This window comes from Gorilla gorilla, chromosome 8 (assembly GCF_029281585.2).
Source record: "Gorilla gorilla gorilla isolate KB3781 chromosome 8, NHGRI_mGorGor1-v2.1_pri, whole genome shotgun sequence".
Classification (NCBI taxonomy): domain Eukaryota; kingdom Metazoa; phylum Chordata; class Mammalia; order Primates; family Hominidae; genus Gorilla; species Gorilla gorilla.
Window position 1 is genome coordinate 139006328 of NC_073232.2, and position 1144753 is coordinate 140151080.

The 1144753-nt window shown below is 43.6% G+C and overlaps 5 protein-coding genes, 2 long non-coding RNA genes and 1 other non-coding gene across 10 annotated transcripts; 3 read left to right on the plus strand and 5 right to left on the minus strand.

The window, feature by feature from the left end:
* Positions 1–57070: 57070 nt before the first annotated feature.
* LOC115936118 (small nucleolar RNA SNORD60) lies at positions 57071–57145 on the minus strand. The gene has a single exon (XR_004071698.1). It is a non-coding gene; the product is annotated as a small nucleolar RNA SNORD60 (small nucleolar RNA).
* Positions 57146–179820: 122675 nt separating this feature from the next.
* On the plus strand, positions 179821–745633 carry DOCK1 (dedicator of cytokinesis 1). 2 transcript variants are annotated; one of them, XM_019035115.4, is made up of 52 exons: positions 179821–183965; positions 249028–249111; positions 256290–256330; positions 260236–260291; positions 265850–265946; positions 268787–268935; positions 274887–275022; positions 276204–276361; positions 277468–277549; positions 278286–278421; positions 286798–286870; positions 290302–290381; positions 296938–297063; positions 301432–301556; positions 302924–303022; positions 304582–304654; positions 309882–309985; positions 310369–310552; positions 315943–316040; positions 320961–321050; positions 321400–321500; positions 330955–331089; positions 345987–346095; positions 390466–390536; positions 394485–394591; positions 409722–409849; positions 411912–412007; positions 532318–532419; positions 541929–542023; positions 629754–629832; positions 634305–634405; positions 645515–645573; positions 652942–653090; positions 664790–664875; positions 665067–665223; positions 671084–671124; positions 672274–672364; positions 675811–675930; positions 693967–694056; positions 695240–695344; positions 699966–700107; positions 700242–700320; positions 701769–701853; positions 706108–706194; positions 709322–709498; positions 710623–710706; positions 716829–716966; positions 726426–726571; positions 732156–732354; positions 737288–737441; positions 740550–740701; positions 744453–745633. In XM_019035115.4, exons 1-52 carry the CDS (start codon positions 183920–183922, stop codon positions 744546–744548), a joined length of 5598 nt encoding a protein of 1865 aa, XP_018890660.2. In that variant the 5' UTR covers positions 179821–183919; the 3' UTR covers positions 744549–745633. The 2 variants fall into 2 exon arrangements, with proteins under 2 accessions (XP_018890660.2, XP_018890659.2); XM_019035114.4 differs by having other exon boundaries at positions 183790–183965; positions 290239–290381.
* LOC134759252 (uncharacterized) lies at positions 278389–279682 on the minus strand. Its single transcript, XR_010135309.1, has 3 exons — positions 279625–279682; positions 278805–279062; positions 278389–278533 (listed from the first exon to the last, which is right to left on the minus strand). It is a non-coding gene; the product is annotated as an uncharacterized lncRNA (long non-coding RNA).
* On the minus strand, positions 413650–480802 carry INSYN2A (inhibitory synaptic factor 2A). 2 transcript variants are annotated; one of them, XM_055353893.2, is made up of 4 exons: positions 480257–480802; positions 459469–460657; positions 438088–438159; positions 413650–422180 (listed from the first exon to the last, which is right to left on the minus strand). In XM_055353893.2, exons 2-4 carry the CDS (start codon positions 460650–460652, stop codon positions 421997–421999), a joined length of 1440 nt encoding a protein of 479 aa, XP_055209868.1. In that variant the 5' UTR covers positions 460653–460657; positions 480257–480802; the 3' UTR covers positions 413650–421996. The 2 variants fall into 2 exon arrangements, with proteins under 2 accessions (XP_055209868.1, XP_055209869.1); XM_055353894.2 differs by lacking the exon at positions 438088–438159.
* On the minus strand, positions 732876–739872 carry LOC129525145 (uncharacterized). Its single transcript, XR_008669244.2, has 3 exons — positions 739686–739872; positions 735523–735654; positions 732876–733104 (listed from the first exon to the last, which is right to left on the minus strand). It is a non-coding gene; the product is annotated as an uncharacterized lncRNA (long non-coding RNA).
* A 96372-nt stretch (positions 745634–842005) lies between the features above and the next one.
* On the plus strand, positions 842006–846240 carry NPS (neuropeptide S). The gene is made up of 3 exons (XM_004050268.2): positions 842006–842073; positions 842186–842267; positions 845161–846240. The coding sequence occupies exons 1-3, from the start codon at positions 842066–842068 to the stop codon at positions 845338–845340; spliced, it is 270 nt and encodes an 89-aa protein (XP_004050316.1). The 5' UTR covers positions 842006–842065; the 3' UTR covers positions 845341–846240.
* Positions 846241–1029147: 182907 nt separating this feature from the next.
* On the minus strand, positions 1029148–1030019 carry LOC101124396 (uncharacterized). The gene has a single exon (XM_004050269.5). The coding sequence runs from the start codon at positions 1029922–1029924 to the stop codon at positions 1029148–1029150; it is 777 nt and encodes a 258-aa protein (XP_004050317.3). The 5' UTR covers positions 1029925–1030019.
* Positions 1030020–1030319: 300 nt separating this feature from the next.
* Positions 1030320–1033862, plus strand: FOXI2 (forkhead box I2). The gene is made up of 2 exons (XM_004050270.5): positions 1030320–1031003; positions 1031739–1033862. Exons 1-2 carry the CDS (start codon positions 1030493–1030495, stop codon positions 1032182–1032184), a joined length of 957 nt encoding a protein of 318 aa, XP_004050318.1. The 5' UTR covers positions 1030320–1030492; the 3' UTR covers positions 1032185–1033862.
* The last annotated feature ends 110891 nt before the right edge of the window (positions 1033863–1144753 follow it).

Consider the following 1144753-nt stretch of genomic DNA (forward strand, 5'->3'; position numbering starts at 1 on the left):
TTACTGTGCTGCCTTGTTGGCACCTACCTTTCAGGCTCCTGGTGAGAGGAAGCCCTTTTGAGATAAAGATGGACTCCTCTTTGTTTTCCCCATACCTGGCATTGCCTGGCACACAGAAAACACCCCACCCGCAATTGCTGAGGTGAAAAAGCCAGGGCTTCTGAAGAGGGGACAAGATTTTCCAACTATAAGATGGTTATAGAGCAAACTGGAGCCCAAGTGTGTACTCCAGTTCAAAGCTTTGACTCTAATGCTCTATGTGGAATGATCAGATTTGGTAGGTAAAGAAAGATTGGCAAAGTTCTACAGGTCTAGCTAAGCAGGAGGCAGAGCAGGTTCCTGCCCTCAGGGAGCTCACATTCAGTAGGGAGCAGGTACAGACAGGCAGCAAAATAAATATAGAAGAATGTTTGGAGAGACAAAGCACCTACGTGTGCAGACACTGAGCTACAAACTGGAGGTAGAGAGGTAATAACGATGACCTTACCCTAAAAGAGATTATCATCTACTGAGGAATCCATAATCCTTCTTACGAAAAATTAAATTATCCCCCCGACTCCAGATGCCAACTTCTCAAACCAAAGTGCAGGCATGTGAAAACATAACTTTTAATTTTTTTTACTTGAACTTAATTTCTATCTTAAGCTCCATCCACCAGTGGCATGAATGTAACTTTAGAGAGTTCAGGTTAAGCCCAGTTGATTCAAGGACCCCTCACTGCCCTTTCTCCTCAGAGTAGCATCTAAATTCAGGGAGGAGGGTTTATATTCGGTCAAGCAAAGGAGGAGGGAGGGGAGGGGTCCTTGGTGTCATCTGTCCAATTGACGACTTTTATGATGTCCTCATTCCCTCTAGTCACCGATCATTGGCATCGATTTCTGCTGGCATTGATGAGACGTCTTCAGGGGCATCTGGGCTGCCAGTAAGTTTCAACAAGGTCAATGTGATGCCTTCTCACCCCAGCCTCCAGGACTCTTCAATCAGTAGCCATCTCCATCTCCATCCCTCTTTCAGTAGGGTTGCCAGATTTAACAGATAAGAATACAGGACACCCTGAGTTTTATCTGGCAACTTAATCTTTCAGGGACTCCAGAGGTTTGGGGGATTCTTTTCCAGTGTTCTGGGGCTTCATAAATGAACCCCTGTGGGGCATTCTCAGATCTGCTCTGCCTGGACTCACACTGCACCCCATCTACCCTCTGGCCGCTGCACCCCATCTACCCTCCAGTCACTGCACCATTCATGGATGGAGGACTAGGGCTTCGCTGCTTCCCTGGGCCCAGCAAAGCAGTGGGACTCAGGCTTCTCTGGTGGCTGCATCATCCCCCACTCCCCTCTCACCCCAGTGGTATTTACCAGCTGCTCAGGGTGGGGAGGGAAGACAAGGAACATGCCCACTTCACCGTTCCACACTAGTAGCAAACTCTGTGTTTCTCCCTCTGATTCTCCCCGGCTAGTGCCCAGTGAAAGATTTTTTCTTGTCTAGAGCAAGAAAATTGGCCCTTTTGGTCCTCTTCATGAATCCTATTTATCTTATATATTCACCTCAACTTTTGAAATAAAAGATGAAAATTGACTCTCCATTTTCTTTGCATTTTGGCTAAACTAACAGGGGAGTAGAAAAATATTGGGAAAAAGGAATAGGAGTCTTTGAGGTGTTAGCACTGTTTTGTATGTTTATTGCAAGAGTAGTTTTTTTAAATATATACTTTAATTTCTAGGGTACATGTACACAACATGCAGGTTTGTTACATAGTTACACATGTGCAATAGTGGTTTGCTGCACCCATCAACTCGTCATTTACATTAGGTATTTCTCCTAATGCTATCCCTCTCCCAGCCCCCCACCCACCAACAGGCCCCAGTGTGTGATGTTCCCCACCCTCTGTCCAAGTATTCTCACTGTTCAATTCCCACCTATGAGTGAGAACATGCGATGTTTGGTTTTCTGTCCTTGTGATAGTTTGCTGAGAATGATGGTTTCCAGCTTCATCCATGTCCCTGCAAAGGACATGAGCTCATCCTTTTTTATGGCTGCATAGTATTCCATGGTGCATATGTGCCACATTTTCTTAATCCAGTCTATCATTGATGGACATTTGGGTTGGTTCCAAGTCTTTGCTATTGTGAATAGTGCTGCAATAAACATACATGTGCATGTGTTTTTATAGTAGCATGATTTGTAATCCTCTGGGTATATACCCAGTAATGGGATCGCTGGGTCAAATAGTATTTCTAGTTCTAGATCCTTGAGGAATCACCACACTGTCTTCCACAATGGTTGAACTAATTTACACTCCCACCAACAGTGTAAAAGCGTTCCTGTTTCTCCACAAACTCTCCAGCATCTGTTGTTTCCTGACTTTTTAATGATCACCATTCTAACTGGCATGAGATGGTATCTCATTGTGGTTTTGATTTGCATTTCTCTGATAACCAGTGATGATGAGCATTTTTTCATGTGTCTGTTGCCTGCATAAATGCCTTCTTTTGAGAAGGGTCTGTTCATCTCCTTTGCCCATTTTTTGATGGGGTTGTATGTTTTTTCCTTGTAAATTTAAGTTCTTTGTAGATTCTGGATATTAGACCTTTGTCAGATGGGTAGATTACAAAAATTTTCTCCCATTCTGTAGGTTGCCTGTTCACTCTGATGGTAGTTTCTTTCGCCGTGAGGAAGCTCTTTAGTTTAATTAGATCCCATTTGTCTATTTTGGCTTTTGTTGCCATTTGCAGTAGTAGTTTTTATATTAATCTATAAATGTGTTGAAATTCATAAGACTGAATACCAAAAGAAAAAGTCGATTTTATTGATCATAATCTTTTAATTTTAAAAAATTTTAATAGATGAATTGTATGGTATGTGAATTATATCTCAAGCTGTTTTTAAGAGTTTTTGAAAATTCAACACTTCATTTATGAAAAATATTATTAGCAAACTAGTAATATGAGGTATTCTCTTAGTCTTATAAAGATTCCCTATAAAAAAACACAAAAAAACCATATTTAATAATGAATTATTAAAATTTCTTTCTTGAGATTAGAAACAAGATAAAGGTGCCCACTATTGTTATTTCATTAACTTTGTACGAGAATTTCTGGCTAGTAAATTAAGTCAAGAAAAAAAAACTGCATGAGAGTTAGAAATACACATATTGGGAATAAACAAATGAATCAACACAAACTATTAGAATAAATGGACTTTGCAATATAGTTAGATATAAAGTATATATACAAAAATCAATTGTATTTCCATGGAAAAAAGTAATAGAAAATGGGACTTTTAAAATTACCATTTATAAGGTAATCACAAGACTTTGAATGCTAAGAGTATTTTAAAACTATGAAAAATATCTACACTAAAATTTTTAAATCATACTTAGATACATTAAATAAGAACTAAAAATATGGAGAGATATACCAACTTTATAAGCTGGAAATCTCAATGTTGGAAAGATGTCATCTGTCCCAAACTGATGTATATTTAAGATAATCTCAATTAAAATTCCAATACACCTTTTGTGAACACTGACAAGCAGAATCTAAAATATATATGGAAATGCAAATGGCCAAGAATAACTAAATTCTAAAGGAGAAGAACTCTGTTGGGGGACTTATATTCCCTGATACTAAATCATATTATAAAATTATATTAATTAAGACAGATTGTATTGTCACAAAAATAGACAAACAGACCAATGGAAAAGAACATAGTTCAGAACCAGATCCACACATATAGAGAGGCCTAATTTGTGATTCTATTACGCAATGAGAAAAGAAAGAGTTTTTCAGTAAATGGTGTGGGGTCAATTGGATATGTGTATGTCAAAAAAGAAGAAGAATATTGATTATACCCTTGTCTCCCACCATTTTAAAAAAATGTTTTTCAATGGATTGTATATATCAATTTTAAAGATAAAGCTTCCAGAAGACAACCTACAATATTTTTATGATTTGGAGGTAGAAAAAATATATTTTAAAATTATACACAAAGTTCTAAAAATCAATGAGAGACTGATTCATTTGGGCTGCATTAAAATTTAAAACTTCTGTTAAATCAATAGATGCTGTTAAAAGAATGAGAAAGCAAGCTACAGAGTGGGAGAGGATAAATGCAATACACATATCTGTGCAAGGACTCATTTCCAGAATATGCAAAGAATGTCTACAAATCAATAAGAAAAAAAACCCAATTGAAAAATGGGCAAACACCTTGAACAGGCACTTCACAAAAAAGATATCCAAATGGCTAAGAAGCATGTGAAATGTGGTCCATTTCACTTGTCAATTGAGAATGGGAAATTAACACCACGATAGTATACCAATACACGTCCATTGAAATGGCTAAAATAAAAAAGACAAACATCATTAATGTAGATCAACTGGTACACTCATACACTGCTCATGGGAACATAAACTGTTACCATCAATTTGGAAAAGTGTTTGACTCTATCTTTTAAACCTGAACATATACAATTGTTATATTGTATGATTGCCAATTTCATTCCAAATTAAATATTCAAAAGAGATGCCTATATATTTTTACTAAAGATAAGTACGAGATTATTCATAGCAGCACTTTTCACAATGGCCCCAAAATGTTTAACAATCCAAATGTCCACCTACAATATAACAGATACATTATGATACATACATACAATGTAATCTGTTGCCACACTAAAAGTGAATAATCTACAGCTAAATAAAACAACATGCATGAATCTTGCAAAAGTAATGTTCGGTGAAGGAAAAAACAAGAATACTGCTGTGGTCTGAATTTGTCCCCCAAAATTCACATGTTAGAAAGTTAATCCCCAATGCAACAGTACTGAGACGTGGGACTTAATGGGAGTTGTTTAGGTCATAGAGGCTCCACCCTTGTGAATGGATTGATGCTGCCATAGAAAGGGCTTGTGGAAGTGGGCTGGCATTCTCTCTCTACCTTCTGCTGTTCTGCCATATGAGAACAGCTTCCCTGGAGGATGCAGCAATGAGGTTTCATCTTGGAACCAGAGACTGAACCTACTGGCACACTGATCTTGGACTTCCCATACTGTAGAACCATGAGAGAATATTTTTGTGTTCTGTATAAATTATCCAGTCTCCGGTAATCTGATATAGTAGCACAAAATGGAACAAGACAAATACTGTGGTGGTTTCAGGTCCACATAATTATTTGGCATACCCTTCAAAAAGTAGGACCTAAGTCCTCTCCCCTTAAGTGTGGGCTGGACTAGCAAATAGAAGGAAAGTGCAAGTGACAGTTCAAGACATTGGAGACTAGATCATAAAAGACACTGAAAATCCCTCTTCTCACTCTCTTGTATCGGTTCATGCTGAGATCAACCAGCTGCCATGTTATCAGCAGTCTTAGGGAGATGTGCACGTAACAAGGAACTGAGCCTTCAAGCCAATAGCCATATGAGCTAAGCTTTTCAGAGTATTTCTTCCAGCCCCACGTAAGCCTTCAGATGACTCCAGTTCTGATGGACATCTTGACTGCAACCTTATGGAAGACCCCAAGCCAGAACTGTCCAGCTAATCAGCTCCTGAATTCCTGACCCTCAAAAACTGAGATAATGAATGTTGTATTAAACTACTAGGTTTGAGGGAGTAATTTGTCACACAACAACAGATAACTAATATTATACATACTACATTATTACATCTGTAAATTTCCAAAACAGGCAAAACAAATCAATGGCACTTGAAGTAAGGACAATGGTTAAAATTGTGAATATGCAGTAGTGGGATGGGGACATGTGAAAAGCCAGCTCCAAAGACGGCCATCATCACTGCCCCATTTCCTGTGCACACATGGTGCCCCCTTCCCTGGGCTGACTTTGTGACTTGCTCTGACTGTAGAATGCATCAGAGAGGACACTGTGCCAATCCTGAGTCTGCCAGAGGCCTGGAAGCTTCCACTTTTTCACTCTATGGAGAAGATAGCTGGCATACTGTTATGAAGCTCAGGCTAGTGCACTGAATAATGAGGACCTGCAAGGAGAAAGGGAGGCCACATGGAGAAGCGCTGAGGCACCAGACATCTGCACAAAGCCTTCTTGGGTGTGTATAGCAGTGGAGATTAGCTGCTAACTGAATGCAGCTGGTTGATTTACCAAACAACACTAGATACAGCAGAAGAACGGATCAGCTGAGACCTGCCCACATTCCTGAGCCACAGAAGAATTAGAATAAATAAACAGTGTTTGTTTTAAGCCACAGAGTTTTGAGGTGGTTTGTTATGCAGCAATAGATAACTAAAACAGGGCCTAATGGGGTTGACAGGGTTCTCGTAATTTTCCACTTCTTAGTCTGTGTGTTCATCTTATGAAAATACACAGATCTGTACACTGTATGCACAGATGCACTTTTCTGTATGTTATACTTCAGTTAAAAAAACCTCTAAAAACCTATCAATCTGCTTATTTATTTATTTACCCCTTCATTTACTCATTCATTCACTTAGTATCCTGGCATACAGGTGTTCAAAGTCCTACGAAGAAGTATTTCAGAACAGACAGTGGAAACAGGGCAAGAAGGAAGTGAAATTTACAATAAATCCTAAAGGTTAAACATGAGCTTGTTAGGTGAAGGGGAGAATGGAACATTCCACATGGAGCCCTGTACAAGAGCATCCTGTACAAGAGCCCTGAGGTAGAATAGTTCTCATTCTATTCAAGACATCAGGAAAGGTCCACATTAATAGATAGGGCAGAAAGGTGAACACCGGAGTGACCAACCATCCCAGTTTGCCTAGCATTGTCCCAGTTTTAGCAGAGAAAATCCCATGTCCCAGGAAACCTCTCAATTTCCAGCAAACAGGGGCAGTTGGTCTCCCTAGAGGCTGGAGATGCAGACAGGGCCATAACAACTGAGGCTGAACATGCTGTGTCTTCTAGACTACAGAAAGGATGTTGATCTTTATTCTAGGAGCTGAGGATTTAACCAGACAACGGGATAGTGGTATTATTTCTCCCCTTAAAGAACTAATTTGGATGACTGCTGATTATGTGTGGACTTGATACTCTCCTATTCACCCCTGAGTTAATTGGTGAAAAAGCACTGATATCACAGACAGATCTCTGGCCACAATTGCTGCCTGTAACATCAATAATAGGGGGGTTGTTATGAGGAACCCAGGAGCCACTACTGTCTACCCCCTAAACACTCATCTGCCCCCAAAAATTTACCTCTCATCTCCCATTATCTCTTCCAGCTGTTTTTCCAATTAGGAGATGCGCTTGGTTGACACCAGGCCAGTGACAGCCCTCAGGGGCCATTCCAACTGCTTCTCACTAAGGGTCAGCAAAATCTTCTTTGGAAACCTCTTATAAGTATGAATTTTCCAAAGACCTCTTTTACTAAGAAACTCGAGCAAACCAAAACAAACAATAACTGTGTCAGCAGCATGGTGTTGAAAAGAGCATGGTACTTTCAGTCCCGATTCCATCATGTGCAATAAATATGTGTAGTCTTGGAAATACCCCTGGGTTTAGTATTGTTATCAGTAAAGCTGAGAGAATAATCGTAATAGCTGCCCTGCCTCTGTCACAGAGATGCTGCAAGGGATAAATCACATGATGATATTTGGCCAACTGAAAATCACAAGACAACTGCTACTCTAACCAGTCATAAAATGGGGACAATGGTTTATCCCGCTTAGGGTTATTGTATGGATTCTTCCATGTTTTATATCAGTCACTTACTAGGGACTGGGAACACAGTCTGTGTGGGTTGTAACAAAGTCTCTGTCTTCCTGGAGCTTACATTCTAGTGAGGAAGACAGATAGTGAACAAATATATACCTTAATGTCAGCCAGTGATAAATGAAAAGGCGTGGTAAAGAGATAGTGAATCATGGAGTGACGAAGGCAGTTGGCTGCATGTTCAGGAAAGTCTCAGTGAAACATATTTATGTTTACATTAGACAGGTACAGAAATGAAGAGAGACTGTGGGTAAAGCGAAGAATGGGGATCTGCATTTCAAGCAACAGAAGTGACAAATACAAAGGCCCTGTGGCAGGAACAGAAGGAAGACAAACATGGCTAGGCCACATAAGCAACATGCAGGAGAGTTCTCAGAGGTGGGCAAAGCAGCAACCTGTGGGTCTTCCTATCCAAAGTAAGAAGTTTGCATGTAAATCTGAGTGTGTTGGGAAGCTTTTGGGGTTTGGGAGTTGGACAAGAAATGATGCAATTGGATTACATATTTTGAACAGGCTTTGGCTGCTGTGCAATGAACAGATGGGAACATGAGAAAGGGGAAAAGAGTGGAAGTAAGGAAAGCAGCAAGGAGGTCACTGCAGAAGTCTCAGCAAAAGACAAAAGTAACAGTGAGGGAGGGAAGGCAACATAGTCCAAAGGGCAATGCATTCTACATGCAGCACTGATGGGAGATGCTGACAGATCGGGTGACGATTTTGAAGTAAAGTCAACAAGAGCCACACCACTTACTGATATTTAGATAAAATAATGCATGAAAATCATTTCACACAGTGGCTGGCATACGAGCACTTAATGTGCTATGATAGTTGTTCACCATAATTATTAATTTTTATTACGACCAAGCTGGAGACTAATGACAGGTTCTTGGGTTGGCAGAGCTGCTGGAAGTCTCCATTCTCTTGCCATCACCCACAATTTCAAACTTGCACTGACCTATCCATGCCACAGACCTCACTTTCCAGCTGCATGGCAAACCCAGTTCTCCTCTCCAGCAAGGCAGCTGTTTCACTTGGACCTCCAGGAAGCAGGAAGACAGGCTCTTTGGCCACACCTGGAGGCAACACCCATTGCTACCTGTGGGATCTGCCGCTGCTCTTCATGATCTGGGCAGACTTCCTTCCCTCACAATTTGAAGTTTAACCCTTTCTCCTGCCCCAGGGTTCATCCCCCTACAGGGTCTGCTCCCAGGTCCTCTGTGAGACCCTGAGCCTGATGCTGCTCCCACCTCAGAATAACTCAGCAGCCCAGTTGTGCCTGCTTGAGGTGCTAGGGTCTTTCACAGCTCACAGCTCTCCCTCCTAGCTCCACTTTAAAATCACGTGGGGAACTTTTTAGAACACATTGATGCCTAGCCACTTCTGGGATGACTTAAATCCAAGTCTCTGAGGGAATGAACTAGACATCCATGTTGTCATTTAAAGGCTTTTCCAGGTGATACTAATGAATAATCAGATACATTATTGTGGCTTTGCTTTTAAGATGCTGAGATTCTCAACATACTCTAAAAGGGAGGCAGAATTCCTGCCAGGGAAACAGCTTTTCATGAGGGTCCTCAGTACAGATGCTCATTTAATTCAGCAATTGTCAGAAGCACATAGAAGAGTTTTTATAAAGAGCATGTTATGGGGCCAAGAAACCAGCTTTCCTTTCTTTTTCTTTAACGCTGGAGAAGGCTTTGACTGCATTATCCAAAAAACAGAGGTCCTCAACTTCACAAATGAGAAATACGTGTGTAAACTGCAACAACAGCTTGAGTGTTACGGACAAAAGCTAAAAACTTGCATTGTTATGTAAATATGTCAGTAGATTCGGCCAAACTACAAAGATGCCAAAAGAAGCATACAAAATGGAAAGTTATCAAATTATTATAAATGATTTCCAGACTAGAATTCTTTTATTTTTATTTGAGACAGTCTCCCTCTGTCGCCCAGGCTGGAGTACAGTGGCATGATCTCAGCTCACTGCAACCTCTGCCTCCTGGGTTCAAGCAATTCTCATTCCTCTGCCTCCCAAGTAGCTGTGATTAGAGGCACGCACCACCACGCCCAGCTAATTTTTGTATTTTTAGTAGAGACGGGGTTTCGCCATGTTGGTCAGGCTGGTCTCAAACTCCTGGCCTCAAGCAATCCCCTGACCTTGGCCTCCCAAAGTGCTGGGCTTACAGGCATGAGCCACCACGCCCGGCCAGACTAGAATTCTTGACATATAACAGGTGCTTAATAAGTACTAGTGACCGGGTGAGTGAATGGGATTGAAGCAATTCTGCACACTCTCATAGAAACACACAAACTACTGTCAGAAGCTTTAGCAGTTTCACAGACCTTTGAAGTCCCAATCACCAGGCCTAAGGGTCTCAGGTTAAAACTCGAAAAAGACTATGGCTCCAGTGAGCAGGAGCCTGCCCTTCACATCCTATAACACCGCTCCAAGCACATGCCCGGCTTGCCGGATGAAAGAAAGAACCCTGCCCCAGCCATTCATTTGACCTTCTGGCAAGGGATTATGATTTCCACAGTTGTCAAGCCAATTCTGCTGGAGTCCTGTTCTTTTTTTCCGAGGAAATATTAAGAAGTAACCTGTAATCTAGATGAGCTCAACAGGTAAGAGAATGTGGCCCAATGAACTCACCCTGAGCTTTAAAATGCTTAGCAGCTCCTGCACCTGGTGAGCCAGCTCACATCTGGGAAACATTTACACACTTATTTCTCACTTTGGAAGTTGAGGACCTCTTTTCGTTGGGTAATGCAGTCAAAGTCTTCTCTAGAGTTAAAGAAGGGGATAAGGAATGCTGGTTTCTTGGCACTATAACATGCTCTTTATGAAAATATTTTATATGCTTCTGACAAGTCATCAGGGCAGTTGAGAATGACGTCACCCGGCCACCCTTTAATCCACAAGTCTCAGCAGCAGAAACGTGTCGTGCACATGTGGCAACAGAGCCGAGAGTGTGATGAGGTCCAAATAGAATGTTTCTCTCTGAAAGCGCTTGAGACAAGAAGTCAGGGCTGCCTCAATACTGTATGACATTCTGCTGGGCTTGTTTTTAAAAGCTTTATGAAATGCTTTGGGGATGTCCAAACCCAGGTATGGACTTTCTTTCAAGTCATTTTTGAAACACAAGTGAATGTTAGAGTAGCAAAAAGCACAGCTATTCTACACTCCACGTATCTCATGTTGCAACATCCACTCTAGGAAAGAACCAAAAATTCCCACTGTGCTGCTACTGCCACTCCTACTACATCTACTGCTAGTAGAAACAATTAGAATAGAGAGGGACATTCTCCTGAAACACCTTCTCCTATTTTCCTCCCCAGATGTAATCACTGCTAACTATTGCTGTGTACCTTTTTATTAAACATTTACAAACATAGATCACTACACCTACAAATGCATAGGGTTCTTTATTATGTAAATACTATGTCTATTTATTTGCAACGTGCCTTTTTATCATCTTGACGATATGCCAGAAGACCTTCCCCGGTCATTACATGTAGGGTAAATACTAAGAATCGCAATTGCATGGTCAAAAAGGTTGCACCTATTTTCACTTTCAAAGATAACATCAAATTGACCTCCGAAAAGTTCCAAAGCCCTGAAGTAACCACTTGGCAAAATAGCACACAGCTCTGGTAAGCCGCTTAACCTTTCTGTGCCTCAGTTTCCTGACTTGTGAAAAGATGATTAGTAATCCTTCCACTGCCTATATCCCAGGGTGGTTGTGAGAACCAAGTCAGACCAAATATGTGTCTGTACTGTGAAATGCACAACACAAAGTACAAATGTTAGGGATTACTCAATGAGAGACTTCAAAGGCAGCTGGCAGCTTCACAGATGGGCTGGGCAGGCCAGAGCACAGCCGCCTGCTCGTAGTTTGGGCATTTGGAAATCACAGCACTATGTTGTCACTGGCATTGTTTAAGGAGCACCAATCCTCCTCAACTGCAGAAAGAACAAGCACAGGCTCAGCCAGGCATACAAATTGCAGGGCTCCCTTCATATATTCAGAGCATGTATACTTGGCATTAATTTGAAATAATACATTGCACTTCTTATCAGGGTAAAGGACATTGGTGCATTTTGGTATTATCTTGAAGTTAATTTGAAGCTTTAAGTATTTAAGTGTTTGATAACTTGTAGTCTGAAAAGATGAAACACGAAAAGAGCTATAGATTGTATTTATCTCCAGGTAAGATTCAGAAAGCTCCCCCCTGCCCCAAATAACACTGACTTTTTAAAAGAAGTATTTCTTAAAATTCATTTTTTGGCAATTGATTCTTTCAGAATGAAGATGCTCAATCCAAGAGGCAAAAAAGTCACTTGTGAATAGCTTCCTATTCTATGAAATGCCTGGGTTGGAGCAAACACTTGGTGATTTATGCAAGTGTGAAGGATGCATATTTGTAAAATGAGCTATTAGCATCTTAGAACCTAACCCTGTCACCTCTTCATCCCATTTTAGCAGAGCCCTTACTCCGCAACACGGTTATCCTGCCAACAAAATGTGCCAGGGAGCTGCGCCTCCTGTTGGAAGGCACATCTTTTGTGCTGTTTCCCAGGAGTGACGATCTCCATAAAACACTCTTCTCTTCCCAGTCAGGTACCCTTTGTAAAGTTCCTTCATACATTCAGGAGAGCTGACAGCCCCTTGAGTGTAAGTAGGGCAGGGATTTGGAGAAAAAAATGCATGTTTTTGAAACATGAAAAGACAGTTGGGGACACATTCACAAATGCTGCCCCATTCCATGGAAGGATAGATTTGGACCAGAGAGGGCAGTACCATGAATGCCAACTGAGACATAAGACTTGATTTGGTCAGAAGAGGGGCTGCTGATTACCTTTAAGCAAAAAAGAGCAGTGACATAATCAGAGCTGGGCTCTAGGAAGAGAAATCTGGTGGGGTAATATGGAGAACAGCTGAGAAAGGAAAAATTTAGAAGCAGGCGATCAGGTGGAGTCTCACGGGGATGCTCGCTGATGCATGATTAGAATGGGGCTGGTTAAATAAATAATGATCCATTGCCCCTCCTGTGCAGGACCATTCCCAGCAGCCTTCAAACATGCTGTAATTTCCAATATGCAAGGGGGAGGGGAAGGCCCATTGGCCTCAGAGGAAAAAAATTTAAAAGATCAATTAGACAACAAGCAAATGAAAAACATGAAAATGCGCCTTTCTACTGGGAAACCTAACATCAATGATTCAGTGTCAGGCAAACAACATCATCTTTCCTAATACTGTTGTAATGTGAGCTTTATTGGTACCGTCATTTTGTTTGCACCTAATTAATCATTTGATTCGTTTTTAGAATTGTATATGAGCTATCAACATGAGAATTTTCTACTCTGTTCCATGTTTGTATATATATAGTGTAATTATAATAAGAGAATGTAAGTCATCAAACTCTTCGACCTGTCAGCTCCTGCAACCATTGATCCTCTGTTGTTGCTTTACAACAAAATTCACGACCAGAGATATCTCAGTGGCAAGGTCCAATTCCCCACCTTCCATTTCCTCTGGCCTTCATTCCCATTGGACATTCACTTCAGGCTTTCCTCAAGGTCACCAGTGACCTTCTAGCTGCCAAGCTCCATGATCTCATCTCAACCCTCATCCTACTTGAGTCATCAGCAGCATTTGCGTCTGCTGATCCTTCCTTCTCCAGGAGCTGCTTTCTCCTCCTGCCTGCTGCTGACCTGGCCCTTCTCCATTCTCCTCCTTCTCTCTGCTGCTCCTTCCCAGTCTCCTCTGCTGGTTCCTCTTTCTTTTTCAACCTCTAAGCTTTGGAGAACTCAGTCTTCAGACATCTCCCCTCTATCTGTATTCACTCCCTAGGTGAGAAGGTCCATCATGTGCCAATGACTCCCACGTTTATAACTCTAGCCCAGACATCCCAGAACTTCAGATTCGCATTTCCATTTGTCATTCATCCTCTCCATTTGCATACAAAACGGGCATCTTCAGCTTAAAACGTCCAAAACCAAACTCCCGATTTCCCGCCGTAAATCTGTTCCTCCTGCAATGTTCACAGCCCCGTTAAAGGGCAGCAGCATCCTTCCTACTGCTGGGGTCAAAAGCCTTGGGGTCATTCTGTCTCTTCTCTTTCTCTCCCACCTCATGTCCAATCCACCAGCAGATCACCCAGATCTTCCTCCAAAATTAATCCACAATCCCATCACTGCTGGCCCTTTCCACAGCAACACCTGAGCCATGCCACCCACACCAGTCCCCCGGGTTATTGCAAGAGCCTCCTGCTGGTTCCCTGGCATCTGTCCTTGACCCCTGCAGTCTCTTCTCAACAATTCAAAAATGTAAGTCAGATCAAGTCATTCTTTGCCCAAGACCTTACCAAGTCTTTCCATTTTACAGAGAGAGAGAAATAAAAAAGTTTTTACACTGGCCTACAGAGCCCTCTGTGACCTGGCCCCAGGCTGACCTTTTTAAAAATTATGATAAAAAACACATAACATAAAACTTACCATCTTAATCATTATTAAGTGCACAGTTCAGTAGTGTTACATATGTTCGCACTGTTGTGAAAAAGATCTCCAGAACTTTTTCATCTTGCAAATCTGAAACTCTGGACCCATTAAATAGCTTCCTTTCTTATCCTCCCCCACCCCCTGACAATCACCATTCTACTTTTGATCTTTACAAATCTAACTTCTCTAGGTACCTCACATAAGCAGAATCATACAGTGTTCGTCCTTTTGTGACTGGCTTCTTTCACTTACCCTGGGGCTGCCTTTTTAATTCCTCTATTTCTCTCCCCCTTGCTCAGTCCACTCTGGCCATATGGTCCTTCTGGTTGTCCCTGCACCACACCAAGTATACCCTCTGCCTCAGTGTGTGCAAGCCAGCTTGCACCTGCTCCATCCGACTCACAGAGATTATAAGCATCTCTTTCCTACTGCACATTCGGTGACCTCATGTTGGTGGCTAGAAATCAGCCTTGGAGGGAATGTTTATATCCTAGAAATCAACAAATGTTGCAAATAAGGCCTTTTTTTTTTTCCAGAGAACTGGTTGTTAGTCATTTGCTAGCATATCACTCCGTTGCCTAGACAAGCCTTCCCTGATTAGTCCGCTTACCTCTTCACTTCTTTTATGTCTCTGCTCAAATGTGCCAACTCTAGAGGGGTCCTCTCTGACTACACTATAAAAATAGTAACCACTACAGGCTCCCCTTTCCATTTCCCCTATATTAATTGTTCTCCACCTGACAAACTATGTAGTTAGCAGTTTGTTGATTGTTTGTCTGTCTCTTCTAGAATGCCACCTCCACAAAGACAAGGACTTTGTCTTGCTCACTACTTTATCTCCAGCACCAAGAACCACACCTGGCATGGTGAAGGTATTCAGTAAATATGTGTTGAATGAATAAACAATGCATTTTAATGAATTATTCCATGCACATATTAATTTTTAAGTCACAATTCAGTACACTGAAATGTTGCACAGTAAAAGAGTAAAATAGATGGATCTATATATACCGACATGAAAAGACATCTCAGATTTAAACAGCAAGTTGCTAAATGTCAAAATAATGTATACAGTGTGTTTACATATACACACATATACTTAGAAAAATATCTAGAACATAGAAGTCTATCACGTTTTAATCTTATATACTTTTAGAATGGGATTTCTAAAACAGTGAGTATGCATCACTTTTGTTTTCCCAAATTTCAAATCTGTAAAAGCAAAAAAGAAAAAAAGAAACCCACTAGATTGCAAGCTCCATGAGTCATATTTGTTTGAACATCTTTAGTGTCTAGAAGCTTCCTGGTAAACAGTAAGTGCTCAAAGATGCTATGGAATGGATGACTTCAAGAGAGAGGGAAGACAGCCTGAAGTCAGGAGGAAGGGAGGGGCCAAGTGGCACAGGATCTAAAGTGGGGGGTGAATTGGCAGCCCCACGAGTCCGTGAGGGGACACATGGGACTTGAAGGATGAGGGAAAGTAGGTGGCAGGCATGTGCTCACTTATGAGCAGGTGTTGGACATCGCCTGAGTACCAACCTCGTGCTGAGCACCATGCTGGTATCTGGGGGCCAGAGGATGAAGAAGGCCTGGTGCAACCAGGCCCCACAGGTTTCCATGCCATGGGTGGAGCATAAAGCAAAAAACAAGTCAGCTTGGGAGGGAAAACAAGGGGCTTCCTCCTTTGAAAAGTGTTGCACTTACAGAGAGCAGACTTGAGCCACACATGCAGGAAGTAGCCAGTACTTGGAGAGGGAGCCTGTGTGTTTGGCCTCAGTGTCCTCCCCCCAACCATGGGGCTCATCCTTGCCAGGACTCACTGCTCATCCTTAGCGTGGACAAGGTGGCTACCATATTGAATCTTAATTTAGGATTCAAGACCGTTAACTTGGAAATGCCTCTCTTAACCAGCCGAGTAAGTTTACAACATGAGAAATGGACAGAACTAGACACAGACAATAATGCTTTTCTTCTTGGGAAATCAAACAGTTTATTCTTGTCCTGGGTCCCTGATGGCACCCTATTGCACACACCATTATCTACACAGTCAATTTAGGAGACATTTATCTTCTATTTTAAGAAATCATAATAACTTATGGGAATGAAAAAGATTGGGCATACTTCATTATGTGTTTTCCCTCAATTAATTGGAGATCTCAGTGAATTAATATTTTTAAAGGTATAGGTCTTTCTTCTGACCTGGATTTATATTGGGTTTTCTCAAAATTAGTCAGTAGATATCAAGATAAAAATCAATGATACATGGTAAAAAAAAAATTATATATTACTGCATTTTAAAGTTTTCCCAAGCCAATTGTTTAAACCACTATAACTTGTTAAAAATAAAGAACTTTTCTACTGTTTTTAGTGACTTTCTTTCTAGAAAGGTGATGGATACGACAGGAAAAGTCCTAAGATAGGCAAAACAAGTTTGATTCTGCAACTAACTAGCTGGGTAACTTAAAGCAAGTCATACGACTTCTCGACAACTCATTTCCTCATCTGTAAAAATGGTTAGAATAATTATCCCCTCCCAGGCTGTTGCGAAGGTTACTAATGTACTTTATAAAATCCCATGACAAATTTTAGCAAGAGCAATTATGACTTGTGTTCATTTGTTATAGAAAATAGTTTTAGTTGTATAGATGCGTTATTAAAAATCATTGTGTCTTAAGCTTGTTGTAACTACCAGTTATGCATATATTCCTACAACTTCTGCCAAATAACCTTTAAGAAAAAGCCAACAGGCAAATCATATTTACTTTCCTGAGTGACCTCAACCAACCTTCATGTTTTCTTCTCCTGATGTTTTGTCAATTCCTACATTCATCATACAAAATCTCTTACGTGACCCTGGTATGTACTGCATTCATGGCTAATTTTCAGGTATTTTGATATTCTTTAGAGCAAAGAATACATGAATAAGACGGAAAGGCAAGAGCCTGCCAGGCAAAAACACAGAAGTCTACTCAGGAACCCACAGCCTCCATGGCTTCTTTGGCGGGTAATTGAATGTGTAAAAGATGGCTTAAGAGCTTGGATTCCATGAAAGCGGATTTTCCCTCACCCTTAACAAAAGATTTCCATTCATACAATTTTGTTCTAAAGCAAAGCAGCCCTATGTTTATGAGACAAGCAAAAAAGTGAAGACAAATTGGGAAGAATGGCATCATCAGTGCTCCAGAGATGTAGGGGGGATGGCATGAGGACAATGAGCCTTCCATCCTTTTGGCAATGTAACCCCATTTACTTTTTTGAAGGAATAAGAACTGTGCCCCACATAAGCACCCACTTCTTTTTCTCTCTACTAAACCTTTCACCTTGTCTCCTTGCATCTTTCTTTTTTCCGCTTCCAAAATTTTTAGCCTCAAAATCCAAATGGTTCAGAGAAGAATTAGAGGCTGATAAAAGGGAGCCATGGGGATGAGGTGCAGAGAAGAGACGCTGTAGAATCTGGAGTTGTTCCCGCCCTCCTGACATCTTTATTTTGTCATTTCCGTTAACGTCAGATCTCGTCTATTTTCCCAATTAGGTCTCAGCTTGTACTTGAGTTTCTCTTCTGAAAAGGTTACAGTGCACTTGCGTATTAAGGAGTTTAAATGATCTACACTTCAGCAAAATGTTCATCTTTGAAAGCGACCCTCTTGTCCTTGGCCTTCATACTAAATCATACTAAACCAAGGTAAGGATTAAAATTCAACTGTTTCCACCAGTGCTTTCTTTAATGAGAAAAACAAAACTAGGTTTGAAGTGGATTAAATAACTCATTTGATGTCACTCAAGGTGAAGCTGGAACATGAGGCACTCACTAGAAGCAAGTGCATGTGCTTAGGCTTGAGGCTTCAACTCTTTTAGCATTTGGTGACAGGTTGACCCTGTTGCTCTGTTGACCAGGCTAGAAGCTCCCGAATGGCTCGGACTTGCTATCACTTCTTGTATCAGCAATATACAGGATCACAGGATATGACACCTTAGGTAATATCCACAGAGTCCCAAACTTTAATGTGTTTGAGAATCATCTGGGGAGTTTGCTCTAAATACAGAAAGCCTCCTTCATTCGGTCTGGGAATAGGCAGGGCACACCAGAATTCCAGTGCACAAGTCCTGCATGTGACACTGGTGGAGAAACCCTGTGGAAAGCCCTGAATGATAGGATGGCGGTTTTCAGGTACGGATGCACTTCCCCCATCCCACAGCCTCCAATGTAATCAGTGCCTTAGAAACATTCCACACTCAGGATCAATTTATAAAGAAAACAAACCCAACAGAAAAAGGAACTTCATGGTATGAACCCTTCCCAGGCTTTAAGCATCACTATCACCTTCCTTGCCACATACTTCTTTACACAGGACTTGACGTATTAGAAGGATATCTTACCCATCTATTTATTTCATCCACACACAGATTCCCTGTCAGTGCTTCAGAACAGAAGAACTGAACTAATTTTAGTAAATCAAAATGTCATCTCTCAATCTTGCCTCCCAGCCTGGCTTCTTTCAGAAGACTTGGGATGTTTGAGGGCTGATGAAGGGCTGCAGTCAGCAGCTCCAAAACACATCACAGGGGAAGCCAAACTTTGGGAAGTACCATACCTGCAACCCTGAAGAGATGTAGCTCAAAAGTGGGCAACCCTCTTGCTTAGGGACTAGAAAATTTCCCAAATGGATGTGATTAGTCATTAAACATTGGACCAGTGACACAATTTATAATTGCATAAAAATTCATTTGCAATGTGTTGAATGAGCAAACCCTTCGGCTGTGCTTTATGGTGTGTTGGGACTTCTTGAGGTCTGACTGTGCTACAAAATGTGCCACAAATGCATGAAATGAACAAAATGCATTCACAATAGGGACCGAGAGGGACAGGCACTCAAATCTTTGCCTGTCACTGACTCACTGTTGGGATGCCTGAGGCTGTGGGTTCCAATCACCAGCCTTTAGAGTTCTTTCCACAGTGGCTCCTGCACCTGATACTTCCTAGGATCAAAAGTATGTCCGTGTGAGGTGGTTTGTTGCAATACAATTATTAAACGAAGGGCACACACTTTTTCAAAGCCAATCAAAGTCGCCTCTTGTCTGAGATTTTTCCGGTGTGTTCTTGACAAAAGATCTGAAAGGAGGAAAAACAAATGTACTGGCTCCTAACCTGCTCACATCTCAGGACAGAGATTCACAGACACCTGGCTGGCTTCTCTACAGCTCCACTTTCATGCACATGTGCATGCTCTCTCACTCGCTCGCTCTCTCTCTCTCTCTCTCAAAAAGAAGGAATCCCTACTGCTCTTTCTGAATAACAGGACGACCTTGATCTAAGGCTCCATGGTACTTGTTCCTCTTATGAGAATGGCAATCATCCTTTAAACAACATGCCAAAAGATCAAAGATCTGTGTAGTACTTTACTCAAATCAGAATGTCAGTTCCTGGGGGTATGAAATGCACTTTTCATAATTCCTACTGACAACGCTCTGACTAGATGAGTTTGTCCTCCCCACCCTGGTGGATTTGCTCTAGGGAGAGCTCCTGGAAGCAGAACGGAGGGACCATATACCTTCTGCTCAATGAAGACAACCCCCACTAAGAGTATCAGGCTTAAGTGCATTTGTCTGCAAGTTGAGCCTCTCAAAGTGGGATTTCACTAAATCAGTGTTAATCCCATTTACATAATCCAGTACTTGGGGCTTTCTAAAGACTGTGATTTAGTACAAGGCTGCTCTGGGGTATTAAACGGGACCCCAGTAAAAGGGAACTGTTGATGTCAACATCAGCTTTGGCACCTAAGAGCCTGTTCCTACAGCAAATGGACTTCCTACACACCCACTCTTAGGTGGGTTAGCGAGTGAGAAGGATACAGAGGTGATTCATTCTATTGCAGCTCACACACTCAAATGCCTATTAGAAACAAAGGAAAAGGAAATGAGGGAAGTTGGCCTGTTTGGGACAGTGGTAAACTTGGTAAGGCAGGTCCCATCCAAAAGGATGAGAAGCTATGGAGCTCCATTCAATGCTACCGTGCAAGATGGCAGCCCTGAGCTGTCAGACTTTCTAGTTTTTCCAAAGAAAAGCCAGAAATTTGTGTTTTAGGAGAAAGCCACTATATATTTTTCTTAATCAACTTAATGTGATGCATGAATATAGCTTAAAAATCAAAGGCTTATAATAACACTGGTCTTTGACCCTTCCCTCTCCAAACACAATTCCCATTCTCAGTAACTACCACTTTCAATACTTTTTTCTGGTATTTTCTTCACTATAACTAAACATTATGCTTATGCTGCTCTTAAATTAGTTATTCTAAACATTACCTATTTACTCTCTGCATTCACAGAGGTGGAATTTTTTTAGCTCTTATTGCACCCAACCTTCCCAATACAGCCATGCCCCCTTTTGGGTGAGACTTCGCCCAAGGCTCTTCAGCTCTGCTGCCTCCAGCTGTCACCATGGGGCTTCCCTATACCTTTCTGCTGAGCTGGATCCCTGTCTTCTGGATTCCATGTTTTTCTCAGATGTCATTTTGCTGGAACATATTTCTGATGACTTCCTAAAACGGCTAGTTAGGAGGTAAATTTTTTGAGGCCTTGCCTGTTTGAAATGTCTTTACTCAACTCCCACACTTGACTGGGAATTTGGCTGGCATATTTCTGCATTGAAAATGATCTTTCTTTAGAATTTTGAAGGCATCTCTCTATCAACTTTCTGTTTCCAGGTTTGCCATAGAGAAATCTGATACCATCTGATTCATGTTCTTTGTGTGTGTCCTGTTTTACTCTCTGCAGACCTTAGGATCTTCTCTTTATGCATAGTGTTCTGATATTGCACGGTGACAGAGAGAGGTAGAAGTCAGACTACTGGGGTCTAAAACCTGGCAATGTCACTTCTAGTTGTGTGACCTTGGACATATAACTTAACCTCACTAGGCCTCTGTAAATGAAGATAAATGCCCTTTGTGTAAAGTGGTTGTGCAGATTAATGAGATAATACATCAAAGCCCTTAGAACAGTGCTTGACATGTGGTCAGCAATAAATGAGCATTTGATTTTGTGACCATTGATACTATCATCTCATTCTTTGTTCCAGCTGGGCCTTCTAGCACAGTGGTTTGTGCCCCTCTTGAATTATCTTTGATAGCTTCCTCCCTCTATTTTGTCTCTTCTTATTTCTTGTCATTCTTATTAGGCAGATACTGGACTCCTGGATTCTTCCTCCCCTACTCCCATGCTTTCATAGTTTTCATTTCTTTTTTATTATTTTTCTACTTCCTGAGATATTTCCAGGCCCTTCATTCCCTATTTGATTTCCACTGATTTCATTGATGGCTATTATACTTTCCATCTCCAAGAGCTCATTCTATTTCCAGTCATTTCTTTTCCATTCACATGTTGCTCTTGGTTTCTGGATGCAGCATGTTCTGTCTTTGAGAACAGCAAGTTGACTTTTGTTGACATCGTCTTCTGATTTCTACAGTCACATCTCCTCGAGGTTCCTTTCTTCTATTTATTTGTTTTGTTCTCTCTTTCTTAGCGGAGAATTTCTACCTCAAAGTTCTGGCCATCCCTGGCTGTTTATTCATATACAAGAGGAAGGTCCTAAAAGGCTGAATGGACCTTCACGCTTATGAGTTGTCTCTGTTGACTGGTGGGCTCCACCCCAGGTGATCAAGCCAGAGCCCTTTCCATTTCCCTAGGGTAGAATCCTCCAGGGTCCTACCTGGGGGAACACAGTCTAGCTGCAACATTCCAGAGGCAGAGTTGGGGGTAGGAGCTGGGGGTCCCAGGTTCAAGATGCAAACTTCCATTGAACCCCCATGTTTAATCCTGCACCTCGACTCTGCCTTCTGAAGTCCAATGCTCTCCATTTTAATACCTTTAGAGAATGCACTTTCTAGCTGTCTAGGGGGCCAATGGTGCCAGTATCGGCTTCCCACCAATCCCACTTGCCACTCTTCCACCTCCTGCCCCTCACATCCTAGGGCCTCCTGGTGCTGTGCCTGTCAGGGCTTTCTGCAGGGCACTTTGGCTGTGTCTCCCAAGCCTGCCCTCCATAGGCACATTAGGCTGCAGCTTCTTTTGCTCTAAGTCAATTTCCACTCCTCCATCCACTTTCTGTGTCCAGAAAAAAAAAAAAAAAGAAATCCTGATGTTTAAAGGTTGCCAACTAATTCAAATTTTATCATGTTCTTTGGCACAAGTGAAGAACAAAAAATGTGTCAGCAGGTCGCAAGCAGCCCCCGGTCAGTTGTTAGCTCAGGACAAGGCAGTGATTCTTGAAGTATGGGACACTTCCACCCAATCCCACCCATCGTAAGAATGACTCAAGATGTCAGTAAAGATACAGATTTCTAGACTCTGCCGCAGACCCACCTAAACCAGAAGCCCTGTGAGTAGGGCCCAGGAATCTGCATTTTTAACAAGCTGTCCTGGGAAGTTTTGATGTGAGTGGCCTGGAATCTGTCCTATGATGACCAATGCTCCTCAGAGGAGAGTCAACCTGGAGCTGAGCCTGGAGGCCCCATCCTAAGGCCAACAACTGCTCACCTGTTTGTAAAAGATGGCCTCCTCGTTAGACCTGCTTAGTCTCTGGCCAGCCAGCATTTATGCACTGAGTCTATTTGACACTGGCCTCCCTGGGTAGTTCTTGTGCACCATGAGCTGTAAGGCATAACCCAGTGATCCTTTGCTTCCATCAAGGCAGACAGTAGGAGTCCAGTCAATGCTCTGCTTGGCCCCGCACTGGAAAAGCTTTCAGCAGGAATGAGATAAACGCCATCTTTAGCAGCACCCTTAGAACAGGAGAGTGCGTCAACAAGCTCATACTGGAGAGGAAGGAAGTCTGGATGAACACCACACACACAGCAAGAGGAATGGGCTGTACCAGTTGACAGGAACACCTTAGGGAGTGTGCCGTTGAATTACGATTTCCAAGAGAAGAGGGCTACAGCAGAAGATGGATGGTGCGATGTAAAACAAATGTTTCTGAGCAACAGAATGTGCCCAAAGCCACCTTAGGACCTCCACCAAGACTGGAATCAGAGGGAGGGAGGATTAAAAGGAGACGGAGGATCACTGCCCTGTCTCTTTGGGCTTCCTGGTACCTGGAACAGCCCGGTGGACGAGCCAGCCTGAGGACCAGACTTTAGAAGTAGCTCCCAACCAAGGCAGTGCTTCTGAGGACGTCTGCAGAGATGGTCAACTAACTTCCGCATAGGACCCCACCATGGCACGAGGGAATGAGCACGAAGCAGAAGGCCTGGCTCCAGGTGGAAGACCAACTCCTTGACTTCCCTGTAACTCAGCCTCTTCCTCTAGTAAATGGGGTCTCATCACCTGTTGCAGGGTCTGTGAGCCTTCCCAGGTCTACACCCAGCAACCTTTTCGAGGATGGCTGTCTTTTCTCCCCAGCAGCATATTTCACTGCGCTGAGGACACAGTCTGTCTCCATAACTTCTGCACGCCCAGGACTTAACACTGCGTGGCCCTTAGCAGGTGCTCTATGAATGGTTTTTATTGACATGTTAATTAATATGCCGGGCTCGGTGGCTCACATCTGTAATCCCAGCACTTTGGGAGGCTGAGGCAGGTGGATCACTTGAGGTCAGGAGTTTTGAGACCAGCCTGGCCAATACGGTGAAACCCCATCTCTACTAAAAATACAAAAATTAGCCGGGCATGGTGGTGGGCGCCTATAATCCCAGCTACTTGGGAGGCTGAGGCAGGAGAATCCCTTGAACTTGAGAGGTAGAGATTGCAGTGAGCCGAGATCATGCCACTGCACTCCAGCCTCAGTGACAGAGTGAAACTCCGTCTTTAAAAAAAAAAAAAGGAAATAAACTGAAACCTGTTTGGTAACCTCATAACAGTTAAATGCACATGTCTTTCCATCCAGCAACTCCATGCATTCCAAGATATTTGGAGAGGTTGTTCACACAGCCTTGATTGTAAAGGTGAAACATTGGAGACCTCCTAAAAGTCAACCAGTAAAAATTGGCCAATTAATTAAGATACGGCCATGCTAGGGAACTCTGTGCCACAATCAAAATGAATGAGGTAACTCTCTGTTCTTACTTGGAAGGGTACCCCTATGGTATCATCAGGAGAAGACCATTATTGTTAGTAAATAGACAACTTTGTTAAAAAATTAAAAGAGTATGTGCCCAATATAATATATGTAAGTTTCTACGCATAGAAAAACTTCTAGAAAAATAGAGATTATCCCCGGAGAATGTAGTTAATAGCAAGATGGGTGGTAAAGTAGTATACTTTCATTTTTTTATTAGAATGTTCTGATTTTGTAATTTTTTTAAATCCCCAATCCCCTATTAAAATGCAGATTTCTATGGGGAAGGGTCATTCCACGCTGCCAGGCAGCAGCTTGGCTGGAACCCAGGTGAGTCATGGAACTGGGTATTTATTAGGCAAATGTCTGAGAACCAGCCCCGGGAGCCTGGGAGCAGCCTGCAATGGAGGGGCTCAGCCACAGAGTCCACTCAGTCTTTTACAGATGGGGAAACTGAGGCCCGGAAGGAAGAAGGATTTTCACAGGAAAGGAGGGACCAAATCCACATGGCGAGGAGGCTCTGACCAGAGCCATTCCCCACCTGCAGACCAGAGCACAGCAAGAGTCTAACAGCAGGATTTGTGGAGTGCTGCCCAGCAGCCTGGACTTCTGTCGTGGATGGACAGTGACACATCTTCAGCCAGTTGCAGTCACGCTGGGTCCTGCCTCTACCACAGCATTCACTCTCTCAAGGTGGCTGCCCATGCACAGCATATCAAAACCGATGGACCAAACTGTAAAAGAATTGGCCCAATATCCATCTCGTGTTTTCCCTTCCAGAATGTTGACATTACTTTATATTTTTCAACATCAGAGTGTCTACTAGGTCAGAAGAATTTAAAGCCAGTTACATCTGGGCCGCTTGATACTAGGGATAAAAGCAGTTTCCATTACATAATGAAATCCTTGGCTTTCCCCATCCAGAGCCACAGCTCCCCTTCTAGTTGATTGAGCTGCTGACTGGCACATGAATACTGTATTTAACTAAAATCAACAAGGACCAGGAGGTATAGGATTTTGCCTGCAATTCCAAGCAATCTGCTGACCTTTCTCTGACACTACTTACTATATTTTAGTGTCGGAATCAATTGAACGGTGGGTTCTAAAGAGAGCAAGTGAATTCATTTGTGCTTTGGGAAAAGGCAGCCCCAGCGATTCTCATCCATCACTGTTAGATGGAAGGGGAAATGCCTTAAAGTGGCTCGTTTTCTTTCAACTGCAATATGCCAGCAGAGCACATAAGGATTCTATAACATGCAGCAGTCACTGTGATTCATCCTCATAAGGCAGTGTCTGGGCCAAAAGAGAATGTAAATCTCAGAGAATCACCTTCTTCTGCTGAGAAAGTGGATGGGGCCATTTGTCCTCTAGGTACCAACCATGTAAGGGGCACAGTGCCCTCTGGTGGTAGCTGCTTTTTCCTGCGCTGCGCAGTTGTACGCTCCTCCTAGCTGCCCCATGGAAGAACAAGGCGGCTCTGTTCAGAGCACCCCATGGCTGGGTGGCTTGGGGAGTGGGGAGACCCACAAGACTGTATGTGCTGGGTGAACCTCACAGGGCCTGAGGAAGAGAGTCTGAAATTGACAGTGAAGCAATCAACCTTAAAAAGTATGGCAGAACAGGCCAGTAGGTGCAGGTCTAGCTCCTGTGGGTTGTGCTGAAAAATGGCAACCAACCATCCAGGCAAGAGGCTCTACAGAGTTCTGATAACCTCCTCTCCAGACCTGCTGAAACAATATGGAGAAATGCCCAGCCAAGAAGAAAGACAGCACTGCCTGGTGGAAGAACATGGGCTTGGAAGTCAAAGAAGCTGGATGTGGGGCCCAGCTCAGCCACTTGCTGGTTGAGTGACAGAGGACAAGTAATTTACATTCTACAGTCTGCAAATCCGTTTCTTCATCTGTGAAATGGGAGGGAAGAAATCCTACCTCAAGAGGTCATTATCCAAACAAACAAGACAATCTGCGTAATGGCTCATGGCAGGGTCTAGCAGAGAACAGGTGGTTGTCAAGTGGCAACTGCGGCTGAAAGTGGGCTGCAATTCAGTGCCCTGTATTCTATTCCTTTTTTGTAGAATTTATAATTATTACTATTGTTTTATTTTTCCATAAGTTATTGGGGCACAGGTGGTATACTTGGTTACATGAGTAAGTTCTTTAGTGGTGATTTGTGAGATTTTGGTCCACCTATCACCCAAGTAGTACACACTGCACCACATTTGTATTATTTTATCCCTCACCCCCTCACTCTTCCCCCCAGGTCCCCAAAGTCCATTGTATCATTCCTATACCTTTGTGTCCTCATAGCTCAGCTCCCACATATCAGTGAGAACATACAATGTTTGGTTCTCCATTCCTGAATTACATCACTTAGAATAATAGTCTCCAATCTCATCCAGGTCACTGCAAATGCTGTTAATTTGTCCCTTTTTATGGCTGAGTAGTATTCCATCATATATATATATATATATATGCATACACATACATACATACAGTTTCTTTATTCATTTGTTGATTGATGGGCCTTTCGGTTGGTTCCACGATTTTACAATTGTGAATTGGGCTGCTATAAACATGTGTGTGCAAGTATCTTTTTCGTATAATGACTTCTTTTCTTCAGGGTAGATACCCAGTAGTGGCATTCCTGGATTAAAGGGTAGCTCTTTAAGGAATCTCCACACTGTTTTCCATAGTAGCTGTACTAGTTTACATTCCCACCAGCAGTGTAGAAGTGTTCCCTGATCACCGCATCTATGCCAACATCCGCTGTTTTTTTTATTTTTTGATTATTGCCATTCTTGCAGGAGTAAGGCAGTGTCGCCTGATGGTTTTGATTTGCATTTCCCTGATCATTAGTGATGTTGGGCATTTTTTCATGTTTGTTGGCCGTTTCTACATCTTCTTTTGAGAATTGTCTCTTCATGTCCTTAGTCCACTTTTGGATGGGATTTTTTTTTCTTACTGGGAAGATTTTCCCCCACTCTGTGGGTTGTCTGTTTACTCTGCTGACTGTTCCTTTTGCTGTGCAAAAGTTCTTTAGTTTAATTAGGTCCCAGCTATTTATCTTTGTTTTTATTGCATTTGTTTTTGGGTTCCTGATCATGAAATCCTTGCTTAAGCCAATGTCTAGAAGGGTTTTTCCAATGTTATCTTTAGAATTTTTACAGTTTCACGTCATAGGTTTAAGTCCTTAATCCATCTTGAGTTAATTTTTGTATAAGATGAGGATCCAGTTTCATTCTCCTACATGTGGCTAGCCAATTATCCCAGCACCATTTGTTGAAAATGGTGTCCTTTCCCCACTTTTTGTTTGCTTTGTCAAAGATCAGTTGGCTATAAGTATTTGAGCTGATTTTGGGGTTCCCTATTCTGTTCCATTGGTCTATGTGCCTATTTTTATACCAGTACCATGCTGTTTTGGTGACTATGACCTTATAGTACAGTTTGAAATCAGATAGTGTGATGCCTCCAGATTTGTTCTTTTTGCTTAGTCTTGCTTTGGCTATGCAGGCTCTTTTTTGGTTCCATATGAATTTAGAATTGTTTTTTCTAATTCTGTGAAGAATGATGGTGGTATTTTGATGGGGATTGTACTGAATTTGTAGATTGCTTTTGGCAGTATGGTATTTTCACAATATCGATTCTATCCATCCATGAGCGTGGGATGTGTTTCCATTTGTTTGTGTCATCTATGATTTTTTTCATCAGTGTTTTGCAGTTTTCTTTGTAGAGGTCTTTTGACTACTTCGTTAGGTATATTACTAAGTATTTGTTTGTTTATTTATTTATTTATTTTTGCAGCTATTGTAAAAGGGGTTGAGTTCTTGATTAGATTCTCCACTTGGTCACTGTTGGTGTACAGAAGAGCTATTAATTTGCGTATGTTAATCTTATATCCAGAAACTTTGCTGAATTCTTTTATCAGTTCTAGGAGCTTTCTGGAGGAGTCTTTAGGGTTTTCAAGGTAAATGATCATATCATCAGCAAAGAGTGACAGTTTGACTTCCTCTTTACCTATTTGGATGCCCTTTATTTATTTCTCTTGTCTGACTGCTCTGGCTATGACTTCCAGTACTGTGTTAAAGAGGAGTGGTGAGAGTGGCCATCCTTGTCTTGTTCCAGTTTTCAAAGAAAATGCTTTCAACTCTTCCCCGTTCAGTATTATGTTGGCTGTGGGTTTGTCACAGATGGCTTTTATTACATTAAGGTATGTCCCTTGTGTGCCGATTTTGCTGAGAGTTTTCATCATAAATAGATTCAGGTTTTTGTCAAGTGCTTTTTCTTCATCTATTGAGATAATCATGTAATTTTTGTTTTTAATTCTGTTTATGTGGTGTACCACATTTACTGACTTGCGTATGTTAAACCATCCCTGCATCCCTGGCTTGAAACCCACTTGATCATGGTGGATTATCTTTTTGATATGTTGTTGGATTCAGTTAGCTAGTATTTTGTCAAGGATTTTAGCATCTGTGTTCACCAAGGGTAATCAGTCTGTAGTTTTCTTTTTTGGTTATGTCCTTTCCTGGTTTTGGTATTAGGGTGATGTTGGCTTCAGATAATGAATTAGGGAGGGTTCCTTCTTTCTCTACCTGGTGGAATATTGTCAAAAGGATTGGTACCAATTCTTCTTTGAATGTCTGGTAGAATTCTGCTGTGAATCTGTCTGGTCCTGGACTTCTTCTTAGTAATTTTTTAATTACCATTTCAGTCTCACTTCTTGTTATTGTCTGTTCAGGGTATCTAATTCCTGATTTAAGCTAGGAGGGTTGTATTTTTCCAGAAATTTATACATCCCTTCTAGGTTTTCTAGTTTATGTACATAAAGGTGTCCACAGTATCCTTGAATAATCTTTTGTATTTCAGTGCTGTCAGTTGTAATATCTCCTGTTTCTTATTGAGGTTATTTGGATTTTCTCTCTTCTTTTCTTGCTTAATCTTGCTAATGGGCTAACAATTTTATTTATCTTTTCAAAGCACAAGCTTTTTGTTTAATTTATCTTTTGTAAATTTTTTTGTTTCAATTGCATTTAGTTATGTTTTGATCTTGGTTATTTCCTTTCTTCTCCTGGGTTTGGGTTTGGTTTGTTCTTAGTTCTCTAGTTCCTTGGGGTGCAACCTTAGAATGTCAGTTTGTGCTCTTTCAGTCTTTTTGATGTAGGCATTTAGTGCTATGAACTTTCCTCTTAGCACTGCCTCTGCTGTATCCCAAAGGTTTTGGTAGGTTGTCATTATTGTCATTCAGTTTGAAGAATTTTTTAATTTCCATCTTGACTTCGTTTTTGACCCAATACTCATTCAAGAGCAAGTTATTTAATTTCCATGTATTTGCATGGTTTTGAAGGTTCCTTTTGGAGTTGATTTCCAGTTTTATTCCACTGTGGTCTGAGAGAGTGCTTAATATAATTTCAATTTTCTTAAATTTATTGAGGCTCATTTTATGGCCTATAATATGGTATATCTTGGAGAAAGTTCCATGTGCTGTTGAATAGAAGCAGTTGTTAGATGAAATGTTCTGTACGTATCTGTTAAGTCTATTTGTTCCAAGGTATAGTTTAAATCCATTGTTTCTTTGTTGACTTTCTGTCTTGATGGTCTGTCTAGTGCTGTCAGTGGAGTATTGAAGTCCTCCACTATTATTGTGTTGCTGTCTCTCATTTCTTAGGTCTATTAGTCATTGTTTTATAAATTTGGGAGCTCCAGTGTTAGGTACATATATGTTTAGGACTGTGATATTTTCCTGTTGGACAAGGCCTTTTACCATTATATAATGTCCCTCTTTGTCTCTTTTAACTGCTGTTGCTTTAAAGTTTGTTTTGTCTGATATAAAAATAGCTCCCCCTGCTTGCTTTTGGTGTCCATTTGCATGGAATGGCTTTTTCCACCCCTTTACTTTAAGTTTATGTGAGTCCTTATGTGTTAGGTGAGTCTCCTGAAAGTAGCAAATGGTTGGTTGGTGAGTTCTTACCCATTCAGTGGTTCTGCATCTTCTAATGGAGCATTTAGGCCATTTACATCCAATGTTAGTATTGAAATGGGAGGTACCATTGCATTCATCATGCTCTTTGTTGCCTATATGCTTTGGTGTTTTTGTTTTGTTTTTGCTTTTTAACTTGTATTTTTGTTTTATAGGTCCTGTGAGATTTATGCTTTAAAGAGGTTCTGTTTTGATGTGTCTCCAGGATTTTTTTCAAGATTTAGAGCTCCTTTTAGCAGTTCTTGTAGTAGTGGTTTTGTAGTGGTGAATTTTCTCAGCATTTGTTTGTTTGAAAAAGACTGTATCTTTCCTTCATATATGATGCTTAGTTTCACTGGATACAAAATCCTTGGCTGTTAATTGTTTTGTGTGAGGAGGCTGAAGATACAGCCCCAGTCTCTTCTAGCCTGTAGGGTTTCTGCTGAGAAATCTGCCATTAATCTGATAAATTTTCCTTTATAGGTTACCTGGTGCTTCTGTCTCACAGCTCTTCAGATTCTTGCCTTTGTCTTAACTTTGGATAACTTGATGACAATGTGCCTAGCTGATGATCTTTTTGTGATGAATTTCCCAGGTGTTCTTTGTGCTTCTTGTATTTGGATGTCTAGGTCTCTAGCAAGGCCAGGGAAGTTTTCCTCGATTATTCCCCCAAATATGTTTTCCAAACTTTCAGAATTATCTTCTTCCTCAGGAACGCCAATTAGTCTTAGGTTTGGTCACTTAACATAATCCCAGACTTCTTGGAGACTTCGTTCATATTTTCTCTCTTTTTTTTTTTTTTTTTTTTGTCTTTGTTGGATTAATTCAAAGACCTTGTCTTCAAGCTCTGAATTTCTTTCTTCTACTTGTTCATTTCTATTGCTGAGACTTTCCAGAGCATTTTACATTTCTAAAAGTGTGTCCAAAGTTTCCTGAATTTTTTATTTTTTCTGTAAGCCATCTATTTCCTTGAATGTTTCTCCTTTCACTTCTTGTATCGTTTCTTGGGTTTCCTTGCATTGGGCTTCACCTTCCTCTGGTGCCTCCCTGATTAGCTTAATAACTAACCTCCTGAATTCTTTTTCAGGTAAATCAGGGATTTGTTTTTGGTTTGGATCCGTTGTGGGTGAACTAGTGTGATTTTGGAGGGTGTTGAAGAGCCTCATTTTGCATATTACCAGGATTGGTTTTCTGGTTCTTTCTCACGTGGGTAGCCTCTGTCAGAGGGAAGGTCTAGGGCTGAAGGCTGCTGTTCAGATTCTTTTGTCCTATAAGGTATTCCTTTGATGTAGTACTCTCCCCCTTTTCCTATGGATGTGGCTTCCAGTGAACTGAGCTACAGTGATTGTTATCTGTCTTCTGGGTCTAGCCACTCAGCAGGTCTGTCCGGCTCCGGGCTGGTACTGGAGGTTGTCTGCACAGAATCCTGTAGTAGGAACCGTTTATGGGTCTCTCAGCCATACCACTGCCTGTTTCAGTGGATTTGGCAATGTGGGGGGTGGGGGGGGGCGGGCGGCGCAATGAACTCCGTGAGGGTTCTTAGCTTTGGTGGTTTAATGCTCAGTTTTTGTGCTGGTTGGCCTCCTGATAGGAGGTGGCACTTTCTAGAAAGCATCAGCTGTAGTAGTGTGGAAAGGGATCAGCAGTGGACAGGGCCCTAGAACTCCCAAGATTATATGTCCTTTGTCTTCAGCTACCAGGGTGGGTAGTGAAGGACCATCAGGTGGGGGCGGGGTAGGCATGTCTGAGCTCAGACTCTCCTTGGGCGGGTCTTGCTGCAGCTGCTGTAGGGGATGGGGGTGAAATTCCCAGGTCACTGGAGTTGTGTACCTAGGAGGATTATGGCTGCCTCTGCTGAGTCATGCAGGTTGTCAGGGAAGTGGGGAAAAGCCAGCAGTCACTGTCCTCACCCAGCTCCCATGCAAACTGAAGGGCCGGTCTCACTCCCACTGTGCCCCCGAGTCCCCAACAACCCCTAGTCTGTTTCCAGGTGGTGGGCGAGAGGGGCTTGAAAGCTTGCCCCAGGCTACCCAACTCCCAGCTGTGAAAGAAAAGGGCTTGGTTCTTCCCCTTCTGTGGAGTCTGCACACTGGGTTTGTACCCTCCCCCAAGTTCTGGCCAGGAGGCTTCTCACCTTATTCAAATTGTTACAAAGTTCAGCTAGAGCCTTCCTTCTCCCTGTGAAGTTTTGCTCCCTGCTCCTCTGGCTACCCTCCTGATGGAACCCTGTGGTGCCAGCAGGAATGACCTGCTTGGGGACCCAGCAAGCTCCCAGGGCCTTTCTGCTGCTTCCTCTACCCCTGTATTTCACTCGGCTCTCTAAACTGACTCAGCTCCAGGCAAGTAGGAAACTTCTGCAAACAGACCTTCAGCTTCTCCAGCAGGGGTGTGTGTTCAGAAGAGGAGGGTCTCCCTTTCCCATTTCCTCAGTTGAAGTAGTCACAGTATTTGGGGTGTCTCCCAGGTCCTACAGGAGCAGTCCGCTTCCTTTAGAGGGTCTGTGGGTGCTCTTGGGATTGCTGAGTTCTTCTTGCAGTCGATCTGGAGCTAAAATTCACAATGTGAGCCTTCACACGCTGCTCTGTCCAGAGCTGCAGTCTAGTCCTGCCTCCCGTCCACCATGATGATCCCTGTTTTCTTTTTCTTTTCATTTTTTTTTTTTTTTTTTTGAAACGGAGTCTCACTCTGTCGCCCAGCCCTGGAGAGCAATGGTGTGATCTCGGCTCACTGCAACCTCCACCTCCTGGGTTCAAGAGATTCTCCTGCCTCATCCTCCCGAGTAGCTGGGATTACAGGTGAGTACTGCCACGCCCAGCTAATTTATATATTTTTAGTAGAGATGAGGTTTCACCATGTTGGCCAGGCTGGTCTCAAACTTCCGACCTTGTGATCCATCCACCTCAGCCTCCAAAGTGCTGGGATTACAGGTGTGAGCTACCGCACCCGGCTGATGATTCCTGTTTTCTATTCTTTAAGCAACTTGATGAGACTACGGAAGATAACGGGCACTTTAAAATTGCAGACGTGTATAATAAAGTCATGCCTCTAAAGATGAGGTCTAAAAGTCTGAAGAACGTGATATGAACCATTATGCATGTTCTTTATTTTTCCTTTCCCAGTTTTCCCACCGCTTTCCACATCTCATTCTAAAATTAAGAGACCTCAATAGCTCTTTTTAGAAGACTCTCACAAATTACTTTTCAGAGGAGAATTTCATATTTTAGACAACCCTACTTGCTCAAGTTAATCCAGAGCATTTCAAAGAGTCAAGGTCATCAAATATGTGCCCACCAATCTTAAGTTGCAAATAGCAGCTGTTCTATAGGAGTCATCTATTTGAACACTGAACTCACGTGTATAAAATTTATTGTTAGTGCTACGAAAACATATAATGGTTTGCATCTTAACTGGGGTGGTAGCTACACCAATCTATACATTAATAAATTGTATAGAGGCTGGGTACAGTGGCTCACGCCTACAATCCTGCACTTTGGGAGGCTGAGGCAGGCAGGTCACTTGAGCTCAGGGATTCAAGACCTGCCTGGGCAACTTGGTGAAACCCTGTCTCTACCAAAAATACAGAAACTTAGCTGGGCATGGTGACATGTGTCTGTGGTCCCAGCTACTTGGGAGGCTGAGGTGGGAGGATTGCTTGAGCCCAGGAGGCAGAGGTTGCAGTAAGCCGAGATGGTACCATTGCACTCCAGCCTGAGCAACAAAGCAAGACGCTATCTGAAAAAAAAAAAAAAAAAAAAAAGCACAGAAACACACACACAAATGAGTGTGTATAAAACTGGTGAAATCTGAATAATAATTGTAATATTATTCTAATTGGTACTATTCTAATAATAGTACCAATAATTGTTAATATGGTATGATCTGAATTATACCAATATTAACTCTCTGGTTGTAATATTGTATTTGAATTTTCATTAGTGGATACTGGTTTAACATGAAAGTTCCCCATTCATGTTTTTGCAATTAACTGTGAACCTGTAAATACTTCAAAATAAAAAGTTAAAGGAATAACATACCAATGGGTTTGCTCTAACACACAGTTACTTATAGGCATAATAACTATTCTATGCTGAGGTAATAAGAATTATTAACAGCTGTGAACATGAGTTATTATAATTATGACTTTTCATACTCAAATACAATGCTTTCCTCCAGCATCTTTCATATTTCCTCAATTTTAAGTTTCAGTATTTTTATATTTTAACTCCCTTGAAATCAGGATGAGTCTGATAATGGATAGCATGTCATAGTTTAATTAGCAGCATTCTTCTTTCTTTTTGGCACAGGCAAAGATTCTCTCCATGATGAAACCCTAGCCAGGTTCCTCTGAGCACTCTTTTCAACGAGGCGTCAACCTGAGCCCATGAAGACTGGAAAACACTAACATAGTTTCAACAACTCAAGCTTACATCCCTAAAATGATCCTATCCCCCTTTAAAGTTCCTGCCTGAGAAAACTCAAAGCTGCCCCCCCGATTTTCTGTTTGTTCCAACCATCAGCTGAGGATAGGGCCTCTGTCTCCCAGTCTCCACGGAAGGATCGCATTGTCACGTCCATAATTGCCAGCCAGCAGACACAGCTGGCCTGGTTGCATTTACACCAACTGAACCTTTGTACTTCCACTTCTTTGACTCCACTGAGCCCCCACTCACCCCTTCCCCACTCCCTCATTCTCCCTTTAGAACTCCCAGTCACCTCTGTACAAATCCAAGTTGTACATGTTGGATTTCTGTTCACACTGGACTCATTTTCCTATTGCCATAGTTATTACTGATTAAAACCTGTCTTTACCACTTTAACTCAGATCCAGCTTTATTTATATTTGACAGTGTATAAAATAGTGACGTATCTTCAACTGATGGCATCCTGGAGTCCATGGCATGTAATGAATGTGATGGTCATTAGTGCCATTTACCCAACATTGGGTAAATATCTACCCCTTCTCCTGGATATGTGGTGCAATTTGCCCTTGACTGCCCTACAGAAACTCAATGTGGCTGTGGGATTGACTTTGGGCAACAAAAAGTGGGCAGAAATTATGCTCCTTCCAGAATAATTCTTTCAGTACCTGTGATCTACATGTCCTTCAGTTACCATCATGGCCAGCAATGTCACTGTTGGTAGGGGCTCGGTCAGCCCATATTCCAGAGGAAAGGAAGTAAGGACAAGAGCCCCAGGTGCCCAAAAGGAACAGGAAACATGAGCAAGAAACCAAATCTTTACTACCCTGAGGCACTGAGAAGGGAATGTTGTTACTGCAGCATAGCTTAGCCCATGCTAACTAATGAAGTGATGTTCAATGTGGGCCATTTCCCCTTTTATGGTTGATTCTCATTATCCAAGGTGGTTATGGTTTATAAAGTCACCACAAACACTGAATTAGCAAATTAAAACACTGAATCATCACCCACAGGGGAAATACAGGGTTAGGTAGCTGCAAGCCTGGGGTCACAATATGTTCATCAACTGATCAATATATAACCTTGTTTTGGCCAGGTGTGGTGGCTCATGCCTGTAATCCCAGCACTTTGAGAGGCTGAGGCGGGCAGATCAGTTGAGGTCAGGAGTTCAAGACCAGCCTGGCCAACATGATGAAACCCCATCTGTACTAAAAATACAAAAATTGCCGGGAGTGGTGGCAGGTGCCTGTAATCCCAGCTACTCAGGAGGCTGAGGAAGGAGAATCTCTTGAATCTGGGAGACAGAGGTTGCAGAGAGCCAAGATTGTACCACTGCACTCCAGCCTGGGCAACAGAGTGAGACTGTCACAAAAATAAAAAATAAAAAATAAATTGTATATATATATATATATAACCTTGTTTTCAGTGCATTTCTATTTAAAGACGCCTTATTTATTACATATTGTTGATTCAGTAACATTAAACTCAGCCAACTCAAGCCTGTAAAAGCTTATCTAATAACATATTCTCTCTGTGAGGCACAGCACAGCTTCTTGTGCTTAAGAACACTCACCAGCACTGTCGGCACTCTGCTTCGGGGCCATTTTAAACAGTAAAATCACCAACAAAACACAAAGGTGTGAAAAACATGGCACTAGATAAACTGTGGAAAAGTCACTTGTTTACAGATGACAGCTGAAACAAGAAGGCAGAGCATCGCCTTGCTTGACCTCAGCTGAAAACATGCATGTCAGGTGTCTCAGATTTAAGCAACTCTGCATACATTTTTCTGCAAGTGACCACAAAAGCACATGAGTATTGATTTTGGTGAATTTGCAAATATTGAATCTGTGAGTAATGAAGTTCAACTGTGCCAGAAGTTCAGCAAGTGGGTCTTTGTAGACCCTGGATATCCCTGAGACTCTTTCAGAGAGTCGGCAAGATCCAAACAATTTCATGGTGCTGCCAAGATGCAATTTGACTTTCTCCATGCTGACATTTGCACTGATGGTGTAAAATGGTGGTGGGTAAAACTGCAGGTGCCTTAGCGACCATGGAAAGCCATGGTATCACATCCAACTGTGCTACTCATCATTGTGTTCTTCACCACCCTGCACTCACAGAAAGGGAAAAAAGCCAGTTTCACTCAAGAAGTTTCTTGATGAAGTAAAAATTATGAATTTTATTTTGTCTCTACCAATGAAATCACACCTTTTAATACCCATTGTGACAAAATTGAGAACTACATGTAAAATATTTCTACTGCCTGCCATAGTACCATAGTTGTCTTGAATAAAATATCTTGTGCAAGTATTTGAGTTGTACACTGAACTAGCCATTTTTTCATAGAACACTGTTTCTATTTGAAAGAATCTGACAAACTATGGTTATTCAGACTGGTAAACGATGGGAACTTCCTCCAGAGTGAATGAGGTAAGTGTGTCACTTCAAGGAAAATAACTGATATTATGTGTTGTCAATGATAAAATTCAAGCTTTCAAGTAAAAATTAGATTTTGGAAAGTTTGCATGTGCTACCGTGAGCTGTACAGCCTTCTCTAATACTTAAATACTTCCTGATGTGATCAGGGCTGATATTAACAAATGTAGTTGGTGATTGTGTCTAACGAAATGCATCAACATTTGGAAGAGCTGCCTAACTTAGGAAACTAGTATCTTCCAACTGGTTAGTTCATGATGTTACAAAACCATGCATTGGTAAAAGGCCTATTCAAAATACAAGATAGAAAAATTGTTTTTAATATAGCCAAGAATAATAAGTTCATCAGTATCATTCTATATTCTACATTGTATCTAACTTTTGGGAAACTATTACTTTCAAGTTTTTTTTTAATTTAAAAAAAATTTTTTTTTTTTTTTACTATACTTTAAGTTCTGGGATACATGTGCAGAATGTGCAGGTTTGTTACATAGGTATACATGTGCCATGGTGGTTTGCTGCACCCATCAACCCATCACCTACATTAGGTATTTCTCCTAATGCTATCCCTCCTCTTGCCCTCAACCTCCTGACAGGCTCCAGTGTGTGATGTTCCCCTCCCTGTGCCCATATGTTCTCATGATTCAACTCCCACTTATAAGTGAGAACATGCAGTGTTTGCTTTTCTGTTCCTGTGTTAGTTTGCTGAAAATGATGGTTTCCAGCTTCATCCATGTCCCTACAAAGGCCATGAACTCATTCGTTTTTATGGCTGCATAGTATTCCATGGTGTATATGTGCCACATTTTCTTTATCCAGTCTATCATTGATGGACATTTGGGTTGGTTCCAAGTCTTTGCTATTGTGAACAGTGTTGCAATAAACATACATGTGCATGTGTCTTTATAGTAGAATGATTTATAATCCTTTGGGTATATACCCAGTAATGGGATTGCTGGGTCAAATGGTATTTCTAGTTCTAGATCCTTGAGGAATTGCCACACTGTCTTCCACAGTGGTTGAACTAATTTACATTCCCACCAACAGTGTAAAAGCATTCCTATTTCTCCAAATCCTCTCCAGCATCTGTTGTTTCCTGACTTTTTAATGATTGCCATTCTAACTTGTGTGAGATGATATCTCATTGTGGTTTTGATTTGCATTTCTCTAATGACCTAAATTTCTCTAAATGTAATGATGAGCATTTTTTCGTATGTTTTTTGGCCACATAAATGTCTTCTTTTGAAAAGTGTCTGTTCATATCCTTTGCCCACTTTTTGATGGAGTTGTTTTCTTCTTGTAAATTTGTTTAAGTTCCTTGTAGATTCTGGATATTAGCTCTTTGCCAGATGGATACATTGCAAAAATTTTCTCCCATTCTGTAGGCTGCCTGTTCACTCTGATGATAGTTTCTCCTGCTGTGCAGAAGCTCTTTAGTTTAATTAGATCCCATTTGTCAATTTTGGCTTTTGTTGCAATTGCTTTTGGTGTTTTAGTCATGAAGTCTTTGCCCATGCCTATGTCCTGAATGGTATTGCCTAGGTTTTCTTCTAGGGCTTTTATGGTTTTAAGTCTTACATTTAAATCTTTATCCATCTTAATTTTTGTATAAGATGTAAGGAAGAGGTCCAATTTTCTGCATATGGCTAGCCAGTTTTCCCAACACCATTTATTAAATCTGGAATCCTTTCCCCATTGCTTGTTTTTGTCAGGTTTGTCAAAGATCAGATGGTTGTAGATGTGTGGTGTTCTTTCTGAGGCCTCTGTTCTGTTCCATTTGTCTACCTATCTATTTCGGTTACTGTAGCCTTGTAGTACAGTTTGAAGTTAGATAGCGTGATGACTCCAGCTTTGTTCTTTTTGCTTAGGATTGCCTTGACTATACGGGCTCTTTTTTGGTTCCATATGAAATTTAAAGTGGTTTTCTCTAATTCTGTGAAGAAAGTCAATGGTAGCTTGATGGGAATAGCATTGAATCTATAAATTATTTTGGGCAGTATGGCCATTTTCACGATAGTGATTCTTCCTATCCATGAGCATGGAATGTTTTTCCATTTGTGTCCTCTCTTATTTCCTTGAGCAGTGGTTTGTAGTTCTCCTTGAAGAGGTCCTTCACATCCCTTTTAAGTTGGATTCCTAGGTATTTTATTCTCTTTGTAGCAATTGTGAATGGGAGTTCACTTATGATTTGGCTCTCTGTTTGTCTATTATTGGTGTATAGGAATGCTTGTGATTTTTGCACATTGATTTAGTATCCTGAGACTTTGCTGAAGTTGCTTATCAGCTTAAAGAGTTTTTGGGCTGAGACAATGAGGTTTTCTAAATATACAATAATATCATCTGCAAACTGATATAACTTGACTTCCTCTCTTCCTATTTGAATATCCTTTATTTCTTTCTGTTGCCTGATTGCCCTGGCCAGAACTTCCAATGCTATATTGAATAGGAGTGGTGAGAAAGGGCATCCTTGTCTTGTGCAGGTTCTCAAAGAGAATGCTTCCAGCATTTGCCCATTCGGTATGATATTGGCTGTGGCTTTGTCATAAATAACTCATATTATTTTGAGATACGTTCCATCAATACCTAGTTTATTGAGTGCTTTTAGCATGAAGGAGTGTTGAATTTTATTGAAGGCCGTTTCTGCATCTATTGAGATAATCCTGTGGTTTTTGTCATTGGTTCTGTTTATGTGATGGATTATGTTTATTGATTTGCATATGTTGACAAGCCTTGCATCCCAGGGATGAAGCTGACTTGATTGTGGTGGATAAGCTTTTTAATGTGCTGCTGGATTCGGTTTGCCAGTATTTTATTGAGGATTTTCGCATCGATGTTCATCTGGGATATTGGCCTGAAATTTTCTTTTTTTGTTGTGTCTCTGCCAGGTTTTTGTGTCAGGATGATGCTGGTCTCATAAAATGAGTTAGAGAGGAGTCTCTCTTTTTCTATTGTTTGGAATAGTTATAGAAGGAATGGTACCAGCTCCTCTTTGTACCTCTGGTAGAATTCAGCTGTGAATCTGTCTGATCCTGGGCTTTTCTTTATTGGTAGGCTGTTAATTACTGCCTCAATTTCAGTACTTGTTATTGGTCCCTTCAGGGATTTGACTTCTTCCTGGTTTAGTCTTGGGAGGGTGTATATGTCCAGGAATGTATCCATTTCTTGTAGGTTTTCTAGTTTATTTGCATAGAGGTGTTTATAGTATTCTCTGATGGTAGTTTGTATTTCTGTGGGATCAGTGTTGATATCCGCTTTTTCATTTTTTATTATGTCTATTTGATTCTTCTCTCTTTTCTTCTTTATTAGTCTGGCTAGTGGTCTATTAGTGGTCTATTTTGTTAATCTTTTCAAAAAACCTGCTCCTGGATTCATTGATTTTTTGGAGGATCTTTCATGTCTCTTTCTCCTTCAGTTCTGCTCTGATCTTAGTTATTCATTGTCTTCTGCCAGCTTTTGAATTTGTTTGCTCTTGCTCCTCTAGTTCTTTTCATTGTGATGTTAGCATGTTGATTTTAGATCTTTCCGGCTTTCTCATGTGGGATTTAGTGCTATCAATATCCCTCTAAACACTGCTTTAGCTGTGTCCCAGAGATTCTGGTACATTGTGTCTTTGTTTTCATTGGTTTCAAAGAACTTATTTATTTCTGTCTTAATTTTGTTATTTACCCAGTAGTCATTCAGGAACAGGTTGTTCAGTTTCCATGTAGATGTGTGGTTTTGAGAGAGTTTCTTAACCCTGAGTTCTAATTTGATTGCACTGTGGTCTGAGAGACTATTTGTTATAATTTCCATTCTTTTGCATTTGCTGAGGAGTGTTTAACTTCCAATTATGTGGTCAATTTTAGAATAACTGCTATGTGGTGCTGAGAAGAATGTATATTCTGTTCATAGGGGGTCGAGAGTTCTGTAGATGTCTATTAGGTCTGCTTGGTCCAGAGCTGAGTTCAAGTCCTGAATATCCCTGTTAATTTTCTCTCTCATTGATCTGTCTAATATTGACACTGGGGTGTTAAAGTCTCCCACTATTATTGTGTGAGAGTCTAAGTCTCTTTTTAGGTCTCTAAGAATTTGCTTTATGGATCTGGGTGCTCCTGTATTGGGTGCATGAATATTTAGGAGAGTTAGCTCTTCTTGTTGCATTATTCCTTTACCATTATGTAATGCCCTTCTTTGTCTTTTTTTTTTTTATCTTTGTTGGTTTAAAGTCTGTTTTATCAAAGACTAGGATTGCAACCCCTGCTTTTTTTTTTTTTTTTTTTTTTTTGGCTTTCCATTTACTTGGTAAATCTTCCTCCATCTCTTTGTTTTGAGGCCATGCGTGTCTTTGCACATGAGATGCACGTATTCTCCTGAATACAGCACACCAACGGGTCTTGACTCTTTATCCAATTTGCCAGTCTGTGTCTTTTAATTGGAGCATTTAGCTTGTTTACATTTTAGGTTAATATTGTTATATGTGAATTTGATCCTGTCATTATGATGCTAGCTGGTTATTTTGCCCATTAGTTAATGCAGTTTCCTCAGTGTTGGTGGTCTTTACATTTTGGTATGTTTTTGCAGTGGCTGGTACTGGTTTTTCCTTTCCATATTTAGTGCTTCCTTCAGGAGCTCTTGTAAGGCAGGCCTGGTGGTGACAGCATCCCTCAGCATTTGCTTGTCTGTAAAGGATTTTATTTCTCCTTCACTTATGAAGCTTAGTTTGGCTGGATATGAAATTACGGGTTGAAAATTCTTTTCTTTAAGAAGGTTGAATATTGGTCCCCACTCTCTTCTGGCTTGTACGGTTTCTGTAGAGAGATCTGCTGTTATTCTTTGGGATCTTCCCTTTGTGGGTAACCCAACCTTTCTCCCTGGCTGCCTTTAACATATTTTCCTGCATTTCATCCTTGGTGAATCTGACAATTATGTGTTTCGGGGTTGTTCTTCTCGAGGAGTATCTTTGTGGTGTTCTCTGTATTTCCTGAATTTGAATGTTGGCCTGTCTTGTGAGGTTGGGGAAGTTCTCCTGGATAATATCCTGAAATGTGTTTTCCAACTTGGTTCCACTCTCCCTGTCACTTTCAGGTACACCAATCAAATGTAGGTTTGGCCTTTTCCCACAGTCTCATATTTCTTGGAGACTCTGTTCATTTCTTTTCTTCTAATCTTGTCTTCATGCTTTATTTCACTAAGTTGATATTCAGTCTCTGATATCCTTTCTTCCACTTAATCGATTCAGCTATTGATACTTGCGTATGCTTCATGAAGCTCTCATGCTGTGTTTTTCAGCTCCATGAGGTCATTTATGTTCTTCTCTAAACTGGTTATTCTAGTTAGCAGTTCCAGTAACCCCTTATCAAGGTTCTTAGCTTCCTTGCATTGGGTTAGAACATGCTCCTTTAGCTCAGAGGAGTTTGTTATTACTCACCTTCTGAAGCCTACTTCTGTCAATTCATCAAACTCATTCTCCATCCAGTTTTGTTCCCTTACTGACGAGGAGTTGTGATCCTTTGGAGAAGAGGCCTTCTGGTTTTTGAAATTCTCTGCCTTTTTGCACTAGTTTTTCCTCATCTTCGTGGATTTATCTACCTTTGATCTTTGATGTTGGTGACCTTTGAATGGGGTTTTTGTGTGGTCGTCCTTTGTGTTGATGTTGATGCTACTGCTTTCTGTTTGTTAGTTTTCTCTTTAACAGTCAGGCACCTCTTCTGCAGCTCTGCTGGAGTTTGCCGGAGGTCCACTCCAGACCCTGATTGCCTGGGTATCACCAGCGGAGGCTGCAGAACAGCAAAGATTGCTGCCTGCTCCTTCCTCTGGGAGCTTCATCCCAGAGGGGCACCTGCCAGATGCCAGCTGGAGCTCTCCTATATGAGGTGTCTGTCAACCCCTGCTGGGAGGTGTCTCTCCATCAGAAGGCATGGGCATCAGGGACCCACTTGAGAAGGCAGCCTGTCCCTTAGCAGAGCTTGAGCACTGTGCCGGGAGATCCACTACTCTTTTCAGAGCCATCAGGCAGGAACATTTAAGTCTGCTGAAGCTGTGCCCACAGCCACCCCTTCCCCCAGGTCCTCTGTCCCAGGGAGATGGGAGTTTTATCTATAAGCCCCTGACTGGGGCTGCTTCCTTTCTTTCAGAGATGCCCTGCCCAGAGAGGAGGAATGTAGAGAGGTAGTCTGGCTACAGCAGCTTTGCTGAGCTGCGGTGGGCTCCACCCAGTCCGAATTTCCTGGCAGCTTTGTTTACACTGTGAGGGGAAAACCACCTACTCAAGCCTCAGTAATGGTGGACGCCCCTCCCCCCACCAGGCTTGAGCATCCCAGGTTGACTTCAGACTGCTGTGCTGGCAGCGAGAATTTCAAGACAGTGGATCTTAGCTTGCTGAGCATCGTAGGGGTGGGATCCACTGAACAAGACCACTCAGCTCCCTGGCTTCAGCCCCCTTTTCAGGGGAGTGAATGGTTCTGTCTCACTGGCATCCCAGGTGCCACTGAGGTACGAAAAACTCCTGCAGCTAGCTCTGTGTCTGCCCAAATGGCCACCCAGTTTTGTGCTTGAAACCCAGGGTCCTGGTGGTGTAGGCACCCGAGGGAATCTCCTGGTCTTTGGGTTGTGAAGACCGTGGGAAAAGCATACTATCTGGGCTGGATAGCACCATCCCTCACAGCACAGTACCTCATGGCTTCCCTTGGCTAGAGGAGGGAGTTCCCCAACCCCTTGTACTTCTCAGGTAAGGTGACACCCCACCCCGGTTCTGCTTGCCCTCCATGGGCTGCACCCACTGTCTAATCAGTCCCAATGAGATGAACCAGGTACCTCAGTGCAGAAATCACCTGCCTTGTATATTGGTCTCACTGGGAGCTGCAGACTGGAGCTGTTCCTATTCGGCCATCTTGCCCAGGAATCTACTGTCCAGTTTTAATATAGTATAAAAGGAGAATATTCATACTTATCTGAAGAGACTATTAGAATAGTAGTCCTTTTTCCAAGTACACACCTCTGTGAGACCAGATTTTCCTCATATAGTTCAACCAAATATATCACAACATATTACCTGAAGAAGCAGCTATGAAAATGTAGCTGTCCTCTATTAAGCCAGACATTAAAGAGATTTGCAAGCTGCGCATAGTGGCTCATGACTGTAATCTCAGAACTTTGGGAGGCTAAGGTGGGAGGATCACTTGAGCCCAGGAGTTCAAGACCAGCCTGGGCTACAAAGCGAGACCCCCATCTCACCATCTCTAAATAAAAATAGAGAGAGAGAGATTTGCAAAAATGTAAAACAATGCCACTCTTCTCGCTTTCTTTTTCTTGGAAAATACAATTATCTTTGATGAGGACGTCATTTTTGTGAACAGCAATGGCTTTGTTATTGTTATTTTTAAATTAATTAATAAACTTTTTAACATCTCAGTTATAAGTTTTAATGTGGTACATCTCAATAGATGTAACCACCCTAACAGAGGTTTTTTGGGTTCTCAATAACTTTTATGAGTATTTTAGAACTGCTGCCCATGCCATATCCTTCTTAGTCAATACCATCATCATTCCATATACACACTGAGCTTTCCATTGGCTGCAAGAAGAAGGTTCCAGTTCTCACCTCCCAACCGAGAAAGGATAGCAGAGAGAAGCTAGGTGCTTGCAGAACTGGAGGCCCTGGAGACAAATTCTCAGCCTTGAGGCTTTCATACCAAATGGGCTTTGCTTATCTAAATCCGCACAGAACACTAGAAGCCATGTAGCAAACTACTTTATCCACACCATGGAGAGAACCTTGGTCTTCACAGGTAAAAAGTCTCTGAAAAGCCATAGACAGCAGTCCTTGAGGGCCAATGAAAGGAGGATTTCCACGCCATGTCCTCACCCTAAGCTATCTCATCACCCTACAAACTTCCAACTTCTATCTTTAGAAAGATTTCTCAACATTGTACTGTCAGGCTGTCAAATCTCTTTCTGTTACCCCAGTGAAAATGCAATAGAAATGGAAGACCAGGCCAGGTGCGGTGGTTCACACCTGTAATCCCAGCATTCTGGGAGGCCAAAGTGGGCGGATCATTTGAGGTCAGGAGTTTGAGACCAGCCTGACCAAAATGGTGAAACCCCGTCCTTACTAAAAATACAAAAATTAGCCAGACGTGGTGGTGCACACCAGTAATCCCAGCTACTTGGGAGGCTGAGGCAAGGAGAATCGCTTGAACTCGGGAGACAGAGGTTGCAGTGAGCCAAGATTGCACCACTGCACTCCAGCCTGGGAGACAAAGTCAGATTGTGTCTCAACTAATTCACTAAGTAAATAAATAAGTAAATAAATAAATAATTAAATAAAAACAAAACAATACCAATACCCAAAACCTGAAAATCCATTTCAGTTGTTAATGAAGTCTCCCCAGCCTCTGCCAAAAAGGGAATGGCATTGCCTGGCACTCCATAAGATGAGCAAACTCTCAAATTCCACTCCTCAAGGCAGCCACACCCTCCAAAGCCTCTTGCCTTTTTTATCAGGTTTTTCCTGCACATTTCTTCTCCTTCCTCCCTCATTAAAAAAAACCCACCAGCTCCTCTTGGCTTTAGGGCTCTATCTTTTCTCTGTATCTCTCCCATTTTCCTACATAATTCAGTCTCGTTTTCTTCCCTTCTCTTCTTCACTCATTACATAGATCAATACAGATCAATGAAACAGATCAATGCAACAGAAACCTCAACACAAAAGTATCAGAGACTCCCCCTTCGAAGGAGAATGAGATAGGCTGAGAATACTAATATGCAAATCTTTTTGGACAAATCACTTTCTTTTCTAACAGACAAATGGCATGTAACTCCAAAGTCTTTTATATTTTTAAAGTGGTTACCCATGAAAGGTGTTTCTAAACTTGGATTTCTTAAATGAAATTCAGCCCCGTATCAGCTTTCACTGAGGGCTCTGCTTCAGTATTTTTCTTGACAGTATGGCTTCTCTGCTATTTCCTGTGCAAATAAGCACTTGGAATTTTCAGGGACAATGCTTTGTCATTAATGCATTGTCAGTGTTGTCTTGAGTTGTTGTCATTTGGGCTTGCTGCTATTATTCCGTTTTAATTAGAAATCTTTATTGGTTTGACTTCATCATTATCACTTTAATTTCTTGTGAGCTATTTGGTTTGTTATATAATGAGATGCCTATTAGCATCCATAGCATTTTTGGCCCATAATTTTTCAGTGCTCAGATTTAGGACAATGTGCAATGGTACAAATATGAACCCTTCAAACTCCTATTGCTAAGATTTGTGAGATGTTATTATAGATAATTACATAATGATAAGTATGCCACTTCTATTATTTTGTTGTTATATAAATAATCCCCTTGGAATGTCTTTGGACAGTGAAATTTTCTGGATGTTAGAAATGTTTCTTCAGCCGAGAAGTTGGAACAGGGCAGGTGGGAGTCACAGAGTTTGTGTCCCAAATAACTGATGTCAAAAATGTTTAAGATGCAATGATTTGTAGCATATGTTGCTAACTGCTAAATCAAAATCTCTGGTCTGAATTTTCCTAAGCCTTGGTCCCATATATTCACCATGTTCCAAAAGCAAACCCATCATTTCCCCAATAAAACCATCTTCCCACTCCCCACATCTAACTGACCCTGTATAGCTATTCCAGTCTCAAGAGACAGCATGTACAAGTCACCCACTTACAGACCTAGCTCCTTCCTCTTCCCCAGTCTAAGTCCCATGAGTTCTGTCTCCTAGATATTTCTTAAACCCATCCTTTTCTCCCCACCCCATCCTTTTCACAGGGTCATCATGGGCCACTTCATCCTAGCTCTTGTCCAACACCTCTCAGTCTCTATGCCCAGTGTATCTGCTTCCTAGGGCTGCCATAACCAAGTACTGGATGGCTTAAAACAACAGAAATTTACACAGCTCTGGATGCCTGAAGTCTGAAATCAAGTTGTTGGCAGGGCCATGGTCTCTCTAAAGTTTCCTGGGGAGAATCTGTTTCATGCCTCTCTCTTAGATTCTGGTGTTGCCAGCAGTCCTTGGTATTCTCGGCTTGTAGATGCGTCACTCCAGTCTCTGCTTCTGTCATCCCACAGCTTTCTCCCTACATGTCTCTGTGTCTTCTGCTCTTATAAGGATATCAGTCATAGTGGATTAAGGGCCCACCCCACTCCAGTATGACTCCATCTGAACTAATTACATCTGCAAGAATCTTACTTCCAAATAAGTTTGCATTCTGAGGTTCTGAGAAGAGCATGCACCTTTGGGGAGTCACCATCTGCTATGGTTCAAATGTGTCGCCCAAAGTACATGTTTTGGAAACTTAATCCCCAGTGCAACAGTGTTGGGAGATGAGGCCTAACAAGAAGTGATTAGGTCATGAGGGCTCAGCCCTCACAAATAGGATTAAAGTCATTATCACTAGAGTAGGTTAGTTATCACAAGAAAGGGTTGGGTGTAAAAGTGAGTTCAGCCCCCTCTAGCTTCTGGCTCCCTCACACATTCTCTTGCCCTCTCGCCTTCTGCTATGGACTGACACAGCACAAAGGCCCTTACCAGATGCCAGCCCCTAGATCTTGGACTTCTCAACCTCCAGAATTGTAAGAAATAAATATCTGTATTTATAAATTACCAGGTCTGTAGTTATTTTGTGATAGCAGCAAAAAATGTACTAAGACACTCTCCAACCCGGAGCACCCATGACTACAACTTCCTCTGACCAAAGGATAGGGGTGTCCTTGCTGTTTCCACTCTGGTTTGAAATCCAGTCTTCAACAAGTACTAAATTTCCATATGCAATTAGGTCTGTTTCCAGGTTTTTCTACTCTGTTCCATTGGTCAGTCTATCTAGGCATGTACCAATTCCACACCATTTTATTTGTAGAGGCTTTATGATATGTTGTAATGTTTTACTTTTAGAGGCTTTATTGTACATTTAACCTCAGCTCCCCACCCCTGCTGCTCATTTTCTTCCAGGTTCTCCTAGTAAATCTTCTGCATTTGTTGTTCTAAATAATTTTTAGAAGGTACTTGTCAAACTCAAATTAAAACAATAACTAGTGCTGATTTCTCTGGTTTATTGTGGTCAGAGAATGCTAGTTGTATTATTTGTTTCTTTAAATTCATTTAAATCTTTTTTTATGGGATGATTTGATCCACTTTTTAAATGTCCTATGTATTTTAAAATAAAGTGTCTTTATATATATATATATATATATATATATATATATATATATATATGATTTACCTTACACATGCTAATTAGATCTATCATATTCTCATTAACTTTTTTGTCCATGTGATATTCCTGCAATTGAGACAGGTGGATTCTAATATTAATGTATTTAACAACTTCTTCTTGACTTTCTCATTGATTCTGCTTTATCAATAAAGCAGAGGTTTATTGCTGGATGCCTAAATATTAATAACTGTAGTATCTTCATTGTGAAGATTATAAACTATGTTTATCTCTTAAAATGCTTTCTGATCTGAATTCTCCTCACCAGATACCTATCTTTCTTCCTTGAACTTTTATCCTTTTTATTTATGTATTATTTTACATAGTATAAGTTTGTCTATTCTTTAATTGTTAATGTCTCTGAATCTCTTCATTTTAGGAGTGTCTTCTATGTAGAGCATTGTGCTGAATTTTTGTTTGGTAGCCAAAACTCTAAATCTTTTTCTTTTAATAGGGTAAGCCTTTCTCCTTCTCCTTCTCCTTCTCCTTCTCCTCCTCCTCCTTCTCCTTGTTCTTCCCCTTTCTCTCTCTCTCTCTCTCTCGTTCACTCTCTCAATCATTTTCTTTATTTTTCTTCTTTCTTGATGGGGTCTCAATATGTGGCCCAGGCTGGTCTCTCAGCCTCAAGTAATCCTCCTGCCTCAGACTATCAAAGTGCTGGGATTACAGGCATGAGCCACCACACCTGGTACATTTGCTATTATTATCAGTGTATTTTGTCTCAGTTCTGTTATATTATATGCTTATGAGGATATATACAGATACTCCTTGACTTATGATGGAGTTATGTCCAGATAAACCTATAATAAGTCAAAAATACTGTTAAATTGAAAATGCATTTAATACCAAAGAATACCCACAGAAAAGTCAAAAAATTTTAAGTTGAACCATTACAAATTGGGGACCATCTATAAATACGTATACATGGGCCAGGCGAGGTGGCTCATGCTGTGATTCCAGCACTTTGGGAGGCCGAAGTGGGTGGATCACTTGAGGTCAGGAGTTAGAGACCAGCCTGGCGAACATGGTGAGACCTTGTCTCTATTAAAAATAGAAAAATTAGCTGGGCATGGGGGCACATGCTTGTAATCCCAGCTACTTGGAAGGCTGAGGCAGGAGAATTGCTTGAACCCAGGAGGCAGAGTTTGCAGTGAGCTGAGATCATGCCATCGCACTCCAACCTGGGCAACAGAGCAAGACTCCATGTCAAAAAAAAAAAGTGCATATGTATATGCATGTGTGTATATACATATATATGTGTGTATATATATACACACGTGTGTGTGTATATATGTACATATATATGTATATACATACATATATGTATATATGTACATATATATGTATATACATACATATATGTATATATGTACATATATATGTATATGCATACATACATATATGTATATATGTACATATATATGTGTATACATACATACATATATGTATATATGTACATATATATGTGTATACATACATACATATATGTATATATGTACATATATATGTGTATACATACATGTATATATGTACATATATATGTGTATACATACATGTATATATGTACATATATATGTGTATACATACATATATATGTATACATGTACATATATGTATATACATACATATATGTATATATGTATATACATACATATATGTATATATGTATATACATACATATATGTATATATGTATATACATACATATATGTATATATGTATATACATACATATATGTATATATGTATATACATACATATATGTATATATGTATATACATACATATATGTATATATGTGTGTACGTACATATGTGTATATATGTGTGTACGTACATATGTGTATATATGTGTGTACGTACATATGTGTATATATGTGTGTACGTACATATATGTGTATATATGTATGTGTACGTACATATATGTGTATATATGTATGTGTACGTACATATATGTGTATATATGTATGTGTACGTACATATATGTGTATATATGTATGTGTACGTACATATATGTGTATATATGTATGTGTACGTACATATATGTGTATATATGTATGTGTACGTACATATATGTGTATATATGTATGTGTACGTACATATATGTGTATATATGTATGTGTACGTACATATATGTGTATATATGTATGTGTACGTACATATATGTGTATATATATGTATGTACACACACATTTACATGTATTTTTAAATATACATAACAGTCTTCCAGTATATAGTCTTTTTTTTAGAGACACGGTCTTGCCATGTTACCCAGTCTGGTCTTGAACTTCTGATCTCAAATGATCCTCCTGCCTCAGCATCCCAAACTGCTGGGACTGTAGGCATGAGCCACCACACCCAGCCCTCAGTATATAGTCTTTTTGATTTTTTTATCTTTCTACTCTTTATTTTTAATCTTTTGGGATTCAGGAAGGTTTGTATTTTTGTACAAGTAGTTACTTTTATGCTAGTACCATTTTATAATACTTTGGTCTCTCCTCTTGTGACTTTTATTTATTGATCGCCTACTATTTTAAAAATATTAAAATTAGCTAGTAGTCTCTTCTTTACACTCTCATTCTTCTCCCTAGCTTCTAATATGAAATATCATTTTGCTCCCAGTTAATACCAATAAGTCCAACAATGAGCTTATCCTTTTCTTCATAAATGCTTCCCATTTTTGATAGCTGTACAGCATCAATATGGTGAGAGACCTGGGCTACCTCTCTCCTTATAACCATGAGTTACATATTTAAGCTCGCCAGCAGTCCTTTTGCCAATGTCCCTCAGTCATTTTAGTTGCCCACAACTCTTTCTCCATTAGAGCAAGGCTCAAGGTAACAATTGCCCTAAGTTCTTGCATATTCATGAGAATTTGTCTGTGGCCGTATTTATCCTTGAAAGAGAGCTTGGCTGGATATAAAATTATTGGTTCACATTTTCTTTCCTTGGGTATCTTAAATATGTAATTCTGTTGCCTTCTGGTATGAATTGTTGCTGTTGAAAAGTCTGATTACAATTTGAGTGTCTCTCCCTTAAAATGACTTGACTTTTTCATATGAATGTCCAAAGATTATTTTCTTTTTCCTGTCATTTTATATATTTTTATTAAAAGTCCTTAAGTTTTTTTCTCGAATATAGCCATTCTGTGTCAATGTAGACACATTGTTTGCCCTTTCAACTTTCAGTTTCAAGTGATTTATTTCAGGAAACTTTTCTTGCAAATTTTATAAAACATGGCCATGTAGACACATTGTAGGGGCCCCTTCCAAGGTCTTGGAAGGGGACAGTACAAGTGCTGGTCCCTGATGCTGAGGCTTTGTAATAAACCCACCTCTGTGAGGCCATCAGGGTTAATACTTCTAATTTCTATACTTCAGTGAGCTACTATTTTATTGAACAGTCCTTTCCTGGGGAACTCCTCTAAATCCTCTGCATCCTAAATTGTACCAAGAGGCAATTATGGCCAAGGGCTACCTCTTACTAAGCTGCAAAAATTTTAAACAGTAGGAGCATAATACACTCCAGGAATGACTGTTTTCCCACACCTCTGATGGCCATGCTCTCTCAGGGCTCTGTGTCTTTGGGCATCTTTAAACAGTGGCTCCAAGTCAGTGGATGTTTATTGAGAGGTCAATTATGCCCAGCACTGTACTAGTCACATATGAAAATTAGTTAATGGGAATAAAGTATATGGAATAATGTCTAGCACAGAGTAAATCATTGCTATTATTATTACTCTGAACAGACATAAAGGCTGACCCCAAGACATTGAGTGTCCTGAGCGACCAATATTGGTATTCACTACCTTTCCAATCTGACCCCCGGACCCTCTGCCTGCTGTGGACATTCAGACTTCTTTTCCATTATCTCCTGTAGTCTATTCTACTTTTTTTGTAATCACACCCTTATTTCTTGCTGGAAAACCACCTCCACCAAACTCTCATTCCTTGTTATTGGAAGAGACATGGCCTCATCCCAGCTCCAAGGGAAGCACAGGAGGTAAATCTCAGCCAATCCGTGAAGATCACATTGTTTTGGGCACAGTAATTGATTGAAGGATGAACACATGACCAATCAGAAGCAACAAGATATAACAAGATGTCTTTTAGCTATCCAAGGAAAGATATACTATTTTCTGCTGAGAGAATGAAGGGTCTGACTTGCACACGTATGTTTATAGTAGCACAATTAACAATTGCAAAGATGTGGTACCACTGACTAAGTGCCCATTGACTGAGTGGATAAATAAAATGTGGTGCATATACACCACAGAATACTACTCAGCCATCACAAGCAACGAAATGATGTCTTTCTCAACAACTTGGATTGGAGCTGGAGGCCATTATTCTAAGTGAAATAACACAGGAGTGGCAAACCAAAAACCATATGTTGTCACTCATAAGTGGGAGCTAAACTGTGAGTAAGCAAAGGCATACAGAGTGGACTTAGATGCTCAGAAGGGGGAGAGTAGGAGGGGGATTAAGAATTTTAAAACTACACATTAGGTACAATGTACACTACTCGGATGACAAGTGCACTAAAATCTCAAAATTCACCGCTCTATAATTCATCCATGTAACAAAAACCACTTGTACGCCAAAAGCTATCGAATTAACATTAAAAAAATTAAAATAAAATGTTTCACCCTCAAACTCACAACCATTTAAAAAAAAAAAAAGGGCCAGGTGCAGTAGCTCACGCCTCTAATCCCAGCACTTTGGGAGGCCGAGGCGGGCGGACCACTTGAGGTCAGAAGTTCAAGATCAGCCTGGCCAACACGGTGAAACCCCGTCTGTACTAAAAATACAAGAATTAGCCAGGTGTGGTGGTGTACGCCTGTGATCCCAGCTACTCAGGAGGCTGAGGCAGGAGAATCGCTTGAACCCGGGAGGCAGAAGTTTCAGTGAGCGGAGATGACACCATGCACGCCACCCTGGGCAATGGAGCAGGACTCCATCTCAGGAAAAAAAAAAAAGACAGAGAGAGAGACAGAGAGAATGCAAGGTCTGGAGCTGTTGCAGCCCCTCTGTGACATGAGAGAAAAGACTGTCTGGGATGAAGCCCATAACTGAAGTCAAACAATAAGAAGTAGAAACACAGGGTCTGGACATTTTTTGATGAATGTCCAGATGGATACCTAAAGCTACGCCTGGCTCTCACTCATGTGAAACAATAGATTCCTTCTATCTTCAGCTGGTGGGTGTTGGGGTTTGTTATTTACAACCGAAAGTATTAAGTGGCACACAATTTGCTCATGTTTTCTGTAATTTTACTATTAAAGAACACTGAAATATCCCTCCGTAAGACACTGGGGATTTTAGCTAAAGTGAAAAGGTCAAGACACAGCCGCACACTCTGCCCCTCTCTCTGCCTTTATCAGCTCAGAAACAGAGCTCTGAGATAGCAGTGCCAGAGGATCTAGGAGCTGACTTCACTCTCCCCATAAATTGTCTTTCCCACATTGTCTTGCCTTATAGAAGCCTGAAAATACTCTCTTGTCTTGTCACTATAGAAGATTTATGGCTCTTTGTTAAAATACTACTTAAGCAAGGCCCCTAAGCCACTGCCTTGAGAAATAAATACTTTTGAAGTGAGGCCTCTCCCCCATGATGGGTAGAACATGCATTAACAAAACTTTTTCTTTTGTTTATCTGACTTTTGCTTCCAGGAAAGCATCTCAGCTAAGAACCTATAAAGGGAAAGGAAAAAAATTATGTTTTCTCCCTACACTATCTTCTGTGTGTCTCCATAATGTTCCACTTTTCTACCTTTGTTCAGCTTAATCCTTCTATCTGGGATGGCCTTTTGCTCATTCCTGCATATCTGAAATTCTCTTCATTTTTCCAGAGTTTAGGTCAAGTGATGCCTTTTCTATAAGGAATTTAGTAAAGTCTTCAGGGAAGATGAGGCATCAGCTCAGCAACTGACTCCCAGATGGTTTAAGAGACCAATGTTCTGTGTGTTGCACTTGTACCTTTCTTATAACTGTGTAACTGTTTTGAATTTTTCATAGATTCAAAGAGTGTAAGCTCTTTGACAGGCTTGTCATCAATAGAGAGACCTTCACAACCATATTATTAATATAATAACACTCGGCCAGGCGCAGTGGCTCACGCCTGTAATCCCAGCACTTTGGGAGGGCGAGGCGGGTGGATCACGAGGTCAGGAGATCGAGACCATCCTGTCTAACATGGTGAAACCCTGTCTCTACTAAAAAAAAATACAAAAAATTAGCCGGGCGTGGTGGCGGGTGCCTGTAGTCCCAGCTACTTGGGAGGCTGAGGCAGGAGAATAGCATGAACCTGGGAGGTGGAGGTTGCAGTGAGCCGAGATCACACCACTGCACTCCAGCCTGGGTGACAGAGCAAGACTGTGCCTCAAAAAAAAAAAAAAAAAAGTATGTATATATATATATATATATATATATATATATATATGTAAACACTCTTCCTATTGGGGTGGATTTGAAATGGCCCAAAACATGTCCGTTCTCTTAGACAAGGTAGATGGGCCCCTTGTCAAATGCGCAAAGTATTCAGGATTTATCCGCATTCCTCACACACAGTAGGTACTCCACAGATGCTTTTTGAATGAATGAATGAACAGGGATGGGTTCTACACACAGGCATCAATGCATTAGTTGTGTTTGGAAATCCATAAATCATTTTTCTATTTTATGTGATGTAAGAAAAGATTATTAGTGTTCTAGGGTCTTATCCCTCCATTCAAATAGGAGAGTAAAAAGGAGATTTTGTATCAACTGAAATAACTTTGCTTCCTCACTATGTAACGGGATAATTGAAGATGCACGCAAGACTAATGGATTCTTGATGAAAGAAAGGGATGCATGAAGACAGCCTGATATCATTGCACAGTGACAAGAGCAGCAGTTATTTATCAGAAAAATAAATTGGATTTGCCTGGCTCGTGGCACTGCCCCATTGTGATGCTAAGTACACCTTTGCAGCAACTCGTCTCGTTCTCCTGGGCCACCCTCTGCTTTGTCTTCTCTCATTTGTTGGTGCTTCTTGCATCAGATGGCCCCTCTGCCTGACCCTATGTACGAGTGCAATGAGGTATACGGGCGTAAAACCCACCAACTCCATCACGGGTATCGCACCTCAGAAAACAGAAAATTTCCACTCTTTGAGTAACCAGCAGGAGATCATACTCAGCCTGGGCGCTACAGGGCTGACCTCAAATTCTAATTCCACTTAGAAAGCCTTGACTCTGACTACTGTCTCAAAAAGGTGCTGTCAAAGTGCCTGGCGGGGAACTCTCACCCCGTATCTCATGTTGCAGAAAGAGAATTACATCAGGAGTTCAAAAGACCCCATATCCGGTCCCATAACAGTGCTTATATGACTTTGATTAATTGTTCAACATCCCCAGGTTTCAGGCTGCTGATCTGGGAAGTGGATACAGCATTAACAGCCCTAAGTTCTTCACAGAGTCATAGTGAGGGTCAAACGTATGTGAAAATGCCATGAAAGAAAAGCAGCTTCCAGTACTCAAAAAATCTATCAATATGTAGATGCTAGAGCAGTAGTTATAGAGGCATGAGACATCACAGCAAAGAGAAGATAGAATTGATTAAGGAACTTTGCAGCAATCTCCAGATGAAATGGAATGGTGGCCCTCCGCCAAGATAAGCCTGGCCCTCCCCCATGTCTGTGGTTGATAGTATCACCAAGAAGGTGTTTATTGGACAAAGCTGTATAACATAAAGTCTAATTTTAGCATACATTAATTTAACCTGCATCTCCAACAGGTAACATCTGTGGCATCTGGTGATGTTTGGGACAACAGAGAGGTCATCTATGGAAATGGTGTGTGGTGTCTTCATTTCTCTCCCCATCTAGGAAGACATGGCTCTTGGCATCTTTTCTCACCTGCTTTTACATTCTGCTCGGTTGTGGCTCTCCCTCTTTTGCGTATTTTCTCTTTCACTACTTTCCTGTCTTCAAGCCACAGACACACTTAGACACCCCCTGCACAGAAAGTCAAACCTCTGCAATGCCAGCCACCTTTGCAAGCTGAAGGAGTCTCCCCTTCCTTTCCCCATCCCTTAGGTGCGTGTTCCACGGTCTAAACATTCTGCCTCCTCAGTCTCCGGATAGCCTTGCACCAGAACTGCTTCCTCAAAGCCCCCACTGACCTCCTCACCTCCTCATCAGGTGGTCTTTCACCCTCACCGTCCTTGACCCTGCTGACCAGCCACCCCTTTCCTGGTGCTTCCCCTTCCCATGAAGCACCCTGTGCTCCCCTCTCTGGGCGTTCTCCCAGCTTTCTCAACTGGACTTCTTCTCTATCTTCCCCCATGGCCTCCTAAGTAGAGAGCTGTCCCTTGGCCCAGCTCTTTCCCACTCTCTCCATGTCGACTTTCTTTGACCTTCTGAGACCTCCTAGTCCCCAGCTAGCACTGCTCTGAAGAGGACTCCAGCGCGTGAACTCTCCTGGCTCACTGCCAGCTGTGTGGAGTGTCTCCCATGTGTCCTAACCTGTGTGTGCCAGCAGACACCCCTGCTCACCATCAGCCCACTGAGATGCTTATGCCCCTTACACCGCCTGCTACCTCGAACTCTATATTTCTATCAGGTAAGCCAACATCCTTCCAGCCACCCAACCGTGGAGTTATCTGCAGTCCTCCTTGCATTCTTTGCCAGCCCTGGAAATTATTTCATTCTTTTTGCTGCAAATCATGCTCAAGCCATTATTGCAGTTCTCCCAAACACTAACCTTCCAACTGCCTTGCCTCCCACCCCAAGTATCTCTTTTTTCTTCTTTTTTCTTTTTTTTTTTTCTCCCCCAAGCCTGTCTTGCAAGACTGCAAGTGCAGCTTTCATATGAGGTGTCAGAAATTAAAGCAATTCATCACAACGTCTGAAGTGTCTATTTTTTCTAACACAACTGCCTGGTCCATCTTCCTAAATTATAACATATAATTCCCAAATTCAAAAGCTACTGTCAGCCCCCACAGCCACTTCTCACATTGCTCTCTGTAGAGTTCAGTCTCCTTCTCTTGGCATCTGAGCCCCTTGCAAGTCTTGTCCCAGCCATTTTTGCAGCTTTATTTCCTACTCCCCTTCACATGGACTGCATATTTCCTCATAAATGGAGTATCTGCCACTACCCAAGCAGGCCCTGGACTGCCCTACCTCTAGGCCTTTGCTCACACAGGTTCTTCCTGGAGTACCCTTCCTCACTTTCCATCACTATTTGTCAAAATCATTTGAGGCCCAGCTCTAATCCACCTGCCAGGAAGCCTTCCCAGATTCCTGCTTTTCTGTCACACTCATTAAAACCATGGGCATACATGCCCCATCTTTTCACTAAACTATAAATTCCTTTAGAGAGCAGGCCATACCTCACCCACTGATGAATGAGTGCTACCCAGCCCATGCTACCGACACAATAATTATTCGGTCTGATAAATTCATTTGCTGAAATAAAATCTCCTGGAGTCAATTCAAAACCTCCCCTGAAATTAACCTTGATCCCTTTCTTCCAATGTTCTCAAATTTTTCTTAGAACTAAATTTCCTCTTTTGAATTATCTAGGTAGACTTGCTAGGTGTCCGGTGACCACAACATCCATCTTGAAACTTCAGGAAAGAATAATAATCCAATTCAGATGAAATAATAGAATAATGTTACATGAAGGGATGTTTGTGAACTATAAAATGCCCAAAGGAGAAATGCTGCTTGAATATTTAATTAGCAGTGATGCAAGTGATATGGTTTGGCTGTATCCCCACCCAAATCTCATCTTAAATTGTAGTTCCCATAATCCCCATGTGTTGTGGGAGGTAATTTAATCACGTGGTAGGGGGCGGTTACCCTCATGCTGTTCTCGTGATAGTGAGTGAGTTCTCACGAGATCTGAGGTTCTTATAAGGGGCTTTTCCCCCTTTTGCTCTGCACTTCTCCTTGTTGTCACTATGTGAAGAAGGATGTGTTTGCTTCCCCTTCTGCCATGATTGTAAGTCTCCTGAGGCCTTCCCAGCCCTGCAGAACTGTGAGTCAATTAAACCTCTTTCCTTTATAAATTACCCAGTCTCCAGTATTCTTTATTAGCAGCATGAGAATGGACTAAGACAGTAAGAAACTGAAGGAGCCACAAGGAGAGCCACTCCTCCTGACATTTCAGTTCCCTGAAAGCTTGGGGTCTCCTGTTTCTATGGCCAGGGAAAGAGACAATTCATTTCCAGTGTAGAAATAGAAGATTTGCTAAAGTAAAATGAATTGGGCAAGTCGGCACATTGATAGGGTGGAGAGAGCCAAACAGACTCTGAACGGGACCAGCTTCAAGAGCATGCGGCCGGGCGCGGTGGCTCACGCCTGTAGTCCCAGCACTTTGGGAGGCCGAGGCGGGCGGATCACGAGGTCAGGAGATCGAGACCATCCTGGCTAGCACAGTGAAACCCCGTCTCTACTAAAAAATACAAAAAATTAGCCGGGCGTGGTGGCGGGCGCCTGTAGTCCCAGCTACGCGGGAGGCTGAGGCAGGAGAATGGCGTGAACCCGGGAGGCGGAGCTTGCAGTGAGCCGAGATCGCGCCACTGCACTCCAGCCTGGGCGACAGAGCGAGACTCCGTCTCAAAAAAAAAAAAAAGAGCATGCAACTTGGGCAGGCGTGCACAGCCCAGTGCTCAGAACAGAGCACTGGCTTAATGCTTGACTGTTGCCATCTTGAAATTTCTAATTTTTGAACAAAGACCCCACATTTTCATTTTGCACTGGGCCCCACATATTACACAGCCAGTCCTGGTCTGGGCCTTTGATGTCAGTCAGAGGACTGAAGGATGTAGAAGCGCTGAGGAGGTGATATCAGTGAGCTGCCACATATCTAATGTCACTTGATTAGCACGGAGGGGAATTCTTGCCCTAAGGGAAAAAGTTACATATTTGCTAAAAAACATGATTCAAGCTACTGCTCTTCTCTTTCGTAAGCCAGCCTGTGAAGACATTATAGGAAACTTTCTTGTCTAGAGGAGGGAGGAGTAGAATTTCCATTCAACTAAAGGTTTCCATGTGGAATCACAAGACCAATTAAAAGTTACAATATGCAAATGTCTCTGGCATGTATGCTCATAAATGTGTTTACAAATACTCCAGGGTGGCATGTCTTGACTGCAAATTATGCAGCCTCTAGTCTTTTGGAATATTTCTCAAAATTTCCTTTCAGAAAATGGCATTATATGGCCATAAATAGTTTACATCCACAACCTGCAAGTTTCCTTCAGTGGAATATCTTAGTAAGGGATCATGTATGTCTATCACACCTGTGAAAGCATTTCTCTGTTAATTAGAAGAGCTAAGAAACCTACATTTTCTAGGCAAATGCCTGCACTGGAGAAACTACAGGGTTTAACTACAATATTTGTCTTGTGACTCATTTTGGCTTTGACAGTTTGACTACAATAATTATCACTTTCTTAGGCAATATTTAATGAAGATAATAAGATAATCCTGTGCACTACTGCACTTTCTCATTGAATCTTTTTAATCCATTATAGTAATGATAGGAAAAAAAACAGTGAAGTTGTTATTAAGCTAACTCAAGACTGAATTTTTATATACGTTACCAAAAAAAAAAAGGTGCTTCATAATATATAATTTTAAAGTGCAGATATACCATATTTATTTGTGTAGTGGGATTTTAAAAGTTATCTGAATGAAAACACTAACATTCTCTTTTGGGGTGATGGGGACTTGCTCTCATTATTTAGGAAAATATCTTGATCAGCTGCTTGTGGAGTTGAAGGAAAGATCCTCTCACTCAGGTTGACTTAGAACAAGTCAACAAGACACAGGTGAGCTGCTCTGTATGGTGGCGTCAAGGAGACGAGAGAAGCCAGGAGAGAAAGGTTGAAGGAGAGCACCCCAGGGACTTTGAAACAGAGAATGGCTATTATAAGATTCAATTTCAAGTTGCAAATCAATTCTGTCTCCCCAACTTTCCTTCAAGTCCACCGCCCCTACACATGCCTCCAGTGTGAAAATCAAGGGAGGTACAGAGTTACGCACTCAGAGTGGCTGTGAGCAGACAGACCCTTGGGGCCTGCCAAAGCAGAAACTGGGATTTGCTGAAACCTCGGGGAACATATCCAGACCCTGGGGCTGCCCTGAGTTTCATATGGCCTCTCCTTCAATATTACCTCTAATTTTCAAAAAGAAAGTATGTTCCCCAGGAAATTCTCCCCAGTGAATTTTTTTTTTTTTTTTTAAGATGAAGTCTTGCTCTGTCATCAGGCTGGAGGGCAGTGGCGCAATCTCGGCTCACTGCAACCTCTGCCTCCCAGGTTCAAGCAATTCTCCTGCCTCAGCCTCCTGAGTAGCTGGGATTACAGGTGCACACCACCACCTCCAGCTAATTTTTGTATTTTTAGTAGAGGTGGGGTTTCACCGTGTTGGCCAGGATGGTCTCGATCTCTTGACCTCGTGATCCACCCATCTCGGCCTCCCAAAGTGCTGGGATTACAGGTGCGAGCCATCATGCCCAGCATTTTTTTTTTTTTTTTGAGACAGTCTGTCTCTGTTGCCCAGTCTGGAGTGCAGCGAGATGATCTTGGCTCACTGCAACCTCCACCTCCTGGGTTCAAGCGATTCTCCTGCCTCAGCCTCCCAAGTAGCTGGGATTACAGGCATGCACCACCACACCCAGCTAATTTGTGTATTTTTAGTAGAGATGAGGTTTCACTATGTTAGCTAGGCTGGTCTCAAACTCCTGACCTCAGGTGATCTGCCTGTCTTGGTCTCCCAAAGTGCTGGGATTACAGGCATGAGCCACTGCACCCAGCCTGTTTTTAATGATTAGAGAGATCTACTATGACTGTCAACGGAGCTTCCAACTCCTGCTCTACCTCTCCCCCAAGGAAAGACTTTATCTTGAACAAGCCCACAAAAGATGAGAGAGGAAATGGCCCCCACTTCTGCAATGGGTGCCTTCTCTTCTCACTTTCTCAGTAGGAACTTCAAGCTGGTTAGATTTTCTGTACTCTCAAGCCCTATGGAAAAACTCTGCAAGAAACTGGGGCGAGAGGAACCACCAGCACCTTCTTCACTCAGGGTTAAAGTCCTTAAGGCTCAGTCTTTCCTTCTCCCTTCTTCCCCAGCCGCATCCTGGAAATCTTAAACACACTCACCAAGTGGGCCCTCTTCCTCAGCTTCCTCTCAACCACCCCATATTTAAAATGTGTTTTTTGAGCACCAACTCTGAGTAAGGTACAGACCTAAGGCAGTCTTGCTTAAAAGCAATTTTTTTTCCTTTTTAGGAAGAAATGGCTGAAAGAAGAGGAAAATACTGGAAAACTCACCCACTAGAGTAGCTATACTAAATAATCTTATCACTGTAACTTACAAACAGCCTGAGGCTAAGGCCCCTTGCTCTAAACACCCATGACTCACCACCCACTGGTACACTCTAAAATCACCTCCTCTACATTTCTGGATGGTTCCTCTCTCTAGGGTCTGGGAGATGATGACCAAGTCCATTTCACTCCAAAACTGCATAACAAGATAGCCTGAGGTGAAATGAGTGGCTGAGGGTTTTTTGTACCTAGATGAAGAGAAACTGGGAAACTCGTTTCCATGTGTGAACAGTTTTCTTCCTGAGTGGGATGTGCCTGAATTTGCATTTTGATGTAATCTCTTCTTAGTTCTAGGGAAACATGCCAAAGGTCCGTACAAAATCCATGGAGCAAAAAGACTTTACTAGAAAGGAGGGGTTTGAGAAAATGTGGCTTTGGAGTGCCACGTAGCACTGCATAATCATCCCAGACGCTGTTATTTTTGTGGGCAGAGCTGCCAACTCCGCAGGGTGTTGGTGATAGGAAGGCATTTCCCTCCTAAGTGATGGTTGAAACTGCCCTTTGCCCATTCTTTTGTGTCTTACAGCGCTGCAAGTATGTTCTTAGAGCAACTGTTGGACCATGAGGATGGGATGTCAAGGTCTAGAGGAAGGATACACAAGGGTCGTTCTTCACCTCACCCCAAGAGGGGAGACTCACTAAGACTCCAGCCTTACCTCCCCCAGCCAAGCCTGGAACACAGGCAGGATTTAAGACCAGGTAACCCAGCTTGGAGAAATGTATGCATTTCCTGTGGCTGGCAGTGGGGCAAAACAGTGGCCCTAAAGAAATCAAACCTGGGTGGACTTCTGACTCAGGTGAGGGGGGAAATGTCCTCCTAGTCCTGGGGTCCAGGACCAGTTTGGCTTGGAAGCACACAGCTGTGAGACAGAAGCATGCTGGGAGCCCATGTCGGGGTGGGGGAGTTAAAGAGAGGACCTGTGCGGGGCTTGTATATGACATTGGATTGCCTATGGGCAATCATAAGGGTCAATCACAGGGGTCAATCATAGGGGTTGCCTATGATCATGGATCACTCAATATTTTTCTGGAAGTCAGAAACTGGTCTTTGTTGTGCTGTAGGACCTAGAGGAGCCCATGGGAAAACCCAGCTCAGCCCTTGTACGAGTTTCCTATTGCTGTTGAAACAAATGACCACAAACTTAGTGACTTCAAAGAATACAAATTTACTCCCACACTTTTGTAGGTCCAAAGTCACCATAAGCTGTCTCAGAGGGCTGAAATCAAGGCCTGTGTGTCTCCTAGAGACCTTAGAGGAGAATTTGTTTCTTTGTATTTTCCGCCTGCTAGGGGGCTCCTGCATTCCTTGGCTCATGGCTGCCTGACACCAACTCTGCATCCACGGTCACATCTCCTCTGACTCTCACCTTCATGCCTTATGAATATGCTGGGCCCACCTGGATAATCCACAGAAGTCTCCCCAAGGCAAGATTCTTAACCACATCTGCAGAGTCCCATGTAAAATAATCGTTTCAGCTTAACAGTGAATCATTGTTTAGTATAAGAGGACCCAAATATTGCATGGGGCATACTTACACTAAAAATTTGTCATTGTTTATCTGATATTTGAATTTAATCAGACATTCTGTATTTTTATTTGCTAAATCTGGAAACCCTTGAGGAAATCACAGAAATACTCTGGAAGCATCTGGAAAAGAAGGTACTTTGAGGGAGCTAATGTCCTACAATGAAGCCATTAGACAGTTTTGCTTGTGCAATTTACATTATACAGGATTCATCAGTTTTATAAATTACATTCATAGTTTCCTGAACACTTTATTTCCACATTAATATTTTTCTGATCTTAATTGTATTGTCTTCTGTAACATAGGCTTTTCTGCATTTTGAAATTTGCCCAGTTTTACCCAGATACTAAATACATATTTCAAAAATGTGATTCTAACCAACATATCCAGTTGATTTTTTTTATTTTCATAAAGCAAAATAAAGACACCACCTGTTGCCTTTAATGAACAGATGTGTGGCCCCTACAAACTTCTGAAGGAACCATTTACTGTGGAATTCCTCTTGGTCATCAGGAAGATCAAGACAATATGACTAACCAGCTAGGTTCCTCATGCATCGGAAAATTCCCAGACATCTTTTACAAAATGCTATGATTCTTCAAAAAGCATTATAGCCTGGGTATTGAAAAGAGTTTCAAGTAAATTGATACAGCAAGGAAGCTTCCCTATGCAGTGGGTAACCAGAAGGGTGAACAAGCCTATGGTGATGATTGACATCGTTTTTGAAGAGGTTTGAGCTCTTCCTTGAATTACACAATAACCTGAGCTATCTAGACCAACCCTGTCCAATAGAAGTAACTTTAGCCACACACGTAATTTGAATTTTCTAGTAGCCACATTTTTAAAAAAGTAAAAGGAAACAGGTGAAGTTCATTTTAATGATGTATTCTATTTTACTCAATATATCTGGAATATTATTCTTATAACACGTAATCAATATAAATAATATTAATGGACATTTTTACATTTTCTTTTTCCCACTAAGTGTTAGAGATCCAGGTTGCATTTCATACTTCCAACATATTGCCAGTGCTCCACAGCCACATGCAGCTGGCGGGCTCCGTGTTGGATAGGGCAGCCCTAGATTACACCAAACACCCAACCAACACAGTACGTTTTCTAAACACAGAAGCCCAAGCAAGCCAGGCACTGGTGCTGATGTATGCCACTAGATTACAGAATTCTAAAAAATCAGGGAACTTTTTTTTTTTTTTTTTTTTTTTGAGACAGTGTCTCGCTCTGTCATCAGGCTGGAGTGCAGTGATGCAATCTCGGCTCACTGCAACCTCCGCCTCCCGGGTTCAAGTGATTGTCCTGCCTCAGCCTCCCCAGAAAAAACCAGGGAACATTTTAAAATCCAAAACAGTTACCCCATTTGTTTCCATTGTCATCCCTTCACACATTGAAGATGAGTGCTCCGATGCACAAAGGCAATTAATTGCAATCAAGCAATTAGGAGAAAACGTTATGTTAATTTATTCCTTTACACCTACAGGAAGAGAGATGCAATAAATTCAACAGCCCGAGGCTGAGGATGAGAAAAGCCATCTTTTTAAAAAAGAACAAGTTTCTAACATGCCTCAAACATAAAACAGCTTTCAGTCCTGTGATGGTGACAAGATATGGCATTTTAAAGCTTCTGGAACAAATTGAAGTTTGGGGTCCCGGGGACCATAAGCCCTAGAGAAGAGGGGCTCAGGGGGAACGCTTGACCTTCCTGGATGATGGCATCTGGGAAGAAGAGTAACATGGGACCACTGGGGAGGAAAAAATGGCTTCTGTTCCCTAGATGGCTCATGAGTATGAGCCTGCACTGTCCTCCCAGGAATGAGACTGTCCGACACTCTCAGACACTTGGGAGACTTGAGGCCATGGCTGGGAGGGTGAGTGGATGACATATAAGGTATTCAGTGAAACTCCTTTATCACAGAAAACCAGTTGTTCCAGTCAGACTCATACCTGGAATTTTTACCAAAGCCTCTCTGTTAATGGCATCCACCAGGGAGGACGCCGGTGCCCGGTTTAAGCAAGCACCTAGCTTTGCTTCCACGTGGCAGTACCTGTATATAAGAATTCACTGAAGTGTCAAACAAATGCTCCCAAGTCTACAGTTCACATATTCCATCTTGAGGTTAATAAAACAGGCCTTCGAAGTCAGAACTGTTTCTTTGGAGACAATTTCTCTGAAGACAATACCTTGAAGCGTGAGGGTTTTCACCATGTACAAGATCACTTGAGCAGACTTAGAATCATAGCTATTAGAGCATTCCTACAACGGTAACAGGAACAGAACTCCCATGGTACTTATTTGAGGGAATCTCCACGTTCCATAGAAGAGAGGCTGGTCTAACTTCTCAGATATCCTTAGATGCCATGACTTGTGTTCCTGGTCTGAGTGCCTATTACCAATGTATGTGACATTTTGGACTCATTTCCATGTTTCTTACCAAAAAAGTTAACATTAACTGAGCTGCCAGCAACATTCTGAATATTTAGGTCTTCAAAGCACTAATTGGTGTGGGCAGGGGCACAGATAATTAGCATTACAACTGCTGGCTAACATCCTGCTCTGTAAGATCTAAAGGTGTCATCTGCCTAGTGATAACAGCTGCATTATATTTAAATAAGAACATGGAAAATAGAAGCTTCTCTCCCGAAGGCTCTTCACCATGAGATGCCATCTCCAGGTCGCCTTCTGTCCCAGGAAAAGAGGCCAGTGTCAAATCACTGAGCCTAATCATTTAGAATACATAGCTTTCTTTTGGAAGATTTCTGTTGAGGGTGATTTTTGAAAGAGGAAGTACAGAAATAGGATTCATTGACTCCAAGCCTCTTCTTGTAGCAATATGGCCTCCAAAGTTCATGGAGTAATCTTCTCTTTGCAGTTGGTTTTGGGGCATAGAGAGAGTTGCAGCCTTTCCTGGCTTTACACCATCCTAATCTTAGGAAGACTTCTGACTCTGGGTGGAGCTGGTTGTACACTGACTCATGGGCCTTGATTTTGGGAATGAAAGCCACTTACATTGGTGCTTTTAGCAACTTCCCAGGGACTCAAACTGCTATAGTCTAAAGGGAAATAAATGCCTTAGCCTGCTGCCATGGCTGCTACCGTGCACCAGAAAAACCTAGTGAATAGGACATGGAGCTGCTACTTTTCCCAGGGAACCACCCAGCTTTTTAAGGCATCTAATATAAAGTCAGAGAATGAGCTAAGTCAGAGCTACTCCAGGTGTGACCCAGGGACCCACAGCTTCAAGATCACCCGAGAGGATGTTAGAAATGGGAAATCTCAGGTTCCAAGCCAGACCTGCAGAGTCCATCTTAACAACTCTCCAAGTGACTCCAATGCTCACTAAAGTTTAAGAAGCACTGAAGCACTGGGCTAAGTTACAGGTTCATGGCTTCTCTTCCATAAAACATTAAGCCCTAATATAATCAGCTTCCTGGAAAAAAAAAGTGAAACAAATATTCTTTATTTCTATGTATTCATTCAAGATTTGGTTGGGGCCAGGAGAGGTGGCTCACACCTATAATCCTAGCACTTTCGGAGGCCAAGGCAGGCAAATCACCTGAGGTCAGGAGTTCGAGACCAGTGTGGCCAACGTGGTGAAACCCTATCTCCACTAAAAATACAAAAATTACCCGGGTGTGGTGGCGGCCATCTGTAATCCCAGCTACTTGGGAGGCTGAGGCACAAGAATTGCTTGAACCCAGGAGGCGGAGGTTGTAGTGAGCTGAGATCACACCTCTGCACTTTAGCCTGGGTGACAGAGGAAATTCTGTCTCAAAAAAAGAAAAAAAAGACTTGGTTGGCAACCACTATATGTCAGGCTATGCTAGACCTGGAGATGCCGTGAGAGCCCACCCTGCTCATGCCCGGTGATGGCTGTACAACATTGTGAATGCACTTGATGCCATTGAATTATACAGTTAAAAATGGTTAAAACCGGGGGGGAGGGGGAATTATATGGCAAGCCAAAAGGAAAAAAAAAACCCACAGTCTAAAAAGTAAAAGAAAGAATTAGAACCCGACTCAGGTATACCCCTAATGTTTGAATTATCAGGTAAGCAATGTAAAATAACTACAAATATTTTCTGAAGGACTCTAGTGGAAAAAGTAGACAACATGCAAGAACTGATGGTAAATGTAAGCAGAGGGATAGACATTCTAAGAAAAATCAAAAGGAAATGCAAGAAATTTTTTAATTGCTGTTAGAAAAATGAAGTTTTTTTTTTTGAGACAGTCTGATTTTCTTTTTTTGAGACACAGTCTTGCTCTGTCAGCCAGGTTGAAGTGCAGTGGTGATATCTCAGCTCACTGCAGCTTCCATATCCTGGGTTCAAGCGATTCTCATGCCTCAGCCTCTGGAGTAGCTGGAATTACAGGCACATGCCACCACACCCAGCTAATTTTTGTATTTTTAGTAGAGATGCGTTTCACTGTGTTGGCAAGGCTGGTCTCGAACTCCTGGTAATCCACCCACCTCGGCCTCCCAAAGTGCTGGGATTATAGGCGTGAGCCACCACACCTGGCGGAAGAATATTTCTGATGGGCCCATCAGAAGACCGCACATGGTCAAGGAAAGAAATCAGTGAGCTTGAAAATAGGTCAATAGAGATTTCCAAACTGAAATGCAGAGAATGAACAAAACAAAACAAAACAGAACATCCGAGAACAATGGGATAATCTCAAAACGTGTAACAAAGACACAATTAGAATAAATGGAAGAAAGAGAAAATGGAGTGGAAGAAATATGTGAAGTAATAATGGCCAAGAACTTTCCAAAATTAATGACAGACACCCAATCGCAGATTTAAAATCTCAGAGATCATCAAGCAGAATAAATAACAAAAAACTATACCTAGGCATATCATATTCAAACTATAGAAAACCAAAGACAAAGAGAAAACCTAGAAATAAACCTGAGGGAGGAGAAAAAAAAAAACACACTTTACCTACAGAGGAACAAGGATAAGAATTACAGCAGATATACATCAGAGACCATAAAAGCAAGAGAGAATAGAATGAAAAATTTTCTGTTGAAAGGGTAAAATAAATCCGCCAATCTAGACTTCAATATTCGAGAAATTATCCTTCAAAAGTGAAAAAAATAAAGATTTTTCCTATAAATGTAAACTGAGAAAATTCATCACCAGCAGACCTGTCCTGCAAGAAATATTAACAGATTTTTTTCAGGCAGAAGAAAAACGATATAGGTCAAAAACTTGAATCTACACACGAAAAAAGGAAAAGCACTGGAGAAGAAATAAATGCAAGTAAAATAAAATCTTTTTCTTATTTCTAATTGATATAAGTAATAACTATTTGTTTGAAGTAATATTAACAATGTATTGGGTGATTATAGCAAATGAGTAAGTGAAATGAATGATAGCAATGTCTCAGTATGGTAGGGAGGAATTAGGAATTCACTTTTATAAGATACCCTTACCACACATAAAGCAGAATAATTTTATTTGAAGGTAGACATGGATGATATTGTAAACTCTGAGAGCAACCACTAATTTTTTTTAAAGATGTGTAATGATATCCTGAGAGATTAGATAAAATAGAACCATATAAAATCTTCAAGTAAAATCAGAAAAGGCAGAAAAGAAACCCCTGGCAATGAACAGAAAATAGTTATAAACATGACTGACATTAATATTAACCCAAATATAGCAATAATCATAAAGATGAATTGTTCAAATATTATAATTAAAAGACAGACTGTCAGAGGACAAAAAGACACAAGTATATATTATCTATATGAAATTGACTTTAAATATAAAGTTTAATGTAAAAGTATAGAGAAATACAGACCATGCTAATACTATTCTAGAGAAAGCAGGAGTTTCCATTCCCTGCAAGCCACTGAATAACAAAGAAAAAGTAATGAAAAATTTAAAAAATAAAAAAGAAAGTTGGAGTAGCTATATAAACTTCTAACGAAGAAGATTTTAGAACAAGGAAAGTTTTTAGTGATACTACATAATGATAAAGGGGTCAATGATCTAAGAAGACAGAACAATCCTTAATGTGTATGCACTTGACAACCAAACATTAAAATACACAAGGCAAAAATGGATATAAATGAATAGAGAAATATAACAAATCCATTACTATAGTTGGAGAGTTCAGTACCTTCCTCTCAGTAATTGATACATCAAACAGATAGAAAATCAATAAGGATATAGTAAACCTAAACAATACTACCAATCAACTTGAATTATCAGTTAATTTGATTTAATTGCCATTTATAGAATACTCCATCAAACAACAGCAGAATACACATTCTTCTCAAACTCACATGGAGTATTCACCAAGATAGATACATTACGGGCCACAAAACACACTTTAACAAATTTCAAAGAACAAAAATAATATAAAGTGTATTCTTAGACCACAAAAGTATTAATCTAGAAATTAGTAATAGAAAGATAGTTGGAAATCCTTAAATATTTGGAAATTAAGCAACACACTTCTAAATAATACATAGGTACAAGAGGATGTGTCAGGAGAAATTTAAAAATATTTTGAACTAATTGAAACTGAGACTACAACTTGTCAAAATTTGTGGAATGCAGTAAAAGCAGTGTTTAGAGGAAAACATATGACATTAAATGAATGTATTAGAAAAGAATAAAGCTATAATATCAATAATCTAAACTTCCATCTTAGCAAACTAGAGAAGGAAGTACAATTTAAATCTAAAGAAAAGAATAATGAATAATAAAAATTGGAGCAGAAATCAATAAAGTCAAAAATAAGAAAAATAATAGAGAAAATTCTATGAAGCCAAAAGCTGGCTCTTTGGAAAGAGCAATAAATTTGATAAACCTCTAGCCAAGCTAACCAAGAAAAAAAAAGAAGACACAAATTACCAGTATCATAAATTTAAAAAATTTCATCACTACTGGTCTCATGGATATTAAAAAAGATAACAAAAGGAGACTACGAACAACTCTTTCTATGCCCACAAACTTGATACTTTAGATGAAATGAACTCATTCCTTGAAAGGTACAGACTACAAAAATTCACACGGAGATATAGGTAGCCTGAATAGCCCTATATCTTTCAAAGAAATTTAATCAATAATGAATAAGCCTCCACAAAAAAGCACCAATTCAGATAGCTTCATAGGTGAATTTTACCAAATATATAAGGAAGAAATAATGCCAATTCTCCACAATATCTTCCAGAAAATAAAAGCAGTAAGATCACCCCTAATCGTTCTATGAGGCCAGTATTACCAAAATAACAAAATCATATGATAAAAACATTACAAGAAAGGAAAATTACAGACCAATATTTCTCATGAACATAGACTCAAAAATTCTCAAAAAGTATTAGCAAATCAAATCAACAACATATAAAAGAATTCTGTTTCACAACCAAGTGGAGTTTATTCCAGGCATGCAAGGCTGGTTCAATATTTGAAAATCAATGTACTCCACCACATCAACAGACTAAAGAAGAAAAATTATATGATCATATCGATTGACACAGGAAAAGCATTTGACAAAATCTGATACCCATTCATGATTTAAAAAAAAATAACTCTCAGCAAATCAAATCAAGAACTCAATCCCTTTTATAACAGCTGCAAAAAATAAAATACTTAAGAATATACTTAACCAAGGAGGTGAAAGATTTCTACATGGAAAACAACAAAACACTGCTGAAAGAAATCATAGATAACACAAACAAATAGAAACACATCCCATGCTCATGGATGGGAAGAATCAGTATTGTGAAAGTGACCATACTGCCCAAAGCAATCTACAGATTCTATGCAATTCCCATCAAAATACCATCATCATGTTTCACAGAACTAAAAAACAATCCCAAAATTCATATGAAACCAAAAAAGAGGCTGCATAGCCAAAGCAATACTAAGCAGAAAGAATAACTCTGCGGTCATCACATTACCTGACTTCAAATTATACTACAAGACAAAACAGCATGGCACTGGATAGAAATAGGCACACAGACCAATGGAACAGAATAGAGAACCCAGAAATAAAGCCAAAAACTTACAGCCAACTGATCTTCAACAAAGCATACACACATAAAAATTGAGGAAAGGATACCGTATTCAATAAATGCTGCTGGGAAAACTGGCAAGCCACATGTAGAAGAATGGATTCCCATCTCTCACCTTATACAAAAATCAACTCAAGATGGATCAAAGACTTAAATCTAAGACCTGAAACCATAAAAATTCTAGAAGATAGCATCAGAAAAATTCTGGACATGGGCTTAGGCAAAGAATTCATGACTAAGACCCCAAAAGCAAATACAACAAAAGCAAAAATAAATAATGGGACCTAATTAAATGAAAAAGCTTCTGCACAGCAAAAGAAATAATCAGCAGAGTAAACAGACAACCCACAGAGTGAGAGAAAATATTCACAAACTATGCATCTAACAAAGGACTACTGTCCAGAATCTACAAGGAACTCGAACAAATCAGTAAGAAAAAAAAAACAAATAATCCCATCAAAAAGTGGGAAAAGGACATGAATAGACATTTCTCAAAAGAAGATATATAAACAGCCAACAAACATATGAAAAAATGCTCAACATCATTAATCACGGTAAATGCAAATTAAAACCATAATGAGATACCACCTTACTCCTGCAAGAATGGCCATAATTAAAAAGTCAAAAAACCATAGATGTTGGCATGGATGTGGTAAAAAGGGAATACTTTTATGCATCTGGTGGAAATGTAAATTAGAACAACCACTATGGAAAACAGTATGGAGATTCCTTAAAGAACTAAAAGTAGGACTGTCATTTGATCCAGCAATCCCACTACTGGGTATCTACGCAAAGGAAAAGAAGTCAGTATATGAAAAAGACACAAGTGCATGCCTATTTAGAGCAGCACAATTTGCAGTTGCAAAGATATGGAACCAACCTAAGTGCCCATCAACCAGTAAGTGGATAAAGAATATGTGATGTATATACACCATGAAATACTACTCAGCCATAAGAAGGAATGAAATAATGTCTTTTGCAGCAACTTGGATGGAGCTAGAGGCCATTATTCTAAGTGAAGTAACTCAGGAATGGAAAACCAAATATCGTATGTCCTCTCTCATAAGTGGGAGCTAAGCCATGAGGATGCAAAGGTATAAGGATAATATAATAGACTTGGAGGACTCAGTGGGTAGGGGAAAGGTTGGGAGGGGGGTAAGGGATAAAAGACTACATATTGGGTGTAGTGTACACCGTTCTGGTGACAAGTGCACTAAAACCTCAGAAATCACCACTAAAGAATTTATCTATGTAACCAAAAACAACCTGTTCTCCAAAAACTATTGAAATTTTAAAAAAAATACCTCTCAGCAAACTAGAAATAGCAGAGAACTTCAATTTGATAAAGTACATCTACAAAAGTCTATAGCTAATATCATACCTAATAGTGAGAAACTGAACACTTTCCCCCTAAAACCAGGAACAGCTTAATATAGATATAGATGGTTACATATAGCAATATTTATAAATGTGTACATACATGTGTACATATTTATATACACATAAATATGCACATATAAATGTATATATGTACATGTATAAATGTGTACATACATGTGTACATATTTATATTTCTATATGTAACCATCAGTATATATACATCTGCTGCTCTGTCAGCTGAGAGGGTATAAGAGGTGACACACCAGTAGCAAGAAGCACAACTAACATTCAAATTTTGGTTTCTAATATCATTCTACAGTGAAATAAAACAGGGCTCCTTAAGACATGGTTGATTTTAGGGCTGGGTCAAGAAATACACAGGATGAGCCTGGAGGAACCTGTAGTGCAAAAAAGTACTAAAAAAAAAAAAATGAAGAATGCAGGTGTGTCAAAGAGACACAGGAGCCAACTGAAAGAGCACCCAGTGGCCCGCACTGCAAAAATGTGAACAAAATAAAGTAGCATTGGATTATAACCTGAAGTATAAAATGAATATGCAGCATTCATATCAATGTAAAAAGAAATGACTGAATATATAAATAGGAAAGAATAGACAAAGCTTCCATTCAAAAGAATTCTAAATAACTTATGTGGATGCTCTGCCCTTAGGGGAGGGGCGTAACTCCTCACTCCTTAAGTGTGGGCTGCATATGGTGACTTTCTGCTAAAGAGCACAGTAGGGAAAGGGAGAGAAGTGGAAAAACCTGACAAACATGACCTCAGCCAGGTGATCAAGATCAATATCAACAGTGACAAGTCATGTTGATAGTATGTACACTTGATATGAGAATCTTATAATCTTAATAAAGAGGGGAACTAAGTTCCTATACCATCCTTGCAATGATTCTGTAAATCTGAACTATTCTTTAAAAAATTTAGTTTAAAAAAGAATCAAAGAGACAGGAAAACCCAAGGTCAAAGTTCAAAGAACTCACACAACTCTGAAATCCAGCCAACTCATTTGCAAAAAAATAAAAAATAAAAAGTCTATCAAGTTAATTAAGAGTGACAAAGAGTTTTAGCATCACGCACACCATAATGCTTATGCTGAACTTGATTCTGAGCTAGATGGGCTTAAGTGTATCAAATTATAGGCAAGGTGCTGATACATACCATGCTATTTAAGAATCAGGTGGAGTGGGGATAATATCTTAAGAGAATGAGGAACTTGTTTTTTAAAATGCTACATCGGAACATGAAAGCCCAGATATGTATGCTGGCCAAATCCAAACAGTGATGGGAAAATAGAATCCCAAACATTTTGCTGCTAATTTGTGGCATTCTTGTAACTAAATTGAGCAGTTTGAGGAACACCAGGGAAGAAAGATAAATCATAAAAATGGACCTAAGGAGATTATAAACTGAGCCAGGCACTAATTAGCCCCCTCACCCCAACACTTGACGTTGCCCCATCGCCCCTTCCCCACAGATTTACACCACAGCACCCGCCTCCCTGACAGCCACTCTCTGCTCCAGAGAGAAGGGTCACGCCAAGGCCTAAGAGCTCCACCACTCAGGGAACATTCCAGCACACGGCAGGGCTCTGCCAGCATGTGATGCCAACCAGAGGCCAGTTCAACTCATCTTTCTTGGACACCATTCCTTGCTCAAGGGGGTCTTGGGAATAGCCCTCTTGCTAGGAGAGCATTCTCGTTAGGTGGGAAGTTTCTTTTTCACTCCAGAAACATTAATTAAGCATTATGTGCCAGGCACTAGTCTGACACTGGTGCTATCAAGAAAATAATCTAGGACACCTACTTTAAGAAAACCATGCAGTGGAGGAGGCCATCATGTCAACACACTGTACAAGAGAGGTGCTTCCAAGAGCAGAAGGCCTCGAGCTCTGCATGGGGAGCAGGGATGGCTCCATCAAGCCAAGAACATCTCAGATCCATGCACACATGGATGTATAATCCACAATGAAAGCCCGATGAAAGATAATGAAAAATAGGAAGCAGTGGTACAGGGTGGAAGTAATTGGGTCCAGACACTAAGAGAAAAAGGAAGGAAAAGGAGAAACAAGTGATCATGTGAGCTGGAAGGTGAATGAGAAGGCTTCCCTTCAGCTGTGACGGGCACCTGGGATGTAAGTAATCATGGATAAAAGGCACAGATGATATTCCATGTGGGCAACATGGGGAGCAGGGCCTGAATTAGCACTGCCTGAGGGCATGAGGGAGAGGAGGAAGAGGACAGAAGATCAGTGCAGACTTGAGCATCATGGAGAGCACCGTCCAGCTCAGAGGGGCCTCGGGAGAGCTGGGAGAGGCCAGGGCTGGGACTCAAGTCCGCACTGGCATCCACCCCAGACAGACTCAGAACCCTCACCAGGTACACAGGTGAGCTCAGCCCCTGAACAGCCTCTTGGTACTGCATGGGAAGCCAAGACGGGCCCAAACTTTCAGGTCGCTCCAAGGAAAGCAAAGGTGACCCACTCCCAGCCACAGAGGCCAACTTTGCAAAAGCTCCTAACCAAAGGTCAGAACAAAATAATGCCAGGTGACATCCTCACTTTAGAGGTGATTTTCCACAGTCATAGAGTCCCTTTGTGGGAGGGGGCTTCAAAGTCATCGGATTGGTCACCTATTCCTGCAGAAGGTGGAAATGTTAATGACAAAGGCATGCAATGTGACAAACAGAAAGAGAAGGAAATGGCCAGTCTCCGCTCCAGCCCTGCTCTCTGGCATGTCACCTACCCGGGGACAGGTATTTTAGAGGGTGCTGGAATATAACAGGGGATAAAACAGACAAAAATTTATGCCCTCCCAGAGCTTATATTTTAATGACATCTATAAATTGCAGATACCACTAGTGCCTCCTTTATAGAATTGTCATAAAGTTAAAGTAAGTCATGTACCACCACAATGATTGCTTGATGGTGAAAGAAAAATATCCCCAAGGCTGGCGTATATTCTCTGTAACTGGGACCCAACAAACAGGGGTGCTGGTGATTGGATCCCACTGGGCTTCACTGCTGGAGCACCTTACTCCTGTGACCCCACTGGCCGCACTCCCACCCCACCAGCCGTTACCTTCCCGGATTCCTCTCCAAATGTATTCCCGTGCATCCTAGGAGCCCCGCAATCCCTTTCTCAGCCAGCTTGCATCAAAAAGAAACCTTTTTTTTTTTTTGAGACTGAATCTCCCTCTGTCGCCCAGGCAGGAGTGCGATGACCCAGTCTCGGCTCACTGCAACCTTTGCCTCCCAGGTTCAAGCGATTCTCCTGCCTCAGCCTCCCAAGTAGCTAGGACTACAGGTGCCCACCACCACACCCAGCTAATTTTTGTATTTTTTGTAGAGACGGGGTTTCACCGTGTTAGCTAGGATGGTCTCGATCTCCTGACCTCGTGATCCACCCACCTCGGCCCCCCAAAGTGCTGTGATTACAGGCGTGAGCCACCGCGCCTGGCCGAAAACATTCTTTAGCAACCAAAAAGAAAAAAATTTGGTGTTTTGCCCATAACGTGTCATTTTTTTAAGTAGCCTTCCTTTATAGACACTTCCATTTACACCCTGTAGGTTTTAAACAAAGATAATTAAATGGCTCTTTCAAGGCAAAGACCAACTGGTGTGATAGAAAATTATAGTTAAGCACAAGCTTCTAATTGAAATATGCAACTTACCAGACCAAGTACCTTTTGCCAAAGGCAATAGCTGCTGAGTCCATTTTCACCATCAAACATGGGAACTAAATAGCTGAAGGACCTTGAACAAGCCCAAAAGGTGATCTCATCCAAACACACTTGCAGGACTTTCTCTGCGTCCTCACTTTCAAGCATTGGGTGCCTCGAAGCAATGCAGCTTCGAAGTCTTAAGCTTCTTGTCTGGGCAAATCGCCAACCCAAAGGCCCAGCAAGGAGTTTGTTTGTAAAGGTGAGCTCCTGCTGGCAGTCACAGGACTCTTCAGCTACGCTTTCCTGCTTTGTTCTGGAGAGAATGCCAGGCCTGGGACCGACAGTTCCAAGAGAAGGGCTCCTGGGAGTTGAGGCCCAGCCAAAAGATGCCGTGTGTGCAGGTGAGCATGACGAGGACAAGCACAAGGCCACTGCACCCATGCTCCGTCCCTTGTCTTGATCCTCATTTGCTAAATTCTCCAGCTCAGCTGGGACTCACAACCCAACCTTCCCCACTGATCGCCCTCTGCTGTATTTTCCCAAATGCTCACACCTGTTCCTGCTGGCAATGATGAACTTCACCTGAGCCCTGTGTCCCAGAAAAGAAATCCTGCCCCCATCGATGCTTTTGCATTAGGGGAGGTGGCTCGCTGCAAAGAGCCACCCTTCCGCATAAGATTTAAATAAGCAACCCCTTGTTTATCTGTGACAAAGCCAGACACAGACCCTCACAGACACAGAGAATCCTGATTCTCTGTCTCATAAATGATCAGCTGAACTCTTCCTCCCCACTGACCAACCTGGACAAAAATGCCCACGGACTTGACTTGACCAGATGTTCCTCAGGCTTCTCTCCCCAGGCCCCTACAGTTTGGTTTAACCTTAAGCATTGGAGCAACAAACAACCCCTTCTTAACGGCCCCTCATGAGAATCAGCTGACCTCATGGAAAAATATTCCTTGATGCGCTGTCAGTCATCAAGGCGCTGGATCCACTGTCATTCACACACCCAGTTCTTTCTAGCCTTGTTTACTCCTCCCTGTAAAAGAAAACCATTTTTCTGCTTGACCTTAGACAGCTTGCAGAGCTCATGGTTGGAGTATTCTCTTTATTACAATAGCACCCTCCCCCATTGCAATAACCCCCACCCCTCCATTGCAGTACCCCCCTCCTCCTATTACAATAGCCCCCTCCCCCTGTTGTGATAGCTCCCCTCCCTCTCTTGCAATTGTCCTTTTCTTAGTCCATTCAGACTGCTGTAATAAAAGACGGTAAACTGGGTGGCTTATAAGAGAAACGCATTTCTCACAGTTCCAGAGGCTGGAAAGTCCTATATCAAGGTACCAGCAAATCTGCTTTCTGGTGAGGGCCCGTTTCCTGGTTCAGAGCTACTAGTGCCTTCTCACTGAGCCCTCATTTGGCAGAGGAGATGAGGGAGCACTCTGTGGCCTATTTCGTAAGGATGCTAATCCCATTCATGAGGGCTTTGCCCCCATGACCTAATGACTCCCCAAAGACCCCACTTACCGATACCATCACCTTGGAGGTGAGGATTTCAACATAGGAATCTGGCAGGAGACAGAAGAGTTCAGACTATAGCAGTCCCCTTCTTCTTAGCCCAATCATCCTAAAGAAGGTCTCATTACAGTCAGTTCTCTTCCTACCTAAATCCAGATGCTAATCTGGATTTCTACCTGCCACGCTAGTTCCCATCTTCCACACACCCTTTCCGTCAGCCTCCCTTGTCCTTGATGACCTGGAAAGATCTGATGTACCTTCCATGACTCAGCTCACCTACTCCTTAGAGCCATCCCTGAATACCCCTCCTCCCCAACTCAGCCCAATGGAAAGTGGATGGTTAATACCCAGGTTGGGAGTCTGGCCGACCATGGTACCAACTATTGCATGTTTGTAAGGGCACACAGCCTCAAGCAGGTCTTTTCACCCCTCAGAGCTGAGCTTTCTCCTTTACAAAATGCTGTTAAAGATGCTTTCCTACCAGGAGGAGTAAATGGCCATGAAACCCAAAGCCAGCAGACACCTTGGGGCTTCCCAGTGCCTCCTGGCTACTGGTTTCCACGTGGCGGGAGCCTGACAGGACAATAATGATAGTCTATTTTGTCGATTTGTTATGCACTTGCCTGAGTTAAGGCTGCATAAACTCATTAAAATATCCATTTTAGGCCGGGCACAGTGGCTCACACCTTTAATCCCAGCACTTTGGGAGGCCGAGGCGGGTGGATCACCTGAGGTCAGGAGTTCGAGACTAGTCAGACCAACATAGTGAAACCCCATCTCTATTAAAAATGTAAATATTAGCTGGGCGTGGTGACGGGCGCCTGTAATTCCAGCTACTTGGGACGCTGAGGCATGGGAATCGCTTGAACCTGGGAGGCGGAGGTTGCAGTGAGCTGAGATGGCGCAACTGCACTCCAGCCTGGGCAACAGAGCAAGACTCTGTCTCATCAAATAAAATATCCATTTTGAAAACTATTGCTGGTTGGTGCCATAACTCATTGTGGTAGCACTATTAACTGCTCCTTCATAAATGCACTATGTATACAAACAAAGTCTCTCCCAGCATGAGATCTATGGGGAGGAAAAATTCTGGAAGATGTTCCAAGATGGACAAAGGTGACCCCTCATCTTACGCTGAAGCCAGAGAAGTTGAGGGGCTTGCCAAGTTCACATCACAATAACCAGGGTCACGGATATGCCTCTAAGGTAAGTTTTACTTGGCTAGCACTGTTTTAGTTTGTTTTCTTATAAAATATGGTTTTTCAAATTTTATTTGTATCCATTTAAGGGGTAGTAGTAAAGTCTGAGCTTTTAGTGTAACCATCACCCAAACAGTGTACTTCATACCCATTAAGTAATTTCTCATCTCTCACCACCCCCACCCTTCTGAGTCTCCAGTGTCTATTACTCCACAGCCTGTATCCATGTGTACATATCACTTAGCTCCCACTTATAAGTGAGAATATGTGGTATTTAATTTTATGTTTCTGAGTTGTTTTGCTTAAGATAATAGCCTCCAGTTCTATCCATGTTGCTGCAAAATATATGATTTTATTATTTTTATGGCTGAGTAGTATTCCATTGTGTACCATACTTTATCTAATTATCCATTGACATACACTTAGGTTGATTTCTTATCTTTACTATTGTGAATAGTGCTGCAACGAACACATGAATACAGGTATCTGTTTGATACAATGATTTCTTTTCCTTTGGGTAGATACCCACTAGTGAGATTGCTGAATCAAATGTAGTTCTGTTTTTAGTTCTTTGAGAAACCTCCATACTATTTTCCATAGAGGTTGTGCTAATTTACATTCCCACCAACATCTCTGCATCCTCCCCAACATCTGAAATTTTTTTATTTTTGAATAATAACCACTCTATTATAAGATGGTATCTCATTGTGGTTTTAATTTGCATTTCTCTGATGATTAGTGATGTTAAGCATTTTTTCATATATTTGTTGGTCATTTGTGTATCTTCTTTTGAAAAATGTCTATTCACGTCCTTTGCCCAGTTTTTAATTGGGTTTATTTGTTTTGCTGTGCTTGTTGAGTTGCTTGAGCTCCCTGTAAATTCTGGATATTAGTCCCCTGTTAGTTTCATAGTTTGCCAATATTTTCTCCCATTCTGCAGGTTGCCTGTTCACTTGGTTGATTATTTCTTTTGCTGTACAGAAGCTTTTTAGTTTAATTAAGTCTGATTTGTCTATTTTTGGTTTTGTTGCTTGTGTTTTTGAGGTCTTAATCATGAATTATTTGCCTAGACCAATATCCAGCAGAGTTTTCCCTAGGTTTCTAGTAGTTTTACAGTTTCAGGTCTTACATTTAAGTCTTTAATCCATCTTGCATTGATTTTTGTATACTTTGAGAGACAGGGGTCCAGTTTTAGTCTTCTGAATATGGCTATCCAATTTTTCTATCAGCATATGTTAAAAAGGATGTCCTTTCCATAGTGCTTTTGTCACCTTTGTCAAAGATTGGTTGGCTGAAGATACATGGCTTTGTTTCTATTTGTTTCTGTTGTTCTTTATTCTGGTCCATTGGCCCATGTGTCTATTTTAATGCCAGTACCATGCTGTTTAGGTTACTATAGCCTTGTAGTGTAATTTAAGTTAGGTAACGTGATGTCTCCAGTTTTGTCCTTTTTGCGTGGCATTGCTTTGGCTGTTTGTGTTTTCTTATAAATCTGAACTTGAGCAATCTCAATTCTGGTGGGCTAATCATTCAAATGTATGTCCCCTATTGTTCCACAGGCCCAACATCCACTGACTTACCCCCACCAGATCCCCATGGTTGGCATCTGCAGGTATCCTGTGGACATTTTAGCTTCTGACTTCAAATCAGGTCTCCTGCCTCTTCAATCAGTGGCTTTGCTGTGAGACATGATGTCCCTGGCTGGCTGGGAACACCTTCACCTGTTACTCAGAAGAGCTCTGCACCAAGTCTGCATTGCAGGCCAAGAGAATCTATCAGGTGCTCAAGAAATTCGTTCAGAAGTCCAACATGCAAAAATTCACTTAACTTCAAAAGCATGATTTTCCTTTCTGACATAGCCTTTCTACTTTTAGAAACATATCTTAAGGAAATATGGTCCAAAGAAAATGTGTATAATGATGTTCATCAGAATGAATCGAATACCCAAAAAATGGAAACAATTTAGACGTCTAGCAATGTGGCACTAAGCACATAATTTATAGCCAATCAGAAACTATATTGCCATTAAAAATCATATCTATGCTATAATCTGATACATTTAATAACATATTAATAGCACATATTTAAGTGGGAAAAAATTGCAGTAGATCCAGTTTGCTTAGATTCCTGATTCCCCCACCTCAGGGGTCTTGGCTGCTTGCTCAATGGGAGTCCCAGCTGCTGCCACCATGACCTAGTTTCCTGCTGCCTCAGCCTCCCCAGGCAAAGGCTGGGCTCAGGCTCAGGCCCCACTGCTCCATCAATAAACCCATATAGGCCATGGAACTGCCTACTGCTCCCAGGCCCAGATGAAGCCCTGGGCCACGGGGTGGGAGCTGGTTTTACCAATGGCTCCCTGTAGAGGGTGGCAACAAAGCACAGAAATGCCAGGAAGCCGATATACCATAGGGCAAAATTTGACCAATAAGAGGCAAGAGATCAGAAAGAGCCTTGGATAAGAATCCCTCCCTCCCAGTCCCTAACCAACTGTCAAAAGACAGCCAGCTGAGTGTTCCTGCAAAGTTCTTGAAAGCTCAATAAGGTACCACATCATATTTGGTTTTTGTTTTTTCCTGCCTCCTTCCCTTTCCCCTCACTGTTGTTGCCCTGGGATTGCACTTCCCAGTAAAGCCTTAGCAAATAAGCTGGGTGTCTGGGCTAAAACAAAAATCTAATAAATATTATACATGTATATATATACACACACATGTGTATGAGAGAGAGAGAGAATTGGGGTCACGGATGATTTTTATTTCATTTTACATTTTAAATTTTAATAAATTTTAATATTACATTTATAATATTTAAAATTCATCCTTATGAGTGTCATCCACTGCAAATTTTAACCACCCCAACAGAGGTAGCCAACTGAGAGCTGGAGAGAACAGTCTTCAAAATTGTCCTCACTTCTCATACCAAGTGCAAGTTTGAGGAGATTCCCAAAACCACCCTCAGGTTTGAGAATTCTCTAGAAGAACTCATAGAACTCACTGAAAACTGTTACATTCATGGTTATCATTTATTACAGATAAAGGATACAAAGTAAAATCAGCCAAGGAAAGAGGATCCTGAGCAGAGTGAAGGAAAAGTCCCTTCAAGTGTGGAATTTCTGTTGTCCTCGCCCTGTGGACTTGTGGACATGCACACTGTGTGATGAAGATATACACAAAGTATTGCCAGTTAGGGATGCTGACCCATGTCTCAGTGTCCAGAGTTCTTACTGGGACTCCATCGTGTAGGCACGTAGCTGTGATCTCAGTCTCTAGCTCCCTGGAGGTCAACTGATAACATGCGGCTCAAAGCTCCCAGCCTACATCACATTGTACTCTCTGGCTTAGCCTGAGGCTCCCAGGTAAACAAAGACACTTGCAGCAGGCATGGCATTCCAAGGGCTTAGAGATGACCTCCTGGAAGCTGTGGCCAGGCCTATTTTGGGGCATCATTAAACTCTATACTACACAACCCTTTAAAATTCCTCACTGGTCCTCCACTATCTTCACATCAAAGGCAAATCTTTGCAGACCTCTCTATGATCTGGCCATCTCTTTGGTCATGTGCCTCCTTCCCTCAGCCCACACGTGTCCCTCTCTTTCCACCATGGGCAGTTGTATGTTCATGTTGTCTCTTGTTTCCAAGCCCTTGCACAGTCTATTTCCTTTGCCTGGAAACCTGGCTAATCCCAACTCAGGCTTTGACACACTAAGGGTCTGCATCCTAAGCCTGGGATTCTTATACCCATAAAACTCTCTTCTTCCCAACAGGCCATTTCTCAGGCAGCAGCTCTCATGAGGTGATTTTTTTAAAAATATTGTTTATTTGGGGAAAATAATACCAGAAAGCAAAACAGTGCTGGTGATGGAAGTAAAACATCTAAGAAAGGATGGTTCTTGGCTAGAAGGTGGAAGTGTGGGATAGATTAAAGAGGAAAATGTTGGACATGGCAGAGCTCCATATCTACACCTGTTATGACTTTACTCTTTTTCTGGAAAAGCAATTCATGAGTTGATTCAACAAGCAGTCCTACCACTGCAAAATTATAGATTGAGTTAAAGAACAAACTTTAGTGATATTTAAAATAACAGTTAACTTATGGTATGTCAATATGCAGAGAAAACATGTGATGGTCAATGGACTTCAATAATCTGTTTACTTAACAAAGCCTTCTTAAAACCCCTTGTTTTAGGTATTTCCCTAAGCTCTTTATAAATCACTTTCCAAATTACTTATTACTCCTCTGAGCAATTCCATAAGGTTAGTTCTCTAAATGTCCTCCATTTCATATGAGGAAACTGACTCACAGAGAATTTAAGTAACTTGCCCAGGGTCACACCGCCTGTAAGTAGGAAACCCAGATGGACATCTGCGTTCTGATTCTACAGTAATGTTAAAACCCTAGATACAAACGCCAAGACACCAGGAAGTGAGATTCATTTGTTCACAGCTATATTCCCTGTTATTAACATAGTTTTTGATCACTAATAGATAATCAAAGGTTTGTTAAGAAGATTAAACATTTTTAAATGTCCATTTATTAATTAATCACACTGATGGTCTAATATGTGGAACATTTAATAGACATTTGAAGATATTAAATTATTTGCCGAGGTAAAAGGATTCCATAATTTTGAAAATGTCTTGTGGATGTGAGGGAAAGTAAATGAGTTAGACTCAGGGAAGGGATTCACGCAAAGGAAAAGTCTGAGAGCTCACTCCTTCTAGCAAATAAGTGCTGGCAGATGGCTTTCCAGTGTGAATATAGCTAGGATACAATTAAATAAATTGCTTGTTGAATTCTTGAGTATACAGTCAGGTTGTTAATCAAGGCCCATAAAGCTTAGGTCAAGAGAATCACAGAATTTCAAAGATGCAACTGACCTTAGAGGTCATCACATTTAATTTTCTCATTTTGCCTGTGATTTTCACAAAAAGAAACCAAGACCTAGCGTATCCAAGTGGCTGGCTCATGACGCTCCCTTTACGTAGAAATTGCCTCTCTCCCCTCCCCAGGGCATCCTGGTCTAATACATTCTACAAGGCTCTTCTCAACTCTCGTCTACCACATGTGGTCTTTCCTGTACCCATAAAACCATGAGAAGCCATCTTATCTCCTTCTATCTCCCATAACACATAGTTTGTAGTGCTCTTTAATTAGCTATTTTCAACAGCTGAGTATGTGTTTAATTTCCCCAGATAGGTGTAAGGCTAAACAATTATTTGTGGAGTGAATGACTGCACACTCCATGCTGTCTGGCACTGCAGCGCACACCTGGTTTCATACTCAATGACATGCCAGCTCAGGCACTTGCCCAGGGATGGGGCCCAGAGAATGCTTTGTGTGCGAACTTTCACTTATCTGGGAAGTAGGTCACTGTGGCTAACATCCCAAGCTCTAGAACAGACTGCCTGGATTCACTCCTTTTTTCCATCATTAACTAGCTGAGTTATTTTTAGGCATTTACTGCATTTCACTGTCCTCTTGGTCTGTAAATGGGGATAATAACAGTCCCTACCTCATAGGGCTTTCATGAGGATTAAGTGGACAATGTTATTATGTAAAGCACTTAGAACAGTATTTAGCACAATACAAGTGTTCAATAGATGCTAGCAAATATAATTATTAATTTCTTGTTGTGTCTAGAATAAAGCCTGGCATATAGTACGTGTATAATACATGGCACCTGCTATTCATTCCCTTGGCATCTGGAATCTTTGTCACTAACCTTCAGAAAAGAAAATTTCTAATTATCAGAAGGACAAAGATTTCAGAATAGACTAATGAAACTGTACCTCAGACAGTAGTCAAATAACCAGGCAAGGGGTAGAAAGGCCCATCTGCGCAGGAAGAAATGTGTATAACTACTACAGACTTTAAAATTCCATAAAGTTGCATGAGCAATTAAAACACATTAGGGACCAATTCCATATTTGCTCCCAGAATGAAATAGCATAATTGTGTTGCTACACTAATATCATCATTTCCATTTAGCTGAAAGAGTTCTCAGGTCATAAACACAATAGTTTTTCATTCTACCATGGCCAACTGCTATGAGCATAACGGAGTCCTAATGACCCAGCCAGCTTAATCAAAGCAAGGAATTTTCTTTCCAGAAGCTTCTGTCATGTGAATTGTATGATCCTAACTTAAAATTATGGCACTGCCCAAACACAAAGCAATATTCATTCACCTTTATGAAGCTCTTGGCTCTGAAGATTTAAAACACTCTGAGCCAAGTACTTAGAATTCAGGGAAACAAGAGTTTCATCAGAGTTACATCATGGGGTGATAATACTTACGAGGCACTGATCATCTTTCCTGCCCTGTAACCACATTTCACAGATGACGAAGAAGGATTTCACCTTCTGCCTTTGACATCAGCATCTTTTCTCACATTATAAATATTAGTCTCAGGCTCTTGTGGGCCCTGGTAAAATGAGAAGATGCCCAAATTTGTCATGTTTCTTCCTCATTTTTGTATTTCCCAAATTTTGGCAAATGTCTAACCAACAGCCTTGCCAACAGCCATGGGGTCAGTGAGACCTAAGAGATGGCCACATCCTCTACTTCTTCTTCCTTACATCAGGCTCTGATACAACAGCTAAATATGTGACTTTAGGAAGGTCTTGAGGTCCAAGTTTACAATTCTGCTTGGCATGTGAGCAGCACTTGCTGTTGAAAGACAGAAAGAGAAGTGCTTGTCAGAAATAACTTCTTTAACAGGACATTTCTTGAAAAGAAATAAGACCATTTAATCCCATTGTTAAGCTATACTATAAGGGTCACTGCCTTCTTCTCAGGTAGGAAAATTTCATTACAAGAGACATTCTTGATGTATGTCGGTCTGAATTTTATTTGAAGATAATTCTGCACTTGTAGAAAATCTCTTTCTTCTTCCTTGAAGAAAAAGCAGCCCTGCTGTACTCTGCCACTCTTGCTAAACAGGAGGGATGTCACCAATTGCTTTGGAGTTTGACAGGAACCTGAACTTCCTGTGAATAAGATCATTATTAGAAGAATACAGCTGAATAGGAAATGAATTCAAACAGGCTAAGGATGCATCAGCCTCAACTGGTTGAGTAAATTATGGCAGTCATACAATGGGACATTACCAAGCTATTTAAAAGAATGAGGCAGTTCATGAACTGATATGGAATGTTCACCAGAACAATATATTACTAAGTGCGAATAGACAGGCTATAAATTGTGGGTACAATAAGCCATTATCTGTGTGTCTGTGTGTGTGTGAGTGTGTGTGTCTGTATGTGCATGCATTTAAAAAGGAAATATATATGCCTATGCTTATATATGCATAGAATTTCAATGGAAGAATACATTAGAAATTGCTAACAGTGGTTATCTATGGAGGTAGGTAACCAAGAATCTAGTGCACTGTAGTAAAAGGCAGACTTACTTGTTAACTATATACTTCATGTATTTTTGCTGAGCTATTGTATTCTATTCAGAAAGCAAGAGTATGAGTTATATTTTTTAAAATAAAGATGATTCTACAAATGATGTTAGAACAGCTGCCGTCTGTATGCCAAAATAAATAAGTCTTGACCTACATAAATGTTAACCCAAAATTAATCAGAGGTTTAAATGTAAAAATACAAAACTATAAAGCCATTAGATTTAAAACCTAGGAGGAAAATCATCAAGACCTGAGGTTAGGTAAAGACTTACTTGAAATGACACCAAAATCATGATTCACTAAAAAACATCGATAAATTGGACTTTATTAAAATTAAAGACTTGTGGTCATCCAAAGGTATTGCCAAGAATATAGAGTCAAGCTATAAACTGGAAGAAAACATTTACAAATCACATATTCAACAAAGGATTTGCATCTGGAATATATACAGAACTCTCAAACCTCAACAATAAGAAATCAAACAACTCTTGTCTGGGTAGGAAGAAAAAAATAATCAGAAAAAAAGAAGAAATCAAACAACTCAATTAAAAAAATAGTTTTAGAGACAGGGTGTCACTACGTTGCCCAGTCTTGTCTTGAACTCCTGGCCTCAAATGATCCTTCCACCTCAGCTTTCCAAAGTACTGGAACTAAAGGCATGAGCCATCACACTTGGCCCTCAATTTTTTCAAAAATGGGAAAAGGACTTGAATAGGTACTTCACCACATACTAAATAAGGATGGTAACTTAGAGAAATACAAATTAAATCATGATAAAATACTGCTATAAACCTCTCAGAATAACCAAAATTTTTAAAAATACTGACAACATCAAATACTGGAAAGGATGCAGAGCAACTGGATCTTTCATGCATGGATGATAAGAACACAAAATGGTATAGCCACTCTGGAAAACAGTTTGGCAGTTTCTTATAATGGTAAACATTGACTTACCATATGACCCAGCAATCCCATTTCCAGGTGTTTGCCCTAGGAAAAAAAGAAAACACACAGTTACACAAAAATCTGTACAAAGGTGTGGTGGCTCACATCTGTAATTCCAGCACTTTGGGAGGCGAAAGTGGGAGGATCACTTGAGGGCGGGAGTTCAAGGCCAGCCTGGGCAACATTTTTCATATCTACAAAAAAATAAAAATGTTTAAAAACTTAGCCAGGTGTGGTGGCACGTGCCTATAGCCCTAGCTACTTCAAAGCTGATGAGGGAGGATCACTTGAGCCTAGGAATTCAAGGTTGCAGTGAGCTATGATCACACCGCTGCACTCCAGCCTGAGTGACAGAATGAGAACATGTCTTAAAAAAAATCTGTACAAAAATATTTATAGTAGCTTTATGTGTGACATCCAAAAGCTAGAAACAATCTAAGTGTTTTGCAGTAGGCAAATAGATAAACAAAGTGTGATACAACTATACAATGGCCTATCAGCAGATTTTTTTTTAAAAGCAAATTATTGATAAATGGAACAACACTGATGAATTGCAAAGACAGTATGCTGAGTGATATGGTTTGGCTGTGCCCCCACCCAAATCTCAACTTGAATCGTAGCTCCCAGAATTCCCACGTGTTGTGAAAGGGACCCAGGGGGAGGTAGTTGAATCATGGGGCGCTGGTCTTTCCTGTGCTATTCTTGTGATAGTGAATAAGTCTCATGAGAGCTGATGGGTTTATCAGGGCTTTCCACTTTTGCTTCTTCCTGATTCTCTCTTGCTGCCACCATGTAAGAAGTGCCTTTCACCCTCTGCCATGATTGTGAGACCTCCCCCGCCATATGGAACTGTAAGTCAAATTAAAGCTCCTTTTCTTTCCAGTCTCAGGTAAGTCTTTATCAGCAGCATGAAAATGGACTAATACACTGAGTGAGAGAAGCAAGCCTCAAAAGCTCACATGTTGTATGTGACCATTTATTTGAAATTCTCAAAAAGACAAAACCAGAGTTATGGAAAATAGGTCAGTGGCTGCCAGGAATGATGGGTGAGTGGAAGTTGTCACTACAGAAGGATAGGATGAGGGCATTTTGGAGGGTAAGGAATCTGTTCCGTATCTTGATTGTACTGTTTAAATGAAGATATACATGTGTTTAAACTCAGAGAACTACACAGCAAAAGAAAAATAGTAAGTTTACTGTATGATAATATTTTTAAATTAAGTTGAAAAAGAGGAGGGTGACTTTCAACTTCCAAAAACAGTAGAGTAGATTGGTGGAATCAAGCTACTATTATAATGTTCCACATTATATATGAAGTAACAAAAAATTGTCTAAGTTGATAGTGATAAGTTAAAGACACAAAATGCAAAATGTAGTCCCTGGAGAAACCACTACAAAAAATTAAAATAGACATAGCAAAAAGGCTTAAAAGGAACCAAAAATAATATCGTATTGACCCAAGAGAAGGTAGAAATGGAGAAACAGAGAAACAAAAAGCAAATGAAACAAACAGAAGACAAATAGCAGAATTGCATACCTAAATCCAACCTTACCACTAATTATATTAAATGTAAATGGACTAAAAGTTCTAATTTAAAAAACAGAGGTTTTTCAGACTGGATAAAAAACTAAGACTCAAGTACAGGCTGTCTACACAGGACACACTTTAATACAAAGACATAAATATGTTGAGTGTGAAAAGATAAAAATAAGGTATACCCTACAATCACTAATTACAACAAAGATGGACTGGTAATACTAATATCCAATGAAATAGATTTTAAGATAAAAAGCATTACCAAAGATAAAAAGGAGCATTTCATAATGACAAAAGTCAACATATCAGGGAGGAATAATATGTTTACAATTGTGTGCCTAATAATAGAGATAGAGCTTCAAAATACATGAAGCAAAAACTGATTGAAGAAAAGAGAGAAATAGAGCCACAATCAGAGTTTTGGACACTTTAATTCTCATCTTTAAGTAATTGATAGAACGATTAGAAAAAACCTAGCAATAATATAGAAGATCTGAATGACACCACAAAATCCCCTGGCCTAAGTGACATTTACAGAACACCACAGCTAATAGCTATGAAACACATATTCTTTTCAAATATACAGGGAATATTCATGAAAATAGACCATATGGTGGGCCATAAAGCAAGTCTCAATTAATATTAAAAAGTAGAAATCTTACAGAGTATGTACTATGGCCAAAATAAAAGTAAATTAGAAATTTACAAGTCTCAAGTACTGGAAATTAAATAATGAACTTCTAAATAACCTGTCATTCAAAGAATAAACCACAAGACTTAAATCATTTAAGGTTTTATCTTACAAATCTAGAAAAAGAAGAAAAGAGTAAATCCAAAGAAAGTAAAAATATTAAAAAAGAACTAAAAAAAGAAGATAACACAGACAATGAAGAAAATAAAGTCAAAAATTGGTTCTTTGTAATATAAAGAAAAAGGTACTAAGCACTAGTAAGACCATTGAAAGAAAAAAAAAGAGAAATCAATCTCTAGAAACTGGAGCAAAGGAGGTGATATCACTGTAATTCCTACATACACCAAAAGAACAATAAAAAATTATAAACAAATTATGTCAATAAATGGAACAACTTGGAAAAAATGAACAGATTTGACAAACACAACTTCTTAAAATTAGAATGAGATGGAATATAAAATTAAATTTGTTATTTAAAAAAAAAAGTAAATGCCACCCCAGATATCTTCACTGGCGAATTCTAGCAAATGTTAAAGCCAAAATAATGCCAATCTTATGCAGACTCTCTGAAAATAGAGAAATAAGGACAACTTTTCAATTCATTTAATAAGACAAGCATAACTTTGATTTAAAAATCTAACATATGAGAAAAAAATTATAGACTAATATCCCTCACATATATGCATTCCTAAAACATTAGCAAAGTATATATATCATTATATATTGCTATATATAACAGGTAACATAATAATAACTATATTTGTAATGTATGACTTTATATTATATATGCTATGTATACATATTTTATATATCTAACATCTAATATATTATTATGTTATCTATATATTACATATGCTATATATAATGTTAGTATAGCATATATTTAGCTATATAATTATGTTATATATTATATAGCTAAAACATAACTATATATTATAGTCAAACATATTACATATATTACATTATGTATTTATGTAACAAAATATTACATATAATGCAATACTATTTGGCAATAAAAAAGAACCAACTACTGAATCAAACAATATGGATGAATCTAACATATATTATGCTGAGAGAAAGAAGCCAGATACAAAAGTTACATCAGTCCATTTTAATTAAATTCTAGAACAGGCAAAAGTAATCTAAGGTGAGAAATAAATCAGAAAAACAATTGCTTGCAGGGGTGGGGGTAGGGATTCACTGGGACAGGACCTAAGGGAATCTTCTGGGGGAAATGGACATACTCTACATCATGATAGGGACGTATTATTGGTTTATCCCGTTGTCAAAATTACAGCTAAGATTTGTATGGTCCACTGTTTGTAAATATTACTTCAAAAAACAGTAAAAAGTAATTGAGTGTGTGGAGAGTGAGTGAAGATATCAATTTTTTAAATTATGACTGAATGTTCCTAATTGTTGAAACTGGGTGATAAGTACAAGAAGGTTCAATATAACATTGTATTTATTCTGTATATGTCTTAATCCATTCTGGCAGCTGTAACAAAAATACCATAAACCGAGTGGCTTATAAAGAACAAATATTTATTTCTCACAATTCTGGAGGCTTGGGAAGTCCAAGATCAAGGTGACAGGACATTCAGTGTCTGGTAAAGGCACAACTCTCAGCACTAATCATTTCCCAGAGGTCCCAGTTCTTCATATCGTCACCTTGGAGATTAGAATTTCTATTTTATTATTATTATTATTATGAGACAGGGTCTCACTGCGTTACTCAGGCTGCAGGGCAGTGGCGCAATCATGGCTCACCTTGACCTCCCAGGCTCAATCGATTCTCCTGTCTCAGGCCTCCTGGGTAGCTGAGACTACAGGCACGCATCACCATGCCCAGCTTACTTTTTGTAGAGACTGAGTATTGCCATGTTGCCCAGGCTGGTCTTGAACTCCTGGACTCAAGCGATCCACCCACCTCAACCTCCCAAAGAGCTAGGATTACAGACGTGAGCCACCATGCCTGGCCAGTGTTAGGATTTCAACACATGAATTTCAGGGGAACACAAACATTCTTATCATAGCAGTATATGTTTGAAATTTGGCATGATAAAAGCTAAAATAAAGGTTTATGTCAGGATGTATGGTTATTAATGGATGATTTTTAAACTTTACACACACAAAATATGGCACCCCTGGCTCTGATGGTAGAAGCATGGGGAATGAATTTGTGGTAAGCAGTGGCACTCACTTGCTCCCTTACTTGTTCCCTATGTCTCCTTAGATCTTCCAACTCTCTAGGCGCACCAGACGCTTGTCAACAACCACAGAATTGTCCATCTCCCCACACTTTCCTCTCCTCCTCCTTCACATGGTTGAATCCTGCCAAAGCTAATTCAATCCCACGTCTTCCTGAGGACTTCTCTAACCACTCACCCTTCTCTACCAGGAGAAGATGTTGCACATAACTTTCCATGACACTCACCTGATATTTAAAACATGTTGTCTAGTAAAGTTAACTTTCTTTCATTAAGTTTAATAGTTCAAAAAACGGACACTAACTTTAAAAATTGTCAGAATCTCAGACCAATATCCTGAAGTATTTCCCCATGTTTTCTTCTAGTAGTTTCATAGCTTCAAGTCTTACATTTAAGTCTTAATTTATTTGAGTTGATTTTTATATATGGTGAGAGATGGGGGTCTAGCTTCATTCTTCTGCACATGGATATTCAGATTTCCCAGCATCGTTATTGAAGACACTGTCTTTTCCCCAGTGAGTGTTCTAGGTAAGACCTCAAAAGCACAGGCCACAAAAGCAAAATAGACAAATGGGACTACATTAAACTAAAAACCTTCTGTACAGCAAAGGAAACAATCAACAGAGTGAAGAGACAACGTGGGAGAAGATATTTGCAAACTATTCATCTAACAAGGATTAATATCCAGAGTATACAAGAGACTCAAACAACTCAAGAGTAAAAATAATAATAGTACAATTTAAAAATGGGCAAATGGGGCCAGGCATGGTGGCTCACGCCTGTAATCCTAGCACTTCGGGAGGCCAAGGTGGGCAGATCACCTGAGGTCAGTAGTTTGAGACTAGCCTGGCCAACATGGTGAAACCCTGTCTCTACTAAAAAAAAAAAAATATATATATATATATATATATATATACACACACACACACACACACACACACACAAATTAGCCAGGTTTGGTGGCGGGCACTTATAATCCCAGCTACTCAGGTGGCTGAGGCACAAGAATTGCTTGAACCCAGGAGGCAGGGGTTGCAGTGAGCCGAGATGACACCACTGCACTCCAGCCTGGGTAACAGAGCGAGACTCCGTCTCAAAAAAATGAATAAATAGCCTGGGTGCAGTGGCTCACACCTGTAATCCCTGCACTTTGGGAGGCCAAGGTGGGTGGATCACCTGAGTTCAGGGGTTCGAGACCAGCCTGGCCAACATGATGAAACCCTGTCTCTACTAAAAATACAAAAAATCAGCTGGGTATGGTGGTGTGTGCCTGTAATCCCAGCTACTCAGGAGGCTGAGGCAGGAGAATCGCTTGAATCCAGGAGGCAGAGGTTGCAGTGATTGCACCACTGCAGTCCAGCCTGGGCAACAAGAGCAAAACTCTGTCTCAAAAATGAATAAAAAATTAAAATAAAATAAATACATAAATAAAAATTAAAAAATTAAAATGGGCAAATGATTTGAACTGACACTTCTCAAAAGACAACATATAAATGGCCAAATATATGAAAAAATGTTCAACATCACTAGTCATCATGGAAATGCTAATCAAAATCACAAGATATCATCTCACCTCAGTTAGAATGGCTATTATCAAAAATACAAAAAATAAAAACACTGGCAAGGATGCAGAGAAAAGGAAACTCTTATACGCTATTAGTAGGAATGAAATTTAGGATAGCCATTATGGAGAACAGTATGGAGGCACCTCATAAAACTACAAGTAGAACTACCCTACAATCCAGCAATCCCCCTAGTGGGCATTTATCCAAAGGAAAACAAAAATCACCATAGAATGGAATACTATTTCGTCATAAAAAAGAATGAAATCTTGTCACTCACAGCAACATGGATGAACTTGGAGGACATTATGTTAAGTAAATTAAGCCAGGCACAGAAAGATAAATACTGCATGTTCTCACTCATATGTAGAAACTAAAAAAGTTGATCTCACGAAACTAGACAGTAGAATAGGGGTTCTTAGAGGCTGGGAAGAGTAGCGGGTAGGGGGGACAGGGAGATGTTGGTTAAAGGATACAAAACTACAGCTAGACAGGAGGGGTAAGTTCTAGTATTCTGTAGCACTGTAGGGTGATTATAGTTAACAATAATTTATTGTATGTTTTTAAATCACTGGAAGAGATGATTTTGAACACACGAAAATGATAAATACGTGAGGCAACGGGAATGTCAATCACCCTGATTTGATCATTATGCATTGTATGTATTGAAATATCACTCTGTGCCCCATAATCATGCACAATTACTGCGTGTCAATTAAAACTTTAAAAAAATCAAAAAAATTGTCAGAATCTTCATATTCGGGGTAGAAAATTGCCAATTTGTTTTTGACAAACACATTGGTGAATTCTCTCCTTAAGCAAAGATAGCTGCCTTTAACCTGTGCTGGAGAGGAAAGATCATAACGTAGGAGGTTTTAACAAGTAACAAGAATCTCCTACCTTCCCCTTGGTTCACCCTAATGCTATAGTAAAAATTCACACACACCAGCAGGGAGTGGAGGAGCTGGGTCTGTGTCCACCCTCATAGCCCAGGTTGTGGGGGAGAGAAGAGCAGGAAAAATGGAACCTAGATGGCAGAGTCAATCAAGATGAATCTCTGAATTCTGCTCCTCCTCAGGGTTTCTTTATTTTCTTTTCTGTGATAGATAAGCTTTGGCTAAAACAGCTTATAAAGTCTCCAGTTATTTTCTGATAATATGAAGTGTTCCACATTGGTACATAAAATATTAATCACTCCCACTTCTAAAGCTGACGCACGCATCAAACCTTTCTAAACACGCTTAGAGAGCACCCTTAGCTCCCGCATTGTCCTCAGCCTACACTCAGCTTCCGGAAACAAAAAACAAAAAGTACCAAGAGAAAGAAACGCTTTTATTGCGCTCCCATCAAGCTTCAAAATGTATATAGACATTTTAGGGAAAATATGAAATACATTCCCATTTTCATTTTTTAAAACTTTCTGGAATATCATGCGTATAGGCAGTCCTCATTTTGCCTATGTCATGGTCTAAATGTGTCCCCCAAAATTCATGTGTTGGAACTTAACCCCCATTGCAACAGTGTTCAGAGGTGGGGCTTAATGGGAGGTATTTTGGTCATGAGGGCTCTACCCTCATCAATGGATTAATGCTGATTTAAAAAAGGATTGCCGGAGTGTCTTTGCTCTTTTCTGCTGGTCTGCCATGTGAGGATACAACTTTGGTCTCTGCTTGCCCTTCCACCTTCTACCATGTGAGGACATGGCCCCAACAGATACCAGATGCTACCACCTTGATCTTGGACTTCTCAGCCTCCAAAATTTTCAGAAATTAATTTCTTTTCATTATAAATTGCCGAGTCTGTGCTATTCTGTTATAGCAGCACAAAACAGACAAAGACAGCATAGTACTGTGTAACTGAAACTTGCGCATATCAGGACCATGCAAAAGCAAGACTGCCTGTGCCCTTACTTAGTAATTGATGACTGCCTAAAATGAGAAGCAAAGGGACTATGTGATTAACGACAGTTGTGTAAAGTTACTTCTCTCATCCCTTTCAAAGCTCTCTCAAACATCAAGAAAAAAAATAGAGGGAAAACATCTTAAAAGGAACAAGGAAAGAGCCACAACACCAAAGTATGAAATGATGCATACCTGAAAAATACCATAAAATCTGTCTAAAAAGGGGAAGATGGACAAGAGATAATGCATGTCTTCAACTTTAAGATACTCACAAATGTCCACGGAAGTTACTGTTGCAGTCCTGAGAGGCTACTCCATTCATTAACCTTTGATTAGATCTTTTGAATAGGGTAGGGCATGAGAAAAGCAAACTGATCAATAGTCAAAAGAGGTCAATGTTAAGGAGAAACCATGGTGAGACACAATTTTCATTATCGAGGACATGGCATCTGAATTGAAGTATATTGCCAGGAAAAAAGAGGAAAGAGATACAGCCATTATCAGATGATAAAACAGAGAGGCTATGACTAAGGACTTTATAAAAGCTCCACTAACATTTTGGTTGCTGAAAATTGAGAGACTACTTCTTCATCTCAAAGATATCACAGGCAACCTGATTCTCTGATAAAGGAGATCAAAGAGATATAAAGATTCAAAATAATATTACAAGAAATCAGAAGAAGATAAGCAAGTTGGAAGAGCTAAGAAAAACATGGAAGAGAAAATTAAAAACATTTATGAATTCAAAATCATATTGGAAACCACCAAAATTAGTATTCAGAAACATAGCAGGGATAAAACAAAATGCAAAAAATAAAGCTATCAACTGATGAGACTCCTGCCTTCTAGTAATACAGCGTAGCTTATGTCAGATTGACCTTTATGTTTATGTAGTAATTATAAACACTGGACAAAATATTTTTACAATGTTTGAAGGCATTGGAGAATAACCAAAATTAGGTAGAAACTTTAGGTAATTCAACCCTTGAAAGAAAGGAATTGCACTGGTGTAACCCATGTTTATATTGCCTTTCCTGCAAGAGCATTCCCACTTTCCATAATGACAGTCTGGTAGATTTCAAGCAGAAAGCTGTAAGACTATTGGTAAGAAAAGGTAGAGGAGAAATTTGGGGTTGCTAGGGTCACTAAAAATTAAAGAGGAAACCCAACAAAGAAGGGAGGCACAGAAAAGGGAACCCCTGTATCTAGAAAAAACTCCCCTCCAAATCATTGGCTGGCCTTGAATTGCATTAGCAAGAAGTGAGACTATCAGCAGCAGAAAGGAAGCAACGACAAAAAGCCAAAAGGAGCTTAAGCAGAGATTTCAGCAGCTGCCTCTCTCAAAGGAAATGGAGTTTGGGAGTTGAGTCTCACCAGTTAGAAAGACTTGGTAATCACTTGAGGGTTTATGTTAAAGACCAGAAAGACCACACCGTGAAAGTAAAGCTCATGTCCCAGGACTAAAATATTTGTCCTAAGACTAACGGCAAAATTGAAATCAATCACTCTAGCAGTATCTAAAATCGAGCCCATACAAAGCCTAAGTCAAGCCTATGAAATTCAAAGTGATTTATCAGTAATCTAACTACTTACTGTAACAAAAGTCAGCACTCTTTAGAGAAACACAGAATACAGATTCTCTAAAATGTATTAATACAAATTAATAGAAATATTAATAAAAATGCCAATATCCAATATTAATAAAAATAAGAAGTGTAATTCATAGTCAAAAGAAAAAATCAGTAAGTAGAAACAGAACTACAAAATCTCAGATGTTAGATTAGCAGAAAATGACTTCAAAATAGCTATGATAAATATGTTACAGAATCTATAAAAGAATTTCTCACCCTTGGCACTATTGATATTTTAGACTTACTAATTCTTTAACATGCGAGGGGCTGTCGTGTGCCTGGCAGATGTTTAGCAGCATCCCCGGTCTCTACCCCCTTGATATGGTTTGGCTCTCTGTCCCCACTCAAATCTCACCTTGAATTGTAATAATCCCCACATATCAAGGACAGGACCAGGTGGAGGTAATTGAATTGTGGGCGTGGTTTCCCCCATGCTGTTCTCATGATAGTGAGTGAGTTCTCACAGATCTGATGGTTTTATAAGCATCTGGCATGTACCCTGCTGGCACTCATTCTCTCTCCTGCCACCCTGTGAAGAGTGCCTTTCTCCATGATTGTAAGTTTCCTGTGGCCTCCCCAGCCATGCAGAACTGTGAGTCAATTAAACTTTTTTCCTTTATAAATTACCCAGTCTCAGGTTTTTTTTCACAGCAACGTGAGAACAGACTAATACACCCCTAGTTAGTACTCTCTTAGATATAATAACCAAAAAATGTCTTCAGACATTACTAAATGTTCCTTGGGGAAGGAAATTGTCTCTGGATGAGTACCACTGGTATATAGGAAAAGAACTACATAACAGATGAAGAGGTAGGGAATTTTAGGAATGACATGGAACATATAAAAAAGAAAGAAAGAAATTCTGGAATTAAAAATACGGTATCTAAAATTTTTCAATTGGATAATATTATTGAAAAATTTTTGGATGGAATAAGTAGATCTGCCTGAGGACAAAAAATTATCAGTAACATAAAGCACGTCAATAAAATCATCTAACCTAAAGCACAAAGAGGGAACAAAATAGCAAAACATGACCAAAGCTTTAGTGACTTTTGGGTCTGTACCATGCCGTTTAACATACCTGTAATTGACATCTCTAAAGAAGAGAAGCAGAGAAAGGAGCTGAAAAACGTTTTGGAAAAATATTAACTGAAAATTGTCCAGATTTTGATTTATAAAAATAGCAATTTCCTAATCCAAGAAGTTCAGTAGCCCGCAAACAGGATGAATACAGAAAAAACCACACTTAGACAAAATTGCAGTCAAACTGCTGAAAATCATAAGCGAATTTTTTAAATCTTGAAAGAAGAAAAAAAGATACATACTACACACAAAGAAATAATGAAAAGAATGACAGCTGAATTCTTACCAGAAATAATGGAGGCCAGAATAAAGATGTCATTGAAATGACATCTTAAAAGAGCTGAGAGAAAAAAAATCTCTCAAACTGGAATTCTGTATCCAATGGAAATACCCTTCTAAAATGAAAGCGAAATAAAGACTTTTTCAGCTGAATCAAAAATGAGAATGTCATTTTTGTCAATAGCATACCTACAATACAAAAAATACTTAAAGTTTTTCAGACTGAAGGAAAATGAAACTAGATAGAAATTCATATCTAAAGGCAGAAATGCAGACTACTATCAGGAAGTGTTGATTATATGTATTGGCATAAAGGACTTATTTTTCTTAAATTATTTAAAAGTTAATTCACTGTTTATAACAAAAATTAAGACACTGTAGTATCAGATTTATAACATAAATAGAAATAAAATATATTACCACACTATCACAAAGGATAAGAGATAAATTGAATTACTCAGTTTTATGTATTTATATAACAGCAGTTTATATAAAAACATAAAACATTTTATATTCAGCTTATATCTGAAGCTGTGTGATAAATTAAGATTGCATACGTTATTTCCTAGAACAACCATGAAAAACACATTTCTAGATAGAGGTATCACTAACGAGCCAATAAAGGAGATAGAATGAAATACTACAAAATACTAAGTTAATGCCATAGAAAAGTTGAACAAAATACAAAAATTAGCTGGGTGTGGTGGCACGCACCTGTAGTCCCAGCTACTTGGGAGGCTGAGGCAAGAGAATCACTTGAACCCAGGAGGCAGAGGTTGCAGTGAGCCGTGATTGCACCACTGCACTCCACCCTGGGGGACAGAGTGAGACTCCATCAAAAAAAAAAGAAAAGAAATAGAAGAGCCAAAATACAAAGAAGAGTCAACAAATAGCAAATAAATGGAGGTTGTGAATGTTAAACTCAACAGTATCAATAAGTACATTAAATATATATGAACTAAATACCCTAATTAAGAGGCAGGGATTGTGAGACTGGATTAGAAAGCAAGATTCAACAACAAACTGTTTACAAGAAAACAACTTTAAATATGAAGACATACACAGATTGAAAGTAAAAATATGGCAGGGAAATTTCCATGCATACTTTAAGCATAAGAAAGATGGTATAGCTATATTAATATCAGACAAAATAGACTTCAAATCAAGGATAATCAGATACAAAGAGGGACCTATGTTTTTTCAGTCGAGGTCTCACACATGTCATCCCAGCTAGGGTGCAGTGGTAGGATCATAGTTTACTGTAATCTCAAAATCCTGGGCTCAATCTACCCTCCTGAAGGAGGGATATTTTAAAATGATAAAGGAGACAATTCATCAAGAAGAAATAACAATCCTTAAAAATGCCTGCACTTATAAACAAAGCTTTAAAACATATGAAGCAAAAATTGAAAGATATAAACAGAGAAAAGAGAAATCCACTTCTACATTACTTTTTTCCCAGACCATCACTTAAACAACCCACATCCTATAATAAGCAATAGGGAACTGTATTAAAAGCATTCTTTGTGCCAAGGACCTTATATGCATTATTTCCTCTTCTTTGCTGGAGTGCTCATTGGGCAGTAATCCTGTGCCACCTTCTAACAATCCTTATATTGTTACTCAATTAAGTTCATTTGCTAATTTGCCAACATATTTATTGGCTAACACTATGTGTGGTCATTATTATGTAATTTCTCACTTACACAGTTTTCTTATCTCCCCTTCTAGTACAGGAGTCAAGATTCTTGAGAACAAGGACCTGTCTTCCCCACCTCCCAAATTATTTCTCTTTTCATTTATCACAGAGTTTAATGCACCATCTGGAGCATATTAAGCTCTCGAGGGTGTTTGATTCACCATTTATTGCTGTCTCCTACTAGCCTCCTCCAGGAAATAATCTAATTCCAGTGCAACTCGAAGAAGGGAGTCTCATTAGCTTTTGGATTATAAATTATCATTCAGTCTGTTGGACCTGAGCACAGCAATGGACACTATACATATGACATCAATGACAGGATGTCTTTGGTGGCAAGGGACAGGGAAAGGACAGAGAGGAACTTGGGTAAGCCAGTCTGAAGTAGGCTGGAGGGAGAGAAGAGACATAAGTGAGTGGGGAGGGCTTCTGATAGGGACTCTCACCCACCATCCCTTCCTAACTATTACCTCTTCTCATTGTACAGCTTTTATGGAGCCCTGCCAAGCAATAAGCAGTGTCCAAAAGTACTACCATGGGGGTGGGTTGAACTCTGCCAAGTGCCATGGAGATGGCAAGGAGGACAGACTACTCAAGCACAATCAACTTTATCAACCCCTAAAGTTACTCTACAGATATACCAACAGCCGCAAAGATGACTGTAGGACAGTCACTGAAACACTGAAGTAATTATGACAAAACTAGAAACTTTCATTCCTATCAATAAAAGAAAGGTTAAATAAATTATGAAACAGGCATAATGGAGTACTATACATTCATCAAAAAGAATAAGTGGCTGAAATAAAAAGAGTCCCCAAAATATTATTAATTGAAGAAAAGCAAAGTGGAGGTCAGTTTTAGAATATGGTCATCTTGAAATAAAAATTTAAAATATACATGTATAAGATTAAAATATATATTTTGGAATCTATAAAATCTATTATTTTTAGTATATTATGGAATGTGTTTGTGTGCATATATATTTATAACTTATATTCCAGAAGGATATATAGAAAAGCATATATATAACAAAATGGTGACTTCTGGGGCATGGGGATGGCATTGGGAATTAAACGAAGATGTATTTTTCATCATTAACCCTTATTTAATTTTTTACTCAATTTATGTGCTATTTTAATAATTTTTAAAAAATTGAATAATTTTTTTTGTTGCAAACAGTTTAGCTGGAGGACCTTACAGAAAAATTCTACTAAAAACCCACTGATTTAACATAAGAGAATAAGGCCATTGGAACTCAGGGACTTCTGTAATCTGTTCCAAGTCCTGGAGGCAGTTAGAGCAGAACTGGGCAAAGAACCCAGATCTTGCTCCACTATACCACATTTCAACCGTTAAATATCAGTATCACCTGCCAGCATACTGCTCTTAAGGTCAACATTCATGAAGTGTATACGATGCCCACGGGAATGTCTTTTTTTAAAAAAATTTGGGTGGGAATGGAAAATGGAAAACAGTTTGACAAGTTAAACATGGAACGCCTCTGTATTCCAGCAATTCTACCTCTGGGCATATACTAAAGAGCAATCAAACCATAGGACCACCCGAGCACTTCTACATGAAGGTTCACAGCAGCATTATTACTAACAGCCAAAAAGTAAAAATGACCCAAACATCCAGCATATCAGACAATAAAAAAGAAGTACTGATACATGGCACAATGTGGATGAACCTTGAACACATGCTAAGTGAAAGAGGCCAACACAAAGGGCAACATATTATATGATTCTATTTACATGAAATGTCCAGAATAGACAAAGCTCTAATGAGAGAAAGTAGATTCATGGCTGCCTAGGGACTGGGGATAGGACAGTAATGGCTAGGGGGCATAGGTTTCCTTTTAGTTATATTCTAAAATTAGCAATGAACTCATTACTAATATCAGAATATTAGTAATAAAAATATTCTGAGATTGTGGTAATGGTTGCACAAATTGTGAATATACTTAAAGGTACTGGATTGCCCATGTTAAATGGGTGAATTGTGTGGTATGTGAATTATATTTCAATAGACTGTTAAAATTAAAATCTTGGTTCTGGAACTTTCCATAGGCCTGAGAGAAAGGGTAGAAAAGGGGATTCTACCAAGAATGAAAAGGATGACTGGCTCAGACCAAGGCCCTGAGACTTAAATGAACAGCTCTTCTTTACCCCTTTCTGCCCAGGGAGATGGAAGAAGAGGGAGCCAGACAGAAGGGATGGGAAGAGTCCTGAGAAGACCAGCAGGCCACACTGGGAAGCTGGACCATGAGGGGCTCAAGATTGCAGCTGCAGTTATCAAAAAGCGACAATGAGACCAGGCCAGAAAATGGACGTCCACCCTGATTCTACATTATGGGTACCACCTCTTAATACTGTTAAAATGGCAATTAAATTTTAACATGAGTTTTGGAGGGGACATTCGAACCATAGCATGAAGTAATGACAAATTGTGTTACATAATGGATGGATCTGCTCTCCACAGGGGACTTGTTAAAATTCTTATTTCCTCTCACATACATGTCTTTCCCATTAAATACAAATCAACTAGGGATTTTTCCACGAATTTTAACACTCTTCTAAATATCTATTTCTGTGATGAGTTCAAAGAGTAGAAAGACGTTTTGGAGCTTTCTGAAATCCAACACATCTAATGACTTTTAAATGTATCTTTATGGCTTTACTTTTAAGAATCAGAAAAACACATGTTTCTGGAATGACCTTTATTTATTTATTAATTCAAATGTCCATGCCCTGTTTGCAATAGATTGATTCCAAATTCATACAAGACAAAGCTAACAATGCACTTAGCTGTGTAACCCTGGACAAGCTATTTATTGCTCTAAGTCCCTGCTATTCTATAAAATGGAAATGAAAATGCCACATACTTGATGAAGGTGTTTCACAAATAAGGGATGTATGGAAGCATTTAACCTACAGCTGGCACAGTGGATTACACAATAGAAGTCACCTGTCATATTAGTTTATCTCTACAGAAAAGAGTTAGTGGAAGAAGGAGCAAGGATTTGAACTCATGGTGCCTAACTTCAGCTCTGTAGCTCTGAAATTTGTTACACTTTCTGTAGAGAAAATAAAGCCCTCAGCACAATGCCTAGCAATTGGGAAACATGCAATAAATCATAGTGACATGGTGACTATGTTCATGAACCTGGCCCTACTCTAGGCAGGGATTTACAACTGTACCAAAATCAATGTGCAAATGTACGAAGACCCCAAAACAAAAAAAATGCTTCAGATTATGAATTATGGAAGAAAGATGGCTAACTAGAGACACCTGGCATTCACCACCCCAAACAAGAACCAAGGCAATTAATAAACAGCTAAGGGAGAGTGCTGACATACAGCAGGGGAGTAGAGATGCACCTGTGGTGATTGGAAGTTCAGGAGGGCAACATGGAGCCCCATATCCTCTGCCTGGATCAGATTTGCCTGGGGTCAGGAGGGCCTTCCCATTGCGGAGAAAAGGCAAGTAGAAAATCCCCACCAACCCTCCTTGCCACCACAAATACCTATAGTGCTTACAAGAATCTCCATGGTCCTCACAATCCTTAAACCCACTTTGGAGAGCTGCTGGGAATTCATACAGCCACACTGCCCTAGATTAGGAGCACAAGGTATGCATTCCCCACTCCAATCCACTCCTGTGAACCAAGAAACTATAGCACAGCACCATCTTGAGACCAGAGCCACTTTTAGGGTACACCCTACTCTGGAGGCCAGTGCACCTCTGGAGCACTAGGGCTCTGTCTTCATTCCACCTAGCCCGCACAAGTAGCTGAATGCCACAATCCTAGCTGCACAGAGCTTGGGCCCAGGATTGGCTGTGACTCTGGTTTTGCAAAGCAGGGGAACCAACCTCCACCACCACACTACCAGCCAGACGAACAGTCTGCCAGTCCTACCTAGAGAGAACATGCTCTTGAGCCAGCCAAGCCACTGCATGCTCTCTCCCAAGCAGGAGAGGCCCCTGAGCCTCTGAGCAGCTGATATGCCCCACAGCCAGGAGGATGGTTATATTCCCATGCTCAGGATTTGCAAAACAACTCCAAAGTGCTACACTACAACAGACAAGACGTGGCCTGCCTAATGGCCCTGTTCCCCCAGTAAAGACCTGAGAGACAGCCCCATGGCTCACCCCTGGTGGACATGCTGCAGGCTGGCCAAGTAGCCCTGCACCTGCATACTGAGCCTGAGAAAGTGCTCTGTGCCTATCATTGGCCTGAGAAATCACTCTGTGCCTGCCATAAGCAGACATGCCCCCAGGCCAGCCAAGCAGCCACATGTCCATGTCCCAAACCTGAGAATAGCCCCATGGGCTAGCTGTAGCAGACACGCCCTTAGGCTGGCCAAGTAGCTGTGTGCTTGCATCCAAGACCTGAGAAACAGCCCATGGGCCACTCCTGGTACACACACACACACACACACACACCCAGGACATCCAAGTAACTCTGTGCCTATGTTTTCTGCCAAAGTAACAGGGCTGTGTTCCCAACCCAAGTGAGCCAGATCCTAAGTTGGCCAACCCATCATGTGCACACATGTACTCTTGACCTGTTGACCTGAGAAACAGCCTGGTGAGCCCATCTCTGGCAAAGCCACACCACCATCACCTACAAACTCTATCAGCCTAAGCCACTGAGAAACTTGCAAACACCATTAATGTGTGTTACAATTGAAGAAACTATACAGAGACTACACTACTGTGTTCACCTAGAACAAAGGTGAATGCACCACTGCAAACTAACACCCCAAGACCCATTCAGACAAATAAATCTTTCCCTATAAAACCCACTTATAAAATTGGAAGAGGTGACTCTTCCACTAGAAGCACAGAAGTCAACACAGGGACACATTAACCATGAAAAAGCAACAACAAAAAAGCCACCTTCAAAGGAAAACAATACTTCTCCAGCAATGGACCCTAATCACAAGGAAATATATGAAATGCCAGAAAAAGAATTCAAAATAATAATCCTAGGGAAACACAGTAAGATAAAGGGAACATAGACAATTCAGTGAAATCAGAAAAACAATTCATGATTTGAATGAGAAATTCAACAAAGCAATAGATATAAAAACAGAAATCCTAGAGCTGAAGAATTCAATGAGTAAAATTAAAAGTACAATCAAGAGCTTCAATAACAGATGAGACGAAGCAGAAGAATTTCTGAACTTGAAGACAGGTCTTGTGAAATAGCACAGGCAGACAAAAAGAAAAGAATAAAAAATTATAAAGAAAGCTGACAGAATTTATGGGACATCATTAAGCAAACAAATATTCATATTATGGTCATTGCAGAAGGAGAGGAAAAAGGAAAAGGTAAGAAAAAACACATTTAATGAAATAATAGCAGAAAGCTTCCCAAGTCTTGGGAGATATACGGATATCCAGGTCTAGGAAGCTCAACGAATTCCAAATAGATACAACCCAAACAGGGTCTGTCTGAGGCACATTATAGTCAAATTGTCAAAAGTCAAAAAGATAGAATTATAACAGCAGCAAGGAAAACATATCAATCACATATAAGAGAATTCCATTAGACTAACATCAGATTTCTCAGCAAAACCCTTACAGGCCAGGATAGAATGGGATTATATATTTAGGATACTAAATGAAAAAAAAAACCTGCCAGCCGAGAATGTTATACTCAAGAAATCTATCCTCCAAAAATGAAGGACAAATAAAATATTCCACAGAGAAGCAAAAACCAAGGAAATTTTTTACCACCAGACTGGCCTTAAAAGAAATGTTGAAGGGAGTCTTACATCTGGAAGTGAAAAGACAATGATGATCACCATGAAAACATGCAAAACTAAAAAACTCACCAGTAGAGCCAATACACAAGAAAAAGAAATCAAACCTGTCACTGCAGAAAGCCACTCAGCCACAAAAATAAACAATAGGATATCAGGAGTCTGAGACACAAGAATCATTTAAACCCATGAGGCAGAGGTTGCAGTCAGCTCAGATTACACCACTGCACTTCAGCCTGGGCAACAGAGTGAAACTGTGTCTCAAAAACAAAAATTAACTGTAATTTTAATTTAAAATAAAAATAGAAAAGGAAGTAAGAAACAAGGAATATACAAAACAACCAGAGAACAATCAATAAAATGACAGGAGTAAGTTCTCACCTATCAATAATAACCTTGAATGTAAATGGATTAAATTCCTTATTTGGATGACATAGGTTAACTGAATGGATTTTTAAAGGACCCAACTATATGCTGCCTGCAAGAAATTCACATCACCTGTAAAGACACACTTAGACTGAAAGTGAAGGTTGGAAAAGATATTCCATGCAAACAAAAACCAAAAGTAAACAGAAGTAGGTCTGCTTATAACAAACAAAACAGACTTCAAGTCAAAAGCTATTAAAAAGAGACCAAGAAGGACACTATATAATAATAAAAAGATCAATTCAGCAAGACAGTATAACAATTATAAATATATATGCATCCAACAATGAAGCACCCAAATATATAAAGCAAACATTATTAGATCTAAAGGGAGAGACAGACTCCAATACAGTAAGAATTGGGGACTTTAACACCCCACTCTCAGCATTAGACAGATCGCCTAGACAGAAAATCAACAAAAAACATTGAATTTGAACTTCATCATAGACCAAATGGACTTAAAAGACATTTATGAACATTTCAGCCAACAGCTGTAGAATACACATTTTTTTAATCAGTACATGTAACATTCTCCAGAATTGACTATATGTTAGAACACAAAACAAGTGTCAAAATATTTTTAAAAATTAAATCATATCAAGTATCTTATCTGACCCCAATGGAATAAAACTAGACATCAATAACAAGAGAAGTTTTAAAACTAAACAATTTCATAGAAATTAAATGACAGGCTCCTGACTAATGGGTGAAGAATGAAATTAAGAATAAATTTTTAAAATTCCTCAAGACAAAATAGAAACACAACATACAAAAACCTATAGGACAGAGCAAAACCAGTATTAAGAGGCAAGTTTACAGCAATTTACATAAAAAAACTAGAGAGATTTCAAATAAACAATCTAATGATGCATCTCAAGGAACTAGGTAGAAAAGGAAGAACCATCCAAACTCAAAATTAATAAACACTAGGAAAGCAAGAACAAATGAAATTCAAAATTAATAAAAGGACAGAAATAATACAAATCAGAGCAGAAATAAATGAAATTGAGACTCAAAAATACAATAGATCAACCAAACAAAAAGTTGTTTTTTTAAAAAGATAAGCAAAATTGACAAATCATTATCTAGACTAAGAAGACCGGAGGAAATCCAAATAAATGAAATCAGAAATGAAAAAGGAGTTAACACAATGGATACCACAGAAATACGAAGGATCATTAGTGATTACTGTGAACAACCATATGCCAATAAATTTGAAAACCCAGAGGAAATAAATAAATTCCTGGACACATACAACCCACCAAGATTGAACCAAGAAGAAATAGAAAACCTGAAAAGACCAATAACAAGTAATGAAATTGAATCAGTAACAAAAAGTCTTACAACAAAGAAAAGCTCAGGATCAACAGATCCATCACTGATTTCTATCAAACCCTTAAAGAAGAATTAATACCAATTATTCTCAAACAATTCCAAAATATTGAAACAGAGGGAATTCTTCCTAACTCATTCTATGAGGTCAGTATAATACCAAAATCAGATAAGGGCATAACAAATAAAGAAAACTACAGGCCAATATCCCTAATGAACATAAATGCAAAAATCCTAAACAAAATACTAGAAAACCAAATCCAACAACACATCAAAAAGATAACACACCAGGACAAAATGGTATTTATCCCAGGAATGCAAGAATGGCTCAACATGTGCAAATCATTAATGGAATATATACATCACATTAATAGAATAAAGAACAAAACCATATGATCATCTCAATAGATACAGAAAATATTTTGTTAAAATTCAACATCCTTTCATGATTAAAAAAACACTTGATAAATTAGGTTTAGAAGAAAAGTGACTCAACACAATAAAATCCAAGTATGACAAACACACAGCTAACATCTTACTGATGGAGAAAAGCTTTTATAAGAACTGGAATAAGTCAAGGATGCCCACTCTCATCACTATTATTCAATATAGTACTGGATGTTCTAGCCAGAGCAATTAGGCAAGAGAAAGAAATAAAGAACATCCAAAATAGCAAGGAGGAAATCGAATTGTCCCTGTTTGCCAAGAATACAATACAATCTTATACATAAAAAAACCTAAAGACTCTACCAAGAAAACACTTAGAACTGATAAACAAATTCAATAAAGCTGCAGGATGCAAAATTAACTAACAAAATCAGTAACATTTCTATACATGAACAACAAACTAGCTGAAAAAAGAAATCAGGAAAGCAATCTCATTTACAATAGCTACAAAAAATAAAATAAAATACCTAGGAATAAATTTAACCAAGGAGGTGAATAACCTCTACAAGAAAGATGACAAAACACTGATTTAAAAAATTGAAGAGGACACAAACAGGTGGAAGGACATCCAATACTCACAGATTGGAAGAATGAACAGTGTTAAAATGACAATACTACCCAAAGCAATCTACAGATTCAATGCAAATCCTATCAAAATACCAATGCTATTCTTCACAGAAATGGGGAAAAAAAGTCCTAAAATTTGTATGGAACCACAAAGACCCCAAATAGCCAGACCAATCCTGAACAAAAAGAATAAAGCTAGAGGTATCGCACTCCCAGACCTCAAAACACACTACAAAACGGTAGTAGTAACAAGCACAGCATAGTACTGGCATAAAAACATACACCTAGACAAATGGAAAAGAATAAAGAACCCAGAAGTTAATCCACATATCTACAGCCAACAGATTTTTGGCAAAGTTTCCAAGAACACTCATTGGAGAAAGGACAGCCTCTTCAACAAATGTACTGTGAAAACTAGACATCCATATGCAGAAGAATTAAACTAGATGCCCACCTCTCACCCTGTACAAAAATCAACTCAAAGTTGATCAAAGACCTAGATGTAAGACCCAAAATGATAAAACTACTAGAATAAAACACAGGAGAAATGCTTCAAGAGATTGGTCTGAGAAAAGATATTATAAATAAGACCTTAAAAGCAGAGGCAACAAAAGCAAACATAAATAAATGGGAATATATCAAACTAAAAAGCTTCTGAGCAGCAAAGGAACCAATCAACAGAGTGAAAAGACAACCTACAGAATAGAGAAACTATCTGAAAACTATTCATCCAACAGGGGATTAATATTAAGAAAATAGAAGGAACTCAAACATCTCAACAGCATAAAATGAAACAATCTGATTTAAAAATGGGCAAATGATCTGAACAGGCATTTCTCAAAAGAAGACATACAAATGGCTAACAAATACATGAAAATATGTTCAGTGCCACTAATCACCAGGGAAATCCAAAACAAAACCACAATCAGGTATCATCTCACGCCAGTTAGGATGGCAATTACCAAAAAACAAAAAATAACAAATATTCATGAGGATGTGGAGAAAAGGGAACTCTCATACTCTGTTAGTGCAACTGTAAACTAGTATAGCAACTATGGAGAACAGTATGGAGTTTTCTCAAAAAACTACAAATAGAACTGCCACATAATCCAGCAATTTCACTACTGGAAATTTATCCAAAGGAAAGGCAATCATTATATCAGTGACACATCTGCACTCCCGTATTTATTACAGCACTCTTCACAATAGCCAAGATATTAGATCAACCCAGGTGCCTAACAACAAATGAATGGATAAAGTAATTGTGGTACATATACATAATGAGTTACCATTCAGTCATTAAAAAAAATACAATCCTATCATTTGCAGCAACATGGATGGAACCGTAGGACATTATATTAAGTGAAATAAGCCAGGAACAGAAAGATAAACACTGCATGTTTTCACTCATACGTGGAACCTTTAAAAAGTTGATCTCATAGAAGTAAAAAGTAGAACAGAGGATACTAGAGGCTGAAAAGGGTAGGAAGGAAGGGGTGTATAGAGAGAATTATATTGAAGGATATAAAACTGCAGCTAGATAGGAGGAATAAGTTCTAGTGTTCTCTACTACTGCAGTATGACAATAATATATTTTATAGTTAGCAACAATATATCTTATAGTTTCAAATGGTGAGAAGGATTTTGAACATTCCTAACACAAAGAAACGATAAATGTTTGACATGATAGATATGCTAATTTCCCTGATCTGATCACTATACATTAGATGTATCAAAACATCACTATGTAACCCATGAATATATGTAATTATTATTTGTCCATTAAAAAGATAAATTTTTGAAAGAATTATGAATCATGGCCCTTTTGCTCCCCTTTTCTCTTAGTTTTATAAAGTCAAAGAAAAACTTGGGGGGAAGGAAACAGTTGTTCTAATTATTAGTTATAATCATGCTAAGTGGAGAGAGATGTAGGACATTCTGGAGAATGTGAGCATTCTTAGTTACAATAACAGAACTGCTACTCCCCAAAGGAAGCTAAGGGGAGTCTGCAACCATCATGATTCTAACATGTAAGCCCTCTTTAGATAAGCTAATATTCAAAACCATTTTTTTAACTCAGCAATTTCTGCCTTTTATTTTGAAATGTTGACAAAACACCAATTTGGAGATAGTCAACAACCACAAAAAAAATTAGACATCATTTACCATTTTTTCACTGTGCTATGGCCATCTCTCAATGACTGTGAACAAGAATGAAGCTTTATAAGAAAAAAATAGACTAATAGTGCTATAGTTTGAATGTGTTCCCCAAAGTTCATGTGTTGGAAAATTGATCCCCAATGTGTGGGGAGGTAGGTCCTAATGAAACTTGATCCCCAACATGTGGGGAGATAGGTCCTAATGTTTGGGTTATGGGGACACTGCCCTAGTGAATGGATTAATGTTGTAATTGCAGCAGTGGGTTCCTTATAAAAGGATGAGTCTGGCCCCTTCTTTGTCTTTTGCCCTCTCTTTGCCCTTCTGCCATGCTGTGAGGCAGCTAGAAGACATTCACCAGATGCTAGCCCCTTGAACTTGTACTTCCCAGCCTTGAGAACCATAAGCCAATGAATTTCTATTCATAATAAATTACTCATCTGTGGGATTCTGTTATAGCAGCACTAAAGAAACCAAGACAAATAGTGGTTTTTTTAAAAAGAAGAGTTAGCTCTCTCAAGCGTCAGAACACATAGGTTTCTGAAACCTAGAAGCCTAGTAGCATACATCAAGTCGTTTCCTGCTCCCAGAACCCTGAAATGCTCCCCTTTACTTGACAAGTGCCTAGTACCACGTGGCTACTCTTTACTGAGCTACTGAGCACACACTATGTGCTAGGCAGTACCGTAATAAATGCTTTCTTGTCATGGTTCTTACCACCCAGTCACAGTGTTAACTAAAGTCAGAACCAGGATGCAGACTCATGCTGGTCTGATTCCAGTGCACGTGTCCTTACGGCTCCACCCCAGGGCATAGAACTGCGTGTTCTGCCTCATTTCCTATTATTAGGTATCACTTCCTAGCAGCATCCCAGGCTTTCCCGTCGCAACCTCTTGCTTCAGCTGCTCTGTCTGCAAAAATGCTACCTCACTACTGAGTCTGTGGAAAGCTGATCATCCTTCAAAATGAGACCATGTGACTCCCTTCAGAGAGATAATTTTGCAATCCCCCCATTCTCCCTGTGTCCACACCTGCTTTTCTACATGTGTTAACACCTGGTAGCTTCTTGACAAAACCACAGAAGTATTTGGAGGCGCATGGTGTCCTGGAAAGTGCCAGGACCTTCCCAAAAGAGTTTGAATCCTATTCATGATCTGTGTTCACTATGTGAGCTTGAGTAAGTTCCTTAGATATCCTGTATATAAAGCAGGCCCACCTGGAAGGGCTCCCATGAGTTCTAATGAGAGACCATCTATGTGGCCCTCACTTCCTTCCCCTTCCCCACTGAGAGCACTTCTCATTATCTGCCTCACCTAGTAGTGAGTTGAGTATTTCTCTTGCTACCTGTATTAAATTGTGTAAGATACATGCATAGGCCATAGATCAGTCATTGTGTGTTTCCTGCTTAACTCCATATGTAGCAGGGCCTCTATTACTATCTATCAAATTGAATGAAATGCACATCTCCCCCAGCATATGGAGTAAAACACTTAGATCTCCCTCATTTATTCAATCTGGATCTCAGAATATACATTCTTAATGGGGTAAGAATTATTTGGAGTTGCTAACTTTCAGAAATAGTCTTCACACGGAACCTATAAACCTTTAGCAGGAAGCTGCATTTATGTAAATATGTGATGAATTGAAGGATTTCAGTGTATATTATTTTTTTTTACTTTTTTCTTTCTTCTCCACCCCATGGTTCTGTAGCAGTATAGATTTTAAACAATGTTTCCAAGCAGAGTTCCTATGACAGCGCAGAATAGATTGGATTTAATTTTTAATATTCTGTTCTTAGTTATTAAGGACACCCCACTCTGCCCCAGCATCTCTGGAGCTACCAGCATAGAGAAGCCAAGCAGAGAAAGGAAGAGAGCACGATTCCCAGATTCTTGGTCAATGTTAACTCTCACCAGCTGTGGAATATTACACAAGTGAATAAACTCATCTAAGCCTTTATTTCCCACCTGTAAAATGAGAATAATAGCATTGTTCTTGCAGCAATGCTGTAAGAATTCAATTAGAAGCCGTACACAAAATCACTTGCTAATATGTCAGAAATATGATGCTAATGATAATTATTGGTGCTGCACTATTGCAGTTCACCATAGTTCTGAGCTTCCTGAATACCTAGTAAATAGGGAAAGCCAGAGTTTACATAGTTTTTAGTGTTTAGTGAGAGGAAGCTTAACAGTTCTTCGAAAAAGAAACTTTTAGCCCTCTATACACAGAGAAATTTGTCCTGTAGATACACACAGGAGACTGGGAATTTCCTAATGAATTATGTATTTGGGGTCATTTTGGAAGGAACAAAGACCTTCTTCCTGGGAATGTTTTTCACAGTGATACCTGGTAAAAGTTGAGGGTACAATATTGGATTGCCATTCAGTAAAGGGGTTCCTTGGCAGCCAGACTTTTTGTTTCTTGCAAAGCCCTTTCTTGGGCTTGAGAATTTGTCAGTATCAGAGAATGGCTTCATTATCTATAGATCCTCCACATGGTAGAAGAGGGTGGGAGAGAGAAAAAAAGAGAGCGAGAGCTCATTTCCCTTCAGGTGTCAGCCTCACCTATCATACGGCAGAGAATCAAGCATCCGTGATTCCCTATAACTATCTTATTTGACAAGCTGGAAGAATATTAAAATCTTTACTAGAATATAGCACTTCACAAAGAGAAAAATCCCTAAGTAAAATGCTTTCTTGCTCCAAAGTAAACTATTAAGTCACAAATTTATATCAATGAGCACAAGTCTCCTTTGCCTAATGCTCAAATATTTAGCAGATATGTGTTGGGCATCTACTATGGGCCTAATAATATTACTATTGATAAGAAGCATATAATAAAAATAATAACAAACACTTACTGGATGCTTTCTATGAGCCAAAAAAAAATTCTGGATATTCTTGGTCTTAAAATGTTGACATATCACACACACACACACACACACACACACACACACACACACACACACGCACACCTCTGAGCTGTGGAATTCACTCAGGACTCAGGAACAGCCTCTTCTCCAGGCAATCACTCCCAACAGTGGCTTTCTCCTGGATTGTGGGCAGTGAGTCCTTCCTCCTTGCCGTTTTCTCTCACGTGATGAGGCAACACCACGTGGATGCAGTGTCCTTCCCCCAGAGAAAAAGCTGTTCCCTTGTCTAAGCACAGTGACTTCAGACTGGAAGAACCAGACTGGAGGCAGCCTCCCAAGGGACAAGGTACCATTCTGGGCCACCAGCAGGCTCTGGGGTGCCCATGGAGAGAGCCTCACTCACCTGGTTGACCATGCAGGTCCAAGGCAGACAGAAGTGTCTGAGGTCCTGAAGGGAAAGACCGACACCCTATTGGAGCCATACCCTGGGGATGCAGAAACCGTTCCTCTTACTCCCACCAGCCCATAGAGGGCAGGGGTCCTGGTGTCTGCCCTTGCAAAAGGAGCAAGGAGATGCTGATGGCTGAGATGGTAACCTTGAGAAGATAGGGATGTGTCTTGTAGCACCAAGGCTGGCATGGCCAGTCAGCACCATCCAAAATCACTGCAGGAAAGGAGGACACATTCAGGAAAGAAAGGTGAAGGACTGCCCGTGTTGGGAAAACACAGATTCCAGCATTGGCCCCACATCCCTTCAAAGCGCATACCTACACTTGAGAATCTCATTTAAGTCAAATATCACAAACATGCACTCACGTGTCTGGAATCTTCTTTTCTATTGGAACTGCCTGTTGAAGTCATCAGCCTCTCTCTTGGACAGTGATGGTGATGGCTACTTCCTAATTGCTCCCCCACCCCACCCATTCTCTGCACTGCAGCTAGAGGGAGAATTCTAGATTGCAAATCTGACTTCGCTGCACTTGAAATAAACCCATAGAGGTTCCCCAGCATCTCAGGATAAAGGTGGAATCCCATAAGGATTTCTAAGGCCCTACCTGATCTCTTCCTGCCAACATTCCAGGCTTTGGTTCCAGAGTTCTTCTTTTCACCCTCAGACCCTCAATCTTCCACAGTTTCCTTCTGAACTCTCAAATCCAGACCTGGCATAAGCCTCATCCACTCCTTCCCCCACTTGTCTAACTCCTGTCTTCTCACACCTCAAGCCTCTGGGTCCCATCAGTGGAGAATCTCCGCATCCTCATGGGGTCTCTTACCATGAATTTGCCCACTGTTTCTAAGGCCTGGCCAGCTGTTGACAGTGACAGCCCTGTGGTGAGCCCAGCATGGGCTCTTACTGGAGGCTCAGGAAGTTGGCAGAATGAACATATTAAAGACGGGAGGCAGAAGATGTCAAAAGATGGCAGGCAGAAGACCACCCAAGAAGCTAGCTCCCAACCGAATCTAGACCAACACAAGAGTGTCTTCAAGGGCTATTAAACGGCCATCCCAGATCAACCAGCTCCTCACCTCTTCCTGAGGCCAAACGAACCACAGGCACAGCTTCTGAGAGAGTGCAAGACGAGGAGGAACTCGCCAGAGTTCTTGCACCTGGTCGCAGTCACGTTCTTCTCTGATTGCACTCAACAGGAACATCTGTCTCCCCCTTGGTGCTGCCTCTTCCTTTGAGATAAGTGCTGTAATTGTGTTTTATTTTTGTTTTTGTTTTTGTTTTTTTTTGAAAAGGAGTTTCACTCTTGTCACCCAGGCTGAAATGCAGAGGTGTGATCTCGGCTCACTGCAACCTCCGCTTCCCGGGTTCAAATGATTCTCCTGTCTCAGCCTCCCGAGTAGCTGGGACTACAGGTGTGCACCACCATACCCAGCTAATTTTTGTATTGTTAGTAGAGATGGGGTTTCACCATGTTGGCCAGGTGGGTCTCGAACTCCTGACCTCAGGTGATCCGCCTGCCTCAGCCTCCCAGAGTGCTTGGGATTACAGGCGTGAGCCACCACGCCTGGCCTGTGATTGTGTTTTAAACGCAGGCACACTGTAGATGGAGAGTATCTTCCCTCGTAAACACTGATAGACATCCACAGGACGATACAATGCATATTCTAGGCTCCTACGGCCTGGGTCCTACTGGGGGTATTTTCCCCATATTTCTGAAATAGAGTCATTTTTCCTTTAGGAACGTACAGCTCAGTGCATCTGTCACTGCTGGGTTTAGGTCATAATCCCAAATAACTGTGCAGTATAGCTTGCAAAATACCAACTTCTCAGCATTTTGATGTTGAGGGTGTAGTAAAGTGAAAATAATGGAATTGAAAAGCTGTAGCTTTAACTGTAATCAGCCGAATCCACCTCCCTTCTCCAGACACCCACCGGTCTGAAACCTCCAGTGCAACACTTTACACCAAACTCAGCAAGCCCCACGAAGCTCACTGGGGAGCCCGAGGAAAATGGATCGACTCCCACTATGAATATGATCGAAAAAATCTGAGCAGAAAATACAAACAATGCTTTGTTTCCATACAAAACTTAGCCCCTGGGGAAATTACACTTAGATGATTTATGGAATGTGGGTCTTTAGCTGTATTACACTTTGCAGTGCCGACAAAGACAACAATAATGTATAATTGATTCCACTTGGATCTCAGAGAGTCAATAAAGGACTTTGTTTATCCATAATTTTGTTGGGCAAATCTCCCGGATGGTACTGAAATGTTGCATTTTTAAGATGTTGAGTTTGGTCCAGGAGGATCATAAATTATAAAGATAATGTGTCTTTCGTATCGTTACAGTCATCTAATCGTAATCACAATTATAGTCACTGTGAAATCTAACTACATTCTATTTTAGTGTTACTCTCGACATTTTTAAAGCTTCATTTATTTAAGAGGCAGAAGTCAAAATATGGGCTTCCGTAATCCCAAAGCTCCACTTGCTAATGCAAGGTCAAATTTATAAATTAAAACCTTTCATGAAAATAAAAATGTAATATTCTTATAATAGGAATCAGCAGTACAAATATACACTCTTCAGTAGGTTTTAGGTTCACTTTCTCACTCCATAGTAAGAGGCTTTAGCTACATTCCTAGGAAACTAACATTTTATCTCTGCAATAATTTTCTACTATCCAAAACATGTAATTTGTGCTTTCATTAAAGATAAAATTGTTTCTCTCTCTTGTTGCATCACACAAAAATATTTAAATAGAGAATCACAAAATTGGGAAGGGCAGGTTTGGAATGGCGTGACTTAAATATAAGATTCTGGCTTATGAGATGCCTCTGGAGGACCCTGGTGGGTGCAGCTCCCCAGGCCAGGCAGGCCTGCCAGTGCCACTGAGACGGGTGCACCAGCATGGCCCATGTGACTCCCTCCCGAGGGAGCGACAGGACCTGCATATTAAGACACTGTGGACAGAGAAAGCAAACAGTACTTTCAAAAACAAGCCCCTGAGTGGAAAATTACCCTGGCAGAAGTTCCAGATTGCAGGCATTGGCTTATAATTGAGCTGCTTCTCCTGAAGACAACCCCCTCTCACCTGCTCCAGGTGAGAGGCCTCAGGGATTTAGGTATCAAAGAATGGTTAATGATTCTCTCAAGTAATGGCAGGAAGCCCAGCTGGCTTCTGAACAGAGGGGAAGAGATGGGGGCAAAGGAAGGACATAGAAGAGACTAGGGCAGCAGTTCCGAAACTCCAGATGCCTCCGAATCACCTGCAGGGTTTGTTGATACCAAATTGCAGGGCTACACCCCCACAGTCTGCTCCATGGGTCTGCGATGGGGCCCGAGTATTTGCATTTCTAATAAGTCCCCACAAGCTGCAGCTGCTGCTGGCTTCAAAACCACACTTAGGGAAGCACAGCGCTAGGGCCTGCTTACTCCAACTGTGGTCCTTGGACCAGTGGCGTCAGGATCACCTGGAGGCTTGCTGGAAATGCACAATCTCAGGCCCACCCCACACCTATCATTCAGAAGCCACAGCGTAACAAGATTCTCCAGGTGGTTCGTGCACACATTAAAGTTTGTTAAGCGCCATACAACATAATTTAACGTCCTTCCCACTCCTGGATTCAATGACAGTATTGCACTGCATAATGACGTTTCAGTCAACAACAGGTTTTATACATGACGGTGCTCCCATGAGATTCTCACACGGCTGAAAAATTCCTATTGCAAATACTTGCCATTGTGTTACAGTTGCCCACAGTATTCAGTACAGTAACTTGCTGTCCGGGTTTGTAGCTGTGAAAGGAAAATATCTCGGGCCCCCAAAATCACTCAGGAAAACCCCAGCCAGGAACTGCTCAGGGCAAACCTGCCTACCATTCTACTCCAAGTCACTGCTCTGCTCACTGAGGTAGATGCATATCTGATTTGCCTCCTTTGGAAAGGCTAATCAGAAACTCAAAAGAAGGTAACCATTTGTGTATCACCTGTCTGTGACCTGGAAGCTCCCTCCCCTCTTGGAGTCTTCCTGCCTTTGCCTCAAGTTGTCCCACCTTTCCAGACACACCCCTGTACTTCTTACATATATTGATTGATGTCCCATGTCTCCCGAAATGTATAAAACCAAGCCGTGCCCTGACCACCGTGGGCACGTGTCGTCAGGATGTCCCTGAGGCTGTGTCACGGGCACATCCTCAACCTTGGCAAAATAAACTTTCTAAACTCACTGAGACCTGTCTCACATTTTCGGGTTTCACATAGCCTAGGAGCACTAGGCTGTACTGCATGGCCAAGGTGCGGAGTAGGCTATACCTGTCTGTATAAGCACACTTGACAATGTTCACACAATGTCAACATTTTGCCTAATGATGCATTTCTCAGGATATATCCCCATTGTTAAGCAACACATGACTACAATTCCACGTCCACATGACTCCTGATGTGTGTGTGTTTGTGTGTTCACGTGTTTGCAGGTGAACAAAATAGGGTGTGGTTTCCCTTTAACCTCTGATTTACTTCTCTTTCTCACTCCCTCTGCCACTAATAATGTACTAAAATAAGGGTTTGCATTCCGTGCAAGCACGAAGCATGCAAATTAGTGCTGAGCTGGCTGTACCATCAGAACAACCTGCCCATCTGAGATACGCCCTGACCCTGTGCCTCAGAGCAAGGTGGCAACTGTCTTGACTCATTGATCTTTTTGCCGCAGTGTAGTCTAGGTCAAGGCCTTGTACACAGTTGGTGCCCAATAAGTGTTTTTGGGTCGATTGAGAGACTGCTGGCCAAGGACAAGTGGTGAAACACACAGCACCTGCTCGTGCTATAATACTTTCCACATTCTCATCTCCACACCCAATCCCCCTCTTTCCCAGGAACCATGCAGATCCCAGCCCAGCCTCCCCAGGCTTAGCCTGCTCCTGGATTTCAGGCCAACAGCTCCTCTCCAGAAAGTCTCTGGAGAGCCTCTGGTTCTATGAGCCCCACAGCCTGGATGCTGGGGCCCCAGCCTGCCTAGAGCAGGGGTGGGCAAGCTTTTCCTACAAAGAGTTAAATGCTTAATAGTTCAGTCTTGGTGGGCCATACAGTCTCAGTTGTGTGCACCTACTCCACCCAGCTGATTTTGCTCAAAATTATCCAAAGACAATACATAAACAAGTAGGCATGGCTGTATTCTAAGAAAACTTTCCTTCCGGACACTGAAATGTGAAAGTCATATAATTGTCATGTATTGTGCAATATTCTTCTTCTGCCTTTTCCCCACTATATAAAAAGGTAAAAGCCATTCTTATCTTACTGGCTGCACAAAAAACAGACCCGATTTAGCATCTAGACCATACTTTGCCCTCTTCTAGAGGCTAAGGGCGAGGTTAAGATGACATCCTGGCTCTGTCTCTGACTCACCGTGGAATTAAACCACCTGCCTAACCTCTCCCAAGCACCCACCTCAGAGGGCTGCAGTCAAGGTCAACTGGGAGGGTGCTTATGAAGCCTGTGGCCTGTAGTGAATGTCCCATCAACGTTGGGGTAGTTGTTGTTGTGGCCAAACTCTAGAATAAATCAATGGAAACAAGGATCAGGAAAAGACCAGGATGCACCAGTCAGGAAACAGAACCCTTCTGATAAACACCAAGGGGGATGTGGACCCTTCTGAGGAGACTGAGGTCTCCCCAAAGTGCCCCACTTGAAGGGTCTTTGAGGACAGTGAGATGCCTGCCCAGTGGGCACCAGGAAGCTGCCAACTTCCCAGGAGTTACATGGGCAAAACCAGCACTGCAATGTGTTGGAGAGCATGTGGACGTACGGAGGGCGCTACTGTGGGCAGGGCAAGCCCCACTCCCAACGTTGACCTGGAGGTGAAAAAGAGCCACAGAGTCCCTAGGAGGTTGGGATGTGGGCCTGACTCTCCCACTTAGAAGCCTTATGACAAGCTGGGAATGGGTCCTCAGTTTCGTCATCTGTAACATATTTGTTAGTTGGTCTAACAGATACTTAACTGAATACCTACTCTGTGCCAGGTAATGTGTCAAGCACTATAAACACAAATGTATCTTTTACAAAGACAGATGAGCTAGAAAGATAGAATAGGTGGGTAGATAGATCAATTGATTGATCGGCCACTAATCGATACTAACAGCTGTCATCAGAAACTTTGCTTAGGAGAATACTTTCATTAGCCTCTTGAGTTGGGCAAGGTGAGGCCCAAATGCCAGGGGGCCAGCCAGAAGAGGGGATCTCCAGCTGGCTGCTGTGAGGTGGCAGGCAGACATGGACCCCTTCCTGCAGGAATCATTCTGCAGCTTTGAAGGGGCCCACTCTTGCCAACTGGACCACAGAGTCAGACCATATAAGGAGATCACAAGTGTGGAAGAGAGGTCACAAGTGGACAGAGTGGGCCACTTCAAAGGGGCAGAACAATTCTGCACGGACCCCTGCAGGAAGGGGTCAGTGTTGCCAGATTGTCCAACTTTTTAAAAGAAACTAGAATTCCAGATTTTCATGTGCAGTGAACCAAATGTTAAATATTGGCCTCTATTTCAAAAATGTTCAAATGCTATGGGCCAAAGAATGCACACCTGTGAGCCACACATCTCTTTCCCGGAGCCCACCAGTTCGTGATCTCCGATTAGAAACAGGCAGCAAAATAAAGAAATCGCTGAACCCCTGCTGCACAGGAAATGTGGAAGGGAGAACAGCCTGAGGGCGAGTGGCAGGGGAGCGAGAGACAGGAGAGACAAGGAGGCTAATGGGGCCTGTCCAGGGCGCCTTGGCCACGGGCTCTGAAGGACAAAGATGGCTCCTGTTTCCCGTGACGTCAACCCCCTCATCCCCAGCCAGACTTACAGTAGATTGGCCTTGTGTGAGTGGTCTGGACAGAGACCCAGAAAAGGGGCCGAGTACAACCCCTGAGGCAGGGAGGGCTGGGAGCTGAGGGGAGAGGATGGCCATGTGGTGGCTCACTCAGACCCCTGAAGCCCCTTGGGAGTGGCAAAAACAGCCAAGGCAGGAAATACGTGGCTCATGTCCATTTAATCTCAAAGGACAGGGTCACTCCAGCCTATGGCCAGGTAAACAGAGGATAGCAAAGTCCAGCCCAGTCCTCAAGGAATATTTTAAGGGAGACAGATGAGGCTTTGTGGACCTCAGCATCAGATAAGTAGCCAGGCGCCATCACGCATGCCTGCAGTCCCAGCTACTCCGGAGGCCTGAGACAAGAGGATCACTGCTAGCTCAGGAGTTCAAAGCCAGCCTGGGAAAAAGCAAGATCCTCATATCTTAAAAAAAAAAAAAAAAAAGATCACATAAGGAAGCATTTTACTGAGCAGCTCCTAAGTGCCAGATATTTGCACATCAGAACTTTGACCCTCACAGCACTATGGGGTGGAGAGTGTTACTCTAGTGCATCCATAAAGAAAGCCAGGAGCCGACGCTTGGATAAGGAGCCTTGTAAAAAGCAGACACAGGAATCCTAGCCGGGTGTCGGAGGTCCAAGTCCGCCTTGCTACTTAGCCTCCTGCAAAGTGTGATTTGATAGGAGGAGTGGTTGTTGCTGTTGTTGTTGTGTTGTCATTGTCTCAATCCAGCCCTATCTAGAGAAGAGAGACAGTGTCTGGTCACCAACAAAGTGTACCTAAAAGTGAAGAAAGTGCAAGAGCTGCTGCCTGATGGCTCATGCGCCAAGGTCTCCAGGCCCTTCCCATCACTCTGTTCACTGGACAAATCTTTCTGGGGAGCAGAGAACAAGCCTGGAGTCCAACTTTGTGAGGGTGAAGCCCCATGTTCTACTTTTATCTTCTGGGTGACCTCAGACATATCGTTTAACCTCTCTGAGCCTCAGTTACCTCATCTATGAAATGGGAATAATACCACCTTCTATCTTGAAAGGTTATTTTTGTGAAAGGTTATATGAAAGAGAATATGAAAATCTACATCAGGAGCTGGGCATGGTGGCATGTGCCTATAGTTCCAGCTACTTGGGAGGCTGAGGCAGGAGGATAGCTTGAGCCCAGAAATCAGAGGCTGCAATGAGTCATGATCCCGCCATTGCACTCCAGCCTGGCTGGCAGAGCCAGACCCCATCTCTAGAAAAAATAAAAAACCAAAAGAAAAAGAAAGTTCTACATGAAGGATGCTTTGTGCTTCTGTTGGGTTTTGTCACCATGGCTACTGGTGATAACATGTGCAGTTCCCCACGGACTTGGGCATCAGGGAAGGAAGCCCTGACTCTCTTCCACTGTTGGGACCTCCTCGTGTGGTCTGACTCTGAGTCATCACATCGAGTCACCTGCCCTCCCCCTGGATGACCTAATCACTGGCCTTTCAGGTGACCCCACCATGGAGTAGTGGCTGTTGGGATCTCAGAGAACTGGAGCCACTTGAAGGACTGAGCAGCCTTCTCTGACATTCAGGGCACTACACTCCTGCTTCTGCTGAACTCTCCGTTTCATTCCACCTGGACTCCAGCGTGGGCCCCTGCTCTCTGCTGCCCCACTGACCTGCACCTGCCCGGTGTTCCAATTCCCCACGACCTACTGGAGCACACACATGACTGTGGAATTCTGCATTGGCTAGAACTTGCCTACAAGAAGACATGGGACATTCACCTGGGCAGTGCCTCTGGCTTCTTAATTCAAACAGTACCCGACACTGGAGTTTCAGAGCAAAGAATGAGGAAAACAGGACTTGGTCTTTGCTGTGCTTATGGGTAAGGTTCTGCCCATTACCATGGTGTCAACTTTGAGTGGGAATCCCACATGCCATCCAAGAAGACACCACTCACACACACACATGCCATCATCCTTATGGCTCTCAGCAACAATGTCACATGCACTGATGGCAAACATATCTAATGTTTAAATTTCTCACTTTTTAAATTTATATATTTATTTATTATTTATTTTTGAGACGGAGTCTTGCTCTGTTGCCCAGGGTGGAGTGTGATGGTGCGATATCGGCTCACTTCAACCTCTGCTTCCCAGGCTCAAGCAATTCTCCTGCCTCAGCCTCCCAAGTAACTGGGATTACAGGTGCCTGCCACCATGCCTAGCTAACTTTTGTATTTTTAGTACAGACGAGGTTTCACCATGTTGGCCAGGCTGGTCTTGAACTCCTGACCTCAAATGATCCACCCACCTCAGCCTCCCAAAGTACTGGGATTACAGCCGTGCGCCAGCATGCCTGGCCTAAATTTCCCACTTTTTAAATGTAAGTACATCTATTGGTCCTGTATTTTATGACATCTTACGATCCTACCCACCTTGAACCATGTTCTGGACAGCAGAGGGGTGGCAGGTGCCAAGCACTGTGACTCTAGTGTCGGGAATTTCTATCAAGCCCCAAAACTATATGAGGAGAGGGACTACAGCGGTACGGTTGCAGGAATGTGTGGGGTGCCTGGGCATTGCCCACCTTGTTCACAGTCTGTCTGCCTTGTCAAGGCCAACCAGCTACCTGCACACACATGCTGCAGCCACTAAAATTAAAATAAAAGGTATTTGTCTTCACACCGCCTCAAATCATTGCTCGTAGTACATATGCCACACTGGGAATCATTGGCCCACGCTAAAGAGTGTATAATTCGTCAGTTGCACTCCCTTCTTTTACTAATTTTGCAATTTAATTTTTACAAAATTAACTTTCCTTGATATGATCCATCCTTTATATACCTAAGGAATAGGCATTACTGCTTTAAATTAAATATAATTTTGAAACATGCCACCTGGATGCCACCATCCCTTAAGTCCTTTAAACTACCTTCTCTTAGAAACAACGTGACATTTTAGCTGAACATAAGTGTCTTTTTTTCCAACTGTAAATGAGCATTTTATGCCCTCCAAAAATCAAAACTATATTTTTACTGTTATGATTTTATTATGCTCCTTTATAGGGTAGTTTGCTTTTGTGAAGTTAAAGAACGCAGTGAAGTGGAAACTTGTAACAAATAGGGCATATTGGAACTGGGCTGTGTGGTTTAAATTTTCCATTCATTTAATTGGGGAGAAAAGTGTGTGTTTGTTTGGATATCTAATTATTGGGAAAGGAGAGGTTCATTTGTCTGAGTTAATATCCCTTACCCAAGTTAAAAATTAGCATACATCTCTTTAATTATACCTTGAAGTGACAGCATCATGCATCAGCCACTCACTCAGGCCCATTTTCCGCAGTTCTCATCCACCTGATCCTGGAACAGGGATGGGAGGGAGTGTCCTGCCCACCTGCCCCCTACCAACCCTCCCCACGCACACACTGCCCTGTTGCTGGAGGGACATCCCCACCCCATCGCTGACTCAAAGCCCCCATGACCTTGTGTGACCAGTCCCCCCGGTGTGCTCGGCCTCTCTGACTTTCTGGTGGCCTAAGGAGGCACAGGCATCGCTCCCAAGTCAGACCCTGCACCTGCCCCTGCTCTGCCTGGGTAGATCCCACTCCTGCTCCCCTGTAGGCTTCTGCTAATCTCATGGACTAGTTAAGACTCCTCTAGTCCACCCCATCCCCGTCCTGACTCCCCACTCCTCATCATTCACTTCCAAAGCCTCGCCTCTCTCCTAATTACACATTCAATGACAACTAGATGCTGTACTCCATGAAGGCAGAGGCCTTTTCTTCATTCTCTCTCGAATTCATGGCGTATCCTTAGTGCTTGTGTGTTGCTTGGAGCATAGCTGTGTTCAATAATTGTCTACTGAGTGAAAGAATGAGTGAATGAATGAATGAATGAATGAACAGAAAATGGCAAATTTGTGAATGCTTGTGAGCTCTCCCCTGTGACATTACTGGGCCATTATTTGATTTCAGAAGCCGAGCCACATGGAAACCACTGTGGACCCGGTGAATGCACCCCCTGGAGGCTGAGAAGAGAGGGGATCTCTCCAGCTGTAGGAGTACATGTTAATTTCTAAGCACATCATCTGAAGATTTCATTCATTCACTGCTTCTTATTATTGCCAAAATCAAATGGTCTGTAGCTTAAATGTCCGACAATCAAGAAGTGGTTGAGGAAATAGTAGAATTGCAATGTGCTAAGTTGCTATTTAAAATTATGTTTATACAGAGCTTATAATAACATGAGAAATTGCTTATGATATAATATTAACAAAAAAACAAATAGTCTATGCTGTGCAACATTATATGAAGACTTTGATGGCAAATGCATATTTTAAAACTCACAGGATTCTAATATAATGCAAGAAGAAAATAGCAAGGAGGCTGATTGTTTCTGGGTGATGAGTTTAGGATGCTTGTTTCTTCTTTCTGCTTCTCTGTATTTACCAGATTTTCTAAAGTGAGCATTTATTACTTTCATATTATGTAGAAAGAAATCATAATGCTTTTTCTTCCCAAAGAGAAGAGGATCTATAGTTGCCTCTACTCCCACAGCCAGCTTAGAATTGCCATTTTTTATTTTTCCAAGGATGGCCTCCTGGTGACATCTGTGTCCTGGAGGCCTTCTCATTCCTGGGGGGCGCGGCAGGGGTGGATTTGCACCACAGAGGAGTCCAACCAGCTCACATAGACTGGCTGGAGGCCCCACGCCTCACTACAGCCACTCCCTTTCTTTTCTTTTCTTTTTTTTTTTTTTTGAGACAGGTCTCACTATGTTGCCCAGGCTGGAGTGCAGTGAAGTGATCATGGCTCACTGCAGCCTCGACCTCCTGGGCTTAATCGGTCCTCCCACCTCAGCCTCCCGAGTAGCTGGGACCACAGGTGTGCACTACCACGCCCAGCTAATTTTTCTATTTTTTCTAGAGATGAGGTTATGCCATGTTGCCCATGCTGGCTTTGAACTCCTAAGCTCAAGCGATCTGCCCGCCTCGGCCTCCCAAATTGCTGGGATTACAGGTGTGAGCCATCACGCCCGGCTAACCCCTTTTCCAACATGCACATGTGCTTGAGTGTGGGGACTGAGTTTCCCCATCACCTGAGTCAGGGGCGGCACCAGCAACAGCTCGTACCTACATTTTGCCTGTTAATTATTCAGGCCCTGGTGTGGCACTGCAGCCCACATTTCACTTCCAAAGTGTTTGGAAATCAATAACTAATTTATATGAGTTCTCTTAGAAATAGGTACTATTTTCCATCTCATTAAAATGCAACTCAAAGTGAAGCCATGCCTGCCACTGGGATTTGACTCTGGTTGGCCTGTCTCACCCATGGGATAGAGTGTCCAATGGGAGAGGATGAAGAGGGTCACCAGGCCCCACTCACAGGTGGGAAATGAAAGGCAATTGGGCAGAAAGTCCTACATGCTCGGCCCAATAGCAAAGCCCCTGTGGTCACAGCCGAGGGACCATTCTGAGTTCAGCATGGTGGCTCTCGCTTAGGAATTTTTCAGTGTGCCTCGGTGTGAATTCATTTCAGGAATTAGAGTAACCAGTGATAATTGTGTGTGTGGGTGTGTGTGTAGAAAGGATTTTTCAAGATCCTACTGGAGGTCCTCTGATAGCCAGAAACACCCAATGCTATGTGGTTCTCACTGTTCATGTGCCCCCTAATGCACCTGCTGGATTGGATGCCCAAGGAAACCAGCATATATTCATAGACTTCCTGCAATGTTTCATTTTTAAAGAAAAATCTTTAAGGTTTTAATAGGTTTTATTTAACAGCATGTAAAACATTGGCATCATGGGTACAAGATCTCTCTTTAAATTGCTTATTGAAACATCAATCATTTGAGTTCACAAAGATAGGATAAAAAATTTATTAAAATACGATCTAGTTAGAAAAGCACTGGAATGCATCTACCCCAAAACTCCCAGTGCACATTTTCTTTGATTTGTTGATATTTCTGAAACCCAGCAACTAACTTGCTTTGACAAGGGGCCAGGTAATGTTCTCAACCTGGTCCCAGCATCTCTCTCACTAGGTCCCACCCGGCCAGTAAACTCAGATCCACAGTCACCTCCTCCCATGCTCCAAATGGAACTGGGGGCTTTGTTCTCTGAATTTCTTTGTTTTCCATCTTCATATTTAACCCTCTGACTCTCCCGAGGGGTGCTATGTGGACCCTCCACCACATCACCCCTTCTGCTAACATTACACAGTGGGGCAAGGGGTCTCATCTTCAGGCTAGTTTCTGGGAAGAGGACAGGAAGGGAAAAATCAATGTTCAGAAAAGAGATGGTGAGACCATCAAGTTGAACTATAAATTGAAGGAGGGAGAGGCTGTGAGGTCTTCCTGGAAAGGCAGCATGGGGCCACTTTTGAGAGTCCTTGAATGCAACATCAAGGCATCTGTACTTTATTCTGCAGGTAACAGGGAGCCACTGATGGTGTCCCACCAGAACAGTGAGGCGATCAGAGCTTTAGTCTCAGAAGATCTTGCAATAAAGTTTAGAGCTGGAAGAAACCACCCCTTCCCTCCAACTGGAAATCGAGTCACTTTATTTTAGATCCTCCTGGTTTCTTCTACTTTTTCTGTTTATGGAGACTTCTTTCTCCCCTGTGGCATGGCTTCTCTGTCCTAATGGGTCTCACCATTCTGCTGGCCTGCCAGCTCCTTGCGGGCAGGGTTTGTGCCAAACATACTTCCCCTGACAAGCACCTAGGGCAGCAGTTGGGGCCACTGGTGTTGCCTGTCTCTCTAACTTATTTCATAAAGGATTCAGGGTACACTGTTCGTGGTCAAGAAATTAGATGAATGTATGGACAAATGAACAAATAAAGGAACAAATGAAGTCTTGAGGGAATGGCAGCACTAACAGTCCCGGAGGCCTCTGCCTCTCCAGCAGCCCACAGGGGCCACAGGTGGACATGCCCTGGAACCTCTGGGTGAGAGAGATCTGGGATTGTAGGCCTAAAGAGGAGGAGATTCCTGGACTGCTGGGACTGAGGGGCCCCTTTTAAAACAGAATATGACGGCCGGGCGCGGTGGCTCACGCCTGTAATCCCAGCACTTTGGGAGGCCAAGGCGGGTGGATCATCTGAGGCCAGGAGTTCGAGACCAGCCTGGCCTACATGGTGAAACCCCCTCTCTATTAAAAATACAAAAAATTAGCTAGGCAAGGTGGCGGGCGCCTGTAATCCCAGCTACTCGGGAGGCTGAGGCAGGAGAATCACTTGAACCCGGGAGGCGAAGGTTGCAGTGAGCTGAGACCATGCCACTGCACTCCAGTCTGGGGAATAAGAGCTGGACTCAATCTCAAAAAACAAAAAAAAAAAAGAAAAAATAAATAAAGCAGAATGTGCCCACTTGTCACTAGGCACCAAGTGAATCTGTCCCACCCACCCTGGTGGCCTGTATTCTCACTGCGTCCCTCGACACCTTGGTCATCCTCCCCACCTCTTCCCTTAAGAGCAGCTTATGCAAAGAACATTACAGCAGAAGGGTGGCACCCCAGTCAGGTCACCTCCCTGGATCACGCCTCCCAGGACCACATTCCCTTAGAAAAACAGGAGCAGTTTTTGCTTAGACTCAGCCAAAGTCCACGGAGGTCCACTGAGTGGATTCTTTTCCAGCTAAGCCTCTGAACACCAGTCTATCCCACACCCAATTCCGAGGCAGTGTTTTTTCTGCTCCTTCAAACACCAGTCTATCCCACATCCAATATCGACATAGTGTTTTTGCTGCTCTTTTGAACACCAGTCTATCCCACCTCCGATACCGAGGCAGTGTTTTTTCTGCTCACAGTACTTATTCCAGGTAAACTGGACCCTTTGGGTGAAAGAGCATTTTTAGAAATTCCACCTCCATACAAATATTATTGAAGAAACTGGACCGAGAAGAAATACGATGTGTATTAGAAAGATAAGCAGGTAATGGGTCTCCAAGTTAAGTCTATTTTTACAAATAGCCTGTACCCAAGGCTCTTTATTTATGATACTGAAAAGCACACTATTTGGAGAGCTGTAATAACTTTACAGTGTAAAGGATGGTAATATGTAGCATGATTTGCCTGCCATTACATTATTTGTACTGTATGAATACAAAATTTCAGAATCAGATGTGTTATGGGGAATCATTACAATTCTGAAAGTGTGACTGACCTTTCCCTAAATATATCAAAAATGGAATCATTTCTGAGTGTACATAATTGACAACAAAGTTTATGATGCAGTAGATGTCTACAAATATCAACAGAAATTTAAAAGAACTGTGTCAAAATTTGTACTTTGTATATTATGCTCAGAAAGCAGCTCTGCTGCATATGTCTCTTGTTCATGTGCTAGATGGTACTGAGCCCATTTGCAGATGGATAAAATTGGTGGACAGGAAGGTCTATAGGGTTTGAGATGGATGGGGTCACCATGTACAGCCATGCAGGTTGTGCACTGAACAACTGCAGGAGGCCTCTTTTTCATTGAGAATGATGTGGAAGGCACCTGCTGGAGCTGCGTAGTGAACAACCCACACAACGGTCAGGAGTGAGCCGTCACCTTGAGGGAGAAGTAGAGTCTGCCTGTGCACACCCAAAGAACATAGCCAAGAATGAAAACAAATTTCAAATCTTAGAAAGAATTGCCTACCCATCAGAACCATCTTCAGTTCATTCTTTCCTTCTTTCACTTATTTCACTCACAAGTTGTGAATTTCCCCCACAGAACTTTCACAGGGGCTGCCAGGAGATTCCTGCATCCAATGAGCGAACATGGCTCCTCCGTCTGCTGCCACTCCGGGGTCTGGGATGTTGCCAGGAAGCCAGGAAGTGTTTCTTGTGCCTCATTGCTCCTGGGCACATCTTCCTTTGACTCTAATGTTTGTGGGTTGGAACACTTGCGCCTCCTGATGAACCATCAGGAGGGTTATTTTTCTGGCCAGGTTTGGATTTACATTTGAGAAAAGGCTCCCCCACCGCCTCCCCTGTCATAAGTGATGGGTTCCTAACTCTAACTAGCAGAACATTAAATGGTTTCTTGAGAGTTGCCCCTGCTAATAACCTAGAACAACTCAGTGAAATGTGCTCCTGTTTTAGGCCCAGTAAAAACAATTCACTTCCAACAAATGATTTAGAACTGACAAAAAAAAAAATCTCAAAAATAAAACAGAAATGAATAAGCAATGAATTGACACTTTTCGCTTTAAAATATGTCCAGTTGGGTAGGGCTAGGCTCTGGGGATCCCAACCTTCATAGAACAAAGAATATCTCTTTGGGAGTCCCCCAGTCTGGAGCTGGGTTAATTTAGCATTGGGGATTTCTTTGCTGATTCTTTCCTGCCTAACTAGTATTTAATACCATCACGTACAGCAAATAATTGCAAGAACTTGAGTCTTTTCCAGAGAAAAGAAGCTCAGACAATTTAGACATTAGAAAACAAGACCTAAGAGAAAAGTTTGATGGAATTAAGACTATTTCACCCAGAGAAGAAAAAGACTGTGTGATGGTTCACTAATTGTGGCAAGTTTATTAAAGTTATTTTACATAGGATACTGACCATCTGGTCTCCCTTTCCTGAGCACTGAGAGAAAATGATTTTCAATTGCATTGAGAAGGATTTAGGTTGGAAAATAAGGAAGAATTTCCAGATGATTAAGGTTACTAAACGCTGATTGCAGAGACAGGCTATAGATTCACCTTTTTGGAAATAATTCAAGGGACAACTACTCGTCCATCCAGGCTGTTTTAGGAATAGTCTGAGCAGGAAGTAAGATAAGTGAAATTATCTCTTTGAAGTGCCTTCCAGCTCTATTTGTTGTGCTAAAAGTGCCTCTTGCAAGAGTTTACATAATTTCTAGACTTCGAAACATTCTTACTGTCTATCTTCTATGCACGCTTCCTAGGGCCAGAAAGGGGGAGATAAAAAGGTGTAAATTTCCCAAGCAAAGATCTGGTTCTGGCCTTGCCTCTGTTGAAGGTGAATAATGGGGCCTGCAACATGTCACGGGCTGTCTAAGCCCCAGGCTCCTATCCAGAACTCACCATATGCACCAGTGGTGATTTTTATTCCTCCAGCCTTCTATTTTATTTTATTTTTATTTTTATTTTTATTTTGAGATGGAGTCTCGCTCTGTTGTCCAGGCTGGAGTGCAGTGGCACGATCTCGGCTCACTGCAAGCTCCGCCTCCTGGGTTCACGCCATTCTCCTGCCTCAGCCTCCCAAGTAGCTGGGACTACAGGCGCCTGCCACCACACCCCGCTAATTTTTTTTGTATTTTTAGTAGAGACGGAGTTTCACCGTGTTAGCCAGGATGGTCTTGATCTCCTGACCTCGTGATCCGCCCGCCTCGGCCTCCCAAAGTGCTGGGATTACAGGCGTGAGCCACCACGCCCAGCCTCCTCTAGCCTTCTTTTCCCTTTTATCGGGATATGAAAACTGCTTCACTAATTGCAGGGAAGGGTGCATGGCTCAGGTTGGACAAGTCGTAACACCCTGTTCCCCTGTCTACCATGACTGGTCCAGAAGGGGGCATGTAATTCAAGGTGCCAAGAAGAGCTCTTTCCCCAGAGTGCTGTACCTGAAAGTGCTCTCTTTCTGGAGGCAGGTCAGCCAGGATGGGAGTCCATGGCTTCCTGAAGCCACAGCCCCATTATCTAGAGACAGTTGTGAGCCTATGAACCCAGGAACCTGCGATAGGCTGGAAGAATAAATGCGCAAAAAGAACTCTCAGGCCTTCAAGTCAACCCTCCAGCCAGCCCTCCCTTCCCAACCCTATATATCCTTCAGTTTTATGAGTAGGTAGAATACTGTATTCCTTTTTTTTTCCTTAAGCTAATATGAGTTGGTTTCTGTCATTTGCAATCAAAGGTCCTGATTAATATGGGATAGGAATGAGGTCCCAAGGATGCAGGTGCTAGCAAGAACAAAGGCACAGGAATACAGAGCTAAGCTGTTCTGCATTAGAAATGATGGCAATATCTACTTATCCTTCAGAGGAAGAGAAGAGAGAAAGGGGGCAGGAAAAGGAGGGAGAAGAGGAGCTTGGAAGATGACAGAAGGCAGGGTACTGCCCCTCGTGAACCAGCAGAGGGGCTAAGAGGGCTCTGAAGATCAACAACACAGAATATATGATTTTAGAATGCTTGCTGCACACCATGCATGTGACTATTCCCCATGACCTGTAATCTTGCAGAAAAGCTCTGCTCCATGGAACCAGCTTATAATCACGGTAGTTGGAAGGTAGATGATGAATCAAGGAAAAGGGCCCAGGGTCACAGTTGGCCTCTCCACGTGGTAGAGATAAGGAACAATGACAAGAGGCATAGCGTGTAGACCTTTGAGGCAGGACCCACTCCAGGCACTACAGAATTCAAAACCCCTTCCTTTGAGTCCTGCAAATGGCATGGCTTACCTACTCATGAGGAAGTCAGACTCAAAGGGAGGGGTTTTGATTTCCACAGGGCGTGGAATGGGTATCTGAGTCGCTGTTCACTAGATGCCATGGGACCTGGAGACCTCAGAAGACATCTGGATTACAAAGGAATAAGTCTTATGATCAGACGAGACGTCAAAATGTGGACCAGATTACCTCTTCGGGTGTTATTATTGAGTCTAATCTCAGAAAGGTCTGTGTAGGCAAGTAGACAACATGTTTTCCTTGATGAAATACTGCTGCAGAGTGATCCAGGATCTAGACATGAGGATCCATTAACAATGGTTAAGCTAGGCCTCTCCCATTTCGCATGGGGTGTTTTATAAACAGTGAATATGCAACAACAAGGAAAGGCTTTCCCCAAGTCTCTCCGGGAGCTGATCAGGAGTCAGGGATCGAACAGGGATGGTGAACAGGACAGCGTCAGTAAAGCAGACACAGTAATTGCACTTAAGTTGTGGGATGGAAGGAAGTAGCTTCCAGAATGGAATTGATCTGGACTAGACTTACCCAGAGCACTGTTTTAAGGCAGAAGCTACCTTTTTAACATGCTAAACTTATTCTGAAACTCCTTTACTGTTACATTTTAACAAAAAAGATTTAATGCGGGAGAAGCTAAACTTCCATTAAGTCTTCCAAACACTCCCGATTCATATTTACTAATAATGATGATTTCCAAAAGCTCATTTCTGCAATCAAGAGCAGGCAGCACAGCAGGCGAGATGCTGTGCACGGAGCAATCTCCGTGAATAATTGCCTGTCTGCACGGCTTCTTAAAGAGAAACAGCAAGCTTACCAGATGATGCTTGGGCTTGTTGTTTAACCTGAACATAGAAAGCAGAAAACTAGGCTTCAGAAAAATGCTTTTAGACTTTCAAGTTTACATGAAACTTGGGAGCCTTAACCTCTAGAGAGGGGCTTAAATGGATCAATGGACGCCCTGAAACTTTGCATCAGACGTTTTTGCATGTCTCTTCTGTCTTTTTTCTAGGAAGAGGATGCATAGGGGGAATATGACCCCCTAAACATTTAACAACCGCTAAATAAATGTTCTTTCACTAGCACTGTGCGACAGAACTTTCTGGAATGGTGAAAATACTTTATATCTGCATTGTTTAAAATGGTAGCCATTAGCTAAATGTGGCTATTGAGCTTATGAAAGTTGAGCTTATTGGCCGGGCGCAGTGGCTTACGCCTGTAATCCCAGCACTTTGGGAGGCTGAGGCGGGCGGATCACGAGGTCAGGGTACCGAGGCCATCCTGGGTAACACGGTGAAACCCCGTCTATACTAAAAATACAAAAAATTAGCCAGGCGTGGTGGCGGGCGCCTGTAGTCAACGCTACTCGGGAGGCTGAGGCAGGGGAATGGCGTGAACCCAGGAGGCGGAGCTTGCGGTGAGCCGAGATCGCGCCACTGCACTCCAGCCTGGGAAACAGAGCAAGACTCCACCTCAAAAAAAAAAAAAAAAAAGAAAGAAAGATGAGCTTCTTGAGCTTATGACTAGTGCAACCGATGAATCAAATTTTTTATTTTATTCATTTTAATTAATTTGCATTTTAAAAGTCAAAACTATAAGGATAAAGAGTAGATGAGTGGTTGCCAGGGGTTGGGAGTTGGAAGAAGGCTGACTACAAAGAAATGAGAGGATATTTTGGTGGGAGGGAACTTTTCTGCATCTCTAATATAGTGCTGGGTACTTGACTTCATGCATGTGGCAAAGTCAATGGAAATGTACACCAAGAAGAGAGAATATTCTAATCTGCAAATTGAAAATCAAAATTTTTTTTTCAGACAGGGTCTCACTATGCTGGCCAGGCTGTCTTGAATTTCTGGACTCAAGTAATCCTCCCACCTCAGCCTCCCAAGTAGCTAGGATTACAGGCATGTGTCACCACACCTGGCTGAAAGCTAAATTTTAAAAGATTTAGTTGGCTACATGTGGTTAGGGGCTTCTGTATTGGATGTGCAGCTCAAGACCATCACTTTAAAAAACTTACATGTATATGTACCAGCAGCCATTTAGCTGGACTTTCCTATCAGATTCATTAGCTTACAAACTGTTCCCCAAACCATCACCTTAATCAAAGGTGTTCCTAACTCACTAATAAGTGCAACACACTAAGTGCAGGATGTTGACTCTCTGCCCATTCCCTGCATCCCTACTAAGTGCAGCGCTCCTTGGTTACTGTGAAGTCAGGCACAGCAATCTCATAAGAAGCCTAATGCCAGCATCCCATGTTCCAAATTCCAATCTTGGGACCAAGCCGCTGCCTTCACACTGTCCAGAGACTCCTCCAGGCAGCGGGACAGGCAAAGTGACCTGAGTGTGCATGAAGGGTCCCTACTCAGAAGCAATCCTGAGCTCATAGGCTCATGTTAACCCTTTCAAACACAAGTCCACGCCTTTTCCTTATGACCCTTTATTAGTTTCCTAGGGCTTCCCTGACAAAGTACTAAAAACTGGGTAGCTTCAAACAACAAAAAATTTATTCTCTCATGGTTCTGGAGGCCAGAAGTCTGAGAGCAAGAGGCCAGCAGGTTGGTTCCTTCTTGGGGACTCAGAGGGAGAATCTATTCTATACCGTCCTTCTAGCTTCTGGTGGTTGCTGGCAGTCCTTGGCATTCCTTGGCTTGTGGCTGCATCCCTTCTACTCTGCCTTTGTCTTCACGTGGCCTTCTCCTCTCTGTGTCTCTCTGAGTCTCTGTCTCCAAGTTTCCTTCTTCTTATTAGGACACCAGTCATTGGGTCATTGGATTAGGGCAGGGGTCCCCAACCCCCGGGCCATGGATCCATGGCCTGCTAGAAACCGGGCCCTGCAGCAGGAAGTGACTGGCAGGCAAGAAAGCAAAGCTTCATCTGTATTTACAGCTGCTCTCTGTCACTCGAATTACCGCCTGAGCTCCACCTTCTGTTACATCAGCAGCAGGAATGGATTCTCATAGGTGCACAAACCTTATTGTGAACTGCACATGCCAGGGATCTAGGCTGCCAGCTCCTTGTGAGGATCTAATGCCTGATGACCTGTCACTGCCTCCCATCACCCCCAGATGGGGCCATCTAGTTGCAGGAAAACAAGCTCAGGGCTCCCACTGATTCTACATTATGATGAGTTGTTTAATTATTTCATTATATATTACAATGTAATAATAATAGAAATAAAGTGCATAATAAATGCAATGTGCTTGAATCATCCCCAAACCATCCCCCGACCCCATTCCATGGAAAGATTATCTTCCAAGAAACTGGTCCCTGGTGCCAAAAAGTTGGAGACCACTGAGTTAGGTAGGGCCCATCCTAACACAGTATGACCTCATCTTAATGACATCTGCAAAGGCCCTTTTTCTAAAACAAGGTCATATCGATGGTCATATTGATGGGTACTTGAACATATCTTTTTGGGGGCTGCAATTCAATCCACAAGAGACTCCAATCATCATTGGGGCAGAATCCTTTCCCCTACAGTGGAGCAAACAAGACCAGGTGTGGCTTCATCTCTGACCATCTTTAATTTCATTTGTGTATGTGTGTGAGTGTGAGTGTGTGTGTGTGTGTGTGTTTTCCTTTGCAGCATTTTTACCAGTGTGAGTGTCCTGTTCATGGCAACAGGAGTGGGATGTGGCCAGTGTTCACCTGAGCCCTTAACATTAAGGAGGGACGGGGTGTGGTGTCCCTCATGTCTGTGGCCCTCGAGTTTGTTGGCAGAACACTGGGCACATTGAAACATGTGACACGATGGAGGAAGAGAAACTGGATTTGATTCTTATTACAGGTTACATTAAAGGAGGAACTTAGGTTTTTGAGTCTTAATTTCCACACTAGTCACGTGTAAATGTCATGCCTCCTTCACAGGGTTGTTTTGCTCATTAAATAATCTACATATGGAGCACTGAGTAGCTAATTGATCAATGTTACTTTCCAAATCCATTCTTTTCTGACTATTTTCGTTTTTCCACACACATAGAAGCCTTATAATATAAAAAGAATTTCTATTTAATATAAAAATGCAGACAAGTAAGAAGAGTAAATTAAAGTATCTGTAATTTCCTCACCCAAAGATAATTATTATTTAAATGTGGGCATGCTTCCTTAGTCTTTTTTAATGTACATATTTACACACACTATTTCTGCAAAATTGGTTTCCTTCTGTACATATTTGTTTTGTAGCCGCATTCCCTTAACAAGATCATACATTTTCATACTTAATTAAATGGCCTTCTAAAGCATGGTTTATATTGGCTGCGGGGTAATTCATCACGGATATAACATAATGTCTTCAATGAGAACCCTCTTGTCTGCCGTTTTGCCTGTTCCCAATTTTTCACGACTTTAAACAATATGGTGAGACACATTCTCACAGATACAACTTTGGGGATCTCCCTGATTATTCCTTTTGGAAAAGTTACAGGAAGTAGAATTACTTAACTCCATTTTTGGTTTTTTATGTTTGTTTGTTTGTTTGTTTGAGACAGAGTCTCACTCTGTCGCCCAGGCTGGAGTACAGTGGCACAGTCTTGGCTCACTGCAACCTCCACCTCCTGGATTCAAGCGGTTCTCATGCCTCAGCCTTCCCCGAACATCTGGGCTTACAGACACCCGCCACCAAACCCAGCTAATTTTTGTATTTTTAGTAGAGATGGGGTTTCACCGTGTTGGCCAGGCTGGTCTCAAACTCCTGACCTCGGGTGATATGCCTGCCTCAGTCTCCCAAAGTGCTGGGATTACAGGCATAAGCCGCCACGCCTGGCCTTAACTCCACTTTTGAACTGAGCCTTTTATAACTTGGCCTTCTCTCCTTCCCTCCTCCTCCTCATCTCCACTAATAACCTTCCCCATTTATTTCACGGAGGGCACCAAAGCAGTCAGAAGGGGACTTCCTTATCACCTTTGACCAATTAACCCCACAACCTACCTTCCTCTGGACCCAAACATTGTTTGCGCTACCCCCTTGTGCCAGGGCAACCCCTCCGCCTGGGTCCCAAGTCCCCACCTCTCTTGCCTACTCCAGGAGGCAGCTCCTCCAATTCTCCCCTTTGTCTCCTGCATCTTCAGTGTTTTTCTCTCTGCTAGATCTAGATGGTCCCCCGCACCACGCAAACATGCCGATTTATCTCCCAGATTCCTTCCCTAGTGCCGCCACAGCAAATCGCCACACACCTAGTCACTTCAAACAGCATAAACAACATTCATTACCTTACAGTTCCGGAGGTCAGAGGTCCAAAATGGGTTTGACTGGGGTAAAATCAAGGCAGGGGCAGGGCTGCACACCTCCTGGAGGCTCCAGGAAGAAGCTGTCTTCCAGTTGCTTGCACCTCCGCAGGCTGCCCACATTGCCATCACCTCTACATAGCCCCTGGTTCGTGGCCACATCTCAAAGCCAACAGTGGATCACCTTCTAGTCTCTCTCCAACTCTGACTTTCCTGCCTTTCTTGTAAAGGTTCTTGTAATTACCTTGGGCTCACCTGGATAATCCAGGAAACATCCCCATCACAAGATCCTGAACTTCATCCCATGTGCAATGACCCTTTTTGCCATGTAAGCTAACAGACCGGCCCTGGGGATTTGGACGTGAACATTTTTGGAGGGCCATTATCCTGCCGATCAATCCCGCTTCTTTTCTCTCTGTGCCCTCTCTGGTGGTGGACTTTTATCCCACCAGAGTCCTGCACTTTCTGAGGTCACCAGTGATCTCCATGGTGCCACACTCAACAGGCAAATCCTGGAACGGCTGTGACCCAACATCTGCTACACTGGATCAGCTGGTCACTGTCTTCTTCATAAAACTCTTTAGCATTGGGGATGCCAGAATTCCCTGGTTTCCCCTTTACTCACTTGCTGCTCCTTCTCAGTCTCTCTTACTCAACCCTCCCCTTCCTCTTGACCATTAAACAAATACCCCAGGACATACTTCTTCATCTGCGTGTCTCCCTGGATGACCTCATCTGGTTCTAAGACATCATATATTTACTGAACACACCCAAATCCATATTTCCAGTCTCAACCTCTCCTCTGGACTTCCAGACTCATTGGCACAAGTGCCCCTTTGACATCTTCCTTTGGATTCTACTAGTCCTCTCTGATTTGAGATATCCAATACTGAACCCAAGGTTTCTCTACCTCTACCTGCTCAGCATGCTATTCACACCTCAGTAAAGGGTGCAGCACACCCGGATGCTCAGGCAAAAAGCATGAATTCATCTTGACTCTGCTCTTTCTCTCTAAACTAAGCTGTATTAGCAAGTCCTGAAAGTGCATCCCTACACTGACCTCTTCCACTTTGCGGTTCTCCTCCCACTGTCCCCTTTTTCCTGGGCTACTGCAGGTACCTCCAGTTTACCTGGATTACTGATCTCCCTGCTTCAGTCCTGCTTCACAGTCTGTTTTCCATGCAGAAGCCAGAATAATCTTTAACTTTTAAAATCAGATCATGTCATTTCTGTGCTCAAAACCCTGCAACAGGAGCATGTGCAAGATAGGGACAGTGGCTCATGGATTTCAGGCAGGGATTAAAGGACTTTCTGGATGAACAATGAATGCATAGAAGATTCAGTGCAGTGTTAGTTCTGGGGGGGCACTGGAAGTGTTGCAGGAAGTAAGCTGGAAAGTAGAAGGTGCCAGTCTGAGACTAAAATAAAGACTTAGGAGAATCCCAGAAATGGGGCCAGACAGTGACGCAGAACCTTGGCCGGGCATTAGAAACAGCCCAAGATGGTTTTGACAGTACTGAAGGCCTGGGACCGCCCCAGATTCTTTAAGTCAGAATCTATCTCTGGGTATCAGTATATTTTGAATCTCTCAAAGCTAAGCATGATGGTGCACACCTGTAGTCCCAGCTACTCACGAGGCTGAGGCAGGAGGATCACTTGAGCCCAGCAGTTCAAGGCTGCTGTGTGCTATGACCATGCCTGTGAATAGCCACTGCACTCCAGCATGGACAACACAGTGAGACCCTGTCTCAAAAAACAAAACTAAAATCAACTCTTCACATGATTCTATAATGAAAACTGAGAATATGGGAGGATGTGGATGGGGTGAGTAGAAGGAAAAGATGGAGATGACTGGACATGAAAAGATGAAGCAGCTGAGAGGCCTTAGTGTCAGAAGCCATTTATGTGGACACTGAGGTCTTCATGATGCTGCAGGGCACAGAAATCAAGTTCTAATTACAGACTCCTTCTTGAACTGATCTCCTAGGCATTTTGTAGAGATAAGGTGGGCAGGTTGTGGTGATAGCTGGGAGTGTCGTCTTACCAGGGGCACATGGTCCTCCTAGGGTCTCCCTCAAATTCTTCCGTGGGCAGTGCACAGCACAGCAGTGGGGTGACCTAAATTGGATCACTCTGAGCTCTGGAGCCTTTTTTATGTCTGTGTTAGACAGAATAATGTCCCCTCTCCACCCAATGATGTCCACATCTAAATCCCACATATGGTGAATATATTATGTGGCAAGGGGGAATTGAAGTTGTAAATCACATGATGGTTGCTCAGATAGTTTGGATGTGTGTCCCTTGCAAATTGCTTTAAAATGTGATCCCCTGCAAGGCTGGTTCAACATATGCAAATCAATAAACATAATCTATCATATAAATAGAACCAAAGACAAAAACCACATGATTATCTCAATAGATGCAGAAAAGGCCTTCGACAAAATTCAGTAGCCCTTCATGCTAAAAACTCTCAATAAATTAGGTATTGATGGGACATATCTCAAAATAATAAGAGCTATTTACGACAAACCCACAGCCAATATCATACTGAATGGGCAAAAACTGGAAGCATTCCCTTTGAAAACTGGCACAAGACAGGGATGCCCTCACTCCTATTCAACATAGTGTTGGAAGTTCTGGCCAGGGCAATCAGGCAGGAGAAAGAAATAAAGGGTATTCAATTAGGAAAAGAGGAAGTCAAATTGTCCCTCTTTGCAGATGACATGATTGTATATTTAGAAAACCCCATCGTCTCAGCCCAAAATCTCCTTAGGCTGATAAGCAACTTCAGCAAAGTCTCAGGATACAAAATCAATGTGCAAAAATCACAAGCATTCCTATACACCAATAACAGACAGAGAGCCAAATCATGAGTGAACTCCCATTCACAATTGCTTCAAAGAGAATAAAATACCTAGGAATCCAACTTAAAAGGGATGTGAAGGACCTCTTCAAGGAGAATTACAAACCACTGCTCAACGAAATAAAGGATGACACAAACAAATGGAAGAACATTCCATGCTCATGGATAGGAAGAATCAATATTGTGAAAATGTCCATATTGCCCAAGGTAATTTAGAGATTCAATGCCATCTCCATCAAGCTGCCAATGACCTTCTTCACAGAATTGGAAAAAACTACTTTAAGGTTCATATGGAACCAAAAAAGAGCCCACATTGCCAAGACAATCTTAAGCCAAAAGAACAAAGCTGGAGGCATCATGCTAGCTGACTTCAAACTATAGTGCAAGGCTACGGTAACCAAAACAGCATGGTACTGGTATCAAAACAGAGACATAGAACAGAACAGAGCCCTCAGAAATAATGCCACGCCAGGCGCGGTGGCTCATGCCTGTAATCCCAGCACTTTGGGAGGCTGAGGTGGGCGGATCACGAGGTCAGGAGATTGAGACTGTCCTGGCTAGCACAGTGAAACCCCATCTCTACTAAAAATACAAAAAATTAGCCAGGCTGGTGGCAGGTGCCTGTAGTCCCAGCTACTCAGGAGGCTAAGGCAGGAGAATGGCATGAACCTGGGAGGTGGAGTTTGCAGTGAGCCGAGATCATGCCACCGCACTCCAGCCTGGGTGACAGAGCGAGACTCTGTCCCAAAAAAAAAAAAAAAAAAAAAAAAAAAGAAATAATACCACACACCTACAACCATCAGATCTTTGACAAATCTGACAAAAACAAGAAATGGGGAAAGGAATCCCTATTTAATAAATGGTGCTGGGAAAACTGGCTAGCCATATGTAGAAAGCTGAAACTGGATCCCTTCCTTACACCTTATACAAAAATCAATTCAAGATGGATTAAAGACTTACATGTCAGACCTAAAGCCATAAAAACCCTAGAAGAAAACCTAGGCGATACCATTCAGGACATAGGCATGGGCAAGGACTTCATGTCTAAAACACCAAAAGCAACGGCAACAAAAGCCAAAATTGACAAATGGGATCTAATTAAACTAAAGAGCTTCTGCACAGCAAAAGAAACTACCATCAGAGTGAACAGGCAACCTACAGAATGGGAGAAAAATGTTGCAAACTACCCATCTGACAAAGGGCTAATATCCAGACTCTACGAAGAACTTAAACAAATTTACAAGAAAAAAATCAAACAACCCCATCAAAAAGTGGGTGAAGGACGTGAACAGACACTTCTCAAAAGAAGACATTTATGCAGCCAACAGACACATGAAAAAATGCTCACCATCACTGTCCATCAGAGAAATGCAAATCCAAACCACAATGAGATACCATTTCACACCAGTTAGAATGGCAATCATTAAAAAGTCAGGAAACAACAGGTGCTGGAGAGGATGTGGAGAAATAGGAACACTTTTACACTGTTGGTGGGACTGTAAACTAGTTCGACCATTGTGGAAGACAGTGTGGTGATTCCTCAAGGATCTAGAACTAGAAATACTATTTGACCCAGCCATCCCATTACTGGGTATATACCCAAAGGATTATAAATCATGCTGCTATAAAGACACATGCACACGTATGTTTATTGCGGCACTATTCACAATAGCAAAGACTTGGAACCAACCCAAATGTCCATCCATGATAGACTGGATTAAGAAAATGTGGCGCATATACACCATGGAATACTATGCAGCCATAAAAAATGATGAGTTCATGTCCTTTGTAGGGACATGGATGAAGCTGGAAACCATCATTCTCAGCAAACTATCGCAAGGACAGAAAACCAAACATCGCATGTTCTCACTCATAGATGGCAATTGAACAACGAGAACACTCAGACACAGGGTGGGGAACATCACACACTTGGGCCTGTCAAGGGGTGGGGGGAGGGGGGAGGGATAGCATTAGGAGATATACCTAATGTAAATGACAAGTTAATGGGGGCAGCACACCAACATGGCACATGTATACCTATGTAACAAACCTGCACGTTGTGCACATGTACCCTAGAACTTAAAGTATAAAAAACAAAAATGCAGACAGTAGAAAATTTAAAAAAAAATGTGATCCCCAATGTTGAAGATGGGTGTAGTGGAAGGTGTTTGGGTCATGGGGACAGATCCCTCATGAATGGCTTGGTGCTATCCTTGCAGTAATGAGTGAGTTCTTGCTCTATTAGTTCACACAAGAGCTGGTTGTTTAAAAGAGCATCATGGCACCCCTCCCTCCCACTCTTGCTCCTTTCCTCAGCATGTGACACGCCTGCTCCTTCACCTTCCACCATGACTGGAAGCTTCCTGAGGCCCTCATCAGAAGCAGATGCAAGCACCATGCTTCTTGTACAGGCTACAGAACTGTGAGCCAGATAAACCTCTTTTCTTTATAAATGGCCCAGCCTCAGGTATGTATTTATAGCAAAACAAAATGGACTAATACAGTTGCTAATCAGCTGACTTAAAAAATAGGGAGATTATCCTGAATTCTCTAGGGGGGACCAAGGTAATCACAAATGCACTGGGTTAAATAGTGTCCCCCCAAAATGCATGCCCACTGGAGCCTCAGAATGTGACCCTATGTGGAAATAGGGTCGCTGCAAATCTAATTAGTTAAATTAAGATGAGGTAAAGTGCATTAGGGTGGCCCCTAATCCAACGACTGCTGTCTTTATCAGAAGAGGAAACAGGAAACACAGACACATATAAGGAGAACGTCATGCAACAACAGAGGAAGAGATTGCATTTATGCTGCTACAAGCCAAGGGCTGCCAAGGATTGCTGGAGGCCACCAGAAGCTAGGAGAAGGCCACCCAAGCCTCTGGTAGGTCACCTCTGCTGACACCTGGATTTCAGGATTCCAGTCTCTAGAGCTATGAGAGAATAAACTTGTTTTAAGCCACTTAGTTTGTGGTACTTTTTTTTTTTGAGACAGAGTCTTGCTCTTGTCACCCAGTCTGGAGTGCAGTGGTGTGATCTTGGCTCACTGCAACCTCTGCCTCCTGAGTTCAAGTGATTCCCTGCCTCAGCCTCCTGAGTAGCTGGGATTACAGGCGCACACCACCACACCCGGCTAATTTTTGTATTTTAGGTAGAGATGGGGTTTCACCATGTTGGCCAGGCTGGTCTCGAACTCCTGACCTCAAGTGATCCACCTGCCTCGGCCTCCCAAAGTGCTGGGATTACAGGCATGAGCCACTGCACCTGGCCATTTTGTGGTATTTTATTAGTATGGCTGCCCTTGGGGTCCCTATGTGTGGAAGAGGGAGGCAGAAGAGTCACGGGCAGAATGATGTGGTGTGACAAAGACCCCGCTGAGTGCTGCCAGCTTTGGAAATGGAGGGAGGGCCCAAGAGTCAAGAAATGCAAGGAGCGTCTAGAAACAGAAAACTGGAAAAGGGAAGAAGGCAGATTCTCTGGAACTTATGGAAGATTTGCAACCTTGCCAACACCTGGATTTTGGCCTACTGAGACACATTTTGGACTTCTGTCTTACAAAACTGTCAGATGATACATTTGTGTTGTTTAAGCCACTAATTGTGTAGTAGTTTGTAATAACAGTAGTGGAAAACTAACTCAATATCAAAAAGAAAATTTACCTTATTCTATCAATTTTTGGTTTAACTTGGCTATTTTTTTAATATACAATTTTTTTTAGAAAGCCAACTCTCTTATATTTTCTTTCATGTTTCTATCCTTTCCTATTATGCTTAGCGCTCCTCACCATGGAGATGAGATAAATGCTGTGTTTTCTTTGTTTTTCCTGATTTCTTTTTTTTTTTTTTTTTTTTGAGACAGAGTCTCTGTCACCAGGCTGGAGTGCAATGGTGCGATCTCAGCTCACTGCAACCTCCGCCTCCCAGGTTCACACCATTCTCCTGCCTCAGCTTCCCGAGTAGCTGGGACTAAAAATGTGTGCCACCACTCTCGGCTAATTTTTTGTATTTTTAGTAGAGACAGCGTTTCACCGTGTCAGCCAGGATGGTCTCTACCTCCTGACCTCGTGATCCACCTGCCTAGGCCCTGATTTCAGTTTTTACATTTAATTTTATAATTCAGTAGCCCTTAACATTCCCTTCTTGTTGCAGATACTTTGGGAATGTGATGAAAACCACAGAGGACCCACCTATAGAACACAGATACATACATGTATAATCTGTCCACTAATATTTGTGGGTGGAGCAGGATGTTAAATCGTAAGCAGATCTCAATCAGAGTGCGGAGAAATGTTCTATCTGGGTGAGAAGAGGCGATTTCAATCAGCTGGCGTGGGGGTGGGACATCTGATGGGAACATTGAAGGATGGAAGGACTCCGGTGGCCACAGGTGGGAAGGAGCTCCCCAAGAAGAGAAAGGGATGAGCCAAGGCAGGAAGGGTATGTACGTTCCACCTGCTGTGACTGGGCCAGGGTACCTGAAGGCAGGCTGCAGAGGTAAAGGGTGTCTCGTGCACCTGTTTCTGATCTGACCTTGGTCCAGCCCAACACATGGATGACCAAGAAGACATTATTCTGCAAAAAAGTCAAGAGAGATGCTAGGCCCTGAGGAATATCAGGAACTTTGGAGGAAAGAGCTCAGGAAGAGAAGCACTGAGTGTTGATATTGGAGAGGTGGAGAAAATGATCTGATGTGATGAAATGCTAAAGGAACAGTAACACCTTGCCCGGAATGCTTTCTTTCATAAGTTCCATATGGATACATACAGTGACCTGCAGGGAAAAAAACGGGAAGGCATTATTTCTAACAATCCTTTTTTTACAGATAATGATTCAGACAAAGGCACAGAGAGAGGTTAAGCAATTTGTGTAAGGCCAGTGATTTGTAGAATTATATTCCCACAGAGTAACGGGGGAGAATAGCAGCATATCTATGACCAGCATTTATAGAATTTATAAGTGCGTGGACTTTGGGGAAGCTTTAAGCATTCTTAAAAGTGATTCATATCATTCACGTGACAAATAAAAACACTGAGATTCAGGAGGGGTAAGTAACTCATCTAAGACCGCAAAGCTATTAGAACCAGACTCAATCCCAATTCTCAGGAATTCTTAGCATTGCGAAGGGCATGTTACCCTAAGCAGTTTTGGCAAAGTTTGCCAATGACATAGTAGAATTTGGCGCTGAATCCTGCTTTGGGTTCAGAGCAGCTTTATAAGAAGCCCAACAGATACTATGCTTGACTGGGTCCCTCTGACTGGTGAGCAAACCATTTCCTTTTGTGTACTCTATTGAGATCAGGAAAATTTTAATGTGGTCCACTCCTGGGAAATAAGGCATCTAATTACCACCTTCACATAATGACGCCTTGTGGCTTGGGGCCCTCTCTATGGCACACAGGCCTGTTGTGGTCCCAGCTCAATCTGTGGTCCAGCCTCATCTCCCTTCACTCTGAACCACACGCCTGAGCCCCAGCGACGTAGAATCCCATGCCATGCCCACGCCCACCAAGTCGGGATGACCCAGGGCCTTTGCGCATGCTGTGTGTGTTCCCTGGTCCCTGCTTTCCCCTGCCCTGCCAGCGAAATCCTACCTCTTCAAGATTCATCATTTAAAAACCCATCTTCCACACCCATGTTCATAGCAGCATATTTATAAGAGGTGGAAACAACTCAAGTGTCCATCAACTGATAAATGAGTATGTACGATGTGGTCTATCCATGCGACGGAATATTATTCAGCTGTAGAATAATAGAAAGGTTGGAAATGCTGAGGGTTGCTACAACACAGGTGAACCCTGAAGACATGATGCTAAGTGAAATAAGCCAGTCCCAACAGGACAAACCCTGTGTGAGTCCACTGACAGGAAATCCCTAGAGGAGTCAAATTCATAAAGGCAGAAGGCAGAATGATGGCTGCCAGGGGCTTGGGGGAGGGAGAATGTGGTTTAGTGGGTATAGAATTGCAGTTTTGCAAGATGAAAAAGTTCTGGAAATGTGAATATACTTAATGGTACTGGAATGTGCACTTAAAATGGTACATTTTGTTATGTGTATTTTATCACCACTTTTTAAAAACTATTTTTAAAAACCCTATCCTTGCCGGGCGTGGTGGCTCACACCTGTAATCCCAGCACTTTGGGAGGCCAAGGCAGGTGGATCACGAGGTCAGGAGATCGAGACCATCCTGGCTAATATGCTGAAACCCCGTCTCTACTAAAAATACAAAAAATTAGCTGAGTGTGGTGGCGGGCACCTGTAGTCCCAGCTACTCGGGAGGCTGAGGCAGGAGAATGGCATGAACCTGGGAGGCGGAGCTTGCAGTGAGCTGAGATCGTGCCACTGCACTCCAGTCTGGGCGACAGAGCGAGACTCTGTCAAAAAAACAAACAAACAAACAAACAAACAAAAACCCTGTCGTTTATAAAGGCTTTCTTGAGTCCCCATAAGGAGTGAGCTACATCCCACTTTGGTATCTGACCACAGCCCTCTGGGCACACTGACCGTGGACACCAGGTAACTACTTACTGAGGTGTTTCCTTCTTCTGCAAATGGCAGGCCTCTTGAGGGAGCATGGCCTGACACTGACTGGTCTGTATAGCCGCACACTCCAGCATGGCTCCTGGTTTATGGCTAGGGCTCCACACATCTTTGCTTACCAATGAGGACTCTAAGTAGGATGTTATCATGAGGCATCCAGCATTCCCCGGCTCTTTGATAGAATCACAGATCCATGAAGACATCACCTGATGCCTTGACAACTGACAGGCCATTTATAAAGAATTGGCTTTATAGATTAAACACTTTCCCCTTGAAAAATGGAGATAAATATGAAAACATTGTGCATCCTGAAGCAATCGCATGATTTACATGGACATCAACGAGAGCTGCGTCCTGTCCAGCTCAACTTTGCATTGTCGGCATCTAATTCCCCTCCATAGCCTTCCTCCCCTGATTGGGATCTGCAACCCAGGAGCCTATAAATATTGTGGTAGCATATGACCAGGGGTGTCAGAGATGTCAGCTGTGGGGATAAAAGTGTCTGTCTAAGAGGCTTGAGGATGCATCACAGTGAACGATGGACTGGAGACAGGATGGCGAGTGGTAATTACAGGGCTGGGGTTTGGGATGCAGAAGCAGAGGCAGCCTTGGAGGGCAGGAGGAAGGAAGAGGCTGAAGAGCTGCTGAGGCCAGGCGTCGTCCCTGGGCCTTCCTCCTCCTCCAGAATATCTGGCAGCTGTTTGCTGTTCTCAGTGCTTGTGCTTTGGACCTGGTATCAAGGATGTCATTGACTCTTAACCCGAGTCCTAGCACATGTTAATAGTTCCCTAACCCTATGCCACATCCCTCCCACCCCCATGGTCAACTATCTGGCCTCAGATTGGGATATGAAGTGGGGCAAGTGCTCCAAAGAGGGTGTGGAGGGGGCTAATCAGTGGAAAGTGGGCGAAGGGTTTGGAGTTCAATGTAAATGAGAATCTGAGAACCAAGGTTTCACAAAAGGTCTGGCAGGATTCATAGGGAACCTCTTGGGGGAATGAGACTTAACAAAAGGTCCAGGGCTGGGCACAGTGGCTCACACCTGTAATCCCAGCACTGTGGGAGGACAAGACGGCAGGATCACTTGAGGCCAGGAGTTTGAGACCAGCCTGAGCAACATAGCAAGAGCTCATCTCTACAAAAAATGAAAAACATAGTTGGGCATGGTGGTGCGCACCTGTAGTCCCAACTACTCAGGAGGCTGAGGAAGGAGTATCATTTGAGTCCATGAGGTTGAGGCTGCAGTGAGCCATATTGGCGTATTGGTGCCACTGCACCCCAGCCTGGATGACAGAGTAACAATAGTAACTCATGTTGATTGAACACTTGTTCAGTGTCAAGCACTGTACTAAGCACTTTTAAACGGACTATCTCATTTAATCCTCCAATGACTCTACACAGTATATTCCATGATCTCCACTTTCCTATTAAGGACATTAACACATGGAGAGGTCAGGTGACCTGCTCAAGGACCTGTGTGATGTCAAGATAAGGACAAATGTGGAAAGGCTGCATGGCTGCCATCATAAACCAAGATAAAGAGCCTCAACCCTGAGCCAAGTCACCGTGAAAACATGCTAATGGTCACCAGACATGGGCCAGCGATTGTAGTCATCAGCAGGAGGCACATGGTCAGAAGCCAGAACTAAAATATCATCTAGGTATCAAGCACTCATGATACCTTGGTAAAGGGGGCAGGGGAGGAAGTGGGATCAAAGTAGGTTGACTGCTCTGGTCCCTGTCCCAAGACGACAGCTTCTGGCAGTGAGGCTGAGCACACTGCACGCAGGATGCCTAAGGGACACTGAACAGCTGCTGCCGCCAGGGAAGATTGACTCCTACCCCAGGTCCATTCCTGCACACTCCAGAAAAATTTGGGCCACACAGAAAGAGTGTCCTGATCTGGTAGCTCATTCATCTGTGCCCTTTTAGAAAGGGAGAAGACAGTGCCCTGGGAGGAATCCTCCACCTGCCTCTTCTCCAGGATCTGTGATGAAATCCACCTGAAATTCATAGACTTAATTTTTAATGACCACTCATTAAACTTGCAATGAAAAAGATCAAGTGCATTGTAAAGTAGATACTGGGGAAAATATACTCACTTTGATTATTTTAACCCTGGGGATAGGCCATGTGGGTGAAGCCCACACTGCATTTAGCACTCAGCAGATTTTCTGTGGGTCCCACTTCAGGCCAGGCACTGTGCTTGGCACTGGGGCAGCTTTCATGTCAAAGAAGACATGGGCTTGGCGCTAAGTTTCAGGAGATAGGCAAACAGGTCAATCAGTCTGCAATAAGACTGCAGGAAGCCCCATGGTGGGAATGCACCTGGGTTTCTGCAGAAGCACAGCCCAGCTTTGCTGTCTGGCTTGGGTGTACCCAGAAGCCAATCCTAAGACTGGAATTAGGTCGGGCGTGGTGGCTCATGAATGTAATCCCAGCACGTTGGGAGGCCAAGGGGGGCGGATCACCTGAGGTCAGGAGTTTGAGACCAGCCTGGCCAACGTGATGAAGCCCCTTCTCTACCAAAAATACAAAAATTAGCTGGGTGTAGTAGCACATGCCTGTAATCTCAGCTACTCAGAAGGCTGAGGCACAAGAATCGCTTGAAGAGGCAGAGGTTGCAGTGAGCTGAGATCAAGGCAGAGGTCACAGTGAGCTGAGATGGCGCCACTGCACTCGCCTGGGCAACAGAGTGAGACTCTGTCTCAAAACAACAAAAAGACTGGAATTGAAATGCAAGAAGCTACCCAGGAGGCTCCAGGTATGCTGTAGGAGAGTGAAGAAATGAGACGATGAGAAAGAGCACATTATCAGCCAGCTCCCCCATGAGATGGAGCGTCGTCCTGCTGGGAACTCCAGGAGCCAGTGTAGAATACCCACCTCTGAGTTATCCACTGGAGGACCAGGGAGCTGGGGTGTTTATGTGCCAGCTCTCACCAGTTGCCAGATGAACCTGCCCCCAAAGGCCTTTAATTCCCTGGCACTTCTGACCTGCTGTGCAGGTGGCAAGCAGAATCCCTCAGGCCATCAAAAGCTCATGCAGGCCCTGGGGGGCTGGCCGGTGAGCACTGGAGTGCTAAAGGTGAGTGGGTACGTGGGGCCCTCATGGGGTCTGGCCAAGGGCCACACACCTCCCAGGGTTTATTTTTAGGGGGTTCGTCTTGCCTCTCAAACAAGACAATAAACCTGACCAACGACAAAGGCCACTCGTACACCTCTCAGCATCCAGCCACACGGCATTGCCACACGCTTGACCAATACCCTATGCCAAGATCAGGAAGTTTATATGGATAACAATTTCGCCAACAATTCTCATGGTGTGAGATCAACTCAGTTTTACAGAGAAGGAAACAGACTCAGAGAACCAAGCCTGCTGCATGTGAGCTGTCGGTGTTATGCACAACACATCCACAGGGCATTCTATTCATGTGGATTTCTACGTGGATAGAGCCTCCTAGGGTTGTGCAGTGTGCAGCCTGTGCAAGCATACACAGGGGACCCACGTGAGAAAGGTTATGCCACTTGCCAAACGTCCCACTACTAAGAAGGGCAGAGTGGAATCCTCACCTGTCTGCTCCAAAGCCTGACTCCTAGTCCTCAGCCTCTTTGCAACCACAGCCTGGGGAAAGCGCTTCATAAATGCTTAAAGACAGCACAGTGCTCCAAAAAAAAAAAAAAAAAAAAAATCTTAACTCTTTCAGTCTCAGTCCTTGGGGACGCCACTGAGTCGTTTAGCTTCATGGCTTAAAGGATCTGCTCACAAAACCAAGAAGAAACCAGACCCAGCCAGGGGGAGGCATGAGTCATGCCAGGCACAGGGAAAGAAATAAGCAAGAATCAGAGATGGGGAAGTGGGCCCGAGAAAAATGCAGAGATCTTTAGAAGACAACAAAAAAGCTGAAGCCATTGGAAGGCAAATGGATACAGAGAGAATGAGGGAGGCTTAGAAAAACAAACCCCACAGCATCGCAAGGAACTCAGGGCCCCATGAATGTAAGGGATTTCTTTTTGACTCTGGCTACCTGTAAATACACCTCCCTTGAGGCCATCGCTGGGGTGGAGGGCCTGGTCAGAGGTGTGCAGGGTGATCCTGGGGACCTGGCCGCAATTCCACATTAATGTCTCTCTGGCGAGAAGTTGAAGCAGAATCTAGCCCAATTCCGATGGAGGATCTGAGGCTCTCTGCCACAGGGCGGGTGCCCAGTGCTGTGGCCAAACAGGAACACTGTTGCCAAGAACAGAGGCTTGTCTGAGCCCAAACCAACACCCCCTCCTGCTCCCCTGGGGAAGACCCCTGCTCTTGGCTTCTAGGGCCCCCACTCTGGGGTTTCCTCCCAATTCAGTGAGGGCCCCTGAGACTCTGCACCCCACCCCTCTGCTTATCTCAAGGTCTGGACTCCCCTTCTCTTTCCTACTTCATCAAGTTCTTCTGCATCAGCATGCAGGCCCTGCACTTGCAATTCATTCCTGTGCTCTGTCTCCATCTCTGGCCTGCTCCAAACAAGCTCCAAGCCCCACAACCCCAGCGAAGTCATTCTTATCAAGGCCACACTGGAGCTCCATGTGGCCAAGTCAGTGGTCCCTGCTGTGTGCTTGTCTTACCTTCTCAGCCCCCTTCCCCACGGTGGACCATTCCTCCCTGCTGAAACTCTTCTCCCCTGGCTTCTAGGACCCCACCCTTTCCGGGGCTCCCTCCTGGTCTTTTGAGTGTGCCTCCTCAGCTCCCTGAGCTGGCTCCCTGGCCCCTTTTTCTGGCTCTAATTGATGGCACACGTGGACTCCGCTTGGGACCTCCTTCCTTTCCTCTCCACACAGTTCTCCCAGATAATCTCATCCTGTCTCCAGGCTCCAAATGCCATTGATTGTACTCTGTCGTCCCTCTCTCCTGCCCCCACCTCCTCCTGGAACTCCAGACTCCTTGATCCAACCGCCCATTGACATGGCCTAACAATGATCTCAGGCTGAACAGGGTCAAACAGAATTTTTTATTTCCCTCCCTTACCCACAGCCTGTGCCTTCCTTCATCCTGATGACCTCCACTACCAACCACCAGCTTCTTAAACCAAGCATCTCAGAGGCCTCGTGGAATCCCCTCTGCCTCCCTCCCCACTTGCAGCTCACTACTGAGTCCTGTTATGTCCCTGGCTACCACTGTGAGCCAAGCCATCCTACTCTCCGGAAATCTCTAGCCTAACAGATTCCTACCTTGATTCCTGGTCCTCTTCAGTGTACTCTTGATAAAGAAATTGGAGTCTTTTTTTAAAAAAAACATCAAATATGTTACCCTCAGCCTAAAACCCAAGGCTTGCCACTACATTTAGAATACAACCCAACCGTCTAGATCCCCTATGCCTGTCTACCTCTCAGCTTTGATCTGCCCCCCTCTGCCCTTGTTCACATCTCTCCAGCGATCAGCTGTTTTTATCCCTTAAACACACCGACTTTATTCCTCTCGGTGGGTCTTGGCTCTCCCCAGGACCTCTCCTCAAAATTTACCCCTGCCATCTTATTTTTAATGTCCTCTTCCCAACCTACACTCTCTCTTATCTCCCCTTATTTGAATTCTCTGCAGAACCTTAATGCTGTTTCCTTTGCTTTCTTGCCCATGGCTCAGAGCAGTGACTGCAGTAGTCACCGAGAAGCATTTGAGTGAATTAAGAATGAAAGAATGGTTGAATTGACCCAAACAATGGGCCTTGAAGTATCTTTCAGAAATGGGTATCCCCAAGAGTCTTTTGAGAAGTAAACCACCCACAAGGACAATGAGAGGACGATTCTTCTATCCTCAAAGACAAATGAGAAAATGAAAGTCATGTCCAGAAGTCCAGTTAAGGGGCAGTTCCTGCTACTTTAATCCTTCTAGTTCCTCCTCTACCTCAACCTCATCATTTCCATGAGAACATTTTACACCAGTGACACCAGCAATGACAGAGAAAAATGGTCCCAATTTACAATCCTCAGACTCAATCTTCAAAGAAATGTTTATTTCCACCTTGACCCTTGACTCTCATCACTGGCCACTAAACGCCATGCAATGAGCAATCGCTTGGCAGTCATGCCACACTGGTCAGCTGCCTAGGTGTTCCTTCACCCAGAATTTGAACTTTGATCAGTCACTTTGCTATTATTATGTGTCAGGATTATATTTTCATAAGACAACCAATCTGAAGTCAAAAGTATAGGTCCTAATGTAGACAGTTTTAAAAAATGTACCAACACCATAAGGGTTTGTGAACCTCTATCAGATAATAATCGAAGTCAGGGTGGCCCAGAGCTGTGCAAAGTCAAAACTTACTGCTATTGTTGTTCGAATGGGTAACTCTATGTGTTTGTAAAAAGCACAGTCTAATAAGGAAAGGACTGGGCTAACGAAAGGGGAATATGCAGGGCTTTCTCTGCTAGAGGTAGGTTTTGCGCTTTGGTGTCAGCTGACGCTCTCAGACCCCACGTAACCTATAGCTATAGCCTACAGACCTTCTCCCTAAAATTCTGACTTTAAAACTGTAATGCATTTTATAATATGTGTTGGCTTAAAGCCTGATGAAGATAGCATGATTCATGTTATGCTAAATATTAATAACCACCTTCTCCCCATCATTGCACTTTACATGAGGATTTTGTGACTTAAAGATGAGCATTTCAATGCAGCCACAAGCTCATTGCTTTACGTGGGAAATCTCTCCTGAGGGTAGGGCCACCCCTGAATGGCTTAACGTTCAGGTGATTTACCGGGCCAACAACAAGGATCTTGTTTAGAAGGCTCTTAGGCTGGGCGCGGTGGCTCACACCTGTAATCCCAGCACTTTGGGAGCCCAAGGTGGGTGGATCACTTAATGTCAGGAGTTCGGGATCAGCCTGGCCAACGTGGCGAAACCCCATCTCTACCAAAAATAAAAAAATTAGCCAGGCGTGGTGGTGTGCGCTACTCAGGAGGCTGAGGCATGAGAATTGCTTGAAACCAGGAGGTAGAGGTTGCAGTGAGCCGAGAACATGCCACTGTACTCCAGCCTGAGTGACAGGGTGGGATGCTGTCTTTAAAAAAAAAAAGAAAGAAAAGAGAAGGCTCTTAGCTCTTTTGTGTTGTCCTTTATCTTATCTCCCATCTGATCTGGCATCTCCCATCCTTCTTTGCTGCCCCTGTGAAGCCCTCGTTGCTTCTTGCCAAGTGAGACCTGCCTGCACCCTTCCCACCTTTCCAGATTCATCCCATCACTCTCCACCTTTCCTTCCCAACCCACACTGAAGCTGTACTAGACACAGACTGATTTGTGTCTTCTTAGCTTTCCTCACATCATGTTCTCTCTTCTTGTAAGGTGTTTCCTCTCCTGCCTCACCTTCCCCATCAGTGCCCTTCCACTTACTCCCCAAAGCATGACTTCACCACCTCTGGCAAGTCTTCCACAACCCGGGACTTTGCTCCAGGCCCCCTCTCTGCAGTCACCACACCCGGTGCATGCTCTGGGTTCCCAATAGACTATTGACTGGTCCACCTTCCCCAGCTGGTTGTGACACCCTTGAGGGCAGGGGCAGGGTGGTTTCTGGCACATAGCAGTCATTCAACAAATGCCAATTGAATGAATCCTGAATGAATGAATGAGACAGGGCCTGTTTTACAGTTATTGCCACAAGGCTTTTCTTTTCTTTCTTTTTTTTTTTTTTTTAACAAAATGCCTGCTCCCATGATGTGGGCCACAGGAACCATAGACAAGAAGTCGGTGTCCAAGCCTGGGTGTAGCATTAGAAGGGAGGTAGATTAGCTCTCAGAGGCCATTGTGGAGGTGGGCACAGGAATCAAAAGGAGAAACTGCCCTTATGATGCTGATATGGTTTGGCTGTGTCCCCACCCAAATCTCATCTTGAATTGTAGCTCCCATAACTCCCATGTGTTGTGGGAGGGACCCTGTAAGAGATCATTGAATTATGGGGGTGGTTTGCCCCATATTGTTCTTATGGTTGTGAATAAGTCTCAGGAGACCTGACGGTTTTATAAGCGGTTTCCCCTTTCACTTGGCTCTCATTTTCTCTCGTCTGCCGCCATGTAGGATGTGCCTTTTGCCTTCTGCCATGGTTGTAAGGCCTCCCCAGCTGCATGGAACTGTGAGTCCGTTCAACCTCTTTTCCTATGTAAATTACCCAGTCTTGACTATGTCTTTATTACCAGCGTAAGTACGGGCTAAGACAGATGCCAAACATGGAAGGCTCTCACTTGAGTTTCAGTGAGGAAAACAAATTTTCCGACATACCTACATTTGTTCAAAGGTGCCACAAGTAGAGACAAAAGAAGGAAAGGACTGGTAAAGGAATTTGAAAGCAAAAGGCTAAAAAACTCAGATATTTAAAAATAATAACTGAATTAAAGAAGAGCTGCCAAGATATATGAATAGCATGAACTGATGAGGAGCCATCCATAGACCCCTCAGTGCGGTTGCACCTGAGCAGGGACCTACTGGTGGCAGGAGCTTCCCTCTAGGGGGAGTAACAAGAGGACTCTCCATTCACCTCGTTAGCTTTAGGGCTGTACTGAGGCTCAAAAGCCAATGGACATCTTCAAGTTCCTGAAGCTGTAAGAAAAAGGTGAGACTTACCTACCACCTAGGGGGCCAATATACATGTCAACAGGCCCTCACAGGGGTATGAGCTAGATATTTCCTAACTGAGCTTCTCATGTGCTGGGTATTAGACATCAACTTCGCAGATACAGAAACTGAATCTAGGGTTGACCTGAGGAATAAATTAACGGTAACCAAATTTCCAAGAGGTGGATGAATGCATCAAAACAATATACATGTTCATTTAAGTCAAGAAATAAAATAGGGGCTGGGCGCAGTGACTCATGCCTGTAATCCCAGCACTCTGGGAGGTCGAGGCGGGCAGATCACCTGAGGTCAGGAGTTCAAGACCAGCCTGGCCAACATGGTGAAACCCCAACTCTACTAAAAATAAAAAAAGTAGCCAGGTATGGTGGAACATGCCTGCAATCCCAGCTACTTGGGAGGCTGAGGCAGGAGAATCCCTTGAATCTGGAAGGCGGAGGTTGCAGTGAGCCAAGATCGTGGCACTACACTCCAGCCTGGGCGACAGAGTCAGACTCTGTCTGAAAAAAATAAATAAATAAATAAATAAAATAAAATAGGAAGTAGCCTCCATGAATATCCATGACTATGGATCTGTGCATACTTTCCCTGGAGGGGAATCTGCAAGGGAGGTCACGTGGTCAATTGGAGGGCACTGAGGAGCGCAGAGTGAAGCGGACGTTGCTGTTCCAGCTGCCATAAAGAGAAGTCCTGGGCACTCTACCAGCCAACGCTCCCATGTTTACAGTAAGGCGGGGTCGAACCCACTCCTAAGAAGCGTAGATTGGAGTGGACCCATCCTGGCTCTCTGTCTGCACCTTCTCTAGCCCATCTCCCTTCCTCAGACTGGACATGCTGGATTAGGTTTAGGACTTTTGGCGATAGTACGCAAATTTGTTGGTGTTACATTTCCAAAAGCCAGCGGTCCCCAGCCTTTTGGGCACCAGGGACCACTTCTGTGGAAGACAATTTTCCCACGGAATGGGGGGCAGATGGCTTCCAGATGATTCAAGTGTGTTACATTTGTCATTAGATTCTCATAAGGAGCACACAACCTAGATCCCGCGCATGTGCAATTCACAACAGGATTTCTGCTCCGATGAGAATCTCATGCTGCGGCTGATGAGACTGGGGAGCTCAGGCGGGAGTGCTGCCTCACCCGTCGCTCTCCTCCTGCTGTGCGGCCCAGTTCCTAACAGGCTACAGACCCATAACCAGTCCACGGCCTGGGGGTTGGGGACTCCTGCCAAAAGCGATATTGCAACAAAGACTTGAGTGAAGGCAGCTTTGGGGGAAGGTGATCTCAGGAAGCACAAGAAGAAAGTGAGGAGAGGAGAGCCAAGGAAGAAAGAAAAAAAAGAAGTCTGTGAAGGTTCATTAATGAGCAGGGTGTGCCTGTGGTCCCCACGCAGACCCATCTGAGACACCACAAGGAGCATGCCCAGTAGAGCTTTTATCCATAGATTCTCTTCCCCACTGGGTGACGTTTAGTCCTTGGGGAATTTACTCTCCACTCCACTTCCAAATTGTGCCACGTGCGCCTAGGCAAGCTTCAAGATGCCAAAGAAGGCTTTCAAGCAGAGGGGAAGAGAGAAACCAGAGCTCAAGGCTCGAGCTGTCAGGTCACAAGCGGGGTGTCTGCAGAGGCAAGTGAGTTCACGTGGGCCCACAGCCCATGCTACAACTGGGAATTCTCAGATCACTTGGGCCACACATTTACAATCAGCTAGATTGCTCTAAAAATGGAGAACTGTCTGATAATCGATTCTTTTTTTTATTCCCAGGAGGAGTCATCTCCTAATGACCTCTGCTGAGGCCCCCAGCTCACGATCACTTGGCACTCCACCAAAGAATTCAACCCCAAGAATTAAAATCATATTCTATGAAAAGATTGTTCTCTTTTTATAATTTGTGCATTCACTGTGGCATATAAATGATTCATAACTTGATTTTCCCACCTGTCAGAAAATATGAATTTTCAGTTCATTTTAAAGATTAAATTTTAAACTTAAATCAGTCCCTAAAAAAGTAGAATATTATTTAAAATAATTTTTCAATTCTTTTCTATTTTAATATAGAAATTAACAGAGATATCAAAGATTTAAGATTTTATCTCTTTATGCAATATCTTAGCATTAAATATTTGTTATTAATGAAAACCAAAAAATTATTAATTATCCCTAAATTACAATCAAGCCAAAATTTCCCAAATTAAGATGTGATACTAAAACAAACACTTACCACTCTTTTCAGCAGATAATATAATTACAGAGACAGTCAAACTGCTATTTATGTAAAGTGTTCATTCAACCATACCATAAACCATTAATTTTTAGGGAAAGCTTAGTTGCCAAGTTCTTGGCTTATGCTTGAGCATCTAGAATTTTTTTTTTTTTTTTTTAGATGACGTCTTGCTCTGTTGCCCAGGATGGAGTGGAGTGACACAATCTCAGCTCCCTCCTGCAACCTCTGCCTCCCAGGTTCAAGCAATTCTCCTATCTCAGACTCCCAAGTAGCTGGGATTACAGGCGCACGTCACCAGGCCCGGCTAATAGAATATATTATTTGCCCCTCTACCCACTGTAGCAGCAAATGATGGTGACAAAATTTCGGGCATCTGCTACCTCTAACTGGAATGCAATTATGGATGGACTGTACCATAAGTAAAAGCCATATTTGAGACCCAGTGTTGCTGGATATAAGATTCTTGCCTTACTATTCCCCCACTTCAATTTCTTAAACATGTGCTCCATTTTCTTCTGGCATGAAACGCTGCAGTTAAAAATTGTGAAGATTATCTAATTTTTTTAGATTATCTAATTATCAAAAAGCAAAGGTCAAGGGGAATTGTGAGAGCAGCTGTTGAAATCAGGAGTGCTTTAGTCAGCTCCAGCAACTGGTGACTGCAGGGGGCCTATGGAAGGAGGGTCAGAAGGGGCCGGAGCAACCCAAGTCCTGAGAACCCCCAAACGTCCTTCCGAGCTCTCTTTTAGCACAGAGGAGACACTTCAGACGATTAAATAAAAATTGACAAAGGCAGAGATAATCGAGACAAAGAGACGATCCAGACCACAGGGAAGGGGAATGGATCCGGAAAAGCTCCGTAAGCAAGCTGTTTAATACACGAAAACTGCATGATGAAATAACCTGTACAACAAACACCCGTGACATGAGTTTACCTATATAACAAACCTGCACATGTACCACCAAACCTAAAATAACAGTTAAAAACAAAACAAAACAAAACACAAAACAATGCACAAAAGCAAGAGAGGCAGAAGTTCTGTGGAGTTAAAATGGTTTTCCTAAATGGGACATTTGGGAGAACTAATTTCACTTAAAAATAACCATAGATGAGTATCGAGATCAAATGCCATACAAAATGACTATAAGAAAAGGAGAATGAAGGCCACAGTAAACACTCCTACAGACCATCAAAGCATGCCAGGAAGATGTGACCACAGAACAGAACCAAATTAACAAAATCAACCTACTCATTCAAAATGAGTTACAATGACACAACATATGAGTCAAACAACATTTGGGAAAAGTTGAAAATGAGAGAACAGAACTCCTGAAAGAATTCGAAGTCAAAGAGAAGTTTATAGCAAAATTGAAGACTAAATTAGAAGGAACACAAGAGTGAATGAACAAAAGATAATGCCTGAAAAGAAAGAGTAGATTAAAAAAAGATAATTTTACATTTAAAACAAATGAACAAATATAAAAAGATTTGAGAAAAAGAAGCAAGTATTAAAGATAGGCAAAGAAGATTAAACATGTAGATAGCAGGAGTCCCTTAAGATAATAATCAAAGCAAAGGAAGAAAACAAATATTAAAAATATAATTCAAGAAAAATTACCTGAAATTAAAAATAAAGATGGGAAACTACATATTGAAAAAGCATACTGCACATCTGAGACTACCAAGTCAAAATGACCAATGCAAAGGCAAAGTCTAGTAGAATTGCTGAGTTAAAAAAATAAAAACATAAGATTTTGTGTGTCTAGAAAAAAAAGAACATGGGATATGTAAGGGAAAGAAAATTGGGGCTGGGTGCAGTGGCTCTTGCCTATAATCCCAGCACTTTGGGAGGCCAAGGTGGGCAGATGACCTGAGGTCAGGAGTTCAAGACCAGCCTGGCCAACATGGTGAAACCCCATCTCTACTAAAAATACAAAGAGGTTGGAGGGAGTAGCTAAGATGGCCAAATAGTAACAGCTTCGGTCTACAGCTCCCAGCGAGAGTGAGGCAGAAGATGGGTGATTTCTGCATTTCCATCTGAGGTACCGGTTCATCTCACTAGGGAGTGCCAGACAGTGGGCGCAGGTCAGTGGGTGCGCGCACCCTGCACGAGCCGAAGCAGGGCGAGGCATTGCCTCACTCGGGAAGCACAAGGGGTAAAGGAGTTCCCTTTCCTAGGCAAAGAAAGGGGTGACAGACGGCACCTGGAGAATCGGGTCACTCCCACCCGAATACTGCGCTTTTCCGACGGGCTTAAAAAACGGCGCACCACGAGATTATATCCCTCACCTGGCTCCAAGGGTCCTACGCCCACGGAGTCTCGCTGACTGCTAGCACAGCAGTCTGAGATCAAACTGCAAGGCGGCAGTGAGACTGGGGGAGGGGCGCCTGCCATTGCCCAGACTTGCTTAGGTAAACAAAGCAGCCGGGAAGCTCGAACTGGGTGGAGCCCACCACAGCTCAAGGAGGCCTGCCTGCCTCTGTAGGCTCCACCTCTGGGGGCAGGGCACAGACAAACAAAAAGACAGCAGTAACCTCTGCAGACTTAAATGTCCCCATCTGACAGCTTTGAAGAGAGCAGTGGTTTTTCCAGCACGCAGCTGGAGATCTGAGGATGGGCAGACTGCCTCCTCAAGTGGGTCCCTGACCCCTGACCCCGAAGCAGCCTAACTGGGAGGCACCCCCCAGCAGGGGCAGACTGACACCTCACACGGCCGGGTACTCCAACAGACCTGCAGCTGAGGGTCCTGTCTGTTAGAAGGAAAACTAACAAACAGAAAGGACATCCACACCAAAAACCCATCTGAACATCACCATCATCAAAGACCAAAAGTAGATAAAACCACAAAGATGGGGAAAAAACAGAGCAGAAAAACTGGAAACTCTAAAAAGCAGAGCGCCTCTCCTCCTCCAAAGGAATGCAGTTCCTCACCAGCAACGGAACAAAGCTGGACGGAGAATGACTTTGATGAGCTGAGAGAAGAAGGCTTCAGACAATCAAATTACTCCGAGCTACGGGAGGACATTCAAACCAAAGGCAAAGAAGTTGAAAACTTTGAAAAAAATTTAGAAGAATGTATAACTAGAATAACCAATACAGAGAAGTGCTTAAAGGAGCTGATGGAGCTGAAAACCAAGGCTCGAGAACTACGTGAAGAATGCAGAAGCCTCAGGAGCTGATGAGATCAACTGGAAGAAAGGGTATCAGCGATGGAAGATGAAATGAATGAAATGAAGCGAGAAGGGAAGTTTAGAGAAAAAAGAATAAAAAGAAATGAGCAAAGCCTCCAAGAAATATGGGACTATGTGAACAGACCAAATCTACGTCTGATTGGTGTACCTGAAAGTGATGGGGAGAATGGAACCAAGTTGGAAAACACTCTGCAGGATATTATCCAGGAGAACTTCCCCAGTCTAGCAAGGCAGGCCAACATTCAGATTCAGGAAATACAGAGAACGCCACAAAGATACTCCTCGAGAAGAGCAACTCCAAGACACATAATTGTCAGATTCACCAAAGTTGAAATGAAGGAAAAAATGTTAAGGGCAGCCAGAGAGAAAGGTCGGGTTACCCTCAAAGGGAAGCCCATCAGACTAACAGCGGATCTCTCGGCAGAAACTCTACAAGCCAGAAGAGAGTGGGGGCCAATATTCAACATTCTTAAAGAAAAGAATTTTCAACCCAGAATTTCATATCCAGCCAAACTAAGCTTCATAAGTGAGGGAGAAATAAAATACTTTACAGACAAGCAAATGCTGAGAGATTTTGTCACCACCAGGCCTGCCCTAAAAGAGCTCCTGAAGGAAGCGCTAAACATGGAAAGGAACAACCGGTACCAGCCACTGCAAAATCATGCCAAAACGTAAAGACCATCGAGTCTAGGAAGAAACTGCATCAACTAACGAGCAAAATAACCAGCTAACATCACAATGACAGGATCAAATTCACACATAACAATATTAACTTTAAATGTAAATGGACTAAATGCTCCAATTAAAAGACACACAGACTGGCAAATTGGATAAAGAGTCAAGACCCATCAGTGTGCTGTATTCAGGAAACCCATCTCACGTGCAGAGACTCACATAGGCTCAAAATAAAAGGATGGAGGAAGATCTACCAAGCAAATGGAAAACAAAAAAAGGCAGGGGTTACAATCCTAGTCTCTGATAAAACAGACTTTAAACCAACAAAGATCAAAAGAGACAAAGAAGTCCATTACATAATGGTAAAGGGATCAATTCAACAAGAAGAGCTAACTATCCTAAATATATATGCACCCAATACAGGAGCACCCAGATTCATAAAGCAAGTCCTGAGTGACCTACAAAGAGACTTAGACTCCCACACATTAATAATGGGAGACTTTAACACCCCACTGTCAACATTAGACAGATCAACGAGACAGAAAGTCAACAAGGATACTCAGGAATTGAACTCAGCTCTGCACCAGGCGGACCTAATAGACATCTACAGAACTCTCCACCCCAAATCAACAGAATATACATTTTTTTTCAGCATCACACCACACCTATTCCAAAATTGACCACATACTTGGAAGTAAAGCTCTCCTCAGCAAATGTAAAAGAACAGAAATTATAACAAACTATCTCTCAGACCACAGTGCAATCAAACTAGAACTCAGGATTAAGAATCTCACTCAAAACCGCTCAACTACATGGAAACTGAACAACCTGCTCCTGAATGACTACTGGGTACATAACGAAATGAAGGCAGAAATAAAGATGTTCTTTGAAACCAACGAGAACAAAGACACAACATACCAGAATCTCTGGGACACATTCAAAGCAGTGTGTAGAGGGAAATTTATAGCACTAAATGCCCACAAGAGAAAGCAGGAAAGATCCAAAATTGACACCCTAACATCACAATTAAAAGAACTAGAAAAGCAAGAGCAAACACATTCAAAAGCTAGCAGAAGGCAAGAAATAACTAAAATCAGAGCAGAACTGAAGGAAATAGAGACACAAAAAACCCTTCAAAAAATTAATGAATCCAGGAGCTGGTTTTTTGAAAGGATCAACAAAATTGATACACCGCTAGCAAGACTAATAAAGAAAAAAAGAGAGAAGAACCAAATAGACTAAATAACAAATGATAAAGGGGATATCACCACCAATCCCACAGAAATACAAACTACCATCAGAGAATACTACAAACACCTCTATGCAAGTAAACTAGAAAATCTAGAAGAAATGGATAAATTCCTTGACACATACATTCTCCCAAGGCTAAACCAGGAAGAAGTTGAATCTCTGAATAGACCAATAACAGGATCTGAAATTGTGGCAAAAATCAATAGCTTACCAACCAAAAAGAGTCCAGGACCAGATGGATTCACAGCCGAATTCTACCAGAGGCACAAGGAGGAACTGGTACCATTCCTTCTGAAACTATTCCAATCAATAGAGAAAGAGGGAATCCTCCCTAACTCATTTTATGAGGCCAGCATCATCCTGATACCAAAGCCGGGCAGAGACACAACCAAAAAAGAGAATTTTAGACCAATATCCTTGATGAACATTGATGCAAAAATCCTCAATAAAATACTGGCAAACCAAATCCAGCAGCACATCAAAAAGCTTATCCACCATGATCAAGTGGGCTTCATCCCTGGGATGCAAGGCTGGTTCAATATACGCAAATCAATAAATGTAATCCAGCATATAAACAAAACCAAAGACAAAAACCACATGATTATCTCAATAAATGCAGAAAAGGCCTTTGACAAAATTCAACAACGCTTCATGCTAAAAACTCTCAATAAATTAGGTATTGATGGGACGTATTTCAAAATAATAAGAGCTATCTATGGCAAACCCACAGCCGATATCATACTGAATGGGCAAAAACTGGAAGCATTCCCTTTGAAAACTGGCACAAGACAGGGATGCCCTCTCTCACCACTCCTATTCAACATAGTGTTGGAAGTTCTGGCCAGGGCAATGAGGCAGGAGAAGGAAATAAAGGGTATTCAATTAGGAAAAGAGGAAGTCAAATTGTCCCTGTTTGCAGACAACATGATTGTATATGTAGAAAACCCCATTGTCTCAGCCCAAAATCTCCTTAAGCTGATAAGCAACTTCAGCAAAGTCTCAGGATACAAAATCAATGTACAAAAATCACAAGCATTCTTATACACCAACAACAGACAAACAGAGAGCCAAATCATGAGTGAATTCCCATTCACAATTGCTTCAAAGAGAATAAAATACCTAGGAATCCAACTTACAAGGGATGTGAAGGACCTCTTCAAGGAGAACTACAAACCACTGCTCAACGAAATAAAAGAGGATACAAACAAATGGAAGAACATTCCATGCTCATGGGTAGGAAGAATCAATATCGTGAAAATGGCCATACTGCCCAAGGTAATTTACAGATTCAATGCCATCCCCATCAAGCTACCAATGACTTTCTTCACAGAATTGGAAAAAACTACTTTAAAGTTCATATGGAATCAAAAAAGAGCCTGCATCGCCAAGTCAATCCTAAGCCAAAAGAACAAAGCTGGAGGCATCACACTACCTGACTTCAAACTATACTACAAGGCTACAGTAACCAAAACAGCATGGTACTGGTAGCAAAACAGAGATATAGATCAATGGAACAGAACAGAGCCCTCAGGAATAACATCGCTTATCTACAACTATCTGATCTTTGACAAACCTGAGGAAAACAAGCAATGGGGAAAGGATTCCCTATTTAATAAATGGTGCTGGGAAAACTGGCTAGCCATATGTAGAAAGCTGAAACTGGATCCCTTCCTTACACCTTATACAAAAATCAATTCAAGATGGATTAAAGACTTAAACCATCTTGACCTAAAACGATAAAAACCCTAGAAGAAAACCTAGGCTTTACCTTTCAGGACATAGGCATGGGCAAGGACTTCATGTCTAAAACACCAAAAGCAATGGCAACAAAAGCCAAAATTGACAAATGGGATCTAATTAAACTAAAGAGCTTCTGCACAGCAAAAGAAACTACCATCAGAGTGAACAGGCAACCTACAAAATGGGAGAAAATTTTCGCAACCTACTTATCTGACAAAGGGCTAATATCCAGAATCTACAATGAACTCAAACAAATTTACAAGAAAAAAACAACCCCATCAAAAAGTGGGCAAAGGACGTGAACAGACACTTCTCAAAAGAAGACATTTATGCAGCCAAAAAACACATGAAAAAGTGCTCAGCATCACTGGCCATCAGAGAAATGCAAATCAAAACCACAATGAGATATCATCTCACACCAGTTAGAATGGCAATCATTAAAAAGTCAGGAAACAACAGGTGCTGGAGAGGATGTGGAGAAATAGGAACACTTTCACACTGTTGGTGGGACTGTAAACTAGTTCAACCATTGTGGAAGTCAGTGTGGCGATTCCTCAGAGATCTAGAACTAGAAATACCATTTGGCCCAGCCATCCCATTACTGGATATATACCCAAAGGACTATAAATCATGCGGCTATAAAGACACATGCACACGTATGTTTATTGCAGCATTATTCACAATAGCAAAGACTTGGAACCAACCCAAATGTCCAACAATGATAGACTGGATTAAGAAAATGTGGCGCATATACACCATGGAATACTATGCAGCCATAAAAAATGATGAGTTCATGTCCTTTGTAGGGACATGGATGAAATTGGAAATCATCATTCTCAGTAAACTATCGCAAGAACAAAAAACCAAACACCACATATTCTCACTCATAGGTGGGAATTGAACAATGAGAACACATGGACACAGGAAGGGGAACATCACACTCTGGGGCCTGTTGTGGGGTTGGGGGAGGGGGGAGGGATAGTATTGGGCGATATACCTAATGCTAGATGACGAGTTAGTGGGTGCAGCGCACCAACATGGCACATGTATACATATGTAACTAACCTGCACACCGTGCACATGTACCCTAAAACTTAAAGTATAATAATAATAAAAAAAAGAAAAACCAAAAAAAAAAAATACAAAGAGGTTGAGACAGGAGTATCCCTTGAACCTGGGAGGCGGAGGTTGCAGTGAGCCGAGATCATGCCATTGTACTCCAGCCTGCCCGATAGAGCGAGACTCTGTCTCAAAAACAACAGTAACAACAACAACAAAAAAATTAGATAATCTTCACAATTTTTAACTGCAGCCTTTCATGGCAGAAGAAAATAAAGCACATATTTAAGAAACTGAAGGGGAGGAATAGTAAGGCAAGGATCTTAGGATCTTATATCCAGCAACACTGGCTCTCAAATATGAACATAAATTACTCTGAACATGCAAGAACTCAATAGTGTTCTTGCTGGGCGCAGTGGCTCATGCCTGCAACCCCAACACTTTGGGAGACCAAGGCAAAAGGATCACCTGAGGCCAGGAGTTTGAGACCAGCCTGGGCAACATAGTGAGACTCTGTTTAAAAGAATTTTCTTTTTTATTGAGATGGAGTCTCCCACTGTTGCCCAGGCTGGAGTGCAGTGATGCGATCTCGGCTCACTGCAGCCTCCGCCTCCCAGATTCAAGTGATTCTCCTGCCTCAGCCTCCTCAGTAGCTGGGACTACAGGCATGTGCCACCATGCCTGGCTAATTTTTTTTTTTTGTATTTTTGGTAGAGATGGGGTTTCACCATGTTGGCCTCAAGTGATCCGCCTGTCTCAGCCTCCCAAAGTGCCGGTATTACAGGTGTGAGTCATTGGCACCCAGCCTAAAAAAAAATTTAATTAGCCAAGCATGGTGGTGCATGCCTGTAGTCCCAGCTACTCAGGAAGCTAAGATGGGAGGATTGCCTGAGCCCAGGAGTCCAAGCCTGCAGTGAGCTATGAGCTTGCCACTGCACTCCAGCCTGGGCAACAGAACGAGACTCTGTCTCAAAAAAAAAAAAAAATTAAAACAAAACAAGAAAAGAGTGTTCCCACAAGCTCTTCCTGAGGAGTCTAATAGAGATTGAGCCTCAGATCCCTACATGGTCAGAGTCACCAGCACAAGGACTGGTGGTGTACATTACATTCATTGTTACCTATAGAACTATAACAAAGTGAGGGCTCTCTAAGGAAATTAAAGAGATGAAGGAAGAACCTAGAAATTAAAAGATACTTAAAAGACAAATCAAAAATATTTTAAATGTAAGACTATAGTATGTACAGAGTCTTTCTGGGTGATAAAGCATGTATGTAGAGTCTATTTGGGTGATAAAAAATATTTTTAAAAAGCACAAGAAAGTTATGCCTATAAAAATCAGCATAGTGGTTGGTTATGGGGCTGGAGACAGGGCTGTGAGGAGGACAGGTTCATGGATGAAGGGGCTTCTGGACTGGCTATCAGAGTTCTATTTCTTATTTCTTAGCTTGAAGGTGTTTGCCTTATAATAATTCACTAAGCCATACATTTGATTTGTGAAGTTTGCTGGATTTGTCATTTATTTTACAATAAAAAAGATTTAAAAGAAAAACAAAAGCAAAGATTTACTCCACGAGGACAACTTTGTTTTTGAAAGCCAAAACCTAATTTGTCTTATGTTCTTTTCTAGAGTTTATAACATAACTATTTCTATAAAACAAAGGAGGAAACAAAACCTCTTAGAAACTTGTATCCCGTATCAGAATGAACACACAATGATCGCCTTGCTCAGTTTCACAGGGCTTTGTGTGGCTGTTCCAGTCTGCAGAATAGAGAAATTCACCCACACACCTCCTTCTCTCAGAACAGGATTAAGTCACGTTTCTTCAATAGAACAAAAATGTACTTCTCCATTTTCTGCTTGAGACTAACAGAGAGACAGTCTGAGATTCTTCAGTTTCCTTAGAAAAGTATAGCTCAGCTTGGTAACTTAAGGTCATCCATGCTGGGTTGGACTTGAGCTAGCCAAGGGCTCCCTGGCTCAAATTGATGAATGAGTCTAAGCAGGTTTGAGCATAGCTTTGCACTCTGAGACGTCTTGGCTCTGCCTGAGCTCTCCTGCCATGCCCTTGAGCTGGATACTTCCATTGGCACCTTGTTTAAGAGCTGCTAGTGCCAGTCATTTAGTAAACAGACGTCAGGGCCCTCCAAAGATGTTAGACTTGAACTTTGACTCCCCAGACCCACCAGGGAGGTCAAAAACAGCCCCTTGCATTTCTCAAGGGCAAGGAAACCAGCAGAAATGTAAGACGTAGGTCTGCTTTTTTGAAGTCAACAGCACTTTCTGCATTTGTGCTAACCTAACCTCATCCAAATGGGTAGTACTGGTGGTGTCTGCCTATGTACATTTCCCTGCCAGTGCGGCCCTTCCCCAGCTGCAGTGAGTCTAACAGTGAACTTGAAAAATAACGAGAATCTCTAATCTTGTCACTGGAAAATGGAACTATACTTTTAAGGCATACCTGAAAAAGGTCAGGATGCTGGGCTCTGAGAGCTTCTGGACTGGGTGGAACCCAGGCCTCCTGCCTTTCCAGAGCCCCGGCCTGCAGTACAAGCCTACACAGCAGAGGCCCTCAATACATGCTAATGTGCAATAATAAATAGATACTCTATGGCACGTATTATAAATGTATATTTATGTACATATAGCAATGATAATATGTAATGTTAAGGTGTGGGTTCTGCCTTGGGGAGTAAGGGTGTCTAGTTGGGCTGATGATCCTCCCACACAGGCAGTAACCAAGAAATAACTGAACACTGAGCTACCTCACCCGCCCCTTGCCTGCCGTTATGTTGCGGGAAGTCAGGGACCCCAAATGGAGGGACCGGCTGAAGCCATGGCAGAAGAACATGGATTGCGAAGATTTCATGGACATTTATTAGTTCCCCAAATTAATGCTTTTATAATTTCTTATGCCTGTCTTTTCTGCAATCTCTAAACATAAATTGTAAAGATTTCATGGACACTTATCACTTCCCCAATCAATACCCTTGTGATTTCGTATGCCTGTCTTTACTTTAATGTCTTAATCCTGTCATCTCGTAAGCCGAGGAGGATGTATGTCGCCTCAGGACCATGTGATAATTGCGTTAACTGCACAAATTGTAGAGCATGTATGTTTGAACAAATATGAAATCTGGGCACCTTGAAAAAAGAACAGGATAACAGTAGTTGTTCAGGGAATAAGAGAGATAACCTTGAACTCTGACCACCGGTGAGCTGGGCAGAACGCAGCCATATTTCTCTTCTTTCAAAAGCAAATGGGAGAAATATCGCTGAATTCTTTTTCTCAGCAAGGAACATCCCTGGGAAAGAGAATACATGCCTGGGGGTATAGGTCTATAGATGGCCCCCCGGGTGTGGCCATCTTTTACAGTCTGTAGACTGTAGGGGTGAAATAGACCTGTCTCCCATAGCACTCCCAGGCTTATTAGGAAGAAGAAATTCCCGCCTAATAAATTTTGGTCAGACCGGCTGCTCTCAAAACCCTGTCTCCTGATAAGATGTTATCAATGACAATGGTGCCCGAAACTTCCTTAGCAATTTTAATTTCACCCCAGTCCTGTGGTCCTGCGATCTCGCCCTGCCTCCATTTGCCTTGTGATATTCTATTACCTTGTGAAGTACGAGACCTCTGTGACCCACACCTATTCGTACACTCCCTCCCCTTTTGAAACTCCCTAATAAAACTTGCTGGTTTTTGCGGCTTGTGGGGCATCACAGAACCTACCGACATGTGATGTCTCCCCCGGATGCCCAGCTTTAAAATTTCTCTCTTTTGTACTCTGTCCCTTTATTTCTCAAACCGGCTGATACTTAGGGAAAACAGAAAATAACCTACGTGACTATCGGGGCAGGTTCCCCGATACCATTCCACATGCCTGCTGCCGGCCCTGCCACGCTCAGTGCTCTTGAGGCCTTTCTGATCCTAGGATCTGCCAGACTCATTCCCGCCTTTGCACTTGCTGTTCCCCCAGTTCTAAATGGTCTCACAACACTCTACACACATGACACACACCACACACACTACACGCACCGCACACATTACACACACCACCCAGGTTTTGTAATCCTCCTCTTTGTCATGATTCAAGGCTCAGCTCAATATGTCATCACCTCCCAGAGGCTTTCCTGAAAGCCCCCAGCTAAAGCATGCACACACACACACCTGTACACACACACACCACACCAAAACCACACACATACACCACACACACCATACCATACACCACACCACACACAACATTCACACACACACATGCACACCACACATGCCATACACACCACACTACAACATACATTCACACACATCACACACACATGCACCACATACATACACATGAACATACCACACTGCACACATACACATACACCATACACAACACACACCACACACACACGACCACATACCAACCACCACACAAAAACATACACACTACACACCATACACACACACATACCACACACCACATACCCTTCACCACACTACATACTCATCTTGCACCACAAACCATACCATATTCCGCAACACACACAACACACCCACCACACACATACATACCATACACACTACCACATACCACTCACCACACCACACACAAAAACATACACACGCCACACGCTCCCATATACCATAACACACACATACCACACATATACACATTCTCTCACACACACACACCATACACACATACATATCATGCACACCCCATACCACTCACCATAACACACACACCACACACCAACATCACACATGCCACATGCACATACACACATATGCACCACACCGTCACACACACACCACACACACATACACATCACACATAAACATACACACACTACACACATTCACAACCCACACACCATATACAACACACACACACACCATACACACATACACACCACACACATAAACATACACATACACACTACATACACAACCCACATACCATATACAACACACACAACACACACACCATACACACACATCATATACCACATACCACTCACCCACATGCACACACCACAGATATGCTGCAACAAACAGCACACACACCCCACAACATACCACTCAGTACACAAGACACCATAACACACACACACCATATATACACACACCACACACATACATACACAACATGCACACAGCACACTTAACACACACACACACACACCCGGATTTTCCCCTTTATGCAGTTTCATTTTCTCTCTGGCACTTACCAGCTGCTGGGATCTGGCTGATCTATTTGTTCACTGGTTTATTTCCTGTCCCCCACTGGAGGACAAACGCCCTCAGAGCAGGCATCCCTCCACTGTCATATCCTGAACTTCTGGAACACGACCAGGCTCCAAGAGCTGTTCGGGGAACCAGAAGTTGCAGGGAGGCCCCTGACCTTTGCCGTCACCATCCCCACTCCCATCCTCAAGTCCTCACCCCCTTTACAAATCCCACAGCCAGGGCTTGTGCTGAGCAGCAAAACTCAGGGATGGGATTCCCTTTGCTCAGTTCTCCTGTCAGTCTAGGGGACCTCTCTTCCCCTCCCTGATTCAGCACACACCCTCCCTTTGTACCTGCTACCAGACACTGGCCTCTGTCTTTCCAAACGTCATAGCTTAGTGTCTCCACATGAGATGGCGAACCTTGTTGACAGGTGCATTGAGGGCGTATGCTCAAGAAAAGGGCAGGGAGGAAGCAGGAGGTGAGGACACTAGGGCAAGAAGTGGTGTCCCTGGAGACAGAGCAGCCTCCCCTGATCCTGGAGACCCCTGGAGCAGGAAAACCCCCACAGACCTGTCCCACTTGCAGGCAAGAAGTTGGCGTTTAGTGCCTCTGTGCCCATCAGTCAATGGCCTCAGCCTGGGGTGGGTGGAGACGAGCTCCCATCCAGCTAGGGCAAGATCTGCCAATGGGGGGCAGCCAGAGCTCGCTGCAGCTGGGGATGCTGCCCTGGCAGGGAAAGTTACCTGGGCAGGCTCCACGGGCTTCCACCTGTAGTGTTTAGGTTCATACAAACGCCCAAAGGGCTGTGGACATCAAGCATCCCTCTGCTTCCTGCTGGGGAAGCCCCTCGGGAAAGGAAATACTGAGGGAGGAGCCCTGCCCCAGTGGAGCCCAAGAGAAATATGCAGCCCAAATCGCTATCTCACATCTCATGCATTAGAAGCAAGTGTTCAATAAATGTTAGTTCCTAGCTGTCGGCGTGCCCGCTGCAGCAGGGAATAAAGAGGCCTGGGCTCCCCACCTGCTCTCCCAACCCAAAGCCAACCCTGCAGGCTTGGCAGCCTTGTCCGCTCACCTTCCCATGGGGTGCTCAGCTCAGAGAACAAGATGGAGGAGACCCCTTTTCCCTGCAGCGTGTCTGCTCTGCAACGGGCTCTTTTCCAAGCAGCAGGAGAGCCCGGAGCTATAGATTTGATAGCCTTAGGAAGTTCCATTCAGGTGGTGCTGTTCTCGCAGAATTTCTTCATTACTATTTTTACTTGTGGAAAGAAAATCAAGCATGCCTAAAATACACCAAGAGCACCGTTTCATAAACCTGTTTTATTCCACTGCTTAAAAAAAAAAAAGAATGAACTTCAGAAAATGAAGATCCCTTTTTAAATCTGGATTCATCCAGAATAGGAATTCTACACATAGTGCAATTGTTAGATAATTTAAATAGTTTGAAATTTTAATTTTTATAACATTATCACAACCTGGTATGTGTCACAGGTCAACCTTGGAAGACATTCATGGGTCCACCTGGGGGTGGGGTGCGGGGTCCTCATAACTCAGTGAGTTCAAGTGGAGTGTGGCAGAGGCTGAAAGAATTCCTTCCAAAGCCTGCCCCAGAGGGAGTCTAACTCACCCGGAGCGCCTTGCCTGTTACCTGCAGCCAGGTCAGAGGGGCAGCCAGGAGCCAGGAGGGCACAGGCACCGTTTTGTTCAAGGTTTATCTCCCTGTATCCACAGTTCCGAGACCGCGCTGGGGCCCAGCATGTTCCTGGCCCTCTCCTGGTCCTTGTCATGGCCGAACGGCTGGAGGCAGGCAGCCCCCAGCCCTGCTGCCTTGGCCATGTCCTCCTTATCTGATTAGAACCCCTCTATGTATGGTCTTGCCCCTCCAATCCAGCAGAATGCACTTTCTAACACATGGCTTTGTCAAGCCTGCCACTTTCTGCTTAAAACTCTCCTGGCTCTGCCTGCTTCTAAGACAGAATCCAGATGTCTTAGCCTGGTCCCCAGACCTTTCAGGGTGGATGCTTCCACACTGACCCTGTGAATGGTCCCCACTAGAGACTGCAGGTACCTGTTGTGAACATACACATGTGCATGCACACATGTGTACACACACCCATGCATGCATACACGCACAGCTTCCCACTGCCAGTCTGCGTCTGTGCTGTTCGTTGCTGGTGGAGCTCATTTCTTCCTCCCCACAGGTGCTTTTTCTTTTTTTCTTTTTTAGACGGAGTCTCGCTCTGTCCCCCAGGCTGGAGTGCAGTGGCACGATCTTGGCTCACTGCAAGCTCTGCCTCCTGGGCTCAAGCCATTCTCCTGCCTCAGCCTCCCGAGTAGCTGGGACTACAGGCGCCCACCACCACGCCCCGCTAATTTTTTGTATTTTTAGTAGAGACGGAGTTTCACCGTATTAGCCAGGATGGTCTCCATCTCCTGACCTCGTGATCCGCCCGCCTTGGCCTCCCAAAGTGCTGGGATTACAGGTGTGAGCCACCGCGCCCTGCCCAGGTGCTTTTTCTTCTTTGCTTATTCATTCATTCATTATTTCTGCAGCCCCATTACCGCTGCAGGGCGGGGCCCCTACAAACCCCTCCCCTGCAAACTCCTCCCATGTCCCCTCCCTGCTTCTCAGCCCTGCCTTGCCCTCTTTGGGGCAAAAGCCCTGCAGAGGGCATAGTGTCCACGGTGTGGGACGGGAGAGGATTTGAAGTGTGCACATTAATGAGCACTTCTTTCTTCGGGTAGTCAGGCCTTTATTTTTTGTCATCTTCAATTTGTGGCAAGTAATACTGGTTCTCCTTCCTAAAAACAACTTATTTCTTTTTTCATTTTAAGAAAAAGATTAAGCAAGCGATATTGGATGTGCCCAAAGTCCTTCAGGTGGTGGAAGAGTGGCTCGTTTTCAGACTCATGGCCCCAGCTATATCTACTCTACCTTGCATGCACACCTTTCCACTGTAGCTTTTCCTAGTCTGTTGTTCCCTCTGGACCAGGAGCTCCCGCGGGGAGGCAGAAACATCTCTTGGCCATCATTGTGTCCCCAAGGCCTGCGATGCCCAGCACTCAGTGCACTGCACACTCAGTTCCTGCCTGAGCTGGGCCCTGTGTGCTCCACAGCCTCCTGCTAGGCCTGGTTGTGCATCTGGCTTGGCCCAAAAGTGACTTCCTCATTTCCTGTGGTCCGGTCCTGGTCCCTGGATGACAGCCAAGCAGGGAACAGTGTGTTTACCTGCCTGCATCTGGCTGTGGTCCTGCCTCAGAAGTTCTCATGACTCCACCGCTGACCTTGGGTCCCCTGGGTGGCTCTGCAGCGCCTGATTCAGGGCCCAGCCATGGAACCGGAAAGACAGAGCCCAGTAACGGGTTTGCGAATATATTTGAAGGTCCTTGGCGTGTTCTCTTCTGGGAAAAGGCCTGGGAGTGGGTGCCCTGTGATGCTTACTTTCAGGTGGCTTGTCCAGGTTCAAAAAAAGGTTAATTGGGATTGCTATGTATTCTCCACTGTCAATCAGCTGCTCCCTTACATGGGCCAGGTCAGCTGGTGCCCAGGGCAGGGCACTTGGGCTTGTATCTCTCCGTGCCATACACAGCCCCTGCAGCACCCAGAAGGGAGGCCGAGTTGCTCAAGATCCCCCATTTATTCAGTCCTTCCTTCCTTTCTTTAGACATTCATTCCACAAACACCTTAACCCATTTCCCAGATTCCAGTTTTTTCCCTCCGCAGTCTATCTTCCCTACTGCCACCAGGGTGAGCTCCCTAAGGCATAGTTTCAGATTGTGCTACTCCCTGGGCTCAGTGATCTCAGACCCCAACCCTCTGGCCCCATATCCTGCCACTCACTGTCCACCTACCCCCATCCTCCAGTCCCAGGCACTGAGCACTCTGCCAACAAGGACCGTTCCTTCTGCCTGCAATGACGTGTTTCCATCACGCCCGCCCTTGCCCCCAGAGGTCACCTCTTGGTCCACTTTCCCCAGTTCCTCCAGCTAGTAGGAGTTTCTCTTTCTTCTGGACACCTTAAACCTGCAGTCACATCCGAGGAGGGGAAAGGTGTGGGTTTGTGTGTTGGAGTCCCTTGAATCACACCTCTGGAGCCTGCCCCCAGTGTGCCTTCTGACGTATCAGCAGAACCGTGGGATGAATGTAAGATCTGGCACGTGGTAGGCACTCATCCAACCGTGGGAAGATGGGAGGTCTGGCACACGGCAGGAACTCATCCAGACTCTTTGGCAGTAACTGGGAAGCTTGGCATGTTCACAAGGACCCTCCTGGGTAAAGGAATCAGGCTCCGAGACTCTGAAGAGGAAGCTGCAGCAGCTGTGGTTTGAACCTTCAGATGGTGACAGCCAGACCCTGGAGTATGGCCAGCCTCCAGCTCTGCAGCCCCCATCCTGTCCTTAGCCTTTGGGATGGCTCTGGGTGAGGATGTACGACAGAGGGCAGCCTCGCAGCTCCTGTGCAGGAGACTGCAAAAAGTCAGCAAGGAGAAACGCCAGCCATGTGTACTGAGCACCTACGATGTGCCAGTGCACTCTTTTTTGTTGAATCTTTCCAACCATCCTACAAGGCAAGGATTAGTTCAGAATTGGAGACTGAGGCTGAGACTCACTCATTTAAGATGTTATGATTAGGAGGTGGCTGAACTTGGAGCCTGCTGACATCTGTTTGACCCAAGCCCTGCAATTTTACAGTCATGGCTTTTTTCTATCGTTAGTGCATAAACTCAGTTCAAATAGTTTTAAGAAAAAAGGCCGGGTGTGGTGACTCACGCCTGTAATCCCAGCACTTTGGGAGGCTGAGGTGGGCGAATCATGAGGTCAGGAATTCGAGACCAGCCTGGCCAATATGGTGAAACCCTGTCTCTACTACAAATACAAAAATTAGCCAGGCATAGTGGTGGGCACCTGTAGTCCCAGCTACTCGGGAGGCTGAGGCAGGAGAATCGCTTGAACCCAGGAGGTGCAGGTTGCAATGAGCCGAGATCGTGCCACTGCACTCCAGCCTGGGCGACAGAGATTCTGTCTCAAAAAAAAAAAAAAAAAAGTCATGCGTGTTTCATGTAACTGAAAAGTCCACGGAAGAGAGTGTCTCGTTCCTTCAGGTCCATCAGAAACTCTAAACTGAGTCAATAGGTGGGTCCCTGAATTAAGTGCTGGGCCAAGAACAATGGCATTCACTGATTGCCAGGATCTGGGTCATGAGACAACCCCTAGCAGGCAGTGGGGAGGGGAGGGTGTGTCCCTCCTGAACTTCTTGGACTGGGAGTAGGGGAGGGTGGATGTACTAGTTTCCTGGAGCTTCTAGAATACAATATCACAGACTGGGAGGCTTAAACGACAGAAATTATTTTCTCACAGTTCTGGAGGCTGGAGGTCTGAGATCAAGTTGCAGGCAGATCAAGCTTCCTCTGAGGCCTCTTCTCCTCGGCTTGTAGATGGCCACCTTCTCCTCACATGGTCTGTATGTGTGTGCAGCCCTGGTGTCTCTATGTGAGTACAAATTTCCTCTTTTTCATTTGTAGAGACAGGATCTCACTATGTTGCTCAGGCTGGTCTCAAACTCCTGGCCTCAAGTGATCCTCCCACCTTGGCCTCCCGACGTGCTGGGATTATAGGTATGAGCCACCTGGCCCAGCCCTAAATTTCCTCTGCTTGTGATGACATCAATCAAATTGGATTAGTGCTCACCCATTTTACCTTAATGACCTCTTTCAAGGCTCTATCTCCAAAATACAGTCACACTCTCAGGTACTGGGGATTAGGACTTTAACATATGCATTTTGAGGGGACATCATTCAGCCCATAATAGTGGATCCCCAAAGAACAATCAGGATGGTGTTACCAAAAGAGGAGTGGGGACACAGTTCCAGTAGGCAGCCACTATAATTCACAGAGCTCAGAACAGTAGCAACAGTGAGTGCTCCCAACCAGAGATAGGAAGGATCACTTCTGCCTAAGTTTAAAAGGAAGAAACTGAGAATACCAGAACTTGCTGGCTAGAATTAGGGACCTCAGAGATCATCTACACCAGTCCCACATGACAATCACAGCTCCCATGAAAGCACTGGCTCTGGCTTCCCTGGCCTCTGGTTCTCTCCTCATTATGTTCATAGTTTCCTCTATCTCTCTGGTCACATAGAGTGTATTTATAACACTGTTTTCAGGCCTCTGCTAATTCCATCATCCTTGTCATTTCTGCATTTGTTTCTACTGACTTTTTCCCCTGGTTGGGGGCCATATTTTCTGGCATCTTTGCATGGCTAGTAATTTTTGACTGGATGCTAGACATTGTGATTTTACATTGTTGTGATTAAACACTGCTGGACTTCGTTCCAGCATGCAGCAAGTAACTTGAGCTCAGTTTCATTCTCTTGAGTTGGCTTTTAAGTTTTCTTACTTACCAGAGTAGCCTTTGGTTTAAAGCTGTGATCTTTTGGAGGACTTTGCCTGATACCCTCTATATTGTGAGGTGTTTCCACACTGGCTGGAGGGAACATTGAGTACTGTGTGAGCTTTCTGAATTATTCCAGGCCTGGTACTCTCTGGTGTCCTTTCTGCTCATGGAGAGAGCAGAAAGCTTCAGCCTCACGGAGCTTCACTCCACAGATGCAGAGATCAGCATTCAGACAGAGACTTAGGGTGGCCCTTCTGCAGAACTCTGGTGTTCTCTCTTTGGGTGAGCAGCTCCCTCATCCTGGGTACTCTGGCCTGCGAATCCTAGTGACTTGGCTTCTCTGAACTCCATTATCTTTTTCCACCCAGTAAGACTCAGGGTTCAGTTGAGTTCTCCCTCCTGTGTGCAGCCCAAAGCTGCCTCCAGGAAGGAAGCTGGGCAACCGCAGGGTGCACCTCAGTTGCTTTACTCCTTTCAGGGATCACAGTCCTGCACCACCTGATGTCCAGCATAGGAAAACCATTGTTTCATCTAGAGTCCTTACCTGGGCTAAGCTCTGCTACCATTATTTCATTAAATCTTCACAACACCCTAGAAGTCACCCTATCTTAAAAATGAGGAAATCTTGCCAGTCAGAATGGCAATGATTAAAAAGTCAAGAAACAGTAGATGCTGGTGAGGCTGTGGAGAAATAGGAACACTTTTACACTGATGGTGGGAACGTAAATTAGTTCAACCATTGTGGAAGACAGTGTGGCAATTCCTCAAGGACCTAGAACCAAAAAATATCATGTGACCCAGTAATCCCATTGCTGGGTATATACCCAAAGGAATAGAAATCATTTTACTATAAAGACACATGCACACATATGTTTATTGCAGCACTATTTACAATAGCAAAGACATGAAACCAACCCAAATGTCCACCAATGAAAGACTGGATAAAGAAAATGTGGTATATACACAACACGGAATACTATGCAGCCATGAAAAGGATGAGATCATGTCCTCTGCAGGGACATGGATGAAGCTGGAAACCATCATCCTCAGCAAACTAACACAGGAAGAGAAAGCCAAACACCACATATTCTCGCTCATAAATGGGAGATGAACAGGAACACATGGACATGGTGGGGGCCAGACAACACACACACCAGGACCTGTCAGGGGGCCAAGGGGAAGGAGAGCATTAGGACAAATATCTAATGCATGAGGGGCTTAAAACCTAGATGAGAGGTTGACAGGTGCAGCAAACCACCATGGCACATGCATACCTATGTAACAAACCTGCACGTTCTGCTCATGTATCCCGCAACTTAAAGTAAAATTAAAAAAAAAATGAGGAAACTTAAGAGTGGCCAGGTAACTGTCTCAGAGTCAGACAACTGCTAAGGTCTTGAACACATTTGTTTCTATGAACTTTCCCTGGCACTGTCCTGGACCCAGAGGCCCAGATGTAGAAGGTCTGAGAGCATCCAGACTCCAGGGACAAGGCCTTGCAACCAATATCCAGGCCTCCTTTCACTTCAGAATTCTCCTCCTGCAGATGTCCTGGCTCCCAGTTCCAGAGCTCCTTTCTTTGTGTACACAGTGTGGGAAGGACTGCTTGGTCTGCATTTATAGTCACCATCACATTTGCCCATAAGGCACACTGATGCAGCACACAGCAGTCTCTATTTAACAGCATATTTGCTCAATGAAACTGATTAAAATTTAACACGTAGGGTCTGCCTTAATGATCTTCTTGGAGAATGCTGAGCAGTGCACCTGGAGTGTGGAGGCAGCGTCCAGGCTATTAGAGTGAAGCCAGTCAAGGTGGCTGCTTCTCAAACTGATTTTTCAATCTCAAGCTCCTCCTTCCTCCACTTTGACTTTATTTTACCAAGGATTTCAAACATGGAGAAAAAAGTAGAAAGATGAAACACTCATAGACCCATATCTAGACTGAGCAATTTTGCTTCATCTTGTTTATTCCTGTAGTATTTTAAATAACGAATACAATGACGGTTCACTTCTGAATACTCCAGCATGCAGCTCTAAAATTTAAGGATCTTTTCCCACCTAACCATAACAACTATTATTATACCTAACAAAATAAAAAAAATACATCATCTAACACCAGTCCATAGTTCAAACCACCTCTTGCCCTTGACATTTTTTTAGTGTTGGATAATTAAAGCAGTTTCCAATTAAGGATAACACAGTGCATTTAAATGTTGTATTTCTTTTCTTTTCTTTTTTTGAGGTGGAGTCTTGCTCTGTCACCCAGGCTGGAGTGCAGTGGCGCGATCTCGGCTCACTGCAAGCTCCGCCTCCCGGGTTCATGCCATTCTCCTGCCTCAACCTCCTGAGTAGCTGGGACTACAGGCGCATGCCACCATGCCCGGCTAATTTTTTCTATTTTTAGTAGAGACGGGGTTTCACCATATTAGCCAGGATGGTCTCGATCTCCTGACCTCATGATCCGCCCACCTTGGCCTACCTAAGTGCTGGGATGACAGGCGTGAGCCACCATGCCTGGCCAAATGTTATATTTCTTACATCTTTTAAAATCTAGAACAGCTCTTCTCCACTGGCCCCTTCTTGCTCTATAATATTGACTATTGAAGAGACCAGACTACTACCTGAAAGAATATTCTACCTTCTGGCTTTGTTTCAGTGTCTTTTTTTTTTTTTTTGAGATGGAGTTTCATTCTTTTTGCCCCAGGCTGGAGTGCAATGGCAAGATCTCTGTTCACTGCAACCTCGGCCTCCCAGGTTCCAGTGCTTCTCGTGCCTCAGCCTCTTGAGTAGCTGGGATTACAGGTGCCTGCCACCATGCCCAGATATTTTTTTTTTAGTAGAGATGGGGTTTCACCACGTTGGCCAGACTAGTCTTGAACTCCTGACCTCAGGTGATCCGCCCATCTCGGCCTCCCAAAGTGCTCAGAGTTACAGGCATGAGCCACCGTGCCTGGCCTGTTTCACTGTATTTCTTATGGTGTTACTTGTTCTTCAACCTCCTCTATTTCCTGTAAGCACGAAGTTGGGTCTAAAGTCTTGAATATACACTTTTGGGCTGGGTGGCATTGTGCATTGTGACTACATGCCTGGTCATCCAGTATGATGCCCAGATCTGCCACTGAATCCAAGAGGCAGTGGGCATAGGCCTTGCTGCAAGACCGTGCTCCTTCCCTTTCAAAGGGCAAGCAATCTGTGGTCAGGCCCCTTTTCCTGCATAAAATCTCCACATCCCTGTTCCATTCTCATCTCTCCCCACCAACTGAGAAACATGCCCCATTGACTCACTGTGCCTTCTGGTACCTCCACCAGGCAAGATTTTGCTGAATTTACCTCCTGAATTTGCAGTGCACATGGGTGAAATTTTTTTGAAATAAAAAAATTAAAACTGTAATTTTCAAGATTTAAAACTGTAATATTGATTGTGTTCTTCATGGCTCCAAAGCAAGATTCTGTTGTATCTTGGAGGAGGGGGGTCACTACTCTGAAATCCCAGTGATGGGCAGCACTGAGCAACTGAGAGCCTCAGCATTCTTGGGCTTGTTCACACCCACAAGCATGGCACAGATCCAAGTCCTGCAAGATGCCTGGGAGGGCAACTGAGACCTGTGGCCCAGCCACATTGACTCAGGAGGTAAAAATGTCAACAGGCCACAACCTCCAGGGCTCCTGGAATTGGAGACGAAGCCAGTTCTGAGCTTATGCAACCATAGGACAGTGAGAGAGGGCCATGGACTCGATTTAGAGCCACAAGATGAGAGCACTGCTGGAGCACCGTGGGGATGCTGGCAAATCTCAGAGCTTCAAGGACTGTAGCTACAGGTACATCTCAGCCAAACTTGGGCACATGTTGCAATCAAGGGACTGAAGCTACAACCACCTGGCCCGTGGTCCACCTGGAGTTGTTTTGTTTTGTTTGTTTGTTTTTGAGATGGAGTCTCGCTCTGTCACCCAGGCAGGAGTGCAGCGGTGCGATCTTGGTTCACTGCAACCTCCGCCTCCTGGGTTCAAACAATTCTCCTGTCTCAGCCTCCTGAGTAGCTGGGACTACAGGTGTGCGCCACCAAGCCCAGCTAATTTTTGTATTTTTAGTACAGACAGGGTTTCTACTAAAACCCTGGCTGGCCAGGCTGACCTCGAGCTCCTGACCTCAAGTGATCTGCTTGCCTCAGCCTCCCAAAATGCTGGGATTACAAGCATGGGCCACTGTGCCCCGCCCCACCTGGAGTTTTAAAATTCTGATTTATAAATTTATTATATGACAGTCTATCAAAAGTATGCAAATCCTGCACTACACTTATGTATTCAGTGAGTCACCTTTAACTGAGTGCAAGTGGCAACTGTTCTAGAAAATGGGAACCATGAGGTTATCAAAGAACCTGGAGGTAGGGTCAGATGCGGAAGCACATCATTATGATGTCTTACACATGCAGTCATGTCTCCTCTTATAATCCTAAGACTGACCTGTGAGGTTCCTATTACAACCCCTAGTTTACATGTAGAAATATCAGAACCCCAAGGTTTAGAAACAGAATGGCCAGAAACAGGAGGAGGATGGCCACGCAGCTGGGTGTGGCAAGGCCAGGCCTCCCAAGTCTGCGTGACTCTTAAGCTCCTGGCCATTCATTACAGCACGCCATCTCCAGTGCAGAATCACACCAACAGAACTGAAACTGCACATTAAAGAGAAGGCAAGTGTCACCAAAATCTGTTTCTCAGGCTTCTTTGCAGAATTCCAAATTCCTAGCACGACCAATAAGGCCCTTCTTCTACCTCTGCAGCCTCAATTTATGTCACTTTCCTGTTGTTCCCTATGCTTCGGCCATCCTGGCCTTTCCGTACTCTGAAGGAGTGGTGCTCCCTCCTAAACCAGGGCCTTTGCACGTGCTGTTCCCACTCCAGTTCACCTAGCTGGTTTCTGCTTATCCTTAAAGTCTGGGTTTATCTTATTTCCTCAAGGGAGGCCTTCCTGCTCTGGAGCAGGTCAGGGCACCATGTCCTTTACCGTAGAGCACCCTACTTCTCCTGGACAGCACCTTCACAGATGCTTCTCCTTCAAGGGGTCAGAGTCACCAGGCCACCACTACAGCGCCTGAACCCCGGAGGTTTCTGATTTCCACAGAAAGCTTCAAGTGCATGCTGTGTGTGAGTGAGCCTGGCCACTTCCTCTGTGGGATTTCAGTTCCTTATCAGTAAAACAGAGCCCGTGGCTTTCCATGAATGTGGGGTTGACTTACCAGAATGCTCAGGTCCCACGTTATCCTCTTGAACGCAGCAGCTTTCCTCTAACCCACGAAAATGGAAAAGCTCCTCTGCCATTCCCGAATACTTATTTAATCTGCATTCTGGGTGGCCCCTAGGGCAGGTGACGGGCATTCTCTACCGCAGGATGGTGCCCCACCTGGTCCTCCCCAGGCCCTGTGGCCATCCTGGCCACCTCCCTGTGGGCTCTCCCAGCCCTGCTGTTCAGCACTGTCCCTACCTCACAGAGGTAGGGACCTCTTTTTCTTACCTTCTTCCTTTTCTTACCTTCGTTCCTCCAATCCCTGATGGCCCCTAGACCTACTGTAGTTGTCTCTGTGTCTTTGGAGAGAAGACACCCCATTAATGTGCCATGAAACCAAATTTACTCCATTTAAAGGGCTGCCTTCATTCGGAGGCTTTGTCCGTGTTTTAGTTTTAACCTCTCTTTTCTGAAATTGCAGTAAAAATAAATAGGTGTGTGTTGCTTTAACTTTTCCCTTGGAGAAATCTGAAGCCTCCACCTTTTACTGTCATGGGAAACACCAGGGCCTGAGAAGAACTCTCATCTTGGGCGAGGATGCCGTTCCTGAGCCCCACGCGTGGCCTGGGCTTTCCTTTCCCTACTTCTCTCTTCCCCCGACTTCAGCAGATCCTGAGTCCCACAACTATTCTAGCATTAGCTTCTGCAAGCCCAGCTGGGCTGAAGTTTCTGCGGCTGCTTCCTCTTGGTCTCTCTGGAAAACTCCACTCATTCAGCACCCAAGCAAGAGGTCACCTGTCTGGAACGCACTCCCTCGGCAGCGCTGTGCCACCTCTTTCCACCCCATTTGAGTGGCCGGCACTTACCTGTGCTGTTTGTTACCTGACGTGTCCCTTCTCCCACCTACCAGCCAGTTGGTGCGGCGCTCCCAGCACACTCGGGCAATGAGTGGGCAAGCGCTCAGGTAACGTTTGTCGAATGAATGAATGAGCCACGTGCTCAGGAGGACCCTTTCCAGGGCCTCTGCTGGTTTGTTCTGCTCCGGGACTCTCCACCAGGGAGAAATCCGAGCTGGGGACCTCGCACCACCAGGCTCCGGCCTAAGCCCGCGCCTTGCAAGCCGCCCGTTTCCTACCTCCCATAGAAACCCCCCGTCCGTCCCGCCCCCCTAAGGGCGCACCCCTCTCACGGCGTGAGCGCCAGCCCCGGGAGCTCCAGGAACTCAGGAGAACGCCGCGGGGGTGCCCGGGTGCGGGGCGCGGGGCTGGGCGCACTGGGACAGAGGAAGGGGAGCCCCGGCGACCGCGGGGTCGGGGCCCAGGGTCCGCGCCGAGGGCGGGCGCAGAGCCCGCGGCCGTCCCGCCTCCCGCCGGCGCTCCCGGCCTTTCCCATCCGGCCCGCGACGCTCCGCCCGCCCCGTCCCACATGACGCCGCCTCCGCCGCAAACTTTTTCCTCCCCATCCTGTCGCGGCTCGAAAGGAATGGAAAATGGCGGCCTAGACGCGGAGTTTCCTGCCCGACCCGCGGCGGCTCTGGCGGCGCCATGACGCGCTGGGTGCCCACCAAGCGCGAGGAGAAGTACGGCGTGGGTGAGCAGCGCCGCCGCCGCCGCGCCTCTCGCCCCAAGCCCAGGATCCGGCGGGGCGGGTGTGCCGGGCGCCTGTTGCCGCCGCCCCGAGCGGCCGCCGGGCCGGGGAGAGGCGCTTCCGCCCCCGCCTGCGCCCGCGCCGCCGCCCCGCTCGCAATGCCCAGCGACCCTGGCCGCCCCGCGCCCCCGGCGGCGTCAGCTCCAGCCCCGGGGATCCGGGTCGGGAACACGAGGGGGTGGGGTGGGAATGGGGGCGGGCGCGTCCCTCCCTAGGGTGTCCCCTCCGACGCCCGCTCCTCTGGACCTCTGCCGTGGAGCCCCCCGGGCTACCCCCAACTCCCCGGCCCCGGCCGCTGCTATCTGCGCGGCTGGGCCCGTCAGGGAAGCCCAGGGGTCACTGTCTCGCGGCCGCTTCTGCTTCTTGGATTAACTTGCGTCCCGCGTCCGGGCTCTGGGTGGGCGGGCTCAGGTCGGCGCAGTCCCAGCGGAGAATTCCGCCCTTTCCCGGCGGGGAGGAGCGGGCGCGACCTGGGTGGCCAGCGCCCCTTGCCCCTCGGCGGTCTCGCTAGGGACTGTGTGGGACCTTGGAGAGAAGGCGAGCGGCCGAGCGCCCCAGTGGCCCCGGGCCTGGAGACCCGTCCGGGAGAGCGGGGGCCTGTTTTTGCTCCGCGGCTCTTTGTCGCTTCCGAGGGGGGATGGAAGGAGTCGGGTTGCAAGTTTACATTTCGGACCCGAGTGCGCATTCCTGAGAGGGAGGCTTTCCCTTGCGGCTGAATAGACAGGCCCGTCCGCGTGGGACCCGCATCCTTGCGCCCCGGGGACCCGCAGCCGGTCGCCGAGGCCTGCGGACGCCCACCTCTTCCTGATCTGCGTGCCTGGTCTCGGGACTGGGCCGTGGCTACTCTCCTGCTCTCCCGGGTCCGGGATCTTCCCAGTTGGTTTTCGGGCTTGCTATTCCCCGTCCCACCATCCACAGACATCCTTGACCGCCTGCCTCATCCAGGCCACTCGACCCGACTGGGAAGACCTTTGGTGGTCTCGCCTCCCACAGCCCAGGCTGTGTCCTCCAAGGGCACCGTCTCAGCAGCAGCCCCGCGCCCATTCTGTGCCTGGCCCGTGCTGGACCTGCCCGACCCTCTGCTGGTGTGGTTCGAATCCTGGCTCTCTGACTTTTGGGAAGCGCCCTTGGCAGCCTTTGTCCCCGGAGCGCTCTCCTTTCTGTGAACAGTTTCTTCTCTCTGCTGTCAATGACTTACAGTGGGCCCTGACCATGGAGCCAGCTGGACAGTGGTCACGGGGACAGTCCTGGGACAGCCCTGGGTCCTACCGGGCCTGCACTTAGCTTGTTCCACATGCTGGGAGGCATAGGGGGCCTCCTTGCTTCAGGACCATTATGGCTGAGCTTCCTCCCCATCTCCCCATTTTGCAGATGAGGAAACCGAGGCCCAGACACATTCACAAAAGTGCAGGAGAGCTCATCTGACTGCACACTCAGTGTGTAACCTGCACCCTGTGCACCACCTAATGGATTCAGTCTGGGGCACTGGGCACGGGCCTTCAGTCTGCATCGGAGGCGAGAGGTTCGGGGTGGATATTCCACCTGAGAATGCTTGGGGTGTGGCGACAGTGGGGGTCCCTGCGGGGGTAGTGTGTAAAGGAGAGAGCTGAGGACTGACTCCCAGGGAACCTAGCACCAGCACACGCAGAGAGAGAGGAAGAGGTGGATAGGCAGGAGAGGCAGGAGGCTGGCAGAGGAGCAGGCATCCCATAGCCCTGGCCCTGCTGAGGAAGCAACTTAGGTGCCCATGGCCAGGGTGCAGTAGTGGCCATTGGGGGTGTAGTGGGGGCCATCGGGGTGCAGTGGGGGCCATCACTGCTCCCATTCTACAGAGGCAAGGAAGAGGTGGATTGCTTGCCTGAGCTCACATCACCAGTAAGTGGTGCCTCCTGGGTGTGAAGTGTGGCCGCCCTGGGTTCAGCTGCCACAGTGTCCTGTGCTTGCCTGCAGATGGGGAGGGCTTCTCTTTGGGACGCCACATTTTAAGAGACCTTGTTACCCTTCGTCTGCCCCCAGAGAGACCTGGATGGTGTCAGTTAGGATCCTATAGTGTAGCTGGATGGTCTGGAGAAGACCGAAAAGAATGTTCGTAGATGGGAGAACGGGGTCTCCTTGTTGGGGAGGAGGCTGAGGGCCAGAACAGGGCGGTGCGCTTGAGTCTCACACCTTCCAGAAGCTTCACCAGCGCTCATGGTGGTGACTTCTAACATCACACCTCTTGCTAATACTTTGGTTTTAACAAAACTCCATGTTTGATTATTAAGAAAAAATAAATTTAAAAAAGTTAAAAAAAGAAAAAATAGAATACTGTTGGAAAATTTTAAAAGGTGAAAAGTATCTGGGATGGTTTTGCCAGGAAATGCTAGGAAAGATGTGAAGGGCTGAAGGTAGAGAAGAGAGTGGCTGCTGTGCTTCCTCTCACTGGGTGCAGATGACAGCTTGCTGGGTAGACAGTAATGAGACAGCACCACTCCGTCGGCATTCAGAGGCACTTTAACCAGAGTCCCCCATCAGGGAGGGTGGGAGGGGAGCTGAGCATGAGTGCAATGGGGCCATCCCAGGCTCCCCACTTGTCTGCAAGTGTGCAGTGGGAGGATTTTAGTGGTTCTCACGAATGGTGCTGACTGGGAAGGATGTAGGTGCTGGGATGTAGGGATTTATTTCCAGTAGGTGATTGGCTGTTTCCACCTAAGGGAAAATTACTGGAGGACCCCTCCACCATCCTTACCAACTCCAGCATTTTTCGGAGCTTAACAACAGGGCTGTGTTTCCCTGGAGGCGCTCTGGTGGCTCTGTGGGTGGACCACACTTCCACTCTGGCCACTTGGCCCATGAATCACGAGGGGAAAAAAAATGATAAAACTCCATCTCATTTGGAAACATGAATCACAGCTTATTGTTTGCAAGTACTTGGAATCTGTTAGAAGCATTGTTTGTAAATGAGATACTTCAGTTGTATATTTATTTTGTAAAATTGGGAAAGGAGTAAACAGCTGATCTGGGGTTCCTTCTGCAAAGGCAGGAAATGCTGGTTCCTCCCAATTGATTCCACTGGGGGCTGCCTGTGAAATTTACCAGCCCGCGTTTCCCCCTTGGTTTTGAGTTGGTGGGTCATGTTTACGGGCCTGGCATATTAACAGGCATAAACCTTGACTCAGCTGTCACACTGGCCAGATGATCTTTTCTCTCACAGCCCAGTAGGCAGTTGTTTTATGTCCCGACGTCAATAAAATTATGTTGCCATGGATCCTGTTCCTAAGATTAGGTGAAAAGATGCAGTATGTTCTAGAATCACACGTGAGGACCATGTGCTCACTCACTCACATCTCAACAATGGTGTTGAAGGCAGAATAATGGTCCCCAAAAAGGTCCACGCCCTAATCCCCAGACTCTGTGAATTCGATATGTTACATGGCAAAAGGGACTTGGCAGATGTGATTCAGGTTACTTGGAATTGGTAGATGGGAGATTATTCAGGACCATCCACATGGGCACAGAGAACTTTGGCTGTCAAAGTTGTGAAACAGGCAGTCAGAAGATCCTATGTTTGGAAGCACAGTTGCTGGCCCTGAGATGTAGGGGCTCACTTGCAAGGACCAGAGAGAGGCCTCAGGGACTCCTACGGGAGGCCCCTAGCTAATGACCAGCAGTCACAAAGAATTGGATCCTGCCAACACCCTGAATGAGCTTGGAAACAGATTTCCTCCCCAGGGCCTCCTGCTAAGAGCCCAGCCAGCCAACACCTTGATTTTGAGACCCTGAGCTGCTGGGCGTGTGGCCTGTGGAACTGAGATAATAAATTTGTGTGGTTTTAAGCTGGCTGGGTTGTGGAATTTGTTATGGCAGCAGTGAAAAACTAATACAGATGATGGGAGAGAAGCTTGCAGGGTGAAGCTCTCTTGCACCCTTGAGATCTGTTACTAAGTTCATTGAAGGTAGTGAACCCAAGTGTGCTCTCCACTTTGGCCACTTCCAGGTGCAGCTCTCAAATGGGTTGGGGCATTGCCACTGCTCTTATTCATAATGGGACCCTTGAGCAAATTACTCATACTTTCTTAGCCTTGGTTTTCTCATCTGTGAAGTGGAACCAAGCCTGCTTGCTGCCGAGTTGTGAGGACTCGCTGAGATGATGTTGGCAGAGAATTTAGCACTGCGTTTAAGATATGCCAAGTACTCAATGAAGCGTTGCTTTTGTTAACTTTTTATTTAATAAAGCATAAAGTTTAGAAACGTAGTGACAAGTGACTTCTGTGTGCATTTAACAGGTTGCCGGAAAAATGCCTTTCTTCAAAAGTTGGTTTCTTGATAGTGTGTTTTGCTTTCTAATTGGGGTAGAAGTCACATTTGCTCAGTGTGAGGAGCCTGACTTGTATGCGTTCACATTAGCTCTAAGCAATGATAATTGCTAGGAATTGTGTGATATCCAAATAAATTTGGGAGCGTGGGAGTTGATGAGAGATCTCTTTTGTTATGTAGAGTAGCAAGCAAGCTGCTACTTTGGGGAAGAAAAATTAGATTTGATCGTAAGTAAATAGAAATGCAGGCATTTTCATTCACTGGAATTGCAGCAAAACCAAATCAGGGCATATTATATTTCTACAAACCTGATTTTACTTTGGAAACATAAAAAATTTAAATTTATTTCTATGCCATTGTTTGCCTAGGATACCAGACATCTGATCAGGATTGTCTTAGTGTGTGTCAATAGTTCTGTCTCTTTATCACCTCTGTGGATGCAGGTAGTGAAATGGGGAGGAAGAAATAGGCCACGTGGCATCCTTTGCTGGGTGTGGCGCTGACACCCCAGGGCCATTGCTGTAGCAAGTGCACGCTTGTACACTGTCCCCACCCTCCTTCCCTCCCTCCCTTTTCCCTTCTTTCTTTTCTTCCTCTCTGTACTTTGTATTTTCAGATGATTGCATTAAACTTTGTATTTTCAGATAATTATAGCCAAATGCGGGTGTAAAATATAATTCAGGGAGATCGTGAGTAGCCATTACTAGTTTCACCTAAGGTTACATCTTGTAAAGCTGTAGTACAGCATCACGACTGGGATATTGACATCGATAGTCAAGGTACAGAACATTTCCAGCACCACAAGCACCACAAGCACCACGCCTACCTCCTTCCACGCCTTTCTCCCCTCAAATCCAGGCCACCTTTTGCCTGTTCTGTGTCTTTATAATGTTGTCCTTTAAAGAGTGTTCCATTAATGAAATTGCATAGGAGGTAAGCTTTCGGGATTGGCTTTTTTCACTCAGTATCTCTCTCTGGATATTCACCCGGGTGTTGCTTCTTTTCTTTGCTGAGTATCATTTCATGGTCTGGATATGCCCCAGATTAACTGTTCACCTGTCGAAGGACATCTGAGTTTGGCTGTGACAAATACAGCTGCTGTCAACAAGCACATACAGGTTTTAGTGTGAACCTAAGTCTTCATTTTCTGGGATAAATGCCCAGGAGTGCAGAGGCTGAGTCGTCTGGTAGCTGGATGTTTAGCTTTTTAAGAAACTGCCAGACTTTCCTGGAGTAACTGTGCCAGTTCACATTCTCACCAGCAGCGTATATGTGATTGTAGATTTCTCGGAATCCTTGCCATCATTTGTCACCATCCTTATTGCTTGTGTAGGTGTGTAGTTGTCTGTCATTGTGGTTGGAGTTTGCATTTGCCTTGGTTTCATTTGGGAGCCAACGTGCAGCTCCCTGTGCTGCTGTGGTACAGGAGAAGGCAGCGGACCCAGGGGGTGCTGGTGGGGGCGCTGTATGAGCGGGTCCACTGAGCTGTGAAATTGTCGAGTGTATTCAGGGAAGGACTTTGATCCAGTTTGAAGAGACATCATGGAGTGGAAGGCTGACCGGGCACATGCACCAGTGTGGAGACCACGGTTAACACCAGGGGGTCGCTTGTCAAGATGCGGTTGTCAAGATGTTCACTTTTCAAACCCTTCAGTGCATGTGGAAGGCCTTCAGGGAGGAAATGAGGAGGCGCCCGAGAAGGGGTCAGAGTTTGAGTTTTAGCCCTGACAAGGCCACTGTTCATGCATATGACCCAGGGTGAGTGTTTGAACCTCTTCCAGCCTGGTTTCCGCATTTTTAAGCAGAGATGTTCAGGATGGTACTGTGGGCTTTGCCTCACTGAGGTTGGGCTGATGGGAGTTGACAGGAACTAATTAATGTATCTTAAGGCAGTTTGGAAACATTGTTATGCAAATGGATTGCATTTGCCATCAGCCACTGTTCCTCAGTTTGCTTTTATTGATATGATGGGAAGTGCTTTGGAGCTGACGTTGAAATCACAGCGTGGAATTTGTGTGTTAGTTGACTGGAGCTACCGTAACAAAGGACCACAAGACAGGGTGGCTTAACCAAGAGGACTGTGTTTCTTCACAATCTGTAATGCTGGAGTCAAGGTGTTTTGGTGGTTGGTTTCTTCTGAGACCTCTCTCCTTGGGTTACAGACAGCTGTCTTCACCCTGTCTTCTTAGGGTCTTCTGTGTGTGTCAGTGTCCTCATTTCCTCTTCTTATAAGGCCACTATGGCCAGCCTCGGTGGCTCACACCTGTAATCCCAGCACTTTGGGAGGCTGAGGTGGGTGGGTCACCTGAGGTCAGGAGTTAGAGACCAGCCTGGCCAATATGGTGAAACCCCATCTCTAGTAAAAATACAAAAAATTAACCTGGTATGGTGGCGGGCGCCTGTAATCCCAGCTACTGGGGAGGCTGAGGCAGGAGAATCACTGGAACCTCGGAGGCGGAGGTTGCAGTGAGCCAAGATTGCGCCATTGTACTTCAGCCTGGGCAACAAGAGCAAAATTCCATCTCAAAAAAAAAAAAAAAAAAAAAAAAAAAAGAGACCGGGTGCGGTGGCTCACGCCTGTAATCCTAGCACTTTGGGAGGCCAAGGCGGGTAGATCATGAGGTCAGGAGATCGAGACCCTCCCGGCTAACACGGTGAAACCCCGTCTCTACTAAAAATACAAAAAATTAGCGGGGCGTGGTGGCGGGCGCCTGTGGTCCCAGCTACTCGGGAGGCTGAGGCAGGAGAATGGCTTGAACCCGGGAGGCGGAGCTTGCAGTGAGCCGAGATCAAGCCACCGTACTCCAGCCTGGGTGACAGAGCGAGACTCCATCTCGGAAAAAAAAAAAAAAAAAAAGAAAGGGCACTAGTCATACTGGATAAGGGCCTACCCTACCCTAAAGACCACACTTTAACTTCGTCACCTCTTTAAATTCTCTGCCTCTAAATACAGTCACACATCCAGGATGCTGAATTTCTGAGGTTAGAACACTGACATATGGATTCGGAGGGACACAGTGTAGCCCATAACAGTATGATTTTGATAACATAAGACTTTTCATCTACAGTTTCCCTCTGTCTTTAGTGGCCTTTGAATTTTTTTTTTTTTTCCCTGCAAGCCCATGGGTCCCTGGTGCTACTGGACTCCGGGGAGGTAAGGAGCTTTCTAATGGACTCCAATTTGTTTCTGTTCAGATCTGGAAATTCCTTGTAATGAAATTAGTGACAGAACAATGCAGTCAGGTAGTTTGAGATCCAAACAGGAACTTCAGAGCAGTTCTTTAAGTGTGATCATTCTCCTGTGAGTGTGGCTCAGTCTCTTTGAGCTCAACCTACCTGGGCGTAAGCTGCATTTAGCATTAAGATATTCACACATCCTGCTTGGACTTAATTCCAGTTTCTTACCATTTATGTTTTTGTAGCATGAGTAGGGCAGCTGGCCTCATACTGGCTCTGGAATCCCAGTTGAACAGTGATGGCAAAACCCGGGCTTTGGTGCTGGTGTCACACAGTTGGTGACCCAGGGCTGTCCCACACAACTCCAGGGGGCACTGTTCTTCTCCACAGCCCACGAGGCTGGCTTCTGTCCTCCACTTGCACCTTACATGGCCCTCTGTGGCCTTGGGCCATCAGAAAAGCACTTTAATATCAGGAGCTAATGGGGCAAGAGAGGGGGCTTGGCTTGTGACAAATAAATGACACCGGGCTTCTTGATGATGACTTACAAGCTCAGTTTTGGCCTGCCACTCTGCAGTTATCCACATGCCCACATGCACGTGGGAAACTGAGTATCCACGCAGGCACTCCCTGTCTTCGAAAGGCAGATGGTTTCACCCCAGACAGATGTCTGTCAGTTTGTTAAATTTTCATCTGGGTGCCTTGAGGAGAAAAAGATGCTTTCTCTTGGCATATAGTGTGTGCTGTCAAAACAGCTCAGGTTAGGGGTCATAGAGATCCGTCTTTGAATATCAGCCTGGTGTCTTATTAGGCATGTCACCTTGGGGGTTATTTACCTTAAGCCTGAGTTTCTCCTTTGTAAAACTGGTGATAACACCAACCTCTTTGGGCCCTTCTGAGGAGAAAGAGATAACCTAGCCCAAACCGGGCCCGTGGTCTGTGCTTGATAATGTTAGTTTCTTTCATCCTTTATTGATTGCTTTGTAAGTAGAAGGCTGTGTTGCCTGGGACTGAATCTCCAGCTTAATTCAGGCTCTCCCCAGCCCTGCTGCATGGGCCCCATTGCTTCTGTAGCCCCTGCCTGTTGCAAAGTGCTGGTCAGAATTTTAATGTTAGCTCTGAGGTTAGATCAGGGACTGTAGTTCTTATTGATTGCTGGGGGGTCCTGAAGGGACAGGATGAAGGCAGATCTCTACATCTCTCATCAGAAATGTTACCTTGAGTCTTTATCTAGTTGCAGTTGCTGTTTAGACCTATGATTTGTTGCTGCATCTCCTGAGGAGTGTGATGCAAGATTTTTATGCCATCTTGAGTGATTTGTTTCAGTTTTAAATTTTATTTTATTTATTTATTTTTATAGACAGGATCTTGGTCTACTGGCCAGACCAGAGTGCAGTGATGCGATCATAGCTCACTGCAACCTTGAACTCCCAGGCTCAAGTGGTCCTCCAACCCTGGCCTTCTGAGTAGCTGGGACTACAGGTCTAGCTAATTAAAAAAAACTTTTTTTAAGGAGATTGGGAGAGGGTCTTGTTATGTTGCCCTGGTCTCAAACTGTTGACCAAAGTGCAGGGATTAGAGATGTGAGCCACCACACCCAGGGGAGTGATTTAACTTAATTGGTTACACTAGGTAAACTTAGGTGTATTTATGTAACAGTCATGATTTCCTTTCTGACTGTTAGCTAGCTGCTGTAACAAACAGCCCCAACATTTTGCTGGCTTCATACAATGCAAGTTTGTTTTTCATTTGTGTCAAAGTGGGCGGTGGGGAGGGTGAGCAGGGGCTCTGCTCTGCCCAGCCATTCAGAGTCTCTGGCTCCTTTGACCCTGCCAGGCTGCCCTCCACTGCCCTTCGCCATTCAACCTGTAGATGGGGAAAGAAAGAGATGAGGACGGTGCATAGATTTTCTTTCTGGCCTGGTCTGGGGGTGGTGCCCATCCTTTCTGCTCACATTTTCTCACCGTGACCTGAGTCTCTGGTCAGACCTGCAGCAAGTGGGGTGGGAAATGTAATCTCACTGTGTGCCTCGCAGGAAGAGGAGAATGTGGATTTGGTGGTCTCCTCCACGTGTTCCTATTGATGCTTATTTTCCATTACCAGGAATAATGTTAGTCTAGACTCTTCAGCTTCATTGGCATTGAGCATAGAGGTTGTACATCCTCAGGACTTTCAGCCTGAAAGTCACTTGGCAGAACAGATGTTCATGTCCCTATAAAGACGGAAGTGATGCCAAGGACAGACGCCGCCTTTTTCCTTGGGGTGTATTTTGCTACTTATGTCCTATAGATTTCAGGATATTCTTCAGGGTATACCAAGCCCAAGAGCAGTGCTGCTTTCTCAATGTGTCTTTTTCTTTTTTTTGGCGGGGGATGGAGTCTTGCTCTGTTGCCCAGGCTGGAGTGCAGTGGCACAATCTTGGCCTACTGCAACCTCCGTCTCCCAGGTTCAAGCAGTTTTCCTGCCTCAGCCTCCCAAGTAGCTGGGATTACAGGTGTGCACCACCACATCTGGTAATTTTTTGTATTTTTAGTAGTAACACAGGGTTTAGTTACTAACACAGGTTAGTAACACGGGGTTTCACTGTGTTAGCCAGGATGGTCTCGATCTCCTGACCTCGTGATCTGCCCACCTTGACCTCCCAAAGTCCTGGGATTACAGGTGTGAGCCACCGTGCCTGGCCTCAGTGTGTCCTGTCCTTTTCATGTCTGTCTGGCTGTTCCTGTTCCCACCATCCAAAAACACATGCACACCCCAGGCCCCTTTCCTGTGCTGTTTAATTCTTTTGGCTTCAGAAGGCTGTGTACTAAAGCTTGCTAATGAGAACCGTGTCTTTGTTTTTAAGTGTTTTTTTGTCTTTATAGAATGGAATCTCTATATTCTGAAATAACTCTTGTCTATGAGTATGTATGCAATGAGAAAGGCTATAAAGTTAAATCAAGGAGAGCAACAGTAACTTAAAAGTTAGGCGTTGGGACACTATGGTGTGGAGTTTAGAGCACTGGATTGAAAGCCTGAATAATAGGGCCTGGTGTTACTGGGTACAGCACTTAACTGCTGCCACCTCTGCCCTCCCTGAGCCCCAGGCCCCTTATCTGGAGTTAGGGCATATCCTAGCACATCTGTGCATCTCAGCTCTGCCCAGGGGAGAGAGCAGGACAGTGTGTGTGGAAGAGCTTTGAGCAGAGAAAGTACTACTTAGTGTTGGGTTATTCTTGTTAAACTATTATACAGTCAATATTAACTTCTTATAGAGAAAATATATGATTTCTGGTGATTGTTTTAAATTGGAAAAGGACAGTGTGGCATTGTGAGTTTCACTTTCCTCAAAGTTTTGTGATTTTTATTTTACTTACTAGTAGACAAGTTTTCTAGTAATTGATTATGTTGTGAGTAGATGAACATCTTGCATAAGCAGCTAGCCTGGGCTGCTGTGTAACGTATGTATAGAGACGAATGGTGATGAAGCCTGTATGTTTCAGCCTCGGTTAGGAAACCTTCTGTCCTAAGCCACAGATAAGTTAAAGAAGACTCTGCCTCGAAATAACTCATTTCTTCCCTCCCTTCTCCCCTTCTTCCCTCATTCCTTCTGTTCTTTCTTCCTCCCCTCCTTCCTTCTTTCCTCCTTCCTTTCCTCCCCCCTCCTTCCTTCTCCCCCTCCTTTCCTTCCTTCCCTTCTTTCTTACTTTCTTCCTGTTTGCTTGCCAGCCCTGTTCTTAGACATTGGTATCTGGAGCTGCCCTCATGGGGTTTATAGTCTGATACAGCCAACTCTTCCATATCTGAAACTCTCGAGGCCAGTGGTGTTTCAGAATTCCAGTTTGTCACAGTGCAGAGAGACAGGTGGGAACTGTGCGAGGCCAGCGGTGTTTCAGAATTCCAGTTTGTCACAGTGTGAAGAGACAGGTGGGAGCTGTGCGAGGCCAGTGGTGTTTCAGAATTCCAGTTTGTCACAGTGTGAAGAGACAGGTGGGAGCTGTGCAAGGCCAGTGGTGTTTCAGAATTCCAGTTTGTCACAGTGCAGAGAGACAGGTGGGAGCTGTGCGAGGCCAGCGGTATTTCAGGATTCCAGTTTGTCACAGTGTGAAGAGACAGGTGGGAGCTGTGCTTGTGGCTCCTGTGCCGGACACCCCTGAGCAGCTCTGGGCAACACCCTGGAGTCGAGCATATTGATTCTGCTGCCATGAGCGTGTGAACATTCACAGCGTGAGGGAAGCCATCCGTAATTAGCTCCTCTCCGCTCAGGCTAGACTTTTGCAGTTAAATGAATTACAAAAATCTCTTTGGGTTTGGGAACTTTGTGGGTATTTCGGGCTTGTGGGTAATGAACTGTCGATGTTGTATTTTTTCACAGCTAAACCAACATATTCAGGTTTTGTCTTCTCAGGGCCTGTCATTCATTCTGGTTCTCTGATCAGATTTCCTCAGACTGTGGGTGCCTGCAGCCAGCCTGGAAGCCCTTTAAAATGCCCTTCGTGGCCATCCTGGCCTCATTCCCAGATCCACTCCTGTCCAGCTGGGTGCCTGGCTGGTCCCTGGTCACAGTCTGCAATTCCCACTCCCCTGCCTCAGCCTGACAGGGTCTGTGGCTGATCCGAGTCAGGCCCCAGGCACTGCTGGCCTCATCACATTGGCCTCCGGACCCCTTCTGGAAGAGACTTATCCCTTTGTTCCACCCCGGGCTGTGGGGACAAGATTTTGTGAGAGCTGAGAGCCCAGTGAGAATGGTCTTGAGTCCTTAGGGCCTGGGAACCCTAGGTGGAAGTGGGAAGGAGGAGGAGGAGAGTGGGGAGGAGATGCGAGGACTAAGCGCACCCAGGGCCAGTTTAAGAGGTCAGGGTCGAGGACATTAGAGGCCTGTCTCCCCCAGGCGCATACGGCTGTGAGTTTTCCTTCTTCAGTTCCTTGGCCAGAACCCCTAAAGCAGATTCTGGGGTGATGGAACTCTGGGTATGAGTTCTTGTCAGCCAGGCATAGTTAGGAGCTTGGGCCTGCAGTAGGTAGCTCCTCATCTGGACGAGAGAGACTCAGCTCTGCCCATTGAGAGCTTGTGCTGCCTGCAAAGTGACCTGCCTGAGGCTCATTGCCTGGTCCCTGTGAATATTAAATGGCTTCAACACAAAGAAGGGACTTCCAGGGGAGGCTGCCCGGGATTGCCAGTGCAGTGGGGCTCCACTGATGCCTGGGATTCATTGCCAGCGTGCAGCGGGGGCTCCGCTGATGCTCAGGATCACCAGCGTGCAGCGGGGACTCCACTGATGCCTGGGATTGATTGCCAGCATGCAGCGGGGGCTCTGCTGATGCCCAGGATCCACCAGCGTGCAGCGGGGGCTCTGCTGATGCCTGGGCTTGCATGGCGCTGCCGCTGCCTACTGGTGCGTGGCCGTAGCCGCCTGTGCCCAGCTGGTGTGCTTGTCCAAGGTGATGACGGTACTTTTTATTGCACAGAGTTGCTGGAGAGTTGAATGACCTGGGTCATGTCAGCACAGTTTCTCAGTCCCTGCACTGTTGACATTCTGGGCAGGATAATTTTTCACCCTGGGGAGCTGTCCTGTACCTTGCTGGTCACTTAGCAGGGCCTGCCCAGTAGATCCCGGTAGCAGGATCCCCCTCCAGCTCTGTATGTTCTTCAGATGATTTGGGGATATCACTGGTATTTTAATAAGTTCTAGAATTTCCCCCATTGACATTGCCAGGATGTCAAGCCAGGATGTCTCAGCCATTGCCAACCGTCCCGGGGGTAAGTGGGGCGGGATGGCCTAACTCATGGTAAACACTCAACAGCTGCTTACTGTTACTAATGATACTGTTATTAGCAGCAAAGTCAGCGAAGTCACTTCTGTATATTTGGGAAGAAAAGCTAGAAACCCCAACGACTTGGTCTGGCAGGGTGTGCAGGTGGGCACGGAGGATTCGGACAGGTGGGCACGGAGGATTCGGACAGGTGGGCACAGAGGATTTGGACAGGTGGGCACAGAGGATTTGGAGGAGGAGAAAGTCAAGGTGCAGATGGGCACAGAGGATTTGGAGGAGGAGAAAGTCAAGGTGCAGATGGGCACAGAGGATTTGGAGGAGGAGAAAGCCAAGAGGGAGTGTGGGGGCCCTTCGGCCAAGCTTCTTGGCTGTCTAAAGATCATTAGGGGCTGGCTGTGTTTCATTCTCCTTCTGAGAGACAAACATGAGTTTCTCTTGAGGCCAGGAGTGATGTGCAGATGAACACGAATTGTTTGGCTCATCCCAACATGTCCTTTAAGAAACCCCATGCAGGCTGCTTAGAGACCTTCCTAAACGCAGGAACTCAAGCATTTGCTTCTTGGAGTTTTATTTGCTGGAATAAAGGCACTTATCAACCTCTTTTTTATTTTTCGAAAATAACAACTTATTTTCTTTAACATAATTGACTTCACCAGAGGCAAATACCGATTTAGCAGGAAGGAAATGTGATTATTTTTCTTTGAAATTGCTGTGCTTCTATTAACTTCACAAGATTTGTTTTCAAGTCCTCCTAACATCATAAGTGTTTTCCTGACCATTTTTCCAAGGCAGGAATGGTCCTGTTCCTCCAGGCACCATGGCCAAGTGGCCAAATTTCTTCACATTATTCTTGGGGGTTGTTGCTTTGAGAATCAGCCCAGTGAGGCCAAGGGGAAGGGGAGGTGGGGGTGTGTGCAGGAGGCCTGAGACTTAGGTGACCCTGATGACGGTCTGTGCTATTTCCATACTCAGGCTCTGTGGCCATCAGCCCGTTGCTCTGAGGGACAAAAGCTTTCTTATCCCAACCCAGGCTGGATGACCCCCCCCGATCCCGTGTTGCTCTCTGCAGTTCTGCGACATGCTTCCCCTACAGTCCCCCTGGGGGCAGGTGGTGGCTCCATGTCCCCTGCTAGACGGAGGGCCCTCGAGGATGAGGGCTTAATCCTGTTGCTTTCTTTCTTCCCAGCACCTGCTGTGGACCCTGGCACACCTTGCCGTACATTGAATGAAGGCAAAGGGAGAGATTTCATCTTAGCAAAATGTCATGAACTGCCTGGAGAACCATGAGTTTTCTGTTGGTGGGGAGTTACGTCTTGGAGGGGGCGCCACTTCCAGGACTAAGGCAGTGTCAGCTCAGCTCAGGAATGCAGTGGGTGACGGGGTCAGCAGCCCTAAAGCTCCCTCCACCCCGGCTATGGGAAGCACCCACTGGGGGCTCCATCCCGATGGGCTTCCTGAGCTAAGATGGGTGCTTTGTCCATGCTGGATAAATATGTGGCGATGTTGGTGGGTTGGGCAAGTCAGTTAGTTACACGACTCTGTGTGTTCTTCAGATGATTTGGGGATATCACTGTTATTTTAATAAGTTCTAGAATTTCCCCCATTGACATTGCTACAAGGCAATTAAATTAAATTAAAGTTCCTTCTTAATAAAATGTTCCAGTAAAACACTTTCCTAGTCCCCTTGTTGATATGTTTGTCTGCAGTGACTGGATTAGCTGGCGGGAGAATAGAAGAAAAGTGGATTTTGAAGGGAGATTGTGCTTGAGTCCCGCTTGCAGCTCCTAGTCATTGTGGGACCTCAGTGGGGCTCCCCAGAGCTTTCGGGTCTTGATCATCTGTAAAATGAGGGTCCTGCCACCAGTCTTTTCTGCTCCCAAATGCAGTAATGAAAAGCCAATGAAATCAAAGTATATAATATATATGCTAAAGTACTTTGTAATTATAAAGCATTCAACAGCTAAAAGGAATAATAAATTCTGTTCAGAGCACAGATTGGCAAGCTTTTTCTGCAGAGGTCTAGAAAATAAATACTTTAGGTTTTGCAGGCCAAGAGGCAAAATGGAGGATACTATGTTAAGACATTAAACCTAGAACTACCATCTGACCCAGTGATTCTTCTCTTAGGTGTGCACCCAGAAGAAGTAGAAACAGTTCACATAGGCTGGTCCGAGTGCAGTGGTGTTTACAACTAGCTGATCACAACCAGTTACTGATGTCATTGTTCCTTCTCCACTCCCACTGCTTCACTTGCCTTTACAAAAAGTTCAGGCCGGGCGTGGTGGCTCACACCTGTAATCCCAGCACGTTGGGAGGCCGAGGCGGGCAGATCACCTGAGGTCAGGAGTTTGAGACTAGCCTGGGCAACATGGTGAAACTCCGTCTCTACTAAAAATACAAAAACAATTAGTCGGGCATGGTGGTTCGCACCTGTAATACCAGCTACTGGGGAGGCTGAGGCAGGAGAATCACTTGAATCTGGGAGGCAGAGGTTGCAGTGAGGCGAGGTCACACCATTGCACTCCAGTCTGAGCAGAAGAGTAAGACTCTATCTCAAAAAAAAAAAAAAAAGAAAAGTTCAAACAAGTAGTTATTTACAATTGTTCGTAGCAGCATTAGTCACAATACTTAAAAGGTGGAAACAATTCAAATGTCCATCATTGGATGAATGGATAAAGAAAACATGGTATGTCCCTATAATGGAATATTATTCAGCCATGAAAAGGAATGAAACACCGATCATGCTACAGCGTGGGTGAACCTTGAAAACATGCTAAGGGCAAGAAGCCAGTCACAGAGGGACATACATGATTCTATTAATAGGAAATGTGATTCTGTTTATATGAAATGTCCAGAATAGGCAAATCTGTAGACACAGAAAGCAGATTAGTGGTTGCCCGGGACTAGGGGAGGGCGTGATGGGGAGTGGCCTCTTAGTGGGGGTGTCAGTGTTTGCATTACTGTAAAGGAATACTTGAGGATGGGTAAGAGAGAGAGAGAGAGAGATTTGTTTGTTTGTTTATTTGAGATGGAGTCTCGCTCTGTTCCCCAGGCTGGAGTGCAGTGGCGCGATCTCAACTCACTGCAGCCTCCACCTCCTGGGTTCAAGCGATTCTCCTGCCTCAGCCTCCCGAGTAGCTGGGACTATAGGCATGCACCACCCACCTGGTTAATTTTTGTATTTTTAGTAGAGATGGGGTTTTGCCATGTCGGCCAGGCTGGTCTCGAACTCCTGACCTCAGGTGATCCACAAGGCTAGGTAATTTATAAGAAAAGAGGTATAAGGCTGGACACATTGGTTCATGCCTGTGGCCCCAAAACCTTGGGAGGCCTAGGCAGGCTGATCCTTTGAGCCCAGAAGTTGGAGACCAGCCTAGACAACATGACAAAACCCCATCTCTACAGAAAATTTAAGAATTAGCCAGGCGTGGTGGCACACACCTGTAGTCCCAGCTGTTCAAAAGGCTGAGGTGGGAGGATTAGGTCCCTGGAGCCCAGGAAGTGGAGGTTGCAGAGATTGCATCACTGCATTTCAGCCTGGGTGACAGAGTAAGACCCTGTATCAAAAAAAAAAAAAAAAAAAGAGAGTTATAATTGGCTCATGTTTCTGTAAGCTGTACAGGAGTCATGGTGCTGGCATCTGCTTCTGGAGAGGCATCCGGAAACTTCCAATCATGGCAGAAGGGGAAGGGAGAGCCAGTGCATCACAGGACAAGAGCAGGAGCAAGAGAGGGGAGGAGCTGTCACACTCTTAAACAACCAGTGTCTCGGGAACTCACTGAGTAAGAACTTGGTCCTCACCAAGAGGATGGTGCGAAGCCATTCCGGAGGGAGGCGCCATGATCCAAATCCCTCCCACAAGGCCCATCTTCAACATTGGGGATCACATTTCCACAAGAGATTTGGAGGGGGCAGACATCCAAATGGTATCAGTGACTTTGGGGTTTCCTTATGCAGTGATGAAAATACTTAAGAACTAGAGAGAGGTGGTGGTTGCACAACATTAGGAATGTACTAAATATTAAACACTACTAAATTGTATACTTTAAAATGGTTAATTTTCTGTTACATTAGTTTTACCTCCTTTAAAAAAAAAGATGAGGACCGGGTACGGTGGCTCATGTGTATAATTCCAGCACTTTGGAAGGCTGAGGCGGGCGGAGCACCTGAGGTTGGGAGTTTGAGACCAGCCTGACCAACATGGAGAAACCCCATCTCTAGTAAAAATACAAATTAGCCGGATGTGGCAGCGCATGCTTGTAATCCCAGCTACTCGGGAGGCTGAGGCAGGAGAATTGCTTCAGCCCGGGAGGCAGAGGTTGCGTTGAGCCGAGATTGTGCCATTGCACTCCAGTCTGGGCAACAAGAACGAAACTCCATCTAAAAAAATAAAATAGAATAAAAGATGGGAACCATTCTTAGCTTATGGGCAGTATAAAGCTAAGCTGTGGGCCACGTTTGGCCCATAGGCTGTAGTTTGCTGACCTCTGGTCTAGAGTCTTAGAACCTTTTAGTTTTAGAATAATGACCATTATTTTTGTAATAATATTGTATGCTAGTTATTAAAAGATTGCAAACTATATTAAAGTTAAAAGGATGTAAAAAACTTAAGCATGGCTGGGCGTGGTGGCTCATGCCTGTAATCCCAGCACTTTGGGAGGCCAAGGTGGGTGGATCACCTGAGGTCAGGAGTTTGAGACCAGCCTGGCCAACATGGTGAAACCCCATAACTACTAAAAATACAAAAATTAGCCGGGTGTGGTGGCAGGTGCCTGTAATCCCAGGTACTCGGGAGGCTGAGGCAGGAGAATTGCTTGAACCCGGGAGGTGGAGGTTGCAGTGAGCCGAGATGGCACCACTGCACTCCAACCTGGGTGACAGAGCAAGACTCTGTTTCAAAACAACAACAAAAACAATAAAAATCCTAGGCATTCTCCAAGCAATCTGCCATGGAGAAAGGAGCACCATTCTCAGCATCTCTCTCCATGTGCGATGGTCCATACCCTCCCCCTCCCCACTTCATACACAGAAACCTAATCACTGAGGTGATGGGATTAGGATGTGGAGCCTTTGGGAGGTGATTAGGTCGTGAGGGCTGAGTGTCCTTCTAAAAGAGGCCCCGGAGAGCTTGTTCCTTCTACCTTGTGAGGACACAGTGAGAAGGTGCCTTCTATGAGCCAGGAAACAGGCCCTCGCCAGACACCAAATCCACCTGCCCCCTCAGTCTTGGACTTTACCAGCCTCCACAACTGTGGGAAATGAATTTCCATTGTTTGTAAGCTGCCTGGTTTATGATATTTTGATATGGCAGCCCGAACAGAGGTAGATACCATGTGTAGAGAGAAGCAGGCAGAGAAATAGGAGAGTTGAAGGGTACTCCACCCTCCTTGATTTCTAGTTGAGGAAATGGAGGCTGTGAGTGCTGGAACTGAGCGGGGGGACTTGAGTGCTGGAACTGAGCAGGGGGAACTGAGTGCTGGAACTCAGTAGGGGGAGGCTGTGAGTGCTGGAACTCAGTAGGGGGAGGCTGTGAGTGCTGGAACTCAGTAGGGGGAGGCTGTGAGTGCTGGAACTCAGGAGGGGGAGGCTGTGAGTGCTGGAACTCAGTAGGGGGAGGCTGTGAGTGCTGGAACTCAGTAGCGGGAGGCTGTGTGTGCTGGAACTCAGTAGGGGGAGGCTGTGAGTGCTGGAACTGTCTCTGGGGAGCCCTGTCTGGACCCTTAAAAAAGGCAAACGACCCTTGAAATGGCAGGGTGGGGAGAGTTGACCAAAAGGTTAAAAAGCAATTTAACAGAAATCCAACTCTTCAGGATTCTTGCTTCTTCCACCGTGTTGCCTCCAGAAGAACAGAAAATAAAATCTCATTTTGCAGTTTTCATCTGACCAGCAGTTACCATGGAGGGCCAGGTGTGGTCAAGGGCTCTAGAACATTTGTCTACACAGTTTCCCTCTTTGATCTCTGTGATTTATAGACAGGCACTTAAAGGTGGGATTAATGTGTAAAGAGCCTTCAGAGTGAAGGATCTAAGTCCCTGGAAATGAAGGATTGGATGAAAGTGTTTCTTAAGGACAAAGTTTTAATAATCGTGGCATACATACTGTAGCATTAGTACTTCCATTGTAAAAACTCAGTATTTGACTTATCTACTGCTTACCTGTACATAGGTGCATCAGCTTTGCAGATTCTTTTTAAATGTGTCAGCCCACGTTTTTAAAAACTGGTTTAGAAAATTCTCACTGGGCTTCCTGCCTCTGTCACTGATCTAGTCACGATTCATCTTATGGCTGGGAAAGCATCACTAGCCTGGAGAAACTGAACGGTGGTGTTGAGTCTTGTTTTCAGTTTTTATTAGTATTTCCTGTTTCATACAGCCCACCTTTCTGGGCAATAAGCCTAACATACCATAGGCTGATTTTCTAAAACACTTTTATTTATGCACACACACGTATACACGTAGTTAGTTGGGTGAAGTCCTGGCAGTAACCAGACCTGCTTTTTCATTTTATCTATCAGATCTCTTGGTGTCTTCTCTTACTACTCAGGGTACTCATGTGAACATTTTTGTTTTGTTTTGTTTTTTGAGACGGAGTGTCGCTCTGTTGCCAGGCTGCAGGGCAGTGGCACGATCTCAGCTCACTGCAAACTCTGCCTCTCGGGTTCAAGCAATTCTCTTGCCTCAGCCTGCCAAGTAGCTGGGATTACAGGCACCCACCACCACGCCCAGCTAATTTTTGTGTTTTTAATAGAGATGGGATTTCACCATGTTGGCCAGGATGGTCTCGATCTCTTGATCTCGTGATCCGCCCGCCTCGGCCTCCCAAAGTGCTGGGATTACAGGCGTTAGCCACCCTGGCCGGCCTTATGTGAACATGTCTAAACACATACACACACATTGCAGACTCTCTGTGTGTGTGTGTGCATAGGTGCATCTGCAGAAATAAGTCTACAACTCCAGGCTATAGCTGGAGAATCTCCAGGATGGGCTTATGTCACAGTAGGGTGTGATGTGGGGTGTGCCTGCTATGTGTGTTAGGTGGGGTTGGAGTGGGATGGGTTGAGCTGGTAACACTGAGAATCTTTGGCCCTGAGCTCCATAAACTGAACCCGTGAGGGAGGTGCCTAGCTGGATGCAAACTCCTTAATTCCCGTTTGACTTTGGCCCAGTTAGTTAACCACTCTGAGCCTCAGTTTGCACATCTGTAGGGTGGGGATAAATAGTACTTGCTTCCTGTGACTGGAGAAAAGAGTGATGTGATAGGGGTAAAATGTTCAGCATCGTGCCAGACACCTGGTAGCCACCTGCTACATGGGAGTACCATCGGGGCACCATGTAAGCCTGAAAATTGATCCGGTGACAGAGCCACCGAAGTGTTTTGTCTTCTGTTTTCTTTTCCTTCTTCTTTTTTTTTTTTTTAAATACTAGAGAGCTGTTAAGAATCATCAGATTTCCACATAAAACACTTGATGTTTGTTCTCAGCTCAAAAATAGGTACAAACGTCAGTGCGAATTGAGATTTCCAGGAAAAGTAGACAAAAGAAAAAAAAAAACTTTGAACAACATTTTCCCGTAAGTATTTTCATATATTTCCATGTCAACTTAAGGGAAAACACAACTACTTATCTTGCAATTTTATGACTGTATCATTTAATAAACATTCTATGCCAGAGGAGGTTATGGGTTGAGTCCCCCGAAAAGACAGGTTGAAGTCCTAACCCTTAGTGCCTCAGTGTGACCTTACTTGGAAATGGGGTCATCACAGATGTAATTCGTTAAGGTGTGGTCATACTGGATTAGGGTGGGCGTTTAATCCAATATGCCTGGTGTCCTTGTTAAGAAGAGGAGGGACACATGAGAACTCAGCCAAGTGAGGATGGAGGCAGAAGTGGGCGTTACACGGCCGCAAGCCAAGGAGTGTCCAGCAGCCCCTAGGGCTCCCTGGAGCTGGAAGAGGCAAGGAAGAAGTCTCCCCCAGAGGGTTTGGAGGGAGCATGGCCCTGCAGGCACCTTAATTTTTGACATCTGGCCTCTGAAACTGTGAGAAAATAAATATCTGTTATTAGAAGCTACCAAGCTTTGGTACTTTGTGTGGCAGCCCCGGGATACTGATACAGAGGTAGAAATGCAGTTGAGACACAGGGGAAAAAGTATTTCTGTTAGTGGGCAATTGAGAAGGAGAGACTTGTAGGCTTTTAGTGCTCACTTCAGACCATGGGCGCCCTGCATCTTGTCTTATATCCAGTCATTGAGGAAATGAGGCTCAGAACAATTGTGCTCCGGCGTATTTTGCGTCATCTTTTTAGAAGAAAACTGCCTAGAGAGTGCGGTGGTGACCACCGCGCCAGGTGTGTGACCATGTTAGCAGATTTCCGTCTCTGATCTGCTTTTTCTTTCAGTTTGGATTCGATGTGAATGTTGTTGACCAGAACTGGAGGTGAACAGGAGAGAACTAACTGCCTTCCGTCCAGAGGGACTAGGCATTGAAATGTGCATTCCAGATTCCCCTGGAGCAGTGAACTTTGGAGTTAGAGGATGAGCTGATGATCTCTTCCTTTCTTTCCAAAGAGGATGTCCGTGAGTTACTGTCTTCATTCTTTTTTTTTTGAGACAGGGTCTCACTCTGTCGCTCAGGCTGGAGTGCAGTGGCGCCATCTTGGCTCACTGCAACCTCCGCCTCCCGGGTTCAAGCGATTCTCCTGCCTCAGCCTCCCGAGTAGCTAGAATAACAGGTGCCCGTCACCATGCCCGGCCAATTTTTGTATTTTTAGTAGAGACGGGGTTTCATCTTGTTGGTCGTGCTGGCCTCGAACTCTTGACCTCAGGTGTTCGCCCACCTCGGCCTCCCAAAGTGCTGGGATTACAGGTGTGAGCCACCGCGCCCGGCCTGTCTTCATTCTTTCACGTGTTCATTCAGTAGACGCGTAGTCAGAGCTGCCCATGTGGCGACATCCTCCCTAGGCGTCAAGGACTCAGTGAAGAACAACACCAGCTTGGTGTCCACCCTTGGGTTGCTGTGGCTGCCTAGCGGGAAAGACTTGGGGCCAGGCAGTTACCATGCTCGGCGGAGAGGTGAGTGCTCTCAGGGAAGACACCTGCCATGCAGGTGAGGGGCACCTACCCAGGTGCCACTTGGTCTGCGAACGCCAGTGAGGGTGTATTGTTTCTGGACTCTGACAGACATACCGAACATACTCAGGGGAAGCGGGGCTAAGTGTTCTCAGCAGTGGGAACGGCATGTCCTAGCCTCGTGTCGCTTATTGGAGAAGCTGAAAAAATGAAACATGCACAGAGTGAAGGCGTTCAGCAGAGTGAGAATAAGCCGTGAGTGGGAGAAAGGACTTGGAGCCTCCCAGGTCGAATAAGGGCCTGGAGGAACAGCATGAGCTCGTGGGACCCATCTCCCTGGGCTCTTGTCGTAGGCCAGGGTTCAGCCTGATGAACTGCTGAGAGCCATGTCCGTGGCTGGTGTCCATGTGTCCCAGGCCCTGCCCCCAGGGACTTCAGTGGAGCCCGCAGCCTGACTCGTAAACTTGCCCAGTATTCTGAAGCCTCCAGCTTAAGATGTGGTCATGCTAGATTAGGGTGGGCCTTTAATCCAGGATGCCTGGTGTCCCTGTTAAGAAGAGGAGGGACACATGAGAACTCAGCTGTGTCCTGAGAGCTGTGTCCTCAGCTGGTGTCCATGTGTCTTAGGCCCTGCCCTCAAGGGCCTCAGTGGAGCCTGCAGTCTGACTTGCAAACTTGCCCAGTATTCTTAAGCCTCCAGCTTAAGGTGTGGTCATACTGGGTTAGGGTGGGCCTTTAATCCAATATGCGTGATGTCCTTGTTAAGAAGAGGAGGGACACATGAGAACTCAGCCATGTGAGGATGGAGGCAGAAGTGGGTGTTACACGACCACAAGCCAAGGAGTGGAGGCTCTAGGGCAATTCACCACCCAATTTACCAGAAACTAAAGAGAAATGGACTTCCTTTCTTCCTCTCCTCTATTTTTAAGCATTATTTTGCACAATCACCCCATAGCCACTGTTGCCGTGAGCCAGGAGGCTTGATCTATTGAGTCTAGACTGGTATTACAGTTAAGTATTTAATCAGGTCACTTTCAGAGGCTTGGTGGGAGGCCTTTAATCTCTTGGGCATTTTCACATGTCTCATTTGACGAGGGCCTCTCTGTCTAGAAAGACTATAGGCTGGAGGCAGAGCTTCCGGCCGTGTTTAGATCAGTCAGGTACAGGTGGAATTCCATGGAAGCTTATTTGCATTGGAATTGATTCTGCAGTCCAGTATCAGAGCCTCTTATGGGCTACATTCCATTGACCTGGAATCCCAGAGGGTTAAGAGATGGTTTGCAGTTGGACTTATCTGGGGATGAACCGTTTGCTCGTTGTAACTTTTGGAATTTACCTCACCCTCTATGCTTTGGTGTGCTCACCTGTAAACTGGGGAGAAAAGCAATTGCTACCCCTTAGTGTTTTCATGAGGATTCAGTGTTGACACCCAGGAGATATTATCATTTATTGGACTTTGCTCCCTAATCTAGTAGAGAAATGGAGCACAGGGTGACAGTTAGGAGCTTCAGAGTGTTTGCTGTTGGCCAGAGAAGGGGCCTGGGGCTCAGTACTCATGGTGGAGTCTCTGGGAAGCTTCACCAAGGAGGCTCCTGGCGAGCCTTGGAGGACGCCGAGGATGTGGAGGGAAGCAGAGGGAGAGCGGCAGACTGGGAGGAGCCTGAGGGAGGTGCTGCCTGGGCTCCAGCTTCAGATGCATGGGAGAGAGGTTGGGTGAGGGCCAGGAGTGCTCAGGCCCGTTTAACAGGTAGGACTTTTGTCCTGAGAACCTCAGGATGGAGGGACCATTGCGGGGAGGGGCAGGGGAAGCAGGCGGGAGGGCACTTCAGTGCACAGTTGTTTAAGTTCATGAATCAGTTGCATGATTTAAAAACAAAATAATGAAGGTGAGAGTCACATAACATGTAGCTAACTGTTATCAAGAACAATTCAGTGGCATTTAGAAGGTCACAGTGTTGTGCAGCCACCGCCACTGCGTAGTCCAAGACATTTCTATCACTCCAAAGGAAAGCCATGTATCCATTTAGCAGTTTCTTCTTTTTTTTCCTCTTCCCCCAGCTCCTGGCCGCCACCAAACTGTGTTCTGTGTCTCTGGATTTATCTGTCCTGGTTAGTTCATAAAAATGCAGATCCCACAGTGTGTGGTCCTTGTGTCTGCCTTCGTCCATTTAGCGTGCTCATCCACACTGTGGCATGGATTGCTGCTTCATTCCTTTCTGTGGTGGAATAGCATTCTGCTGTATGCATAGACCACGATTTGTTTGTCCATTCCCCTTGTGATGGACTTGTGGGCTCTTTCCACCTTTTGGCTCTTGTGACTGGTGCTGCTGGGAACATTCATGTCCACATGTGTGTTTGAGCAGGTGCTCAGTTCTCTTGGGTATGGACCTCGGAGTGGAATTGCGGGGTCACGTGGCACTTCTGTGTTTCATTTAGTTGCACGATTCTTGGACACAGCAGCAAAGGCTTGCTGAACTTCCTCTGGCCCAGGCCTGCGCTACGTGCTTCACCTCTTACTTCCCTGAGCCTTCCCTGTGACCATCGGGGTGGGGAACAGGTGCCCTTCCCTGGGTGGGTTGGCATGGGCGCCAGTGGTCCTCTTGGCCGCTTTGCTGTTCTGTCTCCTTAGAGGGGGTGCAGCGCCTCCTCCTGCATTTCCAGGGCTGGCCCTCTCCAGCCTTGGGAGACTGGAGATTCTGATTCTGTGGTTGAAGGCCTTGCATGGGCAAGGCCTGGCCTGGGGTCACTGGCCTCGTGTACAGGAGTCCAGGCCAAGGCAAGGTTTTGCCAAGGTTGGCATCTAAGACATGTAGAGAGAAAGCTGCCTGTGCTGCCCCGATTGCATTAGCCATGGCAGAGAAGTGTGGACATCAGCACAAGGACTCGGGGCCCAGTCCCTGGTTTTCTCTAGGTGAGTACCCCCTACTGGGTTTTTGGCTTTTTGGACATCAGGTGGTTTCTGACAGTTTTGAGATGCTTGACCTGAGGACATGAAAGGGGAGCTGATAGAGGACGGACTCCCTGTCTCTTCATCAGATCCTGCAAGGGCCCATCTCCCCTGCCCGTGGGCAGTGCCAGCATCAGATTCCCTGCGTCGAGGATGGGGGCCCCAGGAAGCCAGTTTATTTTGGAGTTGGGAATTCTCTTGGGCTAGTTGCTGCACGCCCACCGAGCCAGGTCTCTGACCCAGGAGGGATGGAGCATCTCGGAAATAAGATCTGGGCAGTATAATCCCAGAGGATGGTGGGTGGGAGAGACAACAGTGTGTTTTCACTGCAAGCCTCTCATGAGCTCAGACTTGGAGAGACATGGTTAGAAGCCAGGGGGAGAAGTCCAGACGGGATACTTTCACTTTCTATAAAATTAAAATGAATACCATTCCAGGCTGTCCTGGAGGAGCATTTGCACGCTGTGCAGCTGTGAGGTTTGGAGGGGCGAAGACACCAGGATGCATGGCTGATCCTTCTCTGTGTGGAAGTCTGTCTTGGAGCAGTGGGTGGGACCTGGTCTGGTGGCGCCAGGGGAAGCGAGGCCCAGAAGTGCAGGTTCAGGAGCCCGAGCTGAGCTGAGCACAGGGAACACAACAGTGTGTTTTTGCTGGAAGCCTCTCATGGGCTCAGACTTGGAGAGGCATGGATAGAAGCCAAAGACAGAAGCCCCCACTGGGGTTGGGGTCGGGGCCTCATCTGTTGAATGGGGTGGTCGACTTTCCAGGAGTTTTCCAGCTCCACTTTCCCATGTATTTCAGGGAAGCCATTCTGAAGCAGGAGGTGGTGCAGCACAGTTTATGCAGTCAGGCTCTGGCGGACGGCCTTCCTGTCACTTCCAGGAACCAATGTGTCTTCATCTGTCGACTGAGGATATGCGTGGCCCCTGCTCTCCCTGGGCTTTGGGAGGATGCAGAGTCACTGGAAAGTGCTTAATCTTGTGCCTGGTCCAGAGTACCTGGCATTGCTATTAGCCCAGCCAGCTCAAACTCAATCTCCCCTTCCAGAGGTTACTTAGAAAGGTAACAAAGAATTGTCAGGTAGTAGAAAGGCATTAAGTCTTTTGTTAACAAGATGGAATAAAAGTGGGCCGCTGAGACAGTTCATAGAATATTGATAGAGACGCTGATGACTCCTGAGATGCTACGTGTTGGATGTGTGGATTCTGGAAGGTTGAGGATAGTCAAAGCTGAACTCCAGAATCAGTATTCAGAGTGCTTGATTATCTGAGCCCACAGGCCTAGCATTGAAAGAACCTCCTGCAGGCTAAATGTGAAGTTTAAAATTAGGGACTTGGATCAGCTGATGACTGCAAAATAGCAGAGAAGGGCCTTCAAAGCCATGCTGGGGCGGGGTGTGTTGGCATGCGCCTAGTCTCAGCTATGCCGAAGGCTGAGGCAGGACGATTATGAGTTCAAGCCCAGCCTGAGCAAAAGAGCAAGACCGTTGTCTCCAAAAAACAGAACAAACAAAAATCCTGTCCTCCCGGGAAGACCTAGAGATTGCTTTTGACTAAACCCAATCAACAGGCTGATAGGATTTCTCGAAAAGTAAAATTAGCACCATTCCAGGCTGTCCTGGAGGAGCATTGGAACACTGCAGCTGTGAGGTTTGGAGAGGCGAAGACACCAGGATACGTGGCCGTGTGGGACTCTGTCTTGGAGCAGCGGGTGGGACCTGGTCTGGTGGCACCAGGGGAAACAAGGCCCAGCAGTGCAGGTTCCAGAGCCCCTGTTGAGCTGAGCTTAGGAGGCCCTTTATGGTAGGTAAGGGGTGGACCGTCCCTGAAGTACCACGGCCCTCACTGGTAGAGGTGGGCGCACTGGGCCACTGGCTGATGCACAGGGCACAGGCGACTGCAGAATATCTCCAAGTCCCTCTCCGCTTGACATTTGGTTCAATTACTGCCAGACTTGGGGGAACTTTCCCTCACCGCAGGTGCCCAGAGTTGAGATCAGGCCAAGAACTGGGCCCAGTGTCACCGTCAGCTCCTGGCCAACTCCTCCCCTCCTGCTCTGGGGTCTCTCGTATATGTGTCCTTCAGTCCTTTTTCCATAGGTTGGCCTGGATATATGTGGAGGAGTCTGAGGCATTTTTGAGCTTGTGGAGGAGGACTGGGAGGACCTTGGCTTTGGATGTCTGGACAAGCAGAAGGCCCAGGGCCAGGGTCTTGATGTGGGGACCTTCCTCTGGGAGGCTGCCAGTGTGGCAGGGCTTCCCACAATCAGGATGGATTCTGTGGAGGTGTTGAGATTTGCAGCTCTTGTGGGTGCGTTGAGGTGAAAGTACAACTTTATTTTAGGGGAAACAAATGTTTCTGATCAAAATGGTTAATGTTTGTGCTGTGTAGTAGATGCCTACAGCGGCAGCCTCTCCCAGTGGACACCTTTCGTTGGGTGAAGCTGTTACTGTAAATGCCAAGATGAGAAATGATACTGTCTGTCCTTAAGGATTTAACTTTTGCCACTGTCAGAGGGGTAAGGAAGAAGCCAGCCTGGGCCCTTCGGTGTCCTCTAGAGCTGGGTTGCCTCCTGCCTGTAAAAGTTAAACAATGTAAGAATGCACAAGGATTCTGTAGAGCTCCCTGTACTTCCTGGGTTTTGCATGTGGCATTTGCTGAGGGTTCCCTGTCCTGCCTGCTGGCCTAGGGAGGGGGTAAAAAGATGGAGGAAGCAGGACATTGATCTTGGGGTGCCCTGAGTCAGCCCCCCGGGTGAGCAGGAGGACATACATGCAGGGCAAACGGGAGGTTCCGCCCCTGGAAATGATGAGGTGTGTATTCCTTCTGCTTCTCTTTGAGGCACTGATGTTTTGTGGGAGGCGGGAGACACTTTCTGAGGGGCCATTTGAATCTCTCCAACATGAATTCTCCATTGATCTTATAATAGTGAATTTGAAGCTATTTTAATCTTTTTTTTGAGACAGAGTTTCAGTCTTATTGCCTAGGCTGGAGTTCAATGGTGTGATCTCCACTCACTGCAACCTCTGCCTCCCATGTTCAAGTGATTCTCCTGCCTCAGCCTCCCAAGTAACTGGGATCACAGGCACTCACCACCATGCCCAGATAATTTTTGTAATTTCTCAGTAGAGATGAGGTTTTGCCATGTTGGACAGGCTAGTTTCGAACTCCTGACCTTGTCATCTGCCCTCCTCTTGGCCTCCCAAAGTGCTGGGATTACATGTGTTATCCACTGCACCCAACCTATTTTACTCTTAAAACTCAGATTTTTTTGTTTTGAGACGAAGTTTCACTCTTGTTGCCCAGGCTGAAAACTCAAATTTTATATATAGTATTTCCATTGTCTTTAGTCTAAACAGGATCTAGATTTTTATTACCAAAACAAAACAGCCTGGCACCTGCCTTGTCATTTGTGCTTCTGAGAAAGGGGCACCGTTGATGTTGAGTCAGAACCTGTGTGACAAATGCTACGCTCAGGGGTATCCTTGAGTGTGATCCACGTGCTGTGGGGCTCACCCTGACACTGCTGGGGCTCTGTTGCAGGCTCCCACCTTTGGAGAGAAGCCGTGCACCATTCGACTCACTTTTTCATAATCGTAACACTTGGTCGTTTAGAATCCAAAGCTGATAAATTCTGCAAATACCCAAAGACGAGTTGTAACATTATCTTTAAAAATCACTGATACCTGACATGGAGCCATGTATTTGGAGCAAGACTGGGCAATCTCTTTAAATCCACACTGCAGGTTTTTTGTTTTGTTTTTTTCCTGTTGAAAAGATGCGTGTTAACTTAACCTACTTTCGTACCTGCTGTGAGTCTAACTTTGTGCATGGCTTGCTAGCACAGCTAGTCACAGCCTATTTGGAATTTACGAGTTTTTTTTTTTTTTTTTTTTTTTGTCTTCTTGATAAAGCCCTGTGCACATAGGGTAACAATAAGGATTATGGAAAGTATAAAACTAGGCCAGGTGCGGTGGCTCACGCCTGTAATCCCAGCACTTTGGGAGGCCAAGGTGGGCGGGTCATGAGGTCAGGAGATCGACACCATCCTGGCTAACACGGTGAAACCCTGTCTCTACTAAAAATACAAAAAATTAGCCAGGCATGGTGGTGGGCGCCTGTAGTCCCAGCTACTCAGGAGGCTGAGGCAGGAGAATGGTGTGAACCCAGGAGGCGGAGCTTGCAGTGAGCGGATCACGCCACTGCATTCCAGCCTGGGTGACAGAGCGAGACTCCGTCTCAAAAAAAGAGAGAAATATAAAACTTTTTTTGGAATGTAGACTATTATAACCACATAAAAAGCCTCAATTAGGATGTTGCTGATTTTTATCTAGAGATTGTCTATGAAGAACTCTGTGAAGTTGGAAGAACAGCTGTAAATATTAATATACTTTGCTTAGTGATTGTGTGGCTTTAATCTACACTGTGTTCATGTGTGCTGGGTTTGTGCAGCCCCCTGCAGTAGGGCCGGAAGTTGAAGATCATAATTGCTCTATGCCAAATCTTGGCTGGCAGCCCCCAGAGGAGTTCTGGCTTGCATCCATGTAGGAGGGCCTGGGAGATGCAGATTGGAGGCTTGTTCTTTAAAGGCCCAGTGGGGGTCTGGCCTGCCCTGCCCTGCCCTCTGTGCTGCTGCTGGGACGTCCAGCCAGGCTGAGCCACATCCTTGAGCTGTCAGAGAGTGATGATGTCCTCTTCTCTCAACCTGGAATGCACCTTCCTCACCAGCAGCTCTTCCTTCCTTCCGCCTCTCTCCTTTCCTTCCTGTGTGTTCCTGCTGTTTGCCTAAATGCTCTCTATCCCTTGGATACTTGCCTTCCTGTGGTTAAGGTGCCCCTACTCTGAGCTGTCCCAGCATCGTGTGAATCAGAGGGCAGTGCTGAATACTGCCTTGGGATCGCCTGGTTCCTGGGCCATCTCCACCATCTAACTCCATGAGGACAAGGGCAGCATCTGCCCTGCTGGCATCTACTGCCATCCTTGGCACAGGGCTGGTGCTTAGTAAATATTTGTTGAATGGACCAGGCTGAAATGTGTAAACTGCATAAACTTTTTAAAGATTTGTGTGAGCACTGTTGCAAAATGTTTGAAATTAGGGCTGTTCTGGAAAACAGTTGCATTTTTTTTTTTTTTAGACAAGGCCTCACTTTGTCATCCAGGCTGGAGTGCAGTGGCACAGTCATAGCTCACTGCAGCCTTGAACTCCTAGGCTCAAGTGATCTTCCTACCTCAGCCTCCCCAGTAATTGGGGCTACAGGTGCACAACACCATACTTTGCTAATTTTTAAACATTTGTACAGACAGGGTTTTGCTATGTTGCCCAGGCTGGTCTCAAATTCTTGGCCTCAGCTCAGGTGATCCTTGTGTCTCAGCCTCCCAAAGGGTTGGGATTGCAAGCATGAGCCACTGTGCTTGGCTGTAGACTTTTTGTCTTAAAAGGCCAGAAAGTAAATATTTTAGGTTTTGTGGGCCATCATGGTTTCTGCTGCAGCTACTCAGCTCTGCCATTGTAACACAAAAGCAGCCACAGACAGTGCATAGGCCCATAAGCATGGCTGTGTTCCAATAAAACTTTATTTATAGACAGTGAAATTTGTATATACTCTATAGTTTTTGCATGTCATGAAACATTCTTATTTTGATTTTTTCCAAAGTATTTAAAAACATAAAAACCATTCTTAGCTCACAGGAGTACAAAAACTGGTGACGGTGAGATTTGGCTTCTAACCTGTAGTTTGCCCACCTCTGGTATTGATTCAAAGTATTTCATGACAAAGACTCCCATTTATAAAGAATACAAAGTATTAGTGTAAAATCAGAGAAAAATGATCAAACTTATTGGGAGAAGTAGATTCCCAAACTGTTCCCTGGTGAACATGTGTGCTTACTTCTTTTTCCTTTATTTTATAAAATTGTGGCAAAACATACATACCATGAAATTTACTGTCTTAACCATTTTTAAGTGTACAGTTCAGTGGTATTAAGGACATTTGTGTTGTGCAAACAGCAGCACCATTCATCACCGGAACTCTTTTCATCTTCCCCAAAGCAACTCTGTGCCCATTAGACACTAACCCTCCCTTCCCCCTCTTCCTAGCCCCTGGCAGCCACCATTCTGCTTTCTGTCTACAAATTAGACGACTCTAGGAACCTCATAATCAAATGGCATTTGTCATTTTGTGAGTGGCTTATTTCACTTAGTTTAAAGCCCTAATGGTTCACTGTGTTTTAGCATATGTCGTAATTTCCTTTCTTTGTAAGGCTGAATAATATTCCATTGTTTGTATATGCCAGTTTTGCTTATCCATCCATTGCCAACGGATGCTTGGGTTGTCTCCATGTTTTAGCTCTTGTGAATAATGCTGCTATGAACATGGGTGTACAAATATCTCTTCAAGACCCTGGTTTCACTTATTTTGAGTGTGTACCCAGAAGTGGAATTGGTAGGTCATATGATAATTCTATTTTTAGTTTTTTGAGGGACTGCTGTACTGTTTTCTATAGTGGCTCTATCTGTTTTACATTCCCACCACTAGTACACAGGGGTTTGAGTTTCTCCACACTTGTTTTTCTCCAACACTTGTTATTTTCTGGGGTTTTTTGTCTTCTTTTTAATCATAGCCATTCTTATGGGTGTGAAGTGGTATCTTACTGTCCTTTTGATTTGCATTTTCTTAAGGGTTAGTGATATTGAGCTTTTTTTTCACGAGCATATTCATCATTTGTGTATCTTTTTGGAGAAATGTTTATTCAAGCTCTTTGCCCATTTTTAATCTGTTTCTTTGTTTTTATTGAGTTGTAGGAATTCTTTATTCTGGATATTAAGCCCTTAGTGGATATAGGATTTGGAAATATTTTATCCCATTCTGTGGTGTTGCCTTTCTACTCTGTTGATAGTCTCCTTTGATACACAAAAGTTTTTAATTTTGCTGAAGTCCAACTTCTCTATCTTGTTATTGTTGTTTTCTGTGCATTTGAGGTCATATCCAATAAATAATTGCCAAATCCAGTGCCTCGAAGTTTTTCCCCTGTTTCCTGCTAAGAGTTTTACAGTTTTAGCTCTTATGCTTAGGCCTTCTGTCCATTTTGAGTTAACTTTTGTGAATAGTAGAAGAGCCCAGCTTCATCTTTTTTTTTTTTTTTTTTTTTTTGAGATGGAGTTTCACTCTTTTCGCCCAGGCTGGAGTGCAATGGCACGATCTCAGCTCACCACAACCTCCGCCTCCCGGGTTCAGGTGATTCTCCTGCCTCAGCCTCCTGAGTAGCTGAGATTACAGGCATGCACCACCACGCCCAGCTAATTTTTTGTATTTTTAGTAGAGACGAGGTTTCTCCATGTTGGTCAGGCTTGTCTCAAACTCCCAACCTCAGGTGATCCGCCCGCCTCAGCATCCCAAAGTGCTGGGATTACAGGCAAGAGCCACTGCGCCCGGCCTGGCTTCATTTTTTTGCTTGTGAATATCCAGTCTTCAGCCATTTGTTGAAACCATTTATTGTTCTTTCCCATTGAATGGTCTTGGCTCTCTGTTGAAACTGTTTGACCTTATACGTGAGGATTTATTTCCGGGCTCTCTATTCTCTTCTATTGGTCTCTATATATCTATCTTTAAGGCAGCTGTTTTGATTGACACTTTTGATTATGAGTTCTTTCTTAGTCCATTTGTGCTGCTAGGACAACATACATGAGACTGGATAGTTTATAAATAACAGCAATTTATTCTCATAGTTCTGGAGGCTGGGAAGTCCAAGATCAAGGCACTAGCAAATTCTGTGTCTAATGACGGCTGCTCCCTGCTTCCAAAATGGCACCTTGCTGCTACATTCTCCAGAGGGGATGAGTACCAGAGGGGATGAAGACAGGAGGGGCCGAAGACAGGAGGGGATGAACACCGGAGGGGACGAACACCGGAGGGGACGAACACCGGAGGGGATGAACACCTGAAAGGATGAACACGGGGGGATGAACACCGGGGGGGCGAACACCTGGGGGGACGAACACCGGGAGGGGACGAGCACCGGAGGGGACGAGCACCGGAGGGGACGAGCACCGGAGGGGATGAACACATGAAGGGATGAACACGGTGGGGGGGGTGGGGGGGGGACGAACACCTGGGGGGACGAACATCGGGGGGGACGAGCACCGGAGGGGACGAACACGGGGGGTGGGGGGGGAACGAGCACCGGAGGGGATGAACACAGGAGGGGATGAACACCGGAAGGGATGAACACTGTGCCCTCACATGGCAGAAGGGATGCAAGGGAATGAACCCCCTTCCTTAAGCTCTTCTATAAGGGGCCTGATTCCATCCGTGAAGGTTTCATTCTCCTGATTTAATCACCCCTCAAAGTCCCACCATTTAAAACGATGACATTGGCTATTGAGTTTCAACACATGAATTCTGGGGGACATCAGACCATAGCAGTAGCTTTGTACTAAATTGTGAAATCAGGAAGTGCAAGTCCGCTAGCTTTGTTCTTTTTCAAGATTGTTTTGGCTATTCAGGGTCCTTTGAGATTTCATCTAAATTCTAGGATGAATTTTTCTATTTCTGCATGTACCTGTTTACTTTTGCTGTATTTCTTAGGCTGGTAGGTTAAGGGACATCAGTGTTTTTACTTTAATTTAAATTTATCTTTTAATTTTTCTCTCGTTTGTAACAGCTTGATTTAGTAATCACTCACCTCAGGTGATCCTCCTGCCTCGGCCTCCCGGAGTGCTGGGATTACAGGCGTGAGCCACCGCGCCTGACCCAAAATACCTATTTTAGAAAACAAACTCTTCAGTCCAGATGAGTCCGAGTTGTCATGAGACCAGTGTTCCGTGATGGCCTGTAGTTCAGGGAAGTGGATTAGTGCCGCTGCTTTCATTCCTTTGGATGCTTTGGTTTGGTGTTTGTTAATCCCAGAAGTCAGATTATTAGGCCTTTCTGTATTTGGGTCCCTCTCTCAGCAGCTGTAAGTGTGACGCATGTCCCCAATGAAGGAGACTGCTTCCTTTGTCCTTTGAAGGCCACGCCTACCTTGTTGCCTGAATAGGAGCCTCCATGAGCTGGTGGCTGCACTTAGCCCTGAGTTGGGGCTGGCATTGGGAGAGTCTAGGGTAAGACAGATTTGGAGGAGAAGCAAGAAGGAGAAGGGTGCAACTCCTCCCTAATGCCTTTCCAACCTTTGAGAATTGTTTTTCACAAATGATGTTTTTGCCTCTAATCTGGTTATTTCTTTGTAGTCTCAGTAATGGATAAGAAATTTGCCCTGTGAATTCATCATGGTTTACAGGGATGATGGCAGAATCAAAGTATTTGGGGATTCAGTGATTTGCCTTGCTTTGTAATTTTGGTTTAATTTGCAGTTGGGAGTTGATTGAGAATAATTTGGAATAAAACTGTTCTAGAAGGAAGACATTCATGCAAACCATTGTGTTTCTTCTTTCAAACCAGGTGGTTTTCCATATTAGATGACAGGAGTCTGCAGCACTTTGTACTCAATATTCAGAGTACGTATTTTATTTATTTTGTGGAGACAGGGTCTCTGTCACCCAGGCTGGAGTGTAGTGGTATAATCTCGGCTCACTGCAACCTCCGCCTCCTGGGTTCAAATGATTCTCCTGCCTCAGCCTCCCAAGTACCTGGGATTACAGGCGCCTGCCACCATGCCCGGCTAATTTTTGTATTTTTAGTAGAGACGGGGTTTCACCATGTTGGCCAGGCTAGTCTCGAACTCCTGACCTCAAGTGATCCACCCACCTCAGCCTCCCAAAGTGCTTGGATTATAGGCGTGAGCCACTGCGCCTGGCCCAAAGTACCTATTTTAGTAAACAAACTCTCAGTTCAAATAAGTCAGAGTTCCTTTTTTTGTAGTTGACCAGGGTTTGTGTAATTAGTTTATCAAGTAAAATTTGACTTGTATTGACAAGAACTGGAGTTGTGATAGCAAACGGTAATTGCTAACTCTATCTTATCAGGGAAATCAAAAGCGTCTATTGAATTACAGTGACTCTATTATATTGCCCTGTAACCTCACCAAGATGATTCTTCGGAGGATGATTAAATGTAGTCATGAATCCATATATATGAGAAAGCAAACAGATGGATAAACAACCAAAGTAATTATCATCTGTACATTCACATTTTTCCATCACAATATTTCAGGGACCTGCTGGTCCAGAGTCATCTGTTTGGTCATTGTCTGGGAGGATGACATTCTTCATAAAATGTGCTCGGTTGGTTTATCTGCCGTGCACTGTTACCAGAGGGCATTTCAGCTGTTTAAACTCCCAGAAAGTGTTGGTAGCTTCCTTGTTTTTATTGGTGTCTAGTGGACAGAGGGGACAAGAGTAAGTTTGATGGGATGTATCCTGTGGTTATGAGAGGTGATGCTATACTGTGTAAAGAAACCTCTAAAAACCAGTTTAAAAAGATGGTTTTATGGATAGATTGCATTACCTAAATTCTGATGAAATATTTCATTTCATGGTGCTAGTTTTAACTTTAGTCTTTTAAAACACAAAAGTAAAACCAATCCAACAACAAAAACATCTTCAAAACCACAGTTAAACAGCATCTGTGGGCCGGGCACAGTGGCTCATGCCTGTAATCCCAGCACTTTGGGAGGCCAAGGTGGGCGGATCACGAGGTCAGGAGATCGAGACCATCCTGGCTAACACGGTGAAACCCCGTCTCTACTAAAAGTACAAAAAATTAGCCGGGCGTGGTGGCGGGCGCCTGTAGTCCCAGCTACTCGGGAGGCTGAGGCAGGAGAATGGCGTGAACCCAGGAGGCGGAGCTTGCAGTGAGCCGAGATCACGCCACTGCACTCCAGCCTGGGCGACAGTGCGAGACTCCATCTCAAAACAGACAAAACAAAACAAAACAAAAAAAACAGCATTTGTGGATTGTACCTGTCTGAGTAGTGTATAATCACCTTTCCTAGACAACTTTCCCTTTCTCAGCCTGCCTTTGCAGGTGAGGTGCTCAGACTTCAAAGTCCCATGGGAAGATAATTTTGCCAATTATTCTCTTTTAAGCTGCTTTGTTTAAAGGATTCTAAAGTCACATCATGAGGAGGGGAGAGCCAAGAGGGTGTCTGATGTGTGTTGTCACTCTGATATTTGCTCTTTTTCTTTTTTTTTTTGAGACGGAGTCTCACTCTGTCGCCCAGGCTGGAGTGCAGTGGCACGATCTCGGCTCACTGCAAGCTCTGCCTCTCGGGTTCACGCCATTCTCCTGCCTCAGCCTCCCGAGTAGCTGGGACTACAGGCGCCCGCCACCACGCCTGGCTAATTTTTTGTACTTTTAGTAGAGACGGGGTTTCACCATGTTAGCCAGGATGGTCTCGATCTCCTGACCTCGTGATCCGCCTGCCTCGGCCTCCCAAAGTGCTGGGATTACAGGCGTGAGCCACCGCGTCCGGCTGATATTTGCTCATTTTCTGAGTGTTTTGTGAGTCCTGAGGAATGAGCTCAAGGAGGAGATGGGTTCATTCCTTCTTCTAGGTTTCTTTTCGAGTGGGGTGAAGCTCACTTTTAGTTTCAGGTGGAAGCTGTGCACTGGATTCATTTGGGAGCAGGTTGGCAGGTAGAACAGTAGAATAAATCTTGAAGACCTACAAGCGTTAGAATGGGAGAGGAATGGATGAAGCTACTCCTTCCTTCCGATTTGCAGGAAGTTTCCTTAATGGAACAAGCCAGCCCCGAGGGAGCCGTCATCTGGGACCCTGGGATCTGCGATGCAGCGGAGTTCCATTATCCTTTTTATTTTTACTGTAAATACACTCAGTGTTACACAAATTCATTAAAAGATAAGCATGATCTGTCCTGTTGGGAAGCTTCTAATGGAAAGTAGGGGATAGCTGATGATTCCTCTGGATGGGCGTTTATTTGCAAGATGTTTCTTTCCAGAAAATGCTTAACTAGATTACATGTTTCATGACCTCAATATAAATTCTTTTAGTTTTCCTGACCTTTTGTGATTTTAGTTACTATCCTAAAAGATATTGATTTCTTTTTCTTGTTCATCTAGAAATGATCATTAAAAACAAACAAATAGGCTGGGCGTGGTGGCTCACGCCTGTAATCTCAGCACTTTGGGAGGCTGAGGCTGGTGGATCACTTGAGGTCAGGAGTTCGAGACCAGCCTGGCCAACATGGTGAAATCCTATCTCTACCAAAAAAAAAAAAGCAAGAAAAAAAAAAAAAAAAAAAAAGCCGGATATGTTGGTGTGTGCCTGTAATCCCAGCTACTCGGGAGGCTGAGGCAGGAGAATCATTTGAACCTGGGAGGCGGAGATTGTGCCACTGCACTCCAGCCTGGGTGACAGAGAGAGACTCCATCTCAAATAATAAAGACAAACAAATGAAAGGTTTAAGACCTTCTTTGAACCTGACTGCCTTACTTTCTTTGGCAGGCTCATTTTTCTGAGGTCAAGAGAATAGGCGCTGGAACCAAACTGCTGGGGATCAGATCCTAGACCTAGCACTGGTTGACCTGAGGCAAGTTAATCTCTGTGTGCAGCCTTTCTGTTAAATGGGAGTAGTAATAGTGGTTGTGGCATAAGATTGAGGTTAAACGAGTAAGTGTATGTAAGCACCTACTGAATGCTATTTAAGTTAATGCAATCATTCAGTGGATTTCAGCTAAATTCATGCATTCAGTAAATATTTACCCTGTGCCTGCAAAATGACTGCTGTGTGCTTGGCCCTGGGATACAATAGGGACTGAAGTAGATATGGGGGATTGGCAAGTAAGTAGGCAGCCACAAGACAGCTGTGAATGGTAGGAGGGAGAAAGGACTACCAAGAGAGGCTTCCTGGAAGAAGCGGCTTTTTAAATAGGTGCTTTGAAGAGAATAGATATGAGTTGATGAGATGAAGAGGGGTAGGAAGGAGTAGCATCAGTTTAGCTGAGGGCCCTGAGGTGCAAGAGTGCACAGACCACTGAAGTTCAGTCTGGGTGAGTCGAGGTGAGGCTGGGTGCTAAGCAGGGTCGTCCCAAGCTGTCTGGAGGAATTTGGACTTAATGCTCAGAGCAGTGGCTGGTGATTGAAAGGCTCGGAGTGGATGGTTCTTGAGGGGTTCAGAGCTATATCAGATTTTGTTGCAGGAAGAGTTCATGGGCAGTGGTTTGAAGAACGGGAAGGAGAGGAGACAGGTGATGGAGAGGCATGGCAGCCATGCAGGGGAGGTGATGGGGCCTGAATGGGGTTGATGGTGGTGGGGGTGGGGAGGAGCCAGTGGGTTTGAGAATATTAGGAGGATAAGGAGTGCCATGTCCTGACTGATTGGTTGTAGAGGAGGGGAGGGAAGTGTCTAGGCCTGGATGCAGGGGCTGCTGGTCTCCGGTGGTCCTGGAGAAGGATGAACTCAGGGTACAGTTCTTCCCCAGCACTGGGCACAGGGTGCAGGGCTGTGCCCGTGGTAGACAGTAGGAAATGCTTGCTGCAGGAAGCCCTCAGCAGGCAGAGCCATGTGTGGTCTCTGAACCTTGCAAGTGGACCTGCCGAGGCAGCTGTCGGGTGGCTGGAGCAGTTTACGCAGTTGGGAGTCAGCACGAAGATGCGTATGGAAGCCTCCAGAGATGACCTGTGTGGGAGGGTTTGGAAAGTGAGGAGAAGCTGAGGAGCTGGAGTCCCAAAGAACAACTGCGCAAAGGACTGAGATGGAGGAGACCAGGGAGCGGAGGCCCAGGGAGGACACCAAGCCCGAGGAGGAAGTGACTGGGAAGGAAAAGAAGGAAGAGTGTCATTGCCAGGGTGCCCTCGGCTCTGCAGGGCACGTATCAGTGGCGAGGTGGATTGGGGCTTGTGTGGGCAATGTCGCCACAGAGACTTGGCTGCAAAAAGACAAGAGAGCTCTCAGTAAGAAGCTGGAGAGGGTGTTATCAACAGCTGTGTAACAGATCACACCAAAACCTAGGAGCTGAAAACAATGTTTTTTTTTTTTGAGACTGATTCTCTGTCACCTAGGCTGGAGTGCAGTGGCACAGTCTGGGCTCACTGCGGCCTCTGCCTCCCGGGTTCAAACGATTCTCCTGCCTCGGCCTCCTGAGTAGCTGGGATTACAGGCGTGCACCACCATACCTGGCTAATTTTTGTATTTTTAGTAGAGATGGGGTTTCACTATGTCAGTCAAGCTGGTCTCCAACTCCTGACTTTGTGATCCGCCTGCCTCGGCCTCCCAAAGTGCTGGGATTACAGGTGTGAGCCACCGTGCCTGGCCAGAAAACGTTTTTTATCCTAGTTTCTGTGTGGCTTAGCTGGGCCCCCAGCTCAGGCCCTCTGAAGGGCTGCATTTAAGGTGTCCACGGGGGACAGAGTCATTTCAGGGTCTCACTGGAGGAGAATCAGCTTCTGAGCTCACATGGTGGTGTTGGCAGGATTCGCTTTCTTGGTGGCTGTTGGCAGAGGGTACTTGCATTTCCTTCCCACGTGGGCCTCTCCATAGGGGCAGCTCATGTAGGGCTGGTTTTGTCACAGCAGGTGAGTGGGAGGCAGAGGGTGCAGCGGAGAGGGGGAGAGGGAAAGAGGGGAGAAGGGGAAAGAGAGAGAGAGAGGGAGAGAGGGAGAGAGTGCACACAAGGCAGAAGTCAGAGCCCTTTTGTAACTGAATCATGGAAGTGACAGCCCATCACTGGCAGTATTTTATTGGCTAGAAGTGAGTCACTAGGTCCAGCCCATACTCAACGGGATCATTTTTATGGATTTTCTTTTAGGAAATGAATGGAGTGAGTCAAATACTCTTTACATGTGGACATGCTCAGCTGTGCATCTGGTTTTGCTGCCACCGGCCTCTTTTTCCAGTCCCAAGAAACACGTGTTCATGAATCCACTTGGGTGCAGGTGCACATACTGTATGGCTGGCGGTCGTGAGCAGTTTCTTCGAAGTTTCTGGCACTTTGCTGATGCAGGCAGTTCAGTGTCGGAGTGGACAAGAGCAGGGGGTTTTGAGCACACCTCTGCCGTGCATCTCAGGATTGCCACAGTGCTTTATTGAGCGTAACAACTTGGAATGCTCAGGTGTGGTTTGCGGAATGCTCAGGTGTGGTTTGCGGCATTCACTTGCTGATGAATATTCACCTGATAGGCAGAGACGCTCTGGACTCTTTTTAAACAGCTTTCTTGAGCAGTTACTCACATACCATGCAGGGTATCCACTGTAAAAGTGTGCCATTCAGTGGTTTTTGGCATATTACATTAATTTTTTAAATTTGTGGGAAAAATATATATAACATAGAATTTTCCCCTTTAACCCTTTAAAAATGCACATTTCATTGGCGTTAAATACATCTACAGTGTTGTGCTACTCATTCTCTGTTTCCAAGACTTTCACCATCCCAGACAGAAACTTTGTATCCATTAAAAGCTAATTCTTGGCCAGACACGGTAGCTCATGCCTGTATTCCTAGCACTTTGGGAGGCCGAGGTGGGTGGATCACTTGAGGTCAGGAGTTCAAGACCAGCCTGGCCAACATGGTGAAACCCCATTTCTACTAAAAATACAAAAATTAGCTGGATGTGGTGGCGGGCACCTGTAATCCCAGGTACTTGGGAGGCTGAGGCAGGAGAATCGCTTGACCCGGAAGGCGGAGGTTGCAGTGAGCCGAGATCGCACCGCTACACTCCAGTCTGGGCAACAGAGCGAGACTTCATCTAAAAAAAGAGAAAGCTAACTTTCCATTCCCTGTCCCCTCAGCCTCCGTTAACTTCTAATCTATTATATTTTCTGTCTCTGAATTTGACTACTCTAGGAGCCACATAGGAACGGAATTGCACAGTATTTGTCCTTTTGTGCCTGGCTAATTTCGCAGAGCACAGTATCTTCCGGGTTCATCCATGTCACAGCACACGTCAACACTTCCTTGCTCTGAAGAATATTTCACTGTATGCATAGCCACATTTTGTTTAATTTGTTCATCTCTTGATGGACACTTGTGACATGGTTTCTTCCCAGCATTTGACTGTTGTGAATAACTTGTCCACTCTTTGCTGGAGGAAGTGCGTTAGCGCCCATCTCACGGTCACAGCAGACAGGCTCACTTCTTGGATCAGATGCTCATTGTGAAGCAGATCAGTGCAGCGAGAATGCAGGTCTGATCCTGTCCCCTATCCCTGGCCCATGACTGGGGAGAGATGCGGCCCCCTCGGCCTGGCCAGAGCTGAGACAAAGGACTGGTACCTGGAGGCTTGGCAGCAGCATGCCCTCCTTCCTCCTGCTCTTTGCCTCAGTCTTTGCGTGCAGAAATGGGGTTGCTGTTAGCCCTATTTCATAGGGTTGATATGGGATGATGTGGTATTCCATGGTGTTTCTGGTCTTTCCCAGGGCAGAATAAAGTTTACCTCTACCATGATGATGGTGGTGCTGGTAATGTGGTTGACGATGGTGGTGGTTGGTAGTATTACTGTTGGTGGTGATGGTGGTTGGTAGTATTACTGTTGGTGATGGTGGTGGTCGGTAGTATTACTGTTGGTGGTGATGGTGGTTGGTAGTATACTGTTGGTGATGGTGGTGGTTGGTAGTATTACTGTTGGTGATGGTGGTGGTTGGTAGTATTACTGTTGGTGGTGATGGTGGTGGTTGGTAGTATTACTGTTGGTGGTGATGGTGGTGGTTGGTAGTATTACTGTTGGTGGTGGTGATGGTGGTTGGTAGTATTACTGTTGGTGGTGATGGTGGTTGGTAGTATTACTGTTGGTGGTGATGGTGGTGGTTGGTAGTATTACTGTTGGTGATGGTGGTGGTTGGTAGTATTACTGTTGGTGGTGGTGATGGTGGTTGGTAGTATTACTGTTGGTGGTGATGGTGGTTGGTAGTATTACTGTTGGTGGTGATGGTGGTGGTTGGTAGTATTACTGTTGGTGGTGGTGATGGTGGTTGGTAGTATTACTGTTGCTGGTGATGGTGGTGGTTGGTAGTATTACTGTTGGTGATGGTGGTGGTTGGTAGTATTACTGTTGGTGGTGATGGTGGTGGTTGGTAGTATTACTGTTGGTGGTGATGGTGGTGGTTGGTAGTATTACTGTTGGTGGTGATGGTGGTGGTTGGTAGTATTACTGTTGGTGGTGATGGTGGTGGTTGGTAGTATTACTGTTGGTGGTGATGGTGGTGGTTGGTAGTATTACTGTTGGTGATGGTGGTGGTTGGTAGTATTACTGTTGGTGGTGATGGTGGTGGTTGGTAGTATTACTGTTGGTGGTGATGGTGGTGGTTGGTAGTATTACTGTTGGTGATGGTGGTGGTTGGTAGTATTACTGTTGGTGGTGATGGTGGTGGTTGGTAGTATTACTGTTGGTGATGGTGGTGGTTGGTAGTATTACTGTTGGTGGTGATGGTGGTGGTTGGTAGTATTACTGTTGGTGGTGATGGTGGTGGTTGGTAGTATTATTGTTGGTGGTGATGGTGGTGGTTGGTAGTATTACTGTTGGTGGTGATGGTGGTGGTTGGTAGTATTACTGTTGGTGGTGATGGTGGTTGGTAGTATTACTGTTGGTGGTGATGGTGGTGGTGGTAATATTGCTGGTGATGATTGTGTTGGTAGTATTGATGTTGCTGGTGAGGGTGATGAAGGTGGTAATACTGTCCAGCTGGGCCTTTTGAGGGCATCTGGATGAACCTCTTTCTTACGTGGGGTGGGGTCGGGATAGGCACCCTGAAACAGGGCCCTCAAAGTGCTCCAGGCCACAGATGGAGAAGGAAAGTTTCCCGATGTGGGGTTGCAGGGTCAGGTATGCTGAGCCAGAGGCACTGCTTCCCAGGAATTCTCACCTCTCGGAGCCTGTGATGCGGGCGCCCAGCTGTGCAGCTGCCATCCAGCCTGGATCCCAAGCTTCCCCTCCCTGGAATCATTCTGAGCTGCTCTGGTCCTTTGGGCTGGATTTTCCATCCTCTCCCTCAAAGGGAACCTTACCCCCTATGCCTTTCCTGAGGTTGGGGATATGTGTGCCAGGCCTGGCCCAGGGCAGTACTGGGGTTGCGTGAGAAGGCAGGTCTGGAGCTGGTTGTATGCCTGGGCCCAGCAAGCTGGGTGTTCAGAATCCCTTTCCGTGGCCCGGGCCCACCCCCTGGACCCTTTTCCCTTTGTAACTGAGCTTTCGTCTTTGCTTTGGTTCCCTGGCCACCCTTCGGGATCCTGGCCTCCCCTTTCTGGCAGTGGTGCACGTTCTGCTGGGGGGAGGTGCATCCTGCCCTTGCTGCCTGCCTGGCACTCTGGGTTCCCCTCTGCACTTGTTTACTGATCCATCTCCATTGAGTCCCGAAGGTGTTTATTGAAGGTGACCTGGGTCGGGGGACATTGGGTTAACACACGCAGCTCCTGCTCTCCTGCAGCCCTCTCCCTGTGGGGAATGGGGAGCCGCAGGACAGCCCCTAAGCTGTCTAGTGCCTCTGGGGATTCCAGGAAGGCACTCCTTGGGTGAACATGTTGCTTGACAAGTGCAACCTGGGCAGGATTTCGGCTCCCACGTGTCCCTTCAGCCCTGAGCCTTTGGCAGTGAACACACCTACCAACTGTACGTGGCAGTCCAAAGTGGGTAGGTGTGTGAGGGAGGGTTGGTCCTATGATGAGACCCATTCTTGTGAATTCCTTTTTCCCAGGGCATCAGTACATCCCCTGCTTAATTTCAGAGCAGCAAGGGCAGAGCTGGGACATGGATGGATCTCTCTGTGATGAGAGCATCGAGTGTTGAATGTCCTTTCTGTGCTATAACTATAAATTCATGTTAGACAGCAAAATGTAGGCGTTTGACTGATGCAGGAAGGATCTGGAGGGGAAAAGTATTACTCAAGAATATCTCACCTAAAAAGGACTTTGTGACAAGGTTTGCTTGTGACAGTCCTTGTATGATATTGGGTGATATTTCTTGTGACTTTTGTTTTGACATGTCTGTGGCTGGTTTTATGAGGGCTATTCGGGGAGCACCAAAGGGAGAGTGGCCAGAGAGGCAAAGCTCTGTCTGGCTCTCGATGGGAGGGCTGTGCTTTTTTAGAGTGTGGAGCCGTGTGTTATGCAGCATGCAGTGTTGTGGCTAGGGACAGAAGCTGGGTCAGAAACATTAGCCCCCCCAAAGCGGGTTTCTCCCACCTTCCAGACCTGTGTCTTTGAGGAGCCATCTAACATCCTCTCTAAGCCTCATTTTTTTTTTCCATTAGTGAAATGGGAATGAGTAGTAATCCCTCCCTTGTAAAGTTTTTGTGATAATGAAATTAGATAAATTAGGTAGTCCGCGAGAAGCAGTCAGTGGCTATTCCATGGTAAGGGGCTAATAGCTCTCATTACAGCTTTTCCTAGTTGTGTTATTTGGAGAGCAGGCTCCTAATTCGAGTTCGCCACAGCTTATCTGTATCATGTCTTGTCTCCTCTTTGGGTGGCAGTTCTTACCTGGGATCTTGGGTGGTAAATATTGGTTTGTTGGTCTGGATTGACTGGATGATTGGAGGTCTGGTCTGTGCTTGCCTGCAGGGTCAGCTTAGCCTAGCTGTGACATGGAAAGGCTCTCTCTCCTTTAGACTGGGGTTCCGTTCGTGGGATTAATGGAATTGTTATTTCATCCTGTCTCAAGGGCTTTCTGGAATAAGGGCAATGGGGCCTTTGACAGTGCCCAGAATTGTCACTGTCCCTTTGAAGCAAAGGGAAATTGGTTGCAGAGAGAGGGACTCTGCAGTCTTTGTTGTGGACGCAGCAGTACAGTTACTCTTTGTTTGGGATGTGCTGGGAGTGCTGTTCTCAGAGCAAGGCCACATGATGCCTGGAGGCGGGGCGGCAGCATGCCCTCCTTCCTCCTGCTCTTTGCCTCGGAGTCTTTGTGTGCAGAAATGGGGTTTTTGTTAGCCCTACTTCATAGGGTTAATATGGGATGATGTGAGGAAATGTGTTAAGTGTTCGTTGGAGTTTCTGGTCTTTCCCAGGGCAGAATGAAGTTTAACTCTACCATGATGATGATGGTACTGGTGATAGCGGTGGTGCTGGTGATGTTGGTGATGTTATTGTTGATGATGGCGGTTGGTAGTATTGCTGTTGGCGGTGATGGTGGTGGTGGTAACATTGCTGGTGGTGATTGTGTTGGTAGTATTGATGCTGGTGGGGGTGGTGAAGGTGGTAGTATTGTTGGTAGTAGTAGTATTGGTGATGGTGGTAGTATTGTTTCTGGTAGTGTTTTTAGTATTGATGATAGTGGTGGTAGTATTGTTGGTAGTGTTAGCATGGTTGTTGTTGGTAGTATTACTGGTAGTAGTATTGTTGGTGATAGTGGTGATGGTGGTAGTATTGGTGATGGTGGTAGTATTGTTGGTAATATTAGTGATAGTGGTGGTGGTAGTATTGTTGGTAGTATTGGTAGCGTTGGTAGTAGTGGTAGTATTGTTGGTAGTATTGTTGGTGATAGTGGTGATGGTGGTAGTATTGTTGATAGTATTGGTAGTGGTGGTGGTAGTATTGGTGATGGTAGTAGTATTGCTAATATTAGTGATAGTGGTGGTGGTAGTATTGTTGATAGTATTGGTAGTGTTGGTAGTAGTGGTAGTATTGTTCGTAGTATTGTTGGTGATAGTGGTGATGGTGGTAGTGTTTTTGTTGGTATTATTGCTGTTGGTAGTATTGTTGGTGATGTGTTGGTGGTGATTGTTGTGGTGGTAGTATTGTTGGTAGTGTTTTTGGTAGTGTTGGTGGTGGTATTGTTGGTGGTGGTAGTATTGTTGTTTGTAGTATTGGTGACAATGGTAGTAGTAGTAAGTATTGTTGTTGGTATTAATAGTATTGAGGCAGGAGAATAGAGCCTGGAGGCAGAAGACCTAAAGACTTCCTAGAACTAAATCAAATGGAAACACGCTGTGACAGGAAATAATCTCTTCATTTACATTGGGTGTACACTGAGTAAATGACTATGTAACTTTACTTCAGCCTCTTCATTTTTTGTTTTTTATTTTTTTGAGACGGAGTTTCACTATTGTAACCCAGGCTGGAGTGCAGTGGCGCGATCTCGGCTCACTGCAACCTCCGCCTCCTGGGTTCAAGCGATTTTCCTGCCTCGGACTCCTGAGTAGCTGGGACTACAGATGTGTACCACCAGGCCCAGCTAATTTTTGTATTCTTAGTAGAGATGGGATTTCACCATGTTGGCCAGGATGGTATCAATTTCTTGACCTTGTGGTCCACACACCTCGGCCTCCCAGAGGGGTGGGATTACGGGCATGAGCTACCATGCCTGGCCAGCCTCTTCGTTTATATAGGGTGTACACCAAGTAACCAATGGTGGTGGTAGTATTGTTGGTGATACAGTAGTATTGTTATTGTTGGTAGTGTTGTAGGTGATGGTGGTGGTAATAGCATTGTTATTGTTCATAGTATTGTAGGTGATGGTGGTGGTGGCGGTAGTATTGTTATTGTTGGTTGTATTGTTGGTGATGGTGGTGGTAATATTGTTACTGTTGGTAGTATTGTTGGTAGTGTTGTTGGTGATGTGGCGGTAGTATTGTTGGTAGTGTTGGTGATGTTGTTATTCTTGGTAGTATTGTTGGTGATGGTGGTGGTGGTAGTATTGGTGGTAGTATTGTTGGTGATGTAGTATTATTGGTAGTGTTGGTGTTGTTATTCTTGGTAGTACGGTTGGTGATGGTGGTGGTAGTATTGGTGGTAGTGTTGTTGGTGATGTAGTATTATTGTTGGTACTGTTGGTGATGTTATTCTTGGTAGTATTGTTGGTGATGTGGTAGTATTGTTGGTAGTGTTGGCGATGTTGTTATTGGTAGTATTGGTGGTGGTGGTAGTATTGTTGGTGATGTAGTATTGTTGGTAGTATTGTTGGTGATGGTGGTGGTAGTAGTGTTGGTAGTATTGTTGGTGATGTGGTAGTATTGTTATTGTTGGTAGTATTGTAGGTGATGGTGGTGGTGATAGTATTGTTATTGTTGGTAGTATTGTTGGTGATGGTAGTGATGGTATTTTTTTGTGGTATTGTTGGTAGTATTGTTAGTGATGTAGTGTTGGTGGTGGTAGTATTGTTGGTGCTGGTGGTGGTGGTAGTATTTTTGGTGGTGGTAGTATTTTGGTGATGGTTGTAGTGAAGTATTGGTGATGGTGGTGGTGGAAGTACTGTTGGTAGTAATTTTCGTAGTGGTGGTGGTGGTATTGTTATTGGCGGCGATGGCAGTGGAGGTGGTAGTGGTGGTAGTACTGTTGGTAGTATTTTTAGTAGTGTTGGTAGTGGTGGTATTGGTGATGGTGGTGGTGGTAGTGTTGTGGTGTGGTGTCGTGGTAGTGGTGATGGCAGTGGAGGTGGTAGTGGTGGTTGTATTGTCAGTGATGGTGGTTGTAGTAGTATTGGTGGTAGTATTTTTCATAGTGTTGGTAGTGGTGGTATTGGTGATGGTGATGGTGGTGGTGGTAGTATTGTTATCGGTGGTGATGGTGGTGGAGGTGGTGATGGCAGTGGAGGTGGTAGTGGTAGCAATATTATTGATAGCAGTTTTGGTAATGGTGGTGGTGGTAGTATTGCTGATGGTGGTGGTGGTGGTAGTATTGTTAATCAGTGGTGATGGCAGTGGAGGTGCTGGTGTTAGTACACTGTCATCAGTGGAGCTCCCATTTTTCAGCTGAATGCCTTCGTGGCATAGGCCTTCTGGGAATGAGTGTGGGTAGAACATCCCTCATTTGTGGTTGAGATTTTTCCCTGGAGCTGTGTTGGTGGGGGAAGCCTTGTTCCACGTGTGTTGGGGTTAGAGGGTGTGTGGCTGCTCAGAGGTCAGCTTTGATGTCACCTGAAACATGTTACAGGTGAGTCAGGTGGAGCATCGGGGAACTGCAGGGAGAGGAGTGTTTTCTGATGTCAGATCCGATGGAGCTTTAAAACCTAAAAATGAAACAAACAGAAAATGCGGAGAGATGTTCAGTAGTTTGCTCGGTACATTTTTAAAACTTCCGAGTGGTCCTGTGTGTTGGGTGTCATGGTGGACACACTGCCGTGGGCGCCTTCTGGGCAAAGTCTCCCCTGCCTGCCCTTTATCCTTGTGTGCTTTCGTCCTGCTCAGCAGCACCTCTGTAAGCAAGCAAACAGGGTTTTATAGCCTCTTGCTGAGTATTTCTCATCTTTTGCTAAGTATTTCTACTGTGGTGCAAAAGCAATCTTATTATGTGTTGCTGTATTTTTATAGTCAATTGAAATGACTATTAAAATATAACATTGCTCATCAGGCTCAGAGCAGCGCTGCTGGAGAGGCCTGCCCTTGCAGATGAGACAGCTGAGTCCTGGAAAGAGAGGCCTTCTTGGGAATCACAGCCGATGCAGGGGCCTGAGGCCTGGGCTGCTATGTAGGACCCTCCACAACCTCAGAACAGCCCTGGGCTCTGCTGTCACATCTTGAAATGTTTTTTCTGTTTTCTTTATTGTGGCAGGATATATATAACCTACAGTTTCCCATTTGAACCATGTTTAGGTGTACAGTTCAGTGGCGTTAAACACACTGACGTTGTTGGGCAACCATCACCACCATCCGTTGCCAGAACTCTTTTCTTCTTCCTGAAGACAGACTCTGTTCCTATTAAACACTAACTCCCATTCCCTCCTCCTCCCAGCCCCTGGCAGCCGCTGTGCTATTTTCTGTCTCTATGCACATGACTACTCTAAGAACTTGGTGTAAGTAGGATCACACGCTTCTGTCCTTTTGTGACTGGCTTATTTCACTCAGCACAATGTCCTCAAGGTTCAGCCACATTGTAGCATGTGTCAGAATTTCCTTTTTTAGGTGTGGGTAATATTTCATCATATGTACATACCACGTTTTATCCATTCATCTGTTGATAGACATTTGGGTTGTTTCTTCCTTTTAGCTATTGTGAATAATGCTGCTGTGAACCTTGGTGTACAAGTTTCTGTTCAAGTCCCCGCTTTCAGTTATGTTGGTATTGCCTGATCATATAGTAGTTGTATATTTAACTTTTGAGGAACTGCCAAACGGTTTTTCCGTGGCTGCACCATTTTACATTCCTGTGACCAGTGCACAAGGGTTTCTGCTGCTTCAGATCCTTACCAACATTTGTTATTTATTTAAATAATAGCCATCCTAATCATCTCCAAATGTATCACAGTTTTTGTTTTTTGTTTCTTTTTTCTTGAGATGGAGTCTTGCTCTGTTGCCCAGGCTGGAGTCAGTGGTGCATTCTCAGCTCACTGCAACCTCTGCCTCCCAGGTTCAAGTGATTCTCGTGCCTCAGCCTCCCAAGTAGCTGGGATTACGGGCATGCGCCATCATGCTCAGCTAATTTTTGTCCTTTTTGTAGAGAAGGGGTTTCACTATGTTGGCCAGGCTGGTCTCAAACTTCTGGCCTCAAATGATCCGCTCACCTTGGCCTCCCAAAGTGCTGGGATTACAGGCGTGAGCCTGTAATTTATCATAATTTTTGAACAAAGGCCTTTACATTTTCATTTTGCCTTGGGCCCTGAACATTTTGTAGCCAGTTCTGCTGGGAACTGATGCAGCCTGGGTGTTCTGTGGAGCCCCGCCCATGTTCAGGGGCACAAGGGTTTGGCCAGGTGTCAGTTTAAGCTGCTGGGGAAGACAGGCTGGCGCTGTCTGGGGTTAAAGGTGGTTCCCAGAAGGCCCAGATCTGGGGCAGAGTAGCTCCGTGTGCAGTGAGCTGGCAGGCAGGAGGGATGGCTGTCTTGGCTTCCGCTGTTTTATTTAGTGCCTTACCTAGAATCTGTATTCCTGCCGAGTGGTCACGTTGCACAGGGGCTGTGAGCAGTTCAGTGGCTCACTCTGTGAAGGGCGGCTTACCACACACGTTTTGGGTGCTCTCTAGGGAAGGAAAATTTATCAAGCAGTTGACTAAGGAAAGATTCGTTTGTGTCCTCTGGGAACTGACACTACATACTAGCTGGCTCAAATAGTGGTGTTGAGGGTAGCCTTTGGGTGAGACCTGTCCACATGCCTGTTAAAACAGATGACAAAGGCAGGCAGCCCAGGTCTGGTCAAGTCGGGAGCCTTGGCTGCCTCCTCCAAGGCTGTGCTGGGATGGACTCTCCGCCACTGCTCAGTTTTGGTCTGCAAGTATGGAAATGCCCACGTCTCTGCAGCCGGTGCATCTGGGCCAGGCCCAGGCTGCCACTGTGCAGTTGTTGATCTGCCTGGGAACAAGAGGGCTATGTCTGGGCCGCCTGTGCCTCGGAAGAGCTCATCAGCAGTCAGCATCTGAGGTGTGCAAACACATCTGAGCAGACTCCTCCCTCCAGAGTTCTGCCCCATTGGGACTTCTGGAAGCCTGAGATTTCACCAGCAGAAGGTCCTGCGTGTGCTGACCTTTAGGATCTGAGAGTGACTCCGTACCTTCTTGTACTAAGGCCTGCGGCCTACAAGCATCTACCCTCTGTCTAGTAAGAAGTGACTGTACCAGGTCCTGGTGCAGCTGAGTGAGTGGGAGGAGAGGGGCTCAGGAGGGGAGCACAGCAACAGGAGCTGGGCCCGGCTGAGCTGCTCAGTGGGAAGATGGCAAGACACTTCAGATCCTTGCTCCCCGCCCACGTGCCTTGCTGGGAGAGAAAAGCAGCTCCTCAGCTCGCACTGGGGCCATCTTAAAATCTAAGCAAATGTTTATTGTGCACATGTAGGGTGGCCCCGGCTGGATGGACCTTCATACGCAGGAGCTAATACACACTCACCAGGGACCCCTTTGCTGTCATCCTCCCATTTCATGGAGGGAGAAACTGAGCTTCACAGAGTTCGTGTTGCCTGTCAGGGCACAGAGCAGGGGTTTGGGGCCGAGTCCATGTCTTGATTCCAGAGGCTGAGTGCCTGGCTCAGAGGGAGTGGCCAGGCTGGTCTGCAGAGTTCCAGGGATTTTGCCTGAGCAGTGGGGGGCCACCAGCCTTGAAAATGGGACTCTATGGTGAGGCAGTGGAAGTGAGACCCCTTCAGGGAGGGGTCGGGGGTGTTGAGGGGCACCTCTTCAGGCATGACCCTCGGGGGCACCTGTCTTGCTCTTCTCTCATCTGCATGGGGCAAGAGCCCTGGGCATTCTCCCTAGGGTGCTAGAGGAGGCTCAGGCCAGAGCCCACAGGGAGGAGGCAAAGTGCTTTGTCACCTGAGAAGCCCCCACATTGGAGGGAACGCGGGCTCTCCCTGGGCACAGGCTGCACCCGACGGGGGGACGCGGGGAAGGGGTCTCTGCAAGGGGGTCCTCTCCAGCAGCCTGTGCCAACAGACACTAGGCTTTATTGTTTTCCTCCCAGAGGGCTTGATTGGTTTTTAATCTTCAATTTTACTTTTTTATCAAAGCTAAATAATGTAACAGCGACAGAGGAGGAATTTCAAGCAACTACAAAGAAACCAAATATTTTTTGGCGAGTCCCTGGCGTGGCTGCCTTTCCCTGTCTTCTCCCTCCTGGTTGCAGTATGGACAGAGGTGTCACTCTTCAGGCTTGGGGATGGCACTGGGCTGCTGGCTCACCTGAAGATGCCTTTGGCATGTGCAACTTCTCCAAAAGTGCAAACGCCTCCCATCAAAGCCGAAATTCCGTGGGCCAAAAACACATTCACAAAATAGTTCACGCTGGAATGTTCAATCCAGCCTTATTTATTTATTTATCTTCATTTTTATTTTTTTTAGAGCCAGAGTCTCACTCTGTCACCCAGGCTTGACTGCAGTGGCACGGTCATAGCTCACTGCAGCCTTCAACTCCTGGACTCAAGTGATCCTGCCTCAGCCTCCCGAGGAGCTGGGACTGCAGGTGCCCACCATCATGCCTAGCTAATATATTTCTTTGTGGATATGGAATTTTCCCATGTTGCTCAGGCTGGTTTTGATCTCATGGGCTCAAGTGATTCTCCCACTTCAGCTTTCCAAAGTGCTGGTTTTACAGGTGTGAGCCACTGTGCCTGACTGCAGCCTTATTTATAATAACTCAAACCTGGAAACAAATAACTCAAATGTCCATCAACAGGAGAATGGATAGACACATTGTGATGTGTTGATATGATGGAATACTATTCAACAATAGAAAATAACAAACCACTGATACAACACCATTCATGTGGCTCAAAATGTTGAGCAGAAGAAGTCAGACATGAAGGAGCACATAGGATTCCATGTATTTGAAGTGTAAGCATTGACTGTTATTTATGACTTATCTATGGTAATAAAAATTAGAAAATGGTGTTTTGGGAGAAAAATCTCCTAGAGAGGGGCCTGAGGGTACTTTCTGGATCTCTTCCTATCTTGGGTGTACATGGTGTATAGAATTATTCAAAAGTCACTGAGCTGATCACCTAAGACCGTGTGTTTTATTATACCACTAACATACATGTGAGTGTATACATGTAGATGGATGTGAGCATATTTATGTATGTATATATGCCCATTTATTACATGGCTCATGGTGTTGAACTTTTTTCTGTAGTTAGAGATATTGGATGTCATGGTCCACGGTCTTTGTGTAATACGCAGGAATGTTGCTGCTTTGGCTCCGTAATTTTAAACTCACAGGGTTTGTTGGGGCTTCAGAAGCCAGCCATACAGAGGGTAGGTTGACAGGGAAGTGACAGCTCATGGAGACCAGAGCAGGGACTCTGTTTTGGCATTTTGGCACAGTGGGTATTCCCACATCTGTGCAGAAGGTGATCGAGAGGCGATGATGTCTTGATTTACAGGACCGGAGGCTGGGTATTCTGGAGCCATTGGTGGGGTCAGGGCTCTGTTAGATAAAGCAGGTAGGTTTTCTCTAGAAGGCTGAGTCCTTTGGGCACCTGGGTATTAGTATACTAGAATATGTGCCACAGGGCTCTATGACACCTCCCTGATTCTAGTGGGTTGGGGACCTATGAGGAATCTTCTTCATTCCGAGGGAGGTGCTGCTTAGTTCTTGCTGTTTCCCTCCGCTCAGATGTGTTCAGGGGAGGGTCACTGCTGAGTGTTTCTGTGTCAAAAAGAGTCAAACTCTGTGAAATATTTGAAGAGATTTATTCTGAGCCAAATATGAGTGACCATGGCCCGTGACACAGCCCTCAGGAGGTCCTGAGAACATGTGCCCCAGGTGGTCGGGGTGCAGCTTGATTTTATACATTTTAGAGAGGCATGAGCCATCAATCAAATACATGAAGAAATACATTGGTTTGGTCCAGAAAGGCGGGACATCTCAAAGCAGGGGCTTCCAGGCTGTAGGTGAATTTAAACATTTTCTGGTTGACAATTAGTTGAGTTTGTCTAAAGAACTGGGATAGATAGAAAGGGAAAGTTCAAGTTAAGATAAAGATTGTGGAGACCAAAGTTCTTTTGAAGTCTTACAGTGGGTGCCCTTAGAGACAATAGGTGACAAATGTTTCCTATTCAGATCTTAATCTTTTTAGGATCTGGAAGAAAAAGATCTAGCTATGTTAATAGAGATTCTTTACAGATACAAGTTTCCCCCCACAAAACAGCTTTGCAGGGACATTTTAAAATATGGCAAAGAAACATGTTTTGGGGTAAAATATTTTGATTTTCTTCTTTGTCTCATAATGTGATGCCAGAGTCAGGTTGGAAAGTAAATCACGATATATAGGGTTATATAAAACCCATCTGATGAGAATTTATGATTTGTAGGGCATGACTTCCCAGACCCCTTAGACACGAATTTGTACTAGATAAAAAAAAATCAGAGTTTAGCCCACACATGGAAGGGGAGACCCTCTGACGTGCCAGGCTGCATCTTCCCCAGGTGGGCCCTGGATCAGAGCCAGCGTGACCTCCTCAGTCTTTGCTGCTGCTTACAGCTCCTTGAGGGTGTGTACAGCTGCCCTGCGGAGGATCGTTAGCACCATTTGTTCAAGTGAAATAGAGTGTGCTTTGTTTCTGGACATAGGGGTTGGATCTCCAGGACATGCCTACCTGGTTAGACTGTTGGAAGTTGTCTCTGCTAGTCAAGATCCTGGTCTGCTCTTTAGTTTCTTTCTTTTTTCTTTTGAGTCAGAGTTTTGCTCTTGTTGCCCAGGCTGGAGTGCAATGGTGCAATCTCGGCTCACTGCAACCCCCGCCTCCCGAGTTTCTCCTGCCTCAGCTTCCAGAATAGCTGGGATTACAGGCATGCGCCACCATGCCTGGCTAATTTAGTATTTGTAGTAGAGATGGGATTTCACCATGTTGGTCAGGCTGGTCTCGAACTCCTGACCTCAGGTGATCCGCCCGCTTGGGGCTTACAGGCACGAGCCACCGCATTTATTTGCTTGAAGTAAGTGCAAGCAAAGCCGCAGTGGTTTCCAGTGGGTTTAACATTCAGGTAATAGTTTTACTGCCTTGACTTCCTCTATTTATTAAGTGATTCACTCAGTGAGCATTTGTGGCACTCCAGGTGCCAGGCACTGTTAGGCATGGATGCTGAGATGGAGAAGATGCTGGTGTGAGGTACAGAGAGGTCAAGGGGTCACCAGCCATGTGGTATTGTAGTGGGGGCATGGAACAGGAGGCTAGAGGAGGGGTCCTCAGTGGTGGCTGCACTTGAGAAGCCTTTATTGGGCACCTGCTATGTGACAGGCACGGACAACAGTGAGCAGTCGCCTGGCGGTATATTGTCGGGATGTGCAAGGCTGCTGTTGAGCGCTCACATGAGGCCTCTGACTGTCGTGGGGCAGTGGCAGGGAAGGGTTTCATTCAGAGGTGATGGGGACCTGTAGAGCCAAGCTGGGGAGAGGCAGGGCTGTGGACCAAGGCCTGAAGTTGGAGGGCACATGGGGACTCTGGTTTGGTTTGGCAAGAACTCATCTGTTTATATTTGCATAATGACAAAGCCTCCTCTGGGATGATTGGATGATTGCTGGCTTTATTTGTGAATTATAAACAGACCTACCCTCAAATACACACACACACACACACACACACACACACATACGTATATATGTGTATATATACACACACACACGTATAGATATATACGTGTATATGTCTATACGTATAGATATATACATGTATATGTCTATACGTATAGACATATACATGTAGATATGAACCCAATAGAAAAAAAAAAGAAATAAGATAGTTGCTGCTAGTTGTGGATAAGGCATACAGAGATATTTTATTCTGAAGAAAGATATTAAAATGTCTTTTACTGTGTCTATCAGTTCAATTAGAATGTGAGGAAAGGCTCTTTTGTATATTTCTTTTCACATTCTTATCTTCACCATCCCACCCACCTGTTTCCAACCAAAAGCCAAAAAGAAATATTGAATAACAAATGATGGTTCCTCTGTCTCACCAGGCCCAGTGAGCTCTGTTTCCTTAATTATGTAGATGACTCCTTGATTCTATTACCCAAACATTGCATGAAATACGGCCTCAGGGGATTTTACTGGCAGAGCCACAATCTTTCTGTTCCTAAGAAAGATATGAACCCAAAAGGAGTGACTTGGTGACTTTGAAAGTGGTGTCCTTTTTAGAAATGTGGGGTGGAGCCAGGCGCGGTGGCTCACACCTGTAATCCCAGCACTTTGGGAGGCTGAGGCGGGCGGATCACTTGAGGTCAGGAGTTCGAGACCAGCCTGGCCAACATAGAGAAACGCTGCCTCTACTAAAAATACAACTCTATCTTCCCCAGTGAAACTCAGCACCCATTAAACACTAACCACTCCTCCTTCGTCCTCCCAGCCCCTGGCAACCACCTTTCTTACTTGTCTCTGAGTTTGACAACTCGAGGAAGAGGAACCTCATGTAGGTGGAATCGTACCGTACTTGTCTGTGACTGGCTTATTTCATGCAGCATAATATCTTCAGTGTCTTCAAGGTTCACCCGTGTTGTAATGTGTCAACATGTCCTTTCTTTTAAGGCCGATTGATATTCCACTGTATGTATGTGTAACATGTTGTTGAGTAATTTACCTGTTGATGGAAACTTGGGTTAGTTCCACTTTTTGGCTGTTGTGAATAATGCTGCTGTGAACATGGATGTGCAAATGTCTATTCCAGACCTTGCTTCTGGTTCTCTTGGGTAGGTATCCAGAAGTGGAATTGCTGGATCTCATGGTAATTTGCTGCTTTCCACAGCGGCTGCACCATTTTGGAGCCCACCAGTAACTTGCAGAGTTCCATTTCTTCATGTCCTTACCAAGGTTGTTATTTTCTGTTTTGGTTTTTTGCTTTTTTTAATTTTTTGAGACAGGGTCTCACTCTGTCACCCAGGCTGGGGTGCAGTGGTGTGCTCTCGGCTCACTGCAACCTCCGCCTCCCGGATTCAATCGATTCCCCTGCCTCAGTCTCCCAAGTAGCTGGGACTACAGGCCTGTACCACCATGCCCGACTCTTTTTTTTTTTTTGAGATGGAGTTTCGCTCTTGTTGCCCAGGCTGGAGTGTAGTGGCACAATCTTGGCTCACTGCAACCTCCGCCTCCCCGGTTCAAACAATTCTCCTGCTTCAGCCTCCCAAGTAGCTGGGACTCCAGGTGCGTGCCGCCATGCCCGACTAATTTTGCATTTTTAGTAGGGATGGGGTTTCTCCATGTTGGTCAGGCTGATCTCTAACTCCTGACCTCAGGTGATCCACCCACCTTGGCCTCCCAAAGTGCTGGGATTACAGGTATGAACCACCGCACCCGGCCAGTTTTGGCATTTTTTTTAGTAGAGTTGGGATTTCACCATGTTGGCCAGGCTGGTCTCTAACTCCTGACCTCAAGTGATCCACCTGCCTCAGCCTCCCAAAGTGCTGAGATTACAGGCATGAGCCATGGCGCCCAGCCCCCAGGACTTCTTTATATATTCTGGATACCGTTCCCTTAACAGATCGGGGATTTGTAAATACTTTCTCCCCTTCTGTGGGTTGCCTTTTCTCTCTGTTAATAATATTCTTTGATGCACAAGAGTTTTTAATTTTGACGAAGTCCAACTTAGCTATCTTTTCTTTTATTGCCTGTACTTTTGATATAATATCCAGTAAATCATTGCCAAATCCAGTGTCATGAAGTTGTTCCTCTGTGTTTTCTTCTAAGAATTTTATAGTTTTAGCTCTTATGTTTAGGTCTTTCATCCATTTTGAGTTAATTTTTGTGAATGATACAATAATCCAACTTTATTTTTTTGCAAGTGGATATCCAGTTTTCCCAGCACCGTTTGTGGAAAAAGACTGTCCTCTCCCCGTTGAATAGTCTTGGCATCCTTGTTGAAATCATTTGACTTTCTATGTGAGGGTTTACTTTTGAGTTCTCTGTTCTATCCCATTTGTCTGTATGTTTGTCTTTATGACAGTACTGCACTGTTTTGATTACTGTAGCTTTGTAGTAGGTGTTGAAATCAGGCCTCCAGTTTTGTTTTTGTTTTTCAAGATTGTTTTGGCTAATCTGGGACCTTTGAGATGGGTTTTTCTATTTCTGTGGAAAGTGTCATTGGGATTTTGATAGGAGTTACACTGAATCTGTAGGTCGTTTTGGATCAGCATTGACATCTTAACAATATTAAGTCTTCCACTCCATGAACACAAATATTTTTCAATTTGTTCATGTCTTTTATTTCTCTCAGCAACATTTCGTTAGTTTTAGTTTACAAGTCTGTACCTCCTTAAGATTATTCCCAAGTATGTTATTGCTTTTATTCAGTTCATCTTTAAAAAAATATTAGAGACAATACTTTTAATAACACCATTATAACCAGGCTCTAAGAAACTTCCTTCCCTCTCTTCCCTCCCTTCACTTCCCTCCTTTCCCTTCCCTCCTCTCCCTCTCCTTCCCTTCCTCCCTTCCCTTCCCTTCCTTCCTTCCTTCCTTCCTTCCTTCCTTCCTTCCTTCCTTCTTTCCTTCCTTCCTCCCTCCCTCCCTTCCTTCCTTCCTTCCAAGGCCTGCTGTGTTTTTAGATGATTGCGAAAAATAAGATGCAGATTTTGTCCTTGAGAGGCTCACAGTCAAGTGGAAGAGGCACAGGTGATTAAATGGTGGCAGTGTGATACAGTAAGTGCTACCATTCAGGCTCATCTCTCTAGGAGGCTCTAATCCAGCCTAAGGCATTTGCCCCCAGACAAAAGCAGTGGAAGGATTTTACTACAGGTCGTAGAAGCTTGGTGATGGCGTGGCTGCCAGTTTGATTTTGAAGATAGAGTTTAGGAAACCCAGCCTCCAGCTCCAAGTGCGTGCCATCTGAAGCTGCCTGATGCATTTATCCTTTTATTTGTGGCTACTGGGATCACATTCTCGCTAGTAGTACAGTGGGTAATGTTGGGTACTGAGCCGTTTGCAACAATACAGTTGACTTGTTCTCCATCTTCACCAAGTTGCTATAAATGGCTGGTCTCTGCCCCAGGGTCAAGTTGAAAGGGTGTATATAATGTTCTGTTTCTCTGTACATGGTGTTTCCTGAATGGCTCAGTGAAAGGTTGTTCCTTGGAGACCTAGCTTAGGCTGATTTCCTCTCTGGGGTTACATCTGGCTTATCTCCTCTCTCCAAGCCCAGCTCAGTGTGGACCAGCGCAAGGGCCTATGGAGGCTTAGGAAATGCAAGGTACCTGCATGGACCAGGCAAACGTGTAGGGTGTGTGAAGTTCGAGACCAGGCGGATGGCCCTAGGGTGAAACCCTGTAGGAGCACAGACAGGGAGGGCCCTGGCATCGGGCCGTGTGAGGACGTGGCCTGTGTTTTCCCCAGCCCTGAGAAGATGCATACCATTGAAAAGCTTTTCCAACTGAAGGCAAGAGAAAGGAAATGAGAACACAGAGCAATTAATTTTCACAAATTGACTTTAAAAGAATTAATTAACGTTTAAGTTGCTACTTGAAGTCTTGAAATCATGTTTCAGTGGTTTGTGAGACAGAGGGTGACTGAGCCGAGTTGATTTCAAGGAGTAATGTATGGCCACCCCCGGCCTTTGATGCTTTGGGGAGGCTATGGACCTGAGCACTGATGGCAGGTGGGCTATCTCCTTAGATCAAAAAGACCCACAGCAGAGCTGGCAAAGCTAATATTGTGTTTCTCTTTCTTATTGATTAAGTCTCAGCCTCTGGATCTTTTTGCAGAGGGCAAGAGCATTTTGAAGACGAACAAATGCTACAGCTTTTGCTTTTCCTCTTTCAGACTGCACGAGGAAGAGTACTTTGGGATCTGGTTAAATTCAGTGCATTTTTATTGAGTGCCTGCAAGGTATGGTTTTAGCTACTGTGGGAAATCCAATGATTAATAAATATTTACCTCCCTCAAGGAGTTTGTGTCTGATGGGAGAGACAGACATACAGATGAGCAACTCTACGAGGTTGTGGGGTGGCACAGAGTACAGGGAGTTCAGAAGGAAGCCATTCATTTAGGTCTGCGTGTAACTTCTTGGTAGGGGGAGAAATAATTCTGTTAGGGCCTGGAAAAGGCTGTGGAATTAAAGGCAGGGGTTGTAGACAAGTGGGGCAGTCGGAGGCAGAGGGAGGAAGGATTTTCAGCTGCAGAGGAGCCTGTGGCAGGCCTGGCAGGGCAGGTGGAGCCGAGGAGGGTGAGGGGGCTGAGATGAGATGGAAAGATGGGTTGTGTGCTGGAGAAATGAGCCATCATTCAGAATGCTCGGCGAAATGGTCCCAGACTTTGGAGTGAGAGTTCAGGAAGGTAACTGGTGGTGGAGAGAAGGGAAGACAGTCTGTACATCTCACCGAGGGGTGATGAAGTCTTGGGCCTGGCAGTGTGGAGTGGTGAGATAGCCTGGGAGGGAAGTCCCAGGATCCCAGGGCTGCCATCAGCTCACTGTGTACCTTGAGCCAGTCACAACGCCCCTGTAGACCTCTGTTTTCATCTGTGAAGTGGGTTGATGGGCTTAGTGTGTTTTTTCTCAAGTGAGAGTAGTCAAGTTGGTTTTTTTGCTTTTCCCTGAATGGGTGTTACATTTCATTAAATGTTTTCTCTGCATCAGTTGAGATGATATAATAATTGTATGTATTTATGGGGTACACCTTCATGTGTTACTTATGAAGTATGGTGATCAGATTAGGGTAATTAGCATGTCTCTCATCTCAAACATTTATCATTTCAGTGTCTTCCTTCCAGCCATTTGAAACTGTATGGTATATTATGGTTAACTATAGTCATCCTAAGGAGCTATGATCACTAGAACTTAATTCTCCTATCTAGCTGTAATTTCGTATCCTTTAGCAAATTTCTCCTGTCCCCACTTCCCCCTACTCTTCTTAGGCTCTAGTATCCTCTGTTCCCCTTTTTACTTCTATAAGCTCAGTTTTTTTTAGCTTCCACCTATGAGTGAGAACATGTGGTGTTTAACTTTCTGTTCCTATCATATTTCACTTAATGTCCTCCAATTCCATCCATGTTGTTGGGAATGACAAGATTCTATTTTTTTTAATGGCTGAATTGTATTCCATTATGTATATATATCACATTTTTTTGTATCCCTTCATTTGTTGTTGGACGCCTATGTTGATTTTCTTTATTCATCTGTGTGGGACACCTAGGTTGACTGCGTATCTTGGGTATTATGAATAGTGCTGCAAGAACCTCGGGGTTACAGATGTGTCTCTGATACACAGATTTCCTTTCCTTTGGATAAATGCCCAGTGGTGGGATTGCTGGGTCGTGTGGTGGTTTTATTTGTAGTTTTTTTAAGGAACATTCATATTGTTGTCTATAATGGCATATTCCCACCGAGTGTCTAACAGTTCCCTTATCTCTGCACCTCACTGGCATATGTTATTTTTTTGTCTTCTTGATACTAACTATTCTAACTGGGGTGAGATAATACCTCATTGTGGTTTGCTTTGCATTTTCCTGGGCAGCTTTTTTATAGACAATCAGGAGACTGAACAGAGGTGATCGCAGTACCTTTTTAGGTCTCTGATAAGGCACAGCTGCATGAGGCATGAGTGCAGGCTGTTAATTTTTTATTTTAGGGAAAAGATCCACTCACTGTGGGCTGCTGCACAGTCTCCTAGAAAAAGAAAAAAACAAAAAACAAAAAACCAAAACATCATCCAAGCAAAGAACTTGGCGCTTGGTTTATCTCTGTCTCTTTTCCCACTTAACATCTCACACAATGTGTCCAGCTTCTACACTGGAGTCTGCTGTCCAGGGTTGAGAAATTCATGTGGACCTGAAGATGCTTATTGGCAGCCAGGCCATTATAAAAGGAAGATGGACTCGACCAGGGAGAATGTAGTAGGCATTCAGCCCACCACCCAGAGGGAGGCTGGTGCCACCCTTGCCAGGATGTGAATGGGACGCCATGAGCCTGTTCTCTATGGAGTTGTTCCCAGACCCTAACAGATCAGAAAATTGAAGAAGCAAAACTGAGCGATCAGCAAAAAGGCCACCATCTTTGTAGTACGTCATACGTCAGGTGACATCATCTTAAATCAGATGCCATTTGTCATCCTCATCCTTCTTAAAGGAGACAAGAAGTCGTTGCCCTCACCCTCTAAGAAGGGGCAACTGTGAAAGGCCAAATAATCAGAATAAAGGATAGCCTCTCACATTACATACTTTTGGATTCATTAAAAAAAATTCCCTACATGGTTCTTGTTTTTCTCATGTCACTCAAGAATTGGGAACCACAGCCCTGGACTTGTCTGGGTTTAGGTGCCTGTGGTGGAGACCCCAGTTCCAGAGTCAATCAGTGAACCACAAAGTACCACTTTCAAATTGCTTTTCACACACCTCCTTGTACTAATTTCCTATTGCTGCTGTGACGAATTGCCACAAACTCAGGGGCTAAAACACGAGATTCAGTGTCCTAAAGTGTAGGTGTCAGTGGCCCATGCTCCCACGGGGCTGTGGGGGAGTCTGCGCTTCCTCACCCCTTCCAGCTTCCAGAGGCCACTGTGTTCCTCGGCTTGTTTTGCCTCTTTCTTGCATCTCTTTGACCTCCTCTCCTTCTCTCTGACTCTGACCCTCCCGTCTTCCTCTTATAAGGACCTTTGTGATTACATTGGGCCCACCTGGATTGATCCAGGATTAACCCTCATCTCAAGATCCTAATTTTTTCTTTTTGTTTTTGAGACGGAGTCTGGCTCTGTTGCCCAGGCTGGAGTGCAATGGTGCGATCACAGCTCACTGCAACCTCTGCCTCCCGGGTTCAAGCGATTCTCTTGCCTCAGCCTCCCGAGTAGCTGGGATTACAGGTGCGCACCACCACGCCTGGCTATTTTTCTTGTAATATTAGTAGAGACGGGGTTTTGCCTTGATAGCTAGGCTGGTCTCAAACTCCTGGCCTCAAGTGATCTGCCTGCTTCAGCCTCCCAAAAGTAATCCCCCCAAAGTGTTGAGATTACAGGCATGAGCTGCCACACCTGGCCAAGATCCTGAATTTCATCACCCTCGCAGTGCCCCTGTGGCCGTGAAAGCTTTTGGAGTCGTCTTTGGAGGGCTGTTACTCTATCTGCATCCTTCTGCTCCTCTCTCCTACTCCCTTGTGAAATACCCTTGCAAGGCTGTCTTTTAATTTGTCTTCATATGTGGGGTTATTTAATCATTAGTCCTAAAATGAACAAAGGGCTAGGGGCTGGGCATCTGGGGTTGTGATTTTGACTGGGTTGCATGATTTGGGGCCATGTGCATAACCCCTAAGGCTCTTTTTTTTCTTACCTACAAAATCATGGGTTGTCTGGCTCATTTCACAGTTAAATTTGAAGTTTCCATATCCATGTATGAGATTTTAATCACTGCTTTCCACTGTCTGCTTTAGGGATTGGAGAGTAGGGTATTTAGAGGTGAAACAGGAAGAAAGGAATTATGTGTATGTGCTTTACAAATTCACATGTGCTTGAATGTATTTACCCTTGATGTGCTCATTTTATTTCATTTTTATGATTTTTGACATGTTTATTTTTTCTCACATCTAGAACAGAATAGGTGTGCTGGCAGGGATGCTGTTAAGAACTGTGATAAATGCATTTATGGTTCCTGAAGGTTTACGAATACAGTCATGCTGAGCTGGGGAAGTCCAGCCTCTGCCCTGGGCTTCCTTCACCTGATGCAGTTATTTCTTGTTAAAGATTCACTGTAAAATGCCAAAAAAACTTTACAACTACTAATAACCATCTTTGTCAGTTGAGGACACTTAAATTTTATGAATTTTGGGGAACATATAGGAAGATACCTGAGGAAATAGAATTTTCAATATCATAGGTCTAGCTTTTGATATTACAGAATTTTTGTGCACATGTGGCAATGTGCTTGCTTTGGCTTTCTAAAAAGAATTCAGGTAGCGGTAGACATCTTGATAGCAGTAAAAAAATACAACCAAAAGGAAGGCCTTCACCATTACCTGAGTGTTCACCATGGACCCCATTGTGCCAGATCCAACAGGGGCATCATTTTCTCTAAGACACAACACACACACACAATTCTACGAGGTCAGTATCCGGTCCTTATTTTGGCCATTGAAAACCTGAAGATAGAGCAGGTCGTTTGCCAGAGGGCAGGCACCCAGGGGCTCGGGGAGAGGTGCTGCCCTACCCACTTAAGCTGTCTGTGGAGACCATGAACATGAACACCAGGAGGCTGCGTGCACCTGAAATTCTGGACTTTACAGCCTGAGGTGCAGCTCAGGCAGCTCAGGTTTATGGAGGCCATTCCTTGTACAGCTAAGCACCTTCCTGTCCTTGGAGGTGTGGGCAGGAAATGTTGAAAGGTGGGTGGCTCTGCCCTCCGGTGGCTTTTCTTTAGTTGGGGATGTCTTAATACACACATCTGAAATAAGACTGGCTCATGCAGAACAAGAGATGGGAAGCTTTGCGTGGTGCCAGGGCTGTTTGGAGGAGCGGAGTTAAAAGATCAAACACAGACTTGGGTCTGGCTTTCGTGATGAGGTGCACCCAGTGGGAAGGCCCAGCTGGCGAGGGAGAAGTTGGTACCCAAAGATGTGGGCTGGACTGGCTTCTTTCCTTCAGTAGAAGCAAGGGCCCAGGGAAGGGAGTGTGTGGTGGGAAGGTACGGTGGCCCGTGCTTGCCAGAGGAGTTTGCACGTGACATGGTTTAATTTTAGAGAATTTTAGAGGTGTGCCACAATGCAGGTGCTTTTTGTGCATAGCCTCGCCTGGCTGGGCTGTGCAGGATGGATGGATGAGAGCTTTGATCCGGGATTTTGAAGATGAGTTTTATATTGAATGCTATATCCTTTTAGGTAGAGGCTGTTGGGTAGGAGGAACATTAATATATATTTTTTTAAATTGAGAGTGGGCTAGTTGAATACTTTTTGGGCCTTAAACACTCTGTAGCATCCTTTTTACACCTGTGACTGCTGCCTTTATTCCATAATGCATGAGCAAAAGTGTGGTTGGAATTTAATGGTATGACTTTTTAGGGGCTTATGTAGGAGCAATATGATCCTTTTGCAAAATAGGAACAGCTTTATGTCAGGATAAACAAGGGATTTCAGACATTTCTTGCTTATCATTGTCAGTTTTAAGGATTTCTTCTAACACAGGACGTATTTTTGTCTACTGTGATTGTAAAATCTATTGTCTTAATATCAACATTGCTATATGATAATTTTTTTATTAATTTGGTTTCCAAAGAATATTCACTCCATGTGCAATTGATTCATAGGCAAATAAAAATCTATTAGTGGAAATAAAAGATAGTATTGAAGTGTCAATCAAAATGCTGTTAACAATGTCTTCTTATGTCACTTATGGTCATCTGGTGTCGTGGGTAGTTATGAATTTCTCCTCCTTAAACTATTGACCCTTTATATTTGTCTGAAAGAAAAGGTCACTTCTGTGGGTATCAGAGAGGATGATGCAGGCAGCGACTGAATGTATTTCAATATTAAAAACAATAACATTAAAACAAGCCAACACGAGTCAGCATGGTCACTTCTATCTTTACTATTACTAATATATTGCCCCTTTTTTCATCACAGCTTTTTATAACTATGATGCCAGAGGAGCGGATGAACTTTCTTTACAGATCGGAGACACTGTGCACATCTTAGAAACATATGAAGGTGCGTATGCATCTTGGTATCTTTTCTCTTACATGTTTGGGCAGATGGCACACCTTCTCAGTGCCTGCTGGGCAAAGCATTCCTCTGTTACAGACACATAAGACAGTCATGCTTCCTTCTCAGGCTCCCTTTTCTTGCAGATGGATACTGTTTCAGGTAAGGGTAGTAGTGAGGCTGTTGTTTAATACTTTATTAAGGTGAACTTAAAACTGAAATTCCCATTTTTAAACTCATTGGCTCCTTATTTTCAAGCATGTGTAAATCTTTTTTTTTTTTTTCCTTTTGAGACAGAGTCTTGCTCTGTCGCACAGGCTAGAGTGAGGTGGTATAATCTCAGCTCACTGCAACCTCTGCCTCCCAGGTACAAGTGACTCTCATGCTTTAGCCTCCCGAGTAGCTGGGATTACAGGTGCCCGCCACCATGCCTGGCAAATTTTTTTGTATTTTTAGTAGAGGCTGCATTTCACCCCGTTGGTCAGGCTGGTCTCGAACTCCTGACCTCAAATGATCTGCCCACCTCAGCCTCCCAAAGTACTGGGATTACAGGTGTGGTCCACTCTGCCTGGCCAAGTGTGTATAAATCTTGATTGTTAACAGTTGACCACTTGATAAAAAATAGGTTTAAGATAGTTTACTTCGTTGTTTTGAGACAGGGTCTTGCTCCATCGTGCAGGTTGGAGTGCAGTGGCACAATCAGAGCTCACCGCAGGCAGCCTCCCCCTCTTGGGCTCAAGCAGTCTTCCCACCTCAGGCTCCCAAGTAGCTGGGACTACAGGTGCATGCTGCCACACTCAGCTAATTTTTATATTTTTTGTAGAGACAGGATTTCACCATGTTGCCCAGGCTGGTCCTGAACTCCTGAGCTCAAGTGATTTGCCTGCCTCAGCCTCGCAGAATGCTGGAATTACAGGCGTGAGCCACTGTGCCTAGCCTGCTTCATTGTTTTGATGTGTTTGATGTGAACTAAGATTTTTTCTTTTAATGTCCTCACTTAGATTTGTTAGCAGTATGTCTCAGAGGAACCCCAATTTTCATCCTTTCCTTTTTTTTTAAACCTGTAATCCCCATTTTCTTGGGATGAACAGAGATTTATCATAGTTATATGGGATGCCGTCCAATGAAGCAATATTTTTTTTTGTTTTTTTTGAGACGGAGTTTTGCTCTTGTTGCCCAGGCTGGAGTGCAATGGCGCGATTTTGGCCCACCACAGCCTCTGCCTCCCAGGTTCAAGCGATTCTCCTGCCTCAGCCTCCCAAGTAGCTGGGATTACAGGCATGTGTTACTGCACCCACCTAATTTTGTATTTTTAGTAGTGACGGGGTTTCTCCACATTGGTCAGGCTGGTCTCGAACTCCCAACCTCAGATGATTTGCCCGCCTCGGCCTCCCAAAGTGCTAGGATTACAGGCGTGAGCCACCGCGCCCGTCCTGAAGCAATTGTTATAATTATCCAATAAATAAACTATTGGTGACAGTGGTTTTCCAATGTCCTTGGCTTTTCAGACAATTTGTTTTTATATTTTGTGTTTTGCAAATAATTTGAGCAGGCCATATTTCATTTTATGCTGTGGTTATTGTTGCACAGAAGGGAAGAAATGATGGGCTTGATTTTTTAAAGACTGTTCAGATCTGGAGGTTTTGGTGAGATTGTGTTTTCTTATTGTTGTCGGCTTAATTTCCTGCTTGAAAGGGTGGTTCCCATATAGCATATGAATAAAAAGGATAATTTCAGTAGAAAAACTGCTTTTTCACAGAGGTTTTTTAGCAAAACCCTTCCACATGGGAGGTTGAGGGTGAGAGGGGAAATTGAAGACATCCCGTGGTAATCAGCAAATTGAACTTCCAACTTGAAATCCACTTTACAAGGAATGAAGTATGCCCAGCTTCCTGCTTGAGGCAAACTGTGACCAGCTCCTGGTAGACTCCTCTGAGAAACACAGACCTGCTAACAGATCCACGTTCATGGCCCTTATTTCCCCATCTGATGCATGCTGTACCTTCCCTAAAAAAGTCCTGTCTGAAAAAAAAAAATCGACTTTAGTGGCCTCTGCATGGAAGCCAGTGCAGCTCTGCAAAAACCAGCCCCAGTCCTTAAGCGGGTGAGTGGTTGTGATGGGGTCCTCTGGTTGTTTTCCGTGTTTACAGCTGACAGCTGTGTTCCCTTATCTCCTCTCAGTATATACTGCATGTGTCTGAGAGGAGACAGAGAGAAATTAAGTAGAGGTTAAGGATCAAACCGCTCATCTCAGACACTTTTCTGATCTGAAGGGAAATGCTCTTGTATCTTTTTTTACTTGTGCTGTCGGTCAGTTGAAGTTGAAATCCTGGTTAATAAACACTGGGCAATGATGTCATTCCTGAATAGTTAATGATTTCCTGTGGCCCCTGGGCCTGTGGAGACTGCATTTTTGTTCTTTGCTTCATAAGAGGAATGCGTGTGTGGTGGTGGTTTTTGTTTTTGAGATGGAGGCTCGCTCTGTCGCCCGGGCTGGAGTATGGTGGTGCAGTTTCAGCTCACTGCAACCTCTGCCTCCTGGGTTTAAGGGATTCTCCTGCCTCAGCATCCTGAGTAGCTGGGATTGCAGGTGCCCACCACCATGCCCAGCTGAGGAATGTGTTTTTTAAACAGTGGGCTCCTCGGGCATGTCAGTGGTCCTTGTAATACGTGTAACTTCAAAAATATCTGATTGCAGGCATTTGACTTTTTGGCTGACATCATGATAAGAGATCTACAGTGAACATTAATTTTCTGGGCGAGTCATTCTTTCTAGATTCTGATGAAAATATTTCAGTCTTTGTAAAGACTCTTTAGCATAAAATGAATTTCCGTTCCTTGACAACTAACTTTTTGGTTTTAATCTGAATCTAATCAGAGAAATGCATTTGGAGAAGTATTAATAGTTTTGACTTTGGGGAGTGTGGTGACTTTTTGTCATTAAGTAAAAAGAGAATAATGTACTTCCATTTGTTTTCCAATATCTTCCTCTTGTTTTATCTAAATTTCATGGCTTGTATTAGAGTCTGGCATTTTCTTTTTCTTTCCTTGGCTCTCCTTTTCCTCTAAGACGACTTTTTGGTTTAGCAAGTTTAATTTTCTTTTTTTCTATGATCCTTTCCAGGATATTACAGAGCTTGCTCCAGAGGCTATAATTTCTAGATGATAACTCTTTATTTTAGGGTTCAAAGACTAAATTTACCTTCAAGTTGTGGTTAATTTCTCTTTCTCGAGCTCACGAAGGCTTACAGCATAGAATAAAGAAAATGAGCTTTCTAGCTCATGGTGGAAGTGGAAAGAGCTTTGAGAGCTCATTCGTGCAGACCCCTGCCTTTAAACAATGTCCTATCTCCAGATAGGAGAGGTGAGGCCAGGCCCGAGTGTTGATTGAGTGACTCTTGTCTGGTCAAGAGCGTGCCAATCCTGCCGTCGACTCGTTTCCATAGGGTCCCCAGGGCTTCCATAGGGTCCCCAGGGCTTCCATAGCGTCCCCAGGGTGAGATGCTGCACCAGAGGCAAGCTGCAGGCATTGCCCAAAGTTGAGGAAATTGTCCTTTTGATTCAGCCACATTCAAACTTAATTTATTCAACTCTTTAAAAGGGATAGTGATGCATTTTCTTCTAAAATGACTAGACCGCCATTTTCCTGTGCTGGACTGTGTCCTCCCCGAGTTTGGGACCTGTGTCTTGCCTGTATTTACCTGTTCCCTGGGTGGATGTCTCTTTTTCTGGAGCAGGTTGGTTGACTACGTGGAGGCCACTTGTAAGCCGTGCCAGGGAGAAGTTAATTCTGTAACAGCTGTGAATCTTTCTCCTTCCAGCCTCATCCCCTCTTTGCTGTGCCCCAGAGCAGCCAGGTAATCGTTCCGTTCTGTTCTCTCACTCTCTGGTGCAAAACCTCTGCCGGGACATCCTCTCTCCTTCATGCCGAACTCTGTCATGCAGCAGGGTTTGTGGTGTGACCCCTACTTGTCTTAGGGCACTTCCAGTTTCTGAGCTCATGGAGGACAGAGATTGGGTCTAATCTCTTTCTGTATTTGTGGCACCCAGTGTGGTCTCTGGTACATGGTGTGCGGGCTCACTTTGTTGAAGAAATAGTGCATGCCAAAAATCGTGGGGAGGAAAACCATGGTTTTCATTTTGCTTAGGAAGGCCATTAGAAGAGGAATCAACTGCCTATGAACATTATATAGAGACACAAAACTCCTTGCCTTTCATGCCTACTGCTTGGCCCTTCCTCCTCCTGCCTCCCATAGAAAACCTTTCTACTGTGTTTGAAGTGGCCTCTCGTTTGCCTGTGTTCTTGTGCTGTTTGGTGTGCATCTGTTTTTAACAGATGTAAGTGTGTCATTATAGTCTTGTTCTGTTTTGTATTTTCCCTGGTGCTCCATTTAAAATGCACTGTGTTCTCTGTGTCCCTTTAGTCCATGGCTCTAACTGCATCGTGTGCACATTTCATGTTTTACTAACTGCCTGCCTCCCCAGGTATGAGCACTTAGGTTGTCCCCGCTTCCCACCACCCAAGATCAAGCTGCCCTGAGCATCCCATGTCCATCTCACTCTGCAGGGCACACAGATGTCTTTGGGCTGCATTCCCAGGAGGGGGTTGCTGGGTCTCGGGTGTGGAGATGTAGACTTTGGATAAGCAGGGCCTGCTTCTCCCAGGCTGGTTGCCGCAGTGGACACTGCCACCCATGGTGACCAGGGGCTTCCTGCATCCTGCAGTGTTCTGCCTTCTACCACTCTTAACTGTGTACTTTTCATTTCTCTATTATTAAACTGAAGCATCTCTTCATACATGTGGAGGTCTTATGGGTTTCTTCTATACATAGTTTATAAACTTTGCTCATTTTCTTTCTTTTCTTTTTTTTTTTTTTTTCGAGATGGAGTCTTGCTCTATTGCCCAGGCTGGAGTGCAGTGGCATGATCTCAGCTCACTGCAACCTCTGCCTCCCTGGTTCAGGTGATTCTCAGCTTCCCGAGTACCTGGTATTACAGGTGCACACCACCACGCCCAACCAGTTTTTTTTTTTTTTAGTAGAGACGGGGTTTCGCCATGTTGGCCAGGCTAGTCTTGGAACTCCAGACCTCAAGTGATCTGCCCACTTCGGCTGCCCAAAATACCAGGATGACAGGAGTAAGCCACCACTCCTGGCCTCATTTTCTTACTATACTTAGTTGCTGTCTTTTTTGTCTCTGTATTATTTCCTTATATATTCTAAGACGTTAATCTTTGTCAGTTTCAGAAAAGAAAGGACATATTAATGTTGAAAATGCAGGAAGACTATAATAGGATAAAGGACAGTTGTTGAAACTGAGTACACAGCTTTGCATAACTCATTCAACTGACCTTTCTTTTTCGTTTTTGATATATGAGCATTGTATCATAGATGGGCTTTGATGTATGAGCACTGTGTCATAGGTGGGCGCTGATACTGGGCCAGCTTATCAAAACCACTGAACTTGACAATATGGCTATCAGGAGATAATCCTTCAAATGTGTGGCTGAAGTCTAGGCATTTTGTATCTGAGGTTCCCCCAATCAGTCTGTTGAGTCTCCAGTCAAGAGAGTGAAATGAGTTCAGTTCGTCATAACTGGGTCTTAGCAAAACCTTTGCCAGAGTCCTGGCAGTTTCTGTCCTCTTCTTTGGATACGCAGAAAACAGCTGTTTAGTAATCCCTTGGGGATTCTGCTCATCTTAACACCATCACTTTCTGGTTCACAATCATCCTTTTCATCCCTGGTTGTGAAAATTTTCACCTTTTGAGAGAGGTGCAGGCCAGTTGCTGTGACAATGGCCCGTTTTCACATCTGTCTGATCTTTGGTTCTGAGGTTTGCCTTTTTAATAGTGTAAAGAAACCCAGTATTTGGTTATTCTCTGGGAATTTACCCAGCTCACGTTTTCCAAGTGCCCTCTGTCACTCTCTGACAGGGTCCTTTGTTCCTATGGGGCAGAGTGGGGATTTGTCTTGAAGCTTTTTTTTTGAGATAGAGTCTTGCTCTCTCATCCAGGCTGGAGTGCAGTGGCATGATCTTAGCTCACTGCAACCTCTGCCTCTCGGGTTTAAGCAATTCTCCTGCCTCAGCCTCCTGAGTAGCTGCGATCATAGGGGCTCACCACCATGCTTGGCTAATTTTTATATTTTTTATTAGAGACGGGCTTTCACCATGTTGGCCAGGCTGGTCTTGAACTCCTGACCTCAAGTGATCCACCTGCCTTGGCCTCCCAAAATGCCGGGATTATAGGCGTGAGCCACTGTGCCTGGCCTGTTTGAGCTTTTGATTAACTTTCCAGAAACTAGATGGCCTGGAGTGACTTCAGAATGTTTGGGATTAAAAAATCATCCATCTGAACTCACAAATGGTGGGGGTGCTTGGAGGCTGGATACTGACGGTAGACCCCTAGGCCTTTGCAGGGGCAGTTCCTGTCCTCAGCCTGAGAGGGGTGCCAGGGGTGTGGCTGGGTCTGGTCCCTTGTTGAAGGGACTCTTCTGTGTGGCATCCATGGCATGCAGATGGTTCGAGTGTGTCTTTCTTTCTGCTCTCACTATTTTCTTTCTCTCGCCACTTGGAAGGAGCGAGAAGTGGAGCCTGGGCCAAACCCAAAGGGCAGGTGTGTCCTGTGCTTGGCCCTGGAGCTTCCTGTGGGTTGAGGGCTGTATTGTTGCTACAGACGTACTTTGTGAGGTCGTGGCTGCTCCAGGAAAAAGTGCCCTGTCTTGAAGTGGGAGGAAGTTCTCTCTCAATGGGTTTTCTGTTTCGGGGCAGCGAGATGCTGATATGTGCCCTTGGAGAGATCTTGGTCTAAATCAGGCAGAGGGAGAGTGAAGAAAATGCATACACAAGGAGCCTACTCAGGGCCAGTGGTTGAAAGGACAAGTCCTGCTCTTGGAACTGTGCATCTGAACATCAAACTGCTGCTTCCGAACCACATGAGATGACGGAGGTGAAGGTGTGTAGGCCCGTGTGTGAAGGTTGCCAGCTGGGCTCCGGGTGTGCTGTTGAAATGCTCTCTGGGAAACCACGTAGTATATCTCCAAAGCCTTAGGCTCATTGAAAAATGCTGGTGACAAACTGACCTCACTGGTTCTGCCAAACAGTGAGTTCTACACATCATGAATGTATTGTGAGGACCCTAACACGTCTCTTTGTACTAACTGTTTCAACTTTGTGTTTGTTTAGGGTGGTACCGAGGTTACACGTTACGAAAAAAGTCTAAGAAGGTAAGTCCTTCTTCTTAAACACAGTGCATGTCTCTTCATAAATCACACCTTGAGAAGAAATCACTTCCATCTCATTTGCGTCTGAGGGTTTTACTTCTATATCTCTTTCTCTGAATTTAAAAAAATATATGGGTAGGAATGTGAATGAGCTTGGATTGTTTTCTTCTGAACAATATGTGTACATAGAAATTGTAGCTTCATCTCCGTGAGTGAATTGCTGGTTTGTGATATAGTGTTGGCCTGTTGTCTTCTGTTTGTGAATTTTGTGTCCTTTTTAGGCCTGTGTGTGTCAGAGAATGATCCGAGTAAAGCAACTTCAGGAAAAAAATTATTTCTCATAGTTGTCAATCTTATGTTGTCCTTAATAATAGATTAGCAAATTTGCAAAGCTCATGCGTGCTGTTTCCCCCTTGCATATAACTGTTTTTACTCTGCCTAAGTCAAGCTGTGAAAAAAGGAGTTCTGCTCTCCTAGAGCAGTTTGCATGAGTGGTTGTTTGAATTTCTGAAACTAAGACATGTAATTACACCTCGGATCATTGTGGTGGGCACTCCCGTACACAATTCTGTTGTGGCTTTAACATTCTTAGCTTCATAGAACCTAATTATGGCTCTTCTGTTTCATTCTACGATGTTAAGATTTTGAAGTAACCTCTATTCTAAGCTGTGGTTGGGCTGTCCACGTTACCCGATATGTTTTAATATCTAATTATGTTTGACGGATGGTTCATTTTACTTTTGTGTCCTAAATTTGCCTCTCATTATCTCCTTATTGGGCTGGACTCTGGATTGTGGTCCTGAGCCTGTAATAAGTCCTCCAAAGTCTAGCGGCCCAAGTGCCAGGGTCCTTCCACTCTGCCTTCCCCAGAGCCCCTAACCCAGGCTTTGCTGAGCAGAGGTCAGAATGGGTCATCCTCTCGCAACACCAGCACTTGGGAAGGGTCCAGGGTGGTCCCTATGGCAGCCATCCTCTGGCACAGTCATGTCTAATGTGAGAGACAGTGTTAGGAAATCAGTGAGCCAGATCTGCAAATTGGGACCAGGACCTCTTACCTCCACCTTGCCAACCTCAGACTGGGCTACAGGTCTCTACACATCCAGTGACCTATAGCCTTGAAGTTTGCACAAGATAGATTTCAATCCAGTGGATGGTGGAATAGATTTCTCCAAGGAAAGTTCTGTTTTCACATTGGTTTTCCCTTCCCCAATCAAGAGTGAATTCCAGCCAGGCCCAAAGATATGCACCTGTAGGCCCAGCTACTTGAGAGACTGAAGTGGGAGGATTGCTTGAGCTCAGGAGATTGAGACCAGCCTCTGCTGGTCATAATGAGTGAGATCTATCCCTAAAAAAATAGTGTGTATCTGCAGATGAAACTCTGAATTTGGGAAAGCTGCAGTTGAAACCTTTAGTAATAAGAGATTAAGATCATGGACTAATATGCCCCTCCCCCATCGCATTCCTACATAGGACACAACTGCCGCATCCTGGGCTGGATGTGCCCCAGGCAAGCTGTTCCTTTTTCTTTGAATCTTACTTGGTATTTGTTATCACCTTCCCCAATTAGTGATCTCTTCCATTCCCACAATGCCTCCTGAAACCACAGTATTTCTGCACTACACCTGGGCACCTAGACATCATAACTCATTCATAACTCATCAACACAGTAGAGCTGGGTAGGGCATAGCTATTTTTCCATCTAAGATCTCCACTGGTAGATGAATAAATCCAAGCTTTACAGAGATTATAAATTTGTAAGGGGCCTCCTAGGCAGTAGCAGAAAAGGGATGTGGGCCCTAGGAATCCTGGCACCACGTGTCTGTAAACAACTTTCCTGTAGTTGTAAGTGTGCAGTTGATTGGGGTGGTGCTGAGCAGGCCCAGCGGAAGTTGCGCATTTCAAACCTGCAGGTGTGTCCAGCCTCACGCAGTCATTATCCTTCCTGTGGCTTCATGATTCTCCAGTGGGTTTGCTGAGATTGAGGGTTGTCTCCGCCTGTGGACATAGACAAGACTGGGACTGGTTTTTTGTTTTTCTCCCCCATCTGGGTGGACACCTACTGCTATCATGGAAAGAAACCCAGGAGGGTGTACCTGGGATTTGGAGGTGTCCCGGATAACCAGGACCTGCACACAGCAACCCAGCGTTGGGTCCCTTCAGACTTTTGTTTTTTTTAAGTTAATGTTTTATTTTTTTGGAGACAGGGTCTCACTTTGTGGCTCAGACTGAGTGCGGTGGCATGATCATAGATCACTGCCACCTCGACTTCCTGGGCTCAAGGTATTCTCCTCCCTCAGCCTCCCAAGTAGCTGGGACTACAGGTGCACACCACCATGCCTAACTAATTTGTAAAAAAAATTTTGGCAGAGAAAGGGTCTCACCATCTTGCCCTGGCTGTTGGTGAGCTCCTAGGCTCCTAGGCTGAAGTGATCCTCTCACCTCGGCTTCCCGAAGTGCTGGTTGCAGGTGTGCACCTCTGAGCCTGGCCCAGCCTTGTTTGTTGCTCAGTCTCTGACTCTCTGCCTGACGCCTTCCCTCTCTGTGATAATTCTTCTTTATATGGAATTTGGCCACTTTCCTTGTTGGCAGAAGCAACATGAATCATTGGTGCCTGCTAGACCAGTTCAGCCCCCTGCCTGCCCCCTGCCCACCCCCTGCCCTTCCCAAACTTGATTAGTAGCTTGTTTTCTGCATCATTCAGGGCTGGATGCCGGGGAAACCCATGCAGAAGCTTCCATTCCCACAACAGGTGCCTCGAAGCCACAGGGGTGCCACTTTATCAATTTCTGCTGCGTGCACTAAATCTCATGCAGGAAGCGGTAGCTGGGTTGCGATGCACTGCCCAAGACCCCAGCCCCGTTGCCTCTTTTCTTAACCTTTGCTTTATTCCAGTAAGGGAGTTATTTTGCTTGCTCAGAAAGCAGGACCCTAAGTTTTTTTTTTTTTTTTTCGTGAGGCAGAGTCTTGCTCTGTCACCCAGGCTGGAGCACAGTGGCAGGATCTCTGCTTACTGCAACCTCCACTTCCCGAGTTCAAGCGATTCTCCTGCCTCAGCCACCTGAGTAGCGGGGATTACAGGTGCCCGCCACCACACCTGGCTAATTTTTGTATTTTTAGTAGAGATGGGGTTTCACCATGTTGGCCAGGCTGGTCTTGAACTCCTGACCTCAAGTGATCCACACACCTGAGCCTCCCAAAGTGTTGGGATTACATCGTGCCTGGACTCGGACCCAAACTCTTGATAAAGCTCTTTCTGGCACTTCACAGAATGTGCCTGAGGCTGAATGTCCTGTTGAGAAACTCTCCCCAGGCTTCATTCTCTTGGGCTCACATGTGCATTGCACTTGAGGGAGGTTGGCCAGCTTATCAGCGGAAGCTAGGGTGTACCCCCAGGTGTTGTGCAGATTGGGCGAAATTCCACATGTCTTCCTGTATTTTACCAGAGGGCCCCCCTGTTGGGGAGGTCTCTGAGAAAGTCTCTGTGGGTCTGGGTACATGGTCAGTGTACAAGGGACAATTGGTGATGTAAACCAACTTTCATCATTTTGAAAGAGGAGACCATCATCAAAAATTGCTTTTGAGACATCAGTTGGTCTTTGTTCTGCCTGCATTGAGGCCAAAAAGGTGTGATCTATGGAGCAGCCTGCAAATTGCCTGTATCTTTGTGGACTTTTTCCTTTGCAAGCGTATTGTCTGTTTGCTTCTGAGACATCGGCAGACTCTGCAATACAAGCCAAATGAGTTGCCGTCTTTTCCACTTCTTTGTGTTTTCTTTGATATGTTAAGACTTAAAAAATTAAGAGCGATCTAGCCACCCCTCACCCCACCTTTTTGGGAACTATTGTTTGATTTACATTCAGCAATCCTATTGATAATAAAAGCTACTGTTTTTTTTTTTTCTCCCAAAGGGTATATTTCCTGCTTCATATATTCATCTTAAAGAAGCGATAGTTGAAGGAAAAGGGTGAGTCTGGTCTTGATGTTTAAATGAAGAATTGCAAGTACTATATTTGGCCTTGCTGCTCTTTTGTACGATGGCGTAATATGAGAGGGTCAAGACAATGGGTGTGATTGACTCCTGGGGGACAGGAGTTTTGGGGAGAGAAAGGGGACTTGTGATTCGGAGTTGTGTTTAACATGGCTTTGATCCTTTACAGAGTCTGAAGTCAGCACCATACTTGGCAGTCACTGTCCTTGAACCTGGGGTCCCTATTGGAAAACATTCGCCCTGGTGCTCTGTGCTTCCTCTGTGAGCTACTGACTTCATTTGGCAGAGACTCCAAAGCCCCGCAGCTCTGAGTCCCCTTTTTTTTTGGGAAGACATTGCAGGCTGTGATATAAATGGAGTTTAGGGTGAAGCAACAGTTGTTAAATTGGGACATGCATGAGTTTACATTTTGTCTAATTGTGATGTATGCTTCCTAGAGGTCATAAAACTGATGTATAAGATCATTAAAAGGACATTTCTAGAACAGGAACCCATTAGGCAGGAATGGCAAGTGAATAACCAGGTGTGAACTTGGAAGAAGGAACATTAAAATGTTTTCTTTTTTTGTCTCTGCTACATCTTCACACTCAGTTAAATATGTAAATTATAAAATTACTAATCATATGATTACTGCATAATGACATCTCTTTGGCTGATTACAAAATTGCCTTTCCAAGCACTGTACTTTTAACATACGAAAAGAACCGTTCGGGTTCCATAATTCCATGATGCATACTTAAAATGAAGAAAATAATTTAGAGGCGTGAATGATGATGACCTGCAATATGGTACTTTTTAGACAGATAAAGTGTTTTGTATGCAAAGTTTTAAAGGGAAGAAAAAGAAAGTTGAGACTTTTACTCTGTGGAAGTAACTGGATCAAGTGTGCATTTAGTGTACCTTATATCTGCATTAGAATCCTTATACAGGGCAGACTGTGTATGATTATTTAAAAATCACTTTGATGTATACAAAAGAATATATGTAAAATGTAATTATGAAGCATGATAATAAAGTGAACAACAGGTTATTCTGAGTCTCAATAAGTAGAGTCACACCTAACCAAACAGGCAGACAGAGACACATTTGGTTCCTGTTTCTGGGCCTTCTGGTCCAAGGTGCCCCACTGTGGGCAAATGCATAGAGCTATGGTGAAATGAACAGTTTAGAAACAATTTCCCTGCTGTTGCTTTGGGTTCCCTGTGATTGTTCCCCACACTCTTTTCCTGGCTCTATGTGTCTCTCTTGCCACGGCCACTCAAGCCTAGCTGCCCAACAGCTCCTTCCCTGAAGAACCCCGGCCTTCAGGCTTGACAGGTGATCTCATCCCTCTTCTTTTCCTCCAGGTTGTTGTAGACTTCCACCTTCCCTTCTTCTCCTGGTCCTTTCCCCTTTCTAGTGCCAATGTGGGCCACGCTTTCATCCCACCTCTGCCTGCCTTCTTGCTCTCCAAGTTTATTGTCCTGTCTCTTGCAGAGTCTGTCTTTCAGGATCTGTCTCTTGCTGGTCTCTTGCATGATCGTTCTCATATGGCCTCTGTCTTGCAGGCTGCCTTGTAAGCCTCTCTTTCTTGCATGAGCTCTCTCTTGCATGATCTGTCTCTTGCAGGCTCTGTCTTTCTTTTACAGTCTCTGTCTTTCTCTTGCAGGCTCTGTCTTTCTCTTGCAAAGCTCTCTCTCATGTGATCTCTCTCACAGTATCTTGCTTGCATTGACTCTCATGAAGGATCTCTTTTGCTTTGTCTCTCTTCTTTCTGGATGCTGACTTCATTCATTCTCAGACATCCCAAATGATTACTCTATGCCTGTTACCACTGATTCTGTACCTATTCCCCCATAACCAAAGCAATTCCCATTTTGTCCTCCATGCTTTTCCCAGTACTGACATGGTTAGCAATGCCTCCTTATGTCCAGACCTCACAGTGTCTTCTCATCCTCCGCCTCTGGAGCTCCACTGCAGCCTTGGACACGTTGGTCCCTGCTTCACTGAAAGCCCCTCTTAACGCCGATGCCCTCATCCTCTTCTTGTTGTGCTGACCTACTGCTCAGGCATGTCACCATCTCCTCTGTCCTGTGTCCGCTACTCTGATGGTGCTGTCCTAGCCGTCTCCTATTTCTTTGTTGCCCCTCCCTGATTGACATGGCCTCTGTTGCGTTCCCCTCTTCAGATGATCTGTCTCTGTGGGTGATGCTCACATCGGGACCACCAGCCCTGACTTGTCTCTTCACCCCTCATTCAGTTAGGCAGCCAAGTAACTAATGACAATCATCCCCACTGTTGGGTGAGCATCTGCTATGTCCCGTTCATTCTCTTTTCCAAAAAAATTATTATTATTTTTATTTTGTATTGTGTATTTTTATTTTTTGAGAGGGAGTCTTGCTCTGTCACCCAGGTTGAAGTGCAGTGGCGAGATCTTGGCTCACTGCAACCTCTGCCTCCAGGTTCAAGTGATTCTCCTGCCTTAGCCTCCCCAGTGGCTGGGACTACAGGCATTCACCACCATGCCCAGCTAATTTTTGTGTTGTTTTTTTTTTTTTTTTCAGTAGAGATGGGGGTTTCACCATGGTGGCCAGGCCGGTCTTGAACTTGTGACCTTAAGTGATCTGCCCGCCTTGGCCTCCCAAAGTGCTGGGATTACAGATGTGAGCCACTGCACCCGGCCAAAAAATTATTTTTAGATTTGACAAAAAAAAAATTATATGTATTTATGGTGTACAACATGATGTTTTGAAGTATGTATACATTGTGGGATGGCTAAATCAAACTAACTATGTGTGCATTACCTTACATACTTATCATTTATTTGTAATGAGAACACTTAAAATCTACTCTCAGCAATTTCGAGTATACAATACATTGCTATTGACTGTAGTCACCTTGGTGTAGGATAGTAGGCCTGTTGAACTTATTCCTCCTATCTAACAGAAACTTGGTGTCCCTTTGACCCATCATTTCCTCACTCCGCTATGTCCCATTCATTCTTTTTTTTTTTTTTTTTGAGACGAAGTCTTGCTCTGTTGCCTAGGTTGGAGTGCAGTAGCATGATCTCCACTCACTGCAACCTCCGCCTCCTGCGTTCAAGCGATTCTCCTGTCTCAGCCTCCCGAGTAGCTGGGATTACAGGCGCACGCCACCATGCCTGGCTAATTTTTGTATTTTTAGTAGAGACAGGGTTTCACCACGTTGGCCAGGCTGGCCTTGAACTCCTGACCTTAGGTGCTCTACCCACTTTAGCCTCCCGAAGTGGTGTGATTACAGGCATGAGCCACCTTGTGGAGCCCCATTCATTCTTAAAGATGCTCTGCCTTGATGCTCTTTCCCTCAGTCTTACCAGCAGCCCTATGAGGCAGGCATTGTTGGGGTTACATATTCTTGAACCCTGGCAGGTAACAAGGTGGTAACAAAGGTAAGACAATAAAGCCAGATCAAATGCGTTAATGCCAGCTGGCACATTAATCCCAGGGATCCACTGGGCCTACCAGAAGGGAGGAACCTAAGGCGGAACCAGAACCAACAGCAGGACATGGTGCATGCACTGAGGCCCTATTCACATAGTGGAAGGGAGGTCATTGAGCTCCAAGCTTCTTATAGCCAGTGTGAGGAGCACCAGTGGACTCAACCCAGGATCCGTAAGATGAAAACAGCCCAGTCGTTGTTGCAGATCCTCATACTGTGAGTGGAAGGAAATTTCTCCCTGCAGACTTTATAGGGATGACACCTTAGCATGTAATGAACCACATTTCCATCAGCATCCTTACTGGGAAACTTGGGGACATCCTTGGCAGGGCTGTTTTAATAGTCATGTTCTTCAATAGACACTGATGATGGCCCATGAAAGGGTCATTTTGTTGTTGTTGTTATTGTTGTTGTTTTTGAGATGGTGTCTCGCTTTGTTGCCCAGGCTGGAGTGCAATGGTACAATCTTGGCTCACTGCAACTTCCATCTCCCGGGTTCAACTGATTCTCCTGCTTCAGCCTCCTGAGTAGCTGGGATTACAGGCCCGCACCACCACGCCCGGCTGATTTTTTGTATTTATTTATTTTTAGTAGAGACGGGGTTTCACCATGTTGGCCAGGCTGGTCTCGAACTCCTGATCCACCCACCTCGGCCTCCCAAAGTGCTGGGATTACAGGCGTGAGCCACCACGCCCAGCCCAAAGGGTCATTCTTCATAGCAGTTTTCTAGGGGATGGTTTTGCCTGCACCCTTCCCTCTGATGTCTGGTTCTGGAACTATCCATGAGACCACCGTTCTTCCAGGGGCCCCATTGTCTCTTGCTTTAGGATCCTCCCCTCCACTGTCAATAAGTCATCGCAGGCCTGATCCCCAATCGTGAGCCAAAGTCAGGGTTCCTTCCACAGGTCTGGGCTCTGTGCACATCAAGGGATGTAGGTGGGACCTATTGTAGCATCCCTCAGCATTCCATGCTGGCCACATTCTTGCCTGTTCAGGACACACAGACAACCTGTGGGGCCAGCTAGCCTAACTACACCAGCCACAAATTCACTCTCTCCCCCTAACCCTCAGTAGTCTGAGTCTTACTTAGCATAGTGCCTGACCCAGAGCACATGCCCAAGAAGCAGTGGTTGATTTGATGAAAACCAGCGCATAAATAGGTAATGAGTTAAGAATAAGTCAAGGGGCTGGGCGCGGTGGCTCATGCCTGTAATCCCAGCACTTTGGGAGGCTGAGGTGGGAGTATCACCTGAAGTCAGGCATTCAAGATCAGCCTGGCCAATATGGTGAAACCTCATCTCTACTAAAAATACAAAAATTAGCCGGGCGTGGTGGTGGGCACCTGTAGTCCCAGCTGCTTGGGAGGCTGAAGCAGGAGAATCGCTTGAACCTGGGAGGCAGAGATTGCAGTGAGCCGAGATTGCACCACTGCACTCCAGCCTGTGTGACAGAGCGAGACACCGTTTCAAAAAAGAAGAGTAAGTCAAAGGTTAAACTTTTGGGGCGGAGGAAAAAGAATAAGAAAGAGGATACAGAGTTTAATCAGAGTTGGCATCTGATAGAGTAACCATGGACATTTGGAAGCTGTAACCGCTCTCATATTTCGCCAAGGATAACTGCTTCCTGTATTATCATGTAATGAGTTTTATGCGTGATGGAAAATGTAAAAGTCATCTTAACCCAAACCTGCATTTTAATGCCACATGGACCAGCTGTAATTTATGGCATCTTTAAGATAGATGGGTACACATATTATGAATATACTTTCCTTTTGCCAGACCTTGACGTTCTGTAGACTTTTAATGGAATATTATTTGCCTCTTTCATCTTACCTTGACGTGTGAGGTGGATGGCTTACGTGCAGGATAATGTATGAACCTTCCCAAGCTCTGTACAAATATAACTTGTCATTCGTAGAGATGTATGTATTTATATGTGTGCATGCAGTCTTATTTGTAGATTTTCTTCCCATTTGCTTAATACTGAACGCTATGGCCTAGATGTGAAATTTACCAGGTACTACTCATAGCAGGCAGTGAAACCGTGGACTCAGCTGCTCTTTCCTTCTTTCCTCCCAGGCAACATGAAACAGTCATCCCGGGTGACCTCCCCCTCATCCAGGAAGTCACCACGACACTCCGAGAGTGGTCCACCATCTGGAGGCAGCTCTACGTGGTGAGAAAATGAGATATTCATTCAAAGCTTAGAAATAGAGAGTGGGCTTTTTTGACCCTGATATGCCAATGGGATGTTTTTTTTTTTCTCAGCGAACCTTAAAAGCAGAGCTTCCGAGACAGAGTTTTACTCGGAAATGGCAAAGGAAGCGACATGGCTGAGAGTTTAGCCCCTGCTGGGGGCTGTGTGCCCTTTGACCTGCCATGTATTTGGGTGTATTACAGTGAGCTGTAGCAGAAGGGACTGTAGGATGTATCTTTCCTTGCATTGGAAGGAGAAATTTGGTTGTTTCAGGCCCCTGGAACGCGGGATCGGGCAGTGTGTGTTGATGTCACCTTTTAAACAGTAATAGGTGCTTATTTAAGGATCCGGTAGAGGGCAATTACTATTTATTTATTTATTTTTTGCCGTTGTCTGACAGTAGGTAATACCTCTTATCATTTAAGAAAAACAACAGAGTCTTGTAGATTTACCTGTGCTTGTGACAGGGATAGGGAAATATTTTACATTCCGGCTTCGTGTGCAATTGTCCAGTTCTCCTGATCACAGAAGAAGTCTTATTAATGCAGAGAGGTTGAAGCTCTGACATCTTCCATTTCGTATTCCCTCAGGGCATTTCTTTGCACATAAATCCATATTTGCAGAAGATTACCTTTGTTAAGCTTGTATTTCTATTCAGAGTGTTGATTTCTCATATGCTAATGTTATTATCACCAAGCCAGGGCTCTGGAAGGAAGTCGGTACGTTCATTTCTTGAGAACATAGAAAACTTCCTAAAGTCCTGCAGCTGCTTGTTGGGCAGGCTTGTTGTTTGTGATTATACAGTGGTTTCCTGTAAATGCACAGTAATAAGCAGTTGCAGTAATTGTCATCAGACGTACTGAAAAACCTAAAAGCGTAAAGTTAGCCATGAATGTTTTGTGTAAATCTGAGCAATTCTGTAGTCAGGGTTTCATCTTCAACTTAGCAATTTTTAAACAAAAATATGGCAACAAAACAAACAGGAGTTGATGCTAATAGTCAGTGGACCTACTTAAGTCTGTAACCCTAGGGTAGGTATTCTTAATGAGCACCTTGGTTTCCTTTCACAAAACTTAAATTTGCCTCTGATAGACTTACATGGTTGGATTTGTGCAAAGAAAGCTAACCCCAAAAATGGCTATAATATTTTTATATGGGCTGGGCGCAGTGGCTTATGCCTGTAATCCCAGCACTTAGGGAGGCCGAGGCGGATGGATCACCTGAGGTGAGGAGTTTGAGACCAGCCTGGCCAACATGGTGAAACCCCGTCCCTACTAAAAATACAAAAATTAGCTGAGCATGGTGGAGCATGCCTGTGTAGTCCCAGCTACTTGGGAAGCTTAGGCAGGAGAATTGCTTGATCCTGGAAGGCGGAGGTTGCAATGAGCCAAGATTGCGCCACTGCACTCTAGCCTGAGTAACAGAGCGAGACCCCTTCTCAAAATAAAAAAAAATGCATTTTTTGCTGTACATTGTAGATATTAGCAAAATAGTAAGGATTTTAGAAGTTGATACAGCCTTAGAGCAGTGGACAAGAGAAGGCAGCGTGGATATTAGAAACTCCTAGAAAGAAGGTTAAATACCAGAGTGAGCTCAGTATGTGATTTAGATATGTAGAGGGGGAGTTTTTTAAAAAAGTGGCAGTGAACAAATTTAATGTTTTAAAGGGACCATGACATTTAGATACCTTTTTATTTATTTATTTTTTGAGATAGGGTCTTGCTCTGTTGCCCAGGCTAGATTGCAGTGGCATGATCACAGCTCCCTGCAGCCTTAACCTCCTGGGCTCAAGCAATGCTCCCACCTCAGCCTCCTGAGTAGCTGGGACTACACCTGTGAGCCACCATGCTCAGCTAATTTTTTTAATTTTTGAAGAGATGAGGTCTCCTTATGTTGCCCAGGCTGGTCTCCAACTCCTGGACGCAAGCAGTCCTCCCGCCTCTGCTTCCCAAAGTGCTAGGATTATGGGCCGGAGCTACCAAGGCCAGCAGTGCTTAGAATTTTATCACATTAGGTTCTACCTAGATTTCTTTTCATGGAAAGAACCGCTGAGTTATTTTCCTTCAGATAATCCCTAATCTCCTTGATTATTGTACACTTGTAATTGCAAGCTGCAAACTGTTGCTTTTCTTTGAACCATCAATCCCATCAAAATTCTTAGAAAGTGGTAAGAAGTGTGAGTTTTGCATCTTATTTGCATTTTCCTCTTGTCACAAAGCACCAAGAGCTTGTAGATTGAGATTTGGCCTCTTGCAGAAGTGTCTCTTGCGGGTTGTACACACCACAGTGTGCAGCAGCCCGCCCAGGGTGGAATGCTGCTTCTTCCCTATAGCTCAGCTGAGAGCGAGGCCGAGGAGTTCAGGTTCTCAGTGTGCTGAGAAGGGTCCAGGGTGCAGGGTGTTCTGAAGACCGTATGTAGGTTGTAGGATTCAGATCCTTAGGCTCAGACTAATTCTGGAGGAGCTTTAGACTTGCCCATCTCTGATCCAGATGCAGGAAGCTCACGAGCAGGTGTTGACGCTCAAGGTCTAGCCCCTGTTGGGATCACCTTTTTGCTTCAGTGGGACATAGGATGTTGGATGAAATCTTGGGGATTATGCATTACTTTTTATTCCTTTAATCTTTTAATGTCTCATGGAAACCAAATTCCGTATAATATGTTTTAGTTTATGCTGAAAGCACCTTTTAATTCAACATTAACTAAATCTCATGATCTAGTGCTTATACCTCATGCGTATTTGAAGAGATATCCATTCTCTACCATCTCCACAATGCTGTTTTATAACAAAATCTTTCTCATTGGGTTTTCCCCTGTATAGCAAGATAACAGGGAGATGTTTCGAAGTGTGCGGCACATGATCTATGACCTTATTGAATGGCGATCACAAATTCTTTCTGGAACTCTGCCTCAGGATGAACTCAAAGAACTGAAGAAGAAGGTCACAGCCAAAATTGATTATGGAAACAGGTTTGTTTATTTGAAAGATGATTTTACGCTTAAATTATCCAATGTAATAACATCACTATAAGCCTTCAGGAGACCAAGATCATATTTTATCATAAAACAAAATTTCTACCATCAAAGTAATGGCATGTTTTTCATTTTGAAAAGGATGAGGTATTTTCCATTGGATTCTGAACTGGGGAATTTTGTGAGCCATTCTTGAAACCTTGTCATTCTTCAAGGGATAGAGTCAAGAAGCCAGGGAGCCTGTCATTTTCACCGTTCTGGAGGGAACCCCATCATTTCTCCCCTAGCAAGGAACTTTTACTTTCTGACCATAGTTTTTGACTTTGAGTCCAGATCTGGGGGGCCTTGCGTAGTGACAAGCAACAGGTTTCTTTCTGTGGAATCCCAGGTTCTGAGCATTGGAGTGGACATTAGATCACTGGAAAGTTTGTCACCTGTGTAGGCTTGCCAGTTTTCACAAACAGAAATACAGCCCAGTTAAATTTCACTGCAGATAAACAACAAATAGTTGCTTTGTGCAGTTATGTCTCTTGCCAGAGCAAGAGTTCTTCCCATCCACAGCAGGCATCCCCCCAGCTCTGCATGAGTGCCTTTAGTGCTCACCCCTGCCTACAGCTGTACCTTCTATGTTAGCACGTGTTTTTTGATGCTGAAAGCAAACAAGCTGCTCTGATCCTAATTCTGCTGGGTCCTGTAACTAGAATGAGGCCATGCCCTTTTCCACCTGGTAATATTTAGTTTTTCATAGAATAGCAGAGCTGCAAGAAGCCTTAAAAAGTATCTGGTCACATGGTTCCTAAATGCTCTTCTATTTCAGAATCACTGGGATAGCTGTTGAATTATAGAATCCCGAGACCTACCCCTTAAGGCTCTGATTTGTGATATCTGGGATGCTGGCTGGAAATCTCCAATGTTTTTTTTTTTTTTTTTTTTTTTGAGATGGAGTTTCGGCCTTGTTGCCCAGACTGGAGTGCAATGGCATGATCTTGGCCCACTGCAATCTCTGCCTCCTGGGTTCAAGTGATTCTCCTGTTTCAGCCTCCCAAATAGCTGGGATTATAGGCATGCACCACCATGCCTGGCTAATTTTGTATTTTTAGTAGAGATGGGGTTTCTCCATGTTGGTCAGGCTGATCTCAAACTCCCTACCTCAGGTGATCCACCCGCCTTGGCATCCCAAAGTGCCAGGATTACATGCGAGAGCCACTGCTCCCAGCCGGAAATCTCAAGTTTTAAAAATAGAGTTGGGCTGTGCTGGACAGCAGATTTGGAAAACTTCTGGTTTAATTCAACCCCCTCATTTTACACATTGGAATGTGGAAGTCAGAAAAGGGAAGGGGTTTGTTTCCAGCCATTCAGCAGAAAGGAGTCCGGGTAAATCAAAGAACCTTTCTGTAAAATCAGAATTATCACATAATTTTCTGGTAATTTATATTTTGAAGTGTGAAAAATTTCTGAAAGCAACGTTATGAGCAAGATGTAGGGTTTGGATTAGAAATGTTGTAGGAGAAGGTTTTTGTTTTTTTTTCCAGAAAGCCTGAGATATTAGCTATTGTTGCAGCAAAACCCATTTCAAGACCACCTGCTTAAAAAAGCAGACTTTTGGAGCTTTGATTTGATTTTCTATTGGAGTATCATAATTTAAACTTATGTTCAGAGACCACCTGCTTAATTTGGCTGCAGGAAGCTAGCAAAGTACATTGTATCATGGAAAAATCTAGTTAAGGAAGGAAGTGTTTCCAAATACAGTTTACTACTTTGATAGGAAATACAGTCCTTAATAAGACAGGTTTTTTTGCCCAAGGATCTCCAGGCTCTTCCATAATTTCTCCAAAGCCCAGCGCTCTGCATATATCTTCCTAGTTCTTCCTTCAGAAAACCTAAATGATGCAAAATGATACCACAGTGTTGAATGTTTGATTTTAAGGTGGGTGGATTTAATAAGGAAAAGATGTTTTGCGTCTTTTTCATTGATCGCTTAGGCATTCTTGCCTTTTTGATTGATTTTTAACCTGGGTGGAGGGGTTTGAGGAGCTGTTTGAGAATGTGATGAAGGTCTTGGACCATATCTCTAGAAAAATGCACATACACAATACACAAACACAGGCACACAGACCCCCCAACACAGACACACACACTCACACACACACACACACAGACAGACACACACACACACAGTTCTACACATGATTTCAGGTTGGGGAGGGCTCCCACCCTGTCCTCATAGATGCATTGGGCTTCCATGGACTTCATCTCTCCATTGCCTTGCTGTGATAAGTTGCACCTTCATAATGGAAACTCACTCTGATTCAGAACCAGCTGAACACTGGTTGCTGAGAACAATGCGTAGAAGGGTTGGCTGCACAGGCCACTTCGTTTGATGGTTTGCATGTGGCATTCTGGAAGGAGCATGGCTCTGCCACTGGAGAGTTCTGATACAGAACCCAGGCTCTGGTTTTGGAATAAATAACTTCTCCAAGCTTAGGTTTCCTCCTTTGTGCAATGGGTCTGACCGTCTGCCCTGGCAGGTGTGAGGTGATGACGTGGCAGGACGTGCACAGCAGGCTGGCACAGGGCCGTCCTCTCGTGTGTTCCCTGAGGGAACCCAATTCTGTGTGGCCTGTAGGACCTACTGGCTGGGCCTCCTAAGCTGGTTCTTTGTAGCTGCCCTGGCACCAGCACTGACGTGCCCATACCAGAACTGATCATGCCTACACTAGAAGTGACCATGCCCTACCCACAGTAGTACTGACTCTATCCACGCATTACTGACCCCTGCCCATACCAGTATTGACCCCGCCCACACCAGCACAAACCATGCCCACACCGTCACTGACCCTGCCTGTTCCAGCACGTTCCTAGGGGCCGGTTCAGGGATAGGATAAGGAGTAGTATTTGGGAGGGAGGAGCTTGCCTTGTTAGTGAGACATGTTACAAAAATAACTATTGAGACCTTAAAATGCTTTTTACATTTTCTCCAGATGTCTTTCTGTTGGTCTTGAGGCACCCTGCTTACATTGCAGCCACTGCGGCTGTTTTCATGCAGTGCAAAAAGCCTCTATTTGTTTAAAGTCTGTTTACCCTGATGCTGTTGACAGGCCCAGTTGGTCCTCCTGCTTCACTGTCAGTGGAATTTGCTCAATAGATATTAAAAGGAAAAAATCAGTTTTCTGTATTTGCCTTCCCAGTGGTACAGTGCTTGAGCAAAACTCCAAAGACTAAATATGTTTGAGCTGCTGGCAGACTCATATCTGGCTTTAAGGTGTGTGACCTCAAGACTCGAAGTCTCAGGGTAGTTTTTTAGATGGAACATTTATTGGCAATTCAACTTTCCTGTTTAATTTGTAACTATAAAGATGTTCTCTAATTGAAATTTATCATTCTTTCAAATGACTCTGTTTCCTTTTTCATATTGTTAAAAAAGCCTGTTTCCGTCGGCTTGTTAATTACAGGAATATAATCCTAACGGCAGGGTAAGAGGCACCTATGGTTAATTTTCTGCCCTTAGACCTGCATGTTTTGTTAACAAGAAAGCCAGAACCTACTGCCAGATCACAACTCTTGATCTCTTTTGTTACACAGTTGTCTGTGTTCTTTAAATAAAAACTGTGGTAAAAATCATCTTACAATTTTGTTGGATTTGAGGAATCAGAGAGAATATTCCCCAAAATATGTACTGTTTATTTATTTATTTATTTATTTTTTAATTTTTTATTTTTTTAGTATTTATTGATCATTCTTGGGTGTTTCTCGGAGAGGGGGATTTGGCAGGGTCATAGGACAATAGTGGAGGGAAGGTCAGCAGATAAACATGTGAACAAAGGTCTCTGGTTTTCCTAGGCAGAGGACCCTGCGGCCTTCCCCAGTGTTTGTGTCCCTGGGTACTTGAGATTAGGGAGTGGTGATGACTCTTAAGGAGCATGCTGCCTTCAAGCATCTGTTTAACAAAGCACATCTTGCACCGCCCTTAATCCATTTAACCCTGAGTGGACACAGCACATGTTTCAGAGAGCACGGGGTTGGGGGTAAGGTTATAGATTAACAGCATCCCACGGCAGAAGAATTTTTCTTAATACAGAACAAAATGGAGTCTCCCATGTCTACTTCTTTCTACACAGACACAGTAACAATCTGATCTCTCTTTCTTTTCCCCACATTTCCCCCTTTTCTATTGGACAAAACCGCCATCGTCATCATGGCCCATTCTCAATGAGCTGTTGGGTACACCTCCCAGATGGGGTGGCCACCGGGCAGAGGGGCTCCTCACTTCCCAGATGGGGCGGCCGGGCAGAGGCGCCCCCCACCTCCTGAACGGGGCGGCTGGCCGGGTGGGGGCTGCCCCCCACCTCCCTCCCGGACGGGGTGGCTGGCCGGGCGGGGGCTGCGCCCCACCTCCCTCCCGGATGGGGCGGCTGGCTGGGTGGGGGCTGCCCCCCACCTCCCGGACGGGGCGGCTGCCGGGCAGAGGCTGCAATCTCGGCACTTTGGGAGGCCAAGGCAGGCGGCTGGGAGGTGAAGGTTGTAGCGAGCCGAGATCACGCCACTGCACTCCAGCCTGGGCAACATTGAGCACTGAGTGAGCGAGACTCCGTCTGCAATCCTGGCACCTCGGGAGGCCGAGGCTGGCAGATCACTTGCGGTCAGGAGCTGGAGACCAGCCCTGCCAACACGGCGAAACCCCGTCTCCACCAAAAAATACGAAAACCAGTCAGGTGTGGCGGCACGCGCCTGCAATCCCAGGCACTCGGCAGGCTGAGGCAGGAGAATCAGGCAGGGAGGTTGCAGTGAGCCGAGATGGCGGCAGTACAGTCCAGCCTCGGCTCGGCATCAGAGGCAGACTGTGGAGAGAGAGGGAGAGGGAGAGGGAGACCGTGGAGACAGGGGGGAGGGGGAGGGGGAGGGAGAGGGAGAGGGAGAATGTACTGTTATAGACTGGACAGATTTATTAGCCAGATGTTGCTTGTGTTTTTAGTTGGTGACTACATTTAGCCATCTGGCCAGGAAGTTGCTTAACCTTATTGTAGATAACGTCCATATGTTTGGTGTTCACATACAATAGAACATCTGTATCGAAAATCTTCCTGTGGCCTCATGTAAGGACTCAAAGTAGAAGGGGAGACATGCAGGGGACCCTGTTGGGGTCAGTGGGGAGTAAAAAGGTGGTGGGTAGATCTCTCCTCCAAGTTTTCTTCCCTCTCTCCTTCCTCAACTCTCTGATGATGTCACAACTGCCAGCCATGTGTTTGGGTTGATGGATGTATATGTGATTGCATATATATGTGAATGTGTGTGTGTGTGTACATATGTAGTGTGCCTTAGGTGGGGTGCAGTGGCTCACGCCTGTAATCCCAGCACTTTGGGAGGCTGAGGTGGGCGGATCACCTGAGGTCAGGAGTTGAGACCAGCCTGGCTAACATGGCAAAACCTCATCTCTACTAAAAATACAAAAATTAGCCGGGTGTGGTGGCACACTCCTGTAATCCCAGCTACTCGGGAGGCTGAGGCAGGAGAATCGCTTGAACCCGGGAGATGGAGGTTGCAGTGAGCCGAGATCGTACCACTGCACTCCAGTCTGGGCGACAAGAATGAGACTGTCTCAAAAAAAAAAAAAAAAAGTATGCCTTAAAACTTTTCATATTTTACATAATAATTAGTAATACATACTTCACTTGGGCCTTGTAGATCTGTAAAACTTCTCCTTGGAAGACAAAGCCACTGTTGATTGCAATGGAAATAAAAATTGAGGAATTTTTTTTTTTTACTTCTCCCAAGATGACACATTTTAAGCTAAAGAAAGCAGCCTCCAAGAATTTTATATTCCTAATATTTTGGGCAAGCCCGACTTTCTAGGTTGTTTTTACCTGCCCAGTTGCTGTGGTGGAAGTTGTGCTAGAAAATTCAGCCTCCTTGGTCTATGTCTGTGAACTTCTAAATTCTTCTTGTTCTAGAATTCTAGATTTGGACCTGGTGGTTAGAGATGAAGACGGGAATATTTTGGATCCAGAATTAACTAGCACGATTAGTCTCTTCAGAGCTCATGAAATAGCTTCTAAACAAGTGGAGGAAAGGTTACAAGAGGAAAAAGTAAGTTTGACTCTGTCATATGCCATTCACGTTTTCTCAGTAATAAGTTTTCAACATTAGTAAAGTATCAGTCAAGCCCAAAATTTTCACTAAGAAAGAACCTGAAAAGGAGTGGCTGCAGAGTTTGTGTCCTACAGTCATGAGTGGAATGGAGCCTGGTGGCACAGGATGTCACCCATGACATGAAAGGAGGTCGGACAGCATTGTGTTTCATCTTAGGAGACAGGATCCTAATGATGTTGATTTTGTGTTCTCATTCTGCATTTCCTCTCGGATAATGGTAGGCAGGTCATGTATTCCAAGCTCATTGAGGGCAGAGAGCATATGTCTTATTGGTCTTTTCATCTTCTGTGATCTTTAATGGTATCATGTATGCATTAGCCTATTCTCGCCTTACTATAAAGAAGTGCCTGAGACTGGGTAATTTATAAAGAAAAGAGGTTTAATTGGTTCATGGTTCTGCAGACTGTATAGGAAGGATAGTGGCTTCTGCTTCTGGGGAGGCCTCAGGAATCTTATAATTATGGTGGAAGGCGAAGTGGGAGCCAACACTTCACATGGCTAGAGCAGGAGGAAGAGAGAGGGTGTGCGGGGGGTGCTGCACGCTACACTTTTAAACAACCAGATCTTGTGAGAGCTCACCATCATGAGAACAGCGCTGAGGGGATGGTGCTAAACCATTCATGAACAATCCACCCCATGATCCAGTCACCTCCCACCAGTATATATATATATATACACACACAGTAGATATTCAGAAATTGACTAATTGAATCATCTGTTAATTCAACAAGTATTTACTGAGCATCTACTGTGTACCAAATGTTGAAGACATAATGATAAATGAGACACATGTCCTTGGAGGGTTTAGTTTAATGAGGGAACAAAAAATTAAATAACTACACATATATAATCATTATTTTGATTTATTGGATGGACACCTGAAAGTTTTGTATCTCTGAAAATACTCAGCACAGCAATTGCACAGGATACAATTTTTGTCTGTTGTGTGAATGCATGATTTAAGAATGTGCAGGGGAGATAAGGAAGTCACTGCACCAAGGGCTTTGCTGGGTTATGCCAATGAGTTATTACAATTTTCTATTCTGTAGGGAATAAAGAAAGCAAGTGTTAGTGATGAGTGTTGCTGGGGTTGACTTTCTGTTTCCTTCCATACACAGTCTCAAAAGCAGAACATAGATATTAACAGACAAGCCAAGTTTGCTGCAACCCCTTCTCTGGCCTTGTTTGTGAACCTCAAAAATGTGGTTTGTAAAATAGGAGAAGATGCTGAAGTCCTCATGTCTCTATATGACCCTGTGGAGTCCAAATTCATCAGGTGGGTGACATTTCTTGGCTGCCGTCTTTCCTCTTTGGTTAGTGTTAGGAACTTGGGATCAGAGCCACTGAAGCGTCCCATTCATGCTGAGAGGCCTTGGATGAATGGCTGCCGGACATGAGCAAGCAGCCGAGTCAAGAGCTGTCTTAGACAGTGGGATGGCAGCCAGGTTGGGCTCTGGGTCAGGGTGAACCTTCTGGCGTGTAGATTGCTATTTGCTTGTAGAGTTACAGCAGTTGCAGGTACACTCTGGTTGTATCTTAAGAGTGTAGCTGAAGATTGAAGTAATACTTTGTTTCCTAAGTTGTCTTCGTAAGATTTTATATATCCTGGTCCCTCAAATATCACTATTTCCATTTTTCAAAATTTGGTTTCTATGAATGCCATTTCTGTGAGTTTTGTCTTGTTGCTTTTTCTGCAAGATGATTGGCTGGAATGCATCATTTAGAATGGTGCCTGCCACATACAGACTGTCAGTTAATATTTGTTAAATGAAAACACTGTAAGTCTATTTTTTCCTGCTTAGCCTTCAGTATAACTTTCTCTTTGCCCAGATGGAAACATTGTGGTTCAACTCTGTATGAATTATGTGTGTGTCTGTGTATATGTTAAAACTCTAGTATCTTCACTTGTATTATTCAAAATTTGAAAACTTAGTGTGTGAATGATACAGAAAAATATGAGTGGATTTTATTCTCACTTCTGATAAAGACTGTTTCCTCTTGACATAGGATGCAGTTTTTATTTTACAATGTATTTGGTTTGTCATAGGTTTTGAAATAAACATGCATTGTGCTGAATTTTATAGTATTGTCATTCTAAATGAACAAATAGGCTCTTAAAAAAAAAAACCAACTTAGAAATACCATTTGCAAGTAGTTCCATTACAGTGACAACCCAAGACATTGCACATTAAAACTTGGCAAGGTTTTTGTGCTGTGGATGTTAATTGGTGAGTAGCTGTATGTGATACTTTTGATATTTATAAACTCAATAGTTGTCTGTATAGTGCACGTACATGGTATTAATTATGAAGCAATGTGGATGTACATTTGGTACCCTGTTATTTGGAAAATTAACTTGCTTTTATTTCTCCATTTTTCAAGTGAGAACTACCTGGTTCGCTGGTCCAGTTCAGGATTACCTAAAGACATAGACAGATTACATAATTTGCGAGCCGTGTTTACTGTAAGTGCACCCAAAGATGCTTAGTTGAATTGGCCACCATTCTAAGGACTACTTTTAGTGATTTCTGTCTGCCTTCCTGCGACACTAGAACATGGGTCCCTGGGATGCCTGTATACAGGTTAATTTAGTATTACTAAATAGAGTGCATTTCCAGAAATCTTCTGAGTCTCTAGCCACCCTTAGAATCACCGTGACAAAGATTTACCCCATTAACATGGAATGTACCTTTTAACTGTGTATCGTTTTTATTTTTTTCCTTGAGACGGAGTCTTGCTCTGTCACCCAGGCTGGAATGCAATGGCGTGATCTCGGCTCACTGCAACCTCCGCCTCCTGGGTTCAAGCAATTCTCCTGCCTCAGCTCCCAAGTAGCTGGGATTACAGGCATGCACCACCACACCTTGCTAATTTTTTGTATTTTTAGTAGAGATGGGGTTTCCCCATGTTGGCCAGGCTGCTCTCAAACTCCTGACCTCGTGATCCACCCTCCTCGGCCTTCCAAAGTGCTGGGGTTACAGGTGTGAGGCACTGCACCCAGCCCTTAAATGTGTATCTTAAGCTCACTTAACAGTAATTGACTATTGTTATTAAATTCCTTTTTGTCATATGAATAACTGATTAAAATGACAAAAACTGGTCTGAGAAGAGTCTCAATCCATTTTTTTACTGTCCTTTTCATTGGAGCTTGCATTGAATAATGGGTCTCCAAAATAATTTATGGAAACTAATATTTCTAGGACCTCGGAAGCAAAGACCTGAAAAGGGAGAAAATCAGTTTTGTCTGTCAGATTGTTCGCGTGGGTCGCATGGAGCTGAGGGACAACAACACCAGGAAACTGACCTCGGGGTTGCGGCGACCTTTTGGAGTGGCTGGTAATCTATTTCTCTGTGTTTCCTTGAGAGTTTCAGATCTTCGCAGTCACTTTCAAAAGAATCACTGTTGAATGTTGATTGGACAATGCGCAGCTGTGATTTATAAGCTTTTCTGCTGGAGAGAAAAAATATATTTATTAGTTATTTTCATTGTGGCTTCAAGTTGACCTGCTAGGCTCAGGATGCTCTAGTCCTCAAGTTTCAGATATAAATCATATATTTGGTTTTAAAGTGGATCCCATCTTTCCCTGGGAGAGATCCTGACCCATATTCTCAGTCCGTAGGGAAGCCAGTCAGTGGAGGTTTTCAGGTCTTGGTGATGGACATAAGAATGGATATGTGCAGGAAGGTCAAAGCAACGAAGAAGAGGAAGAAAGGCAAACCGTGAAGAGAACGCGGTTAGCTTCATGTTGGTGCTCTTCATCCGCCATGTTGGTGCTCTTCCTCCGCCATGTTGGTGCTTTTCCTCTGCCATGTTGGCGCTCTTTCTCCGCCATGTTGGTGCTTTTCCTCCGCCATGTTGGTGCTCTTTATCTGCCACATTGGTGCTCTTCCTCCACCGTGCTGGTGCTCTTCCTCCACCCTGCTGTTGCTCTGTTATTTTTGGTGACAGCACGAGGAATGTGAAAGACCAATTATCTCTGTTGAGGAAAGATAAAGGCATACCCAGGAAGTTCTGATTATTTGCCCTAGTTCACTGTGACTCTCATTTTTCATAGTTTTGGGAAGTGGTTTTTTCTCTTTTATGGTTGCAGTACAATTTCATTACCCAGCACTGTGATATTTATTTTAATTTTTGTGATTTTTGGGATTCATATGGATATTTACGAGGGAAAAGTTCCTGATTCTTGACACACAGCTGCATTTTTTTGTATGAACAGCTATGGAAGACATTCTTTGCCTTGGCTACCAGGAAACTCTTAACTTAGTCCATCCCCCCTGCCTTTTAAATAAACATTATTTTTAGAAGAGTTTTAGGTTCAAGCAAAATTGAACAGAAAATACAGACAGTTCCTATATATTTCTCCTTCCTTCCCCCTGCCTCCCCATTATCAGTATCCCCCATAGATTGGTACATTGATTACAGTTGGTGAACCACATTGACACATCGTCGCCCTGTGAAGTCTGTAGTTTACATTAGTGTTCATTCTTGATGTTGTGCCTTCTGTGGGTTTCGACAAATGAATAATACCATATATTCACCATTGTAGTCTCTCACTGGGTAGGTTCACCATCCTAAAAGTCCTTTGTGCTCCGCCTGGAATTTTTGGAAAAATATTTCAAATCATTTAAATAAATGACTTACTACATCATAAGGAGTAAGCAATAGCAGCGATATAGACATTATGAGAGCAGCATATTAATTCAATTTACTTGAATTCAATTTACACATAGAGCTAACTAACGGAGTGTTCCAATGATTTTACCATTTGTGAGTGAAATGGTGAGGGTGAGGTGTTCTTTCTGAAGTCCCCACAGCCTTGGGCTGGGGAAATCCTTTTGCATTTTCATCTCTCTGTCTTTTTGTTTTTAAGAGACAGAGTCTAACTCTGTCACCCAGGCTGTGTGATCACAGCTCACTGCTGCCCCGACCTCCTGGGCTCAAGTGATCCTCCTGCCTCAGCCTCCTGAGTAACTGGGACCACAGGCGCATGCCGTGCTAACATTTTCATGTCATGACTTGAATACATACTTGAAAATTGCCCCTCTATTTGTCAGAGCCTGTAGCATCTTTTACATGTAATCTAGTGTTATATTTAAAATGCCTTTCATTTTCCAGGATTTTTTTTTTCTTTTCCACCTTGATGGTAGTTTTAAGAAAATATTTAATTTTTGTCTCAGGCATAATTGGCTTCATTTGAGCAATCAGAGACGTCTTTGACAACACACGGAAGTCGCTCCTCTTTTCAACCGCAGAGCTACACATTCTCTGGTTATTAGATTACAAGATGGATTGTGTCATAAGTTCCTACGAATGCATAGTTATATTTCTTAAAGATGAAATGTAGACCACAGGCTGACAGTTTTTACCTTCTTTTGATTAAAATTTTTGGAATTTAAAAATTTGGAATATTTTTCAGTTTTCATTGGGTTGATATTCCAGGAAAGTAGGTACTAATGGATGGAGAGGGTGATGGGCATGGGCTCAGCTGACACCACTGTGGCCTTTCACTGTTTCTCACATGCTCACTTATGCTTGCTCGGTGGGGTCTAGAGTAAGGTTGGGCCCCCCAGCTCCTGGAGTTCTCCATGAATTACAGAAGCCTGGGTTATTCATTGGGGCAGGGCGGGCAGCCTGGACATAGTTCCTTGTTTCTGGAGCCCCCACCTGTGTAGTGTTGGCTGAGACACTACATCTGGTCCCTGGAGTTTGGATCCCTGGCTGTGTGGCCTCCAGGGACTTCTGTCCCCTGGTATCTGCTGATCACATGGACACCCCCTTTGGTCCCTGGTTCCTCCTGTCTGGACTGGTCTCTGGTTCCTTCCCTTCCTGTCTTGTGTCCCTGGTACCCACTGATATCGGGGCTTCTGAAAACCCACCTGGGGACAAGTTCTAGCCTTGTCATCTTGCTCGTGAATTTTCCAGAGTGTGGCTTCTCCTCACTGCTCTGCTCTGACTGGCACATGGGGTGTCCCCCCTCACTTAGGGGTTGCAAAGAACCTGTGTGAACCTGCATAAACCTGCATGAACCTGTGTGAACCTCTATAAACCTGTGTGAACCTGCGTGAACCTCTGTGAACCTTTATGAACCTGTGTGAACCTGTGTGAACCCGCGTGAACCTTTATGAACCTCTGAACCTGCATGAACCTGTGTGAAACTGTGTGAACCTGTGTGAACCTGCGTGAACCTCTAAGATCGTGTGAACCTGCGTGAACCTGTGTGAACCTTTATGAACCTGTGTGAACCCACGTGAACCTTTATGAACCTGTATGAACCTGCATGAACCTGTGTGAACCTGCGTGAACATGTATAACCTTTATGAACCTGTGTGAACCTGCATGAACCTGCGTGAACCTGTGTGAACCTGTGTGAAGTGCTTCAGAGATACCCATAGGCATTTGTTTTCCTCTGTGGGAAGATTTCAGGCCTGCAGCTGTTAATGTTGGGTTTCCGGGTCCTTTGAGTTCTCTGTCCCTTCTGGTGTCACAGTTGCCTAGCAGTTGCTGGTTTGCCTGGCTCCACTGCATGCCCTGGGTGGGGATGTCCTGTTCATCCCTTGGTGCCAAGCACTGAGCACTGAGCCTTTGTGGCCTCTGTGCTCACTCCAGAGGGGCCAGCCTTTCTAGACCTGCTCAGCTGGTGTGTGTCTGTACATTATAAGTAAGAACCTGGCTGGGCGCTGCCTGTAATCCCAGCACTGTGGGAAGTCGAGGTGGGCAGATCACATGAGTTTGGGTGTTCGAGACCAGCCTGGCCAACATGGTAAAACCCCCTATCTACAAAAAATAAAAAAATTAGCCAGGCATGGTGGTGCATGCCTGTAGTCACAGCTATTTAGGAGGCTGAGGGAGAAGAGTTGCTTGAACCTGGGAGGCGGAGGTTGCAGTGAGCTAAGATTGTGTCACTGCGCTCCAGCCTGGGGAACAGGGAGAGACTCTGTCCCCCCTCCCCCCCAAAAAAAAGGCCAGGTACAGTGGCTCACACCTCTAATCCCAGAACTTTGGGAGGCCGAGGCAGGCAGATAATGAGGTCAGGAGTTCGAGACCAGTGTGGCCAGTGTGGTGAAACCCTGTCTCTACTAAAGATACAAAAAATTAGTTGGGCGTGGTGCTGTGTGCCTGTAATCCCAGCTACTCAGGAGTCTGAGGCAGGAGAATTGCTTGAACTGGGGAGGTGGAGGTTGCAGTGAGCCAAGATCACGCCAGGGTGATGGGGCGAGACTCCATCTCAAAAAAAAAAAGAAAAGAAAAGAAAACAAAAGTAAGGACCTGATCGTTCTGCTTGTGGAGTTTCCAGTTTCCTACTAGAAACTCTTCTCTGAGACATTTCATTATGTGATCTGGCTATGTAAATTTTTGGCACAAAAAGTAAATATCTTAATGCAGTGGTTCTCAATCCTAACTGAATATGAGAAAAATCTTGCGAGCTATCAATAAAAATTCTTGGTCAGGTGCTGTGGTTCATGCCTGTAATCCTAGCACTTTGGGAGGCTGAGGAAGGCAGATCGCTTGAGCCCAGGCATTCAAGACCAGCCTGACAACATGGTGAAACCTCATCTCTATTAAAAAATACAAAAGTTAGCTGGGCGCTTGGTGGCTTTCACCTGTGGTCCCAGCTACTCAAGAGGCTGAGGTGGGGGGATCACCTGAGCCTAGGGAGGTTGAGACTGCAAATGAGCCATGATCGTGCCATTGTACTCCAGCCTAGGCTACAGAGTCAGATCCTGTCCCCCCCAACGGCCCCCTGCGCCCCCCCCCCCAAAAAAAAGAAAAAAAGTCTTGCACAAGCCCCACTCCTGTCCAGGTAAACCAGAATCTCTACTTTAACCAAAATCACTTGTTTGTCACTATGGGCCACTCAGTGACTGGCAGTTTGCTGCCACCAGACTACCTTGCCCTCCCTGCTCTGCCCCGCTTATCACATGGTGGCATTCAGCACATCTGGGGAATATTTTTTAATAGGATTTGCTTCTAACTTATTCAGTGTGTTGTCCAACCAGATGTTCTCTTTGTTACTAAGAAAGGATACTTGGTCGGGTGCAGTGGCTCACACCTGTAATCCCAGCACTTTGGGAGGACAAAGTGGGTGGATTGCTTGAGTCCAGCAGTTCGAGACCAGCCTGGGCGATATGGTGAAACCCCATCTCTACCCAAAAAAACAAAAATTAGCCGGTCGTGGTGGCGCATGCTTGGGGTGGCCAAGGCAGGAGGGATTGCCTGAGTTTGGGAGGTTGAGGTTGCTGTGAACCGTGATTGTACCGCTGCACTTCAGCCTAGGCAACAGAGTGAGACACTCAAAAAAAAAAAAAAAAAAGGGATAGAACGGATGCTTCCCACATCTGAGAAGGTTGATCAACATTTTGGTAATCGTATTCTATCTGTTCATAGGCTACTTCAATTTCCACATGCAAATTTAATTTTGAGGCTTTCTTCAGAATGACTTCTGCGTGTCTGTGTTAACAGAGTTTTCAGTTCCTTAAAATGAGAACGTGTCCATGGACCTTTAAGTCTACAGTTCTTAGTCTTCGGTTGAAAAGAATGTGTCACATTTCTGTCTTTTAACCTTTTTATAATGTAACCTTTTCTATCTTTTTCTAAAAGATAGAAAATTGTAAAAATAATGGAAATTTTATGGAAAAGTGTAGTTAAATAAATTATCCATAGTTTTACATAGCCAGGGTAGTACCTCATGTTTATTCTGATATGTTTGTTTCCAAATTTTTTTTTCTGTGTGTGGCATATGATTTTTAAATACAATATCCCGTCCTACCATGTATTTGTTTATTTAACTGATTGATTTTTAAATGTCTTTTTAGTCCCTTTTTTGCCATCTTAACCATTTTTAGGTGTGCAGTTCAGTAGTAAGTATGTTTGCATTGCATATACTTTTATCTTTCTAACAAACCTAGCATTATCTTATGAACATGTCCTTTTATTAAGCATTATTCAAAAATTTGGCTTCTCAATGGCTCAGCCTGTAGTCCTGTGATTCCAGCAGTCCTTTGCTTTGGGCTCTGAGGTTATCTCAGCCTTGCGGTGTAGTAGCTACGCAGTGAGCATCCTGGGGCTTGAAGCATCCCACCTGTGCCTGTTTCCAGGCCAGCCCCTGCAGCGGAGTTGCTGACTCGCAGGGTGTGGGGGTCCATCTGCCGTGAGCAAGTCATCCTGATGCAGCCCCACCAGTGGGACTGAGCTATCAGCCCCTCTCCCTGCGAGACATTTCTCACCTCCTGCCTTCTGCCCTCCTGCCTGTGCTGGCCCTGGGCCTCTGTCACTCTTGTCCCGACGCCACTGCCTCCTTCCTTCTCCTGCCCTCTGTCTTCCAGCATCACGCGGTGCCGTCTGTCTACCCGGCCTCTCCCTCACACAGCTGTACTGACTTCAGCTGGACTCTGTCTTTTTACCATCCTCTTCCCTGAATGTAGAGACCCTGGGCTGGCTGGCTGGGGGAATTTTTCCCCCAAGTCCTTTATTTCCTCCTTTGGTGTCAGGGACATCTTGTCCAAACTGCAGGGAGCACTCCCTCTGCGTGGGGCTGTGTGCGGAAGAGCAGTCAGGGGAGTCCCTGGGAAGTGCGATGAGCGGTGATGACTGGTGACGTCAAGGCCTTCTCCTCGAGGCTCAGGATGGTTGCAGGACTCGGGGTGTTTTCCACCTGTGGGTGCTCAGGCTCTGATTGCGTTTCCCGCTTGTTTGCTGCCTTCCTGCACATGGTCCTGTGTTCCAGGGCTGGGCACTGGGGATGTGGCAAGGGAGTCCCATGGTCAGCTGGTGAGATGAGTCCCATGGCAGAGAGGAGCTCTGCAGGCACCCAGCAAGGCCACCCAGGACCAGCTGGCATGTGAGGGTGGGCCTGCTCGGGTCAGACTCCCTTGGTTCTGGCTCATCGTGGGCTGCTGCCTAAATGAGTTTATTGAAGGATGCTGAACTGGTGGTCTCGGGCATCTTGGAAAAAGGTAAAAAGGTGGGTGCTGCAGTCAGTCGCGTGTGGGTCAGTCACCGCCAAGAGTGCTGGAAGCTGGGAAACGCTTCCCCCAGGCCAGGTGAGGGCCCGTGTCCAGACCATGCATCTTCTGAGCAGCTGTCATTTGATGTTGCAAGTTATTTGGGATTCTTTGACCTGTATCTGCAAACACAGCCGTGGGCTCCTGGCTCTTTGAGTCCCCTTGGTTGAGTGGAGTGAGTGTGGGTGTCATCTCTTAGGACACACTGCTGAGGCCCCTGGGGCTCCACCAGACCAAGTAGGGGATGAGGATGCTGCTTTTTTGGTTCTATGTATCCCTCCTCCTTTTTGGAGGGTGGTGATGGTGATGGTAGAAAGGAAAATTTTCAATATATGATTACTTACATGTTGGACAAAATATATTTAGACTGATCCTCTTACCTGAACGCAGAGCTGGGCTACAGAGAGACCCTTCTGGGGAAAGCTCTTGTGCAGAGAAAATAAACAAGGCATCTTCCTCTCTTTTCTTAAGTCCAGTGTGGCGGCGGAGCAGTAGCAGACACAGGGAAAGTGACCCGGGCCATCTGGGGTTATTCTTGGACTTTCTTGTTCTGTCATGACCAAGGGCAAAAGGCATTGTTTGAAAGGTAGACAGTGTGTCTGGGTTTACCCCTGAATGTCATCAGGGAATGTCTTTTAACACAAGAAGATGGCAAAGGATATTAGCCTTTCTTGTGATGTTAGCAAGCCTGGACCTCCCGGGGGGTGTGTTTGTGAAGGCAGTTTAATAGGATTGAAAGAGCTTGGGTCTTGGAGACTTTCTCGCTGTAGACTTTGAGCATGCTTGTTCATGCCTGTCTTTGAGCCTCAGTTTCTTGTCAGTACGGTAGGTGACTGAGGATTTGCCTTGAAGTGTCCTCTTGAAAGAGCGTCGACAGATACCAGCATGTGGTGGGTGCTTGGTAAATGGTAGCTACTTGTTGGCTTAATTGTTTGCGGGAAAGCAAAAATGTGAGGCTTCAGAACAGTGCTGGCCAGCATGGTAACCACTTGTCACATGTGACTAGTTAAATTTAAATTAAATGAATGAAATAAAAGTAAATTTTCAGTTCTTCCATCACGCTTTCTACATTTTCTTTTTTTCTTTTGTTTTGTGGCAGGGTCTCACTCTCACTCAGGCTGGAGGGCAGTGGTGTGAATTCTGCTCACTGCAGCCTCCACCTCCTGGGCCCAAGCAAGTCTCCCATCTCAGCCTCCTGAGTAGCTGGGACTACAGACGCACACCACCATGGCTGGATAATTTTTGTATTTTTTGTAGAGATGGGATTTTGTCATGTTGCCCAAGCTGGTCTCGAACTCCTGGGCTCAAGCACTCTGCCCGCCTTGGTCTCCCAAAGTGCTGGGATTACAGGTGTGAGCCACTGCGCCTGGCCTATGCTTTCACATTTTCGTTGCTTGTTGTTAATGGAACATTTTCCATCATTACAGAAAGTTCTGTTGGACGGGGCAGCTCTAGGGTGACAGTTGGATAATAGGCAAAGGAAATTATTAAATGGAACTCTGCCATTTGAGCCCCAATTCCATTTGGGCCAGCATTTTCTGATAACTTAATTTGTCTTTCAAGCATGGAAATAATTTAGACTTGACTATGAGAAAAGAGCTTTTGCTGTTGTTTGCCAGAAGATATTCTGATGTTCCTTTGTTTGTTTGTTTGTGTTCTGTGATTATAGCATTTAAGCCAAAACAGTCTGTGTTCTCTTTTTGTCTCCAGTGATGGATGTAACAGATACAATAAATGGAAAAGTAGACGATGAAGATAAGCAGCATTTCATTCCCTTTCAGCCGTAAGTATGGAGCAATTCAAGTACTTAGCCAGATATAATGTGGAAAACATAGGCTTGTAATAATTATCTTTATAATTAGATGGATAAACATAACTAAGGATTATTTTATAATTATGAAAAACCTCTTTAGTCACTGCTGTAGTACATGGAATTTTTTGTAGCCATAAGAATCCTGGGTCAAAGTTTGTTTATGGTCCTGGAAGTAGGAGATTTTACTTGTAATCACTGAATTGCCTTATATAGAAGGCACAGAGTTACAACTCTGCTCTGAGCCTGAATGTTTCTTTACATAATTGATTTATTCTAGTAGCTATTTGTATTTTCAAAGCACAATACTTCCAAATTCATCATAGGAGGTTGCTGTTTTTAAAATAAAAAAAACAAACAAAATTATGATGAATTATTTTAAAGCGAGAAATAATGCTTTAAAGCATATAATCACACTGCTGATTTTTGTGTCTCGGTTTTTGCTTAGCGTGGAGCCTGTGTTCGTTTTTAGGCTTTCTCTAGCTCTGACCTGAAGTCTTTAAAGAGGCATGGAAGCTGAGAAAAAGCTCTTGGAGGAGATTCATTAAATTGATTATCTGATTTGTGGGTAGAACCCAGGGAACTGGTGGGAAGAATTGGCGTTTATTTCCCTCGTGTGGAAGCAAGAGGGAGGAGGAGAGAAAAAGGAATCCAGATGGTTGAGGTTAATTGTAAGAGACAGCTTCCTCCTGGGCGTGGGGTTGGGTGGTGATGTTAGGGGAGAAGGCATGGTAAGGGCAGTGGAAGCCACCTGCCATAGTGCTCTGCAGTTTCACTTTTCCCTCATTTTTATTCTTAATCGACTTCAGACTTGAAACACATTTCAGATTTTAGAAATTTTACGGTTTTCAGCTGTTGGCTGAAGGGTTTAGGAGGCGGGTAGTAATTGGGTGGCTGAAGGAGCCCTGTCCTTGGGGGCCCGGAGATATGAGGTTGGCTTCCCTCTGCCCCACGCATCCTTGGTGACGGACCACCGCACTCAACCCCACCCGACGACTCTGGGTCTTGAGTGCCACTGGCTGAGACAGGAAGAGTATGGCTTTCTTTGCAGGCGGGCGATCTGGTCACATAGCACCCTAAGGCTTTTTGTACAGCTCAGCAGGAGATTTTGCTATCTTCTTGACATAAGAATAACAGCAAACCCTGCGTTATTGAGCTGGGAGTCAGGGTTAAGTTATATGTATGTCACCATGCACAACTAGAGGCAAGGGTCTCTCTGTGGCTTAAATGCTTTAGGTTTACTCTCCTGTCCAACATGGTAACCATTAGCTCCATGTAGCTATTTAAAATACTTAAAATGAGCTGGGCGCAGTGGCTCATGCCTGTAATCCCAGCACTTTGGGAGGCCGAGGCAGGAGGATCACCTGAGGTCAGGAGTTCGAGACCAGCCTGGCCAACATGGTGAAACCCCCATAACTACTAAAAATACAAAAATTAGCCGGGTGTGGCGGCAGGCGCCTGTAATCCCAGCTACTTGGGAGGCTGAGGCAGGAGAATCACTTGAACCCGGGAGGCAGAGGTTGCAATGAGCCAAGATCACGCCACTGCACTCCAGCCTGGGCGACAGAGGGAGATTCTGTCTCAATAATAATAGTAATTAGAATGAAGTAGCATTAAACATTTAGTTCTTCAGTCACATTGGTCCTGTTTCAAGTGTTCAGCAGCAGGGGAGGTCAGTGGCACCGTCCTGGGCAGCACATACATAGCACATCTCCAGCACTGCAGAAAGCTCTGCTGGATAATGTTGTTTTGTAGTCCCACCCAGTGAGGAGAGTTTATAAAGGGAACACAGTGCTGCAGAATCTGGAAGTTTCCTTAGCAAACAAGGGGAGCAGTATCATGGAACATGGGCAGATATTGAGATCATAAATAAAATACACCTTTGTAAAATTATAATATTAAATTGCCTCATTCTCTCATGAGAAATAATGCAGCCCCCGGCTGTTTTGAATGCTGTATTATATATTAGACCTCAGAGGTTCTTGATGCCCAGATGTAACACTAAGTTGAAATTACCTGTTGCCTGCTAGTGTCCTCTGTGAAAAGTCAGAAACAAAAACAAACAAACCCAACCTGAGGGATTGTTTGAAAAGTTAGGGAGGTTATTAGTTTTAGATTCACCGATTTTCACAGAACATGTTATGAGTTGTTTGAGATTGCCTGTGCTTTGATGCCGTCTTTTTCTATCTTGTAGTGGAATGTCCACTTGAAAAATACATTATTCCATGTGTAACTCTTATGTAATTTGTGACTCCATGCTCCATTAAAGGAAGACTAATAGACAGATGAATATTTGAAGTGTTGGAAACAAAAGAACAGCATGATTTTTAATAGCAAAATAAGCAGTGAAACCAGTTCTTTGGGAAATGTCGTGCTAATGAAACCGTTTTTTGCTCCGTTAAAACTGATTTATTATCTCACAGGGTTGGTTTTAGAGAAGGAAGCACATTGCACGTCTCCCTCCCTCCCTGTCTTTTTTAACTTGGTGAAGTAAATGACAACAGTCTCCAGTTCCCTCGAGTCACGTGGCTCAAGTGATGGATAGCACTGTCCTTGTTCCCAGGATTGATTTTAAACATTATGGCCATGCTGTCTATTTTCTTGCTCATTTCATAGTGCACTTCGCTGTGCTACATGGTATTTCTATTTGGGCACATGCCCCCCATTTGTAGCCAGTCTCTCGTACAGCACAGCATCTGTCACAGGCTCCTGGTTCATGGGCCCTGAAAACACGGGTGGTCTGCGTTCATAACGGCGCCACACGTGGGGATAGGTAGTGGTGTTCTCCAAACACGGAACCATTCTTCTCACATGTAGTCACTTTAGGGACTGTTGTGTACATAGTCCAAGAGGGTAGAGTAGAAAGCCTTTGCAAGCAGTTAGGTTCCAGGGATTTTTTTTTTTTTTTAATCTTGATTTTGCTTTTCCCTTTAGATCAACCTGCCCCTTGACCTATGCTATGTTCAGAATTAATTGAAATTGGAGGAATGGCCATAAACATTCTTTGGGATTAAATGCCTTTCAACCATGTGGCTTTCAGACAAGCTCCTTTTTTTAAACACAAGTGTCTGATGGAGATGCAGTGGAGACCTGGTGCACGTTTATTCCTGGGGAGAGGGTTGCCCTCATTTGCTCTGTTCCCTCTCGTGGTTCAGCATTTTCCTGATCAATGCTTTTCCCTGTTTCTCTTGTCACCTCTCCCATCCTTTGTCGTGCGTTGACTCATGATGCCTCCCTCTCGCACTCGGTGACGATGATCTCTTATGTTCCCTTGTTACCGTGACCCATGGGTCTCTGTGCCCCTTTGTCTCCTGTGGTCTTGGTCGTCCCGTGCCCTCCAGGCTCGCGTTGGACGACGCCATTCGACACAAGCCGCTGAACATGTCATCCCGTTTTTCACCCAGGGTGGCAGGGGAGAATGACTTCCTTCAGACTGTTATAAACAAAGTCATCGCTGCCAAAGAAGTCAACCACAAGGGGCAGGGTACGTATTTTCCTATTTTGTTTCGATCAGTGTGTATTTGCATGCGTTGGGACAGTGCTGTCTGGGTTGGTTTTAGTTTGATGTTGATCATGATGGTGGTGATAATGATGGGGATGACAGTGATCGTGGTGGAGAATGTGTGTGACAGTTGCCCCTATGTACAGTGCATGATGGTTTTCTTGCCCGTCACCTTTGTGAACATTGCCGAGAGCCCACTCCTGGATGGAGAGTGGGGTCAGATTAGAAGTTTAGAGGAACATGCAGGCGATAGGCGTAACTCCCTCTGCCCATGTTGTGTGCTAATCTCTGCCTGTTCTGGGTCTCCCCTGCTGGTCTCCCTAAGAAGGTGATTTCATTTGTGCAGACTTGCTCCCCTGAGTTCTGTCATTTAAGTGATTTCTCCGCCCCTACACTCCGCCTCACACTCACTGTTTTTAATCCTGCACTGACACGTTTCCGAGCAGCTGACCTGCTGCTGGCAGAGGAATGAATCAGTCACCTCGGGCTGGTGACAGTTGGCACTTGGCTGGCCAGGAGGGCTGCCAGGAAACAACTGTGACTGAGGCCCCGCCTCCAGCCCAAGGGGAAGTCACCTTCAGAACTTGACCGTCTCACTCCCTGATCCATGCAGACTGCCCGTAAATGCGGTAGAGCTTAGGTGAACAGACCTGCTTCGTCGTCCAGCTACCTTATGTCACTAGACTTTTAAAAAACAATTATCTTGATTCATTTCCACTGTTCTAAAGGAGAATGTGAATTGAGCCTGAAGAATGTTATAGAGAATGAGCCTTCCTAGGGCTCTGCAGGGACCTCCAGCTTTCTTCTGGTGTGAACTACCCCCCTTTCTGGCAAACAGTAGCAGGACAAAAACCCCAACCCAGAACGTTAATGAGATGTGGCCTCTGCAGACAGAGCGATTTTCAGCTGACCCAGGACCCATCTTCTCCTAAATTAACAGCCCTCCCAATTTACACTTTAATTGAAAACCACAGGGAGGTCCAATTAGGGCTGTTTAGATTGGAGTCACTCTCAGGCTGGGAGTGCCAGTGCAAAGGTTGCCAGCCGATCCTTCAGTGCTTCGAGCTGGGACTGCCCTCGGATCTCCAGTTTCTTTTGCAGTCATCGGAGTTTTGATAAACTTTTATTAGAGTCTCATTCGGGGAAAGTGGAGTTTGGTGTCAGGCCAGCAGGAAATCACTGGGAAAGAGGACCAGAAGCCTGCCTCTGCCCGGCTCACTGGTGTGTGGCCAAGATCTTTGAAGCTGGCGAACCTTGGGCTCATGTCCGGGGGTCCAGTTCCTTGAACTTCTGGGAGGAGTGGACATTTTCAAGTCACAGTGAAAACCGAGGGAGAAGAACAGTGATAGTTTTGTCAAGGGGATCACAGGTGACTTCCTGAATCAGAATGGCCTTAGGCAACATGACTAGTGCTTGTTGTCCTTGAACCTGAATTTTCTCCAGGGCACAATGGTGGGTGGAATTCAGGTCAGAGGTGAGCGAGGTGGCCAGTGAGGGCAGCCGCACAGATCGGCCGCCGGGACTGCGGGGCGCTGCCCACCGGAGCTCATTTTATCACCAGCAGCCCAGGCTTAACCTGATCCTTGCTTGTCTGTCAAGTGACTGTTAGCGGCCCCAGGAGTGGAAGGGACATGGAGGAGATACTCATCTTCAGAGAGAACCACTGGGTTTTTTCACACCTCTGTCCACATGCGCCTCCTGTCTCTTGAGCTCACTACTTGGCCTTGGCCAGTTTTTGGTTTATGCCAACGTGTTTCCTCTTCACAATAGACAAAATCCTGAATATTTAATCCAAATTATTCTGATCCCTGAACCCAGAGGTATGGGACATTTTATGTGGACAGTGAATTCATGAAGACTCCAGACATCTGGTTCTGTTGTTTGAGATAGAATGTATGCTAATCCTCTTTGTTTTTAGTTATTTTGCTTAAGCAAATGTCAACCCCAAATGCACTTTTTTCTCCTGTGAGAAAAGCATTTAAAACACAGCGTAATCAGGAACATTTAATTTCCATTTTTAAAGCGTGTGGTAATACATTTAATTGTGTCACTAGTACATTAGTTTATGTATGAAGATATTTGAGCAGGCTGGCGTTTCTGAGAAAGGTGTTTGAAACACAGGATTTCTAATATGAAGTGTTAAGTGTCCCATCCTCATGTCTCAACCTTTGACCTCTGTAGATAATGACCTCACCACATCCTGCAATCCTTCAAAGAGCATCTTTCTGTAAGATTTATTTTGTGGACATTCATTCTCCAGGGAGGCTTTTGGACTCAAACTCCTGAGATTTGAGAAACTCTTAGCTGCATCCTGGTGTCCCAGGGAAGACCAGCTCCCTGTCAGCCACGGTGCCAGTTCCTCAGGCTCTTCCGTCAGGGTCTGGGCTTTGGTTTGCTCTCCTGGAGGCCAGGGCTGGGGGTTAGGGTGAGGAAGTGTCTGGCCCTTTGCCCATCTGTCTGCTTACCTATTCTGCAGGTCTGGAGCTGCTGTTAGCTCAGGGTGCTTTTGTGTGAATTAGAAAAAGGGGCCTCATCAACCGGGTGAGTAGGGAGATGCAGCCAGCGCCAGGGCCTGTGGCTCTGTGAGCGAGTAGAGGCAGGGTTTAGCTCCCACTTGCCTTTTGTGGTCACTTGTCTAGTGAAACGCACATTCTGGGCAGTGATACATGTGCTCCTGTCTGGGTGCCATCCCCGATACCTCTTTGGGGACCGCTTTCTATTGGTGGTTCTTCCTTCTTCAAACTCTCCCTCCCATGATCTGGAATTTCATATCTTAAAGGAAAAAGAAAAAAATATATTTAAAAAAAAAAAGAAAAGAAACACCAAGAAGCAGTCCTACCCTGAGTAATACATCTGTCTCTGTCTATGTGGCCTCTCCCTCTGGTCTTCATCTCCCATTCATCTTCACCCTTCTGCCTCCCAGCATCGGCCCTCTCCCTGAGCGCCCCCGCCCCGTCTGCCCCCGTCTCCCACCAGGATCCCTGTGGCTGCATGGGCACCATCCCGTCCCAGTTTCCCATTTCCCCTGTTATCTCTGAGGTCTCTGTCCCCTTGTGAGCTCTCAAAGTGGGCCTTTCTCCTGCCTCTTCGGGACTCTTCTTTCCTTCCCCACTCTGGGTGCTTGCCCTTCAGGCAGCTCTGCCTGGAGCGGGTCTTCCTACTCCAAGGAACGGTACCCCCGGGACTTGCTAGTGGTTGTGCCTGCAAGGGGCACCGTCTCTGTAAGCTGCGCCTCCTCCTACCCCAACTCCCCGTGGTTCTGCTGACTTGACCTTCACGCTGGTCCCTCTTCCACCCTCCATAGTGGCATTCACGTCCTGCCAGCCAGCTAGGATCATGCGGTGGCCTCCCTGCTGCGATTCCATCCCCACTGTGCTCTGTTCTCCTGCCTACCCATTCCCTGTAGCCACAGGGTGTCAGGTCAGAGCCTGACTCTTGTTCCTGAGCCCCCCTCTGGGTGCCCCCCATCCTTCAGATAGACCACAGTCCCTCCCACCCCAGCCTCCGCACTGTCTTATCACAGCGTCTGGGGGCTCCACCTACCCTGGGTGAGGACAGGCCTGCAGTTCCCTCACTTCCTGCAGGTCTCAGCCCCGAAGTCCCTTCCTCTGTGACCCTTGAGACTGTGGTGCCAGGATGCCTTCCATTGTGCTCAGGACTTCTCCCATGAGAACTTCGCAGTTGCATATTTCTCTAAGAGACCATGGAGTTAGTGTTTGACCGTTGGCAATGGAAGCTAAACACCTGTCAGGGGAGGTCGTGAGGGTCTGCCCTATGTCTCCAGTAGGTGCAGTGCCCAGTATTTCCCTGGCACATAGTAGGTGCTCAGTAGCTACTTTTGAATAAATTAGAGGGACTCACTAGATAGCAAGAGGAAAGGGGGTTTCACCAGCTGGCAAAGAACAAAACATCATCAGTGACTTTTGACTTCTCAGCTCCAACTAATGGAAATCTGAGCAAAGGAGAATGCCGTTTCCAGGATAGCAGATGTAGGAATGGGCAGCCAGAGGACAGGGCGTGAGGTGCGGGATTGAATCAAGCAGAGCTGCTCCCGTCAGGGACAGCCGGAGGTGCCGGCACCGCTGTCAGTTACCTCCCAGTGCTGCTCAGAAGGCAGGCTGCTGGAGAACAGGCCTGTGACTGTCTCAGTTCCTTCCACGCAGGGCAGGGCGCTGAGCTGAGGGTGATGGAGGGCAGGTTCTGCTCTGGAGGCATCTGAAGAGGGGACAGCTGCACACACACATACACACACACACATACACACACACACATGCACACATACACACATGCACACATACACACAGATACAGATACCACAAACACAGACACACGCACACACACACAGATACAGGCACCACAAACACACACACAGATACACTACACGTACACACACACAGAGATACCATAAACACACACACACATACACCACACACACACAGAGATACCATAAACACACACACAGATACAGACACCACAAACACACACACAGATGCAGACACCACAAACACACACAGATATACCACAAACACATACACACACACACACAGACACCACAAACACACACACAGATATACCACAAACACATACACACACACAGATACAGACACCAAAAACACACACACACAGATACAGACACCACAAATACACAGATATGCAGATACAGATACCACACACACACACACACACATAGATACAGACACCACAAACACAGATACATAGATACACCACAAACACATACACACAGATACAGACACCACACACACACAGATACACCACAAACACATACACACGATACAGACACCACAAAAACAGATACACACACGCAGATACAGACACCACAAACACACACACACATAGATGCAGACACCATAAACACACACAGATACACCACAAACACATACACACAAACACGATACACCATAAAAACAGACACACACACACAGATACAGATACCACAAACACAGACATACGCACATACACACACAGATACAGACACCACAAACACACACACACAGATACACCACACATACACACACACGCACACACAGATACAGACACCATTAAACACAGACACACACAGATACAGACAGCCCCCTCCACTCAGATATACATATAGACACACAGACACAGATACACACATGGATATAGACACAGACACGCACACAGACATATATATACACTCACACACAGATACAGATATACACATAAGCACAGATACAGACACAGACATACATACAGATACAGACACAGACATACATACAGATACAGAAAGACACAGATACAGAAACACCGACAGACACAGATTTAGCCACACGCATACAGATACACAGACACAGATACAGAGACACACACACACAGACACACACGTGTACAGACACACACACACACACACACACACACATGCACAGATACAGATACACAGACGCACAGGGACTCACACAGACACACGCACAGCCACAGGCATGCGCGCATACCCGTGCTAGTAGCAGAAGTGAGGACAGAGGCTTTGATGTTCTGAGGGGCAGATGAGGCCCTACCGAGCTGAGTGGGGGGAAGCAAGCAGGCAGCCCCCGCTGAGGCCTCAGGGACAGAGCACCCCCCATGTGCTGGCTTATAGTACCAGCCCCTTCCCATGGGGGGAAAAGATGCCGTCGCAGAAGACAGCTCAGGCCGAGCCCCTGCCTGCCCGCCTTTGACTTGTTGGAATGTGTGGCTTGTTTCCTTGCACTGTCACCTCCTATTTGGTTGCTACTCAGTATTTATACAAACCGCAGTTCTTTGTCAGCCTTGCAGGGAGGAAGATCCCGCACACACGCCCTTACACATAGATCCCACGGGGTTTACTGCCCTCTCCCCAGGATACCCCTGGCATCTAGGTTTAGAGGCTTTGAAAGTCTTCATTTGTCTCTTGGAGAAAAGAGCCGAGAGCGGCTGGGGCTTTGTTTTCTTTTGCTGTGGCACTGTGGTACAGAGGGCCTGGGCTCCACAGGCTGCACCTGTCCTGGCTGGGGGAGGGCTGTCCTGCTGGTGGCCCTGCAGACTGGTGCTCCACTGCTCGCCCAGGTTGTGTGATGCTGCTTAGCTACTTGAAACTTTGATGGGTTCTCGAAGCTACGAATTCACCTCCAGAATCCTCCCCTGCCTTTGTCTTTCCTGGGAGACTAGAAAATGACAGACTTCTCAGCCACCTCCCAGAAAAAGGTGGCCTGCTGATTTATCTTAAATGTCTACCCACTCAAAAGAGACATTGGTCCTTGGCATTCCTCAGCAACACAGCGGGTGCACAGCAGCTGCTGATGTGCGTTCAGCTGCCTGTGAGTCACCCTAGGGCAGGGCTGGCATCCCAGCTCGTTGGATGCATGGAGTCCCCACGACAGGCACCTTTTGCCTTGCCTCTCTCTTTCTCATATACCCACCTTTTCTCTCGAGATGTTGAATTGTGAATTAAAAGTCTCTCATTCATTGAAATTGGTTTCGTGAAAACTTCTAAAAATGCATAGGATAAAATGCGACTTAACAGCATCCATTGTTTTTCCAGGTTTGTGGGTAACATTGAAATTACTTCCTGGAGATATCCATCAGATCCGAAAAGAGTTTCCGCATTTAGTGGACAGGACCACAGCTGTGGCTCGAAAAACAGGGTTTCCGGAGATAATCATGCCTGGTAAGAACTGGCTTGTTCAGGGCTTCTCAGCATGGCATGGGGGTAGCCGGCCACGGAGGATGACGTGTGGGCAGCATCATGTATGAGCTCTGGCAAGGAAAGGACTCAGCTCCTGGTAGGTGACCCTGTAAGCCCCAGCATGGTTATGGATCATGGGGCTGTGACCGGAGTGGTAGAATATGCTCCCTGGCCCCCTGTACCCCTGGATGGATCAGCTCTACCCAGCTGCAAGGATGGTGTGAGGGGGGCATGGGCACCCAGCAAATGTCTGGGTAGACATCAGGTCAAAAGAAGAAAGAGGTCAGAAAGGGAGCTGCCCAATGTGAAGCCCACTTAGGGCAAATGGCAGGGTTGGATGGTCGCTGAATGGAAATGCCTGTGCCTGCGCCCGCTCAGCTAGTGTACGTTATACTGGCATTGCTCCATGAATTCTAAGTCATGAATTCTAAACTGACCAATAACAGGATTTGCGTGTTAACATTAATCTCATATTTACATAATACTTTTCATTTTCCAAATAACGTTCCTAATAATCTGATTTGATCATCAAGAGATCTTTGGAAGCATGTTAATTTGTATCCTTTATATCCATGTGATACTTTTTGGTTTGCAAGTAATGCTTACGTGGCTTGGCAGGGCGTAGTGGCTCATGCCTGTAATCCTAGCACTTTGGGAGTTCGAGGCGGGGGGATCACTTGAACTCAAGGGTTCGAGACCAGCCTGGGGAACATGGCGAAACCCCATCTTGACAAAAAAATAAAAAAATTAGCTGGGCGTGGTGGCATATGCCTGTCACTCCAGTTACTTTTGGGGGCTGAGGTGGGAGAATCACTTGAACCTGGGAGGCAGAGGTTGCTGTGAGCATAGATCACGCCACTGCACTCTAGCCCGGGCGACAGATTGAGACCCTGTCTCAAAACAAAACTAACTTGAACCATGTGAGGCTCTTGGAAGCCCACAAATTGGTGTTGAGTGAATTCCTATCCAGATTAAACTGTAGCCTAAAGTCGCTCAGCTAATGAGCCATGGAAACGGGGACAAACTCCCCCATATTCAACGCGGCCTCCTTTTATAGGCCTGTGCTGTATAGCCAGGAGAGTGGTGGCTATTCAGGGTGCATGCTGTAGGAGTTACTGCTTTGCTTACTTTAGTGCAACTTCAAGACACATTCTTTCTACTCCTTTTGTCTTTCAGGGCTGTTGTGGGTCATTGAATAGTCGGTCTGGTAAATCCATATGAAAGACATCTAAATTGGTTAGGCTAAATAATAGCTAGGCTTACCTGTACAGAAAGAAAAGCATGATGTTTAGTCAATTCTGAAGCTATTGCTTGTGTGTCCAGTCTATATGCAGGAAATTAATTTAGGTTTATTAATGGGAGTGGACTAATTTGTATACTTGTTATTTGTATTTGCATTTGAGATACAGATTTACAAATTAGGATGAAGCAATTGGCAATATGCATTTATCTTGGCGTCCTTAGGATGTCCTCATGTTCAAAGGGAAACTCAGAAGCTTCCAGTTCATGCCAATAGTGTTTCCCTTATGATGGATAGACTTAAAAACTAAGTCTAGGCCCGGCGTGGTGGTGAGCACCAGGTAGTAGCTGGTAGTAGCAGGTACTAGGGAGGCTAAGGTGGGAGGATCCCTGGAGCACAGGAGGTCAAAGCCGCAGTGAGCCATGATCACAACCACTGCACTCCAGCTTGAGTGACAGAGAGAGACCCTGTCTCAAAAAAAAAAACAAAACTAAGTCTAAACTTGTAGATCATCTCATGATAGATTCATAGGGAAATGATACAGTTGACCATTGTTCTGGCAGGTTCCATGTGCTGAGTCCTCGGGTATATATATCTCACAGGAAGGGATTCTAGCTTGGGTGGGTCATCTGTGTTCTCTGTTGGCCGAGTAATCACTGGCCAGGCTGTGGGCACCAGAGAGAGAGAGTATGGGCGGTTATCAGTCTGTCTCCCTGTCTTTAGCCTGCAGAACCTGTGTATCACCTGGTTTTGTCACCGTTTGCAGGGATGCGCATCTTTGGACAGCGCAGAGCCTGTCCCGTCACCCAGCGGCCTGCTCTGCTACTTTCTCATGGCTCGCTGGACTCCTGGAATCCTTAGGAAGGATCCAGGCAGGCGATGCCAAGTTTTCCTTTGAGCTGGGAAGGTAGCAGGAGTCCACTATGTCTGCTGCTAGTTCCTTCTTTCCCAGAATGTTCTGTAACCTGGGGAGGCATTTGATGAGGGTCTATGGTGAATGCCCATTTGTGGGGTTTGCCTACTGTAAATGAGGTCTTACTTCTGTGCTGGCCCTGGAGTAACACACTCAAGGTGTACTTGGGAGTGAGGCTGTGGGAGTTTCACCCTGTCACCCGGGCTGGAGTGCAGTAGCACGATCTCAGCTCACTGCAACCTCTGCCTCCCAGTTTCAAGCAGTTCTCCTGCCTGAGCCTCCGGAGTAGCTGGGATTACAGGCACGCACTACCATGCCTGGCTAATTTTTTTATTTCAGTAGAGAAGGGGCTTCACTGTGTTGCCCAGGCTGGTCTCAAACTCCTGAGCTCAGGCAATTCACCCACCTGAGCCTCCCAAAGCGCTGGGATTACAGGCGTGAGCCACTGCACCCGGCCTTGAAGTTCTTTTTTGATGGTGGTGTTTGTGCCTTGATAGAATTTTTAGGCTGAGAGATCATGGAGTTTATGCCTTCCTTATCAATGAGGCTGTTTACTGGTGCTGGCCTTGGAGGCTAAGTGACTTGTCCAAGGTCACACAGCAAATGAGCAACAAGTCTTGGTTGGGTGGGCTTGCACCTGCCCCTCGTCCTGTGCTCCACGGTTCTTCTCTTGTGGTCAGTATCAGCGGGCAGCAGCCGCACCTCCTTCCACACAGCTGCTGTGGCTGTGGTGGCAACCCACTGGGATTATGATAATAATGACTTTTAAATGAAAGCTTAATCTAATAGTTGGATACATTAAAAGCCAAAATAGAGCAGTTTAAAAGAAAAAAAAAAAAGCCAAAACAAGAAAGCAAGGAGCAAAGAGAGTTATTTTCCTCAAGGGATCCTTGGTCTTCAGCCAGAATGGGCATTTGCTGCTCTTGACGGAACCGCTCTTTGGCTCCTTGGGAGAGCGGGTGGTCAGGGCGTGGGAGGTGGCCAGGCAGGCAGCAGAGGAGCAGTGGCTGGGAACGAGGCTTCCTCTAAATCATGTTACTAATGAAGCTTGTGAAGTTCTCCCAGTTGGGCCATTACCAGGGGCTTCTTATGTTGTCAGTAGGAAGAAGAGTCTTGAGCTCATTTGTTGCGTTTTTTTTCCCCCCTACAATTAAAAGCCCATCTCACTTTAAAACAGACAGGTCTGTTTTGTTCTTCTCTCTGTGGTCCCCATTCGGGATCCTGATAGCTGCCTGCCAGAAGGGAAGATCCATGCAGAAAGTTTCTCCCTAGACCCATTTTTCCTCCCTGATCCTAGGCTGGTGATCCTCATTCTTTTTTTCTTTATTTTTATTTTATTTTATTATTTTAAGTTTTAGGGTACATGTGCACAACGTGCAGGTTTGTTACATATGTATACAGGTGTCATGTTGGCCTGCTGCACCCATTAACTCGCTTTTGAGACAGAGTTTTGCTCTGTTGCTGAGGCTGGAGTGCAGTGGCAGGATCTCGGTTCACGGCAACTTCCGCCTCCCGCGTAGCTGGGATTACAGGCCTGCACCACCACGCCCAGTAGCTAATTTTTGTATTTTTAGTAGAGATGAGGGTTCACCATGTTGGCCAGGCTGGTCTTGAACTCCTGACCTCAAGTGATCTACCCACCTCGGCATCCCAAAGTGCTGGGATCACAGGGGTGAGCCACCTCACCTGGCCGGTCCTCATTCTTAATCAGCTTTTAGTTCAACTCTTGGAGTCATGCTTTTAAGAAGAATGCATAGGAGGCAACCTTGCCAGTTACCTGGGAGTGCCAGTGGATACTGCGATAGTCCTTGGCTACTGAGGACTCAGACAGCCGTAGCCAGCCGTCTAACAAGGGACAATGGTGTGGGCTGCTATGGGCAGTGGATGCCATCAACAGTATTGGAGCCCCTCCGGTTGTCGGCTACCCCAAGAGGGGTAGAGTGTCCTCTGCCCAGATGATAACCAAGCAGATCATTAGAAACTTTGAGATTTTCCCTCTTTCTAGAAAACTTTTATCATGATGAAAATTGCTCTTGTCATGTATTTAAATGGTGAGACTGTTTTGTAGAAAATATTTCATAATCATCTAATATGTATTTGTAATAATCTATGAGGATAGGTAGACAGTCTTGCAAAATTCACAATTACGCTATTAATAATGGATTGTTTTTTAAATGTATGATTTCTCCCCCCTCAGGTGATGTTCGAAATGATATCTATGTAACATTAGTTCAAGGAGATTTTGATAAAGGAAGCAAAACAACAGCGAAGAATGTGGAGGTCACGGTGTCTGTGTACGATGAGGATGGGAAACGATTAGAGGTATTTATTGTGACGAGGGCTCATCTGTAGTGTTTCAGTTTTACTTGCCAAGTGCTCACCTTGGCTCTGCTACAGCATAGATATCGTCACGGGTGGGGCTTTGGAATCCCGTTTCTTGGGATTGGCGTTGGTTCTTGTTTCCCTTTCTCCAGCTTGCCATGCAGGGCCTGGGGTCCTCTGGTCCTGGCAGCTGGCCTATCTCAGGAGGTCCCTGTAGTCTTTTTTTTTTTTTTTTTTTTTTTTTGAGATGGAGTCTAGCTCTGTTGCCCAGGCTGGAGTGCTGTAGGTGTGTGCCACCGTGCCTGGCTAATTTTTATATTTTTTAGTAGAGATGGGGTTTCACCATGTTGACCTCAAATAATCCGCCCGCCTTGGCCTACCAAGGTGCTGGGATTACAGGCGTGAGCCACAGTGCCCGAGCAGGTCCCTGTGGTCTTGACCACCTTTGCCCAACCTTATCATGGAGTCTTATTTGCTGTCACAAGCCCAAGACCTAAACGTCTAGCAGTCACACTAGAAGTACAGATACCATTGTTACGATTTGAGAGATGAAGAAAAATGAAGCCCCTAAGAAATCAATTAAATTGCTCACGGTTAGAGAGCTCTAGGGGTGGAACTGAGCACCTGCTCATGACAGCCAGAGCTCTGACCTCGTGCTCTACCTACCGGTGATCATGAAGATCTGCTTCCATGGCCACAGCAGCCTGCAGGGTCCACCTGGGAGGTACTTAGAAGCTATTGCCTCCTCTGATGACCAGAGGTCAAACCAGAGCTGCTGTCCCTGTGAGATGCCTCTTTGCACCAGGGCTGGAGGACTGGGCTTTTCTGGGCCCATGGGGTTGTGCCTAAGGCTCAGTGTCGCCAAGAGAAGCATGATGTCTTTCTCTCTGGGTGAACCCCGTCCAGCATCACTGCCTGCCTCGTCTCCCTGGAAACATAGGTGCTGCCCTTGCCACTGGTCTTTCTGGTTGGAGTGAAGCAAACAGTATTCATGGCTGGAGGAAGGGGAGGGGAGGGTTCCCACCTTTTAGTCTACAGTCCCTCACCCTAGACCTATGGGATGGATCAGGCAACTTCCTGCAGATCCTAATGTTAAAGTTATTAGGGTTGAGGGTCTGGGGAACTGGAGGTCAGTGTCATCCCCATGTGTCATAACCATCAAGATCTTCAGTGTGTGAGAAAAGGGGTTGGAGCTGGCCGCTGGCTTCAGGTGGATCTGTGCTTCCCTTGCTGGGAACACGTTCATTTGTGGTGAGGTGTGTTGGTGTTCTTGGAGCGTACCTGTCCCCCCGCATATATAGTGGGAGATGTATATGGTGTCAAGCTCTATGAGGTCTTACGTGAGCTCTTTATGTCTTCTTTTAAAGCATGTGATTTTCCCGGGTGCTGGTGATGAAGCGATTTCAGAGTACAAATCTGTGATTTACTACCAAGTAAAGCAGCCACGCTGGTTTGAGACTGTTAAGGTATTATTTACATGGTCATTTTATCACATGGCGCTGATTATGAAATGCTCATTTGTAACCCAAGGAAACATCCTAACATCCTCCTCAGCCCAGGAGCTGCTCCAGGCAGGCAGAGTGTCTCCCAACAAAGTCATTCAAGGTTGCTAAGGAACCACACTGGTGTTTCTTAGAATACATTTACTCTCATCTCCTTTTGGACGTAAAAATAGGACTTTCATGGAGACAAATGACAGAGTCTTTTTAAGATAGCTATTGTCTTTCTCTTCCCAGTACTGTTTTATGTGTGGCATGCTGTCTTTACACCAAACAAAAAAACCGAGCTGCCAGCCTGTGGAGGTCATTGCTGGGGAGTGGGATCCTGTTCTGTAGCTCTGACATGGTGCCTTTTCATAATGCAGCATGCTCACATCTCCACGATGGAGTAAACACCGTCCCACCACCAAGAGCTTGAATATTTGAAAACCAGGCCAGGGGTTGGCTCTGGAATACAGATGTTTGATGTGAGAATTCGGGACAATTTTTGCTTAGAGGCAGCATGTATTAGGTCTTTTTTCTTTGAGTGTAATGTGACAACAGGAAAGCTTTCTTGGCACAGCTGTGGGCAGGTCACCACAGCTGTGGAAGGAGTGTAGACCCTTCCAGGTTGGGGCTAAGAAGAAAAACGGCAACCTTTTTTTTTTTGAGATGGAGTCTCACTCTGTCACCCAGACTGGAGTGCAGTGGTGCAATCTCGGCTCACTGCAACCTCCACTTCCTGGGTTCAAGCGATTCTCTTGCCTCAGCTTCCTGAGTAGCTGGGATTACAGGCATGTACCATGATGCCTGGCTAATGTTTTTGGTATTTTTAGTAGAGATGGGGTTTTATCATGTTGGCCAGGCTGGTCTCGAACTCCTGACCTCAAGTGATGCACCCTCCTCGGCCTCCCAGACTGCTGGGATTACAGGCATGAGCCACCATGCCCGGCCCAAAAAGAGCAACGTTTAAAAGTAGAATCTTGGCTGGATGTGGTGTCTCACACCTGTAATCCCAGCACTTTGGGAGGCCGAGGTGGGCAGATCATCTGAGGTCAGGAGTTCGAGGCCAGCCTAACACGGAAAAACCTTCTCTACTAAATATACAAAATTAGTTGGGTGTGGTGGCGCATGCCTGTAATCCCAGCTACTTGAGAGGCTGAGGCAGGAGAATCGCTTGAACGCGGGAGGCGGAGGTTGTAGTGAGCCAAGATCGAGCCATTGCACTCTAGCCTGGGCAACAAGAGCAAAACTCTGTATCAAAAAAGAAAAGAAAAAAGAATCTTAACAGTAATGGTCAGAGCATTCAGAAAAAAAAATTCAGCTGTGTCACGGAGTCAGTTGGCTTGGCAGCTGTTACAATATGATACAAAATTTTGCAGAGGCATTTTGTCTTTGGAAAAATCATATAGGGGACTAGGTGTATAGAATTTTCACCACTGCAGTTAGAAATGTTTACAGTTGTACCTGATAGCTCCAGTTGAATAAAGCTGTTATGCTGGATGATATTGATAACAGTGCTTAAACTTCTTTTTCAATTCTTGAAGGTGGCCATTCCCATCGAGGACGTTAACCGCAGTCACCTTCGGTTTACCTTCCGCCACAGGTCATCACAGGACTGTGAGTAGTCAAGCACTTTCTTCCCCCAAGTATTTTTAAGGGAGAACTGGGGGAAAGCGCGAGAGGCCACTCTCAGTTGTTCTGGAACTCGCTATCATAGCACAATAAGGCTCATTTCCCACCGGAACCTATTCCTTGGAAACATTCTTCTCTCTTTTTCCTTGAGCAGATCTCAGGAGGAGATCTTAATTTCCTTCTCCAGTTCCTCCTACCCAGTGTTGCTGGGCCCCTTCATTCTTTTGCTTTCCAGTCTTCCGTGTTGACTTGCCATCCATTCATGCCATCCATCAGAAAAGTTACTGAGCTGTAACAAATACCTCTCAAACATGGGCTCTTAAGGCGCCTGTCTTAGAATTGGAAATCTTGAACCCTTTTTGTCTTCCTTGGTGGCCCTTGCTGTCTGGAGCTCAGGGATGGCTTTTCTCATAGACATTTTTGTGAATACTGACCATGGTGCCAAGACTTTAGGAGGAAAGAACTGCTATTTGAATCACTCTCCTTCAAAAAGAATTTATTATTGATGACTGAAATTTGTTCCATCACATTTTGTTAAATTAATTGTCAACTAAAGCTGTAGCCCTGTGCTAGACAGTAAGATATCACAGAAGGAAAACATGATTCCTGTCTTTCAGGGTGTGTGTTTCTTTGGCATTGGGAACTGAGACATATTCATATTTGGGACAATAAGTGACGAAGAGAGTTGGCTACAGGCTTGTGTGCTGCCGGCAGTTAAAGGAAAAGAGTGGTGTGGAGGGCAGACCACCCTTTGTCACTGATGACCCTGTGGGGGTCACACCGTGCAGTGGGCAGTTTCAGGTTCTGTGTGCTCTGGATGGAGCTTAAGCATGAGCCTCTTCTGTATCTTCATTTGAGGATAAGAATACCTTTCTGGCTGGTGCCGTGGCTCACACCTGTAATCCCAGAACTTTGGGAAGCCAAGGTGGAAGATTGCTTGAGCCCCGGAGTTTGAGACCAGCTTGGGCAACACAGTGAGACCCGATCGTTACTAAAACAGTTATCCTGGTGTGATGGTGTGTACCTGTAGTCTCAGCTGCTCAGGAGGCTGAGGCAGGAGGATTGCTTGAACCCGGGAGGCAGAGGTTGCAGTGAGCTGTGATTGCACCACTGCACTTCAGCCTGGGGAACAGAGTGAGACCCTGTCTCAAAGACAAAAAACAAAACAAAAAAAACATAAACCTTCCTCCTAGGGTATTCTTGAAGGTCAGGCAAGGTGGAGGCTGGCCACCTTCTGGCACGCTGCCTGGTATGGATAGGGGCTCCATTGTAGTTGCTGCTGCTGGAATAATGTGTTCATTCACCTGACTATTTCTGGGGCCTGGCCTGCCCTGGGCCCTCCATGTGAGGTGGGTGTGCCTGGACAGGGGGGCTGCAGGAGAGCAGCCTGGAGAGCATATGCACGAGCACGGTCATGATGTTATGGTGTGTAGATCATCGAGAAGCTTGGGCCTGCTGTTGTTCAGGGGAGTTGGAGAGGCCTGGTGTGTGAGGTCTGCAGAGCTGGGGTGCCGGCCCATGACTGTCAATGGCAGATGTGTGTGTGGTGGGGCCCGGCCTGGGATGTGGCTGACTGGAGGGGTTTCAAGCAGCACGGAGTGCCTGGTGGTGGGTGGTGCATGGCGGGGGAGTGCGGGGGGTGGGTGGTGGCTGGCAGCTGCCGAAAGCATCATTGCACTCCTGTCCTGTCCCAACAGTGCATGCAGGCCAGGGGTTCAGTTACAAGGGCATCAGGTTTATGTCTAACGGGAGAAGCAGGGGCAGGAAGGCCGCCAGCTTGGAAGGCAGTTCCCTGCCATCTCATCCTTGCCCCAGGATCAGATCCAGGCTACCAGACCCCAGACCAAGTCGGATCTGCTAATGGTGCACAACATCCTTGGTGGCCGAAGCTGTAGGATAATAACAACTATCAACAGATGTTGGCCGTCGTTCACTATGCTCTTACCATGTGCCCGACACAAGAAGTTTATTGTGTTATTTGGATTTGTCCTCGCAAGATTCCCATGTGGTATCAGTATTATTACTTCCCACATTACAGATGAGGAAACTGGGGCTTGGAAACCCCAGGTCAGGGGCTGAAAGGCACCCAAATAGTCAGTGGAAGAGCTTTGGTTCTAAGCCAGGTCCTTGTGCCCGAGCCTTATGCTCCAATGCCTTGGGGGAGTGGCGAGGCCACTTCTTTCCTTTGGCTTTTATTGAGTTCCTGCTGTATACACAACAAGCTGCTGGGGTTTCTCCTCTTGCAGAGCTTAGGTTTGAGTTGAGGTTTGAGATTAGTTTGCAAGAACCAGCTAGGGCGTGGCAGCCTGTGAGTATCACATGAATTAGGCAGAGGTATGATGTGAGCGGAGAGTGCTGGTGGAATGGGGGTGGCTGTGGGCACAGGTGTGTCCTCGACCAAGGCATGGAGGGCATGGTGGGGGCCAGCCTAGTGGGCTGCAGTGTGCCCCAGACCCTCTAGGGCTCCACGCATACATCACCCTGAGGCCCACGGAGGAAGCAGGGTAAGAACGGGGTTCTGGAATCCACAGAGGACTCGTCTCAAAATTACGCTCCCGTCTTTTAACAAGCTCATTCTCTCTAATTAATAAATTACACTAGGGCAGAGCGATAGCTCCTGTAGCATTTTAATTTTCAAAATCCTTGTTTTTCTTGTCAGTTTTAAGTACTCATTATAGACAAGATGCTATCACCCAACATACCAGGACACATCTGCATAATAAATGAAGTCTCCATGGCCACAGCTTGTGGGATTTTGGAAACATGTTGAGCATCGCAGGTGCGATGCCGATGAAAGCCTGGATGTTGGCCGCTGACCATGGCCTTCGGGGCCTCCCCAGCCAGCCCTGCATGCAGATACCTGGGGCAGAAGCAGGTAGAAAGAGCTGAGGCCACATTGGTCCCCACTTGCTACCCTGAAGAGGAGGCTAGCAAAGGGAACAAGTGATGGGATTTCTCACCTGGGATCTGACCTTGGGATTGGAAAGTTTGGTGTCGATGGGTTAACATAATACCTTTCCAGCAGCCTGTCGGCAACTCCAGCTGCACCAGACCGTGTGGTCCACGGAGCCGGGCAGACTTGCAGCTCTCAGGCCCAGCTGGCCAGGAGCTGAGTTTTCCTTGATTGTAGTGGGCTTGTTGGGTGGGGCGGCCTAGGGAATGGGCAGCTCTACCCACACTCCAGAACACACAACCCCTACTGCTATTCCTAAGGTTCTGTAAACTTGTCATATAAACCATCCATCTCATGATGGCTGCTAGTGAGCATGCAGTAAAAAGCAGTCCATTCCTCGGATGTGAAGATGCAGAATGTTAATAAAAGGTGCACTTACTGTAGTACTTACTGGTAGGGTCAGTAGAAGCCTTCTGCTGACCATTATTGTCACACGTCCTTCTGAACCCTGGCTGTTTTCCTGGAGGCATGTCTTTTTTGTTGTCGTTGTTTCCAAGTCCACCCAAACTTAGGAGGAACTGTTCTGTTCTTTGCCATTTGAACATTGAAATATCTTATGTGCTCTGGTGCCCTTTTACAGAGTTATTTTTTTAGAATCCTAGGGTACATGTATTTTACTTCTGTTTCTTCCTGTGTTTTTTGGCTGGTTGATTATTCATGGAACCATTTAATTTGCCAGGATGTATTGAGCACAACCAGGAAGGCAAAGGTGATAAGCCATGTTGTCTTGGGTAGTGGGATCCGAGGGTAAATATTTTGAGCCGCGGACTCAAGGCGGGTGGATGTGTCATTCTCCCTCTCTGATCTCTGTCCTTTCATCTATAAAGAGAAAGCTCAGAATCTGTAATTGTAGAGATAGTTTCCAGCTCTGGTCCTCTCTTTCTGTGCTCTGCTGGGATTGCAACTTGAGGAATTTCTGGCAGATCCATTTCTTCAGTCCATGTTCCTCATCTGTCCTGGCTCATCAGTCCTTCCCCGCCTTTGGCCCTCGCTGTCTGTCACCAGCCACACTGGACTTCTGTCCCCAGATGTGCCACACTGGTCCTCGTGAGGGCCTCTGCGCTAGGTCCCCCTCTTCCTGCAGCATTGACATCTTGGCTTATGTGCTGTCCAGCTTCTCAGAGAGATGTCTTCTGACTAATAAATTGGATTGTCCCCGTTGTCACTGTGACCCCTTAAGAAACCACAATGTTTTGTTTTCTATATCATCTGAAAGCTCATTTGTTTGTTGACTGTCTCCCAAAGTGGCACAAATATGGATTGAGTACCTGTTGGGCACCAGGCTCTATTTCATGTACTAGGAAATGGCAGTAAAACAAAAGGTCACTTACATTCCAGGGTCTAGTGGATGAAACCAACAATAAATAGCAACAAGATCAACAAGATTCTCTATCAATCTATCTCTATCTCTGTCTCTGTCTCTGTCTCTATCTCTATCTCTATCTCTCTGTCACACACACACATAAACACACAACGTCTGGTAGTGATAAGAATTATCACGAAAACTAAATCAGGTGAGAGGAAAGAGGGTGATTGGGTGACTAATGGGCTATTTTAGACAAGATATGGTCACTTTGGAGGAGGTGACATTTTGGCAGAAACTTGAATGAAGTGAGTGAGCCCCACATGCAGATACCTGGGGGATGAACTTTCTCGCCAAAGGCAGCACAATTTCACATTGAAGTCGTTAGTCCATTGGTAATTCACGTGATGGATATTGCAAGGCAGGAATTGATTTTAGTTTTCTGTATTGACCCGCAGTTTCCTTGGTGGAATGGTCTGCCCCTTCCCAGCCTCTGTCGTTTACTGTGGCCTCTTGTTTCCAGGCCCTGTTGATTTCCGCTGGTCTGGGCGTCTTAGGTTGAAAGCACACAGTCTTTCTCATTGTCATTTTACAGTTACTCTCACTTTCTAGTGTTGCGGGCTTTCCTCTGCCTTCTTCAAGACCATGCTGCTCTTCTTGGCCCTTTATCCTGGAATCCGTTTTCACGTTCCAGGAAAAATCTCTTCTACAAGATTTTGATTAGAATGGCTTTGAATTTATAGATTAATTTGAGAACAACTGATCCCTTTATGCTAGGAGTCTTCTTACTTGTAAACGTGGTCCATTTTTCCATATATTTATTAGATTGGCTTTAATACCTGTTCGTATAATTTTGTAATTGTTTTCATAAAGGTAGCCTTTGTAGCTTCTTATAATGTTATTTTGTCATGATAATTGAAGGCAATCATCAATTTTTTTTGTTTTTTGTTTTACAGCTAAGGATAAATCTGAGAAAATATTTGCACTAGCATTTGTCAAGCTGATGAGATACGATGGTACCACCCTGCGAGATGGAGAGCACGATCTTATCGTCTATAAGGTATCTGGTTGCATTGGTGCAATATTGCTGCTATAGACAGTTTCAGTCTTTTCTGGGCTCCCTGACCTGGACTGACCTTCCCCATCATTGTGAGGAAGCTGCTATCTAGCTACATTTAATTATGCAAATGAACATTTCCGATGACCAGCCCTTTTGTTGTTCCTAATGGGAAAAGATGATATACAATATAACAATAGGTGCCATCTAAAAATGCCGTGAACATGAATTATGCTGCAGGAATAAGGGAAATTATTAAAATATGTATTTAATATGATACAAAGCAATTACGATGGTTACAAGGATTAGGGATAACAAAGGGTGGCAAAAATGGTGTGTTGCTGTTTGTGAATTGCCTTTGACATACGGCATGACTAAATCCACAGGCCGAAGCGAAGAAGCTGGAAGACGCAGCCACGTACTTGAGTCTGCCCTCCACGAAGGCAGAGTTGGAAGAAAAGGGCCACTCGGCCACCGGCAAGAGCATGCAGAGCCTTGGGAGCTGCACCATTAGCAAGGACTCCTTCCAGATCTCCACGCTTGTGTGCTCCACCAAACTGACTCAGAACGGTGCGTTCGAGAGGAGAAACACACTCACCCCAGGAGCTCTGCCCCAGTCCTGTCTTTTCCATGCTCCTTCCTGTGTGGAGGTGTGCTCCGTAGGTGCATGAACGTCACCCGTAAGGCATTCATTGCATCGGGCTGTGATGATTTATCAATGCATAGAAGGTGGCATTTGTTCATTTGTGGTAATTTAAAATTCACACTTCTACTCTGGTCTAAGGGTTATTCTTTTATTTATTTATTTATTTTTAAGACAAGGTCTCATTCTCACTCTGTTGTCCAGGCTGGAGTGCAGTGGTGTGATCTCAACTCACTCCAGCCTTGTCCTCCTAGGCTCAGGCGATCCTCCCACCTCAGCTTCCCATGTAGCTGGGACCACAGGTGTGCGGCATCACGCTTGGCTAATTTTATTTTTATTTTTTATAGAGATGAGGTCTCACTTTATTGCCCAGGCTATTCCCAAACTCCTGGGCTCAGGCAAACCTCCCGCCTCGGTCTCCCAGAGTGCTGGGATTACAGGCACGAGCCACTGTGCCCAGCTGTATTACTCTTAAAGGGAGATAAAGCAATGGATTTACTTCTTAAAATGATTTTTGGCCAAAGGAAGGTAGCGTGACATAAAGGAAAGTGCACAAGATTTGGAGTCAGACCAAAAACCCGGAATCGGACCATAGCCCTGTGTTAACCCTGGGGATGCCCTTGAACAAGTCTTCTGCACATTTCTGGGTCTTATCTTCCTTGTCTGTCGATACAGGAATAGTGCCTGCCTCAAAGGGCTTAGTGAGGGTCACATGAACAGTGAGCTGGGAGCTCACCTCCCTCTTTATGTCTTCCCCATTCTCAGCTACTCTCTGAGATAATTACCAGTTATCTTTATTTTTAAAAGCTGGTTTGGATGATACTTTCTAGCCCTACTCGTGTTGTGGGATAAGGCACCCCCTGCTGACTCCGACACCCCAAAGCTCAGCCCTAATGTGGCAGATCACTCATCCATCAGCTGGTGCCGTGCCCTTGTGCGGGGTTCGGCCGATGCTTTGAGTGCCTGCACCACCACTGCTTGCAGCCTCTCCAGTGACATTGCTGTCCAGCCAGGGGTACTTCTTATTCAGAGCACACTGATGTTGTTGCTGTCACTCCGTCTGGAAGAGGCAGAAATCCTACATTTAAAAATTGCATCTTCCAAATGCAGCCGTATCACAGCTGTGCAGAGTGACTTTATGCTCTCTTGAAACAGAGCTTGAAAATCCAATTTTTTCCTCTTAACTGCCCGATACGGATTTTGATTATTACTGTCTGTTGCTATCATGAATTGTGTCTCTGGGGGATTGTCCGTAAATCATGGCAGTAGTTTTGGATTTGCCCAAGGGACAGTCATCGTTTGGACTTTAATAGGATAAACACAGGACAAAAGTAAAGCCATTGTCTGGAAGTCAGGACATTGTAGTGGAGTGTGCACTGAGTGTGCTGTATGTTTGGGCATGCGAGCCCTGGGTCAAATGCTTTTGGATCTTTCCGTTTCTGCACTTTGCACTCTGTTGTTCTGGGCTACACTTTCCCACTGCTGGTCTGCTGAGTAAACTGCTTGGTGTGGGAGCAGTAAGTCTCTTAAGTGCCTTAAGCCTACTGGGGCACTTTTATATTCCATTTGCATGCATTTCTCGAACCATTTATGAAGGGTCCTAGCTTGTGGTTGTGTAGTGGTCTCCATGAGCATATGAAAAGCCTTACCTGGGTGTGGGATCTATGCAGCCGTGCAGTGGGGAAGGGAGAGAATGCACAGGGAGCCTGCTAGTGGCGTGCCCGAGGCATGTGCAGTGTATTAGTCCGTGTTCATGCTGCTGATAAAGACATACCTGAGACTGGGCAATTTACAAAAGAGAGAGGTTTAATGTACAGTTCCATGTGACTGGGGATGCCTCACAATTGTGGTGGAAGGCAAGGAGGAGCAAGTCACATCTTACGTGGATGGCCGCAGGCAGAGAGAGAGAGAAAGAGAGAGAGAGAGCTTGTGCAGGGGAACTTCTCTTTTTAAAACCATCAGATCTCATGAGTCTTATCACTGTCATGAGAACAGCACAGGAAAGACCTGCCCCCATGATTCAATTACCTCCCACCAGGTCCCTCCCACAACACGTGGGAATTCAAGATAAGATCTGGGTGTGGACACCGCCAAACCATATCATGTGGTCAGCAGTGCGGGGCTCAACTTGGGACTTGGTTATGGAAAGGATGCTCCCCTGTGACATGTTAGTCTCTGGATGTGGCCTTGATAGCTCCACTCACCTGACAGATGACAGCATCCAGAGCCTAATTTAACCCAAAGGTGACATCTCCAGGTGGGCCACACTTTAGCATTTCAGTAGGTGCCAGGTGTTGCAGTGCTCATGGTGCAGGAAGCCATCATCTCATAATTGGGTCATGTTCTGAAAGCATGCTCGGAAGTCGTTACTTAACTTGCTCATCTTTCCCCATTCAAAGCAATGCTCTGAGCTGCGGTTAGGTGATGAGGCCCATCCACAGAATCCTTCTTAAACCTTATGACCCTGGAGAAGGGGACTGTGGACCAGGACATCCCCCTGGGGGGTGGGGTCAGTGGCAATCCCTCCTTTCACCCTCAAGCTCCTTAAGTCTCACCAGCTGCAGAGTAATCCCCTCCCCAGACTGAGGGAGAGGGCACCCTGCTCTCAGCAGCAGCTGTTGCCAGGCAACAAGGAAATTCCGATGTGATGCCACTCACCAGGACTGATGGGAAGTCTGCCTTTCATTTCTCACCAGCCACGGTTCCCCTTCTTGGGATCGTGGCATGTCAGGTGTGTACAAGATGGAGCTGCCCCAAATGGCGTCTAAGCATCGACTCCCACATTCTCATTTGAGGGAATCATTTTTCTGAAACCATGATTTGTTCCTGCGAAGTTCCATTACTTAGGGAAACGCAGTGGCTGAATTATTCATTGAGGTTGGTATTAAACTTCTCTGTCCTCAGCATTATGCTAGATGCTGTGGGGGATATGAAAGAAGTATAAGATGTGATTCCTCTTCTCAATTAACTGACTATATAATTAGAAAGGAGTCATGAATATGGGCTGTGAGTCCCGGTAATAAGGGCCTGGGGTGGGACTCATCTGCCTTGGGCAGCCTCATGGGGGCTGGACAAGCCCTGTTTTCTTCCAGCACTCCCTTTGCTCCAAGGTGTTTTACTACTCATTAGCCCAATTGGACTTTGTCTCAAACTTACAATACAGCGTGCCACCAACTTTGAATGAAGGGGATCCAGATTATTACTGTCTATTAAGGAAATACTGGTAATTCTTGTGAGATGGAAATCTCCCTTAACCCTAGGACCAAGAGTGTGTCTGGGCAGGATGGAGCCTTTTCCATTACTTCACTTTCACTTAGAAATGAAGACATGTTGCCCAGGTGCAGTGGCTCACATCTGTAATCCCAGCACTTTGGGAGGCTGAGGCGTGAGGTTCACATGAGCCCGGGAGGTTAAGACCAGCCTGGGCAACATGGCGAGTCCCTATCTCTACTAAAAATTTGCTGTGCATGGTGGTGTGCACCTGTAGTCCCAGCAACTTGGGAGGCTGTAGTGGGAGGATTGCTTGAGCCTGGGAGTTAGAGGCTGCGTTGAGCTGTGGTTGTGCTCCTGCACCCCAGCCTGGATGACAGAGTGAGACCCTGTCTCAAAAATAAATAAATAAATAAATAAATAAATAAAAAAGAGTAGAGTGCTCAATTCGTCATCGTCTCCTGGGGTGACTGCTGCCATTTATGCTTTGGACTAGGCATTCTGCTAAGTGCTTTCTACACGTCATGTCAGTTAATTCTTACAACCACCTTGTGAATCAGGCAACACTGTACCCATGGTTCAGATGAGAACACTGAGGTGAAGTTACTTCTCCAGGCCAAGTGGTTGCTGCATGCTGGTGGTTAAGCCCACACTTGGGCGTCTTCCACGGGATCTTTGGGTGCTCCTTTTTTGTCTCCCTATTTTTAACTCTTCCCTTTGTCAGCTGTACTTGTTTTGGAGCTTATTGCCTGCATGCCTTTTGTACAATTTGATGCTGAAGTTATAATGGATGTCTGTATTTCCTGATTTTCTACCTATAGTCACAATTAGAGTTTGTTTTTTTTTTTCTTCTTCAGTATTAACTAGGGTTTTGTTTTTTGATTCTTTCTTTTATGGAGACAGTTTCTGTAGCTGAAGTTGGTTCATGAGCATAACGGTAAATTAGATGTACTTTGTTAATGGTATTTTTTCAAGTAATGGGATGTTAATATAACTTCAGGTGAAACTTGGGTAGGCATATGTACTTTCCTAGAGAGCTTTTGGATCCTGACTTCTTACCTTAAAGAATATCTTGGGCCAGGCATGGTGGCTCACACTTGTAATCCCAGCACTTTGGGAGGCTGAGGCAGGTGGATCACCTGAGATCAGGAGTTCGAGATCAGCCTGGCCAACATGGTGAAATCCTGTCTCCACTAAAACTACAAAAAAAATTAGCTGGGTGTGGTGGCGGGTGCCTGTAATCTTAGCTACTTCGGAGGCTGAGGCAGGAGAATCTCTTGAACCCAGGAGGCGGAGGTTGCAGTGAGCTGAGATTGCACCATTGCACTCCAGCCTGGACAGCAAGAGCGAAACTCCATCTCAAGAAAAAAAAAAAAAAAAAAAAAGAAAAAGAATATCTTGATGCCTTAAACAAAAACATTTCTGGACACTGTCTTCTTCCACACTGACTCTTTAAAAACCAGTATATTCATTCCTTGCTTTTTCTATATAAAATGCAACAAACAAAAACACAACCATAACAACCACAAACTTCTGTGGAAGCCCAGACATGGTGAGGGCCGGAAGCTCACTCAGTGCAGGTGTGAACCTCAGTGCAGGCGTGGTCTCAGTTGTCCAGAGCTACTGTAGCTGTGGGGACTCTTAACCTTGCAGTCTCAGTACTTTAATTTGTGTTAGTTATTTTATTTATATTATCTATAAAAAAAATAGCAGCTTGTTCTTGAGCAGGAGAAACAAACCATTTGGTATCCAGTGCCTGGGCAGCGCTTTCTGGGTGAGCAGGCCTCTTCAGGCCTTGTGGTGCTCTGAAACTGCCTTCCTGTAGAATGGAAAGACAAGTTCTTTTTTAGTTTCCCAAATGCACTTTTAAAGCTTCTACATGGAAATCATTTCGTGGTAAATGTCGTTGGGAATAATGAATTCAAGTGTACTAGGTGTTAAGTATGTTGCTACAAAGGAATGGAATATTTAGCAGGTGAATCTTTTAAAATAGGGTTGATTTCTCTGTTCACAAAATTTTATAGAGAACCTCACATAATGCATGATTAACAGAGACAGAACAGAGTTTCTTGCTTGTGAAGATCTGATTGTCATTTTCTGTTTCCAGTGGACCTTCTGGGGCTCTTGAAGTGGCGCTCCAACACCAGCCTGCTGCAGCAGAACTTGAGGCAGCTGATGAAAGTCGATGGTGGTGAAGTAGTGAAGGTAACATGGAGCCCAAAGGGACTTTTTGGGTCTTTTTTTTTTTTTTTTTTTTATGTATGTTAACAGAAGTAGGCAGTGACTTCAAAGGTAGTATAGGATTGTGGTTATACTCCCTTTAAAAAATGGTGACATACGGATCGGATGCGGTGGCTCACGCCTGTAATCTCAGCACTTTGGGAGGCCGAGGTGGGTGGATCACCTGAGGTCAGGAGTTCAAGACCACCCTGACCAACATGGAGAAACCCCGTCTCTACTAAAAATACAAAATTAGCCGGGTGTGGTGGCGCATGCCTGTTATCCCAGCTACTCAGGAGGCTGAGGCAGGAGAATTGCTTGAACCCAGGAGGCGGAGGTTGCAGTGAGTTGAGATCGCACCATTGCACTCCAGCCTGGGCAACAAGAGCAAAACTCCGTCTCAAAAAAAACAAAACAAAAAAATAGTGACATACACCTCTAGGTGCACAGAGTGCTTCTTGGCTTCTGGTTTGGGGGGACTCTCTGGGTTAGCCGTGAAGGGGACTGGCTTTGCAATCAACCTCGTCGTGGGTTCTGTGTCCTCTTCCCATAGGTTCTCACTACAGGACTCACAACAGTTCAGTGACCTCTTTAAGCCTCTCTTTCCCCTGCCATGAGAAGTGGGGTAACAGTAGTGCCTTCTGCAGGGTCGTTGTGGAGCCTCAGGTCTTTTTACTGTTGTCATGATCCTTGTTACTGCCATCAGCATTCGTACTAGCCCTGGCTTATGACTCCCTGAGATCCTCTTTAAGTGACCAGGAGAGGTCTGTGGTGTGGTAGAAAGATCACGACACTTAGAGGCTTGTCTGGGCCGTTTTCTTCCCATGGGACGCTCTGTAGCAGTGTCGCGTATAATTATTTATTCAGACCCTTGTAGCCTCAGCATCTTTATCTATGAGATAGGGCAGTCAGATTACATGGCCTGAGGTCCCTGGGAGCACTTAGCTTCTGGAATTCTTTATTCTGTAATTGTTTGTGGTTCTGATATTTTCTGCAGTATTAGGCTCTTCTCTGCTCTCAGATACCCCACAATTTGCTGGGGCAACTTTTCCTTGTACGTGAGGAAGCGAATTTCCATTTTTAGTCGATTCTGTTTTTGGCTATGGGACGATAAGGGGGTCACTGGTGTGTGGCGTTCTATAAGCATAGAGTCTCCAGCAAGGTCTGTGTGTTGCTGCCTCAGTTCCTCACTCTCTAGGAGAGGTGATTGCAGAAAGAGACAACCTTATCTCTGTAAAAATTAATTACTTAAAACGGCCTTAATTAACCAGCAGTGTGCTTCACTTCAGTATCAATTAATTCGGTCGCACCAGTTTCCGGAATATATAACCCTTCAGACATATACTCACTAATCTTAAAATTTTAATCATCTTCTCAGTCCTGGTCTTCTCCCAATGGCTTGGACAATGTTAATTGCATTTTAAACTTCCCCGTGTTCTGTAAATTCCCTAATTCAGATGGAAACTAGGTGAATACATGAACGTAGTTGAGAAGAATCCAGTTAATGAAATTTTGTCCTCTTTCATTTTGACGTCCCCGTATCATATTAGGAATGAGTTGTATTTCTGTCGACCAGTTGCCACAGTTACCTGGAAGAATGTAGAATGATCTTGTCCCGTCATTCTCCCCCATTCCCCTCATCTCATAGATTCTCACATTTGATTATTCATCCCTAGACGTGGCCTTTACACCTTTCCCTTCTTCCTGCGCGTGCTGGTACCACGCAAGCCTGGGTGACCTGTCCAGCCCTTACCTACCTTGCCTAACTTTGTGCTTTTTCTCTGCTGGCGTGTCTGACATGCGCCGTGAGCCTAGAGAGTGGAACTGGCTTGAGGCCACGGGGCTGTTAATGGCCAGCCAGGACTTGAGGAATTCCTGCCTGCACGGGGCTCCTTTTGCTGATAGGGATGCTGATAGATTGTGGGTTTGGTTCCATTTATTCAGGACCTCCCTTCTGAGTATTGATGACTGATAGCAGAGAGATGGCATTGCTTGGTAGATTGAGGAAGGTATTTGTGTATTTAGCAAAAGATACGCTGTCCCATTAGATGGAAAATGGAAATGGTGACTTTGGTCCCCTTGAACATGGTCTTAGAGAGAGGGTGGGGTGCCAGATGAAGCCCTTTCATGGCTCCGTGTGAAGGCCCTCCTTCAGGTGCTCGCCCCTGCCCCACTGCAGCTCCGCAGCCCAATACATGCAGCTCCATCTCCCTGTGGTTCTGTTTCTGTGCCACTGACCATGTCATGTGTCTGGGTGGGACCAGGTGGTCTACTTCAGGGACTTTGCATGAACCGTGACAGGCCAGGTCCTGCCACCTGGGAGCCTGTTGGCAGGGAAATATTCGGCTGTTAGCAGATGGCATCAAGTTTTGACCTTCGCAAAGAATCTACATTCTGAAAATGATGGGAAATGGTGCAAAAGTAACAAAGTGGTACAGATCCACATAGTTAGGAGTTGATTAATCCCCTGACATCCAGACCAGCATGCCTTTTGGTCAGGTTGGTTTTGTTTCCCACTGTTTACATGTGACATTTTCTGGTATAAAGTAAGTGGTGGCTGGCACAGCCAAGCATGGAGAGGATTTTACTCCTTAAAGGGTCTCTGATCTCATGCTGGGCATGCTGGGCGTCCTCTCTCCCAAAGGAAATGGGTGAGGCTCATGCCAGGCATGCTGGGCGTCCTCTCTCCCAAAGGAAACGGATGAGGCTCATGCTGGGCATGCTGGGCGTCCTCTCTCCCAAAGGAAACGGGTGAGGCTCATGCCGGGCATGCTGGACGTCCTCTCTCCCGAAGGAGGCGGGCGAGGCTCTTGCTGCTGCTGTGGTTCCACAGCACTCCTTTGCGAGCAGGAGTTTGTGGTTTGCTTCTTTAGTCTTGGGGCCATAGCAGTTTGAGATCTTCCGTGCCATCCTGAAGGCCCCCTGGGTGTCGCGAAGAGGCTGCACAGTCCAGGAGGAATATGAACCAAACGCCTGACCCAGCCTTTCCTCTGATGTCCTTGCTATGTGGTCACCTCACCCATTTCTTTTTATTTTTCTTTAAATTACAGTTTCATTGAGATATAATTCACATACCAAAAAATTCATCCTTTTACTCTGAAGTTTTTAGTGTCTTCACGGAGTTGTACAACTATTACCACTGTCTAATTTCAGAACACTTTCATCATCCCAGAAGAAACCACATAGCTATTAGTAGTCACTTTCTCCTCTCCCTGTAACCACTAATCTGCTTCCTGTCTCGATGGATTTACCTGTTCTGGATATTTTATGTAAATTGAATCATACGCCCTGTGGCCTTTTGTGTCTGGCTTCTCTCACTTAGTCTTGTGTCTTCAAGGTTTATTCGTGCTGTAGTGACTATCAGTGCTTCATGCCTTTTTTTGTTTTGAGATGAAGTTGTGCTCTTGTTGGCCAGGCTGGAGTGCAGTGGCGCAATCTCAGGATCTTGGCTCACCACAACCTCCACCTCCCAGGTTCAACTGATTCTCCTGCCTCAGCCTCCCGAGTAGTTGGGATTACAAGCGTGCGCCACCATGCCCGGCTAATTTTGTATTTTTAGTAGAGATGGGGGTTTCTCCATGTTGGTCAGGCTGGTCTTGAACTCCCGACCTCAGGTGATCCGGCCTCCTCAGCCTCCCAAAGTGCTGAGATTACAGATGTGAGCCACTGCGCCTGGCCTGCTTTTATGCCTTTTTATGGCCGATAACATTCCATCACATGGATAGACCGCAGATTGTCTTTCCATTCATTAGTTGACACACATTTGTATTGATTCTGCTTTTTTGGAGATGATGAATAATATTTGTGTACAAGTTATTTTGTGAACATATGTTTCCTTTCTTTTGGAGATATGGCCAGGAATGAAACTGTTGACTCATCTGGTAAATCTGTGTTTAAGTTTTTGAGGAATTGTCAAACTGTTTTTCATAGCAGTTGCACAATTGTACATTTCTACCAGCAGTGTACAAGGTCTCCAGTTTCTCTGCGTTCTTGCCCACTTCTTATTATTCATCTTAAGTTGTAGCCCGGATAGTGGGTGTGAAGTGATAGCTCATGATGGTTTCCCTTTGTATGTCCCTAATGAGTAATCATGATAGATGAGTACTTCGTCATGTTTATGGCCAGTATTTCATTGTGTGGCGTTCTGCCTCTCCTTGACCTTCTCTTCTAATACGGATCATCACTTCCAACACCGTGATCTTCAGTCCGTCTTACATTTCCTGCAGGGGAGGATGGGGTGGGACTTGAAGCTGACTTGTAGTGTGACATGCCTTTGAAGTCTCTTCCTAATTACATGTATGATGCTTTGTCCTTCTTTGCAGTAGTATTTATTTGGTAAATTTTAGTCAACTGTAACTGTAATTTCGACATTGTTGTTGAATAAAGTAAGCACCTTCTGGTCTCAAAACTGGGATACTGCTGTGTATTCCAGTTTCAGAATCACGATCCTCTTCCATGCCTGGGCACCCTGGTGGGTAGAAGGTCCTTCCCTCCACTCAGCTGGGTCCTGTCCCTGTGTGGCTTCTGCCCATTCACTAGCTGAAGTCCTGTACCCAGTGTGTAGAATGAGTGAGATGCATCTTCCCGGAGTTGCCCTTCAGCGCTTTGTCACCAGCCTTATGAAAACCGGAAAGAGGGTTGGAAAGGCCCCCTGGGGGAAGCAGTAGGCCCTCTCCTTGCTTTGACCCTCTCCATTTAACACTGGTGGCATTTCTTTGTTCTGAATTCACTCATCCAAAATTTTTGTCTTGTGTATCTGGTGGCTGAAAAGGATCCCAAATGGCTTTATAGGTAGTGCTGGGGGCAAGGTGGGTATTTGGAGTACTGCAGAGATAATAGTTATTCCAGTGTGTGGGGGGAGTCCGGTGGGTTCACATTGTCAACCAACCTTCTGTGTCTATGCAGTTTCTTCAGGACACGTTGGATGCCCTCTTCAACATCATGATGGAGAACTCAGAGAGTGAGACTTTTGACACGTTAGTCTTTGATGCTCTGGTAAGAGAGCTTTCCTTCTCATATGCTTGGATAACACAGCGTTCTTTCATGCTGCAGCGTCTGAGGCTGGAGTCGGGGGCTTTGTCACAGTGACCTTGAACGCATTTTCAGTTGTAAATCCAATCAGAGATAAATTGGGGTGGCAGATTTTTTTTCTCTTTTTTTTAAATGTAAAACTGTAGTTAGGCAAATGTCATTTCTAGGGTAAGAAGAGGTAAACTAGCCACCAACTTCTATCTGAAAATGTTATGGTTCATATCCTAACACAGGGGTGCAGATGGTTCTGATGAAGATTATAAAATGGCTTACATTATGTTGCTAATGAAAATATTATTGATTAATTTGACAGGTATTTATCATTGGACTGATTGCTGATAGAAAATTTCAGCATTTTAATCCTGTTTTGGAAACTTACATTAAGAAACACTTTAGTGCAACGTTAGCCTACACGTAAGTTCCTACTTTGTTTTAAAACCAATACTTCTTTTTTTGGTATTTGTGTTATTTAGAGTCTTTTTCATGTGCTTTTGTCTATGACTGTGTATTTACCCCTGCTCAAAACTCTGAGTTTACTGGGATAATTTTTAGTATCGTTTCCCTCTTAACATACCTAAAAACCTTGTTGAAAGAGATACGTGATAAATCATCGTAATATTCTGGAATAAATTCTTGTTCTCCCTCACACCTTCCATTTATCTTTGAAATCTTCACTTTATGTTCGATGAAACTGAGCTATGGATGCGGAGTGTCTGACACCGCGGCTTCCTCTCGAGCCTTTGATGAATGGATAAATGCATGTGTTCCCGTGTTAAGGAGATTGGTTGTTTAGTGTGAATTAGATGCAGTTTTGTACTTTGCAATGTATCTCCTTGCTCTTTAAAGAGCACCGTCCCTTTTCTTTGACAAGCTTCAGCTGTCACTGTCTTGGATTCCTTCTATCCACCCCTGTGCCCGTCTTGCCCCAGAGGTCTAGGAAGACACCAGAGGCTATGCATGGTGCCTGGGCCAGCTTAGCAGTGTGCCTGGTATTGAAGAGCAGAGCCCTGGAGTCTGGAGTCACGCTGCCTGGGCTTGATGTGCAGCTCTGTCCCTCACAAGCTCTGTGATCTTGGGCAAGTTGCTTAACCTCTCTGTACCTCAGCCTTCTTGTCTGTAATCAGAGCATGATTGTAGGCTTGTGTGGAGATTTTAATAAGTTATTACGTGCAGAGTGCTTGGACTAATCCCTGGCACTTAGAAAGCACTAAGCAATTATTGGGTTTCATTATTATTGGATTTATTATGATGACTTACCGGCTCTTTCATGGTGGAATTTATTGGCATTTATTCAGACTTTTTATTGTGTGAGTTACAGCAAAACATAAAGATTTACATAATTTCTTTAAGAACATCCCGCTTAGAATCAGTAGAAAGGATTTTTTTAGTGTGCGTAAATTTAGTTAAAACTCTCTTCTGTGTCTTCAACATACTTTGCAAAATACCTGTTTTTCCTCCCTGTGTGCAGTCATGAACTCAGGTCAGAGGACTCTGGCCTCCTGAAGCCAGCTGTTAATATACCCTGGTCCTGCGCCTGGATTCTTTCATGTCTGCCTCGTGTGCGTGTTTACTGTAAGGTGGTGGGTGGAGCTCCAGGAAGGCTAAGAGCTGTGAGGTCCTCAAGCCTGCGGAACAAGCTGTGATTAGTTCTTTGCACTTGCTTGCTAATAAATGTTTGTTTAAAACATTTTGTTCGCTGAGTGGAGATGCCCGCTGTGTGGGCATGTCGAGTAGTTCCTTACAGACCGTGGGGAGGGTGCATTGCAGGGCACTTTTCCTGGCTCTTGTGACCAAAACAGGAGCTTGTGGGGTTTGCGGAAGTGGCCTGCGGACTGCAGCAAACGTAGCACGGCCTCCACGTGTGCTCATTTTCAAAATTCTGCCTTTTGATTGAAATGTGGCCAAAGAGCTCTTCTCAGATTAGGCTCCGTGCCTTGAATTTCAGAAGATGAGAGGCATGAATCAGCTTACCACACCGCAGCCACATCTCTTCATTGGCGCCAGCCTTTCCATGCTGTGCTGTTGGGGAAGGAGTGATGCAGCCATTCTCATACGTGGAGAAAGAAAAATGGGAGATTTTGACAAGTTTCCTAATGAGACAAACAAAAAGTACCATTTTTTCTTTATGCTGTGATGGGACTGAGATAAGAATAGTATCCTCATGGCCAGGTGGAGTGGCTCACACCTGTAATCCCAGCACTTTGGAAGGCCGAGGCGGGTGGATCCCATGAGGCCAGGAGTTGGAGACCAGTCTGGCCAACATGGAGAAACCCCCATCTCTACTAAAAATGCAAAAATTAGCTGGGTGTGGTGGCATGTGCCTGTAGTCCCAGCTACTTGGGAGGCTGAGGCAGGAGAATCGCTTGAACCCAGGAGGCGGAGGTTGCAGTGAGCCGAGATCATGCCATTGCACTCCAGCCTGGGCTACAGATCAAGACTCCGTCTCAAGGAAAAAAAAAAAAAAAAGGATCCTGTCATTCAATCTGTGGAATCTGCTGAAAAAGAAATTTTTATTGTGGAAAATAAGTATTGTTAGCATGTTTTGGTAAACTGGCAACCTCACGTGGTTCCTCAGCAGCCTGAATTTGCATGTCTCCACCTTGAAATTCCAAAGGAGTCAGTGGCAATTGAGATAGCTCTGACCACATCATGGAAGGTCGCCTCTGCATTGGTGATATGCTTACAGTATTCTCTGGGCCAGGCGAAATTCCAGTAATATTATCCCAGAGTGTCCTTGTCCTCTTCTCCTCTAGAAGGCTTTGGTAGGTACAGGCTTACTTTAGACTCTTGTCCATGTGGCCTCTCTCATTTGGTAAATGTTGAGATCTTTAGCCCTTCTTCCCAACAACACCAAGAGAAGGAATGAAAGATTTTGGCAATGGGCAGTCCTCTTCCGCACCCCGAGCTGTGTCTGCGGCTCCCCTGCCTGGGTAGTTCATGGATGCTGGAGCCCCACTGGACTGACCAGCACTGGTACAAGTGAGAACGAAGGGAGGCATCGGCTTTGGGGGCTGCTCTTACATAAAACCAGCATGACTGGGCTCCTTTTTGTCCACCCTATGGAGCTGCTGCAGGCTCCTCACTGGCAACTGATGCTCCATCTGCTCCGCCCCCTCTAGCCAGTGCCAAGGGGTTGCTTTTTGTGCAGGTGTAAGATGGCCTGGCAGATTTATTTTTATTTATTTTCTTTTTGCTGTCTAATTCCAGGTTAAGATTCATTTGCTGGTTCTAGGTCCTTCTTTTATTTATTTTCTTTCTTTTTGCTGTCTAATTCCAGGTTAAGATACATTCGTTGGTTCTAAGTCCTTCTCTTTGCAAATCATTATTATTTTTATTTCTTTTTTTAATTGGTTCGAAGAATTCCCAAAATGTGTTCTATGGAATGTTTATTCCCTGGGATATTAATAGATGTAATAAGAGGTGTGTGGTCCATTAAGTTTGGGAAAATAAGTAAAACTGAGTGAAGCAGGCTTCATGCCAGGGTGTTGCATGCTCTCCTGTGCAGTGAGCACCACCCGCAGAGGCATATATGGCAAGGTGTGTTTTCCAGCCGATGGAGATGGACACCATAGCAGGAGGATCTGCAGACTTCGCCTCTTCAGAACAGCGAGCAGGAGTGTGACTCTGAGAGCGTCAGGGCTCCCTACTAGAGCTCTGGCACCTGATCAGTGTTAGAAATGGCTTCACATCCACTCAGTCTCCCAAAAAGCTTTTCAGGCCATGCATGGTGGCTCACACCTGTAATCCTTGCACTTTGGGAGGCCGAGGTGGGCGGATCATTTGAGGTCAGGAGTTCAATACCAGCCTGGCCAACATGGTGAAACCCCATCCCTACTAAAAAATAAAACCCAAAAAGTTAGCCTTGTGTGGTGGCAGGTGCCTGTAATCCCAGCTAATCAGAAGGCTGAGGTAGGAGAATCACTTGAACCTGGGAGGCAGAGGTTGCAGTGAGCAGAGATCACAGCACTGCACTCCAGCCTGGGCAGAGCGACACTACGTCTCAAAAAAAAAAAAAAAGATTTTCATTGTGATGTATTGGTAAAATAGGTACTCTTAGCTCATCCATAATTGCAGTGAAGGTTGCTCTTCTGAGTGTCTTATTCCATAACCTGAGTGAGCAGTCTGGCCTTTACTGGCTCACAACTGAACCAGAGATGCTGTCAGTTCCCCCAGCAGATTGCTTTTATGAACATAACAATCTTTCATGTGGCTTTTAAAAAGCCTCAGTGAATCTTGTTGAATGCGTAAGATGTTGGTGACTGGAGAAGTTTGGGTGGCGGATATTCTTCCTGGTGTCTTACTGGCTGCACGCATGGTGCTAGTTTTTGGAGAGTTGTAGTGCAGCTCAGTACATTAAAAAATGACCGTGTGTTGTTGTTAATTCAGTTGTTCTTTTATTATGTGTAAGCTATTGCTTGAGGGTCATCCTTATGAACAAGGATTATTATTTGATGAGTCAGTAATGGTTGAAAGTGTAGAAGTGTGGATAGAATTAAAAATGGCAGATCCTCACTACTGCCTCTATCATTTAAAAATAACACATGCTGAACGGATAAAAAATAGTAAAGAAATCTCACATTACTCAAATGTTATAGTGCAGACGATAAAAGTTCCCTTGTATGTAATGCTACATATTGGAGATATCTACTGTGCCAGCATTTATTTTCTATGTTTATATTAACATTGTTATTAAGATTATGACTAGTATGTCTGCATATTTTACAAAACAGCATTGTTATTTTTGCTTGCTTAAAATTTAAAAACTTAAAAATTGTTATAATTTGCATACAACAAAATGCTCATTTTAATTTTGTTTGGACAGTTTTTGTATACCCTTGGAACTACTGCCCAAAACAAGACATAAAACATTGCCATTCCCCACAAACATCCCTCTTGGCCTATCTGAGCCCATCCCACTCCCAGACAAGCAGCCACTCTCTGGTTTCTGTTAGGAATGTGTTTTGCCTGTTCTTAAACTTTACACCAGTGGGGTCATGCACTCTTTTTGTGTCTGGCTTCTTCCCTTCCACATAATTCTCCTGAGATTCATGCATGTTGCTTTGTGCATCATTAAATATTTGATTTTGCTCCTCTCTATTTCTGAGCAGTATTTTATTGTATGAATATTTCATGATTTGTTTAGCCATTTTCTTGTTGATGGATACATGAAGTGTTTCTAGTTTTTGGCTATTCCGAATAAGGCTGCGATGAATATTCTTGTCCAAGTCTTTGGTGAAGTTTGTTTTTGTTTCCCTTGGATAAGCACCTAGCGGTAGAATTGCCGGGCTAAAGGATACGTGTATAGTTTTCTTTGTAAGATATTGCCAGACAGTTCTCCAAAAGGGTTGTACCATATTGCATTCCCACCAGCAATCTGTGAATGTTCTTTTGCTCTGTATCCTCATCAACATTTAGTAGTGTCTTGTAGCTATTGTACTGGGGGCAAAATTATATCTCTTGGTGATTTTAATTTGCAGTTACTGGATAACTGATGATACTGAGTACCTGTTTATTTTTTTTTGATTTGCCATTTGTGAAATGTCTGTTCAAATCTTTTTATTTTATATTTTGTTGTCTGTTTCTTATTGATGTGTATGGTATGTGTGTGTATGTGTTTGTGTGTTTATACACATAAATATATGTTTTTTTTTATCAAACATGATTTTTGAACATTTTCTTCCTGCCTCTGTTTATCCCTTTTGTTAATGGTGTCTTTCGATGAGTAGAAATCTTTTATTTTGTTGAAGCCTAAATCATCATTTAAAAAAACAGATAGGGATTTTCATTTTGTGGCTAAACAATCTTTGCCTAGCCAAAGGTCTTAACAATGCCTGCATTGTCTAATGTCACAGCACTAGCCTCATGTGGCTATTTAAATAAAATTAAACTAAACAATTACTTCCACAGTTGTGCCAGGTGTGTTTCAAGTGCTGAGCCAGGTTGGACAGCTCAGAAACAGGTTTCCATCACTGTAGAAAGTTCTGTTGGGCACCACTGTTTCAGAAGCTTTATGCTTTATGCTTTTGACAGAATCCAACATCTGTTTATGATAAAACCTCTTGGCAAACTAGGAATAGATGGGAAGTTCCTTGATCTGATAAAGCTCATCTAAGAAAAGTCATAGCTAACCTTATACATAATGCTGGAACATGGAAAGCTTTTCTTGTAAGTTCAGGAACAAATGCGGATGTCTCTTCTTACTATATCTGTTTATTATTGTGCTGGAAGTAGTAAAGCAAGAAGAAATAAATGCGGGTATAACAATTGGAAAGAAAAACTGTATTTTCACGTTGATTTTGTATATAAAAAACCCTCCTGAATCTATTTTATAATTTATTTTAAAATAAAACAAACATAAAAGGAAACTTCAATTGTATATATACACATAATTGAGAGAGGGAATTAAAAGTACAGTAGAATTACAGTATGGTACAGTACAGTACACTTTATGGTATTATCAAAAAGTCATAGGCCGGGCATGGTGGCTCATGCCTGTAATCCCAACACTTTGGGAGGGAGGCCTAGGTGGGTGGATCAGTTGAGTTCAGGAGTTTGAGACCAGCCTGACCAACATGGTGAAACCCCATCTCTACTGAAAATACAAAAATTAGCCAAGCGTGGTGGTGGGCACCTGTAATCCCAGTTACTTGGGAGGCTGAGGCAGTAGAATCTCGTGAACTTGGGAGGGAGAGGTTGCAGTGAGCCAAGATCACACTACTGCATGCCAGCCTGAGCGACAGAGTGAGACTCTGTCTCAAAAATAAATAAATAAAATAATGAGGGATAAATTTACTGGTAGATGATTGAAAATTGCAAAATTTGCTAAGAGAAATATAAAAAGTAAATAATTTGATAATATATACCATGTTCATGTATTGAAAAATAAAATATTGCTTGAATGTTTATTTCAAATTATAGTCTGAACACAGTCTCAATGAAAATTCTATATGCTTTTGTGAAAAAAAATGGACTAATTTGAAAATTTATACTTTCAAAAAGTCTAAAATACCGAAATAATATTTTAGAAGATCAAAATTTCAAGATTTATTATTAAACATCAGTAACCAAGATAGTATGGTATTGGCATAAGGACAGACAAAAAGATCAGAAGGAGAGAATATAAAATACAGAACAGATTCACAATAGACCTTCGATTTTGTAACTGCTGTTTTCTTTTAACAGCATAATGACAAAACTGGCCTCTTTTTTTTTTTTACGATAGTGATGAGGGAGTGCCCACCTAGTGTATTGAACTGCTGTGCAGTATTTCATTGTAGGGATATATTACCATTTATTGAACCGGCTCTCAAAGGTTGGGCATTTGCATTGTTTATGTATTTTTACTAGTCAGATCATGCGGCAGTGAACATCTTTGATTCATTTGTAATTGTTTCTGTAGGACAGTTACTAGAGTTGGAATTCCTGGTGTCAAAGGATTTGAATATCCTTAATTATAATAGATATTTCCAATCTCCTTAATTATAATAGATATTTCCAAATATAACAGATATTTCCTTAATTATAATAGATATTTCTTAATTATAATAGATTTTCCAACTATTATATATAATAGATATTTCCAATAGATATTATAATACATATTGCCACTTTACCGTCTAAAAAATTTTATGCCCTGCCGGGTGCAGTGGCTCACGCCGGTAATCCCAGCACTTGGGGAGGCTGAGGCGGGTGGATCACGAGGTCAGGAGTTCGAGACCAGCCTGGCCAATATGGTGAAACCCTGTCTCTACTAAAAATACAAAACTTAGCTGGCCGTGGTGGTGTGCACCTGTAGCTGTGTGGGAGGCTGAGGCAGGAGAATCGCTGGAACCCGGGAGGTGGAGGTTTCAGTGAGCTGAGATCGTGCCACTGCACTCCAGCCTGGGCAACAGAGCAAGACTCTGTCTGAAAAAAAAAAAAAAAGTTTCATGCCCATTTATCCAACAGCAGTGTTATGATACCCCAAAGTTTGTCTGTACTAGGCAGAAATTTTATTTAATTTTCATGTGTTTATTAATGAAGTTGATTATTTCTAGATTTTAAAAAATTAACCTTCTCACATTCCCTAAAACTTTGAGTAGATCTATTATCATGTGAACTTTCTTGTTATTTGAATTACAGTAAAGTAAAAATAATTTAATACATTTCCCTTCATCTTTAGCAAGGAATTAAAAAAACCTATGAATTAAACACTGAAAATGTTTATGAAGCCGTGAATTAATATTAAGCTCCTAATATATAGTTTATTTATACCAACTGTCTATAATTACTTCTGTAGTAGGATGAAAAATTTACAAATAATTTTACTCAATTTTTGTGTATTCCAAAGTGTGTAAACTTTTTTATCATGGAAAAGATTTTAAATGTTTTCAATATTAGGATGTTACTTGATTTTAGATCCCAATTTATAAATAAACAGAGTATAGTAGTCATTATGTTTTTAAAACTAAATGTTTTTGGGGAATCTTATTAGGAAATGTCAATATTTTAAAATCTTCATGTGTCCATTGATAGTATTCTTACTATTCTTATATATTGTTTATACTCTTCTCTATAAGGATTTTTACAATATTATTAAAAATTTAAGACTGCTTCCTATTTGAAAGACCATTTGTAAATTTTAATTTTCGGTGTAAGAACTCTAGTTTTAGAAAATCAACTAAAGTGAATAAAAGTGTCTGAGATGCTTTCCAATAACAAATACTGTTTCATGCCTTTAAAAAAACTGTTGTAAAATACACGTAACATAAAATTCACCTAATCATTTTATTTTATTTTATTATTTTTTGAGACAAGGTTTCACTCTTGTCGTCCATGCTGGAGTGCAGTAGCGCGATCTTGGCTCACTGCAACCTCTGCTTCCTGGACTCAAGTGATTCTCTTGCCTCAGCCTCTCGAGTAGCTAGGACTACAGCCATATGCCATCCTACCCGGCTAATTTTTGTATTTTTTCTGGAGGCAGGGTTTCACTGTGTTGTCCAGGCTGGTCTCAAACTCCTGAGTTGAAGTGATTCACCTGCCTTGGCCTCCCAAAGTGCTGGGATTCCAGGTGTGAGCAAGAGCACCCGGCCCCTACCTAATACTTTTAAAGTGCAATGTTGAGAAAATCATCACCACTATCCATCAGAGAGTATTTTTGGTGTCATGCCTTTATGAAAAAAATTTTTGTGTCTCTGTTTGGCTGTAATGAAAATCTCTTCGATTTTATTGTTTAACCTTGGGGAAGCTAGTGTTCTACCTGTGGAAGTCCTGGTTTCCTCATCCATTAAATAGGATAATACGGCCTCATAGTGTTGCTGTGAAGGCTAAGTTAGATAATGCATTTCACAACGTCGACACTTAGAAAGGGCTTATTAAATGCTCAGCCTTTGCTCTCAGAGATATTTTATCAGGCGCATTTACTGATTAGAAAATGTTTTACAGGCCGGTGCGGTGGCTTACGCCTATAATCCTAACACTTTGGGAGGCCAAGGCTGTGGGGGGGGTGGATTGCCTGAGCTCAGGAGTTCGAGACCAGCCTGGGCAAATGGTGAGATCCTGTCTCTACTAAAATACAAAAAATTAGCTGGGCGAGGCGGCGTGTGCCTATAATTCCAACTACTTGGGAGGCGGAGGCAGGAGAATCACTTGAGCCTGGAAGGCAGAGGTTTCAGTGAGCCGAGATTGCACCACTGCACTCCATCCTGGGTGACAGGGTGAAACTGTCTCAAACAAAAAAAAAAAAGAGAAAGAAAACGTTTTACAGATATTCATATACTGATAGATGGAAACCAAATAAAAGTAACCTACTTATATATTTCCTTAGCAGTTAAGATTTGAGATATTGTCCTTTCCTGAGCTTATTTGTGCGTGTTTGCATTGTGAATAGGAAGTTGACAAAAGTGTTGAAGAACTACGTGGACGGTGCTGAGAAGCCGGGAGTAAATGAGCAGCTGTACAAAGCCATGAAAGCGCTAGAATCCATCTTCAAGTTCATCGTGCGCTCCAGGATCCTGTTCAATCAGTGCGTACCTATCCCCTCCATGCACGGGCTCTCAGAGGACTGGCAGGAGATCCTTCACTTCTTTCCTTCCCCTTCTCTCGTCCCCTTATTCTTTCCTTTCTTCTTCCCCCTTTTTCCCCCTTGCTTTCTAGGCTGAGAGAGCACTGTTGATCCTGGGGTGAGCTGCCCACTCTTTCCTTACCCGCCTGGGTCCCTGCGGGTGCTGAGGCGGGAGCCCTGTTCCTGGTCTGAGACGTGTGCCTGTGAGTCGAGCCTTGGCTCCTGAAAGCATTGGCGATGGCGCAGGTGCAATCCTGGGCGTCTACCGAGGGCTCAGAAGCCCTTTTCAGGATATCTTTATATGGCAAAAAGTCCCAAAAGAACAACAACAACAAAAATAGGCCGGGCGCAGTGTCTCACGCCTGTAGTCCCAGCTACTCCTGAGGCTGAGGCAGGAGAATGGCGTGAACCCGGGAGGCGGAGCTTGCAGTGAGCCGAGATCGCACCACTGCACTCCAGCCTGGGCGACAGAGCGAGACTCCATGTCAAAAACAAAATAAATAAATAAAACAACAATGAAAAGGCAAAACCAAGTGAAATTGCCTCACTTGGGCAGACTCTGGGATTTCCTCCTCCTCTTTTCCTCAGTAGAGTGATGTTTCATTGAGGAGAAGTCTTCCTACATAGGGTATTTCCGTGAGGAAGGATACTCAGGTGCTTTAGCCTAGTGACAGTTTTCACACGCTGTGTGGATGAACTTATGAATGATTTTTGAGCTTTAAAGTAAATCGAAGGGTTACAGGGGAACAAAAAATGTATTTATTACCATCGAACTGTATACTTAAAATGGTAAAGATGGTGAATTATATATATGTATATTTTACCTCAATAAAATAAATAAATTGAGATATTTATGGCTTATTTTATAGAGAGCCTTAATATTGTATAGATACAGATGCAGGTTAAGAGCTGCGCTAAAATGAGGACTTTCTAAGTTGGCCCACGCCTCTTCACTGTATGATTCAAAGGATGTGAAAAGCAAGAGTGTTGAGGGTGGGGTGTGGAATTTCACTCCCTCTGCTTGGTTTTTTGGGGGATGGCTATTTTGTGGGTGACCTGCCATGAGTGATGTCAATGGATGTTGGTGGTTCTACGTTGTTATTGTTCTTGTTGTGAGTTCCACACACAAATGGGATTCATGAACCTGTGTCCCTCTGAATTAGCGAATACATTTGCCTTTGAAAAGCATGGTGCCCTTGTAACCTATTAGCGAGAATAAGGAATTGAAAGTGTGGGCCCACATCAGTGCCTTCCCGTTTCCTCCTCACTGTGTTTTCGTTTGTCTGAAGCAGTCGTGTCCAGAAGGACTCAGGAAAAGGGGGAAGAATTCAAAATCTAACCATGTGTCTACCATGATAGTAATAAGGACAAAGCAACAAGTTATTGACTGTGTGTTGACCTATCAAAGTCATAAACAGGGTGGTAACCACTAGTGATGTGTTGCTGGTCAGGGACTGGAGTGTGCTTGTGTTCACTCTGGCGTGCCCATGGTTAAAACCACAGTCCTCGTGCTGCCGTTTCTGCATACAAAGATGGCACGTTTGAGGGCATCATGGTTTTGTCCTTGACTTAGATATTACACTCTTTTATTTTGCTTATTATGGATATGCATGACCTTTGGTGTGGATTGAAGCTTTCCCTCAAGGGTCTAAGTTGTGATTTATTTTCTCTTTGTTAGGGTGAAACACAGCATGGTAAGCTAGGTTATGTTTTCTTGTATTTTAATTCTATTTCAGTAAAGTTCATTCTATGAAAATGAACTTCCTGGCCCCCCCGCCTTGCTCTTATATTTTCCTCACTGATTTTAAATCTCTGATTATGCTAAACCCAAGTCAGTACTAGGGTGGGAGGATGAACTTGAAAGATGTTACAGATTTTTGTCATGTTTTATTTGAAAAATGTTAATTTTGTGCAGTTTGTGATCAATATGACATTGACTCAGGCATTTGATGATCTGCATATTCTCACCCGATAACACTGGACTTTCCCTTTCATTCAGAGGTTTGTACTTAAAACGATCGTGCATTGATAATGGTGTTTCTGCTATAGTAGTAAATGCTATAGTCTTTTATACAATAATGCTGCTTTAGAAAAGATTGAGTTACCCAGGTTGACCAGTAGCAAATTATTTCTCTGCCTTGTTCTTTAATCTCTTTCAATTTCAAAATACAAATGGCACAAAATCTTAGATTCATGGTCCATAATTTTTTTTTTCGTTTGATCAGTCTGATAGTGCTTAGGAATATGATTGGCTACATGTAATAGAAAAACACCATTTATGTGACTTAACCATATGGGGTTCACTTTTTTTTTTTAGTCACATAACGTGCAGCCCGGAGGAAGAGTTCCGAGTTCATGCACCTGTGTGAGGACTCAGCGTCCTGATGTCCTTGGCTCCTTTGATCTCTCTGCCCCACCATCCTTAGTGGGGTCTCTTTATCTCCTAATCCTAAGATGGCTTCTGCCCCTCCCAGCATCAGCTCTGCATTCCAGGTGGAGGAGAGGGGAAGGCAAAGGAGAAACAGCTGTGCCAGCTATTCTTCTTTGAAAGAGCTTTCCCCATCCCTAGAAAGTGTCATGTGTTTTCATCTTATTGGCCAGAACCATGTCACATGACCACCCTACCTGCAAGGAAGCTGGAAAGGATTTTTAGATGGGCTGATTGATGCTTTCTACAATACCAGAGTGATTTTAGTAAAGGAGTTAGGGAGAAATAGATAATGGATGGGCAGTTAACATTCTCTTCCTCATACCTTCAACCCAGATGGTCTGTTCCCTGAGAGCTTCCCTAACTCATTCTGGGTTACTAAATCCTACTTAACTAGGTTTTGCAGAGCCTTTCTTCTCCATTAGTTTGGGAGTCAATCTCTGAGACTTCTGTCACCAGTATCTCTTTGGCTTTAAGTATCTCTTTAGGCCCTAAGTGATCCACTGGCATGGTTTAGTCCTACCAGGCTACATGAAAACGGACTGAAGTACTCAGCTGCTCCTCGTGTTTGGGACAGGAAGTGTTTAGTGCTGAAGTCCTCTGAATGCCTGCATTCTGGTGCTCAACAGCATGGCACAGACCATGATCACTCTACCTGCCTTTGTCCTGGTGTGGACCCAGCAGGAGCCAGGCATGGTCCACAAACTGAGTTTCTTTGCTGGTATAACTTGTTTGTTAGAAGAGTTGAGACTGTTGAGGACACAAAGTGGTCACAAGACAAGTTGTAGCAATTGTTACAACTCAGTAGGCTCCCTAAGCCTCTGAGGCCATTGTCTGGGCATTCCTGACTTGAGCTAACCGAGTACTGCAGTGATTCTGGAGATCCTGATGATGCTGCTGCTGCTCCTGATCATGATGATGATGATGATTTAAGACAGGACCTCCTTCTGTCACTCAGGATGGAGTACTGTGATGCAGTCATAGGTCACTGCAGCCTCAAACCCCTGGGCTCAAGCCATCCTCCTGCCTTAGTCTCCCAAGTAACTAGGACTACAGGCAGGTGCCAGCATGCCTGGCTAATTTTTTGTAGGACATGGTCTTGCTATGTTGCCCAGGCTGGTCTCAAACTCCTGGCCTGAAGCCATCCTCCTGCTGTGGCCTCCCAAAGTGCCGGGATTCCAGGCATGAGCCCCTGTACCCCACTGATTCTGGGGATGTTGATACTCATGTTCCTTCTCTCCCTCCCTCTTTTCCTCCCTTCTTCCCTAGCTTCTTCCTTCTCTCCTCGTTTCGTTCTTTCCTCTCTCCTTCCCTCCTTTTTTCTCTCTTTTGTCCCTTCCTTCCTTCCTTCCATGAATACTTAATGAGTGTATGAGCCCCAAGTGTATCCCAGACTTTCACAGTTTGACTTTATTATTTTTTCTCTGAACATTTCCTGAATGTGGATCCTGGCTGCCTACCCTCATTCCTGAGGGGAGAGAAGGACATAACGTTCTTTGAGATGTAGAGCACCTAGCCGCATTGTGCAGAGACAACAAATACTTCAATTTAAATCTGTATTCTAAAATGGCTGAGAAGATATTTCATAGATTTTATGAGAGGAAAAAACCCATGCCCTTAGAATATTGGACGGTAGGGCAGAAGTCTTCTAGTAATCCCTCCCCTTCTGTCCTCCCTATCCGACCCCTGCTCCCCATCATCTCACCACAGCATGTCAGTTGTTACTTCATCTGTGCTATCACAGGTTTCAATTGTAGATGAAATCGTTTTCCTAGCTTGTATAGGCTACTTAAAGGAAAAAGAGCCCCACGTCCCACACAGATATCTAGGATGTTTGATCTGTGACAAGCTCCAAATGTGTCTCCTGTGTGGTGCTGTCAGAGGTGGGGAAGAAAACAAACTAGGACTCTCATCTTCTTACCGGCAGCATGTTTATTACCTTGAGAGAAAAACAATTGTGCTCACAGCTGGAATTCATGAGTGTGTTTTCCTTTTTGCAGTTGGGATAAACTTTTGAGATCTTATTTTCCTTTGGCTTTCAAAATGGTCTATTGTGTTTTCCTATAATGCAGTAGCTTTGTTAAATTCCAGTATAATTGACAGTAATTATTCTTCCAAAGAACAAAGAGGTGAAACTTTGGAGATGAAGATATTGAAGCTTATGTTGTTAACTTACTATCTTTCTTGCTATGCAGTTTCATATTTTTCGTTTTGTTTAGAAAGCTCATTTTGTTTTGAAATGAGAACAGTTTAAAAGCTGTGGCCCAAAGACATTTGGTTCCTGGGGAACCCACTGAAAGATTACTGACAGCCGGGGGCACTTCTCTGCTGGTTTTTGTTTGTCTGTGTTTTCTGTGTGGGTGGATCACATTAACTAGAAAGCCAGAAAACAGATATCCTGCATCAGATCTTCAGAATCAAATTACTAAATCTAGTTATTGCCTGCCTCCTCTTCTGGGTTTCTTGTGCTTTGTAGAGTTTTTGCCTGTCATCTGGTGTTAGCTTTGTAAATAATTAGTTATTGATCATGAATAAGTTGTACAGACCTTTTTGCTATCATTCCCTGGGTCACAAAATAGAATGTAGTCAATAGACAAAGATCCTGTCATTCTTTGTTAATGAACACTTATTTAAGTAGAGCAAGGAGTGAGCAGGTCTTATTCATCTGTTTATTTATCGATAAGTTTCTGAGTTGTTTTTTCTCAGTTTTTTATCCACTTCAGGGTGGATCAAAAAAGTGGTTCTCCTTGGTTTATCTGGGAAAATGAAAAGGGAAGATTCTAGAGACTTTAACAGTGATCTTTTGTTACAGAAAGATGCTTCAAAAGGATCACTGCAAAATGCTATGTTCTAAACATGTTGGTTGGCACAAGAGAAACTGTTTTACATTTTTATTCATGAGAGGTTCTGGCAGGCTTTTAAAAATATTAAAGATTCATTAATCATGCTTTATAGATTTTGAAGCTGTGTTATTGGGGGCATACAGATTTATAATCATGATGTCTTTCTTGTTGGTCTATTCCTTAATCAATATGAAAAGTTTCTCTTAATCTTTTGGCTAGTATTTGCGTGGAATACCTGTTTCCATTCTTTTATTTTCATGCTTTCTGTGTCTTTATACTTAAGGTGTGCCTCTTATAAGACAACATATAGTTGTATTTTTCTTTCATCCAGTCTGACAAGCTTCTTAATTGAGCATTTCATGCATTTATATATAGTGTAATTAAGTAATGTTAGATTTATATATTATTTTTGCATTAATTTTCCCTTCCCCATCTGTATTATTTTCCCCTTTTCCTCCTTTTTTGCCTTCTTTTATACCAGTTACACTTTTTTTTTTTTTTTTATTATACTTTAAGTTTTAGGGTACATGTGCACATTGTGCAGGTTAGTTACATATGTATACATGTGCCACATGCTGGTGCGCTGCACCCACTAACTCGTCATCTAGCCTTAGGTATATCTCCCAATGCTATCCCTCCCTCCTCCCCCACCCCACCACAGTACCCCGAGTGTGATATTCCCCTTCCTGTGTCCATGTGATCTCACTGTTCAATTCCCACCTATGAGTGAGAATATGCGGTGTTTGGTTTTTTGTTCTTGCGATAGTTTACTGAGAATGATGATTTCCAATTTCATCCATGTCCCTACAAAGGACATGAACTCATCATTTTTTATGGCTGCATAGTATTCCATGGTGTATATGTGCCACATTTTCTTAATCCAGTCTATCATTGTTGGGCATTTGGGTTGGTTCCAAGTCTTTGCTATTGTGAATAATGCTGCAATAAACATACGTGTGCCTGTGTCTTTATAGCAGCATGATTTATAGTCCCTTGGGTATATACCCAGTAATGGGATGGCTGGGTCAAATGGTATTTCTAGTTCTAGATCCCTGAGGAATCGCCACACTGACTTCCACAATGGTTGAACTAGTTTACAGTCCCACCAACAGTGTAAAAGTGTTCCTATTTCTCCACATCCTCTCCAGCACCTGTTGTTTCCTGACTTTTTAATGATTGCCATTCTAACTGGTGTGAGATGGTATCTCATTGTGGTTTTGATTTGCATTTCTCTGATGGCCAGTGATGGTGAGCATTTTTTCATGTGTTTTGGCTGCATAAATGTCTTCTTTTGAGAAGTGTCTGTTCATGTCCTTCGCCCACTTTTTGATGGGGTTGTTTGTTTTTTTCTTGTAAATTAGTTTGAGTTCATTGTAGATTCTGGATATTAGCCCTTTGTCAGATGAGTAGGTTGCAAAAATTTTCTCCCATTTTGTAGGTTGCCTGTTCACTCTGATGGTAGTTTCTTTTGCTCTGCAGAAGCTCTTGAGTTTAATTAGATCCCATTTGTCAATTTTGTCTTTTGTTGCCATTGCTTTTGGTGTTTTGGACATGAAGTCCTTGCCCATGCCTATGTCCTGAATGGTAATGCCTAGGTTTTCTTCTAGGGTTTTTATGGTTTTAGGTCTAACGTTTAAATCTTTAATCCATCTTGAATTAATTTTTGTATAAGGTGTAAGGAAGGGATCCAGTTTCAGCTTTCTACATATGGCTAGCCAGTTTTCCCAGCACCATTTATTAAATAGGGAATCCTTTCCACATTGCTTGTTTTTCTCAGGTTTGTCAAAGATCAGATAGTTGTAGATATGTGGCGTTATTTCTGAGGGCTCTGTTGTGTTCCATTGATCTATATCTCTGTTTTGCTACCAGTACCATGCTGTTTTGGTTACTGTAGCCTTGTAGTATAGTTTGAAGTCAGGTAGTGTGATGCCTCCAGCTTTGTTCTTTTGGCTTAGGATTGACTTGGCGATGCGGGCTCTTTTTTGGTTCCATATGAACTTTAAAGTAGTTTTTTCCAATTCTGTGAAGAAAGATATTGGTAGCTTGATGGGGATGGCATTGAATCTGTAAATTACCTTGGGCAGTATGGCCATTTTCACGATATTGATTCTTCCTACCCATGAGCATGGAACGTTCTTCCATTTGTTTGTATCCTCTTTTATTTCCTTGAGCAGTGGTTTGTAGTTCTCCTTGAAGAGGTCCTTCACATCCCTTGTAAGTTGGATTCCTAGGTATTTTATTCTCTTTGAAGCAATTGTAAATGGGAGTTCACTCATGATTTGGCTCTCTGTTTGTCTGTTGTTGGTGTATAAGAATGCTTGTGATTTTTGTACATTGATTTTGTATCCTGAGACTTTGCTGAAGTTGCTTATCAGCTTAAGGAGATTTTGGGCTGAGACAATGGGGTTTTCTACATATACAATCATGTTGTCTGCAAACAGGGACAATTTGACTTCCTCTTTTCCTAATTGAATACCCTTTATTTCCTTCTCCTGCCTGATTGCCCTGGCCAGAACTTCCAACACTATGTTGAATAGGAGTGGTGAGAGAGGGCATCCCTGTCTTGTGCCAGTTTTCAAAGGGAATGCTTCCAGTTTTTGCCCATTCAGTATGATATTGGCTGTGGGTTTGTCATAGATAGCTCTTATTATTTTGAGATATGTCCCATCAATACCTAATTTATTGAGAGTTTTTAGCATGAAGGGTTGTTGAATTTTGTCAAAGGCTTTTTCTGCATCTATTGAGATAATCATGTGGTTTTTGTCTTTGGCTCTGTTTATATGCTGGATTACATTTATTGATTTGCGTATATTGAACCAGCCTTGCATCCCAGGGATGAAGCCCACTTGATCATGGTGGATAAGCTTTTTGATGTGCTGCTGGATTTGGTTTGCCAGTATTTTATTGAGGATTTTTGCATCAGTGTTCATCAAGGATATTGGTCTAAAATTCTCTTTTTTGGTTGTGTCTCTGCCTGGCTTTGGTATCAGGATGATGCTGGCCTCATAAAATGAGTTAGGGAGGATTCCCTCTTTTTCTATTGATTGGAATAGTTTCAGAAGGAATGGTACCAGTTCCTCCTTGTACCTCTGGTAGAATTCGGCTGTGAATCCATCTGGTCCTGGACTCTTTTTGGTTGGTAAACTATTGATTATTGCCACAATTTCAGATCCTGTTATTGGTCTATTCAGAGATTCAACTTCTTCCTGGTTTAGTCTTGGGAGAGTGTATGTGTCGAGGAACGTATCCATTTCTTCTAGATTTTCTAGTTTATTTGCGCAGAGGTGTTTGTAGTATTCTCTGATGGTAGTTTGTATTTCTGTGGGATCGGTGGTGATATCCCCTTTATCATTTTTTATTGTGTCTATTTGATTCTTCTCTCTTTTTTTCTTTATTAGTCTTGCTAGCGGTCTGTCAATTTTGTTGATCCTTTCAAAAAACCAGCTCCTGGATTCATTGATTTTTTGAAGGGTTTTTTGTGTCTCTATTTCCTTCAGTTCTGCTCTGATTTTAGTTATTTCTTGTGTTCTGCTAGCTTTTGAGTGTGTTTGCTCTTGCTTTTCTAGTTCTTTTAATTGTGATGTTAGGGTGTCAGTTTTGGATCTTTCCTCCTTTCTCTTGTGGGCATTTAGTGCTATAAATTTCCCTCTACACACTGCTTTGAATGCATCCCAGAGATTCTGGTATGTTGTGTCTTTGTTCTGGTTGGTTTCAAAGAACATCTTTATTTCTGTCTTCATTTCGTTATGTACCCAGTAGTCATTCAGGAGCAGGTTGTTCAGTTTCCATGTAGTTGAGTGGCTTTGAGTGAGATTCTTAATCCTGAGTTCTAGTTTGATTGCACTGTGGTCTGAGAGACAGTTTGTTATAATTTCTGTTCTTTTCCATTTGCTGAGGAGAGCTTTACTTCCAAGTATGTGGTCAATTTTGGAATAGGTGTGGTGTGGTGCTGAAAAAAATGTATATTCTGTTGATTTGGGGTGGAGAGTTCTGTAGATGTCTATTAGGTCCGCTTGGTGCAGAGCTGAGTTCAATTCCTGAGTATCCTTGTTGACTTTCTGTCTCGTTGATCTGTCTAATGTTGACAGTGGGGTGTTAAAGTCTCCCATTATTAATGTGTGGGAGTCTAAGTCTCTTTGTAGGTCACTCAGGACTTGCTTTATGAATCTGGGTGCTCCTGTATTGGGTGCATATATATTTAGGATAGTTAGCTGTTCTTGTTGAACTGATCCCTTGACCATTATGTAATGGCCTTCTTTGTCTCTTTTGATCTTTGTTGGTTTAAAGTCTGTTTTATCAGAGACTAGGATTGCAACCCCTGCCTTTTTTTGTTTTCCATTTGCTTGGTAGATCTTCCTCCATCCTTTTATTTTGAGTCTATGTGTGTCTCTGCACATGAGATGGGTCTCCTGAATACAGCACACTGATGGGTCTTGACTCTTTATCCAATTTGCCAGTCTGTGTCTTTTAATTGGAGAATTTAGTCCATTTACATTTAAAGTTAATATTGTTATGTGTGAATTTGATCCTGTCATTATGACGTTAGCTGGTGATTTTGCTCGTTAGTTGATGCAGTTTATTCCTAGTCTTGATGGTCTTTACATTTTGGCATGATTTTGCAGTGGCTGGTACCAGTTGTTCCTCTCCATGTTTAGCGCTTCCTTCAGGAGCTCTTTTAGGGCAGGCCTGGTGGTGACAAAATCTCTCAGCATTTGCTTGTCTGTAAAGTATTTTATTTCTCCTTCACTTATGAAGCTTAGTTTGGCTGGATATGAAATTCTGGGTTGAAAATTCTTTTCTTTAAGAATGTTGAATATTGGCCCCCACTCTCTTCTGGCTTGTAGGGTTTCTGCCGAGAGATCCGCTGTTAGTCTGATGGGCTTCCTGTTGTGGTAACCCGACCTTTCTCTCTGGCTGCCCTTAACATTTTTTCCTTCATTTCAACTTTGGTGAATCTGACAATTATGTGTCTTGGAGGTGCTCTTCTCGAGGAGTATCTTTGTGGCGTTCTCTGTATTTCCTGAATCTGAACGTTGGCCTGCCTTGCTAGACTGGGGAAGTTCTCCTGGATAATATCCTGCAGAGTGTTTTCCAACTTGGTTCCATTCTCCCCATCACTTTCAGGTACACCAATCAGACGTAGATTTGGTCTTTTCACATAGTCCCATATTTCTTGGAGGCTTTGCTCATTTCTTTTTATTCTTTTTTCTCTAAACTTCCCTTCTCGCTTCATTTCATTCATTTCATCTTCCATTGCTGATACCCTTTCTTCCAGTTGATCACATCGGCTCCTGAGGCTTCTGCATTCTTCACGTAGTTCTCGAGCCTTGGTTTTCAGCTCCATCAGCTCCTTTAAGCACTTCTGTGTATTGGTTATTCTAGTTATACATTCTTCTAAATTTTTTTCAAAGTTTTCAACTTCTTTGCCTTTGGTTTGAATGTCCTCCCATAGCTCAGAGTAATTTGAACGTCTGAAGCCTTCTTGTCTGAGCTCGTCAAAGTCATTCTCCATCCAGCTTTGTTCCATTGCTGGTGAGGAACTGCGTTCCTTTGAAGGAGGAGGGGTGCTCTGCGTTTTAGAGTTTCCGGTTTTTCTGTTCTGTTTTTTCCCCATCTTTGTGGTTTTATCTACTTTTGGTCTTTGATGATGGTGATGTACAGATGGGTTTTCGGTGTGGATGTCCTTTCTGTTTGTTAGTTTTCCTTCTAACAGACAGGACCCTCAGCTGCAGGTCTGTTGGAATACCCTGCTGTGTGAGGTGTCAGTGTGCCCCTGCTGGGGGGTGCCTCCCAGTTAGGCTGCTGGGGGGTCAGGGGTCAGGGACCCACTTGAGGAGGCAGTCTGCCGGTTCTCAGATCTCCAGCTGCGTGCTGGGAGAACCACTGCTCTCTTCAAAGCTGTCAGATGGGGACATTTAAGTCTGCAGAGGTTACTGCTGTCTTTTTGTTTGTCTGTGCCCTGCCCCTAGAGGTGGAGCCTACAGAGGCAGGCAGGCCTCCTTGAGCTGTGGTGGGCTCCACCCGGTTCGAGCTTCCCGGCTGCTTTGTTTACCTAAGCAAGCCTGGGCAATGGCGGGCGCCCCTACCCCAGCCTCGCTGCCGCCTTGCAGTTTGATCTCAGACTGCTGTGCTAGCAGTCAGCGAGATTCCGTGGGCCTAGGACCCTCCGAGCCAGGTGTGGGATATAGTCTCGTGGTGCGCCGTTTTTTAAGCAGGTCTGAAAAGCGCAATATTCGGGTGGGAGTGACCCGATTTTCCAGGTGCGTCCGTCACCCCTTTCTTTGACTCGGAAAGGGAACTCCCTGACCCCTTGCGCTTCCCAAGTGAGGCAATGCCTCGCCCTGCTTCGGCTCGCGCATGGTGCGCGCACCCACTGACCTGCACCCACTGTCTGGCAGTCCCTAGTGAGATGAACCCGGTACCTCAGATGGAAATGCAGAAATCACCCGTCTTCTGAGTCGCTCACGCTGGGAGCTGTAGACCGGAGCTGTTCCTATTGGGCCATCTTGGCTCCTCCTCCCAGTTACACTTTTTTTAAGCATCTAATTTTCTGATTTTTAAACATATTATTTGAATATTCTTTTACTATTATTTTTAACAATTATTCTAGAGATGGTAACATCCATGTTGGACTTATTTTAGAGTGTTTCAAATGATTACTCTTACCAATCCACTGATAATGCTAGATATAGCCAGAAAAATAGCACGCTAGAATTGCCATTTTCTTCTCCTCTGTTTTATATTATTATTGTATTTCAATTCTACATGTTTTATATTCCATAAGACATTAGTGTTATTTTATACAGTTAGTATTCATTTGATGTGTTTTCTGTTTGTAATTGTTTTTCATCCTTCACTTTCACTTTTCCTTTGGGATCATTTTCTTTCTGTCCAAAGAACTCACTTGTATTATTTCTTTTAGTGTTGGCCAGTTATGGGACTCTGTTTGTATGAAAATGATTTATTTCATCTTTGTGTTTGAAAGATATTTTCACTCACTATAGCATTCTAGGTTGGAAGTTATTTTCTTCTTCCATGTATTATTCTATTCTATTTTGATTTCCTTCATTAGCTAAGTCATTAGCTTTCAGACTGATTGTTACATCTTTGAATTTAAATGGTATTATTTTCTTTCTTGCTGCTTTTAGTTTGTCTCCTTTTCTGTGGTTATTGACGATCTTACTATGGGTTGCATAGGATTGTTTTTGCTTTTTATTTATCCTGCATTGAATTTCTGAATTTTTTGATTGATATCTTTGATCAGTTTTGGAAGATTTGTGGCCATTGTCTGTTCTAATGTTACTTTTGTCTCATTATCTTCCTCCTTTTCTCCTGGCACTTCAATTACATGTATGTTAGATCTCCTCAGTATGCCTGCACATTCCTAGCCCTCTTTTCTGTATTCTCTTCCTCAGTACTTCTGTTTAGTTATTTTCTGTGGATTGTCTTCCATTTTACTAATTCTGGCTCTTGCTGTGTCTACTCTCTGTTTTGTTAATCCATCTAATAAATTTTTAATTTTAGAGAGTATATTTTGTAGTTTTGGAATTTCCATTTGATTTTTTCATAGATTCATTTCTCTACTGAAATTTTTCTCTTACCTTCTATTTGTCATATTTTTATCTTATTTTCCCTGTTCTCAAATATGATTATAGTTGTTTTGATGTTCTAGGAAACTGTAACATCTAGATTATCTGCGGGGCTGTTTCTGCTCTCTTTTTCCTCTTTCACTTGGACTGTGGTCTGGTTTTCTGCTGAGTTTAATAATTTTTGTTTGAAGTCAAGACTGTTTGTATGTAAAACTGTAGAAGCTTCAGATAATGTGATCTTCTTCCAGAGATAATTCATCCTGCCTTCTTCTAGACAAAGTGGGGCCGACCGTCTTATTTTAATCAGAGACTGTGCTCAGTTTCGAGGCTACACTGGACCTTTAGTATGCCTCAGTCTCCATTTACTATGCCTCTGGCTTTCTAGGATTTTCATCTGAGAGTCGGCTCTGTTACCTGGGGACTCTCTCCCTGACGTTTTCCAAACTCGAGTCATTTTCTCTGATGATTGATGCAAATTCCACTTTGCTTTATAGAGGTTTTCGTTTTGGTTTTTAGTCTTCTACCCCATACAGCTCTAGGAATTACAGATGTCCTGAGGGGAAAAATGATTGCAGCTTGATGCCTCCCCAAGGGTTGCACCAGTCTACCAGGTGTTCTTCATGTCACTTGCAAGCAGAAGTTCATGACTCCATCATTCTAATTGTTTGGTACATCATTTAAGCAAACCCCATTTGAAAACCCTTATTTACAAAACAGATCCACTAGGTTGCAATTTCCCATTTTACACAGAATTTGTTGCTTTACAGTGGAATTCATTTAAATATCAGACTACCTCTAGGGTAATTAATTATCACTTAGTTTACAAAATTTTCCATTGTACACAAGTTTTCAGGTATCGTATATTTTTAATTAGGCAGCAAACTAGTATTTAGTAAACACTGTATTAATAAAACATCTGAGTCACAATATTTTAAAATGCAAATGTGTTGCTTTTTAGTAACACAGCAACTTGAAGTAACTGCTAATAAATAATTTACAAACGAGACTTATTTTCAATTAGTAACATATATTAGCATACATGTAACCAATGCACAACTTCCTTATTACCTATTTATTGAATATGTCCCACCTCTTGAATACTTTTCAGTTACCACTGATGTTGAAATGAATGCATTTGTATAGCACCATTACTCTGGAATAAAAAAGCAACTCTTGTGATATCATTTTAAAGGATTAGAAGATCATGGTAAATTTAGGCAATGGAGTGTGTTGTTGATTTTCAATTTGTGACATAATGAGTTTAAAAACATTGGTAGTGGCCGCCTGGCGGCTCACGCCTGTAATCCCAGCACTTTGGGAGGCCGAGGCGAGTGGATCACCTTAGGTCAGGAGTTCAAGACCAGCCTGGCCAACATGGTGTAACTTCTTCCCTACTAAAATATAAAAATTAGCTGGGCATGGTCGTGGCCACCTGTAATCCCACCTCCTTGGGAGGTTGAGGCAGGATAATTGCTTGAACCCAGGAAGCGGTGGTTGCAGTGAGCCAAGATCATGCCATTGCACTCCAGCCTGGGTGACAAGAGCAAGACTCCATTACAAAAATAAATAAATAAAATAAAAATAAAGACACTGGTAGAAAACACAACTGCATCTTAATAGTGTAATTTTTGTGGGGTAGAAATAAAGCTGAATTTCCCCATCCTCTTTCCCTCCTTCTCTTCCTCTGCCCTTTCCTACCTCCCTTTCTGTATATTTTCTGTGTTTTTCAGATTTATAAGATGTAGTATGTTAACAATGAAAAATGCAGTGAGTGGTAGCATTAAGGGTCAGCCTCTGTATGTGGAGGCACGCTGCCTTGGCTGAGTGGTCTGCATGAGTCTCACTGCCAAGTTACCTTCCTCGCTTCATAGATGTTGAGGATATGGTCTCTCATTCTAACTTGTCACCCAAGTGATTCCCTTCATGGCTATAGACATGGATTCAAAAAATGTTGAGGTGTTTCTGCCAGGCCCCCACAGTTTGTGTGTTTCTTTGCAGACTGTATGAAAACAAGGGAGAGGCTGACTTCGTGGAATCTTTGCTGCAGCTCTTCAGGTCCATCAATGACATGATGAGCAGCATGTCAGACCAGACCGTCCGGGTGAAGGTGAGTGCCGGCCACTGCCAAGGCAGACTTCTCCTTCTTTTTTTCTTTCATTATCTCTTTTGGAGGTAGGTATTTTGATTACAGTTAATTAACTTGCCCCAAATACTATAGTTGTTAATGTCAGAGATCTCAATTTGATTTCAAGAGCTGAGCTTTTTTTTTTCTTTTTGAGACAGAATCCTGCTCTGTTGCCCAGCTGGAGTGCAGTGGTGTGATCTCAGCTCACTGCATCCTCTGCCTCCCGGCTTGAAGCAATTCTCCTGTCTCAGCCTCCCGAATTGCTGAGACTACAGGCGCATGCCACCATGCCTGGCAAATTTTTTTGTATTTTTAGTAGAGATGGGGTTTCACCATATTGGTCGGGCTGGTCTCCAATTCCTGACCTCAGGTGATCCACCCGCCTCAGCCTCCCAAAGTGCTGGGATTATAGGCGTGAGCCACTGTGCCCGGCCTTTTTTTAATTTTAATTTTATTTTTAGATGACACATAAAAACTGTACATATTTATGGGACACACGCTGATATTTCAGTACAGGTATACGATGTGATCAAATCAGGGTAATTAGCATAGCATCACCTTGAACATTTTTCATTTCTTTTTGCTGTGAACATTCAGAATCCTTTCTACTTGCTTTTTGAACATATACACTAAATTATTGTTGACTGTCTTCACTCTGCATTGCTACAGAACACTGGACTTTATTCTTCTTATCTAGCTGTAGCTTTGTATCAAAGTGGACTTGTAGATGAAGGGCTTCCTGTGGCTGAGCGAAGGGGTTGTGGGCCCTGCCAAGCCTGAAGTCGAGGGAAGGGCCCCGGAGCCTCTTCTGTAGTGTACATAATCATGCTCCATGTGTAGTGAAATCCCTTCTTCCTCCTCCCTAGGTGCTCTTAAATATTTTCATTGCTTCTCTCTTTGCTCTTTGGCAAGACAGATTCTGAATTCACTTTATTTAAATTTGGGGGAATTGATGAGAATCATGTTTTACACCTAATTTCTCAGGGTGTCCATGCCCTGGAAAGGGTGGTGAACCTTCATGCTTCAGTGGATCTTTGCCTGTGCAGAAGAGCGAGCCTTCCAGTGCCCCTGTCCTTCTGTCCTTCTTCCCTCTTTTGATGACCTGGTGTCACCCTGTTGTCCTTTGGAAGAAAGATCCCTTCCACTCACATGAGGCCTGAGTGTTCTTTAGGATGCTCACTGGTGTGGAAGTGCCTGGGAGGCCCATGGAGCAGCCGCAGGACCCCCACACTCTTGGTTATCCCAGTTACGGCGGTTTTCACTGGGCTGACTTATTGCAGAAGGAGCTGTACAACTTGCAATTTGCTGCCTGCACTAATTCCTTCAAAGAACAAGAATCTTCCAAATGATTAACTTACATCTTTCACTCGACTGATCATGGTAGACGCCTCTGTTCTTCCTCTTTTAATGTTTGTTTAACGTGTAATTTTAGAAGGCATTCTTACGGCTAGTGTCTTAAAAATATTTTGGTCAAGTTGCTTCCCAGCCTTAAAGCTTTGCCATATGCCCTGGAACAAAGATGTATGTGTGCTGAGACGTGGCTGATGGTTGCTGTGACCAAGGAAACCAGCCTAAGTAGACATGAATCAAGTCGGAGCCTACCTTTCATCTCAGAGGTGGTGCAGCTGTTCGGTGGAGCCATTTGGACTCTTTACTACGATTTCTTGATTTTTTTTTTACATGATTTACTATAAAAATTGGTGATTTATACAGAAAGAAATGTAGGTGGTGCATACATTAAAATTTTAGGTTATTTGGGCAACTTGATATTGCCCAAAGCTGTCTTATTGTCCCAAGGTTAAAATTAGCAATGTGTTTGGTACATTTACTACTGAATTCAGTGGCATTTTAGAAAAACAGACGTGTGTAGTATAAGAATAGATAAAAATTACAGGAAGTTTTCAGCCCAGAAGTAATTTTAGATTGCTAAATATATGCTTACATTATTAAATTTGATTGGGCTTGATTTGTGTCTACCTCCCTCCCTTGAAGTCAGACTACTTAGTGACTAGGGACTGGGAAGACCTTGCTTCAGTGGGTGTTTTATTATAAGACACAAGTGAATTGAGTGACATGTGTGCATTGATGCAAACCTTACATCTGCAAGACAGACGCACGGCGTTTTATTAGGCATGTCACCTCCCTTCTGCTAATTGGTATCGTATTATTTCACAATAGGTGCTTTCTCGACGACGTTGGAAATTTAAAGATTCCCATCGTGGGAGCCTGACTTTTGTGTTGTTTTAACTCTTTCAGTTTTGCTGTGTCTAAATGGAAGGAAATACCTTGTGAACCATCTTCCATAGACAAAGTATATTTTCAGACTCTGACATTTAAAGGTTAAACATTGTTTCCCCAAGTGTGGCCCTCGTTGGTACCAAACGGTTGGTACCTTCCCGGTTCAAGTGATTCTCCTGCCTCATCCTCCCAGTAGCTGGGATTACAGGCACCTGCCAGCATGCCTGGCTAATTTTTTTGAATTTTTAGCAGAGAAAGGCCCCATCCCCTTCTTGGTACCAAACCTGCCACTGGCATCAACTTTGCGTATTAGAGTCAGCCACGGGGTTTTATGCCTCATTGAAGAGGGAGGGCAGGAGGAACTTCAGAAGTCATTTATTGCAGGATAAGCATGGTCTCCAGCTAGAATTTTCAACAGGACTGTTTTCATTGATTTAGTGACAAAATTTTTCCAAGGTCATTTAAGTGAGAAAACACAAATGGAGGACGTGTGGGCCAGTTTTTATGTTAAGTCAAATGTCCAGGAAACTCCACTGAGTGTGTGGATGCTGCCTGCCTTCACTCCCCTTCCCAGTGGCCGTCTCCCATCACCCCTGCTCCCCAGGCGCCCGCTGTGCCCAGATGTTTCAGTGCCGCCTCACCGTCCCTCAGTGAATGGCCCTCAGCCCTGGGGCTGCAGCCAAATACTTTTTGAAAACATACTGCCGTGGCCAAATAACATGAAATTCCCCATTTCTAAGTGTCCCGTTCAGTGGCATTAAGTACAGTCACACTGTTGTGCAACCATCATCACCATCCCTCTTTAGAACTTTTACGTCTTTCCAAACTGAATGGAACTCCAGCCCCATCAAACACCAACTCCCTGCAGCCCCTGGCAGCCACCGGTCTACTTTCTGGGTCTAAGAATTTAATGGCTCTGGGAACCTCATGGAAGTGGACTCATACCACATTTGTCCTTTTGTTTCTGGCTTTTTTTTTTTTTTTTTGAGACGGAGACTCGCTCAGTCACCCATGCTGGAGTGCAGTGGCACAGTCTCGGCTCACAGCAACCTCTGCCTTCCTGGTTCAAGTGATTCTCCTGCCTCATCCTCCCAGCAGCTGGGATTACAGGCACCCGCCACCATGCCCGGCTAATTTTTTTGAATTTTTAGTAGAGACGGGGTTTCACCATGTTAGCCAGGCTGGTCTCGAACACCTGACCTCAAATAATTCACCCGCCTCGGCCTCCCAAAGTGCTGGGATTACAGGTGTGAGCCACTGTGCCCGGCCGTGTTTGGCTTCTTTTATATGGCATAATGTCTGCAAGGTTCTACCAAGTGGTAGCATGTGTCAGAATCTTCTTCCTTTTTAAGGTTGTCATGTTGCTGTGTGTCTCGTGCACATTTTGCCTCCGCACCTGTCCCTGGATAGAGGCTCGGCCTGTTCCCACCTCATGGTGGTTGTGGTTCATGGTGCTGGGAACTGGGGTGTACAGGTGCCTCTTGAAGACCCTGCTGCCAGTGCTCCAGAAGTGGAATTGCTGTTTCTCGTGGTAATTATGCTTGAATTTTTTGAAGAATCATCCTGTTTTTCCCAGCACCCCACCATGCTACTGAAACCTCACTTGAAATTCCGTATTGACTTTCCCTTAGCAGCCCTTTCCGCAGCTCCTCGAGCTCCAGGCGTATCCTCTGCCGCACATCACCTACCTTGAGTGAATGATGCGGCTCCGACTGCTGCACTGAAAAGGCCTGCGGTCAGAGGCGGAGGTTGCAGTGAGCCGAGATCGCGCCATTGCACTCCAGCCTGGGCAACAAGAGCAAAACTCCATCTCAAAGAAAAAAGAAAAAAAAAATGATAAAAGAAAAGACCTGGGGTCTCTTGGTATCACCTCTGTCTGTTTTCCTCTGAGGAGGAGAAGCCCACCTGCTGCGCAGTGCTGACCTTCCCCCTCGCTGAGACCCGCTCCACCCCTAGCTGTTTCCTCACCGTCTCAGATCTTCTGTCTTCACCTTGAGCTGCCCCTTCACCTGGCCCAGATGTTCTGGAAATTCAACCCGTGCCTTCTGGATTCTTCTTTGCCCTCGGCGTTTCTCTCTCCTACCTGACAAGAGGGTCCTTGGCCCCATTGCCTCTGCCCTCGAGTCCTGTTCTGTGTTCTGCCCCAAGAGATTGTGGCTGCTGTTCCTCCCAGGTGCCCCCGCTGCCCCCAGCTGCGGTGTCTCCAGTCAGCCTCGGAATTCCCTCCTGCTGTCTTCTCTTCTCTGTGCTACTGTGGCGGTGGTTTCATGAACCACTGGGCTTGTTAGGTCCCCAGTTCTTCTTCCTGAAATTAGGGCAGAAAAGTCTTGGAACCGTTTCCTGCATGCTGATGCTGGACCTGCCCCTTTTTTCCTCGGCATCTCTTTTGGTGTTTTCCTGAAACTCCCATCTGGTGATGACTTGCTGTTTCTCAGAAAACTGTGCTGTTCTTCAGCTGCCAGGAGAAATGGGTCAGATTCCAGTGTGTGACATCCAGACAGCTTCATAGGCAGCCCACCTGGCTCTCCAAGCCTTTTTCCCTCTTGGAGACCCAAGTAGAACCAGTGCGTTCCCCAGGAAACACCAAACATTTGGGTGTGAGGAGCCTCCTGAGGGTTAGCTCCCCCAATCAGTGGTTGATAGAAATAGCATGAGCGCCTAGTGCCAGAGTAACTGGAGCTGATACTTATTGATCGCCTGCTCTTCAACGTGCTTTGTATTTCTCAACTGATTTAGTCTTTACAATAGCCCTATTAAGTAGATACTTTGATTGCTTTCTGATGAAGACACTGAGGCCTAGAGACCTTAATTAACCTACCCAAGGCCACAAGAGCTGGGATGGGGTAACGCGCTGGTTTAAACCCTGGTTGGCCAGTTCCAGAACCACTCTCTTTCCCATTTGGCTCCTAGAGACAGTGTTGCTAAGTCCTGGCTATCCCGTGGTGTTTGGAAACGGGGCCCATGCCTGCCATCCACATCAATGGAGAACAGGCTGGATGCTTTGGGCTGGAAAGATGCTGACATTATCCCTGGTGGAGCTTTCCATCGAAGTGGACATGCATAAAGCAACTTAAAAACTCTGGTGAAATGCCACAAGAATTGGGTGAGTGTGAAGGGGAGGGAGGAGAGTTAGAAGGGGCTGGTCACGAAGGCTTGTGGGAGGAGACCTTGGCGATGGCCCCACTGTGTTGGCAGCAGGTGGCTGTATCTTGGCCACTTGTGGATTGCAGTGCTGGATTGAGGCGTTTGGGGCTTTGCAGTCAGTTCTTACAGGCATTGACATCATTTCAAGTCCACAAATATTACTACCTTCCCTTAGGATGACCCTGGGAAAAGACTACTCCATGCAGGACCTCGGCATAGTCTGTTCCATCTGGGGCTGAGAATGCCAGAATTTTCTATAGAAGGAAACTTTGACTATGATCCACAGTAGGAAATTGATGCTTACTTGGTATATGTGTGCGAGTGTGTCTGTGTGCATTGTATGTGTGTGCGTGCATGTGTGCGTGTGTGTTGTGCATATGAAGCTGGAAAATGCTCATGAAGAAGTTCTACACTGATTCCCTGTGATGCATTCTGGCATTTTCTAGTCTAGTCTCCTTTAGTCTATTCTAGACTAATGTATTTCAGTTAAAAAAAAATTGCTGGTTGACAGGCACTAAATTTATTTCATGAGCACTAATGGATCTCAACCTGCATTGGAAAAACACTCCTCTTTATTCATCTCAGGACTCTGCCCCTCTGTCTCCTGCTTAGTTTATTATGAAAATATTGTTAGCTTTCTGCATTTCTTCCATTGTCGTGTAGAGCCCCAGGCCCCTGACGCTCAGGCAACTTTCCTGACCAGCATGCGGATTGAACTGGGGTGAAGATTAATTGAATTTGAGGCCCCCCAAGCTGAGGTTGGCACACAGATGCAGAGGGTTTGTCTTCCTTCTGGGGCACTGTCCCCAGGGAGCAGGCTTCCCCGTCTCTTTCCATTCTAACCATCACATGGCGCCATTTCCATCTGGCTTTCTTAGAGAGGAGCTGTGTTGAAATAAGCTATTCTGTAATCTCAGTAAATACAGCTGATGGGTGAGTTCTGCCCTCCAAGAGGCACATTTTTTGATTCCCTTAAAAATAATTTCCTGATTTGAAATGAACTGTATTTTCTTGCCTTAAATCTTACCCAGAATTCTTCCTTATGAGGAGTTTTTGCTGCTTTTTGTGTATTTATTTCCGGGCTGGCATCTGGGATCCACACTGCTACTCACAAATTTGTACACATAGAACTTTATTGTCCTCAGAACAAATGATCTGAATGTGTTAGGGATGATGATAATTTAAGATCAGATGGAATAGGATTTGCTTGCAGGTGAGGACGTCACGTTTCACTGAGTAACTCTGGGCCTGTCTGGCACCTCTCCTACAGCAGCTCCTGCCTTCGCCCCTTCGTCTTTATAAGTGTCTTCCAGATTTTCATAAAGATATCAAGTCCTGTTAGTTGCATTAAACAAAGCAGCCATTTATTGTGTCCTTGCCCTCAGTTTAAAAGTAATATGTGATCTGGTTAGAAAATGCCAAAAAGTTAATTAAGAAAAATAAGAATCATTTATCACCCTACCTTCCAGAGATTACACTGTTAGCATTTTTGTTTTTATAGTGATGAGCTCTTTTTGCTCATTTAGCATTATCCTATATATATACACACACATATGTATACACCCACACCTATATATACACACATATAAATGTAACATATGTATAGTATAAATTCTCATGTGTATACACACACACACACTTTTACAGTGTTGCATTTTTCTGTATATATCTGCCTGTGTCCTTCAGTATTTTTCAAGCACACATTTTGAAAGGTTACACATTGCCTCATGGCTGTATGATAACTTACTTAACCAATTTTCCATTTGAGGGCACTTAGCTGGTTTCTAGTTTTCAGTTTTCATGAACAGTGCTTGGCTGACCTCTCTGTCTATGGCAAAGGCCTTGCTCCATCTGGTTTGCTCTGAGGCATCCAGATTTTCAAATGCTCTAAAGTCCGATGAAAGTCATGATCAAGGCAATTAGGACTTGGTTCCTGGGTGATGACTCTCTGCTTCTTTCATTGGCGCCCTGTGTCTGCCCTGCCTTGGTTTCCACTAGAGCTCCCGTCTGTTTCTTTTCCACTTCCTTCTATACTTCTTGTCATTGGGCTATGCAGCTGCCATGGTGGATGAGTTGGGAGCCACTGCCCTCTCTCAGAAGCCACCTGCTTCTGTGACCTTTGTGTTTCTTGGTACAGGATTGTTGGCCAAGTTAGGTAAGGAGACGAGAACTCTGGTGCGTTCCACTCCCTCTGACCTGACGAATCAGGGCCTGGAGCAAACCAACCAATGAGATGTTGGCACCGTCATAGACCAGCAAGCAGCTTAAAGAAATTTGGGAGTATTTTGAGTCAGAAGGGTTTCCCAAGAGCAAGTAATAAAATATTTTCACCTTCTTGATTTTGAGTGGAGGAGGGGGTGCACTGATGGTGTTAATTGATCTGAGGATGTCATGGGCATGAGTCAGGAGTCTATTTGAGAGTCTCTCATCATTCGTGGGGACACAGATGCGGTGGTTTGGATGAGGACCGGCTAGGTCACATTGTCTGTATGGAGACAGACTTGTTGAATTAGAATATTGGGCAGCTGAGGCTGGCAACTCAGGTGAAGCCAACCATGACAGGAATGACTACACTTGCTGAGAATCAGCAACAGGCCAGGCCTTCTGGAGAGTTCTCCTGCAACAAAGAGAAGAGACGGAGGTCCCAGAGTCGAGGAGGTGAGTGGGCCAAGTTTGGAAGTTGCTCTAACAAAATACTACAAACTTGGTAGCTTAAAACAGTGGTTTTTTTCTTCTCTCAGAGCCTTGGAGATTAGAAACTTGAAATCAGGGTGGCGGCAGGGCAGGTTCCTTTTGGCTGCTCCAAGAGATGATGTGTTCTGTGCCTTTCTCTAGGTTTCTGGTGATCCTTGGTGTTTCCTGACTTGCAGACGCCTTGCTCCGGTCTCTGCCCCCGTCTTCACGTAGCACTCTCCCTGTGTGTCTGTCTTTGTGTCTCTTCTTATGAGGTTGTTAAATTCAGGGCCAACTCTACTGTGGCGTGGCCTCAGGTCAACTTGATTATATCTGAAAAAAGACTGTTTCCAAAACATTCACAGGTCCCAAGGGTTAGAACTTGAATTTAGCCCTTTCTTTTTTTTTTTTGAGATGGAGTCTCGCCCTGTCACCCAGGCTGGAGTGCAATGGTGTGATCTCGGCTCACTGCAACCTCCACCTCCCGGGTTCAAACGATTCTCCTGCCTCAGCCTCCCGAGTAGCTGGGATTATAGGCACCCACTACCACACCAAGCTAATTTTTGTATTTTTAGTAGAGACAGGGTTTCACCACATTTGCCAGGCTGGTCTCAAACTCCTGACCTTGTGATCTGCCCGCCTCAGCCTCCCAAAGTGCTGGGATTATAGGTGTGACCCACTGCACCTGGCCTGAACGTAACCTTTTGAAGGACACAGTTTCACCCATGGTAGACGTCATCGTGGACGTCAGTGCGGAGTTCACTGGCAGGTCAGTGGTGAACAAAGGACTGGAGAGGAAGTGGGTCCTTAGCCAGGCACCCACAGTCAGTTCGACATGGGAGCTGCAGGACTGGAAACTTCTTAGAATCTAGTGTGCACGTGAGTCACCTGGAGGTCTTGTTAAAATGTGATTCCGACTCTGTAGGGAGGGGACCTCAAGATGTTTCATTTTAATCAACTCCCAGCTGATGCTAAGGTTGTGGGTCCCTGGCCATATATTGGGTCAGAAGTGGCCACGCCTCGCCTTGCACAGACAGCTGCTGTGTGAGCAGTAGTGTTTGTGGGTAGGGCACCTGGTCTCAGTTCTTGCAGCCTTCAAGGCTGGCTTCATTCAGGCTGCCTGCCCTCAGCTGTCTGACGTTCTGGACTATTTTGATTTGATAAGTTTGCCCTACACACAGATGATGACACACTTGCAAGTGTGTCATGTTAAGAAAGACTCAGCGGAAGAAGGAACGAGGGAAGTGAAGAAAATATTTTATGGCTTGCTCTTAGAGGACCTATGGGTCCAAATGCTCCCCGTTTCGTTATACTGCTTGCTGGTCTGTGGCCCTGCAGAGGGTTGGGTAGTCTGGCTGAGATCTGAACTCGCCAGGTGCTGCAGCATTCCAGTCTTCTTGGTTGCTTCCTAGGATTCTTCCTGCCCTCTCTGGAGGGAGCAATACCATTCACGTAGGCAAGAATTAATCAGGAGAGGTCTGGATAAATACACTTGTTTCCTTGAGCACGTCTCTACCCACATTTATACTGTGCACAGTACTTTGCAACAGGAGCAGAAATGCAGCAGTAGCACTACCTTGCAGAAATGCAACAGTAGCTGAAATGAAAATCATCTCTCTTCCACCGTTTCTTCAGCAAACCAAGTATTTCTATTGGTTTTCTTCCAATTCTAGTGCATGCCCATCAAAATGTTTATACTTGCAACCTGCATAGTTTTTGGTTTACTGATTTTTTATCATTTTATCACAACACCTTTCCATTATTAATGTGTAGTCGTAATTGTAATGGCTGTATGCCAGTTCAGAACATGTGCCTGAATTGATGTGCAGTCATTTGCTTAATCAAATGATTTTTCCTCAAATTAATTTTTCTATTGTTGAATACTACCATGTTGCTTTTAGCATTTTAAGCCTGCAACAAATTATTTCATTGATAAGTAGTGTGTGTTTATGTTTTCTTTAATCTTATGATCCATTTTTCCATGTTGATTCCTTCACATTGCCACTTGTTAGAGGACAATGCTTTAATTTGAGATTGCAGAATTCTAGGCACTTGCTTGCCATCCCTCCTGGCTTGCCCCCAGTAATGACGCTCACTGGTGGAAAATCTCTCCTTTAGCCATGGTGGCTTCAGTGCTCAGGAACCTGAACTTATTTTCTTCTCCCACCCCTGACCTTGTTCAAAGATCTCTCTTGTTAGGTGCTCCTCCCACATCTGTGCCCTTGGTCTTGGATTCTGCCTGCTGCCAACATGCAAGGTGCCAGTGAGCCCCTTTCTCCTTCCTCCATCATGGTCAGGATTTATTCAGCATTTCTCTGAAAGTGAGCAGGTCTCAGAGTTATGCTTAGTACCTCATCGTTGAGTTATGTATTCACCTGTTTAAAAAATTCCTTCAATCATATGTTCATTCTCCTGTGTGCCAGGCACTGAGGAGTTACAGCACCAATCACATAGATACGCTCTGTATTCTCATGGTGGTTCCATTAGAGTGAGCAAGGCAGGCGTGAACTCAGTAACCATCCCCTATGTGTATAGTTGCACAGTTGCAGTATGTGATTTTAAGCAAATCACAGACATAAAATTATCATTGTGGATTGTAGTCACTCATTTTAAGAAAAAGTAAAGGTCAGCGTGACAAGCTATATCGGAGCATTGGAAGTAGTTTAGGGGTTCAAAGAAGGTGCTGATACAAAGGTAGTCACCATGAGGTGCTTGGATATGTAATACAGCAGAGGAAAATGCCAAACCCAGACTCTCGTATGGTTTGGAGAGAACTGTGCTGCCACTTTTGTCCAGAGGGGTTGTGGAGCATGAAGTAATCCTAATCCCTTCTGTTCGTGCAGTACTCTCAGGCACCAAAGCCTTTGATGCGTGTTATCTCTTAGGATCCTCCCAGCACTGCCATGGTAGTTGTTAAAAATAATGAGAAAGCTTTCTAAAGGGACGGGCAGAGAACATAATCATGCAAAGTCTGTGCGTCTTAATAGCTGACTCATTGATGGAAACATTTATATCCCACATCCACTGGCTCTTGTCTGGCTTCTTCAAATGCACCTGTCCCTAGGAGCCCTTCCTAGAGATACCAGCATTTAGAACAGACCAGTCTAAACAAGGTCTTCTCAAGTGAACTGAAGATACTAGGCCTGCAAAGTCTCATCTGCACCTCACTTACGATGTGGCATTTATAAATGCATTCACCGTAGGTGTTTGTAGATTCTTTTTATGTTTTAAGTTTGCAGCATTGAGGCCTATTTTGATTGCAGATTGCATAAACCTCAAATAAGATCTAAATCAAAGGAAAGGTGTTGCATGCTTATAGGTGACTCAACATTAAGAATTCAGTTCTTCCCAACTTGATCTACAGATTCACTGCAGTCCCAAGCAAAATCCCAGCAAGTTTTTTTGTGGCTATTGACCGACTGATTCCGAAGTTCATGTGGAAAGGCAAAAGACCCAGAATAGTCAACACAATATTTATGGAGAACAAAGTCAGAGGACTGGCACTACTCGACTTCAAGTCTGCTGGAAAGCTCCAGTAGTCTAATTACAGAAACCCAACTCCAATTCACATTAGAAAGAAGGAAATTAATTGATTCATGTAGTTTGGGAGTCCAAGTGTTAAGCATGAGTGAGTTTAGGATTTAGAAGGTATCCTCCTCTTGGCTTAGTATTTATTTCTCTCCATTTGAGGGAAAAGTGGCTGCCAGTAGCCAGAGGCTTGCAATTTTCTTTTTTGTCTAATAGTCTTTGAGGACACAGAGTGACCGTCTCCCTCTTTAAGGCAATGTTAATCTTCAGACAGAACCGTTGTTAACCTTCTTTTAAGCAGGAGGCTATCCCTGAAAGGAAAAGACTGTGAAGTTGAAACAGAAGTAGAGCTTCATAATGCAGAAAATGGAGAAAGAGGGATGAGAGGACTCACAGGAAGGCTGAAGGGACATTTGTAAATGCAGCTGAAGCCAGTGCAAATTGGTGACTTTGTGAAATGGGTTTTGCAGCTATTCTTTGGAGCTGTCTGCTGAGCTGATGGAAAGGGTAGTTAAAAGCTTCATTTAGGATTGGTGTTCTGCCAGCATGCCAAGTAGCCCAAACCGAGGCTTGGGAGGAGAGCAGACTTTAAATATGTCCCAGGAAACGTTTTATTGAGAAACATGTCAACTACCACTATAGCATTATCAAGAGGGAAAAAGGAATATTTCATATGTGAGCTTAAAAAATCATTAGCTCTGTTATATTGACTACTTGCAAAATTTCATTAAAATTGTTTTTGCAGAATTTTATGATAGAATAAATTACTTTTGTGTATGCATTGATGAAATCATGGAGTTATATGAGTTTGGATTTCTCAAGCACCCAAATAGTCAACATCAAGAATCAGGGAATTAGGAGGTTAGAAAGTCACATCTTTAGTTTTTTTCAGGAACTTGCCCAGGAACAGAGGGGTCCTAGGTGGGATGACCAGACCCCAGTTCTCTGTTCTTCAGCCCAGTGCTTTTTTCATGACATCACTCAAGTCAGATTTTAAATTTGTGCATTACACTGGCTTTATTTAGAATCCTGTGCCAGGCAATATAGTTTTGATAAGAAGCTGAACAGTATTATTCTCCATGAACTGTGAATGTGACACTTTTATAATTCAAGTAGAATTATTTTTCCCTTGGGAAATCCTATACATTCAATATGGTACATTGAATTAGGAAAGAGGTAGAAGAAAAAAGGGGCTATAAAAAGTGTATCTTATTAAAACAAAGTAGGTTTTCTTCTTGCCTGTGTCACCTTTAGATAGTAATTCTTAGCATCACTATTTTTTAAATCACAAATTGTCTTCTATCTAGTGAAACGATTAAGAAAGAACAGTAGTCCTCATTTGATTAGGTGAAACGTGACACAAGTCTCGTTGATTTTTGAAAAGGACATTTTCATATAATTCCAAGAAATACACATTCTGACATTAAACAGTTTATATGATCCCTATTGAGATTAAAAGGAGAGGTGTTTGGCCGGGTGCGGTGGCTCACACCTATAGTCCCAGCACTCTGGGATGCTGAGGCAGGTGGATCACCTGAGGTTGGGAGTTCGAGACCAGCCTGACCAACTGACCAACATGAAGAAATCCTGTCTCTACTAAAAATACGGAATTAGCTGGGCTTGGTGGTGCATGCCTGTAGTCCCAGCTACTTGGGAGGCTGAGGCAGGAGAATCGCCTGAACACAGGAGGTGGAGGTTGCAGTGAGCTGAGATCGCGCCATTGCACTCCAGCCTGGGCAACAAGAGCGGAACTCTGTCTCAAAAAAAAAAAAAAAAAAAAAAAGGAGAGTTGTTATGTCTGAGAAATTAGGTGGCCATCAAGTTTTTTCATGGTTTTTCTTTCATTGATTGATTGATTGATTGATTTGATTGACGTACTGAGACCGAGTCTCACTGTCACTTAGGCTGGAGTGCAGTGGCACAATCTTGGCTCACTGTAGCCTTGACCTCCCGGGCTCAAGTGACCCTTCCACCTCAGCTTCCAAAGTAGCTGGGACTATAGACCAGCACTACCACAGATGGCTAATTTTTGCAATTTTTGTAGAGATACGGTTTCGTCATATATTAGTCTATTTTCACACTGCTATAAAGAACTACCTGAGACTGGGTAATTTATAAAGAAAAGAGGTTTACTTGACTCACAGTTCCACAGGTTTAACGGGAAGCATGATTAGGAGACCTCAGGAAACTTACAGTCATGGAGGAAGACGAAGGGGAAGCAAGGACCTTCTTCACATGGCGGCAGGAGAGAGAGCAGAGGGGGAAGTGACACACACTTTAAACCATCAGATCTCATGAGAACTCACTGTCATGAGAACGGCAAGGGGGAGGTCTGCCCCCGTGATTCAGTCACTTCCCACCACGCCGCTCACCCGACACGTGGGGATTACAATTTGAGATGAGATTTGGGTGGGGACACAGAGCCAAACCATATCACTCCATGTTGCCCAGGCTGAGTGCTAGATTCCTGTGTGTTATTTTAGGGCACTTTATACTTTTATTATTTACTAGTGTTTGAGAAGTTTATGATGGTTCACAAAACTTTCTCTTCCTACGTGGATGTTATGTGTGTTTTTGAGTGAGCTGATGATACACTCGTGGCCAGCAGTGTTCTGTGCTGTGTTTCTCCACCCAGTGTGTGGACATCTTGCTATGTGCACAGGTAATATGTCCTTCTTACACAGAGGGATGCAAAGGTTGAGTCAAATCAGCATTCAAGGAGTTGCTGATAAATTGAGAACTTCCTGACAGCAAGTGACACCAAAACCTCAACTAAAACGATCAGCAAAGATCCATTAAGAAAATATTGGCCGGGCACAGTGGCTCATGCCTGTAATCCCGGCACTTTGGGAGGCTGAGGCGGGTGGATCACGAGGTCAGTAGATCAAGACCATCCTGGCTAACATGGTGAAACCCCGTCTCTACTAAAAATACAAAAAATTAGCTGGGTGTGGTGGTGGGCACCTGTAGTCTCTGCTAATCAGGAGGCTGAGGCAGGAGAATCGCTTGAACCCGGGAGGTAGAGGTTGCAGTGAGCCAAGATCACACCACTGCACTCCAGCCTGGATGACAGAGCAAGACTGTCTCAAAAAAAAAAAAAGAAAATACCAAGAACCAGAAAACGGGTCATGGCATAAACCTTGGTGAGGACCTTGGAATTCAAGGTGAAAGGCAGAGCATGCCCCAGGGAGTGGTGACGGTTCCTGCAGCATGTGCAGCTGCATCCCCCACCCCGGCACCCTGGTTTCTCCTCACTGCTCAGCTCCTCTGGAATCCTTGCCTTCCCACCTCATTGGTGGAGCTGCTCCATTGAAACCCAAGACTCCATTCCAGGCCTGGCCTCAGCCCCATCTCTGCCCAGGGCTGACAGGGGGGCTCCCTCATCTACCCCAGGGCCTGTGCCTTCCTCCTTCCTCCTGGTGGCATTTCCATGTTGGGGGCCCCTGCTTGTCCCTGGGGTGCAGGAATTCTTCAGCACCTCTGGCATTTTGCTTCTGCCTTCTTGCCTGGAGTTTCACTGCTGTCTGCAGGCCTTTGAGAACAGAGGCAGGGAGGTGCCAGAAGCCCTTGAGAGTGTGGTGATTAGGGGTTGGATGCCCTGTGCGAATGGCAAGGAGGATGATTCTTGAAAGAAAATGTCAGGGTAACTTAAATTTCTCTGAGGTCAGCTTGCTTGTTGTTAATTAAGTTCTTACTACGAGGGCCGAGCGCAGTGGCTTACGCCTGTAATCCCAGCACTTTGGGAGGCTGAGGTGGGTGGATCACTTGAGGTCAGGAGTTTGAGACCAACCTGGCCAACATGGTGAAGCTCCATATCTACTAAATATACAAAAATTAGCTGGGCGTGGTGGTGGGCTCCTGTAATCCTGGCTACTCAGGAGACCGAGGTGGGAGAATCACTTGAACCCAGGAGACGGAGGTTGCAGTCAGCCGAGATTGCACCACTGCACTCCAGCCTAGGTGACAGAGCGAGACTGTGTCTCAAAATAAAAATAAAAAAAGTTCTTACCAAGAAAGCAATGCTAGGTACTTCTCCAGCACTGCTTCATGTCGGTCGGCTTCTCCAGACATGGGCCTCTTCATGGATGTTATTGGAAAGGGTAGTGTTTTAATATACGTGCACTTTTCACATGGATTCAAGGATGGCATGGGTGGGTGGGATTACTCGACTTTATAGCATATTAAGTGCTTATTTGGTGCCAGTTATGGACTCTTACTGGGCAGATGCCATGAGGAATGTACAGTGGAAGATGTTGGATTCTGACTGCAGGAGAGGAAACCAGGTATTCTACCCCCCAAATAGATGACAGATTGCGTGGTACATCACTGCATCATTGGGTGTCCAGACGAGAGATTGCAGGCAAGACAAGGACCTAAAGAAAGTGGCAGGTGCACTGAAACCACCAGTTAAGGCCTCCTCAGAGCAGGTTGGACTGCCCTGAGCTTTGAGGGGTGGGTGTGAGTTGAGATGGGGGAGCATTCCATGGAGGGGCAGGAGGGTATGGATGGGAGGGAGAAGGACAGTGGAAGGAGGTGGTGGGGATGGGTTGTTCTCTTGGGAGCCGAGGGGCAGGAGTGGAGGCAGGCAGCCTCGTTCCACCCCTGGTATTCAGAGCTGAGAAAAGGAATTTGGACGAGGAGGTGCTGTGCTAATCAGAGACAGTATTAGAGATCCTGAGCTGACACACTGGAAATTGACATATGGGCTTATTTATTTATTTATTTATTTATTTTATTTATGTTTTAAATAAAGGTTAAGATCTTCCAGAAAAGACATAGGAGGAGAAATGGGCATTATTTTTCCAGGGGTCTCTTAGTATGTAAATAACCTGAGTTCTTAAAAGTTTTATCTTATATAATTTTTTTATTATTTCTTTTATTTTTGTCATGGGAAAAATTCAGAAGCTTTCCTGGAAACTTGCATGTCTGCTTTCAGAGTTTTGTGGCTCTTACAAGGAACCCCTTTGGGGGTGTGGGGCAACTTTGCATCCTAGGAAGCCGCCTGGGAGATTCTGGGGCTGGTACCTCCTTTCCACTCAGCCGCCTGGGAGATTCTGGGGTTGGTACCTCCTCTTCATTCAGGCTGCCTCCATCAGCTGAAGAGGCGAGAGTGTCACAACATGACATTCTGTGTATGCGCAATGTATTTGTAGAAGATACTGATCTTTGGATCCGGCAATCCCATTCCTGGGTATCTACCCAGAGGAAAAGAAGTCATTATATGAAAAAGATACTTGTACATGCATGTTTACAGCAGCACAATTCACAATTACAAAAATTGTGGAACCAGCCCAAATGCCCATCAGTCAACAAGTAGATAAAGAACATGATGGAATACTACTCAGCCATAAAAAGGAATGAATTAATGGCATTTACAGCAACCTGGATGGAGTTGGAGACCATTATTCTAAGCGAAGTAACTCAGGAATGGAAAACCAAACATGGAATCTCCTCTTCATCCTTTTTTTTTCTGCCTTTCCTTGTTCTCATACTTAAAGACAGCGTGTTGGGAGCGGTATATTGCTGTTGTTTTTGTCTTCTCCAATCTGACCACCTATGTCTTTTATTTGGAGTATTTAATCCCTTGCTTTTTGTTTGTTTAATAATCCCTTTATAAAACAGCTGAATTATACATTGATATATAAATTTATAGATGTTGAAAGGCACAAATCTGAAGTATGCAGCTTAATCAGTTTTGACAAATGCTGACACTCATGTAACCCACACTGGCATATTTGCACCAGATTAAAGAAATTTCCGTCACCAGTCTCTGAACATTGGATGCATTTACCGGTGGTGTTGGGTGTATTTCTTCCATACTCCCGTCTGGAATCTGAACCTCTTGATCCCATTTGCCTCAGCAACTCTGACTCCTTCAGACTGAAACTTTCTATCCCACAGTATTTTCTTGTTTCCATCAAGAAAGGAAGAGATTTAAACTCTGTTCTGCAATTCTGTCTGCATTTCCTCTCTGGAATCCTTCTCTCTCCCCAAACAAAGTGGTTACCTCTTTAAAATAGGCAGTGAACATCAAGGAAAACCTTGCATAGGCTGAAAAGGGCAAAGTACTCACCTTTGCTTGCATTAGGAAGTAATTTCTTTTAAATGTGCATAGAGACAGACTAATAAAAAATCTGTTGAGTGTGTCATGTGGCAGTCTTTAGAAGTGCTGTTCCTTTGTCTTTTAATCATTCTCAGAATTAGCACGCCAGTTGTGTGATATGTAAAAGTCTATTACTGGCAGGGTGAGGTGGCTCACGCCTATAATCCCAGCACTTTGGGAGGCCAAGGAAGGCGGATCACCTCTTTGAGGTCAGGAGTTCGAGATCAGCCTGACCAATGTGGTGAAACCCTTTCTCTTCTAAAAATACAAAAATTAGCTGGGCGTGTAGGTGCATGCCTGTAATCCCAGCTACTCGGGAGGCTGAGGCAGGAGAATTGCTTGAAGCTGGGAAGCGGAGGTTGCAGTGAGCCGACATTGTGCCACTGCACTCCAGCCTGGGCGACAAGAATGAAACTCTGTCCCAATAAAAAATAAATAAATAAATCTTTTCCCTAGCTCATTTTTTTTGACTGTGTTAAATTCAGTGGAGCAAGGTCTCATTTATATCCTCCTTATTCATAATTTGGGGTAATTAGCATAGTGGTTGGGCTGCCGTTCACCTCTTACAGCTAGGAAAATGAGGCTTTGCGAGACGAATGCATATATAAACAGGATTAAGTCATTGATGGCATGCTCATACTTCCTAGGAGAATTAAGTCTTTTCAGGTACCACAGTATGTATGAGTCCTTCTTAACTCTCATTTCCACCAGATCTCCACCAAGGAGTTTAGAACTGATGGACTCCAAGTCTCCCTCTGGATGAGACATTCTGAGTTCTTGCCAATATCATGCTAAACTGGGTTGATAATTTCCTTTGAAAAATATCCTTTGAAAATGAGTAGCATTTCATCTTTTGGAAATTTATCATTCTTCAGACTTTTCACTAACCTGTCCCCTCCCATAGCTGACCCCCTCCTGTACCCCAGGGTTTGATTGATATTTGCTTTTGTATTGTAATTACTATTTAATATCCAGCCCTCCTGAGGTTTGCTTCACTGCAGTCACATTGTATTGCAAGCAGAGAATGTCACATCGCCTGGAGCTGTTGGGGTAGTGTGGTTGTGGTCCTTTGGGTATTTCCTGGCACACCTGGCTCATGACATCGTGCAGAGCTGAACAGGCTCTAGGAGGAAGAAGGAAACCTTGCCTGGGTACTTAAAATTATCTATCACAGTGGACCCTGAGTCTGCCTCTCAGCCTGTCTTGAATGCCAGCCTATTATAAATCAGCTTTATTTATTTTGTGTTTGAATTTTGACTTTCCTGTTCAATAATTGAATATTTTAAAATGACACCTTTGGTCTTTTATTTGTCATAAGCGAGGGCCGAGTTAGCCACCCTGCAATTTGCCTCTGTACTCTCCGCCCCCCAGTGTGTAGTCGTTAGCTCATAATTGTTTTCTTAACCTCCTCAGAGCCTGGTGTGATCTTGCTCTTAACCTTCTTGACCTTCCAAGGTAGTTAAATAAGGTTTTGCTTTCTCTATGAATTAATTATGTCATCTCTATTTGAAATGTTCCTGAACCCATGGTGCTGTATTTTGGCAAAATAAATACTATTTTCAGAGACTGTAAGACCCATCCATTTTATTTCCTTTTATTAGAAGATAGAACGATTTTCTTAGATGAGCAGTTATCAGCTGATGTTCACCTTCTTGGAGGAAGGGACTGCTGGCGGTTTTACTTCAAATGCAGCCATTTGAAGTATCTGATTTGGAACATTCCATACCTGGTGCAGAGGCCACTTGTTTCTACAGGTTTGTTCTGGTGGTCTGTCCTCTGTGCCATTGAACTCCCAGAGTCCTCTGCAGAGGACATGTAATAATTCTTGCCTATTAATATGTGGACCCTGTATGTGGGGCTTTTTTTTTGCCTGTTTGAGACTTCCTGCCTTTAGGAGTAGACAATGACCTTTCATACGTTTAATGCTTCTGTTGTTCTCAAGTTTGAGAATGTGGCGTGTCCCCTGGGTCCCCTCCTTACATGAAATCCAACCCAAAGGGTCAGTGTGTTTCTTGTGTGTTTCTGTCTTCACTCTTCTGTCCGCTTTCATCTCTTTCCTGGTGAGTCTCTGCCCTGTCATAAGCAAATAACCTTAGTTGTTTCCTCCCCAGTGGCGGTGGCTTCAATTGCTGTGGATTTCCTGGCCTGATTTCAAGGCTAGGGGAAAATGCCTGTGTCCTGGTTCAGAACAGGCAGTCTCTTTATTTCTTCTGTCTTGCCGTGGACAAACAGAATCGTGGCCCCTTATGAGTTCTTTCTAAAAAAATCACCTTTATTGAGGTAAAATTTATATGAACAAAAAAATAGAACCATTTGAAGTATCTGATTTTGGATCATTTTGAAAATGTCCCAAATGTCCTCTCGTCACACCGTAATCAAGAGCTGGAACATTTCGCCACCCCAGTGATCTCCCTTTGCTGGCCCCTGGCGATGCTCATACATGTGGTGGTTCTTCACAGGAAAGCAGCTGACCTCAAAGAGGGTGAATATGAGCCCTGCTTTCCTTTCCTCTTTGACTTCCTCTGCGATCCATCCCTAAACTGCAGGATTTTGTCATGTTAGTTCCTATTTTCTATTACCATGAATGACTGTTGGTGCCGCAGGCTGGGGAAGGTTAATTGTAGTAACAAAGAAGAGGTTTTCCTGGCAGGAACCATTTCCTTACCCAGGAAACAAACAAGTGCTTTCCTTTCTCACAGTCATCTTCTCCTTCTTATGTAAGTAGAAATATTAAGCCATACTCAGTCTGTCCAGGTCCTGAGAATTGGTGTCTGCCTGGGTCTGGGTTTGTATTAGTCTATTCTCACGCTGCCAATAAAGACACACTTAGACTGGGTCATGTAGAAAGAAAAAGAGGTTTAATTTAATGGACTCACAGTTCCACATGGCTGGGGAGGCCTCACAATCATGGCGGAAGGTGAAGGAGTAGCCAAGGCATGTCTTACATGGCGGCAGGCAAGAGAGCGTGTGCAGGAGAACTGCCCTTTATAAAACCGTCAGATCTCATGAGACTTATTCACTATCATACTGTCATGAGAACAGCATGGGAAAAACCCATCCCCATGATTCAGTTACCTCCCACCGAGTCCCTCCCACAGTACATGGGGATGATGGGAGCTACAATTTAAGATGCAGTTTGGGTGGGGAGACAGCCCAAACCATATCAGGGTTGCAGAGGCTTATGTGGGAGGATCAAGAGTGACAGCAACTGTCTGGCTGGAGGGGAAGGAGACAGAACCTGTCCCTGGGCCTTTGTCTCCTTTCCCCTTGCCCCACGCCTAGCCCTGGGGAGCCCGATTCCCTCCTCACACTCCCTTGGCTCCCTTCTTGTCTCTGTACACAGCCCCAAGCACAAAACGACTGCTCATTTTCCTGGCCATGCTGTGCTTTGCTGTCTCCGTGTCTTTGTGAGCAGGGATCTTTCTCCCTGGAAGGCCTGTTCTCTTCCTGTCTTCCAGGACATCTGCCTGTCAGCAGTCAGCCTTCTATATCCACTGCAGAGGCCATTTGTTCCTGCAGGTTTGTCCTGGTGGCCTGTCCTCTGTGCCATTGGACTCCCAGAGTCCTCTGCAAAGGACACCATGTTTTCATTAAACACATAGAGGAGGCATGTTGGCAAATGTCATTTGCAGATCTGTCTTCTCTAGCAGGGCAATGCTCTTGGCCATTGAACATTTTGCCTGGCATGCCACAGGTTCCAACACTTTCTGGACAAATGAATAAGTGAACTGGAGATCAGAAAGTAATTTTGAAAACACACCTGCTGTGGCATTTGAGGAGATGTAAAATACCTGGTGCCCTCCCTTCCCAGGACCCCTCCAAGCTGGACGAGCAGTCCTGGCTCTTTGGTGGGGCATTGTCTGGTGAGCCTTGAGGGTGTGCTTGGGTGCCAGCATTCTCCCCACCCTTTGCTTTGTTAGTTTTTGCTCCTGACCTACTGCTTTGATTTGAGAAACCCTTCGGCTATTAAAATATGAGTTAATCATCTAAGAAACTCACTAACTGAACTTCATAGTGAGGAAGTATGCTTCCTGTTGATAGATAATAAAACAGAGTGGAATAATTTGAATTCTTTATAATGGATGTGATTATAAATGATTTCCCCATTTACTCATATAAAAGGCTAAATGGAAGATGATTAGTGAGTTCTGTTTTCTGTTTTTCCTAAGGTGATTTTTTAATCTTCCCAACAAATTCCTGCGATACAGGGAAGAAAAAGAAAAACCCATTAAAATTTGCTTAAAATCTTTAAGAAGCCATTTAAAGCTTCAGAACTGAGTAATCTTTCTGCCCCCTTAGTGTATTATGGCACAGGAGAGAAAACAAATGACAGACAACCACTCTACCTTGCTTTAACGTAGGGTTAGGATTGCTTGACATCTTCTGATCACATTATTGTGCTGCTGATACTTGTCATAAATGTAGTGATGAGATTCTGGATGTAAAACTATTTATAATTTTCCATCTCTTGTTATCCCTAAAAAATTAATATTTGTAATGGGCCTAAATCCTTCTAAATCCCATTATTTAATATTGTTCTGCAATTTGATGATTAAAGAATTGTTATTTTTTTTTACCTCCTTTATCCTTAAATCTTTCACCCATAATCTCCTGTTTATAATTGCAGGTGCCTAATGATTCATAATTAGTTAATTCTTGGTTGGTGAGTGATTGTTTCATATTGCAATTAGGAAGATCATGCATAAAGCCATTTCTAGTTAAATATGTGTATGTTCTTTACCAGGCTTGTGTTCAAGAGTTCTGTAGTTACCATGTTATAGTAATCTCTGACCTTATTTTTGTTAAGCAAAGACATCTGGTTCAGAGACCCTCTCTCACCAGCAAGCAGTTCTCATTCAGTCTAAGCATGTTGAAAAAGGCCCTTTCCCTAAATGGGCTTGGGGGCAATACTGGGGTTGTGGCTGTCCTCAGGGTGTCTGAGCGCTTCTTTGGTAGTCTGCAGGGGAAAATACCAACACTGGTAATGCCCCATTCAGGTGCAGTATTCTGTCCAACAAGGCACAATTGCCTGCCTGGGAATAGGAGGCTGAGATATCATTGATTATTTCCTATGTCACTTGTCAAGTGGAACACAACACAAGTGAATGTCTGCACAAAATGTACTTTGCTATACCTTTCTAACAGGTTTACATGAGGGGATGGAGCTCAAACTTCACAGGATAGTCTATGCAGAGTAGGTCTTACCCTAGGGATGCTCCTGCTGCCCTCACTCCACCTGTCCTCCACCCACCAAGGCACAGAGACTCCAGCAAATGTGAGGAAGAGGGTGGGGATTGGTTGATGGGCAGAGCTGGCTCTGTGAAAGGGGGTTAATCTGAGGCATCTTACCTCCTGAAGACTTGGGTGATGGGAGGGAGATGTTTCTGGAGCCCGGGGCAGCTACTGTGGCATTGAGACCACCTTAGCCTGGGTTGGCATGGAAGACTGGAAATCTTGCCTTTATTCCTGTCTTGTTCGTTGTCCTCTGATTGAATCTCTGCGTTTTAGCCCATTGCCTTCCCAAAGCTTGATTCTCACCTCTTCCTCTCAACTCCTGGCCTCTGTAATAATGGAGAAGCCTTGGGCCTGGAATTTGGAGGGGAAGAAAGGGAGGTTAAGAATCCTTATCTTTTTGCTTTCTTCATTATGTGACTTCCTCGATCTTTTTGTACAACAGTAAGCAGGCTTTTATCAACTAGTAGATATTAAAAACCACATCAGTGCCAACTAAACAAATTATATCCACCAGATACTTTTGAGCCCTCTGGTATGTGCCAGGCAATATTCTAGGCATGGAGCTCTATCAGTGGGCAGGGGGTACAGGTGGCAGTAATATACAGCTGACCTTATGTTCTCATCATGGCAAAGAGACAGTAGAGAATTGCATTATCCATCAGTTAGGGATAAAACAACAAATACCCACTGCTGTTTATTATCTCTGTCCTCTTATTTAAGAAAGGAACTCTTGGCCGGGCGCGGTGGCTCATGCCTGTAATCCCAGCACTTTGGGAGGCCGAGGCAGGCGGATCACGAGGTCAGGAGATTGAGACCGTCCTGGCTAACATAGTGAAACCCCATCTCTGCTGAAAATACAGAAATTACCAGGGCATGGTGGTGGGTGCCTGTAGTCTCAGCTACTGGGGAGGCTGAGGCAGGAGAATTGCTTGAACCCAGGAGGCGGAGGTTGCAGTGAGCCGAGATTGCGCCACTGCACTCCAGCCTGGCAACAGAGTGAGACCCCATCTAAAAAAAAAGAAAAAGAAAGGAACTCTTTGCCTTCTTAGAGCAGGAGGGAACTGAGTTCTTCATAGAGAACAGATCTAAATTATAGAAGCCATTATTATTATTTTTCACCATTTTTCTTATTGTATCGCAGTCCAGTTGTGGGACATTGTGGATCACTGCAGGCTGCACACAGGCATTTGGGAGGCATGACTTCTTTCTGGGTACTGTGCCTTTTTAAAGCCTTTGGTGATTTTATTCATACTTGCTTTCATTCAACAAATGTTTTCCAGCACCAACTGAAGGCCAGATGCTATGGGGGGTGCTGGAAAGGTATTAGAGCCTCAGCTCTTCAGGAGTTCGTGACTCGGTGCGGGGATGCAAGAGGGATTCAGTGAGGGAGACACAGCCCCCCGCCCCTTACAGTCCTGTTCTGTGCTGCTGTTGGATGAAACTGCTCTGCAGGTCTTAGGAACCAGCCCTGGAAACCCCACCTCCCACCCCCCCACCCCCGGTGCAGGAAGGGAACTTAGTCTTCATTATGTGACCATCCACTTATGTAGACTTCCCACATTTCCCCCGAAATTAGTCCCCAGGAGTTGAGTAACCTTCTCTTTGAGTCCTTATAACATTTTTTTCTGAAATGCAAAAACACATTTGCTTGAAACCTCCATGCTAGTTTGGCATGATTTTAGAAGTTACCTGGCAGAATGAATACAAAAGAAGCAAAGAAATTTAACATGAACTTGGCATTTTCTTGTTGGCATGAACATAATTATTGGATGTCATTATAAATAAACCTTTTAAAAGTCACTTTAAAAATAGAATAATTGGCTACATTGCAGAGATCATGAAAGATCATGAATATGTATATAACAGATAATTAAAAAAAACTGCTAATATTATTTAAATGGGTGCTTGTGGCTTGGGAAAAAATTTTCTGTGGTTCTTAAAAAGTGCCGTGTCTTAAGCACTTCAGATTGACAAATGATGACCAAAATGGGTCTTGGTGATGATGGAGACACTCACGTGAAAGGGACATGTAAAAAGTTATTGTAAAATAGTTTTATGAAATGGAGAGTGGATGAAACTACTTTAATATTCCTATACATGAATATTAGATAGGCATGCATAGTTAAATTAATAACGTGTTTTAGTAGGCACTTGGCTTTTATCTGTATCTATAAAAGTGTAAATACTTGAGGTGGCCAAAACTTGACATTTTCTCATTGTAATGCAATTCTTATTTAATCCAGAGTCACCTCACTCATAGGGACAGAAAGCATTTCTATAGAGCTGGATTGGTAGAAGAGGGGTTCATGGACTACATAAGCCTCCAGAAGGCTAGGGGATGTGGTCAGGCTGGTGGAAGGAAAAGCACTCTGCAGCTTGTTCTTACAGCACCAGGTTTGTTAAATATCTAAGTGGGCATTTTTCTAAATGAGTGGCTTTCTTCATGATATGTGTGTGCTAAATTCAAACTGTACTTGGCAAAGTAATGTGAGTTTTCAGGAGATGGGCTTATAATTTTTCACGCAGCAGAGGGAGCATCAGCTTCTCAAGTGGATGCTGAGAAGTTCTGTGATGTTTAGAGAATCCAGTTAGATGGCTCACTGTTTTATGACATTGAACCTAGTTTTGACTGGGTCACGGAAATTCATGCCGGGCTCAGACTGTGATGCTAACAGGGGCAGGGGAGTGGAGTGGAGGAGTGCTGCTTTGTGGACCTATCTTGGGGAGAATATTGAGTAGAGTGTTGGTCCCTGGAGCCTTTAGGGTAGATTGTGGTCCTGCGGGCACTTCCAGAAAACAGTCAGTGGCTAACCTGGGGTGGGCGAGGGAGACTCCTTAAAGTTAGACCACAGTCCCCATTCTCAAGAAACATCCCCGACTCTTGCTCAAGTGTCCCTGTGCAGTTTAGGGTAGTAGCCAAGCCTTGATGAGGTTACTCTGATGAAATGTAAGTAGCATTGTAGAACTAGGAATTGGCATCATTTAGGACCATTTACCCAAAGTAGAACCAAAATAATTTGGTATTAATTGGTCGTTAAATAGATAATGAAGCTTTGGCTACAAATACACATCTTGGAATTACATGGGGACTCTCACCCTGGACTTCCTTTGTCATAGCTTTATTTTTATACACAATTGTATTGATCAAATTCTAGACCTTACAAGCTCCACAGCTGAATTATTTAATTCTCTCTGATGATCGTCTCAATTCATTTTCCAATAAATGTAATTATTTTCTTGCCAGCTTTCGTATTTAATTGCTAAGTTTTCTCCGATTTGCTCTAAATCATCTTTTACAAATGCGTAGTGAAAGGCAGCAGGTTTTCTCTTCTGATGGTGGCAATTATAAATGTAATTTTATTTAGCTTGATAACCAGTTCACTGCCACCAAGGGCCTCGATTTTTCTTTATCATATGTTTGGGCACACTGTGAAATCATCAAACACCAAACCTTTTATAAATTGGATGTGCATGCTTTTGTCCTTTTCGCTTATTATTGTACTGTTTACCGTCGTCTTCTGTGACATTTTCTCTTGCCTTCAGTCAGTTTTGGAAGCAGGCACATTCTTCTGCAACAAAACACCATTTTCTTCTTGATTGTAAACAGAGATGTCATTCCCGTGCTTGTGTTAGATATACCCTTAGAAATTATGAAAAGCTGTCCGGCTGCCTGGTGGTTATGTGCATGGTAGATACCTCAACTGTGTTTGTTTCGTTTGTCCTGGATATATGTCTCTGAACTCTTGCTTTTATTGAAATTAATCTCTGGTTTCTGTTACTGTCTCTGAAAATAACAATGATTGTGGTGCTTTTTAAGTAACTCACAGTGTGTTTAAACTATGCGGGAAAGAGAATGGGAAAGGTATGTTACATTTATTTTCATGTTGCCCCTCAAAATGAACTGGAAGCCGGGTTTTGGGAGGATTCCATTTAAATGCATTTATGCTGACCTTTTCACGATTCTCATGTTTAATTGTATTGCACTTCAGAGTCACCCAGCCTGAAAGGGACTTAGAATCCCATGGTTGCCAATTGGTGTATGACTGCGCCTCCCTCAGTGGTCAAAACTGAGATTAAAAAGAGAAAGGGAAAGCCCAGTATTTGGAAGGTTATATCCAGAGGAGTTCAGCACCCCTCAGAGTCTAAGGGGCTTCCTGGTGATACGGCCCCACCGCTGCAGAGAAATGCCCCCAGCCTCCCCACTTAGTGCACCAGGGGTCTGGAACCCTCTCTCTCTAACACCCAAGACCATCCATAGCTCGGTCACTCCCCCACAGACTTCACCCCCAGCCATGCCACAGCCACCAGCACCTAACCTCCAGACTCCTGAGGAAGCTAGGCGGCTCCCCTGTGTCACCTCAGCTCTGCCATCCTTTTCCCTGCCCATACACATGGAGCCCTGGACATGGTGGCCCGCACTGCCCTTGATGGAGTGCCTTGTCCCTGGACCCCTCCCGTGACTCAGCTCTGCTCCTGTTGGCCTTCTTGTCTTCTGTCTCTTGTCAGCCTCTTTTGGTCTCTCCTGTGGACTTTGCTTCTTGCCCCTGTTCTCTGTGTGCTTCTTGATGCTCTTTCCCATGACCACTCCCTGGAGGCCCCCACATCTGGAGTCAGGCCCCCTACCCCTCGGGCCTCTCGCACCTCCTCCACCTGGCCCGTTCCTCCTTTTTTTCCTTGACTTCTCCTGTGTACCCACTTTGTTTCCTTCCATTCTGCTGTTCACTCCAGCCTCAATCTCCACTCTCAGTGACTTACTGCTTCCTTCTCCTGGGGACCTCAGGAAAACGGAGGATTCTGACCCCCACACCTAAGATAATAGGAAAGAGCCTCCCTCCCCCAGGAGAGGGGGCTGCCCCTGCCCACTGCCCCTGGCCAAGTCCGGGCTTCAGGCTGGCTCTGCCTTTCCAGGCCATGGATGATGTTTGAATGAGGCCCTGGGCAGGGCGTGGAGATGGAGTGAGCCCTCGAGTCCTGGGTGGTGGATGCTCTTGTCTCCAGGAGAGATGCTGCCCAGTGCTGGCGTGTGGACACCGTGCCATTTAGTCTTCCCCAACTAGCTTTTCCTTTGGAGGAGAAAAGATTGTCCGACTTGTGGCAATACTTTTAGTTCCATAACTGTAAACTTTTCTTTCTCTTTTTTGGTGGCATTTATAAAAATTCCCTGTCCTACATATCTGATCACATTTATTAGTTTGGATGTTCATGTTTAAATCCCATGATGTAAAATGTTTGTTGAGACACAGCTGAAGGATTGTTGAAAAACAACTGTAGAGAAGAAGCAGGAGCTTGTTTAAGGGGTGGGAGGTGTGGGCGGCAGTTCTGGACAATGATTGCTGTTCGGGACACTGGGATGGTTCTCCTTTCTGGCTTCCTGGGATTTTTTTTCCTCGGCAGGTTATATTAAACCTTGCTTAATGAAGGCACTGGCATTGATAGTGGCTTGCATTTGGCAAGACATGGCTGTTCCTGGGTACCAGGCAGTGGCACCGGAACTCATTAAGAAGGTGACTAATTTCAGGGCCGTGTTAACATAGACTGAGGCTCCATCATGGTTCCCAGGTGTTTGTCGGTCGCCGCTGGAGACCATTGTGTGGATCAGTCACATGGTCTGCTGCAGTGTGAGTGACAGACGGTGACTTGCTATCAGTATGCAAAGGTCACCCGGTGACTATTCCAAGAAGTGTCATTTTCCAGTGGAGAATGGGACTTTTTTTTTCCTGTTAATAATTTATTTCTTAATTGCAGTAAAATACATATAACATAAAATTAATCCTTTTAACCATCTTAACACGAACAATTCAGTGGCGTGGGGTACATTTACAGTACATCACCACTAGGTAGTTCTAGATCATTTCCATCACCCCAGAAGGAAACCCCACAGCCGTTACAGTCACTCTGTTTCCCCCTTCACACTCCCTGGCAACCACGCATTTGTTTTCTGTCTCTGTGATTAGCTTCTTCTGCGTATTTCATATAAATGGCACTATAGAATATGTGGCTTTTTTTGGTATATGGCTTCTTTTACTTAGTATATTCTCAGGGTTCATCCATGTGTTGGCACCCCATTCCTGTTCATGGCTCAGTAGTATTCCATTGTATGGACAGACCACAGGTGTTTATCCATTTATCTCTGGATGCACACCTGGCTTACTTTACCTTTCGGCTGTAGTGTATAGAGGTGCTGTGAGCATTCCTGTACAGGCTTCTGTTTGAACGTCTATTTTTTTTTTTTTTTTTTTTTGAGATGGAGTCTCATTCTGTTGCCCAGGCTGGAGTGCAGTAGTGTGATCTCGGCTCACTGCAAGCTCTGCCTCCTGGGTTCACAACATTCTCCTGCCTCAGCCTCCCGAGTAGCTGGGACTACAGGTGCCCGCCACTGCACCCGGCTAATTTTTTTTGCATTTTTAGTAGAGACGGGGTTTCACCATGTTAGCCAGGATGGTCCCGATCTCCTGACCTCGTGATCTGCCCGACTCGGCCTCCCAAAGTGCTGGGATTACAGGTGTGAGCCACTGCGCCCAGCCTGAACGTCTATTTTTAGTTCTTTTGGGTATACATTGAGGAGTGAAACTGCTGGGTCTGTTTCTGTTGAGTTGACTGAAGATAGGATATTCATTTTATTGCTCTATCTGTATGGACCTCTCCTGCATTACTTCAGTGAGTTGTGAAGGTTGGTCTGGATCACTTTCCCTCTTTCCTTTTTGAATTGTGCCTTTAGCTGTAGGTTGAACACAGGTGCTGTCTTTCACATTTTCAGATCTCTGAGATCTTCACTGGGGATCAAGGTCCAAGGAATCAAAGCTCATGCTGTGTTTGCTCCTGAGCAGGAGAGAGCGTTGTTTAGAGGGAGGGAGAAGGGGAATGCTTGAGGTCAGAATCACAGGACAGCCAATCCGTCTTGAGATTTCAGAAATCACCATAAATCTGTGTCCCTTCCCAGAGAACAGCGTGTCAAAATGCAGCATTCGTAATTGAAGAAAGCAAAATCAGCTGACTAAGTCGTAAGACCTAGGATGGTGAAGAGTCTCAGAGTGACCAAAAACACACAGACCCTGTTCTCAGGGAAGCTCCTGTGCACTGACTGCATGCTCTATAGACCCCTGCCCTGTGGGGGTCCATTCATGCTTACAGGGTACATCCTCTGGGAGAAAGCATGACAAGTTGGTACCGGGGAACCTGAGGGCCGGGATGAATTTCAGGATAAAAAGAGCAGACTTAGGGATGCTGCCATAGTATATCGTCTAGATTTGTACTGCCCTATTGAAATTCAAATAAAATACAGCTAAATGTTCCATTTCTCAGTCACCCTACCTGTATTTCAAGTGCCTGATGGACACCTGTGCCCAGTGGCGACTGTACTGGCCAGAGCTGCTGTAGAATAGTCCCATCACTGTGGAAAGTTCTGCTGGTCAGGTCTGGCTGGACCGTAGACACAGAAGTGGCCACAGCAGTAGTGCTGGGAGCTAAGAAGGTGCCCAGTGCACGGAGGAGGATGAGCTGGATCGGGGAGGAGAGGTCAGGATTTGATCCTGGAAAGGTGTAGTTGTAGTCCTGGCTCTGTCATCGCTCAGCAAGGCATCGCTCCCGCCACAGGGCCCCAGCCTCCCTGTGTGCCCACCACGGGCCTGGCACTGGCCGCCCTCTGTGCCACTCAGGGCAGGAGAGTGAGGGTTGTGCCACACATGGGTCCGATTGCTTCTCCATGGCGAGAAGAGGACAGACACTGGGAGGAAAAGTTGAGGAACCTTGACATCCCATGCTGCTCTGTCATCCAAGTGGCTTTTTGGTTTTCTAGGCATTCTTTTTTTTTTGAGACTGAGGATCGAGCAGTTCTCCTACCTCAGCCTCCCAAGTAGCTGGGACTACAGGTACCCACCACCACGCCTGGATAATTTTTTTGTATTTTTAATAGAGACAGGGTTTCACCATGTTGCCAGGCTAGTCTCGAACTCCTGACTTCAAGTGATCCGCCTGCCTCAGTCTCCCAAGGTGCTGGGATTACAGGTGTGAGCCACCGCGCCCGGCAGACATTCATTTTTATTACAATTTACAAAGGTATTGGTCAGAAACAGAATGAAAATGGAAGGAAATCCTAGTCTTTCCCCAGGTCATGGGAGAATCCTTGCTTTAAGTGTCTCATGGGGTGGGGTGATGCATTTGTCCCTCAGCGCTGCTGTCACAATACAAACGAGGGGCTTCAAACAACATCAGTGTGTTCTCTCATTGTTCTGGAGGCCAGAAGTCCAAGAGCAAGGCATCACCAGGGCCGTGCCCTCTCTGAAGGCTCTAGAAGGCTGTAGAGCAGAATCCTTCCTGGTCTCTTCCAGCGTCCAGGGCTGCTGGCAGTCCTCGATGTGCTGTGGTTTGTGGCTACATCATGCTCGTGTCTGCCTCTGCCTTCCTGTGGTGTGTGCAGCTTTGCATCTGAATCTCCCTCTCCTTTCTCTTTCTTTCTTTTTTTTTTTTTTTTTTTTGGAGACAGGGTCTCGCTCTGTCATCCCGGCTAAAGTGCAGTGGCGTGATCTCGGCTCACTGCAACTTCCACCTTCCAGGCTCAAGTAATCCTCCTACCTCAGCCTCCCGAGTAGCTGGAACCACAGGCATCCAGGCTGGAGTGCAGTGGCATGATCTCAGCTTACTGCAAACCTCCACCTTCCAGGGTCAAGTAATCGTCCTACCTCAGCCTCCCAAGTAGCTGGGATCACAGATGCGTGCCATTGCACCCACCTAATATTTTGTATTTTTGGTAGAGACTGGGTTTTGCTATGTTGCCTTGGCTGGTCTTGAACTCCTGAGCTCAAGCGATCCTCCTGCCTCAGCCTTCCAAAGTGCTGGGATTACAGGTGTGAGCCATCGCACCCATGGCCTTTTTTTTTTTCTTATAAAGATAGTCATCATTGGATTTAGGGCCCACTGTAATTCTAATTGGAGTTTATCTGCAAAGATTCTGTTTCTAAGTTCATTTGTATTCACAGGCACCAGAATGTCCTAGTCCATTTTGTGCTGCTGTAACAAAATACCTGAGACTCGGTAAAATACCTCAGTAATTTATAATGAACAGCAGTTTACTGGCTTGCAGTTCTGGAGGCTGGCAAGTCCAAGGTCAAGGTGCTAGCATTAAGGGCCTTCTTGCCTGGTCATCCCATGGCAGAAGGTGAGAGCGTGAGAGAGGATGAGAGGGTGCCAGACTCTCCCTTTTACAATGACCCAATCCTCCCTATGTGGCTGAGTCCTCATGGCCTAATCACATTATTCCTAAAGTTCCTACCTCTTTGCCTGCCTGTAGTCCCAGCTACATGGGAGGCTGAGGTGGGCGGATCATTTGTCCCCAGGAGGTAGAGGCTACAGTGAGTTGTGATCGTTCCGCAGCACTCCAGCCTGGGCGACGGAGTGAGAACCTGTCTCAAAAACAGAAAAACAAACAAAAAATCCCACATCTTAATAACTGTTACAATGTCAATGTCAATTAAATTTCAACTTGAATTTTGGAGGGGACAGATATTTAAATGATATTACAGGGGTTAGGTCTTGAACTTGTTTTGGCAGGGTCACAATTCCATGCACTGCATATGGGAGTGGAAGGGGTATGCCTGCGGGTGGGGAGCCAGGGGCTTGAGCTCCACTCTGCATTCACTTTTTGCTCTACCCCAAAGCCTTCCCTTCCCCTGTCCCGCTCCCTCTACCTGTGAGTGTCTGTGTACCCTGGCCATCCTCGATGGCAGTGAGTCTGAGTATTGGTAGGGTGGGCTAGAGCCTGGGACAGCGAGGCACCTGGAGGGTGGTTGAGGGTGGACGGGTGCACACTGGACAGGCAGAATATTCTGCGCGATTTTGCCTCGTTCCTGCATCTTTCTTCCTCTGCTGTCCTGCACACACTTATCTTCTACCCACTTCTGTTCCCAAAAGGCTCCATTTTGTCAGATTATTCAGACCATGAATAAAACACAAGTGTGATGTGCTTCATTCCCCACTCACTGTTTGCAAAACTATTTTGCTGCAGTTTAGACCCTTAAGATACTGTGGAACTGGACCATTTTCCTGTCTGTCGACTTCTGAATTTTAAGTGTTTTTCAGAAAGTCTCCATCATTTGGAAGTCACGCTTTGCCTCCTGGAAGCTGTCTAGACAGGTGACCAATTTTCACCAATTTGGAGGCTATGGAGGTCTCTTCCAAGGATCGCTGCCCTCTCCATGAGCCACTTTAGCTAGATGACTGTTCTGGTATCAAGTGAAAAAACAAAAAGAATACTTCAGTAATTTAATTCAAATTTGTTCTTGCCTAGATTACGGTAATGCTCCTATTTAGAATGACTTAATTCCTGGCAAGTGGATTGTGGGAGGTTAAGGAGAGCACCCTGGCTCCAGAGCAGAGAGCAGAAGAGGGTGTTCTTGCCGTCTGTGCTGAGGTTGGCTAAGTCTTTCTCTTTTTCTTGCCTCGTGCTTTTTGCTACGTGGTTTCTGCTGCCTAGCTAGTCATCTGCAAGGCATCACTGTAGCCCTATCCTGATGCCCTGAGTCCTGGTGGCTTCTACTCTGACCCTTCCTGTTCTTTTATAGATTATTCCATCCTTGACCACATTTTCTTCTGTTCTCCTGTGTGCCTAGCTTTGGGGAAATAAGGATGAGTCGGGTGCAGACTTCGGTTGCTCATTTGAACAGTGATTCTGACTACTGTTAGAGAAGGGATATGGGAGAGAAGTGCAGGGGATTTACTTAGCCAAGGCTGAAGGCAGAGAAAACAGTCATTGCTGCATGGCACAGCTACCTGTGGCCAGAGAGGAGCCATGGCCCAGCTCTTGCTGGGCTGACCCAAAGGCCGAGGAATTTTGTGTGCCAGGCACCCATCTGTGACACAACCGCGTGGGCCAGGAAGCTGTGTGTGCGTGTGTGTGTGTGTGTGTGTGAGCAATTAATGGACAGGATCCAGAGATGCTGAGAGCAGTCCTGCACAGTGAAGACAGTATCAATATCCCTCTCCCTGAGAAACCCAGGAGACCCGTTCCTCATCATCGATATGCTTCAAGGAAGGCATAACAAATTGATTTGTGTAGGAACTTGAACTGGATTCACTGAAGAATCTCAGGAAGTTTGTACTTTTTTCAGTTTGGGCTTTGTGATACAGAAACACGCAGATACTTGTAGGAACAACGTCCCTCAGGCGCTAAATTGACATTTGGGATTGAGTGAACCGAAGCATTGGTGGTAGAGATGGGGAATGCTATCTGAAAAACCAGAATCAGCTTTAAGGAAGCTGATTACAAAGAGAATTGATTACAAAAAGTATTTTTGGATTTAAAATACATAAGATGTAGGCAGTCCTAATTTAATATGACATAAGGGATTGAAGCAATTGTTGCCATCGTCTTTCTTTTTGTTCTGGACTGCTGTCACACACACCATAGAGATGCCTCCTTGAGTGTCTTCAAAGTGCTGTGGATTTCCTTTCTTCAGCCGCCTCCGACCATCACGTCCAGCCATCCGTCCTGTTTGATCAAGTCTGCAGAGTGGGTCCAGGGGCACCAATTGGCAGAACTGGTCTTGGTGCATTTTCCCCTATCAAGTTTATCTGTTTTTCCGGAGGCTGTTTGGCTCTTCCCCAAATCTTCCAAAGACAGAACACTTAAGTCTAAAAGGAGGATTTGTGGACCATATATATTTTAGCTCAAAACCTCCAAGTGGAATCATTTTAATATGCGTTTTCTTGAGAAATATGTAAATTAATAATTGCTTCATACATTATTCAAGAAAAACTTATTTTGTATCACCCATAGCTCTTCTAATCTTATATAAAGATATGCTAATGGATTTAATTAAAATAATTATACTGAATAATGTAGCCTGAACTTTATTCTAAAATAGCGTCTATTAATCATCATCATCAGTAATATTTTTAGCCAGAGAGACACTTACAACCTTAAGCTGATACTAGATGGAAAGTGCATTTATTGTTTTATTTTTCAGTTTGGATTAAGTTGGCATTCTCATGAGATCTGGGACAATTACATTTGCTTAGAGACGAGTATAAAATTTATTTCTGGGCCGGGCATGGTGGCTCACCCCTGTAATCCCAGCACTTTGGGAGGCCAAGACAGGTGGATCACAAGGTCAGGAGTTCAAGACCAGCCTGGCCAACATGGTGAAACCCTGTCTCTACTAAAAATACAAAAATTAGCCGGGCATGGTGGCACACACCTGTAATTCTAGCTACTCAGGAGGCTGAGACAGGAGAATTGCTTGAACCTGGGAGGCGGAGGTTGCAGTGAGCCGAGATCACACCATTACACTCCAGCCTGGGCGACAGAGTGAGACTCTGTCTCAGAAGGGAGAAAAAAAAAATATTTTATTTCTTTAACCTGAAGTATTTCAGCAATTAGAAAACTTTTAGCATCTTCTGCCCTTTCCTGTTTCTTCTTTTCCCTCTAAAGCTTTGGTTTCAGTGTGTTCTTGTCCTTTTGGTTCAGTTTTGATCTCACTTTCCCTCCCAAGAGTTGTGATTGCTGAAAACGATGAGTTCCTGATTGCCTGGATATTAAGAGGTGAACCAAATCTTAAGAGGGACACTCAGCAGCCTGCCTGTCTTAATATAAACAGAAATAGTTTTACCACTGGCTGTGATTCTCTCTGATTTTGTTTGTGTTATCTTTCTGTGGCTTGCTGGCTTTCCATCAGTGCTCAGTGAATGGTTGGGAGCCCTTATGCATTTGGTGGTAATTTCAGTTTCTCCTTAAGCCTCTCTCGTGCCTGAGTGTGCATGGGACCCAGGTATGTGTTCTTGGTGTGTCAGTGGGTCCTGCACATGTGTTGATTGGTCCGAGGACTAAATGCAGGTAGAATCAGACCTTCCCCCCTCTGGTGGACAGACGAAAGCTTTACCAAGTTGATAGAATAACATAAGCCAGGACTTAAACTGCCATTAAGTTAATTTACGTAAGTTTAAAATAAAATCTGAAGAAATTACTTGGTTAAATAGCAAACATTTATTTGGTAAGTTCACTTATAACTTAATGAACAGGCGAAGAGTAAAGAAAGCTAAAATCAGTGACTCCTCTAACTTGTGTATAGAGTACTCTTCTCTGTTCTTGGCTGGGCCAGGCCATAATGGTGTATTCGTACAGTTTCATGGTCCATGGTTCATACCTCTGGGGTTGGGGAGCGTAAGTGGGCCTCACTCCAAACTCAGCTCTGTCTTTTGGGGACATCCCACGGACTTTGTCCTCCTTCCCACTTTCGTCCCTCACCCCCAGTGAACTCATTAGTGATTATCCCGCTCTGCTGCAGGGAACCTTGCCAGTGCCTGGGAGGCACCGTGGAGCAGATGCCTGCTGAGGGACTGGCATCCTGGCCTCTCACCCACAATTCAAAACAGCTTTGCACATTCTGAGCACAGTTTTATTTAAATAAAGATCTTCACTGATTTACAAAAATAACAAAAGGCAAACAAAAACAGGAAAAATCTTCAATATCCTCAATTTCTATCACCCTGATCTTTTTTGTGATTTGGGAACTGATTCTACTCAATATTTGCCACAATGAAGATGGCACTTTACAAATGGAAGTTTGCACCGAATGAAGATTCAGGTTTGAGAGATGTGCACGCTGAGGAGGTTTTCCGTGTCAACACGTGCATGGGTCCACACGCTGTCCTGCCGCCACTGCTGGTGGTAGCCGTGGCCAGCGTCTGTTGAGCAGGAGCAATGAGTCGAGCTTATCACATGCACAACACGTCGTTCCATTCTCCCACAGCCCCTTGAGGCAGGCCCTATTGATCACCACTGTTTAGCCCATGAGAAGCCCGATAGGAAATGCTACCTTCCCAAATTCACACAGCGAGTGGTGGAGGAGCCCGGACAGCACCCCAGAGCCCTGACCTCGTCTACCATGGCGCTGCCTTCCTTTGATGGTGCTGGTTAGGGTCCCCCACATGCATTCATAGATTTTTATTTTTGGAGGTGTCTTTCGGCAGATAAGGTTCCACGCAGCACCATCTATCCACAGGGCAGGTGTCCCCTGCTTCGTCTGTCGGGTGCTCTGTGTCTTGACAAGCTATTGAGGCAGGAGCTGTTTCCACTCGAAAGAGACCTGAATTTAGTGAAGCAGCCAGACTCCACAGAGGAAACAAGGTTTTTCCTGCAAGCACAAGCAGAATCCAAAACACTTGAAACTCTGGACAAATAACCAATATTAGAAATGAATCAAGCTAGGTGTGGCTCTTACAATAGTGGGTAATGGAACCCTTCTGCCAAGGAAAGCCAGAGCCTGTGGTAGGAAGGAATCTGAGTTCCCTTTGCATCTTGTCCTTGTCTGGCTAATCAAACTGGATGGGGAAGACAACTTTTTCCCTTAGTTAAGGAGGTGATTTCTGTGGCTGAATGCAGAGAGAGGAATGCTTCTGGAAAATAAAGAGGTCACGACTATATATGAAGTTTGCGAGTCATGGAGGGTCGACTGCCCAGTGTCCTCTGTGAGGACAGAAGGAGACAAAGCAGACTGAAATAGGCTCTGTCCTTACCTGTGAGGAGCTTATTGTCTGTGGGGAATACGGACACATTGACCTTCCATTGCAGTCCAAATAGGAATGTCTCTAGATGCTGTATTCATCTATTTTGCGTTGCTATAAAGGATACCCAAGCCTGGGTAACTTATAGAGAAAAGAGGTTTATTTTGGCCCTGGTTCTGCAGGGTGCACAGGAAGCATGGTGCAGTCATCTGCTTCTGGTGAGGGCTTCCGGAAGCTTCTGCTCATGACAGAAGGTGAAGGGGGAGCAGGCGTGTCACATGGCAAGAGAGGGAACAAGAGAGAGCGCAGGGAGGTGCCATTGTCTTAAACCGCCAGCTCTCACGTGCACTAATAGAGCAGGAACTCACTGGTTACTGCGAGGAAGGTATCAAGCCATTCGTCTGAAACCCTCCCCTATGACCCAGACACCTCCCACTGTCCCCACCTCCAACACTGGGGATCACGTTTCAGCATGAGAGATGGAGAGGACACACATCCAAACCATATCTGATTCCTAACCTGGCACCTGTGTGTCCTGGACGAAATGATGTCTAAGCTAAGGACTGAGGGGTACCAGAGTCTAACTGTGTGTTTGGGGTGGACTTGGGTGGGGCGGCAGAGCAGTGACTCCAGAAGAGGGAACAGCATGTGCTCAAGCTTCTGAGCTGGCAGAGGGGCCTGGCCCACCTGGGAAACTGGAAGAGGCTCGGCTTGGTGGGAGAGAGTCCTGAAGGTACCAAGGGTGAGTCTGGGGTGGTGGGGCCAGAGCCCATGGCCCTCCATGGGTGTGGGGTAGGTTCCCTGTGTCCCCTGAGCAGGGGACGTTGCCACAGTATCTAAATTCCATTTGCATTTTCAGAAGGCTGCTTTGGCTGCCCAGTGAGGAGTGTCCTTGAGGGGTCAGCGTGGAGGCAGGGAGGGCGGGTAGGAGGCTGTGGCAGCAAAGCCAATGGGAGGCAGTAGCCGTGCGGCCCAGGCGCTGTTTGTCCCGGGGGGAGTTAACAGCCTGAACCGAGGGCTCTGTCACTGCCTAGAAGGGGGCTGTGAGGAAGAGAGAACACCCAGTGTGATGCCCAGGCCTGTGGCGTGCAGCTGGGGCTTGGCGGTGTGGCGCCTGGCACTGGAATCCCTAGGGAAGGTGAGGCAACGGTGGCTTCCACCAAGGCAGGGGGAGTTTGCAATGTCTAGGGCCAGCCAGGGTGGACCCCGGTGGGTGTGGGGTGTGGGTGTTGGGCTCAGGAGGAAGGGGAGCCCTGGAGATGGGTCAGAATTGGGACTCATTGGCATGGCAGGAGGTGAGGTCCCTTGGGGGATATGTGGAGGGACCCCGAGGAACCCACAGGCAAGGGGCTGGGGGAGCAGGGCCCTGCGCAGGGAGCTGGAAGGAGGGTGGAGAGGCAGGTGGCCACCCTGGGAGTGAGGGCCACGCGTGCCCCAGAGGTGAGGTGGCCAAAGTGTCATCAGAAAGGCCACTTGAGAACAGACTGAAGTCATCGTGGCCTTGGCAGGAACAGAGCTGTGGTGTGGGCCGGAGTCAGGCTGCAGTGGGAGTGAGGAGGGGTCGTGTGGGAAGTGGACGCGGGCCTTGCCCACACTGTGGGGTATTGTCCCATGGAGCAGAGGCTCGCAGGGCCTGGGGCTGCTTTTCCGGGTGAGAGGCTGGTGTGGGCTTCATTATAGAAAGCAGGAGGCAGAGGGGTGAGAACTGAAGGCTCTGAGGAGAGAGAGAGGACAAAGGGCAGGAGGGCCTTGAGCAGACAGCAGGGGAAGAGGTTGGAGCCCCACATGGCAGGCGGGTGCCCCGAAAACCCAAGGCAGGGGCAGAGGCTGGGAGCTGGAGTCTTGTGTTTGGTTTGGGTGGTTGGAAGCTTAGCGAGTTCCTTTCTTGTGGTGGCTTTTGTTTTTCTCTGAAGGAGGTGGTGACATGAGACGGGAGGGGTGGGGGTCAGGCTTGAGAAGAGCAAAGAAAGACTGAGTCAGCCACGGGGGAGAGTGGAGAAGGAGAGGAAACCCGGCCCTTCAGGAGAACGGGTGGACCCACAGTGTAAGACGCGCCTCTCCTCATGTTTCTTCTGAATTCCGTTCTCTCTGTCCTGTCTTTTGTTCTGTCACCCAGGACTGATAGCAGATGCGGGTTCCTCCCAGTTCTTGCTAAACCTTATTTACCGAAAGACACAAAATCATCTTGGTCAGTTAAGCAGAATTCTGGTTTAATCAGCATTTTGGGATCACTGGCATTCCACGTCCCCGCCTCAGGGGGCACAACCCCTTCTCTGAGGGTGTCATCATGACATTTTTGATGCTAGGAGCTCGGGAAGACCCCGGCAGGGAAGACTTTGGGAGCCCTTGCCCCGCTTGGCGGTCTGTCGGTCCTGATTCACGCAGCGTCTGACGGCCCAAGGGGAGCCAGCGGCAGGTGGGCCATAAAGGCCTGTCTTGTTTGTGGCCGATTCACCCTGGTGAAATGGTATTTATGAACTTGCTACAGGCGGTTGATACTTTGCTGGGCACAGTATAAAATGCATGAAGCCAGTTCGTGCCTCACCCTCTGGGCGTTCGCAAGCGAAATGAGAGACTGGGAGACTGAGCAATCAGCCTGTGTGAACGCTGGCTATTAAATGTCACAATAAATGTTTTCTGTTTTTTTTCAAAGCAACACTGAGGTTGTGGAAGCAGAACATTTGAAATCAGAATGAAATTATTACTATTTAGTGCTCTTTTGAAAAGTTGCATCCCAAAGCAGACGGTTGGGATCTGGTGGGCCTTGAAGGACAGGGCAAACGCTGAGGTGAACAACAGCATGGATCGTTCTGGAGTGGAGATTTATGGAGCTAAAGTTGCTTTATCCTCTACTCTATTTTTGGTGAAGTTGAAGTGTGGCGGTTTTGCAGAATTAGCTTTGGGGGTGCACAGACCAACCCCAAATCCCAGCAGTGCTGATCTGGGCCAAAGACTTCACTTTCGCATGTCTCCACTGTCTCCTCCATGAAAGGGGATAGTAATAGGCCTCCTTCATCAGGTTGCCATGGGGATGTAATGTGTCCATAGAGCCCAGCACCTAGAAACTTGTCTGACAGGTGCAGAATACTTACGTCATAGATGAGGCAACATGAACTCACTTGAAATGACTTGACCTGTGCACCAGAGTTGAGACACCAGCCCGCCATTCTTTCAGTCATTTCCCATCCCAGATAGCTATGGAAATATTCCCAGGTAATATATTCTTAGTCACTTAAAAAATTAAGGTATAGGCTGGACACAGTGGCTCACACCTGTAATCCCAGCACTTTGGGAGGCCGAGGTGGGTGGATCACTTGAGGTCAGGAGTTTGGTTTGGGTGTTGACCAGCCTGGCCAACATGGCGAAACCTCGTCTCTACTAAAAATACAAAAATTAGCCGGGTGTGGTGGTGGGCACCTGTACTCCCAGCTATTCAGGAGACTGAGGCAGAAGAATCACGTGAACCCGGGGGGTGGAAGTTGTAGTGAGCCAAGATTGTGCCACTGCACTCCAGCCCAGGCGGAAGAGTGAAACTCAGTCTCAAAAAAAAAAAAAAAAAAAAAAAGGTACAATTTACATACAATAAAATTTACTCTTTTTTAATGTACAGCTCTGCCAGTTTTGACAAAGGCATAATGCATCATCCCACGGGAGGGCCCCTGAGCCCCCTGTATTCCCCTGCCCGCTTTCCCACCGGCCACTGACATGCTCTCCATTTCTGTAGTTTTGCCTTTTCCAGAATGTTATGAAAATTGAGTCACATGGGATGCAGCCTCTTGCATATGTCTTGTTTTATTTATCACTGTGTCGTTCACGTGCATCTGTGTTCTAGGTAATAGTGGTTGGTGCTTCTTGTTACTGCGTCGAGTTCCGTTGTATGAATTCCCCTCTTGAAGGGACATTTGGGTTGTTTCTAGTGTTTGGAGATTACAAATAAAGCTGCTAGAGACGTCCACATAAGGGTTTTGTAACCGTCATAGGTTTGCTGTCCCATGTACGTGCCAAGTCAATGTGCTGCGACTCTGGGTTGCAGCAGAGAAAGAGATTTAATTGTAGGACCACCAAAACAGGAGAAGGAGGAAACCTCATATTGTCTGCTGCAGGAATTTGGGGCTAGGTATTGTTAAGGTTTTTGGAGCAGGCCTAAGTGGGTTGAAGAGCATGGGGTGAAGGGACAGGGAGATGAAGAAACTGCATTGCATTGCTGATTCCTCTGTCGGGGGTTTTCAAACCAGTTGGCAGCAGCAGTTTCCCTGGAATTCAGGATCTGAGAAACACCTTAAGCAATTCTTAAACAAAAGACTGTGATTCTAATGTCAGAAATCCTATCTGCAGGAACGTTGGGGATGCAGATGACCAGTATCTGCGTGACTTTGGATTACGAGTAAGTGGGCTGAAGTGCAGCCTGTTCCGTGCTTAATTATCACTGTATTGCTGTCCAGAGTTCTTGTTAACCTTATGAGGATGCCTTCAGTTTTTGTGAATGTAGGTTTTCACTTCATTTGAGGAGGTGGCCAGGAGTACAATGGCTGGGTGCTATGGACTATGAATGTTTACCTATGAGAAACTGCTGAACTCTCTTCTAAAGTTGCTGAACTATTTTTGCATTCAGACTAGCAGTGTTATACAAAGAGCACGTTGTAGGAATTCTGTTTTGTTTTCATGATTCTTATAGATGTTGCTTGTATCTTATTGTCATTTTAATTTGCATTTCCCTGACGAGTAATGGTGCTGAGTTTCTTTTCAAGTACTTATTTGCCATCCATCTATCTTCTTTGGAGAATTGCCTCTTCATCTCTTCTGCCCATTTTGCAGGGAGGGGAAGATTGTTTTCTCATTATTGAGTTTTAAGGGTTCTTTGTGTATTCTGTGTACTAATCTTTAGCAGATATATGATCTCCAGTCATTTTCTCCCTGTGTAGTTCATCTTCTGTTATCTCAGTAGTACCTTTCAAAGAGCAGAAATTCTTTATTTTGATGAAGTCCAATTTATCAATTTTTTCTTTTACACATTGTGCTATTTGTATCATATCTAAGAAATCTTTGCTTAGCCCAAACTCACACGTATTTTCTTCCAAAAGTTTTACAGTTTTTGAAGTTCTACATTTAAGATCGGTGATCTATTTAAAGTTGAGTTTTGTACAGTGTGAGAGAGGAGGGCATGAAGTTTATTTATTTGCTGATGGTACTGTGTACCTTTGTTACAAATCCATCAACCGTCTGTATATGTTCAGGGGAATACTTTTGAAGTGAGTTTCTGCCTACTTGCTTTTGGAGAACAATTGTAAAAATTGTTTCTGTAATTGCGTAGTATTTTCCAGTGTTCAAAGTGTTACCCTATTCATTTTCCAATTTGATTTTGAGCTTTATTGCAATTCCTTGAAGTATCTGGCATGAATGTTATTTTCCCTCTTACTTAAAGACACAGGTATAAGGTGGCAGAGCCAGAGTCAGATCACTTAAAATCTAGCAACTTTTCCCAACAGAAGAGAGCAAAGGGACTCAGGGTCTGACTTTCCCCTGACTGAATTTAATTCTAGCTTAGTTCAGTACTAGCTTTGTGAACAGGGACAAAGTAATTAATGTCTCCATTGTCGGTTTTTTCCTCCTTCCTACTCAGCTACCTTCTAATAGGAGGTGATATGGTTTGGCTGTGTCCCCACCCAAATCTCATCTTGAATTGTAGCTCTGATCATCCCCATGTGTTGTGGGAGGGGACCTGTGGGAGGTAATTGAATCATGAGCAGCAGGTTTTTCCTGTGCCGTTCTCATGATGGTGAATAAGCCTCCTGAGATCTGATGGTTTTATAAGGCGCAATACCCTTGCACAAACTTTGTTGCCTGCTGCCATGTAAGATGTGCTTTTGCTCCTCCTTCACCTTCCACCATGATTATGAGGCCTTCCCAGCCATGTGGAACTGTGAGTCCATTAAACCTCTTTCCTTTGTAAATTACCCAGTCTCAGGTATTTCTTCATAGTAGGATGAAAATGGACTAATACAGGAGGTCTGTAAGAATTAAAGATCAAATATACAAGGGTCCTAGCCCAGTGTGTAGCATGACAGGATCTATCATTAATATCATTACTCTGTTTTTTGAGGGTGTTTGTTTTCTAGAAGATACATTACTAAAGAACAAAATGATTCATAATTAAAATATATGCAGATATACAGGAAAACATTTTTGGAATGGAACAGAGACAGTTGACTTTAATCATTGAATGTAGAAGAGTTGAAGTGAATTTAATGGAAGAGGATTATTCTGAGGGGGACAGGTCTTCATTTTGCTTTAACCTTACAGAGCTCTGCAGGGGTAAAAGGAGAAAATCACATGCATGCTTAGCACACAGTATAGGCACTTAGGCCACAGGTGATAAGTGTTGGCTTCTGTTAATACTAATTTTATTATGTGTCAAGACAACCTGTAAGAAGTTAGCATTCTTTGAGCATTCTTTGTAGGTTAGAGATTCATTTTCTTTTTTGAGACAGGATCTTGCTCTGTTGCTGGGGCTGGATTGCCATGCTGTGAACACGGCTCACTGCAACCTCTGCTTCCTGGGCTCAAGTGATTCTCCTGCCTCAGCCTCCTGAATAGCTGGGACTACAGGTGCAAGCCACCAATGCCTGGCTAATTTTTTTTTGTATATTTTTGTAAAGGTGGAATTTCGCCATGTTATCCAGGCTGATCTCGAACTCCTGAGCTGAAGCGATCTGCCTGCCTCAGCCTCCCAAAGTGCTGGGATTATAGGTGTGAGCCACTGCGCCTGATGACTTTTGTTCTTTGCTCTATTTTCATCGTGTTAGCCGTCAGCCCCTCATCTGGAAGTGATCTTTCTCTTCTCAGTATTTCTGCTGTTCTTCTCATAAGGATTACAAATTGGTATGAACACTCCCTAACCTGCATGCTGCTCAGCCTTCTTGTTTCTTGATTTGCAGGGGGCAGCACTGAAATACTTACCAACGATCGTCAACGATGTGAAATTGGTGTTTGATCCCAAAGAGCTCAGGTAAGTATGCAGCCCAGGCGAATGCTTGTCACGTGCCGTGTGTGACCTCCTTCTCAGTGTGCTTAGTTTATGGGATGCTCAGGGTTCTGCCTCATGTCTCCATATGTCAGTGCCCTGGATCATTCTGGAACATGTGTTGCTGGTGGTGTCTGTGACTCTTTGATAATCATGACATTATGTGGAAAAGCTATCACCAGTCAACTATGACAATATTTTTTAAGAAGATTGTTTACAGTCTAATTGGTATATAATGTCCATTTGGCATTTTGCATACTTTGAGGTTTGAATTTCAGTATGTGATTGTTGGTTTTGCTCTTGTTTTCAGCACCTAAAAATCCTGACATAGGAGCTTTAATATTCCTGCGCCGGCTCCTGCTTCTGTAATAGAGGCAACTCCTCTTTGGGAGGGGCCCTGAGCCTCAAGCAGAAGACTCAGAAGTTACTAAGAAAATAATTTTTAGAAAACCCCACAAACAAACTTTGAGAAAGCTGGTCACTGGGCTTTCAGACCAAGGAGTGAGATTGGACACCAAATCTTTCCTTTTCTCTCCCTAACTTGCCGCCTCTCAGTGGCCAGGTGCGCTGTTTGTTTCCTAATCTGTTGGTATCACTGCATTCTGAAAGTGCCATTGTGAGCAAATGGGATACACAGCCTTTTTAATTTATTTTTTAAGAGATAGGGGTCTCACTGTGTTGCCCAGGCTGTAGTGCAGTGGCGCGATCATAGCTCACTGCAGCTTCAAACTCCTGGCCTCAAGCGCCCCTCCCGCCTCTGCCGTCAAAGCACTGGAATTACCGACGTGCGCCACCGCTCCCACCCCAGGGATGCACAGTCGTTTAAACCCCAGACATTCAACAGCACAATCCTCAACTACTTTTTGTTTTGGTTTTGATTTGACACAATAAACTACCTGTAGGTGAAGACACCATTTTTTACCGGCCAATGAAGCCCTCCTAAATATTAGTAGAGGGCCATCTGTCCACTGAGCGGTGAAACTGAATAAAAAATGATTATCCTTCCTGTACTTTATGTCTACCATAGGTCACTCGTGCCCTGGAATTGAAGGGCGAGAGGCTCTCTGGGAGGCGCTGTCCCCCACGAATCATTGTGAATCTGATGTTCCCTAGGATTTAGTGTCCTGCAGGGAAACATTTATTTTCTGCTCCCAGGGCGCCAACAGTGCTGGTCATAAGCTTAGCAGGCCCTACATGAGAAAAGGAGAAACACACAGGCTCACGGGCGGTGTCTGCCCACCTGGCGCGCTGTAGAGTCCTCTGCTTGGCACATGCTTCTCCAAGAGCGGGCCCCAAAATGGCAGCTCCGGTAGCCCTTGGGAACTTGTTAGAGAAAGCCAAACTTTGGCTTCCTCCCCAGACCTTCTGAATTATAAACTGCACAGTGGGGCCTGGTCATTTGGTTTTAACAACCCCCCTCCCCATGCAGGTGCTTCCAGGGCTCTCTCATATTTTAGTAGCTCAGGTCTTGAAAAACTGAGAGGAAGCAGAGAAAGCTGCAACTGGTGTGGGCTGTGGCCATACTCTAGGCCCGTCTCATGGTGCACACAGATCAGCTCCGCACCCGCGGAGGGGTATCGTCGATACTCTCGGTTTGCGCTTGAGCCGGGCCTGTCCTCACTGTACGCACAAATTAGCCCCTCACCGATGGAGGGTATCATCGACACTCACAGATTGTGGTTGAGCCGTGTGCTTGGAGGTCCTAGGAAGACCTGCTTGGCCAGGGCCGATGCAGGCTGCTGCTGGCCTCTCTGAGATTTGTGCATCCCTGTGTTCCTCCTCAATGCCTGTTACACTGATTTTTAAAAACGACATTGAAAATCACATACATATTTGTTTCTATTTAGAAAATTGGTTCATGTTTTAATAAACAGGAGAGATGACAGAAGAGGGTAACTCAAACTTAAGTTCACTACGCAAAAGAATCAGAAAGTGCCGGATCCCTTACATACATACGTACACACACACTTTAAAAAGTCACCATTTTTTGGTTAGGCATGGTGACTCACGCCTGTAATCCCAGCACTTTGGGAGGCCGAGGGGGACAGATCATGAGGTCAGGAATTCGAGACCAACCTGGCCAGCATGGTGAAACTCCATCTCCACTAAAGATACAAAAAATTAGCTGGGCATGATGGCGGGTGCCTGTAATCCCAGCTACTCAGGAGGCTGAGGCAGGAGAATTGTTTGAACCCAGAGGCAGAAATTGCAGTGAGCCTGGATCGCGGCATTGTACTCCAGCCTGGGTGACAGGGCAAGACTCTGTCTCAAAAATAAAAAAAAGAAAAGTCATCATTCTTTGTGATCAGCTCCTGCACTTAAGACATCTTCCTCTCCCATGCCACGAGGGCATCTTCTGCATCATCCTTAGTAACTTTCATGCCGATTCCGTCCCATGCTGGCCTATCTTTAAGCAGCAACAATAGACGCAGCATCTATTATTATGTGCTTTCACCATGTAAAATAGGTTTTGCACAAAGCACTTGTATTAGTCCATTAATCTTTACAACAATGGTATGACATAGGTTCTATTGTTAGCCTAATTTTATCCTCAATAACTTGTCCATGATAATTCAGCTGGTAAATGGCAGTGGTTCAAGGCCAACCCGGGCTTTTTGAATACAAAGAACAGGCCTCTAGCTACTGTGCTACCTGGTGGCTGTTGAGTTGTATTCAAGTTTTTTTTAAAAAAATATATTATAAAATGCTAGGATAAAATTTCCTGTAGCTTAGTTGTAGTTTCTGCTCCTACTTTATATCATTAGGATAAAAAGAGAAATGGCATTACTTGGTTTTGCATTTTCTTAAAGGATTTTCAGTAGATTTTATCTAGTCGCCCCCCTCCAGAGGGTAAAACCAACATTCTACCAGTATATGTTAGTGTCTGTTTTCCCAAAATGTTGCTGGTACTGGGAATTACCATTTTATAGAACCTTGCCAGTATGACTGGTGAAACCGTATCTGCCCATTTTAATTTGTGTTTATATAGTTACTAACAAGAGCTCTTCTAAAATTTCTTCATAGGTCTGGTAGCCTTTTGTAAAAGTGTATTTTTAAAAAATTGCTTTATTGTGGTATTATTTACAAACTATAAAGTCACCTATTGTAGACGGTTCAATTCAGTGGTTTTTAGTATATTTATGAAGATGTGCAGTGATCACCAGAGTCCAATTTTAGAACATTTTTATAACCCCAGCAAGATCCCAGTGTCCATTTCTGGTCATTTTTCCTTCCTAGCCCAGGTAACCCCGAATCTCTTTTCTCTCTCTACACATTTGTGTTTTCTGGGCATTTTACAGAGCTGGAATCATACAACGTGTGGCCTCTGTACTGGCTTCTTCTACTTAGCATAAAGTTTTCAAGGTTTCTCCATGTTTTAGCATCAGTGCCTCCTTCTTTTTGGAAATGAATTGTATGGATATACTGCATTTTGTTCATCCATTCATTAACTGATGGACTTCGTGTTGTTTTTACTTTTTCAGTATAATGAACAATGCCACTTGGATTCATGGACAAATTGTTGTGTGGATATATGTTTTCATTTTTTCTCGGGGAGGTGGTATATGCCTGGAAGTGGATGGTGACTATGTTTAACATTCTGAGGAAATGCCTAACTGTTTTCCAAAGTGGCTGTGCTGTGTTACCTTCCCACCAGCTTGGTGTGACTGTTCTCATTTCATTATATCTTTACCAACACTTGTTATTGTCTGTCTTTTGGATTATAGGCATGTTAGTGATTGTGAAGTGAAAACGAACACTTTCAAAACATCATTTCTTGGAATGAGTTATTGACCCCATAGTGCATGAGAGGCTGTGTTGAACATACTGGTGACATTAATGACCATGTGATGACCTTATATCTCAGTATTGTAACAACATTGGATCCTTGTGCTGTGTGTCTCAAAATTATTTCCCTTGTGTTTTTCCTCACAGCAAAATGTTTACTGAATTCATCCTCAATGTTCCCATGGGCTTGCTGACCATCCAGAAACTCTACTGCTTGATCGAAATCGTCCACAGTGACCTCTTCACACAACATGGTGAGTGGAACCCCAAGAATTATTCACTTGTCCTGTTATTTATTTTCTGAAGACATTGACCCTCTGAATTGCCTCCTCTTGACAAAAGGAGTAGAGGCTGCAACCAATTAAAACTGCTGTATTACAAGACAGGAAGATTTAGCCCTTACAAGAGAAGGGTAATTGACATGTAGTGCAGGTAATAGATCATTGAGAAATGAAGGCAAAAGCTCGTAGTTTGTAATTTAGGTATACGCCAAACTCCTAGGGTAATCAGCATACATTGTAGCCTTTAAGATATGTGATTGTCTGTCCTGGGGAGGCAATCACTTCGCTCCATTGTGATGATTGCAAGGAAAAGAATTCGAGTTTTCTTTAAATCTGAAAGTAATGGTTTTATCTTATTCTGAACTTTGCATTCTTTGACAGCATTTCTTCAAATCCTACTCAAAGTAATAAGAATTTCAATGATTCTTCAACTCATTTATCCTGCAGAACACTTTATATTTCCCTATGTTATCTCCCTGCCCTTTTTAGTAATCATTTTCTTTCTATTTGGACAGATTGAATTAATATTTTACCCTTGTCAAGCAGTTTTATTGAAAGCTTAAAACCTCTGCATAATTCCACAAACTTCCTCATTTATTGGAGGCAAATGTGAAGTCTGTTGAGTGACATTCTGACTGAGAAGCATGGATTTATTTGATTCCATTTGTGCCTGGACATTTGGCTGCTCCATTCATTTTCTGTTGTCCTCATTCTTGGTGTTGTTCTCAGTTCCCCTGTGCTTTCACGGATCCCAGATTTGGGATGTCCCTGTTAAGTTACGGTCTGGGTTTGGAACACACTCTGTGCGTGGCTTGGTCCTTTGTGCCTTCTGGGATGCGAATTTTAATCTTCTTTCTTGGCTTAACCTTATAAAATGCACCAGAGTGTACACGTATTGCTAAGGCTAATATTGAAAGAAAATGTTGACTTCATTTAGGTGAGAGTGTTCTTCTCTAGAAAAAAACACATCAAACCAAGAAGTGGGTGGCTTTCTGCAGCCCCTCCATGTAGACCTCTCTCTTTAGTCAGAAACCACTTCTTACTTTCATAAAAGAAAGTCAGTTCTTGCCATGGTCTGGGACTCAAAGCACATGACTCTCCATTGAGCTATTATTCCTGACTGTCCATATTTCAGTTTCTCACTGGAAACTGAATTGCCCACTCACCAGGTGTTTTCCAAGACTTGGGTACTCTAGGGGGGCTTAAGGAAAGGCTGATGATAGAGGTGATGGCCAGGCACCCTGCTTCAGGGTTTCCTCCTACAGTGAATAAGCTTTGTACCACAGCAAGTAAAATCCTCCGAAAATTTTATATCTGGGTCTTATTAGGTGGGTTACTGACGCTCCTAACCATTCAATGCCAAGACCCACACAGCGACATACTGCATCACCAGCACTACCGTCATCAGTATCTTCATCAAATTAACAGCTGTCAATGAGTGTCAACCGTCCATGAATAACAATTGTAAATTGTCGATGAATTGTGCTTGATTTTTCTTAAGTGTTGATTTAACGAAGATCTTCTTCAGGATATATTTACATATATTTTTAAATTTCTGTTGCAAAACTTTGTTCTGTATGTCATTTAGTTTCTTTGAATAAGGATGTAAGCCATGAAAGATTCAATTAGATTTTTTTTTTTTTTTTTTGAGACATAGTCCTGTGCTGTTGCCGAGGCTGGAGTGCAATGGCACAATCTCAGCTCACTGCAACCTCCGCCTCCCAGGTTCAAATGATTCTCCTGCCTCAGCCTCCTGAGTAGCTGGGATTATAGGCACCCACCACCATGCCTAGCTAATTTCTGTATTTTTAGTAGAGATGGGGTTTCACCATGTTGGTCAGGCTGGTCTCAAACTACCGACCTCAAATGATCCACCTGCCTTGGCCTCCCAAAGTGCTGGGATTACAGGCGTGAGCCACCGAGCCTGACCCCAGATATGTTTTCCTCTATTAAAACTTGCTCGTTTTTTAAGGTCGTGGAAAGCTTGAAGGAAACTTACTGTTTATATTCGATGATTTTGTTAGCTTAGGTGTTTGTAATTGTGTTCTGTCCCTCTTTCCTATGCCCCATTTCTGTTTCATTCTTGTTCTCTAAGCCTTTTATCTTAGACAGCCTGAAGTCCTGTTTTGGAAGTATGCAGGATGTGAATAAATGCTTAGCTTTGTTTAATATGGAATTACCAGGTAATGTAATATTTTGAAATAATTAACCTACTATCATCTTTTTAAGTATGGAATTAGGATTTTGATCTTAGTATAAGCAAGTTGTACCCAATGTAGTAAATGAGATTGTATGAAATATATGAATCCCAAATTATTGTGGGCTAAATGAACCAAAATTAGCCGGAAGCTTCGTGTCTTACAAGCAGCTCCAGAATTGCCCTATCAGTAGAAGTTGTCTAAGCCGTAATTGGCAGCTCAGATGTACTTCTAAATGCTTAGTGGTTGCCTAGAAGCATTTCGGAATGCTTTGGCCAATGTGAACATGGTCCCATTTACTGTCTTTGAGTTTTAAGCGTTTTTCTTAAAACAACCTCAGTTTTTCTCATCTGCAAGCTCTCTGCTTGTTCAAAGCAGCCAACAGACACCTTACCTCCTGGTCAGGAAAGATTTATCACCAGAAATCTTCCAGTTGGTCCATTCTTACAAAAGACGTCATTACTTTTGCAAAATATTCTGTGCTACCTTTGGTATAACAAGTTAAAGCCAAACTGTTTTCTGATGAGACATGTTGAATCTGATTTTCATGCTTTTTTCCTGTTTCTTGTTAATTTGTAGTGTTTTTGTCCTGTTTCCTGATCCCAGTGGAATCAGTCAAGTGAACTCTCTTTGTGTTCAGATTTCTAGAACTTGGTATAACTGGATTTAGCTGCATGTGCCACTGAATGCACTTGCCCTTAGTAAACATCCTCTGGAGGATGTGTTCAGAATGTGTCACTGTATGTGTCCTCCAGGCTCCTTCGTGGGGGCTCCCTGGGTGAAGTGAGATTCCCAAGTCTTTGCTTCTCAGCTTGTGTGTTGCCTTACTCACTGAAAGAGACCCACTGGTTGCTTTGCACTAAAATATTTCTTTTTATCTCCGCCTGATATAATGACAAGTAGATCTGTTTGCAAGAGGCTGGCAGTGAACTCTGAAACTGGTGTTGTTCCTCTGCAGAAAAGCCTTTCGTTGCCAAGTCTGGGTCCCAGTAGGCCAGGCCTTACAGTGCCTTGGTTGTTTCTGGCCTTGTTTTCCCCATTTGTCTCTCTTGGAGAACATGGAAACTGTAGGTGTATCCTGAGTTTGTTGGGCTTCATAGGAGGCACGTCTTTGGGCTTGTCAAAGCAAGACAGCTCTGTGTGGTCCAGTCCATGTGGGACTGGCCTGAATGAGGACACCAGGCCTGCGTCACTGCGGCCATTTGCTCACAGAGCATTCAGGCTTCCTCTGCCCTTCTGTTCTATCCAGGCCCTCAGGGATTAGATGATGGCCACCCACACTCTGCAGGGTGGATGTGCTTGACTCAGTCCCCCAATCCCAATGCTAATCTCTGCTGGAAACATCCTTACAGACACACTCAGAAATAATGTTCAGCCAGCTCTCTGGGCATCCGTGGTGCAGTGATTTGGCATTTAAAATTAACCATCACAGAGTATGTCTTCCAAGAGGCCTGTGATTACCCTGCTTAAAATACCCCCCTACATGCCACCTCATGGCTCCTCATGGCATGCTGCCCATGTGGAATCATTGTATTTCTTACTTGCTTATTTGTGGGTCTTCCATAGGATGAGAGCTTTCCAAGCTGGGCCTTATTCATCTAGATTTTGCTCTTCTGCTGTTACCTAGTGCATGCCTGGCTTCAGCATGCCGGTAATGGATATTTATTGAATGAATGAAATGCTTATGGGTATTCCTAACCAGGAGGCAGTACAGAGAAAGAAGCAGGACCAGCTACACACATGTGTAGTTGACTTGATTGAAGGGAGGTGAAGGTTTGGATTCACATGGGGAAATTGGCAATCTTTCCTTGTCTTAGCTTTGAATGAATTGATCATAGGGGAGAAAGGAGAGGTCTTAGAGGAGGAGTAACATCAGGAGAAAAGGGAGAGGAGAAGAGTGAGAGACTTGAGGTGTGAAGAGTCCTCTCTGAGCAGTTTTATAAAATCACGATGCTCTTCTATTTGCATCTGATCTAATTATTCCTCTGTTTTCTGGAAATAGGAGGGGGGTGCAGTTCAGATCTGTGCATTCAAGATACCTTTTGGCTATACCTTTTGGCTAAAACTATGGAAAATTTCAAATATACAGTAGGGCAGAGAGAAGAGAGTAATGCACGCCAGTGTACTCATCACTCAGCTCCACAAATTATCAACTCATGATCCATTTTTTTTTTTTTTTTTGAGATGGAGTCTTGCTTTGTTGTCAGTCTGGAGTGCAGTGGCGCGAACTTGGCTCACTGCAACTTTTGCCTCCCGGGTTCAAGCGATTCTCCTGCCTCAGCCTCCTGAGTAGCTGGTACTACAGGCGCATGCCACTACACTCAGCTAATTTTTGTATTTTCAGTAGAGACGCGGTTTCACCATGTTGGCCGGGATGGTCTTGATCTCTTGACCTCGTGATCCACCCTCCTCAGCCTTCCATAGTGCTGGGGTTACAGGCATGAGCCACCGCGCCCGGCCAGCCCATCTTTTTTTATCTATATGCCTGTCCCCGAGATATTTTGAGGCAAATCTCTGCCATCACGGCATTCCATTTTTTGTCATTTTAAATGTATGGTGGTAATACAGAGGGCAAACAGTGTTCCTAAGACGAGGTTGTGCAGAGGAGCTGATCCCCATGCTGATGAGGCATCCACCTTGGATGTTCCCACCCCTGGCCCTTTGCTGAGGTAGAGGGCCTGTGATGCGTTAGCATACTGTGTGTGAGTCAGTGAATGGGCAGTGTGCGTGAGAGTCAATAGGCTTTGATGGCTTTAAGCTTTGTCTCGCCATGAGACTTAACTACTTGAAAGCTGGTTGATAGATTACATGCTTCACCAAAAGATGACTCTTGCATATAATCTGTGGTGTGGAGTGAGCAGATTTTCAAAGCAAGATAGATACAAAGAGAAGGAAAAGTCAAAGCTTCATCATTTGTGCATTTGTAGCTTTGTTTCCATGTGATTATATTGTTGCCCACATAGCTGGCAAAAGCTGTGAAAATTAAAGCTTAAATCTTACAGAAACGAAAAGTTTTAGTGTAATTAAACACTAGAACACTGACATTTAGGATTTAAGCTCACAGAATTGTGTAACATTAATGTTATAGAAATTGGAATAAAATGAATCAAGCTGAGCTAACATTGACTTTTAAGTTAGTAAAGAGCATTGGCTATACTTGTAAGAAGCCTTTGAGTGGAGGTGAGAGTCCTCCTGGAACATGTTCTCTCACCCACTGGCCCCTTTCTGAATCTGACAGCTTTGGGAAGCTTGTTTCAATGAACACTGGGTCACTTATTTGCTTTGCAAGATGTAATTTTTCCATATTCCCATTTCTATAGTGGCCAAAGCAATGGACAGGTTTTCTTTGGAGCTTACTGTGTACTTATCATTTTGTCCTCACTTAGTTTGTTTTGGATGGGAGTATGAGACTTTGAGAGTAAATTTTAGTGGTAAGGCTACCCCTTTTTGGTCTTGCAAATAGTTGGATACTCTAGATAGATTACTTTTCTGTAAGCCTGCTCTGTGTAGTTTTCTGTTTGTCCGTTTGTTGTTTTTCTGGTGGTTGGACTCTGGCAGTGAGTAGGAATGGGAAAGAGGCCATTCCCTCATACCCTGGCCCTCCTGGGGCTCCTCCCTTCACTATAGCAAACAGGCTCCTTGTAGACAGTGTTCATGAGTCTTTTCAAACTTCATTTGCTTCCATTTTTGAGCTTCTTGAAAGTGTAAGCCTGGTAAGTTTAAATTATTTTCCTTATTCTTATTTTCAAGGTGAATGATTCTTCTAGTTATCAAGCAGAGTAAACTCTCCTTTTTAATGGTGGAAACATTAGTTACAGCAGCCCTTTGAAATCTGAGGGCAAAGTCCCAGACACTTATTGGGACTAGCTATTAGGAAATATTGAAGTCAGATTTCTACACTATTATCATTGTGATTTGATCCATGATAGAAATTTATATCTCAAAAAATTACCCTATTAATAAACTTATTATGCCTTAAATTATAGAAAAGTTGCGTGTTTAAAACAAACCCATAATATACCTTCTTAATGTTTTGATAAAAGCATTTTTGATTAAAAAAACAAAATAAAATCTCTTGAGCTTTACTGTTGTGGAAAATAGAAATATATCGAAAGGGATCTTAAACCTGGAGCTACTCTGCAGTAGTTTTGTTAACTTGATAGATGTTGTGCAGAAGGAAAAATTGGGGTTGGGGTCAATTTTGCCGCAATCACTTAATGTACCACTCATATAGCATTCTGCAGTACTTTAATTAGATAGTTGTGCTGATGACTTCTAATGAACGGTACCAGCTGTGAACCCTGAAGACTGATTCTTTTAAATAATGGTGGAATGTAAACATCATTTTCTCTTCTGTTTCTTTCATGCCTTGAGAAAACTTTTTATCTGTAATACTGCACCTTTTTCATCCCTCATTCTGTATATCATTCTCTGTCTTTCATTATATATGTTTTTGAAAAGACCATTTGTTATAACACTGCAGGATTTTAGAAATGACTTATTGAATGTAGGAGGGTGAACTCAATTTCAGGTTTTTAATTGTTTCCATTTCAATTCCATCATAATTCATTGAATATCTTCCGTGTGCTCAGGACCATTGATTAGCGAGTTTGCTTCCTTTGAGAGTCTTCAGAGTCATCTACTTAAAAATGTAGAATTGGAAAAGAGTGATTATCTCAATGCTCAGATAAGGACACCAGAGTTCAGCAAGAAACCTGGCAGGGAGCTGTCCACCGCCGTGGTGCTGATTGAGGAGGTGGCTTCTTACAAATCTATCAGCCCACTCTTTTCTTAAACTGTTTCACACCCACCATATGAGTAATGCATTCTGAGAACTGAATTTACTTAAAATGCCATATGGAACAAGACAAAATACAAATAAGTGAATAAATAAACATACAAATAAATTAAACGTATAAAGTATACAGTGTTGTGCTTATATGTTCATGGAGTTTTAATAGTTTTTCTCTTCTTTCTGTGGGGGACTTTTATCTGTGATCAAATTGGTGGTGCCAACAGTTCTTTATGGTATAGTTGGTGTAAACTTTATCATCGTCTGTTGAGTTCTGCTGTCACTTCTGGGTGGGCTTCTGTTCCTGTTGTTGGATGTTGAATGCAAGAAGAACAATCTGAGAAGAGACTGTGTTGGTTGTGCTGTATTTAGTCATGTGCATACTGGGCACCAGGAAAGCAAGTCCCTGAGTCTCTTTAGTACATGATTTCTTCTAGCTCCTGGTAGCTGATTTCTGTAACTGCATGATGTGTTATTTACAGTAACTAGCCTGGGACAGTGGAAAGAGCCCCAGGTCAGCGTGCAGTCTCCTAGGTTCTGTTTTAGGACCTCTGTCTTTTCTTGGGCATAAACTCTTCCCTGGGTGCACAGTCCTTCCGCTAAGATGAACTGCAACACAATATAGGGTTTTGACATATGTATTTTATTGTCAGAGCAACCAGGAGGGGAGTTTGTGCAGGACCACATGGGCCAAGACCTATGTTTTTTTGCTACCTTTATTCTCCTGGTTTAAAAAATACCCACCATTCCACAGCGCTGTATATTCTCTCTCGGTTTTCTCATCCTCCATGTGGTGAGATCCTGCCTGCAGACTGACAGCCCTGTAAATTCTTTCTGAACTTAACACAAGCCACATCCTTGATGTACCCCCTTCCACCTAGAGAACAGGCTATCTGCCTGACCAGTTCTTCTCACACAATGTTTTCTGCATTTTTCTTGCATCTTGCTAATTTTTTCATCTACTAATAAATGGGACTCATTTGCAATTTTTCTCCATTGGCTCTTCTTTCATTTCTTTCCTCTGACAACTTGTTACTAACAGAGTAATGGAAGTTTAATCCTTAGTTTTCCGAGTAAAAGATACAAAATATCTGCTACCCCACTGCCTTCCTTTAAAGGATGGCTCGCTTTTTTACAAAGCCTTGTGCTGATGTCCAGAAAACATATATTTGACAAACTTCTTTTTCCTGTTGTTCAATAGTCCACGTGCTACTGTGCCCCCTCCTTCCAATTTCCAACACCCTTTTACTTGCTCTGTCACCTTTTCATTTCAAATTCCATGATACTGAATACCTCAAGAATGAAGTGCAGATTACCGCATTTCTAACAATTTCAGCCCTCTGCCCAGTGGCCCTGTTCCAATCAGAACAGTAAAAGGTACTGCCGGGCAGCTTGGAACAGAAACACTGCGCAGGCCATTTGTGTTTACTCCATTTTACAGACTAGGAAACTAACCTGCAGAAAGGAAAAGTGACCTACCAAGGGTAACTTGATGTTGATTTATTCTCTGGTACTGCTAACTTTCATGACTTATTAGGTTAGAATGATCCTTGAAAAATTTGCTTTGCGTCTGTTATGTAAAAATGCCTGAATCATACAGGTTTACACACACGTGTACCTGCATGGGTCCTTCACTCTGGGGGCTCCAGCTGAGGAATCAGGCTTTTTTTTTTTTTTTTTTTGAGACGGAGTCTCGCTCTGTCACCCAGGCTGGAGTGCAGTGGCGCAATCTCGGCTTACTGCAAGCTCCGTCTCCCGGGGTCACGCCGTTCTTCTGCCTCAGCCTCCTGAGTAGCTGGGACTACAGGCGCCTGCCACCGTGGCCGACTAATTTTGTTTTTGTATTTTTAGTAGAGATGGGGTTTCACTGTGTCAGCCAGGATGGTCTCTATCTCCTGACCTCATGGTCCTCCTGACTCAGCCTCCCAAAGTGCTGGGATTACAGGCGTGAGCCACCGCGCCTGGCCGGAATAGACATCTAATAATTCTGACTCCGATGGTGCGTAGAGGTGCAGTCCTGAAGGTCCCTTCACTCAGCTCCCAGCTCCCACATCTGTGAAGTGTGGAGCTAAGGAGATGGCTCCGCGATTCCTTCCAGTGTCGGCACCGTCTTCTGTATTTGTGTTGTTTGAAGACTTGAATGGAGGGAGGAAAGCACGTGAACGTGTTGAAACCTGTGGGTCCAGGATTCTTAGATGGTTGGAAAATAAGACAATTGACTATACAAGATGAATAGCAAACACCCCCCATGTATATGGTTTTTACTGTTTAATTCTTATGAAAAGTGTTATACTGGATCTCAGTTCTGTGTAACACAGAGTTATTAAATGCACTTTATGGATCATTTATTTAATATGACCAAACTAAAAATTAAGAAGTACATTACTCTGTTCATAAAAGTGAATGTTTTCAATGGACAAATTCATTCTTGTATTTGCATCTTGCTTTAATGTAGAGCTGTAATGGGGTTATGGTCGGATATTCTGCTTGGGCATTTATAAGCTGATCATGCTTATTGAATACCTTTTATAAAGATTAATATTTTTTACTCTGTCCTCATTACCAGAGCATTAATCATCCTGGCTTCGGCCCTTGCAGCTGAGGATGAACAGATGTTGAATTATTGCTGTCTATAATCATTGTGGATCACACTGGGGAAGGGCTGTGAAAGGGTGGCTGGTGTGATCCTCACAGCTGATTTGCATGGAGCCTGGCTACCTTTATAGCTCTGTGCGTGGCAGAGGAAACCAGGATAGCTGTGCCAGCTGATTCTAGCTTCCTCGTAGGTCACCGTAGCCTAAGTCAGCACTGACAAGCACTGGCGGTCCTGGAGTCACGTACGTGTGACGGGGTGTCTGATAAGAGAGAGCTGTGGCCATGACTCTGCTTACAATAAATGCCAGTTCATAAAAATGAGAAGTCACATACAAGGTCTTTAACATCGGCTTTCTAGCATTCTCTGAGACTGTGCTGTCCAGCAGAAATAGAATGTGAGCCGTGTATGTAATTAAAAATATTCTAGTTGCCACATTTTAAAAAATGAGGCAATTGATGAAATGAATTTTAACAATGTATTTTGTCTAAAACATCACTGCAACATGAACTCTCTCTAAATATTACTAATGATACATATTTTACATTCTTTTTATCATGTGAAGTCTCTGAAATCCAGTATTTTACACTTACAGCACATCTCTGTTTGGATGTGAAATTTTCACCAGACACGTGATCTTTATTTTCATCATTGAATATAATTTACCTTTGAAAAATGAGATTCACATACCCCAATTGTTCCAAACATTGGTTTCTAACAAGTAAATCAAGTAGCACTTTTTACATTTGAGTTTATATTAATTACAATTAAATAACATTAAAAATTCCATTCCTCCGTGGCACTAATTAGATTTCACATGCTCAGAGGTTTCCATGTTGGATATCACAGCTCTGAGGTATTAGTTTTCTTTTGTGTCCTTTAGTTGAACAGCTGACTTTGTATAATACTATTCCTTCTGTTACCACCATTTGTTGTAGGCTCGTATTTGCTAAATACACACATCGTATCATTTAGTTCTCAGTCAACCTGGGAGACGACCAACAGCGTCCCCATTTTGCACATTAGAAAAATTAAGACCTAGAGAGTTTAAGTAACTCTTAAACTCTCTAGATACGAAGCAAAGAGCCAGCAGGGGGGACTGCATTATTTCTTTATACGTGTGGGTAAACTGATTAAAAGGCTTTCCCCAAATCCCATAAAGTGACCCAGGTTCCTGGACTTCTGGTCAAGTGTTTGTTCCAGAGTATTCAAAAGATGATGTGTTTTTCTTTAAAATATAAGACCCCTCCTCCTCTTTTTTTTTTTTTTTTTTTTCTCCTGGTGGATTATTTGTTGGCTTCCCAGGCCATCTGTTTTGGAACTAATGGGACTATCAGTGCCAAACCTGTAGAAATGACATTTTGTCCATGGGAAAAGTATTCAGGACATTTAGGTGTGTTGTCCATAGGAAGATAGGAGATTCCTCTTCCTTGGCTGCCAGAGACAGCTGTTCATACTTGAAAATAGGTCATTGTAGGGTATATGTATATGTGTGTGTGTGTGTGTGTGTGTGTGTCTTTCTGTCTGTCTGTCCGTCTGTTTTTGTAGTATACGTTCCTCAGTGCTCTTGATTTGCTATCTTAAGACAAAATTCAAGAGTCTTATTACTGTTACTTAAAACGTGTACTCCCACCACTTCTTGAAAAAACCTATCTGTAGACAGAAATATAGAGTAAGAGAAGTCCCTTAAAAAATGAGGTTTTAAGAAATTTATGTTTTTGCTTTTGGGGGAGGCAGCTGAGTGGCTACTGTACTGGATAGTGCAGCTGTAAGGCTTTAGTTTTCTTTGTATATTTTTAGTTGAAAAGGCTGACTTTGTATAATGATATTTGTATTATTGTTATTAACAGCTACCATTTATTGAGGGTTGAGAGCGGCAGACCTGCTTTTAACTGCAGACTTTAATTTGATACCATATGTGCATAATTGTAAGTTAATCCAAGACACACACACTCATACCACCACTATCATCAGGCCTTGGTTTATGTGCTTGGATAAGCCATTTAAGAAAAATAAGAAGGCTTCTGCTCTTATGGAGATTGCATATCAGCAAGGAGGAACAGATAATTAAAGCAATCAGTATTTCAGTGTTCTGATAACGGGGCATTGGAGGCCTTCCTGTACCTGGCTGAGTCCACTGGGGGCTGTGCTGAGGCCAGCAGATCACAGGTCACCAGGGAGGTGCACTCCTTGGCTTTGCTGCCTTCAGCTTCGGTCCTCCCAGCCTCTCCTAGTGGCTCTGGGGAATTGCCTTTCTTTGGGGGCCTGGGATGGGTTGCTGTGGACCAGGTGATGGACGGTACTGTAAGGTGCCACAGGCTGTGTGACCCTCTGCCTGGAGGCATGGTTGAAATCCCTGGCATGGGCAGAGTGACCTTTGGCCTTTAGGGAAAGCCTCGTTGCCAGCCTGGTCCTCCTCAGTGACCTGGTTCTGTTTTGGGGTCAGGGGTGGAGTTTCCTGATGCTGATGGTGCCAGGGGAGACCTCTCACTGAGGCATGTTGGATGGCTTTTTACAAAGTCCTTCCTCAAGCATCATCTCATTTTGTCTCAACGTTAAAGTAGACATCGCCCCACCTCCCCACTTGATCTTGACTGGCCATGGATGGCTGGGTCATGAAGGCTGAGGTGCAGTTGGATTCTGTTCTATCAGGATGGTTATAACAATTTTTTTTTTTTTTTTTTTTTTACATCTTCTTGGGGGCTTAGTGAATGAAATGTCTGTATATGGGACAAAATGACAGTGACATTTCTAAAAGTTTTGTTGTTTCTCATCAGGAGAGGCTGGATAGCAAACAGGTGAAGGTAGCGCAGTCCTCCAGGTGGGGTGGATGGTGAACGTTACCACCAGGTAACCAAAGATGGTTGATAGCATCCCCCAGCCAAAGATGAACAGACAGACACCTCTTTCTTCTCACCAGAGTAATTCTAACAAATGAGACCAGCACACTCAATTAGCTCTGAGAATAGCACAGACCACAACTGCCTACCCAGCATGACAGATAAATGGTGCGGTGAGGGATGAATTTAGGCCAGGACATCTGGGTACCAGAGCCTACAGGGCCAACTCTGCTGTTTCTGAGCCCAGTGCTATGTTCCTCTGATTTTCTGGAATCACTTATGGACACACCCTCCTTCCAGCCTGTACTGGCTGGTCCGTTAGACCTTTTCCCTCTCTTGGGTCCGTCCTAAGCTTGCTTCAGAAGACGGCTTCTAAGCTTATGTAGTCATTTTTTTCCTTAGTCACATTGTCAGGGGCTGTTATTACCTGCTCAGGTCTTAGTGGTTCTAACTGCTCCCTCTGAGGTTTCTTGGAAATTCAGCTTGTTTTCCAGAATAGTGGCAGTGCTAGGGATGACCAAGTGACAGGGTTGGGCCAGGGCTCTCCCCATGTTGAGGTTGGCACAGTGTGTGATGTGTTTCCAGCCAAAGGGCAAGAGGACTCATTTGGGAGATATTATGGTGGGCACCACGAGGAAGAGTGCTGGCAGGGCTAGGCTCAGATAAGGGTGTGCTGAGGAAGCATTCCAGCCAGCTGGGCTAGAGCATTTGGAGTTAAACCCTATGTCGGATGCTGTGTTGTGGTTAAAGGTCAGCAGCTCAAGAGTCACTAAAGTTGGATGTAGTTTGTAAACATCGAGGTTCTATAGGAAAGGCATTGAGATTTGGGGGTATTTGTGGAAATAGTGTGTCCCATGTGTTAGCGTTTCCAGGCTGGATTCACTCCCATGAGGTCATTTTCTTGTTCATTTCTCTTAGACTGGCTTTGTTCTCAGGTGGCTCTAACACTAGGGCAGTCTCCTACACGGGCAGCCCATCTTGGCACTGTGCTCTCCCTCACTGACCTCCTGTGGGATTCCAGACACCACAGCCTTCGAGGCTGACCTGGCCTCTTTCCAGAAGATGTGCAGCTCTTAGCACGTCAAACATTTCTTCTGCCTAAGTATTGACTACTGGCATTGTGAAATTAACAGGTACATTCTTATTTTCCTATATTAATTGGACAAAACTTCTTGTAAAAATGGAGTTGCTATCACTCCTTTCTTGGCGAATCAACAAAAAATGGAATTGGGGAAGGCCTTGGCCATGAGCCGCCCACATGTGATCCGCTGGAGACAGGGGAGTAGAGGGGTTTGTGTTTCTTCTCAGTCTTTGTTTCTTTCTGTCTGCTCCCCAGTCCTTCATTACAGTGTAGTTCTTGGGAAAGTTCTAAGTGTGCTCTGTGTACTTAGAGGAACCATTCCAATGTTGCATGCTTATAGTTTTCTTATATAAAAGAAACATTAACGCAAAACATGTTTTAATGTATCTTTAATGTTGTAAGTCTTAAAATATAAAATCCTGAAAACCGGCTAAGTCTGTTTAAGGTTTTAGAGCACTGCTGTCTCCTCTTGTGCTCTGCGTTTAAAGGAAACAAGAGTGGCTGGGCTAGTGTCAAAACACAGAACTGGTGTTGTAAATAGATAGTCCATGCTGGAGAGTGGATGATGCTCCAGTTAAGCTGGATTTCCCAACTGGAAGAGACAACTAGGAATTGCATTTCACCTTTCATTGTATTTGTATCTGTTTCCCTATTGCTCTGTTATTTTCTGAACATCCTTCCTATGCTCTTATTGAAAGAACAAATGGAAACCCAAACCTGCTTTGCCTCTGATCCTTACACCGTGGCATCCCTTCATTTTATAGCCATGCGTCCCAGAGTGGGGCCTCTGCTCCTGCTTTTCATTTCCTGTTCCTCCTCAGCCCACTCCAGGAAGCTGTCTTGAGAAGGACTCTGTGTGCCTTAAATTGCCACATTCCAAGATTGGCATCTTCTACCTAGGAGAAGGAAATCATACTTTGGCTCACCCTTGGAATAGATGAGAAAAGCTGCAATTCAAATAATTTGTGTTGTAGAAAGTATTTCTTTTAATGTTGCAAATTAGTGAATTTGTAGTTAGAGAAAATTCATTAAAAAACCCGTGTGTGGCTAACATGGTGAAACCCCATGTCTACTAAAAATAAAAAAAAAAAAAAATTAGCTGGGCGTGGTGGCAGGCAGCTGTAGTCCCAGCTACTCAGGAGGCTGAGGCAGGAGAATGGCGTGAACCTGGGAGGCAGAGCTTTCAGTGAGCCGAGATCACACCACAGCACTCCAGCCTGGGCGACAGAGCAAGACTCCATCTCAAAAACAAAACAACAACAAAAAAACAAAAAACCCATGTGTGTTTGTGTCTGCATTTATGTGCACACAGTGGGATATAAGTGTGTGTGTGTTTACATATATCATGTATGTTTGCAAATTATCTGTTTACCTGGGATACACACATAGATGCATGGAAGTGTGTTTGTATGTGAATTATTTACAATAACAGCAGACACGGTGTTCTCACAGTCAAGTAATTGACCTCCCTCCAGATATCAGTTCCACGTGCTGCACAATGTGAATGCAAACTGCTTGAAAGGGCAGACAAGCTTATAGCAAACACGAGTTGCATCTTGGTGGGTTTCACACTGACTGGCAATGCTGTGTCCTGTGTAGACTGCAGAGAGATCCTGCTTCCCATGATGACCGATCAGCTCAAGTACCATCTGGAGAGACAGGAGGACCTGGAGGCCTGCTGTCAGCTGCTCAGCCACATCCTGGAGGTGCTGTACAGGAAGGACGTGGTGAGTGATGGCTCTGTGCGTGACGTCCTGCCATTTGCCTGAACCTGCCATTTGCCTTGCAGTACAACTTTATTCATTTAAAAATGAACGGTCTTGATTTTAAGGTCTAGCCTCTCTTTTTGTCTCAGTAGAGTTGCACCCTTAAATTGTTTTTATTTATGTATATATGGTGATCATTACATTACAACATTTATCCTTCTGCATTGAAAATTGTTTTTTTATTTCCTGTGTCTTCTCGACGAAATGTCTCTCAGGACCTAAATTTTCATCCTTAAGGTCAGACAAAAAGGCTTTGATGCTTAAAGTTGGCTAATTACCTGCATTCTTTCTTCTTATTTTTATTAAAGTAATACATGCACAAAGTTAAAAAAAATAAATAAATAAAGCCAGGCATGCTGAGGGAGTCGTAAGAAGAGCAGCTCTTTTCCTCCCCCCAGGCTCTCTTCCCCTAGGTCAGTGCTTTGCTTTTGTAGCTCTACCCTATTCCTTTTTTTTTTTTTTCTTTTGAGACAGAGTCTTACACTGTCGCCCAGGCTAGAGTGCAGTGGCACAATCTCAGCTCATGGCAACCTCTGCCTCCCGGGTTCAAGCGATTCTCCTGCCTCAGCCTCCCAAGTAGCTGGGATTATAGGTGCCTGCCACCATGCCCGGCTAATTTTTTTGTATTTTTAGTACAGACGGGGTTTCACTATGTTGGCCAGGCTGGTCTCAAACTCCTGACCTCGTGATCCACCTGCCTTGGCCTCCCAGTGAGCCACTGCACCTGGCCTACCCTATTCCTTTTGCATTTCTAAATTGTATGCTTCTTTCAGGGACTTTTTTAAAAATCAGAAGTTGTGCCAGCCCAGCGCAGTAGCTCACGCCTGTAACCCCAGCGGTTTGGGAAGCCAAGGCAGGAGGATCGCTTGAGCCCAGGAGTTTAAGACCAGCCTGGGCAACATAGTGAGAGCCTGTCTCTAGAAAATGAAAGAAAAAATAAAAAGCAAGTTTGTGCCAGCACATATGGAAAAGTCCGACCCTGGGCCTTTCACTCCCAACATACCATTCCTGCTGGAGCACACACGTGATGCTATTGATTTTCCATGTGTGCCTGGAAAGGTGAAAGCAGGGCTTTGTCTGTCCTTGCCCCTAGCCCTGGACAGAGTGGCCAGGATTTCTAAGTAGATGAGGCTTGTCCCTGGCCGTTTCCTGCATGATCTTGAAAATCCCTCCTAGTCACCACGCCCATATACCTGGCCACCCACTCCCCTGTAGCCCTGGCTCATTCTCTCAGAGCCTGATTAGTGATCTGGAAGAAAAAGATCAGATTAAATCTGTTCTTGGTGATGCTGGAAACCTCACCTCTTACAGGGGCATTGCCTTTGGAGAGGTCTTGGAGGCCTTCACCCAAAGGCCAGCCTCCAGTGGTCCCACTTCAGGCTGTTCCCTGTTTTTATTGGAGAAAAGCTTGGGGTAAGAGCTTGTATGGCCAAAGCTCACAGAGGAGGTGGTGACGCTGGAAAGGGCCTAGAGCATGTGTTTAAGCAGATTCATAGTTCACGAAGAAGAATCAACAGTCGCATCCCACACTAATAAAAGAGTTAATTTTTACTGAATGCCACAGTAGTGTGAATTTTAGATAGTTTGCTAAATGCTGTTTGAACATTCTATCCTATGTGACTGTTTAAGTTATTTGCATTTGACATGCAGAACCATCTAGGACTGTTATCTGCCTGCCTTCCATTTACAGATGGCCAAATATCTTTAGAAAACTAATTGGTGGGCTAATCAGGGATCATAAACATTATATTGTTTAAACAGATTTTCTTTTATTTTTAAGGTTTGCTTAAATTAAATTACTATGATTATATATGTAACAAATTATCATTAGTGGACTATAATTAATAAAATTCCCTGAGTTTTCTTTGTGAGAGCTTTTGCCTTTGACAAGGGCCATTTTTCATCTCATTAAGGGTTATAATTGATTTACTCTTTACAGGGTAAATGGATTCAATGACAACCACTGGGGCTTGCATGTTAATGTTTCTCTGGTGTTGATGTTCATTGGTGTGTCCTTCCCCAGGGGCCAACCCAGAGGCACGTCCAGATTATCATGGAGAAACTTCTCCGGACCGTGAACCGAACCGTCATTTCCATGGGACGAGATTCCGAACTCATTGTAAGTGCTTGGTGACATATGTTTGGATATTTAACTGGGGCTGACAGCATCCTTCTCCAGCTGCTGTTTGAACATAGCTTATTATACTGCAATGTAGTGAGCAGTTGAGATACAGCTTGGTATATAAAATGTCCTCATTTTCCAAATGAATGTCAAAGTTGAAGGGTAAGCAAACCAACTTTAAAGATGGAAACATTTGGCTCTTGTTTTCTCATTACTTACTTATAGCAAAAGACATGTATTTTCTGCTGAGTCCTCATTCTTCTGGCAGTTTCTCCATAGTGTTTACATTTAAGGTGCCATTAATAAAATTTTATGAAGGACCCTAAAAAGTAATTGAGATACTTCACCTTAGTTATTTTATTGTCTACTCTAATGTATTGTAGGTGTTTCTCTTAAACAGTAATTAGGCAGGAGCCTATTCATTTTTTTCAAGACTATTTTACTAATTTAGACAGTCCATCAAGTTTCTGATCATGGTGCCTTTTCCCAGGGTTCACTGCTGTCCTCCCCACCCCCTTACCTTAAGTCTGTTTCCTTCAGCAAAAAACGCATGAGTAGGTCTCGTTTAATTTTTTTTTTTTTTGAGGTTCAAGGGGTTATAATTTCTTTTCTTTTTTTTCTTTAATTTCTGGGATACGTGTGCAGAACATACAGGTTTGTTACATAGGTATGCGTATGCCATGGTGGTTTGCTGCACCTATCAGCCCATCATCTAGGTTTTAAGCCCTGCGTGCATTAGGTATTTGTCCTAATGCTCTCCCTCCATTTGCCCCCCACTCCCCAGCAGGCCCCGGTGTGTGTTGTTCTCCTCCCTGTGTGCATGTATTCTCATTGTTCAGCTCCCACTTATGAGTGAGAACATGTGGTGTTTGGTGTTCTGGTCCTGTGTTAGTTTGCTGAGAATGATGGCTTCCAGCTTCATCCATGTCCCTGCAAAGGACATGAACTCATTCTTTTTTATGGCTGCATACTATTCCATGGTGTATAGGTGCCACATTTTCTTTATTCAGACACATGTACACGTATGTTTATTGCAGCACTGTTTACAATAGCAAAGACTTGGAACCAACCTGAATGCCCATCAAAGATAGACTGGATAATGTTTAAAATATTTAGCACACGTTATCATTTAAGTCATCTTGGTGGATCCTTTCCAAAAAATAACTTGAAAGGAGAAGACGTCCTTTTGGAGTTTTCCCTTGACATCAGAGGAGGCACCTGGTCCTTCCTGGTCCGTGACGGTTGTTGTTCTTGTTGCATATCTGGGGTGTGAACAGGGAGGTGATGTGCGTCTTCTTGGACAGCATAGTCAGAACAGAGCACTGGGGTCCTTTGCGTTTTTATGTCTGGTGTCACCACAGAGGACTCCGTGTCGTGTGCATCACAGACAGGTCGCACAGATGGACAAATGCTGCCTTAGTGTGTTTCCATCCAGTGAAACAGTTCATGTCTTAGAGCTTCAGCACATGTGAGGTTCAGATTTTCCTTTTTAAAGTGTTTAAACTTAAAGTGTTTAAACTTAAACACTTTTAAGTTTGGATTACAACATGTATGAATCAGGAAATAAAGTGTTTCCATGTCAATTGGCTTTATTTACAGTAGACTTTTCCATTATTACATAAACGTAAATTTGCCTGCCTTTTCTTATTCTCCATCATAATTATTCATAGTCTTGAAACACATTTGGAACACATTAATATGGAATGGGCACTGAGCCCATGGAGAAGGATTTGCAGTGACTCCACGAGCCACCTGTTGACCCCTGATGTCCAGCGTTGACCCCTGACGTCTGACGTTCCTGTCTTCTTGGAGTCGTGCTGCAGGTGCACTCTGCACAGTCTCAGGAGTGGAACTGGAAAGGGCCTTATGTACAGCAAAGAGCATGTGGCTTGAACTTGAACCAAGTGTGGTTCTGCCAAGACCCTCTTGGGATGGGCGGACTTAGAGAGGCTGAGGATGACATGATGGCATGCAGGGGTGGTGGCAGATGAGGGAGAGGGTAGAAGTGGAGGCAGGTGGTTTCATGAGACTGTTTTGTCTCTGTTTAGGGGAGCATGGTTCTGCCTGTACTTAGGGAAACATGGTCCTGTCTCTGGTTAGTGGGTCTTGGTCCTCTCTCTCCGATTAGGAGGTCCTGTCTCTGGTCAGGGGGGCACAGTCCGGTCTCTGGTTAGGGGGTATGGTCCTGTCTCTAGTTGGGGCACAATCCTGCCTCCAGTTAGGGTCTTCTTCTTCTTTTTTTTTTTCCCTGAGATAGAGTCTTGCTCTGTCACCCAGGCTGGAGTGCAGTGATGCAATCTTGACTCACTGCAACCTCTGTCTCCTGGGTTCAAGTGATTCTTGTGCCTCGGACTCCCGAGAAGCTGGGATTACAGGTGCATGTCACCACACTCAAGATAATTTTTGTATTTTTTAGTACAGATGGGGTTTCACCATGTTGGCAAGGCTGGTCTCAAACTCCTGACCTCAGGTGATCCATCCGCCTCGGCCTCCCAAAGTGCTGGGATTACAGGCATGAGCCACCATGCCCAGCCTTATTTAGGGTCTTTATGCTAGGTGTGTGTTCACTTGACTTGTAGCCCACTGGTCAACAGTTAAACTGGAGGGAAGAGGGCACAGAAAAAGCTCATAAAGTTTGGATGGGAAGCTGGGAATGTGGAGAGATTATAAAATGTGCTCGCAGCTTCATCAAAGGGTAGGATAGACCCTGCAGGGAATGATATCTCCTCTCAGACCATGTGGTCCAGGATGTCTTTGAAAAATTTCTCCTATCTCAGGCATGATAATAAGTGTGGTAGTAATAATGGCACCTCTTCACTGAGCATGCATTTACGTGCTATGCACTATATAATGAACAGGAAGATTCTCATTTAATTCTCACAGTGCCCTGCAGACAGACAAGAAACAGTTCAAGATCCCACAGCTAGCATGGCAGCACTTGTTTCCAGCCTGGATTTGGTTCCAATGTATGCTGTCAGTCCCTTCTATAAGACACAGGCACATGATGCTGATGGCCGTGGTCCACTTCAGAAGTCATCGAAAGGACTGAGCTGCTCCTAGATCCCTGTCCTGCTTAGGGAGACAGCTGTTCAGGGAAATAAGCACCTTTCTATTTTCTATCATGTCATATCCATGGTCCAACTCTAGGATCTCCTTGCTAGAAGGGCCAGACCACAAGCTAGGTGCCCATTTCCTGAAGGGCTTGGGATGCTCCAGCTTGGAAGAACCCCTGTGTTCTAAGGAACCCTGAGGAGTTCCTCAGGAAGAAGCCTTGCATGTTCTAAGAAGGGGGTGTGACAGCGAGGACCCATGCTTGGTCTTATCCGGAGCCACATTGATATCAAGCATTTGGCATAGGGGTCTAAGCACTGTCCGGGAATGGAAGAGGTAGAACAAACTGCCCACCTCCAGAACCATCCTCCACAGCCCTGATCTTCCCAAACAGAAGCCTCAAAGTGGGAAGAGGAGAGAGGTCTTAAACGGACTCCTCCCAATTCCACCATCTCTAAGATCTGTAAAGAAGTAAAAAAAATCCTTGGAGTTTCTTTTATAAAATGCAGCTGTCTTGAAAGGACTCGCAAAAAAATTCTGAATGAGCTATAATCATTTAATGAGTGATGACAACATCAAGATGTTTTCAAGAAGGGTGTTCGCCACTGAAAATTCGAGTTGTTTAGTGGGACCTTGTAATCCCCAACCAGCCACGAGCCCCCTCTCTGGAGTCAACAGAGCAGTGTGAGTGAAATTCTACCCTGTTTAGGATGCCTGCCCTTGCTCTTCCAATTTGCATCAAATGTAGATTTATGCATTAACTTTTTAAAGTCATTGTTGTTGCTCTGTGAATTTAGATTAGAGGAAGATCAAGGCAAAAAGTATCCCTGACAAGGTGGACAAAAACCTTAATCAGTAGACCTTCTAGAGTGGAAAAAAGAGTAGAAAATAGTTCATAGGTCTGTTTTGGGTAGGCTGTACCATTCCATTATATCTTAGAGATTTCAGCCTTTATGTGTTACTCATTTTTGCATAAATATAGTGGAAATTATGTAACTATGAATCAGCTTAAAAATTCTAAGTAATCACTGAAAATGAGTTTTTAAAAATTAAAGTGATTAAAAAGAACTCTGAAATTGATATACTTTACTTAATGATTTATTCCATGATGTTGTCAACAACAGTACTAGAAATGTGGCCTCTTTCCATCGGAATAAGGTATTAATTGGGAATGTGATTATGCCCTGACAGCTTCCCCCTATTTATGTAAGGAATAGAAAACTGGGGAACTTCACACTTAATTAGATAAATTGGGATATGCAATATAAGGCTTTTCTTTATCTGTGGGATTTTACAAAAAACTCGACTTTGCAGTCAGTTGTATATTGTTTGTTTTAGTTGATTATATTTGAAATGGGTGATTGGAATGCATCTCGTGCCTAGGATAATAATGTGCTATGATCCTAAGTATTACATCCTTAAGAAAAAACCAAAACAACTCCATTTGGCAGTTGCAGAATTGTAGACCATGTGAATACCTAGCACATGCCCGGAGACAGAAGCATTGCAATAACCTTGCCACAGAACAAAAAGGTCATTTTATCTTTACTCTGATGTAGTCTGATGCTGTAGAAACATGGAGTGAAATACTTATTTTTATATTAAGTCAGACTTCAGGATTTATTTTAGCCTTCCTTTTTGAGAAGCTTTCTAAGCCCTCAGCATTAAGCAGCATTTTTCCTCATCACACACGGGTCTGAGCAGGTGACCGCGGCTGGGATAGGTGCTGTTGTGTTGTGTGCAGGTGGGCTGGCCAGCCACTGGGTATGTGTTTTTCCTAGAGTAAGAAGCACTCCAGGCTGAGATGAGAGCTGTTGGAATGAGTAACATTTCCGTCTCCTGTGATACGCGCTGCTGTTGCTTCTTTCAAATGATCAGATTTACATTCTGTTAATGGGTCCTTTAAAAATGTAATCGAGTGAGAAGGACTTCTAAAGATTTTTCTTTGGCCTGGATACACATGAGGGGATTGGAAATTACTAATTCACGAAAATGAAAATGTGGGCTTCTTTTAAGGAAAAATTCCCTGTGAACATTGACAGAAGTGGGCTTAGGGAAGGGGAAGATTTTGCCTGGATTCTCCACTTAAGTCTTGTCGCCACTGGAACATCCTGACTCCCTAGACACAAGTGATGGAAGTTATTTTGTTTCCACTCTAAACACTGTCTCAGGGGGACATTGATGGGATGGGGGAGGGTGTGTTTCATTGTGACAACAGCATCTTTGGTGGGGAATTTGCTGTTGGTGAAAACCCAGTGCTTTCTCTGAGCCTGGGTGATTGATAAGGGCCTGACATGCTCCTTCATTTGGAAAACGGTATTAATAGAATTGGTTTCCCAGTGAATAGTGCCTTTTTCCCAAGACTCATAACCAAATATTTTCACAAAGATGTTATATCCCCATGCATGAGCATTCATTTTGAGATGTTCATTGTAATAGAGTTTAAGTATGAATGTGTTTTTAAAATGATTTTAAAATCATTTGCAAAAAAATGTGTTTCAAATGGACAGTGTCTGGCTTTTGTATAGTCATCATAAAAATGTCTGTAATTGTACTGTTTGCTAATAAACCTACCTGCTTTCAGAAAATCATCCTAACGTGTGTGTGTGCACCAATGGTTTTATAAGTTCATTTTTCTTTGGGGCAGCTACAGCAATTTTAGGTTTCTTTTTATATTCCTATGACCCTGGTATTTTTTCAAGGTTGGTTACTAGCTATGGGTTTACTGCAGAAGAAGTAAAAACCACATTATTGAATGGGCAAAATATGCTCTGCAGTCCTTACATATTCATACCAAACTGCAAAGGTATTTGCAAAACCAGACTGCCTTAAGTTAATTTTTGCACAACTTAAAATGACCTTGTCATTGACCAAAATGTATAGGATCCACTGTAGCATGATGACTTTATGCCAGTTCATGAAATGGATGTTCTTTCTGATCTTTGTACCACAGAGTTGTTTACTTTCAGTAAATAAAGTGGCTGCACATGCAGTGCCTGCAAATATGCTAGTGATAGAGTTTCTGTAGATCAAAGAAGACGTGCTGGTGTGGGAAGCAGCTGCTGTGATCTTTAGGTGACACTGCTCCAGCCAAACTGCCCTGATTCATAATGAAATCAACTTTCACTTGCTGATAAAAATGCTAAGGAATGGGTCCACCAGTGACAGGTTTTCTAAACAGGCCATGGTGTTACTAATATCATGACATAGAAAAGTTCATGCCTCTTTCTTGTTTCCTTTTCTTGCTGTCTTCTAGGAAAGGCCATTATTTGATGGTCTGTCTTCACAGTTTTAATTAAGAGTTGTGTATCTTGGTTCTGATATGCCCATGTGATCTCCAAGGAAAACAGTGTTGCAGGCCATCCTCCTTGTGACTGTTTATAGGTTGGAGTTGGTCTGCCTGAGGCTGGGCCATGACTGACACCATTTACACCCAATAGTCCAGCCACATCTCAGATCTCTGTGGCTGTAGATAACTAACTGCCTCTCAGGGTACATGGGAAATGCTGCCAACTGCCTAAGTTGTTTCCAAGGTAGCAAGGTTTTCCTGTACTTTGAGCCCCTCCCCATTTATCTTCTGCTGGAGGGTCGGAGATTGAAGGAGCAGATGCAGGACTACAGGACTTCTGCTTCTTGGAAGTGAGCTGCACACTTGTAGAGTGACTGGTGGGCACCCTTCATTGTATCTGGGTGTCTGTAGAACAGGACCTTTGAGGCAGCACCAATAGTTGGCTCAGAAATGATTATAGAATGAGACAGAACCCTCCCTCTGTCTTCTCTGGGCTGTGCATCGGGCCTTCCTTCCCTTTCTGCATGTGTCAGAAAAGGAATCCCTTTCTTCTCCCCGAAGAACATGCGATGGTAGCAGGAACCTTGAGTGTCGGTCTGCAGTGCCCTCTCCCTTGCACATGGACTCTGTGGTTGCAGATACTGGGAAAAAGCATTGTGGCCTCTCCTCTCCTAGGCCATCCAGGTGAGGCAAGCACCAGCCCACCTGTGCAGATGGGTTAGTATTAGGCTAGTGTCAGTAGGAGAGGTAGGCGCTCAGCCTATCTCCCACTAGGAAGGGGAAGAAGAAAGGAAGGAGGCGGCTGATCCCTTGAGGCTGGGGATGTGCTCGATGGAAGATCTAGAGAGAAGCTACCTCCCCTGGGCCATGGAGGCAAGATTTACGTGCCACAGTGTACTGTGGCACCACTCAATGTATTTAGCCATTTCTTCTGAGGTTATTTAAGAATTAAACCTCATACACCTCCTGCTGTGAGCCTGTGTGCATCCTAAAATGTCACCATGTGTTCCGGTGGTGAAACTCCATGCCAGGGTGCATAGGTGGGCAAGCGGCAGTCCCTCCCCTCCCCAAGCCAGGCCAGCTCTAGCTGGTGGGTCAGGCCCAGGCCTTACAATGCTCTTGTCTTCTGCAGACCGGATGAAATGCCTGTCGGCCCAAACATTCTTCCTTTATTATTTTCTTAGATTACTTTTATGTTCCCCAATTTTTGAGGCCATGAAATAAGTTTAATAGCCACATAAAACATCTTTGATTTTTTTATTTAAAAATTAATAAAGAACTTAATGACAAGTATAATAATTTAATCTCTATATGCAATGCCATGTGTACATCTACATAAGGGAACCCTGTGCATTTTACCTTGCTTTTGTATCAGAGTTTTTACTTGAACCTTTCCAAGAGAAGAATCACCATCTGTTAGTGACGTGTTGCAATTAAACTATGAAATGATTTTGACAATAGTTTTTCTATTTTGAACACACTTTAATTTTTAGGGAGGAATTAATTTATCTTCAGAAGTTCCTTTTTGACTCTGAACATTTTAATTTTATTTTTTTTTGGTCTAGACTGGTGTGAAACAGTGACATTATTTTGTGTACTAGGATGTCCTCTTGTTTAGACAGATTTGTGTTACTAATTAGAAAACTGCTAATACCCTTATTTCAATTTACTGAGATAGTTGGGATTCTTAAAACATAAGGAGAGAGAACTTGTTGGAAACATTTTTATAACTTTAGTTAAAAACAGTATAAAAAACATGAAACCCATTTTTAAATGTTTAGTCTACGTGAAACGGTTACACTTCCTTCATGTTACAGGATCAACTTCCTCATTGTTCTTGCACCAAAATATTTCTCAGTTCCTTTTACTGATATTCAGGGATTCGAACCTCATATAGTGTTTCCGCAAAGGAAGTGTGTGTGCACGTGTGTGTTTTAAATTAAAGCATACAACTGCAGTGTTGTTTGGCCCCCGAAGAATGTTTACACGATATACTCTTCATTTTTTTTTCAAGGCCCGATCCGGTTACTGATCACTAGGTCCTTGTAGAATCAAAACACTTAGAACTAAAACAGATTTGCTGTTGAGTCAGGAGGAAAATACATGGCAAGAAGCAGCTCCAATCTGATAAAAGCAGGTGAGATCCTTTTACCAAGGTTAGCCACTGTGTGTTTGGCATCTAATCAATGAGGTGTGCATGTCAGCACTCCGCTAGATGTGAAACTGCTGGACAGAAACTTCAAGACTAGGTTTTCCTGTATGCTCACAAACTATTCACAATTTAAGTTGTACAAAAAAAAAAGGCAAAGGAAGATCCCTACTTCCTATTGTGAAAATAAAAAAATTGATAGACAAAGTCATTAATAGACTAGGGGATTTGATTTCTATAAAAAGATACTTGCAAAGGTGCAAAGAAATGAGTGAAAAAATAAAGAAACTAAGATTTACATTGCAATGTGTAATCAAGAGAGAACTCTAAGTGTTACTGTTGATTTAAAAAATACCTAAAAACATTTGATTCACAGCTTTCCCCTAAGTATGTTGTTTAGTACAACTTACTAATAGGTTAAATGTAGGCGACATTGTCCCTTGGTAGCAGCTAAACTAAACGCACTCTTTCTCTTTGAGATGGTCAGGTCTTCCACCATTAATACAAAGCATAACGAATTGTACATAACGTCTGGCTGCACTTACCATGGCTAACAGTGTCTTGGAGGATCGATCCACAAAAACACTGTCTGCCATGGCACAGAATGCCTGTGATTTATTGGTGGGTGGATTATCCATTGTGTATCTCTATGTATGTTCTCAGATTCTTGCCAGAATGTATTATTTGGCCTTTGGGTACCAAAAGATTAAAAATGAGATCTAAGAAAACTTAGTGTCCAATAGCTCTGACCCTGTCTCCTTGCAGTGATTAAAGGCATATCCTGACTTTGGGGGACTCCTGGCTGCTGGCCATTTGGAAAATGAGCAGTAAACATGTCGTAAGTCTGGAGATGAAGAGGACGCTAAATTTGAGGTGTCATTGTGACACTGAGATGTGGTCACTTGGCTTAGCGCTATAGCACATGAAGGCAAATATACATATAGTCACATTTTAGAGATTATTCATGGTCTCTGACCACTTGAAAAAATTGTGCTTTCTCCGGAATTTGATGTGCTGAAAATTGCACTCGCCCCCTGCTTATTTGCAAAATGAAACATAAAAATGAAGTCCTTCGCAAACATAAGGCTTGCTTTTTCTTCTCATTATTTAAAAAAAAAAATCAAGGCTTGAAAATAATTATGAGTTATAGCTGTGTACAGGGTGACAGCCTGCCATCTCGCAGGTTGATAATGTATTACTTGCAGATCGGGGTGGGGGGAAGATTTTTACTTATCGTCTTTGACTACGTAAGTTTCATTTCAGATTTTACATCCCACATCAGTGAACTGCAAAGAACAGCTGGCAAGGAGTGACACAGAACACCTTGCTTCTGTTAATTATCTGTTGGTACAAAGGCCTTTTTGGTACGCAGGGCGAGAAGTGGGAGGTGCCTGAATGGGCACCACAGTTCCCTCGATCCTATTCGTTTTGGAAAAGTATTGACTTAAACTCCAGTGGGTTCTAAAGACGGCCTCGAGACTCCAGACACTGTGAGTGTTAAAGGAACCAGAGTTTCCATCTTCCGTGCTTTTTAGATTCAGTTTTGGATTTTTGCTTGGGAGTTGAGGAGTAAGTCTCCTGAGAGTAAGGCGAAGGTATGACCTGAGTTTCCTCAATAGGGTGGAGTTTTCTCAGAACTGGCTGGAGTTTGTCTTCTTGCTGCTTAAAATCCAGCTCCACACTAGAAGAGAGAGAGAGTGAAGACTTTAGCATTTGATCTTTTCCATATGAAGATCCCTCTTAGTGACAGCAAGATTTGGGCATGATCAGTGTTTGTTTGTAATGTAATTTTATGGTTTAATAATAGCAATTCGATATACTATGTTTCAGCTCTGTGCTCCCGTGAAATAGTTCAAGGAGGCTCACTTCCTTTGGAAAATAACTTACTTGCTTCTGTAGGTGAATCTTTAATATTGTGTTAATGTGCACAGTTGGTGTATGTATTTGTGGAAATGAAAAATGTGAAATATGAATAACCCCATTGTTTGTCCACAGTCTGTTCACATGGGCCTCATGGAGTAAAACAAAACCAAAAGTATGAGTGGGCAGGGGTCACCTTAGTACATCTTTACCAAGTACACGCAAGGTCCGTTCCTGTGCAATGTGTCACAAGATCAGAGAAATCTATTTCTCTGATCTCCCACCTAAAACAATTCTGAAAGGAAATGACCTTGGCTGACATTCTCCTTGTAAAAGCTTATCTGTCTGAAAATCTGATAAGGGCCATAGTGCCCAACGCTGGGGAAAATAGTGTGTTCATGGAGTCAGCACCATTGAACGGTACTCCGCCATTACTAACCACAGTTTCTTTGGGAGAAGCGTGGGGAGTGTTCAGTAAAGACAACGCAGAAGTAAAATTCCATCACTCAAGCCACGGCGTGCAAGCACAGAGCCGATGTGGAAGCACATTTGCCAGCAGTGATAATGTTTGCATTAGAAGATGGTGTTAAAGATGATTTTTGAACTATTATTTCTTACAACATTTCTCCGAAAATTGCTGTCAACTTGTCTAGAGCCCTCTCTTGTCTCCATGTCTTTGAAAAGGACCACATTTGATCTTCTAACTTTGAGTCCTAACAGGTCTCCTTGGCAATTGGGATAGGACCCCCGGTCCATGCATCGTTTTTCTGTGATGATCTCTGCATTGAGGAGTTCTGCTTCCCTTCCCACTCACCCTGTCCCTCCTTGGGACCTCTGTGGTCTGGGCCAGGCCTTGGGTGGATTCCGCTCTGTCCTCCTTCCATGTCTGGTCTGGATGCCAGACTAAATGTCAGTAGATTTCAGTAAAGGCTCAGCGTTGATGATAATGCATGAGCTCATAACATTTTATAACCAGTGGAACCGTAAACCATTTATAAACATGAAATCCTATTGATTTAGAGAACCATTAATCCTAGACAAATTTTGACATTTTGGAAAGACAAAAACAGCCAAGCTATATTATCTGGAGTTTTAAAACAAGTTCAGGACCCATCTAATGGGCCATTTCATGTTTTAAATCCACTGTTCCATTTTTCTCATTGTCAGTGACTCTAATATTACTCAAAAAATTAAAAAAAAAATTGCCAGAGAAGTTTATGGCTAGTGACCTCCTGCTCCCAAAACAAGTTATCCTTTTCCCTTTTTTCAAAGAGCCTCTTTGAGTTATGCTCTAATTTATAGGAAGTAGAATAAAATCTCATGAATTTAAGTCTTGCTAATCCAGACTACGTGATGATGGAGGCATAGTCTCTCCTAAGGAGAATTGTGAAAAGTGCAGTCTAAGGCTGTGCTGCATTAATGAAATTCGGGCCTCAGTTCTGTGATGTGGTGCACTAGAAGGACATGGGGTTTCCACCCTGCCTCTTCCACCTGATGCCAGTTTGGGAGTCGGGGGCTCATTAAACTTCAATTCTTTCACTTCAAGGGGGAGAAAATAGTTCCTTCCTGGGCTGTCGTAATTACTGAATTGTGGTGACAATCTCTCCCCACTGAAAAATGCCCATGAACGAGCCTCCTAAACTGTAAGATGCAATTTAAATATTATTGTACCATTATTATCTATTGATCACTAATCTTATAATGGAAACAGGAGCTAAGTAATAAAGATATCTATTAGGGATCTCTTCAACTTGGACATTTAACAAGGAAAACAAGAGCCTGTCAATCGAGTCTGTGAATATATGGTATGTTAGGTATAGAAGCGTAATTCTACCAAGGTGCTTTGGTAATATTGAAGGTGTGTTCTCCAGATCGTAACCGTTTCAACAGCCCCAGATTGGTTTTGGGTTATTAGAACAGAGAGAAGGCACTAGCATCTCCTAGGCTAACGGTACAATTCCGGCTACCTGTAATTATTGAATTCCCATTAAGCAACTACACTGGGAATCCTGTTATTAACCAATTTATCACACCAAGGAACCATGTAATCACAGAGTAATCTAATCTGAGTTCTTGTTAACAAAATGACTCGACTTTATCTGTCGAGTTGATTCCTGTTTGCACTCCCCATTACCCTGCCCTGGGAATCTGCAACCAGAGGCAGGTTCCTTGGTAGAGGGCACTTGTGAGTCTGTGAGTGCCCACTTGGAAACTCCTGCCAGCAAGTTGGCCCTGAGGTCCGCCCCCCAGCCCATCTCCCCATCTGTCACATGTGAGTTGCAGTGGATATGCGTGTGGGATGATGCCCGTGCACCAGCCAGGCAACGTGTGCAGAGGTGTGAAGGAATAATGTGCATTGTTCTGGACACTGCTTCCTGCTCAAGGACTTATCTTGGGGAAGCACACCAAGTCTCTCGGTTGAGTTTGACACACCAAGTCTCTGGGTTGAGTTTGACACACCAAGTCTCTGGGTTGAGTCTGAAGCAGAAACCTGACTGGAGGGGGCAGCATCAGAAGGTTAACGGTCTGGCCAACTCTGGCTGACATCGAACAAAGATCCCTTTAGTCTTAATAGCTAAATGGATCAAAAGGCAGCAACACCTGCTCTTCTGGTTAGAGTAGTGGACTTGGAGAAAAGCTGCCGGTAGATGTTCCAGGGCACTGGGACTGCCCTGCACACAGACCTCCCTCTGTATTTGAGACAGCGGCTTGTCCAGATAGTGCCTTGGGGGCCTGCCTGGTGGAGGGCCCATGGCTCTTGCTTCAGCTTCCCCTTCCTGCTGCCCGGCAGACCTGTGGTGGGAGTGTTGGTTGCCCTACCTGGGGCCACATCTTTGTCCGGTGCTGCCAGCTTCATGATTATCACTTTCTCCCCACCTGAAACGCCTTTCTGGGCTCATGGCATGGCTGGCATTCCTTGGCCCACTGTTTCTCAGGTCCACATAACCTCCTTGTTGTCTGACCACCTTCCGAAATGTTGCCCAATCCATCCTTTCTTATTTGTTTTTGCACTAACCACAGACAATTATTCGTTCCCATATTACTTGCCTTCATCTTCCTAAATGCATCTTCTCGAATGCAGGCACCATAATCAGAGATGCCATGCGGTCATCCTCTTTCTGTTCCCAGCAACTATAGCAGGGGCTGGGTCCTAGCAGTTGCCTACGTAATATGCTAGAATTAATGAATGAGAACAGAGTCTTAAAAGGCAAATTCTGGCCAGGCACGGTGGCTCACGCCTGTAATCCCAGCACTTTGGGAGGCCGAGGTGGGCGGATCACTTGAGATCAGGAGTTCAAGACCAGCCTGGCCAACATAGTGAAACCCCATCTCTACTAAAAATACAAAGTTTAGCTGGGTGTGATGATGCATGTCTGTAATCCCAGCTACTCGGGAGGTGGAGGTTGCAGTGAGTTGAGATCGTGCCACTACACTCCACCCTGGGTGACAGAGTGAGACTTTGTTTTAAAAAAAAAAAAAAAAAAGGCAAATTCTACCTCACTTTTAGTCCCAGTTGCCCTGGACTGCTTTATTTTGGCCAAAAATTATGTTGTGTCCTCCCCTGTGTTCTCCCACAATGAGACCCCGTCCTTGCCACAGACAAATAGGGCTCTGCCTGGAGGCAGTGTCAGAACCACTCCAGATGGAGTCTGTGGCCTGGTTCTATTCTATCAGAACTTATCGAAGATCCTGAAACATTTTTCTGCAAGACATACTCCAGGATCTTTTTGGAGCCTGGCTCCCATGCCACGGTCCCCTCCTTTCCGTCTTCTAGGATTCTACAGTAAGATCTTGGATAGGATGGGTGGGGCCAGCAGGGTCTGCTTGTGAGTGACCAGCTACCACAGTCGCTGTGCTAAGGGGAGCGTGAGAGTTTCTTTATCCCCTTTTCACTTTCCTGTGGACAGAAGGTGGAGGTCTAGCTGGATGTTTTCTGGGTGATGTTTGTTCTGAGCACCATCACGGTCCCAGGTCTCCAGACGTGCTGTGTGCACCTGCTTTCCCAGGTCGGCTCCAGTGCAGGGGCTCATTCTACAGCCACATGGGCACGTGGGAAGCCGGGGCTCTAAACCTTGTTGTGGTTTCTGAGGACTCTGGCTGTGGCTTTGCACAGTCCCCTTGCAACCTCCCAGGCCTCACTCTCCAGCAGCTCAGGAGGCAGGAGGCTGCAGGTGGTGCTGCTGCCCTCCTGCTGGAGGGATCTGGTGTTTGTAAAGCATGGGCAGGGGAGTGTCCATGTCATGAGGAATTCTTACTCCTGGGGAGGAGCAGCAGCCTGGAAAAAGTCCTGATTCTTGAGATTCAAAGCATGAGTCTGAAGCAGCTGGAGCCAGGCCAGCCTTACCTGTGCGGGGTGTTCTGTCCTATAAACACCTGAGTCAAACACAGGCTGTAGATTTTGCTGGGTGAGAAGGGAAGATCCCTGGATGGCTGGGGATGTTGACAAGACACGAATTCCTGGGGACTGTAGGGATTTACCTTTGTAGCCCTCTCCCTGCCTGCACCTCCATTCTCCCTCCAGATAAGGGAACCATCCACCCAAACACTCTGTGCCGTGGGGCTGTGTCGCCCTCGCTGTGCTCTTGGCAAGTCCCTGTGATGCAATGATTAAAGCAACTGAGAGTAGATTTAATTTCTTGGCTGGTCTTTCCCTTTTCAAAATGAAAGTTTTAAGTGTGGGGACTTTCTTACAACATGATTATTCTGTACATTTCCAAAGAAAGAAGAATCTGCCCTACATCTCAGGCTGCTCTCCAGCCTGCACCCAAGCTTTATTTTCTTCCCAGAGACTGTGCTAGGCTTTGTAGTAACACTTCTCCCCGTTGCCGCATGTGATTTTGCAGAGCGGCATCCTTCTTGCTTCTCCAGCTTATTCTCTGTTTGTCTCATGCTCCTATAAATACTCAGGCCCTGCCACAGTTTCTTTAGCAAGCTGTCACTGAATCCTCAAGATAATTTAAGAGGAACACATTTTTAAAGTTGCCTTCTCCGGTCGTCCATGTGTAACAGTTAAGAGTTAAAAGCAAGACAATCTGGTGCCCCAGAGCTTGCTTTCTGGAAGGGAAGAAAACCCTTAGTCTTTGGGGTCTCTAGCCTCGACAGGGCCATGTGGCTCGGTGGCCAGCAGGTCAGAGGCCTCTGCCTTTAATTCTCTTTGAATTAGATCTCAGAGTCTTCCCCAGTGCTAACCGTGGCTCTGCGCTGACTCAGGCTCTGCCACTGTGGATAAATCACCTCACCCTGGGGACCTGAGCTTGCTTGGCTGTGAAGTGATGGCTGAGATGTGCTCCCACTTCTCACAGCGGTCTTCTGGAACAAGGCCTGGGCCCAGGAGGGCAGGTGCACCAGGATGTGGGCTGGCTTTTATTGTGTAGCTTTGGGTAGGACTAGCCAGGTCCCCAAAGCACAACAATTTATGTCAACTGACATTGGCGCCAACTTGGCCGGTTTTATGTGAGTGCCATGGGCAACACCAGCATTGTCCAGAGGAAGCTGAAAGTTGGGATCCAGATCCCAGGCCTGGCTCTCCCCCTTGCATGGGAGGTGAATTCAGGCAAGTCCTTTCTGGGCCTTGGTTTATGGATGTGACCCTGGCCACCTCTCCAGGCAATAGAAGAACCAGGACCCCAAATATTTGTTGTTCTCTTCTGAACACATCTCCGTGTGCATATCTGAGGGGCGCTGGAAATCCAGCATGTCCAGAACCAGATCTTTCCCCCAGCCTGCATCTCTGTCCTTCCAGACTCAGCCTGCAGCCCCCATTCATCTCCCCGGACGACTGCAGACCCTGGAATCAAGCTCAACTTGCTCCTCCTGCCTCAGCATCCCTGGGTCGAGTGGATTTACCCTCAGAACACCCGGTGTCCTTCCTCTCCGCCCACCTTCCACTGCTCTAGTCCAGAACTCCAGCAGTTTCCTCCTTGGCCATTGAAACAGCTTAGTCTCCCTCACTCTCTGTATTCTCTCCCTCTCCAGTTACCAGAGTCACCTTAGGAAAACTGGCAAACTCCTTCTCAAATCCCTGCTTATCCTTCAAAACCTAGGTCACACGTCACTCCTTCTTTCTGTGGATTTTCCAGAATAACGAAGTCCACCCTCCCCCCTGCCTCATCCATACACCTCGGGGATGAGTTACTGCTCTGGCAGCATTGTCTCTAGGTTTTACGAGAGCCTGTCTCCTGTGGGATCGTAGCTGTCTTCCCCCAGGTCTGTGAACTCATTGAAGGATGGACCATGTTTAATTCATCTTTTGTCTGCAGTGCATTTAGCACAGTGCTGGCTCCGAACCTGCTCTATTTGTTTGTTGAATTACAATAAACTGATGAACTGAACCAAATCCCCTCACTTCTAATCTCAGCAAAGTGCTGCCACCCTATTTTCTGTTTTCATTTAAAATTTATACATTTGTATAATTCTATTTATACTGTCTATAGAATTTGTTATATACTATTTCTATATTATATACCTATATTAAATATATATGGATCTCATCCTAATAGTTTAAAATATCAGTGGTTTGTAGTTAACTAGCTTTTCAACACTTTAAACATAGAAATGATTCACTGTAACTTTGTATCCTTCCTTTACCACTATTTTACATGGTAGGTGCATTAATCAATGTTTATGGTATCACTGTAGGGCTTAAAATACCAGAATAAATGGCTAATCTGTGATACTGACACTCAAACTATAAGATCTGTCCCCTTTTCCTGGTATACTATGAACAAGAAATTATGATTATAGTTTTTTTTAAAAAGCATTAGCCAGATATCCTAGCTATATATTTTACTATGAAGGATCCAAAGTTAGAGTTAGACGATGAGCTGAGCTTTCCGAATGCATCTTGGATGTTTTCCGTGACCATACTGGAGAACTTGCTTGACTGAAGCTCATCCTAGGTGCCCATCTTACCTGTGGCACTCTCTGGAGTGCACCTGCGGCTCTGGGTCCTGAGCCTTACCTAGGTGCCTGGGTCTGAGGGCAGGTCAGACGCACAGGGGTCGGAGAACCTGGCATCCCATAAAATAGTGCCACCGAGGAGCAGAGTCAGACCCAAGTCATTTGGATCGCCTCTGCCCATCGTAAGTTCTCCATGAGGAAAGACACCCCATGACTAACAGCACCGCCATATGTCTGTGAAGCATATCTTACGCCATTCCCCTAGGAAGCCAGGAAGACGAGTCATGATAATCAGAGGAGTCAGTCCTTTCTGAGACGTAGTCTGCAGAACACTGCTGTTCCTGACCTCAGTGAAGAACAGCCAGTTTTCCAACTTTTGACAGAAACTGTGTTACAACTGCCTTGAAAAGGAGATGACACAGGGCTGTTGTCCTCCTGTTCTAAGCTGGTTGCTGTGAGTCCCTCGTGGCCAACCCAACTCTGAGTGGGCTCCCATGACCAGGGCCATCACCTTGCCTGCCTGTCTCCTTTTGAAGATGGGAGTGCATCTGTCTAGAGACATGGGTGACATCCCGGGCTCCCAGTGTTGGTGTGAAGGCTACAAAGCCACCCTGCCTCCCTGGGCCACCAGCCCAGAACCCTGGTTTCAAGATGTGGTCAGGAGCTCCCGCTCCATCCTGATACCCATTGAGAGCATCATCTCCACTAAACGTAGCAGTGATAGTTCTCATCACACACGGAAACCATTAGCTGCTTGTGTGTGTCATCTGGTGTCACCAGTGACCGGTCTAAACGTCAGCCTGTGCATTCCTGCAGGAGGTCCCTTCTCAAACAGGTTCTTTCAAGACGCCTATCTGTGAGGAAGAACCTGCCCTGGGGACCCCGCACCCTGAATTCCCTAGTCACTCTATTCCCCATGGAATTTCATACGACCCAGCCCTAGACATCATGGCCAGGACTGCATCCCGTATTTACCCCCAGAAAAATCTCCGTACTCTCTAAAAATGAATTATCTTTATCTTCCCATGAAACTGACAGCGTAGTCCCCTCATGCTGTTTTGGACATTGGTAAATGCCTCCTTAACTTTGACCTTGGGGTATAACCAAAGGCTGGGTCTATCAGTATAATTAGCCTTTCTCTGCTAATAAATTTTAACTAATTGTTTCACAAATAATATGTAGAGATGGGTAATCAGTTTTTAGTTTTATGGCTGTAACAAGTTTCATAGCATCTAAATAAGAGAATTAAGGCATTGCTAAACATTAGTAAAAATGACTAAAACCTAAATCCATACATATTCGAGGGACATAAATAATATATTTTTGGATTTCAAATAGAAAAGAAAAAACTTGGATTATTAGCTTTGGGAATTTTCAAGAAGAATTTAGAGGTCTGTCGGAATCATTCTTTTTTCCTGACGTCATTAACCAAAAGTATTTCCTTACCCCAGAATAACATTGTGTAAGGTGTTATCCAGGGATTCCTTTCTCTCATCTTCCTACCCTGTCACTCACCATAAATACTAAGAACAGAGCGCTAAACATTAGGCAAAAGGCGGATTTCCCCCACCTCAGTTTATGCTGCTAAAGAACTTAATATGCACAAGTGGTGGTCATTGAAGCAGGGCTGGAAAGGGCACTTCCATGAAGAGATAATCGCGGAATGACAAAGGCTGCAGAGACTCCACTCCAAGTGGGCTCCGGACAGGCTGGAATTGGCACGGATTCTGCATACAAATGCAATTACCACTCTTAACAATAGGTCTCCATTAGTCAGGAGGCGCCCGGTTCTGCCGGCTGTCTTGATCGTGCACTACCCTGACCAGCTTTCTTTTTGCAATACGCTCGGAATCAGTGAAGTGCCAGTGTGCGTGATTTTATCTAGAACTCTTTGCACCCTCTGTTTTGTGGTCTTATTGGTGTTGTAATAAATCACCAAGAATGATGTGAGAAAATACAACCCATCGCTTTTGTAAATTCTTCATTCAATCTCATAATGTTAGATCTTTTCCTCATCTTTCCTGAAATCCTCCAGTCATTTGGGGGAGGAACTTGCCTTCTTTTGGAGCTTCCTACTTGAGAAGCAGTCAAGGATTGTGATGGACTGGGATGTTCTCCGGCCTGTCTAAGGGGGAGTGTTCACGGGTCGCGAGGTTTCCCGTCCATCCTTGGGGGTGCTCTGGCTGTTTGTCCTCCTAGTTCCTGCCAGTTGTTCCTAACGCCGTAGCCTGGAGGGCTCTAGAGAGGCCATCCAAATCCTCCCTAACCTGGCCTCCCTCCACGATTATCTTGTTTTCTTTGGAGTCTGCTTTGCCAGGTCGGGCACCCTGGCTTCCTTCACCACCTCCTCGCCTGCCTTTTACGTCCTTGCACCTGTGGCTCTCACCGTCAGTACAGAGGGCTCTCTCTCGCCGGAGCTCTGTCCTTACCCTCATCCCAGGGTCCCAGGGTAAGGGGCATGCATGGAGTTGTCTTCAGCAGCTTCACACTCCTCCCAGTCTCCCAGGGCCTGGTGCAGAGCTTGTCCTTAGGAGGTCCCTTGAAAAACACCTGTTCAATTAATACCCTTTAGGACCCCAAATGGAAAGGGCTAAGGCATTTTTATCAAAGTGATTGTTTAAAATTCCACCTGTCCTTGTCTGGGCACGGTGGCTCATGCCTGTAATCCTAGCACTTTGGGAAGTCGAGGCGGGTGGATCATGAGGTCAGGAGTTTGAGAACAGCCTGGCCAATATGGTGAAACCCCATCTCTACTAAAAATACAAAAATTAGCCAGGATTGGTGGTGCGCGCACGTAGTCCCAGCTACTCGGGAGGCTGAGGCAGAATTGCTTCAACCCAGGAGAAAGAGGTTGCAGTGAGCCGAGATTGCACCACTGCACTCCAGCCTGGGCAACAGAGTGAGACTCTGTCTCAAAAAAAAAAAAAAAAAAAAAAAATTCCACCTGTCCTTGACCATCATGGATCATATCAAACAGTGAAAGCATGGAGTACACAGCAAGGCGTTTCACAAGCTCCCCCTCTCTGTGATGTCAGACAAGTGGCATGGAGCCTTGTGGCATTCCCATCCAGTCAGGTTCCAAGCCCACTCATTGATCCACTGCAGAATTATTAGTGTCACTTGAGGCCACTTTGTGTGGTGGCTGTGATGATCCAGAAATGAAGCAGACACAGCGTGCTCCAGGAGGATGTGGTCACTCAGGGCTTGCAACTAATGGTAGGAATTCTACCACTTTACGAGAAGATTCTAAATTCTGGGAAAGATGCTGTTTAATGAATCTGAGTCAGAATTCCTGTTATGTTTTAAATCTTGCTTGCATCTCCAAAAGCCCTTGGATTGCAGTTGGTCCATGTTATTTTCATGAAAATGTACACATTAGAATTCAGGCCATTTTGTTGCTGTACTATGTTACAAATTAACCATTTCAGCAAAGGAGAGAATGGCCGGTTTGCCGATGATGTTTCATTGTTCCTTTCTGAAACCACATCCGAACAAAAGGTGAATCATCCGTGGTGTGACTCATCAGATTAGTCTCACAAAAGAATTACCAAAATAGGGCTGGAGAGAAGAAATTTCAACGGCTTATGAGCAAAGATTATATTAGTAATTTATCCACACAACATTTTCTGAAATAATTACAGCATATTTTGACAAGAAATATGGAAGATAAGCCAGAAAAGTTTTACTAAAGAAAACGGAAACTGGAATCTCTTTTAATCTTCTTTCATGCTGAGATGGTTTTAATTAGAGTAGCACAGTCGGTCTACATCACAACCGAAGGGATGTCTGTCATCTTAGAAAAAGATGTAGCTGTGTCAACCATCTCAAAATTTGTCAGAAAGATCACTTTTGGTACTTGGGGTTTCAGTGGTCTAGGAGGAAGCCCATCAATCCTCTGCCGAAGAAGCGTTAGTTACTCAGCTCTGAGTCAATAGATTTGCCAATAAGGGAGAGGTGTTTTTCAGCTGAGAAATGCCTTGTGACTCTCCACACTTTTACCCTTCTGTGCAGTCTCTTGAAACCCATAGTTACATCCCTTGCATAATTGTAAAAAGCAGCTCCTGGGATTTCAGATCTGGAAGGGACCTTGATGATCCCTTAGTGCAACTCCAGAGGACCTGGAGACTGAACAGACACCCCATCCAAGAGAGAGGGCAGAAGCTCAGCCCTAACCTTGCAGGTACGCGGCAGGCTCTCACGGGCTGATGTTTCTCACCTTTCGCTTGTCATACTGGTGGTTCCCCCCACCTTGAAATTGCATCAAGACCTCGCGGCAGGCTCTCACGGGCTGATGTTTCTCACCTTTCGCTTGTCGTACTGGTGGTTCCCCCCACCTTGAAATTGCATCAAGACCGTTTGTCCTTTTGATGCTTTTCCCTAGTCTTCTATATTTCCATGACAGAATTATTTTTCATAGAGAAATATGTACCGCCTCCCATGGCAAAGATACACATTTATTACAGGCCTGTGGTGCTAAAGCCCCAGGCAGCCAGCTCTTGAACACAGTATCCTTTTCCTCTCCCTGGGCCAGGCATTACTGGAACCATGGTGGATAGCTATGCTGCTCGGATGGTAATTGGGTTTCGAGTGAAAAGCGGTGTTCAAATGCAAGACAGGCAGGGTCAAATTCATTGCCCTCCAGGGCTTTTGGCCTTCCAGAAAGCAGGGTATGACAAATTACAATGTGTGAACACTGGCAGCTGTGATGGCCCCACGTGTTCTCAAGCCTCTGGGACAACCACAGTCATGTGACATTTTAAGATTTATTTTGAAATTCCTTTAAGCTACCCGATCCCGGGGTGTTCCAGGCATCCCATTGTGCATATGGAGAAGTGGGTTGTAATGGTGGTGTAGGGACTCACAGGAAAGTTCCTGAACTCCCGGATTCAGGTCCTTGCAACTAAGAGCCAGGCTTTGATCTGACAGCAAGGACTGTAACCTGAGCTATACTTTCCCCTGCTGCTGGAATTGTGTTTCTACAGATTCATATGCAGGAATTCAAGGAGGACTTGGCTGTAAGTTTGCATGGGAGAACAAGACATGGATGTAGATTTGTAAAGCCTTTGAAATTTGGAGACACCCTCTGGCTCACTTGGAGTCTATACTTCCGAGATGCTGTGGCCACCCATGTACACTGCTACTGAGTCACCTGAATAGGTGACTCCTCCTGCCCAAGGAACTCACTGGGTTCTGAACACTTTTCTACCGAAGAAACTTCTATTCTTAAGCTTCTGACATTTGGGGGTGACTCACAGGACTGACCACAAGCTGCGAGGTCATCCAGCTCAATCCCCATTGCTCACCCTCCCCTTTCTCTTTGCTCAGTGGGACCCTGAGGGAAGTGACCTGTCCCTGTGTATCAGCAACTCTCAGCCACCAGGGCAGAATCACACAGACCAGTGCTTGGTAGTCAGACAGGATTACATAAGCCCTCTTAGCTGATATGCTAGATTAACCACATGGCCCTGTCCTTTCACGACATAAGTGGTGCACCCATGTTGCTGGGACCCTTAACTAACTGGCTTCTCTGTCTTTGTCCTGTGACTCTCTGTCCTTACTTCTCAAGGTTCATGCTTACTGAGAGGATGCTAGATTTGTTCCTGGACCTGTTTATACAATTAGTACTCACTATTGAAATGATGTGATTATTGAATGTCATGCAAACCACTGAGGCATGAGAAGATAGTCATTGCTGTGGATTCAGTGCTTTGGAAAGAGTGGGGTACCACAAAATATTCAATGAAAAAGGTAGAGACAGGCCAAGTATGGATTCAGAAGGATTCTGATCTCAGATTCTGCCACAGGACTTTGCTCCACTTTAAAGACAGGAAAATTGATGTGGCTCATGGCAGATCATTTGGAACTGTAGTGGGGGTGCCACATTCAAAGAAAACGTCTGGGCCTCACCTCTAAAGGCTGCCCTAACTTGAAATCATTCAAATGGGAGATTTCAATTCATGCGATTCAAATTAAAATAACATGTTTAAGTTAGGTACATGTCAATTTTTTATGATTTCCCCATTGATTGATTTTTCAATTAATGGACCAGAAGTGAACTTTCACTCCCTTTATCATCTCTTCCTGCAGACCTCAGAAAACTCTTATCCAACATAATAGCCACCTTAAGAGTAATCGTTAAACTTTAATTATTTCCATTATAACATGATAGGGAGTTTAGGAAGCAGCATTTGATGAGCTATGTTCCACTTGGTAGTCACAGTGCAGTCTTTATTTGAATACTAGTTCATTTCTTGAGTTTCACACTAGTTTATTTCATTGACAGGACTCAATGAAATAAGGACTTTGGGAGGCAGCAGGAGTCCAGCCGAAATATTACTCTGCAGACTGTCCTGGGACCAAAAGCCTTCCAGGGTAACTTCTGTTTGTAGCAGAAGTTTGGCTGTTGTAGGGATGTTTTGCCATTGTGACCACTCCAAAGGGAGTGATTTTAAAAATCAGGAAAGAAAGATCTAAAACTCCACTCTTCCTCAAACACTACCTCTTCTAGAATGCTTCTCCCATTTATAAGGGGGTGACAGTCGGGTCTGCAGGCTACCGCGGGCCACATCTCTATTCAGTTTCTGAAGATGCCACCAAAATCACCCGTCTGTAAAATCACATCTGCAGTAAAAGTTCTCGATGAGTAGTCATGCATTTTCCCTGTTCGTATGAGATAACCAGAGCGATCGCAGTGCCTCACCCTCTACCTAGTGAGTCTTCCTAAGTCTTGGCAAATTCCTGTGATTCTTGGTCACTCGCAGTTCTTGTAGCAAGTGGACCAGTGGCTGATGTATTGGGATTCATGTAGAGTGATGTTTGAGCCAGTTCAAAACAGTGACCACTCGAGTAATTCCTGAAAGGACAGATTTCTGTCCTTCAGAGACTTATTCAGTCACTTTTAATATCACTTTTTATAGGAGTGAATTCTGGATTTAGAGCTAAGTTCATTTAAATTATTTCAGTTACGTTAGACAGTGTTCATATATATATATATATATATTTTTTTTTTCCATCACCCACAGAATATTACGTAGGTTTAGGCTGAACAGCTCATTCTCTGAACCTACCCTGGATGTCTTGACTCACTGTTGCTTGGTTGCGTTAAAGACGGTATGAGCTTTAGCTTCCAAACTAACAGAAGCTGAACTCTGAGTATATGCCGGGTCATCTACACTCTGCACTTCCTAACGTACTGATGTTAATGGAGGGTAATTTTATGTCAGTGTTATAACCCTTTGTTGTTGATTCAAAATTCTCTTTTGCAATATGAGTGGAGTGAAAAGTTTCCCATTAAGCAAACTTCTCTGATCTGTTGCTATCATTGAGTTTCTAATTTGGAGGAATTGTTGAAGAAAAGACCTGCATGGATGCCTCATTTTAACCTCCTCATTGGCAATTGCCAAGAACAGTCAGCAGCTTGGCGTGCCATGCCAGGCTGCTGCAGGGGCCCCTCCTCCCTTCCTGCTGCCAGGAGGCCTTACCAGCTTGTGTGTACCTCTTACAACACTCTAAGGTGGGGGTGGTTTCAGTAAGGTAGGCTTTCTCAACCTCAGCACTATTGACATTTGGGACTGGATAGCTCTTGGTTGTGGGGGTTGCCCTGTGCAGGCTCACAGGATGTCAGCAGCATTCCTGGCCTCTACCTGCTGTATGACCAGCAGCAGCTCCTCAGTTGTGGCAACTGGAAACGTCTCCTTCCAGACTTTGCAAATGGCCCATTGGTTCAGAACCTCTGCGGTTAAGGAATGTGCTGATGTGGCCTTCGGTGCCTGTCTCTACCTGTGGTTTCTTCTGCCTCCTCCCAGACAAGGTCTCCAGGTGACCCAGCTTTGCTTTTGCTTTTAAGGAACCTGGGCCCTGTCTGGGATGCTCTGTCTGGATCGGAGGCATGGACGGCCAGATCTAGGCTTTCCCTTGGGAGAGAACCCTGATGGGTCCAAGATTGTGTAGCCTCAAGCCTCTTTGCTCTCCCCATGTCTGTGTTCTTAATGCAGAGGACAGTAACTTTGAATAACTTTTTAGAGGGTTTTTTGGTTTGATAATTGTTTTTTGATAATTTGGTGGATCACTAAAATTATTCTCCAGTCTAAACTTTAGAAAAAGAACTTACTCATAACATTTCTCACCGCTTTTATATTTTGTTTGTGAAAAATCACATTTGCAAAAAGAAAAGAAAAAAGGATAGCCATCCTTCTGAAGGTTTTGACTATATCTTAAAATCCTAAATTACTGATGCAAGCCAAACACAGCTTCTTCCTGTTGGGAGTTTCTGCTGTATTCTTGTTGATGTCAGTCATATAAACAAACTTCAAATTAAAAACCACAAGGAACAGCTGTAGGGGCTCTGGAGCGGGGATTCTGCCCCGAGACAGGCAGGCAGCACAATCCTCGAGAGTTCCCAGGAAATGAAATTCCATATGTGGTGTGAGCAGCCCAGGTCTTTCCATGGTATTCCTAGCACATACGGTGTGCTTTCAAGCCTTTGATCTATACCCTCTGAAGGGCCTGTGTTTTACAGCCTTTCCAGAACACACAGCCCAGGGCTCATGCCTATCGATTCCAAGGGAGCAAGCCATCAAACTTATACCAATTCTTGAAACCACTAAGATACATTTGCAAGATAAATGGGTTCAAGCTCTCCTACATCCCACGGTTCTATACTTGCGGTGGGGTATTTAGAGGTAGCTTAGAATTACAATCAAGTAAGGTCCTTCACTTTTTGTCTGATAGAATCATCCCAGCATAGCCCCAGATCGTTCTTGCATTTGTGGGTAAACATCATTTGTCACTCATAATAAGAAAGTGGGAAGAGGAGAATGTTAACATACCTATAGATAATACATGCACTGTTCCTGCATGTGTCACAATTAGCTGTGTCTTGCCCCGTCCGATATGAAAGCCTACAAGATAAGAACAGGAGAGCATTACAAGCGGTGGCTGGGGGTCACTGGCTTTATAGAGCAGATGCCTCAAATCAGATGCCTTCCCAATGCCAAGCTCATTATGGTCATGGAAATTGATTAATGCATGTTTCCCAGTTTGCTCCTGTCTCTGCTTTCGTTGTACAAAACCAATGCAACACCTACAGCTAAGATGATATTTAAATTAAATTTAGAAGTGAACATAAGCTCCTGGATGAAGTAAATAATATGATTTTGTTATAAGCACAGGGAATGTGGGATGTTTCAATGCAGACTTATGGTGTTTTAAAGAAACTCTGAGGAAAAACCAACCATATACACATATGCTGACTCCATGGCTTATGTTTGCTCTACCCCCGCCTGTCCTGCTACAACCGGGACTGGCAGAGTGCAGCCTGCAGGCCAAATCCCGCTGGGGCCTGGTTTTGTCCAGCAAACTAAGAATGGATTTTACATTTTTAAGCACTTGAAAAAAAATTGAAAGCATATAATATTTGTGACACATGGAAATGATCTGAAATTCAAATTTCAGTGTCCATGAATAAAGTTTTTACTTTTGACAATAAAATGGTGAAAGTTTTTATGAAAATACCTATTTCTAGTATCCTCAGTTTTGCCTCTTGGTCTGCAAATCCCTGAACATTTACTCTCTGGCTCTTTAGAGAAGAAAATGCCAAGCCTTATGTTAGAATGTCTTACTCCCATTGCCATAACTTCTGGGTTACTTTCCCTGGCTTTATTCTCTGGTCAGTTCTGTCAGACCCCCGAGGCCAGGCAGATTTTGGCCTTTGTAGGGGAGGTTGCTAATTCTCCCCCCTAATTAAAAAATTAATAATAATGACCTTGGGGTCTTTCTGTAGTATATTGTTGAAGGTTGTATAAACATAAAGGGTTGAGAATTTTCTGGACCAGGCTGGAGTTGCCTTGGCTATTTCTTGGTCCAGCCACCTAGGAACAGCTGGGGAGTGTTTTGTGCTTTCACAGTTTCTCCTATTTTATCCAGCCTTTCCTCTCTGACATTTTTAACATGCAGATGTGTATTTTCTGGATATTATTTTGTGTCCAGGCACAGACATGATAACCGGAATGTTAAATTTGTGGCAGGAGAAAAGCTCCCATCTGAATTAGCTTATAAACACTCTGGGGGCAAATTTCCACGTACAGAGCTACTCACCAGAGTAACAGTGTGCACAGAAGGTCTTCTGTCAACATTGCTAGTCAGTACTTTTTATCCCCTTTGCTATGTAAACTTCTCTGCATCATGGGTTTTAAATTGAAAATAACTTTTGTTTTCCTCATTATATTTTCTGTTACATCAACATTTGACAAAAGGATTGTCTGCTACATGCCATGATTGTCTCAGTGGGCTTGCAAAACTCAGACGTGACCTCATGGTTCTGTGCAGTTTGTTGATCAAGTGACCATATTCTGCTCCAAAGTGTTGCCAGGCACTTTCTGTGATTCATCATATTTCAACCGGAATTGGAATTACAGTATGGCTGTCTCTATCGTCTTTCCATCATCACCTCCCACATTAGGCGCCTTTGGAACCCCACAGCAGGCCATTCCATTCTCCCGTTGGCTTTGTCAGGAGAGAGGGGGATGAACAGCCTGTGCCTTATCCCCTCCCCTTGTTCCTCACCAGACACGGTGAATTTTTAGTCCTTACTCCTTTCCTTCTCATGGCAAGCCCCAAGAATGCATTCCTCCTGCACCTTCCCACCTGGCTCCAGATTTGTCCACCCTATGGCAAGGCTCTTCCACATCATGACATCACCCTTTTCCCTTCTCTCTTGCCCTATATAGACTTACAGCCTTTCTCCATCAGCTAATTCTACTGGAGCTTGGCTCTAAGCTCAGTGCTGACCAAGGTCATTTTGCACAGTGAAGTCAGTGCCATCCTTGAGCTCAGGTGCTGGCAATGGCACGGTCCACTGAATGTGTTGTTAAACTGTTAAACTGTTGGCTTGGGTGGCAGATGAGGTACTGCTCTACTATTGTGTTGTGCTAGTGGGTATAAGCCAGCAGTCAGGAGAAAGTACCTAGTACTTGTCTATATGTGCTAGTCATATCCAAATTTTAGGTTCTTACAGTGGGCGAAACCAGGGATATTTACAGTTTTCTGAAGGCACTGTTTTTGTGCTCATAGGAAAGTGTGAATTCTAAGCTTATAGAACCTTCCTGCCCTAAACCTCAGGGGAAATGTCTATCAAGCCTCATCAACATCAACACTCCTTCCTTGCCCAGTGTCCAAGTTTCCCAGTGCCTCACTTGCATTAGAGCCCTGAGCCTTCTAATTATGCTAGCCTCACTTACAGAGGAGCATACAGTCACACTTCAGGTCCAGGATCTCATTATTCTTAGGCCCCAGGCTTCTGATGCTCCCTGTCACCTTGCTTGTACGCTGGGGCTGGTGTTCTGCACTACATGTAATTGGCAGCTTGGGATAGGCAATGAACCTGACAATGAGAGGACAAAGGCTTCAGGCACCTGAAATGTACAAGAGGAATCTTCCAGGACCTTGGAGTACTTCAGTAAGAAATTGCTTTTCTGAATCTTTTCTTCTGTTTTCTTTACTTTTCTTTTCTCTTTTTCTTCTTCTTCTTTTTTTTTTTGAGACTGAGTTTCGCTCTTGTTGCCCAGGCTGGCGTGCAATGGGCACAATCTGGGCTCACCACAACCTCTGCCTCCTGGGTTCAAGCGATTCTCCTGCCTCAGCCTACTGAGTAGCTGGGATTACAGGCATACGCCACCACGCCCGGCTAATTTTGTATTTTTAGTAGAGACGGGGTTTCTCTATGTTGGTCAGGCTGGTCTTGAACTCCCAACCTCAAGTGATCTTCCCCCCTCGGCCTCCCAAAGTGTTGGGATTACAGGCGTGCGCCACCATGCCTGGCCCGAGATATTGCTCTTCCAAAGCCCTTCCTGAAAAGACTTTACTGCAGTCACATTGTAGAAAGCACATATTCCTCCATTACAGTCAGTAAGCAAATAGTTATTAAGTACATACTAAGTGTGAAACATTTTTCTGGCTCTACAGGAGACATTTGCGAATAAGATGGAGTCCTTGTCTTCACAAAGCTCACAGTGGCATGGGAGTGGCAGAAGGGCAACATAAATGCATAAATGAGCAAACGGTTAATTTTTGATACTGCTGAGTGTTAAGGAAGTGTTGTGAAGCAGTATTTTGGCCTGGAATGAACTCTAAGGAGGTGACATTTTTAGTGAGACCTGGATGGTAATGAAAAAGCAGTCAGTCATCTGTTGATCCAGGGTTGGATGTTGCAAACACAAAGACCATCACGTGTTAATATCCTGCAGTGGGAATGATGTTCCTCTGTTTGCAAGTCAGAAAAAAAGGCCAGTGCTGCTGGAATAGATGCAGCAGGTGAGAGTGGGGAGAGATGAGGACATGTGTATAAAATGAGAGGCCCTTTGGGCATTATTTTAAGTTGAATGGGAAGCCACTATAGTTTTTCTTACAGGTGGTTGAATGACATGGAAACACTTCTTGACTTTTACTCTCAATCCTCTCCTTCTATAACATCATTTTCACTCAATTTTCTTTCTCTTGCTTCTTTTATTTACAACCCAGCCCAATTCACCAATTCCTGAGAAAATGGCATGGTTTGGCTGACGTTTGTTGGTAAGAACCAAAGGAGTCATTATGTTTTCTTTGTTTGGAGACATATCTGTGGTCATTCTTTTTTTAGCTAGTTGAAAACAGTGGGTGGTCTGTCAATTTCTAAATATATGTATGTTTCTCCCATGTGTGAGAATTATTTTTAGGACCTCATTACCGTGAAGGTGAGGTTTTGTTTAAGTTTTGTTTAGGATCTTCCTTTTGTTTAAAGGAATCAATTGTTTGGAGTCCATGAATGTCAGCAGGAGATTACTTTGTGAATAAAATTTAAAGTGTTGACCTTGTCATGTGGTTAATTCACAGGCGGCTGCCAGCAGCTGATGTCAATCAGGGTATGCCTGCTAAAATTCTATTAAGCACGAGAGTGTTCTCAATAGAGGGCTTAAAACTATGTAATCCATTGTGCTTATTGCTTTGATAATCCATCCAATTGTCCTTGAAGCTTCCAAGCTGTAGGGTTTGGCTTCACTGATAATTTTATGGTCACATTAATAATTGGGCTGCAGCATCTGAATATGTTCACCAAATAGAGATGAAACAGATAAGTTATTTCTACAGGACAGGGAACACAGAGTGCTGTTATGGAATTTCCCTATTTTTTCCTTCTCAACTTGGAAACACATCAGAAAACAGTACTTTGAATGATTCTCTATATTGCCATTGCCATAAGGAAGAACAATCTAAAAACTTTAAACTGCTAGAGCAGATTCTTCTCCAGTGACAGTAGGGCTGGAGATCTTTTGTAGATTAGAAGTTTAGAGAGGAGAAAGCTTAGGTTATTGATGTAAAACCTGCAGCGGAAGAACATTTGGATCACAAATTATAAATTTTCTGTCTTGCAGATTAATTGCTACCTTTGTAAAGCACTCTTCCCTTTTGCTTTGAGGAGCCTGTATTATATATACATAGGCTTGTAACTCCATGCGTGATACAATACCTGGTACCTTCTGGGCGTTCAGTGAATGTTGATGTAGCTAAGTCATAGAGTCCATATTTGTATTTTCATAAGTCCAGAATAACACATTTATCTATTTAAAGAATTCCAACTGAGTGTGGACAAAAACCCTGACAAGTATAAATTGTGAAAAGTTCTAGTCTTCATTTTTCTCCCCATATGAACTCCTTTGGGTGCTAATGATAAGCATGTTCATTGTAAATATGGATTTTGTGGCATTCACTATGTATCGTCCCATGGCAGTTAGTTGTAAGTATTCTCTTAACAATGCATATAGCTTGGAAAACATCGCATTCAGCACCAGGGACAGTGTTAAAAGTCCAAGGAGCTCTCTTTTTTTGGTGCTTTTGTTTTCTGTTCTGTTGACCCTCTAGCCTCCCATCCTTCTAGAACTGGGTTTTATCCCAGGGACCAATTTGGGGACCCTGGACCTCTCCTTGCTTGATGCCTTTTGAACACTCCTTGGTCAAGGTAGGCTTGCCTGTTAGAGGAGCCTGGACATGAACTGTTAATAGGGAAGCTATAAGAACATAGACTCTGCGACAGTGCATGAAAGAGAAGGTGATGCTCTGTCAGAAACAGAAGGGATCTAGACAAGCCAGTTTTACAAGGTGGTTTTTGTGGAGTCCAGTTTTTGAGTCATTTACATTTCTGTTTTGTAGTGAACCACCTTTCTTCACAGGACTTTGCTCTACTTTAAAGAAAGGAAAATAAACTTGGCTTACAGAACACAGCGTGGAGCTCTAGTCAGGGCTACCTCTCTGTAATGGCCTGGACCTCTCAGGTTTAGCTCAGCATGCAGTTCCCCAGTTTCTCTAGCTACCTTATACCTTTATAATAATCGGCTCTAATTCTTCAGTTGTTACTATCAGCAATTCCTGAATGTATAAATACATATATATACTTGTATACTTACAAGTATATAACATACCTGAATTTTTTTGTGTGTAAATACACACACACACACACCTTTGTAAATTTATTTTAAAAAGTAGTGACAATTCGGGGCATGCAGGTCTTCAGTTAATCCTTTTTGGACCAATAGCAAAAGAGGGAATATATGCACCTTTGTATATTTATTTTAAAAACTGGTGACAATTTGGGGTATACGTGTTTTCAGTTATTCCTTTTATGGACCATTGGCAAAAGAGGGCATCACGGGTAGACATTTGAAAAGAAACAAAGAAGGGCAGGCCCACGGCAGAGCTGGTGCTGCAGTTTTTGTGACACCACTGCAGGAACGATAAAGGAGGAGGGTGGCTGCCGGCCTCAGCCTGAGAGCCGCACCATGGCCACGTCCTGGGCGGCAGGGACTCCGAGGAGCAGGGCGTGGGAGGGCTGGACGGCATCTGCTCTTTCATGCTGACACCACAGGGAGATCTAAGTCAGCAGGGCCCTGGGTGTTAGGAAAGGGTGTTGAGAAATGTCAGAGAAAGGTCACTGCAAGCTTTCTTCCCGGCCACATATCCAAGCTCTGCTTAGTGTCTCTGAGACCTTGAAGATAGGGCCTGAGAGGCAGGACTAACAACTCTGAGGCAATCATAACAAAACATGAATTGTTTGGTTAAAAGGTCAGGAAAGAAAAAAAAAAAAATGTCTCTCACTGTGCTGTCATTAGAAGCAAAGACCGAGAAAGTGACAAGCATCTCCTAGAGGGATGGTTAGCAAGTGGAAACTAATTTTACAGTACCTAATAGTAATTACAGTACTAGTATTGGGTTATTGGATTGATGTAAATGTGCTGTTTTTACTGCCATAGTCCCACAACACTATTTCCTTCATAAGATCTTAAATTCTCAATGGAAAGTTCTCTTCTCACATTCCTGGGTGACTGGATGGGGCATTTGTGTGTGCCTGGTCTGGTTGCAGAGTTCAGCAGCATGCTGTGGGCCCCTCCCTGGAAGATGTGTTCAGTACACAGTGCAGGGGAGGGCAAGTGACCCAGTTGTTGATTTGCTGCTCTTTTAAATGACTTGTTAATTTTCAGCAAGTTCAGAGCTTCTAGCATGTCAGGGAGCAGCACGTTGGATAATGCTGAAATCAAAGCATGACCTTCTAAGTGTGGTCTTCAAAATGGTCATTACATAGGGTATGGCAATTGTCACACTGAATCAATTCAGAGGCTGTATCCTAGGTTTACCTGTATGGACCTTAGCTAGAGATGGTGGTGGTTGCAGATATAAAAAAGGCATGGTCTCTGCTCTCAAAGAAAATGTGTTTGCCGTTAATTTATTCTCTTAAGTTTGATCTCTCTTGTTCTTTCAGTTTTCTTACTGGATGCAACAATCGTTTTTTTCTTCTGCATTCTTACCCAGGTTTGTGCACTAGCTGTCTCTTCTCGATAACTAAGCCATCATTTATGTCAGCATCTTGAAGGGCTTTTTCACTCAATAGTCTCAAAGTGACATTAATTAGAGGCATAAAATGATACCACCACTATTGCTGGGAGAAATTAAGTTTCAAAAAGTAGTAAAGGCACTTGTTTTCAGTGATTCCCTCCTATGTTTGAGAGCCACTCTGAGCAGTAGATTTGGCTTGTTTCTGAATCTAAGGTCTCACCAGGAGTTTGCCAGATTGTGCCCTGGACATGTACTTAATTTTAGATGTCAGCTGTTTACAGCTAAAGTGGATTTAGACTTCACCATATACTCATGGAAACGCAAGTACATTGTCTTAGCATTTGAGCTGTTAAATGCTAGAATTTGAGGGAACAGCCAATTTATGGTTGCTAAAAGAATATGAAGTTGATTTTCGTAACCAACTCCCAAGATCACCCCTTCGTCAGTCAAAGGCGGTACTGGCTTTTGGTGATGGTTTGTCTGTTCCCTTTTTCCCAGTAGCTGATAGGACCCATCTGTCAGCCAGCATCCAACTTGCTAAAGTTAGGCTGAGCAGTTATGAGATCCTTGCTGGCCTTGGATCTCCAAGTAGACAAAGTAAGTTGTTAGTGGTAAAAACTGAAGTTGCAATTTGAAGAGCACAAATTGTGACCCTCCATACTGGCAAGGCTGTTTGGAGTACTGCCTCTGTTCTCCCCTGCTTTTGGGATGTCGAACAGGGTTGAGTGTTGACACCTCTCCAGCTGCCCGGCTGCCACCTTTTGAGAGTTCTGCTGGAGCAGCTGTTCTTTACGGACCCTTTGGCTGGCTCTCCCCCACTCTCCTCACCTCTGCTCCATTTCCTCTGCCAGAACACCTGTCTTGCCATGTTGTCATGGCAGGCTAATCTTTCTTTGTTCGCCAGTCACAGAGGAGATGGCAAGAAAGATCTGTGGGTACATGGAATGATGAATGAATGAGCACATGAAAAATATAATTGAGAAGGTGTCTTTGTCTCAGATCTATGGGGGTTGGATTGACCCCTGTTCCAGAGAAACTTAGCAGCTTTTTCCTGACAGTTAAGTAAAACTCTGGAAAACTGTCTCCCATGTTTTCTGCTCAGGACGTTGATGATGGGACAAGCAGTGTCTGTGGTAGAGTTACTTTAATATAACCACCACTCATGGGTTTCGAGAACGTTAATGCAATTTGATTTTGTCTGATTGGTTTCTCTTTTCTCCAGCTCTTTCGCCTGCAGATGTATGTCAGGTGGTAAGGCTGATCCCATTAGCTCTCAGTATTCTCCATTTGTCTAGAATGTCTTTCTGGGGAAGGGCAAATACTTCTTTTTCAGACACCCATGTAATCTCCCTGAATATGAACATGCATTTTCTATAGTGTTTCTTGTATACAGTTGTGTCCCAATTGATTACTTTAAGGGAGATCTAGTTTTGTCATCCCATGTGAGAACCTGGAAGTAATATCTCTCTAAGAACATGATAGTTAGATCTGATAGCATTCTAATGCTGAATCTCCATATAGATTAAAGGATTTTGAGGGCTACCCTGGCAACCTCAACACAAATTACTTAGCAATGATGTTTGGAGCACAGCTCATTCAGAAGTTGAGGTGGGTCTGTCTTCATCCCATTTCTCTTTACCTTACTTTTTTTCCATGGTAGGGCAAAGTTCTCAGAATCACACACATCCCATTCCCCTAAAGCCAGGAATCGAGATTTAAACCCTGGAAGGATCACCTGTACATGTAAACTCCATGTGGTCTCATTTAACATGTCAGGATAATTTTCAACAAGCCTAGTTATTTCTACTTAGTGTTCTAATCATAGACCTTAACGGACTTTGCTACAAAGGAGCCGACATAACGAGCCGGCCTCCCCAGGCCTGCCAGTCCCAGTTCATCAGGGGCTTGCTGTGCGTCAGCACTGTGCATGGCCTGTGCTGGGGAACAGTTGCTTGGAAGAATAAAACACAGGTCTCGCCCCCAGACACTTAAAATCCAGAAGACCTTTGTTTCCAAAATGAAGGAATTCTTGATGGGTTAAGGAAGCAGAGTCACATAACCCTGAACAGTAGCACTCCTTCCATGGGACTGTTCTAACCCGCATGCAAACCTGCATCCTTGGTCCAGGCCCGGCTTCTCTCTTCCCTCCCGGACAGCACAGCACATCCTCAGTGCAGCACTCCCAGCACCTTGTTTGTGGCTCTCTTGCAGACCATGCCACTGTGGAATCTGATGATCAGATGCACTTTCTCTGTCCTATGGGACTGGGCATTTTGCTGGCTGGGAACATGTCTTTGTTCCTCTTCACAATCCTAGCTGATAGCTTGGTGACTTCTGCAGATCGGGGCTTGAGGTGCATCAGCAATGCCTGGTCGTTTCATGTCCAGTGAAAGTCAGTTTCCTTCCCACCTCTCCCTCCCTCCCTGCTTGAGACTTCTCCACCACATTTATCGCCATGGAGTATACCGGGAGCTGTAGCTATTTCGCTTTCCCTGTCTCCCTCCACGAGAAGGTCAGCACGATGTGGGCAGAGGTTTTTGTCTGTTCCCGGGTGGGCGAACTTTCAGTGCCCACCTCAGGGCCAGAAGTAGAGTAGATGACCGAGAAATATTTTTTGAATAATGCTTGAGTGAATGAATGAATGAGTGAATGAATGAGGAGTCTGTGTGAGTGCCCTTTTGGGTGAACTGATAACATACCCTTTTGCTTCTGAAAAGGAAAATAGGACTCTCACAATTTTGTAATGTGTCTGTCTAAATAGTATTCATATTAGCCCATTTTAAATTTCCTCAAACAAGTAGAAAAAAGATCAGTCCAGTCGTCTTCTGCTTCCGACACCCAGTTTTGAAAATAAATAGCTTGGTCTTGCACCTAAACCAGGCCCACTTCCGTGTCTGGATAAAGGCTTCTTTTTTTTTTTTTTGCCCTGAAGCAATCCTGGTGGATGTGTTCCAGGAAGAAACACCCTTAATGAACTCAGTGGCTTTCTTTCGATGGTGTGGACAAATTAACTTTTATTGGCCTCGCAGCTCCCCAGATGTGGTGACACTATAATTCTGGGGAGGCTCTGGCTGTTAGGGAAGCTTTTAATGCTTGTTTTCATTATCAAGAATTAAAGGGTAACAATGCTGGTGGATCGTGGCAAAGCATCACAGTTAGCAGGGAGATTCCAACCTGCGTGGCATCCCAGGGGATGCAGGGGTCAGCCGGGCTCCCTCTCCTCTCTTTCTCCCTTGGCCCTTTGTCTTCCCTGTCATTTGCCTCCTTTTTTTTTTTTTTTTTTTTTTTTTTTTGAGACAGAGTCCTGCTCTGTCACCCAGGCTGGAGTGCAGAGGTGCGATCTGGGCTCACTGCAAACTCCACCTCCCAGGTTCAAGTGATTCTCCTCCCTCAGCCTCTTGAGCAGCTGAGATTACAGGTGCCCGCCACCACACCCCACTAATTTTTGTATTTTTAGTAGACACGGGATTTCACCATGTTGGCCAGGCTGGTCTCAAACTCCTGACCTCAGGTGATCCACCCGCCTCGGCCTCCCAGAGTGTTGGGATTACAGGCATGAGCCACTGCGCCCGGCCGTGCCTCCTTGTTTTTGTTGCTCCTCTCTGTAGCCGTGTCCCAGCAACTTGTATGCTTCCTTTTTCACAGAGCCATCATGCATGATGAAGAAAATGGAATGCATCAGTATTTTATAGACATTATTATTGCAGATTTGGACAGAGACAAATACAGAGATGAACACTATTATTAAGGCAGGACTTTTTATTTTTTAGCTTTAGTGCCTTTTAATCATATTTTCATAATATAAAATCATAACATAAATATCAGGAAAGCTAGTAATTATTATTTTGTGTGTGGACTGCCTGGCTATATTATAAACAGGGCAAAGCTTACATTTTCCTTCCTTCATTCATGCAGTCAGAGAAATACTAAGTTGCAAAATGATGACAATGATACAAACAAGTCATTTGGTCCAGAAGGCACCAGGAGCAGCTATTAATAAGGAAAACAACTTTTTCCAGCTGAGGCCGAGTTGATTAACTTATTTTCCTGGAGGAGAGATAAAGCTCAAGCTATAATTTATTGAAAATTAATGAAAATGAATTTTGGTGGCACTGGCTATCAAACTAGAATGAAAATAAGAATGTGAGTATACTGTATTAAACCAAATTTTCCTTCAGGACTCCCCTATTTCTTCAGCTCTTGTACCGTCACAGAGGTTCGAATTTGAAAGCATTAATGTTGTCAGTTTTTGCCAGTGGTTCTGATGGTAAATATCCACAGAGTCTTTTATCTTTAATTTCTTTTGATGTGTGTTTTTAGATCAAGCTTAGTTAGCAATGTTTAATGAGAACTTATACATCTTGGAGCTTTAGTGCTTTGTTTCAAAAGCCTGACCTTGCATTTGCTTTTTAAACAAATGTTTCAGAGCTCTTGTTGCCAAAGACTAAAATCTTGAAATTTTGGTGTGATCATTTATAAATTTCTTGATGTCCAGTTATGAGACTCTTCTAGGGGGATAACCTAGTGCTGTAAGCAATGACATACTGATAGAAAAAACTTCACTGCCTTTTTGGTTAAAGGATTCTCATTGTTAGATCATTTTTTCCCCCAGGATCTCAATTTTCATGAATGTTCTTTCCAGCCTATCTTTAAGGTTTATTTTTATATTGTATTGCAAACAATGCAGTATCAAATGTTTGTTGTTCACATGGATGTGGACATCAATATGAGGAAGGAAGAGCCAGACAGGCATGTGACGGTCCTCTGAAGGACCACTGATATTACAAATGGCCTGTGAACTGGGTTCCCAGGCAGGTTCCTCAAGGAGAGACGTTGCATCCTGGCACCCAGATCCCTGGACTTAAAGATCAGTGGCCTTGATTTGTCTGAAATTACTTCACAGAGAGGATTCCTGTTAATGATTCACAGAGAGGAATCCTGTTAAGGATTCCTGTTAATGAGGATCCTTCCCAATACACTTCATTTATGGGACCCTCTCAATGGAGGGATCTCTGCTGTCTCTAGCACCGGAAAGATGCTTTCTCCAGAAGATGAATTGGCATGAACCCTACCAGGCCTGGAAGGGTAGGAGCTTCTGTAGCCTTTTCAAGTAAAAGGGAAAATCCAGACTTGCATTAGCAAAAAAATTAAAAAATTTAAAAAATGCCTGCATTTTCTTATTTATTTATTTATTTATTTATTTATTTATTTATTTATTTATTTTCTGAGACGGAGTCTCGCTCTGTAGCGCAGGCTGGAGTGCAGGGGCACAATCTCGGCTCACTGCAAGCTCTGCCTCCCGGGCTCACTCCATTCTCCTGCCTCAGCCTCCCAAGTAGCTGGGACTACAGGTGCCTGCCACCACGCCCCGCTAATTTTTTTTTATTTTTAGTAGAGACAGGGTTTCACGTGTTAGGCAGGATGGTCTCGATCTCCTGACCTCGTGATCCACCCACCTCGGCCTCCCAAAGTGCTGGGATTACAGGCGTGAGCCACCGCACCCGGCCCAAAAAATGCCTGCATTTTCATTAGTTCATGTTGGTTCCCCATTTTCAGGGGAGAGAGAAGATGAGTGGGCCGGTCTGACAGCCCAGATGTGAATTCTGGCATTAACATGTCTTACCAGCTTTTTGACCTTGGAGAAGGTACTGAGCATATCCAAGCTCTAGCTAGCTTCCTCATGGAGGGCATTCCCACCTTGGACTGTTACTCTAAAGATTAAAGAAGATAATACCAAATGGCTGGCACATTGTAGGTGCCCAAAATAGGTGACCTCTGTAGGTCGCCTGTATGGGGATTCTCATTTCACTAGAACGCTCCCTCAGCTCCAGTGGGAAATAGAGCTCAAACCATTTTTGCATAGCTTAGCAGGAATTGCATGGAGTTTTTAAAATTATTTGAAAATTAGAACTTGCATTTCATTTTTTTTTAAATCCAAATTCTGGGACACAAATCCATAAATTCCATAAATGTTCATGCCATGCCTTGAATTGCTCATTTTATCTGCAAATGGGCTGTCTGGATTGCCTAGTGGCTCGGTGGTGAGGCTTTTATTCACCTACCAACTTAAAAGGCTGAGGAGGTATTTGAAATCTATTTTGGCATTCTGCACAGGAAGATTATTTAAATTACATTTTCATGTATGTGTGATACCTACATGAAGCCCAAAGCAAGAATTTGAAATGTGTTTTATATTCTTACAAATATATTTTGCTTTATTTTTCATATTAGAGATGGAAAGCCTTATTATTTTTTAAGAACTTAAAAGTAGTGTTTACAAAGTTATATAAATATAAGCTATAAAAAAAGGCTTGCTGTGACCCTGTGAATTAAATGAAGAAAATGACAGAAAGAATATGAAATGTGCTTCCCATTTCAAAATCTCAAAGAAACGATAACTTATATTTGGGGTTTCGAACTTGAATATTCTATTGCAAATAAATAAAAGCCATTAGTTTCAACAGAAAAAGAAAAGAAAATGGCTTCCCTGAAAACAATTCAAAGGATTGCAACCTTGCAGGACAGAGACCAACTCTAGCATTTGTAGTACTGGGAGAGATAAGGAATTGATGAAGTGTCAAGAGGAAAAAGAAAACAGAACAGTGGGATCATTGCACACTTTTATTGATGGAGATCTGCAGCGAGGTTCCGCCCCGCCCCCGAAACTTTTATGAGTATTATAAGGCAGTGGCTGAAATTGTGATGTTCTCAGACATCTCTATAGAATATGTTCTTGGAGCAGAAAGGAGCCTCTAGGGCCTCTCCTCTTATTTGGACCATGTTCCTTTCATATCAAAAAATGTAGCTCAGAGGCCAGGCCAGGATGAACTAGAACAAAATCCAGGTCTCCTGATGCTACATCAGCTCCCCTGCCTGTGACACCAAATGAACTGGTCCTGTCCTTTTCTCTGGAAACCACCAAGACAAAGCTTCATGTCTCCATTTAGTGATCCTCACCACCACCCCCCATCCCCAAAATACACCACCCTGTAAAATAAAGCAAGAAAATCTCTTCCCTGTGTTCAAGCTCCTCCCCTGGCTTCACCTCCTTGAATCTTAGCACTTGGAGGGTTGCTTCCCAGTAGCAAAGTAACCTCGAAGGGAGTAACTTACTGAGTGCAAACATAGCCTGAGGACTGAGACCCTCTTTGTCCATAATTCATTTCATCTCCAAGAGAAGCCCAAGAGGCGGGTATTCTCAGCTGTCTGTTACAGAGAAAAGCTGAGGTCCAGAGGGGTTAATAAGCCTGTGCACGCAGGTCAGGAGAGGGAAGGTCAGCATCTCAGGACCTGCAGAGTGGAGAGCCTGGTCACCCCACCCTATCCCTCTCCTGAATCTCACTCTGGAAAAATGGAAGAACCAAGTGCATGGGAGGCTGACCTCAGCCAGCTGGCTGGAATGATTTAAAATGTTTTGGGTTATGATAAATGTGGAGAGAGACATCGAAGCTGATTTATCAAGAATATTGGAAAATGAAGTGCTGACATTTCCATGCCATTCAAATAGGGAGAGCTAAGGCACAGGAGAGCATTTGGCAGCAACAACCTTTTTGCTTCTGATCTCGGCTCAGCGCTGCTTTCTCTCTGCTGCTCACAATGCCCTGCTTTTCTGTGATGCATCTGGCCAGAGCCAGGGAACACAGCACTCAGTATTCCAGAGAAGAGCCACAAGATCGTTTTCAGGACTGCAGAGGCTGTTGAGAGACCATCTAATGTCACCCACCTCCTCTCCTCAAAATTGGGCCATTCCCAGCTAACCAGGTGGAAGACTTCGATCTCTATTAAGTGGGTAGGTTTTGGCAAGAACAACCTAATCATCCTGCTAGAGAGTGCACAGCCAAATTGGGATGGGATCACCTCACTGTGCCCAGCTTTCCCCTTGGCTCTTGGAGGGGTGAGCCTGGGAAGCCAGGAAATCAGACTCTAAGCCCACACCTTCGTGATTCCTCAGCGTTTATGCACAGCTGCTGCAGCGGTGCACAATTTTCCATGTGGGTTCTTTCTGCTCTGTAACTTAAATAGTCCCCTTATGCTTCCTCTGTAATTGTGATGCAGTATTTATTCTGTTTGGGCATAGGTAATTAGAGCAAATGCAGAGATTTCTTATCCCCTGACAGGTCTCTCTGATTCTGAGTGATTTGTCAATATGAGGACATAAGATACAGCAAGTGTATCATTTCTGCCCATCTAGCATCAATATCTAGGTTAACGCAAGTCACATCACACAAACATGTTCTGTGATGGCTTTTTATTCCTGCTGCTGGGAGAATGAGACCTTTTTCATGTTTCCAAGAGATGCTGTCATATACATTGTACATACATATTAGGTATATGTGTATCATACACACACAGAGTTCCAAAGCAGGAACCCAGGTTGTATGGGCTGATGAACAATTAAGCGTCTATTTGAACAGCCTGAATGCCGATGAACTGTGAACCCCTCAAAGGCTGGGCCCGAATTCCTTTGACTCTCACATCCCCTCATTGCCTGGCACAGTGTCCATCACTTCAGTGATGTTTGGCAGAAACCTTCTAAATGTGTGAATGAATGATAGGCCGGTGTGCTTGGCAGTCACACACCTTGGACTGCCTGCACCCATATTCTGGCCTGAACATTTTTAGCTGTATGAATGTGGTCCCTGTATTTACAAACCATATATCAGGAGTCCATAACCTATGGCCTGTGGCCCAAATCTGGCTACCACCTGTTTTTGTAAATAAAGTTTTATTGGAACACAAGTATGCCCATTCATACAGATTCTCTGTGGGTGCTTTCAGGATACAATGGCAGAGTTGAATCATTGTGACAAAGACTGGCTGTCAATATGTATTTACTATTTGGCCCTTTGCAGAAAAGTTTGCTGACCTCTGCCATGTAGGAGCTGACCCTGAGCCCCTGCAGTAAACACAGATGTCCATGAGACTAAGTCCTTACTTCTTAAGTATGTGTATGTGCACATGACCTTCCATTACTTGTTGGCTATTCATTTTTTTTTGGTAAAGTTGAGCAAACCTTGGTACAGGATACCACACTTTGTCTGTATTAACTCGTTCCATCCCTCAGATCTTTCTTCCTCTCTCCCTTGTCTTGAACACCACCGTAAACGGCACCCTCACAGATCCCCTGAACTCAGGAGGTTCCTTTAGCTTCTTTTTTTACCACTGTGTGCCCGAGACTCGGGAGAGCTGGCCTCACACCACCAAGAAACCACCCTTTCTCAATGAGGATGAACAGAACCCCTGCTGACAGGGAACTGCCCCCATGATGGGGTGGCAGGGATGATGGGAGGTGATAAATGACTGGGTTTGCCACCCTTCCTGCAAGGTACTAGACTCTTTGGGTTGGTGTGTCACTTAGGATTTTCTGTTTTTAATCATGCTCTTGCCTTTGCTCAAGCCCCGAAGCCTCAGGGTCTTATCACTACCTGCTGGTCATGTTTAAGGGCCTGGGGTCCTCTTGCTCTCTTCCCCTACCCCAAGCCTGCAGGTAACACCCGGCAAATGCTGAGGGAGGCCTGGCCCGTAGAAGAATCTGCTTCACTCTGGGCAGTGACAGATTCTGATCATGTGCTTGATATCCTCAAGTAAAGCTTCTCACGATCATTTCTGGTCTTCTCCAAATAGCAGAGTATCATTAGGCTGTCACCAGCCAATGGACACTTCAAGAGACTAAATGTTTGGTGTAGGAAATCTAAGAGGCAAAGAGCGCTGTCGGGGTTGCCACACTGTAGTTGCTGGTGAGTTTACCCAACGCGCCGCCAAGACCTACACCCCACTGGTCTGAGGATCTCCTGCCCAGGAATCCCATAGCTGCTACAGGGAATTAGCACTGTTCTAATAATTGATTGGGTTTTTTAAATCCACTGTCCCATTTGCCTTGTTCTAAGCCTTCAGTGACTCCCATTAGTGACTTATTTAGGTAGCCTGTGTGACCCTGAACTTCCCCGGAAGACACAAGCATAATACTAAGAGCTCTGAAATAAGCAGGATAATTCTCGGCATTCATGCAAGCCCGCACTGCATACAGCAGAGTGATTTTAGTGAATTGCCTCAGTGTTTTACAAGGGACTAAAAGGCGTGAGTTTGCATACTTTTTGCACATCTAACCTACTTGCAGAATTCATCCCACTGAAATGCTCGTAACAGGATATGTCCTTTATTCAGCGCCAACTGTGTGCTGGTTATAAGTGGGAGCTTTGTAGATACCGTATTTCAGTGTCTACCACCCCTAGTTGATTTCAGACAAAATTGAAGCTCACAGAGGTTAACCTGTCTCAGCCATAAACATTCTCTGCCGAAGCCATTTGGAAATCTACATAAGCAAATGAAAATAATGAAGGAGAGTCTCTTACGAAAAATAATTTGGAAGCTACTGAAAGCGGTTGTAGCCAGTGACACAGAAATTCCTGCACAGGTTAAGAACGACAAGGAAGCACTTGCCTGACAAACTCAATAGTGAAAAGAAGTCCTATTAAAGAGATTTTACAATAAACATGTTCTAAGAAACATACATTGCCCAGGGCCATCAGCGGGATTCAAAGAGTACTGGCTTCCCAAGGAGCAGGCCCATGGCCCCTTTGGGCCAGGTCAGACCTTAAGCATAGTGTGGAAATGTGGGGGCAAGATTTGTCACTTGCATTCAAACTCATGGGCTCTGAGGTGCCTGCCCTCACTAGGACTCTTCTGAATGCAGATAAAATTCTGTTGGAAGCCCCTGTATGCTTTATTGGGGTGGCAAGTGGGGAGAGGAACTGACTTCCGCCAGTTTCAAGAGTGTTCTCCAGCACCTGATTTGTACGCTTTAGAATATTTTCCAAGAAAAGTTCCATTGATTTTTATTTTTTTGAGATGGAGTCTCGCTCTGTTGCCCAGGCTGGAGTGCAGTGGCGTGATCTTGGCCCACTGCAACCTCCACCTCCCGGGTTCAAGCAATTCTCCTGCCTCAGCCTCTGGAGGAGCTAGGATTACAGGTGCCCGCCACCACGCCCGACTAATGTTTATATTTTTTAGTAGAGACGGGATTTCACCATGTTGGCCAGACTGGTCTCAAACTCCTGACCTCAAGTGATCCACTCGCCTTGGCCTCCCAAAGTGCTGGGATTACAGGCATGATCCACCGTGCCCGGCCTCCACTGATATTTTAACTTGGTCATTTGAGTTCATTGTCCTATCATATAATAACTATGTATCAGTGTACACAAAGCAGAGTGCATTTACCTGTTTTTTTTGTTTTTTTTTTTTGTTTTTTTAAACCATGAGATGCAACTAAAATACCTACTTCCCAGTTCAGATCTGGTACATAAAGTAAGCCCTGTGAATCCCTCGTTCTGAAGTCCTAGAACTTGCCCTTCAAGGTATTGGTTGGGTGCTCAGTGGAGCAGAGTGTTACACTTTTAGGATTTCATGAGATTGAAATTGGCCACGGTAGCAGTATTTACACCATGGAAATCAGCAGATGCTACTTCCCTTCCCTCTAGAGCCTGTTGTTCCAGATGTCCCAGCGCAGTGCTGGCTGCCACTGCTCACAGCTGTCACTCCTGGGACTCTGTGCTGTACCCAGGGTCTGGGAAGGGATGGAGAATGAGTTTGCATCTTATCTGCCTGTCTCTGAGGCTGCAGTCCTCTCCTATGTTCTGACATGGAGAAGACGGGTGGGAAATTTGAATTTCAGCCAAATTAACGACCCTGGGGCATTGAGCAAGAGGGGGCCCCATAAGGTGGCCTTGAATTTTGGAGCCCATAAGGTGGCACTTGATTCTTTGCTATCTGAGTCCAGAGGGCTCTGAGAGAGAGGAGGAAGTGAACGTTCCCAGGAACACAGCAGAGACCTGCCTTTCTACCTTCCACCGTGAGCTTGTGCTGGCAGCAACTGAACTAGGATTGATTTTAAAGTAAAACCATCCTTTGTCTTGATTTAAGGTGCCCAAGTCCTCAGATGCTTAAGAACCAGGCACTGTGCCATGTTCTGGGATACCGGAGTGAAGGACATTTCGTGATGATGGAAATGTGCCGTAGCTGCACTGTCTTATGTATGTGGCTGTCGAGCATTTGAAATGTGACTGCTGTGACTGTGAAGTTTCAATTGTCATTGAGTTTGAATTTCAATAGCCACGTGCAGCTAGTGGCCACTGTATTGGATAGAGCAGCTCCAGAGTTTCAGGGACAGTCTTGTGTGGCAGCCTGTGTGCCGGGCATATAGGGGATGCATTCATCACATTGGACGTCCACAAGACCACTGAGTCCTCCCCAGACCCCTGCTCCAGCATTGCTGGCCAGCAAGATCGACACTCATGCCACTAGCGGACATCTACCCATTCAGACACACCTGCCACTACTAGGCTGAACACATTAGAAGGTCACCCCATGTCATTCCATCCCGTCTGCAGGACAGACAGTGATCTCAACTTACAGGTGAAGAAAGAAGGCACAGAGACATACAGCCCTTGCCCAAGCCCTCAGTGCCAGATTCCTACCCAGACATGTCTTAGTAAACTTAGAACCACACTGCTAGATGGATGGCATCTCAGAGAACCCTGAGGATCTTATTTAAAGCAATCTTCCATACTTGTTCTAAGAGGAGTGTAAGAAGGCGCTCCCGTATATCGTACGGTTTTCCTTTCTTGTGTTCGTGGGTGTTCAGCCCTCTCAGGTTCTTCTTTGGGCACACACCCCTGTGAGTATGCACATTAGTGTACATATTTCATTTTACACCATTTGGTGAACTTTATTTCACCAAAGATGTTGGCATCTTTCTCTTTTGCTGTCTGGTTTAATTCACTACCAACTATATCAACGTCAGTGACTGGGTCACTGTTTGACCTTTTAATTTTTTTGCAGGAATGTGGACTACTGATCAGTAAATCACTGGTCTCCCCCACCCCACCCCCGATGAGTGTTGCTTTTGGATCTGTACTGATGGAAATGGGATGAAAATGGAGATGTAAACCCAAGATTGAACACGGCCTTTTGGAAATATTATATGGTGTTAGATTACCTATGAATCTACTGTTAAGATTTTTGTACATTTGGCTGGCAATTCTTTTTGCTTAAGAGCATCAAGTTGTAGACAGGCCTCCTGCACCAAGCTGGAGCAGCCAGAGGCCAGGGCAGGACCTGCCCCAGCCTCTCCACTGCTGGAGCTGGGCCTTTCGCCTCAGCCTCCACCTTAAGGCAGGAGGTGTTTCCTCCCCATTCTTTGCAGTCAGCAAACTGTCTAACTCAGCCACAGCAATCCTCTTAAGGAAACTTTGTGCCCAGGTGGTTTTCTCTCCTGGAAATACATTACTTGGCTTATTTCAGATTGGCTTCTAGCTTGCTAAACCCAGGGCTCAGGGCTCACAGAGTGAAGAGTGCACATCACATGAGGCAACAGGGCGCTGCCTCCGATGTCACCTCCAGTACACAGGCTGGCAGGAACACAGACACTTTCAAGGGGCAATGGGCAAGAGAGGTCTCGGCAATCCAGGCGAAGTCTGATAACCCCCGGACCCAGAGTAGAACAGGCTGCTTTGTATCAGCTGAGCACATGCTGGCCTGTAGGAGGCTTCCGCACTGGGGAGCTCAAGAACTAAAGCCCCACCTTTAGGTCATTTGTTTTTAAAGATGCTGCTGCACAGTTTAAACTTCAAAAGATGAAGTGCAAGATGGTCTTATCAACGCAATAAAAGTATTGGCCGTGAAGTTAGTATCATTCTTTCTGCAGCCCCACTGGACACATAGGGCAGCCCGTGGGGAAGGGCATCTGTCTCCTAATCATATACAGTCAGGACTGGTCTCACGATGCCCATTGCTTCTTTGAGTTCCAGGTACAGAATGGAAAACACACTGTCTATGATGTAAAGCCTTGTACAGTCCTGAATACCAATATTATTTCAATTATTTATTATAAGCAAGTCAGCATTTACTTTTCCAAATGTCACATGAAATTTCCTTTCTCTTCCTAATACGATTCCTAAGAGGCCTGTGGCCTCTTCTCTTCCTAATATGATTCTATTCTTATTTAGAATAGATATATTGGACTGGCATATGTTGTTATACATTATCAATATCATAAACCTTTAGCCCTAGCAGAATAAAAGGAAAGATCTGTCAACTCATTCTAAGCATAGGTATGGTTTGAATTCAAGGCCAGAAAGATGAACATTAACCAGAAAGCGTATCGTGCAGGATGCAGTGACGTCTAGTATCATAAAATAATCTGCGACCCCTTGGAGCTCACCACACCCTTAGACTATGACCTGTTTACGGAAATGCTGGCTTTAGTCTCATTACAGACTTGGGTTTGGGGCTACAGATGGACTCTGCGGTGTTGAGCCTGCATAGCTTCCTAAGACATGGGTGAACATACATACCCTTCCCGATGGGCCTCTCCTTTTTCCAACTCCTGAATGACCCCCAAGAGCACTTTGATGGTTTCTTGGCTTGAACTGATCAAGTTCTCCATCATCTGAAGTTGTGCTTTGAGGTCGACCACTTCCGTATGAGGCACGATTTGTTGGCATTCTTCACCTGCAGCAACCGCTGTGGGACTAGGCTGGTTCCCCAGCCCTGGCGGGGTGTGAGTCTGCGAGGGCTGCTCACTACATTCGGGGGACAGGCACTGCATCGGGGGTGAGCAGGCCAGGGCAGTTTCCGAGGGCACCTGGAGCCCGTTGAGATGTGTGGCTCTCCTCCGCTCATCATCTGCCGGGCAGAGTGACCACTGGCTGGCGGCTGCAGAGTTTGACAAACCAGGCTCGGGGGCCATGGCACTGAGGGCAGGTGTGTAAACGGTGGCAACCTCCGTTTTAAACACCCTCCTGAGGGCAGGTGGAGCGGGCTCCTCGGAGTTTGGCCTCCCCCGGTCCTGCTTGGCCCTCCCGAGCAGCTGGTAATCGGGCTCTTCGGATGGAGGCCGAGTGGAGTTTTGGAGCGCAGCTTCTCCATAGCTGAGCGGCTCCGGGCTTTTACAGGGCTCTGTGCAGTTGACCCCCAAAGGCTGGTCCGCTGTGTTCATGTGTTCGTTAGAATGGAAAACCAAGGCTGTGGTCTTGTGCACCCGCCCTGCGCCACATGGCCGGGCCTCCTCCATGGGCCCAGCCTCGTTCTTCTCTTTCGCATCTGTTAGAAACCCATTGTTTTGGCTTTTAAAGGGATCTGCAGCTGGGAGGCTTTTGAGGTTCCCCTTTTTGCGGTCCAGAGGGAACGTCTGGTAACACTTCTTAAGGTCAGGCGAGGTCTGCACGCCTGTGCTCTTGGTGACGTTGGGGATGGACCTGCGTGCGGGCACTGTCATATATTTGCGGTAGGCTGCTCTGCAGGACACAGACTTGGCCTCCCGCTTCTCCCCCAGCTGGCCCGAGGACAGCTGTGTGTCCCTCTGCTCATTCTGTGCCTCGCAGATATCCTTAAACCGCACCTGCAGGGCTTTGTTCCGTTTTTTAATCTGCCGATTGGGGTCCAGGGCGTATTTCATCTCCAGGGCCAGGCAGGCGGCGGGTTCCACTTCACTCTCCGACGTTGTGAGTATGCATTTGCCGGTGTCCTTACTGACCATGGTTCCTGCATTCAGAAACAGCAACAGAGGTGTCAGTGGGACAGAAATACACACGCAAGCACCGGCCGCACAAACTTTTAGCCACCACGACGACTGCCTGTTTCCTAATTATATTTAAGCAGGTGAGGTCGGCCTTTATGTTAAGGAAAATCACACGGGCTGAGAGTCGCTGGCAGCACAGCTTGAAATGCTTCTCAGATATTAAAGCCTGCTTGCTTTTCCAGGTGAGATACACTCGCTTTTTCTTTTGATAGTAATGCATGTTTCCCCATTAGACAAACCTGTTTTACTACATTCATCAAGAAACCCAATGATGCTGCCTCTTCTGCTTTGCAAATTATCTTTTCACACGCGTGACTCCCCTTCTTAGGCAGATGGTTTACCAAGTGCTACTTATTTGGTTTGCGTTTTGACTATTTTTTGAGGATGACGTCATTAATCTATTGCTGGAATCTGGGAGAGCTGCTGTTTTAAAGACTTACTGGAGCTGCTACGTCTCGAGCAGATAAATGTGGAGAGCCCTCCGAGGAGGAACGGAAAGAAATCTATTTGCGTGAGCCGTTATGGATTCCGTGGGAGAGTTGGCCGTGCTCCTGGGTGGGAACCGTAAAGGAGAAGTCGTCGAGGGGTGGTCGCTTCTCATGGGTTAACATCAGCCCTAAAAGGAACGTGGGTTTCCCTGCATCTACAAAGGCCATGTTTGCAACTCTTTTTATTCCATGGAGAGTGGTACTGGAAAATAATTCTTAAAAAAAAAAGAAATTACTCATTCTAGAATCAAGTTTTGTGTTGTGATCACAACCTCCGAAAATGAAAACAATGGTGGTGGTTTCAGTACTTAAATTCTGAAAGCAAATAAAACTATGAGGCTTTATGTTAATCATGCAAATTCATCCTGGGCTGAATTATTAAATGCAGCTAAAAAGATGCAGGTGGCCAGTGACTCCTCTCGGGGAATACCAGTGGGGTAAAATGCCTTCACTTTATTAGGCAGATTCACAGCTGTTTATTGCACATGGAAGAACTTATTTGATGGTTGCACTTAAAGCAAGAAAATAGAGTTAAGTATGTTGTTTGTGAGTGAGGCTTCGCCTTTTGCCCCCCTTGTGTTTGAGAAGAAAACAGTCAAACGGAAGGCACCGGGGTGTACAGGGCCCGAGTGGCTGGAGCTGAGTGCCCAGAGAGGCAAGGTCATGGACATGGGCCCGTGAGAGCTGCACAAAAACAGACTTCGTCCACATTGCCCCCAGCCCGGCTGCCGACCTTGTGCCCTGTCCTGGGGGTGTCTGAAAAACCAGCCCAGAGACCTGTGGCAGCACTCATTGGAAAATGCCACAAGAACTATGACATGCGCAGCATGGCCACTGCTTCTGGAGTGAGGTGGTTCGAGTGCCAGATGCTCTGTTCGTTCACATACAGAATGCCTTGCTTACAAATGTTCCTGAAGGTCAAGGCTACACTTCCCATTTCAAGGAGGATACTAGGGTTCAGAGATGTTGCGTCATTTTTCAGTGTCACACAGGAAATAAGCAGCGCAGGCAGGAGCAGGACCCTACTTTAGTGGACCGCTGAATCCATGCTGTTCTCATAGACCCAGCCGTCCAACAGACAGAGGCATGACCCCTCCCCACATCCTTAGCCCTTACTGAGTTAGCATGACAGGCCGAGGTGCACAGTGGTTCCGTAAGGGGGAAGAAGAGACAACTTCACAGCCACCATCTACAAGTAAGTGACATGACTGGCCCTCTATTAAAATGACCTCTATGTCTCAGGCCAGCCTGGTCCTGTCACCTTGCTGGCCTCCACTGCTGTTCACTGGATGAAAGAGTGAAGGAATCAAATTCTTCATACATTATGCTGTGAACAACTAACAGGTAATCATGTGTAAGAACAACAAAAAACAATCTCTGCAGCATTTGATTTAGATGGGACCAGAGTTTCTAAATCCTGGCACTACTGGTATTTCAGGATGGATCATTTGCTGTTGGAGGGGCTGTGCTGTGCGGTGCAGGGTGGTCAGCAGTCCTTGGCTTCTCCCCACTGAAGAAGTAGCACCGCTCCCTCCCAGTGTGACAACTAGAAATGTCTCCAGCCATTACCAGATGAGCCTGGGAGCAGAGTCTTGCCTGGCAGAGAACCACTGCATTAGCCCTTGCACCTCTGGATGCCTCGGGCTCTTGTTTGATTATCCTATAGTGTGTCCTGAATTCAAGGTGAGGCTTGCGTAGACAGCAAAGGAAGTCCTTGGTGCTTTACTAGGTGCTGGGGGTATTTGGAGATTGCTGCAATTTGAAACTTGAAAAACTGGGCAGTTTTAGAGGAGAGAAAAGGCAAGAAACAGACTGGAGATGCACCAATATCTTGGCTCCGTTTGGGATGGCTAGATGATAGGTGGAAGGAGGGACAAGGCGTGCCTGCTCAGGAGAAAGCATCGATGGCTTTTAGAGATTCTTATCCCAGCAGGTTAAACAGATGCACACAAGACAGCTTGGTGTGGGGGACAGTATGGGTGGCAGTGGGGGTGGAATAAGAAAATTAAATCTTAACCTTCACTCTGATCTCCTATTCATTCTTTAACTGCCTTTGTTGTCCAGGTATGTCAGAATGTATTGTGCCATCATTCTGCAGAAGACCTTCATACTAGGGAAAATTTGAAAGAGAGAGCATTTTTACAAAAAGCAATTTACTAGTAATTTTTCAGCCTTTTCCCTGCTACTTCTGAAAAATGTGTGTCTGAATAAGTTTGTCCTGCCATGCTATTCATCATCACCATTTGCCAGGGACTGCACTGAAATAATTTTCTTACATCAGTTGGCTGGGGTAAGAAATATTCTAGGTCTTGGACGCAACCATCAAACTAATACAACAAATCAGAAGAATTAATTGCTGGTGGCCAAATAATAATAAAAAATTCTAAGCTCTTCTCTGTTTTATAGAGAGTTGCTGGTACATAAAAATCATTTCGTTGTTAGTAAAAAAATGATGGTAATACTTAGGATTTTTAATCACTTTAGTTTGTTATTGCTGACTTAAAAAAAAACAGTAATAGTAATTGAGTTGTTCTTATTCTCTGATAGGGAAAACACCAAGGAATTTTTGTGGCTGGTTTATTTTGGCTTCAAATGAGGTTATGAGTTCTTTCTGACGGCTGGATGACATTTTCTAAAGCTTTAAGATTGAATTTCTGGACATTAAGAATTACTAAGGTGGACACATCTTTTTGGGGTGTTCATTTGCTCTTTATTGGGGGTGGAGGGTAAGGCTTACAGTGATTACCATTAAGAAAATGATTTTGTTATGAAAGGAAATGGGGCATTCTACAGAGGACTGTCCCTAAGACAAGTGGAACCTTCTCCCACACTACTTCATTCATCATTCCTTCATGCATTTATTCAGCAAGTGAATGTACATACGTTACAGTGTAGCATTAACATTCAGTAAGCATGCAGTTAAGTGCTCCTATGTGCTAATCAAATGTCACCATTCCCCTATGCATAGCAGTTGTGTTCTCTAGATTTGATCCTCATCATATCCTTACAAGGCAGCCACTATTGATATCCTCGTACTGCAGATTGAGAAACTGAGGCACACGATTTTGGGATTTTTTTGCAACTTGCTCAGAGTGACAAGGCTAGTGGGCCACACCCATTGAAACAGCTGAATCCGTTGGAATCACATGCCCTAACCCACTACCCCTGCTCAAGGAACTCTGTAACTTGAAGTGATCCATGATAAACTTGAAAACATCAAACAACTGAAACTCATCTGAGCAATGTCCTTGTCTTGTTCCCACAGTGTATCTGGGTGCTGGTTAGGCAAGGACATCCAGGTAGTTCCGGTAACACAGTGGGTGTTGGAGCACTGAGTGAATGTTGCCTTGAATTCTGGACTGAGCATGAAGCTGCAAGAGGATTCTTCATGATGGCTTGCCTTAGCTGGGTCACCCTAGAGAACCATGGACTCTGGTTTGGGGAGCTGATCTCTTGGCTGTAAAGCAGCAGGAGTTCATAAAGTTTATTTTTCATAAGAAAATTGTGTTTTAGAATTCACTGGACTGTGCTCTCTTGAGGTGAAAATGGCTAGTCATGGTTGTGCCTGTTTGGCTCGAGAGAGCTAGATGTCGAGCTGTCTGGAATATAAATGTCTTAATTACCCTCAAATTAAATTTCATAATCAAATGTGAGTTGTAAATACATAAACCTTGCATTTTTAGATTAGTGACGGAGAACCATCTCTGCATGCTGCTTTAAATTAATGGCTGATATGAAAACGTGCATTCCAACTTAAATAAGTGAAAAATGGAAGCAACTAAATGGCTAACAATAGGTAAACAGTTAAGTAAATTATGGTTTACATTCACTCTGGGCGGCCATTAAAAGGATAATTATAGAGATTATTTAGTATCATAGAAAAACACTTACGAAATAATGTTAAGTGAAACAAAGCAGTCTACAAATTATACTGGAAAAAAATGAACAAAAACGGTCATCGTTGTGGTATTAAGATAGCACATTCGGAGAGATTTATTTTTCCTTCTGTTTTCCAATTTGGGGAGAATGGAGGGAGGTACAGCGTCGTTCTGGTTTTGCCAATGAAAATAACACAAGGTAAAATCCAGTCCACACCTGAAGCAGGCCTCTGGAAGGCATAACCACTAGTATCAGAATAAGAAAAACCCAGAAATGATGAGATGGGGCTGTAAGTAGTTTGTCAAAGGTCATCTTTTATTGTTTTGAGGGAGCCCTGATAAAGAATGAAAATGAATTTCAAGTGTGTATATGTATGTATATATGCATAGGTATATACGTGCCTGCGTATGTATTTAGCTATGTATAGTTAAGTGTTTAGCAGAAGATATGTCAATATTTGAGCAAACGTACTGTAAGGAAGGAAGTTAGCATCTATTTTAATTAGAAATAAAACGGATTCAATAGTCTGAAGGCAATTTTGTGGGGTTCCATCAGCTGCCAAGAGAAACTCTCCGTTGGATTCTGTCCATTCTTAAAATGTCCGTGCTGATTTGCAGGTTTGCAGTTTGACCCTGTGACGGGATTTGTGGGGGAAGATGCAGGCAGCTGCCAGTCTGACCGAGACACCTCCCAGGGCCCAGCAGTCTCCGCATATAGTAAGATAGCTAGGCAAGCAGTCAGAGGAGTGCCACAAGGGATTGTATGAAATTATGGGTTTTCCTAGTGGCTTTCTCACTGTTCAGACACCTTGGAGTCAAAGATGCTGGCGGGGATTCAAGATGAACTGGGTCAGCATTTTCTTCCATATGCCAAGGGGGTGCCTGAACATGAGGCTACTCAGAATGGGAGAATGGTGAAAATGAACATCCCATTCTTCACCACCGGCTTCCACCGGAAGGGGAGGTAAAATAGAACCTCACTCACTAAATGAAGTCACTCACATTGTGAAATAGTTAACTTAGAGACCTGTTTCATAGGTGCCAATTGAGTCTTCAGAACTGGAAGTCCTCTTTTCCTTGGGGCAAAGCCAGCTGCCATAGATGGTGGACTGTGTCTTAGATTCATTGTCCGGTTTAATTTTCTTTATATAGTGAAATGTTATTTTTTCCCTATATTTGTTGTTTTCTGCAGAGGTCACTGATGAGGACCAAAAAGGGGTGACTAGATGAATTCAGACACCCTTGTGTGACTGAGCAATGCGTGAGGAGCTGTTTTCTTGCAGAACTATGGCTCCTTGGAGGAAACACGGAGATGGCATGCCCCGTTCCCTCGATGTGTAGAATATTGCAGTGAAACCTCTGTCATTAAGAACTGATGACCACCTAGTCCAAAGCAGGGAAAAGGGGCACTCACAGAGGTTAAATGTAGGCATCGAGGCAGAAGAAAACCTATCTTAGGTGCAGCCCCCACTCATGCATATCTGCGATTTTAGAAAACACTCTTAACGAACAAAAAAAACCTATGGTCAGTTGCTTTAGCCACATAATGTATACCACAAAGGCTCACACTGGCCTACTTCAGGGAGTGAGAACAAAGGAGGGAAAGCATGCATGCTTGGGGTTTGGTGCTCATGTTTTAAAAGAACCAGGGAATGGTCCTCTTAAATGGTCCAGACTTTTAATTTATGTTTCACTACCCAGTTCTTTGATTTTCAGCTTATGTTGATGTTAACCTTTGCTCATCCTGTCTAAATGGAATCTACATTCATAGAGATGAATTACCAAAATTTTATGATGTTGGTGAAAATCAACTGGAAAATATGCCTCCTTGAAATGAGACATTATGTCAATGTAAAAAAAATTTTATTTGCAGCAGTTAGCTATGCCAGCTAATAATGGCCAAAAGGAGTTCAGTACAGTTGGTTCCAACAACTCACCAAAATCACCTGTGAGATTGGTAAAAGGAACTAATTTCCCTGCCTCCCTGTTTCCCATCATCATGACAGTGACAGAGTGTGAGACAGGAGGGCTGTGCTTTGAACACAGCTCGTGAGTACCTTTAGTTACGATAGCAAGTGTCCCACTGACCCTGGAGGCTTCCTGGTGATGAAGCAACAATCAGCTGGTAGTTTGGGCCCCATCAGAGGCGGGAGTTGGCAGGACACAGAAGAGGTGGTCTCCCTTTTTTGGACTTAATGGGAATCTCGCTCACATGAAAACACAAAGATACATACTAGAATGTACTTGGGGAGTGCTTTGCCTTCCTGATTATGCTGAATCTTTTTTTTTTTTAAACTAAACAGCATGTTTTGACTCATGATTTATCTGAAACTAAAACTAGGACATTGATTTTTTCCCCCCTAAAAATGACTTATATGAAAGGAGTCTGTTTTCCCTGCCACTTCCCAGTCTTATTTGAGGATACCCTATTGGAACACTCAGGGCAGGATATCTGCTTGGAGGTAATGGTCACTACAACGGAAGTCATTTAGAGTTGAAGATGCAGTCTGTCTTTCTGGCAAGGCCATGGGAATGCCCATCAGCTCGACCATCAGAATGGATCCCTCTTGTATTTTCATCGTAGTATGAAAATACCACGATGTTTCCTTGGTTTGGCCAAATCCTAAACTTTGCATGGTCTTCGGTTCACTGCAGAGGTAGCTGTGCCAGGAAGAAAAGGAGACTTGAGCATTTCTTGTAATGAGCTTCTATTCCTAAGCTGATAGCCAAATGTAGAGAAAATAACCTGCCCTTGGGGTCCATGTACACAATCCTAACCGAAGTCTGCAGAAAGAGTTAGTGCTTGTAATCTTCTCGGCCCTCATACAGTTTGCAGTCCATGGCCTAGTCTGAAAAGACTGTCTTGGTTTGAGTGAGCTATTCATTGCAAGTGTGCACAGAGCGAAGTTTTAGCATTCATAACACAAAATGTCATTTTTGTTGGGGGAGTGGTGAAGAGAAAATAAACAAAAGGTCTATATATTGTATACTTTAAACTGTATATTTTATTCCTTAAAAATAAAATCTACCTCTTATCAATCCTGGTATTACTCTGCCAGGTTAGTTGGTTGTTTAATTTTTTCCTTGACCAGCAGCTGTTGTGAACCTGTCTTCTCTGTGCATGATAATAAGTAGCTACTTTTAAAAACATGAAACCATATCCTTCCCTCACAAAGTTTCATCTAATGTCTTCAAAGGTTTATCTCTTTGTGCATGAAAAACTTGGCAGTGTCTCTGGTAATCTGGAGGAGGAGGACTCAGTGGTCTTTCTTGGGAAGCAGTCTGACATGATGTAATGCCTGAGACCCAAGGGTGGCCTGGACTCAACCCAGCAACACAGCTACTGTGCTTACCCCAGCTGAGCTTGGAGCAAAAGACACCCCATGTTAAAGGCAGGAGACCCATCTCCAACTTAGTAGATTCTTTCAGTATTTTTATGCTGAAGGCTTCCACCAAGTGCTGCCAATGGCTTGCTCAATTCATTCCCCAGTCTAATCCCCCAAATCAGTCATCACCATGCCCTATTCATTTTTGTTTTTCCTTCCTGTTGCTTCTCCTACTGATTTCTTCCCTTTAGTTCCACACTGTTCCCACCCTGATCTTGGCCTTCATAACTCTCCTGCCCTCAGCTCTCCATCCCCCATGCCCCACCCCCGTCCCCCATCCTGCAGGTCCTGCTAGTCTTGGCTTCAAGTGCACACGTCGCTTCTCTCTGCATATACCTGGATACATCCCAGTTGGTAGCACTTCCAAAGAGGCTCTTATTATAAGATCATCTATACTTTTTCCTACCTGCTCATCTTTCTAGATTTCTCCTGGCTACTCAGAAATGCTCCATCTGCTGACTTCCATTAAGCCATTTCCTGCACTGTCTCCTGAACACACCATGGTCAGTCTCTACTTTGTGTCTTCACTTCTACTGGTTCATTTTCCAGGACCGCGCCCTGGTCCTCCTTCCTCATGGATAGTCTGTGTTTGGTGGTCTAGATCTAGTCTTATCTTCTATGCCTTCTCCAGTCCTTACCTGTCACCTTCATTTACTCACTGAACAGTGCATGCTTGGGGTGACCTAGGCACCATACTGGATGCTGGGCACACAGGAAAAAACAAGGCATACTCTTTGGCAGTGTCTAGTCCAGCAGGGGAGAGACACGTTGATGGCTGACACCAGTCCACTGTGCACAGGACCATGTAAGAGGAGGGAAGTACTGAGAGTGCTCCCTGGGGAGTCAGGGTAGGCTCTACCTGGGAGATGTGCAAGAGCAGGCCTGAAGGATGCTTACTTTGCTTTGCTATGTGTCGGTTTTCTCTCCTTAACACAAATATAAGTGTTCTGTGGAGTAGGTCCCTCTAAGCACCGTCTTCCTCCTATGCTCAGTTATCCTTCTTTACTTACTGGTTTAAGAATCTTAACACTGGCCGGGCGCGGTGGCTCATGCCTGTAATCCCAGCACTTTGGGAGGCTGAGGTGGGCGGATCACAAGGTCAGGAGATCAAGACCATCCTGGCCAACATGGTGAATCCCGTCTCTACTAAAAATACAAAAATTAGCTGGGCGTGGTGATGCGTGCCCGTAATCCCAGCTACTTGGGAGGCTGAGGCAGGAGAATCGCTTGAACCAGGGAGTGGGAGGTTGCAGTGAGCCGAGATCGCACCACTGCACTCCAGCAAGAGAATCTTAACACTATACATCACAGTATCCTTAGAGCTGGGACCTTAGCTGAGATACGGCAAGAAGACTTAGGATGAGTGTACAATATTAGTGGCTTCCAAGGAGTCTTTTTACATTATCTGGATCCTCACATTAGGTAGAACCTGGCTGTATAATGAAACATGAGTAGGAATTAGAGAAGTGGAAAGGAGAAGGGATAGTTTTGTTCGTTGAGGTAAAACCATATCCAGAGATTTTTATCTTCTGAACTTTGGCATAACTACCTTGAGTGGTTGTTGTACAAATGTTTCCGGTGCTGACGGGAGAGAAGGAGATGGCACACACACTCACAAAAATGAGTAGATGGCACAGAAATGGTACAGGTTCTATATTTAACCATGCAGTATATTGGAGCCCCATACTGTTGTAGAAAATGTGACTTGCTAGGAATTATCAGAAGGTTTGTTCTTATATTACTCAACTTTCTTCTTGGGTACTCCCAAGATATGGTAGTGGCAAAATAAATTGAGTTTAATTAAGAAATCTCAATAGCTTGGAATAACAACGTTTTAGAGCATGGCACCTTTCCTAAACTCAGTTGTCTAATCTGCTCTAGAGGATGAATCACTGGCTTTCAGAGGGAAAAAAACAATAGAGGGTCTGGGGCATACCCAGGGGTCTAGTGACTTCCAAGGGTGTATTAGTCCGTTCTCACACTGCTATGAAGAAATGCCTGAGACTGGGTTATTTATAAAGGACAGGTGTTTAACGGACTCTCCGTTCTGCATTGCTGGGGAGGCCTCAAGTAACTTAAAATCATGGCGGAAGGCAAAGGAGAAGCAGGCACCTTCTTCACAAGGCGGCAGGACTGAATGAGCACAAGCAGGGGAAATGCCAGACACTAGACATGCGTGCCTGTAATCCCAGCTACTTGGGAGGCTCTCCTTAACACATCCGATAGACAACCATCAGATCTCCTGCGATTTCACTCACAATCATGATAACAGCATGGGAGAAACCACCCCCCTGATCCAGTTACCTCCACCCAGTTCCACCCTTGACACATGGGGATTATGGAGATTACAATTGGAGGTGAGATTTGGGTGGGGACAGAGAGCCAAACCGTATCAGAGGGGCATAAACATATGAATGAAATAGCTTTCATTTTCCTGTTCTTTGGACTGAGAACAATGAATATAAAATTATACTAAATAAGGAAGCACAGTACTTAGGAATCTCATGCCACACTGCTGTTGTCCATTGAGATGAACGTGGAGAGGAAGGAGAAGGGCAATGGGGATGTATAAAGAGAGAGAGGTTGTTAGGGGAACAGTGAGTCGAGAGAAATGCACAGACAAACAGACACATGCACACACAGATACAGGAGGGGAAGGGGATGTGTGCTGGAACATAAGTCCAGGTCAGCTGTGGGACATCTGTGGGCTGTTCCTTGAATCAGGCACATAGAGTTTTGATAGCCTTCAGCCATGACTCCCAGCATTTTGGTTGCTCTTAAAGGGCCAGTTGCAGCAACCCCATCTCCTGTCCAGAAGGGAACGTGACAATTCACCCCGGGGCAAAACAAGAGCCCAGGCTCGGGCAGGCACCCGAAGCAGGACATCATACAGTTTCCTGTTCTATGAAGCACCCAACACATAACACATTAGGTGTTAAACTCAATGAAGAGTCCCATTTTCAGCAAATATTCCTGCGTTTGCCTCTATCTTTTTATCTCTCCAGCACCTCCTTGGAACAGATGCCCTGCTACTTTACAAGGCTTGTGGAAAAGAGAAAGAGAACAGTAGCAAAAGCCTGTGTAGTTCATGAATAGAAGTTAGCATTGTAGTGAGTAAGCAGTACTGATGATCTGTGAAATGATTCTCTGTGGACTTGAGCATGCTAAAAAGATCTTGAAAAAGGAAAACATAAATCTTTCCAAAACCTCACATGACCCCTGTATGCTTTCGCCTTCTTGAAGCTTTGGAGGAGAGCATAGGTGTGGATGAAATGGAGTCTTTTAAAAGTTGTTTTGGTTTTTGTTTTTGTGCGTGGGTTTTTAAAGAGAGCATATCCTGCCACGTAGAAGAAAATCCAGGGGGTGGCTGTCCTCCTACAGGAAGGAGGTAAACAAGCATTTTTCCTTAAGGGCTCTATTCCCTCAGCCTCGCTCCCTCGAAGGCCACACCTGGAGGCCAGGAAGTTAATCCATTAAAAAACAAGGAGAAGAAAGAGAAAGAGAGAGAGAAAGAGAGAAAGAAAGAAAAGAGAGAGAGAGAAAAGCAAGCAAGCAAGCAAGCAAGCAAGCAAGCAAAAGCATATTGGTCTCTACCCCAGTCCAGGTAAATCAGAACTTCTGGAGGATGGAGACTGGGTACCACTTTTTGTTTTAAATACCTAATATAATTTTAATAATGCACATACGATAAAGAACCAATGGCCTTCTTCGTTTATCTTTTTCACCCTTTGTTGTCTTCTATTTCCTGCTGTATCTCCAAAGCTTAGAGAAGTTTGTGGCATACAAAAAGTACCCAGAAATATTGACTGAACGAAGGGCTTAATGAATGAGTGAATGTCACGAGGGAGCAGGGAGGTTGAGCCCCTTCCATTTTTTTCTAGAATGAACCTAGACATCAGCCAGGTGTTGGGATGATCACCAGCAGATCCCACACAGGCCCACAGAGTGTCTGTGCCCTGGCCTGGCTGGGCTGTGCTGTGCACCAACAGATGGGGTGGATTCATGTTCCACAGAGGAGAGAGCTAGTGGCCAGTTATTGTCATGGATGAAAATCCAGGTCTTTCACAACGTCCATTAATTATGGGATGGCAAATTCCAAGTAAATTGTCACTGAGCAGACCCATAGTAGGAATAGGGCATATTCACACTTTATATATATATATATATATAAATATATATAAATATATATAAAAAATGAATATATATATAAATATATATATATATATATTTCTGGTTGGAGACGCAAAACATTTAGAATTCTGTTCCCTTCTAGAAATTCCATGGCTTGGGGCAGCTCTTTTCAACCATGGATCTGGGGTTTGAGACCGGTCATTCGTACACTGACAGTCTTTGCACAGTGAATAACTCTGGATTTTCTCCATTAGAGAGGGGTGCTCAAGGTCTTCCCATGCTACCATGGTTTGCTAACATGGTTAATTTCTGGCCGTAGTCCTTACGAACTGGGGCTTTGAGACCACCTGCTTGGTTTTGAGTTCTGGCCCTTCCCCTCCACTTAATAGCCCAGAACTCTGGGCAAGTGATCTAACCTGGGAGAGCAAAGATCAGAAAAGGTAACACTTGTGTATAACACTCAGCACAAGCTAGGTACCATTCTGTGCTTTGTGTATGTCTGAACCTTTCATTCTCCAAACACCCTCTGAAGGAGAAATTACTATTTGTAATAAAGATGGGGAAACAGAGGCACAGGTAGTGGAGTCACATGCCAAAGGTCACACAGATAGTTACTGGCAGAGCCAGGAGGGCAAAGGAGGACAGCCTGGCCTGGAGCCTGTTATCGCACCACCACGCTGCACTCCACTGTGAGCTGGGTCAGGGCTCAGGTGGTCGGCTCCTAGGAAGCGCTCAGTACACAGCCCTGGTGATGAAGTGGATGTACACAAAGACAGCACACCTTGGGATGTGTTGTGCATGTGGATGACACTGGATGCAGGACCTACGAGACACAAGCTTGAGAATCACTGCCAGAAGGTTCCAACCTTGAGTGGCTGATTAAAAACTGTACGGTTGTCTTAGACTTATACTTTAAAGCTGCATTTGCCAGTGGTCACTCTCACTGCCTCTCAGATACAGTTAGAACTGATGCTTCCATGTGGAATTATTTTAAATAATTACTAGGAGTGAGTTGGGGTCCGGGCTCTGCCACTCACTCATTAGCTGACCTGCCCAGTGCAGTGTGGGGCCAACCCTGCCAGTGAGCCTGGGCACTCTGTCTGAGGCTCCAGTGTCCAGCCACCTGCTAACTTCTGTCATTCAGCCTCACCCTGGGTGTTTTTGCCACATGGACAAATGTGATAGACACAATAAATAAAGTAGATATATATTCAGAATAAATATTATATAGCAAGACTAAAATATAAATAGCAAGTGCAAAACAAATTAAATGAGGATGTGAATGACTTCAGTGAAGCCACTGAGCTAACAACTACCTTTAAAACTAAAACGGTAAGTAATTGAGAAATGCAGTTATCATTGGGCAAGAAGTCAAATGAAAAATACGGTTTGAAAGTGAACAGCATATTTTCAGCATTCCTGTGATTTCACACAGTACGTTTGCACATGGCACATTATCTAAGCTATGGGAGTCTCAAGTGCACGGTTAAGTGGACGCTGTGCAGTGTGATTTACGCAAGGAAAAAAGACAAAAATAATCTTTATGCAGCACTGTCATTGATTTTTAAAATGATAAATTGGTGGGACTGGCACAGAGATCAATGGAGTTGAAGTCACGACGTCAAATTGAGATGTGAGGTTAAGGCTGGGAGACAGACATCTCCTTCTCTCATGCTGGCCCGATGAACTCTCCAGTTTTTTTGGTGAGCTCTGGTGAAAACTCTTTTTAACCCAAAATGTCAGCATTTGGGTTATAAGAACATTAATTTATCTGACTGCAGTGAGATACATTTTCTCAATTCTCCTTATTTGCTTCTTTTACCCTAATACTAGGTCACCAAATTCAAAGACGTTCTTTCTCTAAAAACTCAACTTCTACCCAACTGAATTTTCACCAAAGGAATTGCTGAGGTTGAGTTTCGTGGTAAAGAACCCAACCCTTTGGTGCTTTTTTCTTTTCTAAACACTGCATGGCCAGACATCAGTACTGTTCAGCCCTGGAAGCCGTCTTCCTCTTTACTGCCTTCTCACGGTGTTTCCTTTAATTCCTGCTACACAAAAAGTTACAAGTGGAAATGGAAGAAAACAATTCTTTCCCAATCAGGATTCCCTGAGTTGGTAGCAAAATCACTGGCTAGGTTTGTGTTAGTAGCCTCATTAAATATTTATTAAGCACCTGTTATAGATAGTACTACGCTTAGTCATTTAAGGATTTGCGTTGTGAATCGCTTCATCCAATTTCCTCCTATTTCAAAGTATTTCTTGTGGACATTCTAGGAGGTAAGAGATAATGAAAAACTTATTTTTTAAATAATATTTCCAGTTGAAAATTCACACTCAAATATTTAATAGAAATCCTATCTTTTCCCCCGTTCCTGCTGGCTCCCAGACTTCTGTTTCCATTAAAATCCCCCACCGCCTTGCTGGCCTTGGGTAGCATCTTTAATCCCTTCTTTCTGTCTTGCCACATTACAAAGACTTGTCTGCCAGAAGGTTTTTCTCATAGCTGCCCACTAACTTACTTCCCAGTGCTACTGAGACTGGCACATTCTCACCTGTGACACCTTCTCAATTGGTCTCCAATGGTTTGCCTCTAGTTATACCGCCTTAATCTTCTGAGAATATATGTTCTTGTTTCAAACATCAACAGAGGACCCTCTTGCCCTGCTGGTTCCTCCTCAAACTGACTCCAGACTATGCCTCCACTCTCTGATTCCAGCACCTCAACCTTTGCTGAATGTCACTTCTCACTCTTCCCATATAAGTCTGTAGCCCTGAGCACCCTGCCACTTGGCTTAAGCTCCAGGACTAATGTCTGCTGGGCTCAGGAGTGCAATCTCAAGCATCACCCACGAAGTCAGCCGGGGCATCGCTCTCTGCCTGTAATCTCCTATCCTGATTCTACCTGGGAGTCTTTAGGCTCCTGCCACTTCCTTGCCACCTCCTCCCCTCCTCCTGGACTTGAGCTTCTTGGAGTCCTCTCACTTGGTCTTGTAACACCTTACACATTGCCTTGGCCACTGCTGCAACAGCTCAGTACATATCCACAAATCAGAAGTCCTCTCTGAACAAAGCCATCTGCATATCCATCTACCTTCCCTATGCTTGCCCCATTTAAAAATCCCAGGTTTTATATTTTTGCTGCATTTTTAAGGATGCTAAAATCACTTACTACAAAAATAAGCAGATTTCACTGTACAAAATGCAGGTAGTAAGAGGTATCTAAAATGTAACCACTAAGTACACATAGAAAAGATTTTTAAAAACATGAAGAAGGACCATTGACAAATACAAGATCTTCCTAGAGAAGAACAAGGGTGGGGGATGTCACATCACCAGTGGAATGACCTAGAAACACAAAGACTGCTCAATTTCATTAAGGTTGGCAGTGAATATGATATAGCCCCATGCTGCTTCCTCAACTGAACAGCTGTAAAAAGGCCCTCATGCCATCAGCCTGTGCTTTTTCCTCTTTCTCTCTGGGATGTGCCTGTCCGTGGAACCCCTGCTTTGGGATATAGCTGTGATCATCTCTGCTGAGATGGAGTGAGAGCAACTTTTATTTGCAAGGCTGCCTGTAGTATTTTCAGCATTCCGTAGCCTCCTTCCCATGTCTCTCATATGTTGTAGTTTACTGCATTTCATTTCATGGCCAAAGCTAGATTATTAAGGGCTGAACTGGAATTTTCCATATTAAGTAGAATATAAACTTCAACAAGCATTTTGATATGGTGGGGTTTTTTTTGTTTCTTTACCATTCTATTGGATAGAATAGTATAATTCATATGAATGTATGCTGTGCAGAGATGTAAGACTCTCTTCTTTTCTTTTTTTGCTCAAACTTCCTAACAGCAGGATAGTGTGGTAAAGAGAACATGTCTATGGATGTGCGATACTTTGAATAAACAGTTCAGTGCTCTATAAAATAAATATTCACAAATAATGACTTTGGGGAGAGTTATTTCCAAATCCCTTTGAAATGTGTTGTTAGCCAAAAGGTTTATAGAGTAATTTAGAATCATAATTCCTGCTTGTCCCTAGTATCTGCTGTTCTACATTCAAGTTAATTTTCTCTCAGTCCCAATTAGAGCTGGGAATACATACTCAGCAGAAAGAGACACATTTGTCAGGTTAGAATGTTTTGTTTTTCTTCAGGTAGTGATTTGTCATCTGATAACATCTTTGTACACCTCAAAGTCCCTCAACCCATTCATTATGGTTTGAATCATGTCTAAAGCACGTATGACTCAAATGCACACTGAATATCCTGTGACTTACAGTAGAGGGGTCTCTGAAAGGACTTGAATTTGGAGCCAGGAAATGTCTCTGAAGTTATGGTTTTTCTCAATGTGAGAGGTAAGATCCTTGGTTGCCTGGAGATATCTTAGTTAGTGCCTTCCGGATCTGAAACAGACACATTATCGCACATGGTCCAAAGGTTCAAACCTATCCTTTCACGGCTTAGTGCTTAACACAAGACATTGTCCAAACAACTTGTTTACAGCAATCCTGTCAGGGTCCCTATAGTTTGGTTCCTGCAAGTCTGTATTCTGTCCTTAATGTATAAGAACAATGTACATTTTAAATAAACTGATTAAAAGTCATGAAGTTTCACTACATATATATCATAGGTTAGCTCCAGTATTCGAATAAAGACTTCTCTCAATGTTTGTATGAGAATTTCACGGTAATGAAAGTGTCGTCATGTAGTATCAATCATATTAAATTTTGCTTTAAAATATTGAAGTCACCCCATAATGTTATGAAATATTAAAATCAAATATGTGAGGAGACAAAAAAGGATCTGCTTCATAAATCATGCCAGCTAATTTCTGGTTGGGGAATGTAGGTCTCCAACCAGTGGAGTCATGGTGGGGAGGGGTTGTGGTGCTTCACATTTATGAAGGACTGTTGAAAATGACGATGACACTGGTTTTATCTGGGGAGTTTTTATGACCTCACACTCCCAGAATGACGGTGGTTTGCCTCAAGTATATAGAATTTGCCTGCCTTCCCAACTGAGCTTCTTGGATGCTATGGACGCGTTGAACAGCATCCTTCACAAGCGTTAAAATCCGTGGTGAACCTGTCACTGCCCTCCTACATAAATATCTGACCACAGAGCTGCTGCTTTGGGAGGTAGCTGTGATCATTTTTGTATCATGAGTCTCTGAGAAGCATAAGTCACCTGCTTCTCATATTCCAGAGTTCAGTAGTTGTCTCTAAATGAGATAGCCATGGCTGGGTGCAAACAAGAGAATACAAATGTCTACATTAACGGGTCTGTCCTGCCACTCTGCTGCGATCCATTGTTATTTCTGAGAATCATTTTGATTTTTGGACTGCTTATTTCAGTGTGTAGGAGTCTTCCTTGTAGATGAATGCCTTTCACGTACAGGTCTTTCTCTTATTTATTGATTTATTTTAAAATTTTTCCCTACAGAGGGAGAAACAAAACACAAAAATTCCCTTTCCTGCCACAGGGGAAAACAACTGTGGCAAAACAGAGAAGCCCCCAAAGTAAACAGAGTAATAGAGTACCCAGCCTCCCATAGAGCTTGCAGAAATCTCATTGTGCAGACATGGAGCTTCCCAGCTTTTGCCTTGTTAGCCTATCTCTTAACCAGTAATTCTGTTTCTTAATAGGATAAAGGGCCTGACTTACATGAAAGCTCAAAGTCTTAATCACAATGATAAAATACAAAGTCGTGGCAACTGTAATAAGTTTGAAGACATATGTAGCTTTTCAAGGACATCTTGTCTTTAAGGAAAAGTCTTTCATTTAGCTAAAGAAATTAAACTGAATTGTTTAGTCTTTTAAACAAAATGATGAATTTAGTGAAGAAAACAAAACTCTCCATGGCTAACGTAATTTATGCAAAATCATGCAATTAGTGATAGCTGTGCTAGACTTTTTTTTTTCTTAACCAAATGCGCCTCTAATAAAACCATCGTGAGGAGCAGTGCCATCTAATGTAAGTAGTAAACATGGATAGTAAATGATTAATATCTGGTGAGGCATGCAGATGGCAGGACTTCCATTTTTTCTTTGAGCTCCTTGTGCATGTTTGCTAATCATTCTTGCAAAAAAATTGCAAAGATAAATATGAACTTTCAAAAGTAACATTCAACAGGATATGAATGTAAGAAATAGCACAGTGTGGGGGAATAGTAAAAACCAGCACTTTCCGCCTCTGCATAGTGAAATGACGGTAACTTGCTGTAGCGTAAGCTTAATAAGGGTTATATCATTTTCATGTATGTACTACTCTGGGAATGGCCCGGGTCTTGTGAGTGGTATTTTTTAATCAAGTACCCAGCCAGCGCAGTCACCCTGACAGTCCCCCCACTGAGATAAGGAATGGAAAGGTAACCCTCTAACAAGTCCTCGTTGAGGGGGAAGCGTTCAAGTGCACAGACGTCTACCCTGTGCTATCCTGAGCTGTAGTCTTCTGAAATGATCGCTTGGCTTCCCAGCCAAGGCAGGGCTCCCCCAAAGTTCATTCCCGCTCTTGCAGTTTCACCTCGGGATGCTTCCGCAGAATTTCAGCGCCTAAGCAGACAAGGTCAAAGTAAACCGCTTCACCGCTGCTTCTGGCGCAGGGGCCCAGAGCGCCTCCAGCTCCCCAGCACAGACCAACAGCAGGAGAGGGGTCCGGGCGGGAGCCCTGGGCTGTAGATAAGCAAAACGCACCCATTTTCTCTCCTATTTACTCCAGAGGCACCTCTCCTCCCCCACTCCTGGCATCTCTTTATCACTGGCTCCCTCTCCCTGTGGCATATTTTTGGGTAGTAGAATGCTGAGGTCACAGGGAGCGGCTCTTTATCCAAGCAGTGAGGACATCAGCCTGGAGCCCTGAGCATGAACCAGCAAGATGCAGGCTCTCGCTCTTGACTTTGGGCTCCAGGAGCTGCCCCGACCCCGGGCTGCCCGCGGGCTCCCTCCTCCCTCCTGCCCTCGCCCGCCAGCTCGCAGTCTCTTAGGTCTGCAGTGTTGGTTGGTTTCCCACGCCTGTCCCGGTCTGACTCGGGCTGCCAGGCACCGGGAAGCCCCGCGGCGCCGACCCCAACCCGCAGCCCCGGGAAGCTGCCAACCCCAGCGAGTGGAGGAGACGGGCATTTCACGTGGGCATCTGCCTTCACTGCTGCTCGCGCCCCTCCTCAACGGCCGGCGTCAGGGCCCCTCTGTTCCAACTCATCCCCCTCCGAAGTTAATCAGCCGTACTTGTACTTTCCAGGGCGCTTTAGTTTGGAAAATACTTAAAAGCCTCGAAACCTTCCGGGGAGACGGCCGCCCCCAGATCCCCCAGTTTTGCCTGGCTAGGGCTGTCGGGCGCTCACGAAGCTGTGGCGTCTGTCTGGAACCCACATCTTAGAGGCGCAGCCCCGCTCCTCCCTGACGTCGCCAAAGTTGCCAGACGCCCCTCAGCGACCCGGTCGCGCCAGATGCAGTTGCATAACCTTACCCCCCACCTGCGACCGCACCGGGTCCGCTCCCGGCTGCACCGGGGTGTCCCGGCCCCGGGAGCCGCCGAGTTTCCGGCCAAGCCGGTTTGGGGCCGAGTGTGTGCGCCCGAGTCGGGGTCGGCGCCCGTCCGAGCGGTGCTCTGCCCGCGGCCAAGTACGACGGGCGCGGTGGCGTGGGAGCGCGGGAGGAGGACACGCGGGGCTCCGCTTACCTTCCGCTGCTTACAGATAAGTCGAGGTCGATGCAGCGCCTGGCTCGGGCATGTCTCGCCACGGACCCTGGCAAGCCTGGCGCGGCACGGAGCACTCCGGGCAGGGCATCCGCGGCCAGACTCGCCGCGCTCGCGCGGAGGAAGGCTCGGCTCCGGGGACTTGGCCCGCTGCGCGCCTGCTGCCCGCCCCCTCCACCGCCGCCGGCCCGGCCCTGCTGGCCCCCGCGCCGCAGCTCGCGTCGCTCGCGTCCCTCCGGCCCCGCTTAGCGACGCGCGCCGGGAGGCAGCGGCTGGGCCAGCTCCGGGGACGCCCGCGCGCTCGCTTGCTCGCGACGCGGCGGAGCCAGCCACAGCCACCCGGCTTCGCGCTCCTCCGATGTCCTCATTTACTGCAATTGTCTTCGGCGAGATCTCAGAGCCAGGGCCAGAAGGCGGGGGCGGGGCGGAGGAGGGAGCAGGAGGGAAGTCCTTTCCGCTGCTCCAGGTCCCAGCTACTCCGCGGAGCCGGGTGGCCAGAGGCGAGGGCGCCCCAAGCCGCGCGCCTGCCGCCTGTGCGCCCGGCTGGCACCGAGGCGGGCGGAGCCCCGGGCCCCGCGGGGCGGAGGTGGGGCGGGGGCGGCGGGGGGCCGGGCCGGGCCGCGTGCGTGGGGTGGGGGATAGGGAGGGAGTGGAGGAGCCCCCTCCCGCCGCCGCCGGAGCTGGAGGAGGAGGAGGAAGAGGAGGACGAGGTGGAAGGAGCTGCCGCTGGCTGCCGCCTGCGCGCGGGGCTCCACCACAGCGCGTCCTCCGGGTTTCTGGGCTGCAGGCGGCGCTGCATGGCCCGGGAACTTGTTGAGTCTACCCTGGAGCCGCCCCCGGAGCAGCTGGCGGGCGGGGGACTCCGTGTGTTCTCTCAGGGATGGGGGGTCGCTGGGGACCCTGCTGCATGACTGTCTGCTGTGCCAGCCAGCCTGGCCCGGCGGGGCTTTGGGAAGCCAGGCGCGAAGGGTGCGGGTCTTGTAGGTGCCTGGCCGCTCACCTGCGGATGCTGCCTTGTAGAAGCAGGAGTTCGGGGATCCTTTCAGTGCCTGCTCCAACCTGGTGTCAGCCCCTCTACATGGGGACAGGAGGTCCTATGAGTGGCCTGAGGACTGAAGTGGGAGGGCCTGCCTGGTAATGTTGCATGCTGACATTTAGGGACACTCCAGAGCAGGCGCCACTGCCACTCCTAGCCAGGAACCCTACCCCCCCTCCAGAGCACACACCACCCGTCAGCAGAAGCCACAGGGCGCAGAGGCTGAGTTCCTTTGTGGCAGAGTAGAATTCTCTTGGGAGAGGAAAAGACCTAGGATGCACACGGAGCTATCCCCGCCCTTAATTTCCCACCCACCAAAGAGTATTGGGTGTTTTGAGCTCAGAGCAGCAGACCCAGGGGCCCCTCTGATGCCTGTCAGGCCCTGGGGCCTGGGCCAGGGACTAAGCAGCCAGCCGAGTGCAGGGCTCCTGGCCCCCTGGATTTGCTCCTAGAACGTAATGTAAAATGTAAGTAGCCACATTTATTAGTCTGTTTCTCAGGAAAGGACAGAGAAGTAGTGGACCCCAGGGAAGGGACAGGCTTCGGAGAGGAAATTGGGAGGACAAATGGAAAGTCCTTTCACCCACCCACCTCTCCAGACACATCAGTGGGCAGTGAGACCTCTTTGCCTATACATCCCTGAGTCTCTGCACCTAGCACCAGCTCTGTGCCTGTGGCCAAGCCATAGCTCCATCCTTGTTCGCTGAGCTGAACTGAGCCTATCACTGCCTTATAGAGTGTCTGTTTTTTATAAATGACTTTATACGAAATACCTTCTTTGTATGTGGATGCTTTGGGCAGTGTGTCCAGACATTTCAGAAGAAAAAAAAATCTAAAATGTCATCTATTTCCCTCTTACCCCGCAGCATCCTTTGGTATACGATTTTGCCAGCCTTGGGGATCCAGATATGCCCAGGACGGGAGTCCTGAGCCTGTGGATCCAAACTCTGCCCACCTCACTCTTCTTGTTGTTCTTCTTAACTCAGATCCCCCAAGCCCGATTTTCCGGCTTACCAGGGAGGCTGTTGGGAGCTGGCTGGAAAGAGATGCTTAATTATGTGTGAGCAGTATGGAAACTGCAGTCCCCTCTTCTGCCTGTAAGGGGCCTGGGAAGGGAATGTATAGGAGTTGGGGACGTTTAAAACCAGATAGGAGAAGTTGCCACTCTCCAGCATGTTCCCTTGGGGATGTGTTGTTGCAGCTGTGGGCTCCAGTAATTTTCCCAGTGGTCTGGGGAACTTCTGTAAATCTTACTTTATTGGCAATCCATAAAATTGAAATCTGCCTTCCGTCTTTTAAAGTGACTGTAAATAAAGCTGCCAGGAAACTTGGGCATTGGGCTGGTAGTATCAGAAGGCTGAAGTTTTCCGGGACCAAGAGTGAAAACAGGTCAACATAAATGCATGCCCAGCAAGGCAGTGCTCAGCCGCAGGTGGCACTGTGAACTGGCAAGAAAACAGCTCCAAGGATAGTGCTATCTGAGATTCGCATGATGTATAACTCCAGGAAGAAAATGGAAAGCCGTAATTGGCAGGTTAGAAAATCCACTTATATGAAGAGGAGAGTATAACGGAATTCTGTAGCATCATCAAGACTGCTTAGAATTGTTCAATTGTGTAGTAGACTTACAGTTGTTTTGCTAAGTCTATTAAAATCATTGGCGTCCCTTCTTTTTTTTTTTTTTTTTGAAGTAAGAAACCATTTACGTATTGTAGTACTTAAGTGCATGTCTTCAGCATCACAAATCAAAATATTGGTGAAAACTTGCCTCACCATACCTTCGGCTCTGGAGAGATACTCCACATGGGTGAGGTGTGTGTCATCGTGCTCCAGACTTTAAAGCAAGCATCATGCTGGGGGCTGGCTGGAGAGAAGGGAGTTTCAGCCATCTTCCTGCCCACAGATCCCTCTTGCATTTTTTTTTAATAGATGGGATGTAGGCATATTTTTAGGGTCTAGAATGAGTCAATATGCTCGGCTTCCTCAGGAAAAAAAAAAAAGTGAAACTTGATAGATTCATTTTAGGAATCAATTGGTATTGGCTTTTTATATTTTGCTTAAGATTTTTGTTGAAAAAGATAGCCTTGCAAAGGAGAAAATAGCTACTTTTCAAGTGGGATTTCCTAAAAGCAGAGGAATAAAAATAAAGGAAAGTTCAAGACAGCTAACTAAGCAAAATATACACGTCTCTCTTCTTTTGCCTTCTTCTTGGAATTGTGCAGGGGTTGTACAGAGAATTGCTGGAATTCCACCCCTATGGTATAGTAAGTTTGAGGTCTCAATTTCCACATAAAAAAGGCAAGAATATACAAGTCAAACATGTTCAAGAATGTTCATAACAGGTTTATCTATATCTGTTCCAAACTGGAAATAATCCAAATACCAGTCAACAGTAGATAAAGATTTCTTGGTTCTTCGTATAGTGGAATACTAGACAGCAACCCAAAAGCACTAACTGCTGATGCATGCTTTGGCATGGAGGGCTTCTACAAAGGTGCAGAACAAAGGAAGCCAGACGCCCAGTGTTTATGACATGATTCCATTTAGATGAAGTCCAAGAATGCGACAAAATTATCAATGGTGGAAAATATCAGAATGGGGATTACCTTTGAGGCATACTCGTTGCCCGGGACCACAGGAACTTCACTGGTGCTGGATCATTCTGTCTCTTGCACTAGTTGCTTATGCAGTTTTCCACCTATATAGAAATTCATGGAGATGTTTCCTGTCACAGTGTGACCTCATTTGTCTGAGCATCATCACTGTGTCATTGCAATGTCCACATGCATGCTCCCCAATAACCCTTACCCCTCAATGAACCAGCGTATCTGTCAGTGTGATTAACCTGTATCCTCTCCAGTATGCAAGGCAGGAGAAGAGAAAAGTGTCTCCAAACTAGCAACTGCCGAAGAGGAAGAGGAGCCTTCCAGTTTAGCTACACAGCAGAACTTCCTTCTTTAGGAGACTGCCGATGAAACGCCTGCCCTCCCAACTGTCCGATGTCGCTATGGCAGAGCTCACTATGGACGTGAATTTTTCTTTCCCATGTCTTTGTTACACGAAAGCGGTCCCGATCCAGATCCCAAGAGAGGGTTCTTGGATCTCACACAAGAAAGAACACAGGGTGAGTCCACAGTGCAAAGTGAAAACAAGTTTATTAAGAGAATAAAGTAGTGAAAGAACAGCTACTCCATAGACAGAGTGGGACATTCCCAAAAGTAAGAGGAGGAATGCGTCCGGCCTAGGTACAATACTCATATATATGGGGAGCTCTGCTCTGCTACGAGGGTTTGTGATAAAGGATTAAATTTCTTAATTATTATATTTTGCAAGAATCGATATTATCTGTTTTCGTTTTTGTTTTTGTTGAGACAGAGTTTCGTTTTGTTGCCCAGGCTAGAGTGGCGTGATGTCAGTTTACTGCAACATCCATCTCTCATGTTCAAGCAATTCTCGTGCCTCAGCCTCCTGAGTAACCTGTAACCACGCCTGGCTGATTTTTTTTTGTATTTTAGTAGAAATGAGGTTTCACCATGTTGTCCAGGCTGGTCTCCAACTCCTCAGCTCAGGCAATCCACCCATCTCAGCCTCCCAAAGTGCTAAGATTACAGGCGTGAGCCACTGCGCCCGATATTACTATCTTAAAAGTAAAATTAGGAACGCCTTTGTTCTCAGGATGTCTGGATATTAGGACACTCCCAAGTCTGGGTCTGTTTAGTAAACATCACCAGTGTGTTCCCTTAACCTTAAACATCTAGAGGTGAGGAGTGCCTGACTTTCTAAGAATGCAGCCCAGTAAGTCTCAGTCTCATTTCTCTAGTCCTCACTCAAAATGGAGTCGCTGTGGTTCGGATGCCTCTGACATCTTCATATGCCAAAGAGACTCTCAGATGAGCCCAACCTAAGTCTGTGATGGGCAGGTTACACCCGTCAGTTCAGAAGCTGTGGTAGCAGATCAGCCAGTGCTCAATGCCTACAAGGGAAAAGTAACTCATATCGCCTTCGACCTGTAGGGTCGAGATCATTCCCCTGGGGACACTTTAGCCTTGCCTTTCAAGAACAAGACAGACACAATGCTCAAGGTGCCCCAGTGGGGCCTCCTTTTCTGCTGAGAAGCCCTGCAGGAAGGCTTTCTGCATCGTTCCCCTTGTCATATTCTGCTCGAGCCTTCACTCTCCTCTTTCTGGGCTTATTTCTGGTTTAAGACTCTCGCTTTGTGTAAAGCGCCTTGCCCATGGCTCTTCCACAGTCCTGGCAGCCGAGCCGTGTTTCCTTCTGGTGGGAACCAGAGCTGTTTCTGAGGTGCTGGTCCATGTTCCAGGGCCATGCCACTCCTCTGGCTTTCTTTTCCTTTCATGGTAAGAAACTAGAGATGGTTTATTGGCCTGAAATACAAATTTGTTTTGAAAAACCTGAGCATCGTGAGGACTAGTTGAGATCCCTGGCTTTCTATGATGCATCATTGTGAATCTGATTTATCCACAGAAATGGAAGGTTTTCCTTCTGAAAGAGAGGGAAGTAGCTCTAGGTTTTTGTTTTTTTGTAATGCTCCCTACAACTGAGGCAGTGATATATGGGAATAAGGAGGAGCAGGCGTGCACTCTGGCTCTCCCCTCTCCCCTCACAATCCCTTATTTTCAGGGCTCTGAGCAAACCCCAAGGCTTTCCCCTCCCAACTGCAGCGTCTCCTTTCTTTTAGGCGGACTCCTGGGGAATGAAACAGAAACGCTTTATTTTGTTGACCTTTATTTGGTCAGTCTTGGTTGCTGGTTTCTATAGGGTTTCTTACTATCCCATTCTCGTCACTGGGGAGCCAACCTCTTCAGCACAGGTAGATGGCTCAATGGGCTTGTCTTAATCCTTGCTGGTAAGGCCACCAGTCTCATTGAGCCTGCTGAAGCCACCTTCTCATAAAGCGGCTGACATGCCCACAGAGAGTGACACTTCTGATCAGAACTAGGGCAGGAAGGGGCCAGGCACGGTGGCTTATGCCTGTAATCTGAGCATTTTGGGAGGCCAAGGCGGGCAGATTGCTTGAGCTCAGGAGTTCGAGACCAGCCTGGCCACTATGGTGAAAGCTTGTCTCTACTAAAAATAGGAAAATTAGCCAGGCATAGTGGCTCATGACTGTAATCCCAGCTAGTCGGTAAGCTGAGGCAGTAGAATCACTTGAACCTGGGAGGTGAAGGTTGCAGTGAGCTAAGATCGCGCCACGGCATTCCAGCCTGGGTGACAGAGCGAGACTCTGTCTCAAAAAAAAAAAAAAAAAAAGAAAGAACTAGGACAGGAAGGGGTAAGAATGGATTTCACACTTGAGTTTCCACCCACCAGCGCTCTGTGCTGGTGCTGGAGCTACTGGCTGCCCTTCCCAGGCCATCTGCCCCGGTGCACAGGAGGCTTTTCTTTAGGGAGCCGCTGCAGGGAGACCTGCAGTCTTCTCCCAGCTAGGGGGTGTAGGAACTTCCTTGTTTGCCCTCCATCCCCACCTTAGGTTCCACAGGCATGGAAGAGGGATGGGGTAAAGGGGAAGGCAAGGAACATGGAAGCCTCCTTGTTGTACTTTTTTCCTTCCCCAAGCCCTGACTGAATATGAGACTTCGATGAGAATGATGCTCCGCTTCGGTTGTGCGCCTCCAGGGTGGCAGGTACTCGGTCCATTGTGGGTTATATACTTTGGTTCTTACCAGATAACTGGGCACTTGATACTGTTAAACTGTCTCCACAGATGTGGATCAGAGAACGTAAGTGATCTCTCCAAGGTCACACAGCGAGGAAGGGGTGGAGCCTGGATTCAAATCCAGTTCTGTCTGATGCAACCAGAGGACAGATTCTGACCAAAAATGCCAGCTGCTCATGCCAGGCTCTCAGGAAGCTGATGCTGCGTCCAGGCTGGCTGCAGAGTAGCTTTGACCAGCATTCTTTTGTCGTCATTAGCCGTCCCTCATTATCTCACTGTATTAGTTACACTTTGAAATAAAAACAGGCACTGAAACAGCAATATACTCAAATCATTTTGCATTTTGATAGCACTCTAAGCTTCCCCAATATAATTTCAGTGATATTCTCACGTTTTCTTCGTTGAATAACAGCTATTAAAATGATTCATCACAATATACGTATCCCATCTATACCACAAGAGGCCACTTCACACCCTTCTGGTGCCATGTATAATGGCATCGTATTACCATGGCCTTTAAATTATCCTGAACGCCTCTTTGGTGCTGTCATTTGCTGAGATTCAGTCATAGTGGACAGGATATGTGTTTTTATTTTTTTTAAAGATGACTAACACACTGTGCATATAATTCTAATTACCTACCCTTGACATTTTATGCGCTTAGTGCAATAAATTATTTTGCTAATTTGGTCTAAGAATTGACGACCTGACTTTAGATGTATTTATTTCGCAGCGTGGCTCATGGGTGATGTGATAGCAAGCTATGGAACATTGGAAAGCAAGCATTTTATTCTTGAACACCAAGTTCCAAATGGGAAAAGTACAGAATTAAAAATAAAAAAATCTCTAGTTATGTTTGATGACCTCTGAGGGCACACAGACTGTCAGTTCCATGTTTTCCATAAACGTTTTTTTTTTTCATATTATTGAGTCTTTGGAGAATTAAACCGTCTTCGCTGTAATTGCACTGCACGGTAGGGCTGCGGATCTCCCCATGTCCAATTCACCTAATTTGTGTTTTGGCACATTCTGCAGCTGTGCCATACTCTAAATGTGTGTGCACCCCTCACTTCGGGGTTCTCATATATTAGTCCATTAACTAAAGTTAAAGTAAAAAATCAAAAACTTATTTTAAGACATTTCTTACACAATTTTGATTTTTTTTTTTTTTTGAGATTCAAAGAAAGGCAGGGAATTTGGCTTGTAAATGTTGCTTAATGTTTTTTTCTCTTTTTAGAAACTCCAGTGTCCATAGTTTAAAGTGAATATGGCTAGAATGTTGTACAAACGCTCCTGGCTTCATCCACATCCCTGTATCTCGGCAGTCACAGCTCCCTGGCACCTTCTCCCCCTTGCCTGGACGGAGGCTGCTGAGTGATCTCCTAGGCCTTCCTAGATTGAGAGGGGAAAGGGAAGATCTTAAGATTCCAGAATATTCATTTCATTTAAGCGAGGGAGGCAAATCCGACAGAGCTTTTTCCCATTTGTGTTCATTTATTGGCTGTTTCCGTGGATTCGAGAAAGAAACTTGAAAATCTGTTTTGTTTTGTTTGGTTTGGTTTTGAGATGGAGTCTCACTCTGTCACCCAGGCTGGAGTGCAGTGATGTGATGTTGACTCACTGCAACCTCCGCCTGCCAGGTTCAAGCAATTCTCCTGCCTCAGCCTCCTGAGTAGCTGGGATTACAGGCATGTACCACCACACCCAGCTAATCTTTGTATTTTTAGTGGACTTGGGGTTTCACCATGTTGGCCAGGCTGGTCTCGAACTCCTGACCTCAAGCAATCCACCTGCCTCAGTCTCCCAAAGTGCTGGGATCACTGGCGTGAGCCACCGTGCCTGACCGTTTTTTTAAAAAAAATAGAGATGGGCGTTTGGAAATTGAGTCACTCAAAAGGTGAAGTAGCTTTGTCCCACAGATCTGTTACTCAGTATAAAGTTGAAAGGAAACCTAAATTCATTTTATTTGTGTTTCCAGTGTGCATCCCAGACATTTGTTTCAGAATTTGTTAAACATTGAAGAAGATCACCTAGGGTTGAGTAGGTAAGAAGTAAATGTGGGTTTGAGAGGCCGTGATAGCCAATACCCTCAATGGCTGCTCTTGGCCTGTTGGACAAGCCCTCCTTGCACATGACTTGCTATCCTATGACCTGCCTCCAGATCAGTCACCCTCCCCATTTGACTGTGGGTGGCCTGGCTCTGTTTGATGACCATGAGCAATAAAGTTACCCTTTCATTACCATGCCTTGGGCTATCTGAGCTGGATGCCCCTAAGTTCTAATAGAAAATAACATTTATTGATGGTTTTTTTTCCTTCTCTGAACCCAAATATGACAATGAGGAAATTTATTTTAAAGGTACTGATTTTTTCCTTCCCCACAGAGTAAATATTGTCACATGGAACTGCTGATGATACTTCTGAGTCCCTTAAAATAAGACTTGTGATTCATTCACACCATGAAAATGGTAGAGAACCAACATCTTCACCTTCAGATTCATACGTTATTGGCTCTTTCCTTTTTGGTCCGTGGGTGTTAATGAACATTTTCACTCTGGAGCTTTCTCTGCTTCCGACTCCAGCGTGGATGAAGGAGTGCAGCTTCTGGCCTGCCTGGTTCATCCTCTGGGTCTCTCAGCCCTGGGATTTCCACGTTCCATCTCTGTTGCAGTGGGCGAGTTGCATGATGCATTCGATTTGATATTTTACAGAACCTCTACTGAGAAAATAGGGTAAGCAGATTAAAGCTGAACTCAGACACGTGTTTGGCAACCACCCACTCTTGATGGCGTAAGTGGATGGAGGCAGGTGGCCACAGCAAACACCATGTGGCTTTACGAAGAAATGTTCCTCTTCCATACATTAGGCCTGTGTAAAGTTCCTTGTTGGACTTTTGCTTCTTCGATGACAATACATATTTTGTTAGTATTTAAAGGACATTTTTAAACATTGCTGAAGTGCAATCAGCTTAAATTGCGATTCATATGACAAGTGTTGAAACAGGGTGATGTTTGCCATGAAATTTAAATAAGCTCCGTTAAAGCAGAAATGTCTATATACCATGAAAGACGCAATGGTCTCCCATAGCCTTCCCCTATTCTTTACTTCTTGACAAGCATGAATAGTCTCTCTGTTTGAATACAGAGGAGAGTCAGTTATTTTAAAAGAGTTATCATCTATGTGTATAGTGCACTTTAAGCAAACTCTTTACATGCAAGTATGACTTACCAACAAGTAAACCTTACCGAATAAGTGCTCATTTTGATTAAGGCTACCTTCAGATAACCACTGTTTATCATGCACTTAGAGGGATTCAGTTTTCCAAAATAATTTAAAAGGTGACTTTTTAGAACATCATCTATTACATTGTCATCTACCATATATTATTATTCTTTTTTTTTTTTTTTTTTTTTTTTTTTTGTGACAGAGTCTCACTCTGTTGCCCAGACTATAGTGCAGTGGTGCAAGCTCAGCTCACTGCAACCTCCACCTCCCAAACTCAAGCAATTCTAGTGCCTCAGCCTCCCGAGTAGCTGGGATTACAGGCACCCGCCACCATGCCCAGCTAATTTTTGTATTTTTAGTAGAGACAGGGTTTTGCCATGTTGGTCAGGCTGGTCTCAAACTCGTGACCTCAAGTGATCTGCCCACCTCGGCCTCCCAAAGTGCTGGGATTAAAGGCGTGAGCCACCGTGCCCGGCCTACTGTATATTCTTGTATATACATGTGTATAAGAATATGCATTTACTTAATACGCTATCAATGTACAGAATTGTTTGTTGTGGATTTCTGCACACGTTCCTTGGGTAAGAGAGTCTTGATGTGATTTGCGCTGTGAGAGCAGAACTTAGGTGCTCTATGTTCTCCAAAGTCCCCCTCCACCTCCTGGATGGCATTTATTCAGTAGAATCCGAGCTCAATAAATAAAGAACCTCGTGTACTTCCCAAAGAGCCAGACACTGTGTTAGCTGCTTTATACATACATCTCTTAATTTTCATTTTCTGACAACATTATGAACTATGAAATGTTGATAGGATATGAAAAATCAAGAGCTGGTCTTACGGAATAGTGCAGGATTCCTTCCCTGCTCCATTTTTCAAAGCTTTGCTCCACTGGAACTTAACAATGTGCTGTCTTTCAGTACGTCTGAAGGTCTTTTTCAATTTAAATCAGTTTATTCCTGTTTTTACTATATCCAACACCTTGCTATTCCTAATATAAACAGACTTAGTGGCCTATTAAGTATTTTACTTCTAATGCTTTTGAGTTTCTTCTTGGCGGTGGAGGTGTAATCTCTCCCAAAACCTGCCTGCACTTCACAGAGAATAGGACCACAATTGCCAGAAGAAACTGAACCTTTGTGGGGGGAAAAGAAAAATACAGCCTTCCCTCATTCTCCAGTCTTAATTGAGCTAACTCAGTTTATGCCAACCAGTTCTTGCTGGTCATAGTTCTAGAGCTTTATGAGAATTAAATCCTGATCTCACCTTAATCCTCCTAAAATCTCCGTGAAACTGGGCACTGTTATCAGTACCATTGTGAAATGAGGCAGCAAGTACAGGGTGGTCCCTAAATGTGACTAAGTCAGGAATCTTATGTAGAAAGCTTTACAAGGAAGTTGGGGGGTGATGAGGAATTGTCTCCAGAAATACCAGATAAACAGTTCAAATTTTAGTGAAGCAAAAGATAGGCATATTTTGGCCTTGTTTAACTTGTACCTGAATGTACCAATAACACTTTTGGAAGACTTGGACGTACTCTTCCTCTTTTCCCAGGAAAATGGGAGTGTATTCATTCCTGTACATGTTGAGAACACGGACAATTCTCACATTTTAGGATTGTCTTAATAGGCAACTGACTTTATTATCTACGTGTTGATTGAAAGAATAGCTCATAGCAGGTGTTAAAAGTTTTTCCTAAAGAGCTACATTTTCAGTATTTTAGACTTTGAAGGCCATAACATCGTAACATTTCAAATGTCGTGAAAACCCAACTCTGCTGGTGAAGCAGGAAAGCAGCTGTAGAGAATATGTAGACAAATGGGCAACTACTGAGTTCCAACAAAACTTTATTTACAAAACCAGGAGGTGGGCCAGATTTGGTCCACAGGCTATAGTTTTGTGACCCCTGGCTTATAGCATAAGTTGTTGGACAGAATTTTGATACCATATGTAGACCCAAATTTTAAGAATGAATTGATGCGTTTGATTGATCACAGGAGAATTCAGTGTTTTCCCCTTTGCTTCTTACATACGCTAGATTGTAGGCTCACCCGGCCTCCTCTGCGATTTGGGCAGAATTAGAGCAGTATATCCTATCAAGAATTACTTCTAGCAGGGGATATGGTGAAGGGGCCATTCATCTGTTAGTATTTGAGTAAGAAACAGTTCCATACAGACAATTGGGAATAGTAATGTCTTTGTCATTGTGAAGCGGAAGAATTTTGCTGTCTTAGTTATGGGAATGCTCCAGTTATGGGAACTAAAGTGCAGTAATTGCTTTAAATGGACGTCATATATGTTTGGCTCCGTAGTCCAGTAATTTTATTCACCACGTTCCCCTGAGAGAAGACTTGACAAGACAATCCTGGACAGTCAGCATTGGATTTTCATCTCCAGCTGATTTATTTAGTATTTCATGCAACCCAATGGAGTATCTTTGCTGTAGGGTTTTAATACTGGAGCTATTATGATGACTGATGTAATTTAGTTTCCTGTATTGATGGTTTCCAAACAATTGAGATGAATAGTTAAGTTTCTATAATTGTTCTCTGTAACCATATGAAAAATGATTTTGTATTAGCTTAACAGGAGTTTTTTCACTAAAATAAGAATCAGTAATCAGTTGGTTATCCTTTTGAATATTATATTTAATGCCTCAGATTTGAATATTATCAGGAAGCCAAGATTTCAAGACCCCGTTTCATTTTTTTAAAAACATGACAAAATGTGACATAGTGAACATTGAGATCACTGAGCTTCATTGTGGATTAGCACCCCACTTTCAAATTTGTCAACACGATATCATCTGTTAGATGATATCTAACGTTGAGATGTTCTCTAAGATAATAATGTTGAGATATTCTCTAAAGACCTAGGATAAACTTCTAATTTAATTTCCTATTGCAGTATTTTTGTGTTGCCTGTCATTAAGACTGTGGAGCTTCCTTATTAATTAAATTTAGTTCACTGTGTATATTGCTACCACTTACCAAGTGGTCGCTAATACAGCCTCTCTTAGGTGATGGCTTTTTGTTTACCTAGCGATGAAAAGCTTAACCTACACTGCATTTTTTTCGTGTGTGTTTAACCAAAGGAAACATCTTTGAATTTATCTTCTCACTGCATAACTGGAAACACTGAAATTTATTTGATGATCCAGAATCAGTTCCTTGGTTTTTAACTTTATTTCCATCCACAACAAGTGGCAGCTTTGAGAAGCTTTCATGTTCTTCACACTGAGATTCCAGTGGATGAGTCTGAATGTTTAACTCCTAGAAGTTAGGAGAAGATTGAGCTTGCTTTTGGAGTTTAAGAATGAAAATGCAAGTGCATGTGCCTATTTTAGGGCCTAAGTTGGATTTTCATAAAATAAAGCAAAATCTGAGGTCACCCTGTGTGGGAAAACCTCATCCGAGATTGGAGATTGAAAATAGGAGCAAGGGCCAGAAATAGCCGCCTGGAGAGCAGAGCTAAGGACTGGGTGGTGCCTGTGTGTCCTTTGGGCACCTGGTGACTTTCAGGACATCATAGACGCAAGGGTGAGGGCCCATCTCATCCTTACTGTCAGAGGCAACAGTACAGCCCTGGGGTGTATTTCACGTTATACCACTAGAGCTGAGTGCTTAAAGGGCATCATCAAATCCATTTTTCTTTCCTTGAGTGGAGCTGCCTTTCATTTGTAAATGATGGATTTGAAAAATGGACAAGTAGTGAAAATGCAGGAAAATGATTCACATCAGTAGGTGCTCCATCAGATGTGGAGTAAAAATCAACATGTCCCACAACTGGGCAATTAAAGGTTACACATAGAATTTATGGAAAGAACTTTGGAGTGTCCCAGGGATTGCAAAGGTGGTTATAAATGCATGTGCTCACCTCTTCCTGTTAGCACACACACCTAAATACGCAGAATCTCTCAGCAGAGACATTCCGTTGAGAGCCTACTTAATAAACCTCATTTTAATTTTATTCACCTTAGTAAGGCTGCAGGAGTTGGTAAGTCCCGTGGACTTGGAGACTTAGGTTAAGGGAATTCCAAGCTTGACTGCTAGGCTGCTGGTACAAATCATCTTTCTCTCTTTCTAGTCACCTGGATACATTACGATGTGATGCCAGACTTCCCCAAAACCCCAATCAAGAAATAAGAAGAGATTTTTCTCCATTTCCTGGTTCCCTCACAGTGAGAATGAGATTTTTTATGAAGTCTTACGTTTGGTGGTTATTGGCCCATTACCTATGGAAACCGCTGTAAAGACCTCACAGTGCTGCCATCAGCAGGCGCTGTGGCCTTCGGCGGTGCCACATAAGGTGGCCCCAGTGCTCATCCCAGGAAGAATGGCCCCTGCTTGTCTCGGCAAATGACTCCCACGGAAGCTGTGGAGAGCCACGAAGGTGACAGGCGGCATTAGAGGGGCTGTAAAGGGACCGATGCCTGAGAATTTCTTCTGCAGGATGTAGAACCGTGTGCATTTGGATGATAATGCAGTCAGAGGAGGGCTTCCTGTGATTACTGTGGAATAACTCTCAGGCTGAGCCCGGGAAACCAGGAAATGCACGTCTACCAGGAGCCGAAGCAGAGGGGTTTCTTTTTCCCTCTTGCTCTGTCTCGTTGAACCTTGGTTCTTCTATCTGTCCCTGAGTCCTGCCTCTGAGCCACTGCCTGTTCCCTGGGTGGCTCCAGCCATGGACTGCATGGGTGCCAGGCACATAGCTGGTGACTCTGCCCCTCTGGTGAGTGCAGCATGGCCTCTGCTCTCTCCCCCTGCCTCTTTTTGTTTTCCTTCTCTGAGGGTTTCTTAGCCTCATGAAGTTTAAAGCCTAATGCAGATCCTCTCCCTCCGCTGCATTGTTCTACGTGTTACTGAATTTCTCCAAAGAGAAAAATAAAAACTCAGAATATTCTTGTGACTGATTTCTGAATGTGACACGTGGCGTAATGACTTAAACGTATTACAGCCAGCAGCTCTTGGTATAGGACCCATGATATTTTATTATATTTTGTTTAGCATTTTGTTGTACTTTATTATTTTATTGTCTTTGTTTTATTTAGAACACTTTACATCCACCCTTTTCACAGAGTTTTAAGTGTATGTTACGGTACTGTTAACTCTGGGTACGATGTTGTGCAGCAGATGTCTAGAACTTACTCATCTTGCGGAAGTGAAACTGTACAGTTGTGTCTGTGATCCTTCTTAAAGCCTTAGCTGGGCTGCTGAGTCCTGCGCTCTAACTACAGGAAGGGCAGCTAAGGAAAGCCAAGTGCAACTTGCCAGACAGATGGGATTTTCATGTCTCATCTATCAGGCAGGACATTGTCTCAGTGTACTCAGCAGACTCCTAGACTCAGGTTCTGGGCTGATGCTGTCAGACATCATAAAAGGAGAGACACTCCTCTCAGCCATGCTCCTAATACCCCTGATAAGCATGCTCCTAATTCATCTACTGCCCTTAGCAAAGCTGCCGTTTGTGTCTCCGATTTGGTGTCTTTATAGACATCGCCATCCCCTGTTAGTGAATTTGGGGTCTTGAGACGTCATCTGATGAGGACCTGCTGTTTCACAGAGGAAATATAACTGTCTGTGTGCTTTTTATTATTGTCATGTTTGCTGCTGACATTTCACAGCTTTCATTTATTGAATTTTGAAGACATTGATTTTTTTCTTCATAGCAGAAATTATGGATCAGATAATTGGCCAAGTAAGAAAAATTCAGACAGCATTGTTTTTCTAAACATACTGAAAATAACGCATGTACCTGGTGAAAAGTGAAGATGTCATGGCAGAGGGTCCAGCCCTGCTGTCCAGGCCACTCCTGGGATGGGAGCCCTGAATCCTCACGGGATGTGCGCTGAGATACAAGGAGGTCCCTGCACACACCTGCCTTTCCCCGCTGCTGGACTCTTGCAAATCATTTCCTGTGAGTGTCAGCCAGCCCACTGCATGTTCCGAAAGCTCTGCAGAGTGTGCCAATATTCCAGAGTTTCAAAGTAGTGCCCTTTGAAAAGATTTAAACCTGCAAATAAAATTAAATTTGCATTTGAGAATACAATGTGTTTTCCTTCTTGAAGGACTCGATGCTTTGGAGAATAAGCATATATTACAAAATTATTCAATCACCCATCACAAGTGGGTGTGTCATTCCGGCTCTGTGCATCCTTTCAATGACTCCGAGGATGATATCCTCACGGAAGCAGAGTTATTTAACCCCAGTTCACTGATTTCTCAGAGTTGTTTACAAGGCGGCTTTCTGTGATGTGTCTGCTTGGGTAAGGCATTAAATTATTTCAAGAATCATTTTGGTCTTTGCTCTCAAGTAAAAGTGGATTTAGAAGGAAACTTCTACCTGGCCATCGTGTGGCAACACTGGCTGCATATCAAGAAAAGTGAGACTTTATTTTTGCACATTATTTTATACTCATGTATGCTTGAAGGAATATGCAAGCGTCGTGAGATCTAATCCATACAGAAGTTGAGAATGTGTTTCCATTAGAAGGTAAAGAGCCTCTAGTATTCAAAGCCTTTGATTCAGCGGGCAGGTGCGAATGGTGGAGGACTGTGCTTCTCGCTTGCAGACACCTCGATTTATTTTTCTTTAGCTCCCTCTGTGCTTTCAGGGAGCCTGCGTGAGTTAAGCCTCTCCTTGTAGTGATTTCGTGATGCCCAGCAAGGCCGAAGCTCTCATTTCCTTTAGGAGTATTTTTTTTTTTTCTCAATGAAGGATGAATTTTTCTAAATCCATAATTACACCTGTCCATGATGGCAGCTTCTCTGTTAAGGGCTTGGAAAGTACCTTGTTAATTATTTGACTTATTTTGTCAACATTTTTTCATTCCCACTCTCCCCACCCCTTGCCAAAAAAAAAAAAAGGATGGAGAATCTCATTTTTGCTTCAGCGTCTCTTCTGTGATGATTTCTTGCTTCTTAAATTCACGTTTGGAAAAAATGTTTTCATTTAAACAACCTCCCTATTTAAAAAAATTTAACAGTAATACCTGCTTTTTGTAATGAGTGAAGATAATACAGTAAGGATGTATGAAGTCAAAGCTAATCATTCTTCTCCCCCACCCCCTTTCTATCCATCCCCTTTAGATTACTCAGGAAATGTCGACAGCTTGCAGTATGTCTTTAGACACCTTACTTCTTGTTTGTGTGTACCCATGAAAGCTTTTATATGCATAGATATTTCTTTTACATGTATTTCAAAAAGCTCAGAATATTGTTGGGAAGGGAAGAGAGAGAAAGATGTTTTCTTTGATTTTTAAGACAGTACTTGGAAGTTAAGTGTGGGCATCAGTGTAAGTAAGAAGTAGGATGCTAGAGACAGAAAGAACAAGATGGGTAGTTTTTCTTTTTATTCAAAGCAATCAATGGTATGTTCTAATGCTTTGGAAAGGTTCTATGCCTAGAATGTTCCCAAGAAAGGTCTGATTTATTCTTCATAAAGTACTTTTGTGTATTTCTGAGCTAGGGTGGAATTTACATGATTTGGAATCATTTTTGGGGGTGTTTTTCAAATGTTTGATTGGAATAGTGATAAGTTCTCTTTAAAGAGATTGATCACGTGAGACTGAGTAACACCAAGATGAACAGAATGAAAAATGTTTCCCTATAGCAGTGCTTTCAGAAACGTGAATACATTAATGTACACCAAGCATTTGTAGAAGTGGGATTAGGGCTCAGCATTACAGTGTTTTCCTAACTTTCCTTACTCACGGGCTCCTTATTTATTTATTTTTTGTTAGGCTGCTGGGGCCAGCGTTCCAGGAAACACACTTTGGGAAATGATGCCCCTTTGGCTGTGCAGTGCACAAGGGGCTGTGAGCTTCCCCCGTAGAAGTTTCTGCCTTATTCCAGCTGATCAGTAATATTCATCAGCATCATTTCATTCTTTTTTTTAAGACGGAGTCTTGCTCTGTCGCCCAGGCTGGAGTGCAGTGGCGCCATCTCAGCTCACTGCAAGCTCCGCCTCCCAGGTTCACGCCATTCTCCTGCCTCAGCCTCTCAAGTAGCTGGAACTACAGGCACCCGCCACCATGCCTGGCTAATTTTTTTGTATTTTTTTTCTTTAGCAGAGACAAGGTTTCACCATGTTAGCCAGGATGGTCTCAATCACCTGACCTCGTGATCCACTCGCCTCGGCGTCCTAAAGTGCTGGGGTTACAGGTGTGAGCCACTGCGCCCGGCCTTTTTTTCACTTTTAAATCAAAACAGATCATTCATGCAGGAGAAGAAATACATATGTAGAGATGACAAATCATTCAGTGGGCCTCTCTGTACTGCTTCCCGCTCCAGTCCCTGAGTAGCTCCCCCCGCCCAGCTGTGCACTTCTTCTTCTTTGTGATGTGGTCTCTACACAGATTTGGGATTCATTTTCCCTCGCTTCTCTTTTTAGTTTTACCACATATTAATGTATCCTTAAACAATATGTTCTTAAGCCTTGCTTCCTTTCGCCGCTTATAGAAGCAGAGTCAAACAATATATATTTTTCCATGACATGCTTTTAGCTTTCAGCACTGTGGTTTTGCAGTCTCTCCAGGTTGATGGGTGCAGCTGTGGTCCATTCGTTTTCTTAGCTGAATAATACTCCTGTTGTAGGAATAGACGGCAGCAGGCGTAACCCCTCTTCATGGATGGGTACCTGGGTGATGCCAGTGTTTGCTATTAGGACAGCGTGTTAGATCTTGCATTTAGCGATCTCCAGGCACACCTGCGGGAGAGCGCCTCCAGGAAACACACCCCGGGGTAGGATTGCCAGGCCAGCAGGTCCTTAAGGCAGATGATTACCTAGGGAAACAGAGGCCCCCAGTGTTTCTTAGGCTTCAGAAGTGTGGTCTACACAGCAATAGCAATATGAAGACTCAGCTACCGTGATTCCTTCTCAGCCACTCCTCCTCTTTTCCTAACCCAGAATCATATGTATGATATTGTCATTTTAAACATATGCGTGTAGTTTCTGTGTGATGGAATATGGTAGTGAGAATCTAAGTATCCAGCCTGGTCACCCGTTCCTTTCCGCCTCGCGTGCAGGATGGTTGCCCTCATTTAATCATCGTGTACAGTCTCCCTCGGGCACCCTGAGCCCTGCATCTGTTTCACCCAGGGCCTCCGTTTGGTTCTTGTTTCGTTCTTTGCCTCTTCCAGGACTCCTGCCTCCCTTCCTGCCTCGCTATCAGCCTTCTTTAGAATACATCCCCAGCCACGTTCCACACCCAATGGACAGCTTGTGTAATCGTGTTCTCCCACATCCCTAGGAGTCCTGGGATCCGTGAGTGGCTGTTTGTAAATCTCAGGAAGCTTTCCCTGTCTTCCTGCCCTGCCCTGTCTTCCTTCCCCTGGTCCACTGGCCTCGGGTTTCCTGCAGCATCCATGGAGCACTGGGGAAGACCCAGCCACACAGCTCCATGTGATCCCTCTGTGGTCCGCCTGGTGCTACTACTGAAAGGAGGGTCTCTGTTACGTGGCGCTAAGCATGGCAGGTCCAGCTCCCACGGATAGCCAGGGCATCTAACCAAGATAATTTAGAGCAGAAGCTGTAGCTACATTCTGTACCTGTTTATCTTGAGTTCCTGCTAGCAGGTACCAATAATGATGGATTGTGAACAAACAGCTCTGCCTTGTTTTTTTAGACCCTGAAATAGACAGGTTGACTTTGATAATGCTTTTTGACTGATGGGCACTTTTTGTAACTAAATCCCATTCAAAGGCTTAAAATATGCCGCCCAAGGTTGATTTCAAGATATATTAAATTGACCTAAAGAAAAATAAGTAGGAAAAAACGTCCTACCTACATATGGGATGATGTATGGACATTTTCAAAATAGTCACAACCCAACTTTACCATAGCAAAAACAAGCAAACAACACCCCCCCCCCACCCCCCAGAAAACAACAAAAGTAAAAACATCAAAATAATCCCTGCAGTGAAACAAGATTTCCCCTTTATTACTAAGTACCTTCAGCCAAAAGGAACTGCACCACTTCATTTAAATGTGGTTCTGAATATTCGTTTGTGTTTGCATTGCTGGATTATCTAACTGCTGCTTTCCATCTGAAACGTAAGCCTTCAGAGATGTTGCTCCCCAGTAAACTATCTTAGCTTTGACAGGACGGGGCCTTCACTGAGTGTAATAGAATCCCTGATCCCCAGGAGGTAGGGAAGGGGCTGACAATGACATGCATGAATGATAATGTTTTCTAGAGAGGATGTAGTCTGCCATGTCCTGGAGCTGCTTTAGGGAGAGCAGAAACCAAAAAGTCCCTTTTGGCATCACTTGTGAGCTACTGGAGACCTGTTTGTATCTTTCATTATATATGCTTTTAAGTACCCAAGTTAGGAAGTAGCTATCTGTGACCTTTTCTACCAGTCTTCATGCCAAAGTGATAATTTAGTAAAAAAAAAGAAAAAGATCAAACAAGCCCTCGAAACCAACCTGAAAGTGCAGGATACAGATACTTATGGGCAGAGAGAGACTATTGCCTGTCTTTGGAAGCATTGCCAGTTATTGCTGGGAAGACCACTCCTGCTTAGAGGGGTGGAATTCTTTCTGAGCTAGCTTGTCCTGGAAGTCTCTGCCCCAAGAGTGTTCTTGATGCGTGTGCCTTGCAGCCGTTGGGCTGGGCAACCTCGCCTTTCCATTGGCTGGAAAATGAAGAGGATAAACCCCACTCTCATATGCAGGCAAAAGGTTCCTTTCGATAAAGTCGTGATTTCTCCATCTCAATAATAATAGTAATGCACCCATCCCAACCTCCCCAGAGCTTTGCTGTTCAGGAAACACAGGCATATCTCAAAGTACCCTTTACCTTAATTTTCAAAATCAGTGCCTTGTCTCATGACTTTTCAAGGTTGGTGAAGTTCTGAAGTACTTAAAAAAAAAATGCTGATTTAATAAACTTGCTAGCTGAATAAAAGAGTCAGACCAAGTAGAAAGTCGTTTTACCACAGATGTGACTTTTTCTTTTTGTGGTGAGTACATGTCCTGGGCAGTGCATGGGGCCTGTCACAACTGGCATCATTTCCATTTGGTTGAAATCCAAGCCTCTGCATCCTGCCTTGAGATCAGGGCAGAACCCTTGCTTTTTAGTTTCATGGAGGCTATATTATAACAGAGAGGAAGAGAGGGAGAGGGAAGGAAAGGAGGAGAAAGAAAGAGAAAAGAAGGGAAGGGGCACAGGCAGGAAAAGAATAGGAACATTCCAAAGCCATGTCTCAGGACATTAGAGCTAGAACCAGTGTCTGTGCTAATGGGACACTTGCAAACACCCTCTTATGTCACTTTACCTGGAGTTAGTTTTTGATTTCCTGCTTTGACAGATGAAAACAGGTTTTTTAATTGGATTCTGCATATTACCCCTGTGAAACTGCAGAACATAAGCGGTTTAAGTAGTTTCACACTGGGCTTTATTTCATTAGTGATATGCTATATGGATTGTAATTCTCATAAACTGATAATATGCTGATTTACTGGAAACCAAATTGACAAGAAGCCTATCGTGTATATTGGCAGTCTGTTCAGCTTGCTGGACTTGGCCAGGAGACCTTGAGCTCCTAAGAATTTTTCATCCTTCTCTTAAAAAATAGCAAAAACGTATCTTTATTTTCAGTTATTAAATTTTGAGTTCACTTAACAGTTTCTTGTCTGTTTGCAGAACCACATGGAAGTAATGATAAAGTCTTGTTTCAGATATATAATGCCAACATACTAAAAATCTGAGCATACTCAAATATGCTTCTGCATCTTGAAGAATAAGGTTGTCTATATGCTAGTAACATTTATCTGAAAAACATGCCACATAGAAATACCTTTATGGGGACTTGGCCATAAATTCTTTGCCAAAGCCAATGTCAAGAAGGGTATTAACTAGGTTTTCTTCTAGGATTTTAATTGTTTGAGGTGTTAACATTTAAATCTTTAATCCAACTCAAGTTAATTTTTTTCATATCACGGAAGTTAAAGGGCCAGTTTTATTTTTATGCATATGTTAAGCCAATTATCCCAGAACCATTTATTGAAAAGGAGTCCTTTCCCCATTGCTTTTTTCTTTTTTTTTTCTCAGCCTTGTTGAGGATCAGATGGTTGTAGGAGTGCAGCTTTATTTCTGAGTTTGCTATTCTATTCTGCTGTTCTAAATATCTGATAAAATAAAAGTTGAAATTTTTAAAAAAGTATCTTTATGAAATCTAAAAATTGTGGAAAGTAATTAATCTCATTAATCTAAGAGAATCCTTGTTAATGTATTTGAATACAGATATTTATAGAAATACAACTATAATTTGACCTAATATGCAGTAGTATACATGAGACTTAACAATTGAAACTGTTGTTTTATCTAAACAGAATCTGCTCATTTCCTTTTTACACCAGTAATGGTAGAGCCAGAGAACTTTGGTTCACAATGGAATCATCAAGTCATAAAACTTTTGAACTTCAAGGGATTTTTCTATTTTTTTTTTGGTTGGAGGTGGTGATAGGGAAATCTTCTTCAATGACAATAAGTTAATGACTTGCATTACTTCTTGGCCAAAGTTAAGACTAGAACAGAAGTTTTCTGACTCCCAATCTGTTCAGTATTTTCCCCATCATACCTGTGATTATCAACCTTTTCTCACTCTGCCAACCAAAAATGTTCCCTTGGAATGACTTCTGACTGTTTGTGCTAAAATGAAGCAGTGGTTTTTCAAAGCTCACACATGACCGTATGGACTCTGCACAGTTGGTGCCATATTAAAATACAATGTCTCTTACCTTTTTTTCCCTCCACTTTCTGTTGTTATTTCCCAGTCAAAGTAAAACCAGTATTAAGGTCTGTCTTAGTTCACTTTGTGATGTTATAACAAAATTACCTGAGACTGGTAATTTATAAAGAACAAAAATTTGTTTCTCGTGGTTCTGGTGGCTGGGAAGTCCAAAATCAAGGCACCAGCAAGTTTGGTTGTCTGGTGAGGGCTGTTCTCTACTTCCAAGATGGCGCCTTGTTGCTGCATCCTCTGGAGGGGAGAAAGCTGTGTCCCCTCCTGGTGGGATGGAAAGGCAAGCCAACCTAGGGCTAAGTGAAACCTCTTTTTTAAGGGCCTTAATCCCACCTCTTAAAGGATGCACTTCTTAATACTATCACACTGGCACTGGCAATTTTGGAGGGGGCACATTCAAACTGTAGCAAGGACTAACTTCTAGCATATTGTTTATTTAATTCCCCAAATTAAGTAGTGGGGACTGCAGATGAGTTCTGAAGTTTTCCTTTCAGGAGAAAGTAGAATAAAAGGGTAAAGAAGAAACCATAAATTCATCTTGGGTGGAAGTGGACTTTCTGAATATATTCTACACATCCCAACAATTGTGAATGTGCTTTTCCATCTTATCAAAGCAGTATTATATTATAGAAGGAAAGGCTTTGGTTGAGCATATGGCTATTTCTGAGTTACTTAGCTTTATATTAACTTTCTCATCACCAGTTGGCCTACTTGCTTAGGCCAATTAGTCCTTGGCCATTTTGTCTATATGGGCATGCTAGGTCATGTCAGGGCTGATTTTTTCTTTTCAAAAATTTTTAATTGTGGTAAAATATATATCACATAGAATTTATCACCTTTGCCATTTTAAGGGTACAGTTCAGTATTGTGAGGAACATTCACATTTGTGCATGACTAACTTCCAGAACTCTTTTTATGTTATAAGACTAAAACTCTCTACCCGTTAAATAACAACACCCCATTTCTCCCTCCTCTCAGCACCTGTAGAACCACCATTCTACTTCCTGTCTCTATGAGTTTGGTTACTCTAGGTTATTGGGCCAATTTTGACAGCCTTTCTTGAGGTGGAATCCTCTTCCCAACATACTTATTTCCATTGCCAACCATGACCCTGCCCATGGAGCTCTATCCTACACTCTATCCCATCCCCGTCTTCAGCCCATCCTGTTTGGCGACACCCACCATGGCCCCAGCCCACATCTTCAGCAGGTGCAGAATGTCTCTTAGTGTTGACTTACACCCTGGCAGTCCTGTGCACCATTCACAGGACAGTCTTACTTACAGATTGAGAATCTACAGTTTTGAGATCGTTATCTTTACATTTCTGTATCCTCCATCCTTCACAGAGTCTTCAGCACAGAGCATGAGTTCAAAATCAATGCTGGGAGCATTAGGAGAAAATTACAGAGAAAAAAAAGTTCAAAGATTTCATGTAGTTAAACATTCATTCCTTCCACTTTTGCATCCTAGATTGACCCCTGTTGTGTCTTCCTAGATAAATGGGAAGTTGTCTGTCTCAGTCGATGTGATATTTAAATATACCAGAGTTTGGCGTTTGCAGAGAAAGAGTGTGGAGAAGCTAAGTAGGGAAACTTGATGAGTCCCTAGACTGAGGATACAGGAGAATGAAGAGGAGGCAGGAGTGGGGAGGAAAGAACAGAGAACCAGGAGGCCCAGGGACGTGTGTGTTGCAGCAGCTTTGAGTGTGAATGGGCGAGAATGAACTGCATGTGGGGCTGCCACATTTAACAAATAAAAATATAAGATATGCAGTCAAATTTTACTTTCAGGTAAAAAAAAACTTAAGTCTATCCATGCAATATTTAGGATATACTTAACACTAGAAAAAATGTTGCTTATCTGAAATTCCAATTTTACTGAGTGTCCTGGATTTTGTCTGGCAACCCTAGCTGCAAAGGGAGGAAGGAGCTTTGTAGGGTAGAGGCAAGCATTGGACAAAGGCATGGATGGAGGAGCGATCAGTGTCCCCAGTCCAGTTCAGTAATATGGAGGGAGGAGGGTGGAGATTACAAGAATTACAAGCAAAGATGGGGGCCGTAGAATTCCATCTTCTACCTTTAAAGAATTTGCCCTTTTTTTTCACTTTAATTGATTTTTCCCTCTGTTTTTAAGTTGTTCTCTTTTGAATACTCTGCTTATAGATTTATTTCCTAAACAAGTGCTGTTAAATGGCCTCCACTTCACAGGCTCCATGGAGGAGCAGAGCTCTCCTCTCTCTATGCTGATGCTTTCAGCATCCTCAGAATAGCAGCTGGAAGGCAGTAGGTTTTATGGGGATAACTGTGCACTCACCAGTTTAGATGTGTGGTTGCTAAGAGTCACGGTATTTGTTTGCAAACCTGTTGGTACCATTGGTCCATGTTTAGCTTTGTTTAATATACATAAACAAAAAAGTGTAACTGGAAGCTATGGTATTTTATTTTTCAATTAGCTATGGAAAGTACAAGAAAATAAAGTTGCTAAGCAATTTCTGTTGAATTGGATGTGGGTGGAACCATTATCAAAGGTTGGAAGAAATCGTAAAAATGGAGGAGCATTTTATATTCACGTTGTTTTTCCTATGTCTTCAAGTTCTTTAAAGGAACTGAAACTGGAAATTGCAGAAAATGCATTATGGGTGTGATTTATGAGGTAAAGAAGAGTACACAGTGCATGGTGTGTTGTTATGGCAACCCTAGGAAACTAACATCAAGATCTTATCTCAAGATATTGATCCTCATGTATGTTAACGTGAGAGGCATGTGTGTCTTGTGTGGAGGGCCTCTCCAGGTGAGAGGGTGGCTGTGCTTTCACTCATGGTCAGCTCCAGTCTGCTCAGGGAGCTCTGGGCATCCATGTGCCCATGTGTCATCCTTGTGACATCCCTTCAGTGTCAGCTACTTTTATCCTTTGATCCACTGCTCCAGGGCTCATAATACATGATGTAATTGGTTGGAAACGTGGATGTCCAAAAGGTGCATCAACGCTCAAGGTCACGTGTCCTTTGTTTTGAGGTGTCACTCTGGGCAGAGCTGTCCGGTGCAACTCAGGGGAAGTGGTGTCCTGGTGAGAACCAAGTCAGAATGTGGCTTGAAATGAGCTCTTGTATGGAGCTGGCAAATTATGGCTTATCTTTCCTTTAGTTGGTTTTCTTCATTTATTTCCTTAATTTAATGGAACGCCTTAGTGCTATTTCAGTTAAAAAATATTGATGGTAAACGTTTGGGAGGACGTCCTGCATCCTTTGATGCTCAAGATTTTCTGTTCTCCAAAGCAATAGAGACATTAGCCTCACTCAAAGGAGAGTAAAATTATGTTCAATGTGTAAACTTGCTTGCTGCGTAACAGAGTAATATTATGGCAGGGTGTTTGACAGAGACTCTTTAGCTTAATGAAATTCTATCAGGGAGACGCAGTTTTAATAGCGTCGTTCATTGCGTTTTGTCCCTGTAGTCTTTAAAGGCTCACATGTGGGGAGGACAGTGGCTGCATCTGAGCTGCCAGCAGCAGTGCAGGAGTTCAGATGTGAAATTTCACTCATGCCAGCATTTCCAGCATTTATTTTTAATCAGGATCTGCGCTTACCGATGGCCTGTTAAAAAGGAATTGTGTAATTAGCCTACTAAATCACCTTTTCTTCCTCAGTCTCTTCACATCTCTGAAAAACAGCCCCCATATCACTGTGGCTTACTCTCTCTCTCAGTATGTTGTAGGAACTACAGAAGTTTCAGCACACCCACAAATACTGGGTTAAATACCTCTTTTCAAACATTAGTTTTTGAAATTGTAGCCAAGTTTTTAAAAAAACGCTTGAATCAGAGTATATCAAATTGTCATGTTAACGTGGTAACGTCAGAAACAAGTTTCCTTGGGAGATAAATTTTGTGGTTTCTGTACATAGAGACCACCTTTCTTTTTGGTCGACATTTCATTCCTCCTGTGTTTTTGTGTTGTGTTGTGTTGTGTTGTGTTGTGTTGTGACAGGATCTTGCCCTGCCACCCAGGCTGGAGTGCAGTGGTATGATCGTGGCTCACTGCGGCCTTGACCTCCTAGGCTAAAGTGATTCTCTCACTTTAGCCTCCCAAGTAGCTGGGACTACAAGCACTTGCCACTACGCCTGGCTAATTTTTTTCTTTCTTAAAACTTTTTTGTGGAGATTAGGTCTCACTGTGTTGCCCAGACTGGTCTCAAACACCTGGGCTCAAGCGATCCTTCTGCCTTAGCTTCCCCAAATTCTGAGATTATCAGTGTGAGCCGCTGTGCCGAGCCAATTTCTCCTAGGTTTTAAAAGATTGACTTTATAGTTTGGATCTGCAAATAAGTTTTAAAAAATTGTAGAACCTGTTCCCATGTATCCTTCATTCAGTCTCTGCCCTCATTATTGACATTTTGTGTTACCATGTCACAGTGGTCACAACTAATACATCAATACTGAAAATCTCTTTGAATTCATAACAATGTCTGATTATTTAGTTTTACTAATCTCAAAATTTGGAACAACATAAATCAGCAACTTTCAAGGTTTTTTTCTGAAAGAAAGTAGCTTAGAAATGTATACAAAAGCAAATCGACTCAAAGTGTGTGTTTATCATTTAGAAAGGTAAAAATCTATTTTTCCTATCAAAATTATCTCTTAATGCTTTTTAAGTTAACAACATGGTGTTAGTTAACTCAGGATTTTCTTGAGTTTAGTAATTCTATCTTGCTAATGTACCTTCAATTTCTACTTACTTAGTAGAATGTTAATATTACAGATCGAGCATCCCTAATTGGAAAATTCGAAATCGAAAATGCTCCAAAACCCCAAAATTTTTGTGTGCTAAGATGATGCTCAAAGGAAATGCTTATTGGAGCATTTTGGATTTCAGATGAGAGATATTGAACCGGTAAGTATAATGCAAATATTCCAAAATCTGAAATAATCTGCAATCTGAAACATTTCTTGTCCCAAGCATTTTGAATAAGGGATACTCCACTTTTATTCTTATTCACCAAGAAACCACCAGAGAAAACATCGAGCATCAAATGAAAGCTACAGATGAGCACTTTACTTTTTTGGGAGTGCTGTTTGTTCGTATAAAGAAGTGAGGCTTTTTAAGAAGTGGCCTTTTTAGGCCTTAGCACCCTTTTAAGCTGATCACTGTCTCCTTGTCTATAGAGGGGACCCAGGAAATCTTAGGTGACAGTGAGGCTCAGGGTGGAGCTTGGTTACTTGTGTCAGCATCAAGGGACAGGATCAGGGGAAAGGATGCTGAGCTGTGCTTGTGGGTGAGAAATGAGTTAATTAAGCCCTTTCAGCCATGATAACTCTGGTGTTTGTTTTCTGCTATTTAGGCTATCAAAGTTAGTTAGTGACTCACAGCAAAAAGAAGATACTGATATTTTCTTGGGTTTTGTTTATAATCATGTTTTGAGCTTACATAGACATGCTCTTTCTTAAAATTCATTTATTTGCTTTTCATCCATGGAAAACCAGTTTTTTTTCAATGAGTTATAAAGTATTTAATAAGAAGAGATTCTGATTTAATTATATCCAGAGATGGCTTTGGATCATGTTATTTAAGATGGAGAATGACTATTTAGAAATATTAACGTTTGGCCGGGTGCAGTGGCACACACCTGTAATCCTAGCACTTTGGAAGGCTGAGGCAAGCAGGTCACTTGAGGTCAGGAGTTCAAGACCAGCTTGGCCAAACATGTTGAAACCCTGTCTCTAATAAAAATACAAAAAATAGCCAGGCATGGTGGCACACACCTGTAATCCCAGCTACTTGGGAGGCTGAGGGAGGAAAATCACTTGAACCTGGGAGGAGGTTACAGTGAGCCAAGATCACGCTACTGTACTCCAGCCTAGGTGACAAAACAAGACTCTGCTTCAGAAAAAAAAAAAAAAAAAATTGGTGTGGTAGTGCATGCCTGTAGTACCAGCTGCTTGGGAGCCTGAGGTGGGAGGATCACTTGAACCCAGTAGGTTAAGGCCGTGGTGAGCTCTGATCACACCCCTATACTTTAGCCTGGAAGAGACAGCAAGACCCTGTCTCAAAAGAAAAGAAAAGAAATATTAATGTTCATATGTATCTATATATTATCTATATCTGTATATTTTTATATTATAATTTAAATTATTTCAGTAGAAATTTGAAGTAGGAGTTTTAGGGAGAGGGAAAAAGGAGTGCATGCATTAAACATTCCTTTAGGGTCAAGAGGATGGAGCCATTGAGTACATTTTAATGAATGTGAATGTTATCTGGGCTGCTAGAAAAGAATGAAAAAGCCATACTTAATTGTTTAAGGAAACCATAGAAGAATCTACTATTGGGTAAGTTGCTACCCAAATATACATACATTCTTTTTCAAAATATATCCTGAAGTTCATATTTTCCACCATTAAATCTATTCTCTTCCTGCCAGGAAACCTGAACTAGAGAGGTTTGGAGGTCTTATGTTGTTACGTGCCAAAAATATAGAAAGTAATTTATGAGAAGGACAAGAATTGTGATACATTACTAAGGCGCATGTAATTTTCTGAGTACTAAACTGACGGGTGTTTTATATATATTTTTATGTTTTATTGGTAAAGACAGAAAACAAATACATCTTAGTCAAACAGTGTTCCCCGACTTACCCCATCAATGCCAAGGGCACTGGAGGGGGTCTGCAGTAACTTCCTGAAGCAAAGCAGGGAGGAGAGCAGGTAACCCATGACATGACCTGGCTTGTGAGTCTTGATGTTTTCTGTGGGTTTCATTCTTTCCTTTGAGATCCCAGGCAAATGACACAACGTAGGTTGTAATGGAACCCCTCCTTTTCCTTGTTTAGACTCTTGAACATCTCATTTTGCTCCTGACTGCCAGCAACCAAATGAAGGGCTTCATTAGTTATAGCTAATTAACTACACACCAGACTGAAGGATTTCTAGCCAAGGAGTTCGGGGTTGCTTTGGAATAGTAGCGAGAAGCTAGTCTTTTGAGTTTTAACTGTTGGATCCCTAGCTTAGAAAGTTACCAGTACCCTTTTTAATTTTTTACTCTGTAATGGGCAGGAATAGAAATTATGTACAAAACAGTGGAAAAGTAGAAAACCATATCAAACCTGATGTACCCATAAGAAGTAGTTGGACGGGCATGGTGGCTCACGCCTGTAACCCCTGCACTTTGGGAGGCCGAGGCAGGTGAATCACGAGATCAGGAGTTGGAGACCAGCCTGACTAACATGGTGAAAACCTGTCTCTACTAAAAATACAAAAAGTTAGCAGGGCATGGTGGCGGGTGCCTGTAATCCCAGCTACTTGGGAGGCTGAGGCAGGAGAATCGATTGAACCCGGGAGGCAGAGGTTGCAGTCAGCCAAGATCATGCCACTGCACTCCCGCCGGGGCGATAGTGCGAGAGACTCTGTCTCAAAAAAAAAAAAAAAAAAAAAAAAAAGATGTAGTTAATAGCATATGCTTCTCCTTAAGTGATCACCCAAGTTGTTGGAGTTTCCTAATCACCAGTTTTTTTCTCTGTCATTTTGAGCTTCCTGGAATAGGACTGAATTTGCAAGTTGAATGATTATGCGTAAGGCTCAGGAAAAACTTGAAGGCAGATAAAATTGATTTATACTCCTTAGCTCTACCCTACCCTACCTACAGGTATTTCTTGGCGGTCAGTGAAGGATCAAACAAGAACAGGGTTGGGTAATGCTGTCAGCCAGGCCCACTACATCCCATGCCAGGCGCTCATGGCGTCCTGTCTCTGCTCCTGCCTCACTTTCCACCTCTCTGCCCAGCCCCCATAAATAGTATGTGGGAAGCTGGGCACAGTGGCTCACACCTGTCAGCACTTTGGGAGCCGAGGTGGATGGATCGCTTGAGGTCAGGAGTTTGAGACCAGCCTGGCCAAAATGGTGAAACCCCATCTCTACTAAAAAATGCAACAATTAGCTGGGCATGGTGGTGCGTGCCTGTAATCCCAAGTACTCAGGAGGCTGAGGCAGGAGATTTGCTTGAACCCGGGAGGCAGAGGCTGCAGTGAGCCAAGATGGTGCTACTGCATTCCAGCCTCGGTGACAGGGGAAGACTGGGTCTCAGAATGAAAACAAACAAACAAACAAACAAAAGAGTGGGTGGGGCTCCTGATGCCTTCGCCATTGTGATTACACAATACTTCTACCTGGACTGCCTTTCTCCCGCTCCCATCCCCACCTTCACCTGGGAGGCATGCTATTGCGTTCCCCACAGCACCCAAGTCACCCCGTCATGGCTCTGTCACGCTGCATACACCACTGCTCCTTTAAAGGGTCATTTCTCATTAGACACAGGGGCAGAGACCATGTTGCGTATTTTCTTCCATGCCCCAAGCCCCAGCACCGGACTTGGCCTATAGCAAGTGACAATGCTTGTTTTTATTAACGAATGAGTACATGATCCCAGGAATCTCGTTGAAGTCCAGTTCTCCACGTGGCCACCCTTGACTCCCACAGCTGACCTGGGATTGACACCGTGGCCAGCCCTGTTCCTCACCTGATGCCTGCCTGTAGTCTTTGGCCTTGCTGCTCCAGAACTTTTCATCCTGGCCCCTTTAGGGTCATGGCATCACAAATACACTTAGTAGGTGAGGCCATGAGGACACCTACCACCGTTAAGGATGCCTGTGGGGAGTAGGGAGATGGAGGATAGGCTGGTAAGACCCTGCCAGTGCGGGCCTGCCTCAGTGCCTTGGAACGAGGTATTCCCAGTGCCTCTGAGCTGCATCCCAGTGTGTCCTGAGCACCCATCTGGCCTGGCAAGAAGCAGGCACGAAAGGCATATGGGCCGTAGCCTCTAGCCTCCTGCCACCTGCATTCCAAGCCACGTTCCAGTAGCACTTTAACTGAAACATCTAGCTACACAAGATGGGCTGAGCACTCTACACAGATGCTGGTCCATGCAGAAACAACCCTACCCCTTCTGCACCTGAAAGGGTTCCCTCTGATTAGAAAAGGTTTGCTTCAAGTTTGGTTATAAAGGAAGGCTTGTGCATAGTTAGTGGGGAAGCCACAGGGATGTGCAACTTTTCCCTACAGCCCTGAGGTTCCAGGCACTAAGAACTTGGCACGTCTTTCCATGCTGGCTGAAATCAAAATGAAACCTTCTTTGACTTTTGCCCCTTCTGCTGGGGCATTGATATTGGGGTTTGACACTGGCTCAGACAGTCAAATCTGGAAGCCAAACCTTAGAAGCCCAATCTCAGAGTGGCATTAGGACTAAGCTGAGAATAAATTCTCAGTGATCCCATGCATCTGCCTCCCAGTGTACTAAAGTAGGACTTTGAACCTTCCAGAAACCTGATATGTTGGCAATTTCTCAAGCTTTGACTCTTTCTTCCCTATTGCCTCTAAACCCTAGCTTGAATTTTACTGGCTGCCTTATAATTGCTATTTGTTAAAAATCAAAACGATTTTCCATCCTGGTAAAATGGTAGAAATATCAGTAGTTTGCAGACAGTAAATATCTGTCTTTAATATTTCAAAAACAAGCCATATTTGCCTCCTGCCTGTTTTCCTTATGAGGGAATTATGCTGTGGGGTGGTAGAGTGAGAAGGGTTAAATCACTGGGGACCCAACTTCCCTCGTTCCTCATGGAATTTAGATGAATGTGCTCTTGCTAAATTCTCCAGAACGTGTATGTGCGTCACCCCCGTGCTGCCCGGCCCGGAGGTGGCTGGAAGTCTCACTTTGTTTTTCATCTGCTGGGTGGTGACCAGCAGAGAGCACTGAGCGGACTGTTCTTTCCAATGCTATAAAAAGCCTGTTTGCAAAATGAGGATTTCTGCTTCCAGGGGCTGAGTTCCACGTCTGCATTATGCTTGCTGGGTGGGTACCAGGCACAGTCTGTGGCTTGGTCGTAGCCTTTGCCATGTCTTTTGATGATGTGACATGCCTGAGACACATGGTGGAGCTCTGCAGGTGGTGAGCAGCCACGAGGCTGTGCTTGCATGCTGGAGCAGAACCTTGCTACTGCTGATTCAATAGCCTCGCAGACCCCTTTTCTGTCAGACACAAAGCCATGTGTTTTTGTTCCATGTGGAAAATCACACACATTCTCTAGCATATTAGATTGTCATTATGTCAACATTTTTAAATTTTATTGTTTAAATTGACGAATAAAAATTCTATATATTTATGATGTACGACATGATGTTTTGATGTATGCTTACATTGTGGAACAGCTAAATTGAGCTAACGTGCATTCTCTCACATACTTATTTTTCACGTGTGGTGAGAACACTTAAAAACTACTGTCTTTGGCCGGGTGCAGTGGCTCACACCTGTAATCACAGCACTCTGGGAGGCTTAGGCGGGTGGATCACCTGAGGTCAGGAGTTCGTGAGCAGCCTGGCCAACATGGTGAAACCCTGTCTTTACTAAAAAATACAAAAAATTAGCCGGGCGTGGTGGTGCGCACCTGTAATCCCAGGCTGAGGCAGGAGAATCGCTTGAACCCACCAGGCAGAGGTTGCAGTGAGCCGAGATCGCACCGCTGCACTCCAGCCTGGGTGACAGAGCAAGACTCCGTCTCAAAACAAAACAAAAGCAACCAACCAAACAAAAAAGCCCCACAAAACTACTGTCTGCAGTTTTCAAGTGTGCAGTATATTGCTATTAACTAAAGTCACCGTGATGCAGACTTCTTGAACTTATTCTGCCTGTCTAAATGACATTTTGTTTTCTTTGACCATTGTCTCCCCAGTCCCCCCACTCTCCAGTCCTTGGTAACCACAATTCTACTTTCTGCTTCTATGAGTTCGACTTGTGGAGTCCACTTAGAAGTGAGATCATGCTGTGTTTGTCTTTCTGTGCCTTACTTATTTCCCTTAAAATAATGCCCTCCAGTTCCATCTATGTTGTTCCAAATGATGGTATTTCCACCTTTTTTAAGGCTGAACAGTATTCCACTGTGTTTTTAGATCACATTTTCCGTATCCATCCATTGATGCACGGTTAGGCTGTTTCCCTATTTTGACTATTGTGAATAACGCCACAGTGTACCTGGGAGTGCAAATATGTCTTCAGCATATTGATTTCATTTCCTTTGGGTATATTCTCAGAGGTGGGATTGCAGCATCATTTGATAATTTTAGTTTTAATTTTTTGAGGACCTTCCATTGTGCTTTCCGTAATGGCTGTTTACAAATTTACACTCCCATCCACAGCACACAGGGGCTCCCGTTTCTCCACGTCCTAACACTTGTTCTCATTCCTTTTGTTGATAGTAGCCATTCTAACAGGTGTAAGGTGATAATTTTATTCTGGTTTTGATTTGCATTTCCCTGATTATTAGCGATGTTGAGCATTTTTTCATACATATGTTGGCCACTTTTTATTTTGAAAAATATCTATCCAGTGATCACTTTAGCCACACATGTACTAAATATGTCTGTCCATTTCCTTTGCCCCTTTCTAAAACAGGTCATTTATTTTCTTGCTATTAAGTTATCTGAGTTTTTTATATATTTGAGATATTAATCCCATTTCAGATATATGAATTGCAAATATTTTCTCCCATTTTGTAGGGAGTCTCTTCACTCTGCTGATTGTTCCTTTTACTGTACAAGAGCTTTCTAGTTTGATTTAACATCATTTGTCTGTTTTTAGCCTTATTTTTTATTGTGCTTTTTAAGGTTATATCCAAAAACTCATTGCTCAGACCAATTTCAAGAGGTTTTTTTTCTTTATGTTTTCTTCTAGCAGTTTTACAGTTTCAGGCCTTAGGTTTTTAATACATTTTGAGTTAATTATTGTATATGGTATGAGATGAGGTTATAATTTCATTCTTTTACATGTGGAGATCCAGTTCTTCCAGCATCATTATTGAAGATTATCCTTTCCTCATTGTGTGTTTTTGGCATCTTTGTTGAAAATCAATTGACTGTAAGTGCGTGGATTTATTTCCAGGCTCTCTATCCTGTTTCATTGGTCAATGAGTCTGTTTTTATGGCCAGCACTATATTGTTTTGATTACTATAGCTTTATATTAGATCTTGAAAAATCTGGTAGTCTGATGCCTCCATCTTTGTTATTTTTGCCCAAGATTGCTTTAGCTATTCTGGGTTTTTTGTTTTTTTTTGTTTTTTGTTTTTTTTTGTTTGTTTGTTTGTTTGTTTGTTTTCGGTGGTTCCAGACACATCTTAGGATTGTTCTTTTAATTTTAGTGAAAAATGTCATTGGAATTTTGAATAGGACTTGGCGTTGGATCTGTAGAAAACTTTGCATAATATGGATATTATAGCAACGTTAATTCTTCTAATCCATGAACATAAGGTATCTTTCCATTTATTTTTATCATCTTCAGTTTCATCAATGTTTTATAGTTTTCCGTATACAGATCTCTCTCTTTCTTGGTTTAATTATTCCTAAGTCTTTTATTTTTTGAAGCATATTTTATCACACGTTTGATTACTTTTATTAATGCAACTTTCATTAAACAACCAGAAATTTTTGTTTTAAGACTCATCTGGTAATTCTTTTCTATCAGAGCAGGGTTAAAGTTTGCTTTGAAAATGATCACATGGAGATCAAACTCTCTTTAGCGAACGGGTAGACTGAATCCAAGGCTTTTTTTTTTTTTTTTTTTAACATTTAAATGCCCTCTCCACAAGCCCCACCACAAAGTTATTTTGAAAATACGAATTCAATACTATTCGATACAAGAAAATGTTGGTATAGTCAGTGTCTTACAATGTATATTTTAAGTGTATTGTAAAAAAGAATATTCAGTGCATGAATTTCTTTTTCTTAGTCTTTTTTTTTTTTTATTTTGAGGTGAGGTCTCTCTCTGTTGCCCAGGTTGGAGTGCAGTGGCACAATCATGGATCACTGCAGCCTCCACTTCCTAGGCTCAAGCAATTCTTCTTCCTTAGCCTCCCCAGCAGCTGGGACTTCAGGCACACACCACCATGCCTGGCTAAACACATTTCTTTAGAACAGTGCCATTTAGCTAGAGGCTTGGGGATCTTTAAAAGTACTAGAAATGACATCTATAACTTTGTCAGAAGCACATTCACTCATTAATTGATAGAATCATTGTCCCCTTATTTAGACTCAAGGCTTTTGTTGGAATAAATGTTTTCCCTTCCTTCTTGTTTGTGTCAGGCTTTCTTCTTTTCTTTGCCTTTTAGTGTTCTTTAAAACAAATAGAAGACTGAGTGCATTCGCTCAGACATCTTCATTTGTTGAAATAAACTTCTCCATTTTTTCAGACAGACTTGAACAAATGGAGAGACAGTTCGTGTGTCACCTAGGTAAAGGCTGTCTGCTAGGGGTCCTTCAGCAAGCAAAACCAAGGTCCCTGCACACATGGAGTTCATATTCTAGTGAGGAGAGACATAAACAATTTATGCAATTTGTGTCAACCTGATTGGTGCATGGAGAAGGTAGAAAAGGAGGGAAGGAAGTGAGCCAGGTGGTCAGCTGGCAGAGAAGCGTTCTGTAAAGGGTACAGGTAGAGTACAATCCTGAAGGGTGCAGACCTTTTAGTTCTGCATCTTGGTGGTCGTATGTATTGGAAGAGCTTGAGAAAAATGAAAATACCATTTAGCTTAAGAAGTTGTGAGTTATCTGCAAATCAACTCATTTCAGGAGTGGAAGAATCCCTGGAATGATTTCCTAATATCAAAATGTATGCAGGTTTCTCTTTTGAATGTCTTGTATATTTAGAGAGGGTGCTGTACAAAGTCTCCTGTTTTCCATACAGCAAATTCCAGGATCCCTTGCTGGATACTGTGGCTGGAGCAATGTGAGCAACAGAGGCAGAGTCCGGGAGGTGATGTGGGGCTGGGGCACTCATCATGGCCTTATAGGTCTGCGCCTTGGTCCACATTCGTACTGCAGTTATTGTTTTTATTTGTGATCATGATTTTATACTAAATAATGGTGATATTCCTACCATATTTACCACGTAGTAGTGTCTGAGGTTTCTCATTCTTTCAAACAAATGCCTCCTGTTGACCCTGTTTCCATTTAACCAATCAACCTAGATTTCTGCTTTTTGCCCCTTCATGACACCAACACAGTGGGTTGAAATTCAAAACAAGTGGACTTCATTTCATGATCTCATGTGCTTCTTATTTAAACAGGAAATAGGAGCATTGCATTTGACAACTTTTAACTGTGTAGCCAGATAATTAGCTTGTGAAAAACATACTCAGTTTTACAAACAAGTTGTGATTCTGGAAAGTCATTAAAATTAGTCATTATAGTACTACTTTGCGGATTTACCTTCCACTGCATGCTGTTAAGATCTCATCTAAGCAAGATTAATAAATAATAAAAAATCTTGACTGAACATCTGTTGCAAAGTGACTTTCAATTTGGCTCTTCACTGTGTGACTGGTGATTAGAGTTTTTGGTTTAGGTTAAGGGAATTTGATTTGATTTGGCATGGTCCCTTTTTAATTTTATGTATGAGGCAAATAACTGAAATGTCCATGATTGTCATAAGTGAAAAAATATCATTAAAATATTTGAATTTTGTTCAAGGAGATTAATCTCTATAAACCAATGTTTTGTATTCCCTAATTGGAATTATGATAGTCACCAGTATGATCAATGCTAAGTGTTTATTTGGTAATTCGGAAGTGCAAGCTCTAAATTTTGATAAGATTGATGAAATGGCCTCTTCTCATATTTTCATTATGTCTGTATAAAAATAACTTAGAAGTTGGAAATATGAATTTTGTCTACATAACAGTGGACATGCTACAACAAACAAATATATAGCTACAAACAAAGCCATATATTTACATTGATATCCCCTTGATTATTTTTCTCAATGAGCAGACATTCAAGAGACTTTTTCCGCCACAAAATGTGATGTGAAACATCTACAATGTATACTTGCCAAGTGCATAACTATTAACTTACTCCAGGTACCAGATGGTCTTATTAAGATACTAATTAATGTCAACTCTGACGAGTGAAGCTAATGTTTAAATTCAGCTGCCAGTAAGTTCTCTGTCAGAGCACTCCCAATAGAATGTGAATTATATGCGGGCTTCTAGAACAACGTCCAAAACACAGTGTGCCTTCGCAAAGGTTTCAGCGAACGGATAAATACTGTGGCTACATTCCCTTTCTAGGAAATAAGAATTATAAAAAATGTTGATCTTCTAAGTTTAATTTTATTATAGTTTGACCTTACATATAAGTTGTGTTTTGAAGGTACCATTCTTCCCTTCTTAGTAAAAATGTAACGACATCCATACGATGTGATTTCGGCTGCTCCATTTTATTGTTGATCTACTTGTTCTTCAATAATAGAACTCTTGTTTTATAATAATTTCCATACCATGTTTGTTAACCAATAATATCCATAACCATAACTTGAGGCACTTTGTTATAGCTGATCCTGAGGTTAGGAATACTTCCTTGACATGATACATACAGTATATTAAACCAACATTCAAAATAATAGTTAAAAATTAGACACTAAAAGCGTGCCCATTAAAATCACTTAAGAAAACAGGCGCTTGCTGTCATTATTATAATTTGACATTACCGTGATAGTGCGGCCTGAGGAGTAAGTCTAGAAGCAGAATTAAGACCTACAGTGATTAGAAAAGACAACACAAAAATATTGACAGATGTTGGTTTGATGTATTTAGAAACCCTCTCCAAAGTGGGGGAAAAATAGTTTGGAAGTAATAGGAGAATTCTGTAGGTTCAATTGCAAAATGTACACATCAAATTCAATAGTTTACCCTAATATACAAATAAAAATACACAAAATGTTCAAAGTGTTATTTAAAAAAGCACTCCCTCCAAAAGAAACAAAAATAAAAGGAGCTTTTAAAGATCCGTATGATGAAAACCACAAAACATTCCTGAAATGGCATAAAAATAGACTTGAACAAATGGAGAGACAGTTTGCATGTCTAAATGGGAAGGCTGATATTGTAAGCCTCTTCAATTAATTTAAAAATTCAATGGAATTCCAATTTGAATCCCAATAGGACCTTGTTTCAGACTCAATAATGTGTTTCTAAAGTACATGCAAAAGAATAAATTGGCAGGAATACTCAAGAAAAATGTGAAAAACAAGGGTAATGTGAAGTAGGCCTTGCAATACTGAATAGGAAAACCATTTGAAAGCTACAATAAAGTATTAATTAAATTGAAAGTACTCTGTTTCTATATAAGTGTAAGAGCAAGAAGGAATCGTTTCAAATACAACATTAATTACATATGGCTTATAGGACATGGTGATTTTCAGATTTTCTTCTTTATTTAAAAATATATAAAATATATACTTTATATTTTATACATATAAAGTATATGGATTTTATACATAAAAAATAATATATGTATATTTTATACATATATAATAAATACATAGAAGTATATATACTGTATAAAGCATATATACTTATACATAAATCTATATAAAGTATACTTTATATACTTTGTATAGAATACTTTATATATGTATACTTTAAACATTATATACTTTGTATACTTTATAAAGTATAAAATACGTATATTTTATACATTATAAATGATATACTTTATATTTTATATAGTAACATCCATTCTTCTTCTTTCTAAATTTTGACAGACAATACAGTTGTGTAGCCACTACCAAATACAAGATTTAGAATATTTCCATTTCCGTAAAAATATTTCTCATGCCCCTCCATAGTCAGTTCTCTCTTCTTTGTCACTCTAGTACTGCCTTTTCTAGAACGACATAAGAATGGATTCATACAGTGTCTAGCCTTCTGTATCTGGCTTATTTTGCTTAGCATGATGTGTTGGAGATTCACTCATGTTTATTTACCAGTAGTTTGTTCCTCATTCTTGCTGAGTACTATTCATCATGCAGATATGCCATAATTTATTTGTTTATTTAGTAGGTAGTAGGTGTTTGGAGTGTCCCCTATGTGTGGCAATTATGAAGAAAGCTCTATAAATATTTGTATAGAAGTCTCTGTGTGGGCATATCTTTTCCTTTCTCTTGGGTGAATTCTTAGAAGCAGCGTGGTTGGGTCATGAGGTGAGTATATTATCAGCTGTATATGAAGCTGCCAAACTATTTCCTAAAATGGCTTTACCATTTTGCCTTCAGACCAGCAACATGAGTTTCCATTGTTCTGCATCTTTGTGGTGGTTGTTTTTTTTTAATTTTAGCCATTCTAATAGGTATATAGTTATATTTCAATGTGGTTTCAACTTGCATGTTCCTATTGACTAGTAAGATAGAGCATGCTTTCATGTGCATCTTGGCCATTTGTGTTCCTTTTTTGATTAAATATCTGCTCACATTTTTTGCCAATTTTTGGTGGGTTATTTTCTTCTGATTGGTTTTTGAGAGTTTGTTATATACTGCGGATGCAAACCCTTTGTCAGATAGGTGTTTTTAAAAATATTTTCTCCAATTCTGCAGTCTGTCTTTTTACTTTCTGTATAGTGTCATTCAAAGACCAAAAATTTTTAATTTTGATTTAAGTTCAATTTATCAATTTTAAGATTTTATGTTTCATGCTTTTTGTATCCTAAGAAATATGTTCCTATGCCTAGGTCACAAAAGTTTTCTATGTTTTCTTTAAAAAGTTTTGTTGTTTTAAGTTTTGCATTTAAATCTATGATACATTTTGAGTCAATTTTTGTATACGTTTTAAGGTATGGCTCCTTTCTTTCTCCCTCCCTCCCCCTCTCCCCTCCCCTCCTTCCCTCTCTCCTTCCCTCCCTCCTTTGCTCCCTCCCTACTTCCCGCCCTCCCATCCTCCTTCCTTCCCTTCCTTCCTTTCTTTCTTCCTTCCTTGGTATTTGGGTATCCAACTGTTTCGGCACCATTTGTTGAAAGTACCATTTGCACATTGATCTTTCTTGACACGGTTTTTTTTTTTTTTTTTTTTTTTTGAAATCAGTTAACCCTATGTGTGTAGCCAGTTTGTTTTATTTGTCTGTCTGTCCTTTCCAGTACCACACTGTCTTGATATCTGTAGTTTTATAATAAGTCTTAACCATATTGAGTCTTCCATTCCATGAATATGGTATATTCCTCCAATTTTTAGGTCTTATTTGACTCCCTTGTCAATGTTTTGTGTGTTTCAGTATACAATTTTGTGACTTTAAAATATTCTTCTGTATATGGTTTTGTGTTTTATTCTTCATCACCATCATCATCACCACCATCATCATAGCCACCATTCATTTATGTAGCCAGCCACTGTGCAAATATCCTTAAATACATATCTAATTAAACTTTTCAAGAATTCCAGATTTTAGAATCATGATCCCAGTTTTACAGATGAGGAAAATGAGGCTCAGAAAGGTTAAATAGCCTGTTAAAATTTATACAGCAAACCTACCCTTGGTCAAGTGATTATTCCAAATTGTCTGCCTTTGAAACCTTTACTCTTGACTCCTAAACTAATTTTCTATCATTTATCTATATAACTTTTGCCTTAAGACCAAAAAATATTGGCCGGGCGTGGTGACTCTGGCCTGTAATCCCAGCACTTTGGGAGGCCGAGGCAGGCAGATCATCTGAGGTCTGGAGTTTGAGACTAGCCTGGCCAACATGGGGAAACCCTGTCTCTACTAAAAATATAAAAAATTAGCCGGGCATGGTGACGGGTGCCTGTAATCCCAGCTACTTGGGAGGCTGAGGCAGGAGAAGCACTTGAACTCGGGAGGCAGAGGTTGCAGTGGGGGGGGGCCGAGACCACACCATTGCACTCCACCCTGGGTAACGAGCAAAACTCCATCTCAGAAAAAAAAAAAAAAAGACAAAAAGTATTATAAACTAATGAAAAGAGCGAGAGTGATGTCGGGATCCATATTTGGCAGGGAAGCAAGATATTTGTACTCTTTCTTACCACTTCCACTGTATTTTGTTAAGACCGGAATACACCTCTACAGTGGACAGTCCAAATAAATAAGCCATTCCCGTACTTAAGAAGCATGCATATGGTGGAGCTTTATGTGCAAAAGCAACAAAGCCCTCTAGTTATATTTTAGCTCCTCAGATACTTTTCTGAGTGATTATTCCTGCTGCTTAAATCTCTGTACTACTCCCTTTTGCCCAAGTTAAAATACCTAAATCATTGGTTGTAGTTCTATTATTATATTCAGTAATAGTTCCTTTGATTGGAAAAGAAATACCTCCTTTTTAGAATTCCCTGGCAGTCTGTAATAACTCCCTTTTATAATATTTGTAACGTTGTGTCTTAATTAATTGTTGTCATGTAAGTCTTCTCACTAGATTGTGAGTAGAAGCTGTTTTCCTTTGGCTTTTTGCGATGTTTCATATGTACAAAAATGTTGAATCAGTATTAGTGTTAAACACGCGTACCCACCTAAGTTCACTACATATTAACATTTTGTCATGTCTGCATTATCCCTGCATGTATAAACTTTCTTTTCTGACATACCAAAAAGTTGGTCACAGACACAGGGACGCATCATTCCTCGCTTCATGCAACTCCTATGAATAACTGCTCTTAGGCACAGGAATATTATGATGCCTATGAAAATGAACAGTGATTCCCGAATAGAATGTAAGATCTCTTCCCTGTGAGGTTTTCCCTTTGACCTTAAGGGTCCCCACCATTTGTCTTGTCAAATGCTGTATATTCTGAATCTGTCTATTCATTTCCTCATGATGGAACATTTTTGGCAAAAAAAAGTAACTACTTAAGTGATCCTGTGTGCTTAGCATTCTACCTAAAGGCCCAGACTATAATTAGGAAGAATCTATAGGGTGTTGCTTTCAGATTGAGTGAGTGTCTTCGTCCCCAAAGACCTTTTACCTCGAGGTTTCAGTGCCCATTGAGGAGCCTCCTCTGGACCAACCATTCCTTTAGGAGTTGAAACCTTCAGTTATCAAGTTCTCTTCTTCATTCCATGTTTTTTTGGCTCATAGTCTTCCACAGGTCACAGCTTTACTTTTGCCCTCAACCCTGCCACGTCGCCTATATGTCTGTATAGACACATGGATTTTTTTCTCATTCAATTTGCTACATTTGTTTGTTGTCATTGTTCATTTTGATATTCAGATTGTCTCAAGCATCCCACACGTGGCCAGGGGAGCCTCCCCACACCACCTCCTGTGTCCTTTTGACATGGCCCCACTAGCCTAGAAGAAAGACGTGACCAAGCCTCCCACTGAGGTCATCCTGGTGTCATCCTGGTCAGGGGCTGTTTTTATCTCCTGCTGACCTACTCTTGGGAACTCAATGATGTCAACACACTGCACACTCATTGAATGTTGGTTGAGTGTTGCACTTGGCAATGCTCTTCATGGTTTTGAATCTTCTTGTCATTTTAGCCTTATCCCCTCCATTTCTCATGACCCATTCTAGGAGGACCCATTTAGGGAAGCTTCAATTTCCCCTGGGGTGTGGGGAAAGTGAGACAAGGGGTGGAAGTAGAACCTCAGTGGGTTGTGCTTCCTGTGTTGCTGCTTTCCTGCACACCCTGCTGGACAGGTACAGGGCTACTGCAGAATTCCTCGTGGGTTCCCAGAAATTGAGTCTCAGTCCACCACAGTAGGCGATTTTGAAAATAAGCATTAGGCATTTATGGCTAAAATCACTTTGGTAGCTTATGTAGTTGTAAGTAGATAAGCTATTGGATGATCACTTGTCATGTGCAGCGTTTGAGCATACAACCGCATACAACATATGTATGTATTATGAGTACATACATATTTATAAGAAATACCATAAAAGATTATGTTTTTATTTACTATAATCTCATATTTCAAAGTATCTTTTATTCTCCTTACGATCATTTATTTAATGTTTTAATACTTTATAATACTTAAGTATCATCATAAATATTTAATACTTAATATTTAATGATGTGTGTGACATTTCTCCTTAATACATCATCCAACCAATGTTAACAATGTTGAGGACAGTATCCTTTTATGATTTATGTAAGGCATTCCATTTTAGCTAAGAAAGAGTTTCAACTTTCATTTATAACAATGATAATTGTAGTGTCCTTTATCTATGAAAGTCAATTTAAAAACATGTATAGACATATTGATCTTCTCTTCAATAATAAGAGTTTTTTTAAGACCGAGTTATGCTTGTGTCTATTATAGTGTGTTTCCAGATCCTCTATATCATGCGATAAGACTTCGAAAGGCTCTATTATTACCTGATATATTGAGTATATAAAAATAACATAAAATTTTCTGCTTTGCTGTCTTGCTTTAGGATCAAATGAATTATATCAAGAAGCTGCAAACAAAGTATATAGTCCTCATTACACCATAAACTATAATTTTATATGTAATATTTGATTATAATTTATTTTTATTCTTCATAACAAATGTGAATATGTGTTTAAATTATTATACTTTATAAGTAGCAAATAACTGTTATGGGTAATTTAAGATCCAAATATTCCCTTTTGGTATATTTGTCCAATAAACATCTTCTGCAATTACTGCCACTATAAAAATGAAATCGATTTTGTTTTTAAGTTATATTTCCTTCCTTATAGTGCCTGGAATGGTATGAGATACTAGTACTCTATGAATTCAACTAAGCACTCAGTTTAAATTTAAGATACAGGTTTAATTTTGTTGTTAGTAGTTCCAAATAGCTAAAAGATGACATTAGTGTAAGTTATTTTCTGTTTTATATAGTTTTGGCTTTTTTTTTTTTAACAAACATTCCTCACTCTAAAGTTCTTTATAAAATAAAGAAATTGTAATATTTGGGAGATTAAATGAGTAAAAATTAATTATATATTGAATAAAGGCATCATGGGAATGAATTCACCTTTAAATGAAAAAAGGAACAATTTCACCATGGGTTGTTTATATGAGGAAGGTTTTATGAGTTCACTGATGAGAATGGACACCCATTTTCCGGTGAGCTTCAGTTTTAACAATAATACCTGAATCAGCCTTTTTATTATGTCTTATGCTTAATCAAATATTTAATTAATAAAACGTGACATACTTTTTGAGGGCACAGCAATGACTCCTGACATTCAATGTATGTGGCACTGCACACTATCCTCTGTCCTCATTTTACAACATCGTTCTTTCTATATTTTTAATTATTCTTTCTTTCTTATATTCCCCACCCCCTTAATCTTAAAAGGATTTTGAGGTAGCTTTAAAGAAATTCTATGTAATATGAAAACACGTGTGAGAAAATCAAAGCAACAAGGAGAAGCTATCTCATTTTTATTTCAACAAATATAAGTGAAAGAACAACGTTACAAGGATTATAGAATTTTGAAAGATTTTTCCAAGTATGTTATTATTTTAAATCTGAGAAATATGATAGTTGTAAGGTCAAATCGTTTGACTTGTCCTGAAAATCACTAAGCTGGGGGAGGAATATAAGGAAGATATGATGATCATGAATATAATCTCATATCTACCTGAGGATAATAATTATAGTTCTTTGGCTGGGCGCGGTGGCTCACGCCTGTAATCCCAATGCTCTGGAGGCCAAGGCGGGTGGATCACCTGAGATCAGGAGTTCGAGACCAGCCTGGCCAACATGGCAAAACCCCGTCTCTACTAAAAATACAAAAAATTAGCCAGGCATGGCATACCTCTAGTCCCAGCTACTCCGGAGGCTGAGGCAGGAGAATCACTTGAACCCAGGAAGCGGAGGTTGCAGTGAGCTGAGATCGCACCACTGCACTCCAGCCTGGGAGACAGAGCAACACTCCATCTCAAAAATAATAACAATAATAATAATTATTATTGTAGTTTTTTAACTTCTCTTACATTTTCTAAATGTTCTTCCTTTCCTCTGAGTTCTGTTTTTGTTTGTTTGGGCCTCCTTTATTAATGCTGGATGAATTTTTTTCACAAGGCCCAGTACTCTTGCTCAGACCCTCTGTCTCCAAGTTTGTGCACAGAGCATGGAGGCACATGGGCTTTCCTGCATGGCAAGCCTGGATGGGCTGAGCTGTCATATTTTTGGAACCTCCATGCTTAGTATTAGCGCTTATGTTCTCTTTGGCTGGTCATTTTCACCAAAGAGGATTCTTCTGGTCTTCTTTCTAGGTTTGGTTTGGGACTAACGTTAGCAGGGGTTAGTTTAAGCCTCCTTGCTGATATGCTGGGAGCTGAGCAGAAAAGAGAGAGGGGAGTATACTGTTTGGTTTGACATCAAACTAAACAGATGTTTCTTCCAGGTGGTTCTTGTCATTGTCTTCTGCTTTTCAGGCACCTCCCTTGTCCAGAGAGTAAACATGTGGTCCTCTCCCCAGGAGTGAGTTGGAGAGCCCCTCACTGGACATGCGGGGCATAGGCAGACTGGATATAGGGTCACATTTCAAAGCCATCAGCACTGTTGTTTTTCACCTCATATGTAGCCTCCTGAGTACCTGGCACCCCCCAGTTTCTGGGCCTTCCTAGGGTTTTGCACCAGGGATTCACAGACTTCCTGTTAAATGTCACCACGTTCTTGCCTTGAGGGCAGTTGGTACCCACTCATCACCCTCTTTCCTGCTTCCAGAATTCTCTTGTCTTTAGTTGCATCTCCTCAGAGTCCCCTGGTCCTTGTGGGCTTGTGCAGTTTTAATATGTGCCTTACTGTCGTTTAATGTGAGGAACTGGGAATGCACGTTTTAAATAGTTTCTAATTTGTGATGTAGGCACCCCTTAAGTATATTTTGAAAAACTTCAGCTCTGTGCAGACTTTGCAGGAGTTTGGGGCTAATTTATAACATTTTGAGGTTTTGTTTGTTTTTTGGACTCCCTGTTTTTCTCTTTCATATTTTCTCACAGAAAATACCACCTATGAACATTTTGCCATTGGCTTTCCCTCTACAAAAGAGAAAGCCATTGTGCTCTGTTGGCCTTCTATCTTATCAGCTCTAAGAACTTACTCATACTTGGATTTATTTCGAATCATTTTAAAGAAGGACTTGACTCTCAGTTACATTCCCTTTTCCTATATTCTCTTTTTCATAATATTGCTTTACAGTATTGATTCTTTGGCTTGAATGCACCCCAAAAAAAAATCATCCAGAAGTCATCACCTTTATCGTTTTTTTTTGTTGTTGTTTAGTAATATATTTTAAAATGTTACTGGATAATTCATTTTCATTGCTTTTTATGATGATTATAAGATGGGTTTATTTTCTTTAATATATTTGAAATTTAAGCATTTGAGTGAGATTTCCTCTTCAAAGTACTTGCCTTAATGAAAACACGGCTAAACTTTTTAACAAGACCTCAGTTGAAATCATGAAGCATAATCCCGGATTCAGTCTTCAGGGTTTTCCTTTTATTGAAACCGGGCACCTACTGTCCACACTCGGCACTCCTGTGTCTCTGTTTACAGCTCCAACAGCTTCTGAGGCTGGGAACTGCCCAGAGATCCTTTGGAATTTAGAGAACTTAGAAGAACGTTAAAATTTCTGCCTGTGTTGTGTGTCCCAGAGAGCAAATCTGTGCTTTGTACAAAGTGTGAGCTCCAGGGTCGATTGAGACAGCTCTTGTCTGGCTGATGAAATTACCAGGAGCAATTTTATACCCTGCTATCCAAGTCACATGGCTAAGTCCATTTTTATTACACCTTCACAACTCCTCAAGAATATGAATTTAAAAACCCTTTGGATTTTTTTCTTCTAATTCATACTTAGACCTTCCACTAGGCATAGTTGACAAAGGCTCTGTTTAAAAGATACATCTCATCCTGAGTTTCCATTCACCAGTCTGTGCTTTTGTTAGCCTTTTGTTTTTATATCCTGCAATGACATCCTGCATTCAACTTGCCTGTCACCGAATGTCCCCCTGCTCCACCACCAGCACCCCATTCTACCTGTGCTGTTTTCCTTCTACTGAGACTCACTTCCACCTGCGCCCAGTTCCACCTGCCTTTCCTTCTACCCAGCCTCAGTTCTACTTGTGCTCAAATCCACCTGCCCTTCCTTCTACCTGTGCTCAGTTCTACCTGTTCTCCATTTTGCCTATCAACCTACCTAGTGAAATGGGGGCCCAAACACATTTAAAACTGGGGCACTGAGGTACTTCCAGGAGGGCTGGGGGTGTGCGGGGACGACTTCTGTCCAGGGCTCCCTCCAGGAGCAGTGCCAGGCAGTAGCCAAGGCCACACCAACAGGGGGAGCCCTGCGAGAGAGATTTTTTAAGACAGGAGCTTAAGAAATGGAACTAGATCAGGGGCAGGCAGGGAGAGTTTGTCCCTCCTGCCAGATGGATCCTTTTCTTTCTGGACCACCTTTAAAAATATTAACATACTTTCTCTTCATAAAAACAATCTGGGCTTAGTCTCCTTCCACTCATGACTATCTGGTATCTTTTCTAGTCATTTTTTGTTTTTCTTGTACTATATATTCTTTATATTGGTCAAATGTGTATACATAATTACTGCAGTTTTCCTCTTCAATTATTTTCTCATGCTATTAAAATATTCCATATTTGCATAATGTTTAATGATGTAATGGTTGCACCATATTTCATCATAACACAAGTTATGATTGCTTGACTTGCCAAATAAAAATATAGGACCCCCAGTTCAGCTTGAACTTCAGGTAAACAACAAATTTTTTTTCTAGTATATGTATCTCTCATGTAATATTTCATTGCAACGTTTGGGACATATTTATTTTTTTTTGTTTATCTGAGATTCAAATGGAACTGGGCATCCTGTATTTTATCTTGCAACCCTACAAAATATCATATTATTTACACAGTTTCTTGTGGTGGATGTTTAGAATTTTCAGCAATGCTATGGACATCTTTGGGTATGAAATTTTCTATTTTGAATTACTTCCTTTGGTAGATTATCAGAAGTAGAATTACTTAGGAGATGAGTATTTATTTTCAAGACTTTTCAAACCTATCTCCAAATCACTTTTTAAAAAGGTTATAGCAATTTATGTTCCCACCAGCAGCACACAAGAGTCCTCGTTCCCTGCACCCTTGCTCACATTATCATCATTGAAATACTTCTTTGCTATTTTGGCAGGCAAATAATGATGTATCATTTTCATCTTTGATTACTAATGAGGTTCACTTTTTTTTGTTGTTTATTAGGCATTTAGTGTCCTGGTTTTTAAATTTTCTGCAAGTATATCCTGACTTCTGTGGCCCCATTTTGCATTGCTTTGAAGTTATAAGGAATATGTCTTATTTTTACTTATTGACTTATTTTTACTCAGCTGCTGGTGCTGGAGCCTAGTCCCTATGTTCAGGCTCAGGGATGATTCTGCACAGTGGCTTTTGCTCCCAGCCTACCTGCTAGCCTACCCATTGTCTAGAAGATAAAAGCTTCATTTAGGAGTCACCTCCCAACTGCATTTAAAATAAATCAATTAAAGCACAGAATAGTAATTTTCTTCTGAGCACACAGAATTAAAGTTTTATTTTCACAGAGCTGGCTCACTTTTGTTCCTAATAAATGAATGGTTTCAAAAGGCTTCCATAAATACCCGTTTTATCCACCCTTGTAAGCCCACAAATATGCTGCAGGGTTCTGCTGTGTTCATGGAAACCATAAGGCTTCATGGTATCTGCAGTATTTGCCCAAAAAAATACTGATACCCCAAGCATGGGACTCCATTCCCAAAGGGCAGGGAGGAAAGGGAGGGGCATTTCAGTGAATTTTAATATGCAGATCATCCCTTTCCCAATGGAGTTCATGCTTCACCTTAGAGCTGAAAAAGCAAGACTTACTTTCGCTAAGAAAGGAAAGACTGAACGATGCAAATGACTTCTGGAACATTTCCTTAAGTTTGGTAAAGAGGGCACTCACAGTGCCCGGCAGCGCCGCCTCTAACTTGTGGAGATGGCCCATCCTTCTGGCCCTTCTGGGCCTCCTGTAATTAATCCCCATCGCGGTTAAACAAGGGGCCGTGTGGTTGCCTTCTCTGATACGCTCTTCCAGAGAGACTTCCCCACGGGGCATTTACATCCTCCCAGGACTTGTTTTATGGAAATTGCTGTGTTCGCTTCAGTTTTTCGTTTTCTGTGTTACAACGGTTTTGGCATTTGTTGCCTTGCATGAATTTCTCCGCATGACGTGACAGTCTGCTGCCTGAATTCAGTATGTCCACGTCACCTGTTCACGTCATCTGGCCTGAGTCTGGCCGCACTGATGTTTCTCATTAATGTTACTCTGTGCTCATACCCTCAGCATTTTGAGACCCCCTCAAGGATTATGCTTTTCTTTCTACTTTCAGCCTGATCATTTAAGCTAAGCACATTGATACATTGCTTCTGGTGATAAGTAGCTGACTTTGTGATTTCATTTATTCTAATGCGTAAGTCTCCATTGTGTAACTGGTTTGACCTGCAGAAAATTGATTTCAGCACCTACTAGGTTCACCTAGGCTGATATAGGCCTCTTCTTCAGCGGGAAAAGCTCCTCCTCTCAAGGGGAAGAGTCCGGGTCAGCGACTGCATCAGGGTCAATTGTGGGCAGAGGACTTCGAAGCCTCTTCTTCCTCACCCTCTTCCGACTTTCTCTGATGACTGCAAGAGTAGAGGAAAGTGAATCTCTACCTCGTGTTGGTCGTCAGAAGTGGCTTCAGATTCCTTAGAGGAAGAGTTAAAATGTGCATCTGGATGAGGGGTAAAGAAATGAGGTCAGCCAGTAAGTACCTGTCTTATAGTCCTAGAGTACAGCCTCCACACCCAGCTTTGCCATTCACTCCTTCAGAGAGTGAAACCTCTAAGCCTCAGTTTCACTGCCTGTAAAGTGGCACGGGAAGAGAAATTTGTGTGTGATTGAAAGAGGTCGTATTCTGTTAAAGTGACAGTGTTGTTATTAAGACGATTATCCACGGGACACATCTCATTGTCATAAGGAGTAGACAAGATACAAAGACAGCCTCTCTTGAGCTGAATGGTATGCCAAATATTTATATGTTTCAAAAGTTCACAAATTTTGCCGTTTTACTAATCATTGCCTCAATGGAAAACAAGCATTATTTAGCTGTTTCCCTGAACACCAACTTGGAATCTAAATCTCAGCAATTATCATCATTCACAAATAATTTATATTTCTGGGCAAATGGAAGATATCATATCATCATTATTGTGTGTGTTCAATTTGAGTAATGCGTCCTTCGAGGACTCATTTGGAAGTAGATATGTGTACTATAGGTATAAAATGGATTGGAGAAAATATTGGATTTTAACATTTCACTGTAAAGCCTGTATTCCAAATTAATATAAAAGACATTTAGGCATTCTGATATATTGCTGGTAAAAGGAAAGTTAGTAAAAAAATGCAATTTGAGAGCTCATTTAATAGAGAAAAAATAGGGATGTGTCTCAAAGTGTGTTTCATGGTATAATTTTACCAAACTTGTACTGGCTTAATGGGAAAAAATATATATCCTATGTTTCTTAAGATGTCATTAACTTAGGGGGCAATATTTAAAAGCAAGGAAGGCTTTACAATGTTGTTAGCTACAAAGCCTAGCAGTGAGCAATTGCAGTTAATGGCAACAGAACTGCCTAGCTCACAACCCACCACCAAAGCAAACACCCTTCAGGGCACGCAAACAAACGTGTGCACACCCACGTCCACACACATACTGGCTGCCTCCATTTGCAACAGCCAGAGAGACGTTTCAGCTTTGGCCCTTTACCTTCCCCATTCTTGATTTTCTGTGTTGCTTTCTTTTTTCCTCCTCCTTTTCCTTTCCACCCAGCTCCGTCTGGTCTGAGAAACTCCCAGCTCTCCCACTTGACATTCTGATGAGCCCACGTTCCTCCTGTCCTTCTTCTCGGGGAGGAGAATTGGGCCATAACTCATTGTGGAGTTGTGGTGATTGCCTCCACATCGGGCACGGGGGGATACGGGCTGATTTTGAGAAATTAGAGGCCTTTCTTTGCCGTGGCCCAAGAGGAGAGGCTGCACACACATTTTGCCGGATAATAAGGGCAGCAAGTTTCCAAGAGAGCACAAAACAGAAGTTCCCGTGATTTCCATCCTGTCTTTAATTTTCTTGTATTTAATGCAAAAATATTTCAAGCTTATTTTTCTAGTCTGGACAACCCTGTATCAGGAAACACTTGAGGTATGAATAGTTAGAGAGAATAAAATACAGCCCTGAGTGTGAGTGCAGCAGTGTTTCTCATTCATGTTACTGTGTACTCACGTCCTCAGCGTTGTGAGACCCACTCAAGGGTTTTGCTTTTCTTTCTACTTTCAACTTGATAGTCTAAGGACCTCTTACCAAAAAGCATTCCTGAGGTTGGAAGTGACCCATGCCTTATGCTGATCTTCCCTAGAGAGGGGCAGCAGAACCCAGGGCTCCCTGCCCATGCCCCGTTGCTTCTCCCTGACAGTTTCAAGTCCCAGAATCTGGGATGATTTCAGCTTTTCCCATGAGTGTTGCTCTGTCTCATCTAATTCTATCTTTTGATTCATTTACAGGGAAACTTCGTGGCTTGCATGACCGCTATTTTACGACAAATGGAAGATTACCATTATGCCCACTTGATCAAGACTTTTGGGAAAATGAGGACTGATGTGGTAGTAAGTGTCCCTTTCACCCTGTTCACATAACCATGTTTTAGGGCCAGCACTTTAGACAAAAGCCTGATATCAATATATTCATTTAAAATAGGATTTTGCATGAGAACTTGTCTCTGATTGATTTCAAATGCCTCCTGGGAAGGTCTGACTGAAGCCTTGTTTCTAACAAGGCAAGGGTCCGGACTTGCAGACTTGCTTCTAGGGCTGAATGGAGAATGACTCAGGGGCTGAGCCCAGGGAAATCTCTTGTCTTTCTTGGTGACAGTTTCTTCTCCTGTGCTTTGGGATAATTGGAAATTTGGAGATGTTATCCATGGATAGTCTCCCATTAACTCCTATTCATTTATTGGTTGACTTTTTAATAGCAGAAGCCAGAGTGACTTTTCAGCTTTAAGTTGTACTCCATTATTAATTAGCTGTAATCATGGAAGCTTATCAGCATTTCTCCAAATAATTCTCTAGTCATCCTCAGTAAAACTATGATACAACTTAATTAGGAAAAGTATAACAGAGGGGAATTTATTGCTTACGAACTACCTCCCTAATGACCTGAAATTACATTGCCATATGGCAAATATCCTCTGCAAAGCTGCAACCAAACTTGTTGGCAGACTTTGTGATTACATGTTGACTTGAACTCTAAGATTCCATTTCTAAGGATCTGTAAGGTCCTGTAGAACAGGGTCCCCAATCTCTGGGCCACACAGCAGGAGGTGAGTGGTGGGCAAGGGAGCATTACTGCCTGAGCTCTGCCTCCTGTCAGATCAGTGGCTGCATTAGATTCTAATAAGAGCACGAACGCTATTGTGAACTGTGCATGCGAAGGATCTAGGTTGCACGCTCCTTATGAGAATCTAATGCCTGATGATCTGAGGTGGAACAGTTTCATCCCGAAACCTGCCCCACCACCCCCTGGTCCGTGGAAAAATCATCTTGCACGAAACTGATCCCTGGTGCCAAAAAGGATGGGGACCGCTGTAAAAGAATACTCATAGATACCTGCAGAACATGGCAGTGTACTAGTGTTTCTAGAACAGGGGTTGTTGCACTTGACATGTACCTTATTAAGAAATGGGAAGAAGAGAATGATCTGTATGATTTTTTTCAAAGGAGTATTTCTAATACATAATTTTCTTATTGTTGCCACTATATATATAATGCATAGTTTTCTTATATATCTATAGTGGCAGCAATAAGACAATTATGTATTAGAAATGATCCTTTGAAAAAATAATATTTTTATATTTATATACACATATATACACATATGTACATATATACACACATATATACATATATACACACATATACATATATACACACATATACACGTACATATATACACACATATACATATATACACACATATATACATATATACACATATGCACATATATACACACATATATACATATATACACACATATACACATATGTACACATATACACACATATATACATATATACACACATATGTACATATATACACATGTACATATATACACACATATATACATATATACACACATATATACATATACACACACATACATATATACACATATGTACATATATACACACATATACACATATATACACACATATATACATATATACACACATATACATGTACATATATATACACACACACACACGCAGTCGTGTGCTGCTTAACAATTCTGCCAAATGCATCGTTAGGCAATTTCATCATTGTGCAAGCCTCATAGTGTGTACCCTTACTTAAACCTGGATGGTGGAGCCTACTACACACCTAGGCTAGATGGTCTAGCCTGTTGCTCCGAGGCTACACACCTGTACAGCATGTGACTGCACTGAATACTATAGGCAGTTGTAATACAATGGCTATGATGTCACTAGGTGATAAGAAGTTTCAGTTCCATTACAATTTTTGGACCACTGACATATACACAGTCTGTCATTGACCAAAATGTTATTATGCAGCACGTGACTGTACTTCAAGATTTCTAAGGAGAACAAAAATGGATCTAGACCTTAAAGCCCTAGCAGTTTCCTCTAAATAAAAGTAAGGGAACAAGAATATGTATATGTTTGTATTTCTGTGTCTGGTTTTCCCTGAATATTAATAAGTAGTTGATAGTAGGAGTATATTCAAATGTGTAACCTGTATCCTGTTTATATCCCATGACTCTTTGGAAATCATGGCATAGCGAAATCAAATTTTACATTTGTAACATTTTATTCCATAATTGAATCTAAACTACACCCGACCCCCTGCTTTGGTCAGTGTAAATAATAGTTGTAGCTTAAAGCTAGAGGAACGGTTTTGCAGATAACGTTCCAGGTTGAATAATAAAGTCTTCAGAAATAGAAGAATTACCCATCTGGAAAAGTCAGGACTCCAATTAGTACTTTGCCCTTTTTCAGAACAATCACTTCATAAAAGTCCCCACGTGCAAACATGTAATCTGAACTATTAAGTGCTGTAATTGATAAGGATCCTTCAAGGTAAGTGAAAAGCGATGATGCCGAATGGTATTTAAAAATTACTGTAGCTTGCTGAATTCCAAGTGTGTGCCCTCTGTCTTTGCTCAGATCCCAGGATCAGATGTTTACTGTGTGTTGTGGTCCCAATTTCCCAGGGGATGTTTTTCCATAGACACAACAGTTCAGAAAATCAATGATTTGTAGACAATTTGACTTCCATTAAGAAATGATGTTAGCCGGGTGTGGTGGCTCACGCCTGTAATCCCAGCACTTTGGGAGGTGGAGGCAGGTGGGTCACCTGAGGTCAGGAGTTCGAGAACAACCTGGCCAACATGGCAAAACCCCGTCTCCACTAAAAATATAAAAATTAGCCAGGCATGGTTGGGGGGCGCCTGTAATCCCAGCTACTGGGGAGGCTGAAGCAGGAGAATGGCTGGAACCCGGGAGGCAGAGGTTGCAGTGAGTCGAGATCGGGCCACTGCATTCTAGCTTGGGCGACACAGTGAGACTCCGTCTCAAAAAAAAAAAAGAAAATGACGTTTGTGGTTTTTTATACCACAAATTTAGACTGGAAAGTATGTGAACTTTTTTACTCTTGTTAATCTGACAGAACTTTTGTAAAATGTGTTTCTGTTTGTTAACTATACCGAGTATATGACTGTTTTTCAACTCTGACAACGATTTTTTTTTTGAGACAGAGTTTCACTCTTGTTGCCCAGGCTGTAGTGCAATGGCGCAATCTCGGCTCACCACAACCTCCTCCTCCTGGGTTCAAGCGATTCTCCTGCTTCAGCCTCCTGAGTAGCTGGGATTACAGGCATGCACCACCACACCCGGCTAATTTTTTTTGTATTTTTTAGTAGAGATGGGGTTTCTCCATGTTGGTCAGGCTGGTCTCCAACTCCCAACCTCAGGTGATCCTCCCGCCTCGGCCTCCCAAACGGCCTCCCAAAGTGCTGGGATTACAGGCGTGAGCCACCACACCCGGCTTACTCTGACAACTATTAAATAAAAGATTATTTTGTACAAAATTATTTGATGTTATTTAGTATTTCTATATGAAAGTGGCCAAACCATTTTCTATTTTTATTTTATTTTATTATTATTATACTTTAAGTTTTAGGGTACATGTGCACAATGTGCAGGTTAGTTACATATGTATACATGTGCCATGCTGGTGTGCTGCACCCAATAACTCGTCATTTAGAATTAGGTATATCTCCTAATGCTATCCCTCCCCCCTCTCCCCACCCCACAAGAGACCCCAGAGTGTGATGTTCCCCTTCCTGTGTCCATGTGTTCTCATTGTTCATTTCCCACCTATGAGTGAGAACATGCGGTGTTTGGTTTTTTGTCCTTGCAATAGTTTACTGAGAATGATGATTTCCAGTTTCATCCACGTCCCTACAAAGGACATGTACTCATCATTTTTTATGGCTGCATAGTATTCCATGGTGTATATGTGCCACATTTTCTTAATCCAGTCTATCATTGTTGGACATTTGGGTTGGTTCCAAGTCTTTGCTATTGTGAATAGTGCCGCAATAAACATACGTGTGCATGTGTCATTATAGCCTCATGATTTATAGTCCTTTGGGTATATACCCAGTAATGGGATGGCTGGGTCAAATGGTATTTCTAGTTCTAGATCCCTGAGGATCTAGAAGCCACACTGACTTCCACATTGGTTGAACTAGTTTACTGTCCCACGAACAGTGTAAAAGTGTTCCTATTTCTCCACATCCTCTCCAGCACCTGTTGTTTCCTGACTTTTTAATGATTGCCATTCTAACTGGTGTGAGATGATATCTCATTGTGGTTTTGATTTGCATTTCTCTGATGGCCAGTGATGGTGAGCATTTTTTCATGTGTTTTTTGGCTGCATAAATGTCTTCTTTTGAGAAGTGTCTGTTCATGTCCTTCGCCCACTTTTTGATGGGGTTGTTTGTTTTTTTCTTGTAAATTTGTTTGAGTTCATTGTAGATTCTGGATATTAGCCCTTTGTCAGATGAGTAGGTTGCGAAAATTTTCTCCCATTTTGTAGGTTGCCTTTTCACTCTGATGGTAGTTTCTTTTGCTGTGCAGAAGCTCTTTAGTTTAATTAGATCCCATTTCTCAATTTTGGCTTTTGTTGCCATTACTTTTGGTGTTTTAGACATGAAGTCCTTGCCCATGCCTATGTCCTGAATGGTAATGCCTAGGTTTTCTTCTAGGGTTTTTATGGTTTTAGGTCTGACATGTAAGTCTTTAATCCATCTTGAATTAATTTTTGTATAAGGTGTAAGGAAGGGATCCAGTTTCAGCTTTCTACATATGGCTAGCCAGTTTTCCCAGCACCATTTATTAAATAGGGAATCCTTTCCCCATTGCTTGTTTTTCTCAGGTTTGTCAAAGATTAGATAGTTGTAGATATGTGGCATTATTTCTGAGGGCTCTGTTCTGTTCCATTGATCTATATCTCTGTTTTGGAACCAGTACCATGCTGTTTTGGTTACTGTAGCCTTGTAGTATAGTTTGAAGTCAGGTAGTGTGATGCCTCCAGCTTTGTTCTTTTGGCTTAGGATTGACTTGGTGATGCGGGCTCTTTTTTGGTTCCATTTTCTTGAGACTATTTCCTTTTAACAAGTACTAATTCAGGTTCTCAAATTTAGCCCTTTTTGGTTGAGTGAGTCATTTTCATACAAAATCACACTTACTATCAACACCAGTGACAGTGAGCATATAGAGCACAAGCGGAATGACTGATCCAGAAGAGAAAAACAATAGACATGTTCAGCTCAGAACTCTCAGGACAGAGGCCATCCCAACCCTTTAGGATTCGAACCACAAAGAATCTGTAGAATCTTCTACACTGGAGATGCTGACCTGCCCAAGGGGCTGCTGGCTGCCACGTGTCCACGTCTCAGTAACAGAAGCAGAGAATGTGCCCCGATTCTCTGTAGTCAGCTGGAAGGGAACGATGAGGGCTTTGGGACTTCTAGCAGAGAGTGTTGTCTTGCCACTTGTCACAAATTCCCACTGTGTGGCTTTGGAAAACACACTACATTTTCCTACACTCTCACACTTCTGTGACCAGAAGTGTGTGGGTCTCTCCCACCGCAACCCATTCCCTGCCACCAGGTGGATGTCCTACAATTCAATTCAATTCTGACACCATCTACCTGGAGTTAGCATCAGATTCTGCAAGGAAAAGGGCTTATCTGACCTTACTCAGATTTCACCAGTGTTTTACTTATTCTCTTTCCCCTGTGGATCACAAAAAATTTTACAAATACAGAAAAGCTGAAAGAATAATACAATGGAGCCAGGCTCAGTGGCTCATGCCTGTAATCCCAGCACTTTGGGAGGTCGAAGCAGAAGGATCTGTTGAGCCCAGAAATTCAAGACCAGCCTGTGCCACATAGTGAGACCCCATTTCTACAAAAAATATAAAAAAATAGCCAGGTATGATAGCTCATGCCTGTAGTCTCAGCTACTTGGGAGGCTGAGGCAGGAGGATCACTTGAGCCTAGGAATTTGAGGCTGCGGTGAGCTAAGATTATGCCATTGCACTCCAGCCTGGGTGATAGCATGAGACCCTGTCTCAAAAAAAAAAAAAAAAAAAAAAAGGAAACCATGATTCCTGCCACCTCAGTTCATCAGTTGAAAGCACATTGGCATATTTGCTTCCGTCATGTGTCTCCAAGTGTCTCTATCTATACAGCCAACCCCTTTCAGTCAGTGAGAGACAGGGATGCACCTGCCCTAAGCTGTTCAGCAAACGTCTCTGGGGACTAAAGACATTCTCTACTGGTCTTATTGCTCCATGAGAATTCAGCAACAACCCCTCATGCCATTTGTATTCAGATTTCGTCCATTCTTTCCAAACTTTTTTGTCCTTTTCACGCATTGCATTTGATGATTGTGTCTCTTTAATCTTTCTTTTTCTAAAATAAATCCATCACCATCACACTGTTTTATTTTATAGCATTGCTTTTCAGTTTTTTTGAAGAGACCAATCCACTAGCTTTTGTAGACTATCTCCCATTCTGGACTTTTTTTGTGCTGCCTTGTAATATGCCTTTCGACTGGTTTCTTTATCCCCCTGTATGTTCTGCAAACCAGAAGCTTGTTCTGAGATTCAAGCTCAACTCCTTGGCAAGAGTGTTTCAGCATTGCTGTTGAAAGCTTCCTGCTGTGTTAGTTCAGGAAGTAACACAGGAAGTGGGCTTGTCATGCTGACCCACTACTGGCGATGCTGAATTTCACCGCTGGGTTCAAAGCTGATAACTTCCAGATCCCTCCATTGTGAAAATATGTACCTCTTCCTACCTTTGCAATTGTCAGATAATCTTTGGATGAAACTTTGAATCCACAAAAATGTGGCCATGTCCTATTTCCCTAATAATCCTTCATCGGATGGGTTGAAAATCTGTGACTGTTCCTTGTCCATAATGGTTACTCCTTTGGCTGAGCAGAATGGAAATTTCCTAAGTCTAAGAGTGAAGATGCTTTGTCTTTCGTCTAAGAGCATTGGGAAGCCATTGGGGAAATGGGTTCAGTGTGATGTCTGGAAAGCATTGATGCCTTGATGAGATTTATCATTTGAAAAGTGAAGCATGGGGACAAGAAAGGACAAGGATGGACCTAAGTTGATGGGTTTGGAGTCCCCTGTGGCAGTCCAGGTGCGAGAGGATGGCTGTTTTATTCTAGTTGGTGGGCACAGGGATGGAAAGGTGCAGAGAGAGGTATGACACGATTTTGCCTCTGAAGTAGATGGATGGCTGCTGTTAGAGCAGCCTGCTTATTGTATAAGACGTCTTGTGAATAGTCAAACTAAAACATGCAGCCGGGCACAGTGGCTTATACCTGTAATCCCAACACTTTGGGAGGCCGAGGCAGGAGGATTCCTTGAGCCCAGGAGTTCAAGACCAGCCTGGGTAATATAGCAAGATGCCATTTCTACTAAAAATAAAAAAACTAGCCAGGCATGGTGATGCACACCTGTGGTCCCAGGATACTCAGGATACTGAAACGGGCGGATCACTTGGGTCCCAGGGTTGAAGCTGCAGTGACCTAAGATCGTGCCACTGTACTCCAGCCTGGGTGAGGGAATGAAATAAATAAATAAAATAAATAGAAACTAAAACAAAAAATGCAACAGGAATAAATTCACATTGAATGATGAAATTTTCACAAAATATCCCTTGTTGACTTGGAGACCCTAGTGGAACAGTCCGGTAAGCCTCATCAGCTGCTCAAGGCAAACACAGTTGTTAGGGGCCACCGCCATGGCTAGTGAATTATGCAGAAAACAAGGACGCCTTGCAGAACCTCATCTTCCACTAGATGCAGCATTTTGTTTGATCAGCAAAGTACCAAAATTTAACAGCTGAGCCATACTAATGAAGTATGGGACTGTGTCTCTTAGAAAAGAAAGAGAATTGGGAAAATATGCTTCTCTTCCAGAATAATAAAAACGAGAGGCTGTAGCTCAATTATTAGGCTTTGAGAAGTAATCATCAAGAAAGCCAGCAATTTCATGCAAATAGAGATGTGACTGAATTACGGTACTCAGCCTACAAAATATGCAGCCTGGTCGTTAAAATGGGAAACTCTTGACAAAGTGAGGAAACTCAGTAGCGAAATATGAATTTCAATAATTAAACTGGAAAAGAAGCCATTTGTTGTGTCGGAAGGGAGGACTGGGATGCTCCCGCTCCTGAGAGCAGGTGGACACAGTGCCCACGTACAGAGTTTGGAGGACATCTGGACTGACTTTTCCAACTTGATTTTGTCCGGGTCACTAATGTCTCCTAGACTGGAGGCATCTGCTCTAATAGAGTGATCAGGATCACTCATTTTATTTATGGTGGGGGCACAGCAAACTCCTCACACTGCAGACTTCACCTGCTAGGACCTGACTTTGCCATTAGAGTTGGAGAGAAAGTATCTTAACTTTGAACATTAGCTTGTTATTGTCATCAATTTTAACTTGTGCCTCTTTGCAGGAGCTGCTTATTTAGAACTTCGTACTGGGAATTGCTTTCTTGGCTGCTTAAATTCTGTTCACCACCTTGGCCTTCACAGCCATTGCACCTAATTATGATTCAGGAGATTAAATAAATGAGAAATATCCACTCATTTGGCAATCCCTGACCATGGCCTCATTTTTCTAAGACAGTTCTCGGTTGTCTTTTCATTTCCTACCTTGAGTGTTGAGTGAGCTTGGGGCTACCAGGGATGTGTGCTTTTTGGGATAGCCACTTGTTTTGTTCAGGTTAGCTCAGAGCACCTGTCAAGCTCTCGAAAGTAGGAAATCTTCTAATTCTGATAGACACACACTGGAGTCCCTAGGAACCGACTACCCCTTCCTGATGTCAGGCACATTCCATGGAAGCAGGGTAGAGCAGCTGGGTGTGTACCGAACCCTGCTTCTTTTCAGTTGCCCTGCGAAGTACACAGCATCATCTAAGACATCAGAAGCATAACTCGGTAGCTTTTGGGGATGTAGCTGCCACCTAGGAGAGTTGGGCAACACGGCCGCACACTCAAATGGTTTATTGCATGCCAAATCTGTGCACATGGTCAGGAGTACCTGTTGGAGCCTTTCGTTTTGAAATTCCGTAAGAGAAAGGAACAGACAGTAGTATCCCGTATTCAACCTGATGTGTCCTGTTCATCATGAAAAATTGATTTAGAGCAAACATAAGGAAAAGCTGTAACCTGCAAGCCTTGTTTGTAAAAATCATGTTTTCCTAGAAGCAGAAAGGGTTTGAATGCCTATTCCTAACCTTTGGGGATTTACTCTTTAACTATTAGAGAGACATGCTCAGGGACTGTTTCAGAATATATTCTTGAAGAAGCCGTCTCAGACAGCAGGTGCTCAGGTAAACAGAAAGACAGGTCTAATTCACAGCTCCTATGAAATACATCTTCATTACTTTTCAGGATGTTTTCATTCAGCCTTTAAAATGGGGTCTCTTGTAATCTAATTGACAGGAGGGTATCATGTTTACCTTTTTCTTTGTGGGCCATTTCAGTGTTTTGTTTTTTTATTTCAGGATTTCCTAATGGAAACCTTCATCATGTTTAAGAACCTCATTGGAAAGAACGTTTACCCCTTCGACTGGGTGATCATGAACATGGTGCAAAATAAGTAAGTGTGGGGAGAACGGCTCTCACCTTTTCTATGGCTCCCAATTCATGTCTACTGGGAACAGTGGTGTTGCCTGGAGACCAAGCTGGCTTCAATAAAATGTTCTGCAAACGCTGTTCCTAATTCTGTGCTGCAAACAGTTCTAGGGAGACAGGGACTCTGAGTTTGTGGTGACTTCCTTATGACAACACAGGGCTCTGGCTCTAAGAACTTGAGCTCCGTCCCCTGGAGAAAAACAACCTGAAGCTGGATCTCCCCTAGCCGTCATCATGGGCACAGGGGTTCTGCTCGGCGTCGCTCTGCGCTCTCATGTTACCCACATATTTTTATCAGCCCTAGCCACTGTCAGCTCCATGCAAGAGGCTTTTGCAAAGTGTTGACATTTCACATATTTCAGTTTTTTTAATCATGAGCATTTTCTTCATACTCATTAAATATTGAACTTGTGCCTTGTTTATAATCTCCAGTGAGGGCTGTTGGTTAATTTTCTAGCACATTGGGTTTTATCATTTCTGTAAGCACTAGCAATGACCATAGAATTCTCAATCACGTGGGATTTTTAAAAAGAACTTTCTGTTCATCTCTGTTTTTCTTTCTCATTGCAATTTTTATGGAGATAATTGTGGGTTCATGTGCAGTTGTAGGAAGTCATAGAGATCTTGTGTATAAGGGAGTCGATGATGCGATTCACTGATCTTACTCAGATTTCCTCAGTTTAATTTGTATTCATTAGTGTTTGTGTTGAGTTGTGTAAAGTTTCCCCACATGCATATACTGTGGACTCCACCACCACCGTGAAGCCACTGAGTGTTTCCATCACCACAAATGTTCCTCTTGTTGCCCAGTTATAGCCACATATACCTCCCCCTCCCCACTCCACCATCCCTAAGCTCTCTCAACCACTCGTGCGTTCTTCATTTGTATAATTGCTTCATTTCAAAAATGTTACATAAGTGTAATCATACAGTATATAAGCTTTCAGCATGGCTGTTTTCACTTTGCTTAATTCACTGGAGATCCATTTAGGTTGTTGCCTGTATCAATAGCTTATTCCTTTTTATTGCTGGGTAGTGTCCCATGGTACACCTGGACCAAGTGTGATGAACCATTTTCCTGTTGAAGGACGTCTGGGCTAGCCCCAGTTTGTGGCTCTTACGAATAAAGCTGCCACCGGCCTTCGTGCATCAGTTTTTGGGTGAACATGAGTTCGTTTCTGTGGCATAAATGCCTTCCTGGACAAATGCTGGCTTGTCGGGTAATTGCACATTTCGTGACGTAGGAAACTGCCAATCTATGGCTGTACCATTTTACATTCCCACCAGCCGTGTAAGTGATTCGGTTGCTCTGCATCCAGCCTTTGCTGTTGACACTGTTTTTGCCTTTAGCCATGCTGATAGGTGTGTAGTGTATCTCCCTAGGATGTTAAATTGCATTTCCTGTGATGGCTTTGCCTCTCTTTAATGCCTGTTGTCCTTCCCTTCGACAAATCCAAAGCAGCACGACCTTTCCTTTGGCCTCCTCTGGGTTTTTCTGCTTTCTGGGGCAGCAGAGACAGATTGGCCTTGTGTACCATGGCTGCGGGAGTCCTACAAACCTCCCCGAGGGGTAAGCATGAGGGAGGGAGTGATGTTCACCCCGCGTCGGATGTTACTAAGCTGGAAGTCTCCTTCCACACATCAAAGACGGCATTTGAGAGTAGATGGTGAGGAAGCCCCGGAGACCCTGGTATTGCTGTAGCCTTAGCTCTGGCCCGGGGAGCAGAGTGGGGGTCCTGACCTCTGCTCCTCCTCACTCTTCCACCTGCTGGGTGACTTTAAATTATTCCTGTGGCCTTCTCTCAGCTTCTGAGTCGTCATCTAGAAAATGGTGGACTTAATAGAAAGCACTGGTCTTTTCCCTTTTTCTCTGTTAGGGTGAACTTTTGTGATTGACAGTCTAGATTTCCTCTGAAGAGCTCTAGAGCATTGTGTTTTTAATGGCTGTATTTTGCACATAGCAAAAACAAACAAACACATCAGCAACAATAATCAAAAACCCCGCTGTCCTGGAGCCATAGATCTCATGACATCATTGGCCAGGAGCAGAGGTGTGGCTGAGCAGGCGCCTGAGCACAGGGTGTGGAGGCGGCCCGTGTGGATGCTGTTCTCCACCTCTTGACTCCTCTACGTGTAGACCTGACCTTCTGGGTCTCCCAGCAGAGCAGCACGTCCTGGCTCTCAGGCTGTGGATTCCGTGGCCCTGGGTGAGCACTGCTCCGACAAAGGTCAGGCGGGATGGGCTCCCTGAAGTTGCATTCATGTCGCTCCTACTCCGAGGGTCTCCCGTTTAGGAGGGCATAGTCAAAATCTACTTAGTTCATGATTTTTTTTTTTATAATTGAGAGCCTGTTTTCAGTTGGAACATCATAGCCGCATCATTCTCTCTTCCTACTTCACTGTCTTCCTCCTGCCGCCAACCCTGCGCTACATAAGGGTTGCTGCAGCACTGGCCGAGATGCAAAGCCACACAGTAAGTGGTCTGGGGCTCAACCCTGGGAGTGCTATGGTTCTGGTTTCCTTCTCCGGAGACCCTGTCCAGCTTCTCCTGGGATATTCTATTGTTTCTGGGGTGAGCAGGTGGCTTGATCCACATTCCTTGGAATCATGAATTTGCTGCAAACCAGTGGCAACTTCCCTGGCCAGCACCCCTACTCACTAGAGCCCCTTCACAGGGTACGGCGCCTGACAGAGGTACCCGCGCTGCAGCAGCAGGTTGGTACAGTGGCATTTTGGACCAAAGCCTTTGCATCTTAGAAACCGGGAAGAGAGTCTTTTGTTTTGAGGACAGGGAAACTCTGGGGAGAAGCCACAGTGCTCAGTGTCCTCTCAGCAGTTGATTGGATGAGACCTCTGAGGATAAAGTCTACCTTGGTGATAATAAAGTCCACCTTGTTCTCTTGCTTATCCTGTACACGGACTGCAGCTGGAAAGACGTCTTGACAAGGGAAGCAGCCTGAATGTAAAATCCCTACAGTTTATTTTCTGTTTTACATAAAATGTTATCCTGAACCTTCTAATCAAGGATTCTAGTACTGCGAGGCCAGGTCGTTGAGCAAACAGTGTTTCCTCCGTGGGAGCTTCCTGCAGAGAAGTGATGTGTGCCTGTGTGTGTACCCATGCTCATCTGTGTGTGTACCTGCATGTGTGTGCATGTGGGTGTGCGTGTGTGTACCCGTGCTCATCTGTGTGTGTGCTTGTGGGTGTGTGTGTGTGTACCCGTGCTCATCTGTGTGTGTCCCTGCATGTGTATGAATGTGGGTGTGCATGTGTGTACCCGTGCTCATGTGTGTGTGCATGTAGGTGTGTGTGTGTGTACCCGTGCTCATCTGTGTGTGCATGTGGGTGTGTACCCGTGCTCATCTATGTGTGTGCATGTGTGTGTGCGTGTGTGTACCCGTGCTCATCTATGTGTGTGCATGTGGGGGTGTGTATGTGTACCTGTGCTCATCTGTGTGTGTGCATGTGTGTGTGTGTGTGTGTGTACCTGTGCTCATCTGTGTGTGTGCATGTGGGTGTGTGTGTGTACCCGTGCTCATCTGTGTGTGTGCATGTGGGTGTGTGTGTGTACCCGTGCTCATCTGTGTGTGTGCATGTGGGTGTGTGTGTACCCGTACTCATCTGTGTGTGTGCATGTGGGTGTGTGTGTACCCGTGCTCATCTGTGTGTGTGCATGTGGGTGTGTGTGTGTACCCGTGCTCATCTGTGTGTGTGCATGTGGGTGTGTGTGTACCTGTGCTCATCTGTATGTGTACCTGCATGTGTGTGCATGTGGGTGTGTGTGTCCCTGCATGTGTGTGCATGTGGGTGTTCGTGTGTGTCCCTGCATGTGTGTGCATGTGGGTGTTCGTGTGTGTCCCTGCATGTGTGTGCATGTGGGTGTGCGTGTGTGTACCCATGCTCATCTGTGTGTGTGTATGTGGGTGTGTGTGTGTGTGTGTACCCATGCTCATCTGTGTGTGCATGTGTGTGTGCGTGTGTGTACCCGTGCTCATCTGTGTGTGTGCATGTGGGTGTGTGTGTACCTGCATGTGTGTGCATGTGGGTGTGCGTGTGTGTACCTGTGCTCATCTGTGTGTGTGCATGTGGGTGTGTGTGTGTACCTGCCTGTGTGTGCATGTGAGTGTGCATGTGTGTACCCATGCTCATTGTGTGTGCATGTGGATGTGTGTGTGTGTACCTGCATGTGTGTGCATGTGGGTGTGCGTGTGTGTACCCGTGCTCATCTGTGTGTGTGCATGTGGGTGTGTGTGTGTGTACCCGTGCTCCTCTGTGTGTGTGCATGTGGGTGTGTGTGTGTGTACCTGCATGTGTGTGCATGTGGGTGTGTGTGTGTACCCGTGCTCATCTGTGTGTGTGCATGTGGGTGGGTGTGTGTATACCCATGCTCATCTGTGTGTGTACCTGCATGTGTGTGCATGTGGGTGTGTGTATGTGTGTACCCGTGCTGATCTGTGTGTGTGCATGTGTGTGTGTGTACCCGTGCTCATCTGTGTGTGTACCTGCATGTGTGTGCATGTGGCTGTGTGTGTGTGTACCTGTGTGCTGAGGTGTTGGTTTCAAGTAAAGACACTTTTATTTGCGGAGATTCTTACTCTCAGAAGCTCAAACAAACCCATATTCCTATCCCAGTTGACACATTCAGCAGAAACAAGCTCCCAGGCCCACACAGCACAAGAGTCAGCCACCGAGGAGGCATTTTAGGTCCTGATTGGAGTTGGTCACTGATAACTGTAACTTTTATTCCCACATCCTTCTGCCCCCAAATGCTGCCCTTTGTGTTGAATAAACAACATGAATGTTTAGAAGCTGGATCAGGTGGGTTTTTGAAAAAGGTTATTGCCTCCATGTGGTAAGATACTTGAAACTGTCTGGAGACAGCTGGTTGGGAGACCCTTAAGTATTCTTTGACACCTTTGCTTCAATACTAGCTTCAAAATGAAGGGTTTGCATCACTTTCCCTGTACATACCCATTCTTTGTGAGGCGTTGCACGTTTGCGTTCTGGAGCTGAGAGTGAGCTAACATTGGGCGTGCCTCCCAGCACCAGGCACTGCTGTGGGGATGTCACATGCCATCACGTCCTTCATACCCTCAGCAGCCCTCTGGGACAGCTGTTGTGTTTAGGCCCACTTTACACATGGAAAAATTGAGGCATGGAGGTTGGGTCACTTGCCAAAAGACACAGAGCTGGGCGGTGTTAGTGCCAAAATTTAACTCCAGAGCATCCACCCCAGAGCCGTGCCTGAGCCACCTAGCTACCCTGCCTCTTGGTCTTAAGTAGGTCTCCTATTTCCCAAGAGAGTGTTAGGAGTTTTTGTTTTGTCTTTATTCGAGTGTCCATAAAACATAACAACTTTTCCACAAGGTTTACTGCTTACGTGAGTGAATTTTGAGTGTGGAATTCATTACATTGCTACTTACTTTCTTCACCTTTAGAAGTGTATGCACCGTTTATCAATGTGTTTCATAAGAGCGAATCTTACTGTGCAGTCTAGAAAAATCACGTCTCCCTAGTATTGTCATAAAGTAATCCTCTTACGGAAATTACAGATACCATATTCTATGTCTTTATCTACCTGCCATATATGTGTATATATAGATTGCCTCTTACTAGATTAATATTTTATGTGTTGCCAGACTTCCCTGCTCCCTCCACCCCTTAACAAGTACCAGAGACTTCCTTGCCTCGGCTGGAGGAGCAGTGGTTCCAGAAGCTTCTGGAGTCTGTATTTCAGTTTTAATGGCACAGTTGGACATGTAGTTTTACCACCTACGGCTTAGAAATGGACAAAATCAGCCTCTGTGGTCTCTTATATATTTGTGTGCTTGTTTGTCTTTGTCTCTGTGAACATACCTTTCCTCGATACACAGGGCTTGTAAAATGTAATTAAAGACAATGTCTATTAGTTTTGGTGATATAACTTGTAAATCAAGAATCAAAATTACAGGATTTAATGACTGTCCCAAAGTACGGTGTTCACTTGGTTATGTCCAAGATGGGAACTGATTGGCGATGGCCTGACATTATAGCTGTGCTCTAGGATCTGAGAGTACCAGATGGCAAGATGACATTTAAGATGAGCACAGCACAGAAAGAGTAGAAGTGTGCTTGTGTGCTAGCACCCAGAAGTGCTTTATAATCTTCCCAGAGGGGAGCAGCTGCTAAGTTTTCACTGAAGCTCTCAGGTTCTGTTGGGAGCACAGACCTTTCCCTGTTGGCACCTACATGCTGGTATCCATCCTGGAACTCTTATTAGCTGACTTGCTCGGATTCACGCTTTGTGTGTGCAGCATAGTCTAATGGCCAGCAATCATACCATGGCTATCATAGAGTTCTCCTTGGTTGTTAATGAGAATGTGACCACTTGCTTGAATTTTTGTGTCTCTTCTAGTCTTAGGGTTTGCCTTCGTGCTCCAGTAGGGTGCTTGAGTTTATGTACTACTAACCCCTACTGGAATTTTAAGTGATAGGAATGACCTGGTAAGAAGTGAGTCTGCCAGGTAGACCGAATCCCTTTGTCACCTCGAAGAAACCGTTTCTTATTAACTGCTTTACTTTTGCTTGAGAAAGACATTTCTACAACATGTGGTGGGTGAGAGAGAGGCCAGTACTGAATGTAATTTTCCCTATTTTGGAATTAGACTTTCTTGTTCATATTGACTACATAGCGTGTAACAAAACCTTATCCACAGTTGTCGGCTACTCAGACTTGTAACAGAATTTTTAAAAATTCAACTACTCCAGCTCACAGCTTCCCTATCCCTCCCTGCCTACTGTACCCTCTGCTCTCAGGATAATAAAGACATGAAACCAGCATTTGCATTTCCTCAGAGCTAGTGTAGTTTGCAACTGTGATTATCAATCGCTTCCAGGCATTCCTCTCTGTGGGCATAGGTTTTGTGTTTGAGACTTCCTGTTCTTTTTCAGGCTAGGCTGGGACCTAATAATGATTAGTGTTTTGAAGCCCACACACTTTCATAGAGGACTTGGTATGTCTTGCAAGTAAAGGTTCGTAGAACATGAATATAAAATAGAATATGTAAAATTGTAGAGAAAACGATGCTTTCTAGAAGTTGAAATACTCAAAGCTGACTGCAAGATAAAACATAAAGGCAAATAAGACCGTTGCTGGGTTCTCACTGGTTGGTGAAAATGATCCTTGCCATTTATCGGGGGAAGCTGGCAGTTTACAATGTAGATTTTGTTTTTTTTTTCCAAGACAGGGTCTCACTCTGTTGTCCAGGCTGGAGTGCAGTGGCAGGATCATGGCTCACTGCAGCCTTTAACTACTGGGTTCAAGCAATCCTCCCAGCTGAGCTTCCCAGGTAGCTGGGACTACCGACACCTACCACCGTGCCTAGCTAATTTTTTGTGGGTTTATTTTCTTAGAGAGATGGGGTTTCGTCATATGGCCCAGGCTGGTCTCGAACTCCTGGGCTCAAGTGATCCACCCGCCTTGTCCTCCCAAAGTGCTGGGATAACAGGCATGAGCCACCACACCCGGCCATGGTGTAGATCTTTGTATAGGAGACACTGAACAAGAGAAGATCATAGGGAAGGAATCAGTTGAGAATTCAAAATTCTGCCCATAGAAAACAGAAGAGATTATTCTCTCAGTTAGGAAATGCATAAGATGTTACCAGTCAGCATGTTGGTTATAACAGTGGTTGGTTATAATTGGACTTGTCTGAAAGACTAGCTCATCAAATGAAGGGGATTTAGCTGACCTGATCCATTCAGTCTCGCCTGGTCGTTGACCATTTCAACATCAGAGATTTTCAGTCAAAAACTATTGTTTGGTTTTGTTCTATCTGCAATCAATTAATCTTACACTTGTCCTTTCAAACTTTGAAATTTCATCCCGATTTGGAGTTTGTGAGATCATGTTGCTATTTATTTCCAGTGTCTATGTGTTACACATAAAAAAAAAAAAAATCATGGCCATATGGAGACCATCCCAAACAGATCAGGATGATGCTTGCAGTCTGCAAAGGATGGAGGATTTTGATCTCTTGACCACATTTTGACAACCACCTTGGCTCATTTCTCTGTGGCCTCTCCTCCTCTCCCCATGATTCATCCTTTCAGCCAGGAAGTGTTTTCCTCAATCCATTGACGTAGCATATTACATTTTCACCAGCCTGCCATATATGATGTCTATGGACACCTCATAATCGCATGCAGCTCCTTTCATGAGGAAAATCGTCCATGCTTATTTCTGTAACTTAACAATTTCTCCCTTTTTAAATAGAATGCATTTCCTCACTTATAAGTATTATCTACCAGATGTATCAGAGTCCAGGATGGCAAGCTCTCTGCTATTTCTGCCAAAATTAATTTGGCTTATAGTCAGGACAGGAAAGGGCCTTAAGCCCTAGAAAGGGATTCCACCTTGGAGATGCCAGTTCCTTAAAGATAAGTCGTGTTGGTGCTCAGAAGGCAAATTTGCAGGGTAGGCTGTTTGCAGGTACTTTGCCATTTGCTTTCGTTGCCGTGAAGGAATTTGAGTCATTGGCCGCACTGAGCTGAGGGCTTGGATCAGAGGAAAGGCACCGCTTACCTTAGGATGGGAGAGAGGGAAAAATTAGTGCCCACGTGCAGGGGACCTGCCCCCAGGACCATGGCACCAGTGGCAACCTGTGGATGGCCAGTCAGGAGGACTGCGTGTTTTCTTTCCTGTTCTACCTCCGTCCAGAGAAGCACCTCTGCATCCCAATTAAGGGTGCATAGTTGAATATTCTTTTTTTTTTTCTTATTAAAGTTTTATTTGCATCTTCTAAAATTACAAAGCAGTAAACATGTAATATACAAAATGTATAGTTTCCTCCTTGCAACAAGTGACAAAAAAAATCCTATTTTAACAAAAAGCATTTTTAAGTGAGTAAAGATGCAATTTTTCATTTACAAAATAAGTTAATAGGTTTTCTAGTTGGGTTTATAAAAAGCTGATGCATATCCTGTTCTTTTTCCCTATGACTGATGACATAAGTTCTGCTTTTGTTCATGATGCCCTCTCCTTGGCAAGGAGTGCCTCCCACCCACATACCTACTCACTCTTTTTTTTTTTTTAATACTTTAAGTTTTAGGGTACATGTGCACATTGTGCAGGATAGTTACATATGTATACATGTGCCATGCTGGTGCGCTGCACCCACTAACTCGTCATCTAGCATTAGGTATATCTCCCAATGCTATCCCTCCGCCCTCCCCCACCCCACAACAGTCCCCAGAGTGTGATGTTCCCCTTCCTGTGTCCACGTGATCTCATTGTTCAGTTCCCACCTATGAGTGAGAATATGCGGTGTTTGGTTTTTTGTTCTTGCTATAGTTTACTGAGAATGATGGTTTCCAATTTCATCCATGTCCCTACAAAGGACATGAACTCATCATTTTTTATGGCTGCATAGTATTCCATGGTGTATATGTGCCACATTTTCTTAATCCAGTCTGTCATTGTTGGACATTTGGGTTGGTTCCAAGTCTTTGCTATTGTGAATAATGCCGCAATAAACATACGTGTGCATGTGTGTTTATAGCAGCATGATTTATAGTCCTTTGGGTATATACCCAGTAATGGGATGGCTGGGTCAAATGGTATTTCTAGTTCTAGATCCTTGAGGAATCGCCACACTGTCTTCCACAATGGTTGAACTAGTTTACAGTCCCACCAACAGTGTAAAAGTGTTCCTATTTCTCCACATCCTCTCCAGCACCTGTTGTTTCCTGACTTTTTAATGATTGCCATTCTAACTGGTGTGAGATGATATCTCATAGTGGTTTTGATTTGCATTTCTCTGATGGCCAGTGATGATGAGCATTTTTTCATGTGTTTTTTGGCAGCATAAATGTCTTCTTTTGAGAAGTGTCTGTTCATATCCTTCGCCCACTTTTTGATGGGGTTGTTTGTTTTTTTCTTGTAAATTTGTTTGAGTTCATTGTAGATTCTGGATATTAGCCCTTTGTCAGATGAGTAGGTTGCGAATATTTTCTCCCATGTTGTAGGTTGCCTGTTCACTCTGATGGTAGTTTCTTTTGCTGTGCAGAAGCTCTTTAGTTTAATTAGATCCCATTTGTCAATTTTGTCTTTTGTTGCCATTGCTTTTGGTGTTTTAGACATGAAGTCCTTGCCCATGCCTATGTCCTGAATGGTAATGCCTAGGTTTTCTTCTAGGGTTTTTATCGTTTTAGGTCTAACATTTAAATCTTTAATCCATCTTGAATTGATTTTTGTATAAGGTGTAAGGAAGGGATCCAGTTTCAGCTTTCTACATATGGCTAGCCAGTTTTCCCAGCACCATTTATTAAATAGGGAATCCTTTCCCCATTGCTTGTTTTTCTCAGGTTTGTCAAAGATCAGATAGTTGTAGGTATGCGGCGTTATTTCTGAGGGCTCTGTTCTGTTCCATTGATCTATATCTCTGTTTTGGTACCAGTACCATGCTGTTTTGGTTGCTGTAGCCTTGTAGTATAGTTTGAAGTCAGGTAGTGTGATGCCTCCAGCTTTGTTCTTTTGGCTTAGGATTGACTTGGCAATGCGGGCTCTTTTTTGGTACCATATGAACTTTAAAGTAGTTTTTTCCAATTCTGTGAAGAAAGTCATTGGTAGCTTGATGGGGATGGCATTGAATCTGTAAATGACCTTGGGCAGTATGGCCATTTTCACGATATTGATTCTTCCTACCCATGAGCATGGAATGTTCTTCCATTTGTTTGTATCCTCTTTTATTTCCTTGAGCAGTGGTTTGTAGTTCTCCTTGAAGAGGTCCTTCACATCCCTTGTAAGTTGGATTCCTAGGTATTTTATTCTCTTTGAAGCAATTGTGAATGGGAGTTCACTCATGATTTGGCTCTCTGTTTGTCTGTTGTTGGTGTATAAGAATGCTTGTGATTTTTGTACATTGATTTTGTATCCTGAGACTTTGCTGAAGTTGCTTATCAGCTTAAGGAGATTTTGGGCTGAGACAATGGGGTTTTCTAGATAAACAATCATGTCGTCTGCAAACAGGGACAATTTGACTTCCTCTTTTCCCAATTGAATACCCTTTATTTCCTTCTCCTGCCTGATTGCCCTGGCCAGAACTTCCAACACTATGTTGAATAGGAGCGGTGAGAGAGGGCATCCCTGTCTTGTGCCAGTTTTCAAAGGGAATGCTTCCAGTTTTTGCCCATTCAGTATGATATTGGCTGTGGGTTTGTCATAGATAGCTCTTATTATTTTGAAATACGTCCCATCAATACCTAATTTATTGAGAGTTTTTAGCATGAAGGGTTTTTGAATTTTGTCAAAGGCTTTTTCTGCATCTATTGAGACAATCATGTGGTTTTTGTCTTTGGCTCTGTTTATATGCTGGATTACATTTATTGATTTGCGTATATTGAACCAGCCTTGCATCCCAGGGATGAAGCCCACTTGATCATGGTGGATAAGCTTTTTGATGTGCTGCTGGATTTGGTTTGCCAGTATTTTATTGAGGATTTTTGCATCAATGTTCATCAAGGATATTGGTCTAAAATTCTCTTTTTTGGTTGTGTCTCTGCCCGGCTTTGGTATCAGAATGATGCTGGCCTCATAAAATGAGTTAGGGAGGATTCCCTCTTTTTCTATTGATTGGAATAGTTTCAGAAGCAATGGTACCAGTTCCTCCTTGTACCTCTGGTAGAATTCGGCTGTGAATCCATCTGGTCCTGGACTCTTTTTGGTTGGTAAACTATTGATTATTGCCACAATTTCAGCTCCAGTTATTGGTCTATTCAGAGATTCAACTTCTTCCTGGTTTAGTCTTGGGAGAGTGTATGTGTCGAGGAAAGTATCCATTTCTTCTAGATTTTCTAGTTTATTTGCGTAGAGGTGTTTGTAGTATTCTCTGATGGTAGTTTGTATTTCTGTGGGATCGGTGGTGATATCCCCTTTATCATTTTTTATTGTGTCTATTTGATTCTTCTCTCTTTTTTTCTTTATTAGTCTTGCTAGCGGTCTATCAATTTTGTTGATCCTTTCAAAAAACCAGCTCCTGGATTCATTGATTTTTTGAAGGGTTTTTTGTGTCTCTATTTCCTTCAGTTCTGCTCTGATTTTAGTTATTTCTTGCCTTCTGCTAGCTTTTGAATGTGTTTGCTCTTGCTTTTCTAGTTCTTTTAATTGTGATGTTAGGCTGTCAATTTTGGATCTTTCCTGCTTTCTCTTGTGGGCATTTAGTGCTATAAATTTCCCTCTACACACTGCTTTGAATGCATCCCAGAGATTCTGGTATGTTGTGTCTTTGTTCTCGTTGGTTTCAAAGAACATCTTTATTTCTGCCTTCATTTCGTTATGTACCCAGTAGTCATTCAGGAGCAGGTTGTTCAGTTTCCATGTAGTTGAGCGGCTTTGAGTGAGATTTTTAATCCTGAGTTCTAGTTTGATTGCACTGTGGTCTGAGAGATAGTTTGTTATAATTTCTGTTCTTTTACATTTGCTGAGGAGAGCTTTACTTCCAACTATGTGGTCAATTTTGGAATAGGTGTGGTATGGTGCTGAAAAAAATGTATATTCTGTTGATTTGGGGTGGAGAGTTCTGTAGATGTCTATTAGGTCCGCTTGGTGCAGAGCTGAGTTCAATTCCTGGGTATCCTTGTTGACTTTCTGTCTCGTTGATCTGTCTAATGTTGACAGTGGGGTGTTAAAGTCTCCCATTATTAATGTGTGGGAGTCTAAGTCTCTTTGTAGGTCACTCAGGACTTGCTTTATGAATCTGGGTGCTCCTGTATTGGGTGCATATATATTTAGGATAGTTAGCTGTTCTTGTTGAATTGATCCCTTGACCATTATGTAATGGCCTTCTTTGTCTCTTTTGATCTTTGTTGGTTTAAAGTCTGTTTTATCAGAGACTAGGATTGCAACCCCTGCCTTGTTTTGTTTTCCATTTGCTTGGTAGATCTTCCTCCATCCTTTTATTTTGAGCCTATGTGTGTCTCTGCACGTGAGATGGGTTTCCTGAATACAGCACACTGATGGGTCTTGACTCTTTATCCAACTTGCCAGTCTGTGTCTTTTAATTGGAGAATTTAGTCCATTTACATTTAAAGTCAATATTGTTATGTGTGAATTTGATCCTGTCATTATAGTGTTAGCTGGTGATTTTGCTCATTAGTTGATGTGGTTTCTTCCTAGTCTCGATGGTCTTTACATTTTGGCATGATTTTGCAGCGGCTGGTACCGGTTGTTCCTTTCCATGTTTAGCGCTTCCTTCAGGAGTTCTTTTAGGGCAGGCCTGGTGGTGACAAAATCTCTCAGCATTTGCTTGTCTGTAAAGGATTTTATTCCTTCTTCACTTATGAAGCTTAGTTTGGCTGGATATGAAATTCTGGGTTGAAAATTCTTTTCTTTAAGAATGTTGAATATTGGCCCCCACTCTCTTCTGGCTTGTAGGGTTTCTGCTGAGAAATCTGCTGTTAGTCTGATGGGCTTCCCTTTGAGGGTAACCCGACCTTTCTCTCTGGCTGCCCTTAACATTTTTTCCTTCATTTCAACTTTGGTGAATCTGACAATTATGTGTCTTGGAGTTGCTCTTCTCGAGGAGTATCTTTGTGGCGTTCTCTGTATTTCCTGAATCTGAAAGTTGGCCTGCCTTGCTAGATTGGGGAAGTTCTCCTGGATAATATCCTGCAGAGTGTTTTCCAACTTGGTTCCATTCTCCCCATCACTTTCAGGTACACCAATCAGACGTAGATTTGGTCTTTTCACATAGTCCCATATTTCTTGGAGGCTTTGCTCATTTCTTTTTATTCTTTTTTCTCTAGACTTCCCTTCTCGCTTCATTTCATTCATTTCATCTTCCATCACTGATACCCTTTCTTCCAGTTGATCTCATCAGCTCCTGAGGCTTCTGCATTCTTCACGTAGTTCTCGAGCCTTGGTTTTCAGCTCCATCAGCTCCTTTAAGCACTTCTCTGTATTGGTTATTCTAGTTATACATTCGTCTAAATTTTTTTCAAAGTTTTCAACTTCTTTGCCTTTGGTTTGAATGTCCTCCCATAGCTCAGAGTAATTTGAACGTCTGAAGCCTTCTTCTCTCAGCTCGTCAAAATCATTCTCCATCCAGCTTTGTTCCGTTGCTGGTGAGGAACTGCGTTCCTTTGGAGGAGGAGAGGTGCTCTGCGTTTTAGAGTTTCCAGTTTTTCTGTTCTGTTTTTTCCCCATCTTTGTGGTTTTATCTACTTTTGGTCTTTGATGATGGTGATGTTCAGATGGGTTTTCGGTGTGGATGTCCTTTCTGTTTGTTAGTTTTCCTTCTAACAGACAGGACCCTCAGCTGCAGGTCTGTTGGAATACCCTGCCTTGTGAGGTGTCAGTGTGCCCCTGCTGGGGGGTGCCTCCCAGTTAGGCTGCTCGGGGGTCAGGGGTCAGGGACCCACTTGAGGAGGCAGTCTGCCCGTTCTCAGATCTCCAGCTGCGTGCTGGGAGAACCACTGCTCTCTTCAAAGCTGTCAGACAGGGACATTTAAGTCTGCAGAGGTTACTGCTGTCTTTTTGTTTGTCTGTGCCCTGCCCCTAGAGGTGGAGCCTACAGAGGCAGGCAGGCCTCCTTGAGCTGTGGTGGGCTCCACCCAGTTCGAGCTTCCTGGCTGCTTTGTTTACCTAAGCAAGCCTGGGCAATGGCGGGCGCCCCTCCCCCAGCCTCGCTGCCGCCTTGCAGTTTGATCTCAGACTGCTGTGCTAGCAATCAGCGAGATTCCGTGGGCCTAGGACCCTCCGAGTCAGGTGTGGGATATAGTCTCGTGGTGCGCCGTTTTTTAAGCCGGTCTGAAAAGCGCAATATTCGGGTGGGAGTGACCCGATTTTCCAGGTGCGTCCGTCACCCCTTTCTTTGACTAGGAAAGGGAACTCCCTGACCCCTTGCGCTTCCCAAGTGAGGCAATGCCTCGCCCTGCTTCGGCTCGCGCATGGTGCGCGCACCCACTGACCTGCGCCCACTGTCTGGCACTCCCTAGTGAGATGAACCCGGTACCTCAGATGGAAATGCAGAAATCACCCGTCTTCTGCGTCGCTCACGCTGGGAGCTGTAGACCGGAGCTGTTCCTATTCGGCCATCTTGTCTATAGTCCGAATATTCTTTGTGCAGGTTGAAATCATGGTTATAAAGCATTTGGGGCTTGAGAAACTGTTGGATTATTACTTCTTAACATCTTTTTTCCTTTCTTTGAAGTCTGGATTTTAGTTGATGTTGTGACTTCTCATTTAATTTATTTTTAAAATTTATTGGCTTACTATTGAAGTTTTGCACATCCAATGGCTTGATGATTTTAGGCACACTTTAGATATTTTTTTCCTTTGAAACAGTATACAGCAGTTGTTGACAGAAACACTGTCAAAACACAACTAGCTAAGTACCAACACACACACACACACACACACACACACATATGTAGACTATACTGACTATACATTTTGCTTTGCACTGAGAGATGTTTCATGCATAAAATAGAGAGGGCACTTGGCTTTGGTCCTCATAACATGAAGTGCCTCCTCTGGCATTAAGTGCCAGTGGAATGTGGCATTAACACCAGCCAGGTGCTCACGATGAGAATGTGCACGGTCTCTGAGAATTTGGGGTGAAAAAAATAGCAATTGAAACTCCGTATAGTGAAAACATTCTGGAATGAAGATTACCCTAGAGTTCTCCATACCTGCATTTTACTACAGCTCATGCACTTAATAATATTGCTCTTTGAGCCTTCTTCCTCTCCAAGAAAACTGGCCTAACCTGAGACATTTCACAGCCCAGAGTCCCCAGTTTGCAGGCACCAGGGCCACAGTTCTGCTTCCTAGGCTGGTTAACTGGGGCTGTACCTGGGTGCATTTCTGGCAAGTCACCCAGAGAAACACATGAGACTTTTCTGGGGGCTGTGTTGGCCATTGTGATGCATCAGGATTTCAAGACAGATACTGACTTGGATCCAGTAATGATGCTCTGGACCCTCCAGCAGGAAAAGGACCCCCCTGGGGCTACATTGCTATGTCTATCATTTTAGTTTTATCTCCAGAGGTTGCTTTTAGAGGGGACACAGGGCCGTTGGCAGTTCTCTGTCAGCAGCTTTTGGGCCTAGATATGGTTGCAGATGGTGTATCAGAGCCCACTGCACCTTGGGATGGAAACTGACCTACGACCAAATGCTACCTGTTCGAGTTCTGTTCATTCTTAAGGCCTAGTCATAAATTATTTCAGATAGTTTCCATAACAGTTATTCTATTTCATGTCTGCTTTTGCTCTTTGCTTAATAACTAAAACAAATAATTTCCAGAGTTTTACCTGGTTGTTTATAACCAATGTATTGCACATAGCCTAGATATTTTAAACTGTGTCGTCTTATTCAGATTGCCTGTTTTAAATTTTAATTCAGAGATGAAAAATCAACCTACTCTCAAAGGAGTAGCAGTGATGAAGAGCTCTCAGCAGGACTCTTATTTAGGGAAGCTTGCTTTAAAGGAAAGTTTGAAAAGGGCAAAGTCTGTTTAAGAATTCTCAGAGATCACGCGCACCTCGTCGGGAGTGCCTGGCTGGTACTGATGCCGCATCCCGCTGGCACTTAATGCCGGAGGAGGCACTTCACGTTACGAGGACCGAAGCCAAGTGCCCTCTCTATTTTATGCATGAAACATCTCTCCTCACAAAGCAAAATGGAGGAAATACACTTTATCATGATCCTCCTCCCGGTCCTCCCATGCTAAGTTTTAACCTCCTGTGCTCCTGGGACTTGGAAGAAGGTCTGTGCCATATAGGACCCTCTGGTGTGGTGCTTTTACGTCTAGAACAGGAGGAAGAGGCAGCCAAGTGAAGTGAGTCCTCGCAGGCTTGCCAGGCTGTGTCTTCCGTGTCTTTTTGGTAGTTCTCAATGAAGGACAGTTGTTTCCCCTAGAGGAAAATCGACAATGTCCAGACACATTGTTGTTGTCACAACTTGGGAAGAGAGGGCTGCTGGCATTTAGTGGGTAGAAACCAGGGATGCTACTAAACATCTTTTCATGCACGAGACAGCCCCCTGCCGCAAAGAGTCATTTCATCCAAAATGTCACTAGTGTCTCCATGTGATAGATGAAAAAAACAGAGTCTCAGTGATGCTCAGTAACTGTTAGAAATACATAGAAATATATGTGCAGTGGCTCATGCCTGTAATCCCAGCACTTTGGGAGGCCGAGGGAGTTCGAGACCAGCCTGACCAATATGGTGAAACCCTGTCTGTACTAAAAATACAAAAAAAATTAGCCAGGCATGGTGGCGTGTGCATGTAGCCCCAGCTACTCAGGAGGCTGAGACAAGAGAATTGCTTGAACCCAGGAGGTGGAGGTTGCAGTGAGCCGAGATCGCGCCACTGCACTCCATCCAGCCTGGGTGACAGACCGAGACTCCACCTCAAAAAAAAAAAAAAAAAAAAAAAAAAAGAAAAGAAAGAAAGAAAGAAATATACGTGATTTATTGCAGTGACTCGCTTCTCCTTGTTTCCCCATTTCTCAGCCACCCTTCTCTGCCATGTGACCTCAGCCAAACCAGCGCCCTCTAGAACAAATAATAGCAGCTAGCTGCTGAAGATAGGACTGGTCTTCACTTATTAGGGGGGTGTCCGAGAATTGGAGGTGGTTTCCCCAAGTCGCTCTGCCAGGGGCTCCAGTGTCTTTGCAGGAGATTTTTGTGGGCTTTGATTTGGGGTGGTGTTTGGGAGCAAGATGGCATTGGAATCACAGTGACATGAATGTACATGCCAGGGCTGCCTCCAGTCCTGCCTGGCATGTGGGACACGCATTGAAAATATTAGCAAGAGCCTGTTCTCAGGGTGCTTGGGCTGCCAGCCTCTACACCCCAGTTCTGCCGAGCCTGGGGTGAAAGAGTAGCCACATGCCTTTCCTCTCTACCTCTCCCAGCCAGAGGCCACCTTCAGTACAAGGGTTGGAAGCTGAGCCCTGGAGTCAGTTTGTCAGGTCAAATCCGTGCTCCACCACTTATGAGCTTTGTAAATTTAGTGTTGGGCAGATTTACCCTGTGCTGTAGTTTCTTCACCCGTAAATTAGAGACAGAAGTCAAGCCTCGCTGAAGTGTTTTGGGGGAATAAATGAGAAAGTGCATGTGGGGTGCTTTGTTCAGAGCCTGACCTCCTGTGACCTTGCAACAAGCGGTGTCTGTGGCCACCTCCATTTTTATGAAGATGACATGATAGTGTGTCATTGTCCCTCTGAATCTGAGAATTGAGCCCACAGGTAAGGGTGGGAAGCATAGACATTGCCCTGGAGATTCAGAGCACTTTGTACATGTATTGAGAAATTACATTATAAAAAAATACAATTCTTTGCTTTCATAGATTCACTCTCTTCTTGTGAAGATATTTGTATATATTCAAATTGCGGTTTCCCTTGATTTATAGGTAATTAAGTCAACCCATTTTGCTTGCTGTTTTCCTAGAAGCAGCATTTGTGAATTGCTTTATGTGACATGGCTGACACGCTGTCAAACATAGGTCTTGTGCAGTTGTCTCTGTTCAGAAGCCAGTCACCAAAATGGTGCTCCTGTCTGCCCTGGCATCTTGGAAGGACAGAGCTGCAGTCCCCACAGAGGATCCTGTGTTGTCCCTCATGTGCAGATGAGGTTCTGAGATTCAGGGGTGTTGAATGAGTGGCTCCGGGCCCCCTGTGTGAGTAGCAGGAGAGACTGCAGAACTGGTTGCTCTTAAGCCACATCCAAGGCCAGGCACATAAAATGTGGACAGTGACGCCCACCACCCATGCAGTCCTTGGGAAGCCCCATTGACATAACGAGAATAGAGAGCTTGACGAGGAGGTCCTCAATGAATGAATGCCAGCTCCTGACCACGCTCAGTTTTGGTAACAGTAAGTGGCACTGTCTACAGAGCCTCTCAGGAACCGGGGACTCCACCTGCCTCCTCTCCTTCTCCCACCCTCAGAGCCAATCATACGCAGGACCCAGTGGATAGGACTGGAGTTCCGGAAGCCAGCTCCCCAGCGCCTCCTCCGAGCTGCCGTCCTTCTCTCCTGTGGCAGGGGTGTCTTCCTCTGAAATCAGTGTCCATCTCAGTCCTGGCCGCACCTCCACAGGCTCCCGATGTCTGGCAAGAAAAGCTAAGCAGGGACTTCCAAACGTTTTTGAACAAAACTCCAATGAAGAAAAACATTTCCAATCACTGCTCGATGCACTTCCCACCCCCATCAAGGTGTAACTGAGCGAGAATTCCTTACTGTGCAGAGCCCTCCGATGTGTTTATTCTGTTCTGTTCTGTTCTGTTCTATTCCATCCCATCCATTCTATCCCTTTTCACTTAATAAGTAAATAAATACAATTTCACATTCTACCCATTCTATTGATTTCGTGCTCCACTGAATGAATCACAGCTGATGCCAGCCTGTGCCACTCAGCACGGAAAATGCCACATGGCTGACTTTCCTCCCTCCCTCCCTCCCTCCCTCTGTTCCTTCCTTCCTTCCTCTTTCCCAGTGTCCTTGCCTGTGTGTGGCGTGGTCATTATTTTTCATTTTAGCCATTCTCATGGATGTGCAGTGGTGTGTAGGCAGGGGAGCTGTGTGTCTTCAGCTTCTGTAGGAGCTGCCAACTTCCTTTCCAACAAGACTTCAGAGAAGGCTTCACTGCTGTCCAGAGTTGTTCATTCTACCTTTTTACACGTCCCTGTCCCCCAAGCAGTGTTCATGTTGCTATGCAGCCTCAGTCATACTTTGTACCATCAGACTGATTTTTCTTTATCCAGTCTGGTGGTGTGTAGTGAGATTGTGTTAAACTCGCCTTTCCTTAATATCTGATTAGGTTGAGCACATTTTTATTTATGAGAAATTATCATTATTTTCTCTTGTATTCAAGACTCTTGTCCCTTTTTTCTATGCTTAACAAAAGTTATATGTGTGTGTGTGTTATCTAGAACATAAATGTATCTATGTTCTAGATAAGATCCTTGGGTCAGGTATGTGTGCTGTAGATATCTTTCTCCACTCAGTGACTGCAGGATTTTTTTTTTTTTTTGTCACTTAATAGTGTTTTTTGTTGGATGACATTTAAAATGTCTTTTGAAGACACTTGCAGAAGGAACCTGAATGGACTCACCTGCTGGTGACTGTCTGGGTAGCAAGGCTCAGCATGCTTGCTATGTGGAAGCTTCACGAAATGCCATTTAAAAAAGAAAATTATCTTCAAAACCAAACATGCAATTCCACCATTCTTTGTCAAGCTCCTGCTATTTTTTCAACACGAAATTGGAAATAAAGTTGAATAATATACTTTCTCCATCTTCAAGAAAGCCTGACTGTGATATACTTAAATTTTTAAAAATTCACTTATGTAATACATCTTCAGGTCTATAAAAAAAGATAACGTTTAATTATAATTTTTCCATGGAACCGAAATGTTAACAGCATTGTGACATTTTCTATACATTGTTTTTCATGCAAGACCCTTCTGTGTGGCACTTAATATTTGTCATGTGCGATTTTGTGCATTTGTGCATGGGTCTTTGGCACTGGGGGGGAATCTCTTCTGAACATTTCAGTGGCTGCACTGTACACTGTCCCATTACCCAACACACAGTAGGTGCTCAACAGGCAGTGACCGTGTAACTGCTGGGCTGAAAGAAAGTGTATCCCTAGGAAATGTTCTAGGAACAAAGTGAACCAATAAAATACATGAAATACTTGTGTAGCAGTTCATTTTGGAGAATAAAAGGCAGTTACTCTTTTTATATTTGAGTCCACAAAGAAACAATTGCAGCTATAAATATGCAGTGAACAAATACCTCTTATTCTCTTTAAGATCTATTAGCCAGAGCTAATTCCTTAATTGAATGTTGTTCTAAATTTACCACCAAAATGCATGAGGGCGATCTGTGTTTGTATGTTTCAGCCAACTGCATTACATCAGTTCCATCACAACTGCAGGAGGATGCAGGAAGGCTGCTGTGCACGATTACTTGCTGTTTGTGGTCAACCTTTCCCATAAGACTTCAGAGAAGGTTTTTACTTAATACTGTACTTGTCAAATTCCCAGAGCTGCAAGAAAATTGAAGATACAAATTATGTTGTAAAGTGAAATATTTTGTGTTATTCGTGTTATTCTGCAGTTTGGTTGATTTAGGAAGAAAATGAACTCTGACAGCTTGATCTTTTCAGTTCAGTGGATTCTAATGTTTCAAAACAAAAGACCTGCACTGAAGCCTCTTTCCTCCATGCTTTGGCAGAGACACCATTGTGAGCTGTTCTTCATGCTCAAACCTCGGCAGCTCCCGGCTCCATGTCATGGACACACAGAGTCCTAGGAAGAGATAGATTCTGCTAAATGCTAATGTTTGTAAATATAAATATTAACCATACCCCGAAAGGGAAGGAGTTCTTTTGCTGGCTGACTGGATGGGTAGCTTTTAGCACCTGCCACTTTTCTCAGCATGCAATCTATTTTTTATAGACAGAAAAAATCTTTTTCTAGTTTTTCTGGTTTGCTGCTGTTGCCTCAGTGATATTGCTTGGGATGCAGAGGTTTGGCAAAGAAGGTTGGAGGAGCACCCCTGCATTAGTCCGTGTTCACGCTGCTGATAAAGACATACTTGAGACTGGGCAATTTACAAAAGAAAGAGTTTATTGGACTTACAGTTCTATGTGGCTTGGGAGGCCTCACCATCATGGCAGAAGGTGAAGGGCATGTCTCACACGGTGGCAGACAAGAGAAGAGAAGAGAGCTTGTGCATGGAAACTCTTCTTTTTAAAACCCTCAGATCTTGTGAGACTTATTCACTATCAAGAGGAACAACACGAAAGACCTGCCCCCATGATTCAATTACTTCCCACCAGGTCCCTCCCACAACATGTGGGAATTCAAGATGAGATTTGGGCGGGGACACAGGTCCCTCCCACAACACGTGGGAATTCAAGATGAGATTTGGGTGGGGATGCAGCCAAACCATATCAACCACCTTTCCTCTTCTGTTCTGTGGTTATGCTAGACGGCCTCACCTTCTTTTCTTATTCTTATTCAGGGGAAAACACTAAAGTGAAGTTTCCTGCAAGAGCCAGAAAATCCTAAGTTAACAAATTGAATTCTGCAACTGAGATGCAGTGGGTGGATGTAGGGCTGGGCTCCTTGGACCGAGGCTGAACCATAAATACCTCCCACTTTGGTATTGCTTTGAGGAGCTTCCCAGCATTCACCCTTCACCCTTTTGCTGTGTGCCTTCCTTTACCTTAGCTAAGGAAGTCTAGGCAGCTGTGCAGGATTTGATAGGTGGCAGCTTCAGCTCAGACTCTGGAAGTTCCCCGCTCCCTGCTAACTCCAAGCTGGCTCCTTGCAGCTGTCCCCAGTGTCCCTTGGACTATGGGGCCAGGAATCTGATTTGATTCTTCAAACTGAATGTTACTGCTTCTACTTTATTTAAGTAAATGGCCATCTCATTGCCATCTGATGCTGTAGCGTACTGTGCAAAAGGTATTTTGAATTAGCTGTTAGCAGCTGGCTGCGGTGGCTCACACCTGTAATCCCAGCATTTTGGGAGGCTGAGGTGGCCAGATTGCCTGAGCTCAGAAGCTTGAGACAAGCCTGGGCAACATGACGCAACCCCATCTCTACTAAAAGTAAAAAAAGTTAGCCGGGTGTGATGGCAGGCACCTGTAGTCCAGCTACTTGGGAGGCTGAGACAGGAGAATTGCTTCAACCTGGGTCGCAGAGGTTGCAGTGAGCCGAGATTGCGCCGCTGCACTCCAGCCTGGGTTACAGAGGAGACTGTCTCAAAAAAAAAAAAAAATAGCTATTAGCCTGCAGATGATTTGGATATGGGACCTAAAAAGCTAGCTGAGTAATTGTTAAATGTATTTATTTATGATATTCAGCCTGAGAATTAAGCTGGATTTAGAATAAAGTGTTTCTTTCTTATGAGATATGCTTGGGGGTAAACATGATCTGCATGTAATTCACAGGGCCTGGCATTTCAGAGCAGTATTCAAATGCATGTCTGCCATGGACTGTGAGCTCCCAAAAAAAGTGCATGATGAAGTGAGTTTCGAATACTGACAGAAACGGTAGAGAAAGGGCATGTCCTGGTCCTGGCTACCATTGATGTTCTGCTTGGAGCTTGGATTTGGGGTTGTGTTTTAGCTTAAAGAAACCATATATACCTCCAGTGAGAGAGAGACTTTTGGGTGAAGAGGGACTGGAGGGAACCCATGGAACAGAACAAAGGCTGGGCTTACGGTGATAGCCCGCATTCATTTAGAGATGGAAAGTTGCTGGAAACTTTAAAACGGAGCACTGCTGTCACTGCCTGATGTTTTTCAGGGACTGTTTGGGCCACTGTGCAGAGCACAGGGAGTAGGAGATTCGTGTGCAAACTGGAGGGCCAGCGAGAGCCCTGGGGATAAGCTACACCAGCGATGACCATGTCTTTGGCTAAGGTAGTCATTGGGAAGAGGAAAACAATGAGAGATTTGGGGCGTGTTTTGGAGGCCACATGAACCTGTACAAACTAGATGTAAGAAGTGAAGAAAAATGAACAATCAAGGAAAGGTCTTAATATTTTTGGCTTGAGCCAAAAGTGATTGGTGGAAAGTTTAAAGATAAAGAAGTGGGCTTGCGAGGTGGGAGTGTTCCCGAGCTCTGTTTTGGCCTAGTGCAGTGTTTCTCAACCTTGTTTATTTTTTTTCCCATTATGACCCTCCTAAGGAGAGAAGTAAATTCACTTTAATTAAGAAGAGAAATTTAATGCTAAGGAATAAGAATTTGTGGGGTAGGGTGTGCTTTGGAGGACCACAAGCAGAATAATATCTAAAATGTTCTTTACCCTCCTCCCAAGAATCAATTTCACCCCCTTACTGGAGATGTTTCCCCCAGTGTGGATGTGTGGCCTGGTTAATTCTGAGGTGCCCAGGAGGTGGCCCAATAGAGAAGTTTAGCTAGCAACTGGAAATTCTACACTGATGTTCAGAAGAAAGGTAAGGCTAGAAGGTACAATTTGGGATTTAGATGATGATATTCAGGCTACCTGGGGGGCAGTGTCTCTAGGGAAGAGAAGCCGACCCAGGCTAATGCCTCAGGGCTCTTTGATATCTAGGGGTTTAGCAGTGGAAGATAAGTCAGCAAAGGAGACCAAGAGCAGGAGTCAGTAATAGGAAGAAAAAAAAAACACAGGAGAGAGAAGACAGTGTTGAATTTCTGAGAGAGAGCATAGAAATTAACAGAGAAGTAACCAAAGGATTTGGCCACATAGTGGTCACTGCTCCCATGGACCAGAGCTGCCTCAGTGGAGTGGAGTGGCAGAGGAGGAGGCCAGCCTGCTGTGCGGCATGGAGGAAGGCATGGAAGGAGGTAGGCACCCTGGCTGTGGGCGTTCATTGGGTTTTCATGGCACTCAGGGTCAGACAGATGGTGTGTCGGGAGCTGTGATACCAGGAGAGTTTGTAGGAATTTGCTGTTGATTTAGGGCATGTTGGGAACACTGGTGGAGATGAGCGGATGATGGGTGAAGGTGGAAACGCTGGGATGGAGGAGGTTCATGAGGGCAATGAGTTCTAGATGAAAGGGATGGCAGAGGAGGGGCTGGCCTGGAGAGGAGCAAGGTCAGGTGATTTGTTGCAACAGGAGAGGACAGCGGGAGGTACAGGTGTCAACCTGTGTGTAGATGTAGGTGGTGGTTGGATGATGGAAAAAAACCCATGTGACTTCTGCTTTCCTACTGCAGAATGAAGTCAGGTAATTAGTGAGAAGGGGTGCAGAGAATAGTCAAATATTATGATCTCTATATCTCTGTGATGGCCATATTAATATTTCACCTCTCACCAATTTCCCCGCTAATGCCCACGCATGGCGTACAGGCCGCATTGGAGATCCCTGCGGCTCATGCTGCCTTATTATGTAATGCCCTGGAGAGGCCTCACAAGTAGAAGAGTCTAAAACGATAGATTGCTTTAAATAACTCATGCTAAATCATCCTCCTGTGAACATTTCTCGATGGATCTTGTCTTTTAAGCTTCAACAAACCCTATTAGCCATCAAAATCCTCCAGTCTCTCAAAATAGCCCTCATCAGACTTGCTCCCACATGCTTGCGTCATGGCTGGGTGGCCACTGGAGAGGTTGGGTGGAGATGCTGGCTGTGTACATAGGAACCAGAGCCCCTAGAGAGATGACTTGTGTCCGAGCACCATTCTTAAAGCTTTCCAATACATGGGCTGTCAGTGGCTGTATGGATCTTCTCTGTTTGACTTGGCTTAGGGATATTTGGGAGGGGACAGGGGGGACAGGCAGCATTAAGCATCCTTTTGCTGGTCCTCTATCTTTGAGTGCAGTTCTGTGATACTCAGGTGTCTTCCAGAACTATCGGCTGTTTGATTGTGGAAATTCCTGGAAGACCAGGGTTCCTGTTCCTTCTCTCGCCACCCATGCTTTTTGTCTTTCTCACCCTCTGTTCCTTTAAGACCACAAAGCAGGGACTCAGGACACTGGTGACACGGACATTTCAGGCTCTAGCTGTGGGACGCTTCAGGCAGGCAGCCTGATCTTTTTTCCATTTTGTTTAGAGGTATAGATTGTACACCTCTGCTCCGAGCTCCTTTATCAGGCCCCAGAAATCATGGATGCAGCAAAAATTTTGAAAATGAAATTTTTCCTATATTATCCCAATTACTCTTTGGTCTCCATGAAGCCATTGTTTTTCCAATTCCTCTATTGCAGAATGCATGCAGGGAATTTAGAAATCACATGGTAAACGTTATGGGCCATTTCCTATTCCTGACTTTACCTTCCTAGTTCCTCAGAGATGTAAGATGAATGTCCCTGGTGCCAGTGAGCAGCCAGTCAGTGTGCACAGAGCTGGAAAAACTAATAGACTAGATGCATCTTACTGATCACATTGGTGTGGAGGGGCCTCATCTCTCTGGTCCAGCTGGAAATGTGATTGCTGCCTGGGGTGGTGGCCATGACTAAGGGATTCCTGTCTCAGCTGCCTGTATATGGAGAACTGAGCTCAACTGGTAAATGCTCAGTTTCCCTTTCAGAAAAGAATGTTACTCTCAAGAGCAGCAGTGATTCAAATGGCCTTTTGACTTTAAAAAATTCTCCATTTAAAAATGTAGAAGCATTTTATCCTATACAATTATAAACATTATTGGTAGCTAATAAAAAATTTTGATAAGGCAGCAGATCATTAAAAAAACACATATAGACCTGGCACACTTCATTTTGACTTCCAATAGATAAATAGATCAATTTCACAAAGCATGTGCATTTGTCAAGTTGCTTTTTCTTGTTTTTTTTTTTTTTTTATTTGACTTAAGATAGGTCTATAGATGAGTGTTTGCCTTTGTTTTCTGTGAGCCAGTTTTCATACCTTTAAAGTTGAATAAGGGCTGGGCATGGTGGCTCACACTTGTAATCCCAGCACTTTGGGAGGCCGAGGCAGATGTATCACCTGAGGTCAGGAGTTCGAGACCAGCCTGACCAATATGGTGAAACCTCGTCTCTACTAAAAAATACAAAAAATTATTAGCTGGGTGTGGTGGCGGGCACCTGTAATCACTGCTACTGGGGAGGCTGAGGCAGGAGAATCGCTTGAACCCGGGACGCAGAGGTTGCAGTAAGCCAGAACTGTACCACGGTACTCCAGCCTGGGTGACAGAGCGAGACTCCATCTCAAAAAAAGAACTGAAGACAATAGATGAGTCTTTAAGTTGTCTCTCACCCATCTGACTTGACAGCAGTTTTTCAAGTGAGTCATCTTTTTAATCTTTTCAAATCTTCAGAATTCGTTTTCATGTAAAAGTCAACTTTCTTTTCATAGCCCTATTTTATATAATATTTCATTAAAACAGTTATAATAACAGATTTATTTGGTATAAAGCAGGTATGGAGCACGCACTCAGCTGTGTCCACTCACTAGTCCATGAGCACACGCTTCCCTCTTAGCTGTAGACACCACATGATCACATCACTAGGGGAGCTATTCAGTGGAACCCCATGCTGTCCTTGTTAGGTGGATTTTTACACACTCTGTTAAACTAAAAAAGTATATTCTCACTGGCCAGTGTCCAGTGTAAGCAAATTTGCACATGGCTGTCCCTTGAGTCACTGTAGTTACCTTTTAAAAGGAAAGAGAGGGAAACTCCATTGTGTAGATCTTTCCCCAGCCAAGAGACCATTAGCATGCAGTACAGTAAGGCAGCCACTCATTAACTGTTTGTTTACCTGGCAAAGAGGGCAGGTTGGTGAGCTCCCAGGTCCTCAGAAAATGAGACTAAGTTTTATTAAGATCTGAGGGGAAAAAGATAAAGAAGGTTTTGTTCTCTCTTTTCCAGCTAATCTCTCTCATCCAATCTGAGAGAATTAAGCAAGGGTGAGGGAGTTGCAGGTAGCTGAATTCAGGAAGTTACCAAAGAAGGCTGATTTAACTGAAAAGACGTATATTCTTCCCAAAGCCCAGGCTATTGAGCCAGAGTACCTGATCACCTGGCAAAGCACCACTCAGGCTGTGAGGCTGGCCACGCACAGGGAGGCAAAGAGAGGAGGAGAGAGGAACTTAACTTTGTTTTTCTTCAAAAAGATGTGTTGTTTCTTGGCAAAATGTAATCACCATTGTTAGCAAACCCATGAGATGCTCTCAGCAATGTTTATCAAATAGAAAGAGCTTCCTTCTGTGTGACAAGCAGGGGATCAGAGTGACAGTGTTTAGATCTGTTACTTACAAGGTGATGGGGCAAAAATTAATACCTGCACAGGCTGACTCCTGAAGTCTTCATCACCAGAAATGCCAGCGTGATGTCCAGGCCCTAAGGTGCCTACCATGTCCCCATGAGAGACACACAGTGCCATGAACAGTGTGGGTTTTCCAGAAATACTTGATTTGGTTAATTGACAAATTCTGTTGTTCCTCCTTTATAGTTAATTAATAATTTTCCAGTGTAGCGTTTCCTATAAGGGGGTGTGAATCCACACACGTGGCTTTTTCACAATAAAATAGCATTCATGGTGCCTTGAAACAGCTTGAAATACCACAAATTACTAGACTTGTAGGTGGATTTCTCACAAATTATTATTAAAGGTAATGAAAATCAAAATCAAAGCATTTCATATTTATTGTGTCTTTAGGGCAGGCCATACTTTACAAGTACCATTTTAAGAAATCCTCTCAATAGCCATAAGAGGGCAGGTCATATGATCTTTATTTTTCAGTTGAGGAAGCTGAAGGCAATACTGATTTAGTATCTCACACAAGTTCACATGGCTAATAAGACAGAGAAGAACCAGCTTTGCTTGACTCCAGAGTCCGTGTTCTGTATGTCAACTCTCCAGTTATTATTATTATTATTATTATTATTATTAACCTCCATTGTATTTTCTGTAACCTTTTTTGGGTGATTAGGAGAAAAGACAAAGGCATGAGGTCATCCAATAAGGTAATCGCTTGGAGAAACATTTTTCCCTGCTCGTTTTGATGTAGAACTTCTGTACCAATTGTAACCCTCTGCCGGTTGAGTAAATATTTGGGGTTAAATATAAAGCTGAAATTCAAATAAAGAAACATGTTACTGTTCTCTACAGGGCTGGTCCTCACCTTTTCACAACGCGCTTTGGAAAACCAGCACAGAACAAAGGCCCCTCCCAGCCTGGTGTATTCAGACCTCAGTGCTTTGCCTGGGCTTCAGCTCTGCTGGGAAAAGGTGGCAGTTCAGTTCCCGAGGCTGGTGCCCTCGGCAAGAATGGGAGAGCCTGGTAATTTATAAAGCATTATCACGTGCAAAGGCAATGTTTGTTTTATTCCATCATCTCTCATTCATTCAAAGCAGTGGTGTTTTCTTAGTATCGCCATGTAATAGAGTTCGAGAAAAGTGACCTTAAAATTGAGGCAAGTGTCACACTTTGAGAATGCATTAATTTTTTTAAAGACATTTTAGTGGTTTTAAAATTTTATTTCATATATTTTTATGTTGTAAAAAGGGGAAACCTTTGTTCTTTGAGTAAAATGCCCTGGTAGTGAACATTTTTTAAGGTTTTTTTTATTTTGACAGACATACCCACATTTCACACAGCCTCATGCTTACCCATTCACGTCATCTTGCATTCAGAGAGCCCTCAGGCACTTGCAAAATTGAAGGCCAGAATGAAGGGAGCTCAGTCATCCTTGACAACTGCTGGGGACAAAGTTGGCAATTTGTTCATTGTTCTTGCAAGCACTTAGCCTCTTGCCGAGCACTTTAACATCAGAGAATTCTAGGCATAGATCAGAAATCAGTGGCTGCAGAGGCAAGCTATGTGCAGGTAAGTTAAGGGCTTACAATAGAAATGCAAAACGCCATCATTCTTCACTGTGTACTGAGAGGTTTCATACTGCTGTCGACACCTGTGCTGGTGTAGAATTGTAGATCTCTTTCTGTCTTTTTTTTTTTGTTTTTCTCCTTTTCATTTTTTACTCCAAGCTAAGAACATCAGAATATTTTCAACTTTACCATTGGTAAAATAGTGCAAAGGAAGTGAAGATCACGTCAGCCCATGGTCCATATTTTATTCCTTGAGTTAGCAAATCACCAACACTATTTAGTTTAGCGAGTTACTCCTTTGGAATTTACAGTAAAGCCATATTTAATATATTTCCATTTCGCAAGTATTTGTTTTAAATAACAGCCTTGGCTTCCTTGTTTAGTTTGTGAGGGAGACTTTGCTTCTGTGTTTCCAACGTGGCTGGAAGTGGAGGCTCCAGGGCTTTGCCTCACTCATACAGTTTTATTTTTAAATTGAAAAGTGGATTTGTTTAACATCCTCTAAGAAGCAAACTCATAAAGCTCGGGCTTTCCTAAAATGCATTGCCAAAATCATAATTGGTAGAAAGTTAGCAAGAAAGAAGGATTAGCTCATCGAGCCGTGGCCTAGCAAATTGTAATGGGCTCAAGTAGTTTTGTGGCTTGTTGAGAAAATGATACAGAGTTTAGGAAGCAGAAGGACACAGCAGTGACACGGGAGAGCCTCACAAACAACAAACACTGCCTTTGCCAGGAGAATTGGGAATGGGACCATTCTTGACCTTCCTGGAAGAACTCAAAAGGACGTTTCACTCCAGGAGGCGTCAGGAGGGAAGTCTTTCATTGTTTTCAAGGAATCTGTTGTCCCTGGGAGTGGGTTACAAGTGCTGCACACACACTTGGTGTCTCTGAAGGAGCCTCACCACATATTAGAGATGAGGTTCCTCCTTGCCTCAGGACCCCATGCCTCATTGGCATTGCTGCAGGGAGACCCCAGGGGCTTGTGGCAGTCAGAGGTCAGCAGAAGACACGCAGGGTTGGTCTGTGCTCATGGACTCTGATCTCACATCAAGAGCCAGGTTCCTTTTGACCGGGATGATTTGAGAAATGGTGGGAGCAGGGCAGTTATCAATTCAGATGAGTAGATGCTGACTTAGCTCCGTACAGCTCCCTGGCACCACCCATGGTACAGGGAGGCAGGGATTAGGAGAATGCTGGCCTCCCTGTAGGTCAGTGATGTTGCATCAGTACTGGGATTAGGCTGGGGTGTCCAATCTTTTGGCTTCACATTGGAAGTATTGTCTTGGGCCACACAATAAATAAATACACTAATACTACAATAGCTGGTAAACTAATAAAAAGATCTGTGCATAAATCTCATGTTTTAAGAGTTTATGAATTTGTGTTGGGCTGCATTCAAAGCCATCCTGGGCCACATGTGACCTGTGGGTTGTGGGTTGGACAAGCTTGGATTAGAGGACAGAAGAACTTGCAGCTTTCAGCTTGGTTGGTTGCTTGGGTAAGGGTGCACTCTTGTGTTCTCTCTCTCTCTTTCTCTCTCTCTCTCTCTGTCTGTCTCTTTTCTCTCTCTCTCTCTCTCTGTCTCTCATCTCTCACTCTGAAAGAAGTCCTGTTGGGGGAGTCCCAAAAGCTAAACCATTGGCCTGGGGGAGAAACGTGTGCTGGATGGAAAAGAGGACAAAGGCATAGACTTGTTGACTTGCATCTCCGAGGTCCTGTGATGTGGCCAGGTGGCCTGCAACTCACCTGAGAGACACAGGCAGGATTTCCTCTCGCTTTAGAAATTGGGCAGCCTGCTTGGAGCAGGCTTGTTCTCAGATTCATTGACACTTCTGCCCATCAGGGTGATCTGCAGGAATGAAAAGTGGTTAGAATTCTGTTGCAAAGGTTAATTTTAAAAGGCCAGTGAACACCCACAAGGGGGTCACCAGGGCAAAGCCACAGCACACACCCGCCTCTCCGTTTAACTCACACTAGTCCAGGTGCTCTGCCTGCTCTTACCTGCTTTTCCTCTTGGTTGGGTAACAAGCATTCAGTTGACTGCATATTCTCCTTCCTCAGTTTCTTCTGACATCTTCGTGAGACCTGAGAGCAAGCTCTGCCTTGGCGACAACCAGTTATCATTTCTTAGTGGCAGCCTTTATTTTTCAAAAAATGAAGAAGGATAGGCAGTCTCTGCAGAGTGATAGTGGGGAGCTGCCAGAGGGGCAGCAGGGTCCTGCGTGTATCCTACCAACTGTGTTTCCATCCTCTTTTCTCCCACCACAGAAGAACAAGTAAGCGTAGAGCTGACAGGGAAAGGTCTCCACACAAGGGCTGTCTGTCCTGAGAGTTTAGAATGTGCTGGGAGAGCAGAGCATTCTTTGGGGCCTGTTTGGCGCCGACAAGGAGCGTTACGTGGTCTGTGACCAGCTGCTGCACCTCCTGCTTTGCTCTGGAAGGAGGCCTTGAAGGCCAGTTGGAAGTTCTGCTCGGCTGCCTTGAATAATGAACCATCAATTTTGTTTCCCAGCTGTGCTTCCACACCCTCACTCTTGGATGGGACTGCTGGGTTCCTTGTCTGCCACAGGCAGCAATTGTTGGAAGTAACAGATCAGAATTGGGAAAGGAGGCCTGGACTGCATAGCCAGGCAAGCCAGTGAGGTTGGAGCAAACCCTTGAACAGGGGCTGGGCCCACCTTTGTAGTCTTGTCACCAAGGAGGTTACTAAAGCCTCCAGAAGGCACACTGTCTGATCCAACTCACATGCCAGAGGAACACTGAATAGTTTCCTTCCGATGCATTACATTCATTAGTTATAGAAGGAATAAAGCCATCCTATATCTTCTCTGAAAAATGAAGGGTGAAAAGAGCACAATGTAATCCTATTATGGTTGCAGCTCTTCCCAGTTTGGTTTTCTGCAGATCTATTTACATGCATACTTTACTCTTTCATAATCATGGTGTAATATCATCTGTGTACTGCATTATTTTACTTACCATTCTATCACAAGCATTTTTCCATGTTACTCCAGCATTTTCATTGCCAACTTTCTTATTGGCTGCATGAGAGTCTATCCAGTGGGTATACCATAACTTGTCAGCACATTGTATCATTTTCATAAATTTAGGTTGCTCTCAAGTTGTATCTGTTACAGATAACATTGTAGTGAGTGTCTTCATGCATATGGTTTCTATATTTTGCATTATTTCCTAGGACACATTCCCAGAAGTCGGATTACTGGGGCTCGATACACATTGTCAAATTGCTTTCCAAAAGGATTTTACTGATTTTATTGCACTCTTGCCAGAATTCAATATTGTCTTTTAAAAAAATTGTTAATGTAATGGCAAAATGTTGTTTTATTTTTACTAAATTTTCATGTCGTCAGTGATTTGCAAGATAAAACAGTTCCCAGCCATTTTCTTTCCAAATGTAGTTTCTGTTTTTGTAAACTATTTACATCCTTTGCTCATTAATCTATTGGTTTTAGTGTTTTTTCTTAAGAACTTTCTTAACATTGTTATACTATGCTCATAGTAACCTATTTCATATTTCCAGTTATTTTTTCTGTGGTGGTGTTTGCCCATCTCATTTGGTTAGGTTTTTAAAAATTTGTTTTTATTATTTTACATACAAATATTTAATTTATATCTTTCCATCTTTTTTAATGATTTCTCCTTAATAGCACCCTCCCTCTATAAATTTGATGGACCATTTTAGGTTTTATTATTTTATATTAAACTTTTTGTTTATCTAGAATTTGATGCTTTGTATTAAATGCATGTAAGTTGATTTTTTAAATTGCAACTAGTTATTACAGCACCATTTATTAAATAATTCTTTATAGTTTAAAAGTGGTTCTTCCAGTTAAGGTTTTAACATAATGTTAGGGATAATTTCTGGGCAATTTGTTGCTTCAATAATAACATGTTTGGCCAAGCACAGTGGCTCATGCCTGTAATCCCAACACTTTGGAAAGCCAGAGTGGGAAGATCACTTGAGGGCAGGATTTCGAAGTTACGGTGAGCTATTATCATGTCACTGCACTCCAGCCAGGGTGAAAAAGTGAGACCCTGTCTCTAAATAACAGTAATCATCATCATCACCTTTTATTCTTGGGTTAGTACCACATTGTTTTAATTACCATTTCTTTATGGTGTGTTTTAGATATTTGGCATCGGCCAGGTGTGGTGGCACACGCTTGTAATCCCAGCACTTTAGGAAGCTGAGACAGGTGGATTGGTTGAGCCCAAAAGTTCAAAACTAGTCTGGGCAATATAGTCAGACCTTGTCTCTACAAAAAAAAAATTTAAAAATTAGCTGGGTGAGGTGGTGTGCCCCCTGTAATCCCAGCTACTCTGGAGGGTGAGGCAGGAGGATTGCTTGAGCCCAGGAGGTCAAGGCTGCAGTGAGTCGTGATCGTGCCACTGCACTCCAGCCTGGGCGACAGAGTGAAAACCTGTCAACATAAATAATAAATCAATATCTGGCAGCCCATCTCTCTTTTACTATTCATTTTCTGATTTTTCTTCTGTAGTTTAACCTATTGTTCTACCAAATGTAATTTAAAATCATTCTGTGAAATCCAGCAAAAATAGCTTTTTATTTTAATTTTGATTAGATTTGCATTAGAGCTCGGTATTAAAACATGCACACCTTTTGGTGCCAGATTTCATACTCAACATACTTTGTTCCTTTTGTGCAAAGGAAATTATGTTTATTATGGAAAACAGTGAAAGATGAGAAGTAAATGGCTCATCCTCCATAAATGGCCATCGCTGACTGTTTCATGTAGAACTTTCTGGTCTGTGCCCATATCTTCTCTCTTCAGGCTTTGGCAGTGGGGCTGATACTTCACAGGCTGTTCCAGTACCACTGCAGCTTCACTCTGGAGGTGGGAGTGGGACTCCATGCTGAGGACCCTAGATGCACATCTGTTCCGTTAGCAGGGAGCCGTGTCCAGAGAGTGAGGCATGCAGGGAGTGGTCATGTGGAAGGTGCAGTCAGACCACCAAGGTCATGCCATCTTCTGGGCACTGGTAGTCCCTATGGAGCTGCTGCTGGCCAGTGGGAAGATTTGGAGGATTTGAGGATACTCTTCAGAGTGTGCTTCCACAGTCCAGCCCTCCTGCTTGATGACCTGTTATGTGTGAGATGGTGGCTTTGTCACAGGAATCACCTGAAAGACCTCTATCTGGGCTCCGTGAAACTACCTAAGCAGGTCAGTCTTTCAGTGAACTGATCTGATATCATTGGGCTCTCACGAGCCTGAGGCTGGCTCCCCACTTTCAAATCATCCTCAAAAGGCAGGGCAAGTGTTTTCCTCTGGTTGGTGATGGTGTCCTAGCATGCCCTTTTTCCAGCTGGCTTCCCACTGGGCTCAGCCCGACGCACCTACTGCAATCCCCCTTTCCTGTGTTGCCCTCGGATAACTCCATGTGTAGGCCTGAATTGTGTTCATTTCCAGGAAAAGTAAATGATGCATATCTTACTTTCCATCTGTGGTCATTTTTTTTCTGCTTGAGAAACACCTGGGTCTGCTTGTTTTTGAATTCTCTTTTTGTTTGTCTGAAAAAGAAATCTATTTTATTTCAAAAATTCAATATTGAAGGATAATTCAGATTTAGAATTTGAGGCTAGCAGTTGATTTCTTTCAGCACTTCAAAGATAATTATTGCACCATCTTTTAGCTTTCATTGTTTCTGTTGAAGATAACATATCTTTTTCTCCAGTGGAGATATAATCTCAGTGCTTTTTCGTCTTTGTTTTTAAACTTTTTATTATCAAAACTTTCATACATGTACAGAAGTAGAATAGTAGTTATACTATTACTATTATATTATATAGTATATACTACAGCTCTGTTTTAACCATCGTTCACCTTTACCACTGTCAACCACAGCTAAGTTTCTTAGATTTATCATCCCAGCTTTGTCTTTCTCACCATTATGTTGAAGCAAATCTTAGGCATTATATCATGTCGTTCATAAATATTTCAGTTGTCATTCAAAAATCTCTTTTAAAAATAAGAATTTTTTAACACCTCTATATTATTACTCCTTAGAAAATGTTGTTTTATATATAGTTCCTATAGTTTGCCCAATTTAGTATCTAAACAAGGTAAAAATATTGCCTTTGGTTGTTATATCTAGTAAGTTTCCGATAATCTTTAGGTTGACACCCCTACTTTCTTTCTTTTTTTTTTTTTTTTGATAGAGAGTCTTGCTCTGTTGCCCAGGCTGGAGTGCAGTGGCACAATCTCGGCTCACTGCAAGTTCCGCCTCCTGGGTTCATGCCATTCTCCTGCCTCAGCCTCCTGAGTGGCTGGGACTACAAGCACCTGCCACCAAGCCCGGCTAATTTTTTGTATTTTTAGTAGAGGCCGGTTTTCACTGTGTTAGCCAGGATGGTCTTGATCTCCTGACCTCATGATCCGCCCACCTCAGCCTCCCAAAGTGCTGGGATTACAGGCATGAGCCACTGCACCTGGCCTTTTTTTTTTTTTTTTTGAAGTACATGATCTCACTCTGTTGTCCAAGCTGGAGTGCAGTGATGTGATCATAGCTCACTGCAGCCTCGAACTCTTGGGCTCAAGCAATCCTCCTGAATAGCTAGGACTATAGGTGTGCACCACCATGCCCAGCTAATTTTTAGTTTTTTTGTATAGCTGCAATCTCACCATGTTGGCCAGGCTGCTCTTGAACTCCTGGCTTCAAGCGATCCTCCCACCTCAGCCTCCCAAAATGCTAGGATTACAGGAATGAGCCACTGCACCAGGCTCCCCATTTTTTTTTCCTTATGATTTATATTGCAATGTTTGTTCAAGTTCTGTAGGAAATTCCACATTCTGGATTTTGCAGATTGAATCCACATGGTGTTATTTAACATGTTCCTCTGTCTGCTATATTTATGTAAACTGATAGATCTACAGACTCAGTGAGATTCAGGTTTTGTTTGTTTGTATGTTTGTTGTTGTTTTTTTAGCAAGAATACCTGATAAGTGGTGTGGTGTTCTTCCCATTGCATCACACCAGCAAGCACATCATGTTTTTCTGTCTCTCTTATAACATGAAGACTGATCAGTGGCATCAGGTGCTGCCAGCATTTATCCAGATTCCTTCAATATACAGTAGTTTTTCACCTAATTGTTATGGCAGACAATGATGATCATTGACTAGACCCATTATTTCCTTTGGAGTTAAAAAAATCCTTACTCTAATTATGTTATTCTGTCTGCTTTCATTAGCCAGAATTATTTCGTAAGATGGAAACTTTTTTCATAAAATAGATGGTACCCTGAGAGTGTTTATTAAAGGAAAGGAAGGATAAATGCTTGTCTCTTTCATTTTAATTATCTATTTGCTAAATAGTGAATTGGTTCCCTGGCATCCTCCAAGGATGACCAGTAAATTTTTTTCTTTAATACCTTCATGAATTTTCATGTGTCTAAGTCCGTTGTAGTTATGATTCTTTTTGCTGAACAAATTCTTCCGTCTTGGTCCACTAGGAGTCTTTTCAGGTGGATTCCTGGGTCCTTACCACCCTGCTCAAGTAGTCTTTGATAATGGCTTTCTTTTTGATGTGACAAAATATCTCAGGTTGATCTTTTACATTTTCCATCCCAAACCTGGAATAAGCCAAGAATATATAGTTGCTTTTAGTGGGAAGTGGTATTTAGAAATCATAATCTGGACAACGAGGGTGCTCACTGCAACTGAGTTACTCATTCTTTCCAAGCCTTTTAGTGGGCAGAGCTAGAAAATACATTTTCTTTTTTTTAATTCTCTTTTCCCTGCACCAGCATGTAAAGTAAGGAAATACATTTTCCATAGGAAAAAAAAATCAACATGAATTCATACTATATTTGCATTTCCAATTTAGGATGATGGAGATTTTAGTTACCTTCTTTGGTTTTATATGTGTAATTTGTCTCTTACACTGAAAATTTGGGTCCCTAATGACACAAACATGATGTCTTGTTGCTTTGTGTGTATATATAAAATATAAAATAATTTGTAATATACAGCATAATATAGAATACATAGTATATACTATACAATATGTATATTTCACACACACACACACACACACACACACACATAAAATAGTTTCAGAATAACAATACCAATTGTTACTTAAAAAGTTTGTTTTCTCCTTAGGATATATCCTGCAGACATACACAATCAAGTCATATTTCTCAGGCACTTGAGATGAATCCTTGCATGTAGCTAAACTCATCAACTGATATTTAGGATAATTTTATTTTGTTTTTGATTTTTAGTGATTGCATTTTTTTATTTAGAATAATGTGTCTCAGATATACTAAGCAAGTGTTTTCATAGTATTTTCACTTCTGCCCATACCTTTCCCTACAGGAAACCACTTTTATTCATTTGCTGTTTATATATTGTAATTTAACTTTTAATATCAGTAAATACACACCACACACACACGCACACACAGATGCGTGCACACACACACTTGTATTCCCATCCCTTTCTTATTAAATGGGAACATCGATACTGCTTTTTAAATCTAACTTTGTATTCTGGAGATTGGCATGTTGTAGTATATAGAGATATTTCTCATCACTTTTTACCACTGTGCAGATTCCATTGCATGCATATCCATACTTTCTTGCACCTGTCCTCTAATAATGGGCGTGTGATGGTTTTTCATCTTTTACTGTTACAGATGGTGCTTCATCTATAGCCTCATGCACACAACTTTACATGGTTTTGCCAGTGTGTCTTCATGATAGATTCTTTGCAGTGGGTTGATGTAATTGGAAGGCAAATGCATATGACAATTTTGGTAAATAATACTCAATTGAATGCCGTAAGGTTATTGAATTGTAACATCTCACCAGAAATAAACGAGCCTGCTTATTTCTCCACAACCTTTCCAACCTATTATGTTGCCAGACTTTTGTACCTTTGAAAATTTATCACATGAGAAATGGCATCTGAGTGCAGTTTTATAGATCTCAATGTGTGTTTTTTGGTTTGTTTTTATACTGCTTAGAGTTTATAATATTTTGGAAAATTCTCAGACAGTATCTCCGTTATCATTACTTCTACCTCATTCCCTTTCTCTTCTTCTTTTGGAACTCAATTACAGATTTGTTAGACCTTATCCCCACATCACATACATGTCTTATGCTTTTTTTTTTTTTTTACTTTATTTTTCATTCATTTTCTCTCTGTATTTTATTCTAGCTATATATTTCTGATATAATTTTTACTTTTGTATTTCTTTCTTCTGTCCTATAATCTGCTGGTAAATTCATGCATTTTTGTTCTCTGTTTCTATTATGGAGTTTTCGTTTGGTTATTTTTGCTAATTGGAAACTAAAATTCCCTATTCAGTCTTTTGGTCCCTTAAAGACTCTTGGTGGTTCTGTTTCCGTGGATGTGTTTCTGTTGAGTTTTTTGGGAAGAAGTCAGTCTTGTTTTATGATCACGTCCTGGTTTCTGGTATGCCTGGATTTTCCTGAAATGAATGCTGTAGATCATATGTAAAAGATATACAGACTTAATTGAAGGTACGATGATGTTATCTTACTCCAGATAGCATTTATTTTTTTCCATAATTTCCTGTGTTTTTATGTTGTGTATATTTGTTTAATACCATGAAACTCCTTTTCTGTGATATTCAAAATGAAGGTCGTGGTAGTTTTGAGTGGAAGGCAGTTTTGTATTGTGTTTTTAAAACTTTATTTTCCAGCAATTAAAGATGTCCACAGTTATGAGAAATAATACAAAGAGATCCTGTAGCGCCTTCTCTCAGTTTCCTCTAGTGGTAATATCTGGCGTAACTGTAATATATCACAACCAAGAAATTGTGTCACTCTTTTATGTCAAGCCGCTTTTCTCCTCCTCGCCCTAGCCAGTTTCTGACAACCACTAATGCCTTCTTTATCTCTGTAACTTTTTCACCGTATGAATGTTACATAAATGGGCTCATACAGTAGGTAACCTTTTGAGACTGGCTTCTTTTCCACTCAGCATAATTCCCTTGAGGTCCATCCAGGTTGTTGTATATAGCAATAGTTTGTTCCTTTTATTACTGAGTAGTATCCCATAATATGGATATAGCATAATTATTTTCAACCATAAAAGGGCATTTGGGTTGTTTCTAGTTTTGGATTATTTTGAATAAAGCTGCTTTGAACATTTGTGTGCAGTTTTTTGTGTGTGCACAAAAGTTTTTATTTCTCTGAGTTAAATGCCCAGGAGTGCGGTTGCTAGATCCCATGGTAATTGCATGTTTAGTTTTGTAAACGTCTGGCAGGCAGGACTTTAAGGTTGCTGGGGCCTCAGGGATGCATAGGACAGCTGGGGCTTTGCATCCTCGACTGCTTCAGCTGAAGACACAGTCTAGAGTCTGTGTACTCTGGCTTAGGTTGAGATTGGGAAGACATCACTTGTTCTCACTTCAGTCAAGACTTTTGCTTACAAAGGGCAGCACAGAGGCTCACCGTGCTTAAGTGTCACGTGGATTTACTGGACGGACCATTTGCACACATGTGAGGCAAGTGGTATCGAATTTTACCTGGTAGCAGGTGCCAGCTTCCTTCCTGCATGCCCTGTCCCCTTTATCCTCAAAGCAGGCAGAGAATATGGCCACTTGGCATTCTCAGTCTCAGCCCCCACAACCCCACCCCCAGACAGAGATGTACACTAGCCCCTTCCTTTGAGTTCCAGATGTCCTAAGGCAGAACTCTGAATGTCCCTTTGGGTCCTATGTCTAGTTCTGTCCCTGGTGGCCAGTGCCAGAGTCTTACAGCACTGCCCCATGTGTTGGGAGTGCCAGCGTTGGGGTAATTGTCATAGACAGTAGCGCCCTGTCGGGTCAGTTCCGTGTGAGAACCTGAGAGGGAAGGAGAGTTGCCCACGGTCAGACAGGAGCTCTCATCAGCAGCTGAGCCTGCATCCCCAGGCGTTTGCCTCCTTCCTTTGGTTTTGCTGATTTCGCTTCCTTGTGGGGAGACAGCTCGGCCTCTCTGCTCTCCTGTTGGCTGGCTGTGTCCTGTTTATTATAGCCTACATAGAATTGAGGGACAGACAGCATTTCTGGTGACAGGGCATATCCAATGAAATGCAGACATAAATCATCTTTTAAACAAGGGTGGGTTTGCGGTAGGAAGGCCTGTGTGAGGAAATAGGCCCTCTCTGGGCTCCCTCCGTCCTTCACAGAGTGCCTCCTGACCCAGGGTCGCAAGCCAGGTTCTGTGCCAGGCACCACTCCAGAGCAGGTATCAGTGGCTTGACAAGGATGCACAGGGCAGCCGATCCTTGGAAAGTCTGTGCGTCCAAAGTGCCTCTGGATATATTTCAAGGACCTGCCTGAGCTGAGTCACAGTTAGCCTCCGACAATATTTCTAATAGACCACTCTGTTGTTGGACAGTTTTTACCATTTGCACTTCCAGTATGACCACTCCAGGTCTCTGCATTAATTTTTCTTTTTAAATCCTCTGTTTTAATGTTTTCTGGGGGGGCCCACGTCTATCTGGAAATGCCCATCCAGACACTGTGGGTTCTGTGCCAATGCCAGGGAAGGAAGCTCAGGGTTCTGCCCTGGGCCCTAGGACCTTAGTGACTCAGGCAGCCCTGCTACTGGTTGGGAGCGCTCTCCACTGGCCACCTCTGCTGCAAAGCTCTTTTCTCTTGCTTCATGAGAAGTGGAAGAGTGTCATACAGTACACGGAGGCCTTTCTGGCTGTTTACAAGGGAGATAGGCCACCAGTGTTTGTCACCGGAGCTTCAGAGTAGCATGCCTAGGAGAGGAGCAAACAGGGGCCTTGGGGCTGTGGAGTCATGCTGGGAAGATGAAGAAAAGACAGTTGGTAACTGACAAATTGCAGGTGTGATCATTACTCTCTGTGACTCCCTGTTTCTCAGATGCACGGTTGCTTACATCTTTGTATGCTTTTGCATTCCTGCTGATTGATTCAAGGTGCAACGTGCCTACTTGTCAGGTATGCTGTTGATCACATTATTTAAGAAGAAATAAAGTCGTTCCCGCAGCTCCACCTGCAGTGATGGGCTTTATGTTTTGTGCTTCCCAAGGAAAACCTGCCGATGATGTGAAGTGACATTCAACCCGCCGAGAGCTGATACTGGCAGACAAATTTCATGTCCTGTCTCCTGGTCACCAGTTTGCTGCCTCCGAGTTGTTAGGGATATTAAAAACAGGAGTGGGAAGTCCCCACTTGACAGGTTCAATTTGTAATGTGAAAGGTGCTGAGAAACAAAGCAAGGACCCAGGCAGCTTCCTGCCAAGGCTGCTGGCCCCACACTCAGCAAGGCAAAGAGAAAGGGGATCTATCTGCTAGTAGCATGAGTGTGGGAGAGGAGGGGGCTGTTGTAGGGTGCCCTGGAGGACTCATACATAATCCTGGGAAGAGCGCTGCTGCTAGCCCAGGGCCACAAAGCGTCAAGGACGTTGAGCTCCTGTGCATGCTCCTGTAGCCTTGTGTCATCTGAAGAAGCACAGAAGTGGCGGGAATGGCCTTTTCATAGGGCATGGGATGCTGTAACTGATGTGCAATCTGTTATCTCAAAGGAGACCTTAGCACAAGTGGGAAAGGAAAAACTGCCCGACCATGGAGAGAACACAAGTGGGCTGAGTGTAGCTGCCTCTCCTTACCTGTGGCTGGTGCCGTGAAGGAGTGCTGCTGTCATTGGACACTGTGGGGCCAGCAGCGGGTTTTGTGTGTCACTTGCATTCTCCCTTGGTACACAGAGCCCAGACTGGTTTCCTGGTCTCTTCTCAGCGAGCACTGTGATGGCTTTGCCATTGAGGTGGATGGAGGTCCTTGACCAAAGCATGCTTCCCCCTGACCCCATCCCACCCGCAGGTTGGCAGCTCATCCTCTTCCACCTGCTGTGAAAGGGCTGGGTCTGGGGACATGGGATGAGGGTGACTTGCCTGCCCTATGAACCAGAAGATCAACCCCTCTGAAGCCAGGCAGCAGATTCTGCGGCTAGATCACCCTTAGATACAGCACAGGGCCTAACGTGTTGGTGGCACCCAGTACGTATTTGTGGGATGCTTGAGGAAATAAAAAAGAAACCAACACAAAAGAAAAGACTCTTCATTGTAAAAAGCCTGATGAGAACAGACAGGATGTGGCCTCTGCCAAAACCACCATCCACTTCCCCACCCAACTCTCTGCCTCCAGTATGCCCTGAGAACCCGCCTAGTCATCTGATCTGCCTCCATCATGCAGGCGTACTGAGCTCCTTCACTCCTCAGAAGCCACCCGGAGCACACCGCGGATATGCAGCTTGAGAAAGCCAGTGTGTGCTCGCCCACGTTACCCTCCAGGGCAGGTGCGGGTGGCCACTTCTCTCAGCCCACCTGGCCCCTCAACTCATTTTGTGTTACTGACCCTCTCTCTTCCATCCTCATGGTACTTGGGGTGTCCAGTTTAAGGCCTGTCTCAGATATACTTATAATGCAATAGAACAGATTTTATTTACCAGTTGAACTTCCTTTTCTCCCAGAGATCATTATTTGCACTAAATGTGGTTTTGTTTTGCTTTTTGTTGTCGTTTTTTGTTTTGTTTTGTTTTGTTTTTTGTTTTAGATGAATTCTCACTCTTGTTGCCCAGCCTGGAGTGCAATGGCACCATCTTGGCTCACTGCAACCTCCGCCTCCCAGGTTCAAGCAATTCTTCTGCCTCAGCCTCCCCAGTAGCTGGGATTACAGGCACTCATCACCACGCCAGGCTGATTTTTGTATTTTTAGTAGAGATGGGGTTTCTCCATGATGACCAGGCTGGTCTTGAACTCCTGACCTCAGGTGATCCACCCACCCTGGCCTCCCAAAGTGCTGAGACTACAGGCGTGAGCCGCCGCACCCAGTCAAATGTAGTGTTTCATGTGAGTTGTCCTATTTTTTTTTTTTTTTAAGATGGAGTCTCGCTCTATCACCCAGGCTGGAGTGCAATGGCGCGATCTCGGATCACTGCAACCTCCGCCTCTCTGGTTCAAGTGATTGTCCTGCCTCAGCCTCCCAAGTAGCTGGGACTAAAGATGCATGCCCAGCTAATTTTTGTATTTTTTAGTAGAGACGGGTTTTCGCCACGTTGGCCAGGCTGGTTTTGAACTCCTGACCTCAGTTGATCCGCCCGCCTCAGTCTCCCAAAGTGTCAAGATTACAGGCGTGAGCCACCACACCTGGCCAAGTTGTCCTATTCTTAAATAAGGATAGCACATATAGAATTATTATGGGGATTCAGGTGTAACCCCAAGGCTTTGGGAGGCCTAGGTGGGAGGATCACTTGATGCCAGGAATTTAAGTTTTCAGCCTGGGCAACAAAGTGAAACCCCTTATGTGAGTCCATTTTGTGTTGCTCTAGAGGAATACCTGAGGCTGGGTAATTTATAAACAAGAGGTTTATTTGGCCCATAGTTCTGCAGGCTGTACAAGCATGGTACCAGCATCTGCTCAGCTCTCAGAGGCCTTAGGAAACTTTTACTCCTGGCAGAAGGCAGAAGGAGAGCAGGTATGTCACATGGCACGAGCAGGAGCAAGAGAGGGAGAGGAGGAGGTGCCAGGTTCCTTTGAACAACCAGCTTTCGTGTGAACTATCAAACCAGACCTCACTCATTACCACAGGGAGGGCACCAAGTTATTCATAAGGTATCCACTCCCATGACCCAAACACCTCCCACTATGCCCCATCTCCAGCATTGGGGGTCACATTTCAACATGAGATTTGGAGGGGACAAAACGTCCAAACCATATCGCCCCCTCCCTACAAAAAAAATTTAGAAATACCTAGGTGTGGTTGTGTGCACCTGTACTCTTAGCTACTTGAGGGGCTGAGGCGAGAAGATTGTTTGAGCCCAGGAATTTGAGGTTGCAGTGAGCTGTGATTATACCACTGCAGTCCAGTGAGACACTGCCCACCCCACCCCGATAAAAAAAACCAAAAAAAAAGAACTGTGATTGGGAGGGTTTGGGGCCAAGGTCGCTTAAACAAACACAGCCCACGGCTCTGTGCCAATTGAGGTTTGGGATTCCTGCCTCACCCCTAGATAACCAATAAAGTAGCTATGATACATTAAGTTCCTTTTGTTCTTAAGAGAAAGTGATGGGTGTAACTAGAGTGTTGACAACATGAAAAACCTAAAATCAGGTTGGAGATAAATATTTAAATCTCCTCTATTGGATACTGATAATGATGCTCTTAAGTAAAAATAAATATAGCAGGGGCCTATTAGGGGAGACAGGCTCTGGCTTTCTTACAGCATGCTGTGTGGTTTGGGTCACGTTTCTTAACCTCTCTGGGATTTCCTTTCCTCTTGTCTGAAATGAGCAGTTGTTGTACTTGCCATATAATTTCTGAGGCCTCTTCTTACTCAGAACTTGTGACTGTTTTTAAAAGATGCAGCATTACCTCTCTATACCTGACTGTGCCGCATGCCATTCGATTTTGTTATCGAAGCAGGTCAGCCAGTTGTTTTTCACGTAGATTCTTACAATGCAACAAAGCATCACAGTTACTCACAAGGGAAGGCAGGGGAGGAGGGGGAATGTGGTGTCGGAAGCCAGATCCATCCTCACGTAGTGGAGCCGCACCTGCCCATCTCCCAGAAAGTCCTTCAAGCCCCTTTCAGCGCCTCCACCTGCAGGCCTGTTCTTTGCAAGCCTGGCTGTGGTCTGCTTTGCATAAAAGAAGGTTATCCAGCAGTGGGGTTTGCTTTTCTCTTTTTACATGGCTGCCACAGCAAGCCAACAAGAAACCTGCCGTGTGGAGTGACGGTCAGGAACCTTGCAAGATGCCATCAAGGCTCTGTCTACACCAGGCAAAGAATCTTCCAGATTCCTGCTCTCTAACTCAGATGAAAGTAGTTGCTGCAGAGTGTGTTTGCTTCTCTGTCTGCCTCAGGGCTGAGCTTCTAAACATACCTGGTCTAGTGGGTTGCACAGCTGATTCCAGGACAATGGGATGAGGGAAGGGGAAGAGAGAGGCTGGCAGAGGTGGCTTTTTGTGGCATGCATGGGAAAGCGGTAGGGGGTGCTCTCCACAGTTGTGGGGGAGGCTTAGCCTGAATCTCAGGGCACAGCTGAAGAAGGAGAGCAGCCTGGAAATGCGTCCTAAAGGGCCGCTCAGCCACGGCAGCTGTGAGCTGTGGCCCATCAGTGGCTGGAGGTGGGACCATTTGAGCTTTTCACTGAGATAGAGCCTGTGTCAAGTGTTCTGAACAACTTGCTGTGGCCTCATGTGAGCTTGGCTGTGGAATCAGGGAGGCCAGCACAGAGCGTGGGGCAGCTGTTCCCAGTTCATCAGCATCAGCCACGGTGTGCAGAGGAGGGGTGGGAGTGAGGGATGGTCGAGAGGGAGAACCTGTTGATTTGCCCGCAAGCTAGTTGTGGAAGACAAGCACAGGCCAAGAAATGTGGGTGGACACCATTAATGGAGATGGAAGGAGGTGTTGGAATGGAGGAACACAGTCACTGACTTTTTGGACATGCTTAGTCTGAGATGCCTCCAGGGCAGTAGGATAAGCCAACTTGTGGGAATGTGGAGGGACGAATCCATAGCTCGGAAGCAAGCGGCATCTGCAGGAATGGATTATACTGGCTGGATCATAGGGGGTCAGTGAGTCATAAGAATGAGCCCTAATTGTAGAGAGTAGGATGTGTGATGAGAGAAGTGGCGACGCATCGTCATGGGGACCATCTTGATGGAGGGAGGGAGAAAAGAGAGGAGAGATAGGCGGTGAGCACAGAAGGAGGAGAGGAGAACCAGGCAGGAGTAATGCCACTGACACCAAGGAAGGGAGCATTTGACCAGGCAGGAGCTATGCCAGTGACACCAAGGAAGGGTGCGTTTGCTGTGATGTGTTTTCATCACGTTTTCATAATTAACCAACAGACTAATATTCCTCAGAAATACAAAGCACCTCTCAATCATGCTACACCTTCTTCCCAACTTTACAGTAATACATTTCTTAACTTTCTAGTTATGTTTTACCACCTTAGAATATTGAAAACATAAACCAAACCCTCATGGCACTAGCATGGGAAGCCCTTGTGATGAAAATCAGCTCAATGAGAGGGGAAATGAGGGAAGCATTTTTAGCAGAAAGTGATGACAGCTTGGAGCATCCCAAAGCTATGCATTATTCAGACGTGTCGGAGCAAGAGTGCCCGATTTCACCACCCATTACCTATTGGGATGCCTTCTTCTCTGCTTGCTAATCTGAATATTACTCATTTCAAGGTTTTGTTTATATTATCTTGAGGGGAAACAAACAGTACCTAATTAATCCCACCAAACATAATATTGGAAAAGCAATTATTCCCACCACGTGTAATAAGCCATCTGTAGGGAAAATAATCCATTAAGTGTGAATCAGTGTGAATTTTAAAACTATTATTAAGATCAGATTGGTTCCTCGTTATGAGCACCATAATTTTAGTATTTGTTCATGCATACTGTGTTATGCCATGTTCCGTAACCTTAAATCCTTAATGTCCAAACAAATAATATGTATATGCTAATTAGTGTCAAAAATCACAGGTCAGCCAATCAGGTGTTTCACAGATGAGCCCCTTTTTGGGGGGTTAGCTCGAATCTGTGATTAATTAGGAAGTGAGTCCCCTACTTTGAAATTCTAGTGATAATTGTAGCAGAGGGCTGAATTTATTTGCATTTTCAGTAAATCATCCATTAACTGAAATGGAATCTTTTTGTTAAATTACTGCTCCTGGTTCAGTTAAGAGGGAGTTTTCCCTTCATTTTTAAATGTACTGGAGTATCCTTCAGTTCTCCTTGAGTGAGAAGCAATCGCTTTGACCATTGTCAACCAGAAAGAATTTCCCCACAGCATTTCTCTCTTTCCCAGCTGGGCCATAAATTGTCTCGTGACTGAGGTTGCTGTCTGCTCCTGAGCAAGCTGGAAGCAATGATGAGCTCAGAGCTGGGCTTTATTAAATCCTAGGAAGACACATAAAAATTGTTAGCGGTTGATTTCACAGGAAACACCTAGCAAACGTGTCGGGGTTTATATTACAAAGCCCAGGGCCTGCAGTTAGCAGATCATCTTTTGTGAAAAGCATTCGGGTACCTTTGTCAGAGCTTTTCTGCATTTTGACGTAGGAGGATACCTGAGGGCCATGGTTGTGAGAAAGGAGAGAATCCACCCAGGTGTCCTGGGGATTGTTTTATTCTTAAAGTAATTTGGATGATCTCGAGGTGGTCCAGGGAGATGGGATAGAGTCAGCCAAGGTGTCTATTGTAAGATAGATTGTGAACCCCTCAGAGATAGGCTGAAGTCCTTATTCCTGTCACCTGTGATTGTAACCTTATTTGGAAATAGGGTCTTTGCAGATATAATCAGGTTGAGGTGGGTGCATGTTGGAGAAGGATGGGCTCTTTATTTTTTGTTTGAGACCATGTCTTGCTCTGTCACTCAGGCTGGAGTACAATAGCATGATCTCAGCTTGCTGCAACCTCCACCTCCCAGGTTCAAGCGATTCTCGTGCCTCAGCCTCCCGAGTAGCTGGGATTACAGGCATGCGCCACCACACCTGGCTAATTTTTTTTGCGTGTATTTTGGTAGATACAGGGTTTCACCATGTTGGCCAGGCTGGTATTGAACTCCTGACCTCAGATGATCCACCTGCCTCGGCCCTCCAAAGTGCTGGGATTACAGGCGTGAGCCGCCGCGCCCGGCCAAGAAGGGTGGGCTCTTAATCCAATGGCTGGTCTCTTATAAAGAAGAGAAGACACAGACACACAGGAAAAATGCTGTGTGACCGTGGAGGTGGATCAGAGTGAAACATCTGCAAGTCAAGGAGATTGCCAGCAACACCAGAAACTAAGAGGAAGGCATGGGACAGAGTCTTCCAGACGGGCTTCAGAGGGAGCATTGCCCTGCCACCACCTGGATTTGGGACTTCTGGCCTCTTGAACTGCAAGAATAACTTTATATTGCTTTAAGCCCCCCAGCTTGTGGTCACTTGTCATGCCAGCCCTAGGAAACTGACATGTCATCTCTCCGTGTGACTGGTTAAGTCTTGGTGTGATCTCCTAGACCTACGTACTTTGGAGCTAGCCAGGGTATGATCAGCGAGAGGCTTAGGACTTGGTTAGTTCAACCAAGCTGTTGGAGCCCATTCTTGCCTCAACCTAGTAAAATCAAACCTTGCATCCTTTTCTCTTGCCTTTCTGAAGATGTGGATTTGAAAAAAAGAAAAGTATTCCTGCAAAGTTCCTTATCTCAGGCTCCGTGGCATTTCTCAGAGCATCCGGCCATTGAGAACTGACTCCGTTTCTCCAAATTCAGCCTTCCCATGTGAGTTCTGTCCTGAGATGTGATTGGGGAGTGGAAGCCAAGCAGACCCAGCAAAGGGAAGGTGACAAGTGGACTCCACCTGCTCAGCAAACACTGACCTGGCTTTTCCTTTCTGGGAAGTTCTGCAGGCCAGCTGGCATCCTCCCCGATGGCATTTCCTGGAGTCCTCACCTGAACTCTTGGGAATTGCTGCCTAGAGACCACCATGCAAAGCAGGATGTTGAAGACAGATTGGAAGGCTTCTTTCGCGCTGCCTCTCCTCTGCGGCTTCTCTCCGTTGTCTGTCTCCTCTCTTGTGCTTTCTGGATCTCTTCTAAAGCTTCCTGGGAAAAGCCAAACAGGAAATGAGCCACCAAGAGACTGGGCTTCGACAACAATGGCCAAGTAGAAAAGATTCTGTGTTCTAGCATTGGGGACTGCAGAGGAGACAGCTGCCCCTTTCCAGGACCTGTCGAAGGACAAAGTCTAAGGTCCGTGGGGATCAGCCTTCAGGAAGATGGCATCAGGCCACAAAAATAGAAAAGAGATATCGCCCTCCCTTTTATAGCACAAATGTTACCAGTCATGCTAGTATCAAAAATTATATTCCAGTTTACTTTCTGCTTCCCTTTCAGGCCTGAGATGCCTGATTGATCCATGTTCGAATACTTTCAGGGAGCTAGTTTTTCTTGGGCCTTTTTCCCGCTTAGGGGCCACCACAGAATGGCCTCCCCAGCCTTTTTCTCTCCCTAATTCTGGAGCCTGGCCTGCCTGTCCTCCCGAGAGCCCCACCTGACTTTCTTTGCTTTGCTTTGCCTCTGTGGCTGAGCTTGTTTCATCCGTTCCTCCTTGCCATTTTGAAGGCAGTGCCAGCACTGGAGAACCCTATCAGTGCTTGCAACCCCACCACGAGGCCGGCGGCCGGGAGGGCTGGGCGCGTCAGCTCACTGTAATCTCCAGAACAGATACCAGCTTTTCCTAACCCCTTAGCCTGTTCTAACCCTTGAACTGCTTGAGAGATGTCAAAATCATAACTCTCTGGGGAAGCGGAGTCAATGTTTCTGTCCTAGCAGCACGCATCAGTGCAATCAGAGCTCTGTAAAAGCCAGGATCGACCAAGGGGAGGATTTGTGAAGCTTTTTCCAGTTACAGTGAGAACTGGGCAGGCATCGGGCCTCAGTTTCAGTGCCGCCTGAATGCAGGGTGTCAGTGTCACTTGAGTGCTAGGCGGAAGTGCAGGTTAGGCCTGGATCGGAGGGTTAATGATTAGGTTTCTCCGGGGCTGCTTTTCACATCAGTGCTGTGCAATAAGCACTTTTATAAGTCAGGCTGCTTCCTTTGTTTGAGCTGCTAACCCTGTGTATTGAGCCTAGCTAAATAACTCCAATAGTGGGATAATATACAAATGAATGTGTAAAACACACTTCAGTGAGTACTGTGCTAACCGCTTCTTTTGGTGGGGGGAGGAAAGAAGGGTGTTTGCAAAACGGCTTCACTTTGCTATTGTCATGAGTAGAACAGGAATTTCTCAAGGCTGTGTGGTCACCGGTGAATATATGCATCTAGGTCTTAGTATTTATTTGGAAATCAAATGTATTATGGGCAAGGGTATGTAATGAACCAGCCATTTAAAGATCCTTGGACATAAAATGTAAGCTTTTGGCTGCACGCTGTGGCTCATGCCTGTAATCCCAGCACTTTGAGAGGCTGAGGAGGGCAGATCACTTGAGGTCAGGAGTTCGAGACCAGCCTAGCCAATATGGCAAAACCCCACCTCTACTAAAAATAGAAAAATTAGCTGGGCATGGTGGCGGGCGCCTGTAGTCCCAGCTACTCGGGAGGCTGAGGCAGGAGAATCGCTTGAACCCAGGAGGTGGAGGTTGCAGTGAGCTGAGATCGCACCACTGCACTCCAGCCTGGGTGAGAGAATGAGACTCCATCTCAAAAAAAAGAAAAGAAAATGCAAGCTTTTGACAAAGCCTGCCTGCCTGCTTGGTGTGTGCCTTCCCTTTTTCTTGCAGTGGCCCTGTGGGTTTGCATGGCCTTCTGTGGCCAGCCTCAGGATCTAGGGTCCTCTCTGCTTGCAGTACAAGCTTTGAATGCTGTGGCCCGGAGCTTTTCCACAGCCTGTGTTTCCTGCTTCTGGTCTGCTCTAGAGAAATTCAAGTCAGGTTTGGCCTGGCTTGGCCAACCCGAGCTTGCCATGTACCTGAGTCCCAAGCGTGTCTGTCCCCTAACTCTAGCCACCTGTTGGGGAGGTAGGAAGGTCTGGGAGGGAGATGCTGAGGAGAGCAGAGTCGTGTGCAGACCAGGTGGGACTGGACTACAGGAGAGACCAGGTGGGACTAGACTACAGGAGAGCCCTGGGGGGGCCACTCCTGGGGCCAGGAGCTGCTCCCTGAGGGAATTCTGAAGCTGGTTTGTGATTCTGTGTCACAGCCACCTGCATCCCAGTGAAAGCTATGGTTGCTTTCCATAGGTAAAGGCAATTTGAGGACAGCAAACATATTTTCCCCCACACAATCCATCATTGTCTGGTGATGGGCTGCCGGTCCAAACCGTAGCCTAGAAATCGTGGCTCAGGAAGTAGAGTGCTGAGAGGAACAATTCAAACAATTTTGTTTCCTACATGTATTCTTCAGTTGAAGTCTTTGTGGTTAATGTTGAGAGTTTGTAGGCACAATCACTATTCTATGCATAGGGACAGCTTTCCTAACTCTGGAAAAGAGGGTGTGTGTGTGTGTGTGTGTGTGTGTGTGTGTGTGTGTGTGTGTATTGTCGAAAACCAATGGAAGAGAAACACTTCAAAATGGGTGAGAACAGAGAACAGCATGAAATATGGACAGCAGACAGCCCTGAGTGCAATGAAAATGCAGGTGCGTGGTCACTAGAAAAGATGCCTCATTCTTTGAATTTTTGGCTCTTTGAAACACCTGTGTGACATTAAATTTTTTACTGAAATGTGGTATTATTAAGTCTTGCGTTTAAGTTTATAATCAGAAACAAAAACACCATGTCCTGTTAAGGAAAGAGTTATTCTGACAATGGTTAGCAGGATAAAGAAGATTTTACTCAGGAGTATTGCAATAGGTGTCAAGATTCCACAGAAGAGGAGAGAGATCAGTCTCAACTCTAAATACAGTACAAAACTTGGGATTTGTAGCCAACAACCTGGGTGGGGCAGGTGACAGTCAGTGGATGGAAAATTACTAAGAGGACACCTCAAGGATAGGACGTGTCTTGCTAAATGAACCTAATAGGATTCTTGCTGAAAACAGGCCAATGACTTAGACAGCAAAGGTGGAGGATGAGTAATTTGATCTCGTGTTAAGGGTGTGGATTCACTCTAAACTCTCTTAGCAGGATAGAGCCAAAGTCAATGCCTAGTTGAGAAGAGAGCTCAGAGGAGCCTGGCTAACATTTAGTCAAAAAGAGTCTCTGTCAGTGCTCGATTTAGTTTTATTACTCAACACTGATACTTTCTGAGCTAGGCACTGGGTTAAACCCTTAAAAAAAAGAAAAAGAAAAGGTTGGCCAGGCATGGGTGGCTCACACCTGTAATCCCAACACTTTGGGAGGCCACAGTAAGAGCATCATTTGAGCTCTGGAGTCCAAGACCAGCTTGGGCAGCATAGTGAGACCCTGTCTCTACAAAAAATTTTTAAAAATTAGCCGGATCATGGTGTGTGCCCGTAGTCCCAGCTACTTGGAAGGCTGAGGTGGGAGGATAGCTTGAGCTTGAGAGGTTGAGGCTGCAGTGAGCTGTGATCCCACCACTGTACTCCAGCCTGGGCAACAGAGTGAGATCCTGTCTCAGAAAGAAATAGTTTAGTGGCAGGTGAGAGAGCATCATGTAATCGCGATGTGTAAAAACGTGCAAGAATGGAATTGTGCAGAAAACCCAGTGCGGGCTCATCAACCGGAAGAATTCCCTCTGGGCCCCAGGGAACATTCAGCAAAGAAGCTACCTTGGGGATTGTTCTTAGATTTTAACAATTCGCCGGGATGAGAGTATTTGAGAGTGGAAAGGGCACTGGGCTGAGGGAACAGCACGTGCCAAGCGATGGGGAACACAAGAGCCGGGTTCTGTGGCTGCTCAGGGGGCAGAGCTCCAGCCAGGCCTATAAGGCACATGGGATGGGGGTGGGGGCAGGAGCTGAGGCTGCGGAGCAGTCAGGGGAACCTCTTCCATCATTGACAAGTGAGCCCAAACCATGCCGTTCCAGGAGTGTCACCCCAGCCGCTTATTATGAAGCCCTCTGTTACTTGGGATGATCTGAGTGGCCTTCCATGCACTTCAGAAAATAAATTCCTTTTTTATGGTGAGCAAAACTCTAATATATATTTGTATTTTCACTAACCTTACCAAAGAGAAAAACGTCAGACCTTTTCCTGAAGTTTCTTTTGTCCACTTGTGACTTTCAATTAAATTTTAAAACCTCCAGAGTAGGAGGAATCCCCCACAGAGACCAGAAGTTAGCTGATTAATTGAAAATGTGGAAGCTATTTTTATGATTACCACATACCTTGTATTTTATTTTTACTGAAAACACATAAGTGAGGTCAGGTGTGTTGGCTCATGCCTGTAATCTTAGCATTTTGGGAGGTGAGGTGAGAGGATTGCTTGAGCCCAGGTGTTTGAGACCAGCCTGGGCAACATAGGGAGACCTCATCTCTACAAAAAATAAAATTAGCTTGGTGTGGTGGTGCATGCCTGTGGTCCCAGCTACTCAGGAGGCTGAAGTGGGAGAGTCACTTGAGCCCAAGAGTTCAAGATTGCAGAGAGCCATGATCATACCACTGCACTCCAACCTGGGTGACAGAGTGAGACTTTGTCTAAAAAAAACCAAAACAACAACAAAAAAAAAACTCACATAAGTGTACCTTAGGCTTTTTTTGTTTTTTGTTTGTTTGTTTTGCTTACCTTTTATGTAAGTCCAATGCTTCTTTTTGAACGTGGTTCCACTGATGAGCTTCTGTAATGCCTCATCAACAGTTCTGCCTACAATTTTTTGAAGTGGAGTTAGTCACATTTTTCAGGTTTTCCAGTTGTCTCACCCCAGTCTAATTTTGCATACTTTTTAGCTGTTTACCTTTATTATAGCCTTTGTAAAGCATTCCATTTAGTTTTCCAAAACTGGTTCTTTTTCATGGCACTAATAATTCATTTTCTCATGTCACATTTAATTGAATTACGTAATTATAGTAGCAAGGAGAATTGGTATTAAGTTAGTTTTGGGTGAAACCCATCGACTTTGGGATTGTGCACTCTGATGAGTCGGGCAGAAGAGTCCAGGTGTTCTAGGGGAGCCTGTGGCTGCGAGTGGTCAGCGTGCCATGGACACTGATCAGTGTACTGTCCTGAGGCATTGCAAATCCTCGCTTATCTGAAGGACTTGCTTCCCTGGAAATCTTGTCTGAGGATTTCTGTGTTCCTCGAGTGCCCAACACACATTGCTGGACCTTAAGGGGACACTTGGATATACATGATCTGGTCCAGCCGTAAGGGCACACAGTGTGGGAGACAAGGGGCCATTCTGGGAACAGTAAAGAAATGAGATGTGCCCTCAGGGAGCTCAGACAAGGAGCTGCTGGAGACCAGCACGGAGGAGCAGTGACTGTGCTCAAGCCTCAACACAGATCCTCAGGAACATCATGCTGGGTTCATTGGACTCTGTGTACAGTCAGAAAAGAATCCAGAGGAAGCACAGCTAAGAGAATTGAGACAGCAATTTGCTGTGGCGTCTCCGCACAGAGGTAGAAGTTTATTAATTTGTTTCCTCTGATTTCAGAAGTAGTTTTTCGTTTTGTTTTTTCAGTTTCTGTTCATGTCATAGACCAGCGACCCCTGCTCCTCCATGCCCCTTACTCTGCTGGGTTGACCAGATGGCTGGCACCCAGCACTGGCATCTATGCATTTAAATATGATTATTAGAGGCTGAGGGTTTTATATGGTTAGCTCAAATACGTTTTATGCATTTTTTTTCCAGGTTTTTTTTTTTTTTTTTTTTGAGACGGAGTCTCGCTCTGTCACCCAAGCTGCGGTGCAGTGGTATGATCTTGGCTTACTGCAACCTCCGCCTCCCAGGTGCAAGCAATTCTCTTGCCTCAGCCTCTCAAGTAGCTGGGATTACGGGTGCCCAACACCGTGCCCAGCTATTTTTTGTATTTTTAGTAGAGATGGGGTTTCACCATGTTTGTCAGGCTGGTCTCAAACTCCTGACTTCAGGTGATCCTCCTGCCTTGGCCTTCCAGAGTGCCGGGATTACAGTCATGAGCCACCGCGACTGGCCCATTTTATGCATATTTGATTTTGAGTTGGTGAATCAACTCGAAAACCTCAAAAGGGGGCTGTGAGAACACTGGGCTTTATAGGGATAGGTTTCCACGTTCACCGATTTCATCTGAATGGACTGTTGATGCTTGGTGCTGTGGCCATGCCCTTGGCTTCTGCATTTAGGAGCAGTGAATGTGGCGTCCATCTGAAGACGTGGCTCAGCATCATACGTTACAAGCACAGCTTTTGGTACAGGAGCTCTCGGGTCGCTGGGAGATTGAGGATTATGAGAACTTCCTTCTTTCACACAGGGGTTTATCCCCTGTTCAGCATTACATCAGCTTTCTCTGACTTTGGCATGGTGTTAGGAATTTATCAGGGAAATACGTTCTGTTTATACTGACTACATTATGGGAAGCTTGGATAACTGTATGGGGGACTTTAAAATTTATCTCTCTGTGATAGTTTTTCAGCTATTATGAAACTAAACCAAACGAAGGCAGTGGGGGCCATTATAAAGGAAGTTTGAGAATCTGAAAGTCTTGATTTCTTAAAAGGAATTTTACCATAATCTCTCTCTCGATAAGAATTAAGAAAAATACTTACATGTATTATGTGCAAAGCGTACCCGTTAAATTCACCATAATTGAAAGATGCAATACTCTGTCAATAGTTTGGGAATTGTTTTAGGATTAAAAGTGAGATCTATTTGTAAGAAAATGTTTTCATTTTAGTAATGTTAATTTGATAACTTCATTATATTACTTCTCAATATATTACTTTGAGAGCAGGTAAAAAGAGTTTTCCAGAGCCTACTGGAACTATGCTAGTCAGATTTATGGTACCTCTTATTTTCCTGGCCTTTCTTCATTTTGTTTTTGTATTTAAGTCTTCTGTGTTGACAGCTGTCATTTGATGTGAGACAGGTGAAGCTCCTTCCTGCTTTGGCCCACAGTTGGGCAGCATTGTCCCCCACCTGGGCTGGCCTCATCAAGCGAAACATCATGCTGCCGTGTTTCGACATTTTACCTTTTCAGGTTCTGCGCTTTTTCTGTGGGACCATCCCCTCTTCTCCGCCTGCCCTCTTCTCTCTGGGGTGTTTTAGATTTTAACCCAGCCTCTAACACTGGACACAAAAGTCCTCAGTGGAGTTCTGTCGTTCAGTCCGCTGTCTTGGCAAACGGTGCCCAATCAAGAAACAAACGTGCTCTGCTGGCTGCAGGCTGCCTCGTTTCTCCCCGATCCGAGGAGGTGTTGCATGGTCCTGATCCTTCCCGGGCCTGGCCTGGGGCAGAACAGGATGGCAAACACCTCTGCAACCTCTGGGTTTCCAGTCCTGCCCTGGGTGGGCCTGGCTTCGCCTCATGAAACCCTGAGTACTGTTTGACTCCCTGCCATAGCTGAGTGCCTGTCCCAACCCCACTCTGAGTTCAGCGCACATCCTGGTGTGAACGCCACCATCTCTGGGACATCCTGCTGCAAAGCTCCTCTCTGTCTCCTTGGTCTCTTGCCACCTACAGTCTTTCTCATGGGAGCCCCACCCCTCAGAAGGCTCCCCGTCTCTCCTGTCCGTGAGTTTTCCTGGAATTGTCACAATGCAGAGAATGAGTTCTGTGGGGAGGGTGGGGAATGTAGCCCTGTGGCTGTCCCAGCAAGTGGCCCCTGTGGGCTGGTGGCTGCCCAGCTGGTGACCTGGCTCCATTTGAGACTGCCTTGAACCATGGGGACTCCTGGGGAGGGGCTGGAGCTGTCAGGCTTCTTTCTGCTGGATGACGTTGCTGTTTCTGGCAGCACCATTGGCTGCATCTCAGACTGTGTCCCTTCCTTCAATTATGTTGATGTCTCAGTTTGTGGAAATTCGGAAACCACATGCCTTTCTCTCTAGGCGTGACAGCATTGTTGGCCTCCATCCTCCTGTCGGTCCTTATGAGTGTCTTCATGCCAGGTGGTGCCGTCATGGCATGTGTTGGGCAGCTAACCAGTCCCTTCAGTGTGGGGCCTGGCCTCCTCCTTGCCACCTCGTTGGTGGAGGTGACCTGGGATGCTGGACCCACTCTCTGTTTGGACTCAGTGTAGGATTGTCTACCTCTTTCTCCCAGTTACACAGCCTTGACCAAGCTTCTTTATTCCTCTGATCTTTTTTGTTTGTTTGTTTTTACTTTAAGTTCCTGGATACAAGTTCAGAAGCTTCAGGTTTGTTACATAGGTATACATTTGCCATGGAGGTTTGCTGTACCTATCAACCCATCATCTAGGTTTGAAGCCCCACATGCATTAGCTATTTGTCCTAATGCTCTCCCTCCCCTTGCCGCCAACCCCCTGAAGGTCCTGGTACGCGTTGTTCTCCTCCCTGTGTCCATGTGTTCTCATTGTTCAACTCCCACTTATGAGTGAGAACATGGAGTGTTTGGTTTTTTTGTTCCTGTATGAGTTTGCTGAGGATGATGGCTTCCAGCTTCATCCATGTCCCTGCAAGGGACATGAACTCATTCTTTTTTTATGGCTACATAGTATTCCGTGGTGTATATGTGCCACATTTTCTTTATTCAGTCTATCATTGATGGGCTTTTGGGTTGGTTCCATGTCTTTGCTATTGTAAATAGTGTCACAATAAACATACGTGTGCATGTGTCTTTGCAGTAGAATCATTTATATTCCTTTAGGTATATACCCAGTAATGGGATGGCTGGGTCAAATGGTATTTCTGGTTCTAGATCCTTGAGGAATCACCACAGTGTCTTCCATGATGGTTGAACTAATTTATATTCCCACCAACAGTGTAAAAGTCTTCCTATTTCTCCACAGCCTCGCCAGTATCTGTTGTTTCTTGACTTTTTAATAATCGCCCTTCTGACTGGCATGAGATGCTGTCTCGTTGTGGTTTTGATTTGCACTTCTCTAATGATCAGTGATGTTGAGCTTTTTTTTCACATTTGTTGGCACCATGAATGCCTTCTTTTGAGAAATGTCTGTTCATATCCTTTGCCCACTTTTTGATGGGGTTGTTCATTTTTTTCTTGTAAATTTGTTTAACTTCCTTGTAGATTCTGGATATCAGACCTTTGTCAGATGGGTAGATTGCAAAAATTTTCTCCCATTCTGTAGGTTGCCTGTTCACTCTGATGGTAGTTTCTTTTGCTGTGCAGAAGCTCTTTAGTTTAATTAAATCCCGGTTGTCAATTTTTGCTTTTGTTGCAGTTGCTTTTGGCATTTTGATCATGAAGTCTTTGCCCATGCCTGTGTCCTGAGTGGTATAGCCTAGGTTTTCTTCTAGGGTTTTTATCATTTTGGGTTTTACATGTAAGTCTTTAATCCATCTTGAGTTAATTTTTGTATAAGGTGTAAGGAAGGGATCCAGTTTCAGTTTTCTGCATATGGCTAGCCAGTTCTCTCAGCACCATTTATTAAATAGGGAATGCTTTCCCCATTGCTTGGCTTGTTGAAGATCCCTTTGATCATTTTTAAGGCTGGTTGAGACCAGCCCTGTGGAGGACTTCCTTAATTTTCAACGGCAATGTTTTTAATCAGTGAGATGACTTACAACACTAAACAATTCCCCATATATGTTGTGTGTTAGGTTAAGGGAATACCATGTTCTTTTTTTTTTTTTTTTTTGAGACACAGTCTCACTCTACTACCCAGGCTGGAGTGCAGTGCCACAACCTCAGCTCACTGCAGCCTCCACCTCCCAGGTTCAAGCAATTCTTGTGCCTCAGCCTCCCAAGTAGCTGGGACTACAAGCACGTGCCACCACACCCAGCTAATTTTTGTACTTTTAGTAGAGACAGGGTTTCACCATGTTAGCCAGGCTGGTCTCGAACTCCCAACCTCAAGTGATCTGCCTGCCTCAGCCTCCCAAAGTGTTGGGATTATAAGCGTGAGCCACTGCGCCCAGCCTGCTTTACACTTTTTACATAGATCCTGGTGAGAATTGGACCTGGGATTTTTCTATGAATGAGAGCCTGTTGTATGCCATACCCCCACCCCACCCCCTTACCCCCACCCCTACAGCCTTCCTAATATAAGGAAGAAATGAAGCAGCTGAGCCATCATTAAGCAGATCACCTCTGAAAATGAAGGAAATGGGATGAAAGCTCTGCCCCGGCGGCTGAGTGCTAAATTAGGGAGAATCACGGGAGGCCAAGGGCATGACCGGCTTCGTCGCTGCCTTATTATGGATTTGATAAGAAACAACTTTTTTGACTGTTTACATTATGGAAATGTGATAACCCATTTGTATTACTTAAACTGTGCATTTTGTAAGTGTTGTCAAAGGGAGGGAGTAATTTGTAACAGAAGCAGAGTATGTAGAAACTGTTCTCGTAAAAGCGTTCTCTAAATTGCTTTGCTTGCAGCTGCGGAGGTTGCCATAAAGAATGATTTCTCATATTGGATTTTCAAAGCCACAGGAGTGGCCACAGAGCAGGCAATGGACAGCCCAATGATTTAAGATTATTTAATGCCCCAGTTGTCATGAAATAGAAGGAAATAAACTCCAGTGGGCTTCTAGAACACATTACTACAATCTCTTAATGCCCCAAACTAGGAGACTGATTTATCTCCTGTTATGTCTTATTAAGTGACATTCAGAAGAAGAAAAGAAAAGAAAAAAAAAGACAACCAAAGCCGATGGCTGAAAATTACCCTGAAATGAGTGTGATGCAGGCAGGCTTGTGTCGTTCTTAAGTTCAAGAATCCGAACTTGAACTCAACACTTTTTCAGTGTGTTTTATTTGTTAGTACAGAGATATTTGAAGATGACAGATTGGGCATAAGAATAGGCCAAAAGGCTGTCTGCCCCAGTGCTTCCCAGACTTCCTTGAGCACACGAATCGCCTGGGGCTCTTTTAAAATGTAGATTCCAATCCAGAAGGTCTGGGAAGGAGCCTGCAACTGCATTTCTACCAAGCTCCTCCGTGCTTCCAAGGCAGCTGTTCCTGGGGCCATGCTTTGAAGGAGCAAAGTTCTCATTCATCCTGCAGAAGGAACCTGCAGAAATTCTCATTCATCCTGTAGAAGGAACCTGCAGAAATTCTCATTCATCCTGTAGAAGGGACCTGCAGAAATTCTTACTCATCCTGCAGAAGGAACATCCTCCAGGCAGAACCAAAAACAGCTCATTGTCTTCCTTTATGCAGTACACTTAGGGCATCCCTAATCCAAACATCCGAAATCCAAACTGTTCCAGTGAGCATTTCCTGTGAATCTTATGTCAGTGCTCAAAAAGTTTCGGGTTTTGGAGTATTTTGGAATTTTGGATGTTCAGATTAGGGATGTTCAGCCTATAAGCATTCCAAAATCCCCCGAAAAGAATGAAATCTGAAACACTTCTGGTTTTAAGCATTTCAGATCAAGGATACTCAGCCTGTTGTTCTTTATTTCACAGTCGTCCTTTCGTCCTTTACATAACTGTTGTCCCTGTCTCTGCACAGCTGATTGTGAGTGATCAGATTTGAACTCCCTACACCCTCTATCTAACCCATTCCCCTCTTGCCTCATCCTCAGTGAGGACAAAGAAGGTTGCTCTGGGCTGCTTAAATTGACTCCTACATGCTCAATATATATCCTACATGTACCTGTTTTTAATTTTTTTTTATTTTTCCTTTTTTTGAGATGGAGTCTCACTCTGTCACCCAGGCTGGAGTGCAGTGGGGCGATCTCATCTCATTGCAACCTCCGTCTCCCGAGTTCAAGTGATTCTCCTGCCTCAGCCTCCTGAGTAGCTGGGATTACAGGCCCACACTACCACACCTGGCCAATTTTTGTATTTTTAGTGGAGACGGGGTTTTGCCATGTTGGCCAGGCTGACAACATATATTCTCATGGTTCAAATGGTGGCTTTTGTTTTCATGGCATTCTGTCATGAACCCAGAGCTCTTGATGGACCCGTTACTGCCTAAGAAGAAGAGAATTGGGGCTATTAAACTTGCAGGTTTGCAGGTATCCCAGGCGGCACTCTTGAGAGGTAGTGTCTGTAGAAATAGCAGTGATGATCACCAAGCTCTCCAGTACGGATTCCTAGGACGGGGCAGCAGAGCCATGCACTCCCCAGTGCACTGGCTGGTAGTGGGGGCTGTCACTGCCCCTCTGGGGGCTGCAAACACAAGAGATCTGGGCTCCCAGGCCCTATGCACTTCTGCAGGGCACGGGCTGCTTCTTGCATTCATAAGTCCCCATGGATAGGAAAGCCCAATGAATTGGGATGGTCTCCAGTGAGGGCTTCACACTTCCTTTACTCATGCAGCATTTTAGGTTGGTGACTGGTGTGCACTGGGCCAAGGATCCACTCTGTCTCTGTCCTTACCCCCGGGCTTGAGGACTAGCCCCTGCCAAATGTCTTAAAGTCTCATCCCAGTGGGCTTGTTCAGTGGGCTGCTGAGTTTGCAATGCCTGTCCCTCCTCTGTTTACCAAAAGCAATGTTTTCTCTCTTCACTTGCTAGGGTTTCCCATTGTCCCTGTGCCTCCACCCCCATCCTCCTGGCAGCCAGATGGTCTTCCCCCTCACAGCCGTCACTCCCTCCCTCCTTCCCTCCTTCTCTACCTCCCTTCCACCGAACAACTCACCTCCTGGTCTCTGGACCTCCTGCCACATAAACCATTTTCCACACTGAGACCACTTCTCTCTCCTGCTGGAAACCTTTCAAGGATTGCCATTTAGGAGAGATGTAAGTCCACTCCCCTAGCCTGGCCATTGAGGCCTTGGCTCCCTGGCCCCCGCCGAGTCCTGGGCTGCAAGCAGACTGAAGCTCTGGGCTCCCTTGACCCTCAGCCATTGCCCATGCCATCCTCTCTGCTAGACATCATGACTCAGCCAGACCTCAGCTGTGTGACCCACTCCAAACACCAGCTACTCTATGAAGTCTTCCCACCTGGATGCAAGCACCAGACCCTCGTCTTCCTCTATTTCCATAAGGCACCATGGGCACCCCTCACCTCCCCTCAGAGTGCCACCCATATGCGACGCAATCACTCTCAATAGCCCTGATGCACACAAGCAGGGACAATGTCCTAAGCATCTTTACATCCCAGGACAAGCTCACGAGTAGGCATGCAATGACGGAATGGAAGAGTGGGTAAATGGACAATAGATATCACTGCTTGGTACCTTCCACTACAAGCACTGGACTTTCAGGGAACAGCAGTTAAGCCATAGCGAGAAAATAGCTAATGGGATTTCTGAAATCCACAATGAAATGTCAGGTAAAATGTTTCCTCCTTGAGTCAATCAATGAGCTGATTTCTTATTTTCTGATATTGTTGTGGGCTTGCTTCAGACCTAACCGTACCCTTCAGGGGGCTTACTGCAGGTGCACATTTTCAGAAGGATGGAGTCCTGAGAGAAGGTCCTCATTCCTGGTCCTCAGCCATCCTCCACCCCTCTTGACCCGCAGCAGACACCCCCAGGTTTCCTCTTTTCCCCCCGCCTCCCTGGTTTCCCTTTGGAGGTACTTTCAGAGTGTGCTGCCAAATGCTGGTTCCTGTTAGACAGGTTTGCCTGAGGGCTGAGGGGTTTCATCTAGAACTACAGCCCCTCGAGGGGACTCCAGGAACTCTTGGCTCTTTGGCTCCCATCTGGCTCTCAGCTTTCTCGTATTTGTGTTTGATCCAGGCCTGTGTGTGTTACATTTTTATAGGATCTCCCTCCGATGTGCACATCGATTTGTTCTGTTCAGATGCTTTGTGTGGAACGTATTTTATGTGGTGGTTTTTGGAGTTTTGCACCCTCTAGAGAAAATGACCTTTCATGCCCATGAATAATGAGGCTGGAAATATTTCTCTTAACTCAGAAGCATCTGCACGCACTTGTTTCCACACTTGAGTTGATGAGCCTGCTCATGGCATGACTTTCCTCCAAAGACCTGGGGATCCGAATAATGCCTATTTTTAGTGCCTCCTGAAAACAGGAAAGGGCAGACCATGGAAGTGTTTCCTTTGTGGGAGTATTTAGCTTCAAGTTTAGCACTGGGCGGGAGTGTGTGTGTGTATATAAGTATGATTTGATAGATCATTTTTCTCAACTACACACTAAAGAAGGGGAAAATGATCATAAAGGACTACCTGGAGACCAGTAGTGGCTCCAGCAGTGGGTTCTGGGCAAGCTGTGGCTGCGCAGTGCCTGCCGGCCTCCAGATGAGCATCCCATTCATGCTGGGGAAAAGCCGGGACAGCTTGAGCAACTTCCAGTGTAAATGGGCTTCATTCATTGTGAGTTATTTTGAATGCCCTCCTGGCCCTCTAGGGAGTTGCAGATGGTAATGCGTGCATGTACATAGAGGCAAAACCTCATAGATCCTGTCTCCAGCACTAGGTTTTTGTTGAAAATTAGAGGTCACAATGTGACAAAATCCCTCTGTTCTTAAAGTAAGAAGAGCCACCCAATCCCAGAAGCACATTCATGGGAAGCCAGTTTTCAAAGTCTTCCCAGACTTCTTCAGAAAGTAGCTGTTGGAAAGAACCCTGTCTATCAGTGTCTGGAAGCTCATTGCCATGTGTGTGCTGACCTCGCACCCTCCTAGGGCAGGCAGGGGGCTGAGACCATCTGAAGCCACCAGCATTGTAACACACAGTAGTGGTGGTGTGTTCAGAAAGCACTTGGACTCCAAGATCAAGGTTTCTGCCACTCACATGGGCAAACAGTATCTAGAAACAACCATGACTGTAATAACAGCAGCTGGTCACCATGGAGCAGGGGAGTGCCCACAGGGGAAGGAGCAGCCCCTGGGAAAAGCAAATCCTCTCCTCCTGGCCCAGGGCCTGAGCCCTGGGAGGCTCCTCATCTTAGGATGGGCTAAGCTAGCTCTTTCTTCCTAATGTCAGTGAGGTTATGCACTTGGCATGGCGGAGAGCTGCCCCCTCCTCCGTGAGAGTGGATTAGAAGATGGTGGTGGGGATGTTAACAAGGAAAAATAACACCAAATGTACACAGCTACATCCACGGGAACCTGTTCTGTGGACTATTAAAAATCCAAAATTCATGCTGAGGTCCTACCTCTCAGTACCTTAGAATGTGACTATTTGCAGATAGGACCCTTAAAAAGGTAATTAAGGTTAAAGAAGATCATTAAGATAGGGCCTCATCCCATCTGACTGGTGTCTTTATAACAAGAAGAGACTAGGACACAGACACACACAGAGGAGAGGCCATTTGAGGACACGGGGGGGAGATGACCCTCTACCAGCCAAGGAGAGAGGCCTCAGAATGAAACCAACACATCTCACACCTTGATCTTGAACTTCAGCCTCCAGACCTGTGTGAAAAGAAGTTTCTGTTGTTTAAGTGCTGCTACCTGTGGCCTTTTGTTAGGGCAGCCCCAACGAACTAATACGGAATCCTATTACCAATCTTTGTTAGGAGAGCTGCCCCTGAAGTCACATCAGTTGCATTTCCGGATTCCAAATACCTTTTCCACATAGCTGGGTTGGGGTCTGTCTCTGTCGCCCAGGCTGCAGTGGCACAATCTCGGCTCACTGCAACCTCCGCCCTCCTGGGTTCAAGTGATTCTCCTACCTCAGCCTACCGAGTAGCTGGGATTATTACAGGTGCCTGCCACCATGCTGGGCCAATTTTTATATTTTTAGTAGAGACGGGGTTTCACCATGTTGCCCAGGCTGGTCTCAAACTCCTGACCTCAAGTGATCCACCCACCTCAGCCTCCCAAAGTACTGGGATTACAGGTGTGAGCCACTGCACCCCGCTGGGGACAGGCTTTTGAATCCTTACTCTTTAAAAAGAAAAAAAAAAAAGGTATATTTAAGGCCTACAATGGGATGTGTTGATACACGTAGTGAAGTGATGGCTACCTTCAAGTAAATTCACGTATCCATCATCTCACATAGTTACCTTTCAGTTTTTATTTTTTGTGGTCAGAGCACCTAAAATCTACTCACGTAGCAAATTTCCAGCATATGATACAATACTATTAACTCTGGTCCCGTGCTGTACCTAAGAGCTCTTGACTTGTTCATGGACAGATTGCAACTTTCTACCGTTTAACTTATGTCTGCCCATTTTCCCTACTCACCCCACCTTTATTTAGAATGTGGGGGAAACAGAGACTGATGCACTGTATCTATGTGATGATAAAACTCCATCATATTAGTTAGAAGGGAGGAGGGTAACGTTGCTTTTTTATTTCTGGAAATCAGAAATCATATTGAGACAAAGTTAGAAAAAGCCATCTGTGTTTTGTTTGGCCTTGTATTGGATTCATTCTGAATCGACTACTAAAAACAAAAGGCTTTGCTTCATTTCTTCTCTCCTTTTTATATTTGAAAGCACTGTTTGGGTTGTCATTTTTGTGATGCCTTTATTTTATTTTCTGGGACTGTGGGTGATTTTGGCAAGGATGTATGACCCTTAACTCAAAAGGGCGCGGTTTACAGGCTAACTGAGGGTGGGTTTATGAGCGGCATTATTCTGCAGGAACACAGAACTGTACAGACAAGGCGGACCACAGAGTGGGGCCTGAAGCAGCAACCTGTCAGCCTCCCCTTGCTGCAAACACCTGCTCTGCCCGACTGGATCCCAGGTACACTTGTGGCCATGTGTGTGGGTGGGCTTGAACATTGCCACTCCCCCACCAAGGACAAACACCCCCTCCCCAACACTAAGAAAAATATCAGCATGGAACATAAACGTTCCCCTCAGATAATCAAATAATTCACCCCAAACTGTCCACTGTGCCGTCACTGGCTAAAGCGAGCTGACTTTTCTGTATACACGCCGTATCATTTTTCTGGATTATTTCCCAAAACTTGACAGACCTTAGGAAAGCTATTTTGAGACTTTGCTGACAGTTTTTCTGGACCCACAGTATGTATTTCAGACATTTCAGTAATAATTCTGTGACCTCATTATATGCGTGTTTTTGTATGATCCTGTGGGTATTGGTGTGAAGACACACCTTGTATTCTTATTTAAAAATCCCAAGTTAAAAACAGCCCTGGCCTTTTCGAGTCATGTCCGTACATCTGAGTTTGGACTAGGAGAGTGACTTAGTTCACTACAACCTTTTACCAAAACATATTGAAGCAATGTTTTTTTCCAAAATATGGCATAACACAGAATTCTTGGATTTGCTGAAATCATACAGATTTTTCTATGTTCGTTTGTTTGCCATATTCATGCAGGTGATTTGCGGGTGTGCAACCTGGAGTCCAGCTGTCTTGCTCTTCATGCTGGGCACTGTTTGTTCTCTGCTTGCCCAGCACAATTTATATTACAGAACTCACAGCGAGGTGGAGAGAGGACACAGTGTCCGGAGTCAGGAGCTCTGGATTCGAGTGCACATTCACCCATTGATAATACTGAGCAGGCAATTCACCAAAACCACCTTGTGCTGCACCCTCTTGAATAGCAACTTAATACATGTCCGGGAGCCGCCTCATATAGTTGGGTTAGTTGAGATAATGAACTTGGCCAGCTTTGAAACAGGAAGTTTTTGAAACTTGCCGGTGTGCCTGCATGTTTGTGTGTGCCACTCTCATGCTGCTAGCAGTGCCTTGCCTGTTCTTGGTGTTCTTGGAAGATACCTGAGCTCTTACTTTGACCCCTCAAGGTGTTTGGTTCGCATTCATTGACAACAGTGCAGTTTGTACTCAGAGGCTCTGACTTCACTCTGTTGAAGGTTAAAGAAGATAGTGGCCTTAGGGGAGTCATCAGGCCATTCTACTGAAGGTGGGTGGCATCTTTAATGCAGCTGGCAGCCTGTCTGGGGCATGGTCCTTGCTCAGGACTTATTTCCCTTCTTTTTTCCCACCTTTAAGTAGAAATGTACATAAGGACACAACTAGATGTTGATTTGCTAAGTTCAGTGATATTCAAAGTGAAAATGATACATATACTTCTGGATTATTTTCGTTGCAAAATTTGTTCATTCTTTCCCTATTCGGTGTGCATTGAGTGCCTGCTAAGGGCTGGGCAGAGTGCTAGAAGACGGGAACCGTGTGAGCCAGCACAGGTGTGGAGCCTGTTTTCTGGGAGCTGAGAAGTTGGGGGTGGAGAGGAGGCACACTGGACATTGCTTGAGCAGCCAAATGAGATGACAGGTGTGATCCCAGCACACTAAAGGAGAGGCACACGGTTCTCTAAGAGCGTGTGAGGAGACGAGTAGGTCTGGGATGGCTGGGAGCTGTGACATTGGAAGGACTTAACCATGTGTGCAGGAGGCAGTAGCCTCCTGGGGAGAGGCAGCAGCATGTGCAAGGATGGGGGCCCAGCACTGGGTTCATCCTACAAGCATGTGTCTGGGCCTCAAGGCCACTCTGATGACTGCTTTCCCTCCCTGAGCCTCCTGCAGTGAGAGTGAAGCTCACGAATGCTTTGGGCGTGGCATGGCAGTGTGGTCTCATTGTATAAGGTGTTTTGATTATGTGTGGACTTTTGCGCCAGGACTATTTTAAATGCTGGGGATGTCGTGCTGAATAAGCCTGACCAAGCCTCTGCCTTCATGGAGTTTGCCTTCTACTTAGGCAGGGGCTCAGATAGTAATCCAGCAAACCTGTAACTGGGCCCTGCAATGTCAGAGACTATGAGTGTTATGAATAGAAATAGATACAGTGTAACAAGGGGCTAGAGGGGCCTGGAAGGCTGCATTGCTGTGGGCAGGGAGGTCTGGGAAAGGCTTTGGAGTGTGGGTGCTGGGGCTGTCCCTTGACCAGAGACTGGAATGATGAAGCCAGCCTTGCCAAAGGGTCCCCTCTGTGACTTGCTCTGACACCCTAATGGCAGGGATCTGCCTCCTTGCCTCGTCTCTACCACACAAAACTGATTGCCTTCCCCAAGGACAACAAAGGAGAAGAAAAGAAAACGAAGAAATCAGAAAGGATAAAACCAAGAGAGATCACCAAAGGCACGTGCTGCAAATACTGATCACATCAGTAAGAAAACCGTTTCCATCCCTGATTTGCTTTTCCTTTAAATAGGACATTCAGTCATAGCTTCACTATAAAATTGATTTATTGTGTTGAAATAATTTCCGTAGCAGGGGAACTAATTGGATTGTGTAGCATAAAGAAAATGTATGTGGGACAATGGGGAAGAATTGAGCCAAAATGAATCCAATATATTTTAATCTCTGCAATACAGATTATATTTTCAATTAAGAAGCTTAACTTGCATGTGTTCGGCGGGCAGGAGCTTCCCAGAGCACTTCCCGCATGTGTTTATGGGTAATAAGTCACTTAGCATTAAGAAGGTAGACGTTCATTAGCCCATGATCACCCAGTTGCCTCCTGTTAATAGCAAAGTCAATGCACACCATCGCTGTGGCCATATTCGGGTGGTAAAGTGTGGAGTTACATGGAAAGTGGAACTGTTATATTGGTGAATACGATTTACTAGACGGAACAAGGAAAACCTGAATTCCATCCCCTGTGGGCCATGGAAAGCCCATATTCACAGTCAAGTGTGAAAGTGGCTTTTGGGCCACCCGTGCCCTGCCTGGAAGCAGAGCATCATGTGGCCACGTGTCTGCTCGGCTCTGCCTTACTAATTGTGTTTAACCTGAGCTCTGCTGCAGACAGACTTTGGTCTTTGCTCCATGCGTGCTTCTGACGTGACCTAGGAGTTGCTTGCCAGCGATGGGCAGAGGGCGAGGGCAAGATGCTAGCTAGCCTTTGTCCAGTGGTCCACTTGTCTGGGATCGCATTTCATCTTAAAGCAACCCATGAGGTGGAGGAACCATGATCATCAGATTATATAGGCCATGGAATCTGCCTCATGGGCTGTCGTAGCAGAGCAGTCAACAGGTTAGAAGCCAGAGCCCTTGTGCACTCATCGGTGCCCGCAATAACTCATTAGGTTTTTTCCTTTTCTTCCTTTCAGTCCCAGTAGCCGTCTAAGAGCAGAAGCTTCTGGGGCCTGGCCTTGCAGACACTGACCTTTGACTCACCTCTTTATGATTAAGACAAGAGCATGGAAGAAATAAAGGGGTCATTAAAAAAAAAGAAAAGGAATCTGGCAGGAAAAGCAGAGGCAGATGTGGAGCTGGTTTAAAAATCTATTTCAAGTCTTTCCAGTGGCTGGCTGGGTAGGCAGGGGCCGCCAACACACGGGGGCCAGTGCAGCCAAGGAGCAGTTGCGTAAGTCCTTGCGTAAGTAGAATGAGATGCCCAGAGCTCCCTCGAGCGTGACCACGTGGCTGGGAACCTGTCAGGTTTTATAGCATCAAATCAGACACCGTGCACCAGGATGGAGAGCCCGGAAAGAGGTCAGAGCTGGGGAAGGTAGGTGGGGGCTGTAAACCCAACAGCAGTGTGAGGAATGGGCTCAAGGCGGATGGAGTGAGCAGAGGTGTCCCAGGGACGGTGGCGAGCCCGAAACTAGACATGGGGAGAGAAGAGACAGAGACAAGAATAACAATGGTAGTAAGGTGGCAGATCCTCAGTTTAAAATCTGGCCACAATGCCATTCACTTAGGCACTTGCTTGTTCTAGAAATATTTATTAAGCACTAGGTGTGGCAGGTGTAGAATGGATTTGCCCCCAGGAAACCCTGGATCTGGGGCTCCGAGTCATCTGTCTGCGTCCTCTGGAGCCTTCCTTGTCGATTGTCCCTTCACCTCCAGATTCTTCTACTGCAGGGAAGCTCCCTTGACCTCACCCTCACCCTCACTGTGGACACCTCTGTTTTGTCCTTCACAGCCAGACCACACAGAGTGGTCCCTAGGTCCCCAGCCTTCACTCACTCTTCATCTCCCCATGAGGCTAGTGAAATCTGTTCTACTGCAGTTATCAATGGTGTCCTCATCAATAAGCCCACATTACCGCCCTCTCCAGTCTCAGACACTGTTGATGGCACCCTTGCTGTTAAGTGCTCTTGTCCAGTAGCTTCCATGACCCCGCGTCTTGTGCTGTTTCCCTCTGGCATGTCTCATTCCTTCTCTCCCTCTCGCTCTATCTCTCTCCCTCTCCTCCCCTCCCCTCCCCTCCCCTGTCCTCCCCCTCTCTCTCCTCCCCTCTCCTCCCCTCGGCCCTATCCTCCCCTCCCCTCTCCTCTCCTCCCTCCCTCCCTCCCTTCTTTCTTTTCTCTATCCTCCCTTCTCTCGCTCTCTCTCTAGCTCATTTTTTGTTTTCTGCCCAGAAGAAATACTGGCATTCTCCAAGGCTCTTTTCTCAGCCTTCTTTTTTTAGGTTCTTATTCTAAAATCTCTCTTCAGTGCTCTCTCATTGATTTCCAAGGATTTCTTTATAAGTGGACTGCGATTGAGTACAAAATGTACCTTCCACTCTTGACCTTCACCTGATCCCAGACCCCACTTTCACCTGCGTCCCCAAGGCTGAGCACAGGTCCCTCCTATCCCCAAGGAGGTGCTCTGAACCCACTCCCCGTGGCTGTGGATGGCTCCCTCACCTTCTGCATGAGGTAGACACCCAGTCACCTCTGCAGCGTCCTTCCCCTCAGCCAAACCCCTCCCCTCCCCCCGCCCCTGCTAAATTTACTTTGTCACCCTTTCTAGACCAGGTCGGTTCCAGACATGACCTGGATGCTCCTTCTCCTTAAAGAGTGAATGAGCAAGAGGCTGGGCGCGGTGGCTCACACCTGTAATCCCAGCACTTTGGGAGGCCAAGGCGGGCCAGTCGCCTGAGGTCAGGAGTACAAGACCATCCTGGTCAACATGGTGAAACCCTGTCCCTACAAAAAATACAAAAATCAGCCAGATGTGGTGGCACACACTTGTAATCCCAGTTACTTGGGAGGCTGAGGCACGAGGATCACTTGAACTCAGGAGGTGGAAGTTGCAGTGAGCTGAGATCGTGCCACTGCACTCTAGTATGGGAGACAGAGCGAGACTCTGTCTCAGAAAAAGAAAAAAAAAGAGAATGAATAATGAGCAAGAATGATAGGCCATGGCAGATTGGCACACACATAATTTTATAATTTCCCTTTTTTTTTTTTTTTTCCTGGAGACAGAGTCTTACTCTGCTGCCCAGGTTAGAGTGCAGTGGTGTGATCTCAGCTCACTGCAACCTCTGTTTCCAGGGTTCAAGTGATCCTCCCGCCTTAGCCTCCTAAGTAGCTGGGATTACAAGCATGTGCCACCATGCCTGGATAATTTTTGTATTTTTAGTAGTGACGGGGTTTCCCCATGTTAGCCAGGCTGGTCTCAAACTCCTGACCTCAAGTGATCCACCCATCTCAGCCTCCCAAAGTGTTGGATTACAGGAATGAGCCACTGCACCCAGCTGGCACACACGTAATTTTCTAAACCAGGGGTTGACAAGCTGTAACTGATGACCCCAATCCAGCCCTCCATCTGTAGTGTGTATGTATGTGTGTGTGTGTGTGTGTGTGTGTGTGTGTGTGTGTGTGTCCCACCAGCTAGGAATAGTTTTCATGTTTTTAAAGGATTGAAAAAAGGCAAGAATAATACTTTATAACAGATGAAAATTATATGAATTTAAATTTTGCTGTCTATACATAAAGTTTTATTGGCACATAGTCATACCCATTCACTTTTTGTATTGTCAGTGGCTGCTTTTGCGCTGTTATAATAGCAGAGTCTATTAGTGAATGCAAAAGAGACCATATGGCCTGCAAGGCCTGACTTCTTTACTGTCTGATCATTTACAGAAAAAGTGTACTGATCCCTTGACTAGACTGTCAAGAATGGAAAGTGCACTGTTAAGAATGGGCACATCTTATTCACCGACTGCAATCAATAATCAATAATCAATCACTCTGATGTAACCTGAGAACATACTGTGTAGAGAGCATGCTGTAGAGGATAGCATGTGCTTCCCCTTGTGCTCCCCAGTCTGTTTCACAAGTTCTGGATGATTGATCAATGCTTGATCAATGCGAGCTCCCTTCTCCATCATGGGAAGAATGGGAAGCCTGCCCCTCCCCTGTGGTGCATCTGGCATCCGAGCTGGTGTTCATCGCTCCCCTCTCTGCTGGGTGAGGACCTCGTGGGTGAGGACTTCCACATAAAAATGAGGGGTAAGGCGCAAACATCAGACCAGAGTCACAGGAGACATTATCTTCCCCATGGCCGCCCTGCCCGGTGAGTTTACTGATTTGCCTAAGGGTGGTGCTGGTGTGTGTCTTGCACCGTGCCTCCCTCCAGCCTCTCAGATATGTCCTGTCCGGTGGGGACGTCTCTCCTGTGGATATTTCTGGTGGCTGAGCAAAGTGCATGTGGTTCCTTTCAGCCAATTGTGCTGATGCAAAGGCGGGCCACTAAAATTGCAGTTTCTCTGATGTATCTTCTAAAAGCCAAACGTCGTTATCCACAGAGGGTACTTTTGTGTAACACCAGGCACTCGAGTAGATCTGTGGGGTCTTCCCTCTGTGGGTGATGAGTCTGGGTTTCAGCATCCCGCTTCTCCAGACCACATGGCCACTGATCTGTGGGGTGCACAGAAGGACAGGCCGTCACGTGCCTGCTTCTTTGAGTTCTGCCACCTATGAGCTGAGTAACCTGGGCAAGTGGTGAACCTCATGGATTCTTTGTTGCCACCAGCAAATTGGGGAGAGTAATTGAGAGGGCATTTCTGAGCTCCTGGCTCAGCAGGTAGCATGTTAGAGCTGCTTGATCAATGCGAGCCCCCTTCTCCTTCATGGGAAGAACAGGAAGCCTGCTCCTCCCCTGTGCTGCATTTGGCATCTGAGCTGGTGTTCAGTGCTTCCCTCACTGCTGTGTGGTGCCAAAGCTTCCTGTGGAATAAGGTCCTGCACTGCTTCATCCTCCTGGGAGAGCAGGCAGTGGAGCAGGATGCTGCATACAGAGCTGGTTCTTGGTTCTTGAGGAGGGGGAGCGGTGGCTCTGCCAGCTCAGCTGTGAGTGGTCCCAGGATGAAGGAACAGCAGGAAACAAAGATACTCTCAAGGCCATGGAGAAGAAGTGTGAGGTAGATGCTAGCGCAGGAGCCCACGGTGGGGGAGAATCCGCTTCTGATGTCTTCCACCCTGGACTTCAAGTGTCAAACAGCAAGAGATGGGCTGAGCAAAGATCACCCGTCTCAAATTCAGTTGACAATCAGCACCAGCCACGTCTCCTGGGAAACATGAAGTGGCCTTAACCGTCACCTGCCTGTCATCTCAGGCTTGCCATTAGTCAGGCATTTGTTAAAGAATTCTGTCAATAATAGAAATCAGAAATGCCTGGAAAGTAGATTTCTTGCAGGGCAGATGGAGAAGACAGCCTCTGGGTCTCCAAACCCCTTTGGCTCTCACTGGGGCTTCTGGGCAGGACTGGGGACCCAAGTACATGTCATCTCAGGGCAGCTTTCTTTCTAAACCCATTTTGCAGATGTGGCGGCTGAGGTCTCATCCAGCACCCAGTCACGCCTCTCTTGGGGGAGAGCCCCACCATTGGGAGCTGAGCAAAGGCAATATTTCGGTTTTTTTTTTTTTTAAGATACTGTGAGTTGGTCATCACTAGACTTGGGTGTAAGTTAACTGTTATCTCACCACTTTGCTACCAGGTTATAATCAAAGAAAGTCTTAGATCAAAGTCAGCCACACACACAGACATTTATGAAAAACACTTTTGCACAATCAGTGCATACTGTCTGTTCTTAGGCTTCATAAAACCCCCTTCCCTGTTATTTGAGGTGCTCTGCCTGAGCCTTGATAAATGATTCATTAGAAGCAAATGAGAAAGTATTCTGCAGGCAAGATTCAATTTGCATGGATAGTCATCTTAGGGAACCAGCATCCTCCAGACCTACAGCTTCTTGCCACTAGAACACAGGGTCCAGCGTTGGGCACTGTCCTTCAACACTGGGCTTCTTACACACACACATCCAATCCACGCACAGCCCAGGAGCGTCCCTGAAACATTTTAGCTCATCCACATACCTTGCATGGTGTGGAATTCAACAAGGAGAACCCATTTCTCTTAATCATTACACTCATTAAGAAAACACAAAGCTCACAACAGAAAATAATTTCTAACTATTATTATTCTGTGGTTTCCGCTTTTGATCAAGATAAGAATAGCCAAAGCACCCACCCAGGTCACTCTCATGGAATGGGGTTTTCTGATTAAAGATTGGCAAGCAACTGACAAGCTTGTAGCACATCCTTTAAGCTGGCACTCGCTGTTTGAGTACTTGAGAGTTATTTGCAGACTTCCTAAGTCTTTCCTTTTGCTAACTGTGTGTCAGGAACTGTTCTGGGCACTCTATGCAATGTGAGCTTATTTAATGGTTACCACCTAGGAGGCTGATGTGCTCTTGACACCCATTTCACAGATGCAGAATCTAAGGAAATCTGCTCAGTGTTTACACAGCCAACTGGTCAGTGGTACAGCCTGGATTTCATCTCTGGGTGTTTATTCCTGGAGTCCCTGCTTTAACCACCATATTAACCTGCTTCTGAACACCAACCAAAGCTTGAATCCAGCCTTCCAAATCTCAAGCCTGGGCTTTTGTTAAGGAGGACGCTCAGGGTTTCTTGATAGCCGAACTCCTGTATGTCCAGGAAAGAATAAAGACCAGATGGTCTTGATATGAAAAGGCAGCAGATTTTAACTACAAAATGGGAAATGAGTAATTCGTTTACAAGGACAAAGTAGTGAAAACTGTTCTTAGGCTTAGGGTAGGTGATTATATCTTAACTCTTTGAATGTTCAGTCAAAGCTATATATTCAAGATATTGTGGGTTCCCTACCAGACCACCACGAAAAAGTGAAGTTTGCAATAAAGCAAGTCACACAGATTTTTTGGTTTCCCAGTGCATATATGTTATGTTTACACTATAAAGTATTTTATTAAGTGTGAAAAGTATGTCTTAAAAAAACAGTGTATATACCTTAATAGAAATACTTTATTGTTAAAAAATGCTAACAGTTATCTGAGGCTTCAGCAAATCTAAATCTTTCTGCTGATAGAGAGTCTTGCGTCAGTGTTGATGGCTGCTGACTGATCAGGATGGTGGTTGCTGAGGGCTGAGGTGGCTATGACAATTTTTTTAAATAAGGCAACAGTGAAATTTGCCACATCATTTGATGCTTCCTTTCACTGGCGATTTCTCTGTAGCATGTGATGCTGTTTGATAGCATTTTACATACACTAAAACTTCTTTTCACATTGGAGTCAATCTTCTCAAACTCGGCCAACTGCTTTGGCAACTAACTTTATGTAATATTCTAAATCCTTTGTTGGCATTTCAACAATGTTATCAGAATCTTCACCAGGAGTAGATTCATCTCAAGAAACCACTTTCTTTGCTCACAAGCATGAGTGGGAACTCCTTATCCATTCAAGTTGTATCATGAGATTGCAGCAATTCAGTCACATCTTCAGAGTCCACTTCTAATTCTAGTTCTCTGCTATTTCCACTACATCTGAATTTACTTCTTCCTCTGAAGTCTTGAACCGGTCAAAGTCATCCATGAAGATCAGAATCAACTTCTTCCAAACTCCAGTTAATGTTGAGATTTTGACCTCCTCCCGTGAATCATGACCCTTCTAAATGGCTTTTAGAATGCTGAATTTTTTCCAGAAAGTTTTCAATTTACTTTGGTCAGATCCATTAGACGAATCACTATCTCTGGCAGCTATAGCCTTATAAAATATATTTCTTAAATAATAAGACTTGAAAGTCAAAATTGCTTCGTGATTAATGGACTGCAGAATGGATGTTGTGTTAGCAGGCATGAAAACAACATTCATCTCCTTGTACATCTCCATCAGAGCTCTGGGTTGACCAGGTGCATTGTCAATGAGCAGTAATATTTTTGAAAGGCATCTTGTTTCTGAGTATCAGGTCTTAACAGTGGGCTTAAAACATTCAGTAAACCATGCTCCAAACAGATGTGCTGTCATCCAGGCTCTGTTCTTGCATTTATAGAGCATATGCAGAGTAGATTTGGCATAATTCTTAAGGGCGCTAGGATGTTCAGAATAACAAATAAGCATTGGCTTCAACTTAAAGTTGCCAGCTGCCTTAGCCCCCGGCTATAGAGTCAGCCTGTCCTTTGAAGTTTTGAAGCCAGGAATTGACTTCTTCTCCCTAAATATGAAAGTCCTAGATGACATATTCCAATATAAGGTGGTTTCATTTACATTGGAAATCTGCTTTTTAGTGTAGCCACCCTCATCAATGGTCTATCCTAGGTCTTCTGGAGAACTTGCTGCAGCTTCTCCATCAACACTTGCTGTTCACCTTGCACTTTTATGTTATGGAGATGGCTTCTTTCCTTAAGAATCAACCTCTGGTAGCTTCAAACTTTTCTCCTGCAGCTTCCTCACCTCTCTCAGCCTTCCCAGAATTGAACAGAGTTTTAGGGCCTTGCTCTCAATTAGGCTTTGGCTTGAGGGAATGTTGTGGCTGGTTGGATCTTCTATTCACACCACTGAAACTTTCTCCGTAAAAATGTTTCACCACTAAACTTTGCCCACTGCAAGCTGAGAAGATCCTTTGGAGACCTCCTTGGAAACACATAGCAAAGAAGATGACAGAAGCCACCATCTCTTGTATCTTTACCATGCTTTCAACAGTAGCTACCAATTATTGAACAGCTGGTAGGACCCAGCCTCTCTATAGACACTGAGGCTTCTAATCTCCTTCTTCTCAAGACCTCAATAAGGAAAATGAGTTCAGAGCTGTTATTAACTTGAGGAAGGTTGCACAGCCTATAAGTGACAGGACATGAATCAATATGACCTGTCACTTATAGATCACTTATGACCTTGAAGCTCCTGCTCTTTCTAGTTCTTCATTTCTTTGTGTGTTTCCTGTAGCTCTTCTCCAAGGGCACACCCCACATAGAGAGACCCACCAGGCCTGGCTTGAGTGAAACTAAATGCGTAGTGAGTAGAAGTTGCCAGGCACCAGTGAGAATGGGAAAATGTGGACAACGTTACCACCTGCCAGGCAGCAAGCACCTAGGCTCCTACAAATGGGCAAAAAAAAAAAAAAAAATCTGTCTCAGTTTTCAGCCTGTGGCAAATGAGCCTTGAGCAAATGACATGAGCATGCTAAATGATTACAGTGTCCATAGCAGGTCTTGAAAATGAACCCAGATAAATTTTAAGCATCACTGGTGTATGCTGAGCATGAAATACCTTGAAAGCAGCATTCTCTTTTGTAAGGATCCTATTTACTCTTAAGCATTTCTGCCTTGAACCGTACGGTTTGCTCAAGTCCTCCGACTACTTCCTTTTTTTCTGGGCTGACTAGGATTCATTTACACTGTTTTTGTAAGGATGCGTTGCTGGATGCTGTGGGGAATAAAGATTCTGCACAGATGGACCCTCACTGTATTGTTGTAGACCAGGGGCCATTCCCTGCAGGGACCGCTGTCCTGGGTGGTGTTTGGTGATCAGAGGCTTGCCAGGGATGGCAGGGACGCCAGGGACAGCAAGGATGGCAGGGACGCCAGGGACAGCAGGGATGCAAGGGACGGCAGGGACAAGAGTGATGGCAGGGATGGCAGGGACGCGAGGTCTCTGGTTGTCGTGATTGGGCTTCTGGGTGTGTGTTTGTTTATGCTTGTTTATTAATGCCCCACCTACTTCCAGAGAGATCTGGTTCTCTGGGAAGTGAAGGTTAGAGATTCTTATTCCCGGGTTGTTTAGATTTATTTTTTAATCATGAAACTGAGTCACACCAATGGTACAGATATGAACAGAAAAATTATGACTCCCATGCCTGCAGTTTCTGAAACATGCCCTCTTTCCTTCTTGTGTTTTTTCTTTTTTATTGTGATTTTATATATATAAATAAATATTATATATATATGTAACCACAATAAAAAAGAAAAAATACATACATTACAAAGTTTGCCGTTTAACCGTTTATAAGTGTATCATTCGATGGCATAATTACATCCACAGTGTCGTTCAGTTATCACTACTGTTGATTTCCAGAATGTTTGTTCACCCCAAGCAGAAACTCAACTCCCTGTTCCCATCCCCCATGTATATGGAACTAGGAAAAGACTCCAATGGCAGCTGATGACGCACATTCCTACACCCCGGCAAGCAGAGCATCCAGGGCAACCTGTCCTGTGCCCGAGGGATGGGGCACGGTCACCCCGACCTCCCCTGCTTCCCCTGCCCATCCATGGCTGTCCTTCACTCACCCAATTAGTGATCACAGGACAACAGGAGGAGCCTGGGAGAGGAAGGAGGAGGCCTGAGGGATGGACACTGGGGTGCTGAGGCGGAGATCTCTGGGGTGAGCAGACACTGGGGTGCTAGGGCAGGGTCTCTGGGGTGCTGTGGTGGGGGTCCCTGGAGTGAGCGGACACTGGGGGTGCTGGGGCAGAGGTCTCTGGGGTGAGCAGACACTGGGGTGCTGGGGCGAGGATTCTGGGGTGAGCAGACACTGGGGTGCTGGGGCGGGGACTCTGGGGCGACCCAAGACCCTTCTTTATTTGCCAGGATGGAGTCTTACAGTCAGGCTTTGCCCTCTCTCGCGGCCTCCCCCAGCAGTAGAGACTTCTCACTTCCTGATGTTCGCTGCTGGGCATTTCTGATGTGTTTGTCTTGGAGATGGTTTTTTTCATTACCCAAGCTGCTGCTAAATCCGTCAACATTTATTTTGTGAAGTTGAAATAGGTGGACCAGGCAGGATTGGGAGGAGGTAGAGGCGAATAAGAAGGACCAAGTAGTGGAGAGTAGAGGGAGAGTGGGTGGCCTTATGATATTTAAAACACAATCCTGAAATTAGACTGTTAGTGAGGACAGGCTTGGTGCTCTGGAGGTGAAGCTGAGGGTACCTGCCTACCTTGATTTCCAGACTGGTTTATCCCAACGCTTGCTAACTCCGCGTTAGGGCTCTTAGTGGCTAATTGACTCTAAGCTTGATTTCCAGACTGGTTTATCCTAATACTTGCTAACTCCACGTTGGGGCTCCTAGTGGCTAATCGGCACCAAGCTTTGGAGGGAGCATTTTAAGGTCTTTTCAATCAACAAATTTTATTTTCTGATGACCTAGAAACAGGTGTGAACTCTCCGACTCCACACCAAAAGAAAGTAGATGAAGAACTCTTCAAAATTTGTAGAGAGGACATATCAGAATTGAGTCACAACTTTTCAGGCCTTGGCAAAATTTTCTTTAAAGAACCAACACAGGCACACCTACTCAGCACTGCTAGTGTAGTGGGGAAATGGCTGGCTAATCCCTAGTAAAAGAGTTTTGCTGTGTTCTAATAAAACTTTATTTAAACCACCTCACACCGATTAGGATGGCTACATCAGAAAAAAAAAAGAGGGAAATAACAAGTGTTGATGAGGGTGTGGAGAAATTGGAACCCTTGTGTACTGTTGCTGGGAATGTAAAATGGCCCAGCCACTATGGAAAATAGTAGGATGGTTCCTCTAAAACTTTAAAATAGAATTACCAGATGATCTGGCAATTCCACTTCTGGGTATCATCAACTGAAGAATCATAAGGTACATAAATTTGGAAAGCAGAGCTTTATTTCTCATAAAGGGTTGCAGCCTGCAGGCCAGCCATTCCGCAGACCAGGAAGCATAGCCTCCAGCTTCTGCCAAGAGCAAGCACTTCCAGGGAGGAGGAATGAGACAGGAATTTATGCTGAGTGGGTTGGCTAAGTATACATAATCAATAAGCTATAGAAGAAGTCATGAATATTAATGAAGGAGAAACACACACGTGTGATTGAGCCATGCCTCTTCGTGGGTCCCATGTTCAAAAAAATACCAGCATTAGGATGACCCAAGGGTGGAGGTTTTGGCCCTCTGATGTCAAAAGGTCAAACAGAGGCCATGAAAACCCTCACTGCACATCCTCCTTCGACTGGCCAGAGGCACCCTGCAGTTGGTAGCCTCTCAGCAGGAGGGCATGCAGTGTCAAACTGGCAAGCTGTCACGTGGAAACTGCAAAGAGGGAGGGGGGGGAGTCCACTTATGGCTCAGACAAGTGGCTAACAGTGATATAGGAATGAGTTGTCTGCTTCTTGTTTTCTAGAGCCAGTTTCTGCTTCCTCCTTAGGAGAGAATTCTGGTTAAAGGCTATTAAGGAAAGGGTATACTGAAGCGGGTCCAACCTCCCATCTCGTCATGGTCATGGGCTGACTCAGTTTTTGTTGTTGTTGTTGTTGTTGTTTTTGTTTTTTGTTGTTGTTGTTTTTAGACAGAGTCTCGCTCTTGTTACCCAGGCTGGAGTGCAGCGGCGCGATCCGGCTCACTGCAACTTCTGCCTCCCAGGTTCAAGCGATTCTCCTGCTCCAGCCTCCCGAGTAGTTGGGATTACAGACGCCTGCCACCATGCCTGGCTAATTTTTGTATTTTTAGTAGAGATGGGGTTTCACCATGTTGGCCAGATTGGTCTTGAACTCCTGGCCTCTGGTGATCCACCCACCTTGGCCTCCCAAAGTGCTGGGATTATAGGCGTGAGCCACGGCGCCCGGCCCGGATTCAGTTTTTAAGTCTTCTCTGGGGTCCCTTTGGCCAAGAAGGAGTCTGTTCAGTCCGTTGGGAAACTTAGGATTTTATTTTTATTTCTCAATATTTATCCAAAATAATTGAACATAAGGACTTGAAGAGATATTTGTACACTGATGTTCATAGCAACATTTTTCACAGTTGCCAAAAGGTAGAAGTACTCAGGTGTCCATCAACAGATGAATGGGTGGTATACACGATGTGGCATATGCATCCCAAAGCCTCCATTTCCTCATTCGTAAAATATTGTGTGATTCATACCCCGCAAGACTTGTGAGCATGAAATAACATGATCTGTGTGAAAGCAACGACAGTGTCTGGAACTTAGGGGGTGCTCACCAATTGCTTAGCAGCAAAGCAGCAGAAACTAGAGGTGGTCGTGTGGGAGAGGATGGAGGAACCGGTGGCTGGGAGCTGCCTACTTTCAGGATTTCTTACCTTTGGCCCACGACAATTCCTTGGCCAGGAATGCTGTTTTGGTGGAAACTGGGATGGTATGCATCCAGCATGTCACTCTGTTTAGCAGGCATCAGACTAGTAGACAAGGGCCCAGTAATCTCGGCTCATGGAGACCCAAGTGGGGATGACACGGCCTCAGGCTAGAGCAGACGCACCCTGGGAATCCTCTATATTCTTGTCGGCATCACAGCCCAAGCCTGTGCCCAGTAGGGCTGACCAGAAGAAAGGTCTGGGGCATTTTAGGTTTTAGTTAAGAGTTTGATGGAGGCCTAAGCTTTTATTGATTTGAAAAAGAAAAGAAAGGGAATCTTGGAAAAAAGAAACTCGCTGTCGTGCAGACAGGAAATAATAGCAATGAAATCTTTTGGCTTTCCTGCTCCTGACCCCAGAGGTCCCTTCCTTGCTTTAAAATCCTCAGGCACCCCCTCCACCCCTGTTGCCCACAAGCAAATATGCAGACTCCAGAGCCCCACATCCCCATCTCTCACAGTCTGGCCCACTTGATCTCTCTCACCTCATTCCCAAAACTTTCTAGTGACATTGATCTTCCCACCATTTCCCAAATCCATCCCCATCTGTCACAGTCTGGCCCAGTTGATCCCTCTCACCTCATTCCCCAAAACTTTCTAGTGACATTGGTCTTCCCACCATTTCCCAAATCCCAAAGACACGAGGCAGATCCCACCCAGGCCCCCAGCTTTGCATTACTTTGCCCTTGTGATACTGGGGGACGTTCTTAGAAGTCACTTCTTTCCACATATACGGTTTTTGTTTCCCAGTCAAGGTCCCAAGGTAGGAAGTTTCTGGCCATGTGAGTCACCACCTGGATGAAGGAGCCACCCTGCCAAGTGTGGGGAGGTGCCAGGAGACGGAGCGGCTGAGATGAAGCATTCATTATCTCTCCTTCCCATGGAACTGAAGTGACATTCTCTGCATCTCTATTATCACTTCACCTCAACTTGCCTCTTCCCAGCATCCCTGAATTATGCAGAAATCATTTGAAGGCAAATTCCCAGCTACTGTTGCTAGACTCATTTTTCTGCAGGGATGGAGGAATGTGTTGCTAGACTCATTTTTCTGCAGGGATGGAGGAATGTGTCACTTTTAATTTGTTTCCTGTTTTCCCACCCATTTTGGGTAAAACATTGTGTTAAAAGATACATCGTCTCCACCCCCAAAGCAGCCTGTCTTCATGCCCAAGGGATTTAAATGCCCTCATATTGAAGTGTACAAGCTAATTATGTAACTTAAAGTAAGTTTAGGGAAGGAGTTTAAATACCCCCACAGCTTCACAATGTGAGAAATGGGGCTGCGCAAGCCGCTGGAAGTTCCCTGCCTTTCTCCACATTTCTCCCTCTGTAGTAATGAGGCTCCTCATCTTTCTGTTTTATTGGCAGCAAACACTGGGCTAACAGGGGTGCTAGAAGGGCCTGAGGCTCTGTCATAATCAAGGGCCTATAATTGTGCCAGGAGCCTGGAATAGTTAAATTGGTTCCTGATTACTTTTCACTTGCTAAGTTCCCCTTAGCTCAATTAACGTATAATTATTTAGGACTATGCTACTTTTATTACTGGCACATGGCTTTCCAAATAGGCAGCTTTGGGGGATGATCTCCCTCTGGAGCCCACGCACTGCATCCATCCACCCGCCCTTTTTGTTCAAGAACAAAAGCAAGGCTGGCGGGACCTCCTCCAGAACCTTCATGCTGCGGAGAGGCTTGGACCTTGGCAGGTGCCTCCTGCAGGCAGAGCCTCGCCGGCCACACCAGCCTGTCTCCCAAAGACGCGCAGAACTGCAGAATTCACAGGGCTTGTCTTTCTCTTTTACCAGATGCGACTTTACATTTTGTAAGGTGTCAGTGGAGATCATATCAGTGTTCAAATAACTTTGTATCATGTGGTGATGCCTCTTCCTTACCTTTAATCTCAAAAATAAAAAAAACAAAACCTGTAGGTTCAAAGTTCCAGGGAGCTCAGAGGCCCTGGGGTTGAGTGCTTTCATTTGTCAGTGGAGAAGATGAGGATCTCGAAAACTTGAGCAACATTTTTTTTGTTTTAACATTTTTAAAATTATATTTTAAATTGACAAATAATAATTGTGTATGTGTATGGTATGCAGTCGATGTTGTGATACATGCATTCATTGTGGAATGATTAAATCAAACGAATTAACATGTCTGTTCCCTCACATACTTCTCATTTCTTGGTGGTGTTGAACAACGTTCCGAAGGTCAGGTAGCTCCACGTTTAAATGGACATGAAGCCATCGATAGAGAGATATACTTGAATTAAGACTTTAATTGTACAAATGTGTGTATGTGTAGGCTACAATTATACTCATATTTGACACTGTCAAGAATTAGTAGTTTTTGTTTCTAATGGGGTTAAATGTCCAGGATAGGAAAGCTTACTGGTTTGTTGTTGCTTTAATTGCGTTGGCTTGGGAGTGAACCCATCTCCCTTTCTTATTGGCCTCACGTTTTTTTAAGTGGATAATGTTATGACAAGTTTGATAAAAATGATGCTTCTGACTTCCTGGAGACAGGAATCAATTACCGAGAAGAGATAACATTTCTCTCCATTGAGCCATTAAAAATAAAATTCACAGGCTTCTAGACCTTATGGCTTTTTGAATCTTTTTAGGTTGACATAATTTGCCTGTGATTCTTTCTGGATTATTTATTTGTATGTTTGGTTTTATCTCCTGAATTTTAGATTACAAATAATCCTTCCATAGATCTTGACCATTTTTAGGACAGCATTCCTGAAAGCATTTAATTCTCACAGCGTTTGTTATTTTTTTTTAGAAATTAATTAATTAATTCTCCTGGCTCAGAATAAGACATAATTTGTGTGGTTCACAAGGTGGTTGATCCCTTCCCCCTGAGTTTCTGGTATTTCTGGTGGAATCCCTAATGAGAAGTTTGCATAAGAAGAACCTGAAGAGAGCTGAATCCCACCGCAGAAAACCTACACGGTTTTCTGCAAGGACTCAGGGAGAGCCAGAGGCAACCAAACACTCTAGCCTCCCTGAGGCCTCTCATTTGGGCCAGAGCCTGACCTTCTGAGCCAGCTCTTTCATCCATTCATTCATTCACTTACTCTTCCATCCACTTATTCATTCATTCCTGTGTCAGTTACCTAGTGAGCATACACTGTGTACCAAATGCTGACTTGGCACTGAGGACACTTAGGTGAACAAGCAGATGTTGCCACTGCCTTCGAGATACCTATGCTTTACTCACAATCTGGAGGGCTTCTCTTACCTAAACCCAACTCCAGCAGTGTCCAGCACAGATAGAGTTGTCAGGATGCAGAGTCAGGCGCATTCATACCCCACACGCCCTCTAATTGCCTGCTGGGCAGAGGACTATGATCCTGCACTGTGTGGAGCCCCTCATTTCGTTTGGCAAGGCATCCTCCCATCCAAACACTTGGCTTAGCTTGCAATCCTTCTCATATTCCTCTGTAACAGAAAGCGGATTGGTATGCAAAAGCTTCTAATATGATTTTCTTATTTATTTCCCCTACTTTCACATTTATTAGAAATAACTTATGAATTACAGTAACTAACAGATTTTTTTTTTTTTGAGATGGAGTCTTGCTCTGTCACCCAGGCTGGAGTGCAGTGGTGCAGTCTCGGCTCACTGCAACCTCTGCCTCCCGGGTTCCAGTGATTCTCCTGCCTCAGCCTCCTGAGTAGCTGGGATTACAGGTGCACACCACCACGCCCAGCTAATTTTTTTTGTTTTTTTTTTTGAGATGGAGTCTCACTCTGTCGCCCAGCCTGGAGTGCAGTGGTGCAATCTTGGCTCATTGCAAGCTCCACCTCCCAGGTTCATGCCATTCTCCTGCCTCAGCCTCCCGAGTAGCTGGGACTACAGGCGCCCACCACCATGCCCGGCTAATTTTTTTGTATTTTTTAGTAGAGATGGGGTTTCACCATGTTAGCCAGGATGGTCTCGATCTCCTGACCTTGTGATCCGCCTGCCTTGGCCTCCCAAAGTGCTGGGATTACAGGTGTGAGCCACCATCCCCAGCCTGTAATTTTTTTTTTTTTAGTACAGACGGGGTTTCACCATGTTGGCCAGGCTGGTCTTGAACTCCTGACCTCAGGTGATCTGCCCACCTCAGCCTCCCACACCACATTCGGCCGACTAATAGATTTTCTTACCTAAAAGTTAGTCTCTAGTTATGTTTCTCCTTGCCTCGTTGGGTGATTGGCCCGGGGCATAGCTGTGTTTCCATCCCGTCAGGTGTGGGCTGTAGGATATCATTTATGCATGTCCTGGAAGTTTCTGTGCAAGTGACGCAGCCCTTGATGCATTGAGCCCAAGCATCATCTGATCTTTGTTTACTGCACTGATTATGGTTTTATTTGATCTTTCCTTCAGTTTTCCTCATGCTACTTGAATTTCCACGTTGTTTTTGTCCCGGCATTTTAAAAAATTTATAGGGAATCTGAATTACAGAATCTACCTCTCAGCCCTGCACTTTCTCAGTTGTCAGTTTCTTAAAAGGTTTTTGTTCAGCCTTCACATTATTTTAGCATGACATAGGTTTTTTTTTGTTTGTTTGTTTTTTTATTGGAGACAAGTCTCACTCTGTCACCCAGGCTGGAGTGCAGTGGCACAATCCTGGCTCACTGCAAACTCCACCTCCCAGGTTCACACCATTCTCCTGCCTCAGCCTCCCAAGTAGCTGGGACTGCAGGTGCCCACCACCACACCCAGCTAATTTTTTGTATTTTTAGTAGAAACGGGGTTTCACTGTGTTAGCCAGGATGGTCTCAATCTCCTGACCTCGTGATCCACCCACCTTGGCCTCCCAAAGTGCTGGGATTACAGGTGTGAGCATACCCAGCTGACATATTTCTTTAAGTCATTTTGAGAACTGTCTTTATTTAACTAGCTGCAGTTGTCCCAGAGCTTAATTTGAAGCAGCATATTGCAACTGTTTGGGTGCTATCTTGAGGCACAATAATTACCCTATAATAATAATGTGTGTTTTAGTAAACTGGTCATTATTGTCATAGAGGGCTGGAAAGAGTGTCTTCTTAAAGCTCATAAGGACCCTAGGGTACTCTGCAAATAGCACAGTTCTAAACCTGAAGGAAAAAATTAAGGGGAAAAAAAAACTGTGTTAGTGGTCAGAAGCCCCATGTCCTTATGCATCACGGCACAGCCCACCCTGTAATGACAAGAAGGTGTTGTATTCCACTGACACTTGGGGGCTTTTCTGTGATCCCTGGGGTTGCTGTGTGTACATCCTCAGAGGCTCTCTCAACACAGTTACCAAGGGTCAGGTGGGTTACTTAGACCATCTCTCTAGCTCATACTTTGTACTTCTGGGGGCTGAAGGTGACAGGACAGACCCCATCCCAAGACTGGGGGGCTGATTAGAGTTGCCAGGCATCCCGTATATACAAAGCACGTCCTGAATTTTGCAACTTTTGTCCTGGATCCTTTATTAATTTGTCAGGATGCTCTAAATGTCCTGTATTCAGCTTTTTTTTTTTCTAATCAATTACAGAATTCAGCAATAAGAGCTATTATTCAAATTTAACCGGGCATCCTATATTTGCAAAATCTGGCAACCCTGCGGCTGAGGAAGGTTGCTGCCCAGCCTGTGTTCTTGGTTAATGGACAAGGCAGCAATGCCTGCGTCCCTCCATTAATAGTCACTTAGAAACACTTAATTCCTCCTTTCTGGTTATATTTTAATGTCCCCAGGGAAGAAGTCAAATAACTCCGCCTGCAGTTTTCTTTAGTGACCAAAATTGCAAACTCTGTCACAGGCCCTTTGTCACAGCTGTTTTGGTCCCAGAGCTAGCCGATAGGTTTCTTGATGAAATAATGTCTGCGAATCCCTTTCTCAGAGCGGCACACAGTGTGAGCATGAGAGAATCTGCAGTGACAGCGGGTGATGGGTGGGAGGTGGTGGTGGCAGGTGGCGATGGAGACCTCCTGAAAACCCCAGGTGGTGAATTTCTTCTTCCCTCCTCCCTGGCTCACTGCCTTTTAGCGGCTGTGACATGGCCAGGGCGTGGGGAGCTTCTCCAGGCACGCTTAGCTGAAGAGAACGCTGTCAGAGGACAGCAGTTACTAGTAAGTAACCTACATTTCCCTTCTACTCTGACTGCTCCCTGCTGTCTAAATAGAGAAAGTGGAATTAAGTTTATTATCTGTGACCTCATACTAATTCCTCTTACATCCTGCCTTTGTGCAAAGGGAAAAGGGCCATTTAAAAAGTAGTGGACGAAGCTTTAGTATTGTAAACACTTTCAAGGGTTATAAAACAAATCTGTTGAATGAACAAGCATGTGAGAGTTGGTATTCTAGAGTCACGTGTGATCGCCCAAATTGTATATTTCATTACAAAAAGTATATAGTCATGGTATTATAGAGTATTAAAATTATATGTTATCAGTGAATCAAGAAATTAAAATTTCTGAGAAAATTCTTGTCAAATCACTTTCATGTCTACTAAAGCTTTTAACTTCTTCTCTAGTAAAATAGTGGTCAAAATTAGCATGTGGAAAGTAGGCCAATGATACTGAAGTCGTAAGCCATGCTTCCAAGCCTAGAGATATTGCAGCAACCTCTTCCAAGCCTGACAGCTCCTTGCGAAGAGTGCTTTCAAATGGGTAACTTGAAAAAGCCAGCTAAGCAAAGATCAATGGAATCATAGAACATTAAGACATGGCAACTTGAGAAAAAGATTTAATTTGCACCTTTTTTTTTCTTTTTTTAAATTAGATTTTTTTTTAAGTCATACTTTTCAAATGTTACTTTCAGAAGCTGTTATTTTGGTCTGTTTCTTTCATCCTGCATGTGCTAATTTCCTTGATTAATTTGGAGAACATCTGCATATAATTCCGTGATCTTTTCATTGGCAAAACCTCACAGCTTTGTGCAAGACTTGGAGAGTTCACATTCCAGACAGTCTGGGATTGTATCTAATTGAAATGCCAAACCTACCGAAGTGCCAGAGCGTAAGTGTGTAATTATGTAATTTTCTCTTGATCTTTCAGAGTCTTCCTGCGAGCAATTAATCAGTATGCAGATATGCTGAACAAAAAATTTCTGGATCAAGCCAACTTTGAGCTACAGGTAAGAGAAGAGGTAGACACGACCTTTGTGGAGAAATCATGTTAAAACAAATTGCTGGTCCGAGCCAATATCTTACAGTATTTCTAATCCTTGAACTTAATTGGTCTCCCATCCACGATGCGGAAACGGAATTTGTAGTACGTACTATTGGAACCTGAGGAGTGAAAATTATGCCTTTGGAGTATTCGCTTAATTTAGCAAGGAAAGAGATAGAGTTGTTTCAGAGAGAAGCTATTGAATCAGAGTGACAAGAAGGGACTCTCCAAGCAGGGAGGCCACCAAGTCCCAGTGTGTGTATCTGCCAAGATTGTCTCAGCCCATCTTACTGTGGAGGGAGGATCAGCAGAGGAGGAGACCCAGGTCTGCACCTCGAGCTCAGCTTGCTTTTATAACTCTGTGTTCCCCCCATATCCTCTCTGGGCCTTGTGCTACTAGCAGTGGCTTTTACCAGGCCAGAGACCCTGCCCCCCAGACCCCATGGTCCATCAGAAATGCTCCTTTGGTGAATGCAGTGTGAGAGAGAGAGAGAGTGTGTGTGTGTTTGTGTGTGTGTGTGTGTGTGTGTGTGTGTGTGCGCATGCATGCTGTAAGGATTGATTTTGCCTGGCCTGATTTCTTACTGTGCATCCAAAATGTGTGGCTCTCACTTCCATTGTACTCTGGATGTGTTTCTGCTAATAATGATTTTATCTGTCATTATTATTACTTAGTTTACTTTAGTAAAGTATACAAATTTTTGAAAAGCATGCAGATACAAATGGCATGTTTATTTCCTGGGCAAGATGATTCACTCTCTCAAAAGGAACCCGAAGGATTTTTGTTCACCCATTGGGTGATCCAACCCCAAAATAAGTTACCCAATAGCAAATAATAAGTTTACCCAATGCTCTTTCATTTGCATTGCCCTTATTTTTATGATTTTTTAATTTTAAATGTTTATTGTATTGGCATTACAGGATATAATTAGATAATAATATATCAGGTGCCATATATCTAAACATGTTACTTGTTTATAAAATTTTTTATCATTTTCTCTGCTGAATGCCTGTTTTCATATGTCATAATAACATACTTTCTCTTTATACAATATATATGTACTGAATATCAGTTTAGCAGGTAAAATAGGAAACATTCCTTCCTAACCCTTTGCTGCCTCTCACTGCCCCTCTGCAGGGATAACTTTTAACTCATTGTTCTGAATTCTTTGTCACGCTTTCAGCATTTATATGGGCCTGTGTGTGTTTTCTTTTGGCCTTTAACATGAACTGGATCATACCCTGTGTTTTTCAGCTCTGTCATATTCCACGATATGAATGTACCAACATTTATTCAGCCATTTCTGCACTGATAACCTAGAGGCTGTTTCCAGGTGTTTACAATCACAGGCTGTGCTACCGTGAGGGCTGTGATACATGTACCTCTTAGTACACGCATTGCTATGGAAAAGGTTGATCTCTAGGCCAAATGATATGACATTTTAAGTTTGATGGAAAATGATCAATTTCCTTCCTAACATGATTTTAGCAATTTGCCACCCCACCAACCTTGTTTGAGAGCAGCCACTTTCTATCTAGAATCTTCTTCAACACTGACTTCTTTAAAATGATTGATTTTTGTTTTTATTGTCATTTTTCTGATGATTATTTAGGCTAAGAATACTTAGTGGCCATGTGGGTTTCTGCTGTGAATTCTCTGATCGTTTCTTCTCCTCACATTCGTATTTGGCTGTCTTTTTTATAAGTTGGAATTCTTGATATAGGCTAGGCCTGGGTTTAGGCTTATCATATAGAAATATTTCATTTTTCTGTAGTGAAATCTGTTATTTCTTTTACAGCTATCTGGTTTCATGTTTTACTTGGCAAATCTCTCCTTGCCTTAATATTATATACTTCTAAATGTTACTGTTCTGTGTTAGTTAGGATCTGCTAATACATGTGTGGTTGTGTGGTTTTCTTTTTGTTTAATCTTTCAGGTGTTTAATCCATTTGGGGATTTCTGTAGTTGGTATAGGGGTAAGGATCTAACTTCACTTTTTCCCACGTCATTTCATGAATAGATGACTCTTTCCCCAATGATTTGAAATGCTACAGTTAACATAATTATAAATGTATGTGTATATAAATTCCATTTTCTGTGTTATTATCTTAGAGGCTTCATCCTTATACCTTTGTACCCAGCTAGCAGAGTCGCTACTTTTCCACTTGTTTTCTACTGCAGAATTATCTTGGCTGTTTTTGTGCATTTCCTGTTCCATTTGGAGTTTAAAATCAGATAGCTGAGTTTCTCTTTTAAAAACATACTGCTTGGATTTTAGCTGGAATCCCATTGAATTGATAAATAAATTTGGAGTAAGTTTATGGTATTTGAGGGAATACTTTGCAGTATTTTTTTCCCCATCTCATACTAGACTATGTAAGTATTTGTTTTGCCATTTTTCTGGTTTTTTCCTAGGTCAGGTCTCACACATGACTTGCTGGGTAGATTCCCGTGTGTTTTTAGTTGTGGCTGCTCTGGTGGGGGAGCCTGTTTCTCAACATGTTGGTTCTCCCTGGCTTTCGTCCTGTTTCATGAGGATGGCCCCTTGGACTCTCACCGTGAGCCCACACACCTTACAAGCCACGTGCTTCAGGGCCCACATAGAGCGTCGCCCCTTGGCAGGTGTGACACACATATTTATTGTTGTTTGAAGAGGGTTTAGCAGGAATCGCTGCCTGCTGTCGGCTGCATTCTGAGAGTCACAGTCGGGGCCCATCTAGCGTACGACCCATGTCTGCATGTACCCAGCACAGATCTTAATTTAAACACCACCGTCACCACCATGAGTGCTCTGGCTCAAAGGCAGCCCTGGTCCTATGTAGGAAAAGAAAGAATTAGGAGTTGGTGAAGCTGTCATTTAAAAAGAAGCATTCGTGTTTTGTTGTTGTTGCTGCTGCTGCTGCTGCTGTTGTTGCTGCTTTTGTTGTTGTTAAAGGGAGCAGGTAGAAAGGAAGATCTATTGTGGGTCCTTGCAGGCATGGGTCCTATTCTGGCTGAGCCCCTGACCATGATTCTCAGAATACAGGTGGCTGCAGCCAGTGATTCCTGCCGGTGCTGTGGCAAGGCTGAAATCAGTCCCAAAAACAAAAGGAACGACTTGTATTTTATTGACTGGCACTCCCCTTTCTTTATAAAGGGGGCTAAAAAAAGAGAGCCCCATTGTGGGCTCTGAGGTTGGGGGTGCCTGGCTCAGACCCCCATTCTGCTTCATGTGTTACCTGTAGCTTTGGGCTGGTCACTAAATCTCAGCTCTGCAATGGGGATAACAGCACCTACTTGGTTATTCTGTGGTAATCAAATGAGCTGGTGTGTCACTATAGAAAGTGCTGTTCATGGGAAGTGTTGGATAAATGCAAGCCCAACAGACTTTTCTCAAATCCTGCAAATGCTCTTAAATTTCCCCTTACTTCTCAGGTAATTAAAAATAGAGTCAATGTAATGTTCACACTTTATTGTTATAGAACTCTTTTCAGCTATCTCCTTTGATATAATACATATTATCCCTGGTTTGTAAATGAGAAACTTTTACTACAACTTTCTTCTTCTAAAGGCCATTGTCTTTTAAACCACATATATGTAGTCCATAAACCCTTGAAATATGGGTTTATTGAAACAAGAAATGTTTGATCTTTTTACATTTGTTTTCCTTGTCTAGTGTATGTATGATTTGGGGGTAAAGAGTCCTAAATTATGGAAATCTATACTATTCTTAAGTGAGGAGCTTCATAATTACATTAATAAAAGCTAACATTGGCCAGGCATGGTGGCTCACACTTGTAATCCCAGCACTTTGGGAGGCTGAGGGAGGTGGATCACTTGAGGTCAGGAGTTCAAGACCAGCCTGGCCAACATGGTGAAACCCCATCTCTACTAAAAATACAAAAATTATCCAGGCATGGTGGTGCACACCTGTGGTCCCAGCTACTCAGGAGGCTGAGGCAGGAGAATTGCTTGAACCCAGAAGGCAGAGGTTGCAGTGAGCCGAGATCATGCCGCTGCATTCCAGCCTGGGAAACAGAGGGAGACTCCATCTCAAAAAAAAAGAGCTAACATTGATGAAGTGCTTACACATGCTCTGTACCGCCTTAAATTCTGTGCATATATTTACTTCTTTGATCTTCTGAGCACTCCTATAAGATAGATACTCTTGAAATTCACATTTTATCCATGAGGAAACTGAGGCAGAGAGAGGTTAGAGTCTGAGTAAATGGCAGAGCCGGGATTTGAATATGTGCACCGTGACCTCTGAGCCCACACACTCAGGCCTGAACTACACCGTGGGTGGCTGGTTAGCAACATGTATAGAGTGAGTGTGGGTTTTTTTTTTTTTAACTTCAGAAGTGTGTGCTGAGCAAATGATAAATGTCTGAGAGCATTGTTGAGATCCTATATCAAGCTGTTCAACAACTTAGCATCTCCTCCTTTTTGGTTTTCAGCTGTGGAACAACTACTTTCACCTGGCTGTTGCTTTCCTTACTCAAGAGTCCCTGCAACTGGAGAATTTTTCAAGTGCCAAGAGAGCCAAAATCCTTAACAAGTAAGTTCTCATCTAGCTCTGAAACTGCAGGCAGGAGCCTCCAACTCTAATAGCATAATTTTCATGTCGTTTCTAAGCCAACTTGATACAAATTGAGATGTAATCATGGTGTAATGAAAGGGTGGTTTTAAATCACCAGTCAGGTATTGCCTTTTCTAACCCATGAATCAAGATCTAAAATTGCAGGACTCATCCTGGAAGGTTCCAGGTCAGTGTAATCCAAGACTATTAGTGCAACGCAGAATTTCAGCTTCCGGAGATAATTCCTTTTGCTATGCACTATTCTGATGTCGTTTCACATGTGGTTGACTTTATTGCTTAATTCTTCAATTCGAAAGGAGCTTCTGATGAAAGCTCTTGGCTCTATTGGGATTGTTGAACAACTCACTGGGGAGTTAGAGCTATCGGGGTTCCTTCTTGGCAGCAGATAACCCCTGTCTTCTTCCGGGCAGGAGCTTTGAATGGACTGAAGTGGCACCTTCTATCATTGTAAATAAACCTCTCCAAAGCTCCATGAAAGCCGAGATCCTTGCCGGCTCCTCCAGCTCTGTAACCCCAGTTTGCATCATGCACCGCTCATGACTCAGTATCAAGAAGCACCATTGCTGCATGGGTTTCCTTCCCCTGTTTGGACACCCGGAGGGTCTTGCTTCGTCTCTTTCTGCCTCCGTTTCACTAATTTCTCACTGCTGTCGGTGTTCCTTTCATAAGTCCTTTTGAGAAGAGTTCTGAAATTGCTTTGGTGTTGCCGAGTCATCAGTCTCTGTTTGTCATTTTATAAATACCTCTGCAATATCTCAACTGTTCTAAGGCTTGGCCAACTCCATGCTGCTAGCTGAGGTTAGAGATTCCAGAAAGAGTTTCAGAAGGTGGCAGCTGCTCTTATATCCTGTGAGTCTGTATCTCACTTTCAAGGCAAATCCAAAGCACATCATCTCTGGAGAGTAAGAATTATAGTCATGAGCTGGGCTCTGGTGCTCAGCCAGCAGTGGTAATACCAGCTACTTGGGAGGCTGAGGCAGGAAGATCACTTGAGCCCAGGAGGTCAAGGCTGCAGTGCACCACGATCATACCTGTGAATTGCCATGCACTCTAGCCTGGGCAACATGGCAAGACCCCCTTTCAAAAAAAAAAAAAAGAAAGAAAGAATTATAGTCACTCACTGCATAACCACAGACTACATGCTGTATTTTTACTGCAACTTTTCTTTGTTTAGATACACAAATACTCACCATTGTGTTACATTTGCCTGTGGTATTTATTGTAGTCACATGGTACATTACAAACGTGTTGTACAGGTTTGTAGACTAGTAACAGTAGGCTATACCGTATGGCCGAGGTGTGTAGTAGGCTGTAGTATCTCAGTTTGTGTAAGTTCACTCTGCAGTGTTCACACAACGACAAAATCACCCAGTGACATATTTCTCAGAACATATCCCTGTCATTAAGCAAAGCATGAGTATATTTCAGCATATCATTTACTCAGCCTGTACTTTATGTCAGTGACTTTCTAAGCATTTCATGTGCATTTTTCTTCTATAATCATTAAAAAGCAAAACCATTCCTTAGGCCCTCATTATCTGCCCTAGTTTCTAGATGAGGAAGGTCACACACAGTGACCGAGCCACTTGGCCAGTCCCACACCTAGAATGTGGCAAAGCAGCATTCTAATCTAGGCGATTCAGGGCCCACGATTTTCACCTGGGCTGCTTTTAGAACCTTCGAGCTTTTGGTCTGCACCTTTCTAAGTAAAGATCACCTTTCACCTGGCCATCTTTCCTTCAGGCCTCCTCAGCTGGGTGATTCCTGCCTGACAGCCATCTGTGTAAACAGTGATCATTGTTCAGAAACAAGAAATGCACTTGCTGAGCCAAGCACTGAGAATGGTGTAGGCAGAGGGGGTGCTCGCCTGTGACTACCGAAGCGGCACGCAGCAGCTGCAGCCCACCACCTCAGGGCCTGCACAGGTGTCTGTCGCTTGTCCTGGCTTCCAGGATCAAGAGACAGACTTCTCCAGGCTGCATCTTCTGGAGACTGGCTCAGCAGGGGCGCGGGCTCCTGCTTTGTGGAATGCACACTCCCTCAGGGCCCAGGGGAAGGGAGGGATGGTGCTTTGTCGTTGTTGCTGTTCTTGTTGATTTGCCTTTGTGCTGGGAATTGTAGTGCAGACGGTAGCGACCAGCACACACAAAGCACAGTGCGGCACAACGCACTTCAGTGCACCGTAATCCACCAGGTGCGGACACACCTCCTTCAGCACACGCCCCTTGTTGTCCCGTCCAGCAAAAGGACAGCTCGGCCACGGCAGGTGGAGCCGCCTGCCCACATGTCCAGCGCCCACTGTGGGGTGGAGCTGGGACCCAAGCCCAGCCGCAGCTCCTGGCCTCGGAGATGCCTGCGGGAGAAGAGAGGTGAATTTAAACTAGAAATCTGCCTCAAAAGAGCTGGCATCTTCTTAGTGGTGGGGCCGAGCACCCCTCAAGCCCCAGCAGGGCAGCTGTGTGCTGGGCCCTTCCTTCTGTTGGTGTGAGTGTTAAGAGCCTAAGGCAACATCAAGACATGCATTAACAGCGGTGCGGTGGCTCATACCTGTAATCCCAGCACTTTGGAAGGCCAAGATGGGAGGATAGCTTGAGTCTAGGAGTTTGAGACCAGCCTGGAAAACACGACAACACCCCCTTCTCCACAAAAAATACAAAAATTAGCCAGGTGTGGTGGCGCGCACCTGTGGTGCCAGCTACTCAGGAGGCTGAAGTGGGAGAATCTCTTGAGCCCAGGGGGTTGGGGCTGCAGTGAGCCATGATCACACGACTGCGCTCCAGCCTGGCTGACAGAGTGAGACCGTCTGTCTCAAAAACCAAAACGAAAAGAAAAAAAACATTAACCTCGAAGGGCCTTGGCTACTAAAGAAAACGTTTGCTTCCCACGTAGTGGCGTGGATTCAGAATCTTCAAAGCCACGGAAAATTACACACAGCCAGCTGGTGTCGCCCCCTCAGGAGCCACCCAGGGCCTCTGCCTAGGGCTTTCGTATTCTCTTTGTCACAACGATAGCAACAGGAGACTCTGGATTTCCCCCAGGAAAGTCCCCAGGCAGTTCAGAAGTTGTCTTTGCAAGACACTGGCAGGACAGCCTCAGGGCTTTGTGCTGTCTGAGGGGCCTCTCCAGGGGCATGAGTTCTGCTCCGCTTGTGGAGGTGACAGGAGATCCAGGACAGAGCCCCCGGAGCCTGAGATAAGGCTGCCTTGACCTTCAGGCCACGCGGCACACACGTGTGGAGGGTCAGCCCTATTTGTTGTAGTCTTCATGCCACTTGATAAGCCTTCAGCCCTTCATAGTCCATTTGCAAATTTTATTTCTAAATAGCAAAACCTGCATAAGAAATACGTGACGATGTCCTACCCCAATGCTTAAATTTTCTCAGGCACATACAGTGCCTAGAAATGTGATTTGTTTAAAATTGTCTGCGTAAAAGGGATTCAGTGCCCACTCTGTGCTCAGTCGGGCCATGGTCCCAGTGCTGGGGACAAAGACACAGACCTCATGACAAAGAAGGTCATGGTCTAGTGGGGTAAATGGAGAAGCAAAAATAATGAGTGGAGTGGGGCATGCATGGAGTGGTGACGGAGGGCCTTGGCAGCCCGGAGACGGGCTGTGGGGCTCAGCCGTGGGAGACGGAGGCCTCCTGGCAGCTTGGGCTTCCCGGCTGGGTGGTGAAGGCAGCTGAGAGGTTTGCCATGGGACATCGAGTGCCAAAGGGCATGGCGCCATCTACATATGAGCAGAGACATGATCTGGGTTGTCGAAGTGTAAGGGAGCAGCTTGGAGCTTGGGGCAGGGTGTGGGGGCTCGTGGTCTGGGAGTCAACCTCACACTCTGGGCAAATGATGGGCGCTGACTTGGAGCCCCGTGGAGCATGATGCATGCACCTGTCTGTTTCTAGGGGGAAAGGCATGTGGTATAAAGGTGGAGCCATGACACACCCACTTAGTAGGCTCAGCACTGCCTCCATCTGGGGCCTGTCTCTTACTCTAGGGCTTGTGAATCCAACCTAAGGCATCTGAGGGATCATCCCCAACCCCTCAGCCTTCCCTTCCCTTCCCTTCCCTTCCCTTCCCTTCCCTCCCCTCCCCTCCCCTCCCCTCCCCTCCCCTCCCCTCCCCTCCCCTCCCCTCCCCTCCCCTCCCCCCTCCCCTCCCCTCCCCTTCCCCTCCCTTCCCTTCCCTTCCCTTCCCCCTTGCTAAGCCCTTGCAGCTCCTCACCTCTGCTTGGTCCACAGCTTTGTGGCTCAAAACAATAGAAATTCCAGCATCAGGAAACCTGCCTGCTCCATCCTCCTAATGACAGGTTGGGAAGATAATTAGGATTTTCATTCTAAAGACATTCCCCAAAGTGCATGGGAGTAAATAAAAGAATGGGCCATACCACGCAGAGAACTGATTATGTCAGACCCAAATTGAGTATGAGATTCGCCAGTGTACCACAAAATAAATAACCCCTAGGAATCAAGTCCATAATATGAAAATTTAACTGGCTCAACCTTCAGACATCCTTGGTGCTAGTGACTCCCAAGGAAGGACAGAGATGTCAGCAGAATTCTAAGCCTGACCGGCAGCTCTTCCTCCCATCCCAGCCCCCTAGCCTTTTTTACATTATTGGGGCGCAGGAAATATGTCTAAAATGTAAAAGGGATGACTTTTGATTAGCAGCCAGCTTGATAATTTTGTTATGTAAGACACGTGCATCCTGGTGTGGGGCAGTGTGTTGAATGACTGCAAAGGAGCTTCTGTGTTCAGGACCGGAAGAGGAACAGGGTTCATGAATTGGGCCTCCCACATATCTAAGCATAAAATGCTCACTTAAAATTTCAGCGCAAGAGGTTAAGTTTGATGGCAAAGTCCAGCTCAGTGCAGAGAGACCATCCACAAAGACCTCCCCACCTGGTCCCTAGGCTGTTTTCAGTTTTGGCGGGGGCGGGGGGGTTGTTTTTGTTTTTGTTTTTTTGTAATTATAGAAGTCTGCAGTGTTCTAAGAGGATAGGTTTCACAATGGGACCAAAATATCCCCATCTGACCAAACACTGGGTTCTGCAGAATCTTCTCCAGAAGATTATGTCAAACTCTAGATACTACCTTTAAGGAAACTAACAGGAAATAAACATGCCGTGCATGCCATTTTGCAGCGTGACCTAATCAGAAGCTGCATTTGTATATTCCTGATTATAACAGGAGATACGATCAATTTAATTTGTGTCTGTGCTCATTTTTTTCAAGAGACTGAAATTATTCAAAATTAAATTCACTTATTAGAAGGAGACTCAGGGAGTTAGACTTAACAAGTGGTGACCTGTGCCAACTTCAAGTCAGAAGAGCTCACTGTGTCCCACATGCACCGGTGGTGTTGTTTTTGAGGTCCCGCCCACCTCACCTCTTTAGGAACCCACCAGTCTTTCCCATGAAGTTAAAAATGCCTCACCCCAGCCATCAGCTCCCTCCAGCTTCCTTTAGGTCCATCTCAGCCCTTTCCTTGTCTCCTTTCCCCACCTCCCACCCACTCCGATGCTGGCTCCAGGCACTGCATTCCCCCAGAACCTCAGCCAGGTCCTGGCTGCCCCCAAGCAGATGGAGGGTGTTCAGCCCCCTAGATGCTCTCCCCACATCCTCAACATGTTTCTTCTTTCCCTCCATCTCAGAACATGCTTTTCTTCGCTCTCAGGACTCTCCTGAGCCTTTCTCCAAGCTTTTTGGTGTCTGCTCTCTCTTGTCAGATTCCTACCCCTGTACCCCAGCATCAAGTGGCGGTGGGGGTTCCGCACACTTTGGTCTTAGGCCTTCACATTCTATTCTCTTTCCTTAGGAAAGCATTTTTCAAACTGCAGGTCTCAACCTTTGATTGGGTCAGACTATTCACTTAAAGGGCCATCATATCCATTTCCTAGGCTGATCTGCCGTAACAGTGAACACAAACCGGGTGGCTTGAATTGATTGTTTCACAGTTATGGAGGGCAGAAGTCCCAAATCAAGGTGTGGGCAGCATTGGTTCCTTCTGGAGGTTCTGAGGGAGAAGCTATTCCCTGTCTCTCTCCTGGCTTCCGGTGGCTGCCCCGGTCTTTGGCATTCCGTGGCTTGTGGCTGTGTCACTCCAATCCCTGCCCCATCTTCCTGTGGCCTTCTTCTTTGTGTCTTCCTATGTGTCTGTGTCTCTCAATCTCCCTCTCCTTATAAGGACACAGGTCACTGGATCTAGAGGCCACTCTACTCCAGTATGACTTCATCTTACCTTGAGTACATCTGCAAAGACTCTATTTCCAAATAAGGTCACAGTCATGGATACCAGGGTTTAGGACTTCAACATAGCTTTAAAGGGGACACAATCCAACCCACACTAGTCATGACCAATAGACTTTTCTTTTCTTTTTTCAGTGAAATAGAATCTAGGAAAAAATATCAGCATTCATTGCAGGCAGTAAGGTTAAGCATCATTTCATAAAACTTTATACACATACATGTATATTAATATATGTGCTGGTTAATAAATGTATTTTTTATGTCAGAAAAGTTTGTGAAACTTTAAAAGAAACTGGCGGCGGCAGGGGGTGCTTTAAAAAAAACCTGCCTCCTGCAGCCTCTGCTCACAGTGCATCCCCCTCACCCCCTGGTCTCTCAAACAGAGGAACCAGCTCTGTGTTCTGTAGCCCCACCCACCAGGCACTCACCTACTCCCTCCCTGCCACAGGGCCTTGGCGCCTGCTGGTCCTCCTGCCCAGAATGCTCTTCCCTACCCTCTTCGTCCAGATTTCGTCTCTCCTTCTTCAAATCTCAGAGCAAATATTATTGTCCTAGAGAATTCCTGCCAGAGCCAAGCTGAGCCCACTGTTAGATTTTCTCACAGTTCCCATGTTTCCCCTATAAAGCCATGATCCTGGCTTTCGCAAAAACAATTCCTCTATGTATCTATACATGTTTATCTTGTGTGATTATTTTATTAATGTTCATCTCTCCTACCATGCTCATAGCCCACTGTGGTTTGTGAGTCTTGTCTGTTCTCCATATCATAGTAATATTAATATTCCAATATGAATATTCATATTTCCACATTAGCTTTGTGTCTGGCCCAAGTGCCCAATAAATGTTCACTAAATGAATCGATCTAAATGACCATTGCAACCATGAGAGGAATATTGTGCCCAGCCTGAGATTTTAAGGGAAGGAGCTAGCGTGGCTCCAGTGCTTGCCAGATAGACAGGGACGTCATCACTCTCTTGTTGTTCACAAAAGCCTAGGATTGAGCACCATGCACCATTCTCGCAGCACTACAGATGAGGAGACTGAGGGTCAGAGTGGTCAAGTAAATTGCCCGGTGTGCTTAGATTCAGGCCCAGGCTGGCCTTACCCCCAAGCCTGAGCTATCACTCGGGGGTATGTTTCTTGGAGTGAAGGTGCAAGAAACCAGGTGCTAAGATTAGGCCACAGGGACCAAATTCACACGATTTTATGTCCGGGTTACAGCCTGGATGTGGGATCCCAGATCTCCCTGGGCGATAGGAAGTGTGCCTCCTAAGCATAGGTTCTCCTGCTCACTCACACCGTGGGTGGGCTCAGGTAAGAAGCTCCGGGCAGAGCACGGTGACCCCAGCTCTAGGCCATCCTGGCTCGGTGGAGTCGGGCATGTGTGTTCCCCACTGTGAATCTCAGCTCTTATTGAGAAAATGGGCACAGAAATGTCAGCTTGCTCAGCTCATAGTCTTATTCCAAAATCAAGTGAAAGGAAAGCACTTTGAAAGATGCGACGCTGTGTCGTGCTGTGGAGGCATGGAAAGTCCCTGTCCTGGGGGTGCATGCTGTGGGTGTGGGAGTCTGAGGACTTGGATTCTCTACTCTCCTTCCCGGTGAGGATGGCCATGTCATTTTGCTTCTCTCCTCTATGACTAGTGCAGTCCCCTTGGCTGTTTATTGCTAGAGAGGAACTTAGTTATGGTCCCCAGGGCTGCCACCAGCCCGGGGTTCTGCTTCCAGGCAATAAGCTTTATTAGCCCTATGCTCTCAATTATCCTTTTTTCCTCCTCCATGGGAAGAACGAAGAAATGGCTTGGGAAGCCCCCTTGAGGTCTGGTGACAGCTGTGACTTTATTTGGGGATTACTCTGGGGCATGTATAGATTCATCAAAGCTCCCTTCTTATTAAAACCAAGGAAAAGATCCCTCTCACTGCCAGGGACCTCCAGCCGGCCCTTCCCCTCACAGCTCCCCACTCTTCCTCACTGCCGCTGCTCCCTTGTCCTATTTGACAATTAAAACCGCATCTTTAGCACCTTGGTGCCCGCAGGCCCGGCTCTCCTGAGGGGTGGGCTCTTGTATCCTTGCTAATCCCCCAGTTCTCAAATACTGCCAGCAACTGTCATCTTCCACCTACAGGACAGTAAAGTCTATCTGAGAATGGAAATCCCTCACCCCTCAGCCTCCTTCACCACCCAAGGGAGAAGCACTGTGCAGGGAGGCGGGGAGGGGTGGGGAGCATCGGGGAGGGGTGGGGAGCATCGGGGAGGGGTGGGGAGAAGTGGGGAGCATCGGGGAGGGGCGGGGAGGGGTGGGGAGCATCGGGGAGGGGTGGGGAGCATCGGGGAGGGGTGGGGAGAAGTGGGGAGCATCGGGGAGGGGCGGGGAGGGGTGGGGAGCATCGGGGAGGGGCGGGGAGGGGTGGGGAGCATCGGGGAGGGGTGAAGAGGAGCGGGGAGGGGTGGGGAGGAGCGGGAAGGGGTGGGGAGGGGCAAAGAGGATGGAGAGGAGCGGATGCACCTGGCCTCCCAAATCCAGATTGTGGTGCCAGCTCTGGAAACACAGCAAGTCACTCCCGAATTACCCAAACCGCAAGTGGAAGATCCACTGCAGCTGAGTATCATGTACTTTAGGATGTCTGAACTTTAGGATTTCCCTGGGATCATTATCATTCTAATCATTCTGGGACCTGAGAGAAGTAACTGAGTCGGGGGCCAGCAAGGCACAGACACTGATGAAGTTCAGCCTAGCATTGGGCCGTTTTTTTTTTCTTGAGACAGAGTCTTGCTCTGTCGCCCAGGCTGGAGTGCAGTGGCGAGATCTCAGCTCGCTACAACCTCCGCCGCCCAGGTTCAAGCAATTCTTCTGCCTCAGACTCCCAAGTAGCTGGGATTACAGACATGTGCCACCACGCCCAGCTAATTTTTGTATTTTTAGTGGAGACGGGGTTTCACCATGTTGGCCAGGCTGGTCTTGACCTCCTGACCTCAGGTGATCCACCTGCCTCGGCCTCCCAAAGTGCTGGGATTACAGACGTGAGCCACCGCACCTGGCCTGGGCCTTCCTATTTTGAGGGAATCATCCCAGAATGAGAAGAACTCTGTGTAGCTGGGATGTGAGAAGCATGTGCAGAGCTTGAGTGGGTCAGTACATGCTAGGCCGATCCCACTGTGAGCATTTCACCTCTGCTGGGGGACATGGGCGCAGGGGGTGTTTGTGTTCAGGGGGGCCACCTCTTTCTGATGCCACTTTCCTGGGCTTGTCCAACACCTGCTTGGCTGGAAGGGGACTCACCCACCTGCACAGCGAGAACCTCACCAACCTCAGAGGAAAGATTAGAACAGGGCTTCGCCACAGTTTTGCTTTCTGTGTGTCCCACCCCTGGGAAATGCTGCAAGGACGTCAGCCTGCCAGGTCACCCTGCAGCCAACTGCATCCTTTCCCAGCCCTGGCCGCAGCAGCTGCTTGGATCCCTTTGTCATTAGTGCAGGAGCAAAATGGGAATGGGGGGAGCCAGCACTACAAGCCTCCAAGCAGTGTTCAGGTCGTGTGTTTCCTGGGCAATTGGGGGCATGAGTTATGCAGGGCACTTTCCTCTCTCCCACCCACCCAGGTCCAGTAGCTTTGCTGCCTGCGTGCTTTCCCCAACCATGGACAGCCCTTTCCTACCATGGCCTCAATGCTGGGCCGTCTCCCCAGCTGAGATGCCCCCTCCTTAACCAAGTCTGCCTGCATCAGTGCTCACCTGGTTTAGGGCTGCGCTTAGAGCTAGCGTGTCCTGGTAGGGAGTGGCCTAGGCTCCAGTTCCTTTTCTTCACCAGCACTGTGGGCCAAGGCGCATGGCCTCCCACGCACCGCAGCAGAGCTGCCAGGTGAGATTGATCTTCTGTGGTTGAGATGATCACTCTTGGCTGTAGCCCAGTCATGCCGTGAGTGACAGACAGGTGCTTAGGGCACCAGAGTCTTCTCTAATAAGGTGGCAGCTGGCCGCGGTTGTTGATTTACCGGCCAGGATCTTCGCCTCAAGAACCACAGTGCACTCGTCTGTAATCAGTGCTTTCCTTCTCACATCTCCTGACACGAGGATGAGCAGAGCAGGCTCGATGGCACAGCTGCTCAACTGTAATCCTGTATGATAATTTTGCAAATTATTATTTTTAATATAATCAGCTTTTTCCTTAGGCAATAAAAGAAAAAGTTAAATTGCTCACAAACTAATAAAGGTTTATCTTCTGGAGCATCAAATTCTGTTTACTCATGAAACACACACCTCCTCTATGCACCCATCGAGAGGAAAATTAGCATTTATTTTCCCTGATAAACAAAAACAATGGAAGATTTGTTGGCATCTTTTGGTGTTAAGCCCTTCCTTACATTTAAAATGACATAGAGGAATGCAAGAACTTTGGAAGAGGTCTGCCCTGACTCTGGATTTAATTTTAACTTTGGAAAGCAACCTGTTGTGTGCAGTAGGATGTTATGTGGTGTCTGCAGTGCCTAGACGCTAACAACATGCATGGAACCAAGCTCCCCCTTGGGCCCAGGAGCTGAGAGATTGAAGAAAGGGAAATGCTTTCATGACTCTCCACAAGTTCCTCCACGTTCCCACCCGGGGGGAAGATGTTGTGTAACCCTCAGTGATGAGAAAGTGAGATTTCCCCCAGCTAGATTCCTCCTCGTTTGATTCCTTTTGGTGGCAAGAGAAGTTGAAGCTTTGACACTCTCTTTATTTGTCTCAGTGCTAGAAGGCTTTAACTGCACTTAAAAATAATTCCAGTCCGATTTTCAAATTCTCTCCAGAGTGATTCAGCGTTTTTCTTTTCCCTGATTTCCAGGTACGGAGATATGAGGAGACAGATTGGCTTTGAAATCAGAGACATGTGGTACAACCTTGGTGAGTAGCCTGGATGTGGGGGCATGGTGAATATCTTGCATCCCTGGTGGGTCATGGCACTGGCCGTGTTCATCAGTGTTGGGATGTCTTAAGATCTTAATGGCTTCTATTCCTTGGACAGCAGTTGCTACTCTTTGTAGTAACTGTTTTCAGGAATTAAGAGATAGAAGACCAAAGGCAAGGAAAGAAAATCTCACGGGTGGGGCAAAAAGAAAAATCCACAGAGCACCCTCTTGTGTTGTGTGGACACGTGGCTTGGAGCTCCTCCCTCCCTGGTGTTGCCTCCCTCCCTCAGTTGCCTCAGTTCCTTCTGCGTCAAATAGGAAGCTCATCCTGCTGTGACATTTGCCATCACTTACCATATTCAGTTTTACAGACTCTGCCTTCTAAAGGGTTAATTCCCCTCCTCAAAACCAGATCGTGTATTTAGGTACGCTGCCACCAGGTGGTGGCAGCCTAACATGCTCCTGCACTCAAAGCAGTGAAGGGTCTGTGTGTGTATATGAAATTAATAGGAGTTTATTTGTAAATTAAGTAATTTTTTCCAACTACTTTTATCATGAACAGTAAGAATAAATTCTCTATTAAAATTTTAACCAATGTGACATGTAATTCTTATAGATAAGCCCCTTCAAGGAATCAATGACTGACAATAACTTGGTATCTTCCCAGCATCTTTACAGTACCCTCTAGGAATCTGGCCTCACTCCTCGTTGAGATGAAGCTCTCTCTGGCTCCTGCCCTCAGCCCTCGGGCTTGCTTTGTGCCGAGGTGTCCTAGGCCATGGGGTTCTGGTGGCCTTGCCTCAGTCCTGAGCAAAGCATCAGTTGCTTTTCTGCCCCAGGATCTCCAGGCCTCTGCTTCCTTCCTTCAAATGGACACGAGAAGCCTGCATTGGCTTGTTGCAAGAAACCCTCCACTCTCCCCTCTACCTCAGAGAATCTTTTCCTACTAGAAGGAGGCAGGGGTCTGTCCGCATCACTCTGTTAGCCTCGTAGCATTAGGGTTTCACTTGTTGCACCAGGGTTGGGACAACTTAGCTGCACCCCAGCCTGCTTACTTCCCAAGCAGCTGTGACTCCCTGCAGTGGCTGGAGAGCATGGCAAGAAAGAAGCAGAACCCAGCGAGCCACGCTTCACTTCTAGCTCACTGTTTGCTTTTGCATCTTCCTTGCCATTCTTTGGTTTGACATGAGGCCCAGTTAGGTTCTCAGGAATGGAAAGCCACAGCAGATGCTCCTGGGTGGGGATGAAGAGCGGGTCAAAGTGGCCCTGTCTGCCTGTGCCCTCCCAGTACAAAGAGAACCTGCACCATTGCATCCTTTCTGGGTGTCAGTCCTGGAGTCAGTGGAGGACCCCTCGAGGAAGCTCTGTGCTAGGTCTCTGCACATGATTTTGCTGCAGTAGCTCCTATGTCCAGAATCTGAGTACTGGGTCTCAGCTGTCAAAGGGCCTGCTGATCTCTGCAACATGATACCTACCAGGCACCATCCTGTCCTTGGCCTTACTGCCATCCCAGGGAGGAAGGTAGGGGCTCTGGGCTCAGAGGCAAGAGAGATGATAAGTCCCACCTTGAAGTTTTCATCCTCTCCCACTCCTGCCTCCCTGTGAGGCCTAATTCACATGGCTCAGTCTTTCTGGGCTGTTAGATAAAGTGGTTGGACTGAATTTTTCAAGAGCCTTCCAATCCCAAAACTCAATAATTCTATGACATATATATACGATGATCTCAGTAATAACGTGCTAAGGCTTTTAGAACAGGGAGGAGGACCATCCATGATTCATTCCAACTGATCTCTCTGTGTTCTTTGTTAAAATCCTGCTCTGACAGATGCATCTGTCATTTGCTCTGTTAGGCCAGACGGCAGGCCCCACACCAGGCAGGGACCCAGTGTGGTCCCATGAGAGAGAGAGAGAGAGGCAGGAGATGGGGGAGGGCTTTCACAGCAATGGCATGGAGGGGGGCTGTTCTCTGTTGGAACTCAGTGAGTCCAGGACTTTTATAGGCACCAACGTTCATGAAAGAGGTGATATGAGCTCCACCTGCCACAGTTGGGCTCTCAGGGCAGACCCCAGACCTCTTCTCTGGACACAGGCTCTCTCTGAGGCCATCTTTTACCCTGGCCCCTCCTAAAAGAGTGAGTCCATTTTCTTCTGTGTTGTTCCATTTCAACTCTAAAGTATAGACAGGGAATTGCCTATTTCCCCCAAGAGGACACTTGCACATATACGTTCAAATGAAGGTTCTCATTCTGGAATGGCTCGGTAACATTTCACATCATTTATGATAATTAGAGACACCACCCTAGCGGAGGGTCTGATGGGTCATTACATACTGAAATGCTTCCTTCTCCCCGTACACAGCTGCAGCCACCATTTGACTCACCCTGGCCCCTGAGCACCCCCAGGATCCTCCACTGCTCTCCATGTGCCAAGGTCATTGCCTAGCACCAAGGGAGCCTCTAAAACTCAGCTCGAGCCACAGCTGGCCAGAGGTCACCCTGACCGATGGGTGCTCCTGCCTTTCTAGTTTTCTGATTTGGGGTTGTTTTTGTTTTTGTTTTCAAGTATAGTTAATGTCACCTCTGTAGTCCCTGAGATTGATCACCACTGAAAGTGGCTCCATTTCAATTTGTGCTATGTGCCATGATAACAATGAAGGAAGGAAAGGCGGGCCCAGAAAGGGTGAGTTTCTCCGCGTGCCCCCTCCAAGTGCTTGGGCAGGCCTGGCCTTCTGAGGATACACTTGGGTCTGACACAGAGCACTTGGTTCTCTTGATGTTATCTGTCACGCTCCAGATAGGCCAAGTCAAGCAACAGGAGACTTTTGATTTGGAAAAGGTTGCAGTGAAGAGAGCAAGCTCCCCGCTTCCCTCCTATCAGTGGCTTTTTTGAATATGGTGATTAATGCATGAGGTGTGTGTTTTGCAGCTTTTTAGCCAGGAACACTGACTGTGGCCTGAGAAGCGGCCAAGAGGTCAAAAGTAAACCAAAGCCAATTAGGGTCAGGGACTTGGAAACAACAAGAAGTAACAGTCAGCCACCAGACTTGGGTTCCTTGCTGGTAAAATAAGTTATCTTTCAAAGTGAGGGAGGTGATCTTAAAGGCACCTGCAGCCCACAGGATCCTCCCCAAGCCCACAGGATCCTCCCCAAGCAGCCCCTCAGGATGGCTAAGGATAGCACCACAGGGTGGCCTCCTTCCTGCCATGGTGCCAGGTGCCTGAGTGTCTTTGCCAAGGCTGTCACACTCCAAATTTATGACAGCACATCTCAGTTTCCCAGGATGTATACAACCTACTTTCTACATAGTTTTTTTTTTTATTTTATTTTTACTTTTTGTAAATGGGTGCAGGTTTGGGAACATATTGGCAGGATGATAGCACCGACTCTGCCAAGAAAATAGAAGTGGAAATCAGATCTATTTATCTGCTTACAATTAATAAACTGTCACTTGAGCAGACCTTCAGCTGAATGCTCCATGAGTCTCCTCCTTGAGTCTTTCCAATAGTATGCATGGCCCATAGAGAGGAGCATCTCAGCTCTTGCCTCCTCCTTGCCCAGCCTCAGAGCAAGGATCTGGGGTCTGTTTTGCTCAATTTAATGCAAGGGCAAACATGGCACTGCCCCATGGGACAGAGTGATGTGTTTCTTTCCCTCCCAAACCTGTCATATTTTGAGTCTGAAAGGGGAAATCAAAAGCAGGCTCTCTCTCAAAAGAAAAAAGGGGGGAAAATGTGCTTATTTACCCAGCTCCTGAGTTATTTATCAAAGCGCACTCTGTGCAGCAGCCTGCCGGAGCACCTGATCTCCTTGCCTGTGCCGCCTCAATTTACATTTTGTTTATTACATCCAGCACACTGGAGCGAGCACTAGACCTCAGCCAGCCAGAACGAATGTGCTTGGAGCAAGATCTTTATCCACCGCGTTGGGTTTGGGATATTTTTCATGCAGGGATTCCCTTCATGGGTGTTTTTTGGCGACTAGGCAAATTGTGTGCTTTTCATTAAAACCCGTATACATTGTGGCCTAATGGGTTTGGCCGGGTGGTGGAAGCTTTTGCTCTGCCTACTCTTGTGTATACAGAGATTTTTCTGGGATAAGTCTATGTTTAATGTCCCAGATTTTTGAACACCAGTGATTGCAAAGAGATAATTTAAACACCCACAGGGAGGCTTCTGACTAGGGAGGCCTTGGCTTCATGAGAAAACAAGATGTTGTTCCCAGGGGAAAGAGCTCCACGTTCTGTAACTAAAATAGACTCTAGATGGGCTATGAGACCGGCAAGGACTGGAAGTAAAATATTCTCCTCGTCACCTTCCTTTGGCTCAAAAGTGTGTCCTCTTTTTCTTTAAGTCTACACTGCAGGAGTCACCTTGGTCCTCATTGGTTCCAAACCTGAGTTCATCATTAAATTTGAACAAGATATGCTCCAGGGGAAATCTATAATGCAAATGTCAAAAAAAAAAAAGGTGGATACCAGAGAACATTCCCCACCCACTCCTGCTCACCTTGGGGACCACTGGTTTACGAAGAGTCAATCCCCAGGGCTGTCACTATCCATAGAACCCAGTATCAGCTCCAGGCCAGTGTGTCTTCTGTACTAATAAGGAGGGTGATAATAAAAGGTTAAGCTACTGTCGTTTTGGTAGCTTCTTTTTCCAATCCCTGCTTCTACAACCACTTGTTACTGCTTTCTATGTTTTTCCCAGCTTGGAACAATAAAACCTGTTGGTGACAGACAGAACTTTATGACGCTGAAATTGTGGTTGATGAACAACTCGCTGTCACCATCATCTGTTTTCTGAAACATTGGCTCTGACATTTTTTCGGCATAATACAAGGGAAGTGTCACCTGAGAGATGGAATATGATAGCATTTTCAAGAGAATGCTTTGCAGCAGTTACAGGCCTTTCAAAAACATTAAGCATTTGGGAAAGTGATGAGAATCACACAATGATAGCCTTAGTCAAAATATTAATTATTTAGTAAAAGTTAAAAATAAGATGTTAATTACATTTTGTGTGTATGTCCACCCAATAAAAAGTAATTCAGTCTAATTATGAGGATTACGTATTCTCTTAAGTATCGTTATGGTAGCCACATTTCTTTAATGATTCTCTTTACCGAAATGTATATTCGCTGAGTTGCAAAGAAAACTAAAGAATTTGGTTTCCTGATTGTGTAGAAATATTAATAAGATTGGTTAATTCAGGATACATTGCTGGTGTTAAAATACTGCACATATTTTATTCAAATATTTAATTTCTTGGGCGTTCTTCTGTTATATGTTGGAAATGGTTTTAGTTACAGTGGGGTGAAATGAAAACAAAATCAAGATTTCTGAAAGGCAAGAGGGTCAGCTTTTAAAACACCACCTTTTTGATAGGACCTGCCTCTGAGTTTCATTATGTCACCTTAACTAAGGTTCGCAGCCCCATTTTTAGAAAGGAGTCTTCCAGGAGCTTCATTCCAGAGGTGCAGTGTCCAGGCAGTGAAAGAAGCTTGGCAGTTGCTGTGGTTTCCTCCCTCTCCCATCTCTCTGAACTTGCCTGGTTCACTTCAAGCTCTTTATGAGCTCACCCTGATCCTCAGGAGTACAGCAGCCACGCACCCACAGAATATGGGGTCCCCGGCTGGGGTGGGCACAATGGCGGCCAACCCACAACTAGCAGGAGGGAGGGGCTGGCCACCACATCAGGCCCAGCTGCCAGCTGCTCTGCCCGGTCGCCAGATTTCCTGATGGTGATCCTGCGCTAGCATCTTTCTAAGTCAGCGACAGAGACCCAGGAAGGTATGATACCAAGATTTCCAACAAAAACCATTGAAATTAAAAACATAAATTGAGTGCTTGTGAGAAGCCAGTCTCTACCTTCTGGGGGCTTATTTAGCATTGTAATGTCTCAACAGTGGGGGATAAAATGATGGAAAATGACAGATCACTGACCTCTCTGTTCATTTTGCAATTAGGGGGGACAAATAAGGGAGTGGACAGCTCAAACGATTTCTCTTTCAGAGAGGCGGGTAGGGTCCGAGTGCCATGCAAAGATCCTGAGACAAGCAAACAGGGAAGGAATTTGTAAAATGAGGGTCACAGCTAAGCCTTCATAATCTCAGACCCAGGTTCAAATCCTGCTTCTCCACTTCTCTGAACAGCTCACAGAACAGCTTTGGGTACAGCCCACTTTCCTCGTCTGTTTAACAGGTTAAGAAGGTACCCATCTCGCAAGGTTACCGTGAAAATTCAGTGAGATGATGCTTTATCTTGAGCTTGTCATGTAAATTGTAAATGCTAACTAATATCATATTCATTATTATTCACATTTGAAAAACTTTTGAGAAACATTTTTCTGAGTTCTTTAAAAATCATATCTGGAACAAGATAAGTGAGATGAGATTAATAAAGTAGTTCTTTTTTTTTTTTTTTTTTTTTTTTTGAGACAGAGTCTTGCTCTGTCGCCCAGGCTGGAGTGCACTGGCATGATCTTGGCTCACTGCAACCTCTTCCTCCCAGGTTCACGCCATTCTCCTGCCTCAGCCTCCCAAGTAGCTGGGACTACAGGCGCCCGCTACCACGCCCAGCTGATTTTTTGTATTTTTAGTAGAGACGGTGTCTCACCGTGTTAGCCAGGATGGTCTCGATCTCCTGACCTCGTGATCCGCCCGCCTTGGCCTCCCAAAGTGCTGGGATTACAGGCGTGAGCCACCACACCCGGCCTAAAGCAGTTATTTAAATAAGCATTTTCTTATCAAACAATAGCTCGAAAAGGTAGAATCACTGCTGTTTTTAGGGTTTCAGCCTCAGATTCCGGCGCCTTGAATTACTTTGATTGGAGTCATTTGGCATGTTGCAGAAATCACCCTGCATTATTTACAGAGGTGTCAAATGGTAAACTCATCTTCATAAGATGTGGGAGATAAAGAGGACCCAAGAGACTATCTGCTCTCTCTCATTTGTCGGCTCCTGTTCCTGTCGCTGTGCACAGAGTTAGAGGCTGAGACCCCCCAACTCGCAGCCCCTGCTCTATTCAGAATTGGGAATTAGCTGCATGTGTTCTGAATCCGTGTGATGGAACTGGCTACTTGTAAAACAGTGTTTATCTTCTCTGACAGAGAAGTCATGATTACAGGCTTATACCGCGCAGATCTTTGAATAGCTTCACTTATAAGATGTGGAATACAGGCCACTTCTTATACTAATGGCTGGGAAAGTTCAAAATCATCATCTGCAGACGAGAAATTGATGCACATTTTCAGGATCCTGCTGCTCAAAGTCACAGTGATCTGTGTTGTGTTGTTTTATCCATTTAAGCCCATTTTAGAATTCTATTTTTCTTTATTTCTGAATATTGTATCTCTTTTTTCCAAGGTCAACACAAGATAAAGTTCATTCCAGAAATGGTGGGCCCAATATTAGAAATGACATTAATTCCCGAGACGGAGCTGCGCAAAGCCACCATCCCCATCTTCTTTGATATGATGCAGTGTGAATTCCATTCGACCCGAAGCTTCCAAATGGTAAGGACATAGATGTGCAGCGAGTGGCCGGGGGACATGAGGGAGGCAAACCTGAAAACCTTCAAAGAAACTTGTAGACAGTTCTAGAGTTAAAGGTGCCAACGTGGAAAACACATTTTCCTACAGCTTGAGAGAGAAAAAGCCTATGATTTTCCTTATTGAAGAAGCTTATCATCCCTTGCACTCAATTTTCGGGAGGATTATTCTCAATTTTTAGCTCTTACTTACTTCTTTTAATCTGGGTTTACTTACACATTGCACCCTGGATAAAAGTCTCTTGCTCCCACTTCTTGGTACGTACTCTTGTAGAGTGTTTAATCAAATGTCATATGTTACATTCTCTCAGACCGGCTGCTTATTGCAGAATTATGGTATTTTGAAAGCTAAAGTCTTTGCTTTTATTCTCTTAAGTGTGTGTCTTGTTCTTTTGCCTGTGCAATGGAACTGATGAAAATTCTCTAAGAAAGTGTATATAAAGTGCTCAAAACATACTGTGACAAACAGCATGAGGGACAAACTCTGCTGAATAACTTATGCTCAAGAAGTAACAAAAATCTCCTTCTGGATCCCAAGAAAATAAGTATAGTGTTTATGTATTCTTGGGTTGGCACCCACACCCACACATACACATGCATGTCCCCACACACACACACATACACATACACATCCCCCCACACACACATACACATGTACATCTCCACACACACACATACACATCCCCCCACACACATACACATGCCCATCCCCACACACACACACATACACATGCACATACCCATCCCCACACACACACATACACATACACATCCCCCCACACACACACACGCACATCCCCACACACACGTACACATGCACATCCCCACACACACACACACGTACATCCCCACACACACGTACACATGCACATCCCCACACACACACACACGTACATCCCCACACACACACATACACATACACATCCCCCCCACACACATACACATGTACATCCCCACATATACACATATGTGCACACATACACACACACACGTGCACATGCTATGACTTTCTCCTTAGTGTACTAATGGTTTGGCTGTGATGCTTTGCAGGAGACCTGGGAGAAGCCCAAGTACTAGGGAGTCCTCTGAATTGAAAGATACCTTTTAAAAATCATTGTACTGGACCGGATGTGGTTGCCCACGCCTGTAATCCTAGCACTTTGAGAGGCCAAGGCAGGCAGATCACTTGAGCTCAGGAGTTCGAGACCAGCCTGGGAAACATGGTGAGACTCCGTCTCTACAAAAAATATAAAAATTAGCGAGGCATGGTGGTGCACGCCTGTGGTCAGGGAAGTCAAGGCTGCAGTGAGCTGTGATCACGCCACTGCACTCCCGCCTAGGTGACAGAGCCAGACCCTGTCTCTAAATAAATAAATAAATAAATATTAAAAATTATTATAGCAATTCAAGTAAGTCAACATACTAAGCATTTTACATAGATTTTAGAGGAATTTGGAGAAAAATTCCTATAATGAAAGGAAATCAAAACTTCATCAATCAAGATAGCTTGATGTTGGTGAGATCTAATATTAAAGGGTATATTATACTTACCCACCTCTACAGTTTTTCATTTAAGGGAGCTTTGAGTAGTTTATAGATTTTCATTGGTCATCTTCATCATATCACATGAAGGCGGTATCCACGAAGAATGATTCTGCTGTTTCCTAGAACAGAAAAGAGAGATACGAAACCAAAACAGTCTCCACACTGTGAGTTGAGTTTAGATACTGAGGGCAGGGAGACTGAGATTCACAGGCTTAGCCAGGTATTATCTGGGTCCTCAGCAAATCACTCAACATCTTTTAAGTCTCCAATTCAAGCTTGTAACATTGGCATGAAATAGAATCTACCAGAAAGGCGTGTTGTGAGAATGAAATAAAATCAGACCTGTACAATCCCTAGCACGGTGCCTGGCATTATAAAAGGTGGCTGTGGATGCTTCTCTTCTCTCAAGGCCGGAACCTCCCTTGGTCTGGGTGTTTGTGGAGTGCAGGGGGCAGCCTGCAGGGTGAGCCCCCAGTGTCTGCAGGACCGTGGGGCCCAACGCTGCATACAAACCTGGGCATGGCCATTTCGTCAGGGTTGTTCCAGAAGCCGGGGAGGAGCACACAGGAGATGAACAGAGTCTGACTGCTGGAGCCGTTTCCTTTAACCTCCACACACCCACAGCTGTGCTTGAAAACCCATTGCAGAGGAGCCTAACACCTGGCTCGGAGATCATTATTTGTTTTTTGCACTTTGCTCCACTAGGCAGTTTTTAAATTTTTTTTTTTATTTTTTTGAGACGGAGTCTTGCTCTGTTGCCAGGCAGGAATGCAGTGACGCGATCTCATCTCACTACAGCCTCCACATCCCGGGTTCAAGCGATTCTCCTGCCTCAGCCTCTGAGTAGCTGGGATTACAGGTGTGTGCCACCACGCCTGGCTAATTTTTGTATTTTTAGTAGAGACGGTGTTTCACCATGTTGGCCAGGATGATCTTGATCTCTTGACCTCATGATCCACTCGCCTCATCCTCCCAAAGTGCTGTGATTACAGGCGTGAGCCACGGTGCCCAGCCCTAGGCAGTTTTTTATAAGGTGACTGGTGACTGTTATTTTCACATTATTCCAACCGTGGACAGTAGAGAGGGCTTTAGTTTAACTTCCCCAGTGTAATGTCAGTTGGACTGGGATGAGTGGTGTTAGTACCTCCTCCCTTCTTCCTTCCTCCCTCCCTTTCTTCCTTCTTTCCTCCCTTCCTTCTTTCCTTCCGTTCTCTCTCTTTTTTTCCATGATAGCAGAAGGTCTCCCTGTATTTATTTTTAATAATATTACAGATAATTCATTTTTGAAAGAACAGCTGTTTTTGTTTCTCTGGCTCACTGTCCGTCTGTGTATATACAAAGTCTTTGTATAAAGACTGTACTAATACAACATTGTAAATACTATACCTAGATTTTTTTATTAATGTTCTTTCTGTTTGACAATATATCAAAGAGCTTTCCCTTAATTACAACACAGCAACCATGATATTAATGATGGCATAAAATTAACTATCACTTTCTTATCCATCGCCTATAAATGGGCATGTAGGTTGTTTGCAGATTTTCACTGTTGTGAATAACTGTGCGGTGAACACATTCATGCATATAGCTTGAATTTATTTTGAAAATTTTCCCAGTATACATTCTTATAAATGTAATTACGGATTTCAAATATTTTTGTAACTTTTGAAATTATTGCCAAATGGTTTGATGTTAATACGATAAGATTTGCCCCATCTCCGTTGCTGCTGGCACTATATCATGGCCCCAGTTTCACTGCCAACTCATTGGAACTACAAATTATAATTTAAATGCTTTTTCCTAGGCAGAAAATTCATCTGACTTTTTGAATTTTATATAAATCTAGCCCAAAGAAGGACTTTGTGAAAAATTGCTATTAAAGAATCAGGCTAAGGGGGAAAGTGTATTTATATAGATAAATGTCACTAGCACAGAAAACTATGGTCAAAAGTGTTTAAAACATCATTCTATTTGTCATTTTTTAATCAGTCTTTGGGTCAAAATAAGGTCAAGGGCAGTTAGAATAAAGAAAAATGAGAGTTTGGTTTCTGAATTGTTCCCCTTTTCCCTCACATTCTTTTGTCTCATGGCTGCCTTGTGGCAGTTTAAAAAATCTTACAGCAATCTTCTGAGGAAGTGCTTCATTTTCTCCAGTTTGCAGGGGCCCCAGGTTTGCTAGGAAATGGTCCGAAGTTAACGAGAGCCACAGAATTTGTGCCACCATTTTAAACACTGCCTTCCCATTGGGGCTTCAACATTGACCCAGCGTCAGGAGACATCTTTCCAGAAAACCAAACTGTTTTTGAGTAATACCATGAAGTAATTGGCACATTTAGTTCCATCTCATAAACAACAAACTATTTCACTAGCATGAAACATGCCGTGCTTGGATGTATGTAAATCCAAGCATAAGCCTGAAGACACAGATTCACCCACAAGAAGGACCCACTGTCAGGCTGAGCGTGGTCAGCTACCTGAACTGTTGGTTCAGAGTCACCTGTTTCTCTGTGTTGTCATCTGCTTGAACCTCTGCAGACGAGGGATAGCGTACATTAAAGATCTTTAAAATGAAGGCAGAAAAACTAACCCTTGTTTTAAAAAAATCCCTCTTGTATGTTAATCTGCTTCTGTAATTGGGAAAAGATCAGTTTTCTTCTGTTTGATGCGCCCACCTCAGCTTCCCAGATGGAATCCCCCAAGCCTGCAGCATCATCCCCTTTTCTGCCGGTCTCCTTGTCACTGGGTTTTCCGGCTGCGGGTCACGCTGGACTGGCCTTTGCTTGCTCCCCTGGCCTCCGTGGCAGTCGGTTGTGAAGCTTCATCAGTCCTCCCTCTGTCTCGTCTGCAGCCTCCATCCTCTGCGCAATCACCATTGCACTAGTCCGGGATTGTTCCTGGGCCACAGTATTTGTCTCTTGACTTGCTCTACGTTTTCTAAGTCCTTTCTGCCCCCAGTTCCACCCGTCCCTCTCAGCTGGTCTTCCTAAAGCACAAGGGATGGCCCCTATTGTCGGTGATGTGGGCGAATGTGTAGAGTGGGCATGTGTGTGGCACGTTGGTGCAGGGCTGGCCCCACCTGCTTCTCCATCCACAAGCTTCTGGGATGGGGATGGTCGGCTGCTGCCTAACTCCTCTGCCGTAAGCCCAGTTACCTCACCTGATTAGTCACGTCAGCAGGGGCTTAAGTTTTTTTTATAGCTTTTATAGCAGATGTGCAAACCCTACTGGAGTGGGGGGAAGATATTAGGGGGGTTTGTTTTTACAACACTTTAGTGTTTTGAACCCATGATAGAGCTTATGTTTTAAAGGTTGCTATGTCTTTTGGAGTAGAGCTGTCAATATGCTACTGTTTATGAAATATGAAATAATATATATGTCCAGGTGTATTTTACTCTTACAATTGGAGTAGAGAGGAGACCTGCTGGATTCAGAAGAAAAACCTGCTATGTTACTCAGGAGTAAACTGCACCAAACCATTACTGGAATTTTAAAAGCATGTGTTACAAATTGGCTTTTCAAACGTTGCCCGGAGTTTCTGCTCTTGTGCTCGTGCTCTTCAGCCGCAGCGGCGGGCATTTCATTAGAACGTTCTTTCCCTTACACCTCCCCAAGAGCCTACTGCTTTCCTGTCTCCACTTGTGCAAGAAAGAGCACAAATGTTCCTTCGGAATAGGCTCAGCCTTGCCCTTATCCTGCTTCTCCAGGGTCCATGTGTTGAATGGGCTCTCTTGGTGGCGGGATGGGGTGGCATGGAGTTATCCTTTCATGGGCCGTGTCCTCCTTGTGGCCTGGGACTCTCTGTCCAGCGCTGCAGTGAGTGCCTTAGGTCAGCTTGACAGCACTCGCTCTGGGGAGGTGGCGATGAAGCTCCACAAAAGGCTCCAGGCTGAAGGTCCCTGATGCTAGTGGAAGCCCGCTGTGAAGTGTCGTGCTCTGCAGGAGCTGGGCCAGACAGAAGCCTGTGAGATGGGAGGCCCCGGATGTGCACAGCGGCCTTGAATTCTTTTTAGAAATCCATCCTACCTTCAAAGTCATATGCTTCACTGTGGGCTGGGTCCACAGCCATAGAGCTCCGGTCAGTTGACAGGAAGGCGTTCCCAGCGACTGGACACTGCATGATGCTCTTGCAATCTCACACCTCTCTGCCATCCCATCCCTGTTTGTGTACGGCCAGGAGGCTGCTGCCTGTGGGGTTTCTTTTCCTCCTAGTGCTTGCAGTGTGGATACTCCAAGCCGGGGGAGGTGGGGATACGTGTGGGAAGCCCCAGTGGATGCCCACTGCAGCCATGCCCCTGGGGTGGCCCCCAGCCCTGTGGCCACTGTCATCAGCCACCCCCTCCATCACTGGGCACTCTTGTGCCACTTCCCTGCCCTGTCCATACTCAAGGCCATTGTGGACATCTGGGCCTCCTATCTCATAGGCATCTGTCTGGCCAAGCTCCTGCCAGAACATGGCCCTTCACGGGGGAAGCTCCATTAGCATCAGAGACCTTCCGTCTGGAGGCCTTGGCAGAGCTTCATCACCACCTCCCCAGAGCCAGCTCTGTCAAGCTGACCTAAGGCACTCACTGCAGCTCCTCAACAAAAACCCATTTCTTATTTCTTCTGCCTCTTTTGTCTCTGGGTGCTCCAGCTGCCTGTGGTCATCCTGGCTCTTCCAGCACTTTCTATGAATCTTTTATGATCCGGATGCCCTAGCCATTCTCCTGAATCATCCCCCCCTGCTGCTTCTTCCTGTCCTGGTGCCTAAGGGCAAATTCTCTGCCCCCTTTCCTTACAGCTGGCCAACTCCTCAAGACACCACCACATCTGTGTTCATCCCACCCCCTCGCCCTGTACCCACCCCAATCCAGAGAGTAGCATGCTTACCGCTAAACTCAGGACTCTAGGAATCTCCATTTGTTTGAAAGGAGAGGTTCTACTTGGGAAGATTTCAGGACTGATAAGCTGGCAGGGGAGATGTGGAGAGGCATTGGGGTCTTCGCGCCCCTTATCCCATCCAGCTGGATGAGCCTGCCCTTGGTCACAGGAGATGAGCCCTCTCCTGGCCTTAAGCTGACTCTCCCTGCCTCACCAAGAACCCTGCCCTCCCGTGGACCGCACTCCAAGTCTCACCCTCATACTGGATTTTGCTTCATAATAAAAAGCATACTTTTAAATTCCCTCCTGGCATCTTTTTAAAGAATTCCATTTGTTACGCCTTTGGAAAATACAGAACTAACAGCTGAGAATTGCAGCAAATGACCATATGGGCCATAGACCATTAATAAAAATGGAATGGAAAAAGCTGCCCAGCAAAAATAATATTTTCAATCATGGAGCTATTTTCTGTCATCTTTGTGAGGCTCAGTAAAATGCTGCACAACTTCCAGAAATTCCCATTTAGTTGTAACAGTATTAGAACATGAGTAATCTTTGTGTCATCAGTGTTGCCGAGCTCCTGTTTGAATAATCTCTTCACACTGCCCATGCCAGTAACCGGAAGCCAGTAATTGAATAGCCGGGTGAATGTCAGCGGCTTCTGCCACTTGGTGGAAAGGCCAATGTATTTTCCACTGTAATATGAATGTGAATGAGTTTGGTAGCAATTCTATCTTGTGTATTCTTTAATTCATTAGGATTTTATTTGTTGGTTTGTTTCTTTTTGCTTTCAATGTCAAAATAATTCTTGCCTAAAGAGGAAATATGGCACAAGAGGCTTCTGTTTCATTGAATCCAGACCCAAAGATGGTCTCAGAGGCCATGGAAACCAAGATCCTTGACTCCAGGAGCTGTGATTATATTGAATTTCATTCCTAAAAGCCCTGCAGCAAAGAGATTCTTCCATAATCCCCTTTAACCAGATTAAACAGGACTAATTTTGAGGCCATGTTCCCAGAGTCCTCTGGAATTGCATGCAGTCCTAAAGTCACTCTTTAATCTGTGTCATGTAGACATAAGGAGCTGCTGCACCTGTCTCAGGCATCAGCAAGGTGTCATGGCCTGCGATGGACAGTTCCCCAGCCAGGCAGCTCCAAGTGAGTGGCTCTGGGTCCTCCAGGCTCATGAGTGTTTCACAGGAGCTCCAAGGTCAGCAAGCCCCTTGCTTGACAGACGTAGGAGGATGTGGAGGTTTTTGAATGTGGGATGAAGTGCCACCGATTAATTAGTGTGTAATTACGTTTCCAGAGCAGTTAGGCAAGAGGAATGCTCTATACATAAAGATATGAATGTGTCTGAGCACAGGGACTCAAGGCTGAGTGATGGATCGGGAGGGACCAGTCACTTGTAGGATGTCAGCATGGGCGCCTAGAGCCCCAAGGGTTGTGCGGTGTCACGCTTCTCTCTGCTGAACCTTGCCTGTTTCATCTTCTTAACCATGTTTTCCACCCAGATACAGTCCAGCAACTTTCTCCCACCCACCTTCCCCTGCACATGCTCAGGGGGTAAGGTGTGGTTGCGCAGTTTCATCAGATTGGCCCCGTCCCAGGGAGAGAAGGCAGAGACAGTCTGATTCCTTGGTGCCCTCTGCCTGCAGTATCTTCTGAGCATTTTTTCTTTAAATACAGGAGAAACTAGAGCACTCTGGGCAAAGAGCAGCACTGTACTCAGGTTTATTTTTAAAGGGTCAAATAAGCCCTTCTGCTAATGTACTTAGCAGGCCATGTCCCTAGATTTCAGATTTCACCCAGCTCTTGATAACCTCGGAGCCCTCCGTCAAGGTAGTGAGTGGTCTGTGCAAACCTTTCCACCCTGGCCCAGCCTCCTGCTGCGCTCCCACAGAACCCTAGAGCTCTTCTGGTATATAAAGCATGGTCCTGGATGTCTGGCAAGTGCAGGCTGATTTTATACATTATAGATGTATAAAATTATAGATGCATTAGAGTAAGAATAGTAAATCTCACCCAAAACAAAAATTATGCATTCCAAACCAAATATAATTGGCTTTTGGATTAGCTACTACTGGGATCCTTCTCTCCATGATCTTTCAAATAGGTGCCAATAGCCTATGGTTAACTGTGGCAGTGAGTGGTAAAAGCAGTGTTTCCTTTTTAAGTTAATTGAATTAACAAGACGTGAATATCGCTTCGAGCACAGCCCCCTGACTCCGTCACGTCAATTTAACAGCAACTTTCCGAAAGGCCTTCTATTCATAAGTGTTCTCTTGTTTCATGTTCTCAGAGGGCTGCTGGTATCAGACACTGAGAGACTCTGTTCAGTATTTTCAGTTGGACACCCTGTGAATATTTTTGGAGCAATATTAGTGATTCAGAAAAGAGAAGAAAATATAATGGTTTTGCTTATTACGTGAGTGAGCCTCTGCCACCTTTTGAGCAACACAGTAAACCCTTGCTAATTTTATCCCAGCCATAGAGAACCTTGTTGCAAATCACCAGACAATGTGCATTTATGAGGAAGATAATAAGCATGATTTTTATAAAACCAGCTCTGCTCTATCAGCAAATGTACTATCTCCAATTTAGTGGGACAGGATCATTTAATTCTGATTATAGTAACAGTTCACAGCACACTAGCGAATCAATTCGAGTGTATTCTGTAAAAATTAACGAGGATCCTGGAATTAGAGGCTAGCTGTGGATCTCTGGTACTGAATCCTTGCTAATAAACAGATCAGGGTGGCCAGGTGTTTGTGTAAATTACTTAGTTTGGACTAGGGTTAGTAAAATTAGAATCAGCTATGTTGTGATTTACTTACCACTCATCCACCTTTTTTGGAAATCATTAAGTTTATCAGTCAGAATTTGATCAGCAGCATACCTAGGTAGCTGTTGCTTCCTCATTGCCTGTGTTTGTGACAGCTAGATTTACATGGAAGCAGAGAAAACATGCCGTTTTCATAACCTACACTCCGTGTTCAGATCCCTTCGGCTTGACCATTGATGGGCGTTTTAAATGCCTGTATGTTTGCCCATGTCAGGAGAAGGCACATTTCTCTGCATTCTCTGTACCTTTCTTGTTGTCTGTACTCATTAAACATACATGAAATTGAATCATGTTTTGATTGAATTTAATTTAATTTTGTGTCTCTATTATTTGTCCTGAAGCATCAGCCCTCATCAAACATTTAATCTTTGAAGTCTGTCTGGATCATGGCACCATCTGGGAGATGGCACTGCCTTGAAATGCCAACTTTTGGGCTACTACCAAGCGATCTCCCTTGTATGTGATTCCAAAAAGAACTACCTTTTGCAGAATTCTTTTCTGTAAAGGGCAGGATAGCAGTGGTTAGTATCAAAAGGTTGTTATTTTACAGTAAAAATCGTTAATGTGAGATTTCAAGAGAAAAAAAATCTAAAGCAATTCATTCCTCCTTCTTCAATAGAACCATCTGTCTATGCTGCTAAAATCCTTGAACTTCTTAGGCCAGACAGAATCAAAAAGAAGTGTTTATTTGAGGGAGGAGACCATGGAGAAGATCAAGAAGAAAATTGGAGAGATTCACTAAGGTCCGGGTTCTGGGGATGTTGCTGAGTCCTTGATGTCAGGCAAGAATCAATACTTCTCTCCAGCCCTGAAAGCCTTTGTTTCATCTGTAGCTGTGGCTTTGGGCAGTGTGTACTGATCGAGGACAGGCAGGGCGTCTGTGTCCATTTGGAGGCCCCTCCTTGGGTTTCACCATTCCTTGCTAATTGCTTCTCAGGGGGCCACAGTCAGCGTCTCCTGCAGGGGCATCCCCAAGTCTCCGGTGCCCACAGTGTCTGTCACAGGCACTCTGGATGAGCAGTTTTCACGACTGGGCTTGGCTTGGCCAAGAATGCAGGTTGTGATTTATCAACCCTCTAGACCGCTCCTTTGCTGACATATTAAGCCCTCTCCAGCTTTATCCAGTCTAAGCACTTTAATCCAATCTAAGTTGGTCTAAGACCAACTGTATTCAGTAGTTTATGTGCACACAGCACATTCATTCCATTAGAGCATCAAAGGCACTGTTTGAGGTTTTGGGGCTGGCTAGAGCAATGACCAAAGAAAAATTCTTCCTCTCACTCAGCTTAAATTCCACTGGGATCCTAATAACAGCGGGTGGCTTGAGAATTGTTGCCTGAGAAAGTAGGTGATTGAACATGGCTTTAGAGAGATCCTGGAGACCCTTGCATACATGCCCATGGCGTACTTGCTTTCTGAACCCTGGATTCAGCTTTCTTCAATTCTTCCTTTGTCCATCTTCCTTCAGTTTAGAGTGTGTATGTCTCATCTTTATGGGAATGAACAATCTCACAGCCCCTCCTTGCTACTGGCACAAGTTGATGGTAACCTCAGGGCCCCCTGCAGCATGGCTAGTCACCAGGCCGGAGTCCCAGTACTCAGATGGCTATGAACTCTGCCAGAGATGGGGAACTGGGCAGTGAGGATGGGGAAAACATGTCCATTGTTATCGAGGTTTTTTTCAGCCTGATCAGACACTTGAAGACATTTTAGAGATTTCCACCCCCCAGAATTTAGAGTTTTTCTAAAAGCATGGATCTGAGACATAATTAGCTGGTACTGGCGACCCTTCTGCACCCTGATTCCCAGGAAATTTAATCAGAAGCTTTGGGGATGGAGGATAGGCTGGAGATGGACCTTCTTGAGGTGCCTGCTGGTCTGTCTTTAGGGACATTGCTCCTCTTGTTCTTTAGAACATTTTTTCAACCAGAGTGAGGTATTTCACTAGGATCTATCAAGGAATGGCAGCTAAGTGGCCCCTAGGATGTTTTCAGATTGCCGAGAACTCTTCACTGGCAGGGGAAACACCATCTGTTCATTTCAGGAACCAACAAGCTATTTTAAATGTTACGTGTTTGTAGAGATGAAGTTTGAGACTTTTTTTCATGCTGCGCTTTGATTTTTTTTTCCCTCTATGGTTTCCTTGTCTTTCTTCCCCTGGTTCTTGCTCCTGCTATCAGGACGTGCATGTTCAGGCTCCATTAACCAGAAAAGGAAATGAGAGGTCCCCCTGTGGCAGGGGATCATCAGAAACCTCCAGGGGTTCTGTGTTGGCAACTCTTAAATGAGGCTTCAAAGGCAGAGGGTAGCCGTCTATGATGATCTCTCTTGCCGATTTATGTTCTATTGACACTCAAGTCATAAAATGAAATACTCGCCATGCTGATTATTTATGCTTCCTCTGTTTAATTATAGTTTGAAAATGAGATCATCACCAAGCTGGATCATGAAGTCGAAGGAGGCAGAGGAGACGAACAGTACAAAGTGTTATTTGATAAAATGTAAGTGTTGATTAGCAGTGGGATTTATGTCTGAGAGATACAGAGACAGAGAGACCGTAATTAGACTACAATGAACTTTGTAACCCAGAAATAATTAAAATGTGTTAATAATGGAAAATAGTTAAAATTGCACCTCTGTTGAGTTTCTTTTTCTGACTGTGATTAACAAGGTGTGTATAATTATTTTTCAGCCTTCTGGAGCACTGCAGGAAGCACAAATACCTTGCCAAAACAGGAGAAACTTTTGTAAAACTCGTTGTGCGCTTAATGGAAAGGCTTTTGGATTATAGAACCATCATGCACGACGAGAACAAAGAAAACCGCATGAGCTGCACCGTCAATGTGCTGGTGAGTGAAAGGTTAATCACGTTTTTTCAGTTTTCACAGCACACCAGAAACTGAAGCGGGGATTGCCGCAGCCCTTATCTATGACAGTCAGCCACGAAGCTTTCCACCGCAGAACAATCTCCTTTGCTTGTTTCCTCATCTGCTGCAGGGAAGGAATCATGAAGTCGTCCACTCTGAATAAGTCTGTAAAATTGTCCCATCTCTGGACGTTTTAACATCGCTCCTCTTGTCATTGTGAATGATGACTCACCGTATCTTGCAGCCAGGGTAGTACCTCATGGATTACAGCCTTAAGGCTTTGTGATTAGGAGACTATAAACGCGTGCTATGTAGTACATAGGCTGAATGGTGGCCTCAAAGGTAGAGCAATACCCCAGTCCTTAGAACCTGTGAATGAGACCTTATTTGGAAACAAGAGGCCCTGCAAATATAATTAAAAAGAATCTCAGATGGGATTATCCTGGATTACCTGCAAGGGGAGGGGAGAGGTACTGACTCCAATGACAGGTGTCCTCATAAGAGACAAAAGAGAAGACACAGAAACAGGCTAGACCTTGTGAAGATGGAGGCGGAGATTGGAGGGACCCAGTCTCAAGCCAAGGAATGACTGGAGCCACCAGAAGCCTGCGGAGGCCAGGAAGGATCCTCCCCTAGAGCTTTCTAGGGGAACGTTGTCCTACTCACCTTGATTTCAGATTCTGGCCTCTGGAACTGTGAGAAGAAACATATCTGTTGTTTTAGGTTTATGGTAATTTGTTACAGCAGCCACAGGAAACCAGATCTGGGCACCATGGAGAACAGACGCCTGGGCGACCTTGGCTGCTGCCATCTGTCTGCCTTTTGCATTCCTGCTATTGCCCTGATACAGCTGGGTTCTGTGGACACCCCCTTCCTGATGTCATTGTGGTCCCTAATCTAGGAAATCCATTACTACCAATGAGCTTTTGGGAAGCTTTACCACAAGCTCAGATCCCGGCCAGCCTCATGGCTCTCAGCAGCGTCGTGATTCCCACAACCTGGCTCCAGAGCTCTCTGCTTCTCCCTTTGCTGCTTCTCTTATAAAGAAACACAAGGGCTGACTCGTGGCCATAGTAGTGCTTTCCTCAAGTTTCCTTGCCTGTCCCATGGCAGGAATGCGAGAAAACACTACTACTGCTTTGCTCTACTTACCTCCCTTCTCTGCGCAGCCACTGGCCTCTGGATTTCAGAGTCGCCAACAACATGTGGATACATAGTCCTCACTGCCACATCCACCCCTTGTGTGGACTTGTGGGTGCTTTATGCTCATGGAAATGGACTTTCATGCCAGGAGGAACATGACACATCATTCACTCTTTAAAAAGCCAGAGTTGTGTGGATTAAAAAGATAAACGAAAAGCAATGCTTTCACTTTTCATCGACTATGGTATCAGTGCTGGATCTGTGCTTTGCCATGAGGAACTTCACAGCTGAAAGCTCATGAGCAGTCTTCGCCCCTTCATTGCATGGCTGGACAGCCTGTTTAGGCTAATGATAAACATTTCTGTAACAAGTTTTCTTTTCCTTAAAAATCTAAATATAAGGGACCAGTTTTTGGTCCAGCATGTAAAGAGCTTGCAAATTGTCACTCCCGTCCTCACAACAAGAAAAAAGCTGAACAAATTGAAAACAATCAACAATTATTAGTTCCATCTTCTTAGATCTGTAGATAAACTTCTGAACCCAAAGTCAGAGAAACAGGAGGATACAGAGAACCACAGAGTGGAAGCCCAAACAGAAACCACCACTGGAGCCAGTACTAGATTCGTTTTACCCAGTCCATCATATTCACTTTCAACGCATTAGTACAATGCACGCTAAAGACAAAAACACAGTGAAGGAGCAGAGCAGGCATTAGAACCAGACTCTGATATGGCAGAGGTTTTGAAATCATCAGACCTGCAATTTAAAACAGCTATGATGAATATCCTAAGGGCTCTAATGGGAAAAGTAGATAAAACATAAAAGAAGGTGGGTAAACTATGTAGAAACTCACAGAAATCATCAAAAAGAAATTCTGGAAATCTAAAACACTGTAACAGTGTGAAGAATGCCTCTGATGGTCTCATCAATCAACTGGACACAGAATCTGTGGGCTTGAAAAATCTGAATGTTTGCAGATGCATCATGGTGTCTTAGGCTACTTTAGAAATTACTGGTCTCTGATGTCTGGCCCTGAGGTCTGGGCTGTGGCTGTGTTTGTCTTTATATTCACCTGGAGACTGACCAAGTGGTACAGCAGCAAGCTCTGCCCCAGGTCAGTTGGTCTGATCTTACAGACAGAAAAGAACCTGGCGCTTACTTCACTGTCTTCTTGCATTCTGACCAACGTTCAAAGTAATTTGTTGTCGTGGTGCCAATATGATTGACGTGAAATAGGAACTATTATTTTTCTATGGGAAAGAAATGGAGAACTTTACCAAATCCTTCCCTACTATGGACATAACTTTATAGTGTTCCTTCTAATCCTTAAGGGGATCTAAGAGGCTGATAAGTGCCCAGAAGGAAGAATTATCAATAAGTTTATTAGTCTTCCAACTTTGATGATTGAGACTTTTATTTGTTTTAAGCAAGATCTCTTATGCTCACCAGGACATGAAACAGTGGAGAAATGGTGGTGTGCTCTGAATATGGGCTCTTACTACCTGAATCTAGGGTCAGGAAACAAACTGTTGTAATAAAACCTACAATCACGGTTTCTAATGTGAACCTGTGTTCCTCTTTGATTCAGAGCCAGACTCAGTGCCCACGTACTTTTACTGTGTTCAGCACTTGCTCAGTTTTAACTAAGAAACACACCCAGGGTTCTCAAGATTATCTGACATTATTAACTTTCTTCAAATGGGAATGTCCTGAATCATTTGATGAAAAATCAAGTGTTCTGCTCTTAACCATTTCCTGGGGATGATAAAATGGATCCCAACTGTCACAGTTTTTTCATTTAGAAAATAAATCTGTGGAATAAAGGGAAACAAGAAACCAGAGTTTTAAAGATAGGTAGATAGGTGTCCTAACCATAGATACTCACTGCCCAGCTCAATTTCCTGGTCAGTTTTTCCCTTTTCTCCTGGTACTTTTATTACAGAAACAGAGTGTAATAGAGATGGGTATGTATAACCATCTCTAAATGAATATAGATGTATACATATTGGAGATGTATAAAATATACTCTGTTAGTCACTAAGAAGAAATGAAGCCTAAAGTTAAAAAATTAAATTAATAAAATAAAGATCATAGAATTTACCAATGCTCTGTAAGTCTGTTGCCAAGTTTCCTTTAGAACCAGCTTCGTGGTTTCTTACAAAACACAGTCAGTAGAACATTGTAAGTTGTGTAGGCTCCTTCATGTCCTATTTTCTTGCCCTTAAAAAAACAAAAATAGGTCCGGGTGTGGTGGCTCACGCCTGTTGCACTTTGGGAGGCCAAGGAGGGAGGATCACTTGAGGTCAGGAGTTTGATACCAGCCTGGCCAACATGGTAAAACCCCGTCTCTACTAAAAATACAAAAATTAGCTGGGCATGATGTTGGGTGCCTGTAATCCCAGGTACTCGGGAGGCTGAGGCAACAGAATAGCTTGAACCCGGGAGGCTGAGGTTGCAGTGAGCCTAGATCACACCACTGCACTCCAGCCTGGGCAACAGAGGTAGACGGTGTCTCAAAAAAAAAAAAAAAAGAAGAAAGAAAATGAAAAAGTAAGAGACGCAGCAGTCACTCTGCTTGGCCACCTAAGTCCCCAGGACGTCTCCTGCAAGGATGTCTGCATGTATGTTGGAACTTGGATGTATATTTGTAATTCTTTAACTAGAATTTCACTGACAGCTCATAATCGAGCATCTTTAATTATTGGTCACTAATGTTGCTGAGTGTCACTTGGTGCTTCTGTGCAGTCATCCACACGTCCCATCTCTGTGACTGGTAGACGCGTCATTACTTTGCACATGCTGGTTACCTCTCTTCATAGCCCCTTGACAAGGCTAATTAAATGCAGAGTGGGGTCCAGTATTTTTAAAATCTTGGTATCTGTTTTAGTCCAAAATGGAAATATGATGCAGATGTCTGCATTCTAAAAGATCAATGCCTAGCGGTGGATTGGAGTTGGGGGGCCAGTCCCAATGGGGTTCCTCTGGGAGCTGAGCTGCAAGCTTGGCACAGACATCAGTCAGCGCTGGTGTGGGGGGACTTGAGAGACAAGGCTGCCTGCGGAGCCCAGGAGTGGGAGCACCGCGTGAACCTTTACATAATAAACACAAAGGTTTTATATAGAAATTGGGATTGGAGATGAGTGTACTTCGGTTGTGGAGAGGTTTTGAAGTCCTAGGAAGGGAACAGGACTCAGCACAGGCAGAAAATAGAAGACATTTCGTATCTCCGAGAGAGGAATGAAGGTCGCATGATATTCCCGTTGTGAAATTGTAAAGAAAAATGATCAAAACCTTAGAAAGGATTAAAAATACGAGTACAAAAGGGGATAGTGTGAAACCGTAGCTTGTAAATACTGGCAACTTTGAGTTGGAAATGAAGGGCTTATCCTCTGCCTTTGATGCAGGTTCTCTTTGTTGCGACAGTGAGTTGTCAGCTGAAAATATCCTCATTACTGAGCCGTGTCATATGAGCTGGAGGACAGTAAAGTGTCAGAGGCAACAGAACTTGAAAATCCTGGTGCATTTTTCTAAATGTGCCCCCGCTTATTTTCTAGACTTAGTTATCATTTCTTTTCAGAGACATCAATTGTGGAAGCAATGCTGGGTTTTGCTCATGAAATTAAAGAGCCTATGCCATTTCTTGGATAATTGTATGTCTCTGTAATGACGATATTCACTAGTTACTTCAGGCTCGGATTCTAGAGGGCTAACATCATTTTTACGTGCTAAATTTCACATTGAAAGTGACTCTGATGTTTCCTTACCTTAGGCCTTGTGAGGTGACTTCTGTGCCTCTCTGGTGGCTCCTGGGTGAAAAAGATTTTAAAGTGTTTATGGAGATGTTCACCTTAATAAATATAATTTTGATAGAAATGTTATTGCTCAACCAGACGATATTTTCCAGTAAATATGTAGAAATAATCCATTGGTTTTAATCTACTAACTAAGCTTTCTCCATCAGTGTTTATACACAGGGGGCTTTTTCAGAGGCAGCCCTTTTTTTTAACTGTGGTTTGGAAGGTTTGTCTGTCTGGAACAGTGCTATCTACCAGAAAGTTCTGGGATAATGGAAGTGTCTTGTGTAGACTGTTTGATACAGTAGACTAGCCCCATGTGGCTGTTAAGCACTCCAAGTGTGGCAAGTGCAGCTGGGGAAGTGAATTATTTATTCAATGTTAGTTAAATTTACTTTACCTTTTAATATATGTGGCTACTGGCTAGTGTATTGCATAACTCAGGTCTGTATTATCATATTGTCTTTGTAGCTCTTGCTGAGGCTGGGCCCAGAAAGCTTTAAATCATGTTGATGATGCTTATTTGCTTATTCCCAAATTTGGGATATTTATTTATGTATTCATTTATTCTGATGAGATTACTATGGCTAAGATATCATGTCTTCATGTCTTTTTGGGCAATACCTTGTTTTAATTGAAGACAAGCGACTTTCAAGTGACAGAAGTTGATTTTAGTCATCACAGTGTTCAGTGTAGAAATGTAATTGTGTTTGACTAGCAAAAAAAAAAGTGAAGAACCGTGTAAGATGGTTTTGCAATTTATGTGAATTTATGGTTCTGATCCAGAGAGCTGGGTCCATTTGGCTGTGTTTGACACAAGATGAAGTATCTTGAATTTTTATTGTGCGTGTGATACCTTTTGTGGAACAGATTTCTTAAAACAGTATTATGGTTTAACTTTTCAGAATTTCTACAAAGAAATTGAAAGAGAAGAAATGTATATAAGGTATGTATGCATCACGCTTGTCTGCATGTTAATTATAAATAATAACATATGTTGTATGTTTACGTATGCTAAGAAATGTGTTATAGCCACAAAGGTTAATTTTGTAGAAAATTGTGAAACGTATAAGGTAGAGTTTGGTGGAGCTCCCAGATACATTCTCAGCTCTTGCGTAGCTTGTCCAGACCAGTGCAGAGTTCTTGGTGGTCACCATTAGCCAACTCAGAAGCAAAACTACAAATAATTGTTTCACAGCGTTTTGTACCTGTTGACCAACTCATGTGGCCCTTTTGCAAAAAGATGAGCACATAAATTTTAATGTTTCACAGTAAGTTATATGATCCAGTGAGAAATCCAGTTATAACTTTACCAGACATAGGAGAGTTATAATTTTTCAGTCTGCTCTTAGGACGCCATAGTCCCGTGTTTTTTATGTCTTTCTTCCATGAAGAAGAGAAACATTTTGCATTGCCTGCTCTATTTTGCTCCCTTACTCGCCTTGCTCCCTGGAGTGAGGGACTGTGATTGAGCCCTTCTCTCTTGGTTAATTCTAAAGTCTCGTGTCAAATAATTAGCAAGATTACCACTCTGGAGACTAGGAGAAGGATGTAACCTACACAGCATGAGTTTTTAGTGATGTGTTTATTACACTGAGTGTGATTGTCTAATTTTCTATTTCTAAGATTGTTTTTACTTCTCCTTTTTAAGAACATACTATGTGAATTTAATAACTCAGTTACCTTTATTTCTTTATGGCAAAGAAATTCTTTCGATCACATTGACTGTAATCATTGGAGCTCTTTATTCTGATGGATTTGTATTTTTATGGATTTTTTTGTGCATTTGGACTCAGTAGAAATGCAGGAAATCACAATCAAGTATTGTGTGTTTCATTAAAAATGTTTAAGGGAAAATGAAAAGCAATGAAAAATTTGAAGGAAAATTCTACCTTTGTGTATCATCTTTATTTTTTTCCTGAGTTTTTCTTAGTGCTTTCTGTACCAAAAGTTTTTAAGGCATTTTGAATTATGAACATTGTAAAAAGGAAGTGTAGCCATGATTTACTGTTGAACATAGAATTTAGCTTTTGCAATCCTCAACACAAATTATTTAGTGACATTTTAAGGACATACCTCTGTTTTATTGTCTCAGGTATTTGTACAAGCTCTGTGACCTGCACAAGGAGTGTGATAACTACACCGAAGCGGCTTACACCTTGCTTCTCCATGCAAAGCTTCTTAAGGTAATGTCAATTACCAGTCACTTTGATGATTCTATTGTTATAAATTCTAACAGTATTCAGAATTGTATTTTTCCATGGCAAATTTTAGTAGGCCTATAACTTAAGGTTTTATGAAATTGACTAAATAAATGGAAGGATATGAACAAAAATATTTAGGAAGTACTTTGATTAGAGATTTGTCCCTGCTGAATGCAGATTTAATTAGATGTCATAGCAGGTGATCACTGAGCATTATAAACTCCCATCACTTGGCTGTGAGCTGACAGCAAGTTAGAGATTCTACAGTTCCTTGTCCAGGACTACAGGACTCCAGGATGGTGGAGAACAATATCAAGAAGGAATTTTCCTGGTAGAACAGCTAAGAGATAGGATGAGACATACCCCTAATTGTCTTAGTAAAGAGTTAGGGACCAGATCATGACTTTTCACTCTATCAGTTCACGTTGAGACCTCCTGCTAGTGCTCTCTGCCTGATTCTTCTAAAGAGTGTTGCTCCTAGCACATGTCTGGCATGACAACTGTCTACTCTTAGTGGTTCTTTTATTACTCAGATAGCTTCAGACATTGGCTTTCTTTGTTTACAGTGACGTGTGGATGGATGGATGGATGGATGGATGGATGGATGGATGGATGGATGGATGGATGGACAAATTGCTATACAGCCTCTAGTTTTATATTTCACAACTTCAGTAAGTTATTAGATGATCTTGCTCATGACATCCTTATAAAAATTTGAAAAATTATGAACTGGATAAATAAGAACAGTTACAAGAATTAGAATTTAGTTTGCTGGCATTCCACAAAGACTGCTCATTCAAGGAGTCATGTTTCCAAATCCAGGCCAGCCTCCCAAAAACCAAAAATGTAATGAAAGAAAACCAGAGAAAATTACATTAGATGGGCATTCAGTAGTGTCAATTAGGTAATAGGAGTTAAGGAAGACATTGTGTTATGGAGTAAAACTCTGGTAAGACTCTTTCCATCTTTGGCCCGATCCTGAAATTCCTGATAGTTTCTGTGACACAAATATACACAGGCTGACCTAGAGACCTGCGAGTATGGAAATTTGCCTCTGCCTGGAAACAGCAGTGTCTGTTACAAATAAAACACACAAAGCTCAGCTCAGTCTGGAGGGGCCTCATCAGTTGTCCTCCTGAGGCTGGCTGTCTGAGGACCCATTTTGCCCCGTGCCACGTGGGCTCTCCCAAGGAGCATAATTTATAAGGATGGAAATTTCAGTTGGTACATCTGATACCAGCTATCCCACTATGAATTCTGATGGCCTTCATTTATTCAAAACTCAAATTTCAGTAACAAGGTGTTTTTTGCAAATGTGAAGATATTTCTTTCACCCCAGGGAAATTAAAATGGGGTTGACAAACTGCTCACTCAACCCTTACTCCGTCTCTCATAGAACGTAAACTTTTATATGCATGTGTGAATGTAAAACATATATATGTGCATAAAAGCATCATTTGTTTAATCATTGGATTTATTGAGTACAGATGGGTTTGTCACAAACTGCATGATGGTTTGTTTCACAACTCAAATCGATAGGCCCAATTGCATTGTTGTTTCCCCTGGGCTTCTGAATTTTCCAGTTTAATGGGGAATCCTACATAATCTCTCTCCATATCTTTTGCCCCATTACATTTTGCAATTTTTTCTAAATATGTTTTGATATTACTGTAAATGTGAATTCATGCTAGTTAATCACCTCACCAAAGAACATGATTTATGTTGTTGCGAAAATTCTTCAGTATGACAGATATATTATTGTTTGTTAACTGAATATCCTTAAATAGAATCTTCTTTTTTGGTTAGGCATATCTTTCGTCAAAACCAAGAGCAATAAAAACTTTAGTTTTTTGCCTAGCAATCAAATTATTACATCTCCATGTGGAAGTGGAAGGTAGAGAGGATTTTTGCTTCCCTAGTCCATGTTTTCATTTGAAAAAGTGATTTAAAAATGCAAGGAAGTCATTTGGATTCTGAACTTGCTTGTTCTTAATTTATTTTATTGTGGTTACATTTCAGAATCTAGTTTTGCTTTTATTCTCCATCCTCCAATAAAAGTAGACCAATTATGTTGTACAAACTTCAAAGTTAAAGAGTTTGTCCAATTGTGTTGGAGATATGCAAGTTCAATTTTAAGGTGAAAAATCTTGCAGACTGCTTAAAGGCTTCTCACTCTTGCCTGACCTTTCTGGAAAGGCAGAGCCATACAGGGCTTGTGCCCTGTGCCTAGGAGCCCTGATGTCCAGCGGGAGGTGCTCCCCAGCCCGTGGTTTCAGGAAAGTGGGGCGGGACCTTTGCTAAGACAGTAAGCAGCTGACGGAGCCTTGCCCCGTTGCCTGGACCCCAGCTTCCCACTTAGTGCCTTTGCAGCACCCTCCCTGGCCTGGCTGAAAACAGGGTCAAGCTCCCTCTCCTAGGGCCAGCAATAGGCAAGCCCATGCTCACCATGTCCTCCCGTGAGCCTCCAGGCTGCCCAGTGGGAGCACATGCCTCCTGCCCGTAGGTGCCCATGGAGTCTTTTTCACAGTGTTCTTTTTCTTGTTCTGTTTTTTTTTTTTTCCTTCTTCTTCCTGTAGAAGGGTCTTGCTCTGTTGTCCAGGCTAGAGTGCAGTGGCCCGGTCCTAGCTCACGCAGTGTTGTTCTGTGTCATTATTCTCTAATGTAGAATCGCACCATCCTGGGGGTCAGGCATCTTCCGCCTCCTCTTTGACCTAGTTTGTGGCACACAGCAGGTCCTCATCAAATAGCTGCTGAATTTTATTGAACCTTATACTTAATGCCACTGAGGTGTTGAGCCCAAGTTCAGGAGCTGACACGTTGTATCTGTTAAGTGGCCTTGCCTTCCCTCTGGCATGTCTCCTCGCGCATCTTCAGCTCACACGCCGACTGCACCAATGCTTCCAGGAATACTGGCCAAACCCTGACTCTGTGCCCAGCACCTTGCCTATGGCTGATGGTGCAAAGACACCTCCCCATCTTTAAGGAGCTTGACAGCCTTTCTAGTCCCTTTCTGGGTGACTTGTGTGTTCCATGTACCATCTTTGCTGTTCATTAAAATGCCAACCCACGCAGCACTGAGACCAGAGCCCTGGGGTGCCGCTCTTGGGATGGCCCTGGATCACCTGGCTCCTGATTTGTCCCGGGATGTTAGGAGGTGTCATTTGCAAGCTGCCAGTTCCGTGCTTTGCAGAACCTGCTGGGTTTTTCTTTTGTCTGAACCCCACTGCAGCTGTGCCTCCCCTGTGTCTTTTATGCCTGTCGGTATGTCCAGACAGAGGCTCTGCCCTGGCAATCCCCAGCCTGTTGACAGCAGCCACACGTGTCTCCAGAACCGCGGCCCACACGAGTGTCCGATGCAAAGCTCACACCATTCTGACGTCCCTGGGTGTGTCCGCCTTGGGTCCGCTCATGCTATGCTTCTCCCTTAGTGGTCGGAGGATGTGTGTGTGGCCCACCTCACCCAGCGGGACGGGTACCAGGCCACCACGCAGGGACAGCTGAAGGAGCAGCTCTACCAGGAAATCATCCACTACTTCGACAAAGGCAAGGTAAAACACAAAAAGCAATTGTTCTTGTTTTCCTCTTTCCATGCACCTACCTGCAGTGTTGTAAACACATTTTTTAGCATGTGATTTTTGCAGAACCAGAAATTTGTTACAAATTGTATATTGAAATGTTTTATGCATGTTCCTTCAGCTTGCACTTAAAAGTAGAAATCTTCTTTTAAAAAAAATCAATAGCCCTTTTATAGATGCTCTAAAAAAGCACCAAGTATTTTTATAACCCTTACCAGAGGGAACTAAGTCTGGAACACTGATTCGGAGGTGTTTCCGTGCCCACAGAGCTAATGTATTCCTTTGACATCTGCATTTTTCTGTTGTCACAGAAGAATTAATCCCATGGTAGGATGGATATTGCTCCATCCTGGTGGCTTCTAGTTTAATTGGCTTAAACAAAATTATAGATTCCACTTGACTTCCACTAAAAGGAAACCTGCTGTCATTTCAATCAGCCAGTATTATATTTGATCACTGTAGTTCTTCTGATTAAGATATGCAGTAACTATTTAAAAAAAAAAGCTGTTTCAGTTTCAGAAGTTTTTAAAACCTGCCACTGAAGTGACATTGGAACTCCTTCTTTGGTTTCATCAAGATTCCTAACTCATTTCAGAACCTGTTTTATTTTTCTTCTTTTCCTTTGAGAAAACTGACTAGCACACTTTATGAAGGTACCGACGTTCACATCCTAGGGCTGCTGTAGCACAAACTGGGTGGCTTTCAACAACGGGAATGTATTCCCATAGCTTAGTGCTGGGAGCTGCAAGCCTGATGTCACGGTGTTGGCGTGGCCGCCCCCTCTGAAGGCTGCAGGAGAAAATCTGCCCCGTGCCTTTTCCTTTGCGTGTGTTGCTGGCACTGGTCATCTGTAACCACATCGCTCCAAGCCCTTCCTCCGTCATCACAGGCCTTCTCCTCATGCGAGTTTCTGTCTCAGTCTCCTTCTCCTTAGGAGGTACCAGCGGTTAGATGAGGGCCCACTCTCCTCCAGCAGGTCCTCATCTTCCCTTGATTACATCCAAATACCCTGTTTCCAAATAAGGTCAGAGTCAGAAATACCAGGGGTTAGGACTTTAAATATTTCTGGGGACACAGTCCTACCCACAATTGTACTGACGCCCGGGAGGGATGATGGCTGCCCCTTTTTGTGGCTGTTGACGTAAACCAAACCCCATTGAAAACAATGACTTGACAGAGTCCCCGTGGTCACGAGCTTGGGATTCTGCTCACATTTGGAGTAAGCGTTGCTGCATCCTTTATTTGTCCCTGCCATTCTTGACACAGGGAGAAAGTCTGACGTTTTCAGAATGGCATGTGGGCTCCCAAAGGCTGCTTGGAAATAAGGATTGGAAATGTTCTGTGAATTACACCCAGTCCTGTAGTTTAGGGGTCCCCAAACCCCAGGTCCTCAGCCTCTGGTACAGGTCGTGGCCTGTTAGGAACCAGGCTGCACAGCAGCAGGTGAGCAACGGGTGAGCGAGCAAAGCTTCATCTGTGTTACAGCCGTTCCCCATCACCCGCATTACCACCTGAGCTCAGCCTCCTGCCAGATCAGCAGCACCATTGGATTCTCACAGGAGCATGATCCCTGTTGTGAACTGTGCGTGTGAGGGATCTAGGTGCCATACTCCTCATGAGAATCTAATGCCTGATGATCTGTCACTGTCTCCCATCTTCCCCTGATGGGATCATCTAGTTGCAAGAAAACAAGTTCAGGCTCCCACTGATTCTACATGATGGTGAGTTGTATAATTATTTCGTTATGTATTACAATGTAATAATAATAGAAATAAAGTACACGATCAATGTAATGCCCTTGAATCATCCTGAAACCATCCCCTACCCCGGTCCATGGAAAAATTTTCCTCCCTGACCAGTCCCTGGTGCCAAAAAGGTTGGGGACCGCTGCTGTCGTGGAACAGGATATATTTTTGTTCTCTGGAATGAGAAGCTTTGAGGATTAGGGCCAATTACTAAAATTGTACTAGGTTAGCCAGGAGAATCCTGTTTCTCAGCAAACTGGTAAAGAAATGGAGCAAATGCAGCCATCCCTTCCCCGCAGTGGCTTCTTGGCTCCAGGGTGAGCAGTGCTACAGAATGGGCAGGGCAGGGGGCAGGGCAGGAGGCAGGGACCCTGGGGTGGCCGGGAGGCCCGAGGGCCAGAGGTCACGGGACTGAAGGAATGTGTGCATTTGTTGATGGCTGTTGCCGGGCTCTCTTTGTGGCAGCACATCCTCTGACCAGCGTTGGCTCCCGTGACCTCTCCACCCTCATTCCCTCCCTTGCCCTCTGCATTCCAGCCACACTGGCCCTTCTGCGTCCTGAAATGCACCAGCCCTCTCTGCCACTGCCCAGTGGGTTTCTGCTGCACTGCCTTGAGGACGTTGCTTGAGTCAGTTTTCCTTTTGCTGCCTGTACCATTTTGTCACTTGAATTAGCTTTTTCTAAGCCAGGCTTTCTCAATCTGGGCATGATTGGCATTCTGGGCTACCTGTTACTTTGTGGTAGAGGACCACGCGTGCATGGTGGACTCAAGGAATGTCTCCCTGCAGTGCCCTGGGCATACTCCTTCCTGTCTCAGCTTAAATGTCACCTCTTCTCCAGCCACGGAAACATCCTCTTTTCTCCTTTATGGCACCCACTATCATTTTCAATGATAGATTTGCTTGTGTGTTTCTTTAATGAGTTCCCCAGTAGGCTCTGAGCTCTGTGAAGACAGAGCCTCACGCGTCAATTCCCCACCATGCATCTAATGCTCGGAACAGTGCCTGGAACACAGCACATGCTCATTACATTATGGACATGTGTGGAAAGAATGAACAAATGAATGAAAAGTCAGCATTTAACAGTGCTTCCTGACAGATGAGAAATGCTCATGTATGGCAGGACAGGTGGCCTTCAATAAATGATAAATCAAAAAACAGAGTCTTGTTTTTTTTAGCAAAGGTAGCCAAATATCTTTTCCTACATTGTGATAGTTCATCAAAAAAATCATATGGAGGGGCAAAACGAATGTGTTCGGTTCAGAACAGTGGTTCTCAACTGAGATCTGCAGGAGGCATTGTGGGTTCTCCTGACTGGGGGAAGAGAAGGTGCTGCTAACCCTCCAGCAGTGCACACATGGCCCCCACACCAGAAAGAAATAGCCCAGAATCCCTGTCGTGTCCAGGTTGAGAAAGCCCGCCTTAGAAAAAATGAATTCAAGTGATGAAATGGAATGGGCAGCTAAAGCAAAACAGACTCAAGGAATGTCCTCAGATGTCCCTGTGTTTTGGTGGAGACAGAACAAAGGCTATGGCAAAGTGATCATTGGCTGGCCTTGAATCAGAATGAGTTTTAGGAGGATTTTCTTCGTAGTAGCTGTATTGATAAAACCGATGGAAAAGCCACTTCTGAATATCCATAATATTTCCACGAGAATGTTAAAAAGGAACAAAGCCTCCTTATCCCTCTAAAACTAAAGTGAGATGAAGAACAGGTGCTGGAAAGAATTTGATAAAATGAAATTTGAAGTATCTGAGTGATCAGCTGCAAGGCAAAAAATTCATTTTAACATCAACAAGCATTACATTTTCTGGGAAAAAGAGCAGTAGGAAATACTTCATCTTCCGTAACAATCTGGATGGCCTGCACTAGAGTTTGAACCTCTCCGAATCTCCATGGCTCCAAACAGCACAGGTGTGTTTCTCACACATGCTCCATATCCTCCTTTTCGCTCGGAACCCAGGTGAACAGAGGTTCCGCCACAGAGGAACACAGCCGGAGAGGACAGCAAAGAGTCCCCCGCCCTGGGGCTTCTGCCCCAAAATGACAGTGTTCATGTCATTGGCTGAAGCAGATCACATGTTCACCCCAGACTTCAAGGGGTGGAGAAGTGCGCTTAGGGGCAGGTGAGTGTGAGTGGCACCCACGTGCACCACACAGCTCGTTAGACAGGTGAGTCGGGTTCCAATCAAGAGCACCATCCAATCTAGATTAACAAAAGTTCATCTAGAAATCCCCTAAGTACGCATGTATTCTGAGAAAGACGACGTCCACACTAGTCTCCCAAATAACTCGGCTTCCCCGCAACTAGAGATGTGAGAATAGCATCTCATAAAACTTGTTGGGCCTCAATCCTCGTTTCTCTGTCGTGGAGTTTCCTTCTTCCATTAAAGAGGGGGCTTAGGTAAGCAGAACCCTGCAGGAGAAGCAGCCTGAGAGAATGGGCTCCTGACCCCCGTGACTGCAATGTGGGGAATCTCACCAGGTGGCCAGTGCAGGAGGAAGGGGGCACACAGTAGAAGGTTGAAGTGTGATGTTTTGTGCTGGACTTAGAATCACTTTTGTTTAAGAAACAAGGCTGAGGCCTGAGTATCCCCGGCTGCTTTGGGGATGTGCCATCATTTGAGAAATAACGTCCTCCTGCCTTTCCTAAATGCAGTGGAATGACAAAGGCCACGGCTGAAGGTTGAGAAGCTTGAAGTTGGGAGGGCCCAGGGCACACCTTTTCACACTCCATTCCCAGATTGTAATTATCTTGGGGGAAAAATACTTTTTAAATGGTCCACAGGTCATCACAGGCCTTAGTGGGCAGGTGACACAGCCCAAGGAAACTTGAAGGAGGGCCTTGATTGGTGTGGAGCCCTGATATGGTTTCGATCTGGGTCCCTGCCCAAATCTCAAGTCGTTGTAATCTCCAATGTTGGAGGTGGGGCCTGGTGGGAGGTGATTGGGTCATAAGGGTGGATTTCCTCCTTGGTGCTGTGTCGTGAGAGTGAGTGAGTTCTCGTGAGATCTGGGTTGTTCAAAAGTGTGTGGGACCGGCCGGGCGTGGTGGCTCATGCCTGTAATCCCAGCACTTCGGGCTGAGGCGGGGCAGATCACCTGAGGTCAGGAGTTTGAGACAAGCCTGGCCAATATGACAAAACCCCGTTTCTACTGAAAATACAAAAATTAGCCCATCGTGGTGGCAGGCACCTGTAATCCCAGCTACTTGGGAGGCTGAGGCATGAGAATCGCTTGAACCTGGGAGGCGGAGATTGCAGTGAGCCGAGATTGAGCCACTGCACTCCAGCCTGGGTGACAGGAACTCTGTCTCAAAAAAAAAAAAAAAAAAAGAGGGGGTGTGAGACCTCCCTGCCTTCTGCTCTTGGTCCTGTGCCTGCTTTGCCTTCCGCCGTGAGTATAAGCTCCCTGACACTTCCCCAGAAGTGGCTGCTGCCATGCTTCCTGTACAGCCTATGGAACTGTGAGCTGATTAAACCTCTTTTCTTTATACATTACTCAGTCTCAGATATTTCTTTAAGCCCTCTGAGCAGCTGAGCACCAGAGAAACCAACTCTCAATTAATTGGTAGGACTCTAACCCTCACTGTTGTCCAGTACTGAGTCCTGAGCCACATGCGGCCATTGGGCCCATGTGAACCATCTTTCTAAGACCAAGTACAAAAAAACAAATGTTCTTATGGGCTGAGTTGCATCCCCCCAAAATTCCTATGTTGAAATCCTAACCTTCAGTATTTCAAAATGTGGCTATATTTGGAGATAGGGTCTTTAAAGAGGTAATTAAGGTAAAATGAGGTCATTAGGGTGGGCCCTAATCGAATCTGACTGGTGTCCTTATAAGAAGGGGGATTAGGATACAGACATACACAGGGAAGACCATATTGAGGATACAGCAAGAAGGCAGCCGTCTACAAGCCAGTGAGAGAGGACTCAGAGGAAACCAGCCCTGCAGACACTTTGATCGCAGAATCCTGGCCTCCAGAACAGTGAGGAAGTGAATGAATGTGACTTGAGGCCCCCAGTACCCACTCAATGCTTCATTATGGCAGCCCTGGCCAACTAATACCAATACCAGATGTCTCATTCATTTGTTTGTATAGATTTCTTGTTGAAATAGTAATATTTTAGATAGAGTCAATATTACTAAAATTAATTTTACTCTTTAAAAGGTAGCAGCTAGGAAATGCAACATTCACAGATGTGGCTCCTATTGGGTTCCTGTTGGACGGTGCTGCTCTGAGTCAAAGACTTTGCTCTTGTTGAGCGCCAAGAACATCGTCAGACCAGCACTGCCGCCCACATGCGGCTGGGAAGCCGAAGCTGCCCACTGTCCTGTGGGGCCTCACAGGCAGTAGAATTGCCTGCCTGCCTGTTGGTATCTACTCCTTAGACTACAGGAATATTTAAACAGCGAAAATATTTCTGAAAGAGTTACAAAATGGGGACTCAAGTCTGGAAAGAATAAAATGTATGTCGAAATGGCAAGGAAAAAAGCATGATCACAAGCACCAAGATATGATGTTTTTTTCCTGTGACTCAATGTCATTTCTGTAGTGGTGAAACAGCTGTCAAGACTATGGCAGTTACCAGCGGGAACCTGGAGGGAAGGGTGACTTGGGAGTTCTCACATGGCCCTGAAGGAAATACAGATGAGGCAAATAGGAGAGAGGTAGAAACAGGCAGCTGCCAAGATAAAGTGTAAGAAATCAAGAAAAAGCAGCATCTTGTTGTTGGAGCAAGACAGAGTTTTCCGATACCTATTTTATTATTAAAATTTAGAATTGTGCCCCTCGGTGATGTTGTTTTCATTTGTGCTTTGGATAAATCCCATTATAATCTCATTTTTCGTTTCCCGGGCTTAGCAAGGATAAGTCACGTTTGCTCCTCAGGATCTGTCTATGCACGTGCCTTAGGGAATGCGAGCCTTCCCCGCTGACAGACTGGCTCTAAGATCTGCACCATCTTGACCCACTTCTACCTGGGCCACTTCTGAACAACTCGGGCCTCTGGGCAGAAGCCCTGCTGCTAGATCCAGTTCACTTTGTGTCTCCTTGTAAGCTCTCAGTCCCTCTCACCTGGGTCTGTCTGAGATCCCTACCCACTCTCCTCCCCAAAGCCCCATGCCTGTCTCCACCCTTCCGCTCCTGCAGATAGATAGCAGTCTGGTTTCTAATAAAGTGGCCTCTGGATCACAGCGTGAACTGCTTCAAAGATGCCCAAACCTCAGGGATTCCCCCATCTCCTCCGCAGGCGATCCAGGCCTCTCACCTGGCATGAGGCCCCTTAGAGTAGGAATCGAGCCTCCAGATGTACCCTCTCATCACCCACAGCATCTGGCCTTCTGAACATGCCCTCTGTTCCCCAAGCCCTTGCACCTTCCCATGGTCTGCCCCGGCATGGACCGGCTGCTTCTTGCTGCTCTCTCGTGTGACGGCAGCCATGACGGCTGCCTTCCCGCCTTCTGGGCATATTTCACTGCTCTCAAACTTTCGTGGCTTTTGGAGTTCACTGGGGAATCTTGTTAAAATCCAGATTTTGATTCAGCTGGTCTGGGGTGGGCCTCGAGGCTCTGCATTTCTGAGAAGCTCCCAGGTGATGTCCCAGCTGCTCCAGGGACCATCCCTGAGTCCCCAGGGCCCGTGCTGACTTAAGCTCCTGAGAGCAGAGGCAGTGGCTGTGGCTGCCACCTCTGGATCTCCCTCTGAGGGAGCCGTGCCGTGGCCTGGGGTCCACTCCATTTTTTTAAATAGCTTTTTAAGAGTGGTTTTAGGCTCACAGCAACACTGAACAGTGAGTACAGACAGGTCCCAGACACCCCCTGCCCACACACATACACAGGCACGGGGCTTTCAGGGTGGTCATTTGTTAGTGAGTTGAGCACATTCTGGCCAGCACTTGAGCAAACAGCACACGATCAAGAAGGTGGCCGTCACTCAGACTTTCCACAAAGTTCCTTATTTGGGGCATATTTTGTTTGTTAACGGATCTTGCATTCTGACTCAGACTGAGCCCCTGGGAGAGCGAAAGGCCATGTCTCCCACCTCCCCACCCCCAGCGCCGGGCCGGGGGCAGATCCCACCCCACTCTGCCACATGCCACATCACAGTTGGGTTTTGTCAGTGTGCTCCTTTCCCAAGGCTAACACTAACTTGACTTTAGCACCACGTTCACTGCAAAGGTTATGGATCAGACGGAGACAAATTCTTGCAAGAGCAGGGCTGGATTTTCCTGTCTAGAATCTTGTATGTTAAAAATAACAATCTTCCGTCCAAATGATTACAGCAGTTTATTAAGTGACCGAACGGGCAGACAAGCATGCAGGGAGGGCCGTCAGCATCCACAGAACTTACCGACCTGACTGAGAGCGCCACGTGCACCAGGCTCATGTCCTGAGCATGTGCCCGCAGCCCTTGGAGTGTTTACAAGAATTTCCTTGGTTCGATCTTACATGTATTTCATTTTAGGGGAAACAATGCAATTCCAGTTTTACAAATGTATTGGGGTAAGGAGACTTAAGACCTCAGTTAAGTTTGGAGACCAGTGATTACTGGGGCTTACAAGATGATAAAATGGAAGCCAAGTGGGACGTCAGTCTGGCAAAACCATGACCCGGCTACAGCTCCACTGACCCAGCCTGTCTCCTCGTGGCCCATTTCCATATGCAATTAAGGAAATCTTCATTACCATATGCAATTAAGGAAATCTTCATTACGTACTTACTCTGTGGAAAGGATATACACCCTAGAGCTCATTCACTGTTTGAAATGTCTACAGCTTCCTAGGGGAAATAGGGGCTTCCAGAATCCAGGACAAGCTTGCCTCTGGACAAGGCTGAGCAGGCTGTTAAGGGAGCAGGGGTCCCCATCCCAGGCCCCCTGCGATGGCGTCTCTCTGTGCTCCCCGGGAGAGCGGGCGGGGGCAGGGAGAGACGGGAATCGGGTGATATTAAAGTTTCTCTGCCTTTGTGCTTGGAAACCAGCAAGGCAGAATGGATTTGCTGCTGTTTTATATTGGACACGGGCTTTTGAATGATGTTCTGTTATCTTTCTGTATTTCTTCCCCACGGAATCATTCTTCTGTTTTTGCTTTTCCACCGTTTTTTAAAGTTTTGAATGTCTTTCAGCCTAGCTCTTGGTTTCTTAATCTTTTTCTTTCTCTCTGCAAAATGTCATTTCCATCTGTTTCCATTTTCATTCTTTTACGTTTCTTCCTTCCCGAGCTAATAATGACTCCTTGCTCCTTTTCCGTTCCATTCTTGCCGCCCGCCTGAGTGTGCCCCAAAAGCCTTCTGTTTGGTTTTATCATGGCAGACCAGTGTTCTTTTCTGAAGATGCTCTGAATTGTCTGTCTTATTGTGTTTGGTTGAGGCCTAGTAATTTTCGATAAAGCCCTTAATCCAAGTACTTGACTGAAAATTACCAGGCTTCTCTGTGGAGGATGAGGGTCAAAAATAGAAGTCCTTCTATGAGGAAAATGCAGTCAGAGTGAGACAGTCAGTATTAGCCAACACCAGCCACCTCTGAAATCAAGAAACAGCCTGGCAGGTTGACAAATGCGATACATAATTTATAGCCCAAATGATATATGAAGCCCTGTGACTATTTTCAGCTGGAGCTCTGTTGTATTTTCCCTTAAAATAACCTTCCCTTGACAAAGTTCACACTTTGCCTTGTACCAACATAAAAAAAAAAAAAAAGCGTTTTGCATCATTGTGTAAACTAAAAATAGGAGTTTGGAGCAAATTTCCATTTTTGGTCAAATGTTTGCATCTCTTTTCCAGGTATTTGGGGTGAAATTTTCACATCTTCTAAGTTTCCCTTTGGAAACACAGTTGTTATTAAGAGGGACTGCAGGTCAACATAATGAAGCCCTCATATGGGTTTCTTGTTGGCATTTCTAGAATTTTTGAAAATGTGATATTAGCAGAACCTATTCAGCCAGAATTTGGCCTGAATATTCAAAGAGATCATATGTTCATTATGATTTGCTCCTATACAGTAATTTATGATCAAAGCATGAGAAAGGCCATTTTCGAGTCAGTAACAACACTGCTCCCTTAGCTTATGTGGGATCACTAACAAGCTTTTCCACTCAAAGCCCACAGTGTGCCCAGTGCCGTCCTGCGCCGTGAAATACCGAGATGGAGCCAGGCCCACCTTGAGGCGATTCTAGCGTCAGGGCTCTCACATGAGCAGATAAATAACAAAACCCACCTTCCGCCCATCACACAGGTGGGCGCTGGGTCTCCCTATCTCACAGGTGCAGGAGTGATGCCTTCTTTTGGAGAGCTAGAGAAGACTTCACAGAGGTGGTCACATTTCGTGCTTCTCGAAGAGTGAAATTAAGTTTGCCAGGTGATGGCTGGGAGGAACAGGAATTTCAGAGTGTGAGAATAGCGCCAGAAGGGGAAGAGCTCCTGATGACATCTCGCTTTTCCAGGGAAGTAGAGCCATTCTGGGAGATAGCAGTGCAGGGGACTGTCTTCGTCCCTTCATGCTCCTATAACAAAATGCCACAGACTGGGTGGTTTATAAACCACAAATTCATTTCTCACCATTCTGGACCTGGGAATTCCTAGATCAAGGCACTCACAGATTTGGTGTCTGGAGAGGGCCCTCTGCCTGCTCCACATAAGTAGTGCCTTCTCTGAGTAGTCATGTCCTGGCAGGTGTGGTGGCGCTTTTCCGGGCCTCTGTTTTGAGGCCACTCATCCCATTCGTGAGGGCTCCACCGTCATGACCTAATCACCCTCGAAGGCCTCATCTCCTAATGCCAACACCTTGAAGGTGAGGATTTCAACCCGTGAATTTGAGGGAGACACAAATATTCAGAGCATAGCAAAGACATTGGAGCTAGTTTGTCAGTGGCCCTGTATTGTCTCCTGAAGATTTGGCTTACAAGGACCCAATGGAAATTTCATGGAAGTAGAAAATACTGATTTCATTTTCCTCTTTTCAGGGGGTAATTCTGGCAACATGGTGGCAGCAGACTTAGAGGAGGGAGGGTGGGGGCCAGAGACCAGACGAGGGGTGGGACATTGGGCCAGGCCTGAGCCCCACAAAGCCAGTGGCAGATGGAAGTGATATCATGAGACTTCAAGTTAGCAGATTCCACAGTGTCAAAGACCCTTGAACAGGGTTAAAGCCAGAAAAGCAAGTGGCAGGGGTGGCTGGGGCACCCACTGGCCTAGAAGCCAAGAGTTCTTGCTGGGAGGAAGATGTAGGGAGGGAATGCTTTACTTGCTGCAGAGAGCAGATGGAGGTCCTTTCATCCTTTCAGCATTGAGCAAGGCAGCGAGGGTGCACACTGAGCAGTCCTGTGCAGGGCATTTAATGGAGGGTGTCAAGGAAAGGGAGAAATGAGCAGGGTCACAGCTGCAGTGATGCTGGGTGCATAGAGAGCCCTGGGCCAGTTCACAGCTGCAGTGATGCTGGGTGCATAGAGAGTCCTGGGCCAGGTCACAGCTGCAGTGATGTTTGGTGACTCCCCAGCCTGTGCCATGGATCCCCCCAATCCCAGGACATCTCACCAGCAAGTCCGCACTCTCCCTTTGCAGCACCCATGTGTTGTTCTCTGTCAGCTCCCACCCTCCCACCTGCAACCATGCCATTATTGCTGTCACCTTTAAGAAGAGTTCTTTCTTGTTCCAACTCCCCTGTACAGCCACTGTCCATTTCTCCTCCTGTTTCTACAACACTCTGTAAAGGGTGGTCTGCACTTGCTGTTCCTCTCCTCTTGTTGTCTCTGGAGTCCACTCCCTCACCAGTGGCCAGTAGCTGCCTGTGGAAGGCAGGAGTGAGCAGCACGGTGTCTCTTTCTGTCCAGTTAAAGCACCGAGCAAGAAGCAACTGTATCTCTTGCTGCCTGCTTTAGTCTTTTCAAGGTCTTTCTTTGCAAAACTACAAATGTCCCGGCCTAAAGAAAAAATGCCATATCTCTGTTACAAAAAAAAAAAATTCTTCATTTTTTTATCTAGGGCATTACAAGCTGAGTGAGTAGTTTTCTGTTTTGACTAATAAGGACTTGCTGTGGAATAAAGGAGACATGTTGACGAGCATAAGTTACACGGGCAGCGACTCCTATGTGGTCTGAGCATAAGTTACCCAGGCAGCGACCCCTATGTGATCTGAGCGTAAGTTACACGGGCGGCGACTCCTATGTGATCTGAGCATAAGTTACACGGGCGGCGACTCCTATGTGATCTGAGCGTAAGTTACACGGGCGGCGACTCCTATGTGATCTGAGCATGAGTTACACGGGCAGTGTCTCCTATGTGATCCGAAGTTACACGGGCAGTAACTCCTATGTGATCTGAGCATAAGTGACCCGGGCAGTGACTCCTATGTGATCTGAGCATAAGTGACCCGGGCAGCGACTCCTATGTGATCTGAGCATAAGTGACACGGGCAGCGACTCCTGTGTGATCGGAGCATAAGTGACACGGGCAGCGACTCCTATGTGATCGGAGCATAAGTGACACGGGCAGCGACTCCTATGTGATCGGAGCATAAGTGACACGGGCAGCGACTCCTATGTGATCGGAGCAGCGTCTCCTGTATGACACAGGTAGTAGCTCTTGCATGACCAGGCAGTGACTCCTGTATGACCCGGGCAGTGTCTCCTGTATGACCCGGGCCGTGACTCCTGTATGACCTGGGCAGTGACTCCTGTATGACCCGGGCAGTGATTCCTGTATGACCCGGGCAGTGATTCCTGTATGACCCGGGCAGTGTCTCCTGTATGACCCGGGCAGTGACTCCTGTATGACCCTGGCAGTGTCTCCTGTATGACCCGGGCAGTGACTCCTGTATGACATGGGCAGTGTCTCCTGTATGACCCGGGTAGTGACTCCTGTATGACACGGGCAGTGTCTCCTGTATGACTTGGGCAGTGAGTCCTGTATGACATGGGTCGTGGCTCCTGGATGACACAGGCAGTGACTCCTGTATGACATGGGCAGTGTCTCCTGTATGACACGGACAGCGGTTTTTGCATGACCCAGGCAGTGGCTCCTGTAAGACATGTCCAGGGTCTCCTGTATGACCCAGGTAGTGGGTCCTGCATGTCCTGGGCGGTGGTTCCTGTATGACCCGGGCAGTGACTCCTGTATGACATGGGTCATGGCTCCTGGATGACACAGGCAGCGACTCCTGTATTACACAACAGTGACTCCGATTTGGCAAGACAGGGGTTCCCGTGTGCTGGGGCTCCTGTGTGACATGCAGTGGCTCCAGTATGACATTGAAGTGGCTGATCCATCTTGTGCACACTTGGGGTGACTTTGGCATCATTACTGCAAGATCAGTCAGCTTTGAACTGCAGACCATCTTTGCTGGAGCAGGGAGTCAGGCCTGATCTTTGTCAGAAAGGTCTTTGCAAAAAGTCAATCCTGCACCCAGATCAGTCAGTGCCGGTTGAGCACTCCAGGAGGACCAAGGATGAGACTTGGCTCAAGGAAAAAGCGAGGGGCCTGGAGAGAGTGGAGATGCTTGAAAAGGGTCTCCATTCCTTGCAGCATAGTTGCAGGCAACACCAAGACTAGCTGGGCCCTTGGAATCATCCAGGCCCACCTCACCAGGGCCGCCAGCCCCACACCTGGAAGGGACGCTGTCACTCAGCACGCATTGAGCAAAGAACGGACTGAACGCAGCCTCCTGCTAGTCCTGGGCCTCCCTGGCTCCTGTGCTGCTGTGGGACCTCCCCCAGAGTTACAGATTCTTCCACACCAGTGATTTTAATCCATTTTGATGTCGGAGACCTGTATGGGACTCTGGAAATTCAGAAGGTAATTGAGTATGACTATTTTCCCAATAACTGCTGTGAAAAAACAGAACAGATGAATTTTAGAAGAATGTCTGAAATTCAAGCATCCTGTGAAGTATCTCCACTGGTGAGTTACTTACAGCTAGTCAGCAAATGAAACCAGAGTCGCCCACCAGTATCCTGGTGAGTCATCGCCAGCCTGAATTATTAGAAAGGGATGGCTGTCCCGGCTGGCATCTTTCCTTTCATCTGCTGCTGTTCCCTTGTCCTGTGACATCCGTGTTGTCATCCTGTCAGAATCGTCAACATCACCTCATGGGTAAGAAATCAATTCCTGCTATGTTCTCTACAGCTGCTTCTGTCCGGGAACTAAGGAAGGAGTTTTATTATAAAAGAAAATTTTTATTCAAGTTTCTATTCATGGAACTTGAAGAAATGGAACTTCCTGAAACCAGGAGGTTCAGAAAAATAGAAGATTATCATCTCAAAAGAACACGTCTCGTATCATCTGGGGGAAAGCAGGGGTGGGGAGACCGTGCTCCGTGCTGCAAGTCAACTGGCAATTTCAAGAATGCCATAAATTGGATTAAGGATTTCGCATCAGAAAATAAAGTTTTCTGCTGATATGGGGCTTTTTCATTTGGGGCTGTGGCAAACCTCATAAGCCTGTAGCACTTCTGAGAATGGAGCCAAACCAGGGTGTTCAATCGCAGAGGTTAAAGTGATTCTTTCACTGAGATAATCTAAATCTAGATCATATTGAATCTGCCTTCTCTCTGGCACGGAAACATTTTCCAAGGTATTCACGTTGGAAGTATGAATTACCCACACTCACTTTAAAGCCCCATCCAATTAAAAGTAGATGAAAATCTCCTTAATGCAGAGTCCTTTAGAACATGCCAGGGGTAGCAGGGAGGGATGAGAGATGTATATTTATAGGAAATCTGATAGAAGATACCACCATGCAACCTGAGGGTGAGTCTGAGAAGATATTTACTCAAGACTTGTATTTCTTTTAAAAACAATTACTTTTGATATGTATCTAAAGTATCTCCTCTGTCATTTAGGATAAAAACAGATTAGGCTTTTACTCAGGAATGAATTAGAAGCCCTGGCATTCTAGGCAGCTACAGAGTTTGTATCCGCTTGCAGAAAATTAAAAAAAAAAGAAGAAGAAGAATCCAGTGTAAGAGACCTACAAGGAAAGGTAATGTTCTCTTTGAAATGGAAATCTGCTCAGAGAGGAAGTGGTCACTGGAGCTTTAAAAAAACATTAAAAGTAGGGAAGTTCTCCCTTCCTAGAAAATGTGAGCCGGGGCTCTGGCAGAGGACATACGAAACACTTAGAGCAGCAGACTGAGATATTCCAGGAATGGGAGGCAACTTTAAACCTTCAGCAGGATGGGGGAGACAGACAGATGGGGACTCTGGGAAGGGACCAGGTAGCAGAGCAGGGACCGTAGGCAGGATGTCTTGGGCCACCTCTTACCCTCCCTGGACACTGGTCCCAGCTCTGAAATCTTTGTCTTCTTTGGGCTTACTTTTATTTTGTTATTCAAAGTATTAAAATGCAGCTCTGATTGTAGAATAACTTTTACTCTCATCAAAAAAAAAAATAACAGATGGTTTCTTTATGTCGTGGCTATGACAAGAGTACTTTCGGAGCGTTTAAGTAAAACAGTGTTCTTAAGTTTATTGGGTGGCTCTGAAGTGAGTGAGGACTTCAGTGGGGTCATCCTAGAAAGAAAAGGCAAAGGCCAGTGAGCGGGTGGGGGCTCAGTGCCATGGGTGACCCAGGTTTGGGGCTTGGCAGTCTGTCTCCCCTGTGGGAACCTGGAGTTCAAGGCCAGCCTGGACTCTTTTCAAATCCATCCTGGCAGGAGGTGGGGAAGCAGCTTGGAAGTGCTGCTATGTGGCCATCAGGAGCAAGGACTTTCAAAAAGGCCACGCTGGGTCAAGCCCACCGCTTATCTGCTATGTGTCCTTGGCAAGCTACTTACCAGTCTGATCCCTAGATTCCTTATCTGCAAAATGGGTATAATGCAGATGTCCACCTGACAAGGTGATTGGAGGCCTTAAACAGGAGAGCACAGGTGGCTGGACATAGAGTAAGCTGGGAAAAGCCAAAATCACCTTTGCAAAAAACTTAACAGTGAGGAAATGATGGCAGTAAAAGAGATCTGATCCAAATCCTCACCCGCCTCCTACCCCTAGTCATGCCTCTCCTGTAATCATTCCTGGGCTTTGGCTAAGCCAGCTTTGGGAGACCTCTAGTGTATGGTTTAAATGATAATAGGCCTTCCCTAAAACTCAGCTGCCTTGATAAAGCTAATGAAAGGCCATCAGGCTAGGAAGAGGGGAGAAACCTGAATTCTGCTAAGGTGTAGTCTGCTCACAAAATATACAACTTCACTATTATAGATGAGCCTTTTGAGATCTTTTCAGGTTTTTTGCGTGTCTGACACCTGGCTCCACCCAGACCACCAGCCCCACTCCTGTGGCCCACCTAGAAGCAACTCAGCTCAAGAGGACAGCTCTGACCCCCTGTGATTTCATCAGCAGCAAGCATCCATTACCTGGCTGCCACCACCCCTTCTCCCAAACTGCCTTTGAAAAGCCCCTGCCCTAGGAACCTTTGGGGAGATTGATTTGAGTAATGACACCGTCTCCCGCGTGGCCGTGTTACTGGCCGCAAATCCGTATAGCTCTGCAGCAACCTCAGTTCTCACCTTGTCAGAAGAAGGAATTCGATTGAGGGTCGTAACGCAGAAGAAGAGACCGAGGCAAGTTTCAGAGCAGGAGTGAAAGTTTATTAAAAAGTTTTAGAGCAGGAATGAAAAGAAAGTACACTTGGAAGAGGGCCAAGCAGACATCTTGGAGGTCAAGTGCTCCATTTGACCTTGGACTTAGGGTTTGATATGCTGGCCTACTTCCAGCGTCGTGCACCCCTTTTCCGGTGGAATGCCCCTGGAAGGTTACCAGTTAAACTCCGCCATTTTGCCTCTCAATTCACATGCTTGAGCCCACTCACCCAGCTCCTGAGATCTTATCAGGAAGCTGCTGATCACCAGCTTGTGTTTCTAGCTCTTGGGAAACTGCCTTTCCCTGGCACTGTCTGTGACCAATTATTATTTTAGAGAGACAGTGTAACACCTGCCTGACCATCACCTGACGGTCACCTGACTTTCCTGGTAGGGTGTCAGGACAGCCCTCTCCTGCCCCGCTCATGCCTGACTAGCTACCTGCTGTAACAGCATGGCTGGCCTTATGTCAATTAAACTCTTTCTTTACTGCAATGCCTTGATCTTTTTTTGTGCAGCAGGCGGGTGGGGGCTCAGTGCCAAGGGTAGTCTAGGTTCGCGGCCTAGAAAGCCTGGCCTGTTGAGTGGTTCCAAAGCTGCGTGGTTCCCCTGAGGACTGGTGCTACCATCTTGTGGGAATGATGGAAGTTGAGAAGTGGTGATTCGTGGCTGGGAATGCAGCATATAGGAAGCTTTCCTGATTGTAAATCAGCATCCTGCAGTTCTGTTCACTAAACCTTGTTAAGCAGGCCCTGGATTAAGGTCCAGAGGTTTTACAGGTTGATAAAGCTGAGCCCCTGTCCTCAAGGGCTTATATTCTCTGAGGAGGAATGACAAAGGGGCATGCTAGTTTCAGTACCTTACCAAAAGTTTTGAGGCAGCAGGATCCTGGTTCTTTGTGGGAGCACAAAGGAGGAGAGTGGGCAGCAGCTAGGAAGGCTTCCTGGAAGAGGTGGTTCCTCTGACTTTTCCATGGTTTTCTCCAGTAATCCGCTTTGGTTTTCCCAAGAAAAATAAGGGAAATTCAGGCCAACTATCTATCAAAAAATTATTCCACATGTGTCAAAAGCTTATCAACATTTTAATCACTTATTTGGAAAGTTACTTACCTTACAAAGTTCCCCCTTTTCAAAATGATAACAGGCTTTATATCCATAGCATAGTCACACACATACATCAAACTTTCTGCAGGCTTTAGTTTAGAGTCGAAGTCTGCCCTGATATTTCTGATCATTGGTGATATTCGACATAGCATTTTTTAGGTGGACAGCTTGGGAAAAGAGCCAAGTCAGGCGCCCAGTTTCTACATAAATGGCACCCCACAGCCTCTCTTCACCCTACGGTTTCTTTTCCCTGGCTCCAAGGCTCCTCTGACAGACGGGCTTCGGGCCACAGCTGGCAGCAGGAGAGCAAAGACAGGAGCAGTGAGGACTGGCCGACAGACTGCTGTTACCACGGCCAGAGGCCTGCGTGATTGACATGCCAGTGATTGACCTCTTTGGCCAGCTGATGCCGCAGGTCACGAGCCAAAAGACATGAGCTTCAAGAAAATATTTGTATTTTTTCTGTGTTATTCCCATAATGTTTCATTCAAATGTACTTCTACACTGTTTTATTTTGAATGATTGCATTCCTGCTTGACTCTTTGCACAATTCAGGCCTCGGCTTCTCTTTCTTTTCTTTATTTTAACTCACAGATGTGGGAGGAGGCCATTGCCTTGGGCAAGGAGCTAGCCGAGCAGTATGAGAACGAAATGTTTGATTATGAGCAACTCAGCGAATTGCTGGTGAGTCTTTATTTCTTTTTATTTAAATGAACACAGGCAATCTCAGCTGGTTTTTCAGGAATCTCTCTTTCCATGTCAATGTTAGGGTTCACCTCAGGCACTCTGGGACCTTGGCCATGTCCCTCCGTTTTGCCTAGGAAGATGGTTTTAGTTAATTTGCTGGTTGATATTTGGCCCATAAATATTTACTTTTTAGTCCCAAGTCAGCTCTTATAACCAAACTCTTAAGGCTTCTATGAACAAATTGTACGTAAACAACTGCTGACCTTGTGTATAGCGGTCTTGACAGCCCAGGAGTCTGTGAGCATTTGTACTAGTTTAAAACTGACCCCAGGCCAGGCGCACTGGCTCACGCCTGTAATCCCAGCACTTTGGGAGGCTGAGGCAGGCGGATCACGAGGTCAGGAGATCAAGACCATCCTGGCTAACACGGTGAAACCCCATCTCTACTAAAAATACAACAAAGTAGCCGGGTGTGGTAGCACATGCCTGTAGTCCTGGCTACTTGGGAGGCTGAGGCTGGAGAATCGCTTGAACCCAGGAGGTGGAAGTTGCAGTGAGCTGAGATCGCACCAATGCACTCCAGCCTGGGCAACAGAGTGAGAGTCCATCTCAAAAAACAAAAAAACCTGACCCCTTCTATGAGAGGGGGATGGATAGATAATGACCAGACCTTTCTTCTGCCATGGGAACGCTATTAGTTTCTAATTGCTACCTCCTCCACCTTGTCATTTTTGTATTCAGCAGATCGCCTTAATGGTGTGGGAATGTCTGTCATGAATTTAGAACAGAACGATTCTGTTCTTTTAAATTCTCTTTGAACGTATCCCACTATCTGACCTATACCTTTTAAAAAATACTAAGGGCCAGCCATTTCTATGGCACTTTTTTGGTTATTGAAAACACCCATAAGTCACAACTTTTTGCTGAATTTGGGCTAGTTGGTTCAGATTCCCTTGCGGAATGATGGAGAATGAGTGAAAAATAATGTGAAAACGATGGAGTGAGATGAAATTCAGGTGCAAGCCTCAGTACCCTCTCCCACCATCTCCCTCTCCCACCATCTCCCCCCCCCCCCACCCTATAGAAGTTGCCAGAGCTTTTAAAGAGCCCGCAAGAAGAATCCAGAGGCACACATGCTTGAATACTCAAACCTGAAATGCATTTTCTTTTTTCCTTCCAGAAAAAACAGGCTCAGTTTTATGAAAACATCGTCAAAGTGATCAGGCCCAAGCCTGACTATTTTGCTGTTGGCTACTACGGACAAGGGTTCCCCACATTCCTGCGGGTAAAGTTTGATTCTGCCTAATCTGAGCCATGATTGTTCCCCCAGCAGAAAATCCCCTTCCCGTTCTGAGGAAGGGTGGGGAGTTTGCATCCGCGTGGGATCGTGCAACTGTCCACACTGCCATAGCTCAGTGGTTAGCCCGGGGGGCAGAGAGGGGTTGACGGGATTTTATTTGGTTGCATATAACCTTTCTGTCTGATTTTTCCTTAAAAGGAACCTCCTTCAGAGATTTACACGTATTATTTTAATTGAGGTGTGATATATGATATGTGATACTATTTGCCATCTTGACCATTTTTAGGTGTGTAGTTCGGTGGCATTAATACGTTCACGTTGTTGTGCGGCCAGCACCACCATCTACCTTCAGAACTTTTTCATCTTGCAAAACTGAAATTCTGCATCCATTAAACACTAACTCCCCATTCTCCCTCCTGCTAGCCCCAGCAGCCACCGTTCTACTTTGTGTCTCTATGAATCTGACTGTTGTAGGGACCTTGTATTAGTGGAATTGTACAGTGTTCGCCCTTCTGTGTTTGGCTTGTTTCACTCGGCCGAATGTCTTCCAGTTTCATCCAGGTTGTAGCATGTGTCAGAACTTTATCCTTTTTAAGGCTGAATGGTATTTCATTGCATGGAGGGGCCACATTTTATTTATTCACTGATCCATTGATGAACATTTGGGTTGTCCCCGCCCAATGTGCTGCTATGAAGATGTATGTTTTTAATTACATGGGAAATTGGAAATGGATCTGTATGGCCACGGTGCTAGAAACTCCAAACCAGGCTCCATCCCTGAGACAGGCATGTGCTTTCAGACATGTAATTGAAGCAGTAACCGTGATCACCTGCCAGGTGCCCATTTCCCAGTATTCACATGAGGCCAAAGGAGAAGTTACATAAATATTAATAGTGCTGCCTGGCCTACCGTAGAATTGTTTATACATTTTCTCAAGAACACGTTCTTTGGATGCCATTGACCAGTGGGTCATGATTTCCTGATATTTCTTATGACTTTTTTTTTTTTTTGGACACTTGGTTTTCTCTTATCCTAGGAGACCATGTGTGATTGCTCTGGCTTTAGGAAGCAGAAGCTCTGTGTCTTGAGCACAGCCGTCTGGGGCAGTTGAAACCAGTTGGGGGATTCCCCTGGTTCCAGACGTTGCTCATTTGGGGTCCTGTGTTTCCGACTCCACAGGAGTCACTAATAGTGTGACATCTCTTCATCACGGCACCCAGAGGATACAGACCTCCCCTTAGGAAGGGCATGTCACTGTTGACAGGGGAGCCCCACAGTTGTGGCCTGCTCTAGGAGATGAGGCTGGCTGCCCACTCCTCAGTGTCCTGCCTGGTGACGGAGGTGTCTGGCCCTGTCCTGGTCACTCCTGGTCACTGCTGGTCAGCTTCTCCTCTTGCCTTCATCGTGCGGCAAAGACAGTGGTTGATCAGAAGCACAGATTCTGAACAAAGTCTTCCCTTCCAACGAATGAATAAAGGAGGCTTAGTTACAAGCTCTAAATTAGAGACAAATTTGAAATTAGCTTCATTCTCAATAAAAAACAAAGCTGAAGGGTGGAATGAGCTTGGAGTTAAAGCCACTTACTGTTGCTAAAGGCTTTAATTCGAGTGTGTGTGTGCTCCGGAACATACGTCTTTAGGAAAGGGAGGCAGGTGGACCCTAAGCCATGGCAGCCTTGTGCAGTGCTTGGTGTTACATGGTGCGTGTGGCCCCTGTGGATGGAGATCTACCTCTGGTATGTAGGCACCAACTCTGGATCCATGCAGGATGGTTATCCCAGAATCCTGAGCAAGGGAGCAGCCTGCGTGGAATATTACGTGAGGGCAGTGCCGGGTGCGGAGGACACGTCGCAGCTCCTGAGCCAATAGATGCCAGGTTGTGCCAGGAGCTCACACACGGCAGGCTCCAGGGGCAGTGCTGGGTCATCCCCACCACCAAAAGGACAAAATGAAAAGTCCAAATGGAGGTAAACAGGCTCGATTAATATTGAACTGACTTTCCCACCACACCTGGATCATTCTGTGGGCCTGCAGCAATATATTTATCACACTTCTCAGATGACCTGGCAGGGGTCAATCTGCCAATGACACTGGCCGTTACCAAAACGTGGGCAGAATGTTTGCATGCTTCATGCCCTGCTGGAGAGGAGCCTCCAAGAACTGACTAGCTGTCCCTTTTGCTTTGTTTTTCTCTAAAAATTGATCTCACTGTTTTTTGTGCTCATATTGATATTTATAGGCCTTACAAGGAATAAATATCTTTGACTATATGTACATTTCCCCCTTGTTTTCATGTTCAAAAGGATCACTTCAGAATGCAAAGTAACTGACATTTTCAGAAAATGTTATTTGTGTTTTTATCTATAACTCACTAGCTTTTTTCTATTAAAGTCTTTATATACATTTTTATTATTATGTTTTCTCCTGTAAAGCATAAGAAAAATGCTTGCTAGTTTGATAGTAGTCTGTTATCCATTAAATCTTACTGAATTTTGGAAGTGCGTGGCTTTATATAGAAGCCTTAGAAGATGCTCAAACTGTATTTAAGACTACATATTATCTGGTTTCTGCTTGACTTTTTTTTTTCGGGGGGGGGGTGGGGAGAATTAGAACATTTTTCTTCCATAGTGGTACTTCTAAGACATATCTAAGCACAAAGTGAAAAAGAATTCAATTCTTAAACTGGTTCTTTTTTTAGCGATTTAGGAGAACTCAGAATAAGCTGGGGCAAGGGAAGGGGACTGTCTTAGTCCACTGGGGCTGCTGTAACAAAATACCTTAGACTGGGTACTTTATAAACAACAGGAATGTATTGTTCACAGTTCCGGAGGCTGGGAAGTCCAAGATCAAGGTGCCAGCAGATTTGGAGTCTGGGGAGGGCCATTCCTCATAGATGGCGCCTTCCACCTGTTCTCATGGGGTGGAAAGGGCAGGCAGCTCTCTGGGGCCTCTTTTCTAAGGCACTGATGACTTTCCTAAGGGTGGAGCCCTCAGGACCTAATTCCCTTCCAGAGGCCCCACCTTCTAATACTATCACCTTGGTGATTAGGTTTCAACATCTGAATTTTGGGGGCTACAAACATTCTGACCACAGCAGGGATCAGTTGATTCAGTGTCATAGAATCTCTCTTAATCCTTTTGAAAATCCTTTAGTTAGACAAATTTTAATTTGACTTCAATCTTAGTCTTTAGGGGGTAAGTGTAAAAATATGCAGCAAAATGCTGTCCTCTCTGTCTGCCTCTGTCTCTGTTCATCTCCCTCTCTGGCACCTGTCCAGGAATGACTGCAGATGGGGCAAAGCTGCAGCTGACTTGGGAGCAGCCAACCTGGAGGTTCTTCCCCAGTGTCCCCTGATCAAAGAACAGAAGCACCTAAGCAACCACGTCCCATCCTGGAAAGTGTTACCCCCCGACCCCAGACTTCTGTTTCTTGTACCCCTGTGGCTTCTGCTCACTGTCTTCTCCTTGTGGCAGTTTTCATTTCAGTTGAGACAGCCCCAGATGGGACAGGGTGGGTGGGGGGAGGCAGAAGCCTTCCAAAACCAGCAGCAGCATTACACTAGGTACTTATCGGCCCCTTTCTGTGACCCAGTTGACACTCAGAACACACGTGTTGAAATCGGGAAAAAAACGGAGACCTGTTATATCTTGCAAGAAAAACGTTCCTTACAGGTATATTTACAGAGGACTGTGTCACACTCACGCAGAAATGACCTCAACAAGACAGCCTTGTGGAAGGAAGAACACTTACCTACTTAACTCCCCTCCCCGCCCCGGGCTGCCTAGTCTAGCCTAGCCGTCTATAACAACCCCAGTGGACTGACATTCCATCTTGGAATTTATGGAGGTGACAAAAGTGTCATTGGAGATGGACCAAACTCAGCCCTTCCAAGAAGAGCTCTGTATGTTTTATCTTGACATGTGTTGATGAATAATGACCTGCACACACATTCTGAATGCAGGAGGGGAAGTCCTGCTCTCCGTCCATCTCCAGTCACTCACTCGGGGGAGGCCAGGAACTTAGTAGCTCTCGGCTCTGGTCTGCATCCCTTCCCCTCGGGTTCTGCTCGCCTCGGCTGTGTCTCACAAGAGTCAGCCCGGCGGCCGTGTTCAGGTGCTGGGGCCCCACCTTAGCTCAAGCTCTCTTAAATTCCTTATGGCAGAATGAAAACGACTTCATTAGGGCCTACCTGAGAAGAAAACAAAAACAAGAAAAAGTATGGACATCATTATCCACTTGTCCTGGCTGCCTTGCCCCCTTCTAACCATTTCATGCCCATTCTAGTGCGGGCTTCTGAGTGCTCATTTGGTTTTTCATATAGTCTTTAAATCAGTTGTTACTGTCAAGATGAAAACATATCACAGATGTTAGTAGCGCAGTGCTGAGTGCTTCTTAAACAGTATTAACTTACATGCTTGATGACCATGTGTTCTTGATTAACAAAGCCAACGCAAGTACAAAAAAAATAAAAATTACAAGTTGTTCTTAAATTTAATGACATTTTGTAAGAACCCGTTAAGGCATATTTTAAGGCCAGCATATTGCATGTGAACTCTTCCTGGCCCTTTCTCTGTGGTGTTATGAAATGAATGTCACCCTTTTCAGGGAAAAGTTTTCATTTACCGAGGGAAAGAGTATGAGCGCCGGGAGGATTTTGAGGCTCGGCTCTTAACTCAGTTTCCAAACGCTGAGAAAATGAAGACAACATCTCCACCAGGCGACGATATTAAAAACTCTCCTGGCCAGTGTATCCTTTAAGACAACCTCATCAACTCTGAAACCATGGTGATGCCATTCATTTGGGTGGTTGGGTGTGGTGGGGGCCCTCTCTCATGGTTGATGTCTATGCTGCCTTAGTGATCCTTAACCCCCTCACCTCAGATATTCAGTGCTTCACAGTGAAGCCCAAACTCGATCTGCCTCCGAAGTTTCACAGGCCAGTGTCAGAGCAGATTGTAAGGTAATAATCCCATTTTTCTTACCCAACGTGAGGGTTGTAAGAGGCTGTGTACAGATCTCTTGCTAATAATTCCACCTTTTAAAGGACGGACTTTGGCCGTGGATTCACTTTCCAAATGCTCTTTCTGTCCTCTTTGAAGAGCAAGGGAAGCTAATTATTTTCAGCATCCAAAAAAAGTGAGAGGAGATGTTAATCCATGTGCTGGGAGTGTGCAAAGCCTATTCCTTTCCCAAAGTCAGCTGACAGCAAAAAACTAAGAAGGCAGTGGAGGCCATCTGGTCTCCTTTATAGAACTGCTCTGTGGGGTACAATCCCCTAGGGAGCTTCACAGCAGTGCACAAGTCCTGCCCGTTCCCAGCAAAGCCGAGTTCATACATGTGAGTGTGGCCTGAATGTTTGCATTTTAGAAGGCGGGAAATGGGATTTGCACATTTGCTCCTGGTAACACACAGGAGAACCCTTCAGCCTTACAGCACAGCAATTCCATAATGTAGGGTTATGAGGGGGCTTTTAAACCTCCTGAGTCAACTGTCCATATTTGAGTGAGATTTTCTGCCTGTCAGTTGTATCGCACCTGACTTAGCAATGGCATAGAAAGACCTGCTTTAGCAGATGTGTTTGATATTAAGACTTTTCTGTTCTGTTTGATCCATGTTCTGGTGAAAATATTAATCTCTTTGATGACCTCATATTCCTTAGGATCGGCTTCATTTTGCTTCCTGAAGTTTGGTGGTTTCTTTAACCTTTCATCGTTTCTTTGACTTTCCATCAGCAATAATGGGAAATAAACTGGGACCCTGTTTATTTACAAATGATTGCTCTCGCAAGGCATACATTTTAAGGGTTGCAACATTTTTTTTCAGAGGCCTTAAGCAAATAGTGACGCTTAGAGCCTTCTCAGATGCAGTAGTTTCTTTTGCTGTGGAAGCCTGCCTGCATTTCAGTGCAGGGGAGAAATCAGTCTCAGTCTCTCCACGCCCTGCCCTGTGCATGCGGAAAGCCTGCCTCATACCCCGACCGCGGAGGCAGGTTACTTATGTTTCCTGTGTGTCACTCTTGGGGTGGTTGCAAAATCTGTGCTTTGTAGATCTGAAACTAAAGTATGTAATACTTTTTTAGAATAATAATTAACACATACGTTGAACACAAAAGCTTTTTTCTCTCTCCTTCGCTTCACCTTTCCTCTGTTTTTGCTCATTTCACTCTTACTCAGCTTCTGTTTTCCCTCGAGGGTTGGCGGGGACAGGGAAGAGGCAAAAACTCAAGTTAATTTTTCCACCTGCCAACATTTCCCTGGCTGGGAGAGGACGCCAAGGCGATGGCTTCAGGTCAAGGTTAGGGACATTTTACAGGAGGCAGTGACATATTCTAAGGCCAGACCCCGTGTCCAAAAGCAAATTGGCTATTTGCCGGGTTAAATGTCTAATGATCTGTCTGTCTCTGTACAGTTTTTACAGGGTGAACGAGGTCCAGCGATTTGAATATTCTCGGCCAATCCGGAAGGGAGAGAAAAACCCAGACAATGAATTTGCGGTAAAAAACAAACAAACCACCAAAACAAAACAACAAAAAATATCATTCCACCACCAGTAGAACTGCCATTGGAGAAGCGTGGCCTCGGAGGCAGCCACGGAGCCATATTAAATGTCTTTGTGTATTATGTGCAGAAATCTTAATCTATTACCCCCTCCAAAGTTAGAAAAACTAATTGCCATTTCACTAACAATATGACTAAGGTCACTGAGATATTTAATAAGGAGACTGTGCCGTCCAAATGCCGGAGCTCCCATATGAGTAGCGCACTGCCTTCCCTGCGAGCCCCAGGTGAGAGAGCAGGTGCCTGTCATCTCTAGTTAAAAATGGACCCACCGAGTGCTGAGGTGCTGGGTGCTGACGTGGCTTTCTGCAGGTGACACAGCAGTCAGCACATGAACTGGATCTGGACCCGGGTGCTCATTCCTCATTCAGTATCCAGCACCTGAACTTCACGGGAGCACAACACACAACTGCAGGGTTGACCCCAGCACTACTAGCAATACGGACCGGGTTATTCTCTGTGGTGGGGACCATCCAGTGCATCCAGGGATGTTTGGCAGCATCCCTGAACACTGCCTACTAGGTGCCCGTGCCACCACCCCAGTTGGGACAACCAATCAAAAAGGTTTCCAGGCCGGGCATGGTGGCTCACACCTGTAATCCCAACAGTTTGGGAGGCTGAGGCAGGTAGATCAAATTAGTTCAGGAGTTCGAGACCAGCCTGACCAACATGGTAAAACCCTGTCTCTACTGAAAGTACAACATTAGCCGGGCGTGGTGGCACATGCCTGTAATCCCAGCTACTTGGGAGGCTGGGGCAGGAGAATCACTTGAACCCAGGAGGCAGAGGTTGCAGTGAGCCAAGATCGCTCCATTGCACTCCAGCCTGGGGAACAAGAGTGAAACTCCATCAAAAAAATAAAGTTTCCAGACATTGCAAAATAAAACATCTGCCCCTTGTTGCAAACCATGGCATTCGAGTTGTAGAAATAACAGCAAACATCTTTAGAGCCTTTTTTCTTTATTTTTTTATTTTTATTTATTTATTTTTTTTGAGACAGAGCGTTGCTCTGTCACCCAAGCTGGAATGCAGCGCCATGATCTCGGCTCACTGCAAGCTCCGCCTCCCAGGTTCACGCCATTCTCCTGCCTCACCCTCCCAAGTAGCTGGGACTACAGGTGCCCGCCACCACGCCCGGCTAATTTTTTGTATTTTTAGTAGAGACGGGGTTTCACTGTGTTAGCCAGAATGGTCTCGATCTCCTGACCTCGTGATCCCCCCACCTCAGCCTCCCAAAGTGCTGGGATTACAGGCGTGAGCCACCGCGCCCGGCCCTAGAGCCTTTTAAAAATTCTACATACAAACTGCTTTCATGGATTCATTTGTATTTTTATTTTATTTATTTTTTTATATAGAGGTGGGGTCTATGTTGCCCAGGCTGGTCTTGAACTCCTGGGCTCAAGTGAGTGGATCCATGTTGAAAAGGCATCAAATAAGCCATAATTTTTTTAAAATGTTAATGTTTATCCATCTTGCCTGGGAAACCTCCGGAAATCCTTATGTACTCCTGTATTGCAAGGAGGCATTAGCCCGGGGACCCCCAAGGAGGACCGGCTCAGCTGAGAATGGCTTCTCTTGTGTGCCGTCCGAAGGCATCTAGGCTGCAAAGGTCAAAGGTGAATTAGCACCCTACTCCTGACCAGAGCAAAGCTCGTAACCCTTCCAGCAGGGTTGCCTCAAGTAAAGAGTGGCGGCTACCCACTCTCCCTCCCAATCCCTCAGGGGTCTGCCAGTCATGGGATCCTCAGGGCAGTACCTGTGAGTCTCCTATCTCAGCTCTTAAGAGCCATAGGGAAGTTCCTTCCAGCCCTGAGGCCAGATTCCTTGTGTGTCACCAAGGAGCACAAAGGAGCTTGGAGTTGGTGAAATCTGCAGTATTGTGCAGTCCCAGCAGGCTGGTTGTTTGAAGATTATGTTCACCCTATTTGTTGGTGAACCCAGCACCCTGGACCTCCTCCGGGACTGGTCACTACAGTGTCCATTGTCTGCAACAGTGCGGGCAGAACCTAGGCACGTCCAACCTGGACACCCTCGTTAAGGGCAGTGGCTTTCAGAGCAGACTGCACCTGTTACTGTCATCATAAGCACTAACGCTAGTGTTTATATGGAGTCCCTCAACTGTGGGATTTATAGGCAGTTCTTGAATTTCCCTCACACCTCTCCCATCTGGCAAGTAGATACATTCTTAGACTATAAAGAAATAGACACAAGGAGGTCAAGTGAGCCGCTGGAGGGTGCGCGGCCAGTTGGGTGCAGAGCTAAGAATAACGAAGCTCTTGACATTTTGAGCTATGCTGAGCATCAGAGGCTATGCTTCTTCTAAATGGCCCTGAAATCCCCTAATGGCCCCGTTGAGGCCCGGGCACTTGGACAAAGTGTTCGGAAGCTGCAGGATTTGGTCCTTCACATGCCCCACAAAGCCTTAGATAAGTGCAATGTCTTTTGCTCTACTGGGAAGCCAGGCTCGGCCCCTCTACTGGGAAGCCAGGCTCGGCCCCTCCAGCGGGGAGCCCAGCTCCAAGTGCAGGGGGCTGGGGAAGCTGCCCACCAGGCCGAGAGCAGTGCGAGGTGGCTCACCCCTGCAGACCTGGCAAGGGGTGACTGATGTGCTGGGGAGTGAGGGCACTGACAAGGAGGAAGATGAGACAGGGCCTGCGTGAGGAGGAGCTGGCCGTAAATCCCAGGATGGAACCCAGAGGTCCGTCTCAGGGCATGTTGACATGAGAGAAAGCACTGGAATCTGGTATAGAGGTGGATGTGAGAGGGCCAGACCTGCTTCCATTGCCAGGACAAAAACCTGAGGGAGCCGTCCCCATGGGGCAAAGAGGACTGGCATGGGACACGGAGGCCTTGCCTGTGTCCTTATGGCTTCAGCCAGCTCCTTCCCTTTCCTCCTATGGAACGTAAGAAGTTTGGGATAAATGCTTTCCAAGATCCAAGTCAGTTTTCTGAATTTTTTTTTTTTTTTGAGAGAGAGTCTTGCTCTGTTGCCCAGGCTGAAGTGCAGTGGCGTAATGTCAGCGCCCTGCAACCTCCGCCTCCCGAGTTCAAGCGATTCTCATGCCTCAGCCTCCTGAGTAGCTGAGACTACAGGCACATGCCACCACATCTGGCTAATTTTTGTATTTTTAGTAGAGACGGGATTTTGCCACGTTGCCCAGCCTGGTCTCGAAGTCCTGAGCTCAGGCAATCTGCCTGCCCTGGCCTCCCAAAGTGCTGGGATTACAGACGTGAGCCCCCCATGCTTGTCCCAGTTTTCTGGAATGACTGGCATTCCATTATCCCATCTGCTTAAGTCTAGATTCCTGTTGACACTCAGACTGCTCAGTGACCCTGCAGTGCAGGGAGGTTGGAATGGCAGAAGATTGTTACAAGCTAGACAGTACAAAAGAGGCGGTAGGATAAAGGATTTCCAGCTGACCCCTGCATTGGAGTTTTTGTGCAATCCCTAAAGAGTAGTAGAATTGTATTTATTGGGTTAGAAGAGTTTCCTGCAATAGGTAATATACTGTTTTACAAAGAACACATTGTCAAATGATGTTTTTATTTAAAATATGCATAGACACACTTTTTAATACTTAGTAAGAAGTCTTGAACAATAGATACTAAAGCATATAGGTTATCAGTTTCAGGTAGGGGATGGTTTTTCCTCCTGCTCTTTCCATATCTTTATGTTCTCATATAAACATATATTAGTTACGTCAAAACATTTTAAAGTTTAAAATACCGACTGGTTTTATCAGAACATCAGAGGTCACTTTGATTAAATCCAGTCTCCCAAAGATGTATTTGCCCCCTTTAGTTTCTTATGAACCCTGTAGCTAATGTAAGACTTCTTTGGAGCCTTCCTCAAAATCTGTTTGCTCAAGAGGGGCTCCCCATGCCTCATTCTGGAGTATACACATCTTTCTCACTCACCTAGTATACTTTCATTGTCAAATACCAGAGTGGTGGGCAATGTTGGCTAGGGGACAGAGGATACTTTGATGTATCCTGAGCGACCGTTAGGTAGAGCGTGGCTTGTGAGGTGCTACCTAAAGGCACACATGCCCTGTGCTGAGCACCACAGACCCTGTCCTGCTGAAGGACCTGACTCTTCTGGAGTTATTCTATAAATCCCCCTTAGGGCAGAGCTGTCCACCTGCTGACATCCTTCTAACCCATGTTGTGTGTGTGCGTTTCCTTTGCAGAATATGTGGATCGAGAGAACCATATACACAACTGCATATAAATTACCTGGAATTTTAAGGTGGTTTGAGGTCAAGTCTGTTTTCATGGTAAGGATGGCCCCACCCCAGAAGGAATTGTCCGTTCCCTTCCTCAATACAATCTGCCACGCCTTCTTCACCTGCTCATGCCCCGTGGTCACTGTGGCAGCGTGCACACAGCAGACTCTACAGTTCCCGTAACCACCCCACCTGTTCTTGAGAGCATCGATATCTCCTCGCCTAGCCATATTTTAGTGGAAATGCTGTGTAATCACGACCAACTCTAGCTTATCAAAAAACCAGAATGAAGATTTCATTTCTTCTTACAATGTATTTAAATTCAGTCATAGCTGTGCTGTTTTGACAATGCTTTGTGTTAACCAAGTGAAAAGTTGAAGACAAATTCCAATCTACATAAACTTTTTTACAGATTTTTTTCCTGATGGTTTTATTGCCATTTACATGACAAACAACTATTAATTAATAGTCCTTGCCCATTTCAAGTAAAAATCGCCTGAGAACATACCCCTCCCTGACCCTTTTTAAAGAAATAACGATTTCCAGCTCTCAGCAAAGCTAAACTTTGCTTTGCGATGGGACAGTTTCATTTACATGAAACTCACATTTGCAGTGAGCTATTGGACAGTTTCATTTACATGAACCAGAGTTGGGCAGCAGATTTATTGACAGTATTGAAATGTCAGGGCCAAGGCAACTGGCAATATAAAAACATCTGATTGAAATCTGTGCGTTTTTGTTCATGTGTCTCAGTGCCTTTTGTTTTCACCTGGCAAGAACTCACTGAGGGGGTGGCACTTGCCATTTAGTTTTCAATGAGTCCCCCCGAAACACCTGATTATTTGTCTCTAGGGGCCGGCATCTCTCTGCCCAGCTGCGTGTCCAGCGCTGAGCCTTCTCCTTTGCCCACACCAGCATGAGCTATGGGCAGCTATGGGCCACTCTCTGAGAGGTCGTCCGCAGTCAGAGCCACTTCTTTATACTCAAAGCACCCAGGGCTCTTCACCTACCCCTCCTGGGGTCACTTTCTGCTCTGGAGTTCCCTTTCTGTGCCCCTAGCAGCCAGACAGTGCCTGACAGATAGAAGGCTGTGGGAGTTATGTGTCAGGTGGTAAAAATGCACTCCCTTTGCTGGGTCCCTTTGTAGCTAGTGAGGCACTGTACATGTGAGAGACAACAGAAGAGCAGGCCCTCCACCTAAACAGGCCGTGATCCTCTTAATCACCCTCTGCCCATGAGCCCTTTGTAATTGGGGCCTGCCAGCCAACAGCTGCCGGATGCAGGAGCTTAGGGAGGTGGAGAGGGGAGCCCTGACCTTTCGTGAGGATGCAGCTTCTCCTCGGGCTGCTTTGGCCATTTTGAACAGACTAAGAGGGCAGGAAGGCAAATAATCCCAGAATGGCAGGACTCACATCCTGCTACCAAACCCTGATGCCCTCCTCGTGCCACCTGGGACCAACCCCCGTGGGATATCTGTGGGAGCAGCAGCTAACCTTCTTCAATAAAAATAGGAAGGGATTCTTTCTTAGTGCAAATGAGATTAGTAACAGGGAGGTAACAGTCAGTCCAGGTGGAATACTGCCCTGGAGTGTGCATTTGTTGAAGCTGTGTGCCCGGGATGAAATGTCGTAGGGCCTGGCAAAGTAAGTTGTGGGGTCAGGACAGCATGGCTATGCCTGCTGTCCAGGACACCGGACAAGGGGCCCTCTCAGCAGGGTGCACGTGGCTGGCCACACCCAGTGCATCACAATCTCCCCGAGGCTGTCCCTCCATCAGTGCAAGGACAGTGACATCGGTGGGCAGACAGCCTCTGTTATGTCCACAGCCACCTAGGAGTGCCAGTCTAGGGTTGCTGACGGACAGAATCGCCCATTCTCTGTTCATCTCTGCCCTGCCCCATCCCCAGCTCCCAGGCAGTCCCCTAGAGGCTGTAGCAGGAAGAAAGCCAAACATGAAGATACCAAGGGCTCTTGGGCATGGGTGGGGGCCCATCACGCTTCATTTGGAAGGAGCAAAGTTATTGCTGAGGTCACCCTGGGACATGGTCCCCGTGGCCCAGTGTGAGGAGGAGGTTTGGTCTGCTCAGGCAAGACCTCAGGGCAGCTGTGGTCCCTTCCTTAGACCCAGCCATGTTGCCCTGGCACCTTAGGGCTGAGCTGGAGGGCACTGGGCTGGGACTTGGCCAGGCCAGGCCCTGTGGTGCCCTCAGAGAAAGAGGGTGGAGGTCCCTGAGAGACATGCACCGGAGCCAGGAGGACAGTGGTCAGTCCCCTACCTCCTGCACTGAAGGTGGCGTTAACCATGGCAAGTGTGCAAATGAAGCCTGTGAGGGTGGCCTGGAGTGCTCCAAGCAGCCTTTTCCTCCCAACCCCAGGGGCCATGAGCTCTCTTTGTTGTTGTTTGTTTGTTTTTTGGAGTCTCACTCTGTTGCCCAGCCTGAGTACAGTGGCGCAATCTCGGCTCACTGCAACCCCTGCCTCCTGGGTTCAAGTAATTCTCCTGCCTTAGCCTCCCGAGTAGCTGGGATTACAGGCATGCACCACCACACCTGGCTAATTTTTGTGTTTTTAGTAGAGACAAGGTTTTGCTATGTTGGCCAGGCTGGTCTTGAACTCCTGACCTCAGGTGATCCGCCCACCGCAGCCTCCCAAAGTGCTAGGATTGCAGGCAGGAGCCACCACGCCTGCCCATCACTCTTCCTTCACATGGTGGTGTGTGGTGCCATGGCGGGGCCCTGCCTTGACCTCCTTTGCCCTCCCTAACCGGACAGGTAGTGCAGGCTGCCCGGGCCTAGATTCCTCAAAATTCCCGAACATCTTCTCCCTCAGCACAACAAGCAGAGAACAAGAACAGGATTGAAGTGTCTGTTCTGAAGCAGGTGTATTCAAGCACTCAAGGCTGCGTGTTTTCCTGGGATGACCACATATGTGCATAGCCACATGCACACACACAGCCCCGCCCCCAGAGCTGAGCAGCAGCTTTGCTTTGTTCCTTTGGAATTTTCATCTCTGGGAACAAACAATAATAATAAAATGCCCAGCCGCCCAAAAATTCTGTTTGGAAGAAAGGTTCATGGAGGAGCAGGAAGCCTGCCCCCAGAGAACGTGGCTCCTCTGGTGAGACCCCGGGAGTGGAGGCAGCTGTGGGGCTGACATCGGGCTCTCCTCTCTCCTTGCAGGTGGAAATCAGCCCCCTGGAGAATGCCATCGAGACCATGCAGCTGACGAACGACAAGATCAACAGCATGGTGCAGCAGCACCTGGATGACCCCAGCCTGCCCATCAACCCGCTCTCCATGCTCCTGAACGGCATCGTGGACCCAGCTGTCATGGGGGGCTTCACAAACTACGAAAAGGCACGGGACCCACCAGCTTGCTCTGGGCAAGCAGTCCTGCTCTGGGACAGACTGAAAATTCCCAAGAGTCCCCAAAGCCCAGAAACGCCCCTGGTCTCATTGAGCAATCTCAGCAGTGGCCCAGCCAAGGCTAGGCAGCAGCAGCCAGTGGTGGCCCCTGAAGCCTGCAGCAAAGTCAAGGCCTGAGTCCCGGCAAGGCTCCCCTGGGCATCCCCAGACAGCCAGGAAGCCCCCACTGACCCACCCAGGCTGGGCTTATCTGCACCCAGGCCTCCAGTTGCTTTTATAAGGTCTGGGATCTTAAAGGCCAAAAGATAAAGTTAGACAAAAACACCAGAATATCAGGACTAAGGAGGTAGCGCTTTGACGGTGGAGGGGGCCTGGCCAGCTGGTCTCCCTGTATCCTAGCTCTGTAGGAATGGGCAGAAGTTGAAGGACACAGGGTGTATCCTAGACCACCCCTGCCTGTGTTTGTAAATGCAGTTCTTTTGGAAGAAGGCCATGCCTGTGCACTTACTTACGCCTGAGGCTGTTTTCCTGATACTGTAACTGGCGAGTTGAGTAGTGGCAGCGTTGAGTAGTTGTGATAGAGACCTGTATGGTCCACAGAACCTAAAATGTTTACCATCTGGCCTTTCACAAAAAAAGCTTGTTGACCCCTGATCTAGACAGAGTAAAAACTGAGACAAGAAGGATACAGCCTGAGAGAAGGCTGCAAGGAGATGATTACCCACCCTTGCACAAAGAAGTTCGTTGCCTTCAGGCATAGGTCAGGCCTGGGCAGGTGCAGGGGCTAGGCGGGAGGCATGGGCGTGTGAGTAGCTGGGAGGGCTGTATTCACTGCCACCCAGCAGGACCAAGCCACCAGGTCAGCTGTGGCCTTCCTGGACCCCAAGAACTGGGGTTGCTGCTGTAGACAGCCCTGTTAGCTCCACTTACAGTGTTTGACCTTGTGGGACATTTTATCCTGGGTGCTGCGAAGGGTGTGACCCTGAGTCTGCAGTGAGCTTCGTGTGGATCTGTTTTATGCACAGCTCTATTCTCAGGGCCTGGCACACAGTAAGTGTGCAAAAACCTGTGTTTGCTGAGCAGGTGCACTGAGCGACTCTCCTTGTCTCCACCAGGCCTTCTTTACAGACCGGTACCTGCAGGAGCACCCTGAGGCCCATGAAAAGATCGAGAAGCTCAAGGACCTGATTGCTTGGCAGGTAAAGTGTCCAGCGAGAGCCCTGCATGGCTGGAGGGAAGGAAAGCTAGGAGGGTCTAGGCTCAGCACACACACCAGCCAGCACGGAGGTCCCTGGGCTTCAGTCCTGATGTACGTGGCTGTGATTGTCCCTGGGTGAACCCACCCACTGCTGTCGTGATCAACTCAGCTCCTGGGCTGCAGTCAGGAATTTGAACACCCAGAAAATTATCTCTTGCAAATGAACAAGGTCTCTTTCCTCCCCTTGGTCAATTCTGCCGGCTGCTGGAAAACTTTTTCTCTGTCTGTATTGATAGAACATTGAGGTGAGCTCAGAGCCATGAAGCCTTGAGCTCTAGCCTGTGCCAGGAAAGGCACCCGGGCCAGTGCAGTCCCTGTGAAACGCATGTATGTCAGAAGCTGCAGTGCACCCTCTCCCTGTTCTCCGTGCACCTCTGGCAGCGGTGTGCGTCCTCATCTGTGTTTTCCCAGCTGAAGTTGTGCAAGTTATTTCACTGTTCTACTCATGCTCCTGGGGCCTCGGGAGCCTTTCCCAGAGGGCCAGCGTCTTGAAAGGGCAGACCCTGGGTGCCTTGGGTTTAAGTGTCAGAACGGGCGGATGCGTCTGTGCTTCTCAGAGCCTTCCTGAGCCTGGAAGTGTAGGGGTCAAGAGCCAGTCCTCACAAGAGCTTGGCCGGCACCTGCCTGCTCTGCTGCTTTAGGCCACTGCCTCTTTAGGCTTCCTTTTCACATGTGGAAGGCAAGGAGGGTGCTGTCCCCGAGATCTTGCCACACTGTGTAAAGAGAGTTGAGGGAGGTGGGGGCAAAGGCCTGCATGGGTTTGGACCGGGTGTCGTAGCCCAGGCCACTTTGCTAAGCTGGGGTCCCAGGCTCCCAGTCAAGGCCCAGAGATGCTGTGCAGTTGATCTGCACCCAGTCCAGAACAGGGCAAGATACAAAATTAGCTGGGCGTGGTGGTGCATGCCTATAATCCCAGCTACTCGGGAGGCTGAGGCAGGAGAATCGCTTGAACCCGGGAGGCGGAGGTTGCAGTGAGCTGAGATCACGCCACTGCACTCCAGCCTGGGTAACAAGAGCAAAACTCTGTCTAAAAAACAAAAAAAAAAAGAACAGGGCAAGGCTGTTCCTCTTATGAGACATCACTGTGAGCAGTTTGTTTGTTTGTTTGTTTGTTTGTTTGTTTGTTTGTTTTGGAGATGAAGTCTCGCTCTGTTGCCCAGACTGGAGTGCAGTAGCGTGACCTCAGCTTACTGCAACCTCCTCCTCCGGGGTTCAAGTGATTCTCCTGCCTTAGCCTTCCGAGTAGCTGGGACTGCAGGTGTGCACCACCATGCCTGGCTAATTTTTTTGTACTTGTAGTGGAGATGGGGTTTTGCCATGTTGGCCAGGCTGGTCTTGAACTCCTGACCTCAGGTGATCCGCCCACCTTGGCCTAAGTGCTGGGATTACAGGCATGAGCCACTGCACCAGGCCACTGTGAGCATTTTTATTCTGACATCCCAGCAGGGCCTCTTCTTAGTGGCCTCTCTGTCGTCAGCACATTGGCCAATGAGACGTCTTAGAGTGGAGCAAGGCTGAGCTTTGGTTGTGAGCCAAGGTACGAGTCCTCTTAAATTTGTGTTTAGATATATAGGATAGGTTGGATTTTTATAATTCTAAGTGCTTATATTGATATATAAACATAATATACCTTATGTATATATTATAAATAATTGTGATAAAATATACATAACATAAAATTTCCCATCTCAAACATTTTTAAGTGTCCATTTCAGAGGCAATAAGTACATTCACATTGTTGTACAACCAGCACCGCCACCATCCATCTCCAGAGCCTTGTCATCTTGTAAAGCTCCAACTCTCTACCCATTGAACGACTTCCCCATTCCTCCCTCCACCCACCTCCTGGTCACCACCATTCTACTTTGTGTCTCTATGAATTTGCCTACTCTAAATACCTTATATGAGTGGAATCATGTAATACTTGTCCTTCTGTGTCTGGCTTGTTTCTCTTAGCAGAATGTCTTCCAGATTCATCCATGTTGTAGCGTGTGTCAGAACTTCATTCCTTTTTAAGGCTGAGTAATACTCCATTATAGGGCTAGACCGCAATGTGTTTCTCCACGGATCTGTCGAGGAACAACATGTGGGTTGTTTCTACCTTTTGGCTGGTGTGAACAATGCTGCTGTGAACGTGGGTGTACAAATACCTGCTCAAGTCCCTGCTTTCAATACTCCCATAGTTTGGGGTATATACCCAAATTTAGAATTGCTGGCTCATGTGGTATTCTGTGTTTTCCTTTTCGCGAAACTGCCAAACTCTTCTACGGTCGCAGCACCATTTGACATTACCACCAGCAGTAATGCATGATTCCAACTTCTCTGCACCCCCAACAAGACTTGTTATTTTGTTTGTCTTTTTTTTTTTTTTGACATGGAGTCTCACTCTGTCACCAGCCTGGAGTGCAGTGGCGTGATCTTGGCTCACTGCAACCTCCACCTCCCGGGTTCAAGCGATTCTCCTGCCTCAGCCTCCCGAGTAGCTGGGACTACAGGTGTGTGCCATCACACCTGGCTAATTTTTGTATTTTTGGTAGAGATGGGGTTTCACCATGTTGGCCAGGATGGTCTTGATTTCTTGACCTCGTGATCCGCCCACCTCAGCCTCCCAAAGTGCTGGGATTACAGGTGTGAGCCACCGCGCCTGGCCTGTTTATCTTTTAAGTAATAGCCATTTTAATGAGTGAGAAGTTTTATTTATATGTATATATAAACAAAAATTATATTAAAAGGGAAGAAATCAGACCTTGTCACAAATCTGCATTTGAAATCTGTTTGCTTTGGAATTATGGTTTTGAACGTCCTCAGAGTTTGACTGAAAGGGACATTGCTGGCCAGCTTTGGCTTCTTTGCATGGATTGTAAGCCTCATGTAGACAGTCTCCCTCTGTAACTAAAAAAGTGGGAGAGAGTTTAGAATTGTGAATGGTTCCATTTTAGATGTTGTAGTTTTTTACTAAAGGGTACGAAATTCAAAATTCCTCTGCAGGCTATAAAACTATTGCTATACAAAAACTAGTTTGGTCTGCAAAAGTTCTATTGATTTTTTTTTTCCTATAAGCTTTTACAGCAAATTGGATTTTAAGAGTTTCAAGTCCTACAGAGGAAAATAATTTGTTCCCCAGAGAGCAGCTTTATGTCAGCACTGTGTCATCATTCCTAATAACTATATTAAAGGATGAATTTTAAAGCAGGTCACAGGAAAGTTAAAAGAAAGAATCAGTTTTCTAGTAACTTCATTAAATCAAAGAGTGATGAAAAATGCATATTCCAAACATTACCTGTGATTTTGCTTTCATTTGCAAATGTTTGGAAAACCCGTATCTTGGTATTGGCAACTGAGTCATATGTTCATTAAAAATAAGAAGTTTGAATTTATCAGAATGCTTTGTTCTCTTTTTGTCTATTAGTTCATTTGGTTTGGTTTTTTCCTGAAACTGTCAGGGCAGAGTGAGGTTTTTCTCCTGGGAGCCCCAGGACTCATGTGCAGAGTTTTCATCACCGATATATAATAAGCTCAGCTCCGATGCATAAAATGGTTTGTGAAGGTTGGTTAATAAGTCCCAGGCAGCTCCTCCTCAGCCCTGCTTGCTGCCTCAGAAACAGAGGATGGGCTGACCTGCTCCTCGCTGGGTGGGAGGCGGCAGTCAGGGTGCACACTGTGTGGTGCCTCTTGTAGGTTTGCGGCTGGCACCAGGTCATGAGTCACTTCCTCAAAGGCACAATTCCATCTTTCTCCATACACAGCTGTCATTGTGGAGCATCCCTGCCGAGTATCCAAAGATAAATCCATAGAGTCTCATATTAAACTACTGTGATGTATACATATTTCTCTTTTGAAATGTACGAAGATGAAAGGCTGAACTCAGCCATCATCCCCAGCTGATGACAAGCATGACTGTTGTGTCCAGGGGTGGTGCTCCTGGAGCATTAAGCAAGGCTTCCAAATGTTCTGTGCTGCTTTCAGGGCATGAATCTGTGCAGGGGACAGACAGGAGCAGACTTCAAATACGGCCCATCAGGAGGGCATCTTTATAGAGCAGGCTGCAGGCTCGCTTTGATTCATTAGAGGTGTGACTTAGGGAAAGTCCTCTCCCATCTCTGGGCTCTGAGAAACTCTTTAGGAATGCAGATTCCTGGGATCTGCCTACAGCAAATCAGGGCTCTGGAGGTGGGGTTCAGGAATCCACCTGAGAGATTCTGATGCTTAGCCAGAGTGGACCCCACTGAACTACAGGGTCTCCAGAGACCATTTCAGACCCTCGGTCTATGTTAAGTGCTTTGTGCATTGGAATGTGTTTACTCAGGGCATCCTCTTATCTTCTTTCATTTAGAATCACACCCGCAGTTCAGCCCCAAGTAGACATATAACAGGGAACCAGTTCCTGTCCTATCAGAAGGTTATTTCCCGTCAATGTCAGGAACTGCTGAGAGTGGTGAATTCTCACACCTGGTAAATTTCACCTATCAGATTGCAGTTCGAGCAGCACCAGCGTCCTAAACCAAATGGTCTTAACTCTCATCTGGCAAGTACCTTCTTTGACAGAAAGAATCTGACCATTAAGAGTTTTATCACACCACCATCAACACCAACAACAGCAAAACTCAGGAACTAGATTACATTTTGTAGTTTGAGAAAGGCCCACCCTAAATCAGAAATGCTTTTAGTATCTAGGGTGGCTGTGCTTTCACCTTGCAACAGCACCTCCACACATCCCTGCCTTTGCATCCAAAGAGAGACACAACACATTCGACATCCCGCCAAAAGTTGTCCCGGTCTGTCTGCGTCATCCCCCAAGGCGGAACTCAGGAGGCAGAAGGCTGACAGTGAGCATTTTCTACTGCTGGCCCTGAGTAAACCGCGGCTAGCCCCGGGGAAGCTGCCATCTGCACGAGTAATTCATAGGGAATATTAAAACATCCCAAGTATTTTGAAATCTCTCTGTATGCTGTCCTTTCGGTGATAACTGGCCAGAAAGGCCTGACGTGTGCCTAGGGTTTGGGGCCAACTGTCAGCAAAACAAACTTTTGTGTCGGTGCAGCCTCCAAGCAGGCTAGGAGGGCTATGAGCAAGGAGAGCGCTGCTACTCCCTCCTTTCCTGGAGCACCAAGAGAGGCAACAGCTGCGTGCTATAAATGGTAACCAAATACATTTGATGCGTTGATTCATCTTGATAAGATTTCTTGAATTTGCTCACATGAAATTCAATTGTGTACTTATTATCGTTCATACTAATAAATCTGCTCATTTAGATTGGTGTTCTGTCCTATTAGGAAAATCTGTTTTTAATCAGTATTTTGATTTAATTATAAATTATTGAGAGGAAGCCTCTTAGCTTGATTACATGGAAGAATGTCTAACTGAGTCCTAGCCCTGGGGGGAAGCAGAGACCAGGGACAGAAAGGGAGACTTTTCCTTCTCCCACCCCACAACAGCAGCAACTCTGGTGGGTCTCTGCAGCTGGGAGAATGAAAATGTCTCTCTTAGAACGTTTTTAAAGGTCAGCTTCATCTCCACTCTCGGAAGTGAAGTGTTGGCATGGATATTTTGTGACAGCAGTGTCGGCAGAGAAGCGATTATTTTTAGTTTTAAAGAAGAATAAATTTGGTTTTCCCTTCCAAAAAAGGAAGATTTTTCGGGACTATAGATCACATGTAATTACCTTTTGGAACAGGGTTCTCGTAAAGGCAATATGCTTAGCTAAAAAATGTTCGCACTCTGACATGACCCTTTGCTAATAGAACAAGTTACATCTAAACGAATTCAAGGTGTAGCTCTTCCCAAACTCAAGTGAAAAGCACAGATAAGTCTATTCTGGGAAATTAACTGAGTAGCCGTGGTGTAGGGCGCACCACACTGGACATAGTCAATTCAGAACACAAATGGTTTTCATGTAAACATTTTGGTCTTTGATGGTAATATGCCTGCTGGTAAATTGAATCAGCTGGTTTGATTTGGAAACCAAAGCAGATCATTTTGCCAGTTCCCCTTTCCCCAAGTGTGTATTGCTCTTCCTAGACCATTATCCAAGAAATAAGGAATGTCAACCTCTGTGTTTTCCAGATTCCTTTTCTGGCCGAAGGGATCAGAATCCATGGAGACAAAGTCACGGAGGCACTGAGGCCGTTCCACGAGAGGATGGAGGCCTGTTTCAAACAGCTGAAGGAAAAGGTGGAGAAAGAGTACGGCGTCCGAATCATGGTAAGAGGGTAGTATGCGTAGTGTTGCAAAAGAGTGGGTGTCTGGGCATCCCACTGTTGAACTGGGACAAGCTTCCAGAGCAGAGGAACTCACATGTACACATGGTGCCTGCTTAGGCAGTGGGATGTGAGGGAGCTCAGCCCCCTTGGGCAGTCTTGTCTACTGGCAACCCAGCAACCTCCTTTCAATAACTGGAAATGCCAGGGCGAATAAACATTCATGAATTTCCTTGATTGCCAAATGCCCCCTCACCTGCTGTGAACACAGTCCAACCTTATTGTTGCAGAGCAATGGAGAAATCTCACAGCACCCAGGCAACTCAGCTGGTTGACAGTGCACGCCTACAGTCATACAATACACACAAAGGGTTCGGTCATCCACAGGGCAACAGCACTCACGACGGCCCATGGCAGAGGTGGCCCAGCCCAAGGTTGACATCAGAGGATCATGGCCATCAAGGGAGAAGTGACCAACATCTGGAGTGTGAAATTATTGGTGAAGATTTACCTATTGTAGGAAGGGGTAATTGATCTAGACCAAGGAAGATAAGCCAGATGTGGTCAGGGGAGGAGATCAAGAAGACACTGCCTGGGGAAAGGACTCCCTCAACAGAGGCTGAGAGGCAGGAGTTTGAATGGCAGGCCAGGGGCCAGTGCAGACACAGGCATGCTTTGGGCAGAAGAGAAAATTCAGAGCAGAGATGGAAAGGCAGCCAACCTCCAAGAACAAGGATGCTAGGCTGGGGCAGGAGGCTGTGCTCGGGATGAAGGGCAGAACTGAGCCTTTGCAATGAGTTTGTGGAAGGTTTCTGAGCAAAGGCTGGCATCAGGAGCAGGGTGGAGAGCAGCTTGAGTTTTAATGATGCAAAAACCTTGCAGTTCAAATCTTACAGCCCGCTTGAGACTGTCCCCAGGAGCCATGCCTTAGCAGATGTGGGAGCAAAGCCAGGCACCGTGAGTCACAGTGCTGCCCTGCTTTGCAGCTCAGAGTGGTGCTCCCATCTTTACTCAGTCTCTGGGAGCTTTGCTGGGCCTACCCTGTCTGCTCGGGAACTGTGGAGAGACCAGACACAGTAAAGGGTCCCCACTCCCCATTGTTCAGGGATGAGGGGCAATGTGGCACAAAGAAGCAGGGAGCTCTCATCTGTCTACTGGAATTCCATGCCTGCCGGCACTGAGGGGGTGTGCACAGGGCTTCAACTCCCCGGCAAAAGGAAGGCGAGCTGTGGGAAGTCGCGCTGCTTCTCCCAGGTAACATACGGCACTTTCCTCTGCTCCTTGAAGACCAGGTGTCGAGTGGGGTGTGCCATTTTGGTTTTTTTCTGGGCCCAGGGCCGCCTGTCCACCAGTCCCTGAAGTTCTCAGCTGCTCTCTGTTGAACCCTGTTTTCTTTCACACATTGATCTCAATAAGCAAACACTAATTTAGTGCTCCCCACGTGCCAGGGACCTTCCTAAGTGCTATATAGATACTCAGTTGCTTAATCTGCCTCACATTCTGTGAAGCAGGCACTGCAGTCACCTGCATTTTACAGTCAAGGAAACGGGGACATGGGAAGGTAGGGTAGGTCACACCCTAGCACGTGGCAGACCCATGGTTCAAGCCCTATCCATGTACCTCCAGGGTCTGTGCTTTTAGCCCCTACTTCAGGGGCTAACATTTGGCACCACAGAGCTTCTCCGCCTCTTTCCCACATGGTAGGAAATGCATATGAGACTTGGACAACCCCTGAGAGAAGGTAATTCGGTTATGATCACACTGCATGCTCTCCCAGTCTCCCCGCCTCTGCCGGACCGAACCTTGGTGCCTCCAAGCCTAGGACCTGGTGTCCATCAGATGAGAGGGTCCTAGGCGCAGCAGGGCTTGAACCCAACAAAGCCAACATAACACAACTGCTGCTCTGAGGTTGAAAACTCAGCAGGTGGGAGTCTGGAACTGCCAGCCCAGCGGGAGCTGCTGCAGGTGAACAGGCTTGGAAATCAGGGCGCTGTCCTTCAAGCCTGGGCTGGAGGATCCTTTGTGCAAGTCAGAATGCTAGAGTGGCGCTTGATAGCTTCAGAGCCTGCAACTCATTACAATCAGAGCTGAGTGGCAAGAAGCGTTTCGGAGTGCGTCACATCGCATCTCTTTCAAAGTTGATGCCTGTATTAATTCGTTCTAAGAAACAAACACTTGTGAAATCTTGACATTTTCTTCCTAAGTGAAAAGCTTCCTCTTTTCTCAGTCATTTAATGTATATTTCAAAATCACAGAAAGATGTCTGGCTCACCAGACATCCTGCGTATCCCCTTCTCTGCCACGTTCATGAGTTCTGAGTGTGCTTGCTTTGGACACAGGTGGAGAAAGCAAGGGCAGGAAGGTAGGGTGCTGTGGGTTGGTGTGCTGTGTGGATTGGGGTGCCATGTGAATTGGGGTGCCGTGTGAATTGGAGTGCCTTGTGGATTGGGGTGCCGTGTGGATTGGGGTGCCGTGTGGATTGGGGTGTCGTGTGGATTGGGGTGCCATGTCGATTGTGCCATGTGGATTGTGGTGTTGTGTGGATTGGGGTGCCATGTGGATTGTGCCGTGTGGATTGTGGTGTCATGTGGATTGGGGTGCCGTGTGGATTGGGGTGCCGTGTGGATTGGGGTACCGTGTGGATTGTGGTGTCATGTGGATTGGGGTGCCGTGTGGATTGGGGTGCCGTGTGGATTGGGGTACCGTGTGGATTGTGGTGCTGTGTGGACTGTGTCATGTGGATTGTGGCGTCCTGTGGATTGGGGTGCTGTGTGGATTGGGGTACCGTGTGGATTGTGGTGCTGTGTGGACTGTGTCATGTGGATTGGGGTGCCGTGTGGATTGCAGTACTGTGTGGATTGTGCTGTGTGGATTGGGGTGTCATGTGGATTGGGGTGCTGTGTGGATTCGGGTACCATGTGGATTGGGGTGCCGTGTGGATTGGGGTGTCATGTGGATTGGGGTGCTGTGTGGATTGGGGTGTCATGTGGATGGGGGTACCATGTGGATTGGGGTGCCGTGTGGATTGGGGTGCCATGTGGACTGTGGTGTTGTGTGGATTGGGGTGCCATGTGGATTGTGCCGTGTGGATTGTGGTGTCGTGGATTGGGGTGCCGTGTGGATTGGGGTGCCATTGGATTGGGGTACCGTGTGGATTGTGGTGCTATGTGGACTGTGTCATGTGGATTGGGGTGCCGTGTGGATTGCGGTACTGTGTGGATTGTGCCGTGTGGATTGTGGTGTCATGTGGATTGGGGTGCCATGTGGATTGGAGTACCGTGTGGATTGTGCCGTGTGCATTGTGGTGTCATGTGGATTGGGGTGCCATGTGGATTGGGGTACCGTGTGGATTGTGCTGTGTGGATTTGGGTGTCATGTGGATTGGGGTGCTGTGTGGATTCGGGTACCATGTGGATTGGGGTGCTGTGTGGATTGTGGTGTCATGTGGATTGGGGTGCCGTGTGGATTGGGGTACCGTGTGGATTGTGGTGTCATGTGGATTGGGGTGCTGTGTGGATTCGGGTACCATGTGGATTGGGGTGCCATGTGGATTGGGGTACCGTGTGGATTGTGCCGTGTGGATTGTGGTGTCATGTGGATTGGGGTGCCGTGTGGATTGGGGTACCGTGTGGATTGTGGTGTCATGTGGATTGGGGTGCTGTGTGGATTCGGGTACCGTGTGGATTGGGGTGCCATGTGGATTGGGGTACCGTGTGGATTGTGCCATGTGGATTGTGGTGTCATGTGGATTGGGGTGCCGTGTGGATTGGGGTACCGTGTGGATTGTGCCTTGTGGATTGGGTTGTCATGTGGATTGGGGTGCTGTGTGGATTTGGGTACAATGTGGATTGGGGTGCTGTGTGGATTGGGGTGCCGTGTGGATTGGGGTACCGTGTGGATTGTGCCGTGTGGATTGTGGTGTCATGTGGATTGGGGTGCTGTGTGGATTCGGGTACCATGTGGATTCGGGTACCATGTGGATTGGGGTGCTGTGTGGATTGGGGTGCCGTGTGGATTGGGGTACCGTGTGGATTGTGCCGTGTGGATTGTGGTGTCATGTGGATTGGGGTGCCGTGTGGATTGGGGTACCGTGTGGATTGTGCCATGTGGATTGGGGTGCCGTGTGGATTGGGGTACCATGTGGATTGTGGTGTCATGTGGATTGGGGTGCTGCGTGGATTCGGGTACCATGTGGATTGGGGTGCCATGTGGATTGGGGTACCGTGTGGATTGTGCCGTGTGGATTGTGGTGTCATGTGGATTGGGGTGCCGTGTGGATTGGGGTACCGTGTGGATTGTGCCGTGTGGATTGGGGTGTCATGTGGATTGGGGTGCTGTGTGGACTCGGGTACCATGTGGATTGGGGTGCTGTGTGGATTGGGGTGCCGTGTGGATTGGGGTACCGTGTGGATTGTGCCGTGTGGATTGTGGTGTCATGTGGATTGGGGTGCTGTCTGGATTCGGGTACCATGTGGATTCGGGTACCATGTGGATTGGGGTACCGTGTGGATTGTGCCGTGTGGATTGTGGTATCATGTGGATTGGGGTGCCGTGTGGATTGGGGTACCGTGTGGATTGTGTCATGTGGATTGGGGTGCCGTGTGGATTGGGGTACCGTGTGGATTGTGTCATGTGGATTGGGGTGCCGTGTGGATTGGGGTACCGTGTGGATTGTGCCATGTGGATTGGGGTGCCGTGTGGATTGGGGTACCGTGTGGATTGTGTCATGTGGATTGGGGTGCTGTGTGGATTCGGGTACCATGTGGGTTGGGGTGCCATGTGGATTGGGGTACCGTGTGGATTGTGCCATGTGGATTGGGGTGCCGTGTGGATTGGGGTGCCATGTGGATTGTGGTGTCATGTGGATTGGGGTGCTGCGTGGATTCGGGTACCATGTGGATTGGGGTGCCATGTGGATTGGGGTACCGTGTGGATTGTGCCGTGTGGATTGTGGTGTCATGTGGATTGGGGTGCCGTGTGGATTGGGGTACCGTGTGGATTGTGCCGTGTGGATTGGGGTGTCATGTGGATTGGGGTGCTGTGTGGATTCGGGTACCATGTGGATTGGGGTGCTGTGTGGATTGGGGTGCCGTGTGGATTGTGCCGTGTGGATTGTGGTGTCATGTGGATTGGGGTGCCGTGTGGATTGGGGTACCGTGTGGATTGTGTCATGTGGATTGGGGTGCTGTGTGGATTCGGGTACCATGTGGGTTGGGGTGCCATGTGGATTGGGGTACCGTGTGGATTGTGCCATGTGGATTGTGGTGTCATGTGGATTGGGGTGCCGTGTGGATTGGGGTGCCGTGTGTCCTTGGCTGGAGCTTATTTCCAGCACATCGTGAGGCAGCACCATCTCCATCAACCTCCCCACCCTTCTCTGTAGCGCCAGCTGGGGCACCCCGTCTAGGGGGTGGGAGGCTTTTACAGAATGAAGGTTGCATTTTCCACCCTGGGATACTGTGTTCCCCGGACCCACCTTGCAGAGTCCTGCTCCATCCTTCGACCCCAACAGCAGGCTCTTCAAGCATCCTTTGAGCAGTCAAGGGGACTGGCAGGTCCCCCTGTCCTTCCCTGAGAAATGTGGCAATAAAACGCAGTCTGGGATGTGGCTTTCCTGTCTTACCTACTTTGGGAACTTGCAAGCATCTCAGAGCACTTTGAAAAGCAACCTAGTATCACCCTGTTTGCAAAAAGGATGGATTTTAAAATTTAAAAATAAACCCATAGAAAGGACATAAACCATTTTGTCAATGTTTCTGAGCCAGCTTAAGCCATAGAAAGAGAAGATGTGGACGCCCTCTGACTTCTCGATACCCAGGCCCCTCTGCCACTCTGCCTTGGCTTTCATCTTCCCAGTCCTGGGGCTCCAAGGAGCTGCCATTCCCTGGATGGGAGCTCTGCAGCCCAGCTTCTGCTGACCTTTAGGGAGCGAGGTGTGCAGGGCCCCAGGGATGAGCCCGTGAGCACCTGCCACGTTCAGCATTGGCCCCCGTGCCCTCACCGGCCCACAGCACCATGTTCAGCATTGGCCCCCATGCCCTCACTGGCCCACAGCGTGCAGGAGGCATGTGTGTTGGCCTTCAGGCTTGTGAAAAAGAGCTTTAGGTTTCTCACCAAATCTTCATCTACCTCTTCAAGTCCGATTAGGAGCAGGAAAATTGATCCTGGTTCTGCATTCTCTCTACTCCCATCCACCTCATCACTCCAAACACCATGGAGAGCCATAACCCCAACATGCCATTGTCCCTCTCTCCCCTCCCCACCTACTGTCACAACACCCGCTGGCCACCCAGACCCGGGAGAGAACCAGGAGTCACCCTTCCTCCCTCAAGTTAGTTCTAGCCGTGGTATTCCCTGGTGGTGCTGGGGTTTACCCCACCATCTTTGCCATCACAGTTGGCCCCTGACCTGGCCCCCAGCTTCCAGGATTTCTCCTCTCTCGCCCTCCCTCCACAGCTGCCAGGGGGACCCATCCCAGTAGTTCTCTTAACTGGGATCCATGAGACCCTGGGGTTCCTCAGAGGCTGCTGGGAGGGATGTTGACTGGGAGGTGGAGCTGATAGCCCCTGCCTCAGCAGGAACATTTAGCTTCACCTATTCCTTGTGCTGGAGTTCCATGGGGAGGAGAAGCAGTGTGGCATGGCCTACAAGAACAGCCAGGGACCAGGGTTCTGTTTCAGATGCAGAGCTGATGGTGCAGTTGTGTCTTGTGGCCTGTGAGGGCCGGCCAAGGTTCTAACATCACACTCGCACCCTCCCTGCTGGGCCTGCCCATCTTCTGCCCCACCCCCCAGCCCCTCCTCCCCCACCTGCTCTCTCCAGAGGAAAATGTGTCACCCTCTGTGGATTTCCAGGCTGTAGCTGGCATTTGTATAGCATCTGGAAAGGGACATTCCAGATCACAATGAAGTGTGCCTGCTTCTCACCCTTCCTTGTACAGCACTGGTCCCTGTGATTAAGTTCAGCCAACCCCTTCAACCCAGCCCATTCCCATCCAAGACTCTGGGCAGTAAACACCTGTGGCTGGCTCAAGGTGGGACGTTACAGCTCAGCCAGGAGACAGCAACGTAAAACTCAGGGTCATTAGGCAGGGCCAGAGGGTCGCTTCTGGTCAGAGAACTGGAATGAGTGTTTGCTCAGGCGGTGAAGACAGCAGCAGCCATCAGGGTAGCGAGCCCTGTGGGCTTCCCCAGCATCATTTCATTTAGTTCTAATGCTGGCCCTCTGGGCAGGGAGGACTGCTCCCTGTGTGCTCAGGAGGAAGCTTGGGCTCCGAGTGGCTCGGGGTTTTATGGAGGGTCAGACCATCAGTGCCAGGGCCACAATTCCAGCCTAGTTCCAATGTTCCCAACTCCTACCCACCAGCCCTGCTTTCAGTCACAGTGTCTGGCCGTGGAGTCCCACCTCCCAGGACTGGGTGAGACCCTAATTGCATCAGATGAAACAAAAGTAAAGCCCTGATGTCTTGATTTCTAGAGGCTCAATCGAAGGAATTACGCGGCAGACTGCCCAGTAAACCCATGGTCGCACCCAGGGAGTGCCCTCTGTCCCTCCTTGACGGGAGTCATCCTCCTGCCAACCCCCTTCCTTTATTCCTTGAAATCGATACTCACACATCTCAACCAAGACCTGAGGTCACCTTCTGAGATTATGTATGGGGTAAGGTTTTCACAGTTGGGGATAATCCCCAAGCAACCATTTCCCTTTTGGTTTCTTCTAAAGGCAGAGTAATTACAATGAACATCTCCATGAAGCTATCCCCTGGCACCATCATTGGTGCAGGTCCAAGACTGACCAGCCCCTCTCTGCTGGCAAATCCCAGCTGCATGTCACTCAGAGCCAGTGGTCAGCAAACTGTGGCCCCTGGCCTGGTTGTGTAAATAAAGTTTTGTTGGCAGGCGGGCCATGCTCATTCATTTCTGTATTATCTGTGGCTGCTTTTGTGCTGTCGTGGCAGCGTGTGCTAGTTTCCACAAAGACCATATGTCCTGCAAGCCTAAAATACTTACCTGATCCTTTGCAGCAGGGGGCCCCAGCCCTCAGGCAGTGGACTGGTACCAGTCTGTGGCCCGTTAGGAACTGGGCCCACAGCTGGAGGTGAGCAGCGGGTGAGGGAGCATTACTGTCTGAGCTCTGCCTCCTATCAGATCAGTGGCAACATTAGATTCTCATGGGAGCATGAACTCGATTGTGAACTGTGCATGTGAGGGATCTGGGTTGCACACTCCTTATGAGAATCTAATGCCTGATGATCTGAGGTGCAGCAGTTTCATCCTGAAACCATCCCCTGCTGGTCTGTGGAAAAATTGTATTCCATGAAACCGATTTCTGGTGCCAAAAAGGTTGGGGACCACTGCTTTACAGAAAATGTGGGCCAATTCCTGCCCTTTTACAATTTTGAGCTTTTTATTATTAAAGAGATAGTTTACACATCAAATGCTGTTTTATTTGGGATCACATATTTAAGAAAAAGGCCCACTTTTCAGAAGGGGAAGTGGCGTTATATTAATATTACCTGTAATCTACCGCTTCTGGCCTCGGAGGGCTGGAACCATGGTCCACAGCAGGTCTTCTGTAGTTGATTGGCTGAATGAGATGGGCGGGGTGGGGTTGCAGGGTGGGGAAGTCAACGCCACACAGAGAGGAAGTGCCCTACAGGAATTTAGTTTCCACATCCTCAGGTTAAAGGAAGGTCCTTGTGCAGCAGCTGCAGTCCCAGATGTGCCAACATCTGGCTCGGGGTGCAGGTACACTGGAATTTTCTAGCTAATTAGATGTTGACACATGCTGTATTTCAAGGACACTTGCTTCAGTAATATGTCAAGAAGAAGATGGAAAAGTCCATCTAGAGATCTTTTTTTTTTTTTTTTGGCACAATGCATCACTAGTTCACTACCTAGCAAGTGGGAGAAGCTTTAGCAACTTCAGCAGTGGTTTCATCTACTCCGTGGCATCAGTCACTTGCAGAAAGGAAACGTACTTTTCATTAAGCAGCAGGAGCATGTTATTTTTGTCTAGAGGAGGTCAGTCATTATGGATTCATGCATTTTGATGGCCTGTGTAGTCTATCAACCTGCAGAGATATACAAAATGCATCTAAAGATCGAAAGACTCTTTAATCACTCTCTAGGTGTTACTCTACATTAAACTTTCTGGTCGGCACATTCTCCTGTGGCTTTGGAATGTGTTGACGCATTGTGGTCTTTGAAGAAAACTTGCACTGAGTATTAAAAGGCTAAGAAGGTTCCTTCCGATACTTTCACAGTATTGGGTTAGGTTTTAAAAGACTCGAAAATAATCATTGTTTTTGTCTTCCACTCAGAACAAGAACACGTACTGTTTACAGAAGTCTGAACGATGATGGTCTCGATTCCACACAGCTAAGGCCACTTTATCTCAGGAGTCTGACCATGGCAGGCACAGGCATCAAACAAGTCTCCTTCTCTCTCTTTCTCGCTCTCAGCCCTCAAGTCTGGACGATAGAAGAGGCAGCCGCCCCCGGTCCATGGTGCGGTCCTTCACGATGCCTTCCTCATCCCGCCCTCTGTCTGTGGCCTCTGTCTCTTCCCTCTCATCGGACAGCACCCCTTCCAGGCCAGGCTCCGATGGGTGAGTCAAGCTCACAGCAGGGCTGAGCTGAGCAGGGAGGGCTTGGGGGATCTGGAAGGAGCCACCCAGGGCCCTGGGTTTATTTTCTTACAACTGAGGATTTTGTGTTCATCAAAATTATCTTTGAAACTGAGACCCTCCGAGACTTTCTGACCGTAGTGCCCAATATTACTTTGAGGTCGTGTGAGTCGTTGAGAAAAACATCCTCTCTTTGGGTACCACTTTGGATAAGGTTTTCATCCAATTTAGAACCTCCAGTGAGTGTTCAGTCCTCTTCAGCATGGCTTAGAACAAGCTTGTCCACCCACGGCCCACGGGCCACATGCAGCCCAGGATGGCTTTGAATGTGGCCCAACACCAATCCATAAACTCCCTTAAAACAGTATGAGATTGTTTTTGTGATTTCTTTTTTTTTTTTTTTATAGCTCATTAGCTATTGTTAGTGTTAGTGTATTTCATGTGTGGCCCAAGACAATTCTTCTTCTAATGTGGCTCAGGGAAGCCAAAAGATTGGACACCCCTGGGAAGAAGCAAGGTGCAGTCCGGGCTAGCCAAGCACTTTGTACTTTTCATCTCCTGTTCACCTCCAGGGTGTTGTGCCCGGACAGGAGCTGGTGTGGTCTGAGCATGACACAACCTCCACTGTCCCCCTGTGACACCATTCTGCCAAGCCAACTGTCACAGAGTCAGGCTTTCATGATGGATGGCTGGGCCTTCTTTTTTTTTTTTCTTTTCCTCACTTCCTCATTTTTTTGGAGAGCAAATGTTTTGTTTATTTTTGTTTCTGCTGAGGTTTATTGCCTTTTAAAGGGAAATGGTGTTTAAGTGAATGCTTCTGAGAGTGACCATCTGTCCCTACTTTTTAGGACAATTCTGGAAAATAAAAGGCATATTATCCTTTTTAAAAAATTTTGTTTTTGAGGCAGACTCTCACTCTGCCACCCGGGCTGGAGTGCAGTGGTGTGATCACAGCTCACTGCAGCCTCCACTTCCCAAGCTCAAGCGATCATAAGCATTTGTAAGTGAACAGTTCGGTGGCATTGAGTACATTCACATCGCTGTGCAGCCATGGCCACCATCCACCTCCAGAACCCTTTAATCTTGCCAGACTGAAACTCTGTACCCATTTAACAACAATTCCCCACTCTTTACCTCCCATATCGATTAAACACTAACTTTGCATTCTTTCCCCCCACCCCTGACACCCTGACAATGTGTACTTTCTTTTTTTTTTTTTGAGATGGAGTCTCCCTCTGTCGCCCAAGCTGAGTGCAGTGGCACGATCTTGGCTCGCTGCAACCTCTGCCTCCCAGGTTCAAACAATTCTTTTGCCTCAGCCTCCCAAGTAGCTGGGCCTACAGGCACATGCCACCGTGCCTGGCTAATTCTTTGTATATTTAGTAGAGACGGGGTTTCACCGTATTAGCCAGGATGGTCTCGATCTCCCGACCTCATGATCCGCCCGCCTCGGCCTCCCAAAGTGCTGGGATTACAGGTGTGAGCCACCGCGCCTGGCCAGCGTCCACTTTCCATCACTATGATTTTGACTATTCTAAATACTCATGGGCCACCTTCTTTCTACAAGGCCACTTTGGAGATGCATTTTTGCTCTTGAGTACCCAATAGTTAACATTTATTGAGCACACACTGTGGCTCTGGCATTAGCTCAGATTATTGCAAAGAGAACTGCAACATTGGTATTTTTTTGTATTTTTGAGCGGCAAGCATGTAAAGTTTGTTCTTCTACAAGAAGAAAAAAATGTTGCATGCAATTTAAACAACACAGAAGAACCTCTAATTGTTTTACTGCCGATTTGTACAGTTGTTTGTGTGTCCAATCCCATTTTGTTTACAATTCATCACCCTATCAAACCCACAGGCATCTGGCCCCTTCAACACACAGACACAAACTTCCAGAGAGCCCCAAGGGACGGCTCAACTCGGATTGCCCTTTGTTGCCAACGACTGATGTGCCCAATGGATAATTGCAAACTATCCCCACATTTTTTCTTAACAGTAATTTTTATCAGCGTCTGATATTTATAAGGCCAAGTCCATATGGAAATTCTCAATTTAGAGGTATTTAAATCATGTGTGCTTGTCACTTACAGCAAGATTGCTAAAGAAATTTAATTCAACTTCTCCCCGAGAAAATCCCCAGGCTGGTTATGGAAAGGTTTTTATATTTCTAGGAACATAGGAGTTAGGGTGGAAATTGATGGAGAGGTTTTAGACAGAAGAGTGGTGAATTGCACATGTGAGCTCGGGCTGCTGGCTCTTCCCCAGAAGGCATTTGTTTAACCTTTAACTGGAAGGCATCTTTATTACAGTCCAGATTTGTGTTCATTCTTGGGGTTACCACCTTTGCTAGCTAACTAATGTGGGGAAAATGAGGCTTTGGTCTCAAATGGCACAGGTTACATGCAGAATAAAGTTCATCCTGTAGGCAGTTGCTTCTCGTAATATGAAAATTTAAAACTCCACCTGCCTTTCTCTGGGTTGTTTGTATACGCATCAGGATTTCACAGCCTGGGTCTTCTCCCTGAGCTAAACAGCATCTACTAATCCTTTTCTTACCTACATTATCTCAAGTTCTGCTAAACCTAGAATAAAATCATGAAATGTTTGATTGTTGCTTATAATAGATAAAATGTTTCTCATCTAATGGATATGGATGTATTGTATATCCAGTGCGAAAAGTCCAGATGTCCCAAAATGCCTTAATGATCTAAGTCAATATTGGTATATTTTATCAATCAGTTTAAATTTTTTAAACATTTTATTATAGAAAAATGTCAAAGCTGAGTACAGTGGCTCATGCCTAAAATCCTAGCACTTTGGGAGGCTGAGGCAGGTGGATTGCTTGAGCTCTGGAGTTCAAGACCAGCCTAGGCAACATAACAAAACCCCATCTCTACAAAAAAATATAAAAATTAGCTGGGTGTGGTGGTGCATGCCTGTAGTCTCAGCTACCTGGGAGGCTGAGGTGGGAGGATCACCTGAACCTGGAGAGGTTGCGGCTGTAGTGAGCCATGATTGAACCACTGCACTCCAGCCTGGACAACAGAGTGAGACTCTGTTTCAGAAAAAAAGAAAAATTTCAGATATATACAAAGTGGGCCAAACAGTATAATGAGGCCTCCATGCCCCATCATGCAGTCTTGACAATTATCAGCTTTTAACTAATTTTTTTTCAATCTGTATCAATCATATTTTCCAGCAAATCTCAAATATCATATTTTACCTATAGCTGTTTCACTATGAATTTCTAATTTAAACTCTTTTTTAAAACCATAACTAGGTTATATTATATAAACTATAGTAATATAGTTTATTTCACACCAAAAATATGGACAGGAATTCCATATTATAATAATACATGAGTGTTAATTTCCCATTGTCATGTCTTTTTTTTTAGTTTGAGGCAAAATCCAAATAAGGTTCCCACCTTGTACCTTGCACTTGGTTGATATCATCTCTTTAAGTCTCTTTTAGTCCCCTTTTCTCCCTTGTAATTTATTTGTGGGAAATCCTAGGTTGCGTATCCTGTCATGGTCCCCACCATCAGGACTCTGCTGATAGCGTGCCCTATCGCATTGTTTAATTCGCGTCTCGATTCTCCATATTCCCTGCATATTGGTGGTTGAATCTAGCGATTTGATCAGATTCAGATTTGATTTAGGGACAAGATGACTTCATAGGTACTTGTATGTTCTTCCATTCAGAGGCACATCATAACCTGTTATCTCTCTTATGGAGATGTTAACAGCTATTGATAATCAGTGCTTAGATTCAATACCACTATTGTTTACATAATGACCTGCAGCATATCCTACTGCACAGCCATATTAGATGAGAGAAGCAAAGAATAGGTGGTGGTGCTTGCTCTGCGTAGTCTGCATCTTCAGCAGATTTAAGCGCAGTTTTGCAAATGATCCTTCCCTTCCTGGTTCATCTTACTCCCCATTATGGGACACACAACATGGAAATAATCAACAGTGAGCAAATCAATGGGGAGCAAGATTGCTGCAATGACCGTCTTTTTTTTTTTTTTTTTGAGACAGGATCTGGCTCTGTCACCCAGGCTGTGCAATGGCACAATCTTGGCTCACTGCAATTTCTGCCTCCCGGGCTCAAGCCATCCTGCCACCTCAGCCTCCTGAGTAGCTGGGACTATAGGTGCACACCACCATGCCCAGCTAATTTTTGTATGTTTTATCGAGACTGGATCTTGCCATGTTGGCCAGGCTGGTCTTGAACTCCTGAGCTCAAATGATCCACCCGCCTCAGCCTCCCCAAGTGCTGGGATTATAGGCATGAGCCACCATGCCCGGCCCTGCAGTGGCCTTCTTAATGAAAATAGTGGCTTTCTTCCAAGTGTCCCATTCAGAAATACATGTAAGAGAAACTAGAGCTAGGATGAAAATATGACTGGCTGGCTAAATTATCTTCTCTTGAAATCATGCTCCCCTTGAAGAAGCCAATTGCTTCTCCAGGCGGTCAAGGAAGTCAGGTTTGGAAGTTGCTGTGAGGCTCAGAGCTCCAAAGAGCAGGCCGTATTTTGAAAATGTAAGATCCTAGTAACAGCACTGCCTTCCACGTGAGTTATGCTACATGGTTTTTCAGGCGGGCCCATGCCTTCATCCATTCAACCATCTCTCCTGACTCCTCCTCACAGCAGGAGCTGCTAGGGATGAGACTCCAGTCTTAGAGTTGGATCCATTTCTTCCACCTCCTGATAGGACTTCTAGGACCAGAAACAGGATGGACATGCCAATCTTGTGTTGGAGTGACAAATCACAATCGTGTGTGGATATGCTTGCACACTAACCTTTTGGTACATGCCTTAGACACTAGCCTAAGATTCATTTACTCCATGGTGTAACCATGAATGTGTCTTTACAGCAACTGTGGGGTAGGCAGAAGGGTGGTGGTATCTTTATACCCTTTTATAAGTGAGACAGCTGCCAGAGGTTACGAGGACATCAAGAGTCACCCACAGTGGCAGACCTAGAATGCAGGTCTTCTGTCTCCAGCTTAGTTGCCGGCTGGAAACCTCAGGGCATCTCCAAGCACCTGTGAGCTGGCCCTGGCTTGCTTCTGACTGAGCCATGCAAAGTGCTTTCACCTGAAAACAACCGTCTATCTGTAATCATAGAGCCTTGGTCAGGATTAAGGTAGCAGACATTTCTTTGCATCGACGTCTATTTTTCCCCATTAAAAAATAGACAAAATATTTCTATATAAATCTCTAAAAGACGAGGGTTCCCCTTTTGAAATATGCCCTAAATACCATCCTCCCATCGTAAATGAACAATTCCTTAATATCATCATCAAATATCCGGTCAGACTTCACATTTGCCCTGTCGTGCTAAGTGTTCTATCTTTCTCCAGTTTATCTATGTTGGGATTGAAACACAGTCCTTGCATCTGGTGACTATGTATCTGAAGTCACCCTTGGCCTACCTTTTAAATCACTGCTTTCATTGTAAATGTCTTCGATGGATTGTGAGTGACTTTACACGTGTCTGTGGGCTGGAAAGCAATTGCTCTCCTATTAAGACGTCATTGACCTTTCCTTTAGGTTTGCCCTGGAGCCTCTCCTGCCAAAGAAAATGCACTCCAGGTCCCAGGACAAGCTGGACAAGGATGACCTGGAGAAGGAGAAGAAGGACAAGAAGAAGGAAAAAAGGAACAGTAAACATCAAGAGATATTTGAGAAAGAATTTAAACCCACCGACATTTCCCTGCAGCAGTCTGAGGCTGTGATCCTTTCGGAAACGGTAACCTGACAGGGTATCTTTCCTCGCTCTGTGGTAGCTTCAGGGACCTACCTTTGCCCCACCTGTAGCCAACAGGGCTGACGGTGGGCTCTTATTGAACTTGTTATAAATTAGCAACTCAGAAACCTGGGGTCCTCCTCCCCTAACCTCAAATGTCCCAAGGCAGTAGGACAGCCAGAGCCGCAGAGAGACCTGGAGGAAGGTGGGCTTAGCATTTGTCCCCCTTCCGCAGGGCCTGGGGCGAGGCCGCTCTGCTGCTAGGCTCTGCCGCTCTGTTGGACTTGTTTCCTACACATGTCCTAATATCCCAGAAGATGAGCAGGAGTCCTTTTGTTGTCAGGAAACAGTCCTCGGTGGCAGCTCATGCCTTCCCCTCGCCCCTTGCTGACTGGAACTCTTCTAAGCTAGTTACGGCCCAAGTGTTAAAATCAGCGGAACTAGAATCCAAAGACCTCTTCCCACCGGGCCCCAGCAGCTGGACCTGGTCCTGGGGTATCCTGCTCTGTCTCATCTGCTCCACCTTTAAATCTCCTGGCCGTCTTTCACGAGGACTTCACAGGGACTTCATATGACCCGTACTGCTGAGCTGGCCTTGAAAACGGGTACCAGTGAGTCTCGTTCATTCCACAGTCGAGGGCGTTTGAGGGCGGTGAAACCGAGGAGCCGGCTCTCATCCTGGGGCTGGGCCTGAGGGCTGATCCTCCCAGAAGTGCACCGCATTGGGAGTCTGTGTTCGTCTGTTTTGTGTTACTGCAAAGGAATAACTGAGCCTGCGTCATTTATGAAGAGGTTGATTTGGCTCATGGTTCTGCAGGCTGTACGAGCACGGCACTAGCATCTGCTTGGCTTCTGGTGAGGCCTCAGGAGGCTTTTATTCTTGGCTGAAGGCAGGGGAGGGGAGCAGGCGTGTCACATGGTGAGAAAGAGAGTATGGGTGGGGGGTGGGGGGTGTGTTCCAGGCTCCTTTAAATAACTACGTCTCACGTGAACTGATAGAATGAGGACCCACTCATTACCCCCATTACTGCAAGGACAGCACCAAGCCCTTCACGAGAGATCTGCTCCCAGGACCCAGATACCTCCCACTGGCTGCACCCCCAACATTTCAACATGAGAGTTGGAGGGGACAGATATCCAAGCTGTATCAGATATCAGATATCAGCTGTGTCTGAGTGCGAAGATGAGGCACAGCCCACTTCCGGGGCGAACTTGATTCCGAAAGTGCTAGCTGTAGTTGGAAACAAAAATAAAGGAGTTCTCATGGGCTGTCAGCATCAAAGGCAAAGTCAGGATTGGAGCCGCCCTCCCTGGAAATGGGTGGGTGTCTGCTTGTCTCAGCCCTGGGCGTCGGCGGGCTGTGATTAGAGGGTTAGACATACTGCACTGCTTGTTTATAACTTAAAACCCAGAAGGTACGTTTTATCTATACTTCATGCCACTCAGAAAGCAGTCACATGCTACCTGGCTATCTAGAGGTGGAAGGCAAACGCCCCAGCCATGACTTGATGTCCAACAGGCCAGCGCTGCTCTGCGGCCTGTGGGTAGGTGCTGTGGCTGCAGCTGGGCTGGAGAATTCCCATGAGGGTGGCCGAGGATGTCAGACCAGGGGGGCACTGGCTGGAGGCTGGCCTGAAGTACCCAGACGCTCAGCGTCCAGCAGATTGAGGGGTTCCTGACCACACAGCATGCTCTGTCTGCTATTCTGGGAAGTTGAGATGCCCACCACCCCAGAGGCTGGCTGAAGTCTCCATCTCTCAAGCCCCAGGTAGATTTCTCAAGTCTCAAAACATTGTAGCTGGGTAGGGGAATGAACAGAAGCATTTTTGAATATTACTTAGTGCCAGACACTGTGCAAGTCTTTCATACATTTTAATTTAAGCTCCGTTTTAAGATGCTAAATTGGAGGGCCTCGGAGCAGTTGTGCCAAGTGGCAGAATTGATCACAGCTGACTTGTGTGAAAAGAAGTCCAAGGACACAAGCACACACGTGACAGGCACAGAGCCAGCAAAGTGCATTTTCTGTCCCTGCCCTTGGTGGCCCAAGCATCCTTCTAGGGTCCTTGCAAGCACCAGGGCTAGGGGCAGCCCCACGAGGGCTGCCTCCCCACGGCTGGCCCTAGCACCCTCAGCAAATCCACAGGAACTCACCAAGGTCAGAGCACAGAACCTTGGCGGTGCTTCTCAGCATCTGGCCCAGTGTCAGCTTGAACCTTCCAGCACCAGGAGGCGGAGAATCCGAACCTCCCACCGGGGACAGGCTTACTATTCTTGGTCCAGCCCAGCAACCTGTCTGTCTACGCAGAGGCCACCTCCTCCAGGGAACAGGTGCCGGCAAGGTCTGTGAGAACAGTCAGACACCTGAAGTTTCCTAGCAGGCGGCTGCGTGCCTGTGACCAGCCATGCGCAGGAGGGGAGGTGCGGGGGAGGAGGTTCACAGGAACAGAAGCAGCAACCCATTCCCTGGGGACAACACCAGCCACCCCCCCACCGCCCCCCACTGTAGTGTCCTCCTTGCCCTTCCCCGCTGCTGGCCTCCCCTGCACCCCAGCTTCTGCAAAGGTTTTCCCTCCTCACCCCTGTGGCTGGGTTCGGTTTCCTACTTGATTTGCATCATCAACAATTTCCTGACCTTTAGCTGAGCCTCTCCAGCCAGAGCCTCCAGGCTGTGATTTGCATCTCAGCAGTCCAGCCTCCTCACGCTCTCTGAATCAGAATGTGCCCGCCCTGGGATGCAGGGAAGCCAGGAGAAGCACCTTAGCAGACCCCAAATCTCTCTTGCCAGCACATTCACCTTCAGAGAGCCCAGCGCTTCACCCGGCCTTTCCTGACTTCCCACAGCAGTTTTGCTGCCTGGAACAAGGCCATTTCTTCAGAGGAGGTGCAGCTCCTGGGCGCTTGGCTCACCCAACAGCACAGGATAGTTCTGGAAATAGACCTGTTGGCCTGGCTCTGTCACTCATTTACCAGAGGGCCTGAATCTTCCTCCCAAGCCTAGTTCCCATTTCCTCCTTCCAGCCTCAGGAACCTCCAGACTGGCCCCGGCATGGCTGACTCCTCCTGGGGCAGACATTGAAGCCTATGTGGTCTGTTGCTCACCCAAACCAGCACAGCGCATCCACCAGGCCCCCAGACCCAGCCGCAGCACCAAGCCCAGAGCGGCCCACTCACCTGCCTGCCCTTCCTTGGGGGAGAACCTTGACCCCTCCTTTTTGGCTGGGTTAATACGTTTTCTAATTACTCCTGCGTCAGAGTATTTTGTAACTGCTCCTGTTCCCCAAAGCCTGATGATCTGAGACCAACCTGTAAGAAATATGTAAATACAACTTACTGATGGAACAAACAGGGAAAGGGCTTAGGTGGGAGAAAGTCAAGTGCCTCCAAAAGCCAGAGATGAGCAGGAAAAAAATGCATTGAAAAGGAGAGAAAAAGAATCCCTGCCCAGTAATGACCTAGGATGAGAGAAGAAGCAAAGGAAAGGAATAGCAAAAATCCTTCAGCCAATTCCTAGACGTTCAGGTACACGCCAAGGAGACCAAAGCATGCTGAGCACACCTGGGAATAATTCTGCCATGGAACAGGCCATTGATTCTGTTCTTGACCGCACGGATGTTGCCCCGTGTGTCCTTGCTGGGTATCTGCGTGGCTTGCAACAATACTCAGCCACTTTTGCATCTATATTCAGGTCACCTGCGATGTGCTGTCCAGCCCAGGCTGTGTGAGGACAGCAGTGCCAGCCCCTCGTGTGGGGGAGGTCTGCTGTAACCACATGCTGGGCGGCTCCAACCCCAGAAATTCATCGTCTCCCAGTTCTAGAGGCGTCGGCAGGGCTGATTCCTTCAGAGACTGTGAGAGAGAGTCTGCACATGCCTCTCTCCTCCTGTCTGGGGGTTTGCTGCCATCTCTGGCGTTTCTTGGCTGATAAAAGCATCACCCTGACCTCTGCTTTCATCTTCACGTTGTGCCCTCCCAAATTTGGACACATCCATGTCCAGATTTCCCTTTTTCATAAGGTCACCTGTCCTGTTGGAATTGGACCTGTTACTGGGAAGTGTGCAGGTCCTTGGTTCTTAGTCTTCTCAGAGGAAAGAATTCAGCCAAGAGACCAATTAGTAAAGTAGGGAAATTAGTAAAGTAGGTAAAGTAGGCTTATTAAGGAAATAAAAGTAGCATGGACTCTGGGAGAGGAGCAGGCTGACCCTGTGGAGAGCAGCCCCCAGGAGTTCTGTGTTGTGGTTTTTATATTGGACTGTTTTAAGCTCCCACCTCTGTCTTAAGCCTCTCCCTTTGTCTTTGTCTGTTTTCCCTGCTCTGTCTTAAGTCTCCACCTTTTCCCTGCCTAGTTCCTGCCCAGGTTTGTGGGGCTCTCCCTTGCTGCTAGTTGATGTGCACACGTGCGGCTCAGTGATCAATAGGAACCTACCTAATGGCAGCATTGCTCATTACCGCCACCCCAAGAAGGTCGTACAGCGATCAAATCTGTACATACTGTGCGTGTGTATCTCTTAGACATTAATCCCTTGCCCTGTTTCCCTTCTGATCAGCATGTAGCTAGTTACATTGTCACAGGTTAGCTACAGAGGGAGCAGTTACTGGGTGTCTTATGGGGTATTTCAGGATGCTGCCTCCTGCCTAGGTATTCTCCTCCCCTCTGCTCACACCTAGCATGTGTGTTTTGGGGGGTCTCTGGGGCATAAGGTTTTCCAGAGTTTCCTCTCCCGGTCCCCCTTTCCTTTTCATGTCTTACTATCTGCCCACTCTAACAGGCCCACCCTAAGAGCCACACCTTGGCTTGATCATTTGCAAAGACCCTATTTCCAGTTAAGGTCATATTCTAAGGTAATGGGGGTCAGGACTTCAACACAGGAATTTAGGTGGAAACGCAACTCAGCCCATAACAGACCGTAACTGTGCTCTTTCTGTCCTTTCGATGTAGATAAGTCCCCTGCGGCCCCAGAGACCGAAGAGCCAGGTGATGAACGTCATTGGAAGCGAAAGGCGCTTCTCGGTGTCCCCCTCGTCACCGTCCTCCCAGCAAACGCCCCCTCCGGTTACACCAAGGGCCAAGCTCAGCTTCAGCATGCAGTCGAGTAAGTGGAACACTCCCCACATACGAATCGTGCTATAGCTCCGTGACTTCCCCTCACTGAAGGCTCTGAGGTTAGAAGCGCTTCCTCCCTCCCCTTGCAGCTGAGGGTGGGAGTTTAGATAAACACCTGGCTTCCTGGGAGTGTCCCTTGGGACAGGCTGTAGAGTCTGGACTTCCGCAAATCAGGCCAAAATCCAGAGCCCAGGTCTCCAGCACTGGAGGGGCAGAAAGTGCAGGGTCTGTCCCAGGGTCCATGTGGAGGGGACCTGTGAGGCACGTGGAACCAGCACACTTTCTATCCCAGGACGCAGAGCTGCAGGAGGCCGTGGGCCTGCTTGTATCTAGGACTGTGTGCTGGAGAAGCACCTTCAGGCAGTTGGCAACAGCTAAGGGGCACAGCTTATTTTTCTAGTTTTGACCAATGTTTAAATTACCCTAGAAGTTCCCACAAAACTGGTGGCTCCAAACAGCAGAAATTTGTTCTCTGAAGGTTTTGGAGGCCAAAACTCTGAAATCAAGGAGGTGGCAAGTTGGTTCCCTCTGGTGGCTCCAAGGGAGAGCCTGTCCCGGGCCTCCCTCCAGCTTCTGGTGGCTCCCAGCAGTCCCTAGCCCTCCTTGGCTGTGGCCACATCACTCCCCTCTCTGCCCATGTCTCCACGTGGCCTCCTTCTTGGTGTCCTCTCTTCTTACAAGGACATCAGTCATTGGATATAGGGTCCACTGCAAATCCAAGATGATCTCACCTTGAGATCCTTCACTAATTACATCTGCAAAGACCCTACATCCAAATAAGGTACATTCTGAGATTCTGGGTGGCCCTAAGAGGTCTACATTTTGGAGAGACTCTACTCAACTTACTCTAAGTGGTAGACAGATTTTCACCACTAGATTCAGAGCCAGCAGAGAGGAGAAATCTTGGCAGGGAGAAGGTGCTGAGGATGGGGACGGCAGCAGAACCGGGAGCCCACTCTCCTTCCTGTGGCACAGAGAGGGGTCCCAGGCAGGAGAGCTCTGTGCCCTGTGGCGAGGGCTGTGCAAGGCAGTGAGTGATTGTCCTCTGCTCCTGATTTTCCTCTTGCTGAAAGGGGAGCAGTCATGATTCTGGAGACTGTCAGTGGGTGGGGAGGCTGGCTGCAGGAGCGGGTGCGTGAGTCTAATTGAGTAGGCAAAGAGCTTTCTGGGCACTGGATGTGTCTTTGGAGGGTGCATCTTCACATCCTTGCACTATTACTACATGATCTTTCTAAAAATGTGTTTAAAATCTATTTTAATATTGAAAACAGACACCATCACTGCTGCTGCGGAAAACAATTTAGTGGTTCCTCCAAAGTTCAACGTAGAATAAACCTGTATCAACTGGCAGTCCTGCTTCTAGGCCTGTACTCCAAAGAATTGAAGACAGGGACTCAAACAGATACTTCATATTCACAGCAGTATTTTTCAAGAGCCAGTAAGCAAACACAGGCCAAATGTCCATCAACTGATGGCCAGATTAACAAAATGTACGTCCAAAGAAATGTCCGTGCAATGGAATATTACCCAGCCGTAGAAAGGAGTGAAGTTCTGACACGTGCTACAGCACGGACGAACCTCAGAACCATGATGCTGAGTGAAATAGATCAGTCACAAAGGGACAAATATTATATGACTCCACCTAAATCAAATATCTAAGGCAAGTTCATAGAGACAGAAAGGCATGGCTCACGCCTGTCATCCCAGCACTTTGGGAGTCCGAGGTGGGTGGATCAGCTGAGGTCAGGAGTTTGAGACCAGCCAGTCAACATGGTAAAACCCCATCTCTACTAAAAATACAATAATTAGCTGGGTGTGGTGGTGCGTGCCTATAATCTCAGCTACTCAGAAGGCTGAGGCAGGAGAATCACTTGAACCTGGGAGGCGGAGGTTGCAGTGAGCTGAGATCGCACCACTGCACTCCAGCCTGGGCGACACAGCGAGACTTCATCCCAAACAAAAAGAAAAGGAAAAAAAAAAAGAAAGTAGAATAGAGGATACTGGGGCGGGAGGGAGGAGTGGAGAGTTACTGTTTAATGGGTACAGAATTCCGTCTGGGGTGATGGAAATGTTTCAGAAATACATCATGGTGATGGTTATCCCCCACGGTCGATGTGATTAATGCCACCAAATTGTCCCCTGAAGGATGGCTAAAATGGCAAGTTTTATGTCATGTATATCTTACCACAATAATAGCAAAGAAGTAGCAGCAATCATGAGGACAGTCACTCACCGAAGCCTTCGTATTTCCCTCAGCCCCATGGCAGAGCTTCCTTATAAGCTGACAGTGTGGCCTTCCTAGGATGCATTTTCCTAATAAAGGATTTTTCATCAGATGAATCCTAGGGGAAAACTCCAAAAGAGACTCATCAGTAAAAATGTCAATTTTTCTCTCTTTAATATAAAAGAAAACAAATTATTTTTAAGAGTCTCAACAAGGGTTGAGAAAATATCCTGCCTTAATGATTATTCCTCCGTTTGAAAACGGCTATTTTTTCCAGTTTACTTTAAAAATCAATTGTACTTCCCCTTGGCTTATTTAAAGCAACAGCCACAGTGACTGCTATGGCTAATGACTTCATGTCATACGACTGTGGATTTTCCTGTGGAAAGAGATGGGAAGCTGGGTGGCTGGTCGCCGTGTTAGACTTTGCTTAGTGAATCTCTCCAGGTGATAACTGCAGGGGTGACTGTAGGGGCCTGGCTGGGCTTTGAAAGCAGTAGCAGCAGCAGCGGAGACGGTCCTGTGGCACCCAGCTGTTTAACTTCCACCGAGGCAGGGGGCCCGAGCTGGGACAGAAGAGGCCGGGGTGAACATCACCCTTTCTACAGTGGCTCGATGCCTTGCTTCACACTCCAGTTTTAGTGTTCATGTGATACTTGCTATTCTCTTTCTAGAACATTGCTGTTAGGAGAGGGTCCCACCCTTTGTGTTCGCTCCCTCCCTGCCCTCATCTGCTCTGTTGACAAACGTTTTCTGCCAGATGAAGTGTTTCTGCTGTGCCTGCCTCTCTGGGAGGGAACGTGGAGCAGCTCCCTGAGCAGTCAGGCTCCGTGGGGAAGTCGGGCTGATTTTAAATAGATCCCGGTTTTCCAGGCTTGGAGCTGAACGGCATGACGGGGGCGGACGTGGCCGATGTCCCACCCCCTCTGCCTCTCAAAGGCAGCGTGGCAGATTACGGGAATTTGATGGAAAACCAGGACTTGCTGGGCTCGCCAACACCTCCACCTCCCCCTCCACACCAGAGGGTAAGTCGGCAATCTGAAACACGGGCTTCCATTGCTTCACCTGCACAAAGTAGGACGAGTCCCTCATTCCAGATACTGGCAGGTTTACTTCGGGCTAGTGAGCACATGAGGAAAACCATGTATGATGGGCCCGGGTTTGATTTTGCAAAAAGGTATCAAAGCAGTAAGGACTCCAGTGGGTAAGATCTGTGGCTCGGCGTCATTATCAATAACTGCATCAAAAAGCACGTTTTGATACCATGCCTCAGAACGAGGAAGAGGATAGACATTCCAAGGTTGTCATCGGTTATCATCACCATGGAGATCATTCCACTGGAGATGCAATTCTAATGAAATTTTGATTTTTGAGAAGTAGCTTTTCTATCAAGAGGTCTGACTTTTTAAAGAGGTTAGCCAATATCGCCCTGTATGGCAGGCACCTGTTGTACACCTGCTTGGCCCTGGAGAAGCTCGTCTCCAAACATCCCTCCAGGCACCCTCACCTGGTGCTGGGAGCTCCTGGGTGGTGACAGGCACTCACCTTACAGAGACTGCAGAGGACAGCCAGGTTTGGCTCCTGGGCACAGTCATCCTCACTGTGCCCCCACCCCTGGGCACCCTCCCCAGTGCTAGTTCGGGGGTGCTGACCTGGCTTCCTCCAGCAGCACTGGCCTTTGTAAGCCTAAGCAACCTGCTGGAACCCCTCTTCAGCGTGAGTCCCTGAAGCTGGTACCCCCCAGCAGCTGTTTTAGTCATTCATCCCACCTAAAGTGCCTTTTGCCGAACAGCCCCTGGGCCTGCCTGCCCGTACAAATATTAGTCAAAGTCATAAAAAGCCATTTAAACAAGCACCTCAGTTACCAGTTGACAGTTCTAGAAACATTCTTTTGAGATCCACCCCGTTCCTCTCCTGGTTCTCAAGGATGCTGTCGGGCATCACTCATCCCTGCGGGTCCCAGCCCCATCCTCATGTCGGGCCCAGGCGTGTGTGGAGGGCAACATGAGTGGGATGGAGGCGGGCGAGTGATTGACTCAGCCGCGGCGGGAACTTCTGCTTCTAGGCTCAGCCCTCCCCAGGCCATGTTATTCACAGCCTTTGACAATTAAATCAGTGGCGTCTGAAGGGTAAAATATCCCTCTTCATATGTGGACAGCTGGCCATATTTTTTTTGCTATCCAGCCTCAGTGAAGTAATTATATGGCCGCAAAACTCCTGTAGAACATTGAAAACATGAGATTGTTGGGTGGCTCTGTTTTTTTCATAATGGTGAGACATGGGTTTTTTTTTTTATTTAATAAACAATATAAATCCCATGTGCCATTTCTTTTTCTTTTTTTTTTATGGAGACTCGTTGACGGAGTGTTCCACAAGGTCATTACATCCCTTATGAGAGGAGTGGAAGAGAGAGGGTGTTTGTGTACAGCATACGTATTTCATCATTCCCTTTGTATCAAAAAACTAAACAAGCAGTCATCTTTAATATCAAAGAGGCAGATTGCTCTTCTGAGACCCAGGTGCCATTTAAACAGGCTCCCTCTCCCTAGAGATGCCTCGATGGGGAACCGGTCCTGGAGGAGGCACCAGGTTCCCCTGTGAAGAGGGCTTTCTGGCAGGCTGGAATGGTTTGTTGCACCACAGAAATGGAAGCCTGACCTTCCCCGGCCATTTCTAACTACTTGTGAGAGCAAAAGGAGATTCGGGGGATCTAACAAGAATATTGGGTTGCTTGGAGTATTGTTTCCCTAACAGCTTCGTTAATTGGTCACATTTTCATCTCTTTATTTTATTGCAAAGGCAGGAATGTTCCCCCTAGTCTCCCTACACTAGTAAACTGAAAATTCTAAACTTAGAATTACGGCCAATTCCTCTTCTTGTTACAAATCAACTCCGGGGTAACATTTTATTGTCTCAATTTCTTGGATACACCATTGTGGGTTACTGATGCCACATACAGTTGATTAAGTAAGGGATAACATGGATTAGCTCTCTCTCAATTTATAAAGGGGGTGTGAATTCAATTAGATTAATGACCCAAGTGTCTTTGGTCTTTGTTTCTTGTTTAATTTACTTGCAGCCTGAGTGCATGCTCAGGTGACACGCTGGTGGTTAGTATGTCATCATTAGGCAGAAGCGGTTGCATTTCCTGGGGTGCCTGCCTTTGCACAGGCCCTGAGAGCTGTTCTAGGATAATGATCATCCATCTGCCATGATGGGGGTGTGATCAATATCCTCCTGTCACTCTCATTGATCAGCCTCAGGCTTGTAGGCAACTCTGTCTCTAGCTGTTGCCACTAAGCTGTCATTTCTTTCCAAATGGCTCTTCCTGTCAGTAATCTGAGCTATCATTTTGCTTAATGGTGATAAACTTTTGACATGCTCATATCTGGCACAGAGGTCATTTGCAGCACTGTGTTGGATCAGGCTGTGTTAGTGTGGTCCTTACCTGCTCCTCATTGGCCTATCAGTGTGGCTTTCACATGTAAACAAACAGTTTCATCAGACCTCAAAATAGATGTCTCTTTTAACGGTTCTAACCAACCTTAAAAAGACTTAATTGTTGTTTTACCTTCCTTAATATAAGGTCATATACTCATAGGACATCTTTATATCAGCTTTACTTTTCCACATTTATTCTCCTCTCTGTGTTAAGCATTAGGTCATTTTTGTATTTACTAGTCTGTGAATCAGGAGGAAATTTGGGCGATGAGTGAGAGACTACTGCGTCACTGTCTATCCTTGAAAACCTCTTTTCTCACATTTAGCTAAATGCAAACCCACACCGAGAGGCTGATAAAAATCCACTCTTACCCTTAAGTTAGACGATAGTGTTCTGTGATTTCGTTCTGGTTCCTCTGCCTGTGGCATGCTCCCACTTACCCTGGTCTGTTCACTTCTTCATTCATTTACTTACCTGTTCATTTCTTCATTTATCCACTGACTCGTTTATTCACTCATTCATTTATTCACTCATTCATCCATTTTTCTATTCGATCGACCCATATTTCTAGAGAGTCTCCTGCACATCAGGTGTGTGTGATGGGCATGAGGGTCCCAAAAGCAATAGGGTGCAGCTGCCCTCAGTCATAACACTCCAGCCAGGTCCATCAGCAAGGGGTTTGCTATTATCTTCACATTGGAAATTAATGTTCTTTTTTGGAATCTAAAGTAATATATGCCCATGAGCTGAAGCCAGCCAGCCGGCCACCTGTTTCTGTGAATAGTTTTCTTGGAACACAGCCACACCCCTTTCTGTACACACTGTCAATGACCGCTTTTCGGCCACACCAGCAGCATTGACTGGCTGCAACAGAGACCGTGTGGCCTGCCGAAAAGCTGGAAATATGTACTGTCTAGCCCTTTCCGGGAGAAGCTTGCTAACCTTTGCCCGAAGCTCAGAAAGCAAAAGAAGGTCTCTCATCTCACCCTGGAGAGTGCCTCTAAGGACTTAATTTCTCCCTTAGACAATAGATGGATAAGTTGGTCGATAGCATCTAGATTTAAAAAGGCCACGCAAAGGGCAGTGGTACCTCTCAGGGGCTGTGCAGACGGTGGGAGAGTGCTCAGAGGCGTCAGAAAGGCCCAGGCCCATAGCAGCCCAGTCTTGAGCCTAGTAGACCTGCCAGCCCCAAGTCGGACAGGATGGAGCCCAACTCATGTGGAGAGGATGGTTCCGGCTGAGTGGCTGTGCCAGGTCAGACCCCACCTGGAGACGGTGTCTTTTCTGTCAGGACATCAGTTATGTGACATCTTCCCCATCCTCATGTTTTTTAGCATCTGCCACCTCCACTGCCCAGCAAAACTCCGCCTCCTCCCCCTCCAAAGACAACTCGCAAGCAGACATCGGTGGACTCCGGGATCGTGCAGTGACGTCGCAAGGCTGTCTGGAAAGAGTGTGCTGCCCCTCCCCATCTCCATGCCCTCTCCTTCTGTGTCCCCTGAGTCTGCTGTTTACCTCATTGGGCCTGTGATGTTAACATTTCGTGCGATTGCTTTTCCTTCAAAGGAGTTCAGTTCTCATCATGGAGTGAGTGGCCTTTAGCGTCATGGAGCAAGGTGGGTCTGGGAGGTAGATATGGGTCCGGGATGTGCCATCGTAGTTATCAGAGTTGGGGGCCTCTGAGTGTGTCTGGCTCTGCGAGAGTCCGAGTCTTGCCCAAACATTCTTTCTTTTTGTGCCAAATGACTTGCATTTGCAAAGAGCTCAATTGCTCTGAGCTCAGCCAAGTAGGAGAGGCTAGGCCATCACTCTTGGGAAGCTGTGTAGTGATGATGTATAAGAATCCTCCTCACTGTCATGGGATGTTGTATCCAGCCCCTCCTTGTTCCAGCCGGTGGTGTGACTTCGTTGGTTGAGGTGTGTCTCCAACCTACATCAGACAATGAAGTTCAACCCCTCCAGGGAAGCTCCTGATTTCCCCTGCATAATTGAAAATAGGATATTTCTCAGCTACTGAACAGTTACTAATTTATGGGGTGGAAACAGCATTAAGAATACTGAATCAAATGGAAAAACAAATGAATACAGGAAGATAAGTGTTCGTTCTTTTCTGAAAAAGAGTATGTGTACCACAAGAGCTGGTTTTAATTGGGTGAATTGTTTTTGTCCTCATTCTGTACAGAAATTTGTATATATGATGGTTCTTAGAACTTGTTTTAATTTTTGTGGTCCTTCTGTTTATTATAATAGGCATCCACCAATGATTATCCATATGTGTTCTTAATTTTTAACTGCTGGAAGTGTTAAAACACACACACACACCCACATTTTTTTTTTCAGAACTCCAAAGTCCTGAAAATTTTGGTGGACAATGATTTTTAAAAAACTAACTTTGTATAACCTAATATTTGTATTCTCTCATCTATATTTTTTTATTCACTATAGTCATGATACTCTTCTAATAGACTCAAAAGTTAATCATTGACAACGAAAAATAAAATGTTATTTTAAAAGACTCACAGTGTCTGACAAATTATGTTTTCATCCTTGATTGTAAAATACAGACGCTGCTGTTTCTATTCTGCTTTGTTAAAGTGCTTGGTGACACACATTTATATATGCACCTCTTCCTCCAACATTGTTTTTAATCCTCTCTGTTAATTGTGTCTGATCTGGAGCCCAGATGGGAAGTGCCCGTGTCCTGTGCATGACTGCACGTCCTGTTAGACAGGAGCTAAGCAAAGCCCAGCTGAGTGCTTCCCCATCACCAAAGCCAGAGGGCTGTGGGGCTGCAGATCATGTGGGCCTCTTTTCAGCTGCTAATTTAAGAGAGGGCTTTGGTTAATGGGTGTGTGATTTAGCTGTAGAGGTCTGGACATGGAGAGCTTTCTCCAGGGCCTATCTGGCTGGATCTGGGGTGGCAAGAAACAAGGAAGGCAGGAGGTCCTCTTCTCAATGGACGGGGCTCTCACCTCTGCTCCTGCCAGACGTGTGGAAGCCATAAGGATGTGCCCCTCTGCCCGTCTCATCCGGCCTAGAAGGAGGCTGCTGTGGAGCCCAGGAAGCTGGGAGGCTCTTCCTCCTACTCAGGTGCTGCCCCCAGCGTATTCATGCTTGTAAATATCCAGTCCACCCCCGAGAAACTGTAGGCCTGTGTGAATGTGGGATTTTTTTCTTCAAGAATCTTTACTGTTTCAACTGTTGCACCAAGATAAATATTCATCTTCTGTCAAGTGTGTGAGAAACTGAATATTATCCACAACCCTAGAAATCGTCGAATGGGCACACCCATGTAGGCGACCACGGAGAGCCCAGCCTGGGGACAGGTTGTTTTTGGGCAGTCTGTGCCCCACATTGTATAAGCGGCCACCAGAAACGGAAAGAATAGGCCAGGTGCAGTGGCTCACACCTGTAATCCCAGCACTTTGGGAGGCTGAGGCGGGTGGATCACCTGAGGTCAGGAGTTCAAGACCAGCCTGGCCAACATGGTGAAACCCCATCTCTACTAAAAATACAAAAATTGGCCGGGCATGGTGGCAAGCGCCTGCAATCCGGTAGGCTGAGGCAGGAGAATTGTTTGAACCTGGGAGGCAGAGGTTGCAGTAGCTGAGATTGCACCATTGCACTCCAGCCTGGGCGACAAGAGCGAGAATCCGTCTCCGCCTCTATCTCCATCTATAAAAATAAAATAAAAGTATTTATTTTTATAAATATAATTGTATTTATAAAAAATAAAAATTATAAAATTTATAAAATGATATAAAATATAATTGTATTTATAAAAAAATAAAAACACAGAAAGAATAGTGCCTGGCCCTATGATAAATGATGGTTTTCTTGTGGAATGACGTGTCCTGCTCTTCCCCCATCTACCGGATTAATCCTCGCGCTGCACAACCCTGGCTGGAATCCCCGCCCCACAACCCCCCAAGGACCTTATATCCCTCGGGGATCTCTAGAGCTGGGAGGTTTGCAGAGAACACAGAACAGAGTTAAAGAAAAGTGAAGACAGCCAAAATGTTGCAGACATTTCCTATTTATTAATATGAATTACAAATATGCTAATATATTCACCAGTGAGTAAACTTCTCAAACGTTTCATGCAGATGCAACATTTCCTCAGCTTGTAAATCCGTGGATGGGCTGCAACACAATAATCAGAGACAAACCGGCCTCTGCGCACAGTGCCTGCTACATGCATTCCTTCTGGAATGTGGATCCAGGGGAAGGTTTGCTTCTGTGCATGCGGGGACATATCCCTTCTACACAGAAACACTATTTCTTAACCTTTTTTTTTTTTTTTTCACAATTACCTTTCAAGGAGCCTTTTTAGACATTTTTTTCCCTCCATCACTCTTATGATGAAATTTTAATAGTACAGCCATACTGTGTATCACTTACACTATATACTGCATATCTATTATGTACTTTATGTATACCTATGCTTTTTTACATTAAAAAATAAGATTTTTTGTTTGTTTGTTTCCCAAGTACTAGTATTCAGGGGGTGATACTGCCTTTTTGCAGACGCATGCTCCAAAGCAGGAATGGGGAGCTTCTTAGGCTCTACTTTTGCTCTGGTTTCCAGGATGCTCAAAGCGAAATTTTGCCCTCACACATTCAGTTAAATTTTCGTTTTATTCTCCTGCCTTCCAAAAGCTTTCTGGACTATTAAAAATCCATCTTTACTTTAACTACCTAGTTTCATATGTGCTTTCATCAAATCTTTATTCAAAGTAGTTAGTATATAAACTGTATTTTATAAATGGAAAAGTCTTTTTCTTACTTGAAAACCACCCTTGGTGCTTGAAGATTGCTTCCTAGTATTTAAATAATTTATTTTTTAATCAATTTTAAGATTATTCTTTCATGCAAAGATTTGGTCATTTAAATTCCTTACAGATTTCATTATCTTCTGCTCTGGATTCTTTTATGTTATTGGACTTTGTTTCATGTCCACAGAACTCTTTGTTAGTTTAATGGATTTTCATTTTTGCTTTTTAGTTCCATCTCTAATTACTTTTTAATATTTTACTTAACTTTTTAAAGTCTGTTTGGGACCTTCTGCCACCACACTTTTTGGCAATCTGCCTTTTCAGAATTATTTAAACATCTACTGTTTCATTGATGATGGCTCAAAAAAATAGGGAACCTGTAGGCCAATAAGCCTTTGTACCCAAACAAGCTAGAATTGTCCTGCCCTATTTGTCTCCCACACACGAGGAAACCTCTGCTCCTCCAGGTTGTACAGTGGCCTGAGTGCAGTGTCACTAGCTGGAGAGGGGAGTGAGGACTCTCTGGATGTCTGATGTGTGGCAAACCTCCTGGGTTAGTTTCAGCCCCGGACAAAAGAGTTCTGATGTGGTCTTAAGTGTCCACCTGGCTGGACGGCAGTAGCCAGTTAATCAAAGCAACTGTAAGTGTTGCTGTGAACGTATTTTGTAGATGTGGTTAACATCTATCATCAGTTGACCTTACATAAAGGAGGTGACCCTTGATAATGTGGGTCAGCCTCATCCCATGCGTTGAAGAGGCCTTAAGAACAAAAACTAGAGTTTCCTGGAGAGGAAGGAATTCTGCCTCAAGACCGCAGCATCAGCTCCTGCCTGACTTCCTAGCCTGCTGGCTTGCCCTAAAAATTTTGGACTTGCCAGCCCCTACAATGGCTGAGCCAATTCCTTAAATCTCTCTGTACACACACACACACACACACACACACACACACACACACGCTCTGACAAAGGACAGACCATAGCAAACCTCCTCTCATAAAGTGGTATTTGGCAGAAACAGGTGACTTTAGGGATACCTGGAGTAGAATCCAAGAATCTAGAGACCCCCAAGCAAGCCACTTAGCCTCTCCAGTCATGAGTGTCTCTATGGGTCACGTCATAATACCTGCTGCCACCTTGTCATGCTGTCTTGAGGCTGGAACATCCAAGATGGCGTCCTTCACGCGCCTGGCACGCTGCTTCACTGCAGCTGGCTGGGCATTCTCTCCTCTCTCTCTCTCTCCCCCCCTCCCTCTCCCCCTTCCTCCTTCCATCCCCCTTGGGTTGTCCTTCATTTTCCAGGGCTGATTCATCTGTAGGAAGCTACTTTGCATGCTCGGGGTTTCCCTGTTTAAATTCCAAACAGAATTTCCTTTTCCTGGTAAACCACTGTGAGGTTGCCACCATGACCTACCCTTCATCTCAGTTTGCCTTGGTCATGGCTCTGCGGCTTCCCCGTGTTGCAGCCTCTCATGCTGAGCTCTTGGGTGAGCCTGTCCTCATTCCCCTGGCCCTTGGCGGGTGGCTTGGGAGCTGGTCCTGAACCAGCTTCTCCAGGCTGCCCACGCAGCTCTGCTGGCCTTTCCTTTTTTGACGTGCTTCGTCTGCAACATGAGACTCCGGAATTTGCCATGCAGACTCCAGTGGCCATGCTGCCCTCCCGCCACTAGGAAGGGCTCCATGCCTTTGTCTAGCCCCAGAGCACTATCTCCTTATCTCCTTCCTGTCCTGTCACTTTGTTCAACTGTTGGCACCCGGGTTTAAGCTGTTGCTACTAACTAATGTTTCTTTTCACTTTGGGGAAGTGCTTAATTCCATCTCTTCTTTGGCTTCTAAATACCATTCTCCAATCAAACAAACCAAGGCTTCTTTAAGAAAGATCATCCTGGCTAACACGGTGAAACTCCGTCTCTATTAAAAATACAAAAAATTAGCTGGGCCTGGTGGTGAGCGCCTGTAGTCCCAGCTACTTGGGAGGCTGAGGCAGGAGAATGGCGTGAACCCGGGAGGTGGAGCTTGCAGTGAGCTGAGATCGTGCGACTGCACTACAGCCTGGGCGAAAGAGTGAGACTCCGTCTCAAAAAAAAAAAAAGAAAAGAAATATGGCTGATTCTGGTCTGGGAATACAAGACAGCCTAGAACATTTTGTACCTGAATACAAGGAAGTGTTCAAGAAATAAGGGCCACACTTCAAAAAGACATTGGGGCCCATATGAAGTGGCTTCTATGTGATGGCCCACATCTGGGACAATTTAAGCATCAAAATCAATGATGACAGTAACAAATTTTAAAGCAGTTGAATGAAGTAGGCCTTTTCTGTAAGTCCATGCTGATATAAATCAATAAATGAATAAATTGAATGTTTAATGAAGAACAGGATATCTACATAGTTTCAAAGTGTCTTCCCACAAAACACTAATTACAAAGGGAAAAACAATTTCATAGTGGAAAAGACTGGCAGATACCACCTTAATCAAGAAATAAAAGAGAACATCATCCGTATTGGGACAAATTAAAATTACATGCTCCCCCCACCACCACAGTACTGATGCTCTGAGAACACATCAGCTCTGCAATATTCCTACCAAAGATACATAATCAGAATGAAATCACAAGAAAACATCAGCCAGACTTAAATTGGGAGGCATTCTATGAAACTGACCCTTCATATATGATTCCATTTACATGAAATGTCCAGAAGAGGCAACCCCACAGAGCTAGGAAGTAGATTAGTGGTGGTCAGGTGCTGGGATGAATAACTGCTAACGGGTACAGGTTTTTTTCCTTTGGATGATCAAAATGGTCTAAAATCAGATTATGGTGATAGTGCCCAACTGTATGACAAAACTAAACACCATTGAATTGCACCCTTTAAAGGGGTGAAGTTTATGATTATTGAATTAATTATATCTTAATAAAGCTGTTATTTTTTTTAATGGCCTATAATCTTGGAAAGGGTCAAGGCCATGAATGACCTAGTCCTCACTACAGGTGACTAAGGAGACACGACAAGTAAATGCAACTTGTAATTTGGAGCTGGATGTTCTCTACATTGGACGTATTGGGACAACTGGCAAACCTTGAATGGAGTCTGAGGATTGGACGACGGAGATATCTCAGTGTTCATTTCTTTACTGTGCTGGTTGTACTCTGGCTATGTAGAAGGATGTTATCATTTAAAGAGAAGGAACACTGAGCCATTGGGGATAGTGCGGTACCAGGCAGGCAACTTAGTTCCAACTTACTCTGAGCGGGGTGGGGGAGAATGACCCATATTGTACTTGTGCAGAATGCCATTCCTTTTCCACGCTAGAAATACTTTTCTTCCCCAGGGAATAATGATATCATTTCACTTGCTTCTCTGACAAAGCCCTCAGGCCATGCCTACGTGCTGGATTTTGCAAAAACAGTTTACAGGCACAGTGCCACCCTAACAGGAGGTGGAGACTCTAGCCAGCAACCACCTCTGTGCTTCTAGAACAATCAAGGCTCCACATGGAACCCAAAGGAGGGAAAAGTGAGTCCCTATCTCAGGAGCATTGGGCAGGCCACAGTAAGGGCAGTGTTTTCTTGTCTATACTAAATGTTTACAGAGTCCCTGCCAAGCCCAGCCCGGTTCAGACTTGGTACCGAGGTGGGCAGGACAAACGTCTCCAAAGTTCCTCCGGGAGATGACAGGCAATATTCAAGGAACCAAGTAAGGCCATTCCACATGGCCATTAGAACTAGAAGGGGTGAGACAGGGTAGTCATCCGAAGGGCAGGGCTCACCTCCCCTTCCAGGGGTCCTCCCTGAGGCTGGGAGACTTCAGCAGAGACCTGTGAGCTCAGTGAGAATCCAGGGTACAGGGTGGAGAAAGAGCAGGCACACAGGCCTTGCCTGGGCTTGGACTGACCTGGGAATATCTGCAAAACAGAAGCAGGAGGTGAAGGAGGGTCGGGGGAAGAGCCAGTGGATGCCACTGCGGGCAGGGAGCTTGGCCAGGGCATGCCATGGCCTTGTCCTCTAGAAGAGCTTGAGTTTCATGACAAAGGCAGGAGGAGGAAGAGATGACCAGCCTTCCTCAGGTGAGGGCCAGGTGGGAGGGAGTGCTACCCCTGCAGTGGGCTGCAGAAAGTAGAAGGTGCAGCCATAGGATCTCCTCACCGCCCCCACTGTGTGTCCAGAATTGGTTCCTTCTGGTGGCTTCTTGGTCTTGCTCACTTCAGGAGTGAAGCCGCAGACCTTCTCAGTGAGTGTTACAGCTCTTAAATGTGGTGTATCCAGAGTTATTTGTTCCTCCCCGTGGGTTTGTGGTCTCGCTGACTTCAGGAGTGAAGCCACAAACCCTCACAGTGAGTGTTACAGCTCATAAAGGTAGCGCAGACCCAAAGAGTGAGCAGCAGCAAGATTTATTGCAAAGAGCTAAACAACAGGCTTCCACAGGGTGAAAGCTGACCTCCAGCTGCCACTGCTGGTTCGGGTGGCCAGCTTTTATTCCCTTATTTGGCCCCACCCACATCCTGCTGATTGGTCTATTTTACAGAGTGCTGATTGGTCCATTTTACAGAGCGCTGATTGTTGCGTTTTTACAGAATGCTAATTGGTGCGTTTACAATCCTTTAGCTAGACATAGAGTGCTGATTGGTGCGTTTTTACAGAGTGCTGATTGGCGCATTTACAAACCTTTAGCTAGGCACAGAGTGCTGATTGGTGTGTTTTTACAGAGTGCTGATTGGTGCATTTACAATCCTCTAGCTAGACAGAAAGGTTCTCCAAGTCCCCACTTGACCCAGGAAGTCCAGCTGGCTTTACCTCTCAACTGGACAAAGCAGGGGTCCACACATCAGTGGAAACGAAAAGCCCCCAAAGCAGCATTTGGTGTTGGGATTTTTGTCCCCACCCTGAGAGTTCCTGATGTTCTTGCTGTGGGTGAGAGGGGAGAAAGGAGCGCCCTCAGTGGGAGCCAGTGGTTTCTCCCATGGCTGCCCTACCCTGAGAGACAAGGAGGCCCATGTGTCCTCGGAGTTGGAAGCCCCATGGTGCTGGTGATGTCCCCCATCCTCCCAATAGTCACGACAGATCATATGCATAGCATAAAACTAAACACACAAATTTGTTGTCCACGGGGTTCTGAGGCAAGCTGTGCATGTGCACCTGTGGACACCTCCCCTGCACACCTCCCATGGAAGTGACCAGGAGTCCAGAAGCCACACAGAGGCTTGATCACAGCACCCTGACTCGTCAGCCTTCAGTGAAAAAGTGTGGCAATTTGGGAGGTAAAAACATGCAGTTTGGGAACGGGAATCTTTTTGAATTAGCATAAATTAGACTATTTTAAAATAAATGTTAACAGTTAATTTAGCATTATGTACACTTGCGTTGGAGAGGAGGGCACTTAATATCAAATAAGGAGCTACCTGCAAAATGCAGGGTTATTTTTAAGCTCCTACGTATTTTTGGGTTTTTTGCAGGGAACACAGATGACATCGTGGGGTTTCACTGCCTTGCTAAAGCTTTTTCACATGAAAAGCAAACTTTGGAAGGCAAAGCAATTATCATGGAAAAGCAACATCAGAATCATTCCTCAGAAATGTTTCATTTTTCAGAAATGTTAGTGAAATGAGTGTTCTTTGACAGGAAGACCATATTATTTCAGCGCTGGAGCGAGGAGGTGCTGCTGCTTTTGGTCCTATGCCTCCCGAGGAGGCTCAGTTGGCAGCCTGGAGGTGAAATGGACAGAAAGGGCCTGTGGGTCACAGCTATTTTTTTAATGCTCCTTGGATAAATGCCCCCCTCCCCAGGGGAGGACTGCCAGGGATTAGAACCAAAAACTGACAGCTAGAAACGGCGCACTTCCCAAGTACCTCGGTCCTCCTGGCTGAGAAAAGAGATTTGCATGGAATTGTGGAGACTGTGAAGTCATCCTAGGAAGGGATGACCCAGCAGAGAGCAAACATGACCTCCAGAGCCCTGCTTCCTGGCAAAGCAACCTGGAATTTTCAAAATCTGTCGTGCAGTGAAGACTCAAATGCATTAGCCACCTTAGTCCTTCCAGCTGAATTTGTCATCAGAAGTAAAAGGAAAGGAGGGATCCACAGCTGGAACAGGCTCATATTTTAGAGAAGCCAAAAATGAATTCCAGTATTTGTCTCAGGAAGGACCCTGAGAACTCACAGTGCTCAATGCCCTCAATGTTTAGAGTCTTTATTCATCATAACACTCCATGTGAACCTGGGAGGGACAAGATACAGAATGGCCACACAGTACGCCAAGTCACATAGCTGGTTTGCTATTTGATGACATTTTTAGAGCTCACTTTGGATTAGAAATGGACAGTTGAGACTTCAAACTATACTACAAGGCTACAGTAACCAAAACAGCATGGTACTGGTACCAAAACAGAGATATAGACCAATGGAACAGAACAGAGCCCTCAGAAATAATGCCACATATCTACAACCATCTGATCTTTGACAAACCTGACAAAAACAAGAAATGGGGAAAGGATTCCCTATTTAATAAATGGTGCTGGGAAAACTGGCTAGCCATATGTAGAAAGCTGAAACTGGATCCCTTCCTTACCCCTTATACAAAAATTAATTCAAGATGGATTAAAGACTTACATGTTAGACCTAAAACCATAAAAACCCTAGAAGAAAACCTAGGCAATACCATTCAGCACATAGGCATGGGCAAGGACTTCATGTCTAAAACACCAAAAGCAATGGCAACAAAAGCCAAAATTGACAAATGGGATCTAATTAAACTAAAGAGCTTCTGCACAGCAAAAGAAACCACCATCAGAGTGAACAGGCAACCTACAGAATGGGAGAAAATTTTTGCAACCTACTCATCTGACAAAGGGCTAATATCCAGAATCTACAATGAACTCAAACAAATTTACAAGAAAAAAACAAACAACCCCATCAAAAAGTGGGCAAAGGATATGAACAGACACTTCTCAAAAGAAGACATTTATGCAGCCAAAAAACACATGAAAAAATGCTCATCATCACTGGCCATCAGAGAAACGCAAATCAAAACCACAATGAGATATCATCTCACACCAGTTAGAATGGCAATCATTAAAAAGTCAGGAAACAACAGGTGCTGGAGAGGATGTGGAGAAATAGGAACACTTTTACACTGTTGGTGGGACCGTAAACTAGTTCAACCATTGTGGAAGTCAGTGTGGTGATTCCTCAAGGATCTAGAACTAGAAATACCATTTGACCCAGCCATCCCATTACTGGGTATATACCCAAAGGATTATAAATCATGCTGCTATAAAGACACATGCATACGTATGTTTATTGCGGCACTGTTCACAATAGCAAAGACTTGGAACCAACCCAAATGTCCAACAATGATAGACTGGATTAAGAAAATGTGGCACATATACACCATGGAATACTATGCATCCATAAAAAATGATGAGTTCATGTCCTTTGTAGGGACATGGATGAAGCTGGAAACCATCATTCTCAGCAAACAATCGCAAGGACAAAAAACCAAACACCGCATGTTCTCACTCATAGGTGGGAATTGAACAATGAGAACACATGGACACAGGAAGGGGAACATCACACACCGGGGACTGTTGTGGGGTGGGGGAAGTGGGGAGGGATAGCATTAGGAGATATACCTAATGCTAAATGACGAGTTAATGGGTGCAGCACACCAGCATGGCACATGTATATGTATGTAAGAAACCTGCACGTTGTGCACATGTACCCTAAAACTTAAAGTATAATAATAATAATAATAATAATAATAATAATAATAAAAAGAAACGGACAGTTGAAAGGTGGGTCTTTTATTTTTCTTAAGGCTCCAAGCCTCCTTCACTGGTGTGAAGCACAACTCATAATTGAAAATCAGCAGCAGATTGGACTACTAGGCTGCCACGTTGTTTTTCTCTCTACAAGTGTAACAAAGTAGCTGGCCAGGCTGCAGTTCTTTTTCTAACAATGGTGTAATTATGAGCCAAAGCCACAGTTACCAGAGATGATTGTTCATGCTACAGTGCCTTACCAAATTGTGTACATATTAATTACTCAAAGCTATCACCCTGCCAGTGATTGGAGTAGCCATCCTTTCACATCACCCTCCACGGATAACCATGTTGAAAGAGAGAGAGAACCAGTTCTTTCCTTCCTCACCTTTGTGAGGGAAAGGGGAACGCCCAGTTGGCCAGGGTCCAGGGGAAGACAAATAGAGTTCTTAACCCAAACAGGCTGCTTCCGAGTAATCTAAATGTAACCCAGGGCCCCACAGGAGCCAGTCTTTGAGAAAAGCGGACTCAAATGAACAACATTTGAATAGAAAAAAATAATTAAAACCAAGGGTCTTGCAGAAATCCACTGAACTTAAGGGCTGGGAAGGAGTAGCAGGTACGGTTCTTAAAAGCCCTACTAGTCAGCTTAAAAACAGGCTTTCTCCTTTGTGGTCACTATTCATCAATGCACGTGGCAGCTGGGCCTCTCACACTCTGCCCCACTCCCAGTTCCCTCCAAAGCCCTCTGGGAACACTCACCCTTCCTATTCCAGACGTTTCATTTGTTTCTACCTGCCATTCTCCCTGATTTTGAAGGTAGCTCTCCTCCTCCTTCCAGGACTCAGCTCTTTGTTCCCAGGGTCCTCCCAGCCTGCCTGAAGCCCATAGAGGGATGAGGCGACCAGAGCCCCTTCCTAGGTGAGTATGGAGACCCCAGAGGGCTGTGCCTCCAGCACCATGGTTCCTGCCACATAGATCATGCCACGTGTGGCAACAGGGAAGAAGAGACGATGCTGTTGGAGGAAGGACTCCATGTCCTTTGCTCCCTTCCTGCATCAGGGGTCCCTGCTGTCCCTGTGCCCTCCCTTCAGCTAAGCGCCCCCTTCTCCCCCTGAGCATCCGTCTCCTTCACTGGAGCGGCACTCACAGGACCCTCCGCAAATCCTCACATTCTTACTGGAGCTGGGGAAGCTGAGTGGCCACCCAGCCCGATTTCATTGTGTGCCTTTGCCCCTATTACCATATCCTCAGAAGCCGTCTGGTCCTTCCCCAGGTGAAGGGGAAGATGGGATGCAGGGAGCCTCCACCCATATACACTGGAGCTTGGGTCACCCAATGGATGACGCCAATGGATGGAGAGCGTCACCAGATGGATGACCAGGAAACCCTCCTTGTCCTTGTCCTGCCCTGGGTGAGAGCAGCAGCCACCAGTGCTCCTCCCCTCCTGTTACCAGCAATTTGCCTTATTCTTATCCTCCAGCCCTAGCAACACCCTCAGTTGGAGAGTGAGTTTGCAGGGCATATGGGCTCCGGTTCCCATTGGTTGAGAGTTGCCTGTGGGGCTGTTAAGTGCCCCAACCCTCCAGGCTGAGAGAAAGCCTGAGCAGCTTCAGAGAAGCCTTGAGGCACAAAGCTGAGGGCAAAGGGGCAGTCGGCGTGGGTCCTGTCACTTCTTCAACTGTGCTGAGGTCATAGCTGAGCCAGAGAGCACGGCACGGCATCCTGAGAGTGTCCACTGTACTTGACAAAGACGCAGGAGGCAACGTCATCAGCTGTAAGCATGGAAGGTGAAGAAGGGGAGGGTCAGCAGGGATTGTAAAGCACCTGAAAAGAAGAACAGGCATTGAGGTGGCGAGAAAGACCAGACCCCAGGGTCTGGAGTTGCTAGCAACTGAGGGAGAAGATCAGGAGGTCAGCAGAAGACAAAAAAGTAAGGGATTGCAGATGGGGGAACTGGCTGGGATGAGGCATCTGGTCCCAGATATAGCTCAGGGCCAAGTACTGGTGGTGGTGGACATCATTTCTTCATAGGAGCAGGAGGAGGATGGGGGAGGAGTGATCGGGAGGTGGCAACCAGGAGCAAAGAGGACAAGTACATGTTCAGCACCCCTAGCCCTGACCAGAAGCAAAGAGGACGAGTACCTGTTCAGCACCACCACCCCTAGCCCTGAGGTTTAGGGGATGTGAGAGGAAACGGGGTTTGTTAAAGACGGTTGCAGGGAATCAGGGTCTGCAGGAGTCAGGCGGCAAAGCAATCCAGGTTCAGATTAGGGGAGCTGTGGAGGCGGTGGGGAGGGGCTTCCAGAAGGTGGGTGCGGGTGCAGGCCCCAAGAGAGCACTGGGCTTCCAAGTCCAGAGCAGCAGTGGCAGGGCGATGTGTGTCTTTGAGAACTCCTGTTACCACAGGCCAGCTCACAGAGGGAGAGAGTGGGATTGACAATAATTGAAGAAGAGAAAAAAGGAAGAAGGGAGGTAGAGGAAAAAGGAGAGAAGAGGAGAAAGGAAAAGGAGGGAGGAAAGAAGACAGAAGAGAAGAGGAGAGGAGAAAGGACAAGAAAAAAAGAACACCTGGCCCAGCTGTGCAATGGCAGCTCTACCTAATTCACACACTCTGGGGACCTGTCATCGATTTCACCGACTCAGAGGATGCACAGCCAAAGAAAGAAAAAGAAAGGAAATCCCAGTCAGTGCCCACCGAATGCCCAGGCTTGCCTATTTCTGACAAGGCTAATTCGCACCCGTCTCTGTCACTTGTTCCCTTCCTGATAGATTTCTTTGGTGGGGACAGGAAATGCCATCTTGAGTCTGAGGAAATGAAAAACAGAAAAATCTTAAAACTTTAATCACTACCATCAGCTTCCTAGAGCCCCTTAGTCATGAGCCAAGAAAATTATAATTATAATGTTGGTGAATTATTATTGTACATAAAGTATAATAATCTGCATTATTGTTATAGCAGTAATCGTTCTACTTTTTAAAATATCTTCACCTGTATTATCTCATTGATTTTTTTTTTTTTTTTTTTTTTTTTAAGACAGAGTCTCAGTCTGTCACCTAGGCTGGAGTGCAGTGGCACGATCTTGGCTCAGTGCAACTTCTACCTCCCGGGTTCAAGCGATTCTTCTGCCTCAGCCTTCTGAGTAGCTGGGACTACAGGCACGCGCCACCACACCCAGCTAATTTTTGTATTGTTAGTAGGGACAGGGTTTCACCATACTGCCCAGGCTGGTCTCAAACTCCTGACCTTGTGATCCACCCGCCTTGGCCTCCCAAAGTGCTGGGATTACAGGCATGAGCCACCACGCCCGGCTATCTAATTGAATTTTTATAAATATCTTGCAAATAGATAAGAGGAGTAACATATTTCCTTCCCATTTCATGGAGGAGGTACTAAAACTTGAAAAGTTCGGGTCCCTGTGGCTGTGGCAAAACCAAGCCCCCAGACTTTCCAGCCAGGCCTCCCATGAGGCTTAGAACAGGTAATGTCTCATTTAATCTTCTCATCACCCCATCAGGTGGCTGCAGCCTGACATATTCATTTATTCCACATAAGTCCATTTTTCTAGGTGCTAGGATAAGGCGATGGGAAAATGCCCATCCAAAAAGCCCTTCACCTTAGGGCTTACGGAGTGGTGAGGACTCTGTCTCTGGAACCTGACAACTCAGTGTAAATCCTAGTTCTGCCACTTACCACTTGTGCAAATTATTCACCTTGAGCAAGTTAATGAACCTAAGTCTCATCGTCATTATCAAATCATGATATAAGTCATTTGAATAATAATATGAATCTATGTCCTGAAGAACGGGATTGATGTGTCAGCTGGTCATTATCCCAGCCAGTCAACATGAGCATCCCCTGGCAATTTTTATTGGTCCAGAGATGGACATGAAACCTACATGGACCCAGTCAGACTGAAGGGAGATTTTTTTTTTTTTAATCCTTGGGGAAGAGGTTCTCCTGCTCTTGATGGTTGTGAGAATGACAGCTTTTGTTCCCAGTCATGACTATGCATGGACCCTGTTGTATAGCTCTCTTGCAATCAGGAGAACCAACCTTAGCACCAGGCTGGCCCTGTGTATAGTCTCTCAGTCACATGCAGTTATACACTACCCTGAAATCTAAGTGGCTGAAAACAACACACATCACTCACTCTTGCTACCTGATCCGCTGTATTCAGCCCTCCTGGAGGAGAAAGGGGAGCTACTCGCTGCAGAAACTCAGTGGCCCAGGCAGACAGAAGCTTCATCCAACAAGGGGCTTCCACAGTCATCCCAGAGAGGGGAAAAGAACATCCTGTGAACATACCCTCACTCGTAAAGCAGCCTCCCGGAAGTGACCCATGCCATTCTGCTCACACTTCACCGGCTAACTCAAGTGGCAAGCAGGAGGGTGGTGTAATGCTAGCAGAGAGTGTAGAAATATTGGGTGAGCATGGAGTCGCAAAGCAAAGACAGCCCGTGTCCCTGATGGCACTGCTGAGCTGTCGTCCTCGATTTCCAGTTACTGTATGTGAAATGGTGATTTTGCTTATTCTTTGAGCTGGGTATTTCTTTCTGTGAGGTCAGCATAGCCATGCCCCCTCTTTCCTGCCCGATTTTAATACTTTGAGTCCTCTCTCTTTTGTTCTTGGTCTGTCTAGCAAAAGGTTTGTCAATTTTGTTGATCTCTTCAAAGAACCAACTCTTGGTTTCGTTGATTTTCTCTATTGATTTTCTCCTCTCTATTTCATTTATTTCTGCTCTCATCTTCATACTTTCCTTCCTTCTGCTTCCTTTGAGTTTAGTCTGCGCTTCTTTGAGCCATTTGTTGTTTACAGCTGTGAGCATCCTAACTGGTCACCTACCTTGTGGTGGCAGTCAAGAGGCCTAAGTGATACAACATGCATGGAGCCCTCAGCTCTGTGCAGGGCACGGTGAATGGCAGCTGTCATGACTGACATCCAACTCATCATCCACAACCTATGGAGGCAGGCACTGCCATTTCACTGTGTCTGAAAAGACTGTTCCCCAAGCTGCCAGAGCTCTCTGGGGGAAAAGCTGAGATTTAAACCAGGATTAATTCCCTAAGTTAGACTATCCAGGCCCACAGCTTGCCATAGCACCATGTCCTCCGCCTCCCTTGCCTTTGTCTGGGGAGGCGTGTCCCTGAGCGGGAGGACAGCTTCCCCTGCAGATAGAAGCTGATGGGAGGCTGACGGGAGGGCAGCATCTCTAATGGGCAATGCCCACCGCTGTGGAGTTCCCGACAGTGCTTGCTAACCCATCATTATGTGTCTTCCCTGGGAACGGTTGCTTGTTCTTCAGGTCACAGTTACACCAAAGACAATTTTCCTCTTAGAACTGCCTTGCTGCCACTGCTCTTATTTCTGCCTGACAAAGAGCATTAGCGATGGGACAGCGTAATTGGAAGTGACTCTCACCATGGAATCATGTGGGGGTGGTGCTTCTTAATGAAGGAAGACACGTGGATACAAAGAACTCTCCTGCCTTTGAGGATGTTGGGGGATTGGCTGAGATGGGACAAGACCCTTATAGGGCCACTGCCACCTGTGCTTAACCCAGGCTGGTGAACAAAGTCCTCCTCAGGGGTCTGATGGAGCCCAGCCCCATTCATCCTGAAAGTTCTGAGTATGCTGCTGAGTTTCCCAAATTATCCTGAGAAGTAACCTCCATATTATGGGTGTTTTCACACTAACAAAATGCTGGGGACCCAGTGGGGGCTTTCCTAGTGCTCAGTCATCTTTTTCACTTAGAAAGTGGCCCAGGCTGCCTCATCGACGCAGAGTCCCCATCAACACACCCATGTGCTGGGTAATGTTTTACTCGGGACACACGTGCTCCCGTGATGCCTCAGAGTGATCACAAGTCTTTCTGAGCAGGAGTTAACGTTTCTGAGCTCCAGAATGCCCCTTGTCCCTGCCCATCTTCCTGATGTGCCCCTGCTGCCAGCCAACCTGGGGAACAGCAAGGGATGTCCCTACCCCTGCACAGAGTAAGGAGAGTGGTTCTCCTCTTCTTCTTTTGTAAGTGAAGATCACAGGGGAGAGGCAGGTGCTCTGAGCAGCAGCTGATGACTCAGGAGACTCATGGCCCTCCTTGCTTAGTTCCCGGGAAATGACAGGGCAGCTTATCTACTGTGACCTTGGGCATCTGAGTGTGTACTTTGTACCTGTGTGTGGGCACGTGTTGTGTGCACACATGTGTCTGTGTCTCTGTGTGTTGTGTGTGTGTTCATGCATGCAGGGTGCTTTAGAAATAGCTGTTAACAAATAGCTGTTCCAATGGAAAGGCCATTTCTTGACTTCCTGCTTTATGTTCCTCGGTGCACTAGACATTTTCTCCACATTATTAGGCAAGATTATATCCCCTTGACAGGAGAAGAAGTGAGCATAGAGCCGGCCCTTCAACCCAGATTAGAGGGGCTTCAAGTTCAGCCCTCCATTCCACCCTGCCCTCCAGCTGTTTCCAGGAGGTGATACAGTCCATGCTAAACCCAGCTGGGACCCAGTGGCAATTTCAGCCTCCCTCTCCATCCCACAAGGCCTGGATCCCACACACAGGGGCATAGCAGAAGCCCTTTTGCCCTTAGCAGCTCAAAATAGAGAGAAGGCAGAGTGACAGTGCCCACGAAGGGCATGAATTGGTGATCCATCTCAGCACCACGCATGATCCAGTGGGCTCATAGATGCTTGCCCACGAGGCTGGGCAGACGAGAGCTGGTTCCATCACCTCCTTCCACAGGTACATAGATCCTTCCAAAAACAACCAACCGGTCTTAAGCATCCCTTTATTGAGAGGACCTGTGCTAAAACAGAGCTGTGGCCCCAATGAATTATGGGTCAGTGTGAGCAGAGGCCACAGGAGTGGGGTCCCCCACCTACCCAGTGGGGGCAGCTACATGAGGATGAGCACAGTATTAGGAGCTAAGGCCAGCCATGCCAGCTTAGACACAGGCGGGACCGGTGACCAGGACAGAGCCACGTGCCACTTGGCCACCTGCAGCAAACGCTTCAGAGCTCCTCCACCTGAACAAGGAGCAGCCAGCAGTAAGGCTTCATTTTTTTTTTTTTTTTTTTTTTTTTTTTTGAGATGGACTCTCACTCTGTTGCCCAGGCTGGAGTGCAGTGGCACGATCTTGGCTCACTGCAAACTCTGCCTTCCGGGTTCAAGTGATTTTCCTGCCTCAGCCTCCCGAGTAGCTGGGACTACAGGTGTGTGCCACCACACCCAGCTAATTTTTGTATTTTTAGTAGAGACGGGGTTTCACCATGTTGACCAGGATGATCTCGATCTCTTGACCTCGTGATCCACCTGTCTCAGCCTCCAAAAGTGCTGGGATTACAGGTGTGAGCCACCACGCCCAGCTAATTTTTGTATTTTTAGTAGAGACAGGGTTTCACCATGTGGACCAGGATGATCTCGATCTCTTGACCTCGTGATCCACCTGCCTCAGCCTCCGAAAGTGCTGGGATTACAGGTGTGAGCCACCAAGCCCAGCTAATTTTTGTATTTTTAGTAGAGACGGGGTTTCACCATGTTGACCAGGATGATCTCGATCTCTTGACCTTGTGATCCACCTGCCTCGGCCTCCGAAAGTGCTGGGATTACAGGTGTGAGCCACCACCCCTGGCCAGGCTTCAGTTTTTAAGGATAGAGCCAGACTGCCTTTGGAAACTAGTCAGGGCTCCCCTTAGCTCCTCGCCCCTGGCTCTTTACACGTTAAGCACTCAACACATAATTGCTGCGTGACCAACCCATCACACTAAATTATGAAGGAAAAAAAAAGTCAGCAGAAGCCAATGTCGTCAGCAACAACAATAAGAAAAAGACCCTCTAAAACATCATCTTTAATATTCGGCTCTCTGCTGAGCATATCAACTTTGGAAACATCCCACACCTATCTTGCTGAACTCTTTATACTAAAACTTTAGGCTCCTCAGTAATGAATTTCAGAATCTAAAATATGTCTGTGTTGAGCCCTGCCCTACCTTGACAGATAAAGTGAGTCTTATCAAGGGATATACACTACACAACGTCTTTTGTTTCAGATCTTACATGAATCCATGTGTCCAGGGAAACTCTCTGAAATTCATGGTTCAGAGCCTTTTGTCTCACAAACTAAGTCATGGTCCAAACTCCAGTTCCTTCCCTCTGCCCATCCTAGAATTTGCTTGTGTGAAGGACTCTTTCTTCAAGACCTGAGAAGATGACAGCTTGGTACCAAAGAGCAGGCTGGATAGACCCATGAACGGATCCATCCCTGGCCATGGTGAGGGCAGCTGTTCTGGTCAGGGCTAGCTAGGGTCCACGCACACCACCGTCATCCTCTGACTCCTGATTTCTTTTGAGGGTCTTCTGCAGGGACCCCAGTGGTCCATCTCTCTCTGGTCACATGGCAGGCCTTCAGGAGGCTCTTCGGGGGTGGTTCAGAATCCTGCAGGGAAAGCTGCCCCCACATAGGCTCAGCACAGAGAAAGAACTCACCCTGCAGTTCAGATGTGCTGGCACTGATTCACCAGCTGAGCCCCACCACAGGCAGACGGGATTCCCTCGCATTCCCTGGTCTCTGATCTCAAGCACCGTTCCTTCCCTCGCAGCCTCCTGAGACCTGCCTGATCATTAAGTGCACTCTCTGCCCAGCATGAAAGCAGTGCTCTTAGGAAGATGGCAAACTGTGTCCTCAGATGGTCTTAATAGACCTAATTTCCAGGGAAGCTATACATCGTGCTAAGGCTGGATAGTATTTGTCAGTGAGAAAACTGTTTGGTTACTCCAGAGTGTGTATCACTTGAGTACTTAAAGGATGAAGTGTGTGAGATTTTAGCCTCAGGAGGGAAGGGTCTCCCTATCAGGGCAGGCCAGGGGCTAGTCTATCCTACAGCCCTCAGCACCTAGATCTTTGTTCATATGGGTGCTTGGTCAAAATGATGAGTAGATGGATGGATGGATGATAAGTGGCTCTGAGCAGCATCTTCCAAAGTGGGCTATGTTGAAAAGGGAGGAAATCTACCTTGAGAAATAGAAATAATGAACAGAATAGAAATGCAAGCTTGATTCAAAGAACTACACGGCAGGGCCGCTTTGAAAGCACTTCCTGCTGCTCTTTTTTGTGCTAGGAGTTAATCCAACCAGGACTTAAAACTTTCCCCAACAGGTAAATGACCCAGGGAGCTACTTCCTCAGGGACTCCATTCCCAGGTGCATGGCAAAGCTGTTCTTTTCCAGTCTCACCTGCCCAACCACCTGAAGGGATGAGATCATCAGAGCACAGAAAGTTTGATTTGGGGATAGAGAGTCCGCATGAACCATTGGCTTTAAATAAAAGCATCTTTTGGCTACAAATATATTTCTGGAAATCCACATGTAAAGCAAATCTGGGTGAATCAAACCAAATCTTGTCATGAGAAATAATGGTAAATGGAGCGTTATAGGGACATCCCTCAAACTCGCGGACATGCCTGCATGTATTTTCCTGGCTTATTTCAATATAATGAATAATTCATTGCAGAGTAAACCAAGAATTAGAACCTAGAAAAGAGGAATGTAGACAAATTTCTACAAAATAAGAAAAGAAGATGCACATATGACAGCACCACCCATTTGTACAAGTGTGGGGCTGTGTCAGGAGGGTTGTGAAGAGTATACAGGAGGGAGCAGATTATGGCAGAGGATGAGGGAGGATAGAGGGAGGGAAGGTGGACAAAGGAGAGAGATGAGGACAGGATGGTGCAGGGGAGAGAGAAGGGAGGGCAAGGTGTAGGAGTTCTGATGATCTCTTCCCTTCAGGTGTGTAGGGGCAGGTGAGACAGGTAAGTGGGGGCCACCATTTGTGGTAGATGGTGACGACATTAAACATGATGAAGAGGTTACTTTATAGTATTACTTCTTGTTGGCTTCAAAGACTTCTTCAGCTTCCAAAAAAAACAACAAATGTGCTGCTCCCTCCATGTTGGTTCTAGAATTATGGCTCACAGTGCAGTCTCAGGGTTGCTCAAGACATGCCTGATGGCTGCAGAATGTTTGCAGTAAAAAATCTAATTTCTTTTTTGTAGAGATCTCTGGAAGACAGAGGTAGCTTCTAGAGACAGCAGTTCTCTCCATGGTGATTCTTCTTTTAGCCTCTTTTCTTGGCTAATATTACCAACTTAGCCTCCCAAATATATTTCCACCAATTTATTTTTCCAAGTGACTTTGAGGATAATTTGGTCAATGTATTGGAAAGGAAAAGGTATTCACTAATTTCCTAACATTGAACTGTAATTTTATTTCTACAAATGCCTTCCTTGGTCATGAAGTAGTTATTCGTATTCATTTAATAAAGTTACAGATTCCACTTGCTAATATTATCACTAGAATTTTTTATTTCACCTTCATAAAGGAGATTTGTTTGTAGTTTTATTCTGGGTGAAATGTGGGCTGTTGGTTTCACATTTTGGTATTAGGACCATTGTGTGACTTTATAATATGTTAATTTGGCCTGGCTGAACTAAGGTTAGGCTGAACCAGTTCCTCAAATTTCCTATTCTGTAGTTTTGAGCTAGGCTGGACAACAGACATTTTTGTATGAGATGTAATGAGGCCACAGCCATTTTTACTTGTCCACCTGGATGGTCAGGGCAGGTGCTTTTGGAGTTCACATGCTGTCACTTGTCTGTTGATTCACCTCATTGGCACAGGGCAGCAGCTGGACCAGCAACTGCTCCACCCTCCCTCGAACCTTCCTTGGGTTCTCTGACTCCAGGGCCAGTTGTGTGCTTAGTCTCTTGATGCATTTTACCAAGAGAAAAGGCAGTGGGACTGTCACAGGCTCTCGTCTGTCCTCGTGGGTTTGATCCAGCTTGTGCCCAGAAACTCCAGCTCATGTTTGCTTTACTCCACTTGATATCTGTGCTCCCTTCCCAACTGCCTGCCCTGTGGACTTGAAGCTCCACCATCAGACACAACCATAATACAGACACAATTCAGCCAGCTCTCACAACCACCCGATAAAGTCAGATCCTTTTAGATATGTTCCAGTGGCTCTAATCTGCTTCTTTAATTGAACCCTAATGGATACAACATTTGATACCAAGAGTAGGGTGCTGTCATAACTAAAGCTTAAAATATGGAAGCAGCCTTGGAATTGGGCAGTAGGCAGAAGCTAAAAGGACTCTGAAGTTAGTTAGTGAAGAAAGGTTGAAAGGCCTTGAAGAACCCAGTTTTAGAAGCATGATGGCTTTTGACATAGGTGTTAAAGGAAAGTGAGGAAAATATTTCTTTTTTTCAAAAGGGACATCTCTTCATTTATTGAGGCCGCTTCAACATGTTTACACACACACACAAAACGCTTACACACAAAGTCAATGTCGTGATAATGCACTTTCATGAAGTCACATTAACAACAACAAAATGCGTAAAATGAATTGGAGCTTTCCAAAAGTGGAAAAATCTTATTAAAAACTGGAGGAAAGGCCATCTTTGGTTATATGTTGGCAGAAAGTTTAGCAACACTGTCACCTGTGATACTGTGGGAGGTAGAATAAAGGACTAGATAATCTAGCTGAGGATATTTCCAGGCAAAGTGATACAGATGCAGCTAGTGATAAATAAGGATTCTTATTGCTGTTTATAGTAAAATGTGAGAGGAGAGAGAGAATCTAAAGGAAGGGCCATTAAACATTAAAGGAGCTAGGACTCGTGTTTTTGGAACTTAGCCTCTCCTGAAGGCAAACAATGCTAAGATAAAGAAATGGCTTCCAGGTAAAAATCACATTCAGGGTGCTCATGGGCAAGTACTGCCTCCAGATAAATTTAGGAGGATTACTGTAGAGTCCTCTGTTTAGACCCCAGAAAGATATAACGTGGTGCCTCAGAGAATTGTTCAATCCAACAGTAGAGCTTCCAAGAAGCTTAGGGGAATTGTCCCTTAGCAGAAGCTCAAGGTAGAAAAGGATTTATCCTGAAGGCTATGGCTTTTGTATAATGGAATGAATGTTCAATTAGATTTGCAGAGACCCCCACAATTTTAAAAAGAAGTATATCAGCATAAATACCACCAGTTTGGACTGCAAGGGAGAGAGAAAATAGAAAACAAAAAGTAAACATTGGACCCACAAATGCTGACTGGAAGCAGGCTGAGAAATTTTTGCAGCTGCAAACATAGTTACCATTTATGAAAATGAAAGTATGATTCAGGAGGCAGAACCAGAGTTCAGAGGATAGAGCCAAGAGCCAAGGCAGGAATGGGACTGAGTCCTAATTTAAAAAAAATCTACAGCTTGCCTGGCTGGATTTTAAAATTAGTATGGCAAATCCTCCATGCCCTCCAATTTCCCTTTTTGAGCAAGTATCAATAGCAATTATTTTATGCCCACCCCACCATTGTACATTGGATATGTGAGGGTCGGGTAACTTTTCTCTTTGGTGCACGGGTCTCCAATCGAAAGAATCAGAAGGGAGTGCATTTGAGAAGCTGCATTTCAGGAATTGCATCCAATGAGCCCCATTCAATCTAGACTTGACTTAGGGGAAAACATTCTGGACATAGCTAATGATATAAGGGAATGGATCTTTGAGGGGGTCTTGGGGAGGGGTGAGTATATTTTGCCTGTGGAAGAAATGTAAATCATTTGTGGCCAGAAGGCAGGCTATGCTGGATTTAAAATATATCCACAAATTCTTTGACACACTTCCTTCAAGATGTGCAGCTTCATTCCCCTCCCTTTGAATATGGACTGGACTTAGTGGTTTCATTTTAACGAATAGAATAAGGCAGAAATGACAGTGTGTGACTTTTAAGCCTAAGTCATAAAAACCATTGCAACTTCACTCTTGTTCTCTCTCTCAGATCACTGATTCCTGGAGAAGCTGGCTGCTATGTCATGAGAATATCTAAGCAATCCTATGGAGAGCCTTACATGGTGAGGAACTGAGGCTACTTTCTGACAGCCTGAAAAGAATGAGTCCTCAGCCAACAGCCATGAAAATGAACCATCTTGGAATTGCAAACTGCAGCCCCAGAGAAGCCTGCAGATCAGTGCTTCCCCAGCCAACACCTTGACTGCAGCCTTGTAAGAAACTCGGAGGTCGAACTACCCACCTGTGTTGCTTCTGAATCCCAGACCCACAAAAGCTGTGAGCCAGTAAATGCTTCTTGTTCAAAGCCACTACGTTTTGGGGTAATTCATCATAAAGCAATGGATAACTAATGTAGCTCTGTTATATCAGAAAAATAAATTGGGACAGTTTCCATATTTTTTATGACATGGAATGGCTAAAATCGCAAAGAAATGATCAATTTCTTGGGAGTTTGATAGGACTCACTCACAAATCCATTTGGAACAGGAAGTTTTTTAAATTTTATTTTGAAAGTAGATCCTTGATAGACATAAAATTTTCTCTTTGGCTTGTTTGAGTTTTCACTGTAAGAGCTCCTTGATATATTTAAAATGACTTTGGTTTATTTGACTTTCAACCTCATTTTAAATTGATCTTGGTTTATTTATGCTTTCCTAGGAAAAGCATGCATTTCATTCAAACTTTAAAATGTCTTTTCAGAGAGTTGTTTATACCCTACCTTTAAAATTATTATATTTCTGTCTATATCCTTTTGTCATTCATAATGATGTGCTTTTGTTGGAAATAATTGTTCTTGATTAGATTTTCCAGAGATTATCTTTTTATTCTCTTTTTAATAGAAACATTGGTTGGACTCATCAATGTTTGCGTCTTCTTTGTATATTCCAGTTCCATTATTTTCTCTTTTATTTTGATTAATTGTGTTATCACAGCTTCCTCAGGTTTCTCTCTCTCTTTGTTAAGTCTTTGGTTGAAAGATAAGCCTATTTTTAATTTTTTTGATTTAATAATTAAAAAGCAAATGAGAGTGTGACCTCACCTAAATAAGGTTTTTACATTTGAAGTTTCCAGTATCATTATTGTATAAATACTCTGCAATGGCAATTTATTATTTTTTAAATTGATAAAAGCTATATCCATTTATCATGTACAACGTGATGTTTTGAAATATGTATACATTGTGGAATGGCTAAATTGAGCTAATTAACATATGCATTACCTCACATACTGTTTCTCGGGGGTGAGAACACAAAATCTACTCTTTTAGCAATTGTCAAGAATATATTATTAAGCATAGTCACCATTCTCTACAATAGATCTGTGGAACTTATTTCTCCTCACTGAAATTTTGTACCCTTTGACCAACACCTCCCAATGCCCCCACCTCCAGCCCCTACTGATCACCATTCTGCCCGCCACTCTCATGACTTCACTTTTTTAGATTCCACTTTTAAGTGAGATCATGTATTTGTCTTTCTGTGCTTGGCTATTTCATTTAACAAAATGTCCTCCTGGTTCATCCAGGTTGTCACAAATGACAGGATTTCCTTCTTTTTGAGGCTGAATAGTATTCCATTGTGTACATATACTCCATTTCCTTTATATATTCCTTTGTTTTTTTTTTCTTCCAACATTTTTTTATTGCATTAAAATACATATAACATGAAATTTACCGTCTTTTTAAAAAATTTTACTTTAAGTTCTGGGATACATGTGCTGAATGTGCAGGTTTGTTACATAGGTATACATGTGCCATGGTGGTTTGCTGCACCTATCAACCCTTCATCTAGGTTTTAGCCCCAGATGCATTAGGTATTTGTCCTAATGCTCTTCCTCCCATCGCGCCCCACCCCTCAACAGGCCCCAGTGTATGGTTTCCCTCCCTGTGTCCATGTGTTCTCATTGTTTAACTCCCACTTATGAGTGAGAATGTGTGGTGCTTGGTCTTCTGTTCTTGTGTTAGTTTGCTAAGGATGATGGTTTCCAGCTTCATCCATGTCCCTGTGAAGGACATTAACTCATTCTTTTTTGTGGCTGCATAGTATTCCATGGTGTACATGTGCCATATTTTCTTTATCCAGCCTATTATTGATGGGCATTTGGGTTGGTTCCAAGTCTTTGCTATTGTAAATAGTGCTACAATAAATATACATGTGCATGTGTCTTTATAGTAGAATGATTTATAATCCTTTCGGTATATACCCAGTAGGGGATTGCTGGGTCAAATGGTATTTCTGGTTCTAGATCCTTGAGGAATCGCCACACAATATATTCATTTGTTGATGGGCACTTAGTTTAATTCCATTTCTTGGCTATTGTGAATCATACTGGAATTCACATGGGAGTGCAGATATCTCTTTGACATACTGATTTAATTCTCTTTAGATATATACCCAGTAGTAGGATTGATGGACCATATAGTGTCCTATTTTTAATTTTTGAGGAATCTGCACACTGATTTCTGCATGACTGTACTAATTTACTTTCCCACATACAGTGTATGAGTGCTCTTTCCTCCACATCCTCACCAGCACCTGTTATCTTGCATCTGTTTGATATTAGCCATTCAAACAGATGTGAGATGCTATCTGATTGTGCTTTTCATTTGCATTTCTGTAATGATGAGTGATACTGGGCATGTTTTCATATACTGGCTGGCCATTTGTATGTCTTCTTTTGAGAAATGTCTATCTGGCCCTCTGCCTTTTTTTGAAATCAAGTTGTGTGTTTTCTTGCTATTGAGTTGTTTGAGTTCCTTATGTATTTTGGATATTAGCCCCCCATTAGACATAGGATTTGCAAATATTATCTTCCATTCCATAGGTTGTCTCTTCACTCTGTTGATTGTTTCCTTGCCTGTGTAGAAACTTTCTAGTTTGATGTAATCCCACTCGTCTACAATAGTCCGTGCTTATCGATGAGGATACGTTTTAAGACCCCAGGTGGATGCCTGAAATCTCAGAGAATACCAAACCCTATAAATACTGCATTTTTTCCTACACATACATTCCTATGGTGAAGTTTAATTTATGAATTGTGCACAGTAAGAGCTTAACAACAGTAACTAATAAAATAGAACAATCATAACAATATGTTATAATAAAAGTTATGTGAATGTAATCGCTCTCTCTCTCCCTCTCTATATATCTCACTCAAAATATCTTATTGCACTGCACTGAAACTGTAACTAAAACTGCAGAACGCAAAACCATGGATGAGGGAGGACGACTTCATTTTCACTTTTGTTGCCTGTGCTTTTGGGGTCATATCCAAAAAAGTCATTGCACAGATTAACATCATGGAGCATCCCCGTTATGTTTTCTAGCTGTTTTGCAGTTTCAGGTCTTATGTTTAATTCTTTAATCCATTTTCAGTTGATTTTTGTATACGGTGTGAGATAAGGATCTAATTTCATTTTTCTGCATGTGGCTATCCAGTTGCCCCAACAGCATTCCTTGAAAAGACTGTCCTTTCCCCACTGTGTGTTTTTGTAACTGCAATTTTGATTTTTTCTTGTGTCAAGTGTTATCTATAAGATTGAAATGTTTTACTTCTCAATGGTTGAATTTTCATCATCCATTTTTATGTGGTCTGAGAAAGTGATCTAAACACTCTTAACTTTTAAAAATATTTTAAATTTTTGTACATGGCCCAGGGATATTTCAAGATAATATGTATTATCTAGAGTGCAAAGTTTTATATATTTATATATATTTGTATGTGTTTAGATATACATAAGCATGTGAATAAATATAAATATATAAAGCTATAGATATTATATATATAGTCACCCTGTCCCTTCTGCCCCAAACATCCCCTCTCTACTTGGCATACTTCTAGTCTTCCTTCAGAAACACAATCAAACATCATCTCTTCTGCAAAGCTTTTTCTGACTCTCAGCCACAGGAGACCATTTTCTCAAATCATCTCTGGGTCGTCAGAATACTTAGTTATTTTGCTGTGATTGGAGTGATCCCATCCTATGCTAGTCAGTGTCCGTCTTTCTCCTTGAGGGCAGGCTATGTCTCCCTCCGTTCTGCATTTTCAGGGATTAGCACTGCACTGGGCATCAAGTAGGAACTTGGTAAATGTTTGTTGAGTAATATATTTCCAAGGTCAATGACTCTAGTGTCCGTTGAGCACACATTCTTTGTGAAATGTTATATTTTATTAAAAACATGCAGATTAGCTAACTTTTCATTTAAAGCATAATATTACCCTTGTGTTAAAATTCAGAGCTTGTAGCAGATTCATTGTTATCAACCCTTTTTCAACTTTAGTCTCGGCAAGCTTCATTATTCCAGTCTGACAATCCAGTCTGATATTTGGAGATTAGAAAGACATCCCCTGCCTGTCCCTAATTACCTGGTTATGCAGGTAGCAGACCAGGAGAATTGCTGCTGACTTTGAGGGTCCTGTGTACAGTGACTTTAAAATCCTCAGAATGTTCAGAACTATTTACCCAATGCTTGCCTAGTGGCATTAATGCTGTTCCATATGGTATATGCAAGTTATTTTCATTTTTTAAAATAGCTTTTATTTTTAAAGCAATTTTAGATTCACAGCAAAATTGGGTAAAAGGTACAGAGAGTTTCCATATACCCCCAGTTCCCACAGGCAAGATATTTTCTAAGAAAGAATATTTACCATTTTCTTCAATGTTGTAAGAGGACAATTCTTTTTATACATTTATATTCAGGGGCTTAGGTTGTAACATTTTCTTCTTGACGCTACTCAGGCATTTTCAAGGGCTTTTAACATGCAGAGTTTCTTTTTGTTTGTTTTAATTTACAAATGGTCCATGGATCAAAGCAAGGCTGTTGTCATCCTGCCACTTCCCTGAATGCTCATTGGGTCATCTCTGTCATGGAGGGAAAGGCACAATTGGAGGTAATGTATACAGAAAGTGTCTAATTATTGCTTGAACCCTGACCTGAGAGCTTTCTTTCTGCAAAAGAGAAGTGGCTAACACTTTGGCGGAATGATCATATTCTCACGTTCCTATCCCAGGCTCACATGTGAGATAATGACATTTATAGGTGAAAGAAAATGTTTCAGTTTACTTCCTTGTGCAATTAAAGTGATGTTGAGACATATAATCCTCTCTCTCTGACAAAGATTACTGTCCAAAGAATACAATGTAATCAGCAGGCTGGACACTCGTATTTTTTCTTCTAGCAGCTTATAATGGACACAGCTATGCCCTCTACAGAATGTCAGAGGTGAGTTTTGATTAAGAAAAGTAGATCAACTAACAATAATTTTGGAGTGTTTTGATCAATGATGGAAAGTTAAGTGTTTTAAAAATGTTTCCCTAAAAGGAACTTTATTTCCTATCTTTTTTTAATGTGGTTTTATCATTTCTTTCACTTTCATAGGTCAATAGGCACGAACAATCTCACGTGCTCTGTCCTATTTATTATATTATGAAGATGACTTCTAAATGTCCTAAATATTATGCTCCCATCCACAGACATGAGCGGCTGTTCTTGATAAGTTCGGTGGAGTGCATCATTCTCCCAGAAGCTCTCCAGGGAAAATGGAGGAACTTCCCCATAAGAGGCTGCTTTGAACAATTTCTTCAAACTCCTTCACCAGAAAATGTTCCCAGTGCAACAGAAAGAGGTTAAAATGGTTCATAAATGTGTAACAAATCTGTTGACAATAAAGTAATTCTTGTCAGACCAGAACAGTTAAGAGATAATGAAAAAATAGCATGCCCTCTTCAACTGTTTCCTGGTAGCTAAGTATTTTTTTTTAGCAAGTTTGTTTTAATTCTTTCCTCTGATAATTTAGGTAGCTTGAGCTTGAACTAATTAAAACAAACATGGAAACAAGGATTGAATAGCCTGACAAAAAGATGTATTCCATTTGTATTTTAAATGCCAGCTGAAAGGCTGTGTGTTAAAGCATTCTTCTTTTTTCGTTGTTTTTGTTCTACATCATTAAATATTTCTATTGTCAGAAAGATTATAGATTAAACTGTCCCTCTAAAAGAGACATTTGGTTATGTATTGTCTTAGAAGAAGGGTGAACTATTCTCAACCTCTTTCTCTATCTTGGTGACCAAGTTATTTCTTTTGGGTTTACAGCTTTTAAGGCTTCTTTGTTGATGGAAGAGGCAAGACAAGTATTTTCAGAAACACACATGGAGTTTGGAGAAGCAATGAACATGTATTGTGCCACTACTAGACATCAGTTCCTTCCCGGAACTTGGTAATCATCACCCCACCTGATTGTCACCCTCACACTTGGAGCTGGAGGTACGACCTTCAGTTAATGAATGGAGTTAGGGAAAGACCTGAAGGGGCTGAGGAATTTTCTCAAGGTCATAACACCTATAAGTGGAAGGCATCTCTGGGTTTTCTATGTAGCCTGGAAAATCTTGTGTGTTTACATAGTCAGTGTTCTCCCATTTTTCTGCAAAGCTGTGCCCAATACATCCTCCTTCCCTTCCACTCTCTGTACCCCATGAAGGGACCTTGCTTGTTACCCCCAGTACCCACAGCATGGAAACAAGGGATTGGACAGATGAGACATTCCACTCTCCTTTACTGAAGGTTTTGGTGGTTTATCCAGATCTAAACCCATAGAGTGTGGAGCTCATTAGACCAGGGAAGCAAGAACTTCTACGGGGCTACGTCTCTGCTCTGCTCAGCCCTCCAGGGAGGCAGGAGCCTTGTTCTTGACTCTGTATTCACCACTGGGGCCACACCCTCCAGCACGCAGGGAGAGCCGCCACTGTCCCTCAGTTCTGCCACGTCTGCCCCTTCACGACCAACCACACCTGATGCCTTTGCTTCACCTGAGTGCAGATGGGCTTTTCCCTCCCTCATCCAGTAAGATCCCTATGCTGAGCTCACTGACGACACATCTTTAATTATATCCATGGGCAATATTTGGTCCTTGGTTTCACCTCTGCCCAGCACTCCATGCGGTTCACCTTCCCTTTGAGGGACCTCATCTTCCCTGCCTCCGGGAAGCCAAACTCTCCTGATTTCCCTCGCACCTCACTGATGGCTTCTCCTAGTACCTTCGTGGAATTTGCCTGTGCTTGTCCCACATCTCGGCTGATGGCTCCTCTTACTCCGTGTCTGACCCAGACATTTCTCCTGAGTTTCAGGCACGTATATTCAACCACCCAGGTAAGGTGACACGAGGATGTCCCCTGGGCCCTCAGTGTCCCCGTGTCTGTGCTGGCTGCTCTCTGCCTGGCTCTCCCCCATCTCCACCCTGCTCCGTGCCCGGGCGGTGACCCTTGTGGACTGCACCATGGGCCCCTCACCCTTGGGCTTCCACAGGAGACTTGGAGAGCCCAGGCAGAGTTGGGGGCTCTCTCCCTCCCTGTGGGGCTGGGGATTGACTTTGTGTCCCCTTCTGCACAGCTGCTCCCTCTGGCTCAGTAACGGATACTCCCTTCACCTTCAGGCCTGGAGGATGTGCTGGCCTCCTGCCCCAATTTTCCAGCAGCTTCATTGTCCCTTGTTGCCCCTTCATCCCTGCCCAGGACAGTGCCATTGGTGCCTTCGCTACCCTCCCCTGGGTTCCCTGACAGGTGTGCCCTCTGCTTCTGTGGCCAGTGTGATGAACCCCCTGTCTCTCTGCCTGCTCTTGCCCACCTTCCCCCTTGTCCACTCCCTGTTCACCCCTGTTTCTGAGTTTAGTGACTGGCCCCTCACCACCCAGTTGCCCCAGCCAGGGCACTGTGACCCTTCCTTGACGTTTCTCTCTCCCTCACCACCAGGATTCACCCCATTCCACCTTCCAATCTCTGTTCTTGGGCTCTCCATCCTCATGGCCACAATCCTTGTCTAGACCACTGTTATATTCCAGCAGGACATCACCTGGTCTCCCTCCCTCCCCTGCCTCTGTGCCCTTCAATGACTCTCCACACTGCAGTCAGGACAAGTCTTTCTAGAATTCAAGCCTGATTGTGTCAGTGCCCAGTAAACCTGTGTTGAATTCCCACTGGAGAAACCCCTCATGTGCCTTCTACAGCCCTGACGTCCCTGCCAGCACTGTCTCCCCTGTGATCACTCCAGCCATGCTGAAATGGCCTCCAATGCACCATGCCTCCTCACTCTGACTCCTACATGAGCTATTTCCATGTAATTGTAATTGTGTGGAACTGTAATCCACCTGGCTAACACTGATCCTTCAGATAGTCATCGCAGACATCACTTCTTCCAGGACGCCTTCCCTCCTGCCCCCATAGCTGCTATTCTCGTGCTCCTATGGCGTTCCACCCACCCTCCCCCTCCTCATCATTAACAGCTGTGGCTTCCCAAACACTATGTGGCAAGAGTTGCACTAAGTACTCTGCATGAATTACCCTTTAATCATCACAACATCTCTAAGAGCTGGTGTGGCAGCTGTACACTAGATGCAGCCCATTTTCTCATCTAGAGCATGGATCGGCAAACTTTTCCTGAATGTATTTTCAGCTTTTTGGGTCTCAGGGTTTCTCTTGCAACGATTCAACTCTGCCAGTGCAGCCTGGAGGCTGCCCGGGACCATACGTAAATAAATGAGCCTGGCTGTGTGCCAAGAAAGTTATTACTCAACGAGGTGGCAGGCCCAATTTGAGCTGGGGGCTGTCGTTGAGCCCTGCTCTAGACTAGACTACAAGACTCATGAGGTTAGGGACGCTACGTCTCCAGCATGGGGACCGGCACACCATGGTGCTTCAATACCATTTCTCCTCCCACTGCCTCCAAGGACGGATTTGGGGTGGGATGAATATGAGGAAGAATCTAGGTGTTGGCAATTGCTGAGCAAGTTGACTTCTCTGCTCAATATGCCATCATGTCCCTAAGAAAGTCTCCCTTTTGCTGAGCCCAAGTTTGCTCCACGTGGCTCTTAGCCCTGGTCCTTCCTCTGCTTTTGGGAGCTGCAGACAGAAGGTATGATTCATCTCCTGCAGGGATTCCTTCTTTGGGGTTCCGGCTCCTGCAGGCCCTTCTCGGATTAAGCCTCTCCCATCAGTCCCCATCCCCATGGTGTCCAGACTGTCCTCATCCTCTCTCCCTCCTCTGCAGGCTCCCTACTGGCAATTTCCCCTTTAAAGGACACTCTCCCAGAGGGCAACAGAGCTCTCCAGACTCCTGGGATGCCATGGTGTAAACTCTGTCCAACCTTCTATGCAGTCCAGGCACTCCAAGGCTCTAAGAAGTCACTGCCTGGGCTCTAATGGGGTCACTTGTGGGCTCTACCAGGACCAGTGTCTTGGCAATTCCCAGGCCTTTCTTAGCAGAGCTGCTGCTTTGAAAGCAGGGCTTTCCCCACCACCCCATTTTTCTGAGATGTTTCTTAGTTCCATTGATTTTTTTTTTTAAATTCTACATGCAGAATCATGGCAGGATTTTCATCTTGGGGCGATATGGTGAAAACACTGTTAGGAAAATTCATTCAGCCCTGGATTCCAGGATGGATTGTTTAGTGGAGAAAGGGAGGCAGAGGGGAGATCTAAACGCAAGATCACACTTTCTTACAGAGTGGTGCTGAGATGATTTCATGCTGGAAAATATGGAAAACCATCTCATATTTCAGAAATTCTTATTGCAACGTGAGAGGGGCTCCATTTAAAATCACCCTCATGAGTCAAGGGCTCAGCCAAAATGCCAAAGCTTCCATGAAGCCTCCGTCACCACGAGACTCCATTGTCATTCCCTGTCTCCCCTAATACCTTTTCAGCCTCCTGTCACACACCCGCCAGCACCTGATTTGGGCTAGAGCTCATTAGATGTGTGGCTTTTGGACCTATGGGTCACTCTGAGTTCTTCAAGAATGAGACTTGTCCCAGCCCAGGGTCACGGCCTTGCACATGGTTGTGGACTTGCGTGGGCTCCGGTGAGTGATGGGACGCTGCCACAGGTAGAGAGCTTGTGGTTGGGACCAGCAGCAGCAGCCTGCCCCCTCTGTGCTCTGCTTCCCTGGGAGCAGCTCAGCACACCTGCTGTCCCAGCCCTCCTGCCTCTGCCCCTGGGCCCCAGCCTGGCTCAGCCTCCCCGCTGGAGCTGTGCTGCTGACCTTGGTGCTGAGTCTCCCATGCACGTCACTGAGTAGTGGCCTCTGCAGGACCTCGTCATCCCTGCTGCTCTTGCTCACGCTGAGTCATAAGACATAGGTCTTAAACCTCCTGGCATGAAGCTCTCAGCAAAATAATTTTGCAGAGGTGACTGCTCTGTGTTCCCAGCATTAAATAACACAATCACGGAAGCTTCTCAAGGTTCTCCCTGCTTTTCAGTCTCTCGGCATGTGGCTTGAATTTTCCCAAATCGCCTCCATGGGCAGGTTAGCTATGCCTGGAATGTGAAGCTTTGACAAACTTGTATACAATCAAACACCTGCTTGGCATGTGGGAGGGCTCAACAGAGGCAGGCTGAGTGAGTGAGTAGATTAGTCGATGATCGAATGAATACTTTCTCCAGGTGACCTTTCCTTCGATAGTCATAACCGGACACAGAGTTGAGCAGCTCTAAGCACAGTGCATCAGCGTCCTTTCAACAATTTCCACATTCTTTCTAAGGCCTCCATTCTTTTCCTCGAAATCCATTCACTGTATTTCCCATTTATTTTTTCTACTGATATTTCTGCTTCTCTGATGTCTCCTTGAACAATTGAGCTGCCAGATTAATTTTTCAGGAGTGCAACTTCCATCCCAGAATTATCAAATCGCTCACTCCAAAACTTCTAATGTCCCACTGCCTAGATGCTTGTCACAAACTCTGGGGCAGGTCTTTGAGGCACCTCAGTTTCTCCCAGGCTGCCTCTCTAGCCCTTCTCACACTGTTCCTTCCTCCTCTGCACAGCTGCTTCTTTCCAGAAACTTCTCTCTGTTTTGTTGCCTCCAGACCACTACTATCCCCTTCAGCAATGAGGCACTCATTCCCCGAGCTGCTGCTGGGACAGCTCACACCTAAGCCCCTGCCCAGGCACACATGCTCCAGTGGCTGGCCGATGCAGGGGTAAAAAGGTCTTGTCTCCTTGCCCTGCAGGTACCTCTGAAAGGCCTGCCAGCTCTCAGTATGATGAGCTGAGGCCTCTTTTGCAACCGCAGCTACTCAATTCTCCTTCTTCCACATCCTTCCAGGTGTTGGTCCTGAGTGTTCTCCCCAGTAAACCTCCCGAGCAAATCTCAGTCTCTCATCCGATTCCCCTGAGGCCTGAACTGCTGTGTAATATTTCACCGCATGGCTGCACCACATGTCATTAAACAGTGCCCTCCTTAGGCGCATTCAGCTTATTTTCAGCCTTTGACTATTTTAAACGTTGTTGAAAGTAACATCTTGACCACACATCTTTGAACAAACTTCTGATGACTTCCTCGGAATAGCATAACAAGGTGCGTCTGAAAGTGTGGACTCTGAAAGTCCCTGAGACCCTTTCAGGAGGTCTGTGAGGTCAAGATTCTTTCCACAATAATATAAGATGCCTTTTCTCTTTGACTGTGCAGACATTTGTACTTATGGTACAAAAGCAGTGGTGAGTAAAACAGTGATCTTTAGCAGGAATCAAAGCAGTGGTAGCAAACTACACTCCTGGTCATTTTGTGTACTCACAATTTTTTTAAAGCACTAGCCATACACAGTGATTCATGCCTGTAATCCCAGCACTTTGGGAGGCCGAAGCAGGCAGATCACTTGAGGCCAGGAGATCGAGACCAGGCTGGCCAACATAGTGAAACCCCATCTCTACTAAAAATGCAAAAAATTAGCTAGGCATGGTGGCACACACCTGTAGTCCCAGCTACTCAGGAGGCTGAAGCCTGAGAATTACTTGAACCCAGGAGGCAGAGGATGCAGCGAGCCAAGATCGTGCCACTGCACTTTAGCCTGGGTGACAGAGTGAGAATCTATCTCAAAAGAAAAAAAAAAAGCACCAGTTTCACTTAAGAATGTTTTTGATGAAGCAGCATAAACTATTAATTTTATTAAACCTTGGCCCTTGTGTACATGTCCTTTATATTATCCATGTTAAAATGCGAAGTGTACATACCCGGTGTGCACGTTATCTCAAGGAAAGGCACCTGTGCGATTGTTTCTGTTCTGAGCTGAATGAACTGCGTCTTCCTTGGACCGTCATTTTTGCTTCAAAGAAAGACTGACAGACATACCACGGCTATTCAGACTTGGGTATTTGCTAGACATTTTCTTTAAAATGAACAAAGCGAGCCTGTCACTTCAAGGAAAGCAACTGACATTATTTTTTGCCCGTGATAAAATTCAAGCTTTCAAGTGAAAATCGGAATTTTGGAACATTCCTTCAGCCACCATAAGCTTGACAGTCTCCCTTGACTTAAATACTTCACTGATGACACAGGTGGTGATTTTAACAAAGATGATTTTTTAATCCTGTACAATGAAATGTGCCAACATTTGGAAGATCTGCATAACAGTGACCTGCCATTTTCCAATGACCAATGCCTGGTGTTATGTGGAGAAATGATCCTTTCAAAGCACAAGATGGACCAAGAGTTTAATGTAGCAGAGTAAAAAATGTTCCCTGGTGGGGTTTCTGATTCTACATTGCAATATACTTTAAGAACCTATAACTTGCTGAGTTTTTATGTAGTCTGTAAGAGGAATATCCACAATGATTGGAAAAGGCTATTAAAATACTTCTTTTTCCAACAGCATATCTGAATGAGGCCTGAATTTCTTATTATACTTCAACTAAAACCACAGATCACAACAGGTTAATTCTGGAGATCCAGCCATCTTCTACTAAGCCAGACATTAAAGAGATATGTGGCAACGCCACTCTTTGCATTATATTTTGTTTGTTTTGGGAAAAATAGCTATTTTTTTAAATAAAATAGCGTATGTTAATACATCATGGCTTTATTAGTATTATTTTAAACTCTATCAAGAATTTAGAAGCATTTTTAGTTTTATTTTCTAATACGATAACATTAATAGATATAACCCATATTAACAAAAGTTATTTGGGGTCTTCAAACATTTTTGAGAGGGTAAAGTGCTTCTGAGATCCAAAGGTTTAAGAATTACTGGCCCAGTTAATCCTTGTCGTAATCTGGCTCTCACCTAGGGAGGAGAAGACAGTAGGCTGATAGGACAGTGACTGCGTCGCACCTGCCACTAAGCTTGGGGATCAGCGTGCATTGCACTAGACACAGAAGCACAGGATGCCCTCACTGCTTCCTACCCAGTGTGGATGGGGGGCGAGCGCTTGGTGCTGGCTGCCTGCCTGTCCTCTTGCCTCTCTTCCTGGCAGCTTCGACATCACATGGGTCCGGCATCCTTGTCGTTCCCGTTCTTGGATCTCCGAGCTCCCAGGAGTCCCAGTAGCTTTTTCTCTTCTCACTTCATACCCTAGACTACTGTTTTTCATGGAGTCCCATTGTTTTCCAAATATGTTGCAGTTTTTCCAAGTTTGTTATTTGTTTTTAAACTTTTTTGCTGGTGTCTTTTGACATACAAATCATGTCGATGTTTTATATAATGTAAATTTTTTTTTTTTTTTTTGGAGACGGAGTCTCACTTTGTCACCCAGGCTAGAGTGCAGTGTGCAATATTAGCTCACTGCTGCAACCTCTGTCTCCTGGGTTCAAGTGATTGTCCTGCCTCAGCCTCCCACCAACATGCCCGGTTAATTATTTTGCATAGTAATCATTTAATTTATAGCTTTTGCTTTGCTCTTTCATGTTGACTAAATTATTTTTTTACCATAAGGTTATAAAAATATTCTTCTAAATTTTCTTTGGGATTTTAATGTCTTCTTTTTTTTAGATTTATCCCTTTAACACAATTGGAATTTTAAAAAGTTATTTTTTGAAGTTAATCAGCATACGATAACATGAATGCACCCATACTAAGTGTAGATTTGATGTATTTTATATTTCCACTTAATATATTAAAATCTATATACCATGCATGTACACACTGTCAAATGTAAACATCACTGTATACCACTATTTAGACGTTCAACTATTGAAGCATAATTGAGTTGCTTCTGTTTTGGATTAGAAATAATGTTTTGTTATATTGTTAATAAAGCTGATAGGAACATTTATATACAAGTATTTTTGTGAATATAGTTTTAAAGATTATATATTCAAATTGGTTGTTACTGATATAAAGGAAAGTTGCTTTGAAAATGATTTTAACGTTATATGCGGGAATTTTAAGAAATGCTCTTGTTAAGGAGTTTTAATCATGTTTCTTAGAAATGCTCTTAGATTTTTCTGGGTAGACATCGAGGTAATCTTCTAATGATGATCATCTTGTCTTTTCCTTTGCAATAAACATTTTGCTTCATGTTTTTGCCTTATTATATTAGTTACAGCCTTCAGGGCAAAGTTGAAGAATAGCAATTATTCTTGTTCCCAACTGTATGAGTCATCGATTGTTGTGTGATGTTATGGTTGAATTGTGTCTCTTAAAATTCATATGTTGACATCCCAACCCCAACAACTCAGAATGTGATCTAATTTGGAAAGAAGGTCTTCAAAAAGACAAGCAAATGAAGATGAGGTCATTAAGGTAGGCTGTAATCCAATATGACTAGTAGCTCTGAAAAGGAGACATAGACACACACGCAGGGAGAACGCTGTGTGAGCCTGAAGACGGCCACCCACGAGCTGGGGAGGGAGCCCTAGAAGGATCTCTTCTAGCCCTCAGGAGAAACCAGTCCTGCCAACACCTTGATCTCAGACTCTGGCATCCAGAACTGTGGCTCCCCATAATGCCTGTTGTTTAAGCCACCAGTTTCTGGTACTTTAACACTGCAGCCCTAGCAGACTAGTACATTTAACAAATCACCCTAAAACATAGTGGCATAGAACAGTCTAATGATCTGTTATTGAGTATGATGCTTGTGGGATGTTTCTAATAGATACTCTTAATTTTAGAAAATTTAATTCTACTCTTGGAATGCTTAGAATTCGTATCAGAAGTGGATTGTGACCATACTAAATGTTTTTTTGGCACCTATATAGATGACCATATGGTTTTCTCATTTAACCTCTTAACATAATGAATTGCAGCGATGGCTTCCCTGATGTTCTGATTCTGCCCGTAGTACAGTTTATCTTCTCTCCCCTTAGGTGAGTTCATTGAGGGTGTAGCCGTCCCTGTATCCTCCGTGCCTGGTGCGGGGGCTGGCACACAGCAGACTCACAATTAGTGTCTGCTGAAATGCATTATATCAATTATCATTTAAATTCAAGGCCATCTTCTTCAGCTTAAATCAGACGGACCACTGGAGGTGACTTTTTTTTTCTAGTTTTCAGCACAGCTTATTCCTAGACATCCCTTGAGCAGCCCACCTGTGCAGCCACAAGTTTTTCCTTCTTCCCTCCCCCTCCCCAGTCCCCTTTCCCTACCGAGTACCTTCCTGTTCTGCAAACACAGCTATGTCTTCTCTTCTTCATTATTCAACAACGAGAGGTGTCTATTAAAAAAAGCTAAGGGCAAAGTGCATTATTTGTGTTCATAATGGCCCCTCTTTCTCACCTGAAGATGAATTTGCCTTTTTTAAAAAACTGGTTTTGGGGAATAAATAATTCTCCGGAGTAGTCTGAAATTCACAAAGAAGTAGCCTCTGGGAGATTGTAATGGGAATTTTGGTTCCAAAGTTTTTATTTTTCTCTTATGATTTTAGTGTTTTCAAAATTTCACTGGAAAAAAATGGGGGCAAAGTAAGGCAATTTCCAACTCTCTTTTTTTTAAAAAATAATTTTTTAGCAGTTTAATCACTGTTGTACCTTCGTTAGGAGAAAAGAATACGATTTAATTACCATGAGTCACTGCAAGGGCCAAAGCAAAGCTGTCTGGAGGTTTGCAGGCATCGGGCTTCATGCACTTCAGCTGCCTGCACAGACACGCCCTTGACCAGGAGTAACGATGGAGGCCCAGGAAAATGCATGCAGATTGCGCTTGAGTGGCAGAGTGGGGACTGGGACCCCAGCATCCTGATTTTACATTTTCACACTGCTGGATTCAATGCAGAGAACAGCTGCTGAGCCAGGCAGTAGAGAGTCAGCATTGCTTTGGAGGAGGATCAGCTGTGAGCTCATGGGCCTGGGAGAGAATCAGGCAAAGGAAGAAACGGTCCAGGAGAGATCCCTTGGGACCAGGAGCCAGGACAGCTTGAGGCACCCAGCCATGCTCTGCGTGGCCCAGCTTCTTCTCTTTCATGAGTCTCCTAACTCAGCCTAGAAGAGTCAGAGCCTCTGAGATGGTCTATAAGCCCCGCTTCTCCTCCCCTCTCTCTAACTGCAAACCCTCATTGGAAGCAGGTGTGTTCCACAAACCCACAGTCAGCAATAACCTCTCTATAACTCAGTTTCTTCACCTCTAAAATGGGGTGAATAATGGTGCTCTTCTAGGATTGTCGTAAGGATAGAATGAGGAGACACATGAATGCCTGATAGACAGTGAGTATTCAAAAGTATTTGTTGAGTACTCACTGTCTCAACTAATATATATTCCTTATATATTAGTTTTTTATTGCTGCTGTAACAAATTGTCACAAACACAGTGGCTTGAAACAACGCAGTTATCTCATACTTGTGTAGGTTAGAAGCCTGATACAGGTCTTACCGGGTTAAAATCAGGGCATTGGCAGGGCTGCCTTCCCTTCTGGAGGCTGTAGAGGAGAATTCGTTTCCTCGCTTTCTCGACTTCTCCAGGCTTCTCACATTTCTTTGTGTATGGCCCCTTCCTCCATCTTCAAAGCCAGCAACAGCAGGTCAAGTTTGCATAAAGAATATCTCTGATCTCCTCTGCAGCCTCCCTCTTCCACATTTAAGGACCCTTGTGATTACATTGGGTCTACACAAATAATCTAGCATAATTTCTCTATCTTAAATTCAGCTGATTAGCAACCGTAATTCCATCAGCAACCTTAATTCCCCTTGCTTATAACCTAATATACCATAGGCTCCAGGGATTAGCACATGGACTTTTTTTTTGGCGGTGGGGAGGGGGGGCGGTGGGGGGAGTAAGCATTCTTCTTCCTACCACCTCTCATAACTATTTTTATAATTGCTAAAACAAAATAATAAAATTAGCACAATAGATATGGTAAGAATTACATTGTACTCACTCTTGACAAGTGGCTGGATTCACAGTGTGATAACTGAGAATGAAGACTCGGGCCAGACAGCCTGGGTTGCGATGGCAGCTCCTGTGTTTACCCACTGCACAGTTTGAGCAAGTTACTTACTCTCTTTGTGCCTCCATTGTCCAATGTTTAAAGTGGAATGACAATCACCGTTCCTCCCTTATACAGACTACACGAAAAACCCTCCCAGGATGCTGGAGCCCAGCACTTGCTAAGTACTTTTTAAGGACTAGTTGTTAGTTGTTAACTGAATAAAGCTCCCTCAGCTCTGCCCTCTTGTGTGGAGCTCAAGGCCACACTCACCCTGGCCGTCAAAGGGCAGCTCCGAGCCCATGTCCCTGCTGTGCCTGCACCAAGCATTCACTGCACAGATGTTTCTTCTTGGTGTTTCACTTTGCTTTGCCCCTATTTCCAACACCCTCTGTTCCCAACGAGCCTCTCAGGAGGGTCTCCTGATTCTCCCATATTTGAATCCAAATCCTTGCAGTTCCCAAAGCCGACTGCTATGGTTTGAATATCTGCCCCCTCCAAAACTCATGCTGAAACTTAATCCCCAATGTGGCAATATTGAGCGGCAGGGCCTTTGAGAGGTTACTGGGTCATGGGGGCTCTGTCCTCATGAATGGATGAATCCACTAATGGATTAATGAATGAATGAGTTATCACGGGAGTGGGACTGCTGGCTTTATAAGAGAGTGAGGGAGACCTGAGCTAGCACAATGAACCCCTTCACCATGGGATGCCCTGTGCCACCTCGGGCTCTGCAGACAGTCCTCACCAACATGAAGGCCCTCACCAGATGTGGCCCCTTGACCTTGGACTTCTTAGCCTCCATAACTGTAAGAAATAAATTCCTTTTCTTTATAAAGTACCCAGGTTCAGGTATTCTGTTATAAGCAACAGAAAATTGCCTAAGACATCAACAGAAGTGAATTCATAGACACAGACACCTGTATCCTTCCTGACAGGTTGGGTTCTAAAGACTGTTCCTAAAGGCCACATATACACATCCACATATACAAAGGCTGTGCACACATGCACATATACACATATAAACATACTCTCGTCATCCTTTTTCAATTAAAAAGATCATCTTTATTATTATTTGCATGACCATACCTCCCTCTGTCTTCATCTGCTGCTGTATTAAAATACCATAGGCTGGGTGGCTTATAAACAATAGGTATTGACTTCTCATAGTTCTGGAGGCTGAAAGTCCAAGGTCAGGATGCCAGCATGGTTGCATTCTGCTGAGGTACTCTTGCGGGTTGCAGACTGACTTATTCTCATTGTATCGTCTTGTGACTGAAAGAGGGGCAAGGGCTCTCAAAGATCTCTTTTATAAGGGCACTAATCCGATTCATGGGGTCTCTACCCTCATGAACTGATTACCTCCCAAAGGTCCTAGCTCGTAATACCATCACAATGAAGGGTAGGATTTCAACATAGGAATTTGGGGGGAAATGGGGCACAAATATTCAGACCACAGCACCTTCTCATTCGTAGTCTCAGCATTTGTTTACATTCTGATTGGCTTGGTGCTTATCAGACATAATGAAGTTAAAACTATTATAGCCCCCCCCACCAACTTGAGCATGAGTTTATCCAGCCAGGGAGCAGCCCAATGGAGGTCTTGAAGACAGTGTGACCACTAATGTCATCCATTGATAGTGGACAAGTGGGTGCAGACAGGCTCTTGCTGTAGCTTTGTTCATTAGATGAAAGACCCTGTGCAAAGGCACGTCGGTGTTCAGATGTCACGGTTGAGTGGGATTGCTTCAGTAAGGCTACCCAGGGAGCCCAGGCAGCTGCAGACTCATTTTTAGCATCTCACTGAAGGGTTTCATCTCTTCACCAGCTTTGAGATATGAGGGGGATCTTATTGTCAAACTTCTATGATGCTCCCTCTGCTATAGAGTGGTCTCACAGGCACTGCAAACCCCAATAGATCAGAAGGGAATGAGACAGGCAAATTGCTCGGCATAATCTAAGTTCAGGAGCAGAAAAGTAAAACTGGGAATTTAAACATAACCGTGCTTTAGCAGAAATAAAACCACTGTGAGCTACACACTAGAAGAACATTGTCAGTGTCATAGAAGGATGTTTGTTTAATTGTTTTCTGCAATTTAGGGTTATGCTAGGTCTTTTGTGTGTGCATTTGTGAGTTGAATACGGAATTGACATTGTGAAAGTTTTAGAAATTTTGCTAAATTTCTATTTAGTCTGGCTCATGATTCCAAACGAAAAGTTCAATGATAAGGTATAGTTTTAACAAGCTATTTGGCAGGAGAAATTCCATCTGAGTTTGGGGACAAGTTCTATACTCTTCTGGCAGATGAAAAATGATGGCATTATTTTGCAAAATTTCCTCCTGTTTGTGTATTATCTGTCCAACAACAAGATGAAAACATTAAGTAAATGAAGTCCTTCATCAAGCAGGGAAACAAATATAAATGCCAAATCTTGATGCAAGTGTTCTGGAATCTGGAAAAGATAAAACCAAATTAAGTACATTTATTCAAATATGGAATTGTTTTACTATAAGATTAGAGCAAAATAAGCCATACCATGAGCTATGTGGTGATTCAGGGGTCGCTAAATAAGGACAGTGTCACTTGTATTTCACATGGCCTTGTCAGGGTTAAGAGCTTGATGCAGGCTCTCAGTTGAGTCCTCTTCATTCCCATACGGCTGCCTTTAAAAAAATTAACAGACTTTTTTTCTTAGAGCAGCTCTCAATTTACAGAAAAGTTGAGCAGAAAGAACAGAGTTCCCGCATTCCCACTCCCTAGTTTCCTCTGGTATTCACCTCTTGCACTGGTCTGGTGCATTTGTTACAGCTGATGAACTGGCGTTGCTATCTGATTATTAACTGAAGGTGTTGGTTTACATCAGGGTTATTCCTTGTGTCTTCTAGTTCTATAGGTTTTGACAAATGCATAATGTCACATATGCATGATTACAGTATCAACACAGGATCATATCACTGCCCTAAAAATGCCCTGTGTGGGCTTCCCTTTGTTGGAGCCCTGTGGCAAGCATGCATATTTGTTTTGTCTTAGTCTCCTAACGATCGTCCGTCTCAGGATCTTTGTTCCTGGGAGAGCCTCATGTCTGTGCTTTAGCCCCAGTCACTCTCCTGGCTCTTGCATATCGTGCGATGCTATACTGCTCCCAAAGTCCTCGCAGCCTGGCTTTCCTTCTCTGGCACTGCCTTGATTACTTTTGCCCTCCAACCGCACTTCCATGCTCCCTGTCAGTCTTGGGTGGGAGACTGACTTGCTCTAGACGCTCTAGACGGCGCATCCTACAGCCTATTGGATGGAATTTGATTCATATTTTGCACCTTGCCAGTCTTTCCATCAGTGGCCCTGGCAAAGCGTCAGTTCGGCTCCTCCATGGATAAGTAACATCTGTTTTATGTAATGATCCGGCACTTTCTCCATTCTCATGTCCCTGGTTGTATCCCCAGGGCTCATTTCCTGTGCAGGAACCTGCCACAAGGAGCTGTCTATCAGTATCTCTTCTGAAGAATCAAAATAGCTGATTCTGTATGCACCGTCACTGGCCACTCTTGAAGCCCGCCTGGATTCAAGGACATTAGTTCAGCTTCCATGCTGACCGTGGTACCCTCGCCTGCACTTTCCTGCAGAGGGGGTTTAATTGTTTTTTCACGATGCTGGGAAGTAAGTGGCTGGGCCTGCATTTATACTCGAAGCGCACATTCAGGCCAGGTCCCAGATGTGGTTCCCCTCTTAGCCAGCCAATCCTGAACTGTCAGAGTTTAAATCCACCCTGCCTCTGGCTCTGGGCCTGAGAGTCCTGAACCGAGATCTGAGACCCTGGCAGTGGTCCCAGCACTTGTTAGGATTTGCGCTCCATGAGAAATCAGCTCTTTTGAGATTCACAGTCCCTTTTTCCTCCCTAGTGGCCTTTGCCTCTCAAAAATTAATCTTGTCTGATTGAAGAGGCTTGTTAGCCTCCAGACCCCAGCAACAGCCACAGATTGGCGAGGTCCAGCGGGCCACTCAGTTTCCCCGTGTGGACTGCGGTAATCACAACTGCTTAACAAGCACTCATTGCATCTCCCGTGGGCCCTGGCTGGTAGCACCCCATGCAGCCGGGCCCAGGTAGACCCCCATTCCGCCCAAGCCCAGGACTTCACCTCTCCATGCTTGCTGAGCCCGAGCATATTGTGAAGGTTTCCAGAGGGGGAGACCATCTGTCTGCTCGCGAACGCGCATGGCCCTCAGGCAGCCGCCTCTTCCTAGGATCCTGCTCTCATACCCTGTGGGGCTGGAGCAGCCGCTGCACGGCATTTGGCAGCTGGTGCAGCAGTCAAGGGCACAGGCGCCCACAATGAAGACCCCTGACCTGGCTGCTGTTTGCATCCCAAGTGCAAGAATGCAAGTGCAAACATCTGCAGCGATGAAAAGGAGAACACAGAGGGCAGGGGCTTCGCCATCTCATCATGCCTGGGGTGAAATTTTGTGCCAAAATTTGTCTGAAAGATTTGGGAGGTGCAGGACTTTGCAGGTGAAGGAATGAGGACAGAAGTCTGGACAGAGATGCAGACATTCTGAGATCTCTTTTTAAAAACCAGAAACAGTTGCCACATTGTAAAGATGAGGAAGTGATTGGATGTGTGGACATGCTCTCCCCAGCGACCCAGTGAAGGCTGAAATGTGGGTTCATGTTCTTCATATTCCTTCTGTTGCCTCGCTAAGGTTGACAAGGCAAAGAGTCATGGAGCCAGGCTCTGGACTGCGCAGGTGTCTGCCTGCCCCGTGTAAGAGTAGAAAGCCGCTGGGGGTGTTTGGGCAGGGTTGGCGTCATCTGCATTGGGTAATCATGTGCAGGATACATGGGAGGTGGTGAGATGGATGGCAAAGGCCTACACAAAGGTGGTGGCAGCATCCACAGGAAGAAACAGGCAGCCTGGAGAGCTCCCGAGGGACAGGCTAACATTTCTAGCAAACTGTTAGATATAAAGAGCACTGTCAGTGACCTCTGGGTGTGACGAGGAAGACAGCAAGGCCATTATCAAAGCTAAGCAGCTCAGGATGGGAGGTGGGGTGAGGACACAGGCAAGAGAGGGTAAAGCACGGGCAGGCTTGCTAAGTGGGAGCTGCTGTTAGGCCACTGGAAAAAGTGGCCGTGGAGCTCAGAGCCAGGGAGGGACAGGATAGGTAGACAGAGCAGGAGCAGAGGGATTCATGGTGGAAATCGTGGGGCGGGCACATGATTTCTTCAATGGCTGCAGGTTTGCAGGAAAACTTGATGGTTAGGAACACAAAATCTTGAAGGCCCTGTTGAAGGGGACGGTGGCCCACCCTGAGAAACAATGACAGAGACGTAGGACAAGAGCTAGCGGAGGCTTCCACGGAGGGAGTGACCAACCATGTCCTGCACTTCGGGGAGGTCTGGAAAACCAGCTCAGGGGTGGCTGCAGAGGGCTGCTCCAGTATGTGCTGGAATGTGTCCAAATACTAATAGACTGAGGGCTGAGGGGGCGCAGTGATTCAGAGGAGACACGTTGCATGGGTTCTCCCATAAATGTCAATTAAGCACTGAGGGATTATGCCTGCCAGGGGCTTTCAATTAGGAGGGGAGACAGACATCTGAACAAAATAGATGAGTGCACAGCGTCGATGGGGCCACGGGCCCAAGGCAGGCCGTTCCTTTTTGGAGCATGAAGAGAGGCTTCTCAGAGAGAGCGTCTTCTGAGCTGAATTTTGAAAGCTTTCTAGCAACACTGGAATAAACAAAGCTATCTACCATAACATAGATCTTTGCTGTGTAAGCTTGTGTGCATTCCCATCCTCTCTAAAGACTGAGTTTCCTTATTTAAAAATATGCAGGGCCAGGCCTGTGTTCGGTATGAGTGTTTTTTCCTCCAGAAGTGAAGAGTTTAAAAAAAAAAAAAAACCTTGAAATATGCAAAACATTATGGATGTTCCTGAAAACATTAAAAATAGAATTATTATATGATCCAACAATTTCATTTGGGTATATTCCCAAAAGAATTAAACAGGGACTCGAACAGGTATCTGTACATTCGTGTTCATAGCAGCATGATTCATAGTAGCTGAAAGGCAACCAACAGCCAAAAGGTGGAAGTCACCCAGGTGTCCATCAACAAGGGAATGGATAAGCAAAACATGGAATATTCATGCAGGAGAATACTAGGAAGCCTTAAAAAAAGTATTTCTGACACATGCTGCACCACGGATGAACTTTAATGACATTATTCTAAGTGAAATAAAATGGTCACAAAAACAGATAGTGTATTATTCCACTTCTAAGAGGAACCTAGCATAGTCAAATTCACAGACATAGAAAATAGAATGGTGGTCAGCAGGGGCTGGGGGAGGTGAAGAGAGGGGACTTGTTGCTAAATGGGTACAGAGTTTTTGTTTGGCAGGATTAAAGAGTTCTGGGTGGATGGTGGTGACGGCTTCACCACAATGTAAATGTACTCAATGCCACTGAACTGGACATTTAAAAAGGATTAAGATGGTAAGTTTTAAGTTATATGTATTTTATCTCAATTTTAAAAAGTGACACTTGGGACTCCAAAAGGCAGGAGGATGGGCGGGTCCTGAGGGTTAGAAAAATTACCTGTTGAGTACAATATTCACCGTTCGTGTGGCAAGTACACTAGAAGCTCGAACCTCACCGTTATGAAATATATCCAGGTAACAAACCAGCGCATGTAGCCCCTGAATCTAAAATTTTTAAAAAGTGCTGAGAATACAGATAGAACTCATGATTCCTAAATTTTTGTAAAATTGGGATTTTGAATTTTTATGAAAATGAAACCATTGAAAAAGGCAAAGCACCTTAGACTTGGTGTCAGACTTGAGTTTTATTTAGTTTATTTAGTTTGGTTTGATCTGAGCATTGGGTGGGCAGCTCTGTCAGTGGCAGATCAGCACTGTGGCTCCAGGCTGAGGGTTTGGCACCTGTCCTCTTCACGTGTTGCTTCTTTGACCCCTGCTACCTGGGGCATAGCTTTCTCATAGCAAGAGTCAAGAATACAAGGGGCCGATCCAAGTGTACTGTGCTGGTAAGGCATCTGCTCAGGTCCCATTCACTAACATTCCATTGAGCAAGGCAAGCCACATGGCCAAGGCCAACCTAACTGGAGAAGAAGAGTCTGCTGGCAGGGTAGGGGCTGCAGAGTAACCTGGCAGGGGTGGAGAGGCACAGAATCCCATCACAGATGGCAAAGGAGCAGAATCAGTGGTCCAATCTATCTCCATCACACTCCAAAATGGAAGTGGTTTTCCTCTGACTTCAGAAACCCAATACTATCTCACAGTGAAGATGGCCATTTTTTGTTGCTCCAATTTATTTGATTTCTTGGACAATCTTTTCCATAACCAGCCCTTAATTTTCATATGACAGCGTTCGTTTTGCTATTTGGGTAAACAAATCACGGCCTCCTGGAGAAGCCACTGCTTCTCTGTTTGTTCTATTTCTGTCTGTGAAAGTGGCTCACAGAATCTGAACTCCCTGACTTATGTGTGCTCCGCCTGCATCCTTCCTGCCTACTGGAGTCACACTTTTAAATTCTTGCCAATAGCTATTTTGTGATTTCCACAGTACATCAACTTCATCACAGTGAGTAGCCTGACCCCAGTGTCTAGCTCTCGTTAATTTCCTAATACCATCTTGGTCATTAGTTGGAAACAAATTTAGACATTAAGCATTCCTGAAAATGCCTCTGACATGTAATCATTTACCATATTCGTCATTTCCACCTTCATTATGCTCTGTGTCGGGAAAGTTCCCCAATTAACACTGGGGAGATTGAAATCAGACATATTCTCATCACAGCTGAGCTTTCCTATCAGGGCTCTCCTGTTTCAAAGTAACTGCATGGGCAGACATGCAGATGGCAGAATTTTTATTAGATGGTATGGCCCAATTTTCCTGGCTCACAGAAAGTAAAAGAGGTAGCAACTCAGGAAGAACATAAAATGCTAATTCTTCTACTCAATTTCTCATCAATGGCAAACATTGGCGAACATCCAGGTGCCACTTTATGTGTCTGCACTTAGAGCTTCACCTGTTAATTCTGGGCTTCAAAACAACATTTTGGGACATGTTGTCTTGGTTTATTGCAAAATGAGTAGCTTTCCCAAGAGAGACCTTTCCCTTTGCCAGGATGCAAACATTGCTTGTGGGGGGATACACACCTGTGTGCTCCCGAATTCAGCAGCAGGAGAATGCAGTGTAGAGGCCAAGAAAGGGCGTGGACTCTGCAGATATTAAGCAGTAAGCTGAGATCTGTGATATCAAGTGACCAAGCCAGAAATACCTTGCTTGGAGTGATGGGTTCTGGTGGAACATCCTTGATCATGTGGTGACACTGCAGAGTGTCAGTTGATGCAGTGCTGAATGAGGACCCAAGCAGACACAGTGTCTTTGCAAGATGCTTCTTGTATGAGTGTCAGAGTAGAAGAAAGACAGTTGGTGATGATCAGGTCTGCAACTCTTGATCTCAGGCAGTCGAAAAGATAGAAACATTAAGTTTGTGCCAGGAGGGCCTTTACATACTGGGCTCCTCTGTGAGCCAGGCAAGCCCCCTGCTTGCTCAAAGCAGAGATGCCTCTCTAGGGCAGATTGCCCAGCAATAGGACAATCGATATTCTTCAGTCCCCATCCAAACTCACTCTCCTGGCACAACCTCTGTGCTGTAGCTGGGCAAATGCCTGGCTTGAAAACACTCATTCAAAGATGAGAAGCACCAAAAAGGAATCTGTATGGGTCTCAGAAGTAAAACTGCAAAACAAAAGGATAAAAAGAATATTTGATAAAAATCGAATGTAGGACCAAATTTATCAAATTGATAAAAATCAAATGTAGGACCAAAATACACAATTGAAAGAGTTATGCCCTGAAACAGCATGTACTAGTAAACAGGCACTTCTCTATGATAGCAAACAAATAAAAGACAGTGTGGTCACATGGAAACAGGCACACATAAGTGAGCTATAAAAACTCAAAAGGAGGAATGAATGTATTGGAAATATAGAATCAGAAAACTACTCAATTAACTTTTTTTTTTTTTTTTTTTTGAGATGGAGTCTCGCTCTGTTGCCAGGCTGGAGTGCGGTGGTGTGATCTCGGCTCACTGCAAGCTCGGCCTCCCTGGTTCAAGCTATTCTCTGGCCTCAGCCTCCCGAGTAGCTGGGATTACAGGCAGGTGCCACCACGCCCAGCTAATTTTTGTATTTTTAGTAGAGACGGGGTTTCGCCATGTTGGCCAGGATGGTCTTGATCTACTGACCTCGTGATCTGCCCGCCTCAGCCTCCCAAAGTGCTGGGGTTACAGGTGTGAGCCACTGCACCTGGCGAAAACTAATCAATTAACTTTAAGAGATGATTCTTTGCAGTGGGGGAGAGAAACCCTAGCTAGCATAGTTAAGAAAAAAGGACAAAGCTTAAATATAAGAAATCAGAAATGGGAGTGAAAAATTAAAAGCAAATACAATGTGATAAAAATAATTGTTATGGAAGTATACTTCATCAACACTATGCATAAATCTTAAATACCTGGATGGAATGGATTTCCAATTGGAAAGCATAAAATTACCAACATTAGCCCTAGAAGACTGTGGTCGCATATCTAAAACACTCCCCCACCCCTACCAAAGATACTCCACTCTGATCCCTGGAATTTGTAAATATGATGAAATATTTGTAAATATGATGTAAATATTTGTAAATATGAAATATTATTCCCATCATGATGCTCTCTTGTATGGCACAGTTGATCTTAAATTATGATTAATATTTGTAAATATGATGTAAATATTTGTAAATATGATGAAATATTATTCCCATCATGATGTCCTCTTGCATGGCACAGTTGACCTTAAAATACAGAGCTTTTGGGTCATCTAATCACATTAACCCCTAAAAGCAGAGCACCTTCTCCAGCTGGTGGTAGAAGAAAGTCAGAAAGATCTGAAGTGCAAGAACTCAGTGCACCATTACGGGTGTGGAGATGGAAGGGGCCACACAAGAAGGGATGCAGGTGGCCTCTAGGAGCACAGAGTAGAGAGCCCTGACAGGCAGCAAGGACATGGGGCTGTCAGTCCTACAGCCACAAGGGACTGAGCTCTGTCAACAACCTGAGTGAGGTTTTAAGCAGATTATTTCCCAGAGCCTTCAGGTAAGTGCCTAGCTGGCTGACACCTGGGTTTCTGCTTGGCATAACCCTGAGAAGACGACCCAGTTGAGTCTACCTGAAATGTGGTCTACAGAACTGTGTGATCATAAATGGGCTCTGTTTTAAGCTGTGAAATTGTGATAATTTGTTACAGCAGCAATAGAAAACAAAGATACAGAACATCAAAGTCGATAAATTTCCAAGAAAGAAACAGAATTATCAAGAAGTCTCAGAGGCAAATTTTGTCAAAACTTCAAAATACACATAATCAAACTTCTTTATTAAAGCCAGAGTAACATGGAAAACAAAACTTGTCAAACACAGCAAAACAAAACAATACAGATGACTAGGGCAATTTCACTTAAAAATATTGATACAGTAATTCGAAATTAAATATTAGCAACAGATTCCAGCAACTTATTACACAAACTGAAATCTACTACTATAAAATGTGTTTTTCCCAAAGATATATGGATAACATGACATATCAAAGATATGACAGAAGACTAGGGCAATTTCTCTTATAAATATTGATACAGTAATTTGAAATTAAATATTAGCAATAGATTTCAGTAACTCGTTACAAAAACTGAAATCTACTACTATCAAGTGTGTTTTTTCCCCAAGAATTTATGGATAACATGACATAGCAAATCCACTCATATAATGCAAGATATTAATTAATCAAAGAAGAATGATCAAATGACCTTCTCCATGGATGGCAAAGTACATACATGAAAAAGTTCGTATCCAATTTTTACAATACAAATACTTCTTAATAAACTAAGACATCATGGAAATCTTTCTACATTGTACAACCAAAAGCTAGCATCCAGCGAGTGGGGAAAATACAAGAAGCAATCCAGTTAAGTTATGATAAAGATGCCCCCTGTATTAGTTTGCTGGGGCTGCCATAACATAGTGCCACAGACTGAGTAGCTTAAACAGCAGAAATCTGTTTTCTTGCAGTTCTGGAGGCTGGAAGTCCAAGTTCAAGGTGCTGGCAGCTTTGTTTTCTTCTGAGGCCACTTCCCTTGATTTACAGATGGCTGCTTTCTTGCCATGTCCTCACACAGTCATACCTCAGTCTGTGTTGTCTGCCTCTCAATCTCCTCTTCTTATAAACGCATCTGCCATATTGGATTAAGGCCCATCCATATGACCTCATTGTACCTTAATTACCTCTTTAAAGACATTGGCTCTAAATCCAGTCCCATTCTGAGCTACCGGGGGTTAGGACTTCAACAAATGAATTTGGAAGGACACAGTTCAGCCTGTTTACTCACTATTATTGCCGTGATATTACGTTCCTTTGAAAAGTAGTAGATGGTAATCTGGCCACATTATTAAAAGTCAGAATGCATGTAACCTTTGAATTTGACATTCCAATGCTATATTATTATTTTTAAAGATAAAATGGCACATGTGCACAGACTGCTATGTTCCCTGCAGCTTTGTTTGACTAGTAATTGGCTGGACCAAAGGTCTCTCATTTGCTGAATGGATAGACAAAATGTGGGTTATCCATACGATAAACTATTAACCAACCATAAAAAGGAATGAAGTGCTGGTACACGCCACAACATGAATGACCCTTAAAAACATCCTAAGGGGAAGAAACCAGTCACAAAAGGCCGTATATTGTCTGATTCCATTTATATAAAGTTTTTAGGATAGGCAAATCTAGAAATACAGAAAGTAGATTAACAATTGCTTAGGGATGGGAAGGGGAAGTCGAGGGAGCAGGGGGACTGAGTACTAATGGCATATGAGGATACTTGGGAGGGGCTGCTTGATACTCAGAGGTACATCCCCTGAGCCCTCCCTCATGGGTTTCAGTTAACGGCAACTTTAGAGACAGAATCATGGGCAAACCTTGGAAGGCTGAGCTCCTCTCCCTACCTGCTCCCATCACCTGCCTGACAGATGTACCAAGAAACACTCCCAGAGAAGACGGCAGTGGGGACAGGGTCTGTTGCTACCTTGTGGTTCCCGTACTGACAACATGAGAACTCATTGTTCACACGGGAATCTCAACATGAAAAACTTGTAATTGATTTCATTCACCTATCATTATCTCCAACAAATCAAGCACCTACAAAGGGAGAATGATAATTGGGAGGAAAAAGAGGTAGGATGCTTTCCTAGATGGCTGAAGTTTCTAGAGCTTGCCATATACTTCTGTCCCAAATCTACTCGGAAAATAAAAAAGTCTGAAGAAACCACAGGAAACAACTTCTCTGGTCCACTAGACTCAGGTTTTAAGCAATTCCTTTTCTGAGACATCAAATGTCAACCTCAATACAATATTCAAAAATTATTTTTTCTTTGAATAGTTCTCCTGGAATGTCCTGTCAATCAGCTGGAGTTGGCAGGAGTGATGAAACCTATTTGTCACCTGAACTGTGATCACCTGGGGATACTGACCATTCTCCAGAGACTCTGTGGCTTTCAGTCTCCTGTAAAAAGATCAGAACGAGGAAGCTATATTTATGGAACATTCACCTTGAGCCTGATGCTGTGCTACACACATTACATGCACAGCCTTGTGGAATCCTCACAGCACCTTATGAGGAAGACATCCTGACACTTTTATTATATCCATTCTGCAAATGAGGGCACTGACCTTTAAAGTGATCAGTCACTTTCTTAAGACTACAGAGTAAATGGCTAGACCAGGATTTTAACCTTTTTCTGTCTGCCATACCCAAGCACACTATAAACCTCACACCTGTATCTCCCTTGGAGGGTGAACTCATGTGTTAACTTAAGGAGACTCCTAGCACAGGGCCCAATGCTTCTGCCTCAGTACACATTCAGAAGCAGGAATGCTGAGTGAAGGCAACCCTCTGCTATAGCCTGTAATAAGGGCTGGCATACAGGACACATATTTGTTGAATGAATGAATGAATGAATGATTATCTTTTGGGCCATTAACTCAGTCTTAGATAGCTGAGATTCATTAAAATCCAAAATTTGGGAGAGAGCAGTGAACTGGACTGCTTTTAACACCTGGTCACGTAAGCTTGTTCTTAAAAAGGACTTGGGCATCTCATGAATGACAGCGATGGCCTTGCTGTAATCTTGTAACCCCTTTGCAAATACCACAAGTTTTTCCAATGTTATATTGCAAGGGAAGATCAGATTTGATATTTAAAACCTTGTTACAGATTCTCATTTACTAAAACACTTTCTGTAAAGTAAAATTTTCCTTCTCTTTTTCCTTGCGATCTTGGCTCTTTAGAAGATGACTTGAAAGGATGGACGTAAGTCAACCCTTCGTGCAGCTGGAGCATTTGCAAAAGGAGTGTTGATGAGAGCATTTCCTCCATAACTCTCAGGAGAGCAGAGGTAGACGGCGCCCACACAGTAATCATGCACTTCCGCCTTTGGATGTGCAGATTAGATGACAGGAAGCGGCGTTCTTTGGAATTCAGTGAGGTGGATGCTTTAAGCTCATCATGGCTAGAAAAGTGACTCCACACTGCTCAGAACTAGAGATATATGGAAGCATCAAACAATATGCATTTTCAAGAAATTAAAAATGTTTTATGTGTTTATTTATTCTGAAAATCCCCCAAATGAAAAAAAAATGTAAGAATATTTCCAATGTTCTTTGATCACTAATTCTCCATCAGGCTCCTATGAGGAAAAGGTCATACTTGATTTACTGATGTTTTCTGGCAAGGACCTGCAAGGTGTCTGCACAGTGTAGGTACTCAGGTGTTCAATAAAGCCACATTAAATAAGGAAAGATTCTTGGAAGAAAATGAGATATAAAATGACTTAGCATGGACTCAGTTAGCCCACTCAATTTCATCTACATTGTTTGGTTTTCAAAGGAGAAATCTGGATCTGAGCTCATTTTTTTTCTTGATAAACAATCCCTCCACAAATAGCGAAACAGGCCCTGCTGGCATTTAGATAACCATTTATAGCTGTGGTGCTTATTAAAAAGACTCAGATTTCTGGTCTTTGCTCCTAGAGATTCTGATTCAGTAGACCTAGGCTTGTGTAGAAATCTCCACTTTTAAATACCTTTTGGGATGATTCTTAGCAGAACTGTATTTGGGGAGCACAAATTTATAATTATTCAAAACCAGCAGCAGGGTCAGCAATACTTTTAAAGAGGATTAAATCACGGCAAGGTAAAAGTTAGATCACCTTAGAGCTGAGCCAAGCAGTCAAAGCATCTCGGTCTTGAGTGCACATTACAACAACCTGCAGCAGCTTTTTAAAAACAACGCTTTGCCCTCTTTCCAAACCACTTAAGTCAGAATCCCTGTGGTGAAGCCAAGGCATTCCTCATCATTTAGAGCTTTCTTAGAAGATTCTAGAACAGCCAGCATTGAGAAAAACTGAGTTAAATAAAACCCTGTTCAAATGCATGTCGATTTGGTTGCCTTTTGCTGACTTTTGAGGTCATCCCAGAAAAAAGTCTTGCTTGTCGATTTCCTTAATCATATTCAATACCTTACAAAGTACACAGTGTGCACTCTGAATTAGGTAGGGCTGATCTTGCCAACTACATTTTACAGATAAAGAAAGTGGTGTTCAGAAAAGTAAAAGCATTTGCACAAATTAGCCCGGCTGCAAGTGATGGGACAAACATGCAGGTTTTCGGAACAGCCCAAGCCCGGTGGTCTTGCTATTGCACCACGTGGCCTGCAAACTCTTAAAGGTTTACTGCTGAGTTGAGCTTGCCCACGTTAGAAGTTGTTTGATAATTGCTTTTTATGTGAGTCTCTAAGCTTGACTGAGTAGGGGGTAGATGTCCAGGGTGTGGGTGTGGGTGAGGAACTACACAATCACATACGCTCATAAAAGACAGGCAGCCGAGGATGGACTGGCTTCCTGTGATGCTCATCATTTGCATCTTATTAAAAGATGCTAGGAAAAGAGAAAAAAAACCTTCAAAGACAAGCAGTTAAGTGAATCAAAAACTTGCAAGGAAAGGGATAAATGACTCAGGGAAAGAGAGAGCGAAAACAAGATAACATAATATATATATTTAGGATCAGGCTTCCTAATTTACTGCAATCTGTGATTCTCTGAATCTGACTACATTGGGTATAATTATTTCTGTCTAAATAATTTTGCAGACTTGCAGCATAATAACTCAGGATTACAAATAAGAATCAACTCCACTGTGCTCACAACACAGCAATAATTATGTTCTTGAGTTGGTACAGCTCCTTACAGCCTAGTGCAAAGTAATTATGTTTTTTCTTGGTGCAAAGCATATTAACCTGTGAAAATTACAAGCCGTGAAGTGTAAGAGAAGTCTGTGTTTCGAATGGGAAAAATGCCTACAGAAGAATTAGCTGGCACTGGAAGGACTTCCTGGTGGAAACTTCTGGTCACTGGTAAGGTCATCAGCTTCCCACACAGACAGACAACTTTCAGTGAATGAGATATAAAAGCAGCTACATTCTGCCCAGTTAAGATAGAAATGTGTGGCCAGGTGTGGTGGCTCACGCCTGTAATCCCAGCACTTTGGGAGGCCGAGGCGGGCGGATCATGAGGTCAGGAGATCGGTAACATCCTGGCTAACACGGTGAAACCCCGTCTCTACTAAAAATACAAAAAGTTATCCGGGCGTGGTGGCGGGCGCCTGTAGTCCCGGCTACTCGGGAGGCTGAGGCAGAAGAATGCCGTGAACCCGGGAGGCGGAGCTTGCGGTGAGCCGAGATCGCGCCACTGCACTCCAGCGTGGGCGACAGAGCGAGACTCCGTCTCAAAACAAACAAACAAACAAACATATATATATAAAAATATAAAAAAATAAATATATATATTTAATGTATATCTCTCTATCTACATATATAGAAATGTGCATTTGATTGTGGAAAGAGCACGGGAGTTCTTGAAATCTATCTAGGTGGATACCTGTGGTTTAAGCAATTCCTTTTCAAAAAAAGCTGTATATTCCAATATACCATGACTTGTTTATCAATGACCGGCTGCCTCTGGGGAGTGGTGAGGACTGGTATGGTGAGCTATGGAAAGTGATTGAAGAGGGATCCCCGGCAGGTTTCTACTATATTTGTGATGCTTTACTTCTTAAGCAGGATGGTGATTGTACAATATTTATCTTATTCTCTACATTTTTATGCATTTTAAATAATGTATAATTTCTTTTTTTTTTTCAAAAGAAAGAATGCAATTCAGAGAAGCTGTCGGGGACATAGCTTTTGAATTTTCCAGAATCTCCACGTAAAAACACATAGAGCAACTACATAGCAAATCAAAACCCATGGACAAAATTTACAGGAAAACTGGATAACAAGGTATTCCTGCAATTTCAAAAATGCAAGCAAATGGAGAAAAATCTCCAGTGGTTGCCAGACTTTTGGAGTCAGTATGGGAGAAAGTGGAAGGAAGACTTGAGAACAGGGGGACCCCAACATGGTCAGCAGGTATTCATGGGTAAGCACAGTGTGAAAATCTGAGAACAGTGGTTGAAATGTGGAGAGATTTGGCTTGTTCCAATAATGAGCAATGGCAAGAGACAGGGATTAAGAAGAATCTGAGGCTATCTAGCTCTGATGAATCTTGAAACTGACTCTTAGGAACCTCTAGGACAGAGCTTCAAATAGAGAATATGCTGTTAGAAGTGCAATCAAAATTGTGCAGGAAAGGGAGCCAGGGATAATAGAAATAGGAAGTGAGATAAAATTGTAGACGTGGAGGACACAGAGCCAGGAAATATCAAAAAGTAAGCAGTCGTATTTGAACACCATGTGAAAACAGCAGAAGTTAGAAAAGCTGTATTGGAACAAGCCACCTTCTAGAAGTTCAGAAAAACTAACTTCATGTAAAGAATGACAACAGATTACTATCAAGATCAAATCCCATGCCAAGGTACAGTAAGGAAAAATATATTATGGAGCAGAGTAACCTCCCCACCATGAAAGCACTCCAAAAAGCCATACTAAGAAAAAAGAAAACCATTTCAAAATGTGCTAAGACATTAAGAAAACAACACATGGCACAAAAGAACAACATAAATCAGAACTAGAAAAACTCGGAATGAGGTAACAGAACTCAAGAAACAATTAGAAATACAAACTTTAAAACGTAGTTAGAAATTAGCATTAAACTAGAAGGAATGCAAGAGTAAATAACCAAACAAATAATGTCTTATTAAAAATAGTAGGTGAAGGCCAGGCACAGTGGCTCATGCCTGTAATCCCAGCACTTTGGGAGGCCAAGGTGGGTGGATGATTTGAGGTCAGGAGTTCGAGACCAGCCTGACCAACATGGTGAAACCCCGTCTCTACTAAAAATACAAAAAAATTAGCTGGATGTGGTGGTGCATGCCTGTAGTCCCAGCTACTCAAGAGGCTGAGGCAGGAGAATCACTTGAACCCTGGAGGCAGAGGTTGCAGTGAGCCAGGATTGTGCTACTGCACTCCAGCCTGGGCAACAGAGCGAGATTCCATCTCAAAAAAAAAAAAAAAAAAAGTACGTGAAAAATACAGTCTTAAAATTAAAAAAAAAGAAATGCATAAAAATATATATTTTTTAAATTGAAGATAATGCACAAAGGATTAAAGATAGACAAAGAAGATCCAACAGATAAGAGTAGTCCCTAAAGAAGAAAACTGAAGGAAAGATATAGAATAAATAATACAAACTCTAATGCAAGGAAACTTTCTTGAAATAAAGATATATAAAACTACTTGCCAAAGCAGCACACTATTTGCCTGAGAATATCAACACAGAACAACCAATAAGAAGATATATTCCAGTGAAATCACTACACTTATTTTTTTTAAAAAAGGAAAAATCCTCTGGATATACAGCCAAAAAAGAAAATACAATTTAAAAGGAAAGTAAACATAGATTATTAGCAGATGATTCTTTTTTCAGAACATTTTGTGCCAGAAGAAAATGAAGTAGCACATTTAAGATATTTAAGAAATGAAAATATAAGTCAGGATTTTACATCTGACAAAGTTTATCTTCAAGTACAAAGAGCACAGATAAATGGTTACCAATGTAAAAAACTCAAGGAATCTTGTTTAAGTGAGGTCTTCCTAAGGAACTAGTAAAGAACATACTTCAGACAGTCAAAATGACCCGAGAGTCTCAGCGTAAGGACTGGCAGTGTGCATTACATATATATTTCCTTGTAAATGAAGACTCAATAAAAGCTGAAAGGGAAATATCATAGTGTGTAATGGCTATAGGTAGAATATAAGCAAAATAAAAAAATTAAAATGTTTTCAATGATGATAACTGGTGATGATAGTATTAGAATACTTACCATCTAACAAGGGGGTATAGCTGAGGGGTAGATCATTTGACTGCAGAATAATTACCATCTGACTCTAGTATGTGTAAATAAGATGAAACAAGTGAGTAACTATAGGTATTCTAATTTTACCATCTCCTTTGTCCTTTAGAACCAACACTCTTAGTGTAAAAAAAAAGGCCGGGGGGAATTTCAATGTAACAGAGTTCAAAACCCTGTAACTTTGAATGTAATTTTAAAATATCAGTATGAACTTACAAGTTATTTTATTTTTACTTGCAGTGGGGAGTGAGAAATCTATCTATCTATCTATCTGTCTATCATCTGTTGATATAGCCCCAACTCTGTCCATTGTAACTATGAACATCCAGTAGCAATGAAAATTGTAAGAACCCAGATTGTGGTCTTGAAATATCACTTTCCAATAAAAGAAACAAGAGCTTAGAGAAATAATTGATTCCAGGTCTGGAGCAAGAGATGTATAAGATGAATCTGGAACATCACATAATACTAGATAGTAAGGGATATGGTTTGCTGTGTCCCCACCCAAATCTCATCTTGAATTCCCATGTGTTGTGGGAGGGACCTACTGGGAGGTAATTGAATCATGGAGGTAGGTCTTTCCTGTGCTCTTCTCATGACAGTGAATAAGTCTCACAAGATCTGATGGTTTTAAAAAGAGGAATTCCCCTGCACAAGTTCTCTCTCTTTGCCTGCTGCTATTCATGTAAGACGTGACTTTCTTCTCTTTGCATTTGGCCATGATTGTGAGGCTTCCCCAGCCGCGTGGAACTGTAAGTTCAATTAAACCTCTTTCTTTTGTAAATTGCCAAGTCTCAGGTATGTCTTTATCAGCACTGTGAAAACAGAGTAATGTAGTAAGGAAGCTTGTAAGACTAACTCCTCTGGCCAAATGTGGAACAAGTAAAGAGGGCTTTGTTATGAATGAGAATTGCAATGGATTGAACTCCAACAAATATGTTTATATCTATGAATTTGCAATGACTTTTTAAACAATTAACTTGTCACCTTTGGAAAATGACAGGAACCAATTCATTATCTTGGAAGCTGGGAAAAAACAGAGAAAAGAATCAAGCATTTACTTTGCCTTTTCTTTAAGAACTATGCCACTGATAACCAAACAGTGGGAGAAGAAAGCATCTTCTTATAAAATTATTCCAGTGAGGCTGGGTGCGGTGGCTCACACCTGTAATTCCAGCACTTTGGGAGGCTGAGGCGGGGCGAATCACGAGGTCAGTAGATCGAGACCATCCTGGCCAACACAGTGAAATTCCGTCTCTACTAAAAATACAAAAATTTAGCCAGGCACGGTGGCCCCTGTAATCCCAGCTACTAGGGAGGCTGAGGCAGGAGAATTGCTTGAACCTGGGAGGCGGAGGTTGCAGTGAGCCGAGAATGTGCCACTGCACTCCAGCCTGGGCGAGAGAAAGAGACTCCATCTCAAAATATATATATATATATAACTAAATAAATGAATAAAATTATTCTAGTGAAATGAAATGATAGAATGAAATGAAATGATGGAATGAGAACATCAGCGTTCTGTAACGCCCAGGGAATTAATGGATACAGGCATTAAGCAACATGGCTGCTAACATTTAAAAAGACCATAAATCAGACCCTCTCTTCTCCTGATAAAAGAACACAACCTGTAGACTTGCCAAAATGTTCCAACCTGAGTCTGACCCAGCTTTGAGATCCAGCTGACAAGTTCCAGGAAATATAGAGGCCCAGGAACATGACGAACCACACCAGGATCTTGCAATCAGCAAAGCCCAATCTATGGGAAACTATAAGTCAAACAGCCTGGGTTCTTCTCCATAAAAATTGTAGGAAAAGAAAAAAGAATATGGATTACTCAAAACTTAAAAAAAATCAAGTTTCAAAATATGGGCAAGATTAAACGGTAATATCTGAAGATAATGCAGGTGACAAAAACATAAGGGATCCCAAGGATGTGATTACTTTAAACATTAGAGAGTGGTGACTTTTAGAGCAAGCAAGGGTCTAGGGTTGAAAGGGGGTGACTGGCCAAGTTCATGATTGCAGTGATGGCTGCAACATTATTTGCTTAAAATTATTCACTAAACTATTCAATCAACAAATGAATAAATGGCAAAAAGGAAGAACGAATAGTAGACTTGGGATTAGCCCACCTAGGATTAAAATCCCACCTCCTGCCCTTGTTAGCTATTTCACTTGGGCAAGTCACTCAGCTTTGCTGACTTCGTTTTTCTCATAAAAATGGAGTCCAACTTGCAGTGTAGTGGCAAAAATGCTTCCTGCCTCCATATTTTTGTCAACATGGAATAAAATGTGATAACGTAAGTACATTTCCCGGAGCCTCGCTGACTAGCACTAAATAAGACCCTGGGAAATGATCTTGGGATATGAATATGGATCTTAACTATCTAGAGTCAGCTTTGCTTTGGAAACAGGAGAACTGGGTCTGCCAGTCATACCCTTTGTGATGAGGGAAAATCACTTTAAAAATAGGAATAAAAATAACAATACCCACACAAAGCCCTGGGTGACCGTGACAACTGAGGGCAAGAACAGGTGTGGACACCCCGTCAGTGGTCAAGAGAAAGAGCCATCGTTCTTACCCTCCAGGGCCTGGGGAGGGGTACTGTGCCTAATGGCGGGTGGGAAGGGTAGCTGTGTTTCCGTGGCTGCTCTAGTCTATGCAACATTTTAAAGTTCACTTATTAAAACAAAATTAAAAAAAAACATAATGAGAAGCCTTTATTGGCCAATTGCTATGATTCAGGTAGCAGTGTGAGGCTATTTATATCAATATAATTTATACCGATTGAAGCATAAGCGACAGTGTTATTTCCACCGGTTATGAATGGGGAGACTGAGATACCCAGGATTAAGTCAGAGGCACAAGACCAGAGCCACAGAATGGGGAAGCAGGATTCAGACCAGGCTGGTTAGCCCCATGGCCTGGCTTTTCATCCCTAAGAGGCCCAATAAAGGATGTACAGAGGAAAAAGAAAAGCCCCCAAAATCTCATCCTCTTCCAGATCCTCCAGTGCCCCACCTCTGAACACGCTTCTGTGGGGAAGACCTTGCTCAGGGAATCACAGCCGCAGCTGGACCCGCGGACCGCACAGCTCCTTATCCTCCTTAGCACCAGATCACCTGGGAACCGTGGCCTTGTCTGAGTTCTCAAGACAGCTTGCTGTCCTCTGAACTCCAGGGCCATGTTTCTGGCTCCCCAAAGGGTGGTTCCTTTTCTCTTCTCCACCATGACGCTTGGACAAACTGCTGCTATGTGAACACAGATGGACTCTGGCAAGTGCTTTTATTGGAAAATGGTCATTCTGATCTACGGCTTCCCTTTAGAAGTAGGAGGCAAATAGCCCAGAGGTTAAGGGCTTTAGGTTAGGGGTTAAATTAACTGGGGTTCAAATCCCATCGCCATCCTCTGCTAGCTGGGCGGCCTTGGACATGTGCCCTAAATTGTCTGTGTGCCTCAGTTCCCTCACTGGTAAAAAGGGAATCATACTGCCTACTTCATAGAGTTGGTGGGAGAATTTAACATAAAGTGCTTAGCTTAGCACGAGGCTCATAAGAAGTGTTCAATAAATGGTAGCTATTATTATCATTTATTACAACGAGGTCCAAATTAGAAAGCACAATCTGCCCTACCTCTCCAATGCTCTCAAAAGCCACGGCTCCAAGGATCCTAAGAAAGAAAGCTCTTTACATTTCATATTTTATGTTCAAAATTCATGTGATTTTTACATTCTACTTCTGTGTTTTCTGGGAGAAAGCATTTCCATCTTAAACCCAAGGCAAATGGTTAATATCTTAGCATATAAAAAGTTCTCTAAAATAATAAGAATAAAAGATTCATAAACCTGATTTTGAAAATAGATGCCAAACACAGAGTTTAGATTAAAAGAAAGGTAAGTGGCCACTTGATATATAAAAATAGGCTCTGCCTCAGTCCTGATAAGAGAAAGATAACTGGCCGGGTGCGGTGGCTCATGCCTGTAATCCCAGCACTTTGGGAGGCTGAGGTGGGTGGATCACTAGGTCAGGAGATCGAGACCATCCTGGCTAACATGGTGAAACCCTGTCTCTACTAAAGATACAAAAAATTAGCTGGGCATGGTGGCGGGCGCCTGTAGTCCCAGCTACTCGGGAGGCTGAGGCAGGAGAATAGCCTGAACCTGGGAGGCGGAGCTTGCAGTGAGCCAGGATCGCGCCACTGCACTCCAACCTGGGCGACAGAGCGAGACTCCGACTCAAAAAAAAAAAAAAAGAAAGATAACTAAAACTACCCTGAAATGTCATTTTTTACCCATCATTTAAAAAATGCAGACATTGTAAAACACAGTCTGTTGGAAAGTCTGTGGACAGATAGGCTTTTATATATTTCCAGTAGGAACACACAATTATATGAATGCTATGCAGCGGAATGTGGCGTTAGCCAGCAAACCTACTGTATTTGTCCTTGACCAGACTATCTCCTTTCTAAAAAGCTACCTTGAAAATAAACTTCCACAAATACAAAAGCACATAGGGTCAAGCTTATTAATTGTGCCGCCTTTTGCAATAGCGGGTAATTAGAATCAATCCCAATGCCATGAACAAGAGACTAGCTGAATAAATGATGACAGAACCTGCAGCCATGAAAAAACGTAGTAGGAAGACCTCTCTGGATTGATTTGAAATGATGTCAAGCATATGTCATTCCATGAAAAAAAGCAAGGCACAGAACAGGATATCTAAAATACTACTTTGGGGATAAAAAAGTAAGAGGAAATAAAAATGATATGTGTGTTTGCCTACATTTGAAAAATTAAAAGAAACCCCCCAAGAATTTCTAGAAATGAATGGAAGTGGCTGCCCACAGAGGCAGGAAAGTGGACTAACGGTGGGGCTGGTAGAAAGGCAACGTGAATTCTCAAATAATACCTTTTATACAGTCATGTCTTTGAATCCTGAAAACGATTTATATATACAAAAAGTAAAATTTAATCCTAAAAGGCAAAAAAAAAAAAAAAAGAGAAAATCTAAAAAGAAAATTCAAATAGAATCAACGAAACTAACTAGACCTCAAGTTGGTTAAAAAAAAAATCTGCAGAAATGAGCTATCACTGGTCACATTTGGATGTGACTCTCTCCAGATGGCCAGCACATGGTGAGAGTTATAACCTCAACAAAAAGAACAACAAAGAAAGTTTGAATGTTCCTTAGTGATTTCATGAGTAGAAATTATATTGGTATTGTAATTTTGAAACAGTTTAATCTACATTGTAGGATAAAGTAAATAGTAAATACATTAATGTTATTAGAAACTAAGATATTCATGATATGGGAAAAGAAGTACGACTATAAAGTCTAAAAGGTTAAAAACAAAACTCTATAATGTTTAATTTGAATTGGAATAGCAATGTGAACTCAGACTTTTTAAAAATAAAATCCTACCTTCGCCTTCTGAGAGAGCCTAGAGACTGACTCTTCAGTAGCAACAAACCTATCTAACACCCAGACCTTGGTTTCTAAATACCATTTTCCTCTAAAAGGAAATAAGGATTCCTGGGGCAGATAATATTGATTTCAGATAAGAAAGATGGATGGTAAGCCTGGGACATCATTTTGATCCAAAAAACATGGAAATACTCAAAGGGTAAAGGGGTCTTACTAAAATGACTGGGGCTCTACTGGTTAAATGAGATAGAGGGAGACAAGCTGAACTTCAAAAAAAAAAAAGACTAATTCATAGAATACATAAAAATATATGAGTCCCCCAAGTGGTACACCCTGAGAGGGGGGCTGGTGGAGGGGGATAAGTTTTCTAGTGGCTTTACATTAACTCTTTGCTCTGAAAATTGGTAATTGAAGGGGAAAAAGCATGAACTGTGCATTTTTTGAGAAATGATCTTTATCTCCAGTTTATGCTAGCAAGCTCTCCTTTCAGAAGAATGCTGGCTAATAAATGTAGAAATTATGATGAAAGTTGCAAATCACCATTTTACAGTCCTCGAGGAAATGACTGATATAAGCAAGGAGACTTAAACGATGCTAAAACCATTCGGAAATGTTGGGGAAAAGAATATTTGCATAGTGCCAAAGTATCCCATGTGGATTGCTGACTACTCACAGTGGGGAATCCAGCCTTTACAGGGGGAGATCCCAGGGCCACCCTTTAACCAGCGGTCGGACTTAGCATCACTAATAGGGACATAGGCTGACATCCTAGATCTCTTGATGTGATGCAACGTGACCCACACGGTATCGCCTTTGAAGCATTCTTGCCAAAAATGTTTAACCAGAATCTAACAAAGCCCTTTGACCTAACTGTCAGTTTACAGCAAATTTAGTGGATGAGAGAACATAGACAACATCACAGGAAACAATAAAAGAAATCCAGAACATTATAGAATTTAGCAGAAGGCTATATTCACTCAGCAGTCCTGTTTCTGAATCTGTACTGAGGCAGAGGCACTGGGCCCTGTGCTAGGAGGCTAGCAAGGTTAAGACATGACTTTAAGAGCAACACAAGTGTGAGGCTTACAGTGTGCTTGGGCTTGAGAGACAGAAAGAGGTCAAAATCCTGGTCCAACCATTTACCCTGTGGCCTTAAGAAAATGACTGAACACTTGAAAGACTAGTGTCCTCATTTGCAAAATGGATATATTAAAAGTGTCAGGATGTGTTCCTTGTAAGTTTCTGTGAAGATTCTATCAGGTAATGCATGCAACACACTTTGCACAATTACCTGGATCAGAGTAAATTTTTATCCTTTTTATTATAATTATAAATAAATTACAAAGATTATAAAAATATGTACATATGAAAACATGACTTAAAAAGCTTGGCAGTCCGTGGATAAAGAAAAAATTAAGCAAAACCTCAAAGAAATAATCAGACCTAGAACATGGAATATTTTTAAAGACAACTGGAATTATCTTTTCAAAGAGTCAATGTCATTAAAACCAAGTAAAGGGGCAATTTCAATTTAAAGATATAACAAAGAAATGCCGTCCATGAAACTTGTTGGGATCCTGGTTAGAAAACAAATGAGCTATAAAAGACATTTGCCATAGATTAAATATGAACATGACCTGGACATTAGACAAGAAATTACATCATACTCTTAGCTGTGATAGTGATCCATACTTTCAATATTCATATTTTCTTTTCTTCTTTCTTTCTTTTTTTTTTTTTTGAGATGGAGTCTTGCTCTGTCGTCCAGGCTGGAGGGCATTAGCACGATCCTGGCTCGCTACAAGCTCCACCTCCCAGGTTCATGCCATTCTCCTGCCTCAGCCTCCTGAGTAGCTGGGACTACAGGCGCCCACCACCACACCAGGCTAACTTTTTGTATTTTTAGTAGAGACGGGGTTTCACCGTGTTAGCCAGGATGGTCTCGATCTCCTGACCTCATGATTTGCCTGCCTTGGCCTCCCAAAGTGCTGGGATTACAGGCATGAGCCACCACACCCAGCCAATGTTCATATTTTCAAGAGATCCAGTTGAAATATTTAACAGTAAGGCATCAGGATATGTGCAACTTACTTTTCAATGGTTCAACAACAACAACAACAACATCTGTCTGAGCCAGTAGGTTGATTTGGGTGGTAGGTATTCAGTTGGACATGGCATTCTTCCTTCAATGTCTCTGTATGTTGATTATGCTTAAACTCTTTGTATGTTACTTCAAAATAACAAGAGCCATGCATGACAGGTCCACAGCCAACATCATACTGAATGGCCAAAAGCTGGAAGCATTTCCCTTGAAAACCAGAACCAGACAAGGTTGCCTTCTCTCACCATTCCTATTCAACGTAGTATTGGAAGTCCTAGCCAGAGCAATCAGGCAAGAGAAATAAATAAAGGCATCCAAATAAAAAGAGTGGAAGTCAAACTATTCCTGTTTGCAGACAACATGATTCTATATCTAGAAAACCCCATAGTCTGTGCCCAAAAGTTCCTTGATCTCATAAAACAACTTTAGCATACAAAAATGTACAAAAATCAGTAGCATTCCTGTACACCAACAACATCCAAGCTGACAGCCAAATCAGGAGTGCAGCTCCATTCAGAACTGCCACAAAAATAATAAAATACTTAGGAATACAGCTAACCTGGGAGGTGAAAGATATCTTCAATGAGAATTATGAAACACTGCTCAAAGAAATCAGAGATGACACAAACAAATGGAAAAATATTTCATGCTCATAGATAGAAGAGTCAATATCATTACAATGGCCACACTGCCCCAAACAATTTACAGATTCAGTGCTATTTCGATCAAACTGCCAATGACATTCTTCACAGAATTAGAAAAACTATTTTAAAATTCATATAGAACCAAAAAAGAGCTCGAATAGTCAAGGCAATCCTAAGCAAAAAGAACAAAGCTGGAGGCATCACATTACCTGACTTCAAACTATACTACAAGGCTACAGTAACCAAAACAGCATGATACTGGTACCAAAACAGACACATAGACCGATGGAACAGAATAGAGAGTCCAGATATAAACCCAGACACCTACAAACATCTGATCTTCGACAAAGCTGACAAAAATATGCAATGGGGAAAGGACTCCCCATCCAATAAATGGAGATGGGATAACTGGCTAGCCATATGCAGAAGATTGAAACTGGACCCCTTCCTTACACTATATAAGAAAATCAACTCAAGGTGGATTAAAGACTTAAATGTAAAACCTAAAACTATAAAAGCCCTGGAAGATAACCTGGGAAATACCATTCTGGACATAGGGATGGGAAAGATTTCATAACAAAAACACCTAAAGCAATTGCAACAAAAACAAAAATTGACAAATGAGACCTAATTAAACTAAAGAGCTTCTGCACAACAAAAGAAACTATCAACAGAGTAAACAGACAACTTACAGAATGGGAGAAAATATTTGCAAGCTATGCATCTGACAAAGGTCTAATATCCAGAATCTATATGGAACTTAAACAAATGTACAAGCAAAAAACAAACAACCCCATTAAAAAGTGGGCAAAAGATATGAACAAACACTTTTCAAAAGAAGACATACACACAGCCAACAAGCATATTTAAAAAACCCAGCATCACTGATTATTAGAGAAATGCAAATCAAAACCACAATGAGATATCATCTCACGTCAGTCAAATGGCTACTAATAAAAAGTCAAAAATAAGAGATGCTGGCTAGGTTGCAGAGAAAAGGGAACGCTTATACACTGCTGGTGGGAATGTAAATTAATTCAGCTATTGTGGAAAGCAGTGTGGTGATTCCTCAAATAACTTAAAATGGGACTACTATTTCATACAGCAATCCCATTATTGGGTATATACCCAAAGGAATATAAATCGTTCTACCATAAAGACACATACACAAGTATGTTCCTTGCAGCACTATGCACAATAGCAAAGATGTGGAATCAACCTAAATGCCCATCAGTGGTAGACTGGATAAAGAAAATGTGGTGCATATACACCATGGAATACTATGCAGCCATAAAAAGCAAGATCAAGCTCTTTGCAGCAACATGGATGGAGCTGGAGGCCATTATCCTTAGCAAGTAACTCTGGAACAGAAAACCAAATACTGCATGTTCTCACTTATAAGTGAGAGCTAAACAAGGAGGATGCTTCGGGCGCAGTGGCTAACACCTATAATCCCAGCATTTTGGGAGGTCGAGGCGGGTGTATCACTTGAGGTCAGGAGTTCAAGACCAGCCTGGCCAACATGGTGAAACCCCGTCTCTATTAAAACTACAAAAAAATTAGCTGGGGGTCGTGGCAAGCGCCTTTAGTCCCAGCTACTTGGGAGGCTGAGGCAGGAGTATGGCTTGAACCCAGGAGGTGAGGTGACAGTGAGCCAAGATCACTCCACTGAACTCCAGCCTGGGCAACAGAGCAAGACTCCATCTCAAAAAAATAAAAATAAACAAACAAACAAACAAAAAAACCCACACAAAAACCAAAAAAAAAAAACAAACAAACAAACAAGGAGAAAGCATAGATGTAAACAGGGGAACAACAGACACCTGGGCCTACTTGAGGGTGGAGATCAGGAAGAGGGAGAGGATCAGAAAAAAAACATCTATCAGGTTCTATGCTTATTACCTGAGTGACGAAATAATCTGTACACCAAACTTACATGCCGTGTAGTTTACCTATTTAATAAACCTGCACATGTACCCCTGAACCTAAAATAAAAGTTAAAAATAAAATAAAATAAAATGCATTCATAACCACAAAAACACTTTGGGTATACTTGTTTACATTCTTAAGAAAACATGAAATCATTTTCTAATTAAATACTTAATTGTTTTTTTCCAAATCTTAAAAAGAAAATTGGTGCATGGGAAGATGTGCAATGTGTGCGTTTTGGAAACTTTAAGAGCTCCCCCTACCCCAAAGCGGGCACAGTAATGTCAGAAGTGGGGAACAGAATGGCAAACTGTTGAGGCTCAGATACCTTGGACACTATATTACCAGGGCTCAGGAAGGTTAACCTTGAATCCCTGGCTCAGGGTCTCCCCTCGTCCTGTGGCCTCCCCCTCAGATGCCCAAGGCCAGCTTCCCTCTTCAGGACTGTGTGAAGACAGACCCTTTTAAAAAAAATAACTCCAGACACAAACTGGTAAGATGGAGAATTCCTCACTGTGTGACCTGGGGCAGTGACAGCTCCTTTGAGCCTCAGCATCCTCATCTGTAAAGCAGACTCAGTGACAGAACCCACTTCATAGGCCTAAGGTGGCAAGTCGCTGAGATGACGCATGTGAAGTGGTTGGCCGAGTGACGATCCCATGGCAGATCCTCCATCAATGCTCGCCATCCTCATTCTCGCTCTCCCCTACACCCACACGAAACACTGGGCTGATGCTTTCAAAAAGCATTAAGGGGCCTTACAGGACTGGTGATTGCCAAATGACAGAAAAGACTGCAGCTCTCAGGCCAAACATTACCTCCCATGAGTGACCCTCACTGTAGGGGCCTAGACCAGGATCTTCCCTGAACATCCTTTGAAAAGAATTCTGCATCACTGTCCATAGTTTAGGTGTTTTCTCAAACAGAAATCACCTGCTCCCATTTTACTTCAGTCTCTGTAAAAATGACCTTGTGGCTTCTTGCTTTAAATGTGGTCAAAACGAGGCTTAAGCTGAAGCAACTCAGGGTCCTCTTCCCTCTTTGTCTCCCACTTCTTTGGGTTGCAGTCCAGACACCACACTGGGGTGGGTGGGGTGGTGAGGGACTTTGTGTCACCTGGCCCTGGGGGCACGGCCTGGGCCAGGCTGCTTCCACCCTGATTGATGACCTCCTCTGGATGTAGCTCATCCACCCAACTGCTGTGCTTGTCCATCAGTTATGGCTCCTGAAGGCTGACTTCTCTCTTTTCCTTAGACTTTGGGCCCTCTCATTCCTTTTCAGCCCTTCTGTTCCCATCTTGAGGGAAATGAGAACATCTCAGGTGCATTTCTGCCCCACTGTGGGGTGCATGGAATTCCAAAGCCCTCAGGATGAGAGGCCGGGGAGGCACCCACACCTGGCTGTCCTTGGAGAAACGCAAGGGCAGCTTCACAGTCCCATGGTGACCTAGTGGTTCCCATTGCCCAACCTTCTTTTGGAGTTTTGACCTAAGCAGTGGGTCAGGGCTTCAGACTTCTCAAGGTCCTACAAGTTCTAAATTCATGCCAGTCCCCTCTGGTCTTTCTCCTATAACCAGCTGGGCAAAGCCTTATCCCCTTTTGGACAGAAACAAACACATTCTCTTTCTCATCTATTATATATGGATTAACTTTATGCCTTCATCCTTCAGACTTCAGGTTTGATTTTCCCAACGAAGGTTTTTGGAATTCAAATCAGCCTTTTCTTCTCAAGGGCGTAGCTCTCACCATTCAGTGCTGTGGCTTTCAAGGCCATCCTTTGCCCCAGCTTCCTCTCATCTTCTTAGAGCTCCTCCAGGGCGAGGGAGGCGTTCATAAAAAATCCCTTCATGCTGCATGAGTGGTGGAGGGGAGGGAAGAAGTAAAAGGATCTCAAAGGAAAAACAGATGGTAATTATCGTAGGCTAAATAATAGCCCCCAAAAGACGACCACATTCTATTCCCTGGAACCAGTGAATTTACCCTACATGGCAAAACGGACTTTGCAGATGTGATTAAGTATCTTGAGATGGGAGATTATCCTGGATTATCAGGGTGGGCCAAACGTAATCAATGGGGCCTTATAAGAGGGAGGCAGGAGGGTCCGAATCAGAAAAAAGGAGATGAGACAACAGAAGCAATGGTTGGAGGGATGAGCTTTGGAGATGGAGGGAGGAACGAATCCAGGAATTCAGGCAGCCTCTGGAAGCTAGAAAAGGCAAGGAAACAGATTTTTTTACTGGAGTTTCTGGAAGGAATGCAGCCTGCTGACACCCTGATGTTAGCCTCATGAGACTCATTTTGGACTTCTGCCCTCCAGAATTGTAAGATAATAAATTTGAGCTGTTTTAAGCCACTAAGTTTACGGGAATTTGTTACAGCAGCAATAGGAAACACGTGTAGTAATACGTCAAAATTTTATGTAGTGACACGTCACTATTGGTGGGGTTGGGTGAAGAATGCTGCCTTTCCCCTAGTGGACTGTCAGCATCACAGGGTAGAATCCGGGTTAATTTTGCCTGCTCTTGTAGTCTACCTGGGGTAGGCACACAGAAGGTATTTACGAAAGGCATGAGTGAATTGTTCCCTTTGTCAAAGATAACTTTTGCTCTGATGATAACCATCTGCCAATCTCAAGGACCTATTTCCTTTTCACTCTCGTGGTGTCTGGCCTGTAGTCTCTGCAAGATGTGAGCATCTTACTCCCCCCTATGTTGTTATCGGTTTTCCAAAGTCAAAACACCCCCATCTCATGCCTCCCCACAGGGCCAGTTTCTGTCCCAAGGCGACATGCTTTATCTCAGCCAAATGGTAGCACTGGGATGCTTGCTACGACAGTGAAAATGCCCCTTCCAGGCAAGACTACACTCTCTGCCAATCTTTAGAATTATTTGTGAGGACTCCGGTAAGACCCTCTCATCCTATCCCCTCTTCAGTGGCCTGGTCCAAGTGGCTTTACCTCTCACTGGGATGGAACCATACCCTAGACTTCACATAACATCAGGGAATCTAAGGTTGCCTGCAGCAATCACGACAGTCCACTAGGGGAAATCCTTCCATGCTCAGGCATTTTGCTACAAGGGTTAAAACCCTTCTGTTGCTTCCGACTTAGCTCAGAAGAGGTGTGCTGACTGGCCTTTAGAATATCAGTAGATATGCACCAAGTCTGCCCAGAAAGCTCAGAAGGCTAAATGAATATTATCCCTGATACCTGCCACCCCCGTATTAATCAGTGGTGGAAGAACTATCTCAGAACTGTTTGTTTCAATTGGCCATTTCAGTTCAGTAGTAAAAGACTGGTTAATGATAACAATGCATCGTAAAACTTTCAGAAGGAAAGGAGAATGTTTTGTGGACCACTTTGGTTTTCTTTTTTGCATGTGGCAGTTTTAAGTTATTAGTTTTTAGGATCAGTACTTTTTAATGGAAAAAACTTGACCAAAAATTTGTCACAGAATTTTGAGACCCATTAAAAAAGTTTAATGAGAAAAAAAGAAAAAAGAATATCAGCAGACACAGATCTGTGGAGGAGTCTCCTTCTCCTTCCCAGCACTGACAGTCTACCCCAGGGATGGCACACAGGTGTCTTTGTACACAGCTGTAACTGATTCATAGTGGCTGCCTGGAGGACCACGCTGGGGAAAATTCTGAAGCGACATCTCAGTTCAGACACAAAGAGTGCTACAATCAGTGATTCCTGCTGTGGGCAGGAGGGGTGGGGAATGAATTTCCCATTTCCGTGCCACCCTGTTGGCACATTTATGCTGCTATGAGTCACCCATTTTCTTTGTGCATTCCTCTCTCCAGCTGTGTTATAAACTTTTGAGTTCAGAAACCAGGGCATAGGCTTCTTTGAGTCCCCAGTCCATGACACAGTGACTGGCACACAGTAGGGTTTTTATAGATGACTGTTTCATCACTCTCTGAGTATTAAAATATGGACTTAGAACTAGAGTTTCTTACTGTGTGTTATTAAACCCCTTGGAGAGCAGCCTTGTCTGGTTTCTATCCTCCCTGTTCACTGCCGAGAAGCCCAGGCACAAATGGGCGTGCTTTGATCACTGCTGACAATGTCCTGCTGATTTCCCCCAGTTCCATTTACATTCCTTTTATTCTGCCCTCCATGAATTAGAAGCCTTTCCTATTAGAGTTTGAGATATGCACAAATAGCAGAGCTCTAATTCTGGCATTCAAGTAGTTGTGGACAGGTTAATTCTCTAGGACAACATCTCTAAACTGGGTAGCAACATTGGTAGTTAGCAACTTGAAGAAACAACCACTGAAAATCCATGTACACACTAATAGGGTTCTTTATTACATATTTTTGAATTGAGCATGCGGAATAGGATGCCGATAAAGTAGCAATTGTGATGCTGGACTGAGCAGAAATAATGATCCCAAATTGTTAACCATGTTATGGTTAAGAATGAATCAACTATCATACAAATGTCAATGGAGACATTCTCCTAAATCATCCTCCCATATTTAACTGTCATTCATAGATGACTCAGCTCAATGAATAGATGGAGTTTAATTCTCCTAAAACCTTTCTTTAGCCTGACTACTAACCAGCTGTCTTACCTCACAGAGTTCTTTCTGGCTTGCTAAGTATACACCAGATGGCTTAAGCCCCATCTTTCCCCCCATACCAGTTGGGGAGACGGGCCTGTAACCAAGATATTTTATTAACTGTTGGAAATGCGTTGTATGCAGGCTTAAAGCTTTTAGCACTGCTTTGAATGTCAGGAATTGACAGTTCATGCTAAAAAGGGTTAATCAGATTTAGTGGATTGCTATCCAAGTTTTATCAAATGTCAGGCTTTTCTCAATATGCTGCACATCAGCAAGATGAGAGTATCATTGAGAGGAAATTTATAGAATATGTCTGTGCTGATCCCAGGACACGAAGGGAGTCATCTCCCAGGCAACAGAAATGTCTTCATATTCATTGGGTTCAGGGTCCTTTCTCAGACTCTTTGTTTCCTAGACTTGTGGGTTTTGTTGGGCGTAGGACACATCCTATTTGTTAGGAGGAAGGTGGGGCTCTCCTGGCCTAGCTGACCTGGGCTCCCAGCCTCCCATGGCCAAACTTTCGGGCAGAAGGGAGGGGGAGTATTGTGGATGGTCAGAATGAGGGGCAGATTGAATCCAGGCCAGGAAGGTTATTACCCTCTTGCCTGACTGCAGATAAGTGGATTTTGGAAACAGATGGTGCTGTCTGCAACCCAAATTACAGGAGGCAGGTACAATGAAGAGGTAAACAGTACTTACCTTCTTTGCCAACAGATGGACAGATTCTCGACTTATTACCCAGCTACAAGATACAGTTTCAATTACTTCTATTTAAAATTCCAACTGGGAATGGTTATATTGGTACAAAATAAGGGGAGGCAATATCAAGTGAGAGATTAAATATTTAGGAGCAAAGAAGAACTTGAAAATTAACACTATGCATAACCATTTCAATCACAGATTTTAAAAAATGGGACATGTAGATACAAGGCTCTTATGACAACATATTCGAAAGGCCTAATTTAATGAAGCGGTGCCCCAAACCCTTCTGGATGTTTCTGTAGTGCAACAAACATCAACCGTGATTTCTTCTCACATAGGCATGGCCTCCCTGAGCCCTCGCATGTGACTGATGATCTAAGGCCCTCAAGGCACAGTGCTCTGGGTCTTTCAGACGGGCAGTGACTGACCAGAGGTGCCTTCAGATTCTTCTCCTAGCCCACGGAGCCACATAATTCATATCTCAGCAGAGATGCCATTCTTCATCAAACCCCATTTCCTCCCCTTCCCCAGGAAGGAGAGAGAGACAGGGGAGTGGCAAGAAAGCCAAAGTTCAGTTTCACACATATGAATTCAGATCTCCCAGGAATATTCTTGTAGACATGCCAAACAGTTTGAAATATGAGTCTGGAATTTGAAGGGGAAGCTTTCGTTTTAGATGCACTTTTGAGATGATCAAGTTTGGAGTGGAACGTTATGAAAGCCACTATCAAAGTTCTAATAACAGCTCAGCCACCAGAAAGTGATTTCAAATCAACCCAAATTCCTTTCTTGTCTTTTGCACTCTTGTTGAATGGCATGAGTTGTGCAGGGCGGTATTTCTCCCAAGCCTTCCTCTTCCTCTGTCTGCCTTTCTCCCAGGCTCCAGTTCCCCAACATCCCTTCCCTACACGCCTCTCCCATGACTTCTGCATGTACCTATGCCACCTTTTTCCAGCTCTGCAACACAATGCAAAACCCTACAAGAGCTTTTTGGCAATTCCTCAAGGAGAGGAAAGAAACCTAACTCATAAAACCAGAATCTTTTAAGAGTAAGAAAAGCTGTCCCAGCAAATGAGCAACAGAACTTCTGATGCCAAAGTTTCTTCTGGGTAGAAGAGAGCACCTTTTCCTTACACAAGATAGAAGGAAGTTTTCAGAGGCAGCAGGACAACCAGCTTCCTAATCTGGCTAAGGGTCCCATTGAGATGATGAACCGACCCTACGATTTACTCCTTGTTCATCTGTGTCAGATGAAATGGTTGTAAGAGAATCCACATTCACAATAGAAAGCCAAATAAAATGTATGAGAAGGTATCTTTGCATCTTTTTGGCATATTTTGGAAAAGCCGCTTCCTGTTTCAAGCCGTCATTGTTTTCATGAGAGGAAGTGATCAGCATGGGGCTGTGGTGTGGAGCCAGGATGTTCACAGCCAGCCAAGCTCTATCCAGAGAAGAGCCAGCTGTGGGCGGGACTGCCACGCTAGAAACAGTTCAGAAAACCAGACTGCATCGAAACCTCCTGAAGTTCGTCTGAAAATGTGGCCCTGACTGTGAGCTGTGAAGTGTTACTAAAAGAAGAAAATAATACAGCAGTTGTCTGAAATCACGAATTAGCACTCTGATGTGAAAATAGGACTTCAGAATGTCAAATAGCTACAATAGAGAAAAGACTGGAAATTCTCGGTTGTACTCATTTGCCAAATTGGAATAAAGATTTGGTCTTGCTGAACCAAATGTGGCCTGCTTCCCACATCAGCAGAAAAATTTCCTCCTCCTAGTTTCTGATGCTTATGACAGTGAAGCATTATGAAGTGTGTGTGTGTGTGTGTGTGATCAAATTTCCACTTTGCTATGGAAATAGGGAGTTAGAGAGGTCCTAGGTCCTTATTAGAGATTGCCAGAATGTTTGGATAAACTGCAATTTTGTGGATTTAGTTGACTTTGAAAAGTACATCACATTTTCAAAGAACTGTCAGATTGTCATCACATGACAGAGCTCAGAGATTTAACAAGATTTTATTACAATGGGATGAAAATGTGATTTTTAATATAACCCTCAACTGATGCATTTTTGGAAGTGCCATCCCCTTTCAAAATCATCATTTTTTGAGTCTACTCATGTTTTCCAGGGCTTCTATGATCACTCAAACAGCCGTTTGATCTGGTGTTCAGAGCTACATTATTTGAAACTCTGGAAACTCCAGAAAATCATTCTCATCTCTTCCCAGCCGTGCCTCTATTTTTAGCCTAATCATACTGTATTAGTCGGTTTGATCCCCCACTGAATTCACAGCCCTGATTCGGAATGACTTTTCCTCTTTCTGAAAGTCAGCACCATCCTAGGCGAGATGGTTGAAAGCCACAAGGAAAATTCAAAGGTATCGTGTTTCTCATTTTCCCAAACTTGGAATTAAGCTCTAGGTTTTTTTCAGATAATTGTTTTTTGGTTAAAATGTTGTCTGTAGACTTTAATTTATCACAAAGAAGTATTCACGGATGAATGAATGAATTTAACAAGCATTTGTTTCAGTGTTTATATGTGTCCTTTATTATGGGTCCAACACATGCCTGGTCATTGGGACACACACTTGGACAAGGCGTGTCTTGGTCTTACGGGGTTCTTACACAGCTGGGGACAGGCTCACACATGGATAAGAGTGTGGGGAAACATGGGTGAATGTGGGTTCTACAGACACCGGGGCATCTAGGCTGGCGAAGGGGGACACAAGCAGAAAGCTCTCCTGGGAAATAGCAGCAGCAGGTGAGGAAGCAGCGCAGGGACCTGCAAGGGAGGGAGCTCCGGTGACAGCACCAGAGGCAACTTCTGCCCAGGATCAGCTCATCCAGGAGGCACAGTGGGACCTCTGCCTGGGGCCTATGGCATTTTAGAACCTGTGAAGACGCTTTAATTGTTTTTAGAATCAGAAGACTATAAACCAGCTTGATTATATTTGTCTTTATGCCACCATAGTCATAACATATAAATTTTAATATTCCTTTAAAACATTTTTTTTTTGAAGAAAGGGGCCTATGAGGACAATAATGGCTTTGACCCATGAAAGTCACAGCATGGCCTTGCTTCAGGCTGACCATCAAAAAGACATCTCAGAGTTGTCCCTAATGGAGTCGAGAAAGTTGGGTTTTTGCCCTCGTGCAAGGACTGTCTCTGATTAGCAATTGTCCAGGCAGTGTGAACTCTTTGCACTTGGCTCTCTACTCCAGGATCTCCCAAGGGCAGCCTCTGAAGGAGAGCAGCAGGTGCTGGCCCTGGGAGCCCGGAGGAGGAGCTGGGGCACAGAATCAGCAAACAGGGGCCTGAGGGCTGCCAGGGCCGACAGTGGACCCCGTTGTTTGCATTGCAAGAGAAGTGCTGAGGGCCGAGCTCACACCTGTAATCCCAGCACTTTGGGAGGCCGAGGTGGGTGGGTCACCTGAGGTCAGGAGTTCAAGACCAGCCTGAGCAATATGGTGAAACCCCGTCTCTACCAAAATATGAAAATTAGCAGGGCGTGGTGGTGCACGCCTGTACTCCCAGCTACTTGGGAGGCTGAGGCATGAGAATCGCTTGAACCCAGGAGACGGAGGTTGCAGTGAGCTGAGATCGCACTGCTGCACTCCAGCCTGGGCAACAGAGTGAGTCTCTGTCTTAAAAAAAAAAAAAAAAGAGATAGAGAGAGAAGTGCTGAGAAGTTACGGGGGGAAGCTGGGACCAGGGCAAGGATGGGGCTGTTATGGTCACCAGGGACCCAAGCTGATGAGCAGCAGTGCTGAAGCTCAGCAGGAAAGCCGCTTCATTGTTCTCTTTTGAAAAACACTGGGGACATGGGAGACTGCACCAGAGGGAAGGACATGCATTGGTTCTCCTCTGACTTCCAAGAGATGGTCTCAAATCACTAATGCAGACAAAATGGGACCCAGCCATCCAGAAAGACACCTGAGAAATAGAAGTCTGAGATTTGGTGAAAAGGGGACTGAGATGGGAAGCACTCCCTGGCCCAAGGTGTATGATATTCTTGGACAAGTGTCTGCTCCTGAGTGGAAACCAGGCCAGGAGCTCAGACCCAGACAAGGTGTCACTTGGGCTGGGATTATGCTGCCGTGATGCTGGCTGCTTTCTCTTAAGGAGACCTTTTTGCAGAAGACGATAGGCATCAAATCCTGGGCTCCCGCTGACATTTTCCTTCACGTGGCTCTTTCTCCTACCAGTCACTTCTTAATAAAGCCTGTCACCTTGAGATGCTGAGGTGCCAAGCTGCTTCTGGCCTTTCTTGCTCCCTCATGACCTTCTTTCTATCACTTGAAACCTAGCTCTGTACTCACAGCCTTTTCTCCCCAGAACCCCAAGCTGGAGAGCTTCTGGAGTGGCTGATTTTGGTAACTAAGCCGCGCCACAGTCACTCTGCGGTCATCCGGAGAAAGCAGCAGCTTCATCTCGGCTTCTCTTTCCGGGTTTGTGTGTCCCTGAGCTCCTCAGAGAACCCTGCTAGTTCCTGTTTGTAGTTCTTTAGAATGAGAAGAGGAACCCCATAGAGAGGTGATATGGGGGAGCCGAGATGGGCCAGCATCTTATTTCCAACCTTGGGTGGCTCCGTGGGTGTGTGAGCCACGCAGTCCGATGGGCCCATGCTCAGATAGGCTCCTCGTTTGTGTAATGCTCTGCTGTCCTTGTCTGGAAATTCTTAGTAATTTTTGAACAAGGAGCCTCATATTTTTATTGTTCACTGGGTGGCTCTGCGAATAGGCAGCAGGTCCTAGATCTCAGCCAAGATGGTGACAATAATAGCGACCCCGTTGAGCTGTGCCAGGCACTGTTCTAGGCACTTGTGTCTGCATGCATCTCACTGCAAGTCTATCAGGAAGTTATTGGTATTTATTATTAGCTCCACTTTACAGATGAGGAAACTGAGGCACAAAGAGGTTAAGCCACTTGTCTAAGGTCACAAAGCTAGAAGGTGGGAGTTCAAGGCTCCAGAGTCTAATACTCACAGCCTCACACACTGCTGCTTCTGAGGCAAGTATCTGATCTCCCTGAGCTCTCTCTGTGCCTTTGCCCATCTGGCATTCCTGGGATTCTGAGGTAGCAGCCCTCTGCGTGAACTCTGTGGAAAGGCCTGGCTACCTTCCCAGATGCTCTAGTGGAGTAGTTCATGCTTGCCCTGAGCCCACCCTAGCAAAGTCTTATGAGCCAGATAGGCCATTCTAACCTTTTCCTCTCTGGAATTTTCCTCGGGGGCAGAGTTGCTAAGTGGTCTATCACCTTGCTGCATCCATGCGTTTCTGCTACCAAGATCCCTGGGTCTGCCTGGATCTGCCAGTGCCAGGCCCCGTTGCTCGACTCCTTTCTTCCTGTGAGCCTCCCACAGGCTGGTCTGGTTGAATGAGCCCATCTCTGTGTCATACAGTGGAAAACCCCACCCTGTACAGGGCCTGGGGTGCTTGTCTGTGGAGCATGGTGATAACTGCCATGCTGGATTGTGGCGACAGAACATTGCCCGCCATGTGCCTGGCTCAGACCCTGCACACAGTAGGTGCTCAGAAAAAGATGGCCGTGGCCATTTGTGCTGAAAGTCAAGGACTCTGCTTTTCACATTCCTGCAACTTTACTGGCAATGTATTCTTGTGGCTGCTCAGAGAAATTCCGTGTTTATCACATGTTCAGCTGAGAAGCCAAAGGAGCTCTTTACTCTAAAGTGTGATGAGGCTTCATCTTTGACGGGTGTCTTTTCCATAGCGCTGACGTCTTTCTCAAGCAGCAACTTCCCGTAGAATCTCTCTGAGCTGCCTGCGAAATCGTCATCCGGGTTGGTGGACCCAACTTCCCAGGTTCTCTAGTTGCTGCCAAGTGGAGGAGGCACATTCTGGGCCTCCTAAGCCATATTCCAAACAGAAAGAATGTCCCACTTTCTGCCTGTAGCCCCCTGCCTTCCTCCCAGAGCTTCAAATATGAATGTAAAGGAAATGAATAATCTGCCATGTAGATGTGTTGATTCTTTAGACTGAATTGGCCAAGTCTTTAATGGGCTTTCACGGAAAATAAGTAAAATAATTCCAAAAGGAGTGAAATTCAAAAGTCCTCACAAATCTTTCAAAACCAGGTTATTGGTGCTATTCAGACATGAAGTTGAATTTGGCTGTTGGAGGCCCTGCCAGCTCTTGGCTACCAGCAAGGGCGGGCTTGGCACAAAGCAGCCCGGGGAAGACAGGAGGGCAGACACTGGCGGTTTCACTTCTCCCATGCTGGCATGAGGCCTGCGTGCCTCTGTGCTCCTCTTCCTCTAGAACTGCCTCAATCTTGTAGTTAGCAATCTCTAAAATATGGTACACCCTTCCTCCACCTTGTTCATTCTTGAAGATTCACCAGAAATCTGTATTTACAAGAAGAAAAAATATGCAACTACCAGACGGACTTTGAGGCTGATAAATCTCTTAGGCAAGCTTGTCCAATCCACAGCCTGGGGGCCACATGCGGCCCAGGATGGCTTTGAATGTGGCCCAACACAAATTCATACACTTTCTTAAAACATTATGAGATTTTTTTGCAATTTAAAAAAAATCTCATCAGCTATCATTAGTGTCCTAATGATATTTTGTGTATTTTATATGTGGCCCAAGACAATTCTTCTTCCAATGTGGCCCGGGGAAGCCAAAAGATTGGACAGCCCTGCTTAGGAATCACAGATTATCAGGGAAGGATGAAGCAGTGCTAAGAAGCCGTAAACACCTCCTAAAACTGAAGGCAAGTCCCTTCAGGAATGGCCACAGCACAGAGGAAGTGTGGTCGGTTCCTGGGGGTGGGCCTGGCATCAGGCAGCCAGTGAGTGCCATCCTAATGCGATTCCTCCCCAGGCTGGAATCTTGCCTCTTTCCTTTGCAGTGTCCACCACGGCTGTTTTTGCTGCCTATTTCTCAGGCCAGCAGCACTCAGATAGGCTGGCAGAGCTCTGGCTGCTGAGATGAGGTGGTTGACAAGGCTGTTGGGCAGTGCACTCCAGTGGGAAGGGGCCCCCGCCCCCATGCACTCCTGAGTAAGTGCAGAGTCTAGCACTAAGCCTGGGGGTATGTTCTGGCAGGAGGAGTGGGCATCCTCCACTCTCAGGGAAGTTGAAAGGCAAATGTAGGCCTGACGACTGACCTGCAGGCAAATCCCCACTAGCTCCCAATGGGAAATCAAGAGAACTCAGCCAGGGCTGTGGAAAGGGGTGTGAGGAACGTTTGGGACAGAATATGTCACCAGCAAAAGACCTGCAATTTTACCCTCCGGAATCCTAAACCATATCTGCTCTGACCCTCAGGGGCCTTCCCCTTTTATTCCAGTCTTTTGGGCCAACTTGATCAAGGCTACAATCTAGAACTTACCATTGTCAACAAGAAACCCTAACATTTTTTCCCCACCTAAGCTACATATTGCAGACATGCAAGCAAGTTTTAAAGAACTTTGCCAATTCCACCTAATTTCAATGCGCTGCAGTGGTCATCGTTGCTTTCACAGGCACAGGAAACTCTGAAATGTCACCAGTTAGAAGACGTTTCCTAGTTGGCTGACCTAGTGTGATGAGTATGTTTTCAGAGACAGTTAAGTAAGGAAGCTTACATAACTTATCAGCCATGTTTGTCTTTTGCAATTCCACTGGGGAGAGCAAGCATGAATGCTGCCTTACAAAGGCAGAAGCTATGACTTAGGGGATTCCTTGTAATTCAGAAAGTGAAAGTCACACAAATCCTTTCCAGTTCCGAAGGAAGGAAGGGGGCCAGTGGTGAGAGGTCAGCACACTCCCGTCTCCCCTTCCCATCCACAGCTCTGTCCACAGTGGAAACTTGGTGGCAGACGGGATCAGTAGAAAAGACTCATATAAATAGAAATGGTGCAGAAGCAGAGGGGTTTAACCTCTCTTCTCAGTCTCTGGAAGGGCTTCATTGTTGATTCCAGAACCAGAATGGGTGACCACAGGAGAACAGAAACCACAACTTAGGGTTTTCTAAGCCAGAAAGAGGACCAAAGTTAACTCCCCAGGGCTCCACGCACCATCAGGTGGACAGGGAGGAATAGAGACATTTCTATTGCTCTCAGTGGAAAGCAACTAAAAGTCAAAAAGCCATTGTTCCCGCCTGAGAGGACCAGAGCAAGATAGGCCAGGCCCCTTGGTGAGGCTGCAGGTGAGCAAGCTAGGGGCAGATGGAGCTGTCAGGACAGGGTGGGGACAGGAGAACACACCAGTCTCAGACGCCTGTGGGACGGCCCTGCTCCAGGAAGGAACAGCCAAGAAACAGGAATCCCTTACCTGCAGCTACCACAGAGCTGTTCCTACCTTACCCAGGTGCCTCTGGGAGAGGAGCAGGAGATGGCAGGAAAAAACCCACCAACACGTGGTTGACCTACAGGCTACTGTTTAAATACAAGGAGACCCTTATTGGCAACTGAATTAGCTTTCAATGCTAAGTTTAAAACATTTCCAGATGCCTCATCTCTCGAAGAATCCTGGTGTGAGCATGATGAGGAAACAGATAGAGAAAATAGAGAGACAATAGTTATTTCTCATTTACCTCTCTGTGTCTCAGGAGCCCCATGTGTAAAATAAAAATAAACATTCCCAAATATATTTGTCTGTTTTTATGCTGCTGATAAAGACATACCTGCGACTGGGCAATTTACGAAGGAAAGAGGTTTAATTGGACTTACAGTTCCACGTGGCTGGGGAAGCCTCACAATCGTGATGGAAGGCAAAGAGGAGCAAGTCACTTCTTACATGGATGGCAGCAGGCAAAGAGAGAGAGCTTGTGCAGGGAGACTCCTGTTTTTCAAAACCATCGGATCTGGGGAGACCTATTCACTATCAGTAGGACAGCATGAGAAAGACCTGCCCCCATGGTTCAATTACCTCCCACGGGGTCCCTCCCACAACATGTGGGAATTCAAGATGAGATTTGGATGGGGACACAGCCAAACCATATGACCAAATTTACAAGTTGTTTTAAGGACCAAATACCTGAAAGAGCTTGAAAAAAAAATGTGTGTGTTATCCAAATGCAAGACTCAAAACACATTGTTGTTAGTGGTTTTCAGGTTGGAGTCCCACAGGCGAATCCTCCACATATCTTCTTGCCTTTCTTGCAGCACAAAGAAGAAAGCAGGTGACAGCCATGGCTGATCTCTCCCTCCTTCTTTCAGGGAAGGGGGCCACTGGGTAGAATCTATAGATCACAGTGACACATCCTCGGCTAGAGGAAGGAAGGGCCAGGGAATAAACACAGCAGTCCCAACACCAGCCATCGCAAACCTTCTCCCTCCCAGGAAGCCAGACACTGCCCCCGTCCTGGTGGAGGGATCCTGTGCTCCGGCTCTTCTCCCAGCTTGGTAAGATTTTCTGCCAAAGCAACCCCATGCCTGAGCCTTCCTGTTTGCTCATCTTTGCCTCCAGCCACACCCACTCTTACTAGGCATTTAACTTTTCCTTCTGGCCAATTTCAGATGTGTATTTCAAATTTTTCCCACTTAAGCATCTGACAAGGTAAGAATAAAGGACATACATATTTAGAGGAAAAAAGCTGCTTTTATTGGGCTCAGCAGCCTCTCATTTGTGCAGGAGTGAATTGTGGTATCTGTTACTAATTGTGTGGTTAAAATATTTGTTGGATGCCCTTGCAATTTTCACAAGCAACTGTATTCATAATCTGTCTAAAAATGCAAGGTGGCAACCACCAGAAGTCCGCTCGAAACCCAAACCACATGTAGTGTAGACATCATGTTTATAATCAGGCTTTAGTGTTCATTTCACAGGGAAATTAATTATACTTAATAGTCACAGATAGCTTCAGAATTCTAAATAAAAAATTCAAAAATGGTAAAAAAAAATTCACAAAATAACAAGAGGGAGTTTGAGTGAAGAGATAAATTTATCGTTATCTTGTTTAGGGGTCTGAGATTCAGAAAGCTCTGTCTTTCAGAGGAGCTTGATAATGACACAAAATTATTTTAGCTGGGAGATCAGGATCATTCTGTAGGCCAAAGCAGAAGCTTCCAGTAGATAAAGTTTCAAGTGCCTGGTATTTATGTGTCCATGAATACAACCCTAATAAAAGACTGTAAAGTTTAAAGGGGTATGTAGTTGGAAGATAACTATGGTACTCATAAAAACTCGGTAGTAGAATCTATGGATGAGAGGTCTGAAACCTTGCAAAAACAAAAAAAAAGAGAGCGAGAGATGAGGACAGAGGTGGAAAACAGAACATAGCCAGCAGGTTTGTCCTGAGAGATGGGATTCACTGGCATCACTGAGGCCTGGAGCACTGCCTCCAGGGAAGAGGCTTTGAAGCTAGCAGCCCCTGAGGGGCCTGAAGATTGTTGTTATGTTGTTTCTGAGCCTTTCAGCTCTGGAGCCCAGACAAAATTCTGTCTGGGATGTGAGAAGGTGAGGACTGATGGGGGCTGGCTGGGCCTCCCTGTCCAGGCCAGCGTTGCTCCCTGCCCCGTCACCTGCTATCTGCATTGCCATGCTTAGGGAGATCATTCTGGAAGCTGTCTCTGGAGCAGGAAGGAGGGAAGCAGGAAGGGGAGGCAGGGCTGGGCCCCTGAAGCTGGTGGCTCCGCAGGCTCCAGTTCTTCCTTCGGCACAGCTGTGTGGGGTCACGCTCTGGCTGGGGCATCATGAGAGTGACCTGGATGTCTAAGCCGGACTCCAGATGATGCCTGGGTGTCCACATCTGTGAGCAGGGATGAGAACAGCCCCTGCTTCCCATCACCATGGGGAGGATGCAGTACAGAAGTGAGTGTGAAGCAACCACACGGCGCCCGGCACACATGGCTGTCTTCCCCAGTCATCTTAGTCTAATCTCTGAGAGGCACAGAAGGAAGAGGAAGGTTCTGTACCTTCCAGCAGGACGCCGCACCTGGCTCAGTTCTGCCCCTCTGCCTGGCCCACAGATGTCTTGAGAGGCCGTTCATGATCCTGGCTTCCCCTTCTCCGCGGTGGGAACTTTACATCCCCTTGGCTTCTCCAGCGTTGTGATGCCCACCAGGCGAGGGGCTGCAGTTTCCTCCTGTGGCCATGTCTCCCATTCTTCCTCCTCATTTCTGCCCCTTACGTCTGTGGCACCCTCTTCTCCCTCAACCCCATTGCCACCCTTAATCAATCTACCTTGTCCCCTAACTCCGGCTCTACTCAGCCATGACACTCACCTGAACATCTGGTCAAGCATCCTGGGCACGTCCTCATGGCTACCCCAGGTTACCTCTGAAGACTCTTGGACACCCATTGCCAACTCCCAGAGGCTGTTTCCAGTGCTGCTCCCTTTGCTGGAGAAAATATGTAACACACTTATGGGATGTATCCCACAAAGGTGACTCTGCTCTCCCCAGACTTTCACGGCAGTTTGGCCTCCTCACCCATTTCAAGCCTGGCCCCCACCATGGCTGGAAGAGAGTAGGGGTGGGTGATGGGTGGCACATCAGGCAGGGAAGGGAAGGGAGAAGGAAGAAGACAATCCCTGTTGCTCTCATCGTTTAGGCTTCCTCTTCGTCCACCCTGTGGCTGGTGAGAACAGGGCACGGCCCCGAGAGAAGCTCTAAAAGTACTTGTTGCATAAATAAACACACGCTTTCTCTAGAGTAAAACTGAAATATGATCTCCCTTGTGAAACAAAACTTTGCCATAATCCTTTTGCTGTTTACGATGCACTCATTCTCTTCTCTTTATTTCATTAATGAATTCATTTGACAAATGACTATTGAGATATTTCTGTTCTGGTCTGCAGAATAAAGCCGTGAACAGGATGATAAACTACCTGTTTCTGGTTGGAATAGGGCAGGATACCAAAAATAAACAAACAGAAGAAATGAAGACATCAATGATGAGGGTGAAGTGTTGTGGGGCAGGAGAGCATGAGGGTTGGGTGACTGGGAGCACCTCAGGTGGAAAGGGACTGAGTTGACATTTGGAGGGGGCACGTTTTTGAGTGGCTGCAGTGAGCTGGTGATAAAGATCTCCTCATCACACCCACACATCCAATTAGTAACAGTGTCAGTTTGCTCCTGTGCCCATCTCATTGCCACCGCCCTGGTCCACGGCCCCATATTCTCACCTGGGTTCCTACCACAGCCTGTAGGGTGGGCCCTCTGCCTCAGTCACTGACCCTCCCATCCCACTTGCTTCTGGCAGAGCACGCTTCCAAAACACAGATCTGTTCAGGCCCCTGCCCCTGCTTACACCCCTTTTTTGGCCTCTGTGGCCCTCAGAATCAAGTCCAGATGCTCTGGCCTGGCGCATATGCACGATGGGGACCTGCTGGGGCCACCCAAATGGGCCCTTGCAGCAGTGAGACTGAGCCACATGCAGGTCCTCAGATCACTGTGGGCTCCGTCCCTGCCCTGGCTGTAGCACATGCTGCTCCTGCCCCCTCCTGTGTTCTGCTCCACCCCAGTCTCACCCTGACATTCCCATATCTCCTGCTTTTACCCCTCTTTGGTGTTTGCTTATCACTGCACCCCAGAACCTCATCCAGTCCCTGGCATGTAGAGGACCCTCACTGGTTCTTTGAGAAATGCATAAATTCAGTGTTGGTTCCTGCAAAGAGTCTTCCTTGAAAATGCTTTCAGGAGGCTGTGCTGTCCCTGGCAGGGCAAGATGCCTTGTAGCAGGATTTTCCCTTCTTATGGTGGTTCTTTAGAAAGGCCATTACTTGGCTATGCCTGTAAACTCAGCACTTTGGGAGGCTGAGGCGGGTGAATCACGAGGTCAGGAGATAGATACCATCCTGGCTAACATGGTGAAACCCCATCTGTACTAAAAATACAAAAAAAAAAAAAAAAAAGCCAGGCGTGGTGGCACGGGCCTGTAGTCCCAGCTACTCGGGAGGCTGAGGCAGAAGAATCGCTGGAACAAGGGAGGCAGAGGTTGCAATGAGCCAAGATGATGCCACTGCCTTCAGCCTGGGCGACAGAGCAAGACTTCGTCAAAAAAAAAAAAAAAAAAAGGCTATTGCAAGATCCAGGCATATACATAGTAAACCATAGATACCACACCAATGATTGATGGGAATTTACTAAACAGAATGCCATTTAGGATACGATGAAATCATGCCTAGTGTAACATCTGCCTTCTTAAAAACAAATTCAGAGTATCATTTAAAAAAAAAAAGTACAAGAAAAATAAGACCATATGTAGAAGTTTGTAACTAAGAACATATGTCAGTGAAAAGAAAACCTAACAGCATATTTTATTACTAATTGTTTAAATCAATATGTAATACATAAGCCTTTTGTTCCAAATGCTGTTGCCTTCCATAGCATCTGAAAATAAGTACTATCTTTCATTGAATCTAAGACTCCATCAATCATAAGATGAGCTGTTATTTTACGTACAGCACTGCCCCGCTCATTCACCCTCCTATTCTTTTCTGCCTGCTTCTGGCAGCCAGATCATTCTTCCAAAACACAGATCTGATTAGGCCCAATCCCTGCTTGTGGCCCTTTGGTGGCTTCTGGGGTCCTCAGAATTAAGTCCAGATGCTGTGGCCTGGCACCCATGCCCTGCACTGTGGGAATCCTCTGTGTCCTCCCACTCGGTCCTTGTGGCAGTGAGACCCAGCCATCTGCAGGTCCTCAGATCGCCATGCGCCCCTTTCCTTATTTTATGCACTATCAATAAAGAAAAATATGCTGCCTATTAACTGTGACCCCTGATTGTAAAGCGTTATGACTGCCCTGCCTGTTCACCTCCACCAGGAGAGTCTGAACATCGAGTTTATCTCTAGAATAGTGGTTCTCAACTGGGGGTGCTTTTGCTTCCCCCTTGCCCGAGGGGATGTGGGCAACGTCTAGAGACATTTTCACTTGTCACAACTGGGGTACTGGTTGTACTGGTATCTAGTGGGTAGAGCTCAGGGTTGCTGCTAAATCTCCTCCAATGCACAGGGCAACTTTCAACAACCGAGAATCATCAGCCCAAAATGTCAGTAGCACGGGTGTTGAGAAACAGTGCTCTAGAACAAACAAGAATTACTTGCACTTTTTGTATTCTGCCACCATGAGTACTATCATCTTCTGGATTTTCTTTGCTTTTTTTTCTGTAGAGCATTGATCTTAAGCACAGGGCCCATTCAGAATGCATATATGAAAACTCTAACAAAGCATTTTAGGAGCCTCCGTGAGTTGGAGCCATGATTTATTTCAATAAATTAAACTAAGCTCTGCACAAGCCTTTATTTCTCCCACTCTAGTATAAAACCAGAAAATGCACTTGACACATTCTGCATTTTAATTATACTTTCAGAGGATATAACAGTTGTATGAATTAAGAAGCAGTAAAATTAAATCGATTTTTCCATACATGCAGAAAGATGCAGGACTTAATGTGCATTATAATTAGGGACAATGAAATCAGTTGTAGAATTTGTTTCAAAGTCACTAAAACCCTAAATTATATTGAACTGCCAACCTCTTCCAGCTTGTCACTTGTTTCCTTAAAATCAGTCTAACACCTGTTTAAGTCCTGCTTTTGGCAAGCTGCTAAACCCAGTAGCAATAAAGCTGGCCTTTGTAAGAAGTTTTTTGGTATGACAACAGGAAACTCTGGGAATAACAAAAGGCCTCCTTTGATATTTTCAGTCCAAAATATGTCTGATTTGACGTACTGAACTTCTGAGGGGTGATTCAGAAAGTGTCTCAAACACTTTAGCATTGACAAATGAGAAGCAAAAGTCAAAAAAAAAAAAAAAGAAAGAAAGAAAGAAATTGCTCACTCTTGCTCTCACACCGATGTTAGGAGGAAACGTGTGAAGAGGGCTTGGGTGACTCTAAGACAGTTACCTCATGACAAAGAAGAGGGTCAACGTTCCATGAGAAGTCTGGCAAATTCCAGGATGGAGCTGGGTGCTGACCTTCGCTTTTGGTGTGGACAGTTGGTCTTTGCACATTCTAATTGCACCCTAAATACTCATTGTAGACATCACACATCAGAAGCAGCACCAAGAGATGGTCCAGTGCCAGGCAAACCCTCATGATCTTGTACCAGACAGAATCCTTTTGAGGTTCCTGACACTCCGTTCCCATTTCCGCCCTCCATCGTGTGTGACAGGTAGTCACCTATGATTTTAAACATCCAGAGCACAGTTTTCTTTCTCTCCTCCCCACAACTAAAACCTGGTTGAATGAAATATCTTGCATTAGTCATTTGCAGCGGAGGGTGACGCTGCTGCTGGTTGGGACGTTCTGATCCTAGACACTAATTAGAGTGGTGAAAGTCTCTGCTTCTCATTGAGGAAGTCAAGCCTCTATTAATGATTTGGGAAGGAAGCTGAGATGCTGAGGTCTTGGCCCTGCCTCAGAAGTCAGGGCCATTTACGTAAGCTGAGCCCCATCCCTGCTCTCTCCCAAAGGTACGCACAGCTGCTTCCTGGGTGCTGCTTTTAATAAGCTCAGAATTAAAAAGCAAATCCTGCTATTTGAGCCTTCACTGAATGCTCCAGGAAGACAAGAGATAGGGGTCAAGGGCATCTTGTTCACTCCAAGTCCCCTGCATCTGGCACAGGTCCTAGTATGTGGGTGATGACCAAACAATATGGATCCAATGAGTAAATGGTAGACTGAACGCCTCTTGAGCTAAACATTGTGATTGATTCACATGGCAGAGGTTACTTTCAAAGGCAGGAGGTGTTCCTGTGGGCAGGCCCAGGCCTTGAAAACTTAATTTTATTATTTATTTATTTATTTATTTATTTATTTATTTATTTATTTATTATGTGTATTTTGGTAGGTCTTTGGGGAACAGGTGGTGTTTGGTTACATGAATAAGTTCTTCAGTGGTGATTTCTGAGGTTTTGGTGCACCCATCACTTAAGCAGTGTACAGCTGCTTCCTGTGTACTCAGTGTGTAGTCTTGTACCCCTCACTTTGTCCCAAACTTTCCCTCAAGTCCTCAAAGTCCATTGTATCATTCTTATGCCTTTGCGTCCTCATAGCTTAGCTCCCATTTATAAGTGAGAAAATACGATGTTTGGTTTTCCATTCCTGAGTTACTTCACTTAGAATAATGGTCTCCAATTCCATCCAGGTGGCTGCAAATGCCATTATTTCTTTCCTTTTTATGGTTGGGTTATATATATATATATATATATATATATATATATATATATATATATATATATCTCACATTTTCTTTATCCATGTGTTTATTGATGGGCATTTGGGCTGGTTTCATATTCTTGCAATTACAAATTGTGCTGCTATAAACATACGTGTGTAAATATCTTTTTCATATATTGACTTCCTTTCCTCTGGGGAGATACCCAGGAATGGGATTGCTGGATCAAACGGTAGTTCTACTTTTAGTTCTTTAAGGAATCTCCACACTGTTTTCACTGTGGTTGTACTAGTTTACATTCCCACCAACAATGTAAAAGTGTTCCCTTTTCACCACACCCATGCCAACATCTATTATGTTTTGATTTTGGCCATTCTTGCAGGAGTACAGTGGAATCGCACTGTAGTTTTGATTTGCATTTCCCTGATTATTAGTGATGTTGAGTATTTTTTCACATGCTTCTTGGCCATTTGTGTGTCTTCTTTTGAGAATTGTCTATTCATGCCCTTAGCCCACTTTTTGATGGGATTGTTTGTTTTTTTTTCTTGCTTATTTGTTTGAGTTTCTTGTAGATTTTGGATATTATTCCTTTGTCAGATATACAGATTGCAAAGATTTTCTCCCATGCTGTGGGTTGTCTGTTTACTCTACTGATAATTTCTTTTGCTGTGCAGAAGCGTTTTAGTTTAATTAAGTCCAATCTATTTATCTTTGTTTTTGTGGCATTTGCTTTTGGGTTCTTGGTCATGAAGTCTTTGCTTAAGCTAATGTCTAGAAGGGTTTTTCTGATGTTATCTTCTATAATTTTTATGGTTTCAGGTCTTAGATTTACGTCTTTGATCCATCATGAGTTGATTTTTGTATACGGTGAGAGATAAGAATCTAGTTTCCTTTCTCTACATGTGGGTTGCCAATTACACCAGTGAAAACTTAATTTTAAGTCGTTTCTACTCTGTAATCTTTATTACTGTGTATGAGGGGTGATCATTCTTTGGTCAGTGGTCAGTGTTAGGAGAGAGGTTCCTAACCCTATTCATGATGCCAGGAGGTGTTTGTGTTTGGGGAAGGAAGGCCAGTGGGATTACATTTGAGAAGGAGCTGCATTCAAGATTTTCAGTGATTGTTTACTGAACACCTACTGTACCAGTCTTCTGCTACCAATAGTCCCCAAAACTCAGTGACTTAACAACAGCCATTTATCATGGCTCCTGAATCTGCAGGCTGGGGTGGCTGATCTAGGTTGGCCTGTCTGGGCAGCTCTTCTCCACGAGTTTCTTATCTTCCTGGGATCAGCAGCCTGACATGGGCATGTTCTTCTCAGGGCAATAACAGACGTACCAGAGAGCAAGTGCCTTTCATACCTTTTGTAGCATTATGTCTGGCTGAGATCTATACACCAAAACAAGTTATGTGGCCATCCTCAAAGTGGAAGGGTGGGAAAGTACACTCTGCATGGAGAGGGGAGACAGGAGGGAGTGAATATGTCTGAACAAGGATCTCATCTATCAGCCCAAATACATGCCAGAAATATCCCATTAGCCTCATTCACGATAAGACCTTGGTCCCTTTATGAACCTTGCCCTATGAATGAGTGAATGCATGGATGTTGTGAGGATGATGGCGGAGGTGGGAAGAGCTGTCATCTGTCGAGCTTCCATCTGCCTGGGGGTGAGATGATTTGGATTGGTTATAGGTGTATGTCTAAACCAGAAGTTGTTATCTTGGAGGGAGGCCCAGTATTATTATTTTGTATTCAGCCTGGGGTATGTTAGTCAAACTTTTTCAGTTACAATCACTAGTTTTGTATAAAGGGAGTGTGGGAGCTGGTGTATGTAAATGGGGAATCGAAGGAGAGAAATCAGTTTCAAGCATGGTTGGAGCCAAAAGTTTAAACAATATCATCACCTCTCAATTTCTCTCTCTCTATCTCTGGTTCTCTCTCTGTGTGTCTCTCTTTCTCTCTCCTTCTCTGTCTCTCTCTCTCTATGTCTTCATCTTTCCCTTCCCCCTCCATCTTTCCAACTTTCTCTACTTCTTTCTCTACCTCTTTCTCTCCACCTCTCCATTTCCTTCTCTCTCCGCACCTCTCCATTTTTCTCTCTCTGCCTCCATATGTCTCTTGCCTCCTCTTCCTCTCTCTCTTTCTCTTCCTCTCCATCTCTCCCTCTCTCTCTCCCCCTCTTCATCTATCTCTCTCTCTCTCTCCCTCTTGCTCCCCTCCCTCCTTTTTCCTCTCCTCTCCATCTCTCAGTTCTGGCTTCTGGTGTACGCTTCCTTATCAGGCAGGCTTTCTCAATGCAGTTGTACAGGTGCTTTCTGGCATCTCCAGGCATACCTAGTCCATAATGATGTAATTTTTCAAAGCTTTAGTTTCATTGCAGTTAATGGTGCACCATATTTAAGGAATCAAATCTTTCTAAGGGGCATTTTTACAAAAACAGCAGTCTCTGCTTCTTGTTCAATTTCCTCCCCCGGAGTCATCACTTTCAAACTTTTAAGCTGATTATCTTACTATTCTTTCTAAATTATATAGTACATTTTGATTTTTAATTTTTCATCATGTCTTGAATTCCTTCTATAGAAGTTAGGCAATTCACCTCACCACAGAAATATACCCTTCCCTAAACCCAGCTCCCACTATAGTTAAATTATTCTATTGTTAGATTATTATTTCGTAATGACATTATTATAACCATGTAAATACTACTACAAGCTGAGTCAAGTGGTTAACTGTGAGATACATACTTCTTTTTTGTATATAATACTGTTTCATTGGAGTGAATACATGTTCCTATTTTTTCTTTTCTTTTGCTTAGTTTTCTATAGATTTATCACTAATTCAATCCCAAGTTCTCTAATTTTCTGATTCTCCACTCAAGACGTTCAGACATTCTATGGCTTTCATACTTCTGCAGAAGTGTCTCCCAGAGTTTTCTAACCCACAGCAATCTGGATTTGTTGCCCTCTAGGTCTGGTGTGCACTTCTCATTGGAGATCTCTCTTTGCTGTCATCCTGAAGTTTTTCTTTTGTTTCCTGTATTCATGGCCTGTTTATGTGTATCTCATGTTTTTCTCTTTATTGGTTTATATACTTATTTTGTTGGAGTACATCCTGAAGTAGCTTCCTGAGAAAGGGTTGGGGGAAGTATAATTTTGAGATCTTACATATTTGAAAATGTTTATTATAGTATTAATGGAGAGTAATACATTCTGGTTATTCTTGAATCATTGGGAATAAATTCTAGATTAAAAATATTTTTTTCTCCAGGGTTTTGAAGACATTGTTCCATTGTCTTCTAAGCTCCCAGGGTTATTTTTAAGAAGTCCAAAGTGTTTCTGACTTCTGAGACTCTGTAGGTCATCTGGAAGCTGGTAGGATCCAATTTGCTGAAATTTTATGAGATTTACCTTGGTTTGGGTTGAATGTTATTCATTGTGCTGGAAACTTGATTAGTCCTTTCCATCTGGAAAGTCACAGCCTTGTGTTATGGGACATGATACTGATTTTTTTTTTATTGATAATTCCTTCCCCCCTCATTTTTCTATTCTTGTTTGTAGAATTCTTTTGTTTCTGTGTTGGACCTGTGAAACTATTCTTATTTTTTTATTATCTTAATTTTCTCTCATTTGTTTTTTTTTCTCTGATATCTGGGAGATTTATTTAACCTTATCTTTTAATTCTTCTAAGGTTTTTTTAAATCATTTTAATTTTTCATGAGCTTTTTCTGAGTCCTCGATGTTTCTCTTTTATAGCTTTCTTTTCTTATTTGTAGATACAATATCTCAGTATCTTCCCTTTTCATGAACAATATTAAGGTGTTTCTTTTTAAGGTTTTCTTCTCTATGTTTTCTCTTACTTCCTTTGAATTATTTTTTTCTGCATGTTTTGGTCTCCATTTTTCATGATAAATTACTATTGCTCTGGAGTTCTTATCTTCTTTGTTTTTGTTAGATTATGACTTCATAAATATCCTTCATTCATTTTAGTGTGTCTCTGGGTTGTCTGCTTAAAAGTGGACACTAAAAAGCCTATGGCAGGATTTTGTGTGTTATTGGGAATTGTCAACTGTGGACTTCTGTGTACTGCAGTTGGCTGAGATATTTTTATTAGAAATCTTAACATCTGTATCTCTAGGTTTTTCCTCTTGGGCCTCTCATAGGAGGATCTTCCATTGACTTGTCTTGAGGTTTAAGACCTGTCTGGCAGTGTGCTGAGAGTTGTGTCAAGGAAGAGATCCATGAGTCTTGGCATTGAGTGTAATCCTTATTCAATCTTTGTTTTTAGAAAGATACTCTTTCATTTCACTATACCTGATTGCTTCTCTTTACCTTCTCCTTAGAATAAACCTCTCTGACTAGATGCAGTGGCTCACACCTGTAACCCCAACTCTTCGGTAGGCCAACGCAGGAGGATCGTTGCTTAAGTCCGGGAGTTTGAGTTCGAGACCAGCCTGGACAACACAGTGAGATTCTGTCTCTACAAAAAAATTAAAAAATTAGCTGAGTATGTTGGCGCATGTCTGTGGTCCTAGCTACTTGGAGGCTGAGGCAGGAAAATCACTTGAACCTAGGAGGTTAAGGCTGCAGTGGGCCATCATCGTGCCACTGCACTTCAGCCTGGGCAACAGAGGGAGATCCTGTCTCAAAAATAAAAAATAAAAATAATAAACCTGTCATCTCCTGCCAATTCTAGAGAGTAGACAGTGTCTGGCAATCGGAAGTTGGGAGGGGATGTGCTATTGATTGAGTTGATTCTTAAACAAATTTCCACTTAACCCTCCATTTTGGTACCATCTTCACTACGTGCAAAAATAACTTGAGTCTTTTGGGGGTATTTCAGTAAGCACCTTTCTCAGATCCACTTGATCAATTGTTTATCACTTAATAAAATCCTTCTGCATTCTTTTTGGGTTCCTCCGTGCATGCGTGTGTGTGTGTGTGTGTGTGTGTGTGTGTGTGTGTGTGTGTGTGTGTGTTTTAGCTAAAACAACCAAAAATAAATATGTGTGTTCAATCCCTTGGTGCTCTTAGGCCCTTTGTCTCCTAATATCCACACTATGTCCCATAAGAACACTGATCAAAGACGTTTGGATCACTTCCTCAGCCCCTCAACTTGGCTCTAATCCTGTGAGCTTGGTTCTCTTGAGAGTCCAGGTCATCTGCTTTTCCTTGTGATGGGCAAACTGTGACTGTATGATTGACAGCTACATAAAAATCATGCAAATGGCAGTTCCCCAAAGAAAGAAATGCAGTGCCAACAAATTGGCAGCAACTGTCCCAGACACAGGGCAGCTTTGTCCTCCAAAAGGTGCTGATCTTGAGGAGGCACGGATTATCCTTGGTTGCTTTGTATTCAAAAACTGTTGGCATCATCTCAGAAACACTAGTTATCCAAGCAGAAAGCACCTCCCTTGGTGTTTTTCTCCATTGTAAGCCTCAGCAACATCTGTTCATACTTAGAGCTCCTGAATCCATTTATTAATGCAGATGCCCATTGAAGTGCAAGGACAGCAAAGGCTTCCTGGAGAAATTCCATACCCTGGGGAGAAAAAGGAAGCCATGAAAAGCAGGCTCTCCCAGAACTGTAGGCCTGGGACTTTGGGAGCCCGTGGGACTTTTGAGAGCACATGGCATGGACAGGGGATACACAGTGTCCTTCCTTTATTTGGATGACTAGCGGAAAAGGTGTGACATTTATTTTCCTGCTTTCACTGCTGAAGTCCTAAAGGAAAGAAATCTAAGGTAGAAAATGTAAATAATCTGCATGAGTTGTTTGGGTAAATGTGTTTTTTTGTTTGTTTTTGTTTTGTTTTGTTTTGTTTTGAGTCAGAGTCTGGCTCTGTCACCCAGGCTGGAGTGCAGTGGTGCAATCTCGGCTCACTGCCACCTCTGCCTCCTGGGTTCAAGCGATTCTCCTGCCTCCTGCCTCAGCCTCCCAAGTAGCTGGGATTACAGGTGTGCACTACCACGCCTGGCTAATTTTTGTATGTTTAGTGGAGATAGGGTTTCACCATGTTGGCCAGGCTGGTCTCAAACTCCTGACCTCAGGTGATCCACCCACCTCGGCCTCCCAAAGTGCTAGGATTACAGGTGTGAGCCACCGCGCCCAGCTGGGTAGATGTTCTTTATTCCTGTAAGTATTTCTTTTGTGTTAGTTTCTGAAACATAATGTCTGGGACATTCAAGGAAAGAATGTCATCCTTCTTAAAGGTTTAAATTCTAAGCTAAAAAAACCTTTTGTTTCCTTTTGAGACCTCTGGCCACCCATGCCACAATGATGCAGTCTCGAAGACAATGGTTTTGAAGGACATTCTTAATGGCAAACTTTAAATGAAGTCGATCATTGGCAGCTCAATGACAATGCCCATATGTTATGTCCTTTTCTTACTTAACAAGAACAAAAGGCCACAGCCAGAACAATTAGTCATATAGGAGGGATGAGATGACATTTTTACTCCCGAACTTTTCTGGTATAAAAGGGCCACCCAATGAGGGTCTGACAGTAAGTGTGAGAAATTTGGCAATAAAACCACCTATCTTTATAGATTTTGGGAAGTCCAAAATGATTAGGTAAAAGGCTACGTTTTTCTGCAAAGAAAAATGTTGAATTTTCATATGCTGTTTCACTTATTCTTGCCTACATGATACTAAATCTTGATTGTGCTTTTTTTCTACTTTGCAGCTCATTAAAACTCAATCTCATCCTAGTTCTGTCGCTGTCCACAATGCATGTGTTTTGGTGTTATCCAGTTCCATCTTCTAAGGTAAGGATTTGCCTCCATTGTAGATACTTAAATAGATGACTAGAATTGTAAATTATGTAAATTCCAAATACTTTCAAGGAATATGTGACAGAAAAGTAATTTCCTTTATTATTAGAGTTCTCAATGGGAAAAAGTCAGCAGATTGATGACATTAGTAAAAGAAAATATTTGTGTGACAAGTAATACTGGACTATATTCAAATTTGTTTTGAATTATTTAGGGTTGGCTCCTGCAAAGGGAAATATTCATCTCAATCTGAAGTAATTTTTTTGCCAATGGCAATTTATTTATTCCACATGCATTCATTCATAATCAAAGTGAACACTTAACCATGGAAACTATATTAAAAATAAAGTGGTCATTTTTCAAAAACAGTTTAATTTTTTCAGATGCAGAATATAGATAAAACATTAGAACTAAATAAAATATCACATAAAATATTAATTCATATATTTATTAGAGAATATTGATTGAACTCCTATGTTCATTGAACTGTTCAAGCCATTCAGAAAATAAATATCTTTCTTTGGAAAATTTAATACTATTTCTACATAATATTTCAGTTGTCTTTATGTCAATATTTTGTTTATAATTTTAAAATATCTTTTGTCATTGACAGCATTTTGAACTTGAACTTTTTTTCACTAAAACATAACCTGTCACATTATAATTACAGAAATCAATGTGATTTATGAAACTACTTTTAGGATAAAGGGATGTCGCATAAATCCTAAATGATAACTATATGTCTGAACATAATGATCTAGTTATTTATATTATTGGCCTTTTCACTAATCTTTGCATCTGTCATTTTTCTATTTCTTGTTTATTTAATATAGCTTCTTTTTTCTGGTTTACTACTATGAGCATTCAACACTAGTTTAGTCATCAATTCTATAAGACACCACATTGATCAAGCTGATGAGTCACAATCCATATACTGGTATATTTTCTCAAGTGTCTTCCTAATTACTTTCTGTTCTTTCCCCAAAGGTTTACTCATGACATTTCTGTTGAATAACAGGCTCTTCTCTGTAGCTTTTTTAAAAGAAATTAAGAATGTACTTTGTTCTAAAATACTTATGAGACTTCCTTGTCCATAAATGAAATGTTTCTCCTTTCACTGCATTTTCCTTATTTCTATTTTTGCACATGACAGTTTTGTTCTTGTTATTACCTAGTTCCATAGTAAGAGTGCGGATGCTATTCATGCCAATTTGATTGCTTAGGGTGAATGATTATGCAGGCAGACGACACATAGGCTTTTATAATATTTGTTGCAAACTTCACTGAGTCCATTAACCAGGCAAATATACAATCTTATTATGTTAATGAGTCTGCCCTGGCAAGGGCTGCCTTCGACGATCAGCAAAGTGCATCAGTATCTTTTTAGGGATGTTTCAGGAATCTCATAACCAGAACTGATACATTCCTTTTGCAGTATAAAGGTGGCATCATGAGTATTTCTGGAAAGAACTGGCTTGCTTCCCTTCCTGCAATGACTCAGAGGCCCTTCCCTGCTGGGGATTTTAAATAGAAGGCATTCTCTCTATCATGTTTGGATTTCCTCTGTTAGCACACGTAAAAACACATAGTGGATGTCCGACTAAGAGTGTTTGATTGGTTTTCTCATGACCAATATTTCTGAAACTCTCTGACCAAACTCTCTGAGATGAAAAAGGGGGGAAAAAGCCCATTTTTTTTTCCCCAGAGGCCAGTGGGAATGATTTGTCTGGGATGCACTGAATCTTCAGTAAACCACCCATGCGTGGGTGAAGAATTACAGGGAACGCTTTATGCACTCTGGCCCCGTTTCAACTTCCAAACAGTAACCTGAGACCACACTTGTTTTCCTGCACCAAGATAGAAAAAAAAAAATATGAGTTTTACCTTGTAGTATGTCTCTTTATTGATAATAAAAGCACTCAGTTTCCTTTTCCTCTTGTAGTTCTAGTATAGTTGAGAAACCTAAACTTAAAGTCAGATGTCTTGAAAATAATAGTATCTACTTCACAGAGCTTTGTTCAGGAGTAGGACAAGATGATGCCCATAATGCAAGCAGCACACAGATCATGGATAAATCTGTGCTTTGCATTACTGGTGAAATTTGTATTAGCATCTTATCAGTGTGTTATAACTCCTCTGAAACCATGCAAGAGGGAAAACACGACAAGTGTTGATGATTCGTACCCAAGCTCTGGGTCAGAGCTGCCTCTTGGAATCTCCAGCCCTGTCACATGGGGCATGCACCTTTGGTCTTGTACTTAGTTTTTTTATCTGCAAAATATGGGGTTGAACTTCAGGTTCCTGAAGGCCAGTTTGAACTCTAAGATTGCAGATCTATTTCTTCCACCACTAAGCACCCTACACTCTCCTACACTATCCAGGCCTCGAGCCAGTGATGACGACCTGAACTAAAGTGAGAAGTTGAAGATGCCATTGTTCAAGTATCAAGACATCCTTATGGGGAAACTTGGCAAATGGCCCAGGACAGGCCCCAGGAGAAAAGTGGTTCTGATTGACACCTAGAGTCTGATCCTCATGGGTTGTTTTTCTAAGTGAATTTCAAAAACAATTCCCAGGGCTAATTAGTGCTGCTCGAAATATTCTTTTTAAAATAACAGCAACAAGATAACTTATGTGTAGTGCATGATGTAAATACGGAATAGCAGCAAGTATATAAGTAGTGTAAAAATTAGACAAGTGGGTAGATCACCCCAAATAATATTTTGTATCTAGATAAAGTAGATATTGTGTTTTAGCAAAACTTCTGCCTTTAAGATGATTGATATATTGGATTTATCGCCATAAGATTTTGAAAATTGTTACTGTTGAAATACACTTTTAACCCTAAGGCTGTATTCTCTTTCTCCTCACCCATCTGAATTGCCAGGTGTCTGGAAAATCTGATTACTTTTTCATTCTGCTGAACAGCTGCCCAACCAGATTGGACAGGAGCAAAGAACTAGCTTTTCTAAAGCCAATTTTGGAGAAGATATTTGTGAAAAGGTCCTTTCGCAATGGAGTTGGCACAGGGATGAAAAAAACTTCCTTTCGAAGAGCAAAATCATGACTAAGTGTGCAAAGGACTCGGGGAATTAATCTAACTGTAGAGTGTGACTGACGTACTCAAAGTCCATCGTCTCTTTATCATTGAGTGTTGGCATGCTCTCTATTCTCAAATATCTTTCCTCTCCTGACTGGTACAGAGTAAATTGAGTAAAAAAAGAAAAAAAATGTAAACATGTCTCAAACCTGTCTCAAACTTCCACTTGTGAGAGAAAAAACAATTTATGTGGTCCATTAGTAACTTTTTCCTGAATGGGATGGACACCTTTGCTTTGGTTTTAACTTGGCCGGAAAGCATGAGCATGCTGACAGTCATCACGATAGTATGATTTTTTTTTCCTGCCTATAATATCATAACACGAATACTGTGATATTTGTTTTTCTTTTTAATACCGTTTTCTCAAATGACTTAACAGGCCCAATTCTTGGGGTGGGGGGATGTGCTATTTCTGTTTCTAAGGGGCTTGTGAAGTTAACCAAAATTAAGGTGAATGGTACAGCTGTATCAATTGATTGATTAATCGATACCAAGAACAAACATCCCTGGAGCACTCTAGATGTAATTCTTGTCTCCCTTTTCCTATTCCAAATATACTTAGCTATAGGGTGTTGTTTTGTTGTCTTGTCTTGTAAATTTGTTGCTTTTTAAAATCTTTAAGCACAGAAATGCTGCCAGTAACAACAAAAACAGAGAGACTGAGAGTGCCCTGTGTTGTCAGGGCAGCCATTTGGAAACCTGTTCCCCAAACTATGCTGATTAATGCCCTCTCCTTTCCCCCGTCCTTCCAGGAAAGACTGCCCACTCTTTGCGTTGAAACTCCTGACACTGCTTTTTTAAAAGGATAATGCGACATTGGTTGACATGTTATTTCAAATGCATAATATTAATAAATCTGTTCACACATATTGGATTCTGCAGCACACTAAGGGTGTTCGCTGTAAGCCACACACAGCTCCTAGACTGGGGGCAGCAGAAGCCTTAGGATGACCTGTCCTTAGTCATCAGCTTCAGATAGAAACACAGTCTTCAGAAAACAGTACTCATGGTGAGCTGGTCTCACAGTAATCAGCTAGGTTCACACAAACAAATCGGTTTCTACACAAAGCAGTCTTTACACATGCCATATTGTTGGTGATGTGCCAAGTGCCCACCGAAAGAAACAGAGGCCCCTAAAGGTCTTCTGTGATTTGTTGCTGACTTCTATGAAAACAAGTGGTTTCATGGTTGTGGTGTATGCTTATTTTGCTCTTGTTACACAGATTCATCCTAAGTATTGGGGGATGAAGTAACATAGATCATGCAAATACAAGTTATGGGAAGCAGCATTTATTTTAAGGATCAGGGAACTTCAGGGAAACACATTTTGGGAAGCACAGAGGAGCTTGGTAGAAGTAGAAGCCATCAGGCAGCATCCCTGCCCTCCGGGGTCCTTTGCGCCCTTCTAGCTACGTTTTCTTCCCTGCAAACCGGATGGTCTGCAAGACCTTTGTTTCTGCTCTCCAATAACTTCCATCTGCCTGGGGCTTTGTGTTGCTCTATAGGGCCTCACAACATCAGGCCCAGCACCTCCCCTGGGCCAGCATCTTTGATTTCCCTTTGGGGTCAGGGATCCACTCCTGGTTCTCTCTGCAGAAGCCAGAGATGCAGACACGGTCATGTGTGTGTGACTGCAGCATGAGCTGTGGCAGGGCAGACCCCTAAGAAGGGGTATGAGAGAGCAAGAAGAGGAGGACATTGCTCATTCTGCTGCATCACCCACTGCACCCTCACTGTTCCCTGGATCCAAAAGTACACACGTGGCCTTCCGGTCTGGTCCTTCTTTCAGCAGATATTCCATGTATAGGAAAGCCAGATATACCCTTCAATACTTTTTAGAAAGTCTGCTTAAACAAATTCATATTTTATTTCTAAGATCACCTCCTTCACATCAGTGTTCCCCTAAAGACACACACACTCACAGGAGCACACACCAGAAGGGGCAGCTATGGGCTGATTTTCTAGATTCAGAGTCATGGGCTTGAGTCTTGATGCAAACGTGGCCTTTGGGCATCTGCGAGGACAAGCAGGTGGGGATGCAGGGCACGGGCGTCACTGGGAGAGGAAGAGCTAGCTCAGGATGAGCGTCCTCCACCTGCTCCTTTGCTGCTCCCTCGTCTACTCATGGGCCTGGTCCTTTCTCGGTCATGGTCACATTATCAGTGGCCCTGGCATCTTCCCCCCACCAGCGGCCACATAAGAGGTCATACCAGCCCACTGCCATCCCTTCAGCAGCACCGTGGCCCCTGTCTCTGTTCCCAGGGTGTGTGGAGTGGGGCAGGTGGGAGACTTCTGTGCAGGTGTTGAAATGAGAGATCAGCCCAGCAGTGCTCCAGGTGTTGGAGTAGGATCTGAAGGCATTTCCCTTATCCGTTAATGACATCCAGTTACTTCCTGCTTGGTGGCCACAAAAGTGGCTGAAGTCATTGAGATTTTAAAGAAATATTTGAAATCAGAAACAAGCAAAACCCTTTGAAGTGGATGTACCTTTAATTCTTTTTTAACCCTAAACAATCATTCCGTTTCCCACTTCTCTATATGTATGTGGACACAGATGCAGTGAAGTACTCAGGCAATCCTGTGTCCCTTGGTTTTCTGCCGCTATGGCCTCTGCCTTTGTTCCTATGAGGTGGCTTTAAAAATCTAAGCCATCAGCCAGTGGCAGCACCACTCTCCTTACCCTCGGCCCTGAAACTGGAGTTCTCTTGGAGCATCTGCAAATGTGGCAAAGGGCTCTGCAGCACCGTGAGGTTTCAAGGGTAACATGCAAAGTGCTTCCAATAAAATGTGCAAAATCTGACAGAAGCTTGTCAGGGAAATTGGCATTTCTTATCTGCCTAACGTTATTGGCAGGGAAGCTAATTAGATAGGCTGATAGGCGTTATTTACTCCTGCAGAGTAGAAAACAAGTTACTTCATTAATAAGCTCATGGTAAATGTGGTGTAAATGGGGCATCTTGTGTACAGAAAAGATTGCTATTTCAGGAGAATCTTCCTAATTTTCTATTATTTGCATTTATATGGATTGGCTGGAATAATAAAACACCAAAAACATAATTGGAAAAATTCACTTCCCACTTCTAGAGCTAAAATATCATTTTAACGTCAGGGGGAAAAAGGCCTATGAGAAACTATTTGCACTCCAAAAATCATAGCAGATGAAAAGCTGGTAGGAAGGAGTATTTTCTTTCTGAAGAAAAATTGCGCCTCTTGCTAAAGTTTTAGGAATAAAGTGTTTAAAAGCAAGGCCTGCTCTCAAGGCTGCATTGGCAAGTAGGAAAGTGGCTTGGGGTGACGGGGGCAGTGATGAGAGAGGGCCCTGGTGACCCTCTACCGTCCAACACCAGGGGTGCTGCTGGGGGCCTGAATTTCACCTTTAGATTTGGATGCATCAGGCAAAGCTTTGGAAGCCCCTGGACTGCAAGCATCCCAAGGGATGAATAATCTTTTAGTCAGTTTTGGCCAACTCTATCTGAATGTGATTGATCTTCATGTTCTATCTGGAGAGATTTTATTGGAAAGGAAAGAAAAGAACTCATGAGGGCCATGGATACCTGGAGAGAGAGAATGCTGGTGTGGAGGAGAGGAGTGCAAAGGGAAGCTTAGGAGGCCAGATACCAAAGGCACTGGGCCACATGAACTGTACTTGAATCCTGGGGTCCTTGTTCACTCAGTGGTGCCACCTTGCTCTAGCTTCTAGAATCCTTTTGAGCCCCAAGCTTAATCACCCTTAAAATGGGGCCAGTATTACTTACATTTGAAGATTGTTCATTTATTAATTAATTTATTTGTTTGACAAATATTGAGCACCTTCTGTGTTCTCGGTACTGGGAATACAGCAGTGAAGAAAATAGAGCTCAATTATTGGGATGGGATGGCGCGATGGAGTTAGAGAAAACAAGAATATATATTTAATATATAATCCTATATACGTGTGTATATATATATGTGTGGGTGTACATAGTATTTCAGATGGTGATAAGGAGAAACAGCAAGGAAGGGGGAGCTGCAGTATTGTGAGGTGGAGATGGGGATGCGATTTCTGATTCAGCGCTCAGGTAAGGGATCGCTGAGAATTGCGAGAATCCCAGTTTCCTGGCTTGGAGTGAGCAGGGTGAGGGTGGAGAGAGATGGCACCTTACAGGGAGGAGGGCTTCTGTGTGGCCTTGCAGGACTTTTGTTTTTCCTCTGAGTGAAACAGGAAACCACTGGAGGGTTTTTAAGCAAAGAAATGACATCATCAAATGTATTTTTGGTTTTCATAAATTCCTAAGAGTGAAAACGAAAATACACACCTAGCAGGTTTCAATAAAAGTAGGAGTGATTCGTGGTGTGAATGACATCCAGCAACACGGATTCTCTCCTTCCTTGCCTGCTTTGTGATTCTGCCCTGAGAAGTAATTAAGCGGCGATGTGAAGCCCTGGATTGGATCAGGACCCCGGGACAGGAACGCGGCTGCTCTCCAAGGTGCTGAGGGGATTTGGGACAGTAGAGCAGATTCCTGGCCCATCGCCTGAAAATGGTCTTGAGGCTAGAATGTCATGCCCCTGGATTATTTTTCATGTGCGAATGAGGAACGTTTTGTTCTCACAAATATCTACTGAGATTATCATAGAAATATCCCCCATTATTTTTTGGAGGGATGCATGTTGCGGTGGTTAATACTGAGTGTCAACTTGATTGGATTGAAGGATACAAAGTATTGACCCTGGGTGTGTCTGTGGGGGTGCTGCCAAAGGAGATTACCATTTTAGTCGGTGGGCTGGGAAAGGCAGACCCACCCTTAACCTGGGTGGGCACCATCTAGTCAGATGCCAGCGCGACTAGAATATAAAACAGGGAGAAAAATGTGAAGGACAGACTGGCCTGGCCTCCCAGCCTGCATCTTTCCCCTGTGCTGGATGCTTCCTGCCCTTGAACATCAGACTTTTCAGTTTTGGGACTTGGACTGGCTCTGTTTGCTCCTTAGCTTGCAGACAGCCTGTTGTGGGACCTTGTTATCCTGTGAGTTAATACTTAATAAATTCATGTATATATATTAGTTCTCTTCCTCTGGAGAACTCTGACTAATACACATGAGTATGGATGGAAAGTCTGTGGGTTAAAGCTCAAGCAAAAAAATAAAATAATTAAGATTTCTACTCTTGTACCTGACTTTTTAGGGTGCTCCTCTCATTTTTTTTGTTGGCTATTTATTTCTAACGCTAAGTCCTTAAAAAACAAACAAAGATGTCTGCTATAAAATTTCTACCTCAAACATTCATTCCCATTCATCTTTGAGTACTTGCAGTAAGAGATCAACATTTTAGGGAAGGAAAATCTGAAAACAATTAGATTTCATCTCCCACATGCAGTAAGGCTGAGAATATGGCAATTTGATATTAAAGGCCTGTTCCTACACTCAATATTCTCATCTCTCCTTTTGTCCCATCTGAAAATAACAGTGAGCATCTAGGAGCCTCCTCTCCACTCTTTCCCTCCTGAACTCCTCGTTGTTAATATTCAGACACACTCACATGGTGAGGAAATAGGCAGGCTTCTCTGTTGGTGGAAGATTTTGGCTTGACTTCTCTTTTATGGGGTAAAGATGGTCTTTTGGTTGAGCATGATGGCTCTCTCGGGGCTGTCTGGGATGGACTCTCACCTGTGCTTCTCCTCTTCATGTGGGCTGTGCACACTGTCAGCTTCCCCCAGTGCCACCTTCCCCCAAGCCAAGTGTGCAGCTTTTCTGAGCAGTTGACTCCACCAGCTCAGTGTTTTTCCCCAGCTTGCAAGGTCATTCTCATGCTTGCCTTACACAAAGGGAGATGAAAGGCAAGGTGCCTCTCCTGGAGCGCAAACCATGATGGAGCCACAGATGCAGCCCATGCAGCATAAATATCTCTCTCCAGAATAACAAAGACCAAGACCAAGTCCTGCAGGATCGTTCCACCTGCTGGGCCTTGCGCCTGTGAGTTCCATCTTGCACTGTGCATTGTTTAGAGTGTGTCTGAGCCTCTGGTTGGCACCTACCTGGCTGACATCTGCCTATCAAGTTTTAAATCCAGCTAATGCCCTCTATGGAGAAACTTTGCCAAGGAATCTAACCCAAGGAGATAAGTGAGACTCAACATGTGGGTACAAACAGTCTGCTCTTCAGTGTTCACCTAGCTTCTACTTGACAGGTCTGAAGTTTCTACCAAGTGCTTTCCACATAGTGTCTCATTTGCCCCTCCACAGCCATGTGAGGGGCACTAGGATGTTCTTAGTCCTGTGTGCGGACAAGGAAACCAAAGCTTACAGAGATGCAGTGATTTTCTTGTGGTCACATATCTGGTAAGTGGCAGATCTGCCTGGCTTCAAAGCTGGTGCCCTGTGATCTGTGATGTCCAACTACCCATAGTATAATCTCAAGGCTCAGTTGGGGGGAAAATTTGCTTCCAAACTCATGTGATCGTTGGCAGCATTCATTTCTCTGTGGCTTAAAGCCTGAATGCCTCAGTTTTTTTGCTGGCTGTTGGCAGAAGGTCACCTTGGTTCCTAGATGCTGCCATCAGTTCTTTGCCACATAGGTACCCACCGTGGCTGCCAGCTTCATCAATACCACCATGGGGAAGAATCTTCTAGCAAAAGGGGTGCTGCAATCTTAGGTAACATCATCATGAATGTGACGTCTCATCACCTTTGCTTTATTCTAATGGCTAAAATCAAGTCACTAGTCCTGCCCACACTCAAGAGGAGGGGCTTATACAAGAGAATGAACGCAGGGACATAGGGACCATGGGGGGGGGCACTGTGGAGTCTGTCCAGCACTGACATTATGAGTGGCCACCTCAGCTATGGGAGAGGACCATCCCATGCTGGAACAGAGCCCTAAGAAGTGAGATCCATACCAAATTTGAGTAGTATGTGAGCAACACCTGCAAAAAAGAACCTGTGAGGTGTTAAACCACAAGTATATGCATTATATTAGTCTGTTATTACACTGCTAATGAAGACATACCAGAGTTTGAGTAATTCATAAAGGTAAGAGTGTTAATTGACTCACAGTTCAGCATGGCTGGGGAGGCCTTAGGAAACTTACAATTATGGCAGAAGGGGAAGCAAACATGTCCTTCTTCACAGGGCAGCAGGAAGGAGAATGAATGCACAGTGAAGGGGGAAGACCCTTATAAAACCGTCAGAACTAACTCACTATCATGAGAACAGGATGGGAAAAACCGTCCCCATGATTCAATTATCTCCACCAGGTCCCTCCCACAACACATGGGGATTATGGGAACTACAATTCAAGATGAGATTTGGGTGGGGACACAGCCAAGCCATATCACACATGTAAGCAAGCTTCTCCTTCACAGGGTTTGTCTGTGTCTCTGCGTGCTGTGGAACAACCTTGAGGCTCAGACTTAGATTCTTTTAGGGCTTAAACACATATAAATAATTGAGTTATTGGAGTCCTACTATGTGCCAGTCACTGGCTGAAGAGTTTACATAAGATTTCATTCAATTTCCATAACAACTCTAAAAATACAACAAAATACCTGTTAGGTAGATACTCTTGTTAGCCCCATTTCACAGATAAGCCATTAGGTGCAAAGAGATTAAGTTCTCTGCCCAAGGTCATGTAGCTTGTGAGCAGTAAAGCCAAGTTGGGAACCCAGGCAGTCTGACTCCAGTATATGAACATGTCCCCAGCCCAGTGTCTGAAGCCTTTATCTTACTTGAGTGTCCCAACATTTTTGAATGGCACAGGCTGGTGAAGAAAAGTTGGCTGCATTTGATTACAGGAGAGACAGGGTGGAGAGTAAGTAAACAGAAATGGCAAAAAGGACACAGTGAGGGGAAACGAAGATGTCTTAGAAATGTTCAAGATATATTTCACATGGTGAAATGTATTCCCATGGGAAAGAACAAAGGAGCAATTAGAAAATGACTGGATCCAGTTTAAATAGAAAATTATGAAATTATAAAGAAGCTGCCCACGCACTTGGTAAACACTGATATAACGTGGTAAGGTAACTCTTCTGTAAAGAATGGATCTGTGGTGTCTTGCCATCTACAACAGTAAATGCACTAAAAGTTTTACTGGAGAAGACAGCCTGCGGGGGGTTTGTAACTCTTGTTTCCCTGTCCAAGATGGGACTCCGTGCATCCTTGGGCAAGCAGGTTAGTAATTATCAAAGTGAATTACGGTCACTGCCAAAGGATGACACTAGCTAGTATCCTGCTTCCTGCAACCATGATGGAAACTCTCCAGGTATATAAAAGAATTACGGGTTAAGATTCCTTTACAGTCTTTAAGAAGAAAGATCTGCAGCTCAGAGCTGGTGCATTGCATTCTCTCCCAGGATTCTCTGGGATTTGGTAACCCAGGCCAGATGTCGGATGTGTGGTCAAATCATTTTACGAGGTCTCACATTTCCTGGGATTTATAAGCACTGGCTTTACAGTCAGAAATAGCCGAGCTAAAATGGCATTTCACTTGACAAGGTCCATGACTGTGGCCATGTTCCTGGACCTCTCCAAGCCTCAGTTTCCTCATCTGTAAAATGGAACTCAGTGACATACCAGTGGGGCTGTAGTGAGAGATAGGATAAATAGTACATGCTATGCGCTCAACCCAGTGCTTGATCCCACGTGAGTGCTCCATAAATGGCAGCCAGCCACAGCTGGGGTGTTATGAACATTCCAGTTTAATGCTGAATCGAAAGTTGGCTATATAACTCATACTTATAAACTAAATCAGTAAAGAATAGAGGCAGATAATACTTGCTGATAATGGAAATATAGATTAGATATTATTCTGAGTATATCGCTAAGCTAATATAGATGCTGGTATGGCTGAGTCCCAAGGGAAGAATTCTATATTTTTTAGAAATGATGTGGCCAATAATGTAAATTAATTGCAGTGCATTGAGAGATGAATATACAAACGGGCAATGGTCAGAACATGTACAACGATGCACACCCACAAGGCTGCAGCAGCCAGTTCAGGAAGCCAATCGCTGCAGTAATGGGCTCAGAACAGCCAGGACATGGTCAATGACTGCCAGCATTCCTAATTCCCACCCCCCGCCCCCAACTTCCAACTCAGAACCAGCAGAAAAAGCCAAATATGTTCTCCAACCAATCACATAACATGTCTTACTTTACATGACTCCACCTCCAGTTTCCCCACACCAACACCCTGCCAGCATATCACACCGGAAGCCATTCCTTTTTTCACTATAAAACTTTCCAGCTCCTCGCTTGCCTTCAGGTCTCTGCCAAATGCAAGTGATGATGCCCGACCCTTGCCATGGAAGTTCTAAATGTATAGCCTCTGTTTGTCCTAATTTGGGTGCTCTTTATTTCTGGAACACTAATATGGTAAAAGTGGCACACAGCAAGACCAACGTCACAGGAACTCCCCAGTGAAAGTCACAATCTTTTTTCATAAAAAGATTAAGTAGTTTTTTTCTTAAATAAAGGCAGTTGTATTAATGACTCTTACTGTAAATTTAAAAGTTGTACAGTTAGAAAATTTACACTAAGAAAGGACAAAGAAGTAAAAATGTAACCCCTATCTCTCTTCCCATAGAGAACGACCCTCATGCGTTCAGATACCTGTGTGATATGGGTGGGACTATGCGTGTGTGCACACACACATACTTTTTTTAATATATAAAAGTGATTATAAAATTCTCATTCTGAAATCCAAAATATTGATGGATATCTTTCCAGGTCGAAGAATTCTGAAATACAGCATTGTGCTGAACATCTGTATGATATTCAGTTGAATGGATATATCATCCTTAATTAAGCTATCATCTATTAATAGACATTTAGCTCATTCACAGCACTATGCTAATGGGAAGATTGCTACAATGTATACTACTACACATCTATCCTCTTCTTTTATAATGATAGAATGCTAGAAGTGGGAAAGCCGGTCAACAATTATACACATTTACAATCTCAACACTTACTATAACTTACCCCCCAGAACAGTCATGTCACTATAGGAACACTGAACATTGTCTATCCTTTTCAATTTTGCCAATATGTTAAGTAAAAAGCATATCACATTCTTGTTTGAATATGTACTTTTTCATTATGAGTCAGAACAAATATTTGTACACACACACATGCACACTTGGAATTCTTTTATAAATTGCTTTTTCATGTATTTGGTCCATTTTTCAGTTGGGCTTCTTTTCTTACTGATGTTAAAACTTCCTTATGTAATTGGATATTAGCATTTTTGTCACATTTGTAATTATATTTTGCATTGTTTGTGTTTGCCTTGTAAATATCTTTCTTTTTTCTCCTTTACAGTTTCTGGCTATTGGGTCATGGGAAAGAAAATATGCTCCTATTTCAAGAGAATAAAAGGTTTTAAGGTTTTATTTAAATCTCTGTTCCAGGACAGTATCACTTACTGGGTGAGATTATATCAAGTGCATTTCAAATATTAATCCCTTTTGCATATTTTGAGTGTCCTACTGCAGACTTCTCATGTAAATAACAGTTTCTTGAGTATACAATCTTCAGACTTGCATTTTTTTCTGTCAAAATATTATAGACATTTTATTGCTCCATTTTATCCTGCAGTCCTATGTTGTTGAGGAGACATTCTACCCAATCTTTTATTTTTTATTTTTGCTTATGAGCCACCTGTTTCTTCTTATTGAATATTTATATGTTTCTTTTAGTTGTTTTGAAGTTTAGTAATCTTACCAGCATTAATCCCAGTATTTATTGTTCCCTAATACTATTCTAGGCCATGGTACATTTCTCGAAAGTCCTTTTCTCTTGCATTTTTATTATTAGTTCCATTGGCCCATTCTCCATTCTATTGTATTCTCTAATTCATAGAACCCAATATCATCTCCATTGTCATCACATTTTGATCATTATCTAAGTCTGAATTAACCCCCAAACAGAATATGAGCAAAACTTCATGGCGACCCTTTGGAATCCAATCCCAGGACAGCAAGGATGAAAGAACAACGGCAGTGAGAGAAGCAAAGGAAGAGGCAAAGCAAAAGCAAGGTGCATTCCTGAGCTGGTCTCACATCCATAGAAGACAGCTGGTGTTCCGCGGCTTCAGGAACCACTGTGTCCTGGAACAGTTCACCAGGCAGCGGGTGGAGATACAAATCATCTGTCACCAAGTCTTTGGTCACATTTGTCTGCTTGCTCCTTTCCATCCAAGTTTGCCACAGGGTTCACCACCTACTCCTTCATACTGGGATGTGTTACCTGGGCCCTCCGGCAGCTGCCGGGCAGTCATAGTCCTAGCCCCAGCGCATGATTCTTCATGTGAGTCTGGAGGTCATGGGAGGAGAAGGGGGTTGGATGCAGATGTAAACCTAAGCTTGTGGTATTAGGAGAAATGCCTGAGGCCCTGACCTGGTGCCAGGTGTGTGTGTTGGTTGTACTGTGTGTGTGGCTGCAGCCCCTGATGCAGGCTGTCTTCACTAGGGGGCAGCGCAGCCTCCCTGCTGAGGCTCCCCAGGGGGCCCAGAGGTGTGCAGCCCAGACAGTTTGGGAGGCTTAAATGTCCGGCCCCCGAACAGTAATTTTCTCTGTCATTTTTTTGTTTCTTTGTCTTCTGCCTCTATGTTATCTGTGACTTTTCAGTCTTGTCCTGAATGTTATTCAATTGGTTTCTGCAGTGTCGCTTCTGGTAACTGCAGCTTCTAAAACATTTGGGATTTCTGCAACGGTGCTGTTTTTCTCTTGGTTATCTTTACTTAGGCCTGCCAGGTCTATTTTAATCTCATTCTATTATCTTCTTTAGGCTTTTATCTTTTGTTCGTTTTACTTTCTAAGTATGTGAAGAAATTTTCTGATTTATTTGATTTTCTAAAGTGACCGCTTTGTGTCTTCCTTTCTCCCTTCTTTCCTTCTTTTCCTCCTTTCTAAAAGTAAAATTCCAGAATAATCATGCACTTTTGAGTGCTTACTAATTGGCAAGTATTTTGGTAAGCATTCTGAATCCTTGCGACAATAGTATGACACAGGTAGTGTTATCTCATTTAAGCATAGAGAAGTCCATTAAATTGCCCAAGCCACACAGCTAAAACACAGAGGAGACTTAAACCCAGCTGTACTTGCCTCCAAACCCTGTTTTCACATATTGAGGGCTTTCTATGTATAAGCGCTTATTATGCCTTCCCAAATAGACCTTTTAGCCTTGTTTATTCATCTGATTAGCTGCAGAACTTTGACCGAGTCATTGGACAATTTATGCTCAATTTCCTCATCTGTGAAACACCGAGCTTAAATTAATTTTCCTCTAGCTTTGAGTTTCTTGGCTCTATTTTCTCCCCACCCCATATTGTATCGTTTTGGAGACACAAACAGTACTTTCACTATGGGCTGCTGGTTGTCCAGGATTGAAACAATGGGGCTGCAATCTCAGCTCTTCATCTGCCAAAAGGAAGGTTTAAAAACCAGATAAAAATGCCCGAGTTTCCTCCCTGTCCCCAGCATTCATCTCGATTGGGTAGCAGGGTGCAGTGCATTGCTGATTACCAGACACAGAAGAGAACTGCTAGAATTTTGCTTCTCAGCACTCAAGAGAGGAACAAAGCTTTGGTGTGGACTCTTTCTTGGTTCCCGGAAGAACCAAGCCCTTCTGACCACCAGTGTAGGCCAAGCAGTCACTCTGTGTCCTCTGCATTGCAGCAGATATTGAGTGAACACAAATTCAAAGGCAAGCACCTCAGGCCAGGATAGTGAGTGAAGCATCTCTTTTAATAATATAAAATACTGTCCAAAGGGAGAGGGTGCATCTCTGTGGATTTTTTAAAAGTTTTAAAAATTCTTTTAATTGCAGGTTTCCTCTGGTTTTCAAGAGAAGACATTGGATGATGCTGGGGATATGGGTGGGGACACAGCTGATAAGATGGGTTCTCCATTAAGGACAGGAACAGGCCTGATATTTAACCACAAAGTCCAGGATTTGAACTTCATTTGTGGAAGTTAAGGAGGTGTCATGAAGTGAGCTGGTCGTGATGTCCTTATGCTTTCTCCAGGTTTGCACAGTAGATGCTAGCTCTTTGTCACCACCTAGTATCCATTCCCCCTTCTGGTAATAAAAGTTTGCATGTCAAGGACCCACATTCCCGTACTCTGGGCGCTGTGGTTTCTCTGGGCTTGGCCTCAATTCCAGGGGTGGCCATGTGACCAAGGTGCAGCTGGTCAGCCTACTAAGCTCCCTTCTACAGGGATGGGTGCAGGGATGATCACGCGGAGCCCAGACTTTTGCTGAATCTGCCTAGAAGGAAAACTCCTTTCTTCCATGGTCTTGGGGCTGTTGGTAGCCATTTTTCCACAGCAAGGGAAAACTTTCAATAGTATTGAGGGATATAGGAATTCGGGGAGACACAAGTCCCTGGAGACAAAGTCTGGGGCTCTGGAGTCCATCATGCCGGAAGCCATATCCACCCTAGCCCTTCACTTGATGTGATCCAATAAATTCTCTTCTTATTTAAACAGCTTTGAGTGGAGTTTTCTGCAGTTTGCTAACGAATGCTTCTACAGTACACTGTTCACCTTGGCTGCTCGGATGCTTAAGCAGGAGCCTTATTGTTCTTTCTTTCCATTGAAGTCAGATGTCAGTGCTTTCTCCAATGTCTTGGTTTCTGCTAAACAACTTTGATGTTCTCTAATAATTTGGCCGCAGCATTTCAGTTGTCCAACGCACCTGCCTTAGAGTGTTATTTTACTGGAAGTATTACATAAAACTTTCAACAAGCACAATTAGTATAAATTTGCCCTCTTCTTACATGGGAGACTTCCTTTCCTTAGCTTCTGGGGCATGTGGGTATGAGAAGGTTCTGAATTACCCTCCATCCGAAATGTGTACTGACTAGCTCTCTCACATAAATTGGGAGCAGGGAGGGTGAATAAAGGCAGTGGCATCTTTGGTTATAAAATCATGCCAATAAGCACGAAAAAAGATGATATACCAGAGGACAGGAGTAGGAGTTGAATGAGGCTTTAAAAATTCTTTTGTTTTATTTTGTGGTGATAACCATGAAAAAAATTGCTTCCATTTGGATAAGGTTTTTTTCTTTTTATATCTCAAAAAGCTTTCACATCGATATCTGAATTGATCCTTATAAGTCTGTGATGTAGGGAAAGAAGATGCTGTAATTTCAGTTTTTACAGTTGATGAAACTGAGCTCCGTAGAAATAATCCAGGGACATACTCCTAATTATTAATCCGTGCTCTGTGGGTTCTCAGGATAAGAACTTCTCTGTTTTCTGACTTACAGATGATATTATGTTATATTTCAAAAAGATCATGCATAAACTTACCACTGAGAATATGAACTGTCTTGTCCACGATCCCAGAAGTTCCAAATTATGAAAGAATTTTGCAAAGGACCAGTGTTACCATTGATATTATGCTTTCACTAGTAACTCTTCAAAATAATTAATTTTAAACACTACATTCAATTTTTTTATAAGAACTTTTGGAAGGTTTAACTCATTATCCTATTTCCAAGCTCTCCTTAAGTTTACCATTTCAGAAGCAGCAAATTGTATCAGGTCGGAAGAACAGATATTTGCAAGATTCCAGTTAAAGTGCAACTGCACTTTACTTAAGAAACAGACACAGCCACATTGCAGATCAAGGGTGGGTAGGCAGATCTCCCTGGGCTCCTGGCCTCAGATCAATGAGCAAAATCAGGTGGGACTGGAATGCATTGGATGCTATCCAATCCCCATCAGGGTCATGGGCACTGGCATTATAGACCTAGGAGTACTCCCAGCTCACCATTCACTAGCTGGTTGCCTTAGGCAAGTTACTTACTTATCTAGGAATTATTTCCTTACTCTGTAAAATGTCCTGAATAACAATAACGGTTTTACAGGGTTTTGTAAAGATTAAATGAGGTAATACACAGTACTCAGTACAGAGCCTGATACTCAGTAAGTACTGAAAAAATTGTTACTTTTAGCATTATTCTTGGCATAGCACTCCCCCCATCCCCTGAATCACCATCAGCAGTAGCAGCAGCAGCAGCATCACAGTCCTGGAAACCATGTTAGGTCTCTCTTTTGGGGACTCTAGTTATTGACCTTCCTGAGATTCAACAGGGTCTTGCTCTGTTGGCCGGGTTGGAGTGCAGCAGTGCAATCTCGGCTCACTGTAATCCCCACCTCCTGGGTTCAAGCAATTCTCGTGCCTCAGCCTCCCGAGCAGCTGGGATTACAGGTGTACACCACCGCACCCCACTGATTTTTTTTTTTTTTGTATTTTTAGTGGGGACAGGGTTTTGCTATGTTGGCCAGGCTGGTCTTGAACTCCTGGCCTCAATTGATCCGCCCACTTCAGCCTCCCAAAGTGCTAGGATTACAGGCATGAGCCACCATGCTTAGTTTGTGCTCTGTGTTTCACACTCCCAGCATCACACACAGGAGTCAACATAAAATATGACAAGAAATATAATTCTCAAATGGTGTCTTATGTAATTCCAGTTGAATGACTCAGTAGCTCTATGAACACTCCACTAACAAATTAGGGGCTCATTTGAATATTTACCATTTTGTAGTTATAATCCTAAATGATGGAAATTGGAAATTGGCCTTACTTGCTGACTGTAGTCACCTCTGTATTTTTCTCTCATTCTGCTTCGCACCGGGCTCTAATACTGCATAGCCCAAGAGAAAATCCAGGACTTTTCATTAGGACCCCAGACAGTCAAGGAGTATATTTTACTCGAAGCAGTTACTCCCAGGTGCAAATCTGATGACTTTATTTGATGATTATATATTTTAAATAGCCCTGGCTTGGAAAATCACTTGCCATTATGAGACCCCTCCGTCTGTGTATTTTCATGAAGAAAACACTGCTAAAAGCTTTTAAATTTTCAAAATATAATTTGGCTTAATGAGAGAAAAGGAAGTCTTTCTACTTGGTGAAATGGTCTGAGACAGATGTTGGAACAAGGTATGCTAAAAAATTTTTTAATAGATTAGAAAAATCTATTCCATTCCCACTTCCCTCCTCTCATCTATAGTAAGATATTCAGTTGCTGGAAAGAAGGAAAGCAATTGTAAGATTTAAACTACATATTTTTAAAAATCATAAGGTTTTAGAATCCTTATAGTAGAGTGGTTGTGTGGGATGTCTGTTTACTTTCAGCTAAATTTTCTTTGCTTAAGTTATGTGCACAAGTTTCTTTTTCCACGTTTAATTTTAGAATGGTGCTCAAGTTTGCAGAAAATATTTACACATAAAAAAGTAAGCATATTGCACTATTATTAACCCTGTCTTGTTGACACTCATAACACTTCTTTGTGAGCACACAATCCGTAATTCCAACCTTTGTGAAATTGTAGCCACAGCCCTCTCAAGCTGGTTTGGGGTAGGTTTGGGGATTTGGTGCAGGAGAAACATCAAGACATCATAATTCTTGTTCCTCAGATATAGGCATAAAGGTTTTTCATTAGGGAGCATCAAGAGATACATTTGGCTTGTTGCATGGTAACCAGTTCCTTGATGAAGGAAGACAGTCGATCTACTCATGTACAAGGATCTGTTGTGCGCCTCCTCTACTCTATATCACAGGATTCAAAGAAGAAGGAGGAGATGGGGGAGGAGAAGAAGATGAATCCCTGTCCGTCAGCAGTTGGCGCTGAGTAGGAGGCATATTAAAATAGTGCATGAGCTGAGTAAGTGAACCAATAAAGAAAGAAATGTGACAACTCACCCTCATTTGGCTCCATGCTCCAAAAAGGGACTCTCTTACAAGCAGAGGGAGAAGCATCCCCTCCGAGGGTGGCTTGACCACACATGCCAGTTGGACTCTCATTGTTGCTGGTTCAGAGAGATGTTTCCTGTGTATTTCAAAGCAACTTTGATCCCAGTAGACTCTCTCTTTTTCTTTTGTCTCCTCTTCTTTATTCTAATTTGAAATATCACTTGATGTGAGCTCTGGAAACAGAACAATTTTTGAGAAGTTTTGGCTCAATGTACTTGAGGAAGAACCACAGGAAATAAGCAACATCTGGTTATAAGGAAGACCAAACAGCATGTGTTGGCCGGGATGGGCTATCAGTCAAGGACTCCTTCAATGGCAGGTGGCAAGAGCCAAGTTCAATGGAGTTTCTGAAACACAGAGCATGTTCTCAGACATGGAGGAAGGAGTGTGGTCGGGCCTCAGAAGTCACTGATCTCAGGCCCAGCTTCAGCCGGACTCTGTCTGGAAAGTTCTCCTCCATTCTCTCTCTGTTGGCTTCTCTCTTCTCCCACTCAACAGAATAGCTTCCTTCGTGTAGTTGGACCTGGGGATACTTTGTGCTCTTCTAACAGCTTCAGCGGCTCAGGGAGAAGGAAACTCCCTGAGAAGGAAACCTGTGCTCTGAGTCCGTGGTATTTGGGAAACTCTGGTGGAAGGATTCTGACTGGCCAGGCTCCAGGCGGGCACTCTCTCCTGGCTCAATCAACTGTGGCCAGGAAAGACCCCTCTGTGTGAACACAGTGTATGGCCTGCTAAGTCTCATTACATATGAATCTCATTTATGAATCACAACCACAGAACCATGATGTGGAGGATCAGCCTCAGGAGGGAGCCATTCATGGAAGACAATCCCATGGAAGTCCACTGAGGGTGAAGTGTCCACTGGACTTCTCTTCAAAGACAGGCTTTCTCTGTGTCTTCCAGAGAGTCTATAAAACATTTAAACACCAGGAAGAATTGGTAGGAAAGATAAATAAGTCTGCCTGTTGCTAGAATGTCACGTGGACTGGACTGGGTCTTCAGGACTGATCATTCTTGATGTCTAACCACCTTCCCTTAGCTTTTTGGAATAGGACACGTGGCCTGAGTGACAGGAGATGGTGGGTATCACCTTCACAATGACCCCTGGGTGGGCCATCTTTCCTTAAAAAAAGCATATTTTCAGGGAGAGGAGGCAGCACCCAGCATTGCTTGCTTCAGGGAATATGGCTGTACCTCGATTCCAGGCCATGCAAAACAGTAGGCACATTAGGCATGGGTAGTCACTTCCACGGGGCGATTAGGAAATCCTGGGGCAATGTTACAGCTAAATATATCCACCAAAACCTCATAAGGACACATTTATTTCTAAATTTCAATATGGTTCACATATTTCTTGCTAGGTGCAAGTTTTATGCCAATTTTCCAGCCTGCAAAAATATAGCAAAATGCAAAATATAGCACTTGCAATGGATTTTTTCATAAACTGTATTCTCAATTTTTATTATATGCCCTTATAATAACCATGTCCCAAACATGGTTTCTATAAATACATAAATATCTTAACATAGTTTTTAGTGGCAAGCCAATACAAATACATTACATAAAATGTTTTTTGAAAACTGTAATTAAAGATGATAAAATAATATAAGGAGATGCTTCTTCTATTACATAACCATTAGAACTTGGGAAATAAGCTTTGTGAAGTGGAATTTCCATATTAATGTAAATATAACTAATGTGCCAAGAGGACCAGTGAAGTTTTCATACCAAACTGATGGAAACCAAAATCTAATCTTCCCCCCAAATAATGACATCCAAAACAATTACTTTTCTCTGTGAGAATTTTTTGACATGTTAATGGGATCCTTACACTGCATAAGAGAACTTCAAAAAAGAGTTCAAAGTGACAGCAAACACTAAAGAAATAGCCAGTCAGAAAAACATATGCTATGCCAAATTTTAATAATCAGTTTAGAGAATGACTACTAGAATTTAAGCTCCACTAGAACAGGAAATAAGGTCCCTGTGCACAAGACATATTTGTCTAATTCCCTGTTGCTATTTCTGTACTTAACACAGTGACTGGAAAATAATAAATACTTACTGATTAAACGAATAAATTATTTACTTACTTAAACCTTGCTTTATTTTTAAGAAGGGACTAACTAGGAATAAGTAGAACTAAAAAATATCTAAGGAATCACAGTGGATTGTAAACTGCACTTAAGCACAAATTAAAAGTTAAGATGATTCTTAATGAAAAAGAGGAGTCACTTCCATTTATGTTTAATGGTGCCTTAATGGAGTACTTGAAAATGTGCATAAGGAAATCATTGATTAGTTGTCTTTCATCATCATGGAAAATGGGACAAGAGAAAATGAGTTTAAACATTAATACATGATATTAGAGGTAGATATAAACAAGTGATTTCTCATGACTTCAACTGTTAAAGGGAAATCTTGGCTGACTTTCCACTAAAGGTGGAAGATAGAACATATACATCTATGTTTATAGCCTCCAGAAGCTCCACTAAAATCATAATAAAAGGATGTTTAAAACAAGCATAAACCCAAAGGATAAAGAGAATGAGGGAGGAAACAACAGCAATAAAATTTTGAAAGGGACAAAAAAGACAGAAAAGGGGGTAAATTACCTGTCAGATCCTGGAAAACTTAATCCTAAACTGGCAATGGAAAAAATCGAGAATTAAGATGATTTGGCCAGACATGGTGGTTCATGCCTGTAATCCCAGTACTTTGGGAGGCCAAGGTAGGTGGATCACTTGAGGCCGGGAGTTCAAGACCAGCCTGGCCAACATGGCAAAACCCGTCTCTTCCAAAAATACAAAAATTAGCTGGGAGTTGTGGCACATGCCTGTAATCCTAGTTACTCGGGAGGCTGAGGCACAAGAATTTCTTGAACCCAGGAGGCAGATGTTGCAGTGAACCAAGATTGCACCACTGCACTCCAGCTTGGGTCACAGAGAGAGACTCCATTTTGAAAAAAAAAAAGATGATTTATACCTCAAAAGACTTAATATTTAGTGGCATTGGATACCTCTGGAAGTAGAGTTAAAGTGGGTGACTAAAATAAGGAGTATTTTCAGAAGTTGGTTTAAGAAGCAATCAGACCCCAGATTCCCTCCTTCATTCTAGGTGACTACCTCTCCCCTGTGCCCCTTGCATGATACAAGACTGGAAGTTTATTCTTTGTCAGTAATAAAAAAGAGGGTTTCTGGACTGGAGGAACTAGGAATAATTGAATGCAGAGATACTCTACTGAGAACTTAGAGGTCAGGTGAATATGGACATCCTGGGTGCTGAGAATCTCTTTCAACCCTCTACCTTCACTCAGTTCCCACAAGGCTGGCACTTCACCCTCCAGTCATAAGATTTGGAGATTCTTCCCTTGGTTATTTGGCCACCTGAAGGAAGGACACAAATATGCTAACACCGGAGGTTCCCCAGCTGATCAGTCATCCATCCCACTTAGCAATGAGGCACATAGAAGAAAACCTCCACCTAATGTGTTTAGAGCTCATGGCCAACTCTGCAGTGCATTCTACTTAATAGGAGAAGACAACCAAATATTAAGGGACATCTGAGGAAAGCCTCTAGCATGGAAGATAGAACATTTACAAATTTAAAAAAAGCAACTTTTAGGAAATAGAACTATACAGGAAGAAGACCACGACAACATCAAAACCAAACCGGACCAAAGCAACATCAAAAAACTATCAGTAGTATCCTTAAACGGATAAGAGGATATAACGAAACCATGAAATAAGAACTGGACACTATAGAAAGAGAATATTCAAAGAACAGCAACAACAACAAAACATTATTGGGAATAAAAAACATCACAATAGAGATCACAAGTCATTAGAAAGTTTGAAACATAAGTCAAGGGAGTCTTCTAGAGAGCAGAACAAAAGATTTAAAAAATATAAAATAGAAGAAAATAATTAGTGGACAAGTCTAGGAGGTTCAACATTTAAATAATATGGAAATAGTGGTTCCAAAAAGAGAGAACACATGGAAAGAAATAATCAATGAAATAATGCAAGAAAATTTCCAATAATGGAAGAACATCAGTCTCTAGTTTAAAAGAGCTTGCCAAACATGTAACATAATAGTTGAAAATAGGCCTCACCAAATCTATTCATGTATCATAAAATTTCAGAACATTCAGGAAGAAAAAGAAGACCCTATCTATAAGCTTCTGTAAGTTAAAAAAAAAAGTCACATGCAGATCCAGAATCAGAAAGGCTTCCGTCTTCTCGATAACACTCATGTATAGCTGATAGCCAATTGCATGAGATCTTTGTAATTCTGAAGGAAATTGTGGGAGTGAAATAAAGATATTTTCAGGCAAGCACTATCTCAAAGATGCACTTCTCATGCACCTTTTCTCAGGAGTCTGTAGATGGATGTGCTTCACACCAAAATGGAGTATAGATCAAGAAAGTGACATAGGAATAAAAAAGCGTGTGATGAAGACAAAAGATAAAAGGAGGAACCCTGCAAATAATTCTGAAGGGTGATTCTAGGGGACAGCTGTGCCCCAAGCTTACAGGTTGACTGATTCAGACTGGAGTGGCTTGGAAAGCTCTGAGAGAGGTTTCTTCAGGAAGACTAAACAGACAAAGATCCAGATGTGTCTGAATGTCTTAAGAGGAGATTATTCCACTAATGAAGCTTTTGTTGTTGGATTAAGGATGAGTACACAGACAATTCATCAAATTAAAGAGATAAATGTATTAACTCCAGAGAAAGCAAAAGTTGTGCAGGAAAAGACGAGTACTCTTAGCTTACTATATGGTGTCCCTGTGTCTGATGTTACAAAGTCACAATATGTAAACAACTGTTGATCTCACAAAAATGATGACTTAACTCTATAATGTCTGAAACAGAAAAATAAAGAAGGAATACAGGCATATTTTTGGAGATATGGAGGTGATAAAATAATCAGCTGAAGGTGTTGAAAGTGATTGCTTCTGGGAAGGGGAAAGAGGAGTGAGGAAATGTCTATGATTAATTGGCTCTTTAACTTATATACATGTGTAAGTTTGATAAAACTAAAAACTAACTGACAAGCAGAGGAAAAGGACGAGGGGATGAAGGGTGGAAGACAGAAAGGGAGAAGTGGGAGAAATGGAAAGAATGAAACACAAGAGAAGGAAAAAGAGGGTGCACAGATTCTTTTTTCTGAGCAGATGATGTTTTGGTTGATTGATACCTGGTCTTGATCATGTATAGGACTTTGAACTTTAGGCAGCAGGGTTTTCAGAGTGCACAATTTGATCTGCAATGTGTACATAGGCACATTTTCTCCTGTCTTCACAACACTAATTGTAGGGTTTAGATCACTCTCAGTCTGCCTGTAATCATTTATTAACAAACCAAAGGAATATCACAGGAAAATTTTTCCAATTCATGCTGGGCTGTGACAGACATGTCTGAGACAAGTCCATTTACACCAGGGCAGCTTTTGCCCAGCTGTTCAGACATTCATGATACACTTGGGAGATCACAGCTGTGTTTGTAGAATTTATACTTCAGATTAAAGTAGAATTTAATAGCTATTTAGAGCATATTTTAGAAGACAACCCTTTGATCTTCTCAAGCATTATACACTTACAGGTTTAGCTGCTATGTGCAGAAAGGAGCAGGGCAGCTCTGTCAAAGAGTAAGAGGCAAACAACCTTTAAACTACTGCTGATCTCCTGGTGTGACCAGATTTCAGTGGGTGGAGACTTATAGGAAGATGTGCACACTTCTCTTCCGTTTTCTTTCTATTCTGCATTGCAGTGAACCCTGTTGGAATCACTGGGAATAACCTTTTCCCTTGACTAAGCGGGGTGTATGGGGGACCCAGAGAAGATAAGAGCCCCCATAGATGTGGGTTCCAGTTTCAGGGATGCCAGTCATCTGGGCAATTTACTTCACATCTCTAAGCCCCACTTTCCTTACCTATGAGAATTCCAACATTCTTTCAGAGGTTCTTGAGAGGATTATCTGAAATCATGTAAATGAACAATACAGTTCAATGAATAATGAATGAAACTATTATTACCCTATGAATTCCCTTGCTAATAACCTTGGTAACCACTGGCTCTGCTTCTTAAAAATGATGCCCACTTCAGGTGACAATATTTACAGTTCAAATTGGGACCCATCACATGCATTTGAACTTGACCACCATAACAATTCTGAGGAACAGAATGAGCAGGTGAAAGAGATGACCAGAGGGGTTAAATAACCTCAAGGTCATCCAGCTGGGAAGTAGGAAAGTGAAGATTTCAACCTGAATCATTCTGGTACCACATTTATGAATGTTCTTACTTGTGTACTATCAGGAGCAGTTTGAATTGTTCCTTATACTGAGTGGGAATTGGCCATTCATTGACATTAACCCCTTTCTTTGAAGCTTGACAGTCTTTCAAGCTTTTGAAAAAACAACTACTCTGCCCTGCAATGCCCCCCTGACCTGCTGCTCAATGGTTTGAAGCTAAGACTCAATTACCCTACTTGCAGGTCAAATGCTAAGTGTCTTCCAGGCACCAGCATCCGTAAAGACATGAGTGTCCCAGGTCATTGGCAAAAGTCCCAGCCAAGGGCATTGGAAGCTTCGGGTGGCCTTGTGTGGATGGTGGAGGACACTGGATGCTTAGATCCCTCAGAAGGCCTTGCCACAAAGCCCTTCGTGACAGCTTTTCTTATACACATTAGGCTTAGTTAGTCATCTTTGCAAGCTTCTAGGAGGCTGGCCAATGTGACGATTGGAGTAATCACCTGATAAAAAAGTGTTCAAGGCCCATTTCCCTTGGCCAGACTGCTCCTGTTCTTAGGGCAGGCTATGCATTCCCACTTGATTAAATCAACAATGTGCATTTCATTCACATACAATAGTTTTCATGAACTGAAAACTGCATCCAAGGCTGCCAGTTTCATTTTCCTGTAAATTTGCTGTGCAGCCCTCAGTTGGGTGACCCCAATCCTTCATCTGTATGGGCCTGGAGGGCTGTGCATCTTGGAGGCAGCAGGGAGGGCAAGGGAGTTTTGCCATACTAATTGGTAAAGATCATCCCAAATGCAATGCCAGTTAGAACAACATACCCTTGGAAATAAAACTCTGAACACGAAATAACACAATTCAAATCTCAGGGACAGTAAGAAGGCACAGGTTCTGGATGAGGAGGGAAAAATACAGACTCTGACAAATTACTTTGTGCTGTTCTGTGTCTCCCCCTGGGCCTAGAGGTCAGAGTATCTACTGGGTAGAGACATTGGCTTTTAGTACATCTGTGTGGGCTTAGGATCCAATTCCCAGATGGAGACAGTCCAGATGGTGCCAGCAGCACATGAGTGGGAGGGTTCAGTCCCTTGGAGAAGGAGTAAAATCATATTCCCAGATGGAGAGGTCAAGGCTGTGGATATTTTTGGTGCCTTTCAGTAGGAGGACAACGTTATTCCCACACCTGATTGGCAATCTCTTTTGGCGTAATTGAATTTACATGTTGGCAAGGATGTTGTCACGTGACTATGTTACAGAAATAAACCTCGGGGTGCTCTGCTTGTCTGTGACGTACGACTCCCTTCCCTGCAGGCAGACTTCCTTGTCTGCAGGGAGTGAGTGAGAAAAGCACTCGTTGGATAATTTTAGAGAAGAGAGCTGAATATGACTTCCTTTCTCCTCTTTGATAGAACACAGGAAAGAGGAACTGTTAACCTGTTAAAAGCGCATCTTATCCATATAGCTCAAGTCAACTTGTAAACCAGTCAACAGAAGCGTGTTCCCAGCCAAGCAGTGCTGTTTACCATTTCTATAAACCTTAGCAAAGAGGCTAGCAATAGAAAATATAACAAAGATTTAAATTTCGCATCATATACTTTATGTAATTTCCTGGAGGTAGAAACTTACTCAGGAACTCTTAAAAACTCTGTTTCCCATTGGAATTCCAAATCCTGTTGGAAGGTGCAAATATTGCTGGAATTTTAAGCATATTAGTGAGAAATACCTAAAGTCCATCCTCTTAAACATTTGATAAAATGAATCAGAAGTAAAGTGTGCATAATATCACTGTATCTTTTCTTAATGAAAACACTGCCACCAACTGGTTAATAAATGGTTTCGTCTACTTTTTTACTGACTGGAATAAGCAAAGTCTTTTTTTCTTCATTTAAAAAGGGATCCCAATTTCTATTAAAGGCAATTGTTTTCTCTTTTCATAAAAATTAATAGCACCTCATAACTGCTTGTCATTCTTCAGTCGTTTGCAGAGTAAAGATGACCTGAAAAAAGCGTATGCTTGCCACTCCCTAAGCAACAGTGGGCAGCGCTTTAGAGGACACACCGATGGTTTCCAGGGGGATTTGTTGAATTTCACAATTTCAGTCTAGTGACTCACACAGCCCAGTTCATTAAGCTAATGGGACAGTTGTCCTTGTTTTTATAAGAGTAGGAAGAGCCCAGCTTACAGAGTCGATGACCACAGAAAATACCTTTTAGCAGCCTGAAGATACCCGCATACTGGGTGGGTAAGTCCTTTGGTCCTTATTGAAAAGGAGTCCAGCTCTCTCTCTGCTTTTGTACTGGATATGCTCCAGAGGACTTATGTTGACTTTAGAACTTTAAGTGACCTAAGCTGTCTTGAAGTGTTAAGGCACAAAGAAAAAAAAATAAAACAGAAAAAGAAAAGGGAAGAATCAAAACATCTACATCGGATGAACATAAAATGAACTCAGGGCTTCTACCTGATCAGATTTTGTAAAATCTGAACCATTGTCTGGACACTGACATGCATTCATCCAGGTCAAGTGTGGCACCAGGAGCCAAGCTGGTGTGCCTGTCACTTTGCTGGGAAGCATCCCTCACTGAGGAGGGAGGGAGCTGTGAGAGGAGCTCTTGTTCTTGGGGAGCACAATCATGATGTTTACGCCAGGCTCAGTTCCAGGCGCTGCCTCAAGAGGTCTGAGCTGTACCTTCAAGGTCAGCAGGTGAGGTCTCCAGGGGTGGGCCTGGGAAATGTCCCAGAAAGTACCCACTGAATGTGGTGCCCCAGGTGAAGTCAGGTTCAAAGAAGAACCAAGAACAGATCTCGGGGTGGAGATCACTATGGGCTTGGGGTCAAAGGAGCATGAACTGGGCCAGCAGCCCCTCTCAGCCATGAAGACAGTGGAATGGGGAGAGGTGACCCACATTCGAGAATCTAGCCACGGAATAGTCTTGGCTTTGTTTCCTTGAAGTTTGGTTTTATTTTTAGTCACCCATGCCTGGAGTAGCAATTCCTGAGCTGTTCCTGACTATGCTCGTTCAGCAGGATGTTGGTGGGTGGGGTCCAATCATTCCAAGATCTGCCGAATTACACAAAGCTGAACAATGTGCTGTGGCCCACACACTTATTCCACTATGAAGTTCCTTTTAACAGAGCATGGGGTGGTACTTGTGCCGAGGAACAGGCACCAAGAGACTGGCAGCGCCTACTGCCTCCCACCCACTGGGTCCCCTCCACCTCACCCCACTACCAGCGGGATGGGCCCTGAAGGCCAGGGCCGGGTAACCACACCGAAGTTCCAGGAATCTGCTTTCACCGAGGCACATCGAAAGCCTTGTAAGGAAGACTACCTCACTCACCTCCAGCCTGGGGGTAGGTGACCCCAGCCCCACTGTGGGGTTGGGAAACGGGCTGATATTCAAACTGACGTGTTCCTGCTCCTTCCACACCACACAGTGCAACAGAAGGGCACGGAGTCTGAACAGTGACCCCAGGTCTGCTGGAGACCTTGGCCATCTCACTTGTCTTCTCTGAACCTCAGTTATCTCACATGGAAAATGAGGGCTTTGGGCTAGAATGATCTCTTGAGGACCTTAGCTGTTCTCACATTCTGAGGTTCCCCCAACCACGACTGTGTGTGGCTGTGTGGTACACACTCATCCACACACAGGGTGCTCACTACAGTAAGAGCTTGGTACGGGGAAGCGTGTAGCTGCGTGGTCATATCAAGTGAATTTTCCTGCTAAAATTTGATTCCAGTTATTTCAATGGAACACAGTTAGATAGAGGCAGTGGCAGAGTGGAGAGAAAGAGAAAGAGAGAGAGGCGGCATTCACTTTCACTGGAGTCCCTTTTCTTCCAACGAATGAGGAAAATGGTAAGGACTCCCTGAATAAAAAGATTCATTTCTCAAAATGGCATTAATAAGAAAGGGGGAGGGATCATTAAGAATTTAAAATATGAAGATAAAAAGCTCTCAAAGGTTCCTAAGCACCAACATTAAGCTGTAACATCATTTATTAACTACAAGATTTTGTAGGACTCTTTACAGTTAATATTTAACTCAGTTGAGTTCACAGGCATAAAAGTATTTATGCAGCACAATTACATTATTTAAGGGCAAGTGTCCTTTTTGGGATATTCGAAATGCCTGGCAACACTGGAATTCTGCAGCAGTTAATGTTCAAATAAGGTGCAAAGCAAACGTGTGGACTGGTAAGAGTTTCCCACAGGCTTTCAGATGATCCTGAGAAATAAAGCATAGAGAAATATTTGTATTAAAAAAGTCCATTCAAAAATATGCATTTTGATGGCACAGCGGGGTGAGTGTAGTCAATAATAATTGTATATTTTAAAATAGCTGAAAGAGTGTAATTGGGTTGTTTGTAACTCAAAGGATAAATGCCCGAGGGGACGGATACCCCATTCTCCATGACGTGCTTATTTCACATTGCATGCCTGCATCCAGATATCTCATGTACCCCATAAATATATGCACCATAAGGTACCCACAAAAATTAAAAATTAAAAAAAGAAAAATCTCAATACCATTCAATATGAAATTACTCTGTGAAATATGTGAAAGACCTGTCTGTACACAATAACAATCAATGTTCAAGAAGACATAATAAAGAAAAAAAATTGTCTTTAAAAAATAAAATATGGCTTGGTAAGTTTTTTAAAGGACAATTTGCTTGAAACATTCTTGCTTGCCTACTGGGATTTTTGCCATCCTTTTCTCTTAACACCATGTCAGCCTGACACTTTAATAATATCCAGACCTCATAGGATTCATGGTACTGGTTTTAGCAAGAGACGCCCTCAGTTACTCGACCCTCCCAGCTACCCCGCTGGCATCCCAGGTCTTGCCCGGCCACGGGCCCCTGGCTCTCCCTGTGGATTCTCCCAGACGTGTGACATTGACCTCCTTAACGCTGCTCAGCATCAGCCTGACTACTGCAGCTTCTCTACTCGAGTCATCAAATCCTCCGTTAAGAGGAATCTCCCAAAGCAAACACAACCAAACACTTCCCTGAAGAGCAGTTTCCCCAAATTGGATGCTCTTGGCCTCGCTGCAGCATCCCATGACCTCGGCTTTCGGGCTCCAAGCCTGAGAAAAGCCGAAACATCCTCTCACTGTGCGTCCTGTGGCCGGGGCCCCTGCACAGCCCTCCCTTCCCGGCGGTGAAATGACCTCAGCCGTGCAAAAGGACTTTTCTGAAATCTGAGACCCACGGGGCTCCACTGGATGACCTAGCCTTGATCTGCAGAGACCGAGAACCAGGCGCCCAGGGTTCCCCACCCCAACACACCCTGCAGCAGAGTCTGTCTGGAGACGCAAGGGGCCGCCAAGAAAACGCTGGAAAACGGGGCAACGATTTTTTTCTATTTCATCTGCTTTGAAGATTTAATTTTACTATGTTTTTAAATTCTAAGGGTAATACCCAATTAGAAAATGCTATCATTTTATTAAAGCATATTTGAAAATGTCTTCTTAATGAAGAGGAAGAGAACAACTCAGTGTAAGCCAGCGGTTTTGACATAATAAGGTAAATAACTGTGAATCAATGAATCCATCAAGGATTTGTTGAACTCATAGAATGTCCCTATGGTCTCACCCATGTTGTCGTCTTACTTACAGAGACTTGTTTTCAGAAATTCTTCTATATACACTGTTTCGTTTCTAATGCACTGCATTGCTAAACTCAAAAGCATTTTCAGATGTTGATGTGGCAAAAGTAAAATAAAAAATATATACTCAGCATAGAAAATTGGGAAATAGAGCAAAGTGTAAACAAAAAATAAATCCCATCACCAGAGACAACCTCTTTTAACTTTTTAGTGGATTTTCTCCTAGATTTTCTCTCCATGTATTAAAAAATACGTTTTTAGAGGGCTGGCACGGTGGCTCACGCCCGTAATCCCAGCACTTTGGGAGGCCGAGGGGGGCGGATCCGGAGGTCAGGAGATCGAGACCATCCTGGCTAACATGGTGAAACCCCGTCTCTACTAAAAACACAAAAAATTAGCCGGGCATGGTGGTGGGCGCCTGTAGTCCCAGCTACTCGGGAGGCTGAGGCAGGAGAATGGCGTGAACCCGGGAGGCAGAGCTTGCAGTGAGCTGAGATTGCGCCACTGCACTCCAGCCTGGGCGACAGAGCGAGACTCCGTCTCAAATAAATAAATAAATAAAAGTTTTTAGAAAGTAACTTCGTATGTACAGGTTTTTCATTTTGATTTTTTTTCACTTAACATAGCATAAGCATTCCCCATGTCATTAAATATTTAGCAAAACATGTTTAATATCTGCATAATATTCTATTACTATACCATAGTTAATGTCTGCATAATGCTCCATTATATTACTATGCTATAATTTATTTACCCATTATCCTTTAATGCAAATGCTCATTTGTTCAATAGAAATTGATTGAGTTAGGTGCCATATGTTGTTGGGCATTTTGGTACTTTCTAATTTGTTAGCTTTATAAATTTTATAGTGTTGAGTATATTTTCCCCACATCTTTGTGTATACCTTCAATTATTTTATTAGGACAAACTTCTTCAAAGCTCACTGTTCGATGAAAAAGAATTAACACATTTTTCTGCCAACTTTTTATTTGAAAAGTTTCAAACCTACAGAAAAGTAGAAAGAATAGTATAATGAAAATTTCATTCACCAAATGGGAACATTTTTCTCACTCCTTCTCTTCTCTCTCTCTCTGTCTCTCTCTCTCTCTCTCTCTCTCTCTCTCTCCACACACACACACACACACACACACACACACACACACACACACACACACACACACACACACTTCCCTGAATGACTTGAACCTTTAGAAAATAACTTGCAAACACCACAATATTTCACTCATTCCTAAACTCTTCAGCCTTCAACTCCATCTCCAAAGAAAGGACATTCTCTTAGATGTTCATGCTACCTTTACCATCCTGAAGAAATTTAACATGTGTTCCCTAATATTAACCCATATATAGGTCACTTTGATTTTTTTCCTACCTGTCCCAATAATGTCCTTTATAGCTGTTGGGTTTTGAAATGTTGTTTTGTTTATTCATTTGTTTGGCTTGGGATCCGATTGTTTTGCTTCCATATTGCACTTGGTTACCCCCACCCCCACAAATTTGTTGAGGTAGAATTTTCACTGAATAAAATTCCGTCTTTTTAGATGTTTAATTCTATGAATTTTGACAAGCTTACATAGTGATGCAACCACTTTGGTGGTAGTTTCAAGGTATAGAATTTTCCCATCACACCAAAATGTTCACTCTAGCCCTTTCATAATCAATAATGTTGCTTTCCCCTTCTCACCCCTGGGAAACATGGGTCTGGTTTCTATTTGTAAAGTTTCCCTTTTTCCAGAATGTCATATAAATGGAACTGTACAGTATGATGATGAGTCTAACTGTTGAGTTTGACTTCTTTCAATTTGCATAATGCTTTTAAGAGTTATTTACATTGTTGCATGTTTCAGTGGTTCGTTCCTTTTAATTTCTGAGTAACATTTCATGCTCTAACAAAATTTGTCCATCCATTTGCCAGCTGACAGACAGTGGAATTGCTTTCAGTTTTTGGTGATGATGAATAAAGCTGCTATAAACATTTGTGTGCAGGTTTTTATGCACTGCCTTTCTTTTAGGTAAATACATAAGACTGGGATTTCTGGGTATAATGCTAAAGATATGTCTAGTTTAATGAAAGACTATCAAACTGCTTTTCAAAGTGGCTGCATCATTTTGCATTCCTCCAGTAATCCACTTGCTGTGAATTCTAGCCAGTATTTGAAATTGTTTGGGTTTTCTAAAGCTATTCTAAGAGGGTGTCATGGAACTTGTTGTAATTCTAATTGGCAGTTGATGCTGACCATCTTTCCACATTCTAATTTGCCATCCGTGTATTTCTTTGGTAAAATGTTTTGCATGGTCAAAACATTTGTTCAGGGCAGGGGAGACGTTTGTTTTCTTATTACTGAACTTTGAGAGTACTTTATATTTTCTGGTTATCAGTTCTTTACCCATTATATGTTTTGCAAATATGTCTTCCCTGTCTGTGACTTGTCTTTTCATTTCCTTAATGGTGTCTTTCAAAGAGCAGAAGGTTTTCATTTTGATGAACTCCAATTCTGATTCCCAGTTTTTTCTTTATTGGTCATACTTTCGGTTGTATCCAAGAAATCTTTGCCTAATTCCAAATCACCAAGATATTCTCCTATGTTCTCTACTGGAAGTTTTATAGTTTTAGTTTTTACATTTAAGACTAGCCACTTTGACTTCTTTTTGTATATGGTGTGAGGTATGAGTCAATGTTTATTGTTTTGCATATATATGTCAAATTATTCCAGAACTGTTTTTTGAAAAGAATATTCTCTCTCCATGGAACCACTCTGCTTTATAAACAAAAGAATACAAAAACAAAGATTGTAGAAGGAGTGATGTAGATTCAAAATTATTTGATTTCATGGTACCTTACATGTGAAACCACTGAAAATGGACAATTCTAATTCATGAAGGCTACAGATGCAAGACTAAAAGCTAGATAATCCACTATTCTTAGCTGTCCATTTGCTTGATGAGAGTTTGGATTAAAAGGGCATTTAATTGCCAGTCCTTTAGTACCTAGAATTTAATGTTATATACAAAAATTAATAAGCCTTTATATATTTCTTGACCCTTCGAAAATATTTATGCTACTCTTCTGGTTTTTATAGATTAAAAGAAAGTTAATGTATAGAAAGTACTCATTTTCCAGAAGAACTGTTAGACTTTAAGGAAAATTTTATACCCACAGGGCCTCTTTGCATTTCACCACACACCCTAGGAAATACCAGTTCATTCCCTCCACCACAAGGGATAATTGGATGGAAACATTTTTAACTCCTTTTGATTTTTTTCCAGTTTTTAAAATGTTTTTTCCAGTTTTGGTTTTGTTTTCTCCCACCAGTTTCCTATTGCCACCCAATAGCAGTGAATCCTATATTCTAATTTGGTGTTTAGGCTTCCTTTAACATGAAAAATAATACTTTAAATATACCATAAAGAAAAATAGGAACCAAAGGTTTCCTTTATGCTTCATTGCTTAGCAGATGAAATGCTGTAGCAGTGAGTCTACCAATTTCAAAAACCTAGGCTCAATTGGATTTTTTTTGTGAGACGGGGTTTTGCCATGTTGCCCAGGCTGGTCTTGAACTCCTGGGCTCAAGCTATGCCCACCTTGGCCTCCCAAAGTGTTGGGATTACAGGTGTGAGCCGCTGCACCCAGCCTAGGCTGAACTGGAAGAAGCTATCTATGAGATTCTATAACCTGGCCCCTTCTCTTCCCTGACTTCTTAGCTCAGTATTTCAGAAATCCAGGCTGGCATCAGTATTTTTTACTTTTCTACCACCCATGTGAGTGTGATTGCCCATGAGAGGGAACTGCAATGCTGCCCAAGATGCTGCACAGTGCAAAGTGTCCGGGCTTCCACACGTGCGGATCTCAATGACTGCACCTTCTGAGTGGGGGCCAAGTGTTTGTATGTATGGCAGACTGAAGAGGTCTGTCACCCTCTCTGTGTTCATCCATTCCATAATATTTACAAGCCCATGATATGGCTAAGGAAAGGGATAAAACAGGAAATAAGAGAGCCACACCTCATTCTCCTGGAGCTCAGGGCCTGGGGTGGGGAAGACTGGCAACCACACCTGCTACAAGCCACATAATAGGGGAATCTGCAGACCTCAAGAGACATGGGAGAGAACTCCTGGTCAGTCCTTCACACTGCCAGCAAGACTATTTCTTGGTGAGGAAAGACGATTGATGATTTACTTTATTTTGCTGCCAATGCAGTAAATCTCATCACATGTAAATGAATGAGAGTCCCCAGTGATTAATCGTCCCCATGACAAATTGTCTTCATCCAGTTCCCAAGCTCATCTTCATTTCAGCAATCTTGTCATCTGCAATAAACATATTCCATTTCGCCTTGCAATTGTTGATTAAGAATGTTAAACATCTGTTAAAATAAACCAAATCTGTGAGCCATTCTTTATTGTTAGGATGAACAATGAATTCATTTCCCTTATCCAAGTGGTGCCTATTATTTTTCCTCCTTGAAAAAAAACACAATCCAACCATGAATTGGAAAACACTGACCAGTCCAAGTCAGCTAGTATCTACAGAGCAGGACAAACATTCAAGGCCACTTCCCATTTTATTAAAAACTGACCAAAAATAAATAAAACCCACCACCTATTTTATTAAGTGTATTTTTTTTACCACCTCCATTTAATGCAGCATTGGTTAGGAGTAATTTCAGCTTGAAATAAAAGAAACTGACTAACGTAGCTTAGCTCAAGATGTATTTAACCCACAGCACAAGGAGTTGGCCATCTAGGGCTGATGCAGGGGACTCCAGGAACCAGGCTCTCTCCATTCTTCTGTCTTTGCTTTCCACTGTGCTCATGGCAGACCTCATTGTCATGCTTGCCATCTCTTGTCACAACATGACCTCCATACCAAGCAGGAGGGAAAAGGAGGGAAAAAAAGGGAAGGCAGAGAGGTGAAGGTGCATCACATCAGCCATTTCTAGCTGCAAGGGAGTCTGGCAATGTGGATATTTTATCTGGGCTGTCTGTGCCTAAGGTGCCATCAGGATTCTATTAGTGAGGAAAATGGGCAGAAGAGATGTTGGCTATGCAACTAGCAGACTCTGCCATAAACACACAGAAATCAACAGACAAAGGTCTTGCAGGTGAGGTGTGCTTAATATGCTTAGAGTGTGCAATGGGTTGGAGCAGCTGCGTCAGCATCACCCACAGCCACTGCTCCTAACAATTTTCATGCATACCTGTTTTCACTCCTGAAAGGAAGCACCTATGTCTCTTTGTTGAAAGATTGCCTCAGGCTGCTGTAGCACCTTGTTTATATACAGGAGAGAAGACAAGTGTCTGGGAATTTACATGCCCTCAGGATCAGCCCTTAACCAATAGTGTAAATGCCTCCATTCTCTTTACACTAACTGGAATATTTCTGACATGTGAGTTACATATCTCTACAGTGTCCTGGGATGGAGGTGGGGGTGTGGGTTTAAACCAAAGTTTCACTGCTCAAGCCTCAGCCTGGCATTGCCTTTGCTTGGCTTCCTTTCCTTCCTGGTACCACTTCCCCATTCCTCTACGAGTTTTTCCTGGGATCACTTCCTGATAAACAACTTCCACAAACATCATCTCAGGGGATGTTTCTCAGGAACAAAAACTGTCATAATTTTAAGCACATCAGTGCCTCTGAATGCACGTGTCTTCCCTAGTCAATCCTGCCATAACTAAAAACACTCACACATTTAAAATTTCTGTCTTATTATCTAACCATCAGGTGCTTTGCATTGTAATTAGTGTTTACAGACATCACCATTATAAACATTGTAAACACAGATCAATATGATGGTCTTATCATTAACATGTTTGTGATCAACCAACTGCAAGGTTAAAGCATTGAATTAAACTCAATATCTTAACCATTTATTTAAGCAAAAGGCAACTCAATCTGAATAAAATGCATTTTTACCATGCCATTTGAGAAGGCTATGTTTTCCAGTGGGACTACTTATATTTGTTCCAAACTAGAATCAATCATACTGACATGGTAGGTTGTCATCAACTTCTCTCTCATAATGTGAATTTCACCATAAGACATTTCTGAAACTGAGCTTGACAGAAGAGTCAAGCAACTTCTTATTTTAGGTTTTATTTACTTGTACTTTTCATTCATTGTTTCTAGTCAAAACACCACTTTTTCTGGATTCAAAAAAAAACATTCTTACTCATAAATACGTAGACCTACTATGTACCCACAAAAATTAAAAATAAAATAAAGAATTTTTTTCTGACCTCAAAAAAAATTCTTAGATTTTCTTTAAAGCCAGCAGGTTTGTTTTTCAAACACTACATCATGATCTTGGTTTTGTATAATTTATTGCTCAGTTTTTTTGAACAGATGACAATAATATTTGAGCTTATTTGCATTGACACAGTGATAAAATTCATCTCTGAAATAACATTCTAAGAACACCTATGCATTCTGGATCGGTGGCTGCTGCTGCTTTTGGCTGTGTTTGAAGTGCCTTCTGCAATGTCAGCTTCAGTGTCAGAACTGCACAGACAAAGGCATGTCTGTCTTAATCCTCAGCAACTCCAGGAAGCTCCAAATGTCTTCATTACCTGGCATATTTTCACTCATTTCAAGCTTAGGCTTCTAACTTCCCTTTTAAAAGTAATCTGTTTCAAGTTCTCAACTGAAAACATAATTTTAAAAATTATAATGGTTTAATTGGGAAAATGGAGAATGGTACTAACTCAGCAAAAGCCTGATTTGCAGTCCTTTTTGTCATGAGAATTCATTGCAGCTGGAACCAGGCAAAGTTGCATTTTGATAAACAAAATCTTGAGCCAACGCACAATGGCAGGAAGCTAAACTGACTTGTGTGGGCCAGTTTTATTTTCTATAATCAAACACTGGCTCAGGAAGTGACACATTCACTTTAAAAATGGCTTCTAGTTCAGGATTTTGCACTGAGAACATATTTTTACTTCCTCAAAATAAACTTCCAATGACAGTTTTTTTAAAAGCAGAAAAAGGAATAAATTCTTAAAAATTTACACCTTAAAATGGCAAATAATATCATTTATTGGCCTTTTGGCTAAGACCAAGTGTAAAACGGCAAGTGAAGAACAAGGAACTCCTAAACCCATCACCTTTTAGTTTTTTAAGGTTGTCAGGGGGCGCCTCGTGGCTGACCCTTAACTAAGTCATGTTTTTTGATAAACAAATCATTGATGGAACACAACTTCTTCTAGAAGGTGAACTGATTGGCAAGAGCCAATAGCATTTTCTGAGTCAACGGCAGCCCATAAGTGACGATCTCATGGCTTCTTAAACCTCCGCTTTCAGTTCAACATGGGACCCTGATCCACGCATTTGCCTCCCTCCAATAGTGATCACACTTAACTGAGAGGAAAAGGTCACACACTCATGGGGACAATTCAGTGGGCCAAAGACTTTGATGAACCTCTGGATGATCTAAGCCAGAGGGCTCCTACTTCAGATCACACTTACGGAGCTAGAACCAAGGGGCAATGTGATTTTCACAGCAGATAGCTCCAAGCTCAGTTAGGAGCTGGAGGCAGGGGCAGAGGTTCAAAGGCATGGGTCTTAGGGCAGGACCATCTGTGCATGGAGTTGATCCCACTTTCTCCATGAGCCCTGCTGCACCCCACCTTCCAAATCACAAAACTGAGACTCCCTACCCTAACAAAAAAGAAACATCAGCAGGGGAGGATCTTGGCTTTAAACTCTAACTGAGCACCTGCTAGAGTCAGGCACATGCTAAGAGCAGGGGATAAGAAAAGCTGATTCTGATCACACTGGCTTCATCCTGTGCAGCTCTCTGTGGGCCCCCTCTAGAGCTCTGAGCAGGCACAGCAGATTTAGCAACTAGGAGCCACCGCCCACCCTTGATTTCAGAGCAGTAAACCACTGAAATACAGCAAGAGCTTCTCCAAACACGATCTATTTCTAATGAACCAATTGAGCCATCTGTTGGGTACCTTTTTAACCACTGCCAACCAGCCAAGAAGCTCTCTCTCCAAATTTATATGCGTCAAGGGTTACTGGGCCATGCCAATCAGCAAAGAGCTCAGAAAACTTGACTCGCTTTAGAAAATCGAAGGACTCTTATAAAAGAAGTTTGTGCTCTGCCCATCTGTTTTGGGGGAACTTAAAACATCCCATGACATGAATAATGATTAACCAGGAACTTATCACTAATTATGATTACACTGTCGGAATCCACTTTGATTTTCCTGTGTTTGAATTTATCACACTGCAGCGCTCTGGTCTGTCCCACAGTCTTCAGTGAGCTCTCAGTCCTCACTGAAAGCTCCGTGGAAAGCAGGCAACGTGTTTCCCTCCTCACTGAGACTCAGCTCCCAATCCACTTGGTTTTCAGACAGCCTCTGAGATAATTTGGGCACCTCAGGACAAATCCAGAGGGAAAAAGAAGTTCTACCTTCCCAGAGCATCTTTGTATGCGAAAGAGACTTAAAATTTCTGTTGTTAAAACTATAAAACCAACACAAAACTGTGTTGCACATATTCCCCTTGGCTCAATTCCTAAAGAAATGTGCTGTGTCTTAACCCTCCTCACTGCGGTTGGTTTGAAGATGGCCTGAGGCTGGTCTCACTTTGATCCTTTATGGCACTTAGTTTCCTGGAGTGGGGCTCCAAGTCACTTAAGGAGTGCTGTCAGATGGTATTAGAAAATAAGGTTTCTTGTTTATTTGCCTTGTCTTGTTTGTTTGCTGAGTGAGAGAAAGTAGAGTGTGTTTGGTAATTGTGTGTTTATGGAACAACCCAGTGGATGAGGAGATCTGATAACTGGGAGAGAGTGTGGTGTGGAGCACCCCCTCCTGAGTGGTGAGGGAGGCCTGCAGTGCACCAGGCGGTGGTGCTGGCTTCAGATGAGGCACAGGCGGTTCATCCGTGGAGACGTGAATGGTCCTCCTGACAAGGTGTGTGCAACTGTGGAAATTACACAACAGCACAAAGGTTGTGTCTTGCGTGGGCGTGGAGGATGCTACATTTCCTCCTGATCTCCAACCGCAGTGTTTGGTTGTGATTCTGATTTCTGCCTTGAGTTTTCTCAGGAGGTACAAGGACTCCCCTGTATCTGATTTGGTGATGTAGAAGATGGTGGTGACCTTGCAACATGAGCCCAGCTTGTGTGGGTTTTTGGTTTTTATTTATAATGAGTAAATGTTTTCTTCAGAGTAAATTTACATAAGCTACGAGAAATATTATTCATGGCTGAAATATGGATGTTTTCCAATCAACAATTGGGAGGATGGAATTGCCATTCTCAAGGTGGGGAAGACCATGGACAAAGCAAGAAAGGAGGAGGAGGAGACCAGGAATTTTGCTTGTGGAAAAATTTAGTAAGAAGGCAACCTGAAAAAGCTACATACCACATGATTCTAACTATATTACATTCTAGAAATGGCAAAACTATGGAGACAGTAAAATGATTAGTGGTTGCCAGGGACCAGGGGGAGTGGAGGATGAATAGGTGGAGCCCAGGGGACTTTTAGGACAGTGAAACCAATCTACATGATTCTACAATGGTGGATCCATGGCATTATATATCTGTCAAAACCAGTAGAATGTATACCACCAAGAGTGAACCCTAATGTAAACTGTGGACACATAATGATGTGTCCATGTAGCTTGATACATTGTAACAAATATAAAACCCTGGTGGAGGATGTTGATAATGGGGAGGGCTGTGCATTTGTCGGGGGATGGAAGTATGTAGTTGTATTAGTTCATTTTCATACTGCTGCAAAGAACTGCGTGAGACAGGGTGATTTATAAAGGAAAGAGGTTTAATTGGCTCACAGTTCAGTGTGGCTGGGGAGACCTCAGGAAACTTACAATCATGGCAGAAGACGAAGGGGAAGCAAGACACCTTCTTCACATGGTGGCAGGAGGGAGAAGTCCCAAGTGAAGGGGGGAAATCCCCCTATAAAACCATCAGATCTCGTGAGAACTCACTTGCTATCACGAGAACAGCATGAGGGGAACCACTGCCATAATTCAATTACCTCCACCTGGTCTCTCCCTTGACATGTGGGATTGTGGGGACTATGGGGATTACAATTCAAGATGAGATTTGGGTGGGGACACAAAGCCTAACCATATTAGTGGTAACTCTTCCTTCTGTTCAATTTTGTTGCGAACCTAGAACTGCTCTAAAAAAATAAAGTCTACTACAAAAAGAAAAAGGAAAGAAAGAAAGGAAAGAGAAATATGCAGTTAATTATTTACTAAATTCATTTTTTTAAAAGTTAGCAAATATATCACAAAAAATTATCCACATTAAAAAAGAAAGCCAAATAGCTCAATATAAAAATACGTATAAATATTTAACAGACAATTCATTTATTTAGAAAAGGTAAAGGGGAAATAAACCAATGAAAAATTGGATCTTCATAATTAGGAAATTCTATATAAGACATTAATGGGCACACATTTCTCTCCCTATTGGATTGACCAAATTAAAAAGGGGAGGGAGAGAGAATATCAAGTGCTGGTGAGGATGTGGTAACTGGGCAATTTCACAGATTATTTAAGGAAATATTAATTGATAGAGATCCAGGATATGTTTTGGAAGCTAGTTTGTGTTACTAAATCACTTGGGATAAAACGTCTTCACAGTAATTTTGATCTTCATGTTTTCTTGAACTCCTGTGAGGTAACTTTGCGAGAAGGAAGATTTCCTTTCAATTAGTTGCTCTGTTAGTCAGATAGAGCCTACCTGCAGATAAAACACTAAGTTAAATTCTAAAAATAAATGTGAGTCTTTTCTTTACTTTGCCAGATTCAATTCTATTGAACAAGCCATTGGGACATCAGAGAAACTCAGTGGCTGGAGGGGATTGTAATATTGTCCATTACAATCCAGAAATGGCACATTCTCGAACCTCCCACCATTGGTCAAGAGGGCTTTGCAAGCCTCCACAAGCCATTTTCATTAGATAGATGTCTAATTCTCCTAGTGGGGACGTGGCCCTGGCGGTCTTATAAAGCCCAGGGTGTGCGGGCAGAGTTCCCCCAGTGAGACTCTAAGTTCTGTGTCATCCCTGGATTTCTAGACTTATTACAGTGTCTGGCGTAGAAATCACAGAGGCATAAAGAAGCCACTAAACTAATTTCTAATAAATAAATGGATGGGTGGGTGGATGGATGGATGGACAGACGATACCGTCAAAAGACAGAATGAATCTCTCACTGCATAGCAAGATTGGTTTTAAATAGCCCAAGGAAAAAACTGGTTCCAAAGAAGTGTTGAAGGACCTATGCTTAGGAAAAACAAACAAACAAACAAAAAACAACAAAAAAACCCCCAACAACAACAACAACAAAACACCCAGGTAAGTAATCAATTAAAAGAGGACCCTTCAATTATCAATTTTGATAATTGAAAAAGCTCAAGCTTAAACGTGTTTTTGCATTGTGTGTCTGTGAACCAGTATTTCCCGTATTCTGCAGATTTCATTATAAAGGCATTTCTTATTTTTAAATAATCAGATAAAACAAAAAGATTCTATTTTGACTTCTCAGACTCCTAACTTGTTTTCAGAAATATGCTGGCAACGGCTATTTTAATTCTTATTATTTTACAGAGGAAAGCAAGCTGAAATTTGGAGGTTATCTTGAAGCAAATGACATTTCTTTCCTGGCCTTATTAGTTAGATGATGCATCTACTGTCCCGTGTGTGAGGCAAATTCAATGTAAAGGCTGATTGAAAATGCTTCCTGCGTCATTAACCACATGCCCTTTCTCACTGCCTGTGGTGATACTTGCAGGGCACAAATGAAGGATATGTGAGCAATTCCTAGACATGTTGCACTTCTCTGAGATTTACAGCTCTGAACCTTCAGTAGAAATTTGTGGAGCAAAGTCTACCCAAACTTTGCAATATCAAATTTTTACAATGTTAGTGTAAATAAAAAGAAACTCAAGTGAAAATAAATAGGCAGCTTCGGTTTCTTCCCTCCTTTTTCAAAATAAATGGTCTTGCAAAGGAAAACTCAAAGTATTAAAGCCAAAATAAGATATTCTTCTCATAGGCTGTCTCTGGCCTTGGAAATTGTTTGTTTGATAAAAGAGCATGGAGAGAGGAAATGGACAGGGTGAATGCTTTGCAAAAGGTGGGTGTTAAGTAAGCATATGTTTGTTAGACTTAAAAATATTTTTTGGACCCCTTTTAAACAAAGCATTTTTAAAACTAAATTTTAGCATCTTTGTTTTTATCAAAGTTATGGAAATTAAATTTTCTCTTCTCCAAATTAGGGGAATATTCAGGCTAACGTGTGAAGCATGCAAAGTGGAGAATACCTGGTACAAAGTGGAGAATGCCTGGTACAAAGATTTTCACTGGAGTTGAAAGCTTGGGATAGAAAGTAGAGCCTCAGCTGACAAAGACTATGGAGTATGAGAGGAGGTGTGTGTGGGCGCTTCCACTTCCCATTCCAGGTGGAAGTTCAGAACACCTGGTCACCTCAAAGGAGTGCAGCATAACATGTATGTAACAATCACCCTATGTTTCAATGTACAGTTTTTGGTCCCCAGTCGAAACATTCTACCACATGTAACTTTAACATTTACCTTTGACAAGAACTAAAAGTAGATCTACCATTCCATTCATCAATCCCCTACTGGGTATCTACTCAAAATAAATTAAAAAATCACTATATCAAAGGGAAATCTCCTTGTGCATGTTCATCACAGCACAGTTCACAATTGCAAAGATATGGAATCACCTAAGCGCCCATCAATTGATGAGTGGATAAAGAAAATGTGATATATATATATGTCTCAGAGAATACTACTGAACCACAAAAATGAGCACAATAAGGGCTTTTGCAGCAACTTAGATGGAATTGGAAGCCATTATCCTAAGTGAAGTAACTCAGGAATGGAAAACCAAGTATCACATATCTCATAAGTGGGAGCTAAGCTATGGTATGCAAAGGCATACAGAGTGGTATAATGAACACTGGAGACTCAGGAGGGAAGGGTGGGCAGGGGGTGAAGGATAAGAAATTACTGATTGGGTACAATGTACACTATTTGCATGACCCAGACACTAAGAGCTCAGACTTCACCATGATACAATTCATCCATGTAACCAAACCCCCCAGAACCCCTAAAGGTATTGAAATAAAAATTTATCTTTGACAAATCATGCCTTTTCTTGTAAAATCAATTGAAAGTAAACAAAAATATATGCAACTTTTGCTAAATGGAAAGAAGCCAGACAGATTATAAATAACATTCAAGATTATATTAAAATTAATTTGATAGTTTAATTATCAAATAATAATATACTAATCAAAGCCAAAATTCACAACTTAAAATACGTTTAAGGTAATATATTTATAAAAAACATTAAATGATTATATCCTTAAGCGGTTTCTTATGACTATGTATTTTTGAGAATGACTTCAATGAGTGAAGATTGTCAGGAAATCTTATTCCAGAGAGAATTGGCAAGGAGAGGAATTTCTTGTGTCTGATCTGGGCCAAGCCTCAATTCCACATCACCCCTTTCTCTCTGCACCGCACCCCATTCCTGTCTCAGTCTGCCTTATCCCCTGGGGTCTTCAGAGGGCAGAGTCTGGGGTCGGCTCATCAAAAAGTAGATTCACTATTTATTAATTAATTGTAAACATTATAAGCAAGGACATTCCTAACATAGATGCAGTTTAAAAACATAACTTTTGGAAAAATAAAATATTTGCTCTTCAGTGTAGGCTAAAAAATACATATTGGTTGTCAGTCTCTTTAGTTACTTAAGGAGTGAACCCACTTTAGGTTCTTTGTCATAAGCCCCTTTTGTACTAAATTTTCTCTTTTATATCAGAGAAAAAATGGTAGCTACTGTTTCAGGACAGCTCTTCAGTAAAAGCACCCACCACTAATTGTGTGGCACTTCAAATTGTAGGAGAGGAAATATTCCAAAATTAATAATTGCTTAAAATGTAAGACCTCCTTAAGAGTGACGAATGATTTCCATATCCATTCATGTATTTTTCTTTCTCTCAAAGTCAATAAAGCTGCTTTCATGCCGGACATGTGGAATCACTTCATCCCTGCATCTGTTTATTGCACATCATTGACAATTCTTAAAATACCAAAGGTTTTCCTTTGTCTCACTGCCATACAGAAAGTGAATTTTCTAAATGAAAATGGATCACACTGTTGGTTATAAGTATAAACAAACAGTTAAAACATATCTATTGTCTGTGTGTGTGCAAGTGTGTGTGTTTTTAGCCACAAGACTAGAAACACTGAGATTATTTGGTGCAAGGCTCCATAACATGGTGCTTTCTCCACCACGCCCTTGTGGAAAATCTGCATCTGTGTTAACTTCTAGAACAGCAGGAAAGCTGGCTTGCATTCCCGAAGACCAAGCAGAGCAAGAGAATTAGAAAATTAAGCTTTCATCTCAATTTTTATTTCAGAGTTAGATCTTTGTGTGTTCTTTTTAGACACCATTTTTGTTTCTTTTTTTATTTTATTTTAAGTTCTGGGATACATGTGCAGAATGTACAGGTTTGTTATATAGGTATACATGTGCCATGGTGGTTTGCTGCACCTATCAACCCATCATCTAGGTTTTAAGCCTGATATGCATTCGGTATTTGTCATAATGCTCTCCCTCCTCTTGCCCCCAACCCCCCAACAGGCCCCAGCGTGTGATGTTCCCCTCCCTGTGTCCATGCGTTCTCATTGTTTAACTCCCACTTATGAGTGAGAACATGCGGTGTTTGGTTTTCTCTTCCTGTGTTAGTTTGCTGAAAAGGATGGTTTCCAGCTTCGTCCATGTCTCTGCAAAGGACATGAACTCATTCTTTTTTATGGCTGCATAGTATTCCATGATGTATATGTACCACATTTTATTTATTCAGTCTATCATTGATGGTCATTTGAGTTGGTTCCAAGTCTTTGCTATTGTAAATAGTGCTGCAATAAACACACATGTGCATGGGTCTTTATAGTAGAATGATTTATAATCCTTTGGGTATATACCCAGTAATGGGATTGCTGGGTCAAATGGTATTTCTAGTTCTAGATCTTTGAGGAATCGCCACACTGTCTTCCACAATGGTTGAACTAATTTACTTTCCCACCAACAGTGTAAAAGCATTCCTATTTCTTCACAGCCTCGCCAACATCTGTTTTTTCCTAACTTTTTAATGATTGTCATTCTAACTGGCATGAGATGGTATTAGATACCATATTCTATTTTGCCTCTAGATGAAGTGCCTGCATTATCAGTAAAATAAAATGAAGACTGAGTGACATTTTGAAGACTGTTAAATGAACAGAAGATAATTAAAAACAAAACATCACTAAACAAGGCTTTGTCTGTATCCAAGTCACAATTCCCTGGATGGAGCGGTACTCAGGGCACGTGAGTTCTGGTACTGGGGATCCATCTCCAGCTGGCCCATCCAGGGCACAGTTCTCCATGATTGCACACCATGCTGCCTTCATATATAAGATGAAGATGCTAATACCTAACCTAGGGGCTGTCATGACGTTTAAACAAAATTGCTTAGCACAGAGTCAGTTCCACAGTAAGTTCTCAATAATGATAGTTAATTCTTGAACTCCTGGCCTCAAGTGATCCTCCTGCCTCGGCCTCCCAAAGTGCTGAGATTACAGGCGTGAGCCACCGCATCTGGCCGTGATAATGATAGTTAATTCTATTGATAAGACTACTCAAGCAATCAAAGCGTGTCCATGTTACAGGAAGCAAAGTTGTAAAGAGGATTCCTGAGCCATACTTCTATCCCAAGACCAGAAGTGGGCTTTGGGGATACTAAGTTATGTGTTTTCCACAGATAAACTTTGGATGGACTTAGGTATGAATTTAAATGATTCACACCAGCCCATGTATTTCCCTAATCTGCTGGGCAGAAGATTCCCTCTTTACAAAAGGACAAAATTCTGTGTTTCAGATACATTTTTATACAAGAAAAAGGCATAAGAGAAGGGAGATAGAGTCTGGATACAACACTGTGTTGTTCAGTTAGAATGGGAGCTGGGAAATTGGGTTTTGTCAATTATTCAATTGTATGATTGAAAAAAATCTACTATGTGAACAGGCTTCAAAACAACCACTGGATGCAAAGTGCATTTCAAGCAATTCAGGAGGGTGTGTTATGGGTGGGAGAGAGAGGTACCCTGTTTCCTTTTAAGAAGATTAGCTGATAAATCTGGAAGAGATCTTAGAAAAGTGGGCATCCCAATGCTGAGTAAAGAGGAAGCTCTGGTGGGATTCTCACCTTGGAAGGTGTTGATCCAGTAACTGACCCATTTGGAAGGAATGGGTCAGGGATCCTTCCATGGCCTTCTTTAGATGGGGCCCCTTACTCTATTTCTTCATCCTTTTCTGTGTTTGAGCTGAAAAGAAGGAAAGTTGTAGGACCTGAGATCTTTGCATGTTTTAGGGAGACAGCCCCAGGGAAGGGTGCTCCACACAAAAAGTAGTTTTGACAAACAGGAAGCAATCTTGCTGCAATGGAGAAGGAGCAATTCCCACAGCTGTGGTTCCCAACTTCACTGCTGGGCTTTTGGCTACCTGATGTATACAAGGAAGAAATTGAAGATTTTTCTGTAGGTCAGAATGGGGGAAACCAAAGTCATGTTAAATGATAATAGGTGGCATCGGGAGAACATGCAAGAGGATGTAACAGACACATCCTAATTGCACAGCTTTTAATGTTGCCCCATATGGCATTTCTTTGCTTATGACTGGACAGACAAAGATATTGAGCCAATTGCATGTTTAAATGCTGGGGTAACATGTGTTGTTTTTATTTGCTTGGCGTGGTTTGTGCATGCTCCTTCTTCTGGTAACAACGCTAACTGCCCCTCACCCACTCAGCCTGATTACTCTCTGCCTTGCCATGGAGTGGATGTTAGACGCAGGTCTGGTAAATCCTAGTTTCCAAATGCCAGCAAAGCGACTGCCCAGGTTTGGGTACATGGCCAAGGGAGCCCACTCTAAGGTGTGCCATAGGAAATTGGCAGGGAGAAGCTGGCTGGCTATGTGACCAAAGCTGCTGGTGTCCATGTCCCCACCACCTGGAGGAGCCTGAGAGGTGAGAACAACACAGGGACAGAGGCCCCATGGAGATGAAGAGAGATGAACAGAGAAAGCAGAACCTGATGGCTCAATTTGAACCTCTGGGTCAATGGTGCCTGAGACCTTCTCCAGCCCATCCTTCCCAATTATATTGGCCAATAAATCCTGCTTTTTGCTTAAGCTAATTTGAGTTGGGACTCCTCATCATCATAAATTGCCATTTTAATAGTTATATTCATACGTGTACAGCCTATTTCTGCTCCTTTCAATTATTCAATTCTGTCAGGTCTCACCACTCGTTCTACACATTAATAACCAAGGCCTTCATTTACCTGCAACAGCAGCCATTGGAACGATGGCCTCAGAGAGGGCTCCTCCAGGACTGCCTTTCAACACTAAAACTGAATATATTCATGACATGAAATATCTCTCAGGGATTTCTACTTCTGAAAACACAAACATTAAAAAATATTAAACAATTTAATGTGTTTTGGAATTCCTCTTTTGTGATTTAGAAAGCACACCAGCACCTATTTCATTTGTGTTTTTAAAGGAGGCCAAGGGTGCATCTCACCCAGCCAGAAAGGCAAAGGAAGAGTAAGCCAAGGTCATCACCATCAAGCTGGGAAAGTGAGATGCTGATGGGAAGTAGTGAGGAAGGTCACATGGCTCTGACTTGAATGGTTCCAACAGCAACAGCTACATAAAGGAGTGTCCAGAGTCAGGAGCCAGCCTGGGCACAGGGACTGATGGTGGCTGATTGGAGGAAGATGACAGGAGCTGGTGCCTGAAGAGCTGAGCCTTTGCCTATCAGTCATCATTGATGGACTGATGGACAGATGGACTGGAAGGAGAAGAATCCTCATGGAGGTGGAGGGAGTAGCAGGAAACAAAGCATCTGGACTCAGACATGAACCAGTGATGTCCTCCACCCAGGGAGGAATGATGGCTCAAGTGGATTCTAGTGCTAGGAAAAAACTGAAGTTAAGGCTGCAGAGAACACAGAGAATGGGGAGGGCAGGAATTTGGGCATTGTCCTGTAAACAGACAGTGGGAATCGAAGGTACCTGGTTGTTTCTGAGCCAGGAAGTAAAACAGTACTGATGACGATTGCTCATCCCAATGTTATGTCCACGTCACCGTCTGTCAGGGTCTAGGGCTGTCTCAGTGTGGGTGGAAAAACAAGGGCAATTGCGAGACTCTGCAGAGACTGAAGAGGCTCTTCTGAGAGACCCCATTCTGGGTGAAGAAGGACAAAGATATGATCAACAGGTCTTAGCTACAAAGCCACAGTCACAGGTGCAGGGGATCCTCAGCAAGGTAGTGGTTGTTCTCCACTCTGCCCCAGCACCTTGATGCAGGTCCAGATATAGGAAGAAAGAGGACTGTAGGTCAACACTGAAAGGGGCTGCTCCCAAACTCTGCACCATATAAATCCCTGAGCATCCTTGCCATAGCACACACCAAGTGAATGTAGCATGCAAGGAAGAGCAGATCTCCCCTACCCTGGCCATGGGAGCCTGAGCAAGGGCTCAGGGTATCATCACCTTGGGGAGAACGGTTGCACCAGGCAGAGCAGCCGGGTTGCTCTGTATCTGAGATCTGCAGACTGCCTTGCACATGTGTGGGCCGCACTTCACACTTACAGCCTGCGGGCGGGACGGGTCATCTTCAATCCTCACCGCAAGCCTCCCTTGAACCTGAACCGGGGACGAGGCCCTGTCCAGGGTGCTGAAAAAGGCAGTGGAGAGGAAGTGGATTGGAGGACACTTAGACAGAAGGACAGTTAGAAGTCGACGGCTGACTGTGTTGGGGATAAAGGAAAAGAATGAGTCAGGGGAGAACCCACATTTGGAGCCAGAAGAGCACTCAGTGCCTCAGGAATCATTACGAGGGTCAGGTATGATGACTGCACTCGGGGAAATTGAGTGATGTGCCGCTGAGATGTTCTGTGTGACTGAACGGCATAACAAAGTTGATTATCAGCTTTGATCATCTGAGTCCTCTCCTCTACAAATTGGAGAACTTATTTACCTGTCATAGAGTTATCCATCATTCCTCCTTCCTTGCATTCAGTCTTTTAAAAGCGTGCTATACACTACACTAGACATATACCACTGTACACTCTAGCACCAGATTAACTCAGGTGGTAGGAAAGCCTGACCTCATCCTTTACCTCTATTTTTGCTATTTGCTTGCTTCTTACTACTGCCACGGACCAGAGCGCAGCCCCCGTGCCAGGGTGTGCAACCTCTCATCCGAGGACGTCTCCTATTCAGTGTCACCTGGCTTTCTTTTCATTGCTGCTTTCTGTGTTGCCCTTAAATTCAATTACTCAAAAATTTCCAATTGTGTCCTTCTGCGGCATAAACTTAAACTCATAAATGGGCTGTATCTGACTTTCCTCATTACTACTCCTGCCCACAAATTTGCTCAGCCTCTTTTATAATATCATTTTTTTCCTTCAAGAGGTGATCTGTTTTTGCCTCATTTGCACAGACCGAATTCTGTTAACTCATTCTTCCCTCTTCTTTAACATCAGTGCTGATGAAGACGAAGGCCTTTATACTGTGTGGAATGGGATCATAAAATAAAGAGCAGGCATCTCTCTCAAGAGTTGTCTGACCTCCTCGGTCCTCTGCCTCCTCTTTTCTTATTGTCCCCACCCTCTCTGTCCCCTGCCCCTCTCTTCACCCAACTCTCCTCTCATCCTACAGCCATTTGGAACCTCATTAGAAGCAGGCTGGAAACAATACACTAAATAATCTCATAATCAATTTGCAGGAACTGTCTGCCTGGATTAATGTAATGTGAGCCACGTTTATTATTTCAAATTTTATAGTGAACACATTTTAAAAAGTAAAACAGAAATACATGAAAGTAATTGTAGTTATATACTTTATTAACCCTATATAGCCAAATATTGTAATATGAACATATAATTAGTATAAAATATGCTAATATGGAATGTTACATTCTTTTTTTCTTAGTAAGTCTTTGAAATCTGGTGTGCGTTTTACACTCACATCACTTCTCAATGTGCACTGGCCACATTTTGAATGCCCAGTAGTCACAAGTGGCTAGTGGCCACCATATTGGATTAAGCAGCTCTATCTAGACTAGGCAGATAATCCGGTCTTCCTTCTGCCATGGTGGACCAAAATTTATTTTTTATTACTGGTAACTTAGGAAAGTTCCTTTTAGCTTCTCAAACTCATGAAATGTCTAGGATTATCGCCATATTTGGACAAACTTCTATGAAGTCTTTCACGTATGAGTTGTAAAATTTCAGGGCACTTGAGGTTATCTTCTGCAGGGATTAATCTTAAATTCTTTTTAAATTGAAGACCTTCATTAACCAGTTTGTTGTCAATATTCACATTGTAGTGGCTTTTTTTTGGTCTTATCTTTGATGTCAATATTCCACGACAAATCTGCAGGAAATTTGAAAAGAACCTATATAGATGTGCTTGGACAGGTGAATTTACATGAATGATGTGTAGGGAGGTAGAAGGAGACAGGATAAGATTAGAAAAGTGTGCTGGCCTGTAGTCCCAGCTACTCAGGAGGCTGAGGCAGGAGAATGGCGTGAACCCAGGAGGCAGAGCTTGCAGTGAGCCGAGATCGTGCCACTGCACTCCAGCCTGGGTGACAGAGCAAGACTCTGTCCCCCCCCCCCAAAAAAAAGAAAAGAAAAGTGTGCTGGACTCAGCTAGGGAGGTGAGAAAGGCTGTTGGCTGCTAGTGAGCGGCTAAGGAGAGATTCTCCCGCCTTTAGGTTAAGGAATCAACGCCTGTGGATATAGCACTGTACTGGAGATATTTCTCCATGGATCTCTAATATTTCTGCACACCTTTTCAGCAAAGAAACTGATGACTTTTTTACCTCCTGGACTATCTTTCCAAGAATGTTAGCATAACAAGTGACCTTGGAAGACAGCGATCATGTCTCCCTCCAGGTCAGAGGGCAGATTTGTTTCCTGACCAGGATAGTAAAGATAATGTTTCTTCTAGGTAAAGGTTGGGAAAGTTTGTTAGTAGTCTCTTAAAAGGGGTGCACCTCCTAAACTTGGTGATCCTCAGCTGTGATGCAGACTCGCTCTCTGCACGGCATCCACTAGGGCCACTCTGTGTCACCCCTATGAACCCTGGGGAACAAAAGGAACTGATAGGAACATGAGTTCATGCTGCCTGCTCTGCCATGAATACTGAAGTCCTTTGTCTCTGGCCCAGGAGTCTCATGTCTTCTACCAACATCCATGAAACTGGGAGGCTCATTTGTGATCTTACAAGTAAAGTAAAGCCTCAGACCCCTCACAGTTCCCAGCACACTAGCAGCATAGGAAAGGCCTTATAGTGTAGTAGTGTTATCTTTAGCATACGATAACTTCAAACCTGGTTACGGATCTAACAGTGTGTGTTGCTGGCTTAAAACTGTGGCTATAATAATATTTTTACACATGAAAGCCATTGCAAATCACATGTCCCAGCAAACCCAAGCTAAATGTATCCCCAACTCAGCTTCCTTGAGCCAACCCCAAAATTGCTATCAGCCACTCCACATCACCGAGAGTGAGGAGAAATTGGAGTAGAAATCAACAGTGGTCTAAGCTGATTGGAGCATATTTGACTCAGGCAAGTTTCATGTGGTGAACACATTTGTAGACTCTTCCCATGGCCTGAGGGGGCCCTTGCAGGCAACGTAAGTTCATAGCAACATGCAGACAGCCATGCTTCCTGAATCCTTCTCCCCACAGATGACAGGCTCCAGAACATTCTTCCTCCACCAGCTGAACTGTCAGCTCACCAAGGATCAGTTATGTCTGCTCCCAAGTTGGTTTATGCCAGTTCCTTGAAGTTTTTATTATCATGTTGCAAACTGTTGAAATGTAAATGCGGAATTAGTTGTGGGTTTTATGAAAACCAAGTTGGAAAAGACAAGTCATTCAAAACTTTGCTGTCAAAAAAGAAGTGTACAGGAGAACATTGTAAAAGTTTAAGAAAAAACATAAACTTGTAGAATTTTAGTTGCAAAGTTTCTTCCAGCTACTATCCCTCTCAGCTTAGAAATCTCAGAAGTCAATAGTCCAAATCAAAACCGCCAACAAAACAGCCACCCTAATAATGATTTTCTTTTTTTCCTGTCTTCATACGTATTATTTTTCTCTCAATATAGAAGTGGCTGGTCAGGGTAAAATGGACTTCACTGGAATGTACTGACTTTCTTCAAAAAAATTCATTAAAACCCTGGCAAGGTTGATCTGCATCAGAGACAGCTATGACTACTAAGTTTTATTACAGCAGCATTAGGGTAAACCAATCTATTGCAAAGCCTTTGGCCATAATTTATTCTCCTTGGTCCTCCCACTTACTTATCACAGTACCTGTATTCAAAATGTATTCCTTTCCCCTTGCTGCTGTAATGAATTAACACAACTTAGTGGCTTAAACAAACAAATTTATTAGTTTACAGTTCCATAGGATAGAAGTTCAACATTGGGAAATCCTGCCATTTGTGGCAACATGGATGGACCTGGAATGCGTTATGCTATGTGAAATAAGCCAGACACAGAAAGACAGATATTTTATGTTATCATGTATATGTGGAACCTAAAATAAATGAGGTAAACTTACAGAAAAACAGCCTAGAAGGGTGGTTGTGGGATGAAGGAAGTGGGAGATGTTGGCTCAAGGTGCAGAGTTTCAGGTATAAAATCAGCAAGTTCTGGAGTTCTCACACAGTCCGGAGACTGTAGTTAACAACGCTGTATTGTGTACTTGAAATTTACTAAGAGAGTAAACCTCAAGGGTTCGCTCCTCTCAGCAAAAGGTAACTATGTGAGGCAATGGCTGTGTTAATGAACTTGATTGTGGTAGTCATTTCACAATGTACACGTATGTCAAATCATCACATTGTACACTTTAAGTACATACAATTTTATTTGTTAATTATAATTCAATAGAGCTGAAAAAAAGAAGCTTGGCATTGGTCTCGTGGGCTAAAATCAAGGTGCAAGCAGGTCTGGATTCAGGTCTGGAGGCTCTGCAGGAGAATTCCTTCACCTGCCCTTTCTGTTTCTGGGGGCTGCCCACATTGCTTGGCTCATGGCCCCTTCCTCTACCTTCAAAGCTAGCAACATCGTCTCTCTCTGCCCCTCTCTCATTCCATATCACCTCTCCACCTTACTATCTTTTTCTGGCTCCCTCTTTCACTTTTAAGAATGCTTCTGATTATACTGGGTGCACCTGGATAATTCAAGGTACTCTCTCCACCTTGGGGTCAACTAATTCGTAAGCTTAATTCCTTCTGCAAATTTAAGTCTTTCTTGCCAGGTAGCATGACACATTCACCGGATCTGGTGGTTAGGGCATGAACATTTTTACAGGCCATTATTCTACCTATCACCGCATGCAATTTTGCAGAGTGACCTTTGTTGTTTTTAAAGATAACTTCCACTCCACCCCTGCCTGCTGAAGGCTTCTTCTATCAAAAGCAGCAGGCCTGAGATCCTGGGAAGAGAATGTCAAGGTGGTCCTTAGAGCAACACTTAGCACACAGATACCCTAGTTCAAGGCTGGCCTGATGTGCTGGGGGAGTTGGGGATGAGTAGGAGAGACCATTCCAGTGTTTCCTTGATGACTTCTATGAGCAAGGAGGGTGATGTCTGGGCCACTCAAGAAGGAGCCCTCTTAGCAAGCTTCTGTATTCTCTTGCTGCTCTGATAGTCAGTCAGGCTAGGCTGGGGAAGAGACACACAGAAAGATTGTTGTAAGAATTGTGGGCCGGGTACGGTGGCTCATGCCTGTAATCCCAGCACTTTGGGAGGCCGAGGAGGGCAGATCATGAGGTCAGGAGATCGAGACCATCCTGGCTAACACAGTGAAACCCTGTCTCTACTAAAAATACAAAAAAATTAGCCGGGCATGGTGGTGGGCACCTGTGGTCCCAGCTACGTGGGAGGCTGAGGCAGGAGAATGGCATGAACCTGGGAGGTGGAGCTTGCAGTGAGCCAAGATTGTGCCACTGCACTCCAGCCTGGGCGACAGAGCGAGACTCTGTCTCAAAAAAAAAAAGAATTGTGTTGGGGTGGAGGGTTAGGGAGCCAGGGAGGATGTTAAAAGATGAGGCAGGGAGGGGTTGGAATTAAAGTGGCTCAGAAATTTAATGCAAGACCAGATCCCAAGTAGAAGCCACTAGTGGAGGTTCCCAGGGGTCAACAATGGCTGAGGGATGTTTAAGGACAGGGATACCCAGTGTCCAGTTTTAAGTTGATGGATGGTAGGTCAGTCACACACAGCCATGTGGAAGGATAGAGTCCAGCTGAGCAGTGGAGAAAAGGAACCACCCAGGGTTCACCATGTGAGAAATTCAGCAAGGGTTCAGTTTAGAACTGGAGGAACTGGGAAAGCAAAGCTGCTGCCCCTCCATAAACTCCCTAGAGGATCAAGATGAATGATGTTTTTTCCACTATACCTAGGATGGGGGTGAGGGGTCTTTTACTTAATTTTTTTTTTTTTTGAGACAGAGGAGTTTTGCCCTGTTACCCAGGCTGGAGTACAGTGCTGCAATCGTGGCTCACTGCAACCTCCACCTCCTGGGTTCCAGCAATTCTCCTGCCTCAGCCTCCCAAGTGGCTGGGATTACAGATGTGCACCACCACACCCAGCTAATTTTTGTATTTTTAGTAGAGACGGGGTTTCAGCATGTTGACCAGACTGGTCTCGAACTCCTGACCTCAGGTGATCCACCCGTCTCGGCCTCCCAAAGTGCTGGGATTACAAGGTGTGAGCCACCGCGCCTGGCCTTTACTTAGTTTTTAATGTAAAATGTACAGACAATGTGCACAAAGGCTACGTGGCCATTTGCTGATTTTTGACAACTGCAGACACCTGTGTAACCCAAGTCCCTGTCAAAGTATAAAAGGTTACCATCACCCCAGAAAGCTCACCATCACCCCAGAAAGCTCCTTCAGGCCCCTTTCCAGTCAAATCCTCCTCTGCTATAATTTTAAAGCTATCTTAACTAAACTTTTTGTTTTGAGATCATTGTAGCTTCATATGCAGTTATAAGAAATAATTCAGAAGGAACCTATGTGCCTTTTATATCCCTTCAATGGCAGCATCTTTTAAAACTGTTAACAATTAATTAATACAACAATTACAGCCAGGATACTGACATCAACACAGTGATGATTCGAAGGCTCTGTCTCTACTAGGATCTCTCCTGCTGCCTCTCATAGCCACACCCAGCCCCCTCCTGCCCTTGCTTTATCCTTAACCCCTGGCAACCACTAAGCTGTTCTCCATTTCTATAATTGTGTCATTTCAAGAATGTTCTAGAAAGGGATTTATGCAGCATGTAAACTTTTTGGGATGGCTTTTTTTTTTTTTTTCACTCAGCCTAATTCTCTGGAGATTAACCCGGGTTGCTGCACAGATAGTTCTTATTTTGCCAAGTAGTAGTCCATGATACAAATGCACTCCAGTGTGTTTAACCATTCACCGTGGAAGGACATCTAAGTTGTTTCCCATTTCGGTTATTGCAAATGGAGCGGCTACGAAACATGCGTGTACCGGTGTTTGTGTGAACATAAATCTTCATCTCTCTGAGATAATTGCCCAGAAGTGCACTGCTGGGTCATGTGGGATTTGCATGTTTATATTTTAAGAAGCCACCGAAGTGTGTTCTAGAGTGCCTGTGCCATTTGGTATTCCTACCAGCAATGTGTGGGCCATCCAGGTTGCCAGCTTCTTCAGCTCCAAGCTTGGGATATATGAGGCAAAAAGAAAACCCCAAGAACCTTCCACTGTGTTGTTGCTTGTGATGCAAGGCAGGTGAGCCCACAAATTGGGGCTTAGCCTGGGAGTGTTCTTGGCTTTGCACGAGAAAGAATTCAAAAGAATTTAAGCATGAGCCGGTGGTGAGAGAAAGCAAGTTTATTGAAGGGGCAGTGCCTGGCAGAGGTGCTGCTCCTTGCAGAGCAGGGCTAACCCATAGGCATTCTGTACCCAGAGTACCCAGAGTCTATGGGCTGTTGGAAGCCATATTTATATCCATTTTTAATTACATGCTAATTAAGTGGAGGGTTATTTAAATCTTTCTGGATAAGGGAGTTTCTAGAACCACATAAGGTAACTTTCAGGTCATTGCCAAGGTGAATTGCCATGGCATTTGTAAACTGTCATGGTGCTGGTGGGAGTGTCTTTATGTTAATGAGCAGTGAGGGCAGCTAGAGGTGACTTTTGTAGTCATTGGCTGGTTTCTGCCAGCTTTCTCCCTGTACCCTGTTTCCACCAGATCCTGCTCCCATTAACAGGGTCACAACCTGGGTCATGGCTGGTGCTTGGAAAACAAGTCCCCTGATCTCCTGCCTCACTTGGTCTCAGGGTTCCCGCTGTTCCGTCTTCTTTTCTTCACATTTTAGAGTTTTAAAATTTTTGTTATGTATGTGTAATGTTCTGGGTATTTAGTTGTACATTATGAAAAGAATAGGAAAAGTATGTCTACTTCATCTTTTCAGAAGCAGAAATACTTCTTTTTAAATAGGACTTTATGGGGTATAATTTACATATAGAAACATGTCTACTTTTTAAGTGTGCACTGGTTACAGTTTTACACATATGCCCCCATTATGCTCTCCACCCAGCTCAATATATCAGAGATCCATCCTCTAGAAAATTTCCCTGTGCTCTTTCTTATCAAGTCACCGCCTTCCTCCCCAGCTTTCACGAGACCACAATTCTGGCTTTTCCCACCATAGCTTAGGTTTGCCTGTTTTTGAAATTCATATAAATAGAATGATATAGTAAGCACCATTTTATGCCTTGCTTCTTTTCGGCAACATATTTTTGAGATTCATCCATGTTATTCCATGTATTAAAAGATCATTACTTTTTACTGCTGAGTAGCACTTCATTATGTAAATATACCACAATTAATTTGTCCTCTTCAAGGTATGAATCTTAAAGGGGAATTTTATGCCAGTAAGCTGAGGAGTTGGAGCTGAAATTTGGATTGGTAAGGCCAATGACACATGGGTCATAAAGGCAAAGGTTGGAAATAAAAATCATGGCTGTTTTTAATACTTTGAGACAGGTTAATATGAAATGTACAGTCTACCTTCTTCAAACAGTCATTTTACGAAAATCTGATTAGGCTCTCATCTCCTATGGCTATCTGTACCTTTTGAAATTGGGATTAGTTGCTAGCTATGGGCCTCTGTGAAATCTGCTGAACTCATGCTGTCAGAATTCATTATATGATCACCACCATTTTAGCAGTAATATGCCTGATATCAAATGATAAATAAAGAGAATGTGATGCCATTATCAATGAGAAAAGACTATTCACTTCACATTTTGCTTTATAAAATTTAAAAAGCCACTTCATATTGCTTTGCTTTTAAAATGAAACAATGTAAAATAATGAAACATTAACTCAATTATAGATTTGTATTTTGTTTGCAGAGATTTTAATCTGTAATGCTCAATAACAGATATCTCTGCTGAAGATGGGGAAGGGATGATATGCAATGGTCTCAGCCTGAGGAAATATACCCTTATGAGCCACAAAAGCAGTGATTGGCTCAGAAAATTATTCACAGTGTGCTTATTACATGCATGTTACTGGACAATCAGCACACACAAAGAGGGTTACAGCAGAGATCCTGCACAAAAAGAACTTGCAAACTAGTTGACAGAAAAGACTAATACAAGGAAAATGAAATAATACAAGATTTCTTAATAACCACTCTCTATGTGAATAAAGCTACCTGCAAGTTTATAACTTCCTCACAGAAGATCTTGCCCAGAAACCTAAAGTTGTGATGCAGGAAAGATATTCCTTTCATTTTGAAGTAAGTTAGACTCGAAAGGAACAAGTGGCTTGCCCAAGTCACGTCAGGTGAGTGTGTGGAAGAGCCAGGAGCCTGGATATGCACCCCCACTCCTCTTCCCGTGACAGCCTTGCCTTCATGCTGAATCCCACTTATGGAGGGAAGGATAACCTCTGTCCTGGCTTCCTCAGCACTGGCTCCCAATGGAGACACCAGTAGAGGATGTGCAGGTCTGTGCTGAAGCAGCTGAGTTCTCAAGGGTTGGTTAGATTTGGTAAAGTAGATTCAAAGGGTACCCCCAGAAGACGAAATAGCATGAGCTAAACTTTTGGAGCCACTGAGTACAAGATTGAGGGGAGAGTCATGTTTGGATTTCCTAACCTGCAGGGCCAGGATGGAAAAGAGGAGAGGATACTCCCATAGAAGAGGGCTGAAATTAGAATTGGAAAATGACCAAGCTGAGATGACAATGTCTGGGACCAGAGTAGGAGCAGAGGAAACAATAAGCCAAGGGAAGGGTCTGATTGTATGTGCATGCGTGGCTTTTTCTTGCACTCCTTTCTGCTTTTGTTTAGTTAGTTTTCAATGTTTTGATTGGAAGCTATATGTGATGTGAGGTGATGGGTAAAAGGAACAGAGGTGCAGGGGCCTTCCAGGAAAGGTTATATGTTTATCTGGCTAGGAGCTGGGCTGTGTCTGCTGTCACTGGAAGGTGTCAGGAGCTACTCTCTTTGGGTGTCCCAGATCCTGGTTCCCCGTCGTCTTTGGGACTTGCTAGAGATTTCTTCTTAAAGCAGGTTGAGAGGTGCCATTCTTTCCACTGCATTCCTGTTATGACACAGGAGTCTGTTGGGGAGATGGTCAGGTATGGGGAAGGGAAGCATTCTCTGGTCCTCTGATTTGGTCTTCTTCCTCTAGTGGGTCTGTATCCTTGGGCTGAGACCTTCACCCAGCTTCTCATTTTGTTTTGTTTTGTTTTGTTTTTTTCCCCCTTAGGCAGGAAGGGTAGCGGGGGCTGGAGTTGGGCATTTCTCTTGCCCAGGAAGGCTACACTGTGGCAAAATCCGCAGTGGTTAGTAAAATAGTTTTGCTTGGGGGCAGTCTTTTGCTAAGGAGAACAGAACACTCTGGGCATATTTCCAAATGGTTAGTTCCCTCTTACCTCTGCCAGAAGTGTGATTTTTCTCTGATCTACACTATAAGAATCTAGTAGAGCTCCTGGGAGTAAAACTCATGCAAGTGTGGGGTTCCCCCTACAACTGGGTCTCCCTGGAGTTTCTGAGCTTGTCCAGCAATTCCTCAGTTACAGTTTAGGTTTTCTTACTCCAGGGTGGGTTCCCATGGTGGCTTCTGCTCCCGTAAGCTGTGATTCTCTGTATCCGCTCATCTGCCCCTCCAATTTAGGGGACAGCAGTTTGCCCTGGGAATCAGTTCTCTGATGGATTTAACAAGAATTTGTTCATCTTTTTTCTTGTTGTGAGGCCAGGAGTGACAACCTCCAGTCTCCTTACGTGAGACCAGAAACCATAGTTTTCAATAATTTTACTGAAAAACAATTCAACATATATAATTAGACATGCCCCCTAAACCCATCACCCAGTGATTACTGACTTATTCTCAAGCTCGCTTCCTCTATACTCCTTCCCACTCTTTCCACATCCCAAGACTGTATTCCAGAATTATATAATCTCATAAATGTGTATTTCAGTATCCCTCTCTAAAAGGTAACATTGAAAAACAAAACTGTAATACCATTTTTTCATAGTTTAAAAAACACCACTAGCTCCCTAATATTACAAAATATGCAGTCATTTAAATTCCCCTTCTTACCTCACATATTTTTTAGTTTATTTGAATTAGTATCCAAACTAGGTTAAGCCTCTTTTTAAAACTGTAACCTTTACTTTTGCTTACCTCTACTATTCTCCTTCTTTCCGTATTTCCCTGACTTTAAACCAATATCAACAATACCATATACATATGTATGTATATATATATATCTGTATAGCATATATGTATATATACATGTGTATGCATAGACAGTATATTCATGTGACAGAAATTTGGTCATCAGTTTACAAAAGTGGAAATAGACTATATGTTTATATGGTTTGGCTCTGTGTCACCACCCAAATCTCATCTCAAATTGAAATCCCCATGTGTGAGGGAGGGACCTGGTGGGAGGTGATTGGATCATGGGGGAGTTCTCATGAGAGCTATTGGTTTTAAAAGTGTTTGGCAGTTCCCCTTTTGTGCTCTCTCTCCTGCTGCATTGTGAAGAAGGTGCCTGTTTCCCCTTTGCCTTTCACCATGATTGTAAGTTTCCTGAGGCCTCCCCAGCCATGTGGAACTGTGAGTCAGTTAAACCTCCTTTCTTTATAAATTACCTAGTCTCAGGTAGTAACTTGATAGCCACATGAAAGTGGACAAATACACATGTATTTTAAAAAGACGTGGGTTCTGCAAAGGAAAAACAAAGGAGAGCTTTATTTTCTTAAAAAAAAGAAAAAGAATCTGAAGATTGGGAGACACAGCTTCCAGTGTAAATGGAAAGGACTCTGGAGAACAAAGTGTGGGTCTGGTTTAAGTAGGAAAAGTTTCCGCGCCAGCCTCAACCAAATCTGTCATGTAAATGAAGAATTTAAACTCATTCAGTCCCAACTGGCTGAAAACAACTGAGTCCAGATTGGTTAGTTCTCAACTGCAAGACCAATAGTCTCTGCTGGATGCCCCTTTTTGGAGGCTGATGGGAGAACATTTCTGGACACCAAGTCTCAGTTCTGGTTACAGAAACCATCTTAGCTAAGAGGCTCAAACAGGGTTCCTCTGAAGCTGCCCTCTCTGGTAACAAAGGAGGTGTGACCGCCCTCCTCTCACTCACGCCATTGGATTAGCTTCATCTCACACACGCATTGCTCTGCATCTTAGCTTCCTCCCTTCACAGCACATCCAGTGGATCCCTTCCTGTCAGCTGCTGGACAAGAGCTCAATCTTTTTAAAGAGCTGAATAATGTTCCAAGGTAGGTATGTGCCAGAACATATTCAACCACTCATTTGTTAGCATTAGGATAAACATTGCGGTAATATCCCTTTACATGATCCTTATGTACAGGTGGTGTAATTTTTAAAGCATAGCTTCCCAGGAAAAGGATTACTGAGTACAAACGTAGGTGATATATTTTTAATGGCTTTATTGACGCATAATGGAGATGCAATAAACGGCACATATTTAAAGTACACAATTTGATATGTCTCGACATTGTATATATACTCATGAAAACAACGAGACTGCAAATTTGATTTCTTTTGGGACAAGCTTTGGTAGTTTTTGTGTCTTTCAAGAAATTTGTCAATTTCACCTGCTCTGTTGCATTTACTGGCATAAGGTTTTTATGTTTTTTAACATGTGTAAAATCTAAAATCTGTTGTGGTGTCATCTATTTTAATTCTGATATTGGTTATTTGTATCTGCTCTCTTTTTTTCTCATCAGCCTGGCTAAAGGTTTATCAATTTTATTCATTTTCTCAAAGAACCAGCTTTTGGGTTCATTGATTTTCTCTTTAGAGTTTCTGTTTTGTATTTCATTGGTTTCCATTATGATTTTTATTATTTCTTTTCTTCTGCATACTTGGAGTTTGAGCTGCTCTACTTCTAAAATTTTCTTAGAGTGGAAGCTGAAGTCATAGATTTGTAGTTATTTTTATTTTCTAAGATATAAATTTATTACTATAAATTTCCCTTTAAGTACTGCATTAGTTGCATCCCACAAATTTTATTATGCTATATTTTCAGACATATTAGTGTGGTTTTAGTATGTTAAAAATATTTTCTCATTTCTCTTTTGGTTTCTTCTTTAACCCATGGGTTATTTTAAAGTATGTTATTTAGTTTCAAATATTTGAAGATATACTTGATGTCTTTCTTTTATAGATTTCTAATTTAATTCCATTTCTGTCAGATAACATACTTTATATATATTGAATCCCTTTAAATGTATTAAGACATATTTTATAGCTCAGAATTTGGTTAATTTTGGTAAGTAGTCTGTGTGTACTTGATAAGAATGTATATTTTGCTAATGTTGGGTGGAGTGTTCTAAAATTGTAAATTGTGCCAGTTTGATTAATAGTAGACTCAATCACATGCTGCTACAAGAAATCCATTTTAAATATAAATATATAAGTAAGTTGAAAGTAATAGGATGGTGAAAGATATATTTACACTGATCAAAAGAAAGCTGAATTGACTATATTAACACAAAAATATGCTTCGGATTTCCTGTCTACTTGTTCCAGCAATTATTGAACAGGAGTGCTGAAATTTCTAATAAAAACTATGGATTTGTCTATTTCTCCATGCAGTTCTATCAGGTTTCGCTTCATATATTTTGAAGCTCTCTTATTAGGTGCACCAAGCGTTTAGCATTGTTACGTATTCTTGATGAATTGACCTCTTTTTGGTTATGAAATGACCCTCTTTATCTCTGGTAATACTCTTTGCTCTGGAATCTACTTTGTCTGAAATTAAGGAAAATTGGGGCCATTATTTCTTCAAATATTTTTTCTATATCCTCCACTTTCCGTGCTTCCTCAAGGACTCCCATTATTCACATATTAGGCCATTTGATATTTCCCTACAGTTCACTGATCCTCCATTAATTTTTTTCAGTCTTTCCCTCAGTGTTTTAGTTTGGATAGTTTTGATAGCTGTGTCTGCAACTGCTTTTCTTCTGTGATGGCTGAGCTTTCATTAATGCCATGCAATTCTCATCACAAGCCAGACAGCATGGCCCCGTCAACAAAATGGGAAACTGTCAGAGATGAGGAGTCTCAGACAAGTCAGAGCTCGCAGCAACAGGGACGTGGAGGGGCTGAGCCGTGGCTGGGCAGGCTGAGATGATCCATTTACATTGGATCTGTCTGGCAGGCTGAGATGTGTCACATGCAGAGTGCCGAGAGGTGCAGCAAGCACATAGACTGGTACACAGATGACAGTCAGGTTAGGGAGAAGGGACGAAAAGTGAGATCACAGCGAGGCTTGAGACTCTCCCAACCTATGGGACTCCGGTATCGTGCTGGCCAAGTCTTTAGCAGGTTATTCACTCGAAGTCTATCTCCCTGTCTAGATTGATCCACGAGGGCAGGAACAAAAGTTTGTTCTGTTCATGCCAAGTACTTGGTACAGAGAAGCTGCTCAGGATATATTTTTATTTATTTTTGTTTTTTATTTTTTTGAGACTGAGTCTCACTCTGTTGCCCAGGCTGGTGTGCAGTGGCGTGATCTTGGCTCACTGCAACTTTTGCCTCCTGCGTTCAAGTGATTCTCCTGCCTCAGCATCCCGAGTAGCTGGGACTACAAGTGAGTGCCACCATGACCAGCTAATTTTTGTATTTTTAGTAGTGACAGAGTTTCGCCATGTTGGCCAGGCTGGTCTCAAACTCTTGGCCTCAAGTGATCCATCTGCCTTGGCCTCCCAAAGCGCTGGGATTACAGGTGTGTGTGACTGCGCCCGGCTCAGGATATATTTTTAAATAATGAAAGAAGCAGGTCCACGGACTGTCAAAGCCCTAAGAGCTTGGTTTAGGGAAAAAGACCCATGACACAGGCTTTTGGAGTTTGGGATTTTGTGACTTGGAAGCAAGGAGACAAGAGGATGTGATGCCATCCCATCAGCTCTCCCCTCTAAAAATTTCCCTCCACCCTAGTTTTCTGGCAATTTTTTTTTTTTTACAGAGTGAGAAAGGCATGAATATGGGGTAGATATAATTATGCCTATAATGCATAATAGCTATCAGACTGATCCAATGTAAACAGGTTATGTTTATAATTGTAGTGAACTTTAATTTTAAGTAAAATGAAATTTGGGGTTATACAACACACTTCAAAATATCTAATTACCAGAAAGCAATTTTGTATACAAACGCTCTAATGTATTATTCAACACAAACACAGTTTTAAAGTATAACTACTAGTCAATCACAATTGCTCTGACATTGCAATACAAGTCTCCTGCAAAGACTATTCAAAGCATTTCAACAGTGTTGGAAGCTTCCAGTATTAAGTGGTTAGAAATAGGAAGGCTGGCAAATGAGGCCATTAACAAGTGTGAAGGTCTCGAAACTATCAAGGTCATCAAAAACATGGGAAGTCTGAGAAACTGCCGCAGCCAAGAGGAGCCTGAGGAGACGTGAGGACTAAATGTGATATGGGGTCTTTGATGGGGTCCCGGAACAGAAAAAGGACATTAGGTAACGACTAAAGCAGTCTGAATAAAGTATGGACTCCAGATAATAATAATATATCAATATTGATTTATTAACTGGAACGAATGTACCATAAAGTGTGAAATGTTAACAACAGGGGAAACTGGATGTGAGCTACATGGGAATTCTGTCCAATTCTCCCAATTTTTATGTAAATCTGAAACTGTTATTTCTTAAAAATCTATTTTAAAAAAGAGATTTACAAAACTACTGGAAGCCTGGAAACCATGTATAGCTGCATCAAAGTGGTTTTAGTTTGCCAGTTTTATTATTTAGTTACCTTCGTTGCTTGAATTGTGTTTTCTTTGGAGTATCACATTCGAACAAGTATTAGTATGTGCACTGTTATCATTGTGATACGTGTACTTATGGTATATTTCAACTAAATGAAGCAATATTTATACATATAAGTATATTTGGTTATACTGTTGTGTACATATATATTGGCATTGAACATTCATGGTTTTGCTGTGTGTAATTTCAGTGCATTTTTACTTAGGATGTATGTATACATGAATCTTCTACAATATCATGTTCATGGTTAAGTAATATTTCACCTTATGATGTATTGTAATTCAATGTTTTGGGCTTTCTCAAAGTTTCATATTTTTCCTTATTATAAAGAATGATTTGATGAATGTCACTGTAGATTTATGCTTATTAATGTTTTAGCCCTAGAATCAATGTTGCAGGTGTGAAAGCCTTTTGTGTTTTTTGATTCACATTCTTAAATTGCCTATCAAAATTTTCTTATGAATGCCCCAACCAAAAGATTATTGGAATGCTTATTTTTCCAGCGACTTGCTAATATTTGATATTAATAGTAAATTGATAATTTTGTGAGCAAGAAAATATATATGTACTAAATCACTCACTTCACTTTGCTTAGTACTTTAGCTGTGTGTACACATGTATGTGCATTCCCATTCTCAAACATGAAACAAAGACACGTGACTTCAACCCAGAACGTTTAAGTTTATTTTTTGTTAGTTGAGCGTGTGGTCTTAAATGTTCTGTTTTACATGCAGATGCCTCCCGATTCAGTGTAATGTCATTTTATAGGCGCAGTGGGTCCACGAGAAAACCAGAATGTGCCAGGAAAAAGATGACTTTTGAGCTTTTCTGGCCATCTTCAAATCAATCATGTCACATTTATGATGATTTGTTGTCACATCGAAATAAGTTTCACTTGTTTAGAAACAATAAATTATAAAAAGGATAGTGGTTCTGCTGATGCAATTGAAAGAACAGTGTCATTTTCACACCTTATTTGCATTTTTTAAAATTTAAATCAAATGATTACACCACTGAAGACATCGACACCTCATCTAAATATTCAAAATCTGCCACCAGTATCATCTGAGTGGTCTTTGCGATCTATCAGATTGGACAGACAGAGTTTATTTGCCAATGCAGGCTGCTGCTGAACCTCATAACTCAGCCCTCACTGAAGGGTGAGGCACCAGCAAAGCCGTCGGGATGCTGCCCTGAGTCCGTGACATGGATCATGGAGGCTGGGCAGAAAGGTGGAGAATGGGACTCAGAAATATAATATTTCAGCTTAAAGCTTAAGGATAGTAGTACCATTTCCTAAGCCCTAGTGTGTGTCAGGCCACGCATCAAGGGCTTTAAATGTGAATTCTGTCATTTCATCTTCCCAAGAGCCCCGGGAGGCTGGCAGGTCTTATTACTGCATCCATCAGACAGATGTGGAAACCGGTGCTCAGGTGGCTTGAGTATCCTGTCTGAGGCCCCATAGCTCTGGGGTGACGGAGCTGGGACTCCTAGTTAGAACAGACTGTTTGCTAGTTGAGCGAAATCCCTAGACCCAGAATCCTTAAAATGCTAGGCAGATTTACCAACTTGTCTGTACTCTGTGGTAGAATGAGGTATTCTTTTTTAGTCGCAATTTTTATTGTGAGAACCCTCAACTTTCAAAAAGTTAAAAAAAACACAATGAGCATCCATATGTTCTTCCCCCAACCTTGACATTTGTTAATGTCTTGATTCTTAGTGTGATTTTTACTCCTAAACTCCTCAACATGCACCTCCTAAGAATGAGGACATTGAATCAAGGGTATTCTGGTTCCAATTTTTTGAGGGAGAAATGGAACCTAAGATAAGCATGCGGAATCCCACTGCTTTTGGAAAAAATTTCAATCTCTTGACCTGGCACTTCAGGTTCTCCCATGAGCTGGCCCTATCCCTATTTGCTGCACCTACCCAACTCAGCAGTCCTTAAAAACACAGGCAACTCGATGCTGTGAAGCCTCTGCTCACCCATTCTGTTCTTCAACAAAATAAAGCCAATCTAAATCTGCTCATTCTTTTTTTTTTCTGAGACAGAGTCTTGCTCTGTCACTCAGGCTGGAGTGCAGTGGCACAATCTTGACTCACTGCAACCTCTGCCTCCTGGGTTCAAGCGAATCTCCCACCTCAGCTTCCTGAGTAGCTGGGGTTACAGGCACCCGCCACCACACCTGGATGACTTGTATTTTTAGCAGAGATGAGGTATCGCCATGTTGGCCAGGCTGGTCTCGAACTCCTGACCTCAGGTGATCCCCACTCCTTGGCCTCCCAAAGTTCTGGGATTACAGGCATAAGCCACCACTCCTGGCCTAAATCTGCTCATTCTTTAAGGCTTACTTGATGCTGCTCCTCTGTTGAGCCTCCCCAGATGTCCAACTCCATGGATGCAGCTAAATCTCTATGATCAATCACTCACAGAATGTTCTGCTTTGCTTTAGGAGTGGCTCTGTTCCTGTCTGACTCTCTTATTGGGTAGCACTCTCCTTAAGGTCAGAGGCAGAGCAAGTCATCGTTGAATCCTCCCCAGCATGAGACATAGAGGCTTGCACATAGCAGGTGCTTAATAAACACTCATTGAATTGTATGGCTCTCCCTGCTGAAAATAAGTGACACATTGTAATTACTCCAGAGTTCAGATCCTGAAAATAGTTTTTATCACAAGAAAAAAATAATCATTTGAATTAATTCACTGTTACAAAGGCAAAATATCTACAGCACTGGGAATGGTATCAGTACATCAGACAGTCATAGCACTTAAAGACTGAAGTACTTTCATTTCCCTTAAACACCATCATAATGAAAAGAGTGGGTCATGTTATAAAGCCAGGGAGGCCTTTTAGCATCTCAGGTAGTTCCATTCTGTTTGTTGGGAATTTTAAGCCATGCGAAGAAAAATGAAATGCCACTAAAAAGGATATCATGATTGACAAAACGACGGGAAGGGGAAACATTTCTTTCTTCACAAGTGCCTGTAACATGAAAAGAATGCCACAAAAAGAAGGTTGTTAACAGCAGATAGTTCAACAGTTACGTTATTATACCCAACTGCCAAAGTTGTAGAAAAAAGCCAGCAAATGAAGCAGTTGAGATGAACAGAGCCTATTTAGAAGAGGAAGAAATATATTGTATTTCTGAATGCAACAGCTGCATGTAAGTGTAACAAGATCCTGGCTCAAATTATAGCTTTGGATCCAGCCCCTCCTTGCAGCATCTAATCTGCTCTTGTGAGCTCTGGCACAGGCTGTTAGTAGATGCATCAAGGATGTTTTTCCCAGCATGGTGATGGGGCAGCTGTTTGATGAGCAGCTGCATCATGTGGATTTTGGGTCAGCGTGCATGGGAACACAGCCTTTTTGGTGGCTAACTGTGGGGGAAGTTAATGTCAGGCTGTACCAGCCTGCTGGTTTTCCCTGGCAAAACCCTCTGAGATGACCCCATTCTGTACAGCTGGGAAGCCGTGGCTTTGCTTTTGAAAGATATAAACAATCTGCTCCTTCTTTAACAGGGCTTAGTAAGGAAGGACCTTCAGTCAATAATACATGCAACCTGAAGAACTAGCACCTCAGTGTTGGAACATGTCCTTGGCATTCGTCCACTGATCCTGGGCAAAACCACCCTGGGGGAGACCCCCTGGAGCCCTATCTTTCCTCTGAATAGGACATTTACAAGACTTAGCAATGGATGAGGTCCCAGCATACAGACCCATTACACTCCCCAAAGCAGGAATTAAAAACTCATTGAGCACTTAGATCCCGCCTGCTTAATTGTCCTCTTTCCTCTGTTCCTTGTTTTCCTCTTGTAGTGGGTGATGGGAGGACATGAGAGAGTCTATTATCAGTATTAAGATGCAGGCAAGTGCTATGGAAATAAAGCCATGTGCTAGATGGTTTTGCTTGACCAGCTTCCCCATCCTGGAGAGCCCAGCTCCCACCCCTCCCCCACATTTCATTGTAATCTCATCCAATGCTTTTGCTTGAGGCAAAGCTGGACTCACTCCCTTAGTCCCAGGAGTGGGCATATAACTCAAACTGGAAAATCTGTGTCCCCTGAGCCACAGTGATTAGTTGGGAGTCAGGTCCCAATGACTAGATCTGGTCAATGCGAGCTTTCCTGGAGATGTCTGCTGGGACCACTTGGAAGGGCCATTTCTCTTGCTCTGAAAGGGAATCTGAAGGGGACACGTAGGCTTGTTCAGAGACATCTTGCTACTGGTGTGAAGGGAGAATTTGAAATGAGCCAAGCAGGGCATAGTCAAGTCAAAGAGGGAAAGGTAAAGGCCCCATGGCATTTTATACCCTGAATCCCAAAGCGGATTTTGCCCTTGAACTTTCCAATTACAGGATCCAATAAATTCTCTTTTAGCTTCTGTGAGATTGAAGTGGGCTTCTGTGCCTGCCGCTGAACTCACCTTGTTTAAAGATTTGCTTCATGTTTTGTGTCCCCTACTAGGATATGAGCTCCAGGCAATCAGGGACTTTGTCATTATTTTTCTTGTTTTTCTCAATTCCCAGACATTTCATTCTTTTATTTTTTTGAGACAGGGACTTGCTCCATTGCCCACCCTGGAGCTTATCACAGCTCACCCAACTCCTAGGCTTAAGTGATCCTCCTGCCTCAGCTTCCCGAAGTGCTAGGATTATAGGTGCGAGCCACCATGCCCAGCTGTTTATTTTTTATTTGCTCCCTTCAACTACAGCCTATATTCCATGAAGCTGGGACTTTGTTTTTCAAGGCTTATTCCATTAGCTCCATAAATGTTGTTGAATGAACATGTTAATCACAAGGTACAACTTTCATTCATTGAAGCAACCATTAAACTTTTATTAAGCACAGACTCTGCTTTCAAGTAGCCTCCAGTAAGTGAGTAAATTGCAAAATGAATGAAGACAGAATTAAGGAAGAGCAGAGGAATGCAATCTCTTAGGAGTGGAGGACAAGGGATTTTAGGGGACTCTTGGTGGAGGGCAGGGTTAGTGGTTGGCACTTCAAGCCCGAGGGGCTCAAATGTCTTCAATCAATGAGACAACTGCACTTGTAATGTGTGCAAGGAGTGGAGGGGGAAACAGAGAGGTTGGAAAAGAATCCAAGATTACTGGAATAATGGAATGGGATGTATTTGAAGAGAAATTAACATTTTGTTGAAATTAATAAATATTTAAACAATATAATCCGAAAGGTCCTTATTTGGAAAACATTGATGAAGAGCTCACCAAAATATTATTTTATGCCTTTCTTTATAACATATAATTTTAGCTCTGCAGGGAAAACATTTAAATTGATGGATGAAGCCATTGGCATAAATATGGCAAAGGCAGATACATCCAGACCTAACACCAACGAAATCTGCCAGCCTCCAGAGGAATTTTGGAACCAAATCTCTCTCTCTAAAAACTCATGAAAAACATAATCTAAAAATGATATATGGGAAAACCTCATTAATTTAGATATTTCTATTCTTAATTTGTAGCCACTTGAATTTTATCTGGGTAACGAAAAATTTGCAAAGCAAATTAAAAATGTAAATAAGATTAGAGAGGGAATGTTTAAGCTACTCAAGAGAACAAAGTGTTTTCATGCATTCATTTACATAAAAAATGGATAGGCGAATTAAAATATCTTCTCATTATTAGAGCCACTTATTGCACATATTTATTTATTGCCTGATAAAATAAGTTTAGTTGAAAATAAGTAAATTTGATTTTTCTTGAGATAGTGACTCTGGTGTTAATTGGTAAAGTTATTCTCATTATTCAGTATTTAGGATCAATTTTCAAATCCCCCTGATATTTCCTCGTTAATGTTTTTATTATTTTTTGAACCGTTTTGTATCAGGGTGCTTTTGTTTTTGTTTTTAGTTCAGTTTTATTGATCAGTTAATAGACACTTGGATTATTCACAGCTTTTGGCTATTATGAACAAAGTAGGTCTGAATATTCAAATAAAAAATTTTGCATGGGCATGTAATTTCATTTCTCTTGGTAAATGAATACTTAACAATGAATGATTGGGCCATATGGTAGATGTAGGTTTAACTTGTAAAAAGCTATCAAACTCTTTTCCAAAGTGTGCCATTTTGCATTCCTACCAGCAATGCACAAGAGTTCCATTTACCCCACGTCCTCACAAACGTTTTGTAATTTCAGGTTTTTAAAATTTTAGTTATTTCTGTAGATATGTAGTCATATTTCATAATAGTTTTAATTTGAAGTTCCATAATAACTAATGATGTTGATCATCTTTTTATGTACTAATTTGTGATTCAACTATTTTTTGTGGTGAAGTGTTCAAATCTTTTGTCCATTTTAAAATTTGGATTGTCTATCCTCTTATCATTGTATTGTAAAAATTATTTATATATTCTGATATATATTTTGGATTTTTTTTTCCAATATGTATCTTGCCTTTTCATTTTCTTAAAAGTATTATTTGAAGAGTAAAGATTTTAAATTTCAATAAATATCATTTTTTAATAGTTTACACTTTCTGTGTTCTATTTAAGAAATTTTTGCCTAACCAAAGGTCATTAAGAATTATTTAAAGTGTTTTATAATTTAAGGTACATTCACATCTATTTTTTGTTCACTTTTGTTATCTGGTATAAGAACTTTTTTTTTTACGTATTGCTATCCAGTATTTTAGCACAATATATTGAAAAGATTATCTTTCCCACAGTTGAATTGCCTTGCCAAATGTTTTGTGTCCCTTTCTGAACTCTATTCTGTTTCACTGATCTATGTGTCTGTCTGTCTTCTGACAATACCACACAGTCTAAATTACTATAGCTTTATAATAAGTCTTGATATCAGTTATCGTAAGCCCTCCAACTTTGTTCTTCTTTATAAACATTGTTTTATATATTTTAAGAATTCACGTGTTCATTTCTTTAAAAAAAAAACCTGCTTGAATTTTAGTTGGTATTGCATTGTATCTGCAGATCAATTACAGGACAATTGACATCTTAGCAATATTGAGTCTCTTGGTCCATGAGCATGGTATATCTCTCCATTTATTAGAACTCCTTTAATTTCTGTCAGCCCTGTGTTATAGTTTTCAGTGCATGGATTCTTTATATATTTTGCTATATATATTCCTGAGCATTTTATACAGTTATACTGTTGTAAATGATGTTTTATTTTAATTTTAAATTTCTAACTGTTCAATGCTAACATAAAGGAACATAGTTGATTTTGTATATTGACCTGCAATTTGATATCTCATTAATTCTGATAGTTTTTTGTAGATTTCTTAGGATGTTCTACAAAGAAAATCACATTTCTGTGAGGACAGTTTTATTTTTTCCTCTTCAGCCTGTAAGACAATTATTTGCTTGCCCATTTGTTGTTTATTTGTTGACTTATTGAACTGGCTAACACAAGAGTAAATAGATATGATGAGAGTAGACATCCTTGCTTTATTGCTGCTCTTAGGGGAAAAAATCAGTTTGAAGTTCGATGTTAGCTATGGGGTTTTCATAGATGTCCTTTATCAGATTGAGAAAGTTTTCTTTTATTTCTGGTTTAATAATAATTTTTTAAAATCATAAGTTGATGTTAAATTTCATCAAATTTTTTCTGCATCTATTGAAATTATCATACGGTTTTTCTTTTTAGTCTGTTAATGTGAAAATTTCAATAATATTTAAATGTTAGGCTAATTTTGCAATCTTAAGATAAATTCAACTTGGCCATGATATATTATTCTTTTAATATGTTGGTGGGTTCTGTTTGACAATATTTTAAAGGTGTGTGTGTGTGTGTGTGTGTGCGCGTGTATGTGTGTATCTATTTTTATGAGGAACTATGGTTTGTAGTTTTGTTTTCCTTGGAATATTAGTCTCATTTTGATGTGAGAAGGATGCTAGCCTCATAAAGTTAGTTAGAAAGTCTTTTTACTTAAATTATTTTCTGGAACAGTTTGTGGAGAACTTATATTACTTCTTCCTTAAATGCTTTGTAAAATTCACCAGTGATGTCATCTTGGTCTGGAGATGTGTGTGTGTGTGTGTGTGTGTGCATTCTTTTAAGCACAAATCTGATCTCTTTAATAAATATAGGGCTATTCAGATAATCTAATTTTTCTTATGGGAGTTTTAGTGATTTATGTTTCTCAAGGAATTTTTCTATTCCATCTAAGTTGTTAAGTTTTTTGACTTAAAGTTGTTCATAGTATTCCCATATTATGTTTTTAATGTCTGTAAGATCTGTAGTGATGTTCTGTCTTTCATTCCTGATATTGGTAATTTATGTCTTCTGGATTTTTTTTTCCCCGTGCTCACTCTCACTAGAGGATTATCAATTTTATTGATCTTTTTCAACAACTAGCTTATTGTGTCTCTTTTCTTTTTCTATATTATTGATTTCTGCTCTTATCTTTATTGTTTCTTTCCTGCTATTTACTTTGAGTTAATTTCATTTTTTTCTAGTGTTTTAAGTTGGAATATTAGGTAATTGCTCTGAAGTCTTTTCTCTTTTCTAATATTTTGGGTGGTGTGCCTTATAATTGTCACTTAGATCGAGTTGCTTGATAGCGTTTTTCAAGTTTTCCATTTTCTACTATTTTTTAATCTACTTATTCTATCAATTATTGAAAGAAAGCCATTGTGTTCTCCAGTTATAAATGTGTATTTTCCTATTTCTTCTTTTGGTTCTACTATTTTTATTTCTAGTATTTTCAATCTTTGTTATTGGGCTTATACACATTTAGAATTATTATGTCTCCTTGATGAATTAAGTCCTTTAACATAATGAGATGTCCCTATTTAAAACAAGCCTGAAAAGGGTCAAATTGATTTCATGTAACTTAACTGCATCCCCAAATCAAATCCAAAAATAAGAGGAATATAATAAAATTCAGCACCCTACAATGTAAAATTCAAAAAGTCTGACATCCAAGCAAAAATTGCTATGCATGCAAACAAGCAAGAAAATGCAATTCATAACCAGAAAAATAATCGATGAATAGTAAAAGACACTGAAATTACAGAGATGATAGAATTACCGAACATAGATGTTAAGACATCTATTATAAACATCCTCCATTCATTCAAGAAGGTAGAGGAAACCGTGCACATGATGAGAAAAATGGAAAACATGTAAAAACTCAAATCAAACTTAAGAGATAAAAAACAATTTATAAAATAAAAAGTACACTGAACAAGATTGTCAGCAAATTTGGTACTGAAGAAAACATTAGTAAGTAAACTTGAAGATAAAGTGAGAAACTTAGCTTCCACATCCATAATCTTGTGCTTCATCTATTTAATTGTTCGGTTTTAGTATACATGTATTGTGGTATCACCATACCTCTTGTTTACCTGTGCCTCCATGGGTAGACACTTTATCAACTGGAGTACAATGATTATGCACAATTGTTTTTGTTTTTAGTCTTAAAGAATCCGTTCATGTCCAAAGTTATTTAGGTCAGCACATTTTTTCTCCAATCTCTTCAATGAGGTTGTGTCACATATTTTAAAAGAGTTAGATTCTCTTGTCATATTCTGCATTATATCCTGGGATCCCTTGACTGCCTAAGTTATATTTTTAAAATTCTTTGCATCGCTGCTCATTTGTTGTGCTGTAAAGTTCTATGGATTTTGACAAAAGCGCAGTCATGACAAATGCCTCACAGTATCATACAGAATTGTTTCATTGCCCTAGAAAATTCTCTTTTGCTTCATCCATTTAATCCTTCCCCCTCTACTCACTAAGCCCCTGGCAATCACTGATCTTTCTATTATTGCTGCAGTTTTGTCTTTTCCAGAATGCCATGTAATTGGCACCATACAGTACATAGCCTTTCCAGACTGACTTCTTTCACTAAGCAAAATGTATTTAAAGATTTATCCAAGTCTTTTTGTGGCTTGTTAACTCATTTCTTTTTATTCATCTGTAGTGTTTTTAAAAGGTATTCATTATTTTCTGGGGACTGGAACAGAGAAATGTATATTTGTCTGGAAAACAACAAAGAATATCTTCTTTTCTTAAAAAAAAAAAACCTGTCAGTTCTATCCATCTAATTGCCCCGGCCAGAAAACTGAGAGCCATCCCAGCATATTCTTCATCCTTCCTCACAGTCAATTCATTACTTATTCCTGTGGAGACCCCCAACTTATATCCTGGATGCATTCATTTTCCTCCATTGGTACTCCCAGCATCCCATCCAATTAAACATATCTCAGCTATGCTGCCTTAATAGATTTCTAACCATTCTTTCGTCTTTCCCTCTAATTAGTGCTTCAAGCAGCAGTCAGTGACATAAATTGGTTGACATCATACCCTTGCCTAAGATTCTCCCAAGTCTTTCTAATGGCTTGGAATAAAATTCAGAAAATCCAATGTAGTTTTGGGCTGTCTCAAGATGGAGATCCTAGCCACACCCATAGCTCAGCTGCCGTATCTTTTCCTCTTGATTACTAGGTCCTGCTGTCCTGATCTTTCAGCTCCTAAAGCAAGCTCCTTCTCACATCAGAGTCCTTCCACATACAATTCCCCTTGTAAGAATACTCTTTCCCTAGCTGTTTGTATGGCTAACTCCTCATCTTTCAAGTTTCCATTTTCTGGTTACCAACCCAGGGGAGTCTTCCTCATTCAGCAGATCTGAAGATACATTCCTCTAGTTATCTTTGCTTTTATGCTTATTACAAATTTTAATTATACACATCTTTTGTTTGTCCCTCTCATGGTCTTGTAAGAGCCATTAAGGCAAGACTATGTGATTTTTGTTTACCACAGTACCCCAGAATCTAGAACTGTAGCTGGCACATTGATGTGCTCAAGAAACATGTACAGAATGAATGGATGGATGAGTTGTAGTGATAAAAGGAAAAGCTCGGGCCAATCTGGCTCTGAGTTCTTGCTCTTATTCTTAGTGACCTTGGGTAAATTATGTAACATCTCTGACTCACACTTTCTGTTTTTAAAATTAAAATTTAATATCTGTGTATATTTATGGGATACATGTGATATTTTGCTACATGCATAGAATGTGTAATGATCAAGTCAGAGTATTTGGGGTATCAGTCAACTCAGGCATTTATCATTTCTATGTGTTGGGAACATTTCAAGTCCTCTCTTCTAACTATTCTGAAATACACAATACATTGTTGTTTACTATAGTCACCCCACACTGTTATTGAGCATTCGAACTTATTCCTTTTATATAACTGTATGTTTTTACCCATTTACCAACCTCTCATCATCCTCCCTGCCATACACCCTTCCCAGCCACTGGTATCTGTTATTCCACTTTCTACTTCCATGAGATCACAACTTCTTAGCTCCCACATATAAGTGAGGATATGAGATATTTGTCTTTCTGTGCCTGATTTATTTCACTTAACATAATGACCTCCAGTTCGATCCATGTTGCTGTAAATCACATGATTTCATTCTTTTTATGGTGAATAGTATTTCATTGTGTGTATATACCACATTTTCTTTATCCATTTATCCATTGATGGACACAGGTTGATCCCATGTCTTTGCTATTGTAAATAGTGCTGCAATAAACATGGGAGTGCAGTTATCCCTTTAATATATTGATTTATTTTCCTTTGGATAAATACTTAGAAGTGGCATTGCTGGATTATATGGTAGTTCTATATTTAGTTTTTTTGAGAAATCTCTATGCTGTTTTCCATAGTAGCTATACAAATTTACATTCCCACCAAAAGTATAATCAATATCATTTACTGCATCCTCACCAGAATCTGTTATTTCTTGTCTTTTTAATAATTGCCACTCTAACTGGGGTGAGATGGTATCTCATTGTGGTTTTGAGTTGCATTTCCCTGATGATTAGCGATGTTGAGCATTTTTTCATATATGTGTTGACATTTTGTATGTCCTATTTTGGGACATACATAAAAAGTTCTTTGCCCACTTTTTAATGGGATTATTCATTTTTGGCTTTGTTTTGGTTTGTTTACTATTGAATTGAGTTCCTTGTGTATTCTGAGTATTAGTTCCTTGTCAGATAAATAATTTGCAAATATTTTCTCCCATCCAACCAGTTGTCTCTTCACTTTGTTAATTGTTTTCTTTGCTGCGCAAAAGCTTTTTAGTTTAATGCAGTCCCATTTCTCATTTTCGTTTTTGTTGCCTGTGTTTTTAAGATATTAGCCATAAAATCTTTGCCTAGACCAGTGCCCTAAAGTTTTTTATATTTTATCCTAGCAGTTTTATATGTTTGGGTCATATGTTTAAGTCTTTAGTTCATTTTGAGTTGCATTTTGCATATGTTGAGAGATAGGAGTCCAGTTTCATTCTTCTGCATATGGATTAAGTTTCCCAGCACCATTTATTGAAGAGTGTGTACTTTCCCTACTGGGTGCTCTCAGTGTCTTTGAAGAAGATCTGTTAACTATAAATATACGGATTTATTCTGGATTCCTTTGGTCAGTTTTCATACCAATACCATGCTGCTTTTAGTATTATAGCTTTGTAATGTATTTGATTTCACATAGTTTTCTGCCCTCAGCTATTGGCAGAACCCGCCCCCAATATTTCAACATAGGTTCTTTCTATTTTCCATAAGTGTTGGCTGGCTGAGAAATAAAGAGAGACAGTACAAAGAGAGGAGTTTTACAGCTGGGCCACTGGGGGTGACATCACATATCGGTAGGACCATGATGCCCGCCTGAGTCTCAGACCAGCAAGTTTTTATTAAGGGTTTCAAAAGGGGAGGGGGTGTAAGAACAGGGAGTAGGTACAAAGATCACATGCTTCAAAAGGCAAAAAGCAGAACCACTAATAAGGGTCTAACAAAGATCACATGCTTCTGAGGGAACAGGACAAAGGGCAAAAGCAGTACCACTGATAAGCGTCCAACAAAGATCACAAGGCAAAGGGTAAAAGCAGAACCACTGATAAGGGTCTATGTTCAGTGGCGCACATATTGTCTTGATAAACATCTTAAACAACAGAAAACAGGGTTTGACAGCAGAGAACCAGTGTGATCACAAATTTACGAGGGTGGAGTTTCCCCAACCCTAGTAAGCCTGAGGGTTCTGCAGGAGACCAGGGTGTATCTCAGTCCTTATCTCAACTGCATGAGACAGACATTCCGAGAGCAGCTGTTTATAGACCTCCCCCCAGGAACGCATTCCTTTCCCAGGGCATTAATATTAATATTCCTTGCTAGGAAAAGAATTTAGTGATATCTTTCCTACTTGCACTTCCAAAGTTTATAGTATCTCTGAAAGAAGAAAAATATGACTCTTTTTGCCCGACCCCACAGGCAGTCAGACTTTATGGTTGTCTTCCCTTGTTCCATAAAAATCTCTGTTATTCTGTTCTTTTTCAAGGTGCACTGATTTCATATTGTTCAAACACACGTTTTACAATTGATTTGTACAGTTAACACAATTATCACAGTGGTCCTGAGGTGACATAAATCCTCAGCTTATGAAGATAACAGGATTAAGAGATTAAAGTAAAGACAGGCATAAGAAATTATGAAAGTATTATTTGGGAACTGATAAATGTCCATATTAAGGTGAAATCTTCACAGTTTATGTTCCTCTGCCACAGCTCCAGCCAGTCCCTCTGTTCGGGGTCCCTGACTTCCTGCAACACCCAGCTTTATTCTTTCCACTGAGCATTGCTTTGGCTATTTGGGCTCTTTTTGGTTCCATACTAATTTTTGGATTGTTTTTTCTATTTTTGTGAAAAATGACATTGGTATTTTGATAGGGATTGCATTGAATCTGTAGACTGCTTTGGGCAGTATGGTCATTTTAACAGTACTAATTCTTCTGATACTTGAGCATGGGATGTCTTTCTATTTGTTTGTGTCCTCTTCAGTTTCCTTCATCAGTGTTTTGTAGTTTTCTTTGCATAGGTCTTTCACCTCTTTGGTTATATTTATTGCTGGGTATTTTATGTTATTTTTTGTAGCTATTGGAAATGAATTGCCTTCTTGATTTCTTTCCCAGCTAGTTTATTCTTGGCATATTGAGAAGCTATTAATTTTTGTATGTTGATTTTGTATTCTGCAACTTTATTTATGTGATCTAAAACTTTTTTGGTGGAGTTTTTTATTTTTTCTAGATATATGATTATGTCATCTGCAAATATGGACAATTTGGATTCCTCTTTTCCAAATTAGATGCCTTTTATTTCTTTCTCATGCCTGATTGTTCTGGCTAGAACCTTCAGTACTGTATTAATAAGGGGTGATGAAATTGGGCATCCTTGTCTTGTTCTAGTTCTTAGAGGAAAAGCTTTAGACTTTTCCACATTCAATATAATGTTAGCTGTGGCTTTTTCATATATGGCCTTTATTATGTTGAGGTATGTTTCTTCTATGCCTAGTTTGTTAAGAGCTTTTATCAAGAAGACATGCTAAATTTTACCAAGCACTTTTTCTGCAACTATTGAGATGATCAAATAGTTTTTGTCCTTCATTTTGTTGATGCGATATATTGTGTTTATTGATTTGTGTATGTTGAGCCATCTTTGCATCCCTGGGGTAAATCCCACTTTATCATGGCATATTATCTTTTTGATGTGCTGTTAGATTTACTTTGCTAGTATTTTGTTAAGTATTTTAGCATTAATATTCACTAGGAATATTGACCTGTAGTGTTCTTTTGTTGTGTCCTTGTCTGGTTTCGGTATCAGGATAGTGTTGTCTCATAGAATGAGTTAGGGGAAATTCCCTCCTCTTCAATTTTTTTTGCAACAGTTTGAGAATAATTGATGTTAGTTTTTATTTGTAAGTTTTATAGGATTCAGCTGTGAAGGTTTTTCTTTGTGGGGAGACATTTTATTCCTAATTCAATCTCATTTTTCAATTATTGGTCTGTTCATGTTTTTTATTCCTTCCTGATTCAGTCTTGGTAGGTTGTATGTATCCAGGAATTTATTTATTTCCTCTAGGTTTTCCATTTTGTTAGTTTAGAGTTGTTCATAATGGTCTCTGATGATCTTTTATATTTTTGTGGCATCAGTTGTAATGTCTCCTTTGCATTTCTGGTTTTGTTATTAGGGTCTTCTCTCTTTTTCTTGATAACTCTAGCTAACATTTTATTGATTTATTTTATCATTTCAAAATACCAACTCTTTTGATTTGTTGATCCCCTGTGTTTTTTTGAAGTCTTTATTTTCTTTAGGTCTGCTGTGATCTTTATTCTTTCTTTCCTTCAACTAATTTCAGGCTTGGTTTGTTCTTGCTTTTCTAGTTCCCTGAGGCACATCATTAGATTGTTTATTTGAAATCTTTCTACTATTTCAATGCGGGTGTTTATTGCTATAAAATTCCCTCTTAGCACTGCTTTTGCTGTATCCCTTAAGTTTGGGTATGTTGTGTTTCAATTTTCATTTGTTTTAAGAAATTTTTTTTTATTTCCTTCTTGATTTCTTCCTTGACCCAGTGGTCATCCAGGAGCTTGTTGTTTAATTTTCATGTATTTGTACATTTCCAAAGTCCCTCTTGTTATTGAATACCAGTTTTATTCCAGTGTGGTCTGTGAAGATACTTGATAGGATTTTGGTTCTTAAAAATTTGTTGCAGTTTGTTTTGTGTCCTATCACATGGTCTATTCTGAAAAATGTTTCATGTACTGATGAGAACAATGTATATTCTGTAGCTATTGCATAAAACGTTCTGTAAATATCTATTAGATCCATTTGGTCTAAAGTGCAGTTTAAAGTCAGTGTTTCCTTGCTAATTTCCTGTCTAGATAATCCATCTAATGATGACAGTGTGGTGTTGAAGTCCCCAGCTATTATTGTATTGGAGTCATTTTCTCCCTTTGGATCTAATAATATTTGCTTTATAGATCTAGGTGCTCTGGTATTGGGTGCATATATGTTTAAAATTATTATATCATCTGACTGAATTTAACTTTATGATTATGTAATGATCTTCTTTTTTCTTTTTACTGTTTTTACTTAAAGTCTGCTTTATCTGATATTAGGAAAGCTACTTTTTGTGTTTTCTTTCTGTTTGCTGGGGATATATTTTTCTATCCTTTCACTTTCAGTCTATATGTGTTTTTACAAGTGAGATGAGTTTCTTATAGGCAGCATTTTGTTGGATGATTTTAAAGACCAATTAACTGTATCCTTTTTTTGAGATGGAGTTTCACTCTTGTCACCCAGGCTGGAGTCCAATGGCACGATCTCGGCTTATTGACACCTCCTCCCAGGTTCAAGCAATTCTCCTGCCTCAGCCTCCTGAGTAGTTGGAATTACAGGTGCCTGTCACCACATCCAGTTAATTTTTTTGTATTTTTAGTAGAGATGGGGTTTCACTATGTTGGCCAGGCTGGTCTCAAACTCCTGACCTCATGATCCGCCTGCCTCAGACTCCCAAAGTGCTGGGATTACAGGTGTGAGCCACCATGCCCAGCCTCAGCCATATCTTTTAAGTGGAAAGTTTAATCTGTATATATCCAAGGTCATCACTGATACATGAAGGCTTATTCCTGTCATTTTATTAATTGATTTCTGATTGTTTTCTATATGCTTTGCTCCTTTCTTTCTTATTGTTTATCACTGTGGTTTGGTGGTAGTGGTAACATTAGTGTCCTCATTTGTGTGTTTTTTCAATCAGTGGATTTTATACTTTCATGTGTTTTAGTGATTTTGGATATCATTTTTTCACTTCCAGGTGTGGGGATCCCTTAAGAATTTCTCATAGGGTCAGTTTAGTGATGATGAATTCCCTTAGCTTTTGCTTGTCTGGGATAGCTTTTATTTCTCCTTCGGTGATGAAAGATAATTTTCTAGTTATTGTATCCTTGGCTTACAGGATTTTTTTCTTTCAGTACTATGAATATATGATCCCATTCTCTCCTGGCTTGTATGATTTCTGCTGAGAAATCTGCTGTTATTCTGATGGGAGTTCCCCTATAAGTAACTAGGCATTTTTCTTTCATTGCATTTAGAATTATCTCTGTCTTTGACTTTTGACAGTTTGACTATAGTATACTGTATTAGTCCATTCTCACACTGCTATAAAGGACTACCTAAGACTGGGTAATCTATGAATAAAAGAGGTTTAATTGACTCACAGTTCTGCAGGCTGTACAGGAAGCATGGCTGGGAAGCCTCAGGAGACTGACAGTCATGGTGGAAGGATGAAAGGGAAGCAAGCACATCTTCACATGGTGGCAAGAGAGAGAGAGAGAGTGAGGGGGGGAAGTGCTACACACTTTTAAAAAACCAGATATCATGAGAACTCACTATCACAAGAACAGCAAGTGGGAAATCCACGCCCATGATCCAATCACCCCCCACCAGGTCCCTCCCCCAACACTGGGGATTACAATTCAACATGAGATGTGGGTGGGGACACAGAGACAAACCATATCATTCCACCCCTAGCCCCTCCCAAATCTCATGTCTTTCTCACATTTCAAAATGAATCATGTCTTCCCAACAGTTCCACAAAGTCTTAACTCATTCCAGCATTAACTAAGAAGTCCAAGCTTAATGTCTCATCTGAAACAAGACAAGTCCCTCTGCCTATGAGCTGATAAAATAAAAAACAAGTTAGTTATTTCCAAAATACAATGGGGGTACAGGCATTGAGTAAATGCTCCTGTTCCAAAAGGGAGAAATAAGCCAAAACAAAGAGGCTATAGGCCCCATACAAGTCCAAAACCCAGAAGGGCAGTTATGAAAATCTTAAAATTCCAAAATAATCTCCTTTCACTTCATGTTTCACATCCAGGGCTCACTGATGCAAGAGGTGGACAGCTCTGCCCTTGTGGCTCTGCAGGGTACAGCCCCTGCAGCTGCTTTTCTGGGCTGGCATTTGGTGCCTGTGGCTTTTCCAGATGCACAGTGCAAGCCATCAGTGGATCTACCATTCTGAGGTCTGGGGGACCCTCCTCTCACAGCCTCACTAGGCAGTGCCCCACAGGGAACTCTGTGTGGGGGATCAACCCCACATTTTTCCTCTGCACTGCCTTCATAGAAGTTCTCCATAAGCACTCTACCCCTGCAGCAGACTTCTGCCTGGACATCCAGGCATTTCCATACATCCTTTGAAACCTAGGTGGAAGCTCCCAAACCTCAACTCTTGTCTTAGGCCCAAAAACACATGGAAGTCACCAAGGCTTGGGGCTTGCACCTCTGAAGCAATGGCCCAAGCTGTGCCTTTGCCCCTTACAGCCACGGCTGGAGTTGGAGCAGCTGGAATGCAAGGTGCCATGTCCCAAGGCTGCACGGAGCAGCAGGGCCTTAGGCCCAGACCACGAAACCATTTCTCCCTCCTAGGCTTCTGGGCTTGTGATGGGAGGGGCTGCCGTAAAGTTCTCTGAAATGCCTTGGAAGCATTTTCCTCATTGTCTTAGTTATTAACATTCAGCTCCTCTTCACAAATTTCTGCAACCTTGAATTCCTCCCCAGAAAATGGGTTTTACTTTTCTACCACATGGTTGGGCTGCAAATCTTCCAAACTTTAATGCTCTGCTTCCCTTTAAAGTATAAGTTCTAGTTTCAGGTCATTTATTTATGCAAATGAGCATAGGCTTTTATTAATAGAAGCAGCCAGGTCACATGTTGAGTGCTTTACTGCTTAGAAATTTCTTTGGCCAGATACCCTAAATCATCTCTCTCAAGTTCAGTTTCACAGATCTCTAGAGCAGGAGGACAATGCCTCCAGTCTCTTTGCTAAAGCACAGCAAAAATGACCTTTGCTCCAGTTCCTAATAAGTTCCTCATCTCCACCTCAGCTTGAACTATACTGTCCATATCACAATCAGCATTTTGATCCATTCAACAAGTCTCTAGGAAGTTCCAAACTTTCCCTTATCTTCCTGTCTTCTTTTGAGCCCTGCAAACTGTTCCAACCTCTGCCCATTACCCAGTTCCAGTGTCACTCCCATATTTTCCAGTATCTTTCTAGCAATGCCCCACCTCTCTGGTGCCAATATTCTGTATTAATCTGTTCTTACACTGCTATAAAGAACTGCCTAAGACTGGGCGATTTATGAATAAAAGAGGTTTCGTTGACTCACAGTTCCACAGGCTGTACAGGAAGCATGGCTGGGAGGCCTCAGGAAACTTACAATCATGGCAGAAGGATGAAAGGGGGAGCCAGCACATCTTCACATGGCAGCAGGGGAGACAGAGAGCAAAGCAGGAAGTGCTACACACTTTTAAACAACCAGATCTCATGAGAACTCAATCACTGTCAAGAGAACAGCAAGGGGGAAAGCTGCCCACATGATCTAATTACCTCCTACCAGGCCCCTCCTCCAACACTGAAGATCATAATTCAATGTGAGATTCAGTTGGGGACACAGAGCCAAACTGTATCATGTACCATGGAGATGACATTTTTAAATTGTATCTATTTGGGGATCCCTGAACTTCCTGTATCTGGATATCTAAATCTCTTGCTAGACTTAGGAAGCTCTTAGCTATTATTATGTTAAATAGGTTTTCTATCCCTTTCATTTTTCTCTTTGCCTGCTGGGAAACCTAAAACTTGAATATTTGGTTGCTTTATGGTGTCCCATGTGTCACATAGGCTTTGTTCATTCTTTTTAATTATTTTTCTTTATTTTTTTGTCTGACTGGGTTATTTCAAAAGACTTATTTTCAAGTTCTAAACTTTTTTTTTAATGCTTGAGCTAGTCTATTGTTAAAGCTTTCAATGGTATTTTGTGTTTCATTCAATAAATTCTTCAGGTCCAGAATTTCTATTTGGTTCTTTTTTGATCATGTCTATCTTGTTGGTAAATTTCTCAGTCATATCCTGAATTGTTTTTCTGATTTCTTTGTATTCTTCATCTGTGTTCTCTTGTATCTCATTGAGCTTCTTTAATATTATTATTTTGAATGCTTTGGGATTTCATAAATTTCTTTTTGACTGGAATCTGTTGCTAGAAAATTGTTGTGTTTCTTTGGAGGTGTCATATTTCCTTAATTTTTTATGTTTCTTGTGTCCTTATGTTGGGTATCTGCACATCTGGTATAAATAGTTGCTTCTCCAACTTTTTGAATTTGCTTTCATAGGGTCGGAGTTCTTCCTGATGATATGTGTACGATGTTAGTTGGATGGGACACTTTGGATTTGATTCTGGGTACATGCAGTATTGTAGTCTTCATATGATTTCTTCTGTGGTAAACAGCATCAGTGCTTTTGTAATTTCATCAGTGGCTTAGGGTGTGGTAGCTACTGGAGGCTGTGGTTGCTGAAGTTTTCCTGGGGATGAGAATGCTAGGTAAGCCAGGCTTCAGGCAGCTGTGGTGGCAGTGGTGGACTGAGTATGCCTGTCCTTGGGCCCTAGGGTTATGTATGCTGGCACTGGTGTTAGTGGGACCAGGCAAGCCAATTCTTGGGCCTCCAAGTGGCTTGTTCAGGTGCCAGCAGTGGCAGTGGTGGTTCACGTAGTTGGACAGGTCCTTTGGCCCCTGCGCAGTGGGTGTGGTGTGGGCAATGGTAGTAGCTGTGATGGAACACCCCTCTGGTTCCCAAGTGATCCACACTGCTGTTGGCAGTAGCTGCAATAAGCTGGCTAGGCCAGTGACCAGGCCCATAAGTGGCAGGTTCTCGTGGGTGCTAACTGTAGTGATAGCAACAGGCCGGGTGGGTTCAATCTCAGGCCCCCCAAGAGGATTGCTCAGGTACCAATGGTGACGAAAAGGGCTGGCAATCCCCAGGCCCCCAGACATCAAGCTCCATCACTGGAAGGACAGAGCCAGGCTGAACAGACCTGACTTCAGGCCCTGCATTGGCACATCCAGTTGCTGGCCGTGGTAGGCAGGAGAAGGGTGATCCCCAGGTCCCCAGCAGAATGCTCAGGTGGGGGCAGCAGTAGCTGCACTGCGTCCCTGCTACTGGAGAGGGCGAGGTTGCTTTCAGTGGCAGCAGCCATAGGCAGGTGGCTGGGGAGCACACACTTCAGCCCCAGGTGGTGGCTGCATGTGGGGTACCCTATCATTAGGGTGCTTGTAAATGCATAGTGCCTCCACTGCTGGTGGATTGAGCTTTGGTCCTAGTGATGGCAGCTGTAAGCAGGGAAGCCTGTCCTTGGAGTCCCTGAAAATGTGCAGCAGCCCTGCTACTGAGGGTGGCAGGGTCACAGCCAGTGGCTTACGCTTCAGCCCTGATGGCAGCAGCCAGATCTGGTGGCAGCCATGGGCAGGCGATATCAATGAGATGGGGCTCCAGGGATGTAGAGATGCAGTGGCTGTTGGGCCCCAGGGCAGGGTGCAGTCTGGTGGGGCCTAGGCTTTCAAAATGGTGCTGTTCTGCAGCTGCTTAGGACTTGGGGTGAAGTGTGGGACTTAGCTTGAGCTCCCTTGCTGGAGCAGTACTGTCACATGGTCTACACACAGCTCCCTATGTTAGTCTCAGTGTTGACGAGGTTCAAGGGCCTCTCCATGGCTAGGATTGCAGGAGTCTGTGGTGGGACTTTGGACAACTGTAGGGTTTCTCACTTACCCTTTCCCTGCACTATGGAGTCTTCTGTAGGCTCCCAGAAGATCCTAGCTAAGCAGTCTGCCTCATTTTTCTCTCTTTCAGTCCTTTAGGTAGGAATAGACCATCCTCTCTTGGATGGTCTATTTGAAGTGTGATTATCTGCTCACTATTTTGGCTCTTCTTTATGCAGGAGGCAAGCACCAGATGCCTCTAGTCAGCCATCGTGAAATCCCTCCCACAGTTTCTTAATCTATTAATTAAATACAATACTTTTCCCTGGCAAATTGAGGGCAAGGAGGGAAATAATATATATACACAGATAACCTAATCCTTGGCTACATTTTAGGAATTCAGTAGGTATTAGCTAAAAACATTCTAATAATTTATCTTTTAATGACAAATGCTAGTATGAACTGTAATTTTTGCTTTTTAGAATTCATTGACTTGTTCATTTATTCATTTTTATTATATATTATATGCTTTTAACTTCTGTAAATGTTTTCTGGTTTTAGGATCTAAAAGTGCCGGAAAGAGGGAGAGAAAGAGAAAGAGAAAAATTAAGGGCCCTTGTAATAATTTGTCAATATTTTGTTTAATATATTTTCATTTGCATTAACATGGTTTATTAATTTTTTCCCCTTGTGAATGACACCTTTTTTAGATATCAAATTACTCTGTGTCATATTTAATAGTTTGGGCCTTAAATTCTGCTGTTTGAGATCAATACGACCATTTCTTCCTTTCACAATTATATTTGCCCAATAAATTTCTTACTCCTCTGATTTTTAACATTTCATTGTAGTTTTATTTTCAGTTTGTGTCTTCAGGCAGCATGCAGCTGGATTTTCTTATATCCAATCCAAACTCTTAGGAATATATAAGGCAAGGTTCTCAAACAGAACTTTTTCTTTCTTTTTTTTTTTTTTTTTTTTTTTGAGATGGAGTCTCGCTCTGTCGCCCAGGCTGGAGTTCAGTGGTATGATCTCGACTCACTGCGAGCTCTGCCTCCCGGGTTCACGCCATTCTCCTGCCTCAGCCTCCCAAGTAGGTGGGACTACAGGCACCTGCCATCACACCTGGCTAGTTTTTTGTATTTTTAGTAGAGACAGGGTTTCCCTGTGTTAGTCAGGATGGTCTTGATCCCCTGACCTCGTGATCCGCCTGCCTCAGCCTCCCAAAGTGCTGGGATTACAGGCATGAGCCACCACGCCCGGACTCTCAAACAGAACTTCTAAGAGTATTAGTTCAATCAAAAATTTGTGTCCCCACTTTTGTAGATCCTACCTCAGCAAAGCAGTGTGGGGCCCAGGGCTTTCATTTCCATTGTGAAAACCAGTTTTCTGAAACATCCAACAACCCATAGAATACTATGAGTTATCATTAACTAAAGATTTCACTTTTTGCCACAGCTAATAACTTCCACTCCAGTTTTTTCTTGGCTTGTTTAGTGTCTTTCCTTTTCCATGGGCTAACTTTGTATTTGGTTAGTTTTCCTCCGTGATTTCCATCATTTTTAAAAAATACTACTGGAGTGTATCTTTAAGCATTTGCAGAACTTTTAAAACCTGCATTTCTCTCATTATAAAGTCAAGAATGAATTTATTTCTTCTTTTTCCTCCTTGCCCCAGGTAAAAGGAAGAATTTACCATATTCTTGGTTTGAGACCATTAATTACTATTATCATGTGCATATTTTATGATGTAGCTTTCTGGTTTCCAAAATGCTTATCTACATTTACAGTCTGTCTCGAACCGTTTGCTTACCAGTATTCACAGTTAGCTCTCTATTGGCTTATTTCCTACAGGATGTCCTTTAATCACTTCCCCAATCTGGAATATTTAGTGAAACAATGTCTCTCTGTTAACAGGAGAGCATACAGCAAGGTGGATTTGTAAAGACCTTTTCTCAGACTGTGCACAGCTGAGGACATCATTGCGTTATTTCTACACGTGATCAGAATTTGGCTGGGTATAAAATGTGGCCTTACAATTTTTCTCCCCTGAGAATCTGAGGACAATAATCTTCTGTTTCCTGGATCGTAGTTTTTCAAAGAAGTCTGAGACCAGTTGAGTTTTCTGTCTTTACGGTCTTGTTGATTGATATGGTTTGGCTGTGTCCTCACCCAAATCTCATCTCGAATTGTAGCTGCCGCAATTCTCAGGTGTTGTGGGAGGGACCTAGTGGGAGATAATTGAATCATGGGGGCAGTTTCACCCATACTGTTCTCGTGGAAGTGAATAAGTCTCTCGAGATCTGATGGTTTTATAAGGGGAAACCCCTTTCCCTTGGCTCTTATTCTGTCTTGACTGCTGCCATGTGAGAAATGACTTTCACCTTCTGCCATGATTGTGAGGCCTCCCCAGCCACGTGGAACTGTGAGTACATTAAGCCTCTTCCCTTTATAAATTACCCAGTCTCGAGTATATCTTTATTAGCAGCATGAGAACAGACTAACACATCAATCTAGGTGCTTTTAGGGTTTTTCCTTTACTTATTTCATTCAAAACTGTGATCATCTTTTCACTCATTTTGTCTGGGACATCATGGGCATTTTCAACTGTCATATAACCAGCCTCTTTCTTTCTTTTTGTTTTTTTAAGCTAAGGAACTGTTCTTCAATAATGCTTACCTTTAATTGCAATTCTCATCCAAGCATTCAGATTTCTTCATTTTACCCTCTTATTCTTAGAGTTATTCTCCTGCTGCTCATAGAATGGCTAGTTAGGTGCCCAAGCTCTGTGACCCTGGCCCTCTGCCAATTCTGTGGAAGAAACCCACCGCAACCCCCACATCATCTCCAGCCTATTATCCTAAATAACAATGAGAAAGGAGGGGGCTCCATGAGTAGAAGGAAGATCAGCATCATGAAAGAGGAATTTGAAAATAAATAGAAAATCTACTCCAGAGGAAACTGAGACAATTTCAGAGAAAGTTAAACAACAACAACAACAACAATGGAAACCCTCTAATTAGTCAACTAAGAAAGATTTGGGGAAAATCAATACATTTTATAAATCAATGACCCTGTGCTAAGGGTAAAAGTCAATTAATCAATCATAAAGAGATGATCATTGGATTGTGGTATCACTTAGGCTGCCTGAAGAGCTCAGCAAAAGTGGCTTAAAGTGATAGGGCCTATCTCCTAAAATGATTTTCAGAGATCAGGTACCCTCTTTGTACATTTTAAGCTACTTTCTAACATTTTAAATTATATTTAAATACTTGAAAAGAAAATAACTTCCAGCATATTTCAAATATTAACATTAAAAGTGTCTGCATTTAAATGTCTCCAAAGGAATCAAAATTCTACAGCAACTGCCCACCGTCACTCACTTAGAAGATCCAAGAGTAAGCCTTCCTCTAAAATTAGAACATTCAGAACTTTTTTTACTCATTGAATTACTGTCTTTTTACTTTTATCCAAATATTCTTTTATGAATTAAAGACTTTATTGTTCACCTCATTGTTAGTTCATATAACAAAGATGTATGTAAATTGAATTGTTTAAATCTTTTACATTTTCTGAAATCATGGGCTCTAACATTTTTGCTAGCTTAAGGTATAATTTCAAGTGTTTGTGTATATTTTACAAAAAAAAACCCATGTTGGCCAGGCACCATGTCTCATGCCTATAAACCCAACAATTTGGGAGACGTATGTGGGAGAGTAGCTTGAACCCAGGAGTTCAAGACCAGCCTCGGCAACATAGTGAGACCCCCATCTCAACAAAAAAATTTAAAAATAATTGTCAGGGCATGGTGGTGCACACCTGTAGTTCCAGCTACTCAAGAATCTGAGGCGGGAGAATTGCCTGAACCCAGGGATTGAAGGCTGCAGTGAGCTATGATTGTACCACTGCCCTCCAGCCTAGGCAACAGAGCAAGACTCTGTCTCTATAAATAAAAATAAAAACAAGCAAATATGTTACTAATTAACTTTTAATGGAATATATAATTATTGAAGATAAAGACAACTTTATTGGAAATATATGTCTTAATGAGATGAATGCAGCTTTATCAAATTATTTCACATGGCTGTTCATGAGTATGACTTATTGCTAGAATGAGACAGAAATCACACCGCGTCTATTCCTGAGTCTTATTTTCATGGTCATAGGCACTGAGAAATCTTCACATAAAAGAGTAGATACTAATAATGAGCCAATACTCATAAGTGAATAATACTAATTAGTTACATGTCATGAATCACAGTGAATTCTCATAAAATAGAATTTTAATGATTAATTGGCTATCAACTACTTCCAATCTTCTGTCAGTTTTGTTGTAAGCAAAATCATTGGTACCATTTGATCTGCAAAGGATTTACAACTTTCTCAAATTTTGGGAAACACAGCAAAAATGTATAATAAAAATTATGAAATCACTATTAAGTATACTCCTACTCTTTCATTTAGAGGCAATTTGTTTAACAAGATACATTTAGAAGGGATGGGAAAATTAAAATATATCAATATGCTTTTGATAAGATAACATTACTGATAAAAATACTTTTTACTACCTGCTTTAAATATCCTTAATCAACTTGAGCTGCTGACTGAACTCATTAAATTTTATGGACAAAGCCCTTTCTACATCCTATATAGCGAAGTCAATGTTCACTGTCAAATACATTGGCTAAATGAGATTTACTTTCTATCACAAATACCTAACTTTACATTTCAGTTTGTAATTAAAAATACGTTATTTCACACATGTGCGAGCTTCCTTGGGCTGCTGAAATAAAGCACCACAAACTGCGTTGCTTAAAGCAACAAAAGTTTATTGTCTCACCGTTCTGGAGGCTGGAACGCCACCTCAAGGTCAAGGTGTTGGTAGGCCAGGCTCCCTCTGAAACCTGTCGAGAATACCTACCTTTGCTTGCTGGAGATCTTTGAACTTCTTTGGCTTATAGCTGCATAACTCCAAACTCTGTCTCCATCATTACATAGTATTTTCCCTGGGCCTCTCTGTCTTTGCAGGCCTGTTTCTTACAAGGACAGCCATTATGTTTAATTAGGAGTCCATCCTATTCCAGTACAACTTCATCTTAACTAATTATTTCTGCAATGACCCTATTTTCAAATAAAGTGGTATTCTGAAGTACTAGGGGTTAGGACTTCAACATTTCTTCCTTTTGAAGGGGGGGGGGTTGATAAAACTCAACTCATAATAACATACTAAGAATATTTTTTAAATCACCAAGAAATAAATTACAGAATGCATTGTACAAAGTAGACAATTAAAATCTGTTAAGGTTAAAATGGCATTAACCTTGCCAGGAAATATTCTAGGTATATTCCAGGTATATTCTAGGTATATTCCAGGTCCCAGGAAATATTCTAGGTATATCTAAAAAATCATTGTTTTTCTTGGTGAAGCTATTGGGAAATAGACATTTTTACATATTGCTAATGGAAGTACAAAATTGTGGAAAGCCTATTAAGTATATTAGGCAATATCTAACAAAATTACATATGCATTTACCTGTGTCTCAACAATCCCTCTTGTAGGAATCTACCTTGAAGAGATATGTCCACAAATGCAAAACATCCTATACCTAAAATACATCTAAAAGGAATAATCTGTGTATTAATTTTTTAAAAAAGATAAGTCAACATGCCACATCTCATTACTTAATTTATATTAATACAATATATATAACTAAAATTATAAGAAATTATATGTAATAATTAACTAACGTGTAACTAAAATTACAAGTCAGTTACAGCAGGAAGAGAAAAAGGCATGGCATCCTTTGGTAAATGCATTTATATGCTCATGTGTCAAAGTCTGGTATTTGGCTTTTGGGCGTAATTAAATAAATATCTGATATAAAAGTAGCAATAATGCCACTAACTTCAATATACTTCGTGATTAAACTTTTCTACACATTTAATTAAAGTGAAAATGATATATTACCCAAACCTAATCTACCCAACAGCTAGCTTATTTTATTTTTTATTGCCAGGAGGTTGAAAATATGAAATATTTTTTGAGTTATAGTGATCATTTATGTGAAAATAACAAGTACTTAATTATATGATTTAAATAGGATAGGTTTTAACCACCAGTTATGGTTTGAAGGATGGTGTCCCCTCCAAAAATTATATTGAAACTTAATCCCCAGTGCAACTGTATTAAGAGGTATGGCCTTTGGGAGGTGATTAAGTCATGAGCGTGAAGCTCTCATGAATGGGATTAGCACCCTTGTAATAGGGCTTGAAGTTGAGAGGAGCATCCTCTTGCCCTTCTGTTCCTCCCACCATGTGAGGACACAGTGTTCCTCCTCTCAGAGTGATGCAGCCAAAATGTGCTTTCTTGGAAATGGGGAGCAGCCCTCACCAGACACCAATCCTATTAGCACCTTGATCTTGGACTTCCCATCCTCCAGAACTGTGAGAAATACATTTCTATTGTTTATAAATTACTCAGCCTTGGGTATTTTGTTATAGCAGCACAAACAGACCAGACACGACACTCTCTCACTGAACAATCCACATCAATTTATTTTAACCACAACTTGTATCTTCAGGCTTTACTCTGTGTACCTTGAAAAATGTGGTGGTCCCAGGAAATATTCTAGGTATATCTAAAGGAATCATTGTTTTTCTTGGTGAGGCTATTGGGAAATAGACATTTTTACATATTGCTAATGGAAGTACAAAATTGTGGAAAGCCTATTAAGTACATTAGGCAATATCTAACAAAATTACATATGCATTTACCTGTGTCTCAACAATCCCTCTTGTAGGAATCTACCTTGAAGAGATATTTCCACAAATGCAAAACATCCTATACCTAAAGTTATTCATCATGGCATTCTTTGTAATAGCTACAGATGTAAGACAACACAGAGGTTCCTCAGCAAGATGCTGGTTGAAAACCTCCCAGTATACCCATCCAAAGAAGTATTATATAGCTGTAGAAATGAATGAGAAAGTCACCTATACAGTTGGCCTTCTAGATCTGGATCTGTATCCATAGATAAAACCAACCATGGATTAAAAAACTATATATATATATAGTTTTAAATTGCATCCATACTGAACACATACAGACCTTTTCTTATAATTATTCTCTAAACAATACAGCATAACAACTATTTACATAGCACTTACATTAGGTATTGTAAGTAATCATGGAAGAAAGTGTATAGGTTATATGCAAATACTAAGTTGTTTTATATCACAGACTTGAGCACCCACAGACTTTGGTGTCCATGTGAGGTCCTGGAACTAATTCTCCATAGATATTGAGGGATGACTATATACTTATATCTACTAATCACCAGGATATATTTTTAAGTGATAAAAGCAAGATGCAGAACAGTGTATGTATGGTGCTAAAGTTGTAAAAGAAAGGTGGGGAAATAGGAAGCCATAACTGCAAAAAGAAACACTTTCAGAAGGAAAATGCACAGGCTAATAAAAGTAATCCCTGTATGAGAAATAGTGGAAGTCACGGGGAAGCGAGACTTCTTTAAGAGCATATAATTGGGCTTTTGAGCTGTCAATATTAAAAAACTGAAATTAAATCAATAGACAAAATCAAACCTTAAAATTGGAAATAAATGGAATCAAATAAACCCGGCATTGTATTAAAAGAGTAAAATAACCACACAGATATGACTTCAATTGACTTTTGAACTCAACACATGCGCTGTACACATTAGTGGGACATATTCTACAGACAAAATGCCATTCTCCACTAAAGAGAAACCAGAGTTACTCTCAGAAAAAGATAATTTCATTCCAGCCTGGGACAGGAAAAGTACATCTCACTCTGTCAGAAAAACTATCAATCAAACATTTAAAGTAAGGGAGAATGCTAAAAGGATGCAGAAAAGGACTAAAAAGAAAATTTGAAGCATCATTCTATTTATGAAGGAATCAAAAGGAAAATATACTTAGGAATAAATTTAAGAAAATACATGCAAAACCTTTTCATTGAAAACTACAAAACATTGCTGGGAGAAATTAAAGAAGACCTAAAGAAACGGAGAGATATACCTAGTTCAGCTAGGGAGATTTACTATTATTAAGATGTTACTTCTCTAGGACATAGTTTATAGAGTCAGTGTCATCCCTATCGAAATTCCAGCAGACCTGTTTTTTTTTTAATTTTTTTGAGAAAAAGCTGTTTATAAAATTTATATGGAAATGAGCTAGAATTACCAAAGCAGTTTTTAAAAGAATAACAAAGTTGGAAAGTTAAAGTACATGATAGGGTACTTACTATAAAGTTACAGTTGTAAGAACAGTTTGACATTGGCAAAGGGATAGACACACAGATCAATGGAAACCAATAGGGCCAGACGCAAACCCTTACCTGTGTGGTCTGTAGATTTCTGACAGTTACCAAGGCAATTTTGGGGGGAAAGGAAAATCTTTTCAGGAAGTGGTGCTGTAACTATGGGATATCCGTATAGAAAAAAAATGAGCATCAACTCTACTCAGACCGCTTATGAAACTGAACTCGAAATGAGTCAGAGATTTAAATATAAAATCTAAAACTTCTAGAAGAAAACACAGGGGGAGTTTTGTGGCCTTGGTTTAGGAAAATATTTCTTAGCTAGGTCACAAAAATTTAGACTGTAAAGAAAAATGTTACAAATTGACCATTATCAAATTTAAAAATTTTTAGTATCTAAAAGACACTTCTAAGAAAACAACAAGTCAAATCATATAATGGGAGAAAATATTACTTACTGAATACTATATATATATATAGAGAGAGAGAGAGCGCGCAATAAAGAAAAAGAGAATACAACTCTTTTGACAGGTAGACATATATATACACATTATAAAATATACATTATGATGTTACACATATTACATATATACATATGTATATCTGTTAAAGGACTTGTATTTAAAATATATTCAGAACTCTTAAAATTTAATAATAAGGACATAAATAAAACCTAAATAAAATGAGCAAAAGCTTTGAGCACATGTTTTACCAAAGAAGATAAGGACTTGAAAAGAAGCTTGGTAGCAATAGTCATCAGGGAAATGAGATGCCAGTACACACCTGTAGCATCGCTAAAATTCAAAACACTGAAAACCAAGTGCTGGAAAGGATGTGTAGCAACTGGAATGTCATATATTGCTGGTGGGAATATATATTTGTATAGCCACTTTGGAAAACTGTTGGGCTGTTTCCTAAAAAGTTAAACAAACTCTATAACATAACCATTTTGAATGTAGGTATTTACCCAAGAGAAGTGAAAACATATATCCACATAAAACTTGTACACAAGTGTTCCTAGAAGATTTATTCGTAATAGGCAAAAAGTGGAAAGCACCCAAGTACCCATCCATGGATAAACGGATGAACCAACTGTGACATATCTATACAATGTAATACCACAGAGCAATAAAAAGGAATAAACCATTGCTACATGGAACAATATGGTGAATCTCAAAAGCATTACACTCAGCGAAAGAAACCAGACACAAAAGAATATTACTATATTGCTCAATTTATAAAAAGTTCAAGAAAAATCAAACAAATCCATGCTACAGAAACTAGATCAGTGGTTGCCTGGGGGCAGAGGAGGGAGGAGAAATGGATTTCAAAGGAACACAAGGAAAAGTTTGCTCCTGATGGAAATATTCTATATCTTGATTATGGCAGTGGCTTTATAGGTAGATACATCTGCTAAATCTCATCACATTGTGCACTTACAATGGATGCATTTTATCATTCATGTATTACACCTCAATAAAACTGATAGAAAATAATGGCACAAGAATCAGCTTCAAGGAACTCCCACTGGCCTAATTTGGGATAATAGAAGCATAAAAAATGATTCAGTTGGTGGTAAAACATGGACTATATATACATATTTTAAACTGAACCATAATCTGACTAGGCCTCTAGCCCTAACCATACCTTTTCAGGGAATACAATGGACACAGGCAATATTAAACTATGAAACGGGGATGCAGTCATCACAATCTAGACTGAGGGAAGGTCTGCAGGGCAAATGATTCTGTTTCTTCAACAAATAAGTTGCATAGAAGAGAGAGAGAGACTTATGAATTAAGAGATTTATCAATGAACTGCTATCTATGGTCCCTCCACAAATCTTGATTCAAACAAAAAACTTTAAAATAATTATGAACCAATGAATAAATTCAAACTTTGGATATTTGATATTAAGGAATTATTATTAATTTTTAAAAGATGATAATGGTACTGTGGTCATATATTTTAAGGAGATAGTTTAGTTTTTAGTGACACATGCTGGCATTTTTATGGATACAAGGATATGTTTAGGATTCATTTCAGAACGCTCCATGGGGGACGTGGGTGGTTGAAACAAGTCTTGGCTGAAAGCTATCCATATCTTAATGCACCTGCTCCTCACAACACACTGGTGAGGTGGACCTGATGGGTGTACTCATCTTACAGATGACAAGCTAAGAGAAGTTAGGGAACTTGCCCAAGGTCACCCAAAGCCCACAGTGATTTCCAAGCCCATGCTGTGGGAATTCTGCCAGCTGTTGGGTGTCTCAGTCTCAATTATGTATTCTTGAACTGGAGACACGAGCACAGGATGGGTTTGAGGACCCAATGGGCCCCCTTTGAGACAAATCTGAGCTAAAACTCCATCAATCACCTGCCCTCCATGAGCCCCTACTCTGACTGGTGGGCCACAGTGACTTTTTGGGTCTCCTGGAATTAATGTCAGTTCAGAACCCGTGTCCGGCAGCCTCTGATAAACCTGTGTATTTCCTCTTCCCCAATGCACAGCTACCCTGGTAAAAGGCCAAAGTTGAACAGTATGTTTTTGGCAGTGTACCTGGGTCCTTCCTCCAAGGGACACAGCCTCCTTTTTATTCAAGGGGTTTTGGGTCTGTAAACTGGCTCAAGTCTGGGGATTAATTGAGGGGCCATGACTCTGTTTTTTATGATTTGAATTAGACTTTTATTCACTTGACCTAGAACTTTTCAGTTTATACAGATCAAGTAGGAATTTAGTAGGCTTCCTATATCTATTTCATTTAGGATCACCATGGTGGATCAAGTTGCCAATGCTAAAGGTCTGCTGTAGTCAGACTGCTGTATTCTGACTGCTGCTGGAATGCTGCTATCCCCTACAGTCACTACGCCCACCTGCCTTTTGGGGTTGAGTGCTCCTGCCACCCAGGATCCAATTACTCCCTTGTGTGAGTTTTCCAGCTCAGTGACTGCAGTTCCTGCTGTGAGGTCTGGCCTGCAGAGAAGAGCGACCACAGAGCTCTGCAAAGATGCCAGGGCTCCCCTCACAAATTTATTTCTTATACTTGTGGTGAGAGGTGTGTTTTCTGGATCCTCCTGGTGTGTGTGAATAGAACTTAAGTGACAAGTCCATGCTAGTATTCCAGTCTGTCTAAGCCTTTGAATTCCTTCCTCCACACTAACTCAAGACAGCTCCTGCACTTCTAACTCACTCACCGTGGGCCAGTTCTGGTCCACACTTCAGCCATCCAAGCAAACAAACTGTTAGAGCCTCTTCTACTTCCCTGAACTGCAACATGAAATGCAGAATCTGGGTTCAGTAACCTCATGTCAATAAATTTGGATCAACTTCATCCTCCTTCCACATCTGTGCAGCACTGTCCCTTACCTTCTTTGCTCAGGCAGCTGGTGGGAGAGTCAGGAAAGAAGCAAACACCACTCTATAGAACAGTGGGGCCAAGGAAAGGAAGCCAGCTCCTTCTCAGAATGCATCTACACTGGATTATTCTGAAAAATGAGGAACTGGTTTGGAGAGGGATGTACCTGCTCATAGGTGGGTTTGTGTGCTGCGCAGGCAGCTGGACTGCTGCAACACTGCAAAGGAATCCAGCTGGGATAATCTATGTCCTCGTCTGACTACAGGAGTTGGTGCTCCGTTCCCCTTCCTCTTCCTCAATAGATCCGGGAACAGTGAGAAAATCCACAAGCTGACCATTCAGTAGGGGGCAGCCTTGAGACAGAAAACAAGCCAGAGCTCCCTACTCAGCCCTGCGGGTTTGGGAAGGGTTCCCTTGGAGGGGAGAAGGGAGGCTCACACCTGAATTACCAGGAGGCCACCCCGATACCCTTCTGGAAGCTTCCTGTCTCCAGCATATTAGATAGTAAGTCCTTCAAGGACAGCAACCATGGTTGCTAGCAGATAATTAATAAAAGTATACTAAATGAATGGGCTCCATTTAGCACCATTAAAATAAGGGGACACTTATATTTTCTTCTGCTGGTGAGGGTGAGGTGCCATGAGCAGACTCATGCATTGTTTTAATTTTAAATGTTCATACTCCTTGACTCTATAATTCTACTTGAAATTTAGCCCAAAGTAACAATTCTAAATATGGATGAGGGGGAGAGAGGAAGAGAACCTGTGTCCATAAAGATATACAATACAGCATTATTCATAATTTAGAAAAACTAAAAATAATTTATAGGCTGAGCAGTGTGGGGAGAATTGAATAGATTTTTTTTTTTTTTTTTTTTTTTTTTTTTTTTTGAGACAGGGTCTCACTCTGTCGCCTAGGCTCACTCTGTCGCCCAGGAGTGCGGTGGCGCGATCTCGGCTCACTGTAACCTCTGCCTCCCGGCTTTAAGTGATTCTCCCATCTCAGCCTCCCAAATAGCTGGGACTACAGGCGTGCACCACCCCACCTGGCTAATTTTTGTGTTTTTAGGAGAGACAGGGTTGCACCATGTTGGCCAGGCTGGTCTTGAACTCCTGGTCTTAAGTGATCCGCCCACCTCGGCCTCCCAAAGTACTGGGATTACAGGTGTGAGCCACCGCAGCCGGCCTAAATAAACTCTTATGCAATCCTGAAAACTTATAGTTAAGAGTGTGTGTGTGTGTGTGTGTTTGTTTATTTGTTTTAATCTAGGCAACAAGGGAAAGAAGTGAGAGAAATATTCCAAAGTTGGGTTAGGTCTTTTGTTAGGGTCATATGACTTTGGGTGGTTTTCAGTATTTTCAATTTTTAATTAAATATGCTTATATTACTTTTATTTTGAAAAATATGTATGTTTAGGAAAGGAAAGAGGGAGAGAGAGAATAGAAAACTGACCTATATCAAACCAAAACCCATCATTTTCTCTGATATTTCAGAAATTTATAGGACACAGAGTCAAGTGAGACAAGTACGACCGAAGTGGATTGGCTGCACTTCACATTTTTAGAAGCTTTTGTTTTATATAACCTTTCTTTGGGGCATGGGAATGCTCACCTTGTCAAAAAATGTCCCACTTTTTTTTTTTCAGGCTGTTCTATTCATTCCATGCTAAATTGCTTGCTGTATTCAATGCTTAAGGGACTATATTTTAGTACCACTTAAAGAGTTTTAAATGATCCCCCTATTTATTTCCTTTCCTTAGTGAATGCCTTTAAAAGAAAGTGTTTGAAATATGAGATTGGGGAGTTTAAGCATAAAAATAATTATAATAACACTTAGAAGCTCTTATTCTAGAAGCAAAAGCAGCCCTTAGCAGGCTCCTGAGATACCTAAGTTCAGAACCTGTCGTTTTCTTCCTTGGGATGTTAGCACACTGGGAATTACTGGTGTGGGATGCTCTCAAATGCACATCCCATTGAGGCTTTAGGGCCTGGAGGATGTGCTTTATCTTCATGATGGGAATGTCCCATGTTACATGACTGGGTATGACTGTTGTGGAGCTGGTTCTAACAATCTAATCAAATGTGCTCATACAGAATGTTTGGTCTGCTTGTTTTGTTAAAAATAATTGTTTTCACGGAAACAATATATCATTTACAAACATACAAAATAAGCAATTTGAAATTTACTAAATACAATTTATTTTATGGTCAACTGCCAGGTTTAAAGTACCATGAACTGTCTACTGCTTATCTGAATTTTTAAAAACTAGATGATAAACTCAAAAATATTTGAGAAAAATGGAGACATTTAAAAGGATATTTTTGGTTGTTTTTAAACTTTTACCAAAAATCAGTCTCTCTCTTTCTCTCTCTCTGTGTGCATTATATAATACATTACAGCCTAATAAATGAACCCTGTGAAAAATATACTTCTCTAGATATAAATCTACCTTACAGTAGATAGAAAGGTTACTTTCAAATGTAAACCTTGGAAATAAATAACTCTGAATCACAGAGACAGAATACTTACAAAACCTTTACATGAAATATGCACATATGAGGAAATATCCATTTTACACCAGTTGTAAACACTGATCTCTGATTCTTCTTTTGGTAACCTGAAAATATGGCTATTGTTTAAAACTGCAGCTTTGAATGTCAATTTTGTTTAGGGGCAAGTACATAGAACATGGCAAAATATAATGGATACTAAGTTTGCACATCAAGTCATAAACTCTGGCATCTTATATTTGAAGCTAAATCTGCCCTTTTTTCATACATTTTTTGGTTGTTGTTTACATACAGTTTTTAAAAAAATATTGTATTAGTCGGTTCTCAGGCTGCTAATAGACACATACTTCGGTTTTTTATAAACTGGGTAATTTATAAAGGAAGGAGGTTTAATGGACTCACAGTTCCACATGGCTGGGGAGGCCTCACAATCATGGCTGAAGAGCAAGGGATTCTTACGTAGTGGGAGGCAAGAGAGAATGAGAGCCAAGTGAAGGGAAACCCCTCATAAAACCATCAGATCTCGTGAGACTTATTCACTACCACGAGAACTGTATGGGGGAACCGCCCCCATGATTCAATTATCTCCTGCGGGGTTCCTCCCACAACACGTGGGAATTATGGGAACTCCAATTCAAGATGCGATTTGGGTGGGGACACAGCTAAACCATATCAAAGATTTTAAGACCAAAGGATTCAAGTGGCCATGGCTAACATCATCTAGTTCATTGCTTCCAATATTTACAAAGGACCACGTGGGCCCCTTTGCTGCACCCTGGGGTGAGGAAGGGATGCAGTGTGAGTGAGATGTGAGACACAGTTTCAGCTTTCTGGATTCAGCGCCTCTCATCTCCTTTCTGTCTGACTCTTACTATTCACTTAGCACATGTTTTCTGAGCTCTTGCATGGATCACACCCTGTTGTCACATTGGAGTCATAAAAGTGAGTGAAATAACAATGCCACCCTCTGTTTCTTAGCTTTTGTTAGTTGAGTCTACCTGTGCTCACTTGCAGAGTTTCAGTTTTGTAAGATGAAAAAATTCTGGAAATCTATTATATGACAATGGGAATATACTTAACACTATTGAATTATACACTCAAAAATAGTTAAGATGGTGAGTTTTATGTTATGTGGGGTTTTTTTAACCACAATTTAAAAAATACTAGAAAAATATTGAATTAAAAAATACATATTTATTCTTTTGACACCCCCCCAATTTAAATGCTGGAGTCTAATTTTTCTCTCCTTGAAGGTGGACCAAACTTCGTGCCTCACATTTACTGAGTAGAATGTGATGGAAGTGATACTATGTAATTTTCAAGGATAGGTCATTGTGAATATGCCTTCTGCCTGGCTTTCTTGCTCTTAGATCCCTTGTTCTGAGGGAAGACAGAGGCCATGCTGTGAAGGCACTCAGCAGCCCTGTGGAGAGGCCCATGGGGAAAGGACTGAGGCCTCTCACCAACAGCCAGCACCAGCTTGCTGCCCATGGGAGCACACCTCCTCCAGCCCTGGTCAGGCCGTCAGATGACTGCGGTCCCAGCCAACCTCTAACTGAATCACATGGAAGATCCCAAGTCAGAAGAGTCCACAGATTCACTCCTGGATTCCTTACTCATAGAAGTCATAAGCCATTGAGTTTTGAGGTGGCTTTTTATGCAGCAACACATAATCTACATCAGGCAGGGGAAAGTGCAAGTTGCTTGCAGGGGAAAATCAGGGCCATTGTCATTGACTGGGCCTAGAGTTCAAGTCCTTTTTCTGACACCTGCCATCCTCATTCCCATTTCAAACTTTACAATTCCCCTTTGAAAAATAAGCAGATTGCCATCTATTTTTGTCTTGAACTCCTGGCCTTAAGAGATTCTCCCACCTTGGCCACCCGAAGTGCTGGGATTACAGGCATGAGCCACTGCACCTTGCCATTTATTTTGTAAAGTTGATGTTAACATTAAACAGAATGGTGAATGTCAAGTACAGAGTGCATAGTAGGAGCTCAGCAAATGGTAGCTTTTATTATTTGAGTTCATAGGACACATCAAAGATGGGAGATCATATTTATCTCATCCCAAAGTTAGTGTAGTTGTTTTGTAGTCTAATGTAGTCCAATGTAGTCTAAACCCAGATCTCTTCTTCAGTTAGTGGAGCCCAAGAATATTAAAGCTAGAAGGGATCCTGGAGCTCGGTCTGTCCAATGCCTTCATTTAGCAAATGTCTACACTAAGACCTGTGCTGGTTACAACAGTTTACCCAACATTCACACCAGGCCAGGCAAGACTAAGACCTGGATGGCTGACTTGTAGCCTAGTGCACTGTGCATTGCATACTGATGACGTCAAAGGCCTCGTTTTGTGTTAGGCTGATCTGCCAGTCATATTCTCTGTGGCTGGAGTGCCTTCATTAACTCTGACAGAGAGGCTGTTAATTAGTCCCAGAAGCCACCCCCTGCTAAGCACCTCCAAGAGCCGCACTCTGCATGGAGGTGCTGGGACTGAGCCCATACACAGCTTCCCAGTCAACACAGTGTGGCCAGAAATCAAATGAGCCAAGGGAAAACGGACAATCAGTCTAGTCTCTGCAGGGCCAGCCTTGTAATCATATTACTATGTAGATGCCTCTAAAGTCTGATAGACTTATCACGTCACCTGCTTCCCTCTACCACTCCTCTCCTCAGCACTGCAGCCTGGACAAACGTGAAGATAATACACATATTGAAAGGTAAAAGCAAGTATCAATACACTTGGCCAACTTCCCAGAAGCTCTTCTTGAATGTTCTGGTTAAACAGCTAAACTTTGATCGAAAGCACTAAGAAAGAGTGTTTTGTAGACACTTTTAAAGAAATCAGAAAATTTAATTAACTTAATCATTTCTAAATCCAAGTTCAACTCAATGAAAGAATTTTTGAAATTTAGTGTCTTCTAGATTTTTATTTCTGAAGGAATTGAATATAATTTCTTTTCTCTTTTTCTTCCTCCCTCCCTTCCTCTGTTCCTTCCTTTCTTCCTTTCCTTCTTTTTTTTTGTTTCTTAACATTTAGATCTCAATAATATTTGTCTGGTTATTTATTTTACCTTGTTATTTATTCACCCATATTTCCCACAAGGTTCATGACATGCTCCTGAATTTATTTATCTTCTTACTGGATGACATCCATCAAGAGTGTTTTTAAAGAAAATCTTTGAGAAATAAGCTTTCTCAGCTTTCTATGTCTTAGAATATATTTACGGTGTCCTCGCAGTTATATAACTTATAACTTAGCTGCCTATGAAGTAAGTTCTTGTTTCCAAGACTGCTGATGGGAAATTGAGTGTCAATCTGATCCTTGTTAGCCTGAGGGCCATGAGCTCTTTCTACACAGAAGCTCTTAGGTTTTTAAATTTGTCTTTGTTGGTCTTAAATTGCATGTGTGTGGGATTTGTTCTTATTCATAAAGTCTAGATTCTATCAGCCTTTGCAATCTGAGATCTTTAAGTTTTTGCTTCTGCAAAATTTTTACTCATTTCAAAATACATATTTTCTTTCTGTTTTTCTCTTTTTTTTCTGGGACATCATATATATATGCCCTCTTTTCATCATATATATGCTCTTTTTACATATATATCTACACTATTCTTTGCATCTCAATTTTTCTATTGTATTTTTTCATCTTTTTATTATTTCCTGATGCCTTGGGGAATTTTCTCAGTTTGAATTTCTAGATCACGGATATATTATTTGACTGCACCCACTCTTTCATTTATTCTTGTGTTTTCTTATTCATTTCAACTATTACATTTTCTACAAAGAGTATTTCCATTTAGTTCTTCTTGCTCCTGCTTCATGTTACCAATATCCTCTTCAACTCTTGTTGCATTTATTTTAAAGTCTTGATCACTCTGCCCCATTTGTTCTTGTTCGTCCAGTACATGTTGTTCAGTTTTTCTTTTCTCTTTAATTTGATGGTATCCTCAGGCATCTGGTTAACTTTGCCTTTGGAATCATTTCCCCCTTGGGAATATCAGCTTTTAAAAGAGGTAATATTTATCCTGGAGTATGAGGCCAAGATTATAGCTTTCCCTGCTGCTGGTGAGTTAAAGAAGGGAGGAAACTAGTCCCTAGTCTACCCAGGGACTAGAGCCCGTGAAGACACAACCCGAATTTGATGCTCTATTTGCTGTTCCTTTATAGGGGACTCTAACACTCATGGCCTCTCTTTGCCTCCAGCCCATTTCTACTCTCTTTAGAGAGACATTCCTTCTTCATTTTAATTACCCAGTGTGCAAAGGGTGAAGGGCCATCCGGAATGCCCCTGCCTCCGGCAGGAGGGCTCCTGCTATTCCAATATCAGTCTCTCACCCTTGACCCTGTAATGCTAGGTTGTCACTGCTGTTTTTCTGTCTCACACTGGTGATGGGGAAGACAATGACCAACCTAGGGCAGTGCAGCAAAGAGAAAATAGCACAACTAACCAGCTCTTGACCCATTTAGCTCTCCCCTTCCTCCCAGCCCACTACCTGCTCCTCCTCAGCCTCATTGCTGTTTTCTCCCCACAACAGGCCACAACTCCATCTGGTCTCTGGGGGTCCTCATGGGCTTTTTTTCCCTTCTCCAAAGCCATAGAGATTAGTCCTCCTTTCTTAGCATCTTTAATTCTGGATGGGGAAGGGAGCTAGCAACCCACACTAGCTCTTTTATGTTTTTCTAATGGTGAATGGTCATAAAATAATATTAGCTAAGTCTCTCTTCAAGCTTTTATTCTCAAGATAAGCTATTAATTCAAGTAAAGCCTTCTTCATTGATTAGAGTGAATACATTGATTGAGCTGCAGTCTGTCAAAAATTCCAACATTCTTCTTGAACGTCAAACCCTGCTTTTATTTACCAAGGAATATGCCTGAACCATTCACAATGTATTCAATCAACAAATATTTATTGAGCATCTACTAAGTGGCAGAAACTGTTTTGCTGTTTGGAATACCTTAGTGAGCCCAAAAGTCAAAGTCCCTGATGTTGTGGAGCTTAAAATGAACTATAAATATAATAAGTAAATTGAAGTATATTAGAAGATGCTAAGTACTATTTTTTTAAGTAGAAGAGAGGAAGGGGTGGTGAGAGGTGTGGATTGCAATTTTAATTGTGACAGACTTATTCTCAATAAGAAGGTGACTCTTGAGCTAAGACTGAAAGGAACAATAAAGAATGGAAGGAAACACTGGCTCCTACTCAATGTTAAGGTCAACAAAGAGCTTCTAGATTTACAAAGAAAGCAAAGAGACAAGCAGGAAGCAAAATGACCAGCCCCTCAGTGCTGACTTTGCAACTGCGGCCATGAAGGTCCCACACTCCTCCTCTCTTTGTCAAAATCTTCTGATGGAAATGAGTAGAATGAAGACTGGTCAGAGGAACTGAAAGTCAAGATGGAAACAGACTTTTTAAAAGAGAACACTAAGGTGTTCTAAAAGACATCAAGTCTTGGACTGAGGTCATTTAGGTACCAGGATCTTGGTGGAGGTGTGGTTTCTGAGTGCTCATATTACCTCTTGCTGCCTGCAGGACTCCTCCAGCCCCACGGTGTGGATTGCAGTCCATAACCTACTGGTGCCCTCAGCTGCACACACCACAGGTGTGAGGAATTAGCATTCCCGGAGGTGCTCCTGAGTTTTGAGCACAGGTGAGTGACTAGGAAACATCATTTGTAGGGTGCCTCTGGAAGTCCCTGCAAGACAGAACATTGGCTATCCCACCAGTGGCCAACTCCATAAAGCAGCTGTACTCCTCGCTCCCTTGTTCTCTTACTCCTGCTTCCTGGGATCACTTCCCAAACAAGCTCCTTGATGCAAGACTTTGTCTCAGGCCCTGCTTTTGGGAGAATTCAGACTCAGGCAGGAACTCGACTGGAAAGAAGTAGCAGTTGGATTTGAATATAGGTAGCTCAACTGTACAGCCTGTGCTGTCCCCCACTGTGACACCACTGCTTCATCTCTGAGCAAGCATGGCGAATTTCAGATCTTCCGATGGTGGAAGAAAGGTGACCTCGACGTTATTCTTGGATGAGATGCTACAGTCAGCTACTTAAAGACAACTTGAATCACCCAGGAGGGGCAGAGTATAGTGACTTAGAGGAGGGTAAGCCATATTGTTCCTGAGACAGGAAGAGCACCTGGTACTCCTTGGTAGCTCATGTGCCTGGACCATGGTGTGTAATATGATGGGTATTCACTGAGAGTTCATAAGAGCCTATTGAAAGGCACTTACTGCTTCCTTAAGACTGGAAAAGTTGAGAACCTGAAAGATGTGGTATATCAAACCTTTATATCCTTCTATCCTTGGGGACAAGGTGGAGAAATAGAGTATGGATACTAGTTTTATTAGGTAAATTGTGTGAACAACTGGATGCATTTAATGCTGTTCCCCTCAATATTGATGGAAAGACCTCTATCAATATAGAAGGAACTTTCTAAGCTGATTTTTAACTCTATTTTGTTTATCATTCTCATTGTTATCAACTTTTATTCAGAAATTTCTCCTAAGTCACTGAATGCTAAGAACTAGAGGATAAATATAAGTCACATATTCCCTGCCTCAAGTAAAGAAATAAAAGAGATTGGAAGACTAGGGAAGAAAAGGAGAAGTAAAATAACACTTATCAAGGATTTGCTAAATGCCCAGACACTGTAACAGCCTTACTTACATTATTTCACTAAATTCTCAAAATGATAAATCATGAAGACAATGAGGCTTAGAGAGGTCCAGCTGTGGGCCTAAGATCCACACAGCTACTAGACAGAGAGTGAAGATTCCGGGCTGGGACCAGGTGATTCCAAAGTCCATCTGTTTTCCCGTGGTCCAGAGTTCCTCAAAGGGTGACTTATCCGTGACCTCCCTGCATCTAAATCACCCGGGGGTGCTGTCAACTGCAGATTCCTGGGCTGCCTCCCAGACTTACCAAATCTGAATATTAATGAGGAATACAAGATAAGGGGAAGAGGGACTTGGCCACAGACTTATCTAACCAGCTCTTCCTGGCCCAAATCCAGTCCTTTTGCTTACACGCTGAAGTTTTGAACCTCAGAGCATCCCCACCTTCTCTTGGCATGGCCATCTTCAGACGGGGTTATTAGACCCCCGGGGTTCTCAAGGAATATACAACCAATTACGGTTTTAAGAAAACGTCAATCTCACATTTACCCTTTCCTAAAATTGGTCTTGAAAATGGAGGTTCTCCTTTCTTTCCCCCTTCTTTATCTAACAGAAAAAAAAGACGCATCTCTTACTTTGGTATATTGCTCTGGGGTGTGAAGCCAGCCCCACATGAGGAATGACTGGAAAAGTCCATATTGCTGTTGAGAAAGTGAATGACTTTAATGATTGGGTGATTGGGTTCCAATTTCTTTTTCAATTCAGATGTTTTCCAAATCTTTGCTCTTTTTTTTTTTTTTTTTTTTTTTTGAGACAGTCTTGCTCTGCCTCCCAGGCTGGAGTGCAGTGGTAAAATCTCCACTCACTGCAACCTCCAACTCCCGGCTTCAAGCAATTCTCCTGCCTCAGCCTCCTGAGTAGCTGGGATTACAGGTGCATGCCACCATGCCCGGCTAATTTTTGTATTTTTAGTAGAGACGGGGTTTCACTATATTGGCCAGGCTGGTCTCGAACTCCTGACCTCAAGTGATCCACCCGCCTTGGCCTCCCAAAGTGCTGGGATTACAGGCGTGAGCCACCGCGCCTGGCTCCAAACCTTTGCTTTTAACAGAACTGAAGGAGAAACTAATAGAGCTGTCAGCTGAGAGATCATTCATTTAAAAAAATTTTTAAGTTGGCAATAATTTTTGGCATATAACCCAGGAGCATTTCAAAGAATTGCTATCACAAAACTCCTTTTATCTATGTATTTATGTTAACAGGTGCTCTCAGCACTTACGTCTACTTGAAAGTGTAAGATTAACTCTGCCACACTTTAACGATGTCATTCTCATCCCTATTCGCTCACGCATATATAAACCAAATGGGAAAATCCCCATCCATTTTAGTAAGAGTTATATTTCCAATAAAATTTAGTAAATAATTAATAATTACTTAAAAGTTACATATGGGCCAGGCGCAGTGGCTCACACCTGTAATCCCAGTACTTTGCGAGGCTGAGGCAGAGGATTGCTTGAGACCAGGATTCAAGACCAGCCTGGGCAACATGATGAGACCCCCATCTGAACAAAAAATAAAAAAACTACCTGGGCATGGTGGCACACACCTGTGGTCCCAGCTACACAGGAGGCTGAGGTGGGAGAACGCTTGAGCTCTGGAGCCCTGTTTGTGTCACTACAGTCCAGCCTGGGTGACAAAGTGAGACCCTGTCTCAAAAAAATAAAAAAGGTATATATGCTGTATTGATCAATTTCATATTAATAATACTTTTAATAGTAGCTTTAGCCACAATATTTTAATGAAGACTTACGGTCATAATAAAATTTTTTAAAATTTAAATTTAAATATACCTGCTTTTTTCGCAAAAAAGAATTATAGATTGATCAATAACAGATTTTCAGTCATACTAAATTAGAGAATATTCTAAGCAGAAGTGGAATGATAACGCGTTTAGACAAAAAATAAAAATATAAAATTTCTATATGTTAAAAGATAGCTTATACACCTCTTAAATGTATCATGGTGGATATCAAATCACTATGGTATCAGATTCCATTAGGTTCATTAAAAAGAATGATAAAATTATTTTATTTTAAAATGTGAATACTTACAATCTTCTGGAAGTTATACCTATTTGCATCTTTTATATATACGATGAATGCATCTGGGTGTTGAATTAAAACTATTTCAGAGGATAGGTTGTTTTTCAGTTTTGGGGGGAGTGGGTAAATGAGCCAAATCAGTTGGAGACAACTGGCTTAGAGTCTCAAATGTACACAGCCTGTGGAACTCACATTGCTAAAATAATAATGAAGCCCTAGGGATGGCCGACTGGGGAATAAGGGAGGGAGATTTAAAACATACTCAGACCCAAAGGCAGGTTTTTGAGACTAGAGAAGACAATATTTATGCCAGAGTCCAGGTCTCTAAATGCAGTTGGAAGATTAATTCAGGAAAGATGAAAAATGATCCCAGAGAAATGAAAGTTTCTAACTTAGAGAGACCAGTGATATAAATTGAGTTATATCAAACATAAAATTTTAAAGGTAGAAGTATTCCAACAGAATTCTAATAGTATTCAAAGGAGGTTTTAAAAAGACATATTTATACCCTACATTTAAGGAAGATTTAAAATAACGAAGTATTATATTTCATCAAAATTAAACGCACACACCCACAATTTTCATCAAGTTGTAGAAGACAAAAACCAAGATCAACTGTCTAAATTATCCAACCTGCTATAACACAAGGGCCTATTTCTACCCACTTACTTTTTTCCTATCATTTTCAGCTTATCACATATACAAGAATGCCGAAGTCCAACCTCCAGGGAATGAATTCTTTTCTTTTTCTTTTTTTATTTTTTATTTATTTATTTTTTCCTATTAACATTTTTTTATTTTATTTTATTATTATTATACTTTAAGTTTTAGGGTACATGTGCACAATGTGCAGGTTAGTTACGTATGTATACATGTGCCATGCTGGTGTGCTGCACCCATTAACTCATCATTTAGCATTAGATACATCTCCTAAAGCTGTCCCTCCCCCCCTCCCCCAACCCCACAACAGTCCCCAGAGTGTGATGTTCCCCTTCCTGTGTCCATGTGTTCTCATTGTTCAATTCCCACCTGTGAGTGAGAATATGTGGTGGTTGGTTTTTTGTTCTTGCGATAGTTTACTGAGAATGATGATTTCCAATTTCATCCATGTCCCTACAAAGGACACGAACTCATCCTTTTTTATGGCTGCATAGTATTCCATGGTGTATATGTGACACATTTTCTTAATCCAGTCTATCATTGTTGGGTTGGTTCCAAGTCTTTGCTATTGTGAATAGTGCCACAATAAACATACGTGTGCATGTGTCTTTATAGCAGCATGATTTATAGTCCTTTGGGTATATACCCAGTAATGGGATGGCTGGGTCAAATGGTATTTCTAGTTCTAGATCCCTGAGGAATTGCCACACTGACTTCCACAAGGGTTGAACTAGTTTAGAGTCCCACCAACAGTGTAAAAGTGTTCGTATTTCTCCACATCCTCTCCAGCACCTGTTGTTTCCTGACTTTTTAATGATTGCCATTCTAACTGGTATGAGATGGTATCTCATTGTGGTTTTGATTTGCATTTCTCTGATGGCCAGTGATGGTGAGCATTTTTTCATGTGTTTTTTGGCTGCATAAATGTCTTCTTTTGAGAAGTGTCTGTTCATGTCCTTTGCCCACTTTCTGATGGGGTTGTTTGTTTTTTTCTTGTAAATTTGTTTGAGTTCATTGTAGATTCTGGATATCAGCCCTTCGTCAGATGAGTAGGTTGTGAAAATTTTCTCCCATTTCGTAGGTTGCCTGTTCACTCTGATGGTAGTTTCTTTTGCTGTGCAGAAGCTCCTTAGTTTAATTAGATCCCATTTGTCAATTTTGGCTTTTGTTGCCATTGCTTTTGATGTTTTAGACATGAAGTCCTTGCTCATGCCTATGTCCTGAATGGTAATGCCTAGGTTTTCTTCTAGGGTTTTTATGGTTTTAGGTCTAACGTGTAAGTCTTTAATCCATCTTGAATTAATTTTTGTATAAGGTGTAAGGAAGGGATCCAGTTTCAGCTTTCTACATATGGCTAGCCAGTTTTCCCAGCACCATTTATTAGGGTTTTCCACAGACAATTTTCTTGATTAAAAGAATTTCAGCCACAACTCCAAAATTTTAGTGATTCAGTTTTAACCTAAGTACATAGAATGCTGGCAAAGCTATTTTATGGCCTATGTATAAATTGAAAGCCTTACTATTCCAAAAAGGTAAACTTAATGGATATCAAGAAGCATACATATCTTTTGTGAGATGAGTATGCTGCATACACAAAGAAAATGTGTCTCTGCCACTGAATTATCTTTGCTTTTAGACCAGTAGAGAAAACAGGATTTTTATATTTGTAAACTGAGATCAAAATATTACTCCAAAACATTCTGGAGAGATCCACTTAAAAATATTAATTATAGCTGCCATTATAACACAGCCAGCAATAATGTGACTTGTCTAACATACTTGGCCCTGAATTTTCAAATACCAAATTGCTGTCTCTGAAAAATGCAAAAATTCAATTCTGATAAATCGAGGGTTATACTCTGTGTCAAATATCTGTCTGAAACATATTCCTATGAGTAAGCTATGAATCCAGAAATTGGGCCTTAACTTCCAGTGCACATTTCCTGGTATAGTGTAAAAGAAATAACAATAAATATCTTTACTTCCCTGAATATTTTCTCTGAAATACTGACATTAAAGCCTAAATTATAGTGTAAGTCAGTGTAAAAATGCTGTAACACTGAGTCTTTTTTTTTGCCATGAGTCTCTTTATCCTCATTCACTTGTGTGAGTGCATGTGTGTGTGTATTCGTGTGTGTGTGTGTGTGTGTGCGCGCACGCAAGCATTCTCCTGTACACTGGGTTTCAGACCACAGACCAGATCTTTCAGCACTGACGTTGCTTAAAGAAGTCTGACTACAGATTTGAAACTCATCAACTTCTTATTACTGACCCTTCTTTTGCAGAAATCAAGTCTGACTCTTCCTTGGGTGAAAATAATAAGTGTCTATTACACATGACAAAAAAATATGACTTTCGGTGTGCACTATTTTGACTTGGGAAATATACTTTTCCCCTGTTTTAAAGATAGATTTTCCATAGTGGAAAAAAATAAAAATGATTTAGATGAATGTGTCAGAAAGTGTGAGCATTGGGTTCATATTGATCTGATCAAGACTTACGAGCAGAGGTGAAATTTGGTCCAGAAAGCAGTTTGGAAGGAAATGCACTGAATGATTTTAGACATTGAAAACTTCGTTGAAAATTGCTCTTCCTCTATTGACTGAAAAATGGTTAGGCATGGTTTTAGAAGCCCAGAATTTCAAGGACTTTTGGTTCTTTAATGGAGCATCCAAATTGCAGCTCCGTCACAAAATGAGGGTAACTCCAATCTGACATTCTGGGTTTACGTGAGGATTAGATGTCTCTTCCATAGTTGGATGATCAATAATTACTTCCATTCCTTCACTCACTGTTTTCTGCTCTTCATTTCACAACCTCTCTATGAAGTATAAACAATTTAGAAGCTAGTGAATAAAGATGCCTTGGTTGTAATACTTTAGTCCTAACTTCCTAAATACATGCTAAGTAGAGAGTGCTGCATCAATTTGCAAGCAATGAAGCTGAGGGTGATAGTTGAGAGAATACTGGTTGAGGGGACAGAAGATGAATTCCCCAAGCCCAGTTATCTTAGGCTGCCAAGTGATCCTAGCAAGTCACTCAGTTTCAGATTCCCCATCTATCAAACAGGGGATGAAAATACCTATTTTACATACGCCCAGGCAGAGCATTTGAAAGTGTACATAAAAGCAATTTTAAAAATCCAAAGTATCACAGAAAGGATGTGCAGCTAAACATTTCCTTTCTGCCTCCCTGTGCCTATACATTTTCTGAATATTGCAGGAAAAGATATGATTTAATATCAGGTGAATTGATCCTTTAGTCAACACTTGGTTATTCATGGTTAGAGAATAAATGTCACATATAGATAGTGCCTTTCAGTCAATAAGGTTAACCTCCTTCCTCGGGTGACATTATACTAATCACACATCTCACAAGGAATTATGAGGGTCCATAGGGAAGATGCATTTAATCAAGACTTCTCTGTGGCTAGAAAGAAACGCCACAGAAACCTTCAGGCTGCCAGGTGTTGTTCAAAATCATTTTAATCTGAATTACTGCCAAACTCAAAGATTCATGCAAAACCTATCACTTCAGCTTTTATTCATATATTTTACATGTACAAGGATTTCCTCCATGTTTAATTTTCCTAATTCATGTATTTAGAATAAAGCTAGAAAATAGTCCATTATATGGTTAGAAACATGTCTATTATCTCTATTGTACATTAATTTTATTACTACTCACTATCAATGCTTGTAGTGATTCCCATGAGGTGCCTGTTTGGGTGTGAATGTCTATGAGTACATGGGAACTTGTGTGTGTTTAATAGTAATGTTACACTGCAGGAAGATGTCAAGGAAGATTAATAAGGCATAAAATTTATAGTAACAATGGGATATTAGAAGAAAATAGGAGAATAATTACTTGAGTACATAAACAATATGGTTCAAATTTATTTTGTATTTGTTGAATCCATAATTTAAATATTTATTAAACTTCAGCACTTTCTCCAAAGTACATTCCCAGTTGCCTTTTTTACTGCATAATGGGAAAGACTCATTATGCAATGTAATTATATTATATAAACCAAATTCTAGTCACTGTTAAGAAATTATTTATGAGCATGTAACACTGAAAAAAAAATCAGCAAGGTTAAACCCTACAGATTGTATAGTTCAATCCTATTTATTCCTTTTTGTTTCCACTGCTGTTACCTCTCTCTAGACAGCATGATAAATATTATATTAACAAAGCTTGTATTGAGACCTAGTTTAACTACTTTAGAGAGAATTCACATGCAGTCTAGAATTTAAAATGTCACAAAACACAGAAATATGAATGAAGCATCTGATTATGAGTTTTTTTCAAGAGAAAGATACACAATATTTTCTGCTATCTTAATTGTATTAAACATTGAATTTATGTTATATGTTAAATGACTTTTGTTTATATAAGTTTTGTGTCTTACAATCAAATGTTTTTACTATGTTACAGAATCAAATTTTGAAAAATATATCTTCACTTATTTTATATGTATATACATATATATGTATACATATATACACATACACACACACACACACACACACACACACACACACATATATATATATATAAACTTTTCCCCTTCTGCAGCAGTCTTGCATGAACAAACAAAAGCTAAAGAGGGAATACATGGGAATTAAAATTTCACTGAGGACATTTCCTGGTAGCCAAGGTAATAGAGACTACCTAAATAAGAATCTCTCCACACATACCCCAGAAACATTACCAAATTACAAAAAGAGTAAATAAAATCACGTAAATCTTATGCTTTCTGCAAAATTAAAAAAATAGAGGATACTGAATACTTCTAATTACATGAAAAATAAACATCAAAATTCAAAAAACAAACAGCAGATTATTTCTTGAATTTCTACCACAAATCTTTGCTAAGAGAACTGGTAGAGGTTCTGGAAAAGCTGCATAAGATTGAACAAGGTGAAGTGAGATAAATCCCTCAGAAATAAAGAGTTCACTGTAAGTGTGATAATACTGAAAAAGAATCCTTGTAGATAAGAGTGCTGACCAGAGGAAACACACTAAAAGTGGGCATGGGACTTCTATGGGCAGTTTGAAAAAAATAATAATGTTTCTGAAGGAAAAAGAATATAAAGAGACTTTGGAGACTGGATGAGGAAGGAAAAATAAACAAGAAAGAAAATTTAGGGCTCTGCAAGACTAAATGAAATAAAAATAAAATCAAAGTGTGCACACCCTCTCCCCAAAAAGAAGCCATTCATTCAAAAAACTGCACTACACATAAGAAGAGAAAGGTCTTGTAAATTATCCCAAGCCACCAACCATGTACATGTATGATGGGAACATAAGGAATCTTCATCTCTAAAGCTCCTCTAAGAAGCAAACAACAACAAAAAATCAAAGTATGTCACCTGTTATGAAGTTTCTTCCTCTCTGCCCCAAATAGCCATAAAGCAGAGGAAAAAATGTAAGAAAAAATTCTAAGCTAAATTAAGTAACATTAAACCAGTATTGGGGGATGTAAAAAACATAATGAAAAATAAATTTTCTAAGATTTAAAACAGGAAGATGTAAAACAAGGGTTGGCTAAACTTAGAAAATAAATATTAAAAAAGACAAACATCATATCAAAAATAATATCTCAGGTTCATGGTGCCTAAGAGAGAACATATATGAATGAAAATTTAATAAGGAGTATATAGGAAAAGAAAATTTGAAAGCTGAGAGGAAAAAAAATTGAGATTAAAAAAGAGAAAAAAGGGGAGGAAGAGAAATGTTTGGAGGGAAAGTGATTGAAATGGAAGACAGGCAAAGGAAGTCCAACATACATACTGTTGGGGTCCCTGAATTTGGAAACCAAATAATGAAAGAGAACTAACATTTAAAACTATACTCCAGTTAAACTTTCTGGAAAGAAAAGACCCTACCTTGTATAGGAAAGAGCTCCCAGGCTACCTGGGATAATTGACCCAAAATGATGAATTCTGATACCTACCTATTTAAATAAAATTGTTAGATTTTAAAGATAAAGAAAAATATTCAATGGCTGTTCAAAAAAATATCAAATTGCTTACAAGGGCAAGAGAATTTAACTAGCAACAGGCTTCTAAATAGTAATATTCAAAGAGAAGCAAAATTGAATAGCATTGTCAAGAAACTTAAGGAAATAAATTATGAGCTCAAATTGTGATTTTCAGTCATGCTGTCCTTCAAATATCAAAGCCACAGGAAAAATTTTAAACATGCAACAACTCAGAGAACGCTGGGGAAAACAGCAGCAAAAGAATTGGCTGTGTGCATTTAATTATAGATGTAACACTAAAACTAGGTGGAAAAGTAATATCCAGATGTTATACGATAGGAGGAGACAGAAATAATACAGTTAAAAATAAGGACACAAGGAACAGGGCAAGAGAAAGTAGAACGGGCTCATTTTTAATTGTGTAGGTACTAAATGGGAGTCAAGGATACCATTAAAAAAGAATAACCAGACAGCAAACAGTTAAATTGTAAAAATCCAGGGAACTAAGTACATTAAAGCAAGCATTCAAACAAAAAGAGACTCTTCTAAATATCAAAAGAAAAAAGAAATTAAAACACATCCTGTGGAGACAAAAATACAGCAAATATTACATAATACATATAGCAATTATAACAGAGTATGACAAAGGTGAGACCAAACATATCAGTAATATTAGTAAATGTGAATGGATTTAACCCACCTGTTAAAGCAAAAGATACTTTTCTCACAAAGAAAGACCCAACATTATAATGTATATAAAGGATACCTCTCAAAGCACATATAGAACCCTGTTATTTAAGAAGGCTGAAATGAAGGGACAGTCAAAGAATACTAGTCAAATGGAAGAAATAAGAAATCAGGGCTTGTATTTCTGATCTTAGAAAAAAGTAGAATTCAAGCTAAAAAGAAAGTGAAATATGACAAAGAATACTTCTGAGTGTTAAAAAATACCGTAATTAATAATAAAGACAAAAACCACGAATGCCTGTGGATGAAAAAGGTAGAGCAAGCACTTCCACATTTTTTAGAGTGTATATATTTTTATTACTTTTATTTATTATTTTTTTCTTATTATACGTTAAGTTCTAGGGTACATGTGCACAACGTGCAGGTTTGTTACATAGGTATACATGTCCCATGTTGGTTTCCTGCACCCATCAACTTGTCATTTACATTAGGTATTTCTCCTAATGCTATCCCTCCCCCAGCCCCCCACCCCCTGACAGGCCCCGGGGTGTGATGTTCTCACCCTGTGTCCAAGTGTTCTCATTGTTCAATTCCCACCTATGAGTGAGAACATGAGGTGTTTGGTTTTCTGCCCTTGTGATAGTTTGCTGAGAATGATGGTTTCCAGCTTCATCCATGTCCCCGCAAAGGACATGAACTCATTCTTTTTTATGGCTGCATAGTATTCCATGGTGTATATGTGACACATTTTCTTAATCCAGTCTATCATTGATGGACATTTGGGTTGGCTCCAAGTCTTTGTTATTGTGAATAGTGCCGCAATAAACATATGTGTGCATGTGTCTTTATAGTAGCATGATTTATAATCCTTTGGGTATATACCCAGTAATGGGATGGCTGGGTCAAATGGCATTTCTAGTTCTAGATCCTTGAGGAATTGCCACACTGTCTTCCACAATGGTTGAACTAATTTACACTCCCACCAACAGTGTAAAAGCGTTCCTATTTCTCCACATCCTCTCCAGCATCTGTCGTTTCCTGACTTTTTAATGATTGCCATTCTAACTGGCGTGAGATGGTATCTCATTGTGGTTTTGATTTGCATTTCTCTGATGACCAGTGATGATGAGCATTTTTTCATGTGTCCGTTGGTTGCGTAAATGTCTTCTTTTAAGAAGTGTCTGTCCATATCCTTTGTCTAGTTTTTGATGGAGTTGTTCGTTTTCTTCTTGTAAACTTAAGTTCTTTGTAGATTCTTCATGACTAAAACACCAAAAGCAATGGCAACAAAAGCCAAAATAGACAAATGGGACCTAATTAAACTAAAGAGCTTCTGCACAGCAAAAGAAACTACCATCACAGTGAACAGGCAACCTACAGATTGAGAGAAAATTTTTGCAATCTACCCATCTGACAAAGGGCTAATATCCAGAATCTCCACTTTTATAAAGTGTATCCTACAGGCAGTATTAGGGGATAGAAACAAACACACCAATAAGTGGAGTCTTTACAATATCACTCTTAGTGCAAGTTAGATCAAGGGGACAAAATAAATTTAGTAAGGATGTATAATACTTAAACACAATATGGCGAGGTGTATCCTCTCTTTTTCTCTCTCACTGTATCAAATTTTATACAATAAAACAGAGAATTCGGTAGGCCCCTCTCATCTTTGGATTCATTGCAATTTCAGTTATCCAAGGTCAATGGAGGTCTGAACTTATGAAATGGAAAATTCCAGAAATTAACAATATGTAAGTTTAAAATTGAATGCTGTTCTGGGTAGTGAGATGAAATCTCACGCTGTCCCGCTGCATCCCACCCGGGACGTGAATCATCCTTTTGTCCAGCGTACCCTTGATGTCTATGCCACCTGCCCATTGGTCACTTCATAGCCATCTGAACTATCAGATCGGCTGTGATGGGATGGTAGTGTTTGTGTTCAACTAACTCTTATTGTCGTTAATACTGGCCTCAAATGCAAAAGTAGTGATGATGGCAATTTAGACTTGCCAAAGAGAAGCCATAATATGCTTCCTTTAAGCCAAAAGGTGAAAGTTCTCAACTTAGTAAGAAAAGAAAAAAAAAATCCTATGCTGAAGTTGCTAAGATCTCCAGTAAGAATGAATCTTCTACTGGTTAAATTGTAAGGAAAAAAATTATCCCAGTTTTGCTGTCACACCTCAAATCACAAAAGTCGCAGTGTGTGATAGGTTAATCAAGACGGAAAAGGCATTACATTTGTGGGTGGAAAACGTGAAAATTCCAACTGATGATGACAATGTGTTGCGCCAGAAAGTACTGAGCCTATATCAAGACTTCAGCGAGAGATCCCTTGAAAAGAGTGACACCAAGCCATTTATTGCAAGTAAGGAATAATTACACAGATTCAGGTGTGGACTGAAAAATATAAAAATTACTGGAAAGGCTGCATCTGCTAATGAAGAAGCTGCTGCCACGCTTCCAGCAGAGCTGAAGTTGATTAAGGAGAAAGGATACCATCTAAAGCATTGAAGTGAGCTCTACTGGAAGAAGATGCCCAATAGAAATAACATTTTTAAAAGTGCAAAAGAGACACCAGGGCATGGAATATGGAAGGACAGATTGCCTCTGATACTACACAGCAAACCGTATACAGGATTCGGTACTATCTGTGGTTTCAAGCATCCATTGGGGGTCTTGGACCGTAACTCCTGAGGATGCAGGGGGTGGTGTATGGTACTTCTCAAGTGCCAAGGGGATGCTTGTGTTATGGACTGAATGTGTGTGCCTTCTCCTCCCACACTCCAACTCATGTGTTGAAGCCCTAACCGCCAGTGTGGCTGTATTTGAAGACAGGACCATGATGGAAATAAAGTTACATGAAATAAGGTCATAAGGGTGGAGCTCTGATGCATACAATCAGCGTCCTTATAAGAAGAGACACCAACTCAGTGTGCATGCACAGCGGAAAAGCCATGTGAGGACGCAGGCAGAAGGCTGCCATCTACAAGCCAGGAAGAGAGCCCTTACCAGAAACCCACCATGCTGGCACAATGATCTTGGACTTCCAGCCTCCAGAATTGTGTTTAAGCCCCTCAGTTTGTGATATTTAGTTATGGCAGCCTGAGCACACTGATGCAATTCACAAAGAGTAATCATATGTTAACTTACAAAGACAGATTCAGTAAATTTTCTAAAAAATAGTAATATTATAAGCAATACTGTTTTATTATAATTCAACAAGACTAGAAATAAGAACGGAACTTAAAAAGACCTTACCACCTGGAAAGTAAGAAGCCTTCTCTTAAATAATTCCTGAGTAAAACTGTAAATACAGAAATTACAAAATTTTTGAAAAATAATGTTAATGAAAACACTGCATATCTGTTTGTATGAAACACATTTAAAATAGTTATTAAAGGGAAATGTACAGCCTTAAATACTTATATTTTAAAATAAAAGGATAAAAATAATTAAATTTCTAACCCAAAAGAACTAAAAAATGAGAATAAAGCAATCCATAGAAGGAATATGGAAGAAAACAATAAAGATAAAAGTAGAAATTGATGAGGTAGAAAAGAAAAAAAAATCTAATTGATAAATCAAAATACTGTTTTTTATTAACAAACTGCAAAGCCACTAGCTAATATAATCAAAAAAGGAGAAATGACTTTATAAAATAAGAAATAACTAACGGAGACAACCACTGGAACTGGAAAACATTTAAATTCAGATATTCATCAGACTCTAAATAAATGAGCTGGAAACCCAGATGAAATCCCTAACTTACTTGAAAAACATAGTTTGCCAAATTGATCCTATTAAAGAAAAATACTTAATCAGATTAATATTTGTGGTAGCAATATAAAGTTAACAAGGAACTATTTCACAAAGAAACACCAAGATCAGACGGTTTCATAGGGGACTATTACCAAACCTTTAAAGACATATAAAGAGAGAGAAAAAAAGTGAAATATAGAAATATAAAAGAGGCCATTATTATAGACAAAAATAATTACATACATTAAGGTTATATTACAAACAATTTTATAGCAATAAATTTTACAATTAGATGAAATGGGCACGTTCTTTGAAAACAAATTACCAAAATTGAAACAAGAAAAATATTTTAATACATAAGTAGTTCTACGTCCATTGAATAAATTGAATTTATAACCAAAAATCTTTTTACAAAGAAAACTCCAGGCTAAAATGGCTTCATTGGTGAATTATGTTAAACACTTAATAAAGTAGTAAGGGGGCCAGGTGTGGTGGCTCATGCCTGTAATCCCAACAATTTGGGAGACTGAGATGGGAATACTGCTTGAGCCCAGGAGATCAAGGATACAGTGAACCATTACAGTGCCACTGTACTCCAATCTGGGTGACAGACTGAGATCCTGTCACAAATGTATGTATATATATTATAGTGCTTATATAATAAAAGTTGCATATATATTATATATAGAATTATATATAATGCTAATATTACATAAATTCTATGAGAAAATACAAGAGGGAGGAAAATACCCTAATTCATTTTACAGAGCTAGCATAACTCTGACACTCAAAGCTGGCAAGGACTTTACAAGAAAAACAATTGATCGATGTAACTCATCAATGTAGATTGGAAAATGATAAGATATTAACAATTTGAATCCAACAGTATATATAAAAAAATTCCACATGACAAACTGATTTTACATTTTAAATCAACATACAGATAACCTAGAATAACTAAAAAAATTTTGAAAAAGAACAAAAGTGAAAAACTTGATATCAAGAATTACTGTAAAGCTACAATATTCATGACAAAGTGAAATTGCTATGAATATAGACATATGGATCAATGAAATAAAGAATCCAGAAACAGACCCAAAGGCATGTTCAGTTGATTTTTTGATAAAAATTCCAAGGAAATTCAATATGAGAAAAGGATAATTTTTTTCAAAAATGGTGCTGAAACAAAGGGATAGCCATATGCAAAAACATGAACCCCTACCCTTACCTCATTCACAAATAGTACCTCAAATTTTACCATAGACCTAACATAAGGGTTGAAGCTGTAAAACCTGTAGAAGAACACCGCCGAATAGAATCTCATTATGACCATGGGTCAAATAGATCAAAATGTACAAATTATCAAAAACCTGATAAACTGGACTTCATCAAAAATTGAGATTCTTTTCTTTAAAATATTTTATTCAGGCAGGTTCGGTGGCTTACGCCTGTAATCCCAGCACTTTGAGAGGCCGAGGGGTGCGGACTACCTGAGGTCAGGAGTTTGAGACCAGCTTGGCCAACATGGTGAAACCCCATCTCTACTAAAAATACAAAAATTAGCCAGGTGTGGTGGCACACACCTGTAATCCCAGCTACTTGGGTGGCTGAGGCATGAGAATCACTCAAACCTGGGAGGTGGAGGTTGCAGTGAGCCGAGATTGCGCCACTGCACTCCAGCCTGGGTGATAGAGTGAGACTGTCTAAAAATATATTTACACACACACACACACACACACACACACACACACACACACACACATATATTTCAGAAAATAAAAAGAAAAGCCACAGAATTAGAGGAAATATTTGTGAAACATGTATCTGATAATGTTTCTGTAGCCAGAATATAAAAAGAACTCTTATAATTCAGTAATTACAAAACCACTTCATTAACATGGGCAAAATATTTAAAACAACATATCACACAGAAAATATGTGAGCTGGGCGCTGTGGCTCACGCCTGTAATCCCAGCACTTTGCGAGGTCAAGACACGTGAATCACGAGATCAAGAGTTCGAGACCAGCCTGGCCCACGTGGTGAAACCCCATCTCTATTAAAAACACAAAAATTAGCCAGGCGTGGTAGTGGGTGCCTGTAATCCCAGCTACTCGAGAGGCTGAGGCAGGAGAATCGCTTGAACCAGGAGGTGGAAGTTGCAGTGAACTGAGACTGCGCCTTTGCACTCCAGCCTGGGCGACAAGCGAGACACTGTCTCAAAAAAAAAGAAAAGAAAAAGAAAAAAAGAAAATATATGAAGGGTCAATAAGCACATAAAAAGATGCTCAACTTATTTTAGCCACCAGGGAAATTCAAATGAAAACTACAGTATGATTTACTATACATTCCCTGGAATGATTAAAATGAATATTACTAACAATACCATTTCTAGTGAGGATGTGGAACAACTAGAACTCTCATAAACTGATCATGGTCATGTAAAATTGTACAAACACTTTGGAAAACAGTCCAGCTGTTTCTTAAAAAGTTAACATACACTTTCCAAACTACTCAGGGGAAATTAAGGCATGTCCACAAAAGACCTGTACAAAAATATTCAGAGGAGCTTTATTCATAAGAGCAAAAGTTAAAAATAACCCAAACATCCAATGGTTAAACAAGTTGTGTTTATTTATACAATGGAATATGATTCAGCAAAAAAGGAACACATTACTGATAAATGCAATAGTGTGCGTGAAAGAAGCCAGGCAAATACAGGCACATAAAGTTCTAGAAGAGGCAAAATTAAAAGATTGTGAGAGAATTCAGATCATTCCTTGCCTAGAGGTGAGCAAAATGGCAGGAGAGAACTTTCTAGAGTACTGAAGATATTTTATATCTTCTTTGGTGTGATATTTAAATGGGTATATATGTTTATCAGCCTCTATACTAAAAAATCTGTTTATTTTGTGGTATATACATGACGTTTGAATAAAAATTGATTTTTAAAAATAAAGACCAAGTAAAAGTGTTTTCACACAAATAAAAGCTGAGAGCAATTACCAGAACTACCCTTAAGAAATATAATAAAGCCTTCAGCTGAAGAAAAATGATTTAACAGGAAAGCACGGATGTGCTAGAAGATATAAAAATTATCACGAAGTTTAAAAGGTGTTTCTTCAAAACAACAACAATAGTAATGTCTGCAGAGTTTAAAACTTTATGTAGAAGTAAAATGCATTATAAAAGTTTCACAAAAAATGAGAAAGGAAAAAAGAGTTAAATTTTTATAAGGCTTTTCATTGTTAGGGATGTAGTAAAAGCACTAATTTAAGAGATGATGTAAATAGATCAAAGATGCTTCTTGCATTTTCTAGGGTAACCACATATATATATATAACTAATATATATATAACTAATATATATATAACTAATATATATGTAAAACTAATATATATGTATATACATATATACATATAACTAATAAACCAAGAGGAGGCAATGAAATAGTAAAAAATATTTAATTAATCTAAAAGAAGCAAAGAAAAGAGGAACAAAGTACTAAAGAACAAAAAAAAATACAGAGTAAGCAAGCATCACGGTCCATTTAAGCCCAACTATATTAATGATTACATTACATATGAATCAGCTAAAATTTTAAATTAAAGGACAAAAACAATCAGACTGGATTTTTAATTTAAAAAGCAAATAATATATTTTTATAAGAGACATACTTTAAATGTAAAGACACAAAAAGTTTGAAAGTTAAATTATAAATAATGATACGCCATGAAAATATTATCTTAAGGAGATCTAATGTCGCTATACTAATATCAGGCAAAGTAAAATTTTAAGGCAAAAAATATTTCTGGAAATAAAAAGGGACATCATCTATGATAAAATTACCAATTTAACAGGATGTTACAAAAATCTTACATTTGTATGCACCAAATAAGACATCTTCAAAAGAGATAAAGCAAAATGTAACAGAACTAAAGAAGAGCATTAGGCACATAAACAATTGTAGGTAAAGACTTTAGCATACCTCCCCCCTCAGTAGGTAAAAGCAAATGAACCTATAAAGATATAGAATATTTGAATAACTTAACTAAACAGCTTGACCTAATTGATGTGTATAGAATACAACTACAAAATAGGCATCATTTTCATGTGCACAGAGAATATTTACCAAAATGAAGCATATGCTGGGAAAGAAGGCAGGCCTGCATACATTTCAATAGATTGAAATCATACAAAGTGTGTTCTATGACCACAGCAGAATTATTAAAATAAAAACTGATAATGAAATATACCTATGAAAATCTCTAGAGATATGGAAATCAAGCAACCCCACTTCCACATTAGCCATTGTTGAAGAGGAAGTTACAATGGAAATTAGAAAATATTTTGATCTAAATTATAATGAAATGACAACATACCAAAATTTGTACAATATACTTCAAATTGTTGAGTGAAAAAATTCTAGCTCTAAATGCACATGATAAAAAAGAAAAAAAGACTAAAAATCAAGAATATAAACTTTGCTTTCAAGAAGCTAGAAAATGTATAGCAAATTAAGCCCACATAAATTAGAGGAGAAGAAATAATAAAGTTTTTTATCAATAAAATTGAAATCAAATACATAAAAGAGAGCATCAACAAAGCTAAAAGTTGATTCTTTGAAAAAAAATTAATAAAATTTATAAACCTCTAGAAAGTTTGGTCAGGGTGAAAAAAGAAAGACCTGTTTTCAATACCAGGAATTAAAAAAATGTTGGCCAGGCATAGTGGCTCACGCCTGTAATCCCAGCACTTTGGAGGCTGAGGCAGGCAGATTGCTTGAGCCCAGGAGTTCGAGACTAGCCTGGGCAACATGCCAAAACACTATCTCTACAAAAAATACAAAAATTAGCTGGGTGTGGTGGCATGTGCCTGTAGTTCCAGCTACTCAGTAAGCTGAGATGGGAGGATGGCTTGAGCCCAGGAGGCAGAGGCTGCAGTGAGCCAAGATTACACTATTGCACTCCAGCCTGGGTGACAGAGTAAGAGCCTGCCTCAAAAAAAGAGTTAAGAATAACAAATAAAAATGAAAAAGTCACTAGGGTTACTATAGGTCTTTAAAAGATAAGATAATGTTATAAATAAATTTATGCCAACAAATTTGACAACTTTGAACATATACACAAATTTCTTGAAAAATAAGACTTATCAAAACTGACAAAGAAGAAATATAAAATTCAAACAGCCTTATATTTAATAAAGGAATTGGATTTATAATTTAAAACTTTCCACAAAGAAAACACTTGGTCTAGGTGGATTTACTGTTGAATTCTTCCAAACACTTATGAAGGAAAAAGTATTAATTTTACACAAACTCTTTTAACATAGCATAGATTCAAAACCTAACAAGTAGACAATGTAAGAAAAGGACAGCATAGTATAGATTTAAAACCTAACAAAGCTATACCAGAGTAATATTGGTGCAAGGACAGACAGACAGTGCAATGAAATGGAACAGAGTCCAGAAACAGATCCACATGCATGTACATTTAAATCCATTACCACGAAGGTTCCCCAGCAATTCAGCAGGAGAAAAGGAGTCTTTTCAATAAACAATGTTATGTCAACTGGATAGCCATTGTCTTAGTCTGTGTTGTTGTAACAAAATACCTGAGACTGGTTATTTACAAAGGATAGAAATTCCTCACAGTTCTGGAGACTGGGGAGTCCCAGTTAAGGTGCTGGCATTGGTGTCTGGTGAGGGCTGTTATCAGCTTCCAAGATGGTGCCCTGTTGCTGCTTCCTCACGTGGCAGAAGGTTTTGTTAATAAAAAACAGTATTTTGATTTATTAATTAGATATGTTTTTTTCTTTTCTACCTCATCAATTTCTACTTTTATCCTATTGTTTTCTTCCATATTCTTTCTATGGATTGCTTTATTCTCATTTTTTAGTTTTTTGGGGTTAGAAATTTAATTATTTTTATCCTTTTATTTTAAAATGTAAGTATTTAAGGCTGTACATTTCCCTTTAATAACTATTTTAAATGTGTTTCATACAAACAGATATGCGGTGTTTTCATTAACATTATTTTTCAAAAATTTTGTAATTTCTGTATTTACAGTTTTACTCAGGAATTATTTAAGAGAAGGCTTCTTACTTTCCAGGTGGTAAGGTCTTTTTAAGTTCTGTTATTATTTCTAGTCTTATTGAATTATAATAAAACACTGCACTCCAGCCTGGGTAACAGAGCAAGACTCCGTCTCAAAAAATAATAAATAAATAAATAAATAAATAAATAAATAAATTCTTTGGCAGTATTCACCAAAGCTAAAGATACGTCTACCCTGTAACCCAGCAATCTCACTGCTGGAGAAATTAGTGCAGATGTTCAACAAACGACATGTATGAATATGTTTATAGCCACATTATTCATAATAGTTAAAACTGGAAAGAACCCAAGTGTCCATCCGGAGTAAAATAGATACATAAATTGTGGCATAGAAGCTACTCTGTGGAATACTGCACAGCCATAAAAAAGGAATGGCTCACGGCTTCAGGCCACAGCATGGATGGATGCCACAGACATAATGTGGAGGGAGAGACGCCAGACAGAAAAGACTACATATTCTGGATTCCTTTTCTATGAAGTTCAAAACCAGACAAAAGTAGCCTAGGGTGATAATCGAATGGTAGTTTCCTTTGAAGGACTAGCAACTGTAAGAGGCTTGAGGGAGCGTTTTGGGGCACTACAAACGTTCTATGTTTTATTCTGGATCTTGATGACGTATTAGAAATGTATCGAGCTATACGCTTAAGATTTGTGCACATAACTATACCTAAGAAATACTCAATTTAAAAAAAAATCAAAAGAGAAGCTTTAAGGATTAAAGAAAAAATGAGGGCAAAGTATGGACATTTTCAGACAAATAAAAACGGAGGGAATTTTATTACCAACAGAACCATACTAAAAACATACCAAAGGAATTTCTCCAGGCTGAAGGAAAGTCACATTGGATGGAAGCGAAGAACTGCAGGAAAGGAGGGAGAGCTTCAGAAAGGAACATGTGAGTAAATATAAATTAATATGGCCTGTTGAAGGCAACATTCAAAACAATGTCTCCTGGCATTTAGAGCACATGGAGAAGAAAAATCGATGACAAACGCACAAGGGATGGGACGGGAGAGATGGAGCAGTACAGTCCCTGCAGTATCCAGAAAGTGTTTAAAGTACCAAATACAGGTTGTATTAGTCCGCGTTCACGCTGCTGATGAAGACATACCCAGGGCTGGGAAGAAGCCCTCTTAACTGGACTTACAGTTCCACATTGCTGGGGAGGCCTCAGAATCACGGTGGGAGGCGAAAGGCTTTCTCACATGGCAGTGGCAAGAGAAAATAAGGAAGATGCAAAAGCGGAACCCCCTGATAAAACTATCAGATCTTGTGAGACTTACTCACTATCACGAGAACAGTATGGGGGAACCGCCCCCATGATTCAAATTATCTTCCACCAGGTCCCTTCCACAACACCGGGGAATTATGGGAGTTCAATTCAAGATGAAGTTTGGGTAGGGACACAACTAAGCCATATCAAGGGTGGATTGTAATAAGTGAATGGTGCATATTTTGATCTCTGTTGTAATCGTTATAAGTGACAAAAGAATTTCGGACTACAAACCTAACAGTGGAGAAGATATTTAACGTTGATATGCCAAGAAATGAAGGTATATGCATATTACCGAGGGCTGTGATGGTAACCTTAGAAATAACTAAAACAGAACCGGTTCTAAGAGCTCACCTCTGGGAGGAGATGGGGACATTGCTGCGTTTTTAAAAGTTCATTATTACACTGTAACTTTCGACTATGTATTTGTAATACTTTTTAAAAAGTGTAAAATTAGGCCAGATGCCATGGCTTACACCTGTAATCCCAGCACTTTGGGTGGGCCTAGTCAGGAGGATCTTTTGAGCCCAGGAGTTCAAAAGCATCCTGGGCAACATAGTGAGACTCCATTTGTAAAAAAAAAAAAAAAAAAAAAAAGTTTAAAAAAATTAGCTGGGCATAGTGGCACGCATCTGTAGTTCTAGCTACTCAGGAGGCTGAGGCAGGAGGATCACTTGAGCCCAGGAGTTTGAGGCTGAAGTGAGGTGTGATTTCACCGCTGGCCAACAGAGGGAGACCCTGTCTCAGAAAAAAAAGGTGTAAAATTAACTGTTCCAAGGATTGAAGTTGAATTGTTGGATAAATTTAAATGACTGCCTGAACCCACTGTGATTCCACAATCATTCCAGGACAGTGGGCTTGCCTTTGCGGGCACTGACACTGGGCCCTCCTAGATTAAGTGAAGGCAGCAGAATATGACCCCCCAGAATACGCCACTTTGGCAGGATTGCTTTGAGCTGCAGGCACCTGTGAAGCAGACACGAAAAAAGCTGTTTGTCCTCCCCACTATTTGCTTAAAGGTGGGACATAACTTTAAAGATTTCCCTTCTCCCCTCTTATCATAGAAGGACAAAGACTGATCACTCACCAGAAACCTGACACCCTTATTAGTCTGAGGGCAGCATCCAAGGACTCTCAGTAACAAAGTTTACTAAGTGGCATTTATCTACCTTGAGTTTCCCATCACTTGCCTCCCTTACACCCTTCTTTTTTGGTTTTAGTTGAAGATGCTGTATAAGCCAGAGATCTAGGCTACCTCTTTGAGATTTACTGTTTATTCCTTGGGTATCTGCCATGCATACATGAGGTATACACACTAATAAATGTCTCCTTGTTTTTCTCTTATTAATCTGGTATTGTTATGGGGGTCCCAGCTAAGAACTATGAAGGGTAAAGGAACAATTATTTTTGCCTCCTCTACATAAGCAACCACTGTGCCTGAGGCCAGGAGAGAAAGGAGAGAAACATGGATGCTGAGCCCAGTGAGTCTGCTTTCTTCCAGTTAGGTGAGGACCAGATGGTAGCCAGAGTGACACTGAACAGTCATGTGTGAGGGTGGAAGGGCCCTCACTTCCAGTGGGTAACTAGGACAGTTTAGTGGTAAGCCTGGAGTACCATGAGCTATACCTGGGCGGTGATGCTTAGCAGGGGAGAATGGCCCCAGGCAGGATCTGATCCAGGGAAGCCAGCTGGAGGAAGGATCAGTCAACCCTTAACACACCTTAATTAAACAGAAGCAGAGCCTGCAGTGTCCAAGACTTGGGCATTATTTATCCATAAGGGGCAGAGCAGGATGATGTCAGCCTGTCAAGTTTCAAGAATATTTCTAAGTGAAAAAAGAATATATTTTTAGCTGGATACAATAGGGATTTTAAATCCGCATGTATTTCACTCCAATTGTGGTTTCAGCAGCTTTGAGTTCCTTCAGGTGCTTTGAGGTCCCTGGTTACTTCGCTTTAGACATTTTAGCTTCAGCTAAAATAACTCCACTAACTCCAGCACATGCCCTACACATTATTTTATTTCACAAAGCTGTGGCTGATTCTCCCAGGGATTTTGCTTTGAAGGATTGTTAAAGGTTTCAGGGATACTGAAATGATTCATTGGTGAAAGGGGCAGGCAGGTGGTACGATGGGCAGAGGCGGGGCTTGGTGCCATGGAGGCGTATGTCCAGTGCTGGCTTTGCCCAAAGGGGTGTGGTGTCAGCTCCTTCCCTGTAATGGAGGTTGTAATACTGATCCAATCTATGTGATAGGTGGATGTGCAGGAGAGCCATCCACATTGCATAATGATGTGACTGTCCTTTTAGAATTTAAAACACTCTATACCAGGAGGCTACTGTTGCTCTTAAGCATTTTAGAGGTGATTCAAAATGTGCAGGCCAATATATTAAAATACCCCTTGAAATACTCTTAAACTACAGCTATAGAGCAACATCCAAAGTGGGGAGAAAGATGCCCCAAGCTTGACCTTGCACTACCAGCCCCTTTTAAAAGAATTGCATGGATTTGGGGAAACATTGGTTGATTTATTAAATGACATGCTGGATGATTATTGAAAGCAAGAGACTTGGTGGGGCATAAATGGCACCCACAAATGAATATGGCACCCCTCTTTCTAAACCCCAGGATCTGCCTGTAATCTACAGCTAAGCAAGGCAGAAATTCAAGCCCTGCTTATGACTGATGGCGTTGGACTTTGCAGAATGTCCTGCTTACCTAAGAGTAGTGCTCATCTGTTAGAAAATAGGGCTACTAGAACTCTATTTGAAAATTGGTATATGGGTATATGGGATACCAAGAGTAACACATTCATTGAAAATCAAAAAGAATCCATTGTTGCTCCAATAAGCCGAGGCATCTATCTCCTACAGAGGTGACTGTCTTTCAAACATTCAATATTGCTTACCCAAGATCCTGGCTTTTCAGACTCTTGCTGGGTGCAGGATTTATATGATTTCATCTGGGATGATCTACAAGGAACCTCCACTGGAAAGAGCTTCATTTGTGCTTCTGTAAACAAAACCCACTCAGCAGCCTGTCCCTTCCCCTTCACAAAAGACCCATGGGCAGTACGGTGAGTATATATCAGAATAAGGGAGCAGTCCATCATGGACAGAATGGCACCTCCCAGACTCTATTAGCCATCCATCACCAGAGCAAGTTGTTGCTGTAATGATATATTAGTGTAATAATCTGCACAGGACACACCAATGATGTATTACTCAAAAGATGGCCTTCCTTAAGGAGGCGAGGTTCCCGGAAGTGCCTGGGTACCTTTGGAGGCGATTGGAAGGCTTCCACCAAATCTAAAGTCAGCCAGCAAGCACCATTCAATGGAAGCCACTTTCTCAGCAGCAGAGAGGAATACTGGTTTTAAATTACATCTCCTGTCATCTTTGTAATAAATCTGCAGCCCTATTTGACCTTGGTGTCTTGGCTAATTCTAATTTGCAGGCACCATCTTGGTTGGCAGAGAGAAATATGGAATTTTGCTCTGAGGAGTTTCTGAATCAGAAGATAGTCATGCTCTCTGTGTGTCTCTTTCTTAGGGAGGTTGTGGTGCAGAATTTCTTAGAGATTGCCAATTAGTTTGGAATAATCGAAATCACCTATAATGATAATTTTATTGAACACATACTTGGCCTTCTCATATGGTGTTTCTTTGCATCTCCTGCTCTATAAAAATAGATCTATTTTCCTCCCCGTTTCTCTTCCCTTAAAATGTTTCATGTTATTAAAAACAGAAGATTGCTTGTCAAATGTTTTATTGGCCACATGTGTGTGACCATCAATCCTCTTCCTCGCTCCGTGTGTGCATATGCACATCATTAGCTGAACTCCACCAATCATGCTCCTGGAAAAATGCTGCTAATTGGGTAAACAGATACACAAAAACTAATTAAAACATAGCATTTACATCATAATAACTGCACTTGGTGAAGACTAATAGAAGCCTCACAGCAAGTGAAAAATTTCACCCTACAAATGGTTCTCTGTGGACATAATTGCTGTCCTGGTAGAGGTGAGTGCATTAGGCAGTGTTTACGACGGTGGGGGCATTTGTCTGTGCCTGGCAATGAATTAGGCCTATGACTGCTGTGAAGGAGGCACAGCATCAGAGAACAAGCAGCATGCCAGTCCCATCATTCTCAGAATGCCTCCCTCGGTGAGGCTGGGCTGTGCTGTCCCTTCCCACTCAAGCCTCAGCCTCTTCCTCCAAGTGCACCTGTAACAGGGCCTCTGGACCATGCTTGGGCTGTGTGCTGTGTGCTGTATTCTTAGGAAAACAATCCAGGACCACTGACCTGATGGATAGTGCTTTAGGCTGGTAATCACAGGTAATATTCTAAGAGAGTGTGAAACTATGGAATTATCCTTTCATGCTTGGTTGTCTGCGAGGGGCACTCTAGTGGAACAGAAGTGTGGTGTCAGGGAAGCTGTGCTCTGGGCACTATCACTACCTCAGGGTCCTTACTGCCTGGACTTCTTTTCCTTGGCTGCCTCAGCTTCTGCTCCCTTTTTTTTGAAGCCCCAGCCAACCTCACTCCAGTTTCTTGTGCAACCAGCCTGGCTCCAGGTTCCTCATCACAGAGGGTCCCTGAATAAACCAGAGGCTGGGAAGGATAGGGAACAGATACAGAAACTTTCACCACTCCCATGGGCTGACAGCTTCCCTGGCAACCTGCCACAGAACACTGGGTGAGCCCCAGCTCTCCAGCGAACACGACAGTGGTGTCAATGGTGATAGTGATGGTGATGCTGACGGTGTACACAACAACAACAACAACAACAACAAAAAGTGAGCCACAGCACCGTTCTGATAAAGGAAATTAAGTCATGTATTCAAAGACTTATTTATCTCGATGAAGCAAGTTTTATCCCAGCAAATCGGGATGGCTTGAAGTAGTGAACACAAACTGATTTTAAAATCCAATGGGAAAAGATCTACTTGTCCAGTGCTAGTTTGTGGCATTGTAAATTGGTACCGTCCTTTGGGAAAGCCATTTGGCAACACGTAGTAAGAGCATAAAAATATGCATGGGACTGACCCACTCATATCACCTCTGAGCATCTCTCCTGAGGGACCTGTTTAAAGGCAGACTCTGCACTCTCCTCCCTCACTGCATTTCCCACTTGGTGCTTTTGTCCACAGTGGCAGCTTCAGCTTCACCCCAAAGCTGCCAACTCTGGAACAGACACCTCCAGCGTTGCCTTGAGGGTCTGTTCCAAACTTACAACCATCTGAGAACTTCCCATATGGAGAGTTTTTTTTTTCTTTTTCACAAAATTCTGAATTCCAAATGAAGCCCCAACAACCTCTCCTCCTTGCTCTGGCCAGGCTGGGACCTCTGAGCCTGGTTCACCACCTCCCCGCCAGCACACTCAAGTTCATCAGCAACCAAGTCTCCTGTCCCACCGACCCTCCTCTGCCCAGGTCTTGCATCTCCTGCCTGGACCACAGGAAAGCCCACAGGGCTCCCAGCCTTCCATCCTGCCCATGCCAATCGGGTCTCCCCCAGCCATCTTCCTGGAACACAAGGCGTACCCTTCTCTTTTCTACCCCCAAGATACCAGTCTTGTCTTTTCTCCTCTCTACATGTCTTTTCTCCTCTCTACATGTCATTTCTATACAAAATATCCAAATTTCTTGATATGGCCCCAAATTGCCTTTCTCAACCACCTATCCTATTACAGCCCTCCTGTATTTTTTTGCCAAGGCTGCCACAAACTTGATGCCTTAAATCATAGTCATTTGTTGTCTTGCAGTTCTGGATACTAGGAGTGCAAGATCAGAGGGTCAGTAGGGTTGATCCTTCAGAGGGCAGGATCTGTTCCAGGCGTCTCTCCTTGGCTGGTAGGGGGCCAGCTTCACGTTGACATGATGTTCTCCCCGTGTGTGTGTCTGTGTCCAAATATCCCCCATTTCACATGGACACCAGTCATATTGGATTAGGGGTCCTCCCTCCTGAGGTGTGATATCATTCTAATTACATCTGTAGTGACCCTATTTCCAAATAAGGTGGCATTCTGAGGTACTGAGGGTTAGGACTTCTAGGGGGAAATGCAATTCAATTTATAGCACCTTCTCAAACAATCTTTATTTTAAAACCCCAGTGAACTTAGCACCATTCATGAATAGACCATGAACTTTCTTGCCTTGATACTTGCTCACCTTGTTCCAGCTGCTAAAATCCCACCATGTGTCAAATATTCCTTCCTGTGTTGACGAACAGCTAGGGTAACACACAGCACCATTTCATGAAGAATGTTACAATTTACCAATCACGTGGCTCAGTCAAGTCCCGCCCAAGGCCAACGTTAGATAAGTGTTCACAAAGGTTCCATAAACTAGGCTGTTAAAACATTTCCTCCAGCTTCCTCCATATTCAGTACTCTCCTCTCCTTCACCTTGTGCCCATGTAACACAGTGCCCATGTAACAAAGAGAGAGAAAAAACTTTTCTGACAGGAGATTATCTAGTGGTCTTTGAGATTCCAGTGTGTGTAACAGCAGCACTAAATTCTACACAACGTTTTGATGATCGCAAGCTATATAAATTGTACACATAATTGGTACTGAGTCCTATTAGAGGAAGTTGGTATGTAAGGTTATCTTCCAAAAACATTAGTTGGGACAACAGGGATAACAAAAATCCATCAACAAATGGTTGGCCTTTTGATAGCTTTCTGCCTTAATGCCGCATAAGGCAGGCAGACAGATAAGCCAAAAATGTGTCTGCATTCACCTCTAATTATGTTTTGGTGTTATAAATGATTAATAGTAGCCCTCAACAAAATGCGTTTCTGTCTTCCTGATCAAATAATTGTCACGCCTGCTGTACTGTTCAAGAAATTGTTTCGTTGGTCTTATGGCATTTAGATTGTTTCGCACCCATTTCCTAGATAGACTCTATGCACCTTCCCAGCAGAGACCTAGCTGCTAATATACTCATGTTACATATGCCAAGCACTGTTCTTGGTGCCAGAGATGGAATCGTTGATGGATGCAATGAGTGGACTTTCAGCATCCATACCTACCTCCTTCCAGTGTGCCTTTCTTTACTACAGAGGCTGGAAAAGTAAGAACTAACATTTTTAAAAGTCCCCAGCAGCTAGGAATCTTGGTGCAAATTAGGTCCCAAAAGTTAGATGCACATATGTGAAACTTGGAAAGCAGAAGGTGGGTGGAGGCCATTCTTAGTTCCACTTTTGGGCCATTCCATTGTTAGGCCAGGCTATAGGGTCGCAGGTCTTAGGTGGGGTAGCAGTGGCAGCAGCAGCTTTCTAACCCAGCTTCCTGGAGTGTTCTCTTCTCGAAAACAGTAGTTCCTGATAGTCTTCTGATTCCCCTGTCTTTAGCCTTTAGCCTTAATGACAACTTTGTGAGCACCAAATTCCTGTATTAAGCTCCTTTCTGTTTAAAATACCTAGAGTGTTTTCGGCTTGCTTTTTAAATTATTATTATTATTATTTTATTTTTATTTTTTTGAGACACAGTCTCATTCTATCGCCCAGGCTGGAGTGCAGTGGCATGACCTTGGCTCACTGCGACCTTCGCCTCTCAGGTTCAAGCGATTCTCCTGCCTCAGCCTCCTGAGTAGCTGGGATTGCAGGAGCCTGCCACCACACATGGCTAATTTTTATATTTTTAGTAGAAACGAGGTTTCACCATGTTGAGCAGGCTGGTCTCAAACTCCTGACCTCAAGTGATCCACCCACCTCTGCCTCCCAAAGTGCTGGGATTACAGGTGTGAGCCACCACACCTGACTTGCTTTTGGTTCGCATTGAAACTTAACAGTTATACATGGTAAGTAAGATTATTTTGCCCTCTTGGCATTTGTAGTCAGGTCCAAGGGGTTAAAATATGAGAAACATCTAAATATCCACTAACAGGAGACTGTTTTGGATATGGTGTATTAACCCTAAAGAGATAACCTGCGAGAGATACTCTGCTGACATTAAAATTTCTGAAAGAGAAAAGAAAGCTTAAAAGGCATTTTGTTGCTAAACATTGACTTCATATGTAAAAACACAAAATACTTATCATGATTACATAAGTCATTTTATACATGAATAAATATTTGTAACAGAGACAAAAAATAATTGCTTGTAAATTGTAGGATGTAAGTGCAATTCTTTTCTATTTGAAGTTTAAGTTGAAGATGAAGTAAAATTGTTTTAGAAAAAAATTGGGAAAATATAGATAATTTGTAGCAGGCTCCATAAGAAAGTTATGAAGAGGATAAAATGGCCTGGAGAATAAACCAGAGGAACTAGGCTGTAATTTAGTTTAAAAGTTATGGTGATAAAATCCTAAATGTAATATTGTACCTTTCCTATATAAATGTGCTTCCAGACGATCTGTTCAATATGCACCTATTGAACTGTTTTTCCAATTTATTCATATAATCAGCAAATACATGTTCTAGACACTATTCCCACTGAGGCTGCAGCAGCAAATTCTTTGCCTGCACAGTTGTGCTCCCCGCCTACATTTTCATATTAGCTTGCATTGCAGCATATTTCTACCGATCCATTTTACACAGAGAAAATGGATCCCAGAAAGGGTAGGGAATCTCCTAGTCTCACAGTTGGTGGATGACGGCACATGTGGAGTTAAAGCCCAGGGCTCTCAACATATTTTCAGTCTCTTTGAAAAAGTAAACAAAGGCTTAATCCATTAAAGAAGGCTCTTGGGTTAGGGATAAGGAAAGCGTCCCATTGCAAGGTCCATTGAACATCAGTTCAAGTTCTCAAGGTGGAATTGCTAGAATATGAAGTAGCTGAAGAGGGAAAAAAACACGCAGGGAAAAGAAGAAAACAAGGGAAGAGTCAAGAATGTAAAAAATTGAGTTTCATGCATTGATAACAACTGGATGTGACTATTTTAGTATTTATCGTTTTGTTTGTTTTTATCTGGAGGGTAGAAAAATAATTGTAAATCTGTGCAATGTGTAAACATATTTTATAATTTAAGAAACCCTATGGCATTTCATTATTTGAGAGTCATTAAAAAAAGGACTAAAATGTTCCTTCTTTCCCTGGAAGCAAGGCAGCATTCTACATTTTTTCTTAACATAATATGCAAACATTTTTATCCAAAAGTATAAGGATACCAGGGACACAGAAAACATGTAGTCACCTAGCAATAGCTCCTCTTGCACCCCTGCTCTGTGTCCAGGACTGGGGCTCTAATTCTGCCCTGTCCAACAGCACAAATGGATGGAAACCTCTCTGGGCTAAGCCATGCCAAGATGATAGGGAGGCTTTCTTAGAGCCTGTGGCATAGCTTGGACAGCCTTTGCTTAAAGAAAGAACAGCAGAGCAAGCTTCTTCTCAGTGTCAAGGGACTATGACTCCTCTCTCAAGATGCGACTCATGGTAGCCAGCGGGCTAAGATGAAGATCTCTGTGCTTGAAGAGTTGGTCAGTCCACAGTCTGGCAGGCCTGGAAGAGACAGGGTTTCTGGAATGCAAGTCCAGTTCATTCTCTAAACCAGAAGTCTCCAACTATAGTTCACAAGCTAACTTAGCCTGCAGAGGTGTTTTGTTTGACCCTCACAATAGGGACCACATTTTAAATTCAAAACACAATTGATCCTTGAACAACAGAGGGATTAGGGACACTGCATCCTACCCCTACTCACGCAGTCAAAACTTTGCATACTACTTTTGACTCCCCAAAAGCTTAACTACTAATAGCTTACTATTGACTGGAAGCCTTATCAATAACATAGTCAGTTAACACATATTTTGTTATTATATGTATTATATACTGTATTCTTACAATAAAGTAAGCTAGAGGAAAGAAATGTTCAGAAAATCATAAGGAAGAGAAAATATATCTACTATTCATTCAGTGGAAGTGGATCATCATAAAGCTCTTCATCCTTGTGGTCTTCACACTGCATAGGCTGAAGAAGAGGCAGAAGAGGAGGGGTTGGTCTCGCTGTCTCAGGGGTGGCAGACGCAGAAGGAAATCCAAGTATGAGTGGACTCACGCTCTTTAAGAGTCAATTATAGGCTGGGCGCAGTGGCTCACGCCTGTAATCCCAACACTTTGGCAGGCCAAGGCAGGCAGATCACTTGAGGTCAGGAGTTTGAGACCAGCCTGGCCAGCATGACGCAACCCCATCTCTACTAAAAATACAAAAATTAGCTGGATGTGGTAGCTACTTGGGAGGCTGAGGCAGGAGAATTGCTTGAGCTGGGAGGCGGAGGTTGCAGTGAGCCATGATTGCACCACTGTACTCCAGCCTGGGCGACGTAGTGAGACTCGGTATATATAAAAAAAGAGTCAACTATAATTTCACACAAATATATGCCTTCTGGCTTCTTTTGAAAAGCAGGAAGAACTGCCACCCTGGGCCTGCCCTCCTATAGGGTAATGATGGCTGGCGCTGGGTGGTGGCTGTCCCCTTTGGATAGGACATGAGCGCTCCAGCTTTCCAAATCCTCACCACTCCCTATTGTCTCCCCAACATTGAGATGAAGAATCACCTTATGCCTGGCTCAATTTACTCCTTAATACACCAGATTTTGTTCGGCAGTGAAGCTTGCAATCGCTGTTGCCGCGCCTCCAGATCCCCTTGCCACATCTAGTCTCTATAACTTGTAGGAGGTTCAAGCCTTTATATTCAGTGTTGAATAAGACCGGTATACAGTCCAAAAGAACAACATGCTATGCTATGATACATAACCACCCACTTACTTCCCCACAGCAACTGGATTTCCTTGCCCATAAAATGGGGCAGAAGCTGTAGATACTCTCTGAAGCCCTTCTAGTTTCAACCTTCTAGGGGTTAATCCACCTCACTGCTCCCCTTGTTCCTGTACACCAACCCTGTCAAAATTCATATACCTGAAAATTGGAATTTTTCCCCTTTCTCCTATGTTTGGCATTTGTTGAAATCTTAATTACTTGAAAGCTAGCCCGAGTTGTCAGCGACAGAACACTGCCCATGTAGATGACCAGAATCCCCCTCAAAACCTTATCATGATCCACTAGACAGGAGGCCGCCATATGTACAAAAAAATTCTCCTAACCTGTCAGAAAGCTCTACTGAGGGCTGGTGGGTCTTATAAAGAGGCCAGAGATTCAGAGGGCCTGAAAATTAAGCTTCCTTCTCTCTCTTGGAATTCACTTGCTGCACTCAGGTCTGAGGCAGCTTAATCCAGGAGAGATGGAACCGGAAAACCCTCTTGTGTGAGGTCCTGTATCCAGTGTTTCAGTCCTTTGCTAAAGGAGTTGCCACTGAGAGCTATTAAGCACCACCATGGCCCTGGGGCTCATTCCAGGCATGGGGGAAGGTGGGAAGAAGGTGGAAGGCACAGCTCCTGCAAAGTGATTTTGGGGGAGAGACTCCAGTGAGAAAGAAGTTTCCATGGAACAACACAAATAGATTCTGCCTCATGTAAATACATTTTTCTAGCAAATAATGTCCTTGACTTTTTTCCCTTCAAAAATGCCCAAGAGTACAATCCATCTTGTGGCTTGTTACTAGTTATGCAGTATGTGGGGAAAATATGACTAAAAGGTATAATTCCAAAATGCACAGCAGAATACATCTTCTCTCTTCAAAATGAATTTATTTGGTCATTGCCCAGCTCAAGTCTGTTTTAAATGACTCTGTAATACATAGTTCTGACAAAGAATTGAAAACGAAGGGAAAAAATGCATCACATGAAATGTGATTCAAATGAGAACATATTTATTTTCCACACTAAAAAATCTAATGAGAAGAGTGGATATCTAGTTTGGAGTTTTTATGTATTTGGTTTTGGACTCAGACTACTGATCATTATAATATACACTAAAAACAAACAAATAAACAAAACCCACTTAATTTATTTATCCGTACCCAAGAATCACTCTGAATAATGGCAGGTGAGACCATTGTTTTTAAGTACAGAAAGTAGAAAGTTTAAAAATATTGGCTTTTATTTATGTAATATATTAGATCAACCTTTTTTTCCAACTAAAATATATAAAATGCTTTGTGGCTTTCTTGCAAATAAAAATGCTCATAGAATACATTTTATCTACTAAGGCTGTCAGTAACATTTGGGCTAAAAATGATTTATTTTTCTTTGGCCTCTTTGGATCTTCTGGCTTCAACTTCTCTGTTTTATATCTGCCTTCAACAAATTGCTGGATTTTTCAGGATGAGGAGTACATGGTTGCTTCTAGAAAAATGCTTCACAAAACAGTACAAAAACCTAGCTTGACACTTTTGTCACATCGTAAAAGAACAACGATTCCAGGATCCTTCCCCTTTAAGGGAAAGTGGAATTGAACACAGGCCATGAGCTAAGTGAAATTGAATCCCAGACAGTCCCCCAGTTCTGCCATTTTTAACCCATTGTTACTTGATAAACATTAGAATCATCTCGTGGCAGCAGAGCTCTGTGGTAAAGAGTGCATAGGTGTGTGCCCAATGGACACAAGTGCATTGGGCTGGGGTTTCTTTATCGTCATGTTGAGCCCTGTGATTCCTTACTCTCGCTTTTTCCCTAATATCCTCACAATTTGAAAATAATTAATCTACCTTCCCTGATATTAAAATTAGCTCCCGGAGCATTTCACTAATTGTACCATCATCGATATTCATGCTCTTTTAAATAAATAAATTTTACCTTTTAGGAGAAATTTATAATTACTTGCTTTGCGCATTTCCCCCCTTCTAGGCAATGACCTATTTTTAATTGAGGTTTTCTGGTCTCCTATAGGGATAGATCATAAAATCTGAGCTCTAAATGAAGAATTGCATTTTTAATGTTATGTAATTTAACCACTTCTGAGGAGTAAAACAGATGAAAATGATTGCTTTGCCTACTGGGCCAAGTAAGGGTCCTGTTTGCGGAATTCCCCGCTGTGGGAAAGTGAGGAGGTCTTTGCTACCGGAAATGCAGGTGTGGTCTTGATGCTTCCAACAGCCCCCATTCCGAAATGTGCTTAACAGAGTCATAGCCAGGACCTTGCTGAGGCTTCCTAATCATGCCTGGATCTTGTTGTAATGGGTTTCCATAGTTTCAGGGAATAGAAAATTCTTTCTTAACTTCAACACATAAAATTGTTTTGGGGAGGGGGGTTTTGGACTATGCTTTCCCTGGCTGGCTCTGCCACTTATTTTCTGAGAGTCCTGGAGCAAGTCATCTCGCTGCATTCAGCTCGCTTCCTCACCTATGAAATGCCAAGAACATCATCACGTACATGCAGCTGGGTTATAACAAAGATTAAATGAGGTATTAATGTGGAAACTGCTTGACCCCTTGATCAGCACATGATGAGCACTCGTATAAAATTAGATGACAGAACTTTTCACTATTCACCTTGCAGAGACAAGGTCTTAGAAAATACATTTAAAGAGCCTCCTCCCTCTCCGATCCTGAAAGTCAGTCCATGGAAAGCTCCAAGCCTTGTCAACCTAATGTCAACAGCACCTTGAGGATCTTTATACACCACGTAAGAGGCCTTTTAAGAGGACTGTTTATTCGTCACATTTTAGGTCTAATAATAACATTAATAATTATTCATGGTGGATAAAGGTAATCAGGAAACAAACTGATTGCTAGCGACATCGGGAAGGACACATCAAGGCCATGACATGAACCACGACGTCGTCTTGCTCAGGGAAATCAACACCAGAAACCACTGAACTGACGAGAGCCTCAAGGACGGGGCTGAGTAGAGTCCATGGGGAGAGCGAGGCCCTGACGCCCACTTCTGTCTCCACTCAGAATACCCTGTTGTGACATTGAATCTTGGTCAGTTCTTAAAACCTGGAAGTCCTGGGCAGAGGGGCCATTTGTAGATTATTCTAGGGGGGCTACATGTGCCTCATGCATGCCTTCATTCATTCATTCATTCACTCAATACTTACCAGGCCTCTGAACACACACCAGGGCCCACACTGAGTATTGGGAATACAGTGAAGAACAGAACTTACCTGGTCCCTGTCCTGGTGGGATGCTTACAGTCACCTGAAGAAGACAGATATCTTCCACAAATAATAACCACACAAATAAATACATCATTGCAAATTGCAATACAGGTTATCAAAGGGAAAGACAAGTTGCTATGGGGGTCACAGAGGGACTGTTTCCGGAAGGTGGGGGTCGTGAATGCTGCTCTGAGGAGTGACTTTTAAGTTGAGACCTGAAGAATGAGTAGGAGTGGGCAGGTAAATCCTGGGAGCAGAACATTCAAGGCTGATGGGTTTCATGAGTGGAGGACCTGGTGTAGTTTAAGGAGCTGGAAGGTCAGCAGCATATCTGGGGCTGGGGAAGGGAGCAATAGTGGCTGGCAGGTGACATGGCAGTAGCGGGGCCAGGAGCCAACCAGGCAGGGCCTTTTGTATATGGCATAGAGCTGTAGTTTTGTCTTAAGTGTAAACAGAAACAACCTAAAGTCTGAAGGAGGAGAACAAAGTGATCAGAATTGCAGTTTGAAAAGATACCCAGTGGGCCAGGCACGGTGGCTCACGCTTGTAATCCCAGCATTTTGGGAGGCCGAGTCAGGCCGAGTCGCTTGAGCCCAGGAGTTTGAGACCATCCTGGGCAATGTGGTGAAACCCCATCTTTCAAAAAAAAAAAAAATTAGCCAGGCATGGTGGTGCATACCTGTAGCCCAAGCTCCTTGGGAGGCTGAGGTGGGAGGTTCACCTGAACCCGGGAAGTCAAGGTTACAGTGAGCCATGTTGGCAACACTGCACTCCAGCCTGGGCATGGGAGTAAGAACTTGTCTCAAAAAAAAAAAAAAAAAAATCCCCAGTGCTTTATGAAAGCTAATTCAAAGAGGCAGGACAGCAAATGGTGGGATGGGGTGAGGGAGTAACACAGGAGGCCAGGTAGAATTGGAAATAATTAGTTATCATTTTTGTTATTTAGTCCAACCTCAGTCCAGACTACTGGAACTATTGAAGAGGTAGCATGATAATGCCCTGGTGAGTCTGAGATTTAATTCTAACCAGGTTCAGAATAGCCCCTTAAAACTGCCCTCTGGATTGAGAGAATTCTCATATTTGAAACCCTGGTGAAGGCAGAGACAGTCACAGAATCGCTCCCCTCGGGGATGAGCGTTCAATTCCTCACCCCCGGCACCACGTTGTTTTACTCCTTTGTCAACTGGAGACTAAACCAAGAGAAGTCAAAAGACACCTTGCTCCTTGGTGCTTATTAAAATGGCAAGTAGACTGAGGGCGGAAATGAAAATGGAAGAATTTGACCTGTGATCCAGATGGCCTGGCAGTCAGGGTCCAGTCAGGAGCTGGACCTGCAGACGGCACTGCAGTTATTTAACAAGGGAATTTAATATAAAGAATTATTAACCAGGTATTATAGAACTGAAAAGACGAAAAGTAAACCTGAAGGTATAGAGTGTGGAGAACAGAAAGAAGCGGAATTATCAAAGCTTAGAAGCTTGGAGGAAGGTCTCTGTGAGACTGGGACCCAGATTTTTAAGCAGGAGGGGCTGCTTGGCTGGTGGGGCAGGTAAACCTAGAGGTGACACGGTGGGGCTGATTCTGGGGACGTTGGTGGAAGAACTGAAAACGAATCAACTGCTTCTCCTGGAACAAACTGATGCTGATAGGAACAGAAAGCAGAGTCCCGCCTCCATCTCTCAGCCTTGCAGCCTCCCGCTAGCGCCCTCTATTGGCAGTTCCCCACAGGGAGCAGCTGGCGAAACAGACATGGGGTTTGTCGGGTCCCAGCCCCAGCATCACGAAGCAGAGAAAGCAGAGTGGGTATGGCTGGAAGACAAGAGCTTAATTTTTAAACTGGGTTATTTGCCTACATATTGAGTTGTCAGAATTCTTTATATATTTTTACATACTTAATGTCCTCCTAGAGAAAGACATCTCAACTAGGTAATACGGAAAAGTAATACTTTAAATTTTCCATCTGTCTGAAAATATATGTAGCATTGTACACATGTACATCTTTACAAAAGAATAGAAAATTTTTAAAATTTTGAAGTTGATGGTTACATTTTTCTAAATGATTAAATGATTGTTTGGGACTCTGGTTTATTATGATTATTATGTTGGAGTTACCCAACATCTGGGTCACTTGAGAGAATCAGTTTCTATTGTCTTTCCTTCCTCTTCACTATGGGTCATGTTTGCCTGTTTCTTCCCATGTCTAGCAACTTTTCATTATATGCTGAACAAATAAGTGGATGATAATAGTAGAGACTCTGGATTCTGTTTTGTTGCTTTGAAGATTTTTGATATTTTTCCTAGCATGCAATAAACTTGGCTGAATTAAACTGTAGACTTCCCTGGGGTGGGCTGAAGCTAAAATCTCCACTCGTCTTTTTTCCATCTCCCATCTGTTGCTTTCTCTCAGGTCTCCTTCTTATGCATGGGTATTTCAGATGTCCGCCAAGAATTTGAGTGGGGTTCATATTCAGATTTTGGGTTTCCTCCCTCTGCAGCTCCCTCTTTTTCAGGATATCCTCTTCCCTCCCACCCTTACATTCCAGCCGCAGGGGCAAGCCTGAATTCTATCATTTGAATACTCACACCAATTAAGTCTGTGGATTCCTGTTTCATCGCCAGCTACCCCACAGCACAAAACTTCAAGGAAAAGGCTGTATAAAGGCAAATCTCACCCAGTGTATTTCCTTTATTTCAAAGATCAACCCTTTCCACTTTCTGCCTTCTTTTGGTCACTTTCTAGTGTATTCAAATAGTTGTTTAAGAAATGTTTTGTAACAGTTATGTATGTATACTGTAACTGCTATGCTTGTAGCTGTTATGTGACTATATCTAACTGTAACTCTTAAGTCTGAAACAAGGGACTTTCTCATTGCTGAAAGCAGACCTCTTGGTTTATAATTTTTTATTTTAAAATATTAGAATATAGCCCTATAAAAATTGTTGTCCTAAGTTATATTCTGACCAACAGTAGCTGCGGTTTTAAATTTCACATTTAGGCTAGCAGTGGATGCTGTCAAATTCTCAGCCAGTTAGATGAAAAAAAAATGGTATGTCATTATATTTATTTGCATTTCTTTAACTATGCATAAGATTTTCTTAGGTTAATTAGTCAGTAGACTTTCTTTGCCATGAAACTCATGTTCAATTACTTTGCTTGACTTCCTAGTGGGCTGTTTGTCTGTCTTTATTTTATAAGCTTTTTGTAGATTAAGAAAATTAGCTCTTTATTTGCCATATAGGTCACAAATACTGCTTCTCAGTTTGCCACTTGTCATTTGACTTTAGTTAAGATTTTTTTTCCATGTGAAAATGTTAATTTTATAAGTAATAAAATGTTTCAATTTTCTTTTATGGTTTTTGCATTTGGTGTTTTGCTTAAAAGCCTTTCCATATTGCCAGATTTTAAATAAATTCATGTGTAATATTTTTTCTTTTTGGTTTCTTAGGGCTTGATTTCATTTTATTTTGCTTTACTCCTCAACTGGCCTGGAATTGCTTATGATGTAAGAAGTAAACAGATCTCTCTTCCCACCCCCACTCATGCTCCCTTACTTAGACTGGCCTTTAGAAAGAAAGAAAGGCCAGTCTATAATTTTGTTGTGCATTTTCATAAATTATCCTTCTTTCCCCTGTTTATTGGAAGAGCTTATCCGTATTATATTGTAAATTACCTTTTTAGTTGATTCTTTTAGTAACTTGCTGTTCTGTTCCACTGGCTGTTCATTGCTTTTTCAGAACTAAATTATTTTGATTATTATTATTATTTTCTGAAACAGAGTCTCACTCTGTTGCCCCGGCTGGAGTACAGTGGCGTGATCTCAGCTGACTGCAACCTCCGCCTCCTTGGTTCAAGTGATTCTCCTGCCTCAGCCTCCCGAGTAGCTGGGATTATAGGCATGTGTCACCATACCCAGCTACTTTTTGTATTTTTAGTAGAGACAGGATTTCACCATTTTGGTCAGTCTGGTCTCGAACTCCTGAACTCAGGCAATCCACCCATCTTGGCCTCCCAAAGTGCTGGGATTACAGGTGTGAGCCACTGCACCTGGCCTATTTTCATTATTGGGGCTTCATCTACACATTAATATCTATTCGCACTAGTCTCAAGGAGTAATTGCTTTAAATGCATTGTACTTGAACAGTTCACTTCTGTGAGTATTTTTCTCCATTTCGTAAATTTTAATCATAGACATGAAAGTGGCTGGGCTGCAGCACGTGCAGCTTGGTGCTGACGATGTGCATCTGTCAGCCCCAGCTGTCCCCATGCTTCTCACGTCACAAGCTAAAGATATTCCTCAGAGCTACCTGCCCAGTAAGAGGTGATGCCATTTTTGGATAGAAGAACCTTGTTATGGAGTATCCAGGCAATGGCCCTCCCCCATACATAAGCTCAATGACATTTTCCCAGTCCATATTTTAAGCAAAAATAGCTCTAATATTATAAAATAAAAAGACCTATGGGCTATATTTTGGTTATCATAGTAAGTGATCATGATCAAAGTTCAATTGAAAATAATTTAACAATATTAATTTTAAAAGATTGTAATCAATACAATATTAATTTAGTTTATAATAATAAGTTTATTTGCTAAGTAAATAAATATCACAAAGATTCCACAAACCCCTAAATCAAACTAAAATATGCTAGAAATTAGATGCACAGAGTAAAAAACATTAAGAAAGATTACAGACTTAAACACAATACTGAATAGTGTATGCTTTTAGGAGGCTTTATTTCATTTCAACACAAGATGTTTGTTTGCTGACATTTACTCAGAAGCAAAAACACTCACACTGGAGAGTATAACTCAGAGGCAGGGAAAGACACAGCTCAATTAGCGATAAACTTTCACAGAAATTTTATTTTTAGACGAAATCTAATTCTTGGTAGGATGAGTTAAAACATGTAAGTTAAAGGAATTAGAGATCAAACAAAATAACTAAAAGCACATATTGAAATCTGCAGAGGATGTGAGTCATTTTTCCTATGGCTATTTAATATTTTTAATTTACATTCAAACCCATCCTCAAGAAATAATAAGTCAGGGTTTCAATACCAGCAAATAAAATGTAATAACCCCCTAGGAGCCCACTAAGAAACCAATCCACTCCAGCAAAGTGACAGATGACTGAGATCTTGTGAAACAAAAAAATGGAAATGCCAAGCAAAAGACACAACTTTTTTAAAAAAAACTATGTGTACATATATATTTGTGTATGTGCGAATGTATGCCTATATATAGGTATGTGTTTATACATATATTCTTATAAACTGATGTGTATGTATATATTTAAGTTTTACCAAATATGGCATTTTTAAATGGTACTTTATATATTTTTTCAATTTTGATATTAATGTAAACATTAATATCAAAAGTACATTCCCTGGCATTTAAAAATACTGTCTACCATAATCTTGTCAACATGCCAGTGCCCCTGAGATGCAACTTAAAGGCCCAGAGAACATTTGGTAGTGGTAGATAATGCTTAAATATACATTTCTTTCTTAAAAAAAGAAAAAAACACTTACCTCAAGAATGGAATTTAAATGATTGGCTCATTAACTTTGAAATACTAATATATAGAGAGAGTACGTCTGACCATTTTTTATAATGATAGCCCACAAGTCTTCCAAAAATACTGATTCAGGCAATTCTCTGTAAAAGTGTTTTCATTCTTTATAAAAAGGATACAACATCTCTGAAAGGTATCAGGGAACAACGACAGTCTTTCACCCATATAAAATATAATGCCAACGATGCAGGGAGTTACCTGTTAAGTAAGAATTAGATGAAGCCATCGAATTGTGTGCTAAAAAGAACATGCCACACCAGAGGACCCTGTCACGAGTACACCTGTGTGTGTGCAGGAGTCCTCGGGAAGGGGAAAGCAGAAAAAAAGAAAAGAGAAAGCAAGTGTTAGATGACAGTGGAAAAAAAATGCCTTGTCAGCCTCTCGACTGCCAAAATAACTCCATCAAGAACTTGCAACTACTATTGGCTCATGTTGGAAAATGGGAGTGAAGACAGCCAATTCAAATCACAGGAGCACACCCATCACAGCCGCGCGGAATGTGCAGAAGGGGCCCGAATCCAGGGCTTAGAAAATATAGCACAGGGGAGATGGGGAGAAATTCTGAAATAGGCAGCATTCATCAGTGCCCTGGATATTTTCAGGTTTTGGCCTCTAAAGCAAGACTTCCCTTCTTCCTGAATTCCCTCCTAAGTCAGAGTGCTTCGCGACACACTATTGTTTTAATTTTCCCCTTATTATAGCATTATTCATAAAATATGAAGAAGAACTGTCACCAAACAAGTGACATGTGTCTCCCTTCTATGGGCCATATAAATAATGATGCATTCCAGTTCTCTCCAGGGTTCTTCTATGACTAAGCTGAGCACTAATGAGGCGTCAACTGCCGTGGAACTCCTTCCACAGTGGGTGGCTGCCATTCCAATCCTAAACTTCTAGCTTCAAAGGTTGCAGAGGGAATACTGCCACTTCTATGCCCCGGAATTTGGGGCCAAAGCAGAGCACCCTCCATGGGCCACTGTCTCTGAGACACCTAGCATCTGAGACACCTAGCACCTAGCATCTGAGACACCTAGCACCTAGCACTGGCTGTCGAGTAGGTGGCTTAGGTCTCCCTTCCTGGTGTGTTCAAGCACGATTGTCAGAGAATTCCAGCAGAGAGAAATTAGTGCTAATGTGGAGTTTTCATAGGATGAGGGCCAGCTGGGTGGAGTGGGGTGGGAGCGGGGCGGAGGATGTGTGCAGTGAAGCCTGAAGTCATTGCATAGAAGCCGCACAAAGAACATGGCCAGGACCATTAGCCACCTAGCTGGACCTGCTTTGTGTCTGGTGAGCACAGGCATTTCAGCAGTGTCTCTCCCTCCATGGCATGCCTTTGCTGTATATTTTAATTCTTGTCTTTGATTAAACATTGATTATAATGCATGAGTTCATGATGTTTCGTGACATGAGAATTCTGCAGTTACCACTGAAAAATTTTATGACCATGCTCTGCAGAGGAATTGATCATACGGGGTTTACTAGCCTGGAAGATGGATGACTCGCAGTAGCACCCAATCTGGCATCAGGAGCTCAAGGAGAGGCGTTTCATGAAGCGCCGTGAGACTGCGCCCAGCCACCCACTGTCCTGCTTCCTCTAGAAAATAAGATATAGGGCTCACTGGGCTAAACGTTCTGTCATTTCTGTGTTAATGTCACACATGACTGTAGAATACGGAGTTTCATTTGACTCCCAGGAGGTATACATTTTGGATTCTTACATCCCATCCTCCATTTGTGTCAAGGTCAAACTATATTATTACTCAACTAGTACACAGTACTTGACTAACTTTGATCTGGGAGTGAAGAAATGGTGAAGTTCACATATTAAAGACTCTTTATGGGGCTTCCAAAAGGCCTATCTCGTCCAGCAAGGACTTACGGAGAAAGATGCTAGAAGGCTTCATTTACTTACCAGCCTTCACAATCTCAGTGCCAGAGGGTGAGCGAACACTCCATTTACAGGCAGGTTTAGAAATCTCTGTGTAGGAGACATCTGTGGCTTCTCAGATGGGGCATTTACAAATAAGCACACCATTTATATGGAATGGCACATTCTAGATGGTTTCTGCTTTCCATTTTTAATAAAACCATAGATTTCTGGAATCAAAGCGTAATGAACAAATTACAAATCTATGCACTTCTCAAGCAATTTTAGCACTGATGTGACTTCTAAATTGTGAGTTCTTTACTTCTTATTCCTGTATTTGCATATCTGTTCAAATCCAAGTGATTAAAAAGGAGCTGTCAAGGCTGATAGGCCTAAAATTAGAGCTGACTGTTCATTTTGAATGTACACATTAATATTAGATGTGTCTACTTCCTATTTTTCTCTGAACCTTCAGGGAAAGGAGACTGAAATGCATCAACAGATTGGGACATTTTATTTCTTAAAAGAAATTTCAAAAGGAGACATTAACAACATGTAAATAAATCCACAATAAAGTGCCACTCCACTTTAGCAAAGTGGATAGGACATTTTTAAAAACACAATTTTAAAGAAAAGCAAATTTCTACCAACTTGATTTAAATTGTCCTCCAATGGCTTCAGTCCAAAAGAAAAAATCAACAATCTCTTGCCTAAGAAGTGTTATAGATGGTTTTTAAAAATCCTTTTATTCAATATGACTAACCTATAAAAAATATATTTTAACCTGTGTCTTTAAACCTATAAAATGCCTTCTGATTACCTCATCCTTCACAGCAATTTCATATACATTTATCCACCAGAAAAATTACTATGAGATGCATTTTTTAAAATCTTTTTTCTTCCTGTTTGAAAAAAGGTAATTTGGTATTTAGAGGAATTATACAATATTTATGGCTCCCTCTTTGAAATGCCGTGTGTGGAAATAATACTGCTTCAATAAATAAAAAACTCTTTAAAAATCACTTTGTTTGGGCCAGGTGTGGTGGCTTATGCCTGTAATCCCAGCACTTTGAGAGGCCAAGGTGGGCGGATCACTTGATGTCAAGAGTTCAAGACAAGCCTGGTCAACATGGTGAAACCCTGTCTTTACTAAAAATACAAAAATTAGCCAGGCAAGGTGGCACACACCTGAAATCCCAGCTACTTGGGTGGCTGAGGTAGGAGAATTGCTTGAACCAAGGAAGCAGAGGCTGCAGTGAGCTGAGATCACCCTACTGCACTCCAGCCTGGGCAACAAAGTGAGATTCCATCTCAAAAAAAATTAATAATACTAAATAAATAAAAATAAAACCCTTTGTTCTGGCACATTTCTATAAGATTGCCGAGGGAGGGCAGAGAATCAGTCCCTTTCCCCACCCAGTCTTGTAGGCTCAGGGCAGTGTCCACAGGAAACTGTCTCAGGACAGACACTGCCCTGAGCCAGAGGTGCGCTGCCCTGCCCACTTCTGCACTGCTACCCTAAACCTGGCAATGTATGTGTTTTTCAATGACGCCTCAGGTAACATCAGAACCAAAAGGATCCATCTGGTTTTTGACAGCATTTAATCAGTTACCATACAGGAAACATGATATGGCTATTGACTTTTTCCAGAAAGCAGCAGTTTTGTAGAGTAAAACGGGGTACATCCACCTTACTTAAGCAGAGGTTGAGCTCCTGACCTTCTTTTTTAGGAAGAACGCTGTTACTGACTCAGGCATCGCTGATGTTTATTTCAGAGGCTGGAGGTCCAGCCTGCAGGAGCTACAGGGTTTTGAGAGGTTCAGACTGCTGTAGCCATGGGCAACATTACAGTCATGCACATGACAGGAACCTAATACAGCCATAGTTCAAAGTGGCTGGCATTGTTAGCTCTAATCTGCTCAAATGTCCTTTGTAATTAGTAATTTGATAACCCCTGGTCTTAAAGGAATGTACTTGGAAGGTAAAACCCCAACTCCTTCAAGGCAGGTTCTGGACCCCAGGTAACTTTTTGAAAGAATTTTTGTATTCATCTTGCTTTGACTTGATGTGAGATTTGATTTTGCTCAAAATGAGTGATTGTTTAAAAGTCCTGCCATGTGGAACGGCAGTTCATTGGAAAAGTGCGATTCTCTGTGTGAGCAAATTGCCTGTGTCTGTCTTCAAGCTTTCCATTTGCAGGGCTTGTGGAGCAGCAGTTAAGGTGTCTTGATGATTAAGTTACCTGTGGCTGGCCCAGCTAGGCCGAGGGGGCTCCCCATTAGGGACAAATGCTGTAAGGATACCCCAAAAGTCTTCAGCTGGGCTACTGAGTGCTCGGGAGGTGCTGTCAGGGGCTTTCTGGAGGCAGCGTGTCCACTACCCACACCACTGCTGTGCCTGCAGTAGAACCAGATCAAGAATCCTTCCCCCAAAGAACAAGAGGAATTCTTTTCTACTCATTTCCTTGTCTGTGACACTCAAGTGTCTGAGGATTACCCTGCCTTCTCACAGAAGGTTACAAACACGGACTCAACTCCATACACATTTTGGTTTCCACACAAAATGATTTTTCCTGTTATCTGGTAAAAGAGTCTTTGAGTCTTACCTCAGGGAGGTCTGGGTCTAACGCTTAGACCTGCATTTCACAAGGCTAGGTCAGGAGATCTGGTTTTACCGATTGCTTTGTAAATACTGTACCTTCTCCTGGGGTTTGAAGCTTAGATGCTCAGGGATAGAGGAGCTGATGATTAAGGTGGGGGTAGAGGTTACAGGAAATGCTGAGAACAGGCTCCCAGATGCTTAAAGGACTTGTCATTTTATAGAATTAATACAATTTGCTGATCTTTAGAGAATGTTATGCTTAACATGCCATTGGGAACACACTAATAACATCTTTAAGAATTGAAAGCACCAACTGTCAAGTTAGGTGGGGATGAGGTAGGGTTCTAAAGACAAAGGGGTGGCTTTAAAATCCATGTAAAAGAGCAGTCAGGTCCCCATATTTCCATTGCCAACCAATGTTTTCAAATCAGTACCTCATACCCGTAAAAGATAACACATTACCAGTGAGTCTCAGACTCAAGAGTGTGAGGGACAGAGGAAGTTGGAACAAATGCCTGACTCAAGCCAGGGGGATTGAGTAAAAGTCGCAAAGTGAACGGTGAGGTACAAGTCCTCTTCTTCCCCCCAGCTCCATAGCATTACTAGCAGTCCCTGCACCCAGGCAGAAAAACGAGAGATCCCTCTTTGAAAATTGCTCATGCCTGTAATCCCAGCACCGTGGGAGACTAAGGTGGGCAGATCACTTGAGGTCAGGAGTTCAAGAGCAGCCTGGCTAACGTGGTGAAACCCCATCTCTACTAAAAATACAAAAATTAGCTGGGCGTGGTGGTGAGCTGCTGTAATCCCCAGCTACTTGGGAGGCTGAGGCAGGAGAATCACTTGAACGTGGGAGGCTGAGGTTGCAATGAGCAGCTGAGATTGTGCCACTGCACTCCAGCCTGGGCAACAGAGAAAGATTCTGTCTCAAAAAAAAAAAAAAAAAAGAAGAAAAGAAAGACAGAAAAGGAACTTGCCTTCATATTTTTTTCTGAATTGACATTTGAGGGTCAACTCAAAAGATGACTTGCTTTCCACATGTGTGTACACACACACAAGCACATAAACACACACATACTGATGCAGCTTTCAACCACCTCTTTATTGTCTCACTCCTAAATATGATCAGCCAAGGCTCACCTTTAGTGACAGGCTCCACCATGAAAGATAAATATCAAAATGATTAAAATGTAAAAAATAAGAAAGGAACTTAAAGGAAACAGAGGCAACATAGGATGGGAAATATTATTTCAAAACAATTATAGTTAATATCCTTAAAAAGGTAAGAGAGAACTTTACAACCATGAAACAAGAACAGGAAGCTACAAAAAGGAAAAACCAGGAAGCCAGGCATGGGGGCTTATACCTGTATTCCCAGGTTCCTAGGTACTTAGGAGGCCGAGGCAGGAGAATTCCTTACACCCAGGAGAGCTTGAGGCCAGCCTGGTTAGCATAGTGAGATCTTGTCTTTAAATATATATATTTTAAAGGAACAAACAGAAAATATGAAAGTACATTGATTATATATATATATATATATATATATAGAGAGAGAGAGAGAGAGAGAGAGAGAGAGAGAGAGAGAGAGAGAGAGAGAGGGTCTCGCTCCATCACCCAGGCTGGAGTGCAGTGGCACGCTCTCAGCTCACTGTAGCCTCAGCAGCCCGGGCTCAAGCGATCCTCCCAATTCAGCTTCCCCAATAGCTGAGACCACAGTCACATGGTACCATGCCCGGCTAATTTTGCTGTTTTTGCGTTTTGTAGAGACGGAGTTTCACCATTTAGCTCAGGCTTACGCTGATTTTTTTAAGTGTTAAAAATATCTGGGAAAACAAACAAAAAAATCAATAGAAGGACTGAAACGCAAAGTCAAGGAATTCTTCCAGAAAGTATAACATTAAGAAAAAGAGAGAATGGGACAGAAAAGATAAGGAAATGGTGGATCAATCCAGGATGTCCAATATGTGACCAGAAGGCATTATAGAAAGAGCAAGCAAAGAAGAATGACGTAAGATTTTTTTTTTAAATGACAATACGATTACTTCCCATATTCAAAGGATCTGAGTCTCTGGAAAGAAAAGGCCCTCTGTATGTTCAAAATAATGAAACAGAGGCTTTATAATCATGAATCTTTAGAACACCAAGAACACAAAGAAGACCTCAAAAACTTTCAAGTATTAAAAAAAATACATCCTAACCCAAGATTCAACAATTAAAAATAGCATTGGACTTCTCAGCTGGTTTTGAAACAGGAGTGCAATGAAAGAAAAAATCTTCAAAATTCTGAGTAAAAATAATTCAAATCTGTAAGCCTATACCCAAACAGACTACTAATCAAAGTAAGGGTAGAATTTTCAATTTATGAAATTCTCAAAACCACATACCTCCCTTTCTTGGGAAGCAACAGGTGCTCTACTTTAAAAGAAGCGAATAACCCAGGAACAAGACAGATAAGAGACCCACAAAGGAGGAGATTCAATAAGCAAAGGGGAGAAAGAAATTACCTGGATTATGGCAAAGGAAAATCCCCAGATACCTTCAGAGCAGCCAGCCTGGCTTAAAGAAAGTTAAAAGGAGTCCAGAAAGACAGTTTCTCAGACACACACACACACACACACACACACGCACAGCTAGTTAACTTCTTACCTGACAGGTAGATTGTGTGAAGAATTGTATTGATACATCTTCAGAGAGTACAGGAATAAGCAGTGTCTTAGGCAAATGAGAAGAAAAACTACATAAATTGAAAAGACGAGGCACTTGGAAACTTGGAAAAGTAAATGTTTACAGAAAAGAAAAGGTAATCATACCACTCTGCATCATCAGCAGTGAATAATATTTACACTATTAAAATAGTTAAAAACCCTGAAGGTAGATTTAAATAAAAATAAAGATGCTATACCAGAAAAATGGGTTGGGAGTTAGGATAAATGAGCCAGAATCTCATCTCTCTTAAATGAAGCCAATAAGACAAAGCTAAAGTCTTTGAATCAAGTCATAACATGTGGAGATAAATATTTTTAAAATCAGGTGAAAGAGTTTGAAAGTAATCAACTCTGTACAACAGAACAGGGCAGGTGCGCAGGAAAGGCAACAAGTTCGTGTTCTAAGCTTTTGGTACTGCTTGGATAAAAATAGAAACTAATCAAAAAAAGAAAAATGGTATAAGTATATCATTTAGAGTTAGAGAGGAAACTTCAGAAGTTCTATCACAGAAAGAATTAAAGGGAGTTACCTCTAGGGAATAGGTTGGGTTACAGGGAAGAAGGAGATTTAGATGTTTCACTTTAAACTGCTTAGCATCATGTACATATTGCTTTAATAACGAAGAAAAACAAAAAAATTATAGAATTAAAAATTAACATATTTAAAGTTATTATAGCAATTTAAAAAGATGTCACAATATCTAATAACCGCCCAAAGAAAAATGTGATAGCTAACAAATATTGAGGGCTTCCTGAGTGCCAGTTACTGAGCTAAATGCTTTTCCATGAATTATCACATTTGGTGTTTATAATGCCCTGTGGTAGTGACTGTCGACTAATCCCCAGTTTAACGCATAAGGAAGTTAAAGCTTAGCAAGGCGAAGTAACTTGATTAGTAACAAGTCATGGTGGAGCAGAATTGAAGACTAGATCATCCCAAACACAAACCCTATGCTTTCAGCCACTCTGCCAGGTTACCCTCACTGCAGGCAGCAGTCTGCAAAACTGTGCTTAAGGACTTTCTGTTCTCTGTGTCAAAATGGAAGCAGCTGTGAGTAATGTTATGGAGAACATTTGTGGCTACATTTTCAAGTCTTGTATTTCACTTTTGCTCAAGTCCTTGTTCACATCTTTGATTTATGCTGAAAAAATGTTCCCCTGGAACCTGGATTTTGGGTCTGTGTTAGAGTACTGTATATAGCTGTGTTAGGCTATATAAAGCTCTCCTTTCAGAAACAGGAGCTCTGAGCGCCTCTCTTCCCCAAAAGGAACACAGCTCCTCACCAGCAATGGAACAAAGCTGCTGGACAGAGAATGACTTTGACGAGTTGAGAGAAGAAGGCTTCAGACGATTGGTAATAAGAAACTTCTCCAAGCTAAAGGAGGATGTTCGAATACATTGCAAAGAAGCTAAAAACCTTGAAAAAAAGATTAGATAAATGGCTAACTAGAAAAACAGCGTAGAAAAGACCTTAAATGACCTGATGGAGCAGAAAACCATGGCACAAGAACTACATGACACATGCACAAGCTTGAGTAGCCAATTTGATCAAATGGAAGAAAGGGTATCAGTGATTGAAAATCAAATGAATGAAATGAAGCAAGAAGAGAAGTTTAGGGAAAAAAGAGTAAAAAGAAATAAACAAAGCCTCGAAGATATATGGTACTATGTGAAAAGACCAAATCTACATCTGATTGGTGTACCTGAAAGTGAGGGGGAGAAAGGAACCAAGTTGGAAATACTTTTCAGGATATTATCCAGGAGAACTTCCCCAACCTAGCAAGGCAGGCCAACATTCAAATTCAGGACATACAGAGAACACCACAAAGATACTCCTCGAGAAGAGCAACTCCAAGACACATAATTGTCAGATTCACCAAAGTTGAAATGAAGGAAAAAATGTTAAGGGCAGCCAGAGAGAAAGGTCGGGTTACCACAACAGGAAGCCCATCAGACTAACAGCTGATCTCTCAGCAGAAACTCTACAAGCCAGAAGAGAGTGGGGGCCAATATTCAACATTCTTAAAAAAAAGAATTTTCAACCCAGAATTTCATATCCAGCCAAACTAAGCTTCATAAGTGAAGGAGAAAGAAACTCCTTTACAGACAAGCAAATGCTGAGAGATTTTGTCACCATCAGGCCTGCCTTACAAAAGCTCCTGAAGGAAGCACTAAACATGGAAAGTAACAACCAGTACCAGCCACTGCAAAAACATGCCAAATTGTAAAGACCATCGAGGCTAGGAACAAACTGCATCAACTAATGAGCAAAATAACCAGCTAACATCATAATGACAGGGTCAAATTCACACATAACAATATTAACCTTAAATGTAAATGGGCTAAATGCTCCAATTAAAAGACACACGGTGGCAAATTGGATAAAGAGTCAAGACCCATCAGTGTGCTGTATTCAAAAGACCCATCTCACATGCAGAGACACACATAGGCTCAAAATAAAGGGATGGAGGAAGATCTACCAAGCACATGGAAAACAAAAAAAAAGGCAGGGGTTGCAATCCTAGTCTCTGATAAAACAGACTTCAAACCAACAAAGATCAAAAGAGACAAAGAAGGCCATTACATAATGGTAAAGGGATCAATTCAACAAGAAAAGCTAACTATCCTAAATATATATGCACCCAATACAGGAGCACCCAGATTCATAAAGCAAGTCCTTAGAGACCTACAAAGAGACTTAGACTCCCACACAATAATAATGGGAGACTTTAACACCCCACTGTCAACATTAGACAGATCCATGAGACAGAAAGTTAACAAGGATATCCAGGAATTAAACTCAGCTCTGCACCAAGAGGACCTAATAGACATCTACAGAACTCTCCAGCCCAAATCAACAGAATATACATTCTTCTCAGCACCACATTGCACTTATTCCAAAATTGACCACATAGTTGGAAGTAAAGCACTCCTCAGCAGATGTAAAAGAACAGAAATTATAACAAACTGTCTCTCAGACCACAGTGCAATCAAACTAGAACTTAGGATTAAGAAACTCATTCAAAACTGCTCAACTACATGGAAACTGAACAACCTGCTCCTGAATGACTACTGGGTACATAATGAAATGAAGGCAGAAATAAAGATGTTCTTTGAAACCGATGAGAACAAAGACAGAACATACCAAAATCGCTGGGACACATTTAAAGCAATGTGTAGAGGGAAAGTTATAGCACTAAATGCCCACAAGAGAAAGCAGGAAAGATCTAAAATTGACACCCTAACATCACAATGAAAAGAACTAGAGAAGCAAGAGCAAACACATTCAAAAGCTAGCAGAAGGCAAGAAATAACTAAGATCAGAGCAGAACTGAAGGAGATAGAGATACAAAAAACCCTTCAAAAAATCAATGAATCCAGGGGCTGGTTTTTGAAAAGTTCAACAAAATTGATAGACTGCCAGCAAGACTAATAAAGAAGAAAGGAGAGAAGAATCAAATAGATGCAATAAAAAATGATAAAGGGGATATCATCACCAATCCCACAGAAATACAAACTACCATCAGAGAATACTATAAATACCTCTATGCAAATAAACTAGAAAATCTAGAAGAAATGAATAAATTCCTGGACACATACACCCTCCCAAGACCAAACCAGGAAGAAATTGTATCCCAGAATAGAGCAATAACAGGCTCTGAAATTGAGGCAATAATTAATAGCCTACCAACCAGAAAAAGTCCAGGACCAGACGGATTCACAGCTGAATTCTACCAGAGGTTCAAAGAGGAGCTGGTACCATTCCTTCTGAAACTATTCCAATCAATAGAAAAAGAGGGAATCCTCCCTAACTCATCTTATGAGGCCAGCATCATCCCGATACCAAAGCCTGGCAGAGACACAACAAAAAAAGAGAATTTTAGACCAATATTCCTGATGAACATCGATGCAAAAATCCTCAATAAAATACTGGCAAACCAAATCCAGCAGCACATCAAAAAGCTTATCCACCACCATCAGGTTGGCTTCATCCCTGGAATGCAAGGCTGGTTCAACATACACAAATGAATAAATGTAATCCTTCATATAAACAGAACCAAACACAAAAACCACATGATTATCTCAATAGATGCAGAAAGGCCTTTGACAAAATTCAACAGCCCTTCATGCTAAAAACTCTCAATAAACTAGGTATTGATGGGACCTATCTCAAAATAATAAGAGCTATTTATGACAGACCCACAGCCAATATCATACTGAATGGACAAAAACTGGAAGCATTCCCTTTCAAAACTGGCACAAGACAGGGATGCCCTCTCTCACCACTCCTATTCAACACAGTGTTGGAAGTTCTGGTCAGGGCAATCAGGCAAGAGAAAGAAATAAAGTGTATTCAATTAGGAAAAGAGGAAGTCAAATTGTCCCTCTTTGCAGATGACATGATTGTATATTTAGAAAACCCCGTCATCTCAGCCCCAAATCTCCTTAAGCTGATAAGCAACTTCAGCAAAGTCTCAGAATACAAAATCAATGTGCAAAAATCACAAGGATCCCTATACACCAATAACAGACAAACAGAGAGCCAAATCATGAGTGAACTCCCATTCACAATGGCTTCAAAGAGAATAAAATACCTAGAAATCCAACTTACAAGAGATGTGAAGGACATCTTCAAGGAGAACTACAAACCACTGCTCGATGAAACAAAAGAGGACACAAACAAATGGAAGAACATTCCATGCTCATGGATAGGAAGAATCAATATTGTAAAAATGGCCATACTGCCCAAGATAATTAATAGATTCAATTGCATCCTTATCAAACTACCAATGACTTTCTACACAGAATTGGAAAAAACTACTGTAAAGTTCATATGGAACCAAAAAAGAGCCTGCATTGCCAAGACAATCCGAAACCAAAAGAACAAAGCTGGAGGCATCATGCTGCCTGACTTCAAACTACACTACAAGGCTACAGTAACCAAAACAGCATGGTACTCGTACCAAAACAGAGATATAGACCAATGGAACAGAACAGAGCCCTCAGAAATAATACCACACATCTACAACCATCTGATTTTTGACAAACCTGACAAAAACAAGAAATGGGGAAAGGATTCCCTATTTAATAAATGGTGCTGGGAAAACTGGCTAGCCATATGTAGAAAGCTGAAATTGGATCCCTTCCGTACACTTTATACAAAAATTAACTCAAGATGGATTAAAGACTTAAATGTTAGACCTAAAACCGTAAAAACCCTAGAAGAAATCCTAGGCAATACCATTCAGGACATAGGCATGGGCAAAGACTTCATGACTAAAACACCACAAGCAATGGCAACAAAAGCCAAAATTGAGAAATGGGATCTAATTAAACTAAAGAGCTTCTGCACAGCAAAAGAAACTACCATCAGAGTGAACAGGCAACCTGCAGAATGGGAGAAAATTTTTACAATCTACACATCTGACAAAGGGCTAATATCCAAAATATACAAAGAACTCAAACAAATTTACAAGAAAAAATCAAACAATCCCATCAAAAAGTGGGCAAAGGATATGAACAGACACTTCTCAAAAGAAGACATTTATGCAGCCAATAGACACATGAAAAAATGCTCATCATCACTGGCCATCAGAGAAATGCAAATCAAAAGCACAATGAGATACCAGCTCACACCAGTTAGAATAGTGATCATTAAAAAGGCAGGAAACAACAGGTGCTGGAGAAGATGTGCAGAAATAGGAACACTTTTACACAGTTGGTGGGACTGTAAACTAGTTCAACCATTGTGGAAGTCAGCGTGGTGATTCCTCAAGGATCTAGCACTAGAAATACCATTTGACCCAGCCATCCCATTACTGGGTATATACCCAAAGGATTATAAATCATGCTTCTATCAAGACACATGCACACGTATGTTTATTGTGGCACTATTCACAATAGCATAGACTTGGAATCAACCTAAATGTCCATCAATGATAGACTGGATTAAGAAAATGTGTCACATGCACACCATGGAATACTATGCAGCCATAAAAAAGGATGAGCTCCTGTCCCTTTGTAGGGGCATAGATGAAGCTGGAAACCATCACTCTGAGCAAAGTATCACGAGGACAGAAAACCAAGCACCTCATGTTCTCGTGGGAACTGAACAATGAGAACACTTGAACACAGGGTGGGGAACATCACACATCAGGGCCTGTCGTGGGGTGGGAGGAGGGGGGAGGGATAGCATTAGGAGAAATACCTAATGTAAATGACGAGTTAACGGGTGCAGCACATCAACATGGCACAGGTATACATATGTAACAAACCTGCACGTTGTGCACACGTACCCTAGAACTTAAAGTATAATAATAGAAATAAATAAATCAACTATTTTCTTATTAAACTTGTATTGGAAGGCATTAAAAAAAAGTTCCTGAAAAAAAAAAAGAAACAGGAGCTCTGAGTGAAGAAAATGTCAACGATTTTAAAATTCAGTGATACAATCCTGCAAAACGAAGCCCACTACCAATCAGACTATTAGGGTTCAGGGCAAGATACAGTTTATGGACCCTGACGATTATAAATCCTGAAGATAGAATCCTACGTTTACCACCCACCCAAAGTGTATGGAACCAGTAAGATGAAAAGTTAGATAATATCAAGAGTTGGAAAGGATCAGAGCAACTATTATAATAGAAATCTTACATATGATATGTATGTCAATTAGTACAACCATTTTAGAAAACTGTCAATATCTAAGAAATCTGAACATAAACTTACTCTATGACTAGGTAATTCTACGCCTTGAAAGCCATACATATATTCCTCAAAAGCATTGTACAGGATGTTCCTGGCAGTGCTATATTTAATAGTCAAAACACTGGAAACAATGCAAATATCCACCAACGGGAGAGATGGATAGTTAAATTATGGCACAGTCACACAATGGAATAGACGACAGCAAACAAGCAAACAAACAAACAAAAACCCTATCAATACTTGCAACAACATGGAAGAATTTAACAAACATTGTTGAATGAAAGATCTAGATACAAAACAGTACATATTAAAGATTGTCATCGTTTTACAGTGATATCAGGGATTGCAGAGCTGCCACCTCTCACTAAAGCTGGAACTCACCAGATCCCGTGCCCACTGCCATCCTGTGCAGGGCTCCAGGAGCTGTCTTCTGCCGGCTGCCACCTTTGCAGGAAGAACCCCACGCACCTGCCACTGCGACAGGTGCTCCTGCCAGACCTGCAGCTTTCCACAGTCCCCTGCTACTGCCCCTAGCAGGGATCTACGGCCCTGCCTCACCAGAGGTGCCGCCAGAAAGAGAATGGCTCCCACCTTCTCCTGCCTAATGCAGGAGTCTCAAATTGGCAGAAGCTAATGGAACCCCAGCTGCTCCTGTAGGTTTGTATCCCCGCAGAACAAAAGAGCAGATACAAAGGCCTGGAAGAGCAGATGGAGAAATGTGTGCTGCAGATGATATCTGGCACGGTTTTAAATACTTGTTATTCTAAAATGTATGCAGCCCTCATCATTGTAACCACACCGATATCTAAGGAGAAAGTGAGACTGAGTAGGCTGCAGTTCATTTTAAGGGGACTTCAAAAGAATAAGTGTAAGAAGAGTAAATTTTTAAAATTTTTCAGTTTTGGTAAAAGGCTAATTGAACATCATTTCTTTTTAAGAGATGTACATATTCCTTCAGTGTCTCCTGTGGAAGAAAAAAAACCCAATATCCTATGTAGCACATCACAAAGTAAGTATTTTGACGCATCTCTTTTTATTCTTTATAAAGCCTTTCTGAGATATGACATGTTTCACCATTCAGAGAAACGGAGGCTCAAGCAAGTTTAAGGGTCATGCCCCAGGGCACCTGGATGGTAATTGGTGAAACGGGAACCTGAAGGCCGCCCACCTGCTCCCTGGTCAGAGCTCTTCCCATTGCTTCTCTAGGGTCTCCAGGTTGGTAAAGGTCTCAGGACACAGAAGCTGCACTGTGTAAGGGACTCTGGCCATGGCTACTAGACCCGGTCCTCACAGACTAAGAAGGGTGAGTGAGACCCACCAGCCCAGTGTGGTGCCTCGGAGTGAACTGGTCAACCTTGTACCCAATGCCCCACCCACTCCATGTGCCGTGGAGATACACAGATGATTGCCATATTGTAATTAGAATGGTTTTCTTTTCTTTTCTTTTTTTCTTTTTCTTTTTCTTTTTTTGGGAGGGAGTCTTGCTCTGTCACCCAGGCTGGAGTGCAGTGGTGCAATCTTGGCTCACTGCAACCTCTGCCTCCTGGGTTCAAGCGATTCTCCCACCTCAGCCTCCCGAGGAGCTAAGATTACAGACATGCATCACCACGCCTGGCTAATTTTTGTAATTTTAGTAGAGACGGGGGTTTCGCCATGTTGGCCAGGCTGGTCTCGAACATCTGACCTCAGGTGATCCACCCACCTCAGCCTCCCAAAGTGCTGGGATTACAGGCGTGAGCCACCACGCCCGGCCTAGTTTCATTTTCTTAATGCAATTCTCTAGAAATGTATAACAAACCTAGACAGATGTTGGGCATTTGGCTTTATGTCCCCAGAGCTGACATTCTGTTAGTAGCTATCTAAAGGTAATTCAAGATGAAAGGGATATATCTAAAACATTATGGAAAATGACTTCTTTTCCACCTTCCCTGCAAGAGTCTGATGCAAACACAGAGCAAATTCCAAGCCATTGGCAGGGAAGAAAGCAGCACTTGGTGTGGGAAAGAGCCTCATTAAACTCATGGACATGGAGAGTAGAAGGATGGTTACCAGAGGCTGCAAGGGGTAGTGGGGAACCGGAGGTGGGGGAGGAGGAGACAGTTAATGTGGACCAAAAACATAGTTAGAAAGAATGAGTAAGACCTACTGTTTGATAGCACAACCGGGTGACTACAGTCAATAATAACTTAATTGTACATTTTGAAATAACTTAAAGTGTAATTGACTTATTTGTAGCTCAAAGGATAAACGATTGAGGGGATGGATACCCCATTCTCTATGACGAGCTTATTTCACATTGCATGCTTGTATCAATATAGCTCATGTACCTCATAAATATATACCTCTTCTATGTACCCACAAAACTTAAATAAAAAAGAGCCTCAGAGTGGAACTCCTTTGGACACAGTACATTTTATTTCAGTTCTGCGTCATCGTGGATAATGATGATCAGCTTGAGCTGACGTGGGTATGGAGGCTCTTCAGATGAAATCCATGGAGGTGGGAGGGGTTCCGCTGGGGGTGCTGATCTGTTCCGAAAGCATCTCCACCTTTTATATACAAAATTGGCAAAATTGCAGAAATCCAAAGTTTTCAAAAACGCCATGGGCTATCAAATTCCAGGGAGGTAACCCATAAAAATCCTCCAGGTCTGGAAAATGCAACAAGAGGAAGAAGAACCAGACCTATTTAACTGACATGGGGAAATGGGGAAAGCTGAAAAGCTGAATTACAGGCAATCATTATGTGGAAATGGAAGCATGATTTCCTTCAGCCAGGAATACCAGAAAACCAAATAAATAAATAAACCTCAACCTATTAGTATCACACTACAATACATAATTAAAATTTTAATCTAATGGAACATATTAAATAATACAGTATATAATAAATAATACATAATATGTTTTGATACAGACATGCAATGTGAAATAAGCACTTCGTGGAGAATGGGGTATCTGACTCCTCAAGCATTTATCCTTTGAGTTATAAACAATCCAATTACACTCTGTAAGTTATATGCAATAATATTATATAACACGTAACTAATATGAAAACTAATATATTAATATATGATTCATTTAATATACATAACATATAACAGTTAACTTTTAATAACAATGTATTAATCACTAACCAGATGTCAAGCAATATGCTAACCGTTTAGCACATATGAGCTTCCTCCTGTGGCTGGAGGAAGCAGGTGCTGTTATTACACGTGCGTTACACACCAGGCTAATGAGGTTCATCGCTTGTAACCAAGGAAAGGGCACAGAGCAAAGAAATAGATTCAGAGCCAGGACCCCCCAACTATCCAGAGCCCACACTTAAACACGAATTTCACCGCCACTTAGGACAACATTCGGGCTCTCATGTCCTTTTGATCCCTGCCACAAGGGATCATCTCTGAGCCAGGACAGGGGACAGGTGTCAACAATTTGTGCAGCAGCAAGATCAAGAAGACCACATAGGCCTTCCTCATTTCTGGAGAGTCAGTAACTTTCAGACATGACAGCTGTACTTTCTCTTTGTGGTACCTAAACACAGCAAGTGCCAACGCCGGAGCAATGGTACCCTCACTAAGGTGTGTCTCATGATCTCCATCTGCATCTCTGGCAGGAAGTTGGGAGCCTGGCCCCCTGGGCCCTCCTGCATATGCTGGCACAATTCAGCAGCAAACCCAAAGCAAGGTGGCTGGAGTCAGGAGACACTGATTCAACTAAAGCAATAAAATTAAAGTAATTCAAAAATAAAACAATTTCTGAAGTCTAGTCAATACAAGGTGTGGCCAGGGTTACATCTGGGTAGCAGCAAGGAAGGGGTAGAAATGCTCCAGCAGCCAAGAGCATCCTAACAGGATGGATCAATTACCATAACTATTTCAAAGTAAAAATCAGGACTTAGACTCCCCTATAACTGGTAAGCTACAGTGGTAAAGAGCAGGTCTCACTCTCCTTTACAAATCCGAAGCTAAGGATTAAAGGATGCCACACGATGAAATGTGAGAGAGCTTCTCACCCAGTCTGATCATGTGCATATGAAGTGGGTGTGAGGCTCTACTCGAGGCCACACTGGATGGAAAGGCAGGAGCCCAACCTGACCCCTGGCTCCCTGGCGCTCCCTGCTGCCACCACGAAACTGGATGAGCTTAGGTTCATGATCAGTGAGACTTTATATTCATTCCACATTCATTATTTAAAAAAAAAATCAAGGCAAAATAAAAAAAGTGTTTAACGACAACAGGTCTTTCTCTTAAAAAGAATAGTCTTACTGCAAGCTCCTGTGTATTTGCTAGCATTATGTTACAACAAATTCAGTAGATTTATCATAAAAATTGACATGTAAAATCTTAAATACAAATAAAAAATACAAGAGAAAAGTTTGAGAATAAAACAAACCTACCCTCTCTGTAGGAAATTTTTCACTCATAAAATACTAAAGGCTATGCCCTTAAAATAAATTTCACCAAAAATATCTTTATTGATGACTATGGATTCTGAACATTTCTTTAATAAGGAAGGAATGGAACTTGAGCCATCTATTACATAAAATAAACATGGGATTTTTTCCTTATCAAATGAAGCTACTTGAGGAAATAGACTCTGTCACCTTCCACTAGATGGCATTAAAGTCACATAATTAAGGACAGAAAAATTCACAGAGGAATGATCAATACACAAAACTACCATAGGGAATTCATTCTCCTTCTCACCCTCACCCCCAGATTATTGGAGTTTGCTGTTTGTTTGCTATTATGAAGACAAACCATGCTCATTATAAAAACACTTTTTTGAAAAACCAATAGAATAATTAGAGAAAAAGTGCAGTCTTATTTACCACCCTAATAACATTAGCTACATGTATGGTGCCGGGAAACGTGCAAAGTGCTTTATATGCATGGTTTCATTTAACCCGGATGGGAAATGAAGCCCTGTGAGATGATTATTATTACTGTGTTACAGATAAGAAAATTGAGGGTCCAGGTTAACTCATCCAGGACTACACAGGTAATAACTGACAGGACTAGGATTCTTGCCTGAGTCAATCTGACCCTGCAGGCTGACATCTCAAACACTTTTTCTCATCGCCAAAGTCAAGCACCCTTAGCATCTTCCCTCTCAGTCTCTGAAAGGGTCTGCTTGTCTGTGGAGATACAACACAACAAAGGTTACCACGAACCTAAAAGTCCTTAGATGATCCCAATGCTTGCCATAAATTTTAACACTCGATCAATCTATATAAATTCCATCACACCTAATTATTTAACACATACGGGGAAGAATAGAAATACTGTGTAGGTAAATGACCAACTATGTTTTCCAACTTCTTATTTCTTAGCAAATTTAAGGCTTTAAACTTAAGTGGCCTGAAATGAAATGACCCTAACTATATGCCAAAACAAGAAACCACTGAGAAAAATATTTCAAGTGACTCTGTAACATAGTCCTTTGACTGTATGTCATTACTGGGATCTATTTTTTAAAGACAGGTCAGGCGCAGTGGCTCATGCCTATAATCCCAGCACTTTGGGAGGCCAAGGCAGGCAGAGCGTTTCAGGTCAGGAGTTTGAGACAAGTCTGACCAACATGGTGAAACCTCATCTCTACTAAAAATACAAAAATTAGCCAGGTGTGGTGGCGCAGGCCTGGCTCAGCTACTCAGGAGGCTGAGGCAGGAGAATCGCTTTAACTCAGGAGGCAGAGGTTGCAGTGAGGCGAGATGGCACCACTGCACTCCAGCCTGGGCAATAGAGTGAGACTCCATCGCAAAAAACAAAAACAAAAACAAAAACAAAAAACTACCAAGGAATCTTAAATCTCTTAAATCTCATTCAGTAGTTTGTTAATACTAACACTTATAAGGTAATTTGAAACTATACAGGTATACTGTAAGATAACACAAGAGATAATTGTGTTGATATTATTAGAAACCAAGATTTTCAGTATAAGAGAAATGAGATACAAGTAGAGGGTAAATGTAGGTTTTTTAAAGGCCTGTAAGTATTTAATTTAAATAAGAAGCATATGATTTTTAGAAATATGTTTCCTAGTTCTGTCCACTGAAAGGTCTAGAAGCAATGTTACCCCTTCCCCAGGAAACTTAGACCCCCTAGTCCCATCATTTGGTTTCTCTTACTGTTCTTTCTGAAAAGGAATCCAGGACCACTGGAGAAGTAGCCTATTTAATATCAGGGTCAGGGACTGTACAAAGCGAGACTGGGCCAGCTCGTGTCAGAAAAGAAGGAAACATCTAGAGACTAGTAGAGCCGCATCCAAAGGACACGAGAGCCAGTCCCCGGGGACTCCACATGACCCAATTTTTGATGATATAAGCATCACAAAAATAATAATAATTTATTGAAACATTAAACATATTAAAATGTTTAAGTCTATGCTGATACTCAAAAGAAGAGAAATCCCATACAGCAAAACAAGAAGTTGTGACCAATGAAGATGACTGTTTCACCAAATACATTACTCTAAAAACCGGTCAATAAAAGAAAAGAATTAAGCAATTATTTTGCCTTTTTAATAGGAATTGTATTTCAGTGAAACCAAATAAGTTCAGCTGAGATGATAGAAATCTCATTTTTACAGAAAAATGCCAGTTAGTGAATGTTAAACTAATGAAAGAACTAGAAAATCTCAATTTTGCAACTCCCAGTTCCTACCTGAACAGTTGATTCAGGTAGAGGTCATTAATGGAAAACAAAAGCAATAGCAATTCTTATAGGGAAATAACTTTACCTGTGGAACTGGATTTTCACAATGTATCCAGGCATCACCCCATGGACTAGTGGCTGATGACCTTTGCAATGGAGAGATCAGCTGTCATTCCCTAACCCAACGATCAAACCCCATGTCAGGAATAGTAGACGCGCCTGACATTATGTGCCTTCTATTGTGATGAGGTAAATAATTTAACCTGAATCTAAACACAGCTTTAGACCTGTTAAAGAAAAATAAAAATGGAGGCCAGGTGCCGTGGCTCACGACTGTAATCCCAGCACTTCGGGAGGCCGAGGCAGGTGGATCACCTGAGGTCAGGAGTTCAAGAGCAGCCTGTCCAACATGATGAAACCCGCCTGTTTAACATGACGAAACCCAGTCTCTACTAAAAATACAAAAAATTAGCCGGTCGTGGTGGCAGGCACCTGTAATCCCAGCTACTCGAGGGACTGAGGCAGGAGAATCGCTTGAACCCAGGAGGTGGAGGTTGCAGTGAGCCAAGATCGCGCCATTGCACTCCAGCCTGAGCAACAAGAGTGAAACTCCGTCTAAAAAAAAAAAAGAAAGAAAGAAAGAAAGAAAGAAAGAAAAGACAAGAAAAAGAAAAATGGGCCGGTCAAGGTGGCTCACTCATGCCTGTAATCCCAGCACTTTGGGAAGCCAAGGCAGTTGAATCACGAGATCACAGGTTCAAGACCAGCCTGGCCAACATAGTGAAACCCTGTCTCTACTAAAAATACAAAAATTAGCTGGTCATGGTGGCACGTGCCTGTAGTCCCAGCTACTCAGGAGGCTGAAGCAGGAGAATTGCTTGAACTGGGACCCGGGAGTGGGAGGTTGCAGTGAGCCAAGATTGTGCCACTGCACTCCAGCCTGGGCTACAGAGCAAGACTCTGTTTCAAAAAAAAAAAAAAAAAAGAAAGAAAGAAAAAGAAAAATGGAGACCACAGGTTAGAGATAACCTAAAGCAAACTGCCCATAACCATGTAATCAAAACTTTAAGTCATCCTGATTTCCCCTAAATGCTAGTTCTCATCACAAATGAAATACAAGATGTAAGTCTTATGGCCTTGTCAGCGTGATTCAGTGAAATTAAATCAAACAGCTATAAACAGATTGGCTAAAACAACTCTATCTGCCTTCCAAAAAAAGAAAATATAATAGCCAATCACAAAAAATATCAAAATACTTTCTCCTTAAACTCTGTGGAAACTGCTAATTAAACAGTGCACTTCCTACCGCTTGGTTTGAAGTCTCCTGGATTGTGATCTGTAGTTTTAAATGACAATAAAATTTTAAATTTGTCCTACTTGATCTGATTTTATTTTTCATAGACTAAACTTTCAGTGTATAGAAAATCCAAAGGATAGAGTAATAAGTGAAACATCCCCAGAAGGAAACAATCAGACAATTTCAGATTGTGAGACTCTTATTTTTGAGACAGAATATCACTCACTCTGTTGCCCAGGCTAGAGTACAGTGGCATGATCTCTGCTCACTGCAGCCTCTGCCTCCCAGATTCAAGCGATTCTCCTGCCTCAGCATCCTGAGTAGCTGAAATTATAGGCATGCACCACCACGCCTGGCTAATTTTTGTATGTTTAGTAGAGACGGGATTTCACCATGTTGGCCAGGCTGGTCTCGAACTCCTGACCTCAAGTGATCCACCCACCTCGCCAAAGTGCTGGGATTACAGGTGTGAGCAACGATGCTCAACCCAGATTGTGGGACCTTCTATGAGTTGAGTGGACAGCTCTTTTCAAAAAATTAACTCGTTTTGCCTGACCAACAAGAGGGAAACTCTGTCTCAAAAAAAAAAAAAAAGAATAAAATAACACATTTAAATAAAAAATTTGAGAGAGAGGTGGAGCAAGATGGTGGAATAGAAAGCTCCACTGATTGTCTCCGCCTTCCCCACCCTCACCAGCCTGGGCCCAGCAAGGACATCAAGTTAACCGTCTACGCAGAAAGAAACACCTTCGTAAGAACCAAAAATCAGTCCGTAGATTTAACTTCATATCACTGAAAGAGGTACTGAAGAGATAGAATAAACAGTCTGGTATTGTCGATGCCACCCCTCCCACTCCTGGTAGTGGCAGCATGGTGCTGAGAGCTTATCTGGGTGCTGGGGGGTGGAGAGCACAGCAATTGAGAGGAATTGAACTCAGTGCTGTCCTGTTAGAGCAGAAAGGAAACCCGGACAAAACTCAGCTGATGCCCGCCCACAGAGGGAGCATTTAAAGCAGCTCTAGCCAGAGGGGAATCACCAACCCAGGGGACCAAACTTGAGTGCCTGAAAACCCCTCCACTGAGGGCTACAGCATTCTATGTCTCCAAGTAAACTTGAAAAGGAGTCTAGGCCATAAGAACTGCAACTCTTTGTCGAGTCCTAGTGCTGAATTAGGCCCAGAGACAGTGGACTGAGGGGGCACGTGGCACACTGAGACACCAGCTGGGGCAGCCAAGGGAGTACTGGCTTCACCCCTCTCCTAACCTCAGCCTGCACAGCTGGAGGCTCCAAGAGACCCCTTCCTTCCATTTGAGGAGAGGAGAGGGAAGAGTGAGGAGGACTTTGTCTTGCATCTGGGATACCAGCTCAGCCACAGCAGGAGGGCACTGGGCAGTCATGAGGCCCCCATTCCAGGCCCTACCTCCCAGATGGCATTTCTTGACACACCCTGTGCCAGAAGGGAACCTGCTGCCTTGAAAGGAAGGACCTAGTCCTGCCAGCATTCATCACCTACTAACTGAAGAGCCTTTGGGCCCAGAATAATCAACAGTGATACTCAGGTACTACATCAGGGTCTTGTGCCTCTCAGGCTTGCAGGCTTTGAGTGAGACCCAGCACATTCCCAGCTGTGGCGGCTATGGGGCAAATTTCTTCTGCTTCAAAAAAGCAAAGGGAAAAGTAAAGGGGACTTTGTCTTATACTTTAGGTACCTGCACAGCAAGGGGGGTAAAGCACCAAGCGGGCCAGATGCCAGGGCTTGACTCTTGGATGGCATTTCTGGACCTGCCCTAGGCAAGAGGGGAGTCCACTGCCCTTAAGGGGGAGTCCTGGGCCAGGGAGCGTCCGTGACAAACTGACTTAAGAGACCTTGGGCCTTAAGGGAACATGGGCGGTAGTCTGGCAGTACTCCTCGTGGACTGGGGTGGCAGAGGCTACAGGGTGAGGCTCCTCTGCTTTGGAAAAGGGAGGAAGGAGTCAGAAGGACTGTGTCTGGTGGTTTGAGTGCCAGCTCAGCTGCAATACAGTAGAATACCAGGTAGACATCCACAGTTTTTGACTCTAGTTCCTGACTCCACAATGGCACCTGACTCCCCATTGGCACTTTTGATCCCACCCAGGGCATGGGGGACCTCACCTTCCTGAAGGGAAGGAGACAGGCCTGGCTAGCTTTGCCACCTGCTGATTGTAGAGCCCCATGGCCTTGACTGAACATAGGCAGTAGCCAGGGAGTGGTTACAGCAGGTCTTGGACCAGACCCAGTGCATTCATAGTAGTGGTGGTGGCCACAGGGGTTCTTGTGTCACTCCACCCCCAGCTTTAGGTGGCTCAGAACAGAGAGCAAAGGAAAGAGAGAGAGAGAAAGAGAGAGAGAGAGACTCTGTAAGTGTGGGAAAAATTAAGGGAAGAGAACAAGTCTCTGTGGTAATCCAGAGAAAGCTCCCAGGTCTGGTCCAAGATCACCAAGGTGGTACCTCTGCGAGTGTGCAAGAACTACAGCATAACTTGGCTTGGGATCCCCCTAAAGCAGATGCAGCTTATATCACAACATCTAAGTCCTTTCAAATATATTGAAAGCCTTCCCAAGATGGATGACTACCAATAAGCCCAGACAGTGAAGACTGCAATAAATGCCTAACTCCTCAATCCCCAGACACCAAAGAACATCTGCTAGCATCAATGCCACCCAGGGAAACATGACCTCACCAAATGAAGGAAATAAAGCACTAGGAATTAATCCTGGAGAAACAGAGATATGTGATCTTTCAGACACAGAATTCAAAATAGCTGTGTTGAGGAAACTCAAAGAAAATCAAGATAACATAAAGAAGAAATTCAGAATTCTATTAGATAAATTCAACAAGGAGATTGAAAAAATCTTTAAAAGTCAAGCAGAAACTCTGGAGCTGAAAAATGCAATTGGCATACTGAAGAATGCATCAACATCTTTTAGTAGCAGAACTGATCAAGCAGAAGAAAGAATTAGTAAGCTCAAAGACAGGCTATTTGAAAACACACAGTCAGAGGGGACAAAAGAATAAAAAAACAATGAAGCATGCCTACTGGATCTAGAAAGTAGCCTCAAAATGGCAAATCTGAGAGTTATTGTCCTTAAAGAAGACGTAGAGAAAGAGATAGGGGTAGAAAATTTATTTAAAGGGATAATAACATAGAACTTCCCAAACTGAGAGAAAGGTATCAATATCCAAGTACAAGAGCACCAAGCAGATTTAACCAAGAAAACCAAACAGATTTAACCCAAGAACTACCTCAAGGCATTTAATAATCAAGCACCCATATATAAAGGATTAAAACAAGGATCCTAAATGCAGCAAGGGAAAAGAAACAAATAACATACAAATGGAGTTCCAATATGTTGGGCAGCAGACCTTTCAATGGAAAACTTACAGGCCAGAAGAGAGTGTTTTGACATATTCAAAGTGCTGAAGGAAAATAACTTTTACCCTAGAATAGTATATCCAGCAAAAATATCCTTCAAGCATGAAAAAGAAATGAAGGCTTTCCCAGACAGACAAAAGCTGAGAGATTGCATCAGCGCCAGGCCTGTCCTATAGGAAATGCTAAAGGAAGTATTTCAATCTGCAAGAAAAGGACATTGATGAGCAATAAATAATCACCTGAAGGTACAAAACTCACTGGTAATAATAAGTACACAGAAAAACACAGAATATTATCACACTGAAACTGTGGTGTAGAAACTACTCTTATCGTAAGTAGAAAGACTAAATTATGAACAAATCAAACATAATAACTACAAAAACTTTTCAAGACATAGTCAGTACAATAAGATATAAATAGAAACAACAAAAAGTTAAAAAGAAGTTAAGATGTAGAGTTTTCATTAGACTTCCTTTTGCTTGTTTGTTTATGCACATAATGTTAAGGTGTTGTCAGGTTAAGGTAATGGGTTATAAGATAGTATTTGCAAGCCTCATGATAATCTCAAACCGAAAAATACAATGGATACACAAAACATAAAAAGCAAAAAACTAAATCACATCACTAGAGAAAATCACCTTCACTAGAGGAAGACAGAAAAAGGAAGAAAAGAGAGAAGGAAGAGAAGACCAGAAAACAAATAACAAAATGGCAGAAAAAAGTCCTGATTTATCAATAATAACATTGAATGTAAATGCACAAAACTCTTCAGTCAAGACATAAACTGGCTGAATGGGTGAAAAAACAAGACCCATTGGCCTGTTGCCTACAGGAAACATACTTCACCTATAAAGACACACATAGTCTGAAAATAAAAGGATGGAAAAAGATATTTCATGCCAATGAAAACCAAAAAAGAGCAAGAGTCACTATACTTATATTATAGAAAATAGATTTCAAGACAAAAACTATAAGAAGAGACAAAACAGGTCATTCTATAATGATAAAGGGGTCAATTCAGCAAGAGGATATAATAATTTTAAATATATATGCACTTAACACTGGAGCACCCAGATATATAAAGGATATGTTATTATATGTTATATAAAGGATATATTAAAGAGAGAGAAGCCCCAGTACAACAATAGCTGGAGACTTCAACACCCCACTTTCAGTATTGGACAGATCTTCCAGACACAAAATCAATAAAGAAACATCAGACTTAGTCTGCACTATAGACCAAATGGATCTAATAGGTATTTACAGAACATTTCATTCAAGAGCTATAGAATACAATTCTTTTCCTCAGTATATGGATTATTCTCAAGGACAGACCATACGTTAGGTTACAAAACAAGTCTTAAAACATTCAAACAAATTGAAATAATATCAAGCATCTTCTCTGACCACAATGGAATAAAACTAGAAACTAATAACAAAAGAACTTTTGAAACTATACAAATACATGGAAATTAAGTAATATGCTCCTAAATGACCAGTGGATCAAAGAAGAAATTAAGAAGGAAATTGAAAAATTTCTTGAAACAAAGATAATGGAAACTCAACATACTAAAATCTATCGGATACAGAAAAGTAGTACTAAAAGGGACATTTATAGCTCTAAGTGCCTACATCAAAAAAGAGGAAAAACTTCAAACGATGCATCTTAAAGAACTAGAAAAGCAAGAGCAAATCAAACCCAAAATTAGAAGAAAATAAATAAGAAAAATCAGAGCAGAAAGAGATGAAATTGTAATGAAAGAAAACAATACAAAAGATCAATCAAAAAGTTGTTTTCTTTTTAAAGTTAAACAAAATTGGCAAACCTTTAATCAGACTAAGAAAAAAAGAGAGAAGATCCAAATAAATAAAATCAGAAATGAAAAAGGAGACATTAAAACTGGTACTGCAGAAATTAAAACGATTATTATTGGCTACTATGAGCATTTATGTGCCAACGAATTGGAAAATTTAGTAGAACTGGAAAAATTCCTAGTCACATACCTACTGAGATTGAACTAAGAATAAATGCAAAACCTGAATAGACCAATAACAAGTAACAAGATCAAAGACATAATAAAAAGTCTCCTACTAAAGAGAAGCCCAGGACCTGATGGCTTCACTGCTGAATTCTACCAAACATTTAAAGAAGAATTAATACTAATGCTACTCAAACTATTCAAAACAATAGATGAGAACGGAATACTTCCAAATTCATTCTATGAGGCCAGTATTACCCTGATACCAAAACCAGACAAAGACACATAAAAAAAATCTACAAGTAAATATCTCTGATGAATACTGAAGCAAAAATCCTCAACAAAATACTAGGAAACTGAATTCAACAATACATTAGAAAGATCATTTATCATGACCAAGAGGGATTTATCCCTGGGATGCAAGGATGGTTCAACATACACAAATCAATCAATGTGATACATTACATCAACAAAATGAAGGATAAAAGCCATATGATCATTTCAGTTGGTGCTGAAAAAGCATTCAGTAAAATTTAACATCCCTTCATAATAAAAACCTTCAAAAACTGGGGATAGAAGGCACATAGCTCAATATAATAAAAGCGATATATGACAGACCCACAGATAGTATCTTACTGAATGGGGAAAAACTGAAAGCCTTTCCTCTAAGATCTGGAACACAACAAGGATGTCCACTGTCACCACTGTTATTCAACATAGTACTGGAAGTCCTCTCTAGAGCAACCAGGCAAGAGAAAGGTATAAAAAGTATCCAAATTGGAAATGAAGAAGTCAAATTATCCTTGTTTGCAGAAGATATGATCTTATTTTTGGAAAAACCTAAAGACTCCACAGGAAAACTATTAGAACTGATAAACAAATTCAGTAAAGTTGCAGGATACAAAATCAACATACAAAAATCAGTAGCATTTCTATGTGCCAACAGTGAACAGTCTGAAAAAGAAATTTAAAAGTAATCCCATTTACAGTAGCCACACATAAAATTAAATACCTAGGAATTAACTTAACCAAAGGGGTGAAAGTTCTCTATAATAGAAACTATAAAACACTGATGAAAGAAACTGAATAGGGCACCAAACAATGGGGAAAATTTTCCATGTTAATGAATTGGAAGAATCAATATTGTTAAAATGTTCATGCTACCCAAAGCAATCTACAGATTAACTGCAATCTCTATGGAAATACCAATGACAGTCTTCACAGAAATAGAAAAAAAAAACCCCAAAATTTATATGGAACCACAAAAGATCCAGAATAACCAAAGTTATCCTAAGCAAAAAGAACTAAACTAGAGGAATCACATTACCTGACTTCAAATTATACTACACAGCTATAGTAGTCAAAATAGCATGGTATTGGCACAAAAACAGACACATAGATCAACGGAGCAGAATAGAGAACCCAGAAACAAATCCACAACCTACAGTGTACTCATTTTTGACAAAGGTGACAAGAGCATACACTGGGGAAAAGACAGTCTCTTCAATAATGGTGCTGGGAAAACTAAATATCCATTTGCAGAAGAATGAAACTAGACCCCTATCTATCACCATATACAAAAATCAAATCAAAATGGATTAAAGATTAAATCTAAGACCTCAAACTGTGAAACAACTACAAGAAAACATTGGAGAAAATCTCCAGGACATTGGTCTGGGCAAAGATCTTTTGAGCAATACCCCACATGCACAGACAACCAAAGCAAATATGAACAAATGGGATCACATCAAGTTAAAAAGCTTCTGCATAGCAAAGGATACAATAAAAAAAGTGAAGAGACAACTCACAGAATGGGAGAAAATATTTGCCAACTATTGATCTGACAAGGAATTAATAACCAAAATATATAAAGAGCTCAACCAACTCTATAGGAAAAAAGTCTAATAATCTAATTTTTTAAATGGACAAAAGATTTGAATAGACATTTCTCAAAAGAAGACATACAAATGGCAAGCAGGCTTATTAAAAGGAGCTCAATATCATTAATCATCAGGGAAATGCAAATAAAAACTAAGGAACTCAGTATCATTAATCATCAGGGAAATGCAAATAAAAACTACAGTGAGATATCATCTTGCCCCAGTTAAAACGACTTATATCCAAAAGACAGGCAATAACAAATGCTGGTGAGGATGTGGAGAAAAGGGAACCCGTGTACACTGCTGGTAGGAATGTAAATTAGTACAACCACTATGGAGAACAGTTTGCAGGCTCCACAAAAAAACTAAAAATTAAGCTCCCATGTGATCTAGCAATCCCACTACTGGGTATATACTCAAAAGAAAGGAACTCAGTATATCAAAGAGATATCTGTGCTTCTATGTTTGTTGCAGCACTGTTTGCAATAGCTAAGATTTAGAAGCAACCTAAGTGTCCAATAGATGAATGGATAAAGAAAATGTGGTACTTATACCCAATGGAATACTATTTGGCTATAACAAAGAACGAGATCCAGTCATTTGCAACAACATGGATGAAACTGGAGATTATTATGTTACATGAAATAAGCCAGGCACAGAAAGACAAACATTGCATGTTCTCTCTTATTTGTTGGATCTAAAAATCAAAACAATTGAACTCACGGACATTGTAGAAGGACGGTTACCAGAGGCTGAGAAGGGTAATGGAGGGTTGAGTGGAGGCAGGGATAGTAAAGAGATAAAAAAAAAAAGAATGAATTAGACCTACTATTTGATAGCACAACAGAGTGACTATATTTAATAATAACTTAATTGTACATTTAAAAATAAAAAATGTAATTGGATTGTTTGCAATTCAAGGGATAAATGCTTGAGGGGATGGATACCCCATTTGATACCCCATTACCCAAGTGCTGATTTCACATTGCATGCCTGTATCAAAATATCTCATGTACCCCATAAATACATACACCTGCTATGTACCCACAACCTTTTTTTAAATAAAAAATTTGAGGTGGGGTGAAGAGCTCTTCTAGAATAAAAGAAACATAATGAACATGACAAATACATGAGCAGTCTCATAAATACACTGGATTCTGATTTGGAAAAAAAGGCAAGAAGTTATTTAGAGAAAATTGAAATATGAAATGTGTATAAGATAATATTAGGGACTGCTGCTAATGTGTTAGTTGTGATCATGTATGAGAATGTCTTCCCTTTTTTTAGATGGATGCCAAAGTGTTTAAGGGTAAAAATTTAAAAGTTTATATTTTTAAAGGCTCCAACAACAAAATACATACATAAACAGAGATGAAGTAAATATAGCAATTATTTATGAATTTAAATTTAATGTCTAGACTTTTTAGAATATAAGTTCAAATATATACAATTTAAAATAGTTTTGAAATCAATTACATGGGATACTCTTAAACATTGTATTTTGGTACAGTCAGGTTTTTCCTAGGAAATGGACACTAGCATATATTTGGAGAAAAGATATTGTAAATAAAGTCTTTTCTCAGTTTGGTATCAAGAATATAGATAACATATTTGAATAGAAGAGTGTATTTAACATATAGAGAGCCAAACTTTAAACATAAGATTCATTCTCTAGGTCAATGAATGATTGACAGAGAGAGAGAGAGAGAGAGAGAGAGAATACCAATAAATACTATACATAAAGTACTTAATTCTTGTGCTTAAGTGTTTTGCATGCATTATCTCATTTTCATCCTCACAATGTCCTATGAGGTGGGCACTATTAGTTCTACTTTACAGAGGAAGAAACTGAGACTTGTAGGGACTAGCAGTTTACCCATTTAGCTGCTTGAAACTAGAGGCAAGATTTGACTACAGGTCTACCTGTAATTAAAACTGAGAAATTCACCAGCTGAGAAAAGTTCCTGAGAGTCTACATAGGCCTAATGTCGCTTTAATATAGTTTTTCTCAATGAGGAGAGTTTGAAGCAAATTTTAGTTATGATTACCAGGGAGTGGTAAGGAAACAGGATATGGACAGGCATACCTCAGAGACATTGGGGGTTTGGTTCCAGACCATTGTAATAAAGGTAATATTACAATAAAGTGAGTCAAATTAATTTTTTGGTTTCCCAGTATATATAAAATTTGTGTCTACACTTTACTGTAGTCTATTAAGTGTGCAATATCATTATGTCTTTAAAAAACAATATACATACCTTAATTTTAAAATACTTTCAAAAATGCTAACAATCATCTGATCCTTCAGTGAGTCATTAATCATTTTGCTAGGGGAGGGTCTTGCCTCAATGTTGATGGCCGCTGACTGATCAGGGTGGTGGTTGCCGAAGGTTAGGGTGGCTGTGGCAATTTCTTAAAATGAGGCAACAATAAAGTTTGCCAAATAGATGGACCCTTACTTTCACAAGAGGTTTCTCTGTAGCATGCAATGCTGTTTGATAGCATTTGCCCACAGCAGAACCACTTTCGAAACTGGAGCCAATCCTCTCAAACTCTGCTGCTGCTTCATTGATTAACATATGGATTATTCTAAATCCTTTGTTGTTATTTCAACAATGTTCACAGAATCTTTACCAGGAATAGATTCCATCTCAATAATCCGCTTTGTTTTTTTTTTAATTTTAATTTTAATTTTAAGTTCTGGGGTACATGTGCAGGATGTGCAGGTTGTTACATAGGTAAACATGTGCCATGGTGGTTTGCTGCACAGATCAACCCATCATCTAGGTATTAAGCCCAGCATGCATTGGCTATTTTTCTTAATGCTCTCCCTCCATTGACCCCACTGCACAACAGGCCCCAGTGTGTGTTGTTCGCTTCCCTGTGTCCATTTGATCTCATTGTTCATCTCCCACTTATAAGTGAGAACATGCGGTGTTTGGTTTTCTGTTCCTCTGTTAGTTTGCTGAGGATAATGGCTTCTAGCTCTATCCATGTCCCTGCAAAGGACACTATCTCATTTCTTTTTATGGCTGCATAGTATTCCATGGTGTATATGTACCACATTTTATTTATCCAGTCTATCATTGATGGGCATTTGGGTTGTCAATAATCCACTTTCTTGGCTCATTTGTAAGAAGCAACTGCTCATCTGTTTAAGTTTTATCATGAGATTGCAGCAATTCAGTCACATCTTCAGGCTTCATTTCTATCTACAGTTCTCTTGTCATTTCTACCACATCTGCAGTGACTTCCTCCATTGAAGTCTTGAACTCCTTAAAGCCATCTATGAGCACTGAAATTCACTTCTTCCAAACTCCTGTTAATGTGCTATTTTGACTTCCTCTCATGGATTATGAATGTTCCCAATGGCATCTAGAGTGGCGAATCCTTTCTAGAAGGCTTTCAATTTACTTTTCCCAGCTCCTTCAGGGGAATCACTGTCTATGGCAGCTATAGCCTTATGAAATGTATTTCTTTAATAACACTTGAAAGTTGAAAATGTTCCTTGATCCAGACTACAGAATTAACATTGTGCTAGCAGGTATAAAAACATTAATCTCCTTGTACATCTCCATCAGCGTTCTCCAGTGATCAGATGTTTTGTCAATGAGCAGTAATATTCTGAAAGAAATCTTCTTTTCTAAACAGTAGATCTCAATAGTGGGCTTAAAATATTCAGCAAACCATGCTGTAAATAGATGGGCTGTTATCTAGGCTTTGTTGTTCTATTTATACAGCTCAGGCAGAGAAGATTTAGCATAATTCTTAAGGGCCCTAGGATTTTCAGAATGGTAAGTGAGCATTGGCTTCAACTTAAAGTTCCCGGCTGCATTATCCCCTAACAAGACAGTCAGCCTGTCCTTTAAAGTTTTGAAGCCAGGCATCAACTTCTCCTCTATAGCTATGAAAGTCCTAGATGGAATCTTCTTTGTCTACATTGGAAATCTGTTGTTTAGTGTAGCCACCTTCACAAATGGTCTTAGCTAGATCTTCTGGATATATTGCTCCATCTTCTACATCAGCACTTGCTGCTTCACGTTGTACTTTGATGTTATAAAGACAGGTTCTTTCCTTAAATCTCACGAGCCTTCTGCTAGTTCCAAACTTTTCTTCTGCAGCTTCCTCAACTCTCTCTCAGCCTTCATAGAATGGAATTGAGTTGGGGCCTTGTTCTGAATTGGTCTGGTTTATGGGAATGTTCTGGGCTGGTTTAATCTTCTATCTAGACCACTAAAACTTTTTCCATATCAGCAATAAGGCTGTTTCACGTTATTATTCACGTGTTCACTGAAGTAGCACTTTTCATTTTCTTCAAGAATTTTTCCTTTGCATTCACAATTTGGTTAACTATTTGGCACAATAGGCCTATGTTTTGGTCTGTCTCAACTTGCAACATGCCTTCCTCACTAAGCTTAATCATTTCTGGCTTTTGATTTAAAGTAAGAGATTTGCAACTCTTCCTTTCACTTGAACTTAGAAGCCATTGTAGGGTTATTAATTGGCTTAATTTCAATATTATTTTGTCTCAGGGAATAGGGAGGCCCAAGGAGAGGGACAGAGATGGGAATGACTGGTTGGTGGAGCAGTCAGAACACACACATTTATTAAGTTCATCATCTTATATGGGCACGGTTCATGGCTCCCCAAAATGATTACAATAGTAACATCAAAGACCACTGCACACAGATTACTATAACAGATTAATAATAATGAAAAAGTTTGAAATATTTCAAAAATTGCGAAAATGTGACACAGAGGCATGAAGTGAGCACACACTGTTGGAAAAATGATGCTGATAGACTTCCTGAGTTAGGATTGCTACAATTATTCAATTTGTAAAAAACACAGTATCTGTGAAACATAATAAAACAAAGTATGCCTGTGCTGAGAAACTTACTATGTCAAAGCACTTCACAGGCAGGGAAAAAAATGAGGCTCAGGGATGGAATGGTTGACCTAAGATCTCATTGCTGGAGCCCAGTTTCAAACCAAGATCTGGTTGTATCCCCAGACTAAGCTCTTGGCCACAGTAGCCCCTGACCTGATCCTTTCTAATGTGAGGAACCAGAAGTCTACATAAAATTCCAAAACCTGCAACATAATTTGAAAGAAAAAAACTGCAAAAGTCAAGGAGAGTATCTAAGGATGTTGCAAATTATCCCTTCTAAGACAAAAGCCTCTTGAGCTCTCTCTAGATTTTGAAAGTTTGAAAATACTAAGTAGACTCCTCCAGCCAAGTTGATTCCTGCACAACAGCTGTAAATTTCAGCAAACACACCTTGCTTGGGATCCCACACTGGGGATGATGAGAACACAGGCTATAGGGACAGAGCCGTGTCCTGGGGAGGCTCAGTCACACTGAGAAGTGGGAATCTTCTGAGACAAGGGGAGTGTCTGGCCTGGAGGGTGCATGACCCTATTTCTTTTTTAGTTTTTGATTGCTTTGTGACAAATTACTACACATTCAGTGGCTTAAAGCAATACTCACTTATTAGTTCACAGTTCTGTAGGTCAGAAGTCTAGCAGGATATGTCTGAGTTCTCTGCTCAGACTGAAGTCAAAGTGTCAGCCACTGTGTTCTCATCTGGAGCTTGGGGTCTTCTTCCAAGGTTATTCTTGTGATTGGCAGAATTCATTTTCTTTTGGTTGTGGGATTGAAGTCCCTGTTTCCTCGCTGGCTGTTAGCTGGGACCACTCTCAGCTTCTGAAGGCTGCCCACATTCCTCCTGTGGCCTCCATATTTAAGCCAGCAATGGTGCATCAAATACTTCTCTGACTTCTGGACAGATGCGGTGACTCACGCCTGTAATCCCAGCACTTTGGGAGGCCAAGGTGGGATGATCACCTGTGGTCAGGAGTTCAAGACAAGGCTGGTCTACGTGGTGAAATCCCATTTCTACTTAAAAATACAAAAGTTGGGCAGGCATGGTGGCAAGCGCCTGTAATCCCAGCTATTTGGGAGGCTGAGGCAGGAGAATCATATGAACCCGGGAGGCAGAGGTTGCAGTGAGCTGAGATTGTGTCACTGCACTCCAGTCTGGGCAATGGAGCAAGACTCTGTCTCAAAAAAAAAAAAAAAAAAAAATTCCTTCTCTGACTTATGCTGCTACTGGCAGCCAAAGTAAACTCTGCTTTTAAAGGGTTCACCTGGCTGGGTCAGGCCCACTGGAATAACTTCTATATCTTAAGGTCAACTGACTTAGGACTTTACATCTGCAAAATCCCCTCACAGCAGTAACTAGGTTAGTGTTTGGTTGAGTAATCTGAGAATCTTGGGAATCATCTTTGGAATCCTTCCCACCATGGTTTTAGAAAGGTCAGTCTGGCCATAGCGTGGATAACATATTGGGAGGGACAAGACAGACAGCAAAGGGGATTTACTAAAAGCTGTTGCAATCATCCTGAAAGACAGAGGAATGGGCTTTGGATTAGTGAGAAATGATTTACACACAGCATAACGATTTCTTGCTGACTGATTAGTTGTGGGAGGGAGGGAAGGGAGAGTCAAGGAGGACTCCCAGGTTTTGCCTTTGTGGATGTTGCCATCCACAGAGATACTATGGATAAACAGGTTTTGGAGTAGAAGATAACAAATTATTCCTCTTCATGTTGAGTTTGAAAGGAAGACAATCAAATGGATGATAAAAATGAGGGAATCATTGGTTAACGCAGGAGTTCTCCATGGGAGTGATTTGGCTCCACAGAGGACAGTTGGCCATGTCTGAAGACATTTTTGGTTGCCATAATAGTGGAGGCATTGTCCACATTGAGCAAGTAGAAAGCAGGAGTACTGCTAAAAATCCCACAGCACACAGGACAACAAAGGTTTACCTAGCCCCAAATGTCAATAGTGCTGAGGTTGACAAACCCTGAACCAGAGGCCAGAAATTAAAGCCACAGGAGTGAAGAAGAGACCCAGAACGGAGCCCTGCAGAACCCCAGCCTCAGAGCAAGGCAAGCCAGCCCAGAACCCGAGAAGAAGCCAGAGAAGGGGAGGTCAACCAGATGGACAGTGTTGAAAAGCAGGCAGAGAAAGAGGTGTTGATTCTGGTGGGTGTCAAGGGCTGCTGCGAGTCAAGCAAAATGAGGAGTAAAAACCATCATTGGATTTAGGGTGACCAAGGCCACCAGAGGCTGTGCCTGAGCAGTTTCAGTTGAGTCGTGGGGGTGGACGGCTGTCTGTGCTGAGTGAAGAGTGTGCTCTTGAGAGAGGAGGTTGGGGCAACAGCCACCAGAGACCAGGCTTCTGAAGACCTGGAGACACCTCAGAAGGGATGTGGGCTGAAGGGATTTGTTGCCACGGAGAGAATTGAGATCTGCAAATGCTGATGGGAAGAAGACAGAGGAGGAGATCACAGAGTGAGGCCCCTGAGAAAAGTGTGAGAAGAGAACTAAGGGCACAATGTCTCTTCCAGGCCTTGCCAGAGAGTGTCCCCTAAGTGCTGCATCCCAGGTGTGCACCTGAGTCCCAGTCCTGCCCAGGAGAGACTGGTCTGATGATGGAGAAGCAGAAGAGGTGCCCCCGGCAACAGGTATAGGTGCAGCTGGAGGTGGGCTTGCCAATTTGAAAGGTGGGAGGCTGGGGAGACTTATCCTCCATGTAGGCAGCGGGGGTCACTTTTGAGAATAAAGGAGAAGAAAATGGATCAGAGGCCTGAAGGGGGTGTGGAGGGCTGCTCTGTTTAGAGAACCCCAGCAGGACTCCCAGACAGGGCAGTCTTTATCCTTGTTATTTCTCTCCCGAGATTTTTTTTTTCTCTCTTAGAAAAATTCTCCTCAAAGTTCCATGCAAGACCATTTAAGGGTTAACACATTTTCCCCCAAAATGACTGCAGTCCCTCTACTGAAATTCATTTTATGAGTCCAGTCTGTTGAAAGATAAGAAAACTATCACAGTGGAGATGGAAGACGGAAATTGGGCTCAGAGAGCAAAGAAGGGTGAAAAAGATATGGACACATATATCCATGGCACAAATTTTAATGATTTCTGTAAAGTATAATTAAAGGAAATTACAGGAAGGTTCATCTGATTTTCTTAGAGGTCCTGAAACTCGCGAGTGTTACAGAGTTATAGTATTTACAGAAAGAAAGGCTGTTAAAATTCAAGAGAATGTGGAAGGAGCTGCCGTCTTTTTTAAAAAAATTCCTTTACATTGCAAAAGATGACCCAAGCTATTCTTTAAAATTCAACATCTCTGATATTATTCTCATAGTAGTGCAGTTAACTGCAGATAAAATTAGTTCTTCCTGTCAAATCATTGTGTTATTCCACCAAAATAGGTGTCTTCTACATACACAGCCTTGGACAATGGAAATCCTTGACAAGGAGCAGCTGCTTTTGTCCAGTACTTCACGTCAGCCGCTAGAAAGCAGGGACGGCCAGGCGGGCTCTTGCAGAACCTGCCATGCCGGTGGCCCTGCGGGTCCGGCTGCAGCTCCCACCTTCGCACTCTCTCTGGGATGATTTGGGTCAAGGCAGAGCTATGCAGCCTCTGTACATCCTCATCAAGCACGGACTCAAAAACTGCGTCCTAATCAGCAGCCGTTTCAAAATTCCTGAAGGTGTGGAGCCATCCCAGATCCTCTGGCAAGCTCCGGAAGGGTGTTATGGGAGGAAAGTGAGTGTCTATAGGCGGTGATATGGGTTTGCACCATAAGGAGAGGATCCAAGTCGTGTTTGCTACACATGTGCTGAGGGAAAGACACTTTGTTCAAGAGGTAGTCACCAAAAAGCTGGTCACACCTACGGACAACAGCATGGTTTCCCCTGAGGGGGGCACTGGAAATCGCTAAGCTGAGTGGCAGGTGGCACTGGCTGCTCTTTTGGGTGGAAGCAATAGACTGTGTTCACCTGAGACTCAGCAAGAAGAGGCGTGTCCCACCCCGAGTACTTCCCGTTGACCCCGCAACCGCCCCTGCAACGATGGGGATGGAAGGGGAGGGCGGCTTCGTAAAAGGCACCTGGGGCCCCCACAACTAGCATTCCTTTGACAAAAATCAGAAATCTTTGGGAAAGGGGGAAGGAAAAGGGGGCAGAGTCCAGCCGAAAAGCCGACCTCAAAGAACCATTTTGGGGTACTTCTTTTCTCTTGACTGCTTGGGAAATGCCTTCGGTTCACCCACCACTTCTGAAGCGGCTTCACTTCTAAGGCGAGAGGCCAACGTCCCAACAGAGGGTCTCTCACTTCTTTCTGCCATTTGTTAAATTGTTCCATAAATTAGTTGTTTTACATAAAATTTGGAACTACGATCTGGGAGGCCTAGGGGCTGCACCACCAGTAAGTCGCTGACTCAAATGGGCCCTTTAATCCCCAAACCCAAACTCTTTCCTCGATCGAACCGCTGGCCTCAACCTACGAGCCTCCTCCACCGCCAAAAGTCGGGAAGGGTTGGTCCTTTTGTTTTACAAATGAATTAAAATTAGATCCACAGGCCCGCGTAACGCTGGGGAATACCCAGGGCGAGGCCAGCTTCCAGGAGGTCAGCGCCAACACCGCCGGCAGGAATTTGGGGGGATGGGGAGGTCTCCTCATCTCTGAGCCTTGAGCACCAGGCCTGAATTTTCGCCTCTTTCGCACAGGTGCCCGACTCGGAGTCCGGGAGGCGGGCCCTCTTCCCAGGTACCCAGCCCAGCGCGGCGCGTCAGCCTGGGTCCATCCTCCGCCACCCCACAGCGCGGAGAGCAGGGGAGGCCGAAAGCCGGGCAGCTTGGGGGGCCGAGATAACCCGGGCTGCAGCAACCCCGGGAGGCAGCAGGACTGGACGGCTGGTGTCGGACGCACTGCAGAGACGTCCCTGTTTTCGGCGCGTCCTCCGACACCCAGCAGAGAGCTTGGCGCCCTCCGCTCTGCGCGCCCGAGGTCACAGCGCGGAGAAACCTGGCGGGGCCCCGGACTCCCCGGCTTGGGAAAAGCGATGACTGCCCTGAACTGCTGGGGCGTTCGAAATTTCCAGGGTCCCGACCCTCCGTGGGCTACGCAAGACTTCGGCGCAGATGTCAGTCCGCTGCCTTCCGGGTTGAGGGCGCGAGGACTCCAGACGACCCCAGGGCCGCTGTCCAGGCCCAGCCCCGCGTTCTCCACCTCGCCACCTCCCTCTGCGGCTCCAGCCTGGAGATCTACGGACTTCATTGCGATCTCTTGCGCAGTGTAGTCGCCCTCTACCCCTAGCCCCGAGTCCCGGGTAACCCAGGGGCCCCGGCGAGGAGAGTTTCTTTGGGGCGAGATGTCCCGAGCCGAGCAAAGGGGCCGCGCATTGGACGGGGCTCCCAAGCCACAGCCCTGGGGGCCTTGAGGAGTCGTGGTACGGTCCAAGGCAGTCAGGGCTGCGGGGCCCGTGAAGCCAGACGAGGCTACGGACTTAGGGTCCCTGCAACCAAGACCGCGAGCGACTGTGGACTCGGGACGGATCGCACAAAGGAGGAAGGGGGAATCAGAGGGGCGTCCGGTCCAGGACGAGTCAGGCCTGGGCGGGGCGGAAAACTGACACCAGGGCGAGGACAAGGATTTCGCTCCTCCAGGGCTGCCAGGGGAGGGGCTCGCCACCGTCACTCTCCATGGGCTCTGGCCCCGACGGTGTTTAAAGGGCGGAGGGCTGGGCCGGGCTGGTCGCACCCGGGCGCTGCTGGCGGCCAAGCTGGATGGGTCGCCAGTGAGTTTCGGTGCGGCACCGCTGGCCCAGGCCCGGGCGCGGCTGGACATGGCCACCTACTGCGACGACCTGGGCCCCTCCTCGGCCCCGCCCGGCCAGGCCCAGGCCACTGCGCACCCCCCGGGCTATGAGCCAGGGGATCTGGGCGCGGTGGGCGGGGGCCCCCTCCTGTGGGTGAACGCGCCAGCGCTCAGCCCCAAGTCTTACGCTTCGGGTCCCGGGCCTGCGCCGCCCTACGCGGCCCCGGGCTACGGGGCTCCCGGCCCGCTCCTCGGCGCCCCGGGCGGCCTGGCGGGCGCCGACCTCGCCTGGCTGAGCCTCTCCGGCCAGCAGGAGCTGCTGAGGCTGGTGCGGCCGCCCTACTCCTACTCGGCGCTCATCGCCATGGCCATCCAGAGCGCGCCGCTGCGGAAGCTGACGCTCAGCCAGATCTACCAGTACGTGGCTGGTAACTTCCCTTTCTACAAGCGCAGCAAGGCGGGCTGGCAGAACTCCATCCGCCACAACCTGTCGCTCAACGACTGCTTCAAGAAGGTGCCCCGCGACGAGGACGACCCAGGTAACAGCGGCGCGCCGGCTCGCTCCGTCCAGGACTCCCCATCTTCCCGCCGGGCCGCGGGCACTCCGGGGGTGGGAGCACCTTAGACAACCTAATTTCTCCCTGCGCAGTTGGGGATACCCGGGGAGGAGGGAGAAGGGGAAGACGTGCTTGGGCATGGACAGGTTCTCAGACAGCGGCTGAGCCCACCACAGGCCCGCGTTTACGGTGCGGCGGACCCGGGGCTCTCAATCTCTGTGCGCTCCTTCGGAGGAAGAAGCGGGAGAGCCAGCAAGCTGGGCGACCTTGGGAGTGACTCAACTTCCCTGGGCCTCAGTGCCCTACCTGGTAAAATGGGGAAGACAGCGCCTACCCCAAGGATGGGCAAAACAAATAGGATGCCCGTTTGGAAAGCTCTGGAGCCTACCTGGGGGCCTGGCGTGGTCTGCGCTGTCCTTGGCAGAGCGGCTGGCGGAGTCCCACCATTAGCATCTCGCAGGCCTTCCTTCACCTTAACGGGGCTCGGCCTTTCCCAGGGCTCCCTTCCTCCTCCTTTCTGGATTGTCACTTTCTTCCCAGTCCTGCTGTGGAGGCCCATCGGGTACAGAGTGCCCGTCAAGGGTGGAATGGGGGCGAGGACTCAGACCCTCTGTAAGGGCCAGCAGGGGATCTTTCTGAAGCTGACCTCCTCGCTGGCTCACACCACGGCCCGTCAAAGCTCGAACTTTCTGAACTGGGCTGTTTCTTCTTCTGCAGGTAAAGGCAATTACTGGACCCTGGACCCCAACTGCGAGAAGATGTTTGACAACGGGAACTTCCGAAGGAAGAGGAAGAGGAGAGCTGAAGCCAGCGCGGCCGTGCGCTCGGGAGCCAGGAGCGTGGGAGGGGCTGAGGCGCCAGCGCTGGAGCCCCCGAGCGCGGCTTGCCTGGACCTGCAGGCCTCGCCCTCTCCATCCGCACCCGAGGCCGCCACCTGCTTCTCCGGTTTCGCCTCGGCTATGAGCGCTCTGGCTGGCGGCCTTGGCACCTTCCCCGGGGGCCTGGCGGGCGACTTTTCTTTCGGGAGGCGGCCACCGACGGTCGCCACCCACGCTCCCCAGACCCTTAGCCCCTCCCCTGGCTTCGCCCCTGGCGACCAGACCGCGGCCACCGGCTTCCGCCTCAGTCACCTCCTCTACAGCCGGGAAGGGACCGAAGTTTGAAGGGAGGCTGGAGGCTAGCCGGGTGCGGGTCCAGAGGTGCTGAGCTCAGGCCTCCGGTTTCCCCTGGTGACAGCCCCACGTGTTGGCGTTGAAGGCCTTGGTGCCCTGGGAGGAAGCGCAGAGCCGGGGGCGGCTCGGCCAGCAGGGAGCTGGGCTGAGCGGCTCTTGGGCTTTGGGGTGGGTGGCCCTTCTGCTGTGCACCCCTCATCCAGGCGACCTTCGGAGCCTCCCTGCTCTGCCTCTAAGTCCAGCCGCCCTGGGCATCTAGAACCTGTGCTCTCGAGGGATTTGCCTTGAAGGGGCGGCGGGTCGGCCCTCAGCTCCAGCGTTTTCCAAGGAGGCTGGCTGGCTCCAAAGAGCCTTAGAGCAGGTGGGAAGAAGGTGGGCTGCCAGAGCGGCCCGGGTGGTGGGGGCCCTTTCCATCTCCACCCAGCTTGGCCGACCTGGCTCAGGGCCTTCCTTTCTGCTTCAGGGAAGCTGCCGCAGGGGCTGGGGGACAGAGCTTAGGAGCAGCTGCAGTGGGCTCCAGGTGGGCCAGGAGCCTGCAGTGAGGGGATCTGAGACAGTTGGCATTGGGTCCTGTGTAAGGAAGGTCTTGCTAATGGTTGGAACTGCTGGTGGTGGGAGAGAGAAGCACTGCGTGGGCAGAAAGCGCCCTTGGGATACCAGCTCCCTTCCGTGTCACTCAGCCCTGGTCCTTGATGACCCCCCTCTAGGACAAGGCAACTCCCCAGGGCCCCACCACCACTGACCACAGGAGCAGTGCCCAGCACCCAGGAGTTCCCCAAGGGTCCAGGTTTGTGCTTCCCACACTCACACACCCACACTCACACCCACACCCACACCTACACTCATACACACACACACTCACACACTCACACTCACACCCACACTCACACCCACACCCACACTCACACCCACACCCACACTCACACCCACACCCACACCCACACTCACACCCACACCCACACTCACACCCACACTCACACCCACACTCACACCCTCACACTCACACCCACACTCACACCCACACCTACACTCATACTCACACTCACGCCCACACTCACACACTCACACCCACACACACCCACACCCACACTCACACCCACACCCACACTCACACCCACACCCACACTCACACCCACACCCTCACGCTCACACCCACACCTACACTCATACACCTACACTCACACACCCACACCTACACTCATACACCTACACTCATACACCCACACCCACACTCACACTCACACCCACACCCACACACACACCCACCCACACCCACACTCACACCCACACCCACACTCACACAGGCTCATGGAAGGCCACACTTGTTTTGGTCTCTTTCCCCTCCAAACCCACAGTTTGAGCCAAAGCTGTGCGTGTGTTCAGAGCTCCTGAACAGCAGCCTCCTGTGTAAATTGAACCCTGCCCCACGCAGTTTGTTCTTAGAGATGGTATCTTTGTGAGGGACAAGGAGCCCCCAGTCACTGGGAAGAGGAATTTTTTGGCCTCTGTACTCCTTAGAGGACCTAACTGCCCCAGTCAGATGCCCTGACTCTTTGTGGCATCTGGGACTCCCTGCAGATGGAGACGTTGGTGGGGGGTACCCACCTTGTTGTTGATGGGGGTACCTATCTTCCCTGCATTTTGGAGGAGGGTGGGAGGGGGCCTTCCCAGGAAGAGAGTGGAGACAGGTTACTGTTACTTTGGAGTGGGACAGGCTGGTTTAGCAATCCTAAGCCCCAGCCACGCAGGTATTCCTAATCTGCCTGCAGGGCCCCTCACTGCAGCTGCCACCAGTGCTGGAAATGAGAGCGGGGCTCCTGACTGTCCCTAGAGCTGACTCATCATGGCCCTGCTGAAGAGTGAGGTGTGTGTGTGTGTGTGCGTGTGTGTGTAAGACAGAGAGGGAGGGAGAAGGAAGGAGGCGGGGGAACATGGAGAGAAGGAGCCAGGAGCTGGGATAAACCTGGCCCCTGGTCATATGTTTCATCAGCAGTGGCTCCTAACTCCGCGTGCCATCTCTGCTGCTGCCCTCCACAAGCAGGTGAGCAGAGTGCCAGTTGTGTTGAAGGTGATGATGTCGCCTAACTAAACTCACAACCAACCCGCAATCTCTCTTGGGGGGACACTCCCCATAAGCAATACAATTAAAGAAGACCAGGAAAGGAAAATAAATTCCTTATCTTATACATTTAAAAATGATCTCTTGAACCTATTTTAATAGAATGAAATGCTAAAAATAAAGACCAATGTAACATACATAGCTGGCATGTGTATGCTATTTCGTATAAGAATTCCACTGCTATGACCAACATCCCCATTTTAGAGTCTGAACTTGCAGGAAACTTGGAAAGAACTTTTCCTAATTAAATTTGACAACAGTTGGAAAATGCAATGGACAATTGGACAATCAGTGGAGCTTTGAGAAAATTGGCTGACACGTATGGATGTAAACATGGAATGTCATGGCTGCATGACTGCTAGATGTTGGGAAGCTGCTTTTTTTTTCTCTAACAATGGTATTTATGTTAAAATTGAGAAAAAAATATTTAAGATTTTTCAACTTTTGGTTTGTTGCCCAAAGATCGTTTTTTACCGTTTGAAAGTGGCTAATTTATTCAAAGCTTTATACCATTAGTAGGTAATAGTATAAACAAATAGGTGAAATCTTCATGAGAAAAGCTTGGTTAAAAATACTTCCAGCAGTGCAAGGTATTTGGACACGGGTGGGGTTAGATGGCAAACCCATTCTCTCCTCCAAAACAGCCCACATGTCTGGATGTGTTTAGGAGAGGGGAAGCCAGGCCAAAATGCATTTCACAGGCCCAGGCATGGCACAGTCAGCTTCAGACTCATTATCCCAAAGAAACATTTTCCCATAGCAAAGAAACTGTTGAAATCAAAACAAAAAAATGCAGCTTGAGGTCACTTTATGGTTAAATACTTTCTTCTGGCCAGGGCTTGGTGAACTTGACCACAGTCCCTAGAGCTCACTGAATGCAGGCAGCAGAAGCACGTGGTCCTGTTGGTCAGGCCAGGGCATTGCTGCCAGGTAGCTAGGAGGGTGCTCTAACCCCGGGGTTCTGAGCCCACTGTGGCACTCAGATCCCATCTGCTCCCCTGCCCTGTCTTTGTGTGTGTGTGTGTGTGTGTGTGTGTGTGTGTGTGTGTGTGTGTGTGTTTGAAATCATGAATCCTGCAGACAATTCCAAAAGTAACTGTGAAACTTCAATGAAAGGAAAACCTCTGCATCGTGGCATAGGCACGTGGCAGTGTGCCATAGGAATATCCAATTATTAGTCTGAATAAACAACTTGGTGGCACTGAATAGTTTCAAATATAGAAGCAAGCTTCAAAATTCAGAGGTGAAAGACAATTAAAACATGCCAAAATATTGGGTGATTGGGAATTCTTTGCATTGCCAAGCAGCAGTGGTAATTTCCTAGTGACTGAAAATGAAAGAGAATAATAATACAGGAAACTGTAATCTGTCCTAGAAACCTTTGGTCACTGGGTCAATTATCCCCATACAAAGAAGAACCGTTCATGAAGAAGACTCAACATTTGTTAGAAATGTTTTGTAAAGTGCCATATATAGTGTTTTAAAAAGTGAACATTGGATTTCAAGATTTTTCACATATTGATTAAACATTGAGTATGTTTTTTTCTGATGAAAAAGTTTTGCATTTTAGCAATGCTGCCTTGGGATATTAATCCACCTTCAATCTTTAGTCTCCTAAAATATATCCACTGGTCAAGTGACATTTTTCATTCAAAGAAATACCATTATAGTAATTATTAGAACTCTCTCTTCAGTGAAACAGAACACTGAAGTTCATCCCCATTTTGCAGGTAGAAAAGCTGAGTCAAGGGGCTAAATGATCTCCAGAAGCTAAACTGATGAGAGCTAAAAGGGACTTCAGATGCACCTGCAACTTTTACGTGGCTCATATTCACAAATGCACCTATTGATAGACATGCACACACGCGCACACACACACACCCCACACACACCACCAAACCCCATCTTGGGTAGGATCTTCAAGGGAAAAGCCACAGATTACACCCCCTACCCTCCATACCTAAAGGCATAGTGTTTTCAATAACCCATTGAGTTCAGGATTTGACTCCAGGTAGGAGAGAAACATGTGGAACCGCCATAGAATGCAATAGAGGTTGAGTCACTTCTATCCTAATAAAATGTGACTTGTTCAATCTATCTCTTTTGAGTGTTAACTATGTGGTATTAAGTCATGCAGTGAATAAGCTGAGCCTGTTGCTACCCTCACAGAGCCTCCTTCCAGTGGTCGGAACAAAGATGAGTGAGCAATTACAGGCTGGATGTGGTTTTTTGGCTCTATAAGGATTACTTATAGATGATCAAGTCATCAACCATCTCACTTGTCAACACAAGTAACATATTGTGTCTTATATAGAGACCCCAGTGTGTTCCACACCCTGCTAACTCAGGAAGTGTTTGATTTCTCAGTTTCATAACTTCTTTGTGATTTTAGGCAGGGAGTTAAGCACTGCCCCGGGCTGGTGTAGGTCCCATCTGCTCACTTTTCCACAGTGTCATTTAGGAAACTTAAAACCTGTCCTCATATTAGAAGATCTGTCATTTGGCAGTGACAGGGGAGGCAATTAATGTGACCAGAGTTGGCCCTTCCCCAGGGCTTCTGAGTGTGCAGTCCATCTATAGGTTAAAGTTTTTAGAGCTCTTTTCTTTTAATCTAATTTAAATTTGCTGATCAACGTTATTCAGGGCTAACTGCTGGGTACCTGCAATAAACTACTTTCTTTGGTCAGATTTCATCAGTGGCTGAACACAAAGAATTAAAAATATCTTTAGTTTCACCCATTTCATGGAGGGCAATAAATAGTATATTGAATTGGACCTTCACCAAGAAAAGAAAGAAAGAAAAGAAAATTGGAGTTGCGTCCCTGCTGTAATCTACAGCAAATTAAACTTATAAGTCATTGAGTCTTTCTCTAGCCCTAAGAGTCACCCATTCATCCATCAGACAGATTGAAGGTCAAGGAAAGTGTCAGGGACTCTGTTAGATGCTTCCTGTGCGTTTTTCATCAAGCCTTCACAGCAACCCAGTGATGCCCCTGTTATTATCCCCATTTTACTTATGGGGAAACTGAGGCTCAGACAAGTTAAGTGCCTTGTTTCTCAGAGGCCACAGATAATACTGAGCCATGTCAGTAGCAGCCTTCCTACTCTCTGTTCCTGACTTTTCTGCTTCCCCCTTCATCCCTCAGGTCTTAGAGAGACCTCACTTTTCCAGACTCCTTCTGACAATCCAGGTCCAAGTTAAGTGCCCTTTGGTGTGTTCTTGGGGCCTTGGATGTATTGCATCACACCCACAGAAGACCAAGCTCCTTCCTGCCTCTTCTCCTACGGTTTATGTGGGAAGGGACCAGCTTGCTTTCTTCCAGAGTAACATCCCTAGAGCCAGGAAGACTGTGGACAGGTGGTAGCAGTTGAACGATGGACTGACTGACTGACTGAATGACTGAATGAGTACATGTGTGAGTGAATACAGTTACACCCTCAGCTTTTCATAAACCCTTCTACCCACCACCCAGCCCCCAGACTCCTATGATGGGTGTGATTCTTCCTTACCCAGGGCCAGGCCTGCCGCTGGACCCTGTAGGTACAACGCTGAGAGGGCCAATCCCAGAAGGCCACTGATGTTGAATACCCATGCTGGAGGGCTGTGTGCCATGCTGGGGGAATTTGGAGTGGGCGCAGAGCTGGGGGATAGGAATATTCAGAGATAGTGTTGACAGTGAGGCCAGTAGGGTTTGGTTAGTCCATATAAGTTTCACTTTGAACGTGAAAGAAATCGTGATCATGTAAATTATGTCCTTGAGAATCTAGGCTGACACCCCCGCTTTCAAGTGTTGATCAGTGGTCAGACATGTATATTTTTATCTGAGGGATGATTTGTTATCTGCCAATGATGTCCAAGCATTTTCCAGATCATCCTTCCCCTTTCCTGCTGCACTCCCTGGATCTAAACCTCCTCATCCAGAACAGGGCTTAGCTCCCAAGGAGGCAGGAAGAATTTCAGGTCAGGAATGGAGTCAGGCTAGTGTGCTCCTTTCACAGGGCCAGGGCGCAATCAGACTGAAAGATGAGAGAAGCACTGAAGATGCTTGCGAGGGATCATTTTTACTGCCTTCTAGAGGTGTTGAGGAGTCGCCTGTCCCCAGGCCCCTAATCTGGTCTGGCAATCCATCACCTTCACGGAGGCCCCCAGACCTGCATGCACAGGTGGTTCTGATCTGCCTAAGGCACTCGTTCCCTTCGACACCTGAACCAAACAACTCCATCCGCTTTGACTGAACCTCCCTTTGCTGGGCTGAGACCACTTTACTGTGAGAAGCCTAAGGGCAGGTCAGGTTATGGGAAGAAGATGGACTTCTGGAGTGAGTAGAATTAATACTTTAATGGAAGGTTTCTGTTTCAGCATTCTTGAAAAGTGTGGAGCTTAATTCTCTATGTTCTTTTTGTAATCCTGAATGTTATAGGACTGCCTCCTTGCTCTGTTTATATTGACTACTTTGATTTAAAATTTTTTTTTCCTTTTTGCTGAAAAGAATACACTACGTTGTATATTTCAATTGGAGGAAATTAAAGACAGTTTGGTTTACTGTTTAAATAATGCAACATCTAAGAAAGGAATTGCAAGGGGAGGAAGAGGGAAAAACTTAAATATAATCATTTGCTATGCAGTTCTTAAGAGATACTTTGCTCGTAGTCTTTTTTTTCTGTCATTCACTGTTGCTTTAATTTCTCTACAATGCCCTAGTTAATATACATAGTACACGAAAGAAAATTTGAGACATAAAAATTTAAGAATCCATAACAATAATACTCTTTTATCGGCAAGTTTATTTTTGTTATCATTGGTGAGAATATTTTCTTCATTTTCAGGTTTAGAATGTGTAAGGCTGTTAGTACGCATAACCATATCTTCGCATTCACTGCAGTAACAAAATTAAAATGAGATTTATAACAGGAAAAAGCCATACATTTTCAAGTAACTGGTAAGATGGATGCTCGCACATTCTGACCTGGCAGGAGGGACCCACTCTTGAGCTCAGATTTCACACAGGCTCATTCATACAGCACATCAAAGCTCCCTTGATGGCCTAATGGGGCGCCCACAGTAAAACAGACTTTTGGCACAGCTGAGTGTAGAATGATGAGTCTTTGCTGAGATGTCCAGTTTACCATCCACCAGAGCAGTCTTTCACGAAACCAGACGTGGTGTTGTGGCCTTTGAGAAATGGAGATGTTCCATTTAGAGGTGATGTGTTGCGTGCTTTATAAATGTTCTTGCACAACAGACTGAGTGAAATCTCCAAGACAGAGCAAAAGCTTAGAGCTGGATTGTTGTACTGAGGAATGCAGACACCTACGACTGCAACTAATGTTTCTAAGATACAGCACACTGGCTTGAGTAAAGTTGGGGTGATGAGGACATTTCAGTGAGTGCCTAATAAGAACAGAGATTTATAGATATGATTTCTAATAAAAACTCATAGTCGTTGTAAGTATTACTAGCTTAGCCTTACAAATGAAAAAAAACTATGACTCAGAATGGTGAGGTGAATTGCCCAAAGGGGAGGGATTGGGGAGGACCAACATTTTTTTTTTTTATGTAACAACTCTACTTTTAATTTTTTCTCACAAACATGTTTTTAAAAATTTGTTGGATATATGTAGTTTTTTTAAAATATATACTTTAAGTTCTAGGGTACATGTGCACAGTGTGCAGGTTTGTTACATAGGTATACATGTGCCATGCTGATTTGCTGTACCCATTAACTTGTCATTTACATTAGGTATTTCTCCTAACGCTATCCCTCCCCCTGCACCCCACCCCCCCACAGGCCCCAATGTGTGATGTTCCCGCCCTGTGTCCAAGTGTTCTCATTGTTCAATTCCCACCTATGAGTGAGAACATGAGGTGTTTGGTTTTCTGTCCTTGTGATAGTTTGCTCAGAATGATGGTTTCCAGCTTCATCCATGTCCCCACAAAGGACATGAACTCATCCTTTTTTATGGCTGCATAGTATTCCATGGTGTATATGTGCCACATTTTCTTAATCCAGTCTATCATTGATGGACATTTGGGTTGGTTCCAAGTCTTTGCTATTGTGAATAGTGCTGCAATAAGCATATGTGTGCATGTGTCTTTATAGTAGCATGATTTATAATCCTTTGGGTATATACCGAGTAATGGGATTGCTGGGTCAAATGGTATTTCTGGTTCTACATCCTTGAGGAATCACCACACTGTCTTCCACAATGGTTGAACTAGTTTACAGTCCCACCAACAGTGTAAAAGCGTTCCTATCTCTTCACATCCTCTCCAGCATCTGTTATTTCCTGACTTTTTAATGATCACCATTCTAACTGGTGTGAGATGGCATCTCATTGTGGTTTCGATTTGCATTTCTCTGATGACCAGTGATGATGATCATTTTTTCATGTGTCTGTTGGCTGCATACATGTTTTCTTTTGAGAAGTGTCTGTTCATATCCTTCACCCATATTTTCATGGGGTTTTTTGTTTTTTCCTATAAATTTGTTTAAGTTCTTTGTAGATTTTGGATATTAGCCCTTTGTCAGATGGGTAGATTGCAAAAATTTTCTCCCATTCTATAGGTTGCCTGTTCACTCTGTTGGTAGTTTCTTTTGCTGTGCAGAAGCTCTTTAGTTTAATTAGATCCCATTTGTCAGTTTTGGCTTTTGTTGCCATTGCTTTTGGTGTTTTAGTCACGAAGTCCTTACACATGCCTATGGCCTGAATGGTATTGCCTAGGATTTCTTCCAGGGTTTTTATGGTTTTAGGTCTAATATTTAAGTCTTTAATCCATCTTGAATTAATTTTTGTATAAGGTGTAAGGAAAGGATCCAGTTTCAGCTTTCTACATATGGCTAGCTAGTTTTCCCAGCACCATTTATTAAATAGGGAATCCTTTCCCCATTTCTTGTTTTTGTTAGGTTTGTCAAAGATCAGATGGTTGTAGATGTGTGGTATTATTTCTGAGACCTCTGTTCTGTTCCATTGGTCTATATCTCTGTTTTGGTACTGGTATCATGCTGTTTTGGTTACTGTAGGCTTGTAGTATAGTTTGAAGTCAGGTAGTGTGATGCCTCCAGCTTTGTTCTTTTGGTTTCGGATTGTCTTGGCAATGCAGGCTCTTTTTTGGTTCCATATGAACTTTACAGTAGTTTTTTCCAATTCTGTGAAGAAAGTCATTGGTAGCTTGATGGGGATGGTATTGAATCTATAAATTACCTTGGGCAGTATGGCCATTTTCATGATATTGATTCTTCCTATCCATGAGCATGGAATGTTCTTCCATTTGTTTGTGTCCTCTTTTATTTCATTGAGCAGTGGTTTGTAGTTCTCCTTGAAGAGGTCCTTCGCATACCTTGTAAGTTGGATTCCTAGGTATTTTATTCTCTTTGAAGCAGTTGTGAATGGGAGTTCACTCATGATTTGGCTCTCTGTTTGTCTGTTATTGGTGTATAGGAATGCTTGTGATTTTTGCCCATTGATTTTGTATCCTGAGACTTTGCTGAAGTTGCTTATCAGCTTAAGGAGATTTGGGGCTGAGACGATGGGGTTTTCTAAATATACAATCATGTCATCTGCAAAGAGGGACAATTTGACTTCCTCTTTTCCTAATTGAATACCCTTTATTTCTTTCTCTTGTCTGATTGCCCTGGCCAGAAGATTGCCCTGACCAGAACTTCCAACGCTATGTTGAATAGGAGTGGTGAGAGAGGGCATCCCTGTCTTGTGCTGGTTTTCAAAGGAAATGCTTCCAGTTTTTGCCCATTCAGTATGATATTGGCTGTGGGTTTGTCATAAATAGCTCTTATCATTGTGAGATACGTTCCATCAATACCTTGTTTATTAAGCGTTTTTAACATGAAGGGCTGTTGAATTTTGTGGAAGGCCTTTTCTGCATCTATTGAGATAATCATGTGGTTTTTTTCCTTTGGTTCTCTTTATGTAATGGGTTACATTTATTGATTTGCATATGTTGAACCAGCCTTGCATTCCAGGGATGAAGCCAACTTGATGGTGGTGGATAAGCTTTTTGATGTGCTGCTGGATTCTGTTTGCCAGTATTTTACTGAGGATTTTTGCATCGATGTTCATCAGGGATATTGATCTAAAATTTTTTTTTATTGTGCCTCTGCCAGGTTTTGGTATCAGGATGATGCTGGCTTCATTAAATGAGTTAGGGAGGATGGGGAGGACCAACATTTAACATTTAAAGCCAGACTTGTCTGACCCCAAAGTTCATGTTTTCCCCACCGCTGTCTGCATGGCCTTTCTATGTAATAAATGGAGATGACTGAGAAATGCTGTGTTCCTGGTCCTAAAGCTCTGATCTGGAGACCTTAATCTGTTGTGTCCTCTTATGAAAGATCAAATACAGGATAGAAACATGATTAACTTTGGATTTACTATAAACAAGTATAATTTAGTTTTAAAAATAGAAATATGACTTTGTTCTTTATTATAAAAATAGTAGGCATGATTTTAAAAATTAAAAGAGACTACTAAAGGAATACAATCTATAGCTTCCAAGCAGGAGAGATGGAACAAAATTTGCAGCAGGAAATTCTAAATTATTTATCATATCTGGCCCACCACCTATTTTCGTATGGCCTATGAGCTAAGAGTGGTTATTACATTTCTTAATGGTTGAAAAACCTCAAAGTCCAGGCGCTATGGCTCATGCCTGTAATCCCAACAATTTGGGAGGCTGAGACGGGTGGATAACTTGACGTTGGGAGTTCGAGACCAGCCTGGGCAACATGAGGAAACCCCATCTCTACTAAAAACACAAAAAATTATCCAGGTGTGGTGGTGTGCGCCTGTAATCTCAGCTACTTGGGAGGCTGAGGCAGGAGAATTGCTTGAACTTAGGAGGCAGAGGTTGCAGTGAGCCAATATCACACCACTGCACTCCAGCCTGGGTGACACAGTGAGACTCTACCTCAAAAACAAAAACAAAAAACAAACAACAACAAAAAACAAAAACAAAAAAAAGAAACAAAAAACAAAAAAACTGAAAAGAAGAATATTTCATCATTACATGTGAAAATTGTATGAAATTAAAATCCGAGTGCCCATAAATATAGTTTTGCTGGAACATGGCAATCTCATTCATTTATAGGCAATCCATGGTGGTTTTAGTGCTACATGCGCAGAATTGGGCAGCCCCATCAGGAGACTCGTGGTTTTCTCCTCGCCATACACTGAAAGTTTTGAATGGAATAGGACTTGTCACCATACTGGACAGGTCACCAAAAGTCATGGCCTGTCAACACATGTGACTCTTGAGACGCTATGCTATAGCATATGACATGTAGCATATAGCTATATATGATATAGCCGTGGCTATAGCCTATGGCATATAGCACAGCATGTCAACAGCCACATGTGTTGACAGGCCATGACTTTTCTTTTACTGGTGCCTACCCATCATATCAAAACAAGAAAAGAAGAAAAAAGTGGACTTCACATGTTGCAATTTTAAGGCAAGGTAGAGTATGGATTATTTTGTTACTGAGTCAGCTGGCTAAGCTAAGCCTTGTGTATCTTAGGCAATGATGTCATGCTGCAGCTCCAAGAACCCACTATCTGCCAGCATGGCCAGACTAGGCACCCTTCACAACACTGCTTCTCATGGAAGCTATGGTGAGGGAAACAAGGACATTAGAACAGGCTCTCCCTTACCACAGCAGAATTTCTTTACAGAGTTAAGAAAACGGACTGGGTGCAGTAGCTCACACCTGTAATCCCAGCACTTTGGGAGGCCAAGGCAGACAGATGGCCTGAGTCCAGGAGTTTGAGACCAGCCAGGGCAATATGGCAAAAACATCTCTAAAAAAAAAAAAAAGAAAAGAAAAAGAAAGAAAGAAAATGAAAAAAGGCTATGGCCACAGTAAGTTTCCAAGTGTCTCCTTTGTTGGCCAAGCAGGGAATACATTTACCCATGAGAAGTTAATTAAGTCATGTTTGATGGCAGCAGTTGAAGAAATGTGCCGAGAAGTGGTCCAGGAAAAATAAACTTGTTTAGAAGTATTAGCTTTTGTCCTCAACTTTGTTCTATTATAATTATATATTACCGTTTGAACACCATCAATACAAATTTTGTGGAAACTTGTTTTCTCTGTTGTTGTATAAGTATCACAGTGCATCTTTGCCTCTGCCCCTTGGTACAAAGCCCAAAATGTTTGCCATCTGCCCTTTATAGAAAATAACTGCTTACTCCTGACCTATCAGATAATAGAAAAGGACATTGGGAAAAAATATTTAACAGCAAACAAAATAAGATGACAGCAGTTAAGTCCAAACATGTAATTAATCATAACAAATACAAATTGTTGAACTCTTCTAATAAAGACAGAGGATTGGATATGTATTTTTTAATCTAGCTATACATTGCTGACAAGAAATGGATGTAGAATAAGACCTCAAAAAAAATTGAAAGTAAAGAAATAGAAGAAGACACAGCAGGCACATTCTAACCAAAACAAAGCTATATTGATGTTAATTTTTAAAAATATAATTTAAGTCAAAAATGCTAATATGGATAATGAAGAAACCAGCATAATAATAAAAATAATTGACCATAAGGAAGATATGGGAATATCACAAACAACAAGGAATAAAGAAAAACTGACAGAAACAGATCCATTGAAGAAATCCACAAAATAGTCAGTTTGAACTCATGTTCACCTAGTAGATCAAGCAGACAAAAAAATGAAAGATTAGTAAGGTTATAGATTTGAACACCAAAATTACCAAACGTGATATCATAGCTACAGAGGCATGTACCAAATATGATAATAACATACAGTCTTTACAAGTAAAATATAGTGGTTTATTTTATAGGTTAACCACAGTCTAGGTCCCAAGTGGAAATCTCAATAATGATTAAAAAAAACCTTTTATCATACAGATAATGTTCTCTGATCACAATGCAATTAAATTAGAAATCAACAATAAAAGATCATTAAAAATGTTTGGGCACTAACATAAATTCTTAACATTTTGAAATTAAAATTTTTAAAAATTGCATGAGTTAAAGACAGAATAGAAAAAAGCAATGGTAAAAGTGCTAGTAGTGGGGCATGGTGGCTCACGCCTGTAATCCCAGCACTTTGGGAGGCCAGGGCAGTAGGATCACTTGAGCTCCAGAGTTCGAGACCAGCTTGGGCAACATAGTGAGACCTCATCTCTACTAAAAATAAAAAAGAAATTAGTCTGGCATGGTGGTGCATAAACGTAGTCCCAGCTACTTAAGAGGCTGAGACAGGAGAATAGCTTGAGGCCAGAAGATTGAGGCTGCAGTGATCAAATCACCACACTCCGGACTGAGCAACACAGTGAGAACCTGTCTCAAGCAAAAAAGAAAAACTACTTGTGAGATGATTGATAGAAGTAGATATTTAGCATTACGTTTAATGAGTTATTTAGAGAAAAGAATATTAAAATAATTCAGTTACATTTTAAATAAAAGAAAAATTATTTCAAAAAACAATAGTGGAGATCATAACAGTAAGAATAAACTAATAAAATAGAAAACAGGCCTGGTGCGGTGGCTCACACCTGTAATCCCAGCACTTTGGGAAGCTGAGGCAGGCAGATCACCTGAGGTCAGGAGTTCGAGACCAGCTTCACCAACATGGTGAAACCCCGTCTTTAGTAGAAACAAAACAGAACAAAAAAAATATAAAAATTAGCCAGGCGCAGTGGCTCGCACCTGTAATCCCAGCTACTCAGGAGGCTGAGGTAGGAGAATCCCTTGAATCCCGGAGGCAGAGATTGTGGTGAGCCAAGATCGCACCATTGTACTCCAGCCTGGGTGACAGAGCAAAACTCCGCCAAAAAAAAAAAAAAAAAAAAAAAGAAAGAAAAGAAAAGAAAACAATAGAGATGATCAACAGAGCCAAGTGTTGGTACTTTGAAAAATAAAGAAAGCAGGCAAAAGGTCAGAAAGACAGAGAGGAAAGAAGGAAACCAATGAACACTCTTGGAAAGATGAGTCCCTCCCACCATCCTGTCCCTGAGAGGCTGGTTGTCCTCAGAAGCCCAGTGCCATACATTTTCTCTGCTTGCTTCACATCTGTCTCCAAGGGTCACACTGGTGTCTACTACTGCTTCAGCTCATCTCCTGTTTCTTCATCCTTTCCATTGCTCCTAAACATCACACATGGATATCCAACTGTCTAGTGGACATCTCGGCATGGACGTCCTCCTAGAACCTCCACCTCACCATATCTGAAGCAGAACTCATCATCTCAGAGGCAAGAGTTTCAATACAAAGGTGGGAACCAGATAGTTTTAAGGGACTAGGAGGAGGTGAGGCAGTGGGGTGGGGTCAGAGGATGTGGACAAGTATTTTAAGTGCTGATCCCAAAGAAGATGGAGGAAAAGGAGTTCAAAGTTGGTTTGAATTTTGCTTGGTGTGTAGAGTGAGCATGTTTAAATTTAGAGGATAAAGGACCAACGGGAAGGAAAAGTAAAAAATAGAGACAAGACGGGGAATCCTAGATAGAGAAAGACCTGGGAGAGTAGGAGGCAGCTTAGAACCCAGGGAAGGGGCTGAGCTGGAAGAGGAGAAGGCCACCTCCTCCTTTTTCACTGGAGGGAAGGGGCTAGAAGGATGCAGTCACCACCTCCAGCAATGGTGGAGGAGCTCCCATCTGAGGCTCTGCCTTTCTCTGAGAAGCATAGGGTGAAGTTACTTGTTGAGAGGTATTAGGTTGGTATAAAAGTAATTGCAGGTAATAGTAGTTAAGTATGAGAGGCAGTGAAGGAAGGATTGGTTAAGAAGGAAGGCAGTCTTTAGAAGGGATGGCATAGAGGAATATAGCGGTGAATGATAAAAGGAGGTGACTAAATAGCCCTAAAAGTTCTGGGGACTATCACCAAGGGTCCAGGCAAGGGCAAGAATAGGTCCCTTATTTGGGTCTAAATCCTGGTGTCAAGCAGAGAGGGGCAGAATTATCAAGGCTCTATCTAAAAATTAAAAGTTATGTTATCTTCAAACAATTATTTCCAACTACAAACTATGAAGTTGTATTGGTTTAAAGTAATCTTAAAATTCAAGCATTTTAGAGCAAGAAGGACCCTTTGACACCATTATTCCAGAAATGGCAAATCCATTGCAGGCGTTTCTCCCAGAGAAGACAGCAGTAATCTGTCACTGGATGTTTACCTGCTCTGTCTTCAGAGCCTTTCTCATCATTGTTTTTCAGGAAGTCATTGCTTGTCCATCAGAGTTCATATGTGTAATTAAACCTGTTTCCAGCCATAATAATATAAATGAAAACTGAAAGAGGTCAAGTAATTTGTTCAAAGTAGGACTACTGCTTGAATTCTGGCTCTGCCACCTTCCAGCTGTGTGACCTCTCTGCAAGTCCCTTAACAAGCCCCTTGTGCTAAGATTGAACTTAGCCATGACATCACCTGTTACGTCAGAAACTCCATAAAGGAGGAACGAGGAACCGTGCCTTATTGATCTTTGCGTACGGGCCTTGTCTGAGGGTTCCTAGGAGGATGTTCAATCGGTGTAACCAGGTGGTGGGTATAAAGGAGGCTGTTGTTCATCTAGAACAACTGAGTCCACCACATAGAGGGAGGAGCTGGCCATCCTGCTGAGTTACCCTGCTGCCCACCACAAGGAGGCAGCAGAGCAAAGCACGCTGGGCCAGGGAAGACCACGTCTTGAGTGACAAGTGGATACTAGGCACTGCGCTAGCAGCGTTTTGTTTTTTCTCGGTTCTCCTGGAAGACTCACAACAATATCACGCATCTCATAGGACTTTGGAAAGACTCTATCAGGAACACACCAAGAGCACCTGGGGCAGGCTTGCTGGAGCCAGGCCCTGCAAAATAATGTTTTTCCTTGGCTTCATCAAGGGCTTCCAGGCCTGTGGAGTCTCCCCAGGTCTCCTGACCTCCAGCTCAGTGCCTACTTTGAAATGGAAGCTCCTCTACCTCCTGCTCACTAGTCCCCTGACTGCCCAGCCTTACCTGCTGGGACCCTCCCAGCAAAGCCTACTCTTGATCCCCCTCCTGACTGCTCTCTAGAGCCCTCTGTATCCCATAGGTGCAGACAGAGAAAGAGAAAGCGGGGAATGGCATGCATGGTGCCCTTGACGCTATTGAGCAGAATTTTATTGCTTTGCTGGAAAGTTTGGAGAACAATTAGCAATTGATTCAAAAGAATACAAGTTGTACAAGGCAGAAAATATAATCTTAGACTTTTACAAAGTTCAGCTATAAATAATAATTAACTTGTTAAAGTAATATGAACAATGCACATTAATTTAACCAAAAATCATAATTTGAATGGAAGAATGGGGTCAAGAAGTGGAGATGAGGTAGGGGTGGGACCAAATATACGCCTACGTTGTAGGAGGTCAAAGGAAAATGTCTAAAAATTTTTTTAAAAAAGAAAGAAAGAAATGGCAGTGAGGACATATTATTTGGAAATACGAAACAAAATACAAAAAAAAAAAATCCAGCTAGAAGAACTATAAATACAGCTGACCCTTGAACAACCTGGGTTTGAACTTCAGGGTCCATTTATACATGGATTTTCTTCTACCTCTGCCACCCTTGAGACAGCAGGACCAGCCCCTCCTCTTCCTCCTCCTCCTCAGCCTACTCAATGTGGAGATGATGAGGAAGAAGACCTTCATGATGACCCACTGCCACTCAGTGAATAATAAATACATTTTCCACTGCCACTTAGTGAATAGTACATATATTTTCTATTCCTTATGATTTCCTTAATAATAATTTTCATTTCTAGCTTATTTTAAGAACACGGTATATAGTACATATAACATACAAAATATGTGTCAATCGACTGCTTATCAGTAAGGCTTCCAGTCACCAGCAGGCTATTAGTAGTTAAGTTTTGGGGGAGTCACAAGTTATAAATGCATTTTTAACTGTGCAGGAACTTGGCGCCCCTGATCCCCTCTGGAGTCAACTGTAGTTACCACCAAGGATTTGGACTTGAAAATGGGAGGAAATTAGGGTAAAAACTTTTATAAAAGCTCCGTAGCAATATTTAGCTTTCTAAAATATAAGCATATATAAGCTTGATGAAAATGAAAGTTAAGGAGAATGGAAAGTCCAGTACCCACTCAGAGACTTCTGGGTGCTTTGCATCCTTGCATCTTCAGAATTCTGTCCCCTTAGCTGTTTCTGGGCATCTGCAGGCCACAGAGGGGACAGTGCTTCATACCTCAGAGCAGAAATCTGAGACTCTAGGATTGGGCATCTGTTCCTCAAATATCCCTCTGCCCCTGGCTGCGGAAGACCATGCCTGCCCCCGTGGATGCGGGCTGCGCTGGCCTCAGCATCTCACTTCCAAATCCCGTGTCTTTTCTCATTATGTTCCTATCCTTGAAGATTGCCTCCAGCCATCCCGATTCGCCTCCCTCTGTTGTGCAGAAGGTTTCATCTCTCTTAGACCTTATTCCTCAGCACTGCTCCTAGCTCCCATTAGGACATCCAAAGCCTATCAAGGTTGCTGAGATGATGAGGAACCCATGGGCTTGTGCAATGCATGCCCAGATAGCAAGCTGTTCTGAGCTCTCCAATATGTCATGGTAAGTTACCTTCTCAGCGTCCCCTTCCCCAGTTAACACTTCCCTTACAATCACAGTTAGCTATTTTTAGAATTTTTCTTGCTCCTTTGGAAGACCCACCTTCTGGGAAAGCTCCTGAAGTTTTGAAAAGCTCTCCCCTCCCAGGTTCCCTCCTAAGTGCCGACCTTCTGAGGCATTCCACACTCCAACCCCTTCCCCCCTTGCCTCTTCCTTCCATGTCTCTGGGGACTTTGCTTTCTCTTGTGTTCTAATTCCTCAGCTTCTGCACCTCTTGATTGGCCCTTCTTCTCCTACATTTTGCTGACGTTCCAAAAAACTTCCATTTTCTGCCCTCTATGAGGTCTCCATAAAGAGTGAGATCTGCTCATCCCTCTATCCACTTCTTTTTCTTTCAGAGCAGTTTTAGATTTACATAAAAGCATGAAGATAGAACAGAGAGTTCCCATCTACCCTGTAACCAGTTTCTCCTGTTACTAACATCTTACACTGGTATGGTACATTTGCTACAATTAATAAATTTTATTATTAATAAAAATTATTAATACTTTATTATTTTATAGTTTTACCTAACGTCCTTTTTCAGTTCCAGGATCCCATCCAAAAAAACCCCACATTACATTTAGTGATCATGTTTTCTTAGCTTTTTCTTGCTGTGACAATTTCTCAGACTTTTTTTTGTGACCTTGGCAGTTTGAGGAGCACTGGTCAGGCATTTTGCAGAATACTCCTCAGTTTGGGTTTTCTGATATTTTCCTCATAATTAGGCTCAGACTGAGTTATTTAGAGGAAGACAGCAGAGATAAAGCACCATTTTCATCACATCATATTAAGATTTATCACAATGATTTATCATCATGTTGACCTGTAACCTTAATCACCTGCCTGAGGTCATGTTTGTCAGGTTTCTTCATCGTAAAGTTATCCTTCTTCTCTCCCACACTGTCCTCTTTGGAAGCTATTTTTTACATATCTCTGTCTAATCATTCCACCACTATTTATTGAAAAGACTGTACTTCATCCATTTGAATTGCCAAAAGATCAGTTGATTATACTTGTAGAGGTTTATTTCTGGGCTCTCTATCATATTTCATTGATCTGTGTCCCTATTCTTTCTCTAATACTATGCTGCCTTGACTACTTGATTTTATAGTAAGTCTTGAAATCGGGTAGCATGAGTCCTTCAACATTGTCCTTTTTCTCAGCATTGTGTTGGCTATTCTTGTGTTAACATATAAACTTTAGAATAAATTTGTCAATATATACAAAAATAGCTTGCTAGATTTTGTTTTGTTTTGTTTTTGTTTTTTAAGACAGGGTCTCACTCTGTCACCCAGGCTGGAATGCAGTGGTGCAATCTTGGCTTACTGCATCCTCAGCTTCCTGGGTTTAGGTGATCCTCCTACCTCGGCCTCCCAAGTAGCTGGGACTACAGGTACACACCACCAAGCCTGGCTAATTTTTTGTATTATTTGTAGAAATAGGGTTTTGTCATATTGCCCAGGCTGGTCTCAAACTCCTGGGCTCAAAAGATCTGCCTGTCTCAGCCTCCCAAAGTGCTAGGATTACTGGCATGAACCACCGCACCTGGCCTTACTTGCTGAATTTTGGGATTGCATTGAGCCTGTAGAGAAGATAAAATTGGTATCTTAATATTGTGTTTTTCAGTTCATGTATATGGAATCTCTTTCCATTTTATTTAAATCTTTCTTGATTTTTTAAAATCAGAGATTTTTAATTTTCTACATATAGATCCTATATATATTTTGTAGGATTCATATACAAATATTTATTTTTTCCATGCTATTACAAATAATATTTTTTATTTCAAATCCAATTGTTCATTTTTGGTATATGGGAAAGTAATTGGCCTTTGTATATTCAACTTGTATCCTGCAACCTTTCTATACTCACTTTGTAATTCCAGGAGTTATTTTGTTGATTCTTCAGGATTTTCTACACAATCATGTCAACTGCAAATAAAGGCAGTTTTATTCCTTTCTTCCCAATCAGTATATATACATTTTTTTACTTATCTTATTACACTAGCTATGTCTTCTAGTACAATGTCAAATAGGAGTTATGAGAGCGAACATTCTTGTGTTGTTCCTTGTCATAGAGGGAGAGGGTCTAGTTTCCCACTGTTAAGTATGATGTTAGCTGTAGGTGTTTTCAGACATTCTTTATCAAGTTGAGGAAATTGCCTGTTAGTCCTAGTGATGTGATTTATAACTTATATGATTTTTAATATGATTTGTGATTTATAATTTTTATAATTTATGATTTATAATTTTTCTTCTTTAGTCTGTTAAAATGGTTGAGTCTTTACATTTAAAGACTGCATTAATTTTCAACTGTTGACTAATTTTGCATACCTGGAATAAATCCCTTTGGCTGTGATATATAATTACTTCTTTACATTCTTGGATTCAATTAGCTGATCTGACGTTGAGGATTTTTGCATCTATGGTCATGAAAGACATTGGTCTCTAGTTTTCCTTTTTTTGTAACGTCTTTGTCTGATTTTGGTATTAGGGTAATATTGGCTGCATAGAATGAGCTATGAAATATTTCCTCATTTTCTATTTTCTAGGGGGGATTGTGGAGAATTGGCATCATTTTTTCTTAAATATTTGGTAGAATTCAACAGTGAAACCATGTGTGTGTAGTGCTTTCTTTTTTGGAAGGTCATTAATTATTTTTTAAATTTATTTAATGGATACAGGCAAAATCAAGTTATTTCTTGTTCCTGATGAGTTTTGATAGTTTGTGTTTTTCAAGTAATTGATCCATTTCATCTCAGTTATCAAATTTATGGGCAGAAAGTTGTTCATAGTGTTCCTGCATTATAATTTTAATGTCCATGGGATCAGTAGTTATGACCTCTATTTTGTTTCTGATGTCGGTAATTTGAGTCTTCTCTGTTTGCTTGGGTAGCCTGACTACAGGCTTATCAATTTTATTGAACATTTCAAAGAATCAGATTTGCATTTGATTTTCTCTATTGCTTTCCTGTTTTTAATTTCACTGATTTTTCACTCTAATTTGTGTTATTTCTTTTTTTCTGTTTGTTTTAGGATTTAATTACTAATCTTTCTTTAGCTTCCTAAGGTGGAAGCTTAAATTGTTGATTTTAGATCTTTTTTCTTTTCTAATATATTCATTTTGCATTTAGTGTTATAAATTTCCTTCTAAGCACTGCTTTAGCTGCATCTCATAGATTTTAATACATTGTATGTTTAATTTTTATTTAGTTCAAAATATTTTAAAATTTCTCTTGGAGACTTCTTATTTAACCATGTGTTACTGAAACTATCCCTCAAAAATTTTTATAAATTGATTAAAGGAAAAAAAGATTAAGTAGGCTTGAAGAACAATTGGCAGCAATCAATAAGCCAGCTCGCCCTTCGGCCCCTTCTTTGCAGTTAGTTGCCACTTTACTACCCCAGGATAACATAGCCCTTGTCATGAGACTCTTTGTTCCTTTTCTGTTCTACACATAAGATCTATATAAGCTTTCCATTCTGAGCTTCTCCTTTAGATTCTGCATACCACCAACACCAGCTGGTTCAAAGGGCCCAGCAAAAACCTAACTCATGAAAGAATGTAGTTTCTATATCCTAATTATCTCCTCCCCCTTTGCCTCAACCAATTAATGACCCCAATTTTCCAGTCCCTCATCCTCCACAATCCCCTTAATAACCCTTGCCCAGGACCCCTCAGAGAGAAAGATTTTAGGCTTGAGGATTCCTCCTACCCCTGTTTCCTTGTTCAGTGTCCTTGAGATTATTAAACTCCTTCTCTGCTGCAAGCCCACCATCTCAGTATACTGGTCTGTTGAACACAGTAGTCTATGAATCTAGCAACTCTATAACATTTCTTAAAATTGCATCATTTAATCTCCAAACATTTTGTTATTTTCTAGCTATCTTCTGTTACCGATTTCTAGCTTAATTACATTGTGATCTGAAAACATACTTTGTATGATTTCTATTCTCTTAAATTTGTTAAGGTGTGTTTTATGGCCCATAATGTGGTCTATCTTGGTTATTTTTTTCCTCTGCTGTCTCTCAATATTTTCTTTTTGTCTTTGGTTTTTTGCCTTTTGCATATGATACACTTAGATGCCAGTTTTTAAATAATTATCTGGCATGGTGTTCACAGAACTTTCTAAATCTCTGATTTGGTGTCTGTCATTAATTTTGAAAGTTCTTCAACCATTATTGCTTCAAATATTTACTTGGCTCATTTCCCTCTTCTCAGGTATTTCAGTTGTTTGTATGTAATTAATTGTATTACATTATTTGTATATAAAATATCTTCTGCAATGGTCCCACAGTTCTTGCATGTTCTATTCTGCTTTGTCGGTTTTATAAAATTTTTACATTTCAGTTTGGAAAATTTCTAGTGACCTATTTTTAAGTTCACTGATTCTTTCCATGACTAGTCTACTGATGAGTTAATCAAAGGCATCCTTAATTTATATTATGTTTTTTATCTCTAGCATTTCCTTTTGATTCTTTCTTAGAGCTTCCATCTCTCTGCTTAACTTACCCGTCTGTTCTTACATATCATCTATATTTTCCATTAGAGTCTTTAAACTATTAATCATAGTATTTTAAATTACCTATCTGATAATGCCAACATCTGTGTCATATCTGAGTCTTGTTTTGATGCTTACTTTGTGTCCTCAGACTGTGTTTTTTTTTGTTGTTTGTTTGTTTGTTTTTGCCTTTCAGTATGCATTGTAGTTTTTTGTAAAATGCCAACTATAATGTCTTGGGAATTCAAATAAATAGACCCTTAGTGTGAGCTTGTATGTTTATTTGGCTGGGGATTTGGCTGTGTTTAATATTTGCTATAGCTGTAGGTGCCAGAGGCTTCAAATTCACCTAGTGTCCTTGTTTTTGGCTCCCCTGCTGACTTTGGGCTTCCCTAAATCTTCCTCCTGAAAGAGAGCCTGTGTCTTGCAGCTCTTTCCGCTGGAATCCATTGTGATTTTACTGACTCCCTGTTGGTGTGGTGGTGAGGTATGCAGGAAGGGAAGCATTCTACAATCTTATGATTACATCTCAGCATCTTAATTGGCCTGTGTCCCTGGGTTGTGATCTTCACAAGTATTTCTTAATAATCTTTATGCCCTTTCTTAGACAAGAATATCCGAGGGGGCTAGAGTCAGAGAAATGCTCTTCTCCCATCTGACTAAGGCTGTGGTGGTCTTTTGCCCTGGAGAATAAGCTTGTCCTATGAAGAACACTGCTTGTACTTCAGAAAGAATACTCTTCCCCTTCCTTTGCCAGAACCATGAGGGGATATTTTCATCTCCTCACCATGGTAATATTAAAATAAAATTCTTAGACAAATTAAATTTAATAGAGTTTAATTGAGCAAAGAACAATTCACAAATCAGGCAACCTCCCGAGCCAAAGTAGGCTCAAAGAGGCTCTAGTACAGCCACTTGGTGGAAGAAGATTTATGGACAGAAAAAGGAAAGTGGTGTACAGAAAACGGAAGTGAGGTACAGAAACAGCCAGATTGGTTACAGCTTGGTATTTGCCTTATTTAAACATGGTCTGAACAGTTGGCCCCCCTGGATTAACCAAAACTCAATGATTGGCATGAGAGTAGGTTACAGTCTGTTTACACATCTATTTAGGTTATAGTTCAGTATGTACAGAGAAATCTTTAGGCCAAACTCAAAATATGTAAGGAGGCAGCTTTAGGCTTAATTTAACAACAGCCTGGTGGGATTCCTGGAAGTCAAACCCAGGAAAGTCTGGGGATCCCCAGTAGTTTCTCACTCTCACAGTAGTTCACACTCAGCCTTAAGCAATTTGTTAAAATTCCCATTTAAATTGTTCCTACCAGTTTATGGCCCCAGCAACTTCTGCTCCTGGCAAGCAGATCTCTAGATCTGCTTCAAGCTGTGACTCTAGATTTGCCTGTCTCTCCAGATTTTAGGGTGGCAGTTTGTCCTGAGGCCTCAGTTCTCTGATGAGTCTGAGAAAAGTCATTGGTCTTCAGCTTGTTCAGTTTTTTCTTGTTGCAAGGAGGGGAGTGATGATCTCTAAGCTTTTTGTGTGTCAAAGCTGAAACTAGAAGTCCCATGCATTTTTCCCCAATATTTATTAGAAGCCTACTCCATATCACACCACATGGCAGTGAACACAAGACACAAAATCCCTGCCTTTGCTGAGCTGACATAGATATCTGGGAACTTCTAATGCTTCATTTCCAGCCTTGCCTTTCCTCCTAAATCAAAGATACATGCCTCTAGCTGTTAGAAGGGTGTTCCATTGGCCCCTCAAACCCAATATTTCCAATCTGGAGCTCGGTTTCTTCTCCACCAAACCAGCTGCTAGTTCTGCATTCACTCTGGTCCTTTTAGACACTGATCACTTCCTCCCCCAAATTCCTCTATTTTATCAATAAACCTGTCACTTGCTTCTTCTTAGCTCTTAACTGAGACCTGTGCTCTTCGTCCCCATAACCATAACCTTAGTTTGGGTCGCAGTCACCTCTGTCTGGGATGCTCCGGTGGTCTCCTGACTTCAATGCCCTCCAGTCCTTTGCCTACATTACTACCCTACTTATATTTTTAATGTTCCCTTATTATTCTTAAAATATCATGAATATAAGACAAAGTCCAAATTTCTCACCATGCATACAAGATCCTTTACCTTCTGGTCACCAGCTGCCTACTCATCTTTCCATTCTCATCTCCATAACTCCTCCCACCCCTTGCCAACTGTGCCGGGGCAAGTCCCTTTGCCCACAGTGCCCTTGCTCTCTCCCCATGTCCCATGGACCCCCTAATAATCTTTAAGCAGCTAATTCATCTTTCCTTAATTCCTAGGCAAAATGAATTCATTCCTTTCCCATGTTTACACACGTACATGTTTTCTGTGACGTTTAACTCTCTAAGGTGATTATAAATATATATTTTTTCTCTTCTGCTAAAAAATATGTGGCTTTTTAGGAGATACAGCTCACCCTCAGTTACTTCTTGTGGCCTGACAAGCCAGAGGTATACAGCAAGCAATAAGTATTAGTTCTCACATCAAGAAACCATATGAAAATTGAAATATTTGATTAATATTTGTTGCAAGAAAATTGAAATATTTCGTCAATATTTGTTTCAAGAAAACAATGCTTGCTATTATAAAATGGAAGGATCTGGGCTTTTTGCTGACTTTTATCTTTATCCTGGCCTTGAGATTACCTGGCTGATTTCTAGGTTTACTCTTGCCCACCTGACACCCTTATCATACCCTCATTAGAAATACACTAAGCAAGCAATCAAATATTTTATTAACTAATAATATAACAGGAAAAATAAACAAAACCCCATGCATCTTCAAACATTTGTCTCATTTTGCATGCCTTCCTCTGTTTAGTAAATTATATGATTTAAATGTAGAAGTCCCACCATGAAGGAAACCTGACTATTCACCAAGGAGAACAGAAGGAAAAACAAACTCTCCATTAATGTGTTTTAAAACTAAACCAGGTATGCTTCATAAAATAATAGACAGCAGCTTATGGTTAATTAAGCTGGAGTTACATTATTTTTTAAAGAGTTGAGACAGGGGCAAAAAGCAGGCAGATTAATTACTGTTTTACTGAATTGATGTTATATTTGAGGGGCTTGAATAAAGCTTACCAAATTATGAACAGGCCTATGTCTTCATTCTTTCAGCAAACTCTGTCTAGTATATACTTGAGGCTCTATGAAAACAGCTGAACAGCTTGCAAGTGAGTTGGGAAATGTCAGTGAGTAAATCAGGGAGGACAATAAAATTGGAGAAGGGGGGCTATGCCCATCTACACGGTAGCTTGTAGCCCACAGAAGACTTCATTATGAGACAATGTAACTGCCCAACAGGTTCACCTTGTCCACTGCCTAGACAGAGTCCATTTATCAAGACAGGGGAATTGCAATAGAGAAAGAGAATAATTCATGCAGAGCTGACTGTACAGGAGACCAGAGTTTTATTATTACTCAACTCAGTCTCTCCAAAGACTCGGGGATTGGGGTTTTTAAGGATAATTTGGTGGGTAGGGGCCAGGGAATCGGGAGTGCTGATTGGCTGGGTCAAAGATAAAATTATAGGGAGTTGAAGCTGTCCTCAACTCCTATAGGGAGTTGAGTCGGTTCCTGAGTGGAGACCACAAGATCAGATGAGTCAGTTTATCAATCTGGGTGGTGCTAGCTGATCCATCAAGTGCAGGGTCTGCAAAAATATCTCAAGCACTGATCTTAGGTTTTGTAATAGTGATGTTATCTCCCGGAGAAATTTGGGGAGGGTCAGAATCTTGGAGCCCCTCACTGCCTAACTCCTAAACCATAATTTTGAATCCTGTTGCTAATTTGTTAGTCCTACAAAAGCAGTCTAGTCCCCAGGCAGGAAGGGGGTTTGTTTGGGGAAAAGGCTGTTACTATCTTTGTTTTAAAGTTAAACTATAAACTAAGTTCCTCCCAAAGTTAGTTTGGCCTATGACAGGAATGAACAAGGACGACTTGGAGGTTGGAAGCAAGATGGAATGGATTATGTCAGCAATGGCAGTTTCAACCCCTACTCCTGAGTCCTGAAGGGCAAACTGAGCTTCCCCACCTGGGCTGGGTGGAAGGCATTCCTGGTAGCAGGGACTGGATGAGCACAAACTTAGTGGCTTGAAACAGCAAACAGATGTAGTGGGGTGTAGGGAGTGAATACGAGGGTTCATGTTGCCAAGGTTCTGTCAGCTTTGTAGTATGGCACTGAAATATGAGGTGACTTTAGTCACAAGCATTGATATCAAAAACAACTTAAAATCAAGTCAAAATAACATTAATGCTGGCAGAAAAGTCTTGCTTGACCACTCAGGAAATCTTCCCGTGGAAATTCCTACTGCAGTCATTAGTTTTTTTTTAAGATTTTTCAACTTTTTATTATGATCATCAAAGATATAGTCATTTACCAGTTTCACTTTTTAAAGAAAATTCGTTTTTTTAAATTCAAATTTTGATAGATTGAAATGGAATAGAAATTCAAATTTTAAAGAGTAAATTTATTTTGTAAATATACACAAAAATTAGGACAGAGAAACTTAAGGGTAGTTTTTTTAACTTGACCTTGTATTGAAGTTGGAATTGCCAGTTAAAATTTAGGACTCCAATTAAATTTGAATATTTATTCACTATTTGGGACATACTAAAAAAAGTGTGTATCTGAAATTCAAATTTTGGGGGGCATCCTCTTCTATTTTTATTTGCTAAATCTGGCAGCTCTAACTGGAATATAACTTAGTCATATACCCCCAAGCTTTATTTGCAGTTAGGCATTTGAAAATGATGGTCATATAACACAAAGCAGAACTGAACATACAAGCAATCAACCCATTTGTAACATGACTGAAAATTCTCTTAAGATTTCCTGGTATCACTTCTATTCAATGTAGTACTGGAAGTCCTAGCCAGAGCAATCAGAGAAGAGAAATAAATAAAGGGCATCCAAATCCATAAAGAGGAAGTCAAACTGTTGCTGTTTGCTGATGATATGATTGTATACCTAGAAAACCCTAAAGCTCCTAGATCTGATAGATGACTTTAGCAAAGTTTCGAGATACAAAATTAATGTATACAAATCAGTAGCTCTGGTGTACACCAACACTGACCAAGCTGAGAATCAAATAAAAATTCAACCCCTTTTACAATAGCTGCAACAAAATAAAATAGTTAGGAATATAACTAACCAAGAAGGTGAAAAACATCTACAAGGAAAACTACAAAACACTGCTGAAAGAAGTCATAGACGACACAAACAAATGGAAACACATTCCATACTCACGAATGAGTAGAATCAATATTGTGAAAATAACTATACTGCCAAAAGCAACCTACAAATTCAATGCAATTTCCATCAAAATACCACCATTATCCTTTACAGAACTAGAAAAAAAATCCAAAAATTCATATAGTACAAAAAATGAACCCACATAGCCAAAGCAAGACTAAGCAAAAAGAACAAATCTGGATGCATCACATTACCTGATTTCAAACTATACTGTAAGACCATAGTCACCAAAACAGGATGGTACTGGTATAAAAATAGGCACATAGACAAATGGAACAGAATAGAGAACCCATAACTAAAGCCACATACTTACAGCCAACTGATCTTTGACAATGCAAACAAAAACAGTGGAGAAAGGACACCCTATTCAACAAATGGTGCTGAGATAATTGGCAAGCCACATGTAGAAGAATGAAACTGGATCTTCACCTCTCACTTTATACAAAAATCAACTCAAGATGGATCAAAGACTTAAATCTAAGACCTGAAACCATAAAGATTCTAGAAGATAACATGAGAAAAACCCTTCTAGACACTGGCTTAGGCAAAGACTTTATCAAGAACCCAAAAGCAAATGCAACAAAAATAAATAGATGGGACTTAATTAAACTGAAAAGCTTCTGCACAGCATAAGAAACAACCAGCAGAGTAAACAGACAACCCACAGAGTGGGAGAAAATCTTCACAATCTATACATTCAACAAAGGACTAATACCTGGAATTTACAAGGAACTCAAACAAATCAGCAAGAAAAAAAAACCAATTCTATCAAAAAGTGGGCTAAGGACATGAATAGACAATTCTCAAAATAAGATATACAAATGGCCAACAAACATATGAGAAAATGCTCAACATCACTAATGATCAGGGAATGCAAATCAAAACCATAATGCAATACCACCTCATTCCTGCAAGAATGGCCATAATCAAAAGATCAAAAACTAATAGAAGTTGGCATGGATGTGGTAAAAAGAGAACACTTTTACACTGCTGGTGGGAATGTGAACTAGTACAACCACTATGGAAAACAGTGTGGAGATTCCTTAAAGAACTAAAAGTAGAACTACCATTTGATCCAGCAGTCCCACTACTGGGTATCTACTCAGAGGAAAAGAAGTCATTATATGAAAAAGATACTTGCACAGGCATGTTTATAGCAGCACAATTTGCAAATGCAAAAATATGGAACCAGCCCAAATGTCCATCAAACTATGAGTGGATAAAGAAATTGTGGTATACATATATACACCATGTAATAATACTCAGCCATAAAAAGGATTAATTAATGGCATTTGAAGCAACCTGGATGTAACTGGAGACAATTATTCTAAGTGAAGTAACTCAGGAATGGAAAACCAAACAACATATGTTCTCACTCAGAAGTGGAATCTAAGCTATGAGGATGCAAAGGCATAAGAATGATACAATGGACTTTGGAGACTCAGGGGAAAGAGTGGGAGGGGGATGAGGGATAAAAGACTACACATTAGGTACAGTGTACACTGTTCATGTGATGGGTGCGCGAAAATCTCAGAAATCACTACTAAAGAACTTATTCATGCAACCAAATACCACCTGGTCCCCAAAAATCTACTGAAATTTTTTTTTTAATTGCCAAAAAACAAAACAAAACAAAAAATGTCCTGGTACTCCATTTTCCCAAACTTCTCGTTTTGTCCAAGTTTTTTGATCATTAATTCTATATGTCAACTTGACTGGGCCATGGGGTGCCCAGATATTTGGTCAAACATTCTTCTGGGTGTTTCTGGATGACATTAACATTTGAATTAGTAGACTGAGTAAGGCAGCTTGCCCTCCCCATTGTGGGTGGGCTTCATCTAAGCCTTGGAAGTCCTGGCTAGAACAAAAGGCTGACCCTGCCATGAGTGACAGGGACTTTCTTCTCCTTGACTGCCTTCAAGCTGGGACATCGGTCGTTTCTTGCCTTCAGACTCAAACTAAAGGGTTGACTCTTCTGATGTCTCAAGCCTGCCAGCATGCAGACTAGAATTCTACCATCGGCTTTCCCAGTTCGCAGGCCTTGGACTTGGACTGGACCTGCCCCGTTGGCTCTCCTGGTTATCCATCTTGCTGACTCACACTGCACATCTTGGACTGTCAGCCTCCATAATCATGGGAGCCAATTCCTTATGATAAATCCCTTTCCATCTATAGGCATCCTGTTGGTTCTGTTTCTCTGGAGAACCCTGACTAATGTGCCTGTGGAACTAAAATTGTATTCTACGTGAAACTTGCTTCATGGGTCTCCACTGCAACCTGAAAATACATGTTCCAAGTTCTGCCTCAGTCTCTGGGAATATTCACTGCCTGGACTTTTAGCTGAGATTACAAACATTCTATTTATTCTTCCTAGCTCTGTTGGTGAAGTGGTCACTTACAGTTCACTTTTCAATCAGCGATTTTGTTCTTCTGCACTTTAAAATAGACATTTTCTTTGGCTTCCAAAATAATATTCTATTAAAATAGCCACTGATTGGAAGGGCCTTAGTATGTATGTCATGGTCTCTGCAAAGAGAACCTCAAGTTCGAGAGACATGAGTCCCAGTGAAAAGCACACCTGTGATATATAAAATGCACAAAAGACAGTGGTTGTTCCCGTAGCCGCACTGAGGCAACGTCCTTGTGTTCTGGTCTCATCTCTAAAATATCACATATCAACATATCACGTCGGGTCACCTCCTCTGGGCCTCCCCTTGGGATAGACATTTTCCCCACCAATCACACCCAATAGCCGCTTCCCCATGACTCCCTTTGCGCTGTACACACATGCCTCTGGTGTGTATGTCCCATATTGGGATTTCATTATTTGTTCGCATGTTTACTTTTTGTGGAAAGAGTCTGGAATTTCCACTTCTCTGCAACCCCAGCATGTCACACCATTCCTGATGTCCAAAATACATTCTATAAGGGTTTACTTTGTACTTATCTTACCTGACACTTCCATTTTCTTTTAATCAAGGTGTGTCTGAGTCATCACTGTGTCCTCTCTGCACATGGTATTGGGCAGCGCCTTCATCCCAGGCCCACTGCTAAGCACTTCCATGGAAGAAGCCTGTGACCAGCAACAGGAGAAAAGAGTCTTTAATCACTGTCATTCATATTCTCATTTTTCTCCAATTTCACCTGGGTCTGGGCAGTTCTCACAGGTGTGTTTATTCTGTCCATAGACTTAGACACTTAAATTTTTATGCGAGTAATAATCCAATAGTCAGACACTAGATAAATTCTTCTCAGTTTCTTTTTGCTAGTGATATATCTCACTGCTCAGGCCATAGGTGGTATTGCCAGCTTCAGCCACCATAAGCGTTCAATATCAGCCAAAGTATAGTGTTCAGAGCTGGCAGTGCAACACAGCTTCTGCAGGTGATATTTGATAGGCAAAATTCCTTTCCTAAATGCACCCTACTGGCTTCAGATATTTTACGGCAAATAATCATAATATTGAACTTAAAGCTTCTACAAGTTCACAGTGAAAAATCTGATCAGATTACATATATGCTCAAGTTTTATTGTTCTCTTAAAGTTGGAAGCAATAAATATGTATAAAAATGAAAATATATTTTAATATTAGTTTCCCTGATGTCATTTCTCTACAGAATATCCTTAACTTTTACTTACAGATAGGTTGATAAACAGTGGAAATAAAAAGTCTACACCTACAAAAACCTCTTTTAAACTGAATTTATATTAAATACTTAGGATAGCTCTATTCAGCCCTACTGGCTGAAAACCAACATTCCTAACCATTTGTTTGTCCAAACAGTGGTCCTATGTCTGATGGTGATGGCGACCAGTCTGATGGTGATGCTATGTGCTGATGATGAAGCAGAATTGATGCTGGGGGAAGGGGCTCAGGTTAAAGTTTGCTTCTCTCTTCCCTCCAACCCAACTTCCCTCCATCAAGCAAGCCTCCAGAAAGCTTGCTTTGAAGTGTATCTTTTTCATTTCTCTCCCCAGCTGGAGGCTTGTGGACCATGGTCTCACTGTTTCAAATTCACTGTGGTTTGTAAATAGAAATATTTCATCCTAGCAGGGTAACTGAAAACAGAGGTTTCTATAAGTATCCAGGCCCACCACCCATGGAGGCCACAGGGTAAAATTACAACAGGACCCACCTCTCTGGTTGTCCCAGTCAGCCAGAGAATTTGCCTCTGCATTTAGGGTCTTGATTTTTCCAGGAAAGTCATGAAAATTGGTCATCTTCCTCCACCCTGAATGTGAAAGTCGAGTAGGAAGTTGCATTGAGCTTATCCTCCACCCAGGCCCCAGTTTAGTATCAGACTGACAATCCTGTAACTTTGGAGAGAACACATTTGTGAAAAGCATAATCAAGGAAGGCTCAGCTGAACCATATGCATCATTTTGAACATTTCTTCATAAAAAGATAACTGACTTAAGTAAGACCTAGAAGTTTATGGGGTTTTATTGACCACAAACCTAACTGTTTCTTTAAAAGTGTTATACAATAGGAACACAAAATTGGGAGAAGCTCCTTAATGACCTCTTACTATCTTTCAAGCATCATCAACGAGAAGTTTGGCACAAGGTTTCTGTTTGAGGGAAAAAATTGTCATTAGTTTCACTTGAATCATTACTATCACTCAATAATGAATGAGAGTCATTATCATCCAGTAGCTCTTGTCTCTCTAGCTGGGCTTGGTTAAGGAGTCGCTTCAGCATTTGGGATGAGGGCTGTGTTGGGATGGACGAGGATGAGAGGGAAGGTCCATTCCCACAGTTGCCCACATTGCAGGCATTGCCTGATGGACAGGCAGTTAAATTCATCAAGATGAGTAAAATAAAAGCAGAAATCAGAGAGATGGGTTCTCTGTGCCATAAATCACTCCATTTTTGAACCCATTTCCCATAGTGTGGCCAAGATGGTTTCCCAAAACAAAGATCCCTTCATTCACCTCTGGAAATAACCAGAGTCTCCAAATAACAGGAACTTGAGTCCTAGAATGCAAGTTCTGTCCAGCTCAGAGCACCATAGCTTGTGGGAAGCTGCCTTACCATCTATCCAGCATTCTACCTCCTCCCACAATGCTTTCTTCCTATTGCTAATTATCAAGATTTTTAAATTATTTCTTGTATTTTTACTGCATTGCCTGTCTATCTCCCTGAGTGGATTGTTGGCTCTCTTTGGACAAAGCAGGCTAACTAGTCTTCAGAATCCCAGGGCACAGGTGTGGAGCTTGCCAGTGGACTCTTAGGACCTGTAAGACAAGTGCACAAGTTAGCTGAACTTGGCTTTCCATTCGCAGGTCAGTAGGGTAGATGGTGATGTATAATAATGTTTTGTAATCCTAAATCTTCCAAAATGGAGTCACTTATAACAAGTGACTCATTTCGCAGTGAAGTTGCTGACCCCTCAGAGTGAGAAGCATGTGTGTGGTGGACTGTGGTGATTAGATGACACCTGCTGTAGCCAGGCACCCCCAAGACCAGACTAGAAAGTGAAGCCAACAGGAGACTGAGGTCATGGTCATGGACACTCCTGCAGAGGCCATAAAAACAGCAAAGGAACTGACCCTGGTGAGATGCTTGCAGAAGCTCTGCCCATGAGAACTCGGGCCTCTTTTCCATCAGGCGGCGGCCAAGGGAAGCTCTGCTGGGAGAAGGGCACTCCCTGCCTAAGAGTTAGCATAACCAGGTTGATGGCACCTGACACACTAGATGGGGACTTGGTTCATCTTTGGAAGGTCCAGGGGCTGTGGGAAAGGTGGAACAGCCCAGGATAATTTCAAAGTCCCCCTTCCCCTCCCCAAGCAATTCCTCTGTAAAGAGGAGGCTTGGTATCTCCCAGACAAACCTCAAGATCAGTGGAGAAGTCTCAGCCCTGTCCTCTCCCTCTTGCGTCCCTGCACAGCCTGTCTCTGGACAAGCTTCTGCCCTGTCGCTGCCTCCGTTCATGCCCCTCTGCAGCCAAGGTTGGAGAATCCTCATCCCTGCTTTACTCTTTCGGCTGCTCCCTATTGCCTTCTAACCCCAAATCACTGGCACATCTCACAGGGCTCTGAGACTTCAGGCCTCTGCCTCCTCTCAGGCCACACTCACCCCTCAGCCCACAAATTTGAGCCATGCAGAGCCTTCCTCTTCCTGCTTATTTTGCCTGCATCCTCCCCATTGAAGCTTCCTCCCAGCCCCACTCAGCTCACGCAGCAGCGTAGCTCCTCCAGGAAGCCCTCTCTGAGTTTGGCCTGATCTTCATTTTCACACCCCTACTTCCTGGGATAATGGTCAGCACACTCGTAGTTACTCTTTGCAATAGGGAACATGTTGATATTTTTCCTCATAGTGTCCCCTTGAAATAGCACCAGGGGCAAATCCAGCCTGGTGCCTGCTTTTGTATTGCTCTGAGCTAAGAGTGGCTTTTATATTTGTAAATTGTTTTATGAAATTAAAATAAAATCCTAAGCCCCCTGACTGACTGAACAGACCAGTCTTAGCCAAGTAGACTCCAGAAAACTTTAAAAACTAAGTTTCAGGGCCATCAAAGGAGGGAGGTTGGTCGTGTCTCATTACACGCCCTTTCCCAGCTAACCATTGCCAGACCTTTTTTTCCCCCTAAGAGTTAAACAGAAACCCGCCCTGGAAAACAAAGAACAGAAGACTCCTCCACTGACCAATGCCTGACACAGCAGCCAGACTCCTTGCACTTTTTGTGGGTTTGATATTGACAGCTGACCAGTTTCCTTCCTGTTAAATGACCCTGACCACAGGCAGCTTCTGCCGGTTTACAGAGGGTGTGCACTAAGCGCCCCTACGTCTAAAGTTTCACGTTTGGAGGTATACAGCCTAGGTTTACAGCATTTTAATGTTAAGTCTCCACCCCAAAGTAAACACTGGACATATGTAACACGTATGTTTGCTTACCACACGTGCACATGATCCCCCCACAAAATATTCCAGTTCTACTTCCTCCCATTGTAAGAATCGAGTAGCAAAAGAACTGTTGATGAACTGTCATCTTCCCCCCTGCCCCCGTTCCCTTAACATAAAAGAGTCTAAAATCTGTGCTGACTTAAGATGATACTTTAGAATGCCAGTTCTCAGTTTCACTGGCTCTCTGAACAAACCTGCTTTTCCCCCCACCAACTCTCCTCTCTCCTGTTTGGTTTTTGAGCAATGAGCAGCCAAACCTGGGTTCGGTTACCCTATAACCTGTTAAATATGTATGTTTAGCCAATCCGTGTAGCGTGAAACTCCTGTTCCACCCTTCCTCCCTCGAAGTGCCTTTCTGTCTCAGCTGGAGGCCCTGATTCCCAGCCTGCAGGTCACCACGCTTCTGAGAAATAAAGTGCTCCTTGTGAAATTTATAGATCTTGTGATTTTTAAGCTGACAGTTGTAACCAAACAATACACACACACACACACTCATACACACACAAAACAAAAACAAAGAAGAATATGTGGGAGAGATAATGTGTGGTTTGAAAAGCCTAAAATATTTACTCTCTGGCCTTTTACAGAAAGTTCGCTGACCCCTGACCTAGAACGATGCCTTGGCACACAGTAGGTGCTCAACTAGTATTTAATAAACACGTGATTATCTGTAGCTGAAGGCATGCTGGAGGCTGTGCTGTCTGTAAGGACGTGCTCTTTGGGCCTCATTAGCAAACTGGCACAGACTAAACTTTAGATTCTGGGAGTGACAGTTGGAAGCATCAGAAAATTGTTCTTGACACAGGTTGAGTGTATTTATTGGGGGGGGTGGAAGAAAGATATCTTTCTGGTATATTTGTGAAGGAACCCAGGGAATTTCACCCCAACATATGGCATCCTGGTATGCTGATTATTTTAAATTAAAGGCCCCTGAAGGTCAGCAGATGCTGAAATTGGTCTACTCAGATATGCGCTTTTCTACCTTAAGAAAATAGAACACAATCACCTTCCATCCCCTCCCTGAAATCCCATCATGTATTGAAGAAAAGAAGAGTGAGAAGGAAGGAATATAACCACACCTTGATGGACTTTTTCACAAGATAATGTCTGCCTCCTGAGCTCATTCAAATTCCAAAAAGAATTATTTACAAGATGATTTCTGTCTCCTAGGTCCATTCATTCACCTAATAATTATTTACTACCCCTCCAAAGAATTGCCTGCATTCCCTATCTCCTCCCTACCCTATAGAGAAGGCATATTCACACCTCTACCTGGTTGAGTTGTTGGGTTATCAACACAGTAATCAAATTGTTTGCCTTTTTTTCTACTAATCTGTCTATTGTCAATTCATTTCACCAGACTTAGACTTGAAGCTTCAGAGAGAAAAGTTGAACCTCCCTGTATTTGCATCAGAAACTGCCAGAGACATTTTTAAGTACAGTCATGTGTACCTTAATGATTGAAACACATTCTGAGAGCCGTGTCATTAGACAATTTCCTTATTAGGTGAACATCATAGAGTGTATTTACACTAACCTAGAGGGCATAGCCTACTACACAGCCAGGCCATATGGTGTAACCTATCGCTCCTAGGCTACAAACCTTTATGCCATGTTATTGTAACCACCCAAGTCATTCACCTTGCCTGCTGGCTAGACAGAGCTGATTCATCAAGACAGGGGAATTGCATTAGAGAAAGAGTAATTCATGCAGAGCTGGCTGTGCAGAAGACTGGAGTTTTATTATTACTCAAATCAGTCTCCCTAAGTATGTGAGGAGCAGAGTTTTTAAGAATATCTTGGTAGGTTGGGGGAAGCTAGTGAGCCAGGGGTACTGATTGGTCAGAGGTGAAATCATAGGGAGTCGAAGCTGTCTTCTTGTTCTGAGTCAGTTCCTGGGTGGGGACCACAAGATCAGATGAACCAGTTTATCCATCTGGGTGATGCCAGCTGATCCATCAAGTGCAGGGTCTGCAAAACATCTCAAGCACTGATCTTAGGAGCAGTTTAGGGAGGTTCAGAATCTTGTAGCCTCCAGCTGCATGACTCCTAAACCATAATGTCTAACCTTGTGGCTAAAATTCATCCTACAAAGGCAATCTAGTCCCCAGGCAAGAAGGAGGTCTGCTTTGGAAAAGTGCTGTTACCGTCTTTGTTTAAACTATAAACTTTCTCCCAAAGTTAGTTCAGTCTACGCCCAGGAATGAACAAGGACAGCTTGTAGGTTAGAAGCAAGAAGGAGTCAGTTAAGTTAGACTTCTTTCAGTGTCTCAGTCATAATTTTGCAAAGGTGGTTTCACTACTCTACTGAATACTGAAGACAGTTGTAACACAATGGTAAGTATTCGTGTATCTAAACATATCTAGGCATAGAAAATGTACAGTAAAAATACAGTAGAAGAGATTTTTTGCTTCTTTTTGTTTGTTTGTTTTGGGGATGGAGTTTCACTTTTGTTGCCCAGGCTGGAGTGGAGTGGTGTGATCTCAGCTCACTGCAACCACCACTTCCTGGGTTCAAGCAACTCTCCTGCCTCTGCCTCCCAAGAAGCTGGGATTACAAGCACCTGCCACCACACCCAGCTAATTTTTTGTATTTTTAATAGAGATGTGGTTTCAACATGTTGGCCAGGCTGGTCTCAAACTCCTGACCTCAGGTGATCCACCCGCCTTGGCCTCCCAAAGTGCTGGGACTACAGGCATGGAAAAGATTTTTTTTTTTTAAGTCATCTGTTGATATGGTTAGGCTCTGTGTCCCCACCCAAATCTCATCTTGAATTGTGATCCCCATAATCTCCATAATCCCCATGTGTCAAGGGAGAGACCAGGTGGAGGTAATTGAATCATGGGGTGCTTTCCCCCATGCTGTTCTCAAGATAGTGAATGAGTTCTCACAAGATCTGATGGTTTTATGGTTTTATAAGGGGATCTTCCCCCTTCACTCAGCACTTCTCCTTCCTGCTGCCTTGTGAAGAAGGTGCCTTGCTTCTTCTTCACCTTCCACCATGATTGTAAGTTTCCTGAGGCCTCCCCAGCCAGGCTGAACTGTGAGTCAACTAAACCTCTTTTCTTTATAAATTATCCAGTTTCAGGCAGTTCTTTACAGCAGTATGAAAACGGACTAATACCTCTGATAGGACACTTACAATGAATGAATGGAGGTTGCAGAACTGGAAGTTGCTCTGGGTGAGTCAGTGAGTGGCAAGTGAACGTGAAAACCTAGAACATTGCTGTACACTACCAAAGACTTTATAAACACTGTACTCTTAGGCCACACTGAATTTATGTAAAAATATTTTTCTTTCTTCAATAATAAAGTAACCTTAACTTACTGTAACTCTTTGGCTTTATACACTTTCAAATTTTTTAACTTTTTGACTCTTTTGTAATAACAGCTTAAACACACATTATATAACTGTACAAAAATATTTTGTGTCATTATATTCTTATTCTATCAGCTTTTATCTATCAAAAAATTTTATAATAACTTTTTAGAAGTTTTGGAGAAAGCAAAAACACAAACACAAATGGTAGCCAAGGCCTACACAGGGTCAGCATCAACAGTATCACTGTCTTCCACTCCACCTTGTCCTACTAGAAAGTTGTCAAGGACAATACAATGCTTGGAGCTGTCACTTCCTATGATAACAATGCCTTTTTCTGGAAGACCTCCTTCAAGTCGTACCTAAGCCTGTTTTACAGTTAACTTTTATTTATTATTATTATTATTTTTGAAACGGAGTCTTGCTCTGTCACCCAGGCTGGAGTGCAATGGTGCGATCTCAGCTCCCTTCAACCTCTGCCTCCCAGGTTCAAGCAATTCTCCTGCCCCAGCCTGCTGAGATTACAGGAGGTATTACAGGCATGGGATTACAGGTGTGCACCATCACGCCCGGTGAATTTTGTGTTTTTAGTAGAGATGGGGTTTCACCATGTTGGTCAGGCTGGTCTTGAACTCCTGACTTCAAGCAATCCACCTACCTCACCCTCCCAAAGTGCTGGGATTACAGGCGTGAGCCATCACACCCGGCTTAACTTAATTTTTAATAAGTAGGAGTATGCTCTAAAATAACTATAGAAAGTATGGTATAGTAAATAACAAACCAGTAACATAATCCTGTATCATTATCAAGTATTATGAATTGTACGTAATTGAACATGCTATGCTTTTACAGAACCGGCAGTGCAGTAGGTTTGTTTACACCAGCATCGCCACAAACATGTGAGTAGCACTGAGCTACAACATTACGACAGCTATATCACTAGGCCATAGGAATTGTTCATTATGATCTTATGGGACCACTGTCATGTATGCAATCTGTCATGAACAGAGACATTATTGTGCAGTGCATGACTGTACAAGTTGTGATGGAGCATTGCATTTTCTCCTCTCCAGCAAGCTCCCAGTATACAGCCATATTTTTAGAGGAATGAAGAGAATAAAGGGGGGAAGGTCTAGGCTATGATTAAACCCAGTAATAACAGGCATCTTTTATGAACTACCACTACATATCCTGCTATCCTGTAATAAACATTTTTATGATTTCATGCTTGATATGGTTTGGCTGTGTCCCCACCCAAATCTTTTCTTGAATTGTAACTCCCACAATTCCCACATGTCACGGGAGGAACCCAGTGGGAAGTGATTGAATAATGGGGGCAGATCTTTCCTACACTGTTCTCATGATAGTGAATGAGTCTCATGAGAGCCGATGGTTTTAAAAACAGGAGTTTCTCTGCACAAGCACTCTCTTTGCCTGCCGTCATCCATGTAAGACTTGACTTGCTCTTCCTTGCCTTCTGCCATGATTGTGAGGTCCCCAGCCATGTGGAACTGTAAGCCCATTAAACCCTTTTTCCTGTATAAATTACCCAGTCTTGCGTACATCTTTATCAGCAGCATGAAAGCAGACTAATACAATGCTGTTTTTCTAATACATGTGTGGCCAACTTTAGAGTTAATATGAGCCTTTTCTTGAAAGATTATATTCTTTAAAAATAAAAAAGTCTCCATAATGAAATAATTTGTCATTTCAGGGAGCCATTTCTTCTGTATATTGAGTGTCCAGGAAAGCAGAAGAGGATCTCTAATGATAAAGAACACAGAACAGAACAAATTTATTCTTGCTTAAGCCCATTGCTTCAACCTGATTAGTCAGATAAACAGACTTCGAGTTCAGCCCACAGAACAATAAATATTCTGTCTCCTTGTCTACTTTCTCTTACACAGAAAGATAATTCTCAGCAAACTCACTAATAAACAAAATAAATGTAGGTCCTTGAGATTGTTTTCCAAACCTTTTGCCTGTCTTTATGACCTATAGTTTTGTTCAAATAAAAAAAAAACTGAACAAGAATGTAAGAGTATTCCAGGTAGTGGGGACCTACAAAGCCTTAAAGGCAATGGAGAAGTTGGCATGTTTCAGGGAAAGGACAGCAGATCAGTATGGCTGGTGTCCAGCATGGAAAGGGGCACCGGATGTGGCTGGGAGGCTAAGCAGGTCCAAGTCCTGTAGGGAGTTAGGACTTGCTTCTCAGGACAAATCCACAGAGCAGATGCTTCTGGTGCCAAGAGGGGCTGGCCCAGTGGGGAGGGGATTACTTGGAAATGGTTGTGCCCACTTGCTTTTGAAAACAATCATGGTGGAGTGAAGAGGTATGAGCATTGGCTTCATACACCGGCTCTGTATTTACCATCAGGATGACTTTGGGAAAATTGTTTAATTTGTGAGATTCCTGGGTTTCTCTTTCTGCCATGGTAAAAGGCACACAACTTCATAGGGTTTCTGTGAGGACTGAATGAGAAACTACATACAAAATTCCTGGAAAATGTCCTGCAGTTGGTAGGACATTTTTTATTTATTTAATTTTTTATTCTGCAGCATCTCTCTCTAAACATTCTTTCGTTTTTAGTGATCATAGCTAATATCCTACATCCAGACTTTATTCCCACTGGTCTATATGAATTATTTCATGTAACCCTCACACCCTATAAACTAGGACTTATTGTTATCCTTGCTTTATAGAAGGGGAAACTGAGGGACAGAGAGGATTGATTAAAGTGCCTAAAATGACACAGCAACTAAGTAAAGATATGGGATGTGAACCCAAATAGTCTGGCTCAAGTTCTCTCACAACCACAAAGCAGTTTTGCCTATTACACAAAAATTATCCGTCAGAGCCCCACAAACAACTGCTAAGGTGCATACATTATTTTCATCATGATTTTCCACATACAGAAATTGAGGCTGAGAGTCCAAGTGGATTGTCCCTGATCAATTAGCCACAAAGAAACCAAACAAGGGCTCTGACCTAAGCCTGAAGATTTCAAATGGTGGGTCCTTCCCACCATACCTCATGGGAGTCCCAACCTCCTAAAGATGAACTAAAAGCAAGTTCCAATTTAATTACTAAAGGACACAGCTGTTCACAGGCCTCGTAAATCATTGTGTAATTGGAGGATATTCCAAGAGCATCACTCTCCCCTAATCTTAGTGCTTGTAACATACTAAGACAATCTGAATTAGGGCCTCTGACTGCAAGATCCTCACATAATCCAACACTTGCAAACCATAGGAGCTGTGATTTATACAAATTACTTCCACATGTCTCATTTATACATATACGGTTACACCTAATTTTGACACATGTTATTTGATAATAACAATGGATATCCAAATCAATTTTGTTTTCAAAAGAAAAAACATAGCAGTAAATCTTGTGTAAAAGCCAGAAAAGATAGAAGAAGATAGATAAAGTATGTGTGTGTGTATACGTGTATATGTGTTTTCTAAACCTAGAAAGTGTGTTCTCTGCAAAGAGCAAAATATTAACTGTACTATAATAGCTTCTATAAAGTGAGAAACTTAACCAGGATCTCAATGGTGCCATATAAGTTATAGTTATGGAAAGTCAGACATGGAACCCTCTTGGAGTGGAGCGTGTGGAGATTCCTCAGGCCCTACTGCTGTCTGCCTGTCTCACTGCTGTCACGTAACCTTACCCTTCTTCATGCTGGTGGGCTGGGCTCCACAGCATGGAGCCACATATCACCCTGGCTGGACAGGTATGAAAGACACTCTGAAAGTCACTAATAACAAAGAGGAATACGATGACCTTAACCACGCTGGGAAGCCAAAATCACAGCTCTGCACTTTCCAGAAATGATTCATTCTCAAACCTCATCCTTGCAGCTTCCTGCTCATTTTAAAGTAACCCACAAGAAAACTGTGAGGAGCCTGAGCTATTTCACACTTGCTAAATTTCCCACCTCTTTGATGCTGAAAACAGAACATATTTGGGAAGTTTTGTTTTCATACCTTGAAATTTTTTGCTGATTATTTACCATGTAAATGCAACTGAAAATACAATCATTCTTAACTACCAAATGTCATTTTGATTCAGTTATGCTGAGTCAGGACCTTTTACATATTCTGAGACAAAAATTTCTTTTTTTCCTATTTGGATGCCCTCTATTTCTTTCTCTTGCTTGATTGCCCTGATCATAACTTCCAATACTATGTTGACTAGGAGTGGTGAGAGAGGGCATCCTTGTCTTACGTTAGTTTTCAAGGGGAATGCTTCCAGCCTTTGCTCATTCAGTATGATGTTGGCTGTGGGTTTGTCATAGATGGCTCTTATTATTTTGAGGCATGTTCCTTTGATGCATAGTTTATTGAGAGTTTTTAACATGAATGGATGTTGAATTTTATCGAAAGCCTTTCTGCATCTATTGAGATCATCATGTGGTTTTAGTCTTTTGTTCTGTTTATGTGATGAATGACATTTATTGATTTATGTATGTTGAACTAAGCCTGCATCCTGGGGATGAAGCTTACTTAATTGTGGTGGGTAAGCTCTTCAATGTACTGCTGGATTTGGTTTGCCAGTGTTTTGTTGAGGATTTTTGCATCAATATTCATCAAGGATATGGCCTGAAGTTTTCTTTTTTTGTTGTATCTCTGTCATGTTTTGGTATCAGGATGGTGCTGGCCTTATAGAATGAGTTAAACTATCCCTGTTTGCAAATGACAGGATCCTATATCTACAAAACCCCGTAGTCTCAGCCCAAAAGCTTCTTAAGCTGATAAACAACTTCAGCCAAGTCTCAGAATACAAAATCAATGTGCAAACGTCACTAGCATTTCTATATAACAACAACGATCAAGCTGAGAACCTTATCAGGAATGAACTCCCGTTCACAATTGCCACAGAAACAATGAAATCCTTAGGAATACAGCTCACCAGCAAGGTGAAAGATCTCTACAAGGAGAACTACAAACCACTGCTCAAAGAAATAAGAGATGACACAAACAAATGGAAAAACATTCCATGCTCATGGATAGGAACAATCAATATTGCGAAAATGTCCATACTGCCCAAAGCAACTTGTAGATTCAATGCTATTCCTATTAAACTACTATTGACATTCTTCACAGAATTTGAGAAAACTATTTTAAAATTCATATGGAACCAAAAATAAGCCCAAATAGCCAAGACAATCCTAAGCAAAAAGAACAAAGCTGGAGACATCATGCTACCCGACTGCAAACTCTACTACAGAGCTACAGTAGCCAAAACAGTATGGTACTGGTACGAGAACAGATGCATAGACCAATGGAACAGAATAGAGAACCCAGGAATAAGACTTCACACCTACAACTATCTGATCTTAGATAAACCTGACAAAAACAAGCAATGGGAAATGGATTCCCTATTCAATAAATGGTGCTGGGATAAATGGCTAGCCATATGCAGAAGATTGAAACTGGACCCCCTCCTTACACCATATACAAGAATCAACTCAAGATGGATTAAAGACTTAAATGTAAAACCCAAAGCTATAAAAATCCTGGGAGACAACCTAGGCAATACTATTCAGGACATAGGCACAGGCAAATATTTCATGACAAAGATGCCAAAAGCAATTTCAACAAAAGCAAAAATTGGCAAATGGGATCTAATTAAAGTAAAAAGAAGCTAAATAAAAGAAATTATCAACAAAGTAAACAGCCTACTGATTGGGAGAAAATTTTTGCAAACTATGCATCCAACTAGGTTTAATATCCAGTAGCTATAAGAAACTTAAACAAATTTATAAGAAAATAAACACAACCCAATTAAAAGTGGGCAAAGGACATGAACAGACACTTTTCAAAAGAAGACATACATGTGTCCAACACTCACATGAAAAAAAGCTCAACATCACTGATCATTAGTGAAATGCAAATCAAAACCACAATGAGATACCATCTAACACCAATCAGAATGGCTAATACTAAAAAGTCAAAAAAATAACAGATGCTGGCAAGGTTGTAGAGAAAAAGGAACACTCATACACTGTTGGTGGGAGTGTAAATTAGTTCAGCCATTGTGGAAGACAGTGTGGCAATTCTTCAAAGATCTAAAGACAAAAATACCATTCAACCCAGCAATCCCGTTACTGGGTATATACTCAGAGGAATATAAATCATTATGTTATAAAGACACGTGCATGCATATGTTCATTGCAGCTCTTTTCATATTAGCAAAAGCATGGAATCAACCTTAAAGTCCATCAGTGATAGGCTGGATTTTTAAAATGTGGTACATATACACCATGGAATACTATGCAGCCATAAAAAAGAGGTGAGATCATGTTCTTTGCAGGGACATGGAGGTAGCTGGGGGCTATTGTCCTTAGCAAACTAACACAGGAACAGAAAACCAAGTATCATGTGTTCTCACTTATAAGTGGGAGGTGAATGATGAAAACACATGGACACATAGAGGTAAACAACACACACTGGGGCTCTTCAGAAGGTGGAGGGTGGGAGGAGGTTGGGAGGAGAGAATTAGGATAATAAATAGTGGGTACTAAGTTAATACCTGGGTAATAAAATAACTTGTACAAAAAAACCCCATGATACAAGCTTACCTACGTTACAAACCTGTACATATACCCCTGAACTTAAAATAAAAGATAAAAAGAAAATAAAATACAGCAGAGACACAATTTTTTTTTTTTTTTTTTTTTGAGAGAGAGTTTCACTCCGTCACCCAGGCTGGAGTACAATGGTGCAACCACAGCTCACTGCAGCCTCGTCAGGGCTCAGGTGATCCTCCCACCCCAGCCTCCCAAGTAGCTGGGACTACAGGTACAGGCCACCATGCTGAACTATTTTTTGTAGAGACAGGGTTTCACTATGTTGCTCAGGCTGGTCTTCAACTCCTGGGCTCAAGAGATCCACCCACCTCGGCTCTCCAAAAGTGCTGCGATTACAGGTGTGAGCCACTGCACCCGGCCAAGGCAAAAATTTCTAATGATTATTCTATATTTTTTTATGTTGGTGAAACAGGATCAGAAATGTAAATGTAAAAAAAAAATGAAACCTTTTAAGTACTAGAAGAAATTGTGAGTGAATCTGTCTTTAATATGGGAGTGAAGAAAACTCAAAACCCAAAAACAGTAAGAGAAAGGATTGACAGGCCAGGTGCAGTGGCTCACGCCTGTAATCCCAGTACTTTGGGAGTGCCGAGGTGGTTGGATCTCTTGAGCCCAGGAGTTCAAGACCAGCCTGAGCAACATAGTAAAACCCTGTCTCTACAAAAAATAGCTCAGCATGGTGGTCTATGCCTGTAGTCCCCGCTACTGGGGAGGTTGAGGTGGGAGGATCACCTGAGCCCTGGCAAGGCTGCAGTGAGCTGTGATTGCACCACTGTACTTCAGTCTCTAGTAAAAATACAAAAAATTAGCTGGGTGTGGTGGCACACGTCTATAGTCCCAGCTGAGACAGGAGGCTGAGACAGGAGGCTGAGGCAGGAGAATCGTTTGAACCTGGGAGGCGGAGGTTACAGTGAGCTGAGACCAGGATATTGCACTCCAATCTGGGCGACAGAGTGAGACTCTGTCTCAAAAAAGAAAAAGGATTGATAGATTTGATCTCACATACACACAATTTCTTTTCATAGCAAAATGTAGTTATATTGTCTTGATGTACAAAATGTTCCTCTTTGTAGTAATATGTCCAGCCTTTAAATCTATTTTGTATGATATCAATGTAGCAACTCCCGTTCAAAGTCTTCATAGGGTATCCTTAACCAGGCTGTAACTTTCAGTCCATTTGTTTTTATATTCAAAGTAAATATCTTGTAATAGTATATATTAATAGTTCTTGAATTTCTATACTGTCTTTTGAAAAGTATCTAGTTCATTTCCTTTTAATTATTAATATTATTGTATTTAAGATTGCTATTTTACTATTTTTAGAGTTTGTCTTATTTGTTTATTTTTCATCTCTTCTTCATGCCCTGCCTTGAGAGAGAGAGAGATAGTGTGTGTGTGTGTGTGTGTGTGTGTGTGTCTGTGAGAGAGAGAGAGAAATATAGAGAGAGAAATATTTCAATATTTCATTTTAATTCCTTTAGTGGCTTTGTAGCTACCTCTTTGCATTACTTTTTAGTGGTTGCTCTAAGAGTTACAATATACATCTTAAATTTTCATCAAAGTACTTAAAGTTAATATTGAGTTATTGCAGGTAAAATACAGGAAACTCAAAACTATATATTTCTGTGTATCCCCACACACCTTCTTTGTGATATTATTGCCTTGTAGATTTCATCTATAGGTGTTACAAATCCATCAATACAGTGCCATCATATTTGCTGTACAAAGTCACAGGTCTTTCAAGAAAATTAAGAGACAATGTATATGTTAATAACGTCTTTCATGTAGCCACATACTCAACATTTCTGGTACTCTTCATGCCTCTGGTAAATCAGCGTTATTTGTGCTGCTTTCCTTCAGCCTGAAGAATTTGCCTTACCAATTTGTTGTTGTTGTACGTGTCTGCTTCTACCAACTTCTCTCAGTTTTTTGTTTATCTGAACGTGTTTTTATCTTACCTTTATTTTTGACAGATGATTCCACTGGACATCAAATTTTTAATTGAGAGAGTTTTATTTGTTTGTTTGGTTTGGTTTGGTTTTATTCAGCACTTTGAATATTTTTTTCCAATGTCTTCTAGTTCCCACGGTTTTGAAAAGAAGTCAGCCCTTAATCTTGTCACTGCCCCTCTATCTGTGATATGTTTCTTTGTTTCTTAACGCTTTCAATATTGTTCCTCTGTCTTTTTGGCTTTCAGCATTTGACTATGTATGTTTAGAAACAATTTTTTGGTGTTTATACTGCAAGAGGTTTGTTGAGATCCTTGAATCTATAAAATAATGATTTCCACCAAATTTATCTTATCAAATAGATACTTTTTCTGTTTTCTCTCTTTTCTTTCCTGAGATTCCCATAAACATATGTTGGGCCACCTCATATTGTCCATAGGTCTCTGAAGTTTCATTCATTAATCTTCAATACTTGTTCTTTTTGTCATATTTTTATTTTTATTTTTTATTAGTAATTTTTATTAATCCATCGTCAAGTTTATTTATTCTTCTGCTCTTTATAAAGTGCTGTTGCACCCAACTAGCAAATTTTTATTTCAGTATTGAACTCTTTGCTCCAAGACTTTTTATTGTTTGCTTTCCTCTATTGAGTTTGTCTATCCATTCATTACTAGCATATTTTCTCCAATTATTTAAATGTATTTTAATTCTCTGAATATATATATCATAGCATCTATGAAGTATTTGTCTGCTAAATTCAACAAACAGCTCTAACAATAACGAAAGAAGTCAATTTCTATTGACTTCTTTTCTTCCTAAGTATGTGTCATACTTTCCTGTTTCTTTACATGTCTAGTGATTTTTGGTTTAAAACTAGAAAAGGTAAGTTACATGTGGTAATAAGTCTATGATAATTTTTCTGAGGATTATTGTTTTTTTCTGGATTCATACTGCAAATTCCATCTCCCCCCAATAAGCAGCTGCTGCTATGTATTCATAGGGCTTCCTCTGCTCCGTTCATAGGTTGCCACCTGTATGTCTCCCCTGTGCTTGTGAAATTTGGTGGTCAGACAATAATTTAAGCAGTGATGAGGCTTCACCTGTCTGTTTTTCTTGCTTGTAGAGATTCTCGTTTTCAGTTACTCTGCTGGATTTGGGCTCTGCATTGTAACATTTCAAGCCCACTCAACTTCAGCTGTCACTCAGTCTCCTCATAATTGGAGAATACAGACAGTATCAAACTCACTTATCTGTTTCTACATAGATGTGTGGAATTTCTTTCAAGAATCTAGTTCTCTCCATCCTCTTGTTGCTTTTTATGGGGTCCCTTGTGGTCTCACCTACAATGGCATATTTAGCATCAGCCAGAGTTTTGGAGCTTATTCCTGAATTTGGGTCTTACCTTTTCTGAGGTGTTGGTATTGCCATAATTTCCACTTTCAATTTTCAGCTGTTTTTTCAGCTCTGAACTCTGACTTCTGGCAGGAAGGCCGTGTTTTGTCCAGCCACCATTCCTAAGAGCCATAATCGGGGTTGATCAGCCTTCTCGTGCTCATGAGCCACAAACTCAAAATTGCTGCCACTTCCCTTTGCAATCTTTTGAAATTAAACTCCCTTGGCTTCTATTTGTTTTTGGATGCTTCCTAGTGTCTTTAAAGAGTTGGTTTTTCTATTTTAACCCATTTTTTAAAGATTATTATCTTCAGGGGCTCAAGTGACTGCTTCCCTTCTCTGCCTCCTATGAAGTGGATGTTTGCCCAAAATTTATATGTTGAAATCTTAGCCCCCAATGTGATGGTATTAGGAGCTGGAACTTTTGGAATGTAACTAGGTCAAGCAGTGCCCTTATAAAAAAGACAGGAGAGACTCTGCTTTCCCACTTTCTACTCTCCCCGATGAGAGGACACAGCAAGAAGACAACTGTCTGTGAACCAGAAAGAGAGCCTTCACCAGAACCAAACCGTGCTGGCATCTTGATCTCAGAATTCCAGCCACGAGAACTGCAAGCAATTAATTTCAGTTATTTAAGCCACCCTGTCTATGGTATTCTGCTATGAAAGCCCGAACTGACTAAGGCACTGCCAGTACAAATAGTTGAGAGATTTTTCTGAAATTTTAAATATTTTAAAGTACTTAAGATTTCCTTGAGTTTTTCAGTTTTGTATTTGTTAAAAATACAATATACTTGTTAAAAAATTACAAGTATATTGCATTATGCCAGAGGGTCTGCATCTGTTCTACATTTGGAAGGAATTTACTGAGCTATTTGTAGTCTAACCTACATCAATGTTTGTTAATGGTGCATCATACACAGTGAAAAAATAGATGTATTCACAGGTAGAATGGGATAAAGTTTGATATATCTATTAGGTAATTTTATCAATTATGTTTTTAAGAACGACCATGTCACATGCTATTTTTTCTCTTTTAGGTCTTTGATCAGCTATTAGAGGTTACTTAAAGTCTCTTGCTACTATTATGTTTCTATCCACTTTGTTCTTACATTGCTTGCAGTTTACATTTCATGCATATTGATGCTATTGTATATTTTATGCACAGTGGTGGTGCTAACAATATTTTATATTATTTGGTACGTAAAAACTCATGACAGTTATAGGTTTATTTTATAATGTATCTTCATTGTAAAATAAGTCTCAGTCATGCTTTTCAATGATATATTTACTATTATTATTTTTTGGCCATTTGACATGATTTTAGTTGTTTAAAACTAATCTGTGTGTTTCTTTTCTAATACAAAAGTATCATTAAGTACTAGAGTTTTGCTGCAAGATTTTATAGAAATGTGTGGCAAGATGGAAAATATTCTTATGTCCTCATCAGCTACTTAATCATTCTGAATTTTCTCACTTCCAAGGCTGAATCAGGCTCAACCCAGACCCAGAGCACAAGGAGTTCAGCATTATTGTACACCGTCTAGGTTCACGCAGGCCCCCTTCTCTTAATTCCATGAACATTCATATTTAAGGCAAAGTATCCTTTGCTTAGCCGTTTCTATAAGCTAGGCACAATAAAACACACTGTAATTATATAATATTGAAACTGTCAACAATTATGTGAGGAAAGTATTATGATCAGCAGTTGTACAGATGAGAAGATGAGGACCTGAACATTAATTTGCCCAAGGACACAGGTTCTTTCAAGGCATTTTACGGATGTTACATGCCAGTTAGACCATGCATTGTAACTAGTAAGGGTGAGAGCCAGAGTCAGACTAAACCCTTGACTTCAAACATACTCCCCGACCTACCATATCTACCCTTCTCCCTCTCATACAACTTCCGAAAAAGAGGCTTGGCTTGCTGCAGCGTTCTGGCAGGAAACCTCCATGTCGGGCTGCTTCCTGCTCAAGCACCAACTCTGCTTCCATCAGCTTTGAGTGAGGTGCCATGAAAGCACTCGTGCATGGTGAATAAGCCATTCGCCACACAGAGCATGGGCCACAAAGAATCACTTGGGACCATTTTCTTTGCAAGGAAGTGGGCACTGGCATTCATCTGGAGGCTTCTGCGTTGTTGTACGGAGCTTTTCTGTAACAGGTTACTCATTTCCAGAGCCCTTCAGTCCATTGCTTATCTGTCTTCCCTGCAACCAGCTCCTGCAGAGCAAGGGCCCCTCTTTGGTTACTGTTGTATTCCCAGAGCTCAGCACAGTGTGTGGCCAGGCACTCGGTGCATGTTTGTGGAGTTTTAAACACTGTGTGTCATGAGAATGCATTCTCTGTTCAAGAAAACATCATTGCTCAGATTAGCTGAAAGAAAAGCAAGTATGAATTTTTAAAAACTTGGTATTATAGCTTCTATGCTGTTTTGTAAATTATAAATCTAAACAATAGTGAATGGCTAAATGGAGAATGCCTCCCAGGGCTTTTAAAATGATACATACAGATAAAGGTCAATTAGCACAAATTTTAAAATAAAAATGGTGTTGTTGACACACTTAAACACGAAGATCTCTCCTCTTTAAAGAGTTAAATATACTTTCTGATCTCCAAAGTCATTTCATCTTTGGGCTGAAGTTCTGAATTGATAAAGTTTTACTGACTATTTTAGCCAATTGCATCTGTTACAGATTTCCTTTCTCTAATACCTCTCTTAATGAAAGATCACATAGAATGTACTAAACCTTAAAAGCAAAGGGCAGGCATCATGTATTTTAAGAACTTATAATTCTAACTTCTTTTTCTTTCTGTTTGTTTTTGTTTGCTTGTTTGTTTGTTTTTGAGATGGAGTCTGGCTCTGTCGCCCAGGCTGGAGTGCAATGGTGCAATCTCAGCTCACTGCAAGCTCCACCTCCCAGGTCCATGCCATTCTCCTGCCTCAGGCTCCTGAGTAGCTGGGACTACAGGTGCCCGCCACTGCGCCCAGCTAATTTTTTGTATTTTTATTAGAGACGGGGTTTCACCACATTAGCCAGGATGGTCTCGATCTCCTGACCTCGTGATCCGCCCGCCGCGGCCTCCCAAAGTGCTGGAATTACAGGCGTGAGCCACCGCACCCAGCCTTGTTTTGTTTTTTTAAGACAGAGTTTCACTCTTGTTGCCCAGGCTGGAGTGCAATGGCGTGACCTTGGCTCACTGTAACCTCTGCCTCCTGGGTTCAAGCGATTTTTCCTGCCTCAGCCTCCCAAGTAGCTGGGATTACAGGTGCCCGCCACCACGTTAGGCTAAGTTTTTGTATTTTTAGTAGAGATGAGGTTTCACCATGTTGGCCAGGCTGGTCTTGAACTCCTGACCTCACCAGCTTCTTTGTTTTTTAAATCAATATTTTGTTTTTAAAAATACTCAACAATATCACCTGATTGGTTTTAAAACATTTCATCCTTTTCCAATTAATTTCTTCTCATTTTATTCTGACTTTATGACAGCTCATTTTAGTGAACTGCACATCTATGTGCAGCACCTGTTGTTATAACATCTAGGGCAAAAAGATCAACTTGGAGCCATGCACTGCAGCCTTGACGATTGCATCAAGAGGCTTCCATGCCGAGGCTGAAGGAACAAGGGATTTTTCTAATAAAGGAAACCCATACTCATATTTTATTTCATCAAGCACAGTCACCATGCTGTGCAGCACTCTCTTCTCCTTGAGAACTTAACAGGGGGAGCTAGGTCAACCTGTATAATTGTACATGTTTATATTTTGTTTCCCCTTTGCTCCTCATTGACCCTGAGTCCAGTGCTCCAGCTACTGCCTGTAGAAGAAAGGAAAAAGGAAAAAACAAGGTCCTTAGATGATGGGGACACCAATAGGAGGAATTCGAACCAACAGCCACAAAGGTGCAAGATCAACGTTCTGCCCCAGGCCCGGAGAGTGAAGAAAGATTCTGTCCAGGGGCAGTGGAGGTATTCTCACAGGGCTCAAAGAGCTTTATCCATGAAATAAGGACCTTTGTCTTAGAGTATTGTTTATAAGACTTAAAAGAGATAAAGTATCTGTAGCTCCCTGGACATGGTGAACACCCAGAAAGTGCTACCAGTGGTTGTCAGAGGTAGTTAGAAGCTCATGGGCCAACTGGACATGGGGCAAACAGAGGAGACTGGAGGCAGCTGTTGGTCTATCCTGGAAATATTTTTGGTCTTTCCTATCAAGCAAGAGGCGTAAAGGTGCCAAACCAAAACTACTTCTTTGCAGGCCCATCTCAGAAAAGAATGGGGTCTAGACCATGGTAACAGGCTTTGCTTCACTATCAGAACCCCAGTAGAATCAGCTGCTGCTAGGCACCATCCTGCTCAGTGTTTCTCCTTTCAAGTTCAAGACCCCAGAGCCATGTGGTAGGAGATGGAACTGTGCCTAGAGTAGATAGCTCTCTTATTTTCATATTATTTTTTTAAAATGTAGTGGGTTATATATTTCATGTATATTGATTTATATTCATTTCTTTTTTTGAGACAGAGTCTCGCTCTGTCACCCAGGCTGGAGTGTAGTGGTGCAATCCTGGCTCACTGCAACCTCCACCTCCTGGGTTCAAGCAATTTGCATGCCTCAGCCGCCCAGTAGCTGGGATTATAGGCAAACACCACCATGTCTGGCTAATTTTTTTTTTTTTTTTTGTATTTTTAGTAGAGATCAGGTTTTACTATGTTTCCCAGGCTGGTCTCAAACTCCTGGCCTCAAATGATCCACCTGCCTCAGCTTCCCAAAGTGCTGAGATTACAGGCATGAGCCACCATGCCAGGCCTAAAGCTTCATTTTTAATGTTCATCAGTGAAAAGCTTCAACTGAAAATAAAGACACTTAGTTGCTTTGATAATATCTAGTCTTGGCCAGGCATGGTGGCTTACACCTGTAATTGAAGCACTTTGGGAGGCTGAGGCGAGAGAATCACTTGAACCCAAGAGCTTGAGACCAGCCTGGCCAACACAGCAAGACCCCCATCTCTACACAAAAATTTAAAAAATATCTAGTTGTGGTGTCACATATCTGTAGTCCCAGCTACTCAGGAGATTGAAGTGAGAGGATCTTTTGAGCCCAGGAGTTCGAGTCTGCAGAGAGCTATGATCACACCACTGCACTACAGCCTGGGGAACAGAGCAAGACTCTGTCTCTAAACAAGTAGAGAAATAGGTAACAAGTTTTGAAACTCTAGTCTCCCTTCTTTTTTACTGTATCTACAAGATCTCACTATTACTGTGGGTGGAGGCAATGTACCTGGTTTTTTTTTTTTGTAAAAAATAAACCTACATTTCTCATCATCCTGTGCAAATATGGCAGCCCAGTGACTAAGTTCTGGCCAATGAAATATAATGAGAAGCTGTTTGGTGAGGATTTGGCAAATCTTAAAATCGTGATAAGGAGGTGCATATTTGGGTTGCATACTGGCTTTGTGCCCTTTGCTCTTTGTCTTCCTCCTGCTTGAAAGCAGACATGGCTGGAATTCTAGGAACTGTTCTGAAAGCATCAGGATGGGGAGGACCCCTGAGAACAGCAGAGCAGAAAGGTAGAAAGAACCTGGGACTCAGATGAGTTTGTGGAACCCCTGTACTGATACAGATGGGAGACAGGGAAATACTGGGTAGAAGAGGGCAGTTCCCCAGCAAAACCCCCACCCTCAAGTCTGCAAACCCACGGCCCTAAATGGAAACAGAAATTCTTGTTTTCACACCCAAATGTTGCCTTTTCCAAGACCATCCTGGCCTGCCACACCCCCATCCTTTACACATAAAAACCCCAAACCCCAGGTTCCACGAGCAGAAAAGCAGCAGAGTGGTGCAGCAGAGAAGGAGAGAAGAGAAGGAAAATCACAACTTCGAGATGAATTTGGCTGGGGACAGTCAGAGGAGAGATCGGCCACAGGATGACCAAATTCCAAGGGAAGATCATCTTCCCACTCCATCCCCTTTCCAGCTCCCCATCCATCCCACTGAGAGCCACCTCCATCACTTAATAAAATCCCCACATCCACCATCCTTCAAGTCCATGTGACCTGATTCTTTCTGGACACTGGACAAGGACCTGGGTACCAAGAGGGCGTGGTGTAAAAGTCTGTCGCCCTGACTTTCCACTGAGCTGGTTTAACACTTAGCCGTCCATGGATGGCAACTGCTAAAAGAGCATTAATTGTAACACATCCCTAGATGCTACCATGGGGCTGAAACCCAAAAGTGCTCACCTGGATCCTGCACTTGCCCATCTGCATGCTCCCCTTCCTGTAAGGGATTTGAGTGCCACACACACCTTGTGGGTTTTCAGTCCCACAAGTCCCACAAATGGGTCAGGGAACTCTCCCATTTCAGTACCAGGCTTGACTGGCCGCTTCCAGATGGTTTTTACATCAGAAAAATTTAGTCTACTAGAGTGTTCAAGCTCTTGGCTCATCTTAAACATGACCATTAGAAAATAATTAGCCAAAATTAATATAACTATGTGAGATAGAAAGTTCTCGGCTGGGCGCAGTGGCTCACGCCTGTAATCCCAGCACTTTGGGAGGCCGAGGCGGGCAGATCCCGAGGTCAGGAGATTGAGACCATCCTGGCTAACACGGTGAAACCCCGTCTCTACTAAAAATACAAAAAATTAGCCGGGCATGGTGGCGGGTGCCTGTAATCCCAGCTACTCGGGAGGCTGAAGCAGGAGAATGGCGAGAACCTGGGAGGCAGAGCTTGCAGTGAGCTGAGATTGCACCACTGCACTCCAGCCTGGGGGACAGAGTGAGACTCCATCTCAAAAAAAAAGGAAAAGAAAAAAAGAAAGAAAGTTCTCCTACTCTGTAAAGTGGGGAGCAGGGAAGGGGTGATGAAGGCACACCATCAGCTGGTACCCAAGCTCTGCCTCACTCATTTGGCAATCCTGGATCCAATGAAAAGAGCCAGGCTGGACCTCCATTCTATCATCATGAAATTCACGGCTTCTTTCAGCAGGTGTTTGCTAAGTATCTCACACGTGAAGCACTGTGCTTTGTGTCTAGAGACTCGGTGATGAGCAGTGACATGCAGGTCCTGCTAGCATGTCACTCCGGCTTGGATCCAAGCTTGGCAGCAAAGAGAGTGAAGTCATTATTTTATGCGTGGCCTGGAGAGATACTCCGTGGGTCCCTGATGAAGAAATGTGAGAAGAAAGAAAGGAGAGACCTCAAGGGGAGTGGGGTGGGGTTGGGGGGGCGGGGGAATATCCTCCTCATCAACCAGTTAAACAATAACTTTGAAACTCTGTCCACCCCACCAACTACACATGCGTGCATGCATACGAACACATATACACACAGGCATACAGCCTCAGAGGAAGTTCAGCTCTGTGATGCTGGCAGGGTTTGACCCCTCAGAGCAATGGACTTGACTTTGACTAACAATTTGCATGCAACCAGGGCAAACTAGTTGTTGCTCCTCAGGCTCCTAAACTGGTATTTACCTACAAAGCACATGTTATTTATTGATACTTTTCAACTGAAATTTGATGCCCATAGGCAGTTATGCCAAGAGTGGAGCTTAGTTACTCTTGTCTTTGAAAAACTCCAGATTTACTTTTTTCGAGGCTTTTTATTGGCTTTCTCTTCTAGCGCAGCCTTTTAATTTTCAGGGGTTCTGGGAAACTAGGAGAAATCCTTTGCTATCGTGGAGAAAGTTCGCTGTGTCTTCATAAGTCAAAGATATTAGACATCCTTCTTCCTGAGAATTCCTACGTCATTGTAGTGGTGGATATTTGCTTTTCCTTAAAATTTCACACCAAATCAACAGTATGAAAAGATGACAGAAGGTAAAAAACACTCATAATTATATTATTGATCTAGAAAATGTCAGAACGTCAGGAAAATTAGACCCAAACAACTCATGTGTCCAACCAGAATAAAAATGACCAAAGAAATGGCCAATTCTTAGAGGAAATATGTCCATTTCCTCTAAGGCCTTAAAGACCGAGGCTCATTTTATGATTTTAAAAAATTAACAAATGCCACTGGGAAAGAGGCTTTAGTCATTTTTTGGTGATCTTCTGAATCAATATGCTGAGGAAGGTGAAACACACGTGTGAACAAGGCCAGCTAAGCCATCTCCTTAACATAAGCTAAGTCCTTCCTTGTGCTGGTGATAACTGGAGAAAAATCGCTCACACTCTTGTCAGCCCAAAAGTAATACAGACCTGGCCATTGTGCATTTCCCTTTAACTATAACTGAGGCTGTAGACACTCAGCGTGTGGGTCTGGGAGAGAAGATACAAGTAGACCAGTTAGTCTAAAAGTGTCTTTTCCCATCTGGTACTCAAGTTTCCATGTTTTGACAGTTACTCCGCTTGGTCAAAACCATATATCTCTCTACCCTCCAACCTCGTCCCACCACACACAGTGTTTGAAGTGTTAGATGGAGAGCACATGGCATGGTTAAGCAAGTCCTGGAAGAGGCTTGTGACATGGGACTGTGTTCTGACTCTACCATCCACTAGCTTTGTGACTAGAACTAAAAGTTGACATCTCTGAATCTTTATTTAGAAAACAGAGAGATCTAGGCAAGGTTGTCTGTAAAATTCTTTTATCTATGAAGTATGTCAGCTGGTTGATAAATTACCAATGATTAAAACATGTCTCCAAATTATGGGACCAGATGGGTCTGCTTTAGAAGCCAAGCTAGGAAAAACGTAAGGAGGACAGATACCCCTAAGGGGCGAGGGGGACCATATTTTTCAGGATTGGAACAGAGGTTTCTCACTGCGAGTTGTGCCCAGGGAGGCCACATGCCCTGTTGCACCCTCTGTCCTGTGGAAGAAAGGCTCAGGCAAATTAGCTTCCTTCCTATCAGCCCACGAGAGCCCACGCCCTCCATCCATCCCACATCCTCCATCCATCCCAAACACTCCATCCATCCAGCATCCTCCCTCCATCCGGCAGCCTCCCACCATCCCACACCCTCCATCCATCCCATAGCCTACCTCCATCCCACACTCTCCCTCCATCCCACACTCTCCCTCCATCCCTCACCCTCCATTCATCCCTTACCCTCCATCCATCCCACACCCTCCATCCACCCCAAACCCTCCATCCATCCCACAGCCTCCCTCCATCTCATACTTTCCATTCATCCCACACCCTCCATCCATCCCCCGCCCTCCGTTGATCCCAAACACTCCATTCATCCCACATCCTCCCTCCATCCCTCACCCTCCATCTGTCCCTCACCCTCCATCCATCCCACACCCTCCATCCATCCCTCACCCTCCATCCATCCCACACCCTCCATCCATCCCACACCCTCCATCCATCCCTCACCCTCTATCCATCCCACAGTCTCCCTCCATCCCACACCCTCCCTCCATCCCACACTCTCCCTCCATCCCACACTCTCCCTCCATCCCACACTCTCCCTCCATCCCTCACCCTCCCTCCACCCCAAACCCTCCATCCATCCCACACCCTCCATCCACCCCAAACCCTCCATCCATCCCACACCCTCCCTCCATCCCACACTCTCCCTCCATCCCACACTCTCCCTCCATCCCACACTCTCCCTCCATCCCTCACCCTCCATTTATCCCTTACCCTCCATCCATCCCACATCCTCCCTCCATCCCTCACCCTCCATCCATCCCTCACCCTCCATCCGTCCCTCACCCTCCATCCATCCCACACCCTCCATCCATCCCACACCCTCCATCCATCCCTCACCCTCTATCCATCCCACAGTCTCCCTCCATCCCGCACCCTCCTTCCATCCCTCACTCTCCATCCACCCCACAGCCTCCCTCCATCTCATACTTTTCATTCATCCCACACCCTCCATCCATCCCAAACACTCCATCTATCCCGCATCTTCCATCCACCCCCCACCCTCCCACCATCCCGCAGCCTCCGTCCATCCCACAGCCCCACTTCATTCCGAAGCCTCCCTCCATCCCCTACCCTCCATCCATCCCACACCCTCCATCCATCCTACTGCCTCCTTTTGCAAGGGTGCTTGACCAGGTCAGGGAAGAGCCCAGGGCCCTTCTGTAATACCCTGGCTGTGGCTGTTGGGAAGCTGGAGGCTTGGGGCAGGCATTTGTAGTTCCAAACAACCATTTTTGGATTTCTGTTGTTGTTATTGTTTTGCTTTACCTGAATTTGATTTTTGCAGAGAAACTGGTGCTATATATTTTTTTTTAGAAGAAAAAGGTGGCCTCGGGAAACTTCATCTTGGGGGTTTTGCCTGAAGGCCAATATCACACTCGAAATGGTTGAGAGAGATTATTTCTACCAGAGGAGTTGGCAGCTTCCCCAGAAACGTAGGAAAGTTTCTGAGCACAACAGGAAACCAGACTTGAAAAACAAATTCTGCTGCTGCCTCCTGTCCTGGTGAGCCAGGGGCACGGAGTGAGAGGGAGGGAAATAGTCCAGCAAAGTGCTTTTTGCCATGGTTACCAGCCCAGCGAGGTCCCCGGGGTGGAGTGTCTCAGCCCAGTGCACCTTCACCTTGGATACAGGGGCGATGGGGAAGACCTGTCCTAGCACTCCCAGGCCCGCACTTGGGTCTTCACTTCTGCAGAACACAGTCACATTGAATGACTTCAGTGACACGACACTGGAACTGTCGCTGGAATGCAAGGCACTGTAGAGGGACTGCCTGTTTTTCTCAGGTAAAATAGTTCATTTCAAGAGGTGTCAGGGCCTTAAATACTTCCTTATCACTCAAGACAGAAACAGCCCCAGGACTAGACAAGGAATCAGTCACCTTATATGAATGCTCCTCCTGCACACCCAATGCAAATGCTTCACACCTTCAAACCCTCCCTGCCAGTCCCCTCAAGCAGCCAAATTAATTATCCTGATGATTGCATCACCTCAAAAAGAGGCAATCTCTTATAATCAATTACACTCACGGTCCTCCAGCATTCAATTCCTGCCAACGTACAATTTAAACCAGCACTTCAAAATCATTTATTTCTGATTCCTGGGTCTACTAAAATGGCTTCTCAGAATACATTTCTTGCAGAAACATTACCAAGGTCCATGCTAGAAAGGAAGGATTCTGTGCAGGAGCACCCCTCCCCAGCAAGATCTTCTGTGAAATGGGGTAGCAGAAAAGATGTGCACTTTGAGGGATATTTCCACTTCCGATATTATGCAATTCTCATCTCAACCTTTCTGCACCCTCCCCCACCAACATATACCACCTTGGCTTACCTCCCATCTTGCTCTAGACTGCTCAGTTCTATAATTCAAATGTATGAGTGAATTTTGTGTCATTAATCAAATGGCATCCAGTCAAGCCTCAGCTTACAAATGGCAAAAACAAAATCTGATGACCTCACATTTTCAGGGGATATCTTTGATCATTTTATTCTGAGTTTCTACCAAAGCACTTACACTCTGTAAGTGTTCTGAGTGTAAGGATTTTAATAAAATTGTTCTCAAGATTTTTGTTTCCAATTGTGATGATGTATTACACTGGTAGCAGAAAAAAACAGATATTGGAGCCAGTTTTTTCTGGGCTCAAGTCCATCTCAGTTCCACCATTTACTGTGTGACCTTGGGCAACTTACTTAACCTTACTAGGCTTGAAGATTCTCATCTACCTATTTAAGTGCCTAACACAGTGTCTGGCACAAAATGCAAATCAAAATGGGAAATTTCCTTCTCTTTCCTTATTCATTTCTAGATAAGTAAACAACAGTCCTGAAAGTTAAATATTTTGTCTGATATTATATAATAACCATTATTGTTATTTATTAATTATTATTTTTATAACTAATGTTCTTGGAGCACTTTTTTTTCTCCCAGACATTATGGTCAGTTCTTATCTATGCATACCAGAAGGAGTATACAGAGGGAACTATCCAAAATTTCAAAATCATTTATAATTAGGTTTCAAAACATAAGTGAGCAGAAAAGCAACAAATAGATAAATTGGATATCACCAAATTAAAGACCTTTGTGCTTCAAAAAACACCTCCAAAGGGTAAAAAGACAACCCCCACAATGGGAGAAAATTTTTGAAAACCATATATCTGATTGTGATGATTAGTACTGAATGTCAACTTGATTGGATTGAAGGATGCAAAATATCCATCCTGGGTGTGTCTGTGAGGGTGTTGACAAAGGAGATTTACATTTAAGTCAGTGGGCTGGGAAAGGCAGACCTACCCTTAATCTGGTTGGGCTCCATCTGATCAGCTGCCAGCAAACATAAAGCAGGCAGAAAAACATGAAGAGGTGAGCCTGGCCTAGCCTCCCAGCCTACATCTTTCACTCGTGCTGGATGCTTCCTTTCCTCAAACATTGGATTACAAGTTCTTCAGTTTTGGGACTTGGGCTGGCTCTCCTTTTTCCTCAGCTTGCAGATGGCCTATTGTGGGATCTTTGAGTTAATACTTAATAAACTCCCCTTTATATATATATCTATCCTACTAGTTCTGTCCCTCTAGAAAACCCTGACTAATACACTGATAAAGGACTTGTATCTAGAATATATAAAGAATATTTACAATTCATTAGTAAAAAGGCAAATAATCCAATGAAAAATGGGCAAATGATCTGAATAGACATTTCTCCAAAAAAGATATACAAATGATCAATTAACACATGAAAAGATACTCAATGTTATTATCTCTCAGGGACATGTAAATCAAAACTACAATGAGATACCAATCAACACCCAATAGGAAGGCTATGATCAAAAAGAAAGATAACAAAAAGTGTTGGCAAGGATTTAGCAAAATCAGAACCCTTATACACTGCTGGTGGGATGTAAAATAGGGTAGCTTCTTTGGAAATGAGTGTGGCATTCCTAGGATTATTTTAGAAAAACCTATGACCAAACAATTTTACTCCTAGATATATATTCTCCAGTGAATTGAAAACATAACCACACAAAAACTTATGCCTGAATGTTTACAGAAGCACTAATTACAGTAGCCAAAAGGTGGAAACAACCCAAATGTCCATCAGCCAAGGAATGGAGAAACAAATGTGGTCTATCCATACAATGGAATATTATTTGGCCATAAAAAGGAATAAAGTGCTGAAGCATGTTGGCAATATGGATGAACCTTGAAAACATTATGCTAAGGGAAAGAAGTCAGTCACAAAAGGCCACATCTTATGTGATTTCATTTATGTGAAATGTCCAAAATGGGCAAATCTGTGGAAAGTAGCTCAATGGTTTCCTGGGGCTGGGAGGATGGGGGAAGATGGTGAGTGACTGCTAATGAATACAGGGGGACCCCTTTTGGGGTGATAAAAAAATGTTCCAAAATTGACTGTGGTGATGGTTCACACTGTGAACACATGACAGCCAATGAACTACACACTAAATAAGTGATGTTATGATGTCATGTGAATTAAATTTCAACAAAACTATTATTTTTTAAAAAAATAAGCAAGTAGTTTGTGTAGTTGTTGTTGTTACTTTGACAAGCTGGACTCCAGTTTTAAAGTGGTCTGAGGTCCCTGGGCACACCCTTTATGCGTCCTCTCCCACTGAATGTCAGGGAACTGTCCTGGAAGTATCAGTGCTGAAGGGTGTTGAGTGAGTAACACCTGAGCCAGAGAGTCCACATCACACCCAATGAGGTAGCTCACACCAATCATGGAAGCTTCTCGATGCACCAAGAAGTTCCCCTTCTGCACTGGTGCCCTTCTGGCCAGGAATGACCATTCAGCTACTTCTCCATCTAGTAAACTCTAGGGCTTCTTGTAAGGCATGGTTTGGGGGCCCCTCCTGATGAGCCTTGCCCAATTCTTCCTGTAGGCAAGCCGCCTTGTCCATTCCCCCACTTTCAGATGGCTTGCACTGCATCATCATTGGATGAATTACATGTTCGCCCCGCATTAGGCTTTCAGATCCTTAAAAGTAGGGATTGAAACTTGCCCATTTGAGTGCCCACATCACCCTACAAATACCCTATAAACAAAGAATGAGAAAGCAAAGAAGTCTCTGAGCATCCACTGTGTGTCACACGCAATGATGTAGTGCTCACACACAATAGTTAAGTCTCACATAAACCTACAGGAGTTAGAATTATGAACACTCTTTTCCAATAAGGAGACTGACATTCAGAGAAGTCAGAAAACCTTCTCAGAGCTACAGAATTAATACTTGGCAGGACCTACATTCCTGTCAGGGCCATGTCGTGCTGAAGACCACAGCCTCTTATGGATAATTGAGTGACCTTTCCAGACCATGACTACTCATCTCCTCACCGAAAACTTTCTCCTATTTTCTTCTTACTAGCTGGCTCTCACTCCTGCTTTTGCGCTGGAGTCTCTGCATCCTCTGGCAGAGTCTCTGGGACTTGTGTCAGGTCCTGGCTTTTTCTTAAAGGTGACTTCACCTAGGATGTATGACAAATGCCTTCTTGTTTGCTTATACGCAGTTCATGCCTCTCCAGTGGAGAATGTCTTGACCTTGTGACCCTGCCTGTCTGCCAACCTAGCCTTCTCACAGGCTTTGGACAAACCGTTGCCTTTAAAATTTTTACTTTTTGGCAAGATTTCCAAGGTGAAGCGTTTCTGAATCTGAGGTGCAAACTCTGCATGAGCTTTCTGGCAGATATTCTGTAAGTGTTACGTTGGGTCAAAATGTCCACTGCGAAATAACTCTCCAGACACTTGCGGAAAATGGTTCCAGCAAAGCAAAAGTGGCATCACAGAGAGGGACAAGAGCATCTTGTTGCCATGGTAACAGCAGCTGAGCTTCCGGCACAGCCTGCAGCCCTGGTAAATGCCAATATGTTGTCTCACTTCCAGTGAAAAAAACAAAACAGCTTCCTAAACCCATCCCACTCCCTCAGGGTGCAGAACTGTGATATGACAAAGAGGCAGGTCAGCAGGGTTTCATTTCTTCATCAGAGTGTTTCTCTGGAATGGGAAGTATTAAGCTATGCAACAACTGAGATTTCTTTAATGACACTGGAATTGGAGTTTCTGTAAATTTCCCCTTTCACCCAATGCCAAGAGCTCCTGGGAGGTAGAGAAGCTTGAGCCACACAGTGGCTTACTCAGAACACACTTTCATAATGGAACAGAGTGCTCGATTTCCTTTTTGAACGTGTTTGAAAAATATGAAGTGACCCAGAATGATTTGAATGTGTTTGAAAGATATGAAGTGACCCAGAATGATTTACAGTAAATATTATTTTTACACAGATAAGAATAGCACCACGACACCTGCCTTCTCTGACATTCTCAACAGCTGAGACAACTCCCCTCACTGTTGACTGTCAATAGAGTGAAAACAACAAGAAGGTGCTTCCCAAGGTCACCCCCAAGGTCACCTTGAGTGGGTGTCCATAGGGCCTCAGCTTCCAAAGGGCACTCAGATCACTGCATTTGTTAAAAAGTCAAAAAGATGTTTTTTTATTCTAGAAACTCCTGCGGCATTCCTTCTTGCAGATGTGGGAGACCAAAGCCAGAGGTGGGCTGGGGTGGTGGGGAGGGAGGGCAATGCAGTCCATGAAATGGTGTCATAGGGGTTGATGCCCTGTGGCTCTGAATGTTCACAGGCCTTTCTGGGAGAAAAGAGAATCCAGGAATCCATTTATTCTAGATTCCAGCAAACCAGAAAAATATGCAAAAACCAATAGACCCGCCAGAGCCCTGGCCCAGGTGGGGCCTTCAGAGGCTCCCTCCAAAGGCTCTAGGCAGACTCCCGACCAGCTCCCTCTGTCATGCCTTCTGCTCAGTCATTGGCTTGTCTCCTGGCAACCACAGAAAGCTACTTCTCCCCAACTGTCCTGTCTGGAGGGGCTGATGCATTATCAGAACTGCCTTCCAAACACCACCCACTCCGTGCCCCACACTGTACTGCATTATCTGGGTAGTATTTTTTGAACTTGTTGAAAATGTTACACTATAAAAGTTTCTTCTCCTTCTGGACAAGAGCACTGTCTTCTCTTTTCATTTTAATCCTAAGCAATAATGCCATATTCTATCCTTGGTCAATGTCCTGGATTTGATTGATTGATTTGGGACATTTCCACTACTGCTCCCACTGGGTCTTCTCCATCTGCATTTTTAAAATGCCACCTCCGTCATCCACACATGCTTTCTGCTAAGCAGCCCTCCGTTCTTCAGCCAGTGTGTGTGGGTCTATTCCTCCTGCATGTGCTTTTTCACAGAACCCTAGATTTTTAATCAGATGTACTTTTTGTTGTTATTGTTAACAGCCATGAAACCTATGCTCTAGGAACCATGTGAACAAGCATTTTAAAAGGCACAAGGTTTGTTTCTTACAGTCAGGTGTACTCTAAGGGATTCTAAGTGTATGTTTGGTTCCCTGAAGAAAGGACACGGGAGCTTTTCCACTGTGGTTGGGTTGACCTCCCCATCACCCAATGTTGCCATCATGGGGGAAGAAGACAGAAGGAGAGGGAAGGGGAAGATGCATTTTCATCTCTACCTATCCCCAGCCCAGAACACATGATGGATGCCGTATCCAGTTCTATCTGTCATGTTTACTGGAGCGTCACCCACCGTCTGCTCCTGCCCCTAGACAAATTCAAACAGCTTCATTGTTTCACAAGAAAAATGAAAACCACCCCAAGCTGCCCTTTTGCACTCATGTGAAATTACTGCCGTGACCCAGTGCTGTCTCAGACCAACAAAGCTGAGATGACTGCCAGCTTCCCAATTAGCTCTGTCTGCCACTGATGCATCCGATGGTGACGTGGAGACCCGGGTGCTACACTGAGCAGACTTGTCCAGCTGCATAACTGAATGTGATTCTCAGATGGAGCCCATCCCTTTATTATAACATAACAACCACTGCAATTAACAGTGTGCTGGCTGCCTGGCTGGTGCTTGGAAAAGCTGATGTGCAGAGATAGTCTTAGGAAAAGAGAGCTAAAAATCACCAAATTCCAGAACAGCTGTGAATCACCTGCTCTGATGTGGGAAAATGAGAAGAGATCATGACTGTAGGAACTTGCAGGCATGTCTGGCTGACTTTATGGGCCCAGTGCAGAGCTCTAGGTTCATGCTTCTAACTGCAATGCCAGGTGAGACAACCTTCACCTTTGTGGATGGGGATCTGTGCAGGTAATGACTTCACCTTCCCTAAGACTAATGGGGTATCCAAGGCCCTTCCTGATAGGCCTGCAGCCCATGGTTGTATGCACCAAACTTTCCCATTTGCCCTTCACACTTTAGACACATGGATTGATTTCGGGTTCCTGGACCCCACATCTGGTCTTGCAGCGCTCCATGCCTTATGCTTAGTGTCCACACTACCTGGAATGCTTTCTTGTCTCCTGTCTGATGAGTTTCCACTCACCCCTCAAGACCCAGCTTAAGTATCACCCCCTCCAAAAAGTGTTCCGTGACCCCAAGCCCAAGTTGGGCTCTTATCTCTTTACCCTGTACCCATACAGGAGTTTGTTTCTTATCACAGTTATAACACTCATCAAACAGAACTACAGCTATTTATTCATGGGTCTGATTCCCTACACTGTACTGCAAGCCCTATGGAGGGTAAGGATCATGTTTTATCTTGTTCCTCTTTGTACCATCTGTGCTGGCATATAGATGTGTGTTGAATTAATAGAGGTTTGGACCAATATGATGTGTTAAGTTTAATAGTATTTAGGGTTTAATACTATCACCTTATGAGCTCAGCATATAAGGAAGGGGTACCTTCTTTTGACCCCTAATTTCTCTGATGGTTGAACACAAAACACATAGCTCTTAGTTTATTCAAAGATACCATGGCAGCCCACCCAGGCTCCATGGGCTTGCCTGATAGAATGTTGATGACTCGCCACTCTGCAGAACATAATATTTTCAGCAGAAGAATCCCAATTACTTATACACGTCAAACTCGGCATCTGCTCTTTTCAAAGCAGATGGAAAGAAGGCTTTAATACTTGACACACATTATAAAACTACAAAGAGAAGAGCCAACTCATTCAACGTCATAACTCATGTTGGTTGCTGACACTTCTGCTGCTATATAGAGATAACAGACATGTGCAGAATACTCTACTTGTAAATCCCCTCCCACCCAAAGATCAATGCCAGTAGGAGTTTATATTACAAGTGTGCGAGGGAGAACACACTATACTTTCTCTGAAAGGTAAATTAGGCTGCCCAGCAGCCTCTGAAATTCACAGGGAAGATCACCCTCTCATCCTCAGAGAAGATCATTTGTGTCCTAATGCCAAATTCCAGCCACTTCTGAGTCTTGGACAATGGGCACAGTTGTGCCAGCTTGCTTGTCTTTTGGTTCCTGACAATGATTAGAGGTTGCTCCATAAGCAATCTACATAACTATGGAGTGGAGACAGGTGGACTTTGTGAGTTCTCAGGGAGAGGTCATTAGACACAAGCGCCATGTAAGACGCACAGTGCCCTGGTCCTGTGACTAAGCTGAGACAAAAGCAGGGCAGTTAACATCTCAGGGTTCAGTTTCCCCACCAGTAAAATTAGTATAAAAGTAGCTTCTGCAAGGTCACTACCAGCCCTAGCACTTATTGACTTTGTACCCCATACCCACATCTGGTCCACTGTGAAATACAAGTGGCCTAGGTCCCACTGGGAGAAACTTTGGCATGCAATGGGAATAACTACCCCTGAAGCTCACATGTGACCTTTTCAACCAGTACCCCGGTTTTCCTGACCCCCTTCCCTGCTTAGTTTTCTCCAGAGCATTTACCGCCACCCAATGCACTTTGTGTTTTCTCAAGTATGTTATTTGTTTGCTTATGCTATAATGCAGGGCTGATGGCCACAGAGATTGTTCTCTGCACCTAGATTGTTTCCTGATACATAGTAGGTTATTAGTAAATATTTGTTGAAGTAACGAATTGAATTGCCCTCTGCTTTGAAAACCTTCTGTGTTATCTTAGGAGCAAATGATCAGGAAAAAAAATCTTTTTTATCCTAAATAATATCTGTTACTGAGAACAAAGCTTCAGAGGTTAAATTATGGAGTGAATGACACTATAAGGCAGCTATTTACTAAACAGTCTGGAAAAATCTGGAAACATACATACAAAAGAGAAAAAAAAGTATGCAGTAAGTAGTAGGTAATTGGGCTATTATAAATAATTGAAAAATGTGTCATTTTATGCTTTGGTCCATTCGTAGAAGAGTCAACGGATAGAGCTGATTTTAACCTTTCACAGCACACCCGAATCTCTATTTCCTGGGGTTTTCACTCTTCCTGGGACTTTGTCAACCTGCCTGTCCTTTAATCTCAGGTTTGCACAGATGAGAGAAGGATAGAAAGTAGATAAAGTTAAATTCTTGACTTTCCTGAGACCTAAGCAATGAGTCTGTAAGGCCACAGCATAATGACTTTAAGGTTTTCTAACATGATATGCACCCCCGCTTTGGGAACCAGAAGTCTTTGGAAGATGCAGCCATGACCTCCTGCTAATAGCATGATATAAAATGTAAGTTTAAACCCAGGCTTCCCCTGTCTCAGGCCTTGGCTCTCAAATGTCTTAGCAGGGCCCCAGAAGCATGGGATCTGAGCCCTAAAGGCAGTGGTGATTGAACAGGAGCAGGGTTTCTGCTTAAACTCCCTGGGTCTCAACATTCCTTAGAGCTCACAATATGAGAAACTGATAATGGGAAAACAGGAAATCAACAAACTATTATTTAGCCCAAAAATGTAGAGTGTGTTTATCACAATAAAGTGGAAAACGCTAGAAGAGATGAAAAATCATCCTATTAGAATGCTGACCACATGATTTGAAAAGAATAGCTAGGTTTTAGACTGCTTTGAATTTTTAGTGGGAACTCACAAGTTTGGTCAGGGACTCCAGGGTAAACACCTCTGAAAAGTGGCCCGGCATCCCAAGCAGATAAACAACAGAAAGCGCTTAGCTTCCTTAAGCTGCTCAAAGCAAACTGGGGATACTCAATTGCTCTGGAAGAATGACTGTCAACTTCACGGGGATTTAAACAAATAATTCCCAAGAGTCTGGGCACTTTGAATCTGATGCGTGGCTTGCCAGATGGTTTCCATGTGTAGGGAATGTTTAGAGTCTCCACATTTAGGTTATTTGACGTTCTAGGCATTCCTTCTAACTCACATTTCAGACTTTGCTCTGGGTTTCTATATGAACTCTAAAACTATAGCATCGTCCAGGGTGGGATAAAAGTTTAGTTGTTGTTCATTCATTCACTCCCTGCAACAGCTGGGTAACCATCTATGCTCCTTTCCCTAAGCCAAACAGTGAATTGAGCCATACAGTGTGGGAAAAAATAAATAAATCTTGGGACCCCAAACTCACTAAGCCAAAGGGAAAAGTCAAGCTGGGAACTGGGTCTTGCAAATCTGCCTCCCATTTTGGTTCCTAAACAAGATGGCTATGCAGATGAAAATCTACATACATCCCTCACATTTTGCCCACAAGGAAATTCCTTGTGGGCCCCAAGATCTTTACCCTAAAGCAGTTCTGTTGAAGTTCACCATGATGATGTAAATTGATAGCTTACCTTTACAGGTGTGGGACAAAGGACAGGACTCAAAGTCAACCCTCTGCTCACCTGAGACAAATGCATATCTGATTGCTTCCTCTGCCCTATTGTCTATGTTATCTTATGTAAAGATACAGATTCACTAAGCCAGACAAAGGTGTAAATAACTATTTCCCTACCTTCCCTCATATGAAAATTGTGTGTTTCCCCAATATCCTGCCTTTTCCCCTTTAAATATTGAAGCCCTCAAGATTATCTCTGGAGAAAAACACAGATCTGTCTCCTGGGCACATATCCTTGACTTTGCCAAATAAACCTTCTAAAATGATTAAGACTTGCCTTGCTCATTTTCTTTGATTTATAGGTGTCCTCCAGTCTGAAAATATAGATTAGAAATACAAATGGCTATGGTTAGAATGTGTCCCCCAAAGGTCATGAGTTGGAAATTAAATTCCCAATGCAACAGCATCGAGAGGTAGACCTTTGAGAGGTGATTAGGTCATGAGGGCTCTGCACTAATGACTAGATTAATGCCATGATTGCAATCGTGGGTGTATATTTTGGGGAGTAGGTCCTGATAAAAGGATAAGTCTAGCCCACTTCTGTTTGGTCTCTTACATGCCCTCTCACCATTCTGCCTTCTGCCATGGAATGAAACAGCACAGAGGCCCTCACCAGATACTGGTGCCATGCCCTCGGACTTCCCAACCTCCAGAACTGTGAGCCATATAAAATTTTTCTGTTTATTACAAACTACCCAGTCTGTGGTGTTCTGTAATAGCAACAAAAAATGACTTAAGTCATTGTTCAATTGTGTTCATAAAGCATATGTGGTGTCCCAGATACACATAAGCCCCATCAGGACCAACTCATGTTAGAAGAGGTTTTTCCTGGTTTGCCCACTCTGGGTACCAGAATTTTGACTTTAACAGTCTTTGAGAATCCCTTATGTAAAAATACAAAATCAATGTGCAAAAATCACAAGCATTCCTATACACCAATAACAGACAAACAGAGAGCCAAATCATGAGTGAACTCCCATTCACAATTGCTTCAAAGAGAATAAAATACCTAGAAATCCAACTTACAAGGGATGTGAAGGACCTCTTCAAGGAGAACTACAAACCACTGCTCAACGAAATAAAAGAGGACACAAACAAATGGAAGAACAGTCCATGCTCATGGGCAGGAAGAATCAATATCATGAAAATGGCCATACTGCCCAAGGTAATTTACAGATTCTATGCCATCCCCATCAAGCTACCAATGACTTTCTTCACAGAATTGGAAAAAACTACTTTAAAGCTCATATGGAACCAAAAAAGAGCTCACATTGCCAAGACAATCCTAACCAAAAAGAACAAAGCTGGAGGCATCACACTACCTGACTTCAAACTACACTACAAGGCTACAGTAACCAAAACAGCATGGTACTGGTACCGAAACAGATATATAGACCAATGGAACAGAACAGAGCCCTCAGAAATAATACCACACATCTACAACAATCTGATCTTTGACAAACCTGACAAAAACAAGAAATCGGGAAAGGATTCCCTATTTAATAAATGCTGCTGGGAAAACTGGCTAGCCATATGTAGAAAGCTGAAACTGGATGCCTTCCTTATATCTTATACAAAAATTAATTCAAGATGGATTAAAGACTTAAATGTTAGATCTAAAGCCATAAAAACCCTAGAAGAAAACCTAGGCAATACCATTCAGGCAATAGGCATGGGCAAGGACTTCATGTCTAAAACACCAAAAGCAATGGCAACAAAAGCCAAAACTGACAAATGGGATCTAATTAAACTAAAGAGCTTCTGCACAGCAAAAGAAACCACCATCAGAGTGAACAGGCAACCTACAGAATGGGAGAAAATTGTTACAATCTACCCATCTGACAAAGGGCTAATATCCAGAATCTACAAAGAACTTAGACAAATTTACAAGAAAAAATCAAACAATCCCATCAAAAAGTGGGCAAAGGATATGAACAGACACTTCTCAAAAGAAGACATTTATGCAGCCAATAGACACATGAAAAAATGCTCATCATCACTGGTCATCAGAGAAACGTAAATCAAAACCACAATGAGATACCAGCTCACACCAGTTAGAATGGTGATCACTAAAAAGTCAGGAAACAACAGGTCCTGGAGAGGATGTGGAGAAACAGGAACACTTTTACACTGTTGGTGGGACTGTAAACTAGTTCAACCATTGTGGAAGTCAGTGTGGCGATTCCTTAAGGATCTAGAACTAGAAATACCATTTGACCCAGCCATCCCATTACTGGGTATATACCCAAAGGATTATAAATCATGCTGCTATAAAGGCACATGCACACGTATGTTTATTGTGGCACTATTCACAATAGCAAAGACTTGGAACCAACCCAAATGCCCACCAATCATAGACTGGATTAAGAAAATGTGTCACATATACACCATGGAATACTATGCAGCCATAAAAAGGATGAGTTCATGTCCTTTGTAGGGACATGGATGAAGCTGGAAACCATCATTCTGAGCAAACTATCTCAAGGACGGAAAACCAAACACCACATGTTGTCACTCATAGGTGGGAATTGAACAATGAGAACACTTGGACACAGGGTGGGGAACATCACACACCAGGGCCTGTTGTGAGGTGGGGGGAGGGGGGAGGGATAGCATTAGGAGATATACCTAATGTAAATGATGAATTAATAGGTGCAGCACACCAACATGGCACATGTATACATATGTAACAAACCTGAACGTTGTGCACATGTACTCTAGAACTTAAAGTATAATAATAATAATAAATAAATAAATAAAAATAAAAATACTTTATAGGATTTAAGGATTCCACAATGATGACAAAAGGATTTGTAGCCAGTGACGAGACTCTAGGCAGTTTTTAATGAGAACTGTGTGTGTGTTTTATTCAGCGTTCCTATATGCAAGGTGGTGTGAAGTGTGTGTGGTAGTTCTGAGGTTGAATTTTCTGTTTCTTCTCACTGAGGAGCTGGTGATACCCTACTCAGAGACTGACGGCACAGTTCTGGCTGAGTTTTCTTCTTTGTGCTCCATGCATACATCTTAGCCTTTGCTTACACATTGTCCAGGTGAGTCTTGAGGCACTATGCCTTTATTTATTGCTTCATGTAGTAAACCTTGCTTCTTCTCCATGCACTCTCTAGCATAAACTGTATCTTGGATCTTCTGCCATGTTCAGGGTTCCATGGGCTATGGTGATGTTAGAGATATTTTGAAATCTCCTTGGAAATCTATATGAAGTCATAGTGAAAAATGAACCCTCTTGTATGCTGTTGCTCAGTCCATGTCACTTTCTGCCTAACACCATTAAACTCACCCCCTACCTGCCAAGAGCAGCAGCTAATGAACATTCCTACCTCATTACCCCCCTGTGCCCTCAGTGCAATGGGCTCATAAATCCTGTCAGGAGTTACTATAGCTTGTAAGAAACGAAGATCAAGGGAAGAGCACCAGAGCATAGCCAGTATCTCTCTTAGAGGCCCTGGCATCTTCTGTTTTCAGGTGCATGACATCAAATCCTTCTTGGCCAACTACCCAAGGACCAAACTCCAGGAAGCCTCTCTCCAGCTCCTTTTAAATTGTTGTCATTGGTAACTGGTTTAGCATGCATGTGTAGTTCAACTGAGTGTAAAGGGATTGGAACGAACTCAGTAGCAATGGGGAGTTGCCTGTGTCCTGAGTGTCATACTTTAAACATATTAAATGCAACTTCCTCAGCCAAACTTACACACCAAAGTGAGGTTGAGTGAGTGTGTTGTGAGCTGAGTTGTATCACAAGAGGCAGCTTAGAGTAGCTGTTAAAAACCTGGGCCCTTTAGATAGGCAACTACAGTCGGACTGTAAGCTGTATGGCTTAGAGCTGCACGTCTTGCACAGACTGCTTAACCTTGATTTTCCCAACTATAGTATCAAAAGGAGATAATGCATGGGAAGTACTTAGCTTGGAGAAGTGGATTTAGGAAGTACTCAGTAAATCTAAGCTCTTTGTGATGTACTTAGGGCTAGAAACCAAATGGACTGTCATCCAGAGAAATGTACCACATGACGCCCCAGGCAAACTGCTCAGACTCTTCCGGGGTTATAACATCTTTCTGCTTCCTGACTCTGCCAGTCCAGTTTCTACATACACATCTCCTGAAGTCCTGCCCAGTTCTCCCCACTCCTCCATGAAGCTTTCTCTAACCTCGTGAGTGGTGGACTCACAACCCAGCGAACCGGAGGCCTCTGGACAGCCGTTGTTAACTTCAGACCATTCTCAGAATCCTGCCAAATTCATGCAGCAGTAGTCCCAGGGTATTTATGAAACCCCTTTAGTCTGTTGCAAGTCAGGTTTTGATAAGGAAGAGCTAATAATACCTGGATCTCAAAGAGAGGCTAGTGTCTAGTGTTGCCCTTATCATTAATTAAGCTAACACATCAGAGGGGTAATAAATACAAATGGCAGCATGACAGGCCAGCACTGGGCATCTGGATCTTGGCGGTGTTGGTGTTGTTATCCTCATCATGGTGTGGGATGCATAGCTGATTGGCATCCTTATATCTCTGTGACTATCTCCCACACCTCTCCAATGGTCTCATGTCACTGTGGAATCTCTCCAAATATTGTGGAAATTTATAGCCCAGAACAATCAGTTGTGTCATTCTCTCAAGTAAAAAATACCTTGCATCATTTCAAAGGAAAAGTATGACCTCTGCTGGAAGAATCATGGGACTGACCATTACCAGAAAGGAAGGAAGGAAAAAGAGGGAGGAAGGAGGAAAGCCCTCGATGGCAACTCAGAGCCCTCTCCTCTGTGAAATGCCAGGCTGATAGAACTATCTGCTTGACTGCCTAGTTTCACTGCCTTTGATTTTTCTTTCCTGATGCCCCCTGGCATGCCTCACAAGGGTGAAACCAGCCTTCTATCACCCCCAGGAAGCAGAGCTACTATAATCTGATCTTAACCATCCTCTGCTTACCATTTGAATGACTTTTTTCAAACAAGGTTTTGGAGAAAAATATTCTATTACTGTATTTTTATATTCAATTTTGGCTTGTTTTATTTTGACAGAGGAAGTGGGTACAGAAGAAATGGAAAAATTGTCATGACGACCATTTAAAAATCACAATTTGGGCTGGGCGTGGTGGCTCACACCTGTAATCCCAGCACTTTGGGAAGCTGAAGCAGGCAGATAATCTGTGGTCAGGAGTTCAAGACCAGCCTGGCCAGCATGGTGAAACCCCGTCTCCACTAAAAATACGAAAATTAGCTGGGCATGGTGACAGGCGCCTGTAATCCCAGCTACTTGGAAGGCTGAGGCAGGAGAATCGCTTGAACCCAGGAGGCGGAGGTTGCAGTGAGCCGAGATCATGCCACTGCACTCCAGCCTGGGCAACAAAGAGTGAAACTCCATCAAAAAAAAAAAAAATTGAATGGAGACTAGTATTTAATTGTGGAAGTTTCTTTATCATGAATCTGTTTACAAGTGAAAGATTTTCTCCATATTGGAAGATAGATGCTATTAGCAAATATTTAATTGTTAAGATGAAGGAAGGAACAGCAACTGAAAGATTAAATGCTTCCCAAAATTTCGGAACAGGTATAAACTAAAAAGGTTGAACCTATACTGTTGAAAACATAATTTCTCCCCTAGTGGAACTTCTCAAGAGTTGGAAAGAATGGTTTGAAAATGAGAAGGTATTTACCATTAAATCTGTCTCCTCTTAAATTTCAACAATTTGCTCATGTGACTCCTCTTATCAGATCTTCACCCTTACTCCTCCTATTCCAGATACTCAGGTACGGGAAATACTGGTCATTTCCTCCTCAGCTTCTCCTCTGTCCTACAGACTTTGGGAGAATCTGCTTCTCTCAGTCCTGGGTGCTCAGGTTATAGCAAGGACTGGGCTTCTCCTCCCCATATATCCACAGCAGACTCCAGACAAGTTATCAGCTGGACTGGGGCAGTCCAATCTGTTCACTCTGGAAAACTTGAAGATACCCAGCTCTTAACTGGATGGTGATGTGCACCCAGGGCCACGGTGGTTAGTTTTCAGCACTTGACACAAGACAGTGCAGCAACAGAGCAGAAAGAAGCAAAGATGAGAAACCACGAGCTGCCAGAGAGACAAAAAAAAGTAGCCTCACTGGTTGAGTGAGGCTCATGTCCCAGGTCCCAGGTCTAGCCCCTTGTACGACCTGATTCTCCTTTCCACCACGGAATCCCAAAGATACCATCCCCTCCCCTATCAGTGTCATAGCCACCATCATCTTTACCATCATCAGCATGATCTTCACCACCTTCACACCAGCACTACTTTCAGCACAATCATCACCATCACCATTTCCACCGTCATCACCATCACCAATCAGTATCATCACCAAAGCCATCAGCACTATCACCATGACACCAGAACCATGACCACGATCACCATCAACCATGCCCATCACGACCATCATTACCACCACCGTAGCCACCATCACCAGTTACTATAGCAACATCCATACTGTCACACTATGAGCAAAGTGATCTCTTCTGGATTAAGCTAATTTGAGTGAATTTCTGTTCCATGTAACTAGATGATCCCCTAGTGGACAAAGAAGAAACAGAAAAGTTGTCGCTGTGAACCATTAAAAATCACAATTTGAATAGAGGTCATAAATGAAGAGGTCCTGAGATTAGGATTTCCGAAAGTTAACACGGTGACAAAAATATTGACACTAACCCAAAACTCACATGAGAAAAGCATTATGTAAAACATTGGCTTTGGTAGATTTTCATACAGGAAGTCAATAACATTTTGTTTAATTACAATTTTGTGAGGGGAATGTCACCACAAGCAAAAGCAAAACCATATTTTGCATTTTTCTTTTTAATACATCCTCACATGCTATGGTACAGCAAAAACTTTATTTGGAATCAAAACCTGTGGTGCAATAGGTCCAAGAATAACACTGGGCAAATTTCCTAGCATCTCCCAGCCTCAATTTCCACTTCTGTGAAATGGGGACAATTGTAATATCTACTTTAAAGGGTTATGGTATTAATAAGACAACAATTACTATTATTAAATACTTGTCACTTGTCAAGCCCAGTTCCTGGCACTAAAAATGTAAGCCATTTTCATTTTGCTTTTATTAACCTTTTGTGTCTTTTGCAGAGTCTACCCCATGACTGTTTAATTAGTGTTAAGAATACCAGTAAACGAACATTTAAGTTAGGACGGGGGTGAAATACTGGAGATGGGAAATACACTTTTTGCCATTGAATATACAATGCCCCTCTAAAAAGAGGAGAATCAAACATGGTCATATTTGTTTAATTTTATGCAAAAACCAAAAGTGCCTTACAGACTGTCTAATGAGTTGCTTTAGGCCTTAGGGAAAATTCCTGTTGAAACTGGACCTAGGGCCAGGTGCAGTAGCTCATGCCTGAAATCCTAGTGATTCAGGATTCTGAGGTGGGAGGATCTCTTGAGGCTAGGATTTCGAGACCAGCCTGGGCAACATAAGGAGACCCCACCTCTACAAAAAAACATTTTTTTAATTAGCTGGGCATGGTGGCATGCACCTGTAGTTGCAGCTACTTGGGAGGCTGAGGTAAGAGGATGACTTGAGCCCAGGAATTCAGGGATGCAGTGAGCTCTGGTCGTGCTACTGCACTCCAGCGTGGGTGACACACAGTGAGACCCTGAGACTCTGTCTCTAAAAAATAAAAAATATAAGTAAAAAAAGGAAAGAAAGAACACAAAAATCCCAACCTAGAGTTCCTGAATTCCTAAATATCTCTGAGTCACCAGAAGCCTGGTAGGCCTATAAAAATACAATGTGGTTATCTCATATAAGGGACAGCAAATATATTATTGACAGTACATTTAAAGCTATTTGTTTCTAGAAAGACACAAATTAAACAAGGAAAATGTGAATGGCTTCCCTATTCTTAAACCAGATTAGAAATAAATTATAGGTAAATTTAGGCTCACAATAAAATTCAGTATGAAACTGCAAAAGCCCAAACAGAAAACCCAAACAAATATAACCATCTTCTTAACATTAAAACAAATGTTAAGCCTTTTATTTGTTTCACTGCCTTAAGAATTTTGAGATAAGAATAGGTATAAGATAAAATTGACACTGAGACCAAGGGCTGCACAGGAGCAAGCTGAGAATGAACAGAAGAGTGGCCGCCCATTCTGAGGACCAAGGGGTCTTGAGTCCTTAACCATCTTAGTCTCAATCTGAGAACCTTGTACATTCTTGTTAGAGATGAGGCTAATCACAGAAGAAACTACACTCAAATGTCCCCAAGAGGAGGAGGATGGGGAACTCAGAGAGCTGGCAGTTCCTGATATTGACCCTATTTCATGGTAGGATTCCTTCATCAGCCAGTCCACAAGCATTTCTCCATGTGTTGGGTTCAGTATATCATCTTTGTGGCACCAGGCCTCACAGTGACAAATTCTAAAAGTGACAAGCAATCAGACTAAGATAGTGCTGCTGCTTTGTCATTGACTGTTCAAGAGATAGTGGTACCTGTGTATTAGTCAATCAATTTAATAAAAATTGTTCTGCCACTGTAAAGTCAGCACTTGACTCTCTCATTTGGGATGTGTCAAGAAAGGTCCCTATCCTAATCTTGGAGAGGGTAGAAAATGGGCTGGGGGGTCAGAGTGGGAAACTATACTTCGATGAGTTGACCAATATGGCTGAAGGTGGTAATTTTCTACCCATTATCCACTATTCTCCATTTGCCCAGCTGAAAGATGATATAACCAAGCTTCTCTGACTGCTAGATACAACCATGCAACTAAGTGCTGACCCGTAAGATGAAAGCAGATGTCAAGCTTTTGGCATACTCCTTAATGGGATCTTAGTGTTTCTACACTTCTTCATTTCTACTGCCTAGAATACTGATATGACTTTTGGAGATTTGACAGCCATCTTGGACCTCACGGTGATCTTAAGAATGGTTGTCATGTGCTAAGGATGATGGAGTGAAACAACAGAGGAACCTTAGGTCCTTGTACCTTAGATCTACATTGTCAGACATGGGCTACCTAACTCTGAACTTCTTTTACATGAGAGAAAAAAAACCCTAAAATTTTGAAGCCCGCATTATCTTGCATTTGCTGTTATTTACAGCTAAAACTAGAAGTTATAACCTCTTATTCCTGTTATGTTTGTATACACTTCTAGAACGAAGCTCATTAAGCTGAATTCTAAAATTACATCTTCACTTCAGTTATCTAAGCTAGCTAATGACAGTCATATGTGAAGGGACTCTAGCAGGGCTTCTCCGCTAATTCTGCTCACCCTTTAAGACCCAGCTCAGGGGTTGATATGTTTTGGCTCTTTGTCAGCACCCAAATCTCATCTCAAATTGTAATCCCCATAATCCCCATGAGTCAAAGGAAGAAACTGGTGGGAGGTGATTGGATCATGGAGGCTGTTTCCCCCATGCTGTTCTCATGATAGTGAGTGAGTTCTCATGAAATCTGATAGATTTATAAACACTCTCTCTCTCACCTGCCACCATGTAAGACATGCCTGCCTCCCCTTCCACCATGACAGTAAGTTTCCTGAGGCCTCCCCAGCCATGTGGAACTGTGAGTCAATTAAACCTCTTTTCTTTATAAATTACCCACTTTCAGGAAGTTCCTTTTAGCAGTGTGAGAACTGACTAATTCAGGGGTCACCCCGTGAAACCTTCCCTAATTTCACCTTCATGCCTGGGCTGCTTAAGGTGCCCTCTGCGCTCCCATTTTATGCCATGCATGACTATGTCTTAATGTTATATGCTTGATACATCCACATTCCCCATTCCTTGGGGTTAGACACTGTCTTCATTCAGCTTTGTCTTTGCAGGCTCTAACATAGGGCCAGGGATACAGTAGAGAGTAGGCACTCAATAAAGGTTTATAGAACTCGGTTAAGTTTATCTGTAGCTGCTTTTCAATGATGTTTGGGGCTTTCTTGACTCACTCTAGAGACAAAAATAAAATAGCCCTTACATAAAAATGAGTGGAAATGGATGGTTTGTTGTAGATGAGTGATCAACAAAATAAAGACCCTCATATTAGAGAGCTGCCACCTCTGCAGGTAGGGCCATGTTTTGCCCACAGTTCATGCTGGCATGATGTAGGGCTCTGTAGATCAGACAAGCAATTAAATTCTGCTTCCTGTGAGTGCAAAATTGGTCACCAAAATAGCTTCATCTCTTCATGGCATGCATCAAAAGTGTTTGTTTACAGACAGTCGACAGGCTGCTAATTACCTCCTGACACCCTGCGACGACACTCATTCATCTCCCACACAGGTCCTGACAACTGTAAAGTGTGTACCTGTCACCCTGACTTACCAAGAAGCAGTTTCTCTGGGTTGAGGCCATTGACCCCGCTCCCATTTGAGTGACAGAGATCAGGCCGTTTCTCACTTCAGGCAGCCTGACCCTTGCACAACCCACTCCATTTTTTTGTAGGAATCCCTTCAACCAATGAACACTGTGTTCCTCGGGCCAGAGGTTCCAAATAATTGCTGTGTGATTGTATATCACAGTTCTTGGCAGCTCATTATGGGAGGGGGAAAAAAAACCTTAGGATCCGAGTGAGTCTAACATCAGACAACTCAGTTTTATCTTAATTGAGACATTGAGAACTCCTGAGCCACAAATTCTATTTTTCTCAATTTAGGCTTATAATTCTCCACTCAGTCCATTTATAACCTCACTGATTTTAACTTCTTGCCCCCTATTTTGTAGTAATTGATCTAAGAAAGATAATTGAGGTGGGAAAATGGGCTTTAGATATTCTACCTGTTTTTTAAGTAAGAAGTAGAGGGAGCTCATGGACATTGCATGCCCATGAACCAGGCTGGTATGATAGGTCTTCCATCTCAGCTCTCTCCACCACAAAATGGTAGATGGACATCAAGGTCCTTTAGAAATAAAATTTTCCCACTTGGAGTCATATTTCACTGAATATCATATAAAATACATCCTGGGCCAATGCTTGGAGTTGAGATGTTCCTGTAGACCGTACTTACACTTTCTCTTCTCCCACCTAAGTTCATTCATTAATTTAATAAATATTTGTGGAGTACCTACTATGGGACAGGCACTATACTCAGCCCTGAGGCTATAGCAGAGATTAAGGCCCTGCCCTCAGGGAGCTCACAATCTAGGGCAGAAGACAGAAAACAAGCCCCAAACAGGCTGATCCTATTATGTCAGGAGCAGATTAATGCTATGAAGAAAATGAAGCATACTGGAAGGACAGAAGGTATGAAGAGGAAGTGTGTTCTTCAACATTGTCATACATCAGGAGCATCCGCAGGATTCTGGATAGAGCAGGCAGAACACTTGAAACAGATTTAGCTGAAGACAGTTATATGAATTAAGAGACTACCAAAAATGCTGAAATATCAAGCAATGAGCTACAGTGGGAAGCCATTACTTCCCTGGACCTCAAAGAGCTTGGGAGAGAAAGGAATTAACAGGCCACGTGACAGCCTGCTCAGTAGAAGAGAGGAGGTTGAGACCAAACTCTGAGGCAAGGGCCAAAGCACCAGTGAAGGCCCACACACCACCACTGTAAACATTTCCAAGTGATATTTCAAGCTAACAAATTATTAAATAAAATTAGTTCTATTCTCCTGCCTTGGTAAGTATATCTCTATAATGACAAAACAGAAAAATACATGTAAAATTATAGTTGTCTACAATACCCCAGTGGATGGCGCTTGGACATGCCAAGTCCTTTAAACTAGAGCCACAGCCTCATAGTCACAGCCCCTCTGACCTTCTCTCACCTCTCCTGAAGCGCAGGGAGGGGCTTTTCCTGAAGGTCTGTTATCTAAGGGAAGTTCCTCCCTTAAAAGGAATGGGATGGGACAGTTGTGAGTGTTCTCCCTGGGATCTACGTGAATTGGAGATGATTAAAGGTCTCCATGCCCAGGTCACCACACCCAGACAGACTTTTCACCTCTTCTTCTGAAGGCTCCTACCTGAGGGACTTTTATTTCTGCATAAGACAGCCTTAGTTCCCAGTGCAGTTCCTCCCCTCACCCTCCCATAGCTTGTCACCACCACTCTCCAGCAGCCTTTAAGCTCCTGTTTATTTCTGTAGCTCAAAATGCTATTTAAGCTTCAACCACCTGGACCTTTTTGAGGCTCATGCATGTGGGACTCCCATGCATACACATTTAATCAATTTGTATGTGGTTTCTCCTGCTAATCTGGCTACTGTCAAATTTATTTCTCAGATGTAAGTATCGAAACACCAGAAGGGACAGAGAAGGTTCTCTTGCCCCTACACAACTGAATTCATTATTATTACACATCTTGGAGTATTCTGTTGATAGGCAAACAATATTTGAATGAGTAGAAAAACCCTACATGATCCATAAATTTCTATATATTTAATCCATACAATGTGTTTTCCATGCCTTAATTTCTTCAAACTTACAAATTATGTTTTAAATCAAGCCTTTTAACATAGTTTCTATTGTATTGATGATAATGCCAAATTAGACATTTCTTGAGTTACTGTAGTTCTTCGGTTCTTAAGTTCATTTGTTAAACTCAGTTGGGAGAAAGTGAGTTCTGCTGAGGCAGTAACAATTGGAATTGCCAACAAAATTCTCAGCAATACTTAAATTCAGAAATAAATCATAAATTTGATATATCATGTTCAAAAATTATAATGAGTTCTCACACGATAAATTATTATTCCTTAAAAGATTCAGAACATTTTCAGTTTATTACATAAATCATTCTCACGTATTAAGCAATTTACCTATCTCTTAAAGTAATGTGTGTGTGTGTATATAGAGAGTATTAGTTTTTCTTTTCTCTTTCAAATTTTTCAATGCTGGACTTTTATAAAGAAAACTGATAATAGTATGAGAATATTCAATTTATTCAATTTTCTCTTTAATTACAGAAACTGGTTTCAGAATTATTTTATAGAATTCTGTCCTTCATAGTCATGCAAAATTTTTACTTTTGGATTCTAATTTTCTGATATGTTTTTGGAATGTAACTTTACTTTTCCTGATATCCTTTCCATGTGGATTTTTTCTCTTGAAAATTTAAAAACATTTAAAGTTCTTTAAAAAGTAAAAATAGAGAAACTATGATCTACTTGACTTTTTTTTGTTTGGTTTGATTTTGCTAACCTTATTAACAGCAAGCAATAATTTATAAGAATTATAACTGACAGTATCACGAATTCAACACTGATTTTTCATAAAAGACCGAGACTTATTCTTTATTTGAGGACCTCTTGTTGTCATTGCTTAACCATCCATTGCATCTCTTATCTTGACTAAATTAAACCTAAGTGCTTTGAAGTCATCCATTTGGCATTCTATTGTGTGTCTAGAGCAGTTGCAAAGTCAAATTTGACATGTGTTTCATCACAACATTCCATGGTGGGCAGATGCAAAAAATACCATTTTGACCTTTGAAGCCACTTTTGCAAAATTGTGACAGTAAAAGAAACCTGACATAGTTTACTCCATTTTTCTTCAAGCCTCCAAGCTGTCCTTGATCATTCCTGGGTATAGACCAAGCTGGCCTTGGGAGAAATTTGGTTTATAGTTTAACTTTAAAGCAAGAATGATAGTAGCCTTTCCCAAAACTCAGCTGCCTTTGTAAAACTAATGAAAGCCCACAAGATTAGGATTACAAGAAGGTCCTGAATTCTGTTAAGATGTAGGCTTAGTTAAACAATAACCAGTCATTTTTCCAGAGGTCACAAGATTTGTAACTTCCCCAAGTACTCCCACAGATAACATCACTGTTGTAACACCTAAGACTGGACTTTTGAGATGTCTTTCAGACTTTTGCATTTCTGATGACCAGTTATCTCCACCTGAACTCATGACTCATGACTCATGACTCAGTCCTGTGGACCCTACTCAGAGGCAGACTCGGCACATGAGGACAATTTTCCACTCCCCTATGATGGCATCCCCAACCAATCAGCAGCACCCATTCTCTAGTCCCCTCTGCCCACCAAGCTATACTTGAAAACCCTACCTCTTAGCCTTCAGGGAGGTGGATTTGAGTAATAACTCCATCTGCCACCTGGTGTGGCCAGATTTGTATCAGTTAAACCCTTTACTGCAATGCCATGGTCTTGGTGAATTGGTTTTGTCTGTGCAGCAGGCAGGAAGAACCCAGCAAGAGATTACACCTTAGTACAAAAGAATGGCATGGCTTGGAAAAGCTGGGGCCATGTCTCCTAGTAACAAACGTGTCAGTGCCTGACATGCAAGACCCACTAGAACCAGAATCAGCCATAGGAGAAGTAAGCAAATGGGCACTGGGCCCTACAGGTGATTGACGCCTCATTATGCATGAATCTTCTACATCTCTTAGCATGAAGGGAGGGATCTGACAAGGTTGTTGATCTGTCTTTTCTCTTGCCTGAGAGCTTCAGCCACTCAAGTCCTCCCTGCTCTGTAATGCAACATCCACCTCTGACTTGGCAGTGGCACTGCCCCCGAATCCTGATGGCCTTGGGATGAAGTTGCCTTTTGCTGTCAGAACACAAGAAAGAGACGTGGGGATGTATCCTCTGGGACCTGAAGGACCTTAGTCCTGAGAGCACATGCTTGTGGGTGTGCCAATGTAGGTGAGGAAAGTCTTTCCTCCCTGTCCTTCTGGGATCTGTGGCTGGGGCTCAAGAATCAGGCTGGTGAAAAACAGATTAACAAGAGTAAAAGCAGTTTTAATTCTGTATGTGGTATGCATGGGAGTTCACAAAGAAAAATGTAGCTCCAGGAGGTGGCCAGGTGACTGAGGCTTATGCACCATAATAGGCCAAACAAGAGAAAAGGGATCGGGGGCTTCTGGGAGCAGGAGAAGCCAGTTCTGGGAAGGCAAGTTGGGGTCATCTTGTTACGCAGCAAAGAGTCTGTCAGGGCATGGGGGTTGTCTCCAGGAGCAGCTCCCTCCCTGCTATGGAAACAGCTTTATTTTATAAATGTAAATTTCCTTTACAAGAGGGAAAATGTATACTACATTTTTAGGCAGTTAGGGGGAGGTAAGGAGCTTTTCCAGTGTCTGCTCGTTCTCAGTTGCCTTCAGCTCAAAATAATGTGCATGCCAAAGAGACAGATTTTGGGATGACATATTCTGATACCCTGTGTAAGCAAGAGAGGCACCATGTGTTCCTTAATGCATTTGTGTGTGTTTGTGACATGAGGAAGCTGCTGAGGCATAGGGGATCAGAGCAGGGTTTCCACCTGCCTGGTTTGTGTTTGGTACAGAAGTGATTGTCACTGAGGGAAGCCAGCACTTACAGAACAGTGTGGGCAAGAAGAGGAGAGAGATGCTTGTCTTCTCATTGCCCACCCTGCCATCTTCCGCCAGGCTGAGAAAGCAGAGGGAGAAGCAGCATGGGGAGGTGGGATTCTGGGGCACAGAGTGGGGCAGAGGGGCTGGAAGCCATGGGGGGTGGTGACTGAAGACCATACTCTGACCTTTTCTTGCTCACATTTCTTTCTAAGGGGCTTAGGAAGTCTCACCTTACAAACCATAAAATTTCCTTAAGCAAGATTTTTTTTTTTTTTTTTTTTTTGAGATAGAGTCTCATTCTGTTGCCCAGGCTGGAGTGCAGTGGCGTGATCTCCGATCGCTGCAGGCTCTGCCTCCTAGGTTCAGGGATTCTCAAGCCTCAACCTCCTGAGTAGCTGGGACTACAGGTGCACGCCACTATGCCCAGCCAATTTTTGTATTTTTTGTAGAGACGGCCATGTTGCTCAGGCTGGTCTTGAACCCCTGACCTCAAGTGATTCTCCCCAACTTGGCCTCCCAAAGTGCTGGGATTACAGGCATGAGCCACTGCACCTGGCCTGTATTAGTCTGTTCTCATGCTGCTATGAAGAAATACCCAAGACTGAGTAATTTATAAAGGAAAGAGATTTAATTGACTCCCAGTTCCACATGGCTGTGGAAGCCTTAGGAAATTTACAACCATGGTGGAAGGCACCTCTTCACAGGGCGACGGGAGAGAGAGAATGAATGCCAGCAGGGAACTCTTATCAAACTATGAAATCATGAGAATAGCATGAGGACAACTGCCCCCATGATTCAATTACCTCCTACCAGGTCCCTGCCACAAACCATGGGGATTATGGGATTACAATTCAAGATGAGATTTGGGCGGGGACACAAAGCCAAACCATATCACAGCCCAAGATTTTTATTGACCCTTCATAATGTGGCCTGTTTCCAACTTGACTCTGGTATGGCATCACCTGAGAGATACCAGACCCGCTTATCTTAACTCAAACATTCCTTTCTACTGACTTGAAGTCTTTAGACAAAGCTTAGCTCTTTCAACCAATTGCCAACTGAAGAATTCCTAAACCCAGCAGGGTGTGGTGGCTCAAACCTGTAATCCCAGCAATTTGGGAGGCTGAGGTGGGAGGATTGCTTGAGCTCAAGAGTTTGAGACCAGCCTGGGCAACATAGTGAGATCTTTTCTATTCGGTTATAAAATTTTTTTTTTAAGTAGCCACGTGTGGTGGTGTACACCTGTAGTCCCAGGTACTGGGGGGCTGAGACAGGAGGATTGCTTGAGCCCAGGAGATTGAAGCTGCAGTGAGCTATGATCATGCCACTGTACTCTAGCTCAGGTGACAGAGTGAGACCCTGTCTCAAAAATAAAAATAATAAACAATAAATATTTTAAAATAAAATAAAGAATCCCTAAACCCACCTATGACCTTTAAGTCCCCATTTTGAGATGTCCCATCTTTTCTGGGCAAACCAATGTATACCTTCAATGTATTGATTTTACCCACAATTGCTGTCTCCCTGAAATGTATAAAACCAAAGTAGAACCTGACGGCTTCGGGGGAACCTTCTCAGGGCCTCTTGAGACTCTGTTTTCCTGGGCCATGGTCATTCACATGGCTCAGAATAAACCTCTTTAGCTATTTTGGCAGAGTTCGGTGTTTGTGCCATCATGACAAACGAAGCAGTGATCACACGGTGCTCATTGTTGGCCTTAGGGAGGCCTCTGGCTTTCCCAAGTTTGTATTTTCTCCATTTTGGAGAGTGTGAGCATGAGTTTTGATTCAAAACTAGGTAAAACAAATCTTCCTCCATCCTGATCTAGCACCTTAGCCGGAGCCAGCCCAGAAGAGAGTGCTTTACTCTTAGGCCTTCTGGGAGGGGGCAGGCTGAGAGGGCTGCCAGCCGGCGAGCCCCAGAGAAGAGCCAGGGAGGAAGGCGACTTCCTGGCAATAGAGGCTCACTACTTCTGTGGCACTCAGGTTGGCCCTTAGAGGGTTCATGGACTTCCTTGAAAAAACTGCTCAGAGCTCTGCAAAAAAACCCACACAGTTTCCCCAGCACATAACACCACACATGCAAAGCAGGGTGAAGGGATTTGATTTTTCTCACAGGAAGTGCCTTGATGGAAGGGAAATGGAAGCCTTTCATTTTTGCATAATTCTGTAAATTATATACATTTTGCCAATTCAGCCCAAATTGGTATTTTCCTCTCCCTGATTCCTATTTCATTTACACATAATACTTAACATGCAACTCTGGTTTCCAGACTGCCTGGAGAAAATAGGTTTGCCTCTGCTGTCCTAGCCTCCTGCTGGCTGCGTGCTGCGCAAAGCACCGTGCCGTCTCGAAGCATTTCTTGTGTGCGTATGTGAAGGAACAAGAGCCTGCAGCCACATTGCTTACAGGGCTTTCCAAGGCTCTCACTTCATGTTAGAGAGGGCGATTGCCATGCTGAGTATTCATTCAGTGTGTCTGAGCAAAGTCAGCTGGAAAGAAGTATTTGTCACAGTGCTGCAGGTCCCAGAGGGAGGCCTGGCCCTCATGAGCAGGCTGCAGTGGGGGCTCCACACTCCCAGACCTCAGCCTTCCACTGGCCTCTGCTTCTCAAAAAGACCAAAGGCCTTGAGTCTGTGTTCTCCAGCCACAGCTAAAAGCCCCCCCTGAAACAACCAAGACTTTCCCTTATTTGGAACCTGTCTTTGTGGCTCAGCCAGGCAGATATCTACCTTTTGTCAGCCATTTGCTATGTCATGAGAAGCACACAGCTGCCAGACAGAGGAAACCCAATTCTTATTGACTCCTGGGAGGTCTTAAGGAATTTATTTCCCCCACCGTGTCTCAGTTTCTGCAGGTGTACAACCAAAAGCTAGGATCCCCAAGGCCTACAGAGTCCAGTGTGGTAGCCACTAGCCACAGGTAGCTATTTAAATTGTGTTTGAATTAATTAAAATTAAGTAAAAGTGAAATTTCCATTCTTTGGTCAACTAGCCACTTTTCAAGGGCTCAATAGCCACGTGTCACCAGCAACTCCCATACTGGCTGGTTCAGGTAACAGAACATTTCCATCAAGGCTGGAAGTCCCGTGGGACAGTGCTGATCCCAAGATTCCTAAGGCCCTTCCAGGGCTGGCAATCCAAGCGGAGGTGGGTGAGCCCCGGTCTTCCTCCCCTCTGGTTGCTGTGGGTGTCCAGGCATGGGTGTGTCCTTTAGTGCTCATGGTTCAGAGTAGGCGTCAGGAAACCTTGGCCTTGTTACTATTTTGAGTGTTCTCAGGGACCCTTTAAGGCACAGTCCAGGAACAAAAGTCCTCAAGTGACCTGGAAGAGGATGTTTCACTGGCCCAGAGAGTACTAGCCTGAGATGAGGAAACTGAGACCCAGAGAAGCTGAGGGTAGAGGGAACCAGGGGAGACTGTTGCTCGCTGGCCCCATGGAGGAAGGAGGGAGTTTTCCGCAGACTCAGGAGGGATGGAAGGAGTGGTGCTCCCAGACCCGAGGCCCTATCCTGAGAGACGGGTGTCTGCATGTGGCAGGCCTTTATCACAATTGTTGCCGGCCACTGAAAACTCTGCCCAGCATCTGTCAGTACAACAGACTGACATCCTAGGTGCCAGTCAGAGAGGTCCAAGGCTCTGTGGTTCTAGAGGAAGTCCTTGAGCCCCCCATTCGTGGCCACCTTTCTTGAAGAGCTTGGCCAGGCTCAGCCGTGGAGCCTGTCCAAAGTGAGGATGCGCGCACAGGCTCTGGGATGCAGGGGCCAGACGGGGCTGGCTGCAGTCTCTCCTTGGCTTGTCATGCCTGGGTGGCAGCTGAAAAAATCCTCACACCTGCTGGACAGACCCGAGGCCTGCTTTACTCACCCACACGTACCTTGACTTGACTTGTGTGCCCAGGTGTTTGAGAGAAAAGTCCTGAAAAAACAGCACCCAGGAATCCAGAGGAGGTGGGGCCCAGTGTGGGGCTCCCCTGCTGGAGTGTGGGAAGCAGCCCGGTCACTGCGTCCTTGCTCTCTCTTGTTCATCCTCAAAATGTCCCAGAGGTTGCTGTTGGAACCCTCACCTTACAGAGGTGGATACCAAAGCTCAGAGAAGTAACATAGTCCAAGCCACAGTGCTTAAAAAGTAGTAGAGCCAGGACTCAAAGCAAGCTAGGCCAGCCTCCCAGCTGCTTTGTTTCCACTCTTCCACACAGAAGTCTGATGTCTGACCCTGTCTGGGATGGATCATTCATTCATTCACTTAATTTCTTTTCTTTTCTCTTCTCTTCTCTTCTCTTCTTTCTTTCTTTCTTTCTCTTTCTTTCTTTTGTCTTTCTTTTGTTCTTTATTTTTTTGAGACGGAGTTTCCCTCTTGTTACCCACGCTGGAGTGCAATGGTTCAATCTCAGCTCACTGCAACCTCCGTCTCCTGGGTTCCTGCCTCAGCCTCCCGAGTAGCTGGGATTACAGGCGCCGGCCACCATACCTGGCTAATTCTCATATTTTTAGTAGAGATGGGTTTCACCATGTTGGCTAGGCTGCTCTCGAACTCCTGACCTCAGGTGATCTGCCTGCCTCGGCCTCTCAAAGTGCTGGGATTACAGGTGTGAACTACCGCGCCCTGCTACACTTAATTCTATCAGCCCACCTGAGCTAGGTGCGGGGGCACAGCCGTGCACAGCAACATGAGGCTCAACTCACAGCACTGACAGAAAGCAGCCTCATCCAGTGAACTGCCTCTGCCGTGAATTCTACAGTGACCCAGCTTTCAAAACAGCCTGCAATGGGAGAACCTATTCTAATTAAGAATGGTCAAGCTGGACTTCCTTGAGGAGGTCAACTTTGAGCTGAGTTAGGTGGCCTCCTAATGCCTCTGTTTTCTTGTCTGTAAAATGGGAATAATGGAAATCCCCATTGTGTCTCCTCCAAGGGCTGCTCTCAGGAGCCTCTCATGGGAGGTGATGGTAAGGGTCTTTGCAGACATCCTCTGAAAGTAGAATTACAAAGGCCCAGGAAAGAATGCTGGGCCAGGACCTCACACCACTCTTGGTCAAGGCCTTTTAAAATGCATTTACCCACCATCCCCCTTCAGCAAGACCCGAGCACACCGGCTTCAGGGACTGGGCTCTCCCTATATTCCTCAGTATTGAATAAAAGATAGAGACAGAATCTCTAAATTTAAAAACTTTTCTTCAGGAGGCAAGAATTGCAATTCAGGGCATACAGACCAGGTGGTCTTTGTTATGTCCAAAGAACAAAAAGAAGGTTAAAGAATTTAGAGAAATTTTATATATTGTTCTGCAAGAAAGTTCATTAGATTAGCACTAGTAAAGTTTTGGGGAACAGGCAAGCTCCGATTGGTGAGTGATGGTGGTGGATACAACTAGTCTTAAAGTTGCAGTAGGTTGTTTCAGTAGCTGTTAGATAAAACTGGTTTCAGGTGGCAGCAAGCAGTTTCAGCAGCCAGGCTTGCAGAGAATTCAATCCTCAGAGCAATGTCATGTGTCCTGAGGGCTTTATCCTCCTGGCGTCTGGACTCTGTTTTAGTTGGGTATGGCAAGAACGACCCAATTTGTATGATCAACTTTCACATTAGTAAGAGCTTGAACCACAGGCCTGGGAGAGCCAAGCCTGGCTCTGACTCCAGCTTCTTCCACTGATGTCTTTTCAGTGACTTTCAATGAGCTCAGGACGCCAGGAGCCCAGACGGCCGGCTCTTCCCCATCAGTATCTTTGTCTTCGCTATTTGGTCACCCAGTGAGTCTCTTAGGCTGGGAGTTCAGTTTACATTCCAGGCCCCCAAGCCACAAATAAAGGAGACTCCTGCCGGCCCAGGGTTTCCAGAGATGCCCTGCAGAATCCTCAAGAGGCACCTGTCTCTCAGCCTCCCAAGTCAGAGGCATCTTCACAGAAAGGTAGAGCACTGGTAATTTCTAGAATCCTGATTCCACATCTATCCCTCCCTCTGGCAGAAAACTGAAATTCCACTAGTCTATGCTTTAAAAATGTACTATCCTTGCTGTGATTTTAAACTACATCCACAAATTTGTTACTCCTCTCTCCAAGAAGTATCTTCATGTGGCCTCCTTAGAGGACACCAGTCATATTGGGGTAGGGTCCGCTCCACCTCAGCAAGACCTCATTTTGATTGGTTACATCCACAATGACTTTGTTTCTAAGTAAGCTCATATTCTAAGGTGCTAAGGCCTGGGATTTCAGCATATCTTTCTTTTTTCTTTTTCTTTCTCTTTTTTTTTTTTTTTTTCCGAAGTGGGAGACACGATTCAACTCAGTACAAATCCTTTTTCATTTTTTTCATTTTCTGTAGTGGGAAGTCAGGCAAGGCTTCAATGATTCTGCTTCCTTAAAGTTTGTAAAACTGTTGGCAACTGTTGTGAGACCCCGGTTCTTGTCTTCCTAGTTTAAAAGAATTTAAACAAGAGACACACAGCAAAGGAGATGCAGCATAGAGCAATTTACTGCACAGGAGAAAGAGTATTTTGTAAGTGAAATGCAGAGTAGACAACACCCTGAGAGCATGCAGGGCGAATGTCTGTAAAGATGAGACAACATGGACCATTAATGGGAAGATCCCTTATGGGAGTCTTCTGTGATTATTCATAAGGGGGTGGGAGAGGTGTTGCTAGTTAGCATGTTCTGGGTGCTCCTCTGGGTGCACATGCCCAGTAGCTATACATGCTTGCTCATACTTCGCATGTCTCATTAGCATCTTAAATCTCCACCCAGGGCTGTGTTTTTTACTATTATAAAAAAGGGTCAGTTTGAGGACACGTAAAATCAAAATGCATGTACCCTCTACAGGGGAAAGTCCTTACCGGAGGCAGCTTTGCTGGAATGAGCTTGACTACAGCACATATTGTGTGTTGACGGTGAGGTCTCCATGGTTGCTGCCTCCCAAGGACATGGTTATGTCCCTGACTATCTCAAAACTGCTGATCTAGTGGGAAAATCCCTGGAAGAAAAGTGGCTCTAGTAAATGCTTGAATGAATGAAAGGGTGAGCAACAGCGTCCCTGCACTGACATGCTCATGCTGCACTCCCCGGCAAGTTGGCACCCTGCTCAGGATTTACGCCCTGGAAAGCAAGATGGGCCCAGTCATTCCCAGTTGTGGGGTGATGCCAGGGAGCAGGCTGCATGTCCTGAAAGGAAACCTGGAGTGGAATGCTGGTCTGCCCTTTGCTGGAGGAGAAACTTTCAGGAAATCATTCATTCAACAGATTCTGTTTCATAAATTTTAAAAGAAATTTTGTGGGTACATACTAAGTGTATATATTTATAGGATTCATGAGATGTTTTGATATATGCATGCAATGTGAAATGACCTCATCATGAGGAATAGGGCCTCCATCCCCTCAAGCATTTATCCTTTGTGTTGCAAACAATCCAATTACATTCTTTTAGTTATTTAAAAATGTACAATTAAGTTATCATTGACTATAGTCACCCTGCTGCGCTATCAAATTGGATCAACAGATTCCTATTAAGTGCCTACTATGTGCTGGCAATTGTGACAAATGAGGAATGGATCAGACAGGAAGACTAATCCGGGACCTGTCCCCATGAAGACTACAGTCTAAGGGGGACATGCAATCCCACTCACTTCACAAAAATCCAACCTGCCAAATGCTTGGAAGGAGAGAGGCGTGGTGCTCTGAATGCCTCCCAGAAGCCAGAGCCCGCTCAGGGTTACAGGGCTGGAGGCAGAGTGGCTTCAGCGCAGCATTAAAGGCTCAAATGCATTCCCTCCAAAACTCATACTTTTGAGACCTCAGAAAGTGGCTGAATTTGGAGAGAGCCTTTAACAAGGGAATTAGAACTAAATGAGGTCATTAGGGTGGCCCTAATCCAATCTGACTGGTGTCTTTATAAGAAGAAGAAATTAGGACACAGGCTTCACACAGAGGAGAGACCACGTGGTCACACAGAGTAAAGGTGGCCATCTGCAAGGCAAGGAGGGAAGACTCAAGAAACCAGCCCTGCACACACCTTGATCTCAAACTTCCAGCCTCCAAAAGAGTGAAAAGGCACATTCCTGTTGTTGCAGCCCCCAGCCTGTGATACTTTGCTATGGCAGCCCTATCAGATTATCAGCTACAAGAAGGGAAAAGCATCCTGGCCAAGGGAACAGCATATGCTAAGTCCCTGGGGTAGAACAGAGAGTGGAGGATGCAGAGGCTCAGAGGGCACTGCAACTGGGGCATAGAAAGGGAGGGAAAGTGAGACACAGGAGGGTAGGAAGAGGGCCCAGGCAGACTCCCAGCTCAGGGGCTTACTAACAAATCTTCTCGTAAGAGAAATGCAAGGGCATTATGTGTGGGGAGGGAGGAAGACTGGCTGACCAGCTTGGCATTCCAGAAACACCCCCATAGCTGAAGCAGGAGAATAGGGTCCATGGACACGGAGCCTAAGGGTTTCCTAGAACTGAAACAGTACAACCCCAACTTTCTACAACTGAGTACAGAACTTTGTAATCCCGCTTCAGCTATGACAGGAAACATCTCCTTCACTCGCATAGGGTGTACACCAAGTAAATCACTTTGTAACCTCCCTCAGCCTCTTCATTTGCATAGAGAACACACCAAGTAACCAATGGGAAGCCTCTAGAGGATATTTAAACCCCGGAAAATTCTGTAACCTGGCTCTTGAGCCCCTTGCTCAGGCCGCCCCCACCCTGTGGAATGTGCTTTCGTTTTCAATAAATCTCTGCTTTCGTTGCTTCATGCTTTCCTTGCTTTGTTTGTGCGTTTTGTCCAATTTTTTGGTTCAAAACACCAAGAACTTGGACACCCTCCACTGGTAACGTATCTGCTGTGTGGAAGGGGGTCAGGCAAAGGCAATGAGGCCAGTGAGGGGGAGCACGGAGGCACATAGAGGGTCCCAGCTGCAGGCAGGAGGGCAGGTTGGTCTCCACCTGTGAAACGAGGGCAGTATTGTGCACAGTACAATCTCTCAACAATTGCCATTTGTGATTTACTTCATCGTTTGACCCCATTAGACTGGGAGGGGAGTTCTCTTTTGGTTCTGAAATTATGCACCTAAGCTATAAACTAACGTTAGTGCTCATCTTGGTATACTGGAGATAGCCTGAGAAATGTAGTCAAATGCCTGCTGCTTTCAGCACGACTGCTCCTGACCTCAGTGAATGGGCCTGAGGACTCTGAGGAAGTGCTAGGTGTTCGGGATTATTCAACTCAGGGGAAGTCCAGCTTCTTGTCCATTTACATTCTCTTCTCGTTCCATTCTGTAAGTAAGGGTGGCCATGGCTTCCACATTTTATTTGACTGAAATTTTAAGGATTAAAAGCATTCACGTCTAAACTTGTTGATTTATTTCACTAGGCCATCTTGACCAAACAACTGACTAATTCAAAAAATTTTTGTCTTTATAATAGTAATATTGTTTTAGTGGCAAAAGGATAGGCCAGAGTTTACCAAACTGTATTCTAGAAAACATTAACATCTTACAAAATCATAATAGCAACTATTATGGCTGACATTTATTGTTTACTTCAGGTTGGCTATTGGGCTTAGTAATTGTCACACGTTACATAATGCTGATAGTTTTTTCTTTGCAAAAAAGGGTTGTAGAATATTTTCATTTTCTTCTTGGCAACTCATGATACAGATTGTTCCTGAGTAGTTTTACAGGGAAAAAACATATTTCATTTTGTTTCTCTGTTGTTGTCCTTAAAAACACAATTCGGGGAAAATGGTATGAGATTTTAAAACTTGGCAGCTTCACTGAAGGTTTCGACGTCAGTCATGTTGTATGGGTTTTATTGTAACAGATGGTACAGGTAAGAAGCAAAAGGTAATTAAATTATAGATCAATAGTTCTGGAAAGGGCCTGGGGAAAGCCTTCCTTGTTCAACGGCAGAAGCTGAGCGGTGAGATGACTGTCCCAGGCAGGTGGAGTGGGGCTGGGATGGGCTCTACCTCCCCGTCCACCAGCACCTCCCTGTCCCCACCCGCAGGTGTCAGTGGGAGGCCTCCCCTGGGCTCAGCTGAGCCAGGGTGTCCAGGAGCAGTGCCAGAGAAAATAAAGGACACTCAGTGAAATTTGAATTTCAGATAAACAATAAATAACTTTTAGTATTAATATGTCCCATTTGTTACTTATCTAAAATTCAAATTTAATGGAGCTGTCTGCATTTTTATGTGCTTAATCTGGCAACCAGTGCCTGAGCCCTGCACCAGCATCTATCTGCCCTCCGGCTTCCTCCAGCCCAGGGACACAGGGCCTGCTGAAGCTGCTTGGGATGCCAGTTCCCACTGCCTTCTACCCCTGAACAATGCCTCTGACGCCAGGAAGACCCAGACGTCCACTCTGGGGAGCAGGGGTAAGGAAGTCATCTTTACAAAAGTATGTAAAGTTGGTCACATCCGTCCTCACCCATGCTCACATCCTCTCCACACCCTCTGGCCATGAGCCGAGCTATTACTTCAACCGCCACGGGGACTCCACAGCAGCGTTGTGGGGCTCTGCAGGACCTTCCCCATGGGAAGCATACAGCCCACTGCAGTTTCTCTATTCCACAAGCTCCAGGCTCTGCCAAGCTGGTCCTGTCAAGGACAGTGGGCTGACCCCACCAGGGGCCTCGGCTCCACGTCACCTTCCAGGGATAGGGTGAAACCCCTGGCTCACAGTTCCTCCTCCTTTTGCCATTCATTCCCTGCTGCCTGAGTGGTCCCTGAAACCCTTGCTGGCTTGTTCTTCAACCTGGCCTTGAGACTTGAACAGGCTTGCCCAGTGTGTCCATCTCCAGGAGGGTTCCTGAGAGAAAAGAGGCCAGTGCCATCTGCCTCTCCAACTCCACCATAGGCCTGTGTCTGACCACAGTGCTGCTGATGGTCTACCCCCACCCACACACTCAACCTCAAGCCGCTGGAGAGAAGGCACCATCTCTTTCATCCATCGAGTCCCAGCACCTGGCTGGATGCCTGGCAGAGCAGGCTGTCTGTGCTCTGTGGCTGGGTGGTGGGCGGATCAATGAGAAGGGCAGAGACACCCCTGTGTCCGCCTACTCACAGCCTCTCCCACCCAACCTGTACTCCATAAAGTTTGCTCTTTAAGGCTAGAACTGATGATTCCCCTTGAGTCCCTGCAACTGGTCCCCAAAACAAGAAGGCATCACAGTGAGGAGAGGCACAGGGAGCTGCTCAGTGTGGCTTTTCTTTCCCTGCAAATGGTGCCTTTCCTAGCTTTAAAGAGGCCACGGGGAGAGTGGGAACAGGCCACTGAAGGACCCTGAGCAAGGCACAGACCCCGTTCCAGGCACACTCTCCCTCAGTGATCAGGAGAGTGGCCAGGTAGGCTGCCTTCATGGCTACGGGCGCAGACACAGGGCCTTGAGAGTGGCCCACAGGCATCTTCTCAAATCCACACTCCCTGTCACCTGGACAATGCTGTGTTATGGGGACTGTCCTGTGCATTTTAGGATATTGTCCCAAAGAACCTTAAGGACCAAGAGGGGGTCCAGGAGAACAGCTGGGCAGATGGGGCCGAAGGCAAAACCCTGAAAGCCAGGTGAGGACAGCTTTTCCACAACACATCAGATTCATTTTCCTAAAGACACTGGCTGTCGTCTCTTCCAGAAGGTAAACAAAGAACCTGCTCTACTATGAAACCAGCATCCCTTAGAAAAGTACCACATGGCTGGGGTCAGCTCCACCGAGGACTCTCTAAATATGTTGGCCACTTAAGCTCAACTTTCCATTACCAGTGACACGCACAGCTCACGTGTGTACACACACACACAAATGCCACCACCCTGTCCCCACACAGGTCTCTACTCCAGTGGATCTCACTCAGGGTGATTTTGCTCCCTGGGGAGCATTTGGTAAAGTCTGGAGACATCTCTGCTTGTCACAGCTGGGGGCAGGGAAGGTGCTTCCAGAATCTAGTAGGCAGGGCTAGGGATGCCGCTCAATATCCTAAAATGCCCAGGACTGTCCCTGCAACACAGAATGATTCAGCTCAAGACTTCAGCAGTGCCCAGGGTTAGAAATTCCGCTGTAACATTGTGAAGCTGCCTCCAAACTTTTGCAAAAAGAGATCTTGGAATTTCCAATTGGCTTCCCTGGGGCTCTATAAACCAGATGTCTGTCGTTGGCATCAGTTTACATAGACACCTGCAGAAAGCTGTCTGCTTGTGATGAAGCAGCCCCTCTTTTTCAACTACTTTGTAAGTGAAGCTGTTGTAGGGACACACAAACACACACACACACACATCTCTTGATAATGCATGTTCATTTTTCTCTTCATTTTCTCTCCTGAGCTACAGTCACTTTGGGCAATGCCAAGAATGACTGTGGAGACACATTCGGACCCCTTAATTAAGGACGCTAGAAGATGCCCCCGAGGCCCATGTGTGATGGCAGGATTCCTTCAGAACTCACATGCAGAATGGAAATGGGAATCAGAAGTCTATTTTCCTTTTGTTTGGTGTTTAATGCCTTTTCTTCTGGTTGACAGACTTGAACTTTAAAAGACGGATGATGATGTAAGAACAATTGATGTGTCATTTGACAAATGGCAAAATTTGTCTTTTCACTAATTTAGACTAATTTCTCACTGCAATTACTCCCCATTGTCATGGGGGGATTCTCACTAGGGTGGTCTCCTAATTATTAGTACAAATGAAAGACACCAAGAAATTTTGTGCAAAGAAAAATACTCAGCCTTGTTTTTGGTTTGGCGGAGGTGGGTGTTTCTCACTCACATACATCAGAAAGCTCTAAGAAAAGCAAATAGGAAGGGACCTATAATTTTCTTCATTGAAGTGAGTCATATTTTTGAAACTACAAAAACTCATTATTTAATTTGGAAAAGTTTGGAGGAGAAATTCCGTTCTTCCTCATTTCCGCGGAGTCGTGGTGACAGAAGCTCAGTGAGCTGACTTGGGTTGGTGATGGTTGTTTTTCTGTTCAAAGAGATGTAACAGAAAGGAGGCTCCAGACATTCTCATTTTTCTTCTCTCTCTTTGCTAACAAGCTTTTCAAATTCTGGAAAAAAAAAAGAATAAATAAATAAAAAACAAACTAGCAGTGGAGAAATGCTGATTAAGTTGTCATGCTGAAATTATACAGCAGATAGATCCTTGGACACTTGCCAGAAATTGCACTTGGAGGAAAAGAAATAACCTTCATCACTAGATATTTTCTTTGGAGAAGGAGCACTGCAAAGCGGGCACAGAGAAGTCTTTTGTGTAGCGTCTGTGACAGCAAGAGGTGAAGTCTCCATCAGCAGCCGGCGGGCGAGCAGGAGGGTTGGGGTCCAGATGCAGGGTGAAGGAACTTCACTTCCAAGGGAAAACTGGACATGAATCCCTAGAGGTGACAGCCTCCTGTGAGTGAATCATCTAGGTCTCAATTTCGGAAAATACAGGGATCAAGGAATCCACTGGGGTTGCCCACACTTGACTTTTAATAGGAATAGAGGCAGGCAACCTGGGGACACAGCAAGCAGACTGCACCCCATCAGCGTCTCCTGTGAAACCCCAGTGCACCCCTCTTCCTCTCCACCAATCACAACTGCCCTTCTTTGAAAACAGCATTTATAGGCAGGACATTTTTTTGGTTTTATTTTAAAGCATCAGTCAGTCCCAAGTTCTTAGCTCTGAGGTATGCATATTAATTTCATAGTGACAAAAACCTTGTCTTGTTCTGTTAAAAGACAGATGTCTCTGTGTCCTACTTTTTATCAACTAAATGGTTTTATTAACAAAACATCTCTGTAAAATGAAGATCTTTGTTCTGGAAGGCATGTGATTCTACAAGTTTGCTTTTTATGCCTTTTTATTATGCTTTATTAGCTGTGATATCCTTAACCATAAATTAAAAGGATTTAAAAATATCCCTATACATTATAAGGAAGGGGTCCAGTTTCAATTTTCTGCATATGGATAGCCAGTTCTCCCAACACCATTCACTAAATAGGGAATCCTTTCCGCATTGCTTGTTTTTGTCAGGTTTGTCAAAGATCAGATGGTTGTAGATGTGTGGTCTTATTTCTGAGATCTCTATTCTGTTCTGTTGGTCTATGTGTCTGTTTTGGTACCAGTACCATGCTGTTTTGGTTACTGTAGCCTTGTAGTATAGTTTGAAATTGGGTAGTGTGATGCCTCCAGCTTTGTTCTTTTTGCTTAGGATTGTCTTGGCTATACAGGCTCATTTTTGGTTCCATATGAATTTTAAAGTAATTTTTTCTAATTCTGTGAAGAATGTCAATGGTAGTTTACTGGGAATAGCATTGAATCTATAAATTACTTTGGGCAGTATGGCCATTTTCACGATATTGATTCTTCCTATCCACAAGCATAGACTGTTTTTCCATTTGTTTGTTTCCTCTCTTATTCCCTTGAGCAGTAGTTCGTAGTTCTCCTTGAAAAGGTCCTTCACATGCCTTGTTATCTGTATTCTTAAGTATTTTATTCTCTTTGTAGCAATTGTGAATGGGAGTTCATTCATGATTTGGCTCTCTGCTTGTCTATTGTTGGTGTATAGGAATGCTTGTGATTTTTGCATATTGATTAAGCAATACCATTCAGGGCATGGGCACAGGAAAAAATTTCATGACAAAAACATCAAAAGCAATTGCAACAAAAGCAAAAATTGACAAATGGGACCTCATTAAACTAAAGAGCTTTTGCACAGCAAAAGAAATTGTCATCAGAGTGAACAAACAACCTACAGAATAGGAGAAAGCTTTTGCAATATATCCATCTGACAAAGGTTTAATATGCAGAATCTACAAGGAACGTAAACAAATTTACAAGAAAAAAAAAACGAACAACCCCATCAAAAAGTGGGCAACGGATATAAACAGACACTTCTCAAAAGAAGGCATTCATGTGGCCGCCAAGCATATGAAAAAAAAAACCTCAACATACACTGATCATTAGAGAAATGCAAATCAAAACCAAAATGAGATACCATCTCATGCCAGTCAGAATGGTAATAATTAAAAAGTCAAGAAACAACAGATGCTGGTGAGGCTGTGGAGAAATAGGAACGCTTTTACACTTTTGATGGAAATGTACACTGTCTTCAACTATTGTGGAAGACAGTGTGGCAGTTCCTCAAGGATGTAGAAACAGAAATACCATTTAACCCAGCAATCCTGTTACTGGGTATATACCCAAAGGAATGTAAATAATTCTGTTATAAATATGCATTCACATGTATGTTTATTGTAGCACTATCCACAATAGCAAAGACATGGAATCAACCCAAATGCCCATTAAAAATAGGTGGATAAAGAAAATATGGTACATGTGTACCATGGAATACTATACAGCCATAAAAAGGAATGAGATCATGTTGTTTGCAAGGACATGAATGGAGCTGGAAGCCATTATCCTCAGCAAGCTAATACAGAAACAGAAAACCAAACACCACATGTTCTCACTCATAAGTGGGAGCTGAACAATGAAAACACATGGACACATGGAGGGGAACTACACACACTGGGGCCTGTCATGGGGCAGGGGTGAGGGGAGGGAGAGCATCAGGATAAATAGCTAATGTATGTGGGGCTTAATACCTTGGTGATGGGTTGATAGGTGCAGCAAACCACCGTGGGGTACGTTGATCTGTGTAACAAACCTGCACATCCTGCACATGTATCCCAGAACTTAAAATGAAATTAAATTAAATTAAAAATAAATAAAAATAAAAAATAAAAATACCCTTAATCTTTCTTTTTTTGTTGTTGTCGGTAGGTTCTGTTTTGTTTTGTTTAGGTCTCACTTTGTCAGCCAGGCGGCTGGAGTGCAGAGGCACTATCATGGCTCACTGCAACCCTATCTCCTGTTCTCAAGTGATCCTCCCTCCTCAGTCTCCGAGTAGCTGGGACCACAGGTGTGTGCCACATCTTGCTAATTTTTCTATTTTTTTTTTTTTTTTTGTAGAGACAGGCTTTTGTCATTTTGCCCAAGCTGGTCTCCACCTCCTGGGCTCAAATGATCTGCCTGCCTCAGCCTCCCAAAGTACTGGGATTACAGCCATGAGCCACTGCGCCCAGCCCCTAGTCTCTCAATTTGTAATGGGAATAGCAGTTCACTTCCAAAAGATTAGAAATGAGGAATGACAAAAAATTATAGAGGCAAGAATTATTTTTGTTTCCCTGAGTCAACAATCCAGACAGCACAGATAAACACATTTCTTGTTAGCAACGCAAGCCCAGAAACTACATGAGGAATTTCGGTCACAAAGTTTTGTTTTGGGGTTTCTGAAGTCACTTGCTGAAGATGGAAGAAGAAGGTGGCGACTCTGCTGCCTTCCTCTATTTGCAAAAGACAAATGAAGATGGATGAGGTAGGGTCGGCAGGTTCCCCCTGTTAGGTTGATTTAAGGCCTGATGATGAAGGCTTTCGCCAGGCAGCCAGGTAAATCAGAAAGCCTAGGTCGGTAAGGATGGTGGAGGGACCATTTGGTCCTGCATCCTGAAGCTATTTCTCTCGTAACTGCAGTTGTCCATCAAGGCCAAGGTGGGAGCCACTGGGTAGCACAGCTTCAAGTTAAGCTTATTTTCTGAGCCTTATAATACAAATAAAATTGTATTCCCTGGAGGCCTCAGCTGAAGACAGAATTTCCTTACATAAGCCTTTTAAGAGCTGAGAATGGCATTGCCGCAGATCAGGTATTGACAGTTTTTGAGGGCTGATAGCATGTGCGTTGCCAAGTGAGCACCTTTAAATGATCAGGAAGTTAGCCTCAGGGCACAGCCTGCTCCAGGTCTTTAGCGTCAGGCATGTTCAACTCAACCACAGGATGAGCGGGAGGAGGGTGGGGGCTCCTAAACATTCTGCCAAGAAGAATCCTGAGGCTTCCACAATCTCTGTCCATCAGTATTTGTCGCCACATATAGTGCAGTAAAAAGCAGAGTTCTGAGAGGCAGACGGGGAAGAGGCTTCACAAAAGCATCTGATAGCCACAGAAAATGAAGTATCTTCCAATTACATAGCCAGGATCAGGGCCCATGCCGTCAAGAGCAGGCCTGCCTCGGCACCAAGGGCTCTTCATTTCTGGGCTGGTTTTCTGAGTCTCCAAGTGAGCAATATTGACTTTCGCCAAGCCCACGAGCACATCTGGGAATGAGTGGAGCTTTCTCAAGGCAGCTTCTAACCACGCTGGAATGACATTTCAGGAAAACACTTAGCTCCAGCTGATCAGAACGCTCACTGTAAGTAAAAATGTTCTGTCCCTGCCTTTCGAAAGGTCTCGTGTGGCCTACACATACTGCTAGTCACAAACAGCCTTGAGTCCTGCCTACAAGGGCAGTGCACCTGGATCTGAGGGCAAGCTGACCCCTGTAGGTTGGCTGGGTTCAAGCCCACTGTCCTCAGATGAGAGAAGAAAAAAAGGACAGAATTTGCTCAGGTGTCTTTTGCCAAAGGCATAGTTGGGACCGGATTCTGCAGTGAAGCCGACTTAGATCAATGGCTTTCTAGCCAAGGGGGAGGTGATTTGGGAAGGTAGCAGAGCCCGCAGGTGTCTATGCAGTGAGGACACACTGAACCCGGGCAGCTGAGTGAGCAGTGAGGAGAAGCGGAGGGGTGCAGATAGACACATAAGATGCAAATTCAAAAATGCCCTTCACCTCACCTGCAACTCCTTCACACATCACTGCTCTTACAGACCCCTCCAAACCACCTGGATGCTTCCCTACTCCACTACTTACTAGCTGTGTGACCCTGTGCAAGTTATGTAACCTCTCCAGGCCTCAGTTGACCCAGCAGGGAAATGGAAGTAATCATGTAACTTCAGACAGTTACATTGTAAGGACTGATATTATATGCAAAATGCTTAGAACAATGCCAACACCTAGTAAAAATTGATCATCATTATTTTTGTGTTGGCATTAATCAAACAAGAAAATACCATTGTTGGAACTTAATTATATATGTGGAGAAAGAGAGGAATTGGGAACTGACGTGCCCAAGGTTCCAGGGCTGTTAAGCAACAGAGCCACGCACAGGCTGAAACCTCATGCACAGTCTGGGGATGTTCCCAGCATGGGCTTCCTTATCCATGCTCAGCAACTCTGTCCTGGCCTTGCTGACCATAGGAAGACTCCAAGGAGAGCTGGTAACATCTTTGTGCTAAACTGCACAGAGAATCTAGAACGGTGTTTCCCCACCTATTAAGTCTCACTTCATAAACTACTCTTTTTCTAGGTAGAATTCAAAGTTAGGCATTAAATTTGGACTAAGCTGAGATGACCCACAACTTTCTGGCATTCCACAAACTGACCTGTTTCCATCTGCTGATTGTACTTGCAGCCAACATCAAAGCTTTAGCCCTTCAGCCCGATTATCAATATCATCTCACATAGAGGTGTCTCCTATGAGATAAAAATGAGCCCACTTTAAGGAGTCGGGGAACTGTCAAGAGTGTCAGTAATCTTCCTCTGGCTAGTAATTTACCTCTCAGTAACCCGACATAGGGAGGTCAGCTTTGAAGCAGGAGAGGATGGCGAGGATGGCAACTGCAGGTGCCGTTGAAGAGCTCAGTATGCACTCAGTGGTGTTAGCAGAGAAGAAGACTTGGTACAACAAAGCATATCACCCTGTAATGGCTTGGTGTTTGAGTGGGATTTGGACAGCCTTAGCAAACACTGAGGCTTCCTAAACTGAGATTCAGCAGCATGAATTTCATATCTGGTGTTCTCTTGTTTCAATTCTGGTCTGCTAAGACTTAGAGATTGAATAATGCTTCTCACTCTGAAATATCGATTATCTCTTTCCGTTTTTTTTTAAATATGTGTGATATGGTTTTGGTTGGTGTTCTCACCCAAATCTCACCTTGAATTGTAATAATCTCTGTTTGTCAAGGGTGGGATCAGGCAGAGATAACTGAATCATAGGGGAAGTTTCCGCCATACAGTTCTCGTGACAGTCAGTGAGCTCCCACGAGATCTGATGGTTTTATAAGGGGCTCTCCCCTTTGCTCAGCTCTCATTCTCCCTCCTGCCACCCTGTGAAGAGGTGTCTTCTGCCATGATTGTAAGTTTCCTGAGGCCTACCCAGCCATGTGGAACTGTGAGTCAATTAAACCTCTTTTCTTTATAAATTACCCAGTCTCAGGTATATCTTTATTAGCAGTATGAGAACAGACTAATACAACGTGCTTTGGAAGAAGGAGAAAACCAGACTGGTGTCCCAAGATTAAAATAAATGTGGGGTTTAGAAAGCTTCTATCACACAGGTGCGGCCTTTATTATTAAGATTTGCTGCAGGACCCTGAAGCAACTTGCAAAACAAAATGAGTGTGAATGTGAGTGTCCATTTAATTTTGAAAGTTCTAATTCTTTAGCGTGCTTTTCAGTTTAAGGGTTTATCCTACAGGTTCAAAGGGGGTGCTCTCCTCTATGAACTTGGAAAGCAGGTGAGCATACAGAGGTTTTAAGACAAGTTGTGCAATGCCAGCAAGGTCCCTAGGAATAGGGGTCTTATCTTCCATCTTTTGCATCTTCCACAGTACTGGTTGCCCAGAAGACATCACTCAACAGGTGGCGAATACATGAAGGAGTGAATACATGAATGATTCATGTAATAAATGAGTGATGTGATCACAACATTCCCTCTGAAGTTCATCACAGCTTCGCTGTCCAGTCCAGATGGCCAAAGATGAGAGGAGAGTCCACTGTGTGCATGGCTAAGGGCCTCACAGTCCCTCCCTTCTAATCTCTGTGCTGGAAAGAGCCCAGGACCCATCAGCACCCAGACCAAAGCCTGTACCTGGCTCAGCTCCTTCCTATCCCTGTGGTCATGGGCAGGTCAGTTACCTTCTCTGTAAGGTAGAACTAATACTGACCTTGACTTTTCCACTGCACTTCTGTAGCCATCCAAATGGTTGACCAAGGACTATGAAATATTTCTGGTTGATTTCTGTTTGTTGTTAATGTGTGTAATACAAAATTAATACATGAAGCTCATCCTATCCACCCACCATATAATAAGCACTGGACATCTTACAAGACAAGTCATGAGAAGGGAAATGGGAAGGTATGAGCAGGCCAGACCATGGTGGGGTGGCTGTCAACATAACAAAGGAACTCCAAGGGAAGAACCCAGCATTGAATGGGCACCACCTCTGTGGCAGGTGCCTCATCCACACCTCAAATGTCAGATCCTCCCTTGGTAGCCACCCTGGGCAGGTGTTAGCTTCTTTTGCAGGAGAGTAGGGAGGCCTGCTATGCCAGCACTGTTAGATGATGCAGAATGCTGATGGTCTGGAGGGAGGATGCCCCTCCTGCCATTGGGGCCAGGATGGGTAGCTCTGCAAGTCTCTTTGGCGGACACAGGGCCTGAAGCTCTGCAGAGTGGTGATTTCTGTCTCCTTTGAACATGTAAAGCATTTTACCAGGCCCAAGACACCAATGAGAACTGTGAGTCTATAGGCAGATGAATCTTCTCCCCCTGGCTGACTTTTGAAGGAAAAATACTGTCTCACAAGTGCAGACACAGCAGCATGCCCATGCTGGGTTCTCACCTCCGAGTGAGCCACACAAGTGCATGGTACACACACACACACACACACACACACACACACACGGGTAATGGCAGCAGGTGCTGATGCCCAGCAATGCTGTCCCCCAACCAGAGCTTCTCTGGCAAGGTGCTGTTCCGCTGGGAGCTGTCTTAGTCCTGAGGCAGCTTCGTGGATGACCTGGTCCATCAGCGGGAATGCTTGGCCAACCACACTGGCCTTTCACCAAGGGGACTCAACTGTGGGAAAAAAAAAAAAAGAAAGTTAAGCACAAGTCAAACTGCACTGTGTGAGGTGGTCTCCAGTGCATCTCAACAGGGCTAGGGCCGGGGCGACATGATGAAGCCAGACCGAGGGTGTGGCCATGTCCTGGGGAGTGCAGCCCAGAGACCCCCTGATACGGCAAATGCTGGATTCGCCGCTCTCTCTTTCCTGATGGTAAAAGAGAACTTGAGTCCCAGGCCACTGTGGGATGGAGAGGAGAGAGGACAACCTGGGGAGACCGCCTGGAGCCCGAGACCCTACCCGCCCTATGAGTGTCCTCCAGGGCATTTAGCTGACTTCCTAGGCCACCAGCGTTTCCTTCCCGATTTTCCCCGTCAGTTTTATCTCCAAATTCATTAGTTTGCAGGAGGATTTGATTATTTCTCATGCACAAATAGAGTCCTGTAATTGCTCAGGGACTGAGAAATGTCTGTATTGTTCTCTGAAAAATATTACAGGTTTGTGGGTTTCCTTAGTTCACAGCCAGGGTGCAGGGCTCAGCCTGGCCTGGCAAAGCAGGGTGCCAGGGAAGAAGAGGAATCAAGTCCCAGTGGGTGGGGGTGTTCCAGGCACCCAAAGCTATCTCAGAAAAGGGCAAAGCCCCAGTGCTCCCCTCCACTCTCTTGGAGACTTGGAATCACTGTTATCTATTTGCTTAAATGAAGGGGGCGGCAGAGGAAGAGATCAGTGGGGTATTTGGGTCCCTGTGGGTTTCTGTTTACAGGATAAACAAGGAGAGATCTCTATCGTGACCTGTAACTCCTTGATTCTGCTCTCAGTGCACCAGGTATGGAAACAGATCTGGGGAGATCTTCAGGCTTAATATTCTCACCATAGTTTATTGGGGGCAGGAGAAGAGACCCAGCACTGGGAGGCTCCTTGGGGGCTGGAGGGTGGGCTAGAGAAACCCAGGGGCTTGGGGGAGAGGCTGAGCCACTCAGGGCTGCAGTGTTGCAGGGAACTGGTTGCTGTGGCAGCTTCACCCCAAAACCTGAAGTGGCTTTTGCAGGAGAAAGCACGCTCTCTGGGGGAAGGTCGCATGGTTTCTGGGCTCAACCCTCACCCTGGCCCCTTCCCATGCCCTGTGCTCTTCCTGGCGCACCAGGGCCTCCCACATCTTCCTCTGCCATCAGTCCCCAGGCTAGTGACTCCCGAAGCTTCAGCCAGACCATTCTTGGAGCTCCAGATGGCACAGCCCACAGCCTGCTCGGCAGCCTCCCTGCCATGTCCCCAATATACCCAAATGCATGTGTCCCAAACTGAGCTCTTCCCCACTGGCCCAGACCTGGTCCTCCCTCAGTGGCCCCCACTCTAAGGGAAGGGTCCACCCCACTATCTGCCCCATCAGAAACCTGCAGGTCATCCTTGTCTTGCTCCTCTCTCCAATCTGTTCTCTGAACCCATCAGTTCCATATTCTTAATCTTTGGGAAATAAGTATTTTCCCTCCACTCCCATGAGACTCCCAAAGCTCAGTCCCTGGTCTTCTTCCTTAGCTCTGCTGCCACAGCTGCTGTGACCTTTCCAGGACAGTGACCACACCGCCACAGATAGCCCATCTAAACCACACCTCGTGGCCACTGCTGCCAGCTCAGACCCCTTCACAGCATCTACTGCCTTCAGGGAAGATGACAGAGGAATCCAGACTCTCGACTTCTGCACCCTCCTTTCTCGCTGTTTTCCTCCTTCTTGCTAAGTCCCAACTACCCTCCTCCACGTGGAGTCCCCAGAACCCAGCAAACACCCTCTCCCCGGCTCTTTGCCCCTGCTGGTCCCTCTACCCAGGATGCCTTTTCCTTCCTTCACTGCCTGACTAGTTCCTCCTGGCCTTTCATATCACCTCCTCCAGGAAGCCTTCTCTGATATGCAACTTTATCCCATCCCACCTCCCTTCTCCCACTGATGCTGCACTTTTGCTTTTTGCTTCCTGAGGATAACAGACAAGCTCACCCAACACTAAAATAGTCTACACTGGGGGTCTATGCACTGGACCACAGATCTGTCGGCTCCTAATTTTGGGATATAGGGGTCCATCATCATATCTCAAAAGTAAAGTTCAGCAGGGTTAATATTACTGCAGCCTACACAATAGCATTTTTACAAGTAAACGTCTTAAAGCATGTATTTAAGCACATAAGTATGACCCTGGTATGGAATGCATGTGTTAGTGTGTTTTACCTAATGTATATGATGATATATTGACACACATATGTAATTTAATATTCCATTTTTACATATATTTGTATGTTATGTATAACATACAGCCTTTTATATTTATATGAAACAGAAATGTGTTGTGTGGATGTAATAGAGAGGGGATATGTAAGAAGCGTGGGCTACTAGAGGCTCTCGCTTTGAGAAACACAGCCCTGTGGCTTTGTTTCTCTTACCCTAGAATGTTTGCTCCTTTGCAGAGCATCTCCTAATGACCGGAAGGCAGTGTCTGCTGTGTAAATGCATCTTTTTTGAGTTTCCAGATACTCTTCTCAAACCCAACAGTGCCCGGTACGGAGACGGCATGCATCCAGCAATTGTTGAATTAGAGTTCACATAACATAGGTACTTTGTCTGCCATTCTCTTCTCTAACCATTTTTATTTAAAATCTACCACTTTTTTTAAAAAAATCTTTTTAAAAAAAACCATTTTTATTTAAAATCTAAAACAGGAAACTTGGGTGTACCGTCCCAGCCGAGCCACACCCAATGGGCTACCTGCGGCCTGAGAACTGTCTGTGATTGGTGTGCTGTGGAGCAGACACATTCCGCCTGTGAACAGCCTGCTGCATGGCTCCATGCTATTTTGATGTGGGTAAAAGTAAAAGCAGTGTTTGAAAGGATGCACAACCCCTGTCTCCGGCCACCTTTCCTGCCCGTGAGCGCAGACACGGTGCACAGGGACACAGGCACCCTGCGCTGCTGCTGCGGAGTCCCAACGCCCCATCAAGTGCTGAGTCGACAAGCATCAAAAGGACCATCCTGGGCACCACTCCTCTGCTGGAGTCCAGGGACACAGAGAGAAAATGACCAGGAGTATCACTTGAACCCAGGAGGCAGAGGTTGCAGTGAGCTGAGATCGCGCCACTGCACTCTATCCTGGGTGACACAGTGAGACTCTGTCAAAAAAAAAAAAAAAAAAAAAAAAGAGAAAGAAAGAGAGAAAGAAGAAAGAAAGAAAAGAAGAAAGAAATAGAAAGAGAGAGAAAGAAGAAAGAAAAAAGAAGGAAAGAAAGAGAAAGAAAAAAGAAAGAAAGAGAAAGAAAGAAAGAAAAGAGAAAGAAAAGAAAGAAAGAAAGAAAGAAAGAAAGAGAAAGAAAGACAAAAGAAAGAGCAAGGGAGGGAGGGACGGAGGAAGGAAGTGGGGGGGAGGGGGGAGGGAGGGAGGGAGGAAGGAAGTGGGAGGACAGAGAGAGAGAGAGGGAGGGAGGGAGGGAGGAAGGAAGTGGGGAGAGAGAGAGAGAGAGAGAGAGAGAAAGTGAGCAGCACCTGCGCACTTAGGCTTGCAATTGTAGGGCATGGAGGACTCCAGGTCATGGAGTGACAGTGCTGAAGGGTGGGGCCCGCAAGGGTGTGCTGGGTGCCTGGGTCCACGGAGGAGTCTCCCCTGGAGATGAGACTTCAGCTACATCTAGACGCACGTGGCCTCCATGACGAGGCTCCTCAAGAGAACTTCCTGAGGATGGGCCTTCACAGTGTGCTTGAGAAACGCCCTCGCTCCTGCTGATCCCAGCTCTCTGGGGCCCTCCTCTGTGAATGACATCGTCACAGAGGGGACTCTGTGCTCTGGCATCTCCTGCACTCAGGGACCCCTTCCCTGGCACCACCCTCAGGGCTGCTCCCCTTGGCCAGCCTCCTCCGCCACCATAACGCAGTCCAGGAGGGGAGCAAGCGATCCCTCACCCTTCCTTCAATCAGCAGGGTCTTGCGGTGGACTCTGGAGCCACCTTAAAAGCAGTCCCCTGGGCCGGGCGCGGTGGCTCACGCCTGTAATCCCAGCACTTTGGGAGGCCGAGGTGGGCGGATCACGAGGTCAGCAGATCGAGACCACGGTGAAACCCCGTCTGTACTAAAAATACAAAAAATTAGCCGGGCGTGGTAGTGGGCGCCTGTAGTCCCAGCTACTCAGGAGGCTGAGGCAGGAGAATGGCGTGAACCCGGGAGGCGGAGCTTGCAGTGAGCCGAGATTGAGCCACTGCACTCCAGCCTGGGCGACAGAGCGAGACTCCGTCTCAAAAAAAAAAATTATAATAATAAATAAATAAAAAATAAAAAAAGCAGTCCCCTGTTACCTGGGGAATGGACCGGGGCTTATAGATGCCGAAGAACTCTCCAGGGTCCACAGCCAGCGCACCAGCAATCTGCTCTCACCCACCACTCGCTTGCTCAACAGACATTTGTGGCTGCCAATGGGCCGGGAGCTGTTTGGGGGTATATTCAGCTCTGGGCCTGCCCTCAGGGCACTTAGATTTTAGAGGAAGAGGGTGGGGACAGAGACCGGACAAACCAAAACATAAAGTGCCTGGCATACATTGAAAAGGGGGCCATGGGATAGAGAGCAGCTGGGGAGGCACGGACAAGGGGCATGAGGAGGGTCCCTGGCAGGCAAGGAGGAAGGCCCTGGGGGAGAGCGAGGGGGGAGCAAAGTCCCTGAAGGGACAAGCCCTTGAGCCCCTTCCCAGGGCCAGCACAGGGACCTTCAGGTTACACCCTATGCAGAAGATGGTGAAAAATACATGAACTCTTCCCATTCCCATTCCCATTCCCACGGGCAACTTGACAGTAAAAGCTTCTGCCATGCCTCAATATTGGCTCCTTTCTGGTAGTTGGTATGGAATTAACCCCCTTGTGTTAATTCAGATAGATCAAAAATGCACATTTAACAAAATGAAGGACACCAAAAAAAAAAAAAAAAAAGAATCTCCCTTCTTTCTTAGAGTTCTGTTTGAAAGAACGATCATCTTACTGAGAGAATCTGAGAGCTGGAAATGTATGGAAAATCGCTATTGAAAAAGGACTGAAATGGAACCTGTGAGGAATAATTGTTCAAGAAGAAATGTGAGCTTTTCCCTCCGGCCATGGATGTTTCTGAATTGGCCCTGCAAAAAGGCCATCGGTCAGAGCCTGCTAGGTGAAATGAATCCTTCCCAAGCTGCGGTAATCCCATCAAAGGGGAAGAAGGTGGGAAGGAACGAGGCGAATCCTTCCCCTTAGAGGTTAGGGAAGGAAGTCCTTTGCTCAGAATACAAACAAGTTTCCAGTGTAAGAAGGATTAAGCACGACTCTATTAATCTAATGCCTGCGCTGAGCACCAGCAGCTGCCCCGTTCAGTACCAGAAAGCCCGGCAAAGCCTTTGGGAATATTTTGTTTGGGGAGATTTCCACCTTCATGAGATTCTTCCTGATTGCTTTCTTTTAAAAAATGAATTAATTACAAAATGAGAAGTGCATGTAGCCTTGACTCCATCCACCCTCCAGAGGGGCTGAACGGAGGTTCCCCCTGGAGCCTGTGACAATCAATATCTAATCAAAACTCGTTATAAAAATAAATTAGCAAGCAACTCCTAAGCGCTTCCTGTTAGCTGGTGGTGGTTGTTCTTTTCTTTAAAGTTCAATAAAACAATTAACTTTTACATCTCAATCTAAAAGCCCCACTGCCAGGGAGCTTGTTATTCAAAGGCGATGAACTGAGTGGGAACTCACTAGATGGAGAGAGAAATGAAACCCTCCCACCAGGGCAAAGCTGACAGCCAGAGGCAGGGCTGCTGCCGCCTCACAAGAGACACCTGGGCCTGCGCGCAGATGGCTTTGTTGGCCTGTGAATGCTTCACATGAGGCAGACCTAAGGTCCCATTTTGGCTGCTGTTCATAAGGACACAGAAGAAAGAAGTTTGTATAAATGTCACTCTCTGAGACAGGTGAAGAGAACATTCAAAACCCAGGACAAGCACCAGACCAAGCATTCAGCTCATGCGTTGTTTTTCAAGTTAATTGCAAATGTGGTCCATAAACCCCCACTGCTGACTTGGGGGCCACTTCCTTTCCTTTTCTGGCCACAAGACAACAGTGGGACTTGGCTAGGAGGAGGGACCAGCCTCCCCTGGGTGGGAGGTCACTTGTCTCAGGGTGGGGGCCCCATAGTGAAAGACCAAGAGGGACAGCCAGGGCCTCCAGAGCGGCCACCCCAGGCAGCACCCCATGGGCTGCGACTAGCAGTGAAGCTCGGGTCCAACCGTGGAGAAGGAGGGAGAGGCAGGGTGCCAGGAAGGCCACCTGGGCAAAGTGCTGGGTGGCTTGGGCCAGAGGAGGCCAAGGCAGAGGGATGGATCTGGGCCCGAAAGGTCAGGTGAGGTGGAGCTGGCACTGCCTGGGGAGAGGCTGTGACTGGGAGGCCCCTGGAGCCTTGTGCACGAGTATCGTCTGCGGGGAGGGCAGCTGAAAGCAGGAGCACAGCGGGTGCCACCCAGTGGGGTGGAACAGCAGAGAAGAAGGCAGGTGCCCCAGGCAACTCCTTGATGTGTTTGCCTTGAGGAGGGGCCCAGAGGATGCTTCATGGGGACAAGAGGTGCCAGTAGAGGGGAGAGGCTGTGGTTTTAGGGAAGAGGACAAGAGGAGGGAGGTCAGAGAGATTGGGGTTGGCCTGGAGTTCTAGGGGCCACTCGTCTTTTCAAGACTTTTCTGACTAGACCTTCTGGAGAACTTTTTATAATTTCCACTTAGAGTTTTTCCAGAGGAGGAACAAGAGGCTTTGATGGGGACATCCAAGAACTGGCGTGACCCGGGGGATGGCGCTGTGCCTGGCAGAAGCTGTGCCCCAGGGGAAGGAGGCAGGCCCTAGTCCCCAGACTCCCCTCTTCTGCAGCTAGAAGGAGGATGGCAGGGCCAGGCAGGACACAGAGAAGAGCCAGCAGGGCCCATCCCCTCTAGGTGAGCGGGATTTCTGGGCCCCCAGGAAATGGGAGCATCCAAGGCAGCATTGACCCCAAGGGGCAGGGAGGAGAGGCTGGAAAGGAGGTCTGTGCATAACGCCTCCGATTCCTGGTAGAACCTCACAACAGCTCGTTGACGGCGGGTCTGTGAGCGTTTAAAGAGCAGCAGATTCTCATTCAGAGGCAGTGTGGTTCCATGGAAAGCAAAGCATTTCAGTGATGCGTGCTTAATTCAATCAGCTTACTTTACGCAAAAAGGATCCAGTGCCAGGAGTCCCTGGCCTGTCATGAAGGGTGGGGACAACGGTGTCCAAGAGCCACAAATAAAATGCTAAGGGAATGCTGGGACGGGGGCCCTGGAGGGCTTTGTGGAGGAGGTTGAAAGATTCTCAGAGCCTTCAACAATGCTCTGCGGAAGAATTTGGGAGGTTACATTGAAATGGTAGGTGGGCGAGGCTTGGGGGGAAAAGGGAAGATTTCCAACACTTTGGATCTACAAGGACACAACAGGTTTTGTTTTTTTAAATGGTTGTGGCTAAAATCAGCTTCCTGGTAGCAGCATAAATGGGGATGGAAACCCTCATCAGCTTGGTGTCAGTGGTGGCGGCAGCTTGGTGAGCAGGTGACCAAATGGCCTGAGTGGTGACGTTAATCTACCTGTTCAATGGCTGTTGCCAAAGCAAGGCCTATTGGGACAGGTTTGCATTTCTTCTTGGCTTCTAAGACCAGGTTATGACAGACATCCTACAATGCAGGAGGAGCTGGACGGGAGGACAACATCACACCTGGCCCTGCCATCCTCCATCTCCAGAAGCCATGGTCCAGCAGGGAGATGCACGACTCATGGTCTTCCACGCTGAGTGGAAAAGCCATGGCAACGCAGGCACTGCCAGGGGTTTCAGGGTGCTCTGCATCCGTTTCTTAAATAAAACTGTCTTGTTAATCATGAACATTCCAGCTGCTTTTGTCACAGTGTGCCCGGACAAGAGGGAGCCTGACAGAGACTTAGAGATCAGGAGAAGCAAACCGGCCCACAAGTGTGATGGATGCTGTGTCAGAGTGTTTAGGATCCAGGAGCCCCGCTCTCCCCTTAGAGACGGAGGCAGTTCCGTGCACACAGGCCCTCTTTCCTGTGTAGGGGAGGGGCATGCTGTCTGCACATGGCATGCTCCCTCCTGCCCAGGGAAGCCAACTGCCATATTAGCAAAGATGGTTTGAAAATGAACAAGAATCCCAACTTAAACAATATATATATGCAGTCATTCCCTGGTATCCGAGGGGGATTGGTTCCAAGACCCCAATGGTAACAAAATCTGCAGATGCTCAAGTCCCTGATATAAAATAGTGTCGTATTTGCATAGAACTTACACAATCCTCTTGGGTACTTTAGATCCTCTCTAGATTACTTATATATGTCT

Bases quoted from the DNA above. Each gene is read 5' to 3' on its own strand.
- DOCK1 (XM_019035114.4), top strand. From the start codon at position 183,920: ATGACGCGCTGGGTGCCCACCAAGCGCGAGGAGAAGTACGGCGTGG. The intron at 301,557-302,923 runs GTATTTATTGTG...CTTCTTTTAAAG, and splicing joins AGGATGGGAAACGATTAGAG to CATGTGATTTTCCCGGGTGC. The intron at 409,850-411,911 runs GTGAGTGATGGC...GTCCTTCCCCAG, and splicing joins TGCTGTACAGGAAGGACGTG to GGGCCAACCCAGAGGCACGT.
- INSYN2A (XM_055353893.2), bottom strand. From the start codon at position 460,652: ATGGTCAGTAAGGACACCGGCAAATGCATACTCACAACGTCGGAGAGT. The intron at 438,160-459,468 runs GTATGTATGTTC...CTTATCTTGTAG, and splicing joins GGAGAGGCCCATCGGGAAGG to GCTTTCATATCGGACGGGGC. The intron at 422,181-438,087 runs GTATGTTAACAT...TCTCTCTTCTAG, and splicing joins AGTGCATGTATTATCTATAG to TGTGGAGCTGGATTTTAAGC.
- NPS (XM_004050268.2), top strand. The intron at 842,268-845,160 runs GTAAGGATTTGC...CTGAATTGCCAG, and splicing joins ATCCAGTTCCATCTTCTAAG to GTGTCTGGAAAATCTGATTA.
- LOC101124396 (XM_004050269.5), bottom strand. From the start codon at position 1,029,924: ATGAAGTCCGTAGATCTCCAGGCTGGAGCCGCAGAGGGAGGTGGCGAG.
- FOXI2 (XM_004050270.5), top strand. From the start codon at position 1,030,493: ATGGCCACCTACTGCGACGACCTGGGCCCCTCCTCGGCCCCGCCCGGC. The intron at 1,031,004-1,031,738 runs GTAACAGCGGCG...CTTCTTCTGCAG, and splicing joins CCGCGACGAGGACGACCCAG to GTAAAGGCAATTACTGGACC.